Genomic DNA, 1,091,518 nt, shown 5'->3' on the forward strand with positions numbered 1-1,091,518 from the left:
GGCAAACGGCTTGCTCTCCGGGCTTCAGGTCCTCATCTGGAAGATGTGGGTTATAGCCCCCAGCCTGTAGGTTAAACGTGAAAATGCCTGTGAAGTGCTCAGGCTAGACAGTGCCTGGCACCACTGTAAGGGAATTATCACCGTTGTTCTAACGGAATACGAGAGAGGAATGTGTTAGAAACACCGCCCGCCAGGAAGTAATCTATGCTTCTGTTCGGTGACACCAGCGATGAGGCAGCTCCCAGCAGGAGTTCCAAGGAATCTGGCTCCCGCAGAAAGGTTCCCTGGTCACAAAGATTTCGGGAATGGCAGACCATGTCATCTTACTGATCCACAAAGCAAATTTGCATATGAAAGGCTCAAAAGAGCCCTTCGATCCGAAAATTTTGTTCTGTCTGGTCTTCTCCCCAACTTACTTGACCACAGAGCCCTTTTTAGTTCGGGCTGTATGCGAACTTCCCAGAGGAAACTTATCCTTTTTCTAATTAAAAAACAATTTTTTTTAACGCATATTTATTTTTGAGAGCAAGGGACAGAGTGCGAGCAAGGGAGGGGCAGAGACAGAGGGAGACACAGACTCCGAAGCGGGCTCCAGGCTCTGAGCTGTCAGCACAGAGCCCGACGCGGGGCTCGAACTCACAGACCGCAGGATCATGACCTGAGCTGAAGTCAGACACTTAACCGACTGAGCAACCCAGGCTCACCTCCCACAGGACACCTTCCAGACACAAAAGTTGGGGGCTAAAACAGTCCCGGTCTAACTGCCTGTTTCCACATGCGAGCGAGCGAGCGAGGGAAGAGCAGACAAACCAGGGAGAATGAGGATGGGAGGAGGGAGACGGATACTGACAGCCCAGCCCAGGGGTTTTCCACTGGGCAGGCAATACGTAGAAAGAACAGAATGTAAGGTTGGGCAAGAGCTCAGGGGCGCCGGCCAGGTGTTCTTGTGGGACAGTGAATGGAGCCCACGGGATGATGGGACCGGAGGGAAGGGAGAGACTGAGACCCAAGCTGGGGAGGGTGTGTGGAGGGAGGTGGGAGGAGCCATGTCAGGAGGCAGGATGAGGTCAAGGAAGGCACTCCCCAATCCCATGCATCACGGGGGACGGGGGGCTTCACGGAGAAAAGTGTTCAGGAGCTGATGGCCCACTTGTGCTGCAGTATGTGTGTGTGTGAGCAGATGCCCCACGAGCAGCTGAAATTTGAACTCTGTGTCTCTCACTGACAATTTCAGAAAGATCCCTTACCTTGGATTAATGGCAAACCAAAAACCAAAAAACAACAAAACAAAACATGTCGACGGGAGTGAGTTCTCTCTCAGATGATCTCCTGGAGGGGAAAATATTTCGAATTACCGAACTTAAAAGGTTTCTCAAAATGTGGCCCACGGACCACCCGTGAAGCTTGTCAGGAACAGGTTCAAGGGCCCCAGTGAGCTCTCTGATCAGAATCTCAGAGTTGAGCTCTCCGTGTTGGAGCTTTGTTAGTGGGGGACGATCCCTCATGCAGTGGAGTCCTGTGTTTGACAAGGGGCTCGAAGACACCCCCCACTATGAACTGGAAGAGGGTGACACAAGAATCCAGAACTCTCTACCCTGGTAGGGCAAGGCCCCGTGAGGGGAGAGCCTGCTTGGTGCCAGGCAACCCTCACGACCCCCTAAAGGACCCCTTGCAAAACCTTCATTCCAATCTCCATCCACCTCTGGTGACAGAGCTCCTGAGAGTTAGGATCAGGTCAACCTACAGAGTCGACACCCCCTCTGCAGTGCAAAGACCTGACTGAGAAACTTCTCTGCGGTTAGCAGCAACGGAGAGCAAAACTGAGGGTAAGCACCAGGAGGCTCACGCCGAAAGCACCGAGGGCACCGCTGCCTCAGGTACCAGAAGGCTTCACGGCCACATCAACACACGAGGGAATTTGCACGCACGCCCCCCCCCCCCCCCGCCGCCCTTTTTGGGTTCCTCTGTCCCTGAGAAACCCAATTTGTGGCCTCTGTCACCGCGTTGCCATCGGAAGCACCAATTGCGAATATATGGCACTGGTGTCCGGAAAAGCCAAGCAAAACACAACCTCGCTGATTAAACCGTCTTCCCCTTTGCCTTCCTGCCTCTCCTGGGTCGCGCCGGCAGAAATACAAACGGATCCAGCGAGGCTGCCCATGTACCCGCTGCAGCTGGCTGCGCGACAAGAGCAGGGGACCTCCTCCTGGGCCCAAGCAGCCCTTGCGGTCCCTTCCCCTCGTGGGGACCTGGTCCCCACACTCCTACTCCGGCTCCCTCTTCGGGAAAGGCTCACGCCCCTGGAAGCATGGGTTTCGGCGGATGCACGCGGGTTGTGCTGGGACGACCCCGACGAAGGAACGCAGAGGGGCCGGAGCACCGGCAGCGAGGGGCGGGGGCGTTATCGGGTCGGGCACAGCTGATATGGCCTTATGGAGAGATGTCACATGCCACCTCAATGGAGGATTAACGCAGAGAATTTGAGGTCAAGGGTTTAGGCCGAACCAGCTTCTATTTATAAAAAAGAGCCTCGGGGGCGGGGAACAAGAGGGCAGGAGGCTGGCTCGGTGTGGATGCCAGTCAGCAGGACGACCCGGCGAGGCAGAAGTCAGCTCTCGTCACCTTGCCCCCTTTAAAGTGAGGCCCTCTGCTGTGAGCTTTTCCCAGGAAATTTGAGTTCCCGTCGCCTCCGACTGCCCCTGTGTGCAAATTAGGGAGAGCACAGGTGGGGGGATCAAACCCCGGGGTCCGGCTGTGTGGAGGTCGTGGGGGCTGTCCCCTGCTCCACAGCTGAGGGGGCCTCACGGAAGAGCAGGGGGAGACCGGCTCTTCAGTTCCCCAAGGACCAAGAAGGGTACGTGTTAAACGACTCAAGTCCAAGCCCTTTGAGACAGACAGGTGCCCTGATTAATGGGAGGCCCAGACAGGCCCCTACTCTTTTCTCCCAGGCCGCGCAGGGAGCAAGGGAAAGTCACCGAGGGACACCGTGGATCCAGTTCCGGTTTGGGGTTCCTGAAACCTGACAGTGCTGCTGCATGATGGGACTCCTCTTCTGAGGAGCCTGTGCTCATCGCCCTAGGGCCTCCAGGCCCAATTCCAGGCCTCCCGAGTCCCAGTCTGCAGGGCAGGGGCTCCAGAAGCTGTGCTTCATGCGGAACCCCCAGGCGAGCCCTGCAGAGTGGGACCAGGCGGGCCGGCCGTGGCGCGGGGCACTGCACTGACGTCCACCCGCCCGTCAAGCCAACAGAACCGGCAAGACCACACTGGCTGTCACGTGACAGGTTAAATCACACGGAGACCTTTTATTAAAACATTTTAAAACAGAACTTTCCAAAATGTAAAACTCTAAACGACCCTTCCTGACCTTCGCCTGCCCTGAACCCGAGCCAACGCACGGTTGCATTCTGGCCTGAAAGAGGACAAATCCTCACGCCGGCTCCGGATGTGGGGCGGTCCTGGTTTGTCAGCAACTGCCTAGGACATCATGGGCCTGGGAAGTAAAACGTGTCCAGACCCGAAAGCGACGGCACCGCCCACGCTCTGACAGGACCGGAGCCGGAGGCCCCGAACCATCGCGGCCAACTCTTGGCCATGCTGCCAGGCAGCAGCGGTGTCTCTGCAAGCCCAGGCCTGCCCGGCGGTTATCTGCGCTGCCGCTGACAGACGGCGGGCCGGGCGTGGTGCCCAACGTCACCGTCACCGGAGATAAAGGCTGTCTTCTCGATCAGTCCTCTGCAGAGCAGAAGAAATCGGTGGTGGGCCACACAGCACCCAGGGCTAAATCGCGAAGCTGAGTGGACGGGGCCGATCCAGGGGCGGCAGGCCCGTCGTCAGCACCCGCCGGCCTAGCTTCCGCGCGCGCCTCACGGCGACCTGTGCTTTGACCTAAGGTGCTACCGTCTCTTCCCAAACTCAGCGGATGCCTGCGTGAGCGAGTTTCTTTCCCTCCACCCAATCACGAAGCCGGGCCTGGAGGGTCCTGATACCCAACAGCGGCGAGAGCACGAGAAGGAGACACCGAGTCACGGCCTCAAAAAGGTGGCCGGCCGGCGCTCAACCTCTTCCCTACGCCAGGGCCCGGGCCCGAGGGGACTGGGGGCAGCTGGGGGAAGCTCCCGCCTACCCTCTTCCTGCATCGACCTCCTGCGCTGGCAACTTCGGCCGCCATCCTCGAAGACACACACACACCGCGGACTGGCGGAAGGCCGCGAAGGTTTCTCAGAGCCACAGCAATGAGGACACCTCTCTCCAAGGCTGTGACCTGACAAAGCCCACATATATTCCGCACGGAAACAGACCAAAGAGTTTAATAGAGGGGGGCCAGGAAGGGGGACGGGACACCCAACACGAAATCGACAGCGAAACAGACAAGCGGTCAAGCGTCTCTGGAGTTTTGGTTTCTGCGGTTTCTGGGTGTGCTGCAGTGAGAATGTCCACGTTAAAGGACTGCTCCAGTGTTGCTCGGTGACGAGGAGCCCAGAATGCAGTTGGTCCCAGGAAGGACACGGACACCCACTCAGCTTCTCCAGCCACCGAAGCCCTGGACAGACCTGCAAGGAAGCGCCGGGAGAGAGGCGTATCAGCTGCCGCTCTGAGAAGGGCTTCGGGGCTCGTGCACCCGCCTGTGGTCAGAGTCAGGGCTCTGAACTGCTAGCGGCAGCAATTCCACACAGAAGCACAGAGCGAGGACCAAACAGGAGCCCTGGCGATGGGCCTGGAGGCGCGCGGGCAGCACGAGGCTTCTGAGACGCTAACGGGGAACTGAGGAACAGCATCTCCCGGGCCCCGCCACCCGGGCCTTGCTCCTCGGAAGGCACACTCTGCTCTCTCTTACGCGTGGCCCTCGGGGAGGCCAGGCCCGGCACCTTCTGCCACTTTCCCACCGCGATTAGCAGGTCCACGAAACCCAAAGCCTGCCGCTGAACCCCCATGCCTCCAGGACAGGCTTATACAACAGGAAACAGGAAAAGCAGATAAACATGCACCAACAGAGCAAAGGTTAGGAGTCCCATACTCTCACGTACCACACGCTCCCCTCTCCCTATCTAACGGCTGGGAACGAGATGGATACTCACGAGTTAGACGATCCAAAGCTGAATCCTGAAAAAGATGGAAGAAGGGTGGAGCAAAGTGAGCACATACATACCTGAGAGGTGGAGGTGGGCTCCTCCCTCCCGCAGGGAGCCCCGCCGACCCCCACCTGCAGGCCACGACGAGGGTGGGGGGCGCTCCTGGGTTCTTCCCTCCCCCACGCCAACAGTGGGCAGCGGGTCCCTGGCACGGCGCCTCCCGCTCGGCTGCCCTGGGGCCACACGGACCCCTTTCATTAGGAAACTACGTTTTTCTTCTCCCATCACTTGCCGCTTCTCGGTGAGGCCAGAGCAGTGAAGACACTTAGCTCTAGGCCTGGCCCTGCGGCTCACTCTCTGGCCCTTTGGGTAAATAGGCCCCTTGGAGTTTTTGTCTTCGTTTATAAACGAGTGCCACTGCCTCTCCAAGGTGCGGGAGTGCAGGAGTGTGGCACGGGTAAAAGCATCACACACGTGGTCTGCTATCTGAAGAGGCAAGGGTTAACAAATCAGAGACGTTTCGCGAAGTCTCTACGCCTTATTTTTTGAGTTTGCCGGCTGGGATTTTTTAAACCAAGGTCTAGTAAGACGGTTATTATTTTGGGTTCTCAAATCTTGAGAGAAAATCAAGCCCGTCTTTTCTTTCTTTGGTAAGAAATGGCACAATGTTACAAATGTAATTATGGCCTTAAAAGACCATTTTGTCTTTGAAGTACTTTCGGCCCCGCAGAATACGAAACTGAACAGCCAGGTAAAAACCACTCGTGTTGTTAGGGGTGCGGGGCAGGGGGAGGCATTTCCTAAGGAAAGGGCAGGGAAACGGCGAGGGAACGACGTCTGGCCGCCTACCTCCTCCGCCTGATCCAAAGCTAGAGAATCCCCTGCTCTGGGTCCCAAATCCAGAAGTCTGTTGGGACAGCGATCCGAAAGTCGGGGCGTTTTGACTTGCCAGCGTGCCGAAAGACGTGGTGCTGCTGCTGCTCCCAAACCTGGGTTCCAGGGAGAGACCAGACTGTGGTTAGCGTGGCCACGCCGGCACCCGCCGCCCACAAGCCCCGGCCACCCCGGTAGGTCTCGGGCTGCACAGCACACACGAATTGAGGGGACGTGCTCGGTTTCAACCAGTGGCCTCTCAGAAAGAACAGGCCAGGGCCCAGGGCACACCTCCAGCTTCGGGAAGGAAGAGGCCGGGGGCACAATCCCAAGTGCAACCGGTCCAGTGTGTTAGCTTTCATTCACCGTCTGGAAGTTGTGGGTCATCTGGAAGTTAATCAGCACTACAGTTTTTGCTCTCCTATCCCTGGTAATTCTTGGGCTTCACCCCATCACTTAGACATTTCTCATTCATCGGCAAGCCCCTTCACCCAGCTATCTGCCTTCAGCTCCTCTCTGGATCTTTCCATCACGGACTTTCCACGATGAGGTGAGGGTCTCCTGTGAGCGGACTCTTGCGGGGGCCCTGCCTCTTCCTGCTCTATTCCTACCCCAGCTCTAGGCCTCCCACGAACAGTGGAAGCTCCTCAGATGCCCGCCAGGGGCAGACCAGGGACCTGGGACATCTCATGCCAGAGCTGGTACTTGTCAGCCCTCTTTCACAAAATGGAATCAACCAGCCAGTCAGGATTTATGTGGGTGAACCAACCCCCCCCCCCCCGCCCCCTGCAAGGCAGAATACGATACTTTTCTACTGGTAAAGAAAATAGCAGGTTTCAAATAAGTAAATAAAACCTCAAGATTCCCAGTCAACCCCAAACCCTCCAACTCCGCAGCACTCTGTGCCGAGCGGTCACTGGAGACATCACTGTCCATCGGAACCCGCCAAGAATACTGGTTTAAGTTGGTCCCAACGCTCCTTTAAAAGCTTTTCTTAACTTTAATTCTTGGGGTTTTCTGGGGGAAACTTAAAAGAGCTTGTACTCTCTATGTGAAATTTAGGAGGCAATACATCAACTCGCTCATGGTCTTGAAAGTGGCCAGTGTTTCTGCACTAGGATCTTTCGTGGGGGGGGGAAAGGGTATGAATAAGAACATACTTCGCTTTACTTTCAAGATAAAGACGCTATCCCTTCACCAAGATTTATCCCAAGTACCCTGACAATTCCCCCAAACAAAGCCCCCAAGCCCTCCCCAAGTCTATAGCCTTATGTATCCTGAGTTCCGCGGCCAGGGCCAGGGCCAGGGCCAGGTCTACCAGACGGTGATTTCAGACATAACATGTCTCCTGAACGAGTCACTTTGCCGTCATCGCTACATACATTTATTGGGACTTTGTGGTGCAGTGAAAGCTATTTATTTTTTTCTTGGGGTTTTGGCGACCAGGTTGAATTTCCGGGGCCCTTCAAATCAAATCCCTAACATGGCATTTTCAAGGGAGGATGTATGTGCACAAGGCATAAGAGCAGCTTTGAAAGCCGAGCAGTCACCGAGACACTGAAATGTGCAGTCAGTGCCCCGTATGGAAGCTGGCCCACGGGACTGTGAACCGAGTACCCACTCTGCGGGTCTGGAGACGAGCCAGGGACACAGGAGTGGTTTGCCTAAGGACAACGGGTAGACGACAACAATCCCAAGAGGAAAGAACGTGGCAGAAACTATTCATTTTGGATTTCCTGACAGAAGTCGCCACACGGGCAATCCTGGCTAGAACGTGGCCAGGACAGGACCGTTTTCCTTTCTTTAATCATCCTTCGGTCCCACCAGGAGAACAGGGGTCTGCCGACCAGCACTCCACGTTTCCAGGGGACGGCGACACAGCTCCCGTCCACCTGCGTACTGGACAGACTGGCCGGGAAGAAATGGGCCTCCCCAGAAAGGAACAGGAGCTCTGGTCTGACTCATTTGCCGATTTCAAGGGAGGGGGCTTCAGCTCAGTCAGGAGTACGGACTTTCCCAAACAGGAGTCCCGGGGCCCCAGTGCTTTCGGAGTCCCGAGGTCCCTCCTCGGGGGGCTTACCCGAATCCTCCTGCGCTGGCGGCCGCAGTACCCTCTCCGAACACTTTGCCTCCCGTCGAGCCCAGAGGGCTTGTAAAGGCTGGGGCTGAACCGAATGCTGGCACCCCTCCAAACCCAGGGGATCCCCCAAAAGTAGGAGGGCTGCCAAACACTGGAGCAGCACCGAAGCCACCTGAGCAAAACAGAGGCAAACAAACAGAAACAGGGAAAAAGAAAGGAGACAGAAGAGAAGACAATGAGCGGTGAGAAATCAAATCGAAGGAGGAAGGAAAAAGGGGGAAATGTGTTAGAAGTTCAAATACCAAAAACTGTAACTGGGGGCAACAGCCTTCCTAAATACCGAGCCACCCCCTCCATCGCTCGCAGAGGGGGCGGGTCGGCCAGGGGAGCTCCTGGAACTCTCAGAGCCCAGCAGACCTCACGTTCACCTGGGAGACCCTCGGCTCTTCCCACGGGCAAGCCGGACCCGTCAGTGCCAAGTCTCGTGGAGTCAGATCGTCACCAGGAACCAACCTGGCGCGTTTCTGACCCCTTCCCAGCCTCACGGCGCTGTTCTGAGACTCCTCACTGAAGAGGCATTCTTGAAAACTCCAATCCCTGCCCGGCCTTCAAAGATGACAGAGGCGATTACTGTCACGACACAGGCTAGGCTGCCAGCGTCATGAAAACCCATGTTATGAAGCCATAGGCTCAGTCTGCTCTCGGGAAGAATCTACAAACTGGGTTACAGGAGACATGGAGAGGCGCACGGCACTGGGGCTCGGCCAGGGGCTTTTTATTTATTTAAAGCCTTATGGCTCTCACGTCTCTCCCCACAGAAAAATTCCTTAAAAACCGCTTTCTCTCTGTAGTCGGGAGCTACCCCTCAATAAAAAAGCACACCGAACTTCCCCTGGTGGGGGGAGGGCCGCTGGATAAATGTGGCAAGACCATCAACGGGCCCCGAGAAGAGCCCCCAGGGCCTGGCTCCCCCTGCCACTCACGTGGACACGGTCCCGGGGGCGGCACGCACGCAGGCCGTCATCGCACAGAAATCAGGCTGCGAGGCGGCCTCCTCGGACCGGTGGGGACGCCCACCGGGCGGGAAGATGGTACACCCTTCCCCTGAGGGGGTTCCCCAACCCCAAGATACCGCTTACCTCATGTTAGGCTATGAGCAGAGACCCCCAGGGAGTGTCTGTTGAACAGAATGGAATAAACTGGTACAAGCAATGTGTTCTAGCGAGGAGTCTCTTAAAACGAGCACTGGCCTAAGGAGCGACACGCTACGGGGAAGGAGAACAGCGTCGGCGCAGGTAAAGGGGCCCCGGGGACACTGCTGGCACGCATTTCGGGATGCGAGTCCTGCCGTCAGAGGGACGGCTCGGGCCTTCTTATATAAGCATAACCACACCACAAGCTTCTGCTACCTGAATCGGGAAAGATCAAATTCTGGGCAAGAAGAGCTATTAGCAGAATTCTTTTGTTGTTTGTTATCTGGCGACGCCATCCTGTGTTTATTTACCATTGCCAGTGAGGATACTTTTTGCTCAGGCTCCCGTTTGGGTTAACATTCTAGATTTTAAAACCTCGAGTGAAATTCCAAGCCACGATAATGGAGACTGTTGGGTTACAAACACGAGAGACTGGAAAAAAAAAAAAAAGTGCTAAAAAACCCCTGCCGTTGAATTATTTAAGACCGATCACAGATCTCGTTACACTTTCTTCCTAGACACACGGGGCTGTATCTAGTGCCCTGTACGCAGTATTATTCAGACTTCTGGGTGGAAGGCGAGTGAAAAATGAGAAGTCACAATGATACAGAAAGTAAACCGGATGGGGGTTGGGGGGGAAGGAGGAGATTAAACACACACACCCACACACACCACATCCACCCCCCCATCACATATACCACACACACACACACACACACACACACACACACACACACACACACAGAGCCCTGAAACAACAAACCTGGGTCACAGTAAAGGAAACAAATTTGCTAATAATCGGTGATAATCCAATACCTGACTTACTGAGGGCCCTCCACGTGCCAGCTACGGTCCCAGGTGCTGCCCAATACTTTGCCTCAATCCTCTCAATAAACCTGGGGTCCCTACCTCGCAGGTGAAGGAAACAGGCTCAGAGAACACTGAGGCACAAATGACAAACAGCTATTTGCCTACGTTCAGCCAGCCTGGCGGTGGTAGCACTGGGACCTGAGCAAGGGTTGGTTGAGTGACTCAAGAGAGCGCCCGCCATTGAACCGCCTGTGTCCCTCTGCCTCCCTCCGTGGCGACCGCGGCAACAGGGGGTGGGGGGAGCACGGTGGTCTGGGCACAGCATCCTGCCCACCTTGGTCCCCGCTACAAATCCTCTCCAGCACTATTATTTCCTAAGGGAACTGTACTGAGGGAGGATGGACGCTTCTGGAATCTTTCAAAGACCCACTGAAACGGTCCATATCTAAAGTCTGTCTTAAAGCAAAACACCAATCATGACGTCTTAGGCATCTGCTTTTGCCTGGGCAGGAAGGCTGACTCCTTTACTTAAAGCAGCCTTCCTTGTGCTCGGGACCCCAGGGCACCTCCTTCTACAGCAGGAGCCCCCTGAAAACTGCCCTGAGTCCTGCAGTGACAGCCAAAGTGTGAGAGGCACAAGGGACACGGTCTTCCTCCACCCTCGCTGTCACCTCTGTGCCTACCAGTTCATTCATGCCCCCTGTACTTAAAAGGCAGCTTTCTCTGCTGGGAATCCTCAGTCGGAGGGTTTCATGGGGCAAACAATCGAACAGGAAAAATATTCTGAAAGGCAGGAGAATATACTTTCTCTACGACTTAAAAAAATAAAAGCCTGAGATTCTCAAAGTCAATCCTGGCCCCAGGATAATGAACAACATAGAAGAAAAACATGTGACTTGAAGAAAACATTATCTGGTTCCTTAAAAAAAGTAAATTAAGCGGGGCGCCTGGGTGGCTCAGTCGGATGAGCGTCCGACTTCGGCTCAGGTCATGATCGCGTGTTGACGAGTTCAAGCCCTGCGTTGGGCTCTGTGCTGATGGCTCGGAGCCTGGAGCCTGTGTCTCCCTCTCTCTGCCCCTCTCCCGCTCATGTTCTGTCTCTCTCTGTCTCAAAAATAAACATTAAAAAAAAACAAATTAAGCATCACTGACTAATGAACTAAAGTTTCTTTTTTCTTTTGTTTTTTAAGCAAGCTCCACACCCAGTGTGGAGCCCAGTGCGGGGCTTGAACTCACGATCCTGACATCAAGACCGGAGCTGAGATCGAGTCAGCTACTTCACCAACCAAGCCACCCAGGCGCTCCAGTGAACTATCGTTTCTTGGTCAAATGTTTACTTTGTTAACTAGGACCCAGAGCTTTGTAGCCGTCTCACTTTTTTATCGTTCACTGTGAGGAAAGGTGGGGGCAAAACGGAGCTGCGATCGTGTCCGGGGCATTTTAAATTCTAGGAAGAGCATCAAAAATCTGGCAACCGAAGACTCACCCATCCAAGTCACAGATCCGAGTAAAGGAGCACAGTGTATGAAAACCATAGCAATTTAGGTTCTAAAAGGTGGGACTCCAGGCACTAATGTGGGACAGTCCTAAGTTAGAGCCACCCATGCATCCGGTCCTCAGCAGGGCCCTTCCTCAGAACGCACATAATTTCAAAGGCTCCCGTACACATGAGGGAGAAGCATCCTGGCTGTTCACCCTGGGGTCTGCTTTAAAGAGCTCCTTTCTCCACAAACATCTTCCCCCACTCTGCCTCTGATCTTTCGTGGGGGCGGGGCGGGGGGGGATCTTTTCACATGGTTTTCCATGTAATAGAGGCAGGAATGCAGACCCTCTGTAGATTTGAGATAGATAGAGGACAGAGAGGCGGCGGACAGAAATGAAGTATGTGTTTTCTTTTTTTATCTAAACATATGCTGCCCTTTAAACTTTTAAATTATAAACGTAGTATATGACGATAGAAAGTCGCCCAGTCCCCCATGGAGATTTTAGAAGCCATGCTGGGGTAAGTAGCAGTGCTGGTGATGCTCTTAATTCTTGATTCCACCGGGGTGTTTCACCTGTGAGGAGTAACTGCTCTGTATACTTGCAGTAAATGGATATTGTACACGTCATGTAGATAGATTAATGTACGTCATGCTCAAAAGCAAAAAAACAAACAGTGATTTGGGAAAGAGGACAAATGAAACAGACATAAAAAATAGCCAGATCGGGGTGCATGGGCGGCTCAGTCGGTTAAGCGTCTGCCTTCAGCTCAGGTCACGAGTTCGCGGGTTCGAGCTCTGCGTCAGGCTCTGTGCAGATAGCTCAGAGCCTGAATGCTTTGGATTCTGTGTCTCCCCCTCTCTCTCTGCCCCTCCCCAGCTCATGCTGTCTCTCTTGGTCTCTCAAAAATAAATAAATGTTAAAAAAAAAAGTTTAAAAATCCCCCAAAACTAGGCCGATCATCTGTCTTGCCCAGGACTGCTAATGGGACACAAGCAGGTCTGTGACTCGGTGCTTTCTGGTTTATATTTTAGTTATCGTTCTCTTATATGTTCCCTCACTTTGGTTGTTCTGCGCTTGCTAGATATTTACAATGCTTTCTGCCCTAAGAAGACATGGAGTCCTCTTAAGGGTTCCACTACATGCATTCTGTGCTTTCAACAGGTCTCGGGAGACCTAGAAGGGTGTTAGGAGCACAGTAGATGGTCTGTAAATGTAAAGATGAATTGGGGAGAATCCACACTCCAGTCCTGCTCCCTTGAGAGCCACCCTAGAGAGATCTCCTTCCGGGTGTCTATGTGTATGTAAACATACGTATAAAAAGAACCACAGCTAACAACTATCAGAGTACCTGTTTTATTTGGAGTCGAGAACCCGAAGCCTTGGGATGCCACACTTCCTCCTCCAGAGCTGAAAGTGCCGGCAGGTTTCTGCTCTCCAAACGACGAGCTGGCAAATCCACCAAATGTCTTGGCCCCGCTGTTTCCGAATAGATTAGAGGTATCTGAAGAAAGGAAGAACATGTTGAGAGCGATCAGAGGGAGAGAAGGGTCCTTATCTACTTAGAGCAGAAAAGACACTGCAGCGAGGCGTTTGAGGGGAAGCGAGCGAGGAGTCTGGGATTCGAGGGAGCTGAGCTGTGGTAAACACCCTCTCTGATCTGCATGTGTCTCGATGACCAGCGGTTAGCCTCTGGGAGCCCAGGTTCCGGATTCCAAAGGCACACGGTACGGGGAGCTGCACGGCCCCGGGGGACGAGGCTTCTGCGGAAGCGCACCTGTGCTCCCCCAGGTAATCAGGTCCACCCACCGGCTTCCTGCAAGACTGTCTTCTTCTGAAGGACAGGGCTCGCTTTCACTCCCCACCTCACACGAAAACCTCGCATTTTGTCAAGCGAGAGAAAACCGAGTCGGGGCCGATCCAAACCAAGCGTAACGGCTTCCGGCTGTCTGCTTTTACAGTCGGGTTGGGCGTGTTTGCTGTTGCCGATCTGCTCAGGGAATGGCAGGCGAGACGAGACAAACCACGGTGTTCCCAGCTCCGACCTGACGGGAGCTGGGGATGTTCCGAGGAACTGAAGACTTCCAGCCTGACTGCCTTTTCCTAAGCGGTACAACGGAGCCCTTGACCTCTCAGATGCTTATCTAGTGGGTCACTCCCTCTACACACTGAATCCGTGCCAGGAATGAGAGGAATAGAGGAAATGAACTCCTAAAAACTAAGACAGGTGAGGGGTGTTTGTTACGAGAAATGCACATTTGACCATTAATAGGGACGGAGCCAAAATCCTGCATGCAGAAACACTTGGGTAACCCAAACGGCACGCTGTTTTCTATCAGGAATTTTTCCTTAACCTTTTTTTGGGAGAGGGGAGAGACAATGCGCACTTCCCCACCGTGTGTGGATGGGTGTTTTATTAAAAGAAGTCTGCACCCACAAGAAAGCAGGGAGAAGCTGTCCTGAAATCGGGTGGAGGCCCAAAGGCAGAGGAGTAGGCAGGGCGCTGCACCGGTGCCCCGGGTGGGGAACGGAGAGCTCACACCACATCACCAAGTGAGAAGTACAAACGTCGGCACGAGACTGGGCTTCCCCGGAGCCGTTCACGTGCTCACGGGGAAGGTGACGGCGAGAAGAGGGGAGTAACTCGTTCTCGAAGTCAACTTGTTCGAAGAGGTGACCCACCACTAACCTGTCAGTCTCAGGATCCCCCTGCGACCGCTAATATTTGCAGCTGCAATGCTCCTGATCGACAATCCGGGAAGTGGAGAGCCTTATCTCGGGGACACGACCACCTCAGATTTCTAGGCAGCAGTACATAGAGCCCCAGGCCACCACGTGGTCCCTGCTCTGGAAAACTCCTGCTGGCCGTTGGAGAGCTCGGCTAGGAGTGTGCCAGGCACGGACGGCGGGAGTGGTTAACAAGCTCTTTCTCATCGCCCTTGTACGCGGTGCCACAAGACTATCTGTCCCCCTTTTCTAGAGGGATTCACAGGGGGAGGCTGCAAAATGCCCTCTTCAATGCTCCGAGTTAGCTTAGAGGCCACGTTTTATTTTCAGTGGCAGTACACTCGACACTGGAGACGAACGACGGGCTTCTCGGCCACTCCTTTTACTTGGCATCTCACGAACAGAGAGGACTGCAACCTTCCGACTTTGGTAGTACTGACGAGGCAAAAATTCCAAACAGCAAATCAATTCAAGTGCAAGATCCGGGGCCGGCTCTCCTCTTGGAGAAATCGGCACTACGGAGCTGAAATGGTTTTCCCGGGATGGTGCTGGGAGACTTAAATTCCTGAAGCCCGAGCACACCGAAGTTTCAGGGTGTCTGCATCCCGTCACCTCCCAGAGATTCCTCTGCCTGCAAGACGCTCTCGGGCGTCACGGCGGAATACACAGGGGTTCTGCAGCCAGCCCTGGCTCAGGATGCCTAGTAGCTGTGGGCAAGGACTTCAGCTTCCCGGGTCCCCGTTTCCTTGGAGATACAGTGGGGACAGTGAGGGGGTGCACACGGCTGCTGTGAAGACTGGAAGAGCTGATGGGCGCAGAGCGCCTAGTCGGGCTGATGGTGGGTCCTCAGAAAATAGAACTTCCCTCCATTTAATTCTTCCTCCCGCTACAGCCCACTCATGTCCAATATAACATGTTCAATATACTAAGACGCAGAGCAAGCAGATCAGTGGCAGAAAATGGAATCCTTTTCATTTTGTCAAGGTCGTGAGAGTTAAAACACTCAAGTTGTAACAGTTTCCCCCTGCGGTCTCTGAGGGAGCTCCGCCCGGTGAAACATTCCAGGATCTAGGCTGCTTGAAGCCAGGTGGCGTCCAGTGAGGTCTGCTTCTCTCCTTCTTATGGCGTCCAGTGAGGTCTGCTTCTCTCCTTCTATCTGTGCTCGACAGCTTCTCTCTCTGTCTTCTCCTAGTGCCTCCGAAATAACGCAGCCTCCGGCTCTTGACATGTGGTGAGTGAGAGGGGAGCTTGGTTGTTGGGACAGTATGTTGTCATTTAAAGAGACGCCTCTTTAAACAGCAGCCCGTGGGGAAGCCTGTCTTCGCAGAGCTGTCTGGGGACTCTTGGGAGGTGGCAAGTACAGGGACAACTGGCATCTGCTCTGGGCTTCCTCCTGCTGGCATGACACGGATCCTCTTGGGTCTTTCATTTAGGGAAAACACTTGCATAATTCAACGTCAGGGTCCAACTGAAGTTATGCCTGATATAATTTATCAGAGAAGGAGGTTCTCAAGTAGCTCTTGTCCAGGATACTTTTCCAAGACATTTTCTTCCTTCTTTTCTTCCTTCCTTCCTTCCTCCCTCTTTCCTTTCCTCTCCTCCTCCCCTCCCCTCTCCTTCCTTCCTTAATGTTCATTTTTAGAGAGAGAGATAGAGTACAAGCAGGGGAGAGGCAGAGAGAGGGAGACACAGAATCTGAAGCAGGCTCCAGGCTCTGGACTGTCAGTGCAAAGCCCGGTGTGGGGCTTGAACCCATGAACCACGAGATCACGACCTGAGCCGAAGCTGGATGCTTAGCTGACTAAGCCACGCAGGCGCCCCACTTTCCAAGACATTTTCTTAAAGAACATTTGTAAAGGGAGGCTTGTGGGCCCAAAAGATTCTCATCAAATGGCTTCTTTATCCTCACACAAATATGTCTTTCAGGCCTCCGAATAGAAAGAATGTGCTGAGAAAGGTTCTAACCAGTGTCCTTCGGACAAGACTCGAGGAGGCGGTAGATCCTTATAGGTAACAATTCACAGTGGTGCTGAATTTTTAGCGACCCCGGGAGTAAACAGTGTATCTCTAGTAGAGTCTCCGGGGAAGACAGAGAGCAGAAACCCTTGCAAGGTGGGAGCTTCTGGATAAAGAGCAGGCCAACTCCAAGCAACAGTGTTCCCGGCTTGTCTTTCCCAGTCATGGCAGACGTCTGATTACTTCTCGGAAGTAAAGAGGGCAGCTTCGGGAGCAGGCGGCCTGGGGCCTAAATGTCACAAGGGAAACTTCTAGTCGCTCGATCTGTGTTCAGATATCTGTCTGCAGGGGAGCAAGTTCGATGCTACAGGGAACGAGCCCGAGGGCTGTCAGACAGGATGCACCCAGGAGGAACCGTGTCCGGCTGCAAGGCCAGGGAGATCCAGGAGGCAACATGGCGGATCAGGGCTCTGGAAACATAGTCGGACGAAAGCCCGGCCGCTCCACTTAACGGCTGCCACCTCTGTCAAGTCCACACCCCTTCTGGGAACCTATTTCTTGACTGGCGCAACGGGGGCAGGCACATCTGAAAGTACTGTGGTGAGAAGTGCCTGGTCCAACCACTCTGAGCAGCTGGCACACGGAACGCGGTCCCTAAAAGTCCGTTTCCTTCTGCTCGATGTCACATGAAGGAAAGGAACACAGGGATGGTGGGATTCGAGAGAGAGATCACGGTGGACCCCTGTGGCCTCCAGGCCAAGCCGCACAGAGGCACAGGCTTACAGTCACCCCAAAAGGAAGGGCGGGCTCGGCGGGTGGAGAGGAGGGAGGTGAGCCCTGGTGTTGACGCGGGGAGAGCTGGGGGGGGGTGTGTGTGTGTGTGTGTGTGTGTATGAATGACAGCCAGCAGGGCAACTGGCCGAGGCAGAGGGAACATGTTGGGGGGACAGAAGAGTGTATGGGGCAGCTCACTGAGGGCCCGGACTTTCAAGTCGAGGAGCTGGCAAGTCAGTGGGAAGCTGCCAGGGGTTCTGTGTAGGGTCAGTGGCAAAAGAAAAGCGGAGTTTAAAACACTCAGCTTGGTGTGGATGTCCAGATGCCAGGGGAGGAGGCTGGAAGCAGGGAGGGGAATCTGGACACTAGTGTGACAACAGGGACACGGGTGCAAGGACAGAGAGAAGCAACAGAAGAGGGACTGTATGAGAGGCAGGAAGGGAACCCGGAGAGTCCGTCTATACAGCCCGGGAAAGACGTTGCACTCAGAAGCGCCAAATGGTGCACAGTCACCCAAGAGAAAGACGCTGTCCCCAGTGGTTTGCAGAAAGCATCCTTAGTTCTGTGGTGAGGGCAATGCCCGTCCCCAGATGACTTTTAGCTCCTCCTTCTCCACTGTTCCTCTCCTTCTGGGCTACAGAGGTTGCGGTCCCTTTCGCTATCGAATCATACATGCAGTCTTAAAAACAGAATCACGTTAAGCCTTTCCCGTCCCCTTTCAAATTCACTGAAACCGCTCCGCCACATGAAAGTAAACTGCCGGTTTACAAAAACCAATGCTTGGGAACAGGAAGACGAGCAGGTGTGTCTCAGATCAAGAATCTGGTACCATCTTCTGAAGTTTCTGGTTTCATTTTAAACCCGAATCAGAGAATCGGGAACGACGGTGTGCCAGCGAACGACAGACTGGGGTAGAGGAGGCAGCGCTGACTTGCGGTGTGGTCCAGTTTCCATGATGTGAAAAACTCGCACGAAGGCTGTGTCTGGGCTACCCAGCACGAGGTCACTGCGTGCAGAACTGGGGAGCATGCGAGGAGCTGGCTCTCACGAGCCGATTGTAGAACAGGTAAGAGCCACGGCATAAGAAATGCATCAGCCAGGAGGAAAGGGGTTTTTACAAGGATATGGCAACCGAAGTCTCAACAGAACGGGTTAGTAGCACAGCATCGCAGACGGTAACCTACCTGTGGGCGAAACCCACATTTGTAAGTAGCATGTTAATCAAGTGCCTCTTCTGTGCCAGATGCTGTTTTGTATGCTCGGTGTGGTCTGGCAGAGTTCTAGATCTGCCGCTTTCTGGCTTTGTGACTTAAAAAAAAAAAAAAATCACCTAACCATCTGGGGCTTGTTTCCTCATTGGAAAATGGAGACAGTGCTGTACAAGGATCCTGTTTTCAAAGTACCTGCTATGGAGCCCTGCAGTTGAGGGCTGGGGAGAAGACGGGGAAACCACCCAGGCGTGTCTCTGGTTCTTGACCCCTGCTTCCAAGCAGACCTGTTTCCGTCTGTTTCACGCATCGGGATTCTGCTTAGAAGTTCACCCGCAGACACAAACGGTTTTTGAAAACTGCTAGACTCGATTTTTAAAAATGCTTCATTCTAGGATTTGAAATTCGTCCTGGCAGACTGAAAGCTACAGAACAAAGATTTCTGATTATATAATTTCACAAGTTAAGAGGTCTGTGTCTCTTGACTGTAACCCTTCCTTATATATTACCAGATGGACAGTGACATCAAAACAGCTAATCAGCGAATCTGGAGACTCAGGATCGAGAATTTTACTTTTAACTGCATGAGCCTTAACGCGAAGGAAATAGCTGTCCTGTGTGTGGAACATCAGCTTCCGATTCATGAAGATCTTGGACAGCACAGCGGTCCAGAGATGCTTCGTGTGTAGCGTGCTAAATGAGGGACGCAGGGATGAAGATGACAGGTCCTGAGTTCCCTTCTTAGCCTCCACTGGCGGTGGGATTTTTTTTTTTAAAGATGAAAAAAACCCAAATTTCTTTCATTTCCACCCATGAATAGATGGATCAACAAAGAATTTGAAAAATTAGCTGCAGAAAAAAGTGCCAGCAGAAAGATACAGCTTCAGTGGAAAATAAGACGAAAATGTAAGAGACGGGAAATAATGAAGGCTCCAAGTTTTGGCTAACATTTCTCTATGGCAGCTGAATTTTAAAGCAAACTCAAAGAAGAGTACTACACAACGGAACTCCAGATGCTCCTTCTCTGAGCACACCCAGCTTGCTCGGCTGCATTTATGCCTGTCCGGCTGCATTCACTTCAAGTCATTTCAACCTTAAGAAACAGTGATTTGGGCCTTGGGAGAGAAGGCGGGAGGAGCTCAGGGCCCAGATCCTCACCCTGCAGCTCTGATGTCTTTTCACGGTTATGTAGGACATCTCATTAAAAGACCAAAAATAAAAAAACAAAATAAAAACAGATCACACTGCTTTGGTCCGTCTAGAGGCCTTCCAGACCCCCTCTTTCCTTTCTACGCTTGGCACCGAAGCTCTGATACCACCACGGGGGTGACAATGGCATTATGGGGCCAAGGGACCGGGAAAGCGGTCTCAACTTACTTGGAGTGGCTGCAGACCCAAAGCCCCCGCTGGCCGAGCTGAATGGGTTTTTGTTGGCCGCATCCAGGCTGGGTTTCCCTCCAAGGCCACTGAAGAAACCTCCCCCTCTTCCAGTGTTTCCAGACCCAAACACGCTCCCGCTGGAAGAGGGCTGCTGAAAAACAAAAGGGGCAGGAAGCGAGATAGGATGAGAGGTCATCATCAAACGGCAGGCCACATCCGCGGAAAGAAGGCGCTCACAGCTGGGACAAATGGAAAAATCAAGAGCAGTCTGATTAGTTCTGGGACGGATGCTCTAACAACCACAAAAGAAGCTGGACCCTGGACAGGGACTTCCTACGAGTCAGAAGTTCTCAAGCTATTCTGTGTCCACAGTTCTCTGAAAACGTGATTTATGGCAGGAGGGAATTTTGAATGTTTATCTGCCTTGCTGCCTGCATCTCTGCTTGACACGATGCCAGGGGCAGGAAAACCAGCCCCTCAAGAGTTCCCCTAAATGAGAAAGTTTAAAAACATTTCTAGGCGATTATGAACACCACTCATTTTGACTCCTCTAGTATTTGGCTGAACTCATCAGCAGCTGATGAGAAGTGATTTACAGTGTCTTTTCTCCCCATTTGGGCACTTTTATTTCATAATGACTTTCCCATCCTGCAGAAATAAGCTTAAATTAGCTCCATTGTTGAAATGATGACCATAGCTGAATTTTGTCCAAGTCTGCAAATCTTATGCTCAGAGGATGCTGCTAACTTAGGGCGCGTGCTGACTCAAAGCTGTCTCAGGAACCACACGCTTTATTTCTGTCTGGAAATTGGTGCTTTAGGGAAGACCAGTGCTAGATTTGAAGGACCATTAATATTAGTTAAGTGTGAAGTCTTCTTGGCTGTGACAGAGGCTTTTAGAAATGGGTCACTGCACAGGAGCCTTAGAGGAGTGTCCTTCAAAGGCAGGCAGAGCGGTGCTGAAGTCCGTCTTCTGTGAAATGGGAATAATGAACTACCCAACTCATAAGAGTGAGTTGGGGCGCCTGGGTGGCTCGGTCGGTTGGGTGACCCACTCTTCATTTCAGCTCGGGTCATGATCTCATGATTCGTGAGTTTGAGCCCCGCGTCGGGCTCTGTGCTGACAGCACGGGGCCTGCTTGGGATTCTCTCCACCCCCGCCTCCCCGCGCCCGACGTCCTCTACTCTTGCACACCTCAAAATAAATAAACATTAAAAAAAAAACCCAACAAAAAACAACCCACAAAATGGCGAGTGAATTAAGTGTGCTAAGAAACGTGATGCACTTTAGAATCGTGCCTGGAATATCACTGTATGTTCAGAAAACGGCTGCTTTTTAATATTTTCACAATGATGACAACAGGCCAATGACTGAGGACGTTCTATATACTAGGTACTTTTCCAAATACCTCACATGTACTTACGTAATCCCTACAAAAGTCACACCTCCAGGGCACCCCCCCCCCCCCCCCCCCCGGTGCACAGCCACCACCCTGGTCTGAACCACCTCACCCTGACTCGTTCCCTGGACTACACAATTTAGCCGGGGTCCTGTTTCCGCTACAAGCCATGTTCGCGCAGCATCTAGAGTAACACTTTCCGGCGGCAGGCAGATCATTAAACTCCTATTTAAAAATTCCACAAGACCCTACATGATCCGGCCCCTGTCCGCCTCTGACATCATCTTGTATCATATCCCCCCCCGCCTCCATGGTCTAGTTACAGTGGTCTCTTGTATTTGAACGTGAGAGGCTAATTTTTACTGGAGAGTGATGTACTCATTGTACCTGCTTGTCTCTCCTCTCCCCCCTCCCCAAACCTCTTTGAAACAACAGTAAGAGTTTTACTACGACCATTTAATGATGAGTAATAGCGTTTGAAAACCTGGAATCCAATCCAATCACAAAAGCATAGGCTCTGATACCTAGTAGCCAGGCTTTGCGAGGAAGGAAGAACATGGCAGTGAACGCAGGCAGCGTGTAGAAAACACCAGACTTTTTAGCTGGCTTCCATTCATCAGGCTGAATGAACTGCCAATCTATGGGTATTTTTGCTGTACCCAAAGATGGCAATTTTGGATGCTTCAACCTACATTGTAAAACTATGACTTGAGAAATAATGACTCTCTGTAGAAATGAATAGAAGGGGATCGCAGAAGTAGCTGTGAATTGATAGTTAATGCATCCTTATAAATGGGTTATTAGAGAGAGTTCCATTCATTTTAATTGCAGTAAGTTACAATAGTTTTTAAAACTTTAAATTATGGAAAATCTCAAAAGTGTACAGAAAGTAGAAGGGGCCGCCTGGGTGGCTCAGTCAGTTAAGTGTCTGACTTTGGCTCAGGTCATGATCTCATGGTTCATGAGTTCGAGCCCTGCATTGGACTCTGCACTGACAGTGCAGAGCCTGCTTAGGATTCTCTCTCTCTCAAAATAAATAAACTTAAAAAAAAAAAAAAAGTAGACAGAAGAGTACAATGCTCCTACCCTATACTTATCCAGTTTCAATGAACTCACAGCCAGCTGAGTCTTTTTTCTTAAGCTTATTTATTTTGAGAGAGAGAGAGAGAGAGAGAGAGAGAGAGAGAGAGAGAGAGAGCGCACGCACAATGAGGGAAGGACAGAGAGAGAATCCCTAGCAGGCTCCACACTGCAAAGCCCAATTTGGGGCTTGAACTCATGAACTACGAGACCATGACCTGAGCCAAAGTCAGATGCTTAACCAACTGAACCACCCAGGTGCTCCATCTGAGTTTCATCTATACCTCATTTACTCCCCCCTCACCTTTTATTAGTATGAAGCAAATCCTAGACATCGTTTCAACCATTGATTCTTCTAGTATAAATCTCTAAAAACATAAACTATAACTATTACGACTATCATGCCTAAAATATTAACAATAGTTCCTTAGTATCATTAAATAGGGAGTTACCAGATCCAACCTTGCAATGTTACCAAAAAGAAAAAAAAAATCAAACCTGAATCTCCCGAAGCCTCCAGACCCAACCCCCACTTCACAGGAAGTAACAGAGGACAGGGGACCAAGTTCACTTGGGAGCTATAACATGGGAATGCAGTCAGCAACCAGACCACAGGAAATTCTACAGAACAATTGACCTGCTTCATTCAACAACCGAATGATGAGAAACAACGAAAGGAGGCAGGACGTGGAGGGGTCACCACCTATAGATCGAGACACTCAGGGGACCTATCATGCAGTCCCAATGTGTGGACTGGATCCGATCCTAATTCGAAGAAACAAATGTAAAAAGGAACAAGAGACATTGATGAGACTCCTTCAGAAAGGCATCTCCCGACTATGTAACCTAAATCCTTTTCCCTGATTACTATCACGTCATCCTGCTTTATTCTCTTTGTAGTACTAAAACTATCTGAAATTAAACTATTTTAATAAACACCCATCAAATGTGATCTTCCAATCCATGAACATTGGATGTCCATTTATTTAGATTGTGCATTTCCTTAAACAATGTTTTACAGTGTTCAGAATGTTTTGCACTTGCTAAATTTATTCCTGAGTATTATATACTCTTTTTGATGTTACAGAAAATGGAATTTTCTTGCATCCATTTTCTGATGGTTCATCGCAAAGGTGTAGAAATAGGTTTTTGTTTTTGTATTGATCTTGTATCCTCCAACTGTGCACCCATTCGTTAGTTCTAATAGTGTTCTAGTGGATTCCTTAGGATTTTCTATATATACCTGACCATGTTATCTGCAGATACAGTTTTACTTCTTCCTTTCCAGTCTAGATACCTTTGATTTCATTGTCTTGCCTGACTGACCTGGCTAGAATCCACACATGCCTTTTGAGATTCATCCACATTGCTGCATGCATTGGTATAAGCATTCTTAAGTCTTTTTTATGGACTGATATTTTCAGCTCTTTTGGGTAAATACCTACGCCCGGAATTGCTAAACCGTAACATTAGTGTATATTTAACTTACTGACAAATTGCCAAACGGTTTTCCAAATTACCATTTTATACCCCCACCAGCGATACATTAAGAGATCTATTTGCTCTAGATCTTTTCCACGTTCTTTTTGTTAGCCCTTAAATTTTAGTAATTCTAGCAGCTACGGAGCAGCGTCATATTGTGATTCCAATTCGCATCTCTCTGATGACTAACAATGGTGGTCAAGTTTTCACATGCTTATTGGCCATTCGTGTACCCTCTTTTGTAAAGTATCCGTCCACGTGTTTTGCTTTCTTTACATATTCTGGACAGAAGCCCTTTGTTTGTTACGTGTATTGTAAATATTTTCCCCCAGTGTATGCCCTGTCCTTTAATTTTATCACAAACCCTTTTGATGAGCATCACTTTGTAATTCTGATGGCAGTCTAGTTTTTACATTTCCTTCCTTTACGGCTAGTGCTTTTTTGTGTTCTATGACATCTTTGTTTCTCTCATAACGGTTTCTTAGCAGTGGCATTATTGACATTTTGGGCTGGATAATTCTTTGTTTTAGAGGGTTACAGAATGTTCAGCAGCATCCCTGGATTCTAACCCCTAGATGCTGACAGCATCCCCTACTCGTGAGGACCAAACAGGTCTCCAGACATTGTAATTGTGATATTCCTCCAAAGGGGTGAGGGGCAGAAGTGATCCCATTTAAGAACCACTGATCTATTCCAAGGTAGCAAAGATCTTTTTGCCTTTTTACTCTGGTTGTCATGTTTAACATCTCCTCATAACCATACATTATTTCCCTCTAGGTCCTGAGTCTTTTTAGCTGCATTTGAATTTTTCGTTTTGTATTTGGTTCTCAGGAGCTGATCTATGATGTGTGTTGGTATGGCTTTCTCGCATTTATTCCGTGCAGGGTTCACAGTTTCTTTGATTTCTGGATCCCTGTTTTTCAATGCATTTGGAAAAGCTTGGCCATTTTTCTTCAAACATTTTTTTTTTCCTATTCCATTCGGTCTCCTCTCTTTCAAGGACCCTGATCACACATACAATGGACTGCCTGATACTGTTGTACAGGTTATTAATGTTCTGTCAGGTTTTTTTTTTTTTCCCAGTCTCTCTGAGCTGCACTTAAAAAAAAAATAATTTGTGTGTATACACACACACACACACACACACACACACACACACACACACACACACACACTTATTATTTTAAGCAGGCTCCATGCCCACTATGGGGCTTGGCCTTACCACCCTGAGATCAAGTGTTGCATGCTCTGCTAACTGAGCCAGCCAGGCGCCCCCACTCTGAGCTTCATTTTAGCTAGTTTCTACCGATGTCTGTTCAAGTTCCCTGTTCTTCTGTAGTATTCCCTCTGCTGCTATGCCTGTCTAATCCTATTTTATTTCAGACGCTAGATTTAAACTTCAGATATCGATCAGGACTTTCTATTTATTTTCGTACTTGCCAATGCTCTGCTGAGATTCCTTACTCAACCGTTCTTTTCTCTTCCTGTAAATCCTTGAGCACAACAGTTACTTTAAAGTCTCTGCCTGCTAATTCTAGTATCTAGACCATCTACAGGTTTTTTCTGGTTGTTCTCTAAAATATGATTGTGGGCACCCTTTGTTTTTGCTGCTTCGCAGTTCTGGGCAACAAGAGATTACACAGCTGTGCGAGTGCTTTCTGCTTTTTGGTCCTGCCTTTACTTCCTTTCCCTTAACAAAAGTGGGGGGTCAGTGGATAGGGATGCTTTTTATATTGAACGAGTTACTGTACTTGCAAGTCTTTTAGGCCCTGATTGTTGTTCTTTTTTTTTTTTTTTTAACATCTTTATTGGGATATAATCCATATACCATACAACTCACTGATTTTAAAGTATAAAATCCAATGGTTTTTGGTGTATTACATTATTAAGTTTTTAAAATTGTGGCAAAATATCATCTTGTCATTTTAACCACTTAAGTATACCATTCGGGGGCACTAATTCTATTCACATTGTCGTGCAACCATCACCACGGTCTATTTCCAAGGCTTTTTCATCACCTCAACCCAAATTCTCAACCATTAAGCATCACTCCCATTCCCGCTCCCTAACAGCCACTGGGGGTCTCTGGTCTACTTTCCTGCTCTATGAATTTACCTACTGCAAATACTTCATGCAAGTGGAATCATACACTATTGGTTCTTTTATGTCTGGCTTACTTTATTTAGCATAATGCATTCGGGGTCCATCCACATGTAGTATGACTTGGAACTTCTTCCTTTTGGAGGACTGAAGAATATTCTACTGTGTGTACAAACCATATTTTGTTTATTCAGTCATCTGTTGATGGACACTTGGGTGCTTTCTTCCTTTCAGCTATTGTGAATAACACTGCTGTGAACATTGGTGAACAAGTGTCTTTGGCTTCCTGCTTTCAATTCCTTCGGCTATCTACCCAGTAGCGGAATTGCCGGGACATCTGGTAGTTCTGTGCTCAGCTTTTTGAGGAGTCACCAAATCGTTTCCCACAGCAGATATACTATTTTATATTCCAACCAGCCTCGTGTGAGGATTCCGATTTCTCCACATCCTGGTCAACACCTGTTTTTCTCGGTTTTTGTTTTGTTCAATAACAGCCACTGGAGGGCTATGAAGTAGTGCTCTCATCGGTCATTTGTTTTGCTTGCCCCCCCCCCCCCCGTTGCCAGTAATTTCTTCTGGCTTCTTCCCTTGCCAGTACATTTCCTCAATCTGCGGCATGGCCTCCCTTCCACCTTCCCAAACCCAGACCTGACACACGCCCCAGAATCCGCCGCACCATCACGCTCACCTACGTCGGGCTTCCGTCTCTGGAAGTCAACTCCACAAGGCGTCCTGCCACTCTGAGTCCCACCGGGACAGACCGTTTTCTCAAGATGGTCACAGCAGTATTTCTAGACCCATGAGCTCTTCTAGGGCAGGAGGTGAAGTCTATTCCCCTCCTTTTACAGCTGGGTGGGATTGTAGGACTGCTTTGAATACCAGGATGCCACACAAGTGATGCTTTGTGACGAGGTCATAAAAGGTTATATGGCTTCTGCCTGCTCCCTTTCTTTCTTGAAATTTCTCCCAGGAATCCAGTCACCACGTTGTGAGGAAGCCCAGGCCACAAGGAGAAGCCACATGCTGACGTTCTAGTCAAGAGCTCTAGTTAAGTTCTGAGCCAACAGCAAAATCAATCACTGGAGATACATAAATGCTGTTAGGTTTTGGGGTCATTTGTTACACAGCACAAGATAATTCGAATAACCACAGGGTAAGTGGGATTTCTCCACTATATGGATTTTGCTTGCTGTTACAACAGGAGTTAAGGTCTTCTGTATCCTAGCCACAATCTACCTTCTACCCTTAAGATTTTTCCGAGGATACTCCTATCATCTGAAAGTTCATACATTTTTACTGTGTGCATCATGCGCTAGCCACAGTCCTACAAAATGAGCACACAGCAATAAATGCAACACAGAAAGCCCCTTGTTATCAGCAAAAAAAAAAAATTAAAAAAACAACAACAAAAAACTGATTTGAACTTCTGGCCCCTCCAACTGCAAACGTAATTTCTGCGAAGGAAGAATATGGGTAGGGCGGCGGGGGGCTAGTGACCAATACGGAGTTTATCACAGTAAGTTTTAGATCTCTTGGCTCCACATCATGCCTGTGAGTCCCCCGTGTGGCTCCAATTTATTCATTTCCCTAGCTGGATAAAATTCTATGCCAGGATAATACAAATTCATCTACCCACTGGAATACTGATAAACATTTGGGATGCTTCTAGTTTTTGGTTATTATAACAAAGTTGCTACAAACACTCCCATGACCTGGTGCCCATGCTCTTGAGTTTCTCTCAAAGCACACACATGGGAGTTGGAGCTGCCTGTCTTTGTCCAATCATGCCACCTTGGAAGGTGGTTGTACCAAATCACAACCTGACCAGGGGTGGAAGCAAATTTCCTTTGCTCTGCACATTCGCTGGCACTTGGTATCGTTGGGCTTTTAATTTTTGCTGTCGTATAGGTGTAGATCTCTTTGTTGTTTTGATTTGTATTGCTAATTAAGTTGAGTATGTTTCTTGGTCCTTTGGCTACCCTTTAGCTTTTATAGTCTCTTATTTTTTCTTCTTTACACAAACTGTAATAAAATATACGTAAAACTTACCGACTCTAGTGGTTTTAAGCGTACGATTCAGTGGCATCGAGTATACTCACGATGTCGTGCAACCAACGGTATCTTCTTTTTAGAAAACCTTTTGCCTATTTTCTATTGTGTTTAAGTTCACCAATTTTCTGCGTAGAGAGCTCAATGAGTTTTGACACGTAACTGATTATAACCGTTCAAGACAGCAAACATCGTTTTAGTGTCTAACAGGCTCCTCTGTATCCCATGTTTAATGCCCTAAGACCAATCACTCTTCTGATTTCTATCATGCAAAGTTTCGCCTGTATTTGCCTCTTTAGGTACCTGTAGTCTCGTGTCTGGCTTCTTTCACGTAACACTACGTCTGTGGGATTTACCCCTTTTGTCTCGTAGAGAAGCGGCACGTTTGATTTCGCTGCTTGATAGTATTCCGCTGAATACACATAGCACAATTTATTTATCCGTTCTTCAGCTGGTATGCATTTCTTGTTTTTAGTTACTATGAATATACCGCTAGGGACACTTGTATCCATACCTTCTAGTGAACAAAGGCACTCGTTTCTGCTGGTTACATGTCTAGAAGCAGAAACGCTGGGTCAATAGGAATTTTGTGTATCTAGTTTTGACAGTAGCAGGTGCTTTTCCAAAGTGGTTATACGGATGTATGCGCCCCCCCCCCCCCCCCCCCCGCAACACGTGGGAGTTTCTAGTCGCTCTACCCCCTCACCAATATTGGGTATTGTCAGCCCTTTCAATTTTAGCCATTTCGGTGGGGGTGTAGTTGTCTTTTTTCTTTTTGCTTTGTATTGTTTATATATCCCGAATGCAATTACTCTGTCAGTTTTATAGGCTGTAATTTTCCTATTTCATGGCTTGCTTTACCCCAAAATTAGCAGAGCCGTAATTTTAGTGGAGTCAGATTTTCCTTCTGCCTGAAGAGTATCTTTTAGAATTTTCTTCAGGTCTGCTAGGCATAAATTCTCTCAGTATCTGTCTGAAAAATGTCCTGATTTCCCTTCACTCTGTAAAGGTATTTTTCATGAGGTCTAGAAATTCCAGGTAGACCGACCATCTCTGGCTTTCACTGTCACCGCTGAGAAGTCAGCTGTGAATCCAACTCGTCCCCTTTGAAGGTAACCCGTCTTTTCTCCTGAGCACTTTTAATGTTATTTCTTTATAGTTCTGTATAACGGGGCTTGTAATCAGTTTCCTTTTACGCATTGTTTGGCATTTGTTGGATTTTTGAATCTGTGGGTTAGTGTTTTCTACTGGTTTTGGAAATGTGTCTTTTTCTCGAATTCTGTCATACATTCTTTCTCTTTCTCTCTTCTCCTCTGATTAAATGTTAAATTTTCTAAGATTTTGCTTTTACGTTTTCCATCTGTTTTGCTCTCCATGATGCATGCCAGATAACTTCATCTGACCTACCTTTTATAGTTCAAGGGTCACCAAAGTATATAGTTCCGTGGGCTAAATCCAGACCACTGCCTGTTTTTGTAAATAAAACTTAATGGAAACATAATCACGCTCATTCATTTATTTACGGTCTACGGCTGCTTTTGCGTAGCATTAGGCAGCTGTGATGGAAACTACATGTGGCCCTCAAGGTCTAAAATATTTACTATCTAGCCCTTTGCACAAAGTCTGCTGATCTCTGTCCCAACGTATTATTACTCTGTTCGGCTGGTCTAGAGATTTTAGATTTCCAGGATCTTAAATTTCAATTATATTTTCTATTAAGTTCCATGTGGTTCTTTTTCAATTTAGCTATGACACTTTATCTCCCATTCTTTACTAGTATCCTCAATTTTGCCTTTTATTCCTACTGGACTCGTAAAACGATGGCTGCTTTATAGTCTAGGAGTCTTCACAAATGTATGTCTGATGTGTATTCTGGCCCTTGCTCACAGTTCCTTGTTTCCTTTTGTGACTGACTCATTTAGGCATGGGAATCAATGTCCTTACAAAGCGTCCAAGGCCCAGAGTTAAGTCGCTTTTTGTCAAACGGGGTCGGTGCTGCTTCTGCCGGACATGTGCAGACATCACCATCCCACGATCCTGTCGGGCCACATTCGCAAGCTGAAACCAGTGAATCTGGAGTCCCGGCTTGCCTTGGGGGAGGGTCCCTTTTATACTCCCCACTTTGTGCACATCTCCGTGATCTCTGTCCCTCTGTCCTCTGCAACTATTAAAATAGGAAATGATAATTTTCTCAGATGACTAAATGCCCTCATGGCACAACTGGCTCTTACGCTCCGATCACTTCCACAGGTACTCATTTTCCTTCGTGAAACACCTTGTCAGCTGCCCAGTGCTTTTCCAACTATGGTTTTTATGTTTTGTCTGCCATGTTTAGCCACGTCCGGCGAGGAACCTGGTTTAAATGACTTAACCTGCCGTTACCGGCTCCGACGTGCCAAAGATCACGGACTAGGGCAGAGCCTAGTCTTCAGAGGAAAAGGATGATGAAGAAAACCCCTTCTGGAAGATGTGGAAGAAACATCTAATATGCCTGCTGTTTCATTAATTAACAGGCAAATACCAAACCACCTTTGGAAAGCCACCATCGCATCTGATACATCAGAGTATCTTTCTTTATTCTGATCTGAAAGCAGCTGGCATGTGATGTAACAACGCATTTCCTCCGGGCCCTGCTGCTTTCATGGGTGGAACGGGGATAATAACGGCACCTCCCTTAGAGAGGCACTAACGATGACGTGAGTCAATCTGTGTAAAGCCCTCAAAATCGTGTGCACACACAGATAACAGCTAGACACACTGAAGCAACTCAGGTCACCGAAACGAGGACATACAGCTTAGTTGAGGGCCCATACGTGGCTTCTGTTCAAAATTATTCTTTTTGTCTAAACAACCATTTAAGAAGGTAGAAACTATTCTTAGCTCAAGGACCTTAAAAAAAAAAAAAAAACCAGAACAACAAAGAACAAAAAACAAAACACCACAAGGCCGAGGAGCCGATTTCAGCCCACGAACTGTAGGTCAACCCCTGGCCTAGCAGAACAGGCAGAAGATTGATAGAACTCACGCACTGTGCTTTTAAAGTGCTCTCCTAGAGGACTGTCAAAAAAAGGGGGGCTCAAAATTGTAGCGATTCTCTCGAATCAGAGGCTGAGACTTCCGTGTCCCCAAGGGAGCAAAAGAAGGCAGAGCTTGAGAACCATGTGAGGCCGTTTGCTGGCGTTCGACACACAGTACGAACCGATTACACTGTGTGGGAACAACGTGGATGGGTCTGACACGTGTTGACACGAATGGAGGCAAACATACATCATTTACCTGGCCGAAGACTGTCCCGCCCGTACTGGCTGCTTGACCAAACAAAGAACCAGTGTTGCTAGACCCAAAACCTGGAAAATAAGAAGAAAACAAGTTTAATTTGGATGAGTCTTTTACGACATCAAGTATTTTGTTTTCAGATGGCATTCTAAGATACCGGATAACAAATGGACTCAGGAATAAAATCTGTTTTCCTATATAGGCAATGCAGAAAATTATGAGTAATGAAGGCCTTTCTCGGGTCATCGTGAACGTTTTATTAGACTGTAAATTCCCAAATCCTGAACACTGAATCCTTGTCTCCTGCCAAAGCCCAGGCTGGTACGGTGGGCCACGCTCAGGATAGCTTTTCCTTACTTTGCGGTCAAGGAGTCTTTCCAGTGACTGACTTAACGTCACAAATGTTTTTACTCCTTGGTTTCCTCTGATCTCAAACGCCAGGTTCTCCTGAGGTACTTCCTCTTTCTTCTAGGTGGCGTAACAGGGCTGAGGTGCTGCTATGAACTGGGCCTGGGAAAACCAGGCGGGCCTGCATGTTAGCAACCAAAGAGCCCGAGCCAAGGAGCTGGAGGACGGGAGTTCCATGGTCATCCCTGTCACTGATCTCTAGGTAGGTGAGCTCAGGCAAGGCTTAATTCCTCCACCAGGGCTGGAGCAGACTGCTCAGGTACCTTTCCACATTGTTACTAGATGAAAGAAGATTGCTTCAATGGTTCATACTTGGCGTCTGAACAGTTTGATTATACTTGTGCCTGAGGGACTGTCAAGTTCAGACTGCAGAGAAAAGGATGCTCCCAAGAGCATGCTGAACACCCTTCTCTTTAAGCCTCCCCAGGCCTTTCCCCCTTGCGACACCACATGAGCACATTCCCCAGAACTCAGGCCGGCCTCCTGACAGGGCAGCAGGTGGAGCTCAGAACTGTCTTTCGGCACTCTGTCTGTCCTTGGAGCTGAACCCGGCGGGAGCTTAACAAACATTTGCGGAAGGAAGGAAGGAAGGAAGGAAGGAAGGAAGGAAGGACGGACGGACTAAATTCCCTTGCTAATAAATTATAAACCATCTGCAAATAAATCATCACCAAGTGAACGAATGGGCAGTCACTTATACTCTTGCCCACCAAGAAATCATTAATCCCTGTTTCCCCGCTGCGGCCTAATTGCTGAAGAAATTGCCTTTCCTTAGATAATTACTAGAAATTGAAACTTAGAAAATATTCTCAAATTGTCCTGTTGATAACTTGTGGAAGTGAAAGCAGCTGAAATGGACACGCAACAGTGGGTTATGTTTTACTTTAAAAAGTAGTAACGTTTAGGGGTGCCCGGGTGGCTCAGTCGGTTAAGTGTTGTACTCTTGGTTTCGGCTCAGGTCACGATCTCGCGTCAAGGCTCTGCGCTGACGGTGCGGAGTCTGCTTGGGATTCTCTTCCTCTCTCTGCCCCTCCCCTGCTTGCGCGCTCTCTCTCTCTCAAAATAAATAAATACACAAACTTAAAAAAAAAAAAAAAAAGGAACATTTAAAGATATGGGTTGTTGTTTCTTTTTTAAAGTACGCTGAAAACAGGCAAAAAACCCTTTTCAAATGTAAGTATCTGCCCTTCTAGCAAGCAAGAAGGTGTCAGAGGAGGCAGGATAGGAAACGCTGGCAGGGCAGTGAACTAGGACGAGGCACCCCGGAGTCTGGTTCTGGCTCCACGATTAGCACCTCATGACATTAGATGGGTCTCCTCGAGCCTTGACGGTTTGGGACGGAATAGCCTCCAAAGCAACTTCCAGATTTAAAGGTTCAGCTTTATGAGCCGTTTGTTATTTGCCAGGACCTTAAGCTAAAGACGCCTGTGTTCTTCCCCATGGAACTGGCTAACGGGAGAATCTGCCGAGCAGCCCAGCTGCAGCTATGGTGACGAGGCCAAGGAAAGTCGCGAGGCCGCCGGTGCTCCAACCGCCCTTTTGCATTTCTTGTTTTCCCTTTTCTTTTAACTCAAAGGCAATACAGGTTTTTTTTTGTTTTTTGTTTCCTTCCCCCGCAAATATTCCAAATGACAGAGAGGTCAGAGTCTTCCGTAAATTCTTACCTGAAGCTTGACAAAAGCTAAACCCAGAAGATGACGTGGTCGTGGTGGCGGCCGAGGTGCCACCAAACACGGAGCCTCCCTGCCCGAAGCCGGGACTCTGCCCGAACGCGGGAGGGTTGCTTTGGCCAAACAGCACCCCTCCTGTGTTGGCAGAGGACTGTCCGAACGAGAAGGAGCTGGAGCTGCTGGTGCTGGAGGAGGCACCGAAGACGTTCGCGCTGGTAGACGCCGAGGTGGAGGCCGCGGGCTGACCGAACGCGGGCACCGAGCTGAACCCAGGCTGGCTGAAGGAAAAGACGCTGGCGGGGCTGCTCGTCGACTGCCCGAAGGCCGGGGTCTGCCCGAACGTCGTCTGTCCGAACACCCCGGTGGCCGACGCGCCAAAAGCGGGACCGCCGAAGCCGGAGCTGCTGGCGGGCGGCGTGGCGGCGGCGGCGGCGGCGGCGGCGGCGGCCGCGCCTCCCGCCTGTGGCCCGAACAGGCCCGGCCCGGGGCCGGCGGCCGCCTGCCCGAACACGGGGGCGGCGGACGGGGCGGTGGCGGCGGGGCCGGCGAGCTGACTGAAAGCGGAGCTGGAGCTGGCGGCGGGCGGCTGAGCGAAGACAGAAGAGCCGCAGGTGGCGGTCCCAAACGCCGCGGTCTCTGCGGCCGGGCTCGGAGCAGCGCCGGAAACGGAGCTGGAGGTCGTGGGGGGACCTGGGGTTTCAACGGCCACGGGGACCGCGCCCGGGAGGGTAGCCGCGGCGGCGGCAGGCGGCCCGGGAGCCGAGAGCGTGGAAGCGGGGGAGGCCAGTTCCGTCTTGACGTCAGGGCCCGCGGGGGCCGCTGGTGTGGCCTCCGCGGCAGGAGTCGCGAGACCGCCGCCGGACGCTGCGGGGCCCGGGCTGCTGACTGCGGGCTGTGCCAGAGCAGGTTCTTTTTTAACCGGGTCAGAAGTCTGCGGAGGAGCCTGGGGAAGCGGGGCTGACGGTGGCTGCCCCAGAAGCGAGGTCGCGGACGCCGAGGCGTCGCCGTTGTCCGGCTTCTCGGATGAGGCCGAGGACGCGGCCTCTTCCGCGCTCTTACCAGAGGACGCGGGCAGGGTGGGAGCAGACCCTGAACTCAGGAGGCTACCAAACGACATCATGGGGAACAACGTAGGCGGGGGAGCGGCAGCTGTGGCTGACGGTGGGGCAGGTGGGGGCGCTGTACTGCTCGTCTGTTGGCTTCCGAAGGAAAAACTAGTCTTGCTACCACTTAGGGACAGCCCACCGAAACCCAGAACTCCAGAGGATCCCGCACTGGCTACGGGCAGAGCGCCGAAAATGCCAGTCGAGGGACTGCTAGTGCCCGTGCTGGCGGTGGCTGCCGGAGGGGCCCCTGTGGCTGCGGTCACAGAGCAGGTCACAGGAGGTTCTGCGTGCTTCCCTAACACGGGAGGGCTGGTAAAACTAAACCCCGAGGGGACGGCTGAAGTCTTGGTTGGCTGTGCGCTAGTCAGGCCTGTGGATGGAGCCTTCATGGCTGGCTTTGTAGAATCATCTGCTTGGCCAACCCGCAGTCCTGAAAAACTGCCCAAAGTCTCTCCAGCCAAAGAACTCGGAAACAGAAGCTCTCCCAACTTGGATGGCGGGGGTTCCGGCTTGCTAGAGGTGGTGGAGAGAGCGATTCCAGAAGGGGCCACAGGTCTGCTGCTTGAAGGCGCAGACTCTGCTGGAGAGGCAGCGGTGGCTCCAGTGGTGGTTGATGCGGTCATCCCCGAGGGCGGCGAGCTTTCAGGAACCGTCTCATAGAAGGGTTTGCCTCCCCCACCAAACGGGAACGCGTCGAGCTGGTTTGGCTCTTTAGTGGGGGGTGCTGCCCCTAGCAAGAAATAGAAATGAGAAAATGGGTTGGATTTAGCGCAACACGACCCATCACATCCCAAGCCCGGTCTCCCCTCGATACAGTAGGAACAGATGTTCAACCACAGCGCTTTTCCTCGGGGACACAGAGTGAAGGCTTCTTCACAGGCGCGCTCGCTCTGAGTTAGCTCGCACGGGTGAGGAAGGCAAATGTCCTTTTCGTGACCGTTACGTCACAGCAAGTGCACAGCACCGTCTGAATACAGGAAATTCACAGTATTCTCCCAAAAGAGAAAAAAAAGGTATCTTGTCTCGTTTGCCCCGGGTGCGCTTTCCTCGAGAACATTTGTGACGCGGTGCTCGCCTATGGACCTCCCGGTAGGCCGGGAGTTGATCCAACATGGAAATTCCTGCTGTGTTTTCTACGGACTAAGAAAGTGTCAGTCCACAGACAACTATTTTTATGCACAACAAAGGGCTACTTCCTAGTGAGCACTTTTACAGAGGCAGTGTGGCCTCCTGGTGAAGGGCACGGGCTCTGGAGCCGGGTGCTCCGCCGCTTGCTCGCTGCACCACTCTGGACAAGCTACTTTACCTCTCTGGGCCTCAGTTTCCCCATTTGGAAAATAAGTGTAGTAAGAGTAGCTACCTCAAAGAGCTGTTATAAACATAGAATGAAATACAGGTAAAGGTCTGGTCAAACAGTAAGTAGTCGATAAACAAAAGTAACCCAATTTTTTAGTTTACGAAGTAAAATTGGTCTATTGCAGTGTTTACGGATATTTCTAACTCCATGTTGTTTTAAGAAGTCTGGCTGTCACAAATTCTTGGGAAGGCCGCAGGGCCCCAACTCCCCGGGGGCCATTTCCTATTGTATCACTGCTGTTGTATCACTGCTGTTACGGAGCTGCCTATGGTTCTGGATCGTTGTCTAGTCTCGTAGTGATTCAAATGTTTACAGAATTACCACTGCATTTCCCTACTGTCTGACTTATGACCTCCGCCGATTATTATTTTGTTCCTCTTAATCCTTTTAGATCACGGAGTTGTTTTGCTCTGGAAAGTGGGACAGGGGAGAAGATGAGCCTCGGGGGTATTCTGCCACATCTAAGTGGGCAAAGGTTACAAAAACAGTTTAAACAATCACTATTCTAGAAAGAAAGGAAGGAAGGAGACCATCAACCCTTTAAGTGCCACAGACAAACCAGGTTTAGGGAGTCTGCTGTGCTTTCAGCCCCCAATCTGCCCCCAGATCTTAAGGGACCCCTTTTTTCCCAAAACTTCCTCCACTCGAGCTGGCACAGAGGACACGCTCAAAACAAGCTTGTTGAGCGAACGGAGGAAAGACAGTCAGTGTGTTGTTCGTTATAGGGAAAATCTGGAAACAACCTAAATATTCGGCAGGTAAATGGGTTCAATAAATCACAGAAACTATGTGGCCATTAACACGTGACATTCATATAAGACTTCCAGTAACACTGGAAAATTCGTAAGAGCCTGTGTTAAAGGAAATGAAGCAGAAGAGGAAACACAAAAGAAATACAGAACCTGAGGGGTACGGCATGTGATTTTAGAATATATCACTTTCATAGGAAGAGCTTGCTTTTTCAAATAAAGGAAAAATAAACTTAGTTCTTTAAACGGAGAGCTAGAAGGCACTTAAAAAATACATTTGGTTTCTTTACAGGTCCTCAAATTCTCTCAACCATTAAAAAGATGTCGGTTGATGGCTATGTAACAACACACAGAAGGACGAGTGTGTTTGCCGACAGGTTATCCGGGAGAGAAGACGAATCCAGTCTTGTGAGGATGAGCAGATGGAGAAAGGAATTCTAATTCACATGTTAACATCCGCATTTAAAGCACAGCCTTGCTTTCCCAGAAGCAAATCCGTTCCTTGTTCTGAATTTAAAAAGTCAACAGGAGTCCTCCCCTTTAGTTTCTTAAATGCGGCTTATTTCGAAGGCACACTGTCAACACCAAACTTGCTGCAGATGCTTTAAGCAAGACTCAGCAGCAAGGAAAATGTCAACACATCTGTACAAAAACCCAGCACCTGTTTAGAGAAAACACAAAAGAAACGCTGCGCCGTGCAGGGAGAGACTGTACCTTGTGCGGCAGTGACATTAGAAGACGGGGTTGGTGTGATTATCCCAAAATTAAAGCCAGTCCTAGGGAGCGCAAGGAGAGAGGTTAAAGAGGAACAAACACCGAAGGCACAATCCTGCCCTTCTTAATGTTACGTTCACAACTCATTTGTACAATCGATCTGCTCGTAGGCACTCACAACCGAGACGATAAACGACAGCAGAGTAAAAGCGTGGATCTCAGAGGCAGGAAGCCGCTCCAAGATCTCGAGGCGGGGAGCGGCAATCGGTGGGCGAGGCCAGGAGGCCCTGGCTGGGCTCTGCAGCCTGGGTGGGGACCCGTGGTGCGGAAACCTAAGCAGTGACGGAGATGCTCCGGGCGTGGGGGCGTGGGCACGGTGGCTGGGGCAGACCGTCTGCCCCGGGACGGAGGCAAGGGAGCCGGCTGGTCAGGGAGAACCCCTGAGAACCCACCCCGAGATCAAAGGGCTCATCGGGAGCACGCCATGCCGCTAGGGGACGTGGAGGAGAGCACGAACTCTGAGCCCTCGGCTGGGAAAATCCGGTCCGAAACCTTTGTGGACTCCCTCTATCAACCTCTCTCTCTCTCCTAACGTAGATTTTCCTCAGATGTCTTGACCTAAGTCAAGACACCACGGTCAAAGGAGAAATTCGGCACAAGCGGGAATGAGAAGAGATGACCCACTGTGATAAAAGTTCAAATGGCAAATTTAAAACTACAGTTCTAAGGCATCAGGGGCCAAGCACAGCAAATACAGTAAGTACTGTAAGGACTTAGGTTTTGCTTACCCATCAGTGCCTCCCTCGAATGGACAAAAACCATCCAAGAAGATGTGTTAGAAGCATTTTATCACATTACAAGAAATAATCCTTTCTTTGTCTCAACCTTGGTGACGAAAGTTTATCTAACAGAGGTGAGCCACTGACCCGGGGACCCAAACCTTTTCACCTTATTTTAAAAATGGGAAGAAGAGTATCCGTTTGCAGCAGCGAAGACTGTTAAGTGTTTGTAAAAGAAGCAATAACTCCCGGCGCCAACCTACTCTCTCAAAGTGGCTCCAACGATCTTTGAGAGGAGAAAACAACGATTTACATTAAAGAAAAAGTAATCTGATAATTTCCCCCTCGAATTCTACTCTAACCCCCTCTCGCTCTTGACGTGTTATGGCTGAAGGACACTCAGGAAACAATGACATCGGGGGAGAGACTGGGAAGCAGAATTCCAGTCCCAAGAGCACAAAGTGAAAGGGCTTCAGAGGCTTTTCTACCGGACCTGAGCACGCAGGCTTTCCACGGCCAAAAACCTTTGGACAGGTTTTTATCTCCGCTCCACAGAGCCCAGCTCCCCTCCGGGAGGAGGAGGACGCTCCGGCCCCCTTCACGGGGTTCAACAGAAGTGCCTCGGGCACAGAACAAAGGCACCCACCCTGTGAGGCGAATCAAGGCTCCCGTGGAATGACGGTCGGAAGACTTTCCATTTTTCAAAATGACTCAACTTTACAGGTACAGTCATCATTATTCTTAAAGAAATGGGACAGGAACATTTCCCCTTATCTCCACAAGACCCAGATTTCCAAAGGGCTGTGGTCCTTCACCACCTCCTCTCAGTGGAATGTAGCGCCCTCTCGAGCAGGAAAGCCAATCTCAATGTCACCCCCAGCCCCCAGATGGCGTCAGAACGCAAAGAGGTCAGTGTCATAAGCTAGAAGACCAACCACAGAATCTGACACAGACCCACTGCTCAAAGAAAAGGAGGCTAACCCTAGAAAACAAAACAAATACATCTATACTAACACATGTATACACTTGGGACGGAAAATGGGAAATACAGTTGGCCCTTGAACAAGGCAGGGATCAGGGGCCCCCACCCCCATGCAGCTGGAAATCCACTTAAAACTTCTGACTCCCCAAAACTTAACCACTAATAGCCTCTTGCTGACCGGAAGCTTCACTGACATCACCAACAGTTGGTTGACCCATGTTATGTGTACGACACGCTGCCTTCTTACGATACGGTAAACTAAGAAAAATATTACAGAGAAAACCAAAGGAAAAATACATCCATGGTATTACCGGAAGTTATGGGAAAAAAATCCGCGTGGGAGCGGACCCATGCGGTTCAAAGCCCCGTTGTTCGAGGGTCAAGTGCAGACCTGCACGAGGATGATAAGCTAGTGTTGCTGACATCATATGTGTTACTGAAGGTGGTAAGAGCTCTGGGCTCATTCATATGCATTTAATAAGCAGATACATATACCTACTGACGGTAAAACTGGGGAAGCTACCTATACGGTTGCTGGCGATCTGCCACAAAAATTAAGTTTGTTACTGACCCTGATGGAGAAAATGAGAAAGGCTTGCTGAACTGCCCAGCAGCAGATGGGGTAGAAGTCACAGCTGTTTCTATCTTGGATGCCCCTGGCCCTGAAATTATGGGAAGAAAAAAAAAAAATGAGAACATGACAAGAAAGCTGTTAGAAACACCGTTCCAGTTTGTTATTCTCTGCAGGTCCAGCCTGTGGGCCTCACCGTGCTCTCCGACAGGTCAGGTCGGCATCGAGGCCCATGAACTTACTTGCTCGCCGGCTCTGTCAGTGTTAACTCCAAACCAAAACAGGCCACGCTCTCCCCTCCGGAAAAGATGCCAAAAGAATTCGAGGGTAGTTTAAATTGAAACCACTGAAAGCAGTTTTATAATTTTATGAGAATTTATAATGAAGTTTTAGAATTATGGAAATATACACTGAAGGAAAAAAAAAAAAAACCCAAAGAGAAATAGGTTAGTATGTGAAATATCTCTGAGTAGTGACTTCATGACCATTTGCTTTCTCCCTACATTTCTGTATTTCTCAGAGTGGATGGTTTTATGTTTAACAAATAACGGCTTTTTTAAAAAAATTACAAAGGTCATACGTGAGTATCGCCACACAGCAAAGCTAAAAGTGCAATCCATTCTCTTCCCTAGGTTCAATTTCACTGTAACTACTCATTAACAGTCTGGGGTATTATCTTCAGTTTTCCCCCTACTGCTCCACTTTAAGAGGGGGAAGAACAGGGAACGCTACATTTAAAAAGCCCAAACCAAATCACACGTTTAAAAAAAAAAAAAAAAAAAAAAAAAGGACATTCTCCTCAAATGAGTACAGGGTAGAGAATTTTTAAAGCTACTATAAAGCAATGCGGTGTGTATAAGGGTATTTTGTGCAACCTTGGTCATCATCTTGAAAAATCAGAAACGATCTCAACTATCAGCACAATACTGGTAAAACTTAACAGGGTGCAGGTCCTCGGCTGCAATTAAGACAAGTGACGTAGAGCGGTGTCAGATCTGGAAAGATGAACAGAGTATGTATTGTAATGGGGGGAGGGCAGGTACCAGGTTACAAATCAACAGATACAGGATACACCTATTTTTGTTTGAAAAACAACACCGAAGTAACCTTGCAGACACGCAGATTAAATTAAGGGTGGTTATTTCCGGAACTCGAATTTAAGAGGCAGCGTTCACTTTCTACCTTATAGGTCTCTTCACTGCAGATGGGTTTTGTGCATTTACGGTAGTTTTATAATCAGAAAGACAACAAAGGTACTTCCATTCTTAGTTAATAAGAGAACTATTTTGCAAACTTGGAGACAGTATCTTCAGGGAGATTTTTCTACCCTCAGACGTCCTTTTCCTTTGGTTATCCAGCATGTGAAAACACAAGTAAACGTCTAGCAATGAAAGACAGGATTTCACAATCACCGCTGAATGATGCACATCAGAAATATCTTTGCAAGTCCCGCTAGCTGTTTAAGATGTAGGTGAAGCAAAATTTCTTAGACTTCCTTGGTTCTTAAGTTCAGGAGGGACAAAAAGCTCTCTAAGGTGGGCCTTGAAGAGGCTGGGATGTATGGTCTTTCAAAACTTTCCAAAACATTAGCCAGAAGTGGAAACCAGCTTCTTAATCTGAATCCTTAATAATCCTCACGGAATTTTCTTCTAACTGAAAACTTCAGATCCCAGTCAAGAAGGGAGACACGGCTCCCTCCCCTGGAAAGCCCGCCCGGTAACAGCCAGTCCTGCACTAATCCACATTCTGGACAACTGAGGGGTACGCACTAACGAGTGCAAGGCCTATTTACTGAAGATGAACCCAATATCCAGCCTTCGATTCTAGAGAAAGGCAGAACGACTGTGCAGCTGAGGAGAAGACGATGTTCGGACAGCGGGCGGCTCGGTCTCTGACGGAATTTGCCCGGACACCCAGCTGGGAGCATGAGCGAAAACAAAAGCCGGAGCCCAGGGAGTGGCATACACGCAGAACCGTGGGCGGCACGGGGCCCCAGAAGCCGAAAGGAACACAGGCCACGTAAAGGGGCCGTAAAGAAGGGGCCAAGGGGAGGGGATGCTGCGAAGACCCCGCATCATCAGCATCTACCCAAGAGAGCTCTTCTGCTTCGATTGGTTTGGGCAATGTGGACCCCTTGGTCAAAGCACTGACGGTGACTGTAAAAACTACTAATCTGCGCTAAGGATAACTCAGCTCGAATGGGTACTGGGAACTGTGTGAAGCCATAAAATCGGGACACTGACATCACTATCGTCTACTCTGAAATTTTTCCATTACCACAGATCTGTTTTCCTTTCTGCATTTTGCAAGCTTTGAATGACCACTGTGAACCAAGAGGACTTTTCAGTCCTTTTAGTAGAAGAATACAGCTCGAGTTGCACTCCCCTCCCGTAACTTTGATTATCCAGCAAAAGGCCAGTGAAGACAACACAATTGCTCCTTTTCAGGAAAAGCATTTTAAGGAAGATTTTTCTCCTACTGCGCTCAAATTTCAGAAGTCTGCAGGGCTGATGAAGGGCTCGCGGATTTCCTGGACATTCTTCATTGACTGAAGCCTTCCAAATATCTCTTTACTTGATTTCCTACGTCAGCGGCCTCTGTGATCTAGAATACTAAACTCTCTTGTGGAGGGTTTCTTTCACCTTGATTTTCACTAAAATGAAAATGCAAACTGACCTGAGGCTTTATCACCAGATGACAACTGACCGGACACTGGCATGGGCCCCGACGGCTTTAGGGAATTTATTAGAGATCCCTGTAACAGAACACAGGCAGAACATGCATGTGAAAACATTAACCATCCTTTAGAATAAAGAAACACATAAAATGAGAACATAATTTAAAAGTAAGCAAGCATACACTTTCATTTAGTTTAATTCTTAAAAACCTTATAATCCAAAGTCAGTATGTTTAAATGCTTATCGTGTGTAAGAGTATATCAGAGCATGGAATATTCTGCAAGCTCCAAGAATACAGTCTTGCCTACCTAGCTTGTGGCTATTTTCCCAGCATCCAGCACAGTGCCTGGCACATAGGAGGCACCGGAACATCCGGTAATGAATAAGGAAATGAATGAAATGGGTTCTGGCTCTCAGTACACGTATAATAAAATTAAAAAGTGGAACTGTTCAACTTCTCCATCTCCAGCAAATGTTCCTTTACTCTTATTGGTTATGACTTCTGCTTACCCTTGTGTTCTCCAAGGTCAACACAGAAACCTCCAGAAGAAGGACCAAATGTTAAACGCTTAAATGCCATTGTAACGATCAGAGAGCCATGCTGAGAACTCACGAGAGGCAAGTTGTGAGGTTCAATCTCAAACACAATGTGAAATTACTCCTCTCAGAGACAGGTGAGAGTGGCAGAGAAACCAGGTCTTCTCAGGGAAGGTTTCAGGGATAGCTTGATCTATCTGCCAGCTGTCTCCAATTGTTTTCTTCTGGATTAACTGTTTACTATATAACTGTTTACAAGATTTTTGTAAAAGACGGTGCTCATCAGGCAAAAGCCTAAGCATAGACGTAAGGGATACCACTGTGTACGCAAGCTCCGAAAACAGGGATTGCCGGAGAGAGCTGGAGAAGCCACCCCGCCAAAGCATTGATCCTGAAAGGTACGATGTACAAGCCACAGAGGGAAGAAGGTACAAAAGCCGGCCTCCAGCTCTGGCTCCAGCATTTCCTAATCATGTGAGCTTGCACCGGTCACTTGTGCCTCAGGTTCTCATTAGGGAAACACATATACACACCTGCCCCGTTCTACCGCACACGGTTGTCGTGTGGGTTATTGAAGGTAACGTTCAATGAAAGTAAATCACACGCCCAAATCACCCAAACAATCGTGAAGGTACTGGAACTGTGACCCAAGATTCCTAGAGGCAGAATGTCAAATGGCCTACAAAGACAACCTCAGGTCCTGACTGACCTACTGTGTCAAGACTGACATAAATTCTACGGAAAGGATCACAGGTCTTTGTCGGACTTCTAGTTTGTTAAAACAAAGCCCAGACTTGAAATAGTACTGTCTTCAAAGACAGACGTTGCAAGGCCGTTCACGAGAGCAAAAACCAGGAAGTCACCTGTTTAGCCGGGTTGGCAGCTGCCGGAGTCACCGCTGGGTGGGGCGCTTTGGCTGCAGGGTATGGCACCGAAGAGCTGAGAAACACAAAAGCGTACACTCAAGAGAAAGGCACGGGGGTGAAAATGACCTTCATCTCTGTGCCTGCCTTCTAGCCAATCAATGACACCAATATCGGGCAGAATCCGTTTGGGACCCTATCCAAAGTCATCTGACACTTTTCTGAAGAATCGCTTGTTGAAATGAAATTTGTGTCTCCAGCATAGAAGTCAAAGCAGTGAGCTTAAAACTTTTTTCCTTCCTGCCATCCTGAGAATGCAAGTTAAAATTATTCAGAAGGAGAGCTTTTTTTCTTACCTGGAGAGTCAGCCCCCTCCCGTCCCCATCCCCGGTTCTACACTCTGGGGAATTTAGAACTCGTACGCCTAACGCTCTTTTCCAAGCCTGAGTCTAGACGCGAGTCTAGAATCGTGCCGGATTCTCTTTTCCAAGCCTGAGAAAATGTTCAACTGGACCCACGGGTTGTATATGATCTGCTGTGATAAAGGGCTCCAAAGTGTTTCTCAAAGAGGAGACATTCAGCTTCTCACAGCAACCACCCCCGAGAGCCCAGTGCTCACCAGGTCAGCGTACAAGAGATTCAAATGTACCGCTGTTCCGTATAACCTGCACCTTTGCTGCAGTCTGAAAGGGTATCTGCTATTTGTAGAAAAGAGATCTTTACGTTAACTCTGAACGCGGTGTGCAGGGAACGGTTATTTCAGTAATTATTTAGTGTTCGTGTGTGAGGGGAAAAACCGGCCTGCTTAATGCAATCAAGGATAAGAGTTCTATTCTCGGCTCCTGGGAGCAATTCATTTATCTGTCCTCAGTCCAAAGCTACCCTGACTGGTAAGTATAGCAATAGTAGCCGTAGGATCTGGTTTTCTTTTTCTCAATTCCCCCTAGGCTAGGGAGGATTGGTATTTTTCCATCAAAAAATTAATGTGGAAGAGGAAAGACAAAAATAAGCTCATGCCTCACGGAAGAAAATTATCAAACGATTTAGCAATCTTACAAGCACCTCACGATTCTCGGCTGGATTAATACAGACCTTCCAAAACTTTATTAGATTGAGAGACAAGAAAAAATGGAGTCATTTTCAGTGAAACAAATCCCCTTCGCTTTTCCCTGAAGACAAAAGAAGCTATAAATGTGTTCTCTGAAGAAAACAAGTCTCTGTTCCCCTGAGATGTCCCGCCACAGGAAGGAGGAGTGTGCGAGCAAGGCTTCTGGGGCTGAGAAAGCCCCAGGCAGACATGGCAGACTGGGGAAAATGTGGTCTGAGCTCATAAAAATCACAAGGGAAATAAGCTTTTATGCTTTCCCAAAGACAAACAAAAAAGAAACTACCGGTAAAAATGAAAGCAGCAACTTACCCAACTTTAGAACATGTTTTTACGCCCAAAACTTAGTTATGACACAACGGTAAGTTAAACCACGCGTGAAACAGGGCGAGTGTCATTACTGTTCCAGTAGTGATAACGCTATCGAATCCCTCGGGGGTTCTGAGTCCCCAGACACACACCGGGAACTCACACGCTGGGCCGTGTGACAGCCCTGCAGAGAAATGCCGTTCGGCGCAGCTGCTGACAAACCAAAGGACCACAGCGACAGAACAGAGCGGTGACTTAATGCGCTTTCTAGCAGCGCAGGCCTGACAGGGACGGTCAGAACCTCATCTGACGGGCTCCGTTCCAGAAAACAGAAGTCAGAGGACCGCAAGCGGAAGCGGCACTGCACCGGCGCCCCAAGGAGACACCTGACAGCAGAGGTCTGCAGATGACGTCGCATTACCGGTGACACTTGAGTGGTTTTTTTTTTTAAATGCTTTTCGTAAGTTTATTTTGAGAGAGGGAGAACATGCACAAGTGGGGTAGAGGCAGAGAGAGAGGGAGAGAGGATTCCAAGCAGGCTCCTTATTGTCTGCACAGAGCCCGATGGGCTTGATCTCACGAACCGTGAGATCGCGATCTGAGTTTAGATGGAGCTTAACTGACTGAGCCACCCAGGTGCCCCTCGTGTGCCACTTTAAAACATGTGAATGAGGGGCGCCTGGGTGGCCCAGTCAGTTGAGCGTCCGACTTGGGCTCAGGGCATGACCTCACGGTTGGTGAGTTTGAGCCCCGCATCGGGTTCTGTGCTGACGGCTTGGGGCCTGGAGCCTGCTTCGGATTCTGCGTTTCCTCCTCTCTCTGCTCCTCCCATGCTCATGCTCTGTCTTTCTCTGTCTCTCAATAATAAATAAACGTTAAAAAAAAAAAATTTAGAACACGTGAATGAGTAATGGGGTCTCTCCGGTCTTGGATGGTGGTTCCTGGAGAAAAACCCTTCCAACAGAATCTAAGTTCTCTGGCTCCCCATGCCCCAGACCACTCTGATAAAGACTAACTGCAGGGGAAAATCCAAAATATCATAAACACCGGAAACTGTCTCAAAGACTGCCTGGAATGCAGAAAAGGCACTCTGCTCTCTGTCACCTGACATACCCTAGCAGAGCCACCCGCACAGGTGGGCTGATGTGCGTGTGTTGTAGGGGTGCGTATTCCACACACAGATATAAGACTGAATTGTTAAGACTGTGAAGCATTAAAATGTCACCTAGGCCCTTTCTTAATGTTCTTTAAAGGTTAATGAACTTCACCAAGGTAAATATACTGTTGTGAAAGGGGCCAACTACTCATTCTTTTACCCTATTTTAACATTTTTCTTAAAGTAATCTCTAGACCCAACGTGGGGCTCAAACTCACGACCCTGAGATCAAGAGTTGTGTGCTCCACCAACTGAGCCAACCAGGCGCCCCTATTTCAACATTATAAAGGGCTTAAAAACCAAGGAAACTGGTTATGCCCTAGTTCGATACATCTTAATCCTGACCACGAGTATCTTGTTATGTACTCACATTCGACATAGCGGATCTAACCGACGAAAGCTACTCAAGTTAACCAATGAACTAGGAATTTTTGGTAATAGTTTAAAGACAGGTAAGGCAAGTAAGGAGACAGGACAACATCTCAAGAGCAAATGAAGAAACAGAGCAAACAGAAATCAGGAGAGAAAAAGAAAGATGATGATAGAAGATACGGAAAACAAAAGCCATCCGTCCATTTTCTCACCTGTCAGATGGGCAGTCACCCTGAAGTCTGGCCATAAATGTGACACCCCGGGCAGAGATACGGGCAGGCAGGCACCGTACAAGGCTTGTGGGAAGACAAATAAATGTACCAACAACAGTCACAATTCCACTCACGTAACTATCCAAGCACACAGATGCCTCCTTGGCCCCAGCAGTCCTGCACTGGAGAATTTATCCTACAGATACAGCTGCTCAAGTGTGCAAAATGATCAATGTGTCCAACAGCATTCCTGATAACAACAGAAGATGAGCATCCCCAATGTCAATCAGTGGAAGGGGGGAGAAAAGAGCTATCGGTTCATTTTTAGGAGTTTCTTATGTTTGGCAGTGAAGATTGTGACTGCCGACTGTTGTCCTCTATTGGCCAATTTTATGTCCCTGAAGACTCAGATATTATCCAAGATATCGTTAAAGGTCTTCTAACTCAGACTGTGGTTCTTGAATGTCCAGATGCCAAATAACTTACATAATGTAAATTGGAGCTGCATTAGAGTTCTGAAAAAGATCTATGTTAAATGTAAACACAGGATTCTGTTACGAATTTATAAGGACATGGAAAATGTCCACAACTAAGTTTCATGACGAAGCTGAAACAGGAAGTTACAAAGCAGCGTGTATTCCAACTTTACTTTAAGAAACAAAATTTTCACAGAATAAAGATGAATAAGTAAATAAAGATTTTAATTTTTCTATCTGGTTTTCATAATGTCTACAATGAGTATTTATAATGAGAAAAACCTTGAGGATCAGTTTTTAAAAGGTTATGGTCATTACTACAGTTATTTTTAAAGTGGGGCAACATCTTTAAGTCAGTGAAAGAAAAAACTGTTAACCCAGAATTCTTGGTGAAAAGATCTTTTAAAAACAAAGGTGAAATAAAGCCTTTGGCAGACACACAAGAGCTGAGAGAATTCAGATCTACACCTGAAGAAATGTCACAGGAAGCCCATCAAGCAGAAGGAAACCCAAACAAAGAAATGAAGGACACCGGAAATGATAAAACCACCCATGTAAGCAAGAGGTTTTTTTTCTTCTTTGGATCTATTGAGCGGTGTCTGGGTGGCTCAGTCAAACGGCTAAACGTCTGCCTCTTGATTTCTGCTCAGGTCATGATCTCACGCATCCTGAGTCTGAGCTCCGCCTTGAGCCACACTGTCAGCCCAGAGTCTGTTTGGGATCTTGGGATTCCCTCTCTCCCCTTTTCTTTCTCCCCCTCCCCTGCTCACTCCCTCTCTCTCTCTCCCTCTCTGTCTCTCAAAAGTTAAGTAAATATTAAAAAAATCAATTTAAAAGATAATCAACTGTTTATTTATAACAACATATCATGGAATTGATAACGCAGGTAGAAGGAAAATGTACAAACAATGACGATATTGCAAAGGTGGGCAGGGCAGAAATTGAAGAATACTGCTCTAAGATTCTTATGTGATACCTTAGTGGTACGATGTCACTTGGAGACAGACTGCGGTAGGTTAAAGATGTGCACTGTAACCATAATGCAATCCCCAAATTAACACACAGTGTTATAACTGATAAACCAACGAAAAAGATAAAAGAAATCATAAAACATATTCAACCCAAAAGAAGTGGCAGAAAAAGAAGAAAAATGGAACAAAGAAAAGATGAGACAAACAGAAACCAAACAGCATTATGTTGATTTAAACCCAACATGATATAGGGGGGCCTGGGTGGCTCAGTCAGTTGGGCGTCCGACTTTGGCTCAGGTCATGATCCTGAGGTTCGTGAGTTCGAGCCCTGTGTCGGGCTCTGTGCTGACACCTCGGAGCCCGGAGCCTGCTTCAGATTCTGTGTCTCCCTCTCTCTCTGCCCCTCCCCCACTCATGCTCTGTCTCTTTCTCTCTGAAAAAGAAACGTTAAAAAAAAAAAAAAAACCCAACATGATATAATCACATTGAATGTAAATGGTCTACGCACTCCAATTAGAACAGATTGGGTGCCTGGGTGGCTCAGTTGGTTAAACGTCCGACTCTTGGTTTCAGCTCAGGTCATATCTCATGGTTCGTAAGTTCAAGCCCTGTGTTGGGCTCTGCACTGACAGTGTGGAGCCTTCATGGGATTCTCTCTCTCTCCCTCTATCTGTGCCCATCCGCCCCCCACTCTCTCTCTCTCAAAATAAGTAAACTTAAAAAAAAAAAAAAAGTAAAAGTTAAGTAAAATGAATCTTGACGCTTACTTAACACCAAGACAATTTAATCGGGGTGGGGGGGTGGGGGGGAGTCTTTCCAACAAATGGTACTGGGACAACTGGATATCCACTTGCCGAAGAATGCAGTTGGAGCCCAATGTCACACTATTTACAAAAATTAGGTCGCAATGGATCAAAGGGCTAAATCTAAAACATCTAGAAGAAAACATAGGTGTAAACCTTTGTGACCTTTGACTGGGCAAGGGTTTCTTAAATACGATTACGATACCCAAAGCAGAGGCAGAAAAAAATAAAAAAATAAACTGAACTTCACCAAAATTATAACTTTTGTGTTCCAAAGGACACTATCGAGAAAGTGAAAGGTCACCTGAAGAATGGGAAACAAACAATCCATTTTAAAAATGGGCAAAGGATTGGGGCGCCTGGGTGGTTCAGTCAGTTAAGCATCGGACTTTGGCTCAGGTCATGATCTCGCAGTTCGTGGGTCTGGGCCCCGCGTTGGGCTCTGTGCTGACAGCCCTATGTCTCCCTCTCCCTTTCCTGCTTGTGTTCTGTCTCCCTCTCTCAAAACCAAGTAAACATTAAAAATAAAAAAAGAACCAGAAGCTTCCTGCTGAAACCACGGGTCATCACAACTATTTATTAAAGCTCACAGACTTTTCTACTAAAAAAAGGTGAATTTTACTATATATAAATCGTGCCTCAATTTAACACATTTTGCTAAAGTTAAAAAACAAAACAAATCAGATCAGGTCACACACCTACCCCAAAGCATCCAATGGTCAGGAGCCAGGTCCTGACCGAGGTTCACTAGATATTACCGGATATGGGAATCCACACCCACCTAACTCCCTGACCTCCTCCCTCCCGCTCCGGCCACGGGCGGCCTCCTGGCTGTCCTCAACCGGCCAGACTCGCCCCTGCTACAGGCCCTGTGCTTGGAGCTTTCTTCCCTAAGATATTCACGAGGCCTGCTCTCTGACCTTTTGGACTTTACTCAAATGTCAAGTGTCAAAAGCCATGGGAAGGCCTAATTTTACGTACGACAGGAAGATGCAGCTTCACGGGGCAAGCAAACAGGGTCTGGTGTTTCTGAGATACTTTAGTCATGAGCCATGGAGGACAGGCACCTTCTTTGGCCAGCCTCTTTGAAACAGTAGCCCATACCCAGAGGACCTCCTTAAATCCCTTCCCTACTTCAGGGTCCTCTGTCACACCTGTCACCATCTTAAATACTTCCTGTCTTACTCATTTCCCTTATTGTTCGTCTCTCCGTGACCAGGGCAGAAGCGGTTGGTTGTCTTTTGCCTGCTTTGTTTAAACGCTTTATCCCCAGCACCTAGAACGGAGTATTAAGCATTTAACAAAGCATTCGTTGAAAGACATAAACGAACGCCAAAATTCCTGAAAGAAATGACGTGTCGGGGGTGTTTTGGTAAAAACAAACCAACAAACCAGCAATCCCACCGTGTTAGGCCCCCCCCGCCCCCACCCTGTCTTGGTACTCTGCCTCCTGCCAGGCCTCTAGCCTTCCCGGCCTTCTTCCAACTCTTTCAACTTTCCTGGGAGAGGCGGTTTTGCGTATCAATTATGCTTAGAGTTAACCTAGTACTCAACAAATGGTCACCAAAAGGAACTACGTGCCAGGCGGGGCCTGCAAGCTAAACAACTGTACTGGAGCCCAGTCCTGTAGGGAAGGAAGAGAAAGTTTCTTCAAGATTCCTTTTGAGTTTTTTCGTCTATTTTTCTCAAGTCAGAGAAGAGGGCACACTGAGAACTGCTCCTCCGACCCAGCCCTTATCAAAGATCTGCTCAGACGAACCATTCGAGGGAAACAAAGGTTAAGAAGGTTAAGTGAAATCACGAAGAGGTGCTTCTCCGTGGTTAACGGCTGAAGTATCTCAGAAACACCAGACCATACTGCTTTCACCGTTAAGCTGGATTTTCCTGCCTTATGCAATATTCTGCCTTTTGGTGGCTTTTCTCTGCCTTCCCTACACGAGGAATCTGGCTATAATTCCCAAACTCGAATGCACAGTTCTTTCCCTTGGGAAGTTCACAACAACCACAAATGCCATCTGGATATAAACAGCATACCAAAGCGTCAAGGTCACTACAAGATAGGAGAGTGGGTAGGCTTGTTTTTGGCTGTCAGTACAGCCCTGAGATAACTAAGAAATCCCTGGAACGGGCGGGGTTGATACATGGACCAACGTGGAATCAAGGGAAGGCCAGCGGACCAGCAAAACAGGGTCACTCGATAAGGCCAAAACAGAGCAGTGAGCAGACCTGCTCCGCGGGGGTGGCAGAGAGCGAGCCCCATGTGGAAAAAACACGGGGCCCGCAGCTGTTCATCCTGCCGCTGGACGAATCACCGGATACCAACTCCCTGAACGATGCTGGTCTTCACCATCCCTATGTTCAGACTGAAGACATGCCCCTCAATTCTTCCCTATGCCTGGGAGAGGGTGCGGTGGACTAGAGATCTAACCTAAGAGAACCTAAGGCTCTGCCGGCCAAGTCTGCGTGCCAGCAGCACTGCTGCCCCCTGCAGGCAGTTCCTCGCTATTACGGAAGAGCTCAGTGGGCTGCGACATACTGGAAAGCAGTCACCTACCCCATCGCAGCAGAGGGGGCTCCAGGATTGTTCTTCAGTTCCTGCACGTTTACCACTTGAGGGACGTTCTTCAGAGTTGATTCAGTCAAAGTACTTACAGCTATTTAAAGAGAGAGGAGAGGGGCATGTTAATTGCCATACAGGATCAAAAATTCCAGCCATATATAAATGCACAACCAGGACACGAATTCAAGCAGTAATCTGATTACGTAAAGGAAATCTACTCTGGGTAGTTCTGCAGCTCTGTGATCAATGGGACGGCCGGCCTACTCCATTCACAAAGATTATGGGATGAGGCTCTGCGCAATTTAATCAGACGTGCTATTTTAGGGAAAAAGAACCCTGGCCAGCTTTTAAAGGGTGGAGCTGCGGCACCTGCCACATTGTTGGCTCGTCCTGAAAAGGGGCGGAGACAGTAGGAGCTTAAGAGAGTAAGAGCGGTGTTCAGGTTGAGGATTTCTGCCACCCACCCGCCCACCCACCCAAACATTCTTTCGCACGGGCGGCTTATCACCAGATTCTTTTAGGTGCTGGGAATACAAAAAATGTCCAAAACCTAGTTTCTTCTCTAAAGGATCTCACGGCTTAGTGAGGCAGACGCATGAGTAAGACGGAGCTCAGGCAAGAATGGTTGGGGGAAAGGCCAAGAGCCTGAACTAACCGAATGGCAACAGGAGGGACACCTTCTTATATCTACGAGGCAGGTCAGCTTTCACGTCTTTTTTTGCCTTAGGGTTTAAAACTGCATTCCGAAACACTAACGTTTTTTAAGTAACTACCAAGACGGCCCGAGCAAAGCTCCCGGGTCTCCTCTAAGGACATTTCTGGCACAGTGGAAGGCTGTGGCCGAGGTAGGACGGCGGGCCTATGATGGTCTGCTGTCATTCCCTCCTGCAGGGAAGCGACCAGGCTCGTCCTGCCTGAGCCTGCACACGTCACCTTTCACATCCAAACGTGCCTACACCTCAGAAATGTTTGCTTCCAAAATGATAACAGAGATCACACCATCTCCCGCTGAGTGGAACGACCCTACATTCTGGCCGATTTTAAGTTTATAAATCATCAACTCAGTCAGCTTGATCTGGGGCCTACTCAGCGCAATGCCGACCAAGATTCTGCACGTTCCGAGTAACATTTAAAGAAAATATCAGAGGATTCTATGTGTTCTGAAGGCCCAAAGGTACCTTAGAAAGCTACCTTGTTTGTGTGCTTTCATACCTGTTTTAGGAGCTTTAATAAGGGTTTTAATATTAGAACTTTTCTTAGAATGCTTTCATCACTGTACAATGGTAATCCTTTTTTGTCATAATCAGACCACTATGTCCTTTCAGTCTTTTAAAAAGAACTGTCCAAAGGGCTACGTGTTCCAAGCAGTGCTAAAATCCACAACCAATTTCCTTCAACTAACACAAAAACACTTGCTTTATGGTGGAGTTTCTCGACTTCAGCAGTATTGACATTTCGGGCCTGGGTAATCCTCTGTTGTGGGGGTGTCCTGTGCACTGTAAGATCTTTTGTGGCATTCCTGACCTCCACCCGCTAGAGGCCAGCAGCACCGCCAACTGCTGGCGAGGAATGCGGGGTGAGAAGAGCCTCCACTTGAGAACCAGTGGCTTGTACAAATTAATTAGTGGTAACTGACGCGCTCAAGGCCAACTACTTAGAAACCCTAACACAGAAGATTCTGGGTAGCCGCAAAGCATTGACAAAGTGCAAGCACTGATTATGATTAGTTCGCTAGACTTTCCGTCTGTAAAGGCTAACCCAGCCGTCTTAAAGAAAACGCCGTACCGCAACAGAAAGAGCACAGGGGTGGAGTCTGGGTCCTGGAACTTACTGGCTGGGTAACCGTCACCTCTCTCACCTGACATCACTCAGAAGCAAAACGGGCGCACGAAGACTCACCTCCCAGGGGGGCTGGGATCCTTATGACACTATCAGGCAATTTTTAATGGCTTAAAGCAGACACTGTTCAAAAGCAGGGATCAACAACTTCATCAGAAAACCACTCGACTGAATGCGGCGGATCTAATACCTCCCCCCAAAATGAAAAAAGCGTCGGATCTAGTCTCTGCCTTCTTGGAACCCTCTCCCCAGAAAGGGGCGGGGGTGAGGGGGCTGTCCCAACGGGCCTCTCTTCTCAAGGGCAGCAGAGAGAGCCGGCTGTTGCCTGGGACCTGCCGTGCCGGCCGGTGACTGCCGAGGCTCCCGGTCAGTCTCCGCAAAGCGCAGGGCAGCCGTGTTACCTGGGGCCTGACTGGCCATCTGCCGTCTCAGCGCTGCAGCGGCGGCCGCCTGGGGAGCCGAGATGGGGTGGGAAGGACCAGGTGCGCCGTGTTTCACGGTTTTTGTTGCAAGCATCGTGCTATCGGCCCCTTGAGGAATAAGTTTGCTGGTAGACGTAGACACTGAAGGAAAAAGAAACCCAAGCGAGAGAGTGGGTCAGGGAGGAGTGCACAGAAGTGGAGACAGCAAATCCCCCAGTGTGAGGTCGCAGGGAAAACGCGAAGGTTGAAGATGCTTCGGCATAAACACACGAAAGTACCGATAAACTCCCAGGCTGGCGCCTCGATGCTCCAAACGTGCCGCGTGCCGTGTGCCTGCTCGACTCTGCCAGCTACAGCACTTGACACAAGCATCTCCTCTGATACAGACCGAGACAGAACTTATAGGCCAACAGAGGTCAAGGCCTCGCTCTCCTCTCATAAAAATCTCTCCATTCCAGCACCTCCCGATCAGTAAGTTGCTTGTTCCCTGTTAGAAGTCACTTCAGTGTGGGGTGCTCGGCGGCTCAGTCGGTTGAGTGGCTGACTCTTGATTTTGGCTCAGGTCGTGATCTCATGGTTGTGAGATCGAGCCCTGTGTCGGGCTTCATACTGAGCATGCAGCCTGCTTAGGCTCGCTCTCTCTCTCCCTCCCTCTGCCCTGCTCACGAGTGTTCTCTCTCAATTTCACTTCAGTGTGAAATCCTGACACTCTGGAACGGAAGGTGTGACAGTCCAATAGTGGTCACCTCTGTGAGCCAATGCTGGGGCAAGCATGGCAGCTGGCAAGGTCCAGGGCAGAATATGGCTAAAATAATGAGCTGAAACGAGCCAGGATTTGAAAGGCATGAGTTACGGAGATGTGGCTTTAGAGTGAGGCAGACAGCCTCCTCCTCTTACACCTGAAACCACCGTTTTTGTTGTTGTTGTTTTTATGTATGTTTATATATAATCTCTACACCCAACATGGGGCTTGAACCCCCGACCCCGAGATCAAGAGTCGCTCATTCCACCAACTGAGCCAGCCGGCCGCTCCAACACCTATTTTAGAAACACAAGCTAGACTCAACAGGGAAGCTGTGTCAGCGTGAGCCCGGCGGGGTCCCTCCTTCCTACCTCTTTCAAGGGGACCCACCTCCTTTGAATTTGTCTTCTCATTTCTGAAACACTAGCAGAGATGGGCCGGACTGGACTTACGGGGGTGACAGTGGCACGGTTCCTCCATCGGACACAAACCTGACAGGGATCTCACCGCTTACTTACCTGAAGTTCCCATCACGCCGGGCGAACCATGAATCAGGTGAGATTTGGCAAAAGGCGCTGCCTGCGGCAAGATGCCGGGCTGGATGGAAGGGGTGCGAACCACAGGCGCGTGCCGAGGGGCCTGCACCGCCGCGTCTTCGTCCTTACAGGACGCCCGCGTGTCTTCGCTCTCCAAAGACTGGGACACGGACGACGTGGAGCTGGCTTCGTCCAAGTCTTCATAGTATCTCTGCGACAGGAAGGCTGACCGAGACAGGCTGGCTACCAAGCCCGAAACAAACACAAGAGAGACGGTTCAAGCGAGTCTGAGAGCTATGTTACTTTCACTGTCGACAGAGAACTACCCAGTTTGAAAACACTTTAGCAATGACTTATTTTAAGCGGAAGAAGCCGTGGTGGAAGGTGAACACATATGGTTTTGGGTCTTTGCTCAAATGAAGCTTTGAAAACCCGAGCTGCGTAGGACGGGAACATTTGGAGTATCGAACAAACAACAACAAAAAATGTGAAGTAAGAGACGAAATAAATGCAAATGCAGGAGACCTCGAGCCCCCACCAGAAGCTCTCACAGGCAGAATGACAACAAACCAAGGGAAGTACCAGACAAGCGTCCACCAAAGAGTCACTTTGCAACAACAAACTTTTAAGAACAGGTGTCGCACGAACTGGGAAGACTGAATGTCCTCAGTCCCGGCGCCTCCAACGTGCCCAACCATCGGCTGATTCTTTTGAATCAATTAGGTTTAAAAAAAAAAAAAAAAAAAAGTCACTGAAATTAATCCTGACTTTTCCCGCTTTTTCTTTTTTTCCTCCTGTTAAGCGATGAAGGAAGGCTTCCTGCCGTTTTGGAATACATTATTACTTCCTGTATACTAGAAAAACCATACACCAAACAAAAGACCCAGCCCTTTTGCAAGTTGTTTAAGACCATTGCTAACAGCTACTGACTTCCTGCCTTACAGGCCCATCACTCCGCAAGATTTTGTCGCAATAAGCAAATACAACCGAAAACCATCGCTACCTGCTGGGACTGCTGCACTCGTCGATTTGGTGGCCATGAGCCAAATGGGACTAGGTGAGACAAAAATAATTGAAAGTAATTTAATGAAAATTTCGAGTTGTCAGCTTCACCAGCCATGCAACAACTACGTGTGGTTACCATACTGGAGTGCACAAATACAGAATATTTCTCTGGTCGATGAAAGTTCTACCGGACAGCACTTTGCCAGAGTATTTTCGTGCACGTACTTCTGCAACAGGGTCACTTAGAAATACCATCCCAAACCACCAGCACTGCTAGTAAAACTGCAGTGCGTATTTCCCGAGACCGTACTTGGTGCAGGTGCCGTGAAAGGGATCTATATAAATTATCCCCTTTAATCCTAATAACTACCCTAGAAAGTAAAAATTGCTATGATTGGACTTTATAACTAATGCTTAGAAAGGCTGGGGTGCCTGGGCGGCTCAGTCAGTTAAGGACCCGAATCTTGGTTTCAGCTCAGGTCATGACCTCTTGACAGCTTCTTCGTGGGTTCAGGCCCGGCATCGGGCTCTGTGGTGGCAGCGTGGAGCCCGCCTGGAATTCTCTCTCTCCCTCTCTCCCTCACTGTGCCGTCTCTGTCTCTCTCAAAATAAATAAAAAACTCGACCACGTTCTAAACAATATCACGTAAGACTGAACCCTGTGTGAGGCAGAACTGTGACCCCATGACCTTTGCCCCTGGTTCCACACCCATAAGGTTATGCTTCGTCAGACGGCAAAGGGATGCTGCAGACATAATTAAGGTTACTCATCAGTGGGTCTTAAAATAGGAAGGCTAGCCTGGATCATCCAGGTGAGTCCAATGTAAAATCTCACGAGCATTTAAAGGCAGAGGAAGCCAGAGAGCTGAGGCATAAGAAGACCGTGCTCTCGCTGGCTTGCAGATGAAGGGGCTGGGAGCACATGGCAAAGAAACACGGACCTCAGACCTACAGCTGCAAGGAACTGAATTCTGCCAGCAAGTGGAATGAGCTTAGAAGCGGACTCTTCCCCAGAACCTCCAGGTAAGAGCCCAGCCCAGCCCAGCCACCATCTTGACTTCCGCCCGGGAGCCCTGAGCAGAGGACACAGTTGAGCCCCTCTGTGCCTGGACTTCTGCCCCACACATCTGTGATGTTTTCAGCCACTAAAGGTGGTGCTTTCAGCCACCAAATCCGTGGTAATTTGTAACAGCGTGTGCAGAAAAAAAATACAACCTCACATTTTCTTAGGGCCACCGTGCTCTAAAAGAGTTCTCTAAAATCTTGGTTCCCGACAGGTAATAGCAACAAAAGACGATTCACATCCACTGCCTTCAAGAACTGGATAGAGAGAGAGACTGACATTACTACGTAACTCCCAAGGTCTGATATAACCCGGGAGACCTCGCAGTTTCCTCCTTCATCATCGGGAGGCCATTCGCTGACCTTGGATGGAGAGAGAGCCACTGGATGAGACATACAAGGGCTATGCTCACTCGCAGAGGCCAGGAGGCTGGAAGGCCCAGTCCCCAGCGGTGCTGTCCTCATAGCTGATGTGAGCCGCTCCCTGCTGGGCTCAAGGATGCAGCTACCTCCTGGCATGAGAAAAGGGGCCCACTGAAACCTAAAGAATCTTTTTCTGCTTAAACTCCAACTCAGATTAGAAAAGGCAGAATGCCATGTCAAGAGAAAAAAAGAAAGACCGAAATCATTATCGGTAGATGCAAACGTCCCATCTCATGGGGAACATGCAGAAAGTGTCCCCTTTGAGCTCAAGACAAGGATGCCCACTCACCACTTTAATGGACTCTGCACTGACCGTCCTAGCCAATGAAATAAGGAAAGAAAAAATAAAGGAACAAGAAAGTAGAAACAAAAGTGTATCTATGGAGACTATCATAGAAAGTCCAAGAAATAGCCACAGACATTATTTGAATAAATGAGTTTAGCTAGGCTGCTGGATACAAAATCAAACATAAAAAAATCCAATATATTTCTATTATCACATCTAACATAAAACATAAAATGAAATTTAATGAAAAAAACCCACCATTATAAGAACATCAAAAATATGAAACTCTATGAATAAATCCAATAAAAGATGTGTATGTCCGTCATGAAGAAAACACTGAGAAATTAAAGACCCCACTAAACACACACCATGTTTAGGAACTGAAAGATCAACACTGTACAAACATCAATTTTCTCAGGTCAGTCTAGAGATTTTATGCAATCCCAATCAAAATCTCAACTTTTCTTCTAGAGTTGAGGGATACAGAATTTAGCAAGACAATTCCAATATTAATATGGAAATGGAAAGCAAGAGCCAAAGCAATCTAGATCACAGGTCAGCAAACTAAGACCATGAGGCAGCTACCTGTTTTATAAATAAAGTTTTATCGAAACACAGACAAGCCCATTCATTTGTATACTGTGTATAGCTGCTTTCTCATCACAAGGGCAGAGTTGAATCAGGTACAACAGAAATCATGGGGCCAGCAAGCCTACTATATACGTATATATACATATGTGTATATACATATATTTTTTACATTTGTCTATTTTTGAGAGAGAGAGAGAGAGAGAGAGAGACACCCAGCGTGAGCAGGGGAGGGGCAGAGAGAGAGGGAGACACAGAATCTGAAACAGGCTCCAGGCTCCGAGCTGTCAGCAGAGAGCCCGACACGGGGCTCGAACTCACAGACCGTGAGATCAGGACCTGAGCCGGAGTCGGATGCTTCACCGACTGAGCCACCCAGGCGCCCCTTTACTACCTAGACCTTTAAGAAAAAAAGTTTGCCAACCCCTGTCCTAGACTGTAGAGCTTTCTGTGATGATGGCATCACTCCATCTATGTTTCCCGTCACAATAAACACTAGTCACATGCGCCTACTGAGCACTTGAAATGTGGCTACTGGGTTTGCCTAACTGAATTTTTAACTTTAGTTTTTATTAATTTAATTTAAACAGCCTACTGTATTAGACAGCACAGCTTCAGAATTTAGAAAAAGAACAGTACTGAGGCTTTATTTTTGTAGGAGTTAATTAAGGCAACGTAGTAGCAGTGGTTTCTAACCAGTGTATGAGACCAACAGACCTGCACACAAGGATAACTGATTTATAACAAAGGTGGCCACAAAGCAGTGAGGAAAGGAGTCCTTTCAATAAATATTATTGGGATGATCAGCTAGCTAAATACAAGACACGTATGTCTCAGGCACAAATCAATTCCAGACAGCATAAACAAACATGGTACCTGCACACAATGGACAACTATTCCGCGACGAAAAGGAATGAGCTACTTATGTATGTGTGCATCACGGGGGAACCTCAAAAACACACTAAGTGAAAGAAACCAAACAGAAAAACTAGATGTGATCCCATTTATATGCAATTTCCAAAAAAGGAAGATCCACACAGAAGGAAAAGACATCAGTGGCTGCCGGGGGCAGAAGACGGAACGACCACAAAGAAGCATGAGAAAACTTCCCGAGGGGTGCAGGTGTTCCCAAACTGGAATGTGGTGACAGCGATACGATTCCGTAAGTTTTAATAAAAATTCTCAAACTCTATGCTTATAGAAGATGAATCTTATGTAAACCATACCTCAATACCATCGCTCAGAAGAAAACCAATTCCAGGTAGGTGGTAAATCTAAATCTGCAACGCAAAACGTTAACATTTCCAATGAGAAAAGTGCGTGCATACTCTTGTTACCCCGTCCTACAGAAGGATTTCTCAAACCGAACACGGAAAGCACCAACTGCCCAAGAAAAGGCTGGTAAGTCTATTTTAAAACTAAGCGCTTCTGTTTTTGCCAAAAGACATCACCGAGAGGGAAACAGGTAACAGAGGGAGTCCCCACAACCCATATAACCACAAAGGGCTGGTATCCAGAATGAATAAAAAGTTTTACAAATCAGTAAGACAGATCACCCAATAGGTACATGAGCAAAGATGGCGTCACACACGTCACGAAAGTCAACTATTAACTAAATATTTAGTAACACGTAAAAGGGTTACACCTGAGTTTCAAAGGAAAAAAAACTGACAGTATTCAGCCTGGCAAAGATGCAGAAAACTGAAATAGTTTTACCTTGATGGTAAGAGTAAAATAAGCTGGTACAACCACTTTGGAAAACTGCACAGAAGAATCTACCAAAGCCGAGCATGCGGACAGAGTACAAACCACTTCCATTCCTAGCCATGTGGCCAAGTAAGAGGAGGACGTATGTGCCCCAAGGACATGCACAAAGATGTTCAGAACAACATTCTATTCCATCAGCTAAAAACCGCAAACACTAAATGCCCACTAAGAGGAGAATGGATGAACAGATGCGGCACATTTATACAGCCAAATACCACATAAACAGCCACAAAACCAATCACAGCCTCCCGTGACGACTGAGGACTCTTACAAACCTGCTGTGCAACAAGAGAAATCCATCCAGAGAATAAATGAACGGACGGAGACAGCAGGCAAAACCCTCAAAAACCAGGCAAAACCAAACGACAGTGTCTGGGGAGACAGGCTCCAGGTAGTAAAGCTCACAACAAGAGCCAAGTTAAGGAGATTAAAGAGAATGACAACTTCACGCAATGTCCAGCCCTAAACCGGATCCTTGATTTAAAAAAAAAAAAAAAGAGTTGCCATGAAGGCCCAAAGAGGGACAGCTGGCAAACCGTGAGTATGGACTGCATATTGGTGACAGTGTTCTGTGAATGTTAAATTTCCTACCCCTGGCCACTAGATTATTGTGTAAGAGAATATCTTGCTTTTAAAGGACACATGCTGGTTAATTTAGGAGTAACGAGTCCTACCTGCAACTTATTTTCAAATAGTTCATTAAAAACAATAGAAAGACCTGTACTCTAAAAATTACAAAACACTGACGAAAGAAATTGGAAAGAACACAAAGAAACAGAAAGACGTTCCATGCTCATGGACTGGAGGAACAAATAACGTCAAAATGGCGATACTACCCAAAACAATCTATACATTTAACGCACTCCCTATCAAAACACCAACAGCATTTTTCACAGAACTAGAACAAACAATCCTAAACTTTGTATGGATCCACAAAAGACCCCAAACAGCCAAAGCAATCTTGGAAAAGAACAACAAAACTGGAGGCATCACAATTCCAGGCTTCAAGTTATATTACAAAGCTAAAGTATTCAAAGCAGTATGGTAAAAAAAACAAAAAAAAAAACAAAAAAAAAAACCCACCAGAACAAAACAAAAATCCAAAAAACAGTATGGTACTAGCACATTAAAATAGATCACACAGACCAATGGAACAGAATAGAAAACCCAGAAATAACCCCACAATTATATGCTTAACCTTTGACAAAGGAGGAAAGAATACACAATGGTAAAAAGACAGTCTCTTCAACAAATGGTGGTGGGAAAGCTGAACTATTTTAAAATAAACTATTTTATTATACTACACACAAAAATAAACTCAAAAAAAGGGAGCCCAGGTGGCTCAGTTGGTTGAGCGTCTGACTCTTGATTTCAGCTCAGGTCATGATCTCAGGTCACGCTCTGTGGACTTGAACCCCACGTTGGGCACTGCGCTGACAGCGTGGAGCCTGCGTGGGATTCTCTCTCCCTCTCTCTCTGCCCCTCTCCTGCTCATGTGTGCACACACACGTGCTCTCTCTCACAAATAAATAAAATTAAAAACAATAATAAACTCAAAATAGATCAAGGACCTAAATGTGAGACCCAAAGCCATTAACAATCCTAGAAGAGAGCACAGAAAGCAATTTCTTTGACATCGGCCATAGCAACATCTTTCTACACAGGTTTCCTGGGGGAAGGGAAACAAAAGCAAAAATAAACTACTGGGACTACATCAAAACTACAAGTTTCGCCAACAAAACTAAAAGATGACCTATGGGACGGAAGAAGATATTTGCAAATGTATCTGGTAAAGGATTAGTATCCAAAATCCAAGAACTTCCACAAGTTGACACCAAAAAACCCCAAATAATCCAATTAAAAAATGGGCAGAAGACATGAACATTTTTCCAAAGAAGTCACACGGATGGCCCACAGACACATGAACAGATGCTCAACATCACTCATCATAAGGAAAACACAAATCAACACTACAACGGGGTATCACCTCACACCTGTCAGAATGGCTAAAAATCAAAAACACAAGAAATGAGGGTTGCTGAGGATGTGGAGAAAAAGGAACCCTTGTGCACTGTTGGTGGGAATGCAAACTGGTGCACCCACTGTGGAAAACAGTATGGAGGTTCCTCAAAAAATTAAAAATAGAACTACCCTACAACCCAGGAATTGCACTACTGAATATTTACCCAAAGAAAAACAGTAATTCAGAGGCATGTGCTCTTACGTTTACTGCAGTGTTATTTATAATAGCCAAATTCCAGAAAAAGTCCAAGTGTCCATCGACAGGTGAATGGACTAAGACGACGTGAGGTGTGTGCGTGCTGCGTGTGTGTGTGTGTGTGTGTGTGTGTGTGTGTGTAGAAACATAAAAAAGAATGAAATCCTCTAAGGACCTCGTATAAGCAGAATTATACGGTATTTGTCTTTTCGTGACTGGCTTCTCTCTCTTAGCACAGAGTCCTCAATGTATTCTTTAGATTAAAAAAAAAAAGCTATTAAGAATTCTCTGGTCTCTTTTTACCTAATTCAACATTATATGATTAGCGAAAAATTAATAAATCATGGTACAGTAAAGATTAAATTTCCTTTTTTTAAAAAAAAAATTATTTTTGAGAGAGTGTGCAAGAGGGGGAGGGGCAGATGGAGGGAGGGGTAGACAGAGGATCGAGAACGGGCTCTGGGCTGAGAGCCCGATCCAGGGCTCAAAGTCACAAACCGTGAGATGATGACCTGAGCCAAGGTCGGACGTTTAACCAACTGAGCCACCCAGGAGCCCCTAAATTTCTTTCTTCTATTTTAATTACCAAAGAGCATCTGTTGGTGTAAAAATTTTCACCTCAAAACAGAATTTCAAAGAAAAAAGCAGATATGGGCACTAAAGCAAAGCAAAATTATGTATGAAATTACACATGACAAGTATTTTTGAAAGAAGAAAATGGAGACAATAAATCTAGGTAAGTTAAGGGAAAAAAATAGTGTTTCGTAAGTCACAAAGCTTCTTTCCAGGCAAGTGTGATTTCACTGTCATTCCCTCACCAGTAGTTTCTTTATTTAAGTGATTTTCTCTCCCCCAAATGCAATTCTACTAAAACCCCACACAAAACAGAAAAGTAAAACATCTCCATACAAAGCGGAGACTTGGATCCCTAGAGCCAGCGCAGTCTCCTCCGAACCCTTGGGAATGACCGCCACATAACCTAAGGACTGCAGAATACGGCGTCAAAGCCAAAACGACGACCTCCAACTGCCGTGTCCTGTATGGAAGCTGCTCCCTACTCCGATATTCAGATGGACAACAGATTCTGGGGACATGTTCTCTATTTCCTATGAAGAACTAAAGGAAAACACAGACACACAGACCCCCATCCTACTTCCATACCAGGTACTGCGTGTTTTAGGCTAAAAAATTTAGGACCTTTACCTGGAGCGGTGGATCTCACTGGGGGCGTCTTCCTCTTGGCCAAGAAGTTTCTCAGTTGTGCTTGTTTCACGGGGGACAGTTTGGCTGCAAGAAATTCAAGAACCGTTAAGTACTTAAGACTTGGTTTTCTAAGGTGTCAACAGAAGAGAACAGACAGGTGAAGACGGAGAAGGTGTTTACCCGGCACTCTGGGCAAGGGCTTGGTGTGGGATTCTATGCTGGTTTTCAACAAGGCATTGCGGAGACTTTCGAGGTCACTGTCAAAACTGAAAAGAGGACAGGGTTACCTACAAACCGACTACGACCTGAGAAATCTCCCCGAATATAAATGCCAGAGATGAGAGCATCCCTAATATAGAAACAGGAGATCTGAGCCATCAGTGTAGTCAATCCAAAAGGAGACAGATTCCAACCTTCCCCCGACCAGCAAACACAGCACCAACAGTGCTTCAGCACAAAGCGCATTTGGCCCAAAGGCACAACCACAAAATCCCCCTAGGAACTTCAGGGGAAAACTGTCTAACTGTCGGGTCTGAAAGTTTCTGCTCAAAGTGACAAGTCTTGAGTTTCTAGAAAAGTTTGTCAACCTAATTCTGCCAGTTAATTTTCTTTTTTAAAAAATGTTTATTTTTGACAGAGAGAGAGAGAGAGAGAGAGAGAGAGAGAGAGAGAGAGTGTGTGTGTGTGTGTGTGTGTGTGTGTGTGTGTGTGTGTGTGTAAGCAGGTGAGGGGCAGACGGGGGGCGGGGGGGGGAGGTGGGGGGACAGAGGATCCAAAGCAGACTCTGCACAGACAGCAGAGAGTCCGATGTGGGAGTCAAACCCACGAAACGTGAGATGATGACCCGAGCTGAAGTCAGACACTTAATGGATTGAGCCACCCAGGTGCCCCTCTACCAGCTGATTTTCAAAAGAACAACACTATTTCTGTAGAATCTGCCGTCATCTGGGGCGCCTGGGTGGCGCAGTCGGCTAAGCGTCCGACTTCAGCCAGGTCACGATCTCGCGGTCCGGGAGTTCGAGCCCCGCGTCAGGCTCTGGGCTGATGGCTCGGAGCCTGGAGCCTGTTTCCGATTCTGTGTCTCCCTCTCTCTCTGCCCCTCCCCCGTTCATGCTCTGTCTCTCTCTGTCCCCAAAATAAATAAACGTTGAAAAAAAAAAAAATCTGCTGTCATCTATTGGCACCTGTTTCATCAGGCACACTTAATTTCACTCTGCTAATCCTCTGACGGAGGTATTGTTACCTCCATTTTTTTACGATCAGAGAGGGTGAGGAACCTGACCAGGATCCCACAGGTGACAGCAGAGTCACTTTCAAACCCACATCCGAACTACAACTTCTGCACCTGACTCCCGGGCAGTTACCCGTTCCTTCACCCACATTCATCGAGTGCCAGTGGCATTGCCAGGCCCGTTTTCCCGCACACCTGTGAGGGCTGCTCTGGGAGCTAACGTCCGAGGGGAGGCTCCACTGGGAGGTCTGGTTATAGAGACGGAGCTGCTGGAGACTGTCCACCAGTTGGTTCAACCTCTTCCTCTGCTGGTTGATGATTTCCCGGTTGTTGGCGAGGGTGTTGAACAGCGTCTCTCGCTCCGGGACCAGCAAGCGCCTGGTGACGGCAAAGAGGAAGGAATTCAGCGTGAATGGTCCAAGTCCCACGACTGTAACAGTGAAAGTATAGAATGGAGAACATCCAGGAGACCAGCAGCGTCGGGGAATTACCAGAACACAAAAAGAGGATGAAAGCTGTACAAAGATGATACAGAAAAAGGAACAAGCGGCTGAGGGTGAGCAGGCCAGGCCCGCAGCAAAGGACAGCGTAACCAGACAAAACCTCACGGAGGTTCTCGACAAGGGTGGGAGGCAGAGTCAAAAGTGAGGGCAAGGAGGAGCACGTTCAGCTACACACTCAGGGTTTGTGTGGTTTTTTGTGTGTAAATTATACTAACAAACAAAGCCCGGGGTCCACCGGAGGTCTATGGGGAGGTCATGTGTCCAGTGTGCTATCAAGAAACACTGGGACTAAGCATGCAGTGTAGCAGCAAGGGGATAGCCCACCTGAAAGAGCTCAAACAAGAAAGGAACAACAGTCCCTTTCTTTCTGGTGACAAGGCAGTTCAACATAAATTTCTAAAAAGGCGTTTCAGTAGGGTACAAGGTAATATTTAGAAGGGCTTAAAAACAGAGATGCACCAAAAAACTATACAGATTTAAGAACTTAAACTCTGCAGAAAGGGAAGTTTAAAAAAAAAAAAAAAGGCACGTGAAGGAGAAAATCCATAGGGTTGTCATAAAGGAGAAGAGAGTCTGGTTTCTCCGTTACCATCATGCACTTTTACAAAAGCCAACTTCTTAATTAGCAAAGAGAAATCCAACAAGATTCAGAACAGAATGTTCCTGCTGTCGGGTCAAGCCATTCTCTCCCACGTGCTTGAACGTGAATTCAGAACCAGGGCAGGGAGTGTGAAACCTCGAATGGGGCCCCACTGCCCAGGGGACAAGTGCTCCAGGCCAGAGGCCACGGAACCCTCCCACTGACCGGCATCCAGAGCATCAACGCTCACCTCTACCTTCCCTGATCTGTGCTCCAAACGGAGGCATGCAGGTCAGGTACAAAACCTTCCTCCACACTGTACGATGCAATGTATGAAATTCTGTTTACTGAATTTTAAGCACATTCGGGCCCTGCCCCTGACATCACACCCAGGTTGCCCCACTTACAAGTTCTGTGATCCCACAGCTTCATAAACGAGTAAACAGATCATTTCCCAGTTTGTTTCCTTACAGGGCTAATCACACTAATCAAGTGTAGGTGTTTCAAAAAGGGAGCATTTTGAGGGCCAATCTGTTTCTCGGCTTTCCTGTGGGCACTTCACTGTTCTCACAATGTACTGCTTTCTGTTCCTTAGGGAACACAGAGGGCATACTGCCAAACATCCGGGGAGAGAGGACCAGGGTAGGACAACGTTCTCCTGTGCCTTTCTTCCCTTCCTTCCTTGTAAGTCATCCACACTAATTAGGAATGCTTCCTCAACAAGATTTGGAATATACAGAAAAGCAGAAAAGTTCCCCTTAACCCCATTCGCAGCTGTAAACGAATATGGTGACAGATTTCTAGCCTTTTTTCTACACTGAGACCTCCAAACTGAGATCATCCAGTATGGTTTTTGTCTTCTCCTTTCCCATATTTTATATATCGGATCTAACAATTATCATTATGCGATTATTTCATATATTTCATGTCACACACAACGCGTATTTAATGATTTTCTGACAACATGCTACGCAGCGGTCACACAGAATTCTGTGACCGGACCCACGGGGTGGCTCCTCTAACTTCTAGATACTAGGTCATGTCCAATTTCTCGCTATCATAAATCGTGCCGCGACACACACTCCTCTATGTTGATGGTTGTGAGAGCTGCTATTATTTCTGTAGAACAAGTTTCTAGAAATACGGTGACTGGGTCGCAAAAAATAAACACCTGTAGGGTTTTGGATCCATGTTCCTAAACCATCTTTTAAAAAGCCTACAGCAGTATCTCCTGCCACCCAGGGTGGATGAGGGACCCTGCTCACTTTTGTTTTCTCTTTTGTTCCAGATGCCGATCCCATTCCAAGTCCAGCACGTCATTCACATCTTGGACGGCAAATTTCACATACTGATGGAGGCGCCGGATTTCCTACAAGGAAAAAAAAAAAAATGAGAAAGCAAATGACTCTGTTTTCCAGGAGCCTGGAGGGAGGTGCACCAAAACAATCAAAATAATTTTGCAAGGTGTTTCCACTAAGAACCAGAAGGAACAAAGAAAATACAACAGGCTTTAATCGAATCATTCGAATGGCGTGATTAAAACGAACAACGGGACTCAACCTTTTAACCGTGACAGAGAGGCGGCACAAAGCAACGGGAAAGAGATTGGGCGTGCTGGTCTAGGGCTCCAGGGAAAACGCTGTGGCTCATTCTCTCATTTGTCAGCTCCTACAGAGTAACTCAACATGCTCCGGGAACTTTCCACTGCACGCTGCTGCTCAGACAGCGCACCCGTGTAGGTTTTGCTCTCCCGCCCGTGAAATTAACTGTAACACAGACCAAACTATCCTACAAGAGCGCCGCAGGTAATTCTGAACCTGTCTGTTCACCGCACAGGACCCGTAAGTCTTCCTACCGGTGGAGAAAAGCTCCCCTCTTCTCAAAGGGGAGTATCAGCAATAGAAACGGAATTGACCATCACTAAACTTCACATCTATTCATCTTAGGCCTGCAGTAGTTTTCTTTAAGTTTCAATGCAGAGTTAACCTTCGTGGCTATACAACCACATTCTCGAAAATAAAATGTAAAATGAACATAAAGCATTCCCTTAAGCACATACACAAAGGCAGGCAACGTGCAATGCACCGGGAGTCATCTTTACATCGGTACAAAGTTCGTACCCTGTTTCATTTTAAAAATTACTCTGGGGTAAGGGTATGTGCCCCAACTGAAAGAGAGCAAATGTCATTTAAAAAGAGCCAGGCTGGGGCGCCTGGGTGGCTCAGTCGGTTAAGCGGCCGACTTCGGCTCAGGTCATGATCTCGCGGTGTGTGGGTTCGAGCCCTGCGTCGGGCTCTGTGCTGACAGCTCGGAGGCTGGAGCCTGCTTCGGATTCTGTGTCTCCCTCTCTCTGCCCCTCCCCCGTTCATGCTCTGTCTCTGTCTCAAAAAAATAAATGTTAAAAAAAAAAAAAATTAAAAAAAAAATAAAAAGAGCCAGGCTGATCCCAGGGAGAAGTAGCAGTGACCCCAGCAACAAATATAAGTTGCAACTCCCTGCTCGATGGCGGCAGGGAGGCCTTCTTCTCTGAGCACAAGGGTGACTGTGCCTCTGTGAGCTCACTAGCATTGTTTCTTCCAAGTGCCCTCCCACTCTGGCTACCAGAAAAGCGAGCTTCTCTTTCAAGGCCTGTCATAGATACTTCGTTTCTGTGGCTTAGCGGCTCCCTCATCTGCAATGCCATAGCAACACGTCCCACGTCCTACTTATACGTTCCCTTTTCCACTGCCACGCACCCAGCCACCGGGACGGCACGGCACGGCACAGCGGTGAAGAGCGCAGGCTCTGAGCCACACTCAGGGTCCAGCATTTATTCGTGGGGACACTCGGGCAGTTCCAGTATCTGTTTCCTTCTCCCCTTCCGTACACGGCATATACTGGATAAGTGCTATCATTATCTGCTTAGTAGTGTGAAAAGAGAAAAGCGTCTCCTTTTGAATGTCCCCCCAGAGCTGCGTGCTTTTCTTCCAGTTTGGACACAGGGCAAGAGGTGAAAACGCACGTGACAAGCAAGCGTATCTGGACGCAACACGGAGGGGGTAATCTGAGGAGGGGCAGGCAGGGAGTCTGCTTTCTCTGAGACGGTAAACATCCACGGTCCTCCAGTGATACCACAAGGACTGAGGGACACCGCAGGGGTCCTTCGGCCTCTCCAGGACAGGACCATCTCGCTCATTTCCTACTATAGTCAGTTTACCAGGCGTGGGACAGAAATGGCAGACAGAGTAGAGTCCACAGCCTCCAACCCTCTGAGGCAGGAGGGGATTCAGCCCGGTCACAGACCTCACTCACATCCTAGGTGAGGAAGACCGGAGCGGCCACCCATGCACCCTTCCCTACTGGGACCCTGGGCAAATGCGAGGAGGCAGGAGGTGACCCCGCTAAGGCTGGAGACACAACAATTTTCAGTAAATTGGAAGATGAAAGCAAAAACCAGATTTCGCTGCAACAGAGAGTAAGAATAATTATGAACGGATGAGAGAAGTAACCTTGCTGAAGTCCGGTGTACGGGAAAGGGCCCCAGCAAGTGGAGCTTTCCATCAGGTTCCACTCGAACTAACAACATCACCATGGGCAAACTGAGCCCAGGGGACCCAACTTCCTTATCTGCATACTGGGATCAACAACGCTCACCTTGCAGAGCAGCGGGTTTTGAAGTCCAGAAATAATGTGCAAAAAACACCCAGCAGAGTATTAGCACTCAATGAGGAATTGCTACATGAACGCTTATTCGTTATCTGATCTATAAATACATTGTTCCCAACGGTACGCTTTCCCCCAAGCATAAAGTTTAATAAAGAATTCTGTTTGTGGGGCATCCGGGTGGCTTGGTTTGTTTGGGTGTCCGACTTTGGCTCAGGTCACGATCTCGCGGTCCGTGGGTTTGAGCTCCGCATCAGTCTCTGTGCTGACAGCTCGGAGCCTGGAGCCTGCTTTGGATTTTGTGTCTCCTCTCTCTCTCTGTTCTTCCCCTACCTGCACTCTCTCTCAAAGGTAAATAAAGATTAAAAAAAAAAAAAAGAATTGTTTGTTTTCATCCTAAAAAAATTAAATGGAAAAGTGCGGTTTTCTTTGTCACAGCTAAGGAAATCTATGCAAAGTAGGTAAATGATTCGCAGGAAATTAACAACGTCATGGGGGCAGTCTTCCAAATCAGGACCTCATAAAGGAGACGGACTGGCAGAGTTGGTTTTACGAAGCTCACCTCGGCCAGATCCTCTTACCTGGAGCTTTGCTTCGCTCTTGGGATCCAGGGGTCTCTTGTAGAGCAAGTGCACATATCCAGAGTCACAATTTCTCTCATTTTGCTCTCTGGCTTCTTCAACGCCAGCAAAGCCCTCAAGTAAGGTTGTTTTCAGGGTACTTATATCTCCATGAAGAGACTAGAAAAGGTACAAGGATGTTTTAATACAAAAAAAGTTGTGCCATTTCTAAGAAACAGACCTTTCTGCCTGGATCACGGAAGGTGGTGGTTCTCAGTTACCATGACACCCAGGTGTGAACGGTTAACAGTCACGCAAAGAAGAAATTCACTGCACGGAAAGAAAAATACCGATGCTCGCTTTTTAAAAATTAATCTTTTTCCTCGTTAAAAACCCCACAGAGTCTATTGGCCAGAAACTCAGAGAAGGAGAAAAACTATTGGCAGCACCTACAGTCCTACTCCCTGAAGATAATCACTGCTGACTCTCTGCAGAGCTCTCCTCTTTCGAAACACGTCAAGGGCAGGGCCCTGGAGGCAGACGCTCCGGGACTGGCATGTGGAAACTGGGTGGCTTTGGGCAAGTTATTTCACCTCACTACCCGTCAGCCTCTTGACTTGCAAGAGAGACAGAGCAAGTGGCACCTACCGAACAGGGCGGTTTGAGGATTCAGCAAGGTAACACACTGCCGGCACACGGTAACCAGGAATAGTAACACGGGAAATACTAGTAACAGCCAACACTTGATGTCTTTATACCAGACATGCCCCTCAACCTCTTTGTTATAACCCAACAACTTACTACAAAATATGGGAAATTTTCAAATATACCTAAACTAGCAACCATAACGGATCTTTCCGGAATGCCCTGTAGGTGTCAACGGGGCAGAAACTACTACTGTTATTCCATTTTCTCAGTCTAAAACCTGGCATAGCTACGTTAACTTGCCCAAAGTCGCATAACGAAGTGCTGAAGGTAGGATCTGAACTTTGGCACTCCTAGGCAAACTACTCGTCCTTCTAAAAGCCACCACCAGTGGTCCTCACAGAATAAAGGACATACACCCACGGAGCACTAGGAGAGCAACTTTTACAAGTGCATCAGCAGGCACAGACCTCTGTGGTCTCTTTAATCTCCAGAAGGAAAGCGTGCAGGTCGTCGGATTCCGTTCGCAGAATCTTCATCTCCTCCGAAGTGCCCACTTGGAAACAAGCTTTGGAAGTGCGGGCTTTCAGCTCTCCCAACTCCTTCTGAAAGTGTGCGATCTGCAGAAGCCACGGAAGAGGAAGCCCCCCCTCAGTCCGAACGGCACGGCAGCACCGTCACTGCCCCTGCGCCCTGGCAAGCACGGCCCCCTGGGAGCACCATGGCCGGACGCCGGAACGAAAGGCTCGTGCGGGGTCTGCGCTCAGAGCCGCTCCCGTCTCACTGCCAGAGCTACGGCTGGGAAAAATCTGCAGGATCGACTTTACCTCTTCCCCGATTCCAGCCATCACAGGATCCGGATCTTTCCACGGATGGCCCTGCTTTTCCGTAACAGGAGGCTGAAGTGATTTTGCCTGAAACGGAAGGCGAAAGGTTGACAGGTGCACCCCCACCACACGTACTGATTCTTGAAGCCGCTGCTGCTTCGGCGCCTGCGCCCTCGTGATACAGCCACCGCTCCCTCGCTTGTTCTTTCGAACCCATGCCGACCGGGTACCTACTTGGTGTAAGGCACGTTCTAGACAGTGGAGAGAGGGGTGAACAAGACGGAGGAGGGCCCTACTCTCGTGGAACTTAACGTCTCCTGGGCCAAGACAGGTAAGAAGTAAACACTTCAGCTGGGGACAGTGACATGGCAAAAGAGAAAGGGGGTGCTTCTGGAGGTGAGATGGCCCAGAACGCCCTCACCGAGCACAGTCTCTGAACTGAGCCCTGAGGTAGAGCAGACAGCTACGGGAAGTTCTGGGGGAAGCACCTTCCAGGCAGCGAGAAGAGCAAGCACAAAGAATGCGAGGCACGAAACACGTGTGGCATGCTGGGGGCAGAGAGTAAATGCGGGCACAATGATGTCAGGGAGGAAGGTGGAGAGGGCAGGGGTGGGTCGTGTACAACTAAAGCAAGGAGTTTGGATGTTTTTCTAAGTGTGCTGGGAAGCTTCTTAGAGTCCCAGGAGAGTTTATTCTTTGCTTTACGATTTTAAAAGATCCCTCCTGCTGTTAAATCGAGCAAAGATATCAGTGAGAGGGAGAAGAAGTAGGGAGAGCAGTCAGGAGGGTAACGACGCAAGAGAGGACAATGGCCTGAAAGATGACATTAGCAGGAGCGACAGAGATGTGGATTTACGTCACACACACACCCCACCAGAGCACAGATGACAAGTCCTTCCACTAGTAAGGACTAGGGGGAGGTTCCGTTCAATAGACAAATCTAGAATGACTTCTCGGTTTGGAGCTTGAGCAAACGACCTGGAATGGTTGTGGGGGAGACAGAAATCAAGGATTCTGCCGTACAGACGTTAGAAGACATTATAGAGATGGCTTCTAGATTATTTGATATCTGCAACAATTAACAGAGAATTTTTAGACTGCGTGAGCAACCATTAAAACAGCAAACGTTTATCTAATAAATACCATGTGCCATGCACTATGCCTAACACTAGACCCGTCACCTGGGCGTTTATTGTATACCTGTATGGGTGCATGCCGTGGGCAGGATTGGGGCTGGTTGGGAAAAAGAAGCAAAAACTATGACTCCGGGCCTGAGGGCATGCAAATAATCAAGTGGGGAAAGTGACCTAAAATTCTCTTTAAGTCAAACCATAGAAATAAACTGAGGTGACAAATTATAAATCTAAATATGAAAAGTAAAATAATAAAGCTTTTAGGAAAACGTAGGAAAGCATGGGGCACCTGGGTGGCTCAGTCGGTTGAGCGTCCAACTTCAGCTTAGGTCATGATCTCACCGCTCGTGACTCTGAGCCCCGGGTCGGGCTCTGTGCCGACAGACTGGAGCCCGGAGCCTGCTTCCGATTCTGTGTCTCCCTCTCTCTGCCCCTCCCCTGCTTACAGTCTGTCTTTTTCTCTCAAAAATAAACGTTAAAAAAAATTTTTTTAAAAAGCAACAACAACATAGGAAAGAAGCTTTTGGACCCTGGAACCAGAAATGATTTCTAAAATAGAACACAAAGAGCACTCATCATAAAACAAAAGTTGATATACTGAACTGTACCAAGAACTATATTAAGTCATCAAAAGAAACCACAAATAGAATGAAGACAATTCAGAGTGAGAAAGTATCTGCATTATGTGTGCGTGTATGTGCATGTGTACCTGACAAGGAACTCTTACGAATCACGAAGACATACACCCCATAAAAGAAGATATTCAACTGGCCAAAACCATATGGAAAAAAGGCTCAATTTTAGCGGTCATCAGGAAAATATTAATTAAAATCATAAAGGACAACAATAAAAAAATGAAAAATACAAAGACTAGTGAGGATATGGACCAGCTGAACCGCTATATACTCGCAGTGGGAATTTACTAAAGAGAAATCTATGTATATTCTATGGCCCAGCAATTCCATTCCTAGGTGTATGCCCAACAGAAATGCATACGTATGTTCACCCAAAGACATCAACTACCATGGTCACAGCAACGCTATTCGCAATGATTTAAACCCAGAAGCTCTTCAGATGTGTCAAGGGTAGAATAAAGACTTGTAGCATAGCCGCCCGATGAATTCCATATAGTCACAACAATATGGATCGATTTCACAAACATTAGGTTTGTAAAACCAACTCAACATTATGTTGAGCCAAACACAAGAATACACGCTGTGTTAAAAAGAAAGAAAGAAAGAAAGAAAGAAAGAAAGAAAGAGAGAGAGAGAGAGAGAGAGAGAGAGAGAGAGAGAGAGAGAAGGAAAGGAAAGGAAAGGAAAGGAAAGGAAAGGAAAGGAAAAGAAAAGAAAAGAAAAGAAAGAAAGAATACCGTGTGAACCCATTTCAGAGAAGGTATGAACAGGCCAAACTAAGCTATGCTGTTAGAAGTCATAGCAGGGAGCTCCCTTGGGCCAGGAGAATGAGTAGAAGGGCATACATGAGGGAGAATTCTGGCATTCTGGTAATGTTCCATCTCTTCATCCGGGGGTTGGTTGCCAAGGTGAACTCAGCTGGTGTACGGGTATTTTTCCCCCATGTGTATTATGTGTTAATAAAAAAGTAAAATAAACCAAAGTCTTATGGAAAGGCACAGAAACAGAGGACCCCGGATAGATTAGTCGGTTACTTTGGAAATGAGAAAAAAAAAAAAAAAAGAAAAAAGAAAAAGAAAAAAATCAGGTGCTACAGTCCTTTCAGACATAAGGAGAATACAACAAAGTGACCAGCACAGCAGGGACAAGCTCAGGAACCAGAAGAGCAGACAATGTTAAGGCTCTGGGGCTGAGATAAATGGCTTTTATGCACACACATTACAAACGTTCAGGGCTCATGTTCTACTATTTCCCGTCACGTAGTCCCGAGCACTATTTCAAAGATATGGATTCTAAAACACGAACACCCATTTTATAATAAACACATACGACTGTTCGCATGAACAAACACGGCATTGTAAGTTGAGTTTCAACATACCTGGGGAGAGCCTGACTTTGCCACTGGAGGGGTTATCCTGGGTGACTTCTGTACCATTGAGGACGCTGGGCCCGGGCTGCCCTGAGCAGATCGCCCTGCTGGAATAAGAAGGCCGTGAAAACAGCATTTCTTCCCATTCTTTCTCTCAGCGTATGTGTCCTTCACTCAAATCAAAAAAAAAAAAAAAAAAAAAAAAAGCTTCCCAGTGCCCCTGGCCCTCCTATGATTTCTGTTACTAAGAATGATGTCCACAGTTTTTATTAGCCTGTTCCAAGATAACTAAAAAACACGTATTACATTTTCAGACACGAAACTCTTTTATAAAGCAGATAAAACTGGAATGTCTCTGAAAGTAGGCATGTGCATTTTTGTGCAGGCCCAGGAGGCTGGCCATTTGGCCCATCCTTACTCCCCAGAGACACCTGCTGCACCTCTGAGAATGAGGAACAAAGTTTAAATAATCCCATCACCTTATAAGAGCTCATAGGGTCTTCAGGACCCTCGAGGAAGCTCCTGGAAGCTTCTAGAACAAGCCTTGCTCTGCTTCACTTTAGATTCCCCTAGGGAGCATTTAAAAAATAAACACACCAAAAACTCACACCTAAACCTCACCTCCAGAGAGCCTGACTGAACTGTCAGGGAAGAGATCCCCCAGTGAGTCTAGCATGCTACTGAGGTTGTGATCCAACAACCTAGGACCCTCCAAACTTAAAGAACTAAATAATGGCAGGGGGCACCTGGCTGCCTCCATCGGGTGGAGCATGTGACTCTTGATCTTGGGGTGGTGAGTTCAAACCCCACATTGGGTGTGGAGCCTACTTAAAAATAAATAAAGTAAAATTAAAATTAAACTTAATTTAATTTAAAAATAAATAAAATTTAAAAAATAAATATAAAATAAAATAAGATGATAAAATAAAATAAAATAAAATAAAATAAAATAAAATAATGGCAATGGAAGGGCAGCGAGATGTGGGTGGTGAGCAGTGCAAAAGGAGACTGTGGACGCTCATCATGGTTCAAATCTTCTCTCCTACACTGAAAACAGATGTGAAAAGACTAAGGCAAGTCTCCTGAACTTTCTAGGTCTGTCTTTCAGAATTTGAGGGAAAGTCCTGGAATGAGGGGATTCTGGTAAACTCCATAAAGCAGCCTTCTCTCCTGAGCAATAGGTAAGGGAGAGGATTTCACGAATTCACGGCCCAATGCCTGCTCAGGATGTTACCAAGATAACATTATTCCTGACACTCAAACACCAAATGGCTACCCAAACACGTCTGGCTAGGTATTATCTCTGGCATTGGTGAAAATAACTCACACCTGGCAAACACCATCCTAACCACATAAGCAAGGAAACATTACTCATGTCAGGACAAAATGAGATCGTGCAATGCAATACACATCACCTATGTGGTATTACCACCCCAAATGTTGAATTGGAATCTCGTCCTATGGAAACAATCAGGTCCAAATTGAGGGCCAGCTCCCTAACTACTGGCCTGACCTCTTCATGAACATCAGTGCTAAGAAAGAGGAACAGGACAAAGAAACGTGTGACACTAACACTAAAGAGAAAAAACTAAAACAGAATACGTGTTCCTTGACTGGAGAGAAAAAAGCCCTAAAGAACACTACTGGGACAACCACAGAAAGGTCAATGTGGGCTACCGATCAGATTATTCAATTTCCTGAGTGTGCTAATGTACCAGGTACCCTTGTATTTGAGAGATAATGTGTTTAGGGGTGAAGGGCCTGCGAAGAACTCTCCAACGTCTTAGGAAAAAAATACTTGTTAAAAAATAAAGACACAAAGCAAACGGTGCAAAATGTTACCAAGCGTTGCCTTGGCGAAGGGCCCAGTTTTCATTACACAATTTATGCAACCTTTCTGCAGGATGAAAGAAAAAAAGAAAGGCCAGGCACGTCTGTTCATGGAGTTTTACCACGCACTTGGACTCAACTTGGTTATGGTAACTATCACCACTTACAACCTGCGCTCAGTAAATGTGCTTACAGTAGGGATGGGTATGAAAACCCAAAGACAGTCATCAGGGGCGATAAGCTTCACAGCCACCACAGGCTTTTCCTCTTTCACGCCAACTCCACAAATTGTTCCGTAACTGCCCTTTGCGTCGGGCAGGCTGCACGGCAGGACAGATGCCACGCAACGAGACGCCGCATCTGAATCGCCAAGTACACTTGGCTCCATGAGAAATGTCAGAGGGCCGAGGGTGGCAGCGTCGAGGCCACTGCAATCCTCCCCAGAGTACGGGCATCACAGCACATTAGCGTGAGATACAGGAAGCAAGAAAAAATAATCCGGTCTGACTACGTGAGCTAGGATTCCTAACAAGTGAAACAGGCAAATGTAAGAATTCAGGGCTGATTTCCTTAAAATCATACCTGATGCCGAGGGAGAGACCGAGGACTTTGACGACACGGAGCTGGATGCCGAGAGGGGCGTGGGGTGGCTGAGAGGTCCGGAAGCAGCTGGCTTGGAGGCAGAGGGGAACGACAGCGTCGCAGGTGCAGCCTGGGAGCCGATGGCAGGGCTGGAGGGAGCCACGGCAGTGAACCTGAAACGGCGGTCCGACTGCATGAGGAGGGCCCGCACTGAGGCTCCTTCACCCTGGTCCTGACAATGCTACCGAGGGACAACTTACCGTCCCTATGCTTTTGCCTCTGTGAAACAGAAGTGTTCGGCTCTTTTTTTTTTTTTTTTAATGTTTATTTATGTTTGAGAGACAGAGTGTGAGCAGGGGAGGGGCAGAGAGAGAGAGGGAGACAAAGACTCTGAAGCAGGCTCCAGGCTCTGAGCTGTCAGCACAGAGCCCGACGCGGGGCTCGAACTCACGAACTGTGAGATCATGACGTGAGCGAAGTCGGACGCTTAACCAACTGAGCCACCCAGACGCCCCAATGTTTGGCTATTTCTTATAAAAGGGGATCGCTCCAAGGAACCAATGATCTTCTGTATATTCAGGAGCAAACTACTCAATGAAAATAAGTAGTAGTTGTCACCGGGCTGGTGGTGCGCCATGATCATATGGTGGTTCATACTCTGCGTTGTGAAAATAAGTAGTAGTTAACATGAAGGAGAAATGAAGTTTATCAGGACATGAAATACTGATCTTCTATTCCATCAAGCTAAGTAAAAAAAGAGAGGCTGGGACTCCATTATTAGGAGAGGCTGGTATTCTTCTCCCAAGGAAATCACTGAGAACTCGCTTTGGGCGATCACCTCCTCTGGGGAGTGAAAAAGACGAAAGGAGATCACTGTCTTTCGGATGCTTACGGGAATGGAAAATTAAGCTTTACCCACAGGGCAAAGTCTGTCAACAATCTAAATGTCCAGCATCAGATGACCGGCCATATAATTCACGGTACAGCGACAAAATGGAATACCGGGCAACTGTTAGGGTGAGGTGGCTGTGTGGTGACTTGATATCAACAGTGACAATGGCAGCAGCGGTGGTCACAGCCAGCACCGTGTCCATGGCGACAAGAGGTAGCAGAGATGAGTGGGGGAGGGCTGGGAGCGTTACGAGGAACAAGGGATCACTTTCATCAAGGGGCTTTGCGTTCCAGTGGGGAGAACGCAGCCAGAGACAAAGTTAAATAACAAGATAGGAGTGAGCTGGGGCGGGGGGGGGGGGGGGGAGACGTACGTGGAGAGGAAAGTGAAGGATCATGCTAAGGAGTTTGGACAGTCCTCGAAGAACAATGAGAACCCCCCGGGGACTCTCACGTAGGACAGTCACCTGATGTGTGTACAACTTCACAGCTTACTGTGGTGGCTGTCAGAAAGCCGTTCAGAGAGTGAAGGGCAGACACAGGGGGAAAAGGGCTATAAGAGATTCATTCCCCGCACAGGGGGTATGCTCCTTATTGCCTCATTTTGTAAAATAAGGAGTATCTCCTCCATTTTAAATCTGAAAAAGCAAAAACGATCACTTAAATATAAACCTCTAATAACTTAAAAAGAAAAAATTCTAAGAGACTCTTCTGGACTCCGTCCCCTGATTAAATGCAAACCTTTTACGTTGTTTGAATTTTTACCATTTGCAAGTATTACTTTGGAAGACAGGAAAAAAGAGGAAATCTATTCATTACTCCACTCACAGTGACTATTTCCAGTGCCTAACACGTGATATTTCCACGCACGCTCCAGCAGAACCACTCTTTCTTCAAGCGCTACTTACTTCTCACTAAGGTTGACCTTGACTGCAGAGGCCGAGGGTGGGAAGGAGGGCTTCATTCCTATGTTTGGAGCAGACGCACTTGGCATCGGTGTGCTTTCCAGGGTGGGCTTAAAACCCGATGATCCAAAGGAGAACGTGCTGGCGGATGGCACCATGGGAGAGGCCACAGGGGTGGACGCTACGGAGGCTTGAGAAGGAGGAGCAAAAGAGAAAGTAGATGTGCCAGAACCACTGGAATACGGAGGGGGCTCCCCTGTGGCAGAACCAGATGGCTTCAGGGACGAAGAGCCAAAGGAGAACACAGTAGGGGCTCCAACAGAAGGCAAAGAGAAGGTGGAAGGGGGAGTGGCCAGCGATGGAGGTGGACCAGAGACTGGGGCCGCAGGGCCTGGAGCGTCGAGCTTCTGCGGGGCTTGAGAGGAGGTTGGAGTAGTGGGGGTACTTCCTGCAGTGAACAAAATGGAGAAAAAGGAAGAGAGAAATTAGCACCAAAATAATGGAAGTCTACATGACAGGGCTTGTGGCAGAATGAAGTCGGAGACAACTGTCCTAGTTCAAGAGGAAAAAAAAAGAGAGAGAAAAGTGGGGTTGACAGACTTTCCGTAACAAATTTTCCACATGGGCAGATGAACAAAACTTTGAAGGGGGGGGGTGTCTGGGGGGCTCAGTCAGTTAAGAGTTAGACTCTTGATTTCAGCTCAGGTCATGATCTCACAGTCATGAGACTGAGCCCCATGTTGGGCCCCGCCCTGGGGGTGGAGCCTGCTTGGAATTCTTTCTCCCCCTCTTTCTAACCCCCCCAAGTAAATAAACAAACTTTAAAAAACCAGTAAATTAAAAAAAAACAAAACAAAACAAAAACCCAACTTTGAAAGAAAAAGGAAACAAGGAAAGGCATTAGATTAACAGGACTTCATGGACACCCAGCTGAATCCCAGAGCAAGGGAAATACAACTCTTAATGTTACAGTGAAAAACAAACTATTCTGCAGCATTTCATCAACAATTAGGAGAAAACTTTAAGTCAGACTTCCACTCCCACTTCATAATAGTCCCTAAAAGCAAGTCCAGATAAATTAAAGGTATCTACACATATAAACACACGCATATGTACATTTCAAAACCAAGGAGGCAAAAAGTCAGAAACATTACTGAGAGCCTAACAACTTATAATTTAGAAATGACCGAACAAAAACAAAAACAACAACAAACAAACAAAAAAAAACCACAAAGGAAAAGATTAGGATTTGACTGCCTAGGGGCACCTAAGTGTCTCAGTCAGTTAAGCATCCAACTCTTGATCTAGGCTCAACTCAGGTCATGATATCGTGGTCCACGGGTTCAAGCCCAGCACAGAGCCTGCCTGGGATTCTGTCTCTCTCTCTGCCCCACCCCTGCTTGCTCACTCTCTCTCTCTCCCTCTCTCTCACAAAATAAATGAGTAAACTTAAAAAATATATATATATTTGACTGTCTAAAGACAGTTACATAACTAAAAGGTAACTAAACAAAAAATCTGTAGCAAACGACAATGTTTTATATTTTTTAAAAAGCTCATACAAATTGTGATAAAGAAATTTCAAGACTCTGATATAATCCAGGAACCTAATTCGCAAAATAGTACATGATTGATCAATCTGCCTAATCAAAGAAATGCAAATGTAAATGAGGCCTATTTTTGATTGTTCTCTAAATGATCAAAATTCAAATATGTACAATCCCCTATGTTTGGAAGGGTAAAATAAACCTGAAACCTTTATCTCTAGGTACCTGAGCACAATCTTTTAGAAAACACTTTAGCATTATGTCTCAAAAATCATAAAAAATGGACTCATTCATCCCACTTCTAAGAATAAAGCCTACAAAAATAACCTAAAATAGGAAAAAGACATTTAATGTCTTTTTACACAAATGGTAAAAGATGTCCAATGGAAGAGTAAGCAGTCACTCTTTTCAAAAAAACACAAAGATTAAGAATGTAGGAAACACAATTTAAATTAAAAATCTACACACTAACGATGTATATGATATTTTACAACTACAAAGAAAGATGTTTATGAAAAAACACTAGAAGAGAAGACAGGTTTAAATCTTTTTCTGTTTTCCAAACTTTCTATGAAGTAACACACTAAACTGCCAAATTAACTCGATAAGTAAGAAAGCAATATTTACTGCCCACACGTTTATATTAATGGGTCTTGATTCTTCCAAACTGAGATGGCAATTAATTTATCTTCACTACATCAAAACGAAGACCCCAGGAAATTGTCACTTTAGCGGAAGCATAATGCAAACAAATTTATTCTGTTACTACTTCACACAATAAAGACGGAATTGGCAACTGCAAGCTTCTTTGAAGACACAAACGTATACGTTGTTCATCGCTTCCGTGCACGTTCAGTAGACCCAAGTACGTGCCAGACCCGAAAGACACCAGAGGCACTGTTCTCCCTGAAAACAGAACCGAGCACATGAAAACCCTCGTGCATTTCTGATCATTCAACCCAGCATCCGCGGAGCAGCAGAGTGGAAATGGACGGAACCGTTAATGCCTTCTGCACCCGCCACCTAGGCTTCAGCAACAGCTGCAGGCCACTCTCTCCCCCTTCGATGGCCCTCTTCCACTCATCTGGCTGTCCCCTCTGGACCAAGCGGGATGGAAGAGGGGGCTTTCTCTAGGAAAGGTGAACAGTAAAACTGGCCTCTGCTTGTGCTTGGGGGTTTAATGGGCTAGTAGCGAAGCCCTTCACAACTGAACTGTGCTCAGAAACAGACGTCACCCTGCAGGCTCCCAACTTCCCAGGGTGCACTGCCTGTCAACAGCCCGCACAACTAAGTGTAGGTAGCCTGTGGTACTCATGAGCACTTCAGGCAAAACCCACTCAAGGGTGCCTGGGTACCTCAGTCTGTTAAGTGTCCGACTCTTGATTTTGACTCGGGTCATGACCCCCCACAGTTCATGAGTTCGAGCCCTGCATGGGGCTCTGTGCTGATAGTGCGGAGCCTGCTTGGGATTCTCTCTTTCTCTCTCGCTGCTCCTCCCCTGCTGGTTCGTGCATGGGTGTTCTCTCTCTCTCAAGATAAATAGATAAGCTTAAAAAAAAAACCAAAAAACACTCAAAGAGCACACACACTATAAACAACGAGGTCCCCTGCTATCATAGTCTATGTGTGGTGACCTGGTTTACTACTTGGGGACTCACTGCCAAGTGACAGGAGTCCAAGTGTCTTGAGTGGTTCTGTTTATGAACAACTCACTCTGCATCGGGAAGCAGCAAGAAAATACACTGTCCACCTTATCCACCCCGACTGGTCAACACGGTTTTTCTTAGATAGAGAATTGATCACACTACGCACTTCTTTAGCCAGAGAAGTCTTGAAAGTTATATATTCACAGAATTCAAAGAGAAGAGTGGTGAAATTCGACAATATGAAACACTCCCCCTTTAAAAAGTTTTACACTTCGTTCTCACAAGTGATACACTGTCACTGTGAAAAAGCTGAAAATACATATTAGTGTTTACATACGTGCATTTACATACATGAAGAATATGCACCAAAATGCAGACTATGGCTATTGTTTGATGTCTGGGGGACTCTGTTCTTTTTTTAATGTTTGTTTTTGAAAGACAGAGTGTGAGCGAGGAAGGGGCAGAGAGAGGAAGACACGGAATCCAAAGCAGACCCCAGGCTCTGAGCTATCAACACAGAGCCCGATGTGGGGCTGGAACTGGATGCTTAACCAACTGGGCCCCCCAGGCACCCCCATGTATGAGGAACTCTTTTTCTTTTCTTTTTTTTTTTTTTTTAATGTTTATTATTTTTGACAGAGACAGAGAGAGGGAGAGCAAGCAAGGAAGGGGCAGAGAGAGAGGCAGACACAGAATCAGAAGCAGGCTCCAGGCTCTGAACTGTCAGCGCAGAGCCCCATGCGGGGCTCGAACTCACAGACCGCGAGATCATGACCTGAGCTGTAGTTGGCCGCCCGACTGAGCCACCCAGGAGCCCCTGTCTGAGGAACTCTTAAGTGATTTTGTATTTTCTAATTTTTTGCCAATAAACGTATACTACTTAAGTAATATTTTCAAAGGTGGGGGGAACCTAAAGAAAATTAAATATGAACAAAAAGAAAACAAAATCCCATGTTCCCACCACCCAGATAAAAACCATTATTTAGATTTTAATATACACTTTTCTAGTATTTTCCCTAAATATGTATGTATATGTTTTTTTCTCATAAGAGAGGAATCATAAAGCATATAGCACTTTTTCACAATATATTCCACTAGCTGTCAACAAATGCAACACCAGTAACAGTTACGTGACAGCCACTGCATGCACAATCACATATTTAATCCCTCGGACGAACGTCTTTAGGGTTGAGACCTATAACACAGGGCGCTATAACAGGATATTGTTGCTAAATGACCTGATGGGATCCATTGAGCTGAGCTTCCCTTTCACCAAAGTCAAGGTCAGAGACTAAAGCTTGTGGGCAAGGGGAACCAAGAATGCACATGTGTTCAAGGAAAAGTCAGTCCCTGCCTCATGAAGACAGAACGAGTGGATGAACAGGACCATTACACATCCCCACACAGTTTTTACCCTTGGGAATAGTCCAGAACAAGCCCACGGTACTCCCCAACTTCCAGCGCAGGAAGAGGCACGCACCTGACGACTTAGGCTGTCGCTCTCCTTCTAATGAGAGCCGCTCTGGCGTCTTGATGAGGGACCTAACCCCAGGATTTTGATTGATCATATAAAATGGACAAAGCACACCATCTGTTGAAAGCAACATAAGAACTGGAGCAGGAGGGAGAGTCTTCTCGTCATCTGTTAAGAAAGAAAACAGAAGTGAAAAAAGAGCCAAGTCATGAAGGGCCTGGGTGGGAAGGGAAAGACCGCCCCAAGCAAGAAGGGGCTGAACAGACTCTGTTCCGCTTCATATAGACCGTGTTCCGATTCATATCTGAACAGTCTCTCAGGCACCAACTCATTAAAGAGAGCTACTGTCATTATTGACTGCCCCTACCCTGCTGGACCCTGCAGGGCAGTTCTGGCAGTCTCGTGGCCGCCGCGACTGTCCCTAGGCTCCCGCGAGCTTTAGAAGCGTGTCTCAGTGTTCACGATATTCCCCTGCCCGAGACCGGCATCTCTAGGAAGGGGCTGACCTAGCAGAAAAGTGACAGACTACAGACATTGGAAAACACAGAAGGACGCAGAAAGGGGAGTCAAACTACTGTATGTTCATTCACAGTTGAGTCATAAGCATACAGTTTGTCAGTGAAGACTGGAAAAGAATCAAAGTAAATCAGCTAGTAAGACCAAATAACCCGACTAGGGAAAGGAGAGGAACTCAGGTCTTCCACTGCCCTTGCACATTTCGCAGCACAGGAGCTCTGCCACACTTCAGCTGGGGGGAAGACATACTCAGAGCACATACTCAGGCCCGATTTGGAAGCCAAGTGCTTGAGGTGTCCATTCTAATCTGTGTCTTCAAACCAAGCGCTGCTATGGTTTGAAGCGCGCGCGCGCGCGCGCGCGCACACACACACACACACACACACACACACACACACACACAGTCTGACTCGTCAAAGAGTGTCCGTCAAGTTAGGCTAGTGTCATCACCAAACACTCTGTATCATTCAAGAGGAAATGGGCTACCAGAAGTTAAAAGTGCCCTGCAGCGTAGATTCTGTCACGAACCCATAGAATGGGATTTAAATATCAACCGTGATCAGAAACTAAACTACATCAGACCACACTTACTGATGGTGATTTCCACTTGGTTAGTATAGTCTATGGCAACTCCCATGGGTAGTGAGTCATCACTCTTGTCTGTTACAGGCAGTTCAGCTCGACTAGAATCCTCCAGGAGCCACGATTCCCAATTAACCTGGAAGAAAGAAGCAGAAGGTGAAAATGCTGTGTTGGTAAGAGCTCTGCGTTGGTTCTCTTACCATTGTTCAAATAGAAGAGAAGGGAAAAAAAAAACCTCTCGGTTTCGATTTCTTTGTTGACTAGAGTTGGAAATCTGGGAAGATGGTCTAAAAGCCATGAGCGTCCTAGCAAGTGAGGGGTTAATTTTCCAAATCAACCTATCTGCCCCCGGTATACCAAGTCTCTGCCTCGGGAATAAATAACCGCTATCGTGAACACTTTCCGAGGTACCGTCCAACCCAACTAGGTAGATTCCTAAATATGGTGGGTGAATCTCATACCTGCACCAACCAGTCAGCAGCTGCCCCTGGAAATGTGGGACCAGGACCAGGACCTCCAGTTGATGGCTCCTGCGGTCTTCCACAAGGTGGCTAATAAAGCTGGCCACATGCTCTCTGCTTGCTCATCCACGGAGACAGAAGCACCCTTAGTTCCTGTCTTCCCAGATTGCGGCATCACTTCCTCACACTGGTCCCCCTTCCTGCCTTTGGGGTCCTTGAGAAACCACTAAGTCTTTCCCATAAGCCCTGTTGCTCCTGTCCGCCTGAGTGGGCTGTATTCCTGCCAATAAATAACTTCTGATTTTTAAAAATCACATTTGTCTGACTTTCAGTGTTGGCCCAAACTGGGCAGCATGAATCAAAGGGGAATAATAATGCTCCATGAATAACAGAAAAGCAAAAAGCTGTTGAGGAAAGGGAACACAGTCGTACTCCATGACTTTGCAATGGTGAGAGTAACAGTCACATTCATAATAATGTAAACAAAATTGATGTCAACTTTGAAAAACAATCTACACACAAAATAAAGAAGACTTGGGGCGGCTGCGTGGTTCAGTCGGTCAAGCGTCCGACTCTTGGTTTTGGCTCGGGTCGTGACCTCACAGTTTGCGAGTCTGAACCTGGCATCAGGTTCTGCACTGACCGTGTGGAGCCTGCTTGGGATTCTCTCTCTTCCTCTTTCTGCCTCTCCCCCGCTCATGCTCTCCCTCTCTCTCTCAAGATAAACTTAAAAAATTTCAAAATAAAGAAAACTTGATAATCACTACGGAACAGAATGCAAACAATACCAGTTTTGATTTTACAAAGGACGAGCCACAGAATGCCAAGAGCTGGAAGGCAGGAGTGGGGGAAGGTGTGCTGAACGCAAGGGTTGGGGAGAAGGTATTCCTCCCACAAAGCGGAAGGTCAGAGAACTTCACCGTGTATGCTGATGTCATGAGAAATGAAGGTAAAAAAATGTTACTTATAGTTGCAGAGCCAGCCAACAGAAGAAACTACAATAGGACTGTAACCCTAGTAAGGGAAGGACAAAGATTTCAGGGCCTCAAGTGAGCTATATCCTCACCTGCCACAACAGCCAAGGTCTAAAATTAATAATCACTATCTAGTGATAAGGCAGAGTATTACTTAGGGATAAGGAGGTTAGCTTTTAAAAGAAAAACATGCTACAAGTTTGAAAAAAAAAAAAAGTCCTCTAAACAGGACTGGATGACAGGGTAGGGCAGGGGTGACTTTTTTCGTTTATAAACCCTTTTCTAGAATTTGATTTTTTAACCACGTACATAAACTGTCTTGATAAGAAACAAAAATATAAGTATATTTAAAGGGTCTTGGGACATAAAATCGTGCTATTAAGAAATTGTCACTGAAATCGATCAAAGACTTCAGAGGAGGCTGCTGCATTCAGCCTGTGACCCCCAAGTGGCCCACCCTAGACGCCACGAGAGCCATGCACTGGACCACCTGGCCATGTGGACAATGATGGGTAAATACTGACCAGTTGGCGAGAAATATGTATCTGTGTGTGGGGTGCACGAGAAATTTGTCAACTCAAGGTTCAGGATGCCTGGGTGGCTCAGTCAGTTAAGCGTCCACCTCTTGATTTTGGCTCAGGTCATGATCTCGCAGTTCACGGGGTCAAGCCCTGTGTTGGGCTCTGCACTGACCGTGCAGAGCTGGCTTGGGATTCTCTCTCCCTCTCTCTGCCCCTCCCCTGCTCATGCGCTCTCTCTCTCTCTCAAAATAAATGAATCAAACTTAAAAAAAAAAGTTTTTCTTTAAAATTCCAGGCACCAGTTTCAAGAAAACTTTTCTGTTTCAGCACATCTCCTCTGTGGTGACTCCGCGTAACCCACCACAGTTTCGGATGGCGTCACAACCACCTCAGCCCACCTCGTTCGTCTGCAAGGAGGACAAAGTGCAAGAAAGGAGGTGGGCACTTACTTGCACGGGCGCTTTTAGCTTTCTGGTGGTTTTTCAAAGTGAAACAACATATTTCTTTTTTTTTTAATTTAATTTTTTAATGTTTATTAATTTTTGAGAGAGAAAAAGAGAGAAAGCGTGAGTGGGGGAGGGGCAGAGAGAGAGGGAGACACAGATTCTGAAGCAGGCTCCTGGCTCTGAGCCTTCTTCTGCCCAGAGCCCGACACGGGGCTCGAACTCCTGAATAGTGAGACCAGGACCTGAGCCGAAGTTGGACGTTCAAACGATTGAGCCTCCCAGGTGCCTCCCTTTTTAAAACTTTTAAAAACATATTTTTTTGAGAGACAGAACACAGCAAGGGAGGGGCAGAAAGAGAGAGAAACACGGACACACAGAATCTGAAGCGGGCTCCAGCCTCTAAGCTATCAGCACAGAGCCCCACGCAGGGCTCGATGCGGGGCTCGAACCCATGCCCCCCCCCCCCCCCCCCATGCCACAAGATCGTAAGCTGAGCCGAAATTGGTAGAAATCGGAAGCTTACCGACTGAGCCACCTAGGCGGCCCCAAAGTGAAACAAAATATTCCTGATGAGTCACAATTTGGTATGATCTGCATGTTTCTCTCCATTAATCAAGGATGGGTTATAGCTGACTGAATGAAGGGGCAGGTTCAAGCAAGAGCGAAAAAATAAAGGTGATAAAACAAAACAAGGCAGAAAAACCTCCTACATCCAGGCGTGCTCCCGTTGACAGCAGACCTCATCGTATGTTTCCACAGATCAAGAGTGGACCCAGAAAGGACAGAAGGGCTTTGGCTGACAGTGGAGTCTGAAACCCACATGTGTCCATTGTGACATCTCAGCCACCTGGCCCGAGGCGCTCAGTCACATCAGCGAAGCGTCAGCTTTGCTGTCACCCAGGAACTCATTCAAAGGGACGTGGCTTCACCATAGTTTTAACTCCCTCCAGAGTGTTTCTCAGAAAAGTATCACGGAGAAGCGACAAGAGAGTGAAATTTACCTGATCTGTTTGTCGAGCAAGGATACTGACTTCTGTTGAAGCTGCGGATGCTGCCAGCACTAAATCCCTTGGAAGAATAAAAGCGGAAGGCCATTAAACTAAAACACAGCAACAGTTCTAACCCGACTTGAGCCTGAGGTAGTGTCCATAAGGACTTCCTCAAGACGTCAAGGAGGAAGGTGAGGTTTCCTACGTGGCTGAAGAGAGGGGAGAAGATTTTAGATACAAAGCTTAACTTCTTAGCTCACTGGATAAAGCCCTGGAGAGCCGGCCAACTGCCTGACCATTTCTGAGAGACATGACAAAATCACGTCGGAATTTCCAATAAATCTATCGCCCTGTGAACAGAATAATCTGGTGAAATTCCGGACAGAAGCTTTGCTTCAAGCTATCTACCTTTCAAGAGGAAGCCCTTTGCTCTGAGGGAAATTTGTAATATGTTCCTTACATATCAGTATCATTGTCAAGTCATCACCGGGGTTACTGAGAAAACGGGATTTTTAGGATCAGTGAGTATTCGATGGAGATAATTCAAGATTGGGGAAACAGGAGTCAGAGAGACATTATCCAGCATCAGAGGAAAATATGTGTGGGGCACCTCGACTCTCCATTCTCCTTTCCTACAGAAAAGAGTTTCAACGTCGGAACCAAGTGGTTCAGGTGGGACCCGACAGAGAGAGGAGGAACCCTTCTCGGGCTCTCGGCTCACCATTCTTCAATGTAACTGAGGTAGTAATGGTGTTTCCTCTCCGTGCAGCTACCATAGCAGGGCTCCATAAAGTTCACAAATATCTCTGGGTGCTTTTCTTCTTTTTTCTACCAGAAACAAAAGGAGAAAAAAAAAAATCCCATGTGCACTTTTTCTTTCATTCTACACAGTTAAGGATCGCAAAAAACAAAACCCTTTAAGTTTTATGAAAAAATTCACCCAAAAATCTATGTCCAAGTCCACAGGCACGATATAAAGGCAGAGTGGAGTAGTTCAAGGCACGGGAATGGTGGCCACTGAACAGAACTGTATATACGCTGTTCTGTCACTTTCTGGTTGTGGGCCAGGCACGGACAGATCCCGCAGCCTCTCTGATACCGTTTTCTTATGCACATAGTGGGCCTGTGGAACTCACTTCACTGCCATCAAAGGCGGTTTTAAGTGTGAAACAAAATGACACATATAAAGCTTCTAGCCCAGGACATGGAACCCAAGAATCAATAAATGTCAAAGCTGATATTCTCCCTGGGAATAGAACATCTTAACGGGCTCTTCAAATAAGGACTTCATCTGGGGCAACTGGGAATCATGCTGGTGGCAGGAATGGGAACTGCTGTAGCTTTTCTAGAAGATCCTTTGGCGATGTTTTCAAAACCTTAGCAACAAGAGCATACATCACTGAACCAAATTCACTTCCAGGTATTTATCCTACAAGCTAAACACAATCACATAAAATGTACACCAAAGGACGTATCGTGGTATTCCTTAAAACGGGAAAACTAAAAACCACCTGAGGATCCAGGAGCGGAGGAAGAGCTAAATAAATCATCTGTCCGAAAAGCCAAATATAGATGGTATTCAAGGACTTCAAAAGATGCTTACGATTTACCACTGACACAAGGCTGCGAAACAGAACTAATGCAACTCCCACTTCTGTTATATTTAGACATTTATTTACGTAGTTTTAAATGTTTTCATGCACTTTGAAAACCAGTACTGATTGGAAAGTATATGCGCTGCCTCATTTGTCTTTTTTTAAATGTCCCCGCAACGTAGTCACATTTTGTAGCTCTTGTTATTAATGTTCTTCCCGGTTTTCAAAATGACTCACTCCCTGAGGTCATTCCATTCTCGCTCAAAGGGCTCCTCCTCAGAGGCCTTCCTCGCGCACCCAGTCTGAACTGCAGCCCTGTCATTATCCGCCCGAACCCTTCGCTGTTCCCTCCTTCACCCTTATCATTCCCTGACCTGCACTTCTTTACTGACTATGACTAGCACACTCGTTAGAAATAGAAGACCCTTGGGGCGCCTGGGCGGCTCAGTCGGTTGGGCGTCCGACTTCAGCTCAGGTCACGATCTCGCGGTCCATGAGTTTGAGCCCCGCATCGGGCTCTGGGCTGATGGCTCGGAGCCTGGAGCCTGCTTCCGATTCTGTGTCTCCCTCTCTCTCTGCCCCTCCCCCGTTCATGCTCTGTCTCAAAAATAAATAAACATTAAAAAAAAAAAAAAAAAAAAGAAATATAAGACCCACAAAAGCAAGGACTCTGCCTCAGTCACCACAATATTCTCAGCTTTAAAACAGTGCCTAGCACCCTGCAGGCATCTGATAAACATCTGGTTAAGTATAAACAAGTGGAAGAATTTTAAAAATCAAGGTATTTCCTTGCTTTTCTAAAATATCTTTATCAGCTGCTCCTGAAGCCAAGACCACACTTATGTTAGCTAACTTGACAATCAATCAATCAAATACCTTTATCAGGTTAACACCTACCAGGACTCATAGTTCACGATGTAAGCAAAAGCAAGCTTTATGATTTTCTTCACTTTACGACGAAACGGTAGATTATGCTGTTAAGAGGACACCATCATTTTGGCCCCCACGGCCCATGGTGCCAAGTTTTATGCCTGAAGTCATACCACCGTTGCCAGCCAAAGGAAGCTGGAGCCCAAGCCTTAACCTTTACTAGAAGACCTCTGTGGCTCTCAAAGAACAAAGATGTCCCTTTCACAAACGTACCGGGAGGAGAGCCATCACCACATCTGGAGAAGTTTCCAGGGTCCCATCTGCAGCAGCATAGACGATTGTGAAGACGTAAGTACCGATCCACAGCACATCCAGAACTGAAATACACACACTCTGATAAAGCATCTCACTTTGGGAATAGCTCCTGCGTGTTAAAAAATTAACAGCCCATGGATAAAAAAGTCAGAGTGCTATAGTTTTGACAAAGGTCCGGATTTTACTGACTAAATATAATTCACAGATACAAAGATTCAGGAAGCCCAAATCCATCCCAAAGTGGGATTTTTTTTTTTCCTGGTGGATTATAATCAGGGCAAATTTTGAAAGAATCCTAGTAACAAGTCAGGATCCATTTACTATCATGTACCATGAGACACGGGTGTCTACCAGAGGACTGCTGTTGTGCTGACTTAACTGGCCAACGGTGATAATGAGAGTATTCATGCAGGAGGCACTAACACTTCCCTGGGCGGGTGTGCAGATACATCACATGATCTGACATTTCTGTAATACAGTGTCACCTCGTGACAGGCTGGCCCCGTAAGAAAAGCAGATGGGTTACCTCTGACAGGATGATCTGACTCATAAAACGGAGGACAAGGAATGACTTTTTTCTCCTGCAAAGTCTGAAAGAGATTTTGGGGGGGGGAGAAGAGTGTCAAATGAAACACACATGAGCCGCTGAAACTCTGTCAAATCCAGCATGTTCCCCAGAAACCACTATGTTTCATGTTCCCAGCCAGGAGACAGCACAGGGAAGAGTAAATGCCTACATCCAGCACCCCAACCTACAGAAATCTCTCAAGAATGCGTGCAGGGGGAGGGTGCGCAAGGCAACACCATTTATGGCAGCTACCCACGCTGACACAGACAGCCAGCTATAGCGGGACAGGGGAGTAAATTACGGCGCGTCCACAGAATGGACTACTATCCAGCCGTTCCGAAGAATGAAGTGGCTCCACGTATCATGAGTTAGAGAAAGGATTCTGAAAATGATTACACTGAAAACAAAAAAGGCAAAGAGCAAGCCCATAAAATTAAGCCAATCCTATTATCCTTTTACAAGCTAACACCCTGAAAGAATATATACCAAATTTCAGATAACAACTTTCTGCAATAACCTAAGAAGTAAACCCTCAACCTCAAACTCAGACATCCACTGCTGTTATCACACCCCATAGAGAAGGGATCTCAAGGAGGAATTTACAGCAACACAGGTCTCAGCACTGCCTACGAACACCTCCTTGCCATCCACGCTCGACCCAAAATATATGGATTCTTTGCCAATTATACTGCAAAGTATCTGTGAATATTGTCCCAGGAAGACCACAGGGAGGGGGTGACAGAGTGACAGGAGCATCCATTCTCTAGTTTCTATAACTAGAGAAACTGAACCTTTAAGAGGGACTCAGCTAGCTGACAAATAATGCTTTCACTGTTTTGATGGAACGTTCTTATAGAATGTACTGGGAATGTAAAGCCGGGGAACACTGTGTAGCGTTATCATCAGTGTGTACAACAGATAGATAATGCATCTACACGCAGACTATTTGTAAAAGCATCCAGAAAAGTCTGGAGGCTACCGCTAAAGAAAACAGAGTATGCCTCTGGAAAGACTATGGGACAGACAGGAAGAGTTCCCCTCTTTCCTGCTTGCTTGTGTACTGATGAATTTGTCATAACAAGCATGAGTTACATTTTGACAAGGAAACGCCGAGACCCCAAACTACCCACCAAAGGTGGGTAACTTACGAACAGTTCTGAAGTACAACTTACGGGAAGATACTGGACCACGGTTCCATCTTGTTTCCCCACAGCCAGCTGCTTCCCTTTGGGGCTCCAGCACACTGAGCAAAGAAGAAAATGTGGTCAATTAAGAACTGAAGAAAATGGAGCAAACCAAGGAGATCTGTCCTGAAACAGCCATTTAATCACCACTTTCCATTCCCTGGTCAGCCCCTGGAAGACTCTAGGATCATCTTTATTCAACAAAGTTAAAAAAAAAAAAAACAACTGGGACCCTTGGGTAGCTCAGTTGGTTAAGGGTCCGACTTCAGCTCAGGTCATGATCTCACGGTTCATTGGTTTGAACCCCGCGTCGGGCTCTGTGCTGATAGCTTAGAGCTGGGAGCCTGGAGCCTGCTTCAGATTCTATGTCTCTCTCTGCCCTTCCCCCACTTGTCTTCTCTGTCTCTCAAAAATAAACATTAAAAAAATTTTTTTAAAGATCATTCTGATGATACAAGGCAATTATGATTTACCACTGGGCCATTAAGTCGACTGTTCCAAATGTTTTGCCAATGGAGTATTGTCCAGAAAGCTGGAAGGTACAGAAAACTCTGTAGTCTTTAGATAAGGAGAACAGAAAAAGTTTTCAAGTATCGAGAAATCATTCTCTTACTCCTGTTTGACACTGGTAATACTCTGCCCCTGAAGGTACAAAATGGCTTTCAGCGTACCATCCACTACCCTTTAGGATCCAGAAACAATCATTCTCAAAAACAGTTCGAGGGCACCTGAGTGGCTCAGTTTGTGGCGCATCCGACCTCCACTCAGGTCATGATCTCGCGGTTCATGCGTTCGAGCCCCACGTTGGGCTCTGGGCAGACAGGTCATGATCTTGAGGTTCGTGAATTCGAGCCCCACGTTGGGCTCTGTGCGGACAGCTCAGTGCCTGGAGCCTGCTTCAGATTCTGTGTCTCCCTCTCTCTGCCCCTCCCCCGCTTACGTGCGCGCGCGCGCGCGCGCTCTCGCTCTCTCTCAAAAACAAACATTAAACAAAAAATTAAAAACACAGTTCTAAACTAGCCGTACCAAAATATTTCTTTCTCCAGAACGCCTACACACATTCAAGTTAAATCCTGTCTGTTTGGCTTTAAGAACGTGAACTATGGAAATAAAGAATACTCTCCGGTTCCACCAAGTAACAACAGACACAACAAAAAACCCCATTTGCTTTTATTTCCAGAAATTAATTTTTAAATAGATTACCATTATTGTATGTTACGGAGTGAAAGCCTTTATTACCCACCAGATGTTACTGCCACCGTGGAAGGGAGAGTCGCACACACTTTCACTGTTTCTGTGATTTGTAGGACAGCAATGCTGCCATCGGCCAGACAAACTGCCATCATGGAGGCAACAGTGGGGTTCCACTTCATATCGATCACCATGCCTCCTGCGTCTTTCAAAAGCTTATGATAGGCAAATGGGCGTTTTTGCTGTTTAGCCTTTTAAAACAGATGCCCAGGAGCAAAAATAAATTGATAAATTAATAAATACATAGACATTTAATAGCCGAAGAAAATTACTGAATATGCAAGTTTTCTCTCAAATTACAGTTTATCTTCCCCCACGACTGTGACAAAAACAAATTAGCTCTACGCAACAATCTATTTGTTACAGACAATTTCAACACAACTTTGAAAATGGCAGTCAATTATCTTAGCACACTGGAAGAACTTCCAGCAGGGGAATACACAAATGCAAAATAATCAGTAAAGGGAAAACACTACATTAAAATCTTGGCTCTGCTCCTTAATGGTGTTGGACCCTTGCACGTTTAAATTCTTTGGGACTATTTCTTCATCTATAAAATGAAGACAACAGCATCTACTTTGTGAGGCCACGGTACTTAGGAACGAGGACAAGGCCTATAAAGCACCTATAAAGCACCTGGGCCTATATAGCACAGGGCCTGGCACATAGTCAGGGTAAATACTCAAATTATTGACAATATCATTCCCAAACTGCTAGAAGTGGAAGAACACTGCCAGAGGAGGCCGGAGACTGGGATATGGGAACTTCTGACATTACTATGAACTCTACAGCCTTGGGGCAGGTCACCTAAAGCTCCCTGGGCGTGGGCTCTCTCATTTGTAAGTGAGAAAAAAAACACCTTGGGGCGGGTATTAGGGAAGAATTTCTTGAAGTCCTTTCTATCTCAAAGGTCTAAGATCCCACAGTTAATGCCTTTTTTTTAAACCCCTACTTTAATCTAGAAAAAAAGACTCCCAGAGTCAACCAAGAATTTCCAGGTTATGACTCAATACCAGACAAACTTTTTAGGTCCCATGCTGATGCTACACTTTGCCAGGAGCTTACCTCATTTGAAAATGTGCGAACATCAAAGAAAGCGATAATGGAACCATATTCACTGGACATCATGCACACGGAGAGTGTGAGGTTATCACAGCTCAGGGCCAAGTGATGTATCGGGAATTTCATAGGAACCAGTAAGCTTTGAACTTTATCAACTAAGAAAAGATTAAAAAAAAAAAAAAAAAAAAGACAAAGCAGAAGCAGAAGCTGTAACCCCTTTACCAGGTCTACGGTCTATGTGAAACAATTTTTACATCTACATAAACATACAAGCACACTTTGAAGCCTAGTCATGCAGAGCAAGCAGAAAGGCTTCCTGCCTAGAACTTCTTGGGGGTCAACCTGAAGATTCACAGCCACTTTAATTTTAATACTAGAATGATTTCTTGGGAAAGAGACTCCTTCACTACACCCCTCTCTCTCCTAGGCAACAAACAATAAGTAACTTACCTATCTTGTTGGGATCGTCACCAGGTTTATTTTGAATAAGAAGACTTTTGGTAGGAAAAATCTGCAACCCACTGGCTCCACCAGCAAAGACCAGGCCATACTTGTTGGACACGGCTAGCAGACTCGAGCGTTCCTTGGGCAACTCCTCAGGGGAGTCAAAGATTCTCACCTTCTTCAGGGCTCTAAACTGAAAATCCTGTTGTCAAGGATGAAACCAAGATCAATTCAGGGAAAAGATATTCCATGATATTCCAACAGCCCTAATCTTAGTACAACCCGGAGGTTTGTGGTGCCCGGCAGAGGACCTAGTAACGTTTATTGAATTAAACATAATTTTAAAAATTCTTTCATGAAGCCTTCCTTAACTAATCCAATTCACACTGGTATTTTCCTTTTCTGAACTCCTAGTTTACTGTCCTAACCACAGGTGCTGTACTTGATCATTCATAATCTTGTCCTACTTGATGGTAAGTATTGTCTCATGACCCAGAGGAGTCCTCAGTAACTGCTGTGAAATATCGAAGGCATCACCCAACTACGCCGTTAGCCTGGACTGCCAGTGCGGTGCTTGACAAACATGTACGTGGACATGATGACCACAGAATGACGACCAGATCCCAGGAGCCGTCTTACCTGCATCAGATACTAAACAAAACACCACGGAAAAGGATGGGTATGGTCAATCTCTTAATAGTCAACACCTATAAACCTACCTACGTGTTATGAGGACATCCAAACACAAGTCCAAAGCCCTTAACACAGGCTGTAAGGCCAGGCATGGCTTGACCCGTCTGCGTCTGCAGCCTCACCTCACAACGCTCTGCTTTACTCCCACAAGTGCCCCATTGATTGTGCAACATCCTGGGCCACCTCCATCCACCACCGATATCGTTTCCATTTCTGTCCATTTGCACGCTCCTTAGCACTCCAGGGCCTGGGAGCCTGCCCCAACCTCCTGACTGCCTGTCTCACCCAGCCTTCTGCGAACTGATCTACATGCCTTCAAAGACGATTTTCAGTGGGTGTTACCTCTCGGTGAGAATTGCATAGGTTTACCAATCACTATGTTCAGTTGTACCAGATGTACCAGTTGATTTTTTTTCTTGAATTCCAGATTGATCATACGTCAAGGTTTTGGTAAAAAGGAGGCGAACCCCCTTTTGCTTATGTTCCGAAAGGGCAAGAGCCAAGGACAGCCTTTCTCAGCTTAACATGTTTGTACGTGTATGGTGTTTTGTATGGGAACCCGAACACACTCCACTTACCGATTTCCTTAGCTTTGCTATTTATACATAGCTGCTCAAAGAGTAACTGAAATGCTTTTAATGCCCAATGAGTATGCGACCAGAAAAAAAACAGCTTTCCAGATGAGACCACGCTGGCGTGGAATGAAATTTTCAGTATTTTTCTAATTCTCATCCTGATAATCCTAAATATCCTAGTTGAGTCACGGTCACGTGTGTGTGGAGAGCCAGTGGCACAAAGAGTCACATGGAAGTTTTCCTTTCTGGTATGATCAGTAACTCAAAGGGAGACTATCATCTTCTAAGCCTGTAGTTCTGGAACCTTTTCTTCCCTTCTGCCCCAGCCTAGCTGAGAAATCCGCACACTCTCATCGGGTGGTCCCCGCGCCCTCCGGCCCCCCGTGACATTCTCAAGGGGGAATCACTACTCGACATATGGGATGGATTACTACGCCCTAAACACATTTCAGGGACCGCTTCAATCGCCTAAACGCTTCCTGCACCTTCCTTACAACCGTCATTTGGATCACCTGCCCCTCTCTTTCGTTTCCTGACCTTACGCTTATTTCCAATATCAAAATAGTCCTTCTATTCCATGTCGCTACAGGTTTCGTATAACAGGTGGTGAACCCCGGCTCCGCGTTAAGCAAGCCTGGACCACTTCACAAAAGGAGACCAGGGAAAGTGAAGACGAGAGGGTCTTAAAAAATAAAAACAGAAACCACCACCTAAATTTCAGCCCCTCTGTCAAATGTGACTCTGGGTTAAGGTACTTCCCCCGTCTCCATGTGCTCCTCGTTATGAACAGCTACGCGCGGGGTTGCTGCGCTGATTACCACAGTGTCGGGCACACGAAGAACGCTCTTAAGCAGCAATTACTACCACTACTCTGACCGACCACCACGTGAAACTAGGGTAACTCAAGTGTCGCGCACAAGACCAACCAGGGACGGGAAAACGGATTCGGTGGGGTTAATCACGGCAGCCCGCTCCAGGACGCGGGCGAGAGCTCTGAACGCGGTAAAATGTTCAAGCAGGAGGCGGGAAGCGGGACAGCCGGCCCCCGCGCTCCGGCGTTCGGCGGGGCTCCAGGGCGACGCCGGGAATAAGGAAGGGAGGGAGGCCCCGGCCAGTCTCTGACCTTCATCTCCCGCTCGGGGATCATGGCATCCATCTCGTCTCCCATCGCGCCACCCTCTGTTGGCCGAAGCAGCCGCTGCTGCCGCCCGCGGCCTTGCCCACACGGCCCTGCCCACACGGCCCAGGCCGCTCCGGGGCCAACTTCCTTCCTTCACAGCAGGCTGCGCTCCGCAGACTCCGCACTTCCGGCGCGCTTCGGTGACGTCATACGTCCAAATCGGCCGTGTGGTCGGCGGAGACTGAGGGACCTCCTGAAGTCGCGCGCTCTCCTGGCCACCGCCTCCTATTGGCCGACGAGGGGGCGTGGCCCCAGGGCGGACGCGCCTGCGCCCTGAAGCGCCCAGGTCCCGCCCCCGGCGGCGAGGCTGGAGCGGGCTGGCTGCCTGTTCGTTTCTGTGGTTGCGAGGTGCCTGCTCGCGTTCCCCCTGCTCCTTGTGTCGCTGAGACCTCACATTAACACTGGGGTGTAGGTGGTTACTAACAGTCCCCGAGTGAGAGGAGTTAGGAAACCTGACAGACGTTTCCAGGGGGCAGCTCTTGACAGAGGCTTTGCAGGGGGGTGTGGAGGAACAGGTTCGAAAAGTGGGTGGGTGGGGCCACGGAGGACTCTTCCGTGTCTGAGCAGCAAGGCTGAAATGAGAGGGTAAAGGGCACCAAAGATCAGCTTGGCTCCTTCCAGGGTAATCATTTCCCGAGCAAGAGCGTGGAAACTGCGCAAAAACACTTTACGTGTGTTATTTAACGTCCAAGACATCCTAGTCACCGAGGGGTTTATTGTTGGCATTTAATTGATGAGAAGTTTAGAAAATTCCCCAGTGCCCCTCAGAAAGTGGTGAAGGCAGGATTAGAATTCAGCTTGTCCGGATGTGTCGATTGATGACTATTACAGTCCTACGTAGAGGTGTTTGTTTTGGAATTATAAATGCTCTGGGACAGAAATTCTTAAATCTGGAGCCTAGGGGTTAACGCCGCGGATGGGGATCATTTTCTTCTACTTTACTGTTTGGTTTCAGCAAAATTGCTTATCTGCTTCAAGGCTGCTTTTTTAAAGCAAGGATAACGTAACAGAACCTGTCTCGTGGAGCTGTTGTGAGGAGTAAATGAAGTTCAGCATTTAACAGAGCCCCGCACACAGGACACATTCTTTCGAACTGTTACTATATTCGCTGTCTCCTGAATTTGCTGAGCCCAGGAACTGTCCCCAAAATACACAAATCAAGACACTGATAAGGTTGTCTGTTTTATTTCTAGTCCGTGGAGATGATAGCCAGCACCACACACACTTATATGCGTACACACACACACACACACACACACACACACACACACACTTCATCCACCTGAACTTGCCTAGCAAACTCCTTCCTTTTGAGTCACAGGGACAAAGCCATACTTGGCAGTCCCCAAGTTGCTGGTTGCATTAGTTAGATTTGGTCTTTCAGAAAAAAGACAGCTGAAGTTCTAAGAAGCTGAGCCCTTAGCCAGAAAAGTAAGTCCTAGAGCCAATAGCCACGATCTGAAATACATGCACACCCCCCCCCCTTTTCCGGGACCACTTTTAAGCCCCTCTCCCTCTAGGAAATGGTGGAGGAACTGGGGGCGTTTCCCAGGATGCTCCCCATCCAATGAGAGAACTTTCTTTCCGGCCCTTTCCAGAAGCTGGGGACACGCCTCCTTGCTCCCCTCCCTTAAAGGAGGCTTTCTACAGTCTTGTAAACTGTGGGACCTACTCAAGTAAGCCCGATTGCTTCTGCTCTCCTCTCTTTAGTTAGGAACAGTTACACTGACTATAATGGGTAGTTAAGGAAGGTATTACCTTGCTCAAAGGCCTCAGCCTGTCCCAAAGAGAGGACAGTGGGAAGGGGTGGCGACAGGCAGCTGTTCATCTAACGATCTCCAGAGTGGGGGGTGGGAAGGGCAGAGGTGATGGAGTAAGATTTTACATTTGCAGGGAGGACTGTTTTGCTGGGGTTTAAACTTCAACTAGGCTTGTGCATTTGAAGCAGCTCCTTAGGCTGAGGATCAGCCAGTCATGGCCAAATAATCTTGCTCCTGAACTGGTTGAGACTAGTAGATTAACCCAACCGGGCATTTCCCCATCCTCCACCTGCTCCACTCCCCCAAGCTGCTCTAAGGGCAGCTCCCTGGGCCCTTGATTATGGGTCACTAAGGAGCTGCAGGGAGCCCACACTGGCTCCCCCCTCCAACAGCACCCAAACGTTTCCACTTAACGATTGGTGAAGACTTCTCCAAGACTCTTGGCTCAGTCTCGGGCCCAGGATTGCAGTGCAATCACCCCACAGTCCCCTCTTTCTTAACATTCACCTCACTCGTCGTTGCCTGGGTCTGACTTCCCCATAGGACTCTAAATTCTATGAGTCTGTCCAGTTCACTTCTGGGTCCTTGGCTCTTGGCCCGTAGCAGGTGTTTAATAAATATGTTCAATGGATGAGTGCATCTAAGTCCTGAGTGGGCGGTATAAGGGACTCCGGAACATATGGGGTCAGGGCTGGGGTCCCTGCTCAGCCAAGATGGGGCTGAGTGTTGACACCTTCCTGTATGAGTTCTGAGAAATGGCTTGGCAGAGAAGCTCTAGGGAAGGCAGAATTGGAGAGCACCCTGGCCCTTACCCAAACCCTGTTGCTGACCTGGAGGCACTGGGAAAGGTGAGTCTTGGCCCAGGGCCTTCCTCAATCGTTGACCTAGGAGATTTCCCCTCCCTGCACCTTCTCTTGTTGGCATCACTGACTGAGACAGCCCAGGGCAGAGACGAGGCATGGGCATGGCATCTGAACACCTGGGTTCCAGTCCAAACTTCCGTCTCCTGATTAACCCCTTGGCAAGGCACTTAATCCCTGCGAACACCACAGTTTTCTCGCCTGTGAAACGAGAGGTCCAGTCCAGCTAACCTACAGAGCATATCAGGGTCCTAAAACACTGGGAGTCCATCACAAGGGACCCCAATCCAATCCCCAAGCTCAAAGTTTTGGGATGGAGAAAGGGGTGAGAGGACAGGCACATGTCGGGACAAAGTGGGGAGGCTTAAAGCTTATAATATGTGGTCAATAAATATCTGTTGAATGACTACATGGGGGAATGAATGAATGAATGAATGAATGATGTAAGGTGGTAAGGCAAATGGGGGGGCACAGTCAGGTTTCAAGCAGATTGGGATCAGAAAGGCAACCTTCTGTTTCTCAGCTCTTGGCTAATTTAGTGGGGCTGACTTTTTGCCATAAGTACTCTATTCCTCCTTTTCCTATCCTGCTGCCCTCAGCATCCTCCCCGAAAGGTGCCACCAGACTGAACTGACACGCCTCCCAAGGCCCCTCGCCTCCCTTCTACCCCCTTTGCTGCCCCAGCAAAGGGCAAGGGGGCTGCACTTTCCCTCTGAGCTGCCCATAAAGGTGTGGATGCAGGCAAGGCCTGAGGATTCCTTCTGGAACCTTCTGGAAGGGCTCAGATTGCCAAGCCGCTCTCTCCCTCTCTCCTTCTGTCACCTCCCTGAGGATGAGAAGTGTGGACTGAGGCGGAATCAGCTGGGGAAATGGGACACTGAGTGGCCACGCCCTAGACAACCTAAGAGCACGGAACCACAGAGCTGTCCGAGGAAACCTACTCCAGGGCCTTCCGAGAGTGGGCTGTGGTCCTCACCAGGGCCAGGAGGTCAGCAAGCCTGGACTTAGCTCCAAGACCCTGGAAGGGCGGACTGTGCCAGCTCCAAACATGAGGACCACAGCCTTCCAGGCTCCCCGTCCTGGCCCTGCCCCCTCCAGTTTTTGGTTTGATGTCAGCCCTTCTGCACAGGGAAGGGAGGAGGAGGGAAGAACAGAGGGAGGGTACCAAGGCTCAGAACTCCCCGACCCAGAGCCCCTTGAAGGCAGATAATTTGTGCTTTACAAAGTGATCACCGGTTCTGCTGATTAAAAAAAATAAACAAACGCACAAAGACCAAACAAAACAAAGAAGACAAATCACAATGAGTCAAGAAGGGCAGCAAGATTAGGGGGGAGGAAGGGGGCAGGTCCAGATGGGGGTCCTCAGGGCAGGCTGGCAATGTCTCTCTCTGGAGGGGGACCAACTGGCTTGGGGCTGCTCTCGTTGGCTTTTCCTTCAAACATCATGACTCTGGTTTGGAAGATGGAGAAAAAAAAAAAACAAACAGGATTAGGATTCCTTCCCTCATCGAGGGAAAGATCATCCCCGCCCTCGGGTCTGTAGGGTCCTCAACAGAATGCCCTTGCACCCATTCTCCATGGGATCTTCTCTGTGTGGAAGGGGTGGCTAGCCCCTTTTTCGCAGAAGAGAAAACCAACGTGCAGAGAACTCTGTATTCTAAGCCATGCGTCTTCCCCTAAACACGCTCCCGGGAGGAGGCAGAGCTAGGCTGGGCCGTGGCTCTGCTCGAAGCCCCTTCAGGTGTTCAAGAACCTCCCAAGCCTTCAGGGGTAACATCTAGGAGGGGCACCTGAGTGGCTCAGTCGGTTAAGCAGCTGACTTTGGCTCAGGTCATGATCTCACCGTTCAACGCTGAGCTCGAACTCACAAAGCACGAGATCGTGACCTGAGCCAAAGTCGGCCGCTCAGCCGACTGAGCCACCCAGGCGCCCCTAAAAACTCAACGCTCAATTCCTGCCTTCCCCACCTGCGCTGCCCCTAAAGCAAACAGCAACGTCCCTCGGTGACTCAGACCCCAGACAGATCAGAATCGTCTGACTCCTTGTTAGCCTATACACATCCCATATCTGGGCATGGAAGCAAATCTTCCAATTCTGTCTCCCAAATCATTCCCGATTCCAATGGTTTCTGCCTACCTCCTCTGTACCCTCTCCCGGCTGAGTGGCCTCATCTTGTGCCTGCACAGTGTCCCTGCGGCCACTCTCACCCCTACCGCAGACAGAGGCTTTTAAAAGTCAGCCCCAAGGTGCCCGGGTGGCTCAGTCAGTTAAGCGTCTGACTCCTGACATCAGCTCCGGTCGTGATCTTGAGGTCGCAGGATCGAAACCTGCATCCGGCTGGGTGCTGAGTGTGGAGCCTGCTTGGGATTCTCTCTCTCCCTCTCTCTCTGCCCCTCCCCCACTCATGCTCTTTCTCTCTAAATAAATAAATATTTTTTTAAAAAGTCAGCCCCTAGCTTAAAGTCATCCAATGGCATCCCTCCACATTAGTGCCAAGTGCTAAGTGGGACCGTGACCTACAAGGTCCCGTGTCACCTGGCCCTGCCCGTCTCTGCAAACTCATCTTCACTCACTGCGCTCACTGATGGCCAGACACACTAGCCTCCATGCTTTTCCTTTAAGCCCACAAGCACAGTTCTGCCTCAGGACCCTTGCACTTGCTGTTTCCTCCGCCAGGAATGCTTTTCCTCAGATCTTCACATGGCTCATCTCTTCACATCTCCCTCCTTCGGGGCTCTGGTCAAAAGCTGTCTTCTCAATGATATCTTCCCTGTCCACCATCCCATCCATTTCTGTTCCTCTCGTCCACTTTATTTTTCTTTGTACTATGCCATTGCAATCTGGTGTTTCAGCTTTTTCGGGGTTTTGATTTTGTGTTTGTCTGCCTCTTGTCATTAGAATGAAGCTCCAAGGGGCGCCTGGGTGGCGCAGTCGGTTGAGCGTCCGACTTCAGCCAGGTCACGATCTCGCGGTCCGTGAGTTCGAGCCCCGCGTCGGGCTCTGGGCTGATGGCTCGGAGCCTGGAGCCTGTTTCCGATTCTGTGTCTCCCTCTCTCTCTGCCCCTCCCCCGTTCATGCTCTGTCTCTCTCTGTCCCAAAAATAAATAAAAACGTTGAAAAAAAAAATTAGAATGAAGCTCCACGAGCCCAGCAATTCATGTGTCCCCAGCGCCTAGAATAATCCTTAGTACATAGCTGGTGCTCAGTAAATATTTGCTTATTAATAAATGATAAATCTACGGAGTCACTGGGTAGACCAGTACCCGACACACAGTAAATGCACTAAATCTTAGGTGTTTTCCAAAAACATCAGGCCTCCTGCTGGCTGCCATCTGGCCTCGCAGGTGCACCGCGGTCTAACCTTGATGGTTGTCCCGCCATACCTCTTGCCCCACCCTACCCCACACTTAAAGCTCTGCGGCCTGACCCGTGGGCTCATGAGCAGTCCTTCAGCCTCCCTGGGCCTCAACCTCCCCCTTCATGACAAAAGAGCTTGGTATATTTTCATTTGTACGTTCAATGCAACAGACTCCCCAGGGAATCTGTCTGTAGTGCTTCTGTGCACTGGGCAGAACCTATGAAGTGTGATTTGGGCCACCACATGCTAGGTGGTTGCCATCAGCCAGTACCGGGCTGGAGGCTTCGTATGTGTGATCTCATCAGCCCTCAGGACGACTTATTATCCTCTCTCTCTTACAAAGGAAGAAACCGAGACTTGGGGATCTAAGGGGATTTGCCCAGGGGCAGTTCGGGAGCAAGTAACACCATCGACATTTGAACCCCGCCTCCCTTGGGAGCCGGTTGTTAACTCTATGGTGCTCTCAACAACCCCGTAGGGTAGTAGAATCACTTTACAAATGAGGGAACTGAGGCTCAGAAGGTTTCCCAGTAGCTTTATCACTGCCGTCACCACCACGGTTGCTGCTTACTGAGTGCTGACTCTACAGGAAGTTCTGCTACAGGCGAACTCTGCCTGCAAGGTACACGTTAATGTGACCATTTGACACATAAGGAAATCGGGTTCAGAGAAATTAAGAACCTGGTCCAGTACACCACCCAAGGAATTCTCTCCCCGCAACAGTGACTTTGACTTCAGGGGCCCCAGGAGAGGCGGGCGGTACTCACAGCTTGAGCACAGCCGACCGCTTCCCCAACATCATGTTCACGAAGTCACGGTAGGAGATGGTGTCGCTGACCCCACCTGTCACCTCTGAGATCATCTTTTTCATCTCCAGGTGGGTCTTGGGGACCCCGAGCTTCTCCATCATCCTCTTTAAAGACATCAGGTCTGCCGGAGGAAAAAGCAGATCCGTTAAGTGGAGACAGGCTATGGGCCAAGCGAGGAAGCTGGCAAAGCTCCCCCCACCGCCCTGCCGGCCCCACCCCGCACCCACTCAAAGGAGCCCAGCAGGTCAGCCCCTCCCTGGGGACATGCCTTTCTCTTCTGGGGTGAATGAGCCCATCATGCCCTCCCTGCTCTCTTTGGAAACAGTACAGACTAGCGGTTAGGGACATGGGCATCTAGAATCCAACAGACTTGGGTTGGAATCCACCTCTGCTCTTCCTGGCTGTGGGACCTGGGGCAAACTACTCAACCTCTCTGAAACTCTGCTCCTGTAAGTGGCAAAATGGGTTGATGGGATCATTTGGAAGGACGACGTGCGAGAAGTATCCGGCACAAAGCAGGTGTTCGGTAACAGATTCTTTATCGTGTCACGTCCGCGGACCCCCCGAGGTGAGGGTGAGCTGTCGCCTGCCGCTCCCGCTACCCAGGAAGTGGGGTCAGGGAGTTGACTTGACCCCAGGCATGGAAAGTCGCTCTGCCAGGGGCCCGCTAGCAGCTTCTCTGTACCTGCCACTCCCACCCAGAGGTCCTAGGGTTCCGCCTCGCTGGCAGGGAGAGGATGCCAAAAATATCCTGCAGAGCAGGAAAACCAACAAAAGAATAAAATTCAAGAAAAACAAGGGAGGCACCAAAAAGTCACTACTCTCTGCAGAATTGCTGCCCCTGACCTTCCGGCTCCCAAGGTCTTAGGCAATTTCCTTCATATTGTTTTGTGAACAATGGGTTGGCAAAGGCTGGTGGCACAGAAGTGGGGCAGGGGGCCCCACTTGAGGGCCAGGGGAGTGGTTCGCCAGCTCACCCGAGAGCAGGGTGGGCAGGACAGATGCCAGACCCCCTAGGTGCCAGGATGTCCAGGGCATTTCAAAGAAAACTGGGCAGCACTCTGCGGGGAAAAGTGAAAGGTCTCCCCCATGCTGCTGGCCAGACTCTGAATTGGCAAGATCTTTCTGGAAGGCAATTTGGCAAGATGCTTCAAAAGCCTTTGACCCAGAATGTCTAATTCCTGAGATTTACTCTAAAGAAATAATCGGCGATGTGGACAAAGATTCATACACAAAGATGCTCTTCACAGGATGATTAAAAGTAGTCAAAATTTGGGGCGCCTGGGTAGCTCAGTTGGTGAAGTGTCCCACTTTGGCTCAGGTCATGATCTCACGGTTCGTAGGTTCGAGTCCCGCATCGGGCTCTGTGCTGACAGCTTGGAGCCTGGAGCCTGCTTCAGATTCTGTGTCTACCTCTCTCTCTGCCCCTCCCCTGCTCACACACTCTCTCTCTCAAAAATAAATAAGACATTAAAGAAAAAAAAAGCATCTTATTTCAGCCCACGTCATGATCCCCTGGTTCATGGGTTTGACCCCTGGGTCGGGCTCTGTGTCTCCCTCCCTCTCTCTCTGCCCCTCCCTCACTTGGGCTTTATGTCTCTCTCTCTCAAAAGTAAATAAACATTTTTTTTAAAAAGTGCTTAAAATTAGAAATTGTCTACATGGGCAATACTAAGGCATTGGCTGAATAAATTATAGGCCTTCCCTGCAACAAAATATTATGCACCCATTAATTATAATTTCAAAAGAAAAGTTAATCATATGTCAAAATACCCACATTATATTATTCTTTGAAAAAAATCAGACTCTAAAATGGTATAAAATAGCATTTGTGATTAGAACTGAGGATGGAAGGATGTAAAGCAAAAAGTTTCTATTCTGGGAGGTAGGATTGTAGGTGACATTTTTGTCTTTGTGCGTTACTATGTTTTCTAAATTTTCTTTATCATGAAAATGCATTAATTTGATAACCCTAATTTTTTTAAGTTTATTTTGAGAGAGAGCGTGAGCGGGGGAGGGACAGAGAGAGAGAGTAGGAGAGAGAGAGTCTCAAGCGGGCTTTGCACTGTCAGCCGCAGAGCCTGATGCAGGACTCAGTCTCACAAACGGTGAGATCATGACCTGAGCCAAAACCAAGAGTCAGACACTTAACCGACTGAGCCACCCAGGCAACCCTCCCCCCGCCACCAATTTTTTTTTTTCTAAAGAAAAATAAAAGATAAAAACATTTAAAAAGGAGGGGCGCCTGCTGAGCGTCCAACTTCGGCTCAGGTCGTGATCTCACAGCTCGTGGGTTCGAGCCCCGGGCCGGGCTCTGTGCTGACAGCTCGGAGCCTGGAGCCTGCTTCGGATTCTGGGTCTCCCTCTCTCTCTCTGCCCCTCCCCCGCTCACGCTCTGTCTCTCTCCCCTTCCAAAATTAATAAACATTAAAAAAATTTGTTTTTAATATTTTAAAAGGAGAAGGAGACAAGACAGAGGAGGGGTAGAAACACTGGCAACAGCAGCAGCACTGAGCTCAGGGCAAAACAGAGGCGGGAAGCCAGTTTGAGAAACAAAGGCTGGGATCTGGACCCTGGGCCTGCCACTTAACTATCCCGTGCCCCAAGCAAGTCAGTTACCCTGCTGGGCCTCAGTTTCCTCATCTGTAAAATGGGGATAATTCAGCCGGCCTTGACCAGGTCATAGCATTCCTAGCGATGGTCAAGATACGGTCTTGAACCTGAGTGCCACGGGACAGGCGTTTGTCACCCCCCACACCTGGACCACATGATACAGTAAGGGTCTGCTGGAAGACAGGAAGCAAGGCACACAGAAGCACGATGTCAAAGGCAGGACAGTATACAAAGGCAAGGACGAAGGAACTGCCAGCCCCCTGGACCAGGGCGTCAACAGCCTAAGCATCTCCAGCCCCGGGCAGGCGTGAAACCCTCTACCCTGGGTCCCCCCAGCACCTGGCATGGGAGCCTGAGGTGTGAGCAGGGATGTGGGCGGGAGGGAAGCAGAGAGGAGAGGAGTCTGGGGGCAGTGGGTCCAGGGTAGAAGTAAGACCAGCTTGTTGGCCCGGCCCACAGGGAAGTTTCTGTGCGTGCCCCTCACGCACACAAGTGGGTCAGTGGGGCTCTCTGGACCCCACACCCTCCACCCACCGAACACCCCCCCTCCCCCAGCACACCCGAGGCCTCACTTACCAATCTCGCCCTCATTGTTCAGGTCAAACTCCATGTACTTCTCTGGAAATCACAGAGCAAAACCCGGCATTAGCTCAGAATCAGGGTCACCCCCCTGGAGGGTCCCAGGGGCTCCCCTGAGGGAGCCCACACCATCCTCCTCGGGGGACTTGACGTGAGTCCCATCATCTTAGCCATTGTTTCTGGAGAGAGAGCTCGCCCTGCCCACACCTCTCTCCCACAGGCGCCATGGAGAAAGGTGCTAGGGGCCACTCTGACCCTCTGCTGAGGGGGCAGCTGCTTCCTCCCTGGTCCCCCCCACCCCCCCAGCCTGCGCTGGCTGCATCTGAATCACATTGGCAACAGTGACTAGAATAGAATAGGTTCCCAGGCCCTGAGATATAGATTCAGTGGGTTTGGAAAAGGGTGGGGAGGGGGCAGGAATTAGTATGGTTTTAGAGTCTCAGGTGATTCTGATGGGCAGTCAGATTTAAGGAGTCCCTGTGGTTCTGAACCTTCTGGGGGGGCTGTAGGCACCACTGAGAATCTGATGCTCTCCCAAGAGAAACGCCATAGATCTGCCCTTGACCCAAAGTGGCACACACAGGGTCCCGGGGTACACAGACCCTCCCCTAAACCCCCCCTATAGACCTTGAGTGACGCCTCCCTGATCAAGAGGTCCCGGGAACCCCCAACAGCAAGGGAGAATATGCAGGGCAATGAGCCTGGTATCTTCTAACGAGGGCAGCGTGTGGCCCTGGGCAGGTCACCCCCGCCACAAAACTGCAGGGCCCTCAAGGTCTATTTTGCACTGAACAGCCAGCATGGGAAGCCCAAGGTCTTCCTGGAAGGTCCCTGTGACCTTCATGAGCGCCTGCCCTCCAGCCTCTTGGGCTGCCTCTTCCTCCCTCACCTCTGCTCCACTCCCACTGGCCCTGCTGCCTCTGGCCTATCCACCCCCCCCCCGCCCCCCCACACACCCCGCTCCTGCTGGGACATGCTGGCCTGAATGTTCCTCCCAGCTATTCTCAGGGCTCCCCAGCCTTTCGGGCTGGTCCCTGCCACCCCCACAAAGCACCTACCCCATCTGCACGCCCTGCATTGCCTTTCTCTTTGCCATACCCTCCCCCGCCAGCCTCTCCCTTGGGCAGGGCTCTCTGTGTATTCCCCACTGTAGCCCCAGGCCTGCAGGGGCCCTGGCACGTAGTAGGTGCTCATTTGGAGGTCAAATGAGTGAATGATTTGAAAACCTTCACAGCCCCTTTGCTTCCAAGGTAAGTTCCTGTGGTCCCACTCTGCCCTGATGGACCCAACCCTCCATCCCAAGGAAGACAAGGAGAGGAGACTTCTGTCCCTCCTCCCAGAGCCACCTCCCTGGTACCCAGACAGAAGGGAATGGACTGCTTCTCCTTTGCGTGGCTCTCTTTCGGGCGGCGGGACAGGGTGTGTCTTTGTTCTAGCTTTTCTTTTTGTTAATGTCAGGAGCCCCGTTGCATAATGGTTCAGAGCAGGGGCTCTGGAAGGAGACCAACCGTCGGCGGGCCGTGTGACCCCACGCAAGCAAGCCCACCTCTCTGAGCCGGAGTTTCTTCATCTGTAAGTTCAAGCTCACACCCGTCTCCCTCCTGGCCGAATTGGGATGAGTTGGGGGGAGCTCCCAATACAGCATTCCAAGTGCTTCCCCCAAGGTCAATGCTCAACAAATGCTTCGCCATCAGTGTCCTGCCTCAGGACAACTAAGCTGTGGGCAGCCTGAGGAGCACTTGGCAGGCTCTTGGCCTCGGAGCAGGGAGGATGCCCACACTGCCAAGACTTCGGGGGTGTGTGGGGGGGGGGTGTAGGGGGAAGGCGGCCTCGAGGATATCCGCCGAGGTCCTCTAGCGGCCAGGGCTCCCTGCACACCCGGTGCATCTCCCAGGCAGGAAAGGTGGGACTGTCCCGCTCCTTATGTGCACGGCTCCTCTCCTTTCGAGCCGCTGGCCGGGAACCAAGCGCCAGGGCCCGGAACAGAGGGACCTTTATGCCGCCCCCTCCCCGCGCGGGCTCCCAGGCCCTGTTTTCTTTTCATCCCGTGCTGCTGGGATTCAATGGGCAGAAACTCTGCCCCCTGCCCCACTGTGGCGACACAAACGTCCATTCTGCGCAGGGGCTCCCGAGCCGCTCCCCCGCGGAGGGGAAAGGCAAGGGCTGCTACAAAGAGCTGATTGTGTGCTGGGGCCCCGGGAGCAAGCAGGGCCTGGACAGCAGCGGACGGGAGCCAGCCTGAGCCCTGCCTGCCGGGCAGCTGCGGGGAGAGGGGCCAGGCTGGGCCCGCGGCCGAGGGTGAGGGGCCTGGGGTGGCGTGGAGACAGGTGGAGGGGCCCGTGCCCGCGCCCACGCCCCCCACCTCACGGCCCTCTGGGAAGGGGGCGTTCTGGAAGAAACGGGGGCTCAGCCTGGCCCTGCGGGGTAAGGAATCCTACGTGCCAGGGGCCAGCCCAGCTCTGTCAGGGAGGGTGGGGCAGACAGCCCCAGCTTACCTTTGAAGGCCGCGAGCTTTTCCACCAGGTTCTCTTCATCACTGTACTTCTGGTCACACAGAAACTCCTTGAAAGGCAAAAGAACAGTGCTGAGCGCGGGGTCAATGGGCAGAGCTCACTGACACGTAGGCCCATCGCCCTGGTGCCTGCTCCCGTGCCAGGTGGCCGGGCTTGGCCAGGCAGGGCAGGAGGCCCCAGTGTTTGCCCTGGCCTCCTGTCAACCCCTCAGAGACAGATCTGCAGTCCACGCCGTGGGCAGGAAGTATGCTCAGCAGCCCGGGGTGCCGCCCGGAGGGCCTGCCCTAAATACCTTCAGTCAGCCTCCGAATTACCAGTGTGGGGAACTGGGCCTGCCCCAGCAGGGCACCCCAGCTCCAAGGTCCACGGAGCCGCGAGCCCCAAAGGCAAGCTGCCTGGTTCTAGCATTAACTCCTTGGGGATGTGACCCCAGCATATGAATTCCTGTTTGCCTCTCGATTGCTTTATCTGACAAATGGGTAGAATTATCATAGCTACTCCTCCAGTTTGTTAAGAGCCGCCAAGGAGCGTGTATGTATGACTCTGGGAAGACAGCAAGTGCTCAATAAACAGCAACTCTTGTATGATTAGCCTCTGCTCTAGCCTTGGGAGGTCACTTACCCTCTCACCTGTAAAACAGGGCTACCGTCCCCTCAAATGATGCCTTTCAGAACCAGGTGGGGGGAGGGGCCTGTGGGGGGGGGTGGGGGACACTAACATCAGCCTCCAGAAGGAAACACCAACCTGCACGATCTCTTGGGATCTCCCAGTGGGCCCAAAAGTTAGTTACTATTATCGCTCCCATTTTACAGATGAGGAAACTGAGGCGCACACAGCCAGAGCTTCAAGTTAATTTCATCTCATGAACAGCCTGCATCCTTCATCCCAACACCCAAAGATGGGCAGATGGCAGGCATTCATCTGGCTTTAAAACAAAACACTACAAATTAGTAAGTACCTGTTTGGCCAGGTAGCTTACTTGCCTTGTTGATCTTCAGACAGCCCTAGAGCCTGCATTCAGGGAAATACTCCTGTCCTCTGGGAAAGCGGAGGCCACGTTCCCATCCTAGCACCAGATTCTGCAAATCCCCTCTCCTCTCTGGCCACCGCTTTCCTCATTATGGAGCAGATCGAACACGGGCATGGGACCTCCACTCATTTAAGGGACCACAGGGTATACAGCTCTGTTCGAGGCACCAAGGGAGCAGGTGAGACCAAGGAAATAAGGTCCTTATCATTAAATTACAGGAAGCTCATGCTTAAAATGATGTTAAATGGGACGCCGGGGTGGCTCAGTGGGCTAAGCATCCAACTTCGGCTCAGGTCATGATCTCGCGGTTTATGAGTTCAAGCCCCGCATCAGGCTCCCTGCTGTCAGCAGAGAGCCGGCTTTGGATCCTCTGTCCCTCTCTCTCTCTGTCCCTCCCCCACTCGTTCCCTCCCTCCCTCTCTCTCTTTCTCAGAATAAATAAACTTAAAAAATAAATAAAATCATGTTAAATATTATCTAGATCAATCACTCAATCTGTTTCTAAATTCCCGCTGTCATGCCCCACTAACTGATGACAAAGTCTGTACTTGTACATCAGGGCTCAGGCAACAAGTATATCTAAGCACGAGGCAGAATATGATCCCTTCCAGGGTTCAAGTTCCTCCAAATTAACTCAGCCCCCTTTGACAGGGAAGGAGACACCCACCTGCCAGTGCGGCTCCCCTTGTTGGTTCTGGGGGCTGTCCTACCCCTTGAGCTCAATTTGCTTGGATCCAGATCCCTGAACGGGCTCTGGCGGGTGCAGGATTTCTGCTTTGGCAGGCACTGTGCTATCTCACTGAGGTGGGAACAGCAGGGCCAGAGAGGTTAAATCACATGTCTGAAGTCCCTGCAGGTTTGGTTTGGAACCTGAGTCTGTTGGACCCCAGGGTCTGTCTCTGCCTCCAGCAGCCTCACAGAGGGCAACCCCAGGGCCCCTGGTATGGCTTGGCCACAGCTTCACATCGGACCTCCGTACCATGTGCCACGCACGGTCTTGCCCCCACTTAGCTGGAGCTATGACTGTCTCTTGCAGCCTGGGAGGCTGCCCCCCACCCCCACCCCCGGCTGGCTCGGTCCAGGACTTCTCTTCCTCTTGGCTCCCTCTCCCAGCTCTTTTCCACTGCTCTTTTCTCCAGTCCCATTCTCTGCCCAAAAGTAGGACAATTACCTCTTGTCTGTGACCCTGAACACACCAGGCACCTCCCAGGGTCACAGGTCCTATTATCTGCACAGCAGAGGGACAAATAGGTCCGTGGTTCCCAGACTTGGGGATAACGCAGAAGAAAACATTTCCCAAAAAAAAGTTAAAAATAAGGGGAGGTGCTAACATAGACCTGCCAAGGTTTTATTTTGCCAAGTAGAGACTTTAAACAATCACCACTGACTGTTGCCGTGACTTCAGCAAAGGACATTTCGTAAAAGTAGGAAGTTCATAATCTCAGAATTTTTAAATGGAACCCATTTAGCTGACGTTCGGTTCACTGCCTGGCCCCTGTATTCCCTCCGCTTTGCCATTTCAGGAACTGGAAAACCCTCGTGGGGAGGCAGAAGGGCACGGGCAACGCCCAACATCCGGGAGCCCCTGGCGAGAGACCTGGGGGCCCTCCCCGCTCCCACATTCTGGTCGACCAGAAATCCTGCGCCAGCCAGAGCCTGTCCGTATCAGGTACCAACCCCCTCTAGGGATCCAGGCAAACTGGGCTCAAGGCTCGGACGCGGTCCCTGGTCTTGGAGACAAATCACACACAGACGAACCCAGGACCAGCAGGGAGCGATTCTCGTTCACGGGGCCTGACCCGGAGCCGGCAGGTGCAGCAGCTCTGGGCGTCCAGATTATTGTCTCGGTGATACAGTCAGTTTTCTCCTTAGTGCTTATGACCGCGTGACAGGCTGTCCAACTGGTTCTCCCCCCCTCCCCCCCCCCCACTAGAGTGAGTGCCTCCCCCATGCCAGGCTCGCTCCCACCTTGGGAACCGTAGCTCCAGCTGTGCCCCCTGTCTGCAGCGCTAGTCCGCCCCCATCTGCACGGCTCTCTCCCTCAACATCTTCACCCATTTGCCCAGCTTTCACCTTCTCCAGGAGGCAAATCCCATCCATCCTGTCCACTGCGGTCCTCAGCCTCCACTCTCAACCCGCTTTCTTCCCGCACATCCCTCCTATCCCACGGGAGGAACCGCCTCCTAACACAACTTACAACGTAGCGCTTATTAAGGGTGCTGTCCGTTGTCCGTCTCCCCCTGCCACAGAACAGGTGCCCAGTAAATTTTTGCGGGCTGAGAGAATGGAGACCCAGCGAGGACAAATAACTTGCGCAAAGCAGCACGGCTGGCAAGTGCCCGAGCTGGGATTCAAGTCCACAGTGGGGGCTGTCTGGGCTCTTTCCCTGCTGAGCTGAGGAATCAAAGTGACCCGAGAAAGCGGGTGTTGGAAAGACGCCGGGAGGAGGCAAGCCTTTGGCCAGAGGTTCCAGGAGGACGTCTTTACTGTCTCATGCCCCACAGAAGCCTCACACACGGCAGTGCCCAGCATATAGTAGGTGCTTAGGAAACATCTGTTAAATGAATGGAGAGGCCTGGCATTTAGCCCAGAATCACTTTCTCCACTTGGCAGAGCAGCTTTGCAAAGGCGTATGCGTGTGTGATACAAGACTGGAGGGGCTCAGGGATTAGAATTACACGTTTCCTTAGAGCCAAAAATGACAAGTGCCCTGAGCCACAGAGTGGCCAGGGCTGGGACAGGCAGCTGACCCGCTCACGCGTGGGCGGGCAGCCTTTGCTGAACCCGGGCTTGGGGCAGCTGGGAGGGCCATGCCTTCGGCAGGGCGCCAGGGAGGAGGCAGGTGGGCAGCAGAAGCGGAAGTCCCAGGGGTGGGCCTGCCGGCTCCCACCCCAGCTCCAAGCTTTGGATTCTTGGTTCCTGTTCATGCGCAGCCCACAGCCTCCCCACCTCCAGGCATCCTCCCTCTGTATCCTTGTCTAGCCTCGGGGCACAGCCATGTCCGGTGGGCAGGCACCCTATGTGTCCACACTCCAGGACCACCCCCCGCCACCCTGACTCTGGATCCCCAGACAGAGGAGAAAGAGACAGAAGCCACCGCAGATGTTTAGAACAAAAGCAAAAGGAGAAACAGACAGCAAGCTGGAGCCAGAATGCCTGGGATCGAATCACTTAGTAGCTGTGTGAAAATTACTTCATTCGTCTGTGCTGTGGTTTCTTCATCTGGAGGAAGGAGAAAAAGATCTCGCAGGCTTGTCCCGAGGGGTTGCAGTATGAAAGCATAAATACATGTAAAGTGTTCATACAGTGCCTGGCACCTAGTAATTACTAAATAAATGTTAGCTGTTTATTCTTGCGGTCTTCTAATATTTATATCTGTACAATCTACTTCTAACCCCCACAGCTCATCATCCAGCCACAATGGCCGGGGGACCCACATAAACGCTCCTAGGTGCGGGGTGTGCAGGGCAGAAGTCACAGGAAGGGAGGTGGGATCAGGTTGACTGGGCTCAAATCCCAGCTGCAGCACTTCTTAGCTCTGTAGCCCTGGGCAACTTGCTTTACTACTCTGGGCCTCAGTTTCCTCATCTGTAAAATGTAATCATAATGATAGAACCCCGCCCCCCCCCAATGGGTCGGCATAAGGATTAAAAGAGCTGACTGCAGGGGCGCCTGGGTGGTTCAGTCGGTTAAGCGTCCGACTTCAGCTCAGGTCATGATCTCACACTCCGTGAGTTCGAGCCTCGCGTCGGGCTCTGGGCTGACAGCTTGGAGCCTGGGGCCTGCTTCGGATTCTGTGTCTCCCCCTCTCTCTGCCCCTCCCCTGCTCATGCTCTCTCTCTCTCTCTCTCTGTCTCAAAAATAAAATAAAAATCATGCTCTCTCTCTGTCTCAAAATTAAAATTTAAATTTAAATTTAAATTAAAAAAAAAAAAAAAAAAAAAAAAAGAGCTGAGTGCGTAGGAAGAGCCCGGACTCCTACATGTAAGTGTTAACAGTTATGTGTTTGGGTCGCCCAAACTGAAGCCACACCAAGAGATTAGGTGTGAAAAGGGGAAAAGCAGAGACCTACCCACAGCTCTCTGTCCCACATTGTGCCACGGAGTCCTCCTGGTAAGCCTTGACCCTCTGGCCATCCCTATTTGTCGCTGGACACCCGGCTGACCCGGCAGGGATGGGCCATCCACACGGGACAGAGTGCTCCCATCTCGGCCCCAGGGGACGGCGCCCACGGCCACACCTGCTCACTGCTGCCTCGCGGTCGTCTACAACCTCTGATGCCCATCAGAACCTGCCACCCATCCCTGGGATTCCCATCTGCATACTCATGCCCGGAAGGGAGAATATCCAAAACCAGCAGAGGTTGGCAGCCCCCACCGCGTCCGGGCTTCCAGATCCCTGCCACCTGTCTGCCCCACCCCCACCCCCTACTTAACTCTCTTTCTGGGCTGGTACCTCTAGCACCTGCTCCCGGATACTTGCTCCTGGTCCTCCAGGCTTGTCTTTATGTATCAGCCGCAGCAGAATTTTGGGGCGGGCAGATATCACCATCTGGGAGGCCATCCAAGGAGCCGGTGGTTGAAACCCTGGGCGCAACCCCCAAGGACAGGCCGCACCATACCGGGCCGGGCCGAGATGCTTCTGACGCAACCCACGGGCTCTTAAAGGGCCAGGCCGGCCCGGTGCGTGGCAGGAGGCTGTAACGTGTACCCACGAGGACAGCAGGCTCACGCTCCCCCTCAGCAGCTTTGGGGCCTCACCCGGATGCTGTATCCTGGCCAGCAGCAGACGGGGCAGCTGAAGAAAAACACCCCACCGACTTCACAAATGAAGCGGACCCTACCGAAATTCTATCCCCGGCGTCCTGTGACACGGCCACACCAAGGTCGAGACCGGCTGTACCTGTGGGGACACTGAATCCTCAGCGGCTCACGTGGCCGCTTATCACCATCTCCCTTATAATATATTAAGGAGGAGCAAGAGAGACTGGTGCCCAGCGATGCCAGCTGGGCACATTCGCCTGGGCAGGGACAGGGTGGCATTGGTCAGGTCTCAGAGGTCCCCTGTCGCTGGGGATACATAACCTCTGGGCACAGACACCGAGCCTGCTGTGTCCAGTTCTTCCCAGTACAGATGGTACCCGGGTTTGGAAATAACCATCAGGCCCCTAAATGCTATAGGGAATGCCAAGTGCCCTTCACTCGACCCAGGAGGGCTGGGGAAGGCGGGACAGTAGCCAGAGATCCCTATCGCTTAAGCAGGAGCGGCCTGTGTCACAGCTAGGCCACGGCCACCTGGTGGACAGCGTCCCGGGCTGGCCACGGGTGCCGTCTGGAGTCAGAGTCCCGGCTCTGCCACTTGCTGGCCGGGTGACCTCGGGCCGGTGACTTCACCTGGCTGAGCCTCCGTGTCCTCATCTCTAAAACCTGAGTAATCCCTGTCCCCCGGGGATGTTTATAGATCCTTGCTGCACATCTGGGTAAACAAACGCTCTGCCCGGAGGAGTCACTGAGACGATGTATGTGCAGCACTGTGCACGGAGCGAAGGCACAACCCAAGTCATTAGCTAAAGATCCTGGCCTCTGGCCAGTTCGCGATGTAGCCCTCGCTGCCCTCTGCACTCCTCCTGCTCAGTCGGAAGGATAAGGGCACTCTGAGGGGCACCCATCCAGCCCCATCGCTTCTCTCTGTCCCTGTGGGGAAACTGGAGAGACCCTGTCCCGTTGCCAGATAAGGCCAGGCCCGGCTGGCCCGGGGTCACCTGCCATGCCTCCAAGGCACAGGGAATGTCAGCTATGTGTGGGGGTGGGGGGTGGGGGAGTGGGAGGTGCTGGCAGGTCCCGCCCGCCTCCGTAGTGCAGAGAATGCGCCCACAAGCATGCGCACTCACGCACACGCGTGGCAGAGACGCACGGGCTATCTTCAGTCTATGCTGTTTAAACCCAGGCGGTTGACTCATCCCACCCACTCCCCCGGCCCCCCAGTCTTGTTTTCTGTAAAATGGGAATAGATGCTCACGGCATCAGAGTGAGTGTGCAGCGAGATGTTGCCTGAAGTGCTCCTGGAACACTGCCTGGCACATGCCAAGTGCTCAGAAAATGATCAAGAAAACTAAAGCAGAACCAGGAAAAAAAAAACGTGCACTTCTATGCAGCCCCGCAGGACCTCCAGGTACCCCCGAGTCTCCTTCAGTTTTTTACTTCTGACCCTTATAACAGCAATCGCTAAGACTGAGCTGCCCTGGTACCCCTTGGAAGCTGGCCCAGCCCGGGGTGGGGGGAAGGCCCCAGAGGGAACTGGGATGTTGGCCCAGAGCAGCCCCCAGAACTGCCAGCCAGGCTGGGCTCTGCCCCAGGCAGCGGCCCCAGGGGTACTTAAGCACATGCAGCAAGGGAGTTACCAAGCCCCATCCTCCATGCGTCCCTGCTTCCGCAGGGCCACTGGGAAACTGCTCGGGCCAGCCCCCCAGAAGCTCTGCTCCAATGGCGCAGTGAAGCTATACCCCAAAGCAAAGCAATCCGAACTGCCAAGGTTCCCTCTAGAATCCGCCCACCCCAGGGAACTTCTGCTGCGGTCATGGTCGTGGGTGGAGCGGACTCAGACCCTCAAACAGAGCGACTCCCTCAGAGTCTGCAAAGAGCTTCTGTCTGTCTGCTCATCTCCACTGACTGTCCTAGGGACTTGGAACAGAGCAGGGATCACTGCTCCCTGAGTTTCAGGCAGGGAAGACTAAGGTTCCACCAGATGAAAGGGTCTGTCCCAAGCTGCGCAGCCAGCAAGGGCTGCGACATGTCACAGACCCTGCCCCTGGGTTTCCCCTCCCCGCGTCTTAACGTGCCAAACAAACCGATGATAACAATCATGACAGCAGCTGGCTCTCCCGTGTGCTTTCCATAGATTATCTCCCTGAAAAATCACGACAATGAACTACCACTACCTCACGCGGATGGCCCAAGGTCAGAGAGCCAGCGAGCACTCTGCCCACCCCTTCACCCCCACTCATGACTCCATACTATGGGGTCATGCCGCCTTGACCTCCTGGGGTGGGAAGCAGCTCAAACTTCTGGTTTGATCCTGGAGTCCCCTTCCTATGGTTTGATCCAGCGGCCCAACAGCAGCCTGGGTTCACATGACGTGGCTCAGGATAGCACGTGGGCAGGTAAAGGAAGCTAGTTCTGCTTCTGTGTGACCTGAGCCAGCTGCCTGCCCTCTCTGGGCCTTGGGATGCCAAGGTGGTTACGTGGACCCTCCTTGCTCACCTTCCCCGGTCCCAGCACTGTCCAGATCAGCCCCTGAGAGCCACAGCCCCATTCCCTTCTGAGCCAAGCCAGTCTACCTCCCCAAACAACCCGGTAGCTTACCCCACCCCCCACCCTGGGGACTGGCATGGAAAGTCCCACACATTCTCAGCTCCTCTGGTTTGTCTGACTGTAATCACTTCTTCCCCATCTCCAGTTGTCTCTGGCTCAGGGTTCTGCTGGCTGTGGGTGGATTCAGCCAGCCTGGAACCCGCCCGGCCGAGTGGCCCAGGGGGCTGTATGAGGTCAGGGTTCCAGGCTCCTGTCCAGAGGGCAAGAGCAGCCAAGACCAAGGGCGGGCTGGCTGTGGAGTAGACTGGAAGGTGGCCCAGCAGCTTGGACCCCTGAGAGCCCCAGCCAGATGTCCAGTCTCCCTTTTAGCTGTGCTCAAGATGGCACCCGGGGGCAGGGCAATGATGGCAAAGAGGAGCCCAGAGTTTACTTGGAGGGACCCTGGGTCCCCAGAGCCCCGCATGGGATTCCTACAGCCAGTGGAATGAAATCAGATAGGCTGCCTAGTTCCAGGCCCTCCAAAAAGAATCAAGGAGGGAATCAAGCCCCAGCGAGAGGAAATACTACCCCCAAGAGGCAGCCCCTAGACCCACCTCCACACAGCCTGGACCCCGATGACACTCACCCGCTTCCCACGCCGGGACTCTGAGCTGGGCTTGGACCTCGGGTGCCCAGCCGCTGAGGGATCCGGCAGGGGGAATAGCTAGTCTTGTTTCGGTGAGCCCGTTAGGAGTGAATCTGGGAGACCGCCTCGGGGAAACAACTCTGGCACCGGCCACGACGTCTTTCCTCCTGGCAGGTGCGGGACCACGCACACTCCGCGCCTTGCCTCAGCCAGTCCTCATGGTGACCCCCACTCCACCCTGAGAGCCTTTGCTGATCACCACAGAGCTGGTCCGCGATGGAGGCCAGGCCTGAGCCCAGGTCTCACAGAACCCCAAAGCTAGGACTGTGCTGCCCTTGAGCTTTGGTCAATCCAGGCAGGCCCTGACACTTTTCCTTATCTTCTACGATTTACATGCTCGTTCCGCAAACGTTTACGGAGCGCCCATTGGGCGCCCAGCCACAGTAGGAAGGATTTCTTTATAGAAATCCACCAGGGCCAATGAAAAAAGCATCAAGCCTCTCGGAGAAGCTTCCCTAAAAAGTTGGAGTGAGAAAGAGGTGTGGGGTGGGGGCGGGGGTGGAGCACTGGCCTGCAGCCTGGACCCCCGGGGTTCTAACGGGGGGGGGGGGGGGGGGGGTAGGGGGGCATGTGGACTCTGGACTTGCTGTGCCACCTCGCCTCTCTGAGCTGGGACACATGGGGGGGAGGGGGGGTCCCTCCTGCGCCACATCCTTGCAACTGGTCCCAGGCGGGCTTCCGGGGAGCCCCGGCCCCGGGGGCACCGGAGCTCCTGGGCGGGCCCTACCTCCCCAGTCTAAGAGTAACGACTTGCAACCCGAGCCGCGGCAGGAGGAGGGGGAGGGAGGGAGGGGGACCTACCTGGAGGCGGGAGGCACAGGGGCAGGGGCCGAGGGAAGGAATTGGGGGAAGCCCAGAGGAAGGAGAGAGGGGGTTGAGGCGGCTCCAGGCACAGCCTCGCAGACGGGGGCGGGCCCCGGGGGGGCTCTGGGATACTCGGGGGAAACTCGCCGGCCGCCCTGGCGGCGCGCGCTTACCCGGTTGATCTCGGCCAGCCTCCTCTCCTGCCGGGCTTTGAGCAAGCCGAACGCCTTCCCTCCTGCCGGAGACAAAGAAGCGGCCCGGGAAGCGTGGGTCTCCCCGGGCCCCGCGCGGCGGACCACGCCGCGCGCTCCGCGCGCGCAGGTGGCGGGCGGGGGACTCCGCGCCGGGGAGGGGGCGGGGCAGGGGCGCGGGGACCGCGGCGCCTACCTTGGAACCTGTTGCCGAGCGCGACCGACATTGCGAGCACGGGGCTCCTCCCGCCGGCTCCGGGCTGGGCGGCCGCGGCGAGGCACGACGACGAGGGAACTGGCGCCCGGTCCGAGCTCCGGCGGCGTGTGGCGGCCGCACCGAGGGGCGGAGGGATGGCGCGGGCGGCCGGACACACCCCTCCCGCCCTCCACCCGCCTCACCCCCCCCCCCCCCCGGGTCCTCCCGCCCCGCCGCCCGGCCGCCGGCATCAAAGCGGCTATTATACGGGGCGCCGCGCCCGCCGCCCGCCCCTCTGCTGGAGGACGCGGAAAATGCACAGCGCGGGGCCGCCCGTGAGCGCCTCCCTGCCTGCTCCTCCCGGGACCTCGACCAGTCCCTTCCCAGCGCCGGGCCGCGGTTTCCCCTTAAAGAAACTTGGGGACCATGTCAGTACGCACTTGCTGTTGGGGTGGCCTCAAGGATCCGATACCGTCCCGGCGGGCGGAGAGCCGGCGTCCACCCGCCGAAGCTGTTAAGTCGCCGCGGCCCTTTGCGCAGCACGCGCTCGTGGAAGGCAGGCCAGATCTTTATTTTTAACCCTCGGAAGAAAACTATGAAAGCTTTCAGGCCGTTTTGTGTGTTTGCTTTTCTGTTTGTAATGACACAGTGTCATTAGGACATCAGTGATACCTGAAGTCAAGTCGGGATGCTTTCCTGTTTTGTTACTAAAATCTATTTCTTTAAAATGTTTTCGCTTGAGAGAGAGTGTGTAAGTGGGGCAAAGGGGCAGAGGGAGGGGGAGAGGGGAGAGAGAGGGAGAATCCTAAGCAGGCTCCTCACTCAGTGCAGAGCCCGATGCTGGGCTGGATTCCGCGACCCCCGGATCATGACCTGAGCCAAAATCAAGACTCCGTGGCTCGACCTACTGAGCCACCCAGGTGCCCCTGAAATCTATTTCCTGGGCACTCACTGTGGCACACAGCCAGATCAGTACAGGATATAATTATGTTATTTAATTCTCAAAGTTCTATGAAATCGCACTGGCTGTTCCCATTTTACAGAAAAGTCAGGAAGCCGAGGCCTGGCAAGCCCACTGCGATGATAAATCAAACCGCTGCCTCCTGGAAGAGTGGGGCTCAGGGTGCAGGAACCGGGGACTAGTTAACAGGGAGGTAATGAAGTCTCGCGTCCAAATCAGGACATTTCTGAGAGTGAAGGGTGGCAGCCACAGGCACAAACAGGGACTGTCCTGGGCAAGATGGCACACTTGGTCACCAGTGATGCCCCCCCCCCCCCACACAAACACACATCCAAACACACACAAAACAAGCATGTCCCTGGGGATTGGATCTGGGAAACCTCCTTCCTCACAGACTTGCCTTGTACGTCTTGACCCCTAGGGTTGGGATCCTGGGACCAGCTGGCCATCTTTTCTTCTGTGTTTGTCCCTAGGGGAGGAAGTGGCCAGGCTGTCCCAAGGAAGGGGGCAGGACAGAAGGGAATGACCCAAGGTGGGCTAATGCCAAGGGGAGCAGCAGTTCAGGACCCCACTTCCCCAGCTCAGTGAGCACCTGCTGAGTGAGCATCACCGATGCCCATTTGCCCCTAGGGTTTGGATCTAGCCAAGCCGTGTGACCTTGGGCAAGGTCCTCAAGGTACTTGCTTGAGCCTCAGTGTCCTGATCTGCAGAATGGAGGAGACAAGCGCCTCTCACCAAGCAGGGGCTGTTATAACTTTTATGACTTTTTGGGGTGTCGTAAGCAGGCAGTAGAAACTTGCAGGGGAGAAGGGCTTAGGAGCTACGACCCATGGTTGATGGGAGATATTCCACCTGGAGGCCAGACGAGGGAGCTGACCTGGAATGCGGCCCTCGTAACACACTTCCCAGTCCAGGCTCGGATGGCCCGTTGCCCTGGCCAGTTGCGGTGGTCGGCCCCATTAGCCTCTCTGCAGGGCTGAGGCCACCCCACCTTCCAGTGCTCAGCCGCTGGGCTGCATTGCTAGCCAGATGTGCAACAGCTGTTGCCACATTCCACCCAGCACAGCCCCACCTCTGGGCCAGAGAGTGGCTCTGTATACACCAGGCATGACCGGACCGCGTGAGTCATGAGACGTCAAGCCTGAAGTACGTCACCATGGAATGGAGAGGAGGCCTGTTCTCCCATCCGCCACCCCCCCCCCCCCCGCTCCCATTGGGATTCTGGGACTGGGCTTTGCTGAGTCCCACAGCTTGAGTGGCTAGGGGCTTAATGCCAAGAGCAGGCATCAGAACGGCTGTGTGATCTGTCAGCAGAGAAGGCGGGTGTTGGGGGCGAGGGGCCCGACGGCATCAGACCCTATCCCAGAGATCTTCAAAGAACCTTCCTCTCCTTTCCCCACTGATACCAGACACCAATCATCAAACTCACTGTAGAGCAATGGCCTTCTGTTTCGGCCCCCTTGCCCATGTCTTCCCTCTCAAATCAATCAAATCACTCCCCAGGTCACTGGTGTCTCCCCCCCCCCCCGCCCCCACACACACACCCCTCACCCTCCGTGGCCTTGGCTCTCAGGTTCTCTGTGGAGGAGCGAGCGTCTTCTCTGAATGCCCTCCCCCAACAGGATCAGGAGAGGGTACAGACAAGCTCTCGCTATATAGCCTTGCACCCAGAGACCCCTGTTATTCTGAATAGGAGTGGGGGGCCCTGGCCTAAGCTGGGCCCGTCTGTCAAGAGAAGGTGGGATCAGGGCAGTTTCAAGCTCGTCTCTGTTTGACCTGAAGACATGTAAACCCGGAACTATGGTCGGAGGGGAGGGGGGAGGCGATGGAGTGGGCTTGTCTTCCATCAAGCTCGGGAAAAGCAGAGAAAACTTCTCTGTGGGGAGAAAAGACAGAGGCAAACACGGAAGGAGAAGCAGAGGCAGAGGCCAGGGAAGAGGCGGGAGGGAGGGGACAGGAGAGTCCCCGCCCTGGGCTATTCTGAACCAGATTCTAGAAGGTCCTCCATATTCTCCCAGCAAACTCCCCTTTTTTATTTAAACCGACCCGAAAGGGGTTCAGGCTACATGGCCAAACCGTATATGCTCCATAGTCCGTTCTACCCACACAACCTGGCTTCCTGGAGTGATCCATGCTGGCCAGGCCTCCACCCTGCAAACCCTGAGCTATGGAATGTTCCCGCTGTCTCCCCACCCTTTGAGGCCTGGCCCAAAGCCCTCCTTCTCCTCCTCATTGGGGTCGCTCCCTGGGCCTTCTTGTGCCGGGGGACACGTGATTTTGAGTTCACTGTTTCCTGCCCCAGAGGTCAGCAGAGGGCCCCTCATGCTCCCCTAGACGTTTCCCGATAACCCCCTGCAGCAGAGAGGAGAGAGTAGGTGACTATGGTCACAGGACCCCAGCAAAGCCCTCGCCATGGGGAGACCCCGGCAAAGCCAGTGAGCTCAGCTCTTGCCGCCTTCCTGGTACTGCACGGGCACAAGACGGATCACGGAACATTCTCGTACCCACCCATTGGGTGCTGGGTGTGTGCATCCACGTGCCAGGGTAGTGAGTCGGCACCCACAGCCAGGGCCCCTGCTGCGAACCAGCAGAAGACCAGAGGCATGCCACCCAGCGGGTAAAGGGGTCCTTTATTTTCACATTACACAGAGCTGGTTCATGCTGCTGCCAGTGCCCCCTGCCTGGGGTCAAAAGAGCCATGGGAGGGGTGGTGGGTCCCCTGAAGCACCTGTCCCAGGGCAGACGGTCTGCTGTCTACCAGGAAGAGGGCCCTGGGAAAGGGGCGGGGCTCCGGGAGAAAGTACCAGGAATTCTGGACAGAGGCTGCCAGGGGGGGCCTGGCCACAGGGGGACTCCCCAGCAGGACGGACCAGAGTGGCAGCCAGGCCTCCACACCCTGCAGGGGCCTCCCTGGTGGCAGCTGGGGCCACAGGGCCTTAGGGTCAGTGTCAGTCAGTCAAAGGCCAACTGGGGTCATGGGGTTACAAAGAGGAGCTCCCACATGACCCCAGTCTCCCCGACTCAGGCCCCTTCAGGCCCTTGAGGCGCAGCTTTTTTGGACGGGCCACAGGCCGAAAGGTGCACCGGGGCCCAGGGCATGTGATTCCCAGGATCTTCAGAACAAAGTATTCTACAAAGTCAGTGGTAGCCGTGCAGGGGTGGGCCATCCTCCCAGCCGGCTGCACAGGCTGCGCCACGGCCCCAGGATTCCCTGGGCCTCAGGCTCCACTGCTGAGACCCCCCCCCCTCCTAGGATCTGGTCCCTCGGCTGCGCTGAGCTGCTCGAGGGTGTGTGTGTGTGTGTGTGTGTGTGTGTGTGTGTGTGGCGGGTGGGAAGCTGTGGGACAGGGGGTAGCTCTGGGGCTGGGGGCTCTGGCTCTTGCGGAACCCCACCCTGATCTCTGCAGATGGCCCCCCCTCAGCCTCTCAAGCACCGGCTCGGCCTGGGTCCTTGCCTTCAGGAGCCAAGAGTGGGTATGTTAGTGCCAGAGGGTAGTTAACATAACTCCTCCAGCATCCAGAGCTCAGTACTTGACTGTGGACCGACTGTAACGTGGGCACGGAGAGAGGGACTTGCATGCGTGTGCGCGTTGTGTCCACAGGTATTGTGGACGTGCTATTGACACTGCGGTGTGCGTGTTTGTGCGTCACGGCACGGGAGCGTGCGCCGATGGTGGTGGGCACGGCCGCCTGGGTGAACCGTGTATGTACCTCCACGCTGGCGGGAACGGAGGGGATGCAGGCATGGACTTGGAAGGCGACGTGAGGATCCCCTTGGGGTGGGCACACCGAGCAGCGGGCTGTGTTGGGTGCGCCTGTGAGGTGCGTGCGCGTGCCCGGGCTAGGGCCGCAGCGGGGGGTCTGGGCGGCCCTCACCGCCAGCTGGCACAGCTCTTGGGCAGGCTCTGCAGAATGGCCTCCAGGTTCCGCTTGTCGGCACGGATCTCCGCGAGGTCGTTCTCGAAGCTCTGGATCTGCAGCTCCTGCTGCTTGGACTCCTGCTCCAACAGCCTCAGTTTCTCCTGCAGGGCCCCCGGCGGGCTCAGCCGCAGCCTCAGGCGCTCCAGTGCCCACTGGGTCTCGTTCAGGGCCTGGGCTGGGGCTTGGTGGGTGTCCAGTGACCCTGCAGAGGGGCACAGACGGCCTCAGCACAGGCCAGCTCCCCTGCAGGCCCCAGAGGCCTGTTCAGCCCCCATCCCGGAGACCCTTGCCAGCCCAGAGTTTCCAGGATCCTGACTGCCCACAATCTACCAGGAAAGCAAGGGACCCAGAGAGGGCGGTGTGCCTGGCCGGGGCACCCCACCGGGTTCACGTGAAGGCTCTGAAACTTTCCCCCTGGGCAGCCCTGGGCAACTGTTCATCTCTGTTGCTGATAAAAAGAAGGCTCTGTGTGCATCCTGAGTCCACTTCCCAATGCCAGTGTGTGCGCACAAGGTCCCCATGATTCCTGCTGGCTCCCCCCACATACCATTGTTGATTTACCAAGAGCACACATTTACAGGTATACCTACGCTGGGATGTGGACGGCCACTGGGGTAAAAAGCAGCATCTCTGGCATTAGATTGAGGGCTGGGAAGCAGGCAGTGGGGTTTCGTCCTGGCCCAGCACGGATTAACTCTGTTTCTTGGAGTTAAGGACTTCCCAGAGCCTCTCCAGGGGTACAACAAGGAGGTGGGGGCCTGGCGCTCAGATTTGAACTTGCTGGTGGTGGCGGAGTGCAATCTGTAGTCTGTGTGTCCCACCTGGCCCCTGTCACCTTGTCATTTAAGGGTGACATTCAACAGGAAGGCAAGGCTCAGGCAGGCGGGAGAGTAGTGGGGAGGGGGAAGGAGGTTCTAAATGGCTTCTAATCCCACGGCATCCCTATGGGCCTAGGGCTCTCGCTAGCCCTGAATTTCCCGGGCAATGAGGGTGGCGGTTGGAGGGCAGGCAGTGGCAGGAGCTGAAACAGGGGCAGGAAGAGGCAGAGGAGAGCCGAGCCCTGCCAGCCTGGGCAGGTCCTGCTCCCCGCAAAGACCTCGAGAGGCCCCACCATCCGCAGGGAAGTCCAAACTGCCCGGCCTTCTAGCAAATTCAGGTTCAGGCTGCCGGCACACTCCACGTGCCCCTCTGGGGCTCCCAGGCACCGGGGTGGGGTCCAGCTGCGGGCTGTCCACTCCTGCAGCCCCAAGTCAAGCACGGCACCGGCACGAGCAAATAAACGATCGCAATCGCCAAAGCAGCTTTACCCTCACAGTGCGCTTGCTCTGTGCTGGGCACTGTGTCCTGTACTCCGGGTCCTTGGCGCTGGGTATGGACCGGTGGCTACAAGGGGGCACTCTGAATTGGTTAGACCCGCGTGTGAACCTCGGCTTCCCCACCGCCTGGCTGTGGGGCCCTGGGCACACCATTTAAACTCTCCGAGCCTCAGACTGCCCGTCTGCAAAATGGCAAGCGAATCTGTATCCTTGCCTCGAAATCGGAGAATGAGGATTCCAGGAGATCACGTGTGCAAATAGCTTAGCGTGGGCCTGGCATGCAGGCAAAACGCAGAATGTGGTGATTCTTCCCCTTATTAATAATGATAAATGAAATGCCGTACGCGGGTGAGCCTGAGGACGTGACACTAAGGGACAGAAGCCAGCCACAGAAGGACAAATGCTGTGTGAGTCCACTGATAGGAGGTCCTTAAGAGTGTTAAGTTCATGGAGACTGAAAGAGAACGGGGAGGGCCAGGGGCTGGGGGCACAGGGAATTCACATCCAATGGGTGCAGAGTGGTTGGGGTGGAAGACGGGAAAGTTCTGGAGACAGATGGTGGTGATGGCTGCAAAACACTGGGAATGTGCTTAAGGCCACTGAAGTGTGTGCTTAAAGATGGTCACAACGGCAGATTTTATGTTATGTGTATCTTACCACAATTTTTAACACTGCACGCCTGCTGTCCCCCCACCCCTTCCCCTGCTCCGAGGCCTCCATGCTTTGGTGGGGGCTGTCCCCCTCACCCTGAAATGTCTCCTTACTGAGGCTCTTCTCGATTCTTCCTCCTCCCTGAGAGCTGCTGTTGACGGACTCGCACCCCACAGCGTGGCAACGGCCTCTAAGTGACCCGAGCGTTACTCCCATTTTACAGATGGGGGAACTGAGGTACAGAGAGGCAGAGTGGTTTTCCCAAGGTCTCACGGCCAAGCCCCAGCACATGATCTCGATGCCAGATGGCTTCTGTGACATCCTCTCTCCTCCTCTGAAACCCTCAACACTCAGGGCCGATCTGCCCCTGTGGTACCCACACACGTTGTGTGTGTGATGAGTTTTCCGTGTCTCCCTCCCCACCCCCCAGACTAGTGGCCCTGGGGGCACACAGTGAATGGACACCAGCCCCACCTCGCATGGGGGCCTGGGGCTGTTACAAATGCTTGTGGCTGGGGAGGAGGGGGAACCCTGTGTAGACGAGGGCAAGGAGGAAATCTCTAGGACTGAGCCTCACAGAAGGTCCCCGAGGTGCTCCAGGGACCCAGGGGATCCGGGCCCAGCCTTGGGTCTCCTTACCCAGCCTGGCAAGTAGCTCCAACAAGGCCCGGACGTCCTCTTCCAGGGACGTGCGCGATTCCCAGATCTGCTGCTCCACGGCACGCAGCCCGGCACCCACCTTGGGAGGGAGGGAGAGCTTGAGCGGCGCCCTGCTGGCTCCGGGGCCAGAAGGAAATGGGGGGTGTGTGTGTGTGGGGGGGGGGGGGTCTGGGCCCACGTACCTGCTCAGCTTCCTCCAGCTCCTGTCGGCGGGTTTGTGAGGCTAGCACCTGCCGCGAGGCCTGTCGGAGCGTCGCCTGCGCCTGGCTGGACAGCCGGCCTGCCCGGCGATGCTCCTGCTTCCCGTCCCTCAGCAAGGCCCTGGCGAGCTGGGGGGTGGGCAGCAGAGGCAGGGAGAAGAGGGGGAGTGGAGTAAGTCCTTTCAGAGGTAAGGAGCACGTCCAACAGTAACGCCAAGCAGTCATCGAATCGCGCACCAGATCATTCATTCATTCCACAAGCGTGTCCCGGGTGCCGGCTACACGCACAAAGTCAGTGGGGGCTGGGGGAGGCACCTGGGCTAGACTTCGGCCCCGGTTCAAAAGCAAGAGCCTAGAAGTTTGGGGAGCAAAGCCCAGCAGATCTAGGTGAGGTTCCTGGTCGCGTGATTTAAGTTCCTACACCGGGCGGGTACTCAGGGTCCCCACCTGTCCGACAGGGACAACAGTGACACCTGTTTGTCGAGGACTCAACAGCTTGAATGACGCTCCAGGGCTCAGAGCCTGGGAGCCACTGAGCCCTCAGGAAGTGTGGAGCATTCAGCACTGTGTACACGGAACGGGGCAGATCTGTAGGGACTACGTTTAACCTACACAAGGGCAGCCCTTGTATGATAGCCCACCCACAGGCCCAGGAGGCAGGGACGTCACTGCTGTCACATCGGTGGCCCTGACCTTAGCACTGTCCTCAGCCAACGTCTTGGCTTCACGGCCCTTCTTCTTGGCACTGGAGGAGACAGACGCCGCATTTCCCAGCATCCTCTCCGCCTGCTTGGTCTTCTTTCTCAAGTCTGGAAGGAGCCTGCCCCTGACCACGCCTGCCTTCCTCCCCAGCGTGGCCCGGTCCTTGGGCGAAGGAAGCTGCTGCTTCATTCCTGCAAACCCGGGACAGGCTGGGTCAGCGGGGCGGGCTCTTGGCTCATGACCCTCGAGGGCCAGTCACCACCAGACACCCGACCCTCAGACGACGTGAGCGGAGGTTCGAGACGCAGGAGACACACGTGTAACCTCCTCAGGCTCGTCTGGGGAACAAACGAATCATCAGCAACGCATACTGCTCGGTGAATGTAAAGATTCGCATTATATCGTGAAATTTATTATAATCACAAAAGTACACGGGGCACCTGCGTGGCTCAGTGGGTTGAGCGTCCGACTTTGGCTCACGGGTCGTGAGTTCGAGCCCCACATCGGGCTCGCTGCTGTCAGCACAGAGCCGGCTTCGGATCCTCTGTCCTCCTCTCTCTCGCCCCTCCCCCACGCACACGCTCTCAAAAATAAAGAAACGTTAACAAGTAGATAAAAATGAATATACAAAATAAAATCACAAAACCACACGGTGTTCAGTGCCTGGGCCAAGGCTGGGAAGTCACCCTTGGCCGATGGGGAGTCACAGCACAGGACCCAGCAAATCCACTCAGCTCTTTGTTTTTGTGTCTCATCGATTTCTAAAAGGGCTTTAGGCAACTTACAGTGATAGGTAAGTCAACGACTGGACCGCTAAAATGAAAAACCAAGGGCCATACGTAATTGGGGGGATGAGGAAGGGAAAAAGAGGGGTGAGAAGTGCCAGAAAATTAGGATAAGGATGTGGCAGGCAGTGAATGCTCTATTTACCTCTGAGCTTCCTAGCAGCCAAGATAAAAAGACAGGTATTACAATGTGCATAGGCTTTATTATCTAATCAGAAGTAGTTTCCCTCTGTAAAGAAGAGAGACTTTCTCCCTTCCTTTCAGATAAAATTCTAAGGGAAATCAGGAATACTGATTATAGTCAAATTTTTGAAAGAATCAAGCCTTCTAAGGCAGAATACCACATCCTTTTTCTGAAGATAATCCAGAAATAGGATCGACTTTGCTTCTCGTACACAAAATTGGGTGTTACTTAAAACACACTCCACGGAGAACTAACTTTATGGGGGTATTAACAAACGTCAGTAGAAAACATCAATTAAGCTTACATAAAAAGAACCAGTTTTCTTTAATGCAGGACTTCTCAGAGCCTTTAATGGGGGCACACTGTATGGCCTCAAGAAGGCGCCATAGTAGTGACATTTCCTAAACTTATTTGAACACAAACCCACTCTTGGTAGATCATGTCTTGGGCTAATTCACCCCGTGAACTTTCCTTTCATCCTGAATGCCACCTGGGCACAGGCCAACGGGTAGTGACAGAGGGTGTCTCGGAAAAGGGGAAGGAAGGGGGGAAAGAACCTGGGGTTAAAGGTTTGCGATAAGTCCTTGTGTGGATCATAGTACTGCACCAGGGAGGCAAATTTCCATGCAGTATATCCAACAGTGAGAAGGTGATGCCCCGTGAGGTAGTGAGCACACAATCACTGGAGGTAGGCAAGCAGAGGGTGCGTGAGTCCCCTGCCCCCTGAAGGGGTTGCTTTAGCAACCCTGATCATTTTAATGTCCCAAAATCCTAATATTCCACCACCAGGTATCATTGGATTTACATTTTCCTAAACACAACTCAGAGCCAAGTGCACAGGGCCACGCCTTCCCCATCGGAAGCCCCCGACCGGTGAGTGAGCAAGACTTCAGACCACAGAGGAGCCACAGAGGAGCCTAGAGAATAGGAGGCACTGACCAGCTCACCCTCTGTCCCAGAGGCTAGGGGCCCCTGGCTGGAGCCACATCTCTCAGAGGCAGTGGGGAGGGTCGGGAAGGAAGTCTGTAGAACCGGGATCAAGCAGGGCCTGGCTTCCGGTCTCAGACCCCAAGGGGCCTCTGGCGCTGAGCGTGTTCCTGTTTGATCCAGCTCGTTGGTGCAGAGCCACGAATAAAGGGCAAAGAGGACATCAGAGAAGCCTATGCCACAGGGGGACACGGAGCTGGGGAATCCTAACACTGGACGGTTTCCATTTAGCACCTCTCTGACCCAGGGACAGTTACCACCAATCCCTTCCCTTGGTCTACACATCTATGAAATGCGACCACTTAAGCCTCATTTTCCTAAAGCGCAAAGGAAACCTGGACTGGCATCGACCCACACCCCCTTCCTAAAGAGAACTCTGCCTCCCTCCCTGCGGCCCCAGCTGAACCCTGGACGGTGGCAGCTGTTTGTACCAGGTGGCAGGACCCCCGGCCAGGGCAGACGAGACCAGGAACGGATAGTCGATGGCATCGGATTCGGCCCCGACGGGCTCCATGTGTGGTCTGATGGCTGACAGCCGTGTGGGTGAGTACCCAGTGAGAGGTGTGTGAGGCCACGTCAAGCAGCCCCGGGAGGGGTCCCGGCCGGGGGTGGGGGGAAGTGCTACTTGGCTTATGCCCACACAACTGGACTTCTGTCTCCTGTGGCCCGGCTGCCCCGGCTGAGGCAAGAGTCCAGGTGGCTGTCACGGGCAAACATGCATCAAGAAGCCCAGGGCTCGGCAAGGCACGCATACCCTCCAGGTCGGCCAGCAGGGTCCTGGCTCCCGTGACAGTCACCGTGGCAGCCTGGACGGATGAGGAAGCCCGGGTCAGGGCGGCTCTGGCCTGCTGGCGTAGCTGGAGAGAGAAGAGAGAGGCTCGGCAGGTGGGAGACACCGGAGGGATGGGAGGAGCTATTTCGGGTCTTTGCCTTTCCCTCTCCTGGACCGCCCACCCCAGGACACTCTCGGGGCAGCCCGGCCAGGTGCCTGCCTCAAAGGACATGAGCCCACCTGTGTGAGGGGCTCGGTCTTCCACAGCACGGCCTGGGCGGTGGCCTGGAGGACCCCGGCAGCCTCGGTGACCACACGCTCTCTAGATGCAACTGTCTTCTCCAGGGCCTGTGCCTTCAGGCCCAGGGCCCCGGCCTCGGACTTCTGCAGGGAGATGATGGGCTCAGGCAGGGCCTGGCAGGAAGGTCCGTGGGGCAGATCCTCTACCGGGTGGGAGGCGCCCAGGGACAGGAATGGCGGGGATAGGGCTGCCTGTGGACCCCAGGAAGAAGGGGAGCCAGGGCGGGAGACACCAGGCTGGAGAACCTGTCTCAGACTCCAGCCCTACCCACTACTAGGAGCCAGGCCTCCCTGACCTGCATTTCCTTTCCCAGGTCCACAACCTCCGCTGAAACTTTGGGGCCAGACGTATTTCCAAATTCAGAATTTTCCCGACTTGAGAGAAGCAGAGCCGTGGAGGTGCTGAATATCATCTAACACCTTTGGTGGCATCCGGGGCCACGTTCAGGGCCAAACCCCTTAAAACGTGCATGTTACTCTTCACGTTTGGGGTGAGGGAAGCGAGGACCCCAAATATGCAGCTTCGGGCCAGGAAGGTTTGGCCCCCAGGGCATTTGTATAAGCTTAGTCTCTTTCTTAAAGCGCAGTTTCTGAGTTTTGGGGTTTCAGGATCACTGGGGAGATACGATGGAGCTGATTTGTCCGGAGGTGCTGAGGGCCACTTTGCATACTGTGTGTGAATCCGCTCCCGGCCCCCACGGACGCAGCCCTAAAATTACCTGAGGGGTGAGTTCTATCTCGCAGAGGAATGAACTGAGGGTGCCGGGAGGGAAAGTGACCTTGGCCAAGGGCACAGATCTGGAGCAGTGGCGCTGGGGATTTGATCCCATGTCCGTCTGGTGCCTTTGCTAATGCCACTATGGAGAAGACACCTGCCCTTGCTATTATTACCACAATCAACAACAAAGACTGGCCGAGCTCTAACTGTGCCAGGCAGGTGCTCTGCCAAGCCAGGGAGGTGGATTATCTCGTGTTCATCGACTGCCATATAGTTAAAAATAAGCCACATCGTCTGCCTCTGCCTGGGCCACACTGGTTTCCCAGCTGCCACATTCTCCGCCCCCCGCCCCATGCAGAGCTCCAAGGACGGCGGGGCTGACCAGTGCTGCAGGGGCGGCCAGCGAGGCCGGGCGCAGGGCTGCATCCTCATCAGCTTGCTGCGCGGCGGCCAGCGCCCTCCCAGCTTCGGGCAGCACCTCTGCCGCAGCCGTGCCCAGCGCCTTCTGGGCGGCCTGGACCTCCTGGTACCTGAGAGGAGACAGCAAAGGTGGCTCACAGGGCAGGGCACGGGGCTCTCCTTCCCTGTGGATGTCCCCCCCCCCCACCCCCACAGGAGCCCTCTGGCAACCTCCCAGGCAGACCTGCCCTCTGCAGGGTTGGCACCCAGCAGCTGGCCCCGAGACTGGCCGCTAACTCGGCCGCTAACTCCGCAGCTTTCGAATGAATGGAAAAGGCAGCAGAGGCACCACATTGTTTCTTCACTCATTCAATTCAAACGCTCTCTTCTGAAGGGGCTTGGGCTTGGTTTCCACTCGAGAATCATATGTTTTGCAAATATTTGGAGCCTCTGGCTGCATCACGAAGAGGAAAATGCCTAGTGTTGGAGAAGGGACAGCAGCCCAGGCCTCCGCCTTGCCCTGGGGTGACCTTGGGCGTGTGGCTCTCCAGATAAATGGATAGCCCTGGGCTCTGAAGACCCTCAGCTTCAAGGTGCTGTAGTTAACCACCTAGAACAGGTTTCCTGTCCCCTCCAGCTACCCACACCCTCCCCTCTCCGCCCAGCTCCACAGTGAGCACAGCTGGGACACAGACCCCCCCCTGCTGTCTCTCATCCCTTCCCCACTTCTCAGAGAGCCTGTGCTCCCACCCCTGCCCCGGGAGTGGGTCATGTGACCTCACCCACCCTACCCCCTGCCAGTGGGCTCAGGGCTGGCCACCTGATCTGAGCTGGGCTAATCACATTCTCTCATCTAGGAAGTCAAATCGGGACTTAGTGAGGCCTTGCTGGGTCTCTCTTGACCCTTTGACTGAGGAGGATATAAGAGGGTCACCCAGAGGAGAGAAGCAGAGGCCAAGAAGGAAGCTGGTGCCTGAAAGGAGCTGCCTGTGGGGTCTGGGGTGGGGCTGGGGGACGCTGCAGGGGCAAGAAAGAGAGAGGTGTTGCTCTGGACCCTCCTGGTTCAAGTTCTCACCCCTTCTCTCCAGAGGCTGAGCTTCACCCCCAGGCATAAATGTGTTCTTGTAAGGTACCACCCAGACATCCCCACCCATCTACCCAGAGGGCGTCAGGACTTGGGACGGAAGCCAATTCTGGAACCAGCAGCCTCCAGCCAGGCCCCGTCAGCTGCAGGAGGCCAACTCAAGCTTCCACCCACACCCGGGAGGCCTCACCTGTCCTCCAGTTCCTGCTGGGCCTCCAGGGCCACTCTGCCCTCCACCAGACTCCAGAGAAGCGCATAACTGGTGTTGGAGGCGACCAGGGCCCTCCGCGCAGTGGCCTCAATCTTGGCAGTGGTGTCCCTGTGGCTGTATGGAAATGCCCATTTGACTGTCACCAGGAACCCATGCAGAAGGGGGCCTGCACCCAAATCCACACCTCCCAGCATGTGGGACTCCCATCATCCCAAAGTCCAGCCCCAAAGGCCAAGTTCTTCTTCTCCCGCTGCTGGATGCACAACAAAGGCTGATGGGAAGGGACCCTCCCAGGGAAGGGACCCACCCATGCCCCCGTGCCCGTTACATTGAGTTTATGCCTGTTGTCCTGGCATAATGATCATTAGGGCCTCTTATCACACAAAAAATCTCAGTTTGGACAATAATGATATGGTCACCCTCATAAAGACACCACAGAAGAGAGTGGTCAGGACGGCCTGGGTTTGAATCCAGGCAGAGGGGCATCTGTGCAGCTGATCCTGATCTGGGAACCCGCCCCTCCGCCCCCGAGAAGGACTGGGCTCCCTTCCAGACTGTGTGGGCAAGACCTCACCAGGCTCCCGGGGCCTGGGGCCTCACCTCCTGGCAAGGGCACGGGCCTCGGTGGCCAGGTGGCTCCAGGTGGTGGGCTGGCTGGACCCTTCCTGAGGAATCACCTTTAGAGAAGAAATGGAGAGGGGAGGAAGCTGATGGCCATCCTTGAAGAGCAAGGGCCCCATTTGGCTAAATTCCTGGGCAGAACTAAATTGTGCCAGTCATTTTATATACGCTCAAAGGTAGTCTCAAAGTCAGCACCCGGTGAGCAGATCCCAGAACGTAGAAACAGCAGTAATGACACCCACCATTCATTCGATGGACATTCACTCTCCCCCTGGAACATGCCTTGTTCTAGGCAGACATTATACCACTAATCAGCAGAAGGGGTGCTGTGTGACCCCCTCCCCCATTCCGCAGATGAAATGGAGACTCTCCAAAGAGGCACAGCCCAGCCACTAGGTCACCAGGTGGGCCCAGGACGTGGTACCAGAGATCTGAGGACAAGGGCCGCCTGCAGAATCTCCTCCTCCGAGGACTCCAGTGCTGCATCTAGGTCCGCCAGCTGGATGCAGGTCTTCTCTGTTCCGGCCCGGGCACAGTGGACACTCCTGCTCAGCGTGCGCAGCTGCTCCCGGGCAGCCTTCACAGCACCCTCGAGGCCTGTCACCTGCTCCAGGAAGGCTTCCCGGGCTCCTGCATGAAGCCCGGGTAGAGTCCAGGGTCACAGAGCAGTTGATGCTTTACAACAAAGCACCCACCTTCGGGGGCCCCCATCTGTGCCTGGACTCTGCCTGGGCACAGCTTAGCTCTGTCACCAGACTTGAGCACCAACCACTACCAGTCAGCTCCAAGGGAAGAGCCTTCTCATTTTACAAATGCCAAGACTGAGGCCCCGAGAAGGCAAATCACGACCCAAGGCTTCCCACATAGGAAGTCCGCCACAGATGAGGGACTAGAAGGAACTCAGGTCTGCTAGAGCCACAACAAGCAATTCCTGAATCTGAGACAGCAGAAATGCCTCCACCTTGAGTCGGCTCTGTGATCTGCAGTGTGGGTCAGTATGGTCGTTTTAACACACAGCATCTGGAAGCTCTCTGTTCTGATCATTAGTCTTGCTAACAAGTGCTCAGCTTACCTATGCCTGACCGCTAAAGGAGCATAAATACTTATGAACATGAAATTATACAGAAGAGTCAATTCATTTTCAATACTTCCCAAATTGCGGTGTCCCAAGGCCAAATTCCACCTGGCTCTAATAACAGGTTTCTTTTGTTTTTGTTTTTTTCTCACGTACTTGTTTATTTCTATTCTATACTGGGGAATGAGCAAAATGGCCAACCGTCAAGACAGCAGAAATGTTACCTGTTCAGCACCCGGGACAGCACCTCAATGATTATTTGTTGCTTGACTGAACTAATGAGCTGACCCAACTCCTGTCCTCACCCAGCTTACAGTCCGGTGGGACACAGGGGATAGATGTTATAGTCAGAGACTAATAGAGTTACAAAGTACAACTGAGTTGGGGACATTGAAGGAAAGGCCTGGGGTGGGGGCAAGGCTGTGTCATGGGAGGAGCCCACTTAGTTGGGGAGGACAGGCTCTCCCAGGAAGTGAGTTCTTCTAGGACCGAGCTCAGAGCCTTCAAAGCATCCTGAGACCAGAATGAAGGTCTCCAAAGGGGGTGTCTGATCAGCCAGCCATCCCATTGCCTGCTTACCTTGCAGCAGACGTCCCTGGTAGACGTCTCCCCGTGGGGCCTCTCCCTGCAGAATGTGCAGTGGTCCCCAGGGCTCACTACAGTCGGACCCTTGCAGCCACCCCTCCATCAGGGTCAGCCTGGCCTTCAGCTTGGAAGCCTGGAGTTAGGAAAAGAAGGGCATGTGAGGCTGGTGGCCTGGAAGTCCTGTCTGCACACCTCTCCCCTGGCTTCTGTCCTGCCTTCCCTCCCTGATGGTCCCCTTCTCCTAGCTTATCCTGGGCATCAAAGTTGAGGACACACCAGACCTTTAAGAACCAGCTTTTGCCCACCCTTCCTCATGGCGGTCCCTTCCCTTCTCACACCCATGGCACCTGTTAGCTGAGAGAGGGATGGAAAGGGAATCCCCAGGAGAATACGTCTGTCCTGCTATATTGCCAAAGAGCAGGTGTAGGTGGATACCGCTGACTGAATAAGTATGCCATGCAATGCCTCCTAGCACTGTTTTTTTATTTATTTTTATTTGCATTTATTTATTTATTTATTTATTTATTTATTTATTTATTTATTCTTTTTAAGTAGGCTCCATGCCCAACCCGGGGTCTGAACTCCCAACCCTGAGATCAAGAGTTGCATGCTCTACTGACTGAGCCAGCCAGGCGTCCCCCAAATCACATACAATGACTGCATTTATAGAGCACTTGCTAGGAGCCAGCCCCTAGCGGCTGCTGGCCACGCACCAGCTCTCGTTCAACTTGTAAGCACCCTAAGGGCCACAAGATGCAGATCCTGAGCTCTCTCTTCGAGTCCAAAGTCCAGAATGTTCTGAGAAACCACAGGGCTTTCCGTTCTTTATTTGGTGGCAAAATGAGGTTAAAAATATTCTAAACTCATTTAGAAGCAAAACCGTTCTGACCTAGGCTGTTGGTGGTCCTTATTTTTTATTGGGTGGGACCGTTTGTCTGTTTTCCTGCAGACACATCAATGGGTTTGACTGCAGGGACTGACCCAGACACTGCTGGGGGGGAGGGGGGTGGCTAATATTCAGCACCCATCATTATGTCTTTCGACAGTATCACCATTCTGAAGGCTGGTCTCACCAGTTTCAGGTAAGGGGTCGCAGGAGAGAGAGACGAAATTTACCCAAGCTGTTACCTGCTGCTGGGGACAACTAACGGGTTTGGAGAGGGGAACCCCAGAGGTCATGCTCCTCACCCCTGCATCACACCAGCTCCCTGCTCAAAATTCTACTCGCGCCCCGGAACTGGCCTGGCCCTCCTCCCGACCCTCCCCGCCAAGGGCCATCTATGGTCTCGTCCCCACTGAACTTGAGGAAGCGTGAGACCTGGGTCTGGGTGGTTGGGAAGGACACCCGGTGACAGGTGCTGTCCTCCTGTCCACTCAGGAGATAGGGACGAGCAGAGGTGAGGGTTGAGCGGGGCTGGCGTCAGCCAGATGGCTGGGTGAGCACAGGGAGAAGGTGACCAGTGGTTCCAGAAGGCCAGAGGGCCATGGGGAAGCAGTCATTTCCCGGTGCCCAGCACAGAGCTGGTGCTCACGGTGGTGGTGGGGTGGGGGGGGGGGTGAAGTTACGGGAGGTAGGTCGAGACGTCTTGGATGGGGCCTGGATGGGTGGGCTCACCTCCTCCTTCACCAGGGCGTAGCAGGACGGGCACTGCTGACAGTGTGTGCCACCGGGCGTGACGAAGAAGTTTTCCTGACAGTGATCACACTTGTACCCCACGAAGCCGGGCCTGCACAAGCACGTGCCGTTCTCATGGCATTGTGCCGAGGCGGCCCCCACCGGGGAGCACCTGCAGGCTGGGGGGACCGGGGCAGGTGGCGCTGAGGACCCTCGCATCAGAACCCCCAGGTCCCCTGCATCCTCACAGCTGGCTACTCCAGACCCCCCGCCCCCCGCCAGAGGTTCAACCACATTCCTGAGTCCTTCCTGGGAGACTGAGTCAGAAGGTCGGAGGTGACAGCTGACTTATCTCAGGGTCCCTGGGTCTGAGAACCCGCCATGTTTAGGAACTGCCATGCCATCCGGTCATACGAATATGGAAACCAAGGCCCAGAGAGGTGACCCGATGGCCTCAGCACAGAGGAATTTAGCAGGGGAGCCTGGGACTCGATTTTTGGTCCCCTACACTCCCTCCCTCCATATTTCTATGGCTGCTCTTAGAAGACAGGCCTCCACCCGATCCTTTACTCTCTTGCCACGCGGCTGGCGGCCCCTCGTTGCCCAGAGACCTCAGGCCCCACCTTCTGGGTGGTCGGGAAGCACCCAGCTTCCTCACCTCGGCATCCCTTGATGGAGAAGCCAAAGAAACCCAGCTGGCATCTGTCGCAGGCCTGGCCCTCAACGCCTGGACGACAGGGGCACTGCCCGGTCTTGGGGTGACACCGGTCCTCCTGGGAGCCCAGTGGGTGACACTTGCAGCTATGACAGGGGAAGGGACCGGGTCTGAGACAAGCGGCCGGGACTGCAGATCACATCCTCTGCACACCAGGCCCCATCTCGAAGTCCGTACATGTCAAACAGCTTTCCCCAAGCTGTGCCCCCGGGGAAGCACAGGCTCACAAAATGCCACTCCCTCCCCTCCCCACAGAGGCTATGGGGACATATAAATCTTGGAGACTATACCCCTCTGTTGGGAAGTCACAATGCAACTAGCATATTAAAGGCTCTGACGAGTCTTGCAAGGAAGAAACCTGTTTGTTTCACCGGGCATTTCCCTGGAGCCCTCCACTGTTCCCCAGAGGCACGAAGGGGCTGTTGTGGCCAAAAGGGTCACCAAGCAACAGCGTCACTGAGAAGGGAGACAGAGAGCAAACCGGCCCCCCTGGCCACCTGGACATCCCTTAGGGCTGTTCTTGGCCCACATCCTGGGTTGGCAGGGCCACGAGTCTGACCCCCAAGGGACCATCCCTTTGTCCCCCTTTGGTACAGGGCACGGTGTACCTGGCGGGGAGCCTGGCATGGCACATTCCAAGCCAGATCCCTCTCTGGAGGCTGCCCGGGACGCCCTCCATCCTGGAGACACTCCCAGGGAGAAGGGCGCCCACAGCCTCACCCCACTCACCTCCGGCAGCCCCTCCCGGGCCGGAGGTCATAGAAACCAGGGCTGCAGTGGCTACAGTCCCGTCCCGTCACATGAGGCAGGCAGGTGCACTGGCCGCTCGCCGGGTCGCAGGGTCTCTGCTCACTGACTGAGCCCCCCGGGTTGCAGCTGCAGGCTGGGGGTGGAAGCAGAAAACGGTGTTGGGGAACCATGCAGATTGCCATCCAACCTTTGGGCGTCCAGGAGAAGATGGGGCACACACAGAGATGACTCACATTCGGCCCAGACGCCTAAGCTGTTTCTGGAAAAAGGCTCTAGGGCCGGGCTCAAATCGCAACCCATCTCCTACGTCCTTGGAGAGACAGCCTAGAACCATCATGGAGGCAGAGGGCTCTTCTGAGCCTGCCCTGAACCCCCGCTGGCTGGAGAGAAAGCCAGAGACTTGGCCAGGGAGTCGTGGGTGGACCTCTGTACCCACTGTCTCGGGTCACTTGACCCTGCCCTCCTGGGCTCCATAAAACAAGAGACCGGCAGGGTGCCGACAGGTGGCACGTGGAGAAAGGGCTCTGGAGCAAGTAAGTTTGGGGGAAATGCTGAACTTCTCCCTGAGCATTTCTGGAAGCCCTCCACGGGCCGAGGTATGACCCTCTGAGTGGCGACAGAGGGCTGAGGGTGAACCCAGGCGGCGGAGAGGAACACCCTGATGGGAGCCTGGGGTGGGGGGGGGGGGGGCGGGGCAGCACAAATGTGCTGAGTGCTGTGGCCATGGAGGTCCGTCATGGGTGCTAACTGCGGAGCTGGAGGTAAGTGCTAAATCATCAAGGCAAAAAATAAATAAATAAAGCACAGGCTCAGTTGATTAGATCAAGGCTGAGAGAGCCCTTGGAGGAGAGCAAACCCTTACCACACCTTTCAGACAAAGAAACAGAGCAGGTGAGTAATCTGCCTAAGGTTGCACAGCCCCGTGGAGTTGATGGCTAGAGCTGGCGGAGAGGGGTCCCACCACGCTCCCCTCACCGTGGGTCGGGAGGTGGGTACTCACGTGTGCATTTGTCTGCGGGCCGAGGGGCCAGGGCGCTCCCGTAGAAGCCTTCCTCGCAGCGCTCACAGTGGGCACCTGTTGTGTTGTGCAGGCAACGCAGGCAGCGGCCAGATTGGGGGTCACAGTTGCCCACGGCGTTGGGGTCTACGTTCCCACTGCACTGGCACCGCCGGCAGGGCTGGGGGGCCCCAGAGAGCCCCAGAGGGTCCCCAAAATAGCCGTCATCACAGATCTCACAGCGCCGCCCTGGGGAAGGGAGGGGGCTGCACGTGGAGGCGCAGGCCTGAGGGAGGGGGCTGCTGGGTCTCCACAGGGGTGGGGGGGGGGAGGGCGGGCGTGAACCAAAGCGAGCGGCCCTCGCGTCTCCTTGTGGATCAGAGCGAGGGCCCCAGGGCCAGGGCCCAGCTCAGCCATCAGCTGGCTGTGCGGTCTAGGGCAAGCCCCTGGGCCTCTCTGAACTCGGGCTCCTCATCTACAAGGCGGGGACAGTAATGCAGCCGCCGCAGAGGACCGGGGAGAGGGCTTGGTGAGATAATTTGTGCAAAGCTCTTAGCACAGCTCCTGGTGCGACAACAGTAGTGGCCGTCACTGCCTGCTCATTGTCATCACCCTCCTTGTCATCCCGCCAGCCATCCTCTTCGCCAGTGAGGCCCTTGGGGTGCTGGTGGGATGAGGGGGGCAGGGCTGGCGCCCACCCAGGCGACCTTCCCAGGGGTTGTTTCCTCTACACACAGCAGTGCCCTGCTCCCCCCACCCTCAAATCCCCCTCAAGCACCTCTCCGCCTGGGCCAGACTGAACTTCTCTAACTTTCCACATCCACCTCGAGTCTGCAGACCAGGGGAGCCAGAAAATGTGGGGAAGGTTATGGAACAGAGGCGCAGCGTGACGGCAGGGTGGGGTGCAGGGTCCTCCCATCTTGGGCCCCCTGCCCCCTCCCTGCTGCTGGCCCTAGGGGGAGCTGCTTGCAGAGCGGTCCCCTAGCAAAGCAGGCATGTGATAGGACCAAATGGACCTCAGAGCCACCGGACACAAAATCAGATGTCTGAGAACCTTGGAAACATTTATGTCAAGTGAAATAAGCCAGTCGCAGAAGGACAAACATTGGATGGAAGTCACTTGTACGGGGTCCCCGGAAGAGTCAGATACAGAGAGACAGGAAGTAGGACGGTGCTTATTAGAGGCTGTGGAAGGGGGGTGGGGGTTGGTTCCGATGACAAATTTTATGTTACATATTTTTTGCCATAACTTAAGAAATTAGTAATGGAGTATGCCCCCCCAAAACACGTGGAGTTGTAGAAGCGGGTGGTTTGTAGGGTATGCGAATCCTATCTCAAAAGAGCTGTAAAAGAACCAGATGTCGAGGGTGGCCCTGGGTCCTGGAGTGGGGGGTGGGACAGTTTCTGCCTTATACAACATCTGGCAACGTGTTTTAAAAGCTCAGAGTGTAATCAGAGATTTTCCTCCTTCACCGCGTATCAGAATTAGCCAGAGCACCTGTTATGAATACAGATTCTTAGGTTCTGTGTCAAGCTAGCAAGCCGGGCTCCATCGGGCCAGGGCCCAGATGGGAGTTTTCAAAAACTCTCCTCGGGGCGCCTGGGTAGCTCAGCTGGTTAAGTGTCCGACTTGGGCTCAGGTCATGAGCTCGCGGTTCGTGGGTTCAAGCCCCGCGTCGGGCTCTGTGCTGACAGCTCGGAGCCTGGAGCCTGCTTCGGAGTCTGTGTCCCCCTCTCTCTCTGCCCCTCCCCCGCTCGCGCTCTGTCTCTGTCTTTCTCAGAAATAAACATTAAAAAAATTTTTTTTTAAAAAGAACTCTCCTGGAAATGCTCAATGGCTCAAGTTCTGCCAGGGACCTATGGCAGCCGGGAGCCCTGGCCATGTTCTGAGAGGTCAGGCTAAGCTGGGCCTTCCCCAATCTGTCACACTCCAAACCCAGGACCCCGCTCCTGGAGCCCAGGACAGAAGCAGAGCCCCTGAGCATGAGCCACTCACCTCTCTGGCCCGGGGGACAGTGGGTGCACACTACCTCCCTGCTCTCTGGGATGGCTGTGCAGGCCGACTGTCCAGGGCACGGACAAGGCTGACAGTCATCGGCTCGGCCTCCGAAGGGGCTGCCATAGAAACCTGGCAAACAGCGCTCACAGGACGGGCCCTCGGTGTGGTGGTCACACAGGCAGATCCCTGTGGGGCAAGAGAAGCACCTGGTTATGACTGCCCGAGCCCAGAATGCTCCAGAGACGGGGAGCATCTTGGTGGTCGGGCTCACAAGGCACATCCCCATGCAGAACTGAGGTGGAAACCTTCCAAGGTGGAGGCAGTTTGGCCTGGGGGTAAGAAAGTCCACCCTGGGTTCACGCCCACCACGTACTGACCCTGTGAAGCTGGGAAAACCATCTAATGCCCCGTGCCTCAGTGACCTCACCTACAAGATGGCCACGACAATGGCCCTGACCACAAGGGTCTTTCTTTGTCAGGATTCAGCAGGATCATGCAGCCAGAGTACCTTGCATAGTCCCTGGCACCCAGCACGATCATTACTGTTACCGTTAGTATTTTGTTCTTTGAAACCTATAGCTGAACCAACAGATGACCTATCTGTGTTCCCACTCATGGTTTTCCTGCCCTTTCCTCTGTGGCCTCTTAACCTCAGGGGCCAAAAGACACAGACCCCTGGGGACGCGTGGGTGGCTCAGTCGGTTAGGCGTCCGACTCCGGCTCGGGTCATGATCTCACGGTCTGTGAGTTCGAGCCCTAGGTCGGGCTCTGTGCTGATGGCTCGGAACCTGGAGCCTGCTTCGGACTCTCCGTCTCCTCTCTCTGCCCCTCCCCCCGCTTGCACTCTGTCTCTCAAAAATAAACAAACATTAAAAAAAAAAAAAAAAAAAAAAGAGCCACAGAGACCCGGGAGTCTGTTCCCAACATGATTTTGCAAAGAACAGGTTCACAGAAGCTGGCTGGTCTCATAGAACAGGCCCCGCCCTCCACTGGTTTCTCATGCTGGGGGATCTGCAAACCCCCTTCTCCAGCACCTGCACAGAGCCTGTGCCCTGAGGAAGGGAGGCCCCACTGCCAGGGCCTGAGTGAGGAGCCTGGCTGAGAAGGGCCCAGGGAAGCAAGATGCCCACCTCACCCCCCGCCTTCTGGGAGGCCCCGCAGCACTCAGCTGGGGCTGAGGTGTACAGGGAAAAGAGAATTCAGGGTAGACAAGTGAAACAGGGGGACCATCATGCCTGTGCTGCCTTCTACTGGTCCCTGACTCAGCCCAGATCCACACGCTCACTCCTTCTTCTCTCTAGCATGAGCAGCAGTGGCCACTCGGCCCATTTGACAGATGAGGACTTGCCCAAACTGAGCAGGAAGTCATGGGACGGCCGAGGGTTCTGAGGGATGACAGACTGGCCCCATGCCAGGCCTCCTTGGTCGGGGCGACCTGGACCAGCACGTGTTAGGATTACGAGGCCTCATCTGGGCTCGATTTGTGATGCCTGCCATGGCCAAGGAGGGGAGGAAGCCCCTCATGGACCGTGTGCCTGTCCCGACTGGCCAGGCCGCCGATTCCCAGGCTGCTGTCCTTTGTCTGCTCCAGTATGGAGCCTGAGAGATGCTGAGCTTGCATTACCCTCCTCAGGGACCCCACCTGCTCCAGGAGGGCAGCGGGGCGCTGACCCTCTCGCTTCCGGTGTGAGAGGCCCACGGTGTGGAGAGAGGCCAGGGTCCGGCCCCCGTCCAGCACCTCCCACCTAGTGACCTGGGTCGAAGGCTCTCTCTGCGTTTCCTCTGCTGCTAGTGGGGTAAACAGCTGGCCGTAACCTTGCAGCGGGAGCAGCTCTGCCACCTGCTGGCCGTGCCGGCTCCCTGCGCCTTGGGTCCCTAAACTGTAAGACGGGTAATTGCAGGAATCAATGACACGGCGTGTAGAAAGGTGCCCGGCAGGGCACGCGGAGGAACTCGGGGACACCATTTTAGTAGTATCGCCCTCAGTGATCACTCACACATGCACACGGCTGACCCCGTTCGGGTCAGCACTCACCTGCCGCGCTGGGTGTATAGCCTTAGGTGGCTTTGGGGTGGGGTGCCAGGGCTCACCTGTGTGGGGGTCACAGGTGCCATGCTGGCTGCAGGTGCAGGGGACACAGCTGGTATAGGGACCCCCCAGTGGTGTCTCCCTCTTGTATCCTGGAGCGCAGGATTCACAGAACTGGCCTGTGTACCCTTTGGGACATGAGCAAGTCTCTACCCAGGAGGCTGGTGGGGAGAGCCCCCGCTGGGCTGACGTGAGCCGGACCTCAGTCAGGAATACCTGGCCTGCAGAACGAGGACAGAGGGGAAGAGAGTTACAGGCACACATTTCCCCCCCAAGACCTTCCTGTTCATACATGTAACAAGCAAAGGGTTATTGGCTCACAGATAAAAGGCAGCCTATGGGTCGATTATGATTTTTAAAAAGCAGACACAGGAAAAATAGGCAGTGTTTTAAATTTATTTTTTTATTAAAAAATTTAAAAAAATGTTTATTCATTCTTGGAAAGACAGAGAGAGACAGAGCATGAGCAGGGGAGGGGCAGAGAGAGAGGGAGAGAGAGAGAGAGACACACACAGAATCGGAAGCAGGTTCTGGGCTCTGGGCTGTCAGCACAGAGCCCGACGCGGGGCTCGAACCCACGAACTGCGAGATCATGACCCGAGCCGAAGTCCAACGCCTAACCGACGGAGCCACCCAGGCACCCCCAAATAGGTAGTTTTTAATTTAGTTTTGTTTGTTTGATTGTTTTTTGAGAGAGAGTGAACAGGGGAAGGGGCGGAGAGAGAGGGAGAGAGAGAATTCCAAGCAGGTTCTGCGCTAACGGCATGGAGCCTGACGCGGGGCTTGAACCCATGAGCCATGAGGTCACGACCTGAGCCGAAATCAAGTTGGACGCTTAACCAACTGAGCCACCCAGGCGTCTCTTAAAGAGGGATTTTTTGAGAACAAGAAATGGATATGGCTGGGAATTTTCTGGAAAGCCATTCATTCTCACAGCTTATCAGATATGTACATTTAAACAACCGTACCATTCATAACCCTCCGATTGGTAAGCATTTCAAGATCACGGACAGGGAAAGACAGTGTGGGGGACCCATGCCCAGGGATATAGGACTATAAATTAGGGGGCTCTGCTTTTAGGGAAGAGCGGTAGCTCCTATCAGGCCAACTCTCGCGCCAGAAAACAACTAGAAACTCAGGGCAAAATGTAACAACTATCCATTAACAACCAGAGCAGGTGGGCAGTGGAGAAGGGCGGACGGACGCGTGTCCTGAGAACATAGATCGGTGCAGCAGGTATCAAACGTGCACCCTTTGACCCAACACCTCACATTCCCACGTTGAGGGATCTGTGCTAAAGACAGACGCGCCCAAGGAGACAAAGACCCTTCCGTATTCCCTGTTCTCGGCAGCACCGTATGCATAGTGGAAACGTGGAAACCGTTTCAACATCTACAAACAGAGGGACGGTTGAAACTCTCGGGAGCATCTATATTGCAGAACGATACGCGGTGGACGGACAGCCAGCCTTTTTCTACGTGTAGGACAGGTGACAGCCCCCAGGACACACGTTAGCTGAAAAAAGCAAGCGGCACCACAGCAGACTGTGTGAGGCGTTAAAAAGCACAGATGTAAACACACACACACACACACACACACACACGTAAGACCGTGCATGCAGAAAGATGTGGATGAATACAGCCCAGAGCGTCATCCAGCCTGCGGCTGGGCAGGCGGGGAGAGGGAAGGTCAGTACGTCCACCTGCTGCTCCAATTCACCCCAGCACCCAGTGCGGGCCTGGCCTAAGCAGGTGCTTCGTAAACATCTGTTAACGAAGGCTGAGTGACAGAAGGAAGCGGGAGAAGCTGCTGGAAAGAGTGGAAATGAAACGCCTCCGAGGAGCCTCAGCAGGGCGACCTGGGGAGCAGGGGGGCTTTGGGGAGCGTGGGCAAGGCTGATGGGGATAGAGCTCCAAAGAGAAAGAGGGGGCTGAGGCAGGAAGGGCCGGCTTATAACCCCCGAGTCTGACTTGAAGGGGCCCGGGGAAAGCTGGCCATTTAAGCGAAGCGTTCTCTAAAGGAGCCAGTCACTTCCCCGCCCTAGAAGGAAATCTGTGGCTGTTCTGGTCATCACAATGATGGGGAGACAAGGGTCAGGGGTATTAGACATCCTGACATGAGCAGAAGCCCCCCGTGACTTTCAGAGGTCTTGCTGGATGCTGAAAAGGCAGGGAAACACCTCCGCAAACATCTGAACCCCGACTCCCACTCCATTTTACACACGAGCACAGGGCATTTTTGAACGGTGTAGGTGCATATCGGGTTGTCTAGCCATGCGGGTACCCCGAACACGGGGGGAACCCCGGGCTTTGTCGTGCTCAGAGTTTTTCACCGCTTTGGAAAATAGTGCCCCCTAGTGGCCCCCCAGCTCTTGAAGTCTGTCGCCAGTGTGCACCCCGTCCGTGCTCTGGTCCCCCTCTGTGACTGCCCTGCTCACAGTGATCTGACAAATAGTCCCATTTAGTGATGACTTCAAAATGACACACACAAAGGGTTTTAAGGAACAAAGGTCAGTCCTACTCAGATGGATGTCTGAAACTTGGGTTTCACAGCTTCACCCACAAATGGACGGTTACTCTGCCAACGTGTTTTTCCCGTAACACAACAACGAAAGCGCCAAGGCTAAGTCAACCTTCTAGAAGAACCGCGTCGACCAAGCCAGCACTAGTCACAATTTCCCTGCTCGCTGCCTCTGCAAATGCCTTCTGAGCTTCAGTTGCTCCGAAACCCAGTTATTCACCACAGTGGGGGCAACTCTGATTACCTCATTATGTCCTCCAGTATGGTCACGGCTGAGCACCGACACTCTGGAATTCAATGATTGTTTTTGTACGTCGTTTACTTTCTTTTTATTTACTCTGTCTGTTACAACTAGGATACTACACTGGTTTGAAAACATTGTGTCTGTGTAAGTTATGATATCTATAAAAATTTCATCTCTAGGGGCGCCTGGGTGGCTCAGTCGGTTATGCCTCCGACTTCGGCTCGGGTCACGATCTCGCGGTCCGTGAGTTCGAGCCCCGCGTCGGGCTCTGGGCTGATGGCTCAGAGCCTGGAGCCTGCTTCCGATTCTGTGTCTCCCTCTCTCTCTGCCCCTCCCCCATTCATGATCTGTCTCTCTCTGTCCCAAAAATAAATAAATGTTAAAAAAAAAAATTAAATTTCATCTCTAAATGGTAAAGGGGTGTTGTATGTGAAACACCTGTTTTGATTTTCTTTTTAAAGTTTATTTATTTATTTTGAGAGAGAGAGAGTGAGAGAGTGAGCAGGGTAGGGGCAGAGAGAGAGGGAGAATCCCAAGCAGGCTCCACACTGTCAGCATGTAGCCCAACACAGGGCTTGAACCCATGAGCCTTGAGATCACGACCTGAACCGAAATAAAGAGTTGGATGCTCGGGGCGCCTGGGAGGCTCAGTCGGTTAAGCGTCCGACTTTGGCTCAGGTCATGATCTCACGGTTCGTGGGTTTGAGCCCCGCGTCGGGCTCTGTGCTGACAGCTCGAAGCCTGGAGCCTGTTTCGGATTCTGTCTCCCTCTCTCTCTCTGCTCCTCCCCTGCTTGTGCTCTGTCTCTCAAAAATAAATAAATGTTAAAAAAAAAATTGGACACTTAACCTACTGAGCCACCAAGGCACCCCTGAAATACCTGTCCTAAAAAGGGGCACAGAGGATGCCTCGTCTAGGCATATACAGGTATGGGGGGGGGGTGGAGAGGAGAAAGTACATTAAGGAGCGCCTGGGTGGCTCAGTCGGTGAAGCATCCGACTTCAGCTCAGGTCATGGTCTCACGGTTCATGAGTTCGAGCCCCATGTCGGGCTCTGTGCTGACAGCTCAGAGCCTGGAGCCTGCTTCGGATTCCATCGCTCTCTCTCTCTCTCTCTCTCTCTGCCCCTCCCCTGCTCACGCTCTCTCTCTCAAAAAATGAATAAACTTAAAAAAAATTAAAAGAAAGTACCTTAAGAAGAGTTGGGGGGAGCCAGGAACAGTCCGCAAGGATGATCACCATGTGGCCAGGGTGAGAGGTGGTGAGAAATCTCTCTGGAAGCAGCGTCCTGACCCAGCTCCCCCGAGAAGGTTTAGAAACCCGATCCTCTCTCAGGGTGACTTAGGTGCGATACCACCAATGACCAGCAGGAGGAGCCAACTCTGGGATCCGCGCCTGTCCCTGAGACCAGCGCCCACAGAGGACCCTCAAAGGTCCCTCCTCCTGGCAATAATGGCAGACTCTGCCCTGGAGTGACTACGCCCCACAGCTCTTGGCTGCTTCGTGGCCACACACCTGTCTCTTAGAACTGGTCATCCTCAGCCCCCCCCCCCCCCACTCGTTCAGCCCCTGCCTCTGTCCTCAGCACCCACCCTCCCAGTCCTTACCAGTTCCACGACCTTCAGCCAGTGTCCTACTTCTCTGACCTTCAGATGTCTCTGTGGCAAAACGGGGATGCTAAGTGTCTGCTAGGCATGAGGGTGCCCCGGGGCCCGGCGGGTGAGGAGGGCCGTCCCCATCATTACTGACCGGAAGGGCTTGTGCTCTGGCCGCCGGCCTGGATGCGCAGAGCCGTCAGATTGGCGAGCAGCTGCTGGAAGCGGAAGGGGGGCAGCGGAGGGGCCGCGTCCTCAGAGGTCTCCTGCAACCTGGCAGGGGTGGGGGACAAACGGGAACCTGAGGCCGGGGGCAGGTGGTACCAAGGAACCCCCAGCTTGGGGTGGAGAGCGGGGAAGGCCCCAGACCACAGGAGGATCCGAGTGTGCCCAGACCTCAGGGACCACCCCGAATGCCCGACCCCACCTCCCAGGACTCCGCAAGGCACTTACTGGAACGTGAGCTGGGCCTCCCCCGGCTGCCCAGCATCCCGGGGGCCCGACAGGCTGGAGGGTCGTAGAGTCAGGGCCAGGCCCGCCCCTTCCAGCCTCAGCCGCACGGGGAGTGGGGAGCCCCCGGGGGGGACCCAGAAGGTCAGTGTGATGGGCTGTCTGTAGCTGAACCGCTGGTCTCCCAGGAATTTCTCTGACGACAAGAGAAGAAGGCTTTGACGTCTGTACTTAATTACCTTGGTTTCAAATGTCTACGGTATATTGACTTTATTGACAATTAAACATTCAAACAAGATAAAAACGACAGAAGGAGAAAATCGAAGGCCTCCCGGCATATCGGATGCCGAGGGTGGCCTCCCACACCTTCCCTGCAGGCCGGCTTCACGCGCCTGTGACCTTGCAGTAACACAGGGCCCCACGGCCGGCATAGTGCTCTGCCGTCATTGCCTTGAGCTCTGGCTTTATAAGTAAAGTCCGAGGGGACGGCAGAGTCGATCTGGGAGCAGGGCGGATACCGAACACACACACACACACACACACACACACACACACACACACGACACGCACAGTGGGGGACACCCGGCCGCCCGTTGACAAGCCATGCTCGCGACGACACCCCACGAGCAGACTCTGGCGGCCCCGTGCCCGTGGGAGCTGAGCGTGAGGCTCAGAGCAAGTTACAAGGCCAGCATGCTGCACGTGGCCCCGAGGCCACGCTTTCCACCGGAGTCACAACATGCTCGGAGCAGAAAGAAGGCGGCGGCAGTCTAAGAGATAACCGAGGGCCCAGCTTTCGAACTTGTGCCGTTTTTCTGGGTCCTCTGACTGCTTAGGCTGGGAAACGGCCACGCGGCAGGAGAGGGCACATCGGGACGTGCCCGGCTCTGTCTCCCTTCAGTCCTTCTGCACTTGGGAGTCAGCCGGAGGTACAGCATGTTGGTAGACCGTGTGCGTATCAAGAAGTGAAATAAAAATGATTGACTCCGTCCACCTGCACTGTGCCCGGCACTCGGCACAGAACCCAGCAAGTGCTTCCTGAGTGAATAACTTTTTCTTCAATGTGTCAACAAAGCAGCCGCGGAATAGCGGGTGTTTTGTGTTCTTGGGGCTCTGAGCTTGGGGCACCTGCCCCAGGACGGGGCCTCAGGCCCCCTGTGACTTCTGCTTCCTGGCTGGGCACCGTGTCCACAGAGCGGCTCAGACATCTGGGCACCATCTCTCTGGCCCTTCTTGGAGAGGGAGGTCAAGGGCACGACTGGGTTGGGGGAGCCAGTGGACCCGGAATCTGGCCACAAGACAACTAAGAATGGACACCCGGATCCCGGTTCTAGGTCTGGTACAGTTTCCAGGAAACCAAAATTGCCCTATTTGGTGAGGGGCGGTTCGGAATAATCGAGAATGATTCTACAGGAATCCCGTGACCTCGGCCTGGCAGGGTGAGAGACGGATGGGAAGTGTACAGGTATTTCTGGGAAGGAGCCTGGTGGCAAGGCCTTGATGAGAAAGCCGGGGGGGGGGGGGGATGCTCCGGCAGACCCCGCAGGGCACATGGTTGGCGCAAAATGGCCCCCAAAGGTACTCATGCCCCAAGCCAAGAAATCTGTGAATATGTCACAGGTCATGGCACTTAAGGGGCAATGAAGACCGCAGATGGAATTAAGGCTGTTGATCAGCCGGCCTTCGAGGGGAGAGATTATCTTGGATCAGGCGCCCGAGCCCGGTGTAATCCCCAAGTCCCTAACACATGGAAGAGGGGGGCAGAAAAGCTGCAACAGGGAGACCGGATGCTTCTGGAGATGGAGGGGGGGGGGTGGGGGCCACAAGCCGAAGGATGTGAGCGGCCTCCAGAAGCTGCAGAAGGCAAGGGACCACACTCTCCTCTGGGGTCCCGGGAGCGCAGCCCCGTGGATGCCGTGATTTTAGCTCCCTGAGACCCATTTCAGACTTCTGACCCCCAGAACACTGGAGAATAAGTTTGCGCTGTTTTTAGCCACCGGGCCGGTGGTGATTTGTCACAGTAGGAAATGAACACGGGGCAGCCCTGCCCCTGCCTGTGGCTGCAGGTACCTGGTAGCGTGAGCTCCTCCTCGCCTTCTGGATTCAGGAGCAGCCCCCTTGGGCTCCACTGCGCGGGATGCTCTGGGCCCCCCACACTTCCGGCCCGCCAGCCCTCGGCTCCTGGGTAGCAGACACACGCGCCCGCGTGAGGCTCTGGAGGGTGGCCTCCACACTTTCCCACCTCACACCCTTCCTGGGGTCCCACGGGTGGCCCCTAGAGGCCTGAGCACAGCCTGAGTCAACTGGCCCAGGGGGGACGAGAGACTGTTGTAGAGACAGGCCGGCAGGGGGTGGGGGGTGGCGAGAGCCAGCTGCTGCTGGCAAATGCTGCCCACAGCCGGCTGCTCAGACCCCCATCCCAGAGTCCGGATGGGGGTCTCAGGGTGGGAGGTAGCCCCAGGAGAAGGGAGAAAGCTCAGGGTGCCGAGCCTGTTTAGGGCAAAGTCAGACCTCCGGGCCTGCCTTGCCCCTTCAGTGGGTTCTGAACACAGCATGAAGACGGTCCGGAGACCCCAGCACGGGGCACTGGGACACTGGAGCCATCTCTAACGGTACTGAACTTGACCTCAACTTCAGGTCTTCGGAGAACTCCCTCACCCACGACCTCACCGCCCTTGTCCTTCGAGGTGCGTGTGTCATCAGCCCCACTGCACCAAGGGGTGCCACCCGGTCAGGAAGTGGTCGAGCCAGGATGACAGCCCAGACCTTCCGGTCCCCAGTCCCGTCCACCCTCCCTCTGGTGGCGGCAGCACACCAAGCCTAGTGTGGCACGTAGCAAATGACCTCAAGGGGGCAGCTGGGGAATGGGGTGGAGGCCCAACCCCTGGGGCACCGAAGGGGTGAGGAGGGAGGGATGAAGAGAAAGAGGTCAGAAAGGGGAGGTCCGGGGCTCCTTGGTGCTAGGCTAGGTTCACCGGCTGTGTGACCCTGGGCAAGTTACTTAACCTCTCTGAAGTTGGTTCCTCCTCTGCAAAAACGAGGGCGATGAAGTATTCGTGGCCCAGCAACAATTCTCAAAGTTGGTCTGAACACCCCGGGAGACCCTGAGACTCTTTCAGGGGGCCCATGAGGTCGAACTATCTTCTTAGGAACACTAAGATGCTATTTGCATCTTTCATGTCTTAGCAGCAAATGGAGGAATTTTCCAGAAACTGCAAGTCATGAGGTATCACAACAGACCTCTATTAATCCAGCCATAAAGAGATGTGCAGAACCATACGGCAAAAATACTCCCCTCTTTTTGTTTTTTTAAAAAAGAGTTATTTTTCACAGGCTGATATTACTTTATGTTATACGTTTACTCTGCTCAGTTTCTAAATTTTTTTATATAATTTACTGTCAAGTTAGCTAACATACTTAAAAATTTCTTTTCATTAAAAAAATTTTTTTAATATTTATTTTTGAGAGAGAGAGAGAGCAAGTAAAGGAGGGCAGAGAGAGAGGGAGACGCAGAATCCGAAGCAGGCTCCAGGCTCTGAGCTGTCAGCACAGAGCCCGACGCGGGGCTCGAATCCATGAACCTTGAGATCATGAGCTGAGCCGAAGTCTGATGCTCACCCGACTGAGCCACCCAGGTGCCCCTACTGTGGTCATTTCTAAGTGAATTAATATATAGTTACTTAAAAATTGCTGTCTCCATTTCTAAGACAGAAGTTAGCCATATAAACGACCCACGTAGAGAAAAGCACTTTGAGGGCCTCAGTTGTTTTCCAGGGCCTGAAGGGATCCAGAGACCAAAAAAGCCTGAGAACTGCTGGCCTGAGGGTCATGTGAGGGCTCCGAGACACCTGTGCGGAGCCCAGGGCCTGGCTCAAGGTGAGAACACAAAATGGTGGTGTTCGTACGATCTGTAGAATGAGTCCCGCCTGATGCTAACCTCCTCGCGACAAGCTACCTCAAGGCCAGCCCCACGCTGAGCCCGGCTCCGTCCTGCTTTCTGCGCGAGCCTCCAGCAGAGGGCGCACTGCCCCCGCGTCTGAGGCGCCCCAGAGCCAGCGCTTGAGGTTCTAGCCCAGCTGGGGGAGCTGCAGGGGTTGCGGGGGGGGGGGGGGGGCTCTGTGGGGTGCAGCAAGGGTCCCCGTAGGCCGTGATTGAATGCCGAGCCCCACTGCTCTCCTGCTCCAAAGACGCACAGGCACCACCTGGAGTTGGGGACCCAGGGCACCACGGCACCTCTGGACTCTGCACCCGGACAGAAGGCCTGCCCCAAACTCAGGAGCTGACAAACTCGGGTGCCAACAATTAAATTCTGTGACATACCTTTTCCGGGCCTCGGCTGCCCCATCTGTAAAATGGGAATGAGAGTACCGACCTACCTTCCAGGGAATCCATAGGTTCCATGCATGCAAAGAGCTCAGCACAGTGCCTGGCATTCGTCAAGTGCTCATAAATAGAGTCCAGGGGACCGAGTGTGAATCCCCAGCAGACTGATTGGAAATCCCCGCCCGGGATCTAAAGGCTGCCGCTTACCCAGCTCCCAGCTCTGCTAGAGGCTGGGTAAACGGCAGGGGCGAGGGAGGGAGCCAAGGGGTACGGGAGGTACTGGGGAGCGCTGAGGGGCACAGAGGGGCCTCGGGGAGGCCGCCCCCTCCTTCCCATACACCACAGCAGGATCTCCCCAGAGCAGGACCACCTGCCCCCCGCCCTTGGTGCAGAGCCGACCTCTTGGAGGTTGCTGTGGACCATGGGGAGCACTTCTTACCCTGGCGGAGGTCGGAGAGGATGTGGTGCTCCCGAAACTGGGCAGCGGCCGAGCACACCTTGGAGTGGCCAAAGCAGAAACAGCTGCTGCAGCCGGCTGGGTTATGGGGCTGCAGGTTGAACGTCCCTGGACGGCATCTGGAAGGAGGCGGGACGTGCCAGCCGGGGGGGGGGAGCAAATGAGTCAGGGAGGTCTGGGGGATCCCAGCTAGACTGACCTGAGTCGGAGTCACTGGGGAAACTTAAAAAACACATTTTTTTTTTTTCAGATTTCCAAGAGTTGCAAAGATCACGCAGAGAGCGTTCCTGTGGCCTTGTCACCGGCTTTCCCCAATGTCAACCTCTGACATGGCCGGTGTACATGTGACCAGGCCACGGAATTCACATGAGTGAATGCTGTTTACTGAACTCCAGGCTTTATTAGGATTTCTGCCCCCTTTTCCACTCCTGTCGGTTTTCTGCCCCGGACCCGATCCGGGACATGGCGTCTCCTCTGGTCTATGCCAGCTTCTGGGGATTTCTCGTCTTTTAGCACCTTGCCACTTTTGAAGAGCAGTGGACAGATGCTTCGTAGAACGCCCCTCAGTTTGGGTTTCTCTGATTAGAAACCCGATTAGACTGGGGGCCATGGGTTTGGGGAAGAAACAGAGAGGAAGTGTCCTTCCCATCACATCACGCTGCGGTAAGTGATGCCCACGTGACATCACCGGTAACGTTACCCTTCACCACCCGGTCAAGGTGCTGCCTGCCCCGCTCCCGCGCCCCAAAACTGCCACACGCTCGCCGTTAGAAGGAAGTCACTAAATCCAGCCCGCGGTGCAGAGCAGAGGAATTAAGCTCCATCCCCTGGAGGGCGGAGTATTAAAGAATTGTGCACACAGACTGAAACCACCGCAGTAATTCACAAATATTTTGAGAGGGAGATATTTGGGGTTATGCAAATGTCCCGTTTCTCCTTAAAATCCTGCCCACTGAATTAGGTGGCTCTCGTCTACAGCGACCGTTACTGTGAAATCTGAACTGATTTTATATTTCCGTCATTCTTTCCACATCTATTATTTGGAATTCTTTTGCAAGGAAGGTTTGTCCCTTCGTCCCGGTGTATTTATTTTTTCCCTCATCTGTGGGTATATCGGTGTGGATTCGTGGATATTTATTTTATTCTTGGGGTTATAATCCAATACTGTCGTTATTTATTTAGTTGTTCAAATCGTTCCAGCTTTGGCACGGATCTTTCAGGTTGGTACTCGTGATCTTTTTTTAACGTTTTTACTTCTTTTTGAAAGAGAGACAGAGCATGGCGGGGGGCGGTGCAGAGAGAGAAGGAGACACAGAATCGAAAGCAGGCTCCAGGCTCTGAGCTGTCAGCACAGAGCCCAACTCGGGGCTCAAACTCAAGAACCACAAGATCACGACCTGAGCCAAAGTCGGACGCTCAACCGACTGAGCCACGCAGGTGCCCCAGTGCTCGTGTCCTTTTGACACAGGCTCCCATCCTGGTTTAGAGGGGATTTTTTTGTTTTTTGTTTTGTTTTTTTTTTTTTGAGAGAGAGACAGAAAATGAGAGCAGGGGAAGGGCAGAGAGAGAGGGGGGTGAGGTGGGGAGAGAGAATCCCAAGCAGGCTCTGTGCTCTCAGGGCAGAGTCTGGCACAGGGCTTGATCCCATGAACCATCAGACCATGTCCTGAGCTGAAATCAAGAATTGGATGCTTAACCCACTGAGCTACCCAGGCGTCCCCTGGTTTAGTTTTGTTTGTTTTCATTTTTCTTAATTAAGCACTTTCGTGCTTTCTGTTACAAGACACAAGCTTTCTGGGCTCATCTTGCATTTTCCCTACCCCAGCTCTAGATCAGCCGCTTCTCCAAGGAGCCCTGGAGAAATATTTCAGATTCCCAGTTGGCACCCTGGGGGCTCTGTTTGAGCTGGCCAGGGCAGAGGTATCAGATTCATAAGAAGCAGCCGATGGCCCCGGATGTCTAGCCAGCTCCGAGGAACACATCTCATCAAGCTGCCCCATTTGACAAACAGGCAAAGTGAGGCTCAGAGGCACCACATCCGCAAGGTGCAAGGCAGTGGGGCAGAGAACCCCGGTGAGGTCTGGTTCCCCGACTCCACTCTGCCTCCCTGCGTGAGGGATCTCAGAGAAGAAAGTCCCAGCAGAGAGCCCAGCTTCCACCCCAGGGCCTACAGGCCACATGTGGGCAAGGTGAGGGGGGCGGCCTGGGGCTGACCAAGGCAAGTCAAGGCCAGGCCCAGCCACAGCGTTGGCACCAGCTTCTTCCTGAACCAGCAGGGGCCCAGCACAGACTAACAGGACTCGAATCCACAATATAATACTGTGAGGGGCTTTACACACAGGGCCTGCGGCCAGAGAATCAGAGCCCCAGACAGACCCTGCGCTGGCTGCGAAGGGCTTCAGAGGTCAGAGCCGAAGCCAGGAAGGGGACACTCATCTGCCATTGCTCAGGGCTTGGAGACCCCCAGAACACACTAGAGAGGAAGTTTAAGAACTGTGTGGCTCTGAAGAAGCAATTTCGGCTCACTGAGCTTTAGACACTCCACTTGTGCCATGACGGGATGATGAAAATGGCAACCAAGCTTGAATCTCAGCTCAATTGGTAGGAGCCTCTTGGAGCAGGACGGAGAGGATTCTGAGGTTACGGTAGGGCTCACGGTAAAGAGTGCTGTGCCCCACTCGTGATGCCTGCCCTGGGTGTGAGACGGGAAGGCTATGGTACGAGTCCAAGGTATTTGCTATCCTTGGATTAGTTCATCTGTCCTGTGCTTTCCAGCTCTTTCATTTGAAGATGTAAAAAAAAAAAAAAAAAAAAATGGCTATCACAGCCTTTAGTCATCAGCGGTAGCGGGTCAAAGTATAAACAGCGTCAGAAGCTTTAGAGAACTTCCAGGGTGGCAGACCCGTGGCGCTCCAGGAAGGCTGCTGGGCGATGAGGATGCCCGGGTCCGTATGGACCACGCCCCCCCCCCCCCCCCCCCCCCCGCTCCTCCACCACGAGCCCAGCAGGCTTACGACCGAATCGGCTCGCCCACCTGTCACACTGCTTGCCTTCCACGTTCTCCTTGCAGGGGCAGCGTCCACTGTGCGGGTCACAGGTACCCAGGCTGCCAGCAGGATTGCAGGTGCAGGGTCTGCCAAAGAGACAGGACGGTGGGAGCGAGTCCGGAGAGAGAGTAGCCCATCCTCCTTGGAATTTCCCCATCCCTCCCCATCCCCTAGAGGACCAGGAGGCAGGCTCGCCCAAGAGCCTGCGCCTGGCTATACCGTTCCCACCTTGCTGAAGAGGTGACCCGTCCCCTCACCCGGAGAGTGGTCCATCTGCCTACCCGTCCTCTCATCCATCCGTGCATTCTTCCAACCACCTAGCTGTTTATTCATCTTTCCAGCCTTCTATCCGTTGGCCTAGCCCCCTACTCATGCAACCTTCCTTCTTCCCTCCCTTCCATCCTTTAATCTATCCTTCTATCCACCCTTCCTTCCTTCCTTCCACCCATCCACTATCTGACAAGACATGGCTCCTGCGCTCATAGAGCCTACAGCCCAGCGAGGATCAACAAGCCAACAGATAGGTGCTGTGCTCTGACACATTCTATGGAGGAGATATACAAGAGGCTGCAGGTGCACCGAGGAGGTGCTTGGGGTAGGGACAGGACAGATAGAGGAAAGCCTTCCAGGAGGAGGGACACCTCAGCTGGGGACTGAAGAAAGTGTAGGGGTCTGCTAGACACAGGCCAGTGAGAGGCAGGGGGTGTGGAGAGAAGAATGCTCTGGGCTAGGAGCATGTGCAAAGGTCCAGAGGCCAGAGAAACACAGGGGAAGCATGCAACTCCCACCTAAGGGCCAGATTTGTGCCTAGAACAGCTGAGTATTTTGTGAGGCACCCGAGACTCCCCATATGACTCCCAATGTATTTCCACCGCCTTTCAAATATATAAGGAGACTGTTTTAACCAAAGCCAAGTTCATTTTGAAGTGCTTCTGAATTTGTAAGAGCTTTATTTTTCCGGTCGTGGGTGCTTCTCAGTCAAGTGGTGGTCGGTGTGTTAGACCCCTCTTCCAAGGTCCAGACCCCAGCGGCCCCCTGCCTGTCTCTCTCTTGGATACCCCACCAGCAGTGCGGACTTAGCCTCTTCCCACCGCGTTGTGCTCCCCGTGTCGTGAACGGCCTCCCTCCACCTAGGTGCCTGGGGACCCAGCCTTCATCCCGTCTTCCTCTCCTGCTCCCCGGTGACCACCTCCTGCCACGCCTGCCTTCCGAGGGGCTCTGGGATCTGTCCGGGTCTCTGCCGCTCCCTCTCCGTGGTCAAGCCTTCGTGCACGCTGCCTCGCTTCCCAGCTGTTCCTGCTGCAGCCTCTGCCCCGGCCCCCAACCTCGTCCCACTCCTGCTTCACGTCTGTCCACACTCCTCCGGAGGTCCCCCCCGGAACCGTCCTCCCGCCCTGTACCACACACTCAGAGGCTTTGCACATGCTTTTCTTCTGCCTGGCACACCCGCCCCCGCCTCCCAGGTCTCACACTGGAACTCAGTGCCTCGCACGGGAAGCCTGCCCTTGACCCCCAAGACCGGCGGGGCTTCCCTGGGCCCCACACCCTGTCTCCCGTCCTCCTGGGACTGGGTGCCTGTAGTCCTCACCTGGAACTGGACTGGCTGCAGAGTCAAGAATGTGAAGGAGGGAAGGACAGAGGCGTGGAAGGGAGCAGGGAAGGACAGCTCATGTCCCCTTCCCCCTGCTTCCTGGCACTGGGTCCCAATCTGCGCACCGCCCCGTGCCCTGCTGGGCCGTGCACACCCGCTCCCCCGGCCCCCTCACCGGCAGCCTCCCTCACTGAGTGAGTGGAACCCGGGCAGGCAGCGGTCACACTTCCAGCCTGTGACGGTGGCCTTGCAGGCACAGGTGCCTGAGTCATCGCACTGGAGACGTAGCGAACCTGGGGGAGCAAGGGCTCGGGGCAGTGGGGGCTCGAACCGGGCGGCGGGGGGAGGAGTGGGGGCTGGGCAGCGGGGCCCGCTCACCTGCCGGGTGGCAGTCACAGGGCTGGCACGGCGTCCGGGGGCTCCAGCGATAGAAGTCCTCCTGGCAGCGCTCGCAGTGTGGCCCGGCCGTGTGGTTCCGGCAGTGCAGGCAGCGGCCGCCGTGGCCCGTACCGCGGAAGAGGTCCCAGTCGAACACACACTCCTCAGAGTGGCCGCTACAATTGCAAGCTGTGGGCAGGGGGCGGGGGGCAGGGGGCGGTGCGTGAGTGGGCGGGGCCCCGGGGGGCGGGGTCTGTGGCAGTCAGCCGCCTTGTGATGAAAGAGCCAGCAGCTGGAGGCAGGTCAAGCTTGATCAAGGGTATGGAGACCAGTCGACTGATCTTCCCAAACCGGACCCTCAAGAACAAAGGGGGCACCAAGACGGAGGACCCTGCCGGGAAAGCCAGGATGTACAGTCCCCAGCCGCTCTTCACGGCTGGCCCCCTTCTGGAGTGGCAGCGTGGCTCCCTCCAGGATGTCTTGCGGATCGTCTCAGCCCTGATGATCGCGCGGACGTGGTTCCCAGTGGCCACGAGGTCGCGCAGATGCACGGAAAAGACAGGCTACCCCTCCTTCGCTCATTGATTCAGTTTTCTAAAGGGGAGCGTGCGAAGGATCGCTTCGTCTCGACTCCCGTGGTGAGCCCAGCGCGGGGGGTGGGGGGGCAGCTCCCGCATCGTCCTAACCGCTGTTCGACGGGGACCAGATGCCTCGAGCAAGTGAAAATCTTACAGGTGCAGGGAGGCTCCGGGAGCTGAAAGGAGGGACCCCACGGGCTGTCCTGGGGGGTGGGACGAGACCTCCGGGAAGAGGTCACGGCCGAGCTGAATCTGAGGGCTGGCAGGAAGGGGCTGGCTGGGTGAGGGAGGGGACAGTCCCAGGCGGTAGGTGAGGCCGGGGATAAACTGAGGATGGCCAGAGATCTGCCCGGTGCAGGGGTGCTGGCATGTCACGCGACGGGCAGCACAAGGGGACAGGGAGTGGTGCAGGGGCAGCTGTGAGGTCAAGAGGTCAGCAGAGCATGATCCGGGGAGGCCAGGCGGCCACGGTCAGTGGACTTCACTTGCAGCAAGGCAGGCTTTGGGAGGGTTACACAGGAGCTGGGGAGCAGAGAAGCTGGAGCTTCGGGCCCAGAGTTGGGGTGGGAGGGGTGATGGGGCTTGTAGAAAGACACAATCAGGTGGGCTAGAGGGTCAGGGATGAGGCCGAGCTCAGGGCGGCCTGCACTGGGCGGTGGGGGGTCAGGTCTGAAGTCCCCGGCTTCCAGGCTGCTGGCAGAGAGGACGAGGACACAGCAGGAGAAGCGGTCTGGCTTTTTGTGTCCCCACCATGGAGGCGGACTCGGGCTCAGAACGGGGGAGCCGGCCGGCACAGCTTCCTTTGGCCCCAGGGAGGACTCCTTGGTGGGGTGAGGGCGGGTGACCCCAGGCCAGTGAGGGCAGCAGAAACCTAGCAGGGCCAGTGGCCCCTGGGAAGCTCCTGCAGCCAGTGCCCTGTTCCTGGACCAGGCCGTCCCCTCCCCGCCCCAGCTCCGGCAGCCCCAGGATGGCCAGCTCCGCACAGAGGGCCTGAAGCAACTCAGATGACTCTCTGGGAGGCAGGGCAGGGCTTGGGGACAGTGGGAAGCTGGGATGGGCCAGCCTGCCGGGCGGGGACGGACTGTGATGGGTCGTCCCAAGCAGGCCGTGGGCAGCCCCGCGTCCCTGGAGAAGGTAGGACGGCCCCATCGTCTCCAGCCTGTCCCTGAGGTTAGGCGGACAGAGCCACATCACACGGGGACTGAGACATCAAAGGCTGCCTGGGGGGCCGTGGGAGAGGCTGGGGGGCAGGTCGGCGCCCCCCTCTCACCCCCCCAGGACCCGGGGCCTTCTGGCCTTGATTAGCAGCTGCGGCTAGAGCAGCTGAAACAAAGGCACAGTCGGGGGGCCTCCCAGCCCTCTGACCGCAGCCTCTACTGGGGGATTTGGTCTGGGGGAGGGCCGAGGAACAAACGTCCCCTCCAGCTCTCTCCCAGCCTCCCCTGATCCCCGCAGGGACGTGGGGGCTGGTGTCCGGAGCAGCCCCCACTGCGGGGTCTCGGGGAGTCTGTGCCGCGGCCCAAAGCCCCAGGACACTCACGCACACACTCGTTGGCGGCCTCAGCGGTGCCCCGGGCCCACGGGCGGTCCTGGAAGAAGGGCAGACAGCGCTCACAGTCGACGCCCGTGGTGTTGTGCTGGCACCTGCAGGCCAGCCGGCCCGCCTCCTCGGGCCCGCACTCGCTGGCATGTCCGTGGCACTGGCACCTGGGGACACACGGGGCAGGGGGTCCAGAAACAGCGGAAGGCAAGGGGTTCACCGCCAGGCATTCGGATGAGCCCCCGGTCCTGTGCTCAGTGACGGAGCTTGAAGGAACCTCGGCCACGTGCCCGGGGGTCGACAGTAACGGAGGGCTGACGGCACGCAGACGAACCCCTTCCATCCGCTTTTATTACCCCCATTTAACAGATGGGGGAACTGAGGCACAGGCCACGAAGTCACGGACGCTAAGCAGCAGAGGCGGAATGGGAGCCCTGTCCTACGGTGTGCAGACTCTGGGCTCCTGGACGCCACACCATGGCCACTTGGTGGCTCCCATAAGCTGTGTTCCACGCTCTGCCCTCAGTGGGTATGAAGAAATCGCTGACCACTGCTCGCACCCCCAGTGTTTTGTTTTGTTTTGTTTTGTTTTACTTTGGGGACACAGGGCGTGGGACGGGCACAGGGCATTGTTTCCTCCATGGGAGCCCAGGGGAGGCAGGTAACGGCCCAGCATTTCTGGCGGGGGTGACGTGGATACGAGTCTCGAGAGACAAGGATCCTCAGTCTTGGGACAAGAGACCCCCAACATCCCCACGGGGGTCTGCAGACACCGCCCTCCCCCATGAAGCTCTCGGACTCCAAGGGAAGGAGTGAAATTCCTGTAGGCCGTTGTGGGTGGGATGCCGCTGGCCCACCTGCCCCCCGGCCAGCTGCAGGCCCGAGGGTGGTCCGGCTCTGGCAGCTGGGACCCAGATGTTCTCTGGCCTGAAGCCCCCTGACAGCAGGCGCCGGAGCTCGCCACCGCCCGCCATCCTTGGAGAGCCCCTCCCCCAGGGTGGTTTGACCCGAATCAAGTGCAGGGGTGACGGGGGAGGAGGAACAGAGGGGCCCTCCCGGACACCCCCACTGCCCCTTCGCTCCCAGCCCAGCCCTGCACAGGCCGGGGCTTGCATCCCCTTCCTGGACTTCTGCACCTCTCTCAACGCCCCCAAGCATCCCTGAACTACAGAAGCCCCTTGTTTCCCCCCCACATGGGCCATTCCCCCCCCAACCCCCCCAGAGCACGCGGACTTCCTATCCTAAATACCTCGTGGACCCACATGCTGCTTCTCCCTGCCTTACTCGGCCTCCCTCCCACGGCCACTTTCTAACATCGCGTGTCTTCTCTCTCTCCTCTTCTCCGTCCCCACGCAATGTCGGGGGTGGGGCTGGGGGGGGGGGCTGGGGCCTTTTAAAGCCCCGTGACCACCCTGGCCAAATCCTTCGAGAGCACCCCGCGGCCTGCGGCACGTGAATGAACTCGGCCCACGGCCCCGACCATCTTCCAGCCTCGCCTCCAGGGCTGGCACACGCTGGGCCCTTCTGCCCAGGATGCCGGCCTCCCCCAACCTTGGCCGGGCCCCCGTCTACGCAGCAGTCTCCCTGACTGCCAGCATGCCCTGCCCGGGCCCCCGTTCCCGTTATTCTGGAGCGTGCTGTGTGTCGGAGAGAGTAATCTGATTGCTGTCCGCCACCCCCTTGACGTTGGGGCAGGAACACCTCTGTCTCTCTCGTCCCTTTCCAGGAAGGAAGCCCCTGAGCTTTCATGCCAAAGACACCCTTTGCGTCTCCCCCGGATCCGTACCCACGGCCGCATGGGCGACAGGCCGAGAATGCTGAGAGAGACGAGGCCTCTGCCCTGCTTCTCAGAGAGGGGAGATGCTTAGACAAACCAGAGCAGGTACCGATCACCAGAGCAGGAGCAGCACCGAGGGCCCGGACGGCAGAGCCCGGCAGTTCCCACAGCAGAGAGGGGACACACATAAGGCAAGCATCTGCTCGCAGAGGGAACAGCAGGTGCAAAGGTCTGGAAGGTCCTGCGCATGGTGGTGGAAACATAGCTGATGGGAGAAAAGCAGGAATTGGGATGCAGCTGGGCCACCAAGGCCTTGAATGCCGGGTCCAGAGGACCAAGATCCTGCTTCCTCTGTCTCCCCAGATGCCCAGAGGCATCTCAAGGGGTTTCTCTACCCCACACAGCAGCCCCCGGGTGACTCCCTCATGGTAGTTACCTTGTGCCCCATGGCCAGGGTCCTGGGGCCCCGCCAAGCTGCCTTCCACCTACCTGCCGCCCACGGAGAAGTCAGACACGGCATAGTAGTAGGACTGCAACACCTTGGGGTCCTTGAAGATGTCATCCCCGAACGTGTTGAGCCGGTCCAGGGAGATGAGTAGCTCGGTGCTGGTGACCCATTCCTGGGGGGGCGGGGGTGGGGAAAAAGGCTGGGGAGGAGGGAAGGCATCAGCGGGCCCCTGGGTATTTACTTTCACCCTGTTCTGCCTGAAGGTCCAGCCGGCTGCCCTGGGGGGGGGGGGGGTCTCCTGGGACCAAGGGACGAGCCAAGCTTAGACAAACTCCAAGAACAGTGCGGAAGTAAGGAGCGTGGGCTTTGGGGTCCTGCCAGGCGCCGGGCCACTCACTGGCTGTGCAATTTTGGGAGGTTGCTCAACATCTCGGAGGCTCCGTGTTCCCATCTGTAAAATGGGGACAGGGAATTGGGCGGACCTCACGAGGGTGTCTGGAGGAGGAGGCCGGCCCGCGTCAGCAGCAGGGCACAGAGTCTGGTACATGCTCAGAGGTGCTGGGGGTGGGGGTGGGGGGCCGGGCAGGGGCGAAGCAGCCCATCCTATAACTTGTCGTGCAGCTCACTTAACGCCTTCCAGCAGCTTCTGCACCCCCATCCTAGAGGTTGGCGGAGGGAGGACGTGTCCCAGTGCCCTTCTTGTCCACGCAGCTGGGCCGGATGTGGGGCAGGTCCTAGCTTCTAGGGCTCTCCTATGCTCAGGCTCCCCCAGGCAAGACACCTACCCCAGGTGACATCTGTCCCACCAGAATGTGAGCGCTGCGAGAGCAGGGACTTGGGGCCCCTTGTGCTCCCAGCACCCCCAGCCCCCAGGCTCTGCCTGGCACGTAGCCGTACTCAGTAAATACTAGCTGATCGCTGGATGACACCGTCTCCCTAGAAGAGCACGGCAGGGAGGTGGGGGAGAGCCCACGTGAAGGCTGACATTTTCATCCGCCTGCTGTTATAATCAGAGGTACACAGAGGCAGCTCCGGCTGAATTTTAATCAACATTTTAATTCAGCCCAGGAGCTCCTGGTTTAGCAATCAGGCCCATCCGGGCAGAAACGAACTCCTGGCAAAGTCTGTCTTGGGGCCCCAGCGTGACGCGGCCCGGCGGGTCTCCGCTGCCCCCCGCCCCCCTGAGCTCAGCCGCTTGCCAGCCCGCTGCCTGGGACCCAGGGCCTCTGCCCAAGGATGTTTCTGCTGGGGAGAGAGGGAGGGTCTCTCACTGGAAGACTTCAGTGGGAGCCTCAGCACTGAGCGGAGTCTGTAAGTGCCCATCACTCCACGAACCACTTTGCCAATGTCAGTGTGCATTCAGGGATCTGGCCCAAATGTGCCAAGTCAGCCTTCTCTCCAAGGTCCTTGGTCCCTTATGGGGAACAGAGGGACCCAAGACCCAGCAGCCATGTGGACACATCCTTCCTTACTTCCCGCCCCCAAATGCTCCAATCCTCAGAGGAAGCACCATCCCAGATGTGCCCAGAGGGGAGGACGGGCCAGAAGGGCAACGTGGGCTTGCCTTTCGTTGTCCTTCTCCGACCCTGGTGTCCACCTGGGAGCAGCGGGGGGGGGGGGGGGGGGGGGCGATGGCTTTCCGAAGAGGTTGCTTCTCCGTCGGGGACAACGTCCAGCCCACACAAGACAACATGTCAGGGAAGGGAGTCAGCCTGAGCCTCTGCTCCGGCATGATGGCTGGGACACAGGAACAGGGGCCCAGCCCCCTGCTTGTCTTCAGATGACCTTGGCTAATAATTTGTAATCTACAGAACGTGGAGCCTCGGGCAGAAGAAACTCATTTTACACAGAATCACGATGATGACATAAGAACGTTTTTCACGAGGTAAGCAGAGCTTGGGCATCTGGGCATGCGATTCTGTCCCGTTATGATTAGCCTTGCCCAAACAGAGGTCTGGCCTTTGCCCCGGCTCCTGGGAGATCATCTCTAAGCCCCCAGAATGCCCTGCTTGATAAGAATGTCTCTGTTCGCCTGGGGTCTTGGGCCACTCCAGATAGTCTCTGCTAACAACTGGTTTATGGGGGTGCCTCGGGCCACACAAGTTCAGCCTGACCTCTGGGCGAGCGGGAGGCGGTTGGCCGCGTCTATGGGACCGACCCCCAGAAAAAACCCTGGAGTCCCGGGTAACGGGGAGTCTCCCTGGCTGGCAGTAGTCTGTGCAGTCACATCGCTGCTGGGGGAAGTAAGTGCCGTACCCACGACTGTACGGGAGAGGTCCCTCCCGGACCCTGCCCCGGGCGCCTCTCGTCACTGGGTGCTTAGCGGCTGTCCCGCATTCTGGGAGCCCTTCAAGCGAACCGCCGAACCTGAGGGTGGTCTTAGGGACTTGAGCCAGCTGATTCCATGTCCTCTTGGGCTGGGCAGCCAGGGCAGGGATACGGCTCCTTTCTGGGCCTACGTGTTCCCTCTAGAAAGAAACAGGATGCTAACCCTGGCCCCCTTGTTATCTCTGACCGGCAAAAGGAATGTTCTGGATCTGTTGGCGGGGGGAAGGGCCAGCAGTGTTTCCTCAGCACAGAAAACTCAGGGAAGGGACTGGAGGGCTGTCCAACGCCCACAAACATCGAGCAGGCCACCGCGTCTGTAGGTGAAAGGTCAGGGACACACAGGAACATGGACATGCATGGGTGCCAATACTGGGACAGCCACCAACCTGAGGGGGGGTGTGGACGTCCAGGAGGGCTGGACGGTTGGGGGTGGGGGGGTCCTGGGTGAACGGACACAGCTACAGGCCTGCTATCCCTCACCATGAGGACGAGAATTACCTTCAGAGCGAGACTGAGCACCTCTTACGTGCCAAGCACTGTGCTGACCACCGTATGGTTGACCGTCTACACGAGGCTCTTTCAATTAAATTCATTAACATGAAATAAGACTTAAAATTCAGTTCCTCGGTCAGGCTAGTCTCATTTCAAGTGCTCTATAGACATGTGGCTAGCGGCTGCCATTGGATGGTACAGTTGGAGACCACTTCTGTCACTGCAGAATGTTCTGGAGAGCACAGAACCGGGACTCTATGGTTCCCAAATTCGTGTTCTTTCCACGTTTTTGTTTTTCTTTCTTTTTTGTTTTTAATTCAAAAATATTTTTTACTGTTTATTTATTTTTGAGAGAGAGAGACAGAGAGACAGAGTAAGCAGGGGAGGGGCAGAGAGAGAGGGAGACAGAGAATCCCAAGCAGGCTCTACATTGTCAGCACGGAGCCTGGTGCGGGGCTCGAACTCACGATCCGCGGGATCATGACCTGAGCTGAAACCGAGAGTCGGACGCTTCACCGACTGAGCCACCCAGGTGCCCCTGTGTCCTTTTATTTCCCACTTTCCCTTGTGCCACCCCCCCCCCCCCCAGGCCTGGGCATCCCCCCTGCAGCCCAAGCCCTGCTCCTCTCTGACCTGCAACACGGGGCTCTCCTCGAAGTTGTAAGCGCTGGGCCGGCCCTCCAGGGTGGAGAAGGCCACGTTGCCCCCGCTCAGTGGGGAGATGTCGCTGAACTCGGAGGTGCAGAAGGCCACGCGCTCGTCCTCACCGGGGCGCAGGTGGTGGCCCTCGGGCCTGCCGTAGGTTCTCTGGCAGGAGGCACTGTAGTACTGGTAGGGTTCCCACGGGCTGCCCGCGTGGGTGCGCTTGTAGATGGCAAAGCTCTCGGGGCGACTGGTGTGGAACTTCAGCCTCACGTAGGTGATCTCGTAGGCTTTCCCTGCGGCAGGAAGACACGGGCCCATTTTACGGAAGGCAAGGGAGGGTCGCGGTCCCGGTCCAGGGAGAGCAGCAGGGCAAGGCTGTGTAAACGATCTCGGGTGGGTTGGGCCACGACGGAGACGCGATGTCTGTCAGGGGCACTGAGCAGAGAGCACAATTCTGGCATACTTCCTAGGCATCTGCTGTCCCTTACTTAGGCCAACTTGCCTCCCTGCGCAAGAAGCTGCATTATAACACCCCCGAGAAGCAGCCAACCCTTTTTGTCCAAATAGCTCCAGCAATGGGACGTTGCCACATTCTGCAGAAGCCTACTTGACCATCAGAAAGTTATTTCTTTTGCTACACCCCAGGAGAACCAACCCTTCCACCTGTGCCTTTGGGCTCATTCCTCCCCAGACCATGTCCCGACTCCCTCGAACCCTAATGCCACCCTCCCGGTCCCTCTCTTCTTCCAGTGTCCATCGAACTTCTCTTCTGGCCCAAATTTCTCTAGAGAAGTCTACATCTGCTTGGCCCCATGGCCTCAACTCCCAACTCAGGCCCCCGTCCACTGCAATTCAGCTTCTGTGGACCACTGCATAGAAACTGCTCCTGCAACGCTACCTCACCGACAGCCCTCCGTGGCCACAGCCAGGGGACCCGGCCTTGCCTTACTTCCTGGGGGGCGGGGGGAGTCCCCAGGCCTCCACGCAGCCCACCCTCCTAGGTCACGCTCCTGGGCTGCTCCTTGGCCCCCCTGCTCATCCCCTCCCCCACTGCCTCCTCCCCCACCAGCTTTAGCCCTGCTCCCCTCTCCCACGCTGCCGACACCAAGATGGGGGGCTTCAAGCTTCGCGCTTCGGCCCCCGCCCTGCCCAGTTCCCACCATCGTGCCCCAGGAGTACCCACAACGATGAATCCAGACCTCCCACAATGACTCCGCGCTGTACTGGAGGCCGGGATGGGCAGGAGGGCTGTGAGTGGGGGTGCCGAGGGGGCAGGGAGGGAAGGGTCCCTACGTGTTCATCTGTCCTCGGTGCGGGGGGGGCGGTCAGCGAGCAGTGCTAAGCACAGAAGAACCAAGTACTGCTGGGGGATAGGAAGGAAGGGACAGAACTCACTTCCGGGGCAGGGGGCCGGGCTGGGTGAGTTGGGGGAGGGGGCGGCGGCCTCCACAGTTCACTGAGCATTGGCCCCTCTAAACCAAGTGCGTGTGCAAGTGCAAAACAGGCGGGAAATCAAGGGCTGATTTCGAAGGTGATTTTCCTGCTGCCCAGATGTCGCCACGTGCTCACCACTCCCCTCCTACAGGCCTCCACACGGGTGCCCCTCCTGACAGAGCCTTCCTACATTTAGCCACCGCCCCCCCCGCACATCCCCCCCTCCCCCCGCTAGGGACGGGGTCACCACACAATACCTGGGTATCACATTGACTACGACGTGCTCTGTCTCTCCCTGCTCATCTCATCAACCTGCATCCCTCACTGGATAGAGCTCAAGACTAGCACATGCCCTGTCTTTTTTAAACTTGGCCACCCCAGTGCCTCACAAAGTGCCAACACCCGGCAGGCACCCAGGAGGGTCTACGCACGTATAAACAGATGGACCAATGGCCACAGGTCCTACCATCGCTGGTGGCCACCCACCCCCGGGAGCAGCACGAGTGTGTCCTCTCTTCCTTCCCAAATCTGCTTTCTTCCCTCTGCCCGGGGTCCCAGATGCTCCGAGAGGCCCGCCTGGCTGCCTGCAGTCTTCCCCACCGAGGAGGCATCACTACAGTCCTCTGCTTAATAAATACGTTGGTCCTATGGGGGCGCCCCGATGGCTCAGTCGGTTGAGCGTCTGACTCTTCGGTTTAGGCCAAGGTCATGATCTCATGCTCCGTGAGTTCAAGCCCTGCGTCAGGCTCTGCACTGCTTGAGATTCTCTCTCTGCCCCTCCCCTGCTCATGCGCACTCTCTCTCTCTCTCTCTCTCTCAAAATAAAAAAATAAACATAAAAAAAAGATACACGTTGGTCCCATGTAAGTGCTAAAACTATAAAACTCTGAGAAGAAAACACAGCGGCACAATTTTGTGACTTGGGCTGGGCAAAGCCTTCTTAGATGTGACACCACAAGCACAAGTGACAGAAGCAAAAATGGACACAGTGGACTTGAGCAAAGTCAAAAGTGTCTGTGTTTCTGAAGACACTATTGAGAAAACGGAAACCCACAGGATGGGAGAAGATATTTGCCAGTTTTATATCTGATAAGGGATTTACCTAGAATACGTAAGCGATCCTTACAACTCAACCATAAAAAAATCAAATAGCCCAATTAAAAAAAAAAAGGGGGCAAAGGATGTAAACACATTTCTCCAAAGATATGCAAATGGCCAATAAGCACATGAGCAGAGGCTCAACGTCACCAGCCGTCAGGGACACGCAAAGCAAAACCATAACGAGTGACCACACGCACTGGGAAGGCCATAATCAACACCGATAGTAACAAGTGGTGACAAAGGGCTGGAGACACTGGGACCCTCCCACACGGCTGGTGGCAATGCAAGATGGCGGCTGCTGCGGAAGGACAGCCTGATGGGTCCTCAGAAGGGTAACACGGAAATACCGTATGACGCAGCCGTCCCACCCCTGGGCGTGTACCCCAGCAAAATGAAAACACATGTCTACACAAACGCGCACGATGTTCACCGCAGCATTACTCATAACAGCCAAAGAGTGGAAACGACTCAAATGTTTGTCAGCTGATAAATGAATCAATAAAATGTGCCGTGTCACACAATGGAACACGACTCGGTAACAAAAGGGAAATGACGTTCTGATAATACGCCGTGACGTGGAGAAGCCTCGGAAACAGTACGGTAAATGAAAGAGGCTAATCACAAAAGACAACACGTTGTAAGATTCCCCTTATACTGAATGTCCTGAATAGGCAAAGGCAGAGAGTAGATTTATGGTTGTCAGGGTGGAGGGGGAGAAGTGGAGACTGGGGGACACTGCGAATGGGTACAGGGTTTTCTTTTAGGGGTGATGAAATGCTCCCAGAGTGACGGTGGGGATGGGTACGCCTCTCTATGAACAGACTAAAAGCCACTGAACTGCACACTTTGTTATTTACGTATTTTTTAAGGAGGCTTCATACCCGGCACGGAGCCCAGTGTGGGGCTTGAACTCACGACCCTGAGGTTAAGACCTGAGCTGAGATCAAGAGTTGGACGCTGAACCAACTGAGTCACCCAGGCGCCCCTGAATTGTACAGTTCAAATGGGCGGGTTGAGGGGCGCCTGGGTGGCTCAGTCGGCGGAGTCGGTTCCGCTCGGGTCACGATCTCATGGTTCAGGGGTTTGAGCCCCGCATCGGGCTCTGCGGTGACAGCTCGGAGCCTGGAGCCTGCTTCCGATTCTGTGTCTCCTTCTCTCTCTGCCCCTCCCCTGCTCACACTCCGTCTCTCTCTCTCTCTCAAAAATAAATAACCATTAAAAAAACATTTAACAAATGGGTGAATTATATGATGAATTACATCTCCCTAAAGCTGTTACATCTATTTTTAAGAATGGGACCTCACATCCATTAGGATGGCCATAATTAGAGGGGAAAAAACACACATTAACAAGTGTTGGCGAGGACGTGGAGAAACTGAAACCTCGTGCGTGGTTTATGGGAACGTACAATGGGGTACTCGCTACGAAAAAGTACTCACGACAGGAATTTCTGTACGATCCAGCGATGTGGGTATATATCCCAAAGAATGGAAAGCATGGATTCAAACAGATATCTGCACACTGAACTCACAGCGGCACGATTCACAATAGCCAGAAGGTAAAAAGAAAACCCGCGTGTCCACCAGTGGATGACGGATAAACAAAGTGTGGTCGGTCCACACCAACATTATGCCGCCTTGAAAAGGAAGGAAATCCTCACACACGTTAATTACAACTTGGACGGACCCTGAGGACATCATGCTGAGTGAAATACGCCAGTCACCCAAAGACAAATACTATGATTCCACCAGATATGAGCCGTCAAGTTCATAGACATGGGAAGGAGGGCGGTGGGGGCCAGAAGCTGGGGTCAGGGGAGGCGTGGTGAGGGGTCAGCGTACAACGGGGACAGACTTTCAGTTCAGCAGGAACTGACACACGGCGGTGACGGTCGCACAACAACACAGATGTGCTTGTCGTGTGTATTCAGCACAATAAAAGAAAGGGTGGGGAACGTATCTACATACACAAGCTCTTTGAAAAGGCAGTTTGGTGGGACGGATGGGATGCGGAGCCATGAAAATATCCCTTGCCTCTGGGAAAATCATCCCGCTTTGGGGAATTCAAACAAGAAAAGGAGCCTCAACGCATGAAAACGTTCATCCAGGCGTTTCTTAGAACAGGAGACAAACGGGAACCGTCAGGCCCAATAAACGACGCGATGTCATTTCGCAGGGTGACCGAAGCCATAGAAACAGCTGACAGTGAGCTTGTAATACACGGGGAAAAGTTTAAGCCAAAATGTTGACTAGTAAGACACGGAATCATATGCTCAGAATCCTCAGATTGCATTTTAAAATCCCCCAAAAAACAGGCAGGAGAGAGAGACGTCAGACGAGTAAGTGTGGCCGTCCTCAGGCCAGAGGGCTGTGAGTGACTGCTCTCCTTTTTAACTGTTCTACATTTTCCTGATTTTCTCTCGCAAAGCTTGCTCTAGGGGCGCCTGGGTGGCTCCTTCTGTTAAACGTCCGACTTCGGCTCAGGTCGCGATCTCACGGTTCGTGAGTTCGAGCCCCGCGTCGGGCTCCGTGCTAACAGCTTGGAGCCTGGAGCCTGCTTCGGATTCTGTGTCTCCCTCTCTCTCTGCCCTTCCCCAGCTCACGTTCTGTCTCTCTCTCTCAACAATAAATAAACATTAAAAAACATTTTTTAATAATAAAAATCTTTTTTAAAAAAGCTTGGTCTAATTTAAAAACTGGAGAAAACACATAATTTTTTTTTTTTTTTTTTTTGCAAAGCAACCACCTTGCCGTGTTCTGTTTCAAAATGCTTTTCAAAGTTCTGCTACAGCACAGCTGGGCATCCTAACTCCAAGTGCCTGAGAAGAAAGCATGTGTCGCAAACCGAGTGAGCGTCTGGTGGCCACTTCCGTGCCGGGTAGGCTTCAGGCTCCGGGACCAGGCAGGGACTTAGCCCAGATGTGGCTTTCATGAAAGCACGCTGGGTGGAGGCGGCTGCGGGTCTGACGGCCCAGACTCCTCCGTAAACATCTAGCAGCCAGACACCTCGCGGGAGGGGAGCCTGGAGCCACTTAAAAGGTAGCTGGCAGCTAGACGCGTGATTGGAAAAAGGCAGTCAGTGGGATCTCATGCGAGGGGGAAACATCACGCACTAGGAAACATCACGGCTTTTCCTCTTCCTTGCCAGGCCGGGAGGTGAGAGGAGACACAGGCACATCACAGAGACTCGGCAGGGACTTTCTGTTACAAGAGTTAATTAGAAGGGCCAAGAAAAACAACTTAATCCCAGCTTTGTGATGAAAAGGTTTCTGCCAAAGGCAACCCGAAGGCTGGGGAAGGAAGCGGCCCCGAGATCTTCTAAACAGCGACAAGAATTAAACGTGCAGCTTTAGCCCGCACCCTTGCGAGCTCCAGGGGATGACGAGGCTTCAGGGTGGTTAGGAGAGGTGTGTCCCCTTCAGGAAAACTGGGCCAGAATGTCATCCGCAACCCTTCACTGGGGACAACACTGCTTGGGAGCACACAGATCTCACCTCCTAGCAGCCCAATATGCTGTTCCCTCTGCCTGCATGCTGTTCTCTCGGCTCCTTACCTGGCTGGCTCCCCTGCATCCCTCTGCTCATCCCTCTGGCTCAGCTGACTGACCACATGCCCCAACCACAGCCTGATGTGGAATGCCCTTCTTCCCACCATCCCCGGCCGATGGCTACTCACCCCTAGAGCTGTGGGTTTGGATGGCTCATCAGTGCTCCCTCAGCCTCCCTGGGCTTCTTTATCCTGTTCTGGAAAGACCTGCCCATCTCTCCCACTAGTCTGTGACCCTCTCGGGGCAGGGGATGGGAATCCTTAGAGCTGAGCACAGTGCCCGGTACACAGTAGGTGCTCAATAAATGCGTGCCATATGAGCAGGTGAAGACGAAGCATCATTTATACCTTCAAGGAGTTTATGATCCAGTGAGTGAGTTGAGACAGGCAGGCCTGACAAGGCCACTGATATCGCAAGCTGCGACCCCTGGACGTGTCTGTTTAACAACAGCCAGCATTTAGTGAGCACCTCTTGTATGCCGGGCACCATGCTCCATGCTTTACTCATACCGTACGGCTGAGATCCCCAGTTTCATCACTGCACGTGTTTTGGCTAACAAGGAGCCTGAGGCCTGGGCAGGAGAAAGGGACTCGCCCCACCTCACGCAGAAAATAGCTGAGTCTCTCTCTACTCGACTGCGGGTTCGTCTGCCCCCAGAGTCACTGCCCCGAACGAGGCCACCACCTGTTCAGTAATCTGTGGGTGCTCGGACAGAAGGGGCTGTCCGGGAAAGGGGCGCGGGTACCCACGACGACCGCGGAGGCTGCCCAGACCGGCACCACGAGCACCAAGCCATGTCCCCTCCAGCCAGCTGGGACACGAAGCCCATCAGGACTGACACCAGGGCAGTCCCCAAACCAACCGGCCCACATCCGGCACTGACCAAGCAGAATGAGCTCGGAACAGAGAGGCTTATTTTGGGAAAGTGGAAACAAAACAAAGCCGTTTAATTGGAGCCATCTGGGAAGCAGTGGCCCGGGGGGTGGGGCCGGAGAGGGCAGGGTGGGGAGCGGAGCTGGGAATGTGTGGGCGAAGCTGCCCAGCCCACTGTGGGCATGAGAACCAGGTGGGGAGAGCTGCTCCCAGCCTCGGGGGTGGGGACGGGGTAGGGGGGATTCGCTTGGCCCCATTTCATGGTCATCCACCGTTCCCGGCTTCCTCTCCCACCCGGGCTCTTGGCAATTTGGGGCTCCGTGGGTCCTGCGAGGAGCTGGGGAATCCCCACGACCACAATGCCAGGCACCATGAGGGCCTGGCTGACTGAGGGCTGGGCCTGTCACAGTTTTCTCCTCTTTGGACCAAGGGTCTACACCCTAACTATGGATCGAGACCATCAAGCATGTTGTCTAACCCTGGGAAGAGCAAAAGCTTTACGTCTGATGGATTATTGCTTAGGGCTTTGTGTTAAGAAGGATCCCGAGGTCCAGTCTGATCTGAGATGCGGCTGAAATGAACAAACCACACATTTGCAGGGCGTTCAAGACCACTGCAAGAAAGTGATGGCGGGGGTGATGGCGGGGGTGGGGGCTGAGTGAAAATGACGGAGAGGAGAGCAAACACGAAGGCTATCCCAGAGAACGCTCTAGAATTCTGGTCAATGCTTGAAGTCCAGGGAGGGAGGGAAGAATTACAGCTGACACCCAAGTTTCTTGCTCTGGTGCCTGGAGAGCTGGGAGGAGGACGCCTTGACTTTGTGCTTGGAAATGCACATAAAAGTTGGCGTCTTAACCATCTTTAAGCACACAGTTCACCAGGGGTAAGTATATTCACACTGTTGTGCAGCCATCCCTTCGCCCCATCTAGAATTCTTCTCATCTTCCTGAACTGAGAGTCCTCACCCCGTAGACTGCTCTCCACCCCCTCCCCCTCCCAGCCCCTGGTGCCCACACTTCTACCTTCTGTCTTTATGCATTAGCCTATTCTAGGGGCCTCAGACAAGCGAACTCACAAGCCTTTGTCCTTCTGTGTCTGGCTTATGTCACTCAGCGTCGTCCCCCAGGTTCACCCCTGTTGTGGCAGGTGTCAGAATCTCCCTCCTTTTCAAGGCTGAGTAACAGTCCACTGCGCGTCTATACCACGCTTCACGTATTCATTCCACTGTCCACGGACACCTGGGTGGCTTCCAGTCTGGCTGTTGTGACGCATGCTGCCGTGAACGCGACTGCCTTTACTTTGGGACCCGAGGCTTGAGGCCGGCGTGACACCCGGGGGCCGACATTCAGGACGATGTTCAAATTGCCCAGTCAAGGGCGCTCAGGTGGGAGACCACGAGGCAGGTGCAGGGGGAGGCCCGAATGTCCACTGCGATTCCGGTAGGCGCGGCCAGAACCTTCCTGGTGGCAGGGCTGGCGTGGAGATGCGGGAGGGCGGGGTTGGGAGGGTGAAGTGGCCGGAGTAAGGCCACGAGGAGGGCTGGGGCCCTTGTGAATGCCACAAGCTTAGGCGTTCAGGATGGGTCTACACTGCCGGGAAGTCAGGCACTCACGCATTCAAGCGCTCGCCTTCCCTGTTCCCAGCGAGGAAACGTGGCATGGCCGTGATGTGCCGGGGTTCACACTGACCTCCACCACTTACCTACCTGCCCTGTGGCCTTGGGCAAAATACCTAACCTCTAACTTCCCTCGGGTGAACCGGGCAAGTGACTCGAACGCACTGCCTCGCCTTCCTTTCCTATTTTTTTTTGGGTGGGTGGGCAGAATGGGCATCATAGTAACAGGGCTTAGGAGCAAAGGCCTGCAAAGCGCCTGGAACAGTTCCACGCAGGCAGCGTGTACATGACCGAATGTTAGCTGCTGTTCCATTCATTCACCCGACCGATGGTTACCGAGCCCCCCCTGCACAGGGGGTCTGTGCCAAGGGTCGTGGTGCAGCTGTGACAACAGGCATTCCCTCTGCATCTCAGAGCGAGTGATCGACACAAACCCACACCTCAGAGCAGCGCGGTCTCCTGCGAAGGGGGCAAGGGCGGGGGGCGGCCTGGAGGAGGGCACCTCTAAGCTGAGCGGGGCAGACAATGGCTCGTCCGCTGCCGCATCCCAAGGGCCCGGCACGGGGCCCGGCACACAGGAGGAGCTCCGTTGAGCCCACTCCTGCAAACCCTGGGTCGGCCGTGGGCCCAGGGGCTGGTGCTTCCGCGGGTGGAGGCAAACCAAGGCTGCTGCCTTGACCCCTGACCTGCATAGAGCCCAGCGTTTCAGCCAGAACCTCCAGGGAGACGGAAGGAGGGCTTGCCCCCACCCCCCACCCGGAACTGGCCCCAGCCAACGCAAACATGGCCTCCCCCTCGACAGGAAGACGCAAGGCGGCCAAAACTCAGGAGACACAGCTGGCTTCAGGGCTCCGCAGGGGCCGGCAGGGTCCTCCTGACATCCAGCCCCCACCCAGGCCCGGCCCCCCTGTCTCCTTGTCCCCTCCACTCCGGCCAGCCAGGACACTGGGTCCAAGAACACACGGAGCGGTCTCCTGGCTCCCCTGTGCTGTCCCCTTGACCTGAAATGTCCTTTGCTCTTTTGTCAGCTCCCGCCGCCCTTTAGGTCTCGGCGAGGCCGGCTAACTCCACGTGTATTCCCAGAGCATAAATCCTCATCAGCGTCATCCTCCGGCAGACAGGACCCCAAGGCCAGGACAGCCCAGGCTCGGTAAACGGCCAGCCGACTGACCGAATGCGTGGAGAAAGCCTGTCCACCGGCAGTCGGACCTGAGGCTGGAGAGGGATCAGGCAAAGCCCACCCGCCTTATTCCTGCAACCGCCCCCTCTTGAGGGCTCAGAGCTCGTCTGCTTGGGGACTCGAGGGTGTCCAAGCTAGGAGGGAGACTCCCCCTCCCCCCGCCAAAAGCCAAGGCTCACACCTGCCTGACTTGGCCGCTTATCGTTCGGCCGGGATCCCAGGGTCTGCCGTTTACTGGCTCCATGACCCTGGACAACTGACTTGACATTCAGGGCCTCAGTTTCCCTGCCTGTAAAGGAGTTCAGGCTGGGCTGGGGCTCTTAGCACTAGGTGGGAGCCTCCCGAATAGTGTCTCTTATCCCCGGGGACCGTGCACCTCCCCCCAACACCCTCCCCCCACTCCCACCCCCCGCCCCCGCCCCAGCCTGCCTGCTTCCCTGGGCCTGTGGAGGGCTAGGAGCCGCCAGACCCTGCTGCTGCCTTTCATCCCAGACAGGAAGGCTCGGCTTAGCGACTCTGGGATTTGGAACAGATGTCTGCAAGCTCACAGGGGGCTGGGAAAGCAGCGACCTCCATCCCGGGGCTGACCGGCCCTCCCCTCCCTCCCCTGCCCCTCACCCCACTCCCTCGGGGGGGCCCCAGGGCCAGAGCCATCCACCCATTCTCCCCTCCCAGGAGCCCCAAGCGGGTTGGGGTGGGGGGGATACAGCCCCCAGAGGCGGCCTGGGCGCCGGGAGGAGAGGTTGGAGGCCTCCACTGGGGACACCCTGAAAACCCCGATATTATGCAATCCGCAGCTTAGCATGGCGCAAACCAAACTTGAATGGAACGCAAAACGGGCTCAGTCTGGGGCCGCGGCGAGGACCCTGGCGCCCCCGGTGCATCCACAGGGCCCAGGGTCAGGACATCTTTCGGGAGCCAGCCTGGCAAGCATTTCTCAGTCCCTTGAGCAGAGGTCACCCCCGGGGGGGGTGGGGAACCTCAGCCCTGAGCTGTTCTCAGCAGAGTGACACCGGCCACACACAAGGACTGTCACGGCTCCTGCAAGTACGTGGCCGACCGGAGCTCACAGAACGCGCCCAGGCGGCTGGGAGGCAGCCAGGCTTAGCCCCGTCGTGCAGGGGACGGCGTGAACTCAAAGATGTGGCAGCATTTGCCCGGTGAGCAGCTGGGCTGTGCCTGAGTCCAAAGCTCGTTCTGTGACTTCTACTCTGTTCTGTCTCTGAGAGCAGACAAATGAGAGCCCTGAGCGGCTGGGCCCAGGGGCACAGGACCCAGGAGGCAAGGCGCCATTCATTCAGTCTTCCTTCTTTATTCTTTTTTTTTTTTTTTAACGTTTATTTATTTTTGAGACAGAGAGAGACAGAGCATGAACGGGGGAGGGTCAGAGAGAGAGAGACACAGAATCCGAAACAGGCTCCAGGCTCCGAGCTGTCGGGACAGAGCCCGACGCGGGGCTCGAACTCACAGACCGCGAGATCATGACCTGAGCCGAAGTCGGACGCCTAACCGACCGAGCCACCCAGGCGCCCCTCCTTCTTTATTCTTTAAGCGCCTCCGCAGCCCCCCCCATATACCTGGTGCTGTACCAATTGACACGACACCGGCTCAGGGGAAGGGGTGTGTGTGTGTGTGTGTGTGTGTGTGTGTGTGTGTGTGTGAACGTGCGGGCGAGTAGATGTGTGGGGGCAAGCGTGTGGGCACGAGTGGGTGAGAGTGAGTGGGTGAGAGCGTGTATGAGTGCATGAGTGTCCGCGTGTGCGTGTGTGGACGGGTATCTGAGTGTGAGCAGATGTGTGTGGACGTGAGCGTGAAGTTCCCTGCTGCTAAGGGTTCCCCACACAGCTCAGCAAGGTCACATGGCCAAGCACAGGGCCTCGCACACAAGCGCTCGGCCAACGGGAACTGCCCCCAAATCCAAACCCAGGACGCTTCCCGCCCTCCCACTTTGTTCCAGCCCGGGCTGAGCCCCTTGCCCGCCCCCCCCTGTTCCAATGACACATGTAACACATCAGCCAACCCCCCACCCTCGGTGACGGAACAGCGTGTCTCCCCCACAGCCCCCACCCTGTTCCAGATTCCTTCCCCTGTGGCCTTGGGGTTCTGCCAGCTCCAGCCAGCCAGCTCCCCCAGACTCCCTCCCCACGCTGGTTTCCTGTCACCCGCCTGGGGAGAGACCCTGCCGCTGTCCCATCGAGAAGCCCCATCTAGCAGTCCTGAAGGGGCCATGCAAGGTGACAAGGCCCTGGATAATGAACTCCGTGGGGTGGCAAGCAACAACTGGCCCGCTCTGCTGAGGGGCTCACTGTCGTCCCCATCCCCCACGTCACTCCCAGATCATTTCCCAGCCCTCCCCAAGATGCTGTCACCCAGGGCTAGGCAGAGCCAATTCTGTTTCGGGGTGGAGCTCGTACAAAGGAATTTACGGTCAGACCTTGGATGTACATGGACGCTCCTTTCCAGACATTTCATAGCTGTGTGTCTTTGGGCAAAACACTTAACCTCTCTGAGCCTCAGTCTTCTCATCTGAAAACTGGGGGTACTCTCCCATAACCGCTTATCCACACCGCTTGGCTGGGGATGTGTTTTGGAATTCAGAATTTTTTAAAGGTTTAGGGAGATAATGCAGTCCTTACACCTCGATTGTGTGAACACCCCCCGCTGGGTTTACCCCCACAGGCTGTACTTGAATGAGATTTCACAAAATGTATGAATATTCACTCCAGGATAAATAAGGTCTATAAATAGCCTCAGGTCAGGTTTAGCAGCCAAAAAGAGTCCTAAAAATACTTGAATTTTCAAAGCTCGGGGAGATTTCAAACCCATAGACAAGGGAGTATGAACCAGTGCTCTCCCCTCCTCCCCCCCCCCCAACGGTTGAGGTGCCTAGCTCAGTACCTGGGCCCAAGGAGGATCTGGATTAGGCTAGACTTGAAGGGGGAAGGGATATTCCCATTCCTGAACGAGGTAGGAGTGGGAAGCGAAGGACTGGGTCCAGACTGGGGCAGCTGAGCCCAAGGATCTGAGAGCTCTTGTGCTCTGGCTGGGGCCGCGGCGGGGTGGGGGGGGGGGGGGGGGGGGGGGGGGGGGGAGGCATGGGTGGGGCAGGAAGCCTTGCGATCAAGTCCAGCCACCCAACAGCAAGGTGAAGCTTGGCTCCCGTTCAGAGGCTAAACCTTCCTGGAGGTGAATGCCTTGGCCCCTCCCATCCCCCAAAATACATCCAGGACCACACACAGCCTCAGGGCTTCATGATTTCCCGCCCCCCCCCCAAATTCACCAGATGACCGACCTCCTGCCCTAGAGAGCAGCCTAGTCCACCCCCCTGGGTGGGTCCCCCCTCTACCCACAAAGCTCTGGGTCTAGGAGGGACAACCATTACTGGGCACCTTCCTTGCATCCAGATCCACCCCTCTGTAAAAAAGGGCTCCGGGGTGGCTTCCCGCCCCTGCCAGCCCCGAGGGGCACCCATCAGTCCACCCTTCCAGCTACCGGGAGGCTGGGGTGGGGACACAGGCCCCGGTCCTGAGGCCCCCGTAGCTGGCTTCTACAGCCAGCCCGGGGCGCGCAGCACCCCGACGGACGGACGGACGGCAGCCCGGGGGCGAGCCGGCGCTTACCCAGACGGAGGGTGATGTTGACCGAGGTGGGGTACTGTACGCCGAAGGCCATGGACGGGCTCTGCCACCAGGTGCTGTCGTCCTGGCTGTGGAAGTCGGTGAGGTAGGAGGCGTCGTGGTGAAGCTGGGGGTCGTCGGCGTCGCAGCGCTGGCACTGCGCCCCCGCGCCCGGCGCGCCCACGTGGGGGCAGAAGTCCTCGGGCGGGCGGCCGCACGTGTGCGAGGCCTCGGCGCGCCGGCCGAACGCCGCGTTCTCGAACACCGGCAGGCAGCGCTGCGGGCGCCCCGCGCCGTCGTAACACGCGCCCATGCCCGCGCCGGCCGCCCGCGGCGCCAGGAGCGCCAGGCCCAGCAGGACCGCCGCAGCCGCCATGGCCAAGGGCACCGACGCCCCGCGCTCGCCGCCGTGCGCGCCCGGTTCTCCCCGCCCGGCCGGCCGGGCTGCGGTGGGCGCGGACCCGCCTCCCGCGGCGGGCGGGACCCACGGCAGGGTGGGGAGGGGTGGAGAGGCGTGGGGTGGGGAGGGGAGGGGTGGAGACGGCTGGAGAGGGGTGGGGAGGGGTGGGGGTGGGGGTGGAGAGGGCGGCACCCCCACCTCCCCGGCCGCTCCGTCGCTGGGCGCTCACCCCCACCTGGTGGACGTGCCCGGGAGTGCCCGAGCGGCTTTCTGACCCTGCGGCGGGATCCCGGCCTCTTGGAGCCTCACCGTCCTGGTCTGTAAAATGGGATTGGTAAAGACGCGAGATCGTTTCGGCTCTTTGTGAGATTTCAGTGGCTGCTCATAACATGGGAACCGCCCCCCCCCCCCCCAGTGTCTTTTGAGCCCTGGGGTGGGAGGCGGGACAGGAGGGTCTTGTTGCCCCGGTTTTTCCCATGAAAAACAAAGTCACCCAAGGCGGATTCGTGGGATGGTTCCCCACGGTTCCGCCTCCCCATTAACTCTGCAAAGTGCTTCAGCTGCTGACTTCTGTTTGCTCTCAAAGCAGAGATTCTAACCTGATGTTTGTGACCAAGGGTACTTGGTGTCATCACAAGTATCACCTCTGAGGGACCTTCCCTGTGCCCCTCCCCCCGCTCTCCCCATTTGCTCTGCGTTCATTAAAATCAGTAAATCACGAGGGGCGCCTGGGTGGCTCAGCTGGTTGGGCCACTGACTTCCGCTCCGGTCACGATCTCGCAGTTTGTGAGTTCCAGCCCTGCCTTGGGCTCTGTGCTGACAGCTCAGAGCCTGGAGCCTGCTTTGGATTCTGTGTCTCCCCCTCTCTCTACCCCTGCCCTGCTCACGCTCTGTGTCTGTCTCTTAATAATAAATAAACGTTAAATTTTTTTTAAAAATTAGCAACTCACAGAAGAAAAGCCACATATTTATATCAATGGATCGATAAAATTGAGCAGCCCTTCCCCTGCCCCCCCCCCCAATAAACCTCTAAGGAAAATAGAAATAAATGCCCTAACATGCTAAGGACTATATTTCAGCTGCAGCCTCTGCAGCTAGGGTTCCTGATGCAAACTAGGTCCTGCCAGCCAGAGGTCCTTGCTTGCGATTTGGAAGGTAGAAGTGGGCAGAGGTGGATTTCTCTGGTGGCAAGAGGGGTCACAGAGGAGGAGGTTTCCTGCAGCAGCATGCTTCCTGTATCTAGCTCCCTGCAGTGGCAGCAGTAGGGGCGTCTTGGCTCCTGTTTTCTGGCCCCTAGATTGCACTTAAAGGGTGAGCTCCCAGAGCCTCGGGTGGTGGCAGCTTCCCAGGTGGGTCAGTTCTGCAGTGTCCCGGCTGTCAGCCCTTCCAGGCCTTCCAGCCATCCCCTGAGCACTTCATTCCCTGCATTCAATCCTTCCTGTTGGAAATACCTAAGCACCTGCCAAGTGCTTGGCCCAGAGCCCAGCCAGCCTGGAGTAAGGGGCGGGGATGGTAAACTGCCATCACTATAATGAAGACAAGGTCGTGCAGGCGCTGAGAAACAGCCTGATGATGGTCTTCGAAGACATGTTCTTGCTGTTTTCTAAGACAGGTGATGGCCGTGTGTTTACAGTCCTTTGTTCCTCAGCAAACATGTGTCGTTGCCCACTGTGTACCCTGCACTGTGCTGGGGCAAGGGCACAGGGGAGAGTTAGACACCTCTCTCACAGTATCTCTATGGATAGATGGCCATGAACATCTTGGGGCTTGGGGTGTGGGTGTGGGTAGGGGTGGCTACTTCTGCCCGGAGTTGGAGCGTGCTTTCCAGAAGAGGTGATAAGTAAACTGAGTCATAAAGGAGGAGTAGGGGAGAGGGTAGGAGGCACAGCATGTGCAAAGTCTCAGAGGTCACTGCGTGGGGCCAGTCTGTTGTGTATTTGCAGCTCTGGGTTGGGGCATTGGTCCTGGGGGCTGAGGCCAGGTGATGTGGAGTGCGGGGCTCTGGGGTGATGAGCTGGGGCTTCGTCTTGCAGAGGGTCTGCGGAAGCTGAGGGTTCATGGGGGCAGGGACTTCGTGTGCCTCCCCCTGGTGTCCCCAGGGTCTGCACCGAGTGTAGTTCAGGGACTGTTTGGGGACGAGCAGGAGCCACACAACTGGCAAAGGCTGAACCTACAGGGACTGGGCAGGAGATGATGGTTCCTTCAGGTGGTGCCAGCTGGGTGTTCACCGACCTTGCCCAGTTCCTGGCAGCAGGACCATCCTGCCTCTGCTGGCGGCCTCAGTCGGACTCAGCTCCCGGGAGGTCCCAGGCTCCCACTTGCCTCCTGCTTTTCCAGTGTCTCCTGCCTGAGCGTCACATGCAGCTGCTCACGTTCTCCCAGGAACCACCACCAGGTGGCGACATTGGCCACACTACGGGACTGGCCCCTCTCGCCCCCTGGCGGCCAAGAACAGGTCGGGCGTAGGTCCCTGTGTGGTGGAGGGGGGGTTGGGGGGTTGGGGTGCGGAAGGATAAAGTCACTGGGTCCAGGGTGCTGGCTGTGCGAATGGGGAAACTGAGGCCCAGAGAGGGGACGTGGTTTGCATGCATGAGCCCCATGCACAGAAGGACATAACCAGGTCTCTCCCATCCCAGGATGGGAGTCAGGGAGGGGCTCAGAGCCACAGATGCCTGGAAGCAAAGTGTGGTCCCCGAAGCGTGGGGGTGTCTGTGCACCCACAAAGCCTCAGGATAACTCCCCAAATCTGCATGGCAAAGGGACAGTGAACACCTCTGTGACATCAGGAAAGGGACCTTGAATGAGCAGAACTGTGGACATCACCATTTCCGACACTGGACAACACGAGCCGCACTGCCAACTGTCCGTCAAGAGAAGGCTCGGGGTGTCCCCTCCCAGCAGACTCACTCATCATGGCCCGGTAAAGGCCCTGCCACCAGGGGCCCCTCTGCACACTTGTGACTGGCTGGAAACCTGGTCTTTGCAGGCCATGGAACCTAGGGGCCACGTGGCCTCAGTTTCCCCACCGCTAGATCTTTCAGACCCAACCCCATAACCTGCCCATGGTCCTAACCCATTTCCGAGTGGTGGCAGCGAGCCCAGGAAGGCTCTTCAGCAGTGGAGCCAGAGAACATTTCCTTTAGGAAGATGGATAGGGTGGAATCCCGGGGGCCAGCATGGAGGTGGGAGGAGGGGCCGGAACCTGTGTGTGGCTGACGGGGGCTGGGCCTATGCTGGGGACCTAGGGAATCTCTGCAGAGGCCCCGCCTCCCGCTTGGGGCAGTGAGGAACCCCGTGGCAGACTTCCCTCCCTGCAGCCCACCTACCAAGGGTTAACACCTTCCAGGCAAAGAACGGAAGGAGAAAACCCGCTGTCCTGATTTGCTTAATGAACGTTAATTAAAAGGACAGAAGATACCAGACTCCTTCAGGACAGAGATGAAAGGCCCGTTAATTAAATCTGGGGAGATGGGGCCAGGACCCCGCTGATCCCACCTGACAGCTCCTCCTTGGAGCCCGGGATTGAGGTGCTAGCACAAAGGGAAAAGTAGCCCCCTTCCCCGGCCTTGAGGCCCTGCCCTGATGGTCACTCGGGTGGGTCCTGCCCCTCTGGGGTGCCTCGTTTTCCCTATCTGGACAGCAAGAGCATTGGCCGAGGTGGTTTCCCATGACACCCCCTCTGGCTCCAGGGCTCTGTAAGTCTGTGCTCTTTGTCTGCGTGTCTGGGCCTCAGTCTTCCCTTCTGTTAAGTAGGGAGACTCTACCTGCTCAGCGGATAGGCAGACAAGGCGTGACATCAGGCTTGGGGATCTGCCCGGAGAATTTAGTGACTGGCTACAGCTGGCCCCCGGGCCCGTGCTGCCAGGCCCAAGCCCGTCTGTCTGCACCGCGACCACCCTCCTGGGGCACCATCCCGGATCTCTCAGCAAGGACAAGGTGGCCACCACAGAGGCTTCCTGGGGGTCGGGCCTGGGCTGAGTGCATCACATGCCCAGGTAAGCGTAAACAGGGAAACTGAGGCTCAGCCAGAGGCAGTCCCTTGCCCAAGTCAGTGACGGAGCCGGGATTCAAACCCCGATGTCCCTGGCTCCAGAACCTATGCTCTTTTCTCCTTGACTCTTGTTTCATTCATTAATTCATTCCTTCAGGGAGCAGCTGTGCTGGGCGCTGCGCTGTTGCCACGACGCAGGCAGTGGGTGGTCCGTGAACTCAGGGGGCTTCCTGCGGGGTTAGGGAGGGAGACGGTGACCCAGGAAACAAACTGATGAATCAGGTGGTGACGGGTCACGGTAGGAGCCACAGAGGAAATAGAAGAGGGGATGGGATGGACTCCAAAAGGGGATGAGTTTTAGTTTGGGCAATCAGGGGAGGCTTCTCGAAGGAGGCGACAGATCGGCAGAGACCTGCAAGATGGGATGGGGGCAGGGTGGGAAGGGAGGGCTCCCACTGATGGGAGCTGACAGGGGGCCCCTCAGCTGTCAACCTCATGGAGCATCCTTTCCCTGGAGTTAACAAGTTCCGACAGGCCGAGGGACATGGCTGGCCTCGGGTATGGCACCACTGAGTCCCCCCACTGCTGCTGTGCCCAGCCGGAGCAGGCCTGGGCCCAGAATGAGTCAGCCCTGGGAAGCCCTTCAAAGGGAGGGGGCCCAGAAGGACAAAGAATGCCCCTCTGCTGGGTGGTTTGGGGACCAGAGTCTGGGCTACAGAGGAGGCTCCCTGGACAGACATTTACTGTGTCCATGTGCCAAGCCCTGGGGACGGAATGATGGCAAAACTGTCCTTGCACTTGGGGACCCAGATGATAAACCGGTAATTATAACCCAGAGCAGTCAGGTAAGCCCTGGGGCGGTGAGCACCCAGTCTAGAAAGGCCAGGGAAGTCTTTCTGGAGGAGGTGGGGTCAGCGGAGAGCTGGAGAGGAGATGGTCAGGAAAAAGGGACAGGGATGGGCATTCCAGGAGAGGGAACAAAAGGTGAAAGGCTCAGAGGCAGAACTGTGCAGGACTTAAGGAAGCTGTGTGGCCGGAGGTGTGAGTTTGAGAAGAGGCAAGGTGGGGTGACAGAGGTGGGAGCCAGGGGGCGGGGGTGGGGGGCACAGCACGACACGTCCTGCTGAAGAGCCCACACTTCACCTGGGGGCAGCCGGCGACTGTGGGAAGGTTTCAACAGAGATGAGACGGAGCAGGTTTTGTCCTGGAAAGCCCTCCCTGGCGGCTGCAGGGAGAAGAGAGTGGGCTGCAAGGGTGGGCGCCAGCTGTCTGGAAGCTTCTGTAGGAGCCAGGGAGAGAGGGTGGTGGCCCGGATAGGAGCAGGGGCTGGGCAAGCTCTAGAGGTCCCGGAGAGGAAAACCACCAGTTGGACCGGAAGGAGGTCTCTGTCTGGGCCACCTGGGGAGGGGTGCTGTCCTGAACTGGGGCACAGGCTGAGAAGCAGGTCTGGGGAGATGGGGAGGTCCCTTTTAAGTACTGACAGCATCTGTCCTGGAGATCATCCAAGAGAGGTCTCCAAGAGGCCAGACTCTTCTCCCTGCTTGGCCCCTCCCTTGCTGTGTGTCCTTGGGCAAGTCCCTTCCCCTCTCTGGGCCTCAGAATTCCCACCTGTACGCCAGAAGGTGGCACAGAATGGCCACTGAGGCCTGTCTGGAGTGGCTTCCCCTCCCTAAACCTCTCCCGGGGGTCCAGGCTGCCCCCTCGCCGGCGAGAGCCTCCCCCGCTAGACCCAGCCTCTGGCCCCTGCTAGTCTGGCTCCTACTTCCTCTGGGCACACAGGGTCTAGGACAGCAACTCGTGGGCCTGGGACTCCTTGAGGAAATGCCTGTGGCCAGGTCCACGCAGGCTGGCCCTGCCACGCCCAGACCTTGCCCACACACAGCTGAAGTGTGTGAGTTGCTGTTCATGGATGGGCCCAGCCAGGGCTCCCGGGGCCGTGGAACCCACCCCGTGGGTAAACATCCAAGCTGCCCCCAGTGTCTAATCCCACCCCGGACTAGGGATCCCTTGAGGGTATCCCTGACTCACCCCCTGGGCAGGTGGCAGACTGGGTGCTCACGCGGTGTGAATGAACGGATGAGGAATGAATGGTGAATACATAAATAGTACGTGAAGAAAGGGCCCACATGCCCGCCGTCCTCTCCCGCTGGCCACGCTTCCCGGCCACGCCGGCCTCCTCCCCCAAACAGAGCGCATTCCTACCACGGGGCTTTTGCACATGCTGTGCTTACGCCTGGAGCCCTGTTCCCGGAGATCTCGGCAGCCCTCCCTGCCCCAAGGTCCCTGTATGAAGAGGCCGTCGTCCCAGAGCTCCTGACCGTCCCCTGTGCGTCCTACCGAGGCACGCTGCGTTGTTTTGCTCCCTAACCTTCGCCACGCCGGGGGCGCCAAATCTGCACTCGCTAGTTTTCCTCTGGTCTGTCTCCTCCATCAGACTGTGAGCTCCCTGAGGGGGTGGGCTGTGCTGCCCTCCCCACCCCTGCTCAGGGCCCAGCAGGTGCCCGTGTGGGATGAATCAATGGAGACGTAGTATCCATCGGGCGCAAAGCAGCAGAAGTAGGGGTGCAGAGTGACCGGCTCCTTGCAGACGCTGGTCCTCACCAGGGGTTCCCCCTGCAGGGAAAACCCGGCCATCAGACATAATTTCATTTCAGAGCTTTTTGTGCTGAGGACAAGGAAACAGCAATTATAAGTCAGCAGCAGAACCCAGCAAGGAAGGGGAGGGCACGGGAAAGCAATACTGCCCTCCGGCTGCCCTCGGGATTCTGAATCGGTGCTGTGAACACCTCTGGGACCATGTTGGGACCCCCAGGCCTGAGTTGGACCCCGTCTGTCTCTAGGGCCTGGCACCACCCTGCAGGGGCTCCCATGGCCTTTGGGTAAAGGCAGCCCCTCAGACTTTACCTCCTCAAATCCCAGAACTCCTGCCTCATTGGCCAGCCTCTTCCAGACATACTAGGTCTCCTCCTACCCCAGGACCCTTGCACCTACCAGTCTCTCCATCTGAAATGCTCTCTCCCTGATTCTTGTTCCTCCTCTTGGCCTCAGGCTCAGGATAACGTCGCTTCCTGAGGAAGCCCTCCCCGGTAACCCGCTCCTGATTTCACGTCGCCTCTAATAGTCATTATCAGTCCCATGTTCTTTGTTCCCACTAGACTGCCACGCCCGGAGGGCAAGAATCGTGCAGTCTCCTGCTCTGTTCCTGACACACACCCCAGGCGGGATGCACACGAGGTGGTCAAACGCAGGTGAGCGAGCGAGCGAGGGAAGGAAATCGGGCGCAAGGAAGGAGGGAGGATGGACAGAAAGCGGGCAGGAAGTAAGGAGAAAGCTGTCTGGCTGTGAGGCCCAGGCCGTGGTTGGGCTCCTCTCCCAGCGTGCGGGCCCTTTAAGGGGGTAAAGGCCAAGGGCAGGGAAGAAGCTGGCAGGCCCAGGACGGGGAAGTGATCTACTCCTGCACCTCTGCCTTCACGTGGCTTTATTTTGAAAACGTGAACTTTACAAATGTCAGGGAAAGGTGGGATTCTCAGCCGGGGACCGGGAGAAGCCGATTAGCATTCCCCGTGCCAGCGCTAATGGGGCCGTGCATAGGCTGCGGGAAATTTATGCCGCCTGCTGGGGCCGATGCTGAGGCCAAGGCAGGAGAGTCTAACACATAAAACGGCAAGGCTGTCAAATCTATGCGTCCCCCAGGAGGACACGGGGCCACCGTGGGGACGCCCGGAGGACGGGAGGCAGGCGGAGTAACCCCCGCAGGTGGTGGAGGCCACGGGGGGGGCCGGGCGGGGTGAGGGGACCCCCCTGTTTGCTGCACCCCGGGAGGGGTGACCCCTCATCCTCCCTCCATCAGGCCGGGCCCTATCCCTGCCCACCGGGCGACCAAATCGTGCTGATTCCTCCTCATGGGGCCCTGCTGGGGAGGGGCATGCTTCCGATGAAGAGACAGACGGTCAGGGAAGCAAAGTCACTCAGCTGGACGGGTCAGGCCGGCGGCCCCCTTGCCCTGCCCTCCCCCACCTTCCCCAGTTTCCAAGACAAACCTCGTTTAGGACGGTCCCCACCATCAGCGCCCAATTAGAGTCCCCTCCGAGCGCGTGTAGGGAGTTCTGCATGGGCCTCGGAGCACTAAACACACTCTTCCCTCTGCTGGAACACCCTTCCCCACCACACCCTGAGACCAGCCTGCTCCACGGTTTACTGCTGTCTGTGCCCACCCCGCAGCAGGGGAATTTGGGTCTTCAGCGAAGAGAATTCTTTGCAAATCACCTTTCGGGCACTGCGGGGTCTTGGGGATGTGTTGGGAGCTTTCAGGCTTCCATCTGGATGTGTGTGTGTGTGTGTGTGTGTGTGTGTGTGTGTGTGTGTAGGAGGAGGGACAGTGCCCGGATCTGACAGGGGAGGGAGGCCCCGGGAGCCCCGGGCCACGGCAGGGCTGTCACAGGCCCCACAGCCTGGCTGGGCTGGGGCCAAGCAGGCCTCAGAGCCCACTCTGGGACCGGGAGACACAGAAGGTGAGGGCAATTGAGGGGTTGGCAGGTTCGGGGCCTCTGGCCCCTCGGGGACAGTCCCTGAGGGGCTCAGGAAGATGCTTTACAGATCACTCCAATCATGGGTGCAGGAGTCCGTATGAGACAAAGGCCCCAGAGAAGCCAGGGAGGGGAGACTTGAGGCTGGTCCCCAAGGCTGTCCAGCTGTGTCCTCCCGCGGGCCGCGTCCTGTCCCTCAGAAGAGGCGGGGGCCTGGGACAGTGCCGGGGACCAGTGATGACCCCGGGCCCCAGCCACTGAGTCCTTCTGTCACGCCCAGAACGGGGTCTTGCTGAGGGCAGGGACGCGGTCTGCCAGTTCCCGAGACTCGTCACACCCTAAGTGCCGGGTCAGTGCTGCGTATGGAGTGCGTGCACAGGGTCTCCTCCATGTTCGAAGCCACCCCTGCTCTCAGATGAGGCAGCCAGGCTCAGGGACGGGGGACCTGCCCGGGCTCCCAGGGCTCAGAGGTGCGAGCGCTTCGTTCTGAAGACGTAGTTGGACTCCAGAGCGGAAGCACAGCTCGGCCGCTGGCTTGGGGTTCCCGTGGGAGGGCCAGGCAGGGGGCACATGTCACGAGTCGGCCGTGTTCTCCACACTCAGAAGAGCTAGTGGGGACCGGGCCTCTGGAGTCCCTGCAAGCCAGCGGCCAGAGGCTCGGGCTTGGGTCCTGAGTGGGGACTCCGTGTCCTGGTGACAGACAGAGGCCAGGCAGGGAAGCCTGCCAGCGGAGGCCCCTAAATAACGGGGAGTGACCAGCATGTCTGCTCCCTGTCCCAGTCGGGGGACAGGCTCTGCCTTCATAACGCGTGATCGATGGGCCTAATATGGGACTGGAGACGGCGGGCTGGCAGCCCCGGCCCGGCCCGCCGGCTGCCATTTGCCCATATATTTATTTATTTATGCATTCTCCTCCGTGGCAAAAGCCCAAAGACAATAAAAGAAATTGAATTGCATATCAGATGGGACATCAGAGGGAGATACGGCCATAAATCGCGTCGTATTTATTCCATAAATATCAGCGCCTCCCGAATAGCCAGTGCCCGTTATGAAGTTATAATCAGGAATCTGGTCCCACGACACTCACCACGGGCTCCTCCCCCACTAGACAAACAGGCTGGGTCCCTAAAATAAATAACGGCTTCCTCCGGCCACCTGCCCCCCACCGAGGCAGGCATCTGCGTGCCCGGACGCTGCCTCCGCCCCAAGCAAGGAGCAGAGTCTACAGGAAAGGGCAGGAGGAGGCTGGCTCTGCAGTGTGCCCAGGCCCCGGGGGGTGGGAGGGGGAGAGTTAGCTTCTCCAGGCCCTCTCCCCCTGCTCCCCCTGCCTACCTGCCCCGCTAACCCCTGGTCGGAGCCGTCACTCCCTCCTCTCTCTCTATGCCGGTTTTCTGCCCAGGTATCCTTTCCATTCAGTAAAATGCACACGGTAAGCGTGCGGCTTGATGAATCCACGCACGCCTTCCTTAGTGCTACGTCCCCATCGCGGGCACCCCTGCAACGGAAGCTGCACTTCTGTCCCCTCGGGTCATCTCGCAGGTTCTAGAATTTCGGCAACCTGCAGTCGCGTCGCTTGTGTTCTCCCGTGTCTGTTTTCTCGTGGGTCCTGTGTCAGCTTCACCTCCATCCTGGGACCTAGATTGGTGCCTGGCATCGGACAGAGGCTCAGCCAGCGTGGGTGGGACAACTGAAAGGAGTCAGCGGCGGGTAACGTGGCATTTTGACCTGACTCTTTTTCAAGGTGGAGGTGAAATTGACACAGCACAAAATGAACCATTTTGAAAGTGCGCAACCTGGCGGGGTGTGGAACATCCACGCTGCTGAGCAGCCACCGTCCCCGGCTTATTCCAAACGACAGCCTTTTGGACGTGGCCTCATCAGCCTGTGACGTGGCCTCACTTTCTCTCTTTAGCAACCGATGTGTCTCTGAGGTCCTTTCCGGCTCCCTCCCAGCCCCGGGTCTTCGTGTGCCCTTGAACTTCTCTTCCCCGGTGTTCACGGATGGTCCAAATATCCCACCTTGAAGGTTGGCTGATGTGCCCAGCACCCTTCCCAGGGAGGGAAGCGTCTGATGGGGCTCCCCCTGCCCGCCCCCTGCTGGCCGCTCTGCCTGGGTCCTCAGGTCCCCTGGGCAAACTTTGGCTCTGCCTGTCTCCCCCATGCCCCTGGCGTCCCTCATCAGCCTGCAAGAATCTTTCCTTTCCTTCCCTTTGGCTAATAACTGGGGCAGGGGAGGAGGACCCAATTTATTCAGCAGCAAATAGAGAGCTGCCATGATAAAGTTGGCGGGGAGAAAGTTTAAAGGAGGAAAAATACCTTGGGTAATGCCATCTCCTGCGTCTTTATATTCGGAAACGGATCGTTCTGGACGCGGGCAGAAGGCCTGATTTAATATCCTCATGGAAAATACTGCACCTGATCCAATTACCACGGGAATTTTGATACAGTCAGCAGTCAAGATGAAACGTTCAGAGGCGCTCGCGGCAGGAGTAAACACAGAGACCGAGTTACCCCGACTCCTCTGGGGGCATATAAGCGGTTCGGGTCACGGTAAGGGCACCTCGGGCCAGGCTGGGGGGGCTCGACTGAGGCCAGCGTGCTGCCGTCGGCCCCCGCGGCCACGCTGGTCAGTCCCTTGGCAATCCGTCACGTTGCCTTCTAGCCAGTGGGAGCCCTCGGGTTGGAATCCCGGCGTGGCAGGCGAGGGCCCACGCGGAGAGGTGTCCCCACGCACCCTTGCCAAACCCTGACCAGGCTGCTGCCTGAAAAACCCTCCGTGTGTCCTCCTGGCCCAGTCTCCAGGCCACCGGGCTGGCTCTGGCTCAGCCACCAGTCCGTTCTCCCTATTACGTGCACTCTGAGCCCTTGCCCTTTGCTGCACAACATTGGCCGTGACTATAATCCAGAAACATCCGAGCTCTGCCTACTGAACATCCGTCTCCCCCGCTGGATTTGGGCTGCGCAAACGTACAGGTGCCAGAGGCTGCTGTGTCTGTCCTGTGCTGGCCACGCAGCCTTGGGGAAGGTTCTAGACTCCCTGAGCCTCAGTGGACTGACCTGCACACATCCCGGAGGGGGCAGGAGGATCCGGCAAGATGCTGACGAGGAGGAATGTGATAAGGAGCGAAGGTTCTACAGCCAGGTTCTTCGGGGGGCCATGACCCTGCTGTGCCACTCACCAGCTCCACGACTCGGTTGCCTCATCTGTGAAATGGGTCATCATGGCAATTACACCAGTTAATATCTATCTAATGAGCTCCATAGCAGGGTTACCATGTTGAGTTCCCCACCCCTTCCTGGATCTTGGTGGAGCTCCATGTACCTTTCCCCCCCTTGAATGGGGCGGCAACTAAAAGCCTTGGGGTGTCCCCACCATCGCAGAGCTGTGGGGCAAGGCCTGGATCAAGGCACCAAGTGTTTCCCACCAGAGTCAGACATCAGCCCATTCACCACTAACCCGTGATTACAGCCGGGTCTGTTACCTCTGGAACCCACCTCTTAGGAAGGGACACGGCAGGCCAGGTACACAGGAGGACGTGCTTGTTTGTTTATTTATTTAAAGCTTAGTTATCTTGAGAGAGAGAAAGAGAGAGCACACACAAGCTGGGGAGGGGCAGAGAAGAGAGAGAATCCCAAGCAGGCTCCACACCGTCAGTGCAGAGCCCGATGTGGGGCTCGAACCCACAAACTGTGAGATGATGACCTGAGCCCAGATCAAGAGTCGGACGCCTAAGTGACTGTGCCACCCAGGCGCCCCTATTTTTTTTTATGTTTATTTATTTTGGGGGGGGGCTGTGGAGGAGCAGAGAGAGACAGTTTACGTACTGAATTGTGAGACGCTGACCTGAATCTATGTAGGATGCTTAACCGACTGAGCCACCCAGGTGCCCAAGGAGGAACGTAACCTCCTGAGTGAATCAACAACCTGGGTGGGCTTTTGTGCACCGAAAAGATTACCCAGACAATGACTTTGATTTTAAACATTAACATGTGGTTCATGAACGTTACACATTCAAAAATGCACCTCTTTCTTGAGCTTTTAAGCTCACTTTACATAGTTACTATTCTATTTCTGTTTACATATTTATAAACTTAGCACATTTGAACAATCCTTTGTAAGGGCCCTTTGATTACTGTTTGGTCCCATTTCTAAAACTAGTTAATCAAGCGCCTTTAAACATTTTAAGCTGCATGAAGAAACTGAACGTGTTCCATTTCTTTTTTGGTATATTCAGTGGTCTGAGAACCCAGCCTCTCTGCAGACGGAAGCATATGGTTCATACACTGCATTTATAAACGCTGTTAACATCGAGCACTGTTTCTGAACTTCCCCAGAGCGCAACGTAAAACCCCAATTCGATTTATCTTTTATCTCTTTTAATGTTTGTTTGTTTTTGAAGGAGAGAGAGAGAGAGAGAGAGACAGAGTGTGAGCGGGGGAGGGGCAGAAAAGAGAGGGAGACACAGAATCCGAAGCAGTCTCCAGGCTCTGAGCCGTCAGCACAGAGCCCGACGTGGGGCTCGAACTCATGAGCCGCGAGATCACGACCTGAGCCGAAGTCAGGCACTTAACTGAGCCACCCAGGTGCCCCTAAGACCCCACTTCTAAATCAAGCGCTCACTTCCATATTTTAAATTTAAATCACAAGGCTGGGCTGGTATCTTAATCAGCAAGATAGTCTTGAACCTTAGAAACACTCACACCTGTGCACCCTCAAGATGAAGATATTATCGTTATCGTTTTGATTCTCTTAAATGTGTCTATTCTTTTTTTTTAACCTTATTTACTTATTTTGAGAGAGAGAGAGAGAGAGAGAGAGAGAGAGCACGAGCAGGGGAGGGGCAGAGACAGGGAGAGAGAGAATCCCAAGCAGGCTTCATGCTTTCAGCACGGAGCCCAACGCGGGGCTTGAACCCACAGACCGCAAGATCACGACCCAAGCCGAAATCAAGAGTCGGACGCCTAACCGGCTGAGCCACCCAGGCGCCCCTTAAATATGTCTATTCTTGATTCTAAGCCTTCTTGAGGTTGAACGATGCTAGCCTGGCACGGGCACGATTTTGCTGCACCTAGAGATTTGAGGATTGCGTTCTCAGCTGGCTGAGTGTTTTACGGACCCGCTGGCCTGGCTGGGGCGCCCACCTGCCCAGCCTCCACCTCCCGGGGCCTGGGCCCAGTGCTGGCCTCCCGGGGGCCCCTGGCTGGCCAGGATGAGCCCCTCAGCCCTCATTCTTCTCTCTGCTCACGCCCCCCACGCCCCAGTTGATTGGATTCCGCTAATCGGTTTACTGATTCATTCTCCCCTGAACACTTCATATTCCTCCTCTCAGTTAGGACCTCCGCCATGGAGGACACTTAATGACAGATGATTGGATTCTGTGTGCCTCCCAGGGCTTTTGTCACACTTCTGAGGTCACCGCAAGGACGGGGGTGGGGGGTGGGAGTGGGGGTGGAGGCTTGGCCGCTCCCCAGGAGGAAGTGGCCGCGAGGAGCTTGGCTGCAGGACCACGCAGCCACCCCAGTCTCTCCACCTTTGCCAGTCGATGCCCGCGTGTCCTGGGCCACCAGAAGCCACGGAGCACTGGGACAGCTGGAAGGAGGCTGGGGAAGGCCTGGGGCTTCGAATCACCCCAGCCTGGACTGCGGGGCAGTTGGCTGCTGGCTCTCTGCACCTCACCTGTGAAGCAAACCGCAGACAAGTGGGTCTTAGAGCTTCCTCCTGGGCAGGGTGGCTGTGAGCACTGAGAAGGGCCTGGTAGCCAGTGAGCCCCAACTAAATGTCAGTCCCTTCCCGGGCGGCAGCTGCATCCAGAGCTCCACCCAGGAGAGGCTGGGACGTGGCAGGAAACACCTGCTGGTGGGAGGGGCTGCCCGCAAGAGTGCGCTCTCCTCCTTCTCAACAACCTGGTCAGCACTGGGGCTCAGAGAGGTTAAGTAACTTGCCCACAGTCACACAGCTTAGAAAAGGTGGAGCTGGGGGTTGCCCTCAGGCCAGTCTGAACCCTCCGCCCCTTCGTCTTGGCCCCGGTGCTGTCCCCCTCCCTGTGGCTCTGGGCCCCCAAATCCCGGCTTGGGCCGGACGAGACGGGAGCAGCAAGAGGAGGCAGCCGTGACTGAGCTGTTTACACAGCGGAGAGGATTCCCTTCCATCTCCCATCACTCCCCCTTCAATGATCTCACCACCAGGAGCCCGAGAGAATCGGAGCCTCTGTGAAGGCGGCATCTCTCAGATGAAAGCTGCAGCCGGCATCTCCGCGATGGGGGCACCTGCTGGCCCCTCGGCCCCTCTAGGGGCGGCTCCCTGGGGAGGCTGGGGGCTGCGGGAAGGGCAAGGTGGATAGGGGTCTCCTTCTAGCCTCCCCTCCCTCCTCGCCAGCGCCAGCCATGGCCTGGGAAGGTTGTCTTGGTAACTCGGGCTGAATTGCTGCTTACCATCTTGCTGGGATTTCTCTCCCTGTGATGAAAGGCTCGTGGAGGGGAGGAGAGGCAGAGCCAGCCCAGCACCCTCCTTCCGGGGCGCTGCTGACTTCATAAGAGATGCCGCTTTTCTGCAGGAAGCCTCAACCACAGGCTCATGATGTGCGGGGTGGGGTGGGGGGCAGGGGCGAGGGTCTTCCTGAAGCCCGGACCCCCACGGGGAAAGTCCTCAGGTCCCAAACACCCTCCCGGGCTGGAAAACCCCAGGGCGAGCCTGTGGCTCTGGGGACAGTGGAGGCAGGAGGCTCTTAAGAGGGGGCACAGCAGCCCAGTGGTTTGCGCAGCGCTGGATGGCCTGGGGCCCCTCTGCTCACGGGCTGGATGGCCTTTCCTGCCGGGTGCCAGGGACGTGATTGCTCCCTGGGGCAGCCCCATCCACATGGGCCGGTGACACCATTGCCAGGTGCTGTGGGATGACCGTAAGCCAGCCTGACTGAGATGTCCACCCCAAGAACCATGGGAGGCAGGAAGCTGACCAGCTTCCTTCGTCTCTCTCTCTCTCTCTCTCTCTCTCTCTCTCTCTCTCTCTCTCTTTTTAACCAGCTTGCAGCATTGCAAAATCATCCGCCTTGGACTCAGAAGGAGCTCCAGACAGGGGGTGCCTGGGTGGCTCTGTTGGTCGAGCGTCCGACTTCGGCTCAGGTCATGATCTCGCGGTTCACGAGTTCAAGCCCCGCGTCGGGCTCTGCGCTGACAGCTCGGAGCCTGGAGCCTGCTTCGGACTGACGTGCCCTGCTATCAAGGAAGAGCATGCCCCACCCCCACCCCTGCCCCAATCTTTACATATGTGGCCATGCGAGCCCAGGGAGGTGACACGACTTGTCCTGGGCTGCCCAGCCACTTGGGTCTTCTCTAGCAGAGGTGGTGGCTCAGCACGGGGGTGAGAGTCTAGGTTGTCCCCACCCGTGGCTCTTTCCTCCCGTGGCTCATCAGCTCCGGCCTCTGTTCGAAGAGACCCTCGCATCCCCCCATAGTGAAGACAGGCAAACATCCACACTCTAACCAGAGCCCACGTGGCCTCAGCTGCGCCTCCGGGAAGTGACCGTGTCAGAGGCCAAACCCCGTCTTGTAACTGACCATCCCCTGAGACACGAACCCATGACCCGAGTGTCAAGGCGGCTGTATTATAAGCACAGAGCTGAGGATGAGAATTTCTCTGATGGGAAGGGGATGGGGAGATGGGGTCGGGGAGGGGTGGGCACTGTAGACATTTTCTGAAGCTGCTTCCTCCTTACCGCGGTGCAGGAGACCGGGGATGTCCCCCAGGGCCGGGGGAAGGGGGCGCGGGCAATGCTTCATTCCTCAGTAACGTTGCTGACCACATTGCTATGTGTTCCCCGCTAATCAGAAGAGACTTTATTTAGTGAGCGCTTGCTGTGTACCAGGCCATCCCTATGCTAGCTGCACGTTGTGGGGAAAGTTATGTCCATTTTACAGATGAGGTAAGCGAGGCTCAGACAGGCAGAGTCACTTGCTATCTTCGGTGGTTCTTCCAAGGGCGGGCCCGTGTCGAGGATGTCAGGGCAAGTGATTTTATGAAGGAAGTGCTCCCAGGAGAAGCCAGTCAGGAATGGAGAAAGAGGACAGAGGAAGGATTAGAAGGTCAACCAGAGCTCAGCTGAGGTCCCAGGCTCAGCCTGATCCCGTGAAGCATAGATGATACCCTGGTGCTGGTCCCATCCCAAGACCGGGAGAGGAGCTTTCATACCTGCCCGCCGGCCAATGGCTGTAGATGGACAACGGGGTCCAGGAAAGGGGACTCAGGGACACCAAAGTCGCTACCCTATTTGCTGTAAGTCATGTATCTGGCAGGTGACAGAGCCAGGATTCAAACCAAGCCCTGTCCCCACCTGGGGTTCTTTCTTTTTTTCCCCCTTAAGTTTATTTATTTTGAGGAGGGGCGGGGCAGAGAGAGAGCAACACAGAATCCCAAGCAGGCTCCGTGCTGTCCGTGGGGCCGGATGCACGGCTCAATCACGCGAACCATGAGATCATGACCGAGCTGAAATCAAGAGCCAGATGCTTAACCAACGGGGCCATCCAGGCGCCCCCAGGTCCTGGGTTCTTAACTACCACCCCACAGGCCTCACCTCTCCCTAAGCTGATGCTTTGGCTTCACTGGGAGGCCCGCTTCCCCTCTGCTTCCTGCTGTCTCCAGGAAGCCAAGAGGCCATGGTGCAGAAATGACACGAGCATATAATCGCACGCTTTTATTACACCGCGTATCTACCGTGCTCTATCACATGGCCTCACCACAGAAAATACGGCACAGGGTCTCGTGTATTATTTATACAAGGAGACTCTTGGTGGGAGTGCAGGGGGGGGGCAGCCTTGGATAATACGCAGATGGCTGGGCACACTCGGAAAATCCCCCGTGCGCAGAGGAACAATTAGACACTCCTGACTTAGGGCCCCTCTCCTCGCCTGGCAAAGCAAACAAGCAGACAAATGAGTTGATTTAAAGAAAATGACTCTGTAAATGAGGTTACAGTTGGTGCAGGGATATGGCAGGAGGAGGGAGGTGTGGGATAAGGTGTGTGAGCGGGGAGCACAGGGGGCGGAGCTGGGCACCGGCTCCACCCATCAGCCTCGCCATCCCCTCCCCACCCCCAACCCCTCCCCCGCCCCGGCAACGCCCACAGTGCTCTAGGGAGTGAGATCCCCACCCCCTCCAGTTAGACGTGGGCACGTGACCCTTTCTGGCCAGTGAAATCCAGAGGGGCCGAATGTGGGCCCCTCCCAGTCCAGGACAGTTAAGTGCGGGTGTGGGACCCTCCGGGCGGTCCCTCGAGCAGACGTCTGTCGAAGCTTGAGGGGTGTGAGTGAGGAACAAAGCTTGGCACTGGGGACCCACTGAGAGTCTGGGCTTGTCGCTGGCCTGTTGTGCTCATAGAGCAATTTTACAGCTAAGCAAACAGCTCAAGGGCATGAGGGAACTTGCCCAAGGTCACACTGCCTGGGAGTGGGACAGCTAGGGCTGAGATCCAGTCTGCTTCCACCAGCCCTCAGTGGCTCCCTTCTGTCTCCAGGGACAACTGATTTTTTTCTGTCAATAGGTCCTGTCCATCCACATTCCAAGCGTTTCTCAAGCCTCCATCCACTCTGCCTAGACCTCTGGGCTTTGGGGTGGCCGCCCTGGTCTTTCCCTGGGCTCCTCCTCCCCCTCCCGCCCCTTGCAAATCTGCTCTTCACTCAGGAACCAGGTCACCTCTCCAGACACGCGTCTCCTTGCGCCATGCACCGTTCAAAGCCCATCGCAGGCTCGCCGGTGCCCCAAAGACAAGGCCTGCGTGCCACAGGCCTCTGGTGACTTCCGTACCTCACTACACCACTCTCCATTTGGGCTATGCCCCAGCCACACCTGCTTCCTTCAGTCTCTCTGAACACCACACTCCTACTGCACGGGCTTCACACAGGCTCTTCCCACCGCTTAGAATGCTTGTCCCTGCAATCTTAGCCTGGCTCACTCCCACGAGGGAGTCTCTGGAGCCCAGGGGTGGAAACCAGAAACTGTGTGCACGCGTGTGCATGCCTGTGTGTGTGTGTGTGTGTGTGTGCGCGTGCACGCGTGCCTGTGTAAGCTCCACCTTTCCTCACACCTCTGCCCAGATACCCTCCCGCATCAGCCACGCTGTATTTGCTTGTCCAGTGTCCTCCCCTACGGGGACATAGGCTCCCTACAGCTGGAGGTTTTGCCTTGTTACCGTGTACTTTGAGTCTAGCCCAGTGCCTGGCACAAAGAAGGCATTTAGTAAATAGTCACTGGTTGGATGAAGGCTTTGCATTGGTGGACACCATGAGCGGCCACAAGTCTATGAAGATATATTTGATTTCTCTACCCATCCCAGTTGGGACACAGACCCAGCCGCCCCGTGTTGGGGTCCGCACCCACACCCAGGTCAAGACCCACCCTCTGTGGACAAGCCACCGCCCTTGAGAGTCTAACACCGTTGTGAACCCCTCCTTCCCACCTCCAGGCCTGGCTGTACCTGTTGTTGTCTTGTGCTCCGGGTCTGTGCTCTTTGAGGGTTGTGTGCAGAATCCCTTGCCCCCCTCCAGGAGTCAGGCCTAGAGCCCGTGAGCCCGTGAGCCCATGCCCCACGCTGGTTGTGGGTGGTAAAGACCTTGGGCTTCGGGGCCAGAGAGATCTCCCTGCCAGTTACTTTCTCCGGCTGTGGACCTTGGACAAGTCCCTGGACGGCTTGCTGGAGGCCTCAGCCATCCGCCCTGTAAATGGGTATAAAACAGCACCTTCTTCCAAGGCCTGTCATGGCGATTTGGGGAGCTGACGTCCAGTTATGACCTCAGCCACCCAGTCCTGCCCTTTGGACCTGCAACCCCCCGGCAGGGGGGCTGCCGACAACAAGAGATTCACAGGGTGTGAGAGACGGGTTAGCCCTCCACAGACACTTTCTCTCCCACAGAATCAGCCAGAACCAGAGGAGCCTTGCTAATGGAGAGTTTCCTGTCTGGAAGAGACGACTCACCTGTCAGCATTCTGGAGGAGGATGTACCTGTCAAAGGTGTATCACCAGCATCACTTGAGAATGCTGTCACCCGAGGTGGCCCCACCTCGGGAGAAGTGGCTGACGTCTCACCGGGCCAGCAGCTGTCTGGAGCAGGGCTGTGGGGTATGAACGATGGCATTTGGGGTGATTACCTGAGGGGACACGGGACGAGCCTTCTCCCAGAGCCCAGGGAGCGTTTCCAGACCCTCACCGCCACTTTTTTTTTTTTTTTTAATGTTTATTCATTCTTGAGAGACAGAGAGAGACAGCATGAACGCGGGAGGGTCAGAGAGAGGGAGGCACAGAATCTGAAACAGGCTCCAGGCTCCGAGCTGTCAGCACAGAGCCCGACGCGGGGCTCGAACCCACGAACCATGAGATCATGACCTGCGCCGAAGTCGGACGCTCCACCGACTGAGCCCCCCAGGCGCCCCTCACCGCCACTTTTTATATTAAAGTCCTTGCCACACTTCCGAACCTCTGGTTCTCTTGCCATCATCAGCTATGGATGAGCAGAAGTGCCTGGAGGTGGGACAGGAGTGAACGTGGCCGTGTTTAAATGGCGCCTGGGGGGCTCAGCTGGTTGAGCGTCTGACTCTTGGTTTCGGCTCAGGTCACGATCCCAGGTGTGTGAGTTCAAGCCCCGCGTCGGGCTCTGCGCTGACATCATGGAGCCTGCTTGGGATTCTCTCTCCCTCTCTCTCTGCCCCTCCCACTCTCTCTCTCTCTCAAAATAAATAAATGTAAAAAAAAAACAAAATAGGCTACTTGGGAAATGGAGGCTGGTGGGGACAGGGAGCTTGCCTGGGGGTGGGTAACTATGCTTTTGCCCACTGCCCCCATCCTGCCTTGGACCTGATGCTCTGATGCCTCAGTTTACCCCTGGGTGTCCACACGACTAGATTAGTCTTCTCCCAGGCATGCCGTGAGGGGGTTCGGACCTGGGCGAACGGCACAGGCCCCTGGCCGTGGTTGGTGGGACCGTCCAGTCGCCCTGCACACCACTTCCTCCATCAGTGACACTTCCCAGCTGGAGGGTTGGAATCACTTTGCCTGATGCTGGCTGTCGCCGGCACAGGCGATGGCCACCCGCAGCCTGGGAGCGGCCGGGGCTGACAGAGACCTCGGGGAGGCAGGTCTGGCATCTGCACAAATGGGGAGGGGGGGCAGTGGACCCGGCTGCCCCTCTGGTTGGGCCCCCAGCGGGCTGTGTGGCCTGGGCAGCCCGAGGCGCTGGCTGCCACCCCGGTCCATCTGCCGAAATTTCAAAGGCAAATGTTCTGAGAAATAATGGGGCTTAATAAGCCAGGCTGATCGATATTCCATTGAAGGGAAAGGAGAAGGAGAGGGAGAGAGGGGGAGGGGGAGGGGGAATGACCCAGAGAGACCTAGAGAGACCTAGAGAAACACAGAGTGTAACAGAGAGAGAGAGAGAGAGAGAAGGAGGGAGACTCATGCACAGAGAGACACAGGCAGAAATACAGAGAAAGAAGGAGGGAGAGAGGCAGGTACAGATAGTAACTATACACACTGAACAACGCAGGGGTACAACAGAGAGAGAGATGTGGGGCCCCCCGCGCCCCCACGACATGCACAGAAACAGAGTCACAGAGGGACCCCCGGAGGACGGCGGAGGGATGCAAGGGGTCAGGAGGAGGGCTGTGGGGGTCTGAGCTGCCTCAGGACCTCGGAGGAAGCTGGGCCCAAGGTCAGCCTGGCCGCAGGGGTCTTGTCCTTGGTCCTCAGGCCCTCGGGCAGCAAAGTGTGTGGCCACCCCCTGTCCCAGTGCTCAGGACACAGAATGACGGGCCCGGCCAACAGCAGTGCCTGAGGTCATGGTGACAGGGAGGGGTCCCGAGTGACAGGGCTTCCATCGGCAGCTGTACGACCTCCCGCCCTGGGCAAGACCCCGCGTCTGGAGTTTCCTCCCCTACATCTGCAAAATGGCAGGGGTGGGCACCAGAGTGGCTGTGAGGGTTTAAATGAGCAGCCTCTAGTCCAGCAGCAGCTACCCTTTCTGGAAACTTCCGATGTGGCAGGCCCATCGGAGGACCCAACAAGCATCCGTGAGTTAGGCACAGCAATGCCCGGTTGCAAGGGAGAGAGTGAGTTACCCGAGGTCCTGCACGAGCAGGAGATTTGAACACAACCTCTGAACGTGTTTCTACGAGGGGTCGGTGCCCCGGCAGAGGTGGGAGTAAGGCAGACCCAGCAGCCTTGTCCTTCGTTAAGGTTGGGCTAAGGGCTGGGGACGGGCAGACGTCCACCTCTGGGGGCAGAGAGCCATTCACTCACCCACCCGCTCCCTCCCTCCTCCATTCACTTCCGGCCTTACTAGATTATTGATAAATAAAAATTAAAAAAAAAATTTTTTTTACACATTTATTTTTGAGACAGAGAGAGAGACAGAGCATGAACACGGGAGGGGCGGAGAGAGAGGGAGACACAGAATCTGAAACAGGCTCCAGGATCTGAGCGGTCAGCACAGAGCCCGACGCGGGGCTCGAACTCATGGACCATGAGATCATGACCTGAGCCGAAGTCGGCCGCTCAACCGACTGAGCCACCCAGGTGCCCCGATAAATAAAAATTTTAAAACGAGCTGACTCTTGTCCTTCCCCATGTTCTTCAGAGGCCTGTACTGAGTGTTCTCGACCGCCTATAGAATGCGCCTTCTCGAAGCCCAGAGACCATTTGGCAACCTGTCTGTCTGTCCCACGCACACGCTCCCTGCGCCGAGGTGCCCACGAGAAGTGCCCGAGGTGGGTCCGATCTGAGGTCACACAGCTTGTTCTGGGATCCCAACCTGTGCTCTCGGCTACCTTCCCATCAGTCCGGGACACCTCACCGAGCTCCACCCCGCACCCCTCGGTCCTCGCTCATGGCCCTGCAGGTGCGTCTCTGGAGTTCCGTCCCGGGACCCTTCCTCTGCGTGGGGCCAAAGATCTCTACCCCTTGCGTCTATGAATCATCCCCATACTTCAGTCGAAGCCGGGGCTCCACTCACCTGCCCTTTCTCTGCAGAGCCCTGGACTCTTAACAGCACCACCCTCCTGTCCCAGGGGATGGAATTCATACAGCCAGGGGCCACTCGGCCGACTTTCAAGCTGCCCACAGTGTCCAGGCTTTTCCTGCATGGCCCTGGGGCTCAAGAGAACAGAGGGTTTGAGAGAAACCATCCCCCGTTCGACCTGCCTCTTCAAATGTATGCTCCCCGAAGTCCCCTTCCTTAAGTAGACTGTCACCTGCCCCTAGGTGTATGTCAGGGGAGTTTTCAAAAGCTGGATTCCTGGGTCTCACACAGCAGATTCCATTCCTTCCAGCCTGGACCTATGATATATATATATATATATATATATATTTTTTTTTTTTTTTTACAGTGGTAAAATGCATATTAGATAAAATTTACCATTTTAACCATTTTAAATATCAGTGGAAACAAATACATCCACGATGTTGCACAACTGTTCCTACTACCTTAGTTCCAGGACTTTTCAGCACCCCAAATGGAAACCCCTTACCAATTAAGCAGTCAGCCCTCCTTCTCTCCTCGCCTCCCCCCTCCTCGTCAGCCCCTGGAAACCACTCATCTGCTTTCTGCCTCCCTGGATTGGCCTGCTCTGAATATCTCGTAGATGAGGAATCATACAATACGTGGGCTGCGGGGACTGGCTTCTTCAAGGTTCCTCTTTGTGGCAGCAGGTGTCAGAACCTCATTCCTTTTTGTGGCTCACTGTTTCTCCGTCACTTGAGTCGCTTCCGCCTTTGGCTGTCGTGAGTAACACTGCTACAAGTATCTCTTTGAGACCCTGCTCGCAATCCTTCTGGGTGTATCTCAGAAGTGGACTTGCCGGCCAGGCGATAATTCCACTTTTGATTTTTTGAGGAGCCCCCACGCCGTTCCCCACAGGGGCCGCACCATTTTGCATTCCCACCAGCAGGGCACAAGGGCTGTAATCTTTCCACATCCTCTTCAACACTTGTTGTTTCTGTTCTGTCTTGGTTTTCACAGCGTAAGAGCCGCCCTAATGGTATGAGGCAGGATCTGGTGGTTTCGCTTTTTTTTCCCTGATGGACGCCTCTTATTTCCTTTTCTTGCCTAACTGCTCCGGGGCAGAATTGCGGTTTTGCCGGTAGTGTTTTCTCATTCTCGGGAGCCATGGGGCGATTCTGCTGAGCAGCCTGTGGCGTGAGCCCCTGGCTCCCTCAGGTCTGTGTTTCCCCATCTCACGTCAGAATTCTCAAAACGGAGGCCTCAGGCCCTGTTTACATGTCACACACAGAGAAGACAGATGCCCCAAGAGGGGAGGTTCTCCAAGGCACAGGGAGGTGGGCAGCAGAGCCAGAAGGGCCCAGGCAGGGTAACGGGACCTCAGGCACTGCTTACAGTGGCACCTGTCCTGACCGGATCGGACGCCCGCAGGTTGGTGAGTGTTTTCAAGGTCTCCTGGCCCGGGTCTACCTGACTCCAAAGCCCTTCACCCCCACCTTCCAGGCACAACCTTGTAGCCAGGGGTTGGCGAACTATGGCCCACAGGCCAAATCCAAAGTTAAGAACGGTGTTCACATTTTTAAGGGATTGGAAAAAGAAATCAAAGTTGAATAGGCAAACCCTAAAATATTCACTGTCCGGCCCTTTGCAGGAAGAGATCGCTGACCCCAGCTTGGCTCGGACTTTAACGCTGGATCCCTCTGGCCAGGGGATGCCAGAGGCTTGGGGAAGATCCTCACAAGGGCAGTGCCTTCCGGCTGTGCCTTGTCAAAACCCAAGTGCTAGCCGAGGAATGAGGGACGGCCAGGCTCCCCTCCGCTGCTGCTGCCGCAGCCCCTGTCTGGGTCACTGGCACCAGACTTCAGCTCTGGGCAGGCCAACCCTCCGCCATCCCAGGAGGAGGTAAAAAATGTGACACCTCAAAGTGGGACATTAAAATTTAACGGGGGCGATGCATATTTAATGGGGCTTAACAAAGCATCCTTAAAGACATCCCAGACAGCCCTCCCCCCCCCCCGGGGGCGGGCGGGGGTAGGCTGCTGAGAGCGGTCCTGCCCAGGCAGGCTTGCTCCCTCATCTGTCTGTGGTGACATCGTTGGGACAACTTGGCATTCTATGCTCCTGCCAGAGCCAAGTGCGGGCCTGCGGGCTCCCAGGGAGCTGCCCTTTCATTATTCATACTATGAGGGTGTCTGAGAACAGCGTGAGCAGGGACACAACTCAGGCTGCCTGGCCCCATTCCAGAAAGCACCCCCTACCTGCCCCCACGGGCAGGGTGACCCCTTCTCCCTCCGCCCTCTGATCCCGCCCTCTGATCCCTCACTCGTGGCGGGGGTCACTGCTGCGGCTGGAAGGTCAGCTGGAGACATCCCTAGGAAGGGGCGCTGGGATGGCCCCCCCAGGGGCTTTGGCATAAGATGGGCCCCAGTCACGGACTCCGAGGCCACTGTCTGAGAATCAGAGGTCACCGAGTCTTAGAATCATGGCATCTTGGAAGGCTGCTACAGGCTCTCCTGAATCTGAATGGCTCTAGCAGCCCTGACCTCGGACCAAATCCCATGAGCACTGGGCTCACTTGGTTCCACCTCACTCCCCCGCCATCCGCACCATTTGGGGGCCGCAGCCTCCTCTCAGAGCCACCTGGATATCCCCGGGGGTCCCGGGGGCTTCTCACAAGGAGCCCGCCGGCCCTCGCCGATGTCTCGCACGGGAAGCTCCTGTCGGCCACTCTGCAGGCTCCCTGCCCAGGATGGTGGCCCGGAATTCTCAGGCTGTCGCCGAAACTCACCCCTGCATCCAGCTCCAGCCTCGACTCATCCTGGGAACTCTCACCCTGGGGACCGGGCACCCAGGGCCGCCGCAGCCCACACCTGGGCCCCCAACGCTGCCTTGATTTCCCCTGTGGCGTGTTTCAAGGGCCGCCCCCGGCCCAATATGTTCGGAACAGAGTTTCCGATCTTGCCCCCCAAGACTGGTCCTTGCCCGAGGTTCCTGTTGATGTAATGGGACCACCGTCATGGCAGGGCCTGGACCGGATACCAGCATGGGGTGGGGGTGGGGGTCACTCTCGACACCCCCGTCACCGGCACCGTCTCTCCTAAGCCCCTGCTGACTGTCCTCACTCTCTCTCCTCCTCCCCAGCCTGGTTGTAGTGTCACCTCTCTTGGCCTCTGTGCATCCCCTGGTCGCCCCCTCCATCCGTCTCCTGTCACCATCACAGTCAACTTCTCTCTGATCACGTGGAGCCCCTGTTTAAAACTATGAGAGTCCCTGGTTCTCTCCACCAGGGCGTGCAGGGGACACAGAGTCTTGTCTCCAGCACCTCCCACCCCCCCACATCCCTTCCGTCCCCTTCCCGCCCCGCCCCTCCCTCATAGCTGCCTGTCCTCTGGTGCCCCTTGTCCCTGCTCCCCCATCTCGGGGCCCCGGCTCCCTGCCTCCTCACCTGTGACACCTGTTAGCCTTCCCACCTCAACTGCTCCTGGTCACCTCCTCGGGGGGGACCCTTCCTGACCAAGTCAGACCCCTGAGGGGGTTCCTGCCCAGCCTGAGGTTTCTGTCCTTAGGACACACATCACAGAGGCCACTTGACAGCTTTCGGGTGACCCCTCCCCAGACAGAAGCCTGGCTGACCCACCGGGCGCCCAAGGGTGCTGGCTCTGCTGTCAGTCTCCCCACACGGCTCCCTGACCCTGGGTTCAGGTGGAGGCACCCCACTCTGCCATTTAGTCAACTTTATTGAGCACGTGCTTTGGGACAGGCGCGGTCCCCGGGCCCTAAAGCGGCACTCTGGAGGTGGTAGCCCCAAGTGTCCCAAGGGGCCCACCCTCAGAGCAGACACGCCAGCCCTCACCTCCTCTGGTCACCTCTGCCGGCTGGCATCGGGGTCCCGCTCACAGACATGAGCAGGCCGGCAGCGGGGTGGGGGGAGGGGGGCCCAGCCTCACCGGGAATCCGAGGAGCTCAGCTCATGGCCTCAGAATCCGTGACTCTCCACGTGCTGGAGTTTGGGTGTTGTGTCTACAGAGTCCCCACCCGGGCCAGGGTTAAAGACGTGCTCCCAGTCTCAGGGTCTGCAGGGCGACTTTGAGGGGGACCAAAGGCTGGAGGGGCCACGGGAGGCCGCCGGGGGCGCCGGGAGGGAGCCAGGGGCCCTTAAGCACCCCATCCCCCCCACCCCCACCCAGAACGGCTCTGATGTGACACCCGGGGCCTTCCGTAAAAGATCTCGTTTAAGCAGAGCATCGCAGCTGAAACCGAAGGCACCGGTCGCAGCTGAGGGCAAGGCCAGCGGGGCCCAGCTGCAGGGACGGGAGTTCGCAGGAGAAGGCGGAGGGGGGCCTTGGCAACATCTGGAGTGTGGCCTGTCACGTCTCTGCGTTCTCGCTCGAGAGGAAGCAGGTGTCCTGGCAGCCTCTCCATGTCTCTCCAGCCCCCTCAGTGTTCCAGCCCCTACCAGACGCCCCACACCCACCCTCCAAGATGGCACAGAGGCATCAGCCGTCCTCGCATTTGGGAAGTATTTTCAAATTCCTTTGCCGTTACTTATCTCTTTTTTAGAAAAAAAAAAAAATTCTCCCCAACATCCTGGGATGTCTCACGATTCTTAGACTCCCTGGTCTTGAGATGCCGGTCGGAAAAGTCTAGGAGTCGGAGGTTCGGCATCTGGGGGACAGGCAGCTGACCGGTCCGGGGCTCCCCGGCCACATGGGCAGCACAGCCTGCACGCAGGCCACCCGCCCTCCTCACCCCGGCCTCAGCCCTTCCAGCTAGTCACGTGAGCTGAGGGCGGATATTCCACGGCAAGTTCCCAGCTGTTGGCTTCCGGGAGAGGTGTTCCCTCCCCATCGACGGCACGGGGGAAGCCTGTCCACACGGGTCACACTGCTGAGGGCAGGGCCACTCTGAGCAGTCAGAGCACAAGGCCACAGCTCCCTCCTCTCTTTTTTCTGGGGGTCTGAGGGCCTGCTATTCCCCTGAAGGCCAGGGGGGACGGCCCGTGTGCTGGCTGCAGGAAGGGACCCCAGGTCCCCACCCCGCCCAGTTAAACCCTCCGTGGGCCACCTCACCACCTCCACCTGTCCTCTAGCGTCCGGCCCTGCGACCCCTTTGCAAAGCGACCCCATCACCCTTGTCGTCTTTGATCCGCACAATGCCCCGAGAGGCAGACTTGAGTAGCAGACGGGGACACTGAGGCCAGAGAAGGGGTGTGACCTAACAAAGTTCATGGAGCCCGATTGAGGAGGTGACTGGCTAAGAAGACGGGGCGCCCGAGTACCTCACTCAGCCCAGGTTCCCCCCACTTCTCTCTCTGGGTCCATCAGACTGGTCACAGTGGGTACCCTAATGGTGATGAGGGCACTTCCTGGCTGTGCAACCTTAGGTGAGCGTCTTAACCTCTCTGAGCCTTAGTCGGGACTGGGTGCAGGCGCTGGCATGTGAGGAAATTTCGGTACAAACGAGTGTAGGAGAGAGAGAGCCCATGCTAGACATGAGTTGTGGGGGCCCAGAGAACCTTGGGATCCAGGCAGGGGACCACCCCGGCCACCCCCTGCCCAGGACGGATGTCCCTCACTCTAGAGGAGAGGGTCCACTGCATCCCATTGGGTTGGAGTCGAAAGCCCCCATCCTGCCGGCCTCAGATGAGGACCCCCCAGAGGTGAAGCACCTTCCTGACCATCGAATAGCTGAACCGTGGTCATCTCGTCTCCCCGGGACCTGCCGCCACAGGGCTTTGCCTGGCTGCTCAGAGGAGGCCACGCCCTGTCCCCCCCCTCGCTGTCACCATGGTGGCAAGGCCTCTCGGCAGAGGGGACCACCCCCCCAGGCTGGGCTGCAGCCCCCACCACAGCACCCAAGCTGTTGGAAATGGGGAAAAATTTTAAAAAACAAAACAAAACCAGATGCTCCTTTGAACATTTCTGGCATTCATAAGGCTAGGAGTTTCGTCCCAAATGCCACTAACTTCCTCTCCCATGCTGTCTCCTGCGTTCTGCTGTAAGCGTCCCCGCCCTCCTGGCCAGCATCAGGATGACAGGAGGGCCGGCACCTGCCTCTCCCTTCCTCCCTCCCCCCTCCTCACCTCCTCCCGTCTCTCCAGCCACAGAGCCTTCAGTCTGACTTGTTTTCAGCCACCCCCCCCCCCACTGTCTCCCCCTGGGAACCACATTCTTGGCCACTCCATCTGGCCCTGTGCCCAGGCTCATATCTGATGGCCCCCTCACCTGCCCCCTCCTCCCCTCCTGAGAGGCCTTGGCCTTTGCCAGCCCCCAGGGGCCTCCTACCGAGGAAATAAGGCCCCAGCTCTGCACCAGAGAAGGTGATTCATGACAGGGGCTCGGCTGCCTCCCTCCTGCCCTCCCTCCCTCCGTCCCGGGCTCAGCAGCAGGGAAGGGGCTGGGCCTCGCAGGGGGGCGTCAGGTGGCTGGCAGGTTGACTGGGAGGGGAGCGCATCATCTGCCAACCGGCAGGACGAACGGACACAGACCCAGGCTCCAGGCTTCCTTGACACCTGCCCTAGGGTCTGGTCAGAGAAGGAACCCAGGGAGGGGTCTCTTCGGGGCCTCGGTTTTCTACGCGGACACTGAGGGGATGTAGGCCAGATGGCCTCTAATAGCCCCTCTGACTCTGATATTGTAGGATTCTAGAACAACCGCCCCATTTCCACTACCCTGTCTCCATCGCTAAAGGAAAATAAAAGGGAAAAAAAAAAAAATAACACCCACCCCATCTAATCCTTTCCCGGCTTATACCACACAGCTCAGCTCTCTTGCCGGCTCCTCTGGGGGATGATGGAAATGTGAATTTAAATAGAGTTATGTCAAAAGAACATTACCCGGCACAGTCCCAGCAGGGAGAAGCCCCACCGAGTCGCAGAGGCAGGCTGGTGGTGCACGTGTTCACAGGGGAGGCCAGCACCTTCGGACAATTACAATCAGGACAGCTTGATTAGCCTTCTCCCCGCCTTACCCCCTTCCCATGAATCTCCTTAATAGCTAGCTGCCTTCTTTTAGGGCGCTGGGGCCGGCCGCCGGGGACCGGCCGGGTGTGGATAATCTCCTGGTGGCACTATGATGCCATCCACAACTAATGGGGACTCCAAACCAGCTTTCCGGGTGGCTCGCTTTCGCCTCCTGGCTGGGGGCAGCCACCAGCCCGGGAGAGGATTAGCATGGCTATCTGCTCTGAGCTGAGGGCTCAGGCGTGGGGCTCCAGGCAGAGCGGAGGCAGGAGCTGGGGCCGTCCGGGAGGCTCCGGGCTCCCCTGCACAGCCCTGAGCTGACCCTGCACAGCAACCACCCCCCCCCCCACCTTCCTTGCTCTTTCCCATCTCCCGGGCGCCCTGGAGGGAAGGGACAGTCTGCCTTGCTGACTGCCGGGCACAGAGTAGGGACTCAGGGCAGGGCCATCCTTCCCCTGTCCAGGGCTAGGGTCAGCTAGGAGACATGGGCAGGGCTGGCAGCATGGGCTTGTCTTAGAGGGGCCCTTGCTGGCCCTCAGACACACTCTTGTGCCCAGAGTCTCACGGTCTTGCCTGGGAATCGCTGCTGGTTCGAACGTTCCGGGGGAGCCCAAACCATCCCATCCCACGTGGCCGCGTGCTGACTCTTCTGCGGCCCCAGGATCCCATCTGGTGCCTTTGAGTAAATTAGAAAAAGGTGCCCTTCTCAGACCCACCACCTTTCTCAGCCTTGTGCGGGGCACAGCCTGGACGACTGTTCCAGGCGACCCGACTCATTTCTCCTCCTGAACTCTTAGAGTGAAAACTCCTCCCGTGTTATCTCCAAGCAGCGGCACATCCCAGGTGGGCCAGTCCCATCGGGCTGCGAACAAAGCCACTCTGGATCTCGGTTTGGGCTCAGCTGGCCCACCTTGTGTGCACACCGTGCATAAAATGTTTATGACACTCCTTGGAAATAGACTCAAGGGCTCCAGATGGGCCAAGATTCTCGGTGGGTGACAGCCTGGCTAAGGGGGCCGGGGTGGGGAGGAAGGGGCGGGAGCAGAGGAGGCACCGAGTGGAGAAAGGAGAGATCCGTGTGGTCCGGCACGCCCGACTGCTAAGCAGGACTTCGGGTTTTATCCTGTTGAAAATGGGGAGCCCTGGCTGCCTGGCGGGGGGGCAAGGGGGGAAACGAGAGAGGCAGCATTTGGGGAGCCCATGCTGACGGTGCCGTTTGGGGTAGATGGGTGCTGGGGGCTGGGTAACTGTAGCAAGGCTGGGTGCTGGGTTTGGGGAATGGTGATACAACCACAGTTGCCACAGACCAAGTCTTGGCAGGTTGAGTTGGTGCCCGGGCCCGGTGCCCGTCGGACCGTCTCCATGAGCTTCAGCACCCCGTCAGGTGCCTGTGGCAGCTTTTACAAACATTGGCTCCTCTCTCAGGGTGACCTAATTCCCCGGCCCTTGCGTGTGGACGGCACGGAGGGGCTCACTTCTAACGAACGGAGTGTGTGCGAGATGGTGAGTGGGGCTTCCCAAGAGTAGGCCGTAGAAGGTATCCTGGCTTCCCTTGCTCTCTTGGGTCCCCGCCTTGGAGGGAGCCAGTGGCCATATTGTAAGGATGCTCAAGCCACCCTAGAGAGGGGGCCGTGGCCGAGGAACGGAGGCCTCCCGCCCAACAGCCCTGGGAGGGCGCCAGCTTGGAAGTGGGCCTCCAGCCCCAATGGAACCTTCAGTTGATGCAGCCCCAGGCCCCCGTCTTGACTGCCCCCCTCTGAGGGACCCACCAGCTAAGTTGTTCCTGTAGTCCTGCCCCTCATAAACTGTGTGAGACGATAAATGTTTGTTTCGTTTGGGGGTGATTTGTAATGCAGCAATCGATAACCCCTGCAGTATTTTTGTTCCCTTTTTTGTTCAGGCTAGAAAATCAAGCTGCGAGGCATCCCGGGCAGGGGGCCTGGTTTCAGCCAAGGTGCCCGGCTGGACCACCTGTCCCAGTACAAAAAGCACCTGTCAGGGAAGGTGTGTCCGAGGGGATGGGCCCAGGGCTAGCTGTAGAGCGTTGGTTGCAGATTGAGGGGGTCGGGTCTGCACGATCCCTTCCTTTCTGCCCCCAGGAAGTGGGGAGCTGCCTGGAGGCACACAGAGCCCCTGTGGACGCCGGAGTCCAGGGGGGCTGCTTTATAAGGGCTCCGCACCTGGAAATCTATCCAGGCGGGCCAGGGGACTTGTTCGCTCGTTCACTCACTCATTCATTCATTCATTCACTCACTCATTCATTCATCATAGCCAAGTCCCTACTCTGTGTCAGGACCAACCCCATTTCCTCCAGTAAGATTCCCCCTCCCCCGTCCTTTCTGGAAGGAAGCTCAGACGTCCTCTGCAGGCACACAGGACAGGACCCGGGAGGTCAGGTGCAGACTCGGGCAGGTGGGGGCTGGGCAGAGAGAGGCCAAGGTGGATGTTTCCCACTGACTCCTGGCCCAAGACAGTGTGGGAAAGGAGGCGAGAGAGTCCAGAAGCAAGGCCAGAGCGGGGCCCCGGGGGATGAGGAGTCTTAAAGACAGTTCTGCCCTCTGACCCCATAATTCTCTTCCTGGGAATCCACCCTAAGGAAGTAATTAGCGAGGCCCAATGGTGATGGAGGGCGAGGCTGTTTGCTGTGTGTGGTTTACAGCAACTAGAAAATAGAAATGCACGTCCAAAACTAAGTGGGGGGGGGGGGCTTACAAACACCATGTCCCCCAACCCCGACTCTGGAGTCCGACGACCCGGGCCTAAATCTCCAGTCTATAGTTGTATTACCACGCTGTGCCTCAGTTTCCTCTTCTGTAAGCGGGGAGAGTGATAGGACTCAGCTGCCAGTCCCTGTATGGGTCAGACGGTTAGCACACGCAGCATGCCAAGGTCAGCGCCTGGCACGTAGATCGCCTTCTGTACATATCACCTAAGATCATCGTTAAATACGCCTAACCGTAAAGGTGAGTTTTGAATCTTTAGGAAATGGGAAATCTTCACAGTCAGGTTGTAAAATGTGCATACAGGGGCGCCCGGGTGGCCCAGTCGGTTGGGCGTCCGACTGCGGCTCAGGTCATGAGCTGGCGGAGTTCGAGCCCCACCTCGGGCCCTGTGCTGACCGCTCAGAGCCTGGAGCTTGCCTCGTATTCTGTGTCTCCCCCTCTCTCTGCCCCACCCCTGCTTGTACTCTCTCTTTCTCCCCAGAATAAATAAACATTTAAAAACAGAGAAAGAAACGTGTACATGAAACCTCCGTCTGGTAAAACCTGACTTTAGCCCGAGGCCCTTCTCTAGGTCGAGGGCAAGCCCTGGTCACCGGGGCTCAGACGCTCCTGTCACCTCCGTCGGCGCACTTACCGTGGCCAGCGTGTGGCACGTCATAGCAGAGCTGCTACGAAACCACAGGTCACCTGAGAACCTGCCGCATGGTCGTGAGAAGAAATGGGGGACGCGTACACAGCACCTGGCCACTAACGGTGGCTCCCCAAGGAGCAGGGACATAAACACAAGCGGCTTATCTGGCGGCGATCACCCCAGGGTGAGCTACAAGGGGCGTGAGAAGGTGACACAGGGAGGGAAGCCAGCCATCACAGGGACATTTCATCCTCTACCCTCCCAACCCCATCCTCGCTGGCCGAAGGCCGTGCGTCTGGCACCTTCTGGAACTGTGGGCGCTGAGTGCCCCTGTGGGCAGAGATCCGACGGCGCCCACGACGCCGGTTTGTGGCAAATGTTGGATACTTGCTCCTGATAGTTTCCCATTTCAACCCCAAGGGCCTGCCCACAAAAAACACCACCGGGACCCTCTCCCCACCCATGTTGCGTATCTGTACATATAAGCGGATCCCCCCCATCCCCGCCCCCGCAAACGTCCCTGGTCCCTCTGGTCCAATAGCGACTCAGTCTCTGGCGGCGACGTAAGATAAAGATTGGAAGGAGGCACCCCGAAGTCGTGACCAGGATTATCTCTTGGTTCGGCGGTAATAAGCGATTTTTATAATTGGGGGGAAACTATGGAAAGGGAGAAAGAAATACGACACAGAAGCAGATGGTCGCATGAGTGGCCCTGAGGAGCCCAGAGTCGAGAAAACGCTCAGGGAGGGTCTCTGTTTTAGATGCACAATTAACAGTAGGCTGGGTAGAGTTTGCCGAGCACCTACCCTGCACCAAGCCCTCAAGCATGCCCCCATCCTCCTTCCCACAGGGCCTCGCCTCTGCTCTGTGTATCAGTCAGCTACGGCTGAAATACTGCTGCGTAATACCCACTCCCGGCACTCAGGGACTTACCACCGCAGCGTGTATTTTCTGGCTCGTGGTTCTGCCAGGTTCAGGCCTCTGCCACGCGTCTCCCAACCTTCTGGTACCTGTCTTCCCAGGGCTATTCCTCTCATGGTCCCAAGAGAAGGAAGTGCAGGAAGGTGTCTCTTAAGCTCTAGGCTCAGAACGCTGGCTGTTCTGCACGTTTGCACATGGTCCGGTAGCTGAAGCAAGTCACATGGCCAAGGCCAACATCAGCGGGGTGGGAGGCACAGGAGAGTCACCAGGCAGAGGGTGTAGATATGGGTAATTCTCTAACAGGGAGGGAGGAATTGGAAGCAATACTCCCAGGTCCCCAGATCCCACCGGCCACCGGGGATCGTCTGGTCTCATGGCTCAGAGTGGACAGCTCCAGCCTGGTGAGTTCGAGCCACCTCTCCCTGGCACTCCAGACTCGGGTGTTCGATGCCCATGCCATGCCCTTCTGGGAGGCCCGGCAGGTGTCTGAAACGTAACGCGTTCAGAACAGAACTCCTGATCCCAGCCCGCACCTGCGTGCTTCTTCCCCCGGATTCCCATATCTCGGGTATTCCCATGCCACCCTGCTTGTGCCTCGGACCCCTGACCTTGGCATCACCCTTGCTCTCTTCATCTTGCTGGGCACATCCACTCTGTCAGCCGGCCCGTGACCGTACCTCCACCACTTGTCCCATATCTGTCCACTCTTTCTGCCGCCAACGTCCCAGTCCGAGCTGCCTCCGGCCCTCACCAGAGGGGACAGCAAGCAACCCTCTCACTGGCCCCTGGTGTCCCACCAGACCCTCCTGGAACCCAGCCTCGACATGGCAGCCAAAAATGAACTTGCAGAAACACCGCGCCCCCACCTACCCCCTTCTGACGGTCTCCTGTTGTGACCAGTATAAAACCCAAACCCATTCCCGGCCCCGTATCGTCCAGCCCTCCTTCCCTCTCTGACCTCATCGCTGCCCTGGGCTCCAACCACAAGGCCTGCTGTCAGGGTTTAACATGCCAGTCTCATTCCTGCCTCAGGGCCTTTGCACCTTCTGTCCCCCCTCCCCGGAGAGCTCTCCCTCAGACCTTCCACGATAGGCTCCTTCAAACACCAGCTCCTCCCCAGCCACCCCAGCCACTCTATATGGCAGCACCCTGTCTTATTTTCTTAGAGCGCGTATCTCCATTTGAATGTATCTGGTTCGTTCGCTGGAATTAAGCTCTACGCGGCAGGTGCTCCATAAATATTTGTTGAAAGAACTTGCCTGAGGATCGGACGTGGGAGGTGAGAGCGGGAGCTCTCTCTGGCCAGGGAAGCTTTCGGGTAGGGCTCCGGAAGGGGGCACAGATTCCACAGGAACCGCAGCTCTCGAGCGATGGGCCCACCGTGGGCGGTCAGCAACCTTCCGGGGCTTGGGGTGCGTCTTCCCAGGCAGAGTGCAGGTGGAGAGCGACCCGAGGCCTGTCTGCCAGCCGGACTGTCCCCTGCCTCCCCTGCCCCTCCAGACGAGACCTGTATTACCACGCTGTGCCTCAGTTTCCTCTTCTGTAAGCGGGGAGAGTGATAGGACTCAGCTGCCAGTCCCTGTATGGGTCAGACGGTTAGCACACGCAGCATGCCAAGGTCAGCGCCTGGCACGTAGATCGCCTTCTGTACATATCACCTAAGATCATCGTTAAATACGCCTAACCGTAAAGGTGAGTTTTGAACCTTTAGGAAATGGGAAATCTTCACAGTCAGGAGCGTGAGATGGGGCACCAGGGTCCTCACACCCCCAAGGCCTTGGGCTCCGGGGGAGCTGGAACCCATCACAGAGCCAGCTGCACCCCCAGTGAGCCGGCAGCCTGGGCAGAAACCCACCTGCGTGTGAGGCCGATGAGGAGGAGGGTGCGAGGGTGACAAGGAGACGCTTCCCCACAGGCGAATGACCACAGGCCTGTTCTCACGGAGATTCGGGCTCTGACTTCGTTCTACCCTCGCACCGCTAGCGGGAGCGTCCGATGACACGGCCTCGTTGGGAGCCGTTTGGCTGTGTTTTCTAAGGCACCAGCCCTCTGGTCCTCGGTGCTGGGCGGCGTGGCCGGTCGGGCGGGGAGGGTGGCTGGGGAGACGGAACGGTGATCGACGCGCCCCGGCGCACGCTGACATCCTGACAAGGACACACGAGGTTTGGCCGAGACGCCAGCTTCCTCGGAGCCGCGGGTGACAGCCCAGTGGCTCTCCTGCCACAGCCTTAGGACGGGCTCTCTGGCAGGCCCGAGGGGGAAGGAGGACACCCACCGGGCCACCGTGTGCGTCCCCAGAGCCCATGAACGACGGTGGGGGCGGCACGCACGTGCAAAGGGGCACAGCAGCCCCGTTCGCAGCAGCCCGAACGTCCATCAACAGGAAGGTGGCTAAACACACCGTGGCCGGGCCATCGAGGAAAGGCAAAACGAAGTTCCTATAGAAATCACGACTGGGGGCACTTCTGGGCGGCCGCGTGTGACCGGGAAAGGGGCCCGCGGGAACTTTCTAGGGAGGTGGAAATGGTCATCTAAACCCTACCTCTAAGATCTGTGCCTTTTATTGCACGTGTGTTAGACTTTGTCTTTTTTAAAAAAAAAAAATTTTTTTTTAACGTTTATTTATTTTTGAGACAGAGAAAGACAGAGCATGAACGGGGGAGGGTCAGAGAGAGGGAGACACAGAATCGGAAGCAGGCTCCAGGCTCCGAGCTGTCGGCGCAGAGCCCAACACGGGGCTCGAACTCACGGACCGCGAGATCGTGACCCGAGCCGAAGTCGGCCGCTTAACCGACTGAGCCACCCAGGCGCCCCAGACTTTGTCTTTTTTTAAAGCTGAGAAAAGAGGGGCGCCTGGGTGGCGCTCAGTTGGTTAAGCCTCTGACTGCAGCTCAGGGCATGATCTCACTGTTTGCGGGTTCGAGCCCCCCGTTGGGCTCTGTGCTGACCAGCTCGGAGCCTGGAGCCTGCAGCCTGCTTTGGATTCCGTGTCTCCCTGTCTCTCTCTCTCCCACGCTCACGCTCTGTTTCTCTCTCTCTGTCTCTCAAAAATGAATAAACATTAAAAAAATGAAAATAATAAAGTTAAGACGAGAAAAATAGGCATGAGAGGAGAGACTTTTGTTGTCAGTGATACTAGACTAGACTCCTACCACCAAAAGTCTGCAAGTGTTGCATGTGACCTAACAAACATCCTTTTAGACGTATAGCTAAAGCAAAAAAAAAAGGAAATGAACAGAGGTCAGAAGCAAAAAGGGGGGGCAGGGAAGGGGCGCCCGGCTGGCTCCGTCTGGAGAACGTGCGACTCTTGATCTCGGGGTTGTAAGTGTGAGCCCCACATTGGGTGTAGAGATTACTTAAAATAAAATCTTAAAAAAAAAAATTTTTTTTTAAAGCCAGGGCAGGGAATCTGGGTGGAGATGGGCAGACAAGGAAAAACTCCATCTGCAGCGGAAAGGGAAGCGGACAGGAAAGTTTCTGCTATAAACGAACACCCGCAGGCCCGTTCTCATGAAGACGTGGTTCGAATTTATTCTACGTGCAAGATGAGGGCTTAACGTGGCCCTGGGTTCGAAGTGGCTTCGGATGCCTCCCGGGAAGAAAAGCAAATCTGGGGAAGGACAAACTCGCGGCCCAGGACACCCCGGATTCCCACCGATAAAGCTCTGACAAAGAGGACGCACACAATCCAAAATTACAAAACACGCCGGGAAACACGGCACTGTGACTAAGCTGGCAGCAGGGACGACTATTATTACCCCGGGGTTAGCACTCCGGGGACATCGAGGTACACGGTACCTTATAGTCACCGGCACAGGAAAGAGATAGTAAGATAAGGCACGCCATTTTCAAAAGTGAGGCCACTTGTAGCTGGGACGGGGCCACTGCTGCATCCAGACTTACAAGATTTTTGCTTTCCGCACCCAGTTCCTTTCATTCGGTACAAACATTTGTCACCCGAGCGTGAGGTGCGCAGGGGTCCCCGCATTCCGCCGCCGAGGGTTCTGGAGAAGCGGGGTCAGGCGGCACAGCTCAAATTCAAGACGTGGGGTTCACGAGATGTAGAACCTTGAGCAAGGTACGCGACCTTCACGTACTCCCGTTGTTTCTGTATCTGTCCAATGCAGACAAGAAGCAGCAGCTGCCCCTTAGGCTCTTGCGAGGAAACCCAATGAGGAAGGGTGAGCGGCCCGCACGGTGCCTGGCACGAGGTAGGCCTTCCGGAAAATGGTGGCTACTGTGAGTGCTCGAAAATGAAAACTAAAATGGCTCAAGCTCGGGTCACCTGCTGGTCGGATTTCCTCCTCGGGCTGCATTCTGGACCTCTACGGCATCCCCGCCCTCCCCTCCGACAGCCGGACCCTTCACTCTGCCTTGCGCTGACCTTGGCACGGGATGGCAACCATTCCTTCCTTTTCCCCTGGAATGCCCCGGACACAAGGCCGTTGAGCAGAGCCCTGAGGGTAACAGATGGGAAAGCTACTCTCAGCAAGAGCATACGCACCCCTGCGCCAGGGCTGTGCTTCCCAGGCCCCCGTGTGGCCTCTCTTCCCTCTCCCCCCCTACCCTTCCCCGGCCCTTCCCTGTCCAGCTGCTTTTGCAAAACCGTGCTTCTCCTGGGTTTCTTGCTTCCCTCCTGTGTCCTGCCCTCCCCTCCCCGGCCAGCCTTGAGCCTCAGGTTTTCGCACCCAAAGAGTCTACTAGGATGTTCCCCTGCAGAAAAAAACCAGACCTCTGCTTCTGGCTTTTAAAATGACATCGTCCTCGACTGCTCTGTATTTATTGAACACTGACTGTGTGTCAGAGGACCTATGGGAAGGGCTGGGGCCACAGAGATAAATGGGCAGGTGCCGTCCTGCCCGGAATGACCAAGTTATCCTGTTCCTGGGCTCCGGTCCTAGTCCCGAGGACCTGGCTTCGGCTCGTCTTTCTCTGGTGACACCTGACGGACACGCTGCGGGCTACCGCACGCGGCACCCCAGCGGACTCGGAACGCAGCCCCACACCGCCCCCCCCCCCCAGCACACCACGGCAAAAACGCACACACACACACACACACACACGCACACGCACACACGTCCGCTCCATGCTAATTTTCGCCTTTGATGGTGGCCTCTAGACTGTCATCACCACTCCGTGTTGACAAAGCATAAAAAATAAGAAGAAAGAAAGAAATCCACCCTGTCACTTGGACTCCCCTCCCACCCCCGCCCCCCCACCCCCGCCGGGCTTGGCAGCCCCCACCCCCGCCTTTGTATTATAGGTTTATGTCAAGGTATGTTGGATTCTAAATTAAATGTCAGCCCACTGTACCTTTCTGGCTCCAGCCGCAGAAAATGAGGAGCCAGTGTTGGAGACCATCCAGTTGTTCAGCTCCCCGCGCCTAACCGAGAGGGGTGACAAGCCCATTGAATCACTGCACAGTAGCTTTCCATGCCACGGGAAGCCAAGATAAATTTATTTTTAATGATAAATGTGACTGTCAGAGTTAAGTTGAAACAGCTTTACGGCAAGATCCCGGTGCCCTCGGCAAGTGAGGGGCAGAGGCTGGGCGGATGAGGGCCAGGGGTCCCGACCTCCTGGCCAGGCAAACCCCCAGGCCCCACGGAGCCAAGCCCATTTGACATTCCGCCCACGTCTGCAGAGCCGCTGCTGAGACTTCGCTGGATGTCTCAGGCCAGCTCCAGATGACGAAGAGGGCGGAAGCTAGTGACAGAGCAGGGCGGAGATCTGGGTTCCAGTTCTGGCCCCATCGGTTGCTGGGTGATCTCGACCAAGTTACTTAACCTCTCTGAGCTCCAGATGCCCCATCTGTAAAATGGGGGTGTCGGTTTTTGGTGAGGATTACATGAAATAAGGTATACTGTTAATGACTGGGACTCATTCATTAAGCACAGGCGACACGCTTACTGAATGGCCGTTATTCATTATATCATCTTATGTAACTTCCCTGACTCGGTTTTCTCATCCATGAAATGGGGATTGCAAAAGCTCCCGTGTCTGAGGGTGGCGGTGGGTCCAGCACAGAGCCCAGTGTGGGGATGATGTTCAACGGATGGCAGCCAGTCTGAAGGCCAACACCCTGAATGCTGTCACCCAACGATCCTGGTCACTTTCTTATCTCCTTCGTCTGTTCTCTTCCTGTCCATTCCTCCAAAGCCGGCATCATGACTCACCGCCCTGTCCCCACTCCCTGCTAAGGGAGGTGCCCTGCATCAGGTCCCCTATGCTCATTGCCCTCCATCAGATTATGGTGGGCACCTGACAGAGGGCAGCTGTTATTGGCCAGCTGGTAATCCACAGTTGACATGTCCTGGCTCCAAATGAGGAGCAGGATGGATCACAGCCTTTCTCTCCGGAATTTAAACTAAAAATCCCAGACAGGAGCTTTCTGTTCGTGGGGCCATCACATCCAGGTGGCCACGGGCAAAAAAAAAGAAAAAAAAAAAAGTAGGAACATGTAGAATTGGCGAGCCAGAGGGAGGAGGAGGGTAAGTGGATGCCCAAGGAGGGGGCAGGGATTCCGGGGAAGCCTTGGGTCTAAGCCAAGCACCCTGGGTTCCCAGGTTCCTGCTCTCCCGAGGTCCTGGCTGGTCCCCAGATAGCCTTGATCCCACGCCGGCCAGTTGGGAACACCTGCGATCTCCCCTGGGGCTGTGAGGACACCAGCCTGTCAAAAGGGAAGGGGGGGGGCACTGTCCCCTTTGTGGGGCCGGCTTCGATTTTTCTTACGCGGATCTCGGGGTCAATGAACTGAGTGAGGGTGGCCCTCCCCTCTCCCCGAGACACCAAGTGTGTGAGGTGAATACAGCGTGTAAAGCACTGAGCAAATGGCTGCAGGCTCATGCCAGAGCTGCAGAAGGCTTGATTCTTCTCCTGGGGTGCCCAGGGGGTGGGTAGGCGAAGATCGTCCTTGACACACGTCCTCACTGCACCCTCTCAAGGGCAGGAAAGCAAGGAGCCTGCTGTCCAGCAGGTGAGACAACCGGCCGCCAGCAGTGCCAGGAGGCGCCGCTAGGTGGCGCCCACTCACCTGTCCAACTGTCCTCCTGTGGGCCTGGGAGCGGATCTCCAGCCAGCATCCTCCGGCTTGCACCTGCCCGCACAGCCTATTGTCACTCTCCATTCTCTGCCTTTGCTGTAATGCCTTCTTCCCCAGCCTCCAGACATCCCGGCCTGCCAGGCCTGGCTCACGCCTCTCCTTCTTCAGGATGCTTTCCCTGCCCCCTCAGAGCACGCGTTCCCAACCTCGGTTGACCCTCCGCACCGCCCTGGTCTCAGAGTCTCAGTTCAGGGTTTCCCCCTCCCCAGCAGGGTGCTCTTTTGTCTGCACGTAGACACATCTGGAGTTTACATCCTCTCCCCAAATCAGTGCCACAGACTTGCAGTCCCAGCCGGGTGCCTGCAAACTTCACAATTCCCCCACCAAGAAGGGGGAGGTCCTGATTTCTTTCCACGAGGAAACCAAGGCTACAGACGACAGGAAATCTGCCCAAGGTCGTAGCAGGAAAGTTTGAAATCTGCTGCGGTGATTCAAGGAGCCCTCTCTTAGAATTTCGCAATGAGCCCTTCCAAAGAGGGTGCTGTTAATCTTTTGGTACACATGGGGAAACTGAGGCTCAGAGAGGCGCAGTAGCTTGCCCCAGGCCACACAGCCAGGGCTCTGTGCTTTCCGCCACACCCCTCTGAGCAAGCCAGATGGCCCCCTCGGTCACCTGCCAATTCCTTTAACCCACAGGGAAGGGGGCGGAGGGGAAGAAGGGTGCGATCCGGAAAGAGCCTGGACTCCACACAGGTCCCGCGCCCTCCAGCCAGTGCTGTGGGATCCTCCCCAGCCACCCAGGCGGCCTCCCCGTGGGGCGCAAACGGGGTGGGGCTGCAGGTGGGGCAGCCGGCAGCCCTGGGAGGCAGAGGAGGCTGCGCCAAACAGCTGGCGTGTTGCGAACCCAGCTGCTGGTGGGTGAGTGACAGTCGCTCAGACGGCATGGGGGGCACGGGGTCCCGGGGCTTCCGGGCTCAGGGCGCGGCCACCGCGCAGGCTGGGCGCGGCCCCCACCCCCAGGCAGCCTGCGTTGCTTGTGCGGGGCTTGGAGAGGGGCCGGGAGAGGGACGAAGATGGGGCGACAGACTGGCAGCCGGTGGGGAAGAGACGAAGACGGTGCCAGGGAACAGCGTGGCGGGCCAAGGCTCCCCGGGAGCCGGAAAACAGCTCTGGGAGAAGCGGGGGGCGGAAAATAGGGGTGTCTACTCTGAAGCTGGGGGAGCTGAAGGGATGGAAGAAAGGGGCGGTGGAGGGGCAGCCGGCGGGGCTCCCGCGGCGGCCTGGGGAGGGGGCGGCCCGCCGAGAACGCGGCGTCGGGCCGTGTGGGCGCCTCCCGGTCAGAAGCCACAATAGCATCCCGTTAACGGCGCAGATTAAGGACTTTGTCAATTACCTCCGAAGGCTGCGCCGGGCGGATTAAATGCTTTTAAAAGTGCTGCTGGTGGGAGGGGGCGACTGAAAAGCCCCCTCCCTGCACAAATCCCCACTCTCCGGAGCAGAGGAGGAGGCGGGGGCTGAGGCGGTGCGGGGCGCGCCTGGGGGACGCGGGCGATCCAGCGCGCCGAGCGGCTCCTACTCGGGACCGCGGCGCCGGCGGCTGTGGCGGCGCGGGGAGGCAGGATCCAGGGTCGCGGACTCTGGCCGGGGGCGCCCCCAGGCCGGCCTCGCTGGTGGGGATCCGGAGGGGAAGGTCCCAACGGCTTGTGACTCCAGGACGGGGCGCGCTTGCCGGATCGGAGTCCTCGGAGACCCGCAGGGGGCGCACTCCGGCCGGCCCCACCCCCTGCCCCGCCGGGGTCCCCGGGTGAGGCCTGCGCCCCGAGGGAGCGGGAGCAACGCGGCGCCGCGCCCGGGAGACGCCCGACGGCCCGGCGGGGACGCCCACTGGGCCCTCCCGGAGCCGCGCCCCCAGCGCACGGTGAGTTGGCGCGGGTCCAGCCGGAGGAAGTTTGCGAGGAGGCGCCGTCGGGGTTTCCCAGGCCCCTCCCGGAGCCGGCTGAAGGCGGGCTGGAGGCGGGCTGCCCGCTGCGGTTTGCCGCCCTCCCGGCTGGCCCCGGGGGCCTGGGGCCGGTTCTGCCCCTTTATCTGGGCCTTTTCGGAGGTGGAGTGAACTATCGCAGGCCTCCGGGGTGTGTGTGTGTGCGCGCGCGCGTGCGTGTGTGTGTGTGTGTGTGTGTGTGTGACACAGAGAGGGAGGGAGGCCGGGGGAGCAATAAAAGGCAAAGAGAGTCCGAGACAAAAAAGACACGGAGATTGAGAAGGAAGGAGGGAGGAGGGAGAGGAGCGCGCAGGGGGAGGCGCGGGAGCGGAGAGCGGGGACGGCGCGCAGCGCGAGCGGCGGGCGGGCGGGCTGGCGGGCGGGCTGCTCTCGCGCTCCCGCTCCCGCTGTCACCCGCGCATCCCCGCGCACCCCGTCCTCACCCGCGCACCCCCGCACACGCACCCCCATTGGCCCGGGCCGCCTGGCGCGGGGGCCCGAGGCGGGGATCTGGCGGGCAGAACGCGCCCCGCGCCCGAGCCCGCGCCCACCTCAGCGTCTTTGCGCTCCGCAGCGGCGCGCCTCGCCGGGCGCCCCCGCCAGTCCTGCCGGAAGATGGTCAACGACCGGTGGAAGACCATGGGCGGCGCTTCCCAACTTGAGGACCGGCCGCGTGACAAGCCGCAGGTACACGCGGGCCCGCGGCGTGGGGACTTGGGGCCCGCGCGGTGGGCTAGGTGGTGGCCGCTCCGGCCGGCGGGTGGGCGCCCAGCTCGAGGCTGGAGTTTGGGGTGCACCCCGCGGGGGTCGGGAGGCCTGGGGTGAGGCGGGCGCCCTCCTCTCCTCCTCCTCCAGAAGAGGCTTGAACTCGGGGTGCGGGGTGCGGACGGGGGCAGCACCCCGGCAGGAGCCGCGCGCTGTGCGAGAGGGCCCTCTTGCGCCGCCAACAGCCTCCCTGTGCGCGTGTGCAGAGGGGGTGAGAGACCTATAGTTCGCAGGGTGACCAGCCTTTTAGGTAACTGTGCGACCACAGACATCACACCCTCGCTGAGTGTGTTTCCACCCCTCGGCAGTGGGCATCTTAATCACTTGCTAACTCTCCACCCTGGGCACCACCCTGTGCCAGGTGCCTGGCAGGGTGCCGATTCCCTGGATCTCCTCTGGACCCTTACACTTTAAACAGCTCTGTCCCCGCCTCCCCCATACAGTAAAGGATCGATAAATATTTGTCTTATGTGAGAAGCCTGGATATCATGATTCTCCAGTTTTAAGACAAGGAAAGCGAGGCTCAGAGAGAGTTGCTCCTGCCAGAGGCCGTGAGGCTCTGCTGAGATTTGAACCTGGGTCCGAGGTTCCACGTCTGTTCATTTGATCCTTCCTGCTGCATCTTCAGGGGCAGTGGAGGGGGCAGGCTTGGAGGGTGCCCAGGGCTGTGCACTGGAAGGTGGGGGGGGGGGGGGTGAGGGCAGAGCTCCGGGGCTGGCCAGAGACGGGGCTGGAGATTCGGAGCTGAGCGGAGGGACAGCTCTGGGGCTGCCCCAGGCCGGGTTGCCAAGGGACTGGGGCAGGCAGGCAAGATGAGGGGGGCCCCCCGCTCGCCAAGGAAAGGAAATAATGGGGCTGCCCGTTTTAAATTTCAAATTTCTCCCAGACAGATGTCATTGGGGAAAGAGCTGTTTGTGTTCGCGATGGCAAGAAGGCGGTGGCAGGGGCGGGCCTTGCAGCCCCTCACTCTCCAGGGTTGCAACCTGCTTGTTCTGTCCGGACTGACAGGGCCGTGGTGTGGGGGCCCAGCCCTCTACAGTTTGCAGAGCTCTTTCCCGACCAGCTGGCCAACCTCACTTCGTGCCATAGCCTGGGGGTTAGGCAGAGATGCATATTCCCACGTCACAGGGTAACGTGGCTCAGAGAGGTCGAGGCACGGCCCAGATCACACAGCATGTTAGCAGGAGAACGAGGATTCAAACCTGGGTCTGACCCCAGCGCCTTCCAATGCCTTCCAGGTAGTCTGTTTATTTGTTTCGGGCAGGTGCACCCCCGAGCCACTCTCAGGTGTCACTCTTCTGCTGAGATCTGACTTTTTACCCTTTTAGCAAGAGCAGTCTCATCTCCTAGACTCGTTCAAGGCCATCCCCAGCCTGACCCGTTCTCCTTTCCCGTTACCCCCTTACCAGGACTGACTGCTTGTCGTTGCCAAACTCCAGCCCCACACTGGGCTGAACATTTCCAAACCTTTGCAGGTCCCAGTAGCATTTAGCTTGGGGCGCTCAGCTGCCTTCGTCTCGCTGCCTTGCCACCCCCCCCCCACCCCCAGCCCTGGGTCCCTCCTCTATCAGGAGCTCCCTTTGGACGCGTGCTCCTTCCGGGCCCCCGTCTCTACGTCTTCCCCTGGGCCCAGGCTCCTTCCCCTCCATGTAGCTCAGACTGGGAGCTTAGGGGTATTGGCTGAACTGAAGTGCGTGAGGCCCTCAGCCAGGCGCCCTGGGTGAGGAGTCAGCAGGTGCCCCTGTGTCTCAAGGGGAAGGGGGGGCTCCTGGGGGATCTGTTTGAAATGTGCCTTCAAGGCCTCCTCCCTCTGCTGCTGCCTGGGGGCGCATATTCCAGCTGCCCCAGCCAGAGCCCCCGCCGTCCGCCCCTTGGCATCAGAGGCCGCTGAGAGCTTGTGGCCCCAGGGGCCTGGGCCAACATCAAACACCGCCTCCTTTCCCCCCTCCCTTGGTGACCTGGCATGTAGACCTAAGCACAGTGACCGAGCCTGTGCCAGCCCCAGCCTCATTTGAAGCTTCAGGTAAGAGGCAAGCCCGCTTCGTTACAGTTGTCCCTTCTCCCCCCAGAGCACGAAGGGGCTTTCACACCCTTGGGGCGGGAGGTGACGGTGGAACATTTGCCAGAGTTTGGAGTCTGTCAGATGAAAGGATCTAGGAATAGCAGGAAGTCCCCCTGTGACCCGCTCCTCCTGGGCGGGGTTGGGGCGGGGCGGTGGGGTGGTGGTGGGGGGAGCCTTGTTTCTCAGCGGCCCTGGGGTCACGCCACCCCACAGGGAGGTCTGCCTTGGCGATCCCAGGCATTGGCTCCTGACACGTGCCAAACTTCTCGCAACATTGTGGAAAGAAAAAGAACTTCTCATCGGGAAGTTCTTCCCGATGTCTAACCTAAACCCTGCGGCATTTAATTCACTCCGTGGCTATTTCTGGAGTCTCCGCCTCCGCTGGGATGCACGGCTGCGAGCCGGTGCCCCCAGGAAGCTTACTTAGGGTCTCACAAGGGAAGCAAAAAAAAAAAAAAAACAACAAAAAAAAAAACAAACCCTCACCAGTCAGGGACTGTCACAAGGCACCATAAAGAAAAGCAACTGTCTTCTTGTTCCCTGGGGCTTGGGTAGAGGTCACTGTGTTAGGCAGGGGCTGGGAGACAAGAAGGGTGACGTAAGGGAAGAAGGGGCCCACGGGGGTGACAAGCCAAGGACTCCCTTCTGTCCCTTTCCGTGCCCTCCTCCGGGCCGCCCCCCCCCCCCCACCCAGCCCCACAGAGCTCACCATCTAGCCCAGCGGGGTGGCTGTGACCCGAAGGCAGGGTGGGAGTGAAGAACCACCTCCCACAGGAGGTGACAGTTAAGCTGAACGGTATTTGCCTCATCCGTCCTGGAGGGAGACCAAGGTGTGTTGGGAGCCAGGAAAGAAACCAGGCAGGTGCAGAGCTGGGCAGGGCAGGATGGGGGAGGGGAGCCCGCAGGTGCCCTAGGCCGGAGGGCCCAGCGGGACCTGCCCTGGGGGCCTCTATAGCTCTAGGGGGGTTCTAAGCAGGACCTTCGGGAAGGGTCCTTTGCGGCGCCTGGAGGCCAGCGGGGAGACCGTCACAGTGATTTCCAGGCAGATGACGGGCTTAGACTGGGGCAGGGCTGGGGGCACAGAGACAGAGCCGGGTGGCTGCCTGGGTGGCGGTGGGGCGGAAGGAGTCCAGTGAGGCACCGGCTTTGGAGGGGTGGAGGCCGAGTTGGTGCAGGGGATCTCCAGAGGGCTCAGGTTAGGGGTGGGGACAGAACCTGGTTCGGTGTCAGTGGGCCGGGTGGGCCATCAGGAGGCCAGGGGCTGTGGGGGGTGGGGAACAGACCCTCATGGGAAGCGTATGGAGACCCCCCTCTGCCCCCCCCAGATGGACCCAGAGTCGAGCTCCTCTGAGGAGTAGCAAAGGTTGGGGAGCTTGGAGCCCCCAGGAGGGGTGGACTTGGGCCGCTCTCCAGGCCCTGCCCCTCTGTCCCCTTCGGCCACTCCCCTAGGACCTTGCAAATGGCCAGAGGCTTCCGATGGTCCTCAGCATGGGGTGCCTTAAAGCCGAAGAACCGGCCCCTCGTTCTAGGGGGTCTCTGGGACACCCCAACCCCATCCTGCCTTTGGCTGGGGTGCTCATAGGAGACAGGGGGGCTGTGCATTTGGATCCCACCTCGCCTGGCCTCCCCTGGAGGGACATTTTTCTTCTTCCCACTTTGATACTGGGAGCCCAGTCTCTACCGCGGGGGCTCCCGCACCGGCTCCCTGAGCAAACGAGGAAGAAGACCGGGGGGTGGGGCACGGGGAAGGGGGGCGGGCTGGGCACATTGGGCTAGCAGGGCATTGAGCCAGCGTGTCCCTTCCTCTTGAGCCCTCTTTTCCTCCGCCAGACCCCATGGCCGCCTCTGGAGCCTGGGGACACAGAGGAGGCAGTGGGGAAAGACGCCAGCCCTCAACTGAGGCACCTCTGGGGTTTCTTACCTCCTGCCTCCCCTCGGCCACGGGGAGCCAGCCCTGGGGGCCACGCAGGGGACGAAGCCACGTCCCTCCAGCTGGGGGCTCACGTAAGCGGTTAGTGGCAGAGTGGACCTCGAACCCCGGGCTCCTGGCACCTCTCACGCCCACCGCCTGGGATACCTTCCCAGCGCCTGCCCTCCTTGCCAGGAGAGGCGGGGGCCCTGTGTGCCCGGACCCCGGGGTGTGCACCCGGCTCTGCCACGGCCGAAGGCTGATAAAGCAGCCCCGGCCCCGTGGCCTGCTCTTTGCGCCCGGAGCCCCCCTTCTTATCTCAAGCAGATTTCTTTGCGAGACACGTAAACAGCAGCCTATAAAAACGAAAAGTACTTCGTGTTTAAGGTGATCTCAGAAGACTAATTCTCCTCTGCTGAGTGGCCTGTTTCATCTCCAACTCCGTCATCCCCCTGCCCCTCAGGGGACCCCATGTGGCTTTCTCGAGCCTCTTCCTCCTCTGCACCCTCCGTCTTCCCTCCAGGGACTGGGGGCTTGGGTGGAAGCAGGTGCGAGAGACGCCGAGGGTCCTGGAGACACCCGGGTGGGTGGGGGCGGATGCGGCTGGCCACTTTGCCTTGCCGGCCGGGGACCTTAATGCCATTCAGTTGGAGGACGTCGCTCAGAGCTGCTTGGGGCAAGGTGTCACCCCGTGGACTCCGGGAGGGGCCTGATTGCTGACACAGAGCTTTGTCTCGCAAACCCCACACTGCAGACTCTGGCAAGAACGTTGTGGGAAGACGTAGCCTCGGCCTGGAGGGTGTGCTTCCAGTCACCGGCCCTGGGCTCAAATGCTGGCCCTCCCGCTCGCCTCCTGTGTGTCCTCGGCACGGGCTCTTCTGCCCTCTGAGCTCTTCCCCGTGAATCCAGCCAGAGAAGGGAGCGTTAGGACGTTTCTGGGGCAGGAACACGGCTGGTGCTCGAGGCCTGGCGGTGCTGACTTGGTGCCCGCCCATCTGCAAGGCCCTGACCTACAGGTGACTGGGGGATCGGAGCAGCCTGGAGGTCGCCTTCGTTCCGTGCCCGGCCAGGAGAGGGGGCACACGGGGTCAGAGGGGAACTTGCCCCGGGGTCTGGGGCTCAGCATGAAGGTCATGAGTCCCGAAGCACAGTGGATCCCGGGGCCTTCACATCCTCCCCCTTTCGAGCACGGTCACCGAGAAATGGCCTGGACCATCTGTTTTTCCTCCCATCCATGTGACAAGCGGCCGCTCTGTGCCGGGTGGGGGGAGGCGAGAGCAGGCCCGGCCCTGGGGGGGCTCTGGTGGTCCAGCCCAAGTCTCCCGGCTCCTGGGACACCCAGTGAGTGGGTGTTTGCATGAGTACACGAATGAATTCAAAGATGGTGACTGTGGGTCTTGATAAGCACCCCCCCTTCCCCGGGGGGGTGGGGGGGGAACGAAGGGGCGTGGGAACACGGAGGAAGAGCATCTCCAAAACTAGATTGGGGGTGGCGGAGGGCTGGGGAAACAGTCAAGGAAGGCTTCCCGGAAGAGGTGGCCATCTAGCTGAGCCCTGAAGGAAGAGAGGGAGTTGGGTCGGCGGAAGAGGAGCAGGGGCCGTGGGCGCCTCGGGCTGAGGGACCAGCCTATGCAGAGCTGATGTGGCTTGGGGGGGGTGGGGGGGTGGGGGTGGGGGCTAAGGTGTTCAGGTCCGGCTGGAGCAAGCCGTCGAGATGTGTGGAGCCCGGCATGGAGGTGCCGTCCTGGGGCCCCGGGCAGATGTGGGGAGAGGAGTCCTGGGGGTGTCACCCCTGCAGGGGCGGGCTAAGGAATTCTCTCCCTCATCTCGACCACAACCCTTCCTTGGGCGGGGGGGCGGGGGGGGGGTGTCTGCTCGTCCGCCTGCGCCGCACCCCTGACCCCACCCTCCTCTGGTGCCAAGCAGCAGATTCAGGAGTCACCCGTGGCATTTGAGTGCGTGCAAAAGGAGCTGTTTGCTGTATAGTACTTTCCAGTAAAGAGCAAGGTGTAAGACGAATTGCTCCTTTACGTACCACCGTGGGGAGCCTTCAATTACACCTACAGGAACCGCCCCCCCACCGCCCCGCGTTGGAGACGTGAAAATGTGCAAAATCCAGAAGGTGCGCCCTAGCATCAGTGACAGAGAGAAGTAACACTTTGGGAGGAAAATAAACAACCCAACACCCCCAGATGCTCTGTGCACACTGATCGCCAGGCAATAAAAGCTGCTAATATTTATTGGACGCGCACAATGCGCCGGGCACGGTGCCAGGGGGTTCACATACTAACTCGCTTAAAGATGCATCGCGAATGCAGAAAGTTGAACACGCGGCGGGCAGGAAACTCAGGGGTAGAAGGTGCCTGGCCCTGAGAGGAGGCAGGAGGCCGGGGGGCGGGGGGGCGGGGGGGGGCGGTTCTAGCCTGAGCTTGCCTCTGAGGTGCTGTGTGACCCTCTGGGCCTCGCTTTCCCCACGTGTCATGCTCCCCGGCCGCCCCCTTTGGGGCTGTGAGGGGTTCGGCCCGTGCGTCTGGGTGCGCGGTGCCTGCTTTACTGACGAGCGGCCCCTCTGTTCTAGCTTCCTTTGTCCCCAGCCCCCACGGGGTCCCGAGCCCACTTTGTACCTCCTCTGCCTTTTCTCGCTTTGGGGCACAACTGCCCTGCTGCCCCAACCCTTGCCTCCTTCAAGTGGGGGGGGGGCGATCCCTCTCTCCAGGGTCCCCAGGGCTGTTCTGCCTGTTGGCCCGCTCTGCGGAGACGGGGTGTGGAGGGGAGGTGCTGGGCTGGTCACCCTGCGCCCCCGGGACTCGTGCACAGCGGCCTCGGAGGCTGGCCTGCGGGGGACTCGGGATGTGGGTGCTCCAGGTCGAAAGGGACCTTTAGTGACGGGCACTCATTCTGCTGTGACAGTGTGACAGTTCTCGTTGCTGTCACCGTTACAGCTCTCTCTTCCTGAGTCTGCACGGCAGACACCCACGTGTGGGGCAGGGCGTGTCATTATTGCCTCCACTTTACAGGTGAGGATGCCCAGACTCGGCGAGGTGAGGTCCCTCAGCCAAGGTTTCCCCCTCCCCACCCCCCACCGGAAATGGCAGCCCGGGGGCCTGAGGCCGTGGGAGCCTTTGGCCGCAGCCCTTACCGACCCAGGAGGGCTCCAGGGGGGAGGTGGGCCTGCCCCGTGCAGGCCACAAGGAGCAGGGCAGGGGCAGCGAGGGGAAGGGTGCCTCTGTCTCCATCGGTCTCTGTGCCTCTCTGCCTCAGTTTCTCTTTTCGTCCTCTCCATCTCTGGTTCCCTGCGTCTCTCACTCACTCACTCTTGCTGTATTGTTGGTCCCTGTCTGTCTGTCTCCCCTCCGGGCTTCTGTCTGTCATCTCTGCCTTTCTCTCCCCCATCCCCGAGAAGGGGAATCCTCTGAGTCTCGTCCAGGCCTCGCAAAGGCCAGAGGCCCCGTCCTGAGGCTGCCCGCCCCACCCCCCTCACTGGGCAGAGCTGGAAGCCCAGCTCTGCCCCTGATGCCGCCCCTTCTCTCTCCTGTCCGTCTGTCTGTCCGTCTCTGTGTCTGTGTGCGCGGGGCCGGCCCGCAGTGGCCAAGCTGCGGCTACGTGCTGTGCACGGTGCTGCTCTCGCTGGCGGTGCTGCTGGCCGTGGCTGTCACGGGCGCCGTGCTCTTCCTGAACCACACCCACGTGCCAGGCACGGCGCCCCCGCCCGTCGTCAGCACCGGGCCCGCAGGTGCCAACAGCGCCCTGGTCACCGTGGAGAGGGCCGACAGCTCGCGCCTCAGCATTCTCATCGACCCGCGCTGCCCCGACCTCGCCGACGGCTTCGCCCGCCTGGAGGGCGCCCAGGCCTCCGTGCTGCAGGCCCTGGCGGAGCTTCAGGCCCAGCCGAGGCTGGCGGGCGAGCGGGAGCGGGAGCTTCTGGACACGCTGGTGGACCAGCTGCCCCGGCTGCTGGCCCGGGCCTCTGAGCTGCAGGCGGAGTGTGTGGGGCTGCGGAAGGGCCTCGGCGTGCTGGGCCAGGGGCTCGGCGCCCTGCAGAGTGAGCAAGGCCGCCTCATCCAGGTAAGGGGCCGGGTCTGCACCCGGGGTCCTGGGAGGGGGCTTCGGTGGCTGCGGCTGTGTCCCCCCCAGTGCCGCCGCCTGATGTCCGCGGCCTCGCTTCATCCCCAAGGGCCCCGGGAGCTGGTCCCACCTGCCGTCCAGCAAATGAGCCTCAGGGAAGGGGATCCTTTGTCTGAGGCCACACAGCTAGAGGCACCAGGGTTCAACCCATTTCCTACGCACTGTCCAGGTGGCCCTGGGCGTTTGTGTAGCACCCTGTGGCATGTGAGAATCCGGTCAAGTCCAGGGCTCGAGGGGCTTCCCAGGCGCGCCGGTGCAGGTGGGGCAGGACCTTCCCCGCAATGGGTAGTGAATGGAGGTTCAAGGTCACGTGGCTGGTCAGTGGAAGCCCTCTGCCCAGCTGGGCCTTGTGGCCGGAGAGAGCTGTACCCCCTGCCCAGCGCCCTGTCCCCCATTCATTGCCATCTGATGCTCCCAGCTTTCCAGGGAAGGAGGGACCAGCTGCTGGAGTTCCCACCGGACCCTTAGCCTGTCCCCACCGCCCCTGCCCCTCCCCCGTGTCCCCTCCGCACCCGAGTCAGGTCCCAGCAAACACCTGGTAGTTCTGGGGGCAGAGTTTTCAACACTGACCGTGCCTGAAGCACCGGCAAGAACTTCCCCTCCTAGATCCCCTCACAGGATCAGGGCTTAGGGCCATCTCATTGGTTTTCCACCACTTTCCAGAAAAGAAAACTAAGACCCGGAAAGGGACAGTGATTTGTCCAGGGTACAGTGGCCAAGTCAGGCCCGGCATCTGGCCTCCTGATGCCCTGCCCACCCTCCAGCTTTGTACCCCATCACCCCTGTGTCTCAGGTCCTTAGGGACTAGGAGGCGAGCCCCACCCTGCCACGGATCCCAGCCCCTTCCCGACCCCCGGGATGCCCAGGCATTTGCTCACCCTGCAGCTCATGAGCAATAGGTCTTTTCCCTCCTCTGAAGGCCGCAGCTGGAGGAATTATAGCCCTTGTCGTCCTGTTTGGGTGACCGATGGGAAGGCACTTCCCCCTCCCAGGGTGGGGTGGGAGGTAGGGTGTTCAGCCGCCCCCTCCATCAATCTGGGTCTCATCAATCTGGAGAGACCTCAGATTTTCTGGGTGGTCTGCCCCCCCCCCACCTTGCTCTCCACATGTTGGAGCCCCTGGCCAGTCAGGCCCTTAGGGCAGGGGTGGGGATTGGGGGAGAAGGGGCCTTGGGGTGTCCCACCCACCCACCTATGCAGAGGCCTGGAACTGTTCCTGCAAGACTGATAGTTTTAGGGGGGCCCGGGAGTGCCTTGGCTCACCTGACAGATTCACTTCTCCAAAGAATGTTTAATTTGACTCATTTCCTACAGACTCAGGGTAGCCTCAGAGACCCCATGTCGCTGGGGCTCCTGGCTCCCCTCCTCCAAGCGTCCCAGACCCCTCAGGGGATTGGCCCAGACCTGGGTTTCCCCAAGCACTGCCCTCGGGCACCCTCTGTCGCAAGTGTCAAAGCCGCTTGCTAAAAGGCAGCCCTCCAGGGCGCCTGGGTGGCTCGGTCGGTGGAACCTCCCATTCTTGATTTCAGCTCAGGCCTCGATCTCAAGGTCACGGGATGGAACCCTGGGTCGGGCTCCCTGCTAAGCATGAGAGCATTCTCTCTCTTTCTCTCTCTCCCCCTCTGCCCCACCTCCTCTCCGCTGCTGGCCCTCTCACTCTCAAATTAAAATAATAACAATAATGATAATAAACATATAAAAGGCACCTCTCTGAACCTCATCACAAACCCCGGGGTCCCAACAGTTAAGCATCAGGGTGGCTCTCGTGTGCACAAGCGTCTGAAACCCGCTGGCCTGGGAGCAGCAGGGCTGAGTGGTGCTGCCTGCAGGGGTGAGGCCGCGGCCGGTGCTGGGATCCAGTCCAGGCTCCACCAAGCAGCGGCCAAGCAGTGGGACTTGGGCTGGTCAGTGGCCCTCCCCGGGGTGAGTCTCCTCACCTGTGACACGGGGGCGAAGGTAGCCTGTTCCCAGGAGGATTGTGGGAGCTCCCGACTGGACCGGCTCACCTGGCATCTGGCGCATGAGAGACCAGCGTTGCTTTTATTATTACGGTGGAAATTATTTGTAAACTAAAGCCGCGGTCAGCGGGGGGCCACCGTTGCAAATCCCTTTTTGTGATCGATCCTAGTGGCAGGAACCACGGAGTGCTGGTTACTATAAGCACTTGGTTGCACAGTGGCCCCAGGAGGTGGAGATCACGGACCCATTCCACGGAGGGGCAGACTGAGGCTCAGAGAAGCAGAGGGCCTTGTTTCAGCTCAGTCACACGACTAAGTGCCCGAAGCAGCGACTCTGACTTCACTGCCCCTAAAAGCTGCCGCATCCCCTTTAACGCATCCGTGCAGCTCAGCGAGCAGGGACTGACTTTCCCTATTAATTCGGAGCATGTTTATATGTACATTTTCAACTTTAATCATTTGCTGCTTTAAACTGAGGTCTTCCCTGCCCGCCAGCAAGAGCGGGCTGCGCCTGAGTTTCTCGAGCGTGTCCGCTGGTCCCAGAAGGGTGGGCAGTACCCTGGAGACTTCACCGATGAGCCTGGTGATCTCTGGTGCCCACACCCTGTCCCCTGCGCCCTGGGGGCCATCTGCATCGTCTGGGCCGCGGGGCTCCCCCCCACCCCCCCACCCCCACCCGCGGAACCTGTCTACAGGACACTACAGTAAAAGCCCAGGGTGGGATCGGCCACCTTGCCCCAGGGTCCCCCCCCTGCCCGGCTCCGCGCCTCTCCCCCAGGCCTCAGCCCTCACTGCAGAGGAGAAGCTGGCAAGGAACGGAAAAGCTTTGCGGGAGCCCTTGCTTCTGGACGAAACGAGAATCCTATTTTGTAAACTGCTGGCAGTGTGTGTTTCTATCTTCCTTCCTCCAACGAGCTATTATCTGGCAAGTGACAGGTTCGGGCAGGCTCCACGTGCACTTGCTGGCCGGCTGTGCCCGTGACCCCGCCTCCCCCCTCCCTGTGGTCCTGCAGCCTCCTAGAGCCAAGCCAGGGTGGGGAGGTGACAGACCGCAGACCCTTCAGCCAGCAGGCACAGCCCAGAGGTCCCCGGGGCGGGCAGGGGGAGGGGGTCCGTGCTGCGCTGACCGAGCTACAGGCCTCCAGACCCGGATCTCGGGGAGGGTGGCTGTTAGCCAGCGGTGGGAGTGACACGGGTCGGGGACTGAGCACTCGGGCCCCAAACACGTGCCCTGGCGAGCCATCCCACACACCACCCTGGAAAACCGGGTCCCGTCACTCTGGCTCACAAAGGGGGGTTGGTTACTCTTCCAGGGTCACTTGCCCAGCGAATGGAGGAAGGTCCGAGTCAAAACCCAGGGCTGACGCCAGAGCCTGGGTCCCCACCACTGCCCCCACCGTCCTGCCCCCATCCCGGCCACCCTATGTGCCTTTCCTGCCCGTCAACCCCGGGGAAGCGGCCTGAGGTCGTTCTCCGTCAGGGACCGCTCCTCCTGGGCCTCAGTTTCCCCATTTGTAACCAGGGGACAGCAACTCAAGTCCTCCCTCCTGGCAAGGCTGCGGGGGGTGAGGTGAGGCGGTGGACATGGGAGCTGTGACCCAAGACAGTGGAGTTTGCGTGGGGGCTGGGCGGGGCGGGTGGGGTATCCCAGGGCCCCCTCCTGTTTGCAGAACCATCACCCCTGCCTCCAGGGCCTTGCTGGGGGAACCGGGAGAGACCGGGTGAGGGTGTCTCGTAGCCTGAAAGGTGCCTTAGGAATTCGTGGAACGAGGTGGGCCAGGTCCTGTGTGCCCTGCTGTCAGCCCCGCTTCGGGGCTTCGTTAAGTCACCCACCCACGTGTACCTGGTAAATGGGTGGGCTGGGATTTGAACCTGGTGCCAGGTGCCCACCTGGGCTTTTGCCTCCAGTCACCTCACCGGGGCTGAGGCCCAGAAATGGATGAGGACAGGGCCTGGGGCGCAGCAGGGACACGGGTCTCTGTTGAAGCCCCTCTGTCCCTTCCCACCTGAGCCCCCAACCTGAGACCTCCTCGGATGGGGGCCAGGGCAGGGTGGGGACCTGGCGTCATACGAGGAGGGGCTGGCCCGTGCCGGCGGGTGCTGGCAGGGGCCCCCCGTGTTCCACAGCTTTTCTCCGAGAGTCAAGGCCACATGGCTCACCTGCTGAACTCGGTCAGTGACGTACTAGACGCCCTGCAGAGGGACCGGGGGCTGGGCCGGCCCCGCGTCAAGGCTGACCTTCAGAGGGCGCCTGCCAGGGGATTGCGGCTCCGGGGCTGCGCCAGCGGTGAGTGGGGTGCCCAGCTTTGTACCCCCGTGGTCCCTCCCCCACCCCTCTGATAAGGAAACGCTGTTCCTGTTCGCTCAGGACTTTCTGCAGCCAGGCAGCACGGAGCACCCGACCTGCACCCTTCTGTTGAGCCCTCTCCCGGCCCACTGTGCCCATTTTCCAGATGAGGAAGGCAAGGCTCAGAGAGGGTGCTCACTCACCCAAAGGCACGCAGGGAGTAGCAGAGCCAAGGTCTGCCCCCAAGGCTGGTGCCCTGGGGCCCACATGACCCCGCAGGGTAGACTGACAAATCAGGGAGACCCAGGGACGGAGGGGGGTGGGGAGGGACACGGGTGCCAGGGCACCGCCTTGACTGCATTCCCTGTCGCAGGCCCTCCGCCACGCGACTGCCTGGACGTGCTCCTGAGCGGACAGCAGGAGGATGGCATTTACTCAGTCTTCCCCACACACTACCCTGCCGGCTTCCAGGTCTACTGTGACATGCGCACGGACGGCGGCGGCTGGACGGTGAGTCTCCCGCGCTGCGCGGCCGGCTTCCTCTCGGCCCCGCAGACGCCCAGGCAGGCCGGGGTGACCCAGGGGACTGTGCCCACGAACCTGGCTACTCTGAGCGGCCTCTCACCCAGCCTTCTGCCCTTGGCCCAGGCCTGCCTGTGTGCCCTCTGGCCCCCACAAACCTGCCTCGAATCTCACCCGGGAACGCCACACCCCCAGAAACCTGCACAGGGCAAGTGGAGGCCATGAACTGAGGCCCCGTCACCTGTCCGTGGAGCCACCTTCTGCTCCCCAATCCTCGAGGCTCTGGGAACACAGTGCTTGCCCTGGGAGTGTCGGGCAAATGGGGGATGGGCTCTGTGACGAAACGGGGCGCCTGTCGCCGATGTGAGTTCAAGGGCGTGTGTAGATGCTGTCTTCTGAGTTACCCGATACGTGATGTGTGTGCCCCCTTTTAGGGGGGGCACACGGCAGAGAGCAGAGACCCCGATGACTTCCTGCCAAAGAGCTGTCGTGACTTCCGTGACTTTCCTGCACCTTCTGGTTCCTGCCTGGGTGGGAAGTAGGAGCCATGAAAGGTCCCCACGGCCAAGGGAGGGCGGGGAGGGGTGGCCATGGTGGCCCTGAAATCTCCCCGGAGCTAGGAGAAGGGGGCGGAGCGGCGGGGAGAGGCCCCTGGCTGGATTCTCTCAGTAACACTTGTGGACACGGAAATGTGAACTTCATACATTTTTCCCGTACTCTCCAACTATTATTCGCAAGATATTTTAAGATATTCTTCTTATGCTTTTTAAAAGCCATTTAAACATGTTCCAACCATTCTTGGCTCACAAGTCAGGTAAAAACAGGCAGCAGGCAGGCGTTGTCCTGGGGGGCCGTGGTTTGCTGACCACCCCCCCCCCCCCATTCTAGAGCTTGCTGTCTCTCTCCCACTCAAATCAGTGGCCTTCCAACCCTCTCCTGCGGCTCTATCTTGGGGGCCGGGCTTCAACAGGGCTGCCACTGGCCATTGGGTGACTTTGTATAAATTAAAAATGCATGTCCTTTCCTTTTGGCACACTGGCACCCTGGGCTTGGCAAGATGAGTAGATGTGAGCCTTGCTTCTTGGCCAGACGCCCTAGAGCAGTGAACAACCTATACCACTGTCCCTGGACATCTGCATCCACCCCGAAAGCCGCTCAGCGCCCCCGAAGTCGGCCGTGGTTGGGAGGCCCAGGGACAATGAAAGCAGGGCCAGTAAAGCCGACTTTTTAAGGATTCTCGGCCTCACATTTAATTTCAAAAATGGGCAGGTTTTGAGCACCAACTGCGTGCTGGGGGCTGGGGAAGCACAGAGATGGGGAAGGCCCTGCCGCAGTCGTCCCAGACAACTTGGCAACCGCGAGGATTTGGGGGGCAAGAAGTGACGGTAAGCAGAGGTAGGGGAGGCTCTGTGCGAGCTTCCTGGCGAAGGGGGCTTTGCGGATAAGCCTTAAGAGGCCGGCGAGAACAGGAAGTGGGAAGGAAAGAGAAGGCTTTCCAGGCAGAGGAAGCAACCTGACAAGGGTCTGGGACTCAGGAGGCACGCAGCCTCTCCAGGAAACAGAGTCAACTGGGGGCCGGGGCATGTGATGAGGTGAGACTGGGGCCAATAACCCAGACTGTGGGGTTTGGGCCGGGCGCCGGGGAGCTATTGAGGGTGCTGGAGAGAGGAAAGACAGCATAAGAACTGTGCCTCCGGAGCTATAACCCGACTGTGCATCCTTGAGCGGGGCAGGGAGAGTGTAGAGCAGGAGACGGTTCCCTCATGCCGCCGACAAGCCTGTAGCTGAGCCTCTGCCGGAGAGGTCGGGAGCTTGGCGGTTACGCACTTGGATTCCGGCATCCACAGACGGACCCGGGTGTGGCTCTCGGTCCTGCTGTGTGATCTTGGGGAAGGTACTTAAGTTCTCTGAGCCTCGGCATCCTTAGCTGTAAAATGGGGATACCCACTAGCCTTACTTAGAGGTCTTAACGGCAAGCAACAGGAAATGGCTGATTTAAGCAGGAAAGGAATGTACCGGAGGGAGGCTGGGAGGCCAGAGAAACCAGCTCAGGGCCAGGCAGCCAGGAACGGAGTCCCCCAGAGCTAGCCAGGCATGACCTGGTAGAAAACCCCCTACCCCAGTGCCGCTGGCACGGAGCCCTGGGCACAGCTACACCTGGGCACGGGCACCCCCACCAGGATGGGTCCGGGCCTGGGATGCAGTCTGCGGTTCCTTTCAAGGAGATCCCCTGTGTCCCTGCCTCTTTGCTTCCCCAGCCGTCGAGCCAGCGGCTGTTCTGACTGGTGGGGCCGGGGCCGCGTGCCTACGACCCTCACCGCAAGGGAGGCTGAGAAAGCCAGCGGCTGGAGCCTTTAGCTGCCATAGTGGGAGTCATCCCTGCCTCCCCCAAATCTCAGAAGATGGGGAAGGACGCAGGTTGACTGTGTGCAAGGCACTGGCGACCCAATGATGACCGAGCTATGTATGACCCCGCCTCTTACCGAGCTCTTTGCCAAGAGGGCGTCACCACAGTCCAGGGGACAGTCGTGGGGACCCGAAGCAGGGCACGGGGTCAGCCGTTTCCCAGGGGTCCCCAGATGGGCTCCCAGGTCTCTGCCTTTGGCACCTGGGGCCTCAGGGAGAGGCTGGCAGGACGCCTCCGTTTCTCACCAAGAGGCTTGGTGCCATCCTGCTGTGCTGATGTCCAGGCAGAGGGGAGCGGGAAGCTTCTCCAGGAAATGCGTGGAGGGACCTGAAGGTGCGGCAGGCCGGACAGGGTCAGTTTTGAAAGGGGTCGGCTCTCCTGAGCTGGTGGCGACAGGGGAGGCCCGAGTGAGGCAGATGGGCACGGGGGCCTGGCGAGTGCGTTCAAGAGGGCAGAGCCGGTGTGAGAGCAGCTGAGGGTCCCCCAAAGACCCGGGGACAGACAGACCCACAAGCCTCTCTTCAAGCTCCGGAGGAGAGCCCTCACGCCTCCCGGATCCGCGTCTGGGGGCTAAAAGCTCTGTTGTTTTCCTAACTCAGAACATCTGAGTTACGGTGCGTGCCTCTGGGAACCCCCTCGGCAGGCAGAGCAGCATCAATGCAACAGCCAGTGCCCAGAAATCAGAGTTAAGGGTTAGGACGGGCTTAATGAAAGACCAAGGAGGCAGCACAGGCGCTTCCTCTCGGGTGGACGTGACGCCAGTGTCCCGGAAAGTCCATCAGGATTTGGGCCGGGAGGAGGGCGACATCCAGGGCCCGGGCTGCAGGGGCCGTTACAGGGGAGTCGATGAGCAACGCCAGCCACCCGCCCCAGCCCTCCTGCTCAGACACCTGGATCAGGGGCCCCGCAAGAAAGGCCGCTCTCGGCTGAGAAGTGCTCGGGAGCCCGATAAACGTTAATATCCATTTGGACTTCCGTCAAAAGCAATCTTTGCCCAGATACCTCTGGGCATCTGTCAGGATCACCTCCCTGCCACACGGAATCTCTCGGAAACTCAATTGTTGTTTGGGAAGGAGCCGGCGGCCGTCTCTCTGAACCCGGTACAATCCATCGTCATTAGGCTCCGTGTCTAAGCTGCCAGGCCTCAAGTGCGGACACCGGAGAGCTCTCCCTTGGCGGACGGGGCACCGGGGGCCGCAGCCACAGCCTGCTTCCTGGAGAGACCAGACCCAGCAAGCGTGGGGCTCGGCAGCCCCGTCCGCCTAGGGGCCGCTTCACGGATTATACACCGCTGCCCTGCCTGGTACCCCGCCCACCCAGCCTCATGCAGGTCCGTGGAGCTCACTGTCACACGGTGACTGTCATTTATTCAACCACTGAGCACCAACCACAGGCCAGAGGATTCAACGGCGAGCTCCTGGCCCGGTGGGGGGCTGGGCACAGCAGCTGACTTGTGCGAGGGCCGTAGGGGTGGGGGGTGGGGGTCGGGGGCGTGGGGGAGAGCCCCTGACCCAGCCGGGGGCGGCCAAGAGAGGCTTCTGGACGGGGAGGTCCACGCGCTGGGGGATGAGGTGAGAACGGCGTTCCAGGCAGAGCGAAGGCGCACCCGGTGTTGTGCACGGAGGTGGCAGGGCTCGGTCTGGGTCCGCGGGCGCTCTGCTCTGCTGGCCTCTGGGGCCGGAGGGGCCAGGGATAGAGGAGGGAGGTTTTGTCCCGAGGGTAGATTGGGCTCCTGCCGCCCTCAGGATTTCCCCAGGTGGGGAGTGGCCCAGAGAGCTGGGGCCCCAGGCACGGCGAGGGGGGACGCGAGTTCTGCGCGCCCTGTATCGTTACTGCAGGAAGCAGGAACTGCCAGGTGGGAAAGAGGCCACGTGTGGCTCCTGGGGGCGAGGAGGCCACAGAGGCAGGTGGACACATGCCACAAGGCCACCTTTGGGCTGATGCGGCCACTGGCCCTGAGTGATGAGCCCAAGCCTTCCCCCCACGCTCATCAAAGCCCATAGTGGCCGGGGGCACATGAGGGCATGCTGATTGTCACGGCTGCTCTTGAACTTGACGTGTGCACCCAGCCCCGCCCCCGCCCCTGCCCCTGAGAAGCAGGAGGGAAGGCGGGAGGGAGGGGCCGCTTCCTGCTGGCCCGTGACTCTGGGCAGGGGGCCCAGCCTGGCTGCCCACCATCCGTGTTCCCTCCCCACCAGTCACACGAGTGACCGCTCGCACCTGTGGGGGTGACACGTCACCTCACTGAGCCTTACTTTCTCGTCTGGTAGACGAGGCTAATAGAGCGCCGTTCACGGCGGGGGGGGGGGGGGTTAGAGCGGCAGAGTCCTTCGCAGGCCGTGTCCCTGCGAGGGAGGAGCGGGGCGAGCAGGGGTCCGTGCCGAGCCTCGAGGATTCGTTCCCTGTGAACAGAGGAGCCGTGCTCCCTCCTATAGGATCTTACGGTCCGCGGTGTTTACAGGGGAGGAAGAGTCACCAAAACCGGGGCCGGATGTCCCCATTTGGAAGCTGATGCGTGGGACCAGGCTGGCTGTTTCCAGCTCACCTCCCCCCCTGGCCGTGCGAGACTGGGAGGGTCACATCCCCTCTTGGGGCACGCCCCCTTTCTGGTCCGGCCACCAGCGTAGCCCTTGTGTCTTGTGTGGCTGCTTTGCAGGGCCTGGGGAATGGGGTGGCCATGCCCAGGACGCGGGGTGGACTTGGGGTGTCCCTGCCTCTCTGCCCTGAGGCACAGCCTTGCCCCACCGGGATCTGCCCGTGGCCGTGCTGTCCCTGGGCCTGATCGCCAGACCCTCCCTCGCCTTTGCATAATTACCAACCGGGGGTCACCGAAATCAGGGCCAGTTCAGCCTCTCCTACTGCAGGAATCCGCAGTGGGACCGATCCTGCTCTGCGTTCCCACTGGGATTCACCGCGCGGCCGGCTGCTCCCACCGCCGCGAGCTGAGTGGCCCAAACCCCGTTCTGCACGGTGACCACGCTCTCTGCCAGGCGCTTTCCCGTCGTGCGAGGTCAGCGGCTCAGATATGCCGCTAATTGGCTTTGCTGTGCGAGAAAACTCTCCCCTCCCCACCTGAGCTCCCCAGGCAGGGAGGAAAATCCTTCCCTCACTCGGAAGACATCACAGGAGCCACCGCGGACGCAGCGCCCAGCCCGGGACCCCCAGCCTGGGCGGGGAGGGGGCTGGACAGCAGGTGCGTGGGACCCTCCGGGGGGCACTGGCTCCTCCCCACTTGGGCTGAGGCTTCGCTAGTCCTCGTGACAGGCCGCGGCGGCTGGGGGACCTGCTGAGCCATCCGCGGGCCACCGCGTCCCCAGGCCGCAGCCAGGCTCGGCCGCGGCTCCCCGCTGCCCTGCGGGGTCCTTAGGGCCGCACACGCTAGTAAACGAGAGCGGTGGCTGGCCCCGCGTCCCCTCGAGCCATCTGCCGGGAGAAAGCCTGCCTCCCTCCAGAGCAGTTTGGGTTTGTGAAACTTTGGACGTAAAACGGGGTGCTACACGTGAAGGCTCAGTCTGGTACCTTTCTTTGCGTTTGATAAACAGCAGCTCCCGGCAGCGTTTGCCAGAAGCCGGCAGGCACCGACTGCCAAGCCCGGGAAGCATGGCAGGGCGCCGAGCCCGGGGATACCACTTCCAGTCGAAAACAAGGAGTGGGCCCGCTTCCTTCTGGGCTCGGCAGCCGGTTCGGAAGGAGAGGGAGGCGACGTCGGGCAGACCCAGCACGGGCGCCCAGTTTACGCGGTCGCTCCACTGCGTCTTCGCTGCAACCCTGCAGGGGCCGCTGGTGGGGCCTGGTTGCAGAGGGGGAAACCGAGGCGCGGAAAAGGTCCGTGACTTGTCCGAGGTCACACGGCCGAGATTCGAACTCCGCCCGGCCTCCTGTAGCTGTGCCCTCGCCAGCAAGCCCAGGGAGCACGCTGGGGGCACTGCCCAGAGGTGCCCCCCCCCCACCCCCGCGGCCGCCTCTGAAGGGCTGCGTTGCGCATCCGAGGTCTTTGTTCTTAGAAACAAGAATCCACCTCTGCCACAGCCCCTCCCCGAATCACCTGCTCAGCAGGTCAGGGAGGCTGGAGGACCCCAAAGCCGCCAACCCACAAGATCCTGCCTGTCACTGATTGGTTTTTTTTCTTTTTAAAAAAATTTTTAACGTTTATTTTCCTTTTGAGAGAGAGAGAGGGGCAGAGAGAGAGGGGGACAGGGGATCTGAAGCGGGCTCTGTGCTGACAGCAGCGAGCCTGATGCGGGGCTCGAACTCGCGAACCGTGGGATCATGACCCGAGCTGAAGTCGATGCTTAACCCGACTGAGCCACCCGGGCGCCCCTATAAAATGATTTCTGGGGCAGCTTCGTCAGAGTCTAGGGAAAAATCCCAGGTGCTGCCTCCTGGGGACCCTTCTAAAGTGGCAGAGACAGCCCCGCCCCATCTCATAGGGTTTGGACCCACCCAGCTCCCGTCCCTGGGTCTCTCTGACCACCTGCCAAGACCCTGCTCAGTGTGCGGTTCGGCTGAGCATCTCCTACTCCGGGAAGCCCTCCTGGAACCCACCCCAGCCTGATCGCCCCAGCCAGCCCGCCCGTGAGCCCAGCCACAGCACGCGGGGCCCGGGACGGCGAGGCTTTCATTCCGCAGCACAGAGACGCCAAGACTTAGGTGGGCACACGGCTGGAGCCCCGGTGGAACTTGGTCTCCTGGATGCCAGCCCAGGGCGCTTCCTGGGGCTGGCCCAGCTTAGCCACGCCGGGTGGGCTCCCGGGCCTGGGGCACCCCCTCCGCTTTGAGGACCCCCCGCTCTGCACAGCTCACCACCTTCACCTTCTCCCCTGCCATATGGGAGCGCAAAGCCTCCCCTCCCCGGCTGAGGTGGGGACGGCTGTGGCCGTCCGTGAGGGCAGGGCCAGTGCTGGGGGGACCACGGAGCCAGGCTCGGGCGCCCAGGACAAAGGAGCCCATCTGTCTCCCGGCGGAGACAAACGCGGGACGGTCGGCCACTCCGCTCGGCCTCCACCGCCCCAAGGGCAGCGGCTCCTTCCTTTGGAACCGCCCGGTACCATCTGCGGGACCGTGTGGGCCCAGCCCTCCCTTGGCAAAGCCCCCCAAACGGCACTTGGAGGACACGCCGGGCGGCAGGCACTGGCTTCTGAGAATCCGCATCGAGAAAACACGCTCTGTCTGCCTCCGTGTCACCTGCTGGAGGGGCCGAGCGACGGCGAGCGTCCAGCATCGGTCACTTTGCGGCTGCAACTCAAGGGAGACGCGCCCGGGAGCCGGGCCACCGAAGATTTTAGCCTTGAGGTTACTCTGTTTCCCTACCTTTTTCCCCTTTTGCGGGGGAGCGGGTGGCAATTCACATCCTACTGGCAGGACAGACGGGCCGGAAGCGGATACGTCCATCTTTTACGCGCTCCCTCTTCGCGTCTTCCCGTCTGGTTGATCCTTGCTCTGTAATCAAAGGCCTCCTGCCTGGTGACAGCCATCCACCCAGCGTCCCTGAAGTCCAGCTTGCGGCTCAGCCTGGGACCCCGAGTCCGAGAAAGCCTACTCCTGGGAAGTCTGGAGAGCCAGCGGTCTGGCCTGGCGCGCGCCTGGAACTCGCCGGCCCCGTGGCGCTGTAATTGGCTTGAGGGCGAGGCCGGGGGGCCGAGTCTGAGATCCTGGCCGGTGCCGTCGCTCAGTGTTTTGAGCCAAGGAGTAAGGACAGCCCGTGGCAGAGGCCAGCAATGTCCAGAGCCGTGCTTCTCAGACTGCGGCCGTGATCTCTCGGCTGGTGGCGAGATCAATTGAACGGTTTGTGATCGGTACTACTTTTTAAATCAGAGTGTAATACATTAGGACAGGATAGAAAATATTAGCGCCCATCCGTCTTACTAAGGGCAAGTATCATTCCAGGAAGGTTTGGTTTCTGATACAAACGCCTGTGGGTGTGCGTGTCGTCACGTAAACCGCGCCTCCCGGGGTCGTGGCCATGAAGTCTTCTTTTTTTTTTTTTTTGTAATTTTTTTTTTAACGTTTATTTATTTTTGAGACAGGGTGAGACAGAGCATGAACAGGGGAGGGTCAGAGAAAGAGGGAGACACAGAATCCGAAACAGGCTCTGGGCTCTGAGCTGTCCGCACAGAGCCCGACGCGGGGCTCGAACTCACGGACCACGAGATCATGACCTGAGCCAAAGTCGGCCGCTTAACCGACCGAGCCACCCAGGCGCCCCAATCGTGGTCATGAAGTCTTAACCGCAGACCCTCCTCGCGGATGTGTCTGGGCCCTTCGAGGATCATGATTCATTACGCCTGCGGTTAAAGCGTTCTCGCTGGCACACAATTGCTGTGGCTTCTAAGCTGGTGCAGACCTAAACCGTCCGTCGGGGACGTCTGCCACCCTTGTTTGATGGCAGTGTGGTTTCCCCGGGGGCAGGGCGGCCCGTGCTCACCCACCGATGGTGCAGCCGGGCCGAGCCCAGCAGCGCTCCGGCCTGTTACTGGCACCGGGAAAGAGGGGCTGAGAACAGGGTTTGGAGGTCGGCTCTCTGGAGGGAGACAGTTCTGGCCAGCGGCAAATAAGAGTGACGTGGGTGGGTAGGACTTTGGCCCCTGGGTGTCCAGCCTGGCCTTGGGCTGGGGTGTGAGGTGTGGGTCAGACTGCCCACTCCACGCTCACGGCCGCCTGGCTTCTGTCCGCTGTAGGGACGAGGGGGTCGGGGGACAGGATTCGGTAAACAAGCGTGTGCTCAGTGAGGACTCAACCCCGGCACCTGCCGTGGCGGGCGCTCGACACCAGCTCATCTTGGGCGCCCTGCCCCCCCCCCCTTCGATCGGTCCTGCTTCAGGGGAGGGTGGGTGAGGGGCATGGAGGAGGGCACCTGTAGGGATGAGCACCGGGTGTTGTATGGAAACCAATTTGACGATACATTTCATATTTAAAAGATCAGTCCTGCTTCCCGCGTGGGAGGGGGTCCCCTGTGTCCCGCGGCCCTCAGGGAGATGCTCAGTGGAACATCTGAATGGATGAGGGAGGCGTGTGGGTGGGCTGCTGGACGGCCCAGGAAGGACATGCGTAGGGGGCAAGTCTGGAAGGAAGAGCAGGGCATTCCTGGGGCAGGGGCTGCGGAAGAGGGGCAGAGGGAGGCCCGACGGCCAGGCCTGGGTCTCCATGTGGCCATTCCCCTGCAGCGGGCATGCACCAAGCCCCGACCGTGTGCCAGGCCCCGAGCGTCTTCTCCGTGGACCGCCACGGTCCATGGGGGAGGTGCTGCTGTGACCCCCACTTATACAGAAGGAAACTGAGGCTCCGAGAGGTGCAGTAATGGCCAGCGTTCTAGGTGGCGGGGCCCAGGTCCTCACCATCCCGCCCCCCGTCTCCCCAGCCCCCGACTCCCTCCTCCGCAGAAACGGGCTCCCCCCTGCCTTCTGCCTTCTGGAGGCTTCTCAGGGGAGCGTCTGAGCTTCTGCCAGGATTAAGCCTTTCAAAGGGCGCGTGCTCAGGGTCCCAATCCGGCCCGTCAATACCCGCTGCCCACCACCTCTCAGATCTCTCCGAGCCTGATCGAATTTCCTTCCCCAGCCAGTCCCTTCTGAGCATTTCCACCTGTCGGGGCCGGGCCAGGTTTGAGGTAGCGAAGCCACTCCCTGACGTCACGGCTGCCCAAACGCCGTGACTGACGGGTCCCCACGGGCAGGGGCAGAGCAGGAGGCCAAGCTCACAGCAGATGATGCGCCCGGGCGGTTCCGGGCGACCGAAATCAGGCTGCTTAGTAATGAATCCGGCAGGCTGCTGGTGCCGCAGCCAAATCTCTAACACCTCGCACAGATGGAGGCGGGGGGGGGGGGGGGGGGGGGGCGGGGCAGAGGGGGAGCGGGTGCTGCCTCGGCAAACAAGCAAGAAAAAGGCTTGTTACACAGAACGAGTTGGAAGGGAGGGGGGCGGGAGGGGGCAGCCAGGAACGGGATCGTCAGCGGATTCTGGAAATACTCAAGGCAGCTCTCTGGCCTGGACCAGCGTGGTACTTATTTGAAAGCAATTTAACCGATGGGATTCCTGACTCCCAAATCAAGAAGGTTATTAAAACGGAGAACAGAGGCAGCTCGGCTGCTCATCGGTACCCTAGTCACACCCCCGTGGGCTGTGGACTGCTGGCCCCCCCTCCCTAGTCACACCCCCGTGGGCTGTGGACTGCTGTCCCTCCCCCCCCCTAGTCACACCCCCGTGGGCTGCGGACTGCTGGCCCCAGCCCCCACCCCCCAGGAGCGGCTGGGGCTCTGGTTCCCCAAGCCCCCACGGATCTTATTCCGGGGGGAGGGCATGCGTGGCTCTGGCAGAATCATTTTGCGACACGGAGCTCTGGAGGCTTCGGGGCATGTGTGTGGGCGTTCTTGGTTTTTACCAACTCGAGAATGGATTTTTTGCTGTTTCCTTTTGACCCCGGGGAAAGATACTAGGGCCCTTGCCCACGATTCTTATTTGACCAGTGGGGAAACTGAGGCCCAGGCCCGGGTGGGGCCAGTCCAGGGTCGTCCAGCAAGGCAGCAGAGGTGGGCCCGGAAGCCAGGGTTTCAGCACCCGGGTCTAGCGGGATTCCTTCCTGGGGGGCCATTTTGGGGGTCTGGGGGCATTTAGTCTGTCCCACCTTGTGCCACCGTGAAGGCCCCTGAGTCCCTGCTCTGCTCTGGGTCCCGTGCCGGGGGCGGGGAGCCCGGCCCCTGCCCTCCGCAAGCAGGCAGGTGGAGGCAGTGCCTGGGGCCGGGGGCACGTCGGGGTGGGCGTGGGGGGCCCGGGGGCTGTTGGACCCAGCTCTCCATCCTTTGTAGGTGTTTCAGCGCCGGGAGGACGGCTCCGTGAACTTCTTCCGAGGCTGGGAAGCGTACCGGGACGGCTTCGGCAAGCTCACGGGGGAGCACTGGCTAGGTGAGGGCCGGGACACCTGCCTGCCGAGGGGACGCGCCCTCCCCGGGTGGCGGGAGGTCAGGGTCTCCAGGGGCCTCCACGCACCCGAGCCAGCTCCCAGGCGTTGCCCGGAAAGGCGTTCCGTGCGTTCAGCGTGTCTGCGGTCGGTGAGCAGGAGGCCAAAGGAAGAAGGGGCGCGGCGAGACGGGGGGTCCCTTGGAGGGGTGTGTGCGTTTCCAGGCGGGACGGCCGGTGGCCATCCTGGATCCAGAGAGCTGGGGGCAGGGGCAGGGCTCGGTGTCGGGTACGGGGAGGGCCAGACCAACCCCCCAAACTGCCCTGCCCTCGGGGGTCAGCAAACGCCCGAGGTGTGCTTGGGGCACCAAGGCCATGACTCCCAAAAGAGAGGCCACAGTTCCTGGGGCCCCAGGGCACGGCGCTCGTTTCCCATCTTTGGCACACGGTCTGTGCGGAGCAGAGTAAGGGCTTAAAAAGCTCGTGTCCATATTATGTTTAGATACTATTTATCTTTAAATTCACGCATTTAAACATTGGGGTATCTTACATAATGTCATTCGGAAGCATAACATCCATAAAAAATCACAGGTCTGAGGTCTTATATATATTTGGGAGGGAGTTGGGACTCGAGGTGAGGTTTTCTTTATTATTATCTGAGAAAGAGAGAGAGAGAGAGAACTTGAGTGCGGAGAGAGAGAATCCCAAGCAGGTTCCATGCTCAGTGGGGAGCCCGATGCGGGGCTCGATCCCACAGCCCCTGGGATCGTGACCTGAGCTGAAATCGAGTTGGACGCTCAAGTGACTGAGCCACCCAGGTGCCCCTGCTTTATGTATATATAATTCACTGTTTTAAAGTGCACAGTTCAGGGTTTGTTGTTGTTGCTGTTTTTTGAGAGAGAGAGAGAGAATGCAAGTAAGAGAAGGGCAGAGAGACAGGGAGACACAGAATCCGAAGCGGGCTCCAGGCTCTGAGCTGTCAGCACAGATCCTGACGTGGGGCTCGAACTCGCGAACCGCGAGATCATGACCTGAGACAAAGTCAGATGCTTAACCGACTGAGCCAGCCAGGCACCCCCAGGGGGGGTTTAATATATTCAGAGTTGTGCAACTCTCCTAATTCCAGAACGTCTTCTCCACCCCAGAAAGCTCAGAGCCCTGTGCCCCCGTTAGCAGTCACCCCCGTTTATATTTTCAATATATATTAAAACCGAGGTGCCTGGCTGGCTTAGTCGGAGGAGCGTGTGACTCTTGATCGCGGGGTCATGAGTCTGAGCCCCACGTTGGGTGTAGAGGCGGCTTAAAGACATAAACTTTAAAAAACAAAATAAACACACAGCACGGGAAAGACACGCCATGTGTGAATGGCCTCACACACCCCAGGGCACACCGGCCCCACTCTGGCCTCCCCAGGCATGGACATCTGGGAACGTCCCCCCTAGCAGGGCTGGGGCAGCTGGGCAGGAGGGAGAGGAGGTGAGAACAAAGGCACGGGGCATGTGGCTGGGCTCCAGGTGGGCGTCAGGAAGATCCCAGGCCTGTAGGGCTTGCTTTCAGGGGACCTTCTGGGGGGAAGGAGAGGGCCAGTCCCAGAGGTGGGACCGGGCACGTGCCCGCTCGCTGTGTGCGCAGAGGCACCCGGCTGGTGATCTACGCTGTCATTTGCCTTATGTCTGTCTCCCGCCTCCATGACCCTGCGATGCATGAGGACAGGACCCTCTCTGTCCTGACCTGCCCTGTGTCCCTGTTACCAGGAAGGGGCTGGCTGCAGGAGAGGCCAGTGTGGACTTCATCACCACGGTCTCTACTTAGTGCCCAGCCCACCTTATACACTTCAGCCTTGACCCCTCACACCCACCCTCACAGCTGCACTGCTGTCCTCCCCTTTTATGGGTGAGGAAACTGAGGTCCAGAAAGAGTGGGGGGGGTGTGTGTGTGTGTGGTGTGTGTGTGTGTGTGTGTGTGTTGGGGCAGAGGACGCCTGGGCAGGATTCACGAGCTTTAAAGTATACCCTGAACTGAGTGAATGAGAGCAGGGGCGGGATAGGGGCCGGGGGAGAGAAGCTTCTAGGTGGGAGACCCTTCCCCGGTCCCTCGGCCCCGCCCCCAGGTGGGTGCGTAAAGACAGGGAGAAGCTGGGGGGGGGGGGGTGCTGTTTCCATATCACCACCCACCCCCTTAGAACAGCGTTGGTGACCCTGCCACTCACGGCATCTTAATTGAAATCTATCAGCAGCCACCGAAGCTTCGGGAGGAAGCATTTAAGCAGGGCCTTGATTAGCTCCTGGCAGACAGGGAGCCCTGAGCAGAATGTCAACGTAGCCCTCTACCGCCCTGGCTGCTCCCTCCCTCTGCTTTTCCACACTCCCCTGTCCCCTTTCATCCAGGGTTTTGTCTTCTCCTATTGAGTTATGGGAGCTCTTTATATATTAAGGTTATTGATTCTTTGTCAGATGCACATGATACATATTTACTTCCAGTCATTTGCCTTTTGGCTGCTTTTTTGTTGCTGTTGTTAAATTATTGCTGATTTCCTAGATGTTTTAAACTTTTATGTAGCCAATTCTTGCCAGTTTTTTCCTTCCTATCCTCTGGGCTTGAGGCCCTGCTTTCCCCTCCCGGTTTTCTAAAAATGTCTCCTATCTTAACAAAAAAAATTTTTTTTCTTTAGTGTTTATATTAGGTGCGGATCCGTAACCCATCTGGGAATTTGTTCAGGGTGACGATAGGAGGGTTGGAGGTCTGAGTATTTTTCCTGTCTCTTTTTTTTGTTTTTAATTTTTTTTTTTTAACGTTTATTTATTTTTGAGACAGAGAGAGACAGAGCACGAACGGGGGAGGGTCAGAGAGAGAGGGAGACACAGAATCTGAAACAGGCTCCAGGCTCTGAGCCGGTCAGCACAGAGCCCGACGCGGGGCTCGAACTCACCAACCGTGAGATCGTGACCTGAGCCGAAGTCGGACGCTCAACCGGCTGGGCCCCCCAGGCGCCCCTTCCTCTCTCTTTTAACCCCCCAGCCGCCTCTTCCTCCAGCTTTGATGGCGATGGGGGCCCCGATCTCAGCTCACCATCCAGGGGCCCACCGAGGTGGCGGGGGGCGGGGCAGGGGGGTGGGAGTGTCCTGGCAGGTCAGGATTTCTGCAGGGGCTGCAGAAACACAGAAAGTGAAGAGAGAGGGAGAGCAAGGGGGTGGAGACGGCAGAGGAACCCCGCAGCCCCCACCCGGCCCCTCCTCCAGGGCACCCTGCCCAGGGGCCCCTCGCGGGCGCTGGGATGGCCCGTCCAGCTTAGCCCAGAGGAATGATGTGCCAAATGTGGGCCTTTGGGCACCAGCCACCACTCAGTGATGGGGAAAAGGGATTCCCCAGCGTCCCTGCCAGGCTGGTCTCCCTCTTGCCCTGCCCCTGGAGCCGATGATCAGTCTCGGACAAGAACTGAGTAAGGGCAAGGCGTCTGGGCCAGTCTGCCTGGGTTCAACTCCTAGCTCTGCCACTTACCAGCTGGGTGACCTGGGCCGGCACCTTAACCTCTCTGTGCCTCATTTTTCTCACCTGTAAAATAGGGATAATGAAGCCCCTGCCTCGTTGATCATGACAGCAGGAGCAACAGACACCCGGGTAACATGTGCAGCGGGCCAGGCGCTGTTCTAAGAGCTGTACAGGGATTCTTTAATTAAATTGGACTCATTCTAATTCTGCTGGATTCATTAACCCCCGAGAAGTGCTCGGAATGGTGCCCGGCATTCGTAAGTGCCGTCCAGCTGGTGGCTGTTGTCGCCCCTGCCCTTACAGCTTGAGGAACCCTCCCGGCCCTTCATCTCAGCCCCGTGAGGCCCACTCCGCAGGTGTACAAGCCGGGGCCCCGAGAGAGGGACAGCGGCTTGCTCTGAAACTCCAGCCCGGGGGGGGGGGGGGGGAGCAGAGCAGAGCAGAGAGAGGCAGGGAGACGAGACCCTTCTGCTCTCAGACCCCGGTCCTGGCCAGGTCCCGGGAGAGTAGGGCGGGCGGGGTTTGCCGTGGCCCCTGCGACGTCACGGCGGCTTCTCCTGTGCCCCCGACCTAGACCGTGGGACCCAGGCTTCCCTCCGGCCTCGCTGGGGGAGGGTCCGCACAGCCTTCTCGCCCCGTTAGCTTGCACACCCCGGCCCCACCGATGGGTTTGGAGCTCAGGAGGGAGAGGCTGATGAAGTGTCACTCGATGCTGATAAGTTGTAATTTTAATTAAACGCCCTCGTAATCAAGAGGTAATCAAAGTGGCAGGGAAGCACCTTGAATGTGAGTGTGTGGGAGGGAGGGAGGGCGCGGGACGATGGGGGTGTGGGGGCAGGTACAGGGCCAGGCCCTGGAGACAGCAGGAGACTCAGCCCTCCCACTTCTCCGCCCAGCCGCTAAGGCAGCATTTATTGAGCACCTATGGTGGACGGAGCCCTGCTCACATGCCGGGATTCAGCGTGAACGGGACAGTCCGTTGCTCTCATGGAGCTTCCACGGTGGGGGGCAAGCCTTGGGGGCACAGAATGATACACACCAACGGGGGGAGCAGCTGGGTTGGCAGAGGTCCTTGACCCAGACAGGAGGCCAGGCAGCCTTCCCCAGGTGCGGCCTGAAAACGAACAGAGCATAATGTGGGGGAGTAGGGACAAGTGTCCCAGGCAGAGGGAACAGCATGTGCAAAGTCTCAGAGGCCAGGTTCAGGGAGATATATACGAGTCCCAGATCCTTTCCGGCCGGAGCCCTGAGTGGGAGAGAGGATGAGGGGGGTCACCACCCCCAACCCAGGTTTTCCGGGTTCCTTCTGAAACCTACAGTCTTTCTACTGACCTTCCACTCAAACGTTTGGAAAGCAGAGCCCGACTTAAAGCCCGACAGAGAAAACCAAACACGAGAAATGGTCGGTCCTCGGTTTGTTGCCAAACACAGGCTGGCCCGAGCCGTGTGCCCTCGGCTCTCTGGTCGCCCCAGTTCCCTCCCGCGGGGGTCACCTTGTGAGCCCCTCCCCCCACGTCTGCCCTTCCCTCCCCGACTCCAGGGCTCAGGAGGATCCACGCTCTGACCACGCAGGCCGCCTACGAGCTCCACGTGGACCTCGAGGACTTTGAGAACGGCACGGCCTACGCCCGCTACGGGAGCTTTGGCGTGGGCTTGTTCTCCGTGGACCCGGAGGAAGACGGCTACCCGCTCACCGTGGCCGACTACTCGGGCACTGCAGGTGGGACCCCGGGGCGGCAGCGGGGAAAAGGGAGGGCAGGTGTGGGGGGACGCCCACCAGTCTCCCCACTCAGGAGGTCAAAGAAGCCCCAGGCCCAGTGCTTCTGACCTCCACCTTCAAGTCCCACCTGGCCCCCATCCCGGCAACGCAGAGCACCGGGGCCCGAACTGTTCACCCATTTGGCAGACGGGCAAAGGGAGCCTCGAGCCAGGCAGCAGGACACCCGGGGCTTGTGTTCCGCTGGGCCTCTAAAGTGTGGTGGCTGCACCTCTCTGGGCTGGGTTTCTCTTCTGAGGCGGAGGCAGGAGGGCAAGGAGAGGGAGCGCGTGAAGAAGCTGGGAGAAGGGACAGAGACGGCCAGGACCCAGGGACAGCCCGGGGACCCCCCGGGCGGCACCGTGGGCGCACGCGAGCCGCACAGGCTCCCGGGTGTGGTGGGACAGACGTGCGCGCACAGCGGGGACACACGTGCGCCATCGCGCACGTCCAGGGGAGGCGCCCTGAGGACGCAGCGGCGTGCGTCTGTGTCTGCGCCTGCGCAGGGGACTCCCTCCTGAAGCACAGCGGCATGAGGTTCACCACCAAGGACCGCGACGGTGACCACTCGGAGAACAACTGCGCGGCCTTCTACCGCGGCGCCTGGTGGTACCGCAACTGCCACACGTCCAACCTGAACGGGCAGTACCTGCGGGGCGCGCACGCCTCCTACGCCGACGGCATCGAGTGGTCCTCCTGGACCGGCTGGCAGTACTCGCTCAAGTTCTCCGAGATGAAGATCCGGCCGGTCCGCGAGGACCGCTAGCTGGGCGCTCCCCACCCCGGCCCCCGGCCCCCCGGCCCCCCGCCCCCACCCATCCCCGCGCCCCCTGAGCCCAGCCCCACCCTGCATCTCTCCCCCCGACGCCCACCTGCCCGCACGTGGCCGGCCTGCTCACGTGTTGGGGGGGGTTGTACGTCCCCTTCACGCTGTCCTCACCCCTCAGTTCACCTCTGCTGATGTGGGGGGGGGGCGACTCGACACCCCCAAATTCTGCCCGCCCGGACTTTGGCTCCTAGGCTAAGCGTCTTGACTTCCCGTGCTCAGCAGTCGGCCCGGCACCCCAGCAGACCCTCCGTTTCGCCCGTCCAGACACCCGGCGTTATGGGGGCACAGGGCAGGGGCCAGCGGCACCCCAGCAGCCTTTTCAGGAGACGGAGGGAGTGTCTGGTCTTTCTGAGTCAGGTCTGAGGCCAGCCGCCTCTGGCCTCGAAATTTCACTTCCCTGGTGCCTGAGGATCCGGCCTCTCCCCCAAGGACCAGACAAAGGCTGGACAGCCATATGCCAACCCTTCCCCCAGGCCAGGCCGGGGTGCGGCTGCCCGTGGGGATTCCTACCCCGAGGCCAGTTTCCTGGAGCTCCCCCACCCCCACCCCTGTGTTCCTGCAGGCCTGGGAGGTCCTCAGTCCCTTTGGCTGCTGCGCCCAGCCTCCTGCCTTCCTGGGGCGGCGGAGCCCCACCCCACCCTATCCTCTTTCCCGCGGGAGGCTGGGGCAGGTCCTGAATCCTCTGGGCCTGGCCGGTGAGGATCTCTCTTTTCTGGGCTGCCGTGGGGCGTGTCCCACCATTCCCAGGGACTCCGGGATCCTAGGGCCCCCTGGCATCAGGTCTGCAGGGGGGAGGGTGGACCAGGAGGGGTTGGGTGGCCGTTAGCCCTTCAGCCCCCAGACTGCTGTCTCAAGTGGGGGCGGCTGCCCCCTGCTGGTGACTCTGGGCACTGCCAAGACTCGCTGGGCAAATGGGGGAGACTGAGGCACCACCAGACGCTCGAAACCATCTTTCATTGAATCCTCCCAATGCCCAACATACTATCACTCTACCCCTCCCCCTCCCCCTAAGAACTGGCCAAGATGAGCAGCCCTCAACCTGATATCAACCCGCTGGGACCCCAATGCCTTTGCCCTCAGAACCAAGCACCAGGCTGTTTTTCTACATTCCTACCTGTGGGGATTTGATGGGGACGGGGGGGGGGGGGGGGGCGCTTCGAGAGGGCTGGAAGGTCACCCTGGGGGGCTGCCCGGAGGGTGGGCGGGAGAGGGAGAGAGGGAGGGGGTGTTTCCTTCCTTCACTGGAAGGCAGATGAAGACAGGCACATAGCTCTCCCTTCCCCACCCACCCAAGTTTGCGGTTCAGTAATCACGTGCCAGGGACCTGTGTGCAACCTGGCCGGTCCCCTGGAGCTCCACCTGGTTGCAGCCTTCAGCAGAGTTTCGCAGGACATCTGCTGTGGGCCGGGGCCTGCCTGGGCGCTGGGCAACACCGCATCCTGCCCTGTCGGCCCCGCAGCTTGAAGCGAACATGGCCGTGAAACAGACGGCTGCAGCCCAGGGTGAGCAGGTGCTGGGGAGCAGCCCGGCTGCTGGAGGGGCCGGGGAGCCGTGTGGGGTGGGGGAGATGGGGGGGGGGAGGGCTCTCCCCTGCCAGTCCCCTTTCCCGTCCTCCAGAAGAGAGCCAGCCCCCCACCCCACCCCGAGCTGCCAGGACCCGCGGCCACAGTGCAGACTCTGGCTGGGTGGGACCCCAAGTCCTCATCCCAGGGAGCCCCCTTCTCCCCCACCAGCCCCAGGCAAGAGCCGGCTTCTGCCGCCAGCCTTGCAGTGCCAGCCGCCGTTTGGAAAGTGTCGAGCGCTTTCTGATCTGTCATCACACAAACTCCTGGTGAGTGTGATGTTAACGGATTCACAGATGTGCGTGCGCGTCGGGAAGCCCAGGGGCACTCCTGCCAGGGCTTGGCTGCAGAACAGACGTGTGCCGCGGCTCCAGCCTGGTGTGGGGACAGGTCTGGGTGGCCTTCAGGAGCATCCGGCCGACCTGAAGACACCCGTTCCTGCCGACCCGAGAGCGCCAGCCCCGCTCCCGGCCCAGGACTGGCACAGAGGGCTGTGGCCGGCTCAAACACTGGCTGAATGGGCATTGAAGCCGTCACGGTGGGCCAACGCACCCCCCTTCCTAAAGGGCACCCTTTGAAGGCTGGTGAGGAGCACAGAGGGTCCCTGAACACCCGCTCTGGGCCAGGAGGCTGTGCTGAGCAAAGCAGGCTCTGGCCCCCGGCCTCCAGGAGCCCGCGGTGTGAGGTCAGCGTGGATGGCCATCGAGTGAGTGATCCCAGGAAGAAGAGGGTGTCAGGAGAGCAAGCCGCAAGACGCAGCTCCACTGAGGACGGAGGGACGACAGATGTGTGCAAAAGGTCACCCGGGACCCAGGCTCATTGCACCTGAACTCCGTCTCGAGGGGCCTAAGCTGATGGTTTGACAGTGGGGGTCTGTGACCTGACCAACCCTCCCTCCCTTTCCTTCTTCCACTGATGAGGGGAACGACGAGTCAAGCAGAGGAGGGGTCTCGACACGGGGATCTCGGGGGGCAGGGCATGTGGCTCCAGAAGCTGCCGAAGGTTCCCTTCCCCTAGCACGGGTAGGTTCTGTGCAATCAGCCAGTGGCCTCACTCATTCTGCACCCCCCGCCCCAAGCTTTGGACGCGTCTCTCGAGAGTTCAACCAGAGGCGGCCTGATGGGCCACCTGAGCTCGCTGCGTCCAGAGGGTGGATGGCGCCTGCACTTCCGCCCTTGGTGGCCTCAGCACCACCCACCAGGGGATCAGGACAGCGCCGGGAGTAGTGCCCAGACTGCATCGTCCCCCTGTGGCTGTGTGCAATTCGGCTTGAGAATGTTCGTCTTGGGGGCAGAAACGGTATCACAGGCCTGCCTCTTCCTGCCCCCCTGCTCGCCCCACCAGCCACCCTCGGTCACACGGGCCTCTGGCTGGCCGGTCTGGGGCCCGAGCCCCATCACCCAGGATTCGGAAGGTCGGTCAACAGGATCTGCCACACGTCATGGCGACGGGGGGCTTCGGCTAGGCCCGTGGTCACACCTCTGTCCTGTGCAGTCTGAGGAGCAACGTGCCTGTGGGAGACGTGCTAACCCTAGAACAGAGGGCACTAGGCTCTGGTCCATGCAGCCGGGGGCCTCCCCAGGGCCTCTGTCTTCACCTGCCTGCAGGGAGAGAGCTATCCCCAGACCCCAAGGGGGCCAAGCGGCTGGCAGGACTCAGCAGACCCAGAGGTTTGGGGCTGGACACGGGGGGGACTGCCCGACTGTCCACACACGGCTGGCAGGGTGTGTGTGGAGGTGCTGGAGGACCAGCACGGCTGCCGATGAACAGAGCGTGGTGTGGGACAGAAGCTGGTCTGGGCTGCGAACACTTGGCGTCGTGTGTCCCTGTCTCTAATAAAGTCTTGTGCTGACCCGGCTGCCTCTAACCTTGCCCGGCGCCCCACGTCAAGGCCGCCTCCTGCCCGATTTCCCCAGACTTCCTCACCGTCTTTATTTCTATTGAAGAAACGGTGTTTCCCAGGTAGCCCTGTGTCCCCAGAGGCCGCCCCAGATCCTTGAGCAGAACCAGCCGCACACCGGCCAGCAGCTGGGCCACCTCCCGGCGGGGGAGATCCTCCTGGGGCCAGGCGTCTGGGGACGGGCCCGTGCATCCCACGGGGGTCCCCAGGGTCTCTCTTGTGGCCGAGACTGGAGTCCTGAGGAGCTGAGACTTTATTAAAAACAACAGTCCCTAGTGGCTATTCATAAAACCAGTGTGAAGCTTGAGGACAAAATCACCCCCTGAGCTGATTTAATGAAGTCCAACATCTATCGAGTGCCCGTATCAGAGACCTGGTGCGGGGCCAGAGCCGGGATGTGCTGGAGCCCTGCCTGAGGCCCCCTGTGGGGGCAGCTGGAGGGTGTCTGCCCACCGGGCCACACGGGGGACAGAGGTCTGTGTCCCGGTGGCTGGAGGCTTCTAGAACGTTCACAGAACGCTAACCCCCTTCATAACGTGTCCCCGGCCAACGGCGTGCGGTCTCGCCTTCTCAGTATCAGACCCACAGGGACCCCCTGGCTATGTGGCTCCTGGGCCAGGCCGCAGGAAGTCACTGAGTTGATCACGGCCACCTGCCTCCCCACAGGCTCATGGGGCCAACTGCCAGGCTGTCACCCCAATACATCCCACTCTTGCAAGGTCACAGCCCTATGCAGAGAAGCAAGGGCCGGGGTGTCTTAAGGAACTGAGGCTGCTGTGAGCTTGGCCATCCTGGGACTTGGCCCTGATGTTCTAGGGAGGTTTCCCGGGGAACCTCAGTCCTGGTGGAAGAAAGCAGGACCCCCTGAAACCTCTCTCCCATTTTACCCTGACCCCGTGAAAAGCCTCTGTTCCAGGAAGCTGAACGGAGCCTACTGCTCTCTGGCTGTCAGCCTGAGCCGTCCTTGACCTTCCCACAGCCCAGAGCCTGTCGATCTGCTGCTCTGGAGGCCCAGAGGTCGTCACCTCTCCCATTGCCCATCCCCTGGAGGGAGTCCAGGAAGAGTACTTGAAAGCAATCTCTCGGGCCGGCTGTTCTCAGGGGGACACCTGGGGACCTCCTCCTACTCACCCCCACCCCAAGCCCCAACACTCGGGACTTCCTGTGGCCTCTTTTCAGAGCTGCGGGCACCAGCCCTGAAGGGACCTGGGTCATGGCGGGCCTCACAGCAGAACCTCTTCTTGGAGTTCGGCCTGTCAGAGAGCCAAGTGGAGATTTTCTCCGGGCGGGAATGGGGTGGCCCTGGGGTTTGACCTCACCCCTGCCCTCCCTACACCCCCCAGCTGAGAAATTTCACAGAGCGCAGCTTGGGAACCCAAACCTGTCTTTTTACACCCACAAGAACTGAGGCACAGAGGAGGCAAGCATCTGGCCCAGGCCTCACAGCATGGTAGGGACCCACCGCGGGCCGCACCCCATCACTAAGCAGCACCCAAGGTCACAACCAACCAGCACTAAGTAGGGAGATCAAATGACACCGCTCCTCTGGTCTCCCACGCACACACCAGCCCCTCAGGGGATGGAAGCCAGCTCTGCACCTGCTCCCGTCGGCACATGAATGCACCCGCCCCCTGCACCTGCCCATGGAGAAGCCCAAAGTCAATCCACACGGCTCTTTCTTGACCCTGTTCTCTCCTGACAAGACCGGGGGGGGGGGGGGGGGAACCAAGACTTCCCGCTGCAGATGGGGCTGCAGACAGCGGAGGATGGGGGTTGGGCCTGCTCCCGCAAGGCCAAGTGCTCTGACCCTCTGAGCCTCAGACTCCCCTCTCCCCCTGCAGAGGGGCAGTATTCTAGCCCCTTCCTCAGGTTGATGGGGGACAGTAAGTGTCCATGAGGCCGTCTCTATTCCCCGTGTGAATGGCGGGGTGGCTCTCCACACCCCCCAGCACCCACAGGCAAAGGTGACGGAGGTCAGCGGGGGTGAGGGCCCCGGAGACTGGGGGAACGCCTCTGTGCTTGGTCCCCAGCCTCGCCAGAGCAGCCGGCTCGGGACAACGGCAGGGCGGCCTAGCCTCACCCGGCACCTGCTTCCCTCATCGCCCTGCTCACTCTCAGTGGAGGGGAAATCTAGGCCAAGAGAGGAGTAGAGGCTGGGGGCCTGGCTGGGCCCTTCACACCCCCTGCTGGTCTCCCCACAGGTGCTCCGAAGACACGGTGCTGGGTCACCAGGCGTGGGGACGTGGGCTCCTGGGGCTGCAGGATGCTGGACCAGTCAGAGTGCTGGCGCCCACAGGCAGGTGCTCCCCCTGTGGCGGGCGCCTGCCTCCCACCTTGGCCAATGCCCGGAGAACACTGTAGCACTCTCTGCCCGACCGGGAACCGCATCTCGGCTTAGCCGAGCCGACCCTCGCTCCTGAAGCAGACCCCGGGGTCGCTCTGTGATCAGACGCAGCGCAGGCAGAGCGAACAGCTGTGGGGTGAGCACCCCAAGTCGTGAGCGAGGTGTCCAGTCAGTGGCCATGCCCGGACCAGAGGGATCCTGCAGAAACACGTGGCCCGCAACGCAGCAGCCCCCCGACCCCACGCTCCGCCGGGGGGATGTGCGGGTGACGACGTGGGACGCTCCCCGCACTGATCTGTGAGCCCACCTGGGGAGGAACCGCCCGGGAACCAGCGCCCAGGGAGTGACGGACGCCATGTCCCCCACTGTGGGTGCCGGTGGTGCAGAGAGCCGCTGCCATGACCTTGACGACCCTCCCCAGCCCTTGCCGAGCCCCACACTGGGCTAAGGGCCTCACCGCCGAGCCCTGTCACCATGGCCACTCTCCGCTGAGGTTCAGAAAGCGAGGCCCTGCCAGCCACCCAGCAGACAGCCAGCGCGTTTTGAAAACCTTTGCTGGTGGTTCCGTCTTTCCCCGAATGGGAGTCGGGCACTGAGCTGGGCGCTGGGGTTGTGGGAAACACCGAGCTTCCTTTTTTTTCCCTTAAGCGGGCTCCACACCAGCATGGGACCCCACGGGACCGAGATCGAGAGTCAGACGCTGAACCGGGCGACCCCACTCAGCTTCCCTTCTCAGGAACAAATGGACTGTGGTACAGGGGACACGGGCCAGGGGGCTCCGAACCCCTTCCGCATTCCCCCTCGTAGGAAGCAGCCCTCCCTCGTGAGGCCCACGGCCACGCCACCCAACACAGCTGCCCGCCTGACCGCCCACGGGAGCGGCTGTGCGGGTCGGGCGTGGGTGGGCAAGGGGTGGACACCGCCTCCCCCCGACCCTGCTTCTCCGAAGAGTGAGGCAGACGCGACAAACGCAGGACCGTGAAGGGTAAGGGTGGGTGTGCCACTCACACCTCTCCCGAGGGACTCGAGGGTCTGTGCCCGCGATGGCTGGCTAACGATGCTGGCTGCTCCGCTGGAGACCAGGCCTGGGCAAAGGGCAGCCCCCTCGGCTCCCGTCATCAGACCACATCCTGTTTGTGTTGGGTCTTTTATGGAGGCCGGCAGCACTGCCCCCTCCTTCGCCACCAGCGTCCCCAATGGAATCCCAGGGTCAGGAATGTGCGGCAATCAGACCACAGGGTGGCAAATCTACCCGGGGGCCTATATAAAGCAGGAGAAGCCCGGAGCCGCACCTCCCAGACAGGAGCCCGGAGGCGCCCTGCCCAGCAGCCCTCCTGGGGAGCAGGCCCACAGCACGGTGAGTACAGCCACGCCATCCCTAGAGGGAACACTGCTTGCTGGACCCCTCCTCCAGGTCAGGGAGGTGGTGACCAAACACCTCCTCTCGCGGCCCAGAGATTGGCCACGGCTGCCCTCCGGGGTTCAGCCTCCGTCTCCCCCGGGTGCTTTTTCTGCCTCGTCCTCAACGTCGGGGACTGAAGTCCCGACTCGTGCTGGGGCCCATTTTCGGTGGCGGATGTCCCAACTTCCACCACCCCTGTTCTCGAAGGGTTCCATGACCTGCTCCCCCACCCCCCCACCCCCCCACCCCCGACGAGGGGAGAGAAGCCACTTCCTTCTAGGCATCGATGCACCCTTTCTCGAGACCCAGAGGCCATCTCCCGGCAAAGTCGTCCCCCAGATGGGATCCTGCCCGGTCCACAGGGCTGCCGGCTGCCTTGTGGAAAGCCCCCCACTCCGCCCAGGCCCTGATGGAGAGGCTTTCCCGAAGCAGGCGAGACTTGACTTCAGCTCCGGGGGAGGAGATGATAGAAGTCAGGAGGGCTGGATTTGGGTAGAGAGGAGGCTGCTTTTATGACTTTTTCAAAGCTTTCTGGCTGAGTTCCCTTTGAAATGTCTTCAAGGGAGCCATTTCTGGAAAGAGCTCTGGGGAGCCCGTGCCTCTTCTCCAGAACCGGCTCTTTTTTCCAGCCTCAGCTCTCCTCAGAGGACCAGCCAGCTCCGACTCACCACGGTCATTACCAGAAAGGCTTCCTTTAGGAGGGAATGAGCAATTGCTGTCGAAGCAGGGGCATTTTGGGAAGCTCTATTTCTGTTTCAAATCCCCCCATGGACTGCCATCCATGGGGTAGAGTAGTGGCTCTGAGTCACTTAGACCTGGGCTTGAATCCCGGCTCTGTCACTTATAAAGCCGTGACGTCTTGGGCACGTCACCTGCTTGAGCACGGCCCCCTCTGTCAAAGGGAGTGAGACCCTCCTGCGGGAGGGACGTGAGGGCGGCACCGGATGGACAGGGCCACAAAGCACTGCCCACACACCCGGTGCGCCAAGCTGTCCGGCCATTAGAATCACGAATCTCAGGGCCTCCACTTTCTAGTTGTGGTCCAGTCTCTCAGCCTTCTTGACAGTCTTCTCGGCTGAAAACATGCTTACTGTGAGGACAGTCTGCCGAGGTCACACGGACGGGGCTCACAGGTTTTAGCTCAGGGCCTGGCACATGGGTGGTGCTCTGTAGGGATCACTGACAGCCACGTCCACATGCTTCTCCCCAGGTGGGCGTGTTAGGCCAGGAACATCAAATCCATTCCAGCTTCAGGGAGCAATTCGTTTCCGTGGTAAAGAGACATTAGGTGTCCCAGCTACGCGGCTTAGCTACGCCCATTTAGTATCGAGTTGAAGACTAAGACAGATCGATGTTATTCATTCCCTACCTTGTGGCTCTGAGATGATGTGGCCCAAGAGTCAGTGATTATTTGGGGCTCCTGGATGGCTCAGTTGGTTGAGTGTCTGACTTCAGCTCAGGTCATGATCTCGCAGTTTGTGAGTTCGAGCCCCGCATCGGGCTAAGTGCTGACAGCTCAGAGCCTGGAGCCTGCTTCAGATTCTGTGTCCCCCTTTCTCTCTCTGCCCCTTCCCCGCTCATACTCTGTCTCTCAAAAATGAACAAACGTTAAAAAAAAATTTTTTTTTAAATTGTAATAAAAGGAGACCGAGCCCAAGTTTGTGCAGCACTTGGGGGCTACGGGCACCCCCCCCGCCTCCGCCCGGCTGTATGCCGTCCCAGCAGTGGGGGGTTATCCGAATGCTAAGCTGCCAAGGCCGTCAGATCCAGGGGACCACGGGAGAGGAGACTCAGCCTAATTGGTACAATCAGCTCCTGAGCCTGCTAAGAAAATAAAGGCCTGCTCCCCCAGCATAGTGACACTTCCTCAAGCTGCCTGCAAGTTGGGCTCAGCTGATCTCCCAGCCTTTGATGGCTGCCCGGGCCCTGGGAAGCACTTGACAGGTTGTCATGCAAGGCCCACGCGTGCAGCCTGTAACTTGTTCCTCTCTTTCCTCCGGGCCAGATGATAAGCCCTTACTGCCTGCTCCTCCTGCCGCTGGGCGCCTGCTTTCCTCTGCTGGGCACAGAAGAGGCCGCCGCGGGTGGCGTCAGAGGCGAAATGGGCTGGGCCCACCTGCCCGGGGGACACCGAGTCTCCCTCCCACGGGGTTCCCCCCGGCGGCCAAGAGCTCCGCACCCACTGGGCCTGCTTGTCACGGCCAAGGAGCTGCAGACGTCCGGCAGGCAGCGTGCTGGCTTCAGGGTCCGGTTTGGGAGGCAGGATGACGGCAGCGAGGCGACCGGCTTCCTCCTGGCGGATGGCGACAAGGCTAGCGGCCCGTTGGGGACCCTGGCTGAGGAGCTCAGCGGTTACAGCAGGAAGAAAGGCGGCTTCAGCTTCCGCTTTGGCCGGCGGTGAAGGGGTCAGGGCATCCTGGAAGGGGCTTCTCCGTGGACCCTCCCCGCTGCTGCTTCCAACCCCCCTGCCCTGTCTTCTCCTTGAGCCTGAAAGACCAGAATACTAAGAAGGCGTGAGGAATATTCTAATGAGTTGTTAGCAGTAGGATGGCTTAGGTGGGTGCTTCCTTTTGATTTCCAACTTGGCTGAGGCCAAAACCTGGACGGGATCCAAAAAAGGAAGCAAGCCGCATCCCAGCAAGCACCGCCCTGATGTAGCTCACAGACCACCGTCTGTTCCAGCCCCCTTCCCGGGTGGTCGGGTCTCAGCAGTCCCCTAGCTGCAGCGGCCCAGAGGCTGGGCGGTGTCAGCTGTGCGGTGGACACGGCTGGGCCATGAATATGAATAAGCAAAGCTGGCTAAGCCGAAGGTAGGTGGGCTGATGCTGACAGCGGGGTAGTCAAAGCTTTGACAGTCTCCACAGGGACGTCTGGAGCTGACACCCATCCATAGTGGGCCGTGACAGCGTGTTCCATCGGGTGTAGCGTGCGGTTCTGGAAGTTAAAAAACAGAAACAGAAACAATCTTGCTCTCCGTCCCATTAACACACGAGCCCCTCTGGCAAGAAAACCCTGCTTGTGGTGTCGAGATGTCGTTCGGACCCGGCTGCCCATTCCCTTCTGATACCTGTGCTCGGCGGTGTACCCGTCTGGTGGGAGATGAACAGGGCAAGAATACATTTTTGCTCTGGCAAGGCTGCCCCTCGAGTGTTCAGGATATGAATGTGCCGTGTGTGTGTCTTTTGAAATAAAACTTGTAACTGCAAAACCGTAATGGGAAGCTAGCTCACCCGATTCTTGCCTACAGGTCCTCTGTGCCCCCAGGAATCTGGATTTTTCCTGAGCTGCAAGTGCCTTAACTCTGGGGAGATGGAAATCGTGTTGCCGGCACCCGCACCTGTCCCAGCATCCCCTTAATTGGCAGGTGGTAATACCAGTGGTCAAAGGCGGAGGGAAACGCGGCACAAGGTGTATTTTCCTGCTGCACTCGACTGCTCCTTCCGAGGCTTTCTCAAAGCAAAGAGCATTCTGAGAACAACTTCTCTCCCCCAGGGGAAGCCAGAGCTCAGCCTGGAGTGGCTGCAGGCCCGGGGCAAGGCAGAGCAGCTCTTTCAAACGCGGCTCTGCCGTGTCCTGCAATCCCATTCCCTGTCAGATACGGCCGCGTGATCCTGCTCCCTCCCAGGCTGGCTTCGACCGCCTAGATGAGAGCCTGGATTGATGTTACTATGGCAACATCTCCCCTCCTCCTTTCGAGCTGCAGCTTGGCCCTGTTCACAATTGAATAATTTTCCATTGAGCTGTCACAATTAATTGGTGGATTTTTATTAGCCTTTTAGAACCACACTGGGTTGGGCCCAGCTTGGCACCTCGGAGCATTTCACAGTGTTTTCCGTTCTATTAGTGACTTAGATTCCCCAGCAGCAGCTCTCAATCCTCGGCAGCCAGAAAGCCACTTCATTAGGGGGTGACAGATCTGAGCCACAAAAGAGCCAAGCTGACTGGGGCGCGGAAATTGGGTGGCAGGGTGGGACAGGAACACAGGAATCCAAACATCACCTTGGGTTAAAGTGAGCTGCCTTCCCCTGGAGCTCCTCGCGGCTTCTCCCCTCCGCGTGCCCCGCCGGGACAGGCGCCAGATAGCAACACGGAGTCTGGGAGGCACATCGTACTCCCTTTGGCTTCTACCGCTGTCCAGGGAAGGGATGATCCGGGATGCGCCCTGCTAATGTGACAGACTGGTGGGGATGGAACACATCCCGGGGTCTTCGTCTGTTGGTAAAGAGAGGCAAACACTCAGCCCTCAAGCCACAGAGGGTAAACCTCAAGAAAATGAGTCCCAGCGTGTCCAACAAGGACAGTTCCGGAGCTGAGAACAGACATCGCAGGGTGGCCACGTGAAGGAAGTGAAATCCCAGCCCAGGCTCTCGCCCCAGTCTTGGCTCATTTCCACTTCGTTGGGGCGGGGGCGGGCAGTAAGCTGGATCCCTCCTCCCTTCACTCACTGACACATGCAGGGAAGCCAGAGAACATGCTTGTGAAAAGACCAGGTGAGACAGGACAGATCGAAGGCCAAGGGCAGAGGACCACCCTGCAGCCAGGTGCCCTGGTGACCCTCACTTGGCCAATTTCTACTCTTAGAATGAAAGGAGCCACCTCCATGGTCACTAACTGCAGGAACCTGGAGGTCACCGAGGCTGAGCTACTCCCGCATGTGTTTACCACACAGTTTGGGAACATACTGGCTGGTTTCTAATTTAGTAGGATGAGATTAACCTCAGAGAAATCGGAGATAAAGAGGGGGAAGGGGAGGGCCTTCAGAGGGGTGGATATCCCGTCATCACTTTCACCCTTCAACAACCATCAGCAACAAAGGTATTCTTTCCAGTTGCTTGTACATTTGAGCGCAATAACCCCGAACATCTAAACGATCAAACCGTTAAGGGCATTGCTCTGTTCAGTCCACTCCCGTGCTGTATCTGGCGATATCACCTCTTCAGTTCCCCGCCCCTCGCTCTACCCCCTGGGGCTTGGTCGAGGTTTGGGGGCCTTTCACGCCACCCCCCGCGCCCTCCTTGGCGGGGACGATCACTCTCCAGATTAGTGACGGTGAGGTTCTTTGGAAAACATTGACTTTGCAAGCAGAGATTAAGCTCCCTGTCTGGGTTTCCTCTAGCTGGTGTGATGGGATGGTCTCCTCCAGCCCAGGCACCTGTCTGCATCCTTTCGGCGTGTTGGTGCAAGACGCACACACGAGAGCCTTCATCTTGGGCGTCTAGCTAAACACTGGATGGGGAGTATTTTTGTATTTTCCCCTATGTTTCAAACATTAATAAAAACGTTTTAAGAAAAAAGGAGGCTCACGGGGCAGGCAGCGGGCCATCCAGCAGCTGCTGAAGTAAATAAGGAGCCACCCTGTCCTTAACTTTGCCCCAGGACCAGAGACGCTGCAGGACAGAGTCCCTTGAAGACCCCAAGTCAGGAAAGGTGTTTTACCCTCTGAGCAGGGAGCTGGGGCCCTGCCCACGATGTTGGGTCGCCATCAGGGAGGTGGGTAGGCATGACAGGGACACCGTGGCCGGTCAGTCTTGTCCCACCTGACGCCTTCCGTGCCAAGGCAACATTTACAAATTGATTCCCCAGGACACTCCATTTGGGAATGCCTCCCGTAAAACATCCCAACACCTGAGAAGCTGGGTTGGCTGCAATCCTGGACTTCTTTTCTTCCACGACAGAGGGAGGAGCCCGACTGGAGCCCAGACCTCTTCTGTTGGCCAGGCTGGGGCCACCTACCACCATCAACGAGTTAGTCCAGCACAGTATGGCAGCACATGCTGTGTGACCCGGGGCAAGTTGCTCCACATCTCTGAGTCTCAACTTCCTCACACATCAAATGCCGAACAGCAACAGAACCTCCCTCGTTAGAAAAAAAAACAAGGGAGAGGCTGTCACGTGGTAACGCGTGGCGCATCTGTAGTGGCTGAGAACGCCCACGTGTGGGCTGTGATTTTAAGAAAACTCCCACTGGAATATGACACACATGGAGAACGGGCTCCCACTCTGTGCACAGTTCCATTTTCACCAAGTGACAGACCCACTGGCCGGCACGACCCAGACTGAGAAACACGGTGTCACCTGCCCCCCAAGAGCTCCCCTGCGCCCCAACCAGGCGCGGCCCTCCGTCCTGACTTCTAACACGACACCACAGGCTAGCCGTGTTGCCGTAAATAAACGGAAGTGTCTGGCATCGCTACTGCGTGTCTGGCTGCTTCTGTTTGTTCAACGTTACGTTCGCATGACTCGTGTCCACGCGGGGTTGCGGCCAAGAGCGTTCGTCTCCGCTGCTCCGTAACATCCCACTATGTGAACACATCGCAACGTTCTGCTCCTCTGTGCTGACGGCATCTGGACGGTTTTCAGTCTGAGGGTTTTTCCCTGCGATCCTCACTCTGACGTTTGGGCTTGGATTTTGTGAAAACAGCATCAACGGCAGCTGCCGGCCCTTCTGGCAGGCTTGACCCTCGGGCGCTCCTTGGTTCCGGACCTGGAGGGCAGGCCTCGAAACTACCCAAAAACCGTGTGTGCACGTTACGTGGGTTTTCGGGGGCTCGATCCAGGTGCACGCAGTCCTCAAGGGGCTCTGTGACCTGACCAAGGGCAGGAACCACGGTCCCGGAACGGCTAGACCCAAGTAAGTTTCTGAAGCTCGGGTGACACACGGAACGTTCTTATTTGAGAGAAGACCTGTATTTCCCCCTGGCACAGCCACTGCGGCGACAGGCACGGGACACCAGGCGAGGGCCGTGCCCGGCTGCAGCCTCACTGCCGGGCGTCAAGAAAACGGGACAATGTGCCCTAAGAGGGCTCCGTGAAGACTCTGGGCCGGGCCCACGTCTGGCACGGAGGAAGCAGCCCGTCGGTTGCGGCCGTCACTCCAAGTCACTGTGTGTCTTCTTTCCGACACCAGAGCTGTCCCTCGAGGAAGGCCCCCTGACTTGGGAGAGCTGGGGCCTGGACAGGGCGTGGCCCGGGCCTCCGTGAAACGAGGGAGGGGCTCCTGCAGCCCCCGGGTGCGGGCACACCCCGCGGTCCCACCAGCCCTCGCCGCGGCCCGAGACAGGCAGCACGGCGGCTGCTCTGGTGAGCAGGACCCGTGTCCCCTGACACGGCTGCTGGCTTAATAAGTATCATTATCAGACAGCACCACTCCCTTCCCCGACTGCCACTTTCCAAGCTGTCAGCTGGCGTTAAACGCAGGCCAAGACGAGGAAACGGCCGCACGCGCCCCCTCGGTCCCCTCGGTCCCCTCGGTGGGAGGCTGGGAGAGGCCACGGCGCTGCAGGTGGCATTTCCAGGCCCCCTGCCCCTCCTCGTGTGCACAGAGAAAGGAGACGGGGCGGGTGGGCCGCAGTGCGCGAGGGGCGCTTCGGGGGCCGGCGGGGAGCCGAGGCGGGGTCACAGGCAGAGGAAAAAGGCGCACCTGTGGAGGGACTATCGCTTCCAAGCCAGTGGAGCCCAGGACGTACTTCCTCCCGATTCAATGACGCTGTGACGGCCTGACAGCTGGAACAGCCCTTGGACTCCTCTTCCTCCCGATTCGGAGGCAGGGCCCACGCCCAGTGCTGCTGGCAGATCCGTGTCAAGGGCGCAAGAAGGGCCGGAGGCCAGGGCAGGGAGGGAAACCGCATTTGGCAGGCCGAGGAAGATGCCCGGATGCAGGATTCCCACTGCACTCCCGTAAAACCCGCCCCGGAGCCTCCAGCCCCTTAAGGGCAACGAGGACCCCCTCCCTCCCGTCTGCACACCACAGCCCGCAGGGACAGGGAAAATGACAGACCAGACCCATCTGCCCGAGTTCTAACGTTGTAAACATTTATTTAAAAAATACTACGGAGACATGTGGATTCAAAAAAGAGAGTCATATACAGAAACAAAATGTACTGGACCAAAAAAAAAAAAAAAAAAAAAAAAAGACACCATAGGCATTTGAGAAGGCAAAATAGTGGAAAACTATTTACATGTCATTTATAAAAGACCAAGTCTATAAAAGAGTGTAATACCAAGATATAAATGCAAAATATAGTGGCACGTCATGTGAACAACAACAAAAAAATCAGTACCTTATAGAAAGAGGCGGTCGAGGGGACCTGGGTGGGGTCGGTTTTGCTTTGTCTGCAAGGCCGCTGGTGGTGTTCTAGCACCTCCCTCAGTCTGTGTGACACAGAAGTCTGGGGGGGGGGGGGAGGGGGCAAAGAGGTGATGAGCTGTGAGGACAGCACAAATCGATGCAGAGGGAACCATCTCTACCAGAGAAATAAAGAACAAGTTCGGGTGATGAGGCCGGTGTGAGGTCACGGGGGTATGGGGGTGGAAGGTGGTCGCGCCTGGGCCCAGCAGGAGGCCCAGGCAGGTGCCTGCCCCCCTCCTTCAGCAGCTGCTCTAGGTCAAGGTCAAGGCGGCCTGGGCCCCTGGCTGGAGAGCCTGGTCCTGGGCAGCCTGGGGAGAGGAGACCGAGGCCTGCTCTTGGAGACACTTTCTGGGCTTCATCTGTTTGTGGTTTTCTCCATCCCTGAAAACCCCAGCAGAAACAGTGGGTTGCGTGTTGTTGCTCGTGGCGATTCAACAGGACATTGGCCTCTTAGCGCACAGCCAGCAACGGTTGGGGCTTTGGTGCCACAGTCCTTCTCCTCCCGTGCGCCAGCGGCCGGTCCTTCTGTGCCGGAGGCGACTGGGCTGAGCTCAGAGCCATGAAATGCTCCGGAAAACTAAAGGTTGGCTTGTCACACAGGAAAGAGCTCTGCATGAATCTACTTGGTCTCAGAGGAGTATAAGGGAGGAGAAGGAGATCGGTCAGAAATCAAGACCAAGTGCCTTTTCTGGGCACCTGGAAGCCTGAACAAAAGGTAGGCTGGGCCCAGCCCCGGGCCATCTGGGTACCAGCTGTTCCCCCAGCCAGCCACCCTGCCTGCCTCCCCTGACCCTGCACGCCGGACCGCGACCCTCCTACCCTTCAGACTCCGGCTTTCCATCCAGGCCGAGCAGTGCCACAAGACAGCAAGGACCCAAGGGCCGGCTGGTTTTAGCACCCCGTTTCACCCCCCAAATCAAGAGCTGTCCTTCACACGAGGCAATGTGAGGGCACCAGCCCCCGGCAGCAACGGAGGGCAGAGTGACCAGCTGGCAAGCGCTTCCCAGGATGTAGTTCTGGAGACGGGTCTTCTGCGCCGGCTCCCTCCATGGGGTAGGTGGGGAGGACAGTTCCTCGGGCCTCGGTGACAAGGCTCCTGTTCAGGGCGCTCGTTTCCTGCGGGAAGCGGAGGAGAAGGCATCCCCAGAGGAGGGCCTCCAGAAAGACCAGCGGAAAGGAAATATGCTCATCTGCTTTCACCCCGGGCCGGAAGAGCTCAGTTCTGGAGCACTACGTGGGGAGGAGGCCGGCGGGCCGACCGGAGTCCACAGAGCAGGAACTCCACAGATAGAACTCGGGACAGAGGCGACTCAGGGAGCTCGGGCTGGGGGAGGGGGAAGTGCGGGACAGTTGGCACAAAACACAGGTAGTCGGGCTGTGTTCCACAGTGGCCCTTGGCTCCGTGTGGCGCAGCGCTCCCGGGCCAAGGTCCCAACTCACTGGTCTGGTGTCGGCCACTGTCGCAGGCATGGGGAAGCCTTCACGCACTGCAGGCGGCTCCGGCCGGCCTCATGCCCGGCTTCTGCTACCTCTGTACGATGTCACTGATCTCCTTCACGGAGCTGAGGAGTTTGCTGAAGTCCTGAGTGGCCGCCGGGCCACTCCCTGCTGTCGCCGGGCAGATCTGAAGCTCCCGGAGATTATTCTCCAGTTTGTTGATGGCCTCGCGGAAGGCGAATTTGTTCCTCATCTGCTGGATGGAATCCACATAGCTCACGCAGAACGTGTACAGGTTTTTGCCGGCTTCCAGCACGGCGCTATGGCTGGCCATCTGCTCGGAGTTCTTGGAGATGGCCAGGCACAGGGCCTCGGTGCCGTCCAGGACCACGCTCTTGGTGATGGTGCCACTGGCGATCCGCTCCGGAGGCTGGCGGGTTTTCCGAAGAGACACGCGGGTCGATATGAGAGGGATGAAGGCAGTAGACGCGGGCTGGTCCCCGGCCAGGGCGGAGGCTGCTGATGGCAACGTGGAGGGGGCGGGCGCCGCCCCGGCTGAGGCCCCCGCTGGCTTGCTGGACGACTGCGGCTTTGGCACGGATGGGAGCGCGGGCTTTTTGACGCCCTCTCCCAGCGGACTGGGCTTGATGGCGTCACTGTTCACAGCATCCACGACCACAGCCGCGGCTTTCGTTTTCCCACCAGTGCTGGCCTCCCCGGCCGCTTCCTGGGTCGGGTTCTGAGCGGGCTTCCCGGCTTTCCCCACGGAGGCCGGCGGCGGGGGCGGTGGGGCAGGTTTGAGCTTGGACAGTTTCCCCTTGTCTCTCCCTGGGGACTCGGAGGAAGGCTTGTGCCTCCTCGCTCTGGGCTCCTCGGCGGGGGCCTTGCCGGTCCCTCCGGACGCACCTGGCCCTGCTCTGCTGGCGGGGGGCACCGGCTCGGCTGCGACAGGTGTCCCCAAGGCACCGGACTTGGCGGTCTCGTCCTTGTGGGGAAGGCCAGAGGAAGGAGCCCCCGTGACCTGCCTGCGGAGGAGTTTCGGAGTCAGACTTGGGGGGCTGGAGCCCGGGCTGGACTCCCCCGTGTCTCGAAAGACCTCATCGGCTGCTTCCTCGGTCTTCTTCACCAGCCTGGGTGGGGGAGTCACCGTGCCTCTGGTCGCCTGGTCGGACCTGTTCTCACTCGCCCGCTTCCGAGGCAGAGCCGGCTTCTCGCTTTTGTGCCCTCCAAACGTAGACGAGTCGAACTGCCTGCCCGTGGACTGCAGGTCCCGAGGCAGTGTGACGGACCTCCACTCGGTGTCCCTGGCTCCGTGGGGCACGCAGGAGGCCGAGCAGGACCGCAGGAAGCGCTTGCTGGAGCTGCCGCCACTCTCCTCCTCGCTGGCTGCTAGGCGGCTGCTGGTCAGCGTACTGGACTTTTTCCACAGGTGGGGAGACCGGAAGCCTGCACCCCCGGACTCCCGGAAGGCTCCGTTGGGGACGCCAGCCCCGCTGCTGGGCTTCGGGGACTTGGCTGGCTCGGCTGCGTCCGAGGGTGTGAGAGCCGGTGCCCCGTTGCTGGTTTCTCGGCCCTCTTCCTCGCCGGCCCCCTTGCGCTCGGGCTGGCCGTCCATCTCCCGGAAGGAGCTGCTGCGTTTCGGGGGCGTTGGGGCCGTTTTCTTCTTCTTCTTGATCAAGGCACTGAACAAGTTGGTCTTTTTGTCTTTGGGAAGAAGGCGCTCATCCTCATTCAGGCCGCCATCCTGGGGACCTCGTTCTTTTCGAGGGAGCAGTGGAGACACAGGGGGCTCGTGGTCCAGAGGATCTGAAACACAGTGGGAAGAGTTTAACAGCTTCAGACTAGAGGCTCCTTTGTGAGGGGGAACCTGGGGCTGGCCACCGGCTCCCCAGAGGACCAGCCACGGGTCTGGGCCCGGACAGGCCTGCGCGTGAGCACCAGCTCCGCCACCCTCCCCCCTGCCCCCCGCCCCCCAGCCGCGAAGCCTAGGCAAGGGACGCCTCTCCACACATCCTCAGCGTTCTCCTCTACGAAATGGAGAAACAAAACCCACCCGTAGACGGGGCGCCTGGGTGGCTCAGTCGGGTAAGCGTCCGACTCTTGACCTGGGCTCAGGTCACAGTCTCGTGGTTTGTGAGATCAAGCCCCGTGTCGGGCTCTGTGCAGACGGCACGAAGCCTGCTCAGGATTCTCTCTCTCTCTCTCTCTCTCTCTCTCTCTCTCTCTCTCCCCTCTCCCTCCCTCTCTCTCTCTCTCTCTCTCTCTCTCTGCCTGTTCCCCCTGCTCACGCTCTCTCTAAATAAATAAGTGAACACTAAAAGCAAGAAGAAAGACCCACCCACAGCGTGGCTGTGTGAATACAATGCAATAGAAGGAGGATCTGTCCCAGCTTCTGGCACATAGTGGCTCACTGTTGCCCCTGTCGCTACTGGTGTTATGAGGAAGAGCACGGGTCTCTCTCCTTGAGGACGGCAACACAGAAAGCCGCGGCACTCGTCCTCACCCCTGCACTGGGGCTTCCTTTACAGCACAGAGCCCCCTCCGTGCCACTGTCTGGTGCGTGAAACCCACGACAAGGCCGAGCAAAGGGTCAGGCCCCGCGCCCCACGGACCTGCCAATCATGGTTCCTCGGAGGTGGGGCCTGAAGGGAAGGGGACGCTCACCACAGCGACAATGGGCTATTATGCTTGGCAAACAAGGACTGACCTTTACAGATGTTTAAATGGGCATTCTTTACACACGAATAATAGCTCCTAAGAAATCTTTCTGGTGTTGCCAAGCTCGGGGCCAGTGAATGACAGAAGTCGCCCTCAGGGGGCGGCTGTGAGGAGAGCGGTTTTCTGTCAGCACCCGAGCAGCACAGGGGGGCGTCCTTAACTGCAGCAGAGGTACAAGGGGGCGCCCCTCAGGACACCCGGCTCGGGGAAAGCTGAGGACCTCCCCAAAGCTCAATCCAGCAGGAGGCGGCAGAGAAAGTGAGATTCTAACGACCCGTGCACAGCCCCATCGCAGGACCCAAAAGCCGACACTCTCGGCTCACCAGGAGACGACACGTGAATCCCGACGGCCGTACATGAACAGGGCTGTGTATGACCGGGCTTCTAATCGGTCTGTGGTCCATCAGAGCATCCCCTAGGAGCCTCTACGAACCCAGATTTCTGGGGCTTGTGGGGGGACAGGGGGGCAAGCGCTGCACAAGCATGTCCTAACTCAAAGGAGAGCACGGCGCACGGGGGCCACCAGGTCCCCATCTGCGAGCAGCATTCCTGCGAGCATCCTGAGACCCCCGCACCACCCCCACCTCGCTGGCTCGTCTAGGGAACGGTGGCCGACAGGTTTTTGTGTCAGAGACCAGGCGCGGACGCCGGCTCTGTGCCACGGGCGTCTCTTGGCTCCGTCCGTCCCGGGGAGCTTTTCGCACCAGTGTTTTTGCCACAAGCTGCTCTCTACCTGGTTCGATGTTTACTGTTGCTGTATCTGCCCTGCAAGAGCGACCACAAATGCCATGAACAGTCCACGAGAAGGCGGGTTTGTCTTCCCCATCGGTTTCATCAACACCTGTGCCTACCTGACTGAGCTAACTACCAAAGCCAATGGTTCCTGATGATTCCCAGGAGGAGGGTGGGCCGCTGTGGGGAACCTTCTTTTCGAGCTGGACCACTGACAAGGAATTAGAGTCAGCCCGCCCGCCGTGCAGGCGCACTCACTGCTTCCCATCCGCCTACACTGGCCCTGACGGCGTGGACCCCTCCGGGCCTCGTGGGGGTAGGGGGACGTACCGGTCTCTCCTGGGCCCTTGGAATGGGGCGTCTCGGGCACGTCAGTGGGGTCTTTGTGCTCCGTGGCTCTCCTGGACGTTCTCGTCTTGGTGGGCAGCTCTGGGGCCTGCAGCAAAGTACTCGCAACCCCTCGCACACCTTTTTTCCCCAGTTCCTTTTCCACTTCTAAGAACCACCGAAAACGAAAACAAAAATCAGCGGCCGTTAGTAATGGTGTCAGTCTGGCGTTCTTTCTGTTCCTCAGGCAAGAGTGGTCACCCACGCGCAGTTACAGAAAGAGAGACGCAGATGCGGAGAAAACCGCACTCGGCACTTTCCAGAAAGGTGCGTGGCCACAAGACAGAGATCTCCACGCTCCACGCCTCTGCCCGGCCTTCTGGTCTCAGATAACTTGCTGGCCTGGGGCTCTTCTAGCCGGAAGTGAAGAGCTCCACCGGGCTGCAGCCCCGCCCGGCCGTCCCTTCCATCCCAACCTCTCGCCCCACTGCAGGCACCCCCAGGAATGGGCACTTTACCATCTGATATGCTGGACTCTTGGAACATGGTCTCAAAGGCTTGGTGGATTTCAGCAAAGGAGGGCCGGTCGGAGGGATTCCACTGCCAACCTGGACGGACGAGACCCAGGCAGACCACGCGTGAGGCCCTGCTAACAAGTGTGGGGCTAGTAATTCTCAAGGAAGATCTGGTGATGAAAGAAGCACCCCAAATCTTGCTAACCATCTTGTGCTGGGACAAGTGACAAATGTCACCGTGTCCTGCCCACAGACATTAAGAATGTGAAAAGACCTTAGATACTGGCAGGAATATGGACTGTAGAGCCCCAGAGAGTTGTGACAGCAAGAAGTGCATTTATAAATCTTTTCCCCGGCCCCACTCAATCAAGTGCAGAGAATCACGGAGTCACGTGGCTTCCATTTGACCCTCACTTCTGGGTTATCAAAGTCTAAAGTCCTCACCCGTACAGAAAGGCTAATTAAAACAAGGTTAACATGAGGATTATGGACTGACGGAAGCTCGTGTTGGTTAAGGATGCAGAATTAACTCTCCTACACTTCTGGTGGGAATATAAATTGGTACACCTTTCCTGGAAAACAACTCGGTAAAATCTTTCAGAATTTAAAACGCAAATAGCTCTTTGGACCAACAGGTCAACTTCCACAACTACCGGCACAATGTACGGACGTCTATGTAGGAGGGTGTTCATCCTGGCTTTGCTCACGATGGCAAAAGCCAAACACAGGTGTAAAACAAGCAAATGTCCATCAAAAGGGGAAGAGATGGATGAATACATGATTTAACGGCAAGCTAAACAGCTATATAAAAATAAGGGGATGGAGAGAGGACAGGATCTTTGAAATATGGACATGACACTGATGTGAGCCTTACGGCTGTGTGCAAAAGAAGTTGAGGGAGTTGTTTTACACACACACACACACACACACACACACACACACACACACACACACGAAATAAAACCAACCCAGGTAAATGTCACCGGGAGTATTTACCTATTACAGCAGAATGTTTGGAGGCAGGGCCCAGGAATTTGCATTTTTAAATAAGAAATCTAAGTTTGGTATCCATCCATCCCATTTTTGCATGAAAAACAGAAAGAGCCTCACACATAAATACTATGTATAAATAACGTGTATAGAGACACGGAATCTGAGTAAGTATGCATCTGTTATATTAATTGCTTCTGAAGAATGTGAATAAAGACAGGAAGGGAAATACTTTTTGACTTTAGGAAAACACTCCTGCACGGGAATTTCTTACAAAGCCCACACAGAAGTTCTACCACCGGCTGGGGTAGACTCACATGCTCGCATGAGTTCGTAGACCTTCTCTGGGCAGCCTTCCGGGCGTTCCATGCGATAGTCTTTCTCTAGCAGCTCGTATACCTGGGACAGGTCAATTCCTGGGTAAGGTGACATACCGTAGGTAGCAATTTCCCAAAGCAGTACTCCAAACGCTGCAAGGAAAAAGAGAGAGGAAGGTTGTTCAAGATGTGGCAAATTTAACTATCTTGCATTTGAAATTGGTTACCCGTGTAGTGGACATTATAAGCACCTACACCCTCAGGGGGCGCCCGGGTGGCTCAGTCGGTTAAGGATCCGACTCCGGCTCAGGCCATGATCTCACGGTTCGTGGGCTCGAGCCCTGTGTCGGGCTCTGTGATGACAGCTCATAGCCTGGAGCCAGCTTCGGATTCTGTGTCTCCCCTCTTCTCTCTGCCCCTCCCCCACTTGGGCTCTGTCTCTCTCAAAAATAAACATCAAAAAAAAAAAAAAAAAAAAAGCAAAAAGCAGCAGCCACCACATCCTCAGAAACAGGCCAGACACCAACATCTTACCAGGCCCTTAACGACCAACAGCCCAGGACAGAACCAGACTAAAACGCACCGCAGGGGAGGAGAGACTGTACTGATCGGCCTCTCCAGGGTCTTTGAGGTAAGGTGACCATCTTTACTGGGATTTGTGATGCAGGGAACCTAGGGCTGGAGATCAGGACGCCATTTCTACTCCTAGTTTTGAGATCACCTGGCTAAGTGTCTCAGACGGGCCACGTCTCCTTTTGGGGCATATGAGATTATCTCCAGGGCCCCTACCAACTCTAAACATTTCATAAAAATCTTACAAAACCTTTGAAAGCCCAGATTGTAGCCTTGAAATCCCAGATCCCACTGAAGAGATCCAAGGACCCCTTGGAGAATGGATGATTCAGGTTCAGGGCCGGAACGAACCTGGAATATCTTAATCGCTCTGGACGGCACAGATGCCATCAAAGACTACAAGGGGTCTTGTCAAAAGGGAGCAATCTGGCCAAACAGGAGACACTCTGCTCATCAATAAGGAGAAGAACTACCGTGGATTAAAACACATCAGATACATCTAAACACGTCATACACATGATACACGTATGTATCATCACAAAAGGAAAAAACCCAAAAAAACCCAAAAATGTACTTGGTCACCATTTGAGGGTATTAAAAAACTAGCTCGTTTGCATGACCCCTGGTAAGCCCGGGCAAGGAGACAAACAACTATGCGGCCTTTTCTGTGTGAACCGTACCCCGAAGTAACCCCACAGCAGATGAGGGTTTCGTCTGACAGCAGCCGTACTGAGCTAAGCCGGAAACGAGGAGTGACAGCATTTGAGAATTACCGTCTGGCAACCCCTAATAAATCAGTGGATCTCAGCACTGGGGATTAGAAACCGCTAAAATCACAAAAAAGAGAGCAAATCGAGCACTGTGCAGCTACTGACGACAAAGCACAGCACAGCGCACCCAGTGCTCCTGCTAAAAGAAAAAAGTCAAACCCGAATGTGACCAAACTGTCCAGATCCCACTGCCCATTTAGTAGGGGTACCGAAGACAGAGGAACGCATTAAATCACAGCACGGGGTACAGCATGGGAGACCTGCAAGGACACGTGAGGTTTCTTCCACAAATAGCGAGCGAGCGAAAGGAAAATACGGAGAGGGAGGAGCCTGCAGACCAGAGGGCACTGAGGGGGCATCAACCGTCCACCTTGTGAGGACAGTATCCGGATCTCAACTCAAACAGACCACAACAGCGGGACTACGAACACTCAACTGGAAATGTGAACGCTGACTGGATCGTAATATTCAAAATGACAATCAATTCGGGGAGGAAGGGCGATGTGGTTACAAGGATAAAAAAGAGCCACCTTTAAGAGACTCATACTGAAGTATTCATGGACAAAATCAAATGCTATCGGGGGTCTGCTTCAAGATAGTAAGGATCGGGGCAGGGGGCGGGGTACAGGGTTCGGGAGCGCCATGAGGCGATGGCCGGTAAAGCTGGGTGACGCGTACCTCGGGCTCACTGTGCAATGAGCATATGGTTCTTCATATGCTTACTACCTGCTGTAACAAGTTCTTTAACAAAAGACACAAATAGAATACTGGCACATGAAGCTTCAGGGGGCAATATCCTATGTAAAGCCCAAACCAAACTACAGAAAATCGAGGGTGCCTGCAGGCTTAGCTAAGTGCCCCCACAAACCCAAGCAGTAAGCTCGGGCTGGAGATGGGAAGTTAGGGGGCGGGGGGAAGGTAACCTGAATTATTTTGGAAGAAAACTCCGCTTTTACTTCATTTTGGAGAAAACAGGGGAGCAAAGACTGGGAGAAAGGTGAGAAAGGGAAAAAACGGTAAGAAAGAGAATTAAGGAATGAAGGAAAACAAATGAAGGAGTGAGAGGGAGGCAGCGAAAGGCAAGGAGACAAAGAAAACCGGGACAAGGAGCCCACGCTTGCGGGTGAGGGCCGACCGGGAGCCGCAGCGGCAGCCCTTACCCCAGACGTCGGACTTGATGGAGAACTTGTTGTAGGCCAGGCTTTCTGGCGCTGTCCACTTGATGGGGAACTTGGCCCCGGCGTGGGCTGTGTACGTATCCCCTGTCATTAACCTGCTCAGGCCGAAATCAGCCACCTTCACCAAGTGGTTCTCCCCTACCAGGCAGTTTCGGGCAGCAAGATCTCTGGGGAAAGAGAGAGAGTTCAGCCGTGAGAGTTGTGGCTATCGCGTTCCCGGCTCCGCAAATCCACCGCCACTGAGGGAAGGCGCCCTCCCGACGACCGCGTCCAGTCCCCCAGGAACCTGTGCCCGTGCCTCAGCATCCGCCCGGCCTCCCACCGCGGGGAGAGGTAGCAGCGGGTGGGCGGGAGCAAGCTCATTACCCTGGGCCTCAGTTACCGCACCCGTAACACGAAGATGATGGCAGTGCCTACTTCGTAGGCTTGTCGTGAGTGGTCCTGACTTAATACGTGAAGTGCTTTAACTCACACCTGCCTATCTGCAATCACCTAAGGGTCTGCTGGGTTAGGACGGCTCTACGGCAGGCACGGGGAACGAAGGCACCAGCCGGTCCTCAACTGGGAGAAACTTCCATCGGAGGGAGTCTCCATGTGGCCTATCCAGACTTGACAGAGGACAAAATAAAATAAAGCCCATGGCACTCCGCCCCCTCCTCCTCCCCAAACTGTGTTTCCTAGTTTCCTATTTCCTCCTGGTGTGTATCCGAACGTATCCTAAAAATTCTCTCCCGTATAATCGGCTTCCTCTCGCCTCCGGATTCTCCCAGGGAGGTGGGAGTCTAATCTCTGGCTCACGGATGTTAACCATGAAATCACAAGGCAAAACGGAACAGGGGGATGCGACGAGGCCGCACCTTTAGGCGATGGCTGAAGGTAAGATCGCCTGATCGTCAGCAATCAGAGAGCAATTAAATACAGAAGACTTGTGCCTAATAGGATTTTGGTAAAGCGTTTTAAGTCTGTGAAATGAAGGGAGGGACAGACGTAGCCATGCAAAGCGAACCACAAGTCAAGAAATCTCAATTTGCAGCCTCAGAGGGTTCACCCTTTGAGTGACAGGCGCATCGGAATCAGGCTCTCATGCAGCACAGGAAATCTGTCTTACAAGGAAGCGCCAACGTCTCACACATTCTACTCTCGTCCCTCGCTGTGAAATCTCATGTACGGGTCTCATACTTGAGTTAATTGGGGAGGAAAGTTCAGGGCGGTGGTGTGGAGAACATCTTGTATAAAAGTCACCGGCAAAGCCCATCGGGTTCTGTCCTGCTCGGACAGAACCTTCCTTTGCCAGGAAGCCATTTCCACCAGCAAAGAATGCGAACAGCAAGATAATTGCGGCCCGCTTGAAGGTCAAAGCCCTCCAGGCTTCAGAACAGCAAAGGCACTTAATTCAGGACCGCACTGACGCCGTCCTGACAATCGTGGACGCGTCCCCGGACCGGAGGACGGCAAGCTAAGTGGAGAATGAAATAAAGGGAAGTGGGGGCGGGCGCAGAAAACGCGCCGCTCGGAAACAAAAGCCACGCGCCGGCTGTACCCGCGGGGCGGTGTGGGCGCGACGCCAGCCTCCTCGCGGGGGAGGTCACCCCTGGTGACACTGAGCGCTCTGCCTCCCCGGGGAGCACGGACGCCTCTGAGGGGCTTCGCTGGATATTCCACTTAGTCCAAGATGCTTCCGAGGGAAGTGTTTCTTACCGCGGGGATCCACTGCCCCGTGGGCCCAGACGTGCGCCTGGAGCTGGCAAAGTCAGGAACCCGGCGTCTGCCTCTGTTCCAGCGTCCAACGTGCCGCCAGCGCTGAGGCGGGAGGCTGAGCCCTCACGCCCTGTGGGCTGGAGCTTCGTGGAGGAGGCTGCCCGGGCCCCACGCTCGCTCCGCGGCGCTGCGAGGAGGGCTGCTCCGCCAGGCCCCTACCTGTGGATGAAGTTCTTCTTCTCCAGGTACTCCATGGCTGACGAGATCTGCGTGGCCATGTACAGCAGCACCACAGCATTCACCTCCTGCCGGTTACACTCCCGCAGGTAATCCAGCAGGTTCCCATAGGTCATGAACTCAGTGATTATATAGAACGGGGGCTCCCGGGTGCAGACCCCTGCCAACAAGACAGACATTGAGGGCTTCGGGGGGCCACTCTGCTCCCGACTGCACAAGCACCAGAAAAGGACCCCTGGGGGCGCCTGGGGCGGGGGGGGGGGGGGGTTCAGTCGGTTAAGCGTCCGATTTCGGCTCAGGTCACGATCTCGTCATTCACGAGTTCGAGCCCCACGTCGGGCTCCGTGCTGACGGCTCGGGAGCCCGGAGCCTCTGCTTCGGATGCTGTGTGTCTCCTTCTCGCTCTGCCCCTCCCCCCGCTCACACTCCGTGCCCCCCTCTCAAAAATAAACATAAAAAAAAAAAAAATTAAAAAACAGAAAAGAAAATGAAAGAAAAGAGCCCCCGAAACACGTTCTGTGTCTGCCCCGAAGTCTGGGGCCCAACGTCTAATACGGTCCCAAGCACTCGTGGCTTGTGATGTGTTCCTGTGGGAGGGAGGTGGCCACACTCTTTTCTTCCTCTCGAGCCCCTGAACTCGAACAGAAGAAGACGCCACCGAGTTCAGAAGCAAAGGTCAGGTGCACACCCCACAGCCCACGTCACCCCCACGTGGCGACGTCTGCTCACAGAACTGCAGCGAAGGGACTCTCGACACCTCTGGTCTCAGAAGCCGGCTGAGATTTGCACCGGACTACTCTGGGGTCTCCACTTCAAGCAACAGCCTATTCCGTCCACGCACACACCATCCCGCATCGGCCTCCTTGCCACCACGGGCTGAGTGTGGCCAGAGGACAGACGTCCACGTCAGACACGTTCACCTCCTCTGTCATAGCGCCCGCATCACCCCAGGGGGCGTAAGAGAGAGGCCGTCTCTTCAGAGCTCACTCACCCAGCAACTGCACGAGGTTGGGGTGCTTGATCTCCTTCATCACTGCGGCTTCTTTCAAGAACTCTTCCACCTCCATGGTGTCCTCCTGGGGGAGAAAAGGGGAGGAAGTTGTCTCAGCAAAGAAAGTGTTCGAGCAGGAAAGTATGGCTTGAACGGTTAGTACCAACTGGAGCCTCGACCGACAACCACCCCGGTTCGCCAGGGCCGACCTGCACGATGCCTGCAGTGGATCGATTACTGCCCCCCCGTGGCATAAAGAATTTTCCCCTTTGATGGGGCGCCGGGGTGGCTCCGTCGGTTGAGCGTCCGACTTCGGCTCGGGTCACGATCTCACGGTTCGTGGGTTCGAGCCCCGCGTCAGGCTCTGCGCTGATGGCTCGGGGCCTGGAGCCTGCTTCGGATTCTGGGTCTCCCTCTCTCTCTGCCCCTCCCCTGCTCACACTCTGTCTCTCAAAAATAAATAAACATTGAAAAAAAAAAAAAAAAAAAAAGAATTTTCCCCAACAGTAAATATACGTTGGCAACTTGCTTCTGGGGGCTGCTATGCAGAGGATAGTTCTATTTCCCTAAAGAAGAGCTGGTTTCCAAGGAGTCCTAAAACACTTAACATTACAAAAATATATATATATCACCTGAAGAATCAGAAATGTACCCACTTTAATGGAAGAGACGCTGACACAAAACGATACTATCCTAAAGAAGAACACCACCTCAAAACACTCTGTACCGCAGAGGATGCCCGAAATGCAGAGCTATGGGGGTCTCAACGAAGCAACCACCACTATCCACCGGGTCGATTTACGGGTTCTACAGTAATTCTCCCTAGCAGCCCCCCTAACGACGGATTCACGAGTATCGTCAGAGATGTCATAGTCTAGCAAGTTCACCGTATCTAAATGCCACGCGGAGACAAAGAATATTAGCAAACGCCCAGAGCAAACGTGGTGCCATCTCCCCATCTCCTCACGTGCTCTGGGTGGGGGCTCAACTCGAAGGGGCCTTGCCCCTGGCCCCGCACGCCACAGTTGGCCCCGTTACACGGGAGGCTTGCTGTGGCCTGGATCAGGCAAACCTCTTCATGACTTAAAGAACCCACTGTCCTCTGACTGCCGCGACCAGAAGCCAGCGGGTGGCAAATGGCGCGGCCCGTGTGTGTGCAAGAGCCTGGCCACGAAGGCCAACGAGACAGGCAGGACACCACCCTCCAAGTTTCAACACGGAGTCCACGTCTGCCCGGAGAGAAAGACTGCGTGGCAGATGGGGAGTGAACGCCTGGAAAACTAGACTTGCCCAAGAGGAAAGCTTCATCGGGCTTATTTTCTTTTTATTTAAAAAAAATTTTTTTTTCAACGTTTATTTATTTTTGGGACAGAAAGAGACAGAGCATGAACGGGGGAGGGTCAGGGAGAGAGGGAGACACAGAATCGGAAACAGGCTCCAGGCTCCGAGCCATCAGCCCAGAGCCCGACGCGGGGCTCGAACTCACGGACCGCGAGATCGTGACCCGGCTGAAGTCGGACGCTTAACCGACTGCGCCACCCAGGCGCCCCCATCGGGCTTATTTTCAAGGTGGAACCTTCCAGGTCGTGCCTGCCCCTTCAGGAGGCAAAGCACTCAAAGGGTCCTGACTGCAGCCTCCCGGTGGCCGCGCCATTCTTGCCCCTGCACGTGGAGATTTCCAGAGGACAGGTCAACCTCTACTCAGCACGTTCCCGCTGCGGCCAATCATGTCTACAAGCGGAGCGTGACCGCTGAGGATACGTGTCAGCCCATTATCACTTAGTCTAGGGCTCTCTGAGGCTGAAACTCAGATGCAATTTGCTGCTCTTTAAAAATCGTGGGCTGCTCTGATGTCAATGAGACATCGTTGGTAGTCTCCGTGTCAAGACGTACGGGGGGCAAGAACTCATCCCTGCCACCGCTCCGCTGGCTGTTCGATTCTTGGGAGTCCTCTCTGCTCCTCAACATGCTCCGCAGACCATGCCGTTGGCGCGTCTGATCCACCGGGTGACGCGCTGCCGTCAAAGGCTGGGAAGCCTGCTGGAATCCGCCGAGACGATGCTGCTCACGCACGGACCGGGGGCCTCAAGAGCCTCGCCTGGCCAACAGGAGGTTCACGACGCAGCTCTCAAATACAGCTTTCTGGGCAAGCGGAGCTTTCCTTCTTTTCAAGCACCACAATAACCAACTCCGCACAGTGAAACCGTTTCACAGAGATCGTGGGCTCTGACAGCTCCTGCCGCTTTTCTAGAAGAACCACGTTCTAGATCTTGAGAGGCGTGGACATGCGAGAACAACGATACGGCTTTCGGAGCCAACCCTCTCCTCTTTTTGCCCGTCTTTTTGTCCTCCCCCTCATTCCTACACACTCACACACACGTGTGGATGGTATAGATAATTCCTTGTTTTTTTCTTTCAGGGCAATCGGCGTGAATTTGTCTCCCCCTGGTGGAATCCGGCCGGGTTCAACCTACAGCTGCCACTACCAGCAGCACTCTCTTCTAGTAGCTGTGTTAATGGGGAAACTATCCTGTTATGTTCCTTTCCTTTCATTTAAACACTCTCTTTTTTTTTTTTTTTTTAACGTTTATTCATTTTTGAGAGACAGAGCGCAAGCAGGGGAGGGGCAGAGAGACAGAGGAGGACACAGAATCCGAAGCAGGCTCCAGGCTCTGAGCTGTCAGCACGGAGCCCGACGCGGGGCTCGAACTCACAAACCGCGAGATCATGACCTGAGCCGAAGTCGGCCGCTTAACCGACTGAGCCACCCAGGCGCCCCTCCGTCATCTTTTCAAAGAGACATCTCCCATGTACGGAGTAAAATTAACACAGATAATTAGGGTGAAAGCACCACTGAGTGAACGCGGAGTTTCGGCCTTGTCCGTTGGAAGTCAGGTGGGTCGGCCGGCTCTCCTCATGGGGACTGACTGGCCTGGCCCAGATGCACACGAAGGCCTGGCCGGTACAGGGGTGGTTAAAAGGATGGCTTCAGAGCTACGTGGACCAAGCCCTGCCGCTGTGTGACCACGTACAGAGCTCAGTTATTCACACGCCAGAGAAGAGAGGTCTCTGAACAAGGTCCCGTCTACACACCGGGAAAACAGCAGCATCTGCCTCGTGCGCAGAGTCCCGAGCACCGCGCCCAGACGCGGGCGGCACTCAGCCGGCTGGACCCACTTTTACTGTAACGAACACGGCTGAGAAGCCGGCTAAACACAGCGCTTGTAGGAAAGACGGGCTGGGTCCTTAGTTAATATCGCTCCGTGTTTTCGTTTTTGTCTTTCTCACAGATAGGCACTCTCCGGACCCAACATCTTCTGTTTTTCTGGTTCTCTAGCCAGCTTCATTCACCCTTTTTGCTCCCTGGCCTCGCCCCCAAGTGAAGGTATTCTCCGGCATAACGGAGACATCGGCGGCTCAGTGTCCCACGGGTGCCTCCCTGAGTCTCAGCAGGGACCAAGTCCCCGGGGGGAGGGGCTAAGAGGTCCGTTTCCCCCCTCGCTCCCTGGTTCTCAACCAAGTGTCAGGGGAGCAAGGTTACGACCCCAGGGAAGCAGCATCCCGCACCCGCCAGAGACGGGGCTGCAGAGATGGGGCCGGGCTTCGGAGCCGGACCGAGGAAGGCGGTTCACCCGCCAGATCCGCGGAAACAACCGCACACCGAGCCCCCAGAACTCGGGTCCTCGGGTTCGCAGGCGTATCCAGCCCACGGCCAGAACAGAACCCGCCGCGAGAGCGCGCAACGGTGGGTTCCAGGTCGCGCGGCCTCTCTCCCTGACGCCCAGCCCCCTCGGAAGTCAGAGAGCCAGCGTGTGCGACTGTCCAGGGCCATCCTGGAGCCCTGGCTTCCCTGCTCATTTCTGCAGCTCTCTAGTAGAACCAACTGCCTGGGGAAAAACACCACAAACAAAACCCCAAACAAAACAGGCTGGCGGAGCAGGGCAACGGAGGCACTCTCTCAGCACGGCTGGCCGCGTGCAAACTGGCACCGGGACGGTCTCCTCACGGCCAACGGGGAGAACCCCTGGGGCACGGTCTGTAACAGCAAAGTACTGGAAAGGACACAAATGCCCGCTGAAGGCTGCTAGATGCTGGAAGACATCCACGCGAAAGCAAGACCCCCGTACGTATACGGATGTGGAACGGGTGCCGAGCTACGTGGGGTGGACACTAGGAGGTGCAGGGCAGTGTCCACAGCATGCTGCCCTACGGTTAGAAGGGACACCCACACGCGGACTACTTCCGGAAGGGCACAAAAATCCAGGGGGGAGGATACTGTGTGCATACGTTACCTATTCGAAAAACAGGTAAAGAATTTAAGCCTTAACGTTTTTCATCAACGTTATCTTCCACTTTTTAACGGTAAGTCTGTCAGGAGCTTAGGAGCCAATCCTAATGCCACATTAGATCGAGAGCAGCCTTTCCCCGATTCTAGGACTTCCAGAACGGCTTCATAGGAAAAAAAGGAGGGCTCATAAACAAACTTCTGGAATACAGCTCATTTGAAACGTGGGACTTCCCTGTACTGGACGGTTGTTTCTCTCAGGCACATCCCACCTTTAGCATTGATCACACGCAGGTAAAGTTAAGCCTAGGACCTGGTGAATGATGTCAAAATTCAAACCAGCAGGTCCGGTCGGTGGCCTTTGCTGTAATTCCAGTTTCCCGCCCACAGGGGTCAGCCTAGCACCCTCCTGTCTCCCGTTTTTTTGGTCTCCAGCCCTGAAGGTACAGGACCCAACGTTGCCTGGTGGATCAACACAGAGTCCGGGTTAAAGCAGGGTCTTGCCACCCCCTGCTGCTTCAAGAGGGTCTGGTCTGCCTCTGCCCTCTGAGGGGCCAGCGACACAAAACAGGCAGGATGGGACGGACCAGGGGATGGTGGAGAGCAGACTGAGACTCAGGTGCCCGGCTGGGGTCTGGTGCAAAGACCTGCCAGGGCTTTCCAAGGCGTCCTGAAGAGCGAGGGAGATCTAGCTGCCACCCGAGGGGAAGTGGATGGGGGGAGGGGATGGGGATGGGAGACGTCTAAGACGCATGACTGTGGTTGACGTATTTTGCATGGTGTGCGAGGGGTGAGAACTGGAATGACAATTAAGGAAAGGAGGAGAAGAAAGGAGCCGGGCTTTGGGGCAGGATGTCTGGGCCGGAACCCCGGGGTCTGTGGCTCCCCGGCGGGTAACACCAGGCCAGTTGCCTGGCCCGCCCGCACTGCACGTTCCTCAAGCCTGAAATGGCAGTGACAGGCGGGCCCTTCCCTTACAAGGTGCCTGTGAGGATTAAGTGAGATGCTACACACGGAGCGGGGCGCTCAGACTGCAGGCCCATAGTAAGAGCTCAATGAACAGTAACCGTAACTGTCATTTAGAACCCACTCAAGGTTCTCAACCTCTCCAGGGGCGATAAATGCCCCAAAGAGTGCTATCAATCTTACTGGACAAGCGGGAACCCCATTGTAGAGATGTGCCTTATGCGGAGGAGGAGGAAGAAGGGATAATTTACTTAGCGCTTGCCCAGTGCTGTACTTCGGGTTGACATACATCTCTAGAATCTGACGCCTCCCCTTTTCCCTAATTAGCTATCACCTGGGGTGACGACTCCGAGAAATCCACACAACTAGGCTCTGTACCTTTTTACCGGCTGTAGGACTGTAAGTTAATAAGGCTCTTGGGGACAACCGGTAAAAGTATAAAAAAAAAAAGTTTAGTAGTGCATCATTAGAGAAATAGACTCTAAAAGGCACCCAACTTCCCGATAAGTCTGATTTGCGGGTACAAGAAAGCCACCACTGCCAGACAAGTCCTTCCGGGAGGCGCCCTGCCCTGACTCCCTGGCGGCGGCTCAGGAACCAATGTCACAGCGTCAGCTGCTGGACTGTGTCCTCCCCACGCTTCGAGTAGTGCAAACTCTCCCTCTTTCTAACGTTTGCAAACAAGGCTTGCTGGGTGGAAACCAGGAATTTTGTGCTTTTGTTCCTCTTTGTTTCACGTGTGCAAATACTGGCGGGCGTGTGGGTGATGCCCGGGCCTTTAACGGTTTCTCAAGCTGGGCAAGGCCCGGAGGCCGGCCTGGTGTTCAGCCCTGTGCCAGATCGGGACACTGAGCACAAGCACACGCCTCTCCCTGGACTTGCCTGGTCTGGGGGTGGGGGGACGGGGCAGCGGCCGGTGCAGCGCATATCCAATCACCTTATTCCTGCGGATCAGACCCTTCACTGCGCCCCACTGCCGCCAGGAGAATGTCCCCGGCTCCGTAGCCTCCGTGACTTACCTACCGTGGGCTCTATGCCCTCCGCCTCTGTCCAGGCCTCCGCTCCTCCGCCCCGGCACCAACCCACCCTGCACTTTCTCCCCACCACGGGAGCTCACCAGTCCCCCCGCCACCTCGTGCCTGTGCGGTGTGAGGGCGCCTCGCTCCTGCCTCGGGCCCCAGTCACCCCACGCTGCAGGTTCTGTCATTGCCCGTCTCTCCTCCCAACTGCGCTGTTCTACCTGCCTAGGCTGGCCTGAGGTGAAGAACTCTGTTCTTAAAACCCTAGGGCTAAGCCCAGGGTCTGGCAAGCAGAAGCGAGGGTCTCGCGAAGTGTTTATTGAGTTTTTAAAAAATCGTGGCTGGAAAGTATCCGGGAGTCCTCAAGTGACCCCAAACCACGCTACCCCCCCCCCCCCGCCAACACACAAGCGTCAGTCCTGCTCCAAGGGCTGATCTAACGGGGTACGTTCAATATGAGCACCACGAGCCACCCTTGTTTTCTAGAACTGCAGACTGCGAGTCTTTCTCTGAAGCATCACTTTACACGAGCCAGAAACTGTAATTTCCACTTTGCTGCACCTCTGAGTACAGGCGGCAGGTAAGTAACAGAGTCCCTGGAAGGCAAGCGATCTGGCTGCCCGGGTCTCCAAGCACGTGCCCCACGGGCTCCTGAGAAGCGTGTGCGCGCCGGGGTCCCTTCCTCCAGCCGGGTGGGTGTTTCCCTTCTTCTTCTTGTCCAACGGCTACAGGAGGGCCTCCCCTCAGCCTCCGCGTGGTTGTCAGGGTAATCGGTTCGCTTACAGCCAGTGCAAATGGCACAGGTCAACGCTAGGGGACGCTGTGGCCACAGGTAAAAAGCTCAGATCACATCCTGAAGGCCGAGGGCCCCAGATGAAACCCGCTGCTTGGCCTCAAGGTTTCAAAGAACTTCAAACCCCGCCCAAAAACTACGAACACCATGCGTTAGAGAGAACGATGGAACGGAACCCGAGTAAGAAGCCCTGACGTTCCCTTCATGCCTTCGTCCGCTCCCATTTCCAGCAGTCGGGACTCACACTACACAGAACTGGATGGAACCTGCCAGGAACGCCCAACGCGCTTGCCTTTCAGATCTGCCAACAAACATCCACTGGAGAGTCCAACGCATTTTGGTTAAATCCCCTTCTTTCAAAACTCACAGCTTTTCCTCTCCTTCTCCTGCTTCTCAATAGGAAGTGATTCAAAGGCCACACGGACAGAACGGAAACCCACGGCTTTAAAAGATTCTTGCCATGGAATGAAAAAACTTCTCCGAATGACTAATCTTTTTACACCAAAAACCACAGCGTGCCTCAGCACTCACCCTACATGGAGGCACGGAGTCTGAGAGGGGGACTGAACCCGTCGGAAGAGGTCGGCCGAGGCCTGCAGAGGCCCTTCCTGGGCTGCCCACCGGCAGCAACGAACCGTGTTCAGCCGCGAGCCGCGGCGGCAGCCCCAGACCTACCTTCAAGGTCTTCACGGCCACCGTCAGGCTGTATTTCTTCCACACGCCCTCGTACACCTCTCCGTACTGGCCGCCTCCCAGCTTGTGCTTCATGGTGATGTCCGTGCGCTCCATCTCCCACTTGTCGTAGTTGGGGGACACGCCGTAGACGGTGGGCTTGTTGCGCTTGGGGGCTGGGTAATGGAGAGTGGTGATGAGCCCGTCCGCCACAGTCGAGTGATGATGAACCAACTCCGCCAAAGTGTTGAAGCGGCTCTCTGAGGAGACGTAGAGCTGAGGGAAACAGAGACAGCACAGCCTTCAGCCCACGGGCGCACACACACCCAGACAACTCTGCTGAGCCTAAGTGAGTGTGCAGAAAATCACTTAGACTGTGCTCCTCGACACCTGCTGTAATTTACTTGCCGAAGCAGAAAGAGACAATAAAATGCCTCAGGGCCTTTGCACCTGCTGCTCCCTCTGCCTGAAATCCTTCGGCCACTTAATCATCATACGCCTGGGTCTCCCTTACCATTCCGAGCCCAGGGTAAATGTCATTGTCACTGTGCCACTGGCCCTAGTCATCACCCAGCACTAGTCATCAAATCACCTTCCTTCCTTCTCTGCATTGTACTTACCGCTGGCTGATCGGTCCCTGTTTATCTGCTGGATTACTTCCTGTCTGTCAACACCTTCTAGAATGTCAGCTTCTTGAGAGCAAAGCCCTAAGTGGTCTGTTTTTATCCTGGATCCCCAGTGTGGAGAACAAGAAATGAGCACATAATAGGCACTAAATAAATGCCTGTTGATTACATTAACAAAGAGCAGAACTTAGTATTTGCAGACTAAGAAAGAAAGGGTTTTTTTTGTTTTTAGTTTTTTTTTTAACGTTTATTTATTTTTGAGAGACAAAACCTGAGCGGGAGAAGGGCAGAGAGAGAGAGACAGAGAGAGGCAGACACAGAATCCGAAGCAGGGTCCAGGCTCTGAGCTGTCAGCACGGAGCCAGATGTGGGGCTCGAACCCATGAACTGTGAGATCATGACCTAGGCCGAAGTTGGACGCTTAACCGACTGAGCCACCCAGGTACCCCAGGAAAGTAATTGTTTAAAATTACGCTTATTACCTGAAACCTAGAATTATTACTTATAGTTATATAATTACCCAGATCTAAACGGTGACCCGAGATGGAAATCACTAAACACAACAAAAATCTCTTTCTCCTTCTTACTCCCTCGATCTGGGCTAAGGAGCACCGGAGGCCAAGGCTTGCAAATCCCAGCTGGATGCCACCATGGGTGCCCCTGGTCAGCTCATGCCAGGAATGGATCGGGGGTGCACAAGGGCCACAAAGCCTCCTCCGCCGTGGGGAAGGGAGGAGAGAGGATTATAGACACGAGTGCGCACAACCCGTCCACGTGTGCTTCTCGTCTGAACACACAGGAAAGGAAAGGAAAAGAGCAGCTGACAGCAAGCAGTGGACGGTGACAGCTATCTTTCTTCTCCTTTTTTTTTTGTTCGTTTCAGGGAGGCGGTGAGGGAGTGCTTCCACATTAAACGATTCCACGTTGTAATCCACATAGGACATCTGGGCTCCAGGCAGACAAGGGATCAGTGAACCTACCAGCTCACGAAGGGCAGCCAGCGAGGGTGGGAAGGGGGAAAGGACACTAAAAACCACGACTAGGTGTTCGTAAGACTTGCCCTGACTACAGAGACGGAGGAGGAATGCGGGTTTGAAAGAGCGGTGATGCCTGGGGCAGGAAGACGAAAAGGGAACAGGAGTCACCTATAGCTGATTACCTAAAAACAGAAGAGGGGGGTGGGGTGGAAACAGAAAAAGGAAGAAAAAGCCTGAAGCACACAGCAGCCCAAGGCCTTGGCTGTCGGTTATGGGAGGCTCCCCACCACTTTCTGTTAGTTTGTCATAGGAAAGAATTAAAGTATTTTCAAAGAAGAAAATATTAACGAATGCATGAGTCGATGCCATTTGCAACCCTCGAGAGGGTAAATAGGATTCTTTCTCGCTTGGGGAGAGGACAGAGTTTTAAAACTCAGGCGAGCCAGTGGCCAACTCTGACTTAGGGGTTTGTAATTTACAATCTTTTGGTTGCAATCCTAGCGAAACAAAATTCTTGAGCAACCCAAGAACTGTCGAGAAAGAGCCTCTAGCTCTGGGGGACTCGTCCCTCTGCAAGACGGCGCCCCTCAATGGCAGGACCTTTCAGGGTGAGGAGAAGGCCCACCAGGAGGCCCCACCGAGAACCTGACTCTGAGTGTGCTCAGGGTACACGAAGGTGTTGGGAGGAGGCAGGGAGCACAGGCACTGCCAGCCTGGGAGCTTGCCCCGAGCCGAACGTCCACACGGTGACGTCCTTGGCACACTTGTCAGTGGGCAGGACCGAGTGGGATGTGGGGACAGCCCCTAATCCCACCCCTCTCTGGAAACCTCTGTCAGTTGTCCAACTACCTCACTGCAGGTGCCAAGTGTTCCAAGCCGTCCTGTTTCAGGGCAGCTGTTTTCGCTACCGTGGAGCGTAGACAAGAGGGAAGAAGTGCTCCCTGGAATCCAAGCCCCGCCCCGCCCACCCCCCCCCACCCCCCCCCCGCCCCCAGCACTGGCACAGTAAGAGCCTGTCCACCTGCTGGGCTCCCCAGGGCGGGGGGGGGGGGGGGGGCGCAGGTCACCTGGGAGCAAGGCTCATTACCTACTTCTCCCCTTCTCCCCGGCAGCTTGCAAGGAGTGCTCTCCAACCTGAGGATAGGATCGAGTTCCCTCAACCACCCAGAATGCTAATGGCTCCCCAAGCCCTCGTTTATGCAGAATTCGTGCTTGGTCCCCTTTGATTCCCTCACAGGCTCTTCCTGCTAGAGATTTCAGAGTTACGGGAGGTTTCGCTGCTCACACCCACTTTATCCTTTTCTGTAATTAAATGTACAGACCCTGTGACTTAGAGTTCATCTGTCAGCATAAAATTTACATACCGACGCTTATTAAATATTAAAACTACTCTCCCTTTCCAGCACAGTGCACGACCATCTTCTAATAGTCAAGTCTGGAGGCTTCCTTCTGGTTAGTTCTGAGCTCCGCGCATTCTGCTAGTGAGCTGGGTGGTCTGCATCAGGAACTCATGGCCCGATCAAAGAAAGTGAAATTAGCATCATGAACGGCATGTCATTATCCTGCGCACCTGATCACATAAACACTCTGGCTGCTCAGCCGAGACTGGGCCTCTTCCCGATCGCACAGGAACCCCAAAGACAGGACCTGTCAAAGCAGCTCACCAGAAACAGCTTTTCCTCCTGAGAGCCACACGGCCAGGCTGATCAGCGCTTAGTCCTGTGCCCCCTTTAGGGGCCTCGGACCCCGGAGTCCCACCCGGGAGGTACTGGTTACAGGTTACAGGCAGCCTGGCCTGAGAGCTTCCAGAGTCCAGCAGGAAGGCAGGACTTACTAATTAAGCAGGACTTAATAGTGCTCCGAGCCTCCTGGACAAGGGGAAAGTCAGCCACGTGTTAGCAGGCTTTTCCCCGGAATGCCTGCACCTGCCAAGCCACCGTCAGGGTGGGTAAATCTTAAAAACTCAAGAGGTTGCACGGTTGGCCCGTCCTGCCACCTCTGCAAAAGCTTAAGCCCAGATTCCATTCCTGTCAACCTGAACCTGTCACTTCGGCAGACCGTGACAATAAGCGTCACCTGGGAACTTCTCTGAAGAAAAGGGCAAGGGCTTCAAGGGCTACAAGGAATTGTGGAACCTGACAGCGGCATCCCACAGAAGTAAATAAAGTGCAGACACAAATAGCCAGAACTAAAAGTGATCCGGGCAGGGGGCTGGTGGAGAGGAATGCGCCTTTGACTCCACTGAGCTGGCAGGGAGCTTGGAGAAAGCACAGAGCGCGACACTCTGACCCCGGGGTACGTGGGGGTCTCCAGACTGTCAGGAGCCCTAGGAGCGGCGATGGCTCAGTTTGGTGCGGCCCGTGCAAGAGTCCAGCTCGAAGCTCCCCGAGCCCCGGGGCCGACTGGCCGGCCACAACTGCCGTCGAGGCTTAGGAACATGACAACAGCAGCGGTCCAGAGCCAAGAGGGCGGAGGCGCCAAAGAAATCTTTTGGGGCCTTGGAGAAGAGTCTGCCATATTCAGCCGTTGTGTGAAGATTAGCTGTTTGAAAATAAGAATTAAACTTATGCAACCCCAGCCCGTCCCTCCTACCGACCTTAAATTTTCCCCTCAGAAATCCAAAAAGGATTGCATCAAGGCTCTGCTATGTGAGTTCTTTTTTTTTTTCAGGGCCGAGCCACACGGTCTCATGCGTGGCTGTGATACCGCCCCCACTACCTCTGACGCTGTTCCCCTCATTCCAGGAACACGATCCCACCCCACACAGCCCCTCAAGTGCAGGCCTCACAGAGAGGCGCCTCCGCAGATGGCCGGCCCGATAACCCCGGGGGCTGAGCCGTCCCCAGGTGCTCGGACAGCTGAAGGGAGGGGTCTCTGCCAGGGAGGGAAGACGGCAGGAGGCCCAGCACGCTTGGGTGAGGCGCCCAGTGACGGACACCGCCCGGTCGAATGAGTTCCCTGTGCTCCAACCCGGAATGAACGGAGCCCCTGGCACACCCCTGGCCGGCTTTTCAACTGACGGGTTGGCATCCTCATCGGACGCCTCTCAAATTCCCTGAATCATGTATCCCACACGCAGGCCTTACTCTCTCCCTCTGAACAGTATTTTGGACCAACCGGCGGCTAATGAGTCGTCAAACTAGACCATGCCTGCCCGAATCTGTTCCTAGGATGCCTGATTAAACAACTCCAGGGAGGAGAAACCAGGGCCCCGCGCAGCACAGACCTCAACTGATTACCGCTGGATAAACAGCACCGATGGGAAGCAAGCTGTCAGCTCCGGGAGATCACCTCCCTCACGGGCGGGGTGCTCTGCTCTTCTAATTCACTACAGAGGAACCCTTGTGGTCTGAAGGCACGGTTTCACAGGGACCGCCACCCTGGAATGCACCCTTGCAGAATGGAAAGACCCAGCTCCACATCTGGGGTAGGGCGAGGCCCCAAAACACAAGCTGATAGGGCCGGTCTGTGGTCACGCATCAGCAAGCCCCTGTGCTCCTGTACAAACCTCTGCCGTCACAGAAAGCACCAGGTAGCAGCAATGAGGACTTCGGCCAGAAGACTTTGGGATGTGCGCGAAAGACAACAGAGAAGAACGTCAAAAAGAGAAACACCCATGCATTCGTTTTGGGTGAGGAGAGCCATAAAAATGCTAAGAGGGTTAGGAGGAGGGGCCCAGCCCTACCCCACGCTGAAACATATTTTAATTCTGGTATGGGAAGAGAACAGAGAGCAGATCGACAGACCCAAAATGCATAAGCTAATCTGGTATATTTCAAACATGTAGGAAAAGATAAATTTAGTAAATGGTACAGGGATCCCTCAAAACACGATGCGCATACGTTACACGTTAACGAGAGACCGTCGTGGCCCATCCGGGACAGAGGTTTCCACGAGCCTGCTGAACACAGTGCTGATGAGGCGGAGGGACACAAGCCCTCCTACATTTCTCATACAGGGTGCAGGTCTCACCAGAAGCAAGGGGAGGAAACACATTTGTCCAATTTCTACGGAGGTAATCTGACAACATCCACATAATTTTTTTTTTTTTTAATGTTCATTTATTTTTGAGACACAGACAGATTGTGAGTGGGGTAGAGGCATAGAGAGAGGGAGACATAGAATCTGAAGCAGGCTCCGGGCTCCGAGCTGTCAGCACAGAGCCCGACGCGGGGCTCGAACTTGTCAACCGCGAGATCATGACCCGAGCCGAAGTCAGACACTCAACCGACTGAGCCACCCAGACGCCCCAACATCTACACAAGTACTGAATGCACAGAACCTTCAATCAGTTCCAGCAACTTACTTCGCATACACTTATACCCAAAACAAAGTATGTGCAATATGTTCAAACCGCAGGATGTGACCCACTAGGGGGTCTATGAAATAAATTGAGGGGATTCTGGCCAGAACTTTTAAAGAAAATGAAACCGAACTGAATGGAATACAAAATACCAAGAGTGCATCACCTCTAGCGAGGGTAAGTAGGGTTTCAAGAATCTTCTGTTACCAGTGAGGACTGGGTGCTACTGTAAATGTTTTCATACAGTGTGCCAACGTTATTTTTTTTTTTTAAGGTGTGAAAGCCACCTCGTGTTATTTATAACAGCCAAAGATTGGAAACCACCTAAAACTCAACCCCCAGGGGACTGCTTCAGTGAATGATGGTCCATCCACACAAGGCAGTCATTAGTAAGAATGAGGTGGCTCTAAATGAGCTGCAGGAAAGCAGTCTTCAAAAAATATTACTAGGTGGGAAAAGCAAGATGCAGACCAGTGTGGAGTTTGCATCATTTGTGCTTTTTAAAAAAATATAAACATAAACCTGTACTGGGGAACTCTGAAAGAAACTGGTCACGGGGGGTTGGGAGGGGCCTCTGGGCAGGGGAATGGAATTAGGAGACGGAATTATTTCCCACTCTAATTCATTTTGTTCTTTTTTTAAAAAACATGTGCACACATTACATGCCATTTAAAAAACACATCCAGCATCTAGACCCAGCCCGATAATCGGCTATCTCCACCCTCGACACTGGCAGAGTGTCTATAGCAGGGTCTATAGCAGGGCCCGAGCCTGGTTCCATCGATCACGCAGGATGTGATTCTGGGCAAGAAATGTTCTCCCTCTTAAGTTCCCATCTCCTTAATGCAAAAATGCCGTAGTCCACAGCAACCTCTGCCCCGAGGACTGAGGTGAAGTCTAAATGAGACTGAAAAATGCAGCGGCCAACAGCAGGACCCCAGAAAATGTTAATCCCCCCCATCCCTTCGTGGACTCTTAAGCAGTGTTCATATAAAGATCAAAAAACTACATATATCAACTCTTTCACAAAACTACAAGTGAGGGGGTGCCCAGGTGGCTCAGTCAGTTAGGTGTCCGACTCTTGGTTTCGGCGCAGGTCACACGATCTCACGGTTCGTGGGTTCGAGCCCCATGTCAGGCTCTGCACTGGCAGCACAGAGCCTGCTGGTGATTGTCTTTCTCCCTCTCTGCCCCTCCCCTACTCATGCTGTCTCTGTCTCTCTCAAAATAAACTTAAAAAAAAAAAAACAAAACAAAACACAGGGGCCCTTGGGTGGCTCAGTCGGTTAAGCGTCTGACTTCGGCTCAGGTCATGATCTCACAGTTCACAAGCTTGAGCCCCACATGGGGCTCTGGGCTGAGGGCTCAGAGCCTGGAGCCTGCTTGGGCTTCTGTGTCTCCCTCTCTCTCTGCCCCTCTCCTGCTTGCATAGTCTCTCCCTCAAAAACAAACATAAAACCCAAAAACTACAATCTGGGTTTGGAAATCTCTTGCTATGATGACGTGATCTCATTTTTGTCTAAAAACCGTGTGTGTTTATGTATGTATCCGCATGTAGACACATACACACGTGATCTTATCTGTAGGAAGAATGTCATGTACTTATTTGGGGGAAGTGCTCTTAAGGGGCCTTTTACCCTAAAAGTACCTATCTATTACTGCAACTTCACCCACTGGAGATGAATTGCTATCACAATAGATTTTTTAAAAAGGAAGAGACTTAATATCTTACAAGAAGCGCGTCCAAGAACCAACAGGTAATTCCCCGTCTTATGAAACAGCTAACAACAAAACCCCAGCAGGACAGGCACAGGGCCACGCCAGGCCCATGGACTTATCACATCACGTGATCAGTCCTCGACAGAAGGTCTTTCACAGGCTACCGGAACGCCGCCTGCGGTCACTTGAAGATGTCGTCTTCGAGCGCCTTCCCGGTTGAGCTTTGCCGCGGTAACTTCTCAACCCCAGTGGCAGGAGCTCTGGGTCCTCCTGGCCAAAGACTAGCTGCCCATCCCCGCGCCCCACCCCCAGCTGGTCAGCTCCCCCGTCTGGGGTCCCCTACCTTGCCATCAGAAGCAGTGTTGATCCTGTAGTGGTACACTCTCCCTTCGTATCTCAGCGAGATGGACCTCTGGCCGGGGCTGCTCTCGCTCTCCCGCACCAAGAAGCTGCCGTTGATCCCGCTGCTCAGCAGGTACTCGGCGGCGTTGCGGGACACGGGCCCGTGGTACCAGGAATGTTTCTCCAGACTGTTGACCGGCGTGATGTAGTTGCTTGGGACCCACCCTTGGCCATTTTTGGTTTGGGCCTCACACCATTCCCCATTGTGGTTGTAGCCTAAAACCCGGAGCTTTTCACCTTGGAAGAGAATCAAACCAGACGTCAGCTTCCAACGCTGGCTTTGTTCATTCCCATGTATTCTTATAGGATTACTAAAAAATCTCCAAATTCCTAACTACCTGCTTCACTGGAACAAATCCGCATAAATATACGCATTTGTGGGTCTGTAGAAGAATACAGAACATGCAGAGAAATACACAGCCTCGGTTTTCGTAAATAATATATATGCTGCGTTACCCAAGTGTTCTGTTCCTAACATAAGGAAGTTTCTTAGGGAAAAGATACTTTTTCTTAGAACAAAATAAAATAAGATAAAAATAAAAGGTGTTTTCCGTGTCTGGCCCATGTGTCCCTTTAACTATGAAATAGGGGATGTGCGTTTTCTAAGGACTTATCATATAGGAACTCTTCTCCTTTAGGAAAAGTGGCTCTCTTATAAAGATGCTGGGCTTTTTGGGGGGACCTCCCTGCATTCCAACTTTAAAGCTGCTCTTTCAGTCAGTGAAGGGGTATTCAGTCAAGCCCCAGTTTCCCCTGATTTCTGTCTCTTGCAACCCCCCATTTGGTCTGTGGCCCTTTTACCTTTAGTGATGCTTAGGGTGTTATCCCCACTGGCCACAAAATCATACAGTGCAACAAAAAGGTTGGGGTCATTTTCACTGGGACCAGCAAGAAGGTTTTCCTTGGAGTTCCAACGAGCTGCTTCGCTCAGACCTTGGGGCTCAAAGTCAGATGCTACTGGCCTCTGAAGGGCTTCTGGAAGAGAAAAGAAGAAAGGAACAGGAAGAGGTGGGAAAAAAAATTAGTTTCATTCTCAGGAGCAAAAATAGTCTGCTTCCATCATTATACTTTTCTAATTTATTTCGTAACATCGACACGCATTTTGTATTAATAAGAAAGGCCATAGAATAAAAACGGACCCTTCCTTCCCCAAACCCTGTGAAAAGCATCAAGCATTTTCCTTCCAAGGTGGCAATTACTGTTCCTAAATAGCTTCAGCTTTTTAAGCTCATTCATTCAAAATGAACTCAGTTAAAAACGGAAATACTCCAGGGTGCCTGGGGGGCTCGGCTGCTTAAGCATCTGACTTGCTCTTGGCTCAGGTCATGATCTCCCGGTTCGTGGGTTCGGGCCCCACATCGAGCTCTGTGCTGACAGTGCAGAGCCTGCTTGGGACTCTCTCTCTCTCTGCCCCTCTACCCTGCATCTCTCTCATTCTCAAAATAAATAAAACTTAAAAAAAAAAAAAAAGAATACTTAAAAAAAAGAAAAAAAAAAACAGAGGACGCCTGGGAGTGGGGGGGCAGCGGGGAGCTCAGTTGGTTAAACGTCTGACTTTGGCTCAGATCATGATCTCATGGTTCGTGGGTTTGAGCCCCGCATCAGGCTCTGTGCTGACAGCTCGGAGCCTGCTTCAGATTCTGTGTCTCCCCTTCTCTCTGCTCCTCCCCCACTCAAGCTCTCTCTTGCTCTCGCTCTCAAAAATAAATAAACATAAAAAAAATTTTTTTTTATATCTCGTTGTAATGAACTGCTACAACATGAAAAACGAGGGTCTTTCGATGCTAGCTTTTTGTACTCCTGACTGAAGTAAACCTTTAGGAATTGTATTTGCTAAAAGAGTAAATCCCAAATTCTGTCATTACTGTTTGGTCATCTCATTTTATGAATCATGAGGGCAAAGATCATTTCAAGGAAGAGGGTCTTGTAACACTGCCATTTCCTAGAAGCCTTAGTGATGGGCTGGGCCCCCATTCTCTTGAGTGTTCACACGGGCTCTAAAGGCACACCTAGCACAATCGTGATGGGGGACTGATCAATTAACCAAAAAAAGCTAGTTAAAAGCAGAAAATTATCTTTTTCAAAGATGTGGGATCTCCCACCCCCACCTGAATGCATGTTGGTTTGCTGGCCTTGACTCTGCGGGGACAAGGCCTGTCCTTTCGAGGGTGGGCACGTGCGAAGCATATTCCCAGCTTCAGCTTGCTGCAGGCTGGGGGAAAAATGGGAGCCATGTGCCATCTATTGGCTTACGCCTGGCTCGCTCTCACCCGGTCGGGTAGCAACGTTTAAAACCACCCATCCTTACTGACTATGTCTGAGGCGTCCATCTGAAGTTCACAGGTACAGTTCTCTTCTTACAACTGCATTTCACTGGTTTCATATTGAACAAGTAATGAAAACAACAAGCGTGTCTGAAATAAAGAGACGTGGAAAGAAACACAAGGGGCTCTCGGTGTGGCCAAGAGCAGTAAGCAGCAGCGGGGTGGCGGGGTTGGCTGCCCTATCCCGTGGGTCCCGGGCACTGGGGAGGCAGGTGTTACAGGAAGCAAGAGCATGATGGTCAACCCAACACGTCGGTCACGTGGAAGCGAGTCCAAAGAGCTTCCGTTGTGGTTATATTAAGTAACACCATTAGCCTCAGGATTCTTAACGTGAAAGAACTCTTACATATCGACAGAACAAGATAAATCCTCCACTGGGGGGGGGGGGGGAGGGAGGAGGAGGAGGGAGGAATGGACCAAAGCATGAATGAGCAATTCACAGGAAATTTAAATTACCATTAAACTTGGGAAGCACGTTAGGCCTGGCTAATAATCAAAGAAATGCAAAGTCTTCGTCAAATGGGCAGACCCATTGTCTTGAGGCTAAGTCAGTGTAAGGCTTGAAATGGAACTCTCATGCAAAGCTAGCGGCTGCTGTAGAAAGTGCTACACACGTTAGGAGGGCAACTGGAAATACAAATCGAATCTCTAAATAATTCCATAACCTTTGATCAACCTCCAGCAATTATCCCGAGACCCACATGATTATTTCTAGATACTGATTGTTTTTAACATTTTTCAGGTGTTTCTGTTTGAGAACGAGAGAGAAAGCGAGCGTGTGCACGAACCTGAGCCGAAGTCAAGTCGGAAGGCTAACCGACTGAACCACTCAGGCGCCCCTCTATATACTAACTTTGAAATAACAGCACAGAAAAAGAGAAGTACAAGGTATCTATCAATAAAAGATAAGTTAGTTTGTGGTCCATCCATAATACAGAATACATTCAGAACATCATTCAAGATATTTTTGCAAAAAAACTACTACTGGCTTGGGAACATACTCATAATAATGCATTAAGTGCTCATACTACAACCTGTCATTTGCAGCGTGATCCCAATTTTGTAAAAACTGAATGAAGTACAGAAGGGACTGCACCAAACTGTGAACAGTAGTTGACAAGGGGTGGGGGGTGGGGGGAGTAGGATTACAAACATCTAACATTTTCTCTATTCTTTTCTGTATTTTGGCTCATTTCTCACAATGGATGTGGGTTGTTTTTGCAATTCAGAAAACAGTGACAAAAATAGAGACACTGCCATTGTAAGTAGAAGCCAGCTGACACTTCCACAATTGATCATCTAACCTGAAAAAGAACCCTGGGGGAGGAGGAATCCCTCGTGCTGTCCTGAAAAAACATTTGTGCACCTCCCTCTGGAGTCCCAACCTCGTGGCCATGAGCACACAACTCTGGCAGACCAGGCCCACACAGGAAATTAAACCAAAGTCGTGAATACAGAAACGCTTTTCTTCTCAAATGCCATTTGACCTCTTCTATCAAACATTCTGCAGCATCTGGATTTGATCAAAGTTACATAATCAGGGGGAAGTGGCCCGGAAAACACCTGGAAGAGGCAGAAGGCCGATACTCGCCCAGGGTTGCCTGTGGATTTCAAGTCAGGGTTCAAGAGGGACTGTCCCCGACAGGGAGACCGATGCTGGGAATTTCTCGCGAGGGGATGAGCCCTTTGTCAGGAAGGAAAGGGCCTCCCACCGCTTTTTGATTCAACAGGACGTCAGGAAATCCAAGGCAGTCTCTCCGTCTTCCTCTCCAGTTCTTGCTCCATTCCACAAATTTATGGCCGAAGCCCAAAGGGAAGTAATGCCCACGCATGCCTCTGGATGGAGACACTGAAGTGTAGCCACAGTCCGACACCAAAACCTTCCAGTCAATTCCCCATCCAGGCTGATGTCAAAATTGACTCACGGTGCATAAATGCCAAGTTCCTTGCTTCATCTCATAGTGAACTGTGCTCGTCAACCTTAAAAATGATCACAGCTCACAAGGCCAACACTGCAGAATGTACTTAAACCTTCCTGGCTTAACGCGGGGACTTTCTGCCAGGCCCACTGTCAGGAAGTCGGACCCTTAAAGAAGCCCCGAAGCTTCATTCAAGAAAGATGTCCAAAATAGCTCCCCTTTTCTGTTCTTCCAATGGATCTTTTGGTTATTGTTAAGTCTTGGGAAAGAAATTTCAGCGTCTGTTGGGGCGCCTGGGTGGCTCGGTCGGCTAAGCATCCAACTTCGGCTCCAGTCACATGATCTCATGGTTCGTGAGTTTGAACCCCACATAGGCTCTATGCTGACAGCTCAGAGCCTGGAGCCTGCTTCGGATTCTGTGTGCCCCCCCCCGCCCCAACTCTCTGCCCCTCCCCTGCGCCCATGCTCGGGCCCATGCCTGCTTAACTTATTTCTAAGTAAATATTCTAAGTATTCTAAGAAAATGGCTTGGGTCTTTAAAGTACAAGTTAAAGATCTTCTTATACAAAAATAATCCTTTCTTAAAGTTGTGAGTCAGTGATCAAAAATGTTGACGGAAGATTCTCAGATAAGGCGTATCTGGTCTAGATGGCCAGGGGCTGCCCCTGTACCCACCAAGGGCAAACAGGAAGAGAAGTAAAATGTTGGTGACCTTCAGGGGCCGTGAGGCTACTTCACAGACCCGAGGGGAGGGATTTCACCTCCAGGGAAAACATCCCTGGGAAGCTTCCCACCTTCCTGTAGGTGCTGGTGCCCAAGGCCTCGGTTTGCTCTGTGAGTACAGAGCGGAGTGGGCTCTCCTTCAGTGGGGAGGGGAGGGGAGGGGAGGGGAGGGGGCAGGGTGTGTCAGGCGTGATAAACACTCCCTCTCCTTTTGCTCACATGCAATTCTTTAAACCCTTGTTGTTTATTCTTATTTCCTCTGTGGGCCTTTCACTATTACCCTCCAGTTCAAGGAATCTCTGTAATTCAGAAATCTATAAAACAGATCCCTCAAAAAGGAGGGAAGGCTTCGTGTTTTATTTCATACTCGGTTCCAACTGATGAGATCATGCTCAGACTATTCTCAAGTCAGTATACAACAGTCTCCTACAACTTTTTAGAATATGAGCTTAGAGGAAAAGTATTATTTCCCACAATCTGAACTTGATGAAAGTCCTTTTACCCACTTTCTACGCGGTCCTTTATTTTGTAATTTACACCCTCACCCAGAGCGGCTAAAATTATTTAAAAAACGGGCTTAGTTGAATACAGCCTTGGCCTTAACATCACACTTCACAACATCTTCCCAGCACCCCCAAACACTGTGTTAGCTGCTGGGGAGCAGGGGCAGGGCGAGGTGGCAGTGATGCGAAGAATCCCCACACGGCCTCTGCCCCTTGGGGGAAGAGAACACAGCTGGTGAAAATGAACGCGGCCTCGACAGCAAAAGTCAAATAGAAGACCAGGTGAATTTCTAAGAACGCAGACGTTGGGGCGAGGAGGTGTGAAGGGGCCCGCTCACCAGCATTACACAGAAGGGGCTCCTGAGTAAGACCTCGCCTGGCAAGGGAGGCAGGATTAACACAGGGATCCAAGGCGAGCCTGACACACTGAGGCTACTCAGGGAGGGATCTCCATCCGTGCTGTGGACCCTCTGGCGATGTCTGCGGATGCCTCCAAAAAAAAGTCAGGGACGCCTGGGTGGCTCAGTCGGTTGAGAGTCCGGCTTCGGCTCAGGTCATGATCTCGCGGTCTGCGAGTTCGAGCCCCGCGTCGGGCTCTGTGCGGACGGCTCGGAGCCTGGGGCCTGTTTCCGATTCTGTGTCTCCCTTGCTCTCTGCCCCTCCCCCCGCTCATGCTCTGTCTCTCTCTGTCTCAGAAATAAACACTAAAAAAAAAAATTAAAAAAAAAAAGTCTGCAAATGCAGAGAATATGGAGGGCTGTAAGGGAAAGCAGCTGTATGGAAACAGTCCTCAAATCTTAAACAGAAATTTATTTGTGATACAGGGCTTCCTCATTAACGCATTAAGTATCTACTTACTAATGGATTAAAGAAACAAGATCTAGTAGTAACTACTATCATTTCAAAGTTCTGATATGTGTAAGTGATAATCACAAGTGTTACAGGACACGAAAACATCGGATTTCTACTGGTGACAAAGTCACCAATATTGCTAACCTGACTGTGGTTTGTTACCTACATTCTTTAAAAAATGATATACTAATTTTCAGTTAGAGGTTAGTGAAATAAAGTTCTAAAACTTTCCCATCCAAGGAAATGGAGCCCCTGAATTCTATCCCAGACCCCGAGGGCTTTCGAGGTTAACAACTCCTACACTATAGATTTGGTTCAGTAGAACCCCTGTAATCTGACAGGGAGAGGGGCCTAAAAAGAAGGCTGCTATAAATTAGTGAGAAGTCCAAATTATGCAGTTTTCTTTTTAAATAAATGCAGTTTTGGGGCGCCTGGGTGGCTCAGTTGGCTAAGCGTCTGACTCTTGATTTTGGCTCAGGTCAATGATCTCACAGTTCACGAGTTCAAGCCCCACATTGGGCTCCATATGGACAAGACAAGAGCCTGGTTGGGGTTCTCCACCCCCCCCCCCCGCTTGCTCTCTTTACTCTCTCTCTCAAAGTAAATAAACTTTAAAAATAAACAAATAAGTAAACAAATAAATGCAGTTTTAGCACTTCCCACTTACAGGCATTATAAGCACTAAGCTAAATGGGTTTCTGGAGAAAACTCCTTTTAAAAATAACAAGTAAAAAACAAAAATAATAATACTAACAAATAAAAAATAAAGTTACTTAAAATTAGACCAAGGTGGGGCCCCTGGGTGGCTCAGTCGGTTGAGCTCCCGACTTTGGCTCAGGTCATGATCTCACGGTTCGTGGGTTCGAGCCCCATGTCGGGCTCTGTGCTGACGGCTCGGGGCCTGGAGCCTGCTTCGGGTTCTGTGTCTCCCTCTCTCTCTCAAAAATAAACATTTAAAAATTTAAATAAACAAATAAAATTAGACCAAGGTTTAAGTATTTCCCCTGGAATCTTTACATTATAATGTTCCTAGCAAATCAAGTTTAGAAAACAGAACTCTCCGCGTCGTCTCTATCAGCAGTCCAAGTATTAACTTTCTGAAAGATACACAGAGCCAGTCCCCTCCATCAAAAAGCAAAAACAAAAAGAATTCTGTATCGCTTTCTAGGACTCTGTTGTCAAAGAAGCCTACGGTTACTGGAGACGGAGCATAAAGATGGAACACCTCATCATCTTCAAACCACTCTGAATACGACACCCCCACACCTCACCCCTGCCTCATCCCAGCTAAGTTTACACCCACATCGTGGCCACTTTTCCTCCTCAATCTCCCTGATGGGTCCTGTCCTGTCCGTGTGCCCCACCGTGCCCTTGACTGGTTTCCCTGACTCTGCCCACTGCGTTGTGCCTCCACACTGCCACCAGAGGGGTCTTTCTAAAATGCAGCTCCGACCGAGTGGCTCTCCTATTAAAATCCCACGGAGAAGGCTGCTGGCAGAGGCAGAAGAGATCCTGCCTGTCACTGGTCAGCCACTACGTCCTAGCAGGGTCACCTGTGGCAACACAAAGAACAGGACGGTCAAGTGCCCTGCAGGGTAGACTGCGGTTTGCAGATTAACAGGCAAGACGCGGTTCCTAGCATGTAACAGGCCCTCTCAGCATGGCTGGGGTCATCATCAAGTCCGAGCTCCTGAAGCGGGTACACGAGGCCCTGCAGGGTCTGGTCTGCGACCAGCTTCTCCCACAACCCCTGGTCCCCCATTCCAGCCTCCCCAAACCTCTGGAAGCTTCCCCCACCGAAGCTTGTTGCTGCCCCAGCTTGCAAGCACTGTGACAAGTGCCATTTACTCTCTCCAGAATGCCTCCCCAGCCTACTTTCTATCCTCCTGGCCTCACCCCTTCTAGTGAGCCTGACTAGTCCTCCCTCCTCCCTGCACCTCACCCCTAACTGATTATCTCCCCTTCACCTCATAGGTGAAGAATCTGTAAGCCTGGGCTCCAGGGTGGACAAGCCTTGTTTAAATTCACTCTACCATGTCTTGAAGACATTAATTTCCCAGCCTCAGTTTCTCGATTGCACAATAGGGCAACAACAGTATCTACCCAGCTGGGCTGTCAGGAGGGCTCCACGCACACCGCACGTGGAGAATTTCTGCACAAACGCCACGTGTGGTACCTGGCCCTAGGACCCTGCCCTACAGGTCAAGTACTTCTTCATTTATTATTGTTCCCACAATAATGTGAACTCTGGGGCAGAGACCGGCATTTTTTTTTAAATTTCCTTTAATATTTATTTTTGAGAGAGAGAGAACGAGTGGGGGAGACACCGAGAGAGAGGGAGACAGATTCCGAAGCAGGCCCCAGGCTCAGAGCGCTCAGCCCAGAGCCCGACGCGGGGCTTGAACTCAGGAGCCGCTAGATCATGACCTGAGCCAAAGTCAGATGCTTAACCAACTGAGCCACCCAGGCGCCCTGAGACCAGCATTCTCATCACAGCCTTCACCCTCTGCCCCGGGCCAGGCAGGACATACAGCACCACCAGGTGTTTATTTAAATGAACAGCTAGGCAGAACCCCTTGCACTTGACTGGCTTTAGCAACAAAGTAATATATTAAGTCCGGAGTGAAGAGTGTACCTTAATTATCTGTGAACCTGCAGAAACAGCAGACAGCAGGATGGAGAGCAAATGGCACTTTACCAGGAATGCTTTTATAAAGATCTAGGAAACGCAATCATTTTTTAAAAAATGGAATGTAAACCATGGTCAAGATCCCGAAACACAGCGCAACGTGAAAGTACGTTTCTCTGTGCTTTCACAAGAAACAGGACTCGTGACAGGCCGGTACGGGCAGACGGCCCCTCCACACACTTTTTTTTTTCGTCTGTGGGGGAGGAAAGGTTCCCCAGATCCTGGCACTGGACCCGATTCAAACTGTGGGCAGTGAGCCCGTTAACCAGAGAAGCATTTACTCTGTCACAGGTCCTTTGCGGCAGACTGAAAGCCTCCCCTTCCTTCCGCCTGCCAGGCCGGGGATGGTTTGCGAGTACTCACTTCGTGTGTCCTGATCTCCCTGAAAAGGTCATCGAGGATGCCTGGGTCAGGTTAGACCCGACTCACCGAAGGGGCTACCCAAGGGCAGATGAATCCCCCAGAATGTCTTGTTTGCCATTATTCCTCCTACTGCTAACCTGAGTAACTGAACAGGACCATAAAAAGCTATCTGGGTTCCAAAAAGCAATGGCTGATTCTATTCACGGCCCACCTTTTCAATTCAGTTTTAAGGCATTCCGTGTAGGGTACTACACCCCCCCCCCCCCCCCCCCCGGCATAAGTCTATTAAGCAGACTCTCTCATGACGGGCGTTTTGAGAGGCCAGGCGACAGAGGCAGAGGTGAAGGTTACTCACGTGCCTCTCCCACGGCTTCCCATCCATCAGTCTGCATGGCTCACACTCAGCCCCTTGCACTGCTTTCAATCTCTCTCTCTCTGGATCTTGCTCTCTCCCTTCCTCTCCTCTGGATCTCTTCCTCTGCCCACCTTTGCCATCCTCCCCCGTCCCGTGTCCCCTGGGTTCTCCCTTTCTGGTCTCAGCCTTTCTCCTCTTGGGTCTCTGCCTCCCTCTCCTCCTCAATTCCCACCTCTTTCTCCTTCTCCCTCGTCGGTCTTCTGTGTCACCCAACACAGACAGTGTAACGAAGTACCTAAGTGTGGGTTAAGAGAGAAGGATCTGAACGCCAATTTCGGGGACTGACAACTCTCATCATCGGGAGGGCAAAGTTAGACTCTCAAATGTCAGTAATTAGCAAGCTGTTTTTCCAAACGGCTTTGGAAGTAGAACTTCAACGAGGCAAGAAAACAAGATTGACCATAATTTGCTCTGTGTTCTTTTTTTAACCAAGGTAATCTTGGGCCCAGCCGACTATGAAAAATGACTTAATCTGCCCTCTCTGAGGCTCAAATTCGGGACCTTCCGATTAGGAGACGGACAGTCTGCCAGCTGCACTAAAAAGGACAATTTAAAATTGACCATACGTTGGGAATTATTAAAGCTGGTGATGAGTACAAGGAATTCAATGGGCTGTGTGCTTTTCCTTTAAAAAAGTAAAAAAACAAACAAAAAAACCCCCACAAACCCCCCAAAACTAAGAATTTATTTTATGACTCTTTCTGGGTGTTTAATTATGATCCGCTATTACAGACGGAAAGTTAAATTCTTCCCATATCCCACTTGATCTTATGGTCTTGTATTTACCTTTTCCAGTTTTATTGATATGATTTACATATCACATTGTGTAGGAGTTTCAGGCGTACAACCTAACAACTTGCTGTATGTAGACTGTGAAAAGGTTAGTTACCACAGTAAGTTTCGTTAACATCCGTATCACCACACAGTTGCACATTTTTTCCTTATGATGAGAACCCTTAAGATCTACTTCTCTTAGCAACTTTTAAATATACAGCACAGTGCCGTTAACTATACTATCTATAGTATAACTGTATAGTTATATCTATAGTCTAACTAACTATACAGTGCTGTTAACTAACTATCGTGTTGTACAACGGTGTTATGTATTTTTTTTTTTAATTTCTCCGTCGACCATTTTTCCTGTTTCTATTTCAGATCGGCGATTACACTGGCAAAATTATGACGACTTTAGAACAAGGTAATGAGAGGTAGATGTTCAGTCTTCACATCTTTGGAGCTGTGGAAAGAGTAAGATGCCAATCATGAATCAACGGGATTCCTTTTCCACAATTAAAACATTCAGCATGGGCGTAAGAAAGGATCGGGGGCGGGGGGGACGACGCCTGGCTGGCTCAGCGAGGCGAGCGCAGGGTTCTTGATCTTGGGGTTGTGAGTTCGAGCTCCACGTTGGGTGTAGAGAATACTTAAATAATTAAAACTTACAAAAAAAAAAGGATCAGGAAAAGGGAAGATACTTTTCCTTAAAACTGATGATAGAAGTATTAATTTTATGCATCAGAGCAAACATGGAAACAAACTGTCTTGTTAACAAGAAAAACTATGGGTAGGTTCAGCTCGATTCTGTCATGACTTCAGCCATTGGAGAAACTGGCAATGCCAACCTTTTAGACTGCTCAGTATTTGTTTAAAGTAACAGCTGATATGTGCTAACATCCTGCTCTGTGCCAGGCTCTATGCTGAACAATTTAAATGAAATCTCTCCCGCAAATCTCACAATTCAACGAAAGAGGGCCTACCACGAGTTGTATTTGGAAATGAGAACGCCACCGAGGCTCAGACAGCATGATGCCCAGGACCAGCGGGCAGCAGGGTTGGCATCCAGGCCCTGGCCGGCTGGCTCTGGAGCTGCGGGTGTCACACAAGAAGAGGACTCTGCAATGCCCTAGCCACGAAACTGTCTGCATTTAGGGACCTCTCAAAGGAACCTCATGCAGGTATAAATGCAAACAGTCAGCACTTTATTGATTTCAACACCTTCACGTGAATCATCTCCTAGGTCCCCAAAACGATCCTCTCAAGGTTGGCTGGACAGAAGGATGTTGGTTCTTTCTGTCTTAGAGGCAAAGAAACAGAGAGGCTGAGAGAGGTTAGACAAAAATGGATCTCCTGACTCCAAATTCAGAAGTATTTCCAAAGGGCACAGGGGCCTTTCTCCTCCTCCTCTCTAGAAACGTCACAGCGGTGGTATGCAAATAAGGTAAGGGTGTCTACAAAGCGCTTGGTGCCAGCGTCTGTCACATCATAAATGCTCACCAGTTTTAATGTCACCTCAAGCGAGGAGAACTGGCTGGCTTTCCATTAGGTTCCTGGAAGAGGCTGGCATTTTCTTTGTTACTAAACAAGGGAAGCACGTGATGAGCCCAGGAGAGAGTATTTAGAAAGAGAGCCTGAGCTGCTCTACAGAAGTTCCAACACTGTACATATCTGTGCAGCTGGCACCACATAAAGTATTTGCCAGAAAGTTAACTGCTGAAAAGCAGCATTTTAAAGCGGCCCTTAAAATAAATTTTGAAAGTTCAAGAAGAGTTCACTTCACATTACTTTTGATTCCACACTACAGAGCTAGCATATACATGTACAATATTCATGAACGATGTATGCAAATACACACATAAACAAAGAAGAGTGAACTGGGGAAAAAAAAAAAAAATTCAAATGACCAGTGCTCGGGGCGCCCGGGTGGCTCAGTCGATTAAGCGCCTCACTTCGGCTCAGGCATGATCTCATGGTTCGGGGGTTCGAGCCCCAGGTCAGGCTCTGTGCTGATAGCTCAGAGCCTGGAGCCTGCTGCGGAATCTGTGTCTCCTTCTCTCTCTGCCCCTCCCCTGCCCGTGCTGTCTCTCTCTGTCTCTGTGTGTGTGTCTCTCTCTCTCTCTCAAAAATAAACATTAAAAAAAATTTTTTTACATGGCCAGTGTTCATGTTTTCTTCCACATCTCTAGGGGGAAGCAATAATCAGAAAGCTGGGTGTTTGAAGTCAACCTAAGACTGTAAAGCTAAATGTGGTCATGGTGAATACATACTGCCTATAAACACACATTTTCACAAAGTTGGAACACAAAATTCAAATGTTTTAAACGCTTATTATACGCATACTATATCTCCAGAAGGACACGCAAGAAAACTCCTGAGTGATTGCCTCTGGGTAGGGAAATGGGTAGGAGACACAATTACTTTTCACTAAATACCCTTTTAGAATGTTCTTTTTTTTTAATCATGTACAGCTATTTTAATATACATTTAAATTTTCTTACTTCTGCGAAAGATGATCATTTTTATCAGTATTAGTTTTCCAGAAAAGAAAGAATAGCCTTATTTCAGACGTTCTTGAAGCTGCCATTTCCACATCCACAGAGCGTGCCAAAGGTCACAGTCACAGTTGGTAAAGCACCGAATGGCTGAAACTCGGCTCTCTGGAGCCAGACGGTATGGGTTCAAATCCCAGCACCACCACTTGCTAGCTCTGGGACCTTAGACAAGTTTCCTAACCTTCTGGGGCCTTAGGTTCCTCATCTGTAAAGTGGAAATAACCACAGGGCCATCATGAGAAACACGCACACCGAATCATATAGAAATACTGAAACACTGCTTGGCATACAGTAAGCATTTAATTGTTGCTTTGACAGCGAGGCCTGAGGAGCGCATAGATGCATGATCAGGTCGCATTCACGGCGGGAACCATCTTTGACAGAATGCAAAAGCTGACTACATTCGACTCTCTGTGCCCTGAGCGGCCTGCGCCCTGAGAGGGTGTCAATAAACACTGATTGATTGACTTAGGATGTCAGTAAAAAACGGAAAGCCTGGACAGGAAGCAGTAAGACGCTTTAGATGAGAGCCACCCCCTAAAATAAAAACCAATAATTCAACTATGCACTAAATCTCCAGTTTACCCCAAGAAAACAGTCTGCCCTAAATCTCCGGTTTACCCCAAGAAAACAAAAACAATGTCACAGCTCTGCAGCTACAAAAGTCCAGTTCATCTACTCCGCCCGTGGGCGTCCATCTGCAAATGGAGATAATGCCTAACACTAACTTGATACAGATGTAAATGAGAATGTGCTCAGAATTTTGAGCAACTTGGAAAATAAGCGACACATGAACTGAAGATGATTTTGGCCGCTTCAAATGCCAACTTTCCCGGACAAATAAACCATCTCCTCCCTCCAAATGGTGGATTTTGTGAGCCGGCTGGAAGGCCCAAAATCGCAGGCAGGGAAGAGGGATGGATGTCCACATCCTGTGAAAGCAAGAGCAAACAGGTTTCACCTGCATCACTGGTGTTTATGGTTTAAGCTGCTTATGTGACTCCAGGCAGGCCCTCAAATCAGAAAGGAAAAAAAAAAAAAAAAAAAAAAAAGGTGGCTGGTGAGGGTCACGGGGGTATTAAAAAAAAAAGGGTTGGAAGGAAAAGAGGTTAGACCATTTATGAGGCCTTCGTTTATTTCTCCTTCCTTTTAAAAAGAAGTACGTTACAACTTCATGGCACACTAGCAGCAATCCAACTTGTTCTCAGATGAGCTTTACATTTCTATTCCTATTTTAAGTCCTCAGTGAAAATGACAGAGAAATACCAGCAGGATTTCATCTGGGATGTCCGGTCCCTAAGTCAGATCAAGTCCAAAATGACGACCCCCACGCACCCTCCCCGGTTCACTTTCTTTCAGTTGTTACTAGCAAAGAAAAGGAAAGGCAACAGGAAAGAAGGACACAGGGGATGAGAGAAGGAAAGGAAAGCAGAACGGAAAAAAGGCAAAAAGAAAGATGCTCCTGGCTCTGCACTTTATGGAGCGAACCCAACATGAGGTCCCCCCCTCCCCCGCCAAGTACGCTGGACTCATTCACAACGCCTTCCTCAAATGTGTAACTTCGCTTCCCCCATCCTCGCGAAAAGGGAGAATTCCTAAGACCTCGTCGTGGTCTGCAGATAAGAGTGGGTTGGGGGTTGGGGGTTGGGGGCGCGTGGGGCGTGGGGTAGAAAGATCACTTGAAATTCCGTACCCATAAATGGTAGAGCGGTGTTCCTTTGTACACGACACTTAATGAGAATCACATGTTTCACAAACACGGGTCGACCTTTTTGACACATAATTCCCAATTCACGGTGGAAATTCCACAACGTGGGCTCACAGGGCCGTTCGGGCCTGTAGAGTTCGCTTTCTCAAACTTTCTCGGGGAGAGCCCCCCCCCCTCCGGCTGGGGGCCCGGAGACACCGCCATCCCGGCGTAGGCTCCCAGGGTAGGGCGCGGGGACCGGAGCCCCGCACCCTCCCGCTCGGCCCGCAGCGCCCAGGCGGGGTCGCGGGAAAGACCAGGAGAGAGCAAGAAAGCGGGGGGGGGCAGAAAGGGAAAGGGAAGGGAGGGGCAGGGAGGGCGCGGAGGGAGCGCGCGCGGGCGGGCGCGGCCCGGGAAGGCCGGGCCCGCGGCCCCGCCGCCGCCTCGAGAGCTCGGCGCCAGCCGGCGCTTACCTTCCAGGTAGCAGCTGGAGGACGAGGAGAGCCCCTTCTTGGATTTGCAGCCCACCAGCTTCAAGCAGATCTCCAACATTTTCGCGGGCCGGCGGCGTGGGGGCCGGCGCCCCCCGGCTCGCTGCGCCGCGCGCTCAGGCCCGGCGCGCCCCGCTGGCCCCGCGCGCCCTCCCGCGCCCCGGCGGCCCCGCCACGCCGCCTCGCCGCCGCCCCGCGCGCCCGCCCATGGCCGCGGCCGCGTCTCCGTCTCCGCTCCGGACGCGCCTGTTAACAAAGGGCCCCGAGCCCGGCCCGCGAGGCCCGCCCCCGCCGCCGCCTTAACCCCCTCGGCGCCGCGCCGGTCGGCCGGCCCGGCTCGTCGCGGGCGATCGGCAGGCCCGACCCGGCCCGGCCCCCTTGCCGAGATCCAAAACCAACCCGGGGCCGGTTTCTAGGTCCACACGGGTGCTGATTTCAGGTGCAGCACTGAGTGGTTCTCAACGTTGCCAAGTCCTAACGGCCCAAGAAAGACACACGGGCTACTCTGGCTGCCGCCAGCGCAGGCCTGCTCGGCCACCACTTTTGCAACCTCGAGCATCTCTGTGGCGAGACGCCAACCTGCACCGCTTACAGCCCAGCTCGGCGGGTGCGCGGGGCTCTGGCAAACGCTGTGTCCCCAAAATGTTGGTGAATAATGCGGATTCCTCTGCAGCTACCAGTGCTGGTCTCATTTCATGTTCACGGAGTTTACAGTGATTAAGGCTAACTCAGTGGGTGTATAAAGAATGAATAATCAGAGCTAGAACCCACATGACAACCTCACAGGTATGCAACACGTTTGTCAAATCCTACATTCAGACTAGGAGATGGTTGGAAACGGGAGGAGAAGTGTGAGTTCAAGTTCAAACATGATTTCTGATTATATGTAAAGGGAATTGAGCTTTCACAAGGAGAAATCCTCAGAGGCAGGGCCTGGGTCCCTTCTTTGCCTTATTTTCTTCCACAGGGATTTTTTTCCCCCTTGGTTTGGTGAGTGCCACAGGGTACCGTTATTTGAAACCCATTTCATTGCCGTTCAGGGCTCAAATATTTATAGCTCTGGTTAGGACTGATCATATACAATATTATAACAAAATAACAATAATCACAATGGTGTATTATGTGACACAAAATCAGAAATCTATATCAGCGGGAAGTAACAGGGAACCCAATCATACCAACGAATTTAATAAAAATCATATATATTTCAGTAACAATAAGACAAGGAATTTAATAAGTAGTACGAAGTAACTGCACTGCAACAGAGAAAAAAAATCAATGTAGCTCACATCTTAGAGCACATGAGTAGTAATAAGAAAGGATGCGTGGAAGATCTTAGGAGTAGATCTGATGTGCGTCAGACTCTTAGGAGAAACATGGTCCATTCGTTACAACACTGCGTTTGCACAACGATCCTGTGAGGACTGGGGTTGTTACTATCCCAAATCTTCAGGGTAAGACCTGGTAGTCAGGAAAGTCAAGCACCCTGCCCAAGGTCCCGTAGTTGGGAACCGACGCTGGTCTGCCTGGTTCCAAGGATCAGGCTCCTGACCGGGGGATTACACTGTACCCTCTCATCAACAATAAATTCCAAATGGATTAAAGCCTTGGAGATCTGTATCTTTGGTTAAATAGCTAACATATCGGGGCGCCTGGGTGGCTCAGTCGGTTAAGCGTCCGACTTCGGCTCAGGTCATGATCTCACTGCTCATGGGTTTGAGCCCCGTGTCGGGCTCCGGGCTGACAGCTCAGAGCCCGGGGCCTGCTTCGGATTCCATGTCTCCCTCTCTCTCTGCCCCTCCCCTCCCCATATAAACAAACATTAAAAAAAAATAGCTAACATATATTTCAGAGCCAGTGTTGGTTAAGAGACCCTGGCTACGAACGGTCAACCCCAGAAGGCAAAGCTGGACTCATTTGTTATACTTTCCAGCCTATCCTGTAACAACAGAAACCTGGGTATCTCGGAATGGCTAAGTAACAAGATCTTCACGTAGGTCTGCCAAATATAGCACATAAAAATTCACAAGTGGACTGGACGTGACTAGTGCGTATCACCGGGGTTCTCAGCCAGGGCATTAATAACTTTTCGGAAGTGTCCTACCGAATTGTGATCAGTGTACAAAATGTGTTTTTCCTGCAACTGAGTGGTTAGTGCTGTGGTACCAGCCCAGGCCTCATGAGCACCTAAGAAGGCACGGGCAGGAAAGTAAAGTGCACAGTTCCCACCACCTGCAGACACAAGAGACAAGCGCGGTGACTGTGGGTGCCATCTAGACTCTGGGAGACAACGCTCATTCTGCTAGAGGGCCTGCAGGTAGTGCCAGCTGACTGGCTTAGTGTTGTCTTGAATCTTTCAAACTCCCAAACGTAGCACCAAAAATAGAATTGAAAGGGTGCCACCAGGACAAACTGAAAAATACAGTATCTGTTTTGGTGCCCTTCCGGAAAGTTCTTTATTATTGGACCAAACAATAATAAAGTGTGTCATTGATACAGCATTTCAGGTTTAAAGAGCCAGACTCAAATCGGCAGCTTAGTGCCAACAATCATACATTGGCAGGCATTTTTGCGGCTCTGACCGCATCCTTGAATACTACCAGTTAATACAGGTCCGAATACTTGTTTGCATGTGAGGCACTTTATGTTGGGATGTAAGTTTATTTTAAAAGGCTAATGGCTATTACTAATATTCTCTTCTTGAATCTAAAATGATCTTATCCTCTTAAATCCTCTTAAAATGAGTAATGCTTATAAACTGCATCCAAACCTTTTAAATTATAGTTATAAAAGCATGCATCAACAGGTCTGGCGAAACACTCTGAATCAGCAACAACAAATATTGAAAGTTTTGCCAACCTGTACACTACCAGACCAAACTGGACTACTCTTTCCAGATCCAGCTTTTGATGCGTTTGAAACTCATTTGCAAGGTACAAAAGGCGCTGTTACAAGCAAATAAAGGCGAGCCCCGATCTTCTTACAAGAATGAAAAAAAGACCCGAGAAAGGTTTCCCTTGAGCAACCTTAAACCCAAAGGCATGAACTTACACAAGCAAAGAAACGAAAAAGATGTGAACTAACGTGTTGGTTTGGTTGCATCCAGTTTGGGAAAGAAACAGACTTTTAATGTGCACCTGATACGTGCCAGGCACCAGTGTTACAACGATCCCATGAACTTTGGGTAGTTTAACTCCATTTCACAGATAAGGAAACTTGGGGGGATGGGGAGAGGGCTCTGTCCAAGTTCACACAGCTCCGGAAGCGGTATGGTCCAGAGCCCCTGACCTTTCCAAAATGGCACATGGTTTTCAATTTAAGTGAAGGGTAAGATAAGCAAAGCTAGAGGTTGAAATAAAAATCATTAACCGTTAGGGAAAACGTCTTAAAAGAAAACAGTTCAGAAAACTAGAACTATTGAAGAATATTTTAAAATGTATTAAGTATATATCGTTTTTTTATTTTCTAGGTTTACTTATTTAGAGAGAGAGTGCACATGTGAGCATGAGAGGGGCAGAGAGAGAGAGAATCCCCAGACTCCTCCAGGATGTCAGAGCAGAGCCCAATGCAGGGCTCAATCTCATGAACTGTGAGATCATGACCTGAGCCAAAACCAAGAGTCAGCTTAACTATCTGAGCCACCCAGACACCCCTTATATATATACTTTTTAAATGTTTATTTATTTATTTTGAGAGGGAGAGAGTGTGTGTTGGAGGGGCAGAGAAGGAGGGAGAGAGAGAATCCCAAGCAGGCCTCAGCACAGAGCCTGACATGGGTCTTGAAGTCAAGAACCTTGAAATCATGACCTGAGCCGAAATCAAGAGTTGGACGCTTAATGGATTGAGCCACCCCCGTGCTCCAAAAACCACTGTTTTAGAAGAGAGAAGAGGTGCTTGTTTTCACTGGAAATAGGACAAAAGTGAATGGATTTTTCTAAAATTTTCTCATTTGAAACCAATTTTTTCCTCAATCTAGGAAACACACAACTCTAGAACAAGTCACCAAAAGAGGACCCTTCTCTTAAAGATTTTAGGCTAAAGACAATTTTTTTTAAGTTTGGAGTTCAGTCCTATTTAAATGTGGGGGGGGGGCAAAAGTGGGTCAAGGGAAGGAGACAGGAGCTGCAGGATGGGGGGTCAGGTGGAAGGGAGACAGGTGAATCTGACATGGGGCCTGGTGTGGAACCCCCCCCGGACCAGATGATCCCAAATGTGACAGGCCCCTTCACTGTTTCTGGCCCAGCCAGTAACTTTGGGGGGTGGGGGGCGGGAGAGCAAAGATCTCGAAGTAAGTGCATGCTATTTTACATGCACCTGCCAACAAAGCCCACTTCCTCTGACTCTGCAAACACTCTCCCGCGAGAGCCTGCTGGGTCCAATGTGGGTCCAACAAAAGGAAAATGCGGCTCAGAAGACCACATCAGTCAGTCACATCCATTTTGGCCACTGTACAAGGACACACGTGCATCTCTTACAAGTTTTCCCATGAGATAGCACTACCTGGGGGTCAAGTGTCACAAAGGCCTGCTGACTCTGGACTGGTAAGACGGGGAGGCAACACGGCAGAGGCTGAATGAGCTACTCACGCAGCCTAGCTCCGAACGGCACGTGTACATCATCCGCTGTGGTGGCCTGGGCAACTGACTTCACCTCTCAGAGCCCTCATTTCTTCAACCGTTAACACTGGGGGTGAGGGGCTATCTCACAGGGTTACGAAGATTAAAAATAATGTATGGAAGGTGCTCCATATACAGGAGCTATTGTTATTTCCAAAAGAGCCCCCTTACCAGATCAGATGATGGTCTGTGTTCCTGCATAAGTCTTACTGGGACTAACTCGAGAGCTAAAATTAACAAATGTGATATGTGAAAATGATTCCAGAAAGCACAGTCTGAGGGAGTGAAAGTAGTCTGGAGGTTTTCCAAGGGACAAGGAATCCATTTATTTTATTAAGGGAAAGAAACACTAGCTATGGAGTAGGAGTAGCAACTGAGATTGAAATGTCAGAGTCCTACCTTTCATCCAAAAGCCAGGGATTGCAACCACAGCTTTGTGGCAAATCACAAACTCCACACCCCACATCTTTAATGGGGGCCGATTTCAGGACCAGGACTTGATGAGCTAGCTGCACACAGTTAATACTGATTCTTTTGTTAGTTCCCCTGGTATTTCCAGAGCTACAATTCTTAGCTGGGGGCCAAATTTGAACTGCCTTAGAGTAAATCTACTTTCTAGAAAATCTCATTACATCAAGACTCTACATTTTTATAATTAACAAGTCAAACATAACTATTAAACAATAATTTTTCTCTAGGTGGAAGCAATTTATTATGGGTATGCCCATTTTTAAATTAATTTTAATTTTTAATCAAAGTAATAACACATGCAAGGTTAAAAATCAAATAGTACTGAAGTTTTATAATAAAAACAGCAATCCCCTAACTCCATCCCCCAGTTTGCTGCCCCAGAGGCAGGCAGCCTCCTTCAGATTTCTAACTAATATCCTCATATTGTTTCTGGAGTCATCAGCTTTCCACATTATATTTGGTAGTATCCCAACCTCCCTAAACAGTAAAATCACAATTTTTGGTTAAATCAATAGTGTTTACATTACTGTGATGATATAAATATTGTTCACTGTTCTGCCAATAATATACTATGAATATTTCCTTTATTCATTTAACCTAGAGATATTAATTACCTTGATTGTTTTCATTTGACTAATCTTCTATAGATCTATTACTGTTTCCCCCCAAAATATTTCGAAGATCTGTTAAACACCTGGTAGTATTTTTTCCAAATACTAAAACACTTAAAATATCTTCAATTCTAGTTATTGACTTCTGTTCTTCTTTTGATGGAATTCACTGTCCAGTGCCTTCCTGAAAAGAAAAAAAGGTGGGGGTGGGGTGGGAGGGTGGGTGCTGCATGTCCAAAAAATGCCTTTCTTCTATGCTACTCTGACAGTTTGGCTGGGTATAGAATTCTAGGTTAAAAATAACTTTTCCCTATAGGAACGACCCAACACTAATATCATCCTCAATGGGGAAAAACTGAGAGCTTTTCCTCTAAGGTCAGGAACAAGAGAGGGATGTCCACTCTTGCCACTGTTATTCAACATAGTATTGGAAGTCTTAGCCTCTGCAATCAGCACAAAGAAATAAAAGGCATCCAAGTCGGCCAGGAGGAGGTCAAACTTTCACTCTTCGCAGATGACATGATACTCTATACGGAAAACCCAAAAGATTCCACCAAAAAACTGCTAGAATTGATTCATGAATTCAGCAAAGTTGCAGGGTATAAAATCAACACACAGAAATCGGTTGCACTCCTATACACCAACAGTGAAGCGACAGAAAGAGAAATCAAGGAACCGATCCCATTTACAGTTGCACCAAAAACCATAAAACACCTAGGAAGAAATCTAACCAAAGAGGTGAAAAATCTATACACTGAAAACTATAGAACACTTATGAAAGAAATTGAAGAAAACACACACAAAAAAAATGGAAAAGATTCCATGCTCCTGGATAAGAAGAACAAATTTTGTTAAAATGTCGATACTACCCAAAGCAATCTACATGTTCAATGCAATCCCTATCAAAGTAACACCAGCATTCTTCACAGAGCTAGAACAAATAACCCTAAAATTTGTATGGAACCAGAAAAGACCCAAAATAGCCAAAGCAATCTTGAAAAAGAAAACCAAAGCAGGAGGCCTCACAATCCCGACCAAGCTATACTACAAAGCTATAATCATCAAGACAGTATGGTACTGGCACAAAAACAGACACTCAGATCAATGGAACAGAATAGAGAACCCAGAAATGGACCCACAATCGTATGGCCGACTAATCTTTGACAAAGCAGGAAAGAATAGCCAACGGAATAAAGACAGTCTCTTCGGCAAGTGGTGCTGGGAAAACTGGACAGCGACATGCAGAAGAATGAACCTGGACCACTTTCTTACACCAGACACAAAAATAAATTCAAAATGGATGAAAGACCTAAATGCAAGACAGGAAGCCATCAAAATCCTAGAGGAGAAAGCAGGCAAAAACCTCTTTGACTTTGGTCGCAGCAACTTCTTACTTAACACATCTCCAGAGGCAAGGGAAACAAAAGCAAAAATGAACTACTGGGACCTCATCAAGATAAAAAGCTTCTGCACAGTGAAGGAAACAATCAGCAAAACTACAAGGCAACCGACAGAATGGGAGAAGATATTTGCAAATGACATATCAGATAAAGGGTTAGTATCCAAAATCTATAAAGAACTTCTCAAACTCAACACCCAAAAAACAACTAATCCAGTGAAGAAATGGGCAAAAGACATGAATAGACCCTTCTCCAAAGAAGACATCCAGATGGCCAACCGGCACATGAAAAAAATGCTCCACATCACTCATCATCAGGGAAATGCAAATCAAAACCACAATGAGATGCCACCTCACCCCTGTCAGAATGGCTCACATTAACAGCTCAGCCAACAACAGATGTTGGTGAGGATGCGGAGAAAGAGGGTCTCTTTCGCATTGTTGGTGGCAATGCAAGCTGGGGCAGCCACTCTGGAGAACAGTATGGAGGTTCCTCAAAAAACTAAAAATAGAACTACCCTCCGACCCAGCAATTGCACTACTAGGCGTTTCTCCACAGGATACAGGTGTGCTGTTTCGAAGGGACGCATGCACCCCCATGTTTATAGCAGCACTCTCGACAATAGCCAAAGTACGGAAAGAGCCCAAATGTCCATCGATGGATGAACGGATAAAGAAGATGTGGTATATATAGACAGTGGAGTATTACTCGGCAATCAAAAAGAATGAAATCTTGCCATTTGCAACTGCGTGGATGAAACAGGAGGGTATTCTGCTAAGTGAAATTAGTCAGAGAAAGACAAAAATCATATGACTTCACTCATATGAGGACTTTAAGAGACAAAACATATGAACATAAGGGAAGGGAAACAAAAATAATACAGAAACAGGGAGGGGGACAAAACAGAAGAGACTCATAAATATGGAGAACAGACTGAGGGTCACGGGAGGGGTTGTGGGAGGGGGGATGGGCGAAATGGGGAAGGGGCACTAAGGAATCTACTCCTGAAATCATTGTTGCACTAGATGCTAACTAATTTGGATGTGAATTTTAAAAAAGAAAAAAGAAAATTAAAAAAAAAAAACTTTTCCCATTTAATTTTGAAGACATTTCTGCACTAGCTTCTAGCTTCCAGTATTGTTTAGAAATGCAATTCCGCTCTGATTCTTGATCCTGCACATATGACCCTGTCTTGTCTTTGGAAGCTCTGGAATATCTTCTAATACCCTTAGTGTTCTGAAATTTCACAATGAGACAGCTCGAAGTGAGTCTTTTATCAGCCCCTTGGCTTATTTGTACCAATGGTGGGGGCAGTGCCCCTGAGTCCAGAGTCCTTAGGGCAATCTGTCAATATAATACTTCTAGGTGGGAAGGAGAGCTGGCCATCTGCTGTAGAGTTGGGGAGGAGCGTAAAGAATCTAAACCAACTTTCAACCAATCCCCTCAATTCCAGTAATAGGCCTCACCACCCCCTGCTTTCTGTACTAATGCATCTAATGTTAATTCTTTTTCTCAGGATCTTACAAGCACACTGGCTCACTTCTAATCAATACCTCTCTCAGAAGAAGTTAGGTTTCAATTTGCTTTTGACTATCTTCCATTTTGAAAACTGTGTTCACCTTTCTTGTCCAATTATCCTTTTTGGTTCTTTTGCCCTCACGCATTTTCATTTAGAAAAAAACCATCTTCATATTATCATTTCAGTTGGGCTTGGGAACAGATAGAGATAAAAACAGGTCTTCAATCTTTAATCATTTTTAATCCGAATCTCTATTGCCCATTTTATAGATGAGGTAACTGAGGCACAGACAGGTTAAACAACTTGCATGAGGTCTCACAGCAAAGTATGGCAGAGCCAGGGAAAGAACCCAGACCCTCGTTAGATTTTTTTCCCATTATGTCACACCCGCTAGGTAGGTACCGTATCCATCATCAAGAGCGGACAGACCAGTTTAGGACACCAGGCTGCAAAACTATTTACAGTTTGTTGCACACCACAGGTTTCAAATCATAATATTGCCGGTGATGAAGAAGCAAGCAAAGCCTGAATTCTTACATCCATTTACAAGTCAAGTTATAAACAGATACATGATTTTTTTTTTAGTGTTTTTATTTATTTTTGAGACAGAGAGAGACAGAGCATGAGCAGGGGAGGGGCAGAGAGGGAGCGACACAGAATCTGAAGCAGGCTCCAGGCTCCGAGCTGTCAGCACAGAGCCTCATGCGGGGCTCGAACTCACAAACCGCAAGATCATGACCTGAGCCGAAGTCGGACGCTCAACGGACTGAGCCATCCAGGTGCCCCTAAACCTATATATTATTACACAAAATATAGTCTGGGATAATTGGTATTAAACTCTAAGTGCATGAATTCAACTCAGAGAGGTTCCATGCATTTTCATGAATTGTCTTTGTCCCTTTACTTTAGTTAACTTTTATAATAAATGCCAAAGAATTTTATTTTAAATCCCTAAATCTCGTTTGCTTGCCTCTAATCTGAATATTGACTAAAGAGTAGGCTAACTCCAAACCAAATCAAAAATAGCAATGTTGTAAAAGTCAAAACGCTTCAGACTATTATCTTTAGAATAAGGTAAGCTTAAGCACAAACTTTACGCAGAAACACTGATAAAGGAAAAGCCCGAATGGGCCAGACCCGTTTTCTTTTCAAACGCTGCTTTTGGCTTTTATAGTTTTGTTCACTTTGACCTGGGACACCAGTGGTTAACTTTTCCTTCTCTTTCTCTAAGACTGAAAGAATCTGGCCAGCAGAGAGCAGGCCAGGGAGATCACGTTACTTGGGGGTGGGGGAGGCAGGCAGCTGGAGGGAGGGTAGACAGAAGGGCCAGTAGGGAAGGAAAACACGTCCTCTGAACCTCCCCACAGTGCAAGGCCCAGCAGGGATCAGGAGGTTCGCAGAGGGGCTGGTGTTTATCCGGGTTATCTCTGGGGCAGCTGAAGGGGGCTGTGCGAGCATGGGCTCCCCGGCACGAAGGTCCTCTGAGCAGCCCAGAGCTGCGCCCGGGGAAGGCAAGTTTCTCGACAATTGCTAGTGAGGCCTAAAAACCTAGAAAGGAAACACTCAAGTTGTTTTTATGTTTGCTTCTTCAAAACAGTCCGCACCGAAGTGTCCTGTTGTCAAGGTTCTTAAGCGCACCCAAAGGACAAATGGATCCGCAAGATTTCATCCCTGCACTTGTTAGGAGTGGCTGTGGTCTGCAGAGGAGCAGAGGCGTGGCGAAATAAATGGGACTGCTTTTCTCCTCCAGAAGCGACAGATATGGCATATTAATCCAAAGCCACATAATAACCAGAGAAGTATGGCTGCAGAGAACACTGGAGAAACTGCTCGTTAAGGGACACTGCGGTGATGTCAGGAGGAAAGAGTCACTTGAAGAGAAAACGGCGTAGAGTTCTGCTTCCAAAGTCAACCGGCAGAAGCTGTCGGCCTGTCTGCCACCCCAGCCACCAGCCGGTGTGTCTAGGCTCGAGATTCAGTAAAGCAGCGACTCCCAAATCGGATTTAACCACGAAGTGAATTTTCAAATTTTCGAACCAATAATGATTCATATTTACGGCTGTTTCAGCATAAGAACATTCTGATTGCAATCCTAAAAAACAGCATTAAAGTTAAGTCCTCAGTAAGGCTTGGGCCAATAACTGCAGATCAACTAGACTTTCTTTGAGGAAAGACGAAGGGGCATCCCACGCAGACTAGTTACAGGAACCCCCCCAAGCAAATAATGGCCCCCAACATCTGTTCTCCTCTCTTGCCCTCAACCCCTAAGTTTGAGACCTTAACCGTAAGTTTTAGATGCATATGCACCACCGCCCCCGCCATGCCCAGAATAAAGACGACATTTCCCAGTCTCTGCAGCTCAACATCACCATGTAACTAAGTTTTAGCTAATGGCATGTGAGCAGAAATGACACAAGCCCCTTTCTTAGAAGGAACGGGAGGCAGTCTCTCTTCTACTTTCCACTGCCCGTACAAGGACAGGGCAGCCAGAGTGGCCATTTGGATCTTGAGGGAGAATCCACATCTCACTTTTTCATGTTTATTTATTTATTTTTGAGAGAGAGAGAGAGAGAGAGAGACAGAGAGAGACAGAGCATGAGCAGGGGAGGGGCAGACAGAGAGAGAGAGAGAATCTCAAGAAGGCTCCGTGCTGTCAGCACACAGCCCGACGTGGGGCTTGATCTCATGAACCATGAGATCATGACCCGAGTTGAAATCAAGAGTGGGACGCTTAACCGACTGAGCCACCCAGGCGCCCCGAGAATCCACATTTTAAAGAGTAACAAGATGACAGTGTCTCCTTATATAGCCAGGACTGCTAATGTCAGCCTGTTGCAGAAGAAACAAACATCTAGTTTGTTTAAAACTGCTGGTGTTCTGGGGCGCCTGGGTGGCTCAGTCCGTTGGGCGTCCGATTTCAGCTCAGGTTGTGATCTCGTGCTTTGTGAGTTCGAGCCCCGCGCCGGGCTCTGTGCCGTCAGCACGGAGCCTGCTTCGGACCCTCCGTCCCCCTCTTTCTCTCTGCCCCTCCCCTAATCAAGGGAATGAACACTGAAACAGCGAGCCACTCCTTTCTTCCCCCACAAAATCAGCAATCATCCAGAAAAGCAGCAAGGCTCAGTGCTGGCAAGAAGGCAAGCAAACAGGCACCCTCTCGTCCATGTTTCCTGCAAATGTAAATGGGAACGTACTCTCCGGAGAGTGATTTAACAATTTTTCCATCAGAAGCCTTGTAAGATGTCCCCAGGCTTTAATGCCACAGCTTCATTCTGGGGCATTAACTTCAGGAAGAGTTGGTGCAAAATTTATTGCAAAGCTGTTCTTACAAAGATTTAGTACAAGAATGTTCATCACAGCACTGTTGATGTTGGCAAAAGGAGGGAAGGAAGGGAAGAAGGGAGGGAGGGAGGGAGGGAGGAAGGAAGGAAGGAAGGAAGGAAGGAAGGAAGGAAGGAACGAAGGAAGGAACGAACCTAACTGTCCAATGGCCGGGGATCAAATGAAATGTTGCATTCACATGGTACACCACTAAGAAATAATGTTTTCAGGGGGGCGCCTGGGTGGCTCAGTCGGTTAAGCATCTGACTTCAGCTCAGGTCACAATCTCATGGTTCATGAGTTCGAGCCCCGCACCGGGCTCTGTGCTGACAGCTTGGGGCCTGGAGCCCACTTTGGATTCTGTGTCTTCCTCTCTCTCTGCCCCTCCCCTGCTCATGCTCTGTCTCTCTCTGTCTCAAAAATAAATAAAACATTAAAAAAAATTTTTTTCTAACTGCTGGTGTTCTACATCTGTTGTAACAGCCACGTAGCCTTTATGCTAATAGTATTAAAAGACCAATTCTAACTCACAGAAATTTAAGAATTCCCTAAATCAACATTTCCTTTTCTTTATCAAAAACTGTAAATTGGAAAGCAAGCATCTGAAACAGTCTCAGAACCTTTAGAAAATGAGGAAGTGTCCTAGATAATCAGGATAAGACACACAGCCCCGTGTCCCCTCACAAAGAACACTCAAATATCACACGTTAATTGTTATTACCTTTAACCATCCCCTCCCCTTTCCACAATCTCTGGTCCTGGTGTAAGGAAAAAAAAACCAAAAAAATTTCATGTGTTCTATCGTATCCCTGATAAAGACCCTGTATCCAGAATAACAGTGAAATCTTATCCCTCAATAATAAGACAGCATGCAAACCAATTTAAAAAACAGGTGAAAGACTGTAATTGACGTCACCAAAGAAGAAATACGAATGGCTAGTCGCACAAAAAGATGCTCAGCATTATCGGTCATGCAAGAAACGGAAACTACAACCACAAGGAGATTCTCTTTCACACCCACTCGCTTAGCTAGAATCGAAAAGATAGACAAAACCAAGTGTCGGCGAGGATGGGGAGAAAACCGGGGCTCTCATACACGGCAGGTGGGGAGGCAAAATGGTAGGACCACTCTAGAAAACACCTTGGCAATTTCTTAAAAAGTTCAACGCATACTTTTTTTTTTATAAGAACCAGCAACTCTGCTCCTAGGAATCTACCCCAGAGAAATAAAAACACATAGTCACACAAAGACTTGTCCGTGAGTGCTCAGAGCAGCATTATTCATCACGGCCGAGAACCGGAAACAATCCAAATGTCCGTCAGTTGGTGAACGGAGAAACAAAATGTATATCCAAAGAATGGAGTAACACTCAACAATGAAAAGGAGAGATGTGCTGATCTGTGCTGCAACATAGATAAACCTCCAAGATCTGCTGCAGGTGGAAAAAGCCAGTCACAAAAGACCACATATCATTGCACGATTCCATTTATATGACATGTGCAGAAAAGGCAGATCTATAGAGATGGGGAGCAGATTAGCGGTTGCCCGGGGGTAGGGGTGAGATCGACCATGAAGGGGCACAAGGGATGTTTTTGGCACGATGGACACGTTCTAAAACTGGATTGTGGGGATGGTTGCACGCTCTGTAAATTTGTTGGAAATCAATGAGTTGTACACTAAAACAGTGAATGTGATGGCATATAAAGGATACCTCAAAAAACCTAAACAAGATGGGCGCCTGAGTGGCTCAGTCGGTTGAGCGTCCGACTTCGGCTCAGGTCATGATCTCGTGGTCTGTGAGTTCAAGCCCCGTGTCGGGCTCTGTGCTGACGGCTCAGAGCCTGGAGCCTGCTTCGGGTTCTGGGTCTCCCTCTCTCTCTGCCCCACCCCCCCCCAACCCCGTTCATGCTCTGTCTCTGTCTCAAAAATAAATAAACGTTAAAAAAAAAAAAAAAAAAAAAAAACCTAAACCAGAAAGGAAAAAAGAAGGCGTTCTATGATTTTGACCCTTTTCCCTAATTGGATGTCATACATTTGCAAATATCTTCTCCCATTCCATCGGTTGCCTTTTAGTTTTGCTGCTTGTTTCCTTCACTGTGCAGAAGCTTTTTATCTTGATGAGGTCCCAGTGGTTCATTTTTGCTTTTGTTTCCCTTGCCTCCGGAGATGTGTTGAGTAAGAAGTTGCTACGGACAAGATGAAAGAGGTTTTTGCCTGCTTTCTCCTCTAGGATTTTGATGGCTTCCTGTCTTACGTGTAGGTCTTTCATCCATTTTGAGCTTATTTTTGTGTCTGGTGTAAGAAAGTGGTCCAGGTTCATTCTTCTGCACGTCGCTGTCCAGTTTTCCCAGCACCACTTGCCGAAGAGACTGTCTTTATTCCGTTGGCTATTCTTTCCTGCTTTTTCACAGATTAGTTGGCCATACGATTGTGGGTCCATTTCTGGGTTCTCTATTCTGTTCCATTGATCTGAGTGTCTGTTTTTGTGCCAGTACCATACTGTCTTGATGATTACAGCGTTGTAATACGTCTTGAAGCCCAGCACTGTGACGCCTCCAGCTTTGGTTTTCTTTTTCCAGATTGCTCTGGCTATTCGGGGTCTTTTCTGGTCCCAGGCCAACTTTAGGATTGTTTGTGCTAGCTCTGTGAAGAATGCTGGGGTTATTTTGATAGGGACTGCCCTAACTGGATGTCATACAAAGGATGAGACAAAGGATTAGAAGTGCTTCAGGCCTGGCTGCTGGGTTCCACGCAGCGAACCCACCCAGACCATGCCCTACGTGTTGCTGGTAGGTGGCATTTTATGTAGAGATGCTTCCAACGAGAGCCACGTTCCCGGAGAGCAAACATGAAGCTATCCCACCCAGCTCTGACACCTCTCCTGACTCCCGATAGAGTTCCTGGCTCAGGAGTGTGTGTCAGGGGGAGGATTGAACAGATACAACTAAGGTGATCAACACCTGGGTAGGAGTGGGGAGGTGTATCTCCAGTTGATTAAAACAGAGACACGGGAGAAAGCCAGCAATCTGAAGCATCAGAGACTGGAACCTACAGCAACACATCTCCCATTCATGGAGGCACTTGGATTCTCTCCTAAGCAGCAGGAGCTTTCCAAATGTAGCCTTCATAGAGGCCTGCAGGGCTGCGACTTTGAGAGTTCTCAAACATATATGTCAGCCCCACCCGTGTTGCCGGACGATACAGTGCCGACTGTTAAACCTCTCCCAGAGACCAAGTGTCGTGGTAAATTACCTGAGATCACAATGTTAAGAAGAATATTTAAGATCTAATGCAGGAAAATTTCCAGGTAGTAAATAATATGGTCCCAAAGTGCTGGGGCAGGAAGCAATCAATTAAATTAATTCACCATAAATATTTCATGAGTCTTAAGCTTCTGATAAAGGAATTCCAAAAGTTAATCGGTCAATAATTCTCAATACTCTCTGGTCTTCTCCCATATCTTTCTTCATTTGATCTCCAAAACAACCCATGGAAGGAAGTAGGGAAGAAAGACTCCAGATCCCCAATGACGCCACTGTGACTGAAGTCCAGCAGAAGGAATCCCACAAGAAGGGGGACTCGAGAAGCCAGACATCCTCTGAAGCAGAGAACCCACCTATGACCCAACTGTGCCTGGTGTCACAGGCCCACCCCACACACCCCTGGTAAAACAGCGGTCACCCCAAAGGAGAATGACAGACAGTTCCTGCTTGAGAGAGAACTGGTTCTTAATCTTCGCTTCCTGGCCTCATCTGATTGGTAGAGCAATCATGAAGTTCCTGAGTGCTCACCACTTGTCAATCCAAGATCTGACTTGTCATCAGAGATTTGAGAATGTTCCATTCATTCAACAAACATTATAGAGCCAGCTGTGATGGAGATGATAGAAAGGAAGGAGACATACTTGCGGGCCTCCAAGGATACATGGTCTTGGGGAGAGGGTGGGGAGTCTTGGGGGAGAGGGTGGGGAGTCTTGGGGGAGAGGGTGGGGAGTCTTGCGGGAGAGGGTCGGGAGTCTTGGGGGAGAGGGGAGGGAGGGAGGGAGGAGCAGACACTGAAACAAAGAATTACAAGAGGGAGAAAAATTTGATAAGGGTGTGCACAATAGCTACAATAGCACAGGAAAAGAGGCTAATTCTGCCTAGAGATGTCAGGAGAGTCTTCCCGGTGGAGAAACCAGTAGTGCGAAAATAGTGGAATGAGCCTTCCTAAAACTATTTTCCTTTCAGAGCTCAGAAATTAACTAACAGCATACAAGTAGCCCACGCATGTGAACGGTGCTGAACTGACTCTCCACAAAGGTGCAATGGCAACGCAGTGACGAATTCTTTTGAACAAATGGCACCGGAATGTTGGGCATCCATACGCAAGGCAGCCTTGCACCCTATTGAAAATTTAATGCAAAACGGGTTCTGGTTCTAAATGTTAAATAAAAACTTCTAGAAGAAAGTCTTTGTGATTCTGGGTTAGCCAAAGATTTCTTAAGTGCAATACCAAAAGTACGAACCTTAAGAGACATAACGGATTGGACTTCATCAAAATTAAAAATGTCTGCTCTTCAGGGTGCCTGCGTGGCTCAGTCGGTTAAGCATCCAACTCTTGATTTCGGCTGAGGTCGTGATCTCACCGTTCGTGAGATCAAGCCCCACATCAGGCCCTGCGCTGACGGCATGGAGCCTGCTTGGGCTTCTCTCTCTTCCTTGCTCTCTGCCCACTCCTCACACCCCGCTCACACACGTGTGTGTGTGTGCAAGCACTCTCTCTCTCAAAATAAGTAAATAAATTAGCATTCTAATTTTTTTTTTTTTCTGCTCTTCTAAAGATACTATTAAGAGAATGAAAAGCCTAGTCAAAGGCCAGGAGAAAATACCAAGTGCTGACAAGCATATACTTAACATAAGACCTAGCAATTCTAGGGGTGCCTGGGCAGCTCAGTCCCTTAAATATCTGATTCTCAGTTTTCGCTTGGGTCAGGATCTTATGGTTTGTGAGTTCCAGCCTCAAGTCAGGCTCTGTCTCTCCCCTTCCCCTCCAAAATAAATAAGTAAACTTAAAAAAAAATTTTTTGTAAAGACCCAGCAATTCCATTCCTAATTAGTTATCCAAGAGAAATGAAAACACGTCCCCACAAAAACCTGTGTGAATGTTTACAGTGGCTTTATCTTCAATCAGCAAAACTCAAAGAAAACTCAAATGAAAATCAGCAGCTGAATGGATAAACACACTGTGGTGCCTTCGCACAACAGAACGCTACTCAGCAACAAGAAGGAGGGAACCATGTTGCTTTCACACAACACGAACGAATCTTACATGCGTCACGACTCAAAAGGTTATATGCTTCATAATTCTATTTATGCTATTCTGTAATGGGCAAAATTCTACGAACAGAAACTGAAAAGTGGTTGCTGGGGCTGGGAGGCTGGCTTGACCACCAAAGGAAGAAGGGAACTGTAGGCGTGATGTTCTACATCCAAAGTGCGGTGGCGGGGACTTGGCTCCGTGCATTGTCAAGACTCATACACTAAGAGGGTAAATTCTACTGTATGTGAATTCTACCTCAAAAACAACACTCTCTTCCTCCCTCGAGGCCCCATTCCCCCGGGGAGTCCACTGCTAGGACCCAGGCTTGGTGCTTCCCTGCGAATGTGCCCCTGTGGGACCGTGAGAGGGCTCCACTACTGGGCTTGGAGTGACCTGGCCGGTAGGGATTCTCTTCATGGTGCTCCATGAGCACTATCGTCTATGTCATCTGTTTTTCAGGCTCTCTGTTCCTCCCGCTCTACGGGACCCAAAGTGGGACACCGATCAGAAGTGCAAACAGCAATAATAAGTAGTTTTACGCACTGTCACCTCAAGGTGGGAGAAATCTGCACGCTGAGGGCTGTCTTTCTCTAACACAAACCTCCCTGCGCCTGGGTGGGAGAGCATTGGTGGTCACGGAGCAGAAGCGACTGTGGGTGATGGAGAGAAGCCGTGCAGGAGAGCAGGGCCCTGGGTTCCGGGAGGTTCTGTGAGGCCCGGGGAGGTACTTGCCCCACTCCTCCCAGCTTCACTCACCTGCAAAACGGAGGCTGAACCCCATAGCCATTACGATCTTGGCAGGCTCTCAGTCTGTGAGCTGATTCAAAGTCCGAGGTAAATTTTTCTCAGTTTCTCCTTGTCGAGGGCTTCTAAACAATGACCAGACATTTTCTTGACTGGGAAGAGCAGTCTGCTACCTTATAAATGCCAGCACTGTACCCTAAGACTGGCTTCCCCTTATGAGGTCTTTGCCCCAATCAATCTTCACAAATGGACTTAGGAACCCTTCGGCCCCAGGAGGATGAGAGGCAGGTCTCGGGCAAACCATATCGACGATGTGGACAATCAGGGGGCACCTGGGTGGCTCAGTCGGTTAAGCATCTGACTTTGACTCAGGTCGTGAACTCGCGGTTCATGAGTTTGAGCCCCGCGTCAGGCTCTGCACTCACAGCTCAGAGCCTGGAGCCTGCTTTGGATTCTGGGTCTCCCTTTCTCTCTCTGTTCCTCCCCCGGCTTGCTCTCTCTCTCTCTCTCTCAAAAATAAATAAAGATTTTTAAAAATTTAAAAAAGAAGAATATGGAGAATCAGCCCTGGCTGGCTGCGATCAATCCCCATCTCAACACTTCCAGAGCAAGTGTTGAGCAAGCAAGCCAGAAAGCCTTATAAAAACAGAGTCCAGAGACCTGGGTGTTCAACTTCCTGCCAGTGAGTTGTACAAAGACTAAGGGTGTGGGGCTTATCACTCTTGTACACAGTCTCCTAAGGACTGAGAGTTCCACTTAATTCCTCAGTTTTTCACTATGTAGGTGACAAAACTGTCTGTGACTCTGTCCTGTAGTTGCAGATCGTGAAGGGAATGCTAGCTCTTGACTCTGCCTAGGGTTTGCGTATCTGATCCCCAGTTCTCAAAAAGCCCAGAGAAGGAATTTGACAAGATTCAATACCTATCAAAATTACAAATATATTTACCCTTTGACCTGGCAATTCTGTTTTGGGGGATTTGCTCTACAAACTTACCTACACACACACACACACACACACAACTGAGTATGAACACACACACACTCTCTCTCTCTCTCTCTCTCTCTCTCATTGCAGCACTGTTTAAACAGTAAAGCATCTATCACTAAGTTAAATAAACTCTGGTCTTAGCCTTCAAAATGGGGTACAATTATGTCTGCATGGGGGTTCATGAAGCTTTCCAAGAAATTTGCAAGTATATATTTAAAAGGAACCGAACTTCAGATCCTCAATTTCACACATACTCTGTTCTAAAACTGATCTGCCTGAGACCAACCCCACCAGTTCTCCTTCCTACTGCTGCTTTCACAATCGCCACTTCCTTCCTCTCAAAGGAGAACACCTCTCATAAGTCCCCATAGGCTTAAAACTTCCTGGTCACCAAACTATGGGACAATCTGAGAATACATGGCTTCAGGGTGGAAGTTTTCTTTCAGAGCAAAGCAAAGGGAGTACCATTAAGAAATAAACATTAAGTATTCGGCAAATGTTTACTGAGTACCTACTAAGAGCTACGTACTGTCCTAAGCTCTAGGGTTACAACACGTAGAACATAGGGGGAAAAAATCCTTCCCTCCAACAGTTCACATTCTAGTAGAGGGAGACAGACAACAAAATAAACTAGTCAATCACAAAATATGTAAGAAAGTAAAAACTGCTAGGGAGAAAAAGCAAGTAAGAGGGACTGGGGATGCTGAGGTCAGGGAGTGAGGACTGAATTGTGATTTTAAGAATTTTTTTATTTTTTTTAATTTTATTTTTATTTTTGAGAGAGAGAGCGCGCGCACGTATGAGCAAGGGAGGGGCAGAGAGAGAGGGAGACCAGAGGATCCAAAGCAGGCTCTGCACTGACAGCAGAGAGCCCCACATGGGGCTTGAACTCACGAGCTGAGTCGAAGTCCGAAGTCCAACCGACTGAGCCACCCAGGTGCCCCAGATTGTAATTTCATTTAATTCTTCTTAAATTTTTTTTTAATGTTTATTATTTTTGAGAGAGAGAGAGACAGAGAGCAAGCAGGGAAGGGGCAGAGAGAGAGGGAGACACAGAATCGGAAGCAGGCTCCAGGCTCTGAGCTGTCAGCACAGAGCCTGATGTGGGGCTCGAACTCACAGACCGCGAGATCATGACCTGAGCCGAAGTCGGCCGCCCAACTGACTGAGCCACCCAGGCGCCCCGCCTCCCCCCCCCCCCACTTCAAGATTGTAATTTTAAAGAAAGTGATCAGAAAAACCACTGCTGAAGATAAACAACTGAGCAAAGACCCAAAGGAGAGAGAATGAACTATGGGGAAAGCACTTTCCTGGCACAGGGAACAGCAAGTACAAAGGCACTGGGGCAGGGAGGATGAACAGGAAAGGTTCAAGGAAGAGCAAATAGGCCAATGTGGATAGAACAGGGTCAGCAAGAAGGAGAGTAATCGGTAGTTAGAGGTTGCAGAGGCATGGGAAGATCCCGCCTGCCTAAGGTGACTGTTGGGGCTTTGGTTTTTACTCTGAAGGAACTGGGAAGGCACATGAGGTGTGGGGCAGAGACAGGAATCTGATTACATTTGAAGGGATTACTCTGGCCGCACCAGGAGAAGACGGATAGGATATCAGGGTATCAGTGAGCAACACTGACCTGCTGACCTTGGAGAATGACCTGGGAAGTGTCTGTTCCCTCCTTTCCTATTTTCTGGGAAGGCTGTACTGAATTCATATTATTTGCTCTTTAAATGGTTGGTAGAATTCACCAAGTGAAGCCATCTGGACCTGGAGTTTTCTTTGCGGGAAGATTTTTAACTGCAAATAAAATTTCCTTAATAAGTTTGGTGCTATCTGGGTTGCCTGTTCCTTCTTGAGTTGGCTTTGGCTGTTTGTGTCTTTCAAGGAATTTGTCTGTTTTTCCCAGGTTGATGATTCATTCACTTATTATACTTTTGAGATCTGTAGAATCTGTGTGATGTTACCTCTTTCTTTCCTAATATTACAATTTTTGTGTTCTCTTTTTTTCCCGGTCGGTCTGCCTAGAGGTTTATCCATTTTATTGCTCTTCTCAAAGAACTGGCTTTTGGTTTCATAGATTTCTTTACGGTTTTTGTTTTCTATTTCACTGATTTCTACATTGGTCTTTTTTTCTACTTAATTTGGGTTTTACTAGCCTTTATTTTTCTACTTTCTTAAGGTGGAAACCCAAGGCCATTTATTTGAGACCTTTTTTTCTTTTCTAACGTAAGGGTTGAATGTTATATAAATTTCCCTTTTGTTCTATCCTGCAAATTTTATGTTACATTTTCACCTGCATTCGGTTCCGAATGCTTGCTAATTTCACTTCTGATTTTTATTCTTTGACTCATGGTTTATTTGAAAATGCTATCTAGTTTCCAAACAGTTGAAAGTTCTTCCTGACATCTTTCTGTCACTGATCCTTCATTTAATTCCACTGTGGTCAGAGATCATACCTTCTATAAATTGAACCAGCTTATATATACTGAGACTTTTTTAATGGCCCAGAAAATAGTTTATCTTGGTAACAGTTCTGGGTGCACTGGAAAAGAATGTGTATTCTACTGTTCTGGGGTAGAGTGTTCCATAAACATAAATTAAGTCACGTTAGTTGATTATAACGTTCAAATCTCCTATGCCCTTATTAATTTTCTGTCTAGTTGTTCTATTTGTTATTGAGAAGTGTTAACAACTCCGGTTGTAATTGTGAATTTCTTGCAGTTCTATCACTTTTTGATTCATGTATTTTGAATCTTTGTTAATACATAGATAAACATTTAGGATTGTATCTTCTTAGTGAATTAACCTCTTATCATTATGAAATCATCATGAAATGACTCTCTTTATCCTTGACGGTATGTTTTGTTTTAAAATCTACTTTGTCTGGGGCGTCTGGGTGGCTCAGTCAGTTAAACGTCTGACTTCAGCTCAGGTCATGATCTCACTGCTCGTGAGTTCAAGCCCCATGTCAAGGTTTATGCTGACAGCTCGGAGCCTGGAGCCTGCTTCGTACTCTGTGTCTCCCTCTCTCTCTCCCCTCCCCTGCTCATATACTCTCTGTCCTTCAAAATAAATATTTTAAAAAAATACAAAATAAATAAAATCCACTTTGTCTGATATAGCTACTCAGGTTTTCTTTTGATTACTGTTAACATGGTACATCTTTCTCCACCCTTTTGGTTTTAACCTATTTGTATCTTAAAAAAATTTTTTTTAATTTATTATTGAGAGAGAGAGAGACAGAGACAGAGAGAGACAGAGAGTGAGTGCAGGAGAGGCAGAGAGAGGGAGACACAGAATCTAAATAGGCTCTAGGCTCTGAGCTGTCAGCACAGCCTCAATGCGGGGCTCAAGCCCACAGACTGTCAGATCATGACCTGAGCCGAAGTCAGACACCCAACCGACTGAGCCACCCAGGCACCCCCTATTTGTATCTTTATATTAAAAGCAGTTTCATTGTAGGCAGCCTATGAATGGGTCTTATTTTTTTAAGTTTATTTATTTATTTTTTTGAGAGAGAGACAAAGAGATAGAAAGAAAGTGAGAACAGGGGAGGGGCAGAAGGAGAGAGAGAATCCCAAGTAGGCTCTCCACTGTCAGCACAGAGCCTGACACGGGACTTGATCACATGAACCATGAGATCATGACCTGACCCCAAATCAAGAGTCAGCTACTTAACCGACTGTGCCATCCAGGCGCCCCTGAATGAGTCTTACTTTTTTATGCAATCCGACAACCCCTGCTTTTTGTTGGGATGTTTTGACTTTTATATTTGATATAATATCAATATGGAATTTAACCCAACATCTTGCTATTTGTTTTACAGTTATCAAATCTGTTCTTTGTTCATTTCTCCAAGTTATTCTGCTTTCGTTTGGATGAATCAATTATTTTTAGGATTATATTTGATCTTTGTTGGCTTATTAGCATAACTCTGATGCTGTGGAGTTGACCATACACGTCTTATCTGACCACAGTCTACCTTCCAACGATACACTACTTCATACGTAGCGTAAGAACCATGTAAGAGTATACTACTGTTCCTCCTTCCAGTTGTGCTACTGCTGTCACAAATTTCACTTCCACCTAAGCTATGCATGCCACAACATGTCATTACTGTTTTTGTTTAAAACACATTTAGGGGCACCTGGGTAGCTCAGTTGGTTGAGCGTCTGACTTCGGCTCAGGTCATGATCTCCTGGCTGGTGAGTTCAAGCCCCATGTCAGGCCGGGGTCTGTGCGGACAGCTCCGAGCCTGGAGCCTGCTTCAAGTTCTGTGTCTCCCTCTCTCTTTCTGCCCCTCCCCCACTCGTGCTCTGTCTCTCTCTCTCTCAAAAATAAAACATTAAAAAAAAAGTCATCATAGAAAATAGGTCTGGCCTTAGGCTTAGCCTAAGAAGGGGAACCTCATATTCTGCAAAATGCTGGAATCTAAAATGGGGTTCTCTAGAATTCAGGCCGTATTAGTGTAAGTATTTATGGTAATTAGGTCACTTTGGATTGATGCCAAGGCAGATTTATCCTACCCTGAAGACAACAACTTATGCAATATTTTGCTCAAAAACAGAGTTAAGCTGTGAGCCTCGTCGGGGCTGAAATGATGTCTTATATGGGACCCATCTTCGTATACCTGGGGTCAAGTACAGTACACAGCCACTCATTATTGATTGGCTGGGTTGGCTGAATTAAGGACCTAATTCTCCTGTTAAGCAAATGGTATTATAGGGAAGTTCCATGAGCCTTGCTCTCCAAGGATAGTGACAGACCTCTACTGTTGGAGGGGTCACTGGGACTCCACTTGGTGATGCTTGGTCTTTGACAAGATTCTGGAGATACTAGATTTATGTAAGTACTGGTCTTACTGAACCCACTCTCATGGGGTCTTTGCAGTCTGGTCCAGAGGACCAAACACCTGCTCTCTTCATCTTTTCACTCAAAGGCACTTATAACTGATATAATTCCACCAATCTGAAACTGCAGTTGCCACTTCGAAAATTTTGTTATGAAGAAGATTGTTCAGGGGCGCCCGGGTGGCTCAGTCGGTTAAGCGTCTGACTTCGGCTCAGGTCATGATCTCGCGGTTTGTGAGTTCGAGCCCCGCGTCGGGCTCTGTGCTGACAGCTCAGAGCCTGGAGCCTGCTTCCGATTCTGTGTCTCCCTCTCTCTCTGCTCCTCCCCTGCTCATGCTCTGTCTCCCTCTGTCCCAAAAATAAATAAAAACATTTAAAAAAATGTAAAAAAAAAATTAAAAAAAAAAAAAGAAAAAGATGGTTCATCTAAGAGACATCATAAATTCAAAACAAAAAGGGAAGAAACCTCATGAGGGGATTCTCTGTCTTGCCTGTGTAAAAAAACAGATCATCTTGTTTAACCAGGACACCTCCCTCTCTTTCCCTTATTAATAAATGCTGGCTTTTTAAGGACATGGCTTAACAGGACTGTCAGGGACCTGAATTCCTATGTAAGTCAGATGTGTTGACTTTAGTTCTTGTAGGTTTGAGTGGGGTTCCCTGCATCTAAGTCTCCCCTCCGTACAGGCAGAAGATACGCCATTTACGCCAGCGTGAAGCCAGCTTCCTCTCGCTTCTTCCTTCCTTCCTTTCCCACTTTTTCTCTTTTCTTGGGAGACTCTGGAGATTAATTAATCATAAGTCATTGTTCTGTCATTATGTGCATACCCAAGAAATATCTAGTACAGATAAATAGTCCAGAATTTCCATAAGAAAGAGAAAAAAAATGTACTTCTACTTTTCTCTTGCTAAAATTGTAACTCAAAAGAAAAAGTCTAAGTGTGGGTTTGGGTAGCAGTCTGTAAAAAAAAGAAAAAAAAAGTTTATGTATTCATTTTGAGGAGGGGGCAGAGGGAGAGAGAATCCCAAGCAGGCTCCACACTCACCACAGAGCCCAACTCGGGGCTCGATCCCACGACCATGAGATCATAACCTGAGCCTAAATAAAAAATGAGACACTTAACTGAGCAACCCAGGTGCCCCATTTTGAGGGGATAAAAGTCTTGGTTCGTATACTTAGCTTGGTATACCCAAGAGACTTAAAAGTCTTTTTGGATATATGACTATAATAGGTCTATTTATGTTAAGATTGTGTTATATTCCTGACAATTAGATGATTCTTTGGAATGTAAATAAGAGTAAGTTTAAATTAGCTTAAAAATAACTCTACGCTTCCTCCTGATTTTATTATGATATAAAAATAATGTCACTGCAGTAATTAATCAGTGTACGACTTGGGTTTAATTTCTCATTATTTAAACCTTCCAAATTAATAATAGTAGTTCTAAGGGTTCGGTAAGATCTGTCTCTACAAATTGTTTAAAGCTACAAAAATATGTAACTGTAATGAAAAGAACTTATGATAAAATCTTTTAAAAATTATTTAATCGCACAAATTCTTATGTTTCAATTCATAAATATTTGATGTGTTGACCTAATTTTCTTTTCCAGATGTTCAGTCAGACTAAAGCTCTCTCAAACTAATAACAAATTGAGTTCATTAATAATCTTTGGAACTATGGACAATTTCTAATTAAAGGAAAAGATCCAAATATTTGGCACTACATTCAGTTTTAAATTACCCTTCCTCCTTATTCTTTTTAACTTTGTTTTTAAGTAATCATTACACCCAATGTGGGGCTCAAACTCAGAACCCTGAGATCAAGAGTCGTTTATTCTGACGACTGAAACAGCCAGGCGGCTCTCCTTATTTTTTTTCATTTATTTTTTTAACTTGCATTTATTTATCTATTTGTTTTTAGAGAGAGAGAATGCACATAAATAGGGAAGAGGGGTGGGGGAGGGAGGGAGAGGGAGAGAGGGAGGGAAAGAGAGAGGGAGAGTCTCAAGTAAGCAGGCTCCATGCACGGCATAGAGCCCAATACAGGGCTTGATCCCATGACCCTGGGATCATGATCTGAGCTGAAATCAAGAGTCAGACACCCAACCAACTGAGCCACCCAGGCGCCCCTCTCTTCCTTAATTTTATATATAAAATACCTATGAATTAACCGGACACGTACATTTCTCTAAATGATGTAGATCCATGCCTCTTGGTCATCTTAAAATTTGTTAAAGTGACATAAAATGTACACTCAAGTGCTAGACAATTCCCAATTTCCTGTCTTCTAATATTTTTTTAAGTTTATTTACATATTTTGAGAGAGAGAGAGTGCACACGCACAAACAGGGGAGGGGCAGACAGAGAAGGGGAGAGAGAGAATCCCAAGCAGGCTCCACACTGCCAGCGTGGAGCCCGACGTGGGGCTCAAACTCACAAACCATGAGATCATGACCTGAACTGAAATCAAGAGTTGGGCACTAGGGGCGCCTGAGTGGTTCAGTCAGCTAAGGCTCAGGTCATGAATTCACGGTTCGTGGGTTCCAGCCCCAAGTCGGGCTCTGTGCTGACCGCTCAGAGCCCGGAGCCTGCTTCGGATTCTGTGTCTCCTTCTCTCTCTGCCCCTCCCCTGCTTGTGCTCTGTCTCTCTCGGTCTCTGAAAAATAAACAAACATAAGAAAAAAGAAGAGCTGGGCACTTAACCGACTGGGCCACCCAGGCACCCCACTAATTTTCTCTTACGTCTAGAAACTTTTAACTTTAAAGTTGGTGAAATAGGTACGAAAAAACAGGAATATGTGTATAATAAATGTGGTTTGACTTTTTTTTTTTTCATTAAGGAAATTGTTAATTAAGATGGTAAATCAATATAATCTATATGGTATTTAATGTCCTGATATAATTAATTATATTTTACAACTAGTTAGAAACTTTACTCTCATCATCATTTACAGAATTATGTTTCTATGTATCTAAACACATACCTAAGGAAGTGTATTCATTAATGCAAAATTTCATATATGATCAGAGATAATAAAAGACAAATTTGAGGGTAAATTATTAATGGCAAATATAAAGGGCCTGAAGAAAACAAACTGCCTACAGATGGTGAATCTGAAGTAAATAATGAATTCTATTCAAAAATCATGGCAATGTTGGCTCAATGTTAATAAACTTATTCATGAAGGAAATGCCTTATAAATCTTTTATTGCCAACAGTTAAATGGATAATAGGCAAAAAATAAAATTCAAATCTGGGTTATCTTTCTGTAAAGTGACCAAGTTATGCCACTGCCAGATAATAGATTCCTTTCCTTTTTGTCATCAAAATATGATGTTAACTGTCTGAATTTTCTGGCATAGGCAGAATCATTTTGAAAAAGAGTCTTTTTTAAAGTTCCTGTAATCATTTTATTTACTGTTGTGTGTTTCCAAATTATTTCCTTTAGCATTTTCTTGGTTTTGGATACTGTGACTTATGTCATATATACAGAGGGAGTAGGGACGTGCAATAAAAAAAGTATTTCTGACTTGATAAATCAGAAAAGCGAAGCCAGGAATGAATGCCAAAGAGAGTGGGTAATCCTAGAAGAGAGAGAGATGGGGTGATATCCAAGCTCTCTACACTCATTCTCTGATTGACCTTTGAACTGCTCACACTCATGCAGGGGACAGACCCAAAACAGCTGGCTAAAGACAAAACCTCCGAGAGACAGGAGCTGCCCCTTGAGAAGCAAGTTTGCAGTTTAAACCCAATGGAGAAAATGACCTGATAAAAGAAATAAAGCAATGCTTACTGGAGAAAAAGAACAGAATCTGGAATTTCTACAAGTTGACACTGATAATGTCCAGGATACAATTCAAAACTAGTCGACGTGCCAAGAATCAAGAAAACGGAACACGTTTTAGTTCAACCCCAAGCCTGTTGATGAAACGAGATGAACAAGACGTTGGTATTTAAAAAAAAAAAAAAAATTAAGTTTATTTATTTATTTTGAAAGAGTCAGAGAAAGCACAAGTAGGGGCTGGGGCAGAGACAGGGGGAGAGAGAATCCCGACCAGGCTCTGAGCTATCAGCATGGAGCCAACATGGGGCTCAAACCCACGAACTGTGAGATTGTGACCTGAGCTGAAACCAAGACTCGGATGTCCAACCAACTGAGACATCCAGGCACCCCCAAGAGATGAACTTTAATGTAAAGACACAGGTAAGCTGAAAGAAAATGAACAGAAAAAGATACAACACGCAACATAATCATAAAAGACTGGAATAGTCATATTAATATCAAATAAAATAGACTTCAAAACAAAATGTATTACCAGAAATGAGAAAAGGATAAGTTTATCCAGAAGACACAGCTACCATAAATAGGTATGCCCCTAGTAACAGATCCAAAATACCTGAAGCAAAACTGATACTATTAAAGGGAAAGACAGTTCTACAATAGCAACTGGAGATTTTAACATCATCAACTGACTGAACTAGACAATAAAAAAAAAAAAAAATCAGCAAACACGCTGAAAATATGAATCACCTTGACTTAATAACATTTATAAAACTCTACTCAAGAAAAAAGAATGCCCATTCTTTTCAAGGTGCATTTTATATGGTACATCTATTAAGACAGATCTATCTAGATAAGTAAAGTAAGATCAATACATTTAAGTAGATTAAAATTGTATAGGGTATGTTCTTTGATTACAATGGAATCAAACTAGAAATCAATACCAATAAGATAACCAAAAAACTCCTAGTGTTTCAAAATTAAACAACATGCTTCTATTTTTTATTTTTATTATTTTATTTGAGAGACAGAACACATGAGATGGGGAGAGGGACAGAGGAAGAGAGAGAGAGTCTCAAGCAGGCTCCACGCTCAGTGCAGAGCCTGACTCGGCGCTTGATCCCATGACCTTGGGATCGTGACCTGAGCCAAAATCAAGAGTTGGATGCTCAACCAACTGAGCCACCCAGGCACCCTAAACAACATGCTTCTAAATAATCATTCAAAGAAGGAATCACAAGAGAAATTAGAAAACATTTTGAACTGAACAATAATGAAAATATAACTTATCAAAATTTGTAAAATATAGGAAAAGTAGTGTCTAGAGGAAATTTTACAGATTTAAATAGCTATATATAACTTATGTAAATTTCTACATATGTGACAATCTATATGAAATGAGCAAATCCCTTGGAAGATGCAAATTACCAAAACTATGCAATAACCAGAAAACTCAATATCCATGAAAGAAAGAGAATATATAATTAAAAACCTTCTGACAAAGAAATCTCCAGGCCCAGGTAGTTTCACGGGTAATTGAAACATTTAAGAAAGAAATAATATCAATCTTTCAGAAAACTGCAGAAGAAATGCTTCCAAACTCATTTCAGGGAAACAAGTATTACCCTGATGCCAAAACTAGACAAAGATGTCACAAGAAAAAAAGAACTACAGGCCAATATCCCTCATGAACATAGGTATGAAAATTCTTAACAAAGTGTTATCATATAGCAAATCCAATAATACACAACATATATCAAGTGGAGTTTACCTTGAAAATGCAAGGTTGGTTTAACATGTGAAAATCAATGTGATTCACCACCATAGTAGAAGAATAAAGGGGGGAAAACCATATGATCATTTAAGCAGATGCAGAAAAAGCCTCTGACCAAATTTGATATCACTTTCATGACAAAAATTCTCAGTACACTAGGAAGAGAAGAGAACTTCTTCATCCTCATTTAGGGTGTATACGAAAGCCCTACCACTAACATTATACTTAATAGTGAAAGGCTCAATGCTTTCTAGCTAAAATCAAGACCAAGGCAGGGATGTCCACTTTTATGGCTTCCATTTAACATTGTACTAGAAGTCCTAGGTAGTGCAATAAGGTAAGAAAAAGAAATAAAAGGCATGACTATTTTTATTTGTGGATGACACAGTCTTCTGTTGAAGAACAGAAAAATATACATTCCTTCAAGGGCATGGTATATTTACTCAAACATATCCTAAGAAATAAAACAAGATCAATACATTTAAAAAGATTGAAATAATATAGGGTATATTCTTTAACTACAATGGAATCAAGTTAGAAATCAATACCAAAAAGATAGCAACAACAACAAAAAATTCCAAATATTTGAAGTATTTGGAGAAAACTCTAAGCAACCAACACAAAAAAGCGACTAGAACTAATAAGTGAATTTAGCAAATTGCAGGATACAATATCAGTATACAAAAGTCATTTTTATTTCTAAACGTTAGCAGTAAAAAGTTAGAAAGATATGGGGTGCCTGGATGGCTCGACTGGTTAAGCATCCAGCTTCGGCCCAGGTCATGATCTCGCGGTTTGTGAGTCTGAGCCCCACATCGTGCTCTGTGCTGACAGCACAGAGCCTGGAGCTTGCTTGAGTTCTGTTGTCTCCCTCTCTCTCTCTGCCCCTCCCCTACCCCTGCTCACACTCTGTCTCTCTTTCTCTCTCTCTCAAAAAAAAAATAAACATTAAAAAAAAATTTTAAGTTAGAAAGATAAATTTAAAATCAACTCTATTTACAGTATCATTAAAAATACTGAGTTATACATTTAATGAAAGATATGAAAGTCCTGAACACTGAAAATTATACGACATCACAAAGGAAAATTATAAAAGACCTAAATACATGGGGAGACATACTATACTCGTGGACTATCAAATACTGACTGATTTCCCATGAAGCCAATATTAAGATGGCAATCCCCTCAGACTGACAATAGACCTAAGGCAATCCCAATAAAAATCTTAATAGGTTTTTCTGAAGAAATTGACAGGCTAATCTTAAAATTTATATGAACAGGCAAAGACCTCGAACAGCCAAACAAATTTTGAAAAGAACAATAAAACTGTAAGATTTGCCTGAACTCAAGCCACATTATAAAGCTACAGCAACCAAGACAGTATGACATTGGTGGAAGAATAGACATGTATCAACAGAACAGAAGAGCCCATATATAGGTCTATATTTACATCAGCAAACCCCAGAAAAGATAAACTCAAATAAATTGACACCAACCCATATGCTAGTTAAACTTCAAAAAACTAAAAGCAAAGAAAAAAAAATCTTAAAGGCAAAGAGAGAGAAATGGTATCTCACCTACAGGGGGGAAACAATTTGAATGACACTAAATTTCTCATCAGAAACTACAGAGGCCAGAGGGAGCGGAACAAATTTTCATGTGCTGAAAGAAGAAAACGGGCAACCCAGAATCCTATATCCACCAAATATATCCTTAGGGAATAAAGAGAAGACCAAAACATTATCAGATAGAGGAAACTAAGAGAATTGGTGGACAACAGATCTACACTAAAAGAACAGCTAAAGGAAGTTCTCTAAACATAAAGGAAACAATAAAAAGATTTGGGGACACCAGGAAGAAAACACAACACAAAAATATGGATAAATACAACAGACTTTCCCTTTCATCTTAAGTTTTTTAAATTGTGCATGACTGCTATAGCAAAAAATTGTAACACTAATGTGGTTTTAAACGCAGAAGAAATATTTAAGACGATTATATTATAAAAGGGGGAGAGTAAATGGATGTTAAAAGAGGTAATGTTTCTGTGCTCCACTCAAAGTGGCAAAATAATGGCACTGATAGACTGTGATAAGTTTTATAGATAGATAGATAAAAATATAGATAGATAAGGCAACCACTAAAAAAAGCTATACAAAGATATATCTTCAAAAATACTACAGTTATATCAAAATGGAGTTCCAAAAAATGTTCAAGTAACTCAAAGGAAGGCAGAAAAAGGAAAACAGAGAAATGTAAAACAGAGAGAAAGAGGGGACAAAACAGAACCAAAAATCAAATGGCAGACTCAAGCCCTAACATATCAATAGTTACATTAGTTGTAGATGGTCTAAACACACCAATTAAAAGAAAAAGATTGACAGAATGGACTAAGATGTTACCTTTATATAAGAAACTCACTTCAAATACAATGACATATGTAGGTTGAAAGTAAAAGGTTGTAAAAAGATATTTCATGTAAACATTGACTGAAAGAAAGTCGAAGTAACTATAGTAATATCAGACTTCAGGGCAAATGAAATTATCAGAGGTAAAGAGGGACTTTATAGATGATACACGGTCAAGTCATCAAGACTGCATAGTAATCCTAAGTATGTAAGCACCAAACAACAAAGCTCCAATATATAAAAAGAAAAAACTGACAGAACTCAAAGGAGAAACAGACAAATCCACCATTCTACTTGGAGATTTCAACACTCCTCTCTCAACGATCGCTAGAACGCTTATTGTTAGAACTCAAAGACCATCCACCAACAGTGTCTATTGCCATTTATAGAACAGTACAGTCAATAACAATAGAATACACAGTCTTTCCAAGCGTCCAAGACAGATCATATCCTGGGGCAGAAAACAAACCTCAAGATTTTTAAATAACTGAAATCTGTATATCCTTGGGCCAGAATGGACTCAAAACTAAATATCAGTAACAGAAAGATAAGTAATAACCTCCAAATACTTGGGACCCAAACCGTGTACTTTTAAATAATTCATGGATCAAAAAAAGTCTCGAGGAAATTAAAAAAAAAAAAAAACACTGACCAAAATAAAAGTGAAAACACCACCTATCGAAATCCAGTCATTTTAGGAAACAATATGTCATTTATCTCTTACAAACATACACTTGTCCTATGACCCAGAAATTCCACTCCTAGGTATTTCTCCAACAGAAATAAAAGTATACGTGCACACAGTGATGAGTACAAAAATGTTCACAGCGGTAGCATTCATAATGGCCGCCCAAAAGGAAGCAACTCCTGTGTTAATCACTGGTAAACTGGTAAGCAAATTGTGCTGTACCCACATAATGGAAAGCTACTTGGCAAGGAAAGGGAAAGGAAAGGAAAGATTAGTACACCGGCAACATGTATGAATCTCAAAAAGATTATGCTACGTGGAAGAAGTCAAACACAAAAGTCTCTGGTTTCTATGTGATTCCACTTGTATGAATTTCTTGAAAAGCCAAAACTACAGACACAGAATGCATATGGGTGGTTGAAGGGCCAGTGGTTGAAGGGAATCAAAGGGAAAAGGACACAGGAAAACTTAAATGGTGAGGAAACTTCTATAATCTCAACCGTGATGGAGGCTACGTGATACACCAAAATTCATCCAAATACACACTTAAAAATAGCTGGATTTTCTTATATGTAAATAATACCTTTATTTTTTAATAATTACTCTAAAAAATCACCCAACCCAAGGCCCCAGTATTCTATAAACATCCTTCCCTGACTCTGTCAAGTGAGCGTTCGAATTTCTCTACTACAAGCTTTTCTCTCTCGACAGGTTGTTGGGCACAGACCACTTTAAGGAAATACAATTCCCAAACCTCCACCTCCCTGGGTACGCTTCCCTATGCCCACCTGCCTGAGAGGATGCACCTGACCTGCAGCCTTCCCAGTAATTCTCTCCCACGCCCCTGCTCGGCCACCCTCCCTGCACTTTGCAAAAGCAAAGCTTCCGCTCACTTGCCCTAAACCTCACTACAGAGCACTACTTACGGGTATGAACACCCCCCGGAGGACAAACAGAGCTACAGACACTGGCGACAGTGGAGCCTTCTGTCCTCATGGCACCTTAAACCCACAGTCTTGTGACTCTCCAGTTTTACCCATATTTCTATTGATGGTAAAGCATGGGGTCCAAAGAGGGATCCTCAGGGTCACTCTGAATTCACGTGTGTCACAGAGCGGGGTGTAAAGACAATTTGCATAACCACCTTGCTTCTTCCACACCCCCCCCCTTAATGTTCTAAAGAATTCACTGCCCCTGTGGGAAGAAGCCTGGAGAACAAAGTCAATCAAGAAAGAGTTATTAGTAGGAATACTGAAGGCACAGGTGCTTTATTTCATCCAGATAACAAACCACGGCAGAGTGCTGTGGAATTTTCAAGAAATAGAAAAAGCATGCTGGAAAATACCAATCAATCCCATAGTATGCCTCCTCTGTATTTTCACTGTTCTCAGTAGTGAGGGGCGTGGCGATTTCCATTTGCCAAAAGATTCTTAAATACTGTGAATCCACATTTATTTTTTACTTGGGCCTATGTCTCCTGCTCCTTGTCACTTAACTACTTTTGCTGATGATTGGAATAATATACTTAGCAGCTTTAGATGAACTTAATAGAAAAATGTTACAGATTCCGCTGCAAGCAATGATCTAGTAACAACCATTTCACCTTTCATAAGCCCCACGCTTAATTTGGGGTTCAATGTCTTCTCTGCCTTTTATTCCTGGTGTCTACAAAGCAAATCAAATTGTAATCTCAGAAGCAGAACATCCACTATGATATACAGATGTAGAATAACATGTTTTCAAAATACAACCTAGAGAGAAATTCCTTAAATATTCAAGAAGCCAGAAGGACAGGGTCTGGTGGATGGATATTCAATGTTACCCACGAAGGGATGATAAGAGAAAGAGACAGTTACGTATGAGCAAATCTTACCTTTGTAATAAAACCTACTACACAACCAACAAAGTATTCATCAGCGTAAGAATTAAAAGCTAATCTTTGTTCACTGGAAGCTATATCAATTCTGACCTGCCAAAGAAATGAAAATCAAAGAAGGGGGAAAAGGAACAGGCACCTGGTCTAATAATCTCTTGATGTAGCGTCTGGGCTTGAGAACAGGCCCCTGGTTTCTGGCAACAGAGATCTGCACCTGGAATCACAAACACATCAGTCCTGGAAGCGGAAGAATATCCTGTGTTCTTTTATTGCCAAGATATTCCTATATGGAAAATGCCTGGAATAACTGTCACACACAAACAATAAAGAACTTGGCAACAAAGATTTAAATGTTAACCAGCACGTTGTTGAACATTTTGTATGTAGTCACCCAATACTTACTAAACACAGAGTTAACGTGTGTAAAGCACGGACGTGAGTGCGTGACACAGGAGGTAGTAAGTTTGCTATTATTATCATTATATCGCACTCTCGGTGGAAAGTGTCTCACTGTTTCATTCATTAAGTTTCTACTAAACACCTACTATATGCAAGGTAATCTGATGTGTGCTAAGATCTGATAAAGGACAACATGGGCATGGTCTCTGCACTAAGGCAGCTGTCCAGTCCAGGAGGGGAGGGGCACTGAACAAAGTATCACAATAATTAATGTGTGATTATAAACTGAGATACATTCCCCAAAGACAAGAATAAACCCTATGGAAGAATGTAACAAAAGGAAAGTGCTTATAAAAAAAATTCTCAGTGGGCCGCCTGGGTGGCTCAGTCAGTTGACTGTCCGACTTCGGCTCAGGTCATGATTTCATGGTCTGGGGGTTCGAGCCCCATGTCGGGCTCTGTGCTGACAGTTCAGAGCCTGGAGCCTGTCTCAGATTCTGTGTGTCTCCCTCTCTCTCTGCCCCTCCCCTGCTCACGCTCTGTTTCTCTCTCTCTCTCTCTCTCTCTCTCTCTCTAAGATGAATAAACATTAAAAAAGAAATTAAAAACAAAAACAAAGAGGGGCACCTGGATGGCTCAGTCAGTTAAGTGTCTGACTTCAGCTCAGGTCATGGTCTCACGGTTCATGAGTTCAAGCCCCACGTTGGACTCTGTGCTGACAGCGTGGAGCCTGGAGCCTGCTTGGGATTCTGGGTCCCCCTCTCTCTCTGCTCCTCCCCCACTCATGCTCTGTCTCTCTCTCAAAAGTAAACCTTAAAAAAAAAAGAATTTTTCATGTTTATAAAGTGAAAAACACTCCCTAATTTATCTGGTTTTGTCAATTGACATTTTTTATTTAAAAAAATTATTTTTTTATTTTTGACAGAGAGAGACAGAGCATGAGTGAGGAAGGGGCAGAGATAGGGGGAGACACAGAATCCCAAACAGCTCCAGGCTCTGAGCTGTCCGCACAGAGCCCGATGCGGGGCTCGAACTCACACAGACCGAGATATAATAACCTGAGCTGAAGTCGGACACTCAACCAAGTGAGCCACCCAGGCGCCCCTGTCAACTGAGATTTCTAAACAGAGTCCTTTAAAGGGAAATATACCTGAACAACAAAGGATTTTGGTCAGTTTTATAAAGTGACCGGTCCCACATTAAATCTTTAAACTACTGAACACAGTAATCAATGTATCACATCTGAACACAACTCTATTCATAAGTGCAATAACTTCAAGCAGAATTTTCTAATCTGTCATGCTTGGGCACTTATGATATCGTTGGGAAAACATTTTTAAAAATAAGTGCAAAGAACAGCTACAAGGAACAGACTATTCTGAAACCATTTCCAGGAACAGGGTTTGTTTAAACAAAACGTATTAAGTGAAACCAGCTGCATTAAGGGTCGATGCCATCTGAAATGGAATTCTAAAACCACCCACTTCATGGGATCAGGGTAATTATTCCTTCCGGTTGCTAGAAATGAAATAGCGGCCAATATAGGACAGCCTGGCAAGGAGGAGGTCGCTGCTGAACAAAAGGCCCAGATGAACAAAAAGCTGAACAAAAGGCAGGTAGGGACTCAACAGAAACCCAGGGTCTCGCTGGCCAGTGCACACCACATGCTTCCACACCCCCTTCAGACGAAGTGCGGTGGGAATGGGAAGGGAGCCCCTCTTTTGGGGGTGCCAGCAGAGAGGGGCCTAGAGTGAGGAATAATCAGCATATTCCACCAGGGAGTCAGTTGATGCTTTCACACAAACTGACAGTTTAAAAAAAAAAAAACCACTCCACTAATTAAATATATGCTCTAGGGAGCTCTGAAATGCATGTTTTCCTATCTGAAAACGAAAACAGATCTCGAGGAAAATGGAGCCTGAATTGTAGCTAAGGTTTCGTTACTTAAAATCACCTTCCTCGGCTTCTAACAAAAAGCCTAAGAATGAGCTTGCTCCTTTGAAGACTCACTATCAGAGAACCTGCCGAGAAGTCATGTGACCCGGCCAGCAAGGATCACCAGTTCTGAGTGTTTCCCAATGTACCGCCTGGCATAGCCAGTAGGACCGTAACCAAAACAATGCAGTTGAGAAACGTGGCCGTTAATCATTTTATTTTGGAAACCAATTAGGGGATGATGAAGGAAGAAAAAACAGTGATTCATTTGTTTTGATGAAATCTGGCCTTCAAAAGACAGAACAGACCAGGAAATAGGCATATCTGGATGGTCTAAGGTATCTTAAATGTGGCCTTTAAAAAAAGATTCTTCCCAAGCTCACTAAATGAACAAAATAAATCAGCTAGTTTATGAACTCGACTATGACCTATTCTGGTAACTTTATGGATGGAAGCTCACAGGTTAAAAAAAAAAGTGTGTGTGTCCTAAGGGCAGTCACAAACTTGGCAGTTTGAAGCACTTAAAGCAACAAGATACAGAGTGCCATGACCTCCCAGGTCACCTGGAGGATAGTGGTGGTGTAGGTTTGAAACTGCCCTCATCAGCTGAGTTTATCTGCCTCTAAAAAGCAGCCAGAGCTTAGGACTAAAATTCAAGCCAAAGTGTGCAGTTTACAACACAGCTTGTATGGACTCGAGCTGTTTCTCAGAATAGTCTGAAACTTCTAAAGTGAATGGAGAGAGTAATCCCAACAATGTCTTGAAAGGCATAAGGAACATTTCAATGATAGAAATTCTGATTGGCATGTGGACACCACTAGTAAACAAAATTCATGATAATCTGGGCCCAGGCTAGACTTCCAAATCTTTATGGAGAATAAAGGGGGGCGGGGGGTAGATGCTGAGTTACTGGAGGAGTTAAAGGAAACGTGGAACAAAATAAATCTGTGGAAACTGCTTTTGAAGAAACTCATCAGTATGGAAGGAATGCTAAAAATAAGCAAATTCCGTGTGATTCCTGGTGGCTGATTATAAAAGGTGTTGCTCCCTGTTGCACTATATGCTACCTTGGATGTAAATTAAAAAATAAATAAATTAATTAAAAATAAATAAAGTGCTAGAAACTTCAAAACAAAATAGGAAGTCAATATGCTAAAATAAACTTGTTAGAAAACAATTAAAAGTGAAAAACAAAACAAACAAACAAACGAAAGGTGTTGTTCCCTATGTCAGTTACAACGGAAAAAACAGTGCTGTTCCTTAGCACACCTTGTAAACCATTACCATGGAGAGGAAAGACGGTATTCACGGCAGGCATAAATGAGAAAGCAGAGAGAAGCCTCGAGGTCTAATCCCAGGACTCCGCCACTTCCTACGTTCACATCACACTCAAGTCACCCAGCCTGTCTACACCCGGTGGACTATCCATACAACTGGACGGTATCCGCCAACTCATATGATATCACATGAGATCATGTACTACCACCATGTTGCCAAGTACAACTATGTAAATAGAAGGTACAATATGATTTGAGCTATCTCCTAACATCTCCCACTCAACACTCTTCACGCCTCTTACACCCTCCCCCAACTGAGTACACCGCCCCTTGTGCCAGCCAGGGCCGCCATATTGGAAATCGTATTTGACATGGCTGCTGTTTGTTAACAGAGAAAGGGATAAAACTGGAGGACTGGGGGACAAAGAAACTCTTAAGATAACCAACAGGGGCAGGAAGGAGCTGATGGAAACTGGAAATGAAAGAAAAAGGAGAGAGAGAGAGAATTAAGATAGTAAGCAGAGTGGGGTGCCTGGGTGGCTTGGTCGGTTGGGCCTCCGACTTTGGCCCACATCACGATCTCACAGTTCATGAGTTTGAGCCCTGCATCAGGCTTTGTGCTGACAGCATGGAGCCTGGAGCTCACTTCCAGTTCTGTCTCTCTCTCTCTCTCTCTCTCTCTCTCCCCTTTCCCTGCTCACACTGTGTTTCTCTCTCTCTCAAAAGTAAGTAAACATTAAAGAAAAAAAAAAAAGATAATTAGCAGAGAAATGCAAGTTGTCATGTCCCTGGCAACCTGGTAGGCTTCCACTTACTTGTGGCCTCAGGCTACCATGTGGCCTCCGGAAAGTCAGAAAGTCGAGTTCTCAGTTGTGACCAACTCAGTGTCCAGAGAAAGGAAAGACGAGCCTTCAGCAGTGGGGAACTTAGAACAAGTTCCCTGATGCTGTCAGGACTCAGCTTAAGTGACGGTGTATTCTGGCAAAAAGGGAGGGCTTACCCCAGAGGGGAACCCCAAGGCGTCCTCCATCCACTTCCCAAATGGAAATGCTATTCTGCTCTCAACTTTATTTCTTGCTCCCATTCTGTCTGGCTCGAAGAAACCTGATCTGGGCTAAAGTCCAAGCTCGATCCTAAACCAACGGGGATCCTTAGGCAAGTTCATTCACCTCTCTGGGTCTATTTAACATCTTCCTAAATTTTAAACCTTCTTTCTTGGGGTGACTGCCCTTCTTGAAATATGTACTTGAGAAATTCCTTTAGTGATGGGTTCTCAGAGGCAAATTCCTCATTTTTATTTATCTGAAAATGTCTGTATTTCATTCTCCTTGTTGAAAGACAGTTTCATAAATATGATTCTAGGTTAACGGCTATTTTCACTGCCTACTCCGGAAATACTATTTTCCTGTTTCAGGGCTTTTACTCTTGCTATAGAAAAGCCAGCTGTCACTTGGTTGTTTCTTTGTAGGTAATCTGTCTTTTCTCTCTGGCCATCGGAAGAATCTTTTTCTGTCTTTGATGTTCTATAGATTCATAATATCTTTCCTTTCCCTTTTGATTGTTTTAGAATTTGATGGGCTTCCCGAACCTGAGAATTTCTGTCTCTCTACCACCCTTAGAACCTGGGTCAAGGGGCCCCCGTCCTAGATTCCACAGTGTAAAAGACTCCAGCTCTCTGCACAGAGTAAGAGGTCCAAAGGCTCGGGGATGTGTCCACCCAGAGCCTGACTACCATATTCTAGGTATCCTAATCAGCTCCAAGCCCACACTCAGGGCTGGCCTGAGTCTCTTCCCCATTCTACTCTGAAAGTGGAATGTACCAGCAGTGTGGGCATAGGCCAGAGGTGTCCTCTAGTGGCATTTCTCCTCTAGTGAGGAGTGTGAACAGAGGTTAGATATGCAGGCTGAAATATCTATGCATGAGTGCATGAGACCCCTCACAATACAGAATAAAGCTGGGGGAAGAAAGGAAGAGGGCTGGGCTATATGCCAGGGCCTAGCTCAGTCTATGCTGTTACATGACTGTAGAGTTCAAGGACTATACACTTAAACCTGGCTTTCTAGGTTATGATGAAGGCGTATTTGTCAAGGTCGAAGTATAGAATACATATTATTTGGGGTGCCTGCCTGGCTCAGTCAGTAGAGCATGTTACTCTTAATCTCGGGGTTGTAAATTCAAGCCCCATGTTGGACGTAGAGATTAAATACAATCTTTAAAAAAAAAAAAAAAAGAAAAGAAAAAAGAACATATTTTATTTAACAGTTCGTTACATTGGTAACTTTTTAAAATATTTAGATATTATGGTTTGTGCACCTCCAATTATACTCTTGCACTGGCCTCCACAAATGAAAGGGGGAGACCGGATACTTCTCAATTGTGAAAATTCTCACCCATTACCTCTTTCAACACTGCTCTTTGCCATTTCCCATACTTCATTTCCAATCTTCTTCTGGAACTACAATTAGACACAAGTTGGAACTTCTTGCTATACACTCTGTCTCGTAACTGCTTGTATTTCCCATTTCTTTGTCTCTCTATGCTATAGCTTGTATTACTTCTTTCAGATTTGCCATCCAGTTCACTAATTCTCTCTTCGGCTCTATCTATTCTGGTATTCAACCCCTCCTTGAATTTTTCATTTCAATAATTATGCTTTTTATTTCTGGATATTATGTTTGGTTCTCAAAATAAATTTGCTGAGCTGTTTCTAACAGTATCTTTTTCTTTACTCCTATTTTCAATTTCTTCTTTTGTTTACTCTAAGTATTAAATGAATTTACTTTATATTCTATATCCAGTATTTCTAATATCTGAAGTCTCAGAAGTCAGAACTTACTATTATTTCTACTGACTCTTGCTCATGATATCTTGTTTTTGGTGTGCATGTGTGTGTGTCTGTCTTTTTTGGTGTGTTCATATTGATTAAAATGATTTATAGGAACTCTCTGAGTCCAGAGAAGACTTCAATTTTCTTTTGTCAAGTACTCAGGGTGATTAAAAACCCATTCCACTTTATTTTTTTTTAATGTTTTTTTATTTTTGAGAGTGAGTGAGTGAGCAAGCAGGGGAGGGCAGAGAGAGAGGGAAACACAGAATCCATAGTAGGTTCCAGGCTCCAGGCTCTGAGATGTCAGCACAGAGCCTGATGCAGGGCTTGAACTCATGAACCGTGAGAGCATGACCTGAGCTGAAGTCAGGCCAGATGCTCAACCAACTGAGCCACCCAGATGCCCCCACTTTATTTATTTTTAAGTAATCTCTACACCCAACATGGGGCTCAAACTCACAACCTCAAGATCAAGAGTCACATGCTCCACCGACTGAGCCAGCCAGGTGCTCCTGCTCTACTTTAAATCAAGATTTCCAACGTGCAGCTACTGGAGGTCACACAAGTCAGTGTGGAGGACAAATCCGTGTGGAGGATAAAATCAGTTTCCAAACCCATGTGGGAGCTGGTCAGTGGCCACAAGTTTTCACGTGACTTGTTTTTTCTTTGCTTTCAACACAAACCTAAGTATGAAATGATTTTCCTTGCTATTAGTCCCCGAGTCTACCTCTTCTCTGGGAATGTAGCCCCTCTGAAGTCTTGGCTTTTCAAGGAATGGTCTTGGATCACTGACCCCGTTCTCTACCCTAAGAGGAAATTAAGGCTTGTCACAGGTACACTACTGCCCTCCCTCACCTCCAATAAAGTTCTAGGTCATTAGGATCTATACACCCAGGTTATCATCGATGGAAAGTTTTATGAGGAGCAGATTATTTACACGGCCACAGAATGTTTTCCCCATAGATTGCTTTTTTGTTGCAGGAGGGAAACTTGCAACTATCCAATGAAGGAACCAGACCATACCTTGGCCATCATCAAAACTAATATCACATAACCCCTGTAGTTTCCTAACAAGGAATGGGTAACTTGAGTCTAATAATAAGGAAACATCAAACAAACCCAAACTGAAAAACATAAAATAACTGGCCTATGTTCTTCAAAAATATCAGTGCTGGGGCGCCTGGGTGGCTCAGTCGGTTAAACGTCTGACTCGATTTCGGCTCAGGTCATGATCTCACCGCCCATGAGTTCGAGCCCCACACTGGGCTCCGTGCTGACAGCTCAGAGTCTGGAGCCTGCTTCCAATTCTGTGTCTCCCTTTCTCTCTGCCCTTCCCCCGCTCACACTCTCTCTCTCCCAAATAAATAAACATTAAAAAAAAAATTATTTTTTAAGTATCAGTGTTATACAAGACAGAGATACTGAGGAACTGTTCCAGATTATAGGAGATTAAGGAACGTTAACAAATTAATGCAATCCATGATCCTGGACTGGATCCTACACTTGTAGGAGAGGAAGGGCGCTACAAAGGGCATGACTGGGACAACCAAGAAAACTGGAACATGGACCACAGATTAAATAAGAACATTATTATCAAACTTGAATTTCCTAAAATTGATAATTGTACTGTAGCTAAATAGGAGAATATCCTTGTTCTAAGAAAACACACTTGAAACACTAAGGAATAAAGGGATAAATGTTATAACCTAATCTCAACTGGCTCAGAAAAATGAATTTTATATCCATACACAATTCAGAGGAAAGACAGAGAAAAAGACACGGGGTGAGGGAGGGAGAGGGGGAGAGTGATAAAGCAAGTGTAATCTGGCAAAATGTTAAAAACTGATACACCTAAGTAAAGGGCATGTGGGAATTCTCTGTGCTATTCTTGTAAATTTCTGTAAGTTTTGGGGCGCCTGGGTGGCTCAGTCGGTTAAGCGTCTGACTTCGGCTCAGGTCATGATCTCACAGTCTGTGAGTTCGAGCCCCGCGCTGGGCTCTGTGCTGATGGCTCAGAGCCTGGAGCCTGCTTCGGATTCTGTGTCTCCCTCTCTCTCTGCCCCTCCCCTGCTCATGCTCTGTCTTGTCTCTCAAAAAGTGAATAAACGTTAAAAAAAATGTTAAGTTTCTGTAAGTTTTGAAATTATTTAAAAATATAAAGTGAAAAAAAAAGGGTGTGGTCAAGCTTTAGCCAACTAGAGACACAGTAAACAATAAATATACACAGAGTACTGTATTGATCTGTGAGGAACCTAAAACTCTATTTTACCTATCCAATTCCACTGAAGAAATAATGTAAGAGTTCTACTCCTGCTTAAGTTACAGAAAGCCAGGGGTGTCTGGGTGGCTCAGCTGGTTGAGCATCCAACTTTTGGTTTCAGCTCAGATCATGATCTCACAGTTGTGAGATTGAGCCCACGCCGAGCCCCATGCTCAGCATGGAGGCTGCTTAAGATTCTCTCCCTCCCTCTCCCTCTGCCCCTCCCCTGCTTGTGCATGCTCGCTCTCTCTCTCTCTCTCTCTCTCTCTCTCTCTCTCTCTCGGAAAGAAAAGAAAAGAAAAGATCTAGAAAGCCATAAGAGAACATCACTCCCATCCCAACAAAACAAAACTAGAGACTCTATATAATGGTGAATTTTCTTGAGCTCATCAGAAAGCTGAGGTCACAAGGTAACCAAGTGAACTGAATTCTAAAGAGTGACAAGTCCCTCCAAGGAGAAGCAGATATGCAAACTGTATGACCTTTCACAAGCACGAGAGGAAGAGGTGGATGCCACAACATTAGGGAAGAGGAAAACAGTTTAAATGATAATGAATTCTTACAAAGCCAAATGTGGCCCTAATAGAACATATCAAATCCCTGGGAGTTCCAGATACAAGGGCTGTCCGAACTCATCTACAAGCCCTTTTCCACAGGGCCTCTACCAAATGGTCTTGCGAAAGACTGGGAGCAGAGCAGGAGACTGGAAAAAGCCCCCTTAATGCAGAACTGGTATAAAATCTTGCCCACTTCTTGGACCCTTCTCTCACACAGTGTAAAAGCCTTAATCCACAGAGGGGAAGGGCAGGAAATCCTCCCTAGCCCTGGGATCTAGGCAAAGCTCTACCTTTTCTAGGGGTAGGGGAAAGGCAAAGTCATCGCTGGCCAGATCCTGCACTGATACAAAGCAGAAGTCGACTACCACTGGGGATGAGGGGCACATGGAAAATTCTATCCCACCCAAGGTCCTCCCCACCTGCCACATACACAGAGACACTCCTAGAGAAGGTAGAGTTTAGGTGCCACAGAGGGTAGAAGGGCTGAAATGCTACAAAAGCCCCACCTGCAAAGTCCAGGCACCCATGACATGCCTAAGACCAAGGACCAAGAGAACCAAGAAACTCCCTGCCCCCGACCAGGAGCCTGGACATTATCGCTAGGATAATAAGAATAGGGTAATGATAATATAGATAGATCAAAAGTAAAAGGATGGAGAAAGATATTCTAAGCACTATCAAAAGAAAACTGGAGTGGCTATCAGACAAAGCAGACTTCAGAACAAGGAATATTACCAGGGATGAGGAGGCACATTACATAATCGGAAAAGGTCCATTCAACCAAAAGGTGTAACAATCCTAAATGTGTACGTGCCCAATAACAGAGCTTCAAAATATAAAAATAAACAGGGTGCCCGGGTGGCTCAGTCGAGCACCTGACTCTTGGTTTCACCTGAGGCCATCATCTCACGGTTTGAGGGACTGAGACCCGTGTTGGGTTCCTCGTTGACAGCACAGAGCCTGCATGGGATTCTCTGTCTCTCTCTGCCCCCCTCCCCTTCTCTCTCTCTCTCTCTCTCTCCTCCCACAAAATAAACTTAAAAACAAAATATATATATATATATATATATATATATATATATATATATGTATATATATGTACATGTATACACACACACACAGTAAAAATAAAAGCAGTAAAAGTAGTAATTTAGTCTTTCCTTTAACTCTGATAGACATTTCTTCACTTTTCCTCCATCATTATGGGTCCAAATTAGCCTTTTCACTTAGTAAGTTACTATGTGGTTGGCTTTTAAGGCCAAGGGCCAGTTTCAAAATATGCTGTATTTTATTGTAGCACTGTTTGTGTTGGCAAAAGAACTTAAATGCCCTTCTATGACAAGCTGGAAGAGCTTCCACCGCACTAAGAGGGAGGAAACGACAGAAGAGGAGCTCCGTCCCAACAGAAAGAAGAAGGTCCAGTCCTTCCATCCGGTCGGAGTGTGAAGAGAAGAGAGGAAGACACAAAGCCACACAAACGTGTCATTGCTTCCCTGGTGTACCAGTCAGGGTCCAGTCAAGAGAAATTTGAACAGGGAAAACTTAATATAAAAACTTAACAGAAAGACGTCTGCTGCTAAGAGGGCTTCCCAACTGTGGGTTCTTTAGAGTCTCTATTTGTTTATTTGGCACCCAGTAACTATAGGGCCAAACTGACTGGCAAAGTTTAAATCTCCCCTCCCATCCAGAGTCCTTTCCCCGAAACCCCTCCTTATCTAGCTCACACACCAAACCAGCATTTCCCTGGTCCTAAATCCCCCCAGGGCCAAGCACCAGAGAGCTAGGACCAGCAAGGAAAGGACTTAAGAGTATAGAAGACCCTCCCCTTGACCCCAAAGATGGGGTTCGGACCGCTGCAGAGAGGGTGCAGCTCACAGAAATGCACAGCCCGCCGGTGACAAAGATGCTTGCCGGAGGGAGTAATCCAGAGATGGTCTACAGAAGTGGCCCATCACGTGGTGGAGACGCTCAGAGCGTGTGAATGGGGCGGAGCTGAGCCAACAACCTGCTGGGTGGTCTGTGACGGGGCTGAAGTGTTCCTGGGCATCTTCACAGCAGCCCACTGAAAACCACATGGGAAGTAGGACAGGAAGCCCCTCCTGCCACCTTTCGGCGTCGCTGCAACATCCTCTATTGGCAAAGCCTAACACTAAGCCAGCTAGCAAAGGAGAAACGTTTAGATCCCGCATCACAAAGCAGGGCAAAGAATGGATTTGGACACGAGAGGCAATAAACTGGTAACAGGCACTTACGTAATGAGGGAAAGGTGGGGACAGAAGGGTAGTTAGATTGAGAGAGGAAATAATGGCCTCTTGCCTCCCTTTCTAACTGAAACTCTCGGAGAAGATCACCTTGCAGGACGTAACCTCCCATCGATGCCGACGTGGATGGCCACGGACTAAAAATGGTGACACAGCATGGCGGACTAAGGCAGAGAAAGGATCTGGGCTGTGGCACTTGGTGCCTCCTTAGTTTGTGTGTGGCTAGAAAGGAACTCAAGTTCTTTCCTCCCTATGGGAAGAAACCAAGTCGAGAGCCACGACATCTGCCATCAGGTGAATGTACTGAAGGCAGACAAGGACAGCCCCTGGACCCGACGGAGACAAAAGAATAAAACACAACGTCACCGATCACACCTCAGAGACAAAGGTCCTGGGGACCAGACAGACCCAGATCAACAAAGCACAGCCAAGGAGCTCTCTCCCCACCACAGAGGTCTTTGTCCCCCAAGACACCCAGATGTTCATTTTTTAATGGGGATGAGTAGGGGAGGGTAGGAAATGGGAAAGACTAAGAATTTACCCAAAAGATGTTTAAACCAAAATAATAGGAGACCTTGTTAGCTGGCTAATTAAAACACCTTCCTTAACTTCTCCCCCACCACAAGATGGCAATTTATGAGGAAGACAGATAATGTCTCTGCACAACTGGGTCGTAGGATATAAGTCTATGACCCTGTTGCATTACCACGTCTTCAAAAAGGGAGGAAAAAAAACCACAAAGAACACATCAACTTGTACATATAAGGAATATTAGACTTCTTCAAATCTAATTATTAAACCATGGCATTCTATCCGTTATAGGCTCCATCCTGATTTTAGAGATGGTTTTAAAATGTGAAATAATGTCCCCTTTAATTCATTAAAGCAGCTCTGAAAAAATACAGAAGAAACTAGCAAGGTAAGACCTTTTAAAATGCCTTCTCTCACTCTTAAAAACTGAGAATAAACTGAGGGTGGATGGGGGGTGGGGGGGAGGGGGAAGTGGGGTGATGGGCATTGAGGGGGGCACCTGTTGTGATGAGCACTGGGTGTTGTATGGAAACCAATTTGACAATAAATTTCATATTAAAAAATTTAAAATAAAAAAAAAAATTAAATGCCTTCTCTCGTTGCTTTAATTTTCTACTGTGTCTATGTGTACTTAAAAACCACACGTGTCCAAACATCCATACAGTTCATTTTAAATTCTCTCCTTACAAGACAACCTTATCATTCTCGATTTAAGGGAAGAATGTAAATTCCTACCTAGACACATACTAATTCCAACAAGTATTTCCAATTCACAGCCATTTAAGTTCAAATGTAACTTAGTGCTCTACCCTTTGCATTCCGGGGTGTTATCTTTTTGGTCCCCTCTCCCCGTTTTATTACCAGAGAGCACACTGTGTGAATTGGTAAAGGAAGGGACGCAATCTCGAAAGCAGGTGTGAGGACTTCCAGGCTCCGGGTCCTACCCAGTATGTTATCACCACCTCCACCGGCTCGGGTGTTCACACAAAGGAGGCCAGAAAGATGCAGGGTCCATTTAATATTCCACGTGACGGTGCCCCTCGGGCGGTTATTTTCAACTTCAAAGGAGTCTTCACCTCCATCAGACATTCCTTAGGCCATCTAATTCATCCTAAATTCTTTGAGCGGTTCCCATTTAAAATGTTGCCAAGATGTTGGGGCACCTGGGGGGCTCAGTCGGTTAAGCGTCCGACTTCAGCTCGGGTCATGATCTCACGGTTCTGTGCTGACAGCTCAGAGCCCGAGCCTCCTTCGGATTCTGTGTGTCTCTCTCTCTCTTCCCCTCCCCTGCTTGAGCTTTGTCTGTCTCTCAGTAATAAATAAACATTAAAAAGTAATTTAAAATAAATAAATAAACATTAAAAGGAACTTTTTTTAAATGTTACCGAGATGTGCGGGATTTTTAATACGGAGTGCATGTTGGATAACGTTATTGGATTCATGCTGTTTCTTTGTGCAGCAATGGTGCTGTGGCGGCGTAGGATGATGTCCTCATTCTTGCCTATCATGAGACTACAGCCAATTTCCAGGTGGTTTGGTTAAAAACAACAACAAAAAAGGGGTGTTCGTATGTAGAGATGTGGAGAGGGTGGCGCAAGTGTTCACAGATGAACCTACACGAGGACAATAGTGCTGGTCCTTTGCACTGTTCTTTCAACTTTTTGGAGGCTTGAAAGTTTTCGTAATAAGAAAATAAAATAGTAACAAATGCTCTTGACAAGCACAATCTATCCTTCTCAACACCCTCAGGGAAGGAAATGCCACAACTTCCCACGAAGCCAGTGCCGCTGCAGCATCTTAACAAGGACGGTCACGACCGCGGGCAGAGCAGTGACGCCACGGAGGCCCGTGTGCAGGCGCTGCACCCAGAGATTCTGCGCCTCTCCCTGCATCCTCTCAGTGACCCTGGGAGGTGGGGGTGTGACCACCACTGGCACCTCACAGGAGTTAGAGCCAAAGCTTTAGAGGGGTAACCCAGTAACCGGCTGATCCCACTTGAGTTAGGGTAGATCCAGAATTTATACCCGGATAAACAAACTCTGGAGCCCACCTTCTTTATACGGCCAATCTCTTCAAACTTGGATCAGGATTCATTCTTGCTCGTGAAAACTGTTAGCAAGTCATAGCCAGCATGTTTTGCAAAAATTACATAAAATAAAAAGTATCACTATGATCCACAGTGAAGATATTTATCCACAGACTTTCTTCTCTCTCTCTCTCTCTCTCTCTCTCACACACACACACACACACACACACACACACACACACACACACACGGTCGCAGCAGAGTACGTATTCCTCAAGGAGGTCACATGTTTGAAAGCACTGCGTTATTCTATGTTGCCTCCTCCTTCTCTTTCATTTCCTGCCCAGAAGCCTCACTGTTCAGGAGACTAGGGAGAAAAAGCAATACAGATTTAGATTGTTAAGGGAAACGTTCCATTCGGAATTCTCTAATCTCAAAATAAGCCAAAATAATATACTTTTAGTACACACTAATAGATAATAGAGCAGCTGGCAAATTTGCCAATATAAAAGACATTTTCAAGCAGGAATCTGGATAATCCCCTTGATGTTTGTTATAGTAAGATGTTATCTGCAATTCTATTAAAAGCTATCAATTTAAAATTCAGGCTGAAATAGTATCTGTAAATATGGTCAATGCTTACAATGAAATGAAAAGATTCTTCTCTGGTGATTCTTCCCCACTGAGAATCCCAATGCATGTCAACACAACTGCAGGTCAAGAGTAACCAGGAAAGGGGTGCCTGGGTGGCTCAGTCAGTGAAGCGTCTGACTTCAGCTCAGGTCATGATCTCACGGTCCGGGAGTTCGAGCCCCGCGTCGGGCTCTGTGCTGACAGCTCAGAGCCTGGAGCCTGCTTTGGATTCTGTGTCTCCCTCTCTCTCTGCCCCCCTCCCTGCTCATGCTCTGTCTCTCTCTGTCTCAAACATAAATAAAAACATAAAAAAAAAAAAAGAGTGACCAGGAAAACTCCACTGAAATTCCCCAAGAAATCCAAAAGCAGCCAGGGCAGGAGGAGAAGGGGGTGTGTGGATGCCAAGTGAACAGTAGAGAAATTCTTTCAACAGAGCACCCCCCCAAGCCAAGTACCTAACCGTATGTCCTGCTTTCAAAGGTCAAATGGGAAAAGTAAAGGAATACACTCATTCCACATGTGTTTATGATCCACCATTAAAGGAGGGTTTCCTGTGAATTAATCTTACCATTACCAAATGAAATCATAGGAAGAAAGTACTCTGTCTTTAAATCCAGAGCTATTTTTCATTCCGAGTTTCTGTTTGAGGCCATTACGGCTCCCTTGGGACCACGCTGACTCACTCCATCTCGGGATGACGCAAGCAACCTTCTCTGCACAACTTCAAAACAGTCTGTGAATGTACCCAGGCGAAGGGTGCCTTTGGGGCCAACGGATCCGTCAGGCGCCCGTCCACACAACGGCCAGCACCAGGCAGGTGATGGGAGTGTTCGTCTCATCTTCAATTTCGTCGTGGTCTGATCACTTTTTTCAACTGGCAAAACAGCTTGACCATTTACTTCTAAATCTTCTCTTAATGCGTCCATCCCGTTTGGGACCTCGTCTCTACCTTCGCTGCCCACTCCGAGTCCAATGTGCTTCCTTGGACTTACTTGGTCATATGGTAAGAAAAGAATGGACACGTCTGGAGTTGCCTCCTCTGATCTTTTTATCTAACAGAAAAAACCCAAAAACACCTCCTCAGAGGGAGTGGGAAGCGACTTCAATCATCCATGCTCCCCTTCCCATTTCTGGAAATAACGCGCACTAACTGTCACTCAGTATTTCTTCCGGTCCTAATACAGGTGACACTCAAAGGCTCGCCTAGGCTCCTACATCAGTCCCCATGTGTGCCCACCGAAGCTGGTGAGCGTAAGTAGATACGTGACCGGAGTGGCAAAGGCAGACCGACCCACCCAGCCATCAGGGCGAATAGCATCAGCCCAGGGCATGTGCCCGGCTCAGTGTGGGCACTGGACACAGAGCAGAGTGACCGGGACAGTCACAGCCCTTCCCTGCCACACTAATGGGACTCATTGTAAACATGGGAAGTGCCAACGAGGACTCACACAGGTCCTAGAGAATCTGCCTGAGATCGGAAGGGTCTCAGGAAGTGACCTGGAAGAGAAGAGTGTGAGCTATGGGACGGGGGGGGGGGGGGGGGGGATTCACTTGCAAAGACTGGATCCACGTATCGCTAGGAGGTGAGGAGAATCCGAAACTGAAGCTGCGAGAGGTTTCATCCGGGGACTGGTCAGATGCGGACACCCCCAATACGACAAACAGACAAGACGACATCCACATGGCCTATCACCAGGTAACTTCACTGTCACCTGGTTCACCACATTTCCAGAAGGCCCTACAACTTCCTTCCTAATAAAACAGACAACCAAAAACCAGAGGACGAGCCAATGTAAAATGTGTTTGCTTGTATTGAAAGTGGTTTGCATTCGGGGCTGATCGTCTTCACACAACGTTCTTTTTGAGAACACTCAAATTATAAAAGGCCTCTGCGGTGCCAGAAAGCAGAGAGGGCTCTATTAATACAATAGCTGAGCAGCTGTAAATCATAAAACCTCTAGTAATCGAACTAAAATGCCAGGCTTGGCCAGTAGTATCTCAAATACAACTGCACCGTATTTCTATTCTCTCCGTCCCAAGACATCGGCCACCTAGGAGCATCCAGACGATGACATTGTTTTAAACCGAAAGTAATTGCCCACGTAACGGATCACTCATATGCTAAATATATTGTTGTTTGCCTTGTGGTGGCCACGTTGGCTAGAGGCATTCCGTCATCTCACGCACCCATTTCTCTCTATAAGCCCCGCCCCCCCTTCCTAAGCATAAAGGGTTAAACAGTATAAGGTCCTCCTGTGACATACTCTTGGGCACTAAGGTCTTTGATGTATCCTGAGACTTTACAGACTTCGTTTCAGAGGTGAATCTGAACTATACTATGCCATAAATCAGCAAGTTCTAACCTAAAGTAAAAAAAAAAAAAAAAATGGCAGAGGACAGCGAAGAGGCAAAGGATAGAATTTTTAAAGCGAATGACTTTGCCACTGTGAATGATGCCTTTCTAAAATGTCCTGCTGCTTTTCGAGTATCTCTCTCTTTCTCCCTCTGTTGATCTACGTTGCCATGACGACCACTTGAATCATCTTAACAAACTGCACACACATCCCCAGTGCTGTTATGGCCACTCTGTCACTCTAGATCGGCTTTCATTCACCTGGCAGCTGCTTAGGCCATTGTCAGGTCACACGGGGACTGACTTGTGACCAAGTAATTAGAAATCAGTTCTTAGATTTCTTTTTTTTTTTAATGTTTATTTATTTTTGAGAGAGACAGAGACAGAATGCGAGTGGGTTAGGGGCAGACAGAGAGGGAGACACAGAATCCGAAACAGGCTCCAGGCTCTGAGCTGTCAGCACAGAGCCCGACGTGGGGCTCAAACTCACGAGCTGTGAGATCATGACCTGAGCCAAAGTTGGACGCTCAACCGACTGAGCCACCCGGGCGCCCCAGTTTTTAAGATTTCTTAAAAAAAAAAAAAAAAGTCATAGTTCCCACCAATATGTGATAATATTTAAATCTCACTCATAATTCCTTTTTTAAAAATGTTTAAATGTGTGTGTGTGTGTGTGAGAGAGAGAGAGAGAGAGAGAGAGAGAGAGAGAGAGAGAGAAGGGGTGGGGGAACAGGATCCAAAGAAGGCTCTGTGCTGACAGCAGAGAGCCCAATGCAGAGCTCGAACCCATGAACCGTGAGATCATGACCTGAGCTGAAGGTGGACGCTTAACCAACTGAGCCACATAATTCTTAATTAACCAGAGAGTTTTTTCTTCCCTATTTACCACAATTTTTTTTTCAAGGAGAAAATGACAAGTTTTCAAAATACAGGGAACTTTTTAAAAGAAGTCTAAATAATTTGCTCTTGGTAATACCCTAGAGGTTAATATACATTTGGCTTAATGGCCTATGTTTTCCCTCTCTGCAGTAATCCATAACCATCAAAGGTATTAAAATGATGACTCCAGGTTTCTGGGGCAAGATCGTGGACTGAGCACATGAACTTACCCTCTCTCCTGCCTGTGACTCCTTTAAATTACAATAAAGGTGTTTTGTTTGTTTGTTTAAGTATTTTACACTTATTTATTTCTGAGAGACAGAGAGAGATAGGGCGTGAGTGGGGTAGGGGCAGAGAGAGAGGGAGACACAGAATCCGAAGCAGGCTCCGGACTCTGAGCTGTCAGCGCAGAGCCCGGCGCGGGGCTCGAACTCACAGACCACGAGATCACGACCTAAGCTGTAGTCAGCCGCCCAACCGACTGAGAGACCCAGGTGCCCCTATTTGTTTTTTTAAGTCTAAACCCTTTCTAAGTCTGTCTGTGAAATGGCAGACAGCCAAAAACCCACACCTGACCCACCTCTCCACACCCAGACAGCTACCTCCAGGTAAGGACGGGTCCCCTCTAAAGAAATCCAAGTAGTCTCAAAAGTACTAATGCAGTGTTCATGCCCCAACGTAACGTAAGCCCTCTGAGAGGGAGTTTCTTAATTCCCCTCCTCGTTAATCCAGAAAGGCAATTAGCCAACCTACAATCCCTCCTTGTACTAGTTGTACAATTCCTCGTCTCACTTTATTTACTTTTTTTCAGTTTATTTACGTAAACTCTAGACCCAACGCGGAGCTCAAACTCATGACCCTGAGGTCAAGAGCCTCAGGTTCTGCTAAGCCAGTAAGGCGCCCCTCTGCCCAGTCCCACTTCAAATCTAAACGGACAACTGGGATCACGAGAGTTTGGGGGAAGCCCTGGAACATCACAGAGAAAGACCAAGACAAACAGACGAACCCTGAAGGAAACACAATTGGCAAAACTGGAGACATTTTTTTAAAACACCAGCACCAACCAATATCTCATTCTTGTTCCCTCATTATAAAAGTATATTCTGAGTTTAATATTCTAGGGTGGCAATAACTTTCTCTCAGTACTTTTAAGACACTATTCCACTGCCTTCCGGTTTCCATGACTGCTGTAGAGAAGTCTCCCTTCAGTCTAACAGCGTTCCTTAGAAGGTCACGCGTTTCCCTCCGATTGCCTTTGAGGCCCTCTTTTTGTCTTTGGTGTTCCAATACATTCCAATTTGCCTGGATAAGGTTTTTGGTGGGGTTTTTGTTGTTGTTGTTGTTGTTGTTGTTGTTGTTATTCTACCTGGGATTTGCTCTGATTCCTACATCTAAAGATTCATGGTTTTGAATATTTTTAGAAATTTTTAGTGTTACGACCTCAAATACTGCCTCTCCCTGGTTATCTGTATTATCTTCTTCTGCCTCCCCATATAAGCCTACATCTGATATCCTCAAATTCTGTTCTCTCTTTCTCTAGACTTGACTTTCCTATTTTTCATCTGTGTCTTTCTGTACAGCAATCTGTGAATTTCTCCATCTGTGTCCTCCAACAGTCTCTTCATCTGTGTCTACCTTGTTTAACCCATCCACTGAGGTTCGAGTTTCACCGACAATATAGTTTGGCTCTTTTTCAATCCTTCCTGATCCTTTCTTCATAAGATTTTTAGTCCTGTTTTCTGTTTCACATTTTACTTTCTCAAGTATTTTAAACCATTATTTTATATTCCAAAACTGATCACTTTAGTATCTAAAACTCTACCCTGGCTCCGCTGTTCTTTTTTTCCTGCTCTCTTCTTATTCACGGTTGTTTCCTCCTGTTTTTAAATTTTGGACTCTCAGATCAGGCTTGGAGAGGTTTTATGATATGTGGGAATCCTGAGCTGAGGCTGGGTAAAAGTAGGTATATTCCAAGACATGTACTGACGTCTGCCAAGCACCTGGGAACTCTACCAACTTAGGCTCTCTTTAAGATAATTTCTCTTCTTCCGATTTCCCAGACTACACAGATCAAGTAAATTCAAGCAAAGTTCAAGAGAAGGCAGGCCTAGGGTAAAAATTATCCGAGGAGATTTTTTTTTTTCCTCTCAAAGTATGGACCAACTCAGACAAGTTTCTTTTTTAATACAATACCAGTGGGCTTACTTTTTCACTCTACCATTTTGCTAGAGATCTAGGCTTGCAATGACAGCCTTATATGGGGGCCTCAGTTCAACTTCCCTGTTTACCACGGGTCCAAGACTTTGTCTCCTGTACCGCAAACAGCCTTTGAAACCCAAGTCTCACAGACGCCCACCATGTGACCCAGACATTCCGTCCCGAGTTACCCAAAATCATTAAAAGCATATGCTCATACAAGGACTTGTTCACAAATGTTCCCAGGCTTTATTTGTAATAGCCCCCAAATGGAAACAACCCAAATGCCCATCAACAGGTGAACATATAAACAAATTGTGGTATATCCAGACAATGGACTAGTACTTAGCAATAAAAAATAAAACACTGATATACACAAAAACATGGATGACTCTCAAAATAACGTCAAAGAATATACAGCATATGAATTATATTTTCTAGAATTTTAAATAAATAAAAATTAATTTACACTAACAAAAAACAGGTAAATGGTTGGGGATGGGGGTGTGGGTGTGGGGGGAGACCAGGAAAGGATTTTAGAGGGTCTTCAGAAACTTCTGAGGATGACTGATATTTTCATTATCTTAATTGCGGTGATGATTTATTTCATGGGTGTACATATATGTCACAATTTATCAAATTATATAACTTTAAATGCACACAGCTTATTATATATCAATAAAACAATCTGGGGGAGAAAATAACCCCTTGGTTACTGAAACCAGCAGACTCAAAGACAGCTGGAGTGTAAACCTGCCCATCTCATTTTCAGCTTATCCTTTTATTTTTTAGGCCTTCCCTCCTCTCTTGCAAGTTTAGCTATTTTGTCAATAAGACGTCTGTTATGTCTTAGGTATCATGTCCAGGTGGATTTTCAGAATAGCTCATCTGTCGTTTCACTAGCAGAAGTCTCCCCCTCATCTGTTTTTGAAGGTGATGCTAAATGTCCCTAAAGGTCTATCATGCTGTCCTCTTCCTCCCCCAAGCTCCCCAGCAGAGAAAACCTTCAGGCAAACATACAGTTGGATCACAATCTAATGCCTGTGGACCGTATATTTTCCTTTCCTCGGGGTCTTGCTCACAATACGCCCTCTGCCCACAATCTGTCTCCCTCCTGTGCCCTTGGGTGGGGGCGGGGTACACACTTGGGGCAGGGTCCTAGCTGGGGAAGGGTGAAATTCTACCTCATTCCCGCAGACCTCTCCATACACCCACGTACCCTCTCCTCTCACCTTCACCCCCCCAACACCACTCCCACACTTGTCCCTGACCAGGCAGCCTAGTGGGGAGGAGCTCTCCTCTCGGCCACTGTAATTCTTCTTACCTAAATTATTAATGTGAACAAAATAATGCCCAGCATTTGAATTAAATGTTTGAGTGTCATCTTGTCTATTTGGTTCCTGAAAAGCAGGACCATCTGAATCTCCCACAGAGCTAGCACAATGCCTGTGCCTGTGCGGACAACATAAATACCTGGCAAATGAATCAACGGACAGGAGGGAAAATTCTTCAGGGAAACTACTGTGATGGGAGCCATCTCCTCTCCCTCCCCAAGAAGCACAAGTGCCAACCAGCCCGAGATTCTGGTGCAAATAACCTAAATCCAGCCGGTGACAGCAGTGACTCCTTAGAAGTATCTAGTTCAAGGGATGCCTGGGTGGCTCAGTCGGTGACTCTTGGTATCGGCTCAGGTCATGACCTCATAGTCGTGAGATCGCGTCCTGCGTCAGGCTCCGTGCTGAGCATAGAGAATGCACGGGATTCTCTCTTTCCCTCCCTCCCTCTCTCTCCCCTCCCCTCAAAATAAATAAATAAACATTTAAGAAAAAAAAGAAGTATCCAATTCAAATCTGTAAGGCAGACACACTTTGCCTCTCAACTAAAATGTTAAAACTGTTCTGCCTGCAGTAATTGTTAGGCAAACATTTTAAAAATACCAATTAAAAACAAATTTTTTATGTTTATTTTTTTGAGAGAGAGAGAGAGAGAGAGAGAGAATAAGCAGGGAGGGGCAGAGAGAGAGGGAGACAGAAATTCCAAGCAGGCTCTGCACTGTCAGCACAGAGCCCAGTGAGGGGCTCGAACCCACAAACTGTGAGATCATGACCTGAGCCGAAACCAAGAGTCGGACGCTTAACTGACTGAGCTACACAGGCGTCCCAATGCCAATTTCTGAAGGAGAAATATTTATGATGTTTTATTTATAGATGTATCTTTTTTTCCTGTTAAGCACACAAGCTAGCTTTTCAGTGAAGATATCTAGAAAATATTAAAGTATCGCATCAGTTAATGTATAATAAATTTCACAATGCTTAAGAAAGGACAAGTGATCCCATGTTCTAACATCTTCATAATGTACTGGGCCAATAAAAGGACAGGACTCCATTTCCCTCTTTGTCCCCGAAAACTCAAAGCACAAATGTGCAGAACAAAAATTGGCACTCCAGCTGCAAATCCCTGCCTAAAATTCAATGCCAACCCCTAACTTTTTGTTTCGTTTCATTCTGCTTCATTTTGCTTTTCTAAGGGAGCGCCACCATGTGGTGAATGATTTTAGTACACTTTTAACACAGCTACCGATAGGATGTGTCACAGTCAATTCATCACCCAAGGTACCAAAGCCTGTAATCAGGGGCGGGGGTGATGTGGAGAAGTTGTATCACTAGGGTCTACAGCCCTATCCCACAGCACCTCTCTTCTACAAGAAGTACAATTTGCCAACTTTAAAGCTGTTATTTATTTAACAAACACATATACAGCACTTCCTATGCGCCTGCAACTGTTCTAAGCACTTTATGAATATTTAGAAGGCAGTGTGTGTGTGCCAGACACACAGTAAGCACTCTACGTGTCCAATAAAATTTAAAATTACCGAATGATTTATATTCAATACAGCTCTTCCCATGTAAGGATTCTGAAAAAACGGCCCATATTATAAGTCTCAGTAATCTTCTGAAAAAAGAAAAGGAGGCAAAACTGGTAGAAATAAAGAGGAGAGAAGCCAGAAGTCTGTCTGCTCTAAAAGCCTGGTGAATGGATAAACAAACTGTGGTATATCCATACAAGGGGATGCTGCTCAGAGACAGGCGGGTAACTGCCGATCATGGGTGACAACTGGCTGACTCTCAATGTGTTACATTAAGTGAAAGAAGCCAGACGGCGGGGGGGGGGGGGGGGAGAGGAGGGGAACCACCATATATACTGTCCGATTCCACTTATACGACATTCTGGAAAAAGCAAAACTATAAGGACCGAAAACAGCTCAGTGGTTGCCAGGAGCTGGGGGCGGGGGAGGGGATGACTGCAAAGGGGGCAGCGCTGGGGAATTCTGGAGGTGATGACATTGTTGTCTGTCTCGAATGTGATGGTCATTTCACAACTATACGCGTTTGTCAGAGTTCACAGAACTGTAGGCTAAAGAGAGTCTTATGCTCTTTAGAAACTGTACCTCAATGAACTTGACTAAAAATATAATAATATGAAATACAATAAAGGGCCAGGGCCACTGTTTGGCTTTCCAAATTAAATACTGGTTATGTTTTCAGAAGCTAAAAGTTGCAATCGATAAAAGTTAAAAACCGACTCGACTTTTTGTCTATAACCACCAACCTACTCTACTTGGATCTCTGGCCTTTATCAGAACTGCCCTTTATACTATTTACAATTTACTCAGTGCTGTGTAACAAGCACTATTCTGTTACTTTACATTTACTGTCCAATTTTCTGTCTCAATTACAGGAATATATGAAATAAAGAGTGAAACACGCCCCTTCCCCTCTCCATACCGTATTCCCCCATCCATTCCACTCCCAGAGACCACCACTACCAACAAACCTTTTCCTACACGCCTACCGACCCACAATTTTCTCTGCATGAATAGGACTTACTACACTCGCTTTTCTCTTAAACGTGTTCAACAGGTTCCATGTCAAGCCACATAAAGCTACCCCAACCTCAACAGCTAGACATGTGGCACAGGACGATGGCCACAACTTATTTTGCCATACCGTTAATGAATATTGAAGCTATCGCCAACTGTTCTCTTAGGTTCTTTACAGAGGTTCCCATTTAATTCTCCCGATGACCCTACAGAGCGGACCTATTATAGGTTAAGTCCCCCAAGACTTGAAAAGACGCACTCACTCGTTCCTTCCTTCAACAAACACTACCCTGGACCAGGAACACGACACACACAGTCAGACAGTCTCGGCCACCATATAACTCACTGTCTTTCTTCTCTGCTCTCCGTTACAAGCAACGATCCCCTTGACGAACGCAAGACAGGGTTGACATAAGGAAAGTTCTAGGGACTGAAGAGAGGTCCTCGGCCCAGGTGGGGCAGGGCGGTCACTGGGTGAACGCTCCCCGTGTCTGTTGTTGGCGTTGCTCTCCTCCATCCCCATCAGACTGAGGACACACAGCGAGAGTCACCACTGGCGCCATCGTAAGGGGGCTCTGCTCTTGCCAACAAATGTCTTCTGTCACTCCACGATGCCGCTAAATGCCACCTCACACCACGCTTCCCACGAAGTTGCGTACCTACTTTGCACAGCATAGACTATTTTACATGCTCACAAATGTAGCAGCCAGGGGCACTTGGGTGGCTCCGTGGGTTGAGCGTCCAACTCTTTTGGTTTCGCCTCCGCTCAGGATCTCACGGTTCGTGGGTTCGAGCCCCACGTCGAGGCTGTCAGCGCACTGTCAATGGGGAGCCTGCTTGGGATTCTCTCTCTCTCCCCCTCTCTCTCTCTGTCCCTCCCCTGCTAGTGTTCTCTCTCTCAAAATAAATAAACTTTAAAAACAAACAAATGTAGCAACCAAGTAAATCCTGCCACCAATCAATGCTTCCAGCAAGGACAACAATCGGGGCGGCTGGGTGGCTCAGTCAGTTAAGCGTCTGACTTCGGCTCAGGTCATGATCTCACGGTTCGTGAGTTCGAGCCCCGCGTCAGGCTCTGTGCTGATAGCTCGGAGCCTGGGGCCTGCTTCGGATTCTGTGTTTCCCTCTCTCCCTGCTCCTCCCCTGCTCACACGCCGTCTCTGTCTCAAAAATAAATAAAAATTGGAAAAAAAAAAAAAGAAGAAGGACCACGAACAAGACAAGGCCACAAGCTCTAAGGCTTCCAGGGGCCGGCAGCTGAGCTCAAGAATGAAGTGCTCAGGCAGGCTCCCCCATTCTAAGGGATGTTGCTTGAAAGACAGCAGGCAGTCAAGCTCCAGCAGAGGAGCCATGGGAGAGGGCAGGGTTTGCGGGAGTAAAATCTCCTGGTTAAAAAAATCATTATGGAAATTTAAAACTAGATCTCCAAGTAGAGAGAACAGTGTAAGAATCCCCATGTACCCCCATCTACCCACGTACCACCCGCCCTGGCTGCAACAGGTACCGACTCACAGCTGACTGGCTTTCATCGATACCACCCACTCCTCCAGAACACCCACTCCTCGGCTCACAAATGGATTTCCCCCCAATGTTTTAATGTATTAACCATTATTATTATTATTATTATTATTATTATTATTATTATTATTTCTTAAGTAAGCTCTACACCCATTGTGGGGCTTGAACTCATGAGCCCAGGGTCAAGAGTCGCATGCTCTACTGACTGAGCCAGCCAGGCACCCTAGATTTCCACCCCCCCCAAATAAAAAAATTTTTTTAAGTTTATTTGTTTGAGAGAGAGAGAGACAGAGGCAGAGACAGAGACACAGAGAGAGGGGGAATCCCAAGCAGGCTCTGCACCGTCCACGCACAACCCGACAAACTGCGAGACTGTGACCTGAGCCGAAATCAAGATTCACTCCACCAACCGAGCCACCCAGATGCTCCTCCCCAATTTTTATACTTTGCTTGAATTCAGTTCTTAATGAGCTCCAGGTATTGCAATCACATCTCTGTTACTCTACAGATGCCACTCAATCTTTTCCTTCCAATTTACCCATCAACTGAAACAGAGAACAGGTCGTTTCTATAGAGTTCTTAGTCTAAATTTTGATGACTGAGTTTAACAGGCTAGGAGGTGTATTTCAATGCGTCTTTCTGTGTGAAAACTTTCTTTGCTCAAATGCAAGTGCCTACGTCCTGTTTCTGTGCGCGTGTGTGCGTGCGCGTGTGCGCAGACACCTTCTCTCGAAGAGCCGTGTCATGGCTGGTTTGAGGAGTCAAATGTGTTTCTTTCTCACGCGACCTGCAGCTCTCCTGGACCTAAAACTCGGTATTCCCACATGAGGCCAGGCTCTCCAGGGCATTCTGAGGCCAAGGGAGCCTTTACAAGAAGGAGATCACTGAGGGTATTCCGGGAGGAGAGCAAGCAACTATATCAATAAATACACAAGGGATTCCGGATGGCACGTGCTGTGAGAAATGAAGAGGAAAAGAGTCTGAGTGCTGGCACGGGAAGCCTGGATCGGGTCGGCAGGGAAGGCCTTTCCTAGCAGGTGCCACATGGGCAGGAACCCCCACGATCTGAAAGAGCCCGGCCCGGCAGACGTGGCGTAAGAGAACCCCAGCAGAGGAAAGGGCAGCGCCCGGGGCAGGCACTAACAGGGAAAAGCACCCCAGTAAACAAAGGGGGTGACGGGAGGGGAAGTCCCAGAGGGACACCAGGCCCAGACCACACGGGCCCACGGGCTGTGGAGAGAAGTTGGGAATTCTATTCCAAGAGGCCGACCCGGCAGGAGACGGAAAACTGAGATCTGACGTAAGTGTCTGAGGAAAGGTGTCTGACGGCAGGAGAACAGACACGTACGAGAACAAGACCAGGTTGGGAGGCCGGGGAATCTTTCGGGGCAGAGTCAGCGGTGGCACAGGGCCAGGGTGGTAGGATTTCTCTGGGATTCACTCTGGAGCATCTGCTGCTTCACTGGATGTGGGGAGGAGGGGTAAGGGAGGAGTCAAGGATGATGGGGGGGGGCAGGGCACCTGGGGAGATGAAGTCATGGCCACAGGCTATCACCCTTTCCCCAGGTCCTAAGCCACCAAAAAAAAGGAGACAGGAAGTGATCAAAAGGTACCAACTTCCAGCTATAAAGTAAGTTAAGACTCGGGTTTTGCAATATACAGCCTAGGGAATAATATTGTAATGTTGTAATATTACAATATTACATAATATGAGAATAACACTCTAATGATGTTGTAATATGACAATATTACACAATATGACAATCATAATGTAATGGCATTGTAATAATTTTTGTACGGTGACAGATGGCACCGAGATTTATGTTACGATCGTTTCGTAATGTAATAAACGCCGAGTCACTGTTGTACGCCCAAACCTAATATAATACTGCAGCTCAACCACATTTCGATTAATGTTTTTTAAAAAGGACTGGAATGTGAAGACCAGGTTTGGTGAGAACCCATCCACTTGACAGAAGTCCCTGAAAGCACATGTGCTTTTTCACCGTCACCTCCGTAACCACAGGGCACACTCTCCTCTGTTTTCTGACACGCCAAGCCCAACGCCGCCACCCGGGTGGGCGCCCACGCGGCTCTCCAATCTCCTGTCAGATGCCAGCTTTGGAAGGGGCCTCCAAACCCGGGGCCTCTAAGTTTTCCATTCTCTGCTCAGGGTCCCGCTCAGAAGTTTGTCTATGACCATCGTTCCTCTCCCTGGACCGACGGTGAGGCATCTGTCCTGCCCAGCCAGACCCACTTGCCACGCTGTGGTCATGTGGCTTGCTCTGGTTATTCAGTGTGGCCATGAGCCAGCCAGCAGGGGCACCCGGGGAGGCCAAGAGTGCTTGGTATGTGTCTACGGAATGCCCCGGGCCACATTCTTCCGCGCACACGCCAGGGCCCCGGGGCTCTCACAATCAGAAGCTCCCGGGCAGCAGTTTCTCGGGGACCCTGGGAAACTTGTGGGCGATGACCCACACCCACTTGATCTCCATCTTGCCAAATACAGTCTAATGAATTCACCCGATTCTGGGTTGTATCTTCTCCCTCCTCGGGGAAGCACTCAAAAGGAGCCTAACACCCAGTCCTTGTGACAGTTCCCTTACCTAATTCTGCTGGCAAACCACCCAGCGGACACAAATGACTGGTGGATTCATTTGGTCAGTGCCAGGACTGGGAAAACCTGGTGGGCTATTACGGCCGATTAGATTTACATAACTTTCCGGAATTTTAGCATTTGTTAAAGCACTCAAACTGTGGCGTAAAGAAGGAAGCAAAGGGTTCCTGAGGTGCTTAAGAGAGATCAGAAGGCTGATCAAAAGGTAAAATTACGGCTCTGTGCCACCCAGTGGCTTGGACTCCTCCCTCAGGAACAAAAATAAATATTCATTTGTTATTGGCGGCGGACAGGTAAACTGATCTACCAGGTACGCCTTCCAGAGGGGTAGTTCGCGATATGTACCAAAGCCTTTAAAAGTACCTATTCTTTTTTTTTTTTTTTTTTTTTGAGAAAGAGAGAGAGAAAGCACGTGAGTGGGGGGGAGGGGGAAAAGAGGAGGGGGGAGGGGAGACAGAATCCCAACAGGCTCCGTGCTAGATGGGGAGCCCTATGCGAAGCCCGATCCCACAACCCTGAGATCATGACCTGAGCTGAAATCCAGAGTCGGACGCTCAACTGACTGAGCCACCCAGGTACCCCAAAAAGTATCTATTCTTTAGACGCAGAAATCCCACCTCCAGAAATTTATCCTAAGGAAATAATCAGAAACACAAAAATGAATCGTGAAGATTCTGGAAGAAGAAACCATCAACAACGTTAAGTGCTCAATAACAAAGGATTAGGGGAATAAAGTACGGCACCCCCACATCTGTCGCAGGTATCTGCTTTCCAGCCTGCTGTACCTCAGCACAGTGCCCCTCCTCCCTTAAGAACTGTGCAAGGAAGTAGGTGAGAGGTACCCAGGTGTCCCTGGTTGCTGGCCGCAGCAACATCATAACCACACCAAAGCCTTGCCCTGTGCCTCTAACAACCCCCTTGAGAAGCTGATAAGGACAATGGACTTACACACACACACACACACACACACACACCCCAAAAAACAAAACTCAGGTGAACACACGTTTGCATATAATTTCAAGAGGCCTAGAAAGTCCAAAGAGAAGCATACCATTCATATTTAAGAAAAAAAATCTGGGCACCTGGGTGGCTCAGTTACTCTACTTGTCAAAACAAAAAATTTTTTTTTTTGAGAGACAGAGTGAGACAGAGCACGAGTGGGGAAAGGGCACAGAGAGGACAAAATGTGAAGCAGGCTCCAGGCTCTGAGCAACTGTTCAGCACAGAGCCCAATGCGGGGCTCGAAACCACGAACCGCAAGATCGTGACCTGAGCCGAAGCCAGACGCTCAACCGACTGAGCCCCCCAGGTGCCCCTCAGTTACTCTGCCTGTATCCTCTGAACTAATTAAATCAATCCAAACCCAAGGTGTCAAGGACACAAAACACGATATCCTTGAGCTTACATATAACAAACGCAAGGAAATAATGTGCCACGTGCGCCAGGAAATCTGTACAAGCTTTTTGGATCCATTTGTCAGAACAAGAATCTGATCCTGCTAACTACGTTGTTCAAACGAGACAAGCACAGCCCCCTTAAAGGGAAGAGGGAACCTCTGACATGTGACAAGGTCAGACCCAGGAGACCCAGATGTATGTTTCCCCAGGCCCAGAGGCAATAAAACAAAACAACTTGAAGAGCTCTGGAGACAGGCGGGTACCCCAAAACCTCCCTGCACAGGATAAACGCTCTCCAGAAAGCTCGGCGCGTATTTTCTAGGTAAACTCAGCTATCTATGTTCCTAGAGAGGAAAAGCTCCCTAAAAGGCATGGGGATGGCCACATCCTGGCCTCTGTAGCCGGGCATGACCTGGCCTCTGCCCTCGCCTGCCGCCACTCTCCCACGTCCACCCAGCACCTTCGCACACGCGGCTCCTTGGCCTGGAACGTTTCTACGTCTCCAAACCTCCTCCACGGTTCCAGTCTCAGCTTCAATGTCTGCTCCTCAAGGGCAGCCTTTCCTGCCCTCCCCTCACCCCCATTACGCTAGATGCGGTTTCCCTGGTGCTGGCCAAAGAGGTCGTCGTGGTGGCAATGACAACACACAACCACAACTAAGATTTTTTGAGTGCTTACTATGTACCAGGGCTTTTCCTCGTTCGCTTTAAGTGTGTTACTTCATTTACTCCTCACTATTAAAATCAAGGATGTGGGTGCCACCATGATGCTCATTTTATAGCCAGTGTAGGAGCCAGCCTCTACAACGGTCCCCAGTGACTCCCATCTCACTTGTTCCGTCCCCTCCCCCGCTGAATAGGGCAGACGTGTTAACCAACAGGATACTGCGGAAATGACAGCGGGACTTCCACGACTAGGTCCCAAAGACACCGTGGCTGGGGCACCTGGCTGGCTCAGTGGGTGGAGCGTGTGACTCTTGATCTCGGGATCATGAGTTCGAGCCCCATGTCGGGTGTAGAGATTACTTAAAAATAAATAAGTAAATAAACTTAAAAATAAAAAAAGAAAGACATCGTGGCCTCTGCCTTGTGGTCTCTTGGACTGCCTAGTCTGGGGACACTCAAGTAGCCTGTGGACAGGTCCCCGTGGTAAGGAACCGAGGCCTCCTACCAGTCGGCACCATCCTGCCAGCTGTGAGAAGCAGTTCCTCCAGCCCCAGTCAAGCTCTCAGATGACGGCGTCCCAGCCAACATCTGGAGCATAGTCTCAGCAGAGGCCACAAGCCAGAACCTTCCAGCTAGCTCACTTCTGACTTCCTGGTCCTGAGACACTGTGGGGTAATACATATTTTGTTGTTTTAAGCCACCGCATTTTGAGGTGGTTTGTCATGCAGAAAGAGATGACCAACACTAATGGGAAAACGGGCTTGGAATGTAACCAGCTCACAGTGACACAACTCGGAAGTGGTCCAACCAAATGTCCGACTCTTGCTAGAAGGACTCCCGAGCCTGAGTTCTTAACCGTTACACCACACAGCCTCCTCCACATAAGGATGAACATCTCAACAGATCTCACACAGGCAAGAACCATAACTGTCTTTTCTAATGCTGTAGCCCTACCAGGCACCAGCAAAGTACACGCGGCACATCACAGGTCTTTTGTTAAGACGATGAACAAATAAAGTGACTAAAATGAAAACGATCACAAAAATGTACACAGCAACAGTGAGATTACAGGTGACATGTTCTAGTGCCCATTTTGCTAAATTTGATTCTATTAAAAAAATTTTTTAATGTTTTTATTTATTTTTGAGACAGAGAGAGAGCATGAGCAGGGGAGGGGCAGAGAGGGAATGACACAGAATCTGAAGCAGGCTCCAGGCTCTGAGCTGTCAGCACAGAGCCCGACACGGGGCTCGAACCCATGAACCGTGAGATCATGACCTGAGCTGAAGTCGGATGCTCAACTGACTGAGCCACTCAGGCGCCCCTTAAATTTTTTAATGTTTTTATTTATTTTTGAGACAGAGACAGACCATGAGCAAGGGAGGGGCAGAGAGAGAGGGAGACGCAGAATCTGAAGCAGGCTCCAGGCTCTGAGCTGTCAGCACAGAGCCCGACACAGGGCTCGAACTCACAGACTGTGAGATCATGACCTGAGCTGAAGTCGGACGCTTAACCGACTGAGCCACCCAAGCGCCCCAACATTTTGCTAAATTTTAAAATATTTCCACAATGTACACATATTATGCGGTTCATTTCACTTCAATTCAATTTGAACTGGGGCCTGAAAGAAAATAAAGTCAATCATCCAAGTGTCCCAGGGCAGAGGAACTAGAAATCAGTGCAAAGGCCCTGTGGTTGAAACAGATTTGTCACGCTTAAGCAGAATGTGGGCCTACGTGGCTGTGGGAGGGATGCCGGGACACAGGCCAGATCTCACTTTGGCTCTTAGTTGTTAGTGAAACGAGAAGCTACTAGAGGCTTTTAGCAGAGGAGCCACACGATCTCATTTGCATTCCTGGAAGATTATTCAGGTTTATGTATGAAAAATAAGTTGTAACGCAGGGAGCATCCGTAGGAAGACTACCGCACAACCCCAGACAAAGGGATGGACTGGATGAGCGGATTCCTGTAGACAGTTCAGCACAGTGCCTGGCACACTACACGCACCCAGCAACTGGGGTTTCTTTGTGTCGTAGACGCGCAGTTTGCAAATCACGACACACATAGGCATCACTATAAACTAGAAAGTGCACACACATGCCAACAACAGAGAGTTTTAAATTACCATGTTCTATATTCAATGGCATGAAAAAATGGCTTACAACATACTGGTAAGGTGCTTTGTTTGTTGGTTTTGAAACAAATGAACCACGGGGCGCCTGGGTGGCTCAGTCTGTTGAGCGGCCGACCCTAGATTTCAGCTCAAGTCGTGATCTCTCTGTTTGTGGGCTCGGGCCCCTTGTCGGGCTCTGTGCCGGCAGTGCGGAACCTGCTTGGGATTCTCTCTCGCTCTCTGCCCCTCCCCCACTCGTGCATGCACTCTCTCTTCCTTCCTCTCAAAATCAATAAATGAATGACTTAAAAAAATAAATAAAACAAATGAACAAAAAAAAAAAACAAAAAAAAACCCCAGCATACACAATATGACCCACACAATATGGTGTGGCTATAAGCAGAGAAATGTATCTGAGAAGTTTCCACAAAATCGTGCTCTCAGTGCCTGACAATGGCAACTGTCTCCTTCATTACTAATGTCTAGCGATGACTCAAGAAAATAAAAGGGAGAGGCGCCTGGGTGGCTGTGCCTGTTAAGTGCTTGGCTCTTGATTTCAGCTCAGGTCATGATCCCAGGGTCATGGATGGAGCCTGCTTGGGATTCTCTCCTTCCCTCTCCCTCTGCCCCTCCCCCACTCCCTCTAAATAAATAAATAGAGGAAGAGTTGAAGAAAACAGAATATTCCAGGATTTCTTGCTTTTGTTCTCCCGGTCCTAATAATGCATCGAAACAAAAACCTTTCCTTCCCAAAGAAAAGAGAGAAGGCTAGGAGAGGCTTCAGGGTAGGGAAGGGCTGGCGGTCAGAGAAAAGACACATGCCACTCTCCCTCCAGAAGTCAGTGATCAGATGTGAATGACAGGTCAAAGACCGAAGAGTCGTGAAAAAAACGTGTAAGTGCAACCTTCTTCCTTAAAAAGGAGAGAGAGAAGCCGTATAATGAGAACTCAGCATCCTATGCTTTAAGCAGAAAAGCCATCCCCTAATATTTTCAGGTCTTTTTGCCAGGATCAGTGATGCGGCCACTTGGAAAAGATCAGAACACTTCCTGCTTTCAAGAAGCCCTGACATTTGTGAGACTTGGAAGGGTCTATGCTAAGAGAACAGAAAGAAATCCAGGAACAACAGATCTCTTGTTACCAGCCGGTAGCTTCTACTACCAACCCAAGAGGAACAGGAGTCCTAATTGACAACAGTGTTCCAGTCCTTCGTAGGGTAAGTCCCCACACCAAGGACTCGCTTCAAGGAGGGGGTAAGAGACCAAACACAGCTGCTGTTGTTTACCCTTGGTCCAGCACCAGGATATCTGCAGGCCAGGCAACGGCAGAGTTAACCCCATTCGGTCCACGATCCAAGCAGAAGGTGACAGCATTTCAGGCCAGCTATGCTGATGACACGAAGCAACCACAGCCAGCGGGGCCTGGAGGTGAGCCTTCCGGGGGTGTGACAGGAGCAGGGCTCCCAGCCTGGCTCCACCACAGAGACAAACCCTTGAAGCTGGCTTCAACCAGACACACGGTCTGTGCGCAACCATCATCCCAACAAACGGCTGGTGTCCTGGGAAGCGCTCACCCCTTGCTCCACAGGAGCCTACGGCCTGCTGCCCCCAGGCCTCCACAGCCCCGGAGAACCTTCGGAAGGCAGGATCAGGCCTCCCTTGACTGTGATGAATGACGTGTCCTCTCTTAGTCAACCTCCCAAACCCAGTGACATAGGGATGATCTGGGCGGAAATAGCAAGTTAGAACTGACAGCTAGTGAAGACAGAGGAAGAATCCATCCCAGGTGTGTGTGACTCCTGAGCCCCAACTCTTAGCCACTCTGGGAGCGAGACAGAGATAACGTGTCAAGCAGCCAGCACAGCGCCCAGGTCAAGGTCAGCCCTCGATGTAAGTTAGCCAACCATGTAAGCGATAGTAACCACATCCCTGAAGGAAGGTAGGAGTGGGCGCATTTTACAACTAAAGGATCTGAGGTAAAACTCCTGGGGCAGAAGAGACAGTGTTCGGGGTGTCCCAGAGGGGCCACGGCTTCTTGGCTTTCTTAAAATCTTTACCAAACTTCTCTAGTCTGTTTTCCATGAAATTGAGATTCTCAACAGCAAAATGGGGCCTGCACGCTGTTCGCCATCTGGACGTCTCCAGGAGTCACGAAGCCTTCCCAAGTGGGCTGATCTCAGTCTGTCTTAGAACAACCTGTTCTCGCCGAGTTCTGAGCACGTGCTCTGGCTGGCCTGAGTTTCTTCGTTTAGAAAGCAAGCTTCTGAAAGGGCCCCAAGCTGCCCAATAAAACAAACTGAGTCCCCCTTGCCATCCAGCTTTCAGCCTTAACTCCCTGGGGTACGGCTGTGGAGTGAGGGAGGCAGGCGGCACCAAGAGGAGCCCAGCGTTGCCCAAGCGTTGCCCAGGCCCAGCGCCTGGGGGCCTCCAAATGCCCAAATTCCACAGCCATGAGCGGCAGGGCAAGACAGGGCTGTGTTTACATTTCGTTTTAAAACACCCCCAGACGCACTCGCCTCGAAACCGCCTTACAGCCAAGGCAAAGGGGATCCAGATCGGCTATCGCACACCAGAGCACAGCCGGCCGCTCTGCCAGCGTGAAGGCCCCGGGTGGGCATGGTGGAAGAGAATTCGGCAAGTCGCAACAGCAGAAACAGCCCCTTCCCCTGGGCTCCCACAAGCCCCAACTTCTCTTTCTGAGCAAAACGCTATCGGGTTGCCTTAGACACTGTCAAGATCATCCCCAAAGGTGAACAGAAAACGAGAGAGCACGATGCACGTCAATGGCTTGAAAGCGAAAAATACTTCCATTTCCAGCGGTGCTGAAATACGGCTGCAAAAGACACTGAACTGAGTTGTGTCTGAAGATGTCAAACGTTTTAAGTTGTGAGGAAATAAGGGCCCCACTGAATCCTCTGATTTGAAATCTGGAGACTGCTGCACTCGGGTGTGGGAAAGGTCTACCTTTCATGGGACCAAATAACTCCAATATCCACCCAAACGCAGAAAGCCTGAGAAGCGGCTCTCTCCAGGAGAACTGAATGGGAAAGCTTCGGTGCCAACCTGGTTTGCCAGAAATCCAGGACACGAGAAGGGGAGAACACACACAACCTCCCAAAGTCAGCTGCTTTTCGAAACCAGAATCCACCCGAAGCAGGCGGTGGCAGGGAACTGCACGTTTGTTGATCGGTGCTTTTCTGCTCCCGCTCCTCTTTATTGGAAAAGTGGGGCCCCCTTTGCTCACGGAGACATGATTCCTCTGAGAGGCGACACGGCTTACAGAACAGGAGACGACAATGCTTTACAAGCTGTTTTGGGATAAACGAGAAGTGGAGTCAAGTCTTTTCTGCGTCGACAACAACTCCTGATACGAGAGAGTGTTCTTTCTGTCCAAGGAAGCTCCTGAAAGACACGGGGCCTGGACAACGTCCTTGTCCTCCTGGGTCACCACCCTCACGGCCGGAGCACATGTGCACAGGCAGCAGGTCACGGACCAGATCTCTGGAGACCGGGGAGGGCCACGGTCAAGCCGAGGCCCCTGGCGCTGGTGTTTACACAGACCGCCACGATTCCAGAACCTCCACGACCCCCGTGAGCCCAAGCAAAGGAGCTGCAGGGCCAGGAGCAACATCTCAAGAAAACAGAGCTTTGGTTCTTCCCCAGACGGAAAAAAAAGGGAGAGCTGGTCCAAAGGGTCTCCCAACTGACACACTGTGAGACCTAACACACCAAACATAACTCACGGGAAGTTAAGTCCGCCCGGGCAGTTCTGACCGTTACAGTTGATTCTCTCCAGAGACCCAGACTTCCCAGTCACGGTGAGAACCACAAATGACCCGTAAAGAAGTGCCGAGTTGAGTGACACACACGGACAAACCACTGTGGGGAGGCGCGGACGGAGGCTGTTAACCCAATCCCGTTATTGAAGCGTGTCCAGAGCCAAAAGCCTTACCTTCTTCTGCTTGAGTAAGAAGCACAAGGAAGTACCCACTTCTGGGAATGTCGCTCCCATTTCTGACCACCAGACTGAAGTTCATGGGATCATCTTTGTCTCTTCCCCTCTCTGCCCACTTGGCCAGCCGTCAACCCCACAACCAAGATGGCTCTTGGTGTCCTCTCCCTTTCATCAGGCTGTCCTTACCTCAAGTGTCCTTCCTTCCAAGCCCAACCTAAACTCGAGTTTCAGATTAATTTTCCAAATCACAGCTATGATCTTTTAACAAGTTCCTTCAACAAATATTTATTGAGGGGCGCGCCACAGTGGCTCAGTGGGTTGAGCATTGGACTCTTGGTTTCGGTTCAGGTCGTGATCTCACAGTTTGTGAGATCAAGCCCGGAGTCGGGCGCTGTGCTGACAGCACGAAGCCTGCCTGGGATTCTCGCTCTCCCTCTCCCTCTCTGCTCCTCCCCAACTTGTGCGCGTGTGTGCTCTCTCTCTCTCAAAATAAATAAAACTTAAAAAACAAACACATATTTCTTGAACATCTACTACGTGCCAAGCATTACTCTAAGTACTGGGAATACTTTTGTGGTGCTAACACCCTACTGGGAACTATCTATAACTCCCACTGCCCACCAAATATTTCCAAAATCTTTGCCTTGGCACTTAAAGGTCATCTCTGAAGTAGCCTGAACATGCCCCTCCTGCCTTAATCCACATACTCCCCTGAATATTCCAGCCAAACTATTCCTAATTTGTTTTGCCCTTTCCCACCTGAAGATACCTTCCCTCCCTGACTAGGTAAGCCTCTCCGGGATTATCAGTGTACATTCGATAAAGGTACACAGAGAAGCAAGTGTCCCAAGAGTGTTCCAAGAGTTTGAATTCCACCTTTATCTCCCTATCTTGCGCCTCTTGAATATCCCCAGGGTAGATTAATCGCTTCCTTCCAAGGCACCCATCCTACTGCTGGACTGCTCTCACTGTTTGAAAGCACGTTCCACACCAAGCCCAAACGCCCCTTAGTTTGTGACTTCTACCCACTACTAATTCTGACTGCCAAAGCAGTGCAGGGTGAGACCTGCTTCCTTCCACAGGAACTGTCCTTTAAATATTTTCAGACAGGGCCCCTGGGTGGTGCAGTCCGTTAAGCGTCCGACTCTTGATCTCGGCTCAGTTTAAATAAACAAACTTTAAAAAATAAAAAAAAATTTCAGGCAGCTAACATGTCTTCCCATAGTCTTTCCTCCAAGCTAAAAGATTGCCCAGAACACTCATGTGTTCATTTTATAAACATTTACTGAACATCTCCTATGTAAAAAGCACTACAGTATAATCTCTGCCCTAAAGACATTTAAGAGGGAGTGACAGAGAGGCAATTATCAAACAGTATGATAAATATCACAGTGCTAGGCACAGGACGCATTGAGAGTGGACAAAATAATATCTCAGTATACTTCTGTATCACAGATAGAAGGAGTTACCAGGTGGTATTCCTAACAGAGGCAGCAAGACACTATAGTTTTTTCGTGTTAGCCACCTCCTTCTGAAGAATGAAATGAAGGAAGGAAGGAAGGAAGGAAGGAAGGAAGGAAGGAAGGAAGGAAGGAAGGAAGGAAAGCAACTACTAGTTACTGATTGTTACTCCGAGGTAGGCAATACAGCAGGCACCCCTACGCATGCATTCTGGACCGCACCCTCATAACAACCCTAGGGGATGGGTTTTATCCCATTTTAAAGAGGAGAAAAATGAAGGCTTAGAGAAATGACGTGTCCAAGGCCTCTGACCAAGAAAGTAGCAGAGACAGGATTCAAACCTAGATCTTCCCGATTTCAGAATCTGGGTGCTTAATCACTCACTATCTGGTCAGTAGGTGCTTGCCCTTTGTTTGGTCATCATCCCCTTTGAGGATCTCAGAAAGCAAAGGCTCCTTGCAAAGAAAAATGTCACTGTGCACCTTCACAAAAGTATGCATAAGAGCCCAGGGGTCAGAGGCTCCGTAACTGTATGCATTGCATCTTAATAATCAGCGTAAGACCCTGGGGCGAGGGGAGTAGACTGATGCTCAGTACCCACTCCCTCCGCCCCCAACATTCTGCCACGTAGCAGTGCAGAGGCTGGAGAGCTGAAAACGACCCATCAGCGTCACCGACTTCCTCGCAGCGACGGTTTGAGTATGATTTAGGTTTTCTCAATCGGATGACCCTCGTGTGAGATCTGGAGAGCAGATGCGAGGGAGGCCGAGCACACGCCTGCTGCTTCTGCTGTTGCTGGGGCAGGGCCAGCTGTGGAAGCGCTTGGTTTTCCGGGACAGAACTAGGGGCCCCGCCCCCAGGCATTAGCTTCACAGAGAAGCAGCAGCACAGGGCGGGCCGGGCTGACTGCAGCCAGGGGCGTAATGCCCTTGACTGTAGCGGTGGCTCTAGAGCTGGCAACTCTCCGAGGACAGAGGAGGCTGCAGCTTCCTTGGCGGCCCAGGTCTGGGTGGTGACTCTGGGAATCATTCACAAAGCTCAACCTACAACGTGCTTTTTCAGCTCTCCCAAAAAGTCGGTTAGCTGTAAAATACCCTATAATAAAGCCCTCCCGGTTAAAATGAGCTCCCGTGGGTTCTTGTCTCTGTAACTGAACCCAGGCCAGCAGAAAATCTCTGTTCTACATTTTTAAAAGTAAGTAACTGTTGTACAGATCCCACGACATAGGTTCGGTCTCCATCTTCTGCTTTATTAATGTTTCAAAAAAAAAAGCCTATAACCCACAATCAAGCTGTAATTTAAGACTAAGGGGCCCCCCAATTCGGGGGAGAACCGGTTGCCCCTCTGGGGGCCTGAGGAACAGTTGCGCATCGTGTGTTAGGCACACAGTGTTAACAGCATCGGGCTCCTCTTCACACGGATCTATCCTGGGTCCGCATTACCAGTGCTCACAAGTGACTGGTCACCCTTCCCCTCCCTGAACACACAGAAGAGGACATTCCCAGGCCTCTTGCAGTGAGGTGAGACCTTGTGCCTAGTCCTGGACGTGGGTGGAACCGGAAGCGACCATGAGTCCCTTCCTGGCTACAGAGCTCACAGTTCTCGCTACTCACTTGCATGATCTTAGTACCAGGGAGGCAGCACTTTCCAGTCACGCCGGCACAAGATGGTGGGGCCACCATCAGTCCGGGTCCCCGAGAAACTACGTGGGGCAGAGCACCCCTCAGCCATACCTGCGACTCATAACCCTCCGGGTTAAGCAACTGGGATCTGATGGCTGTTTATTACCACTGCAAAGCCTAGCCTCACCAGGCTCGTCCACCACCCTGAGAAACGCTCACACACGTGCACAAGCGCGTGTGTAGATGGACGTTCACTGCATCACCGTTTGTCGTTATGGAAAAGGTGGAAGTCACCGGACTGGCCACAAGTGGGAGAAGGGATAAACTATGCCTTAACCGTATTACAGAACACCCTACAGCAGTTAAATGAGGTCCCAGATCTATATGCATTAACACAGACAAATCTTAAATACAACGCTCAATTAAAAAAGCAAGTTTCAAAAGGATGTGCACAGGGTACCACTTACATATCCTTAAATATTATATGATTGTGTTTTGCAGGTTTCTTATTTTTTTCAATGTCTTTTTGGGGGGTTTGGTTTTTTGTTTTTGTTTTTTTTTGAATGAGAGCGTGCACACGCACTCCCTCGCACGCAAGCAGGGGAAAGGCAGAGGGACAGCATGAGAGAGAGAATCTCAAGCAGGCTCCATGCCTAGCACAGAGCCCGACGCGGGGCTCGATCTCACAACTGCTGAGATCATAACTCGGACCAAAACCAAGAGTCGGACGCCCAGCCCACTGAGCCCCACCCAGGCGTCTCTTGCCTGTTTCTGAACCTGTTTCAACAAAGGATGAAGCCTCTTCCCTATTCTATCAACACTCCCTGCCTCCCCAATCACCCCAGTGCCACCAAAAGAGTAGCTTAAAAGAAAAAGGCACATGTTATGGGTAGGAGTAGTCCCCCTCCTTAAGTTATGCCTACTCTTCAAGTGTCAAGATCTGGAACAAATAAGTTGAAAAGTCAGTAATGAAACAGCCTTTGCCAGCCAGCCTCTAAGTATTCAAATTTACGTGGCAATATATTTTTTTTAAGTAACTGAGAAAATCCTCCACAAGCAGTAGCATTCAAACAGAGATCTGGTATCTCACATTACAAAGACCAGGGGACGATTTCCTGAAATCATAATAATCATCATATACATTCATGAAGCATCTTACAGCTTCCTAAGCTCTTACACAGACACCAGCTCATCTCGGCCTCCCGCCGCCCTGGGAAGGAGCAGAGGGCTCCCCCGGCGCCATCTGAGAGCTGGAGACACCAGACTCGGCGGCATCCTATCAGCTAAGTGCCTTCTCCAAGATCACATGGCTTGAAGTATCAGCACCAGAGCTAGGAGCAACTACTTATGAACGGTAAATGTTGGATCAAGTCAACATACCCTAAACTCACACCACTAACAGCCACTTAGCACATCAGAAAGGTAAAGCCCCACAGTCTTTGTGGAGGAGGCGGATCCTCCTAGGTGAGCGAGGAAATGCCATGTAACCCTGTTTTTGAGCCATGACTATTTTAAATATTGGGCTTTTCAATGTCCAGAGACTGAAACTGGGTACTATTTATTTATATTCAAATATTCAACCCCAAATGTTCGTTGTTGTTTTTTTTTTTTTTAATGGGAAAGGGTCATTCTATTTTTAATTGTTTTTAATCCCAGTATAGTTAACATACAGTATTATATTGGTTCCAGGTTTACAATACAGTGATTCGACACGTCCCTACAGCACCCAGTGCCCAAGTGTCTATTAAAAGCAGCACAATCAGAATAACAAATACTCTAGGGGCACCTGGGTGGCTCAGTTGGTTAAGCGTCCAACTTCAGCTCAGGTCATGATCTCACAGTTCGTGAGTTCGAGCCTCATGTCAGGCTCTGTGCTGACGGCTCGGAGCCTGGAGCCTGCTTTGGATTCTGTGTCTCCCCCTCTCTCTGCCCCTCCCCCGCCCACCCTCCATCTCTCTGTCTCTCAAGAATAAATAAAACATTTAAAAACATTTTTAAAAAAATAACAAACACTCTAAAGATATGTCCTATATTTGGCCTCCGCTCATTTATTCTACTCTGCCCCGCCTTTCTGACCTGAGGGTTTGATCCTCAGATCTACTAACCCCCCTTCACAACTTGGTAAGAGCTCGAGCAGCAGGAGATCCTGTGCTGGACTGAGTCGAGGACCAAAGAAGAATGTAGCACAATTAATGACTATAAACCACTGCTTCGAGAGAAAGCCAATGGTTACTGCGTAAAATCTAGTTCAAAAGGAGCACCCGGGTGGCTCTGTTGGTGAGGTGTCCAGAAGCTGCTTGGCAAGCTTCTGCTCCGAGACAGTAATGCTCTTCCTTCCTTCAGCTGCTTTGGCCTACTCTTTTCTTCTTCAAACTTACAAAGGCAGTGAAAAAGGAAAATTAAAAAGTATGAAGTCTTCACATGAAAAGATGCTCAACATCAGTAGCCATCAGGGACATGCAAATTAAAACCATAATGAGAGGGGCGCCTGCGTGGCTCAGTCAGTTGAGCTTCTGACTTCGGCTCAGGACATGATCTCACAGTCTGTGAGTTCGAGCCCCGCGTCGGGCTCTGTGCTGACGGCTCAGAGCCTGGAGCCTGTTTCGGACTCTGTGTCTCCCTGTCTCTCTGACCCTCCCCCGCTCGCGCTCTGTCTCTCTCTGTCTCAAAAATAAACATTAAAAAATAAATAAATAAAACCATAATGAGATACCCACTAGAATGGCTACAATAAAAAAAAAAAATACTGATAATACCAAGTTCTAGTGAGGATGCCAGGAATTCTAGCACATGAGGATCCTGGTAGGGATGTAAACTAAGGGCCACTCTGCAAAACTGTTTCGCAGTTTCTAATAAAATGAAATATACACTTACTATGTGACCCTATAATACCCGGGTCTAGTCCTTACCTGCATGTGGTAGGCTGAGAAAAAGGTCCTCTAAAAGATACATACAACATACTCACAGGAACCTGGATTATTTTACGTGGCAAAAAAAATGGTGTTTGAAGATGTGACTAAACAAGGATCTTGAGCTGGGGGGATTCTCCTGAATCATCCCGATGGGCCCTAAATGTAGTCACAAGGGTCCTTATAAAAGGGAGGCTAAGGGAGATCTGACGGCATAACGGGAGGAGGAGAGTAACAAAGGAAGTGAGGGTTTAGAGGGACATGAGGAGGGGGTCACAGGCCAAGGAATGCCGGTGGCCTCCAGAAGCCGGAAAAGAAAAAAAAGGGGTTCTTCCCCGGGGCCTCTAGAGCGAGTGAGGCCCTGTTGACAGCATGACTCGGGCCAGGAGATACCAATTTCAGACTTCTGGCTTCCAGAACAGTCGACAAGAAATTTCTGTTGTTTTAAGCCACCCAGTTTGTGGCAATTTGTTACAGTAGTCACAGGAAACTAATATGCTAAGTAAACTGAAAATTTATGCTCCTACAAAAACGGTACACAAAGTTTGTAACAGTTCTATTCATAATCATCCATAACAGGAAACAACACAAATGTCCCTCAACAAATGAATGAATGCACAAATTATGGTATATCCGTACAACAGAATACTACTGAGCAATGAAAAGGAATGAACTATTGTTATATACGATGCTCGGATGGACCTCAAAGGTGTCAGACTCAGTGAACATGCCAGTCTGAAAAAGTTATATACTGGATGGTCCCATTTATAGGACAGTCTCAAAAAGACAAAACACTGACAAGAACAGGTCAGTGTTTGCCCGGGGGTGGGCAGGGCAGGGGGAACGGTGAGGGGTGGGGGCACACAGAGCATAAAGATTTACTTTAAATTCCTATGAGTTCCTTTAAGTTGACAGATTCCCAGAAAGTCATGAAGAAAATTATCCATCGTGAATTATCCATCACAACAACATAAAGACAAAATACAAACACTACGGACCCGTAAATTTCTTAGGCTTTTGTCTGTACAATAAACCCTTCTGACCAGTGGGTCTGTTTTACTGTGCAATTCTTGGTTGGGTTGACAGCCACACACGCTTAAAAACCTCAGAAACCTCAGCGCTAGGGGCGCCTGGGTGGCGCAGTCGGTGAAGCGTCCGACTTCAGCCAGGTCACCATCTCGCGGTCCGGGAGTTCGAGCCCTGCGCTGGGCTCTGGGCTGACGGCTCGGAGCCTGGAGCCTGTTTCCGATTCTGTGTCTCCCTCTCTCTCTGCCCCTCCCCCGTTCATGCTCTGTCTCTCTCTCTCTGTCCCCAAAAAATAAATAAATGTTGAAAAGAAAATTAAAAAAAAAAAAAAGAAATTTTTTTTTAAAAACCTCAGCACTCACCCCCAGCAGCCTAACCGCAATGTAATCCGGACCAAAGGGGTCTTACCAACCTATCTTCCGTCCGGATTCATCGATAAAACCTACGGGGACTCTGAGAAAAGAGCCAAAAGAATGAAGTGGGCTGAACAAGAAGAAGCAGATTTAAGGATTAGGTAACCCTGTCCTGGAGAAACGAGAAATTCCCTGACGGAGTGGAAGTGCCCTCTCGGCCCCAACAACAAGGAGACCCTCAGAGAAAACCCCAAGTGCTGATTTCACGCGGCAGGGAGGCAAAGGGCTCCACGGCGCACATCCTCCAGCCGCTCTAAGAAGTTCTTCCTCAAAAATGCTTGCAGTTCCACAGGGGTTTCCTCTAGAATTTTCGTGACGCGCTAGCACTCCAGTATCGTCATATGGTCGGATATAACCCACAGGTTTTATAGATAATCCTCAATTACCAACAATGTACAAGCTTGTCACGGGCAAGCTGCTTATCACAACATTATTACTGCTAGGATTTACTTCTTAATCTTCCTCTGGTTTAGTCCCCTTGGGCCTGCTCTTTGTTATGAACAGATACATGATTTCAGAATTATAAGCAACAATTACTATTTGTTAGGAGCTAACCAAGTGCCAGGCACTATTAGGCATTTTAAATTTATTATCCCATTTCATTCTCTCATTAATAGTAAATCAAGCAAAGGGGCACCTGGGTGGCTCAGTCTGTTGAGCGTCCGACTTCCCCTCAGGTCATGATCTCGCGGTTTGTGAGCTCGAGCTCTGCGTCGGGCTCTGTGCAGACAGCTCGGGGTCTGGAGCCTGCTTCGGATTCTGCGTCTCCCTCTCTTTCTGCCCTTGCCCTGCTCGTGTTCTGTCTCTCTGTGCCTCTCAAAAATAAGTAAACGTTAAAAAAATTTTTAATAGTAAATCAAGTAAAAACTACAATGCCCATTTTGTGAATGAAGAACCAAAGACTCCAGTTAAAAAGACATGCTGTAGGGGCGCCTGGGTGGCTCAGTCGGTTAAGTGACACGCTTCGGCTCCGGTCATGATCTCACAGTTCATGAGATCGAGCCCCACGTCAGGCTCTGCACGGACAGCGCGAAGCCTGCTTGGGATTCTCTCCCTCTCGCTTGGGAATCTCTCCCTCTCTCTCTGCCCCTCCCCCACTCACGCTTGCTAGCTCGCTCTCCCTCAAAATAAATAAGTAAACATTAAAAAAAAAAAAAAAGAAAGAAAGAAAGAACTTGCTGTATTCCCAGAACCTCACAACGTACAGAGATCACACTCAACTAATATCTACTAAGTACAAGCTGGTGTCTACAGTCACACTGCTTAGTAAGTGGTACGCTGGGACCTGACTTCAGATAAAGCCAAGATTTCAATGTCACCCACCTCCCTGTTTGCCTAGGAGACAGACACAGAAGCAGGAGACCGTCGAAGTACAACAAAACTCCTATACGTCCCACAGCCTGTTTTTTCGTCTCCGGGAAGGTTTGGTTTAACTTACAAGCCACACTGTCAAGCCTTACTTTGCCAGTTCTGCTTTGTGCATTTTTACCTGATCTTCAATTTGCAGGGAGTAGTAACAAATTTTACTCTTTTAAACACAGAACTTTAGCTACAACCAAACAAGCGGGAATTTGATAATCAGACAATTCTGGGGTTTCATGAGACCAAACATGATAAATCTCCCCACTGATCTACGTTTTTCCACATGCATTTCAAAGAACAAGAATGGAGATTGGTTATCACAACAAATCAGGCTGAAATATGGGGGAAAGAACTTTTTTTTTTTTTAATTTTTTTAAATGTTTATTTATTTTTGAGAGAGACAGAGACAGAATTCGAGTGGGTCAGGGGCAGAGAGAGAGGGAGACACAGAATCCAAAGCAGGCTCCAGGCTCTGAGCCATCGGCACGGAGCCCGACACAGGGCTTGAACCCACGAGGTGTGAGATCATGACCTGAGCCGAAGTCAGACGCTCAACTGACAGAGCCACCCAGGCACCCCAAGACTTTACAATAAGAAACCTAAATGTGAGGGGTGCCTGGGTGGCTCCACTGGTTAAGCGTCCTGCTTCGGCTCAGGTCATGATCTCACAGTCCGTGAGTTTAAGCCCCCTGTCGGGCTCTATGCTGACAGCTCGGAGCCTGGAGCCTGGAGCCTGCCTCGGATTCTGTGTCTCCCTCTCTCTCTGCACGTCCCCCACTCACTCTCTGTCTCTCAAAACTGAATGTTAAAAAAATTAAAAAATGAAAGAAACCTAAATGTGAAAGTCATTTTCCCCTAACTCTAGGCATCTCCATTTCCTATCAGAAGCCAGACTTTGTGGGCAGAAGGGAGGAAGGGAGAAACAAGGGGGTCTCAAGGACTTCACTACTGTTTGAGGGTCGGTTGGTTTTTTCTTTCTACAGAAAACTACAAGTCAAAAGAGCTGGGTGCTCCATCAGGCAGGCCAGCATAAAACTACCTGCACACAGACAATTAAAAGGTCTAACACCCTTCTCGCCACCCTACCTTTACTCTTTGCCTACTTTTGTCTCCAGAGAAGCAAAGAGCTGAAAAACATTCAAGTCCGCAACTTCAAACACAACTAGGGCAAATAGATATACGTGAGTGATATGTTTGCTCAAAAAATGATTAGGGATAAGAGTACATGACTGTTGACAAAAACAGACGCTGTTGCTCCACCTGGTGGGAACCACCAGAGGGTTTTAAGCTACAGAATCCTAAACTTGGACTGCAATTTAGCATAAGGGCTCTGGCATTATGTGGCACTTTAGAAAATAACACGCCAAGGGCTCCGCACAGTGCCCGGCCGGAGAAAGCACTCGCATGGCAGCCATAAAAGGTTAAGGAATACATGACACCACTTGGTGTCGAAGATGGGTTATTCATATGCAGCCCACCATCCGTGAATCAGGTGGCTTCCAGTGTCTCTAAGGCACTTCAGGAGAGATGGAAGCGTTTTGCTGGACACCGCAGCCCGCGGAGACACAGTTTCAAACGCAGTCATCAGTGCTTCTCAGAAATAAGTCAGGAGAACGCACCGCACCGGGGCACCGGGTGAATAACCGAGAAGCCACGTGCACGTCCCAGCTGACTCGCTGCTGAGCACACGTCCCAGAATGACAAGCAGGGCAGTGGGAGCACGTAAGTTAAGTGGTGAAAAGTACCCGTGCTTTTCACAAACGGCCGTCCTGGGAGTTTAGCCAAAACCAGGGACGAGCAGAAAACACACAGGACACATCACCTCGGCAGGCCCGGGAGTGAGCCACGCACTGCAGCAAAGGGCTAGGACCACAGGGCAGATGGCCGTGCTCCCCTCTCTTGACAACCGGTCTCGGAGGGGCATGGAGTCCCCTGATCGCCACGGCCTGGGCCACACACAGCACAGCCCCCGCGGCACTGGCGCCATGCGCCGGCAGGCAGCTGTGGCACTCACCAGTCCCAACCAACCCACTCTGTCCCTTCCCCTGGGCCCGCATCCAGTTTCCTTTCCACTACAGTTTTCTTACTTTGCTCTTGTTTTTCTCCGTCCCGGGTTGTAAACACCTGAGGACAGGCGAAGGCCAGCACTCTGCACTCTTGTGTGCACAGAAGCCCCGCGTCTTGGCCAGGGCTCGCACCCCTGCAGGGCCGCCACTATTCCCGCTCCCCTCCTCCCACCAGACCGCCGTGGCCTCTGTGGGCACCAGGCAGCCCCCACGACTAGCTCTCGCACCTAATGGAGCAGTCACCCATGCGGTGTGGGGACCTGTACCTAAGCACAGAGAAGCAGCTAGCCTCCAGGTCCTTTCCAGCCCTGAGATCGGAGGGTATCCCAGGTGCAAGGTCATGGCTCTTAGACCATGTATTTGTGTGCATTCGTGATGTGAGTCAGTACCAAAAACACAGCCCACAAAAAGGTGAAAACCTAAAATTTCTATCGAAATAAACTCTAAGCCCCCCTCATTTCAGTGTTGTGAACATTTTCAAAAGGATGAGTTCATCTTCAGAAAGTAATGTCTTGGGTAGAAAAAAATACTCAAGCTATCAAGATGTACTTGATTTCAACCCCGGCTCTGTAACAAATCAGCAATGTAATCCTAAAAAACACTTTGTTACCATCCTGGACCGCAGCTTACTCTACCGAAAACCAGGAACACGGTCTATGCTACCTATACCATAGACCGAAAACGAGTGCTCTAAAAACAGTTAAACCTTTCACATCCACAAGAGACAGATACCCTTTGTAATTTGGGATGCTACAGAATCACCAACTTGATTCATCACCAGCATGAATTAGGATATGACACTGCAGAAGTAGAAAGTACAGAGGTTTAGGTTGAATCCGTTCATCACCAGGGAAAATGCTGTTGTTTGTTTCACCTAAATGCTTGATACTGGATTGGCTGCCTTTCGTTCGTAAAGCTGCAAGGGCCAAAAATAAAATCCATTAAGTGAAGGTTCCAATTAGTAGTTTAGGTATGACTGTAAATTCAGCATTATACTCCTGTACTACATTTCCAGATCCAGTTAGTGGCCACAAGCAGCCCTGTCATAAGAGAGATGAGAACGAAAGAAAAGACACTGCTGTGGCCCCAACAGGGGTCTCCTCACCGCTTAACAGCCATGATGAAGTTGAACAAGTGCCCCCTTGCCCTGGCCCATTTGCTGGACCTACCGCTACACTGTTGAGTCAAAACCATTTTCCCCAGCAGATGGCTGATGGCGGTCCTTAGGATTGTAAACTGGACACAAGGAGCCTTTTGTTGTCCCCTGGTTCCAGGGTAGTCTGCTGTACAACCCCAGACTGACAGTACATGATACAGAGTGGGCACTGAGATAACCAATGAGATTCAACTGCATATTTACTGAGCATCTAGTCTGTAAAAAATATAATACTGGGGGTGCCTGAATGGCTCAGTCGGTTAAGTGTCTGACTCTTGATTTTGGCTCGGGTCATGATCTCACAGTTCATGAGTTCGAGCTCCACATGGGGCTCTGTGCTGACAGCATAGAGCCTGCTTGGGATTCTCTGTCTCCCTCTATCTCTCCCCTCCCCTGCTGGCATACCCACACACACTCTCTCTCTCTCTCTCTCAAAATAAGTAAATAAACATTTAAAATATATATTAAATATATGTTTGTGAAAGTACTTTATAATACTAAATTTATAAGTTAAAAATATTTTAAAATAGTAATATTTTAATTATATATATATATATATATATATATACACACACATACATACATATACATACATATGCTAGACCCATGAAGATGTATAAACATGGTCTCCACCATCAAGGAACCAAGAACTAAGTGTCCAAGAAAAACAGAATTAAAAACAACACGCAGAAAGGTGAATCTGGAATAAGCTGATGTTTTGAAATCTTCAACGATTTATAGAAATCATTCCACCTTTATGATTAATAAGGAAAAAAAATGTCTCCTGAAGAGGTCTGCTTTTATCAATCAGAATTCTCTATCTTCCATTATTTATTCCGAGGATCAAAGTAATCTACAGATTTAGTGTAATCCTAGTAGAAAATCCTCACGCGTGTTTTTGTTTGGGCAGGAAACTGATAAAACGGAGTCTAAAATGTATTTGTAAATACAAAGGAGCAGGAAAAGCCAAGACAATCCTGAAGAACAAAACTGGAGGTCTTAAGACTTATTTTAAAGGTGTAGTATTTCAGATAGGACAGCCCTGTGCAAGGACTGAAAAACAGAACCAACGAACACAGTAAGGAGTTCCCAAACAGTCCCATACATAGACGGATACCCGATTGATGCAGCAGCAACTGTACTCTTCAATTAAAGAACTACAGGTCAGTGTGGAAAAAATAAAAATAAACTATCACCCCAACACAGTAAAATCAATTCTGGGGTGCCTGGCTGGCTCAGCGCTTGGAGCGTGCGACTCTTGATCTTGGGGTTGTGAGTTCGAGCCCCACGGTGGGGGTAGGGGTAGAGATTACTTAAAAAAACAAAATCTTGGGGTGCCTGGGTGGCTCGGTCGGTTAAGCGTCCAACTCTTGACTTCGGCTCAGGTCGTGATCTCACGGTTCCTGGGTTCTGGCTCCATGTCGGGTACGCAGCCTGCCTGAGATTCTCTCTACCCCTCTCTCTAACCCTTCCCTGCTTGCTCTCTCTCTCTCTCTCAAAACAAATAAATAAATAAAATCTTAACAGGTAAAGAAAAATCAATTCCAGGTAAACTGTAGATCTGTGTACGAAAGGTAATGAATAAAACTTCTTCATGAAACCAGACACTAATATAGCACTATATGTTAACTACACTGGAATTAAAATAAAAACTTAACTAAAAAAAAACCAAAAAACAAAGAGAAAAACTTCTTTGTGACCTTGGGGTAGACGGATCTCTTACACAGGACATAAAAGAGCACCAAGAAAAAAAAATTTTAAATTGAACTACATTAAAATTAAAACCTGTCAGTTCATCAAAGATACCATTCAGAGAGTGAAAAGGCAAGCCGCAGAGCGTGACTCAATATTAGCAGTAAATATATCCAACAAAAGACCTGTATTGAGAATATATGAGTAACTCCTACGAATAAGAAACATGACTAGAAAAATGGGCAAAAGAGGTGAACTGACAGGTCACACACACATGCAGACATTTAGACCAATTTACACATGCACATACACAATGACACATATGTATAACATCCAAATGGCCAATAAGCACATGGAAAGCTGCTTCATTTCAGTGAGCCCTCAAAGAAGCCAGTGAATCCAAACCACAATGAGATAGCACTGTACAACCGCAAGGAAAGCCAGCATTTTGCGCAGGGACAGGGTCGGTTTGTCGAGAATGTACAGCAACGGCGCTCTCCTGTCAGACATCCTTTGCCTTAAGCGAATATTTGAGACGGCTGGTTCCAGGCGTTAAACAACAGGCAGGCAGGACTGTGATCCCAGAGAGGAGAGGAAAACACAAGGTGAACAGCCAGTCACCTCTGACTTCCTGCCCTGGGGCAACTTTCCCAGCTGCAGTGCAGGGAGCCGGAACCCAAACAGAGAGCCACCGTCCCCTGGAAGGTCTCCTGGAAGTGAGGAGGCCGAGACCAGGATTTGTGGCTGTGGAGGCACCTAGAAAGTGTAGGGCAGGACATATAACAGGAGGGGGCGCATGAGGGGCAGAAGAGGAAGGCAGTGCCCCGTGGGTCCCTGGCAGAGGGCTGGGCAGCACACACGCGCGGTGAGATTCTAGAAGGCCTAACAGATAGCAGTGGCTGTGAGGGTGGCACCTGAGCACTGAGAGATGAAGCTTTCATGGTGTCAGCCGATCCCGCATGGAGAGGCCTCGCTGAGCACCTCGGTCCTTTACTTGACATCCCAGAAAGGCCACGCATTAAGTCTAAAGGACGCCCTCTAGAGCAAGGGCCATGCCTCTGGACTAAGGATGACTCCGAAGCTGACTCACTCTAACAAAGCATAAAACCAGGCGAGATGGTCAAAAGAACAGGCTAGTCACTGCAGGTTAGAAAAAAACCAAAACCCTAAAGTAAGACAACAAGATCCAGAATCCCTGCAGTGTGACATCCACATACCTGACATACAACAAAAAATTATTAAACATGCAAAGAAGCATGAAAATGTTGACTCACAACGTAGAGGAAAAAGCAGTCCATAAAAACAGACCCCGAGATTACCCAGGTACTTAAATTAGCAGGCAAATTCTTTATTATAAATACCTTTAAGAATTTGGAGGCAAAGATGGGCCTAATGACTAAGATGATGGCGAAACTCAGTGGAAAACGCAAACTATCTAAAAGAACCAGATGGAAATTTTGAAATTGAAAATACCAGAGCTGAAATGAGAATCTTGAAGAGATGAACCATGGAAAACTGCAGAAGCGTTAGTCAACTTGAAGACAGATCAACAGCAATTATTGGAAAACAAGAAAGGCAGGGGGTGGGGAGGAACCTAAGCATTTAACTCAAGAAGCTAGAAAACCAAAGCAACAACGGAGAGAGACAAAGACAAAAAACAAAAAACAAAAAACCATAGTGTTGGGGACCCAAGAGAGGTTCCAAATACACGAAACAAACTGCACGTTCACGGTTACATTCCCATCCTGAATACCACACTCTTGTGCCTCTTTTCTTTTTCTTCATCAATCTTGCTAAAAGATTTGGCTATTTTACTGATTTTTTTTTTCCACATTAGCTCTCGGTTTTATTGGCATTTCCATGTCTTGTATGTATGTATGTATGTCTTGGAGAGAGAGAGCATGCAAACGGGGGGAAGGGCAGAGGGAGAGAGAGAATCCTAAGCAGGCTCCACACTGACCACGGAGCCCAACTTGGGGCTTAGCCCCACGACCCCAGAACCAAAATCAAGAGTTGGATGCTCGGGGCGCCTGGGTGGCTCAGTCGGTTAAGCATCCAACTTCAGCTCAGGTCATGATCTCAAGGTTCGAGGGTTCAAGCCCACATTGGGCTCTGTGCTGACAGCATGGAGCCTGGAGCCTGGAGCCTACTTTGGATTCTGCATTTACTTGTCTCTCTGCCCCCTCTCCCACTAGCACTCTCTCTCTCTCTCTCAAAAATAAACATTAAAAAAGGGGGGGGGGGTGGATGCTCAACCAACTGAGCCACCTAGGCACCTGACATTTCCATTTCTTAATTTCTGTTTTCGTTGGTACTAGTCTCTTACTTCTGTGTACTGTGGATTACTTTGTTTTTCTAGCTTCTTGACTTAAATGCTTAGGTACCCCCCCACCCCAGTCTTTCTTGTTTTCTGATAATTGCTCTTAAGGCCAAAAAAAACTGATAGAATTGAAAGGGGGAGGTAATCTACCACTATAGCTGCTGATTTTTTAATACCTGCCTCTCAGTGAAAAAAGAGACCAAAAAGAAACTCAGCAAAGGTACAGATAAAATAGACAAAAAGTAAGTAAGGATGTGGAAGATTTTAAACACTATCAACCAACTTGATCTAATTCACATTTACAGAAAATTACAACTGCAAGATACAGATTCTTTTCCAGTACAAATGGAACATTCAGTAAGATAGGTCATATGTGGGGCCAGAAAACTGGTCCTAGTAAATGTCAAAAGACTGAAATTTACAGAAGATATTCTCTGACCACAATGCACTTAAGTTAGAAATCAATAAGATACCTAAACTCCCCAAATGGTTGGGAATTAAACACCTCAAAATGATACATCAGGGGCACCTGACTGGCTCAGTCAGTAGAACATGCGACTCTCGATCTCAGGGTCATGAGTTCAAGACCCACGTCAGGCATTGGAGCTCGCTTTAAAAAAACAATAGTAATAAAATAAAAAAAGCACATCAGAATTTGTGTTCAAGAAGGAGGTGGGACCCAAGCAGAGTTTTGAAAGGCAGGCAGGTTGTGAATGTGAAAAGCGTAATGTCAGGGCACAACCACCAAAGAGGCAAAGAGGTAGGGAATGCCTAAATGTGCTCCAAAGAGGCCTTCAGGGAGCCCTTCCCTTTACTGAAGCTCATCTTCTAGATATCGATTTTAACCTTTTCCCCCTAGATCCAGAGAATATGCTTGACATACTCCTATGGGTATAATTCTCAGCTCAAGCATATTAACTCATCTCTATGCCCCCATTCAAAAAATGCACAATTTGCAACACGTGTCACAACACAGCAGCATATATCACATGGAGATCTGTTTAAATAAGGTAAAAATTCTTCTGGTTAAATCATTTTTGATCATCCTCCTTTATCCCACAACTGAAATTCCTGCTTTCCTCTGTATTACCAACATATTTCTTTTTTTAAGATTTTTTTAAAATAATTTTCACTTATTTTGAGACAGAGAGAGCACGCAAGTGGGAAAGGAGCAGAGAAAGAGGGAGAGAGAGAATCCCAAGCAGGCTCTTTGCTGTCAGCACGGAGCCCGACGCGAGGCTCGATCCCAGCAACTGTGAGATCGTGACCTGAGCCAAAGTCGAGAGTCGGATGCTCAACTGCCTGAGCCACCCAGATGCCCCTAAGCATACTTCTTAAAATGGGAGATAAGGTTTCATGAATAGTAAGAAGGCCATACAGAATGTATTCACCGACAGGAAATCACGGGGTGCCTTAAAAAAAGGTACATGTACACTGGTCCACATTTTCACAGCTCACAACTCAGTCCCCAACGTAAGTAGGTGAATGTCATCTTTCCAAATGACTTCTTTTTAAGAATTTGACTCATTCAACTTCAATACTTGTAGACTCCACACTTGCACGGTCTCCCACCTGCTGAGATATATGGATACTAGTACAATTTACCAGTGATGGGAATTAGTGTTGATTTATCATACTCCTATTACCTTCAACAAAGTTTTACTCGAGAACCATAAAATAGTTTTCTTTCATGTCTATTTATTTTGAGAAAGAGAGTGTGCATGCATGTATGCATGCTCAAGTAGGGGAGGAGCAGAGAGAGAGAGAGAGAGAGAGAGAGAGAGAGAGAGAGAGAGAATTCCCAGCAGGCCCCACGCTGTCAGCGCAGAGCCCAACGCTCGAACTCCCAAACCATGAGATCATGACCTGAGCTGAAATCAAGAGTCAGACACTTAACCAACTGAGCCACCCAGGCACCCCAAGAACTGTAAAATAGTTTTTTGTCTATAAATTTTTTTAATGTTTATTTATTTTTGAGAGAGAGAGAAACAGAGCACAAACGGGGGAGGGGCAGGGAGAGAGGGAGACAGACACAGAATCCGAAGCAGGCTCCAGGCTCTGAACTGTCAGCACAGAGCCCGACACGGGGCTCGAACTCACAAACTGTGAGATTATGACCTGAGCTGAAGTCAGACGCTTAACTGACTGAGCCCCCCAGGCGCCCCTGTAAAATAGTTTTCAAGTGAGAGTAAACAATTTCTTAAAACCAGTTTTCAGGTAAACTCCTAAGTAAAACATGAGGCATTACCAAATTAAATAATACCCCGCAGGACATAGATGTACTAACTTACAATCAGAAAATCCACAAATAATTTTTTTTTAAACTTAAATTTTTTAAAGCATTAACTAGTAAAGTATTACAAAACTTATTTTTTATTTTACTTATTTGTTTTTTTAACTAAACTCTACCCCAAGCATGGGGCTCAAACTCACAACCGTGAGATCAAGAGTTGCATGTTCTACCACCTGACTGAGCCCAGGCTCCCCAACCAAACTTTTAAAATTGAAATGGATTTTTTACCTTTAAAACACTGGGGCCGCTTGGGTGGCTCAGTCGGCTAAGCCTCCAATTCTTGATTTCGGCTCAGGTCATGATCTCACAGTTCGTGACACTGGGCTCCAAGTTGACAGCCAAGAGCCTGCTTGGGATTCTCTTTCTCCCACCCATGTTCCTCCCCTGCTCACAAGCTTGCTCACGCACTGTCTTTCTCTCTCTCTTAAAATAAATAAACAAAGCGACTTTTAATTAAAAAAATTAAACACTTGCTACCAAGAATAGGAAAAATTATGTGCAAATTTTTTTAAATCTGCAACTTTTTGATTTAGGAAAAAAAAAACAGTCCTCAGAGAAACAGGATTTAAAACTTAAAAACGAGGGGCACCTATGTGGCTCAGTCAGTTAAGCATCCGACTTCAGCTCAGGTCACGATCTCACAGTTTGTGGTGAGTTCGAGCCCTGCATGAGGCTCTGTGCTGACAGCTCAGAGCCTGGAGCCTGCTTCAGATTCTGTGTCTCCGTCTCTCTCTGCCTTTCCCCGGCCTACACTCTCTTTCTCAAAAATAAACCAACAGAAACAACAAAGTAAAACTTAAGAATGAGTTAAAATCATTCCCACTCAAAATTCAAATGTCACCACCTCCCAAAAGCGAATCAAACTAATCCTATATAAAAACGTGAAGTCCGAATTTCATAAACTACCGAATGTCACCTCACCCTTTTGGAAGGTTCATACTCGGGAGAGTTCTCCCTTGGGCCTGTCATTGTTCTCACAGCTTGACATGCACCCGTAACCTGGTGACCCCCACGTTCCCTCTCCAGCCGGGACTGCTTCCCTGAATTCAAGCTTGTAGACTCAAACGCGTATGTGACATATCCACCGGGACGCCCAATAATAGACATCTCAAAGGTAACATGCCCGGATCCTCGTCTCCATTCCCCACAACACACCTCCCCAAGCCCCACTTGTCTGTCTTGCAGTAAAAGGCGACTCCATTTTTCCAGTGATTCTGTCCAAACACCTTGGAGTCGCCCTCGACTTCTCTCAACCCTGCACCCCCCATCTCAGGTCTAACTCAACAGCAAATCCGGGCAGCTGTGCCTGGATAGTCACGCCATCTGACCCCTTCACCACTGCCGCCGCTCTGGTCCAAGGCATGACCGTCCTCATCCAGATTAGGGCAACCAACCCCTAAGCGTAATCCGTTTCCTCTTTCCCCTCCTTCGGAAGACAGCAGCCAGGGACATTTTAATAGAACAGAAATCGGGTCCTGTTAATCCTCTCTCAAAATTCTCCAAAGGCTTCCCAAACCACACAAGTGAAAGTCAAAAGTCTTCCAGTGGTCAACAAGGCCACATTCTGCTCCAGCCATCCTCTCCTCACCCCCATTTTATCTCCTACCAGTCTCCTTTTGCTCCCATGGTTCCAGTTACTCTGGGCTTCTCCTCAAACAAGCTAAACAAGCTCTACCTCAGGGCCTTTGCACTGATGATTTCCCCACTATTTCCAAGGCTTGTTCCTCACTTCCCACCTTTGCCTTCGGGTCTTTATTCAACTGTCACCTTCTCAGGGAGGCCTCCCTAACTAAAATCGCAGGGCCCAACATTCCTTAGCCCCTTTTCTATGTTATTTTTCTCTCCAGAACCTACTACCATCTAACATACTCTATACTTTACTTACCTATCTTATTTATGGTCTGTCTCCTCCCACTAGAATGTCAATTCCAGGAGGGCAGGGATGTTTTTTGTTTGCTAATGTATCACCAATGACTACAACACTCCCTGATACATAGTGTGCTCAATAAATATTTGTTGGAAAAAGAAGGAAACTACTAAGGAAAAGAGGTTTACTAGTGAATGCTTTTATTCCTCTTTTACCAACTCTCCCGAAAGTGAATTTTCTGTAGTCAAGCCACTGAAATCTGGAAGGGACATATGGTGCGTGAAATAATACCATGGTTTCTTTTTTTTTCTCCCTGTACATATGACTAGCCATTCTGACCCTGAATGATCCTGGCAAAAAACTGCCATCTGCCCTCTCCTTCCAGATTCACCACTGCCGCTCTCACATTGCAGCATTCTTGGCTTCCAGGTTCGTGTCTGATCCAACAATGTATGTTACGACTACAAGGTGGGTTTTTTTTTTTTTTTTAATTTTTAAGGTTTATTTATTTTTGAGACAGAGCAACAGCACACGAGTGGAGGAAGGGGCAGAGAAAGAGAGAGAGAATCCGAAGCAGGCTCCAGGCTCTGAGCTGTCAGCACAGAACCCCACCCGGGGCTTGAACCCATGAACCATGAGATCACGACCTGAGCCGAAGCTGGACACTTCACCTACTGAGTCGCCCAGGTGACCCATGACTGCAAGTTTTTTAATCCAACCTATATGGATATTAACCAACTCTAGAAAGATCACCCTACGAAGGATCAAGAACAATCTGTAACACAAAATAAGACTGTGTTGCCCTAGAAAAAGATACCCAAGGTCCAAAGAAATTGATTTGTCTTCAGTAAAACGTGAATTAGGCAAATTCTTTCATAAAAAGCTGCTGCAAAAGAGGGACAGTTTGGTTGGGCAGCCATCAATTCAGTTTTTGCATCTTTTTATGTTCTGCATGATAGCAAATTTGTCACAGAAAGAAATCACAAAGGCAAAGTAAGAAGTCCAAGTTTTTCTCCGATGCCACCTAAATCCCAATTCCCATACCATGCTGACTCATCTCCAGATTGCTTTTTACCTCTTAGCACTACACAGATGCCTTTCAAGGGTAGTATTTCATGGTGCACCTGCAATACACAGCCTTATGTGCCCTCATGAGAAAACTTCTAGAGCCGCAGTTCTTATCTCAGGACCTTTTCACACTCTTGAAAATTATTCAGGACCCCAACAAGCTTTTGTTTATATAGATTATCTCACCAGAGTTCACCACATTAGAAATTTAAATTGAGGGGCGCCTGGGTGGCTCAGGCGGTTAAGCATCCGACTTCAGCTCAGGTCATGATCTCACAGTCTGTGAGTTCGAGCCCCGCGTTGGGCTCTGTGCTGACAGCTCAGAGCCTGGAGCCTGCTTCAGATTCTGTGTCTCCCTCTCTCTGACCCTCCCCCGTTCATGCTATGTCTCTGTCTCAAAAATAAACAAACATTAAAAAAAAATTTTTTTAAGAAATTTAAACTGAAATTCTAAAATTTATTCATTTAAAAACATTTTTAGGGGCACCTGGGTGGCGCAGTCGGTTAAGCGTCCGACTTCAGCCAGGTCACGATCTCGCGGTCCGGGAGTTCGAGCCCCGCGTCAGGCTCTGGGCTGATGGCTCAGAGCCTGGAGCCTATTTCCGATTCTGTGTCTCCCTCTCTCTCTGCTCCTCCCCCGTTCAAGCTCTGTCTCTCTCTGTCCCAAAAATAAATAAACGTTGCAAAAAAAAAAAATTAAAAAAAAAAAAACAAAAAAAAACATTTTTATTACTGGAAAATAACTGTTGGCCACCAAAAAAGTAGCCTTTTTAGATCACTGTATTTATTCTTCTTAGAAGCTACACCAAAACACCATTAAGTGGTAGTTTCTTAAAGGTTAGGTGTGATGTAGAACCTAAAACTGTATCAGGGAACTTTTGTAACATTAAAATCCATTGGCCCACCTTGCACCCTGGATGGATTTTCTACCTGTGTGTGATTTTAGGATCCCACATAGTGATCACTTAGAAAAAATGGGTTCACTGAATTATGTAGATTTGCTGAATAATACATTTCATTATAAGCTATCAAAGCACCGCACCTGTGAATATCACCACCGATCTCTACACCACAGTAGCAGATACAAGTTTTCCAAAATCCTAATTTTCATTGGAAAGCTGAAGTTTTATCACTGGCAACATACACGGCCAGTTGTTTTCTTGAAAGACTCCTTTATCCTTTTTTTTTTTTTTTTTTCAGACTGACCATCCGTTGTTTGTCGGTGGCAGTAAAATGGAGTAAAAATGGCAGTCGGTGAAAAACGCAGCTAGTTCAGCACGCAGCTCAAAGAACTGCCCATCTGCTTCTCCTGGAGAGAGGACCATCATACCTCAGTGCACAGCAGAGACGTTCACGTGCACCTTCTCATTTCATCCCACAGACTACGGGAAAAACCATCTCCACGAGCGGCAACAGTTAATAAATTTAACCTGTTCTACGACTGCATCGAGAACATTCAGGTGAAAACCAAATTATTTCATTGTATTGTACTCATCGCGAGTGCACGGCACGAACGGTACGATGGCTCCTAGGATAGTTAGGTGCTGCAGCCTTGATTCACGCGAAGGAGCCTGCATGACTTTTGCACCATTAGTGCAAAGAGTGCAAACAGCATCTGAGAATTGTAGTAATATGAACACTGTTTTAACCTCTCAACCCTCTCGGAAAGGGTATCAGGGACACCCAAGGGGATCATACTGTTCCGTACTAGAATAGCTTCCTAGAACTGAGATTCCTGGGTTATTGGTATATACACACTAAATTCTGCTAAGTGTGACCAAAGCTCTCCAAAAAGTCTGTACCAATTTTCACTATCCAAGGCTGCATGATCGTCACTAGTTAAAAATGTAAATAAATAACTCAGGGGCGCCTGGGTGGCTCAGTTGGTTAAGCGTCCAACTTCGGCTCAAGTCATGATCTCACAGTTCGTGGGTTTGAGCCCCGCGTCGGGCTCCGTGCTGACGGCTCAGAGCCTGGAGCCTGCTTCCGATTCCGTGTCTCCCTGTCTCTCTCTCTGCCCCTCCCCTGCTCACGCTCTGTCTCTCTCTCTCTCTCTCTCTGTCTCTCTCTCTCAAAAATAAGTAACGTTAGAAAAAAATTTTTTTAATGTAAATAATTTCACTTTACAAATCCTGAATTGGGGAAGCACCAGAATGTAACAAACTTCAATATCTCCCAGTGTAAAACCAGCGCTAAAATGTAACTAATATTTCAAGGAAAAATACAATTCGAGCGCCCAAATTATATAGATGAGGCAAATATTTTTCTGTCAGAAAGTAAAACCTCAACGGTCACGTGCAAGTGCAAGGCACAGAGACCTTTGTTGACCGTGGTCACCCGTCGTTAAAAGGCATCTGAGGCTGAATTTCAAAGTAGATGCCGCGTGCGCTCTTCTAACATTCGCTAATAGAGCGGGTGGGGTCGATATTCCTATATGAAGCTCACGGTTCGAAAAACGTCAGGCTACAGCACTATGGCCAGGGCCCTAATTAAGTGGTTCACGGCCGGCCCCTGTAGCAGGCAGGAGTCTAAGCCGACCCTTCGCTTTAAAACTTCACACGGAATTACTGGAAAGGTGCAGTGGAATACAGGCAGTCTGCAATCAGATGCCAACTACGTTCATGCAAATGTCGAAGGCACCCTTTCTGGCCCCAAATGTCATCCGAAACAGGGAGACAGGGGAAGCTACAAGCCCCATCGCCGGGGAAACGATCACTCCTGGGTAAGGCAAAGCAACTAGAAGCAGCCGGGTTTCCTCGATCCGCAAAGGACGCTGCTTCCCCACTCCACTTTTCCCACGTAGCTCCAAAGTGGGCATTTTCAAGTCCTACTCAGGACTGAAAAGGTCAAGGATATTAGCGTCCACCAGGATCTGTGGTTCTTAACCTTTTGGGGAGCACGGGCCACTCTGAGGATACGATGAAAGCCCCTCCATGGCTAAAGCAGTGAAGGATCTTCGGGGAGAGCCCATGCCTTAGGTCGGAGCAGGATCGTGGACTCTGATCCGAGAAACGACTTAAGTGCACTCTCCTCGGCAAACTGGAAGAGTAAAATGGCTTATCTAAGGTCAACAGCGAGTGAGAAGGGGAATCAGGCGAGAAATAAACAACTCGGAGAGATTCTGGATAAAGCCACACAGAGTCCCCAAGTAACTTCTTCTGCTACGAAGACAGTCCCTCCACAAACTAAGAGAACACGACAGCAACACAAGTTTCAAGTACAGCTGGAAGGAACGGACACAAGCGCTGTGGTTCAAAAGTGCCTTATGCATTCCTAAGCGGAACACACCAGGAAAAAACAGGATCCGAAAGCTTGAAAAGCACTCACCGTGTTCCACAAAGACATTGCAGTGCGGACCCCCGTGCCTCGATGATTCCTTCTTCCCTGCTCCTTTGATAAAGTGCAGGGCAGGCAAGCTTGGCCTCCTCTGGTCCCCAAGAACTTTTCCAGGCTGCTGCCCCATAAAGTAATGATAGGCACCCCTTTCCAGAAGAGGGTTCGAGATCCTCCAGAATGGTCAGCGGGCTTAGAAGGAAACAGTACATACGTGGGATTTCACATTCACCGAATCGCCACGAGTCAGTACATTGAGGTCAAACACAAGTGAACACATGTAAACAGCAGTTCTGATTATGTCCGCGGTCGATCAATTCGAAGTCCTGCAACTGCGGGGCGACCCCACAGTTCCTTGAGTTTGAGTGTCTTTCACGGGCTGAGTAAGTTTCTTTCTCTCCAAGAAGAAAAACAAATATTCACAGGGATGCTGTAAAAGGGTCAGTAACACTAAAGTCATCTCGATTCCCGCACATAAAGGAAATGGTGATCACCTCTGGATGCTTCTCCAGAACTTTTCCTGGGGAAGTCGCCCACCCTACCTCCTATCTCGGTTTCTTGATCTTCCGACAGATTTCCTGCCAAACTAGCTGCCGCTCCTGCTGCTCTACCCTGCGCTCCGGAAAACGACACGGGTCACCCAGACTTCAGCGAGGGCTTGCCCTCGCCTCGGATGACAAGGAATGCATTGCCAGCAACTTTTAAGTCCGCTTTTTAAAAGGCCTGTGAAACCAGTCCAGGCTTTTCCTCTGCATTAAAGTTTTTGTTTGGGCTGAGACTAAAGGGACCGTAGGTGACATTGGAAGAGGTCAAGGCATTGGAGGCTCCCGGGAGCAACCTGGGGGGGGAAGGGGAGGCCACTTGACAGCAGGGAGGGGATATGAATGGGGGGCGGGGGGGGGGGCTCCGAGGCCAAAGTCGGGGCCGGGAGTGGGCGCGAGGGGCGGCTCGGGGGTAAAGGGGAGGCTGCCGGGGCGGGGCACGGGCGGCTTACTCCGGGGCGTCGCTCCTCCACGCCTCAGGAAACGGGGTGTCCCAGGTCTGGGGGGAAACAGAGACCACCCCCAGTGCCCCAGAGCCAGGGCAGGGCTGTACGGGACAGAGCACGCTCGCGGCCCCGAAGGCGGGAGGCGGGCGGAGGGGGGAGGAGGCCCGGCCGCCTCAGCTGCCCCGAGCCCAGGGGTCTCTGCCCGAGACACCCCCTCCCCCGGCTCCGGACGTTGTTACAGCCGCCGCCGCCGCCAGGCAGTCACATCCCCGGAACTCCGCCGCGGGACCCAGCCTCCCCCCGCAGGTGGGGGCCGTGGACAACCGAGGGGCTCCTCAGCCGCAGGACCCGGGGACCGGCTCCGGCTCCGGCGCTGCTCAGGGACGGACACCGACCCCCGCGGCCGCCATGATGGATTAGGAGCCGCTCCACAACGAGGCCAGGCCCCGCCCCTGACCCCGCCCCCGCCGACGTCCGGCGCGCGCCTCGCGGGGACCCGGGCCTTCCCGGCGCCGCTGTCGGGCACGCCGCCGCGCCCTCCGCCTCTGGTCTCCCGACCCGCCAGAATTCGGCCCCACACGACCTTTTAAATGTGGTTTTTCCGAGCGCAAGGTGAGCGGCAAGGAAGCCCCGCCTCCTCTGTACCGCCATTGGTCCCTGAAAATCCGGGTCAGGTCTCTCTCCTGCGTCCCATTGGCCGGTGAGGGCAGTAGGCTAGAGTTCCCGGCCAACCCCAGCCGGCGCAGGCCGCAGGGCATGCCGGGGGTCGTAGTCCCGAGGCACCCGCTCCTGTCCGCGCGCACCCGAGACTTCTTGCCCTCTGCTCCCGGCTCCTGAGCTTCGGTCCCGCCCTCCAGGGAGCCGGTGGACTCTCGCCTGCCTCGCGTTGGGCTGGCCAATGTCTCTCCTGCGCGGGTAGTAGGACCGGCGAGGAGCCAAAGCAAGGGGAAAACTGCGGATTGGATTGTCTCAGAACCGGAGTTGGATTACTTCCTTAAACCTCTTTAGGGAAGAGGGAAATTTGGCCCGCTCCTGGAAACCAAGGTATTTGGTGCCTTACCCTCCCTCCCCAAATTCTCACCTTTTCCGCAAGAAGTATAAATATTAGAACTGGCGAAATATAAATGACTGAAGAGCATCCGACCTATTGCGAACGAATTTTCTTTGGGTATCCAGAGGCTCCCTCATCAAAGGAACAGCTTGTTAAGCACCTCTCAGAGGCTAAACCAGGCGTAATCGCAGCTGTTTGAGCTAGAAAGAGCCTTTAAGATGAAACGACCTCATTTTGTGCACATACATGTATTTGCATGAGAACACCCTGTTAGCTGAGAAAATACTGATTGTTGGGCTAGCAGGCCCACAGAGACAATGACCCAAACACACCAAACCCACACTTGTCATAACCCATCTCCTGCAACTGAAAAGCACCCACCAGGTCCCTTAGTCTTCACCTTCTGTGTGTCCCCATATATGGAATATGTGCCCATTTATAAGGAGATCCACTCATTCTAGTGCCTACTCTATATCGTAATGCTTTTCACAAACTACATTATCTAATTTAATCCTCACTGTAGTCCAGTGAAGCATGTAGTATTATTCCCCATTATGCACTTGAGGAAAAAGATTCAGAGACGTGACTTACTCAAGGTCACTTGCCTAGTTAGTATGTGACAATGTCACCATTTGAGCCCGGATGAATCTTGCTGCAAAGCCCGTGATTTTCCCACTGTACCATTCAGTATCAAATAACTTGACCAAATGTTAGACAATTGACTTTTCAGAAGTTGCTGGCATTAGGGAAGAAGCTACATTATGGATGTTGTACGTCCAGTTAGTATATTGAGTTACGGATTTTAGAAATATTTCTGCTGGATGGGGAAACGGTAGTGACTTAACAGTGGCATCGAGAATAGTCGTGAAGAGGTACCGAATGTGAGCATGTGAAAACTTGTACCCAAAGTTGGAACTGAAATGTATTAATTGATGTTAGTAGGTTTAGCTTTGCTCTCACAAAATAATCTGGTTGACACTTACTCCTGACTCATAGTATCATTCTTCAAACATTCAGCGCCCTTGTTCTCCTTTATTTACCTACGATCTCACCCTGATCAGCACCCTCCTCGTTATTTTCAGCAATTTTGCTTTCTTCCTATTCATGCTTTAATCGCATCCTGTGCATCATCATTCTCTAGTTCAGCTTAAAATTAAGCAACTGGATCAAATTCTTTTTTTAAGGTTTATTTAGTTTTGAGAGAGAGAGAGACACAGAGTGTGAGTGGGGGAGGGGCAAGAGAGAGAGAGGGAGCCACAGAATCCCAAGCAGGCTCCAGGCTCTGAGCCGTCAGCGCAGAGCCCCACACGGGGCTCGAACTCATGAACCATGAGATCATGACCTGAGCTGAAATAAGAGTCTGATGCCTAACAAAATGAGCCACCCAAGCACCCCTAAAATTTTCTAATACGCGTCTCTTGAACTAATTCATTCAACAAGCATTTGAGTCCCCTGTGTGCCAAGCACTGCTCTAGTTGCTGGCATACAATGGGGGGCAGGGGGACACTCATCTGTGTCCAGAGGAGCATACCTAAAGGGAGGGACAGGCAGTGAGCAAAATGGTAGCTCAAGGGATTGGTCTCAGGGCTGGAAATAAAGTTTCTGGACCTACATTCTTTCACGAACAGTCCAAGCCACTCTCTAGATTATTATTCTTTTTCATTTGAGAGAGAGCATGCCTGCGAGCAGAGAGAGGGGCAGGGGGAGCGGGAGTAAGCAGGCCCCCTGCGGGGCTCCTTCCCACAACCCTGGGATCATGACCTGAGCCACCCAGGTGCCCCAGTCCAACCCATTCTCTAAAAGGCTGCTTTCCCTCTAAAGCTTCAGCCTATTCCTGATCCATAGTTCCTCCTGAGCTTAATCAAGCCATTTTCTCTGAACTACTTTCTTCACTGGTTAAGTGAGGATCACATCTGCTGGCTGTCAAGAGATCTTGTTTGGTCTTCCACAGGGTGAGATTATGCTGCAGGGGTCAGTGTGGAGGCCACCTGCACCTGATCTAAATGCGTATCCAATCTCCATTTTCCACCGACTCACCTTCTGGTGGTGAACCCCAAGCCTAGACTACAATATTTTCTAGAGACGCATTATGCTCTTTTCTCCCTGTAGAACATTGTAGAATGATACTTTTGAGGACTTAAAACTAAAATCCAGAGCCCAGCAAATGCCTGATAGTCAGAAACCAATGTTGCCAAACACTGAATAAATCCCTTCAGGTTCAAATATTCATTAAAAGTAATTCAGTTCAGTCTAATTTTGTCCTCACTTTTATAAAGCAAAATCAACCCATGAGTTGCTACAGGAAGTAAGTACCAGTGTAAAAATTTCGGCTTATTCCATTTTCTTAAAAACACGCAGTGGAATTAACACTCAACAAGGGCGCCCTCTAGTGGGCCGCGGACGGTAGATCAGCCCGAAAAGGTGCTTTCAGACCTTCACCCTATTCCCATCTGGCAGATAATTGCCATTCTGTATATACGGAAAGTACAGCATAGGCTGGCAGCCTGGGAGAGACCAAGAGAGACCAAACTTTCAAAGAGCTTACAAACGATCCCCGCCCAAACTCAAAACCAAACCAGGGACTTCGGCTTCCCCCACCCCCTCCCTTCCACAAAGAGGCATCCAGCCTGGCATGTGTTCTGAACAAGATGCCAAATGAACAAAACTAAAGTTACAACACAGCCTATGGAACATTCAGTTGTCTGCAAACTCCTCGAACAGATGATACACTCTGGAAAGCCAAAAAAGAGGTAAAATGATACCCCTGAGTCACGTTACAAGGACAAGAAACATACTGTTGCTCAAGAGCTGAGCTATAGTTCATAACCGTCAAAGGCAGTGTTCAGTCACTACCGCTGAAACTGTCCTGGGTTTACATTTTCCTAGGCGACCCAAATGGAGGATTGAAGGCCTCTGTCAGAATCTGTATCTGCTAAACCCTCCTTCAACTGGACTCAGCTCTCGTTACACAGGACACAAGACCAGAAAGTGATGTTAACACATTTATAAATATATAAAAATAGTTCACTACATATGTGAAATAAAATAGCACTTTATAAAGAGAGGGCTTTTAAAAAAAGTTTCCCCAAACCTGAATCAAAGTACCCTCTTTAGATAGTCCTTAGGAAAACCGATGCATGGGAATTCTAGCATTCCTCAGGGAGAATTCCAGCCTCTTGTTTTTCGCCCTGAATTATGCCCAAGTTAATGCATTACTACTTCAGCTACAGGATGAAGACAGCTTTTCTTTTCCCACCTGCATTTGTTTCCATGTTCCTCACAGCACCCAGAGCATTCGTTCCATTATCGATAATTCAACTTCTTACAAATCACCCTAAAGGCAGGACAGATTAAGGCAGCCTGCTAGAGATGTACTCGCATCCATCACCAGAAGGATCATGCAATGGGAAATAACGTTCCAGCCAAGCAAAAGGCTGCTTGGTTAACTTTATTCTTCTATTCGACTACCGGGCTGACGTCACTAACTATATTCTTCAATGTCGTACTTGTGCTGCGGAGGTGGAAACAGAGGCCAAAACGGACAATCTGGGGGTCAGGGAGGCTGTGTTGTTTATAGGGGCAGTTTCATGGGGGCTTTGTGCCTTGTGAACTGATGGTGAGTAGAAGACAAAAGATTCTCCGTATTATTCCAGGATGGGAGGCCACTTGGCTGGAACACCACGTGCTTTTAAAGGCTCGAAACTACCCCTAGTGCCGGACTCTGCAGGCAACCTAAGGGACCGGCAGTACATTCCCCAGGCTTTGCCTTAGAACAAGAGAGAGCAGCCCTTTGGGCCGGAGGCGGCCCAGTGTGGGTTAAGGAATGAGTTTCACGGTTCTCCGCTGAGCCACACTTGGGGACCACAAATCAGCTTCTTCAGTTTCAAGAACTGCTCCACTCAGGTACACGCAGTCCTGTCCTTCAGAGGCCTCTCTTCATCCCTCCTGTTCTAAAAGCCTCTGGCGCGTTTCCATCACTATTTCCTCCATTACTTCTGGCTTTAAGATGTCTTTGATCTAAAGAAGAAAAGGTATTTGCTCAGAAAAGCAATCAACCATAAGCAGCCATAAGCTAATCCAAACGCAGAAACCAAGCATGGCTACCATAAACCCTCTGTACTCCTTTCATCTGTCAGAGGCTAAGTACTGCGAGACAGGATCTGCTACAACCAGCTTAACAAGTCATCAAGAATCCATGGTATACAGTGACAGGAGCAGAGACATTCTCCCGGCATTCACTAACAAGCTACAATTTGGGATGGGCAAGACGAAGTCCTGACAGCTGATGTCATACACTAGTCCCCCCAGGGGCCCCCACCCCGCCCCCCCAAATCCTCGGACTGACACTAGACGTTGAGGACGTTACAAGCATCTTGGGGAAACATCTACCGGCCACCCGGGAGGGCTGTCCGCCAGATCGGGTTCATACCGACGGACACGGTAAAGGTATCTGGGAGACGTGCTTGCTATCACTGAGCAAACATGGGAGCAGACCGATGGGGAAAAGGGAAGGCCCGGGCGGAGTACCTGATGCGGAAGGGACGCCTCATAGCAATACAGGATACTGGTATCGTACAACATCATCCTCTGAGTGACCAGCGAGACGATGCAGTTCCGAAGCCGGGAGATCACCTCTCGGTCAGCGAGGGAGACAGGCTACCAGCAGACGCAAAGGGAAAATAGAATCAGAACGACAGTAAGAGGACAGTCCCAGCAAGTCACAGAAATCACTTCTGATTTAAACAGTATCAACTCTGGGACTCCCAACCAACCAAACGGCTAGCTCCGAGGGAGACGAAGACAGATGACCCTTCGGTTGCTGTTACCCTGTAACTTGCTACCTCTGGCGACAAAGATCAAACCAGTTCCATTCCATCTCTTGAGAAAAAGAGAACGCATGGGGCGCCTGGGTGGCTCAGTCCGTTAAGCGTCAACTTCGACTCAAGTCATAATCTCGCGGTTTGTGAGTTCAAGCCCCACGTTGGGGTCTCTGCTGTCAGAGCCCGCTCCGGATTTTCTGTCCCTTTTCTCTCTGGCCTTCCCCACTGGTTCTCTCCCTCTCCCTCCCTTCCTCCCTCCCTCTCTCTCTGGCTCAAGATAAACAAACTTAAAAAAATAAAAAGAAAAGGGGTGACTGGGTGGCTCCGTTGGTTAACTGTCTGACTTCAGCTCAGGTCATGATCTCACAGTTTGTGAGTTCAAGCCCCGCCTCAGGCTCTCTGCTGACAGCTCGGAGCCCGGAACCTGCTTCGGATTCTGTGCCCCCCTCTCTCTGCCCCTCCCCTGCTTGTACTCTCTCTCTCTCAAAAGTTGTCGTTTTTTAACGTTTTTCTTTTTAAATAAATAAAAAGAGAAAGAGAAGGCAACAATGTTCATGAAGACATCTCGACGGAGACCCACACTAACGCGGACGACAGCAACCATATGGTTTAGAAACAGCCAGCCCGCCTGTCCCGGAAGCACAGCGAAGACTGAGCACCACTCCGCCACGAGGGCAGCAGCAGCAGCGTTTCCTCACCTCCAGGTTTGCGGTGAGGCCCCCTGCATCCTCTTCTTTGTGGCCAGGCGTCGGGTAGATCCAGATGAAGCCGTTGGTGCCCAGAATCACTGACGCACCACACGGCAGGTCATGGAAGTGAGTCTTCTGCCGCTTCACCAGGGAGGGGGACACCTGGACCAGAACCCCCTGACCTAGCTGGAGGAACACAGCACACGCGAAGTCACCGCAGGGTCACCCGTGCAGTGCGGGAAGAGCGGACCACAGGACGCGCGTCCTCACTACGGCAGAAGCAGGGCCGCTCCTATCAGCAGCCTCAGTCACAGTCACTGGACGCACACACACCGGAAACATTCCCGGAGAAGGCTTCCGGACGCAGAGGTGGTTCATGAGGCCGGAGAGGAGGGGACTTTCCATACTCTCCTCCCACCTTCCCGTCACCCCAGGGTCGCCGCACCAGCAGTCAGAGCAGCCGGAGCTAATGAGGACGCGAGCCCGAGCCTGTTTCGGGCCAAGGCGCACTGTCCCGTTCCACCTCGATCCCAACCGCCTACCTTGCCCGTGAGATGCATGCCGCCGGGCAAGAGGACTGGCCAAGGGCGGGATGCAAATCCACCCCGGGTCCTGGCAGGACCGCTCCAAGCCCCCATCCCGCTGAGGGAGGGTCTGCAGGACCCAGTCCCGTGAAGGTCGGCACACGCGGTGCGGCAACTCTACCCACTTCAAGGCTGTGAGCGTGGCTGACCGTGGCCGCTCCACCAGGGAACAGTCTTCTGTTCCACTCAGGAAACGAAAAGGTTCACGCAGATGAAGCCAAGAGACTAGCGAGTCGTAATTTGTTTTAGAAAGTATGCTGTTGGGGCGCCTGGGTGGCTCAGTCGGTAGAGCGACCAACTTGGCCTCGGGTCATGATCTCGCAGTTGGTGGGTTTGAGCCCCGTGTCCGGCTCTGAGCTGGCAGCTCGGAGCCTGGAGCCTGCTTTGGATTCTGTGTCTCCCTCAATCTCTACCCCTCCCTTGCTCATGCTCTGTTACCTCTCTCTCTCAAAAATAAAAATTAAGAAAATAAAATAAAAAATAAAGAAACTATGCTATCGTTAAAAAAAATAACAGCCTCAGTAATGTAACCTCATACAACACCTACGAGAAAAGCAGTGACATTTCATTTAGAAGCTCAAGTGGCAAACCAGCCCTTCCTAATAATGAATGATACCCATTTTATTGACTGGACATTTGTCTAGAGCCAAGGCCATCGGGTTTCAATGCACCACCTCCCCTCGCTCCCAGGACAGCCTCTACCCCTGGCCCCTGCGTAAAGCGGCAGTGCCCCCGGGAGGGAACAGACACAGCAGGGCCTCTGGGCCCAGGGTCACAGGAACTCTCCTGCCGCAACATCGCCTCAGTAGCAGGAGAAGTAAAAGCTGTCGTCTGTTACGCTACTGACCCACAAACCAGCCAGTGTGTGGGATGCCAGCCTGTAACGCTTAACTTCTGGGGTTCTTCAGGCCGAAATCCAGAGCCTTGGGGATTCAGAAAAGGATTTGAAGTCTCAGCTAGCATACAGGAACAGCAAGAGTCCAACTTACTTTTCCGTATTTCAGACTCCTTGTGTGCAGAGACACTGCTCCATCAGAGAACACTGCCTGGACTTCCGCCTGGCCAGGGTGATAAAGGAACACACACTTTCACGTCACCTGCCTTCCCTGTGTCCCTGATCCTTCCTCTCCTCCTTCCCTCCCATCCCCAACAGTCCCACTCGCAGCCTTAGACAGACCCAGAGGACATCAATGGGACCTAATCTCTCTCCTCCTTGGTTCTCGTGAATATCTTGACACGAACAACACCTTTTCTACTCCCTGGATCAAAGCTAACGTGGCCATGAAAAGTGGAGTCTAGCTTAAGGCACGGGCCACCGCAAGTTACAAAACCCACAGAAAGGACTTGAGGCAGCAGGTCTGAATAAGAGCCGGAGAGTCCGGTTGGGTTAAGGAGGTGGAGAAAGACTGCAGCGGAGCCCTTGGCCTTGATCTAGGATTCAGATCCCCGCCAGGACATGTTTCTCCTGGTGGAGACATAAAATTTAAGCCCCATTTCCCAGTTCCATGTGAAACATAAAGATGCTGTCATGCAAGGTGCAGGATACACTGATAAGGTCCCCTTCCTGCAAGAAACCTCTCATGGCCAGCTCATCTTCCGCAGATCTTCTCCTCTGAAATACACAAAGAGGTGACATGGCCTAAGTCAGACAGATCCTGCAGAAAGATCTCTCTCCACCTACTTTCTCTTTCACTTCCTCGTGAGATCTCTGGAACCACAGTATTCAAACACTAGAGTAGGTAACCAGTGTCACTCAAGGAAAACCAGAGCGATCGCCACTACTTTCTGTCTCACGGACCTTCCCACGGCTCCTCTTCCCCTCTCCCGCCCTCCTCTGGATAATATCCCAAGTCCTTCCGAGCTACTGAAAACGCTCCCAATCGTGCCCAGCCCACTTTTCCCCACTCACCTTCCGTGGCGGCCCTCCATGCTCCAGTAGGCCCAGACTACCTCCTGCCTGACTTATCTTTATTCACACGTTTCCCATTAGCTCAGATTCCCTGTGAAATTCTATCCATCCTTCAAAGATCAACTCCAGCGCCCCGCTTTCCGATGAGCGCGCACTCCTTTTGTACGAGCGCACGCCTGTTTATCCTTCCGACAGCCGGATATTTAGATCGCTTATTTCGTTTCCCCTACTCATCTGTACACTCTTTCAGGAACTCAGTCATGCCTCCTTTATCTTGCATTCTCCGGAGAAACTAGCACAGTGAGCCTCTTTGCAATAGATGCTGGACTGAAGAGAAAGGCAAACCGTGGCATTTTACAAAAGGCTGCCCCTCAGGTACTACAGTTGCCTGGAATAACCAAATGCCATTCAATTCATGAAAAGCTAATCTAAGCACAACTTTCCAAGGCACACATTCACTGTGCAAAGCTGATCCACCCAGGAAAGGAAAATGGGCACCAAGCATCTGAGAGCTTCTCTTTTGGGATCGCTCCCCATGGCTGTTCCAGATCCTACCATATCCCAATTGCTGCTTATTTGGGGAGGCCTGGGCCAAGTAAAAAGCCTATGTGTGGGGCGCGTGGGTGGTTCAGTCAGTTAAGCGTCCGGCATCGGCTCAGGTCATTCTCTCCTCCTGGCTCATGAGTTCAAGCCCCCCATCGGGCTCTGTGCTGACAGCTTGGAGCCTGAAGCCTGCTTCGGATTCTGTGTCTCCCTGCCTCTCGGCCCCTCCCCGGCTCGTGCCCTCTCTCTCTCTCTCTCAAAAATAAACATTAAAAAAAAAATTTTGGGGGGGGCGCCTGGGTGGCGCAGTCGGTTAAGCGTCCGACTTCAGCCAGGTCACGATCTCACGGTCCATGAGTTCGAGCCCCGCGTCAGGCTCTGGGCTGATGGCTCGGAGCCTGGAGCCTGTTTCCGATTCTGTGTCTCCCTCTCTCTCTGCCCCTCCCCCATTCATGCTCTGTCTCTCTCTGTCCCAAAAATAAATAAACGTTGAAAAAAAAAAGAATTAAAAAAAATAAATAAAATAAAATAAAAATTTTTTTTAATCTTGTAACTTTAAAAAAAAAAAAAGTGTACGTGTAATCTAGACAGCAAACAAGACTAAAAGAGGCAACCTCACTAAAAGCAAAGTTCTCTAGTGGAGGAACAGACGCCAGCATTCTTGCTAGCAAACTACAGTACTGGCCTGGAGACCCTTACCAGCTCTCCTCCAGGAAGGTTCATAGATGAGAGAAGCAAGACTGAATCCAGCCTAGAGTTGGTCTCTACCTTCCACCTCTTCTGTTGAACCTGCAGAGAAATTTCACAGTTGGACAGACTTCAGGGGCAAGAGCTCATATCATAAGCAACCAATAATCCCTACTACAACAAGCCAACTGTTTACCTCAAAGGGCACAAAGAGTCCAATGCAATTAATGCCCACTTGCATCACTACATAGGGAATGACTATCCCAGCCATTCAGTCACCAGCTTGCTTTTATTTTGTAAAAACCCATCTGGTATCGACTTTACCTCTGTGATTCTCCCCACTACAATGTCTCCTACTTCACCATTATATCTGAAAGATAAAACAAAAGGTCGTCCATCAGTAAAAAGACCTCATCACGAGACCAAGCATCATTCGTGATTTCGGTTAAACAGGATGAGGGCCTTAATTACATACCACATTTAAATATGGTAAATTCACATAACTATGCTTTTTAAATTTATTTTCCCGGAACTGATAACTTCAAACATTCTTACATGTATAAAGTCTTCATTACTTATTCTTAGACAAACCATTTATTCCAAATAGTTCATTAAGCCCGTAACCCCTACTTTGTTAATTACATGCCACCGATAAGCATGGAATATTTCCTGCTGGGCTCTGCAACACAGATGGCTTCTGCATCAGCAAAGGAGGAGGAGACTGAGACAGGACCCCACCCCACCCCAACCAGTCTACACACTGTCTCCTTCACCCACAAGGTGCTCACCTCCGGCCCGTGTGTTAGCTCCCTATCCCAGTTCTAATGATGAGGTATTCCATGCTGAAGGCTCCGGCCGTGGACCTCTTCTCTCTTAACCCACATTCACCTCTTGGTGAGCTCATCCAACCGAATGGCTTTAAATACAACCAATGACTATTCCGTCCCGAATTCCAGAGTCTACTCAACTGCTGGCTACGCAGCATCTCTATTTACATGACTTAGAGGCATTTCCACATGTCACCAACCTAAAAGCAAAGCTTTCCAACGGCCCCCTCCCCAGCTCCTGTCACAAACTGGTCCCCTCCCAGTGATCACAGTCTCAGTAAATGGCAACGCCATCCCTACAGTTGCTCAAGTCAAAAAGCTTGGGAGTCCTTGGAAGATCCCTTGATTTCTCTTTCTTTCTCTCTCTCCCTCTCCCTCTCCCTCTCCCTCTCCCTCTCATGCTCTGGGACAAGTCCAGCAGCTGATCCTACTGGCTCTACCTTCAAAATATACACGGAAATAAAAGGCATCCCAATTGGAAAAGAAGTGACACTATCTCTATTCACAGACATGGTCCTACATATGGCAAATCCCAAAGAATACAAAACCCAACACTGTTACAGGATGAAAAAAACAAACTCAGGACACAAAATCTATGCAGAATCAACCACTACTCCTCACTCCTACCGCCATCTTAGTCAAGGCCGCCATCGCTTCAGATGATGAAAACAGTCCACTGTGTCTCTCTAAGCCTGCCCCTGACCCCCTCTCAACACTCCTCCAGAATCAAGAGAAGTCAGACCAGGCCCCTCTTCTGCTCCATCCCTTCCAGCGGCTTCCCAGATTATACATAGAGTGGAAGACAAAATGCTTACCGTGGCTACAAAGCAAGCTGTCTGCCCACCTCATCTGCCCCTACGCTCTCCCTTGCTCGCTCTGTTCCAACCCTACTGGCTTCCTTTCGGGAGCTAACCTTTATGGAGCTCTTCTAGGTAGTGCACCCTGCACTAAGTACTTTACATGTCCTATTTGAATGAATTCCAATGAAAATCCTACAAGGTAGGTCATGCCATTATCCTCATTTGCAGAGGAGGCGACCGAGGTTTGGAGAGGTCAAGTAATGTGGGGAAACCTTTGAAGCCCCCACTTACCTATAGTCCTCTATACCCCTTTCCACCGTCATGTTCAAAATCGCAGACCTACTGAACCGCAGACCTAAGGCAGGTGGGAATGAGGGGAATGACACAAGAGAATACACACCTTTTGTTCTCACCTGGTTTTCAAGGCTTTCACACAGATCAACTTGTTTACCCTCTCCACGGAGCCAGCCACAGATGCAATGAGCTTCTCTTCCCCCATGTAAGTTCCATGGCCCCTGTTACAAGAGTAGGATACAAAGAATACACTTGAGATGACCTCTCCTTCCAAGAACAAGGGTATTCCTAACAGGATCCTCCCATTGTAAAGCCTGGCTTCTCTCTCTGCCCACAACACTCCTTCTTTAGAGAGCTTCACGGACACCTCCTTTGTCTTACCCCTGTCTACTCAAATGACACTTGCTCCATTAGGCCCACCTTGACTATCCCGTTTAAAGTAGTCCCCCCACCATGCTGCCACCACCCCCACCGTATCTCCAACCACATTCCACTGATGCTGCTCAACTTTTCATTTCCCCCACTGCAGTTATCAGCAAACATACCAACTCATTCGTTGGGCTCATTGCTTATTATCTGTCTCTGTTGAGAGATAAATTCCACTAGGACAGAAGTTTCCACTCTGATCACAGTTTTACCCCAACCACACGTAATTTAAATATATGTTGAATTCAGGAAGGAAGGACTGACACTTAAGATTCCCTAGGTTCCAATAACCTCAAACTAAAGGGTTAAAGCGCAATGCTATAAATGCTGTACTCCCCTCCTCTCCAAAAAGTCTTACACACCACTGGTGTTTATCTCTGGTGGTGACAGAATGGTGAGTTTTGCTTCTTTTCTTAATCATCGCCTCATCTAATCCTCGCTTCCCTATCAAACAGTTACTGTTATTATCACCATTTTACAGATGAGAAATCTGACGATGGAGAGAGAATACAACCAATAATATGTGATGGCGCAGGGCTGGAACCTAAACTGTCTGGGTCAAGTGCCTGCTCTCTTAACTACACATATTGTACTGCCCTCGGATTCGAAATGTATATTTGGGTGCGTGCGGCACAATATATTTCTATGCCCTGAGCCCAAACAACTGCTGATTCCAAAACCGAGCACCTGGCTAAGCGATGTCGCTGAGAGAAGAGGAGACCAAGTCAGAAATGCCCACAGTCCCCTCAATCTGAAAACTGGAAAGAGGTCTCTGCTCCGAACCCCCACCCCCAGGGTTGCAGGTCTCCAACGAAGAAGAAGAGGAAGTCTCAGAGATCAGGGTCTCAGGCAGAGCACCCAAGAGTCCTTGATACCAGAGCTCAGGACAGAAGAGCTTCCAAGGGCTGAGGCAAACGCAGATGGGGACTATTTCCGAGCCCAAGGACTCAGAAACAAGGGGACTGCGATGCTCAGATGTGCCCTGCGTCAGGCGGGTACTTAGGTGCAAGGGAACAGAGGCCACGTGCAGAGAGCCCAGCAGCCGCCCTGTGGGGCCCCGAGTCCCCAAATCCCCACGTACCGCATGAATCCCGTGTCCGTGGTGATCGTGTCCCCCGGAACCACCAGGTGTTTCTTAGTATCGCGGTCCAAGCTCTCGCTAAGGGGCTTGCGAGCGACGGGAAGCCTCATCTCCATCGCCATCTTGGCGCCAAAGAATGGCGCAAGCGCAGTCCGGCCGGGAACCTTGACGTCCGGCTCCGCGGTTCCCTGTGGTCGCTTGGAGGGGCGGGGCGGGGCGGGCCTCGGAGGAGCCGCCAATGGGAACGCACAGCCTGGTGGCCATGTTGACTATTGGCAACCATTAGGCTAACATGAAGGGAATGAGGGAGCCGAGTTTCCATTTTTACTATTGGCAGGGCTTCACCTGTGGAGCTCTAAAAGCTCAGGTTGGATGGCGTTTGATTTACCAAAAATCTCTCATAATCATCATCCCGTTTATTGTTTACCAGGTAGATAATTGAGAAATGGGCCTGTGAGTTTCCTTCCAACTCTAAGTTGCTAAAATGTGATTCTTGATTCTTTGGTATGAGAGAGCTTAGTAGGATGGGAGTTGGCACCTCCAGAAAACACTAGCTGGACAGAAAAACGAGGCCCTTTTCATACTGTGCCTCGTAGCCCGGTATTCTACGTTACCGCCTCCTCGTGGGTGCTGGTTCAACACCAACCATCCGCATCTACACACAAACGGTGCTCCAGATGCTGGTTCTGTTCTTTCTTGACTTCTTTTGAGTGAGCTGGGTTACTCTGACTTAAAAGGAAAACCGCCTAAGAAACATATGCAAACCTTGCAAGGCAGCTATATTTTGCAGGGAGGGCAAGTACATAATATAAAGATCTTGGCTTATATTTTCTCACACAACAAATTGAGCGCTCTCTGTGTGCCAGGAGCTGTTCTAAGGATCCAGTGGTGGACAGAGGGATGTATATGTGGCTTTACCTCGGCGTCTGGTTTCCTAGGAGTGTTTCCCTCCTCCCCTCTCCCTGCCTCCCACCACCCTCTCCCTCCCTCTCCCGTGCCCTGCATGGTTTATAGCATCCACAGCCTCAGGGAATTGGAGCTGATGATGCTTTATGCACAGGGACCCTAAAGGGGATTAAATGAAATAACTTGCACCAGCCCCGCACACTGCGTTCGGTAAATCAGATCCATTGTCTCCTGAAGAACCCTCAGACCAGTTGTTTGATAAATCTCCAAAAAGACATTTCTTTCTGAGCAAAGCTCACAACTACATCTGTCAAGAAAGCCAATCCTGCAAGGTGGTCAAGGATATACATTCCAGGGCTCGGTGAGTCATCTACCAAGCGGGCAGGCCACACACGCGCCCTTCTGTCTGGCAGAGGAGTAGAGCTACAGTAGTGGGAGAAGGGTCCATCTGTTGAACCTGGCCTCAGCCATAAGAGGGCAGTGGTGTCCTTTGAACCAGGGTAGCTCAGTCAGCTAGGGAGCTGGACCTGGGAGTGCCCCTAGGCCAAGAGCAGGGTGTTCTCCACAGCATCCACTTTCAGGCCAGAAAGGACAGTCGTAACCTCAGTCCCTCCTGTTGTCACATTGTGCTCACACATTCAGCCAGAGCGAGCTTTTAAAAGCGCATCGGGTTAGGGGCGCCCAGGTGGTTCTGTCGGTTAAGCGTCCGACTTCAGCTCAGGTCATGATCTCACGGCTCCTGGGTTCGAGCCCCGCGTTGGGCTCTGTGCGGACAGCTCAGAGCCTGGAGCCTGCTTTGGATGCTCTGTCTCCCTCTCTCTCTCTCTCTCTCTCTCTCTCTCTCTCTCGCTGCCCCTCACACTCTCTCTCTCAAAAATAAATATTTTTTTTTAATTTTAAAAGGAAAGAAAAAACACATCAAGTTAACCCACTTGCCTGCTCAGAATACTTCTGGCAGCTTCCCTTTACACCAAGAATAAAATCCAAACTCATCTTCCCTGGGCCCTGACTGTCTCTGACCCCCCCACCCCCCCTGCCCTCCTCCCATCCCGCTCCCTTACTCCACTGCGGCCAGACATGCTGGTTTCATCTGAATTCTACACCCACCACACTGGTGGCCCTGCCGAACCCGGTATGCTTTGGGTGCTCTCTGCGTGGAATTCTCTTCCCTTCGATCTTTGTGTGACTGGCTGCTTCTCCTCATTCAGACCTCAGTTCAAATATCCCCTCCTCAGAGAAGTCTTCCCTGACCACCTTATCTGGAATAATGCTCTGTCGCCTTTTTATCACTCGATCCTTGTCTCATTTCTGGTCACTGCATACCCTTGTTTGTTTACTGCAGACTTCCTCCCCTAGAATGTGAGTACTCCCAGAACCAGAACCAAGGACTTGAGGTTTTGTTCACTGTGTATCAGTGCTTGGAACTGAGGCCCCTCCCAAGGTTAGCCGTGGCCTAGAGATAGTGCCCCAAGGGTGTGCCTTTTAAATGTAAACCGACCAATCCAGAGCCCAACCTCTCAATCACCTCCTTTCCAGGGCTCACTCTGGGCCACTACCCACCTGCCCTATACCCCAGGATCAGGTACCAGACAAGTAGGGACAGGCTCTATGTCCCCAGAGCCCGCTGAAAATATTCAAACCAGCCCCCCCTAAGCCTGCCTGTCCTGCCACACCCATCCCTTTCCCTGGAAACTGTAGTAAAGGCTCCTTCCCACACCTTCTCCATGCTTCCTCTGCCTCCTGATCCACCCCTGTGGACTGTGCCCTGCCTCCGGGTTCCGGGGAATTGTGAAAATAGCAAGCTTCTTCCTTCGTGACAGTCGCTTCCTTGTTTCCGTGTCTTGCTGTGCCCAATCAAAACCAATCCCGCGCGCCCCTGGAATAGCATGCAGTAAACATTTGGTGTGGAAGCGAATAAACGTATCCAGCAAGCACTGGCTGTTACCAGCACCGCAGTGCGTGGCAGGAGCTACGGAACCAGCTGCGTGGCTGCCCCAGCCATCGAGGCGCTCAGCCGGGAGTTCAGGGCGGAGCGGGGCTGGGATTTGAGCCCAGAAAAGAAGCGTTGGACACTTGTGCCAGTTGCGCCGAGGGCCCAGGTGAAGTGAAAGTGAAGTCACCAACAAGGACATCTTGAAGAATGTCACAGCAGAGGCAGCAGGGACTCTGGCCTGGAGCCCACTGGCCACCCCCGGGGCTTCACCCTGTGTTCTATTGCAACGGGAAAAGCAACCGCAGAAACTTTCTGGTCAGAGATGCGCACAAAGATTTCTGCACGAGGATGCCCATCGAAGTATCACTTCTGAAAACGTCAGAAACAGCCTCAATGTCTGCAGTGGTTTCCTTTTTTTTTTAATTTATTAATTTATCTTGAGAGGGAGAGAGAGACAGCACGAGTGGGGGCGGGGGGACAGAGAGAGAGGGAGAGAATCCCAAGCAGCCTCCGCAGAACCCGTCGCAGGGCTCGAACTCATGAAACCGAGAGACAGCATGACCTGAGCTGAAACTAAGGGTCGGAAGCCTAACCGACTGAGCCACCCTGGCGCCCCTCCGTGGCGCTAAGCTCGTCCACGAATTTTTCGATGCTTCTTCTGCCCCCTTGTATCTGGGCAGGCTTGAGACTGTTCAGACTGACAGCATATGTCGTCAGTGCCCCTGTGTCACTCTGGGGATGGGTCGGAATAGACCCTGCAGCTGCCAAGGGTTCTCTTGGAGCCCTTGTCTTTGAAGCCCCGAGCCCACGTGCAAGAAGCGTGACTTCCCCAAGGCAGCCACGCTGCAGGAAGCAGTCAGAAGGGGTGCTAACTGTCCACCATCCATAACTTTCGCCACTTTCCGCAGACACGCATCCCAGCAAGCCAGCTCTGAGGCGGGAAGGCAGCTGAAACTTCAGGACAGCTGTTCCTGTTTCAAGATATCCAAGGACAATGGACATAGCAAAGGGTAAGAGTAGAGTGCGTGGACAGCTGTCTCAGATGCCCTCTGCAGGATGCCCAAAGGAGCCACAGCCCTTCTCACCCAGCAAAGGCATCCCTGTATTAACAACAGCTTCCGTTTATTTGTTTATTTTTTTAATTTTTTAATATTTATTTTTGAGAGAGAGAGAAAGGGACAGAGGACCTGGAGCGGGCTCCAGGCTGACAGCACAGAGCCCGACGCGGGGCTCAAACTCACAAACCGTGAGATCATGACCTGAGCCGAAGTCGGAGACCCAACCGACTGAGCCACCCAGGCGCTCCAACAACTTCCGTTTATGGAGCCCTTACTCTGTGCCGGGTACCAAGCCTCATTCATTTACCTGCATCATCCCACTGAATCCTCACGACATCCTTTCCCATTTGAGGAAACCGAGACACAGAGACACTAATTGACTTGCCCTAGGTCACACAGCTAGTGAAGGGAGGAGCAGGGTTTCAAATCCAGGCTGGGTGGCCTCTATCTAGAGCCCTCTACTCCTGGAGTTCCTGAACCATGCAACAAGATGAGAAAAAGAAAGAAAGGGCATCTTGATTACAAAGAAAGAAGTAAAACTGTCTTTATTCATAGACAACACGATCGTGTAAATAGTAGTCCTAAGGAATCTACAAAAAAGCGTAAAATGAGTAAGCGGGTTTTGCAAGGTTGAAGGACACGAGGTCCATATACAGTGCTGGTCTACACTGCATCCCTGTGGGATAAGCAGAAAGCCCTTTGGACCGACTCGGTGGGTTGCCTGGGCAGCGGTTGGCCTACTGGTCCTCATGAGCATGGTTTCTAGGGTCAGCCGCCCTGGTGAAACGTGCTCTGCCGGTCGTGGCTGGGTGACATGGGCAAATGACTTCTCTTATAGCTCAGTTTTCTCCTGCATCAAATGGATATTAATAGAGCATCACGGAGGGAAAAAAAAGAACATCAGCTTCGTGGGAGGATTCCCAGAATAAATGCATTTAGATCCCTAAGGCCAGAAATTTCTGTGGCTGTGTTTGCAGGCTTTGCGGGGAGGACGGGGTGTGCACTCTGTGGAAAGGGGCCTGAGGCACCTCCTGGAAATGCCAGCACACTTCATTCAGTACAAGGTCAGCAGCAGGCGTAGCAAATGTGCTGTAGTCTGCAATTACAGCCTGCTGCCACCAGGTGGGTTCCGGAGCCGGGGCTGTGGACCCTGGGATCTATCTGAAGAAGGGACTTCACAGAAGGGAATTAATTGTCTATAGGGAGTGATATCGATTTTTGATCGAGGGCCCCACTGACTTCTCTGAGGTCTGACTTCCCACGCTCCTTCTTTGGGAAGCCAACATTACTCTCTGGGAGGCATGGCATATGGGTCAGGAGGGTATTTAACTGCATCAGCATCCACAGGAAAGGGGATTCAGCTTTTTTTCGTGGAAACGAGGCCTCTGGGGTCTACAGCAGGAGGAGGGTAATACCGGGGGCCACTGGAAGGATCAGAAGTTTGGTGGTGAGGTTTCAAAGGAGAGGCGAGGCTGGTGACAGGGGGAGAGGAGTACCAAGGGTGACTTTCCCCATTTAGCTGAGGGGAGGACACCCCAGATGGGATGTACATCCCTACCCATGCCCCCATCTACCAGGATACAAGACCAGTCCCCCAGAGTATGGGAGTCTTTCGGAGTACCTGAAACTCCAAATGGGGATGGCCTGAAGATAAAAGTGTGAATTCAAGGGGCGCCTGGGTGGCTCAGTCGGTTAAGCGTCTGACTTCAGCTCAGGTCATGATCTCACGATCATGGGGTTCGAGTCCCGCGTCGGGCTCTGTGCTGACGGCTCAGAGCCTGGAGCCTGCTTCGGATTCTGCGTCTCCCTCTCTCTCTGCACCTCCCCCATTCGCACTCTGTCTCCCAAAAATAAGTAAACGCTAAAAAAAAAAAAAAATTTTTTTTTTAAGTGTGAATTCAGGGGCGCCTGGGTGGCTCAGTTGGTTGAGTGTCCGACTTGATTTCAGCTCAGGTCATGATCTCATGGTTCATGGGTTGGGGCCCCGCATTGGGGCTCCACGCTGACAGTGTGGAATCTGCTTGGAATTCTCTCTCTCCTGCTCTGTCTGCCCTTCTGCTGTTCTCTCTCTCTCTCTCAAAAGTAAATAAAAACATTTTAAAAAGGGGTGAATTCAAGTGCCTTCAGGTATGTGTGTGTGTGCCCATGTACACACGCATGGCTTTATGAGGATGCACAGAAGTATCCCTGTGGGATGCCAGTGGCTTGGAAGCGTGACCCTTGGCTTGCACGTGCTGGATTACAGGTGTGAACTCACAGTCCCCAGTGTGCACACCTCCTCCTGGCCGGGAGGTGCTGGAGAGGAGAACCAGGGCCTGGCCCTGCACTATGGCCTTCCTGCCCTTTCGTCTTCCTCAGGGAGGGTCTGGAAATGGGTGCCCAAAGCTTTCGGAAATTCTAGGCACTGGGAGGGCACTTGGTGGCCATCTGGGTCCACCCGCACTGGCTGTTTGAATTCTTTCAACTTGTTCACAAAATGGCGGGGGTGGGGGGTGGGGAGTGAGTAAAGATTTTGGGCAAGTAACAAAGTGGAACACCAATATCTGAGAGTCAGCGCTGGGAACCACAAAGAATATGCTCGGCCCCGTCGGAGGTTCCCAGTTGCTTTGAATTGTGGCCTTCTCTTTAGGAGCTGACACCCCGGTTGTGACAGAATTTTCCTTGGGGAGGGCACAATGGTGACTTTCAAAAGCAGTGAAACAACCCTTCTTCCCACCCCCTCTCCAGTTGCTAGGCCCCTTCCATATTTCCTTTTCCTGCGGACAAACGTGTCGACCCCTTCAGATGCTAAGTGATAAACGTTCCAAGTAATTTTTATTTTAGAATACAAGAGAGGTACAAATGTATTTACAGTTGTACATATACAATCAAATAATATATATCACAGATTCGTAAATATCCTTTTAGATAAATATTTACAAAGTTAAAGTGACCATTTTCTGGAAGTAGAACACAGTTTCTTGAAAACTCTATACATTTTATACTTTTCATTACTATTATAGTTTCTTTAGTTTACAAAACGCCCTAGGGAATTCTGGTAAAGGACTGCAAGGTGGGACAGGCGACACCAGAGGGCGCCCTCGGCCAGGGTTTGGGGAGACTCGGGCGGAGGCAAGGAGGGTGCGGGTGGAAGGGGCGAACCCTCACCCCGCACCCCCGCCGCCCCCACGCCCCGGGATCCCGCACTGTTTGGAAGTTCTTTGCCGGCGGAGAAGCCAGTCTTGCCCTCCTCCCGCAGGCGTGTGGCCAGAAGGGGAAGGGAATCTTCCTCTTACCAAACATAAATCAGACATGAAGGAGAGGAGGCATGGCTCCAACTCTCCCATTTTACAGATCGGTAAGGGGTAAACCGGGGCCCAAAGAGGAGGAGGGCCTTGCCCGGGTCCTCCGGTGGATTTCCGTTTGCCCTCGCGCTCAGCCTGCCTGGCACACGCACAGTATTGGTGCTTCGGTCCCTCCCCGGGAGCCGGCTTTGGGACTAAGGTGGCCAGAAGGAGAGAAGGGCCCGCCCACGAGGGAGGAGCAGGTTTCAGGTCTCTTCCGGCTGCCCCCGAGCCCCGCCAGCTCCCAACTCTCAAGGTCGTGTCCGTGACTCCCGACCCTGCGGGGGCACCAGTCCCCAGAGGCAGCCGGAGGTGCGGTGCGCGCACCGGCCCGCACCCCCGCCCTCAGGCCCGGGGCGGTCGTCCTCCCCCCACTCCCGAGCTCCCCGTCCCCGCTGAGGCCCCGCCACCCCCGAGGGATGCCAGCCCGGGCGGCCGGCTCGACGGCAGCGGGGAGACTCGGGGGCGAGGCCGGGCGTGGGGACCCCCGAGGAGGAGGAGGAGGAGGCCGATCAGCCGCCCTTCAGTGTCCTCACCTGCGAGACTGAACGAAGACTGTTTGCCTAGGGGGTCACTTCCGGGGCGCACCTACGGCGCGGGGCACCTCTGGCCGGAGCGGGGGGGGGGGGAGGGGGGGCGGGGTCGAGTCAGGAGTGAGCGCGCAGTCCCGGCCCGCGCCGCGCGGGCGGGAGGCGGGAGGCGGGGCGCGCGCGCGCGGCGGGCGCGGGCGCGCGCGCGGCGCTCACAGCACCATGGCCGGCAGGTGGTGCGCGGCCGCGGCGGCGGCGGCCGCGAGCGCGGGCGCGTGCGCGTGCGGCGCGGGCAGCGCGGGCGAGTGCGCCTGCAGCGCGGCGCTGGGCGGCCGGTGGCGCGCGCTCTTCTGGTGGGCGCGCAGGCCGGCCAGCTGCGAGTAGGCGCTCTGGCACACCTGGCACTTGTAGGGGCGCTCGCCCGTGTGCAGGCGCACGTGGTTGCGCAGAGTGGACGACTGGCTGAAGCGGCGGTTGCAGAAGCGGCACACGAAGGGCTTGTCCAGCGTGTGGATGCGCATGTGCGAGCGCAGGTTGCTGCGCGAGTTGAAGCCGCGGTGGCAGATGACACAGCGCATGCGGCCCGCGGTGCCCGCCGCCGAGTCCGCCGGGTGGAAGTCCTCTGGCCGCGCGGGCGGGGCCCCGGGGGGGCAGGCGGGGAGAGGGCGGGGGAGGGAGGGGAGAGAGCAGGCTCGTTACGACCCGCGCCGCCGCGGCCCGGCACGCGCGCACCCCCCCTCCCCCCAGCCACGCGCGCCCTCCTCCCGGCCCCGCCTCGGATGGCTCGGGGCGGGGCGGGCGGGTGCGGGGTCCGGAGCAGAGCCGTGGGCGGGATGAGAGGGGCGTCAAGGAGCCTGGCTTGGGGTCAGATAGGAGTTGGATCCAGACTGTGCTGAGACCTCGAGGCCTTAGTGACTTCGCCTCCGAAACCTCAACGTTCCCAACTGTAAAACGGGGACCTACTACGACCTCATGGGGCTATGCACAACTTGGCCAGATGATCACAAAAAGCTGCACTTTACCTCCCTTAGCCTGTATATGGGAAGTACGTGGCTCAAAGTAGCCTTCTATAAATGACTGTCTTCCATAAAAGGCCCCCCAAATGCCATTTATTCATCCCACAGATATTTCCTGGGTGCCTGTTATGTACCAGGGAACTGCGCCTCATTGTTCTCATTGCTGAGATGGAAGTAATAATAGCATCGGCCCCAGAAGCTGCTGTAAGGATCAGAGAAATTAGTGTTTGCAAAACATTAGCCGCAGCGCAGGGTCTCAGCTTTGTCCTCTCAAATTAAAGATGACCACATTTCGCGAGGGCTTTAGGAGGACCCAAGTGGGATGATAACCTATAAAAGGTTTAGCTTGATAAACTTGGCATGAAATAGGTCTTGTGCAAGTGGTCTCTATCGTGATGACCAGTGACCCCCCCACAACCCACGGAGGCAAGGCACACTCTGCCCCACCTTCAATCAGCATGTTTATACCAAGCACCTGCCCCAGGCCCTACACCGGGGACAGAGGGGCATGTACATCGCCAGAGCTGGAAGGCAGTTTAAAGATCATCTCGCCCAACATCTTGCCTTCACAGATGGAGAAACTAAGGCAAGATGGTAAAGCAGAGCTGGATCTCAATCCAGGCTCCCACTGCTGGGCCCCCTGCTCCTTGCGCTACACTCTCTGCCTCTCTGGTGTCTCCCCACGGAACCTGCCCCCAGATCATTTATTTTGTCCAGGAAACACACTGCCGTTCATGCGGGGACTACGGGGGGCAGCTCCAGGGGCATCGGCCTGCTTGGGCCAATAGTCTCCTGTGCTCAATACTGCTGGAGATGGAACCAGGATCCCTGGAGGCCAGGAGCCTCCCTGCCGCAAAGACATGCGCACGCGCGCGCGCGCACACACACACACACACACACACACTCTCATTCTGGGTTTATCGTGGCCTCATAGAGACTACCTACCATGCTTGTTCTTTTTCTGCTCCTCCTCTAGTCCGGGCACACCAGGGATCCCCAGGAACGTGTTGTGTGAGTTTCCATACCACACCAGCAGCTCCTGGTCAGGAGGGATCATCTACAGGGAAGAAAGCAGGAGGGGGTTAGGGAGACCGCGGTCCCAGGTGTGAGACTCAGGGTGTCTGCACATCCCCCCTCCCCGCTCCCCCTGCCCCGGAGCCAGGAGGCAGCTGTCCTCTGCCTGCCATGGAGATGTGGATCCAGTGTCAGCCCCGAGAAAGCCACCGTAGGCATCCCAGCGAGCTGCACAAACATAGAAGTCCGGGGGATGCTCCGTCTGGCCCTCTGCTTCCCTCTCCCAGCCCAGGCCTTCTCGCCATCTCTGTCCGGGCTCCGCTGCGGGGAACACAGCTGCCATCCAGCCGCGTAAGAGCTCCCGAACTGGCAGCAACAGAACGAAGCCTTGTAGCAAGTAGAAGTTCCGGAAGAAGGTAGGCCAGAAAACTTTTCGTTTCTTACTGAGGGGAACCAGAGTCAGCCAGCCCTCAGGTCTGCAGGGCTGAGGCAGGTGTGCCCCAGGAGCGTGGGCTGCGGGGCACCCTAGGGGACTTGGTTACATCTTGTCTGAAAATGTTCTGGCAACGCCTCTCATCCAAAGCGCCCACAAGGCAGCACCACATCACACGTGCCTCTGTCCCTGTCACTGTCTCTGCGGGACTCCTTGCACACGGCAAATGCTAGAAAAGAAGCATTCCGATTGAGAGACACCCTCACCTCAGGAAATACTGGGGCACATGGACCTAAAATCCATTTCTATGGGAGAGAACTTCACAAATGATGACAGGGCCACTCCCTGGGGCGGGGGGGGGGCGGGGGGGGGAGGAACCTGCCCCAGGGAAGGGGTGAAGGCCTGGACAGTCCAGGGAGGCTGTGGAAGGCCTGATGTGGCACTAACCATAAACCCCACACTCCGGAGGAAGGGGGGGACATCCCAAGGGGCCCGCCAGGCCTTTGGCGACAGCCAGTTAGCCCCTCCCAATCGGGGAATCTTCAGGCCCCGGCAACTAAGACAGATGAGAGAGTTGGGGCGCCTGGCTTTCTCAGTCAGTAGAGCATGCCACTCTTGATCTCGGGGTTGTGAGTTCGAGTCCCACGTTGGGTGTAGAGATTACTTAACAATAAAATCTTAAAAGGGGTGCCTGGGTGACTCAGTCGGTTGGGTGAGTGTCCAACTCTTGATTTCAGTCGTGGGATCAGGCTGCGCATCGGGCTCTGTGCTCAGGGTGGAGCCTGCTTGGGGTTCTTTCTCTCTCTCCCTCTGTCCCTCTCCCCTGCTCGTGCTCTCCCAAATAAAAAAAATAATAAAATAAAATAAAATCTTAGAGCGAGAGAGAGACAAAGGAAAGAGGAGATGGGCCCCACCCTCCCAAGCCTGCACCCCCCGAGCTGACTTTGGCATTCAGCCCGTGGGTCATTCTCTGACCTTCCCAGAGAAAGCTGGACACCCCCAGGCAGCAAGTGGTTTGTTCACCTCATGGGTCGTCCACCATCTAAACGGAGTTGCAGCACCAAAGGTCACACGGAAACCATCTGGGGGTATCTGGAATCACGCAAGGATAGGAGCCCCCTCCCTCGGGCTCCCTGGTGGCAGAGAGGGCCCCGCCCCTTCCGTGGGGCTCTGGCCTACAGACCCCCACCACAGGCGGAACCCTTCTGGCCACCACCGCTTCCTTCCCCCGGTCAGAGCTGGGACAACCCTCAGACCAGCCAGCTCTGCTCGATCTGAAAGGAGAGGAGTGGGAGAGGGCAAGTGTGTGAGGGGCCTCGTCACTGCGTCCTCCTAAGACTCAGCCCGGGGTCCCCGGGTCCCTTCCCAACAGCTCCCCCTCCCCGCCCCCACCCATGGGGCATCACGTCGAGCCCTCAGGGTCAGTGAGTGACGAGAAACCAAGCAGAGGATGCCAGGGTTTGAATATGGAAAGTGCAGCCCCCGAACCCCAGGAAAATTAGGTGGTGCCTCAAAGAAGGCAGGCAGACTAGAACTTGGCACCACAGGGACAGTCCTCAAGGTCATTCACAGTCATGGCCGCTGTCCCAGAAGTCAGCGGGACAGCGGTGGAGGCCCTGCTGGAAAGGGGTCAGAGAAGACGGAGGTTTTGTGAGTCCCCCTAGAAAAGAGGAGGTTGGAACTAGAACAATTGAAGATCAGTTCATTGTCAGAAGGCTGCTCTCTGAGGGAAGGTGTGGATGGGTCCTCCGCCATCTGGTCCCTGTGTGACCCTAGGCCAGCCCTTGGCCTCTCTCAGCTTGTCTCCTCAAATGAGGGGGTGGGGGAACATGAGCCCTGAGGTCCCCCAACTCTGACACTCTGATCGTAAGTCATCTCCCACACCGTCCCGACTCCTAGCTTCCGTTTCCAGAATCATGCTTCCAAAGCAACAGGCTCCCCGTCAGACTGTCCCAACAGGAGACACTCCCGCAGAGGGTTCTGACTCAGGACCTGAAGTCACGCTGTCAGGGGCCACCTGGGCTCCCTAGCTGCCGAGCCTGTGACCGCGGGCAGCTTGCCTTCCGTCGCTGGGCCTCAGTTTCCTCGACTGTAAAACAGGGACAGCACCATTGCTCTGGTCTCACGGGGTCAGGGCTCCGCGGAGCCCCGCCCGTAAACCTTGGCGAGGTGGACGGACACAGGAGCGCTTGTTATAATTTTCCCCAAGCCCACCAGCCTCTCAGGAAGCTGGCAGCGCTCCGTGGAGCATCAGGTCCCCCAGTGGTCCCCACAGAGCCTGCAGTGTGGCTCCGGCCGCTGGCACAGTGAAAACCCAGGATGACTGGTGGCTTTGCCTTCGGTGACCCGACAAGAGCACAGGCTGGGGCCGCGTGCGCCAAGCACGGGAGCCCGAGATCGGGCCACTGCTTCCGGCTTGGCTGGGGCGGGGGCACCCCCAGGGAGGGCAGTGATGTGCATGGGAAGTTCAGCAAGCCCCCGGCGGATGTCGCCCTGATCTTCGCCTCTACCTCCAGACTCTCAGTGTAGGAATCAAGTATCTAAGTCAACACCAGCCTTCTCCTTGTAATAGACAATAGCGATTGTTATTAAATCAAAAATGAACGCGACAACAACAATGGCGAGGAACCAGAAGCCAAGAACATCTGGGACTGCACAGATTCTGAGTATTATTATTCAAAATGGTTGTTTGGAGAGGCACCTGGGTGACTCAGTCGGTTGAGCATCGGGCTTTGGCTCAGGTCACGATCTCACATCTGTGGGTTCAAGCCCCGTGTCGGGTTCTGTGCTGACAGCTCGGAGCCTGGAGCCTGCTTCGGATTCTGTGTCTGCCTCTCTCTCTGCCCCTCCCTGGCCTGTATTCTGTCTCTCAAAAATAAACAAACATTTAAAAATTATTTTAAAAATGGTTGTTTGGAATATTATTTAAAAAAATTTTTTTGAAGTTTATGTATTTACTTTGAGAGTGAGCACAAGGAGGGGAGGAGCAGGGAGAAGGAGAGACAGAATCCCAAGCAGGCTCCACGCCATCAGCGCACAGCCCCACACGGGGCTTGAACTCACGAACCGTGAGCTCACAACCTGAGCCGAGATCAGGAGTCAGACACTTAACCGACGGAGCCGCCCAGGCGCCCCAGGAATATTATTTTTTAAATAAGAGCTTCAATATCGACTTTTGATACAGAGTGACGCGTGTATTTACCAACACATTTTTTCAACGTCCGAAAATTAATTTTACTAGTTAATTTCAGAAATTGAAACCACGATGCAGACACATTGACCAAAACGTGTCAACACATAAGGGGGGGTTTATAACGAAAAGTAACTCTCCCTCCCATCCTGGACGGCCAGCCACCGTCACCAGTTTTCTACGCTTCTTTCCACAGAAGGGTTTGTCATTTTGAGACGATTAAAACATGCTGACTTAAGGTTCGTGAGGAGCAGAGTGAATTCTGCTTTCTAGATGAGATAGCGGATTTTTAGAAAAGCAATGAACAAATATTACTTTCAAGCTATATATATACATACACACACACACACATACACACACACATACATATACATATACATATACATATACATATACATATACATATACATATACATACATAAAGGAAAGAAAATCTCTGAAGAAGAATCTACTGGAATTGGGAACGACACAGCTCGCCGGATCTGGAGAAGCCACCAGCACTAGGGAAGGTCAGAAGTGGAGCCTCTCAGATCTTTCCCGAGCTCTGGGAAGCCAGCAGCAGCCCCTGACCTGGACATCTAGTCTCCGTTTGCTCACTGGTACCCCTCATGCAATAACCCCAGAGACGGAGACAAGGAGACCCTCAGACCGGACCCGTAGCCTCCTCCCTGAGATCCTGGCGCCATTGTCCACAGACTCCCAGGGTCCCGGCAGCTGACCGCCTGAGAGCAAAGAACAGCCACGGTGCCCGTCAGGCCTTCCAGATCCTTCCGTGGTGTCTTATGGCCAACACTCTGGCGTGGCCCTGGCAGGACTCTCCACTGGAGCCCGGAGAACCAGAATCAGCTATTTATTCACTTTTCTGGACATTAGGCGCTGGCTCAGGACACACAATAAAGCAAATCATTCCCAAAGAAACCGAGTCGCGTACCATAAAATCTACGTTGCCAAGACTTGGGGGGAATATCGGGGCCTGAGTGTTTCCTTGACAAATTACATAATCGCTCCACTCATGCTCTTAATTTTTATTTTATTTTAGAGAGAGAGTGCGCAAGGAGAGGAGAAGGGCAGAGAGAAAAAGAATCTTAAGCAGGCTCCGCGCTTAGTGCAGAGCCTGACACGGGCCTCAATTCCATGACCCTGGGACCGTGACCTGAGCCCAAATCAAGAGCTGGACGCTCAACCGACTGAGCCACCCAGACGCCCCTCTCAACTTGTGCTTCTTAACCTTCCCTATCAGCCCAGAAGTTTTGTTCTGCCCCATTTCTGAATTTTTATTGTAAGTGGAAGCCGACCGGTTTGGGGTTGTTTTCCTAATAAAAATTTATGCCGCACTATTGAACATACTCCCAGGAGGCTCTGAGGCCCTCCCTCCCTTTCCCCGGGCGGCGCAAAAGCCCTCGTCTAGAAGGATCTCCGTGTCATCTGGACGAATATCAATTTCCATTGTGCCACAGATGTCCTGACACACCAATTAATAGAGTTCCAGCAAATACATATTGGCCAGGGAGGCCCCATGACATGGTGACCAACAGCTTTGCCCTTGGGGGGGGGGGGGCGGTCAGACAGGCCTAGATTCAAATCACAGCTCGCCAACCTCCTGCGATCTCCTTGAACTTTAGTTTTATCATCATTAAAACGGGGACAGTGAGAGGTGCCTGGGTGGCTCAGTCAGCGGATCATCCATCCGACTCTTGGTTTCGGTTCAGGTCACGATCTTACAATTTCGTGGGTTCGAGCCCCGCGTCAGACTCTGCACTGGCAGTCCGGAGCCTGCTTGGGATTCTCTGTCTCCCTCTCTGCCTGCCCCGCCCCTGCTCGTACTGTCACTGTCTCTCTCGGAATACGTAAATAAACCTTAGAAAAAAATAATAAGACAGGGACAGGGGACAGTGATAGTGTCTCACAGAGCTGAAAGGTCTCGATTCGTAAAAAGTTGCTCAGACCTTAGATCCAGGCCCCCATCCCCTGCAGCAAGGCTTACTTGCTCAACACTGAGTGGTCACTTGCTATGTGCCCGGCGCTTTCTAGAAATGTCATTTTAGGCACCTGACGTTCCAGTAAATGCTTCTGTGGCCAAATTGACGAGGAGAATGGCCCAGGAATAGCAGCCAGATGCCAAACCCGCCTGGGGGTTCTCCATCGACTGGCTGGCCTTGAAACCCCAGCCCCATTTGGAGGGCTACTATTTTGTATTTGTGGGGATTTTGAGGGCAGCCGCCGTGTATGCTGTTTATTGCAGAAAGATGTTCCTTCCCGTTTTGGGGGGCAAGTAATAGGTTCCCGTTACAGAAAATAAACAGCAGCTCTGAGTTGACAGAAAGAGTAAGACAATGGATCATGGCCAAGGCCCAGCTCCTCGGCCGACTCACACACACGCGCAGAACAAATGGCCCACGTATTCCAGAGGCTTCGGGGAGTGGCCCGGGGGAGCAGCAATTTCTTCTGGTGGAGCCTAGAAGGGCCAGGGAGCGCTGGCCTCCGCCCTGAGGCACGGTGGGTGGTCACCCCCGTCCAGACCTGGGGTGTGCAGGTCCCATAAGTGGAATCTCACGTTGCCACACAATGGTTTGAGAAGACTGCCATCACGAGGAAGGTGTCCAGCTTCATTTATTAAAAGTAAAATGAGGGGCATCTGGGTGGCTCAGTGGGTCGAGCGTCTGACTTCGGCTCAGGTCATGATCTCACGGTTCCTGAGTTCGAGCCCCACATCGGGCTCTGTACTGACAGCTCAGAGCCTGGCACCTGCTTCAGATTCTGTGTCTCCCTCTTTTTCTTTGCCCCTCCCCTGCTTCTGCGCTCATGTGCTCTCTCGCTCTCAAAAATAAACATTTTTTTTTTTAAGTTTAAATGAAAGTAAAGTGACATTTTGTGTTTCCTTGTCCCTCACCCAAACAGTCCCCCCCGTAGGCTTGCCAACCCTGGGCAAGCATTAACGGCAAACCAGTGCTGTTTAGCTCACAGTATCATATGTGATACGATTTCCTTCCCCTTATCCTTTTCTCTCACCTTAAATCCTGATGAAATGCAGGGTTTTATTTTTTTGATCTTATAAATTCAGATTCCTCCCTGGAGATACCCTTCAGCCACTGTGCCCTCTGACTCGGAATTTCTGTAGAAATTTCTATTGATGTTTCCTGACTCTGGTGAGCCTTGGGCAGGGACACCCACACCGGGAGATGAGACTGAGAGGCCCCCGAGTCTGTCCCAGCCGGGAGTCCTTTGGCCCGAATCGTGTGAACGTTCCTATTTTCTCTCATGCGCACGCGCGTGTGCACCTGTGCTCGTGTTATGTGTGCACGCGAGGAACACGAAGGGTGTGCGTCCCCGGTCTCTTCTGTAGCGGGATGGCCGGGACTCAGTGCGCAAGTAGGAGGATGTGCGAGTGAGGCTGGGAGGGTGGGAGGGGTGAAGATGCAGGGGGTGCTCTCTGCTGGCAGTGAGGTTCAGCCACACCCGAGGCCAATTTGAGGCCAGCTGGTGGGGGGGGGGAGGGGGTCCTTGTTCCCACAGAGTGGTGGCCCAGCCACATGGTCACAGCAGCCACCTCTGTCCTGGGCCTAGGCCACCTTCAGCCCTACCTTCACGCAGCCCCATGCTGCTCCCCCTCACTTGAACCCCAGTCCAGAAACTGCACCTCGCTTCACCCTCCTGGTCCCCCTCCACTTCCTGGCCCCCGCACCAGGGCCCACCCTTCAGCTGGGACCCACTCCCGGCCACACCAGTACCCAGGCAAAGACCATCCTGCTGTCATCTCTGGGAGATTTCCTGGAGCCTGGTGACGGAGGGACAACTGGACCCCGGTTCCAGAAGCTGCTAAGCCCCAGTGCCCCTCAGGCCTTAGAAAGACTTGGGGCTCCGAGTCCCTGGGAGAAAATGGACTACAGGGAAATCATTCTCCTTCAGAGTCCTCCAAAACTCAACCAAGCCCAGCCCCACCCTAAGGGACACTGCCCCTTTCCGCTAGCGGAGTGGAAGAATGAGGTCCAAACAAGTGTGGGGGGAACATCCCCCTGCTGTCCCCCCGCCCCCCCCCCACACACACAGCCCTTACCACCAATCTGCCATGGGGAAGGAGGACAGCTTGTTCCACTCCGGGCCAGATGGTAAGCAAATTTCCTACCAAGGGACACTGTCCAGGGAGGGTCCCGACAGCATGGCCATCATGGCGGCCACCAGTTGGCTTGCTTTGTGCCGTCAGCCCCTCCCCATACACCGTCAGCTTTTCTGCCTCTGCCCAAGCGTTTCCCTATTGGGAACACCTCCTTTTCCCATCCTCCCGAACCTTCCCGTGACCTGGGTCTGGCTTAGCTACCCCCAACCATGGGATGTGATATTTATGTGTCTGCTCTCTCTCCCTTTCTCTCGCCTCCAAGAAGTTCCACTCCACACGGGCATTCGCACTAACATTGCCCCCACAAGGCTTGGTGAGAGCTCCTGAGTCCGTCTGCCACCAAGTGAGACCCAGCTTCCTCCTCGTGGAATCCTCCCTCGTGGAGTAAATGCACAAGGATTATAAACGAGGATGCATACACATAGCCTAGGAGAAGCCTTACACAGCAAGGGATCAATACGTGGTAGCTGAGACCAGAGTCGTGATCCACATGTCATGAGCATCCCACGCGAGCAGGACAAGGAGCTAAAATGCCGCAGACACAGTGCCCTCCCTCCCATTCAGATGTTTTCCCCAGGCTGCCTTCCCGCGTCTTGCTCTCCGTATCTCTTGGCTTCTGGACCCCAGGACACCCTAAGCAGCTAGCCAAGGACCTCACCGCTGAGGTGCTCGTGACATCCACAAGGGCATCAAGTCACAAGTTCTGTCCTTTCTGATCCACAGCAGGAAACCTGCCACGAAGTTCGTGCTCCCAGGGACCGCGATGCGTGGGCCCCGGTCGTACAGCCCGAGCAGGGCCAGCGGGGCCCGAAGGCAACACCCTTCCATCCCCTGCGGTTCCCGGGACGGACGCGGCTGCCTGCACACCTTCTCTCGGCCGCCCCACGCTTCCTTACACAACAGGACACACGCTCACCTCAATGGCCTTGTAGAAGATGCTGGTGCCAATCTGGACGACCTCCAGGTTCTGTTCCTGCTCGTTACGCGCGCACTTGATATAGGTCATCCAGCTCCGGTGGTCCTCCTGGCTGGCATCGATGAAATAGCGCACCGTGCCGTCCTCGTTGAACACCTGCCCGCAGGGAAATGAGGGACGGAGTGAGGCAGGCTGTGTCGCAGGCGCCACCTGTGGCCGGGCCCAGGCCCGGCAGATCCACACACATACTCTCCCCGTGCTCGCAACGGCCCCAGGAAGGGGAAGCAGCTCTCATCTCAGTCTTCCAGCTGAGAAAAGGGAGGCTCTGAGTAGCGCAGTGACTTTCCGGAGGCCAGGCAGCTAGAAGTGACCAGCAGGGAGTCGGTCTCCCGGGCCCCACGGCCCCTGCTGCCATGGGCTCCCCATCTCCAGAAGAGAAGGGTCTCCAGGGATCACCGACTGGACAAAGTGGTATCCAGCTAACCCCCTGGGGATGCAGAGGTGCTCCTCAAAGCAGCAGAGAGCACTGGCCAGGACCTCAGAGGGGGGGACACGGGAGCCTGGAGAGGGAAGACTGGCTCACGGTGACACCCTGGCCTGGCCTAACCCCCCTTGTGGGACCTACCAAGAATAGTCAGAGACCAAGCTAGACCCCAGCTTGCTAACCTAGCAACAAATGGGACCGGTAACTACTGGCCCAGGCCTCCAGGGAGGGAGGAGGTGAGGTCAGGAGAGGCGTCTGGACCATCGCCCTGTTCCCTTCCTCCTGCTCCTGTGACCAGAAGCAAGATGTGTCATATTGGGCTCCTCCAGGGACGGTGAGGTGGGGGCTGGGGGGTGGATCCATGGAGGGAGGGGGAATGAGATCAGGGAGAGGGTGCTCCGAACCCCCGGCAGCTGCTGGGCGGGGGGGGGGGGGGGGGGGGCGGGATCCCCAGGAGGCGGAATTGTTTGGGGGAGTGGCTTTGTCCTCCCTGGCGGAGGAGAGAAGGGTCAGAGGGCCTGGGATGAATGGAAGCTTCTCTGGGCTTCAGTTTCCTTCTGTAAAATGGGAATAATAATTCATAGGGCTGCTGAGATAGTCTGGTGGAATGTGGGCCCCTGACCTGGAAAGCTGACTCAACACCGGTTTGTCCCTGCTCATTTCCAGTTGTCATCATTCTGCCTGGGCTGAGAAGCCCATTCCTAGGAAGAACCCACAGCTCCTGTGGTTCTCCATGCTGGCCACCCTCACACCCAGGCCGGGTGGCTCTGAGGGGTTTTCCTTGCAGCTTCCTCCGGGTTCCCTTCCCAGCAGTCGGCAAAACCCTGGGCAAGCATCGGCCTCTCCTGCTCTCTCTCAGTGTCCTCCTCTGCGAGTTGGGGCCAACAACAGTCCCAAGGGTTGGCCAGGGGGGTGGAGGGTCAGATTTTCCAAACAATGGCCTTCCCGCAAGTGGTTTGGGGAGGCTCCTTCAGGCATACAGGTGCAGGATCGGGCTTCAGGGAGCGCTGGGGCGCCAGGGACCAAGCGGCGTCTGCCTGACTCCAGGATCCCGCCCGAGCCCCTCTCCCCCGGCTGGAACCTACCTCCCACATGAGGTTGTTGTTCTTGCAGATGTCCACATGCTCCGGGGCGATGACGCGGCCGGTGAAGGGGCCCATCTCGGTGCCGGCCTTGATCCACGTCTTGGAGAAGATGCCGAGGCCCTCGCCGGGGATGGAACTCTGCGCGATGATCACCTCCGCCGGCAGCACCAGGCTGGACAGCTTCTGCACCTCTGTGACCGCCGCCGGGGCAGGGGGACCCGGTCAGAGCCTGAGGCAGGGGATGGCCGGCTCTTCCCCACCAGGGACCCAGGCCCGTCCTGCCTGGCCAGACCAACCCCAGGCCCGCCCTGGAATGACTCTGCAGAAGTCACGGGGGTGTGTGCGCGCGCGGAGGAGTGGAGGGCGCAGGGTGGAGTCTCCTCCATTTGCAACCGGGGGACCCTCCGTACCTTCCAAAGCAAGAGATGCTTTGGGGCTCATTTCTAGGGACGCTTTTCTTTCCTTCTTTCTTTTCTTTCTTCCTTCCTTTTTTTTTTTTTTTTTTTGTCTCTTCACTAATTCTCAAAGCATCCACAACCTCCCTGCCCTCCACCCTGGAAGAGTTCAAGAACTACCGTGCCCGTCGCAGCGCGCGGGTTTACAAATGGGTAAACTGAGGCCAGCTCCCAGGAGGAGGCGGTAGCCAAGACGAGACCGCCCTTCGGCCCCGGCACTCAGCGCTCACTGCGCCTCCCCGCACGGAACCTAGGGCGCCGTGGAAGGACCCCGGAGGCGGCCAGCGGCTCTCACGCTTTTCGGGGTGCGGAAGGCCCCGCACCTCGGGGCGGACTGGCGACAGCGCTGGAAAGAGACCGCAGGCTGCGGGAGGCGGCGGAAGGTCCAAAGAAACTCGGGCTGCGGCGGGCTGCGTGTGACCCGGGGCCCGCCTGGGTCCCCCTCCGCGCCGGGGATCCGGGGCGCCAGAAAGGGCGGCGCCCGGATCCAGGCGAGCCCTGAAGTCGCCCCTCTGGGCGGGACAGAGCCGGGAGGCCCCCAGCCCCCCCGGGGAGGGGTCCCCCCGCCGGGCCCGGCAGCCGGAGTGGGGGCGGCCAGGCGCACAGGGGCGTTTTCCATGTCTTACAAGGTTCCCCTCTAAGCTACCTGGGAAAGTAGCCGGCGAGCGGGCCGGCTGAAAGGGGGGGTTAAACGGTGTCCATTGCGGCGCGGCCGGCAATTTGTCACGCTGTTAAAGTGATAGCATTCATTCGGCTCCATTCGAAAGAAATTGCTAATTCTAAATTCATTAGCCCGGGAAGAATGCTGTAGCAGTAAATTGTAGCTCAGTGCGGAGGGGACTTGTTTAAAAGGGGCCGAGGAATTCCCCTTACAAAAAGGGGGGATTAGATGGTTGACATAGCGTGAATGGAAGTGGAATTAGTCTGCACGGTAAATTAAGAGAGGAACAGAAATCGTCACGGGGGAAGAGAGGGCGACGCGCAGAGATGCCAGCGGCGGGGAAAGATATTGTTTGCAGGTTGATGAATGAGGAGTAAGAACTTGAGACATCTTAAAGAAAAGAAACTTTTCTCGCTCTCTCTTTCTCTCCCTCGCTCCCTCCGCGGCTTTCTCTCCCGGCCCGCCCGCCCTCCGCCCCCTCCCCAGCCCCCCCCCCCCTTTTAAAGTTCTCGGTTTAAGTGGGAACTTTCGCGGGTCAAGCCCAAGTTAACTAAATGAATTTTAAACCCCTTCTTTTTGAGTCAACTGCTATTACACGCCTAGTAAGGCTTTAAATGCCGGGAACCCGCCGGCTCAAAGGGGCGAGGGGCGGGCGGGGGGGGGGGAGCCTGGGGGCGCCGGGCCCCGCAGCCTCGACACGGCTGCTTCCCGCCCCGCCCGGGCCTCGCCGCTCGCGCCCCGGTTCGGCTTCCGGGAAACTGAGGCCCGCGGAGCACCTGCAGCGCCCAGGCTGGCGCGAGCTGCCGCGACGCCCCTGGTCCCGGCCGCGCCCCGGGCGTCGCCAGGCGGGGAATCCGGGGCCGCCGGGAGGAGGGGACCCGACCGGCGTCGACGGCGCGACTCACCGCCGGAGAAAGACTGCGCCAGGACCTCGGCGGTGAAGGCCGTCTTGGGGCTGGCGTGGTGGCTCTTGTCCTCGAAGAGCTGCTCGCCCAGCACGTTGCGCCAGCGGCCGTACAGGAAGCTGTGCAGGATGTCGGAGGTGATGACCTCGGCCAGCGCCAGCCCCGGCGCCTTCAGCCCGGTCTTGAGCACCAGGGCCTCCGCCGGGAGCACGGAGCCCATCATGGGCGGCCCGGGGCTCGCCGGCGCCGGGGACGGACGGCCGGGCCGACGCGGGGATGCGGCGGGTGAGAGGGGAGCGGAGGAGCGAGAGAGGAGGGCTGTGCTGCAGGAGGAGAAGGAAGAGGAGCAGGGGGAGGACGAGGAGGAGGAGGAGGAGGAGGAGGGGGAGGACGCAGGAGGGAGCGGGAGGCGAGGCGGGCTGCGAGGAAAGTGAACGAGGGGGAGCGAGGCGGAGAGGGAGAGGAATCAGCAGAGACGGCAGAGGCGGCGCGGAGGGCCGGAGAGACGGGGGTGGAGGCGGAGGTGGGTGCGGGGGGTGCGGGGCGGGTGGGAGGCGGGTGGCTGCCGAGACACGGCGGCGAGGGGCTCTCGGACGCGCGCTCGCCTCTCGCACACCCGGCCCGGACGGTCTTCCCCTTGGCAAAATCTCAGCGCCTTTATAGGAGCCGCAGTGACCCTCCTAATTGGTTATTAATGACCCCCTGACGTCGGACAGACTTGTTGTACCCGGCCGGGCGCGAGGAGCCCTCGCCGCGAGAGCTCAAGGGGCGGGGGCGCGCAGGCCGCTCCGAATTGTCCCTCTTCGCTCCTCCCGCCCCTCGCCGGCCCTTCCTCTCTCGCCCCCCCTCCCCTCCTCTTCCTCCTCCTCTCCCCGTGGGAAGCGCAGGGCTGGGAGGGAGGCTCAGCCCGCGGCGAGGAGAGGAGGGGACGGAGCAGGGGAGGGGGCGCGGAGAGGCTCGCTCGGATTCCGGGGACCGGACTGGGCCTCGGGCCCCGCCGGCCCCGCGCTCACCCACTTGTCCCAGGCCGGCTCTGCGCAGCTCCTCCCGGCCCTGCGGGCCCGGCGCTCCCCTCCCCTCCCCACCCCTCCCCTCCGCTCCCAGGCCCTCCCGGCCCGGCCCGGCCCGGGCTCTCCGGAGCTCCAGGCCCCAGGACGCAGGCCGCGCTGATCCCCCGCTGCAGACGGCGCTGCTGGAGCCGGGCGCTTCGCTTCAAACGGGCCGCTCCTCCCGCCCGGCTCGCTGCTCGCGGCCGAGTGTGAAACTCTTCCTCGCGCGGAACGGGCTGCGCGGCGGGGCTGCGGCCAACGCTGGGGCCGCCCTGCCCGAAACGGCGTCGTGGGCGACCGGTTCCCGCCTCTCGGGGGGCTAGGGACGGAAATCCCCCCTAGCCGCGCGTTGTCCAGAATAGGCTTTTCTGATGAGCACCGGGGGAGGGGGTGCTGAGAGGGGTCCCCGGACAGTGAGTGGGAGCAGCCGGGCTCCAAAGCGAACGTTCTCCGAAACCGCTGGCAGCCCCAGGCGAGGCTGCGGTGTGCGCGGGGCTTGAGGCTCCGGCCTCCCAGCTTCTCCGCTGGGCTGCCACCGAGGGAGGCTCACAGCCTTGGGCACTCCTTCCTTCCGGCCTCCTAGTTCTCTCTCTTTCTCTTCTGGCCTCCCTCTTCTCTCCCTTCCTCCCTCCCCCATTCCACCAGGGTGCTTTTTCGGCGCTGAGGTTCCCAGGCACCCGCAGCGCCAGCACGGTGTCTCTCGGCCTCTTTCCGGAGACGAGGAGCTGCTGAGCCTCGGACGAGGCCACGGCTTCCTGCAGGCTCTGCCGACTTCTGGGGTTAGCCTCAAGCCCCGACCCCAGCCCTAGACGCGGGAGGGGCATCATAGGGACACCTCCTTCCCTCCCTGCAATTTCAGATTCCGTTAACGGAGCCGAGTTTTCTGGGGGCATGGTTTGGGCTCTGGATTAGCTGGAGGAATGGGACTCTCCAGGCTTCCTGCGCAGCACGGGGGACTTGCGCGGAAGGTCGGAGGCCTGGCCTTCCCGTTCAGAGGCCACTGCCCTCCCCACCCCTTGGCAAAGAACTCCTTCCACCGTGGGGTCTTGGCCTGCGGTAGGCCATCCTCGCACCTGACCGCCGTGGACCCCCGGCCTCCGCCTGCCCAGTGCGGGCCAGTGGTCCCCGGCATCCCGGTGTCCGCATCCGCGCTTAGGGTAAAGAAGGCGGCAACCGCAGGCCTTCAGACCCAGGGCCCGGGTGCGCCTGGAGGCTGATGCCCAGAGGAGGCTGCACCGGGCAGAAGGCGCGACCGTCGGGCCTGGCGCCAGCAGAGGGCAGCGCTGCAGAGGAGCAAGCGCAGCCCGCAGGCGAGGTCCCGGAACCTCGAGTCCCTTGCAGATGCTGCCGGAGGGCCACACCGGCTCAGGCTTGAACCGGGGGTTCTGTGGGAGGGGGCCGACGCAGTCCGAGCCTGGGTGCCCTCACTCACGCCTGGACCTTAGCTTCTGCGAGGACGTGGTAGAGGGGGAAACGCGCCCGGGCCTAGGAGACCACGTCGGAGAGCGCCGCCGGGAGATGAAAGGAGGCTGAGGGCTTCTGTACGTCCTTGGGACAACCTTTCTGTCTGGGCCTCAGTGTCCCTGTCTGCACAACGGGTTAAGCTGGACTTTGCGAACTGAGGTTCCTTCCCACCTTGCCCCATTCTGGGTCAGATCACTTTCCTCTGAAAGCCCGGAGGATTTTTGCCAATTCCCCGGGCCACACCCCCCCCCCCTCCCGGGAGAAAAGCCCTCGCTCGGGTCTGTGCGTACCTCCAACCACGGGCGCAGCATTTGGGACCTGGACCCCAGCTCCGGGTCAGAAGGTGAAAGGACTGAGGGTTCGGACCGCGCCTAGGGAGCCCGATTCCTTTCCCCAGGACCCGAAAACCCGGGGAGCGGTGCTGGGGGCGGGGGGTGGGGCGGAAGCAGCGCCCGGGGCTGCCTTCCAGCTCGTGCGCCCGCCGGCCCCGCGCGCGCCTCCGCCGTGCGCTCTCAAATTTTGTGCTTCTGGTCCAGCCCCGGACCCGCCTGAACCACGCGCCCCAGGGAAAGGGCAGGGCCCACTGGAGTCGGGGCGCAAGGCCGCGCCCTGAAATGCGAGGGAAGAAAGACATTGCACGTTCCGGAGTTTCTCCGCGGATGAGCCGCGTGGTTTTTCGCGGGGCCCAGGCGAGGAGTGTGTCGGCGCCGCAGCCCCCTACCCTACCCTGGCCCGGCCCGAGCTCGCAGGCGCCGCCCTCCTCCCGCCTGCGGGCCGCTGTTCCGAGATCTCTTTAATATTCATGGGCGTTAATAGAGAGGCCCCCAGTATATCGGTCCATTGTGGGCGGCTCGTAGGGCTTGAATAGGCCCCGGCCCTCTTTCTTCGGCGCAGCTTCCCGAGGGGCCGGGCCAGGAGTGAATGGCCCCGCTTCCCGCCCCGCGCCTCCTCCCCCTCGCGGGGAGAACATCTTTATCCCCGCCGCCGCCGCCGCCGTCGCCGCCGTCGTCGCCCCGGCCCCCATTCACGCTCCCAGGCTCCGGGCGGAACGAATCAATCGGCCGCGTCTCTTCGGAGGTCATCCGCGTGCCCTGGGCTCCCCCTTCTCCCGGAGCCCACGGGAGTGGACAGAGGGATCGGCGGCAGGCCGACGGACCCACGGACTGAGGGACACTTGGGTGGGGGGGGGGGGGAGCAAGGGCAGGGGAGCCCCGCGAGGGGTGGCCGGCCCGGCGCCGGTGAAGAGGGACCCAGGGTCCCGCGGCCGCCCGAGACCGGCTCGTATCTACCTGTTGCCCCGCACAGAGCGGAGCGTGGAGAGAACGGGGGCCACGGCCCAAGCCCCTCTCGACGCACCGGCGCGCGCCCCTCGGGGCCCGGCGGCAGCACCCCCCCGAGACCAGGGACTCGGGGTGGGGGGCGGCCCAGGGCTCCCCCCGGCCCCGCGGCCCGGCCCGCAGGGCGCTTTCGTTCTCGCCTCTGCGCCCCTGCTCAGCCCGGGGGCGCCCCGGTCCAGACTGCGCGCTTCGGCGGGGCGTTCCGAGGGGAAGCCGGGTGCCCGGCTCCCGCGCCCTCACTCAGCCGCCCCGACTCGGGTGCAGGGGGGGCGCGAGTCGGCCAGGCGGGGCCGAGCGCCCGGGTCCCCGCCCCTCCCGCCCCGCGGGCCCTCCGAGGCGCAGAAAGGAGCCCATTGTCCGCCGGGAAATACATTTTTGGGGGCCGAGTGAAAGCCCGTCTTTCTTTTGAACTTTAGAAGAAAGTCTTCTGCCCTCGCCCCTCGGAGGGAGAGATTTGTCTCCCCTCCCGGGGGCCCCCGCGCGCCTCCTCCTCCCGAAACATCTGCCGGGGGAAAATCCACCCTGGAGGGCAGATCGCGCTCGCTCTAAGCCCCGCGAACTCATTAAAAAGATATTAGCGGCGGGGGCAGGTCCCGCGCAGGTATCGATCGGCCGGAATGAGCCCGAGGAAGAAAAGGCGAAGAATGCGGTCGCGCCGCGTCCCGACCCCCTACCCGGGTCCCCCGGCCCCCTGCGCCCCAGCCCCGCGGCGGCGGCGGGGCCCCCCGAGCGGCCCGCGCGGCCGGCTGCCTCGCGACGCGGCTCGCCCCCCTCCCCCCCTCCCGGGCTCTCCCTGCCTCCCCGTGCCGGGCGCCCCCACCCCTCCGCGCCCGCACGCGGGGTCCCGGCTCCTCCAGCCGCTCCCCTCCACCGCGCTCCCCCCGCCCGCGCCGCCCTCCTTCTCCGGCGCGCTCTCCTCTTTCGCCGGCTCCGGCCCCCTCGCCGGCTTCTCACACCCTCTCGGCCTCCTCCTCCCATTTCTCTCCCATGCTGAGTCTCGGTCTTTCGGGTCCCAGTCCCGCCGTGGCCCAGGGAAATTCCTTCCTCCCGTGGGGCCCGCGGGTCCCCCGGCCCGCGTTCCCGCGGGACGGTTCAGGGCTCCAGCGCCCCCGCCGACGCCTCCAAAGGCCCGACGGGCTGCGAGGTGGGGTGGCGGCGCGGGCCCGTAGAAACGGTTTTGATGGACGTGACTCGGGCCTGGCCTGCCCGGGGCTGCCGGGCGGAGCGGCGGCCGCAGCGCCTTGAATAGGGACGGCGCCCCCGCCCCCCTCAATCTAATTAGCCTCCCGGGCCGGGGAGAGACAAAGGCGCGCCCCGGGGAGCCCACGTCGAGCACGTCTGAGCGGAGCCGGCGTCCCGGACGCCAGGTGACCGGCACGCGAGTCTCGCTGGGCGCCGAGGGCAGGGACCCCCCCCCCCCTTCCCTGCGCCTTCCAGAACCCTCCGCCCCCAACGCCCGCGCTCGGGCTCCCAGCCCCGAGGATGCCAGCGCCCAAGTCCGAGTGACAATCGGCGCAGCGGGACCCAGGGGAGCTACAACTCCAGGAGAGGCACGGCGAGAGCGGGTGTTGGACACAGGCTTATGGAGGGAGGCGGCGAGGGACGGAGACGGAGGGAGACTGAGGCCAAGCGAGGCCGAGATGGAAGGGTCCAGATGAAAGTTAAAGTCTGCGACGTGGAGACACAGGGACCGGTAGAGATGAGAGGAGGTCGAGCAGGGATTCCCAAAGTGCCTGCGGCTTTTGAGAGCTAGAGAGATGGGCCAGAAGCAGGAAGAGGGAGGACTGGGGAGGCTAGGGACAGAGACACGGGGGCGGGTGTGTGTGAGAGGAGGGGGGTGGGCGTGGGAAGCAGGCTGGCAGGATGGAGAGAGGAGGAGGCTGGCTGGGGAAGGTGGGTGTCTCCAGGCCCTCTGGCATGGCCCTTCAACTCTGATGGCTTTGCCCCTCCTGTGGGTCCTGGGACAGCCCGAAAGAACTACCCGGACCCCACACCATCTTCCTTTCCAGAGACCCTGCCCCCGTGGCACCCGGCCTGCCTGGCCTTCCTCCATTTCTCAGCTGCCTGCCTCCCAGCTCTTACACCTGCTGCTGTCCGCCTGGGATGCCCCCGGAGCAGAGGGGGTTGGGGCAGAGAATTATCCCCTTGGCTGCCATCCACACTGTACCTGGCCTCACGGAGATCCCAAAGGCTCTGGTCATTCTTTTGCCCAAGAAACATTTATTGAGTGGCTACCGTGTGCCTGGCTCTATACAAAGCCTTGGAGCACCCACGTGACCAGGGCAGCCGCAGTCCTTGCTTTCTCAGACCAGCTTCCAAGGCTGGGTGGGGTGGGGGGCCACCATGGCCAGTCTGGTGGCCCCGATGCCTCTGTCCGCGTGGCTTGGATCTCATCTGTAAAGTGGGAACAATAACCCTGCCTGTGTCGTAAGACCTGATGGGCCCAGTGAGTGAGCTGCGGCTGTCATTCCTGCTTCCAAAGACCACGCAACCGGTGGGTCCTCTGGGACCATCTGGATATGCCCCGAGGACCCAAGGATGTGAGTCCAATCCTGGCTCCAGCAGGTACTGGTCTGGAGCCCAGGCACCAATTCCCCCTCTCTGAACCTCAGTTTCTTCATCTGCAAAATGGGGATAATGATAGAACCTCCGGTGGGAGGGCTGTCCTGCCGAATAAAAGACATAATGCATGGAAAGGTCATAGGATCGAAAATGTGCTTCATATACAGAAAATATTAGCAACCTCACTACACTTGAAAGTGACACGTGGCCACGCCTGGAAATGTGGGAAATATGAAAGCACTGGGTGGGTACCAACTACGGCCAAAGGGACACTGAAAAGCAAGACCAAATGCATGTACTCGCACCGCTAATACTCCCCCCGCTCACCGGCTCCAGCCTCTCCCCTCCTGTCTGTCCAGAGTCTGACTTTGGGCAATTAGAGACGATAGGCTCATCTGAAGACCAGTTAAATAAGTTGTAGCTACAACAAAGCGGAAATTTACTGCTTCACATACCCAGTAGGTCCCAAATTGTATTTATTCTGGAGGCTCCTGGACACTCCAGACTCTCAGATCGTCGTGTATTTATTTTAATTATGCAACTATATTCAACGCACACCCACCGTGTGGCAGGCTGGTCCCTGGAGACTTGAGTTGAAGGTAAAGTAGTTCACCCAGCGTCTCCCGAGCACTTGCCCTGAGCTAGCCCGGTCTGAGCACAGAGAGGCTGCGGAGGACCCACCTGGTCTCGATGCTCGGGATGCTGAGGTTTTCCTGAGCCAGCTGGCGGGTCCACAGATCCCAGGCACACGGTGAGGTGTCAGCCAGGGAACCCGAGTCTCAAGTCCTCGTCCTCCAGCTGGCGGGAACGTCCTCCTGCTCCTCACGACTCTCATGAAGGGGGTGCGTAGAGCCACCGGCCCACCGTGCCCCATGCCGGCTCCATACGTCCTATCAGGAAGCGCGAAACTGCACCCTCACGTACCCAGATCGGCGGCTTTAAATGTGTGTCGAGCAGGGAAGTGCTCCCTCCAGATGAACTCTTAAGACGAAATCCGATTTAGAGAACAGATAGAGGACTTCTAGTTTCAGCCCGACATGTCGAGAACTCAGACGTCACCACTGTAGTCCTTACAAATAAGAAAAAGCTGGGGGCACCTGGGTGGCTCAGTCGGTGAAGCGTCCGACTTCGGCTCAGGTCACGATCTCTCAGTTCGTGGGTTCAAGCCCCGCATCGGGCTCTGTGCGGACGGCTCAGAACTTGGAGCCTGCTTTGGATTCTGGGTCTCCTTCTCTCTCTGCCCCTCCTGTCTCTCACTGTCTCTCAAAAATAAGTGTTTAAAAAAAAAAAAGAAAAAGGAAAGGGAAATGCTGGACACACTGAAAACCAGCAATTTTTCCAAGACCCTTTGGAGGCCTGAGGTTGAAAGGCAACTGTTGCCCAGCGATCTGGGGAGATGGGGAACCTGGCGAGTCACGGGCAGGATGTGTTCACCCGCAGCAGAGTTGCTGGGGCCACAAAGGTGCAGGAACACATCGTGGCGATTTTGACAGATCGCTGGACGCTGAGTGTGGACGTGGGGGGAGCCATGGTTTTTTACCTCCAGGAACCCCACCAGGTTCTCCAGGAGGAGATCTGAGAAGAGACCAGCTAGTGCCGCTGGCATGGGGAGGGGAGAGGCGTCCTGGTGAAATTCACCCAGAGCCTTATCCCAAACTGGGGAGGGGAAGTCTCCCCTCCCTCCAGCTCCCTCCAGACTTCCTGTCTCACCTAAGGGAAAACAAATGGACAATCAGACATCTTCGGCAGGAGACAGAGCTTCCAAGAATTTGCGGGGAGTAGAGTAGCCGGAGAAGGGAGTGGGAGGCAGGCAAGGAAAAGCTCTTGGACTGGAGAAGCGGCCCTGAGCGCCAGGCTCACTAAGAGACGGACCTGCCACTGAGCAACTGTAGAGTGTCCCAGTCTCCTGGACCTCCCCTCCTCCACACCGGCAGGAGCTCCAGGATGTGGGTGGTGATCCCATCTGTGTGGGGGTGGTGATCCCAGCTAAACGAGTTGCAAGGTTCTATCTGAGAAGGAGTGTGCAGGGAAGCCCAAAGCCAAGACAGGAGGTGAGAAGAGACACTAAGAGAATTCGAAACCACAGACGCTGGCAACTACAGCAAATATGACATAGCCTCACTCGTAGGCAGACTCACGTACTCCTTACGCTAAAAGCCTGTTTACCTTGGTTCCTATTCTCTGCTACAGCGGGTTTGGCTCTCAACAGCAAAAAAATCACAAGGCATGCCAAAAGGCAAAAACAAAACAAGAAGACAAAACAAACAACAGACACAATCTGGAGAGACAAAACAATGATCAGAACCAGACTCAGGTATGACCCCCGTTCCAGAATGATCGGACAAGGAACTGAAAATAACTATGATTAATATGTTGAGCACTCTAGTAGAAAAAGTGGGCAAAGGGGAGAACACATACGCATGTAAGGAGAGAGATGGGAACTCTAAGAAAGAACCGAAAGGAAATGCTAGAAGTTAAGAACACCAGAAGGGCGCCTGGGTGGCTCAGTCGGTTAAGCGTCCGACTTCGGCTCAGGTCATGATCTCACAGTTTGTGAGTTCGAGCCCCGCGTCGGGCTCTCTGCTGTCAGCACAGCACCTGCTTGGGATCCTGTGTCTCCCTCTCTCTGTTCCTCCTCCCCCCACTCTCTCTTGCACACGCATGCTCTCTCCCTCTCTCAAAAATACGTAAACATTAAAAAAAAAAAAAAGCCACTGTAACAGAAATGAAAAAATGCCTTTGGCGGGCTCATCAGTAAGCTGGCTGTGGCGGGGGAACGAATCAGGGAGCTTAAATATATGTTGACAGAAACTTACCAAACGGAAGTGCAAAGAGCAAAGAAAAATGAAAGACACAACAAGATAGCCAAGAACCGTGGGACAATTAAAAGGTGTAACAGATGCGAAATTGCAGTCCTGGAAGGAGAAGAAAGAGCGATGGGGCAGAAGGAATATCTGATGTGATAAACCTGGCCACAGCGAGGTGGTCTGTCTGCTGGAGCCTTGCCTGGCATCTGAGTCTGGAACTCAGTAATGAACCTTGTGGTATGATTTTGCTGGAGGCCCATATTCAAAGCACAGTCCAGAGTTAGAACATCCCTCATCAGGAATGTGACCAGCGACGGCATAGCCAGATGGAAATGAGTCGTGAGCTATTAAGTAGCACAAGTCAACATGTTGTGGGTCTACAATGGGTTAAATTACGATTTAGATTATAGATGGGTTGTTCTCATGAATATATGCGCAAAAATTCCAAAGAAAAATGTTAGCAATTTAATCCAATGATATACAAGAAACATTGATAACAGATTGTGACCAAGTGAGGTTTATTCTAGGAATGCAAGGCTGGTTTAATATTGAACAATCACTGTAATTTGCTATATTAATATTAAAAAGGAGATGAATCATAGGATGATTTCTTTAGATGCAGAAAAAGCATTTGAAAAATTTGGCCCCCAGTCATGATAAAACAGAAACAGGAAGGAACTCCCTTATCTGATAAAAAGTGTGTATAACAAATGGACAGCAAACATAATTAATGGCGAATTATTAAATGTGTTCCCGCCGAGATTACGGATGAGACCAGCCAGGATGCCCTGTCCCTACAACTTTTGCTGAACTGTGTACTGGAGGCTTTGGACAGGGCAGTGAAACAGTCGATTTTTTTTTAAGTGGCACAAAGATTGGAAAGGAAAAAAATAACACCACGGTTATTCGTGAATGACATGATTTAGAACAAAGAAAATCCAAACGAATCTACAAGCTATTAGACTTAATAAGGAATTCAAATAAAGTCATTGGAATCCAGGTCAAGAAACTTAAAAACTACTTTTCTAAAACCAGCGACAAAGAAATGAAAAGCGACATTTAAAAAGTACCATTTTCTAGGACCCTGATCACTTAGGGAGGTGGTTTTGTGGTAGAGTTTTTTTCTTACAGTCTAATTAATTACTAAGCAGTATCCTTTCAATTATGATAGTTGCCTATCTACACGGATTAAAACACTGCAAAAAGAAAAAAAAAGTACCACAGTTATTTATTTGTTTATTTTTGAGAGAGAGTGTGAGCAGGGGAGGGACAGAGAGAGGGGGACAGAGGATCCCAAGCAGGCTCTGGTCTGACAGCAGAGAGCCCATTGTGGGGCTCGGAACTGTAAACCGTGAGATCACGACCTGAGCTGAAGTCACTCAACCGACCGAGCCGCCCAGGCGCCCCCCCTTGTCATCCTTCTCCCATCTGACTCCCCCGCAGTGAACTGAAGGTACATGGATTTTTCTGGAGTGTCGTGGGAACTCAACAAAGTGGCTACAGTGAGTACAGCTGGGACAGTTTGGGGCCCAGGTCCCTGCTTCCCAGGGGGTCCCGATTAGAGAATCTGATGCGAGAGGGCGAGACACAAAGGATCAAACTCCTTCTCGGTGTGCTTGAAATAGGATTGCCTTGAACATCAGCTTTCAGGCCAGAATGGAGCAGCCTTGATCCGCACCCCCGCGCGCTGGCCAGCCCACACATCTGTGGCACACGGCGATGTGTGTGTGTGTGTGTGTGTGTGTGTGTGTGTTTGGGTGGGTGGGTGGGGTCCTGGCTTCTCCCAGAGTTGCCCCACCTGCCCACGAAGGCCGCTCTTTCCTAACGGCCTGGCCGCCATGGCTTTGGGGGACCAACAAACTTGATCTGGGGGTCCTAGAATCCTGGGGGAGACCGGGAGAGCCCAGAAGAAGCCAGAGAGAGGGTCAATAGCGAGGCTGATGCCTTTTTCAGATGGCACAGTCAGCCCCTGGCACTCGCCACGGAATGGGAAAAGCCACTGGAACAGTCAGAGGTCCTGGACTCAGTCATTACCATGAGTTGCCATGTTTTGGGTGCTCATCATGAAGCAGATGTCAAGTGCTCTACATACTTGTCATTGAATCCTAACTCAGCCCCTGACCAGGTGGATAGTTCTCATCCCCACGCTGCAGTTGAGGGAGCTGGGGGCACGGAGTGCTGAATAATGTGCCTTAGGTCACAGCGGTGGGGGCAGTGCTCACACCCAAGCTCGACTGTCGGTGCATTTATACCCTCCACGCCGCTGCTGCCGTTACGCTCTATAAAGTCTCGGAGAAGCTGAATCGGGGAAGAGGGCACCATCGCTCCCAGGGGAGACACAAGGTTAGGTCCCTTCACGCCTCTGGCCACAGCGTTTCACCCACCGGCACGTAACCGTGTTTAATGCGTGTTTCCGTTTAAAGACACCTTATCTGGGGGCGCCCGGCTGGCTCTCTCGGTTAAGCGTCCGACTCTGGATCTCGGCTCAGGTCACGATCTCATGGTCCGAACGTCGGGCTCTGTGCTGACCGTGCGGAACCTGCTTGGGATTCTCTCTTGTCTCCCTCTCTCTGTCTGTTCCTCCCCGGCTTGTGCGCTCTCTCAAAACGAAAATAAGCAAACTTCATAAAACAGTAAAGACCCCTATTTGGGGCGCCCGGGTGGCTCAGCCGGAGGAGCGCGTGACGCTTGAGCTTGGGGTCATGAGTTCAAGCCCCACGTTGGGGTGTAGAGATTAAATGAAATAAATAGGTATAAAAAAATAAAAACACCTCATTTCATATATACTGTCGGTTCACTGACACCAACTGCCTGCTTGTACTTAGGGCTACTGGACGGCACCGTGCTCAGGGCCATTTTCAGCAGCGAAACCACCCACAGGAAGCACAAACGTTGCAAAACCGTGGCACTGAATAGACCGCCAGACGGACACTTGCCTACAGCCCCAGAGCCGTGACGGGCAGGCAGCGCGTTGCCTCTGTTTCCCTCGGCGAGAGACCCGTGCGTCGCGCAACTCCGATTGTATTTTTTTTGGCCGAGAACATCCACGGAAGCGCGGTGGGTGTTCATCTGGAGATTACACACAACCGTTGGTGAGCAGGGGCATTCGTAAATGCGGAACGGAAGACAACGGTCGGCTGTAAGGGCCTCACAGGGCCTGGCCCACGGTCGGCGCTCAACGCTTTCACGGCCACTCCCCCACCATCTTGGCTGCCTCGCTTGGTGGTCCTGATGCTCCTGTGGGCTCTCGAATGCAGCCCTGGATGAGCACAGCATAGAACTTGGCACAGAACCGGCCCCTCCACTTGTCTGAACGAGGGCAGGTCATCTGGATGACCACTGAAGTCACGCGGAGCCCTCGGCTGTGAAATGGGAAGGACCCTCCTGTCTACCCTCCAAGACATGGAGACCTTCATCAGTCTCCTCTGGGAAGGGACCAGAACTCCCTTGCTAGATGCTGCTAGAAGTCCCTCGGGACAAAGGCCAGCAAGGAGCTTCGTTGTTACGGGGTTCCTCGACTTCCCCTTCCACCCCACGCCAGGCACGGACCCAGGGCCAGCAGCACCCCCTGCGGAACTGAGTGTCAAGCCACTTTCTGGCCATTAATCTCTAAGAGTCTGTTAGGACCATTTGCATTAGCCTGTCTAAAAAAAAAAAACCAAACCCGGCTGTGTCCCCGGGGACCAGAAGTGGGGCTCGGAAAACTGTGCCATCGCAGCCGGCTGGGAGCTGAGGCTCCATGGCGTCCAAACGCCCTCGTGGGCCGGGTCCTGTCTCATGCCATCTGGGCCCCAGCCACCCCGACTGTGGGGGCTGCAGGGCACCACAGACGGTCACCCCTGAAAAGGGACCCTGAAAAGACGGCACCCCCCCCCACCCGCTGAGGGGGCAGGGACGTCGAGGGAGCACGCTGCCGGGAGCACTCCCCACCCCCAGCCCAAACTCTTGGGTCGTTCGGTAACAGCCCAGTCCGGTCCTTGAACACTGCCCTGGGGAGGCGGGCCGAGGCCAAGTCTGGGGGCGTGTGGTGGTGGGTGGGAGAAGGGGGGGGGCAGGGTTCTGGAGTCAGACTGGGCACCCGCCCCACCCCCGCCTCCCCAAACCCAGACTGTCCTTTCAGTGATGACCGTGCAGCTTTCTTAATGGAACACAATCGCTGAACTTGGTACATTTCAAGCACTTTGGCCTTCCTTCCAGAACACCAGACAGCTGATGAAAACCATCTTCTGTGGGCGCCATGTTAATGAAGGGCCAAATTTCATATGCTTGCAAACTTTCCCCCTGCCTCCTGCTGCACTATACCCCGCCTTTCCCCGCTTCAATAAAAGGTTGCATCAGAGACAGAGAGAGAGAGAGAGAGAGAGAGAGAGAGAGAGAGATTTCCATAATTTATAGTATGGGCATTTCACTGGGGACAAACGCTAATCTGTACTTACCGATACATTTAAGAAAATGCATCCTCCCGCAAGCCTGCACCATTTACGACTCTTGGCACGAACCGCAATGCTCAGTCTTCAATTAAGGGACACCTTAGGGTTCATTATCACACAATCGCTCCCTGTGAACCATGCCAAATGCTGTTTTGGCAGAGCTTGGAAGATGAATTAGAAGGAAGTCTTCTCTGTAATGCCCTCTCCCCAATTCCCATTCCCATCATCAGCGTTTATGCCCTCCTCCTGCCCGCCCCTCCTTCTTTCCAAGTGGCTTTTACTATTCAATTTCTCAACGTCAAACTCGATTCTCTAGAGGTGTAGTTAAAGATGCCACATCTTTTTGTCTTCCGGCTCTCAACAGGCCTCCGCACGGCTGCCGTCCACACCCCTTTTCGGCCTCGAGGAGCCACAGATGCTTTCCCCCCTCCCCTCCTCTTAGAGTTTGGGGTGGAGAAGAGAAAAGGGACCCACACTGGAAACGCACGCACTCCCCCCCCCCCCCCCCACCGAGGGTTCTACACAGGGTGCTCGCAGCACCGGGCGTCTACACCAGGCAATGACTCACATGTAAAGCTAGCGGCCGTGGGAGGGCGTTTTCAAATATTAAAAGTCGGGAGCTGTGTTCAGAGCCCGTTGCTTTAACCGACCGGAAAGGAAAAGGAAAGGAGGGAAGGAGAAAGCGGAGTACAAGGCTCCTCTGTCTTCCTCAGTCCCCTCTACAGCAGGGCCCACACGGTCACGCCCTGTCCTGAAACGGCAGGGCCCTCTGTGACTCGAACCTGTGGGTAAGGACCCCCCCCCCCACTTTTGTTTCCTTAACGGGAACACGGGAAGAAGGCACATTCGCTGGGGCTTTCCGGGTCTCCCAGCCCCCGGTATCCCTCGGCGGGGCTCGGGGCCCCGGAGGGAGCGGCCGGGCAGCCTAGGACAGCGTGGAAGGCAGGCCAAGGGCACCGGGCCCAGAGCAGCCCTGACGTCCCCGCATGCCCGGGAGGGGTGTGGGGAGGCGGGCGGGCGGAGGGAGGCCGTGTGCCGACCGACTCAAGTTTCGGGAAGCGTGCTGATCTGGCTGCAGAGTTGGTCACAACCTCCCTTCGATGAATCTTCCGGCTCCACTTAGCATGACAGCCGTGAGGAAACTCGCTATTGACGTCTCGGTGTCACAGCCCCCCCCCCCCCCCCCCCCGGCCAGATGGGACAGGTAAGAGGGGCTGGTGGTGATCGAGGCTCTCCCGTCAGACCGTCCGCTTCTGCGAAGCCTTTAAAATAAAATGAGCTTAACGAGCCGGGCCCCAGCTAAGTCGGGCTGATGTTCGCGCAGGACAAGCGGGCTACGAACCGCAAGAATCTTCGCTCGATTTTATGGCCAGGGGCAGGGGGCAGGGGGCAGGGGGCAGGGGGCAGGGGGCCGAACGAGCGAGAGGAAAGCGAACAGACTAAAAATACTTCGCCCACAAGACGTCTTGTGGAAATTTTATTATATAGAGTGTAAAATGAATTGTCAGTCAAATAAAAAGAACACTTTTTTTTTAAACAACATGCATAACATTTTCCAATTGCCTTTTTTTTAATAGTTAGACATTTCAAGCATTATAAGGAAAATAAGGAGAAAAAAACAGAGACTGTAACGTCGGTACATTTCAAACGGAATGTCCCTCAGATCAATGAAAAATGCAAGGAAAAACAGCTTCGATTCCGTTTTTCTTTCCTTTAAAAATACATGTTATCTGTACAAGATACACTACAGTAAACGTCGGAGATCATATTATCCCTTTTATTAAATCAAAATCATTTAATTCATATTGTGGTTAATACTAGATTTATTTATTCGTCTAGTTAATTTGACAAATATTAAGAAAATATCTCAAAGGAAAAAGGAAGGAAACACCTTGGAATTAAAAAATAGTTACTACATTTTTATGCGGTTTAATGTTCCACAGTGTTTGTTAAAAGTTATATCGGATTTCTTTTTAATATTAAAAATAACAGTATTTATATTTCTGAGAGAAGAGAGAAAGGTTTTTCGTTTTGTTTTTAAAACCAGCTTGGAGGTCTTAGATACACAGTTGCAAATGGTAATGGAGACACGAAAAAAAAACGTATGCTAAACACAAGAATACATTTTTATATTACCCCTTTAGCACTCTAGAAATTATACAAACCCTATAAAATGCCCCCTCCCAATCCCTGTTGGACAGCAATACAATTCTCTGTCTCAATTCAGAATTCACATAATTAATTACAATACATAATAGTTCAGTTTTTTTAAAAAATGCAGTAAAACCAGACAGCCAAGATACAAGAAATTAGAAGTAAAACATTTAATGAATTTACACATTTAAGAATATTTAAATACTGTTTAAAAATTTTTAAAAGAATTTGTTACATACCACCTAAGATTTCCAAGCCACTTTCTGTCGCAACAGAAAAAAAAAAAAAAACAAACCAAAAAACTAAATAAAAAGACGCGCGACGAAACGAAACGAAACGAAACGAAAACACACCGTGTTGAAATGTCACTGCTCTGAGGCACATTCTGGTGCCTGAATTTGTAGGCACTGCTCCAAAAAGAATCCCAGAGCTTACACGTTTGAAATAACAAACAAGAACAATGAAACAGAAATTATCAGCCATTTTTAGTAATGAATTTTTCCCGATTTTTAGAAAAGTCCTGTTAATCTAAATATAGTGTTTCACAGAACAAAACAAAAGTTCTTCATCAAAAGGTTTGCAAATCTATAAACCTCTGTTACAAACGGGTTTTCGCTCACAATGATTTCGGGGAGAAAAGCACTGCGGGCCGCCGTCCTACTGCTCCTGGGGAAGGAAGGGGACAGAAGTTGGTCTGTGAGGCCACCTCTCATGTCCTCGTCTCTGTCGGCAGGGGGTGACAGGTCACCCTCCCCCCTCTGGCCCCTCAACAGGCGTGGACACACACACACACGAGCCAATGTCTCCGCGTCTCCCCGGGGCCCCGCGTCATGGGACCTGGCCCAGACAAACCCTCTCCTGAACAGGAGGTCCTGGGCGGCTCTCCAAGCAAGGGACACCGCGGTGTGGGGCAGGGGAGTGGGCGCGAGAGAGCTGTCCTCGGCCACCCATCAGCCCCGTCCCCTGTCTCTGCAGGGCCCCGGGCACAGAGGGCCAATTTTGGCGATGAGATGACCAGCGAGCTTTGGGCCCGGGGCCTGTGGTAACCGACACGCCTCCACAGGGACCTGGCTGGCGTCGGGTCACCTGAGAAATGCTCTGTGGGAGGATCTCGCCACGTTCCCTAAGTTAATAAGAAACCGGTTTCTGGCTTCTGACCGGACGAGGGCCGAGAGGGTTTCCGCGTGGGATGAAGGCCAGGCGCCCTGCCCTGTCGGGCCCGCAGACGCTGCGGACTCGCCCTCCTGCCGCCTGCCCCTCACCGCTGGCCGGGGCCAAGGGTGACAGTGAGGCCACGCCGCCCTCTTCAAGGACCGTGACCCCCACGGTCCCTACCGTGACGCCAAGCCCGCCCCGGGTCCTCCGTCTGGGCGCACTCCCCGACAGCTGGGGAAGCTGAGTGCCACTCAGCACCGGGCGTGAGTCGCCTTCCTCCCAGGGGCTGCCCAGCCAATCCCTCCCCCGCTTGGCCCAAACCCGCTCTCTCCGGGGCGAGGAGGGGGCCGGCATGGCCGTGGCCGGGTGCACACCCAGGCTCCGGGGAAAGGGGCTGGGGGCCGGGCCTGCTGGCCGGTGACGCACCTGGCTGTGGGCCTGAGCCTGTCCTAACGTCTGCCCGTAGAAAGCGACCTGCTGTCTGTAATATTCGGCCCAGGCCATCGTGTAGTCCGGCGGGGAGCTGGCCGGAGGGGCAGCGCTGGCGGCGTGACCTGACCGACAGAGGAGAGGACAGGGGTTACCGGGGGCGGGCATGTGGCGGGGGGAGGTCGGGGACACTGCCAGCTTGGAGGGGTCCCTTCCCAAAGGCTCGGGGGCGGCCGGAACAGGCGCTGGACGTCGGCGGGGCCGGGGCCGGGGCGGTCGGGCGCGGCCCGCGTGCCTGCCCCAAGAAGGTGCCATTAGCCTTGTGCTCCTGGCCCTGCTCCGCCCCTACGGGACCCTCCTGTCTGTCTTCTCTCCAGAATCACCTTCTCTGCATCTGTCTGCGTGCCCCGTCGGCTGCCAGTGCCAGAGAGAGAGACAGAGAGAGACGGAGGGAGGGAGGGAGGGAGGGAGGGAGGGAGAGAGAGAGGCGGGAAGAGGGAAAGGAGTGTAAGTCCCTGGCTTGGGTGTGGGGTGCGCCTGTGCGGAGGGGAGGGGCCAATCCCACCAGGGCTGGAAACACAGGCCCACGTATGTCTGGGAGTCTAGACTCGGGAGGTCTGGGGAAGACGGGGCATCTGGCCTTTCAGCAGGTGCTTGGGGTGCCGATTACCTCCCTGACCCCCATCGAAGTCCCTGGAAGGGCTATCCACCTGGTGATGATCCCAAACACCAGGGCGAACATCTCCTCAGCGGCCTCTGACCTGAGCCGCTCCAACCAGCAGGTGACACCCTTCGAAATCAAGGCATGTGAGCCGTCTTCCCCGACAGCCACTGTGGCTCGGCAGTTTCGCAAATACATACGGAGGATGTCGCACGAGTTTTCAATGAGTTATTTGGGGGCTTTTCTGGTTGCTGTTCCCAAATCTCTTCCTTCTCTCGTTAAAAAGATGGGTTTTGTTTCTGGCACAGCTAAGAAAATGAGCTTCCTCGAGGCGGGAGGCCAGCACCTCAACACCCCCTCCAATTTTAGACTCCCGCCCTGAGTTTTGTTCTTCCTCTTCCCCACCCGGAAACGACCAGAAAAAGCCGGTCACGGAAGAGGACGCCTGGCTGGTCTAAGTCCTGGCCAAGTGGTTCTAAAGGGGGCGGCCGAGGCAGGGACAGCCGGCCCTGAGCTGTCCTCAGGCCCTGTGGCATCCAGAAGGGGTTGGGGGGCGGGGGGGGGGGGGGGACGTCACCTCTGACAGACACACAGGGACCCAGGGAGACAAAGGCAGGACTGAGATCGAGTCACACAGGGAAAGCGTTGAAGAACAAAGGTGACGGGGAGGCACGGCCGACGAAGCCTAAGGCGTGGGGCCTCTGGGCCCAGGGGTCTGCTTGCTCGGAAGGCCGTCTCACTCACTCTGTTTTTTGTAATAGTCTTCCCAGGCCTTGCTGTAGTCGGGCTGGCTGTTCTGCGGCTGGCTCTGCTGGCCTGTGCGGAGAACACAAAGGGTCAGGCCCCCGGCGCCGGGCCCTGCTCTGCGCTCGCTCCAGGCCCTGCGGCCGGGGAAGGCGGCAGCAGGCTGGCCGCAGGGACAGGCCGACGGGCAGACAGGTGTGATTACGGTCCCCGTAAGGGTGGGGCCGGGCGGGACGGCTGTCCCCCCCCCGCAACTGGTGGGACCGGCCTGGACCCTTCGGGTGGAGATCCGAGCTGCAGGGAGCCCCGGGGTTGGGGCGACTGCGTCTGAGGCTCCCCGAATCGGCCTTCAAACGGGACGGAAGATCCAAGTGGTGCTGCCCGCACCCTTCCCCTGGCCCTTCTGTTCGAGAACTGGCGGCTTTCACCCTGGACGAGCAGAGTACAGGGAAAACGGCCCAGAGACTGCCGCGGTGAGGACGGGACGACGAGGGCCACACGGCAGAGGGGCCGAGGGCCACCCTGCGCGCCTGATCCCAATCTAGCTTCGCGCCTTTCCGGGACAGGAGCGGAGCGGGAGAGGAGGCGCGTGGGGTCGCGTCCAGTGCACTCCCCGGGGTGTGCGCTCTGTGTGGTGCCGGCCGCGAGGGCTGGGCTGCGGAACAGGGTGGCAGCGGCCAGCCCCGGGCGTGGAGGGACGACAAGCCTGGAGCGGGGCCACAAGCCGGGGCCTTCCTTTCTGCCGAGGTCAGGGCTGGCTTTCGCGTCACCTGCTAAGACCCCCGCAGCGTCCTGTTTTCTGTCACCATTGCAGTTGGCGGCCGGCAGGCAGCACGTGCCATGGTGCCCACGTCCACTGCAAAGTGTCTTCCCCTCGAGTTAATTTACTGCATCTGAGGAGGGGTGGGGGTGGGGGCGGGGCAGTCTGTGTGTGGGGCTCGGGAAGAAGCGAGGTGGGGGGAACGGAGGGGAGACCACCACCCCCATCCTCCCGGTGGGGCAGGAAGGGACTCCGGACGAGGCTGGGATTGGAATGAGGCAGTTTCGGAGGCCGGGGGGGGGGGGGGGGGGGGCACCAAGGGCTCCTCTGTCAGACCCAGAAGGCTGGCAACGGCGAAGGCTGGGAACGGCGGCAGGAAGCCAAGCCCCGACGGTGCTTTCTTGGACTCGTCCCACGTGCCTCTGCCAAGCCCTCCTGGCCAACCTGGGCCAAGGCGGGCGGCCGGGCTGGGCCCCCGCGGAACCGCGGCCCCAGGGTCAGCTCCCCTCTGGAGGGACGCCATGGCCCCTGTCACTTGCCCCGAGTCTAGGGCTTTCTCATAGAGTCTCGGTCCTCGACGCCGGGGCAAACATGAACCTGACCCGGGTCACCTCTTGTCCTGAGGGCCCTAAAGCTGACCGGCACAGAAGGAAAGAAAACGGGAAGAGGCTCTGGGACAAAGTGGGCGCCGTGAAGCCCGGGCCCGGCGGACACCAGGCGGGGCACACGAGTCGGCGGGACAATTCTCGACGGTATCCCGCGCGTTTGAGACGCTTCACAAATACCGCGGAAGAAAAGGAACAACAGAGGGCGAGCGTGCCATCTCAGACCTCCCGGGTACGGTGGGAATGCAGTCTAAACCCTTCGTGCCACAGACGACCAGACGGGGGCCCAGAGAAGGGGACCGTGCGGAGGGCCGCCCCGAGTCGGCTTCCACGCGGGCTTGTCCAGCCGCGCCCGGGGGGGGGGAGCGGCAGGGGAGCCCGGGACGCGGGCTCGGGCCCTCGGGGGCAGAGCCGCAAGGACCTCGTGCAGACAGACCACAGGACCCTTTCCAAACACAGGCGGCCGCTTCAGAGGGCCCCACATCTGAAGGTGAGCTTTCTGTCTCGTTCTTGTTTTCGAAGGCTGTACCAGCAATAAAGCTCCAGAGCGACTCATGAGGCCACGTGGGGGCCGGAGGGCAGGCTGCGGGGACCCCTCTCTTACAATCAGCTGTCGGGAGAGGCATCACCCGGCCCAGCTCATCCTCCGGCAAACCCAGGAGGCAGAAAGAACAGCCTAAGACCGCGCTGGAGACAAGGAGGGGAGATGGTCACCGTGGGGAGCCACCGTGGGGAGTGGGCGGGGAGCCCGGAAAGCGGGCACAGCCTGGGGGAGAAAGGAGGGCAGGGCCAGGCCCAACCCCCAGGCCTTCCTGCCCCGGTGGTGGGGTGGGAGCAGAGCGGACAGGAGTGCGGCCCTGAGAAGGACAGAGCAGAAGGGAAAGGCAGCCCTGAGAGGTGGACGGGAGGGAGCCAGCCGCTCAGCCGGGCAGCCGCTGAGACCCACACACACCGTCTCCGCAGGGCCTGCCGGCGGCTCCCCAGCCCGCGTGTCAGACACAGCAGCCCCTCGGCCTCCGCGCGGCGCGCACGGTCCCGCCTCCTCCCGAGTCACTTACTTGGGACCTGCTGGGTGGGCTGTTGCCACGCCTGGTAGGTGCTGCCCCATCCCTGGGTCAGGAAGGCCGGAGGACCGCTGGGAAGACGAGAGGGTCATTCGTCCCAGAGCAGGTCACACCCCCTCCTCCTGGCCTGAGGCCCCCTCCCGCCACGCCGGCCTCGCCCTCGCCCTTCGCTGCTCCCCCGCCCCCTACCGGCAGTGGCCGGGGCCCCAGTGCCACCCGTCCCGACGGAGCGAGAAGTCACCCACCTCACAGGGGTGCTGGGGGGGTTTCCGTTCACCTTAGCAGCGATGCTGGGGAAGCAGGCCGAGCTCCTCGGAGGAAAAGCACTGCAAGAAAGTGAAGAATCAATGAACACAGTGCCTGAGGGCCCGGGCCGGGAGGCCCTCCACCTCCAGGAAGGCCTCCGGGAAGGCTCTCACCCCGGGACCGCTCAGCGGGCTACGAACAGGCTAGACACAGAGGGGCCAACGGACAGGGCCAAAGGGATGGGACCTGCCCACACCCAGAACTTCAGGCTACTGGCTGGCCCTCCCTGGAAGCAGCTGGAAAGAGAGAGCCTCTTGAGGCAGAGACCGAGGTGAGACTCACTGCTGATGAGGCGCCGTGGGCGGCTGGCTGAACGGGCTCTGTCCGAAGGCTCCGGGTGCTCCCAGACCGGTCCCCTGTCATGGGCACAGAGGGAGCTCTCACTGCCTGTGGGCCGCACCTCCGCCCTCTGCCCCAGGCCCACCCCGAGGCAAACTACCGCTTTCGGGGAGACAGAGCCGAGGGAGGTCAAGACACCCTATGACGCTCACTAGCCTTGCTTCCCCACAGTGGACTTTTTCTGCAGAAACGGCTTCTGCCCCGTGGAGTGACCGATACCACACGCAGCCAACGCTGGCACCACCACAACGGCCCTAGCGTGTCACCCTGGGGGTCGGGACCAACCTGCTTGACTCTCCCGTCAATTTAGGCTGGCCCATGGCTCTTTCTGCCATTCTACGTCCCCTTTGAGGTGAGCAGTGGCCAATCTGTCCTCCATCAACACTCCCTTTCTTTATCTGCTTTGAGGCGCCTGAAACTAAAGCCAGAGTCAATGAACGCTGCCTGCAGGGCCGGCCGCCAGGGCCAGGCCCGCGGGAGTCGGGGCAGCGCCGGGGGGAAGGCTGCTGCCCGGGCTGCTCATCTAAGCCTGTGGGGCGCACGGCTCTGGGCCTGAGCTGCTGAGCTGTGGGGCCTTGGGGAGACCTGCCAGAGGGCTTCCTTCCTCGCCTGGCACCCCCCCCCAACCCCGGGCCCCGACCTTCCCCGCCCCCCGTGGCAAAGCGGGAGGGGTGGCCCTCACGGCACGCGAGGGCCGGAAAGCACAGGAAGTACGAGCTTCTGGGGGGGGACAGGTACCCGGGACATCCCAAAAGGAAACCCAGCTATCGTCACGCCAGGTAGGGAGAACCTTGTACGTACACCAACTTTCTCATCTATGAGATGTCTGGCCACCTCGATCTGCTGAGGGACGCCCCTGATGGTGAATACTCGCAGGCTGGGGTCGGTGCTGGGGGGGGGGTTCCGCTGGAGCTCCACATGCGCTCCCGACTGCTGATTTATGCTTTTGATGTTCTCACCTCCTGCGGGCAGGTGGACACAAGACACAAGGATAAGTGGCAGTGGGGGCAGAGCCGGACATTCTGGAGGATTCCGCCGTGGAGAGGAGGGAAGGGCGGGGCCCGCGCCCCAGCCCTCGCCCGGGAGAGAAGTGCCCTCGGTTTACTCCGAACCGGTTCTGACGAACACCAGGGCCTTCTCGTCTGCAAAACCAGACTCGTGAGCGAAGCTGGTCCTTCCCTCCGAGCCAGGCTGAAGCAGACACCGCGGGGCGCCCGGGGCCCCTGGATGCACACGAGGGAGCTCGGCCGTCCCAGGCCCAGGGAAGGCACCCCATCCTCCTCGTACAATGGGGGCCCCCTGAGCCCCGGCGTGGGCCGCCTCGCTGCAGTCCTCCCCGCTCCACAGGGCGAACAGACGGCCTCCGGCTCCAACAATGCCTGGAGCCCACTCGGGCGTCCAACGTCCCATGTTGTCACTTCTCGGGTCCCTGCCTCCTCCGTGGGTGGGGGTGGGGGTGGGGGGGCAGGTCTAGACAGAGAGGCAGCCGAGATGGGGGTCACAGGGGCCTGGGTGGAGCGGGGTAATGAAAATTTAGTTGGACTCTTTGAAAAACCCGTGAGAGTTCCAGTCTCTTAATGAGATTTGCGTAACAAAGGCTCCAGCAGTGTCACAATGGTGTGATTCTTCTTTAGAAATTTCACAGAACTTACAGATCAGTCCTGCTCCATTGGGGGGGTGGGGGGGGCGCGCAGAGTATGAGGAAACTTGGGAGCAGAGTTTTGCGAATGTTAGAGAAAGACAGTCTGTGGAAAATCTGGCGCAGGAGACCAGAGAGCCCCAAGTGATGAAAAGCAAAGACTGAAGGCCAGTCTGTGTCGCTCCACCCGGCCCGGAGTCAAAACCAACCTCAGATGACACCTGTCATTTCATGGTAACACGTCCACCATCCTTCCTGCGCTACAACCGGCCCCCTAGCCTGCTGCTGGGGCAAGTAGACAAGGAGGGGTTCCCAAGAGCAGGCCCAGCCTGTGTCTTATCTCGTCCTCGACGGGACGCTGTGGGGCCAGGAAGCAAAGACGGGGCCGGGGTCCCACCAGGCTTCCTGAAGGCGGGCACCACAGGAGGGAAACCGGGAGGCTGATGGCCTTCGGAGAGAGGGCCTGGTGCAGATCGGCTGGTGCCGTACGTCAGTTTAGTTGAGGGTGGGCTTCAATTTAAAAGCAAATGAAAAAGCACTCCGCAGACCGACGGGTCGGGACGTGCACGTGAAGTTCTGCTACAGCTCCAGAAAAGCGTCCCTGCGTTTTCCCCCTCGAGCAAAGGGCACTGACCAACGTGGAAGTCACAGCAAGCCTGCCCACAGCGGCTCCCCGGCCCCCGGGTAGAAGCGAGCCCCTCCCAGCCCTGGAACTGCCGCCCTCCGCTCCCAGGTCGTGAATTTATTTTCTCTGCACCATGACACGTGAACAGCTTTGCCAGTCCTGGGCAAAGTGTCTCTGGGGTGCAACAAAGAGCAGAAAGAACGGGCCGAGGCCCTGAGTCCCCCCCAGACGCCACGGGGTTCTCGGGTTCTGGAGGCAAGCGCACAAACTGCGCGTGTGTCTGAGGCCGAGCCCAGACCGGCTGTCCTCCGCCGGGCCCCGGAGCAGCAGCCCCGCAGGCCCCGATCCCGGAGGCCCGGGCAGCACGCTCGGAAGGTGAAGAGGCACCACAAAACCGCACGGGGCCGGAAGGAGTTAATTTAAGTTCACCTTCCTTCAAAATGAGGTCACCAGCTTGGCACATGGTGGCTGTCTACAGACGCATTCGGCAGCCTGTCCATTCTTCCACCTGATGGGGGGCAGAAGCGACCCACCAGTGGCCCCCCGGCTGGACGTGAAATCGTAAAGCAATTAATCAAACCTGCTAAAAGGCCCGGCTGACAAGAGCAGGGCTGGCCACACTATCTGTCACCACTGCCGTATTTATCATGGAAATCCAGCAGGGGCCCCGGGAGGCGCAGCGTCTGTCCAAGGGCTGGAGCCGGGGGGTAGGGGGGCTGGGGGGGGGGGGGGGGAGCTGGGCCTGGCTGCCTGTGGCTCCCTCTCCTGCCTCCCTCACTCACCCTCACCACGCGCCTCTCCGAAGAAGGCGCGCCCCTCACCCAGCCCGCGTGTGCGGTGTGCGCGGCGGGGAGAGAGACCCTGCTCGCCGAACCCTGGGTTATCGAGGCTGCTGTCGAAGCCCCGGGACACAGGATCAGTCACCGCCTTGCACTGTTGTCACTTTCGTGCGGGAGTCGCCCAGCGGGACTCTGGCGGGGACACACGACGAGGGGCCGTTTGCCCGCACCCAGGTTTCACGGACTCCGGGGAGCAGTCTACACAGTAAAGGCGGCGAGATTCTGCCAGTCTAGAGGAGATGCACGGTCAAACCTCGCTGACAAAATGGTTCTCAAAAGGCACAGAAACCTAGATCTGATTCTCAGCCTACGGGCCCCTACTGGTTTTCATCTCGCAGCAGCCAGGCCGATGGTCCGGGGGGCGGCTCTGACTTAACACAGCATCTGGGCAGCTGACAATATCCACTGAACGCTCATCAGCACGTATCCCCTGCCGGGAAATTAAAACGAACCCACGCCGTTCCTGCCACCTCCGAAAGGTAAACAATCTAAGAGACGACGGGAGATAAACATTTGGCAAGAGCACGCATACAAGCGCGTACACACTTCACGGGCAGGGCTAAGCACAGACTCCAGAAGGTGACTGAGAGGCTCAGGAGGGCGCGTGCAGGCGCACGAGAGCGCGCTAAGGCAGCCTCAACTCCCTGTTGAAGACGTTCTCGGATCACGCGCCGTGGATCATTAGCACATCTCCGACAGGTCAGGGAGGGCTGGTGGTCGCGAACACTGGAGAAACCCTGGGGCGGAGCCTGTCTCTGCGTCCCCCACAGGTTGTCAAACGCGCACGTGCTGCCCCCGGCGAGGCTCCCCCGAGGGCCCACGGACGGTACCCTCACGGAGACACCTTCGCCGCCGCAGCGATGTCTGCCTGCTCTTCCCTTGCTCGCAGGGAAGGGTGGAGAGGGGCCACACCAGCCGCCAACGAGGGTTTCTTGCTAACACTCTCTACAAAGCCCAGAAACCACGATCCCGTCAGTTTTCTCTTCCCCTCCGCGGGGTGTCTGCTACTCACGGGAGACGGGCCGAAAACGTAAAACACCATCCTCCCGCGTGTCCACAGGGCCCAAGTGCCCACGCCCGCTAAGGACTGGAGGTGACACGCTTGTCGGACGGCACTCTTCACTTGAGCAACGATCTTAACTGTTCCTCTAAGTTCCTCGGAGGGAAGCGAATCGCCGATCAGTCGATCGGCAAACGCCGAGAGGCCCCTCGCGTGCGGGGCGCCTCGCCCACAACCGGCGCCTGCTCTGCTGCCGGTGGGTCTTCCCCGCTGTCTGTTCACACACGGGAGCCAACGACTAGCTCTGCCCATGTTCGTGAGAAGACCCGACCCGGTCGGGTTCCCGCGGAAGGCAGCGGAAGCCCCAGACCCTGCACGTTCGGTCGAGTGCGGCACACAGACCCGCCCGCACGCTCTGGAGGGACCGTGCAGGACCCGTCTGCTGTCGGAGACCCCGGTGCCTCCTCCTTACCTTTGCCGATGACGAGGCCGCACTTATCCGCCGGCACGGTGTACGTTATCTCCTGGACGCCCCCGGGGGCACCCACGCTCCAGTCGCCACGGCCACGGCCTCGTCCTCTGGCCACCGCGAGGCCTCCGAAGCCATCTCTTTCCTGGGAGGGAAGCAAAGCTCGAGTGACGATTTCTGCCACTGCCACTGGGACCACTTTTCATCTCCGGGGAGGAGGTGAAGTGACGGAATGGAATCAACGCCACGCATTACAACCTGAGCACCTTTTCACGTTTCAGATTGCGAAGTGCTCTCTTAAAGCCGGAATTAACACCAATCACAGGCGCGTTCAGGGAGGACGTGTGCAGGCTAACGTGGGCGGCTACATAAACAGCCCTGAACCATCCAACTAAAACAGGCAGTCAGACATAAACTCCGGTGTCTGAGGCCCAGCGCCCCTCTGCTGGGCAGTCTTTGGGACTGGGCCCTACAGTCCAGGTATCAGGAGCCAGTTTTCTCCTCCACGCCGAGGCCGAGGGAACAAGCCACGCGGCTGGGCCCATGGTTTGGGGGCGGAGCGGCATCGGACTCCTCACGCTGCGCCCCCAACAGAGAGCACATCCCTCAGCCAACACCCTAGGCCAACACCCAGCAGAAGGTTCCTTTCCCTCGGGGGGCAGCCAATCTCATCGGAGGTCCTGGTCCTCAGAGTCACTCTGGAGCTGCAGCATTTAAAATCTTCTCTATCTGGTTTGGTTTTTTAACGTTTATTTTTGAGAGACAGAGAGGGAGAGAGCGAGTGAGCGAGCGAGCAAGCGGGGGAGGGGGAGAGAGGGAGACACAGAATCCAAAGCAGGCTCCAGGCTCTGAGCTGTCAGCACAGAACCCCACGCGGGGCTCGAACCCACGAACCATGAGGTCACGACCTGAGCTGAAGTCGGGCGCTTAACCGACTGAGCCAGCCAGGCGCCCCCTCATCTTCTTTATCTGTTGAGGGCAAACCTGGTCCAGCTGAGAGCTCCTTCACGGAAGGGAGAAGCTGAACAGATGTTCAACACAGCGGACAAACGTTCGGCAAGACCTGCCTCTGCTGACAAGAGTAAACTGAGCATTCACCCAGAATCTAAACCAGCAGAAAGCGGAGACGTTTGGAGTGCCTTTTTCCTTGCGCTCGGCTATTACGAGTCGCAAACAGTGAGTAAACGTGGCGATTTTAGGGACGGACGTTAAATGCGTGCCCGCTCGCACACACACGCGCGTGCACGCACACACAGAGCCAACTCCCCGGCAGGTATCAGATTCTCGGAGGTGCTGCTTGTGCCTCCGCAGCTCCGGGTCCGTAGACGCTTCTCTGCTAAAAAGGATGCTGGGCTCACGGAGGGATTCTCTTCTGAGATCATCTAATCCTAAGAATCGCCCATAACTCCAGAGGAAGCCCAAGCCCCTCTCTGAGGTGTGCTGACTCGGGGAGTCTGGGGAGGGGGCTATAAACCCATAACTTCAGCATGGATGCTTGACGGCTTGGGGGACCCCGTGGGCGGCGCGGCCCGACACGCACCCCTTGGTCTGCGGGGGAGAGGACGCGGCCCAGGGAGATGCGGGGACCGGTCCCAGCTCGCACGCCTCACAGCAGAGCTGGGGCTGTGGTGTCCGATCCCATGCTTCTCTCTTCGGCTCTAGGTGTTTTGAAATTTCCCTCAGGGGACACGCTGACCGACCCAGCTCAGCCACAGCGACTCCCAGGGCACTTCACAACCGGGGTGCAGGTGGAGATGTTAACGGCGTCACACACGCCTGCTCATGTCCCCGAGACAGAGATGTGTGCGGAATCCAGGGCCTGAAGGCAGCCCGAAGACCTGGGGGGTCCTGAAGTGCTTTCTGAAGCGAAGATGGGAGTTCGACGAATAGTCCTGTGCCCAGTGCACCCGATGGCTGGAAACCTGGCGACCTGCACTGTACTTCTCGAGATAGTTCCCACAGCCAGGAACTTACCGAATGAACAAAAGCTAGATCCTGGGACAATAAAGTCAGGAGGGCGAGAAGCTAGCACCAAAAAAACGGGAAAGCAGGAAACGGGCAGAGGCAGAGAGGCCGCCGGCTGTGCCCCCAGAGGCAGGCAACCGACAAGAGACCTGGGTTCCAGAATGTGACCGAGAGGGCACGACTGCTCTGTGGTGCCGTCCCGAGACCCTGGGTGGCACTATCAGCTTTTGCAGGGGACATGTCCCAACTCGAGAGAGCCGGACTCACCTGGGCTGTAAGAATAAGCTCATTGATGACGTGTGCTGCGTGCTGACACCGATCTGGGGGCCCCATGACTTGTGCGGCTCTCTCCGGACTAACACCATCGTCTGCCGAACAGAGGGAGAGACTGGGTTAGAAAAAGCCCAAATGTAACTTGGAAACAAAGGTCAGTCTGACTTGCGATCGATAGTCCTACCAGATGCGCAGAGAAACGTATGCGTCTACCTCTTTTTACACCGTCTGTGCCAACACTCACTTCTCATGCAATTCTAGCCATTTTATTATTATTTTTAATCTTTTTATTTATTTGCGACAGCGAGTGGGGGTGGAGCAGAGAGAGGGAGGGAGATGAGAATCTGAAGCAGGCTCTGTGCTGTCAGTGCAAAGCCCAATACGGGGCTCGAACCCACAAACCGTGAGATCGTGACCAGAGCCGAAGTTGGACACTCAACGGACTGAGCCACCCAGGCACCCCAAGCTATAGCCATTTTAAAAAGATCTCATTACAGAAACAAAAAGCAATTAACGCGAAAGGAAGCAGGGTTGAGGTATGGCAATGTTTCCAAAAATCAGCACACTGCAATGTTTTCCCATCTTCAGGGAAATGAAGACAATGTAAATAATTTTGCTCCTGAAGGCAAATCTATAACATTTAAGGAACTGTCTGTCCCTCGTTTTAAGATATTAGTCCTTTTTCAAATGGTTTTACCTTTAAATGACGAAGTCAAAATAAGATTTTTTTTTTTTTTGAAGGCTTTACTTGACCAAATGGAAAGTTGGAAACACCATGAGGGCCCAGAGAAAGCTGGACTGGTATTTTGGTAATAGAATAGGGGAGGGGGGCACGGAGAGAACACACACATGAGCTAAGTACAGAGTCCTTGTCTCGTTAAGCGCATTTATAATGCTTCGCGGCACTAAGGGTTTTTGAGAGTCATCAAAACCAACCTGGCTTGAACTGAATCCTCACCCCGGCATCATTCTGAATCTTTTTGATCATCTCCCCATTTCTTCCTATTACAATCCCAACAGCAAACCTCGGCACAGACACCTGAGAGCACAGGGAAACAGAACCTGATCAGCGCTGTCTGCAAATCGGTTGTTTCTTAAAGGGCACATTAAAAAAGGAAAAAAGACAAAGAAAAGAAAAAACAGACAACTTGATTTTGACTGTAGTGCCTTCCTGGAAATGATATAATAATAATGCAGCACGTTTCTCCCTCTTAGGAAAAGGAAAAATACCATGGTTGACGATGGCATTCCTGCCTCTTAGGCATATTCGATCGAAATAGTTACAAAAATGAAGCAAAGCAAGATAAACCTTATCAAAAAACAGGTTAAAAATGGCAACCTTATCTTCCCAATTCTCTGAAATAAGCACAAATGTACCGTGCACAATGATTATACTAACGGTCCGTGAAACGTTTTCCCCGCCCTTCATTCTTTTGTCTGGTGAAATATACAGAACACAGTCTTTATCATCGTAACCATTCATAAGTATACAGTTCAGCGGCATTAAACACTTGCAACCTTACGCACCCATCATCGGTCTCTATATCCCCCAAACCTTTTCATCGCTGGCCCCCAGAACACCGTATTCTATTGAATGGAGACTCCTTCCGTCAGCCCTGGTCACCTCTCCTCTCCATTCTGTCTCTATGCACTCGCCCATTCTAGGCACCTCGCGTAAGCGGAATCACACGGTATTCATCCTTTTGTATCTGGCTTATCCTACTAAGCATGACGTTTGCAAGGTCCACCCACGGGGCTGCGGATCTCAAGATTTCATTCGAAAGGAAAGCTTTTCATCCCATTCTTCCAAGCCAGGCTTCCAAGTCTGATACATCACGACACAGAGCACTGAGAAAATCTGGGCTCTGGTCCTCACCTGGGCAGCAGGAAAACCTCACAACCCAGAGGAATGGCCCATTTCCCTGCAATGCAGGACGGCTGCTATGCCCCCCCACCGCCTGGCTCCTCCCCCTACGGCTGGGTCCTTCCTCACACCCGCCCCGGCTGCCAAGATGAGATCAAAGCGTGGCCTACGATCTGAAAGCTGGGCCCAAAGCTAGGCCCGTTTGCCTGGGAACTAACCAGCCGGCCGGTCAAGCATACCTCTATGCTGCCTCCTCCCACGCGGGCGTTGAAGTCACCACGGACGCCTCGGAAGTCAGCTTGGTCCTTCTCCCGGATGATCTCCAACACCATTTCTCTTGCTTGCTGCGTGAACACAGAGCAAAGGCATTACGGAAAACAAAACCCTAAGGAAAGACACGACACCAGGGGAAATTTCAAGATCAGACCCTGTTAAGTTGGGCTGAAAGACTCAGAAGGCGCTTGGCCGTGGGACAGCTCCCTTCTTGCATTACAACACGAGACAGGGGAAGGCTAGTGAGGGTCACACCGATCAGATCGTAGGTGATGTGTTCCTTACGTTGCCCAAGATATCCACACGGACCAGGGCCCACCCTCTTTTAAGCCACAGTCGGATCAGCACATTTGTGCTGGGTCAGAGCTTAAGACGGCCCTGAGGCATTTTGGCACACTGTCTCTTTGGGAGAGCTCTGTGGGCAGGTTCCACGGAAGAGAAGACATTACAAGGCACCCCATCACAGAGGAGCAGCAGGGACATAAAGGGAAAAGGCCAGCCCAGGGAGCCCGGAAAGACCTTCTAGTACCCAGAGATCAAATACCCCAAATACCCCAAATACAGGCCAAGACTGCCTCCCAGGCCTGGCAATCCTGGAGGCACGTCCTTCCTCTCCCCACAAACGCACTGAAGCCCAGCCGGCCGGCCCACACCAGTCCCAGCCCCACCGGAATCTGCCCTAAGCACCAGCCGTGCAGAACAGCTCAAGGTCATTGGGAGCCCACACTGCACCCTGGTTCTGGTAAACCCAAACCAAACCAAAAAGTCCCAAAATAGCGATTAAAGTCTTCTGACATTTGGAGAAATTGGGAGTACGGACAGGCTGTAAGAGGATGTTAGGGGACTGCTGTTACTTTCTTAGGCCTGGTTTTGCGGAAGTTAGTTCTCAGGAGAGACATGTTGCAGGATCTACGGGCGGACAGTTTTGACGCCTGCCACTAACTTACAACTGGCGAGGAGGACGTAAGTGAATAAATAACACACACACACGCACAGACACAAGTGTGGCAAAATGACAGGCAGGATGGGGCTACACAGGTGCTCACTCTTCTCTCTTTTCAACGTGTCTGTAAGCTTGAAGTTTCTCATGATAAAAAGTTGGGGAGGATAGGGGGCGCCTGGGTGGCTCAGTTGGTTAAGTGTCCGACTTCGACTCAGGTCATGATCTCGTGGTTTGTGATTTCCAGCCCCACGTCGGGCTCCATACTGACAGCTCGGAGCCTGGAGCCTGCTTCGGATTGATTCTGTGTCCCCCTCTCTCTCCGCCCCACCCCTGCTTGTGCTCTGTCTTCTGTGCTCTGTCTCTTTCAAAAATGAGCAAACATTAAAAAAAAATAAAACTTTTTTTAAAATTGGGGAAGGGTATCTGGGTGGCTCAGGCAGTTGAGCATACGACTTCAGCTCAGGTCGTGATCTCGAGGCTCACGGGTTCGAGCCCCGCGTCGGGCTCTGTGCTGACGGCTCAGAGCCTGGGGCCCGCTTCGGATTCTGTGTCTCCCTCTCTCTCTGCCCCTCCCCCACTCACACTCCGTCTCTCAAAAATAAATAAGAACATTAACAAAAATTTTTTCTTAAGTTGGGGACAGAGAGAAAACAAATTAACAATAATTTATGCTAAATATAGCAAAGAGACAATTTTCAAATAAAAAAATACTAAAAACCTGTTGTAGTTATTTTCCTGCAAATTTCTGAAGCATTAACAAAATAAGCTCTTTGCTCTGGTATTCTTTTCATAAAAGAACCAGAAGTTCCAACAGAGAAGGCAACTGGGCCCACCTGAAGGGTGCAAAGGGCTGTGTCCCTGACTGGAGCCTACGGAAAGAGACCGTTTTAATCACTGGCCCTCAATCCTGTTTTAAAACCATTATTTTACAGGGGCTCCTGAGTGGCTCGGTTGGTTAAGCAACCGACGTCAGCTCAGGTCACGATCCATGGTTTGTGGGTTCAAGCCCCGCATCACGCTCTCTGCTGTCAGCACAGACCCCGCTTCAGATCCTCTGTCTCCCTCTCTCTCTGCCCCTCCCCTGCTCGCGCACACACTCAGGCTCTCTCAAAAATAGGTGAAGGGGATTAAGAGGCACGAACTTGCAGTTATGAAATAAGTAAGTCACGGAGTTGAGTAGTACAGCATAGGGGGTCCAGTCGATAATGCTGTAATAACCCTGTATGGTGACGGTTATGGACGGTAAGCACACTTCTATCATAACGTCTACAATTTCACAATATGTCCAGTCGCTATGTTGTACCCCTGAAACTGACATGGTATCGTGGGTCAACTACAATAAATACGTAAATAAACACGCACACACATACGTATAATGCCGGGGGGGGGGGGAGTCGGGGGGGGGGGGATATTTTGCCAGAGACTGGTAATGTCCACTGGATCAAAGCCCCAAGACTCCGACGGAGGAACAGCTGTTGCTGACAGACCAGCTCGCAAGGTGCGTCACCCAGGAGCTCCTCTAAGCGCAGCAAAGGCGAGGCACGCTGCAGCGGGCAGGAAAAGAACCTTCGCATCGGACGGGAACAGACACGTCCCCACGCCCGCAGCCCACTCGCATCCCTGCCGACAGCAAGAGGTGGACGGTGGAGCCACCCCTTCAGCTCAGGTCATGACGGTTTCCAGCTAAGCCCCTCCCTGCTTTCGGAAACGGGCTGCCCTCTGTGGCTAGGAGCTCAGGGCACAGGACACTTGCTACGAGGACACACACGTGCCCGTGGGGTGCTCACCTCCTGCCTGAGCTGGAGGCCTTGCAAAAACGGGCCGAGAGAGAACGAGCAAGGAAGAGCCAAACAGAGCCGGCACCCGAGGGGACCCACAGGCCACCACGTGGAAAAATGCATCCGATCGGTGCAACAAAACCATCTTCGTTTATGGGTAAGTGACCCATAACACAGCCACCATCCTCACGGGGCCCTTGGGTTCTCAAAATATGGCCAGCGTAAATGAGGAGCTCAATCATTGAATCCGAGTTCATTTAAATGGCCGCCTGTGGCCAGTGGCTCCGGTGTAGGCAGTACAACCCCCGAGCCCTTCCACCATCACACCTGGTTTGGGACGACGGCTGACCTTAAATAAGGGACCATCCAGTTTTCGAACTTCCCGAATGATGTAAAAGCCCTACACGTCCTACCAGGTGATACCCCCACACCCGGGCCTGCCCGATTCACGGTGTCTTTCCTACCTGTACTTTGAACGGGTCCCCGGTGATGCGGAGAGGCTTGTCTGCTCCCGTAGGCAACGGGCCGTCCTGGATCATGACCATTTTCACACCGGTCCGCTCCTGTGGGGGCAGCACGCGGTATGGCCCTCACCGCCACGAAGGAGAATGCAGTGCCGCACGAGAAGCAGGGCTGGGCCACGTCCCACCCACCACGAGGCGCTGTCCCCCGAGGATGCCGGCATACAGGCCATGCCAGAGAGCCTCCAAGTGCGAGACGGAAAACCGGTTCCCCCAACCCTTCTCCTTTCCTGGCCCCCAGAAGATCCCAGTTTAGGGAGCAATTTTTATGTAGTGCCCAGCGCAGACGTCCTCTCGCTGGGGCTGGTGCGCAGCTCTGAGAAGCGGGTGCGACCGTTTCTCTCGTTCACTGCTGGGCGGGCTCTGACGGCAAGTCGCCGGGGCTTCCAGAGCGGGAGGGAGGGAGCAACAGGCGGGTTCCGGCTTCCAGGGCTCTGGAGCCCACGCACAAGCGTGTCACCTGTCCGGGGCCTGGGCCACGAGAGGGCACCCACGGCGGACCAGGACCCCTGACCTGCCACTTCGAAAGCCCAAAAGTTCGGAAATAAAAGTCTGCTCCTAACTCATTTGGCAGCAAAGCCAGCCTGAGGTCACGGAAGCCTATTTCTAGACCCTTCCCTCACCGAGCGTGACCGTCATTGTGTTTGGCTATGGAAACAGGCATCGGATTACAGGGTGCGGTCCCGGAACTTGCCGGGGCTGTTCAATTCCCAAACACATTTGGCTCCCCAGGTCTCTGATGGGGGATTCTGGAACAGAAGCAGCTAACATCCACAGAGCATCTGCTCAGTAGCAGGCTCTGGGCTGGGGTCTTAAACAAACATAAAATCACGAGTATTATTTCAGCTTCTTGACAACAGTGAGGCAGGCACTTCCCCGCCTTTACGGACGAGGACTCCCGAGTCCTCGAGATATACAGAAACGTGTTTAAGATCACACAGGTAACGAGGGGGCGTACGGCTGGCTAAGAGCCCCAGCTCTGGACACAGTCTTTTCATCTGAGATGTGGTCATTTGGTGGTAAAATCCTAGCAGAGCGTCACTGCCCCAAGGCCGTGGTTAAGTTCGGGGGGCGGGGCGGGGGAGCTGCAGGACTCGGCATCACAGCGGGCCTCAGGCCTGGCCAGGGTAAATGTTCAGAAAAGCATCTGTCCGGCGATGCTGGAAGGTCTGTTTAAGCGCCGCTGTGCTAAGGGCTCACCTACCTGCAGCTGCTTTATTGTTTCCCCTCCTTTGCCGATGACCAGACCCACTTTAGACGCGGGGATAAGAATTTCCTGGATGGTGCTATTGCCGTCTATGTCGTTATGAAAGCCAGGTCCATTCCGACAGCGATCCACGATCTGCCCCAGGAGCCGTTTGGCTTGTCTTTGGGCGGGAAGGGAATCACAAGAGAAGGAGCATTAAATGAATGCGCTAGGCACCCACGAAGGGGAAACAGCACCGGGGGGAAGAACACGGAGTCAAGGCAGCCCTCCATCCAGCTCCAGCTCCTGCCCCCACAGCCCGGGAGGTCTCTGCCATCCGCCACGCTACTGGGCTAGAATTTAAAAGCGACCCACACCACATGCCAGTGTTCCAACACAGCCCCTTCCAGCCTGCCCTCTGCTCGTGCTGCTGTCTGTCATTCACTTCACACACGTGTCTCGTGTCTTATCAGAAATGTCAGCCGCTATGGGGGCAGAGACCACCTTTGCTCCCTCTGGTCCCCAGTCCGGCATGACGCTTCCCCAGAGTAGACACTCAGGATGACACTGGTTAAATATGGGCAGGAGAGAGCAGCGAGAGACGAGACGGGAGGAAAGAAAGCAAGGGTTAGTAATCACCATCCGAATTCCCAGACTCCAAAGGTCTTCTCCCTAACCAACCTGCTCTACGACTTTTTTTTTTTAATCTTTATTTTTGAGAGAGAGAGACAGAGTGTGAGTGGGGGAGGGGCAGAGACAGAGGGAGACACAGAATCGGAAGCAGGCTCCAGGATCCGAGCCGTCAGCACAGAGCCCGACGCGGGGCCCGAACCCATGAACCATAAGATCGTGACCCGAGCCAAAGTCGGATGCTCAACCGACTGAGCCCCCCAGGCGCCCCATCTACGACTTTTGAGCAAAGGCTGTGAACCACCAGTTTGGTCTCGAGGGGTGGGAGAGGGAGGAGGCAGGACGCTGGTGCGGCTGTAGGGTGACAAACGCCTGCTCTGAGCTTTTCCGGCTGGATTTTCAGGACCCTGCTTTTCCCTGCGATGCTGTCTGGTGCCGGTTGATCTGGAGGCGGGGAGGGAAACCACAGTGTTCAACCAGTACCACCCAACCCACCGAGGCCACCTGATGGGGCAACTGCCTTTTCTGCACCAGAATCTCCCCTGGCTGGCTTTTGTTTTGTTTTCACTGTTTATTCTTTAAAACACCACGTACAACCTATTTTTTGGTTCCTCCAACAGGGAAGAATTCAGCTACTACACAGGCTGGCTGTGCTGTCCTGAAGTTACAATCCTGTTACCCCGAAGGCCTGGGGAGAGAGACGCAGAACGGTTAGAAGAGTAAGGTGGGAAACAGATGTTGCCTCTGGGAGTCCTGAGCCTCTGTGTGCAGAATCGGCCTGCGGGCCTTCTCAGCTTAGCGGCTTTTTAGTATTTTGCTAGTATGCTAAATTAACCTGTGTTGGAAGAAAAATGCCGTGACTCCAGCAAAACCATCCCACGTGCCCTAGAATGCACACCTGCCGGCAATCTTTATTCTGGTTCACTGCTTGCGATGCGACGGCAGAACAAGAGAATTTAAAACTCATCTGGACTCCCGAGAAATGGCGACGATGAAACAGCCCTGTCTTTCGAGCCAGACATAATCTCGGCACCCCTGTCCCCAAGTGCGACGCTACTCAGTGGATCGAAAGAGGGAAGCGAGCAGACTGGAAGTTAGTAGCTCCCTGTCCCCTAGGAGGCTGTCGGATCGACGAGGCCTGCATCTGATACGAGGCTCGGAGCTCGGGTGGCCCAGGGGCGGCAAGCAACGTCAGGTGGTTGCCAGGGCCCCGAAAGCCAAGATGCCCTCTGATCAGTCCATACAGCCCCCCGAGTGGAGCCACGGCCACCGAGAGTCAATTCGTTTGGTTCGCAAGTGTCAGAAGGGCAGGGGGACCGGCCCAGGCAAAAGACCTGGTGCCGGCACGTCCCCCTGGTTCCCGAAGCGACGGGCTCACGAATGCAGACCTGCTCGGGCAAAGGAGATAGCGCCAAGGAAGAAGAAGGCTGACTAGAGCATTCGGGTGGGGTGAGCGCACGCTCTTAAGGGACCTGGTGTAGGAAGGAGATGTTAGGACAGCCGCCAGAAACTCTGTGGAATTGGACCGAAACGCGCTACCGCGTGCGTTCAACAGGAAACTCCCCTGGCGTGGCAGCCTCCCGGACCCTTCTCCGCAGGAGCGCCTGCTGTCGTGGCCGGGCCGCGGCACAGATCCACCGTGCTCAGTGACAGTTTTGCCCTTCCATTTCTCCCCACGTGGGGAAGGAAGAAGAAGAGTACAAGGAAAAAGTAAATAAAATAAACTTACTCAATACTTTCTGGGGTTCCGGTAAGTACACAGGGCCTCTCTGGAATCCCAGAACTCTCTATAAGAAGAACCAAGAAGAGGAGGTGTGTTGGTGGGCGCCAGGCCGCTGTGCGCCTTTGCCCCACGTACAGACTGCCTCTCTGGGCTGGCTCCTACGCCGGCCCCACAGAAGCCCGGGTCCCAGAAAAAGACGGTCTGCTTCCGCCCTCAGGCAGAACAGTAAGCTGGGAGTGCCACCCTAGGTTCTCAAAGTCGAAACAAGTTCTGCAGGGGAAGTGGGAGGACACGGCAGAGGTGGCCGAGCGGGCCCTAATGACCAGTCCTGCTTCATTTCGAACCCGTCTCTGGGCCAAGGAGGGCCTGAGCCCCGTAACCCGCTCTTCCTCAGTTTCTCCGCTCGCAGAGCGGCTTCAGGTCGTCTGTTCCCAAGCGGCCCGGTGGCTCCCTAGCGAGGGATTTAACGGTCTGCACCTCCGGATGATCTCACCGCGACTGCAAGGCTACCCTGAGACGTCGGGGGCATCTCCGTGGAACTAGTTCCGGGCCATGTGACCACACAGGAAAAGCTTGCTTTCCAACACCACACAATGCTTTACTTTACTTTATTCCTAAAAAAAAGCTGCCTCTCAAAATTCTCACTCAAAAAAAAAAAAAAAAAAAAGGACAACTAACACCAATTGCTGCCCTCAAGACACTGTAATATGTATCTTTTCAGTGGATAACACCTTCTCTAGCGCACTGTCCTCCTCCAAAGCCCCTCCTCCACTATGGAAAGAGAACAAATGCAAATTCGTCGTTAGACCTATTAATAAAAACGCTTCTTCCGCAATCTGTCTCTCTCCACGTCGCATGGTCGAAACGGACCCAGCTGGGGAGGGTCCTGGACTGCGTTTAACACATGCTCATTTAGCCAGAACCCCCAGCTGGCCAGGGCGGTCCCACTGCAGGGAAGCTGGTGGGCAGACCCCAGGAGTGATCCCAGAGCCCCGGCACTCTTCCGGACCCCGCCGTCTGGCATAACATCCTGGTGCAGAAAACAGAGATCCTAGGGCAGCAGGCGTCTGGCAGGGGCCACGAGGAGCCACGGAACTGCGGACGGCCTCGTGTCTGGGCCGCTTTTGCCCTGGTTTTTCTGGTTCTCATCTGGGAGTCCGGCTCCAAAAGTACAAGGAAAACAGCAATCCCATATACTTACCCAGGCCCCCAGACTTCTAAGTAACGAGCAAAGGTAATGAATTTGGGAAACTTGGCAAAACACTGATTTCTACCAAACTGAGATCTACGAAAAAAAGAAGCCTTACCTGAAGCAATCTGAATTTTGCAACCAGATTCTGCTTGAATCCGTGAAATCTGCTCACCTCCCCTGCCGATAACTGAAACAAATTGAACAAGGTCAGAACGTGCCCCCCCCCCCCCCCCCGTTCCATCTTTAGCCATGCATGAATGACTTAATTAACTCAGCAAACATTTACACTTGGCTCGCAGCACTACAAATCAGGGTGGCCTTGGTGAGCCCATGGAAAAAAATCACAGGTGAAACACAGCAGACAAATACAGGGTACTCCAGCTGAACTGTAGAGAGGGGTGCGGTGGGGAGGAGGACAGGGGTGGGGGGTGGGAAGGGAGGGACCCACGAATCTCTCTCAGCCTGGAGACAGACCCACAGCACTTCGGGGCTCTGGGGGACACACTGTGCAAAGCATTCTACCACAGTGACAGTCACATCGCAAGGTTAATCAGGGCAAGTAGGTAATGCGGATACTTACTAAATCCAACCATTTTATCAGGCACTTTGAATTCTTCTGTTATTACTGCCCTAAAAACAAAGAACATTTTGGAAAAACATGCAGAATAAAGAAATTCACAGCCATTTTAGGTTTTCCCCAAATTTCCCGTACGGGCAATGCTGGAAGATAGAGACTTAAAATGAACCGTGCCGAATGGGCCACCAAGGCCACAGCCCTCGAGAAAAGAGCGCCGTCTGATGGACCCTCTCCGGTCAATCACTTCTCGAAAAGACCCAAGCCTCCTCTCTCCTTGTGTCAGAAGAAGAAACCGCTGATTTTTCACGAAACCGTCAACTATCCTAACAACTGCCTTTTCTTCTCAGTATTGCCTAACACTCGAAACATTCTTTGGGGCTTGCGGAGTGAGTTTAGCTTTCTCTTCTGGTCTCCTTTCTGGATACAGATATTCAACATCTCTTCAACATTCCCCATTTCCCAATCTTTTTCTTGTTTTCTGGCCTCCCTCTAATTTATCTGATGTTTAGGGTGAGATACTCCCAATGGAACCAGCATCCAACAGAGGCCTAATCAGTGCTGACCAGGACGGAATAATCGGGTACTTCCGTTAAACCCTATCCCGTCCTTTACGTGTTGGGTTGTTTTTCACTTTTTTTTTTTTTAAAACAACTACTGTGCTGGTTCTTTCAAACAAACCTTCCGATTTGCCATATAGTGTATCGCGGACAATATCCAGTTTGCCCGACGCCCCAGAAAGCAATCAAATCTAAACATTTACCTTAGGAGGATGCTAAATGCAAGTAGTTTAAAAAGAAAAAAGGGTAATAAGCATTTTTAAACATCTCTCGCACAGCTGGATTTTTACCCATCACGGAAAGGATCGAATAAAACGCACGTTTTTAGGGCAAGTGTGGCACTTGGAAGGAACTCAATAGCGTAAGTAGCACTTGCCAGCGTGTCAGTCTGATGAGACCTAACAGCCTTCGCCTCCCAGAGCTCACCTCCCCCGGTTATACGTGTGCAGGGATCCTCTCTGGCTCTTGGGGTACTTACTGGAGCTCAGCCCGAAATCAGGCAATTCCAGCTTCCTGAATCAGTAAACCGCGGACAAAAACGCCAAGCCTCGGCGGGCCCAACACATCCGGAAAGAGGCGCGGGGTCCCCGTGGGAAGGGTTTCCTGGCTGGGGTGGAGGGTGACGGTGCTCCCGTACGTGCAGCCACGAGACTGCGGCTCGTGTGCATGGCACCTGCTGTCTATTCCCAACAGGGGTTACTGGGGAATTTACCGACGGGGTTCAACACTATCGTAATACAAACTGTCGCAAAACTCAGGCAGGTCCTCCGCCCTCAGGACGGTGAGAGCCGACCCTCTTTGAGGAAGAAGTGGGTGAAGAGGGGCTGGCTGCTCAGGGCTCCCTGGAGACAAAGCTCCATCTGACTTGCGGGGCCGAAGCTTGTCTAATGCACAAAGTACGGACATCTTGGAAAGTAAAATTCTATAAAAGGCTTTATGGGAGAGTGACGTCTGATACTAACAACGTCGTTTAAATTATTTTAGTTCATTAAAAAACAAAGCAAACCAGTAACACAGCAATGGCAAAACCCAGGCTAAATCTTCTGGTTGACTGGTACCTGAGGATTTCTAGAAAGCCCCCAACATTTGTGCAGCATACAAGAGGACACAGCTGTATCGCTGCTGGTGAAAATGAAGGATAATATGTTACAGTAACTGATGCACAGCACAGAATTTCATCCGAGGAAAGAGACACTGTCCCAGGCTTTCCTGTGTATTTCATTCTTTTTAAAGGATAATGTTGTGACTGCAAACACTGCACCTTACAGAGACTGGTCTGTTTAAAGCCCAGAGGCCTTTGTATCTCTCTAAATCCCCAGTCTGTAAGGGAAGGCTATGAAGGTAAACTGAGGCAGGGGAATCACATGGGCACTTCTCCAAGGTTCTCTGGCAAGTCCCTGCTGCAAGGGCACGGGGTGGGCCCTGGGCTTCTGCCCTCTCAGGCCCACGACTCCTTGTGAATCACAAGCTTTATCCTGTGAAAGCCCAGTGACTCACGCTTCTTCGGGACGCGTTTGCTCAGATGAAGACGTTAAGGGTTCTCAAAACACGGGGAAAGCCGTCAAATCAGGATGGAAAATTTCACAGTCTCTCCTTTTAAATTAGAAGTAGGTGGACAGAGAAAAAAAGCAGCTCCCACATCCTAGAGGTCCATTGAGTTTACATATAATAGTGGCTGATTTTTAATACTCCCTGTTCATTTATCCCTCGAGCTTCCAGTGTCTGGGAAAGGACTATTAAAAAAAAAACAAAACAAAAAAAAAATCTGAGCCTTAAAGAAATCTAGCTCCTGGTTTTTCACACTCTCAACCTCTGACTTGCTAACACTCTAGTACAGATGGTGGATCAATAAACAATTAGAAATGATCAATAAATAATAAAACATAACCCACTGCTTACCTTTGATGTACCAAGGCCCCTAACTGGTTACCTACTGTGGCAAAGAGAAAGAGAAAAGAAAAATCAAAGCATTAGCACGGATAAACTAACTCCATCCTTACACAAGTTCTTACCATTTCGGGGGCGGGGGGCGGGGGGGAGGGAAAAAAAGGCAGGCAGAAAGAAAGCAAACAGTAATTTAGGCTCAGTGGCTGCAATGAACGCGTTACATGATACGAAACAGGAGGGGACGTCTTGATCAACACAGTCTCTAACCCAGTGTCCAGCTGAACGCAGGATAAGAAATTGATCTGTGTGTCCACATGCTGAGAGGCCTGGGAGAAAATCCCGCTCGCCTAAATCCCTCTCCCTTCCCACCTCCCTCCTGCTCGGGATCCAAACTCAATGTAAAGATAGTGAGGGTTCCCTCTTTCTCTTTTTCAAACAAATGAGAAGATTTACCCTCCGAGCCCGGGAGCATTGTTAAGGACGGCTCCACGGCAGCTGTGGTCACTGAGAACGTGCACATATGTTCCCGCCGGCCACGGGGCGTCCCCCCACCCCACCCCCCAATTCTCCCTGCCCTCCCGAAAACATACGCATCTCAGGGAGAGGAGCTGGCATTTTCCCCCCTTGGGCCCCTTCGTTAACCCACCGCCACAGTCCACACGTCGTGGACGTGAAGAACGGGCAAGTGTCCGTCTGGCCCATTTCACAGAGACAGCAGTACCAAACGGCCCCTTACTATGAAAACCCACTCTGCAATCACAGTCCCACAAAACCACTTCAGCCACGCTTTCTGTTCGAGCTTCCCCTCTTTTAGCTACTGACGAGTGGCTCCCTCACCAGCCATCAGCAAAAAGGAGTCCGTGGTGTCTCTATGCGGCCCGGGAAACACGGTCAGCAGACACTGAAAAAGTACAAATCCTAAACATATTCCAAGGAACTGAATGGACCTTATGATGTGCTAGTGAGACATTCAAAAATAGGTCTCTGGGGAGAGTGGTGTGGGGGACAGACAGGAGGGAAGCGGAAAAGGGTCCGTTACATCAGCTTCAGAACAAAGAGGGAACTAGTCTGACATCTCGAGTCCATGGCTCCCAATTGCTTTTTTTTTCTGCGTGAACTTAACCCTGTCCTTCTGACTGGACAGGAGCTGGTCGTAAGAAGACAGAGGAAAAGAAACCAGGTCGTGATATGTATTTTTTAAATGTTTATTTATGTGGGAGCACAGCGGGGGAGGGGCAGAGAGGGAGGGGGACAGAAGATCTGAAGCAGGCTCCGGGCTCTTAGCTGTCAGCACAGAGCCCGACGCGGGGCTCGAACTCACAAACCGTGAGATCATGCCCTGAGCCGAAGTCGGACGCTCAACCGACTGGGCCCCCCAGGTGCCCCCTCAGGTCATAGTTTAAAAGAAGAAGAAAAAGCATAAAGAAACAATGTTAGCAAAAAGTAAACGAGGCTACTGAGTCAATACCGTATCTCTTCCGGATCGATGGCAAGATAATGGTTTGCAGCCAAAATATTGACACGATAAACCATTAATCTGCTTATCTCAGGGATAAGAGAATTGTTTTTCATTGAATCTTAAAATTCTCGTTTTGCATTTCCAGTTTGAATACGACAAATGCTCTCTCTCACTTGGGATGGGCAGTGCTCACGATTCCCAGCAACACGGAGACTGGACAGTTACAACCTTGGGCAAGGAACCCCCATCACACACTCAGCCCCTGGGTGTCGCGAGCGAGGAACGTCCGTCACGGAAGGCAGTGGGTCTGAAAAAAACAGGCTGAAGAAGAACAAAGAAGAACGCCCACAGAAGAGTGCCCCTGAGTTTGGCTACCTGTCCCTCCTCAAGGGTCCAGCTCAGCCTCTCTGCTTGCTGTCAGAATTCCTCTCAGGGGCCAAGAATAACATACACTGAAGACAGGGACGCGGAACACTAAGATGGCCTGAAATGCCAAGAACGCAGAGAGATGCTTAGTCCCCAAACAGGACAACACAGCTGGACCCTGGCTCCTGGCCCGCTGTGCTGTTTGGTAAGAGATGTTCAAAAGGCAGATGATCTTCAGAGATTTGGGCCGGAAAAGCCACAGAAACAGGGTAAAGGGCAACACTACCGTAAAGAAGTTCATGAGGTTCACGAGAACGTTCAGGAGGCTCTTGGTCAAAAGCCATTTAAAATTTTGTGCCTGTCACAAAAAAAGGAAATTCCTCTTGTCGGTAAGGTTATGTGTCAGGTGTTGCACACATGCACACACGCACACACACACACACACACAGTACGGCCATATGCCTTGCTGACACAGGGGAGGCATTTGCAAAGATTGAAACCAGAAGCACACACACCATCATCCCCGAGACATGGATGAGAGCCACACCGAAGAGTGAGAGGGTGTCTGGGTGGCTCAGTCGGTTGAGCGTCCGACTTCGGCTCAGGCCACGATCAGGTCTCGTGGTTCTTGAGTTCGAGCCCCGCATCGGGTTCTGTGCTGACAGCTAAGAGCCCGGAGCCTGCTTCAAAGTCTGTCTCTCTTTCTCTCTGCCCCTCCCTCCACCATTCAGGCGCACACACGCGCGCGCGCTCCCTCTCTCTCTCTCAAAAATAAACATTGAAAAAATTTTTAAAGAAAAAAAATGAAATCAAATTCCAATCTGGACTCAACTCGAGTTGGACTCTTAGGAAGGACACGCAGCCCCCTTCCTCCATGCAAATACCGCAGTCCTAGGCTGAAACACACGATTTAAAGTTTCGGTTCCTGCAGAAACATTCCCATTTGAAGCCTCAAAATGAAAACCAGCAGTTAGATCAGGGATGCTAGGCACTCACACAGCAGCCTGGTAACATCTGACTCCACGAATGGGGCGGGGCGGGGGGGGGGGGAGGTGGGCGGGCTTCTCTTGGTCTTCATGATGAAGGGGGGGAGTCAAATAAAGGAGGCTTGCGGGAACACCTATCAAGTTCAATTCAATAGTAACTACGGTCATTTTACTGTAAAAAAGGCAAAATACTGCATACCGTCAGTTCTATTTCCTGTTAATGGTGCGTGCTGGCCAATAATGCTTCATCTCTCCTCCAAAGTTCAGCTCAGCCCCATTCCGGCATGTGTGCATGCATGCACGCACGCGCGCGCACACACACACACTCATGCACACACAGTGTAGCTCTCATCTACTCCGGCACCCCGCATAATGGGAAGCCATCTGGGCTAGGGGAAAATGAGCTTCCCCATAGAAAAGATTCACGCCACGATATAAGAAATTCTTTCTAAAGAGTAGTAATACTATGCCAGTTTCAATAATGATCTTTGAAGAAAAATAAGGCACTGGACACATTCCCGCCCCGCCGCCCTGCCGTGAGGAGAAAACCGGCTTCCTTTCTCTTCTCCGAAAGAAATGCTGCCAACCATCACTGGGGAACATACCCAACTTTTCAATATGCATGCATTTTAACAGCCGACCCCCATTCCCGAGGAACAGCAGCACCCACGTCCTCCTCGCAGGTGTGCAGAGCAGCAGACCAGAGGTGGGGGAGCGGGTCGGCCAGGACAGAAAACATCAGCACCTTTTATATAACTGACCAAACAAATAAATAAACCAAACCTTCTTCTGCAGATTTGGGAAACAATCCCGCACCCGTGCCTGGATTCCCTGGGACTCTGACCGATGCCCTTCCAGGCCTCGGCTCCCGTCGGTGATACCTGCGGTCAGCTGCAGGGATTTCTCCCGTTTTCAAAGCGTTTTTAAAACGCTTTTCTCCCAAGGACGGCACAAAGGCTTCCCGTGTTCTAAGGAGGCAACTCTCCCCAGCCAGGGCCACAAAACACAGACAGGCTGAGGTCAGCTGAAAGTCCCTAGGCAAGTAATCCCTCAGGACTTTTTGCAAATTGTCATTTGTAAAAGGTGAGAGCGAACCCAAGCTCCCCCAAGCTCCTCTCAATAAGGGCGCCCCCACTTGCAGGCTAATCTGCTTTGGGGAGCCCACTCTTGTAGGTGCCTCACCCGCTGAGTCCACTCAGGCCTACAAGAGCCCAGGGGGGCAGACGCTTTCTCAGCAGGCCTCGTCTACCGACAGAAGGTGAAGGGCCCAGGTCACGGTCTGTGCTCCCGAAGCTGTGCTCCAGGTCAGGCCTCTCTGGCCCAGGCACTGGGCCAGTCCCAGGGTAACACGGTGCACCAGGCCACCTTGGCCCTCAAGAAGCAGAGTCTTAGGAGGGCAGGAGAAAGCTCTGGGTGAGCAGTAACCTGACCTAGTCTCCACGCCTGTGGGGGTGCCGGGAACCCCACCGGCACCCCTCCACAGTCCAAGCACCTACCCACTGTCCGACCCAAGGAAAAACAAGTCTGTGATACATGTTTGGAGCACTAGGCCTTATTTTCGTTTAAACCGGTGGCCATGAACTCAATGTTGGGGATCACGAGCAGCTTTGTTAAAAATGAAGATAAAAAAACAGCGTATGATATACAGTAAGGGTACGTATTCCATAAAGCCTTTTATTTCAGCTACACGGGTTTTAACGTGCGTGTGCTAACTGGTTCGGATGGAAATACTGTGAGCAGTGTTTTAAAAGTTCAAAAGGAACTTGTTATAATCCTTAGGATAACCTCACGAGGTGGGTATCGTCTCCATCTCACAGGTGAGGAAACAGAGGCTCGGAGAGGCTGGGCAACCTGCCCAAACTCACACAGTTAACACACGGCAGAACTGGGATTCACAGCCTGCTCTCCCACTTTGGAACTCCCCTTTGCAGGCATGCACCATCATGGCACAGGAGACAGAGATTCAGGTTCAAGTCCTCCTTCTGGCACTTCTGGGGCATCTGCCCTGGGGCAAACCGCTTCTCCAGACATCGGTATCCTTATCTACACGAAAGGGAATCCGGGCTTCAGGGTTCCTTCCAGTAGTGCTCTTTCCTTACTCTATACAGGGGCCTCCCCACCCCGCCATCTCTAAACGCTGGCCATCACTCATCTATTCTCCATCCCAGAAACGTGATATAAATGGGATCACACGGTATGCAACCTTTTGGGATCGGCTTCCTTCATCCAGCTGAATTACCTGGAGATTCATCCAGGCTGCCGAGTGTATGAAGAGTTTATTCCTTTCACTGCTGAGGAGCGTTCTCTGGCACGCATGTGCCATTTTGTTAACCATTCACCTGCTGAAGGAAATCTGAGCTGTTACGAATAAAGCCGCGACAGGTTTTTGTCTCTGGAAGACAAACTGGTGTAGCTGTGTGCTGAATGACAACGTGCGTGCTGAGTTCTGTACATTCTCTAAAGAGGCTGTGCCATCAGACGTGCTTTTAAAAGCTCCTTGGGTGGTTCTTGCACCCGGCCAGGGTAGAGGGCCAGGCTGGGTCACCCATTTCCTAGAAGGATTTTGAACAGCTATAAATCCCCTTTCAACGTGACATCTAAAATCCCGTGTACGAGCTTCGGTCGTCGACGCCACAGATTCATTCATTCCTGTGGACGATGCCGATCTACTGTGTCGTACCCAGTCGGCTAAGCCAACTGTCGAACCAGTCAGACCATCCTTTGCCAGGAAAGAAAACAAGTCTCGCTTCCTCTTTCCAACTCACACCTACATGTTTTTATGCACCCATGACTACCACTCACTTCTCAATTCTAATCCTAAAACGGGTGGGTGAATGGAGGGGAGGAGGGGACCGCCTGAGCCTCTGCCGGAAGTTGCTACCTGAATAGAACCAAAATCAGATGCTTCCCCATCAGTGTGTCTTAGGAGGATTCTCATGCTTTGTCGCCCTGGGAATCCCTGTCCAGAAATCTGGACTCCTGCCTCTTGAGGCACCCGGGGACGGTGACGTGCCTCCGTAAACCGAGGGGAAATGTGACCGGGGACACGGAAAGGAGAAGGGCACGGGGTCTCCGGCGCAGACACAATTCTCAGAGGGGTGCGTATTAGGGAAGAGGGTGCCCACGAGGGGAGGAGCTGGAAAGGGCTCCCTGAGGGCCAACCCCGCCCACCTCACCCCGGGGAGTCTTCACTCCCCCTGCTGGAAGACCAACCACTACTGGACACTCTTGATCCCCACCCCGCCCCCCAGGCCTCAGGCACTACGGTGGGGCGTGGGCTTTGGGGACAGTACCAGCGGGCATGTCTGAGATTCAGTTTCTCTCTTTCCAAAGCAGACACCCTGGTCCCCGCCGGCTCCTGCCAGAGGCGGTGCAGGCCGGTGGTGCGGGCCGTGCACAGTGGCCCACACGCCCATGCCCCCCGGCAGCAGGAACCCTGGGCCTCCCGCGCCCCAGCACTGACTGCCGCCTCTCATCCCTCTTCCTGCTCGCCAAGTCTGGGTTTGAACAGATCTTTCCTCCTCAGTCTTGTTTCTCCCTCCTCTTTGTCCTGGGCCACACGTGCAAACACAAAACTCAGCCAGGGCCACAGAGACGCTCCGTCTCAGTCTTCCTGTAAGTGGTTCATGTGAGAGCACACCCAAAAATTCTACCTTCGCACCCCAAGAACACCAGCATGATAACGTGAGAAAGTATGGCACTGGGGACGCCCGGATGGCTCAGCCCGTTAAGCGTCTGACTCTTCATTTCGGCTCAGGTCATGATCTCATGTGTCATGAGTTCGAACCCCATGTCGGGTTCTGTACTGACAGTGTGCAGCCTGCTGGGGATTCTCTCTCTCCCCCTCTCTCTCTCTCTGCCCCTCCCCTCTCATGCGCGCGCGCTCTCTCTCTCTCTCTCTAAATACATAAATAAGCTTAACAAAAAAGAAAAAGTACAGTACTATCTAGGACAAGAGTACATAAACCTCAAAGACACCGAGGGCCCGAGGGCCAGCTGCACAGCCATGCTCCTGGACATCCAGAGCTACTTTTAAGCTCTGATGGCAGAGCTGAGTAGGTCGGACAGAGCCCATATGGCTTGAAAGTCTAAAGCAATTTACCGGATGGTCCTTTTGGGGGAAAAGAAAAAAAATGTTTAATTTTGAAAGAACAACCATCTTACGGACTGTGGGATCATGAGCTGATCGACAGCTGGATGCTGAACCGACTGAGCTACACGGGCGCCCCTTCCCCGAATGGTCCTTTAAGAAAAGTTATGCCAACCCCCGAATCTGAGTAAATCTGCACCTCTCAAATCTCTTAGCTAATACTACTCTCTTCGATTTGGAGCTTGCTTTCCATAAAATGTTCTAAGCGCTCATCTTGGACCTGAAAAGGAAGAAGTGAAGCATCACGTGTTTTATCCACCAACCACCCACCTACTACACTTATCCACCAACTACATAAGGGAGGTGAGGAAGAAAGAGCCCGTCTCCATGGTCGTAGCCTGCAGAGTTCGGCAGAAGCGCCTGGTGTCTGCAGACGTGTGCCCTGGGGAGGGGACACCGGTTTAGGACTTCAGAGCAGTGTGACGGGTGTGTGGAAAGGGGGAAGCGGGGGGGAGGGGAACAGGGGCCAAGAGAAGATAAAGAAGCTAGGGAGCACCTGGCGAGGCACTGAAGGGAGTCAAAACGGGTCCCTGGAAGGATGTCCCATCACTTCTGAGACCCAAGGACTGACTGGGACTTGGATAAGGTAAAGATTCTTCACTAAGGTAAAGCGCTGGGCGGGGGGATGGGTTTCAGGAAGAGCGAAGACAAGAGACAGGACCTGCGGCAAGGATGGGGAAGCCGGTAGAAGGGCAGGCAGGGAAGGGCGGGACCCCCAGGGTAGCGGAAGCTGCCACAGGTCTTAGAACAGAGGAGTGGAACTGGTCAGACTGGCTCCAGCCAAGTGGCCTCGGGGGTAGCAGGGAGAAGGCACTGGATAGAAAAGCTGTCACACAGAGAGCAGCAGGAAGAGTCCCGAGCTGGCAGGGTGCACCTGCCAGAAACTAGGAGGTGTGGGTGCTGACTGAAGATGTGGAGAGGTACGATGACCTGAGCCTGACCTGAGCCGAGCGGAGGGCAGGCTCTGGAAGCCAGGCTCCGACCCCTCTTGAGTGGGCTCACACAGCCGTGGCCCGACAAGCTCAAACCGCCCTGGACACAACTGCCCCGGTCCCTTCCTACAACAAGACCAAGTCTCGTCCCTTAGGTGACTCGTTTTCGCGCTCCTATGCATACACCTGTTTGCAAATCTCAAGGCCCTGCCTAAACCTTCCGCCGAGGCTCTCCGCCTGACTTCCGGGTTGAAGCACTTTTAAACACGCCCAAGCCACACCTCCAAAAGCCTCTAGGGGACTGAGCTTTAACCCCCAAAGGTTAAAGAACCCGGCTTCCCGGGAAAGGTAGAGGGTTCATGTTGCCAAAGAAGTGATCTGGTGAACTTCTGTCCAAAAAAAAAAAAAAATCAAGCCAAACCAAACAAACAAAAAACTGCAAGCAAGCCCTTTGGAAATCTTTGTTGCTCAGAAAAAAAAAAAAAAAAGTGTGGCAATTCCTGCTCGGTGTTCGTCTCTGCTCTCCTACACTCTCGTCGCACAGATGGTACAGCCATGACCCTTCGAGAAAGCTGTCCAGTCACCACGAACATCACCTTCCTTGACGGGTCCTGTTCGTTCACCGAACTCATTTATCCAAGAGAAGAGAACTGGCCTAGTGACCTTGCCACCCTCCTCAGAAGACAATCTCGGCGTGCTCTGAACCTGCCCCCAACTCCCAGCGTTCTCTCTAACCTCAACAGCAAATGCCACAGGTGGAGAGCTGAGCTGGAGGAAAACAATTGGCCTAATTCTGTTGTTTGGAAGGTGCTCAGCAGAAGAGGATTAACTACCAAGCCGTCCTGCCCAATGTAAAAAGCCTGGGGGAAGTTTCTGGTTCTTCACACACAGTGTGTTACGTAAGACGGACAGCTGGCCCGATACGGGAAGGTTCGATACGGGAAGGTTCGTCCCTACTGTAACAGGCTTCGTGTTCAGAAGGAAGAAGAAGAGAAACCATGTTCGTTTTCTGATTCCAAGGACTCAATCCCGCAAAGGCAGACACGGAAAAACTTATCGTCCTCAAAACAAGAAGTGACCTTACACAGCGGCAGCATCCAAGTGAGATTCTGGACTCACCAGCTGCACCTGCCTGCTCTTCGTCAACAAACTCAGCAGCCTTTACAAATTTCTTTGAAATGGGTGTCCAGCGGGTTAACAGGAGAAGAAAGTCTGCCAGGGGACAGTGGTTTCATTTGCAAATACCTCGGCGCTCTTTATGCAAAGGACACAGTGACTGCCTACTCTGTGCACACAGTTTGCACTTGCCCACCACGTGGCGGGTGCAGGCAAGGCAGAGCGCGGTGAAAGGTATTGATCGTGATTTCTGGAAACAGTGGGCCGGGGAGACTGGACTGTCCATTACTGGGGCGTGTGCTCAGAGCCAGACAACTCAGTTTTATTTTTGTATTGACGTCCTGTAAGAAGAGGTGAAGCACGATTGCCCTGAGAAGGGAAAATGGTTACTTCGCATCAGAGCTTTTCACGAAGGCGAAACTGCAGAAAACGCCATCAGTCATATTTGGCCTAAGAAATCACTAGCACCAGCCAAACAAGATCACAGGGGACCGTTTTGGAGCAGCCATTTAAAATGGTCACCGGGCGCCTGGGTGGCTCAGTCGGTTGAGCGTCCGACTTCGGCTCAGGTCATGATCTCGCAGTTCGTGGGTTCGAGACCCACGTCTGGCTCTGTGCTGTCAGTTCAGAGCCTGGAGCCTGCTTCAGAGTCTGTGTCTCCCTCTCCCTGCCCCTCCCCCGCTCACGCTCTGACTCTCTCTCAAAAATAAACATAAAAAAATTTTTTTTAAATGGTCACCTAGGGGGCGCCTGGATGGCTCAGTCGGTTGAGCGTCCGACTTCAGCTCAGGTCACGATCTCGCGGTTCGTGAGTTCGAGCCCCGCGTCGGGCTCTGGGCTGATGGCTCAGAGCCTGGAGCCTGCTTCCGATTCTGTGTCTCCCTCTCTCTCTGCCCCTCCCCCATTCATGCTCTGTCTCTTTCTGTCCCCAAAATAAATAAACGTTAAAAAAAAATTTTTTTTAATAAATAAATAAATAAATAAATAAATAAATGGTCACCTAGTTCCAATGGGGTAGACCTTGCCTGGGTGTATATTCATAAACAGTATCTTGGGGTGCCTCGGTGGCTTAGTCAGTCCAGCGTCTCTCCTGATTTTGGCTCAGGTCATGATCTCACAGTTTGTGGGTTCAAGCCCCACGTTGGGCTCTGCACTGGCAGTGTGGGGGCCCGCTTGGGATTCTTGCTCTCTCCCTCTCTCCCTGCCTCTCCCCCACTCGCATGCTCTTTCTCTCTCAAAATTAAGTAAACTTTAAAAAACAAAAACACGGGGCGCCTGCGTGGCTTACTCGGTTGAGTGTCCGACTTCAGCTCAGGCCATGATCTCACGGTTCGGGAGTTCGAACCCCACAATGAGCTCTGTGCTGACGGTGCAGAGCCTGCTTGGGATTCTCTCTCTCCCTCTCTCTGTTCCTCCCCCACTCGTGCTCTCCTTCTCAAAATAAACTTAAAAAAAAAAAAAAAACACAAAGAAGTTTAAGCAGAAAGGAACTTTTACACCAAAATAAGCCACAGCCCCCTTATAAAGTTCCCAGCGTTGGGGCGCCTGGGTGGCGCAGTCGGTTAAGCGTCCGACGTCAGCCAGGTCACGATCTCGCGGACTGTGAGTTCGAGCCCCGCGTCAGGCTCTGGGCTGATGGCTCGGAGCCTGGAGCCTGTTTCCGATTCTGTGTCTCCCTCCCTCTCTGCCCCTCCCCCGTTCATGCTCTGTCTCTCTCTGTCCCAAAAATAAATAAAAAACGTTGAAAAAAAAAATTATTAAAGTTCCCAGCGTGAACCTATCCAATTATTCCAAAAAGGTTACCAACGTAACCTTTAGATGTTTAACACCTAAAAACGATGGCTGATGGGCACCGAGGAGGGCACCTGTTGGGATGAGCACTGGGTGTTGTACGGAAACCAATATGACAATAAATTACATTTAGTAAAAATAAATAGATAAATAAATAAAAACAATGGCAATCTCCCCTTTTGGAAGACACTGGAGAAATCAGTCACACCAAATTACTTTTTCTACATACACCAAAACACGCTTCTTTTTTGGAAAAGGAAATTGCTCTGTATATACTATTGAACACCTTGATTTTTTTCCACTAATAAGACAACATAGAAATAAGTGCATACACATGGCTGGGTAGGCATGCAGACCGACAGAAGGCCAGAGAAGACACTGGCTGACCCACTACGTGCATATTCGTGTACAACCTAGTAAACTTCAGACTCCCTCTTCCAGTCCTACTTTGCAGGACACCCAATGTGATCAAGAAGGTCCAAGTTCTCTGAACAGACCCATCTGATAGATACTCTTCGCGGAGGTGCCGGGGACAGGCACTTCCACGTTGGTCTCAAACTCTTTGGCGGGCTGAAGTGGGGTACAGAACCAAACCACCAAATAACACAGGAATGAATGAGAGATGGGTGCTTCTAGAGAGAGCCTGTCAAAAATGGGAACGGTGAAAAAGGGAGCCGACCGAAGCAAGGTCACACCCTCCCCCGCCCCCACCTTCTCTTTCTCTAAGGTCAGGATGTAGCCACAGGCTTCCTAAGAGTCAGGCATCGAATCTTAGCTTTTCTTTGGAGAAGAGTGGGAGCTTCAACCCCCACGCGCGTGTTGGAAGCACGAAGGGCCACGTCACACAAAACTCTCGAATCAGTCGAGTGACTTCCGAACTGATGCGCAAAGGCCTCGTCTTTACCTCCGAGCCCAGCTGTAAGCACTCTTGCATCATCAAGGCGACTAAGAGCTCAAGGGCTGGAGAGTCGCGGAGAAACATCAACCCCAGGCGGTCCCCTCGACCGCACCTCCTCGGGAGGACGCGGGCGGCAGCTGTCGTGGAAAAGGCCGACACGCGGCTCCGGCCTAAGTGCCAGGTTCGCTACCATCTGAAAGGCAAAGACGTTTCCCCGCAACTTACCTCCGTCATCCAAGGGCCGTTTCTGGACTCCGTATCCATACACTGAGGGGTCCACTAGAGGTGTGGAATTATTCAAGTGAGGAATTGAATCAATTTTAGCAGCAATCTACAGAGAGAATCAGATTTAAAGACTCAGTAACAAATCCGGGCTCCGTTTGAGGGAGAAAGACGAGAGAGCTCTCTTCAAAGGCCTGTGTTACCCCGCTTCTCCCCCGACCTAGATTAGCACGAGGCAGTGTCACCGAGGACACTTTTCATTGCTAACTGAGTCTTCTTTCGGCCTCAGTAACAATGTGTCTTTAGAAGTAAATACTTTTGCACATCAGCCTTCTACAAATCAGTATTTCTAAGCCATCCCTTGAGATACAGGTACGCTGCATTCGAAGAAAACAGGCAGGCCGCCGACATGAAGAACTCTGTTCAAAAGGTTTTATTTGTCGCAGGATTCCCTTAAGAAACCAATCCCCCGGTACTGTTTAAGAGGCTGTGTTTGCTCAAACATGACCGCGCGTTAGGAAAACATCCATCCCATAACTTGAACGCCTGTTAAGTGGTGATGTCATCGCTGCAAACATAGAACAGCAAGCCGCTCCCCACTGGGAGTGTCCGAGTAGGGAGGAGGGCGGGGCGGGGCGGGGCGGGGGGGGGGGGGGGTGGGGGGAACACGGCTGTCTGTCCAAACTACCTCAGAAGGATTCCTGCGCTGGACCAAGCGAGAGACCTCGGAGAGCGATTTCGATTTTTAATATTATCAGTTAAAAAAAAAAAAAATGATGCTACAGCTATTGAAGTGTTTCTCCCCAGAAACAAACACTGCGCAGAAAGTTCCGTCTACTTTGTTCTCATTGGAAAGTTCAACGGGATCTCCCTGATAAATCAGCTCTTTATCATGTCATCAAAGGAATATTTACAGCCACTGCTCTCGATGTTAGTCCCTGAGTTAAGCTTAAGAAGTAGGGGTGGACTAAGGGGCAGACGGAAGGGCTGTCCCACACAGCGGGTCTTCGGTGGGAGTTCTGGGCTTGTCCCAATATGCCCAGCTTCTGCGACCGACATGAATGACTTGAAACAAACAAAAAGCCAAAGACAAGCATGACACTGAAACCCCAAGGCAGGGCTCAGATGTCAGGGATCCAGGGGTCAGGTCTCTCCCTCTGGCTTCCTAGCCCTGTGGTGTTGGGCAAGCCCCTCTCCCCTCCGCAGGAGATCCTTTGGATGTACCACCAGCAGCTGCACACTTTGGGGCAAGCTACCAACACACTCTCAACACAAAGGAGCTTTGTATGCTAGAAAGCACTTCACAGCACGGCTGTTAAAATAAGGCAACTTGTCCAACAAATGCCGAGTGCCTACTATGTGCGGGGCTCTGTTCCGGGCACCGGGTTACTGTGGTCAACGAGAATAACCAGGCCCCTACTCTGTGTCAGCAGTCAGTGGGGAGTGACGAGGTCTGCGAGCTGACCAAGAATCGATCATTTCAGCTGGTGATAAGCATTATACTAATAAGAGAAGATAGTGAATTGTGCTAAAGAGAAGTGCTTAGGAGAGCTACTTGAAACACGGTGATCAGGGAAGGCTGCTCTGATCTCTTTAGATCATGGGATCTAAGGCCTATCTGATGAGCAGTTGGCTATACAAAAATCTGAGGAAGAGCATTCCAGGCAGAGAAAACAGCCCGTACAAAGGCCCTGAGGCAGGAGCCAGCCTGCCTGGCAGGTATGAGCCTAGAAGAGAGAGAGGTCAAGGTCACTAGAGAAGAAAGAACTGGACGCGTTCCAAGACACAGGCAAGGGCCGGCTCGCCAGGGCTTGGATTTTATAGGAAGGGTGACAGAAAGCAACCGCAAGGCTGAGTAGAAGTAGCATGCTGATTTACGTTTTCAAAAGATCCCCTTGACAAGGAAGACAGCGTCTAAGGAGACGGGAGTGAGAAGATCATTTAGGAGATATTCTAGGTCAGGGGTCAGCAAAGCATGGCTGGTGAACCACCTGCTTTTGTAAAGAAAGTTTTACTGGAATACAGCCGCGTGCATTCTGCGTTGAGGAACTGAGCGGAGACCGTGTGGCGTATGATGCCCGTATATATCATTTACTATTTGGACCTTTAAAGGGAAAAGTCTGCCGGCCCCTGTCTAGGCTAGAGATGATGGCACCCTGGATGAGTGCTTGCTTAAAAACAGTATTATAGGGGCGCCTGGGTGGCGCAGTCGGTTGAGCGTCCGACTTCAGCCAGGTCACGATCTCGCGGTCTGTGAGTTCGAGCCCCGCGTCAGGCTCTGGGCTGATGGCTCAGAGCCTGGAGCCTGTTTCCAATTCTGAGTCTCCCTCTCTCTCTGCCCCTCCCCCGTTCATGCTCTGTCTCTCTCTGTCCCAAAAATAAATAAACGTTGAAAAAAAAACAACACAGTATTATAAATAACTGATTACAATACTAACACTGCTGCTAGAAACCCAACCTCCTATATCCAAGAGGCCATTTGCTATCAAACGAAACACTGTACAAACCTTGCCTCTACCACGGACTCCCAATCTTGCTTTCCGTATTTGTTTTGGATAAGCTTGTGGAGGTTGGCTACTTAAGATCCAAATGTTACTTTGAACGACCCAGCTGGCAAAACAGGTGGGTTAAAAGGCGAGGATACTGCAGTGGCTGGTGCCCCAAGGAGACCCTTGCATGTGCCATAATAAACCGAGTGGCAAACGACTGACGTGGGGGTTTTTGGGATTACTGGCCCAGTTGCTTTCACAGATGGCCCCAAATGCTCCCAGTAGACAGTGAAGATGACCCCAAAACACAAAGAAAGGGGTACAAGGACTCATGATTCTCAGTGGAGTCCCCCAACAGCATGCATGTTAAATCACTCCCACACACAGAACCCCAAAACATAAACTCGACACATTAGGCACGTTCCCTGCTCCTTTCGGAGGACACTCTCAGCTTCCAGATCTTTTCCCTCCCTTCCAAAGTAGCTAGAATGTGTTCCTGAGTCTTTGGCCTTCCTTATAATTTCTACGGTTAGGTTTCGCATGTTGCCGGAATGTCATTTTTTCCCAAAGCCGATACGCTAAAAATGTTACAATAGTTTCCTGTTCCTGAATTTGATTAAAGGCTGAGGCTCTCAGATTTGTTCTTAAGTCATGTTTACTTCAGTTATCTATAATTTGGGAAATTTCCACTAAGAGAAAAGCAGTACAGAATACTGGTTAAGAGGGGTAGCCCTGAAGTCAATGGGCTGCACTTGGACTCTTGGTTAAACAATGTTAAACAGGAGTTTGACAATACAAGATACAATTATATCACTGACAATACGTTGTAGAAATAACAACATTCTATAAAGAGACAAGGAACTCTTTCCTTCATACAAATGCAACCTTGTTTCAAGAAATGATTTTACATGTCCACTAAAATAAGGAGTTAAAACTTAGTGTTTACTTATGTGCTGGGTACTTGGCAAAGACCATTTTAAATTCGCTACCTCATTTGTTCCTCTCCCCGATTCTCTAGGAGGCTGGTAGGATTTCCATTTTAAAACAAGGAAAAGCGAGGCTCAGAGAAGCTGAATGCTCTGCCCAAAGTCACACATCTCATAAGCGGAGGCACCGTATTTAAGCCTGGCCTGCCCAGCTCTAGTCTGTGCTATCGACCACAGCGCTGGGCACCCCGCTTCATCCGCCTAAGACTTTCTCAAGTATTTCTCACTTCCCAAGGACCTGAGACCTAATGATTTCCAGGGCACGGAGCTGAAGCAATTCCTCACATCGTAACGGACTGTTGACCGGTAGCTGCTTAAGGGAGGTGAGGTACATTCTCAGCTAATATTGGTGCTGGCCAGAATATAAGAGAGTCACTGAAGCCAGGATATTCCAACAAAACCAAGGCCAGTCCGGAGCTTATCAGAGAGCCTGACCTTGAGGGGACTTTGCTACTGATTGTTTTTACCACTCGACCCCCTTCTCCCCTCTTTTGGAGGGAGGCAAGGAGGAAAATCAGTTATCTTGCTGCACGTGCTATTTGAGGCACCGTTATAGATGAAACACTAATTAACGTCACACATGTGACCCCGACTCTGAATAGTTAGCGGCAATGAGGAGAGGGGGAGAGCTGAACTGGGAGGCAGTCAAGAGTCCTGGCTTTCCAGCCAGCTCTTCCAGGGTACGACCCCCAACGGCCTTGCTCCTTGGGGGTACTCACCTGTAAAATGCACGGACAGACTAAACCAGTGTTTTCCTAAGAGAAAGAGGTACACGGGCATATTTGGGAGACGCACGGATAAATGTTTTTAAACTTCTGTATATATATATATTTCTTAGTTACCTTCCACGCACGGCAAAGTTTTTCACTTCTGACAGTGATTAAGTTTCCTTTTAGAAATATTCTAAGTAAGTCTGAATTTTAAAAAGATTTAAAAATACTAAGTAAACATCGAGGGGGTCAGCGTTATGGCGAAATCATGAAGGCGATATGCAAATCATTAAACTTAGGAAACAGCCATTAATGATCCCCAGGGCACACGTCTGCGACTAAAACTCTCTGACAAGGCTCATGATCCAAGTAGCTCGCCTTGGAAGCCCAAAGGGGAAGCCGTGACTACCTCCACTTCACAAGGAAAACATTATACCGACCAGGAACAGACCAAGCCACCTGAAGACCCAGTCATCCACACACCGTGTTCATGCTAGAGCCGCTGCTGATGGTCACGGACCCAGCAAGCACAGGCTGCAAGCTCCCGCCACCTGCCAGGGAGCAGGAACCCAACTTGCCTCTCGGGAACCCCTGCCCCACGGTCCCGAGTGACCCCGCTCAGACCCTGAGAATACGTGGGCTGGACCGAAAGCTGCCGCTTCCCACAGCAAGAAGAAACGGCGTGTCACCCAGGCAGTGGAGCCCAAGGGCGAAGACCAAGTCCCAGACGGCAGGTTCTGGAGTCAGGGTGTGCAGGGTCAAGTCCCAGTGGTACTTCCCACGACCCAAGACGGTCCCAAGGAGAGCAGCAGGTGTCTCAGACTTATCGCCTGCTAAGTGCCTGATGGTGCCCCCATTCCGTCTTCACGGGGACCTTACAGGGTAGCTACTCTTCTCCTTACCGTGGGATCGGGAGCGTCTACCTGGAACTGTATCCACCAGGATAATGAAATAACAATGTAAAGCACCCAGGACAACGCCAGTATTTTATTGAATAATAATAATAACATAGAGAAGGACACGGATCGTAAGTTTACAGCTCGTTGAACGCCCGCTTCCTAAAATGCCTGTGGCCTAGGGTCAAGATCAAGACACAGAACATTTCTGGCACCCCTGAGGTCTGCCTCATTACCTCCTTCCGGTACCCCAAGGTCTGCCTCATTACCTCCTTCTGTCACTACCTACCCCCACCTCCCAAGGGGGACCTCCTAACGTCTAATATTAGCTATTAAAAAAAATTATTACACCATCAAAGACCTCCATTTTCCAGACGAAGAAACGAAGACTTGAAGAAGTTACATTGTGTGTCCAGTCACTAAGCTGGCGAGTGGCAGAACCAGAACCTGAACTCACACGGTCTGAACCCGGAGTCTTAACAGGCACTTCAGGCCCAGCAGCGCCCCCTTAGCCACGGGGGATACATCCCAAGACTCTGGAGGCCTGAAACCACAGGCAGCACCCAACCCCACGTCTACCGTTTTTCCCTTTACACACGTGCCTGTGACAATAAAGTTGACCTCACAAGTTGCGTACCGCAAGAGACGGACGATAACTAAAAGGAAAATGGAACCGTATAATATACCGTAAAAACAAAAGTTATGTGAACGTGGTGTATCTCGTACTGGACCCGCTCTACTTGTGGTGACACGAGGTGGGTGACGGAGGCGTTGTGGAGCAGCGTTAGGCTACTACTGACCTGACAACGTGTCAGGAGGACCGTCTGCTTCTGGACTGTGACGGACCAAGGGTGACTGAAACTCTGGAAGGCAAAACCGCGGATTGGGGGGGGGGGGGTGGCTACTGTACTACCCCCTGGGGTTTTGCAACCATCAAATGAGAGAACGTATGTGGTAGTCCTTGCCTGGCATCCAGCACGACAGGGGCTCCATGAATGCTGGCCATTGTTGTCATGAGATGGGGCCCCAGCTGATCCTGCCCTATTTACTAGCATTAACCGAAACAAGGAATTCTATAGGCCAAACAAGGTACAGCACTTCGTGGTGGCTTTCCTGACAACCTCCTGCCACCCACATCGGGGCAGAATGGAATACTCCCTTCTCTGTGTTTGCAAAGCACTTTATAAACTACCCTTGAATAATGTAACTCACTGACAAAGTTATTGGTCCTATTGTCTCCCCACTATAGGGAGCTCTCGGAACAGACTTGTCTCAAGCTTCTTAGTACCGCCAGGACAAAGGTTTTTTAACTGAGAACTTCAGGGCTTGGCTTTAGAGAATTCACGAACCTCCTGAAATTACACACAAAACTATTCAAATATTGCTGTGGTGACGTTCAAAGTTTTCAAGAGTCTTAAAAAGGCCCCTGCTCCCAGAAGGTAAAGCACAACTCCCCTGATGCATAGCAAAGTGCTCGCCACATGGAAGGCACCCCTCAAAGGCTTGCTAAATTGAAAGCAGATCTGGAGAAGCCCACTGGTAGCCACAATGCTAAGACGACCAGGTGAAGCCCTAAGCTGAAATAACGCTCCAGCTGGACCCTCCAGCGCAGGCCCTGAAGAGGGTAGGTCCATTCCCCTTCTACCCTACGTCCCAGTGAATTCCACCAGCATCCTTCGATGCTTTGTTCAGATTCTGAAGTCTCAGATGGAAAATTCGCCAGCTACCTCTGTGAAGGAACCAAGCCCTTAGAATGCAGAAAATGTGGGCCCAAGAACGACGGCATTAACTCTTTGCGTGCCTTTGAGAAAACTGCTCTATTTTCCTTTGGCTCATTATTGTCAAATACACGATGAGAATGAGAACCCTCGTCCCGGCTACTTCACTTGCTCATGGGGAGGACTGAGCCCACAAGAAGACGAAACCAGCCGCAAGCTGTCGTATCTTTGTGCTGGCCCAGCATCCAGGCAAGAGGCCCATGGAGTCAGCAGATCCTCAAATAATGGCAGGCAATTCGAATCACATCACTACTTTTATTAACACTACTCAGTCTTGCAAGTGATTTGCTATCATCTGGTGTGAGGATCAAAGTATAGATGATGTCTCCAAGAGAAGTATCAACTATTCTTTCCCAAGCGTCTTTATAAGAAAACTCCAAATGCGAAACATTTTCAAGAGAGGTGATTCTTAACAGAATAAAAGGGTGGCACAGGAAGCTGGGGAGAAGGGGAGTCTGAATAGGTGCCCGATATAACATAATACAAAGCAAAAGAACCAAAAGATATGATCAATTTTTTTTCAGCTCCAGCTAGATGTCAGCTCTCTGAACACTCGCAGGCTTGAAGGAACTATTGAGAGTATGTAGCTTAACATTTCCTGAAACGTGATCTGTAGAATGACTTGGTTTTATGAAAAGAAAGTATGAAATTACATTAACTTCAGGATATTTACAACGCACACCCTGAACTCTTGTAGGACTTAATACACACAAGCATATTAAAGGTTCGGAGAAATCCGGCAGTAAAAAGTCAATTCACCTTCACTTAACCCTGTATTCCCCAAATGTTATCTGTCCATGACCCCTTTCCCATGGAAGATCTATGAACAGCCTGTAGATCAAATGTTGGGAATGGCTGACCCAGCATGAGGTCACATAGCTACTTGCGGGAGACCCAGGTCTCCGAAATCTCCATACACAATTCTTTCCATTAGAAATTTCAAATAAAGGGGGCGCCTGGGTGGCTCAGTCAGTTAGGTGTCCGACTTTGGCTCAGGTCATGATCTCGCGGCTTGTGAGTTCGAGCCCCACGTCGGGCTCTGTGCTGACAGCTCGAGCCTGGAGCCTGCTTCGGATTCTGTGCCTCCCTCTCTCTGCCCAACCCACCCTCATTCTGTTTCTGTCTCTCCCAAAAATAAACAAACAAACAAAAATTTCAAATAAAGGTGTGCCTGGGTGGCTCAGTCGGTTAAGCTCAGTGAAGTCCGACTTCAGCTCCGGTCACGATCTCACGGTTTGTGGGTTCGAGCCCCGCGTCGGGCTCTGTGCCGACAGCTCGGAGCCTGGAGCCTGCTTCGGATTCTGTGTCTCCCTCTCTCTCTGCACCTCCCCTGCTCATGCTCTGTCTCTCTCTCAAAAACAAATAACAAAGACATTTTTTTTTTTAAAAAGTCTTTCCTTTAAAAGAAAAAAAGAAATTTCAAATAAAAAGCAGAGATGGACTCACAATTTGGAAAGGGATGAGGAGAAAACAACTCGTTGACTAGGCATCCCAATGGCAACCCAGAGAGCCGATGCCCCGTGTGAAAGGGCAGCTGCTACTCGGCTCCTGCTGAGTACTGCCATTCCAGAATGTGGGAGCGGTGTGGCCAGATTTTTTCCAGAAAAGCTAGAAATCTCAAGTTTTACTGGACGTCATTCTAGTTTCTAAGCGTTGGCGTTGTGTAGGTGAAACAAAGCGTGCCTGCAGGCCCCCTGTGAGCCTTCTCTAGCCCGTGGGCCACCAGCTTGGGAACTCTGGTCTAGGCAAATTTGTATCTACACGACAAATGGGACTTTGGAAGAAACCAAAGTTTGATGATACATTTGGGCTATCAGATTTTAAGAGAAAGGTAAAGAAGGCTCCGCTGAAAACGAGAAAAACCTTAGAAACATACAGTGGAACGCAGTGTGCATTTACTATTTATCTTTCAACAGCAAACAGGAAGTTCAGGGCTTCCGTGAAAGCGGTGACCCAAATAGATGGTCACATCACCAAAACCCTTGAACAAGGTCTCACTCTTTACAGGGTACTCTACTGGGTGCCACCAAAGATACAGCAACAGGGTTTGAGGGAGCAAAAATGAACGCACATTCAGTAGTCAGTCCCTGGTGACTGAGGGACCTGAGCTACGCAAACCGGGCGTGTGTGAGACAGTCTCGGCGGAGTCCGGCTTAAATCGATGGAGACGCCACACACTTGTCGTGAGTCAGAAACATCACACATTAAGGAAGCAAAGGCAGTCTCTCTCTGGGAGTGACCAGGGGCCAATGAGCAAAGGCTCTGTCTTTTAATGGCGGATGCACATTTTCGTAAAGGCAATGCAGCGCCAGATCTTCTGCTGAGGCTCAAAGTGTGAGACAGCAGCGCCGCATGGCATCTTCCGGAGGACCAAGGAAATTCTCAGGCCCCAACCCAAGGAACCTTCCCCCCCAAAAAGTACTGTAAAGAACAGGCGCCAGGCCTACGGAACTGTCCAAAAGGCTGCTTTCTTACTGGTTCTGCATCGGCTCAGTCCCGATCGTTAGGGCGCAGAACCGTCATGGTGCTCAACTCCGACAGGCTCCGATCACACTGTATTCGTGCGAACGGAATAGCCGCGGATTTATGCAACACACAGCACTGACTGCATCTAGGTCGACACAGGAGCTTAAAGTCCTGGAAAGCACTAGCCGTTAGGCAAGAGAACTTCTACTTGGGTGATGACCGACCGACAGCTGGCCCAACCTGGGGAAGGCGGCTGGGAACCTGCAACACACTGTGGCGGTCACACTGTCCTGTGAACAAGCAAACGTGTGCGCTAGATGGCGGAGGCTACTGGATCCCCAGTAGCATGGGGCTTTGGGGAAGTATTTTCGCTTTTAGAAAAAACCAACCAAACAGAAGGGATTCGCATCTAGTTATCCATCATCTCCACGAAGACGTCTGGGAGCCCAGACAGTCAGGGTGAAAACGCAGTGTGGCTGCAGGGCAGGATGGCCGAGCCTGGTCTGGCTCTGGGTCCACCTCCCACCCTTAAGAGGACCCTACTCTCTCTAAACGAGTTTAGCAAATACTTTATTTTTGCTGACCCACCAAGGAGTTAGAACTGAACGTGCTTTTTCAGTACCCAGCAGGTCTTAGATCTTCATCAACGGGACCGAGTCAGACCGCGCGTGGACACTTGGATACTTCCCTTCAGAATGGTCGTACGCTATTAACTCACTGCTGGGGAAAATTTTAAATTTTACACAACTTCAGAGACTCCCTTTTGTTCACAATGAACTAATAGTAACAAGGGGTTGGTTCCCTCTGTTGGAAAGAGTCCAAAGGATACGCAGGAGGCTTCAAGATGCCAGGCAGGAAGCCTAGTGGGTTTAGGTACTGGACTCCACAAACCAGACTTAAGAGAAACAGGAGGTTCAAATCCCAGCAGGGTCAATTGGGACTTTATTGTGGTTTTCTAGATAAAGTGAGCACAAGACAGCTTACTCCTCCCTGACAAACTAGCGAGGGCTTTATAGACCGTTGCTGGTGTTTATGAGGGCATGTCAGGGGGCGAGGGGGTGGAGGGAAGCTGCGCAATCATTTAAATAAATAAGTACACTGTCTTTTATTTCCAGTTACTGGAGAGAAAAAAAGCACATCTCTGCAACATGCTGTGTGTACAATGAAGTAGAACCATCATCAACCGGATACCCAAATAACAGGAGACCCTTTGAGGTAAGCTCTTCTATAAAGGACACAACAGGACGCCTGGGTGGCTCCGTCGGTGGAGCGGCCGACTTCGGCTCAGGTCATGATCTCGTGGTTCGCGAGTTCAAGCCCCACAACGGGCTCTGTGCTGACAGCTCAGAGCCTGGAGCCGGCTTCCGATTCTGTGTCTCCCTCTCTCTCTGCCCCTCCCCTGCTCACGCTCAGTCTCTCTCTCTCTCTCTCTCTCTCTCTCAAAAATAAATAAAAACATTTTTAAAAAATAATAAAAAATAAATAAAGCACACAACAGTTTCAATTTCTCACATTCCATTCTTGCTCAATGCGAATCTGGAAATAAACCTAAAATTACCCACAAACCTGTTTTTTTCTTTAGATTTTTAAAGGCCATCAAATCCTTGGAGATAATATCGACCTCCAGCTGTTAATACTCAGAAGTAATACACTTACAGCACTGTCTCCATTGGGCTTATTACTGCTCCAGTCAATGGCGCATTTCAGAGCTGGGAACATTTCCAATGAAGTTCTCTTTGCTAGTAGGAAACACCACTGCTTCAACAATCCACATTAGGTCAGCATTTAACAGAGGGTCTCCCTCCCTCTTGAGCAGGTTGTCCAAGAATACGAGTTCAACCACTGGCTCAAGAGAAGCAGAAAGTCTTCTCAATGGTTCAAAATTCATTTTATGTTCAACTACAGGCCTTCTGTAAACTGAGGATCTGAGCTCTTTAGGGTAGTGACTATAATTCTTCCTGGATACAGAGGGCCACCAGGTCGAGTGTCACATATCAGCCACAAAGCGAAAGCCATTACATATTAGTAGCCAGTGAGAAACAAAGTTCAGGACCCTGTACTGTAGAGGAGAGCAGTGCAACACGCCGGCAAGCAGAGTGGTGGAAGGGGAGCTGGATGGCATCCATTACAGCCACTGGTTGGCTCTGAAGTCTAAGTAAGGTGGATACTCACTATTGTACTGGTTGATGCCTAGGCAGTAAGTAACAAGCCATCAGACACAATTTTAGGTGGAACCACAGGTTTGGAAAGTGCTGGGATCCAATATCATGTCTATAGGAGCATCGGTATTAAAATGAAAAGTCAGTATCGGGGACACAGGTAGGGTTCCCTCCCCTGGAATACCGGAAAGAGATGTAAAGACCATATCTTCAAGCGACCAAGTGGAGACCTTCTTCTAATACAATGAGTCCTGTGGCTTTCTGTTAGGAATCAAGCAGTAATTAGTTACAGCCCAACTTTTACACTGTCAGTTAGTTATGCCTACAATTAAACAGGAAGAGACGATGCCTGTAACACACTCAGCAGAAATGGTTTAGGTGTTAGAGCTAACCTGTAAGATTTACACACGATACAAGGACACGTTTTGCTCTAAGCACCCTGCCAGAAGCCAGAGTATTCCTGGCAGGTCCCATATTCGTTCTCCAGGGAAGCCCGCAATCTCTTAAAACCCAGCTTAGTTAACTCTGGCAAAATGCACGACATTGTCAGATGGTAAAGTTTGACTGCTGGGATGCGTCCATCTCACATTCTCCCCGAGAGAGAGGAACACTACTGCCTGTAAGGGGTTACTTCTACGTCCTGGGGACCACCCACACCTATTTAACATCCTCCTCTCTCCCCTCTCCAAGAGCAACTTCAAAAGTAAAGTACCCTCGAATTCCTTCCACTCCAGTCTTGGAATACAGGAAGTCCGAAGACGATGTTTTCCAAGTTTTAAGAAGCTACAGGGCCCGAGACGGCCGCTCTGTGTCTATACCGGGGTCCTCACCGGGAGCTCCCCAGCCCCCTTCCCCTCGCGAACCCCAGAAGCCCACGCTGGATGCCCTGCAGGCCCAGCCCGGGCGCGGGGGCGCGATGGGGCCAAGCGACCCCGGCAAACCGTTTCCCAGCGGCTGCACCTAGGAGAGCCGCCCGACAGGCTGGGCCCGGGCGTCGCGGTGGCGATTCCTCCCTCCGCTTCCCCGGGTGCCGGCGCCCCAAGAAAAGGCCGAGCCCGGCTGAGGCGTCAGCCCAGGCTGCCTCCCGCCCCCAGGCCCGACCCCCTCCTCCCAATCGGGCCCGGCCCGGCCCCGCCTCGGGCTCCCGTGCTCCCGCCAGCCGGCCCCGCCCGTACCTGCCGGACCCGGTGCAGGGCGTCCACGAAGCCCTCGGCTTTCATCCCCACCGGAGCGCTCTGCCCCTGCACCAGCTCCGCCATTACCGCCCCCGCCGCCGCCGCCGCCGCCGCCGCTCAGCTCCCCCGTCCGGCCTCCAGCTCCGCTTGGGGACCCGTAGCCGGAAAGGGAAAGTCGCCCCACTTCCGGCGGAAGGGAAGCCGGGACGCTGGAAGCGAGAGGAGCCGTGTCTGTGGGGGGCGGGGCCAGGGCACGTGATCCCAGCCCGGCCGGAAGTGGGGGCGGGGCCGCGGGCGCGGGGGCGTGCCCAGCGCCGGGGGCGGCCGCTGTCTGGCCTCGAGGAACGGGGAGCTGTTCCCAGACCGGATTTGGGCCAGGCCCGTCGCTGATGTCGTGACAGGCCCTTGAGGCTCGGATAGGGCCCGAGGTGTCCGGCTCTCGGCTGTTTGGAAACCCAGAGAGGAATGACGTGGTTTTCCCAAGACAGCCCCCGAGCAGCCCTGGTTCACTAAAAGCCTGACCCTGGCAGTCCCTCCCAGGAATGGCCATTGGTTTGGAATATTGGGACTGAGCTCTTGGAAATGGCACCATTGACGGCCCAGAGGGAGGCTGGAGGGCGAGGGGGCAGCGCCGCAAAATGTCTGTTCCCCAACATTTGCAAAGAGCACCCGGCCGGGGTCCAGGTGATAGGAGGACGAGGCTGGGCTAAACCACACCTGGGATTACCTGGCGACACAGCTCAGGAAGGACGCTCCCGCTGGAAAGCCAGCATGCTGTCCTCTTACACATTCCTGCGCTAACTCTGGGGCTCTGGGGAAAGAAGAGATAGGACAGGACCATCATTGTTTCCAAGCCTGCTGACTCAAAACCGTCTTGCCAGAGGGCTTCTTGGAATGCTTAAGTAACTTTCTCCTAATGGTACTCGCTAGGTGTAGATACTTCAAAGCAAGGGAAAGAATCTTCGTGCTGGAACACACGTGCGCCTTTGAGATGGCGCTTACAAATGAGCAAACAAACCCGCCAGAAAGGAAACAAGGCTTAGGGGTTTTGACACACATCTTGCTGGTGGCAGGCCCAAGCAGGGGCTCCCATCTTTTGATTAACACGATTGCCCTTAGGATTAATATTTCCCAAGGCCTGTGGTGCCAAGGAGTTGGATTTTAATGGAGAGTCACGTCAAGCATTTTATGTGCCTCTTGAAGTTACGAAGGAAGAGGAGCACCAGAAAGGAAATTAAGAAGTAAAATACAGTGTGGTTTTCTTTTGATGATCCTTTGCTAAGAGAGCTTTGGGTTTTAGAAAGAAGTGTGTGGAGTCACTGGCCAATCGAAGAGAAGTTCTTCATTTGTTAGTGACTTTGCGACCAGACTGTGAGTTCCTTTAGGGCAGAGACGGGGTCTTAGTTTTCCCTGTATCCCTAGAATTTGACACACGGTAGTTTTCTGCCAAGAGAAGTTATTTTGAATCGAATAATGCCAAATTGGAATAAGTCCTAGATTATGGCGAAATAAAAGAATTTGGCAAACTTGTCACAGTGAAGGTTATCACTTTCAGACAAAATGTTTCAGCCCGTGGAGAAAAGCACAGAGTTGACCACGGTTGCTGTTACTGGTGAAGGGCTATCATGAGGCAGAACCAACACATGACCAGACATATCTATCCTGGACATACCGGACCAACACATGCTAACATATCTATTTGTGGCCCATCCTGGGTGTGTTGAGTGTTTTAATTTTGCCAAGTTTGTAAAACTCAAGGCAAAGGTGGCATCAACCTTCAGGAATGGGGATGGTTCTACCGACCCAATATCACAATGCTTGTATTTTGAATATTTTTAAAAATCTGAGGTGAGTATGTTAATCCAAATTCCAGCTGGCTCTCCCTATGAGTATAAACAGTGAAAACAGGGCTATTGGCCCAAACCTAAGGCGTATTCCAAAGACTACAGAGTGTCTAAGTAGGAAGACAAAGTTCGGATTCTTCCGCTTTTACTGGTTCAGTAACTTTGGGCAACTGACTTATTTCTGAGGGCGCAGAAGGGGAAGACGACCCAGACCCGATCAAGTCCACTGTTGTATGTCCTACTAGCACACTGGATTTCATCATCTTAAAATTCATCATAATTTTTTTATTTTATTTTAATTTTTTAATGTTTATTTGAGAGAGAAGGAGAGAGAGAAACTGGGCATGACCAGGGGAGGGGCAGAGAGAGAGGGAGACAGAATCTGAAACAGGTTCCAGGCTCTGAGCTGTCAGCACAGCCCAATGCAGGGCTCAAACCCACCAACCATGAGATCATGACCTGAGCCAAAGTCAGACACTTAACTGACTGAGCCACACAGGTACCCCTATCACAATCGATTTTAAATCACCGTGTAATTATTTGTTTATTATTTGTTTCTTCCACTATAACAAAATGAACAGTTTAGCGAGTTACAGAACTCTGGACTGTAAATAATTTTTCTTTAAAATATTGGAGGCATCACTCACTGTCTCTAGCGTCCAGTATTTTTTTTTTTACTGTTTTGTTTTGTTTTGTTTTGTTTTGTTTTTGAGACAGAGAGAGACAGAGCATGAACGGGGGAGGGGCAGAGAGAGAGGGAGACACAGAATCAGAAGTAGGCTCCAGGCTCTGAGCCATCAGCCCAGAGCCTGACGTGGGGCTCGAACTCACGGACCGTGAGATCGTGACCTGGCTGAAGTCGGACGCTTAACCGACTGCGCCACCCAGGCGCCCCTAAAAATGTTTTTAAATGAATAAATTTTAGAATTTCAGTTTAAATTTCTTAAAAAAAAATTTTTTTTAATGTTTGTTTATTTTTGAGACAGAGAGAGACAGAGCATGAACGGGGGAGGGTCAGAGAGAGGGAGACACAGAATCTGAAGCAGGCTCCAGGCTCTGAGCCGTCAGCCCAGAGCCTGACGTGGGGCTCGAACTCACGGACCATGAGATCATGACCTGAGCTGAAGTCGGACGCTTAACCGACTGAGCCACCCAGGCGCCCCTAGCGTCCAGTATTTTAAAACAGCTTTATTGATAAACACTTGATATACAATAAACTGCACATAAGTAAGGTGTATACTTTGATATTGTTTCACATATACATACAACTGTCAAGGTCATGAACATATGCACCACCAGCCATCTTACCATTCCACGCTTCTTCAGCCTCCACCCCACCAGCCTCTCCATCTGCAAACAACCACCAATAGGTTTTCTGTCACTCTAGGTTAGTTTGTGTTTTCTAGAATGTTATATAAGTGAACGCAGACAGCATGACTCTTCTGCCTGAGGTGTTTCACAGAGCATAATTATTTTGAGATTCATCCATATTGTGCCGTGTATGAAAAGTTCATTCCTTGTCATCGCCTAATAGTATTCCATTGAATGGATATACCACAATTTATTTATCTGCTTACCTGTTAGTGGATATTTGGACCGTTTCTGATTTGGGGGATATTAGAGTTAAATTTGGCTATCAGTCTTTATATGGACATACACTATTATTTCTCCTGGGCAAATATCCAGGAGCAAAATAGCCGGACCAGGGGCGCCTGGGTTGCTCAGTAGATTAAACGTCTGACTCTTGATTTCAGCTCATGGTTCGTGAGATCAAGCCTCAAGTCAGGCCCTGCACTGACAGTGCAATGCTGTCCCTCTCAAAATAAAGAAATAAACATGAAAAAATTTTAAATAGCTGGATCATATAGCAAGTGAACATTTACAGTGAGTTATTGCTTAATGGGTACAGAGTTTCCATTTGGGAAGGTGAAAAAGTTCTGGAGATAGATGGTGGGGATGGTTGTACAACCAGGGGAACATTCCTGATGCCACTGAATTGTACACTTAAAATGGTGAGAATAGTAAATTTTTATGTTCTATGTATTTTGCCATAATAAAAAACCTAATCACCTAGGAAATCAAATTTTGAGGAGTCAAAAAAAGAGGGGGAGGCTCTGTTGGACTGACACATGGCCTTAAAGGACTGGGGTTGGCAATGGAGCAAGCCTGGCAGGTCAGGAAGTACTCTCTCTCTCTCTCTTTCTCCATCTGTTGCCTTGGTAACTGTCTTGTGCCTTTTTTGGCTTCATCCTTTCTGGTGGCCAACCTGCTACTTCTGCTTCTCAGACTGGATGATGGACTATTGGAGCAGACAACACTGGGGTTTACACAACATCACTTCCAGCCACCTGAAGAGAAACTGACTCATATATCTTGGCTCCAGGTTTAGAATTCTAGGGCACAATTCTGATTGGCTCAGAAAGGCCAGGTGTCCACCCCTAAACCAATCAACTGCGGCCAGGAGTGGGGTTCATCATCACCCTTGCAGTTGGATTGGAGGTTGGAATGGAATGGAATGGAATGGAATGTTTGTTGGGCAGACAAAAGTCAGTGACTGTTATAGTCACACGAAGAAAGAACTGGCTTCATATTTGTTTGTCGTCTTCCTTTTGAGGAGCTGAAATTACTCTTATCTCTTACCCTCCCGGCCTTCCCATCATCTTTGTGAGGCACCATAGGTTAGCATCAGATTCTCCATTTTATAAGTGGAGAAGGTAAGGCACGGTGAAACCAAATGACATACCCAGATCCCTAATAGAAATTGCTGTATGTCTGTATTCCCAACACCCCTTCTCTGTAAGTGACAATGAAGTGTAATGGGTGGATAAATCCCAGTTTATCAAATCCTTAAGTATTATCACTTGGGTGGAGTTCCCCCAGATGCTCTGCTAGAATTGAAGTGGTATCATTGGGTCTATTCAGAGCTATTCTTTTCCTTGTGGACAGTAGGACATTTTCTCTAGCTCATTATTCAGTCCTCACCGCTGATGATGGATAGATTGGCTGGATATAGAATTTTAGATTGGGATAATAATTTACAAGGCAAGGCATTCTTTTACTACCTTCAAGCAACCGTCATTGCTGTTGAGAAGCCTGATGCTATTCTGCTATATTATCCTTTTGACCTTTTCCCCCTTCTCTCTGGAAATCTTTTTTTGATCTTGGAATGAGTCTTTTTCCATCCTTTATGCTGGCCCTTTTTAGTTGCCCTTTGGATGTGAAAATTTATGTCCTTCAGTTCTGAGAAATTGTCTTGAATTATTTAATTGAGGATTTCCCCCAGCACTTTCTCTATTCATCTTTCTAGAGTTTCTATTATTTGGATATTGGCTCTCCTACGGTGGTCCTCTAATTGTCTTCTCTTTTCTACTTTCTGTCTTTCTTTTTACTCCTCTTTCTGGGCTATTCCCTCAATTTCATCTTTCAATCTTTCTGTAGGGTTTTTCATTTATGCTGTCCTGTTTTTAACTCACAAGAGTTCTTCTTTACTCTCCTGACAATTCTTTCTTTGAAAAATCACATTCATTTCCCCACAAATATGTGGCCAACTAATCTTCAACAAGGCAGGAAAGAGTATCCAACTGAGAAAAGACAGTCTTTTTAGCGAACGGTGATGGGAGAACTGGACAGCAACATGCGGAAGAATGAAACAGACACTTTCTTACACCCTACACAAAAACAAATTCAAAATGGATGAAAGACCTACATGTGAAACAGGAAACCATCAAAATCCCACAGGAGAGAACAGGCAGCACTCTTTGACTTAGACCATGGCAACTTCTTACTTGACACGCCTCTGGAGGCAAGGAAAACAAAAGCAAAAATTAACTATTGGGACCCCATCAAGATGAAGAGCTTCTGCACAGCAAAGGAAACAATAAAACTAAAAGGCAACCGACAGAATGGAAGAAGATATTTGCAGATGGCATCTCAGATTAAGGGTTAGTATCCAAAATCTATAAAGAACTTACCAAACTCAATACCCAAAAAACAAATAATCCATGGCAGAAAACATGAATAGACACTTTTCCAAAGACGACATCCAAATGGCCAACAGACGCATGAAAAGACGCTCAACATCACTCATCATCAGGGAAATGCAAATCAAAACCACACTGAGATACCACCTCACACCAGTGAGAGTGGCTAAAATGAACAACTCAAGAAACAACAAATGTTGGCAAGGATGCGGAGAAAAGGGAACGCTTTCGCACTGTTGTTGGTGGTAATGCAAACTGGTACAGCCACTCTGGAAAACAGTATGGAGGTTCCTCAAAAAGTTACAAATAGAACTACTCTATGACCCAGCAATTGCACTACGAGGAATTTATCCAAAGGATATGAAACTGCTGATTCGAAGGGGCAAATGCACCCCAATGTTTATAGCAACGCTATCAACAATAGCCAAATTGTGGAAAGACCCCAACTGTCCATCAACTGATAAATGGATAAAAAGACATGGTGCGTACACACACACACACACACACACACACAGTGATGAAAAAGAATGAAATCTTGCCGTTTGCAACAACATGGATGGAACTGGAGGGTATTATGCTAAGCGAAATAAGTCCAGCCAGAGAAAGCAGATATCATACGCTTTCACTCATACGTGGAATTTGAGAAACTCAACAGATGAACATAGGGGAAGGGAAGGAAAAATAAGATAAAAACAGAGAGGGAGGCAAACCATAAGAGACTCTTAAATAAAGAGAACAAACTGAGGGCTGCTAGAGGTGGGGCAGGTGCGGTGGGAGGATGGGTTGAATGGGTGACGGGCCTTAAGGAGGGCACTTTTGGGGATGAGCACTGGGTGTCATATGTAAGAGATGAATCACCGGGTTCTACTCCTGAAGCCAAGACTATGCTGTATGTTAACCGACTTGAACATTAAACAAACAAACAAATAAATAAAGGAAAAAATAACATTCATTCCTTATTTTGGGGATGGAATACCTTCCCTTATCTGAGGATTATAGTACTTTTGTAGAAGTTTATTCTTTCTGCATAGTGTATGTTCCTTATAGCTCACTGTTCCCATTTATTTTATGCATCTATGTATGTAGGTAAGTGGGCTTTATGGTCCCTATATTTCATGGTACAGAGTTTTCTCAGATGCTGGGGAATCCACAGTGGTCTGCTCATGCCTCTGGGTAGGTGAGGATTGTAGACTCACAGCTTCACTGTAGGAAGGTCCACCTGGGGTGTTTTGGGGCATCCTCCAACGTCAGCTTCTTTAAGCTGTTCCTCTTGGGCAAGTTAGATTCCCTACAAAAATTTATCCCAGTCTCCTTCCTGGAAACCAGAGCACCTATCTTAGTTTAAGTTATATCTTCATTCACCTGATTATTTGACTAATACTTGTCTCCCTCACATGACCATGAACTTTGGAGATGGAGGTATTGTGTCCATATTGTTTGCTATGTATCTCCAGCATCGAGCACATAAGATGTGTTCAACGAACAATTATTTCTATAAATTAATGAATGGAGTCTGTTGACAATGTCCCATCATATTCTTTTAATCCCCGCTTTATTATTTTGTATTATGAAATAACATAGGCATATAAAAAAGTATATAGACTAATGTGATGGACAGCCATTCATTTACCCAATACCAATATAAGAAATCAGCACTGCAGTTACTAATGAAAAGCCCTGTGCTGGGGTGCCTGGGGTGGCTCAGTTGGTTAAGTGTCTGACTTTGACTCAGGACATGATCTCACGGTTCGTGGGTTCGAGCCCCGCATTGACAGAGTCATACTCTGTCTCTCTCTCTCTCAAAAATAAATGAAACATTAAAATTTTTAATTAAAAAAAAGAATTTGACTACTGTAGGTACTTCATGTAAGTGGGATCATATAACATTTGTCCATTTGTGCCTGGCTTATTTCACTTACCATAAAGTCTTCAAGGTTCATCCATGTTGTAGCAGGTATCATAATTTCCTTCCTTTTTTTGGGAATGCAAGTTGGTGCAGCCACTCTAGAAAACAGTATGGAGGTTCCTCAAAACACTAAAAATAGAACTACCCTACGACCCAGCAGTTGCACTACTAGGCATTTATCCACGGGACACAGATGTGCTGTTTCGAAGGGACACACGCACCCCCATGTTTATAGCAGCACTATCGACAATAGCCAAAGTATGGAAAGAGCCCGAATGTCCATTGATGGATGAATGGATAAAGAAGGTGTGGTCTATATATACAATGGAGTTATTACTCGGCCATCAAAAAGAATGAAATCTTGCCATTTGCAACTACGTGGCGGGAACTAGAGGGTATTATGCTAAGTGAAATCAGTCAGAGAAAGACAAACATCATATGACTTCACTCATATGAGGACTTTAAGAGACAAAACAGACGAACATAAGGGAAGGGAAGCAAAAATAATATAAAAACAGGGAGGGGGACAAAACAGAAGAGACTTATAAATATGGAGAACAGACCGAGGGTGGCTGGAAGGGTTGTGGGAGGGGGGGATGGGCGAAATGGGTCAGGGGCACTAAGGAATCTACTCCTGAAACCACTGTTGCACTATATGCTAATTTGGACGCAAATGAAAAAAATAAAACATAAAATTAAAAAAAAAAGAATTTCCTTCCTTTTTAAGGCTGAATGACAGCCCATGGTATGTATACACTACATTTTATGTATTCATCTGTGTACAAATATCTATTTGCACAAATATCTGTTTGAGTCTTTGCTTTCAATAAAATGCATTTTAGTTTATGTTCTTTTCATGGGATGAGCACTTACTAGCTCCCTAGGAAGAGAAGTCCCTTCGGGGCTTACCTCTATTCCCCTTAGCACGTCGTATATAGTGAGTACTTAGAAAAATAATGGTTGGCTCACTGGTGGAAAGAGAAGGTCGTATTTCACCCTTAGCCGGTCATGGTTACCGTGTCTGATGCATGGACCACTCCATGATTATTCTTGGGGAGGTTCTGAGATAGAGTCTCACCAAATGTCATATCTCCTAGGAACAGGAATTGCCCTGTGGGCCACACTCTCCAAGCCAGGACTAACTATTCGGGGACTGGTTCCTATTCTAACAAAATAGTTGCCAGTTGAGATAAGAAGGGCTTTATTCATCAAAAGAAGGGGGTGAAGGCATAGCACAGCCAGATACAGACCTTTGACCTTTGCTGTTCAGGTTTTACAAATGCTCAACTGGCAGCCAGGGAAGGCAGGATCTGATCTGCTTGATGGTGGAGGGGACAAGATAAGGACATCAAGGCTCAGACAAGTCAAGACACGAGCCATGACCACTTAGCTTTCCGCCCTCATAAGATTATATTAGTTTTCTATTGTTGTGCAACAAAGGACCACAAATTCGGCAACTTAAAACAATGTATTATCTCACAGTTCTGTGGGTCAGAAGTTGTGTCACAGTGCAGCTGGGATCTTTTCCTGGGGTCCCGCAAGGCCGAAATCAAGGTATTCCCATGGCTGAGGTCTTATCGGAGGCTTGGCGTCCAAGCTCGTGGGTTTTTTTTTTTTTTTTTTCAACGTGTATTTATTTTGGGGACAGAGAGAGACAGAGCATGAACGGGGGAGGGGCAGAGAGAGAGGGAGACACAGAATCGGAAACAGGCTCCAGGCTCCGAGCCATCAGCCCAGAGCCTGACGCGGGGCTCGAACTCACGGACCGCGAGATCGTGACCTGGCTGAAGTCGGAAGCTTAACCGACTGCGCCACCCAGGCGCCCCGCGTGGGTTTTTTTTAACTCACGTCTTTGCATTTGCAGAATCAAGGAGGCTGAATGTTCCTGACTCGTAAGAACACAGCTCTCTGACACTTTATCTCCTTTCGAAGGCTCAATTGATTATGTCAGGCACACCCAAGATCATTTCCCTTTTGATTAACATAAAATTAACTGATTAGTGGCCTCATGACAGGAATGATATCCCATCAAATTCCTAGATCTCATCTGCTCTCAAGGCAAGGGGATTATACAGGATTTCTACAAGAGGCAACAGGAGCTTTGCACCACAGAAATCAACAGAAGTTTCTTTTCCATGTAACAAAATAGGATTGGTGGGTGTGGGGGAGTAAGGAAGGTGATCAACCGATCAGATTTGCCTGGGAAGGAAGGGTTTCAGGATGGGGGACTTCGGGTAGTAAAACCAGGAAGGTCGTGGGAAAATTGGGATAAGCTGGTGACTCAAGATGTAGAAAGAACAGACGCATGAAACCTCACCCTCCTTAAGGCACCAGTCTTGCTACCTTGGACACCCCTGATGGTTGCTTTGGACTTTCAGGAGGGGAAGACGATTGAATGGGTAAATAAAGCAAAGTAAAAAGGTGGGGAGGGGTGCCTGGGTGGCTCAGTCAGTTGAGCGTCTGACTCTTGATTTCAGCTCAGGTCATGATTTCATGGTTCACAAGTTCGGGCCCACACTGGGCTCTATGCTCACAGCTCAGAGCCTGGAGCCTGCTTCAGATTCTGTGTCTCCCTCACTCTATGCCCCTCCCCTTGCTCATGCTCTCTCTCTCAAAAAGAAATAAAAATTAAAAAAAAAACAACAACTCTGTGGGTGGAATTAAATCTGATAAATACACTTAATTGTTAATTCATTCAATGAGGTTCAAAATCTTTTTTTCTAAATATAAGAGCAAAAGTCGCTTCTGTAGATACAGCAGTCTCAATGCTTCATGTAGAAAATTAAGTTCCCCTTGCTCCTCCTTCCAGAAATCTCTACCAATACAGTTTTGTGAAATAGTGATGATTATGATGTCATTACAAAAAATATATGTTAAGAGATAAAATAATATTCAGCACCCAGAGAGGAGGAAGTCACTTCAGGCTGGGCACAGAAACAACGAGAGAGACCAAGAAAAAATGTGATGGAGAAGGTGGCATTTCAGATGGGCCACGTGGACATTTGGAGATGTGGCAGAAGGGCATTCCTGGTGAAAGGAACAGCATGAGCAAAGGTATAAAGTCAAGAAGATGTGGGATCTGTGTGGACAATAGTTTGACCTCTTGAGGCAGGGGCTCAGACAGCATCACTGGGACCTGTTTTCTCCATTGCTGGGCTCTGTCTGCTTCCCTATCTTGAATCCATTCTCAGATTAAGCATAGATATGGCATCCCCTTAGGCTCATGTCCAGCCAGAAGGAGAGTCTGGTTTTGTCTCAGCATTCCTAGAAAATGATCCATTGACTTGACTCCATCCCATACTCCTGCCTGAAATAATCTTGTGACCACGGTAATGAGATTTACTAATTAGTGTAGATAAAACACACCATTAAGAAAATAGAAAGGCGGGAACACCCCTAACCGCTTTCAGTTTGGCCCTACCCAGTTGGAGTCAATTTTTGCTCGAATAAACTCTCAAAAAAAAAAAAAAGAAAAAGAAAAAGAAAAAGAAAAAAACTCCAGAAAATCAAGCCACAGACTGAAAGTATTCACAAAACATACATTTGACAAAGGACTAGTATTTATGATATATAAAGAATGCCCACATCTAAATTTTAAAAAGGTTGGGGGGGGGGCACCTGGATGGCTCAGTCAGTTAAGTGTGTGACTTCAGCTCAGGTCATGACCTCACCCTTGTGGGTTTGAGCCCCAAGTCGGGCTCTGTGCTGATGGCTCAGAACCTGGAGCCTGCTTCAGATTCTGTGTCTCCCTCTCCCTGCCCCTTCCCCGCTCACGTGCTCTCTCCCTCTCTCTCTCCCTCCCTCTCTCTCTCTCCCAAAAATAAACGTTAGAAAATTAAAAAAAAATGAAATATGCAAAAAAAAAAAAAAAGGTTTTTTTGGACACATCACAAAGGAAGATGAATGGTCAATAAGAACAAGAAAATGTGCTCAACATTATTAGCCAGTAAACAAATGCAAATTAAAACCTCCACCCACCCACCTGAATGGCTAAACCTAAAAAGACTGATAACACCAAATGTTGACAAGATTACGAGGAAGGTGAAACTTTCACATTGTTCTCGGGAATGAAAAATGGTACAACCACTTAGAAAAAAGCAGTGGCAATTTCTTTCCTTTTTTTTTTCAAATTTTTGAAAGTTTACTTATTTTTTAGAGACAGAGACAGAGCACTAGCTGGGGAGGGGCAGAGAGAGAGAGAGAGAGAGAGAGAGACAGAATCTGAAGCAGGCTCCAGGCTCCGAGCCGTCAGCACAGAGCCCGACGCGGGGCTGGAACTCGTGGACTGCGAGATCATGACCTGAGCCAAAGTCAGACACTTAACCATCTGAGCCACCGAGGCACCCCAAGAAAGCCTCCTTTTAAAGGGGAGTCAGGAGGCTGGAAAGGGGAACTCTCAAGACCTACCACTCATAGTCAATTACAGACGCCAACAGCAAGAGACGTACCTTGGATTTCCAACGGGAAGAAGCCTGTGTTTTACCACCCCACCAGGATGCAGATTTTCTTCTTGCCCGTCAGCAGCCCACCCAGTGAGAAACTGTTACAACTTGGCCAAGGCAGAGCAACAACACTTCCAACTCCCGGTTTATCCCACTGGACTTCTCGTTTATAACAGTCCCGCTCGCTCGCGGCACCTGGGTGGCTCAGTCAGTTACGTGACCATGATCGGCTCAGGTCATGATCTCATGGTTGGAGAGCTCTGCGCTGGGAGAGCAGAGCCTGCTGGGGATTCTCTCTCCCTCTCTCTCAAAATAAACGTTAAAAAAAATAATAATTACAGCCCCTCTCGATCGCCCCCTTCCCTTTATAAGAGAGAAGTTCCCTCTGCGTTCTCTGGATTTAACTGTGGTTTTGCTCTAGCTTGCATGTCCCAAATGGTAATTGTCTGCTGTTCCTGAATAAACCCATTTTGCTGGTAAAACAACGGGATGCTTTATTTTTAAGGTTAATATATAGAAATTTTACAAAGAAAAAACATGTAAACAAATACCGGACTCTAGTCAATGATACACGTTTGGGAGGAGAGGTACCTATGTCTGCAATTTACTTTCAAAGACACCAAAGACGAAATGGATTAATTGCAAGATAGAGGGATGGATAGAGGACAGACCTGAGATAAAACAGGTGCAGTAAAAGTGTTCATAGTAGAGTCTGGGTGGTGGGTTAATGGGTGTTCACTGTGAAACTCTTTAGTTTTCCTCTATGATTGAAAGTGTCAAAAATATATTAGAAAAGGAAGATGCCATGAATCATTTTTGGGGGAAGGAATTTGAGCTATAGATCTCAACCATAGAGTTCTGCAGTCTCATAGATCTCAGCAGTCTCAGGGCCACCGATCTTGAGTGTAGTGTGAGCGAAGGGACCAATTCACCAAGGGAAAGAGAGCTGTCAACAGAAGAAAAATGGATATAGTGGCAATAAACAACTCTTGACCACTACGAATATTCACGGATGGGGAAAAGAAACAGATTTGATGGAAGAGGATGAATTCAAAAGGGTCATGCTCACCCTGCATTCAAAAATATGTGTGCTTTTGTTGGACACATTCATACTCCCTCACCTCTACCTAAGCACTGGGCAGACATATCTTCTTCCCTGGCTAGACCGATACAAAACCATTTGGTTGTCTGTGAAACTGTGTACTTTCCTTCTTCACAGAGAGTAAAAAATGCTGGTAGGGACTATTGTACTAAACCCTCTTGCTTCCAGCCATTCATCCATCCATTCATCCATCCCTCTACCTGTCCGTTTGTCCATCCATTCATCCATCCATCCATCCATCCCTCTACTTGCCCATTTGTCCATGCATTCATCCAACCATCTACCCCTCTACCTGTCCATTTTTCCATCCATTCATTTAACCATCCATCCCTCTACCTGTCCCTCTGTCCACCCATTCATCCATTCATCCATCCCTCTACCTGTCCCTCTGTCCATCCATTCATCCATCCATCCATCCCTCTACTTGCCCATTTGTCCATGCATTCATCCAACCATCCATCCCTCTACCTGTCCATTTTTCCATCCATTCATTCAACCATCCATCCCTCTACCTGTCCCTCTGTCCATCCATTCATCCATCCATCCATCCATCCCTCTACCTGTCCCTCTGTCCATCCATTCATCCATCCATCCATCCCTCTACTTGCCCATTTGTCCATGCATTCATCCAACCATCCATCCCTCTACCTGTCCATTTTTCCATCCATTCATTCAACCATCCATCCCTCTACCTGTCCCTCTGTCCATCCATTCATCCATCCATCCATCCATCCCTCTACCTGTCCATTTGTCCATCCATTCATCCAACCATCGATCCCTCTACCTGTCCATTTGTCCATCATTCATCCAACCATCCATCCACCCGTCCATTTGTCCATCCATTCATCCAATCGTCCATCTGTCCATCGATTATCCATCCATCCATCCATGCAATAAAGGCTCTTCTGTGAATGGATTATTGAAGCCAGGTTCTCTGAAAGGCCCTTGCCTACAATAATCCATTCTTGAGATCAAGGCATGACATCAGGAGAAAGATAGCTAGCATGGAACTGGACATGAAATCTAGGGAAGAGTTGCAAAGGACACGAGGTAATAACCAAACCATCAAGAAAGCTTACCACTGATGTCTGTGACTGGAAAGAGGCATGAGTCAGTAGATAGAAATGGGTATGTGGGTGGGGGGGGGGGGGAGCAGTGATGAATATCGCACTGAATCAACCAGGCGCAGAGGCCTCCTTGCTATGAAGGAAAAGGACATGGCAAGGATTAGGGAACAGTTACTGTTAGAACACATGCTCTATTCATTACCCAGAGATTTCTAGAGATTCTAAACTTTCCTGGCTTCTGGTCCCCTAAATTAGGGATGTAGTTAAAATTGTCTGTGTGGTATAGACTGGGTTAAGGCTGAAAGTATCTGGAATGGACGAGAGGCAGGCGGGCTCCCCTCTCCTGGTCACATAGGTATCCCGTGTCTGTCTCCCGTTCATTTCGGGAACACTCATTTTCTGCTCTGCGGCTTGGCTGTTGTGGTTGGCTCAGCTCTGATCCTGGAGGCCAGGCTGAGGAACAATGAGTACTTCACTGAGAACGAGGCTGCCATGATGCAGGAAAAATGGGAGGCTTCCAAAGAAAATTCCATCGTGTGTGACACCAGGGAGGAACCTGGCTGCAGTTTCACCAAAATGTCCCTCCTGGCTAGGGGTGTTTTATCTCTAAGAAAAAATCAGGGGCTGGGATAGTCCCCAGAGTCCGAAAATCTGAAAGGTCAGGTTGCGGCTTATCCTCTAAAGCCCAAGTGCCTGGGGCAGGGTCTGATTCCAGGGCGAAATCACTGATTGCTTTTATAACACTCACTCGGGTGTGTAGTCCGTGCTTCATGGTGACACGTGCCTTTCTGTGTCTTCTGGTTGGCTATCACGGCTGGCTTCCAAAGACTTGTGGCTCCAGAAAAGAGGCTTTGACGACAGGCCTGGGCCTCAAAGCCCATAAAGAAGAAACAAACAGGGGCGCTTAGATCTCAGTCGGTTGAGCATCCGACTCTCGATTTGGGCTCAGGTCATGATCCCAGGGTCGTGGGTTCGAGCCCCACGTCCCCCTGAGCCTGGAGACTGCTTCGGATTCTGTGTCTCCCTCTCTGTCTGCCCCTCCCTGGCTCGCACTCTCTCTCAAAAGTAAATAAACATTAAAAGGAAAAAAAGACACAGACAAATGCACATGCAGTGAAGTGCGAACAGAGACTACCTCTGGAGGACAGGGCGAGGGAAAGCCAAGGGGGGAGGGGGGAGGGGAAGGGGTGGGGGAGGGGCGGGGGAGGGAGGCCTGCAAAACCAGCCGTCAAAAGTCTTATGTATAATGTTAACATTTAAACACAAGTAATATGTATATGTATATGTATATATTTGCTCACGCAATTAAAAGTCAATTGAAAACATTTTTTTTTAATGTGCATTCATTTTTGAGAGACAGAGACAGAGCGTGAGCAGGGGAGGGGCAGGGAGAGGAGGAGACACAGAATCCGAAGCAGACTCCAGGCTCCGAGCTGTCAGCACAGAGCCCGACCCAGGGCTCGAACCCACCAACTGTGAGATCATGACCCCTGAGCCAAAGTTGGGCGCTTAACCGACTGAGCCCCCCAGGCGCCCCTAAAAATCACTTTTTAAGAAGATCTTATTCTTCGGTGCATATCAAACTGGGTGAAAAATGTTTTATAGATCAGATAAAGGAAGGATGGCAATTAACATTTGCCTATTATTTGCCCCTCATTACAAGTAATAATGGGGGGGGGACAGTGCCTGGGTGGCTCAGTCGGTTAAGCGCCCGACTCTTGGGCTCGGGTCATGATCTCGCGGTTCGTGGGTTCGAGCCCCGCGTCAGGCTTCACGCTGATAGTGTGGAGCCTGCTTGGGATTCTCTCTCTCACCTTCTCTCTCTGCCCCCGACCCCTTAAAATAAATAAACTTTACAAAGCAAGCAAGCAAACAAACAACAAGTTGTAATGGTGAGGCTGGTGATGATGACGACGTCGGGTGATTTAACTCTTCTCATTTTACAGATGGGGCACCTGAGGCTCCGAAAGAAGAAGGGATTTGCCCGAGCGTTAGTATGTGGCAGAGCTGGATTTCAAGGCCGCGTCTGTTGGACGTCAGAGCCTCGACTTTCGCCCACAATGGTCTGCCATCTCCTGCTGACTGAGACTCCCTTACCCACCCCTGGGGGGTTCAGTCGGCTGAGCATCCGACTCGGCTCAGGTCACGATCTCACGGTTCCTGAGTTCGAGCCCCGCGTCGGGCTCTGTGCTGACAGCTCGGAGCCTGGAGCCTCCTTCCCATTCTGTGTCTCCCGCTCTCTCTGCCCCTCCCCGGCTCATGCTCTGCCTCTCAAAAAGAAATAAACATTAACACAAATTTAAACAAAGAAAGAACTGCCTGTGGCTGGGATTGGCATCGCCAATGGAGCCGAGGGCTGGGTCCCAAGGACAGGGCGACTTCCACTCCGTGGCCGAGGTACGGACAGTGCATGAGGCAGGCAGCAGGAAGGTATGCCCACCCCAGCCAGGCCTCCGGAGGTTTCTGAGAGTGGGCGAAGGTGCCCCGAGGGCAGATCCGTCCCGGCCAAGGCCCAGATGGGGACACCATCCTGTAGGAGAGAGGGCCGACTCTGCCAAGGCCTATCTCTGCAGCAGCTTCCCCGTGGATCACACAGAAGTGTCAGGGGGCTGAGAAGATCCCCTGTGGAAGGTGTGGATGGAGGCAGTCCAGGTCGCTAAGCCCTGGGGTCTGGCTCTCACCACGCAATCACAGGGCTAGCAAACGATCGATCGGCAGACTTTCCCTTTGGAGGCGATCGAGCCAGGCTTTTGCGGGCACCACACAGCCCTGAGGTTCCAGGCTTGAGAACCGTGGCATATGAAGGCGGACCTCCCATCAGTTTCTGCGGGCAGGGCTCGCGGAGACAGACAGCGGCAAGCTAAGGGGGAGACGATTTTGGTAACCAGTTTCCCTGCTGCAGAATGGCCCCTTTGCCCGTGTGCTGGTTACCTTCACGAAATAACAAACTGACCCAAGCGTGACCACTTTTAAGACAACCGTTTTTGTCTTGGTCCCGATTCGCCAAGTGGGGGGATTTGGGAAAGGCTCAGCTGGATGTTTTTGGCCTGGGGGGATCCCTTGCTTGGATATGAGAGGTGATGGTGGGTGAACTGGAACCGTGGGGGGAGGGGCAGAAGACGGTTGGGGGCGGGTAGGTCTGGGACTGTGGGGGGAGGGGGGCTCACTGAGCACCCCTCCCTCATCACGAAGTCTCAGGGCCTCTCCACATGGGCTGGATTGGGCTTCCTCACTCCGTGACGGCCTCAGGGCCGCTGGCCTGCTCCCACGACGGCTGAAGCCCTCACGAAAATCCGGCAAGCAGTGCAGACACCGCTTTGCCCTTAGGATCTTTTCTGGGAAATCCCGTTGCCTCTTCTGTCGGTTGCCACAGTACCAAAACCCCAGTCAGGTTCAAGGGGAGGAGGCACAGACATCACTTCCTGATGTCTGTGTCAAAGTCCCCTTGTCCATAAGCACTGGGATCGGGGACATTGTGAGGACTCTCTCTGGAAAATACGACCGCTCACCCCCCGCCATGTTCCCAAACCCTAATCTCAACCCCTCTCTGCATTTGGCCACCTGCTATAATGCTCAAGGGAGCGACCCACCAGCGGCAGGAGAGATTTGGGACAGAGGACCACTGATGGTAGAACCCCATCAATTTCTTTTGAGAGGGGTTGGGGGCCCGAAGGGTTGGCTCTGTCCGAGGTGATGAAAATAGTAACCTTGGGGCACCTGGGTGGCTCAGTCGGTTAAGCATCCGACTCTTGACCCCGGGTCGTGGTATGGATAGACCACAGTTTGTTTATGCCTTTCTCCATCCGTGGGCCTTTGGGTTGTTTCCACCTTTTGGTTACTGTAAATAATGCCACTATGAACATGCACACATAGAAGCTGACTTTGGGGCCATTGCCGGGGGGTGGGGGCAGGCGGGAGGGGGGGAGGAGGGGCAAGAACTCCCCCTACTGGTTCGTTGCTGGGAAAAGTCGGGATCGGGGGACCACCCGTTGGCCAAGACCTTACTACCTCTTCTGCAGATGAGATGAAGCTCAGAGAGGACCAACAACCTGTCTGAAGTCACACAGCCAGGAAGTGGAGTCAGCGTTCAAACCCAGAACCGTGGCGCGAAGCGCGGCTTCCCAGGACCTCCGCCACCCTTGCCCACTCTCTCCTGAGGCCCGGGGGCCAGGCCAGTGCCTGCTGGGCGACAGGACTGTCAGCGGCCCAGAGCAATCCTGGGGAGAGCCGCTCCTCAGCACCGGACGAGAACGGGCTGCGGGCGTCTGAAACCCACTTTGTTCGCTACGAATGAAAAGCAGATGTGATCTTAAGTGTCGTGCTTCAGCTGCCGGTGCAGGGTAGAGGAGAGCCCCCGTGAGCAGTCACACCAAATCAAACGTATTATTTAGGAGTGATTGGAAGGCAGACAAGCTGAAAACATTGCGCACGGAAAGGCTACCGTCACCCGCCCATGAGCAGCCACATCGCTTTCCCCGGCTCAGACGTGGATTCACATTTAGGGCAATTTCCCTCATGGTAGCGCAATTCCGTGAGCGGGCTGGGCCTTGTGGACAAGCGATTTCCCAGCCGAGTGACTTCCAGCCCCGGCACAGAGCAGGGGCGCGCGGCGGGGCTTGGCTCCCCTGCGTCTGCCCCGGGGAGACGTTATCCCAGAACCAGTTCCTTAGTGCTGGAGATTCATCTCCCCAGTTTCCGCTGGGACGAGAAGGGTGGGCAAAACCTGGATCCGGCGTGTTGGCTGAACGTTCCCTCTGTGCTCCGTAAGCAGCGGGCTGGGCCGAGGAGCGGGAAAGCGGGAAACTGGGGCTCCGAGAGGTGAAGGGGCGTGTCCTCAATCACGCAGCTTCCCGGAGGAGCTCCTGAACGTTAGGAAGGCGGGGCTGGCTAGCAGGCGCAGTCCTGTGTGGGGCTGGGGGCGCTGAGAGGGGGGAGACAGGGGAGTACTGTCCAGGTTACGGTACATGACTTGGGGGGCTCTCAGGCCCCCTGAAGGCAAACACGAGGAGGGCTCCAGAGGCCCCGCGAACACTGACCCAACTACAGACACAGGCACACGAGGCATCTGGCACAGATTCATAAGCACCCAGGATGCACCAGGCCCTCGGAGCTCACGCTCCGGCTGGAGGTGGCAGGGCAACGACGTGGATCACCGTTCGCCCAGGCTTACTAAGCAGAAGCAAGGCGGTGAGCACTTTGGGAGAGAGTCACTCTTCAACCTGCTGAGAGCCTGACGGGGGAGGGGGTGCATTCATAAGAACAGCCTCACCGTCTTAACACATGACCCCACGACGGTGGGGGGGGCTCATCCGCGCTCACATCCCAGTCCAGCGTGAGAGAGTCCCGGTGGGGGGACTCTGCCCAGGCGGACGCAGGGCGGAGAGGGCCCGGGAAAGAATAGCCCAGAAGGTTTTGGGAGACACTTCCTCCTGCAGTCCTGGGGCCGGAACTCAGGCCTGCCGGGGAGCCTGGGGATTGCAGTGTATCTGGGGGTTCCTGGGCGAAGGGAAAGCCGTTTGGCGGACAGCAGCCAGCATTCGCCACGGGGAGAAAATCCTCGGATTTTGTCTGGAGGAAACCGGAGCTCAGAGTGTCCAGGAGCCTAGGCGGGAGGGGGTGGTGCTGGGATCCAGCGGTGGGCGCTCTGACTCCAGAGAGCATGCCCTTAACCACCAGGCCACACTGCCTTTCTGGCCGCGAGTGCTGAACTCACAGCACGGCCCTTGTTGGGGGGGGGGGGGGCGGTGTGTGTGTTGAGAGTGAAGACGGCCCCCAAATTCCCCGGGGGGGGGGGGTTCATTCCCTGACTCTGCCTGTGACCTGCTGTGTGACTTGGGGCAGGTCACGTAACCTCTCTGTGCCTCAGGTCCTCCACTCCTGGAGGAGGACCCTGCCCTTTCGTGGGTCCTTCCCTGCTCTCTCCCTGGGGCTGCAGGGGCAGGAGGAGGGAGGCAGGACCACACAGGAGGAAATCGAGCTGCTCACACAGGGACTATGGGTGGAGCAAAGAGGAAGACAGGAGGCTGAGAAGTAGGTCCTGGCCACCACCTTGACCGGCCCTCCACGGTGATGCTCCTTTGGTGAGGACGGTCCCAGGGCCTCTGCTGTAGCCTCTGCTGTCACAACCTGGCTGTGGGGTGGGGCGTGTCCCAGAGTGGACATACTGTCACTCGGCCGCGTCATTTTTATAAAAATGTTTATTTTTATCCTAAAAGAGAGCGAGTGGGTGCCAGTGGGGGAAGGAGAGAGGGAGAGAGAGAGTCCCAGGCAGGCTCTGTGGTGACAGCAGGGGCTTGATCCCATGAACCAGGAGATCACGACCAACAGTCATGACCTTGTGAGCCAAAACCAAGAGCCGGACCCTTAACCGACTGAGTCACCCGGGCACCCCTCAACTCCCTCATTTAAACCGTGTTCCATATACAAGATGCTCCATGAGAGCTGTTAACCTGGGGGCACCAGGGGAAGAGCTGAGGAGTCAGGAAGGACAAGCCCCATCGTGGGCCTTGGGACCTGCTGATGAGGACAGCCAGGCCAGGCCAGGCCCCTGGGGTGTGTGTGGGAGGGGAGAGGAGGGGAGGGGAGGGAAGGGGAAGGGAGAGGAGGAGAGGGGAAGGGAGGGGAAGGGAAGGGAAGGGAGGGGAGAGGAGGGGAGGGGAAGGGAGGGGAAGGGAAAGGAGGGGAAGGGAAGGGAAGCGAAGGGAGGGGAGGGAGGGGAGGGAGGGGAGGGGAAGGGAAGGGAGGGGAGGGAGGGGAAGGGAGGGGAAGGGAGGGGAGGGAAAGGAAAGGAGGGAAGAGAAGGGAGGGGAAGGGGGGGAGGGAGGGGAAGGGAGGGGAAGGGAGGGGAAGGGAAGGGAAGGGAGGGAAGGGGAGGGGAAGGGAAAGGAGGGGAAGGGAGGGGAGGGAGGGGAGGGAGGGGAGGGAGGGGAGGGAGGGGAAGGGAGGGGAAGGGAAGGGAAGGGAGGGAAGGGGAGGGGAGGGGAAGGGAAAGGAGGGGAAGGGAGAGGAAGGGACCCTCTCGTGTCTTGGCTGCTTCAGGCTTTGCCTATAACCAGGGTGAGTGCTTAACAAAGCTCACCTCATGCTACCCCTTCACGCCCTCCCCCAGTCCCCACTGTGTCCCCAGTTCTGCAGGATCTGGTCCTGCCATTCCAGCCCCACCCCCTCCACCTCGAGGCACCCACCTGCTGTGTGACATGTAGGCCTCAGGATGGGCCGTTCCTCGCGTCCACACATCGCTGTTTGCTGGGGCTGCTGAAACAGTACCGCAAACTGAGTGGCTTAAACCACAGAAGTTTCTCGTCCCACACAGTTCTGGAGTCTGTGCTCAGATTCCTGCTGGAGGCCGGGAGGCCCTGCCCGATACCCCCCCAGCTGCCGGGGCGTCCGCCGGCTCCTAGAAGCAGCACCCCAATCTCTGCCTTCATGTTTCCTTGGCCTTCTCCCTCCGGATGCCTCTCTGTCCAGTCGCATTGGACTAAGGTCCCCTCCTGCCCCGGTGTGACCCGCGAGGATCCTATAAAAGGTGCCGTCCGGAGGTCCTGGGGCCAGCACTTTAACACGTGAACGAGGGAGGGGGGCCCCAATTCACCTCAGACCATCAGCCCTCGCCCATGCTGTTCCCTCAGCCTGGAACTCCCCTCCCCAAGTTGTCCAGGAAGCAAGCAAGCATCCACTCGCTTCCAAAAGTCAGCTCAAGCACGGCTAAAGGCGACCCTTGGTCTGCTGCACCCAGCTGTCCACGCACAGCCACTGGCCAGCACTCCGAACGCTTTGTGCCAATCTCTCTGTCCCCTTGTCTCCCCGACCTCGCTGGACTGTCACCTCAAGGGCAAGGGTTGTCCCCTAGGCATTCGGGAGTACCTGTATCCTCCCCAGGGGCTCGCGGTGGGGGCGCACCTGTTGGGGGGATTGGGGCAGGGGGGCGGAGGGGAGGGGTAGGTGGAAACCAACAGGGCCAGGCCCAGCCTCCCACAGGAGCAAACCGCCGTCCTTAAACACTCCCCCAAACACATTTATGATGTAAATCTGGTTTTGAAATAATAACAATAATGGTAAATAAAAAGAGTGAGGGGAGGCCGGAGGGAGGGAAACGGGGCTCCACCTGGCCCCTCCCCCTCCCCCGAGCCCCCAAAGGAGGGGGCTGGTGGAGGAAACACATTGGAAAATTGAAATTAGTTGTGACAGCTGAAATTCTCTGCTCTACAGACGACATTTGACAGGGTACTTAAAAAAATAACAAGAAAGGGAAAGTGGTTTGGGTCGCCCGCGGAAGGGGGGGGAACGGGGGATTTCAAGTGACACAAGACGCATAATTCAGGCTTCTTAGATTGCAAAATCTCTTCTTACCTAAGGGGCCCGCTGCCTTTATTTTTATCCAAATGGCTCAATTACCGCAAAGCCCCACAGAGAAAATTACGGATGTTTGTGTCTATTTTTCTCCTCTTGTCTCGACAACTGTAGATATTTTGTTTTCCTTCTTTCTCTTGCTCTCTCCTCTCTCTCTGTCTCGCTCTCTTTTTGGTGGTGGTGGGAGGGAGGGGTGAAGAGAGAAGGGGGTGTTCAGATGGGCTAAGGGGCCGGAGGCTTTTGAATTACTCCTCAAAGCCCGCATCGCACCCGCACCCCCACCCCCAGTCTCGGGCCACACCACGCACGACTGGGCTTTTTGTGTGTGTCCGGCTTGGGCGTTTGTCCGCGCCCCTCCCCTCCCCTCTCCTTCCCTCCCCGGCCTCCTGCCCCCTGCTCCAGGGACAGTGGCTTCTTGGGGCCTCTCCTTTCATCCCAGCCATTTCCAAACCCTGCAATAGACACAGGGAGGCGCGGAGGTGCCCATTTTCCAACCTTCTCATTGGGTCTCCGTTTGTCATTTTCGGAATTGGCGCTCCGGGGAGCCGGGCCTGGGGGCTGCCGCGCTCACACCTGCCCGCTCTGCCGGGCGAGGGAGCCGAGCCTCAGGACCCGCAGAAAGCTCCAGAAAGATCTCTGGGGCAGCAGGGAATGGTGTCTGAGCATCAGGTCCCAGGACCCTGATGAGTGGGGACAAACTGGGGAGGGGCACCTGCCCACGCAGATTACCTCTACTTGCCTGTGGGGCAGAGCTTCCTTCTCTATCCCTTGCCCTGACCTTCTTCGGGGCCGCCCTCACCACCTGTGCCCCCACCAGGCCACAGCCTCTCTTCCTACCCACCTCCTGGCCCCCTTTCTGCTTCCTCCCACCAGACCAGGTTCCTCCCTTGCCTAGAACCCCTTCCGGTGCACTGACCTTGTAAGAAAACCAGATCTCTTCCCCTGGCCCACAAGGCCCGGCAGATCCAGACACACACCTACTCCAAGGTCATCACCTATTCCCTCCTTTTACTCCCTGCCCCTCCGGCCCTGAGCCTTTGCAGCTGGGAGGCTTCTACCTGGCTCTCGCCCTTTGCCTCCCTCTCTTCACCCACCCAACTCACTGGAATGAATATCCCTTCGTCAAGAAGCCTTGCTAATCAGGGCTCCTCGCCCAGCAGGCCAGGCCCCCTTCAACGCTCTCCTGGCCCTTGCAGGTGGGGGTAATATATAAAATATCACAGGGGCCCCTGGGTGGCTCGGTTGGTTAAGCGTCTGACTTTGGCTCAGGGCATGATCTCACGGCTCGTGAGTTCGAGCCCCGCATCGGGCTCTGTGCTGATGGCTCAGCGCCTGGAGCCCGCTTCAGATTCTGTGTCTCTCCCTCTCTCTCCCCCTCCCCCACTCACACTCTGTCTCCCTCTCAAAAATAAATAAACATATTTTTTTAAATAATAAAATAAAATAATCATAGCCACCCACGGGAGAAGACAACCAATCAGAACGGATGCTGGTGCGGCCCTTGGCCGGGCAGGCCTTAACCCTCTAGTTGGTGGGTGTGACCGGGCCTGTGGGGTGGGTTCGAGGGAAATGGTCACAGAAGTATTCCAGCAGTTTCATCGCCGACGTTGCCATGACAGTCCGCTTGCCTGTCCCTGTCCCACACAGGTCTCTGCCCACTTGGAATTCCTGATTTGTCGGCCCTCCCCTCCACCCGTGCGAGCTGTGTGCTTCCTGCTCGGGCTTGTATCCAAGGTGGCACACGAAGTAGGTGATGGGTAAAGAGCTGTTGACCAATTGCAGGGCCCTTGGGACCAGGCCCTTTCTGGGGACCAGTGAATTCTGTGCCCACCAGACCCTCCTATGCCTGTATGTAGCTTAGCCGTGAGCCGTTGGCCAGCAGGGTGAGCACAGTCCCTGTGGAACATGACCTTGGTGGCATTGGGCTTCAGGGTTGAACTTGGAAGGCTTCAGGGTCTAAGGGCTCGAGAGCTCTCTCTCCCTCCCTGCCCCTCTCCCTCTCCTTCCCTGCCTCCCTCCCCTTTCTTGCTCTCTCTTGCATAGGTGTGTGTGTGTGTGTGTGTGTGTGTGTGTCTCTTTCTCTTTCTCTCTCTCTCTCTCTCTCTCTCTCTCTCTCTCTGGCAGTTTATTGACTCCCTTGGAACTTCAGTGCTGTACAGCCCTCCCCTGAAGGCGAAATGCTAATGTATGTAAATTACTTAACTCCAGACGCCTGCAGGTAGCATATTGATGATTGATTTAGCTAGTTTTCTTTATTTTTCTTTAAGGTTTATTTTCTTATTTTGAGAGAGAGCGAGCGGGGAAGAGGGAGAGAGAGAGAAGGGAGAGAGGGAGTGGGGGGGAGAGAGAGAGAGAGAGAGAGAAAGAAATCCAAGCAGACCCCCGTGCTGACAGCCTGGAGCCCAACAAGGGGCTTGAACTCACGAAACCGAGAGATCGTGACCTGAGCCGAAGTCGACAGTCCGACGGTTAACCAACTGAACCACCCAGGTGCCCCTAGTGTCGCTATTTTTATCCCCTTGCCTTCCGTGGTCAAGAGGGACCCCCGGTTGATCCTGGCTTGCCCTTCCAAGCCACCGTCCACTCCTCCATTCACTTGACACGTATTTACAGAGTGTCTGTTATTTTCTGGCTGGGAAGACACAGCAGTGAACAAACTGGGCAAAAAGCCTGCCCCTGGCAGCTTTGGGTGCATGTGGGGTGCCCGGCTGACGGCTTCACACAGTATCTCTCAGCAGTAGAAACTGTGATTGTCTTCATCTTACAGAGGGAGACACCGAGGCTCAGAGAGTTTGAGCGACTCACCCAAGATCACTCAGAGGCCGGGGCGCCTGGCTGGCTCCGAAGACTTCCGGCTCAGGTCATGATCTCGCGGTACGTGAGTTCGTTCGAGCCCCGCGTCGGGCTCTGTGCTGATGGCTCAGAGCCTGGAGCCTGCCTCGGATTCTGTGTCTCCCTCTCCCTCTGCCCCTCCCCTGCTCACGCTCTGACTCTCTCGGCCTTTCAATAATAAATAAACGTTTAAAAAAAAAAAAAAAAAGATCTGAAGCTTGGGCCCTTCTGAAGCCAGACCCTGAACTTTCATCTGCGAATTGGATTGAGCCACTCCTTTGCATAATCCTCTACAGCAGCCTCAATATTCCTTGCCCCACCCTAAGGGTACTGCAGCACCTTCTCCTCTACCTCTCTCCTGTCCCCCGGGAGCCCCTCCACCTTGGCTGGGTGCCTCCCTCCAGCCACACTGGTCCTTCGGTTCCCCAGATAGGTCTAGCACTCTTACCTCTGAACCTTCGCACATGCTCTTCCACCCACCCAGAACACCCTTCCCTTCCTCTTGGTAACCTTTCCTCTCCTCCAAGTCTCAGCCAGACCCAGTCGCCTCAGGGATGCTCTCCGGTGTCCCTGAGGCTATGAAGCAATGCTCTCCCCACTTGGGGCCTGCTCTGTCCCGATGCTGTTACACTCACAGCCTAATTCCCCTAGGGGCCTGGGAGTTCCCTAGGCAGAGTCATATCCTGAGGGCACAGCACCAAGACCGGTGCAACGCATGTTTGCCAAATGAACAAAGTAACGAAAAATTGCAGAAACCGGTCTCCCAGCCTCTTGTCAGCCAAGCTGCGAAAGTGAGCCGTAGCCACAGAAACCTCGCGGCTCTTTTTTGATAAATGTAATGGCTAACAAAAGCAGTCACTTCACAGAGCCTTGCCCTGTCTGGGGAACACAACTCCAAATGAGCATCTCACTAGAAAAAGTGTTTGGGGAGGTTTTTTTTCCCCTGAAGAAGAAGGATGCGAAAGACCCCGGGGAATGATCAATGAACTCCCAGTGCGGAGAGACTGGAGAGAGACTACCCCCCAAGCGCGGGCGACCACAGCTTTGGCTTTGGAGAGAGTGCAAAGCAGCTCCGGGAGAGGGGGCACGGCATGCTCCCTGATCCTTGGACCCCATGGGGGTTACTGGGCCGCTTAATCCAATGTTGGTGTTGCACAAAAGCCAACTGCAACGTTAAACGTGCCGCGGGGCCAGACTTCCTGGAACCTCTAGGTCAGGCCTTCCCTCTTGTGCTGGAGGCATGCAGGTGTTCAGGCTGGGCCTGAGCTTTGGGGTGTCGGCAGGTGCCCTGCAGGGCAGAGGGAGAGGAGAGCGCAGAGGTCCCGTGGGACCACCCCCCCGCCCCCCCAACCATCTTCAGGAAAGGCCACAAGAACTACATACAGATGCCATGTGAGGGAGATGAGAACAGGACCGGGCTCCTGTCGGGATTGCTTGAGAAAAGGTTAACCCACAGAGGCAGAAGGGGAGGCCAAGAGGGAGGGAGACTCCTTCTGCCGCCCCAACGTAGGTATCCTGGGTCCCAGGATCGGAAGTGACTGCCCACGGGCAGGGCGGCCCCAGCTGACATCCAGTGGGGCAATCTCAGAGCCAGGGTACAAAATCGGGAAGAAGGGAGAGCAGAGAGGTGCCTCTATGCGAGGCCCCCCGGTGCAGCGCTCACCATTTCTCCCGCAGAGGCCAGAGATCTGGGCTCGGCCAGTCTGTGGGTGTTAGCCTGTGGGTCCCTGGGGCCCCATGGTGGAGTCAGGGGGGATGTGGTCTGAACCAGGCAGGACCAGACCCCAGCTCCAAGCTGTCCGCTCTCCAGCACCAACACCTGCCCCTTCCCCTTCCTTCTAGCACCACCCCCATCCTTCTCAGTCCTTGGAAACACTTTCTGGGGGCACCTGGGTGGCTCAGGTCACGATCTCCCAGTTCGTGGGTTTGAGCCCCGCGTCGGGCTCTGTGCTGCTGGCTCCCAGCCCGGAGCCTGCTTCGGATTCTGTGTCTCCCTCTCTCTCCGCCCCTCCCCTGCTTGCACTCTCTCTCTCTCTCAAAAATAAATAAAACATTTAAAAAAAATAAAAAATTAAAAAGAAAAGAAACATTTCCTGGCCTACCTAAGGAGGTAGGGGCCCAGACATTGTTCCTTGGGGCATCCCAGCCTGGAGGGCATCAGGCGGGCATTCACTGTGGCTGTAGGCCCACTGCCTCTGTCCCCCCTGGGAAGCCCCCAGGGGGAGGGTGGTTGTAAATGCAGGTTCTGGAGCCCAGGCCCTGGGTTCGAATCCCGCTTCCACGACTTAGTTGCTGTGTGTCTTTAGCAGCTGGCCTCCTAGATGAGTCTCAGTTCTGCCACCTGTAACGTGGATGATTATAGGGATTCAATGTGACATGATACATGGAACTCTTGTCACAGAGGGAGTGCTGGGTACGAGTTCTGGGGACGGCCGGAGGCTGATGTGCTCGTCAGGATTTTTTCTCCTTAAAAAAGAATTTTTTTTTAATGTTTATTTTTGAGAGAGAGAGAGAGAGAGAGAGTGAGAGAGCCAGCGGGGGGTGGGGGGGGCCAGTGAGGCAGAGAGAGAGAGGGAGACAGAATCTGAAGTGGGCTCCAGGCTCTGAGCTGTCGGCACAGCTCACGAATGGGGAGATCATGACCTGAGCCGAAGTCTGACCCTTAACCGACCGAGCCACCCGGGCGCCCCACGATCTTTTCTCCCGATCTAGGAGGCTCTGCCTCAGTCAGCCACTGCCCGATCAAAGAGCCGGTATTGTTTTTTTGTTTTTTTTAATTTTTTTTTTAACATTTATTTATTTTTGAGACAGGGAGAGACAGCATGAACGGGGGAGGGTCAGAGAGAGAGGGAGACACAGAATTTGAAACAGGCTGCAGGCTCTGAGCTGTCAGCACAGAGCCTGATGCGGGGCTTGAACTCACGGACCGCAAGATCATGACCTGAGCCGAAGTCAGATGCTTAACCGACTGAGCCACCCAGGCGCCCCGCCGGTATTGTTTTTAAGAAAACGGCTGAGGGTGAGGTTATGTCCACTGTGCGGCCATAAGCACAGGTCAAGTCTGAGGGCCACGGTCCCAAGCCCCAGAGAGGGAACACTCATGCACGTTATATGTCCAAAGCCAGGACAGGGAGCCAAGATTCCTGACCCCAGACCCAGGCCCCAGGCCCCCCAAGGACCCAAGACCAGGACTGGTGAACCTACCCTCCCTAGAGCCTGGGCAGGAAGGGTGGAGGGTGGGGCTCAATCATCGTTTTGAAGAACACACAAATCCTAAAGACCGGTGCTTGTCTCTCCCGGCTGAAAACTTCCCCCTCCTGCGGGAGCCGTTTCAAACATGTTGGCTGCAGAACGCTTCCAATGAAATCTTACGCAGAAAATCTAAACGTATAACCAGCCGCACTCGTGCCTGAGACCCGGGGCGGGGGGCTGGCCGCCGGGCCTGAGCTGAGGCCGCCTCCTTCTGGTTTATCTTCCGCCAGGTTGCCCGGGAGCCCGTGAGGAACCCCTAGCATTCGTTCCAGGGAGCTCAACTTGAACCACTGGCCAAAATCTCAAGTACAGATGCCTGAACCGAGTGCACGAGGCATGGCAGGACACTGCCAGCTGACTGCCTCACTCGCCTCACCTTCTCGCCTGCCCTACGTGCGTGCGTGCCGGCCGCACTCAGGATATAGCCCCTGGTTCTCCCACCCCAACCGACTCACAACGTTTGGCCAGTCCCACAGACTATTTCCTCACCTTCCAATGCTTTTCTGCCCATTTCCACCTGGCTGGCCCCTATGCATCCTTCAAAATTCAGTCGAGCATCACCTCCTCCAGGAAGCCTTCCCGGGTCCCTGTGGATGACGGCATTATCCTTCCTGTCCTGGGCATACCTCGCTGAGGGCATTTATCACAGGCCCTGTAGGATGCGGGTTGCGCAAAGAGGCCGTCCCATGTAGGAGCTCAGAGCATGGGCCTTGACCTCAGAGACTAGCGTTTAAATCTTGGCTCGAAGCTCTACAGCTGTGGTCCCTGGGGGCAAGCTTTCTAACCTGTCTGAACTTCGTTTCTTCATCTACCGAGTGGTAGAAACAACAACACCCGCTTCCCACGGTCAGCGCAAGGATCAGACGAGATCGTGTGTGCAAAGGACTCCAGCACATGCCATCCACGGCGGCTGTCCTTCCTCCAGGCGCCCTGAAGTCCCAGCCAGGAACAGCAGAGGCTGGACCGGGGCTACTAGGAGACGGACGCTGTGCCTCTGCCCTCCAGGAGCTGATAATCCAGGCCCTGGAGAAGTCTAGATGCAGGGTAACGAAATAATGCAATACTAGTTAAGTGAAGGCAGAAGGGAGTGGGTCCATATGGCTGAGTCAAAAACAGACGCTCCATAAATGCTCGTTGAAATGAAAAGAATTGAGCTCGATGGAGGGAAAGACAGCCCCGGGCCGCAGAGATCTAGGGAGCCTTTGTGGCGAGCAAGATCCCGAGCTGGGGTGAGCTGGGGCTTGGGGTGGGCAGGATGCCGATGGGCAAGGGAAAGGGGGCTGGAGCCGGGGAGCCCAGGCACGACAGGGGGCAGCCAGGGAGCACCCCAGTTTTATTCTATTTTTTAACGTTTATTTATTTTTGAGACAGAGAGAGACAGAGCATAAATGGGGGAGGGGCAGAGAGAGAGGGAGACACAGAATCGGAAACAGGCTCCCAAGGGGGAAATTGGCAGAGGTAGAAGATGGGGTAATGAAAATGACGCGTGCCTCGCAGCGCGCACGGAAAGGCGGGGTTAAGGAAGCAGGAAGAATAGTGGGTCCAGTGCGCTCAGCACTTTCCTCCAAGCCTGGTGTCTCATAAGAACCTGTCCCTGCCGCCTCTGGGGAGCCGCCACGGCTGTCTTCACCGCTGAGAGACCCACGGAGCGGAGGGTTTGAGCATCACATCCGAGGTCCAGGAGCGGGCAGTGGCAGACGCGGGATTCAAACCCTGGGCTGCCCAGACCCCGGAGCTCACGTGTGCCCGCCGTGCCCACGGCTCTCCAGCCGCTGGGGAAGGGGCAGGACGACCAGCAGACAGAGCTGTCCTCGAGTGCGGGCACAGGGGGTGAGGACTTGTCCCCCTCAGGACCCTCGGCCTGACAGCTGCTGCCCGGTGCCTCCCTAACGGAGTCCTGATCAGGTGCCTCCAATTCAACCCTGCCTCAGGACCTTTGTATATACCGGTTCCTGCTAACTGTGATCCTGCCCTGCCTCTGACCAAACGCTGTGCCGGGTTGGTTCTCGATTCCTGAGACTGGGTCGGGGTGCCTTGTTATGGGCCACCTCCTTTAGATTGTGAGCTCCTGAGTGCAGTCGAGGAGGGCCTGTGCTCCTGGCTCCAAGGTCCATACAGGCACGTCAGTGAATTCTTTCGGTACCCGATGAGTGCAGGCACTGTATCATCTCGTTTTCTCGATGAGGAAGGTAATACTCAGACAGGCTGCAGCCACAGGTCACGGGGCCAGGCGGCGGCAGAGGCAGGATGTGAACCCCGGGTCTGTCCGAGGATTCTGGAACGCTACACCGGGCAGCATTTGGAAGCTGGAAGAGATTGTAGAAGCCACAGTCCATACTGCTCCAGTGATGCATGGGCAGTGATATATGAGGCTCGGAGATAGGCAGTGAACCCTTCAGGCTCCCATAGCGAGTTGGGAGTTGGTGGGGGCTAGAATTCTACCCTCTTGGCCCCAGGCCTGCCTCCTCTCCCCACCCAGGAGTGCCCCCCCAGCCCAGGGAGAGCTGCCTTTTCTCGGGGGTAGGCACCCTTCCCCAGAAGCTTGGGCTTCTCCCAGAAGTGTGGCCCGAGGGCTGGGCTGGAGGTCCCTCCCCTCCCCCCCCCCCCCCCCCCCCCGCCGCCTCCACCCCTCCCCCAGCCCTGCTGGCAGCTGCTTAGCACTATTAGCCAACAAGTGGCTGTTTTGCGGAGTTACTGCTGATGTGTTTTAAGTGGCTTTCTGAGTGGGAAATGTTCTGTAGGAGAGTCAGGCAGACAAAGGGGAGTGAGTGCATTAGGTTTTATTGGTCTGTTTTGCACACATCTGACATCATTCTTTGAAGCAAGTTCGGCGCAGCCCTGGGAGGAGGATAAAGAGACAAGAGGGAGAGAGAGCGGATGGGCAGACACGCTCGCTCGCTCGCACGTGCGCCATCCAGCCTTCCGAGTGGCGGCATAATGGCCGGAGACATTGGAGCAAACTGTCCGACAGATGGGGCCTGCCCTGTTCCAAAGGGGAGGCTCCGGCTGCAAAGAAAGTCTTCAGGTAAAAGAGAATAACTGAATTAGCCAACCATTGTGCGCTGAGAGGGTAATGCGTCCGCCTCTTCTTAATGGCCGCCCGGTTGCCAGAGAATGAAACCTCTTCTGAGCACGCAGACCATCCAAGGACAAAAGTCACCAAGAGAGATGGCAGAGGGAGCAGGGAGGAGGGAGCCCCCCACCTGGGCCGAGGCTTGGACAAAGGGCCTGTCTCCTCGCCACCCTCACGCCCGGGGCTTTGGCTCCAGGTTTGGTAAAAAGTAGCGAGCAGGGAAGTAGCCACCTGTGGAGGGGAGTAGCTATCTGTGGAGAGGAGTAGCCACTTATAGAGGGGAGTAGCTACTCATGGGGCGGAGTAGCTACCCGTGGAGGGGAGTAGCCACCCGTGGAGGGGAGTAGCTACCCATGGAGAGGAGTAGCCACCTATAGAGGGGAGTAGCTACTCATGGGGCGGAGTAGCTACCTGTGGAGGGGGAGGAGCTACCCGTGGAGGGGAGTAGCTGCCCATGGAGAGGAGTAGCCACCTATAGAGGGGAGTAGCTACTCATGGGGCGGAGTAGCTACCTGTGGAGGGGGAGGAGCGACCCGTGGAGGGGAGTAGCCACCTGTGGAGGGGAGTAGCTACCCATGCAGAGGAGTAGCCACCTACAGAGGGGAGTAGCTACTCATGGGGCGGAGTAGCTACCTGTGGAGGGGGAGGAGTTACCTGTGGAGGGGAGTAGCTACCCGTGGAGGGGAGTAGCTATCCATGGAGAGGAGTAGCCACCTATGGAGGGGAGTAGCTACTCATGGGGCGGAGTAGCTACCTGTGGAGGGGGAGGAACTACCCGTGGAGAGGAGTAGCCTCTGCCCCTGGTGGGGCAGGGGCCCTAGGAGCAGAGAAGGGTTTGGCAAACAGGCATTGGTGACACAAGGGTAGACAGTGGGACATGGCCTGGAGTTAAAGCGACTTCCCTTGGCCTTAATTCAGTGCAGCCGTCTTTATAAGTCCTTTCTTCTCTGCAGGTCTATTTCTGCTTCCCTAACAGGAGAGGATTTGATTTAACCCATTTCGTTGTCTGTCCATCCATCCCTCCATCTATCCACCCCACACCCAATCATCCATCCACCCAGACGGGCAGTCATTCATTTAATAAGCTTTCTTTTTTGAAGAAAGGTTAAACTTTTTTTTTATTTTGCTTTACATGCAGCTTTGAGTCACTGAAGTTGGTCCACAGTCTCTCTTACCTCCATTCCTGTGACCTCTTTCCTTGGAAACTTCCATTTCTCTATCTTGGCTTATTGATACTTCATCTGCTTTCAAAGCCTATTTGGCATACTAGCTCCTGTCTGGTGCCTTTTCAGAGTTTTAGCCGACTCTATATGATTTATATATCATTTAATAAGTATGTTTTGAGTCTTGATGATGGACCCTGCGTTCTGCGAGGGGCTGGGAACACCTTGGTGAGCGGGGAGCTCACAGGCCGGCAGGGGCACAGACCATCGGTTAAAACTCCCAGATGGGGCACCCGGGTGGCTCAGTCGGTTGAGAGACCGATTTCGGCTCAGGTCATGATCTCACAGTTTGTGAGTTCGAGCCCCGCGTCGGGCTCTGTGCTGACAGCTGGGAGCCCGGGGCCTGCTTCAGATTCTGTGTCTCCCTCTCTCTGACCCTCCCCCGTTCATGCTCTGTCTCAAACATAAATAAACATTAAAAAAAAATTTTTTTTTTAAATCCCAGGGATAATCATGAGTTACAGGTACAGAGTGGGCCCTGGGAAGAAGCCACACGAGCCTGTGGACAACTTGGTGGAGGGTCAGGAAGGCTGCCTAGGGGAAGAAGTAGCCTAGCTACTGCTAGGGTCAGGGTGGGAAGGGAGGGGACAGGGACACTGAGCCTTGAAGGAAGCTGAGCCTCGGGGAGCAGAGAGGGATGGAAAGGAGGCGTCTGGGTGCAGAGGGGCCAGTGAGAATGCGTTGGGGTCAGAACCCCGAGGGTGGAAGGTGCCCAGCCAGAGCCACAGAGCCCTCATGATGCCGGGCACAGGGGTGACACCAGGAGGGGCCCAGTCCTCCATGTAAACACTGGTAAACACTGGGAGTAACCGAAGCGGGGATGAAGGGAGATGCCAGGGGCAGTCCTTGCCCAGGAGGACTGCCCATGCAGGGATCCCAGTCTGGGCTAGGAATCGGGTGATGAAGGAGCCAGAGGCTCTTTTCACCCAAAGCAGAAATTTCATTCAACTCATCAAAGCCTCCTTGCTGCCCCCGGTCCTCACCCTACCCCACCTCCCACCCCAGCCCCTGTTCTGGGTCTGCTCCCCTCTCCATCCCTGTGGGCCCTGGGCAGGGGCTGGGGCACAGCAGGGGCGGAGAAGGAGCAGGAAGAAGGACAGAGCAGGTGCGGCGGCGGGCGGGGTCAGCCGTCCTGACGGAAAGGTGGCACCTCTTGTCATTCACCACACTGGGGGTCACTTCCATCAGAGGATGCTCTTCACCCCCTCTAGTAAAAGACACGTCTGCGCCCCCACCCTTTCTCATGATGATAGTACCACACGCTGGTTGTGAGAGAAAGCCCAGAATCTGAGAATCCAACAGGCCCAGAACCCTGGTTCCTCTGGACTCCTCCCTTCCTCCCACCTCTGCGTGCAGTCTGCGGTCATTCTCGGTGGCTCTACCTTCAGAATGGAGCCTGACCCTGACATTGGCCATCACCTCCACCCTACCCCAGCCCACGCCCCTACCATGGATCTTCTGGACCGGGCGGTGGCCGCTAATGGCCTCCAGACTGAGCCTCCTACTCAGACTCCTCATTCAGCAGCCAGTGGGGACCATGTCATTGAGGGGGCAGGGAACCGGGACACATCTCTGCCCCAAAGGCTCCAGACACCTTTCCTCTCAGAGCAAAAGACAAAGTCGTCCTCTGCCCACAAGGCGCGGCGTGAGTGATCGGCCTTCCTCCTCCTTCCCGCTTCCCTTTTCTCCTCTACCCACCCTCCCGCCAGCCGCCCCCTTGCTGCTCCTTGAACCCACGACCCCACTCTGGCCTCAGGGCCTTTGCATCTGCTGCTTTGAACGCCCTTCTCAACCATATCTGAGGGGCTAGTGCAGGTCACTCCCCAAATGTCACCTGTTCAGAAAGGCTCCCCTCGGGACCCTGTTTAAATAGTCCCTTCCTATGGGCTGGCGGGGGGGGGGGGTGGGGAGGGGGGAATGGGGAGCAACGTGCATGCCCTTAATGCCAGTGAATCGCACGCTTAAAAATGCCAAGACAGTAGATTGTGTGTGCATTTGCCGCAACTAAAAATAAAGAAAATTCCACCATGTACGCCAGTACAGCCGATGGAGCTCCTCTGGGCAAGACGCACGGCTCATCCAAACTCCAACCTACGCGCAGGTGCCTTCACTCTCTAGGACTCTGACGTGGAAGCAGGTGGATGGTTTAAACGCTCTTTCCAATGACTAAGTCACGCAGCGGCTCTCGGAGGGGAGGCTATCGCAGCATTCATTCACCACCATGGAGGTAATTCCAATACAGGAGGCCCCCACCCAACAGTCCCTTCCCATCGCTCTCTACCTCTTTGCGTCATGTTTCGTTCTAGCCCTCCTTGACTTTTTACAGGCTTGTTTCCGGTTCTATCATGTGCTCCCCTGCCCCCCCAACCCCCCCCCCCCTGCGCCTGGGTCCCATGGGCATAGAAACTCGGTTCGCTCACCGTGGCATCTGTCTCATCTGGTGGAGGGGAAGTTCACAGAATGGCCGAGGCTAGACCAAACACTGACCTTATACCCCCCCGTCTTTTCCTCCTTCTCCATCCCAGCATCAGGGCAGGGAAAGGGCTGGCTTCTCCAGCTTCATCCACCCATCCGTCCATCCTTCCGTCCATCCAGAGCATATTCGTTAACACATACTCTGCACCCGCTGTTCTCTTCTTTAAGAGCAGGGCCAGATCTAATTTCTATTTAAAAAAAAACTTTTTTTTAATGTTTATTTATTTTTGAGAGAGAGAGAGAGAGAGCACAAGAATGGGGGTGGGGGAGGGGAGAAGGGCAGAGAGAGAGAGAGAGAGAGAGAGGGAGACACAGAATCCGAAGCAGGCTCCAGGCTCCGAGCTGTCAGCACAGAGCCCGAGGCGGGGCTTGAACCCACAAATGATGAGATCATGACCTGAGCCAAAGTGGGATACTCAACCGACTGAGCCACCCAGGTGCCCCCCAGCTCTTATTTCTTTCTGTCCCTTCCGGTTCTCTCCCAGGGCTAGCCAACACTTGGCATATAACTCACAAGTGCCACAGTGTGGAGACTGGCCTGTGCCCCAACAGGTGAATTCTCCCATGGGGTCCCTTTCACCTTGGCTGCGGAGATGATCCCGACTATGAAGGGGTCCAATTCCTGCCATCCTGTGTGACTGAGGTAAGGAAGTAGGGGCGGGAGGGAATGGACCCTTGCAGAGCTTATGGGTAAGTGGTCACACGTTTCTATTTTCTAAGGGTAATTTGTCTAGCTGAATGAGGTATGATTTTATTTTCCTTCTCCCTGGCCCTGGTGCACAGGAGAGATTCAGAATAACAACAAAACGGTTGAGCTTCATTTGAGGGCACCAGCTCCAAGCCACACTGAAGGAACAAGGTGTTAGGGAGATGGAGACCCTTGGGGGACCCTGCCTGGCCACCTCCTGGTGAAAGCCCAGTCTAGGGAGCTCAAAGTTGCCCCGTGTGTTGGATATTGAGTGCCCTTTGCAGCCATACTAAAATAGTCTGAAGACTGGGGAATGGGCTGGGTTTGGGGGCTCCTTTTCCTCTTAGCCTCCCAGGGATGAATAAATAATTTTAGTAAAACAACAGTGAGACCTAGTAATTCTACTCTCAGAAATAACAGATGAAGGTCGTGTATAAGAATATTCAGAGGAGGGACGCCTGGGTGGCCAACTTCAGCTCAGGTCATGATCTCACAGTTCGTGGATTCGAGCCCTGCATTGGGCTCTGTGCTGATGGCTCAGAGCCTGGAGCCTGCTTCGGATTCTGTGTCTCCCTCTCTCTCCGCTCCTGTCTCACGCATGCTTTGTCTCTCTCTCTCTCAAAAATAAATATTAAAAGTATTTAAAAAAATATTCAAAGGAGTTTTACTCCTGTGTTTCTAGTAATTTTTTACTATATTCTGGACATTTACATATTCTGGACATTATAATGACACAGTATAGAGGCTCTGGATTCCACTCTCTTCTTACAAGGTCTACTGATTCCTTTTGGAGTAGGCAGTTTAATTACTGGCTGATCACCTTGGACCTACCCATGCCTGGGTTTGTATCTTGTTAGAGAAGATCTGTGGGTAGACCAAGGTGTTTTTCAAACCCCTCTAACTTGGCAGGACCTAAACTCCGAATTTTGCTCTCTCTGTGGATCTCGTCAGGGCTTGGTTTTAGGAATTACTACGGCATGAAGGCTTACTCTAGGGTATGGTGCTTATTCCTGTATTTTATTTTCTTTTATGATTTTTTTTAATGGGGTTACTAACAATACCAACCTCACACACTTAAAATTTTTTTTTTAACATTTATTTATTTTTTAGAGACAGAGCATGATCAGGAAAGGGGCAGAGAGAGAGGGAGACACAGAATCTGAAACGGGCTCCAGGCTCTGAGCTGTCAGCACAGAGCCCGACCCGGGGCTCGAACCCATAGACTGCAAGATCATGACCTGAGCCAAAGTCAGACGCTTAACCAACTGAGCCACCCAGGTGCCCCCTTATTCCTTTATTTTTAAGTTTATTTGTTGATTTTGGGAGAGAGAAAGGAGAGAGAGGGAGAGAGAATCCCAAGTCGGTTACGCACTGTCAGCATAGAGCCTGATACGAGGCTCAAACTCACGAACCGTGAGATTATGACCTGAGCCGAAACCAAGACTCAGATTCTTAACCAACTGAGCCACGCAGGTGCTCCCGTGGTCCTTATTCCTAAGGGGAGACTCTTCTGATATCTGGATTCTCATGATGTTCATGCGGTCTCTCCTCTTGGGCTGGACTGGAACTCTAACATCCCCCAGCACTGCTTGACTTCCCGTATCTCTGTTCCACTCTCCACCCCATAGCAGCTGATCTCTGGGAAGACTCAGGTCATATCCCGGGCACATGCCATCCAGATCTGGACTAACCTAGAAACCCACCCCTGGGCAGCTCCCTCTTCTCTAGCCCTGCAGAGTCTAGCTGCCTCCGGCAGCTCCAAATCCTGCCTTTCAACTCTGCAGCTCAGTGGGATGCCTCTGTTCATCTGGGACCCGAGCTCTCTCATCTGTGGTTGGGAACCTGGCCCTAGGCAGAGAGCTAGGTGACTGTGGGCTCACCTCATGGGTTTCCCTTCTTGCTCATGCCGCCTGGAAACAGCTACATCATATATTTTCTCCAGTTTCATGGATGTTTATGGTGGGAGGGCTGGCTGTGTGCCCACTGTTCCACCACGGCCGGTAACAGGTGCTTACTAGCAGCTTATCTGTTTGTTTCTTTTTTTTTTTTTAATTTTTTTAACATTTATTTATTTTTGAGAGACACAGAGAGACAGAGCATGAGTAGGGGAGGGGCAGAGAGAGAGGGAGACACGGACTCCGAAGCAGGCTCCAGGCTCCGAGCTGTCAGCACAGAGCCCGACGTGGGGGCTCGAACCCACGCATGGTGAGATCATGACCGGAGCCGAAGTCGGCTGCTTAACCAACTGAGCCACCCAGGCGCCCCTATCCGTTTGTTTCTTAAATACAATTTTTATTTTGGAAGAGTTTCAGAGCTGCATAAAAGTTACAAGGCCAAGGCCAAGGCCAAGAGCTTCTCTGGGCTCTTCATCCAGTTTCCCCTGAAGTTAACACCTTATCTATAACCGTGGCACGTTTGTCAAACTGAGAACTTACCCTTGGTGCGCTGTTATCAATGAGCCACAGACTTTACTGTGATTTCTCTAGTTTCCATTACTGTCCTTTCACTGTTCTAGAATGCAACCAGGAATCCCACAGGCTGGTGGCTCTGTTTTAATAGCCAGGAACTGGAAACAACCCGAATATCCATCAACAGACGGATAGCAAACGGTGGTGCATTCGAGGACCGGAACACTACGCAGCCGTGGAAAGAGAAATTGCCAACCCCAGCTCCGACATGGATAAATCCCACAGACACAATGATGCCTGAGGGGAGCCTGAAGCAAAAGGCACTGTGTGCTTCCATTTCGGGGGGGTTCTAACTGACGATGAAAGAGGGCACAATAGTCATCACCCTTTGTGGCAACAGACCCTAGAGTGACCCCCCCCCCCCCACCACCCAAACACACACGCACCCTAAATCCTAGGGCTGGTGTTTACATCCGGTGTAATCCCTCCCCTTGACTGTGGGTGGGGCCAGTGAGCTGCTTTTCGCTCACCCAGCGTGACACAAAGGGGAAGGGAGTTTTTGCAGATGTTAACGGAGGTCCCATATCAGTTTGATTTTCAGTTCCTCTGAAGGGGAGGCCAGACCTAATCAGGCGGAAGCCTTAAAAAGAGAGACTCTCCTGCTGGCTTGAAGGAGCAAGCTTCTGTCGTGTGAACTGCCCGGGAGAAGACCATGTGGCCAAAGCAGGCCCCGGCTGACCGCCGGCAAGAAAACTGGGACCTCAGTCCTCCAACTGCAAGGATCTGAATTCTGCCAACAGCCACGAGATCTGAGAAGACAGCGCCGAGCTCCAGAAAGGAACGCAGCCCAGCTGACGCCTTGGCTGCTGCCTCGGGGGACCCTGAGCAGAAAACCCAGGAAGCCATGCCCAGCCTCCTAAGTCACGGAAACTGCCGGATCCTACACGGATGTTGTTCGAGGCTGCTAAGTTTGTGGTCATTTGTTACGCAGTGGGAGGTAACTAATGCACTCCTGGAGGGAGAGCGCCTGGGAGCGGGGAGAAGGGGGCTTCTGGGGTCCTGAAAATGTTGTAGATCTGGATTTGGGTGGTGGTCGTGCAGTACATGATACAGTAAAAATCCCTCAAGCTTCACACTTAAGATTTGTGCCGTTTACCATACGTAACTTATACCTAAATTGAAAAAAAAAATTTTTTTTTTAATTAAAAATAATTTCCAGCGGTGAACTCTGTGGATCACCGGCCCTGATTTTCTATCCCAGTCCCGTGAGGACTGAGGAACATTTGGACTCAGGGCCCTCCAAATGTGGTGTTCTTTCTGGGGGAGCGAGGGTATCTGAGCACACTGAGCCTTTTGCTCAATGCCCCGGACTTCTGCTCTAGGCAGGATGTTATGACTGAGCCAGAAGACCGTCCTAAAGGTCTGGTTTCTGCCCCACATCAGTTAGAGGCAGGGCGTTCTACCCTGGTGGCATGGTGGGTCCACTGTGGTCCAGCTGGAAGGCTCCGGGAGAGCCAAATTTGGCCTTTCCAGGTGCCAGTGACATGCCAAGTACCACGGCTGTTACAGTGCCCCACCGGGAAACCAAGAACCACCTTGAACTTGCTCTGTGACCTTGAGGACCTTGCTTGTGACCTCCCAGCCTCAGTTTCCCCATCTGAAACCAAGGCTGCTGGGCCCCCCCCACCCCCAATCCCAACTCTCGCCTGAGACATTTCGGTGGAGCCGTGGACAAGTGCAGAGATGTCCCAAGCCCGCGTGTGCACACAGACCTCAACTCGGTGGCTGTCACCGTGGGGCTTCCGGGGAAGGGGATCCTTCTCTGCGGTCCTCACTGGCCCACATGGGGCTGTTTTTCACAGCACCATTGATCCAGCTAAACCAGGGAGATGCATTAGGTCTCCTCCTGAGGTCAGGGGTTGGGCAGCCCCAACGGTAAGTCGCCCAGGGGCAGTGCTTTAAAGCTCGGCTCTGTGTTTTGGCTCCTTGGGGCCGGGCTCCGGAGTGAGGCTGGGAGGGGGCTGTTGAAGCCTGATCCGGCTCTGGGGGCTGGCGGGCGGGGCAAAGGGCCGCAGCCCAGGGAGGGACAAAGAGATCGATGGGAAACTGTCATGACCCCGTGACCTCAGAGATGGCTTCAAACCACGGTCTTAACCTGCCCTAGGAAATCTGGGAATAAATCTGCCTCCCCAGGGGACAGCGGGGACAGGGGCAGGGGGGAGGTGAGGAGGGGGATGCCAGGGCTAGATGCCCAACGTCCCCGGCCAGGCTGGGTTTGTCCGCTCTCCTTCATCGTCGTATAATGACACCTCGGACTTGACAGTTTGCGTGGAACTCTGCGCATCATCCTTGCTGGGAGCAGCCTCTGAGGGCAGGGCTCAGGGCCCCATCTGACAGTGGGGAGAGCGGCTAGACTCAGCCCGGGTGGCCCAGCTCGCTGGTGGCAGAGCTTTAGAGGGGCTGCAAATGGGTCAGTCCGGCCGGCGGACAGAATCCATGGGGGGGTCTGGACGGGTTGTGGGGCGGGGCCCACAGGTGGCAGGGAGCGACTCTGGAGGGTTTTGGCTCGTGGTGGGGGAGGGGCACGACACGATGCATCTCGAGTTCAGGAAATCTCGAGCCGTCAAGGTCTCTGTGGGGCTGCTTGGGCGGAGCCAGAGGGGCGGTGGTGGCGTCTGTGACGGGGATGACCAGGCTTGAGTTTCCCTCCCAGCACTGCTCCCTGGCCCCCACCACCTCCCCAGGCATTCACCCCGCCGTCCCTGGAGTCTGACAGACCCGGGTCCGAATCCCATCTCTGTGCCTGACTTGCTGTGCAGATGTGGTCGAGGGGACTCTGCCTCTCCGAGCCTCTATTTCCTCATCCTTACGCGTCTGAGTGTTCGGCCGGCAGCACCCGGGGTCAAGCAGGGAGAATGGGGCCGCTATTATTCCCTCTCCCCTCCCGGTGGCCCCAGCCTCCCCCCTCCTCAGGGTTCCCGTAGCTCTCACGACGCACCAGCCAGGTCCCTGGTGCCCAAACACAAGAGCCCGACGCGGGGCTCGAACCCATGAACCGCGAGATCGTGACCTGAGCTGAAGTCGGCCGCTTAACTGACTGAGCCACCTGAGCACTCCAACAATATTGTCCTTCTGATTCTCTTCCATCCCTTCCCATTGTGCCGGGAAGCCTTGGGTTGGTGTTGATCTATCTTTAGCGAGTGCCACAAAGGGTCTCGTGGGCATTAGAAATAATCCCCGAGGAGGCGCTGCCCGGACTCCACGGTTGCCCTTATCAGCGCCAACGCCAACCCCGGACTTCGCAAGGGCGACAGGGACTAGGCTGGGAGGCAGCACCCCACACACCCAGGAAGAGTCTGCACAGGAACATCCACCCTTCTGGAATCTCCTCTTGCTGATTCACATTCCCTCCAGTCTGCCCGGTGGTGGCTAAGGGCATAGATCTTTCTTGAAGTTCCTTTTCATGTGGAAAACTGCCTTCCTGGCCGGTTTGTTCCCACTCGCCGGTGCTTGCCAGGACCAGAGAAGAGGAGCGGGGAGCAGGCCCAGGAGATCCGGCTACGGGCGCCCCGGCCTTACCTGCCCCCTGCCTCCCACAGGATGGGGGGCCACACAAAGGGCCGTGTCACCGGCCCCTGAACCGAGAGACCAAATTGCAGGGGTGGTGAGGAGGGACAGGGATGCCTGTGTGGTCTTCTTGGCTTCCTCCGAGGCCAGGTTTCGACCCGGCTGCTCCCCTAGGGCACCCTTTTGTCCCCGGCCTCTCTCCGCATCTGCAGCCCCAGGACTCAGGGCGGCCGCGGCTGCGTGGCTCCGTGTGTCAGCCCGGACCGCCCGCTTCCCAGCAATCTGGCCTGGGACACAGATAAAGCGGCCTTTCAGAGCTCCCCCTCGGGCCGCTGCAGGGGCCCTCGGAGGGTCCAGGAGGAGCACTGGGGTCCTCTGCGCTGCCTGACAAAGCCGCCTTGTTGGTTGGACTCAGAGGGAGCAGGGACCCCACTCCCTGGTGAGACCCTTCCCCTCAGGCGCTGTCCAGGGTACGTGGGGCCAGCTGTTCCCAGGGGCAGGGCCATCGACCTCACTGAGCCCCAGGCACACGAGGGTGGAATTGGGGGTGCCGAGGGGCCTGGATCCCTGGGAGCTGGACTCCTGGGTTTGGGAATGCCTTGGCAGCTTTTCACCGGGCTCTCCTTGGCCACATGAGACCCCCGTTGCTCCCAGTGCTCTTAAAGTAAAGCCAAAGCCCCTGAGACCTCAGGTGACCCGGCTGTGCCCACCTCCCCAGGCCTTCCGTGTCTCTCCCTCTCTCTTCCTGCGCCCACTCAACCCGTTTGGTTCCTCAAACCTCGGGTCTTAACCGTGCCGTTCCCTCTGCCTAGAACGCCGTTCCCTGCACTTTTCACATGGCTGCCGCTGCTCGCCACCCTCGGAGGCCTCCCTGACCGCCCTAAGTGACCCCCCCCCGCCCCCCCCCCGCCAACTCGGGTCTGTTTTCTTTTCTTTTTTTTTTTTTTTCAACGTTTATTTATTTTTGGGACAGAGAGAGACAGAGCATGAACGGGGGAGGGGCAGAGAGAGAGGGAGACACAGAATCGGAAACAGGCTCCAGGCTCTGAGCCATCAGCCCAGAGCCTGACGCGGGGCTCGAACTCACGGACCGCGAGATCGTGACCTGGCTGACGTCGGACGCTTAACCGACTGCGCCACCCAGGCGCCCTGGGTCTGTTTTCTAGTACACGGGGGAGCGTGTTTCCTTCACCTCTGTGTCCCCAGCACAGGGACACACAGGACACATACGATGAGTAACCGTGGAACGAATAGGCATCTCTGTTTCCCTGGGGCGCGTTACCCAGCAAGTGGAAGGAACTGTCAGATTCCCCTCCATAACTGTGGAGGGTCTCCCTTGGGCCACTCCTACCCCAAGAATGAGGGGGTCGTACCCCTACCTCTGTCTTATCACACCCACCCCTTCCTCTGAGTGGTCCCAAAGGGCTGGGGGCTGCCTCCATCAGGGCCGTGGTCCTGGACATCTGTCTCCACCAACAGGCCTGGCAGGGACAGAGCGAGGCCCGGGGTGGGGGGGTGGGGGACCTGCGCACGGGTAATGCGGACATCAATAAATGATCGCACCAGGGATAAACAGCTGGGCTGTGGGAGGTGGGGTTGGGGGCAGAGTGCGCACAGGGATTTCTCGAACCTCAGGCAGGACTCGGGTCAGCCGGGGTCCCAGATGGAAAGGCCTCCTGTTTCCCAGCCGCTTCATTACCGTATTAACTGAGTGGCCGGCTGGGTCCCTGTTAGCCCCAGGGGGGGTGGCTAGTGTCGTGATTAGTCACAACTGGTGCCACCCCCCAACTCCCAGGGTCAGGGTGTGGGGGAGGGGCCGGGAGAGGGCGCCAATTGTGATAACCACTAACTACGTTCTCACTTGTTGAAGGGTTACCAGGTGCCTGGCCTATTTGTAGCTCTTTATGTGCATAATTCGTTCCGCAGGGCAGCCTCGTAAGATGAGTGCTATATTGGGCCCATTTTATGGACCAGGAAACGGAGACTCAGAGAGATGACGCTACCTGCCTCCTGGGTTCTTGCCGCCTCTGTGCTCCCGGGTGTTACTGGCTGTGCAGGGAACCCTCAAAGGCCTTCCCTAAGGAGCCTGGCCAGCGGGGGCCAAGCCCACACCATCCGGGTTCAACATACAGCACTCCACCCTGCCAGTCGGTTGAGCGTCCGGCTTCGGTTCGGGTCATGATCTCGTGGTTTGTGGGTTTGAGCCCCGCATCGGGCTCTGTGCTGATGGCTCGGAGCCTGGGGCCTGCTTCGGATTGTGTGTCTCCCTCTCTTTCTCTGCCCCTCTCCCTCCCACTCTGTCTCTGTCTCTCTCTCTCTCTCTAAAAAATAAATAAAAACATAAAAAATTTTTTTTTTTAAGTTCTGTGGCCTGGTCCCACTGAGCGCTCCCGGCCGTCACCAGCAGGGACCCCTGGAGCTTCGTGAGGGACTTTTGCAGCCTCACAAGCTGTAAAGAAGACATTTGGAAAGAAAGGGAACCTAGGAGTTGTGAGGACCCTGGCCCTTTGGTTTTACATTTGGGGAAACTAAAGCCCGGAAGGGCTCAGGGGCCTAAGGGTCACACAGCAAATGAGTGGTGGAGTGAGTTCCGCAAATTGCCATGATGTCAAGCTGCGTGGGGTAACAGGTGTCTACGATTCCACCACCTGAGGGTCAGTACTTACTTCCAGGTTCCCGGGAGCGCACCAGGAGGCATTAATGTAAAGGGCTTTGTGTTAGCTGGGCTCATGTGCCCAGGGCCCGGCATATAGTAGCTACTCAGTTAATATTTTTGAAATGTGCGCTGAATGTCCTCCACAGCAGTGAATAAGAGAGACGCAACCCTTGCTGTCCCAGGGCCCACAGCCTGTCACCTCCATGGCTTGTGAGCCAGGATAAGGAAGGCTGAGTGTGTGTGTGTGTGTGTGTGCACACGCGCGGAGGGGGGGGTCCCACTTCTCCAGGGGACGTGGCTAATTCTCTTCCTCTTCATCCCACTGGGCTGACACCTCAGTTTTACTAGTCCAAGTTCAGACAGGTGATGAGATGCGTAAAAGCTTGCTGAGCGTGAGACGCTAAGGAACCGGCATCTGGAATCTAGTTATTTTTCAAGAAGTGTCGAGGCAGCCAGTGAAAAACCCCACGTGCCCTCACGGCCAAGTGGGGTCTATGGCCATGAGGTTGCCCCAGCCAGCATTCAGTGTACTGGATGAGGACTCTGGAGACCAGGATTTAGCTCTGGCTATCTTCTGAGCGTGTGACCTCGGACATACGACCGATTCAGCACCCCCCCCCCCCCCCCCGCCGTCTACGCGCTGGAGGATGGGTCGGGGTCACCCCCGAGGTTTTGTGCCAGGAAGCTGCTGGGAAAGCAGGATGGCCACCGCCAGGCAGTGAGGCTGCCGTGGCTTTAAAAGGGCCCCAGCAGCAGCAGAGCGTGGCTGGCCACCTGCGGAGCCCCTCCACAGCTGGGAAGATTAGTCTCTTCCACAAGACAACACCCATTACCATGTTCCAATAGCCATCACTTCCGCTAGGAGAGCTACGGATGAGATATCGATTGTGTTGACCCCAGGCGAGCCCTTCCCCCAGCCTGAGAGGCGCGCCGAGCGGTTCTGTGCCCGGACCTTGGCTGCCAGGCCCTGAAGCCCCTCCCTGCAGCTGCCTGGGGCCTTGGGGTCCAGGTGAGGCTGGCAGTGGCCCCACCAGGTGGGCCTGTGGGCTGGCCAACGCCTGGGCTCTGGGCCTTTAATCCCCATGAAGGGTGGCTGGGGAGAGGGGCGTTTCCGTGAACAAAGGCATGTGAGTGGGAAGGGACGGTCTGCCTAGGGCCTCAGAGGCAACGTCTGGCCAGGGAATGGGGGCAAGGGGGAAGCGAGGCCGCCGTCGGGGCGGCCAATCTAATGCCACATCTGGGCCAGCGGTGCGAGCCCTGGGGCAGGACGGGACGAGATCTCAACCTCACCTTTGTCACTCGAGACTTCGGCCTCCCGGTCCCAGGCAGCCCGGCCTCCTGGCAGCTCCCCAGGTCTGCTCCTTCTCCCTCTGAAATTCAGGCACCGGGGCACTTGAAATGGAAAGGGAGGGGGGGTGCCCTCAGGCCGGCGCCACCAGGAGTGGCCCGCCCCACCACGCCGCCCCCACCACAGCCCCGAGGCCCCGCGGGAGCCAAATGTCTCTGTAGAAATCAGCTGAGAGCAAGAGAGCAGAGGCAGGTGCAAGCTCCTTCATTCACTCGTTCTCTCATTGACTCATTCAGGGAATCCCGCGGGGTAGGACCCAGCAACGGCCCAGAGCTCTCAACAGACGAGCCCTTGGTGATCCCTGCCACCGGCACTGAAATGGGGCGGCCTAGGTGCCTTTGAACTTTCTCCACTTTCTTATTTGCCCAGCCTGCCTCCGTAAATTTTTTAAAAGAAGCAAGGTGTTCTCCTTCCCCGCGCCGCCTCCCCCCCCCCCGCAAACCCTATGATTTCTAACAGTCTCACGGTGGCACTAGGGAGCCTTCTGGGCACTGGGGATGTTCCATATCTTCATCTCAGTGGTGTTAACACAGATGAATACACCTCATCGAGCTGTCCATCAAAGATTTATGCACTTTACCGTGAGTGTGTGCATGTGTGTGTGTGTATATGCATTAGCGTGCACGTATATGGTGCCTCGACCGAAGCCAACCCCATCTCCTGCTTTTGAATAGAATGTTTGGCTTCTTCTAGGACCAGGGAGGCCTGGAAGGGGTGGGCCTGGCTGGCTGGCCTGGCTCCTTGGCCAGCCAGGAGATCCCTCCTTGTCTCCCCAGCCCCAGAAGGTGAAAGGGGTCTGGGGTCCTTGATCAGTCTGTCCTGCCCAGGCTCGGGACCCCAGCACCAGACACGAGAGCCCCTCCTTCCCCCAGCCGGGAGCTGGAGGAGGGACAGGGGGTAGATTTGGAAACAATAAGATAATAACTGACGTGAGATGGGAGAATTCACCCATTCGACACAATCTCATCGAGAACTTCTTAGCTGCCGAATGCTGTGCCGAGTGCCCGGTGATCCAGTGATGGACACAGGACGCAGAGTCACTGCTCTCGGGGTGTCTGCAGCCTTGCAGGGTAGTTGGAACCCACCCCGGGAATGGCCAGGGCTGAGCATTTAGGGAAAGCTGGAGGATGCGCTCCTCAACCTCGAACGCCAAGAAAGTGGCACTCGTCAGGGCCCGGGGCTCGTCAGCTCCGAGGCCGTGTGGCTGCTGAGATGCAAAAGGTCAGATTGTCGCAGGCCAAACCCACATCGAGGGGTGCCTGTTCCCTTGTAGGCATGCCACATGGGCTGACGTGGTTGGAAGCCGGGAGCCCGGAGACCTACGGTTGCTGCATAATAAATAAAGTGCCCCTACGAGGCGGACGCGGTTATCATCCCGGTTTTATAGCTGAGGATGCGGAGGCCAATCAGAAATACTGAAGAAGTCAGCCCGGGTCACTGGTTAGGAAGTGGCAGGGGCAGGATTTGAACCCAGGTCTGGGCAGCCTCACCTGTAAAATGAGGGTTCTCCTTCCCCCCCCTCCTTTTCTCACCATGATGATGGTCAAGCTCCCACTATGTAAAGGAGAAGAAAAAGCCTTTTGAACTGCCCACCCAGGGGGCACATAAGGGGCAGTTTTTATTTGCAGTGACCAGCTTCTGTGACACTGGGGTGCCTCTTGGGTGGAGAAGTGATTGAGGCCAGGCTGTGTCCCGACGGCCCGTCGGGTGCCTCTGAGGGTCCCCTGAGATCCTGAGATCCCTGGGAGGAAGGACCCATTATGGTCCCATCCCACGGATGGAGAAACCAAAGCTCAGGGGGACAGAGGAGTAGGCAGGATGTGGTGTGGGTAGCCTGTGTCTGGCCCCTGGACTGTCCCCCTGGCCCCATCCCCCCTGCCTTGCCTATAGCTGCTCTGTGAGAGCCCTTTGCTTCACTCTGGCTGGACACCTTCCTCCCCCGCCAGAGGTTCCATCCAGCCCCACCTTCCCAGCCCATGCTCTTCCCCGTCCTTTTTGTTTTTTGTTTTTTAAAGTTTATTTATTTATTTTGAGAGAGACAGAGAGAGCACAAGCTGGGGAGGTGCAGACACAGCGGGGGATCCCAAGCAGGCTCGGGGCGCTGACAGCAGAGAGCCTGATGCGGGGCTCGAACTCACGAACAGTGAGATCATGCCCTGAGCCAAAGTCGGACGCTCAGCTGACTTAGCCACCCAGGCGCCCCACCCATCCTTCTTTAACACTGGCCGTCTTTCCTCCTCACATTGAAACGTGATTTACACCTCAGACAAGATTTACCCATTTCAAGCATATAATGCAAGTTTGTTATGAAGCCCATATTAACACTGTGGAAAATTAATTATGCTATTATGTTAAGTGAAAAAAAAAATGAAATGTGCGAGTACACGACGTAAACATATTACATCACACGCATGAGAGCAAATGTGCATATGCAAACATGACTAACAGGAAACATAAAAATATTCACCAAAATATTTTAGCTAACCTGTGGATGCAGAGGGGGCACCTGGGTGGTTCAGCTGGTTGAGCGGCCGACTCTTGATTTTGGCTCAGGTCATGCTCCCAGGGTCATGGGATCGAGCCCCACATTGGGCTCCATGCTGAGTGTGGAACCTGCTTGAGATTCTCTCTCTCCCTCCTTCTGCCCCTCTCTCCCCCCTCTCTCTAAAATAAAAATTACGTACACGCACGCACACAGAAAAACAAACCAAGAAACTAAAAGACTTCCAAAAAAAAAAAACAAACCATGTGGATGCAGAAATGAATTTCTTCCCAACGATTTTCCAAAGTTTCTGTACTTTTCAGTATCACTCTGCTCGGTCACTCTGGCAGATCCCAGGTAAACAATGGATGTGAGGTACCAACAGCCCCATCTACAATCCAATATCTATTTGAATTTCCTGATTGACTTGAGAGCTGAGGACATGCCTGGAGAGAGATCTCCAATGTTGGGAATGACCTGATTCAGACATACCTGGACATCTGTGGTGGTCTGGGGGCCACGTCATGGAAGCCTATAGCCAGGGGGTGAGGGAATCTAGGGTCTCCCAAGGATAAAATCTACCCCGAGAGAAGTAGGGTCAGTCCCGGTGAGCCAAGCCCTGCAACAAGGTCTGTGGCCGGAAGACAGGGCAGTCCTAGTGAGAGCTGGGGGCTGTCGGTAGAAACCACCAGCAACCCAGACCACTTGGCCACATCCGCGTGCTCAGATGGGGCAGCGCTGGGTGTGTGAACCACTAGGAGTTCTAACATCTCAGTGTCCAAGCAACCCTACTCTGGATCCCCTAAGGTGGTGGTGTCCTACCCACTTCTCAGTGGAGTTGGGGGTCCCTGCTCTTGAGAGCAGGGGCGGAGGCATGTCAAGCTTGTAGGTAGTGGCTGGAGAGAAGTTACAGGAAAAACAGGAGGCGAGTGAAGGCAGGAACCTGGGCTGTGGCAGGTTTGGGATTGGGTTGGAATGGCTCCCGAGTGCCTAACCACCATTTCCTCCCTGTACTTCGAGATCAGGGATGGGCTCTGAACTGGGGGCAGAGGGAATGTGTGCTTCTAAAGTTCCTTGGATGTGGCTTCTGAGCTAATCAAGATTGGGTGGATATTCAACATCCAACAAAAATTTTCTGAGTACCTGTTATGGACCAGACACGGTTTCAGCACCAGGGACACGGCTGTCTGGGTCTGACCTGGAGACCGGGTCTCTGCCCACCTGGAGCTCCCTGTTCTGGTGGGAGAGACACTCAACAATGCCCAGCATCCAATAAAAAAATTATTAGACACACAAAGCAAAGCAACGCATAACGTGTCAGGTGGTGATAGGTAAATATGGAGCAGAGAAAGGCAGGGGAAAGGGTATAGTAGGTGCCAGCTTGGGGATCTATAACAAGTGAGACTTGTGGCCGTCTCGGGCAGGTGGCTCCAGGCAGAGCTGGGCCTGTTTGGGGAACAGCAAGTAAGGCAGGGGGCTGGACAGAGTGAGGGGGGCAGTGAAGGAGGTGAGGGAGGGAGGCAGTAGGGAGCCACGAAGGGATTCACAGGCCCTAGTAAACGGATTGCTGATCTGTTTCTGCGTCATAAGCAACCCCAACTTAATGCAACAGAACAAAACTGTATTCATTCTCAGGAGCCCAGAGGTTGCCCGTCTGGGTGATTCTTCTGCTGGTCTTATGTGGGATCATTCAGGCAACTGCTGACATCTTGCGGCTCGACTGGAGCCGGAGTTCCCATGTGGTCTCACTTCTGTGTCTGGTAATTGGTCCCGGCTGGAGGAAGGATTTGGGTTTTCGTGCCGAGCGAGATAGGAGATGTGGTGGAAACAGGAAGGATGGGGAACTATGCGACATGTGTTAACTGAGAGGAGAAACGGCCAAAAATGTTCCAAATTGGATAAAACCCCACAGATTCAAGCCCAATGAACCCCAATAGAATAAGCATAAGAAAACAATAACAAAGCACATCATAATCAGGTTGCTGAAGACCAGCAATAAAGAGATAGTCTTAAAAGCAGGCAGAGAAGGGGTGTCTGGGTGGCTCAGTCACTCGAGCCACCGACTCTCCATTTCAGTTCAGGTCGTGATCTTATGGTTCATGAGTTCGAGCCCTGAGTCGGGCTCTGCGCTGACAGTGGGGAACCTGCTTGGGATTCTCTGTTTCCCTCTCTCTCTGCCCCTCCCCGACTCGCACGCTGTCTCTCAAAAATAAATAAACATTTTTAAAAAACTTAAAAAAGCAGGCAGGAAAAACAGACATTATACGTACAAGGACAAAAACGATGTTTGTAAAAAAAATTTGTTTTAATGTTTATTTCTGAGAGAGAGAGACGGAGCATAAGTGGGGGAGGAGCAGAGAGAGAGGGAGACACAGAATCCGAAACAGGCTCCAGGCTCCGAGCCGTCAGCACAGAACCCGACGCGGGGCTCAAACCCACGGACGGTGAGATCATCACCTAAGCTGAAGTTGGCCGCTTCACCGACTGAGCCACCCAGGCGCCCCCCAAATGGTAAATTTTTAGTTACACTAGTCAAGAAAAAACAAGGACACAAATTACCAAGGTGAGTAATGAAAGAAGGACACCGTTATCAATCCCACATACATTAAAAAGGCTTTGTCAGCCTACAGGAGGAAAAATGAGGCTTACAGAAGGATGCTCCTTCAGACAGAAGTGGCACTAAAAGCACCCTGAACGAGGCACCTGGGTGGCTCAGTCGGTTAAGGGTCCAAATTCGGCTCAAGTCACAATCTCACGGTTTGTGAGTTCGAGCCCCGCATCCGGCTTTCTGGTGCTTGCACTGAGCACCCTTTGGATTTTCTGCCCACTCTCTCTCTGCCTCTCCCCCCACCCCAAATAAATAAAAACATTAAAAAAAAATAACAGCAGTGTGTCGTCGAGGTTTGAGAAAAGTAATGCCTACAACAGCACAAAGGGAAATGTCCTAAGATGGCTCTGTTGTGAGATTCTCGCTTTGCACATGAGGCAGTACGGTATTCGTTGAAGGTAGTCTGGGGTTAAGCTAAAGATAGATATTGTGACCCCTAGAGAAACCACCAGAAAGGCAAAAAGAAGTATAGTTAATAAACCAACTACCAAAAATACCCAATAAAATCCAACAAAGGGGAGGGAAACAATTTAGGAGTGGAAGAAAACTAAATCTATAAATCTGTAAGTGAGTAACTTGGGGTTTTTTTTTTTCAATATAATGGAATGTTACATAGCTCTTGGAAGTGTTCGAGAAGAGATTTAATGATGTGGGGAACCATTCGTGATATAATGTTTTTTTGTTTGTTTGTTTTGTTTTTTTTTAACATTTTTATTTATTTTTGAGACAGAGAGAGACAGAGCATGAATGGGGGAGGGGCAGAGAGAGAAGGAGACACAGAATCGGAAGCAGGCTCCAGGCTCTGAGTCATCAGCCCAGAGCCCGACACGGGGCTCGAACTCACGGGCTGTGAGATCATGACCTGAGCCGAAGTCGGATGCTTAACCGACTGAGCCACCCAGGCGCCCCTGATATAATGTTAACATGTTAAAGTTTATTTATTTATTTTGAGAGAAAGAGCACGAGCAGAGGAGGAGCAAAGAGAGAGAATCCGAAGCAGGCTCTGCACGGTCAGCGTGGAGCCTGATGCGGGGCTCGAACTCATGAACCGCGAGATCATGACCAGAGCCAAAAGCAAGAGTCAGACGCTTAACCGGCTGACCCGTATAATGTTAACATTTTAAAGCAGAGCATACCATCTGCTTTTAAAATACTTTAGCCTCGGGGCATGTGGGTGGCTCAGTCGGTTGAGCGTTGGACTTCGGCTCAGGTCATGATCTCCACAGCTTGTGGGTTCAAGCCCTGCGTCGGGCTCTATGCTGACAGCTCAGAGCCTGGAGCCTGCTTCAGATTCCGTGTCTCCCTCTCGCTCTCTGCCCCTTCCCTGCTCGTGCTCGGTCTCTCTCAAAAATAAATAAAACGTTAAAAAAAATTTTTTTTTGAAATATTTTAGCTTAAAGGACTCTGCAAAAATATTTATAAGCATAGGAAAATACAACTGTAAGGAAATAAACTAAGTATAAGCAGTGTTTGTAACTGGGTGGCAAGCCGATGAGTGTTAATTCTTTCCATAAAATTTCAATTAATTTTAGTAAGACGCAGCCTATCACGACATAACACGGGAGCCTTTGCGGGGCAGCCAGGCCAGCGTTTGGTCCTTGGCTGTCGCTTGCAGCTGAGGGACCTTTGGCAAATCAATTTCTCTGCATCCGTTGCCTCCTCTGTAAAATGGAGGGGACAGTGTCAACCACACGGTGTTTTGAAGGTCCGGGGAGACCATGTGAATAAAGTGTATAGCAAAGTGTTTGGCAACGGTGGTGTTGAGGAATTCACCGATAACTCCGATAAGCAGAGAAAAAGAAGTTTCAAAGACAAAACTTGTTTTGAAAGAAACCCTCATTGGCCAAGGCAGGAGAGGGGAGATCAGAACCAGGGCAGGGTCCAGAGTAATCCGCACTCCAGTCTTCCCAGTAAAGCGGCTTTTGGTTGCGAGTATCAGGCACTCCCTCCTCAAGCTTAGGCCCCACACGATACTGGGTTATGAGAACCCCAGGCTGTCTTAGAGAATCCGGATGAAGAAACGCCACCACCACCATGGTGCGCACCGGGATGGGAACTGGGATTCTAACCCTGAAGCCCACTCCTCCCATCCCCCTGCCTCTTGCTTTCTTCTCCCTCCGCGCTTTTCCGGGAACGAGGCATCCCAACCAGCCCAAAGGCACCTGGCCTCGCTTCTGCCTATTTGTGCCTGCTGGGTCCCTGGGAGCAAGATTCTGATTGGCCCGGCTTGGGTCAGGTGCCCAGGCCCGGCCCAATGAGATATGGCTGAGGGGGCGGAGTCACTGCACCGACATGGCTGCCTTGGGCCTTGTTTTGTGTTGGAAGGATGGGGGGAAACTTGTAGGCCCAAGGGTTGACACTAAATTCTGTGGCTGTCCTTTTCTGTTCTCTGTTCAGGCTTTTCTTCTTAACTCAGGGTTCCTCCTCCTCCATAATTTGGGCCACATAAGGCCACCGTGCTGTTGGGGGGAGCCTCCTGTGGGCAGTCATGGCCGCCATTCCCGCTGTTCTCTGTGGGCAGCGGGCGGGACAGCTCCCCAGGAGGTCACCCAAACTCTCCTTGGTTCCCTGTGACATGGCACGGGGCCACAGTCGGTGACAAAATGCCAGGCTGACCCAGGGGGCCAAATCTGGATTCTCTGGGGGGTTTTTGCGGGAGGAGAGACGGTCAGATCCTTCCAGATAAACAGGGTCCCCGGCAAAAGGTGGCTTTGGTAGCGCTTAAATCACAAAGGTTGGTCTAAGAAGGGCACCGCTGACTACACAGTCTCACACACACCCTCTCTCTGCAGAAATAAAGAAACAAAAGACTAATGTATCTCTTTTTAATTGTCATTTTACATCTCCCCACTGCAGCCCCCCCCTTCCCTTCCGTGCCCACTTCTGCAGGCTGCAGGGGAGCGGGGAACAAAGCTGGGGGCTGGCACCCCCACCAGGCTGCCAGCCCGGGAGAACAAGTCACAATTACAAATTATCACAACAATTAGCGCCTGTACTTGAGAGATGGGCAAAGGAGGCGGCCCAGCTCCTCATTGTCAACCGGTCTATTTGGCAGTGACCTTGCTCTGGACGCGATGATATTCCTTCAGCCTGTAAACCAGATTCAAAACAAAGAAAAATGTAAATTAACAATAACAACATGCACTCGGTTCAATTAATTCGGGCCCAACCCGGGGGGCGGGGGGGCAGCTGCTTGTTAAGATGTGTGTGCGTGTGAAGTTGTCTCCCCCCCCCCCCCCCCCCGTTCCCGCTCCTGCCCCCCCCCACCCCCCCGGGCCCCTCCTGCCCTCCAATCAGGATAGTGTAATTAATTTATCTTTGGGGAAAACATTGCTTGGCATTGTTGAAGACAAAGCATTTAACTGGCAATGGGAGAGATGAAGAGGCCATTATGAAAACCCGATGTGTTTGGAGCCATTGAAAAACGGTTTATAATCGTAAAATACAGAGGGCGAAGGAGGCGGGTTGGCGGAGGTGATTGGCGGAGCGGAGAGCGCCCGGGGAAGGTCAGGCTGGATTCAGCGTCTCCCTCGGTCTCGGCACCCGGGACAAGAGCCTGGATTTGGGGGAAAACGGTGGCTCTGTGCCCAGCGCGTGTGTCAGGGAGACAAGAGAGACTCGTGCCTTCTACCCAACGCCAAGTCCCGAGAGACGGAAGCGGGTGGCTAAGCACCCAGAGCTGGACAGACACGCCATGTGGACTCAGGAATATGGCTTCCTAGCTGTGTGACTGTGGGCAGGTTACTTAACCGCTCTGGGCCTGTTTCTGGCGTCGCAGCTTTGTGTAAGAATTAAAGGAGACAAGTTAGGAGAGTGCCTTGGGAATGGCTTAGTGTATGGTGACTGTTGGGAATAAATGACCCTGTTTGCCCTTGTACAGCCCGCCCCCCCTGGGCTGAGCACGTGGTACCAGTTTCTGGGCTCTTCCTGTAGGCCAGGGTCTGGGCTGCCACCCCGGTGAGGTGGCTATGGTCAATGACCCCACATGGTTCCCAGTGGTTCGGCAAGGGCTCTGAGACCGTACTGCAGAGCTCGGATTTGAACCCAGGTCTGAGTGGCTTCAGATGGTACTAGCGGGCCCTATCCCGCTAGGCCATGGGGATCCACGTGGCTAGGGTGGTTTCCAGTTAGACCCGCAGCTCGGCTGTGGCGACGGGTGCCTTCTGGCCCGGTGACTCTCTGAGGCTCCTTTCTACCTCTTGGCCATTTCCCTTTCTAACCCACCCAGGCAAGAGGCTCCTAGCGGAGTCCTTCTTGTAGCTGGAGAGGGTGGGAGTAAGTGTCAGAGGCAAAGGGCAGGACCCGGAAACATGGAACCTAAGTATCCAGGACCCTCTGTGGCTCTTGGCTGTGCCTTCTGCCTCTTTGAGAATAGGAACAGGCTGGGTCCAAAGCAGGCACTGCAGACGCCATGGGCAGGGGGACAGAAAGGTGGGGCTTGTCTAGGAAAGGGCAGCTGAGGTCCTGTCACTGCCTGCTGCCCACACCTGGGGGGAAGGGGGGTGTTGAGGACCCATCAGGGCCCAGAGCCGCTCACCTGAGGGAGTTGATATTGATGAAGCCGGTGGCATCGATGGGCTCATAATTGCCCTGCACGTTCATGCTGCAAGGAGACAGTAGAAGCCTGTCAGCACAGCCCCCGGGCCTCGCTTTGCGATGTCAGAGGATCTCTGGGGCTGGGCACAGCTCAGGCTCCCAGATACCCGGGGTATTTCTGCTCTGCTGGCCCAAACTTTGGCTTCTCGTTGCATTCTGTCCCAATTCAGGAGCCCTACTATGGGCCAGGCACCGTGTCCGGGGCTGGAGAGTGGGGAGCCTCATCCCTGCTACACAAAGGGGCAGGTAGGGTCCCGGCAAGACCCTGCCTAACCCATCCACGAACCTGGTGCCCGCCCCACGCCAGCTGGCCACCAGAAGCGCCTGGTTAACCACTGCTGTTACCAGTGTCTCCCGCCCCCCCCCCCCCCCCCCCCATCTACAAACTTCATCTTCCAGATTCGACCTCTCTGGGGCTGTTTTCACTTCCCTAGCTTCCAAAGCCCCTCCCAACCACAGTCCTTCAGGGCGGGGTGGGGAGGGGCCTGTCTCTCAGCTCTGCCGCCCCTTCCCCCCCCCCCCCCAAGGAGCTTAGGGCAAATATTCCTGTTCTTTGAACTTCAGGCTTTTACTTGCCAAACGGGGGTTCTCAATGTCATTACTTGGCTCCGCCCGAAATGGTGTCACTGCACCTCATGGCAAGCATTCACTGCTACTTGTGTCATTCATTCACTCATTCATTTATTTGGGGATCTTCTAGGCACCCAGGACCCGCAGGTGCCGAGGAAACGAGGAAACCGAGAGGGAGACGAGAACAGGGCCCGCGGGGCGTGGGTGGCGCAGAGACGGGAGCACTCAAGCACCCACCTGCCTTCCTTAACTGTGACTGTGATAAGCTCTTTGAGGACAAGTTCAGGGGCTCTGTGGTCTCAGATCTGTCTCCACACGGCCACCCTCCAAAGCCCCCCCCCCCCCCCCCCCCCCCTGTGGGCAGAGGACCCTCCTCTGTTTCTCACGCATCCTGCTCTGAATCAGCCCCTTGTCTTCACGTCTCCAGAACTCCAGCCTCGGGACAAAGCAGTCTCAAGGTTCTCAATGACAAGGGGGGCGACCTGTCCCCTCAGGAGCCCTTCTCCCCAGTGGTGAGATCGGGGAGGAGGAGGGCAGAGGAGAATCTGCGGGTGTTTTCGCCCTAAGGCTGTGCCTCTGGCTGGCTCTTTGTGGATGTGGGCTTTTTCCAAGGACCAATGGGGTCTCTGGGCTCCGCTGTCCTGAAACTTGTTCAGGATGTGGGCTCTGTTGCCCGACCCACACCATGCCCTTGCCCTGACCTTCATGGGGCTGTGAAGCTGCCCACGAACTCCCACCCCTCCCTTCCTCCTCACCTCCGCTGGCCCCTCCAGGTCTCAGGTGGCTGAAGCCACCAGGAACCGACCAGCAAGTTCCCCTGTAAGGGGGAAGATGACAGACTTCGGGGGGCTGCCTCTTGCCCCCCGCCCCTGACTGGGCGGAGAAAAAGCCGGACCGAACTAAAGCATCAGCCTCCACGGATCCCTTTTATGGACTTTGCCCTGGATGATAAATGAAGCTTACCCCTCCCCCCACCCTCCCCCCACAAATTGTGGAACACGTTACCACCGATCCCCTTCAGAAGGACCCCTGTGCTCGGCCCAGGGAGAAGCCAGGGCTCCGAGCTTCCAGCTCCCCTCCATGCACACCTGCCTTTGCGACACCATCTCGTTGCACGTGTCAAAACAAACTTTCCCACTCCCCTCTCCCCGTCGGCCCGTCCACCGGCCCCAGCAGCCCCTGCAAAGGGAGGCCCACGTCCAGGGACCAACTTGTCCCGCAAGGCTGCCGAAGAGTTTCCGAGAGGTGTTTCTCAGGAGCTGAAAAACCTCTTTTTAAAATCGTGGTTTGGGGTGGGTGGGGGGGGGTGGTGGAAAAAGAGTTTACAATGATTTTTTTTTTTTTACCTCCCCTGACGGTCTACAGAAAACCTCTGTGCTTTTATTTTTGTTCATTCGAGTGGCTCTGACCTGCTCTATAATTACGTTACTTTCTACCTACTGTGCCTCGGCATTTCCAGCCCTGCTACCTCTCACGGCTTCCTCGCTGGTCCCTGTGACGCTGTCATTCAAGGGCTTTCAAGTCAGCGATGTAGAAATCAAAAAGAAAGGGGAAATGGTCGGAGACACAGTGAGAATAAATGCGCCTGCTTTTCTCTCTTTTTTTCCCTTCCCCTTTTTACTTTCTTCATTTAATCTCCCTGAGTGAGGCTGTAAGGCTTAATGAAGGGTTGGGCAGATTATTAGAGGCTGTTGATTCGGAGGGGGAGGGAAGAAAGAGCCAGAGAGAGAAAGAGAGAAGATAATTTGACATTTACCCCGACTGATCTAAACTGATTCGGTTATATTTATGGCTTATAGAGTGTTTAGAAAAATGGAAGGGGGGAGACGCTCAACACGGCTAGGAGAAGGGAAAGAGAAAAATAATATTGGCTGCCAAACAAAACTCACACACTAATTCCCAACGGGCCTCCCCCCCCCCCCCCCCCGCCACCCGGGGCTGACCTAGGCCTGGGACCTGAGTCGGGGGAGTGGGGGGGCTGTCTGTCCCCACCTCTGGTTTGGCCAGATGGCCTCCAAAAGGGATGCCTTGATCATCGGCGAAGGCCATGCTCTCCTACAGAAGCGGAGGTGCAGCTCAAAGGCAAAGGCTGCCTTTGACCCGGCCTACCTGGGCTCCGCAGCCTGTCCCCCGGGGCCTTGTCAGCACCCTCGGCTTGGCCTCAAGATCCCTCCTTGGCTCCCTTGCCCTCTCAGTCTGATCCTAGCCCCCAGCCAGTTTCCTCCTGGCCTCGGAAAACATCCAGCTGTCCACCACTCTCCACTGTCTTCAACCCAATTTCTCCTCCCCTCTAGACCCGTGTGTCCAAGGGTTGACCAGGTACTCTCCTGGTCAGTCTCAAAGATGACTCACCCTCAGGGTGTCTGAATCCAAATGCACGCTCTTTCGTCAAGAATTCCCTCAACCCAGGACTTGCCACCGAAGCGCGCCCAGCTGTTCGTGCTGGGTGATTCATACCTCCTCATCATCTTCTTCCACGTCCAAGCCCTTTCAATTCTACCTCTTTTATTTAATATTTTTAAGGTTTATTTATTTATTCTGAGAGATAAAGAGTGCGTGCGGGAGGGGCAGAGACAGACAGAGAGAGAGAATCCCAAGCAGGCTCTGCACCATCAACACAGAGCCCGACGGGGGTGGGGGGGGGGGGTGTCTTGATCTCATGAACCTGGAGATCATAACCTGAGCTGAAATCAAGAGTCGGATGCTCAACCGGCTGAGCCACCCAGGTGTCCCTCGATTCTCCCTCTTAACCATTTGTCACATCCTTCTGCTTCCCTCGGTCTCCAGGACCATCAGCCGGGTCCCAGCCACTGGCATGTCCCATGGGGTGCTTTATGTGCTCTACCCTTGCTCATTCCCTCCTCGCCCGAATCCATTCTCCAGGGCAGCCAGAAAGGGACCCTTGGGAAACAAAAGATCTGATGGGTCCTTCCCTTTAAGATCTGGTTCCGGGAACCCCATGCTCTGGTCCCTGGCCCCCATGCTCTGGTCCCTACCAGGCTTCTGGTAGTGCCTGGAATGTTCTAGGCTCTTCCCAGGCCCAGAACCTCCCTGGAAACTTGCCTGCTGCCTCTCCACCTGGTTAGCTCCTGTCTTTTGGAGGCCAGCTCAAAGGTGACTTCCTCAGGGAAGCTTCTCCACACTCTACCCAGAGTACCCTGCACCTCGCCACAGCCTAACACCCCCTTTCCTCATTCAATTGATCATTGGATTGGTGCCTTTCTCCCCATCTAGCCTGTAAGGGCCCCGAGGGCAGAGGCAGCATGTCCGTTCTCTTCGTGACCGTCTCCTCCGTGCCCTGCTCGTGCTCATCTTTGTTGAGAAAGCCCGTCAGAAGAGACACTGGCTGTGGGGGTCTGTTCCCCAGCTGGGGCAAGTGTAGGGCACCTACCTCACCAGCTCCTCGTTGTAGAGGGACAGTGGGGACTCCCGGCTGAGGATGTACACTTGGCCCTTGAAGACAGACACCTGCACTCTCCCTTCCACGCGCTCCTGGGACTTGGCGATGCAGTGGCGGACGAATTCACACTCAGGGCTGTGCCAGAAACCTGCAGCGGGGACAAAGTGAGGGTGCTAGGGTGGCCCACGGCGCTGGGGTACCGCACGCCTCAGCCCATCATGGTGGACCTCGGGGGTGGGCCGGCCCTGTTCACTGCCGAGTCTCGGCATGACGCACACTTGTGGCATAAGCCCGCAGGCCGGGCCTGCGGCCCTGCAGGTCTCTTGTGGGTAAGGAGGTACCCTTGCCACGATCAGGAGGAGGGGAGCTATAACCCTCTGCCTCATGCCAGACATTCAGGGAGCACAACGGGCCAGGCACTGGGGACACGGCGGTGAAGGGACGCTTGCCCGCTGGGAGCTCAGTCTCATGAGGACAGCGGACAGCGGTGGCGCAGGAGGCCTCCTGAGACTCAGGCATGTGTGTGACCCCAGCCCGAGCAATGGAAGCACCCCGCGCGGGCAGCTGGATGGTGGCTCGGGTGCAGAAAGGCCACATGTGCGTGGCCTTCACCTCTCTGCCTCTGTTTCCCCATGTCTGGAGTTGGGGTGACACAAGATCACCCTCCCAGGACTAGTGGGCTTCTTGGGTGTGGAAGTCCTGGGCATCCACACACTGGCGTCCTGGCCAAGAGCCAGTACGCATCCCCCGCCCCCCCCCCCCACACTCTGGGTGTCAGTAACCTGTCAACATACTGCTAATATTTGCATATGCAAATATTTTTATGAATGAAGCACAGGTATCCTGGACTGGCTCTTCGAATGGGCATAAACAGCCCTAGGAGAAAAACTCTTAGCCTCTCTCTTCTCTGGGTGAGCAAGGAAGGCTCGGGGAAGTCGAGGTTTCTCCAAGGTCACACCCAAGCAGACCCTGAGGGGCCTGGGTCTGCCCTTAGTTCCCAAGTTCATGATAACCTTGGAATTTTCGTGTCCCGGGATGGAACATCCATCAGCGCACAAGGTGCCTGAGAAATGTGCCGCCTCCCCCGCCCCCAAGCTCTGACCCCCGGAGCCCTAAGGCCAGCGAAGGCCATGTGCTCAGTCCCCAGGCTGCCCCAGGGCCTGTATCTCAGCCCCAACAGGCTCAGACCTGCAGACAGCTATCTCCTCTCTGGTCCCTGTGGAGGGCGGGTGGCCGCGCGGGCAGGATTGGGGGAGGGACAGCTCAGGCGGTAGGGTTTCTTTGAAACGGAGCCGGGAAGGTGACCCCACCTGGGCAGCTGTGGGGCCAGATGGTGCTCGATCTCCTGCCCTGATAAAGGGCCAGGTCAGCCCCGGGTCTGCAGCTATTGTTGGAGCCCGGGCCTTCGGGGGGGGGGGGGGGGCACCTGCTGAGGCTCTCCGTGGGAAAGCGGAGCAGGCCTTCTCCAGGATGGGGTCCGGTGGCTTGCAGGAGTGGGGGAGGGGCCAGGCAGGGAGAGAAGAGACTGGGTCCTCGCTCTCCAGCCACCTGTCACTTGGATTCACCTCCACGCTGACACGCTGACAAGCAATGCAACTTCTCTGTCCCTCGGTTTCCTCGTTTGTACGGTGAGAGAGTACTAACCATTCTCCGGGGGAGTTGTGTGGTTTCAGTGACAGGATGCGGGCCGAACACTAAGCATTTAAAATCCCAGATTTGAACTTGGCCTCCGCCAGCCCTCACTGCACACAGGGAGACAGAAACCCGGAGAGGAAGAGGCTGTCCCAAGCCACAGTCAGATCCTGAAGAGTGCTCCCGACTCTGGCCCAGACCCCCGTGGGAGGGGACGCTGATGCCCCCCGCGCCCCTTCCCTGCCATGCCCCAGGGGCTTGGCCATCTTTCTAAGTCAGGATGATTAGACCTTTACGCTCTCAGGCTGGAAGACAGAGCCAGAGATAGGGGGCTGAAACCCACGCGGGAAGACCCGGCCTGGGCTTTATCTCGGGACCTCCCCACCTCTACTACGTGGCAGTCTTGCACTCAGATTTCTTTTCCCAGCGGACCCAGCCTGGGGAGAGGGGCAGTGAACTTGGTGCGTTGCATGGGCATCTCAGCTCTGGGCTGGGCCAGGCACTGTGCCAATCGGGATAACGGCCCTCTGTACGAGGGGTGCGTTATACCCATTTTTCTGCTGAAGTAACTGAGGCAAGGGGAGACGAGGTGAGCTTATGTGCCCTAAAGGAGATGGGTCCTGAAGCCGGGATCCTGCCAGGAGGACCCTGTGGGTCGGGACCAGGGTCTGCGCCTGGAGGGAGGGGATCTGTACAAGCCCATAGGGAGATTTGGGGACGGGGTGAGGAGACGGAAATGAACAGTGGTCAGTCACCAGGGCATCTAGGAGTGGGGCTGAGGCAGAAGGGCTCCCTCGTGCCTCAGTCTCCCTGTCTGTGCTCCGGGGAAGCCGAGGGTCACAGCAGAGTGGCTATATGACTGAGCTGTCGGAATTAGGAACCGTGAAGAGTCCTGGCCTGGTGCCCTGAGTTTTACAGGAGGGGAAATTGAGGCTTGGGGTAGACAGACCTACTCAAGGTCATCAAACCAGCCAGAGGCATGGCCCTGGTCCCTGCCTCTATCCTGGGAAACATGCCAGGCATTTGTAGTTTTCAATACACTTTGCAGTAGCAACCCCCCCCCCCCCCACATGCCAGGCCCGGTTCTAGATGCTTTACAAATGTGCATGCATTTAGTCCTATTTATGTATTATCCCCACTCTTCAGATGAGGAGACTGAGGCACGGGGAGGTTCAGTAACTTGCTTAAACCCGGGGCACCTGGGGCATCTGGGTGGCCCAGTCGGTCAAGCCTACGACTTCACTCGGGTCATGATCTCGTGGTCTGTGAGTTCGAGCCCCGCCTCCAGCTCTGTGCTGACAGCTCAGAGCCTGGAGCCTGCTTTGGATTCTGTGTCTCCGTCTCTCTCTGCCCCTCTCCCGCTTCCCTCTTCCCCCCGTGCATGCTCCGTCCACCCCACCCTTGATCTCCCTTTCCTAAGGGCCCCAGCCCACTTTCCCTGCCCCCCACGCCCCTCCTGCCTCCTGGGATCTACTGGAGTGGCTGAGCACTTGCCCTCCGAAGCTGGCCTGTCCCGGGCTCAAAGCCACCACTCGTCAGCCGTGAGACCGTTCAAGTGTCTTCACCTCTGTGCAGCCAAGATGAGGTGATACCCGTGAGGGCCCAGCTCGGGGCCCCTCGGCAAGAGGTAGCAGCCCTTCTGTGATGAGAAGGGAGGTGGCTGGCGACTGGTGGCTTGCCCCCGCTCGGCCTCCCCGCAGCAGCCGGGGCCTTGGAGCTAGCAGCCCGCCGCCCAGGCCAGGTGCTCTCCCCCACTGGCCTGCCATGCTTCACGACTCTCCTCCTTTGTAACCAGAAGCCACCTTCCAGCTGAAACCCTGCCGAGCAAGAGAGCCCGCAGGAGACAATGGTATTTAAACACCTGTCTCTACCTGGGAAGGAGGGGGACCCGGCTTCAAAGCTGCCGGATACAATGGGAGGGAGAGATCACCCAGCCAATAACCACCGAGTCCCCTTGAAGCCCCAAGATGAGTTACAGCGGTTAGGAGCTTTCAAAGGAAATAAAAGCTCCGGGTGGAGGAGGAGGGGGTGAGTAGGAGCCGCGGAGTCTTATCCCAGGTAGGGATTATTAATGTTCACTCTCCAGGGTCCCCCTGACGTCCAGGACCCCATAGGTGTCAGCAGCAGCCGGTCCCCTGCCACAGCTCAGAGGGGCTGTTTGATGTGATGTGGTTTCTCACGTTAAGGAGCCGGTGAATGTCATAGAGCGGGGTCGGCGAACATCTTCCGGAAAGGGCCCTCAAGACAGTAACTATTCCAGGCTCCGCGGGTCGTGCGGTCTCTCTCACAACTACTCAGCGCTGCCATTATCTCTCAGAGGTGGCCAGAGACAACATGGGAGCCAATGAGCACGGCCGTGCCCCCAAAACTATTTATGGACACTGAAATCCGAATTACCTGTCATTTTCCTGTGACGTGAAAGAGTGTCATTAACTTTTCCCCCAACTATTTAAGAAGTATAAAAAAAACCCAAAAAAAACTAGGTTCCCCTCAGGGGCTGAACAGGTATGGAAGATGGGCCGGACCTGGGGACCAGTGTTTTACAATGTGGATTCCAACTCTGCGACGACAGATAAGGCACGGAAACCCGAGCCTCAACTGTAAATCGGGGGCCCACCCATACTGCGTGCTAATGTCATTCCGAGCGTGGGTTAGTGACATCTGGCTCGTGCGATGCCTGGACCTGGGGCCGAGTTCTTGGTCAAGGCAGCCTTTCCCTCGCTTGAGGTGGTTCCAGGTTCTGCCTGGAGACAGCCTGACCTGGGGCCAGACCCAACTAGGCCACCTCCGGTTGTGTCATTTTGTACAAGGTCCTTTTCCTCTGAGCCTCAGTTTCCTTGTCTGTAACAAGAGCTGGCCGGAGCCCTCCTAGGAACGTTGGGAGGGACTCCCGGGGATGGCTGGTGTCCCCACACAGTTCCTGGCACGCGTGCCGCGTAAAAGTCGGCCACCCCGGGGATGATGTGTGACGTTTCCCTGGCCCCCGCTGACGTCACGCGAATCGCAGGTGGCGGAGCGGCTGGACATCCTGGGGGGACTGACACATTCCCCTCAACACCCTGCGAGGAAGGCAGGTTCTGGCGCCCCCACCCCCCTAGCTCCTTGTCCCCTGCCCTCGCCTGACCCCCTTCAGCCTGCATCCTTCAGGCTCTCGCGAGGATGGCGGTGGGTGGAGCGGGACCAGAGGAGGGTGCTGTTTGCTTAGGGAGGGGAGGGCAGCGGGGTCTACGCACCCGTATATACCAGCTCGGCGAATTTCAGGCCCAGGCCCTGTTTGATTTTGCGCACTTCCCGATCCATGGTGAAGGCCTCGATGTCTAAATGAGCGTGGTAAAGGACCGTCCCTGCTGGGGTCTCGTAGATACCTAGCCATTTTTCCAGGCAGGGGGAAAAGGAGAAAAAAAGAGAGAAACGCATGAAACCCAAACTGTCAGCAAATGACAAAAAAATGGAAAAAAAAAATAATGACTCGTCTGACAGGAGACAAGCCGGTCGGACCCATTCACTCCCAGCTTGCCGCAAAACGCTCCTGTCATTATGCTCATGCTGGGGCCACGACAGTCCACTCTGCGGCTTGCGGAGAAAATGTCTGGATCCCCCCTTTGAAGAGGCCCTCAGACGTTGGAAAATGACAGGGTTTCGGAGCTGTTCCCCCCTCCCTCCCAACACGTGCCCACCGGCCCGCGGCTGAAAACCTATAATTAAACCAACCACAGTGGAGCCCAGGGCCCCAAATATCCCTTCCTCCCTTCCACTGGGGGAGCCAGGGGAGGGGACAGCTGTGCACACACATGCCACCTTCAGCCAGAGGCTCCCTTAAAAGTCACGTCTCTGCAGAGAAGCCCTCACCTCTGGGGTAGCCGCAGAGGGCTCGGCGGTATCCTGTGCTGGCCCCATGCACAGATGGGGAAACTGAGCCTGGGAGGAGAAAGGATGTGCCCAACGTGGGGCCACGTCCCTGACCAGTGCTGTCGGCTGCCCTGTGGCTCAGCTGGCGGTGGGGGCCCAAACCCAGAAGGTCGTGGGGAGGCTGGTCTTGCTCAGGGTCCCCCCGTCCCTATTACGTCCGGCCCAGCCCCTCCATTTCCTAAACAGCCTGCTTGGACCAGACGGTCTCCGAAGTGACACTGAGGCGCCTGGCCCCGAGCTGAGCGCAGTCCCGGGAGGAAGGTGTGATTCACAGATTCCTCCCTAGAGGGGAGGACACCGCGGTGCCCAGAGGCAGGACCGCCCGCGTGCGTGCACGGTCAGACCCCCTCTTGCGGCGAGCAGTACGGCCTCTCGGGTGAAGTTCAGGGCAGCGCCTTGAGCTGACCACAGAGTCTGCTGTCCCGATCGCGGGGCCGTAACTGTCCCCCTTCCGCAGATGCCACTCCAAAAGGCTCCCCTCCTCCCACCGTATAACGTTCCGGTTATGTGTGACGCTTCCCTGGTAATTTTGGTTATCCTGAAAACGTACCGCGGTCTCGCCACACTGGCTGCTCTAAAAACCAGAAAGGACCTGCACGGCCGTGTTCACCACGGCCAGAAGGCGGGAGCAGCGCGAATGCCCACCGATGGCCGAACGGCTCAACAAAACGTGGCAAACACACTCAACAGAATTATTATCCGGCCTGAAAGAGGGAGGGGGTTCTGATGCGGGGTCCGGCGGGAATGCGCCTGGGGAACAGGGCACGAGGAGCACCAGCCGGTCGCGGGAAGACAGATCCTGCACGGTTCCACTTTACGTGAGGCCCCCCGGAGTCGTCAAGTTCATAGGCACAGAACGCAGAAGGGAGGGCGCCAGGGGCTGGGAAGGAGGAGGGGCTGGGGGAGGGGGGGGGCGCTGGTTTACAGGGTGAGGACGCTCCGGTTCGGGAAGGCGAAAACGAGGCTAGAGGTAGCCGGTGGGCCGGCTGCACAGCAGTGTGAATGTATTTGGACTGGACTGTAGGTTTGAAAATGGTTCAAATACACCTGTTAAGTGTATCGTACCATGGTTTCCAAAAAAAGGTTTCAAAAAGCCTCCCCTGCCCCGAGCCCAAATCAGAAAGGAGGTTGTTTTCAACCCTGGAACCCAAGGGGCCGAGGACACGGCTGAGTGCGCTGTCCCTGGCCAGAAAGGCCCTCCTCCGAGAACCTGCCCGCCTTGGATCTTTCCGTCTGGGAGTCGCAGAAATGCCGGGGCGAGGACAGGCCCTTTCGGATCGCCGGTGCCCTGTTGTCCTAACTTTGAGCCGCAAACCTATTATTCAGATAGGCTTTGGCAGAAGCCCGGCCTTTAGAACACGCGGCCCAGGCCCCGCTGCGGGGAGCGGAGGCCCCTCTGAAAACGCTGGGCTCCACCAAGAAGTCCTTTAAATGCCAACCGGGTCCAACACCGCTTTTACAGAGGGGCAGGCTGAAGCCGGGGAGGGAGGGGACCTGCCCAAGGCCAGTGGGACCGGCACTGGACCTCCCTTCTCTGCCCCAGGCTGCTTCTCAGGGCCTCTGGCAAAGCAATCCCGTGCTTACCAGGGCGTGAAAGGGAACAAATCTGAGGAGTGGCTTAGGAGGAAAAGCCTGGGCTCTCACCCTGGCTCCGAGGTGTTCCCCAGTAGAAAAAAAGAGCCTCTCTGGGGTGTGTGTGGGGGGCGGGTGGTGAGTCTCTTATCTGCAAACCTCTGATATCCTGGTCTTGGGGGGTGGGCACATCCATGTCAAAGCCCCACCTAGAGGCCAGGTGCTGATATGATCACAGTGTGCCACGAAGGAGCCTGTCCCATTCCACTTGTGTGGCCCTCAGGGCAAGGTCTACTGTCCTGCTCCAACTGTGACCTTTCAGGGGGGCAGGGGAAACGGCCTCCCCAGCAGGAAGACCCCACCATCCCAAGTTCACGCACCGGCCCCAAGCCCTGGAGTCCTGGGGAGTTGTTCAGACCCTCACTCAGCTTTTGGCAAACGCGGTTCAAATGGGCTCGGAGCGGCCCCCAGCCACCAGCCAGAAAGGGCAGAAAGGCTGGTGGCGGATGGATGGCTGAGAAAAGCCAAGAGCATGAGAACGGGGAGCCACAGAAAACCTACGAGAGCTTAGCACAGAAGTTGGGGCAGTAAGGTACCACACACGCGTGGCTCTCAGTGGCCCCCGGGGCCACGGAGAAAGACCCGACAGGTTCAGCCGTCTGTTTATGAAGACAGACATGTTGGGAACACTGAGAAATGCCTGCCTCCAGGGGCACCCGTGTGGCTCGGTCGGCTAAGGGTCCCAGCTCTTAATTTCGGCTCAGGTCGTGATCTCATGGTCATGGAATCAAGTCCCATCCCACATCGGGCTCCTCGATGAGCGTGGAGCCTGCTTGGGACTCTCTCTCTGCCCCTCCCCCCTCTCAAAATAAATAAATCAACAACCACAACAACAAAGTCGGCCTCCGGAATGGCAGAGATGAGCACAATATTCAAGTGGCAGGTTTTCAACTATCCTAGAAACTTTAGCATCGGGAACATAGTAATTTTCCAAGAGCCACCTAAAGCAAGATACCGACAGAGGCTTTTACTGGCCTTTCGTCCATCTTAGGCACAAGCTAAGAACTCGGTATTTATTGAATTGCAAACAGGCCTTCTAATGATTAGTTTTGCCACGCCTTGGAAAAACCCAGATACTTTCAAAGCCTATCCGTATATTGGCACGGTCAGTCTCCATAGTGCCAGCCGGGGCGGGCCAATAGCTAGAGCCCTGGAGCCCTCTTCTTTCCGGCTCCCGGGGAACCTGACTCCTCCTTGCTTTTCTGTCTGGCTGGGCCAGGCATGGGGCGCAGTCCAAGCCGTATTTGCAAAGGGCTGAGGCTGGGGACCAGAAGTCCCACGGACAGGATATCTTCGCAGAGTTCCCAGCTCAGCTTTGCCGTGTGACCTTGGCCCACGTCAGTTGCCTCTCTGAGCCCCAAGCAAACTGCTCCTCCTTCCAACTTTCACGGGAGGCCTGCCTGGAAGGTGAGTGCCCAGGCACACCCACATCGCAGGTGCGCACCCTGCTGGCTTTGTCTCTAGAACACGGGGGCTGACCCCACAGTATCACCTGAACAGCAGTCACGTGCGATGCTAGGAGGACACCTAGACTGTCCAGCCAGGAAGACCTGTGACCTGCCCCAGGGCCACCTGCTGCTGGCCCAGGATAGCTGTTTCCCAGGAAAGGAGCAGAGGACGTGCCCGACGGCTGCGGGAAGCATCCGGGCAAGAAGAAAAGCCATAGCCCCTGACACACAGCAGCACAATTAATATTCCTGCTCCCTTTCTTAGGTGTTAAAGTTAACCGTGACTGATCAAAAAGCTGTTTTCAGGTCGCTGCTGTCGTGTGTGCGTGTGTGCGTGCGTGTGTGTGTGCGTGTATGGTGTGTGACAGAGAGAGAGAGCGAGCGTTTGAAAGATCTCCCCTCTCCTCTCCACAGGGGTAGGGGGTACAGATGATTTCTGTGTATTCCTTCTGGAAAAAAAAAAATGACTTCAAAAAAAAAAAAAAAACAGTGACAGAAACCTGATGCTAAAAGACTGTGGATTTGGGGCTTTTGACAGTCGGCATACAAACCACTGCGCAAAAAGAAGGAGGAAATGACAGGTGAGTCACTGTCGCGGTGGAAGAGACAACAGACATCTTCGCAGTGACATGCACAGCGGCTCCAAGTGTCTATTTTCATCTCCCCGTGTTTACAGGAAAAAGACAGGGGTGTCAACGGCTCTCTGCGGAGCAGCCTCAATCACACCGTAATTACTGCTGGGGCGGGGGGGGGGAGGGGATGGGGAAAAGGGCAGGGATCTAGGGGAGGTTGGCGGGGGGGGGGGGGGGGGGTGGGAGCAAGAGTGGACCGAGGAGGAAGTGGTGGGGACCAAAACACTTCTGCTGCTGCTTCTCTGTTCCCGAGGCTGCCAGGTTAACCGGACCCGCACAGCTTGGCAGAACTGAGTGAGATCCACCAGTGAGCTGGGGTCCGGGGCAGCGGGTGGGGATAGGGGTGAGGGCGCCTGGACCAGAGGTGGTCTGCTTTGGGAAAGCAGGATCCAGAGGGAGAGATTTGCAAAGACCCGGGGAAGGGCGGCCGGCTGGAGCCCAAGGGCTCCCCTCTTAGGTACCAGGGCCAAGGATGGAGGCGGTTGCCATGGTAATGGGGAGGCAAATCATGGTGGGTCTCCAGCCGTCCTCTGTGCTCCTGGTGCCCTGCGAACCCCAGCCTGGTGAGCAGTGTGGGCCTCTGAGGGTACAGACATCTTTGTTGCATAACTCTCTCTCTCTCTCTCTCTCCTCTCCATCTGGAACATTCCATCTGAGCGGAGCCTCTGGGAGGCCTGGACAGGTGGGCAGGCAGGTGGGTAAGTGGGCGGGCAGCCCTTGGGTTTTCTTAGCCAGAAAGTGGAGGAATCGGGAGGAAGTGAGACAGGGGGGGAGAGTGGGAGAGAGATGGAAAGGGTGGAGGAGACAGGGACAGGGGAGGGAAGAGGAGAAGCAGGCAATGAGGAGGAGAGGGAGGGAGTCCGCAGGGGGAAGAGGCAGCAGCAGGCAGAAGTGAGCCGGGGAGGGACAGGGCTGGGAGTGAAGAAGGGAGCCGAGGTGGATGGAGGAGAAGGTGAGCGGACGGACAGGAGCTGGCGCCTTCCCCGCTCCCCTCCTGCCTGCCCTGCCCCCCTTCTCCTCCCCACTGATTTCATTTACTTCACTTAATTAGCCCCCCTCCAGAGTTAAAAAGATAATGTGATAATGACAACGTGAACAGCCACAATACAGCAAAAGCACTTCCGTCTGCAGCCTCCCCAGTCCCCCGCCCCTCTGACCCCATGACCACCCCAGGCTCAGGGCAGTGGCACTGCCCAGCGCCCCACCCAACTCCCGCCCCCCCACCCCCAAAAAAAGAAACCAAGCCCTTTAACGAATTTCAATTATGAGCTTTGTAAAATCAATACAAACGACATTTTCCCCTTGTACACGGAGCGACGGACAATAGCGTCTTCCTGTTCTGCCCTCAATATCGTTGACAATTAACAGCTTCTCCCATTACGGTAGACTTAATAAAGACCTTGTCGTGTGGACATCCCCAGCACCCTCATTTACTCCCCCCCTGCTCGCTCATCCTCCCGACGAATTACTCAGAGTGGAGACGTAAAAACAGAACACCGCCCGAGAAATCGCGAAGCAGCTGTCTTCTCTCACCCCCTCTGATCCAAGTAAGAAAACAGGCAAATTACAACTTCCAAGGGTAAGATCACCCAGGCCGGCCCCACCTTCGACAGCTGGGGCCACAGAGAGGGAAAGCCACTTGCTAAGGTCACACAGCAAGTTCTTGGGAGCCGAATGTCGACTGTCTGCTCCAAAGGCTCTACAGCTCTCGGGCTCAATTCTGTGCCTTTAGGGACGGCTCCCCACAGGTACACGCAGAGTACCCGGAGAGGCTAAGTCGCTTTCCCAGTGGTGATGGAGCTGAGACAGGGACTCACGTCTTCTATCGAAGCCCAGCCCTCCAATGTGCCTCCGTCAGGTTCCAGGGGCTCAGCTCCCCCTCAGACCTAACAGGCCACCTGGGGTGCCCCCTAACTTCTTCACTAATCCCCCCCAGAATGTTCCACTCCACCCTCTCTCTTCCACACCTACCCGCTGAAGCCCATTCTCCTGCCACCGTCTCCAGGGTGTCATTTCAGCATAGCCCCGTCCAGGCCTTCATTACTACCCCCTTCAAGCTTACTCGACTGTCCCTACTTTGCGGGATGCCATTTCACAGAGTGACCTCAGGCCAGTCCCTACCCGGAAGGTGATTCGTTTTCACCACAAGTGCCAGTCCTGGTCGGTTGGTGTCACTCTCCAAAGCACCAAGACACGTCCACAATCCACGAATGATGGCTCGGGAAGGTCATGACGGCAGGTGCCATAGAGGATGCCTCTGAGCCACACTGAGCTCCCTGAGGGCACAGGCCACCTTTGACCTTCCAGCATGCCTCTGTGGCTGCTGTCATGTGTGGGGCACCTGATCCCACTATGCAACACAGCCGGAACCTGGGTGTGCCCCACCCCCGAGTTTCAGCTCTTGGCCTCAGCCCCACGCCTCTCTGGGTCTGGGCATCAGTCCTGGCCTTGGTTTCCCCTTCTGTCAAATGAAGGTTGCGGATCTGTGGCTCCCCAAGGTCCGCCTAGATCTGCCTCGCACGATTTTACATTGTGCTGTCTCCCAAGGGCAGACCGAGACAAAGGGACATTTAATTAGACGTTAATACAGGTAAGAGACAAAGGTAAGTGAGAATAAAAGGTAGCAGCTAATTAGTAATATTGTTCTGACAAGGCCTTCCCTGAGAGTTTCAATTAGGTTGCTTCTGGAAGATAGTAGCTGTGTCCAGGAGGGGAAAAAAAAAAAATCATGGGAAAGAGGCTAAGCAGTCACTTTGCCTCCCTCCTCCCCGCACCTTTGGAGACACATCCAAACAGGTCATAGGCAAAAAGATCCGACCTCCACCCCCGTGCCTACCATGTCACACGTGGGCCAACCGGGGCCCCGAGCTACCAAGTCAGAGGTCACCGGGCAAGCCTGGGCGAGCCTGAGTGACAGCTCCCACACCCTGCCTCCCGGCCCAGCACGCTGTTCTGACAGCTGAAATCTGGCCATCAGCTCTCTGCATCTGAGAATCTTAGTAAAAATGTCCTAAAGGACAAAGCGCCGTGACTATCCCTTGGCCTGGCTGCCTTTGGCTTGTGTTATCTTTTTCAATTGGCCCGAAGAAGGGGCGCCTGGGTGACTCAGTCGGTTAAGCATCTGACTCTTGGTTTCTGCTCAGGGCATGCATGATCTCATGGTTTGTGGGTTCGAGCCCCACGTCCCCCCCTGCAATAGCAGTGTGGGGCCTGCTTGGGATTTTCTCTCTCTCCCCCTCTGTCTGCCCCTCTCATCTCGCACGCGTGTTCTTGCTCGTGCTCCCTCTCTCAAAATAAGTAAATGAACTTTTAAAAATAGCATAAAATACGGGGCGCCTGCGTGGCTCAGTCGGTTGAGCGTCCGACCGGCTCAGGTCATGATCTCACAGTTTGTGAGTTCGAGCCCCGCGTCCAGCTCTGTGCTGACAGCTCGGAGCCTGGAGCCTGCTTCCCATTCTGTGTCCCCCTCTCTCTCTGCCCCTCCCCTGCTCACACTCTGTCTCTCAAAAATAAAGATTAAAAAAAATTGTTTTTAACAAAAAATAACATAAAATAAATCGAACCTAAGCAAAGCAAGCTGAACATCTGTCAAAACAGGGGACGCCCCCCAGGCTCCCCACCAGTATTTAAAAAATCAGGGGCTCGATTTGGGGGCTCTTGCTGCTGCAAGATTTCCCTCTCCCTCTTAAAGTTCCCTAAGGAGGCAGCGTTGCTTTATATCATATGCTGACAGACCCAGACCTGCGAGGATTTGACGTCCCCTTGTATGGGGAAACTGAGTCCCGGAGGGGAGGGTGTGGCCTGGGGACTGATTGGTCTGATGCCCCTGTGAGCGATGGCCGGAAGATCACAGGGCTCTGCTTCCTGAAGAGAAGATACAGGCACCTGCTTGGTTGGGACCAACCTCTCTCCACTCCTGGGCCAGCCAAAGGCGGCTACGGCCACGTAGCCGACGAGTCAGCTGCCCCAAACCCAGGCGCAGGCCCCCCTCGCATGACCAGCGCAGCCCATAGCGCCCACCCCTGGCAGGATTCCTGCCCTGCTGGGCTGGCGGCCTCCTCAAAGAAGCCTTAATGACTGTGAAATCGGCCCTGCATGGTCTGCCTCCAGACCTGGCCGACCCACCCAGGGCACAGGAGAGCCTGGCTTCCAGGCCCGTCCCTGGCCTCCCGTCGCCTCTGAGCCCCTCCTGGACCCCCGGCTTCCTCCTCACTCTTGGGACAGTGCCTCTCATGATGCCCTTGGGAGTCAGGGACACGCGGCCCGCTATCCCCGCTTCACAGGGGAGAAACGGAGTCTGGCGGGGGGAAGGAACCTGCCCCGAAGCCCCGATGGGAGGGCGATTTGGGGGGGCTTCTGGGGTCTCTGGGAGCCGAGACGTGCCCCCAGGGTGGAGGGCGGACTCACCGCGGGACTTCATCCCGACGAAGCGGTTCTCTACGATGTCGATGCGGCCCACGCCGTGCCTGCCCCTGTGGGGAGGGCGGGCTCTCAGCTGCGGGGCGCCAGAGCCACAGAGCCACATGGGGGGCTGCCCGGCACCATCGCGGGACCCAAGACTCAAAGGCCATCCGAGCCAAGTCATCTGCTGCAACCGCCCATTGCACAGGTGGGGAAACGGAGACCCCGAGGGTGGAAAGGATCGCCCGGGGTCACGCAGTTGAGTTTGCCACTTGTTACCTCCGTCCTGAGGCCTTGCTTGGCACCGGCCCTACCCCCTGCTCATCCTTCCTTCTGTCCCAGTCTCGGGTCGGACGGAGGGCTCAGAAGCTCGAACCAGGAGACCCCCCTGCCTACGGGCTGTGCCAACGGCCGCCGGCAGGACCCAGGCGCATCCCCTTTGGCCCCGAAGCCCCAGGCCGTGACCATCAGCCACAACGGCCTGGGCCAGGGCTTGCCCGACATGGTGGTCTCCCAGGAGGCCGGGAAAGGCTGCGGGCACTCACGCGACTTCATTCAGGTACATGAAGAGCTCCAGGGACGTGCGGTGGGTGGTGCCGTCTTTGACGTTGGTCACCTTCACGGGGACCCCTAGGGCAGGAGGAGAGGGCAGTGGGCCTGCGGGGCCGGAGCTCGGAGGAGCCAGTGCCTGGCACCCCGCCCTCTCCCTCCACCCGCAACGCCTTAAATGGATGTGACAGATATAGACTCCAAATGACTCCTTGAAAAGCCCTGTGCAGGTTGGGGCCTGCTGGAGGGAGAGAAGGGGCGAGAACGCCCCCCAGAATGAAAGGGAAAATGCAATAAAAACGCGCCCCCCACCCTTCCCATTCTCTCTGTCCCTTTTGCATTTAGGGGCTGTGAAATTGGAACCAGCCCTGAACTAATTGAATTTCACGCTCCACCATTGTCTTACGCCCGGGCACCTTCTGTCCCACCAGCTACCCAGGCCGCCTGGCCGAGATGCGGAGGGGCTCGGGCTCGTGCACGCACATGCGCACGCACGCACACACACACACACACACACTCACAGCCCCCTGCCACGTCTGTCAGGTGGACCCCCCGGACCCCGCACCCCAGACCTCCACAGCCACAGCCATCCGATCGCCGGGGTAAAGGGGTGCCCGCTCCAGCAGGCGAGGTGTCAGGAGGTGTCCGTGAATTCTGAGAAGTCGGAGGGAGGGGCCGCTGCTCGGGGAGGGGAGGGCAGGGCCGAGTCAAGGGGGGCAGTGGGTGGGTTCAGGGTTGACTCTGAATAGCAAGGGGGCACTTTTCTGGAGCGGTGTGAAATGAGCAATGAATGTATCAGGGGGCTAACAAGAGAGCTGTAACAGTGACAAAGAAAAGCTGTTCAAAGTTGGCGGATAATCCCCCACCCATCTGCCCAGCTCATTACCATGTAGCCAGCGACCGGGGGCCAATCAGCCTCTATAGCGGCTTTCCAGTCTTTATTAGCCGGGCGCCGCTTGGAGGGGCTTCCCTCAAGGCGCTGTCACCTCGCCATTCTTCACCCCCATTTCCAGGGGTTTTATAACTTGGTTGTAAATTGCTATTAAATGTAAGTCTGCCCAATAATGAACCTTAAGCCCCTCTCGCCACTGCCCGCCTCTCCCCTCTCCCTTTCTCTCCCTCCCGGTCCTATTATGGCCTTCGCAGGGGCCTTGGATGGGGGCCTGCCCCAGAGAGGAGCTAACATTGTCGATGCTGCTGCCGGAGAAAACCTCTTAGCCTTTAAAATAGTTAATAATTAGATTAAAACTTCAAATAAATTAACTAGAGAGCGAATGGGAGTAGTCGGGGACAGCTCCTCCCGTCTGTTTTTTTGTTTTGTTTTGTTTTTTTTCCAGACGGTTCCCCAAATCATTAAAATGGATCACGTTTCTTCTCCAGCTCAGCCCTTGGGGCTGCCCTATTTCTGGAAGAAAGGCTGCCAGAGCCTTGTGTCCGGGACCCCGCTGCCGCCTGCCCGCCCGCCTCCCACCCTCTCCCAGGCTCCCCGGCGGAAACTGCCGGAGGTGTTGCCTGGGTCCCCTCCTGCCACCTTCTTCGAGATGGTGCCCGGAGATGCCCCATGCCTGCGGACCAGACCTGGGTCAGACAGAATGGGCACTTAGGGCTTCAGCTACCTGCGGGGGCGTCAGACCATGGGCCCTTTGGTTCCCAAGTGGCATGAAATTCAAGCGTTTGAATGGATGCGGGGGGGGGGGGGCAATGAAGACGCCCGCTGGCTTGGCCAGGTTCCTGGGAAAGGCCAGGAGAGGCAGATGATCCGCGTACTAACAGCCTCTATTTCCCACTGTCTCGCTCCACACACCATACTCAGCACCTACGAGCATCATTTCATGGCCTGTTTTATAGGAAAGTGAGCCCGAGGCCCAGAGGGGTGAAGTTGGCTGTCAAGGTCACACCAGCATGAGTGAGGCACAGATCTGAACTCCCACCTCCCCTTCCCCATCCTAGGTCTCTGAGGTGCCCTGGGAGGGACCATGTCCCTCTCCCTCCGCTCTGTTCTAGCCCAGGGAGTGGCCTTGTGGATGGACTGCCCGGCCTCCTTGTCCAGACTCAGGATGCCCCCCCCCCCCCCACCTTGCTGGATCCTCTAGCTCCTGCCTAGCACCACCTCCAGGAAGCCTCCCCGATTTCTACAGCTGCCTGGGCAGGTCCTCTCCTTGGGTGCCCTGAGCCCTCACTCTGAGCCTGGTCCCGCCCTTCTCATTACCAGGCTCACCATGCCTTCCCGTCTGTCCTCTATGGCAAGAGGTGTGCCTGGTGCCAGGCTCGAGACTGGGCACTCAGGCCGGGCCAGCAAACATGTCTTGCTGCTAGCAGTGAAGCTAGGGAGATCAGGACACCCACCCACGGCCAAAGCGAACAAGAGTGGTGGCAGCTTTGAGTCTGGGCTAGGGGGTGTGGACAGCATCGAGCCTAGGACTAGCGGAGGCTTTAGCTGTGGGGTCAGAGGGGCCCCCCGAGGCTGGCTCTCTAAGACCCACCATTTACTGAGCACCTCTTTGGTGCCGGAACCCTGTAGCAGACACGTCCCTTTCAGACCTCATTCCATGCCATGAAAATGCCAGGCGGCGGATGCTTTTATCACCGGTTTACAGAAGGGGACACTGAGGCCCAGGATAGCTGAATGACTGCCCCAAGTCCCAAAGCAGCTGGCAAATGACTGCCTGGGGACTGGAATGCTGTCACGTCAGAGCTGGTGCCCGTGAGCCCATGTGATGGGCCACTGAGGGTGCTTTTCTCTGAAGCCTGGGGGGCTTCCGTGGACCATGCCATCTGGGGAAGCGGGGGTTGGGAAACCTGAATTCTGGCTTCCGGGAACACAGGAGGGATGGAGAGGGCTCGTGCCCAGGCCTGGGCACAGGGGAAAGGAGCCAGGACCCCAGGGCCCCAAGAGCTCACCCCCTCGGGTCCCAACAGGCAGGCACCTACCTTTCTTGAACTCGATCTCAAGGATGTCAGGGCTGTTGGGGGCTTTGGCGGGGTCCTGGGTCTTTGTGTAGAGGCCTGGAGGTGCTTGGTTCTGATAAAAGACAGAAAGAGGTTGGAGGCCGGGGTGCCCAGAGCCAAGCTGTGCCCTGCCAGTCCCTGCACCCACCTCCCGCAGAGATCTGCACCCCTTCTCCGGAACTAGGGGGCTACGGCCCTTGCCACCGCCTGGCACGGACCCATGGTCCTCCCAGCCCCCCAGCCAGGAGCCGGCCTCCCCCCTGCACCCCCCCACTTGCCAGGGGCCTGGGAAACAAAGGGCTCAAGAAATCAGACAATTTTTCCCCTCAACTTGATCTCATCTTTTTCTTCGACGCCCCCACAGCTGGAGGTAGAATAGAATAGAATAGCAGCAGAGGAACAAGTCAGGCAAGAAAAGTGTGACTTTGGAGGAGCGAGGCGGGCGGGCGGGTGGCAGCGGGCTTCCCGGGAGCGGGCGCTCGCTCTCGCAGGCGCCGGGAATTGGGGTTTATTCTGCACTGACCGCAAAGCTAATGACTACGCGTGACCCCAGCAGGTGCTCCGGCAGGCCGAGCCGTCCCCGGGGTCCCCGAGGTTAATACTCACAGGGAGAAAAGAGAAGAGTAAAGCAGAAACCCATTTGAAAGCACATCAACCTTTATGTATATTTCTCCTTGGGCGTGTTGGAAAATGGGCCTCTCGTCTTGATCCAGCAGCAGAGGGACCGTTGACTGCCTGGGGCTCCCGAGGCCCTGGCTACCCGCCCCCCCCCCCCCACATACTCCCCGCCGGCCCAGGATCCTTGCCACTGAGGGGAGGGGGGCCTGCCTCTCAGCTTGACTGCTCTAGTCTCTTCTGTGGGCACCCCGGACCTAGCAGTTTCCACCTGGGACACCTTGGGACACATAGTTCCTTAAATCTTTGCTTTCAGAACGCTGCAGACATTCACGGGTCTCTTTCCACCTGCAGTTTCTTTCAGGTTCCCAGCAGCCCCCTTTGGTAAGGTCAAGTGCTATCATCCTATCTACAGATGAAGAAATAGAGGCTGAGCAGGGGGCGGGGGGTGGGCCATGGCTGCAACTAGGTTCTGTGCAAGCCTGAACCCTGCCCGGGACAGGGAACCCCGAGACTGGCCACAGACACGAGCTGGGTTTTAGACTGGTGGGAAATACCCTCAGCCAGGGGTCAGGATCTCCAGCCCGGGGGTGGGGGTGGGGGGGGGGGGAGGCTTGGGCAAGTTGCTTTGCTTCCTTGGGCCTGTTTCCCTCACCTGCAAAATGGGGAAACGATCCCTGCCCTTGACCATCTTCCACCATAAGCACACAGGGTGGTTTTTGTAATTTTTACTGGGCGTGCACATCACCCAAGAAAATGGCAGGGAGGTCGGGTGCAAATTGTGACCTGCCCTGCAGGGGGGGTTATGGCAGCTGGAACAGACCCCCGGTTGGCGTCTGCCTCCGGGAAGAGCCTGTCCAGGAGAGGTGGGCCGGCAGAGGTGCCTTGGGCCCCCTCACCTGTGGTCGCTTTGCTTCTTGGCTGTATGCCCAAGTGACCAGCCATCCTGGCTCCCGCCCGCCTAGGCACCCCTCAGTCCTGGGCAAGGGGGATGCTTGGGCTTCTAGCTCCACCTCTGAGCTCACACAGGGGTCTGCAGTGGACCCCTCACCTCCAGATTGCTGCACGACCTGGGCCCCGCTGTATCCCTTCATCTGTTTCCATCTGTGGGGTGGGAATAAGCCTCCAGAGCTGACCTCAAAGACAGACTCAGGGCAGAAGAGGGTCCTTCAGGACCTGATGCCTCCACGGCAGAGATGGAAAACCAAGGCCAAAGAAGTGGCTTGACCCAATCATACTGCCTGCCCCCCCCCACCCCGGTGTAGACTCTAGACTCCCTGTTCAGTGCTCTTCCCATCACCCCCTGCCGTTCCCCAGCTGGTTTCGAAACCGAAGGGCTGAGAAACAGCGCGAGGGATTGGGCCAGAGACAGCCACCATCGTGCACGGTGGGGACAGGCTTCGCGTGGTTTCAGAGAAATGCCCAGCTCCCCAGGCACCGCTGGGTCCTGCCGACCACCGCATTCCTTGGGCACAGGCAGGCCTGATGACAAACCGTCCTTGGCCAAAAGGCAAAGTGGAGAGCAGGGCTTGGACCTCTGGGTGTCCCCCCTGACTCCGCAGCCCCTTTCCCCACAGCCCAGGATGAACTCAAAGCGGGGTGCCAGCGCTGAGGGTCCCCGGTCCCGCACCCACGGCTCCTTCCTCCCACCCCACCCCCCCCCACCCCAGCGCTGCCTGACCTCCAGCCGCGCTTCTCTGCGAAGCTGGGAACGGAGGACGAGATGGCCTGTACTTGGGAGGACAGAGGAGGCAGGCAGAGCCGCTCGGCCAGCGACCCACACTCCGCGGTGGACGTCGGATGCAGCTGTCCTGCCGGTTTCCGACACCCTGACAGCGCCGATTAAATAAAATAACTAAATAGAAATCAAGTGACATTTGCTTTGCATTCCGAGGTGGCTGGGCGCCTGCCTTCTTTTTTACTCTCCCTCCTAAAAGCCCAGTTCAAATGACAAATAGTTTGTTGCCGAGTATCAATACCATCTATTTATTCCTCCCAGCGGGAGGGCTCACTTCCAATGTCATCTGGGGGGGGGGGCTGGGGGGAGGGAAGAGAGTGAAGAAAAAAAAAGAGAGAGAGTGGGGGGTGGGGTGGGGGGAGAGGCCGAAAGAAAGCATGAAACAGGGCCGAGAAGGAGAAATTGGAAGCAAATGGCCCATGAACTAAACCATGATGTAGAGGCATGATCGATGCTGAAAATGGTTTATTCATCCATCAGATATGGCGGGCCGGCGACTGAATGAACTCTTTCACTGTGTGCCGTATGAAGTTAAAGCAAGTAAATTTCTATCTTTCTTCGCATTAGCTGCCTCATTGCCCTTCAATCAGCCCTCACGGAGGCAGAAAATGGCTCCGCCATCTGCCTTCAGACCCTCCCTTCGGCAGGTCTTGGGGCTTTTTTTGGAGAGGGGGCGGGGGGCCCCCGTTCCCTTAAGCTGTCTCCCCATCTCCTCCCAAGGGGGCCAGGGCTGCCGGTGGGGCGGGGGGGCGGGGTGGAGGCTGGCACCATGCACAGGGGATCTAGAGATGCAAGGGGGGGGGTCCTGGGGTTTAGGCTGGGGGAGCCCCCCCACCCCTGCCACCAAGCTGGGCAGGCCCCGGAGAGCCGGACCGTGGGGTCCTCAGCCTTACCCCACACTGCTCAGCGGGAATGATGTTTCCTCTCACTCATACCCAGCCCAGCCTTCCCTGCCCGATGAGAGGGGTCCTGCGAGGATCTCGGCCCCTTTATCCCCCAAAGAATCTTTGTGTAAGGAGGGGGGGGGGCCAAGGAGCCCGGCGCTAAGATCGAGGTGTCGTCGCCCTGTGCTAGGGACAGGCCAAGGGACAGGCCAAGAGCCGCAGAAGGGAAGGGCTGGCTGGGGCCTCCCACTGTGTGCATGAGGAATCAAAGGCTCAGAGAGGTTGGGTCACTTGCCCGAGGCGGCACAGCACCAAGTGGCAGAGCCAGGATTCAGAGCCCGGTTTCTTAGCTCCGGGCCTGAGGCCCCAGCCTTCCCAACTTGAGCGGGTGGCAGAATTCCTACAAAGACACTCTTTGGCCCTTACGCATCCATCCACCGTCCTCGTTGGACAGGAGGCCTGAGGGGGAGGGTCTGCCCAGGGTCACACAGCCATCTGCACCCCCAGCACTGCCCAAGGGGCACTTTCCCCTCTGGCCTTGGCTCTGCTCCCCGCGCCCCCCAGCCGCCCCTTGGTGGGTGAGAGTGCCACAGGATGTTTGGAAAGGGGTCGGGGTCACAGCCTGCCTCTGCACAGCTCTGCCTCTGCCAGGCTCAGCCTCCCCCGCCCCCCTTGGCGCTGACTGACTGGCTAATTAGGGGTGGCTGGCCTGAGTGTCACGGGGTCAGCAGAGCATGAACTGGAAAAACCTGTGGCCAGCAGGCAGCAGCCCCATGGGGCCATCAGCCCCCAGGGGGCATGGGTGCGGGCTCTCTTGAGTGACACATTGGGCAGGGCTGAGTGTGGGTGGGGGCGGGCAATGGGGGAACCACGGAGGCAGGAGGGCCAGCTCCTGAGATGGGGTGCCCTAGCAAGGCAGTGGGGTGGGGGGAGCCACTTAACTTTGGGCCTTGGTTTCTCCCTTTCCTCTCCCGTAAAATGAGGACTGGCTTATGGCTAGGAGCCAAGGAAAGGAATCCAAGAAGAAGCTAAACCTGGGCCTGGCCCCAGAAATGGTCACTGGGAGCTGTGACAATATCACCCACGCTGCCGGAGAGGCCTGGTCCCTCCGGGGGGGCCCCCCCCAGGACTCCCGGCAGGGGCTCCAGCTCCCCGACCCTCACCGGCACCACCAGGGCACGCCCCCCCCTCCAGCTGGCCTTCTTGGATCCCCCAGACCCCACTGCCCAAGCACCCCCACCCCACACAGCACATTTCTCCCCTAACGTCAGCCACCCAGCAGCTCACCCCACCCCCAAACCAGCCGCCCTGGTGTGGGGCTGGGCCAGGGAATGGAGACACATTCCCTCAGGGACAAAGAGATTTTTCTCTTCCCAGGATAGATTTCGTCCGGGTCCCCCCCCCCCTCACCCCCCACCCCCCCCCCGCGCCCCAGCCTCCATCTCCCACGGTGGCAGGGGGAGATACAAAGGGAAACCCCCCAGGGAGAGAAATCCTAAACTTCAAACAGGGCTGAGGCCCAGCCTGGCCAGCCTGGGAGGCTGGGGACCCGGGATCAGGGCGGCCTGCCTCGGGCTGCCGTGGAAGCAGAAAACGCAGACAAATGGGTCCTGAGGCTCTAATCTGTACCACCCCCCACCCCACTGCAGCACTAGCGGCCTGAGAGCTGGTGGGCACAGCCTGGGCCCTCCTACAAGTGTCTCATCTGCCTAATTGCTTCTTTATTGTCTTACAATCACACACTCTCTCCATGCTGTCCTGAAATATTTCCTTCCCCTATTCATCTCGGGCGGCAATTAGAAAAAGAGAGCCAGGGAGTGGGGGGGGGGGGGGGTGTCTCAAAACGCAGCAGCATGGAGTGGGGAGGCGGCGAGGGGAGGTGGGGGGTGGTGGGGAGGATCTGGACGCAGGCAGGGCTCGGCCCCAGGCCCACACCCGGCCCCCGTGAAATTTCAAATTAGGCTACAATCACATCAGACAGCATCGGGCCAGAGCAGGCAGCCCGTTCACAGGAAACGGGGTGGGGGGGATTACCTTGGGGTTCTCCAGGATTCCAGCCTCGTAGCTGCAGGGGGAGAGGGAAGACAGGGGATCAGGTGGGGAGGGGCAGGGAGACGCCCCCCGCCCCCACCATGCCCAACACAAGTCTGCCCTGCCTTTCTTTCTCTGCCAAAGCAACCGCTGCCAGCCCCGCCTGGAACATTCTGAGCCCACCATAGTTGGCTGTGGGAACTGCAGGTTGTAGAAAAGACCCTGGGACATTTCCCTCAATCTTCTGGGGGGGCACGGCCCCAGGGCTTCCCATCTTGCGGGGGGGGGGCGCTTCAGACATGCTATTCTCTCTGCTTGACACACTGCGTGCACCTCGGCCGGTCCAGTCCGTTCTCATCCTTGAAGTTTGAATGTCAAATGTCACTTCCTCCGAGAAGCCTTCCGGATACCCCAGCGGAGGCCGGGTGCCTATCATCCATCTACCCCCAGAGGGCTGTGCAATGAGCTACAAGTGGGTCGGTCCACGCATGCGGTCACCGTGACATCTGCCCTGCGCAGGCAGGTGCTCCCTGACACGGGGCGGGGCAGCGGACAGGCGAGGGACGTCTTCCTTACCTGATGTGCATAAGGTTCTCGTCCATGCTCCACGGGTTCTTGGGGGTGACCGGGATGGGGATTCCGTGTTGCTGCAGGTAAGAAGTAACACGGGGGCGGGAGTGAGGCAGCGTGAAGGAGGCCTGAGGGGCAGGCCCGGCTGCCTTGGTTTTCTTTCCAGGCTTCAGACACACTGGTCACCACGCAGTCAAGGCCAGGGCCCCGCTCTAGTGACCCTCCCCTCCTCCAGGCTGCACGGAGAGTGAGGGCCCTGTGGCTGGACGCGCCCGTGCAGAGACCGCAAGATGGTGTCTGCGACGTTGTGGAGTGGATACTGACCTTGGAGGTTCCTTCCAGAAGATTCTGAGCATTAGAATGGGTCCCCGACCCTCTGGCGGGAGGGGGGGGGCTGGAAGGGTCCAAACTCCCACCGCGGAAGCCATCTGTGCCCGCGTGGTACTTTCTGTGCCCCAAGCAAAGGGCTTCTAGCCCACGGCACTTGTTTACGATACGGGCCTGGCACTTTCTGGGAGGCACCCCTCTCCCCCTGCCTGGCGCAACGGCCACACCCATCACTCTGTAACCCTGCAAAGAACAGCCTGGGCCGATCCGCACCCTCTCCATCCTCCTCTCTTGGTTCCAATCGTGTTTTGCTTCCCAAATGGTTCCATCCGTCGTGCAAGGAGAAAACTCATCCCACCCGAGACCCTGGGTCTGAAAGGCTGTTGGTGATCTCACTTTGAAGGCCCTTTCCGAATAAGGAGGAGGCTGACCCCCTTAGCTACCCCACGCTGCCCTGGGTGGATACTCGGCCAGAATCTAGCACACACACGTTACTGGGCAGAGGCAGCTGAGGGGCCCAGCCAGGCCCCTTTAAGGCAGTGACACCTGACGCTTTGCCTCCAAGCCCCCTTTCGGCACCTTGCCCTCTGTGGTCCTAGACCTAGCCAACCCCAGCCCCGTAGCCCCCACCAGCACCACTCTGCCTCTCCTGGTAGGGCCACCCTGAGCCACACTTATTCCCACGACTGTAAGATTCCAGCCTCCTCCAGGGAGCCCCTGGGTTTCCTTCAGCCCCACCTTAAAATTTCAAGGTAAATGAAGCTAAAAGCCCTCTAAGTTGTTTTTCTCGAGCTTTACCAGGGGAACGTTTCTGTAAGTCCGTATCTACTCGAGAATTTGTGGGCAAACAGAACACCCCATTTAGAGGGCTGCTCAGCGTTGGGGGGCCGCCTGTCTCCCCGCCAGGTTGCCAAGAGTCAAATGCATGTGCTGGCCTTACGCTCCCTCCAGGTAGAGTGGGCCAGCTGTGGGGACCGGGACCCTGTGCGGGAGCTGGCATCCCTGGGGCTGGGGGCGGAGAAAGCCAGCAGATGGGTTCCCTGCAGCCCGTTTGGGGGGATGGTTTGGAAACACTTTTGCCTTCTTTCCCACTGGGGCTCCTTGGTTGTGGTCGGAGCAAGGAGACGAGAGAGGGAAGGCAGGATGGGCAGCCCCTCCAAAGAGATTTTTGTCTCCCCTCCCCTCTCTGTCCTGAGGCTCCCCGCCCCCACCCCGCCCGCAAAGAAATTCTCACTGCAACTGAGACAAAAAAAAACCCTCGTCAACATGTATTGCAGCAACTGCCCTGCTTTGTAGCCCCCCCTGGCTTGTCCGCTGGCTTTTTAAAAGAAACTAATTAGGGTGACAATGCTGAGGACGGGTGGTTCTGAGTGTTTTCCCCCTTGGACGATGGCTTGGGGGGGCTGGATGGAAAATGCAGGCAACACATGTTTGTGGGTCTCCTACCCCACCTTTTGGCCTTGGTAACTTACGGGTCTTGAAAGCAGGGGTTTTCAAAGCCCCATTGATTTTTTGTCTCAGCTGAATCAGCTGCCTGGCTCTGAATTTTGGACAAAGCCTGGTTGCTGTTCAGTGATTCTGGTCATTTCCTGGGTGCAGAAACACGGCCTCCCTCCCAGAATGCGCTCAGACTCCCTGGAGCTCAATGCAGATACTGGCCGCCCGTGGAGGGGCCGGGGGAGGAGAACCCAAGGCCTGGGGCCCCAGACTTGCCTGTTCTTCACCCCCCTCCCCCCCCCCCCCCCCCCCGCCATGCTCTCCTATCCAAAGGTTATTGGGGACAGAAGCTCAGTGAAGTGACTTCTCCCCCAAAACCTGGGAAGGAAATTCATCTTTGCCGGGAAAACCAGGAGCCGGTTTTGTGTGGGGCTTAATGGAAACGAAGGGCCACGAGTGGGGTTGCCCTGGCCCTCTCTTGAACCAGGACGGCAGTCGTGAGAATGTAGTTCGGGGTGGGGGTTCCAATTCATTATTCTTAAAGATGAAACGTGTTCCATATTCAGGATCAAGGAGACGAAGGGCTGGGGGGGGGGGGGCGGGGGAGGCCCTGTCAACCCGGTTCTCTTAATAGCTCTGCTATTTGACAATTTGTTTGGCAACATATGGGCTTCCTCTCGTAAACTCCCCTCTTAATAATAAAACAACAGATGGCCCAGGAGATCTTTCCTCCAAGCCCTCCAGGTCTTAATGGGATGCTGGCGGCAGGGGCAGGGCCGCGTCCCCGCCGGGTCCCCTACCACGCGGCACCTTGGCTGCGGTGAGGGCTCACAGCCAGCCCTGGTGACTGCTATTTAAAACCTGAGCAATTTTCTGGCGTGTGCAACGAGTCGCTTTCTCCCTCCCCCGCCCCTCCAGTCTGATTGATTGAGGCTGTTTGTCAAGAGCTGCCATTGAGTCGCTAAAAAGAAAGGTGCCCTGGGGAGCGGCTAAGGATCTTGATGCAAAACTTCTAATATGTTTTATTGCAACTTGTACTTCAAAAGGGCTGGCTCGACACAAGCCTTTGTCTGCCACTGCCCCTCAGCGTGCCTACCTGTTCCCTGCAAAGCGCCGGGGACCATTAGCAGCCAGGTAACGGAGGGCCAAAGAACACCTCACTCACACCTCCCACGGAGGGGGAGGCACGGGGTGCCTGTCACCCTCTGACCTGGCGGACTGGAGACTTTCCGTGGAGATGCCCAGCCCAGGTAGTGACCACAGCGCCCGCCGTGGGGCCGGCCCAGGGGACAGGTGCCACAGGGCGGGGGGAGGCAGCTGGGACAGAGATTCGGTACCCCCCCCCCCCCCAGGATAATGATCAGCCTTAGCCTTGTATTGCTGGTCCAGCCCCTTGGAAGGGATATGCCCGGAGGGCCAGGGCTGGGGTGATGGGGCAGGGGGGACTCAGCCATACCTTCGCATACTCCATCAGGTCATTGCGGCCCTGGAACCGGTTGTAGAACTCAGGCATCCGCCAGGGAGCGATGACCTGGGCATGGGGACAAGGAGTCAGATGTGGGAGAGCCCAGATGCTGGCTTCTTCTGGCCCTGGGGCCACAGAGCTGGCCTCTCTGTTAAGGGGCCCAAGACTCCAACGGTCACCTGGGTGAGGAGTCCCCCACTGCATCCTCCCCAGAGAGAATACACTCCGTGTGGGGTGGCCAGTGGTACCCCATTAGGCACGGGGAGGACAGGACCTGCTATACTGGAGGGGGGGGCATGCTTTGTAGAGGCCCGAGCTCCACGGCAGGATGGCCCTGTGGCCCCCAGCTGGGTTCCCTGGCTTTCCGGGCATCCGTCTCTCTGAGACTTGAGGGTTTGAACCAGACAGGCCTCGGGTTTCCTACTAGGACCCCCGGTCAGAGGGCTAGCAACCCCCGACCCCTGCCTGGGGTGGGGATGGGGGGCGGTCCACACCACTGCAGAAGCCCTGCAGGGCTCAGAGACAAGGCATGGTGCTCTCAACCCATTTCTCTTGTTCTCCTGCCTTCTGCATGCCGGAGCTGCGCTGGGTGGGGAAGGGAGAGGAGTCACAGCCTGACTGAGGGGACTGAGCTCATTTCACGGGGGGCCCCATCAGCCTGGGGGTGTAAGGGTCAGGCCCCCAAGAAGAGCCCCCACCCAGCCCTGGAGCCAGCCAGGCCCCTGCCTCTGATGGCAAGCTGCCCCTGGCACAGGCTCGGCCATGGGGGACACCCTCTGGTCTCATCTCATCTCAGCTTTGGCCCCTGCCCTCAGCCCCATCCCAGCCCCTCGGCTCGGCCTCTGCAGACAGAGATCCAGAAACCAGACACCTTGCCCTCCTCCCCCAAACTGCTGTGGGAACCCAGGGAGGCGGGGGGGTCAAGAGAAAGCCCCCATGGCCACTGGCCTGCGACAAGCTAGCAAGCAGCCACTGCTGAGGGCTTCTTAGCTGCCCAGTGTTTGGGGACCATTAGAGCTTACCTCCAGGTCACTCCCACCCAGCAAGCAGCTGCTGGCTGGTTAAAGGGACAGAGAAAGATGTTCTACTTTAAAAAAGGGACACCTGGGTGGCTCAGTCGGTTACGTGTCCGACTTCGCCTCAGGTCATGATCTTGCGACTCGTGAATTCGAGCCTCACGACAGGTTCCGTGCTGGCAGCTCGGAGCCTGGAGCCTGCTTTGGATTCTGTGTGTGTCTCTCTCTCTGCCCCTCCCCCACTCATGTTCTTTCTATCAAAAATAAGCATTAAAAAAATTTTTTTTTAAATAAACAAATAAGGAAACCTCTTAGGGCTCCTTCAGTGCTCAGGAGGAGAGACATCTTCTGCAGCTTTAGCCTGAAGGGACCTCGAAAGAGCTCAGACCTAGGCCTGTCCTGCCCAGTCCGGCAGCCAGGAGCCACGTGTGGCCACCGAGACCCGAAACGTGGCCGGTCCTGACTGGGATGTGCTGCCACCGCAAAGCACAAGGAGCTTGAAGACTCAGAACGGAAAACATCTCATGAGTAATGTGTTCACATCGATGGCAGGTTAAATGACACCACTGGGGTACACAGGGTTCAGGACATACGTGCAGTACATATTATTACAATGAGGTCACCCGTCGCTTTTTATCTTGTGTTTTTTTATCGGTTTGTTTTGATGCGGCTGCTAGAAAAACGTAAATTACCCATAGGGCTCCCATTGGTGGCACATTACAGCTCTGTGGCCCAGCCTTGTCTACTCATTGTATGCCTGGAGCCTGGCCCAGGGTCTGATCTGAGTAAATACAGAAGGAAGGAAGGAAGGAAGGAAGGAAGGAAGGAAGGAAGGAAGGAAGGAAGGAAGGAAGGAGAGAGGGAGGGAGGGAAGGGAGGGAGGGAGGGAGGGAGGGAGGGAGGAAGGAAGGAAAGAAGGAAGGAAGGAAGGAAAGAAGGAGAGAGGGAGGGAGGGAAGGAAGGGAGGGAGGGAGGGAGGGAGGAAGGAAGGAAAGAAGGAGAGAGGGAGGGAGGGAGGGAAGGAAGGAAGGAAGGGAGGGAGGAAGGAACGGAGGGAGGAAGGAAGGAAGGGAAGGAGGAAAGAAGGAAGGAAGAGAAGGAGGAAAGAAGGAAGGAAGGAAGGGAGGGAGGAAGGAAGGAAGGAAGGGAAGGAGGAAAGGAGGAAGGAAGGAAGGAAGGAAGGAAGGAAGGAAGGAAGGAAGGAAGGAGAGAGAGGCAGGGAAGGAAGGGAGCAACGGAGGGAGGGAGGGAGGGAGGAAGGAAGGGAAGGAGGAAGAAAGGAAGGAAGGAAGGAAGGAAGGAAGGAAGGAAGGAAGGAAGGGAAGGAGGAAGGAAGGAAGGAAGGAAGGAAGGAAGGAAGGAAGGAAGGAAGGAAGGAAGGGAAGGAGGAAGGAAGGAAGGAAGGAAGGAAGGAAGGAAGGAAGGAAGGAAGGAAGAGAGGGAGGGAGGAAGGGAACAGATAAGATAGATGGACACAGGCCCAGGCCCCAGGCCAGCCTGGGGGGGGACAGAGGCAGCAGTGGCCGACACACAGCCCTGATGTGTGCTCTCATGCCTGGGTGACAGGCCACGGGCAGGGGCGGTTGATTCCCCAGATCCTGGTGATTTCCAACCAGGAAAGGATCCAGGATGCAGGGGGTCAGGGCTCAGGCAGCCGGAGCAGAGCCAGAGCCTTAGCTGGGTGGCCCCGACCCTGGGTGTGCTATGAGCTCCTAGAAACAGGTCAACATTGTCCCAGAACTGTTCCAGCCTGGAACAGAGAAGCCGGACCCGGGAGCACCAAGGACCCTGGCCAAAGGGCGGCTATGTCTTTCTGTCCAGTGCTCTGACCTACCCAGGCCCCTGGGCGGCGCCTTCCAGGAGGACTAATGGTCAGAGAGGGTGCTGTGGCCTCTCAGCTGGCGTGAGCACAGCGTCTCTCCCGAGCAAGAAGGGAACCACCCACCTGGAGACTCAGGGGCACTCTGTCCCTGTCCGTGGAACCTCCCAGAACTTCACACCCTGCCCTCCCCCGCCGGTGACATTAGCCCCCAGCACCCACCTTCGGGGGAGGAACAACATCTTACCTTAATCTGAGGGGCCAGTGAGTAGCAGGTGAGCTCAAACCGGACCTGGTCATTTCCCTGAAACACGGAACGGGGGGGATCACCGGGAGCCACAGGACAGGGGCTGGGGGCAGGGACGGCACCGTGTGACGGCCGACAACCTGCCTGAGGGCTGCTCAGGGCAGGCCCACCTCCAACCCCGAGATCTTCTGAGGTGGGGACTGTTACGAGCCTCCTTCCTGGAGAGGAAGCCCCTGCCCCTGCCCTTCAGGTGGAGTCAAGATTAGAATCCAGGACTCCGAGTACACAGCCAAGCGGTGTGGGTGTGGGGCGTGTGGCCCGACAGGGGTACACCTGTCTGGGAACACGGTAGGGCGAGCACACGTGTCATCATGTCTGTGCACACTTCAGGGGGTGCACACATGTGTGAGGCGGGGGGTCTAGCCCCGCCGAGATCCCCGTCCTCCTCTAGGGAGCCCCCAGCTGTCCACACCTCAGCCTTCTTCCCCCCACCTGGCCCCATCTAACCCCCACCCAGAGATCCAGCCCAGGGCTGGGGCTCCGTGGTCCTTTGACGACTCATATCCATCCAGTTGGGAATCCCGTCTCCTCTCTGAGCCTCAGTTTCCCCATCTATAAATTGCCGGGGGGGGGGGGCAGGGAATGGGTGCAACCAGGTGACCCGAGGGCTCTTTGCTCCTCGGTTCCTCTCTGAACAGACAGGGACCTGAGGTCCACAGAGAAGGAACTAGTTCAAGGGCACTGAGCCCACCTCCCTGGGAGGGTTGCCCTGCCTCTCCGCGCCTGCGTAAAATAAAGACTCCTCTGACACCCCAGGGCGCTGACGACGGGGAGGAGGAAGAGAAGGCTGCAGACACAATGGTTGCCAGCGTCCTGCCTGCTTCCCGTCAGCTCGGCGCCCAGAGGGGGACTTAAGCTGTGGAAATAACAGAGGGGCCTTTCGCCTACTGTGAAAACTGCACGGGCCCAGCCAGGCAGCGGCGGGAATAACATGTTATTTTCCAGAGAGTTGTCAGGCGGCGTGGAAATACAGGCTGCAGCCCCTCTCTGCGGAGCCAGGAGCCGAGGGGCCGAGGCCGTCCCTCTCTGGTGCCTCCCAGGCCCATCCGGCTCCCCGCCCGCCAGCCAAGCCCCGTAGCGAGCACCTACTATGTGCTCGCGGCCACAGGGGAAAGCTGCCTGGGGCCAGGGGGATAGTTAACCCAGCTTTGCTGACAAGGCTCAGAGAAGTGATGCCACTTGCCCAGGGCCGCGCAGCCGACAGACAACGTTTCTGTCCCAACAGCTCACAGGCCAGCGACCGGTCCGAGCTCCGGACTTAAACCCGTTGAATCCTTACAGCCGAGATAGGTTCCGGGATCGTCCCTGCCTGACAGATGGGGAAACCGAGGCACAGGTGGCACGCCTGCCCAAGGACCCGTGGCGGGCACAGCTCCCGGGGCAAAGGCAGCCGATGAAGAAGCAGGCTCGGTTCAGATCTGCGAAGCCCACGAAGCCCACGGTATGGCGTCTCCTGGTGATTTCCCCACCCCCCCACCGCGGCTTCACGTTTCCCCAGTACAATGGCCACTTGTGCCTCCTCGGACAGGCACATCCGGGCTGGTGTCTGCCTGTCCAGACCCACGTGGGGACACCCATCTGTTCCACAGTCGGAGACCCTCTCAGAAGCCAGACGGGCCCCCTTGCTTCAAACTCTGTCCCAGGTTAAGACTACAGTTGGTCTAAGTCCTTCCTCCCCCTGGAACCCCAGGACCCTCGGCACCAGGGCGGCCCTGAGGGCAGGAGGGGGGGGGTGTAGCCATGTGTGTCCACGCGCTGATACACGTGCAGGTGTGCGTAAGTGTGGGTGCAGCGCCCACGGGGCCCGGAGGGGCTGGGGGAGGGGGGTCCGCCCATCTGTTCCTCGGCTAACCATACAGATGGCGCCATTTACAGACCTGCTCCCCGTACCCCTGCCTGGGTCTGGCTCATATTTCCAGGCCCTTCTTCCAAAACTGGAGGGGTGAGGGGGGTGCCGGAAGGGCCACCCCGGCTTCTGTGCAGCTCTCTGCTAGAGAGGGATCAGGGCAGGGCGTGGAGGGGGGACCCCAGGTCCAGCTCAGTACCAGGTGCCGCCCAGCTGCCTCCCTCCCGCCTCCAGGCCTTCGCAAGGGCTGTTCCAGCCTGGGATGCCCTTCCCCGCGGCATCCCTGGCTAACTCTTGCTCCCGCCCTGTTCCAGCCCCTGCTGGGTTAGGGCTCCTAAGTCCCGAGCGCCTCCTGTACCAGCGTCCTCGTGCGTGGAGGAGGGCCCGTGCTGGATCAGTATTCAGGGAGTGAATGGACACACGCGGGAAGGTGACATCTATCCGGGAGGCTGGAACGAGTTTCCTCCATCCGCAACTCAGGAGCCAACAGCTGGGAGAGGCCAGCAGCTGGGTGTTCCAAATGGCCACAGCCTCAGGACTGGCCACGCTGGGATCTCCCCTACATCTGCAGGGGGGGCGGGGCTGCAGCTTATACCCCAGCTCTCTGTTTACCGTGAACCCCTGCAGAAAACTCCACCGAGCGTCCTTCTGGCACCTGTCTTTGGGTGGCCGGCCACACCCCACGGGGCCCAGGTGCCTCCATCTGGGGCCACAAGCCTCCCTCGCTTGCCCGCAAAGTCCACCTCCTGATCGCTGGTGCCCACCGCAGGTCGCCGGCCCCTGTCCCCGCTCCTTCCTGCCTCAAAAACTTGGCATTTCTCTGGACCCAGCCCCAAGCCTTCCTGGCTCTCTCTACTCACACCTCTCGGGGCTAGGAAATTGTCTTCAGAGACTTTGGGGGGCTTCCTCAGGTTCTGCAGATAAGGGGAAACTAAGGCACAGGAGTATGCCTCGCCCATCAACCCCCAGAAGGGACAGCAGACCCGGGGTAGCACTGCACACACCTTCTCACCCGAAGGCCTCAAATCCAAGCCTCTGGTGTCCTCTTGTGGCCAAACAGAGGGTGCACACGGCTGCAGGTGGCTGCTCGCCGCCTTGTGGGGTTAGTTGCCCCGGGGCGGGGGGGGGGGGGTGTCAGGGAGGGTCTCCCTGGACCCTCGAGTCTCCCACACCAGGGCCAGACCCACCATTCACTCCGCCAGCCCTGAACGCCACCCATCCTCAGTCCTGGGGGGATCTTCTCCAGGGAGGAGCCCTTCCAGAATCCTGATCTGGTCTCAGCTTAAATGCCTCGTAGAACGGGGAGCTCACTGCTCAGCTCAGCTCATCCGGGACGGATGATACGGCTCCGAAACTTCTTTATTCCGCATGGACATGTGTTCTCACTGACCTTCCTCTGCCTGCAGGAGCCCCCAGTACAGCTCTGAGAGCCGTACGACCCGAACCTCCGGGTTCTCGTGCACTCTGTCCTACCTCCCTCAAGGCGGAAGGGGACGCGCACATCCCCGTGCAAACAGCCCAGCTCTGTCACCCTGCTCACCATGTGCTCACGACTAGGCTCTAGGGTCACAGGTCTGCGTGAGAGACACCAGTCCCCTTCCTCCGTAGAAGGAACTCCCACCATCTCAGTCCAGAACCATCCCCAACACACCAGTGGGGGACTCGCTGGCCACCCCCAGCCCAGCCTGGGGCCCTCTCGTGCCTCTTGATGAAGTGCTCTCAGAAGTCAACCCCTCAGCATGGCCGCGGCCCGGCCCCGAGCCTGCTGCCTCCCACAGCGACAGTTCTGGCTAGATGCTCCCAGACGGGCTGTTCAGGGCTCCGTGCCCCCAAGCCTTGGCACAGGCGGATCGCTCTGCCGGGCACACTCTTCCCATACCCCATTACTCACTCACCCACACTCCTCCTGCAGGGCCATGCTCTGGAGATCAGCCTCCCTCCCCTGCCTGTTGCCCCCACGGCCGAGAGGCCCCACCCCTACAGCCACCTTATCGTGTCTGTCTGTCTGTCTGTCCACTCTCCTCTCCCTTGCTAGGACACACAGGCTCCCTGAGGGCGGGAGGAGCCCCAGAAGTTCAATACTGTTGCCAGACCCGGCTTGTGTCCAACCCTTTCCACAGGCCCCCGTATAAGCTTGCTGACCTCGTGCCCAAGCGCCTGAACGAACGCATCAGCTCTCGAAGACCAGAACCAGGGCCACCCTGGCTTGCAAGGCCACCCTCAAGTCACGTCTGCTCTGTCATAATCTAGGCTACAAGTGTCCCTGTGTCACAGCGAGCCAGAGTCTGCTTCCCCTCCCACTGCCCCGACCAGCCTGGGCAGGGGCGGGGCCTGGGTCAGGTTAGCACGAGCTCACTCGGGGAAGGTAGTGAGCTCCCTGTCGTGGGGAGGGGCAGGGTCTGCTGACTGTGGGGTTGTCAGGGAGCCAAGCCCTGTACCGGGGGGGCTACTGGCTTGGCGTCCAGTGACGTTGAGAGCCCGTGACCACACAGCCTTGCTGACACCATCGCCCAAGACTTGTCTGCCTTGCAATCTTGTGTCTTGAGCACAGCCACCTGTGGGACAGCGTGCAGAGGGCTCTCCTGCCTTGTCCCCCACCGGGCCCCCTCCCTCTGTCTGCACTGGCCACGCAGGGGCCGGAAGGCGGGGGTGTGTCACGGGTTGACTGGTGTCCCCCACAAGAGCCAGGTTGAAGCCCCAGCTCTCAGTACCCGAGAACGTGACCTTATTTGGAAACAGGTCTTTGTAGAAGTGATGGGGTTAGGATGGGATCAGAAGGGTGGGCCCTAATCTGATAGGACTGGTGTGGTATAAAAGGGAGGAATTTGGACACAGAGCGAGCCATGCCCGAGGGCAGATGAGGGCCCCATAGAAACCTGGAGAGGCCTGGATGGACGCCTTCCTCGCCGCCCCCCCACCGGGGGAGCCCGGCCCCGCCTGCACCCCGGCCCTGGAATCGTGATACGACACACTTCTATGGCTGGAGCCACCAGGCCTGTGGCGCTGTGGGGCGGCGGTCCTGGCCAACGAAGACCCACAGGGGCCACCCAGGTGGGATCCACCCCGCTTTGCTAATGCGGGCTTTCCAGCCCTTTCCACCACATTGCATGGTGACCTGTGCTCTGTGACCCGGGCCAGGGGTGATTGCCCTGAGCCTCAGGGTCAAGTCCGCCAAACTGCTCCCCCTGTAGACAGAAGACACACACAGACCCAAAGCACCCAGCTGCCTACGCCCTGGTACCCGCTCCTGTGAATACCATTCGTCCTACTCAGACTGGACAGGCAGTGTGGACAGTGAGTGTGTCCGCTGCTCGCCTGCCTCTCCTGGAGGCGAAGCCTGCAACCACCCTGGTTTCCCAAGTCCCCTTTGCAGGTTTCCCCCGCCTCTGCCCAGCCCTCCCCAGCACCGTCCACCCATTGGCTCACCTTTCCTGTGGCGCCGTGAGACACATACTTGGCTCCCTCCCGCTGGGCGATCTCCACTTGTTTCCGGGCAATGCAGGGCCTGGCGAGAGAGGTGCCCAGGAGGTAGCGGTCCTCGTACAGCGCGCTCGACTGGATGGCGGGCCAGATGAACTCCTCCACAAACTCCTTGCTGACGTCCTCGATGAACACCTACGGGGAGAGGAGCCCATGGAGTGAGGCTCGGCAAGGAGAGGGCCCAGCCAGACGACAGAGAGCCCTGTGTCTACGGCAGACTCTACTAATGGATCCTGGCCAGAGGCACCTCCACTTTACCTTCTGTTTATCTGTAGCAGACATCATTAATCAACCCTAGCACACAGTATTCTTACTCCCTTCCTGCTCTCATGGCAGACATTGCCAATCAATCCGGATAGGCCATCTAGCTGAAACCTATGCGGACTTTACGTCCCTCCCAGCCCAACCTTCTGGGCCTGAGATGAAACTTGTTGTCACCTAAGATCTAAAGCAGTAGATAGGAGATAGTAATCCACAAAAGCTCTCAACTAGGGATGACTTTGCCCGCCAGAAGCAGTGACAATAGCTGGAGATATTTTTGGTTCTCACACCGGTGGGTTGGGGGAGAGGGTTTCTGATATCTCATGGGCAAGGGCCAGGGATGCTGCTAGACATCCCAGAAACCTCAGGGCAGCCAGCTCCGTCCCAAGAGTGCCAAGGTTGAGAGGCCCCGATCTAAAGGAATGGTTCTCAGAGCATAGACCTCTGGACACCCTCAGGACCCTTTCAAGGAGACTGAGTGAGTGAAAAGATTTTTTTTTTTATTTGAGAGAGAGAGAGAGAGAGCGAGCGAGCATGAGTTGGGGTGAGGGGGCAGAAGGAGAAAGAGAGAGAATCCTTAACAGGTGTTCTCCCAACTTGGGGCTTGATGCCACGACCCTGGATCATGACTGGAGCTGAAATCAAGAGTCAGATGTTCAACTGACTAGGCCACCCAGCGCCCTGGAAAGATTTTTTATGATGATGCTAAGCTGTCATTTGCCTTTTTCACTAGGGTTGGCGTTCACACTGGCACCTCAGCCCAAATCAAGGCAGAGACACTGCCACTGTGTTCCTAACGTCTTGTTTCCACCGCGATGATTTCACTTAAGAACGGTCTCGAAGCTGCAGCAAGGATTACTTCCGTTGAATCTCAAGCACAAAAGGTGAAATGCACATGAAGTCCTTCTGGTGCCTTCCAAAGCGAGTTGCAAGCTGAAGTAGCCATTTTTTTTTTTTTTTTTCATGAAACATCGTTTTTACTTGAAAGCATGACAGACAAAACATGGTCTTTCAGACTGGAGTGTTTGACATTTTCACAAAAATGAAGTGACCTTGTTGTCACTTCAGGGAACACTGGAGTATTTGTTACCAATGAGAAAACTCAGGTTTTCTGGTAAAAGTTAGAATTATGGACAACGTCCAACTGACAGCTTCCTAATATTTCCGTGGGTAGTGGCGAGATTGACAAATGCGATGTTTTGATATCTTATGATGAAATGTACCAACATTTGGAAGATCTGCATAACTCAATGAAATAATGGTTTTCACATGATCAGTGGATGCATGATGTGACACAATCTTGCACAGACAAAAAAAAAAATCCATCCAAAGTGCAAGATGGACAGGGTTTTTAAAAATGTATTTGTATTTTATTTATTTGAGAGAGAGGGAGAGAGCAAGTGAGAGAGCACGCAAGCCAGAGTGAGGGGAAGAGGGAGAAGAAGAGAGAGAATCTTAAGCAGACTCCAGGCACAGTGAGAAGACCCATGTGGGGCTCGATCCCATGACCCTGGGATCAGATGCTCAACTGACTGGACCACCAAGGCGCTCCTGCACCAGTGGATTCTGATGCATGAAAAACTCATTGCTACAGGGTCAAGTTCCCCATCACACTAATCTTTAAGAAACCACCCCTTGCTGAGTTTAGGTGCAGTATCAGAAAATATCCCCAACTCTCTGAAAAGGCTATTAAAATATTCCTCTCTCCAACACCCAAAAAACAAATAATCCAGTGAAGAAATGGGCAAAAGACATGAACAGACACTTCTCCAAAGAAGACATCCAGGTGACCGACCGACACATGAAAAAATACTCAACATCACTCATCCTCAGGGAAATACAAATCAAAACCACACTGAGATACCCCCTCACACCTGTCAGAATGGCCAACATGAATAACTCAGGCAACAACAGATGTTGGCGAGGATGCGGAGAAAGAGGGTCTCTTTCGCATTGTTGGTGGCAATGCAAGCTGGGGCAGCCACTCTGGAAAACAGTATGGAGGTTGCTCAAAAAACTAAAAATAGAACTGCCCTATGACCCAGCAATTATACTACTAGGCATTTCTCCACGGGGATACAGGTGTGCTGTTTCGAAGGGACGCATGCACCCCCATGTTTATAGCAGCACTATCGACAATAGCCAAAGTACGGAAAGAGTTCAAATGTCCATCCGTGGATGAATGGATAAAGAAGATGTGGTATATATAGACAATGGAGTATTACTCGGCAATCAAAAAGAATGAAGTCTTGCCATGTACAACTACGTGGATGGAACTGGAGGGTATTAGGCTAAGCGAAATTAGTCAGCGAAAGACAAATATCCTTTGACTTCACTCATATGAGGCCTTTAAGAGACAAAACAGTTGAACATAAGGGAAGGGAAGCAAAAATAATATAAAAACAGGGAGGGGGACAAAACAGAAGAGACTCATAAATGCAGAGAACAAACTGAGGGTTACTGGAAGGGGTGCGGGAGGGGGGATGGGTGAAATGGGGAAGGGGCACTAAGGAATCTACTCCTGAAATCATTGTTGCACTATATGCTAACTAATTTGGACGTAAATTTTAAAAAATAAAAAATAAAATAAAATAAAATATTCCTCTCTCTTCCAGGGCTACATTCATGAGGCCGTATTTTCTTCACAATGTCAACCAAAACAACACATCGCAAAATGAATGGAGACACAGCTGCAAGAATCCACCTGTCTTCTGCTAAACCAGACATGAAAGAGATTTATAAAAATGCAACATCCACAATGCTGCTTTCACCAAACGTTTTTGTTTTGGAAACAGTTATTTTTCTGAGGTAAAAATGTCACTGAGGTTAGCATAGGATGTGTTTAATATTGGTCTTTTAAAGTGGGTTACTGTGTTTAATTTCAGCTTTCATTTATAATGTCGTATCAGGAGATGTAATCCACAAAACTATGGGGCACTCAAGTATTTTCAAGAGTGGAAAATGGTCATGGGGTTCTTTATATTACATTTGCAACTTCCTGTGAGCCTATATTTAGCTTAAAATGAAACCATTTTGTGAGGGGAAGCGCCTGGGTGGCTCGGTCAGGTAAGCACCGACTTTGGCTCAGGTCATGATCTCACAATTCACGAGTTTGAGCCCCGCGTCGGGCCCTGTGTTGACAGCTCAGAGCCTGGAGCCTGCTTCCGAGTCTGTGTCTCCCTCTCTCTCTGCCCCTCCCCTGCTCGTGCTCTGTCTGTCTCTCTCTCAAAAATAAATAAGCATTAAAAAATAATTAAAAAAAAAGAAACTATTTTTTTTTTTTAATGACTCAAAGAATGAAGGAAAATGAAAATTAAAAGAAAAGCAATGAGACTATACCCTGATGGTATGGGCAAGAAATTCCCACTCCAATTCCAAGTACATAAAAATAGTTGGGATCCTCAGAGCACAAGGTTAAGAATGATCTAGAGTAATGAATTAAGGGCAGATCTTTACACAAAAGCCCAACTCATGTGAAGGCCCCGCTCATCTTCAACACTCAAGTGTTCTTATCCCACCTTCTGGGTTCCTGCTCAGACAACCCCTCTCCTCTCTGAGACATGAGGGAGATCCAGTTCTAGGCCTGTGGCCAGTGATGGGATATGGGACTCCTGCATTATTTTAATGTGCAAATTGAGCTCTTTGTACGTGCCAGGCTCCTTTTTAGGTTCTGAGAACCCCAAGGAAGTGTCCTGCAGAGGGGACCAGTTCCGACCAAGCAGGTGAGCTGATGGCTTTTCACACCACCCCTGCTGTGTCCCCTGCCCACTTGCCCAAGTGAAGGGGTGAGGGTACCAGGGACGGCCCCGGGGAGCAGCTCAGACTTTACACTGTGAGCCTGTGTGAGCAGGGACCATGTTGGCCCTGTTTACTACACGGGCTCCACACCCAACAGAGGGCCTGCCTGCCACGTGATTAGATGCTCAGTCAGGGCACCGAAGTCAACTGGAATTTTCTGATTCTGTTGAATGGATGGAATGATGGACAGAGATAGAAGAGGAATGGACAGGTAGATGGACGAAGGATGGATGAGAGAATGGGTAGATAGATGGACAGATGAATGGATGGATTGTTGATGGGTGGATGGATGAATGGATGGATGGAAGAAGGTTGGCTGGATGGGGCGATACATGAGTGAATGGATGGCTGGATGGCTGGATGATGGTTGGCTGGATGGATAGATGAGTGAATCATGGGTGGAGGGACAGAGGCATAAAGGAGGGATGGGCAGGCAGACCGACGGATGGAGAAGAGGAAGACAGGAGGGCAGGGGGGATGAGGACGTGGTGGGAAAGTGGGTAGGGGAGGCAGGGAGATGATGGCATCCACACACCTGAAAACAGAAGGAATCGAGCCCATACTCTTGGAAGCGAGAGGACCCAACTGAAAAGGATGCAGGGGACAAGGAACCCTGAGGCAGCCATGCCCACTGCTGCCTCCACCAGGTCAAAACCCCACTTCCAACCCCAAATCCTGCCGCCACTTGGTACCTTTTTGGCCCCGAGCTTCAGCGCCTTCTTCCTGGCTTCTTCAAAGTCTTCCTTCTGGCCGATGTTGGCCTGAGAAACAGCAGCAGAGAGGCCTAATCAGCCCGGGGGCACGAAGGGGAGCTGGAGAAGAATTTCAGCCCCTTCTCCCCCTGCCAAAGCTGTCTACAACACCCCTCAAATGGAGGTGGCTCTCACTTACCAGGTGACTGTGAGCGAGACGCTTCTCTCCCTGGGCCTCACCCTCCCCTACCTGAATGACAAGGGGACCGGGCGCTCTTAGGTATCTTGACTTCAACTGCAAACCAATCACTCCTGGCAACGGCTGAACTTTTGTCTATGTGGAGCACTGTCCTCGCTTCCTCTGGGACGAGAAACTTCTTTTCGGGGGCCTCTTTCCATAGGAATGGAGGGGAGCAAATCACGTCCCCTGCTCAAGGTAGGGATACGCCCATGATCCAAGCCTAGTCAGTCAGAACCCTTCAGCCACTGCAGGAGTCTATGATCTTTGCAGACTTCCTGGGTGCTGACAAGGGGCTTCCGGAAACAGGAAGACGGTGTGCCTTCCATGGTCCCCGCTGCAGGCCAGAGCCCACGGCCCCTTGCAGGCAGGCTGGCTGGGTCACACCGCCAAGCTCATTTCTGGCATCCCCTGCTCCGGTCAGCCGCATACAGCTGGCCTCCTCGGTGCCCTGTGGGGCACCCCAGACCTGGGGACACCATGGATGTTCATTTTACCGGGGAAGAAAGGGAGGCAGAACAGCCAAGAAGTATTTGCCTACAGTTGACAGGCTTAGGGAGGGGAAGCTGGGCTCGGGGGCAGTGAGAGCGAGCTCACAGACAGCAGGACAAACGGGTAGAAAGACGGACACACTGCGAGCCTCCTTACCAGGTAGGCGATGACGTCATAGCCTTGTTCCTTCAGCCACACGAGAATGCAGGAGGTGTCCAGGCCGCCACTGTAGGCCAGAACCACGGAGCCTTTGCTGGACATCTCGTCTGGGGGAGGGGGAGGTTGTCATGGAGGAAGGAGAGTGACTCAGAACCAGCCCATCCCAACCGGCCAGCAGCCCCCACTTTGGCCTTGGGCAGCCTCAGCCCTCGGAAGAGCTGCCACGGGGGGAGGAGAGGGTTGGGAACAAGGTGTCCACCTGTTCTCAAGGCCAGCTGAGAAGCTGTTCCTTCCTGCGACCTCATCCCTTCCCCCACCCCTACCCCCGGGGACCCGACCCCACACACTGCACGCACACACCTACATACACGCAGGGAAGGCCCTGGGAATACTGATAGCAGCTTGGGGGTGATAGGGGTTTGGGGGAGGAAGGAAGCATGCCTTGGAGCCGATCCCTCACCAGGTAGACGAGGTGCCTGAGGCTGAGCTGTCGGGACAGGGCCAGGATGCTCTGGAGACTTGGGCAGGGCTTTGGCCCCAAGCCTTGGGCAGCTCAGAGACTGCCAGGCATGGCCCTGGGGGGCCTCACGTGGCTCACCCCCCACCCCTACCGTGACCCGCTGTTGTGTCCGTTGGGGCGGCAGACCCTGGGGCTCAGACAGGTGAGCAGCTGGCTCAAGGTCACAGAGCTCGTCCCAGCATGCAATGCTGCCTCCCAGCAGAACAGGATGCTAGGGTGCAGAGTCCCTGCCTCCACGTACCCCGTCCCTTCCCGACCTGGTGCCCCAGTGAGCCCTCGCACATTGGGAGTTTAGACTCTTTTCAAACGCGCCTCAGTGATCAGCTGCTCCAGGATACAGACGGAGACACTGAGGTCCAGAGAAGGAAGGGGACGGGCGGAGGGAGTTCCTTCCTGGAGGTAAAAAAGATAGATCTGTCCCTCTGCAGCAGGGACAGATGCGTCCCGCCTTATCTGTCTCCTCAGCTACACTGAGGCACCAGAGACCCCTGTGTCCTTGTGTTTGCAGCCACTGTTTCTTCCATCCGGGAGGCTCTCCCTAAGCCTTTGGGCTGTTAGGACCTGCCCTGTGTCCCCCGGCACTCTCCACGAGGTCCCGAGAGTAAATGCTGTTATCATGCCCGCTTTGCTAATGAGGAAGCTGAGGGTCGCAGAGGTGGGGTCATTTGCTGGAGGTCATACGGTCAGCAGGCAGCAGGCCCAGATTTGGACCCAAACCATCTGGTCCCAGCCTCCCTGGACGCGGCCCCGGCATCCTGCATTTGAAGGGGCGATTCTTGTGTCTGGTGAGAGGCGTTCCCACTGGAGTCTGACCAAAGTCAGGGCCTTTATTAGGCACTGTTGGGAAAAGCCGTGGACGCCCCTCCGCAGGAGGGAGCCCACAAGGGGCACCCCATCATCACGACCACGAAGATGCAGGCGCCCGTGTACTGAAAACTTCCCCTGTGCCTGGGCCTAGAAGTCCAGGGAGGAGATGTGCTGGCCCAGTCACCCAGCCCTGCGCAGCAGAGCCTGGACAGGGCCCGACTGTGACACTAGAACACGCATCCTGTGTGCAGACCCCTGGCCAGTCCCAGGGCTCGCACACCCTGCGGCCCTTGGCACGCAGAAGGGAGAACACCTCATGGACAAGTGCGGTTGGGGGGGGGGGGTTTCTGACGGATGCAGACGACTTCTGCCTCCACTGGGCATTCGACCGCCTGCCAGGCCCTGTCCCCAGCCTGGCTTGCCGGTGACTCAGCAGACCCTGACCCTGGGGCCCAGGGACGGTGCTCATGGCAAGAGCAGACCATCAAAACTGGAGGGAAGGAGGGGCGCCTGGGTGGCTCAGTCGGTTGAGCATCTGACTTCGGCTCAGGTCATGATCTCAAGGTTCGTGGGTTCGAGCCCCACGTCGGGCTCTGTGCTGCCGGCTCGGAGCCTGGAGCCCACTTTGGATTCTGGGTCTCCCTCTCTCTCTGCCCCTCCCCTGCTCGCACTCTGTCTCTCTCAAAAAATAAACCTGAAAAAAAAATATTTCTTTTTTAATGGAGGGAAGGAGGCAGGAAGGACTCAGAAAGTACCTTGGATGGGACGTGCGGCTTCCCGGCTTCTGGAACCCGACTTCACGGCTCGGCGAACCACTCTGCAAAAGCGAAAGCTATTTCAGCCGTCTGGAACGGCCGTCCAGGTGAAGCCAGAGACCCTGAACCTGGCCTCTCCGGCTGGTCCCCACAATCCATATAAGTGAACATGCCCGTCATGTGCGGAGCCCTTCCCTTTGTGTTGTCTCCATTTTCGAGACGGGGAAACTGAGGCTCAGGTTAAGGAGCTTGCTCAAGGCCTTGCTTGGCTGGTTAAGTGGCAGAGCCGGGACTCAACCCCAGAGCAGCTGGGCCCCAGAAGCCCCCTGCTGGAAGGCACAAGGCCCGGGGAAGGGAACCACTGGGGCCAGGTGTGGTCTGGGAAGCCACAGGTGGCTCAGACACCCTGGCGTGGCTGGGGTGGGCTCAAGACAGGGACAGGTGATGCAAGGCCAAGATGGTGAGCGCCGGAATAAGGGAGAGGGAGCCCCATGGAGACAGACAGACTGTGCCCGCCCCCCTCTGCCCCGTGGTCCCATCACGGCACAGGCACGCTGCATTCTAATTGTACCTCCACTGCCATAACTGTGAGCTCTACGAGGACAGGGACCATCTCACGGACAGTGCCTGGCACCTGGCAGGCACTCAGAACGACGCTTCTGTTCTACTGTCCAGAGGCCAGTTCCTTGCTCGTAAGAGGAGGGTTAAGTCCCCCCAAAAGCCTAGAATTCTACGCACGCGCTCATCCAGAAACTGGCGCGCCCCTCCTGCCTGCCAGGCTGTGTGCCTGCATGCCCACCGAGGACCTGGGCCCCGAGGTCTGAGCTGTGTGAAAGAATGCACGTATCTAGGACTGCGTGCCCAGGAGCATGAACGCGTGTGTGCACGCCCGCGCGCGTGGGGGATGTTTGGGCCTGTGTGTGCAGAGATTAGCGGGGCAGGTGGGCTGGGAAATGACGCAATCTGACACTGGCGTCTTCCCAGCGCCCCCCCACCCCCCATCCCCAGACCAGTGAAGCTTCTCCTCCCCCAGCCAGCCCGGTCCCTGGGCTGTGCGATGACACTGATGTCTGTTTCCACGAGTGGAAACTGACAAGAGCTGAGGCCTCGAGTTGGGGGCGGGAGATGGGCAGAGGAGCAGGAAGGGGGGGTACAGTGAGTACCCACTATGGGTAAAGCACAGGGGCTGGGTCCTCCAGACCTGGGCTCAGGCTGCTTCAGCTGCTCGTCTGCTAAATGGGGGTGAGAAGAGCCCACCAGTCCACAGGGCGACAGTGAGGATTCAGTGAGATGCTGGGGCGGGGGGGGGGGGGGTAGGTGGGGAGGAGCCAGAGTTGGGCACCAAGCTAGACTCCCCTTACCACGGCCACGGCTAACCTCAGGCCAGTCCCTCACTCTCCAGGGCTCAGTCTAGCCATCGGCACTACCTGGAAGCCGTTCTGGTTCTGACACCCGAGGACCCTGGGATGCCTGCCTGGGGGGGTTGTCTAGCAAACCCTCGTCCCCACCCCACCCTCCATGAAGGGCCCAGGGCAGTCTCCTGCCCCCCTCCCCAGCTCCCAGGCACGTGCCCATTGCCAAGAAGTTCCGTGTTTCCCCACTCCCACGCCAGACCTGACACCCTTCCCCGGAAGACAGACACCTTGGGAGGAGGGAAGAAGGTGGCCTCATGCCAAGATGCCTACCAGCCTGGTCTGAGTTGCCCAGGCAGGTGGCATTCTCCGTGGCCCCAGCCCGGGCCACCCCACCAGCTTCCCATGCACCTGCTAGGCCAGCCTTGGATACTTCCTCAATTCTAATGAAACCCGTGGGCTCCTAAACGTCAAAGCTGGAACGATGACAAGAGCAGATACTCTGTTCGGTGCCACACAGGTGCCATTTCAAGGTGGAGACTATTCCTAAAAATTAATTATACCAGCTATCACTACCACGTGGGGCTCAGAAAAGGTCAACTACTTGCCCGGGTCTCAGGTTGCCAGATGCCAGAACTGGGACTGAAGCCTAGGCTGAATGCAGACCACAGATCGCCTCCCCCTCACTTTTGTCTTCCAGAAACCAAAACCCCCAATGAAGCATCACCAACCAGTAGTATATTTCTCTGTGAGTCAGGGATACAGCCTGGCGAATGTTCTTCTGGAACCCCTCCCTCACATTCTAACTCTGCTGATCTGGGTTCGTTAGAGTTTTTTTAAAAACCCTAGCTCCGCCTAAGCCGGAAGAATTCTCTCTGACTTTGGGGTTTCCTCATTCTTGGGTTTGGAGGTCCTATCACTTTGGGGCCCTCTTTTGTGTCTGACAGAGCTAGGCTGCAATTCCACACTTTGACCAGGAGGTGCCGCTGTCGGGTTTCAGCCCGACCATCCACTTGATGGGCTCAGCTCATCTGTCTGCGCATCCTTGGTAAGACAGTGAGTGATTTTCTTCCCAATTGACAGAGGGAGAAGCTGAGGTCAAGGGGCTTGTCCTAGGCTAGACAATGAGCTGGCTCTCAGCAGCGGGATTCCTGGGGCCTGAGAATCAAATCGGGAACACTGGCTTTCTCGGGGACAGTGGCACTCCAGCAAACATCTTCCACCCAGGGTTAGGGGTCACTGGGGAGTCTGCCGTGGCTGGGAAGGTTGAGTCTCTACTTCTGGTGAAAAGCCCCTGAGACAGGTGGTAGGGAGACTAAGCAGATCTCACCAGGCTCTGGTAAAAGACAGGCAAACTTCTAAGAGCATTTGGAGCACACGGCGGAGAGTGCATTCATTCATTCGTTGATCCTACCAATAATATTACAAAGCCTGTTGGGTACATGGCCTACCCCCAAGTCTGGGGAGGGCGCCTCCCCAAGTCTGGGCCGGCGAGCGGGGAGGGGGGGGGACGCACCAGGGCCTGGAAGATCAACCCTTCCGAAAGTGTTACAGCAGAGCTCAGAGGCTTAGACTGTGAATTCCAATGAGTTTCTTTCCACATGGGCGCCCACAGGCAAGGCACTCTCTTCAGGGGCTCTGTGCTCCAATAAAGGCATCTGGCTGTCCTGGCTCGCCTCCCAGGACCCATGAGGCTAAGAAGAAATGGGACCTGGGAAAGTGCTTGCACAGCAGGTAGGTCTGGGCCTGGCTCCCCTCCGTGAGTCAGACTCCTGGGGCCCCAGGCCAGGGGAAATGGCTACCATCACAGCCAAGCGACCACAAAGCCCAGAGCAGGCAGCCAGTTGATGCGGCCCATGTGAGTCCTCGGGGGAACTTGGACTATACAGAGTGGGGGCCTCCCTGCTCTGCCCGACCCGGTGCCTGGCCCAGGGTCTAGGTGCTCAGTGGGCAGCCTGCATCACTCAACTTGTACTGAGCGGAAAGAGGAGTGCAGATGGCTCCAACTGGGACAGGTCCCCACCCCGCCCCCTGGCTCCCCTGCTTGGGCTCTGAGAGGGGGGATGGAAGGAGGGAAGGGTTTGTAGGATGAAGATTCCTCCCGCCCTACCCATCCATTCCTCTTGTGGCTCTTTCTGTCTACGGTCTCCTCACTAGAAGCTTCCGTAGGAGGGTAGAGGTCTCCGGTCTCATGTCCCCTGTATGGCACGTGGTGAGGCATGCCCCAGACAGTTACTGAGTGAATGGACCCAGCCACAGTTCTCAACAGTCTACAGAGATTGCCCCACCGTCTTACTGCTTCCTGAGCGCTGAGCCTGTGCCAGCTCTGACAGACGGAGAAACTGAGGCTTGGGAAGCTGGCAGCTGACCCGAGGTCTCACCCGGTCGTGCCTGCCTTCGGGGCTTGGGTCTGCTGGCTCCAGAATCTGCCCTGTTACCAGCCGTGGGCTGGGAAGGAAAGATCAAAGCCCAGGGCCTATTTGATCCGACCCTGGGGAAAGAACAGGTTTGTTCCTGCCTGACTCTGTGCAAGCTCCGGGCCGCGACGCCCCGGAGGAGACGCCCCCACTGCGCAGAAAGGAACACTGAGGTGGCGGGTCACGGGACCTCCTCAGGAAGAGCCCTGGCGGGATGGGAGAGGAGTTTCCTCCATTTCACAATGACCCTCCCTCTCCGGAGGGCGCAGCCGCCCAAGGGGCCAAAGGCAACAGCAACCCGGACGGCGGACATTTCCTGCAGAGCGGCCCCTCCCAGAGCCCCGGAGTCCAGTGCCAGCCAGAAACCGGGCACCGTGACCCGGCGCGGCCACCGCCCCCAACCCTCGGGCGGAGAAGGCTAATAGGTTTCAGGAGGCAGAGACTGACGCCCCCTGCGGGGGAAGGAGCGCAGTCACAACCAAGACTCCGCGTCCCGCTGCCCTTCTGCCCGCGGTAAACTGAGGCTCGGGGCTGTGGGAGGGGCCCATGCGCCCAAGGCCCGGGGAGAGGGGCAGAGGTCGGGCGGGAACTCAGGTTTCACGCAGAGAAAGGGAGGCGGAGACAGAGACCGGGGCAGGAGGGGGAGGTCAGAGAAGGGGTGAGAGAATCCGGACCCCACCCCACCCTCTGGACTCCCAAGGTCTCCATCTGGGGGGGTCCGGCATAGAGGAAGCTGGGCTAGACACGGGGAATCTAGAAAAGACCTCGGCCCGCAAAGGGGACGCATAACCTGACCTGCCGCCCCCCCCCCCCGCATTGTCCGAGACACGCGCCCCGGCCCCACCCTCGAAGGACGGAAGCCCCGACGTCGCTCTCCTGCCCTCCCGTCCAGGTGCGAGCGCGGGGCGCTTGGCCACTCGGGGCCGACTTCTGCTCCCGCCTGCACGGGCGACCGGAGCGCGGTCCCCTCGGCCTCCTCGGCTCGCTGTCGGCGGGACCCCGGGGGCAGGGTGTCCTAGGCCAGGGGGTGGGAGCGGAGTCTCGGGCCGGGGACTCCTTACCGTGGCCCGGGCGGCGATGGCGGGCGGCGGAGCAGGGCCGGCTGCGTGGCGCATCCCGGGTTATAAACACCCGGCCCGGGGGCAGGGCCCGGGACCAGGGACACGTGGGGCGGGGGGGGGGGGAACGCGCGCGACAGGCCCCGCCCCCGGGCCCGGCCCCCACGCAGAGCCGCTCGGCGGCCGGCCGTGGCCACCTGCAGGTGGGCGGGGCCCGGTCCCTCCCTCCCTCCTTCCTTGTCCGCCCCCGCCCCGCCCCCCGGGGCGGCACGTTCTTCCGAGGGCGCACGGGCCCAGGGTCCTCTCGCCCTGACCCTCGGGCAGGCGGCCCCTCGGGGCGCGGTAGTGGCTGGAACGCGGGCAACTGGCAGGGTGACCACGGCCGGCGGTCCTGCTAGAGGCTTGCCACCGCCCGGGGGTGGGAGTGGGAACAGAAGTCCCTTAGGCGCGGTGCGTCTCGCGCCCGCTTTTATCCCGCGGTGGCCTCCCTGCAGACCTCCCTTCCCCCACAGTGGCCCCCGGGAGCCGGAGCCCAGGTGAAGGTGGCCCCAGAAGGCCGCGGTTTCAGCCCTCCGTCCAGGGCTGGTTCTTGGCTGTCTCCCCAGAGCCTGGCACCGGGCCACCCCCCTCCAGGGCACCCCATAAACAGTGAAGAGAAGACTGTCCAACTGCTAAGCCGGCGGGCAGCAGGGGTTCACAGCTGAGGTTCACAGAGGCGAAGCTTCTTGCTTGCAAAAAAGAAACGGGGACTTGCCACCCCGGTCTGGCCTGCAGAAGGTTCCGTGTGCCAGAAGTTCCCCAGCCTGGTTTAGAGGCCCCAAAGCACCAATCCCTGCCGCTACAGCTGAGGAAGATGGCAGGTGCCCACCGTCCAAGGCAACGCCATGGTTAGGACGGACTCCCAAGTCCTCTGGGCCCTGACCGCCCCCCCCCCCACCCGGGAGGTGGGAGCCCCAGACCATACTGCTGGTTTGCCATTCAGCCATCTTGTAAAAGTGGGGGCGAAGGTGGGGGATAGGTGGTGTCGAGGAGGCAGCCCTGTCCCCTTCCTGCAACCAAGAAGCAGACAGAGAAGGGGACCCTTGGCAGAGAGGAGTGAAGGCCGCTGGCTTAGTCACTTAGTCCTCCCAGTCAGCGCCCCCGCCCCGGCCCAACCCAGCCCCGGGCATCCTTGCCTGGCCACCAAGCACGTCTGCCAGGTTAGTGGCTGTGAGCCCATCAGGAGGCAAAAGGCATTAAAGCAACTGACAAGCAGAACCACGGCTTTTGGTCTCTGTGAACGCCCCAGCCTCAGACACCCAAACCCCAGGAGTGGCCGTGATGGCAAGGAAGCGCCCCAAGAGCTGTGTGGGGCTGGGTGACTTCAGGCACCTTCCTGCCAGCAGGCGAGATGGCGGCTGGCCCCTGAACCCACTCACTCAGCCGCCTCTGGGCCTCGCAGAGCCCCTGGCCTTCCACACTAGCAGGAAGCAAGTGAGGAACAGCCGACACAACATACCTGCAGCCTGGGGCGTGCAGCCTGGGGCGGCTTCCTTCCCCAGCAGGAGTGGGGAAGGACCGTCCTGTGACTTTGTGCTGGGTCTTTGTTTCTTCCTTTAAGATGTCACTGCTGGTTGAGAAAGTTGGGGAGGGTGTGGGTGAATAGGGACCACCTCCTGGGAGTTACTGCAGAGCAAGTGGGGGGGGCGGAAACTAAGGCAGGGAGGCCTGATGTTCCCCCAAGCTCTCCAGAGCCAGTGGTGGCTCCAGAGAGAAGCCCCATTACCCAAACCTTAGGAAGAGGGTGGGGTGAGGGATAAGCCCCTGTCAGTCTAGGACAGATGGGGGAGGGGCAGCAGGATGGAGGAGGAAGTGAGTTCATCTGGGTGGATCTGGGGCTCAATCACACCCTTGTGGATATCACCAAGCACGGTTTTATTCTCCTTAGCTTTATTTGTTCTTCATGATCCCCCTATATGAGGCCACTATGACTGTTATCCCCATTTTACGGATAGGAACCTGCAGCACAGAGAGGGTACATCTTTCCCAAGGCCACACAGCATGTTAGTGGCAGAGCAGGACTAGACCCCAGGGTCTGAAGCTCCGGCCAAACCCTCTGCTCTAGCTCAGGCTTGGGTTGAATTGATAGAGGCACCAGGGTCTCTGTCCCGGGGTCCCAGGCTGCAGGGACCTTTACGCTCTGCTGCAGAAATGGCTGCAGTCCAGGGGACTGTCCCTTTCTGACGCACAGGAGCTGGTGACACAGCTCTCCTAAGAGGAAAATGGGCCCAACTGCTAGCAGGGGTCCCGCCCACTGGGCACCAGGGTGATTGAGAGGCAGAGATCAAGGCCAGGATGGACTGGCCGGCTTCTGGATGAGCCACTTTCATCATGCACCCCTCCACCTGCCAGGTGGACATCCACACCCTGCCCCAGCCCTCACCCTGCAGAACAGGTCGTGGGTCCACGGCCGGGGCCTGGCCAGAGGGGCTCCCCTACCTGGCGCTGAGCCACCGTGGCCTTTACCTTTCACCCACACCCAGGTCAGGGCTCCTGAAGGACCCTCCACACCTCCTAGGTAAATGACCTTGGGTGGTGCCTCTAAAAGGACAGCAGCACGTACGTCTGACCGAGCGGAGACACTGAGAAGTTCGAATCTTCTGCGTGTATCCAGAGCCCGCCCTTTCCTTCCGATCTCCACCTCCTCCCCACTGGCCTGTCTTCTCTCACTCAGACCATTGCTCTAGCCTCCTTGATCATTTCCCTGCTTCTCTCTTCCAGTCTCCTGCTCCCCGCCCACAAATCCTTTCTCTGCACAAGAGCAGAGAGTTCTTTTTTTTTTTTTATTTAAAAAAATTTTTTTTCAACATTTATTTATTTTTGGGACAGAGAGAGACAGAGCATGAACGGGGGAGGGGCAGAGAGAGACGGAGACACAGAATCGGAAACAGGCTCCAGGCTCTGAGCCGTCAGCCCAGAGCCCGACGCGGGGCTTGAACTCACAGACCGCGAGATTGTGACCTGGCTGAAGTCGGATGCTTAACCGACTGTGCCACCCAGGCGCCCCTAGAGAGTTCTTAAAAACGCAGAATAAGTCACACCCTTCTTAAACCCTTTGGTGGTTCATTTCCCCCATGTTAGTTCCTAGTTGTTCTAGTAACATTAGTTGAGGACTTTCCTTTCTCCATTGAATTACATCGGCACATTTGTTGAAAATTAACCGACCGTGTAAGTGTGAATATGTCTCTGGACTCCCTCTTCTGTTCCACTGATCTATTAATTCTTATGCCAATACTACACCATGTTGATTACTACAGCTTTATAGTAAGCCTGGAAGTCCGATAGGGTGTATCTTCCAATTTTGTTCCGTTTCAAAATTATTGTGGCTATTTCAGCTCATTTGCATTTCCATATAAATAGTAGAAACAGATTGCCAGTTTCCATAAAAAGCCTTCTGGAATTTTGATTGCGAATTGCAACAAATCTATATAGCATCTTGGGGTGGGGGGGAATGGATATCTTAACAATATTGAATTTTTCAATCCATGATCATGGTATACCTCTCCAGTTATTATATCTTCTTACACTTTCCAGCATTTAAAAAGACTTCAGACTGTACTGAAAAGTATTAGTTGGGGGCAACTGGGTGGCTCAGTCAGTTAAGCCTCCAACTTCGGCTCAGGTCACAATCTCACAGTTTTTGAGTTCGAGCCCTGCATCGGGCTCTGTGCTGACAGCTCAGAGCCCGGAGCCTGCTTCACATTCTGTGTCTCCCTCTCTCTCTGCCCCTCCCCCTGCTCGCACTCTGTCTCTCTCTCTCTCAGAAATAAATTAACCCTAAAAAAAAAAGAAAAGAAAAGTATTAGTTGCTATTTACGTGAGCAGTGAGAAAGAAACTCAGGCCAATCTATAGGAGGTTACATCTTGCGATGATCTTCATTTGTGATGGATTCAATTTTTGCTTTAAACCAGCTTCAGAGCCCAGCCTTGGGATGGATATTTTACCGGACAGGTTATATGACTTGCCAGCTGGAGGCTTATTCTTGGGCCTTATTCTGCTCAGAGAAGAGGAAAACCCGGCCGGTTGGTGTGTCCTTGGTGGGTGGTATAAAAGTCCTCAGTTTCAACAGGAGTGCCAAAGTATGCATCTTGGTTCAGATGTCTGAGCAATGTTTTGTAGGTTTTAATGTACAGTTCTTGCTTATCTTTCATTAAACTTCTTCCTATTTTAAGTATTTTAAATTTTTGGATACTATTGTACATGATTTAAATTTCATTTTCTAGTTGTTTGTTGCTAGTATATAGAAATACGGCTGGTTTTTGTATATTTGCCTTATATTCAGCCACCTTGCTGACGTCACTGACTAATCCTAGTAGATATTTGGGGTTTTTTTATTAAAATTTTTTTTAATGTTTATTTATTTTTGACAGAGAGAGAGAGAGAGAGAGAGAGAGAGAGAGACAGAGCATGAGCAGGGGAGGGGCAGAGAGAGAGAGGGAGACACAGAATACAAAGCAGGTTCCAGGCTCTGAGCTGTCAGCACAGAGCCCGATGTGGGGCTCCAACTCATGAACCCACCAGATCATGACCTGAGCCGAAGTCAGACGCTTAACCGACTGAGCCACTCATGCATCCCTGACTTTTATTTTAATGTTATTTATTTTTGAGAGAGAGAGAGAGAGACAGAGTGTGAGTGGGGGAGGGGCAGAGAGAGAGGGAGACAGAATCTGAAGCAGGCTCCAGGCTCTGAGCTGTCAGCACAGAGCCCGATGCGGGGCTCTAACCCATAGACTGCGAAATCACGACCTGAGTCGAAGTCGGACACTCAACCGACTGAGCCACCCGGGCACCCCAATCCTAGTAGATATTTGTAAATACCTTAGAATTTTCTATGTAGACAATAATGTCCACTGTGAATGGAGACAATCTTGCTTTTCCCTGTATTATCTCTGTGCTTTTTCTTCTTGCCTTATTGCAATGGTGAGGACCCCCAGTATAAGATTGAATAAAAATAGTGAAGGTCGATATCCTTGTGTTGTTCATATTCTTGGGGAAGGCATTCATTTGGTCTTCCACTATGATGTTAGTGTAGGGTTTCTTTTTTAAGTTTATTTATTTATTTATTTTGAGAGACAGAGCATGAGTCGGTGAGGGGCAGAGAGAGAGAGAGAGAGAGAGAGAATCCTGAGCAGAGAATCCTCCCTACCCCACCCCCTACCCCACCATGTGGGGCCAATTAACCAACCAAGCCACCCAGGTGCCCCAAACTGTAGATTTTCCATAGTCACTTTTCATCAGGTGAAGAAGGTCACTTTTACTCTTAGTTTGTTGAGAGTTTTTATCATGAGTATGGGCTGAATTTTGTCAAGTGCTTTTTCTGCATTTATTGAGATGATCATATGATTTTCTCTTTATTCTATGAACATGGTAAGTTACATTGATTGATTTTCAAGCGTTGAACCAACTCTTGCATTCCTGGAATGATCATATCTCAGTAAAGTTGATTTTTAAGTTTTTACAGGAGAAAAAAGGAGATGGGGGGCTTAGGGTTCAAAGAGACATAAAGGATGTACTTAATCACAATATGTAGACCTCCTTTGGATCCTGCCTTTTTTAAGCCTAAACATTAAAAAAAAAAAAAAAAGCATAAAAGAAACACCCTTTTTGTGACCATTTGGAAACGTGAATGAACACTGACAGGATTGTTGAAGTTTTAATTTGATGTGATGATATTGTAGATAAGCGTTTTTAAAAGAATTTTTAAATGTTTTTTTCAATTTTTGAGAGAGAGGGAGAGAGAGAAACAGAGCATGAGTGGGGGAGAGGCAGAGAGAGAGGGAGACACAGAATCCGAAGCAGGCTCCAGGTTCTAAGCTGTCAGCGCAGAGCCCAACACGGGGCTCGAACCCATGAACCGTGAGATCATGACCTGAGCTGAAGTCGGACGCTTAACCGACCGAGCCACCCAGGCGCCCCCGGGGTGGCTTTTCTAAGGGTCGGCTCTATTGCGGCCACTTGTCTGAACGTAGATGCAGCCTGTGCATCTAACCAAGGAGCAGACCCCTCTTGTCCTCCGTGTCTCCCCTGCCACTCGAGGGCTCACGCCTGTGAGTCACACAGGGGCCTGGGAATGTGGAGACCGCAGACACTTCACCGCACAACCATCCCATGCTTGGCACTGGATACCATTCTGCTGCTGCCCAGGCCTGGGCACTGGCTCCAGGAACAAGAGTGTCCTCTAGGCCAGACCCCCAGGTTGCCAGTCCCTGCCCAGAGGGAACGCAGAGTCCATTTGTTTGTTGGGTTCTTGGAAAAACCGGCATCAGGGAGTTTAATGAGTGACCTACAGGGCTGTTTATTACCATTGATGGATCGGGACAGCCTCCGCCCGGAGGTCAGGTGGTGCTGGGGGCTGGGGTGGCTGGATGGGGCCCTGGCCAATGACGGGAGCTGGTCGGCAGCTAGAAAAGCAGAAGTGGAAAAGGCTCCCTTGGGGCTGGCTCCTCCTCTGCTCCTGGATCTGCTCCCTGTGGATCTGGGCAGGGGTGGGTGGGGCAGGGGAGCACAAGCCTGAGAGTTCACGGCCCGGATTCCAGGCCAGGTCTGCTACTGGCTCACTGCCAGACTTTGAGCAATCAGCCCTTTCCACCAGCTCAAATGGCCATTTGGAAGGTGGGGGAGGCAGGACTGAATGGACACTCCCCTCGTGGCTCCTCAGGTCTTGAACTGTCTTGAATTGTCGCGGTCCCTCCTCTTCATCCTGTCCTTGGCCCTCCTTCACCTCCCATCCTCCTTTCTTGGGGAGTGGAGACAGGGGGCCTGCAGGCTAACGGCCCCCGGGCTCTGGAGTGAGAGAGCCTGAGTTGAGTTCTTCTTCCCTGCAGGCTGTGTGAGCTTGGGCTAGCGGCTTGCCTTCTCTGAGCCCCCATTCCTTCATCTTTGAAATGGGCATACTCTTTCTTGCCTCTGGGTCTCCTGGGAGAAGGAAAACTCGGGCCCACAAGGCACTGGGCATGCCAACAGATGGTCTGCAAACATGAAGGGCCAGGGGGAGACTGGGAAGCAGCAGACAGGAGGCAGCAGGGGTGAAAGAGGAGGCCGCACCTCCCCTCCGCGGGTCTCACCTCTGCCGTGCCTCACCCTGGGGCTGACCTTTTCACGGGCTCCATAAAAAATTAACAGCCCAGCAAACGGCAGGGCGCAGGTTGTGACCTCTGGCCCCTAGGGTTGCACAAAGAGGGGCGTTTCTCCCAAGGGAGGTCCTCACAGGTGGGCGCCGGACAAATGGGTGTGGGGGGGCTTGCCGGACCCCGCCCCCTCGAGTTTCTCCTTCATCGTTAGTGACTTCCGTGGCTTACATCCGGGGTGGCGGACTACAGCCCCCCGCAAGTTTTTGTGAAGCCTGCAAGCTCAGAATGGATTTTGCACTCGCAAATGGTTGGGGGAAAAAAAAAATCAAACGAATATTTCGTGACATGTGAAAATTGTATGAACGTCCAACGTCAGTGTCCAGTCATAGTTTATTGGGACACAGCCACGCCCATTCATTCGTGTGCTGTGTGGCTCCTCGAGCGCTGCCGCGGGGAGGGGAGTGATTTCAACAGAGCCGAGGTTCGCCAAGCCCAGAGCTTTCCTTTATCTGGCCCTTCAGGGCAAAAGTTCGCAGACCCCTGGCTTAAAGGAGAACAAAATAGCTTTGAGGAGGAAATGCCCCGGGGAGGTTCAGGTGGGGCCGTCCGGTGGAGATCCGGAGGGCCAGTCGAACCATGAGCCAGTCGCCTATCCAGCTAGTGGCTTCGTCACACCCCCTCCCGGAGCCTCCTTTTGTCCATCTGTAAAATGGACACAGCCGTTTCCCCGTTTCATGCAGCACTGCTGGAAGTCTCTGCTTACAGAATCTGGTTGTCATTCACCCGTTAGTGAGAAATAACTCAAGACAGCTTTTTTCCTCCCTGCCTGGCTGAGAGAATGAGGACGCAAAGGGGGAGGTGACGGTGTCACACTGAGCAAGGGGAACGGGGAGGAAGGGTCTCTCCTCCTCAAAACCACGTGAGATAGAGCCTCTTTCTGCCAGAGGTTGTGGCCAAGGGCGGCGGCCACAGGGTGGTGGCTGAGGCAGGGTCGGGGTGTGGGCGGAGAAGCAGCTCCCTGCGCTTCTGCAGAGTCCCTGGTGACTCAGACCCTCGCCAGCACCCTGGAGACGTGCCCTTAGGTACATAGATGTTCTAATCCTGTCCCTTCCCAGCTCATTCCGTCAAAGCCAAAGTCCCTGCGATGGCCTAGAGGCCCCAGGGATCTGGCCCAACATGCTTATCTTTCAGGTAGCATCTCCCTCTTCCTCCCCCCAACCCGCAGAGACTCCAGCCTCCCCCACCTTCTCCGGGGACCTCCACCAGGGAGCACCTTCCTGCCCGAGGCCCAGGGCTGCTGGACCAGAAGGGTGGTGGCCTCCCTTCCAGCCAAAGCCCCTCCTGACCAGAGCAAAATAACTGGACGGAGATGAAGTTGGTTAAAAGGAAACGTTTTTATGTTATACGTACACACACGGGGCTCAGGATGACACAGTTCTGTGGGCAGAGGATAGCCGCTGTCACCCTTTAGGGGTCTGTCCCTCCCCTGGGGCCTCCTGGTGTGCTGTGTCCCAGCCCGGGTCTCCCTGGAGTTTGGGGCAAGCCTGGAGGCGCCCCCGTCAGACAAGCAGGCTTCACCACCCAAGGACAGCCTTACACTCTTGAGTGCCCAGCTCCACCTCCGCGGGGGGTGGGGGGAGATCGGGTCCTTGACGTCCTGGGGTCAAGGTTGCACAGGGTCGTGTTTGCTGAAGGGCTCAATGACGCACAAGGTGTGGGGGGGTGACGCTTCTTGCCACAGCAGGTGGTGAGGGCAAGAGCCACCGGGCGGGCGGGCGGTGGCGGTGGGGGCCGGTCCGGCTCCTCCCTGGCCCCCCTCCCCATCCCTGGAGGTCACTGGCCCCCAAAGCGGCGGCCAGTGACCACGCCCCTCAGTAGGGATAGGGGGACACGGCGATGAGCAGGACGAAGACGCTCTGGTGGCGCGGCGCGGCGGCGCGCACGGTGAGCCGGTAGAGGCCGGCGCGGGTGAGCGCGCGGCGCGTGTAGACGGCGCCGTGGCCGGTGCGCAGCGGGCGCAGCGCGAAGGGGCTGCGCGGGTCGGGCTCGAGCACGCTGAGCTCCGTGCGGTTGGCGGGGACGCCGGCCTCGGAGAAGGCGGCGAGGCGGGCCACGTCGTGGTGGGCGCGCACGCCCAGGGGCAGCGGCAGCAGCTTGTACTGCAGTGTGGAGGGGCCGCCGGCGCTGCAGTCCTGCGAGCAGCGTCGGAAACACGTCCTGTGGGCGGGACAGACGGATCGACTCCGGGTGCCGTCACAGCGTGGTCTGCAAACCGGACCTCGGCCCCAGGCCCCGCGGTTCTCCCGTGCGCCGCCCGGCCCCTTGCCCCCCGCCCCCCCCCCCCCCCCCCAGTGGCTTCTCTACAGGCACCATTAGCCCACTTGAGAGACTCCGCAGACTGAGGCCCAAAGAAGCCTTCCCATCGGAGCGGGTCCCATAACCCCACAGAACTTTCCAGACCCACGCTCCAGGGCTCGCCGGTGGGCGCAGGGCGGCAATAAAGTTTGGGGCCCTCCAGGCCTGCCTGCAGCCCCGGAACCGAGTCATCTGCTCTGGATTTGCAAGGGGGCAGGGGTGGTGGGGCTCAAAGATGCTTGCTTAGCCTTGCCAAGGGCATCGGTGTCCCCACCCCCAGCCTGGTCTTCCCGAGGGGTAGAATCAACAGGGCAAAGTCACCTTCCCTAACTGCTGCGGCTACAGCTTGTGTCCGCCAAGATCCCCGAGTCCGCGCATCTTTCCAAGCGTCTGTGGCCGGTGGGAGTGGGGTGAAGGAGATGTGTTTCGTGTTCGTGCGCCAGTGTGTGTCTGAGTCCTGGGGTTTTGGGGGGGTTTCTGGGTGGCATTTATACGTGTGTGTGTGTGCGCGTGTGTCCATGTCTAGGGTTTTATGTATATAGTCATGTATTCCCCTACATCTCACGTGTTCATCTCCAATTCTGTGTGGCCTGTGGCCTATCCCCGCCCCCCAGGATTCTGCTCCCACTGCAGTGTCACCGCGGTAAATGCTAGCGTTCGGGTCACCTTGCCACCCGTGTGGCTGTGGGGAGGTACACTGCCCTGTGGGCATAGTTGCCTCACTCGGGAGTCCTGGCAGGGGTGACCCCACTGGCCCCTGCCTGAGACATGGCCTTTCTGGGGGAAGGGTCCGGCCGCCCAGGAGCCAGAATGTAAGCCCCCAGCTCCTGGCAGTGTGCCCCAGTTCACCCCCAGCCGCCTCAGCCCTTACCCTGGGCTGGAGCCCTGCCGGTAGGTGGCCGGACATGGCGTGTCCACGCACTGGTAGCTGCCGCGGGTGTTAAAGCACATCTGGCTGGGCCCACACTCGACATCGTTCTCCTCGCACTCATTGATGTCTGGGTGGGGGAGGTTGGCACAGAAGTGGGGAGTGAAACAGTGGAGTAAAGTGGAAGGGACCGGGGCAGGAGCCAGAGACGGCATGGGAGTGGGGGCGGGGGAAGGGAGGTGCTAAAGAAAAATGCCTTTGGGGGACCAGGGAGGTAGGCAGCCCCTCTCCCCTTGAACCCAGCCACCTTGACCTATGATAGCCCAACCGGCAGGTCCCGAGCACCTCCCCACCTCCCTAGGGGGGCACCCTGGGGACCTCCTGAGCCCAGAGCTGGGTTGCACAGCCTGGGAGAGATGACGGCTGCCCTTGGACCCCGAGTGAAGACTGCCCGTGACCCCTGTCTGCCCCAGTGGAAGCCCCACCCTCCTCAGAGGACATTCACAGACCCTCGTGGCAGAAAGTGAGGGATGGACACGGGCAAGGTAGGCTGGAGGCAGATTCGCACTCTACAGGGGTGGGGAGGAGGAGCGGGGGACACGGCGGCATGGCTGGCTCTCGCCCCCGGAGCACATCAAGGAGAGTGCTCTGCTGCTCCCACCAGCAGCTGGCTCTGGGCCCGCCCTCCCCGTGTCTCATCCGGCCATTTAAGGGAGCCTGTCAGCCCCATTTCACCAGGAGGCTGAGGCTCAGAGAGGGGAAGTGAGTTGTCCAGGGACACACAGCGGGGCTGCGATGGACGCCCCCAGGGCTGCTCTCAGCCTGCCCATGCCCCCCATCTCTTGGTTCCGGCTTGCCTAGCTGTGGGCCCCTGGGGTGCTCTGAGCTCGGCTCCCTGCCCCACCCTCACGTGAGAAGCCCTGTCCTGGTCCCTCCCGCACTGGGAGGGGGGGAGGGCCACGGCTCACCCTGGCAATTTTTCCCGCTGGGGAGGAGGCGGTAACCCTTGGGGCAGAGGCACCGGTAGCTGCCCTCGGTGTTTCGGCAGGCGTGCTGGCAAAGGTTCCTCACCCGGCACTCGTCCAGGTCTGGCCCAGGCGCAGGGGTGGGGGGGGGGGGATGGGCCAGAGACACGCACTGAGTCACAGACGCCCAGGGCGCCAGGCTAAGGGGATGTCCCTGGCTGCGGCGGCCCACGCCTTCTCTCCGCCCTGCCCACCCCACGTCCGCAGGGCCTGGCAGGGAGACGCTGCCCAGACCCCTCTGCCCAGGCAGGAATGCTGAAGCACGTCTGCCCTCAACACTGTCTCCCCTTTGCCTCTGCAGCCCAGCGCCAGCCTCCGCGGGGGGGATTTGGGGGGGGGGGCTGTCCCTAGCCTCCCCCCCCACCCCCCTACCCACCAGTCTCTGTTCAGGGTCTCAGATCAACTTGGAACGCTCCTGCAAATCTCCCTCCCTGACTGCTTCACCTCTACGCACCGAAAGCAGTGTTTCTCCAAAGTGGCTTCCCCGGGGGACAGACCCTCTCTCTGGGCCAAGAGTCCCTCCCCCCTCTTGGAAGCCCCTTGCCCATTAGTACAGCCAGGGCCTCCTGATGGCACGTAGCCACGAAAGTGACTGTCGGCACCTCCCACCCTGCTTGCTGTGAGCCCCGGGTTTCTGAACATGGGGTGTGGTGCCCACGCGCCCGGCCGGGGCGCCCGACACACTGGAGCGGGGCGTGTCCCCAGCGGGATGGCTGGGGCTTGGCCTTACCCGTGCAGACGCCGTTCTGCCGGATGAAGCCAGGGGGGCACCAGGCCCGGCCCTTACTGCTCAGGGCTCCGGGGCCCGGCCGGAGGGAGACCCAGGCCTGGTAAGAGCCCCTGGGGTTAGGGGTACGGGGCCGCAGCCAGGGCACTAAGGGGCCCCGGTGGCTGACAGTGGTCACATTTTGTTCACTCTGCTCTAGGGGGGTGCAGGTCTTGCCGTCACGGAGGAGGGTCTTGCCCGGCGGGCACAGGCAGCGGTAACCACCCTGGAGGTTTTGGCACTGGTAGGCACAGGTCCCGGGCCGCTGCAGGCACTCATTGATATCTGGAAAGGAACAAGTCCAGGCAGGGAGCCAGGGGCGGCTCAGGGCTCGCCACAGCTCCCCCCACCTCATCCCTCCCGGTCTCCCGCCTTCCCCAGAATCCAGCCGCCTTCCCCACTGCCTCCAGGCCTGCCCGCAAGCCTTGCCTCTCCCGGACCGCCTCCTGCCTCTGCTGCGCAAAGAGGCCCCAGCCTCCCCCAGCTCTGAGCCTCATCCCAGACTCCCCCCTGTACTGCAGCATCCCGGTGAGGCCCGTTCTCCCTGCTAAGCCTCTCTGAGACCCACCCCACTCCTCCCCACCCTCCTCCTCCACCTCCTCGCCCCGGGCTCCCCGGGAAGGTTCGGTGCCAGACAGCGGCAGAGCCCTGACCCGCATACGCGGTGGGCGCACGGGCAGTGTTAGCTGCTGTTTGGGTTACTCGCAAAACTCAATGACACCCTTGTCATAAACACCCGCTGCTTGCGGGGTCAGCCGGGGCGGGGGGGGGTGCTGACCAGGGCTCCAACCAGGGGGTGAGTGGCCCCGTACCTAGGCAGGGCAGGCCGGGGCCCTGGAGCCGGTACCCTCTGGGGCAGCTACAGCGGTGCCCGCCTGGGGTGTTCTCACAGATCTGGTTGTAGTGACATTCGTCCGACCGCTCCAGACACTCGTCCACATCTGGGGAGGCAGGGGTGCGGACAGAGGTGGGGCCGAGCCTCTCCCCCTGCCCCCAACAGACACAGCATGCCTCTGCACGTCTGGGCCTCATCCCTGCCCCCTTCTCCAACCCGAGTGCCACCAGGCAGAAGGCCCGTGCCTGCAGCCACCTCTCCTCATCGCACCCACTTGGGAGGGTAAGAAGGTTCCGGACCCAAAAGGAAGAAGGGGCTTTGGAGGCAGAGTCCCGGGTTTGGGCTGAGCTCTGTCATATCCCTTGGTCCTTGAGCAAGGAATTCTCCCTGTCCTGGCCTCAGTTTCCTCATCTGTGCAGAGGGGTCAGGATGGGACCTCTTCACGGGGCCGTGGGGAGAAAACTGGATCCCGTGCGTGAAGGGGGCGGGAGCCTGATTGGGGGAAAGAGCTCCAAGAACTGGTAAGAGAGGAGGCGGTGAGGGCAGAGGAGCCGCCTCGGTGGACAGGGCGCTCCCTGAGGCCACGGACATGGGGTGACCTCCTCTTCTGAGTTCCGGTTCCACCAGACTTTGTCCCTTCACCAGGTGGTCCTACCACTCAGAGGAGGAGCCTGTCCGAGGAGCTGTGATCGTGAGGGTCCTAAATTGCCAGCGGCCAGGCCAGGCCAGGCCTCAGACCTCTTGGGTCCAGCTCCGGCCTGTCTGCTCCTTCTGCTTCCTCCGAAGGCCTAGAGTCCCCGTGGCACACAGCACCTCCTCCGCTGAACCCAGGCAACCACCGGAGCACGGACAGCCCCACCCACGTCACGCCCCTGTCACCTTCACAGCCGGCCCCGTGAGCGGCCACCCGGAAGCCAGGCCTGCAGTCGGGGAGGCAGTGGTAGGACCCGAAGAGGTTCACGCAGCGCTGTCCCTGCTGGCAAAGGTCGGCGTCCCACGCGCACTCGTCCACATCTGGCGGGGCGAACGGGGGCAGGGGGCTGCGTGAACGCGTGTCCCCCGGGCCCTCCTCACCACCCTGACCCTGGCCAACCTAACTGCACAGGCTTCATCCCCCGGCCCAGGAGCCCCTGGCAAGAAGGTCCCCACCTCTCCTGTTAGCTCTTTCCAGCATGTTGCCATAGGCCTTGGCCTGGGGCACCTGATAGGAGGTTGAGGACAGTGTCCCTCGGGCACCCAGCTCAAAGCCCAGTGGGGACTTGGCCATGCCAGGCCTCCCTGGTGGAAGCAGACGGGTGCAGAGGGGAGGGTCAGCATCTGGACAGCACCCTACGGTCAGATTTGTTGTCCAGAAGCTGTGTTAAGGGGACAGGTGGGTGTCCACTGCGTTCCAACCCCAGCTGGCTGGAAATGACTGCCATGTTAGGAAAGCGCCTGAGGCCGTGTCCGGGCGCGGCGGGCACGTATGCACGAGCACGCGGTGGGCACGTGTATGTCTTTGGGGCTCCCCAGCACCCCCAGGACTTGGGCCTCTCTGATCTGCAGCCCTCCTAGCAGGAAGTTCCCAGGGGAAACGGGGCATCGCCACCCCCAGGCTGGCATCTGTGCCATCGGGAACGGGCCAGGTCCTGAGGCGGGTGCCCCTGGCCAGGGTCCCGGCTGTGCAGCGCCCCCCACACGCCCAGGCCAACTCCCAGGAGAGCCTCTGCACCCGGGCCCACTCATCTCTGCAGTTCCTGTCATCCCTGGCCAGGGCAAAGCCGGCTGGGCAGGAGCAGGAGAAGCGGCCAGGTGCGTTGTAGCAGGAGTGAGAACAGGGGCTGGGGCCGGCCGAACACTCGTCCCTGTCTGGGAAGAGGGGGGTGGGCGGGATCTGGTGGTCTGCACCCACAGGCCCTCCTGCCAGCCGGCCGGGACACATCGTCCAACCCCGGCTGAGAGGCCTCCCTCGGCCATGCCAGGGGAGGGGAGGGCACTCACCCACACAAAACTCTCCCTGGGTGTCCAGCTCGAAGCCCTCTGGGCAGCCGACTGCATTCTCTTCTGCAAGGCGAAGGGGGTAGGTCCTAAGCACGCAAGGGCACCGTACCAAGGCGCCCCGGGACAGACAGCAGCCCCGGCCGAATGCGCCTCCCTCCTGCCAGCCTGGCCAGGCCGATGTCCCCTCGGCCCTGAGCCAGGCCCGTGCCCAGCCAGTCGGCGAGCCTGTTCCCAGCTCAGGCCTGGTGGAGGCGCTGGCTGTGGCTCGTGCCACACGAGCTGGCCGGACTGTAAACTGACAGACGCAGGGGAAATCATGAAGGAAAAGTAGGACACGGGATGCCCACCGGATGCCCATGCGTGCGAAAGTGCACTCTGAGAATCCAGAGGAGTGGGCGTGGCCCCCGGCTGTGCCCGGGGTGGGGGGTGTGCAGAATGGGCAAATGACAGCATCTGATGGGGGCAGCGAGCACACCGAGGGGTGGCGGCAGGCTGTGGTCTGGAGACAAAAAGGCCAACTACCGAAATCAGTGTAAGGACAGCATGCTGGACAGAGCAATCGATCCCCGGGTGCCCGGCGAGGGTTCTAGAGAAAACACCGCTATTCCTGATACCCTGCGAGGCAGGTGATGTTGTGCCCACTTTACAGGTGGGAACACTGAGGCTCAGAGAGGGCCAGGGCATCGCCCCCAAGGTCCCACAGCTGGGAGATGGCGTGGCTGGGTTTGAATGAGGGCCTGACTGACCCCAAAGCTACGCTCTTACCGCTGTCCCACGTTCAATGTTAAAAACAAGCGGGGACCTCAAATAATGGTAACAGATCTTTACCATCCATTGGTTGAGATTATGTGGCATGTTCATGGGGGCCTCCAGGCGTTCCAGCAGGGGCTCCCGGCTGCCTGGGGAGGGGGGAGCTCTGGTGCAGGCACCCTTGAGAAGCGGGGGCATATGGCTGGAGTCTTGGACGTCAGCTTGGGGGGTAGACCTGGACCTTCCCCGTGGGGCCTGGGAAAAGGCTCTGGGGGGTTTGAACAGGAGCGGCCGGAAGAGCTGTGTCCCCGCTGGGGGTGTGGATGGTTAGACAGGACCAGGGACAGGCTGGAGATGAGTGGACAAGGGGGTGAGCTGTCCCAGTCCCCAGTTTCCGGTCCGTGGTGAGAGGGTGCAGGAGGTGGGGTGTCACCTTGGCTTTCCGCCAGGTGCATCGGGGGCCCCCGGTGGGTGTCTGGGGAGTGGAGACGAAGGACGGGGGCCTCACCAGCCTGCAGGGCTGCGGTCAGCTGGAATTGCAGGGCCTCGGCCTTGGGGTCGAAGGCCGAGCTGATAGCCGAGGCCCGCAAGCGCTGCACCAGCTGGGGCTGGAGGCCCCGGGCCGCGTTGTACTGGATGCTGTGGTTACAGCGCAGGAACGTGGGAAGGCCGTCCTGCAGGAAGTGCTGCGTGGAGCCCACGAAGAGACGGCCGGGCCCCACCTGCACATACTGCTCCTCGAAGTCCTGGAGGAGGGGGGAGGAGGGGTGGAGGGGAAGGAGGGGAAGGGGTAGGGAGAAGGGTGGGGGAAGAGCGGGGAGGAGGCAGAGGAGGGGGAGGAGGGGGAGGGGAAGGGAGAAGAGGAGGAGGGAAGAGGGGGAAGGGGAGGAGGGGGGAGAAGGGGTGGAGGGGAAGAGGTAGGGGGAAGGGTGGGGGAGGAGGAGAGGAGGGGGAGGAGGGGGGAAGGGGGGAAGAAGAGGTAGGAGAGGAAGGGGAGGGGGAGGAGGGGAAGGGAGAAGAGGAGGAGGGAAGAGGAGGAAGGGGGGAGGAGGGGAGAGCGGTAGAAGGGAAGGAGGGAAGCAGAAGGGAGAAGAGGGGGGGAGGAGGAGGAAGGGGAAGAAGAGGTAGGGGAGGAGGGGGAGGGGGAGGAGGGGAAGGGAGAAGGGGGGAAGGGGGAGGAGGCAGAGGAGGGGAAGGGGGGAGGGGAAGGGAGAAGAGGAGGGGGAAGAGGGGAGGAGGGGAGAGAAGGGGTGGAAGGGAAGGAGGGGAAGCAGAATGGAGAACAAGGGGGGGCAGGAGGAGGAAGGGGAAGAAGGGGGAGGGGAGCAGGGGGAGGGGGAGGACGAACGAGACCCAGAATGTCTGAGATTTCAACTTCCAAGGGGTAGGAGCCTTAGCCCCTCATTCAAGGGGCCCCGGGTTGCTGGAGGTGGAAGCCTGGTAGGCCTGTCACCTCTTCCTCTAGCCGGTTGGGGACCCTTGCGCAGGTGGCTTCCCTTTGGTTTATGAAATGGGGAGGACGCCTGTCCCCGAGAGGCTGGACCCAGGGCACCCTCCCACTGGGCTAAGTCCGGGCCAGGCCACGCCCCAGGCCCCGCTTGGGGTGTCAGGAGGGGACGCCTGGGGCAACACATCCCATTCGCCCCCCACCGCCACCTGCACGCCTCGGGGTGCGTCCCCACCTGCGCTTCAAGATCTGCGTCAGCCAGGCTCCCAGGGACGACACCACTGACCACCACGTCAAGGAGCAGGAGGCCGTCGGGATCCAGGCCCCTGGCCTCCTGGGTCATCGTGAGCAGCTCGCCTGTAATGCCCCCCGCCCGGCCTGGAGTCACCACAGGGGAGAGGCCCTGGGCTCGGGCCTCAGCCCCCCCGGCCCCCGGGAGGAGACCCCTGCTCACCCGTGGCGAACTCCACGTGCGACTTCTGCAGGAAGCTGCCGCCCGTCAGAGAGTGGCCATTCAGGGCGTCTCCAGTCTCTCCAGCCAGGGCCCAGTAGACGGGGGCGACGGTGACCAAGAGCACGCGCATCAGAGGCCCTGGACGGGGTGCGCACGGAGGCCGAGTGAGGGACTGATCCTGAGGGCCGCCACTCGCCTGCTCGGGGTCCCTCTGCAGCTCCCTATTGCCCAGGGAGGGCTCGGCCCCCTTCCCTCCCTGCCCAGGACCAGCCCCGTGATGACCACCCGGGTCAGTTATTGGATCAGAACCTGGGAAAGGAACCTGGGAAAAGCAAACATCTAGTCTGTGGAGCGGTGTTTGAAAACTAACAAAATACAAAGCAGGGCATGGGGGTTGGGCGCCCGGGGGCCTCAGTCAGGTAAGTTTCTAACTCTTGATTTCAGCTCAGGTCATGATCTCACGGTTCGTGGGTTCGAGCCCCGTGTCTGGCTCTGTGCTGACAGTGCGGAGCCTGCGTGGGATTCTCTCTCTCTTCCTCTCTCTCTGCTCCTCCCCCACCCCCCTCAAAACAAATACATAAGCATTTAAAGAAAAAAAACCAAAAAACGAGCCAAACGAAGAAGGGCACGTGACTTGCTGATACTCAATTCAGTTCCACGAATCCTGAGGGTGACTGGTCACCCCCGAGCCTGGGACGTATGTGCTGAACCAGGTTGAGAGTCAACCAGGTCTCCTCACTCGCAGACGCCTCCCGGAAGAGGAGGGTCACTGAGTTCTGAACAAAGGGCCCCAAATTGGCTCTGGATGTGGATTCTCAGACTTGCGCGTGCTGCCCAGCCCTCCTCGATGGGCCAGGGGTGCCTCAGTCCGGGGAAGGGGGCAACCCCACTCGCTTTGGGGGGGTCAGGGACGGTGGAGCTTTTCAGAGAAACCGCCGGCTCAGGAAAGAGCCGTAGGAGGAGCCACACTGGGGGCAGCAGAACCTTCCCAATGTCTCTGTGCCGGTTTCTCTGCACAGGGGCTGGCGCAGCGGGCCTGGGGCCGGATGCTTCCCCATGGCTCCTGCCTCTGCAGCTGGACGAAGCGCTCACATCTGGGCAGTCACGCTCACCTCACTCTGTGCTGCCGACCCGCCTGGAGGGACCCCGAGCCTAAGTTCCCTGACCCCGCATGGTTCACACAGGCCTGTGGTCAAGGGCAGCTCTGGAGGAAAGGCTCTTTAGCAAAGATCCCATCGGCGCCGCCCTCTCCCTGCTCTGGACCCGCAGCGTCCCCTTGGGAAGGGCGAGGCCGCAGGGTCTACGACATCTCTCCGGAACATTCCACCTGCGAGGGCACACTGATCTATGAATCCGTTTGGAAGTGGACACTGCCTGGTTCTCTGGGCCCTCTGGCTAATTTTGTTCCCCTCTAGCCCGTACCCCTTACTCGTGACTAGCGATTCCTTCCTTTTCCATCAAGCTCTTACCTTAATGTGCGGAACGGGGCGGGGGGCGGGGGGGGGGGGAACCTCCGTCAGCAATCAGTGATTTTGAGAATCGTTATCTGACGGCACTCGTATATCCCGATTATTTCACACTCTCTGGGTCTGATTTTTATTTCGTTTTGTTGGGAGGTAGTGGGGGTGGGGAGGAAGTGGCCTGCACCTCAATCCACTTTGGTTTCGACTCGGGTCTCAGGGGCGGTCAGAGTTTTCCTCCAGCAGTCGGGCCCTGGGCAAACCTCGGAACACACGCTTTGCTTCCGCCTGGAGTCGGAGGGGCCCCGGTGCAGGAAGAGGCTCTGGCCCCCGCTTACCCACGCTCGCAGGGATGTGGCTGATGCCGCTCCAGATGGTGGTGACCCCAGAACGTGCCTCCTGGCGCACGCTGGTGTTGAGGGTGGCCATGCCAAATTCCTGGCCGTTGATCACCCCGGATACGCCGCCCCGGCTCCCACGGGGCTCCCCTGTGAGGAGGGAAGGGGACGGCAGCGACTTTATCCACCTCCACGCCCTCAGCATGAGCAGGTACTGTCACCCACTTCAGGGAACAGGAACGGAGGCTCAGAGAGCTCAGGTGGCTCGCCCAAGGCCACACAGCTCACGGGTGACGGACTCGATGCCCGGGGGGTCCTGGCTCTGAGAGACAGGGAGGCTTTTCGGAGCAGACCTGCACTGGCACGGGGCTAGCTTCGAACAGTGGCTCTGCTGTCACCTCCCTGGAAATCTGGGCAAGTCGGGCCCCCAAGACGCACTTGAGCGAGGAGGTGGGACCACAGATGTGCCAGAGACCTGTTGGGTTCTAAAATGCCAGCTGCTCATGATGGCGGGGTCGGCATGCTGGGGGAGCCGGGGCACCAGGCCAGGGACAGCATGCCGCCACCTGAACGTCCCCATTCCGTCAGTGGCCTTGGCGCCCTCCGCCCTGCGGCTGGTTTGGCCGGGGTGGGCCGGATCTCTTACAGCAGCCAGGCGGGTCTGCAAGCACCCACGCTTTTCAGGACTAATCAGACGGATGGTGGGGGCACAGAGGGTGCTTCCTCCGGCTAATGGGCCAGCTGTCCTGTCTGCACAGATGGCATCCTGGGGGCTGAGAGACAGAAGCTGGCCTGCCTCTCCCCCGCACCAGCTCTCTGGGGAAATTAACAACCAATTGCCCATGATCTGTCGAAAAAATAACATAAAACACTCAACGGCCAGGGTCCTTAATGGGCAAATCAGGGGGCTGGTTAATTTTGGATTCCAGGAAGCAGTGTCATTTACCCAGTCCAGAGCTGGGGCTTGATGAGATCTGATGCCCATCTGGGATGTCTCTGATCAATATCTGTGGCTCTGGGGTTTATGGGGGGACAGGAACCGGCCATGAACCTACCCCCTGGCTTCTCAACAAGGGGAGGAGGAAGAAGCTGGGGTGCAGATAAGCAGCAGCAGAATGGCCCGGCAGCTTTCGAGGGGGACAAGAAATTGGAGGCCGGGAATGACGAGCCACTGTCAACTTTCTCAGACCATGGGATGACTCAGCAGGCCTCTTGCCTCCCACGAGGCCAGGCTGGGCGCCACCCAGGCTGATGGGAAACGAGGAAGAGAAGACAGCGCTCAGAGTGAGGGAGCCTTTGAAACCTCTGAATGCCTTTTACCTAGCAATGCCCTGTTGGAAGAACTCAGCCCGTAGAAATATTCAGGCCAGCGGACAGGGGCACGCCACAGGGTAGTTTTCAGGGAGGAGGGTGGGGGGACTGGGAAAAAATAAAAACAAAACCCAAGCCCGTTGCTTATTTAACAAAGCCATTTGCGGGGCGCCTGGGTGGCTCAGTTGGTTGGGAGTCGAACTTCAGCTGAGCTCAGGATCTCACAGTTCGTGGGTTCAAGCCCCGCATCGGGCTCTGTGCTGATGGCTCATAGCATAGCACTTTGCTATGGCGGCCCTGAGATACTCAACCAGAAGCCATGTGCAGAGCGCTGTGGTTTGGGGCGTGAGCTTTCCAACAGGAGAGGGTAAGGACGGGACCCAGCTCTGAACTAAAGGGAGGAACCGCTCAGACCCGAGGCAGCGCGTGTGGCCAGGCGTCAGAGAACCGCTGAATTTCTGGAGCCGTGTGCATTGGTCTTCTGTCCCTGTCCGCAGGAGATGAGGCGACCAGGGGCCACAGAGGGTCCCACAGTTGGCTGGCGGTGGGGTTCAAGTGGGTTTGCAAGCGGCAAAGTGTCGAGACCCCGCTCCGGGGCTGGAAAGGTGCCCTCTGGAGCAGCGAGGAAGTAATCTGGCTTTGGGGGCGGTGATAGATCAGTGATGGCTGTCACGGCCAGGGACAGAAATCCAAAGCCACAAATACGGCGTATTTGCTACAGAGACACTATTAACTTTCAGAAATGAGACTCAGTGACTATCCGCGGTGCGGTCGGAGTCGTTTCACGGTCGTTCCTCAAGATAGTCCTTTTCTCTGTTTTGAAGTTTGGCCCCAGGGAGGAGGGAGCTGAACGGCGAGGCCCGGGGTGGGGGGGGGGTGGCAGGTGTCGTAATGCGAGAAAGCAGCATCCGTCACTGTCCACCCACCATGGCCTAAGTCACAGACTTTTCCCAGCAACCCCACCAGGGCACCTGGTTTTATTCTGCCCACTTCGCAGCGCTGTGGAATATCCAGAGAGAGAGGACACTGTCTGTGCCGATACGAGCGGCAAACACTTAGCATCTCGGAGCCTCAGTTTCCCCAGCTGTAAAGGGCAGGGTGGGTAAGGTGACCCCCAAAGGCCTTTTTCCTCCTAAGTCTGTGATTCTAAGCGAAGGCAAGAGTCGGGGGGGGGGTGGTGGTGCTGGCAGGACAGGGGGCCACGTCCCCCCCACGAAGCAGGAGATCCCGCCTCTGTCCACAAAGGTCTGAGCGGGGACACCTCGTACCTCTCACGGCCAGGACCGCTCGGGCCGTGGCAGAGCCCAGAAGGTTGTGAGCGACGCACTCGTAGATGCCCGCGTCCTGGGCCTCCACTCGCTGCAGCCACAGGCCCCCGTCGGGCAGGGTCTGGAGCCGCCGGCCGGCCCGCACGGGCTGGCCCGCACGCAGCCACTCCACGGTGGGCACCGGCTCTCCCGAGGCCTGACACTGTAGGGCCACGTCGTCCCCAGATCTCGCCGTCACGTCCCGGGGCTCCACCCGGAACACCGGGGCGCCTGTGGGAAGCCCAGGGCAGCTGTTAGGAACGTTTGGTTATTTTCGTATGTTCAGCTGCTGCTTGTTCATTCAGACGGCTTAGAAAATGCAGAGGTAGAAAGGAGAAAACAGAATCACCAGTGAGCATCACATCCCATCACCGTTCTGAGTATGCCCTTCCAGACACCGTTTCCGTAGAACGTGACTGCATTGCTCATAGCTGCTTCCTTCCTTCCTTTTTCACCCCACAATAAATCCTAACTACCTTTCCATGCCATGAGATACTCGTTTTAAGTGCCTCCTTTCGTTTGGGTCCCTCACGGGGATGTTTCTAACGATGCCAGATGGGAGACGGGGGCCCCGTCACCGACTGTGGGTGAGTCTCACCAAGTCTCTCCCTGGCCCTCCGTTTTCTCGTCTGAGAGACGGCAATCCCTGTCCGCCTGCTACGACAGACCCTCCGAAACGGCTGGAAAGAAGACACTCGTGATAGCATTTTGGCTTCTCCACGCATCCCAAACCATAGCATTCTGATCCAAGAAATCCCTTTCCGTCTTAAACCCCCGAACGTAATCATGTCTGCAAAGATCCCTTCTCCAAATAAGACCACGTTCTCGCCTGGGAGGCGAGGACACGGTCGCTCAAATGTCGGGGGGGTGGGGGGGCCGCTTGTCAGCCTCCCACGGCCAATGTCTCCTAACGCCGAGCACATGCCTATCGTGTGGCCCGGCCCCTCTCGGACGGACACCCGAACGGAAAGGTGCCTGCGTGACCGCCAAAGGCACGCGTCACCTGCCGAAGCAGCGCCGTCTGTAACTGCCCCCAAGTGGAGGGGAACCATACAAACCGTGACATGTCCGCACAGCGGCGAGCCATACCGCCACGGGGACGACGGGGTGAGCCACTTCCGCGTGTGGGCTCACGCGGCGCTGTGCGCAAGAAGCCGGACACGAGAGCGCACGCGATAGGGTTTCGTTGCAACAACGGTCAAAAAAATAAGCAAGAGCTGGCCGTGGCCACGTGAAGAGGTCAGCAAATGCACAACTTGACAGAATTATCCAAGCCAACGATTTCAGGGCTCTAGAAGTCAACGGAAGGCAAGCCACAAATTGCGAATCATTGGCCCACGAAAAGCTTCCAGAACTTTGGGCGAGGACAGTGGAGGCGTGTGGCCTGGGCCTGCTCCCATCCGTCACCCCTACTCTTGAGCTGGGGGCGGGGCTGGCCGTGAGACCCCAGCTTTTGCTATCACAAGGGGCCGGATCCGATTTGCGGGAGGAGACGATGCAGGGGTTTTGTGGGGGGAGGGGGCAGAAGCGACAGGAAGCAAATAGGGAACTGACGCCTCTGCTGGCTTGCGGAGACCAGGGGACCAGCCGGAAGCTTAACGAGAAGAACCTGGAAACGAGGGAGCCCTGGAAAGGCCAGACGGGGTCTCCACACATCCCTGGCTGCTGTGCACAGCGTGCACCTGTGCGGGGATCTGGGCGGGGGTGGGCCAGGAGGAGTCAAAGCCGAGGTCCCCTCAACACCTGCCCCAACTCTGACTCAGCCAGATGCTTGGATGGGGGGTGGGGGGGCGAGGCCTTAGTTTCTTGGCCCTTTAACCGTTAGCAAGTTTGACCGGGGTACGTCTTGGTGCAGAACTTCTCTGGGTTTATCCTGTTTGCGTTTTGCTCGAATTTTGTAGCCTTACGTCTTTTGTGACAACTTTTCGGCTCTGGCGTCTCTGGGTATTTTCTCACCCCTTCCTCCTTTCCTTCCGGGACCCTAATGCCACGATGTCAGATCTTGGCTTCGTCCCACACTGGCTCTGAGGCTCTTCTGGTTGTCCTGCTCGAGTCCGTTCTCTCTCTGCGGTTCTGACTAGGCGAATTCTATTGTTACATCTACAAGTCACTAATTCTTCCTTCTGTCCTGTTCATACCTGTTCACACCCATCCACTGAGGTTTTCATTTTATGGAAGTTGGGTCCCAAGACTTCCCTTAGTTTCTTCTTCATAGCTGCTATTTCTTAAGATTTTTAAAAAATGTGTATTTATTTATTTTGAGAGAGAGAGAGAGAACACGCGCAGGGGAGGGGGAGAGAGAGAGAGAGAGAGAGACAGAATCCCAAGCAGGTTCTGCACTGTCAGTGCAGAGCCCAACGTACGGCTCGAACTCCCAAACCGTGAGATGGTGACCTGAGCAGAAATCAAGAGTCAGACGCTTAACGGACTGAGCCACCCAGGCACCCCCATTTAACCATTTTTTAAGTTGTACAGTTCAGTACCGTGGAGTACATTCACATCACCGCCGTCCATTTCCAGGACCCTTTCGTCTTGGAAAATTGAAACTCTAGATCCATTCAACCACGTCTCGCCATTGCCACCGACCCCCGCCCCGCCGGCCGCCGCCATTCTGCTTTTCGTTTCTACGCATTTGACAACTCTGGTCACCTCACAGAACTGGAATCACACAGCGTTTGTCTTTTTGTGACCGCCCTCCTTCCCCTGACGACCTCAAGTTTCGTTCATGCACCAGGTGTCAGAATTTCCTTCTTTTTAAAGGGTGACTAACAGGGGCGCCTGGGTGGCGCAGTCGGTTAAGCGTCCGACTTCAGCTCAGGTCACGATCTCGTGGTCTGTGAGTTCGAGCCCCGCATCGGGCTCTGGGCTGATGGCTCGGAGCCTGGAGCCTGCTTCCGATTCTGTGTCTCCCTCTCTCTCTGACCCTCCCCTCTTCATGCTCTGTCTCTCTCTGCCTCAAAAATAAATAAAAATAAACTTAATAAATAAATAAATAAACATTTAAAAAAAAATAAAGGGTGAATAACATTCCAGGGTACGAATGGGTGAATTTTGCAGTGTATATATTGACAAAACTGTTTTTTATTTTTGTTTTAAAGCAATCTCTATGCCCAACATGGGGCTCGAACTCACAGCCCCAAGATCAAGCGTTGCAGGCTCTGTTGACTGAGCCAGCCAGGCAGCCCAAGCTGTTATTTCTTTTAAAGGCAAACCCTGGGGGCGCCTGGGTGGCTCAGTCGGTGAAGCACCTGACTCTCGATTTCGGCTCAGATCATGATCTCACGGTTCGTGGGATGGAGCCCTGTGTCGGGCTCTGTGCTGACAGTACGGAGCCTGCTTACGGTTCCCTCTCCCCGCCCCCCCGTCCCTCCCCCGCTCTCGCACAGGCGTTCTTTCTCCCCCTCTCTCAAAAAAAAAGCAAAACTCCAGACAGGGTAAGTTACCTGGGGCAGGGCATTGACTGGAAAGGGGGTACAGATGGAAGTGTCTGGAAGCTGGCAGTATTCTGTTTTTCTATTTTTGCCCTGGGTCAACTCGGTAGGTTCACATGATAAACATTCATTGAACTGTTCACTTCTAACATGTATTGTCCCTATGTATGTTAATCTTCAGGAAAAAGTTTTATTAAACACCTCTAGGCGGTTTCACAGCATTACTTCGAGGCTCAGACAGTGCTTTGTAATCTGCAAGCTACTTGGCAAATGCAAGAGCTGTCCCTGCGATCTTGTTGATGGTCGTGAGTTTGAATAAATGGGTCCCCCCGGGGCCTGGCTGTTGGGTCCCTGGCTATTCATTAGCCCTCACCCCGCTCCCCATTCCCCAACTGGGGAGCCATTTCATAGGACTTCAATTGTGTTTTCTGAATAAATACTTGTAAGAGGGTTCCAAGTCCCTGGCCCTGCCTTTTTTAAGTTTGTTTATTCATTCTAAAAGAGCTGTGCGAGCAGGGGAGAGGCTGAGAGAGACGGAGAGAGAGAGAATCCCAAGCAGGCTCTGTGCTATCAGCACAGAGACAGCCGCGGGGATCGAACCCACAAACGGTGAGATCGTGACCTGAGCTAAAATCTATACAGCCAGACGCTTAACTGACTGAGCCGGCCAGGTGCCCCTCTGCCCTCCATTCTTGTCAGACAGCCGGGGACACGCGCCGGGCGCCCACTCTGCACTGTCCCCCCCGCCGGGGCCCAGGGGAGGGGGAGGGGGAGGCCGAGACTCACTCTGCAGCACGAGGGTCACCACTTTCTCCACTGCGCCCATCTCATTCTCCGCCAGGCACTGGTACCGACCCGCGTCGTCCATCTGCAGGTGGCGGGGGGGGGGGGGGAGAGCAGGTGTTCAGGGGAACAGGAGGAAGGGGACCGCGCACAGTGAAGGACCATCACTCCGTGGCACGTTCCTGGGGATTCCTTGAAAACCAGGGGTCTGTGGCGAAGCAAGTCTGGGAAACACGGAGTCGAGACGACAACCCGCTTCTGGCCGCAGGATTCCTCGGGGCTCTTATGGTGCTGGAGCGTGCAGCGAGCCTTCCAGAAGGGAGACGGTTTGCAATGTTTTCCCGGCTTAGTGAGAGGGAAGCTTTTCCCACAGGGCACACACCACCCTGGCCACGGGGGAAACTCAGGAAGAACAAGGCTCGGCTTCACCTCTGAACGGCAGCTGGGGGACGGGCTGAGGCCGCCGTCTACACCCAGGAGGTGACGGCCTGGATGCTGCACCCAAGAGGACTGCCGGGACAGCCCAGCATGCAGGTAAGAGTGGAGATTTGGGGGTCAGATCGGGATGGGGCCGAACCCTGGCTCCGCTGCTGACCACACCCGACTCGTGACCAGTATGCCGTGTCTTTGGAGCGAATCATCTCCCCGTCGCCAAATGCGGATCGTAACCGCTAAGAGCAGCGGAAGCATTACAGGAAATCATGCTCGTCGAAGCCAAAGTACCTGCCAGTGCCTGGCCCGTGGTAGACTCTCGGGTCACCTTAGCGGGCAAGATCGAGGGCCCCTAAGAAGAGCCTGACAGGACGGGATTGTGGATTTCTGCATGATCACCGGGACCCGGGACACAGGAGGGGAGGTGAACGGGTCTGGCCCGAGACCCAAGGCTTTGTAAACAGCACGGAGCAGGGGTCAGGAGAGCTGGGATGGGGTCCTGCCTTGGGAACTTAACTGTTGTGGGCCTCTCTGAGCCTCAGTGTCTTTATCTGTAAAATGGGGCACTCTTACTGGTCTCCTCCGCCCCATGGGGCTGTTAATAATATTTATTGGCATGACCCGGGGGCCAGTCACTCTTGAATACCGGTGTGGATCATCTCGCTGATTTCTTACTGTAAACCTATAAGGTAGAAACAACCAGTAGCCCCGCTGAATGGCTGGGGTGACTGAGGCACAGAGAAAAGCCACTGGCTGGAGGGCACTCTAGTTTGTTGGGGTGGAGAATCTGGGAGGTGGGCAGGACAGTGCTTTGCAGACTGTAGAGGACGGTGGCCAACACTAAGAACCCTCCCAAGCCATCACAAAAGGCTGCGGTTGTCCTGGGTGGCCCCGCCCCGAGGCACCAGGTCCTGCCTTGCCTCTGTCCTGTGGATGGTCAGTGAGCCGTTCTGCAGCTGGTGCCGGAGACGGCTGCCCCGGAGCGGAAGGCCGTCTTTGATCCAGCGGATGTCGGGCGCAGGGGCTCCACGGACCACGCAGTCCAGCTGGACGCTGCTCCCCACGGGCTCTACCAGGTAGGAGAAGGCCTCCCCTTGCAGGACAGGAGCTTCTGCTCGAGGTGACATCAGACAAGAGGTCAGAAAGGTCAGAAAGGTCAGACAAAGGCCCTCAAGGCTCAGCCTCCCATAAGCCCATCCCCAGAGGGGATCCCCATCCAGCATCCCCAGAGGGGATCCCCATCAGCGATGGCAGACAACTTCTGTGGCACGGGTCAAATGAAACAGACTGCCGGGAACGCCGATTTGAAACCGAGTGGGAACAGTGCCGTGATCGATTGGTGATGTCTGAGATGGGCCCAGGAATGGCAGGCAGTGTGAGGAGTGTCATATGCTTGCCCGCCTGGATGGATTATCCCAGCTGCAGGGTACCTGCCGGGGACTTTGGAAAATAAGGACTACCTAGCCACTGGGACACAGCAACACTAAGACGTCCCTGATCCTCACTTCGTGCAAGCGAATCCTAAACCACTCTCAGATGCCCCGTGTCAGTTTCCCATGCTTGCTGGTTTCCTGAGATCGAAACCAGCCGCGGCCGTGTCCCGGTGCCTTGGGTGGCTCGTTCCCTTCCGTCACACTCTACCCCTCCCATCCTGAAATCAAGCAAAGTAGGTCACGGCATCTTGGAGGGTTAGCATGCTGCTCTTGACCAAGCAGGGCCCTGGGGGACGACTGGTAGGCTGGCCAGCTTCAGGCGTTTTTCTGCCAGGACACCTTGGTCCCCGTGCCCTCCTTCTACACTGGCACCGTGCAGGTGATGGCGGTGTAGGCCAGCGGGTCAGATCTCATTCTACCCGCGGCCCAGTCATCTGGGGAGCCGAGAACAATGCTGATGCTGGGGCCTCACCCCAGGGAGGCTGGTTTTGAGAGTCAGGGCTGGCACCTGGGCCTCAGCATTTTATAAAGTCCCCCAGGGCACCCCAAGCCACAGTCAGGGTGGAGGGTTACTAGTTCAGAGGCCAGGAGATCGATTTCTTAGAAAAAGTAACAGATTGGGTCTAGTGGAGGTCTCAAGAAATCCACACGGCTCACGCCCTACCCTTCACATGGACGAAGCTGACGGCCTGCACGCGGCCCACTCTGTTCTCGGCCCAGCAGACGTAGGTCCCGCTGTCCTCTCTGGTGACTGCCACCCGCTGCAGCGTGCTGCCCCCGTCCTGTTCAGACACCCCCTCTGGTGGAAAAAGAGATGCCCCAGAGGGTTCTGAGCCCAGGGTGCCAGGGACCTCCTGCCCCGAATACTTAACCCGGGCCGGGCACCCAGCAGGTGTTTGACAAAGACACAGAAAACAGGTGTCTCTTCCCGAGGGTGGAAGCCTGACCACGTCAGGCCCAGGCCATGTTAGAGGATGCGGTTGAAGGACCAGCCTTCCGCAACTTTCAGGTCCACACCGTGAGCTTGCTGCAGGGCTGAGGGTAGGTCTTTGGGGGCCTATTAATCTGCACTTCCTGCATTAAACCAGTTGGCCCTCAGCACCCCTCTTATCTCCATTTTGAGACGAGGCAGCTGGGCTCAGAGAGGTTGAATCACTCCCCCAAACGCCCACCCCAGGAGCTGGTGGGGTCAGGGCGAAGCCTTCTTTACAGGTGCACGGAGGCGAGCTTCCGCGCCCAGACTCAGGTTTAGGAGCGTCTGAAAACACCATCTTAAAAAGTTTTGTTTTTATTTTTTAAAAGTAGGCTCCACGCCCAACCAGGGGCTTGAACTCACATCCCTGAGATCAAGAGTCACACGCTCCTCCGACTGAGCCAGCCAGGCGCCCCTGAAAATATCATTTTGCAGTGGAGGGGACTCAGCCATTCGCCAGTTCGGCAGACATTCATCAAACACCCCCTCCAGACCCTGTGCCCTGTGCGGGCCCCGTGCCTCCCTCAACATCACCTGGGGACCAGGAAAGGGGTCTGCCGAGGGGCCCAGCAGTGCTGGGGTGTGACACGTGCTCCCTCCCGGGCCCTGAGGTCTCTGGGGCTGAGTCTTTTCTGCAGGTGGCTTCTTGTCAGGTCTGACATGTGACTGGTCACATACGGCCACACCTGTGTTTGCTCGGTGCCCCCCCCCGCAGAGGGCCAAGTCTGGAGACCCAGCACCCACCAGGCTGACGGACACCCTCTTCCTCTCTACTAGGCGGGGTCTCCCCACCTGTCGGCCCTCCTCCCAGGAGACCCCCACCACCCACTCCCAATAGGCCCAGACCCGTGACAGGTCGGTCGTTGACGGTCCAGCCGATGCGGGGAGTCGGGCTGCCCCGGGCCGCACAGCGAAGCCACAGCCTGTCCCCGACGCGTAGGCTGCGGTCCCCGGGCAGGGTGGTGAAGACGGGCAGTGCCAGGATGGTGAGATGAACACGGTGGTGGGCGCGGCCCACCGTGTTCTCGGCCACACACGTGTAGGTTCCAGCATCCTGGCCCTGCGGGCAGAGGAGGGGTCGGCCTGAGAACTGCCCCCACCCCCAGCTCCTAGGGACCCATTCTTCCCGAGGTCCCCTCGGAGCGTGCAGCCCAGACAGGTGAAGTGCTTTGCTCAAGGTCACACAGCTCCAGTAAATGGCTCCCTTTCACCACCGCCCCATGGCCCCCCTTACAGCCTTCATGAGACTCCACGAAGGTCACCCGCACCAGCTCATCCATGCTCCCATCATCCCTGAGGTCCTGTGTTTGGTGCCCTTTGTACAGAGGGCTCAGCCAAGCTCTGAGAAGTTGCACGGTGCTCTCCGGCACGGCTAGCTCACTCACCACTGTCCGAGGACCTTGTGACCCTGCCCTGCAGCAGGTGTGTGCCCTGAGCGACCACCCCCCCGCCCCCCGCCCCCGGCTGGAGAGGCGCCCATTTGTAACTGTGGAACCCGAGTGCTGTCGGAGAAGGTGGTCGGGGCTCCCACCCACGCCCCTGGCTCAGGTCAACAACAACCTGTGGTTGAGAACAACCAGTCTGGGGACACAGTCATCTCTGTGTCCCATCCCCCACCCCACCCCATCCAGGGCTCCTTCTCTCCCTCAGGCATTAGCCACTGAGGTCCAGGTTCGAATCTTGGGTTCTGCCTCTCGGCAACGGCGTGCCTCGGAAACACTGGATACGCTCTGAGCCTCAGTTTTCTCATCTGTACTTGGGGATTATGGTACCTATTTCCCCAGATTCCTGGGATTAAAAGCTGCATAGCGCTCAGCGCGGGGCATGACAAACGGGTGCTCGGCCAGCGTTTTCTGCTCCTGCAGTTACCATTAGACCCCTCGGTGCTACACAGGGAGGGAGCCACACCTCCAAGTTCTTCACCAGCAGCTCCCCAGAAGGCTGGATGGTGAACTTCCCCTCGGCCCCGGACACAGGCTGGCCATCTTTTTCCCAGGTGATGGTGGGCTCAGGACTGCCGCTGGCCCAGCAGGGCAAGAGGACGTGGGAGCCTTCGGTGGTGGACAGGTCAGGGAGGCCGGTCTTGATCACGGGCGGGACTGTGGGGGGAGAGAGGTCCGCTTGGGGGTGAGGGCGGGCTGCCCCCGCTCCAGCGCCCTTGGCAGTTGGCGTGCCCCTCGCCCCTTCCTCCACCGACCCTGTCACAGGCCACGGCCCATGGTCTGGACCATTTGGGGACTGCTGAGTTTGGTGAAGCTGTGACGGGGTGATCCCAGTGCACACACATGCACGCGCACACGATGACTAAAGGGACAGAAATGGCTATGGTTGCCGGAGCGCCGAAACGAGTGAGGGAGGTCCAGACCACTGGCTCAGCAAAGGTCAGAGGAGGCAGAGGGACCCGAGGCACTGTCTAAAGGCAGACCTTGGGCACAAAACGGGAGAAGGCGTTTTTTTCCCTCACTTCCTTCTCGAGCACAAGCCAGGCTGGCACGGGGGAGGATGCAGGGACGTGTCCTGCCCGGGACGCCAGTGCCCCTAGCTCGCCGGGGTCCACCTCAGCCCCCTTCCCTGGGCCCACCTTGCACCACCAGCCGTGTTTTCCCGATAGCACTGCCTGCGCTGTTCTGGGCAATGCAAAAATAGTTCCCGGAATCCTCCGGGCTGGCGTGGATAATCCGAAGCTGTCCACCGGGTAGGACCTGCGTACTCGCTCCTGGATTTGGGGGGGGGGGTGGGAATCGGGGGTTGGTGGCTGAGCCAGCAGGACCACCAAGGAGAGCAGGAGAGCCATGTGGACTGTTCTGTTTGACCAGGTAGCAAGTGACTCGTTGTGGTCACAGGGTGATGGGGGCGGACAGAGACCCGGAGTCCAGCCGGCTTGTCCCGCTCCCCAGCCTCCCAAGTCAGCCACCGAGTGCTCCAGCAGAGTCTCAAGCTCTGGTTGGTGAACAGAGACAGGTGGGCAGGAGGGAATGCCGGGCCAGGGCTTTCTGGGAGCAGGCGGGAGGATCCCGGGCCCGAATGATTCTTCCCTTCCTGGTGCTGGGGAGACTCACCTGCGGGAATGCTGAGCCCCTCCTTCTGCCAGGTGATGCTCGGCTGGGGGATGCCCGAAGCCACACAGGAAAGCAGTACCTCCTCGGCCACCAGTGCCCGGACCACACTGGGCAGAGGCTTCACCACGGGGGAGGCTGCAAGGGAACGGGGGGGGGGGGCGGGGGGGAGGCACCGAGGTCCCTGGGGATGCCGTCAGAGAGAGAAGCCTCTAAAAGGACCAGGGGATTCCTGAAATCTTGGCACTGGAGGGCAGAGGCGGGCTGAGGTTTTTCTCCCACAGAATCCCATCAGGGAGGCAGAGCAGAGAGGCAGGTCGGGGTGCCTGGAACCCTGGCCCCCCGCACCCCCACCCGCCTGCCTCTAGCTGTCCACCTGCTGGGGGGCCCTTACCTTGCACAGCGAGGACCACGTGCTTGTGGGCCACGCCCGCAGAGTTGCGGGCCGTGCAGGTGTAGCGGCCAGCGTGGACGGGGAGGGCCTGCCCGATCTCCAGGGCACCTGTGGGTGGCAACGGGGCCCGTGGAGAGGGGCGAGGGGACTCAGGACGGACGTCCCTAGTGACGGCTGGCAGGGCTCTTACATCCCCCCCCCCGCCCAGGTGTCTCTCTATGGCTGGCCACTTGACCTGCCTCCCTGCCCGTTTGTAAGCAGCACCAGAAAAGCTGGGTTCCGGGCCTGCCTACGCTCCCTGTCTGGAGCATAGCGGTGGGCAAGTCCCTTCCGCGCTAGGGGCCTCAGTTTCCCCACGTGCACAGTGAGAAATCAGACAGGATGGTCTCTCGAAGCTGCAGGCTGGGATGTTCCAGGATCTGCCGCTGCCCTGCCTAGAGTCCCTGGCCCACCGGTAGTTCCTTAGACCCTCACCCTGCTACCCGTGCCGTGTTCTGCTCAAAAACTTGCCTCCTCCGGGCAGCCTCCCCAGATGACTGCTTTATCTGTCCTCTCTTTACCTTTTCTTTCTTAGTCTTGGCTGCTCAATGAACACCGTCTGAACCTTCCTGGACCACCCCAGCCCCAGATAGAACCAGAACCTCAGCTTCTTGTACATGATGGGCTTCCCCGTAACTGCTGGTCAGAAGAAAGGGTTCTGCTTCTTCAGAAGAGTTTGAAAACCGCAGATCTGGTCAGCGGTGCTCAGACCTCACGAGTTCACCAGCTAACCAACTAACAAATAAATGCCATTTGGAGAACCCCCGTAAAGTTGCCAACTTTTAACTTTGACGAGCAAAGACGTTTCCAAATCACCCATCTATTATCACCTTGATCTCATAGAAGAAAGGAACTTCCAACACTAAAATAGCAGGAAAAGCATAATTGCAGGGAGCCTGGGTGGCTCGGTTGGTTGAGCGCCTGGCACCTGATTTCAGCTCAGATGGTGATCTCAAGGTTCACGGAATCGAGCCCCGCGTCGGGTTCTGTGCTGACAGCTCGGAGCCCGGAGCCCGCTTCGGATTCTGGGTCTCCCTCTCTCTCTGCCCCTCCCCCACTCTCTCTCTCTCTCTCTCTCTCTCTCTCTCGAAAATAAATATTAAAAAAATTTAAAAAAGAAAAGCATAATTAAAAAAAATTTTAAACATTTTTATTTATTTTTGAGAGGCAGAGAGAGACACAGCATGAGCAGGGGAGGGGCAGAGAGAGAGGGAGACACAGAATCCGAAGCGGGCTCCGGGCTCCGAGCTGTCAGCACAGAGCCCGATGTGGAGCTCGAACTCACGGACCGCGAGATCATGACCTGAGTTGAAGTCGGATGCTTAACCGACTGAGCCACCCAGGCGCCCCGAAGAGTGTAATTTCAAAATAAAGGAAAATCCTTCCAGTGAGCTCAAACCTGCTTTATGGAAACTCTCACGTAGCTATTATTTTCCTTACTTTGCCACGGAGCGGCACTGATCTGTCAACTATCATCAGAGAACCACTGACAAATATCAACACACTAGTGCGTGAGTGGGGATACTAAGGCCCAGAGAGGGTGAGGGGTTCCCCTAGGTCACACAGCAGGGAGTGGCAGAATCAGGCCGGGACTCTCCACTGCGTTCACACCCTCGGCCTGACGCCCCGTCTCTACCCTCACGGCTCACCCCTACTTACCGGAAGATGTGACACGATAGCCACTCCCCCGCATCCCCAGCTGGGCGCCTGCCTTGCTCCAGGACACGACCGGGGCCGGGACACCCGTGCTGTGGCACGTGAGGACCACGGGTGCCATCTTGGTCACGGTGAAGTCTGTCTGGTCGTCAGCAATGGTAGGGGGCACTACGATGTAAGACAAGGCTTGAGGCCCCGCTGAGGTCCACTGGGGGAACACGTAGTCATGGGACCAGGTGAATGACAACTATCAACAGAGACTAAGACACAGGTGACATCAGTGACAAAGGGCGGGGGGCGGGCAACAGAGAGAGGTCACATTCACCCACTTGGGAGGTATTTTTTTGCTGGGCTTTGGGGGACAGTTACGAACTGCTTTCTGTAGGGGTGCCAGCTAGGCATCTCCGGAAGGTTTTACAAGAGAAGGGAGCTTCGTGGGAGCTCAGAGTTGGGGATACCACATAAGGCCTCCAGGGGAAGTGGCATTTAACCTGAGACCCGAAGGAAGAGCAGGGTTGGCTGGGTGAAGGGCAGAGGGAACAGCATGTGCAGAGGGAACAGCATATACAAAGGCCCTGAGGTGAGGAACCAAAAGCTAAGCAGCATGACGATCCCAGAGCGAGGCGGGCATTGGGTGAGCTGAACTTCGGGTGGCTGGGCCAGCATGCACGGGACCCTGTGGGCCCAGGTGACACCCTGCATTCTATCCTGAGAGCCGTGGGCAGCCGTGGAGGGAGGAATTTTAACCAGGGCGATGGCAAGGTCAGATCTGGGTTCAGAACATTCTGGATTGGGGAGAGGCCTCTCCCGAGAGCTCCTAAGTGCCACGAACAGTGCTGGGGCCAGGGTTGCGTCAGCGTGGGTACGTGGGATCAGGAGACGTGCACACTGTGCCTGTCCTGTTTTCTTCCTCCTCCCTCTGCTCCAACTCACCGTGAACGGTCACCTGGTAATGCCTGCGGGCCTCGCCCACCTCATTGCTCACCACGCACTCAAACTGGGCTGAGTCCTGGGGGCTGGGAGCTGCCAGGAACAGGGCGTTGGAGGGCAGGAGCCTGGGACGGACAGACAGACAGATGACCGCTAACCAGCCGGCCTGGCTGACCCGAGCTCAGCCTGTGCAGCAATCTGGATGCAGGGGACTGGGGTGGGGGGGTCTCCTGACTAATTTCCCCTCTGGTGTCTGGCCCCCAGCCCTGAATGTAGAAGTTTCTTCTAGAAGTTTCTACGCTTACAGGTCTGGCAGTTGAGCTCGTGGGCAAGTTTAATTGTTACCCCCGTCGTTCTCTATGTCCCTGCACGCTTTCTGTAATCACCAGATCGGACACCTTCCATAATAGTGACGGTATCCAAGTCCTTGATCGGAACAGCTCGGGTCTGTTGAGCACGTGCTTTAAATTTTTCTTTTTAAACGTTTATTTATTTTTGAGAGAGCCAGAGACAGAGTACGAGCCGGGGATGGGGAGAGAGAGAGAGGGAGACCCAGAATCCGAAGCAGGCTCCAGGCTCTGAACTGTCAGCACAGAGCCCGGCGTGGGGCTTGACCCCACAAACTGTGAGATCACGACCTGAGCTGAAGTCGGCCACTTCACTGACTGAGCCACCCAGGCGCCCCTGCTTTAGACAGAAGCTCCGTGATGGCCTGGCACCCGACACAAGAAATATTTGGCGAATTAGTGAACTGACTCCTTTAATGTGCCCAGGGATCATTCCATGGTCAGCTGCACATGAGAAACTGGGAGACGAGGATCCAGGCTCAGCCAAACTCAGGCCTCCACGTATGGATATCGATCGTTGTTAGACCACAGTGGCTGGGATGGTTTTCAAAGCCATTCCTTTCTGTTTGGCTCTATGTCCCAAATGCCCCTACCCCCTATCAGGCATCTATCTCAGTATAAAGACGCTCCTAGACCTCTGAGGTCAGGATATAGATCCTGGTGTTGGCTTTGTTGAGACCCTGAACACATCCCTGTCTCATTTCTTTCTTTCTTTTCTTTTCTTCCCTTTCCTTCCTTCCTTCCTTCCTTCCTTCCTTTCTTTCTTTCTTTCTTTCTTTCTTTCTTTCTTTCTTTTCTTTCTTTCTTCCCTTCCTTCCTTCCTCTCTCTCTCTCTCTTTTTTTTAATGTTTACTTATTTTGAGAGAGAGAGATAGAGTATGAGTCAGACATGGGCAAAGAGAAAGGGAGACAGAGAATCGGAAGCAGGCTCCAGGCTCGGAGCTGTCAGCACAGAGCCCGATGCAGGGCTTGAACTCACAGACTGTGAGATCACGACCTGAGCTGAAGTTGGAGGCTTAACTGAATAAGCCACCCCACCCCTGCCTCGTGTCTGACCCTGCTCCCCACCGTGGGATGGGCACACTGTCCCCCCACCTGGAGCACCTCGTGAGGCTACCCAGAGGCCCAGCTCAGTACCGGTAGGTTCCCTGCTGCAGGTGGAAATCCAGCTTCTGTCCGTCCTTCCACCAGACCACCCGGGGCTTGGGGGAGCCGCTGGCCTCACAGGGCAGTGAGGCAGGGGTGTGGGCAGTCAAGGTCAGGTTGGAGGGGCTGGGGGCGATGGCAGGAGGCTCTGGGGAGAGAGTAGTCATCAGGAGACAAGGGTCTAGGATGCGGGCAGGGGAGAGGCTGGAGACACTCCACAGGAATCTTCCAACAGGCACCCCAAATCTGGGGTGATGGAACCTTTGCTCTCCAAGGCTGGCGGCTCCCTAGCCACCTCTCCCTGAATGCAGATTTCGGGGTCCTACTCAGGTCCTGCCCGAGGCCAGCGCCCAGAAGAGTGGCCGCCACCAAGGTGATCCATTGGAGCGGGAAAAGCAGATTAGCGCGTCTGGTGCAGTGACTCTGAATCTTATCCTTTCAAATGTCTTTTATCTGTGCGTGTTTTATCACTCTCTTGATACAACGGTATGGGAGTAAATATCCGTACAGTATTCATGAAATCAATACAGTATTCATGAAATCAATACACATCTTTGGCGTGTGCGTGTTCAAAAGTTTTGCCGGTAGGCTTCACGGTCAAAAACACGTAGAGATCATTGCTCTTGGCTCCTGACAGCAAGGATAAACCCAGAAACTAAGCAGGACCCGGCCCAGACTGGGGGTGGATGATGAAGGCCAGGAACATTCCTCCCCTCGTCCACCTACCAAAGACCTGGAGGTCACGGCCTTGCCGATCTGAGCCCGCAGAGTTCGATGCAAAGCAGAGGTAGTGGCCGGCGTCCTGGGCAAGGACTGGCTGGATCCTCAGGGAACCTTCAGGAAGAAGCTGCAACCTGGAGGGGAGGAAGGGGGTTGCCATGGAGACCAGCAGACTAGGGAGGCCCTTTGAGGGGTTGGACCCCGGTAGTGTCTCCAGCAAGACCCTCCCCTCTGCTCCTGGCTTTGCCAGTAAGAAGGTGCTAACTCTGGAGTCCTGCATCCATGAGGCCAAGGTCAGAGGCGGTCACAGCCATGGGCAGCTCCCCACATCCCAACCCAGCATCGGGGCGGGCAGGGGGTGGGGGAGCTCCTATGCTCGCACCTGGGCTTAGCTCCTCTCTAGGAGTCAGCAGCATCCAGAAAGCACCCTTTCTGGGCCTGTCCCCTGGATCTGAGAACTGCCCCGCCCCCAGGCCTTGTCTGTACTACGTAGCCCCGCCCCAGCCCTTGTCTGCACTGGGTAGCCCCGCCCCCAGGCAGTGTCTATAATGGGTAGCCCCGCCCCCAGGCCTTGTCTGCACTGGGTAGCCCCGCCCCCAGCCACAGTCAGTTGGACAAGGGATGGACACGTCACTCAGGCTGGACCAATGGAATGCTCTGCCCTGGAAATGGGGGTCCTCGGGTAGTTTTCCAGGCTCTGCAGGTTGCATGAACTGAGAAACTGTAACTCGGTGGCAGGGGGAACCCGGGGCGGGGGTTGGGGGCTGTCTCTGCCATGTTCACAGAGAAAGAAGGTGTAGAAAATTGGTCTGAGAGACGGGGACGGGCGGGGGGCGGCATGCAACACACACAGAAACAGACATTAGCAACCAAGAGTCGAAACCAGACAGACAGGCAGCCAGCCACCTGAGATTTTTGACACCCTCGATGCCCTGGACATGCCTGTCCCCTTGGGTTCGGAGGAGACCGTGCGCTGGCAATACAGCCACCTTTCTGTCCCAAGTGCCCAGGCGGTTGCTGTTTATAACCACCCCGCCCCCCCAGACCCTCCTCTCCCAGCTCCCACCTGGGGCTCTCAGGATCCAGGGGGGCCCCGTCCTTCCGCCAGCTCACGAGGGGTGGGGGAGCGCCGTCCACCCGGCAGGGCAGCACGGCCGTCTGGTTCACGGAGGCGTTCACTGCGGGCGGTCCTGGCTGGATGGTGGGCACCACTGGGGGGGGGTGGGGCACAGAGCGAGTGGGTGCTGGGAGCCTGTGGCCCTCGGGAGGGCCAGCGCGCGGTGGGGTGAGGCCCACTCACTGTGGATCTCCACGCGGAAGGCCACGCTGGTGCTGCCCGCGGCGTTGCGGGCCGTGCAGCTGTAGTTGCCCCCGTCGGCCGTGCTCAGGGCCCGCAGCTGGAGGAACCTTCCCTGTTCTGGGAACTGGGTGTGGGCATCCGCCTACAGGGTCCCCAGGGTGGAGAGACCCTCCTTAGCACCGGGCCAGGCTGGGCCAGGCACCAGGCAGGGAGGAAACAGGTTCGTGAGGGCGAGGGTGGCGGGGTGGGTGGGTGGGCAGGTAGGGAATGAGCCTCCTGCCCTCGGGCTCTGCCTACTGGGGATGTCGCAGAAGGGACTCATGCTCGCAGAAGACTCGCAAGCTTCGGTCCCCATTTCAGGGGAGAGCACAGAGAACCTCAGTAACTAGCCCCGGGTCACACAGCCACTACGTGTGGCCTGAAGGTATAACGGGAAGCACACAGATATGCATCAGAAGGCCTGGCTGTAAATCCCAGCCTTGCCTCCGTGTCCCTGTCCCTAGTATGGGGGAGACGACAATAATAGGAGCAGAGAGCACCAGGAGGGCGGGAACACAAGGTGCCGGCACAGGGCAGTCCCTCAGCACCTGGGATCCGGCCTGGTCAGGGGCCGGAGGGCCACAGAAGGTGGTGGCCCCTGCCTGGCACCCACCTGCAGCAGGATGCCATCTCGGTGCCATTCAATCTCGGGTGCTGGCTCCGCCTCCACCGAGCACTCCAGAACCAGCTGCCCGGGAGCCAGGCCGACCACAGAGCGGGGGCCTCGGGGCCCTATAACGTGCGGGGGGCCTGGGTGGGCAGCAGAGAGGTCATGAGAGATGGACTCGCCCCTGCGGGTCCCATCCCCCGCCTGCCTCTCCGGCCGCCACCCTGGCACGCCCTACCTTGAACCCTGACCCGGAAGCTCTTCTCCGCTTGGCCGGCGGGGCTCTGGGCCAGGCACGTGTACAGCCCAGCATCGCCCACCTATGGATGGACCAGGGTTAGCAGCTGCCTCTGGCCCCAGCCTGCCCACCTCCTGATCTGGTCTCCTTCCTACACAACTCGGGCCCCACGATTCAGACTCAGGCCGGCTGAGTCTGCCACGCCTCCTTTCCCACCGGCCCCCTCCCTGGGATGTTCCTTCTCTATCTCCATCTCACCCTTGCTTTGCGGCCAGGGTAAAGCCTGCCTCCTCCAGGAAGTGCCCCTTGACTGCACCAGCCCTCCTCTGGCCGGGCTGGGGAGTGACCCGGTTTCTGCATCAGCCTTGGCCCTGGCCTGGCCGGGAGCTCTTGAGGGCATTGGCCCAGGTGGGTGACCCCCACACAAAGGAAGAGCTCAGCCTAACTGCCAAGTGCTCTGGGGTCCTTCCCTCCTCCTCTCGTCCCCTGCCCTCCCCTCCCCTCCCCTCCGCCAGCCCCAGCCCACAGCAGTGGGGAAGCTGCACCTGTACGTCCTCTACCCGGAGCACCCTACTGCTGTCTGCAGGCCCGCTCAGGGCCTGCCCGTCCTTATGCCAGGTGATGTTGGGCGGCGGGGTGCCCTGGGCATCACAGCGGAGCTCCAAGGGGGTGCTGGGAGTCAGCAGCAGCTCTGCGGGCTGGCCCGAGTCCTCTATGTGGGGGGGATCTGCAAAACACCCCACCCGGGGTCAGCATGGCGGCTGCACTCAGCGCTGGGTGCTGGGGTGCATCTCCAAGCCCCCACCATCCGGACGCTGACCGCAGAAGGGGCCACCAAAGGCGGAGGGGCGGGGCAGAACACCAGAAACCACGGGCCCATTTGCCTGGGACAGTTATTTGTGCTTTAAAGCCAGCAAGCACACGGCAGGCGCTTTGTCTCCGCTCTACAAGATTGGGGGACACAGCTGAGGAGCAGAGCCCCAGGAGAACGAGGGCCATCCAACCCCCGCGTCAAGGTCAGCGAGGCATCCGGTATGAGCCTGCCCTTCCCCCCAAACCCTGCACCCAGGCAGCCGTCCCTGGGGAGATGCACCAGGGGACGTCACCTCCCTCGCCACCTTCTCCGACGCCCCCGGGGGCCAGAGACGCTGGTGCAGGGCAGGGGGGGGCAGATGACCCACCCATCACTGTCAGCTGGAAATGCCTCCTGGCTTCCCCCGCCTCGCTCACGGCCACACAGGAGTAGGTGCCCGAGTCTCCAGCTCCCACTGTCTCCAGCTGCAGGCTGGGCCCCTGTTCAAGGCTCTGGGGCAACAAGGGCTCCCCATCCTTCATCCACGACACTAGCGGCAGAGGGCTTCCCCGGGCTTCACAGGGGAGGACCACCGAGGAGCCACGGATGACCGCCACGTCATTCTGGAACTCTACCGGCTCCAAGACAGGGGGCACTGTGGAGGGCAAGAGCGGGCACGAGTCCTCGCACGGCCCTCGCCCCTGGACCTTTGCGCAGGCTGTTCTTATATCAGTCAGAACGCCCTTCTCCTGGACTATTCCCTCTCATCTCCAGTCCTCAGCGTAGACCTCGCCTCCTCTGGGAAGCCTTCCCTGAACTCCCCAGGCCAGTCGAGGCGGCCTCTTCTGGGCTCCCGTAGCTTCCTCTCCTTCCCCTGCTGTCACTAGTTGCCTGGAATTCCAACTGCCTCTTTACAGAGCTGTTTCCTGCACTGACCACCCCCCCGGTGGCAGGGGCCTCTGCTGCTCACTGTCGCACCCCGGTGCCCAGCAAGGCCCTGGCACACCGCAGGGTCTAACGGCTGCTTGTGGCGTGAATGAATGAGCAACCGAGCGAATCAAAGACTGAGTCTCTGTGTTTGCCCACGGGGCCTGATTCTCACGCCCAAGGCCAAGGGACACATTTATTCCACCACCCCCCCCCCCCCGGGTCCGTACCGTGCACCTGCAAGGTGAAATTCCTGTCGGTCACACCAGCTGGGCTTGCAGCCACACAGGTAAAGACGCCAGCATCTGCCAACTGCACCTGGGAAATCCTGAACCCCTCGAGAGGGGTGGAGGGGGAAAGAGGGAGGGGAGGTGGCTCATGAAAACAGTCCTTCTCTCTTCTCTTTTCCTGTCTCCCAGTGGCTTGCCTGCCAGAGAGGCAGCTCTGAAACTCACCTGAACGGCCGGCCCCAAACCCCTTCCTCGGTTCCCGGGTGCCCCCAGAATAAAGCCCCAGACTCCCTGGCCCCTGCTGCCTTCTCTGACTCACTTCACCCCGAGGCCAGATTTCCTGCTTTTCCACTTCCACCGGCTGCGCTGTCTCACCCAAGGAGACACCTGCCTGCTGGTCCCCCCCACCCCCGCAAGCCTCCCCCCATTCCTTGAATACACGGACACATGCCCACCTCAGGGCCTTTGAACTTGCTGCTCTAACCCTCTTCCGGTTAGGGAAGCTCCTCCCTACAGAATCCGCTCAGCTCAGCTCGCTCTCTTAACTCCGCCCACCTCTGCTCAAATGTCGCCTTATCTGAGTGCCTATCACTGACCACCCTAAAATACCAGCCTCCACTGCTACCTCTCATTTTTTCTTTCCCCTACTTTATTCTTCAGCGTGTGTATCCCTTGTGACATTCTACCCAGTGTCCGCTCTCCTCCCCTGATAAAGCAGCTGCAGGGGCAGAGGTTTTGTTTTGCTCACTGCTCTATTCCCAGTGCCCGGAACTGTACTTGCAAACAGCAGGCGTTCCGTAAGTGTTGAAGAAGGCTCAGAAGCCTTTTTCCAGGAAGCCTTCCCTGATTTTTCCTCCACCCCAAGGCAGGCTGAACTGGAAACCACCAGATGTCATCACCTGGATCTCTGCCTCCCTCCCTCGGCTGGGAGAACCTGAGGGCAGAGTCCTCTTTTGTCACTGGAGTTCCATTTGGGGGTGGGTCCCCATCACAGACCTCTGTATGCTTATATGTATTATTTTTATTTGAAAACCGTTCAGATGTGCTCCGAAACCCAAGCTGCCTGGAGACTGTGTCTGGGACCAGCTGGCCCAGGGGCCGGGGAGCCTCCCCCCCTACCTGAGGGTGCGGCCTGAGCTGTGGAGGCGAGTGCGTTGGGACAGCGGCAGGGGCAGCCCGTCCTTGAGCCAGCTCATGCGGATGGGCGCGGAGCCCCGGACGGGGCACGCCATGGTCACCAGCTCCCCAGGCCTGCTCACCAGGGTCTCCGAGCCCTCTGCCCACTGCTCGATGGTGGGAGGAACTAGGGGTGGGCAGAGAGGAAAAGGGGGGCAGTGAGGGGGTTGAGGAAGAGGGTCTGGGTGGGGGAGATGGGATCCTCTCGGGCAAATTCCAGAAAGCAGCAACCATCTCGTACGGGGTTCTTAGAGCCACACATCGGTGCCAGGAGAGGAAGAAGCCCAGCACAGGGGGGCACGGGCTCACCCCATGGCTCTCTTCTCACCCACCCCCTACTCCCCAACTCTCCCGCCGCGCCCCTGGGCCGGGAGCGCTTGTTCCTTTAGTCTAAGAAAGGATGCAGACGCCCAGAGAGGCCGTATGGTGGCCTGGCTCACAGTGTGGACATGGCTGGGGCTGGAACCAGGTCTCCAGCATCCCGGCCGCGGCGTCCCCCCTCCAGATGCCCCCGGTGGAGGCCCCACAGTGGCCCGGCTGCGGCAGCCCCGGGAGGGCAGAGCCGCCCCCCTCCTCGCCCCTCCGCTGCTCACCCAGCACGCTCACTGTGTGCAGCCTGGCGTCCTCCCCGGCCGCGTTGTGGGCCACGCAGGTGTAGGCGCCCGAGTCCTCGGCCCTCAGGCCCTTCAGCACCAGGGCACCGCCGTCCACGTAGAACCTGCTCAGGGCCGGAGAGCCGAGAGCCGGCACGTTAGGGGCTGTGGCTGCTGCTCGGGGTGGGGGGTGGGGACCCGGGAGGACACGGGGCGGGCCTTACCGGAGGAGGTGGGGGCCCACGCCTTGGCCCAGCGGGCCACCGTCCTTCAGCCAGGCCACGTCGGGGGGGGGCTGCCCGTCCGCCTCACAGTCCAGCCGCACCTCCTGCCCCTCCAGGACACTGTGCTCCTGCGTGGCACCCGAGCCTCGGATCCGGGGGGCCTCTGCGGGGGGGGGCCATGGTGAGGCGGGGGCCCGCGCGGGGGCTGGCGAGGGGGGAGGGACACGGGGGCGCGGGGCACAGGGCGCAGACGTACCCAGCACGGCCACCACGAAGTCCTTGCGGGCCTCGGCCTGGCTGTTCTCCGCCACACACGTGTAGGTGCCAGCTTGGGCGGGCTGCAGGCGACTCAGCTGGAGGCGGCCCCCCCGGGAGACCACGCCATGCGCCACGCTGCTCTCTGTGGGACGAAAGGACGTGCCAGGCCCTCACCCGCACGGCCGCACCGCCCCGGGCGCCACCACGGGGCCCCACACGCAAGTCACGTGACTCCTGGAGAAGGCGCCCATCCCCCACACTCGCGGGACCCCAGGAACCCTGGCACCGCCCACCCGCTTCTGGGGCTCACAGGGAAACTGAGGCCCAGACAGGGGCAGGGTCTTTTGCTGCCTACATCACAACCTTCCTCAGCTGGGTCTCTAAGGGCCCCGTGCCCCACCCACAGCTGTCCCTATTGGCATTTCTCGCCAAGGTGCCCCATTTCCTTCAGTGTCCGAGACCTGGCCCTCTTCCTGTGGACCCCCAGGGCCCCCCTCCCCTCCCGCCCCCCACTCCATCTCTACCCTGCCCAATGTCACCCACCAGGGCTTCCAATCAGGGTAAATCAGCCACTCACTGGCCACTTCCGGCCCCGATGCAAGTCTCGCTAGGGGCTCCCCAGGGCCTCTGCTCAGGCTGCACGCACCTGCCCCCCCCCCCCCCACCTCCAGCCTGGAATGGCCCCCGTCTCTCCAGCCGCACCTCGACCTGAAGCCTCCCCTGGCTGCCCAGCCCAGGCCGGGCCACCCTCACCCGGGTTCTCAACTGTGTGGCCAGTCTCTCGACACGAAACATACTAAACCAACGACTGCACGTCCGGCTGTCCGCCTGGGGATCAAAGCCGAGTGAGACACGGCCCGTGGCCTCTAGGGGCTCAAAGTGCATCGGAGACAGTGAGACACGCGGGATCCTGCGCGACCAGCCCTGTGAAGCCCCCAAGGGAGCCAAGAGGGGTCAGGCAGGTCTTGGGAGGGGGTAGGTCTCAGCTGAACCAAGCGGGTTTCAACCAGCCAGTAGAGGCACTGGGCGGGGTGGGGGGGGGGCCCGGGGTGGGTATTTCCGGGAGGAAACAGCGTGTGCCACGAGAGGAGGTGGAAAACGGGGCCCAGAGAGGTTCCACAACCAGGTGTAGCCCAAAGGGACAGGAGAGCATGAGCCACACAGACACTTGTCCTTAAACATTCACAGCACATCATTCATGAGAGCCCCAAGGGGGATTCAACCCAGACGTCCACCGGCTATGAAAAGGACAGAGCAAATATGATATAGCCCCACAGTGAACAGTCAGCCATAAAAAAGAGAGAAAAACTTGAACTTAAAAGAAAGAACGGGGGCACCCGGGTGGCTCAGTTGGTGAAGCATCCAACTCTTGGTTTCAGGTCATGATCGCACTGTTCGTGAGTTCGAGCCCTGCATCGGGCTCTGTGCTGACAGCATGGAGCCTGCTCGGGATTTGCTCTCTCTCCTCCCCTCTCTCTGCCCCTCTCTCTCTCTCTCTCCCCCTCTCGAAACAAATGAATAAACTTAAAAGAAAGAATGAAGAACTAACACCCGCTACTACATGGATGGACCCTAGAAACAGGATGCTAAGCAGAAAAGTCAGTCGCAAAAGGTCACACAGTGCATGATTCCACTTGTGTGCAGTATCCAGAGCAAGCAAACCTACAGAGACAGAAAACAGGCCAGGGGCTGCCTAGGCCTGGGGTTGGGGGCAGGTCTGGGGGGGAAATGGGGTTTCCTTCTGGGTGATAAAAATGTCCTAAGATTGATTGTGGGGATGGTCGGTGAATATACTGAAAAGAATGGAATCATAAGCTTTAAACGGATAAATTGCACAGTATGTGAATCCTGATAAAGCTGTATTTGAGGGAGGGTCGGGTGGGGGAGACAGACAGAGACAGAGAGACAGAGAAAAGACAAGGGACCTCCTCAGAGCTGCACTTTGAGATCCCTTCCTCCCCGTCTGGAGACGGCACCAGAGATGTGGACTGGGCCAAGGACCCGTGTGGGGGCTGCTGCCCTCTCGGGGCAGGGGGACCGTGGTGGCCGGAAAGGGAACGGCTACGGGCACCAGAGAGCTGGCTGGCACCAGAGGCGTCTAGCAGCTGACGAAGGGAGGGCTCTGCCGATAGACCTACGGGTGGGTGAGGGGAGAGGGACGAAGGCCTGGCCGGGGGTGGTGACCAGCAGCCGGGCCAGATGGAGCTGAGTTGCTGGGGGAAGCAGCAGCTTTGGGGGCCGACGCCAAGCCCAAGGGCAGGCTGGCCGGGCCCTCAGCACCCACCCTGCACCCAACTTGTGGCAGCTGATTGTGGACACAAACGCAGGGAGCCTTTGAGCCCCCACGGGAATGGTTTTCCACGCGGGGGTTTCAAGGGCCGATCGGGTCAAAAGACAAATACGGGTTGGGATGACAGGACCCCGCCGGCCTTTGATTTCGCCAAGGTCGCTGCCATTGTTGTGTCATCGCTGAGAGGGCAGGATGCACTCACCAACAGGCATTCTGTCCTTCAGCCAGGTGACAGTAGGTGCAGGGACCCCGGTCACATCACAGCTCAGCACTAGGGGGCTCCCGGCCACCTGGCTCACTCTCTCTGTCCTGGGGTTCTCAAATGTTGGGGGCACTGCAAGAGAGAAGCCAGATTGCCAGGATCCTAAGATTCCGCGGCCCCCTTCCTTCCGCTTGGGTGGATTAGGGACACTCAACGGGCTCTTCCTTCTGGTTAGCAGTTGACATGTTATGCTTTGCCATCGGTAGCAATAAAGGTTGCCTCACTCACAGATGTAAACAGAACCAGCACCTGCCTGCAAAGCAGAGCCCAGAGGGGTCCACTCAGCCCAAGGATGGTGAGTGCCCAGCTGTGAACAGGGCAGACATCACTAATCGATCCCAACACTCTCTCCTGCTCAGCCAGGATGGCGTCACGCGTCCCAGGCAACCGCTACCAGTGGAACAAAAATGGCTGTGCTCGGGATGAAACATCTTTGTCCTCAGGGACCTGACGTTCCCCCCCGCTTCTCACCACCCGTCAAAGCAGCCAACAGGAGAAGGCTTGAAGCAGCAAACCCGGTGTCGATAAGTTTCAACAGCCGTATTCAATATGGCTCACGGTTGGCTCCACCTGCTACTTGCCTGGTGGGCAGGCTCCTGGCTTTGCCTTCTGGGGCGGACAGCTGATGTCCGCCCCCACCCCCAACCCCCCACCCCCCACCACACACCTGTCCTTCCCGTCTCGCACAGCAGTTTAGCAGAGGACGGGCTCGCTCTGGTCGAATGACATTTCCCAGTCTCCCTTGCAGCCTGCTGCGGCCAGCGGCCTATATTCCCACTGACGGGATCCAGGCATCACTCGCTCAAAACAAAAATGCTTGCCCTCTGCTCCTGCTCCTTTCTGCTTCCTGTGAACTGGGGCAGGATGCATGTGGACAGAGGCAGTGCCCTAAGGGGCGGGTGGCCGACAGGACGGAAAGATCCCGGGCCCCAGATTACCACTCAGTAATTTACCTACCACTCGGAAGGCCCCGAGCATCCCCCTCACCGACCCCCAGCCTAGACACTCACCTCTGGGCTTTTGCACGAGAAAGGTAAAGTTCTCTCTCGTTTAATCCACTGGGGTTTGGGGTCTCTTTGTTACACAGCTGAGCTTATATTCTAACTGATACAATACCTGCTGCCAAGAAAGTCTGGCTGAGCCTTCATCCTTTACTTCCCTAAAGCGAGCTCCCCCTTTTCCCCCAGCTTGAGCCACATCCAGTCAAATGCCATCTGTGTTCTGTCCTTGGGCTGAGGGAGCAGGCCCCTCAGGGCTCAAAATAGTGGCGACGTGGCCACAGGGCTCCAACTGCCTGACTCTCCCAGGGCCGTGCTGGGCACTTTATAGATACACTCACAGCAGCCCGTCAATCGAACACTCCCTGTCTGCCGAGTAGGCAGGTACCACTTTCCCTCCCTTCACCGGAAGATAAACCCAAGGCTCAGAGGAACCAAGGCGCCCTGCTGAGCCCCAGAGAGCAAGTCAACAACAGTCCTGGTCTTTTCAGTGCCGTATCCTGTGCCCTAAGTATGCAGGGCCACTGACTCTTTCTAGCTACTGCCCCTCCCATCCTTGGCAGCCCTGTGTGCTGCTAGGGGGTCCCACGGCAATGCTCTCAGGCTGGTCCCCAGCTTACCCTGGACAGTGAGGACAAACGTCCGCATGGCTTCCCCCGCGGTATTGCTGACTCTACAGCTATATAAACCTTTATCCGACACCTGGGACAAAGAGAGCACGCGGTGATGGTGTGCACGAGGCCGGGAGGGGGATACCTAGGGCCCCCCAAAACACCCAGGCCTCAGAACCTTCTGGAGAAGGGACTCCCCAAATATGCTGGTCCCGCCTGGGAAGCCGAAGAGGAGACAGGACCCGCTGGCCTTTCCCAAGAACCTCAAGAAGCAGGAGGGTTGTTGGAGGGTGAGTGCATAGGTTCCATACCCCCACCCGCCCCTGGGCCTGCACATCAGCGAAGCCTGGAGGAAAAAGCCCCTCACTGCGGGGGGACGGAGCTGGGCCAGGAGACGGGAGCCCAGCAAGGTTTCCCAGAGGAGCAGCAAATATCCATCCAACAAACACTTGTGAGCGTCTAATCCACACCAGGGAGGGTGGGCAGAGCAGGCTCCCAGAGGGTCGCAGCCAGGGGGGCCTGGAGAAGGCTTCCAGATCCCAGGGAAATGGAGGCAGGTGCTGGGGCACGGACGGCTCAAGGTCGGTTCAGAGCCAGCTCTGGCGCCCCGTGCTCTTCTCACGTCACCTGCCCTGCAGGCTGCTAAGCAACTTGGTGCGAGGCCCTGTAGACTAAGGAGGTGACCATCCCTATACCCTGCCACGCAGCTGCCTGACCCTGCCTGCCTCCTGGGCTCACCAGGACCGGGCCCCACGACCACCCAGTGCTGCCCATGCCTCGGGGCCGCTCACCTGGGTGTCCTGGACCTCCAGCCTCTGCCCACCCAGCAGAGCCCGGGTGCGCTGCGTCGGGACCAGGGGCTGCCCGTCTTTAAGCCAGGTCACGGTCGGCTCAGGGAGTGAGTCGGTCTCACAGCTCAGGACTGCTCTGTCCCCAGCCCGGACCAGGATCGCATCCTGGGGGCCGCCGGGAGCCTGCCTGAAGGTGGGGGGCACTGGGAAAACAGGTGAGCGGCCTGAGGCACAGCAGCCTTCCCGGTGTCCTCCCTGGTTCCAGCCAGGGGAGACAGCCGACGGAGGCCCACAGGGGTCACGCAGTGGAGCCGGCCCCAGGGATGACGTAGACCCGGGGAGCGGGGAGACGAGGGCCCAGGTCCTGGGAAAAGCCTCCTGCCCTCTCTGGGTCTCAGTTTCTTAGATGGGGAGATCCTCCGATGGCCTTCTTGGGCTCTTTGCTGCACGGGGCAGGCCCTGGCTGGGTCAGAGCCCCCCATGGGGGTCCCCCACAGCCCACGTCCCTCCAGCAAACCAGCACAGAAGCCCCCACCCCCGGCCATGAGCCCACGGGACCCGCCACAGGGCACACACAGCAGGTGAACACCGCGCTAATAAATCAACCGGCCCCGGGGCTAGATGGAAACCTCCAGTGAGCTCTGGGTCATGATGACTTGGGCCAGCTTCTCCCCAAGAGGAGTCTGAAGACCAGAGGCCCCAACAAAGGCCGCATGCTGAGAACCTCGGGTCAATCAGGCTTGGGAAGGGCCCCTCCTGGGCCAGCCCCCCCCGCGGCTGTCCTGCTGTCCCCTCCTCAACCTCGGGGCTCACGGCGTGCCGGGTAAGCACTCACAAACCATCCTGTGCCAACCGTCACCTTACAGACGGGAGGCCTGAGGCTCAGAGAGGGAACGTGACTTGCCCCAGATCACAGAGCAACGAAGCGCACAGGTGGGTCTCAGACGCAACGTGTCCAACTCTACAGGCCAGGTTGTTACCCACCCTGCTGCCCAGAGAGGGTGCAGGGCATCCCAGGCTCCCCCCGGGGCCGGCTGCCCCCTTTCCTGGCTGTGCCGCCTCAGTGTGTGGGGCCGAGGGCTCACTGAAGGAGTGGGGGACAGGCAGGACGTACCCAGCACGCTAAGCTGCACCAGCTTCTGGTCTCGGCCGGCGGCGTTGAGGGCCTCACACATGTACATCCCGGAGTCTGACGGCTGTGTCCTGGCCAGCTGCAGTGTGTGGGTGCCTGTGTGGGGGGACCCGGCCCCTCGCACCAGCAAATAGGCCCCAGGGCCCCGGCCCACAGTCCTCAAGTCCTCCCAGACTCCCGGTGTGGTCCCCAGGTTTGGGGAAGCAACTCTGACTCCCCACACAGCCTCAGGCTGGGCTCCAAGCCTCAGTTTACCCACCAGGCCGGAGGAAGATCTCTTTTCCCAGGGAGACGGCCTGGCCGTCCCGGTACCACGTGACCTCAGGGCTCGGGTGAGCATGGACGTCACAGGACAGGGAGACGCTGCTGTTGACCGTGGCAGTGACCTGCTCCAAGCTTGGGCCTGTGATTCGTGGTGGGGCTGTCCCCACAGCCACCGGGAGAAAGAAAGACCCATGAGAGCGCGTTCGGGTCGGGGGGGCAGGGAGCCACAGAATGGAGCACGGCCCTTCGGAGCTCCTGGCGCCTTGCCTTGGCGCATCTTTAAGCACGGCTGTGCAGTCATGACTATTTGTCACGACTACCCCACGGATGACAACACAAGGCTCAGAGATCAGAGAGGGAGCAGGGGCTCAGCCCGGCTCACCTTGTACCCTGAGGGTGAAGAGCTTCTCCGAGGAGCCCGCCGGGTTCTCGGCCACACACATGTAGCTGGCGGCATCGGCCACCTCGGCTGTGGAGACCTGCGGGCGCAGGGACAAGGTGCCCGGGAGACACCACGGGCCTGCGGGCTCTGGGCTCCCCCAGGAAGGACCGTGAGGGCTCCTTTGTCTGCCCGCCGCCTCTGTCTGCACGGAGCAGTGCTCGAGGGGCACCCCCCCCCAACATCTGTCAAGGGCTCTTTGGGACATTCGGGGCACAGCGTGAGCTTGGTGCTAGGTGATTCCCTATAGCAAACTAGATGGTGACAACCGTCCCCCCCCAACCCCAGCCCCGAGCAGGGCCGCTCCGTGCTGTGCTGGGCACCCGTACAGCTGTGCCTGGATCTGGGTGACCGAGGGTGCCGGGCCCAGCTCTGTGAGGGTCGCACGGCTTTCCTGCCGCGTCGGGTTCCAGATGTGGCACACGTATGTGTCCTCTGCGGGTACTCCGTGTGGCCCTGGGCTGCCAGCGAGCTCCTCACGTAGGATTATTTGGTGGGCAGAACTTAATCCCAGGGGCTCCAACACGCTCTCGGGCAAAGAGCCTCGTTTGGCACAGATAACGTCAGCTCCTTGGTCCCCGGACCAGCAGGACTGAGTCACGGGGGACGTCCTCACCTGCAAGACGCGCCCGTCCTCCAGGACCTGCAACCGTGGGCTCGGGGAGAAAGGCAGCCCGTTCTGGAGCCATGAGATGGCGGGCACGGGGTTGCCCAGGGCCGGGCACTGGAGGCTGACGGTGCTGCTGGCGTTGACCGTCACCTCCTCCACCAGCTCCTCTGTGTCACCCAGGATCACAGGTGGGGCTGGGGGTCAGAGAGAGCAGGTTGAAGAGTGGGCAGCCTGCCTGGGAAAGGTCGCTGGGGTAGGGGGGCGGGTGTGGAGGTGAGAGCAGCCCGTCCCTGTGCCCTACCGGCCAAGCCCCCCTCGGCGCCACAGCTAGGGACCCTGGGGCACAGGGACGGACGCCCGTGATTTGCCCAAGGCGACAGAGCCACTTGGAATCTGCCCCCAGTCCAAGGTTGTGTGCCTTATGTTATCAACCTCTCGGTACAGCAGGACTGGCTATGCACTCTGCCTTGAGCCCCTACGGCAAGGAGCCCTTCCCCACCCCCTGCCATGGGCCCTGCAGACCCAGACCCCCCCGGGCCCCAGGCCGGCCACTCACTCAGCACAAGCAGCTGGTAGTGCAACCAGTCCTCGCCCACCTCGTTGGAGGCCTTGCATGAGTATTTCCCGGCATCCTCTGCACGCACCAGGGGAATCTGCAGGACCCGACCTCCTGCGGGGACACAGGACCGAGACCTGAACGAGGGCAAGGAGGCCCGCTCTTTCCCCTGGAGGGGACCTGGGAGACGTCCCTGGCCCACCTCCTCGGAGATAAATGGAGGAGAATCAGCCTGCCCCACCTGCGGGGTGCCGGGCCCTGGGCTGAGCATTTTCCCGGCCTCGGACTCTGTGTGCTAGGACCACTCCCATCTCACAGATGGAAGGACTGAGGCTTCCCAAGAGTGCCCGGCGGCGCTGAGCCCAGCTCCGTGATGAAGGCAGAGGGAGGGGGCAGAGAGCTGGGCAAAGGTCCAGGCGTTGGCTTTTCGGAGGCGAGGAGGCAGCTCTTGGGCTGTGGTGATTGCGGGGGAGGGGGAAGCGGGGGGCTGGGGGTGTCACCTGGGACTCTGTGATCAAGAGACAGCCAGCGCCAGATCCTGGCATCTATGGAGGGGGCTAGTGATGGTCTCCGGCGGAGCAGGGTTGGGGTCACTATGAGTTCAGGAGTCTGGGTTGGGGGATCGCTGGCCCAGGCTGTGGTGTGCTTGTGGCCAGGGTCAGAAGCAGGGGCTCGTTACCTACAGAGCTGGGGACAGTAGCCAGGACTGGAGAAACAGTGGCTGCATTTTGGCGTGGCGGGGGGGGGGGGCGGGGAGGGGAGGGGCAGGGGGGGTCACTTGATACGTAAAGTTGATCTATGGTCAGGTTCAGAATTAAGGTCCACCTGTGGCCACCACCACCATGTGCCCATGCTTAGGGGTCGGTGGCCAGGGTCAGAGGGCAGTGGTAGGGTTGGGGGTTAATGGCTAGGACCAGGGGATCAGCTGATGCCTGGGATTAACCTCTGGTCGGGACCTGAGGTAGGAATCAGCATGTGACTGAGCTCACTGTGTACCCAGGATCTGGATCAGTGTCCAAGTCCAAGGGCAGTAGCCGGGCTGAGGGGTCAGTCCAGGGGTTTCTGACAGCGATAAGCAGCTTCAGTAAGCATCGCCTCTCGTCCGTCTCCAAGAGGCTGTCTTCTTTGGCGAGCACCAAAGTACGACCCTTGGAATGGCCCTGTTCGTCTAGAGGCCTGGGCTCCCCCAGCCAGCCCCACCATCGCCCCCAGCCTGGCAGGACACAGGCCAAATCCTACGTTGAAAGGTCACATGATCTCCCCCCTGATGAGACGATACAGGGCCCCGTGCCTGGACTCCCACCCCCCGCCCCAGTGTGGTCCTCCTGAGATCACAATAAAGGAACCGCCTCCCCCTGCAGAGAAAGACACCAGCTTTGGCCAATTATCCCAGGACCTTACAGACCTTGAAGCCCAGAGGTGGGCTCGTTCTAGAAACCAGAGGCAAAGGGGGATCCTGCTCCTGCCTTCAAATAAGCAAAGGGTGTCTAGCCCGAGTTTACAAAAGGCAGCTAAGGTCCAGGGTGGTTGTGCGGCCTGCCCGCGGTCACAGAGCAAGCAGCACACAGGAGAGCTCCCAGGACACGTATGGGCAGTCCGAGGTGGGTGTGCCCCCGATCCCTGCCTGCAGACGCCCCGACCTCCCGGGCACACCCTAAACTACCTTGCAGAACAGACACCCCGTCTGCGGCCGAGAGGGGCTGGCCCTCCCTGTACCAGCTGAGCTCCGGGGGAGGGATGGCATTGGTATCGCAGTACAGGTAGGCAGGGTTGTTCTCCACAATCTCCCGGTACTCCGTCACCCCACCGCGGACCTCTTCTTCCCTGGACGGGATCTCGAAGTCCACACCGGCATCGCCCAGCTTCTGGAACATGGGGGGCACTGGGGTGGGGGACAGAGCCATTAGGATGCACAGGTGAGGGATGGGGGTGCGCATCTGTTCCAAGAGACTCCCGTGCCAGCCTCTCTCAGGGCTGGAGAAGTCCACTGTTAGAGGAGATCCCTAAGGTCGAGGCAGCTTTCGAAGACACTCGTTCTTTCAGACAGTGTTTATTGAGCAGCTACTATGCTAGGCACTGGGATAGAGTTCTGCCCTCTGCAGCTCACGTCCAGTGGACTCAAGAGACTGTGTGGCATGGTGACACCTCTCAGGGGAGGAAGCAGACACGAAGTTGTAACTAGGGTTTGCTGAGCGGAGCACAGAGGCACAAAACCACTGGCTTTCAGAAGTGGAGGGGGCCCCCGAGGCCACCTGATTGGATGACCCACATCTTACAAAGGTAAAACCAAGGCCGGGAGGCGGGGGAAGGGCAGTGATGTGCCCAGGTCACAGTCAGTTAAGGGAAGAGGCCTGGGCCAGGGGTCTGGGGGTAAGACATGGCGGCCAGCAATGAGAAGAAGAGCCAGCCGCCGGGGACAGAGTCCTCCCGCTAGACCATTCCAGAAGCAGGGACACTCCCCACCCCACCTGTGCCGCCCCCGCCCCCACCGGCCCCCACCCACCCTGGATGAGCACATTGAAGTCCTGGTCATCCTCGCCAGCCACGTTGGTGGCCACGCACAGGTATCGCCCTGAATCCGAGACCTGCGTGGGCCGGATCTGGAGGAGCCGGCCTTCGCCCAGGATGCGCAGCCGCTGGCTGGGGGTCACGGGCTGGGGGTGGGAAGAGTGGGGGGGGGGGCGGTCGGAAATGAGGAGCAGGGGCGCCTGGGTGGCTCAGTCGGTTAAGCATCCAACTTCAGCTCAGGTCACGATCTCGTGGTTCGTGGGTTCGAGCCCCGCATCGGGCTCTGTGCTGACAGCTCCGAGCCTGGAGCCTGCTTCCGATTCTGTCTCTCCCTCTCTCTCTGCTGCTCCCCCACTCACTGTCTTTCTCTCTCTCAAAAATAAACAAACATTAAAAAAAAAAAAAAAAGAAAGAAGGGGCAGAAAAGACCTAGATGAGAGTCCTTAGAGTTGAATAAAATTTTAAAAATACAACGCAAAGTGAGGGTTAGGGTTAGGGTTAGTTTTGAACCCTGAACCCGTGTAGCCGAAAAACCGGGTGAGTTAAACAGGTGAATGTGGAGTTTAATGTTGATGACACCTGTTCCCTACAAAGAGCGGGATTTCTTATTAAAATATAAAGTGGGGCAGGGCCCAGGCCAGCTCTGGGGCCAGGTGCTCTGCCTGCCTTCTCCGGAAGGTTCCAAGCAGAAGCAGGGGGACCCCCGGGCCCCAAGCTTACCCGTCCATCCTTGTACCAACTGATGGTGGGTGGGGGCACGGCCCGGCACTCACACTCCAGGGTCAAAGTGCTGTTGACCTTGGTCTTCACTTCCTTCACGCCGGCCTCCCCCGAGGGGTCGTCTTTGGAGATGGAAGGAGGGACTGAAAGCCACAAGGGGGTCTGAGGAGCAGGCTTAGGAAAGGGCTGCTGAGACCCAGTGCCCGCTGTGGCCCCAGGGCCGTCCCAGAAATGGGCGGCTGGTTCCCAAGAGCAGAGCCACAGGGACCCTGGAGACCGACCCGCTCCTGTCACTGTTCATTTAGGGGAGAGAGTGTTGGTTGAGAGCGATTTACGGGACAGGGCAGGTCTGAGGCAGGGGACTTCCTGGGGTGACCTCTGGGGGCCATTCTGGGGGTGCCAGGTCTCAAGGTGTAGGGCCTCTGGCCGCACCGCGGCGCGGGTGACAGAAGGAAACCGGGACTGGCGGGAATCTGCGTCCATGTGGCCCAAGTCCTAACTCACTTGTTTCCATCTCCTGGTGCCCTTGGTCCTACAATGACTGAGTCAGCCCTGGCTGCCTGGGGACCGTCAGAGGAGGTAAGCCACATGAAGATACCTAGGGCATCCGTGTGGCCCAGGTGCCGGGGCCCCAGGGCTCCCAGGCGGCCTCCTGCCCGCCCTGCCGGTGCCCGGGAGGGTCCCCGACTCACTGAGCACCTCCACGTGGTAGTTCTTCATGGCCTCCCCAAGTTCATTGGTGACCACGCAGGTATACTGTCCCGCATCTTCCTTCTGGGCATTCAGGATCTGCAGCCCGTGGGTGCCTGCTTGTGGGGGCAGGGGGCAGGGTCACCCCCGAGGTCACACGAACTCAGGCTCACCAGTTCCTTCCTCCAACCGACAGAGGGCATCACCTGGGAGCATCTGGATGTTGTTCGAGGCCTCAAACGGGGCGCCGTCCTTCATCCAGGTGATGGTGGGGGAGGGGAAGGCCAGTGTCTCACAGATCAGAGAAATGGGGTTGTTGATGGTCACTGTCACCTCCTCATCCGCGCTGTCCTCGGTCACTCCCAGGATGGTGGGAACCACTGTTGGGAGGCGGGGGTGGGGGGTGCCACGATCGTTAACAGAGATCCCTAATCCTGGGCTCAAGGATCCAGAAAGATCTCAGCTCCTGGTGCTTCACTTCTGAGCCTACGCTTTCCACCGCTAAGCAGTGCCCCAGGGGAAGTTTAGGACGATTCCCGCCTCAATTTCCCCAGAAGGCTCTTAACAGCCAGCCCATCGACTAATGTACCAGAGCCTTGTCAACTCGGCCTGTGTTCCAATCTGTCCCCCTCTCCCTCTGCTCTCATTGGTCCTAAGATTTCCTCTTTCAGGTCCTGCAGGGGCCCGTCCCTTTCACCCCCAGCATTTGTACAAGCAGATTTTATTTATTAAGTCCTCTCATTTTCTAGATCCCCGTTTCTCCTGCCGGGACAGTCCGTGCCAACTACCCTCGGGAGACGGACGGACACCTGGGGGCCCTGTCACCTCTCCAAGCCTCAGCGCTTCGTTGGTGACACAGAGGGACAAGCACATCTCCCACCCCCTTGGCTTGTCCAACCAATCAGGCCTGTGCAAACGCCCAGCCCGTGACAAACGTTCAGCCAATACAGCTCTGACTATTTTTGTTGTTGTTGAACCTGAAGAAATGGGAAAGAAAAAAATAGCAGAGTGCTTTGTGGGAAGCTGTCTGTTCGGAGCTGGCCACCTTGGCTCCCCCTCCTTTCGGCGCCCAGGGAGGCCCGGAGATGCCCAGCACTTACCCAGGACGCTAACTTGGAAGTGTTTGGTCTTCTCCCCTACGGCACTGGCTGCAATGCAGGAGTAGTGGCCCGAACTAGACAGGTCGGCCTGGACAATCTGCAGGAGAGGTCCGTCTGGAGAAATGCGGTAGGCGTCTCCACCAGCCAGGGGCCGGCCATCTTTGAACCACGTGACCTTGGGCTGTGGGTGGCCTGTAAGGAGGGGGACAGGCAGAGGAGACCATTCAGAAGGTTCTGACTGGGTTGGCCAAGAGGTCAGAGGTGGCTCCGGGGTAGGGCAGGGGACACAGATTTTCCATTCTCAGGCCAGAGGCCCCTGCAGCAGGGCACGACGTAGGAGCAGCCTCCAAGCCTGGCCCGGGACCTTTCCTATGTGGCTGACTGCCTTTTCTTTAGGGAGGACGGGGCAGAGATCGCTTGGCGTAGACAGGCAAGACAGAAAGGCAAGTTATTCCCTTCATCCATTCACCCATCCATCCCCCCCAGTCCACAAGCATTAACGGGAGCCTCTTCTGGTAGGCACGGGGAGAACCATGGTGACAAGGCAGTCCTTGGGTCCTCATGGACCTCAGATCCCAGCTGGGGTATACAGATGTCAAGGTTACTATGGTCCAGGGTGCTTGGGGCTGGGACAAGAAAGCCCTGGGGCCTGTGGGACCCCAGTGGAGGCAGCCCACAGGCCCAAGGGGTCAGCCAAGGACGCGTTGTGGAAAGTCCTGGAAGTTGAGGTCTCTAGCCAGGTGAGGAGTGGGGAGGAGTGTTTAGGGCAGAGGCAGAGCCAGTGCGAAGATGAGCAGGGATGTGGTACCAAGTTCAAGATGTACAGAGACCTTCCACAGGGAGCACTGGGGCTGGGGGCAGGCCGGAAGCCCCGGGCACCCCCTCCTCTCTGAAGCTGACTTGTCATGCTTGTCCCAACCTACCGTGAGTGGCCCTCACCTGTGGCGTTGCACGTCAGGTGGGCTGTCTGCCCCTCAGGGACCTTGACTGCCTCCTCCAGGTCCTCGTTCTCAATCCTGGGAGGAACTGGGAAGAAGCAGGGAGATGGACGGTTACTGACCAGGGTTGGCTGAACGACCATGAATCAGGAAGCGAAGAGCCCAGAACCAAGTGCCCAAGGCAACCGCCTTCAGTTTCCCGTGCCTCGGTTTCCCATCCTCTTAGGCCTGCTCCCACGGGCAGTGAGTTCCATAAACATTTGCTGCTGGCTGAGGGAAGTCCCAGTGCCTCTGCGGGAAGGCCCTGATCAGAGGAAGACGGTTGGGTGGTGTTGAGAATATGTGCCCCCTGTCACTTGGGGTTAGTCCCTGCTGTTTCCGGAAAGTTCCATGGCAACTTCAGAGCAGAGGCCGCTGATGAGGCAAAGAAAACAAGGCTTGGTCCCTCCCCCCTTCCTGTGAAGACAGTTGGGTGGTGTTGAAAATATGTGCCCCCGTCACTTGGGGTTAGTCCCTGCTCTTTCCAGCAAGTTCCATGGCAACTTCAGAGCAGAGGCCACTGATGAGGCAAACAAAATAAGGCTTGGTCTTTCCCCCCTTCCTGTGTTGAGTGCCCCCATAGCATGAGCCCTTAGTCCTGGGGATAGCCCCCAGAAGCTCCAAGACAAGAGAGGAGGGATTTGTGGGGTGCTCATAGGAACGGGCTAGGGCGTACCCAGGACCTCCACACTGAAGTTCCTCCGAACCTCCCCAGCCTCATTGCTTGCCAGGCATGAGTAGAAACCTCTGTCTCGCTCCTGTGCCCGGGGCATCTTCAGCATCCAGCCACCTGGGGAGGGAGGGGAGTGGACTCCAGGCACGGCTCTGAACAGCCTCTGTCCCAAGCTGAACCCAGGCTGCCCACCAGAAGAGGAGTGTGTCAGGTTTGGCAATTCGCTGTGTGTGTGTCTACCTCCCCCAGCGTTCCATTCCTCAGATGGGAAAACTAAGGCCCAGGAGGATAAACAGGTAGAGAGAGCCCCAGACATTAGTGCATGGGTAAACTTGAGGGCCCTGTTCTAATAAGAAGGATCTGTAAGCTGGCTACCCTTGGTTCTAGAAATTGACTAGGGCTAAAAATGGGCTCTGTAGTCCTGGTCCAGGTCAGACTCCTGACGCCCCCCCACCCCCTGCCATGGGATTCTGGTGGCCCTGGAAAAAAGCCACCTTCTCCCAAGAACCTCTCAGAGGTGAGTCAGTTCCTCCCAGGAAAACCCAAGGATCATCTAAGACCTGCCCAGGGAAGGCAGATACACCAGATACCATTACTGCTATTCCTGCACCCAGGACAGACATCGCTAATGGATCATCCGGGGGCAGACATCACTAATGGATCACCCCAGGGGCAGACATCACTAATGGATCACCCGGGGGCAGACATCACTAATGGATCACCATGCTCTCCTCCGCCCAGATGCAGTCTCTGAATTCCTATCGCAAGGCATCTAGCAGCCCCCACCAAGTGCTCAGAAGTGGTGCACAGGGGAACCTAATTTGTCATCCCAGCTTTGGCTACGTGGAACAACTGTTGGGTCACCGAGGCTGCACTTCAGGGGGGTCTTGAGGTTCTTGCAAGACGTGGATGTGACACTGCCTCTTGGGCCCCAGTTTCCCCTTTCATAGTTCCCCAGTAAGAACTATCACAAACCAGCTCTGTGGGGAAGATGAATGTTCAGAGGAGAAGGTGCTTGGCTCAGCATTTTGAAAGTGTGTCACTGTTCTGGGGCATGTTATGGACATGCCATGAGAACTTTTGCTGCAAGACTTATCAGAGCCTTAACTGTGCACATAGTCGCTGTCCGTCTTCAGGAGGGAAACCGAGCAGGAAGTCTTTTCCACGCTTATTTAAAGCCAGTTGTTCACCTCACCCAGCCAGTGTTTTCGGCTGCATTCTTGGGGGACCGATGGCTAAATGGTTTTCCCAACCAGGCCTGGCAGCGAAGGGTCAGTGGGCAGGGGCAAGTGATAAACAGAGGTGGAGGCAGAGGTCCAGACCTGACAACCAGACTCTCCCCTGGCTGGCACCTTACCTGCCAGGAGGTAGGTGTCCTCCCCGGGGCTGATGGGCTCCTCCCCTCGGAACCAGCGGACCCGTGGGGGTGGGACGCCTGTGGCTTCGCAGAGCAGCGTCAAGGGGCCGTGCAGGGCAGCAGAGACGTTGGTCACTGGGTCCGAGTCTCCGGTGAGCTCTGGGGGCACTAGACACAGAGGAGAAACCACACTCAGGCTGCATATGGGGGCTGTATGCTCCTTCCCTGTCCCCCAACAGTTGTGCCCCGCAAGGACACCCACCCCCGGTCGGGGGAGTCTGAGGAACAGAAGTGACAAGATCAGAGTGGCTCCCGCTGGAGGGAGTGACGGGTGCCCACAGGCTGGGCTTTGGCAGTAGCCGAACCTTGGGCCTCAGTTTCCCCGCTCCCTCAGAAGGATGCTAGGAGGATTCAGTAAGAACTCAGCACACTGCCTGGTATGGAGTCAATGCTCAGCAACGAGACCGGAATTAGGGCCGGGGTGGACACAGACATGCCCCCTAAACCCACACGCCAAGCACCTCTGTGCTTTCTAAAGGACCCACTCAGAAGGAGGTCACGCTCCAGGGATCCTGAGGCAGTGGCAGGGGTGGGGGCCATGATGAGAGAGGCCTCGCTAAACCCATCCCTGCTCACCTTATCTCCTACCACATCCTGCCCCCACCCTGAGGCATACAGTAGGCGCTCAATAAAAGACTGGAATCACGAGGATGTGGCGGCGGTCACCCGAAAGTGCTGTGTCACCTGTCCAGGCCTCTGTACAGTGTGTTCCCTCTGCCCGCCCCCCCCCCACACTCATCCACTTCCCCCACCCCGGCACCTGGTTAACTTCCACTCAGCTTTTACGTTTCAGCTTAAAGGTCACCTCCTGCAGGAAGCCGCCCTGACTTCCCTTGACAAGCGTTCAGGCTCTTCCTTGTCTCTCCTAGGCCCTGGGTTCCCCCCACCACACATGAGTCACGCGGGATAGAGACTGCTTATTTCCCCAGTGCGAGGAACAGAGTAGGGGAATAGCAAGTAAGGGGGAGAGGGACGGGGGAAATGAGGGCTGTTTGATTTTGAGAGCGGGGTTCAAGGCTTCCCCCAACAGCAGGCCTCACTCCTGGGAGAACCAGGGACTGTACCGGCAGCTGGAACGGGCCTTGTTCTCCCCAGCGGGCCCCGCATCCCGCCCTCCTCCAGCACGCTGCGGGTCCTCACCCAGCACGGAGAGCGCAAACCTCCTCTCGGCCCTTCCGGCCACGTTCTCGGCCACGCAGGTGTAGCGTCCGCTGTGGGCAGCCTGAGCCCGCCCCACGTGCAGACTCTGGCCTTGGTTCCGCAGCAGCAGGCCGGCCTCGGCCCTCACTGGCTGGCCGCCCCACTCCCACGTCACCCTGGGCGGGGGCTTCCCTGTGACGTTGCACCACAGAGTGGCCTCCCCGTCCTGGACCACAGAGACCTGCGTGTGGGGCTCCCGGGGGCCAGCGATCCGAGGCGGCACTGGGGATGAGGGGAAAGCGCATCAGGGAGGGCTGCTGTGGCCACCGGGGCACCAAGCGTCTGCCGCGAGCCGGGCTGGCCCCCACTCCGCCTGTGCTCCCCCGGCCACTCCCTGGCTGTGTGACCTTGCCGGGTGACCTCACCTCTCTGGGCCTCCGTTTTCCATCTCTATAACGGGGGCCGCCCCAGTACCTCTCGGTCCCTCTCCTGCACCCTGGAAATCAGGGGCAGGCCCTCTGTTTGGAGAATAAAGTCACAGCACAGCCCTGAAGATCTGTGAGGGGTCTCCTTCCTCAGAAACGAGGGGCTTCCTGGGGCCTAAACGGGACACTGGGACTGTTTGGGGCAGGGCGTCATTCCATAGGTGGGATGCTGAACGGCGCTTTTCTTGGTTTTATTTTCTAGAATTTTCTAGATGTCTACAAGGCTGCGGTATTTAATTGCATCGCTGCAGGACAAGTCTCTGGAGACAGGCTCCCGTTATGTGCAGGAACCTCACAGAGGTTTGTCCAGATAAACTTTGTTTCTCCGGGCCCACGGGGGGCTACTTGGGATCTTGGCGCCCCTCTCACGCGCACGCGCATAGGTCACGAGCTGGAAGAGGCTGATTGAGCGGGGGGCAGCTCGTAAAACCCCAGTGGCCAAGGGGGGACGGGAAATTGTTCTCATCGTCACTGTTTCTGTCTTTGCTCGGGTTCTGAAGGGTGAGGTCTGCCCTACCGGGGTGCCTGGTGGCCCGCCCTTCTGGCCCTTTCCACCGGGTTCAGGTCGTCCCAGCCCGGCTCACCATGCACCTCCAGCAGCTGGTCCTGGCTGCGATTGCCCGCCACATTGCTGCACTCACAGGTGTACGTTCCCTCCTGGGCCGGCTGGGCCTGTCCCAGGTACAGCAGCCGCCCCACCGCTGACACCTGCTCGAGGCTGTTCCCCTCCCCTGGCAAGGGCTGACCTGGAGGCAGCAAGAAAGAAGCCCCTGGTCCCCGGTCCTTCCCCCTGGAATGTGTGTCCTCCCACCCGTCCTGGCCGGCTTCCGCTCACCCTTGAAGGCGTCCACTTACACGGCACATCTATCAGGAAGCTTTCCCTGAGTGCCAAATCCCATCCCTGAGCTCCCACAATCCCTGGGCTTCTCCGCATCACGGATCTGCCTGCAGATCCGGTCCTGCCTGAATCCCAGCCCGGCCCCAGGGCCTTTGCACCTGCTAAGACCGCTGCCTGAAATGTTTTTCCCTACCATATTCTCACGTTCACCCCTCCCTCCCCTTCTTCAATTCTGCTTGGCCAAACGTTCGTGGCCACCCAGCCTGAAACTGCAAACATCTCCTCCGTCTCCCGGCTTTATTTTCCTCCATAGGTAGTACTTACCATCTAAGTTATTCGCTAACTCCCTGTTACCTGACTACCCCCAATCCACTGCCATATTTCCAACACCCAGAACGGGGCCTGGCACGGAGAGGCCCTCAGCAACTATTGGTTCAGTGAATGAATGAATGACAAGTATTTATTGAGCACCCGTTTTATACCAATTTTGGAATTCGGGGGGGGCCAAGACGACGCCTCACGGGGCTCATGGATTCATGGAGAAGCAGACATTGAAGAACTAGGGTGGTTACATGACAGGTAAACACTCAGGGGTTATGTCAAGGAGGCCCCAGCCTAGGGTGGGGGTCAGGGAGGGCTTTCTGGAAGAGAAGGCCGCGGCCCAACCCAGCACTCACTGGAAGACTCAGGGACCGAGCAGAGAGGGGCTGAGGGCACTGTCACTTCTGTAAACAGCACCCTTACCCCCAGTGTCATAAGCCCACCCATCTCTGTTTCAGCTAGGCTCTGGGGGGGGGGGCACCCAGCGAGGGCAAGGCACAGCCCTCCCCTGTGGGGGGCACCCAGGGCGGGGCTGGGCGAGGGAGGCAATCATACCGTCCTTCCTCCAGGAGATCTTAGGGAAGGGGACGCCCCGACATTCACAGGACAGCCTGGCGGGGTGCCCTTCGGTCACGGTCAGGATGCGGGGTTCCCTCGAGGGGAACACAGGAGGCACTGGGGGAGAACAGAGAGGCGTATGAGGTAGGTGCTGGGCCGGGAAGGGACAGGGGCGGGGAACAGAAAAAACCTGGATCCCGGGACCATGGAGGCAGCACTCCTCTGGGGGCATGAGAGCCAGCCAGCCACGGCAGGGACAGGGGAGGGACCCCAGCCCAGCCCCCGAGACCCTCACCCCAGACATTCAGGTTGTAGTGCCTCTCCGAGCGGCCCGCCTGGTTCAGTGCCTCGCAGGTATAGCGGCCTGCGTCCCCCACCTCTGCTCTGCTCACCTGGCCGAAAGCAAGAATGAGCCATCAGCGGGGGCAGCACCGAGATGGGGTCACCCCTGAACAGACTGTGTGACCTTGGGCAGGTCATCTGACCTCACCGCGCCCCAGCCTCCCCACCTGGAACCTGGGGGCAATGATAGCACCTCCCCTACCTGGTGCACCATGACGTTTCCAGAAGCCACAGCTTGTGGTGGCCTGACGTGGGCCGGCACGGGGACTGGGCTCCCAGATGGTAGTCCTGCCCGCCTCCCCCGACTTCACATCCACAGCCCAGCCCCGCTAAGGAGGGTGCGCGTGGGGCTGGGTCAGCCCCTCTCCCACCTTTAATCTGCTCCCGGCCTCTTTGGAAAGTCCAACAGAGCAGACCAGAAGGGAAGGTAGAAAATGAAGAAGGATTGGGTGGCGGGGGGTGGGGGGGTGGGGGGTGGGGGTCGGTCCCGTCCTCAGAGGTCAGATCCTGATGGAGGAGGTGACGAAGCTAAGTTGTGGGTACAGGAAACCAAAATGAGGTGTTCAGAGTTGGGAATGATCACATCACAAGGTGTAGAGGGGTGGGAGCAGGAGGAAGAGGCTGGAGTGGAAGTTTCTCCCCAACAGCTGGAGAAGTACCTCCCCTCCCCTAGCGGACATGGATGAGCCATTCTAGGGGCTGGCTATGAACTCCGGCCACCCCAGAAGAGCAGCACCGATGTGCTTACAGGTGACAGACCGGAGGCTGGTGTGGTCGAGACACTGCCTGAGGCGGCCCAGCCAGGAGGAGGTGGAACTGAGATTTAAATCCAGGCTGCGGTCCCCATAGTCCCAGGCCCTCATTGACCCTTCCCTTGTTGGGCCAGAGGCCCGACGAAGGGCTCCCATCCCCAAAGGCCAGGAGGCTTTGGAAGAAGGAGTAAAAAACAGGTGAAATGCGAGAGGCTCGGCTTTGTGGGGACCGAGCGAGGCCCCTGCAGCAGCTCCTGCCCAGGTCAGGAGAATGTGCCCCGGGCGCTGGGTCACGCTGAGCTGCACTGATCTCGTAGGGCACCCCCCCAGGCCCTGCCCTGCACACCTCCAGCAAGGCCTTGTCTGTGGAGAGGTGGACGCCGAGCCGCGGCTCCAGGGGGCGGCCGTCTTTCTTCCAGGTCAGCACGGGAGGGGGCACAGCTTGGCTTCGGCACTCCAGGGCCACGGATTCGTTGGCCACGACGGACACGTTCACCTCTTCCCCGAGGATGCTTGGGGGCACTGCGGGAGGGGGCAGGAGAGGGGTCTCAGGCACGTGGGTGGGGCCGGCAGGACGCCAGGCCCGGGGTCAGGCCCGGCCACTTCCGGCAGCCAGGAGCAAACAGCAGGGCATGGGGGGGGGGGTCAGTGCTGGGAGGGGGCCTCCGACCCGAGCTGTGGCCTCTCATCCTCCCCGCAAGGACCTTCCCAGTCCTGCTCCAAGAGGAGGCCCCCAAATCTGAGCAGGATGGTGACGCACAGCCACGTCGATACCCCCACGTGTGGCTGTGTGCTTTACAAGAGGATTCTGGCGAGGGACACTGGGCAGAGGGGACCCAGGATCTCTCTGTACTAATCCTTACAAGTGCATGTGAATTTACGATGATCTCAAATTCTTTTAGAAACATGGTGTCTTGGGGCCCCCGGGTGGCTCGACTGGTTAAGGGTCCGACTCTTGGTTTCGGCTCGGGACACAATCTCACGGTTTTGTGGATTCCAGCCCCATGTGGGGCTCTAGGTGCGAGCCTGCTTGGGATTCTCTCTCTCCCTCCCCCCCCCTCGCTGCCCCTCCCCTGCTCATGCTGTCTCTCTTTCCAAACTAAACTTAAAAAATGTAAAAAAAACAAAACCTCTTTTTAAAGTTTTTAAAATTTTTAAATGCTCCCCGAAAGCAGTTACCCCTTTGATCGAGGACCGTGAGAACATCCGATTCCTGACTCGGCCCGGGGTTCTCCCTGCCGCGTCGTGTTCCTTCCACCTGTTCCCTGAACACGAGCTCCTGGCTGTGCGGGCCACTCACCTGCCTCCCTGTCTGCGACGGGGGAGCAGCTCACCCCCAACTGACGCCCCCACGAAGGCAGCCACGGTCTCAGACCGGCGCGCCCCCTCCGCCACCCCGCTTTGGACGTGGTTTCGGGAGGGACGCCCCCAGCCCCACCTTCTTGAGCCCCCGGCTGGGCCCAGGCAGCATCCCGAGCCTGAGACTCACTGTGGACGTACAGGATGACGTCCCGACGGTCCTCGCCCACTGCACTCACGGCCACACACGAGTAGCTGCCAGAGTCGGAGGCCCGGGCGCTGGCCAGGGTGAGGACCCGGCCCCCAGGGAAGACCTGTGTCCCCAGAAGGAAGCCCACATCAAGCTACGCACGGCAGCACCCACACGTTCCCATGCTGGCCCTGCTGCTGGGCACCCCTGGGCAGCCTGCCCCAGACCCCAGAGCCCCCCCACAATGCGGGGGAGCCGTGCGCTGTCCCCAGGCCTCGGGACCTCCGCCGGCTGGTGGACGAGTTACATCGGTGCTCCCTCTAGAGCCGGGCTGTGGCTACAGAGCCCTTGAAATGGGGCTGAACCCCAAGGGGACAAGACACAACGGACTGCAAAGAGTTGCAACAAAAAGAAACCCTGGGAAATGCCTTAATAATTTCCATACTGATCATGGATTTTTTGGCCGGATCAGCTTAACTAAAATGTTTTACTGAAACCGCTTTCGTGCATTTCTCGTTACTCGTTTGAACGTAGTCACCAGAAAGCCCAAAACTACATATACGGCTCGCACTGGTGGCACGTGTCGTGTTTCTGGAATCCACGGGGCTCTAGACTCTCCTTCCTCCCGCCAGCCGACCACCCTCGGCGGCCACGGCTCATCGCTCGCCTTGGAGCTCCTGGGGCCCGACCTCTGCTCCCAGCACCTCCTGAGGCACCGGAGAGGTGACCCAGGGCTGCCCAGCCTGACCTGGAGGCCGGAGGCCCCTGCGGTGGACACGGGGTTTCCATTCTTCAGCCACAGCAGTGTGGGGCTGGGGACTCCAGTGGCATTACAGGTCAGCCGGACCGGGGCGCCGAGCAGCACGGGGCCTGGCAGGCCGGGTGGCTGTGTGATGTGTGGAGGCACTGCAGGGCGGGGGACAACGCAGGGCCCGGGGTGAGCCCCACTGGGGGTAAAGCCAGCAGGGCCCCTGGCCGGGCCACCCCACGGGGCACACGGCCACAAACAAAAGCGCAGGGACGCCACTCCCAGCACGGGTGCTCCTCGCATCCTGACCCCACCATGAGGGGGCTTCCACCGGCGGGAACCGGGGCCTCAGAGAGGGTAAGTCATGGCCAAGGCTGACCAGTTAGAAAGTGACAAATAGCACTTGAACTTGGGTCTTCCGGTGAGCATGAGGTCCTTAGGAGGCGGACGGCAGGGGGCGACCTCTGGGAAGTTTTGTTTCCCAATGCAGAGGTATCAGACGAAACGCTATGCTATCCGGCAGGCAGCCCCGCGAGGGCGGAAAATGGTCAGAAGACTCAACGGTATCTGGGAGATACGGTCACGGTCACGATGCCCAGGGTCCCAGCCTCCTGCCCAGCCACCTACTGCTCCTAGCATAAAGGCTCTGCCTCCCCAGCCTCCATCTGGCCACCTGCACCACCCCGTCCCCTCCTCCCATTGTCCGGTAAGCTCCTGGCCCCCAGCCTCCTTCCAGCTCCCATAATTCCCCACATCTCTGCAGCGTCAGCCCTTGGCAGGTGGTCTCCACGTAGGCATCCAACTGTCAAAGACACCTCTGGGACTCCCCAGGCCAGGTCAGTGCCCCAGTTCCAGGCACTGGGTCGTACCTCCTCTTTACTAACTCTTATCACAATCGTCAGAAGATAGGATACTGGGTGACTGTGTAACTGCTGTATTCCCCACTAGACAGAAGGCCCCTGGGTCTGTTTCCTTGGGGCTACAGCCCCAAGGTCCGCCCCAGAGGATGTACTCAATAAAAGTGGTTGGACAGAAGACAGATAAATGGAGGAACGGATGGATGGGTAAGTAGATGGACAGATAGATAGTTAGATGGGTGGATGGGTAAAGGATTGAAAGGATGGTTACATAAAAGGATGAATAATGGATGAATGATGGATGGAAGGATAGATGATGGGTAGATGGATGGATGATGCAAGGATGGGTGATGGATGGAAGGATAGATGATAGATGGGTAGATGGACGATGGATGGTTGGATGGGTGGAAGGATGGACGGACGGACAGACTGACACATAAATGCAAGGATTACTTTTGGGACAAGGACCCCTTTAGTCCCAGGGCAGCTCACCATTGACCCGTAGCCCATACTGCAGCTCCGTGCTGCCCGCCACATTGGATGCCACACAACGGTAGCTCCCAGCATCAGAAAATCGTGCCCGCTCAATGTGGAGAACTCTCCCGTCAGCTGACACTGTCACTCCCTTCCGGGCTGAGACAGGCTGGCGGCCCTTGAACCAGGAGATATCTGGGGGAGAGAAGAGAGATGCAAGGAGTCCTGCCCGCCCTTCAGGCTGTGCCTGTGTCGTGAGCACCCACCAAAGGCTGCCAGGGTGGCTGCATGGCGTGCCTTTATGTCAGGCACTGGAGAAAGCCAGAGTTTTCCAGGAAGAAGGCTGGGGCTGGAACAGGGCAGGGTTGTCTGAGACAGGGCAGAAGGCAGAGGGGAAGTTCCATGGGATGGAGGCTGGGCTGCCAGGAGCAAGGAGAGTCAAAGCCAGCCCAGCCGCCCTCAACTCCTCTCCCTGCCAGGGACCACTCACGAGGCGGAGGGAATCATGGCGCGCTCTGAATCCTCAGCCCCACAAGCATGGACCAATTGTAGCCTTGGCCTCCTTACATCCTGCCAGAGCTCATCCCGTCCGCCGAACACTCACGCCCCGTAGCCCCAAGCTCTAGACAAGAGCCCCAGACAGACGGCGACTCTGAGGTCCCGGTCCTTGCCCCCGGCCCCAGGGCGGCCCTGTGAAATCGCGAGTTCTGAACAGAAGCCCCGCTTGCTTCAGACACCAGTGCAAAGGCCCTGGGCCCCGGCAGTGACCGACACATTGAGAAGAGAGGAACATTCGAGAAATAGGGGAAGGTCCTACGGATCCCTCCCTGTTTTGTCCACAGCCCAGGCGGTGCCTGGGGCGCTGGCCGGCCTCTCTAGATGGGGAGTTGGGGCCTGGCTGGGATGGCTTTCAGCCAAGGGGAGGGGTCTTACCAGGAGGGGGCACACCCGAAGCCAGGCACTCCAAGGTTACCGAGGCATTTTCCAGCACTGCCTTGTTCAGCGGGCCGGGCTCGATGTTGGGGGGCACTAGGGAAGACGAGCAGAGCCCCATCTTGGTGGGTGTGGGCTCTGGGCTCCTCTCGGCCCATCTCCTCTCGGTCGTGCCCGATAGCCCTCGCCAGCCTCCCCAAAGGGTCCTGGGCCATAAGAGCCCCCAACGGCTCCCGTCCTCTGCCCGAGGAACCCCACTCCTGAACCGGCATGAGGACAAAGGCACCAGGCTGCCACCTTTCAGCAACCGGAAAGACCCCAGCGCCCAGCTCTGTGGGAACAGCCGCGAGCCGGCACAGTAGAGACGTGGAAAGTTAGGCAGCCGGGAAAAGTGACAAGAGCTGGGATTTGCACACGCACGTGAGAACGTAAACGAACCCAAGGGTGAATGCAGCATGCAAAAGTAAATATGCACGCAGATGAGGACGTGCGACGTTTTTAAAATCCCCTGCTCCCTGCCCGCCCAGGGCGGCCCCGAGGGCCCTCGCGTCCCCACCGTCCGGCGCCCTCGTCCTCACCCAAAACCTTGAGAACCACGTCCTTTTTGCTCTCCCCAGCCAGGTTAGTGGCGGCACAAGTGTAGACGCCTTCGTCCCTCAGGTCCACCTTCTCGATCTGGAGGGGGAGGAGGGATGGCCGCGTGTGTGCCATGGGGAACACGGGGCCCTATTAGGGTGGTCAGAGGGATGCTGGGACACAGTGAGCAGTGGGTCGCTGCAGACCCCAGGGGCAGGAGAAGGGAGTCCAGGGGACAGTTTGGCTCTGGGGGTGGAGTCCTAAGCTATGCATTCAGATTCCAGGGATGCTCCCCTTGCCCCGACTATGTCCCTACGACTTCCCTCCCCTCTTCAGGCCCACCACCCAGTACTCATCCTGTCCCCAGGCTGCCAGGGGCCCGTACAGGGTCACCAGGATCCCTAAAAAGTGGCCCCTCCACCCGCGCCCAGCTGCCCCACCAGCCCTGGGGCCCCTGAACGTACCTGCAGCTTCCCCCCCAAGGCTGCCAGGGCCACCCCATCCTTCCACCAGCGGAGACTTGGGGTGGGCACCCCAGTCCCCACGCACTGGAGGGTCACAGGCTGCAGGAAAGGGGCTGTGATATTGTCGCCCCCGACGATGGCCACCAATGGGAGCTCTGGGCAGGGGGAGAGGCAGGGAGGGTCCCGGTCAGGGTCAGGAGGGGTGCAGTGAGTATCCAGCCACCCCCTCAATGCCTGGAGAATAGGGAGTGTCCTTACGGGGCTGGCCTCTGGCCTCCACCCACTCAACCCGAGGGATGCTCGGCTTAGGGGGAGAGCACCAGACCAGGAGCCAGTAAAGCAGGTCTTTCCCTTTAGAATTCTCCCTTCTATGCATCCACCCTTCATCCACCCATCCATATGTGCGTTGAGCATCTGTTTGGTACAAGGCCCGGGGGTATAGCAGAGAACAGCGGCTAACTGCGCTGCCCTGCCAGAGCTCCCAGAGCTGGGCCGTGGAGCTCGACAGCCAAACAAGCCATTTTAAGACAGTGGGTGGTAGGCTATGGCCATGACGGGCTACGCAGTGCAGATTAGAACCACGGCGGAATCAAGGAGGGCTTCCTGGAGGAAGGGGTGCTTTAAAACGGGCCTGAGAGATAGGGAGCAGCTGGGCAGCCGAAGAGGAAGAGGGAGAATATTCCAGGCAGGGGAAACCGAATGGGCAGGCGTGGAGGTGAGAAAGCGGATGTATTTAAAGAACGGAATGAAGCCCGGCGCGGTCGGCGTGGAGAGAGCGAGAGCAGAGAGGGCGGGGCTGGGGGGGGGAGCGGGGGCCTGTGGACTGGACACGTGACAAGCGTGGAAGCAGCCGAGGCCAGCCTCTCACAACTGTGTCTCTTTGGGGGGCGGGACAGCCCAGCTCAGAAACGCCGTCTAGAAAAGACCAGCCCTGTGCCCTTCCCTCGTCCGGCAGGCCTACAAGGGCACGGATGGCCGTGGCCCCCCTGCTCCCCCTCCCCCGCCCCCACCCCCCCACCCCGGTGTCTCAGGCTGCCCACGTCCCCTCACCGTGCACGGACAACTCCACCGCAGCCCCGGCAGTGCCCGCCTCGTTGGTGGCCTGGCAGGCAAAGAGGCCAGCGTGGCCCAGCTCCACATGGTCGATGTGCAGCATGGCCCCCCGTGAGGCCACCTGCACCCCAGCCAGCTCCTCGGCGGGGCGGCCGTTCTGCAGCCACCTAAGGAGGGTGGGGACAGGCCAGCCTGAGGCCAGGCAAGTCAGGCTGGCCGGGACCTCCCTGGCTCGGCGGCCTGCTTCGTACTCCGGGGAAGGGGAAGGGTCTCCCATCCCCACCGACCCCCCAGCATGCGCTCTGCCTGCCCCCACCCCGGTGCTGGCCTCCGCCGCCCCATACGCACTGGAGAGTGGGCGCTGGGGAGCCCGAGGCCTGGCAGGGAAGTTCCAGGGGCTGTCCCAAGAGGGCGGTCACCTGGCCCAAGCCTTCAGCCACCAGGAGCTGCGGGGGCACTGTGGGCAGGACCCACCATTGGGCGTTTGGAGCTGAGCGAACCCAAGTCCCCAGCACCCCGACAGCAAGACCCAGACCTCACCTCACCCTTCAGGTCCCCCAGAAATGGTTCCTCCTCCAGGAGGCCTTCCAGGACCACCCAAGACAGAGTGAGTGAGTGGTCCCCCCGGCCTCCCCACAGGCTTGGCCTGTCTGTCTCCCCACCAGACGGACAGCTCAGGAGTCTCGTCTGCCTTGTTCCCTGCTTCATCCCTGGCACCACGCCCGGCCCAGAGTTGATGCCTGAGAAGTGTCCTTCGGAGGCAAGAGAGCAGGCGAAAAGGCCCCACCCCACCCCAGCCGACCCAGGAACCAAGCCCACAGCCCAGCTTTGGGCCTCAGGGCGTCCTTGATCAACGTCCGTCCCGTTGACCGGGAGCACCCGGAAGGCAGAGTGGGGTCCCGTCCCAAGTCACCGGCTCGGGGTCCCCAGCGGGAACAGGAACCACGATTCTGAGCTCGAGCCCGCCCCCTTGTGGCCCTGCAGGACCTCCAGCCCAGATGGGCGCAGGCCTCCGCCTCCCGGGCACTTCACCACCTCGCAACCCTCCGGGCGGGGCGGCCCGCGGGGACCCACGCACAGTGGGTGCAGGAGGAGGGGTCCGCAGCCCAGGTGGCCCGAGGCGGGGGACAGACCGAGGCTCACCCTGCACTTCCACAGAGTGCTGCAGAACGGCCTCCCCGGCGGGGCTGGTGGCCACACAGCTGTACAGGCCTCCGGACGCCTCCCCCAGGCTCTCCAGGCTCAGCACACGGCCTCCCGCCTCCAGCCACGTCTCGTTGCTCTCGGCCACAGGCAGCCCCTCGTGGTGCCAGGAGAGGGCGGGGGGCGGGTGGCCCCTGGCCACACACTCCAGCGCCAAGGGCCTCCCAGCCACAGCCTTCACCACACGAGGTCCTCCTCCAGTGCCCTCGATGGTGGGCGGGACTAGGGAAGCCGCACAGGGCCGCTCAGGGATCAGAGGGGGACACCAGTCTGCTACCCTACCCGGCGGGCCAGCTCAAGCCCCTCGCCGACCCCACCCCATGGGAACAGCCTCCTCCCTCACCTCTGCCAGCCGAAACCCCCTGTTCAATTTCCAGGAGGTCCCCCGATCTCCAAAGGAGAGTCCTGAAGCTGGCAGCCGGGGACTCAGAGAATGCCCGTGGACCCCACACAGCCCAGCACCCAGGCCCCCCGCATCTTTGGGGGCCGGAACTCCGGAGCGGAATCCTCTCGAGGGGCCAGGATGACACCACTGGCCTGCATTCTGGGTCTCAAACCTCACCTGCTCAGACTCTATCCCTGCCCACCTACACTTGGATTTTCCTCCCCTCTCCATGCATCCTAAGAGCCCAGCCCCTCAAGTTGGGTCTACACCCGAGTAAACAGCACAAGATTTACGGTCAGAACCACCCCCCCACCCCCGCTCCCCTCCCCATGAACAGGGTCCCATCACCTCCTAGCAAGTGACCCTCGGCCAGTCTCTCATCCCCAGAGAACACCTGAGTGGGACCCAGGGCGACAAGGGCCCAGGCCCCTGAACCCTGATTAAATGAGCCGATGCTATGAAAAGCCCCAGGAGCCCCGGCTCACAGTGAGCGATTATCGCAGAGCAGTTAATTATTCACTGAAGGGCACGGAAAAGCGCTTCCCCCTGAGGGACACCTAGATTCTCCCCTGGGCTGTGCCTGGGCCCCCAGACAGGCCCTTCCGCCCCTGGCCTCAGCATCCTCGCCTGTCCAAGAGAGGGAAGTTGTTCAAGCTGAGATGGCCCTTGTCCCTGGCCTCAGTCTCATCACCCTGTACCTCTGGCCACTTCCCTCGGCGACTTTTGAAGACAGGACCGCCATGGCTCAGACCACCCCCTCCCCCACTGCCCACCCCAGCTGCCCACCGCTCACCATAAACCTCCAGCCTGGTGGTCTTCTCCGCGACCCCCACAGGGTTGCCGGCCTTGCAGGTGTAAGTGCCAGCATCCAAGCCCCGGGCCCTCTCCAGCTGCAGCTGCCGGCCGCCCCTGGTGTAGACGGCCTCAGCGCTGAGCGGGAGAGGGACCCCGTCCTTGAACCAGGTGATGTTGGGAGTGGGCACTCCTCGGGCCTCGCACAGGAACCGCACCGGGTGACCCTCCATGACAGCCACCTCGCTCGTCTCGTTGGAGCCCCAGATGGTAGGAGGGGCTGAGGACAATAGGAAATGCTGGTCACAGGGAGCCTCCTCAAGGCGGCTGGCGTCCCACCCCCCCCATGTCACTGGCTCCTGCAGGGTGTGGAGTGGGGGGGGGGGGCTGGGAGAGTGGGCATCTGGGGACAGACGGGAGAGGCCTCTTGGGACATGCTGGCGGCGGGGGCCACAGATCCGGGCTTTGGACGCACTCTGCCTCTAACTCACTGCGTGACCCGGCACAGGTCACTCCCCTCTCTGGGTCTCAGTCTCCCTGTCTGTAAAATGAGGGTCGGACCTAAATCAGGGGTTCACTGCTAGTGACACCCACGGCGATCCTGGGAGCACGTGGGCACAGCACCAAACAGCACCGCATCTGAGAACGGACGGCTCCGCCCTTCCCAAACCCCTTCCATCCTGATTACAACAGACAGCAAGGTGCGGTTGGATAGACTGGGTACTTAACCCTTCTACACTCCCTATATCAGTGCTCTTCTGCTGTATCTGTTCTCACGGCTTCCTCCCCGAAGGCCAGTGGCCCTGACTTCCCACCTACGCTCGAGATAGTAAATATCCTTTTAAACGAGTGTCTTTCCGTATAAACGGAGTCGATTTAAAGAAACAGGGGCAGAAATGATCAACCCCAAGCAGGATTAGGAATAGTAAAGCTCGCAAAGCTGGGGATGGAGACGATGGGATTTGGAAACGCCGGGCCAGATTCCCGGGCCCTCGCCCCAGATTTTACTGGACCGGGGCTGCTCCCCCCTAGGACCTCCCTCCAGGAAGTGGGCAGCCCGTGGTGGGGGGCCGGGCTCACCGCGCATCCTGAGCCGGAAGTCCTTGGCCTGCTGGCCGGCGGGGCTGAAGGCCACACACTGGTACCGCCCCTCGTCCCCCAGGTGACTGCTGGGGATCCTGAGAACCTGGCCGTCCTCCTGCAGCTGGACATAAGGGTCTCCCGGAGGGATGGGCCTGGGTCGAGAAAACGCCGCCAGTAAGCAAGGCCCGGCCGCAGAGAGGCGGGCTTGCCACTTGTGAAAAGCAAATCTGGAAGGTTCACGGTCGCCGAAAGGTGGGTGGGTACAAACAGTGGCTGATCCCTACCATGGACTGTTATTCAGCCCTTGAAAGCAGTCACGCACAGGCGGATACTGCATTTCTGACAAACTGAAGGTCTGTGGCGACCGTGCCTCAAGCAGGCCAGTCGGTGCCATTTTTCCAATGGCGTCTGGTCACTTCGTGTCTCCGCGTCACGATCGTGGCCATTCTCACAATATTTCAAACTTTTTCGTTATATTTGATACGCCGTGATGTACAACGTACGTTTGTTGCACGGGGTTACAACTCGCTGAGAGCCCAGATGATGGTTAGCATTTTCTCAGCGATACGCTTTTTTTTTTTTTTTTAAGGTTTATTTATTTTTGAGAGAGCGCGCGAGCCGGGGAGAGGTCGGGAGAGGGGGACAGAGGATCCGAAGTGGGCTCCGCACTGACAGCAGAGAGCCCGACGCGGGGGTCGAACTCACGAACCGTGAGATCATGACCTGAGCCTCGGTGGGACGCTCAACCCACCGAGCCACCCAGGCGCCCTGCGATGAGCTATGTTTTTAAACTATCCTTTAATTAAAGTACGTATGCTGTGTAAGTATATTGCACACTCAACAGACTAGAGTGTAAACCTAACTGTTCTTGGGAAACCAAGCAAGTCGTCTGATTTGCTTTATCGCGATATTTGCTTCACTGCGGTGTTCCGGAACCAAACCCGCAACAGCCCAGACGTGTGCCTGTACTGACACCTGCTGTGGCCCAGGTGGACCCTGTGAACTGAGCGCTCAGTTAGACACGTCAGACACAAAAGGCCCCCTGCCGTACGATTGCATGGGATTTACATGCAGAAATCTAGATAAATCTATAGAGACAGCAAGCAGATGAGTGGTCGCCAGGGGCTGGGGGGTATGGGGTCTCCTTTTGGGGCGATGGAATGTTCCGGAACTAGACAGAGGTGGCGGTGCACATCATGGTGCGTGTACTAAATGCCCCTAGAAGCATGTACTTCAGAAAGGTTGATTTGATGTTTTGTGAATTTTACCTAAAAAAAAAAAAAGAAGTTTAAAGCAAAAAAGCAAGACTGGCTGAGTCATGAAAAAATGCTGCTGGGGGGAGAGAGGAGGGCCCCCTGGGGAATTCCAGGCTGGGGTGGGAGGTGTCCTATGCTGACCCCCACCTGGGCCCTGGAGGGAGGCACCTGCAGTGCTCACCAAGCTCCTTGCCCCCGTGCGCCCGGCCCTGGCAGAGGAACCACCCCCCATCTGCCAGGAAGACCACTCACTGCCCGTCCTTGGTCCATTCCACCTGGGGCGTGGGGACCCCCGAGGTCCGGCACTCCAGCTCCACCCCTGCACCGGCCAGGCCCAGCACCTCCTCCTGGGCAGCCCCGGCTCCCGTCACGGAAGGAGGGACTAGGGGGCAGGGGGCAGAAAGTCCTCAAACCCTGCACAGGCAAAGGCCCTGGGGCGGGCCTTTGTCTGTGCGGGTCCCCAGGTGCGCCCTTCCCTCCCCTCCAGTCCACGACTCAAAGCTCCCTGGCTGCTCAGGACCCTGCTTGGTGCATTCTCTGCAGCTTACGCTACCGTTCCGTAGCACGTAACACAACGCTAATTACGTGGTTGATCATGTGACTATCTACCATCTGCCCTGACGGCTCTGCGAGGACAGGGATGGAGTCCGTCATGGGCCCCCGGCTCTCAGCAGGCAAAATCTCCTCTTCCCCAGCCGGCGCCAAAGGGCAGGGGCTCAGGCCTCACTCACTGAGCACGAGGAGGTCAAAGTCCCTCTGGGCAATCCCGGCCTGGTTCTCTGCCCGGCAGGAGTAGAGACCAGCATCGCCCTCCTGGATCCTGGGAAAGTGGAGGGCCCTCGGCTTGTCCAGGAGGCGGTGACCACCCGCCTCAGGAATCTGGGTGGAAGAGGCCAGAGGGAGCTGATGAGAGGGGTCTGGAACCTGGGGCTTCTTACTCCCAAAAGAGTGCCATGCCCTCTCCACCATGCAGCCCCCTAGGCTTCCTCCACTGCCCACTGTACTCCCCAAAACACCTGTCACATCTCCCCGCCACACCCGGCCCGTGCGGGAACCCATCCAGAAGGTCCCTATCCAAATCCCACCCACAGCCCAGCCACCCCAGAGGACACCCACCGGCTGCCCGTCCTTGAGCCACACGATCTCAGGGGCTGGAAAGCCATTCGCGTCACACTCCAAAGTCAGGGACTGCCCGGCCATGCCCGACACATTGGTCCTGTGCCCGTCCTCCCGGATGCTAGGGGGCACTTGGGAGCAAAGAGAAGCAGAGAAACCATCCCCTCTCCGGACAGCCACCGCTACCCAGACCCCACGTGGGCCACTCTTCCTGGCCTGGACAGGAAATCCCAACTCCTGCCCTTCCCCAGATCCTGAGGTCCCAGGAGGCCCAGGCCTGTCCCCGATCTGGCTACCGGGAGCCGTGTGGACCTGGGAATGCCAGAGCAGCCTTCCCGGGGACCCGCACGCCCCAGCTGTGCCCGGGCACCACGCCGCCCCGATATTCAGCTCTGCAAGATGCTGGAGCCCCCGGATCCACCCGGGTCTACTTATAACCTGTTTGTCATGGTCACCTGGGAGGGACCCAAGTCATAACCTCTGAAGACGGGGCTTGGGTATATCTTCATAACAAATTTCCCAGGCAAGATGTTATTCGGGGAGCCAGGATGGCTGGTCATGGGGAGGGGGGAGGTGGCCCATCAGGAGCGGTTAAAACTTTCCCTACTCCTGTTAAGAGGAAGGGCCCCCTCCCTCTGCCCACAAGACCATGGAAAGGGTCAGGCAGAATAGGAGGCTCTCCCTGCTGTGGGACTCTCTCCCCTGCCACTGGTGCTTGTTATAAAATGAATTCACCGGGGCGCCTGGGTGGGTCAATCGGTTGAGCGTCCGACTTCGGCTCAGGTCATGATCTCACGGTCCGTGGGTTCGAGCCCCGCGTCGGGCTCTGTGCCGACGGCTCAGAGCCTGGAGCCTGCTTCCGATCCTGTGTCTCCCTCTCTCTCTGCCTCTCCCCCACTCTCACTTTGTCTCATTCTGTCTCTCAAAAATAAATAAACGTAAAATGAATTCACCTACGAGACCACCTTAAAAGCCATTTAGGGAGTTCTAGGTCCTTCCCCTTACACTGTCCCCATGGCGGTCTCTCTGGGGAAGGGGTGACGTTGGGATAAGTGAGCACAAGCCAGCCCCCACTCTGGGGGCCCTGCTTACCATAGACCACCAGCTTGGCTCTCCTGGACATGGAGCCTGCCTCATTGGTGGCCTGGCACTCGTAGTCTCCGCTGTCGGTGGGCGAGACTGAGGCCAGAAACAGGGAGCCTTCATCCAGCACCTCCAGGCCCGGCCGGCCACGCAGGGGCTCCGAGGTTGGGCCCTTCCGCCACGTGACCTGCGGCTTGGGCACCCCTGGCGGGGCGCACGGAGTCATCAGCATGAACGCTGTGAAATCTGCCCCCCCCTTGGGGCACCCATGCTGCCCCCCCTTGGGCAAATGTCGCTGGCCCTCCTGTGGGGGGCTCCTGGCACCTCCTCGCCCCCTAGGCTGGCAGGAGCAGCTCCCTCGGGGCCCACACACCCTCTGCCTCCCACCCGTGCTGGGGGTCCTCTGGTCTCCCAGTGCCCTGAAGGCCACAGGAGAGGGGCCAGAACCCTCTTTCTGGTTCCCTCCTCAAAGAAGGGCCGCCTCGTGTGGGATGGCACTCCTGCCCCTGTTACCCACCCCGCGTTCCTCTTTGCCCGTCACCCCCAACTTCCTAACGTGCACAGGATGCACTCACTCAGGTTTCTTTTGTCTACCTTCGGGCCAAGGTCTTTGCTTTAACTCCCCGCTGTGCCCCCAGCTGCAAGCCCAGTGCCGGCCCATAGGAGGCGCTAAGTGAACGACCGAGCCTGCTGTGCTCGGCACCCATCTGGGGCCACTGGCCATACCGAGGTCCTCAGATGGGCATTGTGGGGCTGACCCGGGCTTCCGAGCACCACCCAGGCCCGTGAGGCGGCGGCACCCAGTGGTCGTGGGGTCACCCGAGCCCCAGCCCTGCTGACCTGCTCTACGACCTTGGGATAAGAGCAGCCCTCTGTTCGCTGGGGCCTCGGCCACCTTCCGTCCTTCTCCAGCCACATGCAGATGGGGGGCCTCCCTGGGGGGGGGGGGCTCCCCAAACTCACAGGACGGCACCTGGCACCTCTGTCTCCCCCATCGCGCTCTGCCAACGTCAGCCATCGGGACCGCAACGTGGGCTAACACGCGTGGGCAAACGCAACACCCCACGCGCTCTCTGCCACCTCCCGGGCAGCGCGGGGCCCCGGGTGGACGTGAACTCTCCCGTCTCACCCACTCCTTTACCCACAGCCACGGGGGGGGGGCACCCCATTTGGATGGACACGTGGGTGGCAGTCAGGACGTGGCACACTCAGGGCATCCCCGGTGGGGGACCCGGGCCCGCTCGGCCTGCCCTGGCCCCTCTGCCCCACGTGCTGGGCCTCCGCCTGCCACCCTGCTCTGTGCTCCTGTGTCACGTCGCGTCCTCTGTGCCTGAGGCTTGAACCCTGGATCTTTTTTTTTCTTCAGGCAAAACGTCTCTCCCCTGGATGAGCTCTAGCCACAGAACTGCCCTGTAGCTCAGCCCCGGAAGATTCCAGGGCACTCGGGGGCCGTTGCTGAAAACCACTCCCCTCCCCTCCCCACACCTACTTCACGGGGGCCAAGAGAGCGAGTCAGTGGCCAGGCTCCTGGCCTTTCTGTCCCACCCACGAGGAGGCGGCGGGCGGGGCCACCCTCCGCAGGCACCAGGGCTCCCACATTCCAGGTGCCGGGCTGGGCACTTTCTCCTTTAGCCCTCCGACCCCAAGGCCACGTGGCTGGTGAATGCCAGCGCCCAGCACTGCCCAGCAGCAAACACCCGCTTGAAAGGGAGAAGGCCAAGGGCAGCCTGCGGGCAGGCGAGGGCCAGGCTGAGGCCTGGTTATCAGCGGGGGCTTGGGTTATGCTGATTCCGCTGAAGTCTGGTGCAGAGGACAAGCCCCTGACTGGCCAGGGATCCCCCTCCCCGCTCCCAGACCGCCAGACGGCTGCTTGCTGTTACCAGCGACAGGCACAAGGTGGCGCTCTGGCTGAGGGCGGCGTGACGGCCCCTCCAGATGGGCAGTTCTCAGAAAGGAGCCCCTGAGGTGCCCAGAGCTCCCACCCAGCACCTGCCTCCCACCTGGCCCTCCGTCAGGCCTGTTCCAGCAAACTCCCTGGTTCCAGTCTCCTGCCAGGCTTTCTAAAAGCTGCCACCTGCTCCTGAGACCCAGACACCCACCCTTCTGGAGAGCGCCCACGCACAGGGGACCCGGCAAGCCCTCTCGCCACAGAAGAGCCCGAAGCCAAAAGCAGCAGCTGGGGCAGGCAGTGAGGTCCACCGGGTCCGACAGAAAGGGAGGCTCTTCGTTCGACACATCGCCCTGAGCCCCTGTATGTGCCGGGCACGGTGCTGGGACCTAACACTCCTGCTGTCCCCCGGAGCCCTCACAGCAGCCCCGCGTGGAGGGCCTGGAATGACCCCACTGTACAGATGAGGAAACAGAGTCTCAGAAAAAAAGTATAAACTGCCCCAAGAAGCTACCTGGCCTGGAAGGGCCAAGGCAGGGGTCAGCGTGGGGCAATTGACCACAGAGGGATCTATCTTGGCCCCACGGGATGCTGCTGACCCCAAGGGGTGGTCTGCCTAGGGCCACGTGAATCTATCTCTGCTAGAAAGCCTGGGGCGGGCTTGAAGAGTGGGGGCGGGGCACTGAGCCCCAATACTTGGACCCTCGGGCCGTCCTCAGCCCAGCTGCCGCATTTCCCAGGCAGAGGGGGCTGGGGTCAACCCACACCACGCTTTGTGGGTCACCTCCCGGCTGCGTGACCTCTAACAAGTTGCTTAGTCCCTCTGGGCCTAGATTGCCCCCAACAGAAGAGAGCTAAAGCTAATACCCGTCCTACAGGGTCGTCGACAGGATGAAATGTCTGGCGTGGCCTGGCTGGGAGTGAGGACCCCCCTCCCGCTCCCGAACCCATGGGCATTGCCCACAGTGTTTCCCAGTCCAACCCACCCCGGGGCCCGGCCTCACCTCTGGCAGGGCACGGCAGGCTGGCATTCTCTCCTGCTACTCTCTCCAGCAGGCCGCTGGTCTCATCGGCCTCCCAGCGCGGCGGCTCTGGGGAGAGGCAGTGTGGCCGCACTTACACCCAGGCCGGTGGAGAGGGTGTCCCATCCAGAACCCGGCCAGGCACGAGCCCCACCTCCCACAGGCTGGCCCGCAGAGAGGCCGCCAGGGCCACGAGCCACCCCACGGGCTTGGGAGGTGGAGCCTGGCAGGGCCCTGCCCCGCGCTCCCCTCCAGCAGCGGCTTTCCGGGTTTGTCTCTCGTTCGTAATAGTGAAAAATGCGGCACCACTGATCCAGACCAGACCTCCCCGTGCACCAGGATGCTTCTCACACATCCTCTCGGACTCCCTGCTATTATCGGGCCCATTTTACAAGGGACAAAACTGAGGGGCAGAGAGTGTAAATGGCCTACAGTTGTCCAGCCAGAAAGCGGAAGGAGCGGAGTCTCGGCCCAGGCACCGGCTCTTTGATCATGACTCCGTGGCACCTTCTGGCCACCCCGGAGCAGAGAGGGTGCCCACAAGGCTGACCTAAGGCTCCCTCACACTGGATGCTCCCACCGCCTCAGGGGCTAGCGGACGGGAGGAAGGAAGGGGTTAAGAATCTCAGAGGCCCAGGGGCGCCTGGGTGGCTCAGTCAGTGAAGCTCCGTCCGTGAGTTCGAGTCCCGCATCGGGCTCTGCACTGCCAGCTCGGAGCCCAGAACCTGCTTCAGATTCTGTCTCCCTCTCTCTCTGCCTCTCCCCCGCTCATCCTCTGTCTCTCTCTTTAAACATAAATAAACATTAAACATAAAAAAGACTCTCAGAAGCCCAGGCTACTGCTGGGGGTGGGGGGGGGTGCGGAGCGGTGAGTTGGGGGGTTCAGGGGAGACTCACCCAGCACCCTGAGCTCCAGCTCCCAGGCATCCACGCCGGCGCTGTTGGAGGCCTCGCAGCGGTACAGCCCCGCGTCAGAGGCCTGGATGGCCGAGAAGTGGACGGAACCCTCGGGGCTCCCGCCCCGCAGGGCCACCCCGTCCTTGGACCAGTTCAGCCGGGGCTCCGGGCTGCCCTCGGCCACACAGTTCAGGTCCAGAATCTCTCCTGCCAGCACCTTCAGGACCCGCGGGCCCGGCTGCACCTGAGGGGGCACTGAAGAGCCCCGGGGAGGGGGATCCAGTCACTGGGGCCCCAGGTGGGGGGGCGCAGAGCCCAGACCCACCTGCCCTTACTTCCGGGGATCACCAAGCAGCAGGGATCACTGTAGGGTGCAGCCTAAGGCTGACCATTCCTCCTTTTGTCAGGAAAGGGCAGCAGGACGCCCCAGGTGGCCCCCCCAAAGTGAATCGAATCCGCCTTTCGTCTGAACACACGTGCTCTCATCGCAGAATCGCTTCTTTCTCCTCCTCCTTTCTCCCAGCTTCTTTCTCCTCACCCGCTCTCCCCGCCATCCCCCTACTCCTGCTCCCTCCCTTCCCTGGGCTGGGGGGAGATGGGGGCCATCATTCCTTCCACGTTTACATCTCCTCTGTCCCACTCCGGTCCTTCCTCCGGGCTGGTGATACCAAGCCCATTTCGCAGATGAAGAAGCTGAGGCTCAGAAGGGTCAGGCGATTGACCAGAGTCACCCAGTCCCTCAGCTGAGAGGAACCGGAGCCAGCCCCAGCCCTGAGTCTGTCTGAGCGGGAATCCAGGCCGCTCCCCTGGGCCACCCCAGGACCTCGGTGTCCAGGAGCACGAGGGTGCCCGTGCCTTGCCCGCCCCTCACACCTGCTGAAAACAACAGCAGGTTCCACTGTGACGCTCCCCCTTCTGACAGCTATGGGATGGGCGTGACTGTGGCCCCCGGTTTATGGAGGAGGAAGCCAAGGCTCAGAGAGGCCAAGCGGCTGCCCAAGGTCACACAGCCCGTCAGTGGTAGCAGAGTCAGGACTCACATCCAGTCCTCCTAACTCTGGGGCCTTGCTCACCACCCAGCCCCCTCCCTCCCCCCGCGCCCTGCCACTGCCGTATCTCTCATACGCTCACGCAAACCCACAGCAAACCTTTCCCCCCTTCCCTTTCTGAGCCTCAGCCTATCCACCTGTAAGATGGGCTGCTAGCTTAGATCGGGGTCTCTTTTTCCATAAAGGGCAAGAGAGTAAATATTTCAGGCTTTGCGGGCCAGATGGCCTCTCTCTCAACTACTCAACTCGCCCCTGTGGCTTGAGAGAAGCCAGAGACCACACGGACATGACTCTCAGGTTCTAAGAAGGCTGGTTTTGCGGACACTGAAATCGGAATCTCCTGTAATTTTCACGCATCACAAAAAGTGTTGTTTGGGTTTTTTTCCCAATCGTTTAATTTTTCACCGGTGGGCCATGTGAAAACAGGAAATGGGTCAGACATGGCCCGCGGGCCACAGTCGGTTGGCCCCTAGCATTGGTAATCCCCTGGGGCTTTCGAAGCTAACAAGCCCCCTGCCTCTCTGGGGGAGCGACAGCACGGCTGGCCTCTGTGGACGGGACCAAGACATCCAGGGGAATGTCCACCCCTGGGGCCCCAGCCAAGTCGGGAACCAGAACCCCTTCATGGGTTCCCCTCTGACCCTTACCACCCTAGGCCCACCCTGGGCCCTGCCCTCTGTTCTCAGGGGGCCCCATCCGAGGGTACAGGGGAAGGGAGAAAGTGACTGAGGAGATACAGGGCTGGAGGACCCAGAGGGGAGGGGAGGAAGCACTGGAGGGCCCCATGAGGAGGCGACAGGGCCTGGCCTGCAAACAGGGAAGGACACTGAGAAGGCCTAAGAAAGATGGACGGAAGGGAGGGGCCGTGGGCGAGACCCCGGCCGGCAGCCCGGGTCCTACCTTGCACCCGGAGCATGTAGTGCTGAGAAGCGGACCCAGCAGGGTTGCTGGCTGTGCATCTGTAGAGGCCACTGTCACCGACCTGGGCCTGGGCCACACGCAGGGAGCCTGACGGCAGGAGGCGATGCCTGCAGGAGTGAGGGGCACTGGTGAGGCCCCAACCAATCCCAGCCCCACCGGAAAGACCTCAAGACTCCACTGGAGCACCCGCCTCCCCCAGCAGATGGCCAGATTCCATGTGGGCTCAGCCCGGGGCCAGGCACATGGTCACCAATTAACTCCCTCTCTTCTGCACGCCCTGCCCCGAGGCGGGGGACGAGGCCGGTCATACACCCTCCCCACGGCTTCCGAGGAGAAGCTGCCAGCCCAGAGGCCCTCTGAGGCTAAGTGCCAGGGCCGGCCAGACTCCGAATCCAGTGTTTTGGTATTCTGTCATCCAGCCCTGCGCCGGGCCCTCGGGAGGAAGCTGTGTAGGCCCCTCGTCATTGCCGTCCCCAATCTGGCCCACCTTGCTAAAGCCACCTGGCCCCCCTCCCAGAGGGATCTGGGACCCCCAGCCAGGCTCCTGCAGCTGGGCCGGACCCCAAGGGGCCCCAGCAGACATGATGTCACCGGCCCATATGTGCTGGCTCCGTGAAGCCCCTGTCCCCATAAATCGAGGAGGGCAGCTGCGGCCACTGGCCCCAGCTGGCCCCAAATGCAAGCGGCCAGCACGGGGGTGGGGGACCCCAAAGGCCAGCCGCCAGCCTGTGCTCCTAGTATAACAGCTGGGCTCTAGAGTCCAACAGTGCTGGGGTCCCCACTCCCCTTTCTGCTGAGTGTCCGTTTCCTCCTCTGCAAAATGGAGGTGACAACGGTCCCCATCTCCCAGGCAGCTGCAAGCAAAGTGCTGGGCATGTGCTTCTCAGACGGGTCCTCACTGCTGGCAGTGGGCTGCCTGTGCGACCTCGGGCTACTACTTTTGCCCTGCTGGGCCTCTGTCTTCCCATCTGTAAGATGGGGTAATAATCCCCCTGCCCAGTACCCCCTCCTCCGAAGCATCCAGCAGGCACTTGGTGCCAAGCTCTCTGAGGACAGTTAGTGACACCAGGTGATGGCCTTAGAGCCCCGGCACCGGGCTGGACCACTGGGATCCAACCCTGTTGGGCCACATGCTTGCTGTGTGAGGTTGGCCTGGTCATTTAACCTCTCTGTGCCTCACTTGTCTCGTTCTGGAAACTGGAGACAATATCATACGGGGGCGCCTGGGGGGCTCAGTCAGCTAGTGTCCGACTCTCGGTCTCGGCTCCGGTCATGATCTCACAGTTCCTGACTTTGAGCCCCTCATCGGGCTCCGGGCTCCGTGCTGACAGGGCGGAGCCTGCTTGGGAGTCTCTCTCCCCCTCTCTCTCAGCCCCTCCCCACCTCGTTCTGTTTCTCTCTCAAACACAAATACACTTTTACAAAATAAATAAAATAAAAACATTCATATAGATGGCTTCACGTGTATGTGCGTAGATCTAATTCATTCATTTTTCACCACTGCACAATATTCCCTCGTGTGACCATACCACAATTCATGAATCTGCTCCCCTGCGGAGGACATTTAAATATTTAGATATTCTTTCTTTTTCTGTCCTCTCCTCTCCTCTCCTCTCCTCTCCTCTCCTCTTCTCTCCTCTCCTCCCTCCCTCCCTTTCTTTCCTTCCTTCCTTCCTCCCTCCCTTCTTCCCTCCCTCCTTCCTCCCTTCCTTCTTTCCTTCCACTGCCAGACCTTTCTGCACACTGCTCTATGGGTACTGCCTGAACAGGACGAGGAGTCCTGGGCCAGGGCTCACACACCATCAGCTGTCCTGGGCACAGACGCCTCACTCACACGTTGCAGGGCAGGGCTTCTCATCAGAATCTCCAGGCTTCGTGTGAAACACGCAGATTCCCAGCCCCCCCTGGGGCTCTGATGGCGGGGGGCAGGAACTGAGGTTTTACCAAGGTCCTAGGTGGCTCTGACACAGGTCAGGGGACCAGCCCTTGGGCACACTGCCCAGGGACATGAGGAAGTGTCCCCACCCTGAGAAGCATCACGAAAGAGCAGACGGGAGCAGGGCTTTGAGTGGCCCCACGTGAACTACCGTCTGCCACCGTGGGCCAAGGACTCCACCTCCAGGGGACTCGGGGTCCTCATCTGGAGTCACAGGAGGTGGCAAGCATGAAGTGACACGGCACACGCCAAGCTCACGTGCCTGGGACGTAGTAAGTGCTCAGTAAACAGCCCTGCTGTTAGCACGCCCGCTAGTGTCCGGGCTCTCCTTCCGAGTCTCCGATCAGCGGGGCCGCCCTGAGCTGGTCACTTGATCTCTCAAAGAGGAGGAAAAACACCGCGCAGATCCTGATTCGTCCCAGCGACGGGTACACGTCTCGCCCGTGTGGCATCGCTTCCCTGACTTTTCTCATCCACAGGTTTTTATATACTTTTTAATTAAATGATATTGACATCCACCAACCAAGGGCCAGATCAGTTTGAGGCTGGAACATATATATATATATACTCCACCTACACGGTTCCCTCCCTCCCAGGACCTCACTGCAAACCTCAGCGGAGAACATGGGGACGGCGTGGGTCAGCGGCAAGAGGTGCGGGCTGGGAACCGGAGTTCGGGATCCAACATCTGCTTCTGCTACAGACGTGCTGTGCAACCTGAGGCAGGCAGTCAATGTCTCTGAACCCCAACTGCTTCCCATTTGAAGAGGCAGCTCCGGATTCTTTTATTCAGAAGCTGGCTTCTAGTTTTGAAAACTTCAGAGACCATAGACCACCTCGCTCGCTCGCTCTCCCTCAACAAGACCTTTAAAGGATAGGAACTGGGAGCTTCTGGGAGAAAGATAGTAAGGGCCGCCTGGGTGGCTCAGTCAACGAAGCGTCCGACTCTCGATTTCGGCTCAGGGCACGATCTCGGGGTTCGTGAGTTCGAGCCCCACGTCGGGCTCTGCGCTGACAGCTTGGAGCCTGCTTGGGATGCTCTCTCTTTCTCTCCCTCTGCTCCTCCCCCACTTGCGTGCACCCATTCTCTGTCTCAAAATGAATAAGCTTCAAATAATTAGTAATCATCATAATGAAAGAAATTTCCAGAAGGGGAAAACTCCCCCCGATGAAAATAGGCATCTTGTCTTTCCTATGACCGGCCCCAGGTCATTTCTCAGAAAGGGAACGCTGTTAGTTTACCACAAAGGATGGACAAGCTGAGGCCTAGCAGAGGCCAAAGGACCCCATTACCTGCCCCGTGGAGCCTGTGTCTGCTGTCACTGACAGGACGGCCATATCACTGCTTTCCCTCAAGCCCTCTGCGGTTGCCCTGCAAAATCCAAGCATAGCCTCCTGGCCTGTGTGGGTCTACACGGACCAGTCCCCCGCCCCAACCCCTGACGGACCACCGCTCCTCCTCGAAGGACCGGCTTCGTCTCACTTTCATTCTTTTGCCCTTGCCGCTCTTCCTACCTGGGGCACCCCTCCACCTCCTGTTCACCCAGGTTATACCTGCTCGACCTTCAGTACTTAGACATCACCTCCTCCAGGAAGGCCTCCTGCCTCGATGCCCCAAGTCTGGTAGGTGCAGCCCGTGAACTCCCACGGCTGCCTGTCCTTTCCCCTCCCTGTCGCAGCCCTCTCCACCACACTGGCTTGGGACCCAGCTCTCCCTCCCCTTCCTCAGGCGTTCTGCAGGTCTGGGGGCTGCAGCCTGGGGGTGTGGGCCGGGGAGAGGTGGGAAGAGGCGGGGTGAACACTGCCGCTGCGTGCACGTGGCGTGATCAGTGGCGGCCCCTCCGGCGTGGCCGTGGCCGGAACAGCCAGACGGCTGCCCGAGGCACTGAGATGAGAACCAGGGAATTTCCTGTTTTGTCTTTTTTTAAATTTTTTTTAACGTTTATTTATTTTTGAGACAGAGAGAGACAGAGCATGAACGGGGGAGGGTCAGAGAGAGAGGGAGACACAGAATCCGAAACAGGCTCCGGGCTCTGAGCTGTCAGCCCAGAGCTCGACGCGGGGCTCGAACTCACAGACCACGAGATCATGACCTGAGCCGAAGTCGGACGCTTAACCGACTGAGCCACCCAGGCGCCCCGGGAATTTCCTGTTTATGACACGCATCCAGCTCGAGCCTTCACAGATGGCTGCAGCTGCGAGGTTCACACAGGCACGGAGATGGGGGGTCGGATCTGAGAGGGGCCCACCTACCCTGCCGGGTCCCTCCGGTTCTCAGAGCTCAAGGGGGCACCTACCTGCACAGAGAGTCCAAAGGGCACCCGACAGAAAGTGCTCCGAATCAAGCGGGTATCATTCCCAGCAGGCACCTTGGCTGCAGCCTCACTCAGCTGACCTCTCCAGCTCCCCCTCGTTCTCTGTGGTTCAGGGAAGCCGCGCCTCCTGCCCTGGGAGATGCCCTGCCTCCGGTGACCCGATCCTGGAGCCATTACGGCAGCCATCACACCTGTGATCACCTGTCAAGGTCGACGCTTCTAGCAGGGGAGGGGCCGGGTTCCTGCCCTGTCCCCAGCCCTTAACACAGCCCCTGGCCCACAGTAGGTGCTCGATAAAAATGTGATGGCAAATCCCAGATGTACACACACACACACACACACACACACACACACACACACACGGGTGCGCGCCCTTTCCCACCTCTGCTCACACTGTGTCCCCCCAACCTGGTCTCAAGGGCACACCCTCCTGCCCTCCAGACCCCCTTCAAGGCAGCACACGCTCCAACCCCTCCAGGAAGTCCTCCCTGACCCTTGCTCTGCTCTGAGTTGCATGGAGCCCAGCTCAGCCAGCTGCTCGCTCATTCATTCATTCATTCATTCATTCGACAAAGAGCCACGGGGTTCAGGGTGCGCCGGCTGCCGCAGGGCAGAGAAAATACTCTCATCTCCAGGCTGCTTAGAGTCCGGGTGGCTTGTCTACACTCAGCCCCTCTGGCCGGGTCCCGTGGTGCCCATCCTGCTGCCCCCGTTTCGGGCAGAACGCGGACTTGACTTCGGACGCTGCACCCGTGCTGCCAGCTGCCACGGTGCTCTAGAATGTTCGGTTCTGACACTTACAGTGTCACGCACTGTTCTCCAGAATGAGAGCTGCTGGCCATAAGCTAATAAGACCCCTTGCCAGGCCAGGGAGCAGCACAAATGGTGAGGATCCACCAAGGTAAAGACCCCACAGGAGGGCACCGGGGCGCCGCCACCACGCCACCGGCTTCCGGTGAGGAGGCAGCTTTTCTCCAGGAGCACCAGAACCCCGCTGGCAGCCCGCTTCTCCACTCGGGGCCAAGTGGGCCCAGAGAGGGGGGTGGGCGCGCCAACCGTCCCGCAGCATCCCGGGGATGCTCCATCCATTCACTGTCCCCTCCCCGCCAGCTTGCCCCCCTCCTCCCCCAGATGCGTCTGGATCGGCCCGGTGGGGGACCCTGGCCCGCTGCCCCCGGAGCTGGAAAGCTGGAGCCCGAGCCAAGAGCACTCACAGCTGTCCCAGCTACACATCAGAACCACAAACAAACACTGTTGCCCGGCAACACGGCCTCGCCCCAGCATCCTGGGGCTGAATCATGGGACCAGAGCCACTAGGAGCCGTTTGGCCACCATCCTCTGCCGTGAGCTCTCCGCCCAGCCCTTTCATTTCTCAGACGGGAAGACTGAGGCCCAGAGCGGGGAAGGGTCTCGCTCACATTCACTCAACGAGGTGGGGACAAGGCTGGGATGGGATCCCAGGTCTCTTGCCGCGTGATGTCACGCACAGCCAGAGCCCCGTCTCTCTCCGAGAGCCTTTTCTCTCTGCCGCTGCTGCGGCACAGGGCTGGGCACACGAGATGGCTCGCGAATCCTGCCGACTGCAGTTCTGAATCACGAGCCGGATGGTCTTTTGACAAACAGCAGGCCTCACAGGGTAAGAAGCACCCGATGACCATTCCCACCCCAGGACTCGGTTGTTTGCTTTGGGGACTGTACCCCAAGGAAATGACCCAGAAGATAAAGAGAAGCGTTGGTGGGATGATGTCCCAACAGCCCATTTATTACCGCTGAAAGCTGGCAATGGAGCCTATGGCCCCAAACAGAGGAACAGCTTAGCAACCATGAGAGCTGAGCGCCCTGGAATGTTCTTTTGCCCTTTAAACGAAAAGCAAGTGATAAGGGCCAGGATGAATCAAGAAAATGGGTAAATGGGGGTGGGGGGGGAATGTCAATGATAAAGGCATAACAGAAGGTGCACTAAGTTTAATTCTAGAAAAGCACCTACATGAACAACTTGGACGGGGTTGTGGACACAGGGGAGTGATTTAGAGTTTAGTGCCGCTCGAGCTCGTACCGTTTTCTTTCTGTTAGGATGTACTGACTCAGAGGACAGAGGAGCCCAGAATATTCTCTAGACCCCGCAGAGAGAGCAGCGGCCTGCCTAACGTGGCCCAGAAGCCTGATGTAAATGCGTCTACGTTTGTAGACTTGTCTGTGTGTGTGTCCCTGTGTGTGTGTGTGTGTGTGTGTGTGTGTGTGTGTCAGGACCCAGCCCTGGGAGTCAGAAGGTCAGGATCCCAGTTTTCCACACCCCATGTTCTGTGTCTCCTCCTCAGTACACTGGGTATGGTGACGCTCCATGCAGCCACCTCCAGAGGGGCCACCCTGACCACAGAGAAATGGAGGGGGCCTCTGAGACTCACCCACATCGTGGGGACCCCCCCCCCCCCCGCCATGGAGCTACCAGGGAACTTTGAGGAAACACCAGCACTGGAGCTCTGCTGGCAACCCTAACCACAGCCAAGGCCGAGAGCCCCTGGCCCGTGTCACCCAGGGTCAGGAAAGACGGGCCCAGGGCAACCACAGAGCAAATGCTGGCTTTTCATCCTTGAGGACAGAGGAAGGGGCCGCTGCAGGCAGTTTGCAAGGCTCAGCCGATCCAGAGAGGGCAGAGGCGGCTCGGGATGAACACCTGCGACTCACTGAAACACGTTAGTCCACAAGCCTCCAGAATGGCAGCCCGGATGGCAGCTGAGCCTTGGGACTCCCTGGGAGAAGGAAGAGGGGAGGGGGGGGGAGAAGGAGCGAACAGACAGCAGCTCCCTCCCCGCCCAGCACTGCCACGCTCGGCTCGCTCGGTGCCTGTTTCCAGGGGATTTTTAAATCTCCATTTTCTGGCCGGATGGTCGTATGACTAAGGGCAGCTGTGCGTCTGTGAGCAAAGCTCAGTTCTGTGCGGGGGAGGTTGTGGGAGCCACAGGGAGGCCCAAAGAGCCAGGGGGACCCAAAGAGCCTGCGGATGAAGCTCCAATGCAATCAAACTTGCCGAGGTCACTCCCCCTGGCCGGCACGGCGACAACAGAAACGTCCATCAACAGGCGGATGGACAGACAGAAGGCGGTCTTTCCACACAAAGGAGCATCATTCAGCCGCAAAAGAGAACGAAGCCCTGCTCCGTGCTGCAACATGGATGGGCCTCAAAAACGTGTCGAGTGCAAGGAACCAGACCCCCAAAGCCACATATCACACGATCCCACTTCTACAAAACGTCCAGAATAGGTTAAGTCCCAAAACACAAAGCAGGTGAGGGGTTGACATGGGCCGGAGGGGGGAAGGGACAGGAATGGAGGCAGCTGCCAACGAGTGTGGGGTTTAGGGGCGGGGTGATGGCAATGTCCTAAACGTGGCTGTGGTATGGCTGCACCCTCCCGAATATCCCCAAACCCGAACTGTCCTGCGTGTGAATCGTATCTCGACAAAGCTTATATATTTTAAACAGTGGGTGAGAATGCGGGGCGCCCGGGTGGCTCAGCCGGTTAAGCATCTGCATTGCGATTTTGGCCCAGGTCATGATCTCCCCGTTCGCGGGATCAAGCCCTGCGTCTGGCTCCTCGCTGCGCGTGGAGCCTGCTGGGGATTCACCCTTTCTTTCTCTCTTCCCCTCCCCTGCCCGTGCTCTCGTTCTCTCAAAATAAATAAGTAAATAAATTTTTTTTAGAAGAAGCTAGAAATGACGCCTTAGTGTGCAAATGGCAGCGGCAATAAAATGGTGTGAGAGGGAGCGATTTTCCGGCACCGAATCATCCGCTAAACACTGCGCATCCCTCGCTGCATCGCACTAAGTAGTGAGCACTATTTAACCAACATCCGCCGTACAGGTGAAAAACAGGCCGGGAGGAGCCGGCAGCCACCTGAGGCCACACGGCCAACACGACAGCAGCTGGGATCCCCAGCCAGGTGGAACGAACTCCGGGGTCTAAGCTCCTCGCCCAGCCCCGCCCCCCCACCTTAGATAAACTCCTAACTGAGATAAACTCCCAGAATCTCGTAAATCTCTGGAGAGCGCCAGGAAGAAGCGGAGGGGAACAGAACAGGACTCCGGATTGCACAAGCAGCTCCCACAATTTATGGCTCCCGGTTGATCTATTAACACATCACGACAAGGAGGGGCGAACAAGTGAGCGCTGTGTGTTTCCTCGTCTCCGTAACGAGCCATAAAGAAACGAGCACCCGGCCGGCCGTCGCCTCCGCACTGGAGGAGTTAACACCAGGCTTTGTGGGGAGAGCGGTAGGCTCCCCCGGCCTCCCACCCCCGGTTCCCAGGACACACGCAGCTGCGGGGACACCGACAGGGCGTGGGGGTGGGGGCACTGCAGACCCTGCCCAGGCCCGGGACCCCGGCCGCCTTCAGGGGTGCAGGCTCCACGGTTTGGAAGGGCTCACCCAACAGATGTTCTGAGATGTACAGACACATGTGTGGGTGTTAGGGGGGTGGGGGGGGCGGTGAGACCTTCTGGGTCTGGAACTTCTCAAAGACCTTGCCAGGACTGATGTCACTGGCCGGAGCCTCCCCCGCCCTGGGCTCAAAAGTCAAGAGCCCCGGGAGTCTCGAGACCCTTCTTGTCTGGAACCACCGTCTCCCACAGCCCTGCCTGGGGTGGGGGGGGGGGGGGTACGGCCTCCCTCTGTGCCCAATCCCGGCATCCCTGATGGTGGGAGAGAAGCTGAGTCAGAGAGCCCGGCCACCAGACATCTGGTCTGAGGAGCAGATGGGGATGTTGCACGTGACAACGTTGGGGCACCGTCCAACTGGGGGGTGGCTCTTTCCTAGCTGGGTGACCACAAGCAGTCCACACCCCCCCCCCCCCCCTCGCTGAGCCTCAGTCGGCTCGGACAACAAGGGCTGCCGCGCAGATGTGAAAGGAGATTCTGCACGTAGCACCCAGCGGCCGGTGCACGAGGCTCCGGGCACGTGAACTTCCGAAGGGTCTCACCCTGGGCACCTGTGCTCTCTCTCAGGGGTCCCCTGACAGGCTTCAGGGGGCCCGTGGACAAAAGTGCTACGTGTGAAGTCGAATCCGCACCCGACCCTGGGAGAGTCCACAGGGTACCAGACACTGGCCGGGTCGCTGGCCACCTCGAGGCCAGTTTCCTCAAACCTCAAGCTCCGCCCATCTCCAGGACCAAGGGCATCGGATCGGGTTACCTGTCGGTGACGGAGGGCACAGGGTGGAGGTCCTTGGTCCAGGTGACGAGGGGGGGTGGGGAGCCCTGGGCCTCGCAGTCCAGGGTCACCTCATCGCCAGCCTTGGCCATGACTCTCAGAGGCTCATCTGCATCACGTGACCCATTCCCACGGATCCTGGGCTTAGCTGTGGGCGGAAGCACACGGGGACTGTGAGACGGACAGGAAGCCACGGCACAGAGGCCAAAGGGGACCAGGACGGCCGCCCCAGGAAACGGAGGTGCTACCCCCACCCTGGGGGTTGCAGAAAGTGGGTGGGCTCGGCTCTAAGGAGAGAGTGGGGGTGTGGGGGTGGCCCCAGACCCCATGGCCCCCCCAGTCCCGGCCTCCACCTCTCCACCAGCACCCTCCCTCTGGAAGCTCGGCTTGCTTTGATGACCCTGACATACTCACTCCTGCCCCAACATCGACTACCCTCTAGCTTCTCCTCCCCCGGCTGTCCCTTCCCCGGGGACATTCCGGCAGGTTCTGTCCTCGTCTTCTCTGTCCCCCTTCTCCCCCAGGGGTCACCTCAGTCATTCTCAGGATATCAACCACCAGATGATGCACAACGTCCCTCTGGCCTTCTCAAACTCCGATCGGGGGTTTATACCAATCCGTGCACATCACCTCTTTCTCGTATCAAGTTCAAGGCTCCTAATGACAGAGATTACCCCGTCCCCCTCCTCCCTTATGCCCCCCTACATTTCTAGCCAGCTGCTCATACACTGATATACCAGGACGTGTCTCAACAATAATAATTAAGCTAGATGGGGCGCCCGGGTGGCTCAGTCTGTTAAGCGTCTGACTGCTTTGGGTCACCATCTCACGGTTTGTGGGTTCGAGCCCCGCGTCGGGCTCTGTGCTGACGGCTCGGAGCCTGGAGCCTGTTTCAGATTCTGTGTCTCCCTCTCTCTCTGCCCCTCCCCTGCTCATGATCTGTCTCTCTCTGTCTCACATAAGACCTCACGCATTCCCTTATATGTTCATTTAGAGAGAAAATCTCCCCTTAAAAAAAAATTTTTTTTTTTGTAGTATAAAAATAGTGGTTGTAAGAGTATGTCTAGGAAAACTTGGCTGTGCATTTGCTCCTTCATTCCAGGCGGTTCCTGAGTGCCCAGCTTTGTGTGGATTTGGGGAAGGAGCAGCAAAGGAGACAGATCCTGCCCCACGTCCTCCCGGCATTAGGGCCCACAGGGAACACTGCTACCGAACAACTCAACACACAATCAACTATCTAATCATAGTTACAAAGGGGACGTTCCAGAGAGTCTACAGCAAAGCGGCTTGACTCAGTCTGAGGAGTCAGAGAGCAGATACCTGACCAATGGGAGAAGTCAGCTGGCCCAGGAGGGGGAAGGGGATGCCAAAGAAGGAACTGTTCGTTCAAAGGTCCTGAGGCAGGAAGGCCCATTTAAGAAATTGAATGGAGGCCCGAGGGTCTGGGGCACAGAGACTCGGGGACAGTGGCGGGCAAGGGGGCTGCCCACGTGGCAGGGGTCCAGTGTAGGGCCTGTGTTTTTCCGAGGCTTGTTAATGTGATGGCTTCCCACCATTCGCTCACAGAGGGCTGAACTGGACCCACTCTTAGAGCATGTGCACACTGCTGAGGACAGTGAGCTGGAGGAGGGCAGCTTTGGTCCATGTGCCCTTCAGATGGGAAGAATTTCGAGGCAGGGGCAAGGAAGGTCCAGGTAAGGTCAGCTCGTCCATGCCCCTGCCTCCATGCCTGCCAAGCCCCTCTCCCAGGACAGGGGGTGGCCACCACTCACTGTTGACAGAAAGCCGCATCTCCTGGCTGGAGAAACCCACAGCGTTGGTGGCCGTGCAGACATAGGCTCCTGAATCCTGGGCAGATGGCCGGGCGATGACCAGGGTGCCATCCTTGCTCACGTTGTAGTGGGGACCCATGGAGGCCAGGGCATTGGTTTCCTGCAGGAGAGTTGGGGGTGACATCAGCAAAGCCCACACCGCATGGCGATTTGCATAATCCCCCCACCCCATGATGCACTGGGCCCACCCCTCTGGGTACCCTTACCACAAGAGGCTCCTCCTACCTTGGTCCAGGTGATGGCAGGGGTGGGGACCCCCGAGGCCACACAGGGGAGGGAGGCTGGAACCCCTTCATTGGTGACATGGTGGGTGGCCACGGGCTGGATCCTAGGGGGCACTTTCAAAAGCAAACCAATTTTTTAAATTGAAAACAATCCAAATCTCTATCAACTGGAGGACGGAAAAACAAAATGTGGGGCATACGTATAAAATATTATTCATCAGTAGGGGCGCCTGGGTGGCTCAGCTGGTTGGACATCCGACTTCAGTTCAGGTCATGATCTCACAGTTGGTGGGTTTGAGCTCCACATTGGGCTTTGCGCTGGCAGCCCACAGCCTGCTTTGGATTCTCTCTCTCTCTCTCTCTCTCTCTCTCTCTCTCTCTCTCTTTCTCTCTCTCTCTCTGCCCCTCCCTCACTTGCGTGCTCTGTCTCTCAAAAATAAACATTAAAAAAAAAATCTTTAAAAAGGAGTAAAAGTCTGGGACTCCTGGGTGGCTCACTTGGTTGAGCGTCTGACTCTCGATTTTGGCTCAGGTCATGATCCCAGGGTCATGGGATCGAGCCCCGCATCGGGCTCCAGGCTGAGTGTGGAGCCTGCTTGGGATTTTCTCTCCCACCCTCTGCCCCCGCTCCCCCGCTCCCCCGCTCCCTCGCTCCGAAATAAAAAACAAACAACATAAAAAATTAAAAATAAATAAATAAAAAGGAGTCAGAGTGTGATACATACTGTAACACGGATGAACCCTGAAAACATTACGCTAAATGCAATTAACCAGACACAGAAGAACAAATGCTGTGTGATTCCACTCACACGACGTCTCTAGAACAGGCGATTTCTGAGCCACAGGGCAGAATGGTGGTTGCCAGGGGCTGGGCAAGAGGGAGATGGGGAGCTGGTGTTCAGTGGGGCAGAGGGCTTCACGTTGAGATGATGAAAAAATTCTGGGGACAGACAGTAGTGATGGCCGCCCTACGAATATGCTTAAACTGGAGGCTTTCAGATGGTCAAAATGGTAAGTTTTATGTATATTTTATCAGAATTTAAGAAACAAACAAAAAAACTATTTCAACAAAAGGACACAAGGGGCATGGTTCGACAGCCACCACTTTTATGAATTCACACCCCGGACAGAGGGCAGCCTGTGCCCGGGACCAGCTGTGCCCTTTCTTTGCTCGGGGACTTTGGGTAAACCACTTAATCTTTTGGTACCCAGATTCCTTCATCAGCAAAACAGCTCATTAACCCCAATTCCCTGCCCACTCTCCAGGGATGGACAGATGAGAAATGGCAGAAAATAGTATTCACAGAACACAGTGAACTGGGAAACAAGTGCCAAATCCGTTCTGGGCACCGTCCAGATGTGCAGGGGTGGGGAGAGACCGGGCTTGGACAAGACGGGAGGGGAAGCCAGAAGCCAAGGGCTCTGCCAGTAACACTGAGACCCACCCGTTAGGGAGGAAAATGCCCTTCTAGATCCTCCCAGGTGGCCCAAGCCCGCCAGTCGATTACTACCGTTGAACTGGAAACGAAGGGAGCCAAGAGGACGAGCTCGGTCGCGTCCAGCACCAGCCCCACGGACGGACGAGGCGCCTGAGATCCTGCGGAGTTACTCGCCTCTCCGGGCCTCGGCATAACGGGGAGTCTTTTAAACCCCACCTCTCGGGTAGTTATGAAAATTCAGCGGAACCTACACAGAACCTGGCAGAGGTGTGGCCCGGGGCACATGCCCAGGCTTTGATCGCTACGACTCGTTGGGGTGACGTGGAGGGAAGACAGCGCTCTAGACCCTGCCTCCTTCTGAACTTTGGTTTTCCTCTAGAAAATGGGAACAATGTGTTCTTTCCGCTCACCCTTGGGGGGTTTTATAAAACAAATGGGAGGAAAAAAAAAAAGGAGGATTATTATTAACATACTTGGTAAATGACAAAATATAGCCACACTTAGTTTAAGCCTCTCGTCTCAGGTTCAAAGGAAGGGTCGTGGGGCGCCTGGGGGCACTCAGTCGGTTGAGCGTCTGACTTCGGCTCGGGTCGTGATCTCACGGTTCATAAGTTCAGGGGGGCCCCACATCTGCTGTCAGCGCCGGCTTGGATCCTCTGTCTCCCCATCTCTCTCTACCCCTCCCCCACTCTCTCTCGAGCATGCTCTCTCTCTCTCTCAAAAATAAGCAAACATTAAAAAAAAAAAAAAAAAAAGAACGGTGGCACCTGGATGGGCAGGTAAAGGGAACAGGGACTCTCCAGCACTGTGCGTGGGAGCGTTAATTGGGTAAAATACACTAAAAGCCCTAAAAATGGGCAGTCTCTGTCAGTCAAAACTCAATTCTACATTAATGGGTTTATCCTAAGGAAGGGATGGGGCGTGTGGGCAAAGGTAGAGCGCAAACCGTCCCCCGCAGGGTGTTCAGGCTGGTGAGAAGGCGGACGTGAGGGGGCAGGTGAGCTGCTCACGGCTCATCCAAACAGAGGACACGTCGTCTTCAACTGAGCCCTCTATTTATTCGCAGAATACGATCATAAGATCATAATCTATCGTCAAAACAAACACCCAGGTTGCAAGACACTAATATGCTGTGGTCCCGGTCTCGTTTTTAAACATTTCTGTGTATGTGTATATAAAGAATCCATAGATAGATGGATAGAAATATAGACCTATAAAGAATGTATATATAACCTACAAGTTACTTACATACAATGTATACAAAGTTATATACAATTTATGTCACATGTAACTCATGACGTATACAGTGTGTAAGCTCACATGTCGGGGAGGGGCAGACCGAGGGGAGAGAATCCCAAGCAGGCTCTGGCCATCACCACGGAGCCCGATGTGGGGCTCAGTCCCACAGACTGCGAGATCACGAGCGAAAATCGAGAGTCAGACGCTCAACTGAGCCACCCAGGCGCCCCTATTTGTGCATTTTTTTAAAAATAACTTTTTTTAATGTTTGTTTATTGTGGGGAGATGGAGAGACAGAGTGGGAGAGGGGCAGAGAGCGAGAGGGAGACACAGAATCCGAAGCGGGCTCCAGGCTCCGAGCTGTCAGCACAGAGCCCGATGCGGGACTCGAACCCACAAACCGTGAGATCGTGGGCCAAAGTCAGACACTCAACCGACTGAGCCACCCAGGCGCCCCGATTTTTTAAACACAGGTATTGCAGATCAAGTTCTCCTCATGCATCCTCCCCACCCCATCACATCCCTCACCCCTACCCTGCACCCCGGGACTCACCCTGGACAACCAACTCCACATCCCTGTGCTGAGAGCCAGCCGTGTTGGTGAGCACACAGCTGTACCTCCCCGCGTCCTCCTGCAGTGCCCGGTCCAGGTGGAGGCTGCCATCTGCTCGGACCGAATGTCGGCTGCCAGGTGGGAGCTGGGGAGGGTGAGGAAGCCCCAGCTTGAACCGCAGCCCCACATGGCGCCCGCTGAGAGAGAGAACGCTCTGGAAACCACACTGCCCACCAGGCCAGTGGGGAGCAAGCTGGACCGAGAGGTCAGGGGTTTGGAGAACTCTCTCCCCTTCCCTGAGACTCCTCCACCCCCGCAGACCCTCGGGGCTAGGTGACCTTGACCCCGGGCACACCTCGGACCCCACTCTCCCACGACCAGCCGGACCAGTGGGCCGGGGGGAGCCTCTCCCAAGAGTACAGGGCTGCGGCCAGAGCCTTTACTGAGTAGGGGCCGGGGCTCCAAGGTAGGGACAGAGAGTAGGGACAAATTCCTGCAGGGAGAGAACAGAGCCACAGGAGCAGAACAGAGGTGTGGCCACATCAGACGTGCTCCCAGGGAGAGAAGCAGAGACAGTGGCTCCTGGTGGCTGCCCAGATCTGTCCCCATGGGGACCAGGGAGCGCTGGTCCAGAAGGGCGCCCGGGGCGACCTTCATAAAGATGTCTAACCAGTCTTTCTTTGGTGAGGGGTCCTTTTAAAACCTTTCCACCACCAGCCCTCAGCCCGCTTTCGGCATCCTTGTCCCTGTCCCGTGAGCCTGGCTGCACACATGGGACTCGGCTCCAGGAGCTGCCCCTGTGCCCTCTTGGTACCAGGCCCCCTTGGGCCGAGCAAGCTTGAGGGGGTTTCTGCTTGTGGCACTGGGCAGCCCTACGGGCCTGCGCCCTTCCGGTGTGGCCACGGAGCTGAAACAGAGCCCACATCTCCAGCCCCTCGCTGGCCTGGCATCGACAGGGCCCAGGGCCCTCTTTCTGCAACCCGAGCATCAGATTCTACTCAGGAAGGCTCCCTCAAGGGCACAAGGTCCCCAATATGTCTGAGGACAGGGCCCGGGAATGGAGGAAAGGGGAGGGGTAAAGAAGGAGTGGCCAGGGGCGCCTGGGTGGCTCAGTGGGCTAAGCATCTGACTTCAGCCCAGGTCACGATCTCGCTGTTCCTGAGTTTGAGCCCCGCGTCGGGCTCTGTGCTGACAGCTCAGAGCCTGGAGCCTGCTTTGGATTCTGTGTCTCCCTCTCCGTTCCTCCTCTGCTTGCATTCTGTCTCTCTCTCTCTCTCTCTCTCTCTCAAAAATAAATAAACATGTAAAAAAAATTTTTTTAAAAACTGTTAAAAAGAAAAGGAGTGGCCACGAGAGGAGAAATAGAAACAAATAAATAAAGAAAACCGAATCCATATGAGTGGATAAAGCAGCTACCACGTGCCCAGCTACGTAGTCAGGGCGGATGTTGAACTGCACATCCGGTCAGAATGGGGGGCAGAAAGCATTGTCTCTGTGCCCCCTAAATTCCTGCCCCCCAGCCTCAGCACTAATGGAGCGTAAGACTCTCCTGCGGCTCTCGGGGGTGGGGGGGACCAGCAGCCACAGAAACCTTGGCAGGACTTGGGAGGGTGACGGATGCTATCAGCACATTTACCAGAGAAGTTTCTGGAAAGAGGCAGGCAAGAGAGGGAGCAAGGAAGAGCACGTTCCAAACCAAGCAAATAGCAAAGCGGAGGCAGAGGGAGGAACGTGACAGTCCCCTCCGCCCCCAGGCACCACTGCGGGTGCCTGCACCCAGAGAGCTCGCTCACCGGCAGCCCGGCCTTGAGCCAGCGTCGCTCCGGGAGGGGCCTCCCCGCCAGGATGATGCAGGGCAGGGACACCGGCTGCCTCTCCAGCACCCGGACAGTGGAGGCGCTGCTTGCGATCTGTGGTGGGGCTGTGGGGAGGGGAGACGGTATGGGTCACACTAGATTCCTGCGGGTGGCCGTCGCGGGGACAGAGACCCCACTGCCCCCCGCCCCTCCCCAGGGAACCAGTGGATAGGGGATCCTCAAGGGTCAAAGGGCACACTTCCCGGGGCACGTTGCCCAGGAAGCAGGCATCCAGATCTCCTCTTGGAGAGCCTGGCACAGCCACACCCGTCCCAAAGGATGGGCCGCCATAGTGAGGGGGCCTCCCTGGCGGTGCCCGGCCTCCCCACCCACCCCCCCCCGCCCCCCCGATCCACCAGCGAACCGTGTCCGGTCACGACGAGCCGGGCCTCTGCCCGGACCTTCCCGAACACATTTTGAGCTTCACAGACATACAGGGCCTGGTCTTCGGGGACCACACCTGAGGGACGGAAAGAGGCCGGCCTGACTGCCGGGACCCGCCACCGCTCCGGCCCCCCAGGTGCAGGCAGCCCACGGCACAGCCCGGCCCTGCAGGGGTGAGGGAGGAGGGCTGGGGGGAGGCAGCCAGGCCTTGGGAGGGCATTCGTGGTCACCCCGGTGTCCGGGATCCGACCCGCGCGACAAGCCCTCAGGCCGGCCCGTTATTAAACCCAGGCGGTAGGTTTTGTCGTTGTCATGGCTGTGGGGGGCTCAGAGCAGCGGGGCGACTTGGTCAGAGGCAGGCAGCCAGGACACGAGCCCGCGTCGGCCTCACCCATGGCCAATGCCAGGCATCAACGTTCTGCTCCGAGCCACCCGGCCTGGGGAGGCACTTGGCGTGTCAGAAGCCATCCTGTCTCCCCCGCCCATCCTCCCCCGGCCCCTGTCTCTTACTTTCAAAGAACAGCACTCCCGAATCAGGCTGCCCCGTCCTGCCACCCCGCCTGGGCCCCAGTGGCTGGCCATCTCCACGGCGCCAGGTGACGAGCGGGGGCGGGCGGCCCATGGCCCGGCACGCCAGGAGGGCACTCCTCCCCAGCTCCGCAGTGACATCCCGGGGCAGCTCCATCAGCTGGGGCGCATCTGCAGGGAGGTGACCGGTCAGCCATGCCCGGTGGCTGAACCCCACGTGCCCCCAGAGGACTGATCCCACCGCCTGCCCCCCCTCCCATGGCTGGGAGGTTCCCTTTCTCCCGGCCTCGCCCTCATGAACCTGGGGCTGACTCATCTCCAGGGCTCTAGGGCCAACCTGAGCTTGGAAGGATCCGGCCCTGAAGAGGGGTTAGGGATGAGGCAGAGGGAGTGGCCTTTGGCAGGAGGAAGCTACCGCGCGCCTCACGCCCCTGCACGGGGTCACGGGAGCCCCGCTGTGCCTGGCCGTGCAGGGGGGCGGGGGCAACTGGCCTGCTCCTCAGGCGACACCTCCTGGGAAGCCCACCTCTGAGGGGCTGCAAATCAAGTTCCAGCCACAGGAGCCCCGCGCCTTGGAGACCCTCCCCTCCCTCGCCCTCCCCCTGGACCTCTTGCACCTGAACTTGGGCAACCATTTCCCGACCCCCAAAGAGCCCACTCTGTGGGGAGATTACGGGCCACCTTGACTCTCTTCTCCACATCTCTGTTTGCCAAAATTTTTGTAATGAGTATATGAAACTCCACCACAAAATGAAAACGTGCTTATTATTAATCAGGTGACTTTATACTTCAACATTAATCATGACCCCAGGGCAACAGTCCTCGACGAGGACTCACTTTGTTTGACCTGGGTCAAACAAAACTCCAACAATACGCAAGAATCTACTTCCCCCCCAATCTTTTGCTCCCCACGTCCCCAAGCTCATGCCCTTCCCCAGGGCCACCACTGTTAATAGCTTGTAGTGTTTCTGCTAAACTTTTTTCTAAGCGTTGTCTGACGTTTATCATCAGGAGAAAATAAATGATTTCCCCAAACAGAAACTCGTGATCCTTTCTGCCCTTCCATAGGCCAGAAGTGAGTCCAATTCCAGATGGGTCCAGGTCCCGTGCCCCGCAGCTAACGGGCACTGTCCTCCGGTCCCCGTCCCCAGACCCATGACAAGGAAGCCTTTTTTTTTTTCTTTTTTTTTTTTTCTTTTCTTTTTTTAGCCTGTAGCATCCAGCACCATGGAAACCCCTCCACCTCTTTGTTCTGTCCGCCTCCCTCCAGAAATCGCCCCCATTTCCATCCAAATCATGACATCAAATTTCCCTCCTGGCCCAGGGATTAGGGAAGTTCCAAGGAGATATAAACACAAGTTGGAAAATTACTGCAAGAGGACCCAACGGTCTTGGATGCAACCTCAGACGCCACCCGCACGCCTCTCTTTCTTGTTGGGCCCTGGCCAGAGTCCCAGAAAGCCTCTGCTCCGGGCTCACCTCAGACAGGGTCACTGGACCAGCGGAGCCCTGGCCCCTGGGCAGAGGTGAGCCTCAGCTCTGAGACAGGCACTCCCAGAACCTGCCTTCGCCGGCCCCGCCCAGCCGCACCTGCTTCTTGACCCCTCCCTCCTTAGTCCCCAAACAGCCCAGCTTGGTCTCCCGACTCTGGCACGTTACAAAACACACTCTCGTGCCCATTCTCCTCCCAGACCTGAACTTCCCCCTGGAAAGGGACAACCAACTTACGATCGTCAGCAAATGATATGGACAGAGCGCAGCATCTGGAGCACCTACAAAGTGACAGGCACGGTGACGGTGCTTTTAGAAACACCAGTTTCATCAACGGCCCCAATAAGCTCCTGAAGCAGATGCCATCACAACCCTACTTTACAGATGAGGACGCTGAGGGTCAGGGAGATGAAGGAAACTGGCAAAGGGCACAGGTCCAAGCCGATGGAAGAGGCGGGATCGGAGCTTAGGTCTGGCTGCGGCTGAGGCCCAGGCTCTCACCCACCGCACCCCTGCGTCCCCCTGGGTCCTCGGGAGCAACTTGGCCGCTTGCTCCGGCCAGAGCCGCACCCGTCTCTTCTGTCCTTTCTTTGGGGTGAATCCCAAAGCAGCCAAATCCCAACTCAGATCCTGCCCGGAAAAACTGTGACTCAGCCTCGGGCACAGCCACACCCCCCTCACCCCGTTCCTCACTGGAGCCCCCAAATAAGGCAGGACCCCAGAATCCTCGTACGCCCGGGCTGAAGGTCCTTTGGTCACCTCCTCTGCAGATGGGAAACTGAGGCCCAGAGCAGGAGCAGGGCTGGCCCTGAGTCCTGCAGCATGTCGGTGGGGGCTGGGCTCCCAACCCAGTGCTCTTCCCAGGGCCTCACCAGAGGCTCAGCCACCTCTGCTTCCAGGCCCCCTCCCCACAGACTCTCAGGTGACCCCTGCGGTAACCCAGGGAGGGACCGTAAACTGGCTCCCCCGACTGCCAAGAGGGATGGCCCCTTCTGCCTTGGCCTCAGGCGGGCTTCGGGGCAGGAGCTGCAAATGCCCAGAGACCATTAGGCACTGCAGCCCCACCAGGCTCCCTGGAGACGCAGCGTGTGTTTGTGGGGGCGCAGTGCCGGGTGGGGAACTTAGAATACCCAGGAAGAGAGGACAGCCCCACTGAAGGATGCCAGCCAGCAGCCTGGGTTGGGGGTAAAGGGTCTAGCCACCCTGAGGGCCACCTCCCCCTTCTCCGTGCTTTCCCTCCTCTGCAGAAGGGCTGAGGGGTTTGGTTAACTCGGCCCGGCAGGGCCACTCCCCACCTCCAGCAGGTTTTCGGGGGGAAAGGTCCCCATGGATTCTAACAGCAAAGTGACCACGGCAGAGGTGATGACTTCCCTTCCTCCTACTCGGCCACCAGGGCAGGGGGCACCGGCCTAAAGGCCCAAAGCCTGCGCTGGGCCCTTGCTCTGCCTCTGCCCCAGTGGGCATCGTGGATGAACCCCTTCACCACTTGGGGCCTCAGTTTCCCCATGCAGAAGGAGGTAACTATTTTTATTCTGGTTCCAATACCTTAAAGTTCCAGGGCTCTTTATCATTGTGCGCAGACCCAGTGTTCCCCCCACCCCCGTCCCCTGTGCCATCCCCCCGCCCCAGTTCCCGTGGCTCAGAGCCTTGCAGCAGGGCAGGTGAGGATGAGCCAGCTCAGGAAGGAGAGCTCCAGTCTGTCTTGACTTTGGCCACGAGTAGGCAGAGGGTCTTAGGTCCAATGGCTACACAGCAGGGCCAGGTGGGCAACAGGAGAGACCGGCCTCGGGCCCTGCCCTGCGTTCAGAGGGAATGCCGGGGTGTCTGTGGCTGGGGGGGGGATGGGCTCCACAGCCCCCTCCGGGGCAGGGTCCTGCAACTGGGCCCGGAGCCACAGCCCCACCAGCCAGGGCCGCAGGAGGACTCTCACGGGCCTCTTCCTCTCGTGGAAAAATATTAACAGTTATATTTTATGACCACATTGACATAAAGGCACACACTATGCAGCCGGGATTCCTTCTTATCTCTTTGTTGGTACCCATTTGCTTCCCTCTCATTTTAAAAGAAATGAAAATCAGAGTCTTATCCTGGGTCGCCGGAGGCATCCCAGACCCCGGGTCCGTGCCCGCCGTGCCTGACGGGACAGCTGCCCGGAACCCTGGCCACTCCTGCCCCGGATCCCAGTGCCGTTTCTCTCCTGCTCTCCCGGGCTGGCCACGGGCCCTCTGCACCCCCCAAAGTACCTGCTCTCCCCGCCCCTGCTCATCTGCCTGGCGACCACGGGCCGGGAACAGAAAGGGGAAGGAGCGTCCTCTCATCCTGAATGAGAATCCAGCAGGCGCAGGTGACGGCTCAGAGTGGCTGTTCTCAGGGAGCAGAAAGGGCAGTGAACTTGGGGCGGGCATGGCCTGCTGCGGGGGCCCGCTCACCAGCCATGTGACGCACCACGCCGCCTCACCGGGCCCCCGTGGGCAAGCGTGTTGAGTATTTATCCCATTCAAGCCCGGAGCGTAGCACACTGTCTCATCAAATCTCTCAAGGACCCTACGGGCAAGGCTCTGGGATTATCATCTCCTTTTCACAGATGGGGAAAGAAGGGCACAGGGAGGTCAATAACTTGACCAAACGGGAGCCTGCGCACGGACCTCGGACTCCAGTCTCCCGCGTCCAGAGGTGACGCACAGGTGCCTTGCAGGCGGGTCCACTGACACCGGCACTCGCCTCCCTCCTTCCCAAACGCCACCAGGAAGAGAGTTCCCGGCTCAACAGCAGCAGGTGGGCACTGTGCCCAGCCGTTCCCGGCCCTGGAAGGCTCTGCCGGCCTGGCTAGGAAGGCTGGACCGCAGCTGCCATCCAGATGGGCAGGAAATTCGATTTCCCCCCACTGCTGCTAGGCCAGCTCTCCCCAGACACACAGGCGCTGGGTCACCGTCCACCCCTTCCCTGACCTAAAGGCCGAAGGCCACCAGTGGCCCAGTGGCCGAGAAGCCTGCCTCTGGGATGCCAGCCGTCTCCTCCTTGACGTGGCCCTAAGGCCTGTGTCTGACAGGTGGAGGAAGGGGACGAAGGAATTAAGGCAGTGCTGCAAAGAAATCAGACAGGAAACAAAGGATGACTCTTGGAAACAATGCCAAGGGCAGCCCTGCCTGGAGCGCCCTCTCTGCTCCCCCGGAACCTACTGACTGTTAACAATGACAGTGGCATTGATCAGAACCCACCAGGCCCCAGGCCTTTCTTATCTCTCACTCATACAGCATCCCGGAGCCTGGGGCTGGCGGTGACCCCACAGCGGGTAGCAGATTCCCGGGCACCCCTCACCCCCTGCTCTGTCTCACTCCCTGGCTCGCTTCTCTTGCCGTGGGGAAATCTGCACATGTTGTTCCCTTTACCTGGAACACTGTTCCCCAGCTCGCCACCTGACTGATTGCTTCTGGGTTCATCTCAGACACCACCGCCTCCAAGAAGCTTTCCCAGCCCCCACCGTCGGTTGGACCCCTTGTGGGCACCAACAGCTCCCCGTGGATACCACCTGCAAAAGTTTGGTGTATTGTCTGTCTGACATCTGGGACCTTGACACCAAGAGCCCGAGTCTCGCCTGCCATTGTGTCCCCAGCACAGGGCCCGGCCACCTGGTGACCATATGCTACAGGAATGAATGATGGAACAAACAAATGAAGGCCAAGAGTGCCCTAAGCCTGGGAGGATCCAACCCTGGGATGAGACTGTCCTCCTCAGGGCCAGAACCTCCTACTCACAGGGCTTACTCTCCCCCCAGAGCCCCGCACCATCCTTGGAGAGACCCTTGGGCGTCCCACCCAGCCTAGATAAGCACATCCCCGATTCTCTGTGCTTCCCCAGAATTCCTAGCACCTGGCTTTCCCACTGTGGCCACAGTGAACCCCTCAAAGCCCAGTCCATCCCGGCTCAGCATGCCAAGGAGCGGTGTCCACAACTTCTAGCAATCCCCAGGACTCAGGGTCCAGGCCTGGAACTGAGACATCACGGCAGTCACAGCCAAGGCCATGCACCAGCCACAGGAGAATACAGACTCCCCATTTGTAAAAAGGCGATAATCAGGCATCTGTTTATCAAGCACTCAAGATGGGCCAGATTCTGTGCTAAGATTTATATGCCTGATTTCACCTGGACGCTCACAGCAACCCTCATGGCATGGTCAGCCCCATTTTACAGAGGGGGAAACTGAGGGTCAATGACTCGACCAAAGCACATAGGTGGCAAGTGACGGAGACGAGACGGGACCTCAGGTCTCAGGAATGACAACGCCCGAACTTGACCCAAACTGTCTCTGTGGCAGGCAGCCTCCAAGATGGTCCCAGTGACCCCTGCCTCCCGGTATCTGCACACTTGAGCAGCCCCTCCCACCCACCGCGCACAAGGGTTGGTCGGTGTGACCAACAGAATACAGTAGAAGTGACTCTATGTCACTTCCACGACTGTGGCTGGTTATAAAGTCTTCAGGGCGCCTGGGCGACTCAGTCGGTTAAGCGTCTGACTCTTGACTTTGGCTCAGGTCACGATCTCACAGTTTCATGAGTCTGAGCTCCACATCGGGCTCTGCACCGACAGTGCTGAACCTGCTTGGGATTCTCTCTCTCTCTCTCTCCCTCTCTCTTTGCCCCTCCCCTGCTTGCAAGTTCTTTCAAAATAAATACACTCAAAAATAATTATAATAAATAAAAAACTTAAAAAATATTTTTTTAAAGACTGCAGCTTCCTGGTTGGATTCCCTCCCTCCCTTTCTCTCTCTCTCCCTCTCTCTCTTTCTCTCTCTCTCTCGCCCTCCCTCAGCTACCTCACTCATGAGAATCCATGCAGGAGAAGCCTTCTAGAAAAGCCCACATGGAGAACGAACTGAGGCCTCCTGCCAACAGCCGCATGAGTGAATTCAGACTGGGTTCTCCCGCCCCGGTCAAGCCTTCAGATGAAGCAGCCCCAGCTGAAGCATTAACGGCAAGCCCACGAGAGACCCTGAGCCACGGCCACCAGCCAAGCCACTCCCAAATCCTGACCCTCCAGAACGGCAAGATAATAAATGCTTACTGTTTAAGCCATGAAGTTTGGGGGCAATTTGTTATACAATGAGAGGCACTGCGTCCTCGGTCCCACGTGCTCCGGATCCACGTGATCCTAATTCCACACTGGCATTCTACACGGTAGAGTTCCCTCCTCCCTGCTCAGAGGCACGGCAAAGGGGGAGGGGCAGGTGGGGGCCAGCTGCAATACTCACATCCAACCTCCAGCCGGATTTCTGCAGAGGCATCGCCCATCTCGTTGACAGCTCGGCAGGTGTAGACGCCAGCATCCCTCTCCCGAGTTGCCGGGATCCGCAGCGTCCCAGAGCTGGAGCCCTCGGGGCCCAGAATCATTTCAAGACCCCCTGGACCAAAGATGGGAGAGCATATCTAATGGGGATGGAGTCTCAGTTTTCTAAGACGAACAGAGTTCTGGGAGTGGATGTTGGTGACGGGCATACAACGACACGCGTGTAATTACAACTACCGAACCGCACCCCTAGCAAGGGTTAAGATGTCAAGTTTGTTATTTGTACGTTACAACCATTAAAGGCAAATTTTTTAAGTTGGAAAAAGCCTCCAGCCCTGCGGGGGGGGCTTCCCTGAGCTCCTCTGTTGACCTCTGTAGAGGCCCAGCCTGTCCCCCTGCATTCAATGGGCTGAGCACCAACAAACTCCTTGCCTGGGTCTCCCCGCTGGGTCCCCATCCTCCACCCCAGGTCTAGACCGACTGAGGTCTGGATCAGCTCTGGGGGCGCCCAGGGTCGCCCTGGGATGAGCACACCCCACCCACGGCTGCCTCTCTGAGGCCTTATCCCGGGCAGGCTTCCCGAAACCCACCCTGAGGCCTCCCTCGTTTCTCCTGACTGTTGTCTGCACCCAGGCTCCTGACGGCTCCCCTGATTCTGCCCTGCTTTCTAAATTCTATTTTCATTTTTTATTTTCACTGCGGTAAAATGCACATAAAACAAACAACTGCACCATTCCAGCGTTCAGAGTATCCGATTCAGTGGCGTTAAGTACGTTCACATTATTGTGTATCTGTCTCCAGAACTTTCTCGAACTTTCTCGTCGTCCCAAACCGAAACTCCGCCCTCAGTAAACAGTGACTCCCCATCCCCCCACCCCACTTTTCATTTCTTCAAATGAAAAAGATTTTTACTCGGGGCGCCTGGGTGGCGCAGTCGGTTAAGCGTCCGACTTCAGCCAGGTCACGATCTCGCGGTCAGGGAGTTCGAGCCCCGCGTCAGGCTCTGGGCTGATGGCTCAGAGCCTGGAGCCTGTTTCCGATTCTGTGTCTCCCTCTCTCTCTGCCCCTCCCCCATTCATGCTCTGTCTCTCTCTGTCCCAAAAATAAATAAACGTTGAAAAAAAAAATTAAAAAAAAAAAAAGAAAAAGATTTTTACTTGTGGCAAAAAAAAAAAAAAACACAACAAAATTGGGGGCGCCTGGGTGGCTCAGTCAGTTAAGCGTCCGACTCTTGATTTCGGATCAGGTCATGATCTCACGGTTCCTGAGTTCGAGCCCCGCGTCGGGCTCTGTGCTGACAGTGCAGAGCCTGCTTGGGATGCTCTCTCTCTCCTTCTCTCTCTGCCCCTCCCCCACGCTGTTGCTCTCTCTTTCTTAACAATAAACTTAAAAACATTTTTTAAGGAACAACAAAATTTACCACCTTCACCATTTCCAAGAGCGCAGTTCTACGGTGTTAACTATATTTACGTCGTCGTACAACTGGAATTCCACTTCTTCTTAAGGCTGAATAATATTCCATCAAGAGATGCCCTTCTTTTTTTTTTTTTATTATTTTTTTCAACGTTTATTTATTTTTGGGACAGAGAGAGACAGAGCATGAACGGGGGAGGGGCAGAGAGAGAGGGAGACACAGAATCGGAAACAGGCTCCAGGCTCCGAACCATCAGCCCAGAGCCTGACGCGGGGCTCGAACCCATGGACCGCGAGATCGTGACCTGACTGAAGCCGGACGCTTAACCGACTGCGCCACCCAGGCGCCCCAAGAGATGCCCTTCTAAAAAGGGCTGGCCGGGCTCTCGGCCAGAACATGAGACGCGAGCACTGAATGAGGAGTCCCGACACCCCTGGCACCCACCAGGGGTGGCCTTGGACAAGTTCAAGTTCGAAGCTACTTCTGCCTGCCAGGACTCTGAGCTAATACCTCAGGTGCGTCCAAGTCGAAGAGGGCAATATGACTGAGAGGCTGACCCTTGAGAAGGAGCTAGCCCCTCCTGAAGGCTCGAGAACACCCCTGTTGGCCAAACTCTAGCCCAGCGTCCGGCACCAGGAAGACCCTCCGTGGCCATTAACTCAAAAGAGCCTCAGAAAACCCTGGTCCTACGGCTCCCCATTTCTCGGGTAACTGCATCACTGTCACCATCTAAGGACACCGAGCCCAGCCCGGGTGCCACACTGACCCTAAACACTATACACTGAATCCTTGCACAACCAACCTGTCTGATTTCCCCCCATTTTCCAGATAAGGAAGCAGGCTCTGAGATGCCAAGTCACCTGCCCCTTTTTCACCCAGGGAACCAGAATTCAAACCTGAGTCCACTCTCGTGTTTGTTTGGTTTTTTTTTTATGTTTTATTTATTTTTGAGAGAGAGAGAGAGCAAGCCAGGGGAGGGACAGAGAGAAAGAGAGAGACAGGGAGACCCAGAATCCGAAGCAGGCTCCGGGCTCTGAGCTGTCAGCACAGAGCCTGACGCGGGGCTTGAACCCATGAACCGCGAGATCATGACCTGAGCCGAAGCAGGACGCTGAATCGACTGAGCCACCCAGGCGCCCCAATGAACCTATTCTAAATCCTGTTGCTGACCACTGAGCCGTGTGGATGCTGGGCTGGGTGGGGGGAGGGGGTGCCCCCCTGACTGTTCTGGAAAGCTGATCCTCCGGGGCCCCCGCGGGACAGTTCCACAGACCCCTCTCGTACCTCGATACCAGACGACCCGGGGTGGGGGCACCCCAGACACCTCACACACCAGCACGGCCTCCTCCCCGACAGCAGCCAGCACCACGGCATTTACGGCAGAGACTGAGGGCGGATCTGCGTGGGAGCAGATGGGGAACTTGGGACCAACCCACAGACCCCCTAGGGCGACAGGGCGGCTTTTCACAGTTTGGGGGTTGCAGCGAGGAGAGAGAAGGAGCTGGCCTCCCTGCCTCCTCCCCATCCCCCACCATCCGTCACCCCAGAAAGGTTTCTGACCCAGGATCTCAAATCAAAGCCAGTCCCACCTGGAGCCACCCCACCCCTCAACACACATCGTTTCTTATTGAACTTGCCATCAAAGTGGAAGCCCTACAAGGTCCTGAAAGGCCCTAGGTGGGCTGCCCAGCCCTCCCTAAAGTCCCCCTCAATTCACTCCACACCAGCCTTCTCGCAGCCCCTTGAGCACCCCAGACTCATGCCGACCTCAGGGCCTTTGCCTCACCAGGTCCCCGGGCTGGGAACACTGCTCCTATTCCCATCTCTGGTGAGCATCACCTCCTCACCGAGGCCTTGGCCGGTCCCGTGTGTAACAGCCATTTCCCCCTCGCCCCACCTGCCTATCACCCTGCGCTGTGATCCCCCGCGAGTACCGTTAGCTGCCCGCATGCTTCTTTTGTGCTTCCCCACCAGAATATAAGTTCCACCTGGGCAGGGAGCATGCGTTCACTGCTGTATCCCCAGCTCAGTGAGTATCTATGGACGGGAAGGAGGGAGGGAGAGAGGGGGAGAGGCCCAGGTACCTGTATAATAGAGGGTGACCGTCTCCTCGTCTGTGCCAACCTCATTAGCGGCCCGGCAGCTGTAATTCCCAGCATCCTCTGGGGCCACTCCCTGAATGATCAGGGTTCCCTGGGCATCCACACGGATTCTGGAGTCACGCCATAAAATAACATGTTCAACGGGAGGGGGCTGATTCGGTGGGGTCACACAAAGACTACCATCCTCCATAACAAACGAATTAATCCCATCACTAGCGACCGCCATTTCCTACTGACTGCTTGCTCTGTGCCTGGCGGTGCGCCCAGCACTTTACATAGATTGTCCTTTTTCATTCGTGAGGCTCAGAGAGGTAAAGCGACTCGCCCAAGGTCACACAGCCTGAATGGCAGAGGCAGGATTCGAGCACAGGTCTGGTGGATTCTGGAACTACGGCTCTTGACCGCCGGGCTCATACTGAGGCATCGTTATGTTTTCAAAGCGATCTCGCTGCCGAGTCTCAAATGATCCCAGGGAGAAGGCAGGGCAAATGCTACCCTCTCTTCCCAACCCCATTTAGAGGGAAGAAGATGGGGGCCCAGAGAGGTCCCCTGGGACCTCTAGTCCCAGAGTCCCTCGTCCTGGGGCCCTTACCTGCTGTCCTCTTGCAGAGCATGACCCTCACGGCTCCAGGAGATGTGGGGTGTGGGGTACCCCGAAGCTGAGCAGCGAATTCTCACCTCCACACCCTGAGAGAAGTGATGGGACCGGGTGTGGATGCTGACCTGGGGAGCCTCTGCAGTTCAAAGAGTGGACAGGTGGTCAAGAGTCTGTCTGGGCAGCCGTGCTGTCCCAGGTGCCTCCACTCCATCCCCGAAGTCACAGATGGGCCAGACGTAGGAAGCAAAGGCCCCCCCAAGGGCCCGAATCCCAGGGAGTGGCTTTCCTGGGAGCTGGGGTTGACCAGATAGCCGCCCAGGCCACACGGGGAGGATTTTCCAAAGCTCTCCCTGGGGTTCTGGTCTGGGCTGAGCATCCTGGGGAGGTTTAGGGTGATAGCCAGATGCCAGGGCTGGGGGCAACGCCCATCTCCAGTGACCTTGAGGGGACGCCAAAGCCTGCCCAAGTACTGGCCCCAGACTTAGGTACTGTTCATGGTACAACGGGCTTGTCAGACTCAAACAGACCTCACCAGGCCAACTCAGCCGGAATAGGCAAGCAGGCCCCTCCCACGGCAGTGGCAGTCTCAACACACTCCAGGCAACCAATCAGGAGTGGCTGGGACAAGAGAGGGCAGTTTGTCCAACACGCTCACTTTTACACTTGGCCAAACAGCATCCCAGAGGGAAGGATCTGGCTAAACCCTGGGTGGACCCGAGGCTACATCTGGGTCCTAAAACTCCAGGACGGGTGCTCTTTCCACTGCCCCCCTCCCCCCCCGGCATCTGGCCAGGGCCACCCAGCCCCCACCACGCGCTTCTGATCTCTGGACTTCCAGAAGCTTCCCGTAACCCACCCCTCCCCCACATATGGCAATGGAGCTGACCCACGGCACGGGAGGTAAACGGGACACGACGAAGCTGACGAAGCTGGCTTGGTCTACAGCAGTAGAGATTTAGGTTAGCTACCAGGATGAACTTTCCACGGCGAGAACCACTACACATAGGCTAGGAGGCTACACAATCTTTTTTCTCTGAAAACCCGGAAGACCCTAACGGGGCTGGCGCTGCCTGCTTGGGGTGGTGTCTGGGCATAGGCGTGGATCGACAGGCTCTGGGGATAAGCACGAGGTAGTGAGGGGCGCCTGGGGGGGCTCAGTCGGTTGAGCGTCCGACTCCGTCTCAGGTCATGATCTCACCGTTCGTGGGTTCAAGCCCCACACTGGGCTCTGTGCTGTCAGCCCAGAGCCTGCTTCGGAGCCTCTGTCTCCCTCCGCCCCTCTGCCCCGCCCCGCTCGCACCCTCTCTCTCAAAAATAAATAAAAACTTTGTTTTAAATCGTTTTTTAAAAAGCACCAGGTAGGGTGCTGAATCAGGAGGACACATCGCAGAGGCAGGAAGAGCCTCACCTCGCACCAGGAGCCACACGGACGCCCTTGTGACCCCGTTGGCGTTGCTGGCCATGCACTGGTACCGTCCGCCGTCGCTGGGGATGATGCCGCTGACCTCCAGGGACAGGTTGGCCAGCTGGGCGACTCTGCCCGTCGAGGCCGACAGGACCCGCCAGTCCCGGATCCACGTCAGGTTGTAGGGCACCTCACTCAGGACCTGGCAGGACAGGATGGCTGTCTCCCCCGGGGACACGGTCACGTTGGGGGCAGGAACCAGCTGCGGTGGGGGGTCTGAACGGGTAAAAACAGAGGAGACTCTGAGAGGCTGACGCAGAGAAAGGACCATCCTGCCGGCCCCCGGGGGTGCCCTGACTCCAGAGCCCCGCACCGTATCCTTCAGGATGCGTGGGCCAGCAGAGGAGCCAAGTATCATGGGCTCGCCATCCCGGGGACGGCACCACCCCAGGGAGGGCCCGGCCCGCCCCCTGCTTCCCCCCCCCCACCATCACACACCCGGCGAGGGCTGCGTGGGGCGTGCATGCCTTCCGCACGACAGCCAAGTGCAACATGTAACAAGCTCTACACCCTGTGAGCCAGTAATCCCACCCTGGGGAACAGAGCCTTGGAAATAACTCTCAAGAGGGAAAGAGTGATGAGTACAGAGCTATTCTCTGTACAAATAGCAGGGGCATCGTAACAGCCAAAATATACAACCGAGGCCACTGCCCCAGAGGAGGGAAGAGCTAAGAGAACCACTCTCTTGATAGGAAAAGGGAACAGGGGGGAAGTGACAAGATCAGAGGCTTGTCTAACCGGGGATGTGGGCCAAGAACCTGCAGGAAAAAAGCCGGGTCCACACAAGCTACACGTGCCAGTGACCTGATGTCACCAAGAGCCCGTGAACGCCACAGTCCTGAAAAATGATATTGTAGAAACCAGCCAGAGACAATACCTGGGGGCCAATGAGAAAACCTGACTATGGCCAAATGAAACACCATTAAGGTATTACTGTTCATTTTATTAGGTGTGATCGTAGAATCTTTATTATATGGGAAAATCTACTTTAAAAAAAAAAGAGGGAGTGATAAATACTGAAATGTCAGCATGCCTGCAGTTTAGTTTAAAATGGTTTAGCCAAGGGGCGCCTGGGTGGCTCTGTCGGCTAAGCATCCGACTCTTGATTTTGGCTCGGGTCGTGATCTCATGGTTCACGCGTCAGGTTCCGTGCTGAGCGTGCAGCCTGCTTAAGAGTGTCTCTCTCTCTCTCTCTCTCTCTCTCTCTCTCTCTCTCTCTCTGTCTCCACCCTCCCCCACTCACTCTCTCTCTCTCTCAAAATAAATACACGTTAAAAAAAGAGTTCAGCCAAAGAGCAAGAAAGCAAATATGGCCAAATGTGAGCGATTATTAAGTCTAGGAATGGGTGTGCAAGTTTCCTTATACTCTTTCCCCTTTTCCTGTCCTCATCGTTTATAAAAAGTAAAACCATTAATTCATGCCACAGAAGCATGTTTGCAGACACGTTATATTGTTAGATGATAAAAAACCAGGTTGTCACATGCATACGTCTGTATGATATATATAATACTATCCCAGTTTTCTTAAAACGCACACACAGATAAAGGTCTAAGAGGGGGTAAATCAAAATGTTACGGAGGTCGTCTCTAGAATGAGACTGCAGGTTATCCAGATCGAAGCATAGCAAGTCTGTGGGATTAGAGGCTGCAGACTGGCTAATCTTTCCATGTTCCTTGGGCTTTTAAGGCAGTTTAGATTCCTGATTTAAAAACACAAAGCCAATGTCATTTTGAGATGGTCCGTGTCATCAGCAACCTTCCTGAGCCGGTTGGGGCCATCCTGGCAGGGACCTGGAGGCATTCAGGGAGGGGGACTTCCAGATGGGCAGTGGCCCCCGAAAGGGCCTGGGGGAGGAGGGCATGACCCTGGCTGCATTTCTCAGCCTCCTTCCCGTCTAAGATCCACAGGCTGTTTCTGGGTGACCGCCCAAATGGGGTGCCAGGTGCCAGTGTGGGCAGCAGGGCCTGGGTGACAGCAGCTGGCTGGCATGCTCCCCCACAGATGGAGACACCCTGGGGAGAAACCCTAGAGGGAAAAATCCGGAGGGGGTGGGGAGGGGAGACGGGGATAGGCCGGAAAGGACAGACCTGTGACAAGAATCTGGGCCTTTGCTCGTCCGGTCCCAGCCTGGCTGACCGCCGTGCACTCATACGTCCCTTCCTCGGTCTTAGAAGCCCGTGGGATCTCCCAGCTGCTGTTTCCCGACACCCTGTGAACACAGAGCAGCTGGAGACACACAATAACACTGACCCGCGCCAGGGCCCCCCAGCCTTGTCCCGCCCCGGAACCCTGCCCAGAGGGGACAAATCCTCTTGGAGACTTGGTAAGGAGGGGCAAGGCAGCCGAGGACGTGCCAAGTCTACAACATGCTGGGTGACTCTGAGCGAGTCCCTTTCCCTCTCTGAGCTCTGGGCTTTCATCCACGACGGGGAGGGTCTCGGAGGGTCCTTCCCACCCTGACCCCACGGGCCCGGGCCCTGCATGGGAATGTTCTGGAAGCTCAGCAAGCCCACAGCTCTCCACAGGGTGACGATCCAGCGGTGGTGGGACATCTGGGGACCACCTTCCCCCCATCCCTGGCCGTGCTGGGAGATGCCCAGGACACTATGACCGGATTCAAGGTCCTTCTGCCACCCACATCCCTTGGACCCCTGGGGCTGGGGACACAGAGCAGACAGCACCCACTCACTGAAAGTGCCTCTCCTCGCCCAGCCTGGCTCCGTTCCGCCGCAGCTGTAGCCTGAAGGGGAGGGTGCTGTGTACAGAGCAGGAGACCAGCAGGGGCTGGTCCAGGTAACCATGGATCCTAGGGGGCATGCTGACCAGGGGGGCACCTGTAGGCAAGGTCCGGCGCTCAGGATTCCTCCCCACCCACCCTGCCACAGCCTGCCAACGCAGAGACCACAGGGATGAGCCAGGAGGCCAGGATTCAACCCACAGCCCCACCATTTGGGGGTCACCAAGAGCGGGGTCACCTTACCCCCGTAAGCTCAGTTCCCACCTCTGTAAAATGGGCTTAATCCTGACACCGACGTCACCACGCTCTCTGGGGAGCTGGTGAGAGGCGGTGCATGGAAAGCACTTGGCATGTCCACAAGGCACGGCAGGCCCCCTCAGGACGAGCCGGCATTGCTTCTACGGTTTCTAAGACCAGCCAAGACGGACGGGTCTGTGCAACCACCTTCTCCACTGTCCTGGACGTAGATGTTGGACCAGCCCTGAGAAGCCTGATAAAATGCTCCCCGGACCGGGCTCTCCAAGCTTCCAGACCTCTCATCCGCCTGGAGGGTCGGTTTTACCCGAGGATGTTGGAAGAAAGCCTTTTTTATTTAAAAATAAGCGAAGCTGAAGCATGGCTGTGAATGCAAAGTTCACACGCATTTTTGAGATAAGAGACTTCAATGAAATCCCACAGTTTGTGATGAGCCCCGTGGGGCCCCTGAGAGACACTCCCCCCACCCACCGCCCCCACCGCCTGACCCTGGTCCTGGGATGACACATTCTCTTTCCTTGGCCATTAGAATCACTCCAGTGGGAAAGTCTGAGAACGCCCCCTGCGGGGTCAGTCACAGCTGTCAGTGCCTCACTGGGTGATCGCGGGCGTGTGCTCAACTCTTGTCCTGCCCTCCCCCGCATCCCCACCAGAGATGCTCCTTGGGTGAGACAATGCACCAGACGTCCTCCGAGCCCAGAGCTGGGGGTGGGAGGGCAGCAGGTGACATCATGCTACAGGCTCCCTGCCACATCCCAGGGGAGAGGGATGTCAGACCATCTAGCCACGTCCTCAGCTGTGTGCAAAGCAGCCACCGCTCACCCCCACACACTGGAATCCTTGGCAAGGCCAGCCCAGGCTCTGTCTTCCATGAGCTGAATGGGCCCAGGGACCATGGCCCAGTCCTCACTACCTGCTCCAAACCCAGAGCCTCCTGCTCTAATCCCAACTCCCAGCCTCCTGACCCATCAAGTGGGGAAGGAAGCAAAACACCAAACCACCTCCCTTCTCCCTGCCCTGCCAACACACACATACTCTCTCTCTCTCTCTCTCTCTCTCTCTAATCTAGTGCTGAGATGAAGACCAAAATCCAGAGAGAAATCCAAACTCTTCGACTCATCTGCAAGAACAGGACAGAGAGAAACAGGCTATTATTGCCCCTGCTGAAACTCCCTCCTGAAAATTCCTCCTTGGAGTTATAAAAGCCAAGGGAGGAGGGGCCCAGGGACCACAGCAGGGGAGTGGAGGTCAGGAGGCTGAGAGACGGGGTCCCCAACCACCCTACCCTGCCCTAACCTACCCTAGTCGGATCCTCAAAGTCCCCCACCTCACCCTAGTGCCCTCTCTGCATCCCTATTTGTAGTAGACAGAGGAGTCTGTCCCTTGTTAAGAGATCCCCAGCAAAGAAGATGTTGGATATCAGTGGCATCCACCTCTGTGAGCTCCCCGCCCAGGCCACTGCCATGGGAAAGCAGGGAGTGGGCAGGAGGAGGGAACAAAGCCCAGGAAGGAAGCTGATGGCCAGTGAACTCAGATACCCCATTCTAGGACCAGAGGCAGAGCTAGAAAGCCAAAGCCTCAGCCCTGCCCTCTGGGAGCTTCTGAGCCGCATGCAAGACCTCAGGGACACAAGGAAACAAGCAAAAAGACATACATGTAGGAACCAACACAACATGACCGAAGATAGGACCACAAAATGACCCGTGCCCACAAAGACATAACAGTAACAGCAGCTGCCACATTGGAGGGCCCAAGTCCACAATGCCCACATCTTGGGCACGGCCTCAGAGCACCCAAGAGCTGTCTTGTGATGTGTATTAACTTATGGAACCCTCAGGGCAACCCTGTGAGATGGGTAGCCTCAGCTTCTCCATCTATAAGATGGGGACACATCTCAGAAGCACTCAATGAGCTAATGTATGGCAGGTGCTTGGTTCAGGATTATCTCATGAGAGGTGCTCAAAATGGTCACTAGCTTAGTATTCCCATGATTAGGATTATGGAAGAGCAGACCCATACTCGCTGCCCTGCCCACTGCTGTGTCTACAACGCCTAGCACCAGGACTGACACAGAATGCATGTTGGATGGACATTTGGATGGATGCACGCATGCATGAGTGGATGGGTGGATGGATATTTGGATGGATGGATGCATGGATGAGTGGGTGGATGGATGGATAGGCAGATGAATGGATGGATATTTGGGTCAATGAAGGGTGGGTGGAGAGACGAATGCGTGAGTGGATGCATGGGTAGATGGGCAGACGGATGGCTTTGTACTAAATCCTCGACTGATTGTTCCATCTGAACCATCCCAGTATTTAGCATAACGCATCGCAGAGTTTCCTGCTCATAGAAGTTTAATTTTCTAATATCACGCCATCAGGGAAGGCTTCCGGGAAGAAATGAGTCTCCAAGCGAGCCGGGGCGCTGGGGGTGCCGAGCGCTACTCACTCACCTGGGACCACCCCACTGTAGGAAACTCCAGAGACACGGAGAAGGGGATTCCCCTCGTGGTCTTTGCCCTTCACCTTGAGGTAGAAGCGCTCCTGGGGGGCGTGGAAGGGCGGTCCGCCCCAGAGCTGATGGGCGGAGCCATTGGAGAGGAGCTGCATGGGCAAAGTCAGGAGGGGCTGCCCTGAGCTGCGTGAGAGCTCCACGGAGTCCAGGTGGCCGGGTGCCTGCAGGCCCGTGGAGTTGATGACCAGGGAGATGGGCACCCCTGCGGAGGGAAGGGTGAGGAAGAAGATGCCGGCTCCATGATCCTCCCCAAGCAGGGGCCCTCAGACCATAGTCAGGGACCCAGCTTGTTGGCCCTCCTCGCGGCCCCTCACCTCTTTGCCGTGCCAACTAATGCTGGGGGGTGGATAAGCAGAGGGGGCCTGCTACTGTCCGTGGTCCTGAAACGCCACTGTCCACCCACACCACAGCTTCCCACGGCTGCATCACCTCCACTCTGCAGACTTGGGCTCTCCTGGAGTAGAACTGGGAGGGGGCATTTCTCTCCACCACCACCCTCCCCCCGTTAACTCTGGCGTGGGCTGTCATCGGGCAGGCTCTGGGACCAGCCAAGGTGAGACACACGCTAGTTTGGGAACGCTGACTCCTGCCTATCCTCTCTCTCCCCCCGCGGTCCACTTTGCTTTGATTTTCTTTTCTGTCTTATTAGCCCCGGGCTTTTCACCCTGTTCCAGAAAAGACAGAGCTGGAGCTGGGTTTCTGAATTCCCTTAGTTGATTTGGGAACTTCGCTCGGGTCTTTCCCTTTTCAGGCAGTGATTACTGTGTTTTGTCTCAGAGATCACAAACCAGGGAACAGAGGGTGTGGTTGGATAAAAATCTGAACGCCTTAACATTTTTGAAGAAGCGTGGAGAACAATCCGGAAAGGGCACATCAAAACCTGGAAGTCCGGATTCCTTGGAAAAATAACGTGTGTCGGCGCTGGGCTCCATTCACATGTGGCAACAATCGGCCAACGGCAGGTAGCTGCTGTCCTCTGTATTTGGGCAGTTGCTGTCCAGCTCTAGCCACGGCCTCCAGACTCCCGGATGCCCCAGCACTGAAGCCAAGTGCCAACCACTTCTCATTTGCAATTGCCCTGCTGTTTCTCTCTCCCTTTTTTTTTTTAAAACTGTCTTGGAAACCACATCTTTATCAAAAGCAGAAACCCAAGAAGGTCCCAAAAAGGTCCCAGGAAGGTCCCCTGCACTCTCTTCCACTGGGGACTGGTCCCGGCGACCCTTCAGTTTTCAACCCCCACTCGCGCGCTGCATTTAGGAGTTCTTTTCTCTCCTGGCTCTAGAACGGGAACCAAGCTTCCCTGCCTCTCCCCTTCCTGACGCTAGGAAAAACAAACGTGAAATGAGCAAGCAGCCCCCTTTCGCTTTGGAGATGGTCCTCGCACAGAACCAATAAGGGCTGACAACGATGACAAAAGTTAGAGCAAACACACGCTCAAAAGCTCTAAGGATCTTGTATGCACCGTGTTGGTCATTAGTCAGTGGTCCGAATTGACCTGACCTGGTCTAGATCCCTCCCCTTCTCTCTTCTGAGCTGGTCCCAGCAAAGTCCTCTGATGGCCCCACGGTGAGGGACCATACTTCCCAAACTATACACTGGGACCCCTGATCTGGCCACCAGACGGTACTTTCTGGCATGGAGCTCTGACAACCCGAGCCAAGAGCCCCTGCCTGCTCTGGAGCCCTCCTCCTCCAGATGGAACCATGATGGGACACACAGGCAACCCCAGATCCCAGGGGGTGGCTTCTAATCAGAAAACCGACCCTGTGCCTCCAACTCCAACATCCCCCTGGGCTCTCAACCCCCATCAGCCTCCAGAACATTGGAATGTCCATCAGGACATTCATTCCTCTGGAGTAAGATACTGTTCTCCTTTTCAAGTAAGCTAACAACTGACTAGCACCTGTTAGTTTGTCGGACTAGCCTGCTGTTCCGTGGAAAACCAAAGAAGCTCTAGACGGACAAGTTTGGACAAAGAAAAAAGAGAAAGTGTGGACTGAGTAGTAAGGGGGACAGCCAAAGGTCCTGGGGGCCTTTGGGGGCAGGGAGTGTGTTCTAAAGGTAAATGGGTGGGGGCCAGTGGAGAGGGTGCTGGCCCTGGGCTCGGTTCACTGTGGTCTGAGAGAATGGCTCAAGCCAGCCTCTTCCGGGTACATTGCAGTCACACACTCATAGCCTGCCCCCCAAGGCTCCCCGATTCCCAAAGGCAAGACCTGCCTCTTCAGAAGGCAGATCTGCATCGTCCCCAGGGTCCGGAGCACCATACCTTGTAGGGGCCACTCAATGGTGTGGTTGAGGTCCAGAGAGGGCTGGGTGGAGAAGCCGGCTCGGAAGTCGATGTTGCTGATGCCTGTGATCCTCACCGAATGGCGACCGCTGCTATAGACCTAGCACAGGCCCCGGCCCACGTCACCAGGGCATCTGCCTCCGGTGCCCCAGCACCGGGACGGACATGTGGGCAACTTACCTACTCCCTGGGGGCCCAGCACGACGCTCCCCAAATGAAGCAGAAGACGCCTCAGCTACGGTAGTGTCCTTAGTGGGACCCCTGAGGCTGTTCTGCCCTTCTGGCCTCCCCCCCACCCAACACCTGCAGCTCTGTCTGTCCCCCTACAGGTCTAAGCCCTGCCTTGCCTTCCCCACTGGCATTAGAGCTCTTGGCTCAAAGCCACTCAGAGTTTGAAGGGCAGGAGTCAATGCTACCCCCTCCCCTGCAGCACCCACGCCCAGCCCAGGGCCTGGAGCCTAGCAGGTGCTTCACAAACGTTTGTCCAATCAGCAGGAGCTCACATCCCTCCAAAGCAGCAGCCTCCCCCATGCCAGGACACTCTGCCGGGGGCCCAGCCTACCCCAAGCCCCTGGCCTCCAGCACCTTGCAGATTAGAGTGGGCCCTGCTCCCCCTGCCAGCCCTTGTCCCTCTGAGCCATCCTTCCCTCCAAGGTCACCCTTGCTTCTGTTGTTCATTCTTCACAGGATAGGTTCTGAACCTCAAGCTGGCTCAGCCACCCACCTCTGGACCCTCAAATCACTTCTCCAACTTTCTTAAAAGTTCCCTAACTAACCCCAAACCGCTCTACTTCCTCTCACTGGTGCAAAGCAGAATACTCCTCCTCTGTTCTGGACCCTTTGCTTCTACTGATACGCCCACCTCGCCACCCATGTTCCAGCCCCCAGCCTCCCAGGGCCCCAGGGCTCTCGGGACAGGCAGGAGGGAGACAGTGTCTCAGCTCGGTGAAACTGGCCCCTCCCTGGGCACCAGGGCCCCGTACCTTGATGGACCACAGCCCAGGATGCTCAGGCTTAAACGCCACGACCTTGGCAGAGTCAGGGATGCTGAGGAGCACGTTGAGGCCCTCGTCCTTCTGCAGGATCCTCCCTGTGGAACGCCCAAGGGTTTCTGTCCCCACATCTTTCCTGACTGCGACAGAGGCCCCATTCTGCCAGGAACCCATGGTCTTTCCAACCACCAGCCTCAGCCTTCCCAGAGAAAGTGACAAAGGCCTTAGGCGGTGCTCGGGCCTTTGCCTCATTCTACACTCCAGCCTCATCCACCCCCAGGTGTGGGCCATACACCTGGCCTCCAGACCTGGGGACCCAGGACATCCTCGGAGCTCCATGAGGCCAGGTAGCTGGGTCCAAATCACACCGACCCTGGGTGACCTGGACAAATCACTCCACCTCCCAGAGCCCCAGCTTCCCATCTCGGTGGCATGCCACCAATTCTTGCCCCGACTGGTCTGCTAGCCCACCGCAGGGACCCGCTGAGAGAATACGGGTAAGACTCCGCGTGAACCTTGCATCCCAGGGATCGTCATTACTCTTGGAGAGAGAGAGAGACTGAGAGAAAGAGAGCCCAAGCACGTGACAGAGGGCGCACTCAGGAGAGGGGCAGATGGAGAGACAGAGAGAATGTGAAGCTGAACGCGGAGCCCCATGTGGGGCTCGATCTCACAGCCGTGAGATGGTGACCTGAGTGAAATCCAGAGTCCGATGCTTAAGGGACTGAGCCACGCAGGCGCCCCCAGGACTGTCGTTGTTTTAATTCCCCTCCCTTGGCTGCTAACAGCCTCCCTGCTTCCTCACTCACCATGGGCACCCCCTCTGCCCTCCACTTGGCACCCCCCCCACCCTCCTTATTCCCAGAGCCTTGTGTCCAAACCCACTGCCACCCCGGGTCTCTCTCTTTGTCCCACCCCGGACTCCCAGCTCAGTCTTGGGGCCAAAGCAGAGGCCGGCCAGTCCTAGGGTGCACATACCCAGCGGGTCGCGGACTTCGATCTTGGGACCCGGACCGCTCAGGGAGATGGTGACCTCCTTCAGGCTGGGGTCAAAGGGAATCCTCCACGTGTGCTCGCCCTCCTCCTTGTGGTCCGTGGACAGCAGGTGCACCTTGGAGGCCTGGATCGCTGACTCTACCCACTTCAGCACCTGGGAGGCAGGTTATGAGAAGCTGATGCCAGCAGAGGTGCCTGTGGTCCCGCTTGTGTCTGACCCACTGGAGGCAGGTCTCTGACAGGTCGCCAGCAGAATCCAGTCCCCCACCCTGGGTTTTAGGCAGCGTATAGGCCTTCCAGGTCACCCAGTCCCCCCATACTCCCACCGCTCTACAAGAGGCCCAGTTCACACATCATTACCCTCCTGGCCTGAACTGAGGCAGCTCAGAGGGAATGGCCAATTTCTATGGCACCCACCACTTCCTCCAAGAAGCCTTCCTGATGCCTCCTACCCACAGATGAACCCTGGAGATCCGGAATCTCCCCCAGAGCAATGTAATTCACTGTCACCCCTCAAGGGGCCTCAGGCCACATTCCTGCCAGGGTAGCACACTCTCTAAGCAGGACCGAGAGGGTCTGCTGCCAAGATGGAGTCTCCTCCTGATTCATTTCACAACATTGAGAAATCCTAAGTCCCTGGTTTCTAGAAGTGCTTATTCATTCTAAAATCTTAAGTGTTTTGGACAGGTCCCATTGAAAAGCAGGCAACAGGCGAGGACTCCCCCACCCAGGTACACATTTAAAGTATGATTTTGGTGGGCAGGGGGGTTCTCAAAGACCGCCCCCGCCCCCATGCATGCACAGACCCCATGTCAGCAACCCCGGATCCAGTCTAAGTTATCTCACAGAGCACAAAATTGTTGAGTTTCTCCAAATCCTGACCACGATCTTCAAGCCCCCGTGTCCTGTCCTAGGATTTAGGCAGCTGTCCAACCTGACTCAAGGTCAGCGTGCCCCTGACTCTCCCCACGCTTATAGGGTTGAACCCCCGGGCCTCCCTAGGCAGCTCCCCCCACACACGCTGTTCTCTGACAGAAATGACCTGCCCCTTCTTTATCAACCCACTCCTGGCTACATTCGTGCCTGTCTCCCCTCTTGGCCTGGGAGCCCCAGGAGGGCAGAGACCCTCCGCCGTGCCCCGAGCTCAACGTCTGGCACAGACAGGGTACTCAGGAAGCATGTGCTCACTGTGTGTGGTCTGACAGGGCACATACCTCCTGACCAGGGCCACCAGATTTCACCTGGCAGTCACCTGACTCAGCTCCATCCCGGTCCCTGTCTTTGTAGCAGCCACATCCCACAGTTTCCAGTAAGAAAACCAGGCAAGAGGACTCGGAGGGGGCCTCCCCCGCCAACCCCCCCCCCCCCCCCGCCGGCGCCGGGCCAAGTGACTTTAAGGTTTTCACGGGATGCTTCTTGAACTAAACAAAATGAAACAGGAACCTCGCTGTCCAACAAATTAGCACCATAAGCGCAGAGAGAAAAGAGCTCCCATTGGCTAAATCTGGGGCAACTTGAACCCCTAAAAGAATAATGACTTTAATCAACTGAAACACATTGAACTATAGAATCTGTGTGCCCCGGGGCGCCCGGGTGGCTCATTCGGTTCAGCATCTGCCTCTTGATTTTCGGCTCAGTTCATGATCTCACAGTTCGTGAGATCGAGCCCCGTGTTGGGCTCTGCACGGACATCGTGGAGTCGGCTTGGGATTCGCTCTCTCTTCCTCTCTCTCCACCCCTCCCCAACTTGTGCACGCTCGTGCTCTCTCTCTCTCTCAAAATAAATAAACTTTAAAGAATCCGTGTGCCCATAATACTCAAAGAAAAGCGAAATTCAAAACAATAAAACCTCATTTGTCACCAGTGAAAGCAACCTGCTGATTAAATAGAAAGAACTAAGTGCGATCCCTGCCTTTTCCATAGGCACTGTGCCTCAAAAAACCAAGCCATCCCTTTGGAGAAGCCAAAGCTCTTTTTTCAGGGAAGAACGCCCACTAATGAATGTGAAAGAGATGAGGCAATGAGGAAATCATCATTTTGCAACCCCTAATGAAATCATTGTTTCAGGCAAGCATCCTCCACGGACGCCACAACCATTAGATGGAAGGCGGGTGGGGAACTGGACGTCCATGTGGAGCCCCGGCATTTACCCCACAGACCGCTTGAGTCATAAGGGGAAAAATGCGGCCCTACAATGCACCGAGAGCTGGCTGTCACCACCTTCACCAGGAATCAAACTATCATCAGGAAGAGCGGGACAATCAGACATTATTTACCTCCCCGGGCAATGCAACAGAAAATACACACAGCACCAACCATGAAATATTCCTGTCAGAAATGCTGGCTTCCATTAATCAGCCACTGAGAGCTAACTGCCAGGTTAGGGGAAATACGGGGGGTGAGGGAACAAATTAATGACACCATAAGGAAACAATCAGATGAATCCGTAACACGGGATACTGTACAGCCGATGCCTCTCCAGCAAGTTAGTGGCATTAAAAAAAGGGTAGACTGTTCCAGATGGAAGCGGACGTTAACAGACACAACAAGTGAATGAAATGCACAGCCCCTGATTAAATCCCGATTTGACAAAACGTGTTACCAAAGACATTTTGAGGACAATTGGGGAAACTGAATATGAACTTGGCATCGGATGATACCAGCAGAATACTATTCATTTTATTAGAGGGTATCGTGGGCTGTGTCCAAGATCATATATATATATTTTTTAAAAAACCCACACATGACTATTTACGGGTAAGGTGTCACGATTCAACAAAAGGCACAGAAAGAGACAGATAAAGCAGGCGGGGTAAACATGTTAGGTGCTGAATCTAATTGGGACATAGGTTCTTTTTTGTTTGTTTCAAGTTTTGATTTAAATTCTGGTTCGTTAGGGGCGCCTGGGTGGCTCAGTCGGTTGAGCGTCCGACTTCGGCTCAGGTCACGATCTCGCGGTCCGCTAGTTCGAGCCCTGCGTCGGGCTCTGGGCTGACGGCTCAGAGCCTGGAGCCTGCTTCTGATTCTGTGTCTCCCTCTCTCTCTGCCCCTCCCCCGTTCATGCTCTGTCTCTCTCTGTCTCAAAAATAAATAAACGTTAAAAAAAAATTTAAATAAATAAATAAATGAATAAATTCTGGTTCGTTAACACATCGTGCAACACTGGTTGCAGGAACAGAATTTAGTGATTCATCACTCACGTACAACACCCAGTGCTCCTCCCCACAAGTGTCCTCCCCAGTCCCCATCCCCCATTTAGCCCCTCCCCCACCCACCTCCCTCCACCAACCCTCAGTTTGTTCTCCACAGTTAAGAGTCTGTCTTCTGGTTTGCCTCCCTCCCTCTTTGTTTTTCTTCCTTCTCCTATCTTCTTCTGACTTTTCTTTATCTTTAACATCTTTCATGATCATTTTTTTTTTTTAAAGAAAAAGTCCTTGAAAAAGAACAAGTACGTCATGACTTGAATATATACCCCTAGGCAACCACAGGGGTACCCTGGCGCTCGCCAATTCTGATCAATCTAATCAAACCTGATCAATCGCCAATCAAATCTAATCTGGAAGTAGCTTCCTGGGATACTGTCTGACAAAAGTCGAAACCACATTCAGCTTCAGTGAGAAGACGTTCTGCGATTGATGAGTCATGTCTGCTGGGATACGGGGTCCGAAAGCGGGCCTCGTGTGCTACATGTCGGCCAACCTTGCTCCGCATCAGAGTCCTACTGTGCGATCGCCAGCGAGAGAGAAAAGGGAAAGAAGGGAATTGGAAGAAAGTGCCTGAGATTTAAAAAGTGAATACATTTTGTCCAGACTGAGCTGGAACATCTACACGTTGCAGCTGGATTTCAGTTACTACAGGATACGAATCCCAGGTTCCGAACACTCACTTCTCTGTATACTTGGAGGTCCCTCTTTCTTCTGTTTTGCCCAGCTTTCTTTCTTTTTTTCTTCAATTTGATTTGTTTTGAGAGAGACACAGAGAGCTTGAGCAGGGGAGGGGCAGAGAGAGAGAGAGAGAGAGAGAGAGAGAGAGAGAGAGAGAATCCCAAGCAGGCTCCACACAGTCAGTGCTCAGAGCCTGAGGCAGGGGTTGAACCCACGAAAACGTGAGATCATGACCTGAGCCAAAATGCGGATGCTTAACCGACTGAGCCACCCAGGTACCCGCTTGTCTAGCTTTCTAAGTAATGTTTCCCTTGAAAAGGTTCTGCGCACACACGGGGGCTGGCGGGAGGAAGCGGCAGTCGAGGCTCCCATCTGGAGAGGCGGACAGAAGCCAGCGAGGTGAGGCAGCTGCTGCCACAGCTCCGGGACCACTGTCGTCTTCCCCCGGGGCCGGGCCTTGTCACGGGTCGGGAGGAAATCACAACCGAGCAAAGCTGCCTGAAGGCGGTGGCTGCACCAGCTGACAATTACCCAGAGAAATCACACGCACTGTTGCGTTGCAACTGTCACTACGAGCTTGTTCTAGGATGACGGAGGGACGGTGCCCAGGAGTTCAGGCTACCGACTGGCAGAGAAGGCTCAGACTGAGCTCAGTGCCAGGGACCCCACCAGGCGGCGGCGTGCCCACGGGGTCTGCCCTAGGCCCGTCACCACCAGGGCGCTGCCCTCAGCCAGCTCGGATCCCCTGTGCGTCCAGGCCTGTGGACAGGCTTCCTGTACCCTACAATCCCCCCAGGGCTCCAAGCGGAATCTGGGGAGCCCTCGGAGCGGAGTGCCTTCATCAAGCCAGCTCAATGTTTATCTGGCGAAGACAATGGCTTCCAGATGTTAGCGGGACCGGGGGCCCGCGAGCCCGTGCTGCGATGGGGCTCATCTCTCTGTCACCGATAGGGAAGGATGGAAAGAATCTGGAGCTGCTACCCTGGCCAGATGGCTGCCGCTGGGCCTTTCACGGCAGATAAATCATCCCCTGGGGCCCCTCCCCCAGACGCCTGACAGCCAGGCCGGCCGAGGAGGCCGAGCAGGGAGGCCAGGGGCCTACAGGGCCCGAGAGCCGCAGAGCAGAGAGCTGGGACCGGACCGTGGAGCCTGGGTCAGGAAGCCCGGCAGGCAGTGATGGAGAGAGGGCACCAGCCCCTGCCAGCTGGGCACCACCGCTGGGCGCTCGGGTCCTGAGAACCTTTTCCGAGAGAGCCCTTACTCTCCAGGGGGGTGTGCCGGAGCCTGGCATGGGTTCTGGGCTCCACACCAAAGCAGGGGGCTGGAGCCACAGCCGTCACGAACTCTCACCAAGGGCTTCCGGGTGCCTGTCCGGACAGCGCCCCCGTCTCACCGGGCAGGGGCTCTAAAAACCCAGCCGTGCACAGGGGGAAACGGAGGCCCAGAGAGGTTAAGGACTGAGTTCGGGTCCTGCGGCAGGCAGGTGGCAGGGCTGGGGTCCGAAGCCGGCATGCGGCCCTAAACCTCCACCGGGCTGCCCTCTCCGGGAAGAGTCCGGGATGAAGTCATCTCTGGGGCCGGTGCCTCCTGATCTGTTAACTGGAACCACCTGGTCAGAGCTCCCCTTCTCCCCTGCACCCCACACTTACTGCCTTAGAAGGTAGCTCGCCTTTCTCCTAGTTGAGAAATGTGCAGAATCTGGGCGATTTGCCACGTTTGTGCAGGCTGGGCCGGTGCGAACAGGGGCAGGGTCTGGGCCCCCAGAATGGACTTCCCAGGGCCAGAGAAAGCTTCAGAATGAGGGGCTTTGCCCAGCAACTCCGGCCCATTCTGCCAGGGCTGGGCGGGAGTGGGGGGCTCTGTGCCAGGGCAAGGGGGGCCTTGGACCTAGCTCAGCCGAGACCAGAAATGCACACCCCCAAGGGGCCATGATGCCTGCCTCCCCCGTCCACTGAAGGATGGCAAAAGCTCCGAACTGACCCCGCCACGGGGAGAGGATCTTTCCCTTGCTTTAACGACCCTGGAATCCCACAGGGCCAACCCCACAACCGGAAGAAAGTAAAGGCTCAGAAGCACCGAGACCGGACCTGGATGGATTCTGTCTCTGCGCCCGGCACCTGAAGCTGTGCGCGGTGAGCGTAGCAGGTGCACGGTCAGCGAAGGGAAGAGAGATTACAGAACGTGTCGCTCCTGCCACATGGGACGTACCTTGGGAAGGTGAAGGGGCTAACGACACAGGCAATAATTTAGGGACTCCCGCAACTTCTGAGGAGTCATTCTCTCAGCTGGAGCCCCCCCTGGCTTGGGCAAAGACACCATTCCCTCTCCCGGGTGCCCCGGCCGCTTTCTCAGGCTTGCCGAATGTCTGGGCACATCTGGAATGACACAGCTCTGCGGCCAGGAAGGAGGAGGATCCAGGCCGCTACCCAGAGGCAGCCAATGCTGGGCCACCGGAGGTCCCATCAAGTGAGACACCTACCGCCGAGTCAGGCTCCCACAACAGAAGGCTGGGTACTATGGCCAGGAGCCAGTGGAGTCGCCCGAACTTCCCCGCCTCGAGAGAGAGCACAGGAGAGCCCAGCCCCACACACCCGGCAGGGCCGTCCTCCGCTACCCTGCCCGGCACCGCACTGTCTGATTAGCCGCTGACAAGCACCCAGCTCCCACCCAAATAGGTCTCCCCCCAGACAAGGACCCAGCCATCCCTCCATTCTTCAATGCCTCCCACCCTCACTTGGGCGGCTCAGCGCCAGAGGAGGTGCACATGCCAAAGAATAAAGTCCAATGTGTCGCGGAGAGCCATAAACGCCATCTGTCAACAGGGAGTTAAGGCACGCTAATCTAAACACGGTCCCGGAGAGCATAAATACAGAACACAAAAAAAAAAAAAAAAAAAACCCTCTCCTGGAGGCTACAGCAGGGCTGGCTGGGGCCAGGGCCTGCCTCACACACACAATCTCTCTTGCCTTCCTCCTCCCAGGGCCTCGGGCGCAAGGGACCCCGCATCCGTCCACCCACCGGCTATTTACTGAGCACCTGCCCCACGCTGGGGGCTGCATAAGGTGCCGGGGATACGGCAGCAGACGGGACCCAGGATACAGGACCCGTAAGGGCCGGGCTGTCAGAGAGCTCACAGCCTAGTGGCATTAAGTAACAAGAAGGGAAATCAAGGGAGGTCTCCCAAGGGGACAGCATGTCAGCTAAGACCGGGAAAATGAGGAGCCAGGGGAGGAGAAGTGGGAAAAACGAGCCGCATGAGCAAAGACCCTGGGGTAGAAAGACGCGGGGCACTGAAGAAACAGCAGAGGCCAGTGGGGTGGCAGCAGTGAGCAAAAGGGGAGAACACGGGCCACGGGGTTGGATAAGGGCCCAGACCTTCTCCAGGGGGCAAACAGGAGAGGCTCATTGGTCAGATGAGGGAGATGGAAACGGACATTCTTATTCTTTCCAGGGACGCAGTTGTGAACATTTATGAGCATGTCACTGGAAGGATCCCTCTGGCTTCTGAAAGGGAGAGGGAAAGAAGGGCAAGTTCTGACCGGCCAATGGGGCCTGGAGGAGAGGAAGGACAGGCACCCAGTTCAAGAACACGGCGAGGGTACAGACGCCAGGTCACTGACAACCCTGCATCTCAGGACACAGGACCAAGCAAGCGCCTGCCTGCTCATTGCCCAGCAGGACTCTCTGCCCCAGCAACACAGCCTGAATCAGACGCCCCCTGCCCCCCACCCACTCCTCTACGCGCCCCTGGGTTCCCCACCTCTGCGGAGAAGCTCACCCCGTACCCCCGCCCCCCAACTGTTGGCAAATTTTGCTAGGTCCATCTTGCCAGCCCGGACCACCTGTGGGACCCAGGGTGCTTCTTCGAGCTCCAGCCTCTTTACCTGCGAAATCGGGAAGTCTGCGGCACCTGCCTTTGGGGCGGGGGCGGGGGCGGGGGGCGGGGCTGGCGAGAGGACCTCATACAGCCCGGAGCACAGCACTCGCTGCGCTGGCCACAGGGGGAGCACTGCTCACGGGTGGCACAGCTACCTGACCACCAAGCCCAGCCGCCTAGGGGCGAGGACGGTCAGGGAAGGCTCACCTCGGTCACCTGCTGCTTGTCCAGGTGGAACACCTGCCCGGAGCTGGTGGCGGCGATGTCCTCGTAAGCCAGGTAGCCGGGATGGGTGCGGTCACCACAGTCCCCCGTCAGCACGAAGACCACCTGGAAGAGGGACACACAGGGGGCTTCCCTGGCCACCTTCTTCAGGGGTGAATGGAGTGGCAGGGCGAGAACCAGGGGGCAGGGGCCTGGGCCGAGCCCCTTCCTCTCCAGGCTCAGCGGACGCGTCTGTAGAATGGCAATGATGAGAGCGCCCACCCCAGGGGATCGGGGCCGACGCAGGTCAAGGGTGTGGTACAGGGCCAGGCATACTAGGTGCCTCAATACGTGGGAGCCATTATTTTTTTAATGTTTTTTTTTTTTTTTTTTGAGAGAGACAGAAAGAGAGAGAGGGAGTGGGTGAGCAAGAGGGAGAGGGAGATGCAGAATCCGACGCAGGCTCCAGGCTCCGAGCTGTCAGTACAGAGCCCGACGCGGGGCTCGAACCGTGAGATCGTGACCTGAGCCGAAGTCAGATGCTTACCCGACTGAGCCACTGGGAGCCATTATTAAATCTACAACAAGGAAGGGGATGGAAATCGGCCGGCCCCAAGCAGTAGCCCCTGGAGGCCACACACCTAGAAAAACTGTGGGTTCTAAGGTTGACTGTTTGACTTCGGCTCAGGTCATGATCTCACGGTTCATGAGTTCGAGCCCCGCGTCGGGCTGTGGGCTGACAGCTCAGAGCCCGGAGCCTGCTTCGGAGTCTGTGTCTCCCTCTCTCTCTGCCCCTCCCCTGCTTACGCTCTCTCTCTCTCTCAAAAATACATAAACATTAACAAAATTTAAAAGAGAAAAAGAAGAAGAAGAAGAACCTTGGAGAATGGAGTTTGTTCTAGACGGGAGACCAGAGAAGCTGTCCCAGCTCTCGAGAGCTTCACCTGAGGAGGTCACACAGTCAGATGGCCCTTCTCCCATCCCGTGCACACCCCTCCCCCAGCCCTGGCTGTGAACACAAGAAGCAAAAGCCCCAGCAGAGAGTCCAGAACTTGAGGCACTGGGAAGAGGGCGCCTCGCTCTACAGAGACGGGAGCAGAGGCGACGCCAGGAGGAAGACGGATCGCACAGACTCTGACAGGGCGCGAGGGGAGCCGGGGGTGGCGTGGTCTTTATCAAGAATGAGCCTCGCCAGGTGGCGGGAGCCCCGGCGGGCAGGGGGCCCAGAGCATGAGAACACACTTGGACTTCACCAGACCGGCTCGGCCTCCAGGGCCGGCGGAGACCCTGGACGAGAAGCTCCCGCCCTCCGCTCGGCAGGTGGGGGCCCGGGCTGCCTGCGCCGGGGACCCCAGCTTCCTCAAGACCCCCCTGGGGCCCCCACGCTCGAGCTCCCCGGGCCGGTCCACTCACCTGTGACTGTTTCAGCTGCAGGAGGCGCAGGACATCCTCCTTCTTGTGGTAGTCCTTGGCGCGGGCGTCCGTGAAGACGTAGATAAAGGAGCCGGGGTTGGCCACCTCCACGGCAGCCTTGATGGCTCCCACACTCATCTCTGGGCAGTCACCGCCTCCCTGCAGGGCAGGGGTGTGTCAGGGGCCGTCACCCAGCTCCTCCAGGTGGGGCCCACCCAGGTAGACCTCTGACACCGACGGGGGGGCTGGAGGGGGGCAATCCCCTCTGTCCGGCCTCTGTCCCCGCCCGTCTATGGGTGAGGCCAGGCCACGGCACTCCTTCCCTGAGACAAGGTCACATCCAACCTGCTTTAGACGAGTGGTACCATCTGCTCGCTCGCTCACCCACGCAAGAGTGGGGTCCCTCCCGTGGGGCCTGCTCTAAGCGCTAACAAGCACGACATGGTTCTTTAATTACCACTGCGGTGAGTGATGCAAGATGGAGGGGAGGGAGGGGAGCTCCGGGCCGGCTAACAGATGCCCCAAAGAAGCCACGTGTTGGTCAAGGCTTGGACGACAGAGGGTACAGGGGGCGGCCGGGAGAGAGAGAGGTGGGCGTTGGGCAGAGGACGCCATTCTCAGCCAGCCCTCCCCCCGAATCCTCTCTGCCCCGGAATCAGTCCCAAACCAACCAACACACGCTCCCGCCCTCCCGGCCCACGGACGGGAGCTTCGCGAGAAGGGAGCGCCTCCCGCCTCGACAGCTCTGCGCACCCAGCAACGGGGTCACTTTTCAGTAACGCATCTCTCCCGGGCCCGTTCATCCGGCCCACAAGCGCTTCCTTCCCCTCCAGGCGCTGGGCCCCGTTCTGAGTCCTAGGGGACCTGGCGGTGAGCCAGATATGTGGGGCCCCTGCCTTCAGGAAGCTGCTGTCCTCAGCGGCGGGAGGCGGGGAAGGACAGATGCTTTACCAAGGTGCTCAGTGTGTCGGCTTTGGGGTCTGCACTGAGACCCCTCGCATCCTCCTTCAGCTACCGCTTCGTCCGTTCACTGAATAATAAGCACCTACTACGTGCCAGGCACAGGGACTCCTGTCGGTACTTGGTTCACCGAATAAAGGAAGGAACCCCGAGAAGTACAGATTCTCCGGGACCCCCCAGCTGGGGTGCAGGCCCCAGGCAATGTTGGGAGGCAGGTGATGGCGGTTCAGGGAGCCGCCATCTTGGCCACCGGGTAGGGTAAAGACCTTGGCCTCTGCATGGACTGGGAAGGACGGCAGGAGGCGGGGGGGTGGGCGGCAACCAGGGGCAGGGTGGCCCACCTGCACATAGAGTTCTCTCAGCTCCCTCTGAAACACCGCCGGGTCTGCCGTGAGGGTCACTGGGCCAATATCTGCAGGGAAAAGAGAGAGAGGCCCAGGTAGGCTTGGATTCCCAGACGCACTGCCTCCGTGGGGTGGGGCAGCAGTTACAAGACGTGCCACCAGGGGGGAAAGGGGGTGAAGCCTCGGCCCCAGACCCCCCCGCCCCCCACCAAAGGGAGAGAGGCTTCCAGGCCTGCCAGGATCTGACCTGGAAGGGAGGTCAGGCTACTCAGCCCCCTGCCCTGCTCCAAACCAGACCAGAACTCCAGGGGAGCACAGAGGCGAGACGGAGGGCAACCCCCGCCCTGCTCAACCTCAAAACCACGGTCCCTAATCTTTTCTGAACACGGCCGTCTCTATTCACCATCAGTGGGAAAGGAATTCTGGAAAGACGAAGGAACAGAGAGCTGTCCAACGCCAGGCTGATGAACAAGAATGAAATCTTCCAGAAACTCCATCCATTTATTAGCTCATTTAAATTTTTTTTAACGTTTATTTATTTTTGAGAAACAGAGAGAGACAGAGAACGAGCAAGGGAGGAATAGAGAGAGAGGGAGACACAGAATCGGAAGCAGGCTCCAGGCTCTGAGCTGTCAGCACGGAGCCCGACGCGGGGCTCGAACCCACAGACCGCCAGATCGTGACCTGAGCCAAAGTCGGATGCTTGGCACCAACTGAGCCACCCAGGCGCCCCTGTTAGCTCATTTAAAAAGAACAGAATTCAATTACAAAGGCTGACTGCACCAAATGCAGGCGAGGACACAGGGCAACTGAAACTTCCGTCCACCGCCGGTGGGAATGCAAAAGGGTCCAACCACTTTGGAAGGCCAAGAGAACTTTCTAAAAACATCAAGCATGCACATACCATTCGATCCAGCCATTTCGCTCCCGAGAAATGAAAACATATGTCTACACCAAGACTTGTACTCAAACGTTCAGCGCGGTTGTACTCATAATAGCCCAGAACTGGAAACCGGTCCAATGTCCATCAACCAAAGAAACGGTAAACAAACTGTGGTCTCTTCGTATAATCAAATACTGCTCGGCAAGAAAACAGAACAAGCTACCAATACAAGCAACCGCGTGATGAATCTCACAGACGTAACACCGCACGAAAGAAGCCAGACACAAAAGAGTGCGTGTTTAATGGTGCCATTTATAGAAGTTCTAGAACAGGCAGAATTATTCCAAGGTGGAAAAAAATCAGAACGGGGGTTGTCTGGGGACTGGGGAGAGGCCAAAGGACTGTCTGGGACGGCAGAAATGTTCTATATGGTAATAGGAATGGGGGCTCCGTGGGTATATGGTCTCTCCAAAGTGCAAAGCAAAGATTTGTGCATTTCAGCGTATGTAAATTTTTACCTCCTAAAACCAGAGCTAAAGACAGCAATCATCACTGAGTTGGGGTGGAGGGTGGGAAGAGGTATGGATGAATGAGAGCGGTTTGGATACTTGGTGGTGGGTATATGCCGATTCGTTACTCTGCTCTGCTTCCTTTGTGTGTATTCGGAATGTTCCCCCAATAAAAAGGTTTGTTTTAACAGCCATACTTGAAAGTCACAGCTAACCTAAGACAAGGCTACCAGTGCACTGAAAACGGGGCTAGAATTCCAACTCGCCACGTAGACCCGGAATTCCAACTCACCCTATGGACGTATGCACAATGGGGGTTTTACAAGGTTCGTGGATGTCAAGTTTCTTAGGAAAGTATTTCCTCTGAGTCCTCAGTGAACTCTAATAATGGACCGTTTTTAGTTGAAGAATTCTAAATTCTAGGCACCCCCCAAAAATTCCCACACTCATCAACCAGTCAGCAGACCTTGGTCCTTCTTAGGGAAGGAAGCCTGTGGAATCATCCGGCATTCATCCACAATTCTCAAGGGAGAATGCGGACAGCAGCCCTTCTGCCGGGCACTTTAAGAATCCGTCGTCCCCTGAGGGCCCCTGCCTCTGTGTTCTGAATGTATTCGTCATGTCCAGCACCCCTCCCTCAGCTGTTCCAGCCTTTACCAAGCCTCCCCCCTCCGCACCCCTACTTTCTGAACTCTGCGGTAACTGATTCGACCAAACCCTCAGGCTTTGCCCCCAGACAGAGCTGACTGCAATGCTGGCTCTATCCTTCAGCCGTGGGGTCCCCCAGACCTGACCTCACTGTGTCCAGCCTCAGTTTCCCCATCTGTAAAATGAGGCACATAACAACACCATCTATCCTAGCTGAGAGCCATCATTGTAAGAATTGGTGGGGCCAGGGAGGGACACCCCCACCCATGGATTCTGGTACCCAGCAAAGGCTTGGCGAACAGGAGCCAGCCCAGCCCCCACGGCCACACGACTGCCTATGCTCCAGCGTGAGGTCTCACAAAAGGCACAGGGCAAGACAGTCTTGCTCCAACACGAGGGCCTCAAACTCTAGTTTGACGGAGAAAAGTGAGTGATTTGACTCAATGTTGGTTATTGCTTTATTACGTAATAATACACGTTCGATGTTTAAAAAAATGACACTAATTTACTAAGCACTGACTAAGGACCAGTCCACGTGCCGAGATGTTTCCAGAGCGTTAGCTCACTGAGTCCTCCCTGGCACCTGGTAGGTCTCAGTCTTACCCACATTTTATAGAGGAGAAAACGGAAGCCCAGAGAGGTTAAGTAATTTGCCCAAAGACACACAGCCAGTAAGTGGCACGGATGAGCCTAGGTCTGTACAACTCCAGACACTGAGCTGTTGAGCACTGCTCCCTGTGAACTGTCCTGATGCATGGAAAGAGAAGGGAATTCTGGGGTGCCTGGGTGGCTCAGCAGGTCAAGCGTCCGATTCTTGATTTCGGCTCAGGTCGCGATTTCATGGTTCATGAGTTCAAGCCCCACATCGGGCTCTGTGTTGAGTGCACGGAGCCTCCTTGGGATCTTCTCTCGCGCGTGCGCGCTCTCTCTCTGCCCCTCCTCCACTTATGGGTGTGCTCTCTCTCTCTCTCTAAGTAAATAAATAAACTTAAAAACAGAAAGAAAGAGAAAGGAATTCTACCAACCAGAGACAGTCATTTTGATTTTCATACATAACCTTCAAAACTTCCATGCAGATTTGTAAATATACATCTCACAATGCATGCCTACTCTTTCAGGCAGAATTTCTACTAAAGTATAAATAACATACTATTTTTAACCTGATTCTTTTCACTGAACAACGTATTTTGAGCAACCTTCCAGAAGGCCAAATGCTCAGTCCAAAATCATTTTTTAATGACTCCGAAGTAGTTCCTTTGCATAAATGACCATGAGCGGACTTGCCCAATCTCACATGGCTTTGTTTCCGATGTTTAAAAAGAGTAGCGTGATCAAGAACACCCTCGGATCCATGGCATTTAAGCACCAGCTCGGCCGTCTCCGTGGCATTCGCTCCCCTAAGCAGAATTGCTGGGTCAGAGGCAAGGCCATTTGTAAAGACTTTGGAAGCAAATTCAGGAAGCTCGTAACTGTCCTCCCCAGCTCCAGACGTGCCAGCCGCTCATCCATCCACCTGCCAACGCCAGAGAGGCCGGCCTGCGCCCAGTTTGCCTCACATCGCCCCTGCTCAAGAATCCACACTGACGGCTCACTGCCTGCAACCTGGGGAACAGCCCCTGGGAGCCCAGGGCTGACTCTGGCTGGCCCCGCTCACCCCCATGGTGGTCTAGGGACAGCAGCTGCCCCGACAGCCCCAGCGTTCCAACGGCCAGCACTACTAGGCTGACCACCTTCTCTTCCATTTGCGGCAACATAAGAATAAAGTTGGCGACGTGCGTTATCGTAAATGAAACAGCAGTTGGAAGGTCTTCCCCGTTATTGTAACGTCTATGCACTTCCTCCCTGGGGTTTGGGAGGGGGGTTGAGGATCACCCTCTCTCATCGAGGGACAATGATTGTTCAGGGAGTTGACTCTGTTCACGGTTCTACTTGGCAAGATCAAAAGTTGGTCACCCCTGTCAACTCCTTCTGCTTTTCTTTCCTTTTAGCTTTTTTATTTTTATTTTATTTTATTTTTTACAATTTTACCGGATTGAGAAACCCAAAGTGGGGGGGGGGGGGGCCCTACGGTGGAGGGGGGGAGGATGCCAGAACTACCATCTAAGGTCTAGCCTTCCACGACCAAGGCTGTTCTAGGAGAGTCTGCGCTCTGGGAGAGAGGAAGATTCTTCTGGAAGATTCGTCCTGATTGCCCCACACCCCTCAGCAATGCTCAGTGACATCCTCTCCTTACGTCCCAAGCACTGGGCCAGCACATGAGGAGTGCCAGGGACCGTGTGGCTAACACAGACTTGGAAAATTTCAGGAGCCAGGGAGGCTTCTCCGAGTTCACTGGAAAGCCCTGGAAAGGATTTTCAGGTTGGCCTCGGTGTTAGTTTCCTACTGCTGCTTTAATAAATCACTGCAAACTTAGTGTCTTAAAACAACACGCATCATTTCTGGAGGTCAGAAGTGCTAAAGTTAAGGTATCAGCAGGGCCACGTCCCTTCTGGAGGCTCTAAAGGAAAATTTGCTTCCTTGATTTTTCCAGCTTTTAGAGGCCGCCTGCGTTCCGGGGACTGTGGCCGCTCCTACATCTTCAAAGCCCCTCTCTCTCCCGTCTGCTTCTCTGCAGCATCTCCTTCTGTGACCCTGATCTCCTGCTTCCCTCTTACAAGGAGGCTTGTGAGTACAATGAGGCCACCTAGATAATCCGGGATAATCTCTCCATGTCAAGATTCCTACCTTAACTACACGTGCGAGGCCCCTTTGCTTGTGTCAAGTAATGGATTTACAGGTTCTGGGGGTTACAGAAATAACCATCTATCCTGCCTCCCACAGCCTCCATCATCCCGTCTCCAGCAAGAACAGACTTGGGAACAAACACCTTGACCGGGGGTGCCTGGGTGGCTTGGTCGGTTAAGCGTCTGGCCTCGGCTCAGGTCACGATCTCGCGGTCCGTGAGTTCGAGCCCCGCGTCGGGCTCTGGGCTGATGGCTCAGAGCCTGGACCCTGCTTCCGATTCTGGGTCTCCTTCTCTCTCTGTCCTTCCCCCACTCACGCTCTGACCCTCTCTCTCAAAAATAAATAAACATTTTAAAAAACTGTAATAAAAAAACAAATAAAACCAATTTGACCACAAACCCATGTGCCAAACCTAACAAGGTTGAAGATAAAGAGATCCAAAACTCCCATCTTCTTAAAGACGGAGAAACTGAAGTCCAGAGAGGAGACGGGAGTCCTTCAAGGTCAGCTGGGAAGATCTGGTGCAAGAATGACGGGATATTCCCCCACGGACGGTGACCCCTTCTTCTGTTCTCCACTGCAGGCCTCCAGCCCAGCTCAGCGCCTGGCCCGCGGTAAGTGCTCAACAAACCCGGTTCAAATAAGTAACTGAATAAACACATCAGTGAACTCCAAATCGCTTGAGCAGCCCCAGGTCGAAACAAAGTTTCACTTACCTTTGTAACCTGTGTCCCAGAACAAGGCCAGGCATAGGATCAACACACAGAGAACATGTGCCGAATCTCAGACCCTCCCCCTACAACACGCTGGCTGCCCTTGTCCCAGGGAAACAAATACAAAATGAAGCAGGGAACGAATGTGGTTATTTGGGGCATGCAGAGGAGTTGGCCATACTGAGACAGGGTTGGCCAGACGGACAAAAGTGTCCGTGATTGCTCTCAAGACGGAGGGCACGACCCCGGCTAAGATGGAAGGCAAAAGGTTTTGTTTTATTTTTCATATGTATTTTTGAGAGAAAGAGAGACAGAGTATGAGCAGGGGAGGAGCAGAGAGAGAGGGAGACACCGAATCCGAAGCAGGCTCCAGGCTCTGAGCTGTGAGCAGAGAGCCCCATGCGGGGCTCGAACCCACAGACCGTGAGATCATGACCTGAGCCAAAGTCGGACGCTTAACCGACGGAGCCACCCAGGCGCCCCAGAAAGCAACAGTTTTTTAAATGCCTGCCTCAACATCTGAATCAAGAACGCTCTCAGGAGAGCACACACACACACACGCACACACGCACGCAAAATCTGGGATTTCTTCCTTTTACTGAAGAGATAATCCCCAAACCGGCTCCGGGCACAGGGTGTTACTGAAGGTCCCAACACCCTACGGCAGCGCTGGCTTCCCAGATGCCAAGAAGGGGCTGGGGGGCTGGAGGTCTCCTTGCCACCTGGTCTCCCCGCCACCCTCCCTTCCGCAGCGGCAGGCAGAAAGAGAGAGGCCTTCTTGTCGTTAACTCACGCTGGCCTCTAGCTTTCATCTGTCATTCCTGGGACGACCGGCTGTACCTCATCACTGAAATCATCCTGAAACCCCACCAGGACCGGGTGCTCTCAGCAGGATGACCATTTGAAAACCCATCTTCCAGCGGGACAGACTGAGGTGCCAGGACAGGGCAGGAGAGGGCAAGCCACCTGACACGACCCCATATGAGTTTACCCACTGAAAGGGGTCTCGCGAGCCTCCCCATCTCCTTCCTTCACCCTGTCCGGGCAGGGCTGGCTCTGGACAAAAAGCTCTCATCACCCCACCTCTTAGCATGCTGGCCTGGCTAGCATGACATTGCTAATTTGAGCTCAGTTCTCGTAATAAATATCTCCCTGTGACCACGGAGGATACCAAGACTTAGAGAGGAGACAACGCCCTCAGTGAAGGTCAAACAGCTGGTAAGCGATAGTTAACGTCTGTGCTAGTGTCCTGGGGCCACCGTAAGAGAACACCACAAACTCAGTAGCTTTTAACAACAGAACTATTTCCCTTCTTGCAGTTCTTGAAGCCAGCAGTCCACAGTCCGGGTGTCGGCAGGGCCGTGCTCTCTGTGAAGGCAACACCAGCAACCCTCGGCGTTCCTTGGCTGGGAAAGCGCTCGGGCCCTGGCCCCGTTGTCACAGGGCTTTCTCTCTGTGCTGTCCCTGCGTCTCTCCTTCTTATGAGGGCATCGATCATGTTGGATAAGGGCCCACTCTACCGCAGTATGACCCCATCCTGACTCATCGCACCTGCAATGATCCTCTGTCCAAATAAGGTCGCATCCCGAGGTTCTAGGAAGGACATGAATTTGGGGGCGGGCACAACGTCCAGACCCACCTGTTCGCCCCCAAGGCCCCCTCTGCCACCGGCTGGGCTGCCTCCCAAAACAAGGGTGACGATGATGATGGGGACAGTTACCACCCTTTTAATACGTACGAAGCACCAGGTGCCGTTCTCTGCCCTGAGAAGTCAACTGTTTATTATCCCCATTTCACAGATGAGAATTTGAGGCCCAGGGAAGTGAGGTGACCCCCCCCACCACCCAAGCAGTAGAGGTGGGATTCAAAGTGGGTCCATCCAGCCCCACATTCAAGGTCTCAACGACCGCCCGGCTGCAAAAATCATTAAACCCGTGACCTTGGCTCCACTCGTGCCGCCCTTGAGCATCTGAGCCCCAGAAGCCTGGCCTGAGACCATCTCTCCTCAGGCGGATTTTTTTCCACCCTGACCAGAGGAGGGTGTGGAGCCCCGGGACACGAGAGGATCACGCACAGGATCACACCCAGGTGATGCTCCAGCCCTTTACCCAGAATCCTGTGCCCCAGTGACGTCGGTCAGGGCTCCAGCCAGGCACTGCCGGTCCGGCCTCCGAACGACCTCATGTCAAGGACTCTTCCTGGGGCCTGCCCCTCCCCCCTCCCCCCTCCCCCTTAAAAGCAGGGCGGGAGTCCTGGGGCCAATTCTGGATTCACGCCCACCCCCTGCTCCAGCTGCAGTGACCCCGGGGTAGGGTCCCACAGTCGGCCACCATCGCGGGCACAATTTCATCCCCTCTTGGGCACACCGTCTTCCCATTTCTACCAGGCAGGGGCTGGGGAAAGTGAAGTCTAGCCTGCTAGGCTCCCTACAATTCCTGAGCCCAGGGCTGGGTGAACGCGACTCCCTTGAAAACGCCCGCAAAGGACAGACACGGTGGGGGCAGGAAACGGCTGGGCAAGTGGCACTGTCCAAAGAGCCAGTATGGCCCCAGAACCTTCCTCCACCTCCTCCTTGGTGTCCAGGAGTCCAGATCCGCACGGAGGGCCCCTGGCCCCCAACACCCAATGGAGTCGGGCTCTGCCCCGAGTGTCCGCATCAGCCAATCCCTGCCGTCTTTAAGGAGACGTTCACATCCACATTCCTGGCAGCCTCAGAGCCATCATATCCGCTGTCCCCTCAGCCTGCAGTGCTCCTCCCCAGCCCGGACGGGCTCTGCCCGACCCACCCAGCACCTCTCTATCTCGGCTCAAACATCATCCATGTATCCCCACCTCTCAGAGCAGCTAAGGCCTCTCTGTGTCAGGGACCACGCTGTGGTTAACGAACGTGGCCCTTTGCTGTGGGCCACGGCAAGCTGGAGCCCCGCCTGGCCCGTGGTCATCCTTCGAGAATTGCCTATTGAGCGAGTGAATGGGGGGGGGGGGGGTCTGTCAGGGATCCCTGGGGACCAGCCTAATGCATCAGCCCAGCCCCTTCAGGCAGCCTCCTGCCCTCAGACCCACCGCGTCCTTATCTTGCCACTTCTCCTTGGGGACGTGCCTAACCCAGCTCACAGCTCCCAGGCAGCTCAGAGCCCCCAGCCTCCAAGGTGAGAAGCACGCACGGAGGGGTGGGGGGAGGGTGGCCAGGGGTGGTGGACCGTCCCCTCAGAGCAAGAACCGATCGGATCTATTTCATGAGAGGCTGGTTAACAGCAATGGCGCTCCGAGGTGACAGCAGGCTGACACCCCTCCTCCCTGAGGAAAGCTGACAGTGCGCCTGGTGACCCAGAGAAGATGCTGGAACCCACCAACGATCCAACATATGCAAGTTAAGACAGGACACCATTTCACACCCGGCAAATTAGCAAACCAGGGAAGAATGATGTCCCCCGATGCCGGCAAGGTGTGTGGGAAAAACCCAGTCTCATACTGTGCCAGGAGGGTGGGGCAGTACATTTCTGGAGGACAATCTCGTCATCGTTACCAAAACTGAAAACGCTCACGTGCCTTCACAGAGCAACGGCTGCCTGGGATCTATCATTCGGATATGTTTGCAAACGCGTGAGTGTTTGTGGGAAAGGAGCTGAAAGCCATCTATTTCCCACAATATGGGCGCGGCTGGATAAATCAAGATAGGACCCAGATAAATGAAGATCCCTTCTGTCGCATCTTTTGGAGTCGTTAAAAACAATGAGGCGGATTTATATTTCCTGACATGGAAAGAGATCGCTGGGGTGTTGCATGGGGGAGAAAAGCAACGTGAAGAACACTATGCATCGTATGATCCCATTTTTTGTGTCATAAAAAAATCAAGTGCATCTATGTGTAGGCGTGAATTACACGCACACGTGGTCTGGAGGGATGCAAAATTATTCAAAGTCTTTGTATCCCCTGAGAGCAGTATTATCACAATATTTTATAAGCGTGTATTAATTTTACAATTCGGGGCCTGTCGGGCTCAGTTGTCAGAGCATGTGACTCTGGATCTCAGGGCTGTTAAGTTCAAGTCCCCCATTGGATGTAGAGGTGGCCACAAAAAACAAATGAATAATTTTTTTTTTTAATTTGCAATTTGGGGAGAAAACTTAATAATTATAGTTATTAACTAAAAGAGCTAAGCCCTGGGGCGCCTGGGTGGCTCAGTCGGTTATTCGGTTAATCGGTTAATCAGCTCAGGTCATGATCTCGCAGTTGGTTGAGTTCGAGCCCCACATCGGGCTCTGTGCTGACAGTTCAGAGCCCGGAGCCTGCTTCGGATTCTGTGTCTCCCTCTCTCTCTGCCCTTCCCCTGTTCATGCTCTGTCTCTCTCTCTCTCAAAAATAAAATTTAAAAATTAAAAAAAAAAAAAAGGAAAGGGTGGAATTTAACATTTATTTACAGGACACTGCAAGATATGAGATTCCACATAGAAATAAGAAATCCACTGAGAGGAGAGCTTCATACAGGTTGTACAGTTCGGAATCGTTTGAGCAGCTGACTCTTGATCTCAGCTCAGGTTTTTTTGTTTTGTTTTTAAGTTTTTATTTATTTCGAGAGACAGAGAGGGCAGAGGCAGGGGAGGGGCAGAGAGAGAGGAAGAATCCCAAGCAGGATCCGCGGTCAGTGCAGAGCCCGATGTAGGGCTCACACTCACAAACTGTGAGATTGTGACCTGAGCTGAAATCAAGAGTCGGATGCTTAACCGAGGCACTCAGGTGCCCCATCGGCTCAGGTCTTGATTTCAGGGTCGTCAGTTCAAGCCCTGTGTTAGGCTCCACACTGGGCCCGTGGAGCTGACTTAAAAAAATTAATCTTAAAAATAAATAGAGGGGCGCCCGGGTGGCTCAGTCGGTTGGGCGTCCGACTTCAGCTCAGGTCATGATCTCACAGTCTGTGAGTTCGAGCCCCGCGTCGGGCTCTGTGCGGACAGCTCGGAGCCTGGAGCCTGCTTCAGATTCTGCATCTCCCTCTCTCTCTGTTCCTCCCCTGCTCATGCTCTCTCTCTGTCTCAAAAATAAATAAAAACATTCATAAAAAATTTTTACAATAAATAAATAAATAAATAGAGGCACCTGGGTGGTTCAGTCCATGGAGTATGCAACTCTTGAACTAGGGGTTGTGAGTTTGAGCCCTGGGCCATGTGTAGAGCTTACTTTAAAAAAAAAAAAAAGACAAGGGGCACCCGGGTGGCTCACTCAGTTAAGAGTTCGACTTCAGCTCGGGTGGTGATCTCGCGGTTCATGAGTTCGAGCCCCGCCTCGGGCTCTGTGCAGACAGCTCGGAGCCCGGAGCCTGCTTCGGAGTCTGTTATCTCCCTCTCTCTCTGCCCCTCCCCTGCTCACGCTCTGTCTCTGTCTGTCTCTCTCTCTCAAAAATAAACATTAAAGTTGCTTTTAAATAAACAAAAGAGCTAAGCCCTGATGCCAACACTTGACAGAGGGCACAAAGAAAGAATGTCACTTACTGATCTGAGCTGAAACAGAATGCAAAACTCCCCAATGAGACACTGGCAAATGGAATCCAGCTGTATACGAAAGAATAATCCACAACTGAGCAGGGCTTCTGGAAGGAACGTGGAAGTAGTTAGAGACGAAGGCACCATATCAATAGGTCAACAGGAAAAAGAGCTTACAAATACCTCAAACAGCCAGAAAGTCACTGGCTAAAATTCAGCACCCATCCCTGTTCGGGGTTTTGTGTTTTGGGGTGGCTTTGTTTTGTTTTGTTTTTTACCCTTAGTAAATTAGGAATGAAAGCATCATCCTCGTTCACCTGATGAGGAAAACCTCAAACCGAGAGCCAACGTCACATCGCAGTGCACAATCAGAGGCAAGGCAAGAATGACCATGGCCGTTGTTTGTGTATTTAGCATTGTTCTGAAAGTTCTGGGGGCGCCTGGGTGGCTCAGTCCGTTAAGCGTCCGACTTCGGCCCAGGTCATGATCTCACAGTTCGTGGGTTCGAGCCCTGTATCAGGCTCTGTGCTGACAGCTCTGAGCCTGGAGCCTGCTTCAGATTCTGTGTCTTCCCCTCTCTCTGCCCCTCTCTTTGCCCCTCCCCTGCTCGTACTCTGTTTCTCTCTCTCTCTGCCTCTCAAAAATAAACATAAAAATTTTTTTGGAAGTTCTGGCTGAGAAAGAACAAAAGGCATTTCAAATCAGTGAAATATTTGATTGGAAAAGCAAGACAATATTATAATTTCGATAGGCAATGGAAACTTGAGCCATTACCCAAAAAATTAGAACTAGTTAAAAAAAATAATAAAACAACTTCAGCAAGAACGTTGGAAACAGAATAAATATATGAAAATGAATTGCTTTCCAACATACCAGCAATACTCATTTGCAAAAAATGTAATGGAAAAAAAATTCCTAGTCAAAATAGTAACAAAAAACAAAATACTTAGAAATGATCTTTAAAAGAAATGGGTGGAACGTATAAGGGAGAAAAAAAAAACTATAACTCCTTACGAAAGGAAATAAATATGTGAACAAAGGAAGAGGCATGCATCCTAGATGGAAACAACCGAACTTTTTAATGACGATTTTAATTTAACGACAATTTTCCCCAAATCAAGATTTCACACAATTCCAAGCAAAATCACAACAGGAATTTTTTTTTTTTTTTTTTTTTTTTTTTTTTGGAAGTGGACTCGGTTCTTCTGTTTTGCCATCTGAAAGAATAAATGTTCGGGGCACCCGGGTGGCTCAGTTGGTTAAGCGACCGACTTCAGCCTAGATCATGATCTCACGGTTCCTGAGTTCGAGCCCCACGTCGGGCTCTGGGCTGACAGCTCGGAGCCCGGAGCCTGCTTCGGATTCTGTGTCTCCCTGTCTCTCTGCCCCTCCCCTGTTCATGCTCTGTCTCTCTGTCTCTCTCTCTCTCTCTCAAAAATAAATCAACACTAAAAAAAAAAAAAGTAACAGAATAAATGTTCAAGAGTATTTTGAAAAGGAAGCAGATGAATAAAAAGATTACAGATCAGGGACTGACCTAAGTCGCTCCGGAAATAAGTCTGTAAGACTAAAGACCAAAGATTTGTCCTCTGGTTAACAGGGTTGTCTCCCATGGGGTGCAAAGTAACAACACTCCCACCACCTCTACGTACAGTGGAACTGAACAGCTCCATAAATAGTTTCATAACAGTTAAATAAACGCAAGGTGGCTGCAGGGTGGGGGGGGAGCCAGGTTTGTCCCTGTGGGGGTCGGGGCTCATAGATCGGCAAGGGGAGAAGGCTGGAATGATCCACATGGTAACAAAATCAGAGTTGGAGGCATCGGTACGACGTCACGCACGGCTCAGTGTAGACACAGGTAAATACTCACAGCTACAGGTATACACACAGGTTACTATACAGCGCCTATTTCTTTGCTCTGTCAGCTAATGATCTAGAAACAGTGACACCCCAGCACCCCTAGCACCCAGATCCTATTTTCTGACACCATTTTTCAATAAAAGGAGCCAGGGACTCTTGGATACATTGTTACATCCAGGATTGGGGCAGGAAATACAGAAGATGGGTCTTGAACGTCTGTAGTGCCAGAAAGTAAGAATAGTGCTTACACACACACACACACACACACACACACACTTGCACACACACCCAAGAGCCAACAAAAGAGCTTCCAATGACCAAAGCTGGAAAAACAGAGCTACAAAAATAAAGAACCACTGGATTACAACCCGGTGTCCGCAATAAATATATAATAAATGCAAGCTATGTAAAGGATTGGCTGAGCGAATAAATGGGGAAGAAGGGACGAGGCTCCGATCCAGAAGAATTCCAAATAATTTATGCAGATTCTCCACCCCTAATAAGGTGGCGCACAATGTCTCATTTCTTCAGTGTGGGTTGCACCTAGGGACTTTTCTTCCAAAGAGGACAGTACGGAAAGGGAGAAAAGAAAGAGTCACCTCACAGCAGAGACAACGGACGCCTCAGCCGTGTGACCGAGGTCAACATCAACAGTGATACGTCGTATGGACAGCGTGCACCCGTGGCCGGACGCGGCGAGAATGGCACGCACGTGTGTTCTCCCTCCCACCACCCGCTCTAACCGGAGAAAAACACCAAACAAATCGCGACCGAGGGACAAAACGTCCGAGTGATCCTCATCAAGACCGTCAAGGTCACCAAAAACAAAGCCTGAGAGACTCTCACAGCCCAAGGAGCCTAAGGGGACATGGCAACTGAATATATAATATGGGATCCTGGATGGGATTCAGAAAAAGGACATGAAGGGAAAACTGAGGAAATGTGAATAAAGAACGGACTTTGGTTAATAACAACACATCAGTTGGGGTGCCTGGGTGGCTCGGTTCGTGAGTTCGAGCCCTGTGTCGGGCTCTGTGCTGACAGCTCAGAGCCCGGAGCCTGTTTCGGATTCTGTGTCTCCCCCTCTCTCTCTGCCCCTCCCCCAATCATGCTCTGTCTCTGTCTCTCTCTCAAAAATATATATTTTTTTAAAAATTAAAATAATAATACATCAATCTTGGTTGGTTGGTTGTGATAAATGTACCGCAGTAACGTAAGATATTATAATAGGAACAAGGAGTCGGGCATACGGGAACTTCTGTACTATCTTCATAAGAACTCTGTAAATCTGAAATAAAACTGTGCTAAAAATAATAAAATAAAACGAAACCATATTAAAATTAAGTTTAACTTAAAAAATTAAGATTTTTTTTTTACTTTTTTAAATTATCTCTACACCCACTGTAGGGCTCAAACTCTCAACCCCAAGATCCCCTGAAGTTTTTTTTTAACCATCTACGGATGAATGGATAAAGACGATTATACATAATGGAATATTATCCGGCCATGAGAAAGGAAATTCTGCCCTTTGCCATAGCACGGATGGGCCTTGAGGGCATTATGCTAAGTGAAATAAGTCAGACCAGGAAAGATAAATGCTGTATGATCTCCCTGATGTGGGATCTGAAAAAGCCAAACTCCGCAACAGAGAGTAGAGGGGCACCTGGGTGTCTCAGTCGGTTAAGCGTCTGACTTCAGCTCAGGTCATGATCTCGAGGTTTGTGAGTTCTAGCCCCACAGCAGGCTCGCGGCTGTCAGCGTGGAGCCTGCTTCAGACTCTCTCTCTCTCCTTCTCTGCCCCTCCCCTGCTCACGCCCGCTCACTCTCTCTTTCTCCCCCCTCTGAAAAATAAATAAATAACCATTAAAAAAAAAAAAAAAAGAAGAAGACGGTAAATGAGTTCTGGAGTTCTAACGTACAGCATGGTGATTATGGCCAATACCGTATCATATACTTGAACGTGGCCAAAGAGCACATATTAAATGTTCTCACCACAAAAAAGAAATGGCAATTACGGACCTGACCGGAGGTGTTAGCTATCGCTATGGTGGTAATTGTTTTGCAATATACACACGCATCAAATCAACAGGTCGCATTGCCTGATGCTAACCCAACACTATGCGTCCCTTGGATCTCAGTAAAGCAGGGGGAAAAAAAGGGTTTTTCTTTTTAATGTTTATTTACTTTTGAGAGAGGGAGAGAGACAGACAGAGCATGGGGGGTGGGGGGGCAGAGAGAGAAGGAGACACAGAACCCGAAGCAGGCTCCAGACTCTGACCCGTCAGCACAGAGCCTGATGTGGGGCTCGAACCCATGAACCGTGAGATCATGACCTCAGAGGAAGCTGGACACTCAACCCACTGAGCCACCCAGGCGCCCCGCTTTTTTTTTTTTTTTTAACAAAATGTTTATTTATTTTTGAGAGGCGGGGGAGAGCCAGAGGACCTGAAGCGGGCTCCAGGCTGACAGCAGAGAGCCCGATGCGGGGGTTCGAACTCACAAACCGTGAGATCATGACCCGAGCTGAAATCCGATGCTTAACTGACTGAGCCACCCAGGCGCCCCCAGATAAATTCTTAAGAGAGAAAGTCATGTGAGATAAGGACAGGATCCAAATAAATGGGGGGGAGGGGGGGAGAAGAAGATTGTTTGATAGAATGTACCTGAACAATTATCCCGTTCTAGGAATTATGTTAGATGACTTTTACACCAACTTTTTAAAAAATTCCAGGTTAAAGATTTAAATATAAGGAGAAAACCGATGAAAAGCAATCTAGAACATGTACCTAACTGACTTTGTGACAGAAAAGAAAATTTTTTTCTAAGCACGTAGGCAAAGAAACTACAAAGAGCAAAAGTCAATCGATTTTGCGACATACGTGTTTAAAACTCAGAACACCAGGAATCACAAATATTAAAAGGCAAGCAATCAGGAAATACACTAACCACATAACAAAAAAACAGTTAATATCATCAATAGAAAGTCCTCACAGTGACTGATAAGGAAACCAAAATCTCGTGAACCCTTGAAAATGTAGTGAAGTTCACTAGAAATTAAAATAAGGAGATATTTTCCATCTTTTGAATTAGGAAAAAAAAACGGTTTAATCTTAATTCCCAGCGTTGGGGGGTAGTTGCTCTGAAACTGGCCCCTCAAAGCCTCCTGGTGCAAGTTTCAACTCCTGACACATTTTGGAAAACAATCTGAAGAGCTGCCCACCCGTTCGGTGTGTTAAAAACGGCCTAGGAATTCTGCTTCCAGAAACCAAATCCTGCAAAAAAAGCTGATCAGAGACAGAGAGACTTATTTGCACACGGGGGTGTTTTTGGCAACACGTTAATAACGAAAACCTGAAAACGAGCTAAATTTTCAGCCAAGATGAAACCGTTACCAAAACGCTAAGTTTCTAGGATGGGAACACAGCACTTTCTTTCATTTAAAAACTTTTTAAGAAGGGGGCGCCTGGGTGGCTCCGTCGGTTAAGCGTCTGACTTCTGCTCAGGTCCTGATCTTGTGGTTCGTGGGTTCGAGCCCTGATTCGGGCTCAGCGCTGGCGGTGCGGAGCCTGCTTGGGATTCTCTCTCTCTCTCTCTCTCTCTCTCTCTCTGCTCCTCCCCCCACTCTCTCAAAATAAATAAATAAACTTAACAAAAAGAAAAAAGAAAAAACTTGAAGAATATTTCAAAGCACAGGTCCTGGTTTCTCTCCAAACACTTGTAGTCCAGAACCACTGATATTCACCCTACAAAGACTGGCCCTCTGGGTTTAGGATGGGGGGGGGGTGGTCTCCTTTAAGAAGACCCTCTACATATGGGGGCCTTGGGGACCCGAACAGTCAGCAAAAAGCCCTGTTTCTGAAGCTTCTCTTCCACCAGAGAGAATTCCACTGGCCGATTCAAAAGACAGCTGAACGTAAACCACTGTCTAATCCCTGGTCAGAAACCCTTGGTGGCCGCTCGCAGCCCATACAAGGAAATCGAAGTGCTCCAAACCCCCCAGTGCTCAAGTCAGAGCCGGGACCAGTCTTGCCTTTCCCACCTTCCCATTTCACTCCTACGCTCCCAGCTGCCACACACACCTGCCCGGACATGTCAGCCACCACGCAGCCCCCCTCCACGTACTCAGGGAGACCGCCACCCCCGCTGCATGGCCAGCACCCAGCAAGGGCCAGGCACATGGTCAAAAGCAGATAAACGCTCATGCATGTCCAAGCCCTGCTCCAACGCTGCTTCCGCAGAGAGCCTTTGGTCGGGGCCCTTCCCTGCTGACCCATCCTGGCCTGTCCCCAGCAGGATGCCTGCCCCCTTCACACTGGGGTACTCACAAAGGCTGGGCACACGGAAGGGGCTCAGTAAACGCTGGGGTGCCTAGACCTGGGGGTGTCTGTAGGGAGGGTGGTTTGGGGGAACGGGGCGGGGTATTGGGGTTTTTGTTTCATAGAGGACTCAGTGAAGGTTGGAAAATCGCATGCACAGCTGCTCAGCTTCCAGGGAAGGGAGGAAAGGCTGGGGGGTGGTAATCATTTGGCAGCTTCCAGAAGCCTGCAGCTACAGGGAGGCAGGGAGAACAGCCCTCAGGAGCCCCAGCCTGGACCCCGGGACGCTATGTCTGGCTCCAGCAGGCTCCTATCCTGCCCTGCGATGTGACCAAGCATTTTAGAGACAAATGTGGGTCATGAATCCGAAATTACATCATCCTAGCAGGTGGTTTTGGGTAAGCCGCATCGTGTCCTGAGACTCAGTTTCTCACTTTTAAGAAAAAGGGGTAGATTGGATGATCTCTCAGCTCTTTCCAGGCGATGGCTTCTGGAAGCCCGAGAATGATCCAGAAAGGGAGTGAGAGCTTGGGGGGGGGGGTGGATAGAGGGTGACTTGGGTCTGAGCTGAAACCCCAGGACACCCCATACCCCATGGCTTCACAACTGCCCGCCACCCGGAGGTGGGAGCTATCCTTTTAATGCTCCCAGAAATATTTTTCTAGACCCCCTGGCCTCTGGAGCAGAAGAGCTCCGCAGAACCCAGAACTCGTGGAAGCAGAGCCTGAGGGCTGCGTGGGGATTATATCACACCCACTGTTGCCCATTTTGCAAACCTGTGATGCTGTGGTAATTAATAAAGGCAAATCCTTCAACAACAACAACAAAAGGCCTCCTATCTCATATAGCCTTGGGCCATTGCGTATTTTCTCAGCCCAAGGCACGTTGTAGTCCAATTTCGCAAGGAATCTGCCATTTTTATTGTGTTTTTTGGTTTCATAAAGCTATCGTTCTGGATGGAAAGGTAGCTCGATGGAGAGACCTGATAAAACTGTAAAACATTAATCATAGGATGGGGGGGGGTGCAGATAGGTGTTCGATGCCCTCCGCCCTCCCCCCTCCCCATTCTGATGTAAATCTGAAATTTCTCATCCAAAAAATGTTGGCGAAAAAGCGGTCCCGCTGCTCAGAAGGTTAGAGCTCTGCACAGACACCGCAGCGGTTTCCCCGACCTCCCCACCGTGGGGTCTCCCAGGGACCCTTTCAAGGCCGTGCCTCTAACGCTGAGCTGAAAGTTAGGTGGCTGCAGGGGACACGGCGCGGCGCGCAGGGGGGCGTGAGAATCGGGCAGGTGGAGGCCCCCCGGAGGAGCTGCCGTTTTCGTAGGGAAAACCGAGGGCCAAACCGAGGCAGGGGTGGGTTTGTTCGCCTGCCTCTGGGGGCCCTTTTGGCCTCCGAAGCCCTTGCTGGGAGCAAAGTCTAAGAAAGGAACAAGGAAGTCAAAACGCAAACCGCGCAAAGGCTCGTCGCGTGCCAGGCCCTGGGCACGAATGCGTCGTGATCAACGGCTCAGCGAGGGTTGGGGACAGTTCCCACCCGGTTTCGCTACTAAGGCAAGCGAGGCTCAGGAAGGTGAGGTCACCTGCTTAAGGCCCACAGCCAAGAGGCTGGCTCTCGGTCACTAGGCCTGGGTCCGCAACCCCGCAACCCGGGAGGCGCGGGGCAGGGAGCCAGCAGGTTCCCCGGGACAGGCAAGGGGAGGCCGCCCCAGGTGCGGGGTCCGCCAGCGCGCATGTGCGGAGAGGGCGCCCCCGCCCGGCCGCCGAGCAGCGTGCGGCCCTCCAGGTGCGCCCAGGGCGCGACGGCCGGCGGGGTGGGGGGTGGGGGGATGGGTGAGCGCCCACGACCGGGCGCCCGCAGCGCGAAGGGGGTCCGCGGGGGCGCTACCTGGGTCGTGGAAGGGCACCAGCGCGTAGTTGGCGATGGCCTGGCTGCGGCGGCTCAGGCTGCTCTCCAGGATGCGTGAGGCGCCGTCGAGCACCTGCATCAGGTCGTCCCACATGGAGCCGGTGACATCGAAGACGACGGCCAGGGTGGCGTCCCCCGTGGGGAGGGGCAGCGCCGGCCCGGGCTCGCCGGCCACCGCCGCCACCGCGGAGACCGCCAGCAGCAGCAGCAGCCGCAGAAGCGGCGCCCGGGGCATCGCGTGCGGAGTCGGGGCGGCCGGCGGCCGCGGCGGTGGAGGCGCGAGTGTCGCTGCGCGAGCGCGACCGTCCCGGGGGCACCCAGCGGCCGCGGCGCGCGGCTGAGGCTGCGGCGCGGCGTCTCCCTCCGTCGGGGCCGGTGCGTGCGGCACGCGGGCTCACGCCGGGTCCCCCTGCTGGGAGCCCGAGGCGGGTCCTAGAGCCCACCCCGTTCAGGGTCACGGCCCGCCTCCTCCGCTCCCCCCCACCGTGACTCAAATTTTCCCGGCCCCGCCGTTCACCAGTCCAGACCCGAGGTTAGCGGAGGACGCGGGGCGGACGGCAGAAGGGAGCTGGGGCCGCCGCCAAGGCGACGAGGGATGGGGACGCGCGGGGAAGCCGCGGACACCTGCGCTTCCCGCCGAAGGCGCGCCCCGCTGTGGGGGTGGAAGAGGGAGGGGCGACGCGACCGCCGGCCTGGAGGCTTGGCCACAGGGGGCCTTGGCTTTGTTGCTGTCCCCACCCATCCCCCTAAACCACCCCCCCCTCCCCAACACACGCCGACACTGCAAGGCCTTTTCTTTCCGCAGAGGTCGTCGCTTCTCAACTGTTGAAATTATTACTCTTATCATCAAGCCCCCTGAGTTGAGCCCCTACTGTGTGCTAAGCGTTTTTACATAGTTATTACTCCCTCCAGCGCTCGCTACAACCCTGGAGGGAAACCACGAACACAACCCCATTTTACAGATGAGCAAACTGAGGTTCGCGGTCCGCTGCAAACAGGCGAAGTCAGATCTGCCAAAGTCAGTCAGCTCTCAGATACCGAAGACAGGGATAGAAGCCGTATCTGGAAAGATTCCAGAGCCCCTAGGCTCTGCTGCCTCCCCTAAGTGTTGTAAGACTTCCTCCAGAGGATGAGGGTCGCCCCTCTGTGATCTCCTGGCCTGTTTCTACACCTCTCTCCCCACTGGCTCTGAGCGCCTTGAGGGCAGGGTTGTGTCTGGTTCCCCCAGTGAGCCCCCAGTGTCCAGCCCAGTCTCTGGCACAGGGTGGGACTCACCACATGCTGCCCGAATAGATAAGGAAGAGACAGTGAACCTCTGCCTGGTTTTGAGAGCCATGTGAGAGAGAGCAGCTCGTCCCCACCGGTCCCTCCTCCGAGAGAACCTACAGGGACAGGCAGCCGCCTAGACAGAGCTAAGGGCTCTGGGTCTGTGATTGGTTGTTGGGATGGGGGGGGTGCATTCTCCAGCCCCTGCCCCTTCAGAGCCTCAACCAGGAGAAAGTCCCCTTCAATCTCAGCTCATAGCCCACCTCTGAGGCTGCCTCAGTGCCCTTGCTCTGTGACCCCACAGTCTGCCCCCCTCGTCCTAGCACAGCCCACACTATCACCAGGGCCATGTCTGTCGATCTGTCCCTTCCCCCCCCCCCCCCCACTGGCTGTGAGCTCTGTGGCAGCAGAGATCCAGTGCCTGGCACGCGACAGGTGCCCAAGGAAGGTCTGCCCCATGAATGGGTCAGTGGGGATCAGAGAGGCCTGGTAGCTGGGCATTGGTAACGGTGGGCGGCAGAGGGGAGGCATCCCTGGGTGTCCTCGGGGACTCACTTCTAGACCAGGGCCGGGCCCTTATATAAGAAGGGCTGGAGCCCAGGGGAAACGATCTTCATGGGGCTCCCTGTCTCTCGGGGTGTGGTGGGAGCCAAGTGCCCCGTGAGAGTCGAACTCCCCGCCGCTCTCACGGAAGGTTGTGTCACCTGCACTTCCGAACGCGGGCTCTTTAAATCTCCCTGGGCTAAAGCCGTGATTGGCCCCAGAGCCTGGGCAGGGCTGGGCCAGCTGTTGGAGAGAGAAGAGAGGCCCCAGCTGTTGGAGAGAGAAGAGAGGCCCCAAAGGCGAACAGGAGCCAGGATCAGGCAGGGCTCACGGACGGTGACATCTCAGGCACAGTGCAGGGAACGTTTGGGGACAAACACCTCCTCGAGTCATTGACTCCATAGACATTGGCTGAGCCTAAGCCGGGCGTCAGGCACTCTGCTAGGCACTGGTGGGGGAGGGGGGATACACAGATGCAGAAGACACGCTTCCTACCCTGGGGAGAAGAGACAAGTAAACAAATAATTCTAAGTCAGTGACATAAGTGCTAATAAAGGAATTACCAAGAGCTCTGGGAGCTCAGAGGAAGGAGTGGCTGAGCCTAAGGGGTCACAGGAGGCTGCAGAGTGAGCCTGAGAAGCCTTTCAGAATAAGAGGGGAAGGGCATTGGAGGAGAAGGAACAGCATGTGCAAAGACAGGGAGTCACGAGTCACCCACGGCTAGCCCAGTGTGACCGAAAGGTGACGGCAGAGGAGGGGGCGAAGGCCAGATCCTGAAGGACCTTAATCGGTTTGTGAAGAGTGTGGGATTCCTCCGAAGGCACGGGGGAGCCACTGAAGAGTGTCAGGGAGGGAAGCAACCGAATCCAATTTGCATTTCAGAAAGGTCACAGCGGCAGAAGTTCAGAGGGTCGAACTTGCAGGCACCAAGAAGCCATAAACCTACTCCCCAAGGACGTAAGAGCAGAGCTGACCCCAGAGAAAACGAGATGCGTTGCCTTGGGCGGATCCCGAAGGCTTGTGGGATCATGGATTTGAATCCTGAAATAGCTTTGTGAACTTGACCACGGCCCTCCCCCTCTCTGGCCCTTGGTTTCCCCATCCGTCATCCGTCATCCGTAGAATTATTTGAGAGGGAGGGGGGCTAACAGGAGGACCCCCTATGGTTCTTGTATCCTCGGCATTCTAGAACCGCCTCCAGGAGCCCCTAGGAGGCACAGGAAGGATTCAAAAGACGTTCAAAAGACAGTCTCCGCTCGTGGAGACAAAGTCTCCCCACTTGCCATCGAAGAGAGCCTTGGGCAGGTGCCCGTCGCTCTGTCCAGGTATGCTGCCCCAAGCATGGGCCTCTCCAGATGCTCAGCGCTGACCAAGAATGTAACGGTGGTCCCCCAAGGGGGCAAGGCCCCAGGACCGAGCAAGAGAGCAGAAGGCCCAGAGAAAACAACCCAGCCTTATCAATCAACTTCCATCCCGACCTTCCAGGCCACCTGGGAGCCCACATTTTTGAACTGGCGATAATCCACATTTTTCCCCTATTTCCAGAAGGAGCGGTCCCGGAGGAGTTCTTTGTTTCCTAACATACCACATGTTTGCTGTGGAGAACACCGTGGGCCTGGCCCATCCAGGAAACATGCACTGTTATTGTTCACCCCACCGCCCTCAGCCTTGGCTTGGAAATCCAGTCCCGTCCACTGTGTCTACACTGGGGAACCAAGACCAGATGGGTGGCTGGATCAGAACCCAGGGCTCTGGACACTTGGCCAAAGAAAAGCGGCCCCTCCCTACCAGTGGGCCTTCCTTATGTCCCATGCCCTAAATGTACCGTAGTGTGACCCCATTAGATTCTCTGATTTTCACAAGCACCTCTCGCCTCGTCCCACCCAGCCCTCTTCCTGAGGGACTCTGCCCCGTCCCTCTGGTGGAGGGCATTTGGCCAACCCTTACTGAGTGCCAGGCACTCTGCGGAGATCACCTCCTCATTAGATCCCCTCTAACAACAGCTAAGGTCAATATTTACTCTTCCCGTGACCGATGAGGTAACTGAGGCTCGGAGAGGTGAAGTCCTGCATCCGGGCTGGATTTTGCATCACAGCTGCCTTCCCCCAGAGCCTGTGATCCGCCCCACCACTGCACGCTGCCTCTGAAACGTGGGGGTGCCTCGTACAGGGCTCCCAGGAAGCAGAACTTCTAGAACTAACGTGGAGTCTGGAGCACGGCTCCTCGGGCTGGACTTGGCCTCAAGTTTCAGACACTTAGCGCCTGTGTAATGCTGAAGAATCCTAGCCTACCAATCCATAATTAGCCAAACTGCCTGGGCAAAATGAGATTCGAGAGAAAACCACCATGTAGGGAAACAGGTGCGGTTGCCCATCGCTCTGTGGACATGGGCCCAGGGCCTGAGAAGTGGAAACAGTCTCAAAGCCTTGTTTTCTCTCTTCTGGGGAGGAATTAAAGAATGTAGGGAGGGCCCTGGAGGACAGGCTAGCAGGGAGTCCGAGCTACTGAGGAGAAGGAGGAGGCAGGAAGTTAGAATCTGCATGACTGCCAAGGGCTCCAATCACTTGAGTGATTTACTGCCGAATCCGGTCCTTCTAGGGAACCAGCCTCCAAGTCACATGTACCGTAAAGAATGGTTTGAGACTGTCCCAAGAAATACTTGAGCAGCTCAAGAGACACAGGAACCCTTGCCCATCCCCATGTTTTCAAGAACAAATAATTAGATGAGCTAAACCAGAGCCAAGAGCTCTAAGACTTGCTCCCAGCCACCCAGGCCCCTGGACGGAGCTCATGTGCCACCGAGCCCCAGATGCTGTCATCAGGGCAGAAAGAGCCTGCCTCGTTGGCAGCTCACTGTGCTGGACGCTAAGCTGTGTTGTCATTTAAGGCCATGTTGTCACCTTTGTCATTGTCATCAGTGGCTGGCAAGAATGTCCAGAATGAGTTGAGGTTTCTTGTCCATCCCTTTTTTTGTGTCCCCTCTCTCCATCCCTATCTATCGTCTATCTATCTATCTATCTATCTACCTCATAATTTAAAATTCCATTGAACTGTTTCATACATTGTGACACACACTGTTGACTTCTTACCCTAGTCTTTCCCTCCTTCTTCCTGGAAAGCCTGGCTTTACACACACACACACACACACACACACACACACACACACACACAGAGCCCATCAGCTTTCTGATTCACGTTTCTACCCTTCTTCCGTGTGACTTGTTGAAAAGTGACCCTTTCCTCCCTCCAGGGGAAACCTGATGGGATAGGTCACCCCTGGGGTCTCACTCTGGGGAGGGGCATTTGATGCAGTGCTGGGGTCTCCCCAGAGTCAGAGGACTTACACACCTGACTTGCAGTCTTATTCTAAAACAACAGTGATGAAAACGCTGTAATAGAGGCAAAAAGAAAGGGGACAAGGCCAAGAGGACGGAAAAAGAGAGCCTAGAAATAGATCCACACATATATGGGCAATTGATGTTTGACAGAGGTGCCCTCGGAGAGAGGAAAGTCTTTTTCAGCTAATGGTCTTGGGACGACAACTGGATAGCTGCCTGGAATTACAATGAACCTGGATCCCGACCTCACACCATACACAAAAGCTAATTTGAAATGATTCCTAGGCCTAAGTGTAAAAGCTAAACTATAAGTCTCCTGGAAAAAGAACCACAAGGAAGAAAGAGCCCTTCTTCTTCCACTTGATATCGTGTCTGTCTAGGACTCCTGGAACTTTGCAGCCTGACACCATGAGGAAGCCAGCCTGACGAGAAGAGAGCTTGGGAGCTGCCCCGTGTGTGGCTTTATCATCATGCGCGATAATGCACTTCCTTCTTGGTTAAGGCACTTGCCTTGCATTCTCTGTTACTTGCAGCCGAAAGCATCCTCACAGAGACGCGCCTGTCCTCTTGATTTTCCTTCATATGGTATACAACTTTATACAACTGTTTCTACTCAGGCGGCAAACAGACTAAGAACACTGATCGTCATGACTAGTTTAAGGGAATATCAAACAATTTTTCTATATCTACGTTTCTTCTCATGTATTGCCTTTGGCCTCCAACCCTTGGGGCAGGTGCTAACTTACTCGGAGGAAAGAGCTGCAGAAAAGCGACCCACAAGAACATGTCCCCAAAGCACAGAGACCACATGTGACTCTGTTTCATTCAGAGCCCCAAGCCCTATACAGCACCTAGCGGAGCTCAATAAATAAGTGTTGTGCGGATGGATGGACGGATGAACGACAAAAGTCCAAGCCCTTTCCCATGCTGTGTTTTAAACCCACAAGCTTTATCGGGACAATTAAATTCCATAAGCCGTATCCTTGTTCCTTAACCAATTCTCCTTAATTTACACTCTCCTGTTACTCTCCTGGAATAATTCCCCCCAGATGTTTGAAGAATGTGGTCAGAATTGGACAGGCTTCTGGTGGGGACAGGGTCATTAAAGAGCGATGCCCCCAAATCAGGACACTTCCTGCCACAGCTGTGGCTCTCCTCCTGTCATCGAAGGGCTCACCATTAGCACCACTTCCGTGTTACGTGGCAAAGGTGAAGGAATTTGCTCCAGAAGGCCCCTGAGATACAGCGCTTGGCTCAGATAAGATGACCCTCGCCCTTTCTCGTCGGTTTATTAGCTTGGATTGTTCAGCAGACCAGCTCTTGTCGACCAGGAGATTCTGAGAGCCTGCCCCCCAGGTAATGGAAGGGAAGCATGACAGCCATGAAAAATCACAGCAAAACATTTAAAGACGCCGGGTCAGGAAAAGCAGGGCGTAAGGGTGTAAGGTGGGGCAGCCGCTGTGGAAGCTTGGCATTTCCTCAAAAGATTAAACATGGAATTGCACTGTGGTCCAGAAATTCCACTCCTAGGCAGAGACCCCGAAGAATTGAAAACAGGTGCACAAACACGAGGTTGTCCACCCATGTTCATAACAGCATTACTCACAACAACCGACAGGTAGACACGATCCAAACGTCCATCAGAGATGAACAGATCAACAGAGTTTGAGCTAGCCAAACAACAGAATGCTATCCAGCAATAAGAAGAAATTACCCATGTTTGCCAGAGCACGGATGAACCGTAAAAACATTGTGCTAAGTAAAAGAAGTCGGACACGAAAGGCCACAGGTTGTATGTTTCCATTCATATGGAATCACCTAAGTAGAATCTGGAAATACCCAGAATATGAAATAGGCAAATCTTTAGAGACATAAAGCAGATGAGTGGGGGCTGGGGGTAGGAGTGGGTGCGGAGTGAGTGTCCTGCAGGTATGGGATTTCCTTCGGGGTGATGAAAATATCCTGGAATATTGGATCATCAAATGGAATTGATGATTGCATACATAACATTGTGAGTGTACTAAATGTCACTGAATTGTACACTTGAAAATCATTGAAATGGGGGCGCCTGGGTGGCTCAGTCGGTTGAGCGTCCGACTTCGGCTCAGGGCATGATCTCCCAGTTCGTGGGTTCAAGCCCCACATCGGGCTCTGTGCTGACAGCTCGGAGCCTGGAGCCTGCTTCGGATTCTGTGTCTCCCTCTCTCTCTCTGCCCCTTCCCCACTTGCTCTCTCTCTCTCTCTCTCCCTCTCTTATTCCCTCTCTCTCTAAAATATATAAATAAACTTAAAAAATAAAATGATTGACATGCTGAATTTTATGATATGTGTATTTCACCACACACACACACACACACACACACACACACACACACACACAGGCAAGGCATGGATGCCTGGGGAAGATGGGTGGAAAACCAAAGTAAGGCTTCTGGAAGGCCCCCGGGGATCTGGGGAGGGTAGCTCTGGGAAGGCTGAGCCCACCCCCTATGGGGGGGCGGGGGCGGACGATGGATTCTCCCACCACCCTGGAGCCCTGCCCCCCAGCTTCCTTTAACTTCTTGCCCATTCAATTTCCCCTCAGGAAGTCTGCACCGAAGGATCCATAGTGTCATGGAGAAGGCGGCAATCAAAGAAACAGATCAATTATGACAACTGAGCCTTGACAGCTGACCTTTGATGAAAGCAGGGAACCGCAAAAAGAATCAGATGAAAGGTGTTTAAACGAGTGGTGCCTGGAGCTGCTTCCCCAGAAGCCCCAACTGGGAAATCTGAAGGAGAGGAGTGATGCTCGCCAGCCCCGACATCAAGCTGCGACCTTCTCAGCCTGAAGAGGGGCGGCTTGCCAAGTGGCAAGATTTATGGGGTGGACTCCTTGCAAAAGGAGGTGTGATATTTCCCATGTGACATTTAGCAGAAACAGGACCACATGGCCAGAAAAAGGGCTGGCGGGGCAGGGTGTGAGCTCCAGCCCCTCATCATCAGGCTTGTTCGCGCCTCGTTAACGCCAAGTGTGGCTCTCTAGCTCGTTGTGAGCACCCACTAGCCCTGCTTAAATGAGCAAAAGTTAGCTCTTGCTGTCTTCAGGTAAGAACACTGATCTAGGGGCACTTGGGAGGCTCAGTCGGTTGAGTGCCCGCCTCTCGATCTCAGCTCAGGTCTTGCTCTCAGGGTCGTGAGTTCAAGCGCTGCAGGGGGCTCCCCGCTGGGTGTGAGGTCTTCTTACAAAAAATAAATAAATAATAAAGAACACTGATCCGTTCCTTCCGATAACCGCGCCCCCAGACTCCCCCCAACCACAAGATGATCACACGACCCAGCCTGAACTAATCGTCTGGTCCCAGCCCTCCAGCTCCAGTGATTGGTCTAGAGATGGACATGTGACCCCAGCACAGCCAATCAGCATCCTTCCCTGAGATGTTTCTCCCAGGGAGGACTCTTGTATCTGGGGTGGTGCCATGCACAGGCTGCTAACGGGGGTTGGGTCTGGCGTGGGTTGCTCCCCGTTTTCCTCCAAACCTCTCCAGTTAGGACCCGGCCCCGAGTGGGTCCTCACACAACTCTGTGAGCTTGAGGAAGGGAAAAATCAACATTTTTTTTTTTTTTTATGTGACCAGGAAACGGTGTTCACTGAGGGAGTCGACGAGCTGCCCTTGGAGGAAGCCCTCCGCTTGGAACACAGCACTTCCACGATTAAGGACTTCCTGAACTCCCAGCTTGCCACACGCTGTTGCCAAGTCTCCCCTGCGGGCACGGGGCGCACAGGTCTGTGCCTTCTGGGAGTGCCACGGGGTAAAACCCACTGCCACCAGCTCCTGTACGTTGCCTCCCATGTGAGTGCATCGAACAGGACAGCTTGGCCGCTGTCTGACCTTCACGACCCGCTCGGCAAGACGTCACAGGCAGAAGAAACACAAGTGCGACATCAGTAAGGTCGATCTTTACGGAGGACTTTTAGGTATTGGCAAAGGGGCCATCACGCTTCACGATACCTGCTCTCCTCTCTCCCCATGTCTCCCCAAAGATGTCCCCTTCCCATAGCTGCACCCCCAAATGTTTCTCCTCCTTTCCCTCACTCCAGCTCCCCTCTCCCTTCCGATTATTTCCTCCTTCCGATAGCAATGAAAGCGTTTTATTATGTATTTATTTGTTATTTATTATTTTTTAAAGTAATTTATGCAAAGTAATCTCTACGCCCCAAGTGGGACTCGAACTCATGACCCCAAGTGAAGAAAGGAGCCCCCCCTTTTTTAATGTTTATTTTTGAGAGAGAGAGAGACAGGGTGCAAGCGGGGTGGGGGCAGAGAGAGAGACACACACAGAATCTGAAGCGGGCTCCAGGCTCTGAGCTGTCAGCGCAGAGCCCGATGCGGGGCTCGAACTCACGAACCACAAGATCAGGACCCAAGCCGAAGTCAGATGCTTAACTGACAAAGTCACCCAGAGACCCCAAGATGAGCCCTTTTTTTTTTTAAGTTTATTTATGTATTTTTTGAGGGGGGGAGGGGCAGAGAGAGGGAGAGAGAGAATCCCAAGCAGGCTCTCCACTGTCAGCAGGGAGCCCAATGTGGGGCTCGAACTCACGAACCATGAGATCATGACCTGAGCAGAAGTCAGACAGTTAACCAACCAAGCCCCCTTTAGACTTGTCCCACCTTCACCCATTACCCCTCAACGAGCCCACAGAAAACACCAAAATGTTCATTAGGTGTTTGAATATGGGAAAAGGCAGTGAACACCCAGACTCCGTCAACCTTCCCTCCTCAAAAATGTCCTAACGAGAACATGAGGACAAGTGGGTTCTAGGCATACACGCGTTCGGATGTACATAGGTCATGTCTGAAACTCAACCACGAACCATGAACTCCCCGTTAGGGGCGAGGGCGACTGACGAGGGTCACACTCATGGTGTGTCTGCCTCCCAGGATGATGCACTGAATGACGCCCGTGCCCCCGTGAGGACTCAGCCTGTTGGAGACCGAGCTATCTTGTTCTTCACAAATGGCATTTTGTCCCCTACGTGACAAACTCCTACAGGCGAGGACAGCTTCTGTCAACTGATTGAGCTAGTAAATAGAAAATCCGCAAGGATATCCAACTGGACGCCACCGTCAACCCCCTGTGTTGAACGTGTATAGAACATTCCACCCCACAGTATCAGAATATACATTCTTTTCGATAGCAGCTGGGACAATGGCCAAGGTGTGCCATATCCTGGATCATAACAAACCTTAACAAGTTCCAAAGAATTCAAGTACGCAAAGTATGTCCTCCAATCGTCATGGCACTAAAGTAGAAATCAAGAAGGAAAATGAAATTACAATGTATCAAAATACTTAGGATGCAGGTGAAGCAGGGGAACGTGGATAGCATTAAAGGCTCAGGTTAGAAAAGAAGCAGGGTCTCAAATCAATAATCCGGGTTTCCACTTTGAGACACGAGAAGAAGAAATTCAACATAAATCCAAAGCATAAGGAAGGAAATGGAGATTACAGCGGAAATCAATGACTCTGCAATCAGAAAAATTAGGGGGATAAGAAGAATCAGTGAAACCAAAAGCTGGTTCTCTGAAAAGATCAATACGGTTAATAAACTTCCAGCCAACTGACAAAGGCAAAAGAGGGAAAAAAAATTACCAACATCAGGAACGAAAGGAGAGATATCGCCATCGCAGACATTAAAGGGATAACGAGGAAATAGTCAAAACAACTCTGTACACATAATCCCAATAATTATATTGACATGAACAAACCCCTCAAAAACTGCAAAGTATCAAAACTCGACCAAGGTGAAACAGATAACCTGATTCATCCCATAACGGATAAAGAAAATGAAATTTGTAGCTTGAGAACCATCCAGAAAGGAAGACTCCTTGTCCAGATAATTAGTGGGTAATTATACCAAGTATTTAAGGGGGGGGGGGAATTCTTCCCAATGAAAGAGAAGGGAACACTTTGTCACTCAATTTATGAGACCACGATTACCCTGAGCCCAAAACCAGATAAAGATATGCAAAGAAAGAAAACTACAGACAAACATTTCTCAGAACAAAGACGCAAAAATTTGCAACAAAATATTAGCACCAAATTCAGAAATTCATATTTTAAGAAATATGCCAAGCAGCGCTCAACCGACTGAGCGTCCGACTTCGGCTCAGGTCATGATCTCACAGTTCGTGAGTTCGAGCCCCGCGTCGGGCTCTGTGCTGATGGCTCGGAGCCTGGAGCCTGCTTCGGATTCTGTGTCTCTCTCTCTCTGCCCCTTCCCTGCTCACGCTCTCTCTCAAAAATAAAGAAACATTAAAAGAAAAGGAGTAAAACTCTCTTTTTTCACATGACATGATTGTCAGAATAGAAAAGTCCAATAAATTTACTTCCAAAAAGCTCACAGACTAGTTTGTAAGTTTACCAAAGAAGCAGAATCAAGGTCAACACACAAAAACCCATCGTATTTCTATAAACTAGGAATGAACAATTGGAAATTAAAATTTTAAAGACACCGTCTTGGGGCGCCTGGGTGGCGCAGTCGGTTGAGCGTCCGACTTCAGCCAGGTCACGATCTCGCGCTCCGTGAGTTCGAGCCCCGCGTCGGGCTCTAGGCTGACGGCTCAGAGCCTGGAGCCTGTTTCCGATTCTGTGTCTCCCTCTCTCTCTGCCCCTCCCCCGTTCATGCTCTGTCTCTCTCTGTCCCAAAAATAAATAAACGTTGAAAAAAAAAATTAAAAAAAAAAAATAAAGACACTGTCTTACATCAGGTCCCCCAAACGAGACACGTAGCTATAAATCTAACAAAACCTCTACGGGACCCACGTGCCCAAAATGACAAGGTGCTAATGAGTGGAAGGAAAGAAAATCTGAAGAAATGGAAGAACATATTGTGTTTACGGACTTGAAGACTCAACATAGGAGAGATGTCAGTTGTCCCCCAATTGGTCTGTAGACTTAACGCAGTTTCAATACAGATCTCAGCAGCCTTCGAGATCTAAACAAACCGATTCTAAAACCTCTGAAAGGCGAAGAGCCTAGAACACGCAAGACAATTTTGAAAGAAGAAGAAATTGGGAGGAACCACACGCCTCGGGGTTCAACCTTACTCTACAGCGACGGTTATTAATCAAGCCAGGGCAGGACTCGGTGAGGGAGGAGCGACAGAGATCAATGGAACAGAGGAGACAGTCCAGAAATAGACACTCATAGTCACGGCCAGTTGATTCTGACAAAGGTGTGAAAGCTATTTAATGGAGAAAGGATAAACTCTTCAAAGGGTGGTCTTGGGGGGCAACTAGACATCCATATGCCAACACTAACAACGAAAAAAAAAAGAAAAAGAAAATAAAAAGAACCCTGACCTGGTTTATACAAAACCAACGGGGAGGGGCGCCTGGCTGTCTCAGTCCATGGAGCACGGAACTCTTGATCTCGGGGTTGTGAGTTCGAGCCCCACGTCGGGTGTAGAGATGACTCAGATGTCCCTCGACAGCCTAAAAAGGTTATGGGCTGCAGGTTAGTTTGCGCCCTTGGGAGTTTGGGGTGACATCTGGAACCGGCCCCCTGTACTCAGAAGGCAGGGAGAGGCCAAAGACGGAGTCAGGGCGCTCCTGATGGGCGTCTGGCAGGCTTACGAAGCAAGGGAACTTATTTAGGAGGTTTGTCTTAGGGACACTTAGGGACAGCAAGACGAGTAGATCTCCCCAGCCGCCAGCAGAATGCTAAAAGTTTCTAAAGAGGTTTTCTGGGGCCTATCGCATACACCGTCCAGACACCTCCAAGACCCCTCACTCTCTCAAAGCGGCGTCCCTGAAGAGCGGCTCCCTCTGTGGGGACAGGGGGCGGGACGTACATTCCGGGGACAGGGGAGAGGGTGAGGAGCCTCCCATTGTTCTGCTTCGGCTCGAGGGTCAGCAGGCAGTCTTGTCCTCTCAGTGACCAACCCCAACAGCGCATGTGTCCATTTACAGGACGTTCTCAAGAAGACAAAAACTCGAGTGATCTAGACAAGAAGCAGTCAATGGTTGCTGTAGGTTAGGAGTGAGGGGAGCCCGTGACGGCAAGAGGCAGCCTAAAGGCATTTTTTTGAGGTGTTAGAAGTGTTCTGGATGCTGAAGGGGGTGGCGATGACCCAGATTTAAACATGTGCTAACACTCACAGAACTTTATACCAGGGGCGCCTGGGTGGCTCAGTCAGTGACGCGTCCAACTCTTGATTCCGGCTCAGGTCACGATCTCAGGGTTTGGGGGATCGAGCCCCGCAATGGGGCTTGGAAGTCCGAGGTCATGCCGCCCACAGGTTCGGTGTCTGGAAAATATTTGCTTCCTGGTTCATAAAATCCCTGCTTGGGGGTCCTCTCTCTCTCAAAATAAATAAGCATAAAAAAAGAAAAGAAAAGTAAGTTTTACTGGATTTTAATTCAAAACCCTAAAAAATAGAGAAGCCCAAAAAGATTAGAATAGAAAGAGCTATCAATCTATAGTTTTGAAACTAATATACCTGAGGCTTTTTTAAAAAGTTTTTTTTGGGGGGGGGGCGGGTCTGGGTGGCTCCGTCGGTTGAGAGTCTGACTTCAGCTCAGGTGACGATCTCACAGTGTGTGGGTTCGAGCCCCGCGTCGGGCTCTGGGCTGACAGCTGAGAGCCTGGAGCCTGCTTCCGATTCTGTGTCTCCCTTTCTCTCTGCCCCTGCCCCGCTCATACTCTGTCTCTCTCAAAAATAAACATTAATAAATAAATAAATAAATAAATAAATAAAATAAAAAGTTTTTTTTTTTTTATTTAAGTCATCTCTACACACAAACCCATTGACAAGGCTCCACCTTCATAGCCTAATCACCTCCCCAAATCCCCTCCAACACCAGCACCTTGGAGGTTAGGATTTCAAGGCGTGAATTTGCAGTGGGGCGGGGCGGGAGACACAAACGTTCAGTCCATCTGACTTTGTTTTCGGCAACAATGACATCATCCTGTGCCTATACTTTGGAATCTGCTTTGTTACTTACAATACGCCATTAAAGAGTCTTCTGCGACCTGACTTTTTTAATGTTTGTTTTTGAGAGAGAGGGTGACAGAGCGCGAGTGGGGAAGGGACAGAAAGAGGGGGAGACACAGAATCTGAAGCAGGCTCCAGGCTCTGGGCTGTTAGCACAGAGCGTGATGCGGGGCTCGAACCTACAAACCGTGAGCTCATGACCTCAGCTGAGGTCAGATGCTTAAGCGACTGAGCCACCCAGGCACTCTTACAACCTGACTTTTTAGTGGCTGCTTTATAATCCATTGTGCCATGGGTACCCCGTAATCTATTCAGCCAATGCCCTATCATCAGACACTTCTGTTGGCTCCTATCTTTCATATTGTATATGTGAAAGCAAAATTTTCAGAAGGATAAAAACATGAGTCACATACAAATAGTGTGACGCAGTCAAGTTCATTAGCCAGGGAATCAGCAGAACGATGAAACTGGTTCAGAGACAATGAAACCATTCGGGGTTGTATACAGTTGGTGAACAAAGGAATGGTGACAGATTGCTAAATTAGATACAACACCGGGATTATTTGGGGGGTTGTTTTCTCGCCGGCAGAAAGGAAAATCTTTGCACTTTACAAATTGCCTACAAATTAGCCTCAAACTTCACAGAGATGAAATACCTGATCCCTAATGGATGGCGTCAGAAAGTCAAAGGGAGTTACGACTCCTGAATCAACCCCATGGACCCTCAGGTGGGCTTGTTAAAAAAAACACCACGGCACCACTTTAAAAAGGAGGCCCAGCCCTCTTTTTTGCCTTATTGCCACTTTCTGAGTTATTTTCCTAAATACAAACAAAGCGATGGTGATTTTTATTTTTATTAACCCTCAGTGAGCACCTTGTAGCTGAAATTGTGCACGCATCCGTAATTATTTTGTTAATTTTTTTTTTTTGAAAGAGAGAGAGAGAGTGCAAGCGGGGTAGGGGCAGAGAGAGAGGGAGACACAGAATCCCAAGCAGGCTCCAGGCGCTAAGCTGTCAGCACAGAGCCCGACGCAGGGCTCGAACCCACGAACCACGAGATCATGACCCGAGCCAAAGTCAGACTCGCAACCGACTGAGCCACCCGGGTGTCCCTATTCATACTTATTTGGGATGGAAAGTTTTCTGGAAGCAGAATTCGGAATTGAAGAATTGAAAAAATATTTTTAAATGATTTTTTTTTAGTTTATTATTTATTTTGAGAGAGAGAGAGAGAGAGAGAAAGAGAGACACGGGAGGGGCAGAGAGAGAGAGAGAGAGAGAAATCCCAAGCAGGCTCCTCACCGCCAGCACAGAGCCTGACGCGGCGCTCGAACCCACAAACCATGAGATTATGACCCAAGCCCAACCCAAGAGTCAGGTGCTTCGCTGATTGAGCCACCCAGGTGCCCCCCAAATACATATTTGTGATAGAAATTGTAGATTGCCCTCAACAAATCTGTACCAATATATCCTTCTTTTTGCAGTAAGTGATGTTCTTCGTTCTCCCACACCCTTTCCAATGTTGAAAGTTGCTTTAAGGGCACCTGGCTGGCTCGGTCGGTGGAGCACGGGACTCTTGATCTCGGCGTCTTGAGTTCGAGCCCCATGTCAAGTGTATAGACGATTTAAAATGTTTGAAAAATAAAGGAAAAAAAAGTCTGTGTCAATACGGTAGATGGAAATACGTTATACTTGTTTTTACATGTATTTCTTGGTTTACTAATGAAGTTGAGCATGTTAAACGTCCTCGGGAGTCACGAAAGTAGGATTTGATTATTGTTAGTAGCATTCTCAAGTTGGCCAACAGACAGCGTAATTTTGGCTTCAGGCGTAGAACCCAGAGATTCGCCTCTTACACGACACCCAGTGCTTCTCCAGAGAAGTACCTTCCTTTCTCTTATTTGTGTTCTTCTGCAAACAGTTGTTTTTTTTTTTTAAATAAACCATCTGAACCATTTTTAAGCGTACAGACCAGGGGCGTCAGGTACATTCACACTGTCGGGCGACCGTCGCACCACCTATCCGTAAAACACTTCATCTCGCAGAACTGAAACTCCGTCCCCCTTCAAGGCCAACTCTCCATTCTTCTCTCTCTCGAGCGCTTGGCAACCACTGTTGACTTGGTCTCCGCATTCGACTCCTCTAGGCACCTCATCTAAGCGGGATCCCACGGTACCTGCCCTTCTGTGTCCTTCTGTGTCATTTCACTTCACAGAATGTCCTCGAGGTTCATCCATGGCACGCTAGTTCCAGGCACTCGGAACTTTGTATCATTTCCTTCCTTTGATGCCTCAGTAGTGTGTTTGTGGCACGGACCCACCACATTTTGCCCATCATTCATCCGTCACGGGACACCCGGGCTGCACTTCTGGCCACCGCGAGTAACGTTGCTTCAACGTGAACGCCTACCGGGTCTTCAAGGCCCGGCTTTCAATTCTTGCGCGTGTATATCGAGAAATGGGGTTGCTGGATCTCATGGTAAGTCTAAGTTTTTGAGGGGCTGCGATGGTAGTTCCTTCCACGATGGCTACACCATTTTACACTCGCGACGGTGCACACAACTTCCAATTGCTCCATATGTGTGCCAACACTTGTTATTTTCTGGGTGTTTTGTTTTCTTTGACGGTAGACATTCCGAGGGGTGTGAGGGGTTTTTTTTTTAAGGAATTTTCTTCAATGTTTTTATTGATTTTTGAGAGGGGGGAGAGGCAGAGAGAGAGAGAGAGAGAGAGAGGGAGTCACAGAATCCGAAGCAGGCTCCAGGCTCCGAGCTGTCAGCACAGAGCCCGACGCGGGGCTCGAACTCATGAGCCATGAGATCACGACCTGAGCCCAAGTCAGACGCTCAATGGACTGAGCCACCCAGGTGCCCCCCCTTTTTTTAAAAAATATAATTTATTGTCAAAGCGGCTAACATACAGTGTGTAAAGTGTGATCTTGGTTTTGGGGGTAGATTCCCATGGTTCATCACTCACATACGACACCCAGTGCTCATCCCAACAAGTGCCCTCCTCAATGCCCATCACCCATTTAACCCACTCCCCCACCTCCCAGCCCCCATCAACCCTCAATTTATTCTCTGTATTTCAGAGTCTTGCCTCCCTCTCTGTTTTTAGCTTATTTTTCCTTCCCTTCACCTATGGGTTCATCGTGAAGCCTCTCAAATTCCACATATGAGTGAAATCATATGATATCTGTCTACAAAAAGAGGATTTTCAAGAAAATACGATTTAAACATCTATCAGGAGGGGCGCCTGGCTGGCTTAGTCGGTGGAGGGTGCAAGTCTTAACCTTGGGGTTGTGAGCTCAAGCCCCACGGTATAGAGATTGCTTAAAAATAAAATCTTTTGCAAAATCTAACAGGAGTCCAAGCGTAATGTTAATATCCATGTATTCACCTTCTCTGAGCCTCCGTTTTCTCATCTGTAAAATGGGGGTAACGGTACCCACCTCCTGGATTGTTGCAATGGTTCCCTGGGATCACCTCTTCAATAAATCCTGGCCCTTGAAGCCTTCGTGCAGGACCTTTTCTGGGGAGCCTGAAAGTATGATGGGAACCGAAGCACGCATGAGCAGTGAGCACCCAGCAGAATCCAGAGAGGGAATACTTCAGCCTTGAGATCTGGAGAGCCCCCAGGCCAGCAGACAACTCCGTCGGTAGGATGGGGCTCAGGCCTCCGCCCTTAGAGCTCATCACATCAAGGGCCCTTCGAAGAACCGGGGGCTTCCTGATGAGGCCTGCCTGGGGGAGGAGCCCAGGAGGATCACAGGATCATTTGTTGAGTGTTTCCTTTGTTAATTTTTTTTCATGTGCATTTATTTTTGAGCGAAAAAGAGACAAAGAGAGACAGAGCACGAGTGGGGGAGGGGCAGAGAGAGAGGGAGACACAGAATCCGAAACGGGCTCCGGGCTCTGAGCCGGCAGCACAGAGCCCGACACGAGGCTCGAACTCATGAGCTGTGAGGTCATGACCTGAGCCGGAGTCTGACGCTTCACCGACTGAGCCCCCCAGGCGCCCTTGTCGAGTGTTTTCTACGTATAGTGTGAGTCTCACACTGGGCTGGGAGGCGGACCCTCCTGGGATCCCCACTTGGCAGAAGAGGAGAGAGAGAGTGTACTGTCCCCGCTGATGTGAGGATTGTGCGTGTGACAGTGGCACGATGTACCTACACCCTCCTGGAGCCACTTGGAGAGTCTGGGGGGCGGGCAGGGACTCCCTTCCCTTCCGCAGATCCACATGGGCTCGGTCACCCCAACTTAAAGACTAGAGAGCACACAGAAGGAAAGAAGTCCTGACATGCGACACATGCTGCAACAGGGACGAGCCTCAAAACCATCATGCTACGTGGAAGAAGCCAGACACGAAGGGACAAACGTTGCATGACTCCATTTTTAGGAAATATCCAGAACAGGCAAATCCGCGGAGACAGAAAGCCGACGAGGGGTTCCCTAGGGCCGAGGACAGGGGGACAAATGGAGTGGCTGCTTCGTTGGGAACAGGGCGTCTTTCTCTCTAGACAGAGGGGCTGATTGCACAGCACTGTGGATGTGCTAAATGCCCCTGAATTGAACACATCGAAACGGCTGATGGCCAACTTTGTGTTATGGGAATTTTAGGTCAATGAACAACAACAAAAAAATGAATCTCCAGGAGCCTGGGTGGTGCAGTCACCGAGCGTCGGACTTCGGCTCGGGTCACAATCTCGCGGTTCGTGGGTTCGAGCCCCGCGTCGGGCTCTGTGCTGACAGCTCAGAGCCTGGAGCCTGCTTTGGATTCTGGGTCCCCCTCTCTCTCTGCTCCTTCCCTGCTCGTGCTCTCTCTCTCTCTCTCTCTCTCTCTCTCTCTCTTAAAAATAAATAAATAAATAAATAAATAAATAATAAGCATTAAAAGAAACATGAATCCTGAGAGGCACAATCGTGTTGACTAAGGCCTAATTCATCAGCGTTTGCCCTCTCTGCTCGTGACTGCTGGTTGGATCGCAGCGGTAACATGTAGCCCCAGAAAGTAACCCTCAACCTCTGGGAATAAAATGATCCTTCTCTTCTGTGTTCTCGGCCTGATCGGTTACATATTTGAAGTCCGTTCCGTTGATATAGTTCAACTTCGTCTTTCATTTTTGTGGAACGCTTATGGCACGAAAGCGTTAAATACATTACTCTTTTCGATTGCAAACGCGCACACACGCGCGCGCACACACACACACACACACACACGTCGGGGAACAGTAGCCACTCAGGGTGTTCAGATGCTACTTCCGGTGGATCCGAACCCGGTCTGGTTGACCCGAGGTGAGGGTGAAGCGCTCCCCGCGATGGCCGGCGGGGACCGGGACTCCGGAAGTGGCTGCGTGTCCCCTCGTGCTCCCTGGGCAAGCTGCTTCTGCTCGTGAGGAGCTAGGGACGCATTACAAATCATTTCATTTCACTTTATGGGAAAAACCACGTTCGCATCCCTTTCCGTCCCCTGTGTCTTTGTAAGCTCTCCGTTTTCTTGTGGCCCGGAGCAGAGCTCAGCCCGTTTTGCGCTGGGTATGGATCTGGGGAATTTCCGAGTTACCGATGCTAGTCGCAGAGACTGCCGACAGAAGGGCTGCCTTTGCTGCGGAGTTCCCTGATTCTTTGAGTCCTCGCGGCTCCAGAAAAGGAGGGCACAGGAAAGGCAGCAGCAAGGTCACGGTTAAGTCTAAACCCCTCCCCGGATGAGCAAAAGGCAGGGGCTTTCTCCCTGCTCTTGGCACAGCATCCTTCATGCACTTGGAGGGTTTTAGGGGCTTGGGGTGCTCCAGAGACAGCAACTGGGGCAGGCGCAGGGAGGGCAGAAGATCTGTGAGCAGGGAGGGAGCCTCCCTGGGCCACTGAATGGTTCTGCCTGGGCTCCTGACTTGGGTCTTTCCCTCTAGGATCTGGGACTCAGATCGGGATCTTGAGTGCGGTCTAACATGGCAGAAATGGTGACAGACAGAAGCTGGGGGCCATGCTGCTGGACCCGATTTGGACCAAATGAAAGGGGCAGCAACATTGGGATGGGGGCCAGTGGATGTTAGCAATAGTCATACCACCTTCCCTTTGCGAAAGGCCTTCAGACGTGTGAATCCATTGATTCTCAATGGAAAAAAAAAATGTGCTTCTATCGTCCCCACTTTACATACGGGGAAACTGAGGCTAAGAGGGGTTCATATGCAGGGGTGCCTGGGTGGCTCAGTCGGTTGAGTGTCCGACTTCGGCTCAGGTTCGTGAGTTCGAGCCCCGTGTCGGGCTCTGTGCTGGCAGCTCGGAGCCCGGAGCCTGCTTCGGATTCCGTGTCTCCCCATCTCTCGGCCCCTCCCCTGCTCATGCTCTGTCTCTCAATAAGAAATAAATGTTAAAAAGAAAAATTTTTTTTTAAAAAGAGGGGTTCATATTCAGTATTCCCCCAGATCCCTCAGTGGGCAGAGGTGCCACGACGGGAACCCAGGGAAAGGACATAATGATGTTGTGTTGGTGAGGCAAGAAACTTTGGGGGAGGAGGGGGGCCCTCTTCCTAACCCCCGCAGCATTTAATTTACAGCCAGATGATACGGCCAGTGGGGTGGCTTAGAGATGTCTTGACCCCAGCCCACAATGCCAATGAGAGCTGTCTTTTCCCAGGCCCCACCCTGCCCCGGGAATCCCAGGCCTCCCCAGGTCACCGGGAGGTCAATCAGATCCCTTCTTGTGAAAGAAACCCTCTTGTCCTGCCTTGTCCACAGAGTGGTCAGGAGGAGTGAGGGTGGGTGGGTCAGGGGAGTGGCCGGCTCCTTGCCTCCTTGACTTCCCGGAGCGTCCAGGGCAGACAGAGGCCAGAAGCCAGCCAAGGACACCCAACTAGGGCCAGCCCTTTAAGGGAGCCAAGGGTCTGACTTGTCTTCGCATCAAGAAAACGACATTTCCTCACATGAGGATTTAGCCCCGTGGCCCTGGTGGAAAATTCCAGACTCTGGGAAGTGCCAGTTCTAGGTGGAGTCAGAGAGAGACAGAGAGAGAGAGAGAGAGAGAGAGAGAGACAGAGAGAGAGAACACAAGGCCAAAGGTGATGGGTCATAGTGGTAGTTGTGGCTTTGGGTCCCGTACTTTTGGCCTCAAATCCCTCTTCTCCCATTTAGTGGCTCTGAGACTAGATTTCGTCATCTGAAAAGGGAGATAAGGACAGCAGCTACCTCACTGGATGGGAGGGGACAGCGCACAGGTGCAGTGGTTGGCAGAGACAGGGGCGAGGAGGGGCTGGGAGCCAGCATGAGCAAAGCCATCATTGCAACCGTGACGACTGCACGTGGGCGTTCGTGGAGAGCCCAGCACCAATCAGCACGCTCTGTCCCCAGCCAGGTGATGTTTATGACAACGCTCTGCAAGGTGAATCCCATGATCAACCCCATTTTACAGCTCCAATCCTGCCCAGGAGGGGCCCTGGGACCCTTTCCAGACTTTCTGCTTCCATTCCTATGCCCTGGAGAATCCCTCCCTCCCACCCCCACCTCCCACACACACTTCATTGGCTACCCAGGTGTGGATGGGGCTCTAGGGCTTGGGTACCCTCAGGGTCCCGGGGCCCCCAGCCCCAAGTAGGTTGTGAGCAGGACCCTCTTCGCTGGGCCCAGCCTCTGCCCCTACCTCTGTCCCCTTGCCTCCCCCACCCTGCTCTGAGCTGCTTCTCCCATTGATGGACCCAGTTGGGCAGGGTCATAGTAGACCTTACCATGGTAGGTCTTGGTAGACCTTACCTCCCTCAGCACTAAGCACCCGGCAAGAACAGTGGTGAACAACCACCGCCCAGATCTGGACTGAACAGAAGCTACCTCCCCCCCAGCCCCCTTCCTCCGACCAACCGCAGTTTGATCGGAGCCTGGAAGTCCTTACACGCTGTGAGACTTGGACAAGTACCTCCCCTCTGGGCCTCAGCACCCTTGTCTGTGAAATGTGGGGTGGTAATACTGAGACTGGCCTCAAGGGGGCGCTGCCAGAAAGAGTCAATGAGCTAATGCATGCGAACCTAGCACACAACCATTTTGCTCAAGCTCAGTATTGTCATGATCACTTTGCTAACAGTTAAAATGGGTGAGTTACAGAGAAGGGGCTTTCCACCTGGGTTCCCAAAAGCACAGAAAGAGGGCCACGGGGTGATAAGCTCAGACACCCCCGGCTTGTGTGGGTGCCAACTCCCTGAAGGTGACCTGTATCTTGTCCTTCTGTGTGGATCATATCCTAGAAAAATCTGATGTTTCACTGGCATATAGGCAGCTGCCGTTGGCTCCGTCTGCCTTCCCCTCTCCCCTGGTTTGTCTATGTCCTATAATCCTCTCTCTGCACCTTTGCACCTGCTGTTCCCTGCCTGGGATGCCCTTCCCTCCTCCTCATTCATTTGGATCTTGCCATTCTTCAAGGCCACCCCAAGCCCCTCTTCATTCAGGAGGACCCCTGGTGACTGCAGGTGGGCCCCCCCATTGAGTCACTTGGTCGGCCTTGCCCATCCATGGCTGGTGTTCCTGACCGTCTATGGGCGTGCCCTCCTTCTTGAACTAACCAGCACGTTTATCAAAGGCTGTGGCCAAAGCCCAACACTGTGACCACCCAGCACGCTAAAGGGGAGCGGAATATGCCACCGCAACATCTGCCCCTTTGGCCTAAGGATTATTTTGAGCTGATTATTTTTGAGAAGCAGCAGGAGACGCTCTAGAAACAGAGTAGAAGGGAAATCTGTATTTCTAAAGGAAATGTCCGTTAGAAAAGGTACCGGTCCCTGGAAGGGAGCTACTACCAGAGATAACTTTATTTTTGTCCGAGAGACTTCCCTGCAAAGCAAGGTAACATTTGTCTCGTATGCATTTCTTCTTCTCATCTTCCCGTGAGCTGCTTCCTCCCCACCTAGAAGCCCCAAACCCCTATCCCTTTCCTGAGCTCAGGATGGCACATGAGTAAATCATCTGGCCACTTTGGGAGTGATAGCTTTTCGTGACTCCCATGTGTACGTATACAACTACATCTGCTTTTTCCTGTTGATCTGTCTTATGGCAATTGAATTCTTGGACCAGCCACAGAACCTGGACTAGTAGGAGGGGAATTTTTTCCTCCCCAACAGTTCACGTACCAGCCCCGTTCGTCCCTGCAGAAGTTACTTAAGGACTCCAGTTCACTTTAAACTGTCGCCTCGAAACTGCCTAGAAAACCCAGCATTGGGCTAGTTGATTTGATGCATGACTCTGAACTTCAGAGGGGGCTGGAGACTTTCCCTGACGATGACGATGATTCCCTTCCAGTGATGGGGATCTTCCCTTCCCTTCCCTTCCCTTCCCTTCCCTTCCCTCTCCTCCCAGGCTGGCCCGGGGCACCTTCACCCCAAGGTCCCAGCCTCTGACCTTATACAAATATCCTTCGGGAAGAAAAAAAAAAAAAAAAAAACAGGGAGGGGGATACAACATAAGAGACTCTTAAATACAGAGAACACACCAGCAGACCCGTGACTAAAATAGAACCCACCCTCAGCCGGATGATGATTCCTCCCCGTCTCTGAACAACGCTGGTTTATGTTTCATCACATTTGTTAATTCTAAGATCTGCTTATGCAATGCCTTTATTTCGGGTCTCTGGGGAACGGGCACAGGCTGTGAGATGGGAGTTGGAAGAGATTGCGAGGAGCTCTGGGCCTGCCAGCCTCGCCTCCCCGGGCCCCCCAACACAAGGCCAGCCCGCCCAGTGCCCTCACTGTGGTTTCCCAGCAAAGACCCAACGAGACTAGTCGTGCGGGACCTCCTAGGGCCACCCCCACCCCGGCCTCTGTCTCCCATCCCTAGTCCTTCAGTGAAAGCCCTCCGCCCGGGAGCCCTCCCCAATGGCACCCTCGGTCCCTAAGCCTGTGGAGGAGGGCACAGTGAGACCGGAAGAGGAAAAAGGAAGCTACAGGCAAGGAGAGATGATGTGGGGGACACACTGCCCTGTGCGGTTTTGTTAAATCACTTTAGCGTAAGTTGAGAGTTTAGATGCAGACATTTGTCGGTGGCATCTGATCGTTTAAAATGACCCAGGAGCGGGGCGCCTGGGTGGCTCTGTCGGTTAAGTGCCCGACTTCAGCTCAGGTCATGGTCTCACGGCTTGTGAGTTCGAGTCCCGCGTCAGGCTCTGTGCTGACCGCTTGGAGCCTGCTTCCAATTCAGTATCTCCCTCTCTCTCCGCCCCTCCCCTGCTCACGCTCTGTCTCTCTCTCCTTCAAAAATAAGTAGACATTTAAAAAAAATTTTTTTAATAAATAAAAATAAAACGACCCAGGGGCTGGTTCTGTCGGTAGAGCATGCGACCCTATATCTCAGGGTTGTGAGTTCAAGCCCCACGTTGACTCCGTGGGGTCAGGGACCCAGGTCCTAGGAAGGCTTGTTTCCGAATCCTCAGTCCAGCCAGAGGGAAAGGGACCCTGAAAGACGAGTTGTGCGCATCCTTCTCCTCCCATTGGTCAAAACTGAGTCATGTGGCCATATTCAGTGACAAGGGAGGCTGGGAAATGTAGTCCTTTATTGCATGCAGCCCTGCACAGCTAAGAGGGGTCAAGAGATATGAGAACAAATAGAAGCCTCCACCATAACCATGTGAGCTCACTTTTCCTGCACTCAGGTGGCCTTAAAGCCCCTCTCCATGCCCACCGCCCTGCCCGGCTCCTCCAGACCAGGGAACCTGGAGGGTATAAAGTTTCTGTCCCTAAATGTGATCCAATGGAACCTGGTCTGGGCCCGCCCCCAAAAGATGGCGGGAAGGAGGTCAGCCAGAGCAGAGCAGGGGTCCGCACATCTCATTCCCCACCCCCCTGTCCCTACTGCCCACCCTCCTCTTTTCCTTCTCCTCTCTATGCCCGGTGATGCTCTGAATTGGGCTCCGGGGAAAAAGAGTCAGGGAGATACTTTCGAACATGCAGACATGAGTTTGGGGGTTGGCAGGCTAAAGGGATAGGGTGGGGAGAAGTGGGGCCATCCTGGGGTGGGGGGCGGGGGGTTCATCCATGCTGTCACACCCAGGTGACAGCCAGTTAGAGACATCCTGGAAAAGCAGGTGGCCCAGACGGGGAAGAGAGGCCAGGCGTCTGCCTCCGTGGAGCCTCAACCCACAGGGGCAGGTCAGTGCAGACCTCAGCTTGATCCAGAGCGAGGGACTCTGACCCATCACTTGCCCACAGCCCATGTGCCGCAGGAACTCTGAACCTTGTCCCCGCAGATGCCTCCCCAGGCTGCCTGGAAAACATGGGAGTCGACTCCGGTGACAGCTATCACCTACTACAAGTTCACCGCGTGCTAGAGACACGGCCCCAGCTACCCTCACTCCAGCCCCTCGACAGATCCTTCCAGAGGTCTTTTCTGACCCTCCAGAGGGTCAGGTCTTTCCAGAGAGAGGTGCCCCCATGCACTTACTTACTTTGAACGCTTAGGTGGAACTGAAGGGTGTGCGTGGAGATTACCTCCAGTTTCTGCCTCACAGACAGTCCCTTAGCATCTGAAATACCCTAGTTAGGAATCTGCTCTCCAGAAGGTATCGCATAGGCATTTAAAAAAATGTTTATTTATTTTTGAGAGAGAGGGAGGGGGGCTGGGGAGAGAGAGCGAGAATGCGAGCAGGGGAGGGGCGGGGGGGGCAGAGGATCTGAAGCAGCCTTGGCACTGACAGCAGAGAGCCCCACGTGGGGCTCGAACCCACGAACTGTGAGATCATGACCCAAGCGTTGGTCGGATGCTTAGCCGACTGAGCCACCCAGGAGCCCCTGTGGTACCAATTTTAATAACAGTACATATTTAAAATGCTAATGTGGGGGCGCCCGGGTGACTCAGTCGGTTACGCATCCGACTTACGCTTGGGTCATGATCTCACAGTTCGTGGGTTCGAGCCCCACGCCGGGCTCTGTGCGGACGGTGTGGAGCCTGCTGGGGATTCTCTCTGCCTCTCTTCTGCTCTCGCTCTCTCTCTCTCCTTCAAAATAAATGAATACACTTAAAAAAAAATCGATACCACAGTTTATTCCTTAGCAAAGAACTGTTAGAAATGACTTTATTCTTAGGAGAAGCATGAGGTGGTCAGAGAAGCCGACTGGCTAAAAGGTTCCCGGCAGTGAGCTCGGCAGCCTGGCACCTCCCCGGGGGTGCTCTGGGGCAAGACCCTGGGGTCTTGGTCCCCTGGCTCCTTGGACAGCCAGGCACGGGGGTCTGGCTTCTTTCGTATTTGTTTGCTAGTAAATATTGCGACATTTGGCGGAGTTAAGACCTGCTTTCGTTATAGCATTCCATCTGGTGGCAAGGCTGTTGGGGCAGTGGGTCTAGGAAGCCATCATCTGCCTCTAACTAGGGGTCCACATTTGTACCAGAAAACCTGGTCAGTTAGAATACATGCCCCATGGCAAGCGGTGGAGGCTGGCTGGGAACTACGTCTGATCCTGGCACCGGCGCCCCTAACCACCAAACCACACTGCCCTCCCACATTGCCTTCGACTCGCTCCCACGTGTCTAGAGTTCTAGCCTTTACTCGAGACCCTGCCAGGCTCAGGCACTATGCTGGGTGCCCACAGTGGCCACAAAGGGTGCCATCTTTGGGTGCCCCCTTTCAGTGGCCGCTGTAGCCCCCAAGTGGAAACTATGTGGGGCCCTCGGGCTGCGTCTGGCGGGTGGCGACGGTCGGATGATTCCTTTCACAAGACCAACTCTGAAACATAACCCGTTTCCGCATGGCGGCGGGGGAGGGGGGCTCGTTCTCATGTTGGCCGTTCGGGATTTTCCCAAGAACCTTTGGCCCAGAGCAATAATGGATTTTCAACCAACAGGGACATCCCTGTAGCGACATCACCTTCTATTGTTCTGCAAACTAATGCTTTCTTGGCAAGTTCTGGAAGGGGCCATCGCTTCCTCTAATTCCTCCTCTCCCCCAATCACCCAGCACGTGGGAGGGCCCCCTCCCCCCTGTGTATTGAGAAAGCGCTGGTTCCTCGCCTGAGGGCAAGAGGGGGCCCCTCCAAGATCCCAGGTTGCAGGAGGGCCTAGCGAAGGCCTAGCCTTTGTTTTCAAACCTTTAACAATCTTTAGAGAAACGCTTTAGGGACCCCCAGGAGAGGACACAGGCAGGAATGGCCACGCTGGCCGGGGGTGAGACGTGGGGTCGGGGCCCACGCTGGGGACGCCTGGGCTTCCCACGACACTCCTTGCAATGCGCTGGTTTAACCGTTACGCCCACGCCTCTCACTTGGCACCGTCTTTGTCTTGGGGAACCTGGGCAGACAACCCCCGAAGCGAGAGAAAGGGGGTCACGGGGGGGGGGGGGGGGGGAGGAAGAAGCCTGCGATGAAACGAAAAAAAAAGAACAGAAACAGACAAAGCAACAGGTCCACACAAGGGAGGCAAGGACAAGTCAGGAAGCGTGTTTAATTGGCATGGCACAGAAGACATACATCAGGAGCACGAGAGGAGGCCTGGGCACACTGCGGGGCCCCTGTCCGCCCCAGGGCCTCGCCCCGCCCCCACCAGCACCTCCAGGACAAGGGCCTGCTTCTTCCCCAGAGACAGACACCAGCGGATTCAGACAGGACAGCGGCCCCCAAAAGAGGCCCCGAGGGGGTTGGAAAGGCAAAGAGGCAAACAGAAAGAACACGACCATAGCCAGGAAACGTTGCTTTTGTTTTGTTTTGTTTTTTGGTAAGAGTTGTCCAAATTCCTTTACAAAGTTGCAGGCTCCGGGTCAGGGGGCGGGGAACGTGACCACTCAGACTGCCCTGCCCCACTGGCCTTCGACCTCTGCAAGGTGACCGTGACGCCCATACCCACTCCCCACTTCCCCCTTCGCCCTGTGAGGGACAGACACTTGCTCCCATCTGAGGGACAGAGGAACTGAGCGGGAGCCACTTGCCCCGAGCCTCAGAGAAAGCTGGTCACTGAATCCAACTGGGAGCAGGTGGCTGTCCCCGGAGCCACGGGCCGGGGCCACCGTCAAGATGCAGGAAAAACAGAGCGGCACGGGCTGTGGGGCGAGGCGAGGCGGATTCTGCGTTTGTCCCAGGCCTGGGCAGTAGACAGGAGCCTGAGCCTAGAGGCCAAGACAGAAGATGGGACCAGCTGTTTATTCAACAAAAGCCTTTTATTCATTCAAAAATCAACCATTGGGTTTATTCCGCAGATATTAAAAAAAAGGGGGGGGCAAGGCTTCCCATCACGGCGCCCTTATGCTCATTAACTTGCTAGCCCTGGGGGAGACCAAGAAGAGGGGCACCTCGGACACACACTGCCAGTCACGGGAGGTTGGGGCCCAGGACACCTCCCGCTGTCCCCCCTCCAATCTCCGGTTGGGCCTGACGGGGTCCCCACATGCCTTTGCAGCTCCCGGCCACCAGGGGGCGTGCCCGCGTTCCCTCGGACCCCGGAGGCGCCGCGGGGAACCGGGTGGCTTTTCACTGGGTCCGCAGAGGGACTCTCTCCAGGGAGAGGGTGTCTCTCCCGGGGGAGATCTAGGGCACCCCGCCCCCCGCCTTCCTCCCCTCAGAGAAGAGACGCGTTCCCGAAAGCCCAGGTGTCGTCTGGGAAGTTGGCTGTCAAAGTGAAAAGCATCTCGGGGAAAGGAGGACACACACATTTGCCTTGACATTGAACGTTGCCTGGTTAAATATCAGGAAGTCTGTCATTCTGGTCAATGCCATCAACAGAGTGGGGAGCGGACACTGTGGGGGAGAGGCCAAGGCCGCTGCTCCTGGGCCAGGAAGCGAGGAGTGAGGGCCGGCGGAGGGACTGAGAGCCTGGCCTTCGGTGGGTCTGGAATCCCCAGAGAGCAGCATGTGACCCACCTGGGCCTGCGGAGGGAGGGGGGTGAATCGGTGCCGGGGACAGAGGCCCACAGCTGCTCAGGTTCCATATCTGGAGGCCTGGTGAGAGGAGGGGACACAACTGTCCCTGCCCGGCCACCTCGGGCACAAATGGCCAGTATCCAGCACCTTGCCCAACAAGAAGGGCGGCCCTTCCCTGCAGCTCTGGGCCGTCCCCAGGACATGGACCCGAGGTGCGCCTGAGCCACGGGTCCACGGTCCCGCCTGCTAAGGCCAAAAGCCCCACCTGTGGCTCCAAACTAAACGGCCGAAGGGCAAGAATGGAGAAAGAAGGCCTCACAGACACCTGCTCCACAGACACCCAGGAATCGATGCCCATGCCGGAGCTGGCAGGATCTGTCACTCCTGACCCTGGGTGGTCCTGGGCTACGAGTCCCTCACTGAGATGGTGCCTCTAACACTGGGCTGTGCGACTGCTCCTTCCCACTGGGCCAGAGATGCACATCGAGGCTCAGGCAGAAGGCAGGGGAGGAATGCCACGCGGGGAACCACCCCTCCCCCCCACGCAACCCCAAGCCACCAAGTTCATCCCAACCTGCAAAGTCGCCTGTGAGAGCTGAAGCGCTCCCCGTGCCTGCGCGATCCGGGGGCTTACAGTGGATGCAGAGCGCAGCCCGAGGCTCTGCTGAGCAAGAAAGGAGTCTGGGACGAGCTGAGCGGTCCGGCCAGCGGGAAGGGACACGCAAGGCCCGCCCCAGCAGCGCCGCTCTCTGGCGGAGGGTCTGTCGGCTGAGGGTTAATTGGCAGACGCTCTGGCCTCCCGGGAAAGTGCAAAGTGAGAACCAAGGACAATTCAAAGTGAGAACTGAAGGCCAGCTTTTTCTCTCCCAGGGCTGGGGCAAGCAAGAAAGGGGACAGGCTGCTGAGTTCGCCAAGAAGCAGGAATTCGAGACTCAGGCCTGGCCCTAAATAGTCTGGGAGGCTGCTTCTCAGTCCGGGAGCCTTCCCTGGAAGAGGACTGGTTCTGGGCCAAAAAATAAAGACAGCCCAAGAGTCCAGGAGGGACCAGGAAGAGCTGAAGAGAGAACAAGGTAGGTCATCTGATCCCGCACACAACCACCAGTGGCTTCCATGTCCCTGAAGACTTGTGCCAAGAGACAGGAGACGGCCTCACACCGTGCCCATGCCTGCTGAGGCCTGGCAAACAGCCGAAGACCGCAGAATCATAAATGCAAGAAACCCAGGCTCACAATGACACAGCGTCGGTGTGGATACAGGAAACTTCCAGATCGACCAGCCCAAGCCTCCTGGTTCTGCCGCTGGGGTAGCTGGGGCCCAGAGAGGGCAGGGGGCTGCCTGTGATCGCAGAGCAAGGGCCAGCCGCAGGCTCCCGGAGAGGCTCCCTGGCCTCTGACTTTCCTGGTGGCGGTTCTGGGGCCACCCGGTCTCAGTGGCAGGCAGTGTTACAAGCTTCCTATGAGCACATATGGGCTGCAGCCCCAAGGGACAGCCACTACCAGACTGGACCGTCTGCGGCCCTTCCCTCCTGCCCTCCCTCCCAGCGTTTAAGCTGAGAGAGGAAAGGGAAGGGGGAGGCCATGTGATCTACGGGACAAGGCAGACGGGCAGGCAGAAAAGCAAGTGGGAGAGAACGGAAGGACGCTCTTCAAAACCCACCAAGGAGGGAGAAGGAAACTTTCCTCTGCTCACCGGCTTGCCAAGAGCGTCCTCCCCCGCCGCCTTTCCTTACGCACCCCATCCCACCTTCCGGGCTCCCAGTCCCCAGGCTGCTGCAAGCGCCAAGCAAGAGTGGAGAAACCAAAAGACGTCCCCTGTTTGTCCTCAGAAAAGATGCTCTGGACCCAGAAGAGGAACAGAAGGGGGAGTACGGACAGGAAGCAGAGAAAAGGGGTTCAAGAAGGAGGCATTCGGGCTGGGGGAACAGTGCATTAGCCATTTAAGAAACCCACCCTTCCCCTCTCCAAACATCAAGCACAGTATCTGGAAAAAAAAAAAAAAAAAAAGAAGAGAAAAAGAAAAAAAAGGTTTTTGGCTTCTTGGCCGCTTCAGGCCACCATTCTCTCCGGCGCAGGTGGGCGAGGGCGTGCGCATATAAACGGTAGGCCCCGCATCCCTGGGAACTTTGGACACACGAGGCAGCAGCAACAGTTAACAACCAATAAATAAAAGATATCAATTATATATGTATAAAAAAAAAAAACCTCACTTTCCCCACAAAAAGCACAATACTGTTATCACAAAAAAAAAAAATCATCATCATCATAATTAATCATCCTTGCCACGCAGGTGGTCTGGCTGCTCGAGGACGGGATGACCAATAACGCGAATCGGGCAGGCCCCCCCCAATGCCCCCGAGCACACCGTGGCCGAGGCCGTGACTCCCCGTGGCCTCTCCAGCTGCCGAAGGACAGCCGAGGCGGGAGGCAGTCTTCTCTGAGGTCTACGGCAGCCTTCTCCCCATCTGTCAGTCTGTATCTTCTAGGACAGAAGGTGGTTGTTTTTTTCTTTTTTTTCTTTTTTTTTTTCCCTTTGTCAATGTCTGTTTGAAATTAAAAAAAAAAAAAAAAAAGCACACGCACAGGAGAGCAGGAAGGACCCAGAGGCTGCCCGCGAAGCAGCCGAGGCCTTGGTTTTGCAGAGGGCTGTAGCCTTTTCCGTTTCGTGTCGGTTTCTGGACAAGCAGAGGTTGTTGGCAATTGGAGACAGTGGCTTCAGGCGGCGGTGGGTGCAGGGCAGGGGGGAGGAGAGCCGGGCCCCACGGCTCCAGGGCAGCCCGGCTGGGTGTAGATGCGGAGAGAGGCTGGGGGAACACAGGAGGGAGGCGTTGGGGGCGGAGGTGGCCTCATGGCACGGGAGGAGGTGAGTGGTTCCCAGGCATCTGGAAGACACAAGGAGGTGAGACAGGTGCGGAGCTGGCTGGCTGCCCGGGACCCACGCCCACGGAGCCGGCAGGGGAGCCAACTGGAGGGCCGGGGGGCATTCCGTCAGAAGTCCTAAAATTCAGCGTGCGCACCCTCGGATCCACCTGTTTGGCGCTTCGCATGTCTCCTTAAGAAGCAAAGGAGGCGTTTCCCACAGTATCATCTGCGATAGCGACACACAAAGGGAGGGAGCGAGCTAGGGAGCTGGTCGGATAAATGAGGGCGCAGCCCTAGGATCGGATAACTTGCAGCCACGAAGGCCGAGGCGTGGCGTGGCCGACAGGCACAGAAGATGTTCAACAGGCTTTGTCACCGGGGACACACAAATAAACCCCACAATGAGACACCACCCCACACCCGCCGGGATGGCTATCCTCCACACGCGGGGACGTCACAAGTGTTGGCCAGGGCCTGGAGACGTTAGGACCCTCACCCTTGCTGGTGGCAGTGCAAACGGTGGCACCCAAAAGGTCCAACGCAGTTACCATGGGGTCTAGCGGTTTTGCTCCCAGGTAAAAAGGGAACGAGGTCCTGAAACCCGCTCCGACAAGGAGCCCCGAAGACGTTACGCCAAGTGAAAGGCACCGCACGCCAAAAGCCGCGTATTGCATTTATGTGAGAGGCTGCGTTCCGATGACACGTCCCAGGTAGGCAAATCCATAGAGACAGAAGGCAGGCTGAGGCTGCCTGCCGGGGACTGGGTTGGAGGCAGGACGGGGCGAAAGTGCTTAATGGATATGAAGGTGGGTTTTTGCTTCCTTTCTTTCTTTGGAGAGAGACAGAGAGCACACAAGCGGGGATGGAACAGAGAGAGGGAGAAAAAGAGGATCCCAAGCAGGCTCCACACTGTCAGCACAGAGCCCGACGCGGGGCTCGAACTCACGGACTGTGAGATCATGACCCGAGCCCAAGTCGGATGCCTTAACTGACTGAGCCACCCAGGCGCACCCGGCGTCGGACTCTCGATCTCAGCTCAGGTCTTGATCTCAGGGTCAAGTCTGAAGCCCCGCGAGGGTATGGAGCCTCCTTTAAATAAATAAAATCAAATGGTTAATTTGGGGGTGCCTGGCTGGCTCAGTCAGTAGAACGTGTGACTCCTGATCTCAGGGTTGGGAGTTCAAGCCCCAGGTTACTTTAAAAAAAAAAAAATCTTAAGAAACATTTTTTTAACGCAATGGTTCATTTTATGTCATGCAACTTTCGCCTCAGTATGTTTTTGAAAAAAGCAGCACGGAGGACCGGGCTGCCTGCCACCGTCTGCACGATCCACAGATCCTTCCCGTAACCCTGCTCCACTTAAATCCCAAGTCCCTGCTGCCCCGAACGCACGGGATAGGCGTCTGATCCAAAAGGGGTCATTTCCCAGATCTGTGTGACATGACCAGAAAGCATCGGCTGGGCTGGGCTAGTCAGCAGCTACGTGGTGGTGACCCGAAGGAGCAGGCAGGCCCCACGGGAGCAGAGTTGGGGTGGCCGCCGGGGTGCAGGTGAAGGGAAGGGTCCTCCCAGTGCCGACCCCAGGGCGCTTGGCTGAGTTTCCAATCCCGTGCCCTGCCTTCTGCGGCCAATCTGTGAACCCTTGCGATCCCCAGCACTGGACCTGCTGCTTCAAACCGCAAACACAATGGAACCCATCAAATGCCTTTCAATCCATAAATCCGTGATTGGTCCCCTCTAAAGGATGTTAGAAACCCATCTGTTTTTGAAAAGCTGGAAGCCAGGAAGAATGGAGTATCTATCCTGCCTTTCCTTTAGAAATGAGGCTGCAGTAGCCACACCATCGATGAGGGGGAAGTTTCCCAGTAGAGTAAACAACCGAGCTAACCACAAAGAAGGACGGACAGCTCTGGAACACCACCTACTGAATGAATGAATGAATGCACGCATGCGTGAATGAACGAATGAATGAAGGGCTCGTCACCAGTGGCTGCTGACGTCACCAGACCTCACGTGATGCCTGGTGGACACACAAAGCCCCCCTCGGGAGGTGCTCTCTTCAAAAGTGGGTCAAAGTGAGTGCTGGGCAAGCCTGCCCATCTAAGTGCCCATTTCCAGGAAGAACAGGAAACTGAAGAACATTTTAAAACGACCCACGGGGGCCCAATCAGCAAACCGCGAGGTAGGAGACTCCACGGAATGTATTTCTTGACAAATAGCAAAGCAAAAGAAAGGGGAGGGGGAGACATTAAAATGAATGTGAGAGACCTATCAGCCAATTACAATAGGTGGAATTCATTCTGATTCTGTTTCCAAGAAACAAAACATTGCAAGGCCACAGGAAATGGGAAGACTAGCTTAGCTGCAGACCGGGGGGTATCAGGGAATTAGTACTGGGTTTTTTTTTTTCACTATTATGGACTCTATATAAAGAAATGTTATCTTGGGGCGCCTGGGGGCTCAGTCGGTTGAGCGGCCGACTTTGGCTCAGGTCATGATCTCGCGGTTCGTGGGTTTGAGCCCCGCGTCGGGCTCTGTGCTGATGTCTCAGAGCCTGGAGCCCGCTTCGGATTTTGCGTCTCCCTCTCTCTCTGCCCCTCCCCCTCTCATGCTCTGTCTCTCCGTCTCTCAAAAATAAATATATAAGTGTAAAAAAAATTTTTTTAAATGTTATCTTTTCAGAATACGCCTTGAAATATTTATGTCTAAAATAATATGTCTTGAATTTGCTTCAAAATAACCCACCACGAAGGTGCATATGGAGGATATAGACGGCACAAGATTGGCCACAAATTGGTGATTCTGAAGCTGGGTGACGGGTAATGAGAATACACCATTCCTTCTATCATTGCCTGTCATTACAAAGGTTTTTTTTAGGGGTGCCTGGGTGGCTCAGTCGGTTAAGCATCCGACTTCGGCTCAGGTCATGATCTTGTGGTTTGTGAGCTCAAGCCCGGCATCGGGCTCTGTGCTGACAGCTCGGAACCTGGAGCCTGCTTCGGATTCTGTGTCTCCCTCTCTCTCTGTCCCTTCCCTGCTTGCACTCTGTCTCTCTCACTCTCATAAATAAAAAAAACAACAGAAGTTTTTAAAAAATCCACCTCATGGGGCACCTGGGTGGCTCAGTCAGTTAAGTGTCTGACTCTTGATTTCAGCTCTACTCATGATCTCATAGGTTCATGGGTTCGAATCCTGCATTGGGATCTGTGTTGACAACACGGAGCCTGCTTGGGATTCTCTCTCTCCGCCCCTCCCCTGCTCACAAGCACGCACTCTCTCTCTCTCAAAATAAATAAACAAACAACAACAACAAAATCCACCTTAAGATTTCCAACAACCTACGTGTCCCAAGCACAGGCCTAGGTCAAGTATGGCCCAGCCACGCAACAGAATACTATGCAGCTATTAGAAATGATGGCCTCGAACATGTACCGATGCGGGAAATATACAGGATCTCCGTTCCTCAGCGGTTCAGTGAATTATATAACAGGAGCTTATCTAACAATTATGATACATCAGGAATCTGTGAATAAATATGAAATGATGGAACACAAGTTGGATATAATTACCATCTAACAGGTTTGAGGACAAGCCTAAGAAAAGGAGGAAGGCAATTTTCAGGGCGAGCTTATAGGCAGGTTGTGTGAAAAGTCTGTCATGAAAATAAAGTAGCATATTTTCGGCCGCCATGTTGCCAGTGAGCGTAAAATGGGTCCCTCCATAAATGGTGTGAAGGAAAGCCGGTGTAGACACAGCATGAAGTGGACTTTGTGCCAAGTTGGGTAAAATATGTTAAAAATCTCTTTTCTTTGGGGGCGCCTGGGTGGCTCAGTCGGTTGAGCGTCTGACTTTGGCTCAGGTCATGATCTTGCGGTTCATGACTTCAAGCCTCGCGTCGGGCTCTGTGTTGACAGCTCAGAGCCTGGAGCCTGCTTCATATTCTGGGTCTCCCTCTCTCCCTCTCTCTCTGCCCCTCCCCTAGTCACGCTCTGTTTCTTTCTCTCTCTCTCTCTCTCTCTCTCTCTCTGACTCTCAAGAATAAATAAACATTAAAAAAAATTCTTTTTTTAATTTCTTTTCTTGGGGCACCTGGGTGGCTCAGTCGGTTAAGCGTCTGACTTCGGGCTCAGGTCGTGATCTCATGAGTTCGAGCCCCGTGTCGGGCTCTCTGCTGTTAGCACAGAGCCCGCTTCAGGTCCCCTCTCCCTGTCTCTCTGCCCCTCCCTTGCTCTCTCTCTCTCTCTCTCTCTCTCAAAAATAAACATTAAAAAAAACCTATTAAAAAAATGTCTTTTCCTAGTGTTAAATTGCCAAAAGAAAACAAACATTCCCTATAAGTTGTTCATTAAAAACAAAAAACAAAAAAACCAACCGCCAACATATGGTTATGAGCTCATTGCTGCTGGGGAAATACAAACCCATATGTGTTCGCAGAAAACCGTGAGACGGAAACAATTAGGGTGATTCCAAAATAATCACCTGCTGTAAAGAGACTAATGACGCCATGTGACTTTTTCTGGGGGACAGAAACATCAAGAACTTCTGTGCGGACCGCTTCTTCCACGGCCTGCAGGAGACCAAGCAACATTGTCACGTGACAGCTGCCACGGAGGCCACTGGCGACATTTACCACACAAAGGGAGCCTCTGGGAGGGGCACCTGGGTGGCTCAGTCGGTTAAGTCGGTTAAGCGGCCGACTTCGGCTCAGGTCACAATCTCGCGGTCTGTGAGTTCGAGCCCCGCGTCGGGCTCTGTGCTGACAGCTCGGAGCCTGGAGCCTGTTTCAGATTCTGTGTCTCCCTCTCTCTCTGCCCCTCCCCCGTTCATGTTGTCTCTCCCTGTCTCAAAAATAAATAAACGTTAAAAAAAATTTAAAAAAGAAAAAAAAAGGAGCCTCTGGGAGATGTGACAGAGGATCATAAGCACCGTGGGATCCAGAGGCACACACTGGGCTCTTCTGAGATTAGAGAAGGGACTGTGATGATTCCTTTAGAAACCGGTTTGATTACCTATCCCCAGGCTGACCCAGTTACTGAGGATTCAGTTTTTGTGAGCGTTCAATCCTTTTTGAATCAAAAACGCGCACAGCAGTTCTATCTGGGGAATACACGAAGGCTTGTAAAAATAAACTTTTTGTAGGCAGGTGTTCTTCTTCAACATATATATATATTTTTTAAGATCTTATTTTTAGGTATACCCAGCGCGAGGCTCAGACTCACGACCCTGAGATCAAGAGTCACGTGTTCCACCGGACTGAGCCAGCCAGGAGCCCCTCAACCTGTTCTGTGACGTCTCTTCAGTGGAAAAGGATTTCTTGTGTAAAACAGTCACCACCCTCATCATCAGAAAAGCTTCGGAATGGCATAAGCCTCCAGAAGAAAGTATCAGCAAACCAAATCTGACGATACATCAAAAGGATTAGCACACCTCCGGAAGTGGAGTTTTATTCTGAGAACGCAAGGGTGACTTAGCATTCAAAAACCACAGGGCGCCTGGGTGGCTCAGTCGGTTGAGCGGCCGACTTCGGCTCAGGTCCTGGTCTGGAGGTCCGTGAGTTCGAGCCCTGCTTCGGACTCTGTGCTGACCGCCCAGACAGAGCCCGGAACCTGCTTTGGATTCTGTCTCATGGACCCCTCCCCTGCTCACGCTCTGTTCTGTCTCTTAGAAATGAATAAACGTTTAAAAAAAAGTAAAAAATAATTAAAATAAAATAAAAAATAACTCCTGGTGAACTAGAAAGGGAAACTTTCTAAATCTGATAAAACCTTCCAGCAGAAGACCTATACCAGACATCCTAATAATAATTACCAGATTAATTCTAAATTAACTAATCTAATAGTCAATTCTTGAAACTTTTCCCCCAAGACCAAGAGTGAGACAGGAATGCTCATCTTCTCTACTCCTAGGGGGCACTGTGCTGCAGGCCCAGCCAGTGCAAGGAAGCAGGGCAAAGAAACAGATGACGGCAAGAAAGCAGGGAAAGAAAGAAAGCCTAGAAAGTCCCAAAGAATCAAAGGCAGACTCTTAGATTTGACAAATGACATTAGCAGGATCATAGATATATGATTAATCTACAAAACCCCTGTGAATTTCAGGGCGCCTGGGTGGCTCAGTCAGTTGAGCGTTTGACTCTTGATTTTGGCTCAGGCCATGATCCCAGGGTCGTGGGATCGAGCCCCGCGTCGGGCTCTGCACTCAGCATGGTGTCTGCTTGGGATTCTCTCTACGACGCATAACAGAGAAGAGGCAGAGAGAAGAGGAAGGAGAGAATGAAGAAGAAAAAGGGAGAAAGTTCTCTTCCAGAACGGAGGTGTCCTGCCCCTCCCCCCACCCCAGGCCCCAGGTCCCCCTCCACTCACCCCGGCTCTGGGCCGTGGACTATACCAGCCCGTCATAGAGGGACAGCGCCTGCACGATGGAGGGGTCTGCCTTGGATCCCTCCTGGAACTCCTGTAGGGTCAGCTTCCCGTCGGCGTTCTGCAAGCAGAGAGAGAAAGACAGACAGCTAAAGGTGGAGGGACGACCAGCCTCTTAGGAGAGGGGCCTCTGGGCCGGACCCCGAACATCCCCTCCCCAAGCCCGGCCCGGGACTGGCCGAGAGACAGCTTCAAAACAAAGTCAGGTCAGGAGGGAGGCGGTGTCGCTCACTAGGTAAGAGGGCTCGGGCATCAGACAGACCTGGGTGCTTGCCGGCAGGGTGACCTTGGGCATGTGTTCCACCTCCCCGGGCCCCGGTTTCCTCACCTGGGCACGAGAGATAACTACTACGTGGCTTCCTCAGAGCACCGGGGTGACGGCTCTGGGAGCCTAAGATGTGCAAAGTGCTCAGCAAACTTCGAGCGCCCCTAACTCCATACCTGCTATCACGGCCATTAAATCCCGTAAATGGCAGTTAATTCCAAAGGGCTGAGAGCCGAATGCATTTCTCTGGAGTCACTCTCGGAAGGACATTTAAACGACTCCCAGAGGGGCACCTGGGCGGCTGTCAGTTGAGCATCTGAACTCAGCTCAGGTCACGGTCTCGGCGATCTGTGAGTCTGAGACCCACACGGGGGTCTGTGCTGACAATGCAGAGCCCGCTTTGGATCCTCTGTCTCCCTCTCTCTCTGCCCCTCCCCCTGCTCACGCGCGCGCTCTCTCTCTCTCTCTCTCTCCCTTTCTCTAAAATAAACATTAAAAAAATAAAGGGGCACCTGAGTGGCTCAGTCGGTTGAGCGACTGACTTCGGCTCAGGTCATGATCTCACGGCCCGTGAGTTCAAGCCCCGCGTCGGGCTCTGTGCTGACAGCTCGGAGCCTGGAGCTGCTTTGGATTCTGGGTCTCCCTCTCTCTTTGCCCCTCCCCCACTCACACTCTCTCTCTGTCTCCAAGGTAAATAAAAAAAACAATAAATAAGTAAAATAAAATAAAATAATATTTTGATGGCTATATTCCCAAATCATTCCCTTCCTTTTCAACCCCATGGATTTGATTGGATACACTGAAAATCATTATTCTCAGATGCCCACAGACATCTCCAATATGTCAGAGGGGCCCATGGCAAGAAGTAAAAAAGGTTAAGAATCTTAGTGGAGGCTGGGGCGCCTGGGCGACTCAAGTCTGTTAAGCGCCCGACTTTGGCTCAGGCTACGATCGCACGGTCTGTGAGTTCAAACCCCGAATTGGGCTCTCCGCACTCAGAGCAGAGCCCATTTCGGATCCTGTGTCTCCCTTTCTCTCTGCCCCTCTCCTGTTTGTACTCTCTCTCTCTCTTTCTTTCTCTGCCAAAAATAAATAAACTTAAAAAACAAAAAAAAAAGCTGCCCCTCTCTTAATTGAGAGAAGAAAAAGTGTCAGGGAAACTTATTTAACACTCTGGGCATCTGATGGGGACAGCAGGCGACCAGTGGATATCTCAGCAGGCCGAGCCACTGCCCTGAACATCCGTGCATTTATAAGGGTCTCCACTGCCGGCCCACGCCTTACCTGGCCGAGGACCAGTCTCCCCCCACCCCGGGCTCACCTTGTCCATCATGGCGAAGATCCGGTCCACCCTCTTCTCGGGGGTGTTCTCCTCCTCGGGGAGTTCCACGGTGTTCCCCTGCCAGGGAGAGACAAGGTGGGCAGTGGGTTCCCGGCCAGAAATCTGCCTCCCAGTCTGGGCTGCTTCTAGATGCCGACTGCTCCCCCTCCCCACACCTCTACCCTCTCTGCAGTCTGGCTCTAGAACACTCGGCCCCCTCCGGCCCCACTGCGGCGGTGGCCCCTGCCCGCCACCCCTCCCCTGGCCAACTCTCACCCCGGGCAGGAGAGCGGCTGTGCGGCCAGGCCCTGTCCCTACATGTGACGTCCCTCCTGCTGCTCCCACCCCATCGGGCCCAGGCCTCACCACCATCTGGTAAATGGCGTCCACAATGTCTAGCATCTCGTTCCTGGTGATGTAGCCGTCGTTATCCAGATCATAGAGCTTGAAGGCCCCTGGGAGCAAGCAGCCGGGGCAGGGTCACCCTGGAGCAGGGCAGGCTGGGCCACGCCCCTTCCTCCTGCCCCTCAGCACACAGGGGAGACCAAGGGCCCCAACACTCATCGGCAACGAGGATTCACATCAGGACAAACGGATGGACAGACAGACACACGCACATTGACATACACACCATTTCAACTAGGGTTTAAAAACAAAAAAGAAACCAGGGGCGCCTGGGTGGCTCAGCCGGTTAAGCTTCTGACTTCCGCTCAGGCCACAATCACTCACTCCGTGAGTGAGTTCAGACCCCACATCAGGCTCTCTGCTGTCAGCGCTGAGCCCTCTTCGGATCCTCTGTCTCCTGTTCTCTGCCCCTCCCCTGCTTGTTCTCTATCTTTCTCTCTCAAATAAATAAACAAACTAAAAAAAAAGAAAAAAAAAAAAAAAGAAGGAAAGAAAGAACCAAAAGTAGAAAGGAAGGGGGCTCTGGGTCTGCCAGAGTGGAGGCTGAGGCCGGGGCTGAGTGGGGTAGGGACCAGGAGGACCCCCTAATGACGCGCCCTCCTCTCCACCCACGGCCCATCCACAATCCTGCAGCTTCCTGCTATGGTTGACTCAGAAAATCAAATAATACCCCCAGGATGGGGGCGGGGTATAGCTTTTACATGAATAAAATCCTCCTTTATTCCTAAAAAAAAAAAAAAAGAAAGAAAGAAACTGCAGGCATTTCTTGTTACCAACGCCACGCAGCATCAAGGTCCAGGAGAGCGGGGAGTTCTGGCTCAGCTGTTCCCATCCTCTCTCCAGACTCCCTCTGGCACCCCGTGTTCCAGCTTGGAACTCTCTCCCCCCGGGGCCTCGGACATGCTCTTCCCCTGCCTGCAACCCTCTCCCCTCCTCCCACCCCGGCCAGCTCTCCCCTGGCCCCAGCTCGGCCCCTGATCTTTTTAAAAAAAATTTTTAATGTTTATTTATTTTTGAGACAGGGAGAGACAACATGAACGGGGGAGGGGCAGAGAGAGAGGGAGGCGCAGAATCTGAAACCGGCTCCAGGCTCCGAGCCGTCCGCCCAGAGCCCGACGCGGGGCTCGAACTCCCGGACCGCGAGATCGTGACCCGAGCCGAAGTCGGCCGCTTCACCGACGGCGCCACCCAGGCGCCCCTCAGCCCCTGACGCTCAACAGTCCCTCTCCTGCCAGCTCACCCACTCCTTCCTGCCTCAGCTGGATTATGGGATTTTTAAAAATAAAGTCCCCATGCCAGACTGACACTGGTGAGAGCAGGTGCCTGCCTCTCAGATTCCCCCGTGGAGTCCCCGCCTCCTGGCCCGCACACGTGGCCGTGTTGGGCTGGTATCTGTTGGGTGAATGAGTGAATGAGTGAGACCAGTCGTCAAAACAGTGAATTCTCAAGGGGTGCGGCCAGCGCTGGCATCGGGCCTTTTAACTCGACGCTAAGCTGCCCGTGGCCCGTGTCTGCACCTGTTGCCTGCCCCGTCTGTCCACCGTGCCTCGCTAAGCCACGTTCCTCCTACACGGTCACCTCCAGGAAAGTTCCCTTGACCTGGAAAGGCAGGACATCTGTGCCGCTCTCTCAGCCCTGGACAGACGGCCTGGCCCGCTTCTTTGGCTTCCCTCCAGCCTGGGACCAGCCAGTGTGCGCCTGACGGAACCCGGGGACAGGACTTACACCGCAGCTTCTCGTCCAGGGTGCCCCTCGAGGTCACCGACAGTGCCTGGATGAACTCGGAGAATTCAATCCGCCCGTCCTGACAGGAGAGAGGGGTGGGGAGGCCGCAGTCAGCACCGGGTCACCCGTCAGGCTTGACCTCGGGCACCTGATGGGCAGTGGCAGGTACCAAATACCCCACGGCTAAGGGACACCCAAACGGGGAGGGTGGGGGAGAAGGGACAAGGGATGCGGGGAGCGGGGGATGATTACAGATGGGTCAGGTCAGGTAGTAAGGACAGAAGAAGGATTGAGGCTCAAGGCAGAGCCCAACTCCACATGTGATGGGAGAAAGAGCCAGAAGTCATCACACACACACACACACACACACACACACACCCTCTCTGGGCAAGAGTCTAGAAACCCCTTCTCCTCGCTTCAAACTACAGGCTCAGAGGCTTCTGAGGAGCGCAGGGCCCTCAACTGTTTAATCCTACCTGTTTCTTTTGCGAATAGGGAAACTGAGGCCCGGAGAAGGCAGAGCTTCCCAGGGCCAAGCAGTGTGACTGTCAGCCTGAGGGCACCTGGGGGAGAAAGCCAGGGCACGACAGAACGGAAACCATCCAAGGGCCCGAAGTCCAGAGTGTGAAATCGAGTTCCGGTAAGTCCCCCATGAACGGGAGGGAGCCTGGAAAAATGCAGGCGTGGGCCAGGGTGCCGAGGACGGCGGGCGCCCCACAGTGGATACGCCACAGGTCAGCACGGCCATCGCCGGGAGGGGACACACGCTCCCGACACAGAGAAGCCTTGAAAACATGACGCTCCGCGAAAGGAGCCAGGCACAAAAGATCCCACGCTGTATGCTGCTCAGAGCCTCAGTTTCCCCATCTGCAAAATGGAGGTATTCAAAGGACGTGCCCCAGAGGTGCTTGGTTATAAAACCTCACTCAAAACGATCCACGGGAAAAGCTGAGCACGCGGTAAATATTCAGTAAGTGTCAGTTGCGGCTCTAAATCCTGCTACGGTCCCTGCAGGGATCTGCATTTTGTGCTCGCGTGAGCAAGGGCAAGGCGTGCGTGCGTGTGCGTGTGCGTCTGTGTGTACGTGCGCGCGTGCGCGGTACGGGCGTGCGTACCCGTCTCCGTGCGGCGCAGGTGGAAGTGCGTGCGCCCGGGACACGCGCGCGCATTGGTGTGCGTGTGCGTGTGTCAGTGCGCTTGTGTGTGTGTGCGCGCGCGTGTGTGCACACGTATGTGTGTACCTCCTCCAGAAGGGAACTTCGGCAGCGGAGTGTGGGTGTGGCAGACGCTGCGGGTGCCTGCGGGAGCCGAGCGGGGGGGCGGGGGGGGGGGGAAGGGGAAGCGGAGGGGAAGAAGGGGGGAGGGGGGGGGAAGCTGAGCCCCCCCCCCCCCCCGCTCAGGCCCCGTCAATCCCCGGCTCACCTTGTTTTCGTCAAAGACGTTGAAAACAAACGTAGCAAACTTGGTGGGATCTCCGAATGGGAAGAATTGCTTGTAGATTTTCTGGAAGCCTGCGGCATCCAGCTGCCCACTGGGGCAGTCCTTGATGAAGCCTTTGTACCTGGAGGCGGCAGACCGGGCGAGAGAGGGTCAAAGAGGCGCCAGCATCACCCACCCACCTGCCAGCGTCCCCAGAAGGCTGTGAATCCTGTTCAGGGAGACAGTGCCACGTGGGGAAGGGGGAGGGCACAGGCCTGGACACTGTGCAGCATGGGCTCATCCCCCCTCTGCCTCTGGCTAGCTGTGTGACCTGGGACGGGTGACGGCACCTCTCTGAGCCTCGTCCGTACCAGGGGGATAAGAGTCGCCGTGAGAATTAACCTGCACACCATGCACAGAGCACCTGCCACCCCCCTACCCCCGCAGCCCTGCACTCCACACAGCGGGGCTGAAACAAAACTCACCCGAACGAGCTCCCCTAAACTCACGCTCTTACACCGGGGCACCCCTGCCTCCCCACCGTCTCCGCTGAGCCCCTCCTGGCACCACAGAGCGGGGGCAGGCTGGCGGTGCCGGTGGTACCGCTGGTGGGCAGAGCCACCATATGGGGCCGGCAGCTGGCTCCTCCCACATGCTTGCACCCCGCCCCCCATTACGCACACCCCCTCTCCCCCACGTCTGTTCGCGGGGATCCGTGTTAAGAGACACAGGAGCGGGGCAGCAAGCTCAGAGGGCACCCTGGTTTGTCCCCCCCCCCGCTGTATTCCCAGCGCCCGGCCCAGGATTCTGCAGCTAAGCAGCCAGCTGACCGCCGCACGGCTCTGGAGCCCAAACCCCGGCTTTGCCATTTGCTGGCTGTGCAACCTTGGCCAAGTGTCTTTACCCCCCTGAGCCTCAGTCTCCTCGTCCCTAAAAAGGGACGGCTGCCACGTCTGTCTTGTCGGCCTCAGATGAGAGGATGACGTAGCATCCTTAACATAGGGCTGGGCAAAAAAAAGCCATCAGTAGCATGATCTTTTGTATTATGAACTCAGACGGGCTGTCGTAAACCAGTTGGCGAGTCGGCGCCTGGGCGTAGCTTAGCAACCCAGCTGGAGGAGGATTCCTTGGAGGAGGAAGATTCCTAGCACCAAGGGAAGCCAGCAGGGCATCAGCTATTATCTGTTCCCAGCCCTTACCTCCCTGGGCCACTCTCTGCAAACCCACTCTCCCGGAACGCCCACGACGGCCAGCGAGCGAGCCTGCCAGGAAGCCCATTTGGGGGATGAGGAAGCTGAGGCCCGGGAGGGGCCGACTTGCACGTCCTCGCAACCCAGACCAGGGCTGAGGCCAGTTGCTCTGAGCCACGGGGTCGCCGAGACTACCACCTGCCCCACTGCTCCGTCCTGAGACCCTTGTGAAGGCGCCCTTCCCCCCTCATGTCTAGGGAGAGGACTCCGGGCACCCTGTGCCCGGCCCTGGGAAGTGGCACCGTGGCGGGGGCCCATTCACAGAGGTCGCACGTGGAGAGGCCGCTGCCCTCCCACCCACAGGGCAAAATCTGAGGGGCCTGGGTGGGTGCTGCACATACAAGGACCTAAAGGGACCCACAGGACACTCGGGGATCGTCAGCCTGCACGACGGATGCCAGATGTTAACAGGATGGGGGTTGCTGGGTGAGGGGGAGGCGGGAAGATGGAACGGGGGAGGGGGGTCGGGCCGGGGTGGACGCCCACAGCCAGCGGGAAGCCGTGAAGGAGGCCAGGCTTCCGCGCCCCTCCCCATCTCCCACCGGACACCTGCAGGGAGCAGAGGCCCAGGGAGGCCAGGTCCCTGCTCAGGAATGGGACAGCTGCCCCATCTCGCCCTCTGCCCCATGCCGGGCGCTGAGCTCAGCCTTCAGCGGCCGTTCCTCCCTCAGTCGCCACCCCAGCCCTGCGCGGTGGGTTCAGCGATGCGGGGTTCACCGATGAAGGCGCGGAGGCAAGAGGTCGGGTGCCCCTCCCACCGCAGGTACCAGGAAGGGACCCGGCCTCCCGCAGGACCCTCCCCTAAAGCCTCCTCCCCAGCTGGGTGCTCTGGGCCCCAACTTCATACCCGGGCAGGACACACGGCCAGGGAGAAGGGGCGTTTTAGGGACAAGACCTGATCCGTGACTCCAGGCCTCCTGGCCAAGACAGGTCCCTGGGCAGGAGGAGGGGACGGGCCTGGTGCCCGTCTGGGGGCCATGCGGGGGCACGCTCCAGCCACCAGATCACTCGGGGGCGGGATGGGGGCCCCCCCGCAGGCTTCTCACTGCCCCACGATGGATGTGTGGTATTTAAATGATCCTGAAAGCCTGTTAAAAACAATGGAGAGAGACAAAAGCCGCTCCTAGAGGGTCCCTGCGGGTGGCTCCTGAGTGGGGGGGCGGTTTGCTTGGCTGCAGGAACCCCCAACGCTGAGAGCAGCTGCAGAGAGCCAGCAGTGGGGGTCCTGCAGTGATAGCTGGGGGCAGGCGGGGATGCGGGGAGGCCAGCCTCCGTGGGGAACCTTTCTGGGGTAGGGGGACCGTCCAGGTACCCCTGCAGAGGCCCCCAGGAAGCCCATCCCCAGGAAGCAACCCCGGGCCCAGCCTCCTCTTGCCAACCACCTCCATATTCCACACCCAGCCACACCCTCTAGAATGTGCCATACTATCTCCGGCCTCCAGGCCTTGGTACCTGTAGGCCCCTCTGGCCGCAAAACACATCTTTTTTCTCTTCACTGGGCTCAGCCACTCACCTACCTCGTCCCAGCTTTGACGTCGCTTCCGGGAATACTGGCCAGGCCCCCCACCCCTGCCTGCCCCAGAGCCTGACAGGTTCCTCTGCTCCCTCACCCCTTGGGAGATCCCCAGCACGCTATATCCCGTTTGCTTCCAGGTCATATCCCTGGAGGGACATCCCACTGTAACCTCTCTGGCACCGCAGAGCCCCTTGCCGGGGGTGGGCCCTGGTGTATGATGGGGGCTCAGTAAATGTCTGTCCGAGGAGATGGATGGATGGATGGACGGATGGACGGACGGACAGACGAATGCATGAACACACAAACTGCCAGACAAGGACGGAGTGAGACCCAGGTATCCAGTGCCTTCTTCCTAAGCCCCGAGGACCCTGGCCAGCACTTGAGAGCTTCCTGCAGACGGCAAGAGAACCACTGATGGGCTCCCAGCCCTCGGTGGATTGGCAGGGGGCCCAGAGAGGGAGACAGACAGGCTCAGGGTCACACAGTTAAGTTAGCAGCAGGATCAGAGCTCCGGCCAGGCAGAAACCGCCCCGTGCAAACGCGTGCTGGAGCCCTGCTTCCCCAAACGCTGTGCAGCACTGTTCATCGTGGGAAGGTTGGGGGCACCCTGCCTCGCCAGAGCAGAGATGGGGGGATCTGCTGCCCCAGACACCCCGGTCACCCCACCCTGTAAGCCGTCACGGCTCCAAGGTCACGGAGAGACGTGACTCCAGCCCCCACCCAGGGCCCCCGGCCTCAGGTTCCGACAGGCCCGGGCCCCCCACCCCCCCGCCTCCCCCTTGAGACATGCTGCCACCAGAAAACCCGTTCCAGGAGGCCAGGGCCTTGTATGCCAGTCCTGTGTGCCCCTCCCCTGCAGTGCCCCTCAGGTCCCCTGCTGGTATAATAAGTGGCTTAGACCAGCTCAGGGTTTCTCCACCCCAGCACCACTGACATTTGGGGTTGGGTGATTCTTGCGGGGGGTTGGGTGATCTGCGCACCGTACGACGTAGGCCTCCGTCTGCCAGGTGTCCGTAGCACCTGCTCCCAAGGGAGGATGACCAAAAGTGTCCCCAGACAAGGCCACGTATCCCCCCGAGAGCAGAACCACTCCAGCGGAGAAATACCGAACTAGATGGCCTGTGGGAAGCCCATGAACTTGAGGGGGTCTACACAAGCGTCTGCCCTCCCGGTGTCTGTGATTCTGCAAAACAACTGAGAGCCAGGCATACGGCTATGCGCTTTCCAGGCACAATTTCACGCAATGGTCCCACGGAGCCCAGGAGGCAAGGACTATTATGCCCACTTTACGGATGGGGAAATGGAGGCTGGGGAAGGTTCCGTCCGGCCCAGGCACAGGGCCTTCACTCAGGACGCTTTCTGCTCAGCCCACTCTTCCCCTCCCTCCCCTGCTGACTCCCACTTACCCTTTCATTCTTGGTTTCGGCGTGTGCCTTAGAGAAGCCCTCTCTGGCCACCGCGGACGGAGCCATACTCCCAGCCCCCTGCCCCTGGCCCGGGCCTCGGTGGCGCCTCGTACAGCTGTGCCTGGTGACTGGCTCGTGTAACCCGTGTGGCGGTTACACGGGCATCGAGACAGGGACCACGTCTCCTCACCCGGCCCTGAGTCTGCAGGGCCCAGCACCGTGCCTGGCACACAGTAGGTGCTCAGTAAATGCTACGCGGAGTCACACAGCCAGCAAATGAGGCAGCCGACGCTAGAGCCCTCTGCCACACGTCCGGGCTTGCGTCGGATGGGGGGAGGGGGCCGGGATGGGGCATCCTGCCCTTGGAGGCCCGACGCGCTCAGTCGGCCTGCTTTCCTTGGTGCCTTCTGTTTGCTTCCAGGCCCAGGGTGGAAGCCACAGAGGTCCCGGCATTCCCGCTGGCACACGTCAGGCCCAACGGAGGGGGAGACACAAAACCTGTGCTGCTGTCAGTTACCTCCACCAACTGGCAACCGGGGGTGCCCAGCCCAGGCAGGACCTCAGGGCAGGATCTTGGGGCCCAGCCCCAGAATCGCCAGGCACCACCGAGGACGGACGGCCCTGGGGCCCCACCGCGCAAAAACCCACTGTGACGGGCCACCCGCCTCAGACAAGGGCCCCACGCGTGGGGCAGAAAGGAGTTGGGGACCTATCTTTGTCTTGTACTTATTATGACTAAGCTCTGTGCTCATGGTTCCCTTTGGTCGCACGGAGCACGCAGGGATTCTGTAATATAAAGAAGTTAAATTTTTGTGTTGGAGTGCAAAGAACTGAAAAGGAAGGGCTCAGGCTTCCCCATCAGGCCTGGCTGGATCCCACCACCATCCCTGCCCCGGCTGCCCGGAGAGGCCAGCCGTCCCAAGGGGGGGTTGACAGACCAAAGACCCCTGATGCGCCTGCCGCATCCAGCCACTTAGCCCGGGGCACGTACAGGGAGGCCCTTAACGGTTAGGCCAGTAAATTTCACATTGTGTGTATCTCACCGCGTTAAAAAAAAATGTAATTAAAAGCATTACAGAATGTTCTAGATCAGGCATAAAAATATCAAACACAGGTACGGTCGGCTGAAACACAACATGTGTTGTAGCAACATGTGTCGGCTGTAACACGACAAATCGGAGATACTAAGAGTTATTTATATCCAGATACATCGGTGAAGCATGAAATCGATCGGCCGTGATCCACCAAAAAATGAGCGACTTTTTACAAGTTATTGTTCGGGGGGGGGGGCGCCTGGGTGGCTCTGACGGTTAAGCATCTGACTTCGGCTCAGGTCACAATCTCACAGTTCGTGGGTTCGAGCCCCAGTTCGGGCTCCACGCTGACAGTGTGGAGCCTGCTTGGGATTCTCTGTCTCCCTCTCTCCCTGCCCCTCCCTCTCTCTCTCTCTCAAAAGGAAATAAACGTTAAGCAAATAATAAAAAAAATAAAAACCGAACCAAACTACCATCACACCTCCACCTAGGTTTGCCTTTTTCTAACCATTCTTAGTTACCAGGACTTGTGGATGCTATTTCGTTTCTTTTTACGGACGTACGAAGAAGACATTTCATTAAATCAATTCTCTCTGTACCTGTCACTAGTCTTGAAATCGTGTTCGAGAACAGGGCTCTTAACTCTCTGGGGGCCAGGGACCCCTCTGGGAATCAGACGGAAAGCTACGGGACTGAGCCTGGGAGACAGGCACCGTCCCCGAACGCCGTGCGGGCAGCTTCCGGCCACACGGGTGTCTGACAGGGTTGGCTGTATTTGGGGGCCAGCTCTTCGACACAGGGCGGGGACGAAAAGAGAGAGTCGCAGATGTGACAACTGCATTCTTACGCTTCTTTGAAAGGGAAAGGGAAAAAAACAAACGTGTCATTCCATAGAGCGAGGGAAGCTGCGTGTCACTTAACAAAAACACTTCCCCAGCGCCACCAGCCTGGGCCAACGCCTGTGTCCCCTTGGGGACTCTCCTTCAGTCCCAGCTGCCTCCAGCCCCCCCCCCCCCAGCACTGGCCTGGCATCTAGTAGGTGCTAAACAAACGACTGAGTGAGTGAGTGAAGGAAGGAATGAATGAATGACTGCTCACCCTGACACGGGGATCCCTTTCCCATTCAGCTTCTTGTTCTCTGAGACCCCCGAGCGAGACCCGAAGGCCCCAGGCTGCTGGGACTTTCCGAACTCACTGCTCTCACTTGCCATGAACTTGGCCCTGTGGGAGGCTGGCCGCAACTCCCTGCATGCCCGTCCCTCCCTGTCCAGGGTACAGCACTGCCCGCTGTCATGGGAAAGGCAGGGAACAGGTGGGTTAACGACGAAGCGTCACCCCCAGCGGCAATCAGCCCCGAGCCCCAGCTGTCTCCGCGGCGCCCGTGATCTTTGCAAACAACCCCTCCCGTTGGCACCCCCGTCCCAGCGCCCCCTGAGGATGACGTCTCTCCTCCTTGCTCTCCTCCCCCACCAGCCCCTGCTGTCTTCGGCTTTGGGGGGGCTGCCCAGGCAAGAGCCGGCAGGATCGAGCCCCCACGGCCTGAGCCACAGAAGTGGAAAGGGCTGGACCCAGACTCCACATACATACACCCAGCCCTGGGCCACCTGGGCCCAGCGTCTCTGCCCTTCGGAGCTTTAGTTTCTTGGGGAAATTTGGAAAATAGAAAATGCGAGAGAAAAAGCTACCGCAACCCACGATGCTGGCACCCAAGGTACCCATGCACCTACCGCCAGCTTCCAGCCGGCTTCCCTCCCGTCTTGTGCTGTCGGTCAGGGCCTGGGGCGGGGCGGGGGGGGGGGGGTGACGTGTGCCCTGCTGCCTCTCTGCTCTCCGAGGGGCTGCAATTTCACAATCATCTGGAAGGGCCCGGGACCCCCTGCGGTTTCTTAGCCCCCAGTGCGGTTCCTGATCGTCCACGGGGACAAATCATGCTCAGGGAATGGAGACGGTCGAGAGCAAGGGGCAGGGACCCAGGCTGGCCGTGGACCCTGACACTGGCCTCACTGCTCAGCCTCCGACCCCCTCCCTCCAAGTACAGATCGCGGCACAGCAGCGCAGGGCTGTGCAGAGTTGACCCCGAGGGCAGCGGGAACCTGGTGCCGGCTGAGAGCCCAGAGGACGCTGGTCCGGGCACCCCGTTGCTGTGGCCTGGCCCACGCTCCTGACAACCTGGGCCCGACCGGCGCCGAGGTCGAGTGCTACTCTCAGCTCTGTTTCCTCTCCTTGGCCGGCCCAGGGCCCATCACACAATCACTTTCGAGGCCTGGGCCTTGGGGCACCCGGCTGGCTCCGCGGGTGAAGCGTGCGATTCTAGACCTCGGGGTTGTGAGTTCAAGTCCCACACTGGGCGGAGAGATTACTTAAAAAATAAAATCTTGGGGGCGCCTGGGTGGCTCGGTCGGTTAAGCGTCCGACTTCGGCTCAGGTCATGATCTCACGGTCCGTGAGTTCGAGCCCCGCGTCGGGCTCTGTGCTGACAGCTCGGAGCCTGGAGCCTGTTTCAGATTCTGTGTCTCCCTCTCTCTCTGCTCCTCCCCTGTTCATGCTCTGTCTCTCTCTGTCTCAAAAATAAATAAACGTTAAAAAAAAATTAAAAAATAAAAATAAAGTGAAATCTTTAGGGGCGCCTGGGTGGCTCAGTCAGTTAAGCCTCTGATTCTTGGGTTTCGGCTCAGGTCGTGATCTCACAGCTGTGAGATCGAGCCTCACATCAGGCTCTGTGCTGGGCAGAGCCTGTCTGCCCTTCCCCTGCTCATGTTCTCTTTCTCTCTCTGAAAATGAAGAAATAAACTTTAAAAAAAAAGCCTGGCCCTGGGTTCTCTCGCTGCATAACGGCTGCTGAAAGTCAGCACAAAACAAGGTGATCCTGTCCAATGCTGGAGAAACAGGGACTGGGTGGTCAGTGCGGGCCTCTCCGAAGAGATGCCAAGATCTGGGGGCAGAGGGAACAGCAAGGACGGCGGCTCTGAGGTAGGAATGAGTTTGGTGTGGCTGACGGACAGGAAGTGTCTGCGGTGGCCCTGCGGGTCTCTGCATGCCCCTCCCCCTGCTTCCCCGCCCCCACCCAGACGGCCCAGCCCTAAACTGTTTGCTGCCCCGGGTGGACTAGGCCTGGGAACCCCGTGTTTTCCCAGGGAGGGCAGGGCATCGGCACATTCCCCAGATGTTGGGGGCCCCGAGAGCTGTTTGGAACAGGAAGGTGCTGGCTGGGGGCTTGGTGACAAAGGTCCTCTGAAGATGGACCAGGGCGCTTGGGATCCTACCTGTTTCCTGAGCAAAAGACAGAGGGAACAGTGGGCCACCCACGGCCCCAGCGAACCAGTGACGTTCAGGGCAATCGAGGGATAATAACATGCGTTCGTTTTGTGTGCCCGCAACAAGGACACTGATGGCCCTGGGCACTGCAGGGGATGACCCAGAGCGCCGGGATCTGTGATCCATTACCAATGTCTGCTGTGGGCACGGGTGGAGAGAGTGGTGGCAGGGGTGTCCCTGTTTAACCATCCCTGGTCTAGCTTCGCCCCGAGGGATAGAGCCATTCTAGAACACAACAGTGGGCTGGCCCAGGTGGGCCAGAGAAAGGCACCCATTCACCTACCTCCTAACCTCGAAGGCGCCACCAAAATGAACCAAAGGACATGTGTTCGAGGCCCACAGAACTTTCCGGCAAAGCAAGATCCATTCCGGTCTTTGTAAGCTCTTTAGAGAGAACCCCCTTCTCACAGGGTCTGGGTGTCACCGGGCCTCGGGCCCCAGTTCTGTCACGGGAGTCCCAAGAACTGCTCTCCACGGGCCAGCCTCCAGGGCTCTCTGTGCTTCCTCAAACACACGGAGCCTAATCCCACGGAGCCTCTGTGCTTGCTAAGCCCTGTGCCTGGAACTCTCTCCCGTGGCCGAGCCCTTGTGCAGGGGGCAGCTGACACACCAGCTTGGCGAGTGAGCGAAAGTCATTCCGTCTGCCTGGGCCTCAGTTTCCCCGTCTTCAAAATGAGCAGGGGGCCTTGAGTCTCCGGATTGCTCCGTGGGTTATAGCTGGTGACGACGTCAGCATTATCACCAACACCGCTAACAGAGAGGAGGTTACGAGGCTCTGTTCCGGACGTCTCACGTGAATCAGATCACCTCCTCTCTGCCGTATTCCTACAAAGCGTGACTATCATTACCCTCATTTTCCAGGCGGGGAAACTGAGGCACTGAGAAGCTCAGGAAGTTGTTCAAGGTTGCTCAAACAGAATGCGGGGCATGGGCACTCAAGCCCAGTGCCCTGGTTCTGGAGCCCACCTGGCCCTGCGTTCCCGGGGGGAAACACAGGTGTGAGCAGGGCAGGACCCGGGGGGCTCAGGGGCCTTGTCTAGGAAATGCCACGATGGCACACTCCTCTGGGTGACGGCGAGGAGGAAAATGAGGCCGCGTCTGAGAGCTTGCAGGGCACACAGTGGCGCCAGGGGACAGACCCCACCCTCCTCCCTGCCCGGCCCTTCTCTGCACCTCTGTTTCGTTTCCTCAGCTGCCATAAAGACGATAAACCGTGTCGGCCCCCAGGGCAGCTCCCAGGGGTCAAGAGCCATGTATGGGAAGTACATGGGGTGTGCTTCTTGGGGCCTGAGCACCCACTATGGCCAGGCTCTGGGGACACAGGCGTGGAGAGGACACGGCCAGCCTTCAGGGCCAGGAAAAGAGGCAGTGAATGCTACCTGCTGTGTCCCCGGCTGTGGTGGGGGCCCCGAAGCTAACCGGAGGGCCCAGGGGTTTCAGGGAGGAAGCCTTGAGGGTGGGGAGATAGGAGCCAAGCAAACAGGGGGAGGGGTGTCCCCAACAGGGGGGACAGCCCGAGCAAAGGTCAGGAAGCCCCAGAGGGAGAGGTGGGTTCGGGAACAGACAGCAATTCAGGCTGGCCAGAGGGTGAAAGGAGTTTGCAGTGAGACTGGAGGGGTCAACAGGGCCAGCCCAAACCAGTTCTCATACCCACATAGCCATGCCGGAGGCATGGACTTCACCTGAGCTCCAGGGAGGGTTTAGGCAAAAGCGCCTCTGGCTGCCAGGTGGAAAGGAGGGAGATTATGTACAGATGGGGGACCCCAGAAGGCTTCCTGGAGGAGGTGACTTAGGTGAGCTTTGGGAGAAGAGAGCTCAGAGAGCCTAGGAAGGTAGGCAAGAAGGGCGGGGAGTTCTAGAAGGGAGATAGGGGTAGACAAAGGCCCAAGGAAGGAAGGGCAGGCGAGTTCTGGAAGGGAAAGCCTTGGAGATAAAGACCTAGAAGTAGGATCCTTTCTGGAACGCTCCCCTGGGGAAGCAGGAAAGTGAAAATGAGGTCGGAGGCAGATCAGATCCACGCGTTGGTCCTCGGATGTGTGGGGGGGGGGGGGGGTGGCGGGGGGTAGGTGGCGGCGGCTGTTCCCTCCACATCCGCTCCCCCTGTGGGAGCAGCCAGCCGGGCGTCCAGCGCGGGGCTGGCAGGGTTGGGCAGGTCAAACACAGCTCCCACCCTCTGCAGCCTGGGCTCAGGGACAGCGAGCTGTACGGAGTGGCCCCTGGGGGAGGCTGGCCCTGCACCGCACAGCTGCCCGGGAGCCTCACGGCCTGGCTGTGAATGGAGGGCCGGGGGGGGGGGGGGGGCGCATCTCTAGGCTCCCTCTGAACGGTGCACAGAAGGCCACTGGCAGTGGCCATCGTCCCCTGGGCCCCGTGCTACGACCTTTGCAGGGAATGTCTTCTGAGTGCATTATCGTTCCCGCCATACACATGGGGAAACTGAGGCTCAGAGAGTCACCCTAGGTCACTCGGATAGGAAAGGCCAAGTCAGGATTCTCAAGTCCATTTCTAAACCGCCAGACTTTTCTGGAAGTTGTCCAAGTTTGCCTCGTCCCCTCCCTCACCGCCCCCCACCCCCTGCCCCGACCTCAGGTCTGCCTTAGTGTGTGACCTCCGCTGTCAGCTCTACGTTCCACAGGGGATAAGACAATATGCCACTCCCCTCTCGCCAGCCCAGGCGGGCATCACTAAGCTGGTACCGCCCCCCATTAATCCCCCACTGGTATACTTTCCATTTGCTCCACTGCACACAGCCTCAGAATCCTTCTTAACCTGGCACTCTGGGCAGCCGCTACGGATTGATTAGAGCTGGCATCCAAGAGGACACCTATCGGCCATCCCTGGTCCAGTGTCACCCATCACTTAATAGAAGGGGTGACTGAACCCCGGAAACGGGAAGAGACTCGTCACGGCCACCAGCGATTTAGTGACAAAGCCAGGCCTGGGACCCAGCCTCCTGACTCGTTTCTGGTGAGCGGGGCCCCGTGGTCCTTAGAGATGCCGCAGAAAGCAAGGACTCACCAACGACCCCTCCCCGCCCCGGATCAAGTGGCTTTCTGTCAGTCCCTTGGGAACAGAGGAATCCAACCCCTTGGATGGTGGCTGAGCCACTCTCAGAAGCCCCTCCGCGGGCCCCTGTCCTGGGCAGCTAGACTGCCGTCCCATCAGGCCAACGCCAACGCCCCCAGGCCTCCCCGCCGACAGTTTGGGGAAAAGCAGTCACTCACCACTGCTGGACTTCCTTCTCGGTAACTGCAAGAGAAAAGAGAAGCAGCCTTTTAGCTCTGGGAGGTGTCTCAGGGGACGGGCTGCCCCGGGGGACCCCTTTCCTGCCCTCCCCAGCCCGCCCCGCGGCGCCCCTGCCCCCCATGGTGGGGCACCTGCCGGCTCTGAGTAAGAGCTTGCCCCAGGGGTGACCAGTCCCAGTCAGGAGCTCCGTGTCCAGCCACCCCCGCGGGGGCCACCCTGGCCTATCCCTCCTGACGCCCACTGGGCATCCACGAGGACCAGCGAGAGCAGCCTCCCACATGCAGGGGTGCAGGAAGGAGCGTCACCCCCAGGCCAACATTTAAGATACGCTGTTCCCGCCTCACAATCCTGGCACAGCACAGGGGAGTCAGAGAGGGCACCCGGCTGCCCTGTCTGTGTACGGGAGGCGGGGGGATCCCAGGACCGAAAGGCTGAGCACCCCCTCCCCGCCCTCCCTCCTCGGCCTGCCCCTCCAGCTCCTTATAGCGGTCGGTCCCAGGTTCTTTTACAGGCAGTACGAGAACAGCGCCCAGAACGAAAACCTGGAACAAGCCACATAATGTGGTCGAACATCCAGCCAAGCCCAAAGAGTCATTCTTTACTGAACCATGAAACAAACAAAAAAATCTCTTTTTTTCTGAAAAGTACTACATTGGCTCGGGTTGGAGGCAAACCAGCGTTCTCCCTACAATCAGTGAATGAGCACGTCGAACCACCTCCAAGGCCGCACTCACTCTCCCTGGGGGTGGCCACGGGAGACTGCCTCCAGCAAGCCGTGCCTCAGTTTCCTCATTTGTAAAGCGGGAATAACAGTAACGGTAGCTGCCAGGGGAGCTGTCCTGGGAATTCAATCAAAACCGGTGTGAGAGCTCCTGATTCCCTGGCACAGACGCTGACTCAGTCCAGGCTTGTGGAGGGAGGGAGGGAGGGAGGGAGGGAGGGAAGGAAGGAGGAAGGAAGGAAGGAAGGAAGAAGGAGGGAAGGAAGAAGGAGGGAGGGAAGGAAGGAAGGAAGGAAGGAAGGAAGGAAGGAAGGAAGGAGGAAGGAGGGAAAGAAGGAAGGAAGGAAGGAAGGAAGGAAGGAAGGAAGGAAGGAAGGAAGGGGGGAGGGAGGGAGGGAGGGAGGAAGGAAGGAAGGAAGGAAGGAAGGAAGGAAGAAGGAGGGAAGGAAGGAAGGAAGGAAGGAAGGAAGGAAGGAAGGAAGGAAGGAAGGAAGAAAGGAGGGAAGGAAGGAAGGAAGGAAGGAAGGAAGGAAGGAAGGAAGGAGGAAAGGAAGGAAGGAAGGAAGGAAGGGAGGGAGGGAGGGAGGGAGGGAGGGAGGAAGGAAGGAAGGAAGGAAGGAAGGAAGGAAGAAAGAAGGAGGGAAGGAAGGAAGAAGGAAGGAGGAAGGAAGGAAGGAAGGAAGAAGAAGGAAGGAAGGAAGGAAGAAGGAGGGAAGGAAGGAAGGAAGGAAGGAAGGAAGGAAGGAAGGAAGGAAGAAGGAGGGAGGGAGGGAAGGAAGGAAGGAAGGAAGAAGGAAGGAAGGAGGGAGGGAGGGAGGGAGGGAGGGAGGAAGGAAGGAAGGAAGGAAGGAAGGAAGGAAGGGACAGACAGGAAAGTGGGTGTTAGGGGGAGGTCAGCTGAGAAAAGGAACTGCGATCTCTTCCCAGGGAAAAGGGAAGGGAGGCCCAAGGGGGTGTCCCTGAATTGCTGTGGCTGATTGGACACCAGGAGGCCGCTTTCCAAAAGCCACTCCAAGGGAGCCTGTACGAAGTGCCAGATACCAAGGGGCCACTGGAAGCCCGGCTCTGTGCCAGGGCTGGGCCTCTGTGCTTTGACTCAGCTGCCCTGACCACAGCGCCGAGGGAAGACAGCGTGACTCTGCCCTGGCGCCAGATGGGGAAACTGAGGCACAAAGGGGCCGGGACCTGAAGTGATGGGGTGAGGGTCTGAACTCGGGCATGTGGCTCGGCCGCCTGCCCCACAGCCTGGAATCGGGTGGTCAGACTCCCGGGGAAGCCTGGAGGCCGCTGCCAGAGCCCTCCCCCCACAAGCCCAAATCCCAGGCGCCCGTCCCAGAGCAGACAGCTGGTGCATGGAAGGCATGACAAGGGCGGGAGGTGCCGATTACCTGGACCGGCCAGACCCGGTGTTAGAGAATGCAATTTTCCAAGAGAGGTCGGGCAGAGGGTGGAAGGAGGGAAGGGGGTCAGGCAGGGGAGGGGGGTGGAGAGGGAAGCAGACCTCGGTCGAACCCGAGCTGAGCTGTCCTGGATTGCCACGCACGCCTGGGGGGGGGGGGGCGCGGCAGGGGCGGGGAGGGGATGACGTGCAAAGCCCAAACCTGGAGAGACACAGGAAACCCACCAGGGCACAGGCGGGGGCTTACGGGTCCGCGCTCTGGAGCCAGACGAGACCGCCTGGATTCAAATCCAACGCCGCAGCTTTCTAGCCCTGTGTCCTTTGGGGGGGGAGGTACTTCCTCTCTCTGGGCCTCAATTCCCTCATCTGGAAAACGGGCCGTTGCAAAGACTTAACTGGCTTGGTGTTCTTCACCTGCACAAGAATCCCACAGGCAGGTGGTGGTTCCACTTTCCCGAACAAGGCCGAGGTTCGAGACAAGTCCGCGTACTTGGCCTGAAGCCACCCAAGGCCACCTTGCCAGGAAAGGGCAGGGCCGCGACGGCCCTCGGAGCCCGGGATGAGCGCACAATGGGGATGGGTGCCGACGAGCTGCCTGACCTCGTGTGGCCTCGGCATCACGTGACAGGAACAGCAGGAGCCGGGGAGCAGACCCAGCGCTGGCCTCTGGCCTCACAAGGCCCGAGGAGACTCCCCCGGAATATCCCTTATCTCAGAAGTCCCCGCTCCCCGCTGTCACCCCTGTCTCCAGGATGTAGCAGCTATGGTGGGGGAGGGGCAGAGTTAGCTGCCCCTCCCCCATCAGAATGGTCCTCAACACAGAACACTGGTTGTCGGGCAGGCAGCCAAGCCCCAGGGGATGCGAGCTGGGGGGCTTGGGGCGATGAGCCCTGCTGATGCTTTAAGGAGCCAATTAACCTTTAGGGAACAGAGGAAGCCATGAGGTGTCCCCTTGGCACCATGGAGGGTCTGGAGTGGGGCGGGCATCAGGCAGCCCTCGGGGCGCCCAGCCACCTGCCCCCGGCCCCTCCACCAGGGTCAGGAGTCCTGGAGGTGACCAGGGTGAACCTCACTGTTCAGGCGAGGAAGCTGGGCTGGGGACCCGAGGGAGGGACCCAGGGCCACGGCCAGAAGGAAGCAGGACAGGATGTCACTGCCCAGGTCCGCCCAATGCCGAGGCCACTCTGTCTGTGTTTCCGGGAGCTCAGCCGTCCCGGCACCACCTTCCCGAGTCCTCCCTAACCACCTGTCTGATGACTCACTCGGGACGTTTCTCTAACTCAGCTCACTCATCTGCCTCATCTAGCCTCAGCCTCAGCACTAACAGCCGTAAAATTGCCCGAGACGCGTGCTGGTCGTATCTTTTCTAATACACAACAAAAGTATCACCATGAAGATGACCGTCCTTGATCAAACCTGGCCTCGCCAATGGGGAAACGTGCCGACAGCCTGTGTCCCCGCCCCCCACCCCCCCAGATCTGGTGCTGTGGAAGGACGTGATGCCCACGGACTTCTCCTGCCAGAAACAGTCAACCTATTAGGCTATTAGACTCTAATAGACTATTAGAATAGTCTAATCATGAGGACAGCAGCAGACAAATCCAGAAGGCGGGACAAGTCTACGAGACAGCTGGCCGGGACACTTGAGTAAGTCGGCCGCCGTGAAAGGTAAAAGAAGGCAGGGGATTGTTCCAGAAAAAGAGACAAGGCCATCAAATGCAACTCGCAAAGCCTGGATGGGGTCCTGGATCTGGCGTTAACGACCAGCAATAGCAAACCTTATTCGGAGCGCTGGGGAAACTCCACGGGGGGGGGGATTAGATGCCCTGATGGGCTCGCGGCCGATCTTCTTAGGAGTGACACCCAGGTTATGTGGGAGAATGTCCCTTCTCGTCGCAGATGTGCCCTGAAGGACCTAGAGGCAATACCAGCAGCTTCTTGGACGAGGTTCAGAAACACACACACAGAAAGAGAAGCCAACCCTGGCAAAAACGTCGACACCGGCCACTCTAGACGAAGGACACACAGGTGCTCGCTGCGCTGTCATCTCAATTGCTTCTCTTGATTTTTCAAAATAAAAAGTTGGGGCGGCGGGCGGGGGAGAGATTTTTAGAGCCCTCAGGTCCACAGCCTGGGTGCGCAACCCCACCCACAGCGCCAGAAGGGCGGGGGGGGGGTCCTGGAGCTCTGACTATCACAGACACTGGGAGGGCGGGAGGAAGGGGGTGGGGGGACATCATGGGGTCCCCCTGCTCCACGCCCCACCCAGATACCAGAGCCACATTCCCAGGCTCGTTTCCCCCCCCCCCCCCCCCCCCCAGGGAACCTGCATCCAAGTGAGAAATGATCAGGCGTCGCTCACACCGCACGTGTAACGGGCGGGTCCGTGCTCAAGGCTGGAGTTCAGGGCTCAGGGCCCAGCAGGAAGGAAGGCTGTCCTCAGGGCTATCTGCCCCAGGACCACTGCCTCCAAACCCCTTTAACCATCCTCCCGCCTCCTGGCTCTTGCGCGTGCTGTCCCTCTGCCCAGGACACTCGTCCTCCCTCACCTCTTTCACCTCGGTAGCCCTATGTACCTTTCTGGTCCCCTCTGGGATGCCCCTTTCCTACAGAGCCCTCCCGCCTGCCACGGCCCCCTCTGAAACGCCCCGATCCGTGGCAATCCCTGCTTGCCACGCGGTCTGTCTGACCGCCCGGGGCCAAGTCGGCGAGGGGGACAGCGGTGAAGTGGCGAGGTCCACAGAAAGGGCTCTGGGGTCGGCTCGGCCAGCACTCCAGGCCAGGGCTTTGCTTGTGCGGCCTTGAACAATGACTCCACACCTTGGAGCCTTGGTTTGCTCATCTGAGAATGGGACAAGTGACAGCCTCTGTCTTATCAGAGGAGGGTGTCCTTAAAGCACGTGGCACGACGTCTGCCATCTAGCAGATGTTCAAGAGAAGCACTGTTTTCTCCTCTACCCGGCTGGATGCCAAGCCCTCAGAGACCGAGGCATACCCTAGCATCGCCCTCGGCACCCGGCCCAGCCTCCTGCACACCGGAGGCAGAGAACAAACCCCGGGGGATTTCCCACCATCACCGAGCCACCCGGCTGCATGTGGGACACATCCTACAATATGTTTCTCACGTACAGGTTTACCTTCACGAAACCTGTGACCGGCTTTGGCCCACTTTGAAAACGAGCTGTCTTTCTCCAGCTCGCTCTTGCCGGCAGGCCGGGAGGGGTGGGGAGAGCCCGGACTCAATAGGAAACCAGTATTGACAACCCCAAGGCTGAGGCGTTGGGAGGCTCGGGGTCAGCATCCTGTCTTGGCCATTTGTAGGCTGTGTTGTTCTGAACAGGTTACTTAACCTCTCTGAGCCTCTGATTCCTCATCTGAAAGATGGGGTTTACATAAACTCCTACTCGACACGGCCGTTGGGAGGGCTTCTTAAAAGGTGGATAGAAAACTCCCAGCTTAGGGGCGCCTGGCTGGCTCGGTCCGTGGAGCATGTAACTCTTGACCTCGGGGTTGTAAGTTTGAGCCCCACGTAGGGTATAGAGACAACTTAAAAAGAAAAATCTTAAAAGAAAACAAGAGAAAGAAAAGTCCCAGCCTAGAGAGGGCAGAGAGCCAGGAGGAGAGGGGCTGGGTGTCCCCTCCACTCCCCTCCCCTCCCACGGACCTCCCTGAGAAGGGGGAGCAGCGGGGAGAAGGCCTGTGGGTGGCTCAATGGCCCCGAGTGGGGAGGGGCCCAGCCCCTGCCCGCTGCCCAGCTCTCCCCCAGCTGGCTCGCTGCCACTAAGCCCACACGCCCTGCAGCAGGGGTGCAGACAGAGCCCTCTCCTTGCCACACCCAGCACGAAGAGCAGGAACAGCCCCCCCCCCCCCCCCCCGCGGCGGCTCCCTGCACCTCCTCCCCCTGCACGAAGCTCTCGTCTGCCAGGAATGAACGCGAGAGAGCCGGTCCCTGGAGCCCAGGATAAATGTTGAGTCTGATTTTCATTTCCCTAAAGCAAAATACCTCTCAGCTGATTGAGGCTCAGCTCAAACACAGTGGGAACGGAAAGCAGGGGCTGGCGGCCCCCACAGAGGCGCTGGAGGGATGGCGGGCGGACCACGCTCCCCTGGGCCCCTTCGGCCACCGTCCTGTGACCGCCCCAGGCTCCGTTTTCTTCTCCAGGGACAGAGGCTGGATCAAGGGCCAGGGTCACCCGCACCTCCCACCTCCAGGGCAGCCAGAAGGCCTCTCTGGTTCAATTCACACAAAAAAGAGGAAATGGGGAAATTTGGGCCTGGCCACCGGCAGCCCCTTGTCACTAAATCTGACACTCCGTCCGTCCTGACGCCTCTGAGCACTCAGACAAAGCGCTCAGAAGTGAAGGGCAGCTTCCAGAAGTGCGGCACCCTGCCCACGGGCCCCCGGCCTCTCCTTTGCTCAACCTCCGAGTACCGGGGTCCGTCTGAGCCCCTTCTTCACACGGCTGTCCGGGGGCACAGCCTGTGCACCCCGCACCCCCCTCTAGCTCAGCCCCTGTCTACGTTCCTCACGGTGGTCCAGGGGCCCCTCACACTCCACGTGGCCCATAAGGACCCGCACCTCCCCCTGGACCTCCCCTTCCTGGGGACACCCCTCTTCCAGCTCTACCTGGCAGAAAACACGGGACCACCCACACATTGGCCACACACGCGCAGGTGGGGAGACAAGAAAGAGTTAAATGCTTGGGAGTCGCCCTCCCTGGGGTCCGGCCACACCCGAGGGCAGGGTGAGCAGACACCCACATTCCCCAAGCCTCCAGGTGCCTCAACTCGCCCCCTCCCCGCAGCCCCAAGTCATTTCCCACCACCCCTGCGCTCAGACGACAGCGTGGAAATACACTCATGTTCCTGCGGGGGCATGGGACTCGGCCGCTCTCAGCCACACATCTCCAGAGACCTCCAGTCCCCGGATTCCGCACCCCATGAAGTGACCCGCAGGCAGTAAGCCAATGACGGCGGACCCCACAGGCCCCGTGTCCCGGGGAGAAGGCTGTGGACACCCACCAGAAGCATGACGGAAATGGGAGGGGGGCACATGCCCGGGGCCAGACGACCCGGGCCAGGTCCCGGAGGCACGGTGCTAGGTGTCCTTGGCCGGGGGGTGGGGGGGCGGCGGGGGGAGCTCATCTGTAAGAGGGGGCTGCCTCGGAGATCAGCTATAAGCCGACAACACGCACAGGTCACTGGCGCTGACCCTCACTCCACGGCTCCTCCAGGCGGGGGAGACAGACCGCCAGCCCCCCGCCCGCCCCTCTCCTGGCTTCCATAAATGCCCAGCTGGAGGGAGCCAGCCTGAGTTCATCAGAAAGGCGCCTGGCCTCCCGCCCAGAATTCCAGGGCATTCCAGGCTGAGCCGGAAGCCCCTCTAGCTGACCCAGAAGGAGCAAGTTCCCCCGGAGCCCTGGGCCCCCCGCCTTCCCCCCCACCCCCAGCCCGCCCCTCTGGGTCCCCTCTCCCCACTGGTGGCGGGGTGACGGTGACAGACGCCCAGCCTCCTCTGCATTATCCCCACCCGCGTGGGCTAGGGCCCACAGCCCCCTACGGGGACGAGTTCACACCAGACCCTGGACCTTCGGTGCCGGCTCACCTGCGGGGACCCACGGGCATCCGCAGGCCCACCGAGGCCAGATCTGCGAGCTGTCTAGCCCCAGACCAAGCCCTTTGCACCCAGGATTTTGTAAAGCCTCACAAAGCTCCAGGGGTCACAGCTCTGGCCAGCACTAGGTGAGTTGCCCCCCCTTCTAGGCCCTCCCCCTCCCCCCGCTGCTGGGACCGCCTCTGGCTGACCTGCCCGTAGCCCTAGCAGGTAGGCTCTCCCCCACCACGGGCCTCGCACAGACAGGCCCGCCACATTCTCACGGCTGCGTGACCTCCGTCAATGGCCTCCCCTCTCTGAGCCTTGGTCCCCCCTCCCTCACGGAGCCGCCCTTAGAGCCAAAAAAGAGGGTGCAGGCCAAAAGCAGTGGGCGCAGCACGTGACGAGGGACACGGGGACACGGACCGTCACGATGACGGCCATGGTACCAGAATAAGACGTCAGGGGTCTCACTGCCGTGGGGGCAGCGGTAGAAGATGCGGCAAGGCTGATGGGACCCAGACAGAGAGGAGCCAAGCCCTCAAGGGAACCGAGGTGTGGGAGGAGAGGCTGCTCAGGGCCGCTCAAATCCCAGTTCAGATGCCCCCTGTTCCCTCCCGGCTCTTCAGGATCCTCCCGAGCCCCAGGTGGCTACGGCTCCGGCTCAGTTGGCTGAGCCCTCCTGCTGCAACAGGCCCCGTGCTGACACGTGGGGGTCCCTGCCGGCCCACCGAGCTGGTGAAGAAACTGAGGCCTCACAGAAGCAAAGGCAATCACCCAAGGTCACAGTCAGTGGCGGAGGGGTAGAGGCGGGCGCCCAGGTCCCTCCAGCTTGGTCGCTCGCGCTCAAAGAGGCTTCAGCCTGGAGACGGTTGACCCCAGGGAGGGGGCCACCCGCTGAGGCCAGCACTCACCGAGCACCTGCGGCAGACCAGGCACGGGGTGCACGGAATGTGAGCTCCATGGTCCTGCAGGGAGCAGGGGCTCCCGACCGTCACAGCGGCCCTTGCCGCTCCCTCCCCTGAGAACCAGGCTCCCGGCTCCACCTTTCTCCTGGGCACTGAGACCCTCCCCACATTTAGATCCTCCAGATAAAGCTCGGTTTGTGTCACACCTCTCACGTCTGTTTTCTCGTCTGACAAACAGGGTGAGAATGTTTGCTCCAACCGGCTCATGCAGGGTGAAAGTGCTTGGTCCCCGGAGCAGGGCCACCTGCCGGAGGCGTCCAGGCGCTCCCCGAAGGCACCCTCGCCAGAGCCTCTGAGGGCAGCCACCAAAAGCAAGGTGTGGCTCAAATCTTACGTTCCACGGGCACCTGGGTGGTTCAGTCGGTTAAGCGTCCGACTTTGGCTCAGGTCATGATCTCGCGGTTCGTGGGTTCGAGCCCCGCGTCGGGCTCTTGGCTGACGGCTCAGAGCCTGGAGCCTGCTCCGGATTCTGTGTCTCCCTCTCTCTCTCTCCGCCCCTCCCCTGCTGGTGCTCTGTCTCTGTCTCTCAAAAAAATAAACATTAAAAAAAACAAATCTTACTTTCCAGCTCAGCTATTTCCACAAGGTCTGCATTCTGCGTCATCATTTATAAATAGTTATTTTACCCTAAAAATAAAGTCATAAAATATATCAATTTCTCTATAAGTTAAATAAGTCCCCCTCCCCCCACAAACTGTGAAAACTGCAGGAAGATGTACTTTGTCTCGTGCAGAACGTCTCCATTTGTTAGCATTTGCCGCAAACCCACGCGCACTAAATACCTGGCAGGCATTAAACACAAGCGGTGCCCGAACGACGCCGCCCGACAAGGAGTTCTTACCCCCCTTCTACAGATCAGGAGCCTGAGGCACAAACAGCTGAAGCCACCTGCCCAAGGACCAAAGTCAGTCTGCAGGGAGGCTGGGACCAGAAGCAGGGTCCGCGTGACTCCCCGAACTTGCCAGAGAAGTACAGCATTGCAAGCATCCCACAAATGCCTTCGGGGGGGTCCCCTTCTTCACTTCCCACCTGACTCCTGAACTGCATCATCTGGTGCTCCTCAAAAGAGGCCCCGAGTCCTCGGCTTCTCTGGCTCCCCACCCGGGCTGGGAAGCAAAGGTCCTCGAAATCTGCTGATCTATTAACAGCTCGCTTTGGCTGAGCGATCCAGACCAAGGCCCGCTCGCAGCCTCCAACCCCCAGCTCCCCTGCGTTCCAGCCGGGCGACCTCAGACACGTCAGTTAACCTCTCTGAGCGTCGGTTTCCTCGTCAGGAGACCCGGGATCTCTGAATCTCCCACGGGAGTCGGTCCTGAAGGAGGTGAACCACACGCCTTCTTCTGCTTCCTTCGAGGCCTCGGGGAAAGGTCGGCGGACAGGGTCTTCTCAGGACTCCCCGTGGAGGACCAAACCAAGTGCTTAGGGACTCAGTTCGGCCCAACTCCACTAACCTCTTCCAAGCACTTGCCGAGACCGGAGGCTGTGGGAGGCACCGGGGTGCTCGGTCGGCAGGAGGGGTCTTTTTCTGCAATGTATCCTTCTCTTTTTTGTTGTTTTTAATGTTTATGTATTTATTTTGAGGCGGGGAGGGGCAGAGAGAGGGAGACAGAGAATCCCAAGCAGGCTCCGTGGAGCCCGACATGGGGCTCGAACCCACAAACTGCGAGACCGTGACCTGAGCCGAAACTAAAGAGTCGGACGCTGAACCGGCCGAGCCACCCCCAGGCGCCCCTGAGCGAAATCATTCGTTAGCCCCTCTGTGACCTTGGGAAACGGAATTCACCCCTCTGGGCCTCAGTGTCCTCGTCTGTAAAACGAGGGGCGATGCTGGCAACGATACCGTCCTAACAGGGTAGTTAGAAAGAACAAATGGGATTGTTTTCCCCCCTTCACGCATTCGATAACGAATTGCTGAGCAGCGTATGGGCCAGGCCCTGAGCTGGAACACGGCACTGGCCCCCAGACACAGGTCCTTGTCCCGAGAGTCTCCAATGTAACAGGAGAGACAGACCTAAAGCACACGACAGCACAGCCATCTAATGATCTGTGTAAACTGGGAGCCCAACCCAGCTGGGGAGGGGGGGAGGGGGCGGGCTGAGAGACCCAGGGAAGGTGACAGCCCCCCCAACCCCCCCTCACATACCAGGTCGCTGAAGGCAGCACTGGCAGGGATACTGAGACTAAGCAGGGGCTGTACCGGGAATGGGAACCAGGCACCCTGGGGTCAGCAGCGCTGCGAGCTCTGGCTCTGGCCCTTTAAGAACCAAGGGCTGGGGTGCCTGGGTGGCTCAGTTAGGCGGTTAAGGTTGAGGGTCTGACTCTCGATTTCGGCTCAGGTCATGATCTCACGCTCATGGGATCGAGCCCCAGCGTGGAGCCTGCTTCACACACTCACCCTCTGCCCCTTCCCAGCTCGCGCTCAAAAAATAACAATAAAAAGAAAAAAACTAGGGGCTCAGTCGGTTGAGCGTCCGGCTTCGGCTCCGGTCGTGATCTCGCGGTCTGTGAGTTCGAGCCCCGCGTCGGGCTCTGTGCCGACGGCTCGGAGCCCGGAGCCTGCTTCGGATTCTGTGTCTCCTTCTCTCTCTGCCCCTCCCCTGCTCATGCTCTGTCTCTGTCTCAAAAATAAATAAAATATTAAAAAAAAAAAAACCGAATAAAATAAAAGAACCGAGGGCAGAGGTTGACCCTGATGGGCCCTCCTCACAGAAGTGACCCCCCCCCGGGCCTTCTCCTGGTCCCAGGCAGGAGGAGGACCCCAGCACTGGGACTCCAAGCAGTCATGGGGCACAGAGAAGCATAGCCACACATCTGTCAGCCTGGCCAGAACCCGCCGGAGGCCAGACGGGCGCCCACCTCCCCAGGCGTGCCTGGGGCCTCGCGTGGCTCACCTCGGTCCCCAGACCGGCCCCCAGACGCGCTCCCCCCAGGTGGGGTCGGCCCCCCTCCACAGGGCTAACCAGGCAGGACTCTGCCCTCCCACCTACCTCCCCTCCACTCTGGCCCCTACACCTTCCCTAGCCCCTCAGAGCTGCCATACCCAGATGCCTCCAGACCTGGAACACGCCGCTCCTTCTGCCCGAAACACTCTCGACAGCCCCCCCGCCATAAACCAATCCCCCAAGACCTCTTTGTGCCTTCTCCACTTCTCCCTCAGGTAGGGCCACCAAATTTAGCATATAAAAATATAGCATGCCTGGTTAAAATTAGATTTCAGGTGAACAACGAGCAACTGTTTAGGATGGCTGGCAACCCTATCCCCAGGGTTCAAGTGAAACACCACCTCTTCCAGGAAGCCCTCCCAGATGCCCCTCCCCACCCGACCCCAGACCTGGTAGCCTCCCATAGCATTGCAGAACGTCCTGTCTTGACGCTTATCCTAGCCTCGTGTTTCTCCGGCCGGCTCCGAATGCCGGAAGACCAGAAATCCATCCATCCATCCAACTGCCCTGCGTCTTGGCGCCCCCAGGACCTGGCATGAGACAGCGGATCCGCAGAGGTGTTCTGCCTCTGAAGCGAAGGGTGGCAAGGTGGCCCGGGAATACCCTTGGCCAAACTCGCCCCGCACGGGCACCCAGGCCCTCCAGCCGCTCCCTCCCAGCTGGCTGGGCCTCCTTCTCCTGAGATGCGCCCAGAACACCTCTCACCACTGCCCCCGGCTCCACAGAGCCAGGGCCAAGGAAAGACAAATCCAGGTAAGGGCGGCTCGTAGGCCCCTCTTCTGTATTTTGACGGCTGCTGTTAGTTTTAATTAAGATCGTGTTGCGCTCCGGCCCAGCAAGGGCGTCCTCATGTCTGGAAATAACTGCCTCCCCATGAGGCCGTGGGGGCTACTGAGCCACGGACGGGAGGGAGGCAGGACCCTGGGGGCTGCGGGGGCAGAGGCCCAGGCAGCACGGGCTTTGAGCTCTGTCGAGCCTCGTCTGCCCAGCACACACACCATTTTTGAACAGAAGGGAAGCATTCGCTTTTTCCCCCACAGTGCCAAAAATAGCCCCATCTCCTGCCTTTGAACAGGAATCTCTCGGTTCCTAACAAAGAGACAGGAGCGGGGTGGGGGGGGGGGGGGTTGCTGAAAGGAGCGGCCCTGTGGGCCGGCTGGACCCCTTCTTCGTCTCCCGGCCCCAGAAGGAGAGGGGGGCCCAGGTCCTCGCCAGGCCTGCCTTCTCAGGGCCCCCACCCCCCAGACAGGGTCAGCCCCCCCAGCCCCAGCCCAGGCGGTCGGAGGGGGCCACACAGGAACAGAGGGTGAAGACCCGATGGGGCAACAAGCAGCTCTGTTCACTTGTTAGCTTGTGCGTTTTCCTATTTGTTCATTTCTTCCAACAGTTACGCGCCGGGCTCCTTTCTTTCCGGGAGCCGGGGGGGTGGGGGGGGCGGACAGCAGTGACCCCCACGACCAGACGAGTCCATGCTCAAAGTGCTCATCGCTGAGTGAGAAGGGGCTGAGCTGAAGGTGCCCCCGCCATCCAATCTGGGGAGGCCACTGGCCGGTCTCTGGGCACCTGCCGTAAAGGGGCCGCTGGGTGCTGGCACGCGCAGAGGGTGAACCAGAGGGGAGGGGAGGGTGAAAAGCACCTCGGAGCGACCCCTCGCCTGGGGCACGGACCCTCATTCAGCCTGGCAGCGAGCCTACAAGAGGCATCTCCCATCTCCTGAGGCCGCCGGGGCTCAGAGGAAGGGGCACAGGAACTTGGGACTGGCCAGGCCCCTTTGCCAGTATTTTCACACTCGTTCGGGCCACAATCCTGGGAAGTGGGACTGTCATCATCTGCCCATTTCACAGGTGAAGTAAGGAGGCTCGAGGGAACGAGCTTGGCCGAGGATCCCAGAGCTCACGAGAGGAACCAGGGTTCGCCCGCAGGCCTGGCAGGACTCTGCCCGGGAGCGCCTGACGCCCCACTGCGCACAAGCCATCACAGCTCCCGTCGTCCTCCCCCACCACCCCCCTACCCCCACCCCTCCCACCCCTGCTCCGCAGAAGCGAAAGCGGAGTCAGGAGTCGGGGTTGGGAGGTGGAGAAGGAGGGATGGGAAGTGAACGCGGCTCTGGGGGCCGCCAGATCCAGGGCCCTTTCTGGTTCCAGCAGAAGCTTCATCGTTTAAAAAAAAAAAAAAAAGAAAAGAGGCCACCTTCTGTCCCCAAAAGGCCAGAGCAGTAGGGAAGCCGGGGCAGGCTGGAGAGAGAGAAAGAGAGAGAGAGAGAGAGAGAGAGAGAGAGGCACACTCTGAGCCCACTTCCTAGCTGAAAACCCAAGCCTGAAATAAAAAAAGCAGAGTGCTATTTCTGCTTTGGGTTAAACATTCCTCAAAGCCACATTCCTCCCGCCCTCCTCCTTCTCCCCTGCCAGGGAATCCAGAGCACGGTGGCCTGGTGGCCTGGACGCCCCGCCAGCTTCCCGGTGCCACCGCATGAGACCAGGAGTGCCACAGCCACTAGCTGCCCTGCACCCCTTTCTGGGCACCCCCAACCTGGGGAGTACCGCCCCCTAGGTGGCCCCGTCACGATACCCTTGGGCTAAGAAAAGGTGACATCCAGGGGCATCCGGGTGGCTCAGTGGGTCAAGCGTCCGACTTCGGCTCAGGTCATGATCTCACAGTCCGTGGGTTCGAGCCCCGCGTCGGGCTCTGTGCTGACGGCTCGGAGCCCGGAGCCCGCTTCGGATTCTGTGTCTCCCTCTCCCTGCCCTTCCCCCGGATGCACTCTGTCTCTCAAAAATGGAATAAACATTTTAAAAGATTAAAAGAAAAAAAAAAGAAAAGGTGACATCCCATCACACAGACAGCAGGACGCTGGAGAAATGGAGACCCTGAGGGGGTAGCCAAAAGCCACAGCAAGTCTGGCTGGAAACAGGACCCCAGACCCCGACTCCCTTGGAGGCTCCCCGGGCCTCGTCTGATTGTGGGTCAGGAGCACAGTCAGGTCCCACCCTGGCCGGGGGACGACCGAAACAAAGCAACACATGGACACTCTGGGAAGCCCAAAGCCTTACGCGGAGGTGTTCACAGGCCTGCCCTGTGCGTGGCTCCAAGCTGGGCACTGCACAAAAACAAATCCACCGCACATTGTCCCAACCTTCAAGGAGCTTACCAGACCTCTGGCCTCTGAGGTCCCCTCTGTTGCTAGGTCCCCGAGCCTCACACTGCACCTGTGGTCTCCTCCTTTGTCCAACAGACCTTTCTTGAGGTACCCAGGCCACACCAGGCACTGGCAAGTCAGGACAGCTGGGGGCGCTCCAGGGATACCACTGGTCTCCACGGCCGGCCGTATCCTTGGGCGGCCTCTTGCTTCCCGGCCCCAGCCTGCAGGCTCCCTGGGAGCAGGGATGGGGCCAACACCGCACCAGGGGACACACCGCTCCTGAGCTCACGGGCCGGGAGGACTCCGTGAGGCGAGCACAGCGCTGGGCACCTAGCGAGCACCAGAGCCTCCGCTGGGATGGGCAGAGGCTGAGAGAGAGGCCCGACTCCCAGAGGCAGCCAAGGCTGAGGCTGCCCCAAATCCCTTGTAGGAGGCGAAACAGGCTACGGAACCAGAAGGATCCCACCTGCTGTCCAAGCTCACATCCGGCCCGGGAATCTGGGATGCCCGGCCAGCATCTGATGTCCAACAGCCGCTTGAATGCCTCCAGTGCTGGGGTGTTCACCACCCTCCTCAGCAGCTCCAAGGTCATAAGGCTCACAGAGACCGTGGGAGGCAGGCACGTGGTGGGGGGCATTGTTTCGTCAGACGAAGAGCCGAGCCTGAGCCCCAGTTTGGCCACTGGCTGGCAGGGAGGCCCTGGGCATGTCTCTGAATCTGCCCGGGCCTCTCTTTCTTCACCTGTAAAGTGGGCACAACAGTCGCTCCTCCCCGGGTCGCGGTGACACCACAGCGGGGATAAATCTGTACTCGGGATTCAGGGCACCGCATGCTCCCTTGGTAAACGGGGGATGTCACCTTTGTTATTCTTCTCACGTCCCCCCCCCCCCCACTGCCCCAGGACAGACGGGCCCCCACAGACCACGGTGGTGAGGGCAGAAGGAGGCCGAGAAGGGACAGGCAGGTCGCCGGGTCCCAGGGCCGGCAACTGCGCAATCAGCTTGTGACTCAGGCTCCCAGGCTGCCCCACCCCCCCCCCACCACCACCACCGCCAGCGCACATCCACATCTACAACCTGCACGGAGCTGCCCTCACGCACACCAGCATGCACACGCGCGTGCCCAGACGAGCCGGCCCGCCCACTCCTGACACGCGCCGCGACCCCGTCACTCACACCCAGAGCACGCCCACGGGGACCGGGGCTGGTGCATGTGATCCCAGCCCCCGCCCCGCCGCACACCCACACCAGGCGCCCACGCTTGCTCACGATCGCCCGCACACGCGGCCACGGCAGCTTCGCGGCACCCCCCGTCCACGAGGGCCCGCACTTGGCCCGGGATCAAGGGCCACCTGCCTCACTCGGCGGACGGGCGGCCTGGGGCCAACCCCGATCCCCTGTGAGCCTCGGTTTCTCATCTGTAAGCCAGGACCCCCTCCCTCCCGCCCCAGGGACTCCTGGGAGGAACTGGTGACAGGCACATGGGAGCCCTGAGCCCGCCCCCCCCCCCCACTCACACGAACCTACTGCAGAGACGGCCGCTGATCCTTGTGCGTTGTTGATTACGGGTCCTCCCCCCTCTCTGATGAGCCACCAAATTCACGCCTCCGCTATTCCTAACCTCACCCACAGCGGACCCAACCCGCAGATGGGAAAACCAAGGCACGAGAAACTAAGAACTGTGCCTGTGGCCGCGACAGCGCATTCTCCCAGGGAGACACCAGAGGCAGACACGGGGCGCGCTCCATCCCCGGGGGCCCCGGTGTAGCCGCCCCACAGCAGTCTCGCCAGCTGGCAATGTGAACATTGCACAGAAGGGGAAACTGAGTCCCAGGGGGCGCTGGTGACTCCACAGTCACTGTCCAGGCTGCGAGGGTTCTGGGACTGGAGCCCAGGCAGGTGTCTCTCCGGCCCTCCAAGGCCACATCCATGCAAGGGATCGAAAGGCCAGCGTCTCCGAGCAGGCCTTCCCTCCCCGACTCAGAATGATCCTGCCACCAGCCAGCGAGGCCAAATCCAGAAGCCCTTCTATTGGCCACTCCCTCCTAATTTAGCAGAGGGCTTGTGACCGCCCAGGGGAGGGACCGAGGACCGCAGTCCCCTGACACCAACAGCTATGCGGCCTCTTTCCTGTGACAGTATTTACTGAGCACTTACTACATGCCGCTCCCTGTGTCTTCCTGCTGGCAAGAAGCCTGCGGTCCATCCCCGCAGACCCAGACGCACACCCAGAACTCAGAGGGGTCAGGGGCTGGACGGCCACGGCCACAAGACAGCAAGCTGGCCCACAAGCCCTCAACACGCTGCTGTCCTGCCCTCAGCCGGGAATCTGACCCCGATTTCAAGCTACCTGGAAACTTGGCACATTAATTTATGAGGTTCTGTGCCCTGGTAAATAGACCACACCCAGGACGTGCGAAGCATTTCATCTCACGATGCCAGTAAAAAGGATGCTCTTTTTAATGGATGCCGGTTTTCTCCTTACCCGAGAGTAAGAGATATTTAGGACAAGACGAACCATCTCAGAAAAAAGCAAGACCTCACCATCTCAACCCCAACAGCCACCCCATGATGGTACAGTGGGAGGCGCCCCCAGCCGTCCTGGGTTTCTGCCTGGTATTTGCCACATAACCTTGGGAAAGACACCTCGCCTCTCTGAGACTAGGGTTTTCCATTTGTAAAAAAGGGCACTGGACTACATGACCCCAAAGTGCCCTCTAGCTCAGAGATTCTAGAATTCTATCGAACGGTAATCAAGGGCGCCTCGGGGGCTCCGTGGGTTAAGCGCCCGACTTGGGCTCGGGTCACGATCTTACGGTTTGTGAGTTCGAGCCCCGCGTCGGGCTCTGCGCGGTCAGCACGGAGCCTGCTTCGGACCCTCCGTCCCCCTCTTTCTCTCTGCCCCTCCCCTAATCAAGGGAATGAACACTGAAACAGCGAGCCACTCCTTTCTTCCCCCACAAAATCAGCAATCATCCAGAAAAGCAGCAAGGCTCAGTGCTGGCAAGAAGGCAAGCAAACAGGCACCCTCTCGTCCATGTTTCCTGCAAATGTAAATGGGAACGTACTCTCCGGAGAGTGATTTAACAATTTTTCCATCAGAAGCCTTGTAAGATGTCCCCAGGCTTTAATGCCACAGCTTCATTCTGGGGCATTAAGTTCAGGAAGAGTTGGTGCAAAATTTATTGCAAAGCTCTTCTTACAAAGATTTAGTACAAGAATGTTCATCACAGCACTGTTGATATTGGCAAAAGGAGAGAAGGAAGGGAAGAAGGGAGGGAGGGAGGGAGGGAGGGAAGGGAGGAAGGAAGGAAGGGAGGGAGGAAGGAAGGGAGGGAAGAAGGAAGGGGAGGGAGGGAAGGAAGGGAGGGAGGGAGGAAGGGAGGGAGGGAGGGAGGAAGGAAGGAAGAAGGGAGGGGAGGGAGGAAGGAAGGAAGCAACCTAACTGTCCAATGGCCGGGGATCAAATGAAATGTTGCATTCACATGGTACACCACTAAAAAACAATGTTTTCAGGGGGGCGCCTGGGTGGCTCAGTCGGTTAAGCGTCTGACTTCAGCTCAGGTCACAATCTCACGGTTCACGAGTTCGAGCCCCGTGTCAGGCTCTGTGCTGACAGCTCGGAGCCTGGAGCCTGCTTCGGATTCTGTGTCTCCCTCTCTCTCTGCCCCTCCCCTGGCTGCACTCCGTTTCTCTCTCTCTCACAAATGAATAAACGTTAAGAAAATTAAAGAAAAAAAAAGAAAGTGCCAGAACAGGTGTGAGGAGGCGGCCTGGGCTCTGGGACCCCCGGCAAGTCCCGTCCTTCCCTGGCTTCTTCTGCTTCTCTCTGCACAACAAGGGGGCAGGCTGCAGACCCCCACTCGGCGTGTCCTGTTCTAGAAGACAGAGGACACGTATCCCAGGACCAAGTGCCACCAGAAGTTTCAAGGGTCCCCTCAGAAACAGGTACCGGGCTAAACCCTTCACATGGCCGTGAATCCAACTCTGGGGCTTCTGTGATGCCCGTCCTCCCCGGGAGGAAAGGAAAACTCTGGGAGAAAGCTTGCAGGTGACAGGAGCTAGAACACCCGCACATCTGGTCCCAGAGGCCTTCTACCCCCACCCCCCACCCCCGCCCCGAGACCCTGCCGCTGAACAACCCCCTTTCCCTTTCTGGCCCACGCTCTGGACCTCAAAGCACCCTCCCGTTTGGACCCACGGAGTCACGTGAGCAGGTATCACAGACGAGCCAGCTGGGCCTCAGACAGGGTCAGTGACTTGCCCAAGGTCACAGAGCCCGACTGAGGCCCCAGCTCCATTCTCCAGGATGCTGAGCTCTTTCCTAACAGCGGACTTGGCGTTTCTTGCCCAGATGCCCACCTTGGCATAAAGACTCCGATCTCAATTGTGGCTGCCGCTGTGTCTCACCCTCGGGACAGAGAGGGAGCCAGGCTCCTCGGTCTTCCCCTCTTGTACCCAGGACGTGTAGGGATCACAGAAGCTGCCTTCCTCCCTCTGGGCCCTCCCTCTCCTGGGTGGCTTATTCCTAGCCTGGCCGTGGGGCCCTTCACACCCCAACCCCCTTATGTGTCCCAAACTGGGTACCAGATACCGCCCCCGCCCACGGCGATGTCTTGCCCCCTCTGGCTGAGCGGCACTGAGTGGGGGGAGTGATCATCAGAGAATATTCCTCATCTTACGCAAAGGGACGCTTCCCAAAGCCAAAGGGTCATGGTGACACCCAGCATCACCCCAGGCTCCTGACCATGAACGAGGGTCCCCTTCTCCGCCCCAGGTGGCAGAGGCTTTAGCCGCCGGCTCCCCGGACCTCCCATTTGGAGGCCCCTCCCCTCCACAAGCTGCCGCGTGTCGGGCACCATTCTGGGCATCAGGAAAAAGGCTGCAGAGACTCAAGGTTGGCAAGCAAGGTCAAGGCAGAGCCTGGGCTGACCGAGAGCGACAAGGAGCAGGTGACCTCCTCTGGGCCCTGGGCAGAGGGTCCCAGTGGAGGGCCTCCCCTGGGGAGGATAAGGGAGGCAGGGTGGAGGGGTCTGCCTCTTGGGGCCGCCTGGCTGGGGCCCAGAAGCCTTTAAACCAATGCATCTCACACCACAACAAACGCCTCGAGCCCCGTAAGCCTGGCGTTTGGGGCCATCTGGCTGGTTTCCATCCGAAGGCAAGAACCACATCTCTGTGGTTCCCCACGTTTCAGCGTCTGCGCCCGGCACGGAGCGAGCGCTCAGGGGACGGCAGGTCCGGGCAGACCGAGAATTAACAAGCGGGGGAGACCACTGCAGGTAAAACAGGAAGCTGCTGAAATTTGGGAGAACCAAAGACCCCCCCTTCCTCTCCATGCCTCCTGTGTGTTAGACACCAAGTCCAGGGCCGAGGGAGGATTCCTCTGGGGAGAGACGAACTTTGCCCGCAAGATACCTTTAGGCCCAATTCAAGATGAAGTTGAATTGTGTAGTCAAAACCTTAGTAATGACAGCTCCCGGGCCTCCTTGACAGCTGCTGTCGTGCATTCAGGAGGACCCTTTATGCCACAGGCCGCGAGTTAGGCTCTAAGGGAATTGTCCTGTTGCCAACTTACATCCCCTGGGGAGCCAGGAGCCATGACATACCCATTTGGCAGATGAGGCAAGTGAGGTGCGGTTCGGAGAGGGGCCGGCCTGTGCCACAGCCTGGACATGCAGGGATCAGCCCCACCGACGAGCCGGAAGAAAGTGGGCCAGACCTCAAAGAAACCGGGCTGCCGGCTGACTGCTGCTCTGGGCAGGGGGGCCCCCACCAGTGTCGAAGCCCCTCCTGCTGCTTCTGGATACGCGCCGTGCCAGGAAGGGTGAGGACTGGGTTATGGAGCAGGATGATTTACAAAATCTTATCTGCAGAGGCGGAAAAAACCTCTGCAGTGTTCAGCCTGAAAGACGGAGGGTTTTAGCTAGGCTGAATCCAGATGTGTTCGTAGACTTTCTCGGACTTCCTCACACACACACACACACAGACCACCAGGACAGTCCTTCCCAGGGAGCAGGAGAATGACCACCAAGGGCGACAGCCAGCAATGACTCAGGTGCGAACATCTGGGCTCCCCTCCGGGTGCTGTGGCCAGCTGCGGTATCCCGAGGTGGCCTAGGACACTGGGCGATGCTTACGCATGCCAGGACCCCCAGGACCAGTACCGGGCTCCAACTGGGGTTCCTGGGAACCCAGATCCGCATGACAAACACCCGTCAGGATGCAAGGCCCTGGACCCGGCCCAGACCTTAAGCACGAGAACTCAGAGCGAGGCTACCGGGCACTTGGTATTTAACGGGCTCTCCAGGAGACTCTGACATTTGATGGCCCTTGCTAAGTGCTCCTCTCTTGACCTCACACAGAGAACCCTCCCTCCTCTCCCCCCCCCCCCCCCCCCCCCCGTCCCCCGGAACAAAGACCAGATGACTCCAGTCCCCATCAGAAGGAAGTCCATCTAGGGCCTTAGCAAGCTGGAGGCCTTCTCTGCTCTTCCTGCTGGGAGGCTTTTCATCAGCAAATATCTGTGGACCTACTAAGTGCCAGCACACCCAAGCATCGGCGAGCGAGACGGACAGGAGGCAAATGAACCCACCGCCACCTCCCCCAGCCCACGCCTAATAAGGGCTCTACCGAGGAAAGGACTCCACTCGCTCTCTCCGATCAAAACTGTTCCACGTCTCCAAAGGCCTTTAAAAATAGCCCAGGCCAGCCCAGCAGCACCAGACCCCTTCCTAACAAAGCCTTGTTGACTCAACTTCTCCCAAAGTTGACGGATGTCCCCAGGGAGGGAGGGGGGTGGACAAAATGACCGCCCCACGCCCCTTCCCACCCACAATCCACCATCACTGCTGGATGGCGGCCACCGGGCAGGGACACACAGAAGAAGACCCCCTCCGGACTTCTCGGCCTGAGCTGTGAGGTCTTTTAAGGGGCAGAACTTTGGAGACAGACTGGACTTTGAAAGTCCTGCCACCACCCGCGGTCCCGGGTGGATCCCGGGCACGTGACTTCACCCCTGGGAGCCTTAGTTTCCTTATCGGTAAATGAGGTTGGTAACAGTGCCCACCGTGTGTAGGGCAGTTGACGATCCTATGAGCTGGTGACGCAAAGAGGCTGGCATGTCACATGCTCCGTAGCGGGCAACCTGGCTTCATTCAGCTCGCAGGTGGCTCTCAGGCTCCACCACGACGGGGACGCCCCGGTGCAACCCAAGCCCACCACTCCTGGCAAAGCCTGTGGTGCCCTCTGCCTCCCTGGGCACAGGAACCTGGGAAGCCCCACCTGCCGCCTGCCTGCAGACAGCTGCGGCCCACACCTGCACAGGGCCCGAGGGAAGGCCCAGCGAATGTCACAAAACAGTAGCCAAACTGGAAAGCACCCCCCCCAGACACACACACCCCAGGAAAGAGGGTAACAGCAGTAAGGGACCGAGTCTCGGTCCCCAGAGCCTCCACGCTTCAAGGAGAAGCTACTGGGATGTGAGCTCTTTGCTGGAGAATTCCACCGGAGAGAGGACCAGTGCCTCTCAGCGGACTAGCACCCACTCAGGAGAGCCCCCTTTGTTCCCAGCACACGGGGGCGAGGGGCATGGAGCTGAACCGTGGGCTTGGCCAGACCTGCAAACGTGCCCAGAAGACCGATGGAGGGGGGAGGGGGGCAGAGGTTGTGCAATGCACCACAGAAGCTGCCTCCCCGGCCTCCGTCAACGCAGGAGGCTGGCAGTCAATCTGCTGCCTCCCGGAAGAGTGCAGAGGGTCTAGACCCTCGCTGCTGCCCAGGTGCCCGCTCCGAATTGCAACCCATACCCAGGGCCAGGGCCCCCTTCCGAGTCAGACACCCAGGCAGAAGCCCTTCCAGACCATGTATGGGTTCTTCTCCCCGTCCCCAAAATGAAAGACCAAGCGGTCAGGACCCAGCGCCATTAACCCCTGGCAAGCTGGGGTGTCCCGCCCCCCCCCCCAGGGTGGGGGGGAAAGGCTGCAGAAAAGGGACAGGTCTGTCATGGAGACACCGAAGATCCGAGGGTACAGCACACTTGTGAAGTTGGGCCAAGTGGAGCGACACGGAGACAGCTCTAGAGAAGTCCGAAATCGGCAGACAGGGGGGTCCTAGGGATGCCCCGAATGCTTACCTGTAGAGATCGCCCAGATCACCACCCACCCTCCCCCCGCCCCCCCCCCCCGCCACTCCCCCGCTGTATAAACCCATTTTCTGGTGTGGCAGACAAGGGATAAAAAGGGGGGGGGGGGAGGGGGGATCAGGGCCAGGAGAGAATTCACCCCGTAAAGCCTGCAGCCCACAGGGCACCCAGGACCCCGCGCCGCCTGGAGCTCTCTGACAAGCCTCGCCCCCCCCTTCCCACCCCAACACACACGATCCGGGCCAGGGAGGGGGCGACAGGCCAACCTCGCAGCAGCAGCGGCGGCGGCGGCGGCGGCAACGGCAGCATCGTGATGCATGAATCACCCACCCCGCTGCGCCCGTGCCAGTCCGAGCCACCGCGCAACCGGGAGCCCCCTCCCCGACCACCGCCCCTCGCCCGGGCACAGCCCGGCGTTTCGGGACAGCTCTGCAGACAGGGGGGGCGGCGGGTGGGCTGGAGCCGGCCCTCCCGGCCCGGGGGTGGCCCTGCGCGCGCGGCCAGGCGGCACCGGTCCCGGGCGCCGGGAGGGGGGGGGGCGAAGGGGGGGAGGGGTGCCCTAGAACAATAGGGCCAGGTGTGGGGCCGGGGGGCGCGGCCGGGGGCTGCGGAGGGGCGCGCGCCGAGGCCGGGCGGGGAGTGGCCGGGAGGGGGGAGGGGTGCTGCGGGCGCGCCCGGGGGAGGGCCGAGGGGGTCCGGGGAGAGGTCGGGGGGAGGGGGCCGCGCGCGGGGGGAGGGGCGCCAGCGGGCGGAGGCGGAGCGCGGGGCGGGGGTCCGAGCGCGCGCACTCACAGTAGGTCTTCCTGGTCAGCTCCTCCACAACTTCGGGCTTCAACTTGCTGTTGGATTTCCCCATCCTCGGCGGCCGCGGCCCCCCGCCCCCCGGCCGGACCCCGTCGGGGCGCCCGGCGGGAGCGGCTCGGCCGGCGCGGGCCGGGGCGGGCGGCGGGCGGGGCGCGCGGAGGGCCGGGGCCGGGGCCGCGCCTTTGTCTGCGCCGGGCCCGCGTGGGCCCGGGCGCGGGGGCTCCGGCGCGCGGCGCGGCGCGGCTGGCGGCGCCTCGGCCCCCACCCCCCCCTGGGTGCGGCGCGGGGCCGGGGGCGCGGGGCGGGCCGCTCGCAGGCCCGGGCCGTCCGGCCGCCGCCCTCTCCGGGCGCCGCGGCGCGGAGCTGCGCTGGGCTGGGCGCCGACGCGGGCCGCGGGGTGGCCGCGGTCGTCCCTGGTTACTGGGCTCCGCGGCACATGCTCGCTGCTGCGCTCCCTCTCGCCGCCGCCCCTGCGCTCCCCGCCTCCCGCCTCCCGCTCGCACCGGCGCGCCAGGGGTGGACCCGGAGCCGCCACTCAGCGCCCGGCGCCACCTCCCGCCCCGCACCCGCCCGGCCGGGCCTGCGCCCGCGGAACGGCGGCCCCGCGGCCACGGAGGCGGCCGGCGGCCGGGGCGCCCCCCACCCCCCACCCCGGCCTCGCCGGGCCCGCGGCGGGAGGGGGCGGTCACCCCGCCCCCTCCCCGCGCTCCGGCCTTCCCCCCCCCACCCCCGCGGCGCGGCAGGGGTGGGGGGTGGGGGAGGGCCCGGAAGATCTGACGCGAATGAGGCCGAGTCTCTCTGCGCGGCGAAACTCATTCATTCGACGCGGATTTGTCGGGCGCTGGGGACACGCCGTGGAACGGGACGGGCGCGGTCCCAGCCCTCGCGGGGTGGGGGCGGAGCGGGAGGGGGGGCACTGCGGGATGTCACATGTATGATGGGGGATACCTGCCGCGGCCCGGGGGAAGGTGACCTCCGAGGCCAGGGGAGGCAGGGGTGGGTGGTTGGGACCGCGTTCCAGGCCCAGAAAACCTGGAGGAGGGGAGGCCTGAACCCCAGGAGCGCTCCTCTCAGAGCACAGGGCCCCAGGCGCAGGCGGGGTACGAGCTGATGCCTGAGAGAAGGACCAGGGCCCGTGGGGTCAGGCCTGACCCCTCCTCAAAGAGCTGGGCCTCTGGGCTTTAAGCAGAGGGGGGACAGGGTCGGATCTCCTCCAGCCTCTGCGCAGAGGGGTGGCCCCCCTGTGGAGGGGTGCTCCGGGTGGGAGCTGAGGCTGAGGCCAGTGGCCAGGGCTCCACCTGGACGGACAGAGGCAAGAGAAGAGAGTCCACAAGGCCGTCCCTGGCCACACCAGCTACACTATCAACATGTTGGGACCTTTCCTGTCCCTTAACTAGCTTTATCCTTTTACGCCTTAGCAACCATCACAGACTGTCTGTGTCACTGGGTGGTTGTATTTCTTTCGCGTGTGTCCCCTCCCCTGTAGCGCCAGGCCCCTCAGGGCCAGCGTTCTTGTGTTATCTGTAGTTGTAGCTCCAACACCTGGAAGGCACCTGACTCTGCAGTGGTCACTCAGCAAACCTCTGTGATGAGAAGGTGCTGGGGGCCTGGGGGTGGACGGCGCGCGAGGAAGAGGCGAGGAGGAGGTGACGGGCGAGGTGGGGCTTAGAGAGCCTGGGGGAGGTGGGAGGGGAGTCCGACTCCGCATCTGTTGACGTTTAACCGGATTCCTTGGCTGCTGCTCAGAGCACCGATTCCGGCAGGCCTGGGCAGAGGCAGGACCCACGGGAGGGCGCCGCATGGCCAGCCAGGGTGGCGGTGGCCGGTCCGGTGAGGCAGGTGAGGACATGGGGTCAACTAGTTAAGACTCAGGTTATATTTTGAAAGCAGAGACAGTAGGATCGCCTGATGGACTGGGTGGGGGACAAGGAGAAGGGAGTCAAGGTCAATGCCAAGGATTTGAACCCGAGCCACTGTTAGGACAGGTTGTCCGTTGCTCAGGTGGGGAGTGGACAGGTGTGGAGGCGGCCAGAGCAGGAGTCCGGCTCTGGCCGTGTGAAGCATGGATGCACGTTGGATGAGATGCCGAGGAAGCAGGTGATGCCGGCACCTGGAGTTCAGGGTCACGGAGGCTGTGGCGATAATCTGGGGAGTCGTCCTGGGACAGATGGAATTAAGAGCTGTGTGGCAGGATAAGGTCGCTAAGGAGGGAGCATGAGGACTGAGCCCTCAGAAACAGGGATGGGTCCCTGGGTGGGGGAGGGGGTCAAGGGCGGCTCCCTGAGGGTTATAAACCCGAGCGTATAGTATAATCGAATTAACTACATACCCCTGTGAAAAGCAGTCTGAAGGCTACACCCCCTGGGTGTTGTATCAGTTGTTACCAGCACAGGTGGGAATGCAGATCACTTTGTTTTCTGTTCTCTTCTGTATTTTTCCTTGTATTTTAAAAAATTGGGGGCGCCTGGGGGGCTCAGTCGGTTGAGCGGGCCGACTGTTGATCTCGGCGTAGGTCATGATCCCAGGGTTGATCGAGTACCCCCGATGGGCTCTGCGCTGAGCATGGGGGGCTGCTTAGGGTTCTCTCTCTCCCCCTCCCTCTGCCCCTCTCCCCTGCTCACGTTCTTTAAAAATAAAGTATATAAACGGGGCGCCTGGGTGGCTCCGTCGGTTAGGCGTCTGACTTCAGCTCAGGTCATGATCTCACAGTCTGTGAGTTCGAGCCCCGCGTCGGGCTCTGTGCTCCAGCTCGGAGCCTGGAGCCTGCTTGGGATTCTGTGTCTCCCTCTCTCTCTGCCCCTCCTCTGATCATGCTCTGTCTCTCCCTGTCTCAAAAGTAAATAAAAACATTAAAAAAATTTTTTTAATAAAAATAAAGTATATAAAATAAAAAATTGGATGTAATTCACATAACATAAGATTCACTATTCTAAAGCGCACAGTTGTGTGGTCTCAGCACATTTGCTGGGTTGTGCGACCATCGCCACTACTAAATTCAGAAACTCCTCTGTATTTTAGACAGATTGTTTTCTGCAGTTAAACACACTGCTTTTGAATAAGACAAACATTTGGTCAAGTCGTTTTGCTCATGTGCAGGTAGCCCCGGGAAGGTGCCTTCCCGAGTCACCTGCCAGAGTCTATCGATGACCCAGATGCCCAGACGCCATCCAGACAGGGGCGGGACTGAACGAGATGGGGGCGTGGCCTGAGAATCCGCATCTTAACCCAGCCTCTAGATCTCCCCCTGCCCTTCAGCAGAGAATCCCTTGTCTTGTTTTATAAGTGGCCTGGGAGTGTGACCCCAGAAGCTTGCTCAGTAGTTCTTCCAGAAAGCCCTCGGGGAACAAAAATGACGTACATGGGGTAGGCAGAGGCTGGGTCAGATATTCCCTATGTCACTGCATCTTGGGCGACGGTGACCTTCCCGGCTCCGGCCCAGTCTCTTCTGAGCCTTAGCCTGCGTATCTGGTGTGCCACAGGGCGTGTCCATTTGAGTGTCCCCCAAATCCATCAGGCCAGAAACATAACTTACCCCAGAAAAGGATCTTCTCTCCTGAGGCAAATGGCTTCTCCTATTCTCTGGGGCTCTAGCCAGAAATGGACAACATCTTAGACCCCCTGCCCTCCCAGGGACCCACTCTCTAGATCCGTCCAATGCACCTCGGCCATTGGATGTCACTCCCTAAATAGACCTCAAGGCTGAACACTTTATTCCATCCCCCACCCCCAGCCAGGCTAATCCAGCCACTGCCCTCTCTGAGCCGCCTTCTCTCCTGACTCGCCTCTCATCGACTTTGCTCCTCCAGGGCTGTTGTCCCCTCCCGTGCTGTAGCAACCGCCTAGACGTGCCGTGTCCGACACAAAGACCCCTCCCATGCAAACGCCACTGAGCACGTGAAAGGTCGCCAGATCCCAAGGAGATTTGAAGGTGTGTACAAAATAAAAAGAATGAAAAATATCTCATTCCTATTTTTCAAAAGGTAATTGCATATCGAACTGGTAATACTTTGGATGTAAAGTTTCACTACCTTAATTTTTTTTAATGCTTTATTTATTTCTGAGAGAGAGAGAGAGAGAGCAGGCGCGGGGGAGGACCGGGGGACAGAAGATCCAAAGTAGAGTGGACTCCACGCTGACAGCAGTAAGCCGGATGCGGGGCTCGAACTCATGAACCATGAGATCATGACCTGAGCCACAGCTGGACGCTCAGCCAACTGCGCCACCCGGGAGCCCCTCGGTATCTTAACTTTTAAGTGCCTACTAGAAACTTAAAAGTTGCACATGATGGGGGCGCCTGGGTGGCGCAGTCGGTTAAGCGTCCGACTTCAGCCAGGTCACGATCTCACGGTCCGTGAGTTCGAGCCCCGCGTCGGGCTCTGGGCTGATGGCTCGGAGCCTGGAGCCTGTTTCCGATTCTGTGTCTCCCTCTCTCTCTGCCCCTCCCCCATTCGTGCTCTGTCTCTCTCTGTCCCCAAAATAAATAAACGTTGAAAAAGTTGCACATGATGGGCAGTGCTACTTGATGTCCCTTCAGGTCTCCACGTAAACATCACCTCCGTGGAGCCTTCTTGGCTCCCCCCGGTGAACTCCAGCCCCCCTGGTCCTTGGGGTTGCGGGCACTTTATATGATAAAGAGGTGTGTCCGGGGAAATCCTTTCCTTTCCACAGGCCTGGGGTGGTTTGGGGGTGCAAATGGGGAGGGTGCCCAGGGCAGTGTCAGCTGCGGGGGGTGGGGGTGCTGAAATTTGCCCCAGTGGAAGGGGGATCCGGGAGGAGGAGGGGTCCCACTGAACCTCCAGCGTGGAACATAACACCCTCCCCCCCAGCCTGGTCCTGTCCCTCAAGCACCACGTGGCTTTGGGCAGATCACTTCCTATCTCATAAGCTAATCTGGTCTTCTCATGGGGGGGTGAGTTTATGATGATCAAAAATGCTTTGCACAAGCACAGGACGCAGAGTTAATACCTTTAACCTATTAAGAACTTGCTGGGGCACCTGGGTGGCTCAGTCGGTTAAGCCTCCCACTTCGGTTCAGGTCATGGTCTCGCGGTTTGTGAGTTCGAGCCCCCGCGTCGGGCTCTGTGCTGGCAGCTCAGAGCCCGGAGCCTGCTTCGGATTCTGTGTGTGTGTGTGTGTGTGTGTGTGTGTCTCTGCCCCTCCCCTGCTCGCATTGTGTCTCTGTCTCTGTCTTAAAAATAAATAAACATTAAAAAAAAAACAAACTTTCTAAGCCACCAAGAAAAAGATGAGCCCTCATTGGAAAGTTGGGGAAAGAACCCGGTTAGACAACACGAAAGCAAATGCAAGTGGCCAGTCCACAGGAAAGCTGTCCCTTACAAGCCATCAAAGAAGCACAATACAAATCGGCCAAGACAAACAAACAAACAAAAAGTTAATAATCATACCCAGTGTTGGCAAAGGAGCCAGAAAATGGGCATCCGGACATCGCCAAGCAGGGTGCAAGTTGGTACGTCCTGTTAAAGAACACTTTGACAATAAATATCCATATTCTCTGACTCAGCACTTCCATTTCTAGGAAATTATCCTCAGCCACCAATTAGAGATCTGCACAAATGTCAAGCCTCAAAGATGTGACTGCAGCAGCGTTTATAATAACGACAGTAAAAAAACGGAAGTCATCTGCATATCCCAAAGGAGGGATTCACCTACCAAACCGTGGAATTCTACACCATATGATAGCATGGCTGGAAAGCTATTCACATGGTGTAGATCTGTTTACAGCACAAACACACACACACACACACACACACACACACACACACACACACACAGATTTCAAAAACTTATAGGATGATCCCAACTATGTGAGGGGAAAAAAAACGTATGTACGTCATTGAGTATTTTAATTAAGTAGTTTTTAACATATTTTTCTCCAGTAAAAAAGAATTGTTAAATGTATGTAATTCACTGCCTCCTAAAACACCAGTCTGTGCGGTATATGTGTCCCACGGGAAGAGGAGGGTTCCCCTGCTTGTGGGGAATCGCCATGCTATAAACCCCCTCCCTCCAGAAGTCAAGGTGTATGTTAGTACCATAAAGGCTCTGAGAAGTCCTGCAGGGAAGGAATCTATTCTATTGAAGTATTTTCTAAACTTATTTGGCCAGCACACCTTTTTGTCCCCCCCCCCCAACTCCCATTAGCATTTGAAAAATTGGTGTCCTGTGGAATAAATAACCACGAGGAACCCACTGCTTTATGGGTCCGACCCCCCTGGGAGAAATGATGGGGACAGCATGCCCTCAAGGTAAGTGGGGCAACACTGAGCCTCCACGAGGGTTAGACGGATGGAGGTAAAGCAGTCAACCTTCAGAAGGTGTGTTCACAGGGTGGGCGTGGCTAGAGAGAGCCCACCCACCGGAGTTCCATAACCTTGCACTGGGCTCAACTGAGCGGATCCGCCCTGTCCCTACAACATGCTTCATGCCCATACGGTGGCTGCTGGAGCACTGTGTCGGGAGGAGTCGAGGCAAGCTCGGGCGTGGCTGGAGAGAGTGGCGTGAACCCTCGTGCTGTGGGTCACAGTCACGGGAGGAAGGGTCAGCCTGGGCCGCGAGCCTGCCGATGTTCCCTCGAGAGAATTCTCTGGTCTGACCCGCCCATCTTGCCTGCCGGGAAGCTGCTGCATCATTAGTCCTCAGTAAAATGACAGTCGGAGAGGACCAGGGGACTCTGGGCTCAGAGAGGAAGGACCATCCACCCGTGTCAGAGGGCCCTCTGGCCAGCCTCGTGTTTTAGGGGCCTGGGGAAGGGGCCAATCACTTCCTCTCTGTTGAGGGAAGCAGTTGGCACAGCCCCGAAGCCAGTTACTGGTGATGTGGCCTGAGGCGAGTTGCTTAAACTCCTTAAGCCTTAGTTTCCACACCTGGAAAATGGGCGTAACAAAGATACCACCTCCCCCACAAAGCCATTATCGGAATCAAGTGTGGGGAGGCCTAGGTGGCTCAGGCTGTTAAGCGTCCAACTTCAGCTCAGGTCATGATCGTGCGCCTCGTGGGTTCGAGCCCCGCGTCCGGCTCCGTGCTGGCGGTGCAGAGCCTGCTTGGGATTCTCTCCCTCTCTCTCTGCCCCTCCTCTGCTGGCACGTTCAGGCGTGCCCGCTCTCCCTCTCAAAACAAAAATTTTAAAAGTTTTGACAGAAGAATCAAGTCAGTACTTTGCACTACTCAGTAAAGATCGGCTGTTGTTACTGATCACTAATATTTTATTTTAATAATATCCATACTGTTATTGACAAAGGGGGAAAGCAATGCTTTAATGGAGCCATCTGTGGAAAGCACGGAAACCAGCAGCCCGCGTGCTGGTCCCGCCTGTGGGACCCGGGCTCAGGCATGTGGCCTTTCTGGGCCTCGGTGCCCTCATGTGTAAGCGGGGACCGCGGTGCCCCGGGTCGGAGCCGCTTTCTCTGGTGGCAGGAGGCGTGGAACAGCTGAGCGGGCACATTCGGAACAAGAAACAGGTGCCGAGCCCATCTGGCCTGGGGGTAAAGGCCTCCCCCCTCGGTTCTCTCGGATGCCCCGGAAGTGAGAGGAGGTCTCTTCACTCCGGGAGTTCGTGGCCATCCTGCCGAAGGACAACCCCTAACAGGCAGACTGTTCCGGGCCTCACGGTCTCTCTGCCCCGTGAGCCCGGGGGGCACGTACCCTCTCTGAACTTCACCTTCCCCACTGCAGCCTTCGGCGAGGCTCTCAAAGTGAGGCTCTTCCTACAAGTGGATGGCTGGCCACCCGTTGCCTGCTGTCTCAGCGTGGGCCAATTCGTTAGGGCAGGAGACAAGCCAGGGCACCCGAGGGTAAGGGCACCCCTGGGAGGGAACAGAGACCAACGCAGCTGAGGGCAGCAGAAGGGGCAATGTGTGCGCACACAGAAGCGTCAGGGGACTGAGGGGCAGGTCCCCCTGATCTCCAGGATGTGGGACCCACCGGCAAAAACGAGGAAAAACAGTGTCTTCAGGTAGCCATCAGCTCGGGTCCCTGCCTCCCCCTCTGCGGCCCTGTCTGTGCTCGAAGTGCAGTCCTGAGAGAGACTGTCTGGGCTGTGCCGGGGTCTCGGGCCCACACCGGACGTGGGGTGGGAAATTCCCCCAGGAACCGGGTGCTTTTTCCAGAAGGATGGGGAGTGACTGTTGGGGCGTTGGGGTGGGATCCGATAAACACCCGGGCACTTTCTCTGTCTGCAGACAGCCTCCCCGGCGCCTCCTGCCCCAGCCTGGGTCTCGTGTTCCCTCCAGCACCTGCCCACCAGACCGACTGGTGAGTCATAGGGCCCGGTTCTGGGACAGAGGGTCTGATTGGCCCATGAGAGTCAGGTGTTCGCCCCGGTCCAACGAGCCCTGGCCAACGAGCCCTGGCCAACGAGGAGCAAGTCACATACTCAGGGCTTCTGAGGTCTGCGCTCAGGAAAGGGGAGCTGGGTTGACCCGCCAAATATCACCAACCACACAATTCGAGAAGCCTCAACGTGCCCCCCTTCCAGATGGCAGAGAGGAGATGCCACCTCCCGTGGCTTCTGCCAGATGCAGGGTGAAGCCTCCAGGAATCAGCGGGCTCCCCCAGGGTCAAGCTCAGAGACGATCAGAGCAAGGGGGGGGGGGGGCAGGGGCGGAGGAGCAGCTCTTCTGGAGGCCCAAGGCCAGGAGCCCATCACCACCCTCAATGCCAGGGAGCTGCCCGCCACTTGGCCTGTCCCCAGGGCATCAGCGAGATGCCTGTTGGTTTCTGAGCCGGGCCCAGCCCCTCCTCATCCCAGGGGGTGCCGGGGCCAGGGAACAGGATATGGGCTCCCCTGGGCAGATCCAAGGGGTGGCTCCTCGAAGAGCCCCCGATGGCCTCTGGGGGCCTGGTCCCCCATACATCAGTTACCCCTGAGCCACCGCAGGGGCCCTAGGAAGGCTGGACCACACTCACCCTGTTGGGCCCAGCCCAGACGGGAAGCTCAGACAACAGCGATGAATGGGTTGGGGGTGACCCCCCCCCCAGCCCCTCACCTCCTCATTGGCCATGACATGAAGTCCATCCGTCCCCTTGAGGTCAGCCACATACAGAATCCCATAATGCCCAGGTCCACTAACTTCCGGTGCAGACCTAGACAGCTGTTGTCACCCGCTGGACCTCAGTTTCCCTGTCTGTACAGCGCGGGGCTCTGAGGTTCCTTCCAGCTGGGCCACTGGGTGCTGTAACGGTTCTGGGTCGGGGTCCAGTCTCGAAGGGTCAGAACCGACCGGGATGGAAGCAGGACATCTTCCTTCCCTTGCAGTCCCTCAGCTTCTCTTGCTTTCAGACTTGAACTTGGTGAAGAGCAGGTCCCCGGGTAACCACCACAGCCACCACTCACCGGCACCCTCGCAGGGTGCCTGGCGGCGGGCCGAGGGCTTCTCGTACCATCAGCCCCGGAGCTCTCGCAGGATCCTGTGAATTAAGCGGTGAGGCCCAGAGAGGCTGAGCGGCCGAGCCTGGGCCACACAGCTGCTGACCGGCCCTAGGGATTCAAGTCAGGCTTGTCTGACCCGCAGCCTGGGAGCTCACTCTGTAGCACAGAAACATCCCGGAATCTGGCTGCGGAGAGACGTGCGCTCTGCTGAGCCCCACGCTTAGTTTGTGTTACTCCAGTTTCCCAGCTGGCAGAAGGCAGGGGGTCCGCACGATCCGGGGCTACCAAGGACTTACTGCTGTGTAGATGAGTGAGCCCTGGGGGGGCTGGGGGTGGGGACTGCTCTTGGCCTCCTGAAGTTTTGCAGGTGGGGCCCGACAGCCCCCTTCCCGGGGTCCAGCAAACAGGATAACCATCACCCGCAGTGGATCTTTAAAGCCCTCGTTCTCGGTGGCCTCGGGATGTCAGGAATATCCTGACATGCTGACGGTGGGCACCCCGTCGCCCCCACCCCACCCCCGGCCCAGGGAAGTCCGTGCCAAGCGGAGGATTCCCGCCCTCTAACGACCGGCCCGCTGCGGGGGCTCAGACTGGGCCTTCCCGTGGGTCCCGGGAATGTTGTCGATGAGGACACAGGAAAAGCTCCACCAGTAGGTGGGAGGCACAGGGCTGAGTTTGGGGGTGGAGTTCCCGAAATGTCTTTCCTGGACTCACAGCCCCCATCTCCCTGGGGCTTCCTGCCCCAGCCACTTTTGCTCCTGGCTCCCCTTGAAGGAAGCCCACCAACGCTGAGCAGCCCGCCCGGGTGCCCTTCGGTGACCCTCACAGGCCGGGGAAGAGACGCAAGACACGCGCGGAGGGAGGGGCAGGTGCAACTTGGGCTCCTTCCACGTGAACTCATGGCCTGGGGGAGGCCAAGCCCCACCCCACCCTGCCCCTTCCGAGTTGTCTCCGCCTGGTCTCTGAGGCTGCGGGTGGGGAAGCCCTATAATAACTAGGCCCTTTACTGCCCGAGTGGCCCCCGATTCGCCTGCTCTGCGGCAAGGTCATGGTCCCCAGCCAGCCCCTCCGGAGGAGTAAACACCGCCTTGTTAATAACTCTGAATGACCCTGGTGCAGAAACCTCTGGATGATCTGCATTAAGAGTAGTTCCTAGGGGCCTGGAGAGGCTCATTACATGGAGGTCAAACCCGGCTGGGAGTCAGCGAGGCCACCCACTGACGGGTTTGATGAGGCCGCGACAGTGAAAAGGCAGGAGCCACAGCCAGGGGCCCCACGGGTAAGGAGCGGGGCAAAGGAGCCTGCGGTGAATTCCAGATGGGGTAAATGAGCTTTGTCTCAAAAGCAATGACATCAGCTGTTCCCAGACTGGGCCCTGGAAGGTTCGTGGCTTCCGGACTGGTGAGTGTTAAGGACTCAGCCCCGGGGACAGCACGCCTGGGCTCCAGGTCCGAGCACTTGCTGTGTGGCCGTGGGCCGATCATCTGCCCCCTGGGGCCTCACCTTGGATGGGGAGGAGCAGCGAGGGAGGATGAGCCAAATCGGCGGCAGGGCCCATTCGGCCCCTCTCATGCTCCGTGTGGGTCGGGGGTGAGGGCCCCCCCCCTGACGGGCTGATGACATCCACCCCCGGCCACCTGCCTTCCGGGTATTGATGATGAATGAATGTCATTAGCAGATTCTCAGGAAAGACACCGTACAAATGATCCATTCCTCTCCATGACAGCCGTTCCACCTCCTTTGCTAATTACCTCCTTCTCTTCTTTCAGAATTCTGCCCTAGCATTTCCGGGCAGTCTTCTGGGACTTTCCAGGGCAACCTGTGCCTTGTGAGTCTCTTCTGTCGAGCGCTTTGTAGTAACAGAAAACCTACCTAAACGAATGCAAAAGAGAACTTTATTGACTCGTGTCACTCAGTTGACTTGTGTAACTCAGGAGTCCAGCAGTCTCTGCTTTCAGGCAAGGCTCGATCCAGGCTTCAGCTATGACAGGACCTGGGTTTCCTTTCTCCATATCTGGCTCTGCTTCCTCAGCACAGGGGCCATTCTAAGGACATCCTGGTAAAAGTGACCCGTTTCCTCCTCACCCTGCCCACCACGACCCTAAGATGATGCCTCATGGTCTCAGATGGCTGGAAGGAGGTCATGGGTCTAGTCTCCAATCAAGGTAGCGGGGCAGGGAGACAAGGGATATATACTGATCCGTTTAAACCAATCAGGGCTCAAGTCTAAAGCCAGGAATGTGGGGTCAGTCTCGCCCAACCCAGAATCCTGAAAAAGGAGGGGTCCAGTCTGGGATAAAGAAATGGGGATAGGAGCCAGAGAGGCAGCCAAGAGATGTCCCCCCACATCTCTCCTTGGTGCTATAGTTCCCAGGGTGCCCGTCACGGTGCCGTCTGACCCCGTCCGTTCCCTGTTAAAGCTTCCTAGTGTCTTCCTACTGCCCTTGGGGTAAGTCCAAGCTCCAGCAGAGAGCGGCCTACTGCGGTCAAGCCACGCCTGCTTTTCTAGTCTCACCTCTTGGCTCCCTACTTCCCACTCATGGTTCCAGCTCTACTGGATTTGTTCAAATAGGCCAGGCTCTCTCTCATCACAGGCCTTAGCACATGCTGTTCCCCCTGCCTGAACACCTGTCCACCACCACGGGCTTCATGGAGCTAACTCATTCTTTTTTTTTTTTTTTTAATTTTTTTTTCAACGTTTTTTATTTATTTTTGGGACAGAGAGAGACAGAGCATGAACGGGGGAGGGGCAGAGAGAGAGGGAGACACAGAATCGGAAACAGGCTCCAGGCTCCGAGCCATCAGCCCAGAGCCTGACTCGGGGCTCGAACTCACGGACCGCGAGATCGTGACCTGGCTGAAGTCGGACGCTTAACCGACTGTGCCACCCAGGCGCCCCGGAGCTAATTCATTCTATACAGGATGGTACTTCCTCCCTGAAGCTCTGCTTGACCTAGCCGGGGTTGGGGACCCAGGCTCTGTGTCGCCAGGCACCTCTCAGCTTGGATCATTGGTTTTTTTTTTTAATATTTATTTTCAGAGACAGAGAGAGAGAGAGAGAGAGAGAGAGAGAGAGAGAGCATGAGCAGGGGGGGGGGGCAGAGAGAATCCCAAGGAGCCCGAGACTTGGTGCTCGATCCCTCAAATGGTGAGATCGTGACCTAAGCCAAAATCAAGAGTTGGATGCTTGGGGCACCTGAGTGGCTCAGTTGGTTAAGTGTCCGACTTTGGCTTAGGTCACGATCTCTTGGTTCATGAGTTCGAGCCCCACGTTGGGCTCTGTGCTAACAGCTCAGAGCCTTGAGCTTGCTTCTGATTCTATGTCTCCCTGTCTCTCTGCCCCTGCCCAGCTCGTGCCCTCTCTCTCAAAAATAAACGTTAAAAAAAAAAAAAAAGAGTTGGATGCTTAACCAATTGAGCCATCCAGGCAGGAGCCCCCACTGTATTTTTTTTTAAGTTTATTTATTTATTTAGAGAGAGAGAATGAAAGTGTCCAGGAGGGAGGGAGGGAGGGAGGGAGGGAGGGAGGGAGAGAGAGAGAGAGAGAGAGAGAATCCCAAGCAGGCTCCACACTGTCAGTGCTGAGCCTGACGCAGGGCTTGAACCCAGGAACCATGAATCATGACCTGAGCAGAAATCAAGAGTTGGATGCTCAACCAACTGAGCCACCCAGGTGCCCCCCATTGTATTTTTTAATAGCTTTTGTGAGATATAAATCACATACAATTCATCCATGTAAAGTGTAAATTTAATGGTTTTTAGTAAATTCATAGAGTTGCACAAGGGTCACAATTTTAGGGCATTGTCATCACTTTCCAAAAGAAACCTTGTACTCTTTAGCAGTTACCCCTCACAACCCCCTCTCCCTGGCAACCACTAACCTGTTTTCTGTCTCAGGGGCACCTGGGTGGCTCAGTCGGTTAAGCGTCTGACTCTTGGTTTCAGCCCAGGTCATCTCATCGTTCATGGGTTCGAGCACCACATCGGGCTCTGTGCTGACAGCACAGAATCTACTTGGGCTTCTCGCTCTCCCTCTTTCTCTACGCCCCTCCTGTTTATGCTCTCTCTCTCAAAAATAACTAAACTAGGGGTGCCTGGGTGGCTCAGTTGGTTAAGCATCCAACTTCAGCTTCATGATCTCAGTCTGTGAGCTTGAGCCCTGCCTCGGGCTCTGTGCTGATGGCTCAGAGCCTGGAGCCTGCTTTGGAGTCTGTGTCTCCCTCTCTCTCTGCCCCTCCCTGCCCTGCCCCTCTCTCAAAAACAAAACATTAAAAAATAAATAAACTAAAAAACAACACCCTCCCCCGTATTTTCTATCTCTACAGACTTAGAGATATATTATATAAATGGAATCATACAGGAGGTGGCCTTTTGCGTCTGGCTTGTTTCTGCTTCGTATAATGCTATCAGGGCTCATCCAAGTTGTAGCAGATGTCACGTCTTCGTTCCTTTTTATGGATGAATAATACAATCCTTTGGGTAGACCGCTTCTTTTTATCCACTCATCAGTGATGGACATTTGGGTGATTTCTACTTTCTGGCTGCTAGGAATAATCCTGCTATGGACAACTATACAGAAGTTTCTGTGTGGACATCTGTTTTCATTTCTCTTGACTGTGTACCCAGGAGTGGAATAGTCACACGGTGACTATGCTTAATCTTTTGAGGAACTGTCAGATTTTTCCAGAGCATCATTTTATGTCCCCATCAGCCATGGATGAGAGCTCCAACTTCTCCACATCCTCCCCAGTACTTATTCTTATGTCTTTTTTTTTTTTTAATAGGCACACCAGTGGGTGTGAGTCAGTGTCTCACTAATTTTGACTTACATTTCCCTGGTGAGTAATGATGTGGAGCATCTTTTCTTGTGCTTGCCGGCCGCCAATTCAGATGCCAAGACCATCTGGTGGGGAAAGGACGGTTCTTCCAACCAGCAGTGCTGGGAAAAGTGGATCTCCACATGCAAAAGAGTGAAGTTGGGCCTTTGTCTCACACTACATGCAAAAATTAACTGAAAACGAATCAAAGACCTAACCCAGGAGCCGAAACTATAAAACTCTTAGAAGAAAATGTAGAGGAAAAGCTTCATGACGGATTTGGCGGTGATTTCTTGTATATGATGTCAAAAGCGCAGGCAATTTAAGAAAAAACAAATAGATTAGGCTTCATCAAAATTTAAAACTTTTGTGCATCAAAGAAACTATCGAAAATGAATGGCAACCCACAGAGTGGGAGAAAATATTTGCAAATTCTGTATCTGATAAGGGATTAATAACCAGAATATATAAAGAACTCTTACAACTCAACAGTAATAAAAAATCCAGTTCAAGGGCGCCCGGGTGACTCAGTCAGTTAAGTGTCCAACTCTTGATTTTAGCTCAGGCCTTGATCTCAGGGTCGTGAGTTCAAGCCTTGTGTTGGGCTCCACGGTGGGCGTGAAGCCTACTTAAAAATTGTTTTTAATTAAAAAATGGGCAAAGGCGCGACATCATGCTGAGTGAAACATGCCAGTCACAACGTGACAGGTACTGTAGAGTTCTATTTATAGGAGGTACCCCTAGTTGTCAAATTCATATAGCCAAAACCTGGAATGGTGGTTTCCAGGGTTTGGGGGGGGGGGGGGGGGCGGGGCAAAAATGGAGAGTTGTTGATTAATGGGTGTAGAGTATCAGTTTTTCAAGATGAAAAGTTCTAGAGATTGGTTGTACAACAATGCAAATGTACTGAACACTACTGAATTCCACAGTAAAAAATAGTTAAGATAGTAAATTTTATGTTATGGGTATTTTGCCATAATTAAAGTCAAGCTGAACTAAAATAAAAATGGGCCAAGAATTTGAATATTCATGTGTCTGAAGAAGATACACAGATGGCCAATAAGCATGCAAAAAGATATGCAACCTCAAGGGGCACCTGGGTGACTCAATCGGTTGAGCTCCCGACTTCAGCTCAGGTTATGATCTCACAGTTTGTGGGTTCGAGCCCTGCGTCGGGCTCTGTGCTGACAGCTCAAAGCCCGGAGCCTGCTTCGGATCTGTGTCTCCCTCTCTCTCTGCCCCTCCCCTGCTCATGCTCTGGCTCTCTCTAAAATAAACATTAAAAACAAAAGAGAGAGAGAGAGAGTGTGTGTGGTACTGACATTAGTAGAGATATATAAAGTTCAATGTAATAGAATTGAAGTCCAAAAAAGACTCACACGTTCATGGTCAATTCATATTTGGCAAGGATGCCAAAACAATTCAATGGGGAAAGAATCATCTTTTTATTCAACCAATGGTGCAGGGATAACTGGACATCCACATGCAGAAAGTAAGTATGTAGCCCTACCTCACACCATATACTAAAGTTACCTCAAAATGGATCATACACGTAAAACTATAAAACTCTAAGAAGGAAGTGACTAAGCTTTCACAACCTTGTATTTCACAAACCTTGGCAAGGTTTTTTAGATAGGACACTGAAGCATAAGCAATAAAAGAAGAAAATGGATAAACTGGACTTGATCAAAATTAAAGCTTATGTGCTTCAAGGACATATCAACAAAGTGCAAGGACAACCTGATTATTTGGAAATCACAGATGTGATAAGGGTCAAATTTCTAGAATACGTAAAGATATGTTACAACTCAATAAAAGGATAACCCATTTTAAAAATGGGCAACAGTGGGGAGCCTGGGTGGCACCGTTGGTTATCTGACTTTGGCTCAGGTCATGATCCCACAGTTTGTGAGTGTGAGCCCTGCATCCATCTCTCTGCTGTCGGCACACTTGAGATCCAATTTGGATCCTCTGTCTCCCTCTCTCTGCTCCTCCTCTACCCCCGCTGTCCCTTTCAAAAATAAACCTTTTTGTTTTTTTTTTTAAATGGGCAAAAGATCTGAAAAGGCATTTCACTTAGCGTCATATTCAGGGTTCATCCATGTTGCAACATGCATGAGAATTTCATTCCTTTTGAAGGCTGAGTAATATCCCATTGTATGTGTAGACCACATTGTTTATTCATCCATCCACCGATGGACACTTGGATCGCTTCCCCTTTTTGGTGTGAATTATGCTGTTGTGAACATGTGTGTACAGATATCTATCCGAGTCTCTGCTTTCAGTTCTTTTGGGTATATATACCCAGAAGTGGAATTGCCGGATAATATGGTAGTTTTGTGTTTAATTTTTTGAGGAACCGTCATAACCATTTTCCATAGCGGGTGCACCATTTTATAATCCCCCCAGGAGTGAGTGCACAAGGGTTGCAATTTCTCCAAATAGCTGTGATTTGGTATCATTGTGGTTTTGATTTGCATATCCCTAACGACCAGTGAGGTTGAACATCTTTTTTTTTTTTCATTTTTTAATGTTTATTTTTGAGAGAGAGAGAGAGAGAGAGAGAGAGCAGGGGAGGGGCAGAGCGAGAGGGAGACACAGAATTTAAAGCAGCTCCAGGCTCTGAGCTGTCAGCACAGAGCCTGACGCGAGGCTTGAACTCACAAGCCGTGAGATCATGACCTGAGCCGAAGTCAGATGCTCAACTGACTGAGCCACCCAGGTGCCCCAACAATATTGTCTTCTGATCCACGAATATAGACGGCTTTGCATGTATTTGGATCTCCTTGAATTTCTTTCAATGTTTCAGTTTTCAGAGTTTAAGTTTTGCACTTCTGTTAAATGTATTCCTAAGTATTTTACTCTCTCCAATTCTACTATAAAAGGAACTGTTTTTTTATACAACTCTTTTCCTTTCCCTCCCTCCCTCCCGCTCTTTCTTTCTTTGAGGGAGAGAAAGCGCGCGCACACACGTGAGCAGGGGAGAGGCAGGGAGAGAGAGAATTTCAAGCAGGCTCCACACCATGAGTGTGGAGCCCAACATGGGGCTCAAACCCACGAACTGTGTGATCATGACCTGAGCTGAAACCGAGAGTCAGATGCTCAACTGGCTGGGCCACCCAGGCACCCATGTCAGTGGAACAGTTTTTTTTTTAATTTTTTTTTTTTTAACGTTTATTTATTTTTGAGACAGAGAGAGACAGAGCATGAATGGGGGACGGCCAGAGAGAGAGGGAGACACAGAATCCGAAACAGGCTCCAGGCTCCGAGCTGTCAGCACAGAGCCCGACGTGGGTCTCAAACTCACAGACCGCGAGATCATGACCTGAGCCGAAGTCGCACGCTTAACCGACTGAGCCACCCAGGCGCCCCAATGGAACGGTTTTAATTTCACTTTGGGGTTGTTCGCTACAAGTGTATAGAAATGTGGTTAACTTTTTTATATTGATCTTGTATCCTCCTCGCTGGCTTGTGTCTCTCTGCTGAACCAGTAGGCGGGCACTTTTTAAAAGGTCGCTGGGCTGCGGCATGGCACAGGGCTGGCAGCCAAGTGGGGCCAGACTGGAGGCCAGGCCTCCAGCTGGAAGGCAGCGGCTGGTGGAGTAATCCGGGGGCGGGTGAGGTGTCCCTGCAGGGGCAGTGGGGAGACAAGTGGATGCAGGAATGGGTTGGGGGATAGGGAAGGGCCAAGGGTCAGGCCCGGGTGTTGGGCCTGGAGTGAGTCTTCAAAGAGGTGTGGTAATTTCATTTGGGATGTGTGGCCGTGAGGTGCCTTTAAAACAGCCCGGGAGACAGCAGGACAAGCCACCAGGGGCTCAGAGCAGCTCCAGGCTGGAGACAACCTCCTGGGCGCCGGAGAGCGGGAGCGCAGAGGAGACGGCCAGGGGGAGCTCGGGGACAGGCTGAGGACCCCAGAGTGCTGTGGGCGCCCAGCTGGAGGGAGAAGGGAACCGGCAGGAGGGCGAACCTGGCAGGTGCACAGGGAGCTGAGGGTGCAGCTCAAGAGGGGGGGAGTCCTACCTTTCACCGGCTGCTCAAGTCGCAGCAGAGGGTAGCGGAGCCCCAAGGGGTTGTAGGTGACTTAGGCCAGCGGAAACGGGCCTGCGGGGAGTTGGGAGGACTGGAAGGTGAGGCACGCCTGAGCGGTTCGGCCTTCGGGCTGGAGACGCGTTTGGGTGGAGAGACTTCAGCCTGAGCTGTGCTATAGACTGGAAGGGGCCTGTCCCAACGGACAGGGAGGAAGGGGGGGGGCTCCCGGCACGGCCCACGCTCCTCCCCGTGGGTGTCCTGCAAAGAGCGGTGTGGGGAGAACGACTCTCAGCCCCGAGTGTCGTTCACGCCGCTCTCGGTGCACAGCCTGGGAGCCTCGGGCTCCGTCCCTGCACATCCGTTCTAGTGAGCGGATTCCTCGTTCCGTGCAGGTCAGCGTCCCCCCGTATAAGGCACGGTCCTGAGCAGGTCACCCCAGCCCCCTGAACTCGGCTTCCTGGCGGGCGGGGGCGGGTGGGTGGGTGCGAGCGGGTGCCCCTGGGGGCTCTGCGAATTCTCAGGAGCGCCCCAGCGCGCGCCCGTGACGCCAGGAGAAGCAGGTCTGCAGGAGAGAAGTCCGCACTTTCCTTACACCTGTTACCTGCCTCACCGTTCCGCGGCTGGAGGGCATGTGCGGCTATCCATCCGAGGGCCCGACCGAGTCCCCGGGAAGAACAGGTCACCCACCGGCAGCTGCAGCAGGGAGGCGGCCCACCTGGGCCCTGGGAGGGCTTCGCCAGGGTCCCGGGCCCGGGAGGCAGCGAGGAGGCTCTTGACTTAGCCTGCTCCGCGGCTCATCAGAACAAGGCACGGGCACAGGCCTTCCTGAGCCGAGCCCAGGTCCCGAGCTGCAGGCTCTGTGGCTTCCGGCCTAGACGGCTGCTTTTCCAACCGGGAAAGCCCCAGCCTGGCTGCCGGGGAGGAGGAAGCCGATGTTGACCAGCTGACGGCTGTCAGTCCCTGCCGGTACCCCTCCGTGCTCACCGCCGCGGCCCCACCGGCAGGCCCGGGCCCAGGGCGCTCTGGCTGCTGACTGCACCTGCAGCCGGGGCTGTGTGCGAGAGCTGCTCCTACACGTGGCGGAGGCAGGTCTCCAGGAGGGAGCTGGCTGGCTTGCCGTGGTGGTTCTCAACGTGTGATCTGGGACCGGCGGAGGCAGCCTCACCTGGGAGCTTGCCAGCAGTTACTTCTCAGGTCCCACGGGAGACTCTGCCCCCAGCCCTCCTCCCCACCCCGGGACTCTGATGCTTGCTCAAGCATGAGAAGCCTGGATTAGGTGGTCCCTAAGGTCCTTGCCACGCCTCCCCTCGGCTGCCCCTTCCCGGGTGGCCCCGGCATCGCTCATCCCTGAGAGTCTTGCCCGATTCCTGGGATCCCCATTAGAGGCCCCATTCTACTGCTCATCCCGCTGTTGATGAGCCAAGCCCCCCAGGGGATCAGGAACGAGAACGGGGAGGGAAGCGTGACCGCTAACTGGAAAACCGAGGCCAATGACACTGATTCTAAGGCCCCTGTCTCTGTCTCGGCAGAGGTGAATGAGGACCACTCTCACGTTCCTGTAAACAGAGCCATTACTGGGCCGAGCCCTCGAGGTGATCCTCACCAACCCAACAAGGCCGGAGCCAGGAGGCGTGGGGAGGGGGCACAGCCTTCCCTGGCCCCAATTCTTGTGGCTTTAAAGCCAGGGCACCGGATGGATAAATCACAACACAGTGTGCCTCGTGGAGAAGCTGGACACGAAGGACAGACGGACGCACCCCATTCACACAAAGCTCCAGGACAGGCAAAGCCGTGGTGTGGCAGTGGCCAAGACGAGGCGCTTCCGGCCGAGAAGGGGCACAAGGGAACGTTCCCTCCCTATTACGGTGGAGGCCAGAGAAGTGTATACACCCTTGTCAAAATCCCTCCAACCATTCACTTGAAGGGTGAATTTTACTCTAAGTCACGCCTCAACGTAGAACATTTGTGGTTAACTAAGGGCACGACTTCCACAAAAACACTTTGAGTCTGAACTCTTGGATTTCTGGGATTCTGCCGTGGGATAACTTGTGCGGGGAAGGGCGAACCGGAGGCCGTCGCGGTGAGGGCTCTGCCCCCAGGCTGCGCGGTCCCCTCCCCTCCAGGGGCAGCAGCCACAGGGCCCGATTTGGAAGGCGCTCACGGGGCCCCGTGGAGGCAGGGGCATCCCGGAAACTACAAGGGATTTCTAGTCTGTTCCGAAACCGAGCCCCTGGGGTTGCAGTCACATGTCTGCGTCTCACCACAGCCGCTGGGTCTGCTGAGGCGCACGGAACTTCTCTTGGTAGGAGTCACTGTTGGCAGTGCGAGCAGGTGGGAGGCAGTTAACTAATTTAATGAACAAGAATCCCAAAAAATGATGATGAGAGGGAGGGGGAGGAAGAGAGACAGCAGCCAGGAGTCAGCGACTCCCTCCAGGATTACAAACGTACCTTTCCGTCAGAGAATCTTTATTGTACTATGTTTGCATCACAGCAAGAGAATCCATCCCAGACGTCACCCTGATTGGAAGCCCCACCCGTTACATGTTTACATAAATACTTTTCCGTGATCAGCAGTGTTAAAAAAAAAAAAAAAAAATACTGCAAACTCCTGCATCCCAATCTAACCTGAAAAGCAAACGATATTTACAGACATTTTGTCCCCCAAATGAAACTTACTCCTGGACTGGATGTGTCTGACTTCTTTGGAGGTCACGTGACCAGGCAAATCCAAATTACGGTGGGCAAAAGCTGCTTAGGGCGTCAAGAACCGCCCCCACGTGGACAAGATTTGGGGATCCTTTTGTATTAAGTGTCTTAAATGCTAAGAAGGTTGACTCTCTGCCCCGCCCCCCCGCCCGTCTGACTTGGCTGTCCACCGCAAAACCTCAAGGCTTGCCTCGAAATCAGCTTACTGTTTTGGAAGTGAGTTAGCTGTTCTGTCTCACTTTGACCCTTGCTGACTTTGTCCAGCACTCCTCCTTCCCAGATGGCCTGCCTGCAGACTTCCTGCCCCCAGAATTCCAACAGTCCCTGGTGCAGCCCGACCAGATCCCTGCTCCCTGAACGCCTGGTCCCTCTCTGCCAGCCTGCTTCCCTCACACGGTACCTCAGGGGATGTACATGTCCCATACCCTAGCAGAGAACCACCGAGAGGCATTTTTCAAGCACAAACCCTACAGCGGGGCACAGCTGCAACGCCAGGCTATAAGAGAAGGGCCCTGCGGACCCTGGAGTGGTCAGTACGCCAATCAGGAACCACACTCCAGGCGTGCCAAGTATTAGCATCAACTCAGGCGGGTCTCTTTTGAAGACTTCCAGCCCAAGACACCCTGGAGAAACCTGGAGTAAAGAGCGATCTTTTGGAACATATGGTATGTTCCAGATGAATACCTCCCCGACAGACCAAGAAGGAGCAAGTCAAAGCCTAACGTCTTTCGTGCGGAAGCTACTCGTTTACGGAATCCTGAACAGGAGGAACAGGCAGGAGGCCAGGGGCGCCGTGCACTCAGCACACCCTCAGTCTGTGAGAAGGCTGGGGCGGGTCAGGGGGAAGCAAAGCGGGGAGCCTGGAGTGTGGGAATGGGCCGAGGAGGGGGCTGGGGTCTGCCTCCCGTGGAATTCGGCGCCTTGTGAGCATGAGCCATACATAACTGGTTCCGCTGTTCCATGGGTGCTATGGAGCAGGACCAACCACGTCATCGGACCGTCAAACGTGCTAAGGACCTTCCTCGGAGAAGATGCCACAGGATGTGGGAGACGGCCAGAACGCCACTCGCAGTTCCAACAGGCATCTTTCACACTCTTCTTGGTCCGTAAGGACTGGCTCCTGGTAACAGACTCCTCAGCATTAAATAAGAATACATTTGAGTGCAGGGGTCCAAAGCATAAAACACAGCATAGTACCTACGCTCTGGACAAAATTCTCCTTAGCTCAGGAAGTACATCCTTCACACAGCTACTGGGAACAAATGCTGCAATGCACCAAAGCCTTCGGCCCGTATTCCCAGACGGAGCCTCCGTGGAATTGATAGCCGTGGGCTGAGGGGTGAGGAAGAGAGGTGTGGGGGGGGGAGGAGGAGGAGGGGGAGGGGGAGGCGGAGGGGGAGGAAGGAGGGCAGCTGTGGAACAGGACAGAGCAGATATCCCGATGAGATCATAAGGCAGGCGCAGAAATCTCGCCTCGACAGGCGCTCGGAGCAGACTTACGACGAGACCGCGCGGCTGGGGCTGGCTGGCCGGCTGTGTCCGGGCGAAAGCAAACCAAACCTGGATATTTTACTCCAAAGTGGTTTCTTGGAAGAAAACGGAACGGACTCAGGCTATGACCTGAGAAACCAGTTTTTACACTAAAGGAAGCACCTCCTAAGGGGAGAATGGGCCTCCGATTCACCCGAGTTGCATTCGGCAGGTTCAAGTGCGCTGCTACTGAAATTTTAAAGCAGCAAGGAACCGACAAGGAGGCTGATGGAGTCCCCGGCCACTGTTAAGAGCCAGGACTAAGAGATCGATGACTGTTCTTATCATCGAAGTGGTAGCTTTCTAGCAAAACGCACACATCTCATTGGAGGAAAACAGACCCCCTTACTTCCTGACCTTTCGCGGCCGGCCGCGCTTGCCGTCCACAGCAGAGCTCTCAAAGGAAGCACGGGTAGCACGCATAGGCAGAAATAGGTAGCTGGAGCACAAAACAAAGCCATAAATACTGCTGATCACTCCACGACGTGCACCCAGTCCCTCCCGCCCGATCCCTGGAATACCAAAGGGCTTAACTACGCTGTAGCCCCGCGTCCCTGGGAGCCCGCGTAGCCGTGAATACCGGGCTGCTGGAGGGGCCGGCGCACCTGCCTGGCTTGGAACCCATCGGTCGGTCCCCTTCCCTCGGGGGCAGAGCTGAACGCCGGCCACAGCTACTACGTGACGTGACGGACAAAGAGAGGATGTTTTTACAGAACGGGATGGAGAGCACAAATAACTTGTAAAAATGTGGGAGAACCAGTTTTCCCGATCTTGGGCGGGGGTTTTGATTCTTCTCGATCCCTGGCCTCACTTCACACCTGCCAGTTACAACATGGGCTGAGGGCAGACGACCGGCTTGTCAGCCTTTATTCCTAAATCACTGCCTTATCTCACCTGCACCTTCCGGTTCCGGAGGGGTCAGGTGGTCACGTGCGGCCACTCAGCTGCGGTGTGCACGAGCCGAGAGGCACACGTGTCGCACAGAGAAGCCCAACGCGCTTGGCTCACGCCCCGCCGTGGTGACTGAGGCTCGGGCTCTGCCAGAGGAAGGCGCGCGCCACGGCCGGCTCCGGGACAGCCGTCAGGTCGGCGGTGCCCACGGCCGCTCTCCTCCTCCCTCGCTCCCTCACTGCTTCGCTTCCACGGGGACCCTTCCAGGGGGAAGCTTTCGTTGCACTTTTGGGTCCTGCCAAGAAGTCTACGGCCTGCTCCAGAACATCTGCTCGCAGGACAAACAGCGGATGCGTCCCTCAGAGGGAAGCGCCTACGGGGGTTTGGGCCACAGCACAAGACACATTTCAGAAGCACAGGAACCGTGTTTATGCCACGAAAGCAAAGTCTTAATGTTCCCGTCCTCCCTGCAACTTCCTTCTTCTGTCCTGTAGCCCCAAGCTGACTACAGAGACAGAAAGGAAAGGAGGCAGGCAGGGAGGGAGGGAGGAAGGAAGGAAGAAAGGAAGGAAGGAAAAGAGAAAAGGTCCCTTAAGTAAATACTTTGGGCAGATTTCTTCATTCCTGAAGGTGGGGAGACACATGGCCCCTTCCCTATAATCTGTGGCAGGGTCAGCAGCGGCAGCGGCCCGGGAAGGAGCCTCCTTGCACCACAGGCCTGGCCACGACAGAACTTCGAGCAGGAAGAGCCTCACAGACCACAGAGGGGACTAAGGTGAGCACGTGAAAACCCTCCTGCCCCTTCATCCGGGAGAGAAAGCGGCCCAGGAGATGGAAAGCAACCGCTTTCTGAGGACTCTGCTCAGGTGCCCAAGCCTGGGATCCTGAGTGCCACCCCCAAATCCTGCGGCTTCTGATGGACTCCCCCAAGCCAGGGGTGAGAAAACCACCCCGGGAGACGGCCGCTGTCCACCCCCGAGAGGCCCAGGCAGGCAAGGGGTCCCGGTACCCTGGGAGCATTCCCGACGAGGCCGCGTTTCAGCCTCCCGCCCCAGGCCCGTGCGACCAAAACCACGTTGGGAAATTATCGTCAAGCCCTCCTTCCCCGCGTCACAGCAGACGTTCCGAGCTTGTCCCGTTATCCAAATGACTTCGCTACCAGCTGCACCACCGGTCCCCCCAGGAAGCGGCTACCTGTGTCCACCTCCAGGCTCTGGGAGTTGGGAGGGGCCCTCTGCGGGGTCTGAGGAAGAACTCGCCGTCGCCATCGCCAGTCCCTGAGGGTAAAGCTCTGCTCAACCACACCTGCTCTCTTCGCATGCACGCTCCGGGGATACAGGCACGAGTCTGTTCCGTTCCTGTTAGAAAGCCTACCCGGTTTATAGCAAAAGCTTTTTAATGATGACGACTTAGTTGTACTTAAGTACTTGCTTAAACACTACGTTTTCTGCCCCCAGCTGCTCCTTAAGGAAGATTCCTCCCCATTTCTCCCCGGGTTCTGATGACACGAGACAGACGCGAACACAAGCACAGAGGGAAGTGAGGTGGCCCTGCTCTGGGTGGTCAGAGGAGCCAGCTGTTTGAGGAAACCCTACTGGATGATGCTTCTTGAGCTGAAAAATACATTTCTGCCCACCCATCAGACAACACTAAATACCCTTCAATCAAGAAAAGCACTTCCCACCACAGTCCCAGAGCCGTGACTCTAACAGTGACACTCAGCCCTCAGACGACAGAGCCCCTTTGGGAAGACGACCACCGGGCCTCTAGAGCTGCTGGTTCCTGGTCACTTTCAGAATCTGGGATCAAGGTCTGGGGCAACACTCAGAGCCAGGAATCCTGGGGCAGGCTCCGTATAACTAAATTGGGCTTGGGCTTTGTTTTCTAAAATAACCTAACTTCCTTCCTTTTTGTCCCCCAAAGCTGCGACGATATGTTCTCTTTCCCTTCTCTGTCCCTGTATCCCCAGTCCCTGCTCAGCTCCTGCGACCCTGCTCCTGAGCCGTGACCAGCTCCGGCCTCGCACCGCCGCCCCCCTGCCCCCTCCCCCAAGGTCTCTGCTGTGACACACCTGGGGCATGACTACCTATTTCTGGAGAGTTCCCAATGAAAAAAAGAAAGAAATATAAATTAAAAACAGAGTCTTCCTTTTATCCTCCTCCTGGCTACACTGCCCCCCCCCCGAACCATTCCCACCTGAAGGAGATTTCTAGCTGCCTATAACCAGCCACAGGTCCAGTTTCCATAGAAGAGAGTAAAAAATTAGGTTTCCGTGGCGCTTTGTTCCCGGCCACGTGCTCTGTGGTGTCACCGTCGGGAGGTGCCGACCGCCCCCCGCTCACCACTAGGACTATTAATAAATTAAATGTTCTCTTCGACAGTCCCCGCCGCCAGGCTGCTCCATCACGCGGTGCCTTCCCAGTCGCCTGGGGTCTCCACCGACCCATTGGTCACCTTCTTGACTTTCTTCATATTCTCCATCACCCCTGACGTCGTCACTCTGAATGAGGAGAACAAAAAAAAATTGGGAAAGTCTCAGTCTTGGAGGAAAAGGCCATCGTCACCACAGCACAGCCGAGTGGTTTACGTGTCGGCTCTAGAAACAGACCGGCCTGGGTTTGGGTCCTGACCCCGCTTCGGGCTAGCTGTGTGACCTCTGCCAAGTCATCTGACCTCCCTGTTCTCAAGTATAATAAATGACTCACGCTTCTCAGAACCGTCATCAGAGAAAGACGAGATTCTCCAAAGCACCCAATCAATGCACACCAGCTGTTATTACTACGGTCAGTGATGGCCTCTCTCCTTCTCTCTCCCTGTCGCGGCCTCCACGAGTTTTTACGTTGCAGATCTACACGGATGACGAGAGCAACGTCTGTATCAGAACTTTGCGAACACAGAGCTCATCAGGTGTCGTCATTCGTAACAACCGGCCAGGCGGATCCTTTCTGAGTCATGAGACACAACCACGGACGCAGAGGAACCTTCTGGCCCAAAGGTTCTTTGGCCGTCAGAGGTTGGGAACCGGCGGCTGCCTACAAACCTGGGGGGCCAGGCTGTGCGGCTATCAACAAGCACGTGGCTCTGCTTCCACGCTGTGACCCCAGGACAGGGGCCTTATCTCTGCCGGTGCCTAGAGGCGAGCAGGCGCCACGGAACCCTGTGCCGAATGCATAGGTCAGACACGCAAGAACATCAGCCTCGGGAGCGTGACGAGCCAAGAACAGTGGCCCTTTCCAGAGAGTGGGTCACGGCATCTCTCGAGAAGGTGGGGTCAACGACGGGACAACCCCCCGCCTCACAGTCTGTGAGCTGGACAGGTTCTAATGCTCTCTGGACCCAGGAAGGGACCGGGCGGCTTCGTAGCAGGAGACATCACGCAGAGACATGGCTCCATGTGGCAGGCACAGCTCAGAGGGGTCACGGGGCAGTAAAACCACTCGAAGTCTGACAGACCGATACACGGCACGACACGTTTGTCCAAACCCACGGGATGCACACCACCAGGAGAGAACCGTGAGGTAAGTGACAGACTCTGGGTGACGACAACATGTCAGGCTTAAGTTCATCGAGTATCACAAATGTACCTACCACTCCAGAGGGGGATGCTGGTAACACAGGAGGCTATGTGTGTGGGGCAAGGAGCACATAGGAAACCTCTGGAAGCTAAAGAAACTAGGGGAACTCTAGAAAACAACGAGGCACCTATGTGCCCAGACCAACGAGAATTTCCCAGTGAGTAAAATAAATTCAGCCGACTCAGTCTGTCCAAGGACTCTCATCCCCAACCCCCTCCACCAGCTACCAAATCCCCTCACCTACAAATGGTACCTTGGTGGCCCTATAACGTGACATATCTAGAGTCGGTCCAGCTGGAGCTAAAGGCAAATAAATGATTTTACGGGGGAAGGGAAAATTTCCACCCTTTTCCACCCTTCATTCCTGCCACCATGTTGCTGCTGTGACCAAGCCTCAAAGCCATCCAGGCGTCCCCAGAGTTGGGACTTTTCTCAGACAAGAGTCCTTCAGACTCACGGGTTGGCTGTACTTCTGGCAAAGTCAGGACAAGGCGGGCCGCCAAGACGCAGACCTCGGGGGAACCGGGGGGTTCCCGCGGAGGCGGTCAGTGAGTGTACACGTGGCCCCCGGACACGGGAAACCGGCTCACTTGGCCACGTGACCCAGCGTCACTTCCCGTCGGCCAGGGAGGCAGGGCACGGCTCTCCCCGGCGACAGGCGCGCGCACGCACGGCTGCTCCTCAAGGCACCGGCTGTCTCTGGTTGGGACGGACGGGGGGAGTGGCTGCAGGCCCAGGGGAACCAGAGGCTTTCCACACCCAGCACGGCCTTTCCAAACGCAGGAGGTCTGACAAGAAACGCAGCCTCGTGTCTCCCAGAGCTGCTCGAGGCGACAGCAGCCGCGTGGGGCTACGGCCCTGGCTGCAGAGAGAGCACAGCCCGTTCGCGGGACCCGAGTGGGGCTCGGGCTGTGGCCTGGGACACACACCTGCCCCCTGTCTTTCCCTCATCAGATGCAGCTTTCTGGCTGGTGAACCGGCCGAGAAAACCCTTGCTCTGCCGTGCGGGCTGGAGGAAGGCGGGGCCGCTGGGGTAAGCAGGGGCGGGGGGAGGAGACACGACATCGGGTCCCCGAGAAGTGGCCACTCACTCCACCTGGGCTGAGAAGAGGTAGGTGCTGAGGTCAACCGCCACCTTCTGCTGGTGGTGACCGGGTGGATGGCTGTGCCGCTGAGGCCCTTAAGGGATGCAGGGGCGCAAGCCTGGGTGATGGGGGGCAGATGGCCAGAGGCACGTGGCCGGAGCCGGGGACTGGGGAGTGGTCAGTGGGGAGACGGCCGAGGTGACCCTGGGCTCGGGTGCGCCCACCCGCCAAGAAGAGGGCAAAGGCCCCAAGGCCGGAGGAATCAGGGTGTGCGCCGGCACAGGGGGAACGAGAGCAGGTGACGGGAGGCGGGCGGAAGCAGGTCAAGACAGCAGATGGCAGTGACGCCGGCGGGCCTCCGTGTCCTGTCGCGCAGCAAACCGCTGGGAAGCAAGAAGGACATCTGGTGCCCAGGTGCCGCAGGCGAGACTGGCCGGCCCCCGCCGACTGGGGCTCAGACGCTGCGGCAGGAGAAAGGAGGCGCCCGAAAGCCCCGCACGCAGGGAGGGGAGGTGAGGCTCCGGCCACCTCGGGGCTCCGCGGGCACCTCCCTGAGGGTCCCACTTTGAACGCAAATGCCGAAGGGGGGACAATGGCAGAAAAGCCACCAGGTGACCGGCCCCCGGAGCAGCACCCGCAGCACAGCCGGCAGAGCTCGGCGACGCGGTGCACGGCGTGGAGAGGCCCCTCCGAGCTCAGGTCAGGCAACGGGCAGCAGTGACTTCCAGCCCCAACAGCAGCTCTGGGAAGGCAGGCTCAGCCTCCGGGGCTGCCGCGCGGCCGTCACCTTTCACTTCCCAAACGGGGACAGTGAGGTCGGGAGAGGGCGGGCTCTGTCCTTCTCACCTCTGCTCACTCTTCCTCTGCCTCACTAGCTCCTCGTCGCCCTTGCTCTGGGCTCCGGGTGCACCCCCCTGTGGTGGTGCAGTCTGCGCCCCGGCACACTGTTCCCGAGGGACACGGGGAGCTCCCTGGGGGCAGGGCTCCAAACCGCCTGCGGGGCTGACGGAGCCACCCGGAGCTGTCGTGGCCTCCAGTGCCTGCTCGGGGAAGCACTTCCTCGAGCCCAAGTGGCCACTCCTGACTTGGGGAGGGCACCGGCCTCAAGGCCCGAGTGACGGCGGCAGGTGTGGAGCCCAGCTGATGCGCTCCCTGCGGGATCAGGAGAGGTGTGGAGGACAGAGAGGAAAGTGGGGCAGGGATGTGCCTGAGAGAAGGAACAGGGGAGTGTAACAGAGCTGGAGACAGCAGATGGTCCCACGGCCGCCTCCCACTTCCCTTCTACATCTCCTTTCCTAGCAGAACCCTATCTGCGCTCGCAACTGAACAGGCCTACTGGACACAAGCAAGACAAAAGAGGGAGCCCCGGGCACCCGCTGCCCCTTCTGCTGCACCAGACCGCGATCCTGGGCCTAAGTGGCCCCTGGACACATCTGCTTCTGGAACCCAACTATAAAGTACAACCCAACTGAAAATTCTTTTCTGGACTTGAAACGTGGGGAGGACTGGTCGAGAAACAATTCTCCTAGTCTCGAATTCCCATTTTCACTTTTGTTACATACCCACTTGAGTGGGAAAAGGTTGGCCGCAACCCTGAGGCCAGCATTCTGCAACGGGAACCCCAGAGAGGCAGCTTCCCGGCCCTGGAACCCATACCAAATGTTTCTTCCGTTCTGACTTCTCAAGACAGCAGAAAATAATTCAGATCTTCAAGGGCGTGCAAAGCACAGGGGGCTGTGACCAAGTCTGAACGCCGAAAACCGCACGCACGCAATTCTTTCTAACCTGAGTTTTTTAGGATAAATTCTCTTATCAAAATGGGCAAGGCTCTGATTAGCCCAGTGAGAGGTGTGCACAGAAGTAAAAGGAGAAAAAGACAGAAAGCCGGCTACTTCTCACTGCACCCTCACTCTGCAGGCTCAGCGGGAGAAGCCGGACGAGGCCTGAGCCAGAGGAAGGGTGGGAGCACTCGACCCCGGGAGGAGCACGGCCTGTCCTGGGCTCAACCGTCAAGACTCACCTCCCAGACGTACCACACTTCAGAGAAAGGAAGCGAAAACAGGAAGAAAAGAAACTACCCAGAATCGCAAGCCAATAAGGTCGGTGAGTGGCCCAGGGCAGAGTTCGTGTGCCACCAGGGGGTAAGACTCGTCAGGAGGATTGGTTTCGGGGTGTGTGAGGCCTAGGGAGTAGTCCCTCCCACCAAGAGGAAGCGATATCTGTTCTGTGGTGAGGATCAGAGCAAGCTCCTTTCTTGAGGAAACACCCTCCGAGGGGGATGGCAGAGAGCTCCCGACCTTCTAGAAAACACGGTGGCTCTGCTCGCCTCTGGCTTCGGTTATTTCTGGAAGACTGAAGAGGTGCCGTTCAGGAACAGCAGCTCCAAGCAGAAGAGGGAGCGGGCAGCCTGGGGCGCGGTGGTGTCCCCGAGAAGCTGCCACCGGCCCTCACGCCCAGCTGCGGGTGAGTGTGGATGGCAGGCGGTCACGGCAGCGTCCCTCCACCTCGGGCCCGTTCCGCTCTGTCACATCGTGTTAAGCCCACGGGGCTTTCTCTCCGGCAGAACTTTCTCTCAGCCAAAGGGAAGCCCCAGGACAATTTCTGCGCTGACTTAAAGGCACTTGGCCTCACTCGGCTCCCCGACTTCCTTTCCAGGGGCACCACCCTGAACGAAACCTCCCTCTGTGGTCTGACTCCCTGGCTGGTGCATACTCGGCTTTCTGGCCACCGAAGAGCAGCCCCCTTCACGACGACAGGACGGCTCACGCTTGGCCGGCCACAGAAGACGGGGCCATCAGAGCGGTCCTCCCTCAGAACGCCAGCGGCAGCTGAGGCAACCAACGGACAACCCTCGACATCCCGACCTTCCCAGAGCCGGCGGGATAAAGGCCACACCCTCTCCAGGCTCCACCTGACTCGTGCCCCCTCCCCCCACTACCCTGCCCTGACTTGAACACACACAGACCCCTCTGCCAAAACGGTCACCACCGCCATCACGTGTTGCCACAGAGGAACAAAACCTAAAACAAAATCAAAAAAACATCTGCCATGTGGGGCGCCTGGGTGGCTCGGTCGGTTAAACGTCCGACTTCGGCTCAGGTCATGGTCTCGCGGTTCGTGGGTTCGGGCCCCGCATCGGGCTCTGTGCTGACAGCTCAGAGCCTGGAGCCTGCTTCCGAGTCTGTGTCTCCCTCTCTCTCTGCCCCTCCCTTGCTTGCACGTGCACTTTCTCTCTAACATTTTTTTTTTGCCACGAGACAAAAATACCTTTACGGTGCATCCTTGCTTCCCATTGCAATGGCTGATGGAAAGCATACGGGGGACATCAAATGACCCAGCCATTCAGCTTCTAGCTGCCGCCCCCAGGGAAGCCCTGCCGTGAGGGGAACGGATGAATCCACCACGGCCTGCTGGTCACGCAGCCGCTCACGGGACTTTCATCTGGGCCCCTTCGACCGAGTTATTTGCTCAGATTCTGCTCTTCCTAGAACATCCGATGGTCCCACCGTTTTCCCCTCTGCTCTCTGTAAAAAGGCGTTTCTTCTTCCACAGACAGCTGTTGTCTGGGGCCCGTCTGGGATCTGCCTTCCGGTCACTGTTCCCGCAGTGGAGCTGAGCACACACAGTGGTCCTACGCTGCCTGACGGCCCAGCAGGGCCCAGCACGGGCAGCGGCTCAGCCTTTGAACCGGGACAAGTCGAAAGGCCACCTGTCTTGCTGGAGGGAGCACCCCTGAAACTCGGCCTCAGGCTCATCATCAAACACCTCAAGGGACCTGGCCCATCGCAGCTCGTCGGTCAACAAGCAAGGGGTGGGAGAGCCCGGGGCTTAGGCGTCCACGTCCTTCTACTAAATACAGAGGCACCGTCTCTGGGGCAACACGACGCACGGAGAAGCTGACCCAGGTCGCACCGCACTGCTCTGCGCTACGTCGGGTCCCCGGGCAAAGGAGGAGGCGCGAGAAAGGAGATGTCTTACACTGATTCCATTTCCAGGTCGTCCTCCTGAGAGAGCTGCAGGTAGGGGTTGTCTGAGGCCGGACGGAATTTACATCCCGTTAGGACAAAGAACACCAGCGTGGCCATTTCATCCAGGAGCTGCAAATTAAAACCCACCCCAACAAAGGGATCAGCACGCTGCTCTTCGGAAGGCCGTGGAACTAAAAACGAACCAGCCCAGCTCCCCACGACCCCCGGCTGGCCGGCCGCTCAAACGCCAGGGCAGGGTCTCCTCGGAAGGTGTGCCACGCCCCAGCTAGGAGCATGCTGCCCCGAGAGGACGTGTACGACGCCCTGCTTCAACCTGTCGTCACAGGTGTCTTTTCAGAGCCCCTCACATCCCTGCGCTTCCTACAGCGCCCTTTGGCACCGAGTGGCTCTAGGAAGTCTTCACGTCACCGTGTCGTGCACCCGGAACTAACACGGCACTGAACGCCAAGTCTACGCTTCGAGAAGAACGAGAAGCAGAAAAGGCTCTGAATCACCTGGCGGCTTACCCTCGTAGCTAACTAGCCCTAGCACGTGGCAAAGGCCCCGTGGTATCGAAACACTGACGGGCACAGAAGAAGGGAGCTCTGGATTCTAAGCCGTTCTGAGCCCCGTAACTGAAGGACAGACCACGTCTCGTTGGCTTTTAATTATACAGGGCAAATCTCATGCTCTCTGCCTGAGGCTTTTCTCTTCAAAGTCTTGTAAAATTGCAAAGTAAAATCGATAATGCAATGACTTCCAGATTTCTTTCACGTAATCTGGCCGCTTTCCTGGACAAACAGAGACGCTTAATTGTGGATCAGAAGAGAGCAAAGTGGCCGCCGTCTGGGAACTTTGGAGCGACCTTAAGTGAAACCCCGAGACTTCATCCGCAGCCAGAAAGTCTCTAGCACTGTCCCCCACGAGCGGCACACCTGGTACAGCCACTTCCACTGGAACGGAACGGCGAGTTTGAGGAGAAACGCAATGATCCTGGTGAAGTATATGTAACATACGATCTAGAAGGAGAAAAAAGAAATAAGCAACCAAATCAACACAGAAACCACGGCACTTCTTCCAGCAACTGGCTTCCACAAAGGAACCACAGAGGAGAAACAGAATTACCTGAACACAACCATTTGACGCTAATTAATAAACGTGGCAGAGGGGCGCCTGGGTGGCTCAGTCGGTTAAGTGTCCGACTCTTGATTTCGGCTCGGGTCACGATCTCACGGCTCGTGAGACTGAGTCCGGTATCGGGCTCTGCCCTGGCAGCAGAAAGCCTGCTTGGGATCCTCTGTCTCCCCCTCTCTGGGCCCCTCCTCCGCTCACTCGCCCTCACAATAAATCAATGAACATTAAAAAAAAAAAAACCAAAACCAAAAAACACGTGGGCAGAGACAGGCTTCTCATCGCCAGGTGCCCACCCAACGCTGGGGGGACAAAACATTTGGTGTGGCTGCTCTGAACTCCCCAGTCACCCTTTCCTCGCCTTTTCTACACACACACCCCATTGATCTCCATCCCCGAAGGTCAGTATTTTTTTTATTCCCAGGCTCTGAGGAATGTTTTTGAGGAGTAATGGCAACACTGCTTTAGCCCCCTGAGCAGACGCTGTGAGCGCCTGAGGCCCACGCGGAGAGGATGTACCAACGACACTAAGTAACACTAAGTACTCTAGTGATGGAGAGTGAGGCAAGGATTCACCGAGATGGCCACTGGGACCTTGCCCGGGGTGGCTGCGCTTGCAGGGAAGGAAAGGTCCAACCACAGATGGAAGACGACTCAGAAACTTTCTTTTACGAGTCAGGAAGCGAACACCGGGCTAGCTTACGCCTCATATACTCCAAGAAATTATTATCCTAAGAAGTTACAGCAAATCCCGCCTCTGGCGTCCGCTCATAGGGCCTTCTCACGTCCAGACTTTAGGCGTGATCTCGTTTTTGTAAACGGATAAAACGAGCAAGCCAAAGGACGGCCGTGTATGGCATATGCCTGAAGAGCAGCTAGAGAAATGACCACCAAACTGGGACCAGTCATGACCTAGGGGGAGGGATGGGGAGGGGGAGAAGGTCAGGGTCAGAAAGGGCTTTTGCTCTGTCGCTATAGTCCCTGCATTGTAGGAAACCATCAAGCATATGTTACTTCTCTGAGTATTTAAAGCCAAATTTAAAACTAACATTTTTTTAATTTTTTTTTTTAATGTTTATTTATTATTGAGAGACAGAGAGACACACAGCGTGAGCAGGGGAGGGTTAGAGAGAGGGGGAGACAGAATCCGAAGCAGGCTCCAGGCTCTGAGCTGTCGGCACAGAGCCCGATGCGGGGCTCGAACTCACAAACTGCGAGATCATGACCTGAGCCGAAGTCAGTCGCCCAACCGACTGAGCCACCCAGGCGCCCCGAAAACTAACATTTATAAAGAAGTGACTCAGCTGTTCAATTTCTCTTCGCAAAAGACACAGTTCGGTCGGATAAAATGAAACCCACACGGCTCCAGGTAGACTTCTTGGGCTTTTGCCAATTCTTGGGAAGTCTGTTTGCTCATATTTACAGATTTAGGATTTTTTTTTTTTACTCACCAAGACGTAATAGTGTCTGAAAAGTTTCAGCTTTGCTAAGTTAATAGCAGCTAGGGAGAAGAAAGAACAAAATGAAAGGCATGTTAACTTCTTTTCTCATTTTTAAAAGCAAGTGACATTTAAGCGCCCTCTGTCAAGAGGCCGAATCCAATGCAGGTGAGTATTGCCGGGGGCACATCTACATTTCTGGACCCGCGACAGCTTGGGAGGCTCCCACCCCCCCACCCCCCCCCCCGGTCTCCAGGGAGGATCAGGGAGTTGTGGGAGCAGCAGGCTGGGGTCCCCAGCTCTGGCAGTCTGCTGGTGTACGTCTCCCCAGTCTGGGTTCAGCAGCTTTGAACTCGCCATGCTGGGGGTGTGCTGACACCACAGAAATCGGCAGACACTACAGATCGGCCCCTACCCCCCGACCCCAAAGCCATTGCTAAACATTTCAGCTCTGCCACCGTGGTCGACACGGCTGCACTCCCCACTAGGGACCAGGGCCTGTCTCGGGTGGGTCCCCGCACCTCCCGCTAGCTAAGGGTAGAAATTCCATGAACCCACGGGTGCATCTTGCAAATTTCACTTGTAACAAGCCCTTTAAATACAACCCTGCTGGCTGTGTCCTACCTTTGGATCGCTCAAGGTCAGGGAGCCAGGACAGCTAACTTCCTGCCACCTCCCACGGCCATGAAAATATTGATGACCGCAGAGGGTAGCCTGGCTCCCTCCCTGATTAGCAAGCCTTTCATTCATCATAGACCTTCCTGCAGGAGGCAAATTAATTTGGCTTAATAGCATTCAATTACTGGTTCCGTTTAACAATGGCACCGTGGGCGGAGGAGGCTCCCCTTCCCCTCCCCCCTCCTCTGGCTCATGATTAGTGGGGGGCAGTCAAGCTTAGGGTTCCAACAGAAATCCCTGGAATCCTAACCTTCAACACGATTACCAACGAACAGTATCTGCGAGAACCTCCTGGGAGGAACCGAATGCCTCCCTCACGGGAGCATCAGAAAATCTTTACAGAAAATCTAACCCCACGTTAGATTTGAGCGGCCATGACATCCACGTCTCGAGCTGGAACGGACTCACGTACGCACGCAACCTTTAAAGAAGCTACATTAAAGCAGGCTGATCAGCAAAAGCTTTCTTATCTAGCAACCTCTCTGGCAGTCTTGTTTTTAAAATTAAATCTTACCCACTCTGCCATTCACTCTGTCTCTGGGCCAGGCCAAGTCGGGGCGGCTGTGGCCTTTGTCCCCAGGGCGGCTGCTGTCCCTCAGGGAAAGAGAGGCCCCGAGCCTCTCACAGCACAGAGGAGCTCCACACTCGATGCGAGGCGCGTCGAGGGCAGCGAGAGTGATGCGAGCCTGTGACGCAAGCAGGTGCCCCTGCCCGGCTGGAGGCTGGCAGAGCTTCGCTGAGGACCAAGCGTTAGGACTGAGAAGTGTCAGAAGGCTAAACCACCACGAAGTTAAAGCCTTGCACGTCTGTGTGAACGAGGATTGCTTCTGTATTTCTTTTTCACGTGGGCAAGGGGATGGCCGCCCTCCCAAACCAGCCAACTAGTTCTGGAATACGAACGCTCGATTCTCCTTGGGAATCACTGAGAAAGGACAGTATTAACAAGGAGACCACTTAAGTAAGTAAGAACGCTTGCAAAGTGTCTTGCGAATTTCCTTGGCTGAAAGAAATCCTACAAATGAAACTCCTGCCCTCGCTTCGGCAAGAACCGTCGGCCAGATGGACAGAACCATCAAGATTTGAGTCCTAGATTCCAAGGGGCCATGACAGGCCATGGCTGTGGAGGCCCCGCCCAAGGAAGGGCGCCCAACTTAGACCAGGGGCACGAGGGCGAGAGAGAGGGTTCCCACAGGAGCTGGTGTCGCAGCAGAGGCCTGAGCGGGGCTCGGGAGGGAGCAAGAGCGGACAAGTCAGCGGGCAGAGTGCTCGGGAAGAACAGATATGACGGCTCAGGGGGGAGAGCACCACGCGGGGAGGAGGAAGCAGGCCGCACCGTCGAGAGGCTGGGGGCCGGGGGCCGGGCCGTGGGGACAGCCGAAAACAGACACCACCGGCTGTCCTCCCTGGCGGTGGCAAGGGCCTCGGGGAGCCCCTGAAGGGTCTGGAGCAGCGGCTGCCTTGGTCACATCCACATTTGAGAACAACTTCTCTGGAGAAAGGATGGAAAGAACCAAGAAAGAGAGCCCAACTGAGGCCCAAACCCTCGAGTTGGTGGAGGTCTCCCTGAGAGGGGGGAGGCAGATCCCGCCTGGGAGGGACAAGGGAAGTCTGACAACCCATCCCTCCCAGCAGGGTGAAGGGTCTGGGGTCGGGTGAGAGGCAGCACAGGGGGGAGGAGGCTGCAGGGCGAGGACCCTCGTGTGAGAAGGGCGCGGAAGACGCCACTCTAACGTCCCCCCTGCCGCCTAAGACACCCTGGGCCGAGGCAGGCCACGAGGTGCTTCAGAGATGAGCCCGCGCCCAGGCACTGTCCCACAGCAGGACGCGTGCTAGGACGGACAAACAGATCTGGGGACAAGCGGCGATAGGGAATGCAGCCACAGAAAGCGAAGCTCGAGGCTGTTTGCAAAACCCACCGGTCATGAGGGACACCACTTCCAGTCACACGGGAGACATTTGGTGACAAGTCTGCCGCCCCCCCCCCCCCCCCCCCCCCCGTGGGTGCTCTAGTCACAGCCGAGGCGGCGAAGGCAGGGAGACAGAAGCAAGGGCAGTGCAGCTCTGAACGTCTGGGTTCAAATCCCAACTGTGCTGCATCCTGGCTGTGTGACCTCAGATGAGTCTCCTAGCCTCTCTGGGCCTCATTTCTTTTTGCCTTCTTTTTTTTTTTTTTTTCTCCCTTTTGGCGCAAAAAGGTGGCTTTATCACAGCACGGGGGCAGGACCCATGGGCTGAAAAGAGCTGCCGGGCCTCAGTTTCCTCGTCTGTAAAACGGGGATAACCACACCTACTCCTAGGGTTGTCGGCAGAACTGACGAGGCAGCCGTTGGAAAGCAAAGAGCAGCCGGTAAGCACTCAGTCAATGTCTGAGGTCCCAGGATTAGGAGGACGGAGTATCGACCCGATACCAAGCGGGCCATCGGCGGGGTTGCAGCGGCTACCAGGAGCCCGGGCCCCGGTGGGTACAAGTGGACCGAGCGGGGAGGGGCCGGCTCCGGACGGCGAAACCTCACCAGCAATTGCGCAACGAGCAGAGAGGCACAGGTCACAGCCCCGACTCCCAAGCCGCCTCCTGCTCTGCTCCAAACGAGCTGTCCCCTGGAGTGGAGCAGGCTGCTGAGCCTACCGCTCAGCGGCCGCAGCAGGCCGGGCTCCCCGGGAGTTGGGGCTCCTCAAGCCCGGGCTGGCCATTTCTGGCCCCACCGCGACCAACGGCAGAGACGGTCAGAGAGCGAGCCCGGCGGGAGGAAAAAAGCCTCGGACGGGAGTCCAGGGCCCTGCATTCCGGCCTCTGCACCTCCGTGGCCCGTCCCTCCGTTCCCGGGCCCTGGTCTGCTCACGGGCAGGAGGAGGTCTTCGTGGCAGGGGTTCTCGCCCGGGCGAGCATCGGAATCACCCTGAGGGCTTCTCCCGGTGCCCAGGCCCGGCCGCCCCTATTACGGAACAGGGCTTGGCCGGAAGGACCCCGAAGGACCTCCCGGGGACGGAGGACCAGGGACCCGATTCCGGCAACTACTTTCTACTGATGAGCCTGGAACAGGTGCCAGGAGACAGGAAGCACCCAGCTGTCTGAAACGCTCACCAAGGCAGCCACCTCTGTGACCAGGAACGAGAGCAAATGTGCCCGGCTCGAGGAGGTGCTGTCCCTTCCCTAGACTCTCACCTTGCCTCTGTACACCCAAGAGGAACTGAGAGGCCGGCAAGGAGACAGACGGTCCCCTTCCTTCCCAGGGGACTCCCCCGGGGGGTCGTGGAACCGTAACACTGGTCGTCACCATCGACCGAGAGGGAATCACAGACACACCAGGCACCTCTCTCGCTTCGCCTGGTGCAAACCTCACGACGGCCTCCACGAAGGAAGAGCTGTCGTTACCACTGCCTCACAGAGGAAAAGCCTCGGGGCCTGGAGAAGTCCAGCAAGTTACCGAGGTCACCCAGCTCGCAGGTGAAGAGGCCAGGACTCCCAACCCAGCCTACTTTTCTCGAGAGACCGCGCTCTCCGTGCCCACGCTCTGCACCGAGAGAAAGGCAATTCACAGCTTTGGGATCCCCCGGCAGCCCACGGCTCAAAATGCCCGGCAATGCCCAGGAACCGCAGCAGTCCATCTCGAGAAGTTAATGCCAGAGGACTTCTGGGACACACAGACGCAAAGGCCCATGACAGTCTCTTAAAGGGTGAAAAATTTCCCAAACGGCCCTTCCCCGGGTATAAGGAGAGCCGTGAGGCTTAAAACCATCCCCGCCTGCCCCCCGCCCTTTTCTCCTGCTTCCTCCCTGGCGTGCTTCGGGGGGGAATTCTGAGTCCAACATAAAAATTACAGAAATAAGGATGATGGCGAAGCCTGGATGGCGTCGGCGTCGCTCTGACTCACCCTCGAGCTCAGCATTTCCACAGTCTGCCTCAGCTCCGAGCTCAAGTCCCCCTGCAGGGGAGGGCACAGCAGCGGCCCCCATCTTCGTGGTCACTCCCAGGCCCGAAAGCCAGGCTGCACGTTGAGCCGGGCCCACACTGGTCTGAAAGCATCCGTCTGGGGGAGAGAGCGGCTCCCCAGGCGCCCCGTGGCCTCCCCTAAGAGGAGATCCCACGAATCCGTCTCAGACGGTATCGGGAGCAAGCATGGGGACGGCCGTGATAAGACAAGAACGCTGCAGAGAAGGACACCCTGATTTTCAAACTGTTGAGGGTCACGTGAGAAGTGGTACAAGACAGGCTTCCAGCATGCATTTAAAACCGTGATCCAGGAGTGGGCAAAGCTCACCAGACTGCACGGTTAAGGGCTCTGCGTCCTACTGGAAGCAAACGTTATCGTACGGCAACAGCAAAAAGAAAGAAGCAGAAATGGCCCAACGGACTGGCCGACCACCATGCGCTCTAGGGGAAGGCCAACAACTCTAAGATTTCTGCTGTCCCATCTGCTGAGCCTCTGCTTTTGCCCGTGGGCTCTAGAACCACATCAGAGGCCCTGCGGGGGCGGGGAGTGGGGTGCTGAGGACCCGCGCTGATCTGACTCCCCTCCTGTCTCTCGGCCAGCCTGCAGCCTGCGCGATACCGGGAGCCTCGCTAGTCTGACGTCGCGGCTGAGGCTGGGCCCGGCCGAGGAGCACACCGCTGCCCCCGGCTGTCCCCAGCTGCCCACGGCACAGACTCGCGGCCGGCAATGAGCTGGGCGAGGAAGAAGGCCCGACGTCCCACTGCTTAATGCCACAGCCTGGTCAACAGCAGACAACACCTTCTCCCTAAGGGACCCGGGTCTCCCTAAATACTGCAGTCATCAGCCAGGAAGAGGTGGTTTCCACTGCTGTCTCAGGACTCACGGAGGTCAAATGCAAGCCAAGGCCCCGAGGCAGGAGAACCACGTCCAGAAGCAGGGAGGGCACACCAACTGAGATCGCAAACCAGGCCTGCTGGGCGGCCAAGGGCCTCCCCAGACAGTAAGGTGCCAAATGTCTTAAAGGCCTAATTTTTAAACATGGCATGTGTCCACAATGTGGCTGTTTCTCAGGCCGGGGCGTATAGAGGCCTCATTGCTTTTGGTTGTAGGCTCTACTAACTCGGGGTGGTGACAAAGGTTGATTCTTTTGAAATGTTGAGCTGAAGCTGTGATGTTGATGACATTAAAGGAATCTGGGGTGATCTGTGAGGGGAAAGTAATGAAGAGAGGGAATCTGGTGATTAAAAGAAATGAAAAATCATTGCATTAAGCCAGTCTAACCAGATCCTTTTGCTCTCTCTTTATGTCTTCATAATAGCCTACTTAGGTGTGGTTTTAGCCTTTCTAGGGTCACAGACGGCTTTGAGAATTTGCTGAAGGCCATGAACCCTCTGCCCGGGTAAATGCACACAGGCACAAAAATCTCACCAAGTTTCTGGCGACCACACATCCCCTCCTGTGACGCACTCACAGATGCCCCGTGAAAACCATGCCAATTAGATGGCTGGCCACACACATACATGACCTAAGGTGGTCCTGAGTGCAGGACAGAATGCCACCCTACCTCGTGCCCTAGAAGATGCACAAGCTTCCCTCCCTCTCTCCCTCCCCCTCTCCTCTTTTTGGTTTCTGGAGTAGAATTTAGTGATTCATCACTTACATATACCACCCAGTGCTCATCCATCCCAACAAGTAGCCTCCTTAATCCCCATCACCCATTTAGCCCATCCCCCCTACGCACCTTCCCTCCAGCAACCCCCTGTTTGTTCTCTATAGTTAAGAGTCTCTTACGGCTTGCCTCCCTCTCTGCTTTTATCTGATTTTACTTCACTCCTGAGATGCATGAGCTCTCTAAGCCCCTGCACCACACCAGCCAGAGAGAGCGTTCTCCGCCTGCCAGCAAGGCGCCTTCCTGGAGCAGAAGACTTGCTTACGGTACACTCTTGCTGCAGCTTCAGGGACAGGAGACGATTACAAGCTTATGCTCTAGCTACATACCCAGGGACAAAGGGAAGGATGAAACTTCGGAGCGACCAGATAAAGGGCGTCTCATTTTTTCTGCCTGTCCTCTCTGGTCATCTTGAAAGAGTGCTCCGGAGGGGATAATCCCCACGCCATCCTCAACAGCAGTGCAGACAACAGCATAGTGTAATTCCAGGGGAACTCCTTCCTTCCCAGGCTGCACCCGGTCCTAGAGCCATCCCCGCATGCTGGGGAAGGGAGAGCACAGTGCAGCTGGGAAGTTCCCCTTTCTCCCGACCTCCTTCCTCAGCCTAGGGCTTCTGACCTAGGGTCCCCAGGTCTAACCTAATAGTAATCCTCACTGCCTGGAGCATCAGTGGGCCGCAGGGCACCTTGGTTTCTGCTTGGAAAATGTAAATAAAGATCGGACACACCTGAAGTTATAACCGGGAACCGGGTCAAAGCAGTCAGGGAAGACAGTGCTCGTAAACATCAGCCCAGGCCGAAACGTCTAACCCAAAGCCCTGCTGGTGAACTGAGGGTGACTGACGTTAAAAGCCATCTTGTTAAAGAAAAGCACAGATTCCCATCAGAGTAATAAGGTAAAAGATCACATTGGATTAATGATGCAAAAGCTACTGCCCCAAGTAACAAAGAACACCGTTCTGGACACAAAGACGGAGTTCGGTAAATACTTAAAAACAGTAATTTCTTAGACCTCTGCGAGCTCTATAGCTCTCACAGCACCCAGTAAAGAGTGAGCAGTCCGTGTATCAACATCATCGTATTACACCCAGGATCTTTAAAAATGGTGTCTCTTCAATGTCCACAACAGCCAGGAGATGGCCACCTTTTCCTGCAAAGGGCTGGAGAGCACCCTCGTGGGCCAGATGATCTCTGCCCCGACCACTCAACCCTGCCACTGAAGCTCAGGGAGCGGCCACGGGCGATGCTTCCACAAGTGGGCACGGGGCATTCCAAGAAAACTTTATTTACAAAAACAGGCGAGGGGAATAATTCTTCCTTTCTCATCAATGGGTTTTTCATTAGGTCTGTTTACATGAACACACCCAACAAAACTTTTTCTTTTTCTTTCTTTCTTTTTTTTTTTTTTTTTTTTTTTGGCACGAGAGGCCCAGAACGAAGAATCTGGCCAAGCCTGAAATAAACTCTGTAGGCACAGGAAAAAAGAACCAGGCAGACTTTTCGGTCGTGACTGTCGTGACGAGAGATTCAACAAGCCTCATCTCTAACACACGGTTCTCAAACTTTTGACCTCTGGGTTCCTTCACGCTTTTAAAAATTATTGAGGACCTCAAAGAACGTTTGTTTGTTTTTGGTAACATCTGTCATTATTCACCAAATTAGAAGATGAAACAAATTTCGGAAGTATTTCATAATAGATGCAAAAGTGAAAGAAGGAATCCACTACATGTTCATATTAAATATCTTTTTAATAAAAAATAACTCACTCAAAAACAATTTACGAGGAGAGTGGAACCGTGTTCTGTTTTCGTAAACCTCTTTAGGGTCTGGCTTAATGGAACACAGCTGGACTCTGGTATTTGCTTCTGCAGTCAATGTGCTGTCCAAGAGCTGTTTTGGTTGAAATGTGTGAAGAAAATACGGCCTTATGCAGATGGGGGCCTTTCCAGATAACTGTGAATAGTCTTTGATTCCACATGAAAACTTGACAAGTAGTAGCTTCTTTTTTTAAAAAAAAATTTTTTTAAATGTTTATTTATTTTTGAGACAGAGAGAGACAGAGCACGAATCGGGGAGGGTCAGAGAGAGAGGGAGACACAGAATCCGAAGCAGGCTCCAGGCTCCGAGCTGTCAGCAGAGCCCGACGCGGGGCTCGAACTCACAGACCGCGAGATCATGACCTGAGCCGAAGTCGGCCGCTTCACCGACTGAGCCACCCAGGTGCCCCAGGGAGAGAACCTTTCTTAAGCAGGCTCCACACTCCTGTGAAGCCCAATGTGGGTCTTGATCCCATGACCCTGGGATCATGACCTGAGCCAAAATCAAGAGTTGGATGCTCAACCAAATGAACCACCAAGGCGTTCCTAAGGGTTGAGGTTTAATAACACCAGTCGTTTTTACTATTTCATTGAAGCCGCTCTTAAGTGGAACGAGCCTCTCCCACCCCCTGCGAGCAGCACCGATGCCGAGAGCAACGGCCACTAACACAGTCCTGTGCTACCGCCTGGAGTCACGCTAAGGCACCAGCTGTCTCACCCACCGTCCCTCCTGTACCATCAAGTGCAAACATCAACAGCAAAAAAGGATGACCGTGTCCGGTGATGAAAACTGTTTTGACCCTGAGGGCCCTCTTGAGGACGGCTGCCCTGAAAAACACTTCCCACGGCCACAGCAACTTCCCGAACATGGCAGCAGCTCAGGATGAAGCCGTTCCTCTACAAGCCTACAACTAGCCCATCACCATTTGTTTAAAGGCCTCTGAAGCTCACATAAAAGCCCAGAGGCCTCAGAACACTTCCTCTGAATCTTCCTTAGAAACCTGGGGTGGGGGCGGGGGGGGGGGGGGGGGGGGAGGGGTGCGGATAAGAGCAGTAGCAGCAGAGACTGTTAATTTGGTGAACAACGTCTACCCCCAGGCCAGTCCCCTAAGGGAAGGACACTGGAGAAAGAAGGAAGCAGGTCCAGGCTCAAGGGCAGTGACAGCCAGTCAATGTTGGCAGGTAGAACACAGTAGAACCCGAGCTCGGGCGTCTGCGTGTGACTCAATTAAGCTTCCTCTTGGGGAGCACAGCGCGGCAGTGGCTCTAAATGACACGCGAGTGGAGAGAAGCACCAGCGTGTGACAGAGGAGACAAAGACACAGCTGAAGGCCAGCGGGCGACTGCATCCTTAACGCTTCCCCGGGTTCAGTCAGGAGGACTCCAGAGACGAAGAAGTAACCACCACCCAAACAAGCACTCCGAAAGCCACCCACCGGCCCACACGCAGCGCTCCCCCCCGCCGAAGTCGGCCCGAACTGCACTTACTCGGACAGTCTTCCGCCCAAGCCACTGTCAAGGTCGTGTGTTGAGTCAATGGCCTAACGAGCCCATAAACAGGACCCGGAGCCTCAGCCTCCATCCAGCAAAAATGCTTCCAAATCTAGCAGGAGACATTACTGCCCGTGGCCTTCACTTTGCCAGCTGCCTCTGGGATGGGCTAGATCTCAGAAGGGCAGACTGAGGAGCACGGGGGGTCACTCAGAGCACCCGGGAAGCTGCGGCCGGGCGGTGGCCCGTGTCCCCACTCCAGCCTCTGCCCCGCTCTGACCTGGCCTGCTCTGCAGTCACACCTGGGCGGCGTGCCAGGGAGGGGTGGGGGGATGCTGCTCCTGAGAGTTCTCTGCAGGGGGGACTTGACCGTGGGAACGAGGCCACCCTGACTCCAGAACTGTTACAGGTGTAACCATTTCTCAAAGTACTGAATGAAATACACAATTGCAGATTAGCCAAAAAGCAGCCACGGCCTACAGATCAACTCCCGGAAAGAACGTGGATCAAGGCACCCCCCCATCTAACCTACTCTGTCCCCCTCAAAGGGTTTGTGATGTTTGCTGATGAGAAATGGGGGTGCCTTCTCGACAGTCTGTCATCCCTAGAAGGAGAGCCCTGGAGTGCTCATGGGACCGCTCTCTGCTGAAGAGGTCCCATGCTGTCACCTGGTGGAAAAAACAAGAAACTGCGTGTGAACCAGGCGATGACAAGAGCATTCCAGTTCGATGGTTTCCCTTTACTACAGATGCTTGCTTGGGGACAATTCCAACCCCATCTTGGGCGTCACCTGCTGTGCTATCCACCCCAGGCAAAATACCTGATGAAAAGCTCGGGGGAATAAACGGTCACAGACGCAATTCATTACCACGGTTACCCCCAAACTGGGGGTAAGAGCTGGGCGCAGAAGGCGGAGAGGCAGTTGGAGGGATCAGGATGATGCAGGATGATGGAGGGGGCGGGGGAAGGGAGCTGGTGAGGAAGGGCCAGAGGAACCCACAAGGGGAAAAGGCGAGCCTAGGAAGAAAAGTATTAACAAAACTCATCAACCGAAAGGCATCACCCTTGGAATTTTTACATATTTTCAGCCAAGGAGTAAGAAAAACAAATTCAGAATACTGAAATGTATCAAGATGAAAAAGTAGAATGTCTCATCTCAGTGTATAAAAAAAAATTCTGGGTACTGTCCACAACCTGATGTGGGGTACGAACCCACAACCCTGGGATCAGGAGTCGCCTCCCCGCAGATCAAGCCAGCCAGGTGCCCTCAATGTGTTAAAAAGAAGAGAACGACCAATTTGCTGTTATAAAAATAATAACAAAGCCACCTTTTGATATGACAGGCACAGAAAAAGGAGAAAAAGACAAGGCTATCCCCAAACAATAGTTATTCCCAGAAGGTGAGCTTTCATTTTCCACTTTGGGTTTTTCCGTCTACGGCAGGCGCTTTAGGAAGATTCTAGTTTGTGTTTTGTTCTCTGTAATTTCCCTTTCCCCCACTCCAAGAAGGCAGAGCGCTCTCTGAGCTCCTTGGCTCAGGGCAAGGCGCTGCAGTCAGGCTGTGAAAGCGACACATTTAGGCAAAGTTCAAGCTGAAACTCACTAGCAAGAATCTGTCCCAGAGGGAGAAGGGAACCCAGTTCCTCTGAAGAAAAAAGGGGAGAAAATCAGAGCTATGTCCCGGGCCTAGAAAGAAAACACGAGCTGGCGTGTTCTGCGAGTGGAGCCTGCACCCACTGAGAGGCCGGGCGGGCCTGGGGAGGCTGGACTCCGCACTGACTGGGGCTCCCAGCCGAGGCAGGACCCCCACACGCCAGGCCGCCCAGAGCCAGAGCGCTACGCGGGCCGGATGGCGGGAGTCTCCCCAGCAACCACTGTGGGCCCAAACTGTAGGAGCCACAGATGCCCTGGGGGCCGTGCTCCACAGAAGAACCCCGGGATCTCTCTGGACCCGGGGGTGAAGCCCTGAAATCGGGTCTAGTTCAACTTAAAGAAAATAACACGGTATTAATTTTATGGCAAGTACGAAATAAGATTTGTACCTATTACTTGATTTCCAATTTTCCTGAGATGAATCCACGTTGTTTTTATAATAAAAGAAACACAGATCAGCGACAAAACTTTACGAACGCCGCCAAAGGAATGATCTGCCTTCCAGAACACGATTTCCCAGACCCGGAGGCAGCTCAGAGCAGAGAAAGCACTGCTCCGTGGTCCCCGTGGCCTGAGGTTCCCCCTTTATGCCACAGCGGCCTGTGGCCGGGTACTATTCACATACGCGCAGAACCACACAAAACATTTTCTTTGTGGCTTCTTTTCTTAGGAGGCTTGGTTGGAAAAGCGAGGAGCTACAGAAGGCTCTGATGGCACAGCCGTTTAAAAGCCAGAGAGCTTCAGAGCTTCTCTCTGGCATCAGCCTCCTCTTAAATTAATACCGACACGTCTATTTTGAAAGCGTGTTAAATCAGCAGGAAGGGGTGCTTTACACAGAGCCATCCCCGATCCATCATACCTCCTGTTCTCACAGCGAAGTGCTATCCGGTCCTTCCCAGACAAGATTTTCTCTTCCTGACTCAGTTCGGAGAAGGTGAAAACCACGTTCACACGTGGAAACGCAATGAATCATCTCAGCAAGCAGCAATCGCTCCCACGCCTCCTTACACAACTGACCTCTGCAATGTTCACCACCTGCCTCTCCAGCAAACACCGCCCCCCCCCCCCCCCTCGCTGCTCTCATAAAGCCCCCGGGGCTCCCCCAGACTCCTCCCCAAGAGACAGCGGCCCCTCCACCTCCCGGGAGCGCCCGGGCAGGGGCTTCAGGGAAGGCCCAGCAGCACAAAGGGGCACAAGGAAACTTGCCTTTTCCATCTGTGGCTGACGCTTCTTGTAAATGCCTGATTGACCTAAAAATGAACATTTGGAGAACAAAAGGTTAGCTCACACCAATCTGCACTCTTCTGTGTTTCCAACACTAGTAACTCAAGGTCCTGAATTCCTCAGTCATAAGCTGACGGGCTGGACTAGATGGTTTCGGAGCACTCTCCCGAATCAACGTGACCTCTACATCCAGCACCTGGCCGCGTACGGTACTCAAGCCCGAGCGTTAAGGACGCCCTCTAATGGCTGAGAAAGGTCTGCCAGGGGCCTGGGTGTGAGGAGAAAAAGCAAAATGCGATCATTTCGACGCTCTTGACCTCTCTCTCCACCTAAAATCTCTCACTTCCCCAACTACCCCCACTCCCTGACACCGCACTGGAGCACACCTGCTGCCCACAGAACATGGACCCCCGCACACGGAGGCCGGAGGCTGATTTCTCAGGTCTAGGTCTTGGAGCCTGTGAGCACATGGCTTCCTGCAAACTCAGTATTTCACTGTCTGGAATTCTGCGGCCAAGTGGCAGCCTCCAGGGAGCCTCTCCTCCTGCTGCGATGCGCCGGGTAACTAATTACCATCATCGCTGTTCCGACAGGGGAACACGGACATTATTAAAGGCGCTACGGGAAGGTCTGTCTCCAAAGGATGAGGACAGCCTGGGGGGGGGGGGGGCGGGAGGGGGGGGGCTCACAGATGGGGCCACCCACCCTCCACCTGACCCCGGCTAAGGGCTTTCTCCTGAGACCCCCGCGCCCGCCCCCTCACCTGCCCACCTGGGAGATCTGAATGGCACACCACTCAAAAGTGAGCCGGCACAAAGCCAGCTCCAAAGTCATCGGTGCCGCTCCTGAGGCTACCTCTAGCGCTCGATGCTTTTCGTTTACGGCAACTTTCAGAAGATGCGCTCTCGAGAGCATCGCCGTGTGACGTCTGCCCCTTCGTGCTACAACGAAGGAGGCGCGGGAAATGACCACCTGCAGCCCTATCGCTCCCCTGCGTCTTCCCCAAACCTCCAGGTCCTTTCTTTCTGCCGAAGGCGGCAGACGAAGAGTAGGGCTTGCACTCTGTTCCGGACAGAAAGACGCTTCTTTCTACCCGAAGACGGTGCTGGTCATCCTGCTACGGATGCCTGGGCTACCTGGTCCCGGGCACGACGCAGGGAGGTGGGGGAGATCGGGGAGACTCCCCCATCTTCTGGAAGCTGCCGGCTACACTGACGTATGCACAACGTGTCACGTACGATGGAATAAGGGTCAAGAGTGAGTCTAACCGGCTGGAATGAGGATTACCCTCCGCTGGTACCATATTCTAAGTAATCGGAGTGACAGAATAAGCTGATAAGCCCCAGGATCTTGAAAAATAGGAGTTTACTGCAGCGTGGACTTTACCGTTAACACAACACAGGTAAGTCCACTTTTTAAGACTTTATTCCAAAAGGAGTAACCGCTTTCAAACAGCCACGGAGTGTTTAATCTTCGCTAGCCTTTTTTCCTCTCCTTGCTTCCTACTGAACCGGTAATTTCCTTCACGTGGCATTAAGATTTAACGAGGATATCTTCTCTCAACAACCACTGGCACCAACATTTCTTCACACATAATCAAAGCACAACACGTGCGTCTGAAGCCCGCCATTCTGAAGACCTCTGACCTGGGAACATGTTGGGAACTCTCGCTAGTTTATGTTAACGCACTTCCTCACCTTCCGCCTACCTGGCAAGAAAGCTGTTTACAGGATTTCTTCAACTCTCCTCCCTCCAAATTCGTGCTGCCGTTATGTCGCCCCTGAGTTCTCATTTCCAGACCCTTCTCTATGATCTAAGCTGTGCTAAAAGCCAAGGTGCCAGATCAGCTGTATCGGAATCCACGGAGGGACAAGATCAAGACCCGAATTCCAGGCTCCTGCTCCTGGAGGCGGATTCAGGTCCGCCTGAGGACCCAGGAAGCTCATGTGCTAAACCGATGCCCCGTGTGGTTCGGACTGGTTTGGGAACGGCTGATTCGGGGGTCTGGACTCGTCGGATGCACGAGCCTCGGGGTGCACCGCGGCCCCCCACCTTCCTGCGGGTACTCACCACACCACGGGGAAGAGGATGGCCCCACAGCACAGCAGGTCTACCAGAAACAGAGAATCCTTCCACAGGCCATACTCCGTCGTTCCCTCCTCGGTGGACTCTATGATGATGTAGGCCACGTTTGCCAGAACCTACGGACACGAGAAGTCGCTGAGGCCCTAAGGCAAGGGCAGGCCCCCACAACAGCAGCCCCAAGGGGGGGTGGGCACTCGGGCTTGCGGGCCCCCGACCACGGCCACGGCATTCTCTCCAGGGCTACATGCTTCTCAGAACACTCCACTCTCCCATCCAGGAGCCGTGTCTGTGCCCTCCTCCTGAACGTGCGACTGCCCTGAGCGACAGTCAGGCGCGAGTGAGGCCATGTGATTTCCGAGGTAGGTCGTACAAAGGACGCCGCCTCTGGCTGGCCCTCTCGGGGGAAGTCGGTCTCTGGCAACCCGGAGGCTGCCAACGTGGAGAGACCAGGCAGAGGAAAAAAGGCGGAGGAGCCCCTGCTGTTCTCGCCCCGCCTGATCGAGTCTTCCCCACCCAGGAGAGGCAGGTGAAGACTGAGGTGACCCCAGCCACGGTCTCACTCGCTGCGCGAGGGCCCCCGTCAGACCCGCCACGCCTCAGTTCCTGACCCCCACCGAACGCGAAGAGAATACATGCTTATCGCCACCGTGTTTGGGGGGATTTGCGACACAGCACAGACCACAGGGACCCTCTGCTTTGCTTTTCAGGCCTCCGGGGCCTCAGCAGGGCCAGGCGGTGGCCTGAACGGGTGGCACCGCACTCAGCCACGACGCCCGGTTTCCTCAGGCCCGGGTTCTCCCTGGGCAGCTGCTGCCGCTTCGCAGACACAGGCTTTTAAGTACCAGAGGGTGTTATGAGAGACCAGGGCGACGAGAATGGCAGGTTTGGGCCCAGTGCCTGAGAGGCCACGCTGCTCTTCCTTGGAAGTAACCCCACCCAGGTCCCCTCCACATGGGACATGGCTCAGCTCTTCCCCCTGAGGTGCACCTGCGACCGCGTGCCGCTCCACTTGGCCCTGGGGGTTCAGTCCCGGCACGAGTGTGCTGCGAGAGGCCCCAGGGCCTGGCTACACTGGGACGGCAGGCAGTACTCTGCAGAACCTAGGAGATGCTCTCTGGGGGATTTCCGGTAGGTGTGGATGCACAGATCCCAAGTCCTCTGTCCCAAACACTGTGCTCGCCTGCTGTAGAGGTCACCCTGCACACTTAGACAAAGAGTGCAAAATCTGTCACGCTGCTATTCGGGACATCTCAAAGGAAGGTTTTCCTATCTAGGAGCTTTCAGTGAAATGCTCGCAGAAGCCACACTTTACTTGGTATGAATGCAAAAATTACTCTGAAATTCGGGCCTTCCTCCATCCTGCGCGCCTGCACGTGGGACTCCACCTCTGAAGACAAACCGGAAACAAAGGCTTTCTCACCTTAAATCCCTAACTCCCCTCCGTCCTCAGCTGACACTCTTGACATGCGACAGAACGTTCCCTGGTGTGGCACGAAATGCCAAGAATGTCCTTCAAGGTCTGTGCGTACGTTTTGTGCACCTCTCCCTTCTCGCTCAGAGCTGTGCACCGGCTCCCCGTGGCCACGAAGAAATAGTTTTACTTTCCGGCTGCCGTCCAAAGCCTTCCCAGGCTGGCCTCTGTGCTTATCGATGCCTAACTTCCCTATATTCAATTCTTTAAATGCCGTTTCCTCAGAAGGGCCGGCCATGTAACCCTGTGTTCAGCTCCCCTGGGGGTGCGAAAGCCAGAAGGCCGCGCCCCATCACATCCCAGCTTGGGTGGGGTGAGGATACGAGATTCGCCTGGAGGGATGGAGTCCGGGGGTGGGGGGGGGGGCATTTGCGGCGCTTGGGGGAAAAGGCCCCAGGCCCTCCCTCACGAGCTCAGACGCTCTGGCAGGCCGTAGAACTTGGCCCGGGGCCGGCGAGGTGGCCCTGGGAGCTCCACAGCCGAGACCCACACAGATCCTCAGCCTCTCTGTTCACTCGGCAACAGACCACCCGCGTCCACTGCTCCTCTTCTGCCGGCCACAGGTCTTTCCTTAAATGTCTAGGCAAGGCCCTTCTCTGCCTTGCAGCCTTCCAGATCGTTCCGATTCGGGTGATGAGTCTCTCCTGGGAAATCTACAGCAACTGGTCTGCACCATTCATCTGGCGCTAACACAGGTCCCGCGTCATCAACGTGGAGGTGGCTCTGGGGCAAATGCTGCCAGAGCACCAGTCGCCAGGGTGAGGAGGCAGACCTGGGGGCCCAGGGAGGTGCCCGCCCTCCCCTCGCCCGCCACACCCACACTGTGCTCCCCAGGGAGGGCGGCCGAGAACAGTTTCACCGAACCCACGCTCCTCGGTCGAGCAGAGCAGTCCTGCACCCCTGCCAGGCCCTCTCTGCTTCTCGTGAGTTCTCCAAGCCCAGTGTCTGCCTCCAATAAGACTGTTACGCAGGCGACAAGGTTCCTGTCCCCAGGGGCTCACGACCGGGGAAGGCTGGCCTCAGCCCAGGGTCCTGAACCAGGAAGGGCTTGATGAACAGCTGTCCTGAGGTCCGCTTAGTATTCTACCTTGTGAAGCCTCACCGGTGTCGTTCGCGGTTTTAAAATCACCTGTTAATAAAGTCACTGTGCCTGGGCAAGGCTAAGAGGACCATCCTGTCAGAGGGGAGCCTGGCGCAGGAAGGCAGGCGGCAGCTTCCCGGACTTCCCAGCCCCTCCCTACTCAAGGCACAGGCGTCCACACACCGCTCGCCAGCTGAGTGACGGCGGACAGCTCTCAGGGCAACGACCCGAGGCCCGGGTCGGCCAGACGGCAGAGGGAGAAACCCCAGGGGGACGAGCTGCGCTTCTGGGTGAGCCGACGCCCTCTTCCCGGACAGGCCGGGAGCTGAGCCCTGACAAGCGCCGGGACACCACCAGGACACGCGGGACTCGGGTCCCTTTACCTGCAGCGGGATGACGATCATGAAGATCTTCTTGTCTTTGTCGGAGAGGATGTGCTTAATGAAAGCCCAGCCGGTGCCGATGAGCGCGATGGTGATGAACAGCAGTGCCCCCTTCAAACTGGAAAAGAAAGCATTTCAGACGCCAGCGGTCTCTCCAGACCTTCTCTGCCGGTTCCGCCGCACAGCTCGTTCGCGACTGCGTGCGTGTCTCGGAAAAGAGAGGCAGCCAACTTCAGGAAACGCCTCGAGTTCGCTGTGCACCCCACTACCTGAGCAGCCCATCCCCCCACGGAGGCAGCCCCCTCCCGGGAGCAGGCCAGCGGCCCCGGGCTGTCGTCTGCACAGCCACCCGCGTGCCACACACCCCTGGCGCGGCAGGAACCCAGAGAGGCCGCCACGGGAGGGCAGGGCTCTTGCTCCCACGGCCTCCCCAACTTCTCCTGCGCATCATCTCACGCGACAAGGGTTCACGGGTCCCTCTGCGTCCTTACAGGTGAGTGATGTAGTACACGACAGCCCAACCCTCGATCGGAAAGCCCTGGGAGGAGATGTAATGGTAGTCGATCTGCAACCAGAGAAGTGTCTTTCAGAAAGGTCCACCTACCACGCGTCTTCGTGTGCACAGTGAAACAGGAAATGCCACCACAGGACCTCACGACGGGGGATGCCCCCTCCACCCCACGCCCTGCTCCCTCACTTGTCTATCCACAGTTAAGGATAGGAACGTCAGGAAGCATGAGAAACCAGCCACGAGGTTTCAACGCCAACACGCAGGCCAGGTCCCTCTTCTGGGGCAGGGGATTCACCGGGGGCAAATGGCTGCCTGTTCTGGTCTTTAAAATCTCCAGTGCCCAAAGGCCACAGGTTTTTATGGGATCCCAGCTGAGAACTTCCCCTTGCCTACCCCAGCTGTCGGTCAGCAAAAAAAAAGCCATGTGGAATTATCTAGGTTCAACTGTTTTTATTTTGAAGAAATCTGTGAATTTAGAGCTACTTAAAACCACCAACGTATGTTAATTGAGGTGGCAAGTTTCAGAGACGCCTGGGGGGGCTCAGTCGGTTCAGCAACCGACTCTTGCTTTCAGCTCAGGTTATGATCTCACGGGTTCGCGAGACTGAGCCCCGAGTCGGGCTCTGCACTGTTAGCAATTCTTGGGATTCTCCCTCTCTCTCTCTGCCCCCTTCCCAGCTGGCATGTGCCTGCTTTCTCTCTCTTAAAAATAAATGACATTAAAAAAAAAATTTTTTTTTTTAACATTTTATTTATTTTTGAGACAGAGGGAGACAGAGCATGAACGGGGGAGGGTCAGAGAGAGAGGGAGACACAGAAACGGAAGCAGGCTCCAGGCTCTGAGCCATCAGCCCAGAGCCCGACGCGGGGCTCGAACTCACGGACCGCGAGATCGTGACCTGAGCCGAAGTCGGACGTTTAACCGACTGAGCCACCCAGGCGCCCCCCAAATTTTTTTTTTTTTTAAGTAAATAAAGTGGCAGGTTTCAGAAGCACACCCAAAATGCTTCCTGGCACAACTCACAAACGCTGACAGCAATTTCTTCATTCTATCACAAATGGCTACTTAGATACTAAAGTGACTCAAGGATCCTGCCATTCATCATCTAGAAGGTTCCAGAAAGAATTTTTTAAATTTAACGTTTACTTTTGAGAGAGACAGAGAGAGAGAGACAGAGCACGAGCGGGAGAGGGGCAGAGAGAGAAGGAGACACAGAGTCCCAAGCAGGCTCCAGGCCGCGAGCTGTCAGCACAGAGTCCGACGCGGGGCTCAAACTCACGAACCATGAGATCATGACCTGAGCTGAAGTCGGACGCTTCACCGGCTGAGCCCCCCAGTGCCCCAGAAAGAGTCTTTTAACTCAGATCCAAATGGGAAATTATCCAAACGACTGTCATTTCTAGAGACTGTAAGTGGACACATCACGACACCTACGACAACCCTTGTAATTGCAGGAGAGCGCATGTCTGGATGCTGTCGCCCTCAGAGGCGCAGCCGCAGGAGCCTCACGGGCCTAGAAACCCGGCAGGCTGTGGCACTCCTCCCTCAGGCAGGCTCACTTCAGCTCGCACCTGGACTAACCAGGCAAAGTGCGAGCTCGATTCACACGCCTCAATATTTAGGGCATCACTTCCCCCTGAGGAAGTATGCTAACACTGGGCTTCAAATCAAATGGGAAAGATGTTTAGAAAAGTAAAATCGCGGAAACAATTCAGCAGGTGGCACTCTAATCCCAAGAAAGGACTTAAAAAAAAAAGGGGGGGGAATAAAAGCAAGGAAGCAAGGAAGCGTTCTAGGAAAACTCTGGGAACGTAGGCAGTATTAGAAGAGGTCTCGGTCCAGGTCAGGGAGGGTGTAATGACTCATCCCTGTGATGGTCCCTCCCGTACCAAAGGAGGCTCCGTGACAAAAGGACTTCTTTAATCTACTGTTTCCCCCCCTTCCTCCCAACTCATTTTCCCTGATGAGAGGCACAGCACATCATTTCATAAATGACCCGAAATACTAATACATACCGCGTGGAACACCAGGGAAAGAGACTTGGTGAAAGGAAGGGCTGCCATCAACCAGTGAATTTTAAATACGTCATTCCTATAAAAACAGAAAAGAAAGAATTAAAAGACAGTCATCAGATACATTTACAAGGAAGCAGTAAATACAACCTAAGCAAACCAGAAACACGAAGCCTTTTTTGAGACCTCGTTTCCACCAGCAGAAACAGACCCGACGGGGCCCCAGAGTCGCCTCTCGCGCACAAGTCTGTGCCATGACCACAGCAGCATCAGGTACCAAGGCCACAGGTCTCTGTTGTGACTGCAGCAGCGTCAGGCACTGAAGCCAGACAGGACGAGTTCCAGTTCCCGAGAAGATGGAAATCCACACGGCTGGCCAGCCTCGTGCCCAGAAACCACCCTGGAAAGGCCACAGAGGCGAGAACGAGGCGGCGGGATCTACGGAACTGGCGAGAGCTCTCCCTGGGAGAGCAGAAGGGGCGCGGGCGCAGCTGTAGGGGCGGGCTGCGGCCCGGCCCGGAAGGGGGCGGGGCGGAAGGGAGAGCCCCGGGGTGGTGCCCCGTCCCCTCGCCCTCAGGGCTGGGACCGGCCAGTGGGGAGAAGCACCCACACCCACTCCCACCACCAGGCCTACACAGGTACTCGCCCACCTTCGCTGGGTGCCAGCCATTCAATTCCTCGACCCTTTCCGACCTCACCCTGGGAACTAACCTAATGGGACACAAGACGCCTCTGGAGACAGATTTAAAACTATGAAAGTACACTGAGACTTGAATAAGAGCCACGGAGGAAAGTCACACTCTCAGACATCAAGACATTCTGCGAAGCCACAGCAGCAAAAAGTGTGGAAGGGGTACAGCGTCCGACAAATAAGCCAACAGAACCGAGAGCTTGGAAGTGGATTCCTGCGTGTATGGAGGCTTGGCCTACGACAGACGAGGGGCAGCCAACCGGCTGCAGAAGGACGGACCATTCAATAACTGGCATGGGGACAATCCACCCAATCCTGTGTGTGTGTGCGCGTGCGTGTGTGCGTGTGTGCAGCTGTGTCCCCGCTTCACATTTACATAAAGAAGGACTCCAGATGGATCTCAGTGCCAAACATAACTTACATCCTTTGTGACCCTGGAGTAGGAAAAGGCTTCTTCCGAGAAGCCCCGCCCAAGATTAGATAGCTTTGACTCTGTTAATATGAAAGACTTCCGTTCAACAACGAATACCACAGGTAAGTTTAACAGACCGGGGGAAGAAATTTGCCATGTCTGGGACAGACAAAGGATCGATGTCCAAACTATGCAAGAAACTCATGTAAAGTGACAAGAAAATGACAGAAAACCCAAAGAAAATGTGCAAAGCACAGAGACGGTCACAAGGAGGGGAACCCAGATGGTTAACAGGGCCCCGGAAGGAGATTTCACGTCACTAGTGGTCAGAGAAATGCAAAATAGAATGAAGCACCAGTTTATACCCAAAAATAAGATGCCAGTGGTGTCTGGGGAAACAGGAACCCTTTGCACCCCTGGCAGGAGTAGAAGCTGGTACGGGCCATCTGGTGGCGGGCGCTTAATGAAATTAAGGAAGACTTTACCCCCTGCCCAGTGCACCTCTTTCTGGGAGCGCACCTCAGAGGCTGCACGGAGCCATAAGGGGACAGGCCAGGGAGGGGGTGGGAGGTCATGACAACACGGTTGGGGGGACCGGGGCGGGGGGGGAGGCCGAGGGAGGGGTCCCTCACCAAAGCGATGGGTGAGTAAAACGTGGGGATGCGCACTATGGGGTAGCCAAAACTGAATGAACCGGATGGACACACGGCAGCGTGACTAGGCCTTGACACAGCTACTACTGCGTGACAAGTGGCACGGACAGCAATCTAGAGCTGGCATGGTTTACGAAAGTCACAAACATACGCAGGAACAGTAAACACACCCACGCCCAACAACACACATCACGTGCACCGGAGCAGCTGGGAAGGACCGAGAGAGGGGTCGGGGGTCGGGACGAAGGGGAAATGAAGAACAGGGGCCTGGCACAGACCGATAGGGAGGGTGTGTCACAAACTGACGCACGCTCCCTTTCCGGCCGATTTCCCCCTGGTCCTTTCCCTTCCGACGCCTACCTACTCCAAGGTCAAAAAGGAAGTCAAGGCCAGAGTGGCGACGACATCTACCCAGAGCGCAGAACCGCCCGCTGCCGAGACGGCTCGCTCACACACCCCGGCCCCCCCAACCTGCAATCCTGCTCGAAGCGCCAGCGGCCGGGGCGGTGATGACACGGGAGGGAGAAGAGGCTCGAAAGAGAGCCCCAGTAACTTGGCAAGAACACGGGTTCTACCCTGCCAACCTTCACCCCTCTCGGCCCCCAGTAACCTCTGCTGAAGATGGGGCATCGCCCACCTCCAGGAGGTGGAAGGTGAGCGGACAGAGCCCGTATCCGGCGCTGGACTGGGCAGGGAGCAGGCACCGGAAAGCGAGCGGCTGTCTGTCCTCCCCTTCCACGCGAAGTGCCGCGAACTACACACGTGCTGCGAGCAGCAGGTGCGCCTCTTCTGGCCACAGAGTTAAAACTCACCGTCATCTCACGTAGGCGGACCAGCGAGAGGGACGGTCTCATCGCTAAATAAACAGAAACTGAAATACCCCTGAGCACCTGTCTGCTCAGGTATTTCGTACGCACCTCGCATTTGCATAGTGCCCTGATTTGCAAAGTCCTCTGGCGCACAGGATTTGGGGGGAAGGCGGGGGAATCACACAACACACCTAAGGTTCTAAGACACTCAGAGGAAGGCAGGGCAATGACCCCGCCCCTGTTTTGTGGCCCAAGGAGTGAAGCGAGACACAGACGTGGGAGCGGTCCGTGTTTACACCTGGAATTGGGTCTCTGAGTCCCAGTTCTGATTTTTCTAATAAAGGAAGAATCAACACTTCACTGGAAAACCTTTTTATAGCCTGAATTGGTTAAGATTCTTGTTTTCTCATGAATGGCCACCTGATTACCCCAAACACAACCATGCACGGTCCTTCACAAGTAGACGAGTGGCTCTTTCCATTAATCCAAATCTTAAAACAAACCGGAGCCTGCACTGCCCTGGCCTGAGCTCGCTACCCCAGCTGAGCATGTCTGCCAGAAGACAGGCCCCCGGGGACCGAAGAGGTCTCGATTTCTGCCCAATGCTCCACAGAAAGAGGTATTCCGTATTTGGGATGCCTAATTATCTTATGAATTTAAATGACGCCACGTTACAGTGCCATATGCATATACCGTCCTTTACTTAGTTTACAGATCTTATGTAACAAATGCTCATACTGTTCTCCAACTGAAAAGTAGTATTTTATTCTGTTTTTTGGGGGAAAGGTGACAGAATTAAACGCTGGTCCCACACACACGTGCAGCTGCTCCCTTCAATAACCGAGTACAGGCAGATAAAGCCTTCGGGTTTCAGAAGAGAGGCCAAGAGCCAGGCAGGTGGGCTTTGAAGTTTTTCCTCCAGTGACAAGTCTCTGGAAGCCAACACCTCCGCCCGGTAGACGGGCAATATCGGGCACCGGGCAGTAATGCTACGCTCTCAGCCAGGCTGTGGCTCCCCGTCACTCTCCTCCTCCTCATGAACAAACAGCCCCTGAATCATCAAAATACTTGGATCTGCTATTTGCTTAAACAAAGCAAAGAGGGAGGGGGGCGCCTGGGTGGCTCAGTCAGTTCGGTGTCCCACTTCGGCTCAGAACATCAGATCACGGTTTGTGGGTTTGAGCCCCACGTCGGGCTCTGTGCCGACAGCTCAGAACCTGGAGCCTGCTTCAGATTCTGCGTCTCCCTCTCTCTCTTCCCGTCCCCTGCTCATGCTCTGTCTCTCTCAAAAATAAATAAAAATGTTAAAAACAAATCTTAAACATAAAGAAATAAACAAAGCAAAGGGAAGAAAACACCACGGCATGCCAAGCCCCCCCACACACTGCAAAGTCTCCCTGTTTCAGGAAAGATGCCCTTTGAAGAGGGCAGGGTTGCTAGAGCCAATGCCCCCCAGGCACAGAAGCCAGCAAAAGGTGAAATTATACACATCTCAACATACTCTAAGCTGGATGGCTCAAGGAAGTAACAATTTACCGTCGTTTTCGAAGGATGTGAATCCAGATGGTCCCAGAAAGGAAAAAGAAAAAGGCCATAGAGATGTATAATTTAGGGAGAGGGATCTCTCCTGCCGAGAGGTAGCTGTCAGGGTTCTTCTCTGTGATCTCAATCTGCAACGAACGTGAGATTAATTTTTTCTTTTTCAAGAACAGATCACCCCACAGCCAGCAGTCTGTCGCCTTAGCTGCTTCACTCAGGCCGAAGAAAGTACCAGCAGATAGCCACACTCCTAACGCACAGCGTAAAGTGTAAAAACACCCCAAACTGCTTTGTATTTTCTAGCTTAGGAATCCTCTGCAGAGGTGAGATTCCGGCCATTTTTTTCTCCGACTCCGTTTTAAGGGTTGTTAAAACCCACTCTTACAAAGAAACAAACGCCTCACGTTTTACGGGGCTGACAAAATCCACGCGCAGTACTCACATCAAGGCTGAAGGAGAGCTCGTCGCTAGACCGCAATTCGTTCCCGGAGCATTTGTGAAAATAAAGACTGTAGAGACCTTCTTGGTCATCGGTGCTGATGTTAAAGAAAAACTGTAAGTGGAGAGGACAAAGATTTCAGAATGCCAGATCCCCGGCGACGTGTTTAAATCTTAGGAAGAAATCAGGGAAACAAATACAGACAGACGAATGACCTAACCGAATTCCCCCAGGGCAGAGACCAAACAGGTGTTTTCCTCCTCTGCGATTGGGTCTCTGTCCAGGCGACAGGAAAGGGGACGGAAGTGGCTGGCGAGTACCCGCATGCCCACTACCTGGGGTCTACGGTCCACTCCCTACCACCCTGGTTTTGTCACAGACTCCCCAGCTGTGGGAGGTGTGGCTGGGGGCCGCAGGGATGACCTACGATGCAGGTACCTACTTTTCAGTCAACACGTCGCCTTGCTCTTTTAGGTTAAAAACAAAAACAAAAACAAAAACAAACAAAAAACTCCCGAAAAAGGAAGGAGGCCCGCCTGCTACTTGAAAAGGCAGAGGACCAACACTCCCTCGTTAAAATGTATACCTGTGATTTCAGACAACAGGGACACAAGGCCGTATTTTCTACATTTGCACACTTTCCTGTTTCTTGCATGTTTCAGGTGTTCAAACGGAGTTTAACGTAAATCCAAAGACATTTTGTAGATAAGATTAGAAAATACGACTCCTTGGTCAAAAGCATTTTGCTACAAGCCTAAGATACGTTCCTGAGGGCTACACAGATGCACGATAAACTGTAAGGAGAAGCAAGGAACTGACGGGGCTATAACATCTCTCGTAACAGTTGGGAAGGGATGTGACGGTCACACGGGGTTTCTGGGGTGCTGGCACTGTTCTATTTCTGGCCCCCGCTGATGGTTACAAAGGTCCACTTAGACAGGATAGGGAAAAAAACAGGTATCTGACGAGAAGACGGAAATAAGAGACCGAAGGTATTCAAGCTGGAATTATTCCTTTGTTAAATCATCTCCCAAGCTCAGCTGTCAACGTCAGAGCGTATGTCTTAGTCCACGCAAGGTAGCCAGAAAACTCTTAACGTCTTGGTAACTTTTAGTTCCAAAAGTAAGATGCCCATGAAGATTCTAAGAAATAGAAATTTCTAAAAAAGTCAGCAGAAATATCATGGCCGATCCCAGGAGGCACCTGACCGGCAAACAAAATCAAACACGAATGTATATTCTAGAGTAGGAATAAGGCCTAACGGTCCCCTCCCTGCTTTAGGCACATAAACTATCATCCCTGCTCCGTGGATGGGGTAGAAAGGCTCACGGTGACTGCCTTGTCCAAAATTAGCGAACAGCAAGGCAAGGGGTCATGTACCGACTTCTTTACGAGGAAAAGGGAAGCCAGAGAGAAGGCAGACTGGCCATCCACTGCCTGTCGCATGCACCCCGAGAACCCTGCAAACTGGTTATCTCAACGTTCTTAACCATCACACAAGCTGCTTCCCCACGACACTCACCCTGACACAGAGCGCCAGTAAGTGACAAATGTGTAAATCCCACCACGTTTTCTTTCCTTGGTGATTTTTAAAGAAACGGTTTAGAGAAATTTCAAAAAGCTTACTGTATTAGCAAGCATTTTAAAATGAGAGAAGGAAAGAAGGAAAGTACCTTTCGTATTTTCTTAAGGAGGCAGTGAACAAGGTGGTTAAACACATGGGCCTTGGAGTCAGACAAACCTGGGTTTGAATCCTCCCCTTGGACAAGTTACTTAACCTCTCTGAGCCTCAGTCTCCTCATCTGTAAAAGGGGAATGATAGCAGTGCCTACCTCACAGAGGTGCTGGAAGGATGAACTGGGGTAACGACAACGTGTAAGTACTCAGCGCAACGCCTGGTACCCAGTTACTCGGCTCCGTGATTACTAATGGACACAGCCTATTATGGGCCGGGCCCAAGGTTAGGGACTTTACATACATCAGTAATAAAACAGATTTAAAAAAACCTCTCCCTTATGGCTACCTTCTAAGGGGAGCAACAGAACATCCGCATAATAAATAAGCAGAGTACACAGCAGGTTGGAAAAAGGAAAAGTGTGAAGGGGAAGCCTGCAGGGACAGGGGAAGGAAGGGAGCTGCATTTAAAACAGGGCGAATGGAGGAAGCTTTGACGAGATGATGATATTCGAGCAAAGGCTTGAAAGAGGAAGAAATTAATCGTGTGGATTGTGAGGGACAAGCATTCCCACTAGGGGGCACAGCCACAGCAGAGGCTCAGGCCTGATCGGTTCTGGGAGGGAGCAGCAAGGTGGCTTCCGCGGCTGGAGCAGAAAACAGAAGCCGAGGTCACAGACAAGATGGCAGCCAGAGGCAGCCAGACCACGTGGCCTTGCAGACCGGGAAGGGCTCGAGGCTTTTGCTCTGAGGCAGATGGGAGGCCGCCAAGGGTTCTGAGCAGACGAGCGTCCACAGGCTCTCAATTAGCTACTAAAACCTGGGGGTACTAAATTTGAAGAACATATAAAATTGTTTAGAGGGGCAAAATGATCTATGCTGAAAGAAATCAGGACAGTGGATGCAGGGATGGGGGGCGCTGAGGTGATAAAAATACCGGAAATCTCAATAGAGAGTGGGTTACATGGGTGCGTGCCTTTGCCAGAACTGATCAAATTGCGTGTGTAAGCCCTGTGCGTTTCACTCGAAGCAAATCAGACCTCAATTAATGAAAACTGCTTAGAAAAGAGACAGCGATTCTTACAAATTCACGATAAAAGATTATTTGTATAGTGTTTCACAAAGCACTTTTATATCTTTAAAAATGACACTTACAAGAACTCTATGAGCTAGGTTCCATCACGTTTCACTTTCAGATGACTGGAGAGCAAGATTCGGGAGTTAACTGAGTTGTCTGAAGTCACCACCTAGTAAGTGGGCGCTGGACCCCATCCAAGGCTGTAAGGCTGCCACACGTGCTCTCGTGCACCGAACAGCGGGACCAGCTGGGCCGGTCACTCAAGGCCTAGGGGCCCCGGTGAATTCATCTCTCAAATCCTACCGGCATCGTCAATGATCGCCACAGGTCTTCCTAGGTACAGAATTCTGTGCTTCTAGAACACTCTGAATAGGGGGCAGCACGGGATTAAAGAGGCAGAGGTGTGGGGACAGCCGGGCAGACGTGGCCTGGAATCTGGACCCTGTCACTCACGCTGGACATTCACAAAGTGGCTCATTCTCAGAGACATGATCTGGTAAGCGGTGGGTAACCGTGTCCACCTTGTACGTCTGCCAGGGAAAGAGCGACCGCGTTCGAGTGACCGATGTGTAGCATGCCTAAACTATCGTTCCTAAACTCAAACTTCCTTCACAAATTCACCCATTTACGCTGTAGGGATAAATCCTACGGAGATGACTCAAAGAGAATACGTACCTGAAAAGAAACTGCCCCATCGCTATTGTGAACAGAAAAGGATTTTTCTCCCGTGGCCTAAAAAACAAAAAACAAAACACAATCGCCTGTTTTAGGAGGACACTGGCAAAAAATGTATGCTCATAAAAATGGAAATGGGAAAACGAAACCAAAAACACATCCTTTTAAAAAAATCCTGAGTTGGCTGACCTTCAAAAGCTCTCTGAAAATAAAATTCACCATCCTTTCAAGATGTCTGAGATCCCCTTTCCCAGAGAATGGGAATTCCTCCTCACCTACTTCCTACTCTCTGCGGTCTCTTCTGCCTCCCCGATAACCCCCTATTCCCTGCCCCCGCCCTCCCGATCTCCCCCCACCCCCACCCCGGAGCACATCTCTGCTCTTACGGCTTCAGCAAGACTACGGATGCCTGCCCAGGCCACACCCCGACACACCGCCTGGACGCCATTCCCGATTTCAAACCACCGGCCTACTGCCATCGGCGCAACCGACAAGTTCTCAGCAACGGAAAGGAAGGGACTCCGGATACAGCCAACAACATGGCCGAACTCAAAACGGTCACGCGGAGTCAAAGACGACAACTGGGGCGCGTGCTGCATAAGGCACTTCTACAAAGCTCTGCGTCACTGATCTGCAGAGGCGGACCGGTGGTTGCCGGGGGTGGGAGGAGGAACCTGCAGGACCGTGAATGGGTGCACGGTCTCGATCGTGGTGGCGGGGTCACAGGTGGACGCTTAGGGCGAAACTGTTCAAAGTGCGCACTTAACCGCGTGACGATTACCCTTCAACGCATCGGTTCCGACGCAGTGCTGCCGCCTGGGTGCCCCCTCGCTGAAAATTCAAGATACCCCAAACCCAAACGTTGCCGATTTTTCCTTCTGCGATTTCTACCACCTCTTCGTCTACTGCAAACAGTGGAAGATAAACACCTCCCTCCCCTGCCTCGCCCCCAGCCCTTACTTCCCATCCCAAGGCTCTGCTCTGGTTGCAGACCCTCACGACGCTGTCAGGGCACCGTGTGTTTTCACAGCGGGCGCTCTTCCGGGTCCTCCTCATTCCACTCTCCCCCACTCCCAGGCTCCTCTGCACATTACTTGCAGGGCAGCGTCTGCCCCAAACACCATCTGTATCAGTCTTTCCTGACCAAGAACTCCTGAGGACTTCCTATTTTGGGTGCATCAATAAACACCCTCTATTGTCTGGACCTATATTATCTAAGATCCCCCTCTCTGCTCCAGGCACACCTTCTATTTCCCACAGGCCGGGGCCCGGCACCTGTCATGCTTATTCTTCCAGTGTAGTAATAGCTCTCCCGACAGAGAGCAACGCCCCGTGGAGTAGGCACGCGCACCTGTGTGTACCTGCTTATGTGTATGTCTATACATTCATACCCACATTTGTATCCCCACATTCAGTCACTTACATATACAGCCACACACATATACACACAGCTACAAATATACGCAGAAAAGCTGAGCAGTGGGTGGTCAGTTCTTACCTTGGAATCTACCGTACTTCTTTTAGACTTTCCACCGTCTAGAAGCAGAAACATTTAAAAGATGTTACTGCATGATTCAGCTCTTAGATATATTACAGTATCACGTTATGAGGCTCTAGCTTGTCTAGTATCAAATAAATCAAACAAACAAGGTGAGGCCGTATGCTATCTTGTAGAATGCCAACTCCTCAGATTCTAAAACGATTCTTCAATTGCAGAAGCAGCAAATTGGAGCTCATAAATGCTCTCTTTTTAATTTTTTTTAAGGTTTATTTAGTGTTGAGAGACAGAGAGAGCACGGGTAGGGGAGGGGCAGAGAGAGAGGGAGACCCAAGATCCAAAGCAGGCTCCAGGCTCTGAGCTGTCAGCACAGAGCCCGACGCGGAGCTCGAACTCACAAACCGCGAGATCATGACCTGAGCGGAAGTCGGACGCTCGACCGACTGAACCACCCAGGCGCCCCATAAATGCTCTCTAACAAAGGATAACATTCAGTCCCAACAGGGAAACTCATCTCTGAATAATCTAGTGTATGTTATTGCCAGAGATGCCACACGGAGTGACCTTCCTCATTTTCTAAGTAATCACATTTAAAAACAGATCATTGTTTCAAAAGATGTACACACGGGGCGCCTGGGTGGCTCAGTCGGTTAACATCCGACTCTTGATTTTGGCTTAGGTCACGATCTCATGGTTCCTGAGTTCGAGCCCCACATCGGGCTCTGTGCTGACAGCGTGGAGCCTGCTTGGGGATCTTCTCTCTCTCCCTCTCTCTCTGTCCCTCCCCTGTTTCTGCATGCACACACTCTCTCCCTCTCAAAATAAATAAACAACAACAAAATATGTGTGTGTGTGTATATATATATATATATGTATACATACATATGTATACGTACCTATGGATATACGTATATATGTACGTATATGTGTATATACACACATATGTATATGTATACATATACACATACGTATACACACACACACACACATGTACATATATGTGTGTGTGTGTGTATGACATCTATTTACACATACGGAAAAACTCGTAGCAAATAACAGTAGCATAATTGATGCTTTTTCCCGACAGCAGGGAGTGCTAAGATGGCTAATGGCTTCTTTCATGGAACAGAGAGGGCACGTGGGCCTTATTTTTATTTAAGATATCTTCATGGGGAAGACAGGATGTCAACCTCGCTATAGGGAGAGAGTTTCAAAATAAAAGTAGGAAAAGGATACTTTCCGTGCAGCGAATGTGTACGTGAGCATGAGAAACCAGCACGAGGAGGAAATGGTACGCAGACACTAAACTGCACCATCACGCAAAGGTAACGTTTCTGTATGTCTTTTAATTGGGATTAGAGTTTTGACACACTGAGGAAAAAAAGTGTCAATAATAAAGAGTAAGTTCTCTTTAAGAACTAAACTATCAGATAAACCTGACAGTTAATAAAAGAGGCAATAAATATAAACTGGTGAATCAACATATGGAGCAAAAGTGCAACCTCAGTAGTTAAGAGTAAATACCCAAACAGGAGTCCTTTCTGCCTTTTACTTTGGGTCCAAAACAAACAAACGTACACCAAAATCCCAGTCCTGGCTAGGACAAGGCGATGTGGGCACTATTCTTATATATTTTCCAAAAGGACTATCAATTCATACAACTCATTTGGAAAGGAGCTGAAAATAGTACCAATATTCTCTCAGTACGCCTATCCTTTGAAGCGGATATTCCAGTTCAGGGAACCCATCCTAAAGAAAGTTCTAGAAATGACCAAAGTTCTACAATAAAGAACCTCCAGTGCAGCAATATTTATAATAGCATGACAATGGAAATACGTCTCCTTAAGGGGAAAGCTTGAGCAAGTTACAGTATCCATATAATGGGATGGCTGGTAAGAATGAACTATCTTAAAGTTGAGTGAACAGGGATGCTTAGGAAATTACAAACATGACTATGACTTTTAAACATCGGGGGCGCCTGGGTGGCTCAGTCAGTTAAGTCTCTAACTTCAGCTCAGGTCATGATCTCACAGTTCCTGAGTTCGAACCCCGCAGTGGGCTCTGGGCTGGTGCCTAGCCTGCTTGGGTTTTTCTCTCTCTCTGCCCCTTCCTCACTTGTGTAAGGGCTCTCTCTCACTCTCTCAAAAATAAACTTAAAAAAAAAAAAAAGAGAGAAGAAAAAGAAAACAGAGATACTAAAATTCTAACACAAGGTCAGAGAAATTACTGTTCTGTTTCTCCTTTCCCCCAGTTTCCACCTTTTTCTTTGAGGGCTATTTATTTTTGGACAACCTCCAAAATAAAATAACGCTATTACTGTGTGTGGTTTTTACCTGGGGACAAAGAAGAATCTACGAAGCAGGGTGGTAAAGAAAATGCTGTTCTCCACCTTAGAGTTTACCTTGTTTCTGCTGAGTCTGGTTGCCCGCTGGAACAGGGTCAACACCAGGCTCCTGGCTCTGGCCAAGGACTTTCTCATCCTTGCTGAAGATGATCTTTGGTAGCTGGGTACCAGCGTCTGGTGGAGATCTTACTCTCACCCTAAATTCAAATAAGAGAAAAGTAACCAAGTTCAAAGGAATGCTAGGGCCCTTTGAGTGCCCTGTGTTACACACTGTCCCGGGGTCTAAACCCATCATCTCAGGTAGTCCTTACGAGGTCCCTGATGTGGATTCTACTGTCTGCTTTGTACACCTGCTGAAATGGGGGCTCGGGGAGGTTAATAACTTGCCCAAGAGTGGTGAGGCCGGAAGCAGCCGGGCGAGGACCTGACATTCTCACTCCGACGCTTACATTCCTAGCGACCACACGGCTCTGATGAACGTATTTTCCCCCTTAGTGTCTAAAATGTGTTCAACGAATTGGCGCACAAGGGAAGTGGAGCGAGGGGTAAAAAACCGAGTAAGATGTTAAAGGGAACTCTGGGAGGGCATGTGAGGGGCAGTGGGCACTATGCGTGGCCTGCCGAACGTGCATTCCCTCCCTTCTCCCCGCTCAGCAGACCCCGTCCCGCCAAGGAGCCAACGGTTGCCTGAAGCCTTCCCTCCTCTTCTCTAAGTCACCCGTTTCTCCGCCCTACTTCCTCTCTATGTTGCCGTGACCACGTGTATTGCCGTTGGGTCTCCCAACGTGCATTAATCTGCACGCTTCTCGGGGGCGGCGCCTCTGTCCCCCTCATCATGTTCTTGACGTCCTGCCTTCGGCCCAGTATCTGGTAGACGCTCCGCGAATGTCAGCTTAGCTACCCACCTCCCCCTAAGTCTCCTCTAGGATGGGACTGAAGGAACACTGAATTACTTACTCGCTTCTGGAGATGTCTAGGATTAGAAGGGTGACGGAGATGGACTTTTTTTTTAAAATACAGTAATTCACATCTTCATCCTGAGAAAGGAAGCCCCGGGGGTACATCATCTCATTCACTCACGTCAGAATAAGAACAGAAAGTTTTCAGGACCAAGGCAAGCAAGTGACCTGTGCTCCGCCCCAGACCACACAGCTGTGGGTGCTCGGAGATGCCAGGGAGTCAAAGCAGCCCCCACCGCCAGGAACACAGCACTGACAAAAGCAGGAGGTTCCCACCCAGCGTCTTGGGCTCAAAGTGATGAGGGGAACCGGGTCATGCAAGGGATGCTCACCAGGTAGGAAGAAAACCCGTCATTCTTTGTACGGTCCAGGCTGAATCCAATCTAAGAGGGGGAGGAAAGGGCAGAGGTAAGTGTCCACACAGTGCTTTGGCATCCACACCTTTCTTACTCAAGGAGCAGAAAAGGCAATTCTTTGGCCTAGCCTTCTCTTGGTCTTCTGAGCATTCATTTTGTAAGAAGCAACCCCAGTTACGAAAAATTATTCAAGAATTACAACTTAAGTGTTAAAAAATAAAACTATCTGATGCCCACCGCCCAAGTTTAATTTTCTCTACATTGGGATACTTCATATTTAAGTCGGGGGGGGGGGTGTGAAGCTCTCATCTACACAACAGAAATGGGTAAAGCCCTTGACCTCCTGGAAGGCACTTACGGTTGTGTCCTTGTCTGTGGCTCCTTCAGGTTCATTCACTGAAAGGCTACTGACATTAACCACCATGTACCCGTCCTTGAAGAATCCAAAGGTGTTCAGATGAACCTTATGCCTCACATCGTCCTAGAAAGATTTGCCGTGGTGGAATTAGTCAAAGGGAGAAGTTAACTTGATTTATGTAACCTATTTATTGCTTGAAAAACTACAGTATCTAGCTAGCTAGCTCACGTTTCCGTATACTTGGCAATATACACAATACATATACCTTCCTGCTCCAAAAGCTGAAGCAGACTCATCAGAAATTCATAAGATATCAACAGTTTTGCAGAAAGAGGCATACAATAGATTCAATTCATCCCCGTGCATTTGTAAGGGCCCCAGGGGCAGACTTGGTGGTCAAGCGGAATGTGACTCCCCGGGAAGGAGGAACAATGTTTTAGTCATCCTCACAAGCTTCCTGCTAGCACAAGGCCTGGCATCAGGAGGCACTCAAAACATGATGGGGGAGGGGAGGGGGGAGGGGAAAAGTGGCCAAAGGTGCTGCGAGAATACACTCATTTATTTTTTTTTTTAATTTTTTTTTCAACGTTTATTTATTTTTGGGACAGAGAGAGACAGAGCATGAACGGGGTAGGGGCAGAGAGAGAGGGAGACACAGAATCGGAAACAGGCTCCAGGCTCCGAGCCATCAGCCCAGAGCCTGACGCGGGGCTCGAACTCACGGACCGCGAGATCGTGACCTGGCTGAAGTCGGACGCTTAACCGACTGCGCCACCCAGGCACCCCTACACTCATTTATATAAATCTTCCTATGAGAGTTTTATGCACCTACCCGGCTCCTCCCACTGCGGGACGATGAAGGACACCTGACATTATTTTTCTGCCCTACGATACAATTTTTTAACATCTGCATCTAAAATGATGTCACACACGATGGGGTTTCAGGAAACAAAGCCTTATGCAGCAGGAATCCAGGCACTAGCCGGGTGGAGGGCGATGTCTCGGACACAGGACAGCCCTGAGAGCTGCTGAAACTGCGACACGTGGGCAGGTGCTACCACGGCCGCCTGAAGCCATCTCAAAGTTGGGATTCCAATCTCAACCAATACATTTTAAGGCCAAAAGAACAAAAGCTCTAGGGAATACTTCTAAAATGGAGGCTCCATGAAGACAGTGCATATTGGGTAAGTCAGGAGTTTTATGTTGAGAATCACGTGCCTAAATCTGAGCACCTTCAGAAGCTAACAGTTATTAATTAGGAAGCTTCTAGATGCAAGGCACTAAGCCGAGCACTTTTCTAAATCCTGCATTTGGTTCTTCCTCCAATCTGCACAGTCCTTTTTGCTACTGTTTGCTTCTGGCTCATGCTTTTTAATTCTACCCTTTGTTCCTTCCAGTTTTAAACATAAACTACGTTACAATCCACTGAGATGCTCTGGGGGCTTTAATTCTGCTTCCGGTGTTCTCTGTTGGCTTTCACAGCCGGCTCTTTCTTCGCGTGAGTGCTAATTTTCTCTCTAGACTTGGGTCTCCCGGACATCAGAGGGAGTCTAAAATCGCAAACCCCAAAGGCCTTGGAGGAGAGGCTGTGGATCAGTCTACAGCATTCAAATCATAAACTGGGGGCGTCTGGGTGGCTGGGTCGGCTGAACGTCGGACTTCGGCTCGGGTCACGATCTTGCCATTCCTGAGTTCGGGCCCCGCGTCGGGCTCTGTGCTGACGGCTAGGAGCCTGGAGCCCCCTTTGAATTCTGTGTCTCCCTCTCTCTGCCCCTCCCCTGCTTGCACTCTCTCAAAGATAAATAAACATTAACTTTTTTTTTTTTAATCATAAACTGTAACCCCCTACACGATAGCTAAAACACTTATTTTACTGCCATTAGGAGGGTTATGTTTCCTAGCCCACTCATCAATTCAAGGACTGTAGCTCTGAGGGTCCTATAATATTAGGGGCTAAGGAGAGGGACACAGCTCCAGCCACACCCTGACCACCCCACCCCCTCTGCCTCCTTTCACCCAAGGCTTTGGCTCCAGAGGCTGCAGCTTCCCCACCCCCACCGTCTTTTTTTTTGGCCTCTAGGAATTTCCCTAATTTTCCTAGGAGCCAGCTGTGCATTTAGAGAACGTCGCTGGACTCCCACTCCCGGGTGGGACAGAGTAGCCTGCAGCACACGGGAACTCCCAGGGAGGACAAGAGAAGCAGAGAAGATATTAGAAGTCATCCGCTGGAAGGCTCGACCACAAAACCCAAAATGCCAAAGCTCACATCCTTTTTCAGGATTCGAAGAGAATGATGTGAGTGCCTCTTTTCTCAATGCTCCCGAAGGCACAAGACTAGCACAGTCCTAGATGCACAGGAGAGAAATCAATTCAACTACATATGACGGACGCCTCAGGGCACTGCGGTTTCAGGCTCTGGCAGGATCCCCAGAGACAGAACGAATAAACAAATTCCTGCCCCGAGCGGAGCCTCACAACAGAACACTAAGCTAAACGAGCCTTAACGACGCAGGCCGCTGTAGGTACGGATCCATTCAAACACAGGGCAATTGTCTACGGGAATAGTCAGGTGAGGGGGATCCTTGGGAGGAAGAGACTTCAGTGGCTACAGGAGGGGGTCGGAAGGAGCTTCCGGAAGTGCTTGGTGACACTCTTGTGGTTGCACAAGTGTGTTTATTTACGTTGTGGAAATTCACCAGGTTATGAGCCAATAATGACTATTTTTTAGCATGTGTATTATACACGAAGGTTTAAGTCCTACAAGTATGCTTGTGCTAATTTATCCAGCATTTAGATGCTACGTGGCAAAATGGAAGCCTATTTTGTGTTTTTTTTTTAATTTTTTTTTAACGTTTATTTATTTTGGGGACAGAGAGAGACAGAGCATGAATGGGGGACGGGCAGAGAGAGAGGGAGACACAGAATCGGAAGCAGGCTCCAGGCTCCGAGCTGTCAGCACAGAGCCCGACGCGGGGCTCGAACCCACAGACTGTGAAATCATGACCTGAGCCAAAGTCGGACGCTTAACCGACTGAGCCACCCAGGCGCCCCTGGAAGCGTGGTTTAAAAAAAAAAAAATGCTTAACTCATTCAGTCCACCAAAGATATTTTCTGCGTATTTGGGGGAAAATGTTTCAATAGCAAGCTTAGAACAGTTGTTTTTCTATTTAAACATTACATTCCTTTATTGTTTTTTCTCACTTTTATATTAGCGTTTCACTTGATAAAACACTGCCACAAAATACATGTTTTTGAATAATTTTATTTTTGCTTTTTATTTAGAGAGCGTGCATGTGCACGCGCGAGTGGAAGAGGACCAGAGGGAGGGAGGGAGGGAGAGAGAGAGAGCATCCCAAGCGGGCTCCACGCTATCAGCGCAGAGCCTAACACGGGGCTCGATTCCATGAAGTGCGAGATCGTGACCTGAGCCGAAATCAAGAGCCGGACGCTTAACCGACTGAACCAGCCAGGTGCCCCTCCATTATTTTTTAAATTATGGTAAAAATACACAAATCATCATATTTAACATACACTACGGCTACTTATAATGCAAAAACCACATTTTGAGAAATACTCCTCTAAAATCTCCAAGTTTCCTTTTAAACATTCGTAACAGCATCATAACTCCACATTTTCCACACCTTTCAAGAAACGGGTTACGGGCCGAGGGCTTTCCCAGGGCATCCCATCCTCACCCAGCCCAGTGTGATTCAGAGCAGCAGCTCCACGGTAGAGACGCAGACACAGGTTCAGGGGTGAAATCGTGGCCCAAGACAACAGAGACGATCAGTGGTAAAGCTGGGATTGCAACACAGATCTGACGGGAAAGCCATTTTCACCCTACTGCCTCCCAATATGCAAAGGTAATCACGACATGATATTAAATGCAAACTGGACAACCTAGAAGAAATGGACAAATTCCTAAAAACACACAACTTCCCAAGACTGACTCCTAAAGAAAGAGAAAATCTGAACAAACTAACAATGAGTAAGGAGACCAATCAAACAGGAAAAAGAGTTGAGGCCAAATTAACAGCCACCCCTCTCAACTTCCTCCCAAAAAACCGAAGAGGCAGGAGCATGTCCAAAGCCATTTTACAAGGCCAGCTTTATCCTGAAACCAAAGCCATAGAAGGACACTACAAGACAAGAACAGTAGAGGCCAATATCCCTGATGAACGCAGACGAGAAACTCCGTAACACGACACCACCAAACTGAACTCAACAGCACACGGAAGGATCACACACCATGATCAAGCGGGATTCACCCCCAGAATGCAAGGATGGCTGAATATATGCAAATCAATAAATGTGATACGTCACAATAACAAAATGAAGGGAGAAAAAAATCCTACGATCACCTCAATAAACGCAGAAAAAGTAGTCAACAAAAATACAACATCATTTCATGATAAAGACCCTCAACAAATTAGGTACAGAAGGAACACACCGCAGTATAATACAGGCCGTATAAATGACAAGCCCAGAGCTAACATCATCCATAACAGGGAAAAGCGGAAGATTTGTCCTCTAAGCTCGGGAACAAAATAAGGTTCCCCACTGTTACCATGCTTATTCAACACAGTACTGGCAGTCCTGGCCAGAGCAATCAGGCATGAAAAACAAGTAACAGGCATCGAACTACAAAGGAAGATGTAAAACTGTCACTATTTATAGATGGCATGCTATTTTATATAAAAAACAGTAAGCTTCCACTGTTAGAACTAATACGTGAATTCCTTAAAGCTGCAGAATACAAAAATCAATAGCACTGAGGTGGCTCAGTTGCTCAAGCGTCTGACTCTTGGTTTCGGCTCAGGTCACGATCTCATGGTTCGTGCATTTGAGCCCCGCATCGGGCTCTGTGCTGGCATCTCGGAGCCTACTTGGGATGCTCGGTGTCTCTCTCTCTCTGTGTCTCTCTCTCTCTCTCTCTCTCTCTCTGCCCCTCCCCCACTCACTGTCTCTGTCTCTCTCAAAATAAATAAACTTAAAAAAAAAATCAGTGGCATCTCCATACACTAGCAACAAAGCATCTGAGAGAGAGAAAAAAAAATTTACAAGCATCAAAAGCAATAAAATACTTAGGCATAAGTTTAGCAAAGGAAGTGATAGATCTATATATACCCTGAAAACCATAAAAACAACGATAAGAGAAACTGAAGACAGAAATAAATGGAAAAATAATCTGTGTTCATGGATCGGAAGACTTACTATTGTAAAAATGTCAATACTATCCAAAGCAACTTACACATTCAATGTCAACCCTACTAAAATGCCAACGGCATTTTTCATAGAAATAGACCAAACAACCCCAAACTCCTATGGGACCACAGAAGACCCCAAATAACCAAAGCACTCTTGAGTAGAACAAAGCTGGAGGCATCACACTGCCTGGTTTCAAAGTCTATTACGAAGCCACAGTGATCAAAACAGTGCGACACTGGCAATGAAAACAGAGGCCGATGGAACAGGACACAAAGGGCCCAGAAATAAGTCCACACATGTATGTCCAACTGATCTCTGACAAAGCGGAGGACAGTCTCCACTGCAAATGGCGCTGGGAAAACTAGATCTCTTCACACACGAGAATAAACCGGACCCTTTCTCATTCCATGCACACACATCAGTTCAAAATGGACTGAAGACTCAAACGTAAGAGTATAAACCGTAAAACTACTAGTAGAAGAAAACATAAGAAAAAAACTCCTTGACGCTGGTCTGGGCAATGACTTTTTGGGTAAAACCCAAAGCACAGGCAACCAAAAAACAGCAAGAACAGACAAATGGGGATTGCATCAAACTGAGAAGCTTCTGCACAGGAAAGAAAACGAGAGAGTGAAGAGACAACATTTTGAAAGGAGAGAAAATATTGGCAAATCATGTATCTGATACCGGGCTAATACCCAAAATACATGAGGATCTCAAACAACTCAACAGCAAAACAAAAAAACCCAAAAAACCCGAACAACCTGACTTAAAAATGGGCAAAGCATCGGGGTGCCTGGGTGGCTCAGTCAGTTAAGTGGCGACTTCGGCTCAGGTCATGATCTCACGGTTCCTGAGTTCGAGCCCCACATTGGGCTCCGTGCTGACAGCTCGGAGCCTGGAGCCTGCTTCCGATTCGGCGTCCCCCTCTCTCTCTGACCTTCCCCTGCTCATGCTCTCTCTCTCTCTCTTCCTCTCTCCCTCTCTCTCTCTCTCTCTCTCTCTCAAAAATAAACACAAAAAGGGGCGCCTGGGTGGCTCAATCGGTTGAGCAGCCGACTTCGGCTCAGGTCGTGATCTCGCAGTCAGTGAGTTCAAGCCCCGCATCGGGCTCTGTGCTGACAGGTCAGAGCCTGGAGCCTGTTTCAGATTCTGTGTCTCCCTCTCTCTCTCTGCCCCTCCCCCATTCATGCTCTGTCTCTCTCTGTCTCAAAAATAAACGTTAAAAAAAAATTAAAAAAAAAACACAAAAAAAATTAAAAATAAAAAAAGTGTTCAGTATTACCATTTGCCAGTATCATCTGTACGACCTGCACCTAACCTAACCCCCATCTCTGTTTTAAGTTATCACGTCGCTGTGTCAAATAAGGTGTGTGTGGAAGGCATTGTACAGACCCTATTTTACTATACAAACCATAGACAGATGGACACTTTGAAACTGGAAGGAACCAGGAAGGTCATCCATTCTAATTGTTCATTCAACTTCATTTGATTCGATGCAGTGTAAATAAACCAACATTCACATGATACCACTAACGGCTGAGGCCCCAAACGTGGAAAATACTCAGTCCCAGCAAAAACGGCCAATAGTCGGTTCTGAGTGCAGAGGGATACAAAAAACGCTCCTTCCAGACCTGGGTACTCTGGGACAAATGCCCCATCTGCTCCGTAACTCCCATGCCAGAGTGCTCCAGCCAGCGTCTGGGGAGGAGGGAGGAGGGAGGAGGGAGTCAGAATCGTCACATTTCTCCCTCCAGACACTCTCCTAGGAGGAGCAGTGAGGTCGGTCTGACTGGATGAGGAAGCAAAAAGGAGACACGGGGCGGGGCGGGTGCCGAAGTAGGGTGAGAATGACAGTATCAGACACAAAGAAGATTTAATTACATTTTCAACAACCACACTTTTTTTTTTTTTTTTTTTTTGGTAAGATTTTAAGGTAAGCTCTACACCCAACATGGGGCTCAAACGCACAACCCTGAGATCAAGAGTCTCGTGCTCCAACTAAGGCAGCCAGAAGCACCCGCCCCCATTAATTCTGTTAGCACTGACACAGCAGTAATGTCTGTTTCCCCAAGGATTTCAGAGACTGCAAACACTTGACCTTGTAGCCAGTACTATGCTAAGAGCTTTATCTACCACCACTCATTTTTTTTTAGGTTTATCTGTTCATTTTGAAAGAGAGAGAGTGAGTGAGCATGGAGGGAGGGGCAGAGAATCACAAGCAGGCCTCCGCTGGCAGCACAGAGCCTGACACAGGGCTCGATCCCACAAACCCTGAAATTATGACCTGAGCCGAAACCAAGAGTCAGATACTCAACCAACTGAGCCACCCGGGCACCCCTACCGCCACTCATTCTTATCGCAACACTACATGGCAGGTGTTATTGTGTCCATTTTATAGATGAGGAAATAGAGGCTCAGAGTGGTAAAACTTGCTTAAAATCATGACGTCAGTAGGCGACAGAGCCAGTATTCAAACTCAGGTTTGTTTAAACCCCAACCTATGGTTTTAGCCACCTCATACTTATTACAACCAACCAACCAGTCTATCTTTTGTTTGTTTTGCATTTTTTATTGTAGGAAATTTCAAACCATCGACTCACGGTCCACTTTGTTCTTCTGTACTTCTCCCCACCCCCAATCTCATCTAAATAGGATCTCACTCCAATCAATAGATTGGATTCAACAGAATCAAATCCTAGATGTGCTATCATTTCATCCATTAATATTTCAGTGTATGTTTGATGAGAACGTCTTTAAACAACATAACCATGATAATATGGCATATTCGTAACCACAATAAACTGCTTATCGAGTTAGGTGAACAAGACTGTTCATCCACGAGACGTTTACAGGAACATAAAACACAGGACTGTTCTCAGGTACTTATCTCTACGGCTGGTTGTAAACTCCTGCTCTCCTAGTCGACTTTTATTATCTGAAATCAGTGGAAACACAATTACAATCTCCAAGGCACTAATGCAAATAAGGACCTAAGCATTACTCCGACGACAATGATGAAGAAACAATCTAAAAAACGGGTAGTTAATTTGTTACAGAGGATCCAATTAGAGAAAATGTGGCACCGGCCGATTATTCTGAGTTATTTCAGATTATTCTAAATGGGTTGTCTCTATTTTCAATAAACTACTTGTAAAATTAAAACTTCATCGTATCACTATCAAAGTTCTAAATCAAAACTTTACCCAAAAAGTACACTTTAAAATGTGCGGTTTCAGGGCATGATTATGGATGCGTACGTTTCCCCTCTTCTTCCTGTTTGCTGTTTGCACGCACCTTTATTTTTACCACAAAAGTTTTCCTCGCATTTAAGAGTATATACGCGCCGAGAAGTAAACTCGTGTTGAAATAAGTTTTCCTAAAATTTCTGGTTTACAGAGAAAGTCTGAAATTAAAAGACAATAAACACGCTTGAGATCCTGAACGTCACCAAGAGTCAACACGAAATGGCACCTTTCTCTTACCAGGTTGGTAGAAGTTAAGACCTACAATGTGATGCCTTGTGACGCATGTGTGCAAATGAACACCAAACACTTACACGCCACTTGGCGGTAGTGTGAACTGACAGAACCTTGTCCATACAGGGCTCTTTGGAACCTTCCATTTAAAGTAATCCCATGCCTAGGAATCTACCCCCACAGAAATACTAGAGCTGAAATATAAAGATATTTCTACAAGAATATTCAAAGCAGCTCTGTTTCCAATAGCTAAAATCAAGCAGTCAAAATGCAGTATAAATTTCTGCCAACAAACAAATGATTTCTATCAATGCTGAGTCCTCTTTACAATGAAGAATTATCATAGTGGTTAAAAAGAAGGATGTAGGCCCGCGTATACCAACATTTGAAAAAAGACTGCAAGAGAGGGGCGCTTGGCTGGCTTATTCAGTAGAGCAAACACTTGATCTCAGGGTCGTGAGTTCAAGCCTCCTGTTGGGCAGGGAGCCTACATACATACATACATACATACATAATAAATAGATAGATAGATAAATAGATAGATAGATAGATAAAGCAAGCCTGTAATATAATAAAGAAAAAGATGGGGTGTCCAGGTGGTTCAGTTGGTTAAGAGTCTGACTCTTGATTTTGGCTCAGGTCATGATCCTCGGGTCGTGAGATCAAGCCCTGCATCGGGCTCCGGGCTAAGTGTGGAAACCTGCTTGAGATTCTTTCTCTCCCTCTCTCTGCCTGCACCCCCCCCCCACCCCCCGCAAATAAATAAGTAAACATTAAAAAAAAAAAAAAAAGAAAGAGACAAGGCCATTCATTGAACAGGCACTGCCCTAGGCTGTGAGAATGGAGCACTGAGTGAGGTGAACAGAAAGTCCTGCCTTGTTGAGCTTCCAGTCTAGTGGAGAGAGGAGACGAGAACACACGCACTGTGAAGGCCACGGTCTATCAGTCTGTGAGGAGTGCACCAGCAAACAGCACCGGGTGGGGGGCAGGGCAGGCCACTCAGAGGAAGGTGGTCCTGGAGAGCTTCACTGAGAAGGCACCGTAGTGAGGGCACAGGCCATGTAGACGCCAGCGGGAAGGATGTTCTGGACCTTGGCACGGAGCTCGGTGGACTGAGGACAACAAGACACCGCTGTGGCTGGACTTTGGCTTAGAAGTCACCAAAAGGCAGGGCACCTGGGTGGCTCAGTCAGTTGGGCATCTGACTTTTGACTTCAGTTCGGGTCATGATCTCACGGTTCATGAGAGTTCGAGCCCCGCATGGGGCTCTGTGTTGACAGCATGGAGCCTGTTGGGGATTCTTTCTCTCCCCTCTCTTTCTGCCTCTCCCCTACTCGTGCTATCTCAAAATAAATACATTTCTAAAAATTAAAAAAAAAATTTTTTTCTTAAATGTTTATTCACTTTTTGAGAGAGAGAGACAGAGACAGAGTGTGAGCAGAGCAGGGCAGGGGCAGGGGCAGAGAGAGAGAGAGGGAGACACAGAATCCCAAGCAGGCTCCAGGCTCTGTGCTGACAGCAGAGAGCCCGACGCGGGGCTTGAGCCCACAAACCGTGAGATCATGACCAGAGCCGAAGTCGGACACTTAACCGACTGAGCCACCCAGGAGCCCCCTGACCTTAGATTTTTATAAAGTGTAATTATGCCAAAAAAAAAAAAAAAAGAAAGAAAAGAAAAGAAAAAAAGAAACCTACAAGTGGGGAATGTACAGACGAAGATCTTTAAAGTTATGTAGAAAAACGTGGAAGGACGCAAGGAGGGTGAGGGTGGTTAAGTCTGAGGAACCCACCCACAGGGATGGGGAGAAGAGAGGACTCTTCACCACGCCCGTTGTCCTCTTGTGTTAGACAAGCTTTTGGATCAGCAAAAAGGAAAAGGTCACCTGTCACATGCTAAAAACTATTTCCCTCTTTCAAATGCTTTACGAAAGGTAATTGTAACTTGAGCTGTTCTAATGTGTACCTACCCAAATGAAAATCTGGTTTTCTATAAACTATGCCTCCGAAAATGAAGTGTTATGTTCAAAAAATCATTTTTATTTTACCTTTGAGTGAGATTTAGGATCGTTTTTACAATCAAATGTAACTTTTAAAAATTATAAATGACAGGAGTGCCTGGCTGGCTCAGGTGGTAGAGTGTGCGACTCTTGATCTTGGGGTTGTGAGTACGAGCCTCGTGTTGGGTGTGGAGCCTACTTAAAATTTAAAAACAACTGTTTTAATTAATAATATATTTAAAAAAATATAAAAATTTCCCCTACATTAGGGAAAAAAAGAGCCAAAGCCAAAGGAAAAAAAGGTACCTCAATTTCACCAATGTGTGAAAACCATTCAGAATTTGGAGATTTTCCTCTAATCTATTTTAATGGAATTTAATGTACTGTTACTTCACTAGTTCACTGGTTTTTAAAATTGTTTTCAGTTTAGTTATTAGAGGGAGATAGAGCAAGCCAGCACGTGCAAGGAAGGAGGGACAGAGAGAGAGAGAGAGAGAGAGACAGAATCCTAAGCAGGCTCTCAACGGCCAGCACAGAACCCGGCACAGGGCTCCATCTCACGAACCGTGAGATCATGACCTGAGCTGAAATCAAGAGTCGGACGCTTAGCCAACTGAGCCACCCAGGCGCCCCGCAGAACAGAGTTATTGCAAAAGACTAGAACTCAGAGTCAGATGAAAGAAATGCGGGAAGGAAGGGGCGCAAAGCTTCCCCGCCACTCCCCCCTCACCCCGACATGCCTGCCACCCCGGAAGCTCCTCACCTACTTCACCATCAGTTATTGTGAATTATAAAGCCTGTACGTGGTCAGAGAAAACATAAGCGAACCGTGTAGAAAAGTAGCTGCAACCTTACCACTCAGGGATAAGTCATAATAACGGTTCGGGGTTTTCCTTTAGATCTAAGAAAATGTAAAACACGTACTTCAGATATCAAAGCTCTGAACTGGTACTCAGCAACCAAATACCATGTTAGAGGAGCGCCCGGCTGGTTCGGTTGGAAGAGGCGCAACTCCTGGTCTTGGGGTGGAGAGTTTGAGCCTCACACTGGGTGTAGAGGTTACTAAAAATAAATAAATCAACTGGGTCTCATGGTTTGTGAGTTCGAGCTCTACATCGGGGCTCGCTGCTGTCAGCGTGGAGCCCGCTTCAAATCTTCTGTGTGTCTACACACACACACACACACACACACACACACACACACACGCGTGCGCACGTGTCAGAAAGGTATAAGCACAGCCACAATGTATAATCATGCTGTTTGGTGGCATCCATAACAAGATCAGGCATATAGGACTGAGCACTCACAAGGCCACCACCCAGGTTCAGGGAATTTCTACTTTAAAAAAAAAAAATTTTTTTTTAATGTTTGTTTATTTTTGAGAGAGAGACAAAGCGCGAACAGGGGAGGGGCAGGCTCCAGGCTCTGAGCAGTCGAACCCATGATCCACGAGATCATGACCTGAGCAGAAGTTGGACACTCAACCGACCGAGCCACCCAGGCGACCCAGAGAACTTCCGCTTTTACAAACATGGCAACGATACCTTTTCTAGCAACAAGTGTTCACTTGAGAAAAACTGGGACACAGAAATGTACTCATTCTGTCATTCGACAAACGCCTGCTGAAGCTCCACCGCATGTCGGGCACTGGGCATCAGCGGTCAGCTGGACAAGCAAGCCTGCGGCCTCCGGGGCCTCCCCATCCTCCTAGTTGTAGAAAAGTAAAAGGAGTAAAAACAAATACCCAGTTCCCCCGCTCTCCAGGCTTATTAGATGTCTATGTTGCAGCTGCTTTGGATTCACAGGAAGGGAGGGTGTGAAGAAGGGAAAATAAAACACTGGTGACAAAGAAAAATGCCTTCGTCCCTCTGTCGAACCCTCGTCCCCTCTCATCCCCCCTCCCTGTGCTCATGAACTGATTAGGTGCCTTCCTGCTCTCCCTCTGAAAGTACTTTTACTACGGGGCGCCTGGGTGGCTCAGTCATTAGGCGTGCGACTTCGGCTCAGGTCATGGTCTCACAGCTCAAGTTCCGGCCCCGCATCGGGCTCTGTGCTGACAGCTCCGAGCCTGGAGCCTGCTTCCGATTCTGTGTCTCCCTGTCTCTGCTCGTTCTGTTTCTGTCTCTCAAAACTAAATAAACGTTTAAAAAAAAAAGATAATAACAGTACCTTTACTAGATACATCTATCCATATCCGTAAACATCATACAGTATCATTCGGTGTTTTAAAACTTTGGATACACGGTGTCATAACGTAGAAGCACATCTGTAACTTGCATTTTCAGACACCACTGTTTTTGAGGACCCATCTGTGTTGATACATTTATCATGCTCCGGGTCCCACTTTACCGGCTTATATTTCACCACACGTACATCACAGGAAGACCGGTCCAGCTTCAAATTTTCTGGCCTTTCGATGGTGCAGAAGGAATACATACGCAGTAGAAACCGGACTTTGAGGTTTGGATTTGGCTCTCTTCCCAGGCTAGAGGTGTGCATGATCCTCTCTCGGGATGCTGGGCGGCGGCAGCGGCCGCGGCTCTCAGGCAGCCCCGCGGTCACAAGCGTAACCGACCCCTACACGGACGACCGTTCTGTTTGTCGCTTTCAGGACGGTATTCGGTACAGTACACGAGGCATTTGGCACTTTGGTATAAAACAGGCTCGTTTTATGAGCCTGTGAGGTGATTCTGCCCAGATGTAGGCGAATGTAAGTGTTCCGGGAGCTGAAGGTGGGCCAGGCTAGGCTCTGATGATCAGAAGGTAGGCGTATCAAGGCATTTTCAACTTACAGTGGGTTTATCGGGACATAGCTCGATTGTAAGTCGAGGAACATCGGTATATCCATTTCCCCATCCGCGAACATTCAGGGAATTTCCCACCTTTTGCCATCACAATGCTGTCATGAACATCCCTGTACGTGCCTTCTTACACATATTTGTGCAGAGATCGGGAGTACATGCGTACGCCCAGGTGTGAACAAGCTGGGACACAGAATGTGCACATTTTCAATTTGCCAGAAACTGCCAAAGGGATCTCCAAGGTATAGGAGAGCTTCCTCCTTACATCCTCACCGAACCTTGACGTCAGGCATTCCATTTTGCGGACACTAATTCAGCTGCATTTCCTGATACTTCATGAATTTGGGGCACCTGTTTCTTTTTTTAGTAAAAAAAAATTTTTTTTTAATGTTAATTTTTGAGAGAGAGGGGCAGAGAGAAAGAGAGACACAGAATCTGAAACAGGAGTGTGCTTCAGATTCTGGGTCTCCCTCTCTTTCTGCCCCTCCCCTGCTCACACACTCAAGCGCTCTCTCTCTCAAAAACAAATAAACGTAAAAAAAAAAGCCACTCATAATCCCTAATGAAAACTACTATCTTGGTGTGCCTTCTCCTTTTTTCCTCCCTGTAACAATAATTGTTTTCTACGGATGATCCCGTTCTTTTGACTAAACATCAGGATATAAGCAGCGTTTTTGCTTTAACTTCCTCAACAATTTCACATTAAATTGTTTTCACATATAAAGCAAGTAGAATAATGATGCTTCAGTTTAGTTGTTCTCATGAACTGAACTTGAGAGGGTAAGTACAGTCACACTTAACTGAGCTAGCTCAAGGTCACCTACCTGGCCACTTCGTTTTAAACAGCTCACCAACTGGCAGGAAGACTGTGTGGGCCCGTAAATGTGTTCTATTTGGCTAAAATGGTGGTTTTTTGTTTTTTAACTTCAGTTAGTTGCTGGCTAATTTCACATAAAAGGCGAAACTTCTAGGTTTTCTTGGGGGCGGGGGGAGAAAACCCACAAGACCCACTATGTCTAGGCCACATTCCAATGCAGCAAAAGCAGAGAAGCAGCCCCCTGTAGAAGGAACAGGTGCCCCTCAGCCGGCCGTGCCCCCCGGGGTCCCCTGGAGCCAGCCTGCTCACAGTATCTAGCTGGCTTCCAGCAGCATCTAAATTGGTGACCTCGTATTAAAACAAACATCACATCTCCAAGGCAAGCAACAGTGCCTTTCAGCAAAAGGCACCCACAGTCAATTTCTCTACTACAGAGAAAAACAAGAATAATGCCGTCTATCATCCCCATCCCTTGCCTGCCTACTATCAACGCTAGGAGACATTCCCGTAAGAAGCTTAGTATCTGAATTCTTGGCTCACTGTATTTAGACAGCAACTCACAAAAGGAATGAGGTCCAATTTACTCAAAGAAGCAAAATTGTGACAGCTAAGCACACACGAGAGAAAAACTACAAAAAGCTGAAAGAGAATGCCAAACAAAAACACAGAAACACCGAAATCTGGGGTCTTGGCAATCAGGGCTTTCCTCAGGGACAGTCACTGAGGGCTGCTCACCCAGTGCAAGTGGGAAGATGGGAGGAGCCCTGGTCTTGGGTTCAAGTTCTGTCGCCTCCACTTCTGTAACCCAAGTTCTGTTTTCCCAACTTACAAAGTAGGAACGGTAACGTTTACCTCAAAGGGCTGTGATGAGGAGTCAATGAATAAAAACATCCAATATTCAGCCCAGTCTTTGGCTTACGGGGGGTACTTTAATAACAAGTTGCTATCACCACCACTTCAAACTTAGATTCTGTAGAACCCTCAATTCCAAGTGAGCCTAGAACATTTGACACTGGAGCAGTGTCCACCTTCTTGTGAACACGGCAGAATCACATACTAGAGTCCTGGAGGCACACTGAAGAGGGACATGGGGTGCCCGGGGGGCTCGGTCAGCTGAGCGTCCGACTCACGGTTTCGGCTCAGGTCATGATCCCACGGTTCGTGGGTTCGAGCCCTGCGTCAGGCTCTGTGCTGACGGTGTGGAGCCTGCTTGGGATTCTCTCTCTCCCTCTTTCTGTACCTCCCCTGCTCACTTGCTCTCTCTTTCAAAATAAATAACCATTAAAAAAAAAAAAAAGATTTAAGACAACAATGAATGTGCCAACGGCATTTACCTCAGTGTCACGTTCGTCCCAGCTCCTTCGTGTCTCACTCTGCGTTGCCGCAGACGGGCTGTTGGCTGCCTCAACCAAGCTCTCTGCAACGCTCACAAGGCCCACGTAACGGGTCTGACCTCACACTGCTGTTGCAAGAACACACTGCATCCTTTTCTATACCGCCCTGATCAATACTCTGGACAGACAAGGCTGCCCACATTCATTTTACATACTGACCACAGTTCCGGAGGCTGCCTGGGAAGGGTCTGAGGTTTACCAGGACGGCCCCGCCCTGAGATGGGGCATAGCGTGGAGGAGGAAGATGCTCTCTTAATTTCCCAAAACTCTTCAGAAACTCTTGGGGGTGAGGGGGCCTCACAAAGCAGTCTGTGCAGTGGGGCTGTAGCCACTGGCTTAAGGAAGATCCACCACAGAAGGCTAATGCGATCAGGTTCTCGAGTATTTGTACAGAGAGGGACTGGACTTACGGACCGGGGACCACCGCTACGTCAAACTGCCAAAGATGTTCTCTAAAAGTTATTACTCAAAAACAGAGTAATAACGTGGGGCCCCTGGGTGGCTCAGTCAGTTGAGTGTCCGACTTCAGCTCAGGTCATGATCTCACGGCTCGTGGGTTCGAGCCCCGCGTCGGGCTCTGTCCTGACAGCTCAGAGCCTGGGGCCTGCTTTGGATTCTGTTGTCTTCCCCTCTCTCTGCCCCTCCCGTGCTTGCGCTCTGATTCTCTCTCTCTCTCTCAAAATAAATAAAAATTAAACACACACACACACACACACACACACACACACACACAAAGTAATAACACATTGCCACGAAGGTAGAGTTTTGAAGTAAGGTTGCTACATATTGATTACTTTCGAGAGCTGCTGTCAGGATACCCACAGACTGGGCGGCTTAAAACAGAAACTTCTTCTCCTACAGTTCTGGAGGCTACAAGTCCAAAATCAAGGCCTGGGCATGGCTGTTCTCCCTGGAAAGGCTCTAAGAAAAAAATCCTCCCCGTGTCTTCTGTGCTTCTGGAGGCTGTTGGCAAGCCCTGGAGTTTCCTGGTTTACAGATACCTCACCGCAATCTCTGTTCTGTCTTCACATGGCCTTCTTCCTTCTGTGTGTGTCCCCTCTTCCTGTAAGGACACCAGTCGTGCTGGAATTAGGGCCCATCCTAAGCCAGCATGACCTAATCTTAACCACTCACTTCTGCGAACACCCCATTTCCAGACAAGGCCACATTCTGAGGTTCCAGGTAGATGTTCATTTTGGAGGGACACTTGTCACCGCAGCATATATACCCATCTTCCTAATCATTCACAGTGAAGTGTTTCAGCGCTTACTTACCTGGCCCATGTAGATGTCATCCTTCAAGTAAAGAGGTGAAGGAAAAGAAAACCTGTCGGCTAGTCCAGAGAGTATTTTTTGACCCCAACTTTTTTTCTACAAGTTAAAAAAGTAGTAAACTACATGTGAGGGTGCACTGGGGGGAGACCAAAAAAAAGAAGAATTAGAAGAAGAAGAAGAAGCAGCAGCAGCAGCAGCAGCAGGAAAAATGTATAACAGCAGCCGTGGAAGGGGCAGGGGCAGGAAAAGTGGAAAAAAGACAAAGCGGTCACTAGAATTTTCCAGGGCTGTCTTATTAAGAAACTCTACCAATCAAATACTTGATTCTTCCGTGCTAGTATTCTCGGAAGAAAGCAAACCAGCACACGTGCAGTGACGACAGTCATTGCAAAAGGGCACGTTATGTGCTTATGTACACACATACCGAGGAACAGATACTCAATAGATCGTTGTATTTAAAAGGGATGAAACCCTGAGCGGCGCATGTGAGAAACCATTTAAAGCGGCGCCTGGGCGGCTCGACGGTTAAGCGTGTGACTTCGGCTCAGGTCACGATTGTGCAGTTAGCGAGTTCGAGCCCGCGTCGGGCTCTGTGCTGACAGCTCAGCGCCTGGAACCTGTTTCAGATTCTCTTGATTCCCTCTCGGTCTCTCTGCCCCTCCCCCACGCACTCTCTGGCTCCCCTCGAAAATAAACATTAAAAACAGACAAACAAACAGAAGCCATTTAAAGCATACACTGAAGTTAGGAGGCTAATTAGAAATGCCAGGTACCGGTGTGAAAAGAACCTTCAGACTGTTATAGGCTGTTCCGCTTCGGTGCATGAAAGGAGGCAGGAGAACGTACGAGAAATGAGGGCGGGACGCGGATCAGTCCGTATGTTCACATCACCCAAGCCCAAACGAAACGGGAACCCGCTGCCTTTTGGCCAGGCCCACGAACCACAGGACGGCATGTGCTCAAGCCAAACTGGCGCTTCACTCTGTTGGTCTAACAGGAGGGAAAAGAGTAACTCAGCTACGCAAATGGGTAATTACGCAGGAAGTGCCCTTCACACCCTGCAAAATATGCCGGTTGGATCATCAGATCCCCAAACTTAATCCTTCTACCACGAATGCGAATGTGAGTGGGAGGCAGAGGACGTGTGTTTACACTCTGAGGATAAATACGCACACCGCTCCTATGTTCCCAGCCCGGCTACGAAGTCGTGTTAACAGGATTATCTCATCTTCCTCCTATGGCCTGTCAGGTGGTGGCACCAGTCTCCACCTTCATAACCTCTGCGAGCAACCTAGGTGTCACCTCCTCCTTCACCTCCACATTTGCCCAGCATTCACCTTCTCAACGGCTAGTGGTCGGTTCCCTCTTCCCCCTCCTCCCCACAGCGCCCTGCTCTCAGCCCTAATCTTGTACCCAGAGTCATCACTGGCTCCTATTGCTTCCGGTCCTGCCCCCCTGATCACGTGCCCACAGAAACCTACCTAAAATGTAAATTCGGTCACTCCCAACCTAAAGAAACTTCAGGGGCGCCTGGGTGGCTCAGTCGGTTGAGCGGCCGACTTCGGCTCAGGTCATGATCTCGCGGTCAGCGAGTTCAAGCCCAGCGACAGGCTCTGGGCTGACGGCTCGGAGCCTGGAGCCTGCTTTAGATACTGTGTCTCCCTCGCTCTCTGCACCCCCCCCCCCCCCCCCCCGCTCATACCCTGTCTCTCTCTCTCTCTGTCAAATAAACAATAAAAAAAAATTTTTTTTTAAATAAATATTCCATCTGTTCAAATAGGAGTCAGAAAATAAACGTTTAGTGAATAAATGAATGGAAACCACCCATTATCCAGGAAAAGCTAATTTTATCCCGTATCTTAGGTTTATGAAGTCAAGAAGTATTAAAATACTTGAGAAAAATTTCCATCAATAGAGAAGTCTATACTACAATGCAGAAGATGGAGGACCGTATCTGTTTTCTTTGCTGGTCTGAAACTTCCATGCCTGGTCAGCCTGGGGGTAGGGATTACGCCTAATACATGTGATCCATGAATGTTTCCTGAGCAAATAAACGTCTAAGGAACAATACTTGTTGGCACTTCATACACTTTGCCTTGTGTGCCAAATTTGAGAAATATAACCAGATCTACTATACAATAAAACATATAACTTAATCAAGACAGTCCTACACTTTGACACCAGACAATGTAAAGATCAAATGCCAAATTGCTATGGTCCGAATGTTTGTTCTCCCCCAAAATTCGTATGTTGAAATCCTAATCCCCAAAGGTAATGGTATTAGCAGGGAGGTACTTATGTCGTGAGGGCTGAGCCTTCATGAATGGGATTAGTGTTCTTGTGAGAGAGACCCCACAGACATCCCTCACCCCTTCCACCGTTAAGGGCAAAGTGAGTAGACACCCGCTAGGAACCAGGAAGACGAGCCTCACCAAAGCTAGCACCTTGATCTTGGACTTAGCCTCCAGACCTGTGAGAAATAAATTTATGTTGTTTATGAGCTACCCAGTGTGTGTATTCTGTTACAGCAGCTTGAAAAGACTAAGACACAAATGAACACAGAGATATAAGCATTGGGCGTCGATGGGGCAAACGTGACAGAAAGAAAATCATACACTACGCCTCCCAGCGGAAGCACACAGCGCTAACTATGAAGCGGTCTTGCCAACAGAATCAAACCTGAACCTGATCAAGCCTCTACATCCGATTAACAATTTAAAGGATAGATGAACACTGGCCGCTTCAGTCGGTAGAGCGTGAGACTCTTGATCTTGGGGGTCATGAGTTCAAGCCCCAGGTTTTGCCTAGAGCCTATGGAAGGAAGAATGAAGGAATGAAGGACGGGACAGGAGGGGAGGGGAGGGGAGGGGGGAAGGAGGGAAGGGAAGGGAAAGAAAGTGGGAAGGGAAGGGAAGGGAAGGGAAGGGAAGGGAAGGGAAGGGAAGGGAAGGGAAGGGAAGGGAAGGAAGAGGGGCGCCCAATGGTGCAGTCAGTTGAGCATCTATCTGACTCTTGATTTCAGCTCAGGTCATGATCCCAGGGTTGTGGGCTCGAGCCCTGCATCAGGTTCCACACTGAGCATGGAGCTTGCTTAAGATTCCCTTTCTCTCACTCTCTCTCTCTCTCTCTCCCTCTCTCCCTCCCTCTCTCTCCCCCTCCCTCCGCACCCAATAAATAAATAAATAAAATTTTAAAAAGAAAGAAAAGCATAATATGGGGTAAGAAAAGTGAATCAAAAATGAAAAGACTCATTTCTAACTTAAAAAAAAAAAAAAGAATGTCAAGAGAGAAGTCATGTGTATGGGGATGGGGCAGAATTAGCTACGGGTTAATGGTTATTGAGGCTGGATGACAGGTACATGGGAGTTCATTCTGGCTGCTATTGATGTCTGTTTGAAATTCTCCATGAATTTCTCTCCATGAAAACTCCATGAAGTTTTCAAACAGACCAATGCATATTTATGATGCTCAGTGACTTCTTCATGTTATTCTTGCCACTCTAGGTCTATATCCTGATCAAGTCTCCTAGTTCATGCCGTGACAAGCAAAACAAGACCATCTAATGCTGCTGCTCTGAAAGGCTCTCTTCAGGTGATTTCTGTTTCCTTGGGGGAAGAAGTCAGAATATTTATCCAAAGAGGAAAGAAACCACTACAGTATTATTACGGAATAACTACCACAGTACTTACGAATCATGTACACGGATGAAAAACATTAAGTAATTTAGCACAACAGGAAGAAACCCATCAGCAGAATCACACCAATTCGGTTTGCTTCCACCACTGAGGTTAGTGTACGTTTTCACCTATATCAATACCGTCAGTATTTACCCCATGGTGCTGAACACCTGACACTTTCATCCCAAAAATCTACAAAGAGCACTGGATTGGGAACCAAAAGGCACGGTCCACTGTGGCCATTACTAGCTTTGTCTCCAATTTATAACCTATATGAATTCAGTTCCACCACTTAATCTAACACCAAAGATCCTGAACTATAAAAGAAAGAATTCTGTAGATCTGGAGTCACAGTCATAAGCCTGGGGACTAGGGACTATGGATAATCATCTGGGGCTTATAAAGCCGCAGAAATTCCCCCTGAATGTTGTCTACATTTCTACTTGTACTTTTCTGGGGAAAGGTTCTATAGTTTTCAACAGATTCTCAAAAGGAGCCAAGACTCACCTATTTCCCTGCACTTAGGAACCATTTTAATCAGGATAATTTTTACTAAACAAACAGCAAAAGCTGATAACCCAAAGTATGGTGCATGGGTCTGGCCAGGCTTTTTCATCTGGATTCCATACTCTTTAAACTCTACCATCACAAAATAACAACGCTTCGTGGTTTTCAAGTAATGTGTTTTTGTAAGACAAAGTTCTTACAATCCCACAAGTTCTTAGAAAACTGTACGTTGTGAAAATAATGTACAAGGCTTTGGGTCGTAACGATTTATTTTGCTACTCCTCAGATAGATTAACCTGCTGAATCGCCTGGAGGCACGTTTTAGCCTCAGACGACTCTTAGCGGTGAACTGTAAAGTAAGATCATTCTAGGCCTATGTAAGTCTCTTCCCTAGACTGACAGTGACAGGAGCGAGGGGAAGAAAGGGCAGGCCCTCTAAATAGAAACACATTTTTAATGCTGGTCGTGTATTTCAGGCAAGATTTGAAATTCCTTAAAAACAACCATTTGCAACTCCTCCAGGAGATTCCCGCTTTCATCAGTCCAGAGAGCGCCCTACGCCAAACCGGGAAACTGAGGCTAGGGTTTCGCGTCCCTTCAAGGGGCACAAGAGGATGGAAGAGTGGGCACCGCGGACCAGTGAAGCGGGGATAACAGTCGGATAGCTGGTCGCTCTCGGCCGGGAAGCGAGGAAAGTCAGCAAGGGCGGCCTCCTGACTCCTTGGTTACGCCGCAGTTCAGCCCCTTCCCCTCGGCGGCTCAGCTCCAACCTTCCAGCCCCTTCCAGACGGTCCGAGGACCGCCGCCGTGACCACAGTTCCCCGCAGAACCCTCCCTCGGCAAGAGGCGGCGCCTGGGGCAAGGAGGGGCGGAGGGCCATCGCTCAGAGGCTCCCGCCCACCGTGGGCCAAAGTTGCCCCCAGCCCCGGAGAGCGGCCTCGGCCTCGGCCTCCGCCCCCCGCGCGGCCCTGGCCGGCCTTACCTTGAGCGCCAGGTGGTGGACGCGGCCCAGGCCGGGCTGAGCCAGCAGCTGCAGCAGCCCCAGCAGCGGCAGCAGCTGGAGGCCGGCGGCCAGCGGAGGCCGGCGGGAGCCCGAGGGGCCGAGTGGCGCCGGGGCGGCCATGTTTGTTCCAGCATCACCAGCCGCTTCCTCTCCCGCCCACTTCCGGGGGCAAAGGGCGGCGGCCCCCGGAAGGGCCTGGAAGCGGGGCTTGGAGGCCGGCCGCCGGGGGCTTGTGGGCCTTGACCTGGAGCGTGCGGCCCGGGAGGTCGACGAGGGGCTGAGAGCGACCACCTTGGGGCGATTCAGTTGGCCTCTCCGACGCAGACTCTCTGTTTAGCCGGAAGAGGTGGAGTTTCCCCCTCCCCCCGTGGAGAAGTCTGTGGCGGTTGCCATGGCAAAAGCCCCGGGCAGGAAACCCTCCCCCCACCCACCCAGGGGCCTCACCTCCGCCCCGCGGAGTTTTGAAAGCCACCTTGGGCCTGCAGGACCGCGGCCGCGGGGGGATCCGGGTTGTCTGCGGGCGGGGAGTCTTACGCTGTGGCCACAGCTCCGTGCCCCGCCGACGATCGGCCTGCTTTCGGGAGCGGCGTGGACTCGGTGGAAAATACCAAGTTCCGGGCTTGTCGTAGGGCCCTTGGTTTTGTGGAGGCACTCACACTAAAGTGTCAGACGAAATGTTTGCAGTGAGACGATTTATTGAGCCCTCATCAGGTGCTTAGGCCTTTTGTGTTGCATTACTGCGTTGAATCCTTGGAGCAGTCTGGTGAGGTAGGAGGTAGGCAGGACCGTTATCCCCACTTTACAGGTAAGCAAACTGAGGCTCTGAGAAATTAAGTCGTTTGTTCCAGGTTGAGCTGAGAATCACACGGAAACTTCCAAGTACTGTGTTGTATGGCCCCACATTATTTCATCCGACCGCTAGAGCCTGAGGGTCAACGTTTGTCCCTCCAAACAAACTTTCTTTGCTTCCAATCTGGGATTTGTAGGGAGATCTTCAACAGCGAATTCAGTAGTGGGTTCCCTCTCTCACCACCTTTTATCAAGAAGCTAGAGAAACGGGGCGCCTGGGTGGCTCAGTCGGTCAAGCATCTGACTTCAGCTCAGGTCATGGTCTCCTGGTTGGGGGGTTCCAGCCCGGGGTGGGGCTCTGTGCTGACAGCTCGGAGCCTGGAGCCTGTTTCGGATTCTGTCTCCCTCTCTCTCTCTGCTCCTCCCCTGCTCGTGCTCTGTCTCTCAAAAATAAATAAATGTTAAAAAAAAATTGGACACTTAACCTACTGAGCCACCAAGGCACCCCTGAAATACCTGTCCTAAAAAGGGGCACAGAGGATGCCTCGTCTAGGCATATACAGGTATGGGGGGGGGGGGGTGGAGAGGAGAAAGTACATTAAGGAGCGCCTGGGTGGCTCAGTCGGTGGAGCGTCCGACTTCGGCTCAGGTCACGGTCTCACGGTCCGTGAGTTTGAGCCCCGCGTCGGGCTCTGTGCTGACGGCTCGGAGCCTGGAGCCCGCTTCGGATCCTGCGTCTCCCTCTCTCTCTGCCCCTCCCCCAGTCGCACTCTGCCTCTCTCTGTCTTTGTGCCAAAAATAAATAAATATTAAAAAATTGAAATAAAAGTTATAAAGGAACATGATCATGAAAATTGCCAATAAACTAGACAAGTTTATTTAGTTTTTAGATTCGTTTGTAGCTTGCCACGCAAGTAATGCGTGCTCTTCGTGTGAAATCATTAAAGAGGAAAAAGTAAAAAAACTAGTATACTAGTGTATTGTATGACACAGTCCGATTTTTAAAGTTTTCCCTGGAACGAGGAACTGAAATTAACATGATCTAGTTGAATGGGCTGCACTCAGGTTTAAAAAAAAAAAAAAATGGGGGTGGGGCTCCTGGGTGGCTCAGTCAGTTAAGCGTCTGACTTCCGCCGGGGTCATGATCTCACGGTTTGTGAGTTCCAGTCCCGCATCTGGCTCTGTGCTGACAGCTGGGAGCCTGGGGCCTGCTTGGGATTCTGTGTCTCTCTCTCTCTGCTCCTCCCCCGCTCACTCTCTGTCTCTCTCTCCTTCAAAAATAAATAAACATTAATTTTTTTAAAAAAAAACATGGGTCAAATACAGAATAGGAGAAGGAAGCATGAGGGGGATGGGAGAAAGGGAAGGTCCTAGATTTTTTTTAGCTGTGTGCAATTTTGGTAACACCATGAATCAATGAGTTCCTCCCTTGAATGAACAATCCGTACAAATTCTGCCACACTGTAAGGACGAAAGTAGGGCACTGAGGTGGAGCCCGGAAGAGAGAGGCACTGTTTACCAGCTGGTGAGGCACATCTTTCCCCAACCTCTGGTCTTTGGCCATCCATTACAAATATGTAATCTTACATCTTTGCACAGAATTTTTATCTGCTCTCACTACCCCATTTTACAGATAAAGAAACGGGGCACAAGAAACTATTATTTTGCAAATCCACACAGGGAGATAATAATAGTTAAATTCATTTATCGAGTGGTTAAATTTGCCAAAATGTTGCTCAGTACTTTACATATGCATTATCCCACTTAACGTCACCAAAACCTTATAAAAGATGTATGTTTTGATTCCTTTTTTAGAAGATGCGACTTATTCAAAGGCCTCTCCTCATTCACAAATAACCCAGATGGAACTCCCAAACTCTCATTCAGGGCCCAACCACAAAGCCCAGTCGGTGCTTCTGGCACTGAACCCTGCATGGTTTTCTAATTATCACCGTTTTAATATTTCAAAAAGTTAAAAGCCCAGAATATAAGTAACTGGTGTGTTATCAAATGCTAGAAAAATGTTCAGAACGTATTTTACAAACCAGCAATATGAAAGAACATAGTAAGAGTATAAAATAAATGATACTTTCTTTTTTGGTATCAAGAGGACACTTCAAAAACAGTTAACTGATTCTCATGTCAATATGAAACAAGCCGTTCAAGGAAAAGGTGATTTTTCATTGCAGTTTCATTTTTAAAGGCAGTCTGCAATGCTTTAGAGTATTTCTGGTTTTTACACTTTTTAGAACATGTTTATTTATTTTTGAAGGAGAGAGAGAGAGAGAGAGAGAGAGAGACTGAGCATGAACAGGGGAGGGGCAGAGAGAGAGGGAGACGCAGAATCGGAAGCAGGCTCCAGGCTGCGAGCCGTCAGCCCAGAGCCCGACACGGGGCTCGAACTCACGAACCGTGAGACCATGACCGGAGCTGAAGTTGGACTGAGCCACCCAGGCACCCCTGGTTTTTATACTTTGTAAAGTGAGATACCATTTTTGAGACTCTCTGGTTTTTAATTTGAACATACTAATTGTCTTCTAAAAACGGAATGACCAGGAAGAGTCTTAATTTCATTAAGTGATGTAATAGTCATGAAACATTTAAATAGTTTATAAAATAGAAAGCTTTTTTTTTTTTTTTTTAAAGTTTCTGGGGAACAACTTTACAAGGGCTTAAAGTTGGATTCTTACTCTTTGCTTCTTTCCCCTTGGGAATTATTCTGTGACCTTCGCCGGGTCACATACCAATGGTATCTGTCCAGAAGTTCATAAGTAGTATCTTCCTTCACGTATTTGAGGACTATATTGTGCCAGTCATTAGTTTAAAATTGAGAGAATTATGAAAGGGAACGCTAATTACAAAGACTTAAAAGTGAAGTGGTTTTCTTTTTTTTTTTTAAGATAATTATTTTTCAAATAAGGTGAAAACTCTCTTGACAATCCTATTCGGGCACATAATTTCAGAGTTTCAAGAAAAGATTATTTGCATAATCATGATGCTGTAACTGGAAACAGACATGTTGAGCAATAGAACAAGTTATGCCTGCTTCTCCCTGGCAACATTTTCAAAGGGACGTTGAACTTTAAGGTATCGCCTGAAAAAGCCTGGAGGAGGTGCAAAGACTGATCTCCCAAAGCTGGCTTTTAACCTTGCTCTCTTAGTCGAGTCTGTTTTGTTTTTCCATTTCCTCTAACTTTGCAGGATCCACCAAAGTTTGCCACTAGTAGCTGAATTTGTATTTTGAACCTAGTACTATTAATAATCTTTGGTATCCATTTAGAAGTTTCCAGACATTTCCAGAAATCTTATAGAAATTAGCGGGTTAATGTTCTCCAGCTGTAACAAGGTATAATTGCCATATGTTTTTCTTATCAAAAGAGTTGATATTTAAGACCCCAGACCTCTGTAAATACATTCAGAAGTCGGGGCGCCTAGGTGGCTTGGTCAGTTAAGCGTCCGACTTCGGCTCAGGTCACGATCTCACAGTCCGTGAGTTCGAGCCCCGCGTCGGGCTCTGTGCTGACAGCTCAGAGCCTGGAGCCTGTTTCAGATTCTGTGTCTCCCTCTCTCTGCCCCTCCCCCGTTCATGCTCTGTCTCTCTCTGTCTCAAAAATAAATAAACGTTAAAAAAAAAATTAAAAAAAATACATTCAGAAGTCAAACATCACTCTTGTTCTTTGGCTTGAAGCTTCGTTTCGTGGAGCATGGGGAAGTCCATCAGGTGTTCCTACAGAGAGTGATCTTCTTGGAAAAACGAGGCCCTGACGCATCTTAAGTCCCGTGGTTTGGAGAAAAACATCAAATTCACTTCTCAGCTTGGCGGCACAGTGTGTAACTTGCTCGGTCATAGGACAGCTGGTTTTTCCTGATTTCGTGCACATTTTCATAGACCTTCGGGGGAAATTCCACAATCAGGTGAAAAATCGGTCGCAGTTTTAAGATTCTACTCGCCAGAGAGTTGCGACTTGTTATCCCAGTCCAGCTTTTTCCACTTGACTGCTTTCTTGGGTCCTTAGAAGTTTGGATGCTAAACAAATGGAGAATTTTAAGCTGGAAACTGATGGAAGCTATTTTAAAGAAAAAAAAAAATACCAGGAAGTTCATTATGAATAGTATTTCAGCAATAGACAACCAATTAGTTGTAGTTCAGGCAGGCCGCTTTGCTGCATCAGAAGTGTTGAAAGCATTGCTTTCCTTGATGCGATAAGTAAAAATCTTCCAGAAGACAAGAGGAAAGGAAGGGACTGATAACTCGTGCCCATAGTGTGCTAAGCATTTTACACGTATTCTTTTTTTTTTTTAATTTTTAAAAAATCTTTATTCACTTTGGAGAGACAGAGACAGAGCATGAGCAGGGGAGGGGCAGAGAAGGAGGGGGACACAGAATCCGAAGCAGGCTCCAGACTCGAAGCCGTGAGCCCAGAGCCCGACGCAGGGCTCGAACCCACAAACCGTGAGAGATCGTGACCTGAGCCAAAGTCGGATGCTCAACCGACTGAGCCACGCAGGCGCCCCAATCTCAGGGGCACTTAATCTTCAAAGTGCTACTACAAATCTTCGTGACTTTGAAGTCAGTAGCATTATGTCCATTTTCTAGAGTGGGAAACAGGTTTAGAGAACGAAAATAATTCGACCACAGCTCTGCAGCCGTCTGTGCAGGGCTATCCCAATCTGGCTGACCCCAAAGCCTGTGTGCATGCCAGCCCCCTCATTCAGCCTTGTAACAACCTGTGCGGTCCCTGTTTTACCAATGAGGAAACTGAAACCCAGTTTAAGTTGACTTGGGAAGGTCACACACATAACACATCTATCTGATAAGTCATGGGACACTAAAATCCCAACTTAGCAGTTACAAAACCTATCTCCTGTAAACTAGGCAAAAAGAGATCTCTATACATCAAAGGCCCTGAGCGAGATGTTTATTATTTGCTAGAAGCATTAGAATTGTCAAAAAGCCCTGGTGGAATTGTTGGGCTGTGCAGGGTCTCTAATCATGTCCACATGAACAGAGTATCTGGTGGAAATTCATAGTTACCCACCAAGATCATAACTTTGTAAATCCGTGTTCTTCAAATGTGACTGAGAGGTGAAACAGGTATGCTGAACCCACATTGACCTATGTAATTCAAGCATTTACATAGAGCTTAGAATACGTCCTGTGAAAATTGATGCCTAAGTAGGTCAGGTCACCCTAATGTGTCAATAGTGAGAATTCTTTGTCTTAGAATTATTCTCTTACTATAAGAGAAACTGAAGTGGATTTTGTTCTGCCTAGAGAATACTGTGCTGTAATTATCCCCCCCTCCCCCCCGCTGGCTTCTCTTAATCCTGAACTGTTGGTTTCCCTTGCTTTGAGATCAGTAGTGCCTTTTTCCTTTATTTTTATTTCTTGAAGATTCTGACATTTTCAAAACTTTTCCAGGTACCACCCAAACTTAATGAACTTAAAGATATTTTGCAGTGTGGGCTAATTAACCTGGTTCCGTAGAGTTCTGCTACTGTGGCTTCTATAACTATTTCCTGCTTATTTTAAAAAGGTTTCATTGTCATGTGGTCTTTTTTTCTTCTTCTGTCCCTTCCTCTTCTTTCCCTTCTAGAGCAGCAGGTTCTTTTTTCTCCTGATTAGCATATTTTCACAAATGGTCAGTGTGTTTTTGAGAAGTCTCCAAGAACTCAGTCAAGATTAGATCATTGTATTTGGAAAAAGAGTCAAGCCTTGGCAGGAAGGGAAATTGAGTTGATTGCTGAGCAAGGTCTCGTTAGCTAACCTGTAGTTCCTTTACCATTTCCAGATAGCAAAGTAAATTTTGCAGCATTGTTTGAAATTCTAAGCCTTCCAATTCACTCGGGCTCCTAATCTGCCTTGGGAGTAAGAGACTGGCCATCCTGATTGTTGCATATGTAGCAGGCTCTGGAGTAAAGAGTTCCCAGACCTGGGAACTGTGAGAGAAAAATGTTTAAATACACGCGCTAAAAACGAACGAGTAGGGGGAGCTGGTAACTGAAAGAAACAAAAACAAAAACAAAAAAAAACCCCACCAACCCAACAGCTTAGACAGTTTCAATTTATTGTAACTCTGTCCAACAACGGAAGTAGACTCGTAGGTTTCTCTGCAAGGGTTTTTCATCTCCACCCTTCCACGGAGGAGAATGATAAACTTGTTGAGGCTGGTGGTGGTGGGGTGGTAGGTATTGGAGAGACGCATTATTGCGCAATATTTCTCAAATGGGGCCCATTTTAGAAATACTCAGAAAAGTCAGTAATGTTAGATACGAGCGAAAGAAAACTTGGGGAGGAGAGGACGTAGTGATTCAGAGGGAAGAGTCGGAACTCCACAATTCAACACAGCTTGTTGGAAATATCTGGGTAGACCTTTGGAACACAAAGAAAAGGGGAGCATCTACTTAAAAATCAACTCGGGGGGCACCTGGCTGGCTCAGTCTCTGGAGCTTGAGGTTGTTTATCCTGGGGTTGTGAGTTCCAGCCCCACCTTGGGTGCAGAGATTACTTAAAATCTTAAAAGAAAAATCAGCTCTCAGTTTACCAACGTTGGGCGGGTAACAGGTGCTCATCTGCTGTTCCTCTCCAGCACTGGGTGAGATGGATACTTATAACCTCCATGTGGGAGGCGGAGTCATTGTCTTGAGGCCACCCAGCTAGTGTGTGCAGGAAGCCCGATTGACGCGTTATCCGTGGACCCAACGCCTTTGCTACTGTAACCCACGAAGCCGCGACGTTATTTCACGTGTGAGCGTTTCTTGGCCCAACCAGTTGGGAACCACTGGTTTCAGAGATTAGAAATCACTGGTTGCCTGCCCCTGGATTCCTTCCCCGGCCCCTCAGAGCTGCTTGGTCGCTCTTGGCCTCGACTTCCCTATCTGTATCCGGCACAGACATCGCCGTACCAGGCCCCACTCCCACCGTGCAAGGCCGCAGGGCCCTTCGGGCCTCCGCGGCTGCGGGGCGGTGGGAAAAGGGCAACCCGAGCGAACTCTGGTCGGCGCGAAGGGCCGCCAGGGAAAAGTATTGTCCTTACGTCCGAATTGGCGCTCGGCGCGCTGGGGCAACCCCAGGCCTCGGTAGAGCACCGCTAATAACAGAGTCCGGCTACGTTCAAAGGCGAGAGGTCGTTCCAAGAGCACAGAACGTGGTCGCTAATAAGAAATAAAAGAAATCGGCAGGGCGAGTTCTCCGGGTTCCAGATCCCGCCGGCCCTCCCGCCACCCCGTGCGTCCTTCTGGACCCCGGCGCCTCGGAGGCCCGGCGGAGGGCGCCCGGCGGGAAGGTGGGCCGGGGGCGGGGGCGGGGGCGGGGCGCGCGCGTGCGCGAGCTGTCAGGCCGGCCCCTCCCCCGGCGTAGCCCCGCCCCCAGCCCGCAGCCCCTCCCTCGCTTCCCCCTCCTCTGGGTCTCCGGGTGTTGGGCGGGCGGGCGGGCGCTGCGGCGGCAGCGGCGGCTGCTTCCTCGGGCCATTTTGCTGAGGAGCTTCGGGGAGGAGGAGCTGCCGAGGAGACCCAAGGCGAGGAGCGGCGAGCCAGAGGAGGCGGCGGCCGCGCGCGCACCGGGCTTCTCCTCGATCGCGGGGATCTCAAGGGGCGAAGGGATCGCCGGGGAGGGGGACCGGAGAGCCGCGCCCGCCGCGCGGCGCGCCCCTTCCCGCCCCCTGCCTGCACCATGAGCTGGGGCATCGAGCTCTGGGTGAGTGAGGGACGGGGCCCGCCGGGCTGCGGGGGGGTGGGGGGGGTGGGGAGGTGCCTGGCGCGCCTGGGCAGGGGGCGCGGGCCGAGCTGCCTTGGTGAAGGCGATGGCGCGCTGGTCCGGGTCCCCGCGGCCTCGGGAGCAGACGCGGGGCTCGGTGCCCCTCGTCGGCCTTGGCCCGAGCCGGAGGTGCGAGTCAGATTCGCCCTTCCCAGGCGAGGGGAGCTGGTGTGGGTCCTCGGCCGCCTGAGAAGGGGGCACGGATCCGGGTCTCCCCGGCGGCCTGGGCCGGGGGTGCGGGTACCCCCCCACCCCCTCCAGCAGCCTGAGGAGGGGGCGCGGATCTGAGACCCCAGGCCGCCTGAGCAGGAGGTGCAGATCTGGGTCCCCCCTACTCCCTAGCGGCCTGAGGAGGGGGGAGCGGATCTGAGTCTCCCCGGCGGCCTGAGCAGGGGGTGCGAACCTGGGTCCCCCTGCTCTCCAGCGGCCTGAGAAGGGGTGCGGATCTGGGTCCCCCCAGCGGCCCGGGAAGGGAGCACGAACCTGTGCCTCCTCCCCAACGCCTCGCCCCGGTGCTTGGGAACGGGGTGCGGATCCAGGTCCCCGCGGCGGTCTGGTCGAGGGGCGCGGGCCGGCCTCCCTGTTCCCCGCGCCCCGAGCTCAGAGTGGTGTGTGGAAAAAGCAGCCTTAATCCCTCGCGTCGAGTAACCGATGCGCGACCGACCGGCTTCGAGGGGGCGTGGAGGCCGTCGGATTTTCGGGGCTGCGGGATGCGTTCGGGCGCCCCAGCCGCGAGTCCCCAGGGCTGTTCCCCCAGTGGAAGTGCGGGCGGATCTGGCGCTCCTCTCGGGGGCGGGGCGGCCTCGGCCCGGCCGGGTCCCAGGTCTTGGGTTTTGGGGTACACGGGCGAGAAGTGGTGTGTCTTCCCTCTCGGGGCGAGGACTTTTGACCTGTGGCGGCGCGGGGCGCGCTCGTAGTTCTCAAGGAGCAGCTCAGGTCCTGGGTTTGCCGCGGGGACTGCGGCGTTTGGCCTGGAGGGGAAAGTAGTTGGGGGGAGATGTGTGCCCACCTTCAGGAAGAGGCGTTCGCGGGGGAAACCGCTCTTTGACTGCTCAGAGGAAACAGTGTAACATGGGGAAGGTTGGCGGCGAGGGGCGCCCTCCGAGATCCTCCAGCGGGGGCTGCCGATGGGTAAACAGGCGGCGAGGTGCCTGGAAACGGCGTCCCCGGAGCGGGGCGAACTGGGGACGCCGAGGCAGCGCGCAGGCCGTGCCCGGGGAGCAGAGGCTGTGGCCGGTGGGATGGAGCTGGTTTCTCCGCCTTTCTCTGGATTCCTGGGGAAGTGGCCGGGCAGGGGATGGGCAGTACGGTGGGGGGGGGGGGGGGGGGAGGGGGGGAGGAGGAGGAGAAGTGGATGAAATCTCAATCATCGCCCAGAAATGTTCTCAAGAGGAGACCTTTCCCCATGGTGAACTCCAAAGGGCCTCCTTTCCGAATTCCATTTGTAAAGGGTGTGGAGGAGAAAGTGTGGGGTGGTGGTTGCTCTGAGCCGAGGCCAAGAAATCTCGTATCAAAGTAAAACAAGGTTGGAGCAGCTATAGAAACGGAGCGCATCCTCCCTTAATTTTTTTTTTTTTTTGGCTTTAATTGTTTTTACATAACCATTTCTCCGGCTCAGAAGCAGCTACTGTTACTGATAGCAAAATTCTGAAGGCAATAGCTCCCTTCAATTAGAGTGATTCACTTGATAAACATCCTCTGTCTAAACGGACTCAAAATTTCGGCCGATGTTTACAAACACTCATTTTAAAAATAAAGGAACCGATGGTTTTAGGCATTTGCAACATCCCTACTGAGGCAAAAATCTATCCTTTTAAGTGCGGTGTTTCGTTCCTCTTCCACTCCTTGTCGGCTCTTTTTAAGCTTATCTGGGGTGGGGGGAAACAAATCAGAAGTAAATTTTATCCAGATAATAGAAATCCTGGCACAATTTCTTTTTGCACTGGTTCAGACAAGAGAAAGGGGTTAGGGAGGGGAAAATGCAATCTATTTTTAGGCGAGACAGGTTGGGTAAAAGGGACCGAACACAGTGTGGCCATTTCAGTGATGTGAGTGAATGTCCTAAGAGGTGATCAGGAAGGAGGAGGTAGTTATGGGGAGAAAATGGTAGATTGGCCCCAATCGCCTGCATTGCTCTTTAGAGGGCAGAGGGGTGGGAAAGACAATTTTGCCGAAAACAAATAGGAACTGGAATATGTATGATACGGAGCCTTGATTTCCCAAGTAAATTGGAGGGGTGGTGGATAGGGATGTTGATGAAGCACGAGTGGCGGGGGGGGGTGTGTGCTGGTAACTGTTGAAGCTGGGCCATCAGCATCAAAGGACCCAGGATACTCTTCCTACTGTACATGCTTGGAATTTTCTATAATAGAAGTAATTGGAAAAGGTCGTTAGGGAGTATATGTGTACTACTTGAAATTTTTTCTTTTCTTTTTTTGCTTGATAAATTGACAAGGAAGAACACATCAGTTACTGTTTTATACGTGCACGTATATGTCGGCGAAGAGTTACCCCCAAAAACCATTCCACTCGAGTGTGGTGTGGGGGGGGCTTTGTCCTTGAGTGGCTGAGAGTTTAATAGAGGGGAAAGAATCAACACGTTATTTGCACTAATAAGAGAAGTGAATTATTGGAGTTTTAAGGTGAAATGCCCAGGAGTATAAGGGCAACAAAATGTCTCTTTTCAGTTGCTTTATTTTATTAGTATAGGAGATTTAAGAGAAACTTTGGAATAATGAAGGATTCTGAAAAAGAACCCTCCAGTCCTTCAGTGGTAGGAGACTGGGTGAAGTATAGGGGTGGGCAGTGTCCAGCAGTCGGGCACAGAGCAGGCATTGAGGGTTTTCCTTGAATGGTGGCTTGGACTCAGGCACGCGGGTAATAAGATAACGACGGGGTTGGGGCGCCCGGGTGGCTCAGTCGGTTGAGGATCCGCCTTCGGCTCAGGTCATGATCTCACGGTCTGTGAGTTCGAGCCCCGCGTCGGGCTCTGTGCTGACAGCTCGGAGCCTGGAGCCCGCTTCGGATTCTGTGTCTCCCTCTCTCTGACCCTCCCCCGTTCACGCTCTGTCTCTCTCTGTCTCAAAAAAAAAAAAAAAAAGATAACGATGGGGCGCAGAAGCCTAAATTGTCAGAATTACGTCTCTAGGTGGGGGGAGACGGCCCTATGGTTTGGGTGGCCGTGAGTTATTTGTAACAGGTGGTTGCAGCTTTCACAGACCTTCACAAATACCACCACGTTTCTCACACATTTTAAGACTTTAGTCAAGATCCGCACAGGCCTTTAAAACCCACGGGTTTCTAATGGGTCCTTTACACTCGAGGACTGGTCTCCACACATGTCCTCCTTTTCGGTGGAGTGAAACCTTTCTCTCTCTTCCTTACTTTCATATTCCAGGAAACCTTGAGAAATCATGCAATGTTCAGGAAGTTCTCATACCACTGTAAAAATGAACTCAGACCCGTACTTTGTAATAACTTTATTGGATCGTTTGTATTTAAATTGAGGCTTTTTATTTTTGTATCAGAAGGTCGTCACAAAGTATAAAGGCTGCTTTAAAGTGGTTAGGGTATAATTAAATTGTTTCTGTACAACTCTTCATATTAGCCCCTTTTATTTTTGTTATTAAAAAAAATTTTTTTTTTAAGTTAAACTCCACGCCAGAAATGGGGCTCGAACTAAGGACCCTGAGATCAAGAGTTGGGTGCTCTACTGACTGGGCCAGTCAGGTGCTCCCCCCACCCCCCCCCACCCCATGCTATTCCCCTTTAATCAATCAGAACCTGACACAGAGCTGGATCCCACAACCCTGGGATCATGACCTGAGCCAAAATCCAGAGTCGGACGCTCAACAGACTGAGCCACCCAGGTGCCCCTCCCTTTAAATCAGTTTTTAATTTTTTTTATTGAACAGCTATTGTGTGCAAGACACTAAGTCCTGTTATATACATTGAAGGATATCTACGTATTTCAGCAAAAGCATTGAAGCAGGTTTTAACTCTTGTCTGCCACATCAGAGTCTAAACAGAGATTTATGTTTCTAAGAATAACCAAAGTGCGTTTACTCAAGACTTTGTTACAAAAGGTAACCTGAAGAGGGTTAAATAGATTGCCCTGATTTGTTGACACTGTGACTGGTCATGGGAGAAATGGCCAAGCAAGAATTTCTTACATTTGAATGGGGTTTTTTTTTTTGTTGTTTTTGTTACTCAGTAGAGGGAAGTGACAAGTTAGTGAAGTGTCACTTCAGATTTTTATTTGCTCGCTCATTAATGCAAAGTATAAATAAACCCATTGGAGATTTTAGCTTTCCTCATGATGATTCTACTCTCTGCTGCTAACAAGTGACTAAGTGACAGAACCTACTTTTCTTATCTCTCAGCGTCCTCTCTGTCATCATCATTTCTTTACTTTGGTGCTAATAAGAAATGGACTGGCCCAAATGTCAAAAGCAAGAAAACAAGCAGCGAGACTGAATAATACCTATTGGTTAACATAGTAATCCCCTGTGTTGATTGTGTGTAATTTAAAAAAAAATTTTTTTTAATGTTTATTTATTTTTGAGAGAGAGACACACACACACACAGAGTGTGAGCAGGGGAGGGTCAGTGGGAGAGGGAGACACAGAATCCGAAGCAGGCTCCAGGCTCTGAGCCATCAGCACAGAGCCCGACGTGGGGCTCGAACTCACAGACCGTGAGATCGTGACCTGAGCTGAAGTCGGCCACTTAACCGACTGAGCCACCTAGGCGCCCCTACTGCATGTAATTTTTTAGCCTAAGTTTCTAAGACATTGCCAGGCACGTGATGTACATTCGACACTAGGAGGAATATGGTGATGGTGACTGTGGGATGCAGATTTTTAGAGGCAGCTATGAAAGAGTGATCTACCAACTGTACTGAGAACAATGCCCGACTCACAGTGGGAGTTAGTAAATATTTGCTGAATAAATGAACGAATCCTTGTTGTCCCTTTTGTTTTAACATTGGCTTTTTTTTTTTTTTTTTTTTTTTTTTTTTTTAAGTAATGGGAGGGTAATTTTCCCACCTTTCTGCCCTCTGGCAGTTGTAAACATGTTTGATGATTCTAGGTGTCTTTTATTTATTTATTTTTTAATAGACTTCAGTTTTTAGAGCCATTTTGGTTTCACAGCAAAATTGAGTGGGAAGTACAGAGATTTCCCATAGACCCCTCCCAGTCCACAAATACGCACAGCCTAGGCACCTTTCTTTTAAAGTAAGGCTTGAAGGTTTCTCTCTTCTCTGTCGTTCATGCTGTTTATGCCTGCTATGCATGTGTGTGTTCATTAGAACACTTCCCAGAGTGTTAAAATTGTAAACTAGGCAATACCAATCCCTTCTTCATCTTGAAGTAATTGACTTAGTAAGTTCCAGGTTTGGGAGAATGATGAGTACCTCTCCTCACTGCAGAATGCTAAATGCAGGGCCGTATTAACAACAACTCCTAGACCTTCTGCTCTTTATTCTTAATGATTCAGAGATTTCCATTTGGGATAAAACATAGCAAGACCAACAGGGGAGACCTTCATTACTCTCAGATCGGTGGTGAGTGGAGCAGCACTGCTTCGGAAGACACACTAAATGGAGTTTAATTCTGTCATCCCTGCCTTGCCATTAACATAGGCTTTCCCCAGGGGCGCCTGGGTGGCTCGGTCAGGGTCAGTTAAGCGCTCCACTTCGGCTCAGGTCATGATCTCACAGTCTGTGAGTTCAAGCTCCACATCGGGCTCTGTGCTGACAGCTCGGAGCCCGGAGCCTGCTTCGGATTCTGTGTCTCGCTCTCTCTCTGCCCCTCCCCTGCTCATGCTCTCTGTCTCTCTCTGCCTCAAAAATAAATAAAACATTTTAAAAAATATTCAAAAATAAATGAATAAATAAATAAACATTCAAAAAAATAAAATGAAGCAGGCTTTGCCTGCCTCTTCTGGTTATGAAACAAAACACGGGAGGTCTGGCAGCCTTAATTCCCTTATCACCTTCTTGTCCTCCCTACACACTAGACATCATCCTGAAAATTCGTATAAACTGCATTTTTGGTAGGTGACGCTGCATTTCAGGTACCGTAAAAGAGTTTTGTAAATGCCCGTGCTCACCGTGTGACCACATTAAACTCGCGCTGTACGTCGGGGCGACGCGGAAAATGCTCTTTGGAGGTCTATTCAAGTATCACCCACTTCCTCGCTAAAGCTAATATTGTGTTTCCTGCATTACTCATACTTGTTTCATCAACACCACCCACATTTAAAAACAAGGCTTTATTTTGACACTTAAAAATTGCAAGCTACCGAGAATCCATGAATGCCCTCGGAATTAATCTAATTAGATTTTAGAACGTGGGTGTGAAATCTGGAATCAGTGTTTGTAATGAAATATTTGTTTCCTTTTTTAGTAACACGTACTAGTTTCAGCCTAGCGATATGTCTAGTTAAGAAATGTTAAAAATCAGGGCACCTGGCCAGCTCAGTCGGTGGAACGGGCAACTCTTGATCTCAGGGTGGTGAGTTCGAGCCCCACTGTGGGTGTAGAGATTACTTAAACATAAAATCTGGAGGGGCACCTGGCTGGCTCAGTCGGTTGAGCGTCCAACTCTTGATTTTGGCACAGGGGGTGATCCCAGGGCTGTGGGATCGAGCCCATGCCCACGCCTGCTTGAGACCCTCTGTCTCTCTTCCTCTGTCCCTCGCCCAGTTTGTGTTCTTTCTAAATAAATAAATAAATCTTAAATGTTAAAATCATAAAAGGCCATGTGTGTATATTATATTAGAGAGTTAATTGAGCGTATACAATGTTCCTTAGACTTGGTCTTCCAATTGGCCCAACTTTTAACTCGTAAATCTCATCCAGTTTGTAAGTTGTCTGTTAAATTCACAGAAAGCTCAAACAACTTCAGTTGTTCCATACTGGAAATAGATTCAAACCGTCCCCCCCCCCCCCCAACAACGACAAAGAGGTGAAGCTTCCAATTTCTTATTGCAAAAGTTATAATACCTCTTCACATTTAATCTGTAACATCACAATAGCTATACTGCGTGTTTTTATTTAATTAATTAATTAATTTAATGTTTTATTTAGTTTTGAGACAGAGAGAGACTGAGCATGAGCAGGGGAGGGGCAGAGAGAGAGGGAGACCCAGAGTCGGACGCAAAGCTCCAGGCTCCGAGCCGTCAGCACGGAGCCCGACGCGGGGCTCGAACTCACGAACCGCGAGGTCATGACCTGAGCCGAAGTCGGAGGTTCAACCGACTGAGCCACCCAGGCGCCCCGACTGCGTGTTTTTGAAAATGTAGAACGTGCCATTCTCGTCATGAGAATGAAATTTTTAACAATTAGCTCTTAACACCTGTGGCTTTAGTTTATACAGTTTAGCAGCTACCGTTTCTGTTTGTGCTTCTCTACTCTATGGTTTATATAAGCGGAAATAGTTTATAAGTTGTATAAATTCTATAGTTCTTGTGGTATTTTCACCTGTGCACCGTGCCCCATTGTCCTACATGCTGTTGAGTATTATCATCAACATTGCTGTTTATTGAGAGCTTATCATCTCCCGTGTCCTGTACAAATTATTTTCCATCAGGGGCGCCTGCGTGGCTCAGGCGGTTGAGCGTCCGACTTCGGCTCAGGGCATGATCTCACTGTTGGTGAGTTCGAGCCCCGCGTCGGGCTCTGTGCTGACGGCTCGGGGCCTGGAGCCTGCTTCGGATTCTGGGTCTCCCTCTCCCTCTGCCCCTCCCCTGCTCACACTGTGTCTCTCTCTCAAAAAAAACAAATAAAGATTAAAAAAATTAAAAAAAATTATTTTCCATCCATCACCTCATTTAATCTTTCCAAGAATCCAGTGAGGTAAGTACCATTCATGCCAGCATCTGGGAAGAAGATGTTGAGAAGGAGTTAGGAGTGGAGAGTTTTATTAGGAAGTAACACCCGTGAAGAGAAGAGGGAAGGGTGATTGCGAGGAGGGGCCACTGGACCAAGATGCAGCCTGACAAAAGTCTCTGCCAGGCCGGTGAGGAGCTCCAGGGCGAAGATTACCCACTGAAGCAATTTCACATTGGACAGAAATGGCTAGGCCCTCGTACTGCCTTGCACATTCATTGGCCAAGGGCCGCCCCAAGAACGGTGTGACCTTGGCTGCCATCTTGGTCCGTCTTTGGTTGCCACAAGAAGACCGTGACCTTGGCTCACAAGATAAGGCAGACCCTAAAGGAGGCTGTCTGCTACACTCCTTGCAGCTGGGCGGCGCATCTTTTCTGGAAGCCGGATCTGAGTGGCACAGCTCTGCACCGGCCATGGCCATACCCTTATCGTCCCCTTTTGTGAGAGGAGGTTGAAGCTCAGAATGATAAAGTAGCTTGCCCAAGTTCACAGAGTAGAAAGTAGGGATGCAATTCCATACCTGTGGGATACAAGAGCCCTCTTCCTCAGCCTTCAAACATTTTTTAAGTTAAGGGCTGCCTGGCCGGCTCAGTTGGAAGAGCCGTGAGTCTTGATCTCAGAGTCGTCAGTCAAGCCGCACGTTGGGCGTAGAGATTACTTAATAAAAAATAAAAAATAGGGGCACCTGGGGGGCTCAGTCAGTTAAGCATCCGACTTCGGCTCAGGTCATGATCGCCTGGTTCGTGGGTTCGAGCCCCGCGTCGGGCTCTGTGCTGACAGCTTGGAGCCTGGAGCCTGCTTCCGATTCTGTGTCTTCCTCTCTCTGCCCCTCCCCCACTCGCACTCTGTCTCTGTCTCTCTCTCTCAAAAATACATTAAGAAGAAAAACATTAAAAAATAAACAAAAAAATTCAAGTTAATGTCTTCAAAAATATTCTTGTTGGAACTTTTTATTAGGGATATTTTCAGGTCTGCTTACAGGAAGTATTATTGTGAACCCCTGTGTAGTCATCACCCAGCTTGAAGGTAATCGATAATGTTGGCATTCTTCCCGTCTTGGCCCCACCGGGTGTGTTTAGAACCCTTGGTCTTTCCCCCACATATTTAAAAAAAATTTTTTTTTTAATGTTTATTTTTATTTTTGAGAGAGACAGAGACAGAATGCAAGTGGGGGAGGGGCAGAGAGGGAGGGAGGCACAGAATCTGAAACAGGCTCCGGGCTCTGGGCTGTCAGCACAGAGCCCGATGCGGGGCTCGAACTCACAGATGGCGAGATCATGACTTGAGCCGAAGTTGGATGCTCAACCCGCTGAGCCACCCAGGTGCCCCTCCCCCACGTATTGTAACGCTGTTCGGCTCCTCCCCTTTTCCCAGGAACCAGGCAGAGAACCAAAATTCTTCTGCCCATCTTTTAAAATCTGAAGACAGAAGAGAACGCACTTGTTAAGTGCCCTGGACACCTTTATTAGAGGATTTATTTTTTCTAAGGTTTTTTTTTTTTTTTTTTTAATGTATTTGTGTCGAAAGAGAGAGTGCGAGGAGGGAAGGGGCAGAGAGAGAGAAGGAGACAGAGAATCCCAAGCAGTGTTCCATCTCACAAACCGCTAAACCATGACCTGAGCCGAAATCAAGAATCTGACGAGCCACCCAGGGGCCCCTGTTAGAGGCTTTAGATGTCTCCTTTCGTGACCTAACAAGGACCATGTGAGCTTCATAGCTTTCCCCGTTTTATAAATGAGCCTCAGAGAGGTGAAGCGACTTAACCAGACTCACCAATGAACCCTGGAGTTCATGCTTCAGGTTTGGGTTTGTTTGTTTGTTTTTCGGACACTAGACAAATGTAGTTGTAAAACTGCATTTTCCGTATTAGTAGCTTGCAATCCCTTTTCTGCCCACCACTCGCTCAGATGTCCCCATCATCGATGTGTGTTTTGCTTTCAAAAACCTTTGCTGTTAGTCATATTGGGAAGCACCGAGAACCGGTGACTCACGGAGTTAAGCGCTGCAGCCCCAGCAGAAACTGGGATGAATGAACCTTATAGACCAGCAGGTGTCTCATGCGTGTCTAATGGTTCCCTCATTCTTTCAAATCCAAAGTTATTTTTTTTCTCTTTTTTAATATAAAGAAATTAATTTGTAAATGTATCACTATTTTTTTGTAATTTTTTTAAGTGTCTGTTTATTTTTGAGAGAGAGAGAGAGGGACAGAGTGCAATCAGGGGAGGGGCAGAGAGAGAGGGAGACACAGAATCGGAAGCGGGCTCCGGGCTCTGAGCCATCAGCACAGAGCCCGATGCAGGGCTTGAACTCACAAACCGCGAGATCATGATCTGAGCCGAAGTCAGACGCTTCACACCCAAAAGGTGTTAATCTTAAGGTAACATTAAGTTCTGATTTCCCTTCTAACAAAAGTACGTCTTATCAAAAAGTATTTGTGTTATGGTTGTTGGAATGTTTTGTCGATCAAATTGAGAAAGAATGAAGAGGTTATAGATATTGACCATTTGGGGGTTTCTGGCCGTCACATGCAGGGCCTTCAAAGTTTTGGTTCTTGGAGATGAAGAAGCTAACCCTTTCCCCTCCTATCTACAGCAAAAGGAAATGTGGCAACTTTTTTTTGTTAATTTTTTTTGTTTTTATTTATTAAAAAAATTTTTTTACATGTTTTATTATTTAATTTTGAGAGAGCGAGAGACAGAGTGTGAGCAGGGGAGGAACAGAGAGAGAGATGGGAGACACAGAATCCGAAGCAGGCTCCAGGCTCTGATTTGTCAGCACAGAGCCGGACGCAGGGCTTGAACCCAACAACCGTGAGATCGTGACCTGAGCCAAAGTTGAACACTTAACCGACTGAGCCACCCGGGCGCTCCGAAAACGTGGCACCTTTAAAGGGAACCGTTCCCTTTATACTTGTGTGGGCACCACCAGAGCTGAGAGCAGGTTCCTAAAATGCATTAAAATACCCAACAGGTTCTTGGGAGAAATGATGTGGGCGTTCCCATGTGAGAGAGAACGCATAGCAGAGCTCAACTCGGCCTTCGAGGATTGCCTAACCTAACCCTCATTAGTGTTGGGCAAGCCCTCACATTTCCCTTCCTTGGTTTCCCCACCCATCAAGTGGTATGATGATGCTTTCTTCCTCTTCGTGAGAAAGCAGAAAGGTAAGTGCTTGTTTGTAAAGTGCTTTGAGATGGTTCCATGAGGCATGATGGGTAAACACAAAGTAGTATGGTGATGGGAAGGAAAAAAAACGCCTCTCTTTGGGAGCCAACTGCAGAATTACCCTGCTGCAAGCAGGACTCATGAAAAATGAGCGATTCACTCCTTGCCTTTTGGTTTTCACAGTAAAGTCTTTGTCCTTTGACCTAAAATTCTCTTTACGTGTTAACAATGAAATAAAATAATAGGAGGAGAAAATGCCTGGAAATCATGGCTTTGGAAAGAAAGTCTGGACTTTAGGAGACCAGGCGTGTTTATTACTTAAAAAAGTTTTTGTTTTAAAATATAGAATGGACTCCATAACACTAACCATACTAATTTTTAGCAATATACATGGGTCTACTTACGATATAAATTGAATGCTCCCGCTCCAGGCAGAATAGTTCTCTTTGGCTCTTATTACCACATTTTTTTTTTAAAGTTATTCTTACGGGGCGCCTGGGTGGCTCAGTCGGTTGAGCGTCCGACTTCGGCTCAGGTCATGATCTCCCGGTCCGTGAGTTCGAGCCCCGCGTCGGGCTCTGTGCTGACAGCTCAGGGCCTGGAGCCTGTTTCAGATTCTGTGTCTCCCTGTCTCTCTGACCCTCCCCTGTTCATGCCCTGTCTCTGTCTCAAAAATGAATAAAACGTTAAAAAAAATTTTTTTTAAACTTATTCTTACAGATCATGAGAAAAAAAAAGTTGTAATTAGGTATGTTAGGTAGACTGTGGTGATCATTTCACAATATATACAAATATAGAATCATTATGTTGTATGTCTGAAACTAATAATGCTGTATGTCGACAATTATTTACTTATTTTGAGAGAGAGAGAGAGAGAGAGAGAGAAAGTGAGCAGGGGAGAGGCAGCGAGAGAGAGAGGGAGAGAGAGAATCCCAAGCAGGCTCTACACTCCGCACAGAGTCCCATGTGGGGCTCCATCTCACCAAGACGATAGAGACAATAGAATCAAACGCTTAACTGACTGAGTCACCCAGAGCCTCTCTATCTCAATTTTTTTTTTAAGTTATCCTGAAGTGACATTATTTCCCCCCAAAAGCCGGATGTTTGCTGCCTGAGACGTCTGATGAATTATGCTACGTATCAGCTTAGTTTGAGATTGACTTCTTTTTTTTTTTTTATTGTTTTATTTTTTATTTTTTTAAAGTTACATCCAAATTAGTTAGCATATGGTGCAACAGTGATTTCAGGAGTAGATTCCTTAGTGCCCCTTCCCCATTTCGCCCATCCCCCCTCCCAGAGCCCCTCCCGTGACCCTCAGTTTGTTTCCATATTTATGAGTCTCTTCTGTTTTGCCCCCTCCCTGTTTTTATGTTATTTTTGTTTCCCTTCCCTTATGTTCATCTGTTTTGTCTCTTAAAGTCCTCATATGAGTGCCGTCATATGATATTTGTCTTTCTCGGACTAATTTCACGTAGCCTAATACCTTCCAGTTCCATCCACGTAACTACAAATGGCAAGATTTCATTCTTTTTCATTGCCGAGTAATGCTCCATTGTATATATAGACCACATCTTCTTTAGCCAGTCATCCATCGATGGACATTTGGGCTCTTTCCATCCTTTGGCTGTTGTCGAGAGTGCTGCTATATAAACATAGGGGTGCATGCGTCCCTTCGAAACAGCACACCTGTATCCCTTGGATAAATGCCTAGTAGTGTAATTGCTGGGTCGTAGGGTAGTTCTCTTTTTTAGTTTTTTAAGGAACTTCCATACTGTTTTCTAGAGCGGCTGCACCAGCTTGCATTCCCAGAGATTGACCTCTTAACAAAGAACACAAAGAAGCTTAAAATTTTTTGCACTAGGATAGGTATATATGGAAATGACTGGCAATGTTTGGGCAAAAAAATTTGGATTTTGTTAGTATACATGTGCATGTAAAATATATTTTTCACTATAATGCTACATGTTTATTTTTATTTATTTATTTCTTAAGTAGGCTCCATGCCCAGTATGGGGCTTGAACTCAAGGCCCTGAGATCAAGAGTCAGATGCTGTACTAACTGAGCCAGCCAGGCACCCCACTATGACTCTAAGTTTTATTTTTATTATTATTATTATTTTTAATGTTTTTATTTATTTTTGAGAGAGAGACAGACAGAGCACGAGCAGGGGAGGGGCACAGAGAGAGGGAGACACAGAATCCGAAGCGGACTCTAGGCTCCGAGCCGTCAGCACAGAGCCCGATGTGGGGCTTGAACTCACAAACCGCAAGATCGTGACCTGAGCCGAAGTTGGACGCTCAACCGACTGAGCCACCCAGGCGCCCCAATTTTATTTTTATTATTAAAAAAGATGTTTTTTTAATGTTTATTTTGTTTTTGAGAGAGAGCATGAAGAGGGGACGGGCAGAGAGAGAGGAAGACACAGAATCTGAGACAGGCTCCAGGTTCTGAGTTGTCAGCACAGAGGTCCAACGCGGGGCTCGAACTCATGAACCGTGAGATCATGACCTGAGTCGAAATCAGACACACAACTGACTGAGCCACCCAGGCGCCTCTAAGTTTTTACGTTTAAATTTTACTTGGCCTTAAAAGTAAGTGATCTAGTATTATTTGTTCTGTTTTGTGAAAACCATTGTTCGTCTTGTGATGAGGATTGCGTTAAATCCGTAGATAGCTTTGGGCGGTATGTAAATTTTAACAGCCTGGGGCTACACCAAAATAAAAACTTCTGTTTAGTGAAGGAAACACACGAAACAAAAAGACAACTCAGCGAGTGGGAGAAGATACTTGTAAGTGATGTATCTGATAAGGCATTAATACCCAGACTATATAATGAATGTGTACAACCCAGCACCCAAAAACCCACCAATAATCTGATCAAAATATGGGCAGAGACCTGAACGTTTTCCCAAAAAAGACATATAGAGAGGGCCAACAGACACGTGAAAAGATGCTCTACATCACTAATCGTCAGAGGAAGGCAAATGAACTGAGATATCACCTTACACCTGTGAGAATGGCTAAAATCAAAAAGAAATAACAAACGTTGGTGAGGATGCGGAGGAAAAGGAACCCTCATGCGCTGTTGGTGAAAAGGCAAATTGGTGCAGCCGCTGTGGAAAACAGTACAGAGGTTTCTCAAAAAATTAAAAATAGGATTACCGTATGACCCAGTTATTCTACTACTGGGTATTTACCCCCAAGAAAACAAAAACTCTTAATTCAAAAAGATGTATGCACCCCTAAGAATGAAATCTTGCCGTTGAGAGACTCCGGATGGACCCTAGAGGGTATTAGGCTAAGTGAAATAAGTCAGAGAAAGACAAATACCATATGATTTCACTCATAGGTGGAATTTAAGAAACCAAACAGAGAGTAAAGGGATAATACCGAATCTTAAATACAGAGAACAAACTGGTGGTTCCCAGAGGGGAGGCGGGCGGGGGCAGGGGGGCGGTGCATCTGGGTGACTCAGTTGGTTGAGCATCTGACTCTTGATTTTGGCCCAAGTTGAGATCTCACGGTTGGTGGGATCAAGCCCCGCATCAGGCTCTGCTGGGGCAGCACAAAGTTTGCTTGGGATTCTGTCTCTCCCTCTCTCTCTCTGCGTCTCTCCCCACTCACACTCTCTCTCCCTCTTTCTGAAAATAAATAAACATTTGAACAATTTTTTTGCTAGGTAAAGGCGATTAAGAGTACACTTTCCATGATGTGTGCTGAGTCATGTATAGACTTACTGAACCATTATACTGCATATATTGATACAGATATGATGTGAACGATGGAGACATCCATACTTTGTCCACAATACCTATTTTTGGAGCATCTCCTCAGCGCCAAGACGTGGTTCTTGTCCTTGAGCAGCTTGTAATCTCGTCAGGGTGCAGAAGCACAGACAAGAAATCACACTACAGTGTGATAGGGACCAAGCTAGGGTAACTCCATGGAAATAGGGACACAGGACTGTAACTCAGTTTGAGGGAGAAGTGGCATCGTGTGGAATCCTGAACAATTCGTTAATGACACAGGCAGAGGGGGTGGCCAGGTTAGGAGGGTGATCCAGACGGAACCTTCCAGGGGCAGGGAGTAAATGGTCTCTCCGCAGGTCCATGAGTATGAGAGGACGTGGGACTGGAGAGTGAGCGGAGCATATCAAGAGGAGTCGAGAAAGGTAGACGGTAGCTGACGATTGTGTGGCACCTTGAGGGCACGCACGATGCCCTTGAGCTGAATGATGAAATCAGGTAGCCACGTGGCCAACTTTTAGCCTCCTTCCTGCAGGGTGGGGGTTGGAAAGAAGCCAGGTTGCTGTCGACCCGGCTGGGTTAACAGGCTGATTGGATTCATCATGTGGGAGTACAGAGCCCCTCTGGGTATTATTTTTATATGGGTGGAATTAGGCTAGAATGAACTTTTGGGGGGCCTCGAATGCCTAAAGTAGGGTCTGTCTTGAGTAGCGAGCCAGGCGATTGGGAGGATGCGGCCAATTCACCACTTTGGCCTGTGGGTTAAATAGCCTGTCAGCTTCTGGTCCTCTTGTAACCCCATTGGGCCTAAAACCAAAACCTACGGTTGCTTCTTTCCGGTCCTTTGTTTCTGCGCAGGAGGTACCGTCCGGACAGGGGTTGGCCAGCGTCTGTTCCCCAGCTTTCACTAAGCTAACGGATTTGCTAGGCCTGGAGGTGACTCACGCTAACCAAATTCCCAAGACTGACGAAAAACTCAAAATGCAGATTTTAAATTTATCAGGAGAGGTATATCCAGAGAGAGACCAGGGCTTCCTATATGCCCAGCTGCACGTTTTCTCCCTGTAGGCTAGTCTAGGTGGAGGGCGGGATTCCACACAAAGTTTCTTGGAGAGCATAAAGTCAGAATAGATTTGGATGCATTTACTGGCTTGCGACAGCAAGCTGTGGAAACCCAGCCCTTCTAGAGGGGATAGCTCCACATTAAGGATAGAATAAAGCCTATTTGGTACATGCTGTGGAGACGATTCCTTTTTCTTTAATCTGTTCTTTCTTTAGAGAGACTGCAGGGTATTCAATTATGTTTCGACCTGTTGACTTCCAGTTTCTGTTCAGTCTTGCATTCGTGAGATTATATCCAGGTACCCAGATTGGATATTGGGTCTTCTTACGTGACAGCTTTTGCCACACTGGCAAGTCTGAGAATTTATTTTATTTTATTTTATTTTATTTTATTTTATTTTATTTTATTTTATTTTATTATTTTATTTTATTTTATTGTTTTACTTTATTTTTATTTAATTTTATTTATTTTTAAGGCTACCTTTTTAAAAAATGTTTATTTATTGTTAAGGAGGAAGGAGGGGCAGAGAGAGAGGGAGACACAGAATCCCAAGCGGGCTCCTTGACTGAGCCACCTAGGCTCCCCGAGAATCTATCATTTAAAAATCCCTCCTGGGGAATCCTGACGTGGCTCGGGGAGCATTATTTTAACACTTGGATTCCTTCTCGTGCGTTCTCAGCTTTTGCTCGTTGTTATTATTATTTTTAAGGTTTACGTATTGAAGTAACCTCTACACCGATATGGGGGGGGGTTATGACCCCAAGATCAAGAGTTGTGTGCTTTTCCCCTTGAGCCAGCCAGGCGCCCCTCAGTTTTGATTTTTCTGTTATGTATTTATTTATTTTGAGAGAGAGAGAGAGAGTGTGCAGCATGCGCCCTCATGGGGGAGAGGCAGAAAGAGAGGGAGAGAGAGAATCCCAAGCAGGCTCCATGCTGTCAGCACAGAGCCCCCTGTGGGGCTCGATCCCACTGTCCCTGAGATCCTGACCTGAACCAAAATCAAGAGTCGGATGCTTAACCAACTGAGCCACATGCCTGGTTTTTATTCTTTATAAGAAATGTAAAATGTAGGGGCGCCTGGGTGGCTCAGTCGGTTGAGCGTCCGGCTTCGGCTCAGGTCATGATCTCGCGGTTCGTGAGTTCGAGCCCTGCATCGGGCTCTGTGCTGACAGCTTAGAGCCTGGAGCCTGCTTCAAATTCTGTGTCTCCCTCTCTCTGCTCCTCCCCTGCTCATGCTCTGTCTCTCTCTCTCCTTCAAAAAATAAATAAAAACATTTAAAAAAAATAAAAAAAAAAGAAGAAATGTAAAATGTAGACATAATTTGGAGCTGCTTTCTAACCCTGGCTCCCACTTACAGAATAACCATTCTAAGATACTCTCTCTCTCTTTCTTTCTCTCTCTTCTCTCTCTTCTCTCTCTCTCTCTCTCTCTCTCTCTCTATATATATATATATATATATTTTAAGATTTTATTTTTAAGTAATTCCTACACCCAACGTGGGGCTCAAACTCACAACCCTGAGATCAAGAGTCACACGCTCTACTGACTGAGCCAGCCAGGCACCCCTCTGCGTAATATATCTGATCATCATAAATGCTATGGAGAAAAATGAAGTGTGAGACACTGGGAACTGAGGAATTAGGGTTGATGAGGAGGAGAACAAAAGTGTAGCGCTGGACATTTTTCCAAGATGCCTCTTAGATCTTGAAGCATTTAATGCCAAGTACATCGTTCAATATATGTATCTGGAGCTCCGGGAACAGGGCCATGTCTGTTTGGGTCAGATTACCCAGTATAGGCGTGGGTAATCAGGAAAGCTAGCATTAAAACGATAAAATTCCGAGCTCTTGTTATAGTGGTATTCCTCCAAGTGCTCTTTTTAAAAAAATACGTGTTGTTATTTTTTTAGTAATCTCTATGCCCGACATGGGGCTTGAACTCACGACCGGGAGATCAAAAGCCACACGCTCCTCCAACTGAGCCAGCCAGGCACCCCCCCCCCCCCCAAACACTCTTATTTAACTTTAGAACTCTGTCACTTAGCAAAACTGTCATAATACGTTGCCCTTTTGGACAGTGGCTGTGCTGTTTGGTGAACTGTTTACCTTACTGAGAACCGTTCGTGGAGCTTGTCTTAGATCGGGGGTGGGGGGGAGGGGGGGAGCGGAGACTATTAAGAGTCGATTGGTTTTGTAAGTTATTCTAAGAGCATGGCTAACAGATCTTGAAGTTTTGATATGCTCAGAAGTCAAACTAAGGTACCGATTGAAAAATGAGAAAAATGCAAAGAAATGGCCACCGACGGGCATTCTGCTTTTGGTAATTGACCAGAGCAGCGCATGTCACATATGGTTGGAATAGGGTTTTGCAGACAGTCTAGTAGGGTTGGCTGTATTTCTTTGGGAGCTGCCTGTGTGCTTGTTCTCACATTTGGAGATGAGTGGGGAATGTTCAGAATCATGCAGTCCACACCTTGTTGACGGAGATCTCTTTTGTACCTGAGCCTGGTTAATTTTCCTCTTTCTATTTCTCCGAGATAGTTGAAAATTGGTAATACGGGGGTGGGGGGAGCCCTACTTCATATGGTGGCCAACTCTGTTTTGCAAAGATTGCCACAACAACCTCTGAAATTGTACGTGTTCTTACAGCGTGACTCCCACGCAGGGGCAGGAGAGGGCTGTGTCCCTTCCCCTTGAACCTTGGCAGATCTTGATGACTGCCTTGACCAACGGCGTAGGGCGAAAGTGACACCCTCTGATTTCCGTGGCAAGATCACAAATATAGCGCGTGCTTTTTTGGGGATGCCTACTCTTAGAACACAGCACTGCCTGATTGGGAAAGCCCAGACAGTCCACATTGAGAGACTGAATGAAGGTTCCTGCTGACAGTCCAACTGAGATCCCAGCTAACTTTCATAATCAGTTGCTAGCCATGTGAGTGAAAGCCTTCCAGATGATTCTAGTCACCAGCTGTTCAGTCCCCATAGCCTTCAAGCCTTTTCAGTTGGGGCTCCAGCCATGGAGAAGCAGAGATAAGTTGTCACGGTCAGATTGCTGACCCGTAATAAAATGGTTCTTTCCCACTAAGTTTCCGGGGTGATTTAAAACAAAATTTTTTTTTTTTTACATTTATTTATTTTTGAGAAACAGAGTGAGACAAAGCGTGAGTGGGGGAGGGGCAGAGAGAGAAGGAGACACAGAATCCGAAGCAGGCTCCAGGCTCTGAGCTGTCAGCACAGAGCCCGTCTCGGGGCTGGAACTCCCCAAAAGCGAGATCGTGACCTGAGCCGAAGTCGGACACTCCACGGACTGAGCCACCTGGGTGCCCTGGGGGTGATTTTTTAAGCAGTAATAATTGGAACAATATCCTTGGATGTCATATTAGATAAGAGTAACGCTGCCCCTTCCTTGTTTATTCAACAAGAGGGTTGCCATGTACCCTCTTATTCTACCCTAAAGAGAAAATAAGATCATTTTCTTATTGAAGAAATCCCTTAGAATGTGACACTGAAAAACAGAGGAACATTAATAAAAACATTAAAAAATAAGCTGTTATACTGTTCTTCTCTGAAGGCGATGGAATAGGAAATTGACAAGGCATCTCGCGAAGACTTACAGGAAAAAAGAAACTCTCTACATACGCAGTGGGTTTTAAGCTTCTGGTCGCAGGATTGTGGTCGCTTTGAGCGCGGTGATTCAGGGTCGTTGTTTCTGAAATGCCAGTTCATCCTTGACTGTCATCCACCTGCAGAAGAGCACGTTTCATTGTCAGGCCCCTTTGTTTGTAAGAAATAGTTCTGTCATTTTTTTTTTTCTCCCCAGCATCCATCTCGTCTTTGAGGTGTAAGCCAGGAGGATCCGCTTCAGAGGTGTTGTTTGAGGAATATTAAGTAACGTGCACATTTTCCTAGTTTTACTTTTGAAATACGATCAGAGTTCTGGAGGCAGTGAATCTGCCAGAGTAAAGCAGAAGACACGGGTCTAGTTCTGTCTCGGCTAATTCACTCTGTGCCTTCGCTCTCTGAGTGAGGGGCTTGGGCTAGGTGGTCTCTTAGTTAGAAACTGCTCTATTTTAAGGGTGCCTGGGTGGCTCAGTCAGTTGGGCGTCGGACTCTTGGTTTCGGCTCAGGTCACGATCCCAGGGTGGTAGGATCGAGCCCTGCGTCCAGCTTTGCGCTGAGCACAGAGCCTGCTTAAGATTCTCTCTCTCGGGGCGCCTGGGTGGCTCGGTTGAGCATCCGGCTTCGGCTCGGGTCATGATCTCACGGTTTGTGGGTTCGAGCCCCGCATCGGGCTCTGTGCTGACAGCTTAGAGGCTGGAGCCCGCTTCGAATTCTGTGTCTCCCTCTCTCTGCTCCTCCCCTGCTCATGCTCTCTCTCTCTCTCCTTCAAAAATAAATTAAAAAACATTAAAAAAATTTTTTTAAATAAAAAAGATTCTCTCCCGCTCTGCCCCTCTCCCCCACTCATGCTCTCTCTCTCTCCCTCTCTCCCTCTCTCTCTCTCAAATTAAAAAATAAATAAATAAAAATTGCTCTATTTTATTTTTACAAGACTTGTACAACTTAGTCCGTGTGTCATTTGTTCAAGAATTCAGGTCTGGAGCCAGACTGCTTGGTTCAGAGCCCGAAACTAACTAGCTGAGTAATTCTTCTGGGTACGTCGCCTAACCTCAGTTCCTTCATCTGTAAAATGGGGATAATCACAAGGCCTACTTTACGAGTTCATTGGGAATATCAAATCGGTTAATGAATAGTTAAGAGCCGTAAACGTCTGACACTATAAGCTATATTGGCTTTGGCTCTCACTAGTCACCTTACGCGCTGCTGGTTATGATGATATTTCATTCATATGCTGAATCTTGTCCAGAAGAAACTGAACGGGCATTTCCTCACTAGGCGTATGGTAGAAGCGATCGGTGAGGTGGGTATAAACTACACTGTGTGACCTCAAGTCCCTTCAACTCACGTGTTGTCAAGTAATCGGGATTCCAGGATCAGTGGGCACGGAACAAGTTGTCCTGGGAGTACTGATGCGCAGTAAGAAGAGAACACGTCAGTGTCAATTACCCTAGAGTAGCCACTTCCGAGGCTAGAAACCCTGCTGAGAGATTTTATGTATAGTTCCCACACGTAGCTCAAAGAAATGCTAATAATGTTAATAGGAGGTTTGTAAAAGGTTCAACAATTCAAAAAGTGACACATGAATAGAACCATTGAGCACATTCCTTAAGTTGTCAGGCACTCTGGGCTTGGATTGAATATCTCTGATGTGACTCCATAGGCAAAAACTACCAGGGGCTGTTTTGCTCATCCAGAACTTTTTGCCTGAATGGCTTGTTGTTTCATTTAGTTGTCACTTTGGTAGATGGGCAAGGAAATAAGAGAGGTTAAATAATACTATTCCAGAAAGACTTTAGGCTTCAGATCAGAAAGACTCAACCACCTGATGGAAAAGAACGTAGGCTGATAGCTTTTTTGTCCTTCACTTAGGGATTTCTTTGGATGTGGGACGCCGGTAATTGTCTGAGAAAGTGGCATGAACAGTCAATTAGAGGAGAAGAAAACACTCAGGAGGACTCGGAAAGCAGTTGGCTGGGCTACAGACTGTTTCTGATCACTCCAAGCCCATCTAGAAATTACCCTTGATTATTTAAAAAAGACTGAAAACTTTAAAAGCCATTTGCAGGGCGCCTGGGTGGCTCAGTCGGTTAAGCGGCTGACTTTGGCTCAGGTCACAATCTCGCGGTCCGTGAGTTCGAGCCCCGCGTCGGGCTCTGTGCTGACAGCTCAGAGCCTGGAGCCCGTTTCAGATTCTGTGTCTCCCTCTCTCTGACCCTCCCCTGTTCATGCTCTGTCTCTCCCTGTCTCAAAAATAAATAAAAAATTAAAAAAAAAAAAGTCAATTGCAGACGTGTCAGGAGAGTTCAGTTGGGTGTCACCGATATGTGGGGGTCTCTACAAAGGTCTGTTCGTTGGGAAACAGGTAGTATTTATTTGAGGTACAGGCTCCACCCACGTCACCTGCTTGGGGTGTGCTGGCTGGCTGTTCAATGATTACCTAGGTGGGCCAAACTGAATGTGACTCTTTTTTGTTTTTTTAAACGTTTATTCATTTTTTGAGAGACAGAGCATGAGTGGCGGGGAGGGGCAGAGAGAGAGGGAGACACCGAATCCAAAACAGGCTCCGGGCTCTGAGCTGTCAGCACAGAGCCCGACACGGGGCTCGAACCCACGAGCTCTGAAATCATGACCTGAGCCACAGTCGGATGCTCACCTGACTGAGTGACCCAGGCGCCCCTGAAGATGACTCTTACCTTGGTATTTCAGTGTGGCAGAGACCAGAGATCCAAGGAGACTGTTATATACGCTATTTCCTTGGCAGTCTTTGAGCTGTGGGCCAGTCTTAGGGACCAGGCAATCTCCTATGGAGTAAAAATAAAGAAAGCAAAGGAGAAAAGACAGAGCCTCGGGGGGGAATGTAGGATTTGCTGATGTGGATCGAAGCTTGTGTTCAGGGAAACTGGGTAAAATGCTAAATAAAACAATGGCCCGTCCTTCGGATCCTATGGACAGCTTAGGAACCTGGATTCCTAATAGGGACCGGGTGAGTCTCAGACCTGAGTGCAAACCCAGCCAGGCCGGACCTGCTCAGAGTGATGGCTAAATTTAGAATCCCCTGGCACACTGTCGCTTCCAGCCGCTCGTACCCTCCTGTCCTCCAGACCAGCCAGCCTGCTTCTGCCTCAGCTCTGCACCGCTTTGCCCTAGCTTTGCCCTCCACCAGGAAACCCTCCTGCCCCAGGGAGCTCCCTGACCCCTCCCCTCCTTCCATGAACCCCACTTGTAGGTAGTTTCCTTTCTGTGACCTCTTTCCTATAGTTACACGCTTAAAGGAACTCCGTTAAAGATGCATAACTGGGGAAAAGTGATCTCAAAAGCCGTGATTTATTTCTTATTTGTTTGTGTATTTTGGAATAAACAACTTGGGCTCCTGGTATGTATTTCTCCCAGTCACCCCTTCCCTTCCCTGGAGGCAACCACTGGTTAACTAGGTTCGTGTGGATTCTTCTAGAGAGCTCTCGAGTGTTGGCAAATAAAAGCTCCCCCCCCCCCCCATAGGAATGGCAGCATGGCATTCACATTTTTGGTATCTTTCTTTTTATCACTTATACTCTCTTGGTGTTCTCTTTCCCTTAGCTGCCTCATTCTTCTTAATGTAACTGTTATTTATTTATTTATTTATTTTGGGGCGCCTGGGTGGCTCAGTCGGTTAAGCGTCCGACTTCAGCGCAGGTCACAATCTCGCGGTCCGTGAGTTCGAGCTCCGCGTCGGGCTCTGGGCTGATGGCTCGGAGCCTGGAGCCTGCTTCCGATTCTGTGTCTCCCTCTCTCTCTGTCCCTCCCCCGTTCATGCTCTGTCTCTCTCTGTCTCAAAAATAAATAAACGTTAAAAAAAAAAAGCTTATTATTTATTTATTTATTTTTTAAGTAATCTCTACCCCCAACGTGGGGTTTGAACTCATGATTCCGAGATCAAGAGTCTCCTACTCTACTGATTGAGGCAGCCAACCAGGCGCCCCCAAAGTATCAATTCTTAATTAATGCTTATATACCATTCTATCATGTGGGTATATTGAAACTTGTGATGGTTGTTTAGATTGTTTGCAATATATTTCCATATTAAAAATAAGACAGGGGCACCTGGGTGGCTCAGTCGGTTGAGAGTCTGGTTCTTGATCTTGGCTCAGGTCTTGATCTCAGGGTCGTGAGTTCAAGCTCCAAAAGGAGAGTGCGGGGGTGCCTGGGTGGCTCAGTCCTTTGGGCATCAGACTTCAGCTCAGGTCATGATCTCACAGTTTGTGGGTTCGAGCCCCGCGTCGGGCTCTGTGCTGACAGCTCGGAGCCTGGAGCCTGCTTCGGATTCTGTGTCTCCCTCTCTCTGTCCCTCCCCTGTACTCTCTCTCTCTCTCTCTCTCTCAAAATAAATAAACGTTAAAAAGTTTTTAAAAATAGTACAGATTAAGAGTCTCCTTTGTTGTTTTGCATATGTTTGGAGGATAGATCCCAGGAACCTGGATAGGTACCTCCGAACCACCCTCTGAAGAGGCCCAAAAACAGTCTGTGTGCTTTCCAGCGTGTCTGAGAGCCCTACAGTCCTACATCCTCCCCGACACTGTGTGGCCAAACGTTTTGCTATCTGCTAATCAGTGGCTAAAAAGTGATGGCTTCCGTGTGGTTTTAATTCTCACGTATCTTTTCAAAGTTTTAAGAACCATCTTCTTTTCTGTAAACTCTTGGAGTCCTCTATTCATTTTCCATTAGCTGGTGATGAGTGGGATGTGAATGTGGTTTAATAAGCAAGTCGGCTGCTCAAGGGCTAATGCGAAATGACCTCATCTTAGGTCCTGGCATGGTAATAACTCAGAAAAGAGAGGCTAGATTAAATCTAATCTCCAGGCGTGTTTTATCAAAAAGCAAACAGACTTAGGTAAGAGCTTGTCTCTCTCTCTCTCTCTCTCTCTCTCTCTCAAAAAAAAAATTTTTTTTTAATGTTTATTTTTGAGAGAGATAGAATGCAAGCAGGGGAGGGGCAGAGAGAGAGTGAGACACAGAATCCGAAGCAGGCTCCAGGCTCCGAGTTGTCAGCACAGAGCCTGATGCAGGGCTTGAACTCAGGAACTGCGAGATCGTGACCTGAGCTGAAGACAGATGCTGGGCCGACTGAGCCACTCAGGCACCCCCGCACTATCTTTTTTTAAGTTTATTTATTTTTTTGGGGCGCCTGGGTGGCTCGGTCGGTTAAGCGTCCGACTTCGGCTCAGGTCATGATCTCACGGTCCGTGAGTTCGAGCCCTGCGTCGGGCTCTGTGCTGACAGCTCAGAGCCTGGAGCCTGTTTCAGATTCTGTGTCTCCCTCTCTCTCTGCCCCTCCCCTGTTCATGCTCTGTCTCTCTCTGTCTCAAAAATAAATAAACGTTAAAAAAAAAAATTAAGTTTATTTATTTTTTAAAGTAATATCTGCACCCAACATGGGGCTCAAACTCAGGACCCCAAGATCAAGAGTTGCACGCTTTACCTATGGAGCCAGCCAGGCTCTCAAGAGCTGGTCTCTTTTAACACCGTACCATTCTAAATTTGGACTGATCACCAAACTGATGTCCTTTTTTTGTCCTACCTTTACTGGAAAAAAAACAAAAAACAAAACAAAACAAAACAAAACCTCCTAAGACAGTAGCTTCTAACTCTATACCTTGGTGTATACCAGCCATTATATTTCTAAAAACTGAGTTTATTCTTTATATAAAAAGAACAGTGCTGCCATTTGTCTGACGGTTTTATTTCTTGAGGATATCAAAACAAAGTATGTTGTTCTATGCTTTTAGCCCCGAAGCTTGGTAAACTCTTAGTAAATGTGTGCATTTCTTAGTTGTCATTATGTAAAAGAGGCCTGATGAGTATACCAAGCAGTACTCTTTTTTTTTTTTTAAGTATGCATGTATTTTGAGAGAAAGAGCCAGTGAGTGGGGGCTGGGGGGGGGGGGCAGAGAGAGAAGGAGAGAGAGAATCCCAAGCAGGCTCCGCACTGTCAGCACAGAGCCCGATGTGGGACTTGATCTCATGAACAGTGAGATCATGACCTCAGCTGAAATCAAGAGTGGGACCCTTAACTGTGTGAGCCATCCGGGGCGCCCCAAGCCGTACTCTTCACAGTCAAGGCAGGACATTCCTTCCATGTTATTTAATATCCATACACAACAGCCCTCCGTGGGCTGTCTATGGGCCCTACTTTGAAAAGTGGAGGGAGGGGTCACTTTTTAAAAAGTAATAGCAAAGATTAAAGTCATTTATATTTACCGTCACAGAAGAGAGGGATAAAAGGACATGGGCTCTCCAGGGAGGCAATACTTACGGCCAATGATCACACGAAAAGACGCTCAACGTCATTAGTCACCGGGGAAATGCAAATCAGAACCACGACAAGATACTGCTGTCACACGGACTGAAATGACTATACCCAAGAAAGTGGGTAATTACAAGTGTGAGGGAGGATGTGGAGGAGACATTGGACCCCTCGTACTCTGCTGGTAGAAACGGAAGATGGCTTACGCACTGCCGAAAGCCATCTGGTGGTCCTCCGAAGAGTTACACATAGGGGCGCCTGGGGGGTTCCGTTGGTTAAGCTTACGACTTTGGCTCAGGTCACGATCTTGCGGTTCGTGGGTTCGAGCCCCGCGTCGGGCTCTGTGCTGACTGCTCAGAGCCTGGAGCCCGCTTCCGATTCTGTGTCTCCCTCTCTCTCTCAATCTCTCTCTCTCTCTCTCTCTCTCTGCCCCTCCCCCACTCATGCTCTGTCTCCGTCTTTCAAAAAGAAACATTGAAAAAAATTCAAAAAAAAAAACAACAAAACTTAAACATAGAATTACCACGTGATCCAGCAATTCTGTGCCTGGGTATAAACTCAAAAGAATTGAAGATAGATGTTCTAATAAACATGGTCCAGGAGCGTTCATGGCAGCACTGTTCACAGTAACAAAAAGGTGGCGACAGCCCAGATGTCCACGGATGTATGAACGAACGAACAAAATGTGGTATACCCACACAATGACATATCATCCAGTTAGGAAGAGGAATCGGTTCCATCCGGTGCTTGGATGTACCTTCAAGACACGAAGCTCAATGAGAGAAGCCAGACACACAAAAGGTCACGTGTTCCGTGATTCTATTTATATAAAAAATCCAGAATAAGTGAATCCGCAGTGACGGAAAACAGGTTGGTGTTTGACGGGGCTGGGGGAGGGAGAAGCTGGGAGTGACTGCTCAGTGGGTAGAGGTTTTTAACTTTAGGGCGACGGGAATACTTTGGATCTAGGTAGAAGGAGTAGTTGCACAGCTCTGTGAATGTACAAAGTGGCACTGAATCGTCTCAAACAGTTCATTTTCCATTATGTGAATTTCGCCTCAATTTCAGGAAGAGAAAAAGATACAACACAGATCGGTCCTGGGCATCTTAGTTATTCTTTATGATGGCAAAGAAGCGATTTGGGAGGCTCACTGGTTTTTGGAAATGTAAAAGCTGTTTGTAAATGCCGTGCAAAACCATTGACCTGTAACTCTTCAGAAGGGTTCTGTAAATGTTCTCCCAAGTAATTAAAGGATCCCTGTGTTGTGTTTGAAGTCTCCCTACCGACTGTCTAAATAACATTGTTGCAAAACAGGTTGTAAGAGTGTATTAGGTGCTATTTAAAATTACACCCACCCCATTAAACCGGGCTCGGAGAATTAATTGGGAATTGTGCTCTCTGCAAATTAATCTTCCGCCAATCGGTTGTGAAGCTGTCTACCCAAACCAGTACTTAGTGGCTTTCAGTCCATCAGGTTGATGGTAGTTTTCTGTGCGCTCGTGGAAGGTGTGAGCCCAGGTAGAAGAGAAGCTGACAGTTGAGTGATCAAGGTTGAGTGTTTTACACCTTCCTTTGATTACAGTGTGTGACCGAAAATGAGTATTTCGTTCTTTTTAAAAGCCACTCGGGTCAGATTGGCTATAATCATTCGGTTACCCGTGTTGCAACTCACTTCCACAAACACATTTTGTGCGAGGCCGTGAGCTGGCTGCCATAGGGGCTAGATACGAAGACTTAATACCTGTCCTTAAGTTTAATAGGGGTGACAATTCCAGAAATTGCTGTGATAATTTTTCATGACCTAAAAACCCATCTGTTCTGAATGACCAGTTTTATGTCATTAGCCAGCAATTTGACATTGTTTCGGAGAAGTCTTAAGTTTTTTTTTTAAATTTTTTAAATGTTTATTCATTTTTGAGAGAGAGACAGAGCAGAGACAGAGCATGAGCAGGGAAGGGGCAGAGAGTGAGGGAGACACAGAATGTGAAGCAGGCTCCAGGCTCTGAGCTGTCAGCACAGAGCCCGACGCGGGGCTCGAACTCATGGACTGCGAGATCGTGACCTGAGCCGAAGTCGGACGCTTAACTGACTGAGCCACCCAGGCGCCCCATTTTTTTTTTTTTTTTTAAAGCAGAGGTGGGAATCTATGTGTATTGGCTTAACAGTAATTTTAATTAGTCTTAGTAATGGAGAGTGCTAGAACTAAGGCTCGCTCTGTGCTGGCATGCACACATTCTATGTTCTCTGTTGCTCCCGCAGTGGGAAGGAAGGGCTAAAAGCTGCTGGCCACTTGAGGAAATGGCAGCTTTTCAGCGTTCTTGAGTACTCACCCACCCGGATCTGTGCAGGCATTCAGAGCAGAGTGCAAAAAACTTCAGGTTTCAATAGGACCGCATCTCTGCTGAGTTGGCGTGGAGTATTCATTCACTGTTCCCGTTGGCAAATGTTGGCATCGCCGCTTCCATTCTTAGGACCGTTTGGTTTTATGTTGAAGTGACCAAGGTTAAGTGTTACAGAAATTGTAGTTTTATTTATTTATTAAAAGAGAAGTTTTTTAATGTGTATTTATTTTTTTTAAATATTTTTAATATCTTTTTTTTTTAATTTTTATTTATTTTTGAGACAGAGAGGGAGACACAGAATCCGAAGCAGACTCCAGGCTCTGAGCTGTCAGCACAGAGCCCGACGCAGGGCTCGAACTCACCGACCATGAGATCGTGACCTGAGCCGAAGTCGGACGCTTAACCGACTGAGCCACCCAGGCGCCCCTGTGTATTTATTTTTGAGAGAGAGATAGAGAGACAGGGCATGAGCGGGGAAGGGGCAGAGAGAGGGGAAGACACAGGATCCGAAGCAGGCTCCAGGCTCCGAGCTGTCAGCACAGAGCCCGACATGGGGCTCGAACCCACCAACCGTGAGATCGTGACCTGAGCCGAAGTCGGACGCTTAACCAACTGAGCCACCCAGGCGCCCCCAGAAATAGCAGTTTTAAAGTTCCTATTGCACTGTTGGTCTCAAATAGACAACATTTAATAAGCCAAAAAGAAAAACAAAACAGAACGATGGCTATCACAAGAGAAGTTAGAGGCAGCCTGATTAAATGAGAAAGCCCATGTTCATGGACATTGCAGATGTGGAAATAAAGCCTCTGTCATGGGGTCTCCCAGGTAGAGTCCCTGCTGTCGATGTCGTTTGTATCATGCTAGGCTTTGGAGAGCCAACGGAAATTTCCCTCTTAGCATTCCCGCTGAGGAATGTGATGAAAGCATAATTCTGTTGCCTGAAAGGCAAATCATCAGACCAACTCTAAAGGGGGCTTGTAGTGGTTACTTTTCGGTTCTGTAGCCTTTTTTTTTTTTTTTTTTCGTTTTTAATTTAGCGGAGGCTTGTTAAAATCGTCTAGTGTTTAGATAGATAGAATCAACATTGTGCATTTGACCACTTGAAACGCTTGAGGTTTCTCCCTGGCCAGCTATTGCTCTGAAAACCTAAGCAAACAACAAAACAAACAAACCAAACAATCGTTGGTTTCTTTCCAGTTAATTATTGCCAAATTTGAAGTTACGTGGCAGATTCTGGCTCCACATGGAGCAGCCGGGATGATCTGCTTGGAGCTTTACTCATTGGTTTTTATAAACATTAGGGCTAATTACAAGAATGATATTCTAAAATATTTTCCTGAATCTCTCCTTGGAGGTATCTTTCACCCCAAAAAAAAAAAAAAAAAAAGAAACCACTCTTAAACCCATAAAGACTCTTTATGGAACCAGTGCATTCTAATTGCCAGCTTAATCCAAAAAACAAACAAACAAAACCCCCCCAAAACAAACCCGATCTTGACTGGTTTACATTGGTTTTTTATCTGAGGGGAAAAATATGCTGGTTTGATTATCTTTTTTGATGTATTGTTTTACTACTTCTAGCCAGCGAAAGGTGATGTTTACTCGCTTGGCATAAAGTCCCCACTTCAGGTTTTCAGGGGTCAGAATTTTCAGAGTTTGTAGAAATTCTCTTAGTACAATGGAGCTACGTTCTCGTCTTTTCCTCCAGCTGCATTGAGACGTAACTGACATGAACATTGTGTAAGTTTAAGGCGTACCACGTTGATACGCTTATATGATGCAAAATGATCGCCACGGCGGCGTTAGCTAACACCTCCAACGTGTCACACGATTACCATTTCCTTTTTGCGGTGGGAACATTTAAAATCTACTCTGTGGGCAGCCCTCAAGTCTATAACACAGCATTATTACCTGTAATCGCCCGAGCTGTACGTTAGATCTTCCGCACGTATTTACCTTGTAACTAGAAGTTTGTACTCTTTAACCGGTATCTTCCCGTTTGCCCCAGTAGCATCACTCTCGTCTGTTTCTGTGAGTTCAGCCGTTTTAGATTCCACATGTAAGTGAGATCATACGATATTTGTCTCTCTCTGACTTATTTCACTTTGGGTGATGCCTCCGGGCCCATTCATGCTATTGCAAATGTCAGGATTTCCTTCTTTCCCCTGGCTAACTATCCCATTGTATACATGTATTACATGGATACATGGATACGGCTACTGTATCCATAGAGACTTATTTTTAGTAAGAGGTAAGTAACTATATATAACGGTGGACTCTTTTTGACTGCATTTCTCTGCCTGCTGTGTGTTGGATCTAAAAATAAAAATTTGAGGTAATGAGAATTACAGCCAACCTATACGTTTAAGAAATTTCTCGGGGCTCCTGGGTGGGCTCGGTTGGTTAGATGTCTGACTCTCGATTTCGGCTCATGGTTGGTCACATGGAGCTCTATGTTGGGCTCTGCACGGACAACATGGACCCTGCTAGGGACTCTCTCTCACTTCCTCTCTCTGCCCTTCCCCCACCTCTCTAAATAAACGTTAAAAAAAAATTTCTCACTAACACTGGCTCTTTAGATAATATGAAAATAGTATTTTGGGGGCGCCCGGGTGGCTCAGTCGGTTGACGTCCAACTTCGGCTCAGGTCATGATCTCGCGGTCTGTGAGTTCGAGCCCCGCGTTGGGCTCCGTGCTGACCGCTTGGAGCCTGGAGCCTGCTTCGAATTCTGTGTCTCCCTCTCTGCCCCTTCCCCATTCGCGCGCGCGCTCTCTCTCTCTCTCTCTTTCTCTCTCTCTCTGTCTTTCAAAAATGAATAAATGTTAAAAAAATTTAAAAAAAGAAAATAGTACTTTTGCCAATATACTTATTCTTTCTGTTATGTCCTGGGGGAATACCAGAGTGAGCACAGAGACAGAGGGGGCTGCCTTCATAGAGCTTACTAAGCAGATAACTACCCAGACAAATGTGGGTTTATATTGGGATCAATGCCACGAGAGCAAGTACATAATGTTAAGACCCGTCATCAGGAGAAAGCGAAGTCCAGGGAATTTCAAGAGGCTTCCCCAGAGAAGTCAATAGTGTCTTGCTAATTTATGCTATCTTTACCAATCCAGCCTGGAAAAAGAAAAAAATTACACAGGCATGCCTACAATTAAATTATTCATCATTCTCAAACAGAGGCCCCGTGTCCTTTTTGTTCATTAGTGTTTCTCATAAATGCCTGATAGGGCAGTGGGAACCGTCCAAGAGAAAGTTCACTTGATTTGAGGAAATCCTGACTTTTCTGTGTAGTCAGTGGGCCTTAAAAATAGCTCTGTAATTGTTTTGTTATCAATGTCACTTAAAAAAAAAAAAGGAAATAAAGAGAACAACCCCAGAGATAAAAAAAAAAAAAAAAACCCAGAGACAAACAGCCCTTGGATGTTTATAGCAGCTTTATTTATTTATTTATTTATTTATTTAATGTTTTTATTTATTTTTGATAGAGAGACAGAGTGTGAGCAGGGGAGGGGCAGAGAGAGAGGGAGACACAGAATCCCAAGCAGGCTCCAGGCTCCCAGCTGTCAGCACAGAGCCCGACGCGGGGCTTGAACTCACGAGCTGTGAGATCATGACCTGAGTGGAAGTCGGACGCTCAACCGACTGAGTCACCCGGGCGCCCCTATAGCGGCTTTATTTTATAATTGCCCAAACTCAGAAGCAACCAAATGCCCTTAAATGCCATCTGTTATTCAGGCAATTAAAGAAATGAGCTATTAAGCCACAGAAAAGACACGGGGGAACTTTAAATGCATATTGCAAAGTGAGAGAGCCGTCTCAAAAGTTTACATGCTATCTGATTCCAACTCTATGACATTCTGGAAAAAGCAAAACTGCGCAGACAGTAGAAAGATCAGTGGTTGCCAGGGATTAAGAGGGAGGAAAGGATAAAGAGAGGAAGCCCAGAGGATTCTTAGGGCAATGCAACGCTTCCCTATGATATTGTCATGGTGGATGCCTGACATTTTCCACTGGCAAATTCATACAGCACAAAAATAACAATGTGTCGATATTGGCTTACCAATTGTAACAAATGTGTCATGTGAATGCAGCATGTTAATAATGGCAGAAACTGGGGGTTGGGGAAATAGGTGCCATGTATGGGAACTCTATATTTTATGCCCAGTTTTTCTCTAACCCGGAAACTCCTGAAAAAAAAAAAAGCCTATTAAATAAAAAACAAATCAGGGCAGTACACCAAGATCATGAAGTAACATATCATTGACTGTGTCCTTGGAGCTGTTAGCTCTTACAAAGGAAAAAGATGATCTACAGGTTTTATTTTAAACTTGAAAGAATCTGCATTGGGGTTTTTTCCTGCCTTTTAAAGTTTTGTTTTGTTTTAGTTTATTTTGAGAGAGCGAGCACGCATGAGTGAGTGGGGAAGGGGCAGAGAGAGAGGGAAAGAGAGAGAATTCCAAGCAGGCTCTGCACTGTCAGCACAGAGTCCGATGTGGGGCTCGAACTCCTGAACCGTGAAATCATGACCTGAGCCAAAATCAAGAGCTGGACACTCGGGGTTGCCTAGGTGGCTCAGTTGGTTAAGCGTCCGACTTCAGCTCAGGTCATGATCTCCCGGTCCGGGAGTTCGAGCCCCATGTCGGGCTCTTTGCTGACGCTGACAGCTCAGAGCCTGGAGCCTGCTTCGGATTCTGTGTCCCCCTCTTTCTCTGCCCCTCCCCTGCCCATGCTCTGTCTCTGTCTCAAAAGTAAATAAAAACATTAAAAAAAAAGAGAAAAGAGCTGGACGCTCAACCGACTGAGCCACCCAGGTGCCCCAAAAAGCAAGGATCATCTTGAGCAAACAGTCTAGAGTAACAGTTAAGCACACAGACTCACTGACTCCGGAACTGTGAGTTCAAATCTTACCTCTTCCAGTGAATAACTGGGCTCGGGCAGGTGAGGACACCGGAAGTGGTAGCCATTATTCTCTTAGCCAGCTGAGCCACCCAGGTGCCCGGTAGCCAGTATTTTCATTATCCACGACCTGGATATCTACACTCAGGAGCCTGGGAACTCAGCATAGATGACGTCTGTTTCAAATGAATCTTCCCCAATCTTTGCAAAAGAGGGAGAAAAGACTAGCCGGATTGATGTTGCCAACACAACGAGATACACTGGAATTAAATCATTAATTGGCCCTGCCCAAAGGTGGAGCCTGTTCTGTTGTTGGCCTGGTAGATTATCTTGAATGGCCATCACATCCCAGACCAATAAAATCGTTTGCGTACGTGTAATGTTTTGGAGAAAGATGGGCACTTTCCCTCTGAATTAGGGGTTTCCGATAGTCCTGCCAAAAATCCCTGGGATACTGGGATTTCAGGGTCATGGTCCTGTCCCCACCATTAGCGTGGGAGTGGTCACTAGCTCAGACCATGACTGACTGATGTGCTGAAAGGGGAAATGGGGTCTAGTGTTAAAGACGGGTTTCCCTGCTCTTTTAGGACATGGATGTTAATGGTTTGACCTGTTATAATATTGCTATGGTGTTTAATTTGTCAGTAAGCTATTGCTTAGCTATTTACGTACTTGGTGCCAGTTTTCAGCACTTACAGGAGATCGACTCATGTTATATGTTCCAACAGCTCTACCAAGTTGGTGCCGTTATTATTATTATTATTTTTTTTCCCCCTGCCTCACGTTTGTTTTCGAGATCTCATGAGAGTCCACCTTGCTCAAGAAACCCAAACCCGGATCCCTAAGTGCAAGGGAGCCTGAGAAGCGTAGTGTTTAGCCTTCCAGTCTTTATCAAAAGTGGACACTGAAGGGGTGAAAATGAACACGGAGAGTCACTGTTCTCAAAGTATGTCAGTGACTTCCGGCTGATTCCCAAATTCCTTTTAACAGTCGGCGTGGCCCTAGGTGGTCTGGCCAAGGTGATCTTCCTGACTTCTATCAATATTCTTCTTTTTCCCCCAAAACTTTTTTTTTTAATAGTGGTAAAATACAAAATTTGGCATTTTGACAATTTTGTATAGTTCAGTGGCATTGAACGTGGTATTATTTACTGTTTTCACTTCTGGGTTAGGAAACTAACACAGAAGCGAACAAAGTGACTTCTCGTGGCTGGTGGGGTGAGAGTGTTGGCTGGAGCCGGGCATTCTGACCCTTGGGCCTCATGGTCTGCCCCCCTACCCCGCGGAAAAGTGCCTAGTGTGACCCGCGGTGCTGTACGTGTTCGGTTTACTCATTTTGGTTTTAAGTTTACTTATTTATTTTGAGATGGGGGGAAGGGTGGGGAGAGAGAATCCCGAGCAGGCACTGCACTGTCAGCGCGGGGCCTGACGCGGGACTCGATCTCGCCAACCGTGAGATCATAACCAGAGCGGAAATCAAGAGTCGGACGCCCAACGGGCTGAGCCACCCAGGCGCCCCGTCGTTTTGGGTTGTTTGCAAAGCATAGAATGCCGCGTGTGGTGCTTACATGAGTGTTTGCCCAAAATAAATTTGTAACGCGGAAATAGCTCAAAACATTGAAATAAGATGAAACTGAAATCATTTCTTTTTTAAGCTGAAATAATTTACAACCACTCCCAAATACAGCCAAATAGAGGGGGTTTTTTTGGAAATATCTATTCATGGTGACTTTTACATCTTGAATAGCTTCTGGCTGTCCGGAGACCTCACTACTGTGTGTAATTAATGAGAGCAAAACACTTGCACTCGGATTATAGGTAACTAAACATTTAATTATCTCACATTTTTTGGCAACAGCTTAGGGAAGGTAGCCTGTACCAGAATTATTATTATATTTTTTTTAACATTTTTGCGCCCGATCTTGGGAACTTGAGAGCTCCTAATGGAATGAATAGAAGAAAAAAAATTATTATCTTATATATGTAAAGTTTCGTGTGAGTGTGTGCTTTTCGTAAATGACCTCTTCACTAGCTCCATAAGAGCGAGATAGATAATCTTCTGTTGCTCGTGCTTGTCCTCCCCAGCGCTTTGTGGTGTACTTAAAGCGTACACAAATTTAAAATTAATCAAACTGGGAACAACATTTATACCAAATATGACAGAATTAGTATGACAGTCTTGATTATATGAAGGGCTTATGCAAAATCTAAGGTAAATACAAAGTTTCTTTAAAAAACGGTTTTTTTAATGTTTATTTCTGAGAGAGAGAGAGAGGTAGAGAGAGACAGAGCATAAGCAGGGGAGGGGCTGAGAGAGAGGGAGACACAGAATCAGAAGCTCAGAAGCAGGTTCCAGGCTCCGAGCCGTCAACACGGGGCCTGATGCGGGGCTTGAACCCATGAACCGTGGGATCATGACCTGAGCCGAAGCCGGACGCTCAACCGACTGAGCCACCCAGGCGCCCCAAAATACAAGGTTTCTAATAAATAAATGCATAAGGTTTAAGAGGAGAAAGGTTACAAGGGTGCCTGGCTGGCTCGGTCGGTAAAGCATGTGACTCTTGATCTTGGGGTTGCGAGTTCGAGCCCCACGTGGCGGGGGGTAGAGATTATTTTAAAAAATATCTAAATAAGAGATTTTCAAAAAGAGAGAGAGAAGGGTTACAAGAGGAAATTCCAAAGGCTAATGACCATTCCTGCAGAGGTTCATTTCCCAAATATGAAAGGAACTGCATAAATAAAGCAAGTTGCTTATCAAACAAACAACGCTCTCTTCCTCTCCTTTTTTGTTGGTTGGTTTTCGGTTTACAAATGGTAATATTGGGTTCTGGCAGGCGAGGTATTTTCCAGCCCGGATGCCTCCCCAGCACAGCTGGCCTCTGTTCTGATTGGATGGGGAGTCTGTTAATAATTGTTAAATATTTGGACTGTCGCCTCTGGTCGCAGGTACGAGTGGGCTTTAAAAGCGTTCCTATCTGAAGACCTAGTAATTCTTCTCATGGGAACAGAAACTGATCTTTCTGAAATTTCTTTATAGCTTTGTACAGCAAAGATCTGGTAGGTAAGCTCCGTGAGAATTAATTCCTGTCTTTTGTTTCGTGCTGTGTCCTTAGTTCCTAGACTAGGGTTTGACACATACTAGGTGCTCAGTAAAATATTGTTGGATGAATGACTGGATAAGTGCGATTGTTGCTTACTGTTGTATTCTGTGTTCTCTTAACCTTCGTAAACATTTTACCTGAGGGAAAGTATCTGCTATATTTCTGTGGTGATTTGTGACACGTATTTTTGGCTTCGGACAGTAATAGTCCTGGAATTTTTTGAAAAAGGTTTTGCCCCAAGTGTGAAGTCTTTAACAATCAATAATCAATCCATACTTGGGTATTAAGCGAGGCAAAATAGGAAGTCCATCCATCAAGGAAAAAGTAATAGTTCAATACTCTATGTAATAGATTTTCCTATTGAGTTCATCTTTGCTTTCACAAATGTTTTCTCTTCATTTTTGACCTCCAGTTGGCAGAGGCTCCCGTGGTCTTAAGTTTCTCTTACACCGAAGGTTTTCATACCAACCCAATTACAAACTAACAACTGAGTGTTAATTACGGCATATTACCAAAGACCGTATGGAAACGTGTAAGTATAGAATGACAGATACAAAAATAGCAGCAGGGGCACCCAGCTGGCTCAGTGGGTTAAGCCTCTGACTTTGGCTCAGGGCGTGATCTCACGGTTCGCGGGTTCAAGCCCCGCGTCGGGCTCTGTGCTGACCGCTCGGAGCCTGGAGTCTGTTTCAGATTCTGTGTCTCCCTCTCTCTCTGCCCCTCCCCTTCTCATGCTGTATCTGTCTGTCTCTGAAAAATAAATAAACATTAAAATTAAAAAAAAAAAATAGCAGTAAAATGAACACCCCTTACATTCCCCCAGGTAAAGATACAGAACATTATTCTGCCCCAGAAGCTCCCTATGGCCTTACTCTGATTATATCCTTCTCCCTAATTAAATAATACCCAGAGTTTTGTATTAAACTAGATTCCCTTGTTTTTCTTTATAGGTTTTTTTTTTTGTTTTTTGTTTTTTTTGTCGTCACTTTGATCGCATTAGTAAACTCTATTGTTTGGTTTTGCCTGTTTGGAGACTTTATAGAAATGGAATGAGATAGGCAATTGAGTTGTTTCCAGTATTTTGCTATGATTACGCTGCGGTCTACATTCTTACTTATGTGTCTTTGGGCGTATCAGCAAGAGTTTACTGTCTCGTTCCTCGACCTTAATATATATAGAGAGAGGAGGAGTACCTAGGTTAGGCAGAGGCACAAGTTCACCTTTACTCGGCAGAGCTAATTTGTTTTCCAAGGTCTCCAGTGGAGTATGACGCTTCTCATTGCAATGCGTTGTGAACACTGGGTAAGTTTTCTGGCTAGATTTTTGCCACTGGTGGGTGTGAAATGGTATCTCATTGTCGTTTTTTGTTGTTGTTGTTTTGCTTTGTTTTCAGAGAGGGTGCGAGTGGAGGAGAGGGGCGGAGAGGGAGAGAGGGAGAGAAGCCTAAGCAGGCTCTACACTCGACATGGTGCCCGGGGCGGGGCTCAATCCCCTGCCCTTGGGATCTTGACCTGAGCCGAAATCAGGAGTCAAATGCTCCACCCACTGAGCCACCCACGCCCCTTCTTTGTAGTTTAATGTGCCTTCCGGTTACTAATAAGGCTATCACTTCCTGTTTAAAATTCTTATCTTTGTCTCCTTTCCTATTGAGTTAGTTCATGTTTGAAAGAAACGAGTTTGAAGGCATTCTTTCTATGTTGTAGGTACTAATCCTCTGTTGGTCATGTGTGTTGTAAAATCTCCTAGTTTACCTTTTATGGTTTCACTTATCTTTTCGTGACCAAAACGTTTTAGTTTTTATACAGTCAAGTTTATAAGTTTTTTTTCCTCTACGGTCTTCCCTTTTGCATTTTTAGATCCTTAGTCTATCTTGAACTAGTTTTTGTATATTGTCAGAAATAGAGGTTTAAAAAGTGGGGTTCCAGTTGTAAAAAGAAAGAAAGATTTGATTTCGTTTTTTTCCAGTAGATATTCAATCATCCCAGCACCATTTTTTTTTTTTTTAAGATTTTATTTTTAAGTAATCTCTACACCCAACGTGGGGCTCGAGCTCACAACCCTGAGATCAAAAGTCACACGACGCACCAACTGAGCCAGCCAGGCGCCCCTCTTCTAGCATTTTTTATTGAATGGTCTGTTCTTTTCCCCTTGGCCGATGATGATGGCGGTCATGATGAACACTTACCAAGGGCTTACTTACCATGGGCCAAGCAGTGTTCCCAGCAGAAGGTAACATTTCATCCTTTCGGTACCCCTGGAAATAGATCCTGCTTTTATCCCCATTTTTTAGGTAAGAAACAGGAACACAGAGGACGCCTGGGTGGCTCGGTCGGTTGGTTGGGTGTCCGACTTCGGCTCAGGTCACGATCTCGCGGTCTGTGGGTTCGAGCCCCGCGTCGGGCTCTGTGCTGACGGCTCGGAGCCTGGAGCCCGCTTTGGATTCTGTGTCTCCCTTTCTCTCGGCTCCTCCCCTGCTCACGGTCTGTCTCTCCTTCCAAAATAAATAAACATTCAAAAAATGAAAAAAAAGAAAGAAAGAAAGACAAAGGTTAAGTAGCTTGCTGCATGTGACCTAGGTGGCCTGTCACAGGGCCAGAGTTCAAACCAAGCCGTTCTAGCTCCAGACCCCCAGGTCCTCAGCCATTAGGTTCTTTGTGTTTTCTGTATGACTTCCTCTTTCCCGTACAAACTTGTTTTTTCATGGGCCTCCGCTGTTCTTTGCGTTTCCTTATTCTTCTGTCCCTGCTCCATACCCCACAGCTTCTTCATTAACTTTATAATCAGTCAGTACTGTCTGGTTATTCCCCCCACTATGCTCTTCAAGCCCGTTTTGGCTGTTGTTTGACCTCTGGAACTCCATTTCAATCTCCGAGTTATGTTCTCCAGAAACTTGCCGGGACTTTATAAAGTTGAATTGATTGAATGTTTAATTAATGACTTTTGGATTTATTTTTTATTTAAAAAAAATTTTTTTAACGTTTATCTATGGTTGAGAGACAGAGAGAGACAGAGCATGAGCAGGGGAGGGGCAGAGAGAGAGGGAGACACGGAATCCGAAGCAGGCTCCAGGCTCTGAGCCGTCAGCCCAGAGCCTGACGCGGGGCTCGAACTCACGGACCGCGAGATCATGACCTGAGCCGAAGTCGGACGCTCCACCAACTGAGCCACCCAGGCGCCCCACTTACTTTTGGATTTATAATTAATTAAGTTGGAATCTGTAGATAATTTCGAGAATTGCTCTGCTTACAGTAGATAACCTTCCCATTTTGAACATGGCTTATATCTCTCAATTTTTTTCCAGTTTTCTTTAATGTCTTTTAATAAGTATTTGTCATTTTCTCCATAGCGGTCTTGCAAATCTTTTATTAAGTTTATTTCTATCTACTTGTAGTTTTTTCATGCTCTTCTAAATGATACCGTTTCCAAACTTTAGTTTTTTGTTTGTTGCTAGTATATAGAAAAGCAGTTGGGTTCTGTACATTGATTTTATATCCAATTATCATGTTAACTCTTAATTCTAATCATTTGTCGGTGGATTCTTTTATCTATGGCATGTAGTTAATCATATAATCTGCGGCTAATGGCAATTTTATTTCTTCCTTTCCAGTCCTCACACCTTTTATTTTTCCTATTTTGTCTTATTAAACAACTAATTTCCCAAAATTAGATCCACAACTCATTATCCAAAACCTTCGAAGCCAAATGTGTTTGGGATTCCAAATTTTTTTAGAATTTAGAAAGGAACTACAGCAAACATACCATATATCATGTAACATTATAGTTCTGCCGTGATAGATACGAATAATCACACTTGGTGTGATAAATAGAGATTATAAGTAGGCTTGAGTGAGGATTGTCATCAGATGAGTTATGAAAAAGCTTTTGGCTTTTTTTATTCCGGATTTGCCAATTAAAGACTGTGGACCTGCTTTAAGGTGGTCATCGTAGCTCCTTTCCTAGCATTTATCTTGATAAATTATTTTAAAATCCACTCTTTGTAGGGTGCCCGGGTGGCTCAGTCGGTTAAGCGTCCGACTTCAGCTCAGGTCACGGTCTCGCGGTTCGTGAGTTCGAGCCCCACGTCGGGCTCCGTGCCGACAGCTCAGAGCCCGGAGCCTGCTTCGGATTCTGTGTCTCCCTCTCTCTCTGCCCCTCCCCTGCTTGCACTCTGTCTCTCTCTCTCAAAAATAAATAAACATTAAAAATAAATAAATACGCTAAAAAAAGAAAGGAACAAAGACCCAGAGAAAAGTGGCTCAGACGATAAGGACACATAGCATCTCACACTGCAGAGCCCAGAGGCAGGGGGCCCTGGGATCGGGGCTGAAGTCCAGTGACTCCGTCTGCCATCCCAGCATCCCAGCGACGCTCCCTCCTCACGGTTGCAGGATGGTTGGCACAACCTGAAGTGTCACAGGCAGCAATGACCATGACAGGTCAAGAAGAGGAGGAATTTTTAGGGTGACCTTTCTCAGTAGCCAGCCGCAGATAGCCCACACATCTAGTGAGCCAGGGTGATGGCTCATGCCTGTGTCCTAGCTGCAAGGGAGCCGGAAAAGATATACTCGAGGCGCTCTGCCAGAGGGAAGATGGGATGCGTAGGGGGTAGCTGCTGGACCGTCAGCCACGAGGGTATGTCCCAGGGGACGTTACAGAACCTAAGTTTATGTGTTTATTTTGAGAGGGAGAGCGAGAGAATGTGTGCGAGTGGGGAAGGGCAGAGGGAGAGAGAGAATCCCAAGGAGGCACTGCGCTGTCGCCAAAGAGACTGACACGGGGCTTGATCCCCACGAACCGTGAGATCACGACCTGAGCCGAGGTCAAGAGTCTGACGCTTTATCAGCTGAACCCCCCGGCCGCCCCGGGGATCCCTTTGTCTCGAAAAGAGAACCACACCTATGTGTTTGCCTAACCTTCTCCACTTAGAATTGGAAGTGAGTTAAATTGCTAAGCGTTTGGAAAACGGTTTGCCTTGAGGTTAACTAAGTTTCAGGTGACGGGGCTTAAAAAATTCCATTCCTATGATATTTTTGTAATTATTTTGCACCCCTTCCCCACACCCACGGAAATATTTATAGAGTTTAGAAATGAGTCAGGACTGAAAAAATTTGTTTTCTTTCTTCTCATTAAAAATTTAGCTTATATGCTTTGTTCTTTAGTCTTTGGATTGCCTTCAATGTTCTGGGCATTCTTCCCTCTCCCTCTTGTTTTCCTCCCCTTGATTGGTCTTGAACTTGTTTTGGCCGGGGAGGGGTGGGGGGAAGGGAGAATCACCTGTGGAGGACAGTGAGGGATGTTTGAGTGATACTCTTAGCTCTCCAGGGTTTAAAGGAGTGTGGGGCAGCTGGGAAGGGGTGGAGGGCAGGTAACTGAACTCCTGTGCCTGCTGATTGAACGGGCTCAGGAACCTTCACATTTGTCAGGTTTCCTTGCCTGAGCTGATGTATAGAAACCGGGAAATGAACAAGTCGATTCCATTTCCGGGCTGAAGCCAGGCACTGATGGTACTGAACATTTGTGTTAAAGATGTTCATCTCACAGTCACCACTTGACAAAGCCCCTCTTTTATTCATTTATTTTTTAATGTTTACTTATTTTTGAGAGAGAGAGACACACACACAGTGCGAGTGCGGGAGGGGCAGAGAGAGAGAGAGAGAGAGAGAGAGACTGGGAGACACAGAATCCGAAGCGGGCTCCAGGCTCCGAGCTGTCAGCACAGAGCCCGACGCGGGGCTCGAACTCGCGGACCGCGAGATCGTGACCTGAGCCGAAGTCGGACGCTTCACCGACTGAGCCACCCAGGCGCCCCGAGAGAGAATCTTAATTGGGTCAGAGAGAGAGAGAGAGAGAGAGAGAACTTTAAGCAGGCTCCACACTCCGCATGGAGCCCGATGAGGGGCGCCATCCCACTACTGTGAGATCCGACCTGAGCTGAAGTCAAGAGTTGGGTGTTCAAGCACCTGAGCCATCCAGGTGACCCTGTATGATCACTTTAAAAATTACTGTTGTTGTTGTTGTTATTTTCATGAAAAAAAAAAGCACTCTTCAAAATGTTTTGTTTTGTTTTTCCTTGAAAATAGTATCCTTTGCTATCTCTTTCACTCAGCATATTTGGGGCAGGTGCCGTGTCTGAGGTTTTATTTCTTTGTTGGCTTTGACTGTGTCCGGAGGAACAGAGGGGGAACCAAAAGTGACTAGGGTGTGCTGAGAACATTGAAATAATAATAAGCCAGAAGCCTATCGTTGCCGCTTCTTAAAGGAACATTCCGTAGCAATTCCCTCCCCCTGCCCCCCCCCCCCCCCCCCCCCCCAGCCAACATCGCACCTGCTCAGACTCCAGGAGAGTCAGAATTCTGGTGCTTCTGGTACAAGTTATCTTTCTCACCCTCTCTTTTCACCTCAGGATGCAGTGTAGAATTTGGCACAGGGCATCCCTGCATTGGTCAGCCTCAAGTCGGCTGCTCTCGATGCCCGGCACCAGCCTCCGTGTTGCCCTTTTACACAATATAATTATTGTTATAAAAGCATGAAAAATGCAGCTTTTTCTATTGGTGTGCTTTTCCACTTTTTTTTTTTTTTTTTTTTTTTAGAGAGAGAGAGAGAGGGAGGGGAAGAGGGAGGCGGAGAGAATTCCAAGTTGGTTCCACCCCCAGCACAGAGCCCGACGCGGGGCTCGAACTCACGGACCGCGAGATCGTGACCTGAGCTGAAGTCAGACGCTCAACCGACTGCACCACCCAGGCGCCCCATGTTTTTATTTATTTTTGAGAGAGATTGGGAGCACGAGCAGGGGAGGTGCAGAGAGAGAGAGAGAGACAGAATTGAAAGCAGGCTCCAGGCTCCATGCTGTCAGCACAGAGCCCGATACGGGGCACGAACTCACAGACCATGAGATCATGACCTGAGCTGAAGCCAGATAGATGCTTAACCCACTGAGCCACCCAGGCGCCCCAGATTGAGGTCTTTGTTTCAAATTTGAGATCCAGAATATCGGGTGGTATTCGTGATGACATATTTTTGTTTGTAAAGTTTTAGAACAACTTTTTTGTTCCTATATATATATACAGCTACTTTAATATTCAGAACCAAATTGATTTTTAAAAACATTTTAAATGGAGATTTTGTTACATTTACTCTGGGTAGATCTGTATGTGCTGACAGTTTTCTCTCCAAGATAAGAGGAAGCTAATACCAGTAATATCATCCCAAGAGATTCTGTTCAGATAGATCATTTAAGGTCTGCTTCTCAAAGTGCCCTAGTCTTTAGGAAAGTGTATTTATCCTAAATTAAAGTATCCTGGGGCGCCTGGGTGGCTCAGTCGGTTGAGCATCCGACTTCAGCTCGGGCCGTGATCTCGCGTTTCATGAGTTCGAGCCCCACATGAGGCTCGCTGCTGACAGCACAGAGCCTGCTTTGGACCCTCTTTCCCCCTCTTTTGCCACTTCCCCACTTGTCCTCTCTCAAAAAAATTAATGTAAAAAAATCCAAAGAAATTAGAGTCTCCTAAAACACCGGTCCAGACAGCGCAGACTCACTGCAGAGGGAGAGAATTGTGGAGATAGGACCTCCCACATACCCTTCCTCTAAATCGGAGCCATCTACATGGAGGTGACTTGAGCAACATAGTTTCTTACCAGATTGGCTGATTTCAGGGATTTCGAGTTTGTGTCGATTTCGTCTACTTTTCAGCGACGGGAAGTACTGTGCTTTGGAGAAGAACTTCCCTGTGGCTGACTTGGGTCTCCTCATCTTAAAGTAACTAGCTTTTCTGCAAGTAGTTCCTGTGTCCATCCTTTTGCGTGCTTTGAAAAAACAAAATCAGATTTCAGAAGGCTTCTTGCGTAGCCGAGAGTAGTCATTTATGTACTGACCCAGAGAGACCCGTCTTGGCCCCAACTGATGAGTTGATATTGTAGGTGAGGCAAGGCAGAATTGGTCTGTGTTGAACTTCATGATTCTTTAGGAACTCTGCTGAAGACAGGATGACCCAAAAAGATGCTGTCGTTCATACTTCTGGTTCATTCTTTACTGTGCATAAAACCAGATGTGAAAATAATTGGAAAATACAGAAAGTGCATCTGATTAATACCTGGTGCACTCTCCTCGTTTGTCTCTGCAGCTTAGTCAGCCTCTTGTGTGGCCAACAGCTCTTGGCACAAAAAAAGTTTGTTTGGTTTGAATTCAAGGAGCAGTGAGAGGTCGAGAGGGGGTTCATCACGTGGTACCTACCCAGCTCCTTGGAAACATCCATTTGCTCGTCTCTGGGCAATTCTGGAGTGAATTCTTGAGGGTGTCTGAAGTCTGCAGTCGTCAACTAAACATAAGTTTCCATTAGGTTCTGTATTATCTGACTTCCTTCATCTTTGGAGATATGAAGCTTTCCAATAGAAATTTTATTTTATTTTATTTTTTTTTTATTTTTTTTTAACATTTATTTATTTTTGAGACAGAGAGAGAGCATGAACCAGGGGAGGGTCAGAGAAAGAGGGAGACACAGAATCTGAAACAGGCTCCAGGCTCTGAGCCGGCAGCCCAGAGCCCGACGCGGGGCTCGAACCCACGGACCGTGAGATCATGACCTGAGCCGAAGTCGGCCGCTTAAGACGACTGAGCCACCCAGGTGCCCCTCCAATAGAAATTTTAAATTAAAAAAAAATTTTTTTTTACATTTATTTATTTTTGAGAGACAGAGCACCCGTGGGGGAGGGGCAGAGAGAGAGGGAGACACAGAATCCGAAGCAGGCTCCAGGCTCCGAGGTGTCAGCACAGAGCCCGATGCGGGGCTCGAACTCGCTGACTTCGAGATCATGACCTGAGCCGAAGTCGGACGCTCAAACCGACTGAGCCACCCAGGCGCGCCTAGAAATTTTAGAGTATGTGTCACAAGGTAGTGGTTCTTGACCTCGGGGCTGTGAGTTCGAACCCCACTTTGGGTGTGGAGATTACTTAAAAATAAAATGTTTAAAAATACATGTGTATTTTCTAAATGCATAATGTTACACAGTCGTGCGCCGGCAAAAGAGCCATTCAAAGTGCATTTTATTGTAACCCGATATGAAAAATTCACTGGTGTGGTTTCACATTTCACATTGAAGCTAGCCTTGAAGAAGCTACTATTTGTTGAGCTTGGGTGTGGTACCAAAGAGTATCCAGGATTCCCTAAAAAGGCTTTTGAAATGCTCCTCCACTTTCTTACTGCATATCTGGGTGAAGTCTTGTTTTTTTGTATAATGCAACCAAAGTAGGGAATCCCAACAGAGGCATCCGAAAACCCAGCTGCATTCCATTAAGCCAGACATAAAAGAGGTTTGCAAAAATGTAAACCAACGCCAGTCTTCCCACTTTTCTGTTTTGTTTTGGAAAGGAAAATTCTTGAAAAGGAAACGATGCTATTTATTTGAGCACGTGAGGGGCGCCTGGGTGTCTCAGTCGGTTGAGTGTCCCACTTCGGCTCAGGTCACGATCTCACAGTCTCTGAGTTCGAGCCCCGCGTCGGGCTCTGTGCTGACAGCTCGGAGCCTGGAGCCCGCTTCGGATTCTGTCTCCCTCTCTCTGCCCCCTCCCCTGCTCATGCTGTGTCTCTCTCTGTCTCAAAAATAAAAATATTTTAGCATGTGATGGATTTAGTGTTGTCTTCTGGATGGATCAATAAATACGATTTAAACCCTCTCAGTTTCTAATTTCCGCTAGAGTAAATATTGATAGCCATAACCCACATAAATGAAAACGGGAAAGGAGGAATTTTTGATAATGGCACCATCTTCCAAGCAGCCAAAGCTATTTTTTTTAAAGGGCCATTTATAATATTTGCTCACAAAGGAGTCTTTTGAAGATTTGGAATTCTTTTCCATTAAGTTTTCCACATTTTGGTCAAGAATGTAAGTGGGTTGATTAGTTTTTCATCTGTTTTGAATTTTCTTTTAGTTGCTGTCAAAAAAAAAAAGTTCATGCTGCGGTGATCCGTGTGATGGGAACGGTAGAGTGTGGCATCATTAGAGATGTTTTATTATTTTTAAACGTTTGATTTGCGACAACATTTTATTTCACTTTAGTTTCTTAAGTAAGCTCTACACCCGGTGTGGGGCTCGAACTCACGACCCCAAGATCCAGAGTCACACCCTCTACCAACTGAGCCACCCAGTCGCCCCTGGAAAGGAGTTTTTAAATAAATAGGGTCGCTATGAAACTAGATTAGCAAAGGGTTACCAATTAGCAGAGAGCTTTAACGAGCCTTGGTCGAAATAGCTAGGGATGATTTGTAATCTTTACTCGAATTATTTGTGTATTTGTTCCCTCAAGTAGTTGAAAGTGACCTACAGCCTTATTTACCCGCCTAATTTGCTTGACAACCCCTGTCTTTCCAGATAACACAAATAAATAATCTTCCTGACTAGTGTTCCTTAAGTGGAGACTGGATGTCCATGGAATGTATTATTGGGGACCAAGGATCAACCAAAGCCTTAAATATTTGTCCCTTGCTTTTTATGACCAGGTGAACACTTATTAGGTTGAAAGACAAACATCTTACAGTGATTTTCCATGAGGAAAACATTCCTGTCAAATAAAACCTGAATTTTTCCAAGTGTTCCGTGGGCCTGGAGGTGGGGAGGGGGGTGGGGGGCACAGATCAAGGTTGAGGAAACGAGTTTTCTTCAAGGAGAGATTTTCTGACATTGGAGAAAAAGTGCGTTAGACCCCGTTGCCTGCCTGCGTCCACCCAAGGCGGACTTGGAGGGAACGAAGTCGACTCACTTTCCGGTTTGCGCAGCCTTGAACGGAAAACAGAATGAAAGCGTGAGGTCACGTTTAAAAGTGGGAAATGCTAGGTTTTAAAATCAAGCTGAAGGGCGGTGCTGAGTCGGTCCTGTTGGATTGCACACGCATGTGCTAGGATTAAATTGTGGTTTTGTATTTTTATATTTTCAAAAGTTTATTTATTAAAATTTTTTCTTTTTTTAACTTAAAAAGTTTTATTATTTTTTGACAGCTTTATGGAGATATGATTAACATACCATACAGTTCACCCACTTACGAGTATACAAATTCATGGTTTTTACAATATTCCCATTCCTTTTTATTCTTCTCCGTTAATGCTTACATCAACTTAGGCCAACTTCTAAAAAAAATTTACCAACTTCTGTATGCCATCCTTCAGGGACTTCGGTTAATATTGAGTCAGTTCTGCATATCAAATGTTTTCAGCCAGCAGGAGCAGGGTATGATGTTTCGTTGATTCCTATCTCCTTTTATTTCCATCATGGTTTTTAAATAATTTCCTTTAAGCAAGTACAGTTGTTGTTGTTGGTTTTCTTATTTTCCTGTTTTTTTTTTTTAATTTTAATGTTTGTTTACTTATTTATTTTGAGAGAGAGAGAGAGAGAGCAGGGGAGGGGCGGAGAGAGAGAGGGAGACCCAGAATCGGAAGCAGGCTCCAGGCTCCGAGCTGTCAGCACGGAGCCCGACGCGGGGCTCGAACCCACGAACCACGAGATCGTGACCTGAGCCGAAGTCGGACGCTTAGCCCGCTGAGCCCCCCAGGCGCCCCAAATTGTGGCTTTGTGTTTTTATATTTGATTTGACACTTTTCCATTTTACACGATCCTAAAGACTGAGTTGTGAAGTTAGGCAGGGACTGGCTCTTCACCTTCAGGCAGATGACCACGCTCGGCCACGTTTGGGGTCCCGCGTCGGTGAAGTCCCCGGCTGGGGCCAGAACCCACCTTCTCTGTTCCGGCTTCTTCTCAGGAGACTTGGCATCTGCCTCTCTCGTGGCCGTTGTCTCTTCCCCGCAATGTCGCGTTGACACTCCCTTTTCTTTCCCAGAACTTTCTGCCCCCCCCCCCCCCCCCCCCCCGCCCCGCCGGGCCAGGCCCTGTTGGTTCAGATCCACCAGCTCGTGGGCCTCCCTCTGCGAGCTCCGAATGGATCCGTGTTTCCAGCCCCCTTCTGGACATGCCACTCCCTCCCCCAATGTGTCACTTCAGCCCAAAGTGCTGTCCTTCGGTCCCATGCCTGTCCCCTCGCAAGTTCCAGCGGCTCACGTGTGCCCGCTCGAGAGGCTAAAAGGCTCCTTCTCCTGGGCCGACGGGCTGAGACTTTCTCCCGTTGCTTTCTTTAAAAGAAAAAAAAAAGTTTAATGTTTGTTTATTTTGAGAAAGAGACAGAGAGAGAACACAGGCAGGGGAGGGGCAAAGAAGAGGAGAGAGAGAAAGTCCCAAGCAGGCTCCGCGGTGTCAGTCCAGAGCCCGACTCGGGGCTCGAACTCACAAACCGTGAGATGGTGACCTGAGCGGAAATCAAGAGTTAGCTGCTTAAACTGAGCCACCCAGGGGCCCCCGACTTTCTCCTGTTTCTCAGCCACCAACATCCTTCCCTGGCGCCCTGCCCCCACCCTCGCTGCACAGGACAAGGCCCTCCGATTCCTGGACGTGTCCGGGCCTTTGCAGTAGGGGTCGCTGGGATACCCAGCACCCCTCGTGGTTCCAGGCTGGGAACCTCAAGCACCTTGCAAGATGGGGCCCGGGGCGGGGGTGTGGGGGGGGTGGTTTCCCCAGCTCCTTTCCTGGCACACAGTGTGGGTTTGATAAATGTTTGAACGTCTCAGTAAAGTCCGCGTGAGTCATTTTATGTATCTGTTTGAAGAGAGAGGTACTTGGGAGCTCTTCTCGCTCCCCTGTGCTTTGCCCCGAATTTCAGTGAGCTGCTTTGAATAACTGAGAGATGACAAGGAAGATGCTAGCTGCCCACCGAGTTGAGGTGGGTGTTTTACCTCTCGGCTTTTGGAATCTGGAGAGGGCATTCTCCTTTGCACTAGGACATTAACTGGATCCTCAAACCATGTTGCTAACGGGAACGGGAACGCGAGGGTCAGAGTTCAGTCCCCCAGGCAGTTTTCAAACCAAATTTGGTAATGTTGATTTAAAACTGCTCAACAAGAAAAACACCCAGGAGAATCATGGAAAATATTAGAACTGCTTTCTACATAGCGACATCTCGTTGAGAGCATTGTTCGCTGAAATTCTATTAATCACAGAGAAGGATTATAAGCTCTCTCTTTGTGTGTTTTTTTTTTTTTTAAACAGGATCAATTTGACAACTTAGAAAAACACACACAGTGGGGAATTGACATTCTTGAGAAATACATCAAATTTGTAAAGGAAAGGACAGAGATCGAACTCAGCTATGCAAAACAACTCAGGTAAGTTGATATTGACAAAGGTTGCTTGTTAACTGCAAAATGGATGTAACGATAATTTCTATTCTCACTTATACGACAGATGTACAATCCTTTAAATATTTCTTTTCCCCCTCTTACGTAAGGTACTGTTTCAATGGAAACCATTGCTGTTAATGTGGAAAATTCATTTTCATAGAACAGTAAAAATAAAAGCTAAGTTATTGCCTTCAGGCTCTGTGTTTTTAAAATATTGGAGCCTCTTATTTTTGCAGAAAATGGCTTTATCTATCGATCTATCTATCTATTTTAGGAGAGAGAGAGAGAGTATACGCCCGTGTACGTGTGCAGGAGTGGGGGAGGGGCAGAAAGAGAGGGAAAAAGAGAGCATCCCAAGCAGACTCCACACTGTCAGTACGGAGCCCAATAAAGGCTTGAACAAGAGAGCCTTTAAGATCGTGACCTGAGCTGAAATCAAGAGTCGATGCTTAACCGACTGAGCTGCCACCCGGGCGCCCCTTTTCAGGATGCCTCTCATTGAAGTGTAACATATACACAGAGAAATGCACAAGTCCCAAGTGTGCAGCCCCAGGAATCCACAGAGTGAACCACCCCCCTGGTAACCGGCACCCAGGTGGAGGAACAGGCAATTCCAGCCCCTTCTGGTGCACCGCCCTCCTCCCACACTCGTCCACCCTTGTCCGCTCTGCTGACTTCCAACCACGTGGACAGTCTTGCCTGTTTTTGAACCTCCTGTGAACGGATTCGTTTACTGGGCACTGCTTGATTTTGGCTTCTTTTGTTCTACCTGACGTTTGTAAGATTCGTTCATGCGGCCGCATGTGGTGGTAGCTTCTTTCTTTTCATCGGTGGATCGTATTCGGGTATGTGAGTGTACCGCCCTTTATCCGTTCCTCTGCTGCCAGGCCCCTGTTTGGGGGTACAGAGTCTGTCTCCACCCAGGAGTGGGATTGCGGGGTCATAGGCACCCTGTATGTGTAGCTTTACATACACAGTCTTGCAAATGCTTCTCCTGATCCACGATCCATCCAGCAGCGTGTGAGAGTCCCCGGGGAGCCGCATTTGAAAAGTGCTTGGATCACAGGGCCCCCGGGGGGCTCAGTCGGTTAAGCGTCCGACGTCAGCTCAGGTCACGATCTCGCGGTTCGTAGGTTCGAGCCCCACGTCGGGCTCTGTGCTGACAGCTCGGAGCCTGGAGCCTGCTTCGGATGCTGTGTCTCCCTCTGTCTCTGCCCCTCCCCTGCTCACGCTGTGTCTGTGTTTCTCTCAAAAGTAAATAAACATTAGAAACAAGTGTTTAAAAAGAGCATCTGCAGGAGGGGTAGTCATGGGTCACTGAGAGAAGGCGGATCCTTCTAGGGCTGGTGTTGTTGTTGTTTATAAATAAGCACACACATGGAATATCTTTATGGGCTGACTAGTCTTGTTTCCACTCAGCAAATAAAACAAACCGTGTTGGCCAGCAAAACAATGGTTATGGCTTGCTGCACCCAGGTCAACTTCTGGCTCCTTGCGTGTAAAAGCAGCTTCATTTAGGACCTCAAGAACTGAATGTCGGAATAGGGACGGGGCTGCTTCATGGTGATTATTTCAGTATCGCACCGCTGGTCGTAAAACGTCTTGCCTGGGAAAATGGGCTGCATAACAGCCTTAGCCCCAAATGCAGTCTCACCTTGTGGATTTATCTGTATTTGCCATCTTTCTGCTAGCTTGCCCTGGTCTTTCCTGGTGCCTTTGCCACAATCTCGTTTCGTTTGGGAGTGTTGTTATTCGGTGCCGTTAAGTCAGCGCCTAGCAGGCATCTGCTCCGTTCTGTGCGTCACGAAAGCAAAGGGCTTTCTTAGCTCCCCCTCTGTGTTGCACCTGCCTTCTTGGCCTTTCTCAGCACCCGAGGTGAGGGATTGAGGATGCCAGCAACAAACCGGGAGGCTCTTGGGAAAGAATGCAAATCTCAGCGGGTCCTCAATGCAGATACATAAGATGCTCCCTGCGCTTTGTCGATGTGCCCCCCGCCCTCCCCACTCACCGAAGTGATTCGGCTTCTCCGCTTTCTGCAAACCCAGCACCTCCTTCCCCATCCTTCCCGTGGGCTTCCTGACGTCACCGAGAACATCGAAGAAGACGTCCTACCTCTCGGTGTCTGTCCCCACATCTCTGTGCCCCCCCTCCCCAGAGATGCTCCTGTCTAAACCCAAACCCCTCACCTTGTGCACCATGCTCCCCAACACCTGCTGGTTTCCTTGCTCCCCTTCATAGGCAGACTTCTCGAAAGTGTTCATACTTGCTGTCTCCGGTCCCTCTCCTGTCCCTACTTGATTACTTTTTAAATGTTTCTCTATTTATTTTGAGAGAGAGAGAGAGAGAGTGTGTGAGCACGGGAGGAGCAGAGGGAGAGAGAATCCCAAGCAGGCTCCATGCGCAGAGCCGGCTTGGGGGGCTCGATCGTATGAACTGCGGGATCGTGACCTGAGCCGACATCCAGGTCGGATGCTCAACCCACTGAGCCACCCAGGTGCCCCTCCTGTCAGTGCTTTCAACTCACCCCGCACGGCTCAGCCAGAACTGCTCTTCCAGGGCTCCAGTCACTTCCATGTTGTTCAACCCAACCTCCTGTCCCCGGTCTGCAGCGTCCCTGACCCATCGGCGGCTTTGACCGGGCAGATGCTCCCTCCTCCTTGCCTGGCCTCTCGAATTCCAGTCTTCTGGCTTCCTTCTTTCCACCTCACTGGAGCTCCTTCGCACCCCCCTTTACTGGGTTCTCCTTTGCCTCCTTCTCTTCATCCGGCGTGCCCCCGTGCCCAGTCCCCGTCTCCTGTATCCCCTTGTGATCTCTTCTGGCTTTAAGTATGGTCTGTGTAGCCGTGGCTCGCAGATACGCATCTCCGAGCTAGACCTCTGTCCCGGACTCCGACACAGATTACGCAGTGTCTCCAGGGGGACGTCTGAAATGCGACGTGCCCGGAACTGAATCTGTCTGCTCAGAATCTGCGGCCGCACGGCCCAGCTTTTCCCCACTCACTTGAGGGCAGCTGCCTCCTTGCTTCTTGGATCAGGAGCCCCGGACATCGTTGGTTCCCCCTCTTTCTCTCGCGTGACCCCCCCCCCCCCATCCCTCATCTAAGCCATCAGGACCGTACTTGGCAAATTTACCCAGGGTCCGACTCCTCCTCTTGACCTCCACTGCGGCCGTGGCGGTCCAGGCCCCAGCACCTCTCACCTGGGTTATTATGGGGCTTCTAACTGGTTTCTCTTATTCCCTTCTTTTTTAAAAAAAAATTTTTTTTAATGTTTATTTAATTTTGAGAGAGACAGAGACAGAGATTGAGCGGGGCAGGAGCAGAGAGGGAGAGAGGGAGACACAGAATGGGAAGCAGGCTCCAGGCTCTGAGCCGTCAGCACGGAGCCCGACGCGGGGCTCGAACCCACACACCGTGAGATCATGGCCTGAGCCGAAGTCAGACACCCAATCGACGGAGCCACCCAGGCGCCCCTCTCTTATTCCCTTCTTATCCCGTATCCTCTCTCTGTTTTCCACACAGCAGCTAGATCATGGCGCTCTGTTCAGAATTCCAACAACTCCCTATTGTACTCCCTATTCCAACAACTCCCTATAAGGAGCATCCAGAATCCTTAACGATAGATGTCTTAACAAAGCCCTGTGTGATCGTAAACCCCAACCTCTCTGACATCTCCTCTTTCCCCCTTCTCCATCCTCTCTGCCCTAACCATACCCGCCTCCCTGCTGTTTCTTGTATACACCAGGCTCGCCCTCACCCCGGGCTCACCTTCCATATGGGGATCCTCTATATATCCTTCCCCTCGATCTGCGTGGCCATCCCCCCCTCACCTCCTTCAAGTCTTTGCTCAGAGGTCACCTGCTCAGCAACGCCTGCCTCGTCCTTCTGCTGTAGTTCACCCTTTTTCTTTCTTTATTTTTAATGGTTATTTACTTTTTTTGAGAGAGAGAGAGAGAGTAGGGAAGGGGCAGAGATAGAGGGAGAGACAGAATCCCAAGCAGGCTCCACACTGTCAGCGCAGAGCCTGATGCGGGGCTCGATCCCATGAACCATGAGATCAGGACCTGAGCCGAAACCAAGAGTCAAGATGCTTAACCGCCTGGGCCACCCAGGCGCCCCTACTTTCCACTTTTTCCAGAGCACTGGTAACTTTCTAACACTCGGTAACATTGTCTTATGGCCCATACCTACTGTTCATTGCCTTCCACTCTTTTCTGCTAGAATGGAGACCCCTCAAGGGCATGGTTTTTGAGCTGTGTGCACTGAGGTATCCCCAGGGTACAGGACGGTGCCCGATGCATAACAGGGGCCCAGTAAGTAGCTGGAGAAAGAGAGGATCAACAGGGCTCACATGTCAGACGTTTGGTTAGCCCCGCTTCAGGGAGAATTGTGGGTTTGCACAGGCCTGAGAGCTGATGAGGGCTCACCAACAAACAGGACACCCGATGTGTCTCATGAACGAGACGCTGCGGAACTCAACCTTCTCACTGCGGGAAACGGACCACGTGCGTGTGAGCACATGCAAATAAGCAAGAAATTAAATCATCTAAAGATAGCAGTTACCACCCCAGATACCTAAAGCCGGTGATGCAGTATAGCATGATGGCAGGTGGGGGTTACGTAAGCTAGACAGGCCGGGGAAAACCTGTTGCTTGAGAACTGAAGGACGAGGAGAGGGCAGGCCTGCCAAGGTGTGGGGATAGCTCTTGCAGGCCAAGGAATCAGCAAGTGCAAAGGCCCTGGGGTGTGGGAACATGTTCAAGGGACGGAAAGGCCAGTGTGCCTGAAGCATACCCGGCAAATGCTTGCCTGAAATATCAGTCTGATGTTGAAAAGGCAACACGGCCTTTGCGGGGAGACTTCTGGCCTTAAGTCATTTTTAGTTTTTCAGCATTAGAGGAAAGAAGTGCTCGCTTATTTTTACAAGCAAATGATGATAGTCAGGGCTTTGATTTCTGTAGGTGAGGTGTTGGCAAACTACAACCTATGTCCCAACCCATCCACTGCCTGGTTTTGTAAATAAGGTTTTACAGGAACACAGCCACGTCCACTCATTCATTTACGTATTGTCCACGGCTGCTTCTGCAAAACAGTGGCAAGTAACTAGTTGCAACAGGGACCGTGTGATCATGACCTACGTGCAAGTCTAAAATATCTACTGTCTGGCCCTTTATAGCAAAAGTGTAGGGGCACCTGGGTGGCTCAGTCTGTTAAGCGTCTAACTCGTGATTTCAGCTTGGGTCGTGTTCTCACGGTTCATGAGTTCGAGCCCCACATCTGGCTCTGTGCTGACAGCCCAGAGCCTGCTTGGGGATTCTCTCTTTCTGCACCAAAATAACCACTCCACAGGGGACTCTCTTCCTACATGTCCTTCTCGTCGACCAGCGCATTTATATTTTATCCTATATATGCGTAATGTAAAGTGGGTGTGGGTGTATGGTTTTGATGATCGCGGTTTGCAAGGTAAGATTGTTTTCTTGTCGGCATTGACTGCTGTTTAGGATAAGAGTGTAAGAGCTTAATATGTTGTTTGCGAAATTGTATAATGTGCGTTGTTGGAGTGGTCATCTGCTTGTGTCCGATATGAGTTTTTTATGTGTGGAAGTGTAGAGATGGTGTATGTAGATAGTGTGGGGTGGGGATTGTTCTTGGTGTATAAGTTCAGCTTTAAGGAGAATTATATGTGAATGATGATAAGGTGTGAAATAAGAGGGATGACATCAGATACTACGAGCTGAAGGCAGTAAAAACGAAGTTGGACGGTCGCGATTAACAGTTCATGAATCCCAAGGGGAAAATCAGTAATATAGGGTGTGTGGGTGAGTGGTTGGTGTTACCTGGTGAGTGGCGGTCGTAGGTTAATCTTAGTTGATTATTGAATAGGTTGTTTTCCTGAATCACTATTTTCGGGAATATGATTTGGGGGTAAAGGATAGGTAAAAAGGAAAAGGGGGTATTGTTTGTGTAATAAGTATAATGTGGTTTAATTAATAGTGTGTATTGTGTTGTAGGAAGTACAAAGGCATAGTTGTGTGGGGGGGAAGAAGATGGGAAAAGGCTGTGATAGGGACCATGCAAGTGAGGTACCGAACGGTGTTAAGGAAAGTGGTTAGCATGGTTGTGGGGTGGATGGCGGTTGTGGGTGATGAGGGCGGAGGGGGATTGGGTGGGATCTAATTCGGGGATTAGAGTTTCATTAGCTGGCCTGTGAATTACGCACAGGGAAGTTTGAAGATGGAAATTAAGAGTGGTGTACTTATAGAACGTTTTGGACAAGAGTAGGGGGGACGGGGGGGGGGAATTTATCTAGTAGATCTGTGGAGGGGTAAAGTTAATAGATAAGGAAATAGGAGGGGGATGGGTCGCTGAGCAGGTAGACTGAGAAGATGGGAATAGTGGTTTATGGAGGGTAGTGAGGGAATTGGGAGGTCTGGCATTTTGGTTTTTGTTGGGGGGAGGACAATGGTGGGGAGAGGGGGTGATTGGTGGGTTGAACGGTGAGGGGGTGCAGGGCGGTAGAATGGGTGTAGGGAGGGTGTTGGGGGGGGGTTTGGGTGTGGTGGGGGGTGTGTGTTGTGGGTTTTTTTTGGGGTTACTGATGGGGTTGCGGAGTTTGTTGTGGTGTGTGTAGTTGAAAATGATGAGAAGGTGAGTGAATGAATATGTTGGAATGCTAGAGCGGACTAGTTAAGCTAGAGTGGCATAATGGGTGATGGTAGGTGAATTTGTAGGGATTGATGTTAGCTAGCGTCGATAAAAGAGGAAAGGTAGGGGGAGAAGTGGTGGGGTTTTGAAATGGGGTATTGTGCTCTTTAGGGAGCAGGGGGTAGATCCGAGTTGGTTTGTTTTGTAGTTGGTATTGGGGTGGAGGAAGGGAGGTGGGTGTGTTGTGAGGATGGTTTACTGGCGAAATAGGTTGGGGGAGTGGAAGCAGGGGCGTTTATGGTTGTTGGGGATAAATAGAGCAGGATGATTAATATAAAGAGGAGGTGACGAGGGATAGCGATTCGTTTTTGAATTGTTGGGGGAGAGAAATTGGTGTGAGGGTTAGTTGGAGGGGGTGGGGGGGGCAGGGAGGGGTTGTTGGAAAGATGCTAGGGTGTTTGCTTGGTAAGGAGGGGGAGAGGGGTGTGGGGAGGGATGACAAATTTAGGGGGGGGAAGGGGGGGGATGGGGAGGGGGGAGGTTTTTGGAGGGGGGATTGACATGTGTGGGGGGGGAGGAGGGTGGGGGAGGGAGGGGGTGGTGTAGGGGTGTGGGGTTGTTGGGGGGGAATAGGTCTGATGTCTGGTGTTAGAGAATTGGAAGTTGAAAGGTCGTGGAGATGTATAGAGGGGGGAGGGGAAGTGAGAAAGGGATGTGGCTGTGGAATTGGAGGTTTGGGTGTTGGAGGGGGTTAGGGAGGAGGAACTACTGAGTGGGGGGGGGAGGGGGATAGGTAGGGGGAGGTTTGGGATGTGTGTGGTGGGGTGAAGGAGGGGGGTTTGGAGGAGGAAAGGGTAGTTTGTGGGGTGGAAGGACAGGGGGGGTGGGGAGGTGGAAGATGGTGGGTGAGGGATTTTAGGGAAGACTGGCGGTTGGAGGGTGTAAATAGAAATAAGTGTGACAGACCGTGAGACGGGTGCGAGGGGAGGGTGGGGGGAGGTGGATGGGTAGGTGAGGGGCGATGGTAGGGTGAGGTGGGAGGGAGGGAGGGTGGGAGGGCAGGGTGACGGAGGAGGGTGGGAGGGTGGCAGGGCGGAAGAGTGTGGTGTTTTGTGAGGGGTCGTTAGGGGGGGGGGGGGGGAAGTGGGTGGGGGGAGGAGGGGAGGAGGAATTGGGGGGGGGGAGGGATGGAAAGGAAGAAAGAAAGGAAGGGATGGAAGTGAAAATTTTTTGAGTAATTGAAGGAGGAAGAAGAAATGAAAGGAAGGAAGAAGGAATGGAAGGATGGCAGGAAGGAATGAAGGAAGGGGAGGAGGGTGGTTATGTGAGGGATAAGGGAGTGGGGTTGTGATGGGGCAAGTCAGGGTTGGTAAGTAATGAAACAGACTGGGGGGGGGGGGTTCATGGGTGGAGCTGTCAGGTTGATCGGTATCAATGGATCTAGCGAAGGTGGAAGGTGGTTGATTTAGGCGATGGTGATGCACGCCAGTGGAACCCCTGCATTCGGTGTAGATAGAGCCAAAGGAGAGGAAATAACCAAATAACACACTCTCTCTGTCCTCTCTCTCTCTCTCTCTCTCTCTCTCTCCCCCTCTCAAAATAAATAAATAGATAAACTTAAAAAAAAAAGGGAGAACAGACATTAGAGCCCAATACCTGGGATACACTCTTGGTTCGTCCGTTCAATAGTAATACAATTTGGGGGGCACCTGGGTGGCTCAGTCTATTAAGCGGCGGACTCGTGATTTCGCCTCAGGTCACGGTTTGTGGGATTGAGCCCCACGTCGGGCTCTGTGCTGACAGCTCAGAGTCTGGAGCCTGCTTCGGATTCTCTGTCCTCTCTCTCTCTCTCTCTTTCTCTCTCTCTCTCTCTCAGAAATAACAAATGAATAAACTTAAAAAAAAAAAAAGAATTGCTCTTCAGGGTTTGGTGGGCTTACCCCCCAGCCCCACCCCGCAGCGGCGGTGAGGTTGGGTCAGCATCCATTCTACGCCGTTCCAGAATCTTCCGTCCCTCACCACGGACACCACTTTTCAGACTGTGTAGACTGAGGTTGTGTTCCTTTCTTCATCGGCTTGCTTTCCGCTGTTGAAAATTGTCCTGGCTTGTGACTTTCACCCCTTACTGGGAAAGCATAGTTCTCTGATCGAATTTTGTTCCACTGTCTTTATCTGGAAATCTTGTGGTGAGCTTCTTTAAAAAAACGAAAGATAGGAAAAAACAAAACATTCCTAGACCCAGCCCTGGACCTTCCATTTCAGAGGGTCTGGAATGGAGCCCAAGTATCTCCTTTTTAAAAGCCTCCCCGTGGTTCTTAGGATCACTAAGTTTACATCCAGTATCCTTAGGAGAGGATTATATTTTTCTCTTGCCTTTTAATTAGCCTGTCTGAAGAGCAAGTTTAATATATAAAACACTTAAAAGTTCTCAGAAAGATCCCATAAATTTATAGATGCTCTTTGTGGTTTCTTTTCTTGCTTGTTTGTTAAAATAACCTCGTACAAAATAGGGCAAGAAAGCCCATCTCCAGAGAATGCAAATGAAAGTTGATCTTTTTTTTGTAGCGGTCCCTGAGAGAAATATCCTGACTTTCCCTTCCAGACCTCTTAAGCTTTTAGTTTTCTGCTGGCATTTATAGAGTGAATTATTCATCGGTGCTTTTAAGAAGCATTTTGAATGCTGTTTACGTATGCTAATATGACCAAAGTGGTACTCATTCATCACAATATGATGGGTTTTTGTTTTAACTTTTTTTAAAACTTTTTTTTAATGTTTTCTTTTATAGTTGAGAGAGAGAGAGCCCGCGTGCACAAGCGGGTGAGGGGTAGAGGAATGGAGACAGAATCCGAAGCAGGCTCCAGGCTCGAGGCTGTCAGCAAAGAGCCCGACGTGGGGCTCGAACTCACAAGCTGTGAGATCATGACCTGAGCCGAAGTCAGATTTCAATAAACCTTTGAAATAACAGTTTTGAAAGAATTTTTATAGAAGATGTGAGTTTCGAAGTGGTATTTTCCATTTATAATTTATCGTGAACAGAAGAAATGATTAATATTTAAAACCTTGCATTAAAAATCATTTCACATGCAGGGGCACCTGAGTGGCTCACTTGGTTAAGCGTCCAACGTCAGCCCAGGTCATGATCTCAGTTTATGAGTTCGAGCCCCACATCGGGCTCTGTGCTGACAGCTCGGAGCCTGGAGCCTGCTTTGGGTTCTGTGTCTCCCTCTCTCTCTGCCCCTCCCCTGCTCACACTCTGTCTCTGTCTCCCGCTCTCTCAAAAATAAATACACATTAAAAAAATATTTCACATGCAGCCAATAGGCTTTTTACTACTCCAGTCTCCCATGTTTGCTAACAAGAACCTGTTGGTTATATATTCACCTGCTTTCCACGTGTTCCCCTTTTGTCCCTGCCACCTGTAAGGAGGACAGACTGTTTTTACTAAATCTCCCTTTTACGGGGTGATTGTGGTCAAACCAGCTCAAAGAACTGTACTGTGCTTTTAGCAGACAAGGTTTCCCTCTTTTGCATTAGTTTTTTTCTTTAAGTCACATTTTAATTTTATTTTTTATTTTAATTTTTTTTAATGTTTTTTAAATTTAGTTTTGAGAGAAAGAGAGAGAGAGAACTCAAGCAGGGGAGGGGCAGAGAGAGAGAGAGAGAGAGAGAGAGAATCCCAAGCAGGTTCTGTGACGAAAGCAGCAAGCCCAGTGTAGGGCTCGAACTCATGAACCGTGAGATCATGATCTGAGCCGAACTCGGACACACAACCTCTGAAATACCCAGGTGCCCTATTTTATTTTTTATTTTTAAAGACCTTATTTTTGGGGCGCCTGGGTGGCTTAGTCGGTTAAGCGTCCGACTTCGGCTCAGGTCATGATCTCCAGTTCGTGGGTTCGAGCCCCGCATCAGGCTCTGTGCTGACAGCTCAGAGCCTGGAGCCTGTTTCAGATTCTGTGTCTCCCTCTCTCTCTCTGACCCACCCCTGTTCATGCTCTGTCTCTCTGTGTCTCAAAAATCACTAAACGTTAAAAAAAAAATTTTTTTTAAATTAAAAAGAAATAAAGACCTTATTTTTAAGTAATCTCTACGCCCAGCATGTGGCTTGAACTCACGACCCCGAGATCAAGAGTCACATGCTCTACTGACTGAACCGGCCAGGAGCCCCCCTCGTATCTTCATTTTAAATTACAACGATCAATATTCTAGCGGATGTTACATACTCCCCTAGAATTTCCAAACTTGAAGGGACAGTAGAGGCCATTTCACCCAGCCCCCTCGGACTCACGGATGAAGAACTGGACACACAGACTTTTTACCCAAGTCCACGGCCTCATGTCATCTAGTAACACCTGTTAGAGGTGAGATCGCATCTACTTTGTCCATGAAATGTACCCTGATCCAAACTGTAAACTTAGGACGGCACGTTTTGTTTTTTTTTTTTTTTCTAGACGATTCTGTAGATTCAGGGGAAATGAAAGAACTAAGATGTGAAATAGTGAAAGTAGCTACTAGAAAAGAGGACTAGCCCTCAGGTGAGGGCTCCCACTGTGGACCATTAGTCAGCCTTTGGCTGTTTCTCTAAACCACAGCTGCCGAAGGCAGGCCCCACGAGAAAGCCAGCGAGACCCCTGTGAGTGAGTTTTCTTTTTTCATGTTTGCCTCCTAGCTTTTGTGTAAATCGTAGCATGTTGACTCTAGACATTATCTGGATTCTTGACCTGGAGATGAGATTCGGAAGAGAGATAGGAGTGATTTCGGGCTCGTCGGAGTGCGTTCGGTGCAGATCGGCTGGGCAGGTTGAAAGTTCCCGTTAAATGTCGTAGTGGGAACGTCCCCCGAATATTGTCTCCGCTTCCTCCGAGAAGGCTTCCTTCCCCTTCTCCCCTTTTCGTTAGCTCTTTGGAGGGGCAGCCACACCGCCTTGACGGCATGCCCTTGGCACTTGGAGTTTTAATTTGAACATTTTGGATGTAGTCCCCGTGCTTTCCGTGGGTTTAGGGTAATACTATTTGGCTGCAGAGGACCACAAAGGAGCAGTGGCCTGGTGGGAAAACCCATCGTCAGCTCAGGGCTGCCGATGAACGTGGCTTCGTGGGTGCCCAGGGTCTGTACTCTCCGATTCAAGCCGGGTCGACATCACCTAGTGCCTCCCTCTGCGCTTTTCTTTTAAACGTTGTTTTTAATGTTTATTTTTGAGAGAGACAGAGCGTGAGCGGGGGAGGGGCAGAGAGAGAGGGAGACACAGGATCCGAAGCAGGCTCCGGGCTCCGAGCTGTCAGCACAGAGCCCGACGCGGGGCTCGAACCCATAAACCATGCGATCATGACCTGAGCCGAAGTCGGCCGCTCAACCGACTGAGCCCCCCAGGTGCTCCCGCCCCTCTCTGTTCTTATTTGCTCTATTTATTTATTATTATTTATTGCTCTTATTATTTCCCTGTGGCTCAGTCGGTGGTACACGGGACTCTTGATTTTGGGGTCGTGAGTTCGAGCTCCACGTTGGGTGTGGAGATCACTTTTTAAAAAGGAAATGGGGCGCCCCGGTGGCTCGGTCGGTTAAGCACCCGACTTCAGCCCGGGTCATGATGTCACCGTCCGTGCGTTCAAGCCCCGCGTTGGGCTCCGTGCCGACAGCTCAGAGCCTGGAGCCTGCTTTGGATTCTGTGTCCCCCTCCCCTGCTCACGCTCTGTCTCCCTGTCTCTCAAAAAACGAATGAACGTTAAAAAAATTTTTTTTAAAAAAAACGAAGGAAATGAATGCCTTTCAACTGTGGACATTTTCTGATTTTTTTTTTTAAGTTGTCAACAAAAGCACTGACTTCACCTTCCATCACTGATTTCTCGATCGTCTTTTTTTTTCTCTCTCAGTCATTCAGTCATCTCTCTACAGAAGGTGACATTGTCTGCATTTTTCTTTTAGGAATCTTGCAAAGAAATACCAACCTAAAAAGAACTCGAAGGAGGAAGAGGAATACAGGTCTGTTTAACACCGATCATTATGTGGTGATATCTTTATGCCGGTGGTGATGATGGTGGAGGAAAGAAAAAATGAAATCTACAAAACTAAGCTGCCTTCCCCGCTCCTCTTTGTGTCAGTTTTTAAACGGGAAGAACCATAAAGACCCTGCTCCACTAACTTCCCTTTGACGGAGTCACTAGACCTATTCCAGATTGTTTCAGTGAAGGTGATTGGGAAAAGCTTAATCTACGCAAATACAGGAAGTGTGGATTATGCAGTCCGCAGTCTTGATTTGGCTTTGTAACATCAGGAGTCTGTTTCACCGAGAAGTGTGTCCATTTCAGTCGGTAGCTAAGGCACCTTACCGTGGATGCCCCCAGAGTATTATGTCTCTCACCTAGACCTAAATATCCACTGCATTAGTGCATTTACCACGTAGACGTATTGGGGGGTATCTTTGGACCGAGTATTAACAGAGCCAAATCCTGCCTTATGTAGAGTGATTCGGCGTCCCCCAAAATGCAAAGTGTCTCACTGGTAATTAATTCCGAGCCATTTTGATCGGAACACTCTTACGTGTAATGAATTGTCAGGATCCTCTGGGAGGTCGATGCACGTTAACCTGATTTTAATTAATGTTTTGTCAGCGCGCAGCGCGTTAGAGCGGACGTGACCTTGTTTGCAAAGGGGTGCCGTATGTTCTGTTCCGTAGGTATACAGCATGTAAAGCCTTCCTTTCCACCCTGAACGAAATGAACGATTACGCCGGGCAGCACGAAGTTATCTCCGAGAACATGACCTCACACATCACCGTGGAGCTAGCCCGCTACGTCCAGGAACTGAAGCAGGAGAGGAAATCGGTAACAAATAGCACTTTTGTTAAGGTTTATTTTTATTTTTGAGAGAGAGAGAGAGAGAGAGCGAGCGTGCATGCAAGCATGGGGTGGGGGGGCAGAGAGAGGGAGGGGAGCAAAGGACCCAAAGTGGGCTCTGTGCTGACAGCAGAGAGCCTAATGCGGGGGGTCAAACTCATGAACCGTGAGATCATGACCTGAGTCGAAACCAGGAGTTGGATGCTTAACCCACTGAGTCACCCGGATGTCCCTAAGAGATTTATGGTTAGGCTGTGGTCTGTGTCCTTGTTCTTTGATCCCTTAGGAAGTACGGGCATCATACCATGTTAGTAATAAGGTACCAGAGCTGGCCAGTGAGGATACTTTTTTCATTTAAATTTGAGTCCACAGTAATTGTTGTAAGTGCTCTGGTGTTGCTTGAGCCAACGGGGAAGATCTCGTTGCTGCGGAAACGGAAGAGACGTTAAATAATCATGACCAAAATAATTATTTCATTGTGAGAGTAGCTACAAAGTATGAGTGCCAGGGCTTTGGGAGCAGATGATAGGAATCCCTAACATGCTTGGACCCAGGACCAGGGAGAAGCTTCCCAGGGCCCTCAGCACTTAACGTTTTGGCAAGACTCGAAGTATGAGGAGGAGTTGCCTGGGGCAAACCATAGAGGAAACAGCCAGTGCAAAGGCCCTGAGACAGGAAGGTATTTGGAACGGCTGAGGCGTTTACTCTTTCTAAGCTATAAGTAGATAGAACGTGGCTTTGGGTGTGTTTAGAAGTTAGGAACAGATATATGCCTGAAGATCAACCCATTCGTTGCAAAAAAAAAATGTTCATAAACTGAGATGAAATTTTTATCTGTTCACATTAGAGCAGTGGGTCTCAAGCTGGCACAATTTTGTACCCCCCCCCCCAACATGTGCCAATGTCTGGAGATAGTTCTGGTTGTGTGTGGGGGGATTAGCTTTGGGGGGGGTTGCCACTGGCATCTGGTGGGTGGAGCCCAGACACGCTGTTCAACATCCTGTGATGCATAGGGTGGCCTCCACAACAAAGAATTACCTGGCCCCTGATGGCCGTGGTGCCCAGATTGACATGCCAGCCTCTTCCAGACCGTTCATTAAAGAAGGTCTTTTCCGTGATGGAAAGGAAGCAGTGAAACAAAATACTAAGGTTCAGAATGAAACGCAGTGGCCTATTGTGATCCTCAGGGAAATGCGGTCAATCTGGACATGATGTTGGACTGCTTCCCTGGGCGCTTGAACTTCCCTCAACCTTGCACAGTTTATACCCTCTTCCTGTTTGTTTCTTTGTTCGGTGCTTTGTGTGTCTTCACTGACCTTTATCCACCCATATAGCTTAGAGATTTAGCCAACGCCCTCAACAAGAACTCTCAGCATTTACCTTAGTCCGGAACGTACATGCTGTTTCTGGAGTGGATCGTGAGATATGAACCCACATGACCTGGCTTCCTGTTAGTTTTTTTTTTTTTTTTAAATAATGTTTATTTGTTTCGAGAGAGGGGGAGAGACAAAGAACGAATGGGGGAGGGGCAGAGAGAGAGGGAGAGGATCCCAAGCAGGCTCTGTACCCTCGGCACAGAGCCCAACTTGGAGCTCGAACTCACAAACCTTGAGATCGTGACATGAGCCGAAACCAAGAGTCAAATGCTTAACCGACTGAGCTACCCAGGTGCCCCACTTTTTTTTTTTTTTTTAAAGTTTATTTATTGCGAGAGAGAAAGAGAGAGAGAGAGTGAGTGTGCGAGCCAGGGAGGGGTAAAGGGACAGCGTGAGAGAGAATCCCAAGCAGGCTCTGTGCTCTCAGCGCGGAGCCTGATGGGCGCGATCCCACGAACCACGAGTTCACGACCTGAGCCGAAACCAAGAGTCAAATGCTTCACTGACTGAGCCCCCCTCCTGTCACTTTTTTTTATTCTTCTCCCGCAGACACATTGCTCCCTCGCTGCTCCTCCTCCTTGCCCTGTGTGATCCTGCCTCAGGGCCTTTGCACTGGCCTTTTATTTCCTCGGAAAGCTTTCCCCCCAGATACCTGCAGAGCTCACCTGCTGAGTTCTTTCGCAGGAATATGGTCTTCTCATTGAGGTCTGTCTTGTCCACCTTATGTAAACTTACAAAGTCCCCCCCCCCTTCCCCTCCTCATTGCCCCCACCTTCCCTGCTTTACTGTTTTTCCTTAGTGGTTACCAGCGTCTAACATTTTACGTATCTGTTTCCTTGCGTCTCACGCTGGAACGTAAGCTCCATGAGGGCAAGAATTTTTCTTGGTTACCGTTGTGTCTTGAGCTCGAGTGTCCGGGCGGGACAAAGCAGGCTGTTGATAAATACTCCCAGGGTGGAAGACATAATTAAGAAGTGGCGAGAAGCAGTCTTAGACTCAACTTTGTCCTCAGTTAGACTTCGTGTCACCGGTTGAGGATCCTTGTGTGTCTTTGCTGTGTTACGATCGGGTCCTTTCGTTCTGTTTACCCCCCGTTAATCACATGTCTTGTACAGTCCGTCATATCTGTAGTTTGAATTCTGTTCCCTTTTTATCAGAAATTATAGTAATTTATGGAGTAAATTACAGGTGGTACAGATACACGTTAAATAATATCTTGCGATACGTGCTGTTCCTTTTATTTTAAGGAGAGTCACAAGCACACATTTCTGAGTCACATGTTCTGCCGGGAAGAATTACAAACACCATGCTCTCTTGAAGCATTTTGTAATTATATTAAAATGACATTTGAGGAAGCTGGGAAACCTTTTATTTATTTCGTTTTTGCTTGTTTATTTATTTTTGAGAGAGAGAGAGAGAGAGCAGGGGAAGAGCAGAGGGAGAGGGGGTGGGGACGGAGAATCCCAAGCAGGCACCACGCTGACAGAGGAGAGCCCGATACGGGGCTCGAACGCACAAACTGTGAGATCATGACCTGAGCCAAAGTCAGACACTTAACGGACTGAGCCACCCAGGCGCCCCAGGAAACTGGGAAACCTTTTAGAATTCCAGGACGCGTATCGGTAGGCAAATGCGTATTTGCGGTGTTTTAATATTTACCATCATTTGGAGTGACCGCACATGGTGACACGTTGTATGTTGAGACGCTGTGACTTTAAAAATTATTCGGATGATATTGGCTATTTAGTTGTTTGGCCTCAGGTCTTCATGTTTCTGGATTTTCATAACTGATATCTTTTACGTTTTAACATTTACTCTCTACGGTTCCCCTCGGGAACGTTTTACTCCAGATCAGGAGGCTGGAGGCGTTGGGGCTGGAGAGTCAACCCGACTGTCCGGGCTGTCAGCACAGAGCCCGATGCGGGGCTCGAACCCACGAACCGTGAGATCACGACCTGAGCCGGAATCGGACGCTTAACCAACTGATTCTTTAACTTCCATGCAAGGAGGCCGGGTCAACGTGTGAACTTCTTCATGGGCAGTTAGCTGTGGCCAAGGAGCTCCTTGAGATGGAACGCTGATGACCAATGTGTCTCCTTTCGAGCTTTCCCTTTTGGCTCCCCTCTTACTGGTTTTTAAAGTTCATTGTAAGAGAGAGAGTGAGAGCAAGTGGGGGAGGGACAGAGAGAGAGAGAGAGAGAGAGAGAGAGAGAGAGAGAGAGAGAGAATCTCAAGCGTGCTCCGCACGGTCAGTGCAGAGCCCAGTTCAGGGCTCAAACTCCTGAACCTTGAGATCGTGACCTGAGCCCAAATCTAGAGCTGGACGCTTAACCGACTGAGCCACCCAGGCGTCCCTCCCCCAACTCTTATTAGTGAGTGATCTTGTTTATTTTTGAAAAGAGGACTCTTAAAAACACGGCAAAATGGGATCTTTTCCCCTTGCTGGTGACGGCAGCGGTTGGCGGAAGGAGCGGAACAGAGCTGGGACTCGCATCCAGGTCTGCTGGTGTCACATCTAGGGGCCTTTGACATAGCGGCGACATCCTATCTGCCCAAAGGGATGATTTAGAATTTACAGGATTACTGCTGGATCTCATTACTGCCTAGAGCGTGTTTCCATGTCCGGTTTGGAATACTACTGGAAAATCATTTCTCCTCTAGATTTTGCTACGTTTGAGTAGACGAGTCTCTCACGAGAGTCTGCACGGTAAAAAATAGCTCCTTATGCAAAAGATGTCTCCTTCCTATTTTGTCAAGATTTGAAAGGAAGGTAGTAAGAAGGAAGGAAGTAGAGGGAGGGATGGTCGTCTTGGGGGGGCGTTTCAGAGTGAGCCAGCTAGTCGATCTTTAAGGCTTAAGGTCCTTGGTTGTAAAATAGGATACTTGCTGTTCGTGTGTTTAGGAGAAAAGATGGGTTTTATGCCGCCCTGTCCGCATCTACCCGTGTTCCCGTGTTACGTGCAACTCTCTCACATAGTGTTGAAAAAAAATTATTTTTAACATTTATTTAGTTTTGAGAGACGGAGAGAGATTGAGCCCCAGTTGGGGAGGGGCAGAGAGAGAGGGAGACACAGAATCGGAAGCGGGCTCCAGGCTCCGAGCCGTCAGCACAGAGCCCGACGTGGGGCTCGAACTCACGGACCGTGAGATCGTGACCTGAGTCGAAGTTGGATGCTTAACCGACAGAGCCACCCCAGGCACCCCTCCCCCTCCTTTTTTTGAAGGGGGGAGTGCTAGGATTCATTTATTAGTTGTCAATATTGTGTAGAATGTTACCAAAACTCTGGATTAGAGAACAAAAACTCGGGGCGCCTGGGTGGCTCAGTCGGTTAGGCGTCCGGCTTCAGCTCGGATCATGATCACACGGTTCGTGAGTTCGAGCCCCGCGTCGGGCTCTGGGCTGACGGCTCGGAGCCTGGAGCCTGCTTCGGAGTCTGCGTCTCCTCTCCCTCTCTGCCCCTTCCCTGCTCGCACTGTCTGTCTCAAAAATATATGAAGAAAGTTAAAAAAAACCCCAAAACTTAAAGTTTTTATAAATCAGAACCTCGTTTTTCCAAGTTTCCTTCTAGACATCATTTATAGACATAAAGATATTGATATGTATATAGAGAGACAGATATGGGTGTATATATAATATCTATATAAGAATATATAACATTTAAGCGTATGAGTCGTATATAGATATAACTTATATTTTTATTTATTCTCCATTTAATATCATAAGCAGTTTCTGCTTTTGTACGCGAAAACATACAAGTTTCATAATTAGAATTGTAGTGGCTATGTATCATTCTAATGCTATTGTATACTTAATTAATTCTTTAATATTTGATCTATAGGCTATTACCGGTTTCTGATTACTTACTTCTATAAACAATACTGCAGCGAACTCATTACTTTAATAGCTGTTTGGTGTGTGGGGGGGTGGGGATCGTTTCTCCCAGCTAAATTCCCAGAAAGAGAATACGAGGTCAAAGCGTACGTGGTTTACGGTTCTCGATTAAGCTTCGGTCACTTACAAGAGTAACGGTCTTCAACAGAAGTAAATACACTCTTGTTGGCGATTTCTGCATATCGCATCCAGTTAGCAGAGAACTTCAGAGGGATCGTTTGGGGCAGCTCCAGCTTTGAGGCTGTCGCAGGGCTATCCACAGCGGTCACCACTAACCGCGTAAGAGGGATTTATGGAGATTTGTTGCCCCAGAAGGGGAGTCAGGAGGTTCCGGCCAACATTGACTGGAACCTCGAAGTAAACTTCTCCCAGCAGGTGGAAAGTATGGTTCATTACAAAATACTGGCCGGGAGCAGAATCGCTGTTTGGCAGTGGTTATCTGAAGAGTTGTAGAGGAAACAGTTACACAGTACCTTCAGTGCCTCACTAAAATGTTTAGAAACTCAGAGAGTTCTTACAAGATGCCGCATTACGTAGAGTTGACCAATAAATTTTTTTTTCCCCCTGAGGTTTCGGGGATGTTTAAAAACGGATACTAGAAGATAACATTCCTCTTGAAGTTAGGTATTGGGTAGGTCCTATTTAGAAACCGAGGGAGGGACTTAATTTCCTACAAGGCAGCTTTGTGGCACTATGTTAAGAACATGTTTTTATGAGCGATTACAGCAAAGAGACAGAAGGAAAGCGAAAAACGAAAGGAACGTACGTAGGTGAGCATCTAATTACAAATCTGTCTCTGATCCCTTCGGTCCTGTTGAGATGCAACTTTGGGTACTCTGTTAAGAGATTTTTAGATTTCGTGGCCTGGGAGAGGAGCATCGTTCCCAATAAGAGTTCCTCCTTCCTGGGGTTACCTCTTTTATTTAAATAAATCCCAAAGCGAGGAGCCCTAAGGAAGTTGTTGGTCTTTGGCAAGGTCATGCTGATACGACGCCCACTGGTAGCCCCTGGTCTAATAGATCTCTAGAAGGTGTGTTTTGTTTTGTTTTGGAAGAACACGTGATAGTCGCATTCTGTTCATCAAGGGCCTGTCACCACTGTGGTTCTGTCACCCGCAGAACCGTAGACAGTCTGTCCTGTCATTTATGGGGTAGCATAGCTAGTTATCAGGGCACTGAAATTCTGTTCTTGACTCCATAGATCTGAAGTGCAACTCTGGGTTCTGGGTTTCTCCCTCGGGAGCTGGAATGACACCTTCTTTTTCTTCTGAGACCGGGAATTACTTGACTGATGTTTTGCGTCCCAACGGACTCTCCTCTATCCAGGCACCTGCTTGTCGCCTCCCGCCCTGTGCCCAATGCAGCATCGCCCCCCCCACCAGTGCGCCAAGGAAAGAGGGGGTTCTGGAGCCCAGCGGCACTGGGAGTGATGCCCCAGGGCTGTGGGAGGCAGTGGCCCATGTAGCCCATCCAGAAAGAAACTTTGGATCCCCGAAACTCCTTTTTATCACACCCCATTCCAATCTTCATTTCCTCCAGTCAGTCAATGGCACTCCTTTTTAACCTGGTTGTTCTGGCCACCTTTGCACCCCATCTTCTGTATAGTATCAGGTCCTGTGATCGGCTCTATCTTCAGTAAATGTCCTCAATCCAAACACTTCTCAACCCTCGTCCAGTCCCTCGTCGTCTCACCCGGAGGAGTGCTCCAGGCTTCCCGACTCCCCCCTCGGCTTCCGGGCTCGCCCCGTGGCCCGTGGCACAGCTCCCCATCTCCACCTGTACCCCCCGGTCCCTCTGCTGCACCTGCCACATTCGGAACATTCTCCACACGCCAGGGAGTCCGTGCAACCTTGTGGTGGCACAGAGCAGACCACGCACGTCCTGGTGGCTTTCCCTCATGCTAATGTGGCTTTGGAAGCTGTCCTTGGTCCAGCCGTCGCCTGCTTCGGCCTTATCCGTCATCTCCGTCTGGTCACGTTGGCATCAGCTGTTCCGTGAGCACACCCAGCCCTCTCCCACCTCAGGGCATCTCCATTGCTGTTCCCGCTGCTCGCAAGGGTGTTTCCCCAGACCTCTGCAAGTCCACTCCTACACTTTGTTCAAGAAACCTCATCCAGGGGCGCCTGGGTGGCTCAGTCGGTTAAGCGTCCGTCTTCGGCTCAGGTCATGATCTCACGGTTCGTGGGTTCGAGCCCCGCGTCAGGCTCTGTGCTGACCATTCGGAGCCTGGAGGCTGCTTCGGATTCTGTGTCTCCCTCTCTCTCTGCCCCTCCCCTGCTCACTCTCTGTCTGTGTCTCTCTCAAAAATAAATAAACATTAAAAAAAAAGAAAGAAAGAAAGAAAGAGAAACATCATCCAGACCTCTCTATCTAAAATGCTGCTGTGCCCACACCCCCACCTCGTCCCCTTTTCTCTTCCTCTGGGTTCACAAGTTTTCACGAGGACAGCAGCACCCTGTGCATCTGGGCATGCAGTGTGGACTGAATGACTGAATCCCACTGTAAGAGCTTTTAGCCTTTTCAGGGAAGGATCACTGCCCCTAAAGTCCCACCCCTGGTCACCCTGGCCCTGTATTGGGCGATCCTCCTTGTCTGGGTCTGGAAGTAACAGAGGTATACCCTGGGAAGAGGTCAAGGGAGGGCCATGTCTCATCGGCTGCTTAAGATCATCCTGAGAGTTAATCAGGGGGCACCTGGCTGGCCCAGCCCATAGAGCATGTTGTTGATCTCGGGGCTGTGAGTTCAAGCCTCACGTTGGACATGGAACTTACTTAAAAAAAAAAGTTAATCGGATTCTTCAGCACAATTAGGATTTTAAGGAACATGAAAGAAAGAGTTGTCCTGAAGAATAGGTAAAAAAGCCTTCTGGAGTGCAGGTACCTTGTGCACGAGGAGCATTCTGGGTAGCAAAAGCCAGCATGAGAATGACAGGAACAGCGGGGTGAAGGCACATGGGGAGAAGGAGTGAAGGGAACTTGGCCGCAGGACGGTGAGTGGGGTCCCCTGCCCGGTGCCCAGATGGCCTGGGGGGGAGGATGGGGGGAGTTAAGCAGCTAAACATGATGCTGGGAGGCCGGCGCTTTAGGAACTTGAAACAAATTCACTGAGAAGGTTATTTGTATTATAAATGTGTCGGGGAAAATAGTAAGTGCCCCTGTTTATTTCCAGATGGTGGTATATTATGTAGCGGAGTTAATTGATGTTTGAGTAGAATGATATATACAAATTTTAGCTAATGGTGAGGGATTGGGTGGGTTGGGTGGGGGTTGGATAACATCGGCGAGCCTGGCAAAGTGGGTTGGGTTTAAAGACAATCGCAGAAAAATTCCATAGGAATTAAAAGGTGTGAGAATATATGGCGAGTATGCAGGGGGTGTATTTTTTAAACGTGTAGGGAGGAGTTGAGGGGTCAGGGCAGCTTTAACTAAACGGGGGGGGGTGGTTTGTTGCGTGGGGAAATGGATAGTGTGGGGAGCATGTGAGGAGGGTGGGGGGGGAAGGGGAGTGAGGGGGGTGGAAGGGGGGGGTGGTTGGGGGGGGGGGATGGATGAGTGGGTGGGTGAAGGGGGGGGGGAGGAAGTTGGGTGGGGTTGGTGGAGGGGGGGGGGGAATAGGGGGGGGGGGGGGGTGGGGGGGGGTGGGGGTTGGGGAGGGGGAGAGGTGAGGGAGATGGGGAGGGGGGGTGGGTAGAGGGGAGGGGGTTAGTGGGGTGTGGTGGGGGGGGGTGGGGGGGGGTGGGGGGGGGGGGGTGGGGGGTGGGGGGGGGTGGGGGGGGGGTGGGGTGGGGGGGGGGTGGGGTGGGGGGGGGGGTGGGGGGGTGGGGGGGGGGTGGGGGGGGGGGTGGGGGGGGGGGGGGTGGGGGGGGGGTGGGGTGGGGGGGGTGGGGGGGGGGGGGTGGGGGGGGGGGGGGTGGGGTGGGGGGGTGGGGGGGTGGGGGGGGGGGTGGGTGGGGGGGGGGGTGGGGGGGGGGGGGTGGGGGGGGTGGGGGGGGGGGGTGGGGGGGGGGGGGGGGGTGGGGGGTGGTGGGGGGGGTGGGGGGGGGGGTGGGGGGTGGGTGGGTGGGGTGGGGGGGGGGTGGGGGGGGGGGGGGGTGGGGGTGGGGGTGGGGGGTGGGTGGGGGGGTGGGGGGGGGTGGGGGGGTGGGGGGGGGGGGTGGGTGGGGGGGGGGGGGTGGTGGGGGTGGGGGGTGGGGGGTGGGGGGGGGTGGGGGGGGTGGGGGGGGGGGTGGGTGGGTGGGTGGGGGGGGGGGTGTGGGGGTGGGGGGTGTGGGGTGGGGGGGGGGGTGGGGGGGTGGTGGGGGGTGGGGGGGGGGGTGTGGGGGTGGGGGGTGGGTGGGGGGTGGTGGGGGGGGGGGTGGGGGGGTGGGGGTGGTGGGGGGTGGGTGGGGGGGGGGTGGGGGGTGGGGGGGGTGTGGGGTGGGGGGTGGGGGGTGGGGGGGGGGGTGGGGGTGGGGGGTGGGGGTGGGGTGGGGGGGGTGGGGGGGGGGGGGGGTGTGGGGGGGGTGGGGTGGGGGGGGTGGGGGGGGGGGTGGGGTGGTGGGGGTGGGGGTGGTGGGGGGTGGGGTGGGGGGGGGGGGGTGGGGGGGGTGGGTGGGTGGGGGGTGGGGTGGGTGGGGGTGGGGTGTGGTGGGTGGGGTGTGGGGGTGGGGTGGTGGGGGGTGGGGGTGGGGGGGGTGGGGGGTGGGTGGGGGGGTGGGGGGGGGGTGGGGTGGGGGGGGGGGGTGGGGGGGTGGGGGTGGGTGGTGGGGGGGTGGGGTGGGGGGGGGGGGTGGTGGGGGGTGGGGGGTGGGGGGTGGGGGGGGGGGTGGGTGGGGGGGGTGGGGTGTGGGGGGGGTGGGGGGTGGGGGTGGGTGGGGGGGGGTGGGGGGGGGGTGGGGTGGGGGTGGGGGGGGGTGGTGGGGGGGGTGGGGGGTGTGTGGGGTGGGGGTGGGGGGGGTGGGGGGGGTGGTGGGGGGGGGGGGGTGGGGGGGGGGTGGGGGGGGTGTGGGGGGTGGGGGTGGGGGGGGTGGGGTGGGGGGGGGGTGGGGGGGTGGGGTGGGGGTGGGGGGGGGGTGGGGGGGGGGGTGGGGGGTGGGGGGGGGGGGGTGGGGGGGAGGGTGGGGGGTTGTTTGAAGTGGGTGTGTGTGGAAGTATGTGAGGGGGGAGGGCAAAGGGGAGGAGGTGGGGGGTGGTTGAAGAGAGGGGAAATGGTGGTGGAGGGGGTTGGGTTTTGTGTTGTGATTAGGTGTTTTTGATGGGTAGGGAGGGGTGGGGATGGTTAAAGGTGTGAAATAGAGGATGGGAAAGGGAATGATGAAATGAAGGGGGAGGGAGAAGATAGGGTTGCGGGTGTTCTAGGTTTGGAAACACAAGGGTATGGGCTGGGAGGGAGAGGGGGGGGAATGGTGGGGGGGGTTGGAAGTATGCGGTGGGGGGGGGGGAGGGTGATTGGTTATCAGAATGGTGAGTGGAAGAGTATGTGTGTAAAGTATGGTGGAAACTGGGGGGAGGTAGATGGGGAGAGGGTTTAGGTAGAGGGGGAATGACAAGCAGAGAAGGGAAAGTAAAGCGAGAGAGAGAGTCAGTGTGGTTAGATGACGCAGAGAGGGTAGATGAAAGAGAGAGAAGATGATATGATGGATGTAGCTGTTTCATCAGTGGGGGTAGGGGTGGGGTGGGGGTGCAGTAAGAATGATCAGAGGGTAATTATTGAAGGAGGGAATACGAACGTCATGGTGAAAATAACGGGAGGTATGTTATATGAGTAGATATTTGATTACTGAAATGATGTGAAGGGTAGGGGGATTTTGAGTGATGTTGTGGAGGGGTTAAGTCGAAGTTTGGGACATGATTGGATGCTCTTGTGAGTGGGAAGTAAAAGGGGGAAAGTGATTAGGTCGGTGAGGAGGAGGGACACAAGAAGGAAAATGGCGGGAGGGGTGAGGTAAGAGAGCTGCCGGGGAAGAGGAAGTGGTGTCAAAAGAAATAACACAGTTGGGATATGAGTGTGTAATTATTGTATAGTTTGGATACAAATAAGAGAGACACAACACATTACAGACACATTTGATGAATGTTAACTGGAAAGGTTGGAAGGGTGGTGGGAATGTGAAAAGGGGATGAAATGGGGTTATAAGTGGTATTTAGGTTTGGAATATATATGTGTATAATGGATCGTAAGATATGAGGTTGTGTGGAATGGTTGTTTGGTTTAGAGGGCGGACTGGGCGGAATAGTGAGTTTATTGGTAAGATGTAGAGTTATTGGAGTGGTGGGAGTGGAGGGAAGGGTGAGAGGCATAAGGTGTGTTGAGGGGAATGCGAGGGGGACATTAATCAATAAATAGTGGGAGTGTAGTACTCGAGGATATGTGTTGAGGTGGGAGTAAATGAAATGTGCGATATAAGAGGATGAATGAGAAAAGGTGGATAGAATAGGATGGGAGTGTTAGATTAATTGATATGAGACTTTTCAGGGAAAGGCTAGAATGGTAAAAAAGAATATTGAGAAGTAAACATTCGAGGGGAGTGATTAAGTGTTTAGGAAGTAAGAATATATATGAGGTGAAGGGGGGTGGGGAAGATTATAGTGTGGTTGGTTATACAGTTGGAGGGAAAAAGATGATACATATAAGTAGATGAGAAAGGGGGAATTGAGAACATTAGACACAAGAGGGTGTGTGTAAACGTTAACAGGGAAGGTATATATGATAATTGAGTGGGGTAAACTGGGTGAAAATCTGAGATTGATGTAAATTTGTAGTATGTAGAGTATAATGGAATGGAAATGGACAGTAGAGATGAAAAAGGGAAGGTGTGTGGGAAGGTGGAGGTAAAAGGAGAGTCTGCAAACAGGGGGGGACAGTATGTGGTATTAAATGGATGGTAGGGATAGGGAAGGGGATGAGATGGGAAGTTAGGAGGGATATTAGTCTTTTGTGATTAGGTGGGGTTTATGGATGAGTATATTTTGGGGGGGATGGGATCAGCGAAGGGTCGAACAATTTAGGGGTTCTAAGTTGGGGGATGATAGGTGTGGGTTTATTTTAGGGAGTCGGAAATGTATTAGTGGGGATAGAGGATGTTTTTTGTATGTTTGGTAAGTGTAAATAGGGTATTAGGGTGTGTCTAATGGATTAAGGAGGAATCGGTGAGTTCAGTGGTTGGGCAGTTGGGTATGAATGGGGGATGGATATTTTGTAAAAGATAGGAAGTGGGTGGAATGGATGTGGTTTGTTGAATGTGATATATGGTTGGGTATGGTTGGGTTTGGAGGGGGAAAGGGAGGGGGGGGGGGGGTGGTTGTAGTGGTGTGTAGATATGAGGGAGGGGGGGGGTGTTTTGGGGACAGATGTGGGGGGGCTGGGGGGACATAATTGACGGATAGATGGACATAATTAGTAGGAGTCGTGCGGGGACATTAGATGGGGGATTGAAGGGGAGTGGGGCGATACTATGACAAGATTTGAGATTGCATTATTTACTTGGGAGAAAGGGGACGAGGGAAGTTATTATGGGAAGTGAAAGTATAGTGTGGGGAGAGGGGGAGGTGTAGAGGGTGGTGAAGTAAGGTTGGGGGTGGGGGTTTATAGGGTAGGGGGGGGATGGGAAATGTCGGTGGGTGGTGTGTTGTGGGGGTTTGTGGGGATGGGTGGGGTGTATGTGAAAGGTGATGGGTGGGGATGTGTGCATGGGGGTAAATGTATTGAGGGAGAATGGAGAGGTGAGGTGATGACAGGTGACAAGTAGAGGGGATAGTAAGATATGTAAGAGTGTTATACTCTAAGGCAGAAGTTGAGGCTAGATGGTTAAATGAGGTGAATACAATTGAGAAAAGCAAAATGGTGGGGTGTTAGATGATTTGAGTGGGGTGGGATACAGTGTGGAACGTTGGATGATTGTACGGACGTGTGGGGAGAATGGAGTGAGATGGCTGGATGTGACTATGTGATTGTAAGGGTTAAATGGGTGTGGGTGGGATTGAAAGAAGGGGGAGGGTGGAGTAGTGTTTTATTGTTTGGTTTTGTGTGTGTGGTGGTGGTTGAGTATGGGGGGGGGGGAAATATGGGGGGTAAAATGGGTTTGTGGGGGGGAGTTGATAGGGGAGTGGGATGGGCAAGTAGGATATAGACAGGGGAGTCGATTATTATGATATGTGTTGAGGAGGTTCGACTTAGAGTTGATGGTTGGCGCGGAGTCTGCGGGTACATTTAGAAATTGTTTAGGATGGGTGGGGAAGTTTGGGGTTAGAGTGAGAGTTGAGTGATGGTTAGAGTTTATTTTAGAAATTATTCGCAAGATGTGTGAGGAGAATGGGAGTGTTGGGGTGGGGGGGGGGTGGATAACTAAGGTGGGCTGTAGTGGATGGACTGAACATTTTGAATAGGTGTGATGGGGTGAGTATTTGTATTTTTTTTTTGATATAGATTTGTTATTTGGGGGGACAGTGGGTGGTCGGGTTTTTTTGGATGAGGAGATATTTTTGTGTTTAGGTGGGTTTGAGTATATATTGCTGATGATGCGGCTTGTGTTTGAGAAGGGGAGGTGTGTGTATGGGTAAAGACAAAAGTGGTGGGAAGAGTGAGGGAGCGGGTTATACAGGGGCGGAGAACTGAAGCAGGGAAAAGAAGAGGGATTGGTTTTGGAGTGGGGGTTAGTCTAGGATTTTCTGGAGATTATGGATATGATGGTAGGGTTTGTGGTACAAGCTATATGATTGGGATAATATTGATGATCAGGGTGTTGGGTGCGGGTCATGGGTGGTAGAGAGTATAGGTAGGAAAGTACAAGGGGAAGGGTGAAGATACAAGAGAATGGAAGGTACGAAATTGAGGAGAAGGTACAGTAGCGTATAGATTTTGAATAAATATAAGGGGTGATGGAGAGGTAAGTGGGGGGATAAGGGAGGGGGGGATGTTGAACATAGTAGGAGGCATAAGGGGGGGAAAGTGGGGGAATAGGGAAGTTGGGGAGCCGTGGGTCTCAGAAATTGGTGGGGTAGGAGGTAGTAGATGAAACGGGTCTGCGAGAGATGATGGGGGGGGAAGTGGGGGTGGATAGGAAAGGTTGGCGAGGGAGGATTTGTTATTGGAATAAGAGGGTTTGTGAATGTGATATGGAGATGTGAATGGGGGGTTGTGTGAGTATGAAGAAGTGTGAGAAGGGGGGGGGGTGTGGTTGGAAGGGTGGGAGAAGGAAGGAGGGGTTGGATGGAAGGGGGGGTGATGGGGGTGAGGTGGGAGGGATGAGGGAGGAAAAGTAGGGGGAGATGGGTGTTGTGTTTTGAGAATAGTAAGGATGGGGATGAGTGGTGGGGGTGAAAGGGTTGTGTGGGGAGGGGAAGGTTGTGGATGTATTGTATGGTTATATGAGGTTGGAGGGGGTTTGGGAGGGTGGATGAAATGGTAAAAATGGAAGGGGTGGATGAAGATAAGAGAGAGAGGGGGGGGGTGTTAAGGGGGATGGGGTATGAGGGGGAGGGATAGGGGGAATGTAGATAGGGGGTAGTGGGTGGGTGGTTTTTGAGTGGTGGTGGGTGGGTGTGGGATGGAGGAATTTGAAGGAGGTATAAATGGGTTGGTTATAAAGGGAAGAAGGGTTATGGGAAGTTTGTGGTTTTGTATGTGAGATTGGGAGGGTGGGGGTGAAAGTGGGGGTGTAGGGTAATTTTTGTGGTTGGTGTGAGGAGATTGTTGTGAGTTAAGGGAGGTATTGGTAGGAGGGATGGTAGATATGTAGGTAAGAAGATGTGGATGGGAGTTTTAAATGATTTTTTTTGAAAAAGGGGTTTAAGAAAGTGGGAAGATGGGGGGTTGAAGGATAGGGGGAGATGATGGTGAGATAAGAGAGGTGGAGTAAAAAAGGGAGGGGGAGAGTATGAGATGGAAAGGTGAAGGATGAGTGGAGGGGGAGAAAGAGAGATAAGGAAAAGAAAAAGATGGAAGGAGGAGGGGGAGAAGAATTTTTGTTTTTTATGTTTTTTTTTGGTTGTTTTTTGGTTGGGAGAATCATTTGGTAGAATTTTTTGGGTGGGGGATCATGGTATGATTGAATGATGGAGGTGTATTTTAGAAGGGTAGGAGAGGGAGGAGATGGAGGATGGGGGGATGTTAGGTGATGGATTGGGATAAGAAGGGTATGGTGATGGCATTATAGGACTTAGGTGAGAGTTGTTGAATTGGAGATGGAGTGTTTTTTTTTTTGTAATGTAGATGGAGATGGGGAGGGGATCGGGTGAGAGAAAAATGAGAGGTGGGGGTATAGTAGGTAGTTTTGGATGGTTGGGGGGTGTTATGTGTTTTTGTGGTTGGATTTTTATTTTTGGGTGGGAGTTGTTTTGAGTTATGGTAGGAGTTAAAGTATTGATAGATTTTTTTGTGGAAGGGAGGGGGGTATTTTTGGGGTTTTTTTGGATGTTATAGAGGTGTGAGTGGAGGGTTGGGTTGGAAGAGTATAAGAGGATTGAGAGAGATTATTATTATTAGTTTTTTTTGGGGTGAGTTAGGGGTTGGGGGGTTATAATTTGGTTTGGGAGGATTGGAGGGGAGATAATGGGAAAGGAGATTGTTTTGTAGTGTGGGGAGGAAGGTTGTGGGGTGGGTTTGTTGGGGGACAGGAGGGGGATAATGGTGGTTGCTGATTTTTGATGTAGGATTGGTGGGAAGGATGGAGGTGGGGGGGGAGAGGGGAGGGCCAGTGTTGGGGAGGAGGTTGGATATTGGTAGGGGGTTATGATGTAGTGGGTGTGTGGTTGTATGTTATGGGGTGAGCCTGATGCCAGGGCTATATGTCGATTGTTATTTCTACTTTGGAGTGTGCGTGTGTGTGCGTGCGTGTGTGTGTGTGTGTGTGTGTGTGTGTGTGTGTGTAGAGACAGGCCTATCACCAGCAAATAATGACAGCTTTATTTCTTTTTCAACCCTTATGCCTTTTATTTATTTTTCTCATCTTGCTCTGTTGGTCATGAGCGCCATTATGCTGGTAAAAGCAATTATTGTGGACTTCTTTATCTCGATTCTTGAGTGTGAAGAGAGTACTTCAAATAATTCTCCATTAAGCATGATTTTAATATATACACTTTATCAGGCTAACTGACCTGAGTCAGTTTTCTTATATTGAACCAAATTAGCATTCTTGTGACGAACCCAACTAGGTGATGATGTTTTGGGTTTGTTTTTTTTTTTAATACGTTAGCTGAATTGGTTTTGTAAATATTTTACCTAAGAGTTTTGCATCTGTTTCCATTGAAATGGATCTATAATTTTCCTTTCCCGTCCGTCCTAGTTTGCTTTACGAGCATGTTGCCGGTTTGTTTTTCTATTTTCTGAAATAATCCATGGAAGTTGAAATTAATGTTTCTTGAACGTTTCGTAATACTTCACTGTGGGAAGTCTGTAACTACAGAGTCAATTCCTTCATCGTCTGCTTCCCCTTTGGTCGGTACTGGCAGATTGTGTTTTTCTAGACCTATATCCACTTCATCCTGAATTTTCAAATTTATTGGCTTAAAAAATTTTTTTTATGTTTATTTATTATCGAGAGACAGAGACAGAGCACGAGCGAGGGAGGGGCAGAGAGAGAGGGAGACACAGAATCCGAAGCAGGCTCCAGGCTCCGAGCTGTCAGCACAGAGCCCGACGCAGGGCTGGAACCCGTGAACGGCGAGATCATGACCTGAGCCGAAGATGGACACTCAACCGACTGAGCCCCAGGCGCCCCTTAAATTTATTGGCTTAAAGTTGCCCATAATATTCTCTCACCTTAGTTTTGCTGCCTGTGCTGTTGTGCCCCCTTATTTACTCCTAAAATTGTTTATTTATATCACTGGGGGGTTTTTTTGGAGGACCAGCATTCCAGATCATTTTTATTCGCATTTTCCAAGAACCCGAAATCAATTGTCATGGAGCTTCCTTTGTCTATTTGTAGTTTCTATTTCATCTAGTTTCTTTTTCTTTTTCTTCTTCCTCCTCTGTCAGTGTCTTTGGATTTATTCTCCTCCCCTTCCAGAAATTTCTTTCTTCGGTTGTTTATGTCATTACAGTCTTTCATCTTTTCTTTTCTTTTTTTTTCGTTTTTTTAAAATGTGTGTTTATTTGGTTTGTTTGTTTTTATTTTTGTTTTTGAAAGAGAGCACACAAACAGGAAGGGGGCAGAGAGAGAGGGAGACACAGACTCCGAAGCAGGCTCCAGGCTCCGAGCTGTCAGCACAGAGCCCAACACAGGGCTCGAACTCACAAACCACGAGATCATGACCTGAGCCAAAGTCAGACGCTCAACCGACTGAGCCACCCAGGCGCCCCTTTCTTCTTTTCTAATATGAGCATTTAAGTAATACATTTCCCATTTACATATGATTTTGTGTGTAACCCACAGATTTTGATATGAAGTATCGTTATTGTTCATTTCCAGATACTTTTCATTTCCTTTACTATTATTGAATCTCTCCTATGATTTATTTGGAAGCCTATTTTAAAATTTCCCACTGTATGACGTAGTTAAACTTCTCTTCGGTAAGTTCAGTATCTTTGATATTGATTTCTATAATTTAATTGCATCATCGTTCTGGAAACTCTGAGTTTGAATCTTTGGTTTATTTGAGACTTGTTTTATGCCCCAGCACATGGTCAGTTTTTATCAGTGTTCTATAAGTAATTGAAAAGAATATGTATTTTCCATCCCTACCTATTTGCATTAGATCTAACTTGCTGATATGCAAATCCTCCCATCGTGAAGGATTCTTGTTGCCATTGGTTGTATCATTTCTTTGTGGGAGATATGTTACTTCTTTGTGCTTTACTTTTCTTGTCTGTAAAATGGGAACACAGAAGAACAGGATTCATGGGAATATTAACAGTGTTTGTATGTACAAGGGACTCAAAGCCATTTATGGCAGATCATAATGGTGGAAGATTTGTCATTTACTCTTACTTTTTTTTCTTGTACCGTGAAGTTACCTTAGGAAAAAATAAATTTTAGGAGCACCCGGCTGGCTGAGTCAGTAGAGCGTGCGACTCTGACCTGGGGACGGGAGTTTGAGCCCCATGTTGGGCATAGAGATTACTTAAAGAAATTAAATTTGGGCACCTGGGTGGCTCAGTTGGTTAAGCGTCGGACTCTTGGTGTTGGCTCAGATCTTGATCTCACGTCAGTGAGTTCGAGCCCCACGTCAGCGCTGGGCTGACAGCATGGAGCCTGCTTGGGATTCTCTCTCCTCTCTCTCTTCCCCTCCCCTGCCCTCTCTCTCTTTCTCAAAATAAATAAACTTAAAAAAAAACTAAAAAAAGAAAAAAGAAATTAAATAAATTAAAAAAAGAAAACCTTTAAAAAATAAATAAATTTTAGAATTGCAGTACCTTCAGTGTGTTTTAAGTTTTCATCCATGTGTGGTGAATTTCTTTCTGCCGTGATGCTTTATGCCTTAAAGTCTGTATTGCCTGATCTATGCTAACTCTTTTGGTTAGCCATGGGGGGCACGGCGAGATTTCTTTTGAATCCACCCTGATGGTCCTTATCTTTCCCCTGGAGCGTTTGGATTCATGTGTATCATCTCATTTTGTTTTCTCTTTGTCTCGCTTTCTCTATGTTCCCTTACCTCTTGCCTTGACTCTCTTTGTTTCTTGCCTTCTCGTGCTTTGAAATTTTTGTTTTTGTTTTATTTTCCTCATTCGGTCTTTCCCCTGGGCCATTTTGGAGATCTCCTGTATTCTCTTCCTATGCTTTTATTGGTTAGCCTAGACATTTGAACAGACGTATTCAGCCTGAACTACAAAGTATATCAGAATCTTTAGTGATGTTTTCTCTTTTTTCTTTTAAAAAAAATTTTTTTTAATGTTTATTTATTTTTGAAGGAGAGAGACAGACAGACAGAGTGTGAGCAGGGGAGGGGAAGAGAGAGGGAGACTCAGAATCGGAAGCAGGCTCCAGGCTCCGAGCTGTCAGCACAGAGCCCGACGCGGGGCTCGAACTCACAGACCACGAGATCGTGACCTGAGCCGAAGTCGGACGCTTAACCGACTGAGCCACCCAGGCGCCCCAGTGATGTTTTCTCACACAACCCTTTAACTAAACCAGCTCCCTTGTTGCCATTTATTTGTGAGTATTTGGGGTTCAATTACACAAGCTGGGCTTTGGTAATTTTATACAGTCCTATAAGTATGCTTTCCACTTTCTTTGTTCACTATTCCTTTTTGTATCGGGGATCTTAATTCCTTCTTAATTCCAAAGGACATCCTTTAGAAGTGCCATTAGCCAAGATTCATTGCAATAAAATTTCAGTGTTCGTTTGATTGGAATGGACTTCACTTCCCTCTCATCTCTGAAAGATGATTTCTCCATGTATACAATCCCAGGGTGATTGTACCTGGAGGAACCTAATTCTGCCATCTCCTGGCTCTCATTTGTGTTGAGAAGTCACAAGGGATGAGAAGTCCGTGTAACTGTTAACCCTTTGAAGATCATGTCTGTTCTTCTTGCTGACTATGGAGATATTTTTGGTCTAAGTTCTTCGCTGACATTTCACTATAACATATCTAGCTGTGAATTTCTTTTCTATCTTGCTTCTGATTCACTGAATTTATTGGCTCCAGATTGGAGTTTTCCCACACATGCCTATCCGTCTTTCTTCTATTTCTTCTGGAACTCTGATGATAAGGCGCAAGTTAAAACTTATACTTTGTATCCTCTTTGCCTGTGAAAGTGTATTTGTATTTCTCATCTCTGTCTCTCTGTCTCTTCTGTGTCCCATGAATTCCTTCAGATATGACTTTCATTTCACGAATTCTCTCTTACGCTGTGTCTAGTCTGCGGGTTCTCTAAGTTCTCTAAGTTCAGGTGTTAATTTTACTTTCCAGAAGTTCCTTCGGGCTCTATTTAAAATCTGTAGAGACATTTTGTTATTTTCTGGTGACGTTGTCACACTTTCACATCATACGTTACTTCTTGAGACATAGGAAATGTACCAATTTTATATTCTCTTTTTGACTAATTTCAGCGTCTACTCTTTGCGGGCCTGATGCTTCAGTTTGCTGTTTCTGTGCACTTGCTCACGGTGACTTGTTTCCTTGTGTATTTTTGTGATACAGACATTTCTTCTATAATGCCATAAACGTATCGCCGCGAACCTTACGTTCTGCAAAAATACTGCTAAAAACAACAGACAGGGCTTCTGGGGGAAAATAGGCCTGGAAACTGATCTCTCAACAGTGAAGAGAACTTGGTACCCAGAGCTCCAACAGAAGAACAACTTTAGTAAAACTAGGCATCTGCACCGAGGATCACAGCCCTTGTCCTTCATGATGTAGGTCCTTAAGGGTAGTAGGACCTCCAGAGATATAGTTTTGGGCAGCATTCACTTCTTTTTTTTTTCTTTTAATGTTTTATTATCCAGAGTTGAGAGAAAGGGAGGCAGAGTGTGAGCAGGGGAGGGGGAGAGAGAGAAAGAGAGGGAGACACAGAATCCAAAGCAGGTTCCAGGCTCTGAACTGTCAGCACAGAGCCCGATGTGGGGCTCGAACCCACGAACCGTGAGATCGTGACCTGAGCTGAAGTCGGATCTCAACCAACTGAGCCACCCAGGCGCCCCTGGGAACATTCACTTCTGATGAGATGCCTTTCATCAGACTGAAAAATCTGATCCACCAGATAGCTTTAGGTAGTTATCCATTATTTTCACATAGGCGGAAATATCTTCCCAGTAGATATTAATGTGCTGTGAAAAACTGCACGTAGACTAGCAAGGCTTTTATGTTATCCTCGCATCATTGCCCTGTATTTCAGTCCCATAAAAAGGTATAAATCACAGCAGAAAAACATGGGAGGTGTAGAATAGACTGTTTGATTTTGAATGTGTGTTCCTTGGAATTTTATCCATGGCCTAGCTTTTTTTTCTTTTCTTTTCTTTTTCTTTTTCTTTTTTTTTTTTTTTTAATTTTCATCCAAATTGGGGCGCCTGGGTGGCTCAGTCAGTTGAGCACCCGACTTTGCCTCAGGTCATGATCTCACGGTCTGTGAGTTCGAGCCCCGTGTCGGGCTCTGTGCTGACAGGTCAGAGCCTGGAGCCTGCTTTGGATTCTGTGTCTCCCTCTCTCTCTGCCCCTCCCCTGCTCATGCTCTGTCTCTCTGTCCTAAATAAATAAATAAATAAATAAATAAATAAATAAATAAATATTAAAGAAATTTTTTTTAAATTTACATCCAAATTAGTTAGCATCTAGTGCAACAATGATTTCAGGAGTAGATTCCTTAGTGCCCCTTCCCCATTTCGCCCATCCCCCCTCCCACAACCCCTCCCATCACCCTCAGTTTGTTCTCCATATTTATGAGTCCCTTCTGTTTTGTCCCCCTCCCTGTTTCTGTATTATTTTTGTTTCCCTTCCCTTATGTTCATCTGTTTTGTCTCTTAAAGTCCTGATATGAGTAAAGTCATCTGATTTTTGTCTTTCTCTGACTAATTTCACTTAGCAGAATACCCTCCTGTTTCATCCACGCAGCTGCGAAAGGCAAGATTTCATTCTTTTTGATTGCCGAGTAATGCTCCATTGTCTATATAGACCACATCTTTATCCATTCATCCATCGATGGACATTTGGGCTCTTTCCATCCTTTGGCTATTGTCGAGAGTGCTGCTATAAACATGGGGGTGCATGCGTCCCTTTGAAACAGCACACCTGTATCCCTTGGATAAATGCCTAGTAGTGCAATTGCTGGGTCGTAGGGTAGTTCTCTTTTTAGTTTTTTGAGGAACCTCCATACTGTTTTCCAGCGTGGCTGCACCAGCTTGCATTCCCAATGTATGGCCTAGCTTTAAAGTGGTTTCTCCAGGATGAGCTGGCGTTCCCTGAGGTCATTCCCCAGCCAGGACTGCATTAATCTCAACTTGGGGGTTGAGGTCCACACATGCTGTATGAGTTCTGGCCCTTTCTGTGGCTCAGAAATTTCCAGGGTGATTGTTTTCTTTGCTTTTCGCCCTCAGGTCAGACCCCAGTTAGCTATGAACAATGCAGTTCCTGGGGCCAGTTACGGCTTTAGGACTTTCTGGCAGGTCCTGGCCAAATTGAATTGTTCTCCTTGACTGTCTTAATATTTCCAAGGGCATACTGTTTTTTCTTATCCTGAAGACACCATTTTGCTATTTTTATGCAAGTCCCACTCACCTCCTCCCCGAGGATATGATAAATGATTTTAGCATCACAAACCTGAAGCAGATAGAGCAGTGTTGAAATATTGGAAATCGTGTCATTTTGCCCAAGAGGGGGACTTGGAACACTGATTTCCCCAAACACACAGCGATCTGCTCTCCTTTGTCACCAGCGAAGCCTCTTGTCAGTATCAAGCTGAAAGGAAGTAATGTTTCACTTCTTGTCGCTGCGTAATGTAATTTCCCATTGTGACTTCTGACGGTCTTTGAATCTGATATAAATGTCTTTCCCCCCGGTTTCCGCCCATGATTCAGTTATCCAATTGTGTTAGAAATAACTCACCCTCCCTCGTGCGGCGATCAGTTCTGCGACATTTGGAATGATAGCACCATGTTTACAGAGAGGGAACCCTCCCCAGTAGAAGCAGAAGGGACTTCTTTCTGCACATGGCGTCTGTGTTTGATGATAGCAGGTGACGTGAACTCTAGGTACATGCATCTTCTAGATGACTTAGGATCTGGGTATGATGAGCCTGAATTTCGTCGTCGTTGTCTTTTTTTTTTTTTTTTTTTTTTGAAAAATAAAACGTCCCATGGTTTTCGCATGTGCTGTGTTCAGGTCACCTAAATCTGTCCAAGTCTGTGTGGGGCATCAGTAGCCTTGTGCTTTGTGGTCAGTGTCAGCATGTGGGCAGATATTTAGTAATTTGCTTACAAGAAGCTCTGTGTTGTCCTCGAGGCGCCCAGTCTAACTAGAAATGCATTTATATGTATCAAATAGACATTACAAATAAAAAAAAGACCCCTGGTAGTTTTATCTCTGGGCAGGGGAATATATTTGGATGTGTGAGGATGCCTTGTTCCTCTGAGGAATGATGGGGGAAGGAAATCGCTCAATGGAATGGCTTTTGTTGGTGATGAAGCTCAAGGAAGGTCGCGGTCTCCTCTCCTTTGCCAAGATGCAGCGCTCAGGAGGTTTTGAACTTGAAGACTTAACATGAGTTCTAGTGATTAGGAATTCGCTGATCCGGGTTGGTAAAAGAACCGATATATGTTAGAATAGGTCGCCCTGTGGCTCGTGACCCATGCGCTTAAGTTGAAGCACCTCTTTTTTAAGGTGGAAAATATAGTCCCTACTGTCTCTTTTGTAATATTGAGAAGTCAGAGGGCTACAAGGGAACATGGAAAAATCAAACCCACAATGCCTCACTCAAATGTAGGATTCTCTGGTAAAACAATAGTAATAATAATTAAGATACATTGAGAGTAAGGCGAGAGGTATTCTGCCCCCTTCCCAGGCCCTCATGAGAGGTGGTCACTCTTGCCACTTGATACGTGTTCTAGAATGTTCACAATGGGTTTTTATTGGGGCGCCCGGCTGGCTCCCTTGGCAGGGCATGCATGTCTTGATCTCAGGGTTGTGAGTTCAAGCCCCGTGTTGGGCATAGAGCTTACTTTAGAAATAAATTAGTTTTTTATTGAGGTGAATTTAGATATAATAAAGTGGCCACATCTTAAGTGGACAACTCAATGAGTTTTTACGTCTATAGGAAACCATGCACTGCCAGCTAAGATGGGGACGTCTCTAGAACCCCACAGGCTCCCTTGAACACTCCCCAGTCCCAAAGGTAACTATCGTTCTGACCCCTAGCATACGTTGGTTTAACCTGCTTCTGTACTTCGTACAAGGTATGCAACATATATCCTTCTGTCTGGCTTCTCTGACTCAACGTTGTGTTTCTGACCCTCATATTTTTGTTGCATGTGGTGGTCATTTGAGTTGCCCTTTCTCGGTCGCCATGTGATATTCCGTGTGCGGACAGACCCCAGTGTGTATCCCTTCTCGTATTCGGGGGCATCTGGGTTGTCTCCGTAGTGAGGCTACATTAAGAAGGAAGCTACCACGAACCTCTCCAGACGTATCTTTGGTGGCCACGATCTCTCGCTTTTCTTGGGCGTAGACCTGGGTGTGGCATCGTGAGTCATACTTGGGTACCTGCCTCTGGCGTGCTGTCAAAGAGCTTGACGAGGTGGCCGTGCCCACGGATGCCCCTCCGCGGGCTGCTCTTCATCCGTACCCACAAGAGGTGCTCTTGGTCTTGAAATAGAAAGACTTCTGGATGAGCGGGGGAGTGGAATCTGGTAGTGGTTTCCTTTTGTGTTTGCATTTCCTTGATGAGGAGTGTTGTGGACCATTTTTTTTTTTAAGTTTATTTATTTATTTAAGTAATCTCTATGCCCAGAGTGGGACTCGAACTCACAACCCTGAGATCAAGAGTTGCGTGCTCGCCTGATGGAGTCAGCCAGGCGCCCCTGCTCGGTACAGCTTTTTATCCAACTAAATTCTGAACATTGCCTATTTCTCTTTTCACAGGCCTCCCCCCACCCCCCTCCCACCCCCCAATGAGTTACTTATTTTGTTTGTTTGTTTGGCTTTGTTTTAATTTCAGGGAATTGTAATGGAATCGTGATTTCACGGTCCTAGTCTGATTTTCAAAAAGCATTGAACGTGTTGAAGAATTCCTAAGGTGTGATCCTTCGGAATGATTCGCCCGCTCGTTCCCTCACCCACGACCCACCGACTGCGTGCTGGGGAGGTGTGGGGGCGGCACCCCGAGACACCCACACGCCAGCACACAATCCTTGACGTTAAGGAGCTTGGCTTTCACTTTCCTCCCGGGATTCAGCTCTCTATATTGTGAATTTTCCCGTTTGCCCTCTAACGGGCTCTTCAGTGGCATTTTGGTGACAAAGGCTTTATAGTCCGGTTTTGTCTGTCGGTCTGCTTTGGAAGAACGACATACTGGACCAAGTTGGGCGAGGAGCAGTGCCTAATCTCTGCCTTCTGATGGAGCTGCCCATGGTTAGTGTGGTGTTAGGAGGAAAAAGGAAAAGGTTATCAAAATGAATGGAATGTGAACTAATATTTCGGAACAGAGAGAACAGTGTTTTCTAAATGCATGCATTACACGGAGTTCATCCATGTCAGGCAATGAATAATTCCCTTTCTCTAATTCGCCCTTGCCTTGTGACTGTTGGCGCTTACATAATTTCTAAATGCAAAATAGGATATTGTTTAACAAAAAACTGCACAGTTAGTGGTTACGAATTGTTAGTGAATTCAAGTTATGTTTTGAAACGCTGGTGTCAATTTCTCCCTTTCTCACAGCTCTTGTTTCATTTATCTCGGGTGATTCTTTTTGCTGCCAGAGTCTGCATTTTTACGGGCAGTTGTGTGCCCTGAAACTGTTAATGGGGCTTCTTTATTCAAGTTCATTGCAATTCTGAGTCTTGATTAACCAGAAGAATTCTCTAGACAATGCAGGAGGCTTCATTACTGGGCTTGCTCATGAGTGTTGTTAGAGAACCTGACTCGAGGAAACGTTTTAAAAGTTAAATTACATTCAGATCCTGACCATCAGTGCTTAGAAGAACGTGTTAGTTACTCAGGGAGTTAGCATTCTGTTTATGTGCAGTTACTACAGCTTCTAAAAGTATTTGGCTTTGAACATTCGTAGCTTTTAGATTCTTTAGGGAGGTCCCTAGCGTGAAGTAGAATAGGAACTTCTGAGCCATTTATGAATGAAGGTAGAATTTTAAGAAGTAGGTGATAGAGTCAACCTGGGTGGCTCAGTCGGTTAAGCATCCGACTTCGGCTCGGGTCATGATCTGTCAGTTCGTGAGTTCGAGCCCCGCGTCGGGCTCTGTGCTGACAACTCCAAGCCTGGAGCCTGCTTCAGATTCTGTGTGTCTCTCTCTCTCTTTCCCTCTTCCTCCCCGGCGCGCACTCTGTCTCCTCTCTCTCTCTCAAAAATAAAGAAACATTCACACAAAAAAAATTCGAGAAGTATGTGATAAGACTTCACATTTCTAGTTTATGATAAAATATACACGCGCTCTTTTTTTTTTTTTTTTAATGTGTCCTGTGTTACCTAATCGGATGTTTTGGAGAGCAAAATAAAACTATAGTAAAGAATCTGTGCTAACTTTACGCAAGAAGGAAAGGATTTGCTTTGAATGATTTTCAGTGTGGTAATTATCTCAATAAGAGAAAAGGAGTTGAGCAGTTGGGAAATTTTCTTCAGTTGAGGACTCCGAAACGCACAGGCATGGTAGGCTCACTTCTTTAACTGAAGCCAGCCGAGTAGCAGTGTTAAATTTTTTTACCATTTGGGGAAACAGTCTCTTGCAAGATGACTGCTTTAGTCACTGGACGTATAAGGAGTTGTACTTGTCAAATGTTTTCGCTGCCCTCGCTCTAACGCTGAGGTTTGACATCTTTACGGAACATGGTAATATCTTTAGTGCTTCTCCCAAATTTGTTTCATATAAAATGTCTGACTGGTTATCTGAAGGAACTGTTCACTGTAACAGCTTAGAAAACAACAAAAAACATTTTTTTTTGAAAGAGGAAGTGGTTAGTATGAATGCAGGAAATACATTTTGCAACGGCAGCTCGATCCTTTGGTTGGAAATGCTTTTTTATTTACAACGAGGGAAAAAATGTGTACGATTAAAAAGAGACTTTCGAAAATGGGTATTGTTGCTCTGTTCCTTTATAAATGGATCAGTGTTCAAATCAAAGATTCGAGAGGGAACGCTTTTGTTATTGTCTTGTTCACGTATCTATCTGTAGAGTTTATATTCTGCGTATACGTTGTCTCTCGGGTTGCCCGTATTAAGTGAACATTCTGAATGGTTTCGGTTGTTTTGATTCTTAATATTTGTCCTGGGTAATAATGGATATGTTTTCCTCTTTTGACGCTTAACATGGGAAATGGAATTTATTGGAAATGTTCTCCAGTTATTAGATATGGAGTAAATGTATTTATGTCTGGAAACAGGGCATAACTTTGATCTGTGTCGTAAACGAATATTAGTTAGATGAGTTTTGTGGGTTTTTTTAAAGGTTGTGACACTCAGTGTTAGTTTTACCATTAAAAATGAATTTGTGGGGGTGCCTGGCTGGCTGAGTTGGTTAAGTGTCCGACTTCGGCTCAGGTCATGATCTCGCGGTTCGTGGGTTCGAGCCCCACATCGGGCTCTGTGCTGACCACTCAGAGCCTGGAGCCTGCTTCAGATTCTGTGTCTCCCTCTCTCTCTGCCCCTCCCCCCGATCGTGTTCTCTCTGTCTCAAAAATACATAAACATTAAAAAAAATTTTTTTTTAATTTAATGAATTTGTGATAGGAATGTTGAAACATGCAAGTATTTACTACGGTTAAATGTTTTACAGGAGTGCTCTTTAAATTGCATTCAGCTCCAACTTTTATTTTTTTTATTTATTATTTTTTTAAATATGAAATTTATTGCCAAATTGGGTTTCCCAGCTCCAACTTTTAGTTCATTTGCTTAGCAGTTGCTACTGTCCCTATATTGTGAGTCTTAATTTTCACTTATTTGTTTTTGGCGTAAGTGGTTTTTATGCTAAACAATGGAGTTTGGTTAAATAAACATCCAGTAAACCCCAAGGAAGTCAAAATGTCAAAATCTCAAGAGTATCAGGAATGGTGGGGGTGGAGGTGATACCAAAAGTGAATTTACATAGAGATGAAATACTTCCGAAAGCCTCTTCAGTGAAATATTTCCAGTATGCATTTTTTCATTTTGACATGAGACTGTCTTAGCCTTGTTTTAATGTTCCTAAAAGATAACCATTGACCAACCTCCACGTTTGCAAAATGATCTGCAAAATAGCAATAGAGCCCAGTAAGATAATAAATAGGTCATCCCCATGCCCCAGACCTGAAGATTAAGATGAATTGAATAGAAATGGTATTTTGGAATTTGAATAGAATGGAATTTGAATAGAAATGGAATATTGGGGCGGCTGGGTGGCTCAGTTGGTTGGGGGTCCGACTTCGGCTCAGGTCTTGATCTCACGGTCCGTGAGCTCGAGCCCCGCGTCGGGCTCTGTGCTGATGGCTCAGAGCCTGGAGCCTGCTTTGAATTCTGTGTCTCCCTCTCTCTCTGCCCCTCCCCTGCTCATGCTCTGTCTCTCTCTGTCTCAAAAATAAAAAATAAAAATATTTTTAAAAATATGAATATATTCATATTTTATGAACATACGAATATGCCTATACAAAAATGAATTAAATACATAAAAATGATATTCACTTAGGCTTCCATATGGCAACTCACCTAAGGAAATATTTTCATTTTCACTGAGAGTGAGGGGGCTAGCTGGGGCAAGAGCTTGTTCTTAATCTTTGGATCTTGTTTCTACCACTCATTAATGGGATGGCACAAGACGGTTTGCTTCCTGTCTGAGTGTGTTTCCTGTTCTGTGAAATAAGGATAACATTGTGCACCTCAAGGGCTTGTTGTGAGGTTTCAGCGCTATGTGATCTGCATAAAGGAGAGGCCTGCTTTTGGACCACGGTTAAGTGGCCGACACTTGTCATCATCTGTATTTTGTCTGTTTGTGTCCCTCTCTTTTGGTTACTTCTGGCTCCTTCCTCCTCCGTTCTTACTCCTTCGACGTACTGTGAATCACTTGAGTATATTTAGAACATTCTAAGCATCTAGGCATTCTATAAGAACACTTATTGAACAAATAGCGCATCAAGAGGATTGCAATAGGGTGCCTTTCGTGAGGGCTTTGGTTAGCCGATAACGATGAAATGGAGAGACGAGGAAAACTCGAGTCAGTTGGAGAATAAGATAGAGTATCATAGGTTACATGCCAAACTGCCTGGTGAAGATAATAACAATAGCAGTTTAAAAAAATGGTTTATGAGAGGGGTATCTGGGTGGCTCAGTCAGTTAAGCATGCGACTTTGGCGCAGGTCATGATCTCACAGTTCGTGAGTTCGAGCCCCGTGTCAGGCTCTGCTGACAGCTCAGAGCCCGGAGCCTGCTTCAGATTCTGTGTCTCCCTCCTTCTCTCGCCTCTCTCTTACTCACACTCTGTCTCTCTCTGTCTTTCATAAATAAAAGCATTTAAAAAATGGTTTATGAGAGACATCGTGTGGAAAATCACCGGGTCCTGTGAGCAGCAAATACGAGGAGTTCAGATACTAGGATTCTGCATCTGTGAAAGCTCCGTGGAGATGACAGGTTGTTGAGATAGGCCTGAGGCTGGAATTGGGGCCTGAACATGAAGGATGTGTAGAAATTGAAAAGACGAAGCAGGCAGAGGTCAACAGAGTGGAAAGTGCCGCATCCAGGGCTCTGAGGGAACATGCTGCTCAGGTTGGGCTGCCTGGTGGGGCAGGGGACTGAGTAGGGTCTCCTGGAGGGATGGCATGAGAACAGATGATGAAGAATGTTAAAAGCCAAATGGCAGAATGAATGTGACCCCGATGAAATGCTATTGAACCTACTTCTCAAAAAACTCACGCTGGAAAAGTGCTTTGTATTTTCTAAAAGGGTTCTGATCCTCTCTAGAATTCTTTTGTCCCTTTCTGGATAAACAGGGTAAGGCTGTAAGGTGTTGAATTATCATTAGCTGGAAGTGGCCCTGCTGGATATGGTACAGCCAAGACCGAAGTGAGTGTCCATGCCTCAAATTCAGTTCTTGTCTGTGGACCCTATGACTTTACTATTGGATTATGTTGAATGAGCTCTTTACTGTTAACCACTGCTCTCACCTACAGAACTGGCAGGTAATAGTGAGTTGGGGTAAGGTGACTAATAGCAATTGCCATGAGGCCTCAGTATCAGGGAGCCAAGGAGGAGAGGCGGGGATTGTACTGGACCAGGAGGCAGACACCTGGAAGTTCACCGTCCATCCTCACCGCTGTAGACACATTACCAGGCAGGCCCAGTGTTGTTACTTCTTGGATATTATTCCTTTCTGGGTTAAATTTCCTCTTTCCTGGATGATAGGTTGTTCTACTTTTCTTCCTTGAGGGTTTGTGAGCAGTACTTCCTTCTTTATTTGTCTGAAGTCTTTATTTTGCCCTCATTCTACCATGATAGTTTAGCTAGGTATAGAATTCTCAGCTGACAATTATTTTCTCTAAACATTTTGAAAATATCATCCCAGTGTGTTTTATCTTTGATCATTCCTCTTGGGAAATTGGCTGTCTACTTAATTGCATTCCTTTGTAGATATTTGACTTTCCTTCCCTAGTTGTTAAGACTGTATCTTTGCCTCTGGAGTTCTGTAGCATCGCTATGATATTTCAGAGTACATACTTTCTATTTCTAATTTTTCTGCTTGGGGTTCAGTTGGGGGTTTGTTCCTTTTGTCAATGTAGGAAAAGCTTTCAGGTACTAGCTCTTCAAATGTTGCCTGGGTTTCATTCTCTCAAATTGTTGGTTCTGGGTCTCCTCGTAGATGTGTGTGAAACTCCTCATCCTATTCCCCGTGCCTTCTAACTTCGTTTCCATTCCTTCCCTTTCTTTATCTCTGTATCTTACATTTTGTGTAACTTTCTCAGCTACTTCATGAATTCTCTTCAGTTATTCTATTATTTAACTCATCTGTTAAGTTTTCAAATTTCAGTGACCGTATTTTTTATTTCCAGAAGTTCTATTTGGTTCTTTTTCATATATGCTTCATTTTTATAATGTCTTACTATTTTCTTCTGAGTTCTATTGCTTCTTTTGTTTCTTTACTTTAAATATTCCTGTTTTATATTTTCTTCCAAATTGTTCTTTTACCTCAAGTTCTGATGCTGATAATTTTTCTCTCTATTGTATCACCTCTCATGGTGGTTTATTTCCTTGTGCATTTGTGATTATTATGGTCTTTTTTATATGAACATGTCTTCAATAGGGATGGTTTTTTTCTCTGAGAAGCCCATAAAAGCAGGATTAGGTGAAACCCAGCAAGGTTTTATATCAGTTTCTTCCAGACAACCTGGGACCAATTTTCATGTTAATTACTTGGGTCAGGAGTTCTTGTACCATCTGTATAATATATACAAGTTTAAGATTTTGTTTCTCAGAGGACACACTTCCTCCACTCCACCCCATAGCCAAAGACCTTAACAAACTTCCTAGCTGTCTTCTCTGTCACTGGATAAGTTTTGTTAGGTGTCACCCAACTTAAAGAAAAGCAGAAAAAATGAACACCGAGATTAAAATAAAAAACTTGTGGTCTTACATCTTGAACGAATTGAGCATATATGCTGAATACCACATGACAACTTTTTAGTATTAAACCTTACTGGTTAGACGTCTGTTGTCACTCGGTACTAAGGACAAACAGCTGCTAACCTACCGCCAAATACATCAGATTTCTTCAGAACAGGATGCACGTATTTAATTCTTTCCCTGGGGTATGTAACGTGACTAATTTTTGTCCTCTTCTGAGGAACCGATCTTTTCTAGAACTGCATTAAAAGGGCTTTTAGTATTTTTGTTCTTCACAGGAACCCCACAGCCATAAAGAAAGGTCATTTGGGCATTAACTTTCTAGAATCCGGGCTGTCATCTTCAGCTGTACTCATGTGAGACCTTGTGAGTGTCATATTCTGGGGTGAGATTATTTATTAAGGGGAGAGAGAGAAGAGAAAGAGGTAGTCAATTTCCACCCTGCCACAGCTGAAAACGCAAGTTTCTTGCCAATGACAATGCCTTAGAAACAAGGGAAGAGAAGGGGGTTGAGTCTTGGAGACCATGATTTATATTTTAACAAGATCTCGGGGCTCATGCCGAATGTTTCACTAGCCTACCTTGGGCCTGTGCCAACATCAAGATGAACGCTATCAGCATTGGCTTCCCTTTCAGCAGAAATGGTCACTCACCTTTGGTAAATAGATATTTCCAATTCTACTTTTCAAATAAGGCAACCAGGGTATAGGGGAACAGAAGGCCTTTTCTTAAAACTGTTTAGCAACTGAATGGCCCATGTGGGATTGAGATGCTGGTCTCATTTGCTATCTTTTCTGTGTTCTCTCCTTCTATTTCAGTGACTATGGACCAAAGTAACTTATAATACAGTGGGGCTAGAAGTTGTAAGACTGTTAAAAAAGAATCAGGAAATTGCTGAAATATTTCAATCATATTTCTTTGGTTAACTTATTTTGAAGTTTTTCTCTGTTTTGTATTTTAGCTGCCTTTATAATTTATCAAAGACAGACTCATTGTTTTGGCAAGTCCCCGGCCTGGAAGTCTCCAACAAAAACTCCCAGCCCTCTGTCTGAATAGGAATTTTAAATGCATGCTTAGTCTTGAACTTGAAAATGTATTCTCGATGCAGCAGTTTGCTGGGAAATTTAACCAATGCCATTTATCATACACTGCTGCAGACAGAAAAATTTCATCTCTTCCTTTGTTAGTATCCTTCCTACTACATTATCTTTTTAGAGCTTTCCTTTCCTTTCCTTTCCTTTCCTTTCCTTTCCTTTCCTTTCCTTTCCTTTCCTTTCCTTTCCCTTCCCTTCCCTTCCCTTCCCTTCCCTTCCCTTCCCTTCTTCCTTTCCTTTCCTTTCCTTTCCTTTCCTTTCCTTTCCTTTCCTTTCCTTTCCTTTCCTTTCCTTTCCCTTCCCTTCCCTTCCCTTCCCTTCCCTTCCCTTCCCCTTCCTTTCTTCCTTTCCTTTCCTTTCCTTTCCCTTCCCTTCCCTTCCCTTCCCTTCCCCTTCCTTTTTTCCTTTCCTTTCCTTTCCTTTCCTCTTCTCTTTCTCTTTCTTTCTTTCTTTCTTTCTTTCTTTCTTTCTTTCTTTCTTTCTTTCTTTCTTTCTCTCAAAGGCAAGCCATACCTCTTCCATCTTTAAGATTCTGGAATTCACCATTAGAATGTGTTTCTTTAATCTTTTCGGCAAAATAAAATATTTCTTAATCACTCTTTTCAGAAGTGATCACTGTTAATTATTAATGTTTCATTTTTACAATCACCAAAGTATGCTGTAAATGCTGTTTGGAAACCTTAACATTTTGTTTACATCACATACAGCTTTCACTTTTCTGAATCATTAAGTGCTCTTACTTTTTTTTTTTTTTAAGCAGGCTACACTTTAGTCCATCAAGGATATGACCTATATTTAACCAATCACATGACTGAGCATTTGTTTCAAATTATCGCCTAGTGTAAATAATACTGTGATGAACACCACTTGTGGACATTTAAAGTGATTTCATTGGCAGGGCAGTGGGCTCTTGGCTGTCTCAGCCAGTGTAGCCTGCGACCCTTGACCTTAGTCAAGGTCATGAGTTTGAGCCCCACATTGGGTGTGGAGATAACTGAATGAATGAATGAACGAATGGATAAAAGAATTTCATTAGGATGACTTCCCAGAAGTAGAATTGCTAAGTCAAGGACTAGGGAGCATGAGTTCGCCTCCTAATCACAGACAAATCCTAGAGACATCCAGTGTAACAGTGAAAGTTTTCAGGGATTCTCGACTGGTTGCTGTTTTTATGCATCTCGAAAATACCCAGCAAATAGGTCAGAGTATTCAGTGGCCTCTTCCTCCCTCGTTTGCTGCCACAGTGCGTGTACTTCTCATGAACCCAGCCGGGTCCAAAGGAAGCGTGTCTAGTGCTTAGGGCTCTTTGCCACTCTGAGAATATGGTGAACGGCTTTGCCAGCTGTCAATTGGGGGCCGTTGTAATGTGCTGGTGTCATTTAGAAGCACTGCAGCTGTGCTCCTGGAACTTTCCAGTGACTTGCCCCAGGCTGTCTTACCTCCTCTCAGTAGTTAGCGCGGTTCACAAATGAAGGATTCCGGGTTGTCATGTTCCCAGCGATTGTCTGAGGGTTTGAATGTGCAGGGACTTTTACTTCTAAACCACGGAGTTCTGTAAATCGGAATCATTTGCAGCAAGCAAATTTTTGTAATCAGGTAAAAGAGGATGGACAGAGGCCAGAGAACCCAGGTCTTTAAATGTGTAGGTTGTCACTTGATCCGCAGTATATTTTTTTAGGATTTTTTTTTTTTTTTTTTTGAGTAACCTCTATGCCTACGGTGGGACTCGAACTCACCACTCGGAGATCAAGAGTCGCACGCGCCACCAACTGAGCCAGCCTGGCGCCCCAGTTTTATCTGTGATACTAAGTCAGCGGCTGAGGTAGTTTGAAGATGGGTAAATTTGCAGCCAGGAGCCCCACTGGATCCATGCTGTGGCTTCAGCCCAGGCCATCCAGCCATCTGGCTCGATCCTGGTGGTAGTGGTCCGGCCCGTCTTGCCCCCAACAGTGGAGCTGCCTCGGGTCACCAGCTACTGGATAATAATGGTGGGTAGCCTGGCAGTGATACCAAATGGTGATTCCGAATAACATCTCCATTTAGTCCTCTTTTCCGTCCAGCCTAAAATACGTTTGGCTTCTTTTTATGTTAATGAAATGAAACATCGGAGGGGCGCCTGGGTGGCTCAGTCGGCGGAGCGTCCGACTCCGGCTCGGGTCATGATCTCGCGGTCCGTGGGTTCGAGCCCCGCGTCGGGCTCTGTGCTGATGGCTCGGAGCCCAGAGCCTGCTTCCGATTCTGTGTCTTCCTCTCTCGCTGCCCCTCCCCTGCTCGTGCTCTGTCTCTCTCTGTCTCAAAAATAAATTTTAAAAACACTAAAAAAGAAAGAAAGAAAACACTGGGGCACCTGGGTGGCTCAGTCGGTTATGCGTCTGACTTTTTTTTTTTTTAAGTTTTATTTATTTCGAGAGAGACAGAGAGTGACCAGGGAATGGGCAGAGAGACAGAGGGAGAGAGAGATCCCAAGCAGGCTCCGCACTGCCAGTGTGGAGCCCGACGTGGGGCTCAAACTCACGAACAGCGAGATCATGACCTGAGCCAAAACCAAGAGTCGGTGGCCCGACCGACTGAGCCATCCAGGCACCCCCAGCGTCCCAAGTTTTGATTTCGGCTCAGGTCACGATCTCGTGTGAAATCGAGCCCCGCTGGGGATCCTCTCTCTCCGTCTCTCCCTGCCCCTCCCCGACTCATGCTCCTTCTCTCTCTCAAGATAAATAAAAAACATTACAAAGAAAAAAATCTCTAAGAATAAATAAATGAATAAAATAATGAAATAAACATCACAAGCGCAGGTGCTCTGGAGAACACCTACTGTCGTTTGAGCTCCCAGTGGCAAATGCCAAATATTCCTCTTTGCCGTTCCCAGATTTGGGGTTAGGAAAGGGTGGGCCTTTCAAATTTGTTCTATTACACGCTTTTAACAAAGGAGAAGACGGCTTCCCCAAACCTCTGAGCACCGCTGCAGTAAATGGTTTCTCACTTAAGGAGCAGCATTGCCTGTCGATCTGGGAGGTCTGAGGTCATTTAACTGTTGCTCAAAAAAGGAACCAGTCTCTCTGCTTGTTCACAATAAATATATAAATGGAACGAGTGCGTATTTGCCCATCTTTGTGAAAAGGTCAGAAGCCACGAGCAGCTGGTAAAGGACAGAAGATATCATTTGTTAAGCAGATCAGCCATGTTCCCCACGTGAAAGCGAACGAGTTTCTTAATACACCCTGTATTCTCTGCTCGTGACAACGGGGACTCAGCCAGCAGTGTTGTTCTGTCCCTCAATATCTGAAATATTAAGGGAGAGAATAACACTGCACTGGACAGCAAATGGCTGCACATTTTGGCCAGTGCGAATCGTCTAAATTTAACTAACTAAATGGATTACAGTATTTTTATCTCTAAACCCATTAGGATTTCGAAGCCTCCGATGGCAGTTCCGTTTCTAAAATATTGTCTTCTTTATTTAGAAACTCCACCTCTGACCTTTGAGGCAATCCAGCTGTGTTTCCATAGGACAGTAGAAGGGGCTGTGTGGAGAAACCACCGAGCTGTGAAGTCATGCTTGAGCATACACACGCAGGCCTGTGCGGATTCATTTGGGGAGATTCCCGAGGGTTGGCCAAGGAAATTCTCAAGTTTAAATTCAGCCTTTCTGATTGACAGTGAAAGTGGTTCAGACCCTTATTCAAAGATGGCTGCGATTTACAGCCTCAGGCACTTGTGGTCATGCTGGACTTTTTTAGAATATTTTCTCTAAATTCTGTGACTGACTCATAAAAAAAAAATCCGCTGAACTTCTGCCCTACGGTCATGTTGCTATAAGATGCGCTGGCTTGTATTCTTAGAACGAGAACTTTAATTGAATTGCAAGATACAGCGTATGGTCTGGTTTGGGAAGGAAGTATCTCTTTAAGATAATAGTCGCTATTTTTAGACTGACTTACACAGAGATAGAAATAAGGACGCTTCTGATCTTCATTTAGCCTTAGACAGGGAGATACCCTCTTAAAATTTCTAGCTACTTAACCGGTTACTCCAGATAAGTTTTTGAAAGCACGTTTAAACGTATTTTTTTAAATGTATTCATAATCATGAGTAACTGACCCGACTCTAGTTTTAGAGAGAGATGCTTTTTAAAAAAAATTTTTTTTTAATGTTTATTTATTTTTGAGGCAGAGCACGAGTGGGGGAGGGGCAGGGAGAGAGGGAGACACAGAATCCGAAACAGGCTCCGGGCTCTGAGCTGTCAGCACAGAGCCCGACACGGGGCTCGAACCCACGAACCGTGAGATCATGACCCAAGCCGGAGTCGGACGCTTAACCGACTGAGCCACCCAGGCGCCCCTAGAGAGAGACTCTTAAGTTCCATTGTAAAATAAACCCAACAAAATAAACCTATCAAAAATAGATTTTCCATAGTAAAACTTGGTCGGAACGATGGCACATGCCCGGGCCCGGGATTCCAAAGTGGGAATTAATTCCAAGCAGCTGGTTGCTGGGATTGAGAAGAATGGGTTTATCGTCCAGAAGCTTGATTCTGTGCGTGCGTGTGTGTGTGTGTGTGTGTGTGCACATGTGTGTACGTACATACTTACGCGTGCCTAAGGATGACGTTCTGCTGTTTCAGAACTTAAGCTATTTTAAAAATTCACCAGGGTCTCCTGGGTGGCTCAGTTGGTTGAGCATCCGACTCTTGGTTTCAGCTCAGGTCATCATCTCATGGTTCATGGGTTCAAGCGCAGCAACGGGCCCCATGCTGACGGTGCGGAGCCTGCTTGGGATTCTCTCTCCCCCTTTCGCTCTCTGCCCCTCCCCTGCTCGCTCTCTATCCCTCCCTCTCTCAAAATAAATATTGAAAAAAAAAAAAAAAATTCACCAAGGTAGAATAATTTCTCCAAAATAAAGGGGACTCCATCTTGCTTACAAAGGAGGGGAGGAAACACCACCCCGTGCCCCTGCCTTGAATTTTTGAGAAAGGTATGTAAATGAAATAAAGACTTTTTTAGAAGTTTGAGGTCTACCTGGGAATTTCCTCAGTTCTTTTTTTTTTTTTCCACATTCACAACAAGATGATAAATGATAAAAACCCTTAAGTAATTGAAAGAGTTAAAAGGATTTTTGTGTGAGAAGCATTAGGGAGACAGATGGCACGCACGTAGGTGGGAAAGCTATTATCTACACAGAGGAGGGCTAGTGTCTATTGGAAGGGATTTTTGAGGGTGGCCAGGATCTTCACATTTGGGGGACCAGCTTAAAATATTTACTAGTGGACACAGAAGCAGACGCCAGAGCGTATGGTCAGGAAGGGAGTTAACAGGGTGCCGACAAAGAGGAAGAACGTGGCAGTCGAAGTAACCAAGGGAACGCGAGACGTGGAGAAAATGGCGTTGAGATCCCTCAAAGCCCTGAGAAACTACAAAGCCCCAGGTAATAGGGAAATCGGTTTGGAAAGACTCGTCCTGTTAACCTTAGTTTGAGAAGAAAATAAAGGAAGCAAGCTCTGAATGAGCACCTTGGGCCTTGACCAACGCGCCGATGAGTGAAATGTGTCAAGGAAGTGAAAACTCAGGTGGAGCCTTCAAGTCACAGAGGCAGGAAGCCATAAAGGACAGCGTGAGGCCACAAGTCTGATAGTGGGCGGGGCCGGCCGTCAGACCGAAAGTGGGGCATCGCTTTTGCAGTTGAACGTGTCCGTGTTCCCTTTCGTCCTTTTTGAAAACTGGGGGGTTTAGTAACACAAAGCAACATGGAAAACAAACGGGAAAGTTCCCTGGGTTTTGCTGGAACAGGGCCCTCTTCCTGGTGTGTTTTTGGCCCCGAGTAGCAGTGGTCGTGTCACCTGCAGGCCAAGCCACCTCTTTGTCTGCAGGGGGGTGGGGGGGTGGGGGGGGGAGTGTTTGCCCCGCTCGAACCTCAGGCTGCGTTAGAGATTCATGAGGTCATATTGCTTAAGACATCTCAAAAGTGCTAGATGAATCCAAGGTGGGATCAGCAGCATAACAATTGGCGGTGCTTGTGGATGATTTCCCAGTTTACAGACATTCTTGTTTGAGCTTTAAAATAATAATAATCATTATTATTATTATATTATATATAATATTTAAAATAATTATTATTATATCGATTCTGTAATTCATCAACGATTGCCCCTTTCTTGCAAGTGTGTGATTAACCAAAACGTGCATTAGAAAAGAGAAACAAAGGGGCGCCTCGGTGGCTCAGTCACTTGGGCATCAGACTTCGGCTCAGGTCGTGATCTCACAGCTCGTGAGTTCGAGCCCCGCGTTGGGCTCTGTGCTGACAGCTCAGTCCGGAGCCTGCTTTGGAGTCTGTGTCTCCCTCTCTCTCTGCCCCTTCCCTGCTCATGCTCTGTCTCTCTCTCTCAAAAATGAAAAGTAAACATTTGGGGCGCCTGGGTGGCTCAGTCGGTTAAGCTGCCGACTTCGGCTCAGGTCACGATCTCGCGGTCCGTTGAGTTCGAGCCCCGCGTCGGGCTCTGTGCTGACGGCTCAGAGCCTGGAGCCTGTTTCAGATTCTGTGTCTCCCTCTCTCTCTGACCCTCCTCCGTTCATGCTCTGTCTCTTTCTGTCTCAAAAATAAATAAACGTTAAAAAAAATTTTTTTAATTAAAAAAATAAACATTAAAAAATTTTTTTTAAAAAGAGAAAAATGTATGAATTTTATTATTGATTATTTAGGAGAAAATCAATGCAGTATAATACAAAATAGCACATACATGTACATATACAGACAAAAACACAAAGAGGGTGCCACATTTACTGCTTCTTTAAACTGTATACTTTAAAAAAGTTTTTTTTTAATGTGTATTTTTGAGAGAGAGACAGAGCACCAGCGGGGGAGGGGCAGAGAGAGAGGGAGACACAGAATCAATCAGAAGCAGGCTCCAGGCTCCTAGCTGTCAGCACAGAGCCGGATGCAGGGCTCGAACTCACAAACTGTGAGAACATGAGCTGAGCCAAAGCCGGACACTCAACCGACTGAGCCACCCAGGTGCCCCTAAACTGTATACTTTATATACTAAAAGTAAATACCTGGGCACCTCCATGGTTCAGTCAGTGAAGCATGCGACTCTTGATCTCTGGGTTGTGAGTTCAAGCCCCGTGTTGGGCGTAGACATTACTTAAAAATTTTTTTTTAAATAAAAATAATCACAGCCATTGTGGTGAGTTTTAGAAAAGGTCCATATACATATAGATCAGTGGTTCATATGCCTTTTTAATTCATGAACTCCATTGAGAATTGAGTTAAAAAAATTACGGATTCCCCCATCCCCTCCTCAAAAAACTACATATAGATCAATATAGATATATAGAGAAGCAGGTTCCCACAAGGGCCGTCTAGGTGACATAAATATGTCAACTGGGCCAAGTGCAGACAATACAGAATAGCGGTGCTTGTGTTGAACTAGAAAGTAATGCCAAGTTAAGACAATAGAGAATGGTAGGGCCTGTGAAAAGCTAGGGTTCACATCCTTACCTAAGCCAAATTCAAATTCTAAACAATTTCTAGAAAATAACACCTGCTACATATAACACACTTGAGGTCAGTTTGACTGCAGATCCCTCCGGTTTGCGGTCCAAGGCCCCTTACTATATTCATTAAACATGGGGGTGTTCTCATTTTTTGGCCCCAAGGCACGTCAGCAAGCTCAAGTACGTCACCAAATGGCCGAGGACAGCAGAGCCGATTACTTGTCAATTCTCCAGAAATTCAACCACGAGCAGCACGAATATTACCATACTCACATCCCCAACATATTTCAGGTAAGTGATTCAGACCTCCCGAGGTGGCCTTGCTTTGAGAGCCACGTTGCCTTGGAATCACGATGGCTGGGCTTATATGCTGAGTATTTATATAGAGTTCTAAATTTCCTGGCACTGAAGCCATTTTTTAAAGCGTCCGGATCAAGCCTTGACTGGCACCAAGATGAACTAGAACATTAACCTCAAGGTTAATCAGTTGGCCTTTCCAGACGTCCTCGGTTGGTACCTGCAGCCTTTCTTGGCCAGTTTGAGAATTTGCAATTCTTAGATTAGTGCCCTTTTCGCTGAAAGGACAGTTCTGGTTCTGAAATGCCAACTTAACCTGAGGAGTCCTAGCGGAATTCCTAAGGTTGTAGGATTTGAACAAAGGACAGAACTTTTCTCTGGATTGTTTCTCTTTGGGCTACTTTAGGTTGTTGGAAATGGCACGAAGAAAGATGTATACGTGTTCTCCCGCTTTGGGAATCTTTTACGACTTGTGTCCAGTTGTAGGGAAAATAACAAGTATTTGCGTCTTAGTGTCTACGCACACAGCAAACAAGAAGCTCCAGCTTGTAGAAGGAAGATACACCAGTGACATCTCAGCCTGTGTTGGGTTGAGGCAGTTAACTAACGCCAGGCTTTTGGTAAAGAGTGAAGTAGGGGATCAAAGGCAGAAGAGATTGTCTGAAATGTATCGCCGATAAAAGCACTTGAGTTTGGGGTTCTCAATGAAGCTGGAATGGAATCCTATAAAGTATAGTAAAACCTTGGTGCGCGAGCATAATTCATTCCAGAAGCGTGCTTGCAATCCAAAGCACTCGTATATCAAAGTGAATTTTAGGAACCATTGGCTCAGTTGTGATCCTGTGACACTCGGCATCGCATACTACTCGTTTGCAAGGCGTCGCTCGTTTATCAAGTTAAAGTTTATTAGAGATGTTTGCTTGTCTCATGGAACACGTGCAGAACAAAGTTACTCACAATCCAAGGTTTTACTGGATACATTTGGGCAGCCTAACGATTTATAAAATAACGTGTACAGCTGGTGAATGTGGAGGCAATAATTACAATGATTGTCTAGCTCAAACCCTATCGATGGACCTGTTTCCCTCCTAGACTGTTTGCTAGAGGTGACAGCGCCACTGAAGGCAACTTCCGTAAGTAAGAGTGGACTACGTTAATTTCATACAAAATCTAATGTTGCAGAAAATACAGGAGATGGAGGAAAGGAGGATACTGAGGATTGGGGAGTCAATGAAGACCTACGCAGAAGTTGATCGGCAGGTGATTCCGATCATTGGGAAATGCTTGGATGAAATAGTAAAGGCGGCCGAATCGATTGATCAGAAGAATGTAAGTATTGTAGCTTGGACTTAACTTACAACCAAGTATCTCTGGTTCCACCATTTCTTCACCACCGTCTCCAGTGACCTCACTGGATCATCTCGCGGTGGGGAGTTGCTTCCCGTGATCACCAGTACTTTGAGCAGTCGTTACACCGCTTTCGAGTGTTCTCTTCATCCCTCAGGGTTTTGGATTCAGCTCTCAAACTTCTTTTGTGGGAGACACAGATAAGTCTGAGACATCGCAGAATTAAATGGCTTTCTTGTCAGTTGGCTGAATAACCCCCCACATTGGGATCTGGTTCTTTAAGGCACTACTGAGGTTTCGGGCCAGGTAGTTCTTTATCGTAGGGGCCCGTCATGAGCACTAAAGGGTGTTTAGAAGCATCCCTGGTTTCTACCCACCAAATGCCGGAAGCACCCCTTCCCAAGTTGTAATGGTCAAAAGTGTCTCTGGACGTTGCGAAATGTCCCCTACAGGGCAACACCGTCTCCGTCTGAGAACACTGCTTAGGGCCAGTGTCATTCGTTTGGATTCCTTTCCTAGAAACCTGTTTTCCCTCAATAAAAGTATCAACTAGAACACCAGCATAGGCTTTTACAAACATTCATTAATTTGCAAAAACAAATATTGAACAAAAAGCGATGTCGTAAGTCTTCCTTGTCATACGAGTGTCTTAAAGTGAGTCCAGGCGAGGGATCAAAGCCGTCTTTTCTGTATGAACATATCTCAGCATGTAGATTTTTCATTGCTCTGAGAATATGTGTGTTAACATTTAAGGCCATGTGTGTAAAAAAACAAAAAACCCTCGTCAATCCAATGTGCAGAAATACTTCCAAATGTGTTAAATGGTAAGTGTTTTTAGGGGGAATAGTTCCAGTAGCAGGCATATTTTTTTCATTTTAGGATTCCTCGACCTCTGTTTTAGTAAATCTGTTTGCCAAGAGCCCTCTTCTTCGGGGATTTCAGCCAACTTTTGGGGGGAAAATTACTGATGCTTCTGAATTAATGGTGTTTCCCTCACAAAACTACGTTGTGCCCACATGGATTCACAAGTGATCAAACCATCCTTTCCTGAAGCTGAAAATTTCTTTATTTGATGGTGGTTTTCTTTATCTCCTTTAAGCATCTGAAGGGAAAAACAGTTTAGACACACGTGACTGGGCTTGCATCCACGTAGTCAAGTTTTTCCATGCAACGAGTGCCTGCTCCGTTTCCTTATTGCCATTGCTTCATCAATTTCATCGATGGTGGCTCATCGATGCCTGGCTTCATAGAGGGCAATCAAGTCTCCGTGAGGCTTTTTCTAATCTCCCTATTTAAAATGTCAACGGTCACCAATAAAATACTGTGGGGAGGGACCTTTTAAAGGGAAATAGTAATGGGGCGCCTGGGTGACTCAGTCAGTTGCATGTCCGACTTCGGCTCAGGTCATGATCTCGCGGCTCATGAGTTCGAGCCCCGCATGAGGCTCTGTGCTCGGAGCCTGGAACCTGCTTCCGATTCTGTGTCTCCCTCTATCTCTGCCCCTCCCCACCCCTCTCTTTCTCTCTCTCTCAAAAATGATAAACGTTAAAAAAATTTTTAGAAGTGAGGTCAGTTCTTGACTTTTTTCCTTAGCTTCATTACTTCTGGCATTGATGAAAATCTGAAACAAGCCTGGTTTAAATTTCTTATAGTAAGAAGCTTGGAAATTTCTTTTTCCTTGAAATTTCCTTGAAATTTATCAGATCACGTCTGAAGGATGGGTTTCCCTTTATAGGTTTTATCTGAGAAATTGTGAGCCCACTGGATTTATAGGATATTTCTCCCATTATGGGATCCTTGTTTTCCATTATATCACTGATAATTCTTTCTCACCTGTGACCTTTATGTTGCTAAATCCAAGGGTCTTTCTTTCTTTCTTTCTTTCTTTCTTTCTTTCTTTCTTTTAATGTTTATTTATTTTTGAGAGTAAGAGAGACAGAGCATGAGCAGGGAAGGGCAGAGAGGGAGACACAGAATCCAAAGCAGGCTCCAGGCTCTGAGCTGTGAGCACAGAGCCCGATGCAGGGCTTGAACTCAGAAGCCGTGAGATCACGGCCTGAGCCGAAGTCGGACGCTCAGCCTACTGAGCCACGCAGGCGCCCCTCCGAGGGTCTTTTCTAGGTCTTCATTCAAGTTCTTATTCAAGTACTTGAAGTATTAGGAGCACCGGCCCCCACTTGGCCACCCCCCTACTTACTCTTCCTTTACGTGATTCCCAGGAAACCATAACGTGATGGCTTTTCCTCACTGCCTCAGTCTCCTTTGCTTATTCGTGTTTTTCTTTCTTCTTACCATTGAAGGGGGAGTACCCCCGGGCTTTGATCTCGGATCTCTGAACTCTGCCCATTGACTCCTTGGAGCGATCCGTAGACTCTTGGAGCGTTAAGTCCCATCTCAAGTATGAATCACACATGTTACGATCCCAGCCTGGACTCTCCCCTCCACCGCAGGTTCATTCATTCAGTTGCCTAGTGGCTTCTCCTCTTGGAGGTCCAGTATGTTCCTCAAGCTTAGTGTATCCAAAATGGAGCTCCAGACCTGTCTGGCCACACCCGCGCCTCCCGGGGTCCGCACTGCCTCCGTTACAGCATTTCTGTCCTTCCAAGTGGCATGGAATCATCTTTGATGTCCGCCCCCACCCCCCCTTTCTGACACCTGCTTCAACTTATCAGTCCATCCTGCTGGCTTTCCCTTCAGAACCCATACCCTTCTCACCACCTCTCCTGATCCAAGATCTCCATCACCTCGGATTGGGCAGGAGGAGCCCGGATGACTGCAGGAGACCTCTAACTAGTCTTCCACCTTTGTCCCCCACCCCCGTCCATTCTTAACACAGAGACCAGAGGGTTCTTTTTTTTTTTTTTTTTTTTTAACAATAAGCCAGGTCGCATGTCTCCTCTGCTCAGGGCCCTCACAGGGCTTCTGTCTCCGGAAAAAATCAAAGCCACTGGAGCCTCGACGCCCTGAACCATCTGGAACACACGCCCTCCCCATTTATCCGTCCCACATTGCCTATTCTCTGTTCTCCCCAATGCTGTCTTCCTCATAAGCTCAAAAGGATGCTCCTACCTTGCTGTTCCTCTGCCTGGAATGTTACCTGCCTGGCTTACTCCCTCAACCTTCGGTGTTCCTTGAATGAATGTTTCAATTTGCTTTTTTTTTTTTTTTTTTGAGAATTCAAGGGTGAGATATTCCTTAATCCCTGTATACCACCTCTCCTTGCACATTCCTTTCCACCTGCCCTGTCCTCGCAGCGTGTTTCAAGTTTATCTTCTTCGGCAGATTCGGCTCTTAGCACAGTTACGTGTGGTCCTGCTGCTTTGATCTTTGCTGTTTCCGTCGCCCTTTTTCCTTTTATCACACGCTCTCGCTCTCCGCCTGTTCATGTTTGGCCGCTGTCACACCCTCCGAAACCCATGTTCTTTCCCTTAAGCCCACCACCTTGTTCTTTTTATTTCTAAAACCAGCACCGTTCCTGGCACACGTCTGGATCTGCCCACTTGCTCGCAAGTGCCAGGCACAGTTGTAAAGTCGGAGACGGACAGTAGCAAAATAAACGAGTGTTAAAACAGGATGAGCACAGAGCCCCTGGGTGGCTCAGTCACTTGAGCATCTGACTCTTGGTTTCTGCTCACATCATGATCCCAGGGTCGTCGGATTGAGCCCTGCGTCAGGCTCTGCGCTGTGCATGGAGCCTGCTTAAGATTCTCCCTCTCTCTGTCTCTCTGTCTCTCCCCCGCTGTCCCCCTCTCCCCAGCTTGTGTGCTCTCTAAAATAAAGTACAATAAAATAAAATACCAGGATGAGCATTTGGGGGAAAATGAGGTAGGAAAGGGTGTTAGAAGTGCCTGTGGGGTATTCTACCAAGGAGTGACGTTTGAGCAAAGATTTGGAAGAGGTGATTATTTATTTAAATGGGGTAGGAGGTCCTAAAGCCCCCAGCTCTCCCAACAAACCGGATGTCCCCTCTCCCCCTTAATGCAGTGTCAGAATCACATGATTACTTAAGCGTTCCCACTGGTTTATTTATGTGAGGTCAGTTTCCACTTATTTTCACATGGCCATGTTTTCGCTAGAGCACAGCGGCGTGCTCACTGGCACACCCGGGCTTGTGGATCCGACTCTGCTAGCGTACGTCTCCCCCCGCGTGTGACCAGAAGCGTAGTGTCTTACACAAGGGGGATTGTTTCCCCTGTCACGCAAAGGATGTCTGCAGGCAGAGGGTCCAGTCGTGGCATGGACAGATGTCTCTAAGACCTCAGGGACCCGGGCTCCTCTTAGCTCACAGCTTTTGATGATGTGACCTTCAAACTCAACGTGGCTTCTGGAGCTCCAGCCATCACGTTCGACTTCCAGAAAGCAGAATATAGAGAAGGGCCCACACCATCCCTTTAAAGAGTCTTCATAAAATGGTGCCCTGTCCTGTCTACGTCTCAGAGATCTCAGAGGTCAAAAGTTAGGTGGTCTGGGGCGCCTGGCTGGCTCAGTCGGTTAGGTGTCCGACTTTGGCTCAGGTCATGATCTCATGGTTCACGGGTTTGAGCCCCACGTTGGGCTCTGTGCTGACAGCTGAGAGCCTAGAGCCTGCTTCAGATTCTGTGTCTTCCTCTCTTTACCCCTCCCCACTCGTTCTCTCTCTCTCTCTCTGTCTCTCTCTCTCTCCCTTTCTCTCAAAAATAAATACACATTTAAAGAAAATTAAAAGAAAAAAAAGGAGATAATCCGCAGTCTATGGCCCATCTACAAAGTAGGTAGTAGCTAAAATAGTTGCTAAAATGTAGGCTTGTATTAAGAATTGAGATCTTGGGGCGCCCGGGTGGCTCAGTCAGTTAAGCGTCTGACTTCCACTCAGGTCATGATCTTGTGATTTGTGAGTTCGAGCCCTGCGTTGGGCTCTGTGCGGACAGCTCGGAGCCTGGAACCTGCTTTGGATTCTGGGTCTCCCTCTCTCTCTGCCCCTCCCCGGCTCGTGCTCTGTCTCTCTCTCTCCGTCCCTCCCTCTCTCAAAAATAAACATTAAAACAAAATTTTAAAATAATAAAAACAAACAAACAAAAAGAATTGAGATCTTCCCAGGGGCACCTGGGCGGCTCAGTCAGTTAAGCATCTGACTCTGGCTCAGGTCATGTTCTCACGGTTCGAGGGTTCAAGCCCTGTCCTGGGTGGTGCCTGCTTGGGATTCTCTCTCTCGCGCTCTCTCTCTGCGCCTGTCCCTCGTTCTCTTTCTCTCAAAATAAATAAAGAAAAGAAAAGAAAAGAACTGAGATCTTTCTAGATTGCCTTCTCTATAGTTACTTTCTTTAACTTTTTAAATGCTTATCTGTTTTTGAGAGAGAGCGAGACTGTGTGAGTGCGGGCAGGGCCGAGAGAGAGGGAGACAAGAATCCAAAGCAGCCTCCGGGCTCTGAGCCGTCAGCACAGAGCCCGACGTGGGACTCGAACTCATGAGAACTCGAACTCATGAGATCGTGACCTGAGTTGAAGTCAGACACTTACCCGACTGAGCCACTCAGGCGCCCCTGTGATATTTTATGTATACATCTATCTTTCTATGACATTATGGCTGTGATTGCCTCACACATTTGTCTGTGCTCTCTGACCCTGAGAAGGTGAGGCACCCAGAGTTCCTAGCAGCGTGCACGCCGTAGAGTTCATTGATTTATTCAGCAAACATTTGTTGCCCATGGTTCTCCCCAGGCACCATCCAGGTTCTGGGGATACAGTAGAGGAAAAACAGAAGGGAGCTTGCCTTTGGGACTGTGAACAAATGCATACATAAGGAAAAATCATGCGATGAATTAAAACCCCTGAACCACAATGAACCAAAGAAATGAGAGCGATGATCTCCTCTTGGCTTTGACTTTGGTGGGGTGCTAAATTACCTTAGGAATTTCTGGTGAGAACCAGACTTTTGTATTACTGTAGTTTTCAAGGGAATTGCGTAACAGCCATTCATTTTTTTCCTCCTGCTTTTAGCAAAGTCATTCTTCCTTAGTATTTGTTTCTCCATATGTGGACAGGTGGTTCTTAAAAGTATTCTCCCATCTCCATTAGACACATACCTTTACAAATGGCACTTAGTCTTTCTAGTTATAAAAATATTCCTGGAGGGTCGCCTGGGAGGCTCAGTCGGTCAAGTGCCCAACTCTTGATTTCAGCTCAGGTCATGGTCTCACGGTTTGTGAGTTCGAGCCCCGCGTCGGGCTCTGGGCTAACATCCTGGAGCCTGAAGCCTGCTTCAGGCTCTCTCTCTCTCTTCCTCCCCTGCTCGCTCTCTGTTTCTCTCTCAAAGATAAATAAAGATTTAAACAAACTTTTAACAAGAGAAAAAGAAAAAAATATATATGTTTGACTATAAAAAAATCTGTTATTAACCAATATAGATACAATTCTGTGAGTCCTTATTTGGACAAAATTCTTTACACGGTCAGCTGTATGATCATAATTCATTGTGTAAAAGGTATTTGCACGTATTTAAATGCATTCCTGTTTGGTGGGTGTCATTTCAGGATTCGCAGCTGGTCATAGAAGCTTACAAGTCCGGCTTTGAGCCTCCCGGGGACATTGAATTTGAGGATTACACTCAGCCGATGAAGCGCACTGTGTCAGATAACAGCCTCTCGAATTCCAGAGGAGAAGGCAAACCGGAGCTCAAATTTGGTGGCAAATCCAAAGGAAAGTTGTGGCCCTTCATCAAAAAAAATAAGGTACTGATGGTTGGACCCGGTGTGAAAGGAGTTTTATAAAGTGTGGCGATTTTTGACTTTCTCTGTTAAGCCTTTAAAAACAAACAAGCAAAGAATTTTAAACAGAACGCAGAATGCACAGAAAGAAAAGCTAGTGAGCTGTTTTATTTTGAACCATCATTTCTCTTTGGTGGTGGAACCTTTGCCATGGCCATTTGTCTGACTTCCGATGCATTACCACTTTGTACCGTGTCGCCCACGCTAACCCTGACCTCTACTGACCTCTCCGCCATTTCCCATCATGCCTTTCACTGCTAAGTCTCCCAGACGCCCGGTCGCCTCGGCTGGGAGAGGGGTTACCGCGCAGAATTCCGATAACGATTTATCAGCAGATCTCATTGGAATCGCTTCCATGGGTTAATAACTCGGTGTTGAACTCGTGTTAACCTGTGTGCGTCCATGACCATTTTTTGCGTTTTCTTTTGATAGTGTGATGCGCAGGTGCATGGCCGCTCTAACCTGGGCGTCGGCTGTGGTCAAGGCCGCGTGACTGCTTTTGCCTCAGGATAACTTGCTATGTGCTTCGCCCAGGCTGTCGGGTCCTTCATTTTCTCCCCCCAAGCTCAGCTCTGTTAGCGTGGGCGGGTTAGAAGTCTTGGCCTTTCTGGCTCTAACGGGTTTGGCGTAACTAACCAGAAGCCCTAGTTTGCATGTGGAAAGTCTGCATGAGCTGCTGGTCAGATATCCCTTGGTCTTCTTTCGTTGCTTCTACTTACTAAAAACTTCCCCTTTCGTCACATGCCCCAGTGTTTTCTTTTGGACCATGGCCGGGATAGTCGATCGTTTTGCGTTGTACTTGCTTTGGATTTCCAATATGATTTGATGCTTATTTTTGTTTTGTGTCTTATCTTCTTGTTTCTGATTTTACTCTGTCACTGCTCCGTCTCTCACATGTAGCTTATGTCCCTTTTAACATCCCCCCATCAGCCTCCCCCTCCTCCCCCTGCCTCTGCCTTACCCACTGCTGTTCCCAACGGCCCCCAGTCTCCCAAGCAGCAAAAGGAACCCCTCTCCCATCGTTTCAACGAGTTCATGACCTCCAAACCCAAAATCCACTGCTTCAGGAGCCTAAAGCGTGGGGTAAGTTCCACTCCGGAATCCTGTCTCTCTCGTGCGCTTGGGTTGTGTGTTTGGCTCTGCGTCACTTTATCTCGTTTGTGAGTTGAACCCGTTGTGTTTGCCCATAACGTGAAACCGTAAGGGCCTGTGATTCCTCATAGCTAGACAGAAGAACAACAATAGAAAGAGGGGAGGAGGAAGGAGGAGGCAGAATGGACGGAAAGAAGAAGGGAAAGCCAGCCAGCCCGGGGTTCTGTGCGCCCTTGGCGCGTTTCGGAAGGACTTTTCTCCACTTCCCTTTGAAAACATCTAAGTCATTAGTATTTTACCAAAAAAGGAAAACTTCGTTTCGCTCTCTGAAGCCAGTGGCAGACGAGATGAGGAATTGGAAGTCACTGTACGCTCAGAAACTACTTGCTTGTTAATTCCCAAAACCACCTGAGTGTCGCCGAGGCACTTCTCTGCGGGCTGAGCCTCAGGGTTCGGAGGGCGGAGATGTCATGAGTTTACAGTGGTTTCTTTTTTTTTTTTTAATTTTTTTTTTTTTTAACATTTATTTATTTTTGAGACAGAGAGACAGAGCATGAACGGGGGAGGATCAGAGAGAGAGAGGGAGACACAGAATCCAAAGCAGGCTCTGAGCTGTCAGCACAGAGCCTGACATGGGGCTCGAACTCACCGACTGTGAGATCATGACCTGAGCTGAAGTCGGACGCTCAACCAACTGAGCCACCCAGGTGCCCCTAATGTTTATTTATTTTTGATAGAGACAGAGACAGAGCGTGAGCAGGGGTGGGGCGGAGAGAGAGGGAGACACAGAATCGGAAGCAGGCTCCAGGCTCTGAGCCATCAGCCCAGAGCCCGACGCGGGGCTCAAACTCACGGACCGCGAGACCGTGACCTGAGCCGAAGTCGGACGCTCAACCGACTGAGCCACCCAGGCGCCCCTACAGTGGTTTCTTTAGCTGTTTGGCTGAACTTACAAGACTGATAAAATACCTGTTGACCAGAAGAGGCCAAACGCAGTATTTGTCTTTAAAGGGTGAAAGTAAGAAGCCGCTGACGTTTATTGAGCGCTTGTGATGTACCAGACCCTGTTCTGTGTGCTCGTTTGCTTTTCCTTCAGCCGCCCTCCGAACCTAGGTGCCGAGGTTTCCTTATCTTACTGGCAAGAAAACTAAGGCATAAAAAAAAGATGAACTTAGGAAGACAGCGAGCCAGAATGAAAGCCAGAGAGCCCGCTCGTCACACGCCGATGTTTTGCGACATCCACATTCAGGGAGAATCTGGCACCACACGGTCGACCTGCCAGTGGCAGTCATTTATACTCCAGTTTGCCACGCTGATTACCGTTGCCTGGCTTCACTCCCAGGGTCTTGTGGAGTTGATCCAGGAACCAAAAGTAGATACGAGTGTGGTTTACGGGAAAAGATTGGAATAGAGTCAGCCGTAGCCTCCCAGATAAATCTAACCGATCAGTGGACTCTAAGCCACACCCCCAATACTCTTCATGACCAATAACGAGTGAAGCATGGCGATGAAGAGCAAACAGACACACAGCGCGGTGACGTATCCAGTAAAGGTCTTTTGTCCTGACCTTCGGGGATCGCCGTCCGGTGGCAGGGGGGTGTTGTTCTTGTACCGACATGATTTTTACTCTTCCCCTCCTTTGGGTAAAAAAGGAGTGTAAGTAAATAACAGCCAACTAAGTTGTTGCCTTTTAAAACAAGGGACAGCCCATCTGCTAAAATTGGAACGATACAGAGGGGATTAGCGTGGTCCCTATGTGAGAGTGACACACAGAATCATGAAACGTTCCATTTTTTTAAATGTTTATTTATTTATTGTTGAGAGAGAGAGAGAGAGCGAGTGTGAGTACACGAGCGAGGGAGGGGCAGAGAGAGAGGGAGACGCAGAATCCAAAGGAGGCTCCAGGCTCTGAGCTGTCAGCACAGAGCCCAACGCGGGGCTCGAACTCACAACTGCGAGATCATGACCTGAGCCGAAGTCGGACGCTTAACTGACTGAGCCACCCAGGCGCCCCTGTGCATCCCATATTTTAAAAATAAATAAGTAAACAGAACAAGGGACAACCCCCCTATTTCTTTATATGCAGAGTTTCTTTCATCGGGGAATCCCAGTGTTTCATGCAAAGAATCTGTATTGTTGGTGGGATTATTTTGTTTTAAGGTTACCCAGCGTGTCAGGTTAAGAATTAGAGATTTGACTTCCGCAAGACTTCAGGAGAGCTGTTGTTAGGAGGCAGAGTATAGCATCACAAGTAGATGACAGAGCGCGTTGAGCTCTATAATGAGATCTCAATCCCTGGCTCGATCAGGCTGGCTTTTAACACGCCCATCCATCCCGCTTTTACTCCTGGAAGAATTTCCAACATCTGGCCAGGGTGTTTTTGCTCGACTGTATAAAGTGTTACATCAACTGTAAGTCTGTTAACCCATCTCGGCCGCTTCCAAAACCTTTACAGAGCGCTCATTTATTATATTTCTAATAAACTCCTCTGCACGGTCTTTTGGAATCTCCTAATGGAGTATGTTGAATATCCGTGATTGTTTCCCATTTGTTTGTGTCTCTTCCATTCTGTCAACACCACACAGCCTGTCGGTTGCAAATGGTTTCTGAATCTGTGTCTCATGCTGTTCTCTGAATGTTTCGGAAAAGACCGAAGAATGTCAGTAATCAATAAGCGTACGGGAAAGATGGCTAGGAAAAATGTAACACTTAACACAGTGAAATGAGAAACCAGCTATTATGAGGATTTAAAGGAAAATCCCTTTTTTTAAAAAAAAAATGGTCATCAGCAAAATGAAGTTTATTTCTTACTCTTTAAACCTGTGCTCAGCAAAAACAGGGTTAACAAAATTTCTCCTCAATAGTGAGTGTGCTTTTCTGAGAGTGAACTCACACATATACAGACTGGAAACATCAGTAAGGAAATAGAAACATATTTCTGCCTCCCTCAACTTTTGCTCAGTCTGCTCTTAGCAAAGGTCACATTTGATGACCCTTCCTTCAGGAAGTAGCAGTCAACAAAAAGGAAAGAAAAAGAAAAAGGAAACTCATGACCGGAGTACGATTAGGAAGTTCAAAAATAAAAAGCAATCTGAAGTTTGGGGAGACAAATTTCATTTTATTTTTTTTAATTTATTATTTTTTAACAAATTGGATGTAAAGCAACCCTACCAGGGAAGGGTGTTGTAAGCCGTTGGCATCTGCAAGAAAATTCTGTTTCACTGAACATTTCTACAGCAGGTCACCTGAGCATGATTAGCCATGTTTTCATCTTTCCGTAAGAAAAATGAAACTAGAAAGTATGGTCTCGGTTTGCCATTTACAGATGTAATTTTATTGCCTTAAATTAAGATTTCTTTTCCTGGGCTGGGCAAGGGCCTTCTAAATCTAAAACATGGACATGTTTTCCCCCACGTTTGAGAGCTCGTTGCATGGAAAAATCCCATCAAAGTGGATGAAAAGATTTGGAAAGTCCTTACCAACCGACCGTTTGTCAGATGTTGCGGTTTTATGGTTACTGTAATTTTTTATTTATTTTATCTTGTTCTCTTGCTGATTATTGGCAGACTCAGTCTTTCTGTTTTCACAAAGAACTCATGAAGAGGACGATAGGGAAGCCCACGTATGCTTTTGAAGCTAGGGACTATGTTGTAAGTTTCCATGTGTCGGCCAGGTCATACAGTCACAGCACAGGCACTAACCCCTATGACAGCACCAAGACTGGGGACCCAGCAATGAAATTCTCCACTGGCGGACCTGGACACAGAAAAAGCCTAATTCTCAGTATAAATGCAATCCCAAGCTCCTTCATCTGGAAAGCTTGGGGCGGGAGGGGGGAAGAGAACCCAACTTCCCAATAACCACCAAACTGCCTAAAAATGCCAGTGAGCTGAGCTCGGCCGTCTGAGACGATGTCCCTGGGTATATGCCTTTACGGCAGAGTCTCACCCATAAGCGCAGCCACAGAGCGTGGTCCCAGGAGAAGGACACTCTTAACGGACGGCAGTTGCGTAGCAAGAGGGCTCACGATCCGGTCTGAAACAGGTGGATCCGTAAGGGGGTTATGCCGTAAAGCTTGGAGAGCCAGAACGACCACTGAAGCAACGAGCAAGGTCATAGAGTAGTACCGTGACTTTCCATGGACCTTAAACACATTTACTCGTGTATTTATTTTCACCGTCCCCTTTCTTCGTACTTGAGGTTAGTACCTGCGGCTGCAGAATAACACATGGACCCGCTGGCTCTGTGTTCCCTCATGTGTTATTGACACGTGTGGCTTCCAAGGCTCCATACTTGTTGCCTGAAACTGACAGCTTCTTAGTTCCCCGGGTGTCTCGCAGCGCGCACTTAATGCCGTCTTTGAAAACGATTCTCTTAAATGATTTGGTTTCTAATGTTAAATGATCTAACTGGCTGGCTTACAACTCACGACCGAAAACCAGTTTATAATAATCGTTACAAGAATACGTGGCACCGTGCTGGTGCTTTATGTAGATTACCCATCACTGTCCACTTCGGAAAATCGAATTTTGTCTTGAAAACTCGGTATTTTCCTATTGGTGCTCGGATTTGTTTCCAGTCCTCATGATTCGTTTTCATTATGAAGTGGTGATATTCCCGTGCCATGAGGTTTGATGTTAGAATTCTTCTTTCGGGATGCTTAAGGAAGAATACATAACTTGCATACATATATAAGTGACCGAAGTAGCCGAATAGAGAGCAGGTAATGTATGAAGTTCAAATGCCGGTTCTTTGAATTAGCAGCATTGAAGACGATAACGTGTGAGGAGACATCTGTAGGTGGTAGTGTGCTTTCTAGGGAAGATATTCGCAAAGTTTTCTGCTGTGCACCCGGTGTTGTCTGTAAAGAACCCAAGTCATGACAAACTGATCTGTGCTAAAGCTCACAGGAGGGGCGCACGAGACAGTCGCGAGTGTGCCTGTGTGTACCGTGTTCTCCCAAAAGTTTTGTCCGACCACTTCTTTCCTTCAAAGTCTTTCTTTTTCCCCCATAAGGGCAATGTCTTTAAAAGCTTCCTGCCTATTTAAAAAGAAGCGTCCATTTTGAGTTAATCTTAAGAATAAGATTTTTTAAATCTGGCTAAGGAATTTTAACACCCTCCCCACTCGCCACTTAAAATCAAAGGGCCCTTTCTTCGCTGCTTTGTCCCCAACATATTTTTGATCCTACTACAGCTGCCGGAACTTTTAGGATTGACGACAGCTAAGCAAAAAGGCACTGCGCTCTCAAAACACTGCTTTATAGCCATAGAGCATGTCCCCCCCGTTAACGAAGAACCAAATGTTTCGTTTGCTAATTCGGAGATGCCTCGTCATCTGTTTTGTGTCGAGGAATCACTATACCTTTGCTAATCTGCAGGCCCAGCAGAATTGCACCTGCTGTGTCCTGATAATTCCCAGGAAATCCACAGCAAGGAGTAAGTGTCCCTCGGTAGTTGAGAAGGTTACCTAAAGGTAACCTTCAGAGCAGCTGCTGCTGTTAATTCCCCAAGTGCTATGTAACCCCCGGGGGTAGGGCTCAGAGTGGATGGAGAGCCTCTGAATACACCTTCCACGGGGCAGGAGGTGGTGAGCGGTGCTCAGGTGGGAGAGAACAACGTCCTGCCTCCAGCCTGGTGCAGAGAGGCTTTCTGGCTCCTGTGGGTGGTTTCCTCAAGCAACTTCCCGTCCCTGGTCCCCCGTTCACCCACTCGAGAGTGGGTGCCTTTAAGAAATGCCAGTGATTAGAGTTCCTTAGGATAGATTACTTGTACCTTATGGAAGTCCTTGCTCTCCAGACCCCTGCTGTGAGTAAAACATTCCATGTGAAATTTGGTGAACAAAAGCCTACCTGATTATTCTTGGCTTTTACTATCCGCATGTGTTACCCACTGCAAACGTAATTTAGCTCATCTCCAGGCTGATGTGACCGATACAGAACTGTGAACAGAAACTCTCCTTTTCTATCTTTATTCTTTGCTCTGGCAACGTGGCAGCTAAAAGAAGGTTTTTGGCAGGGGCCAGCCCCTCTTGTGAACGTTTGCACAGATCCGCTGCAAGCCATTTGCACAAGTGACAGGTGAATTTATGTGCTATGTTAATACGGTGGAACTGGTCGAGTTCCTCTTCTTCTGATGTGTTGTCTCTCTCTCTTTTTTTCCCGTTACCTCTTCAATTTTTACATGAAGCTTTCTCTCAAGCTGGTAAGCACAATTATTCTATGCATGTCCTGAATCTAATCAGCTTTTTTTTTTTTTTTTTTTTTGGTGTGTGTTTCCTTTGCGTGTGCTTTTGCTGGTGTTTTTTCATCAGACCTTTGCAAAACAAAGGTCCAAAATCTAATAGGGGCGATCTTAATCTTTTCAAGTTGCTAAGAAAATTAACGCTTAACTCCTGATTTGGTTTTCTTTCTTATTGGGGCCTTAAGAGGATGGCAGGTATTCATAAGCTTTATTTAAGTGCGAGCATAAATAGAAATACTCAATATCGGGGGGGTGGCTCATGGGATCATTTGGAGTCAAGGTAAATTTCGCAGCTGGAGGGTGCTCCTCCCTGGGGACCCCAGAAGCAGATGGAAGATGTGGGGAGCCTGAAGGACACGTGCAGGGATGGTGCTGGTCTCAAACTCAGGTCCGAGGCAGCCTGCGAGAATCGCAAGCCACGGAATCTTTAAAGTTGCTACATAAATACGTGGGTGCCTTGTGCATAGCTGATTTAAGAAATCACAAGGTGACTTTACAGACACCGGAAGGAGCCTCCTAAGCCTTTCTAAAATAATGTACTTAGTGTTCTGTGTTGTTCCTACCTACTTGCATATAGCCCTAGTAAACGGACTAATCATTATTAAATTTCTTAAAAGAAACTCTTAACTCTATAACCCTTAACTGTACTTCAGTTACGTGTAACTTACATAGTAGTCTCAACGGCACAGCTGAGAATTTCCTAAAATTATGGACCATGATAAATTGCAACAATTCAACCAGGGATGAAGTCAGCACTTTATGCAATTCTGTTGATAATGCAGGATAAGAGTTTCTGGTTATCCTGATGTACACATTTGTACGCATGCATGTATATGTATATGTGCGCATATACAGAATTTTTTCCACCTGACTCAGTGTTTGGCAACCAACTCAACCCTAAAGAAAATGAATATTTTAGGGGTGCCTGGCTGGCTCAGTCCATAGAGCATGTGACTCTTGATCTCAGAGTCATGAGTTCAAGCTCCACGTTGGGCGTGGAGCGTACTTAAACACACGCATGTGCGCACACACACATTTATTTGATCCTAGCATTCATTTATCAAGAATTAAGCCCAAATGGACTCACTGGCGAATTCTACCAAATATTTCGGGAAGAAATTCTATCAGTTCTCTGTAATTTCTTTCAGAAGATCGAAGCAGAGGAAATACTTCCTAACTCATTCTCTGGGGCCAGCATTACCCTAACGCCAAAACCAGAAGAGGGAAGGAAGGAAGGAAGGAAGGAAGGAAGGAAGGAAGGAAGGAAGGAAATGAATATTTTATTAAATTGAACATTTCTTAAACTCAAAATCCAAGACGAGTCCCTAATTAAAGTGTCTACAAGAAGGAAAACATTCTAAATGTTTCAATGAACTGCGTTCGACGACAGCAACAATTGGGGAGAAATTAGATCAATTAAGTAGGCGTCTCTCAGATACTGGGGTTCCTTCCTTGCCCTTTCTGTGTTTCTTCTTCTGCTGAGGTGCTGGCAACAAAGGATAATATCACTAATAATATTAGGCGGTCTTTCTGTCTGAGATAGAAATCATTTTACCCACCCGGTATTGAATTGTTGCTTTATATTGTTACGTAGACGCTAATAAAGAAGTGGAGTGTTGCCCAGAGACGCCTGGGGTGGAAACAAGCGTAAAATCCCAGGAAGCAGCTCGTGCTTGGGCTGTTTGTGGGGAAATGCTCCGGAGCAAGTGTTTGATTCCAGAAATGGGTAAAACCAGTTCCTCCTAGAGCCACAGCCACTTAAAATAACCATACGTGCTTTGACGCCCCCCCTCCTGAAACACCAGTGCCACCTGGTGTGGCCAGTCTCTTTGTAAACCAGGCCATTCCAAAGACCTCAGAAAGTCTGTTCTGACCCGAAGCTAGAAATATAAATTCCTTCATGGAATTAAAAAGCTAATTGGACACAATGGCCTTTTAAGGCACTTCCAGACACCATACGCTCCTTTGGATGTAGAAGTTACGACCTGCATCTCCAAGGGCGACATGAGGTTTGTTTGAGGCATAGTGCATGAGATTACGTTCTATTTTTTAATATTTTTATTTATTTTTTGAGAGAGAGAGAGAGAGCGTGCAAGCAGGGGAGGGGCAGAGGGGGGGGGGGACAGAGGATCCGAAGCAGGCTCCAGGCTCTGAGCCATCAGCACAGAGCCCGATGCAGGGCTCGAACCCACGAACTGTGAGATCATAACCCGAGCCAAAGTCGGGGCACTTAACTGACTGAACCACCCAGGTGCCCCGAGATTAGTTTCTAAACAGCAATACAGAAACATGGAATATCAAAAGGGCCCTAATTCATTCCTTCATCATTTAACCGTTTTTAGTTTTCGTAAATGATTAAAATTAACTTTTTTGTTGTTGAGGGCATCTGTTCGTAAGTCCTAAGTACTGTCCATTTTACTGAAGATCCCTTTGCAGCTGTGGATACACCAGACGCAAATCTTACACCTGTTCTCCATCTAGACCTGTGCCGCCCCGTACGGTAGCCACACTTCACACGTGGCTCTTCAGATTTCAGTTCAGGAAAATGAAACGAAAACTTAAAAGCAGTCCCACGGTTGCACTAGCCGCGGTTCAGATGTGCAGCAGCTCTGTGCGGCTACCGCACTGACCAGCGCAGACATGAGACCTTTTCCATCCTTTGGAGAAAAAAAATTCTTCGGGACTCCCAGCACACAGTCAGGCTTAGTGAAGATCTGTGAATCGACATCGACCGCTCGCTAGGTTTCCTGGCGGCCGTGACTGGTTGCAGCACCGAAAAGCAACACAGAACAAAAAGCCCCTCCATTCCAGAAAGCATGCTGATCTGTTTTGAGTCAACCCAGCACGAGGACAGAGTCTCGTGCTCGCAGGCCCGGCGACTGAATTCAGCCAAGTGAAAAAGCACACAATTGAGGGTTTCAAGTGTTACCGACACGGTAGTAGCACGTGGGAAAGAAAAAACAAGTCTGATTTCTTTCTGGTTCATCTTCCCTCTCGAGGCGATTGGACTGGCTCGGTTTGCCGTCAGGGAAATAGCCACTTCTGTTCTGGTTTCACTCCAATCTTCTCTCTCTTACACGCACACACACACGCGCACAAGTGTGAGAGCATCAGCTGAGAGGTCTGTGCGTGGCCTTCGGGTAAACCCTGCTGAATCACACGCTTCCAGCCCAGCAACCTGGCATCCTGTCACAGGCAGCCAAGGAGCCTTGGTCACAAAGCACCGTATTAGCTGCTTGGCAAATTCAGCTTGATTGCGGAATTCCGTTATCCGGGTCCCCTCTTTTCCACCCCCTCCCGAGCCAGTCTGGTCTTTGTTTAATTGGCTCGAAAGCAAGGCGGGGGGGGGGGGGGGGCGCGGAATCTCTTTTTCAATTCCTTGGCTTCTCCCTGGTTGTGGAATACATTTCTCTATCTTTGTGGTCACAGCCTCGTTGAAGTCAAAGCACTCGGGGACCAACAGCCTAGCCGCAGCTTCTAACGCGTAAGCATCTGTCTGGAAGCTCGCTGTTGATATTTTCTGCTCAGATCGCAGGCACCGAGGAAAGATAGGAATTGTTCCTGAAGGGGGATCAAGATGTCAAAATCTGCTCCTCCTGCCAGATTGGAAACAGCTGGCATGGATTTATTTGCACGCTGGGAAGCCGGTGTGGAGATCGGGGCACGAGCTCTCCGCGGACTTTTCTGCGGTCACCCTCTAGATGTCAAAAGGCATGACCAGACTTTCAGAGGGAAGGGTCCAGTGGGGGGTGGGGGGTGGGGAGGTGGGAGGATATATGTTTTAATGTCCTTTTCACCCACGGTCTCTGAGGAGCCAGATGTCCCATCTGTCACTTGCTGGGGATGGAAACTTTTGGCCTCCGCCTGTGTGCAGAAATGGGAAGAAAGATCAGGGAGGAAAGCAGTGCCTTTGACGGGACATGGGTGACAGGGGCGCTTGTCCCTGTGTTTTACGAAGGAAGCAGAAACTCCAAACTTCCTTCAGACTTCAGCGATGCCACCGACCCTGACGGTCAAGTGGAGAATCTGTCGCAAATTGGGTTTCTCGTGGATTCTCGCGGGGGTCAGAGGTACTTCTCCGCCTCCCTCCTTCTGCCGCCTCGCTCTCTGCCTTTGGCGGAAGGCGGCTGGGCCGGCAGACCTGGAGCGGGAACCGGTCTGTGGGACTTTCCTTGGCGGTTTGCATGCACTGATTCTGCGACTCAGCTGGGTGTCGTGGGAAAGGGCTTCACCGATTTCATGAAAACACACGCGGACCTCTGCAGCCCCCGGGGTCTGGGGGCATCTTTCCTGCAGGCTTCGCTCGGTGTCTGTTTTTCAGCCCTGCTGCTGGCTCACGCATGTTTGCATCTGCAGGGCGCCGCGCCAGAGGATTTCAGCAACCTCCCGCCTGAGCAGAGAAGGAAAAAGCTGCAGCAGAAAGTCGATGAATTAAATAAAGAAATTCAAAAGGAGATGGACCAAAGGTAGAGTGCAGCAGTGTGACTTACTGAGAAATTCAGGTTTGGGGGCGCCTGGCCGGCTCAGTCGGGGGGAGCTCGCGAACGCTCGGTCTCGGGGTCGTGAGTTCGAGCCCCCACGTTGGGTGTAGAGATGACTTTAAACAAAGTCGAAAGAAAGAGAGAGAGAAAGAAAGAAAGGGAGGAAGGAAGAAAGAAAGAAAAAGGAAGGAAGGAAGAAAGGAAAAGAAGGAAGGAGGAAGGAAGAGAGAAAGGAAGGAAGAAAGGAAAAAGAAGGAAGGAGGAAGGAAGAAAAAAGGAAGGAAGAGAGAAAGAAAGAGGAAGGAAGGAAGGAAGAAAAAGGAAGGAAGGAGGAAAAATAAAAAAGAAAAAGGAAGGAAGGAGGAAGGAAGGAAGATAGAAAAGGAAAAGAAAGGAAGGATGAAGGGAGGAAGGAGGAAAAATGAAAAAGGAAAGAAGGAAGAAAGAAAGAGGAAAGGAAGGAAGGAAGAAAACGAGAAAGAAAGAAAGAAAGAAAGAAAGAAAGAAAGAAAGAAAGAAAGAAAGAAAGAGAAAAAGAGGAATTCAGGTTCAGTTTGGAAAGACAGGAAATCCTAAAACGGGTTCAACATAAGTGATTATTTCGGCCCCGTGTTTTGTCGCGGAGAGCCTCCTGGAGGACTTCAGTACCGATCAGGAGAATTCTTTTCACAAATAGGTTTTATTCTGAGTTTGGGCAACAAAATACATAAGGTTTTTTTTTTCTATATTTCTGCATTTAAAAAAAATTTTTTTTACTTCTTTTGAAGTAATGTCTACCCCCAACGTGGCGCTTGAACTCAACAACCCTGAGATCAAGAGTCGCACGCTCTCCCGGCCGAGCCAGCCAGGCGACCCTTAAATTTTGTATTTCTTTCTAGGTGTTTATTTTTAATTCCAGTAGAGTTAACGTGCGGTGTCGTATTAGCTTCAGGTGGACAATGTGGTGATTCGACAGTTCATATTTTACGCAGTGTTCATCATGATCCGTGTGCTTTTAATCTGCTTCACCCATCCCCCCCCACCTTCTTCTTTTTTTAAATCGTGACTGTATAGCTGAGGGTTGTTTTTTTGTTTTGTTTTTTTTTAAAGTTTATTTATTTTGAGAGGGAGAGAGGAGGGGGAGAAGGGACAGAGGGAGAGAGGAAGAATCCCAAGCAGGCTCCGCACTGTCCTCGCAGAGCCTGACACGGGGCTCTGTCTCACAAACTGAGAGGGTGACCGGAGCCGAGATCAAGAATTAGATGCTTAACCCACTGAGCCACCCACGTGCCCCAGAGCCAAGTCTCGTGTACAAATGAGGAAGAGAAACATGGCGTGACTCTAGCCCCTCCCCCTTGCCCCATGTCCTAGCTTTGGGTCCAAAACGAGCTTGTTTTTCTCCCTGAGGTTGAATGACAGTCAGCCTTCCCAGAGGTTCTCGCGTCTCTGTATCTTGTTACGGAACATATTGACAGTGTCTAGAAAATAAATCACAGTATGCCCTACACACCGCCAGCCGTCAGGGGGGTGACGGTTGCTGACTCTTGACCAGCTTCTGCCTCCCCTTCCGGCGTTCCCAGTTTTCAGAGCTGTTTTGCAAGTTCCTAGAATCGTACCCACAAAAAAAAAAAAAAAAAAAAAAAATGGAAGAGATTTGATATCTGTCTTCCCTTGTGCTTCCCACGTTTATAACCTATACATCTTTTATATCACGTAGGGGATACTTGCTACTAATCCCGATTGAAAAACCACTTTGTTAATCGTCTCCCACCTTCTAAAATTCTCCCTGAGTGAGTTAGGTGAGTCACTGATCCATCTGAGATTTGAAGTTGAGATTTTCTAAAAGATAACTTGAGATTTTGTGCTCTGCATGTAGCCAAAAAGTGACTCTGTGTAATTTGAATGATATGGAAGCTGGGATTAAAATCGGGTTATGCAGGGGCGCCTGGGTGGCTCAGTCGGTTGAGCGTCCGACTTCGGCCCAGGTCATGATCTCACGGTTCGTGAGTTCAAGCCCTGCGTCGGGCTCTGCGCTGACGGCTTGCAGCCGGGAGCCTGCTTTGGATTCTGTGCCTCCCTCTCTCCCCCTGCTTGTGCTCTGTGTCTCTCTCTCTCTCTGTCTCTCTCTCAAAAATAAATAAACACTAAAAAAAATCGTTTTTAAAAATAAAATTTGGTTATGCATAAATCAAACAATTGGTAGGTCAGTACAGTTAAAGTACATGCAAAAGAAAAGTAGCTGTTTATTTATTTAATTTTTTGCCTCTGGTAAAGCAGCTCCTGAAAAATGGGTGGGTTTTATAAATCCTGTTACGCCATATAAAATGTAGCAGCACATATAATTACCTTCGCTGCTGTTTTATATTAGAAATACACCTCCTGAAATGAAAACTTTGTCCCTGTACTTTTTATTACACGTGGGACCAAATACAGAAAGGGTCATCGGTGTATATAAGCCAGTTAAACCTCATGCTGTTTAATATGTGAGCAGTTGTGTTCTGTCCGAGAGTAGGAAGTTAGGACTCAAGTATCTGAGATGACACCGGACGCTGTCCAATAATTACGTAGAAAATTTCCTCTGCCACTTGGGTCATGGCCAGGGAACCTGGTTAACCTTTTAACCCTTCCAGCAGCCTTGCTGGTAATTAGGCAAATCACATTTAAACCTTCACTAAATGACTGTTTAGTGAGCATGTACTGTGTACAAGGAGATATCGTAGGCACTGAGGATAAAGTGATGAACAAACCCTATGTCATGCCGCTGACATTTGTGTGTAGAAGAAGGCAGGATTAGTCAGAAGCACAAAGTTGATGGTAGATTTCATTTAAAAAATTTTTTTAATGTTTATTTATTTGAGAGAGAGACAAAGCTCTAGCAGGGGAGGGGGCAGAGAGAGAGAGAGACACAGAATCCGAAACAGGCTCCAGGCTCTGAGCTGTCAGCACAGAGCCCAACGCGGGGCTCGAACTCATAGACCGTGAGATCATGACCTGAGCCGAGGCCAGATGCTTAACTGACTGAGCCACCCAGGTGCCCCTTTTCTTTTTCTTTCTTTCTTTCTTTTTTTTTTTTTTTATATTTTTATTTATTTTTGAGAGACAGAGCACAAGTGGAGGAGGGACAGAGAGAGAGGGGGACACAGAATCCGAAGCAGGCTCCAGGGCACCCCTAACACGCAAGGTACAGAAAGGTTGAAAATAAAAGAATGGAAAAAGATCTGTCATCCACTGATTGGCCAGTGCCAACCGAAGGAAGACTGACTTTCGGGCCAAAAAACCCTCTAACTATTCAGCTCAAGGAGGATCAACTTTATAACAATAAATACCTCGAGTACCAAACAGCTCAGTTAAATCCGTAGGACCAGATGACCTCAAAACATAAACAAGGTTTTGCTCTTAACCCTTGGACATCAGTGTGTACAAGAAACACAAACACATCGTTGTAGGGAGAGATTTTTTTTTTAATGCTCTTCTGTCCGTAACTGACAGAACAGATTTAACACATTCAGGGCAGAATATTTAAATGACAGGATTGATCACATTGACCCAGGACACACCTATCCAGTGATTGCATGGTACGCATTCTTTTCAAGCACCCACAGAACATTTCCAAAAATTGAGCACATCCTGTTTTCACGAAGCAAATCTCTACAAACGTCCAAGGGGAGACCGCATTCAAGGTGTGCTCCCTGAAGCCTGACATAAAGCTGGTTACCAAGAACAAAAATTTAGAAATTCAGAAATGTAGCTCTGAATAACTCAGAGACTAAAGAAGTCATACTAGGCACTGGGAAATATACGGAGCAGAACTGAACCTGAATGCACATTCTCTGAATCAGCTACTGGGCTATCACTAAGGTGATACTCATAAAAGGAAACTTAGAGCTTTATGATACATATTAAAAATTAAAAAAAAAAAAAACGCTAAACATCAGTGAGCTAAGTATCCATCTCAAGAAGTTAGAAAGGGGGCACCTGGGTGGCTTGGTCGGTTACGTGTCTGACTTCGGCTCAGGTCACAATCTCACCGTCTGTGAGTTCGAGCCCCACGTCGGGCTCTGCGCTGACAGCTCAGAGCCTGGAGCCTGCTTCAGATTCTGTGTCTCCCTCTTTCTCTCTGCCTTTCCCCAGCTTGTGCCCTCTCTCTCTCTTTCTCTCAATCATAAATAAATAAACTTAAAAAAATTATTTAAAAAAAAGTTAGAAAAAACACAGCAAATGGAACCAAAGATAAATAGAAGCCAGGAAAGAATGTAAATTAGTTATGTAGGAAAAAAAAGTACGCCCTCAGCAAAGGGGATCGGCAAATCCAAAAGTTGGTCCCTTGAAAAGATGAATGAAATTAAGCTTCTGGAGAGACCGATCAGGAGAGAGAGGAGGAAGAGAATCGGAGGCAGTGAATCGCGTCAAGTCTCTTGAGAAGATTTGCAGAGAAATCGGGCTGTAGCTGGCGGTGTAGCCATAAAGCCAAGAGAGGAATTGCGTCCAGGTGGACGCTACAGTTTGTTTGCCGTATTCATCTCGCCGGCATTTATTGAGCACCTACTGTGTGCCAGGTATGGGCCCGCCAGCGGGGAGATACCAAATCAATGAGAGCTGGAGCCCCCAGGGCTTCCTCAAAGAGCTTCTAATCGGGTAGGAAGAGACAGACGATGAACGAGAAGCATGATGATAAATTATGTCGTGCTGGAAAGTGATACATGCCATGGAAAAGAAGGAAGTGGAACAAAGTGAGGGGGCGGGGAGTGCAGGTGGATGGAGGGCTGTTCTGAAGCTGTGGCCTCAGGTTCAGCGAGCAGTGGGTACCCTCAGAGGAGCCGCGGGACGGCTGCGCTCAGATGTGAGGGGTTGGGTAGAGGCATGGGGAGGATTTGTGGGCTTAGGTCATGATCTCACGGTTTGTGGGTTCGAGCCCCGCGTCGGGCTCTGCGCTGACAGCCCGGAGCCTGGAGCCTGCTTCGGATTCTGTGTCTCCCTCTCTCTCTGCCCCTAACCCACTCGCATTCCGTCTCTGTCTCTCTCAAAAATAAATAGACATTAAAAAAAAAAATTTAGGGGCGCCTGGGTGGCTCCGTCGGTTAAGCGTCCGACTTCGGCTCAGGTCATGATCTCGCGGTCCGTGGGTTCGAGCCCCGCGTCCAGCTCTGTGCGGACAGCTCAGAGCCTGGAGCCTGTTTCAGATTCTGTGTCTCCCTCTTTCTCTGACCCTCCCCCGTTCATGCTCGCTCTCTCTCTGTCTCAAAAATAAATAAATGTTAAAAAAAAAATTTTTTTTTAAATTTTAAACTATTTCCTGTGACTCAGAATAGGGTTTGGTTCATTGGTCTGATGTCGTGTGATGGGTGTAGAGTGTCTTTTACGGAAGCTCCTTGAACTTGGCCCGCTACCACCCGCAGAGTCACTTGGGTTAAGCTTTTAACGTCTTTTTGAAAAAATGTGTTAATGTGTATTTATTTTGGGGCGCGGGAGAGGGAGACACAGAACCCGAAGCAGGCTCCAGGCTCCGGGCTGTCAGCGCAGAGCCCGACGCGGGGCTCGAACGCACAAACCGCGAGATCGTGGCCTGAGCCGAAATCAAGAGTTGGATGCTCAACCAACTGAGCCACCCAGGCGCCCCTAAACTTTTTAACATCTTGACCCCCTCTGAAGGTGCCTTGAAGCCAGAGTTCAAATTAATAGGGCTCTGTGGTCCTAGAGATAACCCAAGCATGGGGATCCCTTACTCGGGCAGCTGTGGGCGGGCCTCCGACACCTGATTTCAGGAAGGCGGTGGAATCTCGCTGTACGCAGCTCTGAGGCTCGGCTGCTCTCCCATCATGGATACCAACTGGATGGGTCTGGTTTCTTAATAGCTGAAAGGGGTGTGTAGGAAAATTTCCAAAGCAGTTAACTGTGCTTCTCCACGGGGTGAGCAAACGATAGCCCCACAGGACCCAGGATGGCAGCTGTCGCTTTCGCTTGCGTGAAGGATGCGCACAAGGAAATCTCTGGGTTTGCTTTGGTTTTATTGTCGTTTGGGGCAAGGGGAGGGGTCAGGATCGATTCACGTTTCTCAACTGCTAAAGGCAATGGGGAGACACCAGGTAGCATTCAGAAGAGGCGACTGAGAGTTTAATAACCATCTCTGGATGACACAGGCCTGGGTAGCGGAATTCTTACAGAGTTTTAAAGAAGGAAAGCACGCCCCGATGCTCCCTGCCAACCCAGACGTTACCCAGTCTTCCCCTGCTTAACCTTCACACGGTTCCCAGGGCGTCAGGAGACTACACTTAGCTCGTGACATTCACCTTTCACTGTGTTCTGCTCATTCTTGGTTCCCCCCCCCTCCAGAGATGCCATCACAAAAATGAAAGATGTTTACCTAAAGAATCCTCAGATGGGAGACCCAGCCAGCCTGGATCACAAATTAACAGAAGTCAGCCAAAATATAGAAAAACTGCGGCTAGAAGCCCAGAAATTTGAGGTATGAAAAAGCTGGGGTTGAAAAGCTCTGTTGAAAAAAAAAAAGAAAGACAGAAACAGAGGGAGGGGCGGGGGAGGGCGTGGTCACAGAGTGTCTGGAGATTCAGCCAGAGGTGTCGGGGTGGGTCTCAAGGGGTGGGTCTCAAGTTGTCGTAAGAGGAAATGGTCGTGCACTGAGCGTTCTGCCCCTCAGCACGCCCTCGGTCCCTTATGTCTCCTAAAGCCGATGCCGATCAAAGTCGTATTGGGATCCACAGTGCTTTTCCAGAAGTGCCTCCCTTAGTTGATCCTGCTTCATTTTCTGTTGGTCATGGAAACAACTGGAAGAATGTAATCGTCCAACACTGCCGGGAATCAAAAAAACTTAAAAAAAAAAATCAATTCCAACATGTTGTTCTTTCAAAGGCCCCGTTATTAAAGGGTTATGTCTGTGAAAACCGGGAGGAGACACAGATCAGAAGTGAGTGGGAAATACAAATAATAAATGTTTCAAGGACGGAGAGAGGAGCACTCAAAGGCTGCTTTTGCCCCCAAACGTGAAGGCTACAAAACACGGAAAGATACATTAGTAACCGATCGTTCCCGTCAGAATAGGTGATTTGCAGCCACGAAGTGGGTCAACGAGGGCGTTTTTAAAATTCTTCCTGGAGCCCATCCATCAGTTGGTACTGTTTTTGAGTTTCTAGAGCCTAGAAATGTCCTTTTCTGATCACTTTCATTCTCGCCCCTCTCTTACCCTGTTTCAAATGCCGCCGAGGGCAATTTTTTCTACTTTGGATTTCCTCTATGTACGTTTCTTCCCTATTCAAGAGAGTGATACTCCCCCAAAAAAAGGAAGCGTGGCTTTCAAACTGAGTCACTGCTTACGTGGGGCAGGATCCTCCTGTTTCCCCGTGTGACTTCGAGGTCACAGAATTTTGGAACCAGAAGGAACTGGAAGCAATGCATCTGAAACCACACGGCTGTTTGCAAAAAGCCTGAGAGTGTGATGCGGTCCGGTCCCGTGTCCTTTCTGCCCCATTGTCACAGCTGCCTCCGTGCCTTTGCTTCTACGTCTCCGAGGTGAGGCGAGCTAGAAGCGGTGGTACAGCCAAGTGCAAATACACTGGAGGGACCCCCCCCCCCCGTCGCCACCCTTCCCCCCCCCCCCCGGTTCGCCACCCCTCCCCCCCATGGAGTCCTTCTGGAGTCTCAGCTTCAGTGACCATCGGGCAACCCCAGCGTGGGGCCGTAGGACTCCACGGTCGGGCCCTGAGCTGAGCTCAGACCAGGGCCTTTCGTCACTCTTGCTCGCAGGCCTGGCTGGCCGAGGTGGAAGGCAGGCTGCCAGCGCGCGGCGATCAGGCCCGGCGCCAGAGCGGAATGTACGAGGCCCAGAACCCGACCACGGTCAACAACTGCGCTCAGGACCGCGAGAGGTACAGTATCTCGCTTGTGTTCGCTTCCCGATTCTGGAGGCTGGAAAGGAGCATAAGGTGGTTTCTTGACACCAAAGCGCCCGTGAGGCCTGAGCCACCCTTTCGCCACGACTTGGGTCCCTGATGCCGTGTGGGGCGGGGATGGACAGGCGGGGTGACCCGAGATGGTGTTCGTGAGCGGGGGACGGTGGGGGGTGGGGGGGGCGTGTGTGCAAGCACGTTGCTCGCACGGTGGCAGAGTCTGAGCCCTCACCGGGGTCGGTCGCTATAGTTGCTGTGTGCTTTGCTTTCTTGAGCAGCCCGGATGGCAGTTACACGGAGGAGCAGAGTCAGGAGAGTGAGGTGAAGGTGCTGGCCACGGATTTCGACGACGAGTTTGATGATGAGGAGCCCCTGCCTGCCATTGGGACTTGCAAAGCCCTCTACACGTTCGAAGGTGACATGGGCCCACGGGGTTCCCCGCTTGCGCACGCTGTCCCTCTTCCTGCTGTGACCGGACCTTCTTCTGAAGCCTTCTAGATCTTTCTAGAAGATTCCTTCTGCTCAGAGTTGCCGTCGTCATCGTCATCATCACGTGGCTGACTGCTGTATAGTTTGCCCTTCGGTCCGCACAACCGAACAGCTTTGGTGGAGTTTACTTGCAGCAGACAGTGTGGGATGATGATGATTTTTCATCTGTCTTTCCAGGACTCCTGGAGCCCCTGTCTTGGAAAGGCCCCGTGGGGCGGGGATGTGGGTGGGTGTGGCTTGGCATCCGCCCCCGGAGATCAGAGAGCAGACACACATTTGCAGCCTTTACCAGAAGAGGGGTACAGAGTGACAGGGGGACATCAATCACTCTGTGGTGGGGGGGAGGTGAGATCCCATCCTTAAGAGAACTCAGAGAACCCTCCAGGCTGCTGCACATCGGAGGGAGGGAGGGAAGGAAAGCATGGGCTCGTGTGGCTGGAGCTTAGAGGTCTTAGGAATAGGGGAATCTGAGACGAGAAAGTGGTACCTGTGCGGGGGGCCGGGGGTAAGAGCAGCGTTTGGATTTGACTTGGCAATAACGGAGGAGCTATTGAAAGCATTTGAGCAGGGTGTTGATACCTTAGGATCTTTACTGTCACATGTGCAGGACCAATCAGAGAACGGGGACGGAGGGTTAGAAAGACTAGCCTAGCGTTGCCAGCACGATGTCCTGTAGAAAGCTAACGAGGATGCTGTGGAAGAAGCCATCCGAGCTCGGGTTGGTTTGGGGAAGCCCTGGAATGAAGGGATCTTACAGATTCCCTTGCCACAGACCAAATGTTGATAGTGACAAGAAAGCACCAGGTTAAATGTTGCCGATGTTGCCTCCTTCCCACACCTCGGCCCCACCCCTACGGCACCCCCTGTAAACAGCGCCCCAGACAGTCTGCGCTCAGAACGCTGTTTGAGCTGTGGGGGCTAGACTTTGGCAACTGTCTCCCGCAAATGGTCTTGGGGACCGCGATTCGAGAGTGGGCACCGAGATGCCGCGGTCAGCCAACCGTCAGACTCCGGGCTATGGGAAGCGGGGAACGAAGAGGGGGAAGAAAGCGGAGAGGGGTCCCGAAGGTGCCTTCCTGGGGTCCCCCTGAAGTGGGAAGGCAGGAGGAGGAAGTCGTGGTTTGGGATTTGTATTATTATTTGTAATAATAACATAACCGTGAGCCCGGCGGTTCAGGTGCCAGGGCAACAGGGAGGTGGACACAGATCGCAGGGAGAAGTGGAACCTTCGCTCCAGACAAGAACCAGAAAGGGAGAAAGAGAAGTCGGGATGTCGTCTGAAAAGGGGTCATCAAAGCCTTGGGACTTTGTTCTCCGCGAGAGAGAGGAAGAGCGGCGCCAAGAGCCCCCCTCCCCTTCCCCGGGGAGACACCTGGCTTCCCCGGAAGGAGGGGAGGGCCCCCCCTGGAGGAACTGGAGAAGGGCCTTGGGGGGAGGGCCTAGAAGCTTCTGCGAGGGAGGAGGCCTTGGAGGGGAACGGGCGAGGGGGTGGGTGCCTCTGTTGCTGGCTGTCCTTTCTTCACGGCCAGGCTCCCCTGTGTGCCCCACCAGGATGGCGCGAGACACCTAAACTACTCTGATCTTGCTTCCCCAGGGCAGAATGAAGGAACCATTTCAGTAGTGGAAGGAGAAACGTTGTACGTTATAGAGGAAGACAGAGGTGACGGGTGGACCCGCATCCGGAGGAACGAAGAAGAGGGTTATGTCCCCACTTCGTACGTCGAAGTCTATTTGGACAAAAATGCCAAAGGTGCTAAGACTTATATTTAATAACAACTTTAAAAAAAAAACAAAACTTAAAAAAAGTTGGCGTTGTCTCGCTCCACAACTATGACGGTCACAGGCAGTCCTTCAAAGTCTCGATGGAGGACACCCGCGTGCGTGTTGTCGTTGGGCCGGGCGCGGTGGGCACGTAGGCGTCTCACACCCGGCTTTCCCTGGCTAGTTTTGACGATAATCAAGTTTCACTCGCTAATGAAATATTATGTGGAAAGCTTCCAACTGCCCCCTTACGATGCTGTCATTTGCAGTCCACAAACAGTCCTGCTTCTGGCAGTTACCTGTAGGCATCCAGAAAAACAAAGTTGCCCTTCTAGCTTCTAGTCGACGTTTCTGAGTTTAAAACGTCCACGCGCGTCAGGGGGGTGCCGTAAGACCTCAGCCCTCCTGTTTGTAGCATCTGTGTCCCGTTCAACTGCCCTAGGACGTTCCGTTTTGTAACTTAACATGTTGAACTCCGCAAGTTGGTCAGTTCGATCTTGCAGGCGTCCGCTTTGGAAGAAGTCAGAAATAAAACCTCCCCCTCCTGGAGGAAAGAGTGAGGAGATTCCTATGTGGGTACTAAAAAGTGTGTCTTTTTTCCTTAAACACGTTTAAGATCGCGATTGGTTTCTTGGGATGAGCCTGTCACGGCTGCGTGATCCCAGACAACCCACTGAAACCCGGAAAAGCTCGGTTAACGATTAACCAGTTGACTTTGCCATCCTCCCTCTGCGGTTGACCGAGCCCATCAGATGCCCTGGTGCTGTTCAGATAACTTAACAAAAATCAGTGCATTTCTGTTGGAGACTTTGTGGCAAGCGGGGGCCGTAGGCAGCTCACGCTTCCCCAGGTGGGGCCATAAATAGAACCTGGTTCGCCACCAGCTGCCTCTTACACGCAGACCCCGGCTAATCACTTTTCAAAAGTGTTTTGTTTTATTTTAATCCCTGGCATTCTTTAAGACCCAAAATATGAATTTACGGACAACTGTTTGAGAATTGCTCGCTTGTTTTGTATAATTAACCATGGCCGGAGTAAAATGAAGCGTTTCACCGTCTTGAAAGGAATCTGGGTCACATGGGGATTTGCATTTTTTAAATTGGCAAGATGGGTAGTGAAATTGATCACATGCATAGACGGGTACCGAGCCCAGTGCTTGTCCCCATTTCAAGAATCTACCCTGAGATCCCAGAGAACCAGCTCAGAATAAAGGGGTCAGGTTGAGATTTTCCTTTTATTTGGCTTCGAAAACCATTTCATGTCTTTCCTACTTTTAAATGGGAAACCAGCTCCTGGTTTTTACGTTGTGAGCTCCTTTTATAAGCTCGAGTCAATTTACAGCTGACTTTACCAAAAAAAAATTTTTTTTTCATAATAAATAAGGCTGATCTGAAAAGCAACCGCAGCTCCTGGGCGGGGGCAGCACCTGGCAGGAGACAGGAGTGCTTTTGCTGCACATTCTAGCAGAAGGCACGGACCCAAGCACACGGGAGACCCCAGATACTAAAATCCAAGCTTTCTGTCCGCTGCTGAACTCATTTCCGGACGATGAACTGCTTGCGGGAAGCAAATTAAACATTGAAGAAGTCTTAAAATGGCCAAGACGTTAGCCTTTTGAAGCCTCCCTTGGGAAGTATGACAGGGCATGAATTCTTTTTTTTTGTTTGTTTCCCCCTTATGGTTGTACAGATTTCAGAAGATGGCTCAGTTGGTTTGCGGGGGGCCTGGTGGCCGGTTTGGGCATGTAAATGAATGATCACGATTTGCAGCTGTGTACCCCAGGCCCTTAGCAGAGGCCGCCACAGGACCGAGGACAGCACAGTGACACTTTGTAGCTTCCGTTTAAGCCAGTCAGCGCAGCACCGGGTGTTAGAAGAAATCCCGCAACGATTCTCAAAGAATCAGGATGCCCATTTCTGCCCAGAGTGTAGACTCTGGTTTCCACTCGCCCAGTTAATCTGCTACAATAGAAGACAAGTCTCAGCTTGTTCATGAAGTTTTCTCCTTTTATTTTAGAGGCACACTTAGAGGTGACTAGTGTATACGTAGGGGCCTGTCTTCCCCACCTGGTTTCTAAATCTGGTCGGGACCCCCAAGAACACCCTTCCCCCCCACCCCTCACCCCCCAGCAAACCCATCCCAGCCTGTGGACTGCTGCTTCCTGACGCCCAGAACTCAAAGCAGCTGTTTCGTGCCTGTGCACTTGTGTGTGTGTGTGTGTGTGTGTGTGTGTGTGTGTGATCTACTATATGACTATTTAATGATTGCCAAAATATTTAGACTAGAGGAGCGTCCAATGGGTCTGTTGGATTGTGACTTACCTTCTTTTATGGTTTGGTTTTTTTTTTTTTTTTAATTGCTTTCTGTTAAATATGCCCGTAATCCCCTCCCCACCCCCACCGACCCCTCCCCCACTATATTTGTATATACTGCAATTTAAGAACTAAAAGGATGCTAAGAACTAAAAGGATGCCTTGAATTCGTTGTTTTACCATTTTACTCTTTTGTCTGTTTGTTTTATTGGTGATTCTGCTGCCTAATGACCTTTTTTGTTTTTGTAACCGCTGGGGAAGCCGGAAGGATTAGGTCCCCCTGCCGGCTGCCTCCTCACTTGAGTTTATTGTAGACACTTGGGCTCTGAGTAAGTTTTGTTTGAATGCGGCCAACATGATTGTCTCGCTCTCCTTACCCTAAAAGAAAAGAATCTGTCTGGCACCTTTCAGCTGTACCCTCGTATCTGCCTCTCTAATAAACGTATTTTTCTCAGTGTTGTGTATTTTAAATGATTCTTCACCTTTCCGAGAAAATTATTCTGTGTGATACGGGTGTTTAACTCTTTTGTCTTCAGTAACGGGGAACTTTTCCGGCCAAATGCTTTTTAAAAATTCTGCCCTTCCCTGCCCCCACCCTTTAAAATGATGCCACCTTCTCTGTTTCTTGCCCTGTGTGCTCCCGAGGGCTTCCAGGCTTCCAGAATCCGCCTCTCTCTCTCCTCCTCTGCCCCCATCAAGATGAAGAACTTTCACTGTTTATTGCTGAGTCAACATTAAAGTGACAGGTTTTCCTTTTCTCGCCAAGATTTTACACTTTTGTAAAGCACAGAGAGTGTCAGCCGGGGACAGAATCCAGAACCGGGCCTTGAAATGCCTCGCGCCCTCCTGGGAACCTGGTCACATTTTTTTCCCCCCTTAGAAAGAGGGGGTCGGGGCGGGTGGGGGCAGCGTCTCCCATGCGGGCCTCTGTTCACCCTTGAAGGAAAGGCGGGTTCCCCAGGGAAAGTGGGAAGTGAAACCGTGAAAGTTCCTTATCTCAGACGTGCCCTGTGGTGACAGCCCCACTGTTCTGAAGCTGTCCCCCCTCCCGGGTGGTGCATTCTGAGAAACAGAGTGGCCCCCCCTGACCGCCTGCCTTCCTCTAAACGGTCTTTTTCTTTCTTTTTGTGTTGTAGATTCCTAGAGGCCTCGGGGAGCCTTCCCAGGAGAAACCCTCCGGTCTGCTTGTCTCCACAGGCCTGGGCGCCTGCGCTAGGCTGGACCGTGGCCCTGGACATCTCAGCCTGAAGTGACATTCCTCCCCCGCCCCACCCCCCCCCACCCCCCCCCCCACCCCCCGCCACGTAGCTGCTTGCCTTTTTCTTTTTCTTTTCTTTCGACAGCATGCCCCTCGTGGCCCTGCTCCTTCCGTGGCCCAGTCCGGCCACCTCTGCGGGGAGCAGGTCTGTCCCTGTCCCCACCACACACAGGGCCACGGAAGGCAGCTAGACACGTGTTCCCCCCTCCCCGGGCTCCCGCCTCGGCCCTCAGTCTACCTGGAGCATCCTGGCCCGTCCATGGTTCACACTGTGCCTTTCGTGAAAACTTTGCCACTGGTCGCCCCCCCCCCCCCCCCCGCCCGGGAGACTAACAAAATCTGGATGAGGAAGGCCAAGTGCACACCAGGTGGACTGAGCGCCCGAATGTCACTGACGTGTTCCCGTGTCCCGAGTCTGTTGAGTATTCAGTGGTCCTTTTCTGGTTATGGGTCCTCACCTCGCCCCAAACACTGGCCCTTGCAACATGTCATGGCCCGAGAGCGGCCACGGGGGCATGCACACGCATGCACGCGCGCACCCCCCCCCCGTGCACGCTCAGCACACACGCATTTTTATCTGGGGCCCATGCTCAGTGGCCTGGAAAGGTCTGGACTGGACGTCCTATACCAGCCCGGGGGCCACGCACAAAAGCCTGCATCCACCCACCTTCTCCCTGTCGTCTCCCTCGTTAATGAGCACTGTGGACCCTGGCGCTTTACGAACGAGGGTCTCGCCTCGGCGTTAGCTGGTCGCAGGGCGAAAATTCCCGTCTTTCCATGAATTCCGAGATGTGCACCTTAGGGTTTTAGCGCTTTCCTCACCAAAGACCCTGTGCTGCCCGTGGCTCCGGCTTCTGTATGTTCTCACGTGTTCTGCAGGCCACGGAGACTGGACTGCGTTTGCCTCTGGAGCTAAGTTTCCCGCCCCTTGCGGATCCTTGGGGACAACGTGAGGCCATGTAGCCTGTGGCCACTCATGCCTTAGAGCAGCGCAGCGTTCCTTCTTTTCTGGTGCAGAAACAGTCGGGAGAAATCACTGGCTGGGAGTGTCTGTGGACGAGACCCCATCCGAAGCCCAAGAAGGAAATCGGGCCTCTTTCTTGTCTCGTTTGGCTTTCGGTAACTAGGCGGTCGCCTCGAACCTCCTCAATTTTTCTCGACATTTACGAATCTAAGACCAGGGTGTCTTCTGGGAGCTGAAGGGACAGGGACAGGGACAGAAACGGGCAGGTGCTAAGGGCTTGGGCCTGTGTCCAGCGGCCCCAAAGATGGCTCCTCTCAGCCAACCGGGGTTGACCAGACGCCTCCCTCAGAGCGGCTCGTCGACTAGAAACTTCCAGCAAGCAAATGCCCGGGGTTGAGCAAGTGAACCGAAGTAGCTTCGGGTTTAAAGGCGAGCCAGCGAGAGAGCATGAGCCGCCCCCCTTCTGTCTCTCTGTCCTTCTGTCTGTCCCTAAAGGAGGCTCCGCCCTTGGCTTGACGATCACCTGCCGGAGAGGCTGTGGCCACTGGCTGTCGCGAGGCTGCTACGTTGGCGGCAGGCCTCCGGTCCCCACGGTGGCGGCGCACCCGTGGCCAACTCCTCAGTCTCGCGAGAGGGCCGGCTTGGCACGTGACCCGGAAGCCAGGCGGCCAAAGGGCGAAGGGGCGGGGGCGGGGCTCCCCTGCGTCTCTGCAAACCTACAGGTGCGCGGTTAGTCCGGGCGGCCCCAGGGGCTCCACGGGCGGCTTCTCCAGCCGCCGGGTGACCAGGTGTCCCCAGGAACTTCTGAATCTCACCAGGCCAAGCTGACCACTCTCCACCCCACAGAAGACGCTAATGGTTTTTTAAATCGATTTGAGAGCCTCGGTAACGCATGTGCATTGCATCTTTCCCATCCCGGGTCAGAACAGATTCATTTCTCGCAACATAGGGGATACGGTAGAAGCTGCAGTGATTTGTCCTTTTCATGTCTGTTAAACCCGATATAGAATATACTCGTTTCTTGTACCCCCTGCGCCTTCCCCTCCCCCCCCCTTCCTTCCTTCTGTACCACCTGCGTCCAAAAAAGAATGCATCGTAAGCACTTCTCAGTGTTCGGCGTGGGGTTTGCGCTGTGAGGCCGAGCTCATCAAAGGAAATAAGCTATTATGTGATAGTTGAGACGTATCCTTTACTCTGGGAGTCCTACTGGGAGCTCATCTATCTATTCTTACGGACGCGTTCACGTAGGGTAGAGACGCGGAATTTCCGACCTGCTTCCCGGCCTCCCCACCCCGCACCCCCGATGCCTGTGGTTTCCCTGCCGATGCTAGAATACTGTTGTCGTAAGAATGACTAAGTTTTAAGGAGCCTGCCCTGACAATGACCTAAAAACGAAACGAAAGACAGGAACTTGTCATTTACCCCATTTCTCCTTCGCAGGATAAAAAGGTATGGAAAGCCGTCATGGGATTTTCCTTTGGATTTTGATGGCGCTCGCCTCGAAGCTTCCAGGCTGTGAGGCTCAGGCCAGATGAGCTGTAGCACAGGGGCCCCCTAATGCCTTCTGGTGACATCTGTAATTACAGGAGAAAGTTTACTGAACCTGGAAAAAAAAAAAAGTTACATCGATGCTAAGTATTTTTCCAGAAATCTTGGTTTCATACTTCCTCATGCCTCTGCCTCGTTGTGCTTCTTCTATCATTAAAAAAACAAAAACAAAAAAAAAACTTATTTAGAGAGTGATCCAAAATTCTATTTTAACCTGACGTTGAGCACCTTTAAACTTTTTAGTTTATTTGTGCGCGTGGCACTAATTCTAAGCTTTGGAGGCATCTCAAGTGTTGTAACGGCCCATCGCCATTGTGAAGGTTCTGGAACTGAACTGCCCATTTGTCTCTGGAGATGGAATTAAACCAAATAAAGTGCTTCCATTGGAAGGCTTATATTGACCTTGTAACTATACGTTAACCCTCTTAAATGTTAAATAAAAGTATAACCTCTGTTACGTTGTCACGGGACTGTTTTTGTTGTACTGGCGGGGTGACCCGGGTCACGGAAGCAGGCAGGGCCCCTGCGCTGGGGCGGAGGCGGCTGGGCCCGTCCGCACCTCGCTGATTTACTGTGTGAACCCAAGACGAGTCACGTAGCCTTCGTAGCCGTGGAGACTGGGGCCGGGCTCGCTCTGACCACCCCCCCCCCCCACCCGCTGGGGGAAAACCTGCCTGTCGGGGACATTGTGATGAGAGATTCAAGTTGATTCAGTCCAGGGATCTGGGGAGGCTCCTTAGGAGCAGGAAGTTTGTTTTTCATGCACTTGAAACTACAGGTTTTCAGGGATCCTATGGGGGGGGGGGGGGGGGCTGGGAAAATGGGGCAAGTTTGCCGTTGGTTCATTGACGCTCTGCTGTGTCAAGTGCAAGTGCCCGGACCCACCCCCTGGCTAGTTTGGCTTCTGTGGGGCCGCAGATGGCGTGCGACATCGCAGGGTGGAGGCCCAGGCCTGCACGCACAGGATGTGCGCGGCGGGAGGCCGGGTCCCTACCGGTGCAGAGAATCCGACCCCAGGCTCTGCGCGGGGAGGTACAGCGGTTTGTGCCCACACCTCTTGAGGCACTAAGGCTCCTCCGAGCCATGTTCGGAGAACATTCTCGGGAGGGAGGGAACAGCAACGCGGAGCGTGAGTAGGGGCAGCCTCGCAGGCGCCAAGCGGCTGCGGCCTTGGCCTCCTCCCCCAACCCCGGTGTGACTGGACTTTAAAGCCGGAGCTCCTGACTCAGGAGGCAGCGGACCCGTCGGTCAGGCTGCCCCGCTGGGGCCGGGAGTCTGCGGGGGCAGGGCCGGGCCTCTCCGGGCCGGTGGGGGCCTCACCCGGCCTCCCCGGCGCCGGCCGCACCCAGGCCCGGCAGCGCGGCCGCAGAGGCGGGGGCGACCCCTAGCGGGAGAGGGGGTCAGCGCGTCAGGGGAAGGACGCCCCCTGGCGGGAGACCCGGTAACGGGCAATACGATGGAGGTGGGCTGAGCCAGGGGGGCTCGAGGGTCTCTCTCTCCCTCTCTCTCTCTCTCTCTTTTATTAAAGCAAAAGAGATCCCTGGAGTCCGCCCCACGGGACAGCCTGGAGATCCAGCTCTGAACCGGGGCTGAAGGAGGGAGGCCAGCCTAGCTTCCTGGGACGCACGTCCCCGTGCCCTGAGCCGCGGGGAAGTCCTGTCCCCCGCTGGAGGAGGCCTCCCCTTCCCTCCCTGGCCTCTGCTGCTCTTTTCCGAGGCAGTAAGCCTGTGGCCAGCACCCTCTCAGACCAGGGATTAAAGTGTGAAGTCTGTGAAGCGACCCTTGGGTGTGTGGGGAGCTGTTTACAGCCACGAGGCCCTGGTTTATTATCTATTTCATTGTTTGTATTTTCTAATTTTTTTTCCATTTTTTAAAAACATTTATTATTGAGAGACAGAGACAGAGCATGAGCAGGGGAGGGGCCGAGAGATTGGGGGGGGGGGGTGGAGGGGGTGGGGGAGACACAGAATCCGAAGCAGGCTCCAGGCTCCGAGCCCTCAGCACAGAGCCCGACGCGGGGCTCGAACTCACAGACCGCGAGATCATGACCTGAGCCAAAGTCGGACGCTTAACCGATGGAGCCACCCAGGCGCCCTTCATTGTTTTTATTTTTTAAGGTGTGGAAGAAAACACAGGGATCTCTTCATCAGCTCTTTGGCCCCGGAAGGAAGCAGCAGGGGCCGGAAGGATCCCGGGCAGCATCCTGCCTGGTGCAGGGGGAGGGGGGGTTGGGCGCCCCCGGCAGCGTGCACACCCTCTCACTGCCCCCAGGCCAGCCTGTGCCGGCTCCCACTCACCAGACACCAGGCTGCTCACTGGGGTCAGATCCCGGGAAGGGCTGGAGACAGCATCCTAACACGCCCCTGGGACAGCTTTCTGGAAGGCACTGGTCCACAGCTCGGACTGCCCTTCCCACAGCTCCCCCTGGGGGCGTTCGTTTCTCCCGCACCTGCTCCTTCCCCGCAGTGACGCTCCTCTCCACGGAAACCAGCCAGAGGGAGGCCCCATTCCAAAACACCACTGGCTTCCCTCAAGGGGGGGGGGGGGGGGGGGAAGACCCACAGGCTTGTTTGTGCCGAATTGCAACGAGCATGAAGGTGGGAAGCCACACTTCCTGGGTGGCCCGTGCCTTGCCCGTGTATTTGCGAATGCGGGTTCGTGAGAAGCACAGGCAGATGGGACGGCAGGTCTGCACACTCCCATGGCTCTGGCTCCTCTAAAAGGTGCTGCTGGAGTGAGGCCCAGTCCCAGCCTAAGGGAGCAGCCCGGCCGGGGGGGGGGGGGAGCTGGCAAGAGGGAAAGACAGGAAGGGGCCTCCCCTGCTGCCCTGCCCGGTGGGTGCTTCCTGTCCCCACCCAGTCCGCAGTCCGTGGGGTGAACATCCACAGTCTCCTCTTTTATCTCAGGATTCCAGCACCTAAGTTTGGCCGAGCCACTTAAAACCTGGTGTTTCTTTTTAAGATTTATTTGGAGAGAGTGCCTGTGTGTAAGCGG

The 1,091,518-nt window shown here is 53.2% G+C and overlaps 14 protein-coding genes, 7 long non-coding RNA genes, 1 other non-coding gene and 1 pseudogene across 43 annotated transcripts; 9 read left to right on the forward strand and 14 right to left on the reverse strand.

The window, feature by feature from the left end:
- Positions 1-4,291: 4,291 nt before the first annotated feature.
- NUP214 (nucleoporin 214) lies at positions 4,292-98,019 on the reverse strand. 7 transcript variants are annotated; one of them, XM_027035410.2, is made up of 36 exons: positions 97,577-98,019; positions 95,192-95,387; positions 94,745-94,896; positions 93,672-93,870; positions 92,417-92,487; positions 91,203-91,266; positions 90,635-90,738; positions 88,618-88,724; positions 87,909-87,975; positions 84,515-84,641; positions 83,414-83,575; positions 78,744-79,188; positions 76,945-77,117; positions 74,542-74,639; positions 71,396-71,482; positions 71,039-71,188; positions 69,945-70,103; positions 66,987-67,090; positions 64,834-65,016; positions 63,588-63,673; positions 63,408-63,491; positions 54,838-55,098; positions 53,557-53,718; positions 51,311-51,410; positions 43,353-43,428; positions 41,951-42,029; positions 39,275-39,365; positions 36,943-37,004; positions 33,011-34,852; positions 30,939-31,009; positions 19,550-19,700; positions 12,859-13,011; positions 8,023-8,194; positions 5,919-6,058; positions 5,076-5,100; positions 4,292-4,550 (listed from the first exon to the last, which is right to left on the reverse strand). In XM_027035410.2, exons 1-36 carry the CDS (start codon positions 97,619-97,621, stop codon positions 4,517-4,519), a joined length of 6,282 nt encoding a protein of 2,093 aa, XP_026891211.2. In that variant the 5' UTR covers positions 97,622-98,019; the 3' UTR covers positions 4,292-4,516. The 7 variants fall into 7 exon arrangements, with proteins under 7 accessions (XP_026891211.2, XP_026891212.2, XP_026891209.2 ...); XM_027035411.2 differs by having other exon boundaries at positions 19,550-19,703; positions 74,542-74,636; positions 97,577-98,017; XM_027035408.2 differs by having other exon boundaries at positions 19,550-19,703; positions 97,577-98,016.
- A 3,505-nt stretch (positions 98,020-101,524) lies between these two features.
- Positions 101,525-120,505, reverse strand: AIF1L (allograft inflammatory factor 1 like). 2 transcript variants are annotated; one of them, XM_027035414.2, is made up of 6 exons: positions 120,342-120,505; positions 120,128-120,189; positions 110,108-110,174; positions 107,610-107,651; positions 104,379-104,541; positions 101,525-101,703 (listed from the first exon to the last, which is right to left on the reverse strand). In XM_027035414.2, exons 1-6 carry the CDS (start codon positions 120,370-120,372, stop codon positions 101,616-101,618), a joined length of 453 nt encoding a protein of 150 aa, XP_026891215.1. In that variant the 5' UTR covers positions 120,373-120,505; the 3' UTR covers positions 101,525-101,615. The 2 variants fall into 2 exon arrangements, with proteins under 2 accessions (XP_026891215.1, XP_026891216.1); XM_027035415.2 differs by lacking the exons at positions 120,128-120,189; positions 120,342-120,505 and adding an exon at positions 119,091-119,586.
- A 3,410-nt stretch (positions 120,506-123,915) lies between these two features.
- On the reverse strand, positions 123,916-180,872 carry LAMC3 (laminin subunit gamma 3). The gene is made up of 29 exons (XM_027035413.2): positions 180,420-180,872; positions 167,039-167,343; positions 163,627-163,757; positions 161,361-161,527; positions 159,243-159,431; positions 159,040-159,157; positions 157,261-157,359; positions 154,209-154,345; positions 151,517-151,627; positions 149,450-149,642; positions 149,151-149,269; positions 149,009-149,059; positions 144,641-144,859; positions 142,547-142,735; positions 140,554-140,799; positions 139,533-139,686; positions 138,747-138,889; positions 138,089-138,267; positions 136,468-136,606; positions 135,238-135,443; positions 134,793-134,869; positions 134,172-134,306; positions 132,881-133,028; positions 131,721-131,864; positions 131,463-131,565; positions 128,744-128,943; positions 128,033-128,179; positions 127,830-127,929; positions 123,916-125,425 (listed from the first exon to the last, which is right to left on the reverse strand). Exons 1-29 carry the CDS (start codon positions 180,790-180,792, stop codon positions 125,175-125,177), a joined length of 4,773 nt encoding a protein of 1,590 aa, XP_026891214.2. The 5' UTR covers positions 180,793-180,872; the 3' UTR covers positions 123,916-125,174.
- Positions 159,514-163,773, forward strand: LOC128312084 (uncharacterized). The gene is made up of 3 exons (XR_008290889.1): positions 159,514-159,880; positions 161,730-161,889; positions 163,087-163,773. It is a non-coding gene; the product is annotated as an uncharacterized LOC128312084 (long non-coding RNA).
- A 9,442-nt stretch (positions 180,873-190,314) lies between the features above and the next one.
- Positions 190,315-195,775, reverse strand: LOC128312085 (uncharacterized). The gene is made up of 2 exons (XR_008290890.1): positions 195,011-195,775; positions 190,315-192,537 (listed from the first exon to the last, which is right to left on the reverse strand). It is a non-coding gene; the product is annotated as an uncharacterized LOC128312085 (long non-coding RNA).
- A 26,533-nt stretch (positions 195,776-222,308) lies between these two features.
- FIBCD1 (fibrinogen C domain containing 1) lies at positions 222,309-254,559 on the forward strand. Of its 3 annotated transcripts, XM_027035406.2 has the most exons (9): positions 222,309-222,506; positions 224,141-224,253; positions 231,245-231,319; positions 231,888-232,367; positions 236,512-236,671; positions 237,045-237,181; positions 248,399-248,495; positions 253,519-253,698; positions 254,241-254,559. In XM_027035406.2, exons 2-9 carry the CDS (start codon positions 224,182-224,184, stop codon positions 254,498-254,500), a joined length of 1,461 nt encoding a protein of 486 aa, XP_026891207.1. In that variant the 5' UTR covers positions 222,309-222,506; positions 224,141-224,181; the 3' UTR covers positions 254,501-254,559. The 3 variants fall into 3 exon arrangements, with proteins under 3 accessions (XP_026891207.1, XP_053060476.1, XP_026891208.1); XM_053204501.1 differs by lacking the exon at positions 222,309-222,506 and having other exon boundaries at positions 223,976-224,253; XM_027035407.2 differs by lacking the exons at positions 222,309-222,506; positions 231,245-231,319 and having other exon boundaries at positions 223,976-224,253.
- Positions 254,560-260,228: 5,669 nt separating this feature from the next.
- On the forward strand, positions 260,229-264,172 carry QRFP (pyroglutamylated RFamide peptide). The gene is made up of 2 exons (XM_015083536.3): positions 260,229-261,726; positions 263,777-264,172. The coding sequence occupies exons 1-2, from the start codon at positions 261,427-261,429 to the stop codon at positions 264,170-264,172; spliced, it is 696 nt and encodes a 231-aa protein (XP_014939022.2). The 5' UTR covers positions 260,229-261,426.
- Positions 262,501-268,819, reverse strand: LOC106985363 (uncharacterized). Of its 2 annotated transcripts, XR_001431895.3 has the most exons (3): positions 267,208-268,819; positions 265,771-265,983; positions 262,501-264,705 (listed from the first exon to the last, which is right to left on the reverse strand). It is a non-coding gene; the product is annotated as an uncharacterized LOC106985363 (long non-coding RNA). The 2 variants fall into 2 exon arrangements; XR_008290891.1 differs by having other exon boundaries at positions 265,771-268,819.
- Positions 268,820-269,561: 742 nt separating this feature from the next.
- Positions 269,562-409,282, reverse strand: ABL1 (ABL proto-oncogene 1, non-receptor tyrosine kinase). 2 transcript variants are annotated; one of them, XM_027035405.2, is made up of 11 exons: positions 408,646-409,282; positions 298,946-299,119; positions 298,086-298,381; positions 290,121-290,393; positions 282,383-282,467; positions 281,374-281,551; positions 279,439-279,623; positions 276,936-277,088; positions 275,632-275,721; positions 275,117-275,281; positions 269,562-273,142 (listed from the first exon to the last, which is right to left on the reverse strand). In XM_027035405.2, the coding sequence occupies exons 1-11, from the start codon at positions 408,779-408,781 to the stop codon at positions 271,425-271,427; spliced, it is 3,453 nt and encodes a 1,150-aa protein (XP_026891206.1). In that variant the 5' UTR covers positions 408,782-409,282; the 3' UTR covers positions 269,562-271,424. The 2 variants fall into 2 exon arrangements, with proteins under 2 accessions (XP_026891206.1, XP_053060477.1); XM_053204502.1 differs by lacking the exon at positions 408,646-409,282 and adding an exon at positions 313,422-313,589.
- On the forward strand, positions 287,748-293,227 carry LOC113592896 (uncharacterized). 3 transcript variants are annotated; one of them, XR_008290894.1, is made up of 3 exons: positions 287,748-288,032; positions 289,139-289,232; positions 292,833-293,227. It is a non-coding gene; the product is annotated as an uncharacterized LOC113592896 (long non-coding RNA). The 3 variants fall into 3 exon arrangements; XR_003412894.2 differs by lacking the exon at positions 292,833-293,227 and adding an exon at positions 292,580-292,682; XR_008290895.1 differs by lacking the exon at positions 292,833-293,227 and adding an exon at positions 291,008-291,569.
- Positions 409,283-413,679: 4,397 nt separating the features above from the next.
- On the reverse strand, positions 413,680-423,509 carry EXOSC2 (exosome component 2). Its single transcript, XM_015083524.3, has 9 exons — positions 423,351-423,509; positions 421,963-422,064; positions 420,247-420,292; positions 419,935-420,024; positions 418,330-418,395; positions 417,773-417,841; positions 416,209-416,385; positions 415,218-415,346; positions 413,680-414,707 (listed from the first exon to the last, which is right to left on the reverse strand). The coding sequence occupies exons 1-9, from the start codon at positions 423,470-423,472 to the stop codon at positions 414,627-414,629; spliced, it is 882 nt and encodes a 293-aa protein (XP_014939010.1). The 5' UTR covers positions 423,473-423,509; the 3' UTR covers positions 413,680-414,626.
- A 6,533-nt stretch (positions 423,510-430,042) lies between these two features.
- LOC113592823 (uncharacterized) lies at positions 430,043-431,191 on the reverse strand. The gene is made up of 2 exons (XR_003412765.2): positions 431,107-431,191; positions 430,043-430,725 (listed from the first exon to the last, which is right to left on the reverse strand). It is a non-coding gene; the product is annotated as an uncharacterized LOC113592823 (long non-coding RNA).
- Positions 431,192-431,312: 121 nt separating this feature from the next.
- On the reverse strand, positions 431,313-445,877 carry PRDM12 (PR/SET domain 12). Its single transcript, XM_027035540.2, has 5 exons — positions 445,374-445,877; positions 443,353-443,543; positions 441,784-441,939; positions 433,062-433,173; positions 431,313-431,722 (listed from the first exon to the last, which is right to left on the reverse strand). Exons 1-5 carry the CDS (start codon positions 445,594-445,596, stop codon positions 431,313-431,315), a joined length of 1,092 nt encoding a protein of 363 aa, XP_026891341.2. The 5' UTR covers positions 445,597-445,877.
- Positions 445,878-460,468: 14,591 nt separating this feature from the next.
- On the reverse strand, positions 460,469-582,761 carry FUBP3 (far upstream element binding protein 3). Of its 5 annotated transcripts, none has more exons than XM_053204503.1 (20): positions 582,748-582,761; positions 511,760-511,868; positions 499,104-499,209; positions 487,193-487,226; positions 484,740-484,789; positions 484,275-484,346; positions 482,974-483,031; positions 480,633-480,795; positions 479,372-479,470; positions 476,132-476,257; positions 474,986-475,088; positions 474,044-474,144; positions 471,815-471,956; positions 468,041-468,201; positions 467,183-467,256; positions 466,840-466,920; positions 466,589-466,665; positions 464,166-464,237; positions 462,758-462,885; positions 460,469-461,842 (listed from the first exon to the last, which is right to left on the reverse strand). In XM_053204503.1, exons 2-20 carry the CDS (start codon positions 511,841-511,843, stop codon positions 461,834-461,836), a joined length of 1,740 nt encoding a protein of 579 aa, XP_053060478.1. In that variant the 5' UTR covers positions 511,844-511,868; positions 582,748-582,761; the 3' UTR covers positions 460,469-461,833. The 5 variants fall into 5 exon arrangements, with proteins under 5 accessions (XP_053060478.1, XP_026891204.1, XP_026891202.1 ...); XM_027035403.2 differs by lacking the exon at positions 582,748-582,761 and adding an exon at positions 510,082-510,845 and having other exon boundaries at positions 511,760-511,865; XM_027035401.2 differs by lacking the exon at positions 582,748-582,761 and having other exon boundaries at positions 487,193-487,223; positions 511,760-511,940.
- On the reverse strand, positions 565,873-618,949 carry ASS1 (argininosuccinate synthase 1). Its single transcript, XM_027035398.2, has 16 exons — positions 618,867-618,949; positions 614,037-614,098; positions 611,952-612,061; positions 611,066-611,134; positions 606,261-606,449; positions 600,929-600,985; positions 597,838-597,912; positions 594,624-594,694; positions 594,051-594,081; positions 588,762-588,852; positions 585,827-585,911; positions 585,288-585,352; positions 576,493-576,624; positions 571,619-571,775; positions 567,599-567,664; positions 565,873-566,151 (listed from the first exon to the last, which is right to left on the reverse strand). Exons 3-16 carry the CDS (start codon positions 612,054-612,056, stop codon positions 566,106-566,108), a joined length of 1,239 nt encoding a protein of 412 aa, XP_026891199.1. The 5' UTR covers positions 612,057-612,061; positions 614,037-614,098; positions 618,867-618,949; the 3' UTR covers positions 565,873-566,105.
- TRNAR-UCG (transfer RNA arginine (anticodon UCG)) lies at positions 613,790-613,874 on the forward strand. Its single transcript has one exon. It is a non-coding gene; the product is annotated as a tRNA-Arg (tRNA).
- Positions 618,950-627,348: 8,399 nt separating the features above from the next.
- Positions 627,349-772,239, reverse strand: HMCN2 (hemicentin 2). Its single transcript, XM_053204504.1, has 98 exons — positions 771,710-772,239; positions 752,690-752,760; positions 751,389-751,547; positions 749,979-750,101; positions 741,993-742,164; positions 741,006-741,112; positions 740,002-740,122; positions 737,674-737,937; positions 734,913-735,057; positions 734,311-734,432; positions 732,166-732,438; positions 730,752-730,893; positions 730,142-730,269; positions 729,342-729,455; positions 726,609-726,758; positions 719,852-720,040; positions 719,322-719,417; positions 718,895-719,022; positions 717,102-717,246; positions 713,872-713,984; positions 713,587-713,746; positions 711,797-711,962; positions 702,337-702,464; positions 700,388-700,642; positions 699,473-699,559; positions 696,590-696,784; positions 695,498-695,628; positions 695,113-695,260; positions 694,634-694,763; positions 693,123-693,277; positions 692,044-692,322; positions 690,806-691,087; positions 690,011-690,119; positions 689,660-689,829; positions 688,610-688,764; positions 688,148-688,244; positions 687,570-687,665; positions 686,655-686,831; positions 685,306-685,463; positions 684,558-684,681; positions 683,415-683,590; positions 682,270-682,366; positions 681,972-682,091; positions 680,842-681,003; positions 679,773-680,054; positions 678,573-678,740; positions 677,219-677,332; positions 676,505-676,591; positions 675,566-675,757; positions 674,672-674,845; positions 674,468-674,581; positions 673,776-673,918; positions 673,051-673,201; positions 672,211-672,429; positions 670,548-670,661; positions 669,998-670,185; positions 669,325-669,421; positions 668,938-669,099; positions 668,661-668,774; positions 667,547-667,749; positions 666,765-666,846; positions 665,087-665,218; positions 662,593-662,736; positions 662,337-662,499; positions 662,113-662,237; positions 661,463-661,646; positions 660,344-660,441; positions 659,575-659,841; positions 658,939-659,120; positions 658,394-658,475; positions 658,162-658,298; positions 657,510-657,651; positions 657,276-657,420; positions 656,216-656,343; positions 655,481-655,637; positions 654,000-654,121; positions 653,070-653,234; positions 651,372-651,479; positions 650,981-651,115; positions 650,503-650,637; positions 649,830-650,020; positions 648,768-648,981; positions 647,613-647,747; positions 646,436-646,626; positions 645,087-645,168; positions 640,831-641,100; positions 638,252-638,401; positions 636,454-636,591; positions 636,235-636,356; positions 635,061-635,298; positions 633,803-633,865; positions 633,550-633,670; positions 632,702-632,838; positions 631,800-631,928; positions 630,952-631,272; positions 630,165-630,284; positions 629,200-629,326; positions 627,349-628,190 (listed from the first exon to the last, which is right to left on the reverse strand). The coding sequence occupies exons 1-98, from the start codon at positions 771,963-771,965 to the stop codon at positions 627,845-627,847; spliced, it is 15,225 nt and encodes a 5,074-aa protein (XP_053060479.1). The 5' UTR covers positions 771,966-772,239; the 3' UTR covers positions 627,349-627,844.
- LOC128312089 (uncharacterized) lies at positions 681,473-685,076 on the forward strand. 2 transcript variants are annotated; one of them, XR_008290897.1, is made up of 4 exons: positions 681,473-681,674; positions 682,022-682,118; positions 683,067-684,086; positions 684,244-685,076. It is a non-coding gene; the product is annotated as an uncharacterized LOC128312089 (long non-coding RNA). The 2 variants fall into 2 exon arrangements; XR_008290896.1 differs by lacking the exon at positions 681,473-681,674 and having other exon boundaries at positions 681,709-682,118.
- LOC113592894 (uncharacterized) lies at positions 707,867-710,368 on the forward strand. The gene is made up of 2 exons (XR_003412892.2): positions 707,867-708,244; positions 708,682-710,368. It is a non-coding gene; the product is annotated as an uncharacterized LOC113592894 (long non-coding RNA).
- Positions 772,240-799,947: 27,708 nt separating the features above from the next.
- Positions 799,948-850,675, reverse strand: NCS1 (neuronal calcium sensor 1). 2 transcript variants are annotated; one of them, XM_053204505.1, is made up of 8 exons: positions 850,536-850,675; positions 826,821-826,845; positions 815,079-815,217; positions 813,657-813,735; positions 811,893-811,981; positions 811,527-811,604; positions 809,884-810,001; positions 799,948-803,544 (listed from the first exon to the last, which is right to left on the reverse strand). In XM_053204505.1, the coding sequence occupies exons 1-7, from the start codon at positions 850,597-850,599 to the stop codon at positions 809,903-809,905; spliced, it is 573 nt and encodes a 190-aa protein (XP_053060480.1). In that variant the 5' UTR covers positions 850,600-850,675; the 3' UTR covers positions 799,948-803,544; positions 809,884-809,902. The 2 variants fall into 2 exon arrangements, with proteins under 2 accessions (XP_053060480.1, XP_053060481.1); XM_053204506.1 differs by lacking the exon at positions 850,536-850,675 and adding an exon at positions 836,085-836,142.
- A 20,557-nt stretch (positions 850,676-871,232) lies between these two features.
- On the reverse strand, positions 871,233-941,088 carry GPR107 (G protein-coupled receptor 107). Of its 3 annotated transcripts, none has more exons than XR_008290899.1 (19): positions 940,737-941,088; positions 918,601-918,723; positions 918,219-918,269; positions 917,885-917,964; positions 916,985-917,124; positions 914,584-914,621; positions 913,086-913,142; positions 909,662-909,772; positions 909,217-909,350; positions 905,119-905,194; positions 903,083-903,156; positions 902,592-902,709; positions 899,642-899,772; positions 897,554-897,597; positions 885,121-885,170; positions 883,474-883,557; positions 882,549-882,667; positions 876,616-876,758; positions 871,233-876,410 (listed from the first exon to the last, which is right to left on the reverse strand). XR_008290899.1 is itself a non-coding variant. In XM_053204507.1 (19 exons), exons 1-19 carry the CDS (start codon positions 940,875-940,877, stop codon positions 876,314-876,316), a joined length of 1,740 nt encoding a protein of 579 aa, XP_053060482.1. In that variant the 5' UTR covers positions 940,878-941,088; the 3' UTR covers positions 871,233-876,313. The 3 variants fall into 3 exon arrangements, 2 of the variants coding, with proteins under 2 accessions (XP_053060482.1, XP_026891196.1); XM_053204507.1 differs by lacking the exon at positions 876,616-876,758 and adding an exon at positions 895,331-895,362 and having other exon boundaries at positions 885,121-885,210; XM_027035395.2 differs by lacking the exon at positions 876,616-876,758 and having other exon boundaries at positions 940,737-941,086.
- Positions 941,089-948,147: 7,059 nt separating this feature from the next.
- On the forward strand, positions 948,148-1,088,978 carry FNBP1 (formin binding protein 1). Its single transcript, XM_053205445.1, has 17 exons — positions 948,148-948,168; positions 948,441-948,626; positions 948,907-949,242; positions 998,498-998,613; positions 1,011,196-1,011,252; positions 1,011,947-1,012,094; positions 1,052,273-1,052,401; positions 1,053,590-1,053,736; positions 1,060,264-1,060,461; positions 1,061,398-1,061,580; positions 1,067,778-1,067,792; positions 1,072,188-1,072,297; positions 1,078,622-1,078,754; positions 1,080,050-1,080,171; positions 1,080,468-1,080,607; positions 1,082,276-1,082,431; positions 1,085,891-1,088,978. Exons 1-17 carry the CDS (start codon positions 948,148-948,150, stop codon positions 1,085,896-1,085,898), a joined length of 2,205 nt encoding a protein of 734 aa, XP_053061420.1. The 3' UTR covers positions 1,085,899-1,088,978.
- Positions 1,063,289-1,063,386, forward strand: LOC113592922 (uncharacterized; annotated as a pseudogene).
- Positions 1,088,979-1,091,518: the final 2,540 nt, after the last annotated feature.

This window comes from Acinonyx jubatus, chromosome D4 (assembly GCF_027475565.1).
Source record: "Acinonyx jubatus isolate Ajub_Pintada_27869175 chromosome D4, VMU_Ajub_asm_v1.0, whole genome shotgun sequence".
In the NCBI taxonomy this organism is placed as follows: Eukaryota; Metazoa; Chordata; class Mammalia; order Carnivora; family Felidae; genus Acinonyx; species Acinonyx jubatus.

Bases quoted from the DNA above. Each gene is read 5' to 3' on its own strand.
- NUP214 (XM_027035408.2), bottom strand. From the start codon at position 97,621: ATGGGAGACGAGATGGATGCCATGATCCCCGAGCGGGAGATGAAG. The intron at 84,642-87,908 runs GTAAATTTCACT...TCTTTCTTCCAG, and splicing joins TTGCTCGACAAACAGATCAG to GTTAATTGGGAATCGTGGCT. The intron at 77,118-78,743 runs GTAAGTAGCGCT...CCGCCGTTTCAG, and splicing joins AAGGTCAACCTTAGTGAGAA to GTTCACTGCCGTGGCTCCCT.
- AIF1L (XM_027035414.2), bottom strand. From the start codon at position 120,372: ATGTCGGTCGCGCTCGGCAACAGGTTCCAAG. The intron at 110,175-120,127 runs GTAAGCGCGCGC...TTGCCTTTCAAG, and splicing joins GGCTGGCCGAGATCAACCGG to GAGTTTCTGTGTGACCAGAA. The intron at 104,542-107,609 runs GTAAGTGAGGCC...TTCCTCCGGCAG, and splicing joins GAACAATGAGGGCGAGATTG to ACCTGATGTCTTTAAAGAGG.
- LAMC3 (XM_027035413.2), bottom strand. From the start codon at position 180,792: ATGGCGGCTGCGGCGGTCCTGCTGGGCCTGGCGCTCCTGGCGCCGCGG. The intron at 128,944-131,462 runs GTATGCGTGCCT...CCGGGTTTGCAG, and splicing joins CCTGCTGGCCGACCTGGAGG to GAATGAAGCAGCAGCTTCCT. The intron at 125,426-127,829 runs GTAAGGAGACCC...GCCCCTCTGCAG, and splicing joins GGAGCTACTTGCCAGGCTGG to GGTCACTGGACACCCACCAA.
- FIBCD1 (XM_027035406.2), top strand. From the start codon at position 224,182: ATGGTCAACGACCGGTGGAAGACCATGGGCGGCGCTTCCCAACTTGAG. The intron at 224,254-231,244 runs GTACACGCGGGC...TCACCGTTACAG, and splicing joins GGCCGCGTGACAAGCCGCAG to CTCTCTCTTCCTGAGTCTGC. The intron at 231,320-231,887 runs GTGAGGATGCCC...GCCGGCCCGCAG, and splicing joins TTATTGCCTCCACTTTACAG to TGGCCAAGCTGCGGCTACGT.
- QRFP (XM_015083536.3), top strand. From the start codon at position 261,427: ATGCTGGCTGCTCCGCTGGAGACCAGGCCTGGGCAAAGGGCAGCCCCC. The intron at 261,727-263,776 runs GTGAGTACAGCC...CCTCCGGGCCAG, and splicing joins GGGAGCAGGCCCACAGCACG to ATGATAAGCCCTTACTGCCT.
- ABL1 (XM_027035405.2), bottom strand. From the start codon at position 408,781: ATGGGGCAGCAGCCTGGAAAAGTTCTTGGGGACCAGAGGAGGCCAAGC. The intron at 290,394-298,085 runs GTAGGGGACCCC...TGTTTCCCTCAG, and splicing joins ACACTGCTTCTGATGGCAAG to CTCTACGTCTCCTCAGAGAG. The intron at 275,722-276,935 runs GTGAGTCTACCC...TCGTCCGTCCAG, and splicing joins CTACGAACTCATGCGAGCAT to GTTGGCAGTGGAATCCCTCC.
- EXOSC2 (XM_015083524.3), bottom strand. From the start codon at position 423,472: ATGGCGATGGAGATGAGGCTTCCCGTCGCTCGCAAGCCCCTTAGCGAG. The intron at 420,293-421,962 runs GTGAGAACAAAA...TTTATCTTTCAG, and splicing joins GTGAAAGCCTTGAAAACCAG to ATATAATGGTGAAGTAGGAG. The intron at 416,386-417,772 runs GTAAGTTGGACT...GTGTTCCTCCAG, and splicing joins GGAGTCTGAAATACGGAAAA to CTAGGTCAGGGGGTTCTGGT.
- PRDM12 (XM_027035540.2), bottom strand. From the start codon at position 445,596: ATGATGGGCTCCGTGCTCCCGGCGGAGGCCCTGGTGCTCAAGACCGGG. The intron at 441,940-443,352 runs GTAGGTTCCAGC...CCCTGCGGGCAG, and splicing joins ACAACAACCTCATGTGGGAG to GTGTTCAACGAGGACGGCAC. The intron at 431,723-433,061 runs GTAGGTAGTCTC...CCGCGCGGCCAG, and splicing joins GCAGAAAAAGAACAAGCATG to AGGACTTCCACCCGGCGGAC.
- FUBP3 (XM_053204503.1), bottom strand. From the start codon at position 511,843: ATGGCGGAGCTGGTGCAGGGGCAGAGCGCTCCGGTGGGGATGAAAGCC. The intron at 476,258-479,371 runs GTAGGAAAGACA...GTGTTCACGCAG, and splicing joins GGGACCCGTTCAAAGTACAG to CAAGCAAGAGAAATGGTGTT. The intron at 468,202-471,814 runs GTAAGGAGGAGG...ACCTGCCCGCAG, and splicing joins CGGCCTCGTCATCGGCAAAG to GAGGTGAGAACATCAAAAGC.
- ASS1 (XM_027035398.2), bottom strand. From the start codon at position 612,056: ATGTCCAGCAAAGGCTCCGTGGTTCTGGCCTACAGTGGCGGCCTGGAC. The intron at 611,135-611,951 runs GTAAGGAGGCTC...GCTGTTTCTCAG, and splicing joins ATGACGTCATCGCCTACCTG to GCCAACATCGGCCAGAAGGA. The intron at 576,625-585,287 runs GTGAGTCCGCCC...AAAAATGGCTAG, and splicing joins CGTCGGGATGAAGTCCCGCG to GTATCTACGAGACCCCAGCA.
- HMCN2 (XM_053204504.1), bottom strand. From the start codon at position 771,965: ATGCCCCGGGCGCCGCTTCTGCGGCTGCTGCTGCTGCTGGCGGTCTCC. The intron at 658,299-658,393 runs GTAGGGCGTGCC...CTGCCCACCCAG, and splicing joins CTTCCGGGTCAGGGTTCAAG to GCCCCCCGCACGTTATAGGG. The intron at 650,021-650,502 runs GTGGGCCCAGGG...CTCCCCCCACAG, and splicing joins AACACGGCTGGTGGTGCAAG to TCCCGCCCGTGATCAAGACC.
- NCS1 (XM_053204505.1), bottom strand. From the start codon at position 850,599: ATGGGGAAATCCAACAGCAAGTTGAAGCCCGAAGTTGTGGAGGAGCTG. The intron at 813,736-815,078 runs GTGAGCCGGGGA...CTCTCCTGTCAG, and splicing joins ACGTCTTTGACGAAAACAAG to GACGGGCGGATTGAATTCTC. The intron at 811,982-813,656 runs GTAAGTCCTGTC...GCTTGCTCCCAG, and splicing joins CCTGGACGAGAAGCTGCGGT to GGGCCTTCAAGCTCTATGAT.
- GPR107 (XM_053204507.1), bottom strand. From the start codon at position 940,877: ATGGCCGCCCCGGCGCCACTCGGCCCCTCGGGCTCCCGCCGGCCTCCG. The intron at 914,622-916,984 runs GTAAACTCTAAG...TTCTGCTTCTAG, and splicing joins CCAGACTCAGCAGAAACAAG to ACGGTGGAAAGTCTAAAAGA. The intron at 882,668-883,473 runs GTGTGCCGCTCG...TTTAATTTGCAG, and splicing joins AGTGGAAGTGGCTGTACCAG to CTCCTGGATGAAATGGCCAC.
- FNBP1 (XM_053205445.1), top strand. From the start codon at position 948,148: ATGGATACTTATAACCTCCAT. The intron at 948,169-948,440 runs GTGGGAGGCGGA...TATCCGGCACAG, and splicing joins TGGATACTTATAACCTCCAT to ACATCGCCGTACCAGGCCCC. The intron at 1,080,172-1,080,467 runs GTACAGTATCTC...TGCTTTCTTGAG, and splicing joins TGCGCTCAGGACCGCGAGAG to CAGCCCGGATGGCAGTTACA.